Raw genomic sequence first — 1,153,433 nt, 5'->3', positions numbered from 1 at the left:
TGCCATATAATTCCAAATTTTGTGAGGGTTAGTGATCAGTAACATTCTTGGTAGTCTTCATAAAAATAATCAACATCTATCTACCCTTGCTTCCTCGACTGGCTTTTTAAAAATTGTATGAATTTAGATAACTGAAAGGAGGATTTTCAGCCTTTTCAACCTTATGTTCCCTAGGTCAAAGTGGCCTGTGATCCATTTATCTAAAAAATCATGCATTACAATATTATCCCTTTTTCAGTAATGAGCATGGTTTTGGTAGGGAAATAGTTTCCCCCAAAGGGAATAATTTCTCATTCTCATAGCTATGGAATCTCACTTATATTTTGTATAGATAAGGGGTGAGGCAACCAGAGGAAATTCATTCTGAGGTTTCAGACTCATAAAGGATTTTTATCTTTACCTAATGTGGATTTTTGCTGTGTTTCATCTCTCTAAAAGCCAGGGTGCCTTAAAATTTAATGAGATTTTATGATGTATTATCATCTTTTGTGAATATAATTATCAGCTGTGATTAATCCTGCTCATTCCAAGAAGCCGTATTAGGTGTTATTTTCCCCCTTAGAAGGTATTTATGTCACTATTAATTTATGAACTTTGACCAGAACTACTGCAGAAAGAAAGGGAGAGCAAATGGCGTGTTTGGAATAAGACTTTTTGACTGACTTTATGAGGGCCTTTATGAGTGCCGGGGAGGAACACCAGGAATTCATATCACTTGGAGAGAAACAACTTAAATTTTAATATACAAATATAGTGTAGATTACTAATTTATAGAAGAAAAATAATAGTGACTATTTCCTGCCAAATTAAAGCTTACATTCTACTAAATTAAAGCAGCATTGACTCCATGTATATGAATTTCTAAAGACATTGTAGACCTGAGATTTTAAGATACACATGGATGATTAGCCTTAAAGCTCTGAGATTCTCTACATGTTTTAGTGGTAAAATTTTAGAACCACAAGATTACAAACCAATTAGTCAGTTATTGAACAATTAAGCTCATCTGGGACCCTAGCAAACTGCTGTCTCCAATAATGAACCAAAATGGACACATTTTGAGATTGTGTTAGTATTGGGTGCCTATGTGTCATCTTACTACTACCGTTATCTTTACCATCACATAGGCCAGGATAGTTGAAATCTTTCTTGATTCCTTTCTCAGAGGAAGAGAGTAGATTTGTGAGGCTTGGAGTGAGAGGGTTTGACCAAGGACCAATTGTTAAATTTCAATCTACCAGTGCATCTAAAAGCCTTACCTGGTAAAACTCAAAAACAGTTATTGCAATTACAGCACCTACCCATGGGGAGTACAAAGATGACTGAAAGGGATACTGAAAAGGAAAGAAGTGAAGTGACTTGTCTTCAGTTGCAAAGATAATGACAGAAATTTCCCATTGATAGGTGCTCAGTTATTTGTTACATTAAACAGTTCTTCAGACTTTCGGGGAAAATAAAAAGAACAGCCCCTCATTAAGAACAGCTTCAGAATATTGATGTACAGTCTTAAAACCTCATGTTGCAGATGTAGAACGCATGGCCCAGATAGTTTGGTTTATCCAGAATTGACAAAACCTAGGTAATATGGCGCTGAGGCCAGTGTGATGTAATATTAATATTCCACAAGCCAACCATATTTGCCACTATTTGCCACAATATAGGACATCTTCTCTGTTTGTGCTTAGGAAGGAAAGAAACTATGTCCTAATTTGAATCTTAGTGACATAAAATAGAATTTGAGATTTAAACTGGGTGGCAGTATAGCCTGGCAATTTTTAAGATCTTTTCCAATTTTCAGATTCTAGATGCAAATCCTTCAGTTACAAAGGTAAAAATACTTTATGCTAAGCATAGCATCACAAACACTACAGCTCTGCTCTTCTTTTTTTAAAGAAGATGGAACATTCAATTACTAGATAACCATGTTTCCCTTCAAATGTACTTTTTACTAAGGGTAGTTATGTGAGAGTCATAGTGGAAATGTGGCCTGATAATATTGATATGTAACAGACATGAGAAATGGTCAGAAAATATATAGACACGAGGAACAAGTGAGAAGAAAGACCAGGAAGAGAAAAGTCCATGGAAAGAAACTACAAAGGCAAACTAGGAAAAGTCAGAAACTTCTTAATACCATAAACACTATATACCCTGTGCTGTAACTGGTAACTCACAAATGATAAGCCAATTAAGAAGGGCAATATTACTCTTTCAAAGTGACAAGTGCACTTTCTAATAAAAAGGAAAAACATCTTTCCTATTTCTACACATCAATTTTAGGCTATAATTTTTCAATGTCTACAAGATATATTACCCCTTATATATTGAACCATACCTTCTCAGATGGGTTTCTCCAGGTCTGGAGCTCATATGCACTGAGCTAGCCTTATTTTCTTCTTGCAACATATGGTGTACTTTCATAAAAAGGTTATGAATGGGGGTGGGGAGTCTGTGGTCATCAAATAAAGGAATAATAAATGGGCTAAATAGAGCTTGGAAGTTTGGCCTTGGCTTGGTGAACTCCATCCTCACCCAAGGATGAGGATTTTTATATATAGAAGTGTTATCCCCTATATGGTACAATTTCAGGCAACAGGATGGCTGGGGCACTTCCTCTCCCCCTCTCAACTCATACCTCTCTCAACTAGCACCTAATATATCACTCTCTGAATTTTATTCCATTAGTTTAAGGCCCTTAGTTTCTAGTACATCACTCATCCACCTCCAATCAATGAGTCCTTGGCAGCTTACTGGGAATGAAGTGTATGAGCACTATGGTATTTGTAAAGGAAAGATGAAGAGCAACAGGGAGGGTCCTGGGCCCCTAGTCCAGGTGAAGGGACCACAACATGCATGTTATCCAGTGTTAAAGGTAAATTGCCTTCTTCAAAATTTGCCTCAGGTGGGCCTGGACTAGAGGCAACTAACAATGTTTGTCAGGCAAATAAATGGATAATGCTGACCTGTTCATCCTGTTTAGAAAGTGAAGGCTGATTCCATGCTACTGCTGTATGGGATAGAGAAGTATAAGTCATTGCTTTAGGCTTTTTAAAGCTGGAAGGGTCTTCAGAAGATGAAACCACGACTGAAATAGGCAAAGAAACTTGTCCAATATTATAGAACAAAGTGGCACATCTCTGATTAAAGAAAAACGTTAAATATTGTTTGGCTTGAACAAAATTCAATTAGAGAAGTAAGTGATAGAAATAATGTTTGCATCTCTTTATAACACTGTTTTGCTATGTATAACTTTCCAAAATTGCGTTTTCAATGGAGTGTTTCCCCCTGAGTATGTCCTGCTCCTTACCACCCTCTTGTACATGCCTCTACCTGCTACCTAAAATAAGCTTAGCCTTGAGATCTATGTGCTCTTTGTAAATAATCTGCATGACAGTTTTTAATGAATTTCCTTTATTTTGGTTTTTAATACTGTGCATATTTTAAAAAATATTATTATTGACAAATATTCACACACCTACATTCCATACAGGGTATAGAATCGATGGCTCAGAATATCATCACATAATTGTATACTCATCACCATAATCATTTTTAGAACATTTGTATCACCCCAGAAAGAGAATTAAAATGAAAAAAGAAAAAAAATCATACATACCATAGCCCTTACCCTTCCCTCTCATCGACCACTAGTATTTGATCTACCCAATTTATTTTAACCTTTGTCCCCCCATTATTCATTTATTTTTTAGTCATATTTTTTACTCATCGGTCATACCTTAGATAAAAGGGGCATCAGACAAAAGGTTTTCACAATCACATGTCACATTGTAAAAGCTTTATCATTATACAATCACTTTCAAGAATCAAGGCTACTGGAACACAGCTCAAGAATTTCAGATAATTCCCTCCAGCCACCCCAATAAACCATAAAATAAAAGGTGATATCTATATAGTGCATAAGAATAATGTCCAGCATACCCTCTTAACTCTTTTTGAAATCTCTCAGCCACTGAAACTTTATTTTGTCTCATTTCTTTATTCCGTCTTTTGGTCAAGAAGGCTTTCTCAATCTCATGATGCCGGGTCCTGGCTGATATCGGGAGATCTGTCCCATGTTGCCAGGGAGACTTATACCCTGGAGTAATGTCCCATGTAGTGGGGAGGGCAGTGGGTTCACCTGCTAAGTTGTCTCAGAGAGAAAGCAAAAGAGGCTCTCTGGGGGTGAATCTCAGGCCTTATTTTGTGTGTGTGTGTATATTTAAACAATTTAAAAAACTTTATTTTGTAAGAATGCACTCCTAGTCCAAAGTAACTATGTTTTAAAAGTCTTTTGGCCAATAAAATTACAAAAACCCCTTTCAGTTCAATCTCATAAATGGGATATCTAGAAAATATTCCACATTATTAAGTCTGTCTTAAAAAAGTATAATGCAATGCTAGCAGAAGCACATTTGTCTTCTAGAACACTGTACCTTAGAAATGATTTAGAATCTAGTCCTAATTTTAAGTAGGCTTATCCTATCCTTTGCAGAAATAAGTTTCATAGGGGCAAACCCCAAGATCGAGGCCTTGGCCCACTGATTTGGTTGTCCCCACTACTTGTGATAATATCAGAAATTCTCCAATTGGAGAAGTTGAATATTTCCTCCTTTCTCCCCAGTATTATCTTACAAAATGACTTTTGTCATCTTTTCTGTAGGTTTTTTTTTTTTTAGTAAAACTGTTCTAAGAGCTAGTAGGTCTCAAAAGTAAATAATGAAAATGATACTGACTGATGAAAGGGGGAGGGGTAAGGAATATGGTATATATGAATTTTTTCCTGTTTTCTTTTTATTTCTTTTTCTGAATAGATGCAAATGTTCCAAGAAATGATCATGATGATGAATATGCAACTATGTGATGATGTAAATTACCGATTATATATGTAGAATGGAATGATCAAAAGTTAAGAATGTTTGCGTTTGGTGTTTTTTTTTTGGTATTTTAAAAAATTTAAAAAAATTTTTTAAGATAATGGATATGATTAGAGATGGGGGATTGTTGTTAATTATGAATGTAATAAAAATAATAATTCCTGAAAAAAAAAGTAAATAAAGAATCACGTATTTGAGTCCTCTCCCAAAAGTCAGAGTACATTCTATTCACCAAGAAATGCCAACCTGACAGTGCAATTATAATTTTTTCCCAAAGTAGTACTTGGCACCATGGCAGTGTTTGCATTTCAGCCTGTTTAACTGCTTACTGGGCACAAGGGTTTTACTCTCATTCTGGGATAGACTTTGAGTGTTTTCACTTGCATGCCTGTTATGGTGATAGAAGACTAGATAATTCTTTAAGATACAGTTTTGCTTTTTATCATCATTTGTTTCTCTTTTAAGTTTGCTGGTAAGACTCACAAGGGAGCTATCTGCTCATTCTTTAACGTTTTCATTAGAAGGTTTACTGTCAGAGAGAAAATGTCACTGGGCGAATTGGTCGCCTGCCTTAATAGCATTCCAGAGCAAAGTTTCTTCAGATTACAATGCTCTACAAAAGGCATTTTTTCCCTCTTCACCTTTGATTCATCCATCCTTATATCTTTGAATGTTTTGAGGGCCTTTGTCAACAGAGTTTACCAAAGAATCTAGGCCTACTCTTTGGCGTTTGTTGCATTGCATGGCCTGGGCCAAAAGAAGAGTGAGCTACAGAAAAAAGAACAAAAGCAATTAGAGAATTATGGAACATTGAAAATTCAGAATTAAAAAGTGTTTATGATTTTGGGTAAGTTCTAGCTCCAAAACAATTTTTGACTGTAGCACTTAAATATATATATATATATATATATATATATATATATATATATATATTTTTTTTTTTTTTTTTTTTTTTTTTTACCAAACCCAGGTCTCAGGCATGGCAGGCAAGAACCCTGCCATTGAGCCACCGTTTAAGTGCCATCAAGCCCACTTAAAATATCTTTAAAGCAATTTTATTGAGATATTTTCACATTCCATACAATCCACCCAAAGTGTACAATTAATGGCTCTCAGAATAGTCCAGAATTGTACATTCATCACCACAATCAATTTTAGTACATTTTCATTAATCCAAAAAAAAAGGCCCATACTCCGTATATCTCCCTATTGTTGACACTTAGCATTGGTGTGGTACCCTTGTTACAGTTTATGAAAGAATATTCAAATATTACTGACAACTACAGTCTGTAATTTGCAGTAGGTATATTTTTTTCATGTACTGACATTTTATTAACACCTTGTAATAGTGACATAACATTTTTTCTAGTTCACGTAAGAACATTCTTATATTTATATTATTATTCACAGTCGTTGTCCACAACAGGGTTCACTCTTTTATACAGTCCCCATGTTTTATCCTCTAGCTTAACTACTAGTGCCATACATGACCCTAAACTTGTTCTTTCAACCACATCCACACAAAATTCAGATCTGTTAATTATACTCACAATAATGGGCTATCATCACCTATATCCATTTCCAAACATTTACAATTAACATAATTAAAAATTTTGTACAAATTATGCATAAGCTCCCCATTCTCTGGCTTCATTCATATCCCGGCAACTGGTATTCTATATTCTAACACTATGAGCTTGATTATTATAATTAGATCATAATAGTGAGCTCAACTATGTTTGTCCTTTTGTATCTGGCTCATTTATTCACTGTAATGTCTTCAAGATTCATCTATGCTCTCACATGCATCAGCACTTCATTCCTTCTTACTACTGAATAATATTCCATAGTATCTGTAGGAGTTAGGTTCAGGTATCAATTTTTCCAGGTGATGTGTCCAGTTGTTATGTTGCTGGGGACTTAAGTCATCAGTATGTGGAATTCATCTACGGCTGATTACATCTGCAGTCAGCTAAAGGGAGTGCCTTCTGCAATGAGTGACATTTTAACTTCATCAGCTCGAGAATTAAAAGGAAGAGTCAGAAGAGAGAGAGGGAGCTCAGACCCAGATGTTTGGAGATGCAGAAGGGAAATGCCCCAGGGAAAGCCATTTGAACCCAGAAGCTGGGAGGGAAGGCCAAAACATATCGCTGTGTGCCTTCCATATGACAGAGAAACCCAGATGAAAGCTAGCTTCCTTTCCTCCAAGGAACTGAACATTTGTAACTAAATTATCTTTATAAAAGTCCGTCTGTCTCTGGTGTATTGCATTTTGGCAGCTTTAGCAAACTAAAAAGTATGTATATACCATATTTTGTCTATCTGTTCATCAGTTGATGAACACTTGGGTTGCTTCCATCTTTTGGCAATTGTGAATAATGTTGCCATGAACCTCGGTGTGAAAATGTCTGTTCATGCCCCTGCTTCCAGTTGTTTGGTTATATGCTTAGTAGTGGTATTTCTAGATTCTAGAGCAACTCTATACATAGCTTCCTGAAGAACCACCAAACTGTCTTCCAAGTGGCTGCACCATTTTACATTCCCACCAGCAGTGAATGAATGTTCCTATTTCTCCACATCCTCTCCAACACTTGTTGTATTATGTTTTTTTAGTAGGAGTGAAATGATATCTCATTTTGATTTTGATTTGCATTTCCCTAATAGCTAGTGATGCTGAGCATCTGTTCATGTGCTTTTATCATCACTTGTATTTCCTCTTTGAAAAAATGTCTATTTGAGAATTTTGCCCAGTATTTAATTGTGTTGTCTTTTTATTATTGAGTTGTAAGATTTCTTTATCTATTCTGGATATTATCAGATATGGAGTTTCCATATATTTCTGCTACTGAGTCAGCTATATTTACATTTTGTGTCAAAGTCCTTTGAAGCACAAAAGTTTTCAGATTTGAGAAGGTCCCATTTACCTATTTTTTTCTTTTGTTGCTTGTGCTTTGGGTGTAAAGTTTAAGAAATCATTGCATACCATAAGATCTTGAAGATGCTACCCTACATTTTCTTCTAGGAGTTTTATATTCTGGCTCTTATTTTTAGGTCTTTGATTTATTTTGAGTTAATTTTTTTTTGCTGTTTTCTTTTAACTTTTTTATCGTATAGTATAACATATATACAAAGCAAAGAAATGAAAAAGCAATAGTTTTCAAAGCACTCTTCAAAAAGTGGTTATAGGATAGATCCCAGAGTTTGTCATGGACTGCCATATGACCCTCTCATATTTTTCCTTCTAGCTACTCTAGAAAATAGGAGGCCAGCAGGCTTAAATACTTTTTCATCATCACAATCGACATTTTTTCCTTCTTTTTTTCTGAACAATAACATATATAGAAAAAAAATGATAAATTTCCAAGCACAGCACTACAATTATTTGTAGAACATATTTCAGACTTTGACATGGGTTACAGTTTCACAATTTTAGGTTTTTACTTCTAGACACTCTAAAATACTAGAGATTAAAAAGAGATATCAATTTAATGATTCAGTATTCATATTCATTTGTTAAATCCTATCTTCTATGTGTAATTCCACCATCACCTTTGATCTTTCCATACCTCTCATTGGGGTTGTTTGGGCTATGGCAATTCTAAATTTTGATATTGGAAGGGTCTGTCACTAATATGGGGTAGGGAGATGGAACTATCTGATATCGTGGAGAGGGTGGGCTAGGTTTCAGGACTTATCTGAAACAGGGACCCATCTGGAGATTGTAGGTTTCTGGCAAGTTACTCTTGTGCCTGGAACCCTTGTGGAATCTTATAAATTGCTCTAGGTGTTCTTTAGGATTGGCTGGAATGGTCCTGGTTGGAGATTGCCATGTTATGATAGGTAGCAAGGTCTACCTGAAGCTTGCATAAGAGCAACCTCCAGAGTAGCTCTTGATTCTATTTGAACTCTCTCTGCCACTGGTACTTTATTAATTACACTTCTTTTCCCTCATTTGGTCAGGATGGAATTTCTGTGAGTTAATTTTTTTAATATGGTGTGAGGGAAGGGTCCTATTTCATTTTTTTGGTTATGGATATCCCATTCTACCAACAGCATTTGTTGGAGAAACCACTCTGTCCCAGTTGAGTGGACTGGGAAGCCTTGTCAAAATCCAATTGACCATAGACGGGAGGATGTATTTCTGAACTCTCAATTTGACTTCATAGTTCAATATATCTACTTTTATGCCAGTACCATGCTGTTTTGACATCTGCAGATTTTTAATATACTTTGAAGTCAGGATTGTGAGTCCTTCAATTTCATTATTTTTCTATGTTTTTGGCTATTCAGGGCCTCTAAAGACTTAGAAATAAATTGGATAATTGGCTTTTCCATTTCTACAAATTAGGCTCTTGGAATTTTGATTGGGATTTCCCTGAATCTGTGCATCAATTTGGATAGAATTGACATGTTAATAATATTAAGTCTTCCAATCCATGCCGAGAATGCTCTTCCATTTTTTTAGGTCTTTTCATTTCTTGTAGCAATGTTTTATAGTTTTCTATGTACATGTCCTTTATATCCTTGGTTAAGTTTATTCCTAGATATTGCTATTGTGTAAATGGAATTTTTTCTTGATTTCCTCCTCAGATTGCTCAGTACTAGTGTGTAGAACACTACTGGTTTTTGAGTGTTGATTTTGTATCCCACTACTTTGCTGAACTCATTTATTACCTCTGGCAACTTTGTTGCAGATTTTCTTGAAATTTCTACATATAGGATCATGTCTTCCGCAAATAGTGAAAGTTTTACTTCTTTCTTTACAATTTGAATGACATTTTTTTTATATGGGCAGGCACTGGGAAACAAACACAGGTCTCCAGCATGGCAGGTAAGAACTCTGCCAGTGAGACATCATCACATCGCCCCCAATTTGAATGACTTTTGTTTCTCTTTCTTGCCTAACCAATCTAGCTAGAACTTCTAGCACAATGTAGAACAAGTGGTGACAGTGGGCATTCTTGTCTTGTTCCAGATCTTAAAGGAGAGCTTTCAGACTTTCACCATTAAGTAAAATGTTAGCTGTGGGTTTTTCGTATATGCCATTTATTATATTGGGGATGTTTCCTTCTATTCTTATCTTTTAAAGTGTTTTTATCAGGAAAGGATGCCGAATTTTATCAAATGCCATTTCTGCATCAGTCGAGATGATCATGTCGTTTTTCCCCTTTGATTTGCTAATGTGGTGAATTATATTAATTGGTTTTCTTGTGTTGAACCACCCTTGCATACCTGGGATAAGACCCACTTGATCATTGTGCATAATTCTTTAAATGTGCTCTTGGGTTCAATTTGCAAGTATTTTTGAGGTTTTTTGCATCTATGTTTATAAGAGGAATTGGTCTCTAATTTTCTTTTATTTAAGTATTTTTATCTGGCTTTGATATTAGAGTGATGTTCGCTTTATAGAATGTTAAATAGTGTCCCCTCCCCTTCAATTTTTTGGAAGATTTTGAGGAGAATTGGTATTAATTCTTCTTGAAATACTTGGTAGAATTTGCCTATCAAGCTATCTGGTCCTGGGTTTTTCTTTCTAGGAGGTTTTTAATGGTGGATTTGATCTCTTTACTTGTGATTTGGTCTGTTGAAGTCTTCTGTTTCTCTAGTCAGTGAAGGTTGTTCATGTTTTGCTGCAAATTTGTCAGTTTCAACTAAGTTGTCTAATTTGTCAGCATATGGTTGTTCATAGAGATTCATTTGGACTCCTTATATGATACTTTTTATTTCTGTAGGGTCAGTAGTAATGCCCCCTCACATTTCTGATGTTATTTATTTGCATTTTCTCTCTTTTTCTTCCTTGTGAATTTAGCTAAAGTTTTGCCAAATTTTATTGATCTTCTCAAAGAATCAACTTTTAGTGTTGTTAATTCTATTGGTTTTTTATTCTTCTCAATGTCATTTATTTCCTGCTCTCTTCTTTGTTATTTCTTTCCTTTTGCTTGCTTTGGAATTAGTTATTCTTTTACTACTTCTCCAGGTGTGCAATTTGTTCATTGATTTTAGCTTTTTCTTCTTTTTGAATATAGGCTCTTAGGGTTATAAATTTCCCACTCAGCACTGCCTTCACTGCATCCCATAAGTTTTGATATTATCTGATCTCATTTTTATTAGTCACAAAATATTTACTGATTTCTCTTGCAATTTCTTCTTTGACCATCTGATTTTTAAGCGTGTGTTAACTTCCATATATTTGTAGATTTTCCATTTCTCTGTCTGTTATTGATTTCTGTCTTCATCCATTATGGTCAAAGAAAGTGCTTTGTATAATTTCAATCATATTAAATTTAATGAGACTTGTTTTGTGACCCAAAATGTGGTTTATCTTGGAGAATGATCAACAAGCACTTGAGAAAAATGTATATTCTGCCGTTTTGAGGTGCAATGTTCTATATATGTCTGTTAGGTCTAGTTCACTTATCATATTATTCAAGTTCTCTGATTCCTTATTGTTCCTCTGTCTAGGTGTTCTGTCTATTGATGAAAGTGGTGTATTTAAGCCTTTACTTATTATTGTAGAGACGTCTTTTTCTTCCTTCAGGTTTGCCAGTGTTTGTACTGTCAATTTTGGGGCACCCTGGTTTGGTGCATAAATATTTACGATTGTTGTCACTTCCTGGTGGATTGTCTCTTTTATTAATATAGAGTGTCCTTTTTCTCTTATAACAGTTTTGTATTTAAAGTCTAGTTTGTCTGACATTAGTAGAGCTACCTCAGCTCTTTTTTTGGTTACTGTGTGCACAGAATGTTTTTCTACCTTGTGTCTAACGTGCGTATCTTGAAAACAGCATGTAGATGGATCATACTTTTTTAAATCCATTCTGTCAATCTGTGTCATTTAATTTGGGAGTTTAATCCACTAACATTCATTGTTATTACTGTAAAGGCAGTATTTACTTCAACCATTTTATCCTTTGGCTTTTATATGTCATATCTTGTTTGTCTCTTTTTTTAATCCTTTTTGTTTCCCTTATGATAATCCCATTTCTACACTCTTCTCCAAGCCACTCACTCATCTTTCAATTTCAGCCTCCAGAACTCCAGTTAACATTTCCTATAGGGCAGATCTCTTGTTACAAACTCTATCAATTTCTGTTTATCTAAGAATATTTTAGTCTCCCTCATTTTTTGAAGTTGTGACAATTTTAAGGGTAAAGAATTTTGAGTTGACAGTTTTTCTCTTTCAGTACCTTAAATATATCTTCCCACTGCCTTTTTGCTTTCATGGCTTCTGCTGAGGAATTGGTACTTTATCTTATTGCTATTCCCTTGTGTGTGATGAAATCACCTTTATCCTGCTGCTTGCAGGATTCTCTCTTTATGTTTGGAATCTGACATTCTGACTACTATGTGGCTGAGAGTAGGTCTATTAGGATTTATTTGCATTTCTTAGACATGTATATTTATGTCTTTCATTACAGTTGGGAAATTTTTGGCCATTATATCCTCAAATGTGCTTTCTGCCCCTTTCTCTTCTCTTCCTTTTCTGGGACTCCCATGATGTGTATGTTTGTGCACTTCATGCTGTTGTTCAATTCCCTGAAATCTTGCTCAGTATTTTCCATTCTTTTCTCTGTATGTTCTTCTGTGTTTAAGATTTTACAGGCTCTATCTTCCAGTTTTTATTATTTCTTCTGCCTGTTCAAATCTGTTGTTGTTTGCATCCGAGTATTTTAAATCTCTTCTATTGTGCCATCCTTTCCCATAAGTTTTTTTGTGCTTCTTTTCATATTTTCAAATTATTCTTTATGCTGACTCAGTGTGCTCTTAATATGCTTTATCTCTTTAGGCATATTTCCCTTCATCTTCTTTGGAGAGTTGATTTTGGAGATTCATTTGGAATCCTTTGACTAGTCATTCCAAATTCTGTATCTCCTCCAAATTTTAAATTTGGCCCTTTGACTGGACCATATCTTCCTGTTTCTTAGTATAGTTTGTAATTTTTTGCTGATATCTAGGCATCTGATTATCTTGATGAGTTTACTCTGAAGATGTTTCTCCTTCTTGTCTAGGGCTTTGTTGTTGATCGGCTTTCTATGAAGGCTCTTCTTTTATGCTGGGTTCATCAGTATTTCCCAGTCAAAATAAGGCTAGAGACACATGAAAGAGGTGCACGGCAGTTCCAAAAGACCCTGGAAGAAGTTCAGGAAAGATGCCAAAAACCTTTTTTGTTGGGTCTCCAAAGTTGCACTTTCCTGGCCTGCCCAGCAGATGGCACGCATTGGCATGCTAAGAAGGCAGTGTGTTTTTAATTGCCTACCAGCTCCACCCCTATCAGAGGCAGGATTAAAACAATGGTGCAATGTCCTCTTATCTTTGTGGGTTAAAACAGCATGACCTAGCAGTCTAAATTTGTGGCTCAAAAGCTGTGATATGTACTCAGCTTGTGATGCCCCCCTCCCCATTCTTAGGGAGGAGGGCTTCCATTCCCTTTTCTGTCCACAGCAGCCACCCACACAGGGATCAGACCCTGAGCTGATTGCCTTGCAATTGGATGTTGCGTGCTAGCAGCTGTGGTGGATCACGTTACTCACATTTTCCCCAGTTTCTGCATCTCTTTATCCCACTTTTCCAAAATGTTGCTCAGTGCTTCCCCAATCTCTAGAGCCCCAGAGCAGATGTTTCAGACACTTTCTGCCTGTCTGCTTGCTGTCTTTGGAGGAGGAGTGAGTCCTACAGCTTCCTACTCTGCCATGTTACTAAGAAGTTCTAAAAGTAGTTTTTAAAAAAAATTTATTTATTTATTAATTAAAAATTAAGAACAAACAAAAACATTAACATGTCACTCCGTTCTACATATATAATCAGTAATTCTCGATATCATCACATAGTTGCATATTCATCATTTCGTGGAACATTTGCATCAATTCAGAAAAAGAAAAAGACAACAGAAAAAGAAATAAAACAATAACAGAAAAAAAAAGATTATACATACCATACCCCTTACCCCTTTCTTTCATTTATCACTAGCATTTCAAACTAAATTTATTTTAACATTTGTTCCCCCTATTATTTATTTTTATTCCATATGTTCTACTTGTCTGTTGACATGGTAGATAAAAGGAGCATCAGACACAAGGTTTTCACAATCACACAGCCACATTGTGAAAGCTATATCATTATTCAATCATCCTCAAGAAACATGGCTACTGGAACACAGCTCTACATTTTCAGGCAGTTCCCTCCAGCCTCTCCATTACATCTTGAATAACAAGGTGATATCTACTTAATGTGTAAGAATAACCTCCAGAATAAGCTCTCAACTGTTTGGAATCTCTCAGCTATTGACATTTTGTCTCATTTTACTCTTCCCCTTTTTGGTCGAGAAGGTTTTCTCAATCCCTAGATGCTGACTCTCAGCTCATTCTAGGGTTTTTCTATATCCCTTGATGCTGAGTCTCAGCTCATTCTAGGATTTCTGTCCCACGTTGCCAGGAAGGTCCACGCCCCTGGGAGTCATGTCCCACATAGACAGGGAGAGGATAGTGAGTTTGTTTGTTGTGTTGGCTGGAGAGAGAGGCCACATCTGAGCAACAAAAAAGGCTCTCTTGGTGGTGACTCTTAGGCCTAAATTTTAAGTAGACTTGACCTATCCTTTGTGGGGTTAAGTTTCATATGAACAAACCCCAAGACTGGGGGCTCAGTCTATATCTTTGGTTGTCCACACTATTTTTGAAAATATCAAGAATTCAGCTTGGGCTAGTTGAATTTCTCCCTGTTCTCACCATTCCCTAAAGGGGACTTTACAAATACTTTTCCACTCACTGATCAAATCACTCTGGGATTCATCGGGACATCACTCTGGACAAACCAACAAAATCTCATGTCCTACCCAAGATTCCAAATAATTATGGTGTTCAACCAAGCTATCTACATAAGTTATATTAGGAGATGCACTACTCAAAATATAAATTTTGTACCAAATAAATATTTTTTGCTTTAGTCTCACACATAAGCTGAAATTTTAAAGTATTAATTACCATCTATTTTCAGCACCCTGCAGTAAAGACATTCCTTTGTTCTTCCTCATGCAAAAACATTTTTAAATTTGTACATTTAGTCACTATTATTATAAACTCTAGGCATTCCTAGATTATACCATCTCAATCTTTATCGTCTTTCTTTCTTTCTGATTTCATTTGTGCCCCCAGCCCTCCTCCCTCTATCATTCTCACATGTGGCTACATTCAGTGTTTTTTTTTTCTTTTTTACATTCAGTGTTTTAACATAATTGTATTACAGTTAGGTAGTATTGTGCTGTCCATTTCTTATTTTTTATATTTAGTCTTGTTGCATAATCTGTATCCCTTAAGCTCCAATTACCCAATATCTTACCCTATTTCTCTCTCCTGATGGTCTCTGTTACCAATGAATTATTCCAAGTTTATTCACAAATGTCAGTTCATATCAGAGAGACCATACAGTATTTGTATTTTTGTTTTTGGCTAATCTCACTCAGCATAATGTCCTCAAGGTCCATCCATGTTGTTACATGCTTTATAACTTTATTCTGTCTTAAAGCTACATAATATTCCATCGTATGTATATACCACAGTTTGTTTAGCCACTCATCTGTTGATGGACATTTTGGCTATTTCCTTCTCTTTGCAATTGTAAAATTTGTGTTTTTGCCCTTATGTCCTTTGAGTAGATACCTAGCAATGGTATTCCTGGGTCATATGGCAATTCTATATTCAACTTTTTGAGGAACCACCAAACTGCCTTCCACAGTAGTTCCACCATTTGACATTCCCACCAACAGTGAATAAGCATGCCTCTTTCTCCACATCCTCTCCAGCACTTGTCATTTTCTGCTTTATTGATAACGGCCATTCTGATGGGTGTGAGATGATATCTCCTTGTGGTTTTGATTTGCATTTCCCTAACGGCCAGGGAAGTTGAGCATTTCTTCATGTGCCTTTTGGCCATTTGTATTTCCTCTTCTGAGAAGTGTCTGTTCAAGACTTTTTCCCATTTTGTAGTTGGATTGACTGTTTTTTTTGTGTTGTTGTTGTTGAATTGAACAATCTCTTTATAAATTCTGGATACTAAACTTTTATCCGATATGTCGTTCCCAAATACTGTCTCCCATTGTTTAGGCTGTCTTTTTATTTTCTTGATGAAGTTCTTTGATGCACAATAGTGTTTAATTTTGAGGAGTTCCCATTTATTTATTTATTTCTTCAGTGCTCTTGCTTTGGGTGTAAGGTCTATAAAACCACCTCCAAGTATAAGATTTATAAGATATTTCCTTACATTTTCCTCTAACTGTTTTATGGTCTTACCTAATGTTTAGATCTTTGATCCATTTTGAGTTAACTTTTGCATAGGGAGTGAGATATGGGTCCTCTTTCATTCTTTTGCATATGGATATACAGTTCTTTAGGCACCATTTATTGAAGAGACTGTTTTGTCCCAGGTGAGTTGGCTTGACGGCCTTATCAAAGATCAATCATCCATAGATAAGAGGGTCTATATCTGAACACTCTATTCGATTCCATTGGTCAATATATCTATCTTTATGCCAGTAGCATGCTGTTTTGACCACTGTAGCATCATAATATGCCCTAAAATCGGGCAGCATGAGACCTCCAGCTTCATTTTTTTCTCCAGGATACTTTTAGCAATTCAGGGCACCCTGCCCTTCCAGAAAAATTTGCTTATTGGTTTTTCTATTTCTGAAAAGTAAGTTGTTGGGATTTTGATTGGTATTGCATTGAATCTGTAAATCAATTTAGGTAGAATTCACATCTTAACTATGTTTAGTCTTCCAATCCATGAACACAGTATGCCCGTCCATCTATTTAGGTCTTCTGTGATTCTTTTAACTATTTCTTGTAGTTTTCTTTGCATAGGTCTTTTGTCTCTTTCATTAAATTTATTCCTAAATATTTTATTCTTTTAGTTGCAATTGTAAATGGAATTTGTTCCTTGATTTCCCCCTCGGATTGTTCATTACTAGTGTACAGAAACACTACAGATTTTTGAGTGTTGATCATGTAATCTGTACTTTGCTGTACTCGTTCATTAGCTCTAGTAGTTTTGCTGTGGATTTTTCAGGGTTTTTGACATATAGTATCATATCATCTTCAAACAGTGAGAGTTTTACTTCTTCCTTTCCAATTTTGATGCCTTGTATTTCTTTTTCTTGTCTAATTGTTCTGGCTAGAACTTCCAACACAATGTTGAATAACAGTGGTGATATTGGACATCCTTGTTTGTTCTTGATCTTAGGGGGAAAGTTTTCAGTTTTTCCCCATCGAATATGATATTAGCTGTGGGTTATTCATATATTCCCTTTTTCATTTTAAGGAAGTTCCCTTGTATTCCTATCCTTTGAAGTGTTTTCAACAAGAAAGAATGTTGAATTTTGTCAAATGCCTTCTCTGCATCAATTGAGATGATCATGTGATTTTTCTGCTTTGATTTGTTGATATGGTGCATTACATTAAATGATTTTCTTATGTTAAACCATCCTTGCATACCTGGAATGAATCCTATTTGGTCATGGTGTATAATTCTTTTAATGTGCTGCTGGATTCAATTTGCTAGAACTTTGTTGAGGATTTTTGCATCTATATTCATTACATAGATTGGTCTGTAGTTTTCTTTTTTTGTAATATCTTTGCCTGGTTTTGGTGTGAGGGTGATGTTGGCTTCATAGAATGAATTAGGTAACTTTCCCTCCACTTCAATTTTTTTGAAGAATTGGTACTAATTCTTTCTTGAATGTTTGGTAGAATTCACATGTGAAACCATCTGGTCCTGAACTTTTCTTTTGGGGAAGCTTCTTAATGACTGATTCCATTTCTTTACTTGTGATTGGTTTCTTGAAGTTGTCTATTTCTTCTTGAGTCAAAGTTGTTTGTTCATGCCTTTCTTGGAAGTTGTCCATTTCATCTACATTGTTGTATTTATTAGCATAAAGTTACTCATAGTACCCTGTTATTACCTCCTTTATGTCTGTGGAGTCAGTGGTTATGTCTCCTCTTCCATTTCTGATCCTATTTTATTTGCATCTTCCCTCTTCTTCCTTTTGTCAGTCTTGCTAAGGGTCCATCAATCTTATTGATTTTCTCGTAGAACCAGCTTCTGGTTTTATTGATTTTCTCAATTGTTTTCATGTTCTCAATTTCATTTATTTCTGCTCTAATCTTTGTTATTTCTTTCCTTTTGCTTGCTTTGGGGTTAGTTTGCTGTTCTTTCTCTAGTTCTTCCAAGTGGACAGTTAATTCCTCCATTTTTGCCCTTTCTTCTTTTTTGATATAGGCATTTAGGGCAATAAATTTCTCTCTTAGCACTGCCTTTGCTGCATTCCATAAGTTTTGATATGTTGTGTTTTCATTTTCATTTGCTTGGAGATATTTACTGATTTCTCTTGTAATTTCTTCCTTGACCCACTGGTTTTTTAAGAGTGTGTTGTTGATCCTCCATATATTTGTGAACTTTCTGGCACTCTGCCTATTATTGATTTCCAACTTCATTCCTTTATGATCTGAGAAAGTGGTTTGTATGATTTCAGTCTTTTTAAATTTATTGAGACTTGCTTTGTGACCCAGCATATGGTCTATCTTTGAGAATGATCCATGAGCACTTGAGGAAAAGGTATATCCTACTGTTGTGGGGTGTAATGTTCTATAAATGTCTGTTAAGTCTAGCTCATTTATTGTATTATTCAAATTCTCTGTTTCTTTATTGATCCTCTGTCTAGATGTTCTGTCTGTTGATGAGAGTGGGGAATTGAAGTCTCCAACTATTATGGTAGATGTGTCTATTTCTCTTTTCAATTTTTTCAGTGTTTGGCACATGTATTTTGGAGCATTCTATTTTGGTGCATAAATATTTATGATTGTTATGTCTTTGTGCTGAATTTTTCCTTTTATTAGTACATAGTATCCTTCTTTGTCTCTTTTAACTATTTTACATTTGAAGTCTAATTTGTTGGATATTAGTATAGCTACTCCTGCTCTTTTCTCGTTGTTATTTGCATGAAATATCTTTTCCCAACCTTTCACTTTCAAACTATGCTTATCCTTGGGTCTAAGATGTGTTTCCTGTAGACAGCAGATAGATGGGTACTGTTTTTTAATCCATTTTGCCACTCTATGTCTTTTGATTGGGGAGTTCAATCCATTAACATTTAGTGTTATTACTGTATGGGTAGTACTTTCTTCTATCATTTTGCCTTTTGGATTTTATATGTCTTTTTCCTTCTTTTTACCTTTACTCTTAGTCTTCCCTTCTACACTTTTCTCCACACCTCTCTCTCCTGTCTTTTTGCATCTGTCTCTAGTGCTCCCTTTAGGATTTCTTGTAGAGCTGGTCTCTTGGTCACAAATTCGCTCAGTGATTTTTTGCCCGAAAATATTTTAATTTCTCCCTCAGTTTTGAAGGAGAATTTTGCTCAATATAGAATTTTTGTTGGCAGTTTTTCTCTTTTAGTAATTTAAATATATCATGCTACTGTCTTCTAGCTTCCATGGTTTCTGCTGAGAAATTTACACATAGTTTTATTGGGTTTCCCTTGTATGTGATGGATTGCTTTTCTCTTGCTGCTGTCAAGATCCTCTCTTTCTCTTTGACCTCTGACATTCTGATTAGTAAGTTTCTTGGACTACGTCTTTTTGGGGCTATTCTCTTTGGGGTACGCTGCTCTTCTTGGATCTGTAATTTTAAGTCTTTCATAAGAGTTGGGAAATTTTCAGTGATAATTTCCTCCATTATTTTTTCTCCTGGTTTCCCCTTCTCTTCTCCTTCTGGGACACCCACAACATGTATATTCATGCACTTCATATTTTCATTCAATTCCCTGAGTCCCTGCTCATATTTTTCCATTTTTTCCCCTATAGTTTCTGTTTCTTGTTAGAATTCAGATGTTCCATCCTCCATTCACTAATCCTATCCTTTGCTCTCGAAATATACCATTGTAGGTTTCTATTGCTTTTTTTTTTATCTCTTCTACTGTGCCTTTCATTCCCATAAGTTCTGTGATTTGTTTTTTCAGACTTTCCATTTCTTGTATTCGTTCATTCCTTTCCTTCTTCACGTCCTCCCTCAATTCATTGATTTGGCTTTTGATGAGGTTTTCCATGTCTGTTTGTATATTCTGAATTGTTTCAGCTCCTGTATCTCATTTGAATTGTTGATTTGTTCCTTTGACTGGGCCATATCTTCAATTTTCCTGGTGTGATGTGTTATTTTTTCCTGGCATCTAGACATTTAATTACTTTAATTAGTTAGTTCTGGAGATTGCTTTCACTTCTTTTACCTAGGGTTTTCTTGCTGGATGAATTTTTTGTCTATCTGTTCTTTGACATTCAGTTCAGCTTTTTCTGGACCTCTAGCTTAGGTTATATTTAAAAGAGGAGATTTTTTCGGTTCTTGTTTTCTTGTTTCTTGCCCTGCTTGTATGGTGCCTTTTTCCTTCCACCCATAGGAGGGTCTACATAGGTATTATAGACCCCAGCCGGGTTTTCCCAGACCAAACTGGCCTCCTATTGGGGGAAGGAGTTACCTGCATCGATTTTCCCTGAGGCTGAGACCCAGCAGGTTGAAAGACTTTCCTGTGAGGTCTATGGACTCTGTTTTTCTTATCCTGCCCAGTATGTGGCACTTGTCTGCCTGCAGGTTCCACCAGTATAAGATGATGTGGTACCTTTAACTTTGGCAGACTCTCCCTGCTGGGGGTGTGGTGAAGACAGAGGAGAGGTTGTAGGCTGGTTTTAACGGCTTCAAGTTACCAAGCCCTGGTGTCTGAATTCCTTGAGGGAGGGATTCCACCTGAGCTGGGTTTCACCCCTCCCCTGGAGAAGGCATAGGCTCGAGACAAGCCCTGAAACGAGCTTGTTTCTGCCTATCCCTGGGGCACTTGCAGCCTGAGAAGTCCTGCCACTGAATCCAGAGGCATTCAAGCCTTTGTAGAAACACAGCCACAAAAACCTCTGTTTCTTTTCTTTTTTTCTTTTTCCGTTAGCCCAATTAGCAACCTCCACTTTGACCAGGGTCACCTGAGCTGAGGGCCTATTTTTTGTAATCAGAATTTGTCAATTAGTGCCACAATTGGTGTTTGGTTGGGCTCAGCCCCTGCTGCTGTTAAAGTCTCTTTCCTTTCCCCTTTGGGAAGCAGCCTGTGGGGGAGGGGCACCGGCTGCCGTGCCTTGAGGAACTCATGGTTTTCGGGGGAGCTCACAGCCGGTCCAGCTGTTCCAGACTAGGGTACGCTGTGTGTCCAGTCACTGATGTGCCTCCATGAGCTGTTCCGTACTATTTCTGGTTATTTAGTAATTGTTCTGGAGGACGAACTAAAACACACACATTGCTAAGCCGCCATCTTGTAAAAGTAGTTTTAAAAAAATCTCTGAAAGTTTTCAAAACTCCATAGCAGAGAGTGCAGGCAGTAGGAAGACAAACAATAAGGCACTTTCTGGGTGGACTCGGACATGGGCAAGGGAATGGGCCTGTTTTCTCCTATGTGTAAGTAGTATAGTAATTCTACTTCATAATGTTTCTTTAAGGCCCAAAGGAGATGATATATAGAGAGCTGTTAATGAAATGCCTGGCATATAGTAAGTTCTCAATAAATGGCAGGTGGCATGAATAGTTTATTTTTAATTCTCAATTTTTATTATGGCTCCTCTAATTCTCTCTTTTTATTAAAGTTCCTCTGGAAAAAAAATGCCATTTCAGCCATTTCCTTTTCTTTTTACTGCTTTAAAAGCAAAAACAAAAACATTGTTGAGGTTTAACTAAACATGCCATAAAAATTACCCATATTAAGCATGCAAATAAATGATTTTTAGTAAATATACCAAGTTTTGCAACCATCACATAATCTCTTTTAGAACATTATCATCTCATCCAGCCCCAGGCAACCATTAACCTACTGCTGACTCTACAGATCTGCCTCTCCTGGTAATTTCATGTGAATGGTGTCATAAAGTATAGGGTCTTTTGTGACTGACTTCTTTCTCTTAGCATAATGTTTTCAAGGTTCGTTCTTGTTGTACCTTATGTCAGATCTTTGTTCCTTTTTATGACTGAATAGTATTCAGTCATAAACAAAATAACCATTAGATGATTATATTTCATTTTGTTCACCAATTTCATCAGTTGATGATCATTTGGGTTGTTTTGACTTTTTGACTATTGTGACTAGTGCTGCTATGAATATTTGTATGCAAGGCTGTGTGCACATATGTTTTCTTATTTCTTATCTTAGGAGTGGAATTGTGGTGGTGCTATTATTGATATTAGTAGTAGTAGTTATTACTCCCAATAATATATCATAATTTACCTCAAAGTCATGTACATTGATTTCTATGGTAAAACACACAAGCGAAGCAACTAACTAGCATGAGATGTTGTCAAGGTAGCATGTCTTAAATCAAACATAAAAAAGCATATACCCATTAATTAAATTAAAAAAATATAAAAGATTCCTGTAAGGAACCAAATTTAGTCACTGGAAGGATTCTTTGCAGACATTTTATTTACATTATCTTTGGGAGAATTCAAAAGATAATGTTTTGTTTTGTTTTTGTTTTTTAGCACCTCAAGTTTTGTCTTGTCTACACATCTGTAATATAACTCTTTGAATGTTAATAGGATACATGATGCCCAGGATGACAAAGATTTGCCAGTGATTACTACAAGGCATAAATAATAGTGTCTAAATCTGGACATCAAAGCAAGGAAGATATATATTGTGACATCCCTACCTTTTTTCCCTCAGAATGCACAAATCAGCCCCTAAAAGAAGGGGAAGAGAAGAGGAATGCTTTTACACCTGTCAATGAAATGAAATACAATTCTCTGGCAGAGGAGGACTATACAGTTGCTCGTCCACAGTACATGTGTCAGGAATTTCTAGGTTCCCAGCTAAGGGTCTATATTCAGCTGCCCCTCACTTGAATCAATAATCGATTTCCTGAAAAAGATAAATACACATATTTTGGGCTGACTGTTAGTATTTATTTTAGTACCAACTGTGCACCCAGCTTGTAGATCTCGTTCTCTAGAAGGCAGGAAAAAATAGCTTTTTTACATCCATCCTAACACATACACATACCAACAGAGAAAGATAAAATACTAAAGTATTATGTTCTAATTTATGTGCTACCATAGAATTTCAACCAAAATTAGGTAATGTGGAGTACTCAGTTTAAGCAATCAATGGAATCGGATTTTTACATTGTCTTTCATTATAGTTTCTCTGCTAACTAGTCCTTTCCCTATCTACATCTTTTTTAAGAAGGAAATTACTTTTCTGCTTTTAACTCTGGTAGTAAAACTCATGGAGCAATGTGTCAAGTCAAAAGGATTCAGTCAGGTTAGAAAACAGTATAGAACGTGTTTCTCAAGGTGTGGTCCAGGTTACTTCCTTCATCCAAATAATATAGGGTACATGCTAATAATGCATGGAAATGGAGACCAGAAATATTCATTTTTTAACAAGCACCCTGGGTAATTGTGATATACACTGGTTTGAGAACAATGGGGTAGCAGTTTTGATATTATCCTTGCTTTATTTGCATCTGCTTAACAAATGTAACTTGAAGGGATGACATTCAATGTTGTATATACATTAGGCTCTATTTGAACAAAGAAGAGGTAGTCTATTTGAGAGAGGTCCCATGGTTTTCATCAGAGTCTCAAACAACTTTATGACCCCAGAGAAGATTAAGAACCACTGTTATTGAAGACCAGAGAAGATGACCTTATTGCATCTGAATGAACTCTCTCACTTTTGTCCCATACCTTTTGTGCTCTTAGCTATGTCAGCAGAACAGCAGCACCAAAGAGTTGTATCCTCAGGGTTTATTGTAATGGTAAGAGGGGATAATATTCCTTAAACAGCTCCTCAAGTCCTAAGGAAGGCTGTAGAAGACCCACATTTTAAAAAGTCCTTTGAGAAGTAAGGAGAATCTCTTTCCACACTGATCTCTTTCTTCTATCAACTCTTAGCACAGTGTCTCAGTAGGTATTGTCTTATTCAGAAATTGTTCCATAGGTTGGAAGCTGCTGGTTGACAGGACAGAGCTGCTCAGACTCCTTTGGTATAATTCAATAAATTTACCAGAACATATGTCTTAAGCGTATAGTGGGGATTGAGTGACTTGAACTGAAAGGCCTGAAATATTGATTCCTTATAATTCTATTCTTTAAATATTGTATCTTCAAAGCTATGTCTGTGTCTGTGATGGAGAAAGGATGCCTGTGAAGAAATGGAAAACTCACACTGAGAAAATAACTTTAATTAGGTAAAAAAATAATTGCAATTTTAGTAAACTTAACTTAGAGCTACAAAATAATAACTTATACCAGCATGTCAGATTTTGTTTATGAAAGGAGGGCGAACCAAAGGAAGATAATTGACCATTTAAATCACAATTTTAAGTTTCTGAATTGTTCTTTGAGACAGAATAGTTGTTATAGACATCAAAGACTACTTAAGTGCCAAAGGTTTCAGCAGGTAGTTAAGTATTACTAAAAAATATAGAGAGAAGAAACCAAATAGTTGGCATAAGTAGCACAAAAGAAGGTGGAGAGGGGGTGAGAGTTGAGAGTTAGTGAAATAGAACTGTTGGGGGTCAGGCCATGAGGGAGAGACTAGAGGGGTGTCTAGCAATGCAAATAGGAAGAAAGACATAGATGAAATAGAAAATGGAGGTGGAAAGGAAACAGTTTATGATCAGAAGCTCAGAAGAAAGTGACTGAGAGTAAAAACATGGCTGAGACAAGGGCATTTTGTGTTTCAACAAATAATGGCTACTCATGACTGTAACTTAGAAAGCTTACCCTCACCTGCTTTTATGCTAAGCTATTGTAACACAAAGGGGCACTAAGAGAAGCCTCTTGACCAAAAGTAGTTCTCTCACCCACTATAATGTGTCTGAAATCATTTTTTGGATAAGGCCTTGAATTTCTATGAGTCATTCATTAAAGGCAACTTAAATTTACAGCAAGTGTAAAATACATACCACAGTGATATCATCCATGACCTCTTCATAGAAAATTAGTTTTTAAAGAGTACTTTTAAATGTGCTCAATACCCAAGAGGACAAGGCACTTCATGATCCTACCTGCCCAACCTCATCTCTTCATAATCTCCATCCCCTTGCTTGTTACACTCCAGCCATAGATGAGCAGATCATATTCTTTTGTGCTTGTGTCTCTAGTATGTGCAATTTGCTCTGCTGAGAATGTTCTTTTCCTCCCTTTCTACCACTCAACTCAAAAAGTACCTTCTCTGTGAAGTTTTCCTTGAATTGCCTTCTCTTGTACATATATTACAATTTGCAAATGTCTTGCTTTGAGCAATAATGTTGGTGTGTTGTAATTAATGGCTTCAGTATCTATTTTCCTCTCTAGACTACAGTTTCGTACAATGTGGACTCTTAGTAGGTATTTAGTAAGTGGTTGAATATGCAGAAGATGCAAAATCTTTTGGATGCATATAAAGAAACTATTAGATGTTAGAAATTGCCTCATATGGAGTACTTTAGTATTAAAATAACTAGAATCCTCTTAAATTGAGTCCAGAAATATTTAACTTCTCATCTATCTATAATAAATTAATGAACGATAAAATGAAATATTGCATGCTAAAATATAACTGGGGACATGACACATTCCTTTTCTCCTTACCTGACTTTAGTTTTCTTCATAGCACTTATCTGTTTATTATCTATCACTAACATGGTAAGCTTGACGAAAGCAGAGGCTCTACTATGTTCTTTACCATATCTCAGAAGAACAGTATGAGGCACATTTAAGCACTCAGTAAATGTTTGTTGAATTAATGACTGGGTTCTCCTGTAGTTCATACTGTACAAAGATATGGTATACTCTCCAATCTCATTCTTCCTCATGCCCTTCTGAGCTACTTTCAGTTCCCCAAACTTAAAATTGTTTTTATTTTATCAAATCTAGGATTAAACTCATTTATTCATTGAAATGTCATACCCTCTACCTCAGTCCCCATTACTGCTTAATATATAAGTTCAAGCATCTTTTCATTGGAGTGCCTTCCAATGACTCATTTCCTTCTTGATGTTCTTATAACAGCTTGTGCTTATTCCATAATCACATGTACCACATGGTAGAATCAGTACTGTGTTTAAAATTTAGGAACTGAAGTCACGGGAACTTGGGTTGGAATCCCTGTTCTGACATTTCCTAAGTGTGTGAGTTTGGATACTTACATAAACTGTCTGAGCCCCATTTTATCATGTAAAAACCAGAGATGATAATATTTATGGCTTATAGACTTGTTGAGAGATTTAGATTAAATAATGCATGTGAAAGTACAATGGAAAATTACAAAAGAAACATGACTAGTAGTCAAGAAAATTGAGTGCTATTTTGGGTTCCTGCACTGACTCACTTTTTAATTCTAACAACAACTTATTCAAGGCCCCCATTTCTCCTATTTCCAACAACCACCATGGAAATATTGGTCTCCTACGTTCCCTATGTGACTACTGAGTTTAAACAGAGGGAATAACCTAAAAAAAAGAGTGGAGCCTTTTAGATGAGACAGCTAAGAATGCCAGTTGTTGCTATGGCCATGTGTGAAATAGCCAATCATCTTAATCATGATGTTCTTCATTTATTGAGGATTTACTTATATCAGGCACTTGGCCAAGTATTTTATTTGTATTTCCTTATTTTTAGGTCATGTATAAGCAATAGATGGTGGGTCACTGGGCAGGCAAGCAAGGAATGTATTCGAGTATAGAACTGGTTAGCCTGGGAATATATGGCTTATTCTTCAGTAGTATGCTCTGCTTTCTTGTAGAATTAAGTTTCTTTTCTCTTCTCTTTTTTTTTCTTACTGTCCTTCTGAACATATTTGTTCAAAGCAGTGTGAAGAGAATTATGCCTTTAGCTATTGTGTGCTGTCATGTCTGGAAACTACTTCAGGGGGAAAGCTATGAAAGTTGAAACTAGATCTATAAAAAAGCCATAAGCTCCTTCTTACTGGAGTCAGGTTACTGCTAAAGTATAATTAGTAGTAACACATATATTAGCAATTAGAAAGTCAAGGGAATCGAGACATGAACAAAAGACCATCTGTTATGAGAGAAATAACCAAGCCTCAAAATCAGTAGGTAATAGATGCTCTCTTTTAAAACATAATAAATAGTTCAAGAATAACAAAGGAAGATCTTATTGCTTGCTAAAAATACTCCTGGGAATCCCCCCAAAAGAGCCACAAAATAATAGTAAAAGCTCTGTTCTTTTTTTAAATTGAGCTAGAAATAAGAACTAACACCAATTTTCCTCTAACCTTATCCACTTGTTCAGGGACTCCCTCAAAACTAATTGTGGACCTCACTGTTCGTTGTTAAGTAAAGTGATTTCTGGCTATGATAAAAAAGAATTAAAAAACCCTCTAACTCTTTTCTGAAATTCACATAAAAGATACTTAGATTACCTCCGGAATGTAGCAGACCTAGACAGGACCCCCTGAAGAGCAGGGAAAAGGGTCGAGGTTTTGGGACTAGAGATATCTGAGAGTTACTCCCCACCTAATGTGGGAACCTGGTGTCTTAATTTTTTTTTCCTTAATAAGCCTCTATTTCCTTCTCTATCAAATGGAAATAATAACAGTTCCTAGGTTATCGTATTATTGTGAAATTTAAAGGAAATACAGTAATCAAAGCATTTAGCACAAGGCTGCCAATTCTGCCAGTTGTTGTCTTAGTCTCTGTGATATACACAATTCTGGGCAGGATAGACCACGAGGCTACCTTGAGTGACAGTCTGATGTCTTTTTCTAATGGAGGCAGACTGGTCTAGAATCTATAAAATAAGATTTAATAGTAGTAGTACTTACCGCATAGGACTATGAGAATGTAAGAGATGATAAAGGTAAAATACTTGGCACAGTTCCTGTTATGTAGTAAGCACTCAATAAATGTTAGCTATTATCACTTTTAGCACAATACCTGGTAATTAGGCTCTCAATAGGTATTAGCTCTTATTATTACTCCTTAGAATCCATCTGTTTACTAAATAATTATCAAGGGGCAGAAATATCTCCAGCATTGGCTGGTGTTTGGGGAACCCCTGCTTTGTTGTTGCCTTGAGCAGTGACAGCAAAGCAGACAGACAAGAGAAAAGAAAGGATACGTCTTATATAGTATAGATTAGATATAGTGGAATGAGGAGTTTAAGCTAAATTAAGGTGACTAGGCATTTGTTGAAAGATGCTTCCTCGCTGCCTTAGCATATCCACTTATTTTCACATCATTTATCACGGTTATTGGAACAATGTCAGCAAGTTTCTAAGGCAAAGCTGCACTGCAAAATAAATTGATTTCCTGTTGCTCTTCAGTTCTAATCTGATTGCCAGATCTAACTTGAGGAGATAGACTTGAATTACTTCCAGATAACCTATGTGAACATTCCAGAAATCTCTTGAGATGTACTTAGGTCGAAGTGCTGATATTGCGTTCAATTGTAAAGCAAGGTCAGGGCCTTCAACCCAACTGTCCTTTCAATCCTTTAGTGCTTATTCCCTGAGCAGAACTGTGGATGTTAACTCAAGGGTGCTGTGGCTCCAGAGTCATCCAACAAACTATCTTTCACATTTTTATCCCCACAAAATCAGGTTAAATGAAAGATCGTGAGGAATCTTTGAAAAGGAAGGGAAAGGTCATTCCTGAGTATGATGCTAGGAGTTTGTGGGTGGTTGTGGGGCTTGAATACAAAAACTAGCTAGGAAGCCACTGATTTCCCTTCTGTCTACCTCACCGAGTCCTGCTCAATTCATCAACAGTATGAGGTTTCCCAAAACAACAGCCTGGTGCCAGGGGCATCTTTGTCTCTGATAATTATTTAGTGGATGGGGGATTCTTAGGAGATTGTTTCAAGAGGTTCAGCTGTTTTTTTGTTTTTTGTTTTTTTTTAATATTTCATTTCATTATTAGCATTCAATATTGTAACAAACATAATTAAGACAGTAACTCTTTGCTATATGTATATAGCACTCAAAATCAATTCTGATTACATAATATCTCTTCAGTGTACCTTTAGCTTTCCAACAGACTGCATAAGATCTTCGTTATTTTTTATAATAAATTTAAAAATCTGGTCTAGCTGTTTTTATGATAGTGTTTATTAATTCTTGTTTGCCATGAATGAACCACCGTGCTAAGTTTATTAGTGCTTTGGATCATTTTAGTCATGGCTAGGACCGCACTGCCCTAGTCAGTAAGTGGGCATTTGCCTGCGATGAACTAATCTGAGCCTCCATCTCCCCTCCTTCTTTCTTCCCTTCCTTCCCTTCATTTTTCCCTTCGTTCCCTACCATATATAATAGGTACTGTGTAGGGCTACATGTATGTAATAGCAATCAAAACATATGTGGACCCTGCTCTCGACATGTAGGTACGGTTAGGATGTGAATATTAATATCAGCTATATAATTGTAGAGAGTAATAACTGAATGGGGACCATTCCCTTAATGAATGTTTCTGAACCCTTTATGTTATTCTTCTCCTTCACATGATTTATGTCAGGTTTCTTTCCTCATTAGAAGCTTTTTAAAACTCTAAATAAAATATATAATTAGATATAGAATCCCATGCATTATATATGTATACATTTATTTATTTAGCCAAGACTTTTCATGGTTCAAGGCAAAATGATCTAAGGCCACTCTTATGAAATAATTTTGAAGCTTAGGTATTTGTCTGATTATACCCGCTAAAATATGGCATATTAAAATCAGTGAGGACACAGTCTACTTGTAGAAGTTTGGTACTTGATTTCACTTTCGTCTATATGGAAAGACTGAACCCTAAACACATGTTTAACTTTCCAAGAGTAACAGCTCCCTTAATTCAACTCCACACATGGCTTTCTTCTAAATGTGTGCCATCGCTAGTTGAATCAGTGTTCATAAAGGGAATGATAACTCTTCTTTCTCACCTTCATTTCTGCTTAGCATACTGTTGAAGCACGTCTCCACAATTAAGCATAAACAAAGAATAGCTTTAGTCTATGTATTTGTCTGAGATTATAGGCTCAAACTCACTGACCTCAAATAATAAATATCAAAAGCTCTGCTGAAAGAAGCATTTCTTATGAAGGGTTGACTGAAGTCTATAAGATCTATTCATTTCTTTAATATTCTAAAATACATCTATTGTTTCAAGTCAGACAATCAAAGAGCTACCCAAACAACAATCTTCTGTCCCTTTATAGAACTGTTTTCTATTAATAGTATGCTTGGTATTTTGTTATCAGCCTATGTTAGAAACGATTTTAAATAAATAGCATTATGCACGTTGTCATAATTAGTTTCAGAACATTATTGTGGTCATTGTTCAACATAGTAAAAAGTGGCTGTCTTTTTCTGAGTTTTTAAATTAGAGAAGTTGTGGGTTTATAAAAATTTATTTTTAATGTACAGTTTTGAAATACCTATAGGTCAAGGTTACTGAAATTCTTGTAAAGAAAGGGAGATCAGCACTTGGGAGGATGAGGCAATTGAAGGAATGTGACAGCTTTCAAAATGTTCACTTATACTTGTTGTGGTACAAAAGAAAAGCAAGTACCAGATTGCATTCTTTAATTTCTGAAGATTCTGCTATTTTACTTTTTAAGTACCTCTTTTCTAAAGAATTCACAGTGTCATGTGCTGAATAGCTTAAAGACACATCCTCCCCACCCTCCATCTCAACTTAATCAAGAAGTAGAGGAAATTTAAAACTCATCACTCCAGGTTACTGAGGAGATAAAAAGGGTCTTTTCCTGGTTACCCAAGGCTTCTTGGCTTTCTGCTCTGTGACCGTAGGTGCTGACCTCACAGTTAGGATGCATGAGAAACAGCACATCATAAAGAATGTGAGGGACACTGAAAATTCCCCCTACCAGTCTCCTCAAAGGCAGAATCCTCCTTCCCCATTTCAGTGACTCCTTTGGGGCTTCTGTAAATCTATATTTGAGTGTCAAACATCTGTTCTGAGAGGACAGTATCACAGTTCCATCCCATTGAGGGGACGGTTAGTGGACAAGTGAATTTTTCCCTGTGAAGTAGCACTCCAGGAAGGTCCAAAACCTGTGAAATGCCTTTGCACGAACAGTTACAGTTTCAGTGCAGTCAATGCTAAGGCCACTGTATCCTGGTACCATTTGACACCCGCTGCATGGTGAGGCACATAACCTATGTGAATGTTCCAGAAATCTCTTACGTCAAAGTGTTAGTTTGCATTCAGTTGGAACTTCAACACAACTGTCATTTCAATCCTTTAGTGTTTGTTCCCAGAGAAGAACTGTGGATGTGAACTTAATATGACATATACATGAAAGTGAAAAATATAAGAAAGTAAAAAAGACGGAGATGGGCATGGAAAGGAGATACAATGTGAGTGATCTAAAATGAACCATCTCTATTTTATAATTTTGTTATGCTGATGCTGCCATGCCGTGCTTCCTTTATAGAGTTAATCACAATATGAAGATTAGAATTCTTTATGTTCAGTGTAAGCTCTTTGAAGACAAGAACCTGAACTTTTATATGTTTCATATCACTTGTACCTAAGTCTACCTTAATACATAATAAATGTTCTATAAATACTGGGAAAAAAGAAAAAATGAATGTTGTTTCAGGTGGATGAAGCTTTGAATTTTCTCTCATATGTTTTATTCTGGTGAATTAAACCCTATCTAAAATTGCACCATCAAGCTCCTACCCCTTAACTTTTACCATAGCTTTTACCATTACCTGAAATTATATTATATAATTAATTTTTTGCCCATCTATTATCTATTTCTTATGCTAGAATCTAATCTTCATAATGGCAGGGACTTTTTCTACTTCCTATTGAATCGCCAGTACCCAGAATGGCAAAATCACATCTCAGTAAATATTTGTTGAAGAATGTACCAACAACTTGGGAATTTTCTTCTGGATAGTTTTACTCCATTATTTTTGTTAAATTTGGATCCCAAAAAGTATAAGATAATTTTAATTTAATATTTTATCTTCCATATTAAGCATAGATGATTAGGGAGAGAAAAATCTCTTCTAATTCTAGGTTTTATTGATCCAAATAGTCAGTAAAATGTTAAAAGCAAAAAGTCAAGTAGGCATTGAATAAGAAAGTCATTTGACAACATCAGTATATTATGTTTTCATATTTTCAGGGGCAGGTGGCTTTTTAAAGTACTTATTTATTTCAAAATGTTGGTATTTTTTGAAATAATTCACTAGTTACAGCCCTCAGTGTCTATACCAGTTTGAAACTGTTTTGCACCCCAGAAAAGCCATGCTCTTTAATCCTCATTCAATATTGCTGGAAGGGATCTTTTTTATTGTTTCCATGGAGATGTGACCCACCCAGTTGTAGGTGGTAACTTTTGATTAGGTGGTTTCCATGGAGATGTGTCTCCACCCATTCAAGGTGGGGTTGCTTACTGGAGCTCTTTAAGACAGAACAGTTTTGGAAAGACCTGACAGACCCACACAGTGAGAGACCTTTGGAGATACAGAAGGAAATGCCCCTGAGGAAGCTTTATGAAACTAGCAAATGTCACCACATGCCTTTCCAGCTGACAGAAGTGTTCTGGACCCATTGGCCTTTCCTGAACCAAGGTATCCTTCCATAGATGCCTTCATTTGGACATTTTCACTGCCTTAGAACTGTAAACTTGCAACTTAATAAATTCTCCTTTTAAAAGCCATTCTGTTTCTGGTATATTGCATACCAGCAGCTTTAACAAATTTTAAAACAGTGTCTAAAAGTGATTTTTTACATTTAAATTATCTTCAACTTCTGAAATATTTTCAAGGGCAATAACTTCATGCTGAAGATAGAGAACAGACTTGAAAAGCCATATGTAGCTCATGATTAACAGAAACTTTGTGAAATGACACTTTTTATGCATATGGCAATTAATATACTTCTTTAAAATAAGATTTGAAGAAGAAGAAGAATATTTTTTCTTATTTTAAAGTGTATCTTACAACCAAAAAGAGTGTTTGACTTTTTCATTGTATGTCTTGCATCTAAAAGATCACTTAGTACAATCACTTCTGTCAATTTCAAATTCTCATTTAGCACTTTTCCCATCATAACAGTGGCATCTTGGTAATAGGAAATACAGGGAGATTTGGAGTTAAATTCTGCTTTAAATCAGGTACTAAAAATGGTCCTTTTTACTTCCATGTGAATCTACAGATGATATGTATGTGACACTTCTTGTTCAAAAGTCTACCTTCTAGATTTAGCTATGATCACTATCAAGTATAGACAGATATGAACTTGGGTTCTTATAATGCTTAAAGTAGCATGGTCCTAATACTACTGTCTCCTTTTATCCATGATGGGAAAAGGAATCCCACCACAAAATTCTCTAAGTGGAATAGAAAATGTTCAAATAAAGAGAAAAAATGAAGTTGTGAGAATGAAATTATGGCTTAGAAGTTCTTAAGATTATAAGCAGCTGAGAAGTGGTGGTAATAACAAAGACTGAGTGTGAAAATTAGGTGTTGCTGGTTTTGATGTTGTTTGGGACAAGTGACAGTCTCTGAAAAATTCACTAGTTGAACAGAGGGGTATAATCCTAAGAACAAAAGAAAAAAGAGTAATCATCACCATTAACTGGCAAGTTTTTATAATTCTCTGTCCAGTTTCTGTATAACACAGCTTCTGGGCAGTGTGCTGGGCCGTGTTCTCTTAAAAATCAGCGTATTTATGTTGACAGAGATAGGGCAGTTATAAATTTCATAAGAGATTCTCATTTGTTTTTCTTTTAACTTCTTTCCAACTTATGCTTTGTGAATGGAGTTATGTTGTTTTTCACACATTTCCTTTGCTTTTCTTTACTAGCAGTGATGATAAAATTTTTTATGGAAATGCATTTTCTATGCCTGCTGATATCAAGTCAAGCTTTTACTTTCCTGATTATTTCTCTGTGGTGACATGTGAAAATCAACTTGCAACGTTTTCCACTGTAGGAAGATTATAGAAGAAAACTCTTGTAAGATATCTTTTTTTGTTCCTGCTTAGAAGTATTATTAATTTCACACACCCTTTAGTCTTCTTGTCTTGAGAAAGGATTGAGCAAGAAAAGAGAGGAGTTTTGAAATATGTATTTTTAATTCTCTGTGACTGTTTATTATTACAGGAAAAAGTCAAAGTTCCTTGCTTTAAAAAGTAAATCCTTTTAAATTTGATTTTATTTGAAAGCTTATAAGTATAATTATTTGGTAGCAATGTCAGGACCACTATTATTGTAAAACAGGATTTAAATTGAAACTATTTCTTTTACCCAGTATCTGGCTAGGCTGCTGTACTTTTCTCAAGCAGTAAACTGACCAGACTTTATCTTTGACTTCAGCATATTTCTGGCCTGCCCCTGAATGCCAAACTAATCTTAAAAGCCCATAGGACTAATGTTGAAAATTGTTTACTTTTTTTTATTTGTTCAGCAGTGCTGTTCAATACCCATCTTTTCCTCTCTCTGGGTATAGAGACTGTAAATCTGATTCAATTTCTTAAAGAACTAAGCCATCTTAATAACAACATGAAACTTACTAGATTATGTTACTTCAAAAGAAAATAATAAAACATTTAGGGAAGGCATTCATAAGTTATATGCAGGGTAAAGTCATTCATATGTGGTTCTTAGTGTTCAAAATTTTGTCCATCCCTTTTTGGGAATCCATTAAGAGCCACAATATTCTTTCACAGTCATATTTGGCAAAAAAAGTACTTTATAAAAGGAAGGAGTGTTTAAATAACTGCAGCTATTTCTGCAGGCAAGGTAGGAGGAAGAACAAAGACAACTGCTTGGTTTGGGGAGACACATAAATAAGTCTTTCAGTTATAAAGGAAAGGTCTTGGGCTTAGAGTAGAGTTTGAGACAAATAGAAGCTAAATTGATCTTCTAATAGGAAAACAGCATTTTAAATTTTCCAATATGTAGCCAAAGATATAAGCATAGAGGGTCAGGAATCTGTGGAAAGTAGCTGATAGGAGAATGTGCTCCAGAATCATGGCAGCTGGACATTAATGGAACAAGACCATGGCAGGAACACATATCTGATAGTCAATGTAACAAGTTGTTACCTGCTCTGTGCAGTAATTCCCTTCCACTAGCTTAACCTTTAGTAAAAGTCTATTACATACAAAAGCATTAGGTTAGTAGTACCTAAAGAATTATGAGGAGTAGAATAAGTCAATGTATAGAAAAAAAGAGTTGTCAATAATAACAATGTCAAATAGCCAAAACTGATCAAAATTTGAGTAGAAGCTGTAATACAGAACTAAAAGTAATAAAAACCAGGAAATACAAAGAAACAATAAGGAGAGTGTTGAACTGTCTGCAAATTACATGAGAATAGGGAATTGACTTTTTTTCTTTAGATATTAAAAGAAAGGTAAAGAAGAGATGTCCAAGATAGTGGTTTTGTGAGGAGTGGAATTTAGTTCTTCCTCCAAAACAGCTAGTAAGCATCCCGGAACAGTACAGTACAATTCCTGGGACCACATTAGTGACCAGACACACAGCATACACAAGTCTGGACAAGCTGGACTGGCTGAGATCCAACACAGAACTGTAAGTCCCCAAGCTGTGGAGGCTGGTGCCCCTCCCCCATAAGCACAGCAAACTGGTTCCCTGAGGGGTAAGAAAACAGACTTTACTAGCAGCAAGGGCTTAGCTCAACCAAGTTCCAATTGCAGAATTAATTAACAAATTCTCATGGCTGAAAGCAGGCCCCCAGCACAGATAAACCCGGAATAAAAACTAAAGGGACTAAGGGTTTTTGCCCTGGCAGAGAGGGGTCAGGGCTGATGGGGAAAAACAAACAAACAAACACAGGCTTTTTTAGTTGGACAGCACAAAATACTTGAAAAGGGCTGGACCCTGAAGGAAAGAAAGGGGCACATTCTACCTGGAGATACATAAAGCAATGCACCAACTTAAACTCTTGATTGGCAAATCCTAGGAATGGGGATCCTGCTCTGAAAGGGATTTTTTTTTCCTTTTCTTTTTTGTGGCTGTGTTTCTGTGGCTTAACAGCTTTTTGCATAAAACTGCAAAGCTTCTCAGGCTCCAAATGCCCCATGCAAGGGCAGAATTAAGCTTCTCTGAGAGGCAAAGAGGCTGATCAGATGAAACAAAGGAATTCCCTGGAGGCTGCACATTCCACAGGAAAGATGTAGGGCCAGCTTAGGTGGAATACCCCCCTCAAAGAATTCAGATCCCAGGGTCTGGAAAGCTGATGCCATTAAAGCCAGACTACAACCTCTTCTCTGTCTCAACCATGCCCCAGTAGGGAGAGTTTGCTGAAGTTAAAAATACCACATCACTTTATGCTGGGGAAAACTGCAGGCAGACAAGCACCACATATTGGGCAAGATAGAAAAACACAGAGGCTAGAGGCTCCATAGGGAAGTCTTTCAAACTCCTGGGTCTCATCCTCAAGAGAAACTGATGTAGATGGCACTTTTCTCCTGAGATGAGGCCACTCTAGTCTGGGAAAATCTGACTGGGGTCTATAATGCCTAAGTAGACCCTCCTAAGAAATAAAGGTGAGGGGGCACCAAGCAGGCAGGGCAAGAAACAAGAACTGAAAAATTCTGATCTGTTAAGCAAAACCTAAGCTAGAGGTCTAAAATAAGCCTAACTGAATGTCAAAGAACACAACAGAGGCATCCAGCAAGAAAATCCTAGGTAAAAAAAGTGAAAATAATTTCCAGAATAAATTAATTAAGGTAATTAAATGCCTAGACGCCAGCAACAAATAACAAATCATACTAGGAAAATTGAAGATATGGCCCAATCCCATATCTTCACAAAGGAACAAACCAACAATTCAAATGAAATACAGGAGTTGAAACAATTAATTTGGGATGCTTGAACAGACATGGAAAATCTCATCAACAATCAAAACAATGAATTGAGGGAGGATGTAAAGAAGGCAAGGAATGAACAGAAAGAAGAAATTGAAAGTCTGAAAAAACAAATCACAGAATTTATGGGAATAAAAGGCACAGTAGAAGAGATGATAAAACATGGGAAACCTACAATGTTAGATTTCAAGAGGCAGAAGATAGAATTAGTGAACTGCAGTAGAGGACATCTGAAATCTGACAAGCAAAAGGAAATATAGGGAAAAAATGGAAAAATATGAGCAGGGACTCAGGGAATTGAATGACAATATGAAGCACATGAATATATAGTGTTGTGGGTGTCGCAGAAGGAGAAGAGAAGGGAAAAGGAGGAGAAAAACTAATGGAAGAAATTATCACTGAAAATTTCCCAACTCTTATGAAAGACTTAAAATTACAGATCCAAGAAGTGCAGCATACCCCAAACAGAATGGATCTAAATAAACATACTCCAAGACACTTGCTAATCAGAATGTCAGATGTCAATGTGATAGAGAGAAGTTTGAAAGCAGCAAGAGAAAAACAATAGCTCACATATAAAGGAAACCCAATAAGACTATGTGTAGATTTCTCAGCAGAAACTATAGAGGTGAGAAGACAGTGGTATGATATACTTAAGATATTAAAAGAGAAAAACTGCCAACCAACAATTCTATATCCAGCCAACTTGTCCTTCAAAAATGATGGGGAATTTAAAACATTTTCAGACAAAAATCGCTGAGAAAATTTGTGACCAAGAGACCAGCTCTGCAAGAAATACTAAAGGGAGCACTAAACACAGATAGAAAAAGACAGTGGAGAGAGGTGTGGAGAAGAGTGTAGAAATGAAGACTATCAGTAAATGTAAAAACAACAAAAATTAGATGTGACATATACAATCCAAAAGGCAAAATGGCAGAAGAAAGTACTGCCTTTACAGTAATAACAGTAAATGTTAATGGATTAAACTCTCCAATCAAAAGACATAGACTGGCTGAATGGATTAAAAAATAAGACCCATCTACATGCTGTCTACAGGAGACACATTTTAGACCCAAGGATAAACATAGGTTGAAAGTACAAAGTTGGGAAAAGATATTTTATGCAAACAACAACCAGAAAAGATCAGGAATATCTATACTAATATCCAGCAAATTAGACTTTAAATTTAAAACAATTAAAAGAGACAAAGAAGGACACTATGTATTAATAAAAGGAGCAATTCAACAAGAAGACATAACAATCATAAATATTTATGCACCGAGCCAGAGTGCTCCAAAATACATGAAGCAAGCACTGAAAACACTGAAAAGAGAAATAGACACATCTACCTTAACAGTTGGAGACTTCAATTCCCTGCTCTCATCAATGAAGAGAACACTAGACAGAGGATCAATAAAGAAACAGAGAATTTGTATAATGCAATAAGTGAACTAGACTTAACAGACATTTATAGAACATTACACCCCATAACAGCAGGATACACTTTTTCTCAAGTGCTCATGGATCATTCTCAAGGATAGACCATATGCTGGGTCAAAAAGCAAGTCTCATTAAATTTAAAAAGATTGAAATAATACAAAACACTTTCTCATAACATGAAGGAATGAGGTTGGAAATCAGTAACAGGCAGGGGGCCAGAAAATTCACAAATATGGAGGCTCAACAACACACTCTATAAACAACCAGCAGGTCAAGGAAGAAATTACAAGAGAAATGAGGAAATATCTTGAGGCAAATGAAAATGAAAACACAACATATAAAAATTTATCGGATCAGCAAAGGCAGTGCTAAGAGTGAAATTTATTGCTCTAAATGCCTATTTCAAAAAAAGAAGAAAGAGCAAAAGTCAAGGAATTAACTGTTCACTTGGAAGATCTAGAGAAAGAACAGCAAACTAACCCCAAAGCAAGCAAAAGGACAGAAATAACAAAGATTGGATCAGAAATAAATGAAATTGAGAACATGAAAGCAATCGAGAAAACCAACAAAACCAGAAGTTGGTTTTATGAGAAAATCGATAAGATTGATGGAGTCTTAAGGTTGACAAAAAGAAGAAGAGAGAGGATGCAAATAAATAAAATAAAAAATGGAAGAGGAGACATAACCCCCGTTGCTGCAGAAATAAAGGAGGTAATGAGAGGACACTATGAACAGCTTTATGCTAATAAACTAGGCAACATAGATGAAATAGGCAACTTCCTAGAAAGGCATGAGCAACCAACATTGACTCAACAAGAAATAGACAACCTCAGCAAACCACACACAAATAAAGAAATAGAATTAGTCATTAAGAAGCTCCCCCCCCAAAAAAAATATGTCCAGGACCAGATGGCTTCACATGTGAATTCTACTAAACATTCAAAAAAAGAATTAGTACCAATCCTGCTCAAACTCTTCAAAAGATTTGAAGAGAAGGGAAGGCTGCCTAACTTATTCTATGAAGCCAACATCACCCTCATACCAAAGTCAGACAAGGATACTGCAAGAAAATAAAATTACAGACCAATCTCTCTAATGAATAGAGATGCAAAAATCCTCAACAAAATTCTTGCAAATCTAATCCAACAGCACATTAAAAGAATTATACACCATGACGAAGTAGGATTCATCCCGGGTATGCAAGGATGGTTCAATACAAGAAAATCAATTAATGTATACAGCATATCAATACATAGAAACAGAAAAACCACAAGATCATCTTGATTAATGCAAAAAAGGCATTTGACAAAATTCAACATCCTTTCTTTTGGGAAACACTTCAAAGGATAGGAATAGAAGGTAACTTCCTCGACATGATAAAGGGGGTACATGAAAAACCCACAGCTAACATCGTCCTCAAACGGAAAAACTGAAAACCTTCCCCCTAAGATCAGGAACAAGACAAGGATGTCCACTGTCACCATTGTTACTCAACATTGTGTTAGAAGTTCTAGCCAGAGCAATTTGTAGACAAGAAAAAGAAATACAAGGCATCAAAATTGGAAGGGAAGAAAGTTCTCATTATTTGCAGATGATATGATACTATATGTTGAAAAATCCACAGCAAAACTAATAGAGCTAATAAATGAGTACAGCAAAGTGGCAGTTTACAAAGTCAACACTCAAAAATCTGTTGTGTTTCTATACACTAATAATGAGCAATCTGAGTGGGAAATGAAGAAGAAAAATCCATATACAATTGCAACCAAAAGAAAAAAAAATAGGAATAAATTTAACTAAAGATACGAAAGTCCTATACAAAGAAAATTACAAGAAATTATTAAAAGAAATCACAGAAGACCTAAATAAATGGAAGGGCATATCATGTTCATGGATTGGAAGACTAAATATAGTTAAGATGTAAATTCTACCTAAATTGATTTATAATTCAATGCAATACAAATTAAAATCCCAAAAACTTAGTTTTCAGAAATGGAAAAACCAATAACCAAATTTATCTGGAAGGGCAGGGTGTCCCAAATAGCTAAAAATATCCTGAGAAAGAAAAATGAAGTCGGAGGTTTCATACTACCTGACTTTAAGATATATTATGATACTACTGTGATCAAACAGCATGGTACTGGCATAAAGATAGATATACTGACCAGTGGAATTGAATAGAGTGTTCAGACAGACCTTCTCATCTATGGACAATTGATTTTTGATAAGGCAGTCAAGTGAACTCAACTGGAACAGAACAAACTTCAATAAATGGTGCCTGCAGAACTGGATATCCACATGCGAAAGAATGAAAGAGGATCCATATCTCACACCCTATACAAAATTAACTCAAAATGGATCAAAGATCTAAACATTAGATCTAAGAAAGACAGTAAAACTTTTAGAAGAAAATGTAAGGAGATATCTTACAAATCTTTTACTAGGAGGCCATTTCCTATATTTTACACCTGAAGCATGAGCATTGAACAAAGAAATAGATAAATGGGGACTCCTCAAAATTAAACACTTTTGTGCATCAAAGAACTTTGCTAAAGAAGTGAAAAGATAGCCTATACAATGGGAGACAATATTTGGAAATGATGTATCAAATAAGAGTCTAGGATCCAGAATATATAAAGAGATTGTTCAACTCAACAATAAAAAGACAAACAGCCCAATTACAAAATGGGCAAAAGACATGAACAGACACTTCTCAGAAGAGGAAATACAAATGGCCAGAAGACACATGAAAAGATGCTCAACTTCCCTGGCTATTAAAGAAACGCAAATCAAAACCACAATGAAATATCATCTCACACCCACCAGAATGGCCATTAAACAGAAAACAATTAGTGCTGGAGAGGATGTGGAGAAAGAGGCACACTATCCACTGTTGGTGGGAATGTAAAATGCTACAGCCACTGTGGATGGCAGTTTGGCGGTCCCTCAGGAAGCTGAGTATACAATTGCCATGATCTGGCAATACCATTGCTAGGTATCTATTCAGAGTACATGAGGGCAAGAACACAAAAGGACATTTACACACCAATGTTTATAGCAGCATTATTTACAATTGCCAAGAGATGGAAACAGCCCAAATGTTCATCAACAGACAAGTGGTTAAACAAGCTGTTATATACATATGTTGGGATATTATGCAGCTTTAAGACAGAATAAAGTCATGAAACATGTAACAACATGGATGGACCTTGAGGACATTATGCTGAGTGAGATTAGCCAGAAGAAACAAAAGGACAAATACTGTATAGTCTTACTGATATGAGCTAACATTAATTAACGAACTTGGAGAATTTCAGTTAAGAACAGAGGCCAAGAGATTTCTATCAAGAGATAGAAATAAGGTAGATTTTGGGAAATTGGAGCTGAAGGGATACAGATTGTGCAACAGGATTGATTGTAAAAATACAGAAATGGATAGCACAATACTACCTAATTGTAGCACAATAATGTTTGTGTACTGAATGAAGCTGACTATGAGAATGATAGAGGAAAGAGGGCTGGGGGCAAATATGAAACAAAAAGGAAAGACAGACGATAAAGATTGAGATGATATAATCAAGGAATGCCTAGAGTATACAATAATAGTGAGTAAATGTACAACCTTAAAAATGTTTTCGCATGAGGAAGAACAAAGGAATGTCAATAATGCAGGGTGTTGAAAATAGATGGTAATTCATATTTTAAAACTTTAATTTATATATGGGACTAAAGCAAAAAAATGTTTAATTGGTACAAAATTTATATTTTCAGTAGTGCATTTCCTAATTTCACGTATATGGACAGTTTAATTGAACACCATAAGTACATGGAACCTTGAATAGGGCATTAGGTTTCGTTGGTTTTTCCAGGTTAGTTTTATGCCCTGATAAATCCCAGAGTGATTTGAACAGTGAATAAAGAGATATTTGCAGGGTCCCTTGCAGGAACGGGTAGAAAGGGGGGAAAATTCTGCTTCCCCAATTGGAGAATTCCTGATAGTCTCGCAAGCAGTGGGGACAACCAAGTTAATAGGCCAAGTCCTCAATCTTGGGGTTTGTCCCTATGAAACTTATCCCTGCAAAGGATAGGCTAAGCCTACTTAAAATTAGGCTCAAGAGTCACCCCCAGAGAACCTCTTTTGTTGCTCAGATGTGGACTATCTCTCTCTCACACAACACAGCAAGGAAACTCATTGCCCTCCCCCTCTCTAAGTGGGACATGACTCCCCGGGGTGTAAACCTCCTTGGCAATGTGGGACAGAAATCCTAGAATGAGCTGGGACTCATCATCAAGGGATTGAGAAAACCTTCTTAACTGTAAGGGGGAAGAGAGAAATGTGACAAAATAAAGTGTCAGTGGCTGAGAGATTTCAAACCGAGTCGAGAGGTTATCCTGGAGGTTATTCTTATGCATTATGGGATATCCCCTTTTTAGTTTAAGGTGCATTAGAGAGGCTAGAGGACGTGCCTGAAACTGTAGAGCTGTGTTCTAGTAGCCATGTTTCTTGAAGATAACTGTATAATGATATAGCTTTCACAATGTGACTGTGAGATTGTTAAAACCTTGTGTCTGATGCTCCTTTTATCTGATGCTCCTTTTATTGACAGATGAGTAAAAAATATGAATAAAAATAAATAAATAGTAGGGGGAACAAATGTTAAAAAATAAATTGAGTAGATTGAAATACTACTGAACAGTGAAAGGGAGTATTGAGTTTTATAGAAAAAAATAGGGGGAACAAAGGTTAAAATCTATTGAGTAGATGGAAAACTAGTGGTCAATGAGAGGGAGGGGTAAGGGATATGGTTTGTGTGAGTTTTTTCTTTTTTTTAATTTGTTTTTCTGGAGTGATGCAAATGCTCTAAAAACTGATCATGGTGATGAATATACTACTATGTGATGACACTGTGAACCGTTGATTGTACACCATGCACATAATGTTTGTATGTTAAGAATGTTCATGTTTGTATGTTGTTTTGGTTTGATAATGAAAAATAAATTAAAAGAAAAAGGAAAGGGTAAATCCAGAAGGCTGGAAAACTGAGGAAGTATTCCATTTATACATGTGTGAAGGCACATGTATAAACACATTCACTTGGGGCATGGTAAATTTATGAATACTTGGGTATTCATATTTTACATATTTGTCATTCTTATGCTTGGTCAGTTTTACTGTCTTTGAACAAAACTCTTCAAGTTCTATTTATGGTACCCATATGTTTTGCTGGTCCAGTTTATATTTTAGATTTATAAAGTAATTATCATTCTATATCTTTGCTCATGCCCCAGACATATTTTACTAGTTGTCCTCTTGCTTTAATTTTCAAGCTGATTATTAGAATACTATCATGATTTTATGTAAAGTGCCTTATTAAAAACTGCATTCAGAACTGCATGGATAGTTCAGTGGTAGAAATCTCACTTGCTATATGGGTTTGATTCCCAGCCTATGCACTACAAAAAAAAAATCAACAAATGGTGCTGTAATAACAGGATATTCACATGGGAAAGAATGAAATGTGACCTCCACTGCACAGCATACAAAAAAAGAAGAACTGCATTTGCAGGAACAAGAAATGAAGTGGAGAGACAGAAGCTATGTACAGACAAGAGCCAGAAAGGTAAAAATATCCCTTCAGGCATGTTCAGGCAAAAACATCCTCTGAAACATCTACTACCAATTCAAGAAAGTGTAAGACATCATTAAGGCTGACAATATCTTTCTGTTACCACCACCTGATAAAGAGAGTTAAACAAAATAAGAGACAGAAAGAGTTAGAGCAGGAACTAGGGACCCTCGAGAACTCTACCACTACCTAGTAATACCTGGTACATTGCAAAGGCCAGGGCCCTAAAACTACATCTGCTTTGTCTATGAATGAAAATGTGGAGGAATGGGTAAACCACATAAAGAACAAATCTTACTCCAACAAGGTACTTCGATGGTGATAATAAAAGAAAAAACAAGTTATGAAATGCCCCTCCTTTCAGGAAAAAAACTGCATATGCTAAAGTGTTCTGGAATACATTTAACCCTCTACAGAAAGAGAAGCATGTTCAAAATATTTGAGAAACACTGTCAGCTAGAATCTACCATGAATAGGTCCTCAATTCCCAAAAACAAAGTAATGGTTTTGAGAGTTTCCACAGGTAAAAAGAAAATACTATTTAATGTAGGTTAATCCAACTTTATTTGACCATTGAACTCACTTTTTTACGTAATACATTTAAAAAGAAAATACTATTTAACATAGGTTAATCCAGCTTTATTTGAGTATTGAACTCACTTTTTTACCTAATACCTTTTTATATCCCATGGAAATAATGTTAATTAAAATAAAATAATCCAAAGTGTTTTTATATTATCTCATTCATTCACACAAATATTATATAAAATGGATTTACTGGTCAAAAAAGAAAAAATTGTGTAACTCCATTTATGTTTAATGCGTCTTTATATATAAAGAAATTATATTAAAAACAATTTGTGTTTTTATTCTGTGAAAAAATTAAGTTCAATCTGACATCTTCCATCTCATGCTCTACTTTTGATTTATTGAGCACTCCATTCTTTTTCTTTATTCTCCTCAATACAATATTTATATATGCTGTGTTGCACTGAACAAATATTATGAAATTTTGATGTGATAATTTAATGTACTTTCCTTTTGGTATGAGTCCCTAATTCCTGACTCCGTCATCTGGTATAGTCTTTTAGCTATCCTCCATCAATCATGGCCTCCATAGATGATCATGAGGTGTCAATAACATTCTTTAGTAATGAAACAAAAGCAAAAGTAATTAGAAGAAATTTGAGCAAGTCTATGACAAATCCACTTTAACTGAACTTAGAAGTTCTTAATTCTAAATCTGTGGTCAACTCTATACCTGCACTCTCCACCCCAGTTCCCCCCAGACAGGCCCCTGAAACACCCCGGGGATAGACAACCATGGATCCAGACCAACATTCTTCCGTAAGATATTAAGAACTGAGAGCAGAGAAAGCCTGTTATTTAGCCAAGATTACACAGCTAGATAGTACTAAGGTAGAAACAATAAGTCATTCAATCTAGTCCTGGCTTCTCTTTCTTTTATAACAGTTTCAGGCATTTTGGAGTTTCAAACACTTACTACTTCCCACCACACACATACTTACACATAACACAAGCTAAATAGATATCCCATCTGGAAAAAGGCATCAATGAGATATCTTCTTGGGCTATTTATTACAATAAAATTAAAGTGGCAGAAACATTTTCCAGTGGAAAATTAAGTAAAAGTTTTTGCGTCCATGTGAGGTTTTCTGGGCAAATTTGCCTGTCTGTCCAACACCTGCCCTGACACCATAGCATAGCTGGAACACTCTGTCAGTATCAAGAACTCACATGCTCAAAGATTCCTGAAATGCTATTATCTTTATAAACAACAATGCTTTCATGGCATGAACTTAAACTCTCAACATAGTCACAAGAATTGGCCATGATAGTGCTTTTGGAGCTATTGCAGTTGAGCATGATAATAATATACAATATAAAGGGAGAAAATACAAAGCCCATGAATATCTATATGATGAACCTTTTTATTCAGGATTATTATAATTTATATTGACCATGAAGATCTGTCAGAGCTAGTGAAGAAACCTCCTCTTAACTCAAAAGCTGACTTTGCATAATATTCCAGGAAGCAAAGAAACCTAGAAGATGGGGCAACTATTTATATATATTAACATACACACTTTTGCTAATATATTGTGTTTGATTATCTTCTAGAAGACAAAAAAGAGTAAGAGGAATTAGCAAGAGGAACAGGAAACGCATGACTAGAGTGTTGCCTAAAAGGGCTGACTGGGAACTTTGTAGGGTGTTGCACCTGAACGTCAAAATTGATCAATGGACTGGAAGGGAAAAGAGAAAAGCGAAGGGGAATATGGTGACATTACTTGAGAGAGGCCTACAGGAAAATTGAGGAAGGAGAAAACTTGTTGAGGGGAACTGAGCAAGGTGTGGGGCTTACAGGGAAAAAATGAGCCTGAAAAGAGCAAAGGATTCTTGTCAGGGAAGAGAGAGGGAATACATTTGATAATTATAAGGGGCCAGCAATGCCAGACTGGGAACTGTGGAATAGATACAACAGAATCTGAGATAACAATGTGAGGAGCAGGGAAGGGAAGCAATATCAAGCACGTAAGTGCATTGAATACCTTTTTTATGCCAGTCTGTATTCCTGGAGCTCCATATTAACTCCCTGAAATCTTTATAGCAGTCCTATAGGAGATATTTATCACTGAATCCATGACCATGCTCTGCTTTTCCTTCTGTTACAAGAATTTCAGCCCATACAAAGTCCAGCCCTACCATTTGTGCTCTGAATCCCATCCCCTCAGTTGCTTTCCTTTTTACTGGACTATCCCCAATGGCAATAAAACATGCTAAACACTCTCTTGTGTTAAATAACAAGCAAACAAAACTCTGCACTGATCCTTTAGATAATGCCCTATTTGTCTACTCCCCTTCATGGTAAAATTCATTGAAAGAGTATTTCACACTCATTAACTCCATTTCCATACCTCTAATTGACTTTTGAACATAGTTAGGGATGGAAGCGGGGAAACTCTAAGCCCAATTTTCTGAAAGTATTATGTTGAAATGATGAGTGTTAAGAATGTATTAAAGATATTAAACTTTGTGACAGCATGATCACAAGACAGAGAAAGTAGTCAAATGTTTTCCATTTTTTAAAATATGCTTGATCCTCCACCAACCAATTGCACAGACCCTATATGTGGTGGTCTGGACCTGTATGTACCCCAAAAACACAGGTTCTTAAACTTAAATTGTTACAGTGGATGTGAACCCATTTTAAGTAGGACCTCTTGATGAGTCACTTCAGTTATAGTGTGACCCAACTCAGTCAAGATGGGTCTTAATCCTATTACTGGAATCCTTTATAAACAGAATGAAATTCAGAGAGAGAGAGAGAGAGAGATGGAGAGAGAGATATGGAGAGAAAGAGAGAGAGAGAGAAAGACAAAAAACCATGAAAGCAAGAAGCTGAAATTCAGCAGAACTCAGACGGGAAGAGAGAGGCCAGGAGAGGCCACCATGTGCATTGCCATGTGACAGAGAAGCCATGTATCAAGAATGACCATCAGCCAGCCCCAGAATATCAGCCTTCAGGAGGAAAGTATCCCCTTGATAACACTTTGATTTGGACTTTTGTTTTTAGCCTCAAAACCATGAGCAAATAAATTCCCATTTTTTAACCCAACTCATTTCAGAGTATTTGCTTGAGCAATCTAAGAAGCTAATAAAGTGCCTATGGTGAAACACGTACCTCACAAATACATGTTCTTAGTCTTGGTATGTGTCCCTGTGGTTGTGAATGAATTGTAAATTCTTTTGAAGATGTTATTTTTAGTTAAGATGTGAATAACTAAAGTAGGGTGAATCTTAATCTGGATTACTGTAGGTCACAGAAAGGAGCCAGAAGTCAGAAGTCAGGGGAAACAGGAAGAGCAGGTAGAAAAGAGAGGACATCACCATGTGATTGGAGGTAAAAATAAAAACCAAGGAACCCCAAGGATTGCAGTTAGCCAACACCACACTGTAGTCTTCAGGGAGAAAGCAAACCTTGTCAATATCTTGATTTTAGACTTTTAGTTTCAAAACTGCAAACCAATAAATTCCTGCTGTTTAAGCCAACTCAATGTGTGGAACTTGTGACAGCAGCTCAGGCAAAGTAAGGCACTGTCTCCTCAGGCCTGGACCTACCCAAAACCTCAAACCCAAATTCTCTTCAATCCACTCCAGTTTGGCCTCTGTCTACTCCAATACAGTGAAACATTTGTTAAAGTTACCAGAGAATGCAGTTTTGTAAAATCCAATGGTGATTTCTCTGTCCTTACTCAACCTCCCAGGAGCATCTGGTCCTGTTAATCATGTCCTCTTGAAACACAAAATCTCCTGGATTGCTTGACATTATACTCTCCTTGTTTCTCTCCTAGTTTATTTCTGTATCTTTCTCACTCTCCTTTATTTTTTCCTCTTTGTCTATCTGATTTTTAAATCTCAGAATGCATGACACTGGGGCAGAGGAAGCATGCACACTAGTGCATGAAATTTGTTATGATGAAATACCACATTAGTGGAAGAACACAGTGCCTATAAAAACTCTTTGTAGATGCACTGATAAGTGACTGGAGCCCCAGTGCCCTGTCTGCTGATGCTGGAGGATTAGTTATCTACATCTTGCCTTTACTTTTAGTTCCTTCATTGCCACTTTGCCTTCTCTCTGCATTTTCTGTCTTTACAGGAATAGGACCTTTGAAATTTATCCTTCTGAATCCTTGTTAGAGGGTCAGAAAGGAAATACAATGAAGGATCAATGCTATAAAGCTATGCTGTCATATCAAAAGAAAAATGGCAAGTTTCAAAAGTATAAGGAAATGGGTTTTCCTTTTTGAAGTGCTGAGACGGGGTAATTTATGAAGGAAAATTAAAAGACTAAAATTCATATAACTTGGCTTTTGTGGAGGTCTGAATACCTGTAAATAATTCAAACTGTGCAAAAATTAGAGAAAATATTTATTTAGCTTAGTACAAGGTACAAGGGCTCTAACCAAAAATAATGAAGTTAAACATAAAGAAACCAGAGAGGATGCAAAATAAATATTAGAATAAACATATGGTATAAACCATAGGCTGATTTTTAAAAGGAACCTTTTCTAATAAGTTAAAACCAATTCTGTGAGATGAAACAAATTACTTTGATGCAAAACCAGTGATATCCTCAAATCCAAATCTATGCAGCAACAAAGAGCAATAGTTCTCTGTCTTGTGTGGTCTTGATGGGATGGTAGTTTCTGTGTTTTTTAACATACCTATAATTAGGTTCAGGGTCATCTTCTGCCTGTAGACTTTCTTACATCCTTAAAAGACAATGATTCTCAACTTTTTCACATCAGAGCATGTATAGAAATGGAGAATATTTGTGATGCACACTAAGTATCAGAGGTGACTAGCCAGGGGCTCAGACTGCCTTAGGCCATGTTCAATCTCCCCAAGGGAGGAGGGAATCAATGTATTTCCTTGCTTGGAACCTATTCTTGGCAAACCAGTGTTCTTCAACACACTGGTTGACAAACACTGTTCTAAAACCTTTTGTTAAGGTAGAGAAGACAGCCAGTCTCCAACCCTATTGGGGATTGAATTATATCCCCCCAAAAAGGCATATCCAGGTCCTAACCCCTGGTCTTGGGAATGTGAACCCATTTCTAAATAGAAATTTTGGAGGAGTTATTAGTTAAAGTATTCCTAAACTGAATGAAGGTGGGCCTTAATCCGATATGTCTGAAGTCCTTATAAGCAAAGGGAATTGGACACACAAATGGGAGCCAAGGGGAACAGCCAGAACCTGAAAGTCAAAAAAACCTGGAGGAGAAAAAGAGAAGGCACCACCATTGCATTACCATGTGACCAAAAAAAGCCAAATACAAGGATCACCAACGTCTCACCCCCAAATGCCATTTTAATGAGAGCCAGCAGAACCATGAGAGCCCACACAGCTGGAGAGCTTTTGAGATGAAGAAGGAAAATGATCCTGGGGGGAGCTTCATGAAACAAGAAGCCTGGAGAGAAAGCTAGCAGCAATCACCATGTTTGCCATGTGCCTTTCCAGTTGAAACAGTAATCCTGAATGTCATCGGCCTTCTTGAACCAAGTTATCTTTCCCTGGATGCCTAAGATTGGACATTTCTATAGCCCTGCTTTAATCTGGACATTTTCACAGGCTTAGAACTGTAAACTTGTAACTTAATAAATTCCACTTTTTAAAAAGCTGTTCCATTTCTGGTATGTCGCATTCTGGCAGCTTGCAAGCTAGAACAGATGGCAACAAAAATCTGAAAAGTGGAAAGTAGATGAACAAGTCTTACACTGACTCAGCAGACCTTGAAAAACTGAAACCTAAGCCTCTAGAGGAAAGAGATGGGGAGGAAAGAAGCAAGCCAATTCCTACCATGTAATCCCAGAAATTTCAAGATTTTGAAATGTCAAGTACCTCCTAGTACAGGGTGGTAGGGTGATTCTGAAAGCAAGGGGACTGATGAAATATCTTTAAAGCAAAGAGTTTTGTTGCCAGGCCTAGTGAAAGGGTCAACACAAGCAATATGCCTTGGGCATTTTTTCATCTCCCATTCTCTGCTTCTGTTCTAGTTTGCAACCTGCTGGAATGCAATATACCAGAAACTGAACAGCTTTTCAAAAGGGGAATTTATTAAGTTATAAGTTTACAGTTCTAAGGTTGTGAAAATGTCCAAATTAAGGCAAGGCTTTGAAAACATCCAATCTAAGGCATCCAGGGAAAGATACCTTGGTTTAAGAAGGTCAATGACGTTCAGGTTTCTCTCTCAGCTGGAAAGGGGCATGGCGAGATCTGTTAGCATTTTCTTCAACAGCTTACCTGGGGCTCTGTCCATTCTGTTGGCTCTGTCACTTCTGGTGGCTTTTGCGGCTCTAAAGCTTTTTTCCAGAATGGTTCTGTCTTAAATTGCTCCAGTAAGCAAACCCACGATGAATGGGTAGAGACACATCTCTATGGAAACCGTCTAATCAAAAGTTACCACCCACAATTAGGTGGGTCACATCTCCACAGAAACAATAAAAAGGTCCCACCCAGCAATACTGAATGAAGATTAAAGGACATGATTTTTATGGGTACACAACAGATTCAAACCAGTACAGCTTCCTCCCTCCCATTTGGCAGACTGAATGATCATTAACCTTATACAACCTCTTCCTTCACTCCTGAATATCTGAAGATTCCTGTTATGGTTTTGTCCACAAGTGAGGAACCCCCATGTCCAGGCTTGTCTCACTCTACAAATACCAAAACAAAACAAAACAAACAAAAAAAACCCCACCAAAAACAATTTAGCTGTCCAGATTTCCATCCCGTTTGTGCCATGTTCTCTGCCAGGAGATTGGTACAAAAAACTTTACCTTACAAGTGGTAATGGTTGAGATGCTTTTAATATAATTCTCTTCCCTGGTAGTGGGTGTATCTTAACAGGCTCATTCAGGCTGCATTACCCTAAGAAGGTGCTGGTGTGTGAGTGGTGCAGGGGCTGGAGAATAATGGATGGCAAGGCAGGCAAGACAATCATGGGTAGGGGGAGTGCTTCTCGTTTCTTTCACTTTTCACTATATGCAGGGCTTTAATACTTTCCTTACTGAACAGTGAACTTAATATGAATACTTGAAATTTGGTTTGGAAGGTGATGCATATTTAACAGACATCATCCATTATTACTCAAAAAAAGTACCACAACTTTGATAACATATATTTCCTTTAGGCTTTATTTTTCTTCCAGATACATAAAAATTTTGAATCCTCTGTGTAAGTTTGGTAGGTTGCTTTGCTGTATGTAAGGTTGGTATGCTGTTTTAGCTGATGAAAACAGAAAATGTATTTTGTTCCATTTTAATTAATCTATTTAGTAATTCATTTATTTTGGAAAAAAAAAATGAAAGTTCACTTCCCTGAAAAATTCCCATCCCAGCTGCTATACTATAGAGAGAAGATTTTACAAGAAATTTAGTGAACATGTCTCCTCATCAGCTTGTCTTCTGTTCTAAAAAGAATTTTGCTTATTTAAATGAGCTCTATTCTCATTCTTCTCAGAATGAGCACTTTAAGATTATGTGAGCAGGCCATGTAGTCTGTGATTCAAATTTTGAAGAGAGATAATGTGATGGAAAATGGAGATACTAACTGAAAAGCAGTTGTCAATTACTAACACCATGAAATATTGGATGACATCAAAGGAAATCTATGGTATGAAACCGTGCCTAAAACATGGTTAATCTGGGGAAAAACCTTTCTCTTTCTGGGAATCGATAGATTGAGGAAAAAGGGAAGAGTGAAATAGATAGGATATGTATGCAACAAGTACAATAAAAGAAGGGTGACTTAGCCTATAGGATCTGTTTTAGAAATAATTTCACAGACTACCTCTGAGGCCAGTGCTAATGCAGAACTGAAGTAAGGAAACAAGTAGAGGGGAGAAGAAGGAATGGAGATAACACAACAGGAAAAGTGTCCATTGTAACAGTCTAAGGAAAGGAACCATAGCTGCGAGGGAAAAGTTAGTTCCCCATAATATATTAAGGAGGTTTTTATGACATGTGTCATGAAGCATATGGCAAAGAAAGAGTCTGTTTAACAATGGAGTGATCAAAGAACTGTAAAATTTTCCCGCATGTTTTCAATGCTTTTTCAGTGACATAATATATTTTCACACTTAATGAACTAAATCATTGGCCTGATTTATTTAAGGCAGTGCTGCCCAGTAGAAAAAAACATAATGCGAGTTAAATATGTAACTTTAGTAGACAAATGAATTGAATTGAATTTCTAGTAGCCAAGTTAAAATTGTAAAATGAAGCAAGTGAAATTAACTCCAATTATGTTTTATTTAAGTCAATATATGAAAAATTGTCATTTCAACAAATAATCAGTATAAAAAAGTATTAATGAGACATGGTGCATTCTTCTTTTTTTCATACAAATACTTTGAAACCCAGCGGACATTTTGCACTGCAGCATGTGTTAATTTGGACTAGCCACATTTCACGTGTTTGACACTAAATGTAGCCAGTGGTTGCCAAATTGGACAATGCAGATTTAAAGGTACCCATCTTTGCATCACACCTATGAAGTAATCTTGAAAACAAAGAAATGAGAATGGAATCTGATCAAGCCTCTAGATCTGCCCTATCAAACACAAAGCCACTAGCAATATGTGGGCAATTTAAATTTAAATTAATTAAAATGAAATAAAATTAAAAATCCAATTCCTTAGTTGCACTAGCCATATTTCAAATTCTCAGTAACATGTGGCTAGTAGCTACCCTATTAGACACTGCAGTATTAGAGGCCTAATGGCACTATCCTCTAAACTTAAAACTAGAAAGAATCATGTCTAAGTTATAGGAGATTTGCATTACCCTTAATGAAAAAAGAATTCTCCATTTTCATTTCACTCCAAATCTTCTTTCACCCTGAGAATCTGTCCCCTACTTCCCCAAAACCTTACCATAGTGTTGCCTACATGATGCAAAATTGTCCCAGAGAATCCTGAAAAATGCAGTCAATTATGTGGATAGCCCTTCTCTCTCAATAATTGCACCTTTTTCCCAGTTTCCTAGAGGTATTTGGTATTATGTGTTTTGGAATATGTGGCACACCTGGTAAAAAAAAGGCTGGTGAGTGGATATCTGAAAATGCTGACACACCATCCCAGGGGCTGGAGAATAATGGATGGCAAGACAGGCAGGACATTATCATCTTAGTTTGCAATTATAAAGTGAAATTTGGAAGTTTAAAAGAAAGAAAGAAAAATGTAAGCATACAGTAGCACTCTTCCCCGCTACCCCTCCACTTTTTTCCTACATTTTAGGCTTTTTTTTTTTTGTCAGTGCTCTGGGCAGGGTTCTTCTAACTTGGTATTTGCAAGTCAATGGCAAGACCTGCTCAGTGCTGAGGGAATTGCATAGTCACAGACAATTAGTCTTTTAAAAGGTCTGCTGCTTGGAAATTTGCCACTAAACTCTGTATAGCCTCAGCACATAATGTAAATTTTTAATGATAATAACTTTTCTAAATTCAGCCTTTAACAAATCTTATAGCAGTGTTTTGAAACTTTTAAATCAAACATAATCCCATTAGGTTGGTATTTGATTAAACTGAACTACCACTTCATTGAAGTGTTTAAATAAATCAACATTAATATGTTTTACTACAGTAAGTCAAGTTATGCTCATATAGTTCAAATGCCAATACTCACACATGACTTGAAAAGTGTTCCCTATACTCTGAATAATGAATCTAGTATTAATTTGGGGGAAATTATTGATTTCTTTTTTAAGCCTGTGGGAGCTTGTACCCCAAAATTCTACAAGTTCCTAATTAAGAAAAAATAATAGGGGGCGGGGCTTCCCTCCACCCTGTCCACTGGCCTCCGCTTTAGAAATGTTCCCCTCTCTTTCATGTAGTCAGGTGGAGGTCTGTTTCCTGCTTATTTTAAATTAATGTTTTGATCAGTTTCAGGCAAAAAATTAGAGTCCTACAACCGCTTTTGTTGGAAGCTGAGATGTTTTCCTCCTAACAAGTTCAGAAGGACTTAGGTGAAAAGCTCTTTTTGCGGAAGGGTCTTGAGATAGGCAGTGGCGCGCCTAAATTCCCTGCAAGGGGACCCAGATGGGAGGCTGCTGTGGGTTGGAGATTAAATCCAGGTATGTCTCCTGCAATTAGAATTAATTTAGGCCACTTAAAGTAAGCAAGGATAGGAGTCATCTGTGTAGGGCGTGGAAACTAGAATGTGAAATGCAAAACTCAGCGCGAGAATGTGTAATTTCACACGGACTCCCGTCATTTCCATCTCCCAGGACGCAGGACGACGTTCCTGGGCGCTCAGCTCCAGAGACTTTCCTAGGGTGCAGACCCTGCGTGTGGCTAAGAGTTGAACGTGATGCTCTGTTTCCTCCTATTACACACCCTTAGAGTGTGGATGATAGATTACATTGATTTGAGTACATGTGGATTATTGTGTGTGTCCAAAATGGGTGAGGAGAAAATTCCAAGGAAACTAAGCAAATGAAGAAACATCTGCTATGCTGGATCAGGGTCCTCTACTGGCACTTAGCTGAGCATGAATGTAGGAAAGAGGAAATGAAAGGCTTCTGAAGCCAGAGCTGCATCAACCCTGAGAAGAAACCAGGGTATCCACCAGAGTGTGCAAACTGGGTACAGCAAGCAGCCCTGATCCTCTCTAGAAGACCAATGGCTAACACTTCAGTAAAGCCTCAAAATTTATCTGTGATCCATGTTAGAGGCCATTTATAAGAGCATGGCCCAGTGAGGACAGTGCAGATATATCCTCCTTTGACCTGAATGCAGCATTCTGTGCTCGCCAGCTCTGCACACCTCTTATATCAAGGTCACTCAGGCAGCCTGGGTGTCATCCAGAAGGCTGGTTTATCCTCATCCTACTGCCTGTTCTCTAAGACCCAACACAGGACTGATGAGAGCTCAGGAGTCCACAACCTTTTTAGGGAGTGATTCATGCGTTTCCTTTTGGCCTCTCTGTCAGGGGCTATGTTTTCTCTCCTGCTAGTGGCCCTGGCTGCTGGTAGTCCTAGAAGTCCACCTTCCTGGCTTGATTTTCCCCCAGCCCTGGAGGTGGGACCAGCTTCCAGCTGGGGATAATCTCTGTGTTGCCTTAGTATTCCCTCTGAGGAAAAGACCTCACTGAACCTTGAATGACAGAAATGCACTTAAAATAATGTGTCTTATAAAGAATACTATCTTGAATTTAATATATAAAAATTCTGTTAAGAGGGGTCTATCTATTTTTACTGTATGAGTGTGGTTATGTGAAGCTGTATGTCTCCCAGGAAATATGTTCATAAATGTATTCCATTCCTACGGGTGTAAACCCATTATAAGTAGGACATTTTTGATGAGGGTACTTTAGTTAAGGTGTGACCCACCTCATTCAGGATGGTTATTAATACTATTACTGGAGTCGTTAAAATAATGAAATGCAGACAGAGAGAGAAAGGCACAGAAACAAGAAGCTGAAATGAAGAAAACCTGGAAGAGAAGGGAAAGGCCAGAAGACTCCACAGTGTGCCTTGCCATATGGCAGAGTAGCCAAGAATAAATGGCAACTGGTATTTGGGAAGAAAGCATTGCCTTGATGATGTCTTCATGTGGACAATTTCCCCATCTCAACCATATGGGACTAAGTTCCCATTGTTTAATCTAACCCATTTCATGTTGTTGCTTTGAGCAGCCTACGAAGCTAAAACATTGAGGGTGACTATTCCATATCTATATTTTTTATTCCATTGGATATTCTTATAATTACATAACATGTCTTATTTAAGTATGTTCTTCTTAGGTTTAACTTACCTAAAATAAAATTCACACTTTTTTAGGAGAAAACTTGTATGAGTTTGATAAGTGCAGAATCATGTAACTACCATCACAAAATTCTGGGCAAGCACTGACCTGATTTCCGTTCCTATCTTTCAGAATGTCATATAAATGGCATCACACAGTATATAACTTTTTGAAACTGATTTCAGCTTAATGTCTTTGATATTCAGAATAACAATAGTTTGTTCCTTTTTACTGCAGAGTGGTATTCCATTACATAGATGAATGGTAGTTTATTCATTCTAATTTGTGTAATTTTTTAAATTTGGAGATTTTGATATAATGACATAAACATTAAAACATGTAGTTTTTGGTTATGTAAAAGTTTTATTTTTAAGTGTAAATGTTTAAAATATAATGGAAATTGTATCATTAAAAATAATAATAAACCAAATATTTTTGAATTCTAAAACCATTTTGGTTATGATTAGTTGTCTTTTCTCTCTACAATGCCATACTGATTGATTCTTAAAAGAAGAGCTATATAAGGAATCTTTTGCATTTTAATAGGATAAAATTGTTAGCAGACCTTTGACTGCTTTGCTTCCCCAGTCTGTCATCAAGTACTTGAGTTGTTTGCCCAAGATAATTTTTCTATAGCAGATAGTCTTTATCAAAGGTTAATGAGAATAAGGTAGCAGGATCAAAAGACTAGACCACACTAGCCCTACAATGGACCTCTGCACTTGAGTGCATAAGAGAAATAACATATTTGTTTAAACCACTCTTCTTTAAGGTTTTCTGCCATTCATAGCCAATCCTAACTCGAACTAATCATTGCTGTCCTAGCTGAGACTGTGTAAATACCTTTTCATTGAGCAAGGCAGACTTGCTTTAGCCTTAACTTTTTAAAGTAAGAGATTCACTATCAGAAGGTTAACAAATAAGAATTTAGTGTAAGACTCATCATCTATCAGGCTTCAAGGGACCAGTGAAGAATCAAGTAGGCTGGTAAAGGATGCATAAACAAGGAATGTCGCTGAAAATATAGAACTATGTCACAAACAATGTAGCATCTTCTTACAGCACATACCTTTTGAACAGCAACATAAATGGAAAACTGAATCCAGAAACTTCCCCCAACCTCCAGCACAATATGTCCTGATTGCTTGATATTCTTCTCTCTTTTTTTTGGTGCATGGTGCAGGAATCAAAGCTGAATCTCCTGCATGGAAGGTGAGCATTCTGCCACTGAACCACCTCTGCAGGCCCATTATTCCTGATGGGAAAATCTAGATCTGTGCTGTCCAAAATAATAGCCTACAGCCATGTATGGCTATTTGTATTTACATTGTAATTAAATAATTAAAGCAAAATTTCAGTTCTTCAGTCATATTAACCACATGTCAGGGCCCAATAGACAGATGTGACCAGTGGCTACCATGTTGGACGGTGCAGATATAGAACATTTCCATCATCACATGAGTTCTAGTGGACATTGCTGATCCATATAACTCTGGTACTAACTTCGATTTCTTTTTAGCCTAAATTATCTGGCTGTCTGTTAGATGTGGCCAAAGAGAAATAGCTGCAAACTCTTAGAGAAGTTATTAGCTAAATTTATCATTTTGCCCCATAAATTCCACATTTGTGAATAAATATGAGTGAAAATGTGAATACTCCTTGAATATTGTCTCTGAAATCATCACCAACCCATTATCATGTCCTCATTTTAACCCTACTCATCGTTATATAAATTTGAATATTCCCAGTGGGCCATGGTGGCTCAGCAGGCAGAGTTCTCGCCTGCCATGCTGGAGACCTGGGTTCAATTCCGGGTGCCCACCCACGCAAATAGTAATAATAATATTGCACTGGTGAAATCATGTCAGAGAGATAACATTAATTCTATATAGTCAATATTTGATATAATGCTGCTGACCTCCATAGCATTCACAGCATCTGTTAGTTCTTTTAACATGATAATTTAATAACTTTTGTCTTATTTTTTCTCTTGTATTAAATGCATGCTTTGACAATGGTAAAAAAAATGAGAAATACAAAGATACATATCTGTGTGTGGGAACTAAATACAATCACTTCTAATCATATCCTATTTTCTATTTTATGATTTAATATTTAAGTTAAGGACAGAAAGATGGGTATTTAGAAAATAAACTGAGGTTATCTTTGGATTTTACGCACAGTCAAATGCAAAATCCTATTCTTTGGAATTGCCAGTAGTTATAACTTCAAAACCTTTGTGGGAAAAGTGCTTATGTCCCATTAAATCACTCCAGCTTTTACTGAAATAGCCCAATGGGTTTACTCATTTAAAAATATTATATTAAGAGAGTACTCTGGTAGCTGGCCAGGGAAAGAGCAACCAAAATGACTTATTACACTATTGCATTTAAGCCCACTTTTCTTTTTTATCTCAAGGTGAAAGGAAAGTTTTAACTTCATTTTCTTGTAATTTGAATATCTATTCTTTTTGTGCTTAATAAAACATATTCAGAAGATAAATTAGTAAATACATCCATTATTTTTATTTTGAAAGAAAAAAATGACGTTTCTTCTAGTGACCCACACAGTCAAATCAGTCATTTTCCTACCTGCATTCCTTCTGAATTAAAATAAGAGCGTCAACTGAAAATAATAAAATGTCATATTAAGGAAGCATATCTTCTCACCACTATATACTGGAATTCTTGTTAACATTAATCTGGAAAAAATATATATTTGAATTTCAATCAAAGAACGTCAGCCATGGGATGCAACAGATTGATGATTTTCCAAAGCTCCATTTTAAGGCACCTCTGAAGAGTGAGTCCATTTTAAATAACTAGAAAAGTCAACTATCTGGCAACTGAGGGTTCAAATGACACATGTATGGTCTTTACTTTGACATAAAATACAGCTTCTCTAATGAAGTTTGGTTAAAAATGGTGGTGGAAAAAAATATCTCCCGGGTAACTTGAGACTTATTCCCTTATAGTATAAATGCTCACATGATTATTTTTGTTAATATAATTCTCTTAGACTCGTATAAGTATCTCATCCTAAAAGGCACTAGCTTCTCACCTTGGTAGGCTACCAACCCCTGAAGACCAATATAAGAAGGGGACAAGTCCAGGGCTGAAAAATCTCTCTGGTGACGTGGGAAATGACTTCCAGGGATGAGCTTGGCCGTGACACCATGGGATCAATAATGCCATCCTGACCAAAAGGGGGAAAAGAAATATAACAAATACGGTATCAGTGGTTGACAGAATTCAAGTAGAGTTGAGAGTCTACTCTGGAGGTCACTCTTACACATGCTTCAGTTAGACATTGTTACCTACAATAACTTGCCAAATACCAACCCAAAACCATTCCTGCCAATTCTAAAGAACACCTAGGGCATTATATAAGATTCTACGTAGGGTCCATGCACGAGAATAATTTTCCAGAAACCTACAACCTCCAGATGGGTCCCTGGATCAGATAAGTACAGAAATGCAGAGGGACCAGCCTCTCCAGAACATCAACTGGTTCTGCCCCTATCCTATCCTATATTATGGACAGCCCCTTCCAACATGAAAAGTTAGAATGGGCATAGCCCTAAAGAGTGGGAGAAAGATCAAAGGTGATAGCGGAGTTATACAGAGTAGGTAGGGTTCAACAAATGAGTATGATTGCTGAATCATATTGATATTTCTTTTAGTCTCCAGTATCTTAGAGCAGCTAGAAGTAAAAGACTAAAATTGTGGAATTGTACCCCATAACAAACTCTGAAATCTGTTCTACACCTAATTGTTGAGATGTGCTTTGAAATTTATTGCTGTTTTGTATATATGTTATTTTTCACAAAAAAGAAAAAAATGTTGATTCTGATGATAAATGCACAGCTCTATGATGATATTGTGAACCATTGATTGTATGCTTTGGATAATTTCATAGTATGTGAATATATAAATATATCAATAAAATAAATGATTCAACAAATAAAATAAGGGAGCATGGAGTCAGGTCAAATACTATTTTGAAAATTCGAAAGACCAAGAAATTGGACTCCAACAGAATAATCTACTTGAAGTCTTGGAGAAGAAGGAAAAAGTATATACTCTCAGTGTTCAAATGAGTAAAATCTATCCCTTTATATTAAAATGCTGGCAGTGGAGTTATATTGCCATCACTGTTTAAAGAAATTGTTTTTTTTACTATACATTGTTTGAATGTTACCATTACTTGAAAAGTTGCAGTGATTAACACTGTATAAAAGGTATTACCATAGGCAAGAGTTGTATTAAATGTGATAAACCAAGATAGGATACCTGCTGTTGGGAGATGATTTTTTTTTTAGGTTTTTATCTCCCCGTTTCCCAAACCCTATTCCTTACTGTCCCTTCCCAATTTCAGAAGGGAAGCTCTCTGGAATGGGTTTCATATTAAGCTTCTTTTTTTTTTGTATGCTCTATGGCAGGGTGACACATTATTTTCCATGTCAGTATCCCATTATTGCTGTACCATTTGTTGAATTTTGTTTTGTTTTTTGTTTGCTTGGGTTTTATTTGGGAGGGGGGCTGGTGGGTAGAGAGTGCATGGACCAGTAATCAAACCTGGGTCTCCTGCATGGCAGATGAGAATTTTACCACAGAACTACTCTTGCACCCTGCCCCCATATTAGACTTGATTTTATGCAGGAAGTAAAGGGGAAGTTGGAACTAGCTGAACATTGCAAGTTATTGGTGGTAGGAGAGAACAGGAAATGAGGCTGATGAAATGTTCCAAAACTGAATGGAAGGCAGGCTGAAATACATTGGCACAGGAACCTGAAAGGCTTTCTATTGTTTTGAAACATTGATGTCAATATTTACCCTTGTTTCCCCACTCGAGGAATTAGCTCTCTTTTTCTTTGCTTTTCCCTAATACTTCAGTATAGTGATTACCTCTGTTCTGATCTCAGAATATGTCTTTATTAGTTTCCCTATCCATCCATCCTTCCTGCCTACCGTATTCAAACCTTGTTGCCTTCTAATTTTTACATCCAAAATTATCTTTGATTTCCTGAATAACAGGTCACTGAAGCAAAACCTTTTGGTATCAATTATAATACTGACTAAATTCAGATGTCTCCTAGGAGCTGCTGCTGTGTTTTGGCTGATAAATATGATAGGTTGTGAGGGACAGGACAGGTGGATTTTGTCATCAAATAAATGCCTGTCCATGCTTTTGCTCGACATGATTTTGAATAGACTAATCAGATTGGATTGTACTCCCAGCCCCATCCAAATTCATTTTTTTAATATTTTTATTTAAGAAAACAAACAATATGCATAGAACCACCAAAAATGGATATTTTAGTTGGCTTAACGATAGGCATATTTCAAAAAAGTATCTATATAATCATTGTAAAACCTGTGTGTACGAATATCTACTTGATATTTTGAGAACATTCACAGTTTTGACAGCTAATCAAATGGTATTTAATTTAGCGTTTAATATTTAGAATTTAAGAACTTTGCTATCAGAATTTATAGATTTTTTCCTTGTTGCCTTAATTTTAAATTGGTTTATGAAACTTACTTCCCAATTTTACTTTTTATTTGTGTCTTAAGGATGTGAAACTCAATAAGGACTAACATGAATTTAATACCAATATGACTTATTGGAAAAATATTTTGATGGTGGTAGATTTTTCTTGGCTTTCCTGGTCTCACTTTCTCCCTCAATACACATTTTAAAATTTATCTTTATTAAATATGCTTCAGTGCAAGGATGATGAATTAGGGAAGGGTGTGAAAAAATAGCACCGGGAATATTATAGGGAACTTTTTTAAAAAACTAAGGCAGTGTTGGAGGTCTCACACTACCTGACTTTAAGGCTTATTATGAAGCTACAGTGGTCAAAACAGCATGTTACAGGCGTAAAGATAGATATACTGACCAATGGAATTGAACAGACTTTTCAGATATAGAGCCTCTCATCTATGGTCAACTGATCTTTGATAAGGCAGTCAAGCCAAATCACCTGGGACAGAACAGTCTCTTCAATAAATGGTGCCTAGAGAACTGGATATCCACATGCAAAAGAATGAAAGAGGATCCGTATCTCACACCTTATATAAAAATTAACTCAAAATGGATCAAAGACTAAACATTAGAGTTAAGACCATAAAACTTTTAGAAGAAAATGTAGGGAAATATCTTATAAAACTTATAACAGGAGGCAGTTTCTTAAATCTTACCCCCAAAGCATAAGCATTTAAGAAAGAAATAGATAAATGGGACCTCCTCAAAATTAAACACTTTTGTGCATCAAAGAACTTTGTCAAGAAAGTAAAAAGACAGCCTACACAATGGGCGATAATATTTGGAAACGATATTTCAGATAAGAGTCTTGGATCCAGAGTATATAAAGAGATTGTTCAACTCAACAATAAAAAGACAAAGAGCCCAATTACAAAATGGGCAAAAGACATGAACAGACATTTCTCAGAAGAGGAAATTCAAATGGCCAGAAGGCACATGAAAAGATGCTCAGCTTCCCTGGCTATTAGGGAAATGCAAATCAAAACCACAATGAGACATCAACTTATACCCACCAGAATGACCATTATCAACAAAACAGAAAATGAAAAGTGCTGGAGAGGATGTGGAGAAAGAGGTACATTTATCCACTGTTGGTGGAAATGCAGCTTTATTTAACCAATGACATGAGCCAGACACAGTTCCAAGTGTTTTACAATATTTCTCATTTAATCCCCATATCAGTCTTTTGAGGTAGGTACTGTTATTACCACCCCATTTTGCCAATCGAGGCAAAGACAGGTAGGTAGATTATTTAAGATCACCCCCGTAATTTTCTATCATAAGGAGAAAGACATAGGTGATAAACCATAGTAGATATGAGCTATTAAGTTAATTTGCATCTCAAAGTACTACGAACTTTGTGAAATATCTATATTTGATGATAATTTGTGGCATTAATCAGAATGAGAGGATATAGCTTGGTCTGGTTTCTGAATACTAAGGAGTACGTGAATCAACTTTATTTTCTTAAACTAAAACATGTTGTAGACTCTCCAGGGAAAGTTTACCCTGAGGGAAGGGAACGGATCAAGACATGGGTCAAAAAAATTTAAGTATCTGAATGTTTACTACTATCACATTTTCACCATTAAAATTTATGATTGTGGTCTTCCCTTTTTGTCTTTGTATAAATCAAGAAGAAAAACCCTGGTCTTCTTGATAACCTCAAAATGAACTATAATATTGCTGATGGTATGATCATTACCATGAAATCCAGCAATCAGAACATCAAAATTTAATCCATAAATGCAGTCTTCTGTGTGTTTGTTAATTCATAGTGCTATGCTGACCCTTCAAAACAGTCTTTTATTAGTAAAGTTAGGTCAGAGAGTGATCCAGACACCAAGGGACCTGGATGCTAGCTTCAGTCCTGAGACTTATGGACTGTATATTCTCTACCCTCTTGGAGCCTCAGTTTCATCCATAAAGTGAATGTATTTAAGCTAGATGATTTCTGAAAGGCGTTTGCCAGAACTAACATTCTATAATTCCATCAAGAACTGTTATGTCAGGAACTTCACACAGATTCCATTTCTTTGAAATAATAATTTGTTTTTGACTAACTTCTGGAGTCTGTGAGTGAGCAACAATTAGAAAGAATGTAGTGCTTTTCAGTAGACAGATAACTCTTTTACCAGGCAAAAATGAATCTGTAAATTTTCATTAGGTATTGTCAGGTAACATCATACCTTGCACCTGAAATACTGTCAGGCTAACATTCAGTTATACCAGAGTTCTAAAGAGGCAATATATTCTACTTTGAATCCTGAGAATTTGTGACACTAAAAACTTATAAAATTCTTGAAGGTTGCAAGAAATTAATTGTTCCCATTGCATTTTAATGCTTTCATTTTGAGCATTGTTGATGCTGCCTCTGGTTTTACTGTAGAGAAAAGTGTCTTTTAAAATATGTCAAGGTCAGGCCGGCTATGGTGGCTCAGCAGGCAAATTTCTTGCCTGCTATGTCTCCGGGTTCCATTCCTGGTGCCTGCCCATGCAAAAAAAGAAAGAAAATATGTCAAGGTCAAAAGAAAAGATTTCTGAAAAACCTCACTGTGGCAATCACTCTGAGCCTTTGTGCCGTTAGCCAACTTGCTCCCTGACACAAAGTAAGAACTTCCTTCTAGGGAAAATTGTCCAAGGATGAGCAAGGTTTGGGAGAGGGGTTGTTCAGAATTGGGGGAGGTTTAAGAGCTTTGGGGTTATACTTTTTTCTTTCAATGGAAATTGAACTGACATAACTTTTTCATTATCCACTTTTTCCCTAATCTAACAGTTAAAAGCTATTATTCTCATTGAGATCAGTTGTCTGTTTCTTGCTTTACTTCGCCAACCTTTCTGTTGAGGAACCATTGAATAATTCAGGATTTTCTCCTTGAGATATAAAACAAGTAAATATGGCTATCCCGCTCCTTAGTCCCTTGCTTGAGTGAAGCAGGGCTCAGGCTAACTTAATTTGCTGGCAATAAAATGTTTTATGATTTTCTTAATGTGATAATTGTCTTATATTTCAAGAATTACTCTAATTTTAGCTAGGGTATTCTCAAGGTCTGGGCAAGGCCAGGCTAAAGAGACTGTTTTGGCCTTTGGAGAATAGTATCTCACTAAGGTACCTTATCATCCTGGCAAAAATTTAAAAATGTACTCCAATGCCTTTGGCCCCAGCAGAACCTTATTCTAATTAGTACTTTATTTGGCAGTAGACATTTTTTGTGGATCAGGCACTGCAGAAATAGCCAATATACTGTAACAGGTGAATATACTGTAACAGGAAGGGCACTAGCTCCTGCCCCTTCAGGCTTTTCTAGTTTGCTTAGAAAGGCCTTCTTTGTCCTAATATCTTAAATCAGCCTATGTTTGTGTAAAATTGCTCACTTTCTAAAAACATTATTGTATTTTCTTAAAATGCAAATGTAGTAAGGAATACATTCACCTTTAAAGATTCAAATTATATAAAAGCAACCAGAACAAGTCGTGGAAGTTCTCCTTTCCTCCCTGCCCCGTCTTCAGTGGGTTGACATGCATCCCTCCAGTTCCCTTTCTATGGATTTACATATATGTGTATATATAAAAATGTATAACTTTTCATTATTTGTATGTAACAGAACTTTCTGTGGTTGAAAATGTTCTAAAGCTGCACTATCTAATAGCACTGACTACCATGTGGCTGTTCAGTAAGTGCTGTTGAGTATTTGAAATGTGTCTAGTGTGACTGAGGAGCTAAAATTTAATTCTGTGTAATTTTAATTTAATTTAAATTTTAATAGCCATATGCGGCCATTGTCTAACGAATTGGGCATTGGAAATCCAAATAGTAGGAACCAGGAACTCAGACAAGATAAAAGCAACACTGCGAAGAATATTCCCATTGGGACTGGTGTCCCAATACATGCGTGATCTCCTTTGTTTTGGTTTGCTAAAGCTGCTGGAATGCAATATACCAGAAACAGTTTGACTTTTTCAATGGGGATTTCTTAGGTTAGAAATGTACAATTCTAAGGCCATGAAAATATCCAATTTAAGGCATCAAGAGGAAGATACTTTCTCTGAGGAAAGATTTCTGGCATTCATTATTCCTCTGTCACAGGGGAAGGCGCATGGTGACATCTACCGGTCATTCTCTCCTGGGCTCTGGTTTCAATGGTTCTGTCCCTCAGCAATGTGGGTCCTTGTTTATTTCTCCAAGGGAATTTCTCTATAAGCTCTCTGGGCTTTTACTGTCTTTTATCCTCTTCACAAAGGGCTGCTGTGATGAATAATTAGAAACACCTACTAAGTTTCTTGCAAACTTAGAATATGTAGATCCTTCCATTTGAAAGTGTTTCTTAAAAGTCAGTACCTGTAAGGGTAACAGCTTCATTGATGTACTGGAATTGTCCTGACTGTAGTTGGAATTTCATGAGACACCTAGTTTCTCCACTGGCTCTCTTTCCACCTTAATCTCACCGCCCATTACATGATGTCTTGTAACACTTGAGGAAAGATAACATTTAAAGCCTATTTCACTGAGATTCAGGATGGAGTTTGCTTTTGAGTCCTTGACTATCCCTTCATTTTTTTTTTTAGCTCAGAAAGAAGCATAGGCACTTCTGCTTATGTCATTTATGAACCTTGTCGTGGCCCAATTGAGGAATGTTTTTTGTAACACATTTGGAACAAACGGTTTTGACATGTTCCATTGCATATTCCTGAAATGTCAGAGTCTGCTGAAAGGCAGTTGCTAAACTGTTAACTTAAGAATGTTTATGGAAGTCTTCCAGTAAAGAATACTGTATAAATCATAATATTTTTTCAAATGGTCAGTCACCATTAATTCAAACTAATTGTGGGAGAGACTAGGCTGAACTCCTGGTGAATCTAAACAGTAGCAAAGGAGTGCTGGGTAGTTGATGATGAATAAGAATCACGCTGGATTTGCTTTAATGAAATATACGATTAATTTGTAATTGTAATCACTGCAATAATGGGATGGAATTAAAGTATTTGAAGTCACAGTTTGGTCTCCTACGTAGTTTGAATTTTCGTCCAGCATTTCTGTTTATGCCCCTAATTTGCTTAGCAAAGCCTTTTTTCATAGATAATGCAAGGTCAACTTAAACCCAGACTGTGTTCAAATGGTCACAAAACCTGAATTTATGAGGCCCGCATTAATGAGGATTTATTGTAATAATAAATCTAGAAAGATCAAAACGTAGAGCAGGCTATAGTTTTTGCTATCGTATATTTTATTTCATTTCTTTGTTTTTACTATTGTAAGTTTCACCTTTAGGGCCACTCTACATGTGATGTAGGGATTAACAGTTACCTGAAAACACCAAAACTAAATGTGTATTTTTAAATAGAGAGCCACTTGCTGGAGCCAGTTAATCTTCAAGGAATGTAACATTAGTAAAGTAAGTAGATAATACAAAAATGTTAAATTTTATTGCTAATCTTAAATCCTGCTTTAGGAAGAAGAAAAACCTTAATAGGTGGCTACAGAGTAAAGTCACACTAGATTAACATTGTTGTACATTAATAATGAAAATAGCTGAGCCCGATTAGTGTCACTTAAAGTTTTGTGAATCAGAGATATGGCCTTACAAATTAAACAGCTTGAATACCAGATAAAGAGTCTAGGAGAATAATTCTTATTAAAAAGTTAAAACCTTCATTTTCCTTCTAAAGGAAAATTTATCATTGGTATAGAATTACATACCATTCACTCTACAGCATGAAAAGGGTGGAACTTTGGAGACCATAAAAGATATAATAAAGAGCCACTAAAATTGATTTTCATTTAAGTACATTACCAGTGTTTTCCTCCTTAACTAGAAGATGTATTCTGTACTCCTCTAACCGATTTTCAGCCATTATACTCTTTCTACATGCACTGTAGATACTGCCCCGTTTGGAGATGGTTTTGTGTCCCTTGTTATCCCCATACTCAATTCCAAAATTCTTTACAGCCTTGTAAGAGAAAGGGAAACATACAGAAAAAGATGTGCGAACATTTCCAACAAGTGTCAGATAGACTAAATTGTGAGGAAAGAGAAATAGGTCCCTATTATTCTCCTTACTTTTTGCACCCTTTTCCCTCTCCAACCCTGCCTAACCCTAATATGCACTGCGGTCTCCTCTCTAGCCCAGGATCTTCTAGTACATGCCCCAAGCAACCCTGCCTTCCTCTTGCCCACTGGGCCAAAAAATTTACTCATTCTGTAATCCATTTTTTCCAACTTCTGCTGTCTGTCAAGAGTGCTAGCAATAATAGCAATGATAGCATAAGGAATCATAATATAATGATGAAAACAATAGCCAGTAAGTATAATGACTGTTTCATCATGCTCCAGGTATTCTGCAAAGTGTTTTATATCTAGTACCTTTACGAATGCTGATATTGAGGCTTAGAAATAGTAAGTGACTTGTCTAAGTCCCACATTGAGTAAGAGAATGAGCCAGGACTAACTTTTGCTTGTTTAATTCCAAAATCTCAAACTCTTAACCACTACAACTCTATACAGCCTTCTTAGTTTTAGGAACAGCAATAAGGGTTAACATAAAAAGCATTTTAAAAAAATGGCATTAATTGTTGTTATCTCCTAGTTACTTTAGTTCGTTATCAGACTTTGATGAATTCTGCCTTATTAAAATGGGAGGGAGAGAGAAAGGGAAATGAGGAAAGGGTAGTGTTCTAGTTTGCTAGCTGCTGGAATGCAATATACCAGAAATTGAATGGCTTTTAAAGGGGGGAATTTATTAAATTTTAAGTTTATAGTTCTAAAGCCATGAAAATATCCAAATTAAAGCAAAGGTATAGAGATGTTCAATCTAAGACAGCCAGGGAAAGATACTTTGGTTCAAGAAGGCCCATTACATTCAGGGTTTCTGTCTCAACTGGAAAGGCATATGGCAAACATAGTGATATCTGTTAGCTTTCTCTCCAGGGTTCTTGTTTCATGAAGCTCCCCCAGGGGCATATTCCTTCATCTTAAAAGATCTCTGGCTGCGTGGTCTCTCATGGTTCTGATGGCCCTCTAGCATTTTCCAAAGTGTTTCCACTTTTAAAGGATTCCAATAAACTAATCAAGACCCACCTTGAATGGAATAATCTAACCAAATTTCCAACCTAAGCACTGAATACTGATTAGAAGAAATGGCTTCCTACACAAAATAGATCAGGATGAAAACATGGCTTTTCTAGGGTACATAATCATTTCAAACCAGCACAGGTGGAAAGAGGAAGAACAATTGACTCAGATAGCCTGGGTGGAAAGTTTGCCTTCGATGAGTGCCCAAGTTGATAAACTCTAGTTTTCTTGTTCTCTTTGGTGAGGAGCAGGCCACTCAAAGCTGAGATGATGCAGTGAAATTGGCAAAAGTATTTCCCATGTTGCTTCTCCATCTATGCACAAGCTCCTAGTCTAATCATTTGTGGCCAGGGTTAGCAGGGTTGATTTCATTCAAAACAAGTTAAAGCAATTTACATGAGAAAGGACTCCTTCAGGACATTTTCCTTAAAAGGTCTATAGATTTTCATAATCATACCGTCACACTGTCAAAGCTATATAGTTACACAATTGTCTTCAATAATCAAGGCTACTAGACCACACTCCTTTTATCCTGTGTGTGGACAGATGAGTAAAGAAATAAGGACAAAAAGCAAATAAATAATGCGGGATATAAAGGGTATGGGATGTTTGGAGTGTTTATTTTTATTTTTATTATTATTTTTTGGAGTAATGAAAATGTTAAAAAATTGATTGTGGTGTTGAATGCACAACTACATGATGATACTCTGAATCATTGATTGGACACTTTGTTGATTATATGGTATGTGACTATATCTCAATAAAATTGCGCTAAATGAAAAAGGTCTATAGACACAGTTATGGCAGGCCCCTGAGAATACCTCAAATTTTCTTAGAGCCTATTAGGTATAAATGGTTTTCTTAGGATTCTATCACTGTGTGGACAATAGAAAATTGGAGACAGTCTCCATATGACTGGAAGAGTAGCCTTGTCTTAAGTGTGGAAGCTCTTCCAACCCCAAGACTATACTCTGCAACATTTGCTGCTATCCCTTTGCTTCCTCCCCACTTCCAAAATGAGATCTCTCTTACTGCATGATCTGGGATCTTACTGCTTTCAACTCCTACTTCTAATTAGCCACTTGAATGCAAAAATTATTTTGTTTTCTTTAATATGAACCGTGAGGGCTCAGGATCCAGCTGGCCCTAGATACTCAGGGGAACTGTTCAGCTCTATTTCGGTGGCAATTGCCTTTGCTGGGAGAAAGCTCTATTTTGCTCCCAAACTATGTGTGTGCATTTGTGTACAACTTATAAATTAACTGCTTTTGGAACCGTAGTTCATTTTAAGATAAAATATTTCACTCTTATAAATACAAAAATGAAGGCTATACCTTCTGAAAGTAACCTGAAGAAATACTCTTGCATCTGCTTCTTGACTAACGTTTTGGTCCAGCTGAAACATAAACTTTACCAGACATGGCCTGGAGCTCGTTGCAAAGACAGCCTGTTCTTAAAAGTGCACCTAACAGTGTTTTTTCCATAAATGGCCTCTGATGCTAACAATCTCGGGGTCATCTGCCTTCTAAATCTCTTATGTTACTAACTCACTAAACACGATCCGTGGCAAAGTCCACAACTGTAATAATTCACCTTAGAATAGGAAGAGCTAAGTCATCAGGTACTAGATATCTGGGCGACCAACCATCCTGGTTTGCCTGGCATTGTCCTGATAATAGCATTGAAAACCCTGTGTCCAGGCAAACTGGGATGTTTAGTCACTCTACTAGATGTATACTTATGTGATATATTTAAAAAGAACACTGGACTTCAAAAAACCTGAGCCGAAGAGCTAGCATTGTCACTTATCATTCTATTTAATCATGCCCTCTTCCATTTTTTTCATGGTATTTATCAAAAATTTTAATTTTGTATTCAGGCATGTATTTATTTAATGTTTGTCTCTCCCATTAAAGGAGCAAACCTCATGAATGTTAAGGTCATGTCTTCTATTGCTCCCCATTGCATGTCCAACGTTTAGCACAATGAAGTACATCAGGTACTCAATAATTATCTACTGAATTAATGAATTAATAAGTCACTTAGCTACTCTAGTCTTCTGTTTTCTCATTCATAGCGGAGATATTAATGACCTGTTTCCAAGAGCTGTGACGCATTAATGAGACAATGTATGTGTGATAGAATTTTGTAATCCATAAAAAGAAGAGTGTTGATTAATGTAACTATGATGTGTGCCAGATAATAACACCCATCTTTATTGAGGAACCTACTGGGTGCTAGGAACTTGAATATTTTATCTCATTTAATCCTTGTAACCTACCAAATAGTTTGGTAGGTAGTTAGGTGTTTTCCCCATTTTAGAAGGGACAAACTGAGGTACAGAGAGGTCAATCAACTTGCCAAAAGTTGCATAGCTAGTACATGTAAACCGTAGTCAGCTTTGCTCCAGAAAACCATGCTTTTATTTTCCATTTTGTGACCTTGTGCCTGACAAATGATGTTGTGAGATGTTATAAAATGATGTGTACTTTCATACATAGATCAAAGTAGGGCCCTAATGGAGGCAAAATAAATGGGCAGGATCCATACTCCTCCCCCACCTATTTCCCTTCCATAGCTCTCAGGCTTGAGCCCTTCTTTTATGCCTTGAACCCTAACCTAGACCTAGACTGGACAAATGCAAAGTGAATAAAATTGCATGGAAAGTTTGTATGGGCCATGCTCGTATTCCACCAACTTCCCCTCTTGTGGAATAGGACTTATAAACACACTCCCATGTGCACATATGCACGCACACACACACTTCTACTCACAAGGGGCTCTATTTTCCATAATCTGTTCAAGAAATTATCCCTTTTTTTTTTTTTTTTTACATGGGCAGGCTCTGGGAATTGAACCTGGGTCTCTGGCATGGCAAGCAAGAACTCTGCCTGCTGAATCATGGTGGCCCGTCCAAGAAATTATCTTTTAAATATTAAAATAAAAGTTAATAATTCTTCCTAGAGGCATTTGTTTTTGAATATGAGCCTTTTGAAGATGGAACAACCATGACCACTCAAATAAATTAATGTCATTTGGTGATATTTCAAACAGGGATATGGGGGATTAGCTAACCTTCCTGGGATCACCACAGGCCACAGTATAGCCAGACATCTTCTACATTTATGTGGTCCTAGGAGCTGGAACAGGGGGTGGAAAAATGACAAGCAATAAGTGGAAAGTGAAACAGAAAGAAAGGCAGGAGGGATTTTCTGACGCTCAGAAGTAATCTGTTTCTGTTCAGAAGTGGGAAAACAGAATTTGAAGAGTTGTATCATGCAGAATATCATCCAAAAATCTTTACTAAACTACAACAAGCTTAAGAAAGATGAAAAAAGAAAGCAAAGTCTTTGAATATAGCAAATTTTTGTTATCTTTCTAATGGAGAGGGAGAAAGAATGCAAAATTACAGCCAGTCTATTGCCAAACACACCTGTATTTAAATTCCAATTGCATTATTAACTATGAGAATATAGGGAAGCTACTTACCAACTCTGATCTTCAATTTCATCACTTATAGAAATGGTACTAACAATAGAACTTTCCTCTTAGGTCATTTACAGTGATTAAATAAGATGATGCATGTAAAGTGTTTAACACAGTGTCTGACACAAAGTAAACTTTCAATAAATGTCAGTCATGATGATGATGACAAAGATGATGATACATATTTTTCATCCATAAAATGGCTATAACTGTCCTGGTTATATCACAGGATTATGTGAGGGTCTTTTACTATATTGAATGTGAAAGTGCTTGCCAAAAAATGCATTACAAGACCTTTGAAATCCGTATTGCTTCTAACCATTATTTGACAGTAAGCAATGGTGCATGAAAGGCTGATGGCTGGAGTATATGTTGAGTCATCTCCACAGGTGTGGTAAAAATGTAGAGCTTTGTTACCTTGCTTGGTACTTGGAAATATCTTGCATTATGAAGTCACACTTCCATGTTTGAATTCATGTTATACCACTTACAAGTGGGGTGACCTGCAGGAAAATAATGAGCTTTTCTGAGACCTAGTTTCTTTACCTGTGAAACAAGGTAATAGCACATTCATTGCAAGTTATGTAAAGGATACGTCCTACAATGTCCAACTTATGATCAATCCTCAGTGAGTCTTTTTTTTTTTTTGCTCCCCAGTGTTTCCAGGGACTAGAGAGAATATTTTGCCAAGCAAATAGATTCAATAAAATATTTTTATAAAATCTACCTGTCACACACATGCACTCATAAACGTTATGTGTGCATAAAAATACAAACATGTATTCAGAAGATTTTTCTTTCCTCATGGAATGGTTTTGGTACCTTTGTTGAAAACAGTTTGCCAAAAATGTATGTTTTTTTCTAAAGTGTCTATTTTATGCCATTGATCTATGCGTCTACCTTATGCCAGTTACACATTGTTTTGATTACTGTAGCTTTGTAGTAAGTTTTGAAATAGGTAAGTGTGAACACTCCAACTTTGGTCTGCTTTTTCAAAACAGTTTTAGATATTTAGGGTCCTTTGCAATTTCATATAAATTTTAGGATATGCTTGTTCATTTCTGCAAAAATGGCAGTTGAAATTTTGGTAAGAATTTCATTAAATCTGTAGGTCACTGCCATCTTAACAATATTGCCAGCCTAACAATATTAAGTCTTTGAATCCATGAACATGGATGCCTTTCCATTTATTTAAGTCTTCTTTAATTTCTTTTGAATATGTTTTATAGTTTTCAGCATAGAAGCCTTGCACTTTTGTTAACTTCATTTCTAAATTTTTTATTCCTATTAATTACATTGATGTGATTGTTTTCTTATTTTAATTCTCAGATCGTTCATTGCTACTAAATAAAAAAACAATTGAAATTTGTATAATGATCCTGTATTCTGCAATTTTCTGGACTCATTAGCTAGCTTTAATAGTGTTCAAATGGATTCCTGAAGTTTTCTAAATACATGATCATATCATATGCAAACAGCAATAATTTTACTTTTTTGTCCTTTCCAATCTGGATGCCTTTCATTTCATTTTTTTTCTGAGTTGCCCTGCCTGTTAGCCTGTACCACCAGATAATGGTGGATAAAAGTGATAAGAATAGATATTCTTATCTTCTTCCTCATCTTTGAGGAAAGCCTTTCAGTCCTTTCACCATTAGGTATGATGTTAGCTGTGGGTTTCTCAAAGATTCCTTTTATCATGTTTAAGATGTTTCCTTCTAACCCTTGTTTATTTAGTGTTTTATCATGAAAGGGTACTGGGTTTTGCCGAATGATTTTTCGCATCTATTGAAATGATTGTGGCCCCACTTTATTGTATTAATATTACAAAAATACAGTAATCAAGACTGGACAGTACTAGAATAGACATATAGATATATAAATCAGTGAAATAAAATTGAGAACCCAGAAAAGAAAATGCACCGATAGTCAGTTGATTTTCAGCAGAGGTGCCAAGACCCTCAGTGGTGGAAAGAATAGTCTTTTCAACAAAAGGCTCTGAAACAACTGGATATCCACATGCATCCATGAGTTAATTCGGTCCCCTACTTCACGCCAAATGCAAAAATTAATTCAAAATGGATGAAAGACCTAAATATAAGAACTAAGATTGTAAAATTCTCATAAAGAAATATAGGCATAAATCCCTGTAACCTTTGATTAGACACTTGTTTCTTAGGTATAAAACCTAAAGCATAAGCCACAAAAGAAAAAAATTGGTCTTCATCCAAATTAACAACCTTTGTCCATCACAGGAAACCATCAAAGAAGCAAAAAGACAACCTACAGAATGGGAGAAGATATTTTCAAATCATATATCTGATCAGGGATTTATATCCTAAATATTTAAAGAATTCTTTCAACTCAACAATAAAAAGACAAACAACTCAATTAAAATCAGCCAAAGAATTTGAATACGTATTTCTTGGACGAACACATACAAATGGTAAACAAAGCCCATGAAACATTATTATCAGGGAACTTCAAATAAAAAACACAATGATATTAGGGTGGGTATGTTTTAAAAGAAAAGGAAAATAATTGTTGCTGAGGTTGTGGAGAAATTGGAACTCTCATTCATTGCTAGGGGGAAGTTAAAATGGTCCAGCCACTATGGAAAACAGTTTGACAGTTTTTCTAAAAACTATACATACAGTTACCATATGATTAAACAATTACACTCCTAGTTATATGTCCAACATAAATGAAAACATATAATCACACGAAAACTTGTTCATGCACGGTCATAGTAGCATTATACATACTATCCAAAAAGTGGAAACAACCTAAATGTCCATCAACTCTAGTATGGATAAACAAAATATGATATATCCACACAATGGAGTATTATTTAACCATGAAAAGAATGAGGGACTTATACATACTACAATATGAATGAACCTTGAAAACATTACACTAAGTTAAAGAAACAGACACAAAGGCCTCATATTCTGTGAGTCTATTAATATGAAATGTCCAGAATCCATAGAGACAGAAAGTAGGTTAATGTTTGCCGGGGGTTAGGGGGAGGGGGCAATGGGTAGTGACTGCTAAATGGGTAGAAAGTTTCTTTATAGGGTAATGAAAATGTTTTTGGAGTTAGATAGTGGTAACAGTTGCACAACCTTGTGATTATATTAAAAACCACTGAATGGTATGCTTTAAAATGGTGAATTTTGTGGTGTGTGAATTGTATATCGATTTTTAAAAGTACATTCTTAATCTTGAGAACTATTTGAGGGCAGGCCACAGTGGCTCAGCAGGCAAGAACGCTTGCCTGCCGTGCCCGAGGACCCGGGTTTGATCCCGGTACCTGCCCATGTAAAAGAAAAAAAAAAAAAAAAAGAACTATTTGAGGCAAAAATAAACCAAATTTACTCCAAATGAGTCCAGAAAAAAAAACACATAAAAACAATGTTTTATCATCTACCATAAGTTTTACCAAGTGTCTCTGTAATACATTAAGCTAGTCCTTTACAAGCAGCAGCAGCTGAACGGTGCCAGGGTCCCCTAAGGATATTGATTCAGGTTCAGGCTGATCCAGGACAGTGTGAATCCTGCCTTTCTTCCTTTATAATGGAAATGAGCAAGGATGTTTCATTTCTAGGCAAGGGAGTAAGGGGACGAGTACAATTGTCAGCTAAGGTCACTAAGTATCAGCGAAGATGAAACCTCAGCCTCAAAAACAAAAACAAACAAACAAACAAAAATTCCATATCAGTTGGAATTGCGTATCTGTTTATATCCACTTTATAAAATTCCCCACTTAAGATAACATGAAAGCATATTTATTCAGTTGCATACACCATTAAAGTCTGAAAGTTTGACATGCATATGCCGTTTGTTGGGTAGCAGTAATTAACTACAATTGGAATATATCCCATTTTATGGTTCTCTAAATACTCTGTGATCTTCTCCCCTTACACCTTCCTATCTCCTAAATGCGATTATTTTCCCACAGCTTATTCCAACCCCCAAATTGCATTGGTAGTTATAAAAGTGATTTAAGAGGAATCTCCAGCACAAGATTCTAAAATTGGTAAGTCTCTTACAGAGTCTTCTAGTCTGGCCTATCTTTTAGATGTGTGACGCCATGCCTGAAACTTTGGAGCACAGAGCTGAGAAATGTGCCTATCACATAGGGAAAAAGGATTCTAAGAATGAAATACAATGTTCACTTCATAAAAAAGATGTGAGTAGAACACTTCTGATGTGGTAGAGGAAGGGGTCCGTGTCTTTATCAGGGCCCATGAGAGGCCAGATGTCCTTTGTAAAGCTGGTCAATTCTGAACTTTAGCGTCATTTCCCTCTTCATTGTATGATGTTCCCATATATCTCTTTTAGGCTTTTTCTCCTTTATTGGCCCCATTCAATTTCCTCCTTCTGCCTCCTGCCCTCCATCTTATTCTTTGCTTCTCTGTTCTCTCTTTCATTGTTTTGATAGGCTCATGTTTCCTTGTAAAGCATAGCTTATAATTCTTCCATTGTTTATTTTTAGGCAGACTTTCCATAACTAGGCCTGCCTGCTTTTCTTGATCAATCCTCTGCTTTCTGGTGTATTACTCTCTTTTTTAAATTTTTTTATTTTATTTTTTTAAATTCCAAAAAAACCCCAAGCAAATGCAAACATTCCTATTTTGATCATTCTGTTCTACATATATAATCAGTAATTCACAATATCATCACATAGTTGCATATTCATCATCATGATCATTTCTTGGAACATTTGCATCTATTCAGAAAAAGAAATAAAATGAAAACAGAAAGAAAATTTATACATACCATACCCCTTACCCCTCCCTTTCATTGATCCCTAGCATTTCAACCTACTAAATTTATTTTAACATTTGTTTCCCCTATTTATTTTAATCCATATATTTTACTCATCTGTTGATAAGGTAGATAAAAAGAGCATCAGACACAAGGTTTTCACAATCACACAGTAACATTGTGAAAGCTATTATCATTATAATATCATCTTTAAGAAATGTGGCTACTGGAACACAGCTCTACATTTTCAGGCAGTTTCCTCCAGTTCTCCATTACATCTTGAATAACAGGGTGATATCTACTTAATGCGTAAGAATATCCTCCAGGATAACCTCTTGACTCTGGAATCTCTCAGCCATTGGCACTTTGTCTCATTTCACTCTTCCTCCTTTTGGTTGAGAAGGTTTTCTCAATTCCTTGATGCTGAGTCTCAGCTCATTCTAGCATTTTTCTCAATCCCTTGATGCTGAGTCTCAGCTTATTCTAGGATTTCTGTCCCACATTGCCAGGAAGGTCCACACCCCTGGGAGTCATGTCCCACGTAGACAGGGGGAGGGTGGTGAGTTTGCTTGTTGTGTTGGTTGGAGAGAGAGGCCATATCTGAGCAACAAAAAAGGTTCTCTTGGGGGTGACTCTTAGGTCTAATTTTAAGTAGGCTTGACCTATCCTTTGTGGGGTTAAGTCTCATATGAACAAACCCCAAACCTGGAGGCTCAGACTATAGCTTTGGTTGTCCACACTACTTTGGTGTATTATTCTTGACTGGATTCCCAATTGACCCTACAGTTGATAACCCATAAGCTACCAGGGAAAGTACCCATGGGACATCTTTCACTTTGAAATGCTTTCTGTCTTGCATCAGACTCTCCAAAAGTTAGTCACCTAAGCAAGGGAAATATGTTTTCAGATACGAATGGAGTGTTTACCTGGGCAAAACTGTGAAATGACTCCTAGGAAAATCTCTGATCTTACATTCCCAATATATAACTGTGGCTTGAACTGCATGTCTTCCCCATGCTATCCACAATTTGTATAAAAGGAGTGTGCTTCATAACGCATCAGAGTGAATACAAGAAATCAATAAACAATCTGTGTGATAATTAATTAAGGTGCCAGGATGAATTACTGTTTCTTCCTCTCCTGATTTGGGTCAGAGTTGTGTTTGATTTGGAAAGTTTTCCATTTTCAATTATGGTTTGCCTGTGTTCTTTTGATGTGACTGGAATGAATGGCAGGCAAAAAAATCACATTATGGAAGAAAACTATGTGGTATATTTAAACATGGTGAAAATGTGGTTTAGAAAACCAAACCAGATCTGCTATCAGGGTGAGATGGTACAACGGAAAGTTCTCTCTTCATGTCTGCAAGCAAAGACTATGAAGTAGCCCTGCACTGCCCTGCTGTGAGTTTTTGTATATTCATTCAACAAACATTTAATGAGCAAGTGTTCTGTGCCAGGCATTGTACAGTGCACTCAGGATACAGCCTAAACAAGAATGCCATGGTCCCTGCTGACAGAAAATTTATAGTCTAACAAGGAAGACAAACATTAAACAAAGAATTATATGCATAAATCATTAATTATAATTTTTAAGGTGCTGCAAATGAGAAATATACTTTGTTTGGCTGGATTCTCCCACATCTCTAAGATTACTATACAAACTAAAGCCGGGAAACATCCTGAAGGCTTTCTATAGTCTTCTGCACATCATAAAGTTTAAGGACACAAGTAAATAATGGGTAATACCATAGTGCAGCTCATTTCCTAGTTGCACTCAGCTTCCATTATGCTTCTTTTACTTGGATGAGTACTAGTCCTTACTTAACTTGACCTAAAGACAGTCTGATAATAGAAATCAAGCACAGGCTGTTTTAGGAATTTATGAATGCCAGAGGTGAAGAGATTCCCAATTCTCTGACAGAAGTATGTCCTTCACAAAAAGGACTTCTGGATTGCCTGGTGTTTAAAATGTCAAAATGATTGAATGACGGAGGTTGGAGTAGTTCAAAAGATAAGCAGGTTCTTGTTTGTTCTGGATAGTGTAGATATCAGCCTGAAGGCAGGGGACCTGAAACAAATTTCATCAGGTGCAGGATTCTGTGAAGTTTGACTTGCTGAGGCACTAGCTCTCCTATAAGAATGGCTGAATGCCAATGACAGCTTCCTTAAATGTATATTTAAAGAGCACTTGCTGGTGCCAATTTATTCTTAGCTCAGTGGGCTTTCCCATGTATATGTCACACAGACTGGGACATTACTTATATTTTGTACCAGTGTTCCAGACTAAATGTGCTCATAGTTTCCATAACTTGATTTAGTATAATTATAATCAATTTAGGGACTGAGTAAGTGCCCCTTTCTCTCTTCTATGAACACTTGATAGATTGGTTTAGTAGTAAAAATTACTTCAACACAGACCTAAGCTCCAGTGGGCTCCCACAAGGTTAGCTTTTAAATCTAGCTAGAGTTTACTTGGCCCTTCTTCATTAATCTTGAATACAGCCTTTCATATCAGCAGGAAAACTGAGGCCTTTCCATATTAGCAACGGCAGGAAAAACCTAAGGTTAGCACAGGAGCTTACTTAACATCCAGACAGATGTCAAATGCTAGTTGACTAGCAATCTTCATGCCAGAATATGCTGTTTTTTAATGATTTTGCTCCATTTAGAATAAGTGGCATCATAACTTATTCCGACTGTACTTGCCCATAAGCCCTCACCACTATCTGCTTGTCTGGAATGTAGTAAAAGTTAATGATTTTAGGCATATTCACATTTTTGTATTATGTGTATATAAATCAGTTGTAGCTCTCTGAGCATGAATGTATGTGTTTCTTTAAGTCCCTTTGTGAGGAATTTGGAGTTTGTAGGAATGGAGCAGCCCATTTGATAGATATATGTGGCCGACCCACCCACAGATTCTGAGAATTCCACAATCAAAGATTAAATATGTTATTTCTGTTTTTAAGAAACCCTCTAAATATGTTTTTCTTTAACTGGAAGTTACAACTTTGCAAAGATTTTATATTCTAGCAAATTTGGTTTTAAATTTAGTTCTTGTCACTCAGCCTGCAGTCATAAGCAACTTGAGGGCAGGAAACAGGCCTTTTTCATGTTTGACTCTCCCATGCCATTGTGACCCTGCACCTTGTAGTTGCTTAGGAAATAATTTTGAATGGAAAACTTAAATATGTTAAAGTGCATGTCAGGTGAAATGTGGGAAGAGGTACTATCTAAACAGCCTCTATGGGGAATTTTTAGTTCTATCTAGTTCCAAGAACTTGTCATGCAGAAAGTGGCAAATAATGCTTTTACTCTGGCCTTGGTCCATAAGAATTCAGGCGTTAAGTGCCCGTTTTCCATGTCAACCTAATTTAATTTAGCTGACCAGCCTAATCTCTCACCCACACAAATTGCATTTGCTGAAAGATTCCAGTTTAGCTTCGTGCAGATAGTTACTAGGCCTGGAGATAAAGAAAAGTAGCTAGAGCTATGGCACCCAGTTACTTCATCTCTGGACAAGACATGATTCTGACCCCACACACAAGTCTGCTAGAGCCTTTTCACTCATCTCTATCTTGTGCAAAGGTTCTGTTCCTGACAACCCCCATCTTCCCAATAGCTTTCTGGTTCTTCAGACACAGCTTTCCAGTTTGTCTATTTGGTTCACCTCACTTCCCTCCTTCCCAAACTCTCTGGATTCCCCCTCCTGAACTAAATTCCCCAGCATTTACTGAGCCCAATTGCAGTGATAATAGTTGTTTTTCTTTCCATGCCTGGCAGTGACTGTTCTATTTCAACTGCCTTAGTGATGGCGGCCTTTAATCTATCCTACCTGAAAATAATTATGTATTATTACTTAAATGATATGGCTAATGAAGGATAGGTAGATAATTCAAAGAACTTAATCATGCTCTTCTTTTGATATAGATCCTTTAGAATTAGACCCACCTATCATGCCTCATCTAGGACATATCTTTCATTTCTCTGTTGTTCTTACTTCCCATCTCTAGTTCATGTCTATTTAAGTAGTCCTTCCTGTTCTACCTTGTGAGGTAACACACGGTGGTGGTAATGAGCAGACCATATAGGGCATAAAAGGTGTTGATAAAGTCTGTGGATTTTCTTCTGAATTAGATGCAGTGTCAATGGTTGCTTTTGAAAAGAGTAATGATATGATTTGACTTATATGTTTTAGAGAAGTGGTTAGATTCTGCATATATTTTAAAACACAGCTGACAGTATTTTTGTATGAGGGGGTTGACAGTGAGAGAGCAAAGATGATAATGTGGATTTTTCGCCCTAAGCAAAGGAAAGGGTAATGTTTCTATTTACTATGACGAAGATGACTGCAAAAGGTGGGGGGGGGGGGGTGAAGGAATCATGAGCAAAGGCTTAAACATATTTAGTTTCATTCATTTTCAACATCATTTTGAGATACAAATTAGATGTCTTCCATGCCTAGAACAGTGCCTAGCATGACGATGACACTCAATAAACGTTTGTCTTTTCTTTCTTTCTTTTTTTTTCACATGGGCAGGCACCAGGAAGTGAACCCGGTTCTCTGACATGGCAGGAAAGAACCCTGCCTATTGAGCCACTGTGGCCCACCCTCAATAAACATTTTTAACTGAACAAATGCGTCATTTAAGTTCCCTCTACTTCATCTCAGTCATAACCATATAACCTTACCAAATCAGTCTGTTCCCTCCCCATGATTGGTTCTCATACTTGGTGTCAGGGAAACCTGAGAAACAATTAATAATTTCCTTTACTCCTTTTCTTAGGTATCTCTACATAGACTCACATATTTCCTGTTTTCTGGGAGTATTAAGAAGGTTTCCCATATGTGGAGAAGACAAACAACTAGGAAGCCTGCTATTAATCTTTTTGCACCAATACTTACATTGTCAACCTATGCTATCTTCTTTCATTAGTCACAGAGAAAGCTAACAACACTGACTAGACTAATGAGCTCAGTATGCAGGTATTTCATGTAATGAGATGATCTGCCCAACTTTCCCCTGAAGTTGTTTAAATACTTCCCCAAGTCAGATTTATAGCAAAACCAAAAATTTCTATAAAATCCCCACAATTCACTAATGTTAATGAATGTGTACTGTGTACATACGTGGGTATGGGGGCCTATGGATACATAAATATGTACAATTGGGCACACATTCTTATCTTTGCAACTGATGGTGAACAAAACAGAACTGGAACATTGGCACCAAGAAAGGTACCTAATGACAATGAGTATATCTTAAGTGAAGAACATAATATATGACAGAGATTTACAAACCAGTACCAACAAAATAAGCAATTATAACCTGAGGGAGGGCAGAGTAACCCACAAAGATTATTTCTGTCACCCTGAGGGTGAGCCAGATTAAGAGAGTTACTGATTCCTTAAGAACAGATAAATGATGAATTCATTTGTATAGGCAGTTTTCAAATCCCTGAGTAAAAGTCTTCTGCAGTGGTTTCTCTTCCTTAAGTGATGACCTTAATCACTAAAAATTACCCAGCCACTCTAGTAACTACAATGGCTATTGTGAAAAATCTGTGGACAATATTTCTGTCAGAGAAGAGTGTGAGCTTCAGGGTCTCTGCTTCATTGGTGGGTTCTAGTGCAGGAGACTGATGCATGCTAAGCATAACTGCAAGCTCATCATGGCCCTATTGACATCAGCTTAAGGCCCAGAAAAGAGTCTTGTGCCATTCAAGATGGGTCATTGACTATAACTATTTTATCTCCACAAACAAAGGAGATAACTAAGGATCGTCATCTCCCACTGAATATGGCATCCCGTTTTGGGGAAAAGTTTAGAAGAAGCCCTGGAGAAAGAGCTTTATATCAGATGTTGGAGGAGGAGAGTTATTTTATTCTTGGTGTGTGTGTGTGGGTGGGGGGGGGGGCAAGGATGATATAGAATCTAAAAATTAAATAAAAAGAAGATAAGAATGGCAACTAAGGGAAGGAAGGAGCAGTTTTTTTTTGAAATGTGGTAAATATTGCTGGATGTACAGTAGATGTAAATGTGAATAGCTTGTCATAACCAAACTAAGGCTATAACCTTTAGTTAGACTCTGGGACAGCCAGGTGACATAAAGAGCTCACTGGGCAGAGGCACAACTTTATAAATGTAATTAACACTACTGAACTGTATATTTGAAGTTGTGTATTTAAAAAAGAAAATTTTAGTCGTAAGTAAGTTACCACCAAAAATAAAACTTAGAGAGGTCAAAATGGCGGCTCAGTGAGGTGTGGAATTTGGTTCATCCTCCAGAGCAGCTAGTAAATAGCCAGCAACAGTACAGTACAACTTCTGGGACCACATCAGTGACCAAACACACAGCATACACCAGTGTGGATAAGCTGGACTTGCTGAGATTCAACACAGAACTGTAAGTTCCCCAAGCTGTGGAGATTGGCACCCCTACCCCATAGGTACAGCAGGCTGGTTCCCCAAGGGTAAGGAAGCAGACTTTACTAGAAGCAAGGGCTTAGCTCGAACAAGCTCCAATTGCAGAATTAACAAATTCTGGCTACTGAAAATAGGCCCCCAGCTGAATAAGCACTAAAGGTACTAGGAGCTTTTGCTCCAGCAGAGCAAACCCTGTGTCATATAATATTGTCCATTTGCAGGAAAGAGCAAACAATGACAATTTCTCTAGAAAAGTTAATTATCCTCCTTGAAGATTGCTTCAAGTTTCTCGATCTACTAATGATATTAGATAACATGAGCTGTTCTGAAGCATTTTAATGAGTACTCATGCAATGGCAGTCTTTAGGAAAATATTTCTGACTTCTAATTAACTTATAAAGTTTCTTGAGAATGTTTGGGGGGTTGTTGTTGTTTTGAAACTAGGAATAAAGGAAGGAAATTATATGGTCTCAATGCATTCTTTCTGAGTCTCTCTCTAGATGACATAAATTAGTGGCTGGTCTCATTTTTCATGCTCCCATGCATGAAAAGAAAGAAATTACAACAGTGATGCTATTTAAATATTACAGCAGGGATTTATATTTGATCAGACTTATCCAGAGCTTTCCAGCTCTGGCATCTATATACTTATTGAGCCACCACTTCAGCCAATGAACCAACTCAAGCTCTGCCAAAAGGGACTGTTTAAATTTTAGTGAGTCTGGCCCTAAACTTCACTGTCTGTATCTAGTGCATTGGGAGAACACCCTTTTCTGAAGCATTAAAGATTCTATTACCCAGAAAGCACCATAGGCCCTTGAAAAAACATACACACTGCAGTTGCCGGATGTGATGTTCTATAGATGCCAATTAAATCAAGGAGGTCAATGATGGTGTTCAGATCTTTTAGATCTTTACTGTTTATTTTTTATCTAACTCTATCAATTGTTAAGAGAGTGTGTTAAAAGTATATCCAACTATGTGGTGAGAAAGGGGAAAAATTCAACTTCTCCAAGTGGAGAATTCTTCATATTCTCACAAGCAGTGGAGACAACCAAAGCAATAGGCTGAGCCCCCAATCTTGGGGTTTATTCTTATGAAACCTAACCCAAAAAAGGATAGGCTAAAAGTACTTAAAATTAGGCCTAAGAGTCACCCTCAAGAGAACCTCTTTTGTTACTCAGATGTGGCCTCTCTCTCTCAGCCAACAAGACAAGCAAAGTCACTGCCCTCCCCCTCTCTGCATGGGACATGACTCCCAGGGGTGTGGACCTTCCTGGCAACGTGGGACAGAAATCCTAGAATGAGCTGGGACTCAGCATCAAGGGATTGAGAAAACCTTCTCAACAAAAGGGGGAAGAGCTAAATGTGACAAAATAAAGTGTCAATGGCTGAGAGATTCCAAACAGAGTCGAGAGGTTATCGTGGGGGTTATTTTACGCATTAAATAGACATCACCTTTTTAGTTAAGGTGTAATGGAGAGGTGGAGGGAACTGTTTGAAAATGTAGGGATGTGTTCCAGTAGCCATGTTTCTTGAAGATGATTTTATAATGATACAGCTTTTGCAAGGTGACTGTGTGATTGTGAAAACCTTGTGTCTGATGCTCCTTTTATCTACCTTATTGAAAGACAAGTAAAACATATGGATTAAAAATAAATAAATAATGGGGGAACAAATGTTAAAATAAATTTAGAAGATTGAAATGCTAGTGATTAATGAAAGGGAGGGGTAAGGGGTATGGTTATACATGCATTTTTCTCTGTTTTCTTTTTATTTCTTTTTCTGAATTGATGCAAATGTTCTAAGAAATGACGATGATGATGAATATACAACTATGTGATGATATTGTGAATTACTGATTGCATATCAAGAATGGAATGATCATATGGTCAGAATGTTTGTGTTCGTATGTGATGTTTAATAAATAAAATTTTTTAAAAATCTAAAAAAAAAAAAAGAATTTTATTACCCAGAAGCCTGAGACAAGTTAAATTAGCCTTTAGACAATTTAACTAAAAGAATACTTGTCTCTAGGAAAACCATTAATTTTGTTTAAAGTGATTCTACTGCAAATGTTGGAGACTTTCCAAATTTTTTTGGTGTCACAGAGACTTGTTTAAAGAGAAGAATGTTGATTGACTGCATGTTTTTCCTTGCTTGTTTACCCTCTAAAAAAACTCACCTGCACAAATTTGCATGTACAGATAGCTAACAAATTTTGATAGGATTTTACATGGATTTTCTGGACAGATAAAGTAGTGCTTTTATAAACTACAAAGAGAAACATGGCTCTGGAACTGGATTTACATTATGCTCTGCACTGATGAAAATGCCTTACATAAAGGTATTATATATAAAAATGAATGGAATAGTTATTTGAATAAGATATTTTTGGAAATGTGAGATGTAAGATGTACAGTTGCCAATGTTGCCTCAAATGAAACTGCTAAAATAGATTAATTATGCTTGCAGCTTTTTAGGTGTCCTTAAGGGCAGCAAATATTCCTGAAGGGAATTATTCATGTTCATTCTTCACTGTTTTCTTCTAAGGGGATCATGTTATTAGTCAAGGGACCTATTGATCCCAGGCCTACTTTAGAATTTGTTTTAAAAGGATTGCTGGGCATGCTTAATAGTTCAATAAAATAAAAAGGCAGCCCAAACATGTCATGCATCTGATAACCAAAGGAAAAGCATCTTTGCATTCATTTTGTGTTTTAGTTTCTGAGGCAGCTTAAAGCAGACACCATGAAATGGGTTGGCTTGAACAATGGGGATTAATAGCTTACAGTTTGAGGCTGAGGAGATGCCCAAGTGAAGGCATCATCAAGGCAATGCTTTCTGCATGAAGATGGGCTTCTGGTGATCCTTGGCTCTTTGCTGCATGGCAAGACACAGGATGATATCTGCTGTTGTCTCCCTTTTCTTCCAGGTTTTGCTGATTTCAGCTTCTTGCATCCATGGCTTTTTCTCTGTATTCATTCTGTTATAAAGGACTCCAGTAAAAAGATTAAGACCCATCCTGAATGAATTGGGTCAAACAGTAACTGAAGTTGCCTCTTCAAAAGGTCCTACTTTCAATGGATTTACACACACAGGAATGGGTTGGATTTAAGAATATGTTTCTCTGTGCTACATGCAGCTTCAAACCACCATATTGCACCCTCTGAACCCTTAAAAGATGTGTTGTTTCTGTATACAAAATAGATTCATTCCATCAGAATATCCTAAAAGCCTTGTTATTTCAGTAACAATGCAAAGTAAAAATTCTCATCAAAATTGATTATAGGTGCGGTCTGTCCTGGGGCACAATTCTCCTCCATCTGTGGACCTGTAAAACCAAGAAAACAAGTTATTTGCTTCCAATATACAAAGGAGGGACAGTCATTAGGATTTGCATTCCCATTCCCATAGGGAGAAATTAGAAGGAAAACAAGGACCACATGTCTCAAACCATTCTGAAACCCTTCAGGGAATGCTCCATTAAATTTCGAGGTCTAATAGTCACCTATGAAATGATGCTTTGTCCTCCAGACCTGATGAAATGGCAGCTCCACCTCTTTGCAGTGCTTGTACAGTGGCCATGCTCTCCCCAAACACTGTGGTGAAGGTTCTGCCATCTTCAAGCATCAGGGTGATATCCAGACTCTCTATAATCCCTAGGGCACAGAATCACCCCTCTCAGAACAGTGGGGTGGGGACCAGACTGTCAACAATCCCCAGGGAATGTGATCCACCCTCTCCACAAACTGGTGCATCAGCAGTCTTCCTGAAAAATGAGGCTGAAATTTCACCCTCTCCAAGCTTTAGGGCATTCTCACCCTTTCCGCACATATGCGTGGGTCCACTCTCTTGGCCTGAGAAAATACCCTCAGTCCAGAACTCAGCTTCCATGGTTCTACCTTTGAAATTATTTTTTCCATCAATCTTTACCTCTTCTGTCCCTTTTAGTCCAGGTTGGTAGTTGTTCCATTCATACAGATCTCACAAAAAGCTTGTTGGTTTTGCATGTAGTGCACAGAATCCAAACCTTCAGGCAGTTAGCCTTTCCACAGATACTTTCTGATATATGTATCTCCAATCCTGACTTGCACTGAAATGATTGATTGATTTCATGTTTAGTTAAACCCTCACATGGAGCACTATTCTCTTGGGACTTGCTTTCCAGAAGCTCTGAAGTTGCAAACCATCAATTTCTGTTTTTTTTAGTGCCCAGGAGTTCAGTTCTTGTCTTATACTTTTCCTGTCACATTTCACTATCAGCTGCAAGGAGAATCAGGCTGCCCTTTACAAATTTAGTTTGGAAATCTCCTCAGCTAAATGTCCAACTTTCAAATTCTGCCTTCCCTCTGACATCAGAACTCAATTTTGCCAAGTTTTCTGCCACTTTTAAACAAGGATCACTTTTCTTCCAGTTTACAATGACGTTCATCATTTCTGTCAAAGGCCTTAGTGGAAATACCTTTACCATCCATATTTCCATCAACAGGCTCTTCAAAGTAATAGAGCCCTTTTCAATCAAATGACTCACAATTCTTCCAGCCTCTCCCCATTAACCAATTCCAAAGCCATCTCCACATTTTTGGTATTTGCAGTACCCACACCTCACTCTCCAGCTACCAAAATCTATTTTAGTTTCCCAGGCTACTTAAAGCTTATATGATGAAATTGATTGGCTTAAGCAAAAAATTGGAACTTCTTAGCTTACCATTTGAGGCTGAGAAAATATCCAAATCAAGTCACTATCAAGGTGATGCTTTTTTCCAAAAGTCTGGCTGCTAGTGATCCTTGGCTTTTCTGCAACATAACAAAGCATGTGGCAGCATCTGCTGTTCTCTCATTCTCTTACAGGTTTCATTGCTTTCAGCCTCTTGCTTCCATGGCTTTCTCTCTCTCTCTCTCTCTCTCTCTCTCTCTTTAAAAGTCCTTCTTACAATGGGTCCAAACCCACAGGAATAGATTAGATTTAAAGAACATGTTTTTCTGGGGTACATACATTTCAAAGCACCACACCTTGCATCAGTTGCAATCGGTAATGCACAAATGTTATAATTATATGGGGAATGATATTGAATCTATGCTGAGAGGCCAAAACCCTATTAGTAGTGCATTCTCTAGAGTATGACTACTAGAAAACAGGAAATAAGCTTATCTAACTGGAGTGAACACAGCTACTCCCCTGGAGAGTTTCATTCAAGGTAGCAGGGATGCTGTTGTAAGCTGGTCTTGGGCACTGAGTCTGTGTAGCTCATGGTAAGTAGGAATAATCCCCCAGATTCTCTCCTCACTTCCTTTACTATGAAAAACAGCATTATGAGGCCTTGGTTGTCCTTCTACAGCTTGAAGACAAAGCACTGTTTTCTCTCTCTCTCTCTCTCTCTCTCTCTCTCTCTCTCTCTCTCTCTCTCTCTCGTTGTGTGTGTGTTTGCGTGTACATGCATGCATTGTATGAGGGAAGAGAGATTTGGAGGTTGGAGGGCTGGCCAAATAATATTAATCATTTTATTATTCATAAAGCTACATTAACCAAGGTCTTGTGTGCAGCAAAATGAGATTCTCTGTAGGAGCAGTTTTTCAAGATATATTCCTGTTTGCTCTGCCTTCGGGCAGCCCTTGTCAAAATGGAATATTGTGCCTCCACCGATGGCATCTTGCCTTGAATTCTGGTTATGATTATTCCTTCTACCTATTCTTCAACTTCCATATACCTTCCTTGAATGTGCTCTGACATTCAGCTTCTTGTGAATTATATATGAAAATTAAAACTTACTAGACTTTTTCTTTTGTTACTGTTGTTATCTTCCAGCTCCCTTTCCTTTCTCCATATCCTGACTTCAGATGTGAGGAATGGTAACAACTCTTGATTAGCCATGACAATTGTAGGGAGCTTGAATGTAGTTAATTCAAAGTACAGTGTACACTATCGGAAGAGTGAGGTCTTTAGAGTGGAACAGACCTAATTCAAGTCCTATCTGTATCACTTACTAGTTTCCTGATCTTTGGCAAATTACTTAACTTCTCCGAGCTTTCTTTACTTCCTCTGAAAAGTGGAGCTAGTGAGAGTATACACCATTGATGCTTAAAGATTGAAAATTTTTCACCTTTCCATATTCTGAGTTAGGAGCCACTCTTTGAGTCAGGCAAATGAATGTCAAAATGTCAATCTCATCATTAATAAAGTTTATTTAAGCCTGAGACTAATTACTGCTAATACTTTCCTATACCTACACCTCGAATTAAACATATCCAATCAGGTAGTTGCAGGCAGAATTGGACAATTGTAGTCCAACCTCTCAAGGGTGAACCCTTCCCAAAAAACTTTCTTAATGGCTGAGCTTGGAATTTATAGGTTCTCTGGAGGAATGTCTGAAAACTCAGAAGTGAATGAATCATACTTGTCTCCTCTCTTCTCTCAGTATTGCTAAGTACTTACACTCCTCCTCCTTTGGGTGGGAGTGATGAGGAATGGAGAAAAACTTGAATTATTCCTCTATTTCTTACCTTGTAGGATGGATGTATCCTTCTCTCTGGAAACTTGAGCTGTGAGACATTGGAGATCCCTTCTTCACAATTAGGATTTTATATGAATCAAAGAAGATATCGCACATCAAGAATTTTGTACAGTGACAGACATATAATAGAAATTAAACTAGATGAAACTGGGATCAAAATCCAGATCTACTTACTAGTAATGTGTCTTTGAGCAAATTATCAGATCTTTCTGAATTTTCAATGTGTAATCTCTAAAGTAAAGATAATAATAACTGTTTTGCACAGTTGTAGATATTAGAGAAAATGCATATGAGGAGCTGAGCACAGAGTAGGAACTTAGTAAATGTCAACTGTTATGGTTATTTTTACAGTTATATAAATTTGCTTGTAGAAAGTGTTACACAATTCTTTTCCAAAACAGATTGATGTTTCTGGTTATCGTTGAATTTGGCTTGTATGGCTTGACAGCCACAGTGCTCACACCATCGATGGAACTAGTCAAGGGGTGAATTGGTATGAAAGTATTTCAGAAGCAAGTCCAAGAACCAACAAATAAATGCTGGGAATGGAAAACTTGTTGTGGCTCATACACAGAGCAGCAAACATACATTATATTTAAGTGATGACTTAAGTCTGAAGTGCCCTTTTTTAAATGAACTTTTGAATATTAAAAAGTAGGGTTCATGGGCAGTTTCATGGTTAGAATGCCCACCTTCCATGTGGGCTACCTGGTATTTGATTCTTGGACCATGCACCCTCCAAAATTTATATATATATATATATATATATATATATATATATATATATATATATATATATAATTATTATTTTGCTAAGGATAGTTTTTCCAATTTCAAACTAATTCTTGCTAGGAAATCAGAGTTGAAAAGCAAAGGCTTTAACGTCTTTCACTCTTTCTCAGGCTCACAAAATATACCCTACCTGGAATACCAGTTCGTCTTGGCTGATTTATCATTGTCGACAAATGTACCTATAGGAAAATTTGTTTCACCTAGGTCTGGAGAATAATTGCTAAGATATTTCAAAAAGATTCCTTTAAAAAATTATGTTCATCTAGAGTGAGTGATCTGGTAGAATGGATCTTCTTGAAATATCATTTGCAACCATTTTAAGTCCTTCTAATTTGACAAACGTATTACTTTTATCCTTCATTACTGTGTGTCTCTGGTGTACATTTCATATGAAAACCACAATTCAACATATTTTGTGAACTGAAAGTCAGAGATTTTACTTTTTAAATGGCAATTTTTCTTTTCACAAATGTGAATACTCAGTATCTGGTAGTTGAGACTGCATAGTCACTTGTTTGGGGAAAGATGTGGATTTGATCATGAGTGAGTTTGGAAGATTGGTATAGAGAAAAGGTAAAATTTTGCTTTGGAGTTTTGGGGATTTTTTGTAGGGTTTCTGATAACATCATTTTAGTAACATTTTGAAATAAATGAAACAGCAGGAATGCTTTGGGATCACCCACAAAGATGACCAAACTTATTAAAATTAACATAGGTAGACAATCAATACATGACTGAATGGGTTTTGGCCTTGAAACTTTATCTTTCACCCCAACCAGTTCATACTGCTCATAAGAGGGAATAAGCCAGAGTATCCTGTCACACTACTGGATAAACAAGCCAAAGCTCAAGGCTTTTATAATTGAGATCAACATCATTTAAGTACATGAAGGACAGTGACTCACTTTCTACCTTGCAAAGCTTGCAGAAAAAATATAGAAATAAACTCCCCTTCAAGCTGCCTCTGTTAGTTGTTGCTTGACAACTTTATAGTCAATGTGGGATCCATAAACTTCTGTGAACATTCAAATGGGAATTCTGAAATAGTTGTTTAAAATAACTGAATTCTTAGCCCATTGTAGAGAAACAAGAGTCTATTTATATATACTGTAATTGATTCAAGTAAATATTTGAGGTGGGACATTTGGTGATTCAGAACCAATATCTTCCAGATGAGGAGTTAATCTGTGTTACAGCCAAAAGTCACGGACATCAAACCCTATATCTGAAAGAAGGTGATAGTGCTAAGAGTCCATGGTAAGACTACAGAGCGATTTTTGTGAGATGAGAGGAAACAATATCCTCAAGCAGCTATTTTCCTGTGTTCTTATCACAGAAGCAGCTGGTAACACAATTACTCCATTCACAAATGTGCAAGTAAATTGGGGTCAATTCGTTCCAGTATTAAATTCACTACAAAGATTTGACTCAAATGAATGGTGTGAGCAAATCATCGTTTTAGTTACCTCAGCTCTGTGGGTAAGTTTAGGCATACCAAGCTAACCAAATGAAGAAAAGAAAAAAAAATTATGTACATCTAAAATCTCCATGGGTTTATAAGCAGTTTCTATAGTTCTTCTGAAACATATTGCTCTTCCTTTATCCATATTTGGTGTTTAAATGATAGCTAACTATACCAGTTTAGGGAAGCTCACACAGCTATAAGCAGGGATGAGTGAGCAGATTATAAAATGTCCATCATGTGGAATAGTTCAAAAACATATGCTATGGTACAAAACTCTAATAGCAAGTGATGCAGGAAATGAAAATGTGTGAGTGCATCAGTTTTTTTTTTTCATTGTTATCTACAACTGTAAATTTAAACTTTCGCTTTTGCTGGCGAGTTTCTGATATATTGGTTAATCAAGCCAGTGTCTTGGGACAGACCCTATGGATGCCAGTCTTGCAGAGAAACCAGGTTCAGTGCAATTGTTACATTTCCTAGGACCCCTTTGATCTGTGATATAGCCAAGCTTTCAACTACAAGTTCTGTCAAAACAGGGTACTGCTATGTTTTATACAGTTCAATGAATCAACTTGAACAAATATGTCTCCTGTGAAAAGAAGTTTAAAATAAATGAGGAGATTCATTTCCCAGTGCCTGCCCATGCAAAATAAATAAATAAATAGATAAGGAAGCAAGCAAGAAAGATTTGAACATAAATTATGGAATATCACTACCTGGCCCAATTGTCAAAGAGGTCCTTCAATTGCAAGGAATATAAACCCTCACAAGCTCAGCATGAGTAAAGGAAAATGCATTTTAAGGGTAAAGGAAATCTGATTGAACCCCATCTTCATGGGCATTCTTCATGGAACTGGAACTTGTCAGGCAGCTCATCTCTCCATCCTTTGTTCTCTGTAGCCACACAATCTGTCATCTCTATCTCTCTCTGCACAGATGCTTAATACTGTATTCTGCAAAATGTCTTCCTATGCATGGTTTTAAATTTTTACTTCCCCATACCTCCAGCCTTCCAGGGTTTTGAGTTGTTGTCTTCCCTATTATGGCCCCAAATATGTTTGACCTTACAGTTATAGTACTCAATTACATTAGAACTATTTATTTTTTGTTTATTTTATGTTCAAATTGTCATGTGAGTTGGATTGGCTATTGTCAGTCAAGGGACTGAGTACAGTATGTGTTTCCACCACGCAGTGGGAAGTAACAAAGAATGTATAGCTGTGAGCAATGTAGGTTAAGCTAGAAGAGTTAGTTGCAAACTGCAAGCAAATTGACTAATTCATCTGATACAGCCATAATTATAATGATAATGATGATCATGATGACTATAGTAATTAAATTAGTATGGTAATTAAAACAGCTACATTTATGGAGCACTTGTCAAGCACATTACATACACTGCATACACTGTTATTTAATCTTCACAACAACCCTATGAAGTAGATATTATTATTGTCCCCAGTTTTTACTGACAGGAAAATTTAGGCACAAATAAGTTGTGAGTTGCCCAAGATCACATGGCTATTAAATGGTTGAACAAGACTCAAACCCAGACAGTCTGACACCAGAGCCTGTGCTCTTAACTACTGTGATCTATTGCTGATTCTGGCTCTGTTACGATGAATAAGTGACATGTGGGCTGCATCAGCAAAAGCCCTTATATTACATGTATTCAATCCTTGCGCAGGGAGAAAGGGATTAGGACCTCAAGAAGTATTTGCCTCTATGTAGTGGAAAGAAAAGAATTACTCTCTCATTTGAGTTATTCTAGTGCATTCAGATAAATGAAATAATTTTTACTTATCTATGGTGAGAGTATTACACATTTGTCTCTTTGCCTTAATATTTATTTGAATTCAAATTAAATCTGCCTTTTAGCAAAGATCAAGAGTAAGATCCAGCACTTTGGAATGGAAACGAAAGCTGGTGTATGTGATATTACTGCCCTCTTCCCGAGCTACCATTTTATTGCTCTTCTGGGAATCTAGTTAAATTACAGCTGCTGATATATTGTGTCCTGTGGATCTAAATTCTGGCTTTGACCAAGTCAAGGGCTGGTTTCTTTGGGCAGTATTTCCCTCCTGCTTTATCTGTGCTGTCACCTAAATTTAGCACTTAGACTATACTCCTTGATGTCTGCAGAAGTTTTAACTTATTTTCCACTGATACATACTGTGTCCATGCAGCGTTCTGTGTGACAGATTTGCAATAAAATACTGGAGTTCTCCAACTCTTTTTTAAATGAATTAGATTAGCTCCCACGGATTTGACTTTGAGGTGGGTTGTGAGGTGACATGTTTCCCACCAAACTGATTGAGTTCTCCTAGGGATTTCTTTTTTTGCCCTGTTGTGAGCATTTTACCATCTGGCAGACCAATCACCTTCTTTAAAGCAAACGTTGCTTCTTAAAAGCACTCTCTCTTGTACCTTACGAGGTTTCAAATGCCTGGTGCATAAAGACCCTTCCTCCTAATTGCAGTTATGCCTCAGCTGTGTGCAGAGCTTTAATAGTGTTTTAAATTGAGGATTCTTGACTAAGACATAAATCCACATTCCATACCTTCTTTTATAGGTCTTTCAACAAGCATCAGCTGTAATTGGTAGAACAGCCCGACCTATTAATTCATAGATAAAAATGATTCAATTAAAGTAAAATATAAATAGTGAGGGAACATAAAACCAAATGAAGCACATTACAGAATTTATGTACAAATAAATTCACTAAATAAAAATTCTCCAGTACATATTAAGTCCACTTGCTGTCTTGGTAATGCTATAATTAAGTCAGAGAGTCATGTCATACTGGCCTTTTCCATCTGCTATGTGATCTGTTAAGGGACTAATTCAAATAGAATGACAGCTGACCTCAAAATGATGCATTCTACTACTGCACATTTTAACCGAGCTGTTGGTTATTGCATATTTTGTCTTCATTTATACTGGGCTATGAGTGGTTTTGTGTTAAATCAAGTAAATCAGAGCATCTGGTTTTCTAGTAAATGGGTTTATTTAACACACTATTTTACTGTCTGAATAAACACTTTTTCAGTTTTCACAAGCAATAGATTTTGTTGGAGGTTTTTTGTTTTGGTTTGTTATATAAATTCGAGAAGTGTTAGAAAGAAGATAGTGATTTAGAATAGCAAAATAGAGGCACCTCTCTCTTTTCCTCTTTCTAATTTTTGACATCTGATCAAAGCTAGGAGGTTAATACCTGAAGCCTAAAAAATATTGGGTAATTAACTGACAGGAAAGATGTGTTGAAGAGAAACTAGCATTTATGATTCTAATTGATTTCATTAATTTTGTTTCCCTTGTGCACACCTCACTGTTATTTTTGCCATTATCTTTATGCTGTTGTTTCCAATAACACTCAGAAAAGTCAGTTTAAAGGCAGGGGATCTGGATCACAGATGTGTCAGGTACAAAGGCTCTCATCCTCAGAGACATTCAAATTGGCTAAAGGAAACTCCACCGAATGGTGCAGCTGAAGATCCAGCATTTGTCCATCTGTTTGTATCCAGATTACCTTGTGCGAGTCTGTCTAATTTCTCATCCCTAGAGTCTCTCATTTTCAACACTTCAGGTATAATTTTTATTAGAACTACACAAGGGGGAAAAGGTAACTGGAACCAGGGTGACCTTTAGAAGGTTGTGGTTTGGTTTTGTTTAAACAAACAATTCAAGTATTAATAAGAGGGTACGCTCTAGGCAAACTCCCATTTTCTGTAAGGGGATTTTTAAGTGTCTCATTTTTGGTTTTGGATGAAAAAGAAAGAAATTTAATCATGTGATATAACACAGAGTGCTTGGAAAACTGAGGTTTAAAATATGCAACTTTTTTTAAATTAATAAAATCTGAGCCAGAAAATGCACAGGCAGTGTACATGTAGTAAGTCAGACTAACTCACCACAAGACTGGAAAATTTTTAAAAGATGATAATCAGGAAAGTGTACATTTCTCTCTGGAGAGGTGAGGGGATGGCCTTGGCATAATGATCTCTGAATCAAATTAGAGAACTACCTTGACAATGTGAAAAATATCCTTTAATATGTGAGATTTATTTATAAATAATGATACAAATTGTATTTCCTAGCTAAATATATCTGGATTTGTCTCTAAGGGGTAAGAACATTTTCACTCACTTATGCAGCTTGGAAACATTTGCTATACATCTAATAGGTTCCAGGCATTGTTTTAGGTTCAGGGGTTTTGTCTGCAAACAAAATAAAGTTCATGCTCTCAGGAACCTAACATTTCAGTGGGGACATAGGGAAGATAGACAATAAACAAATAAACATATTTGCTATCTGTTTTGTAATGCCCAGGACCCATTAATTAGCCTTGCATTTGGATGTTGATTCAAAGATAAATATTTATGATGCTTTCTTGTAAGTTTTATACTTGAGAGCATCCTGATGACTCAAACTGAAATGGAGCATATATATTCATTTCAATGAAGTAATGTTCATACTAGCCATTTACTTTGAAAAATCTCCTTTGGTTGTGCTAAAGTCCAAATGATATTTGACTGCAGCCTGGTGGGAAAGATACAGGACTATGTGCTACCAAGACAACTTTACCTCAGATAGTTATATCCTGGTTGAGTGAAACAATGATTCCTAAAAAATGGTAAGGATGGAAATAAGAAACAGAGTCAGAGAAAGAAAGATGGTGGTGGGAGAGGCAATCAGGAAAACTTTACTCTTCTGATCATATTTAAGGATTTGCTTTATTTTCATATTGGAGCAATATTCAAGTAGCTTAACTTAGTTGGAGAGCCCCTATTAGGATGGCATCATAGTTAAAGATTCAGTCTTCATTTGAAATTTGATTCACTTAGTTCTTATCTGTCCCATATCCTTACCCCAACCAGCCAAAATATAAGTACAAGCAACAGATAACAGGCAAGTATATTTTTCATTATTAAAAAAAAAAAATCAAACTTTCTACACACCATTCCCACAGTAAGTAATAGTATCCTCTTTCTGTATGATCAGTGATGCAGGGGAATAATCAGTAGATTGATGATCTGAGATTTAGTTGGTGAATTAGAGGCACAAATTCTGAAAGACCTTTGAAACATAGAAAATATTGACTGGGATTTCTTTGTGGGTGGTGATAGGAATTGTAATGTGGAAGAGGAGTATTTAAATATTTGTTTAAATATTCAAAGATACTCATGCTGGTATGTAAAAGAACTATTTCATTTACCTGTGTGACCTTGAGATAGAGCTACATCTATCAACGTTTTCATTTTATTCTGTGCTAGTCTTCCTACCAACCCTACAGCATTTTAAACAAAGGCATTCTATGACTCTAATTAACAATCACATTCCTGGGACTCTCAGGCTCAGTTCAGTGCAATAATAATTTCTGGTTCTTTTGGAGGTAACAAATTCTCATCAACTCCACATTAATCATGTATCTAAATATAGCACCATCAGGAAATTTCAAGATTTTTTAAGGCACAATCTTGACTTCCCATCATTTGTAATTTGGTTCCTAACCACTCTGACACTCTGCTAATGTGCTTAACATGTCATTTTTCCACCTGTACTACAAAGCCTTTGAGCTGACAATAGCTTTTCTGGTGTCTCTCACCATGTTGCTTTTTTTTTTTTGTCAGGTTTGACTTTTTATTATTATTATTATTTTTAAACATAACACACAAACGTGAACATTCTTAATATGTGAACACTCCATTCTTGGTATATAATCAATGACTCACAATATGATCTCATAGTTGTATATTCATCACCATGATCATTTCAACCTTGTTAAGGGTCCACCAATTTCATGGATTTTCTCAAATAACCAATATCTGGTTTTGTTGATTTTCTTGATTGTTTTCATGTTCTCAGTTTCATTTATTTCTGCTCTAATCTTCGTTATTTCTTTCCTTTTACTTGCTTTGGGGTTAGTTTGCTGTTTTATCTCTAGTTCTCCCAAGTGAACAGTAAATTCCTCCACTTTTGCTCTTCCTTGTTTTTTGATATAGGCATTTAGGGCGATAAATTTCCCTCTTAGCACTGCCTTTGCCATAAATTTTGATTTGTTGTGTTTTCATCTTCATTTGCCTCAAGATATTTACTGACTGCTCTTGTAATTTCTTCCTTGACCCACTGGTGGTTTAAGAGTGTGTTGTTGAGCCTCCACATATTTGTGAATTTTCTGGCACTCTGCCTATTATTGATTTCCAACTTCATTCCTTTATGATCTAAGAAAGCAGTTTGTATGATTTCAATCTTTTTAAATTTATTGAGACTTGCTTTGTGACACCAACATATGGTCTATCTTTGAGAATGATCCATGAGGACTTGAGAAAAAGGTGTATCCTGCTGTTGTGGGGTGTAATGTTCTATAAATGTCTGTTAAGTCTAGCTCATTTATTGTATTATTCAAATTCTCTGTTTATTGATCCTCTCTCTAGATGTTCTGGCCATTGATAAAAGCAGGGAATTGAAGTCTCCAGCTATTATGGTAGATGTGTCTATTTTTCTTTTCAATGTTTTCAGTGTTTGCCTCATGTATTTTGGAGCACTCTGGCTTGGTGCATGTTCTAGCTTGTTAGCTGCTGGAATGCAATATACCAGAAACAGAATGACTTTTAAAAACGGGGATTTAATAAGTTGCTAGTTTGCAGTTCTAAGGCCAAGAAAATGTCCCAAATAAAACAAGTCTATAGAAATGTCCAATCAAAGACATCCAGGGAAAGATACCTTGGTTCAAGAAGGCTGATGAAGTTCAGGGTTTCTCTCTCAAGTAAGAAGGCACATAGCAAACACAGTCAGAGTTTCTCTCTCATCTGGAAAGGCACATGGTAAACATGGTCAGGGTTCCTCTCTCATCTGGAAGGGCACATGGCGAACATGGCATCATCTGCGAGCTTCTTCTCCTGGCTTCCTGTTTGATGAAGCTCCCCGGGAGGCATTTTCCTTCTTCATCTCCAAAGGTTGCTAGCTGGTGGACTCTGCTTCTCGTGGGTATCCTCATTCTGCTCTTCTCTCTCTGAATCACTCATTCTTCAAAATGTTTCTTCTTTTTATAGGACTCCATAAACTTATCAAGACCACCCAAATGGGTGGAGACATGTCGTCACCTAATCCAGCTTAACAACCGCTCTTGATTAAATTACATCTCCAGGGAGATGATCTGATTACAGTTTCAAACATACGGTATTGAATAGGGATTATTCTGTCTTTGTGAAATGGGATTTAGATTAAAATATGGCTTTTCTAGGGGACATACATCCTTTCAGACCAGCATAGTGCATAAGTATTTATGATTGTTATGTCTTCTTATGGAATTGTTCTTTTTATTAATATATAGTGTCCTTTTTGTCTCTTTTAATTGTTTTACATTTGAAGTCTAATTTGTTGTATATTAGTATAGCTACTCTTGCTCTTTTCTGATTGCTGTTTGCATGAAATATCTTTTCCCAACCTTTCACTTTCAACCTATGCTTATCCTTGGATCTAAGATGTGTTTCCTGTAGATAGCATATAGATGGGTCCTGTTTTTCAATTCATTCTGCCAGTCTATGTCTTTCAATTGGGGAGTTTAATCTATTAACATTTAGTTTTATTACTGTATGGGTAGTACTTCCTTCTACCATTTTGCCGTTTGGATTTTATATATCATATCTAATTTTTCTTCTTATAATCTTTACTCATAGTCTTCACTTCTACACTCTTCTCCACACCTCTCTCCCCTGTCTTTTTGTATCTGCCTCTAGTGCTCCCTTTAGTATTTCTTGCAGAGCCAGTCTCTTGGTCACAAATTCTGCCAGTGATTATCTTGTCTGAAAATGTTTTAATTTCCCCCTCATTTTTGAAGAACAATTTTGCTTGATATAGAATTCTTTGTTGGCAGTTTTCTCTTTTAGTAATTTAAATATATTATCCCGCTATCTTCTCACTTCCATGGTTTCTGCTGAGAAATCTACACATAGTCTTATTGGGCCTCCTTTGTATGTGATGGATTGCTTTTCTCTTGCTACTTTCAAGATTCTCTCTTTCTCTTTGATATCTGACATTTTGATTAGTAAGTGTCTTGGAGTACATCTATTTGGATCTATTCTCTTTGGGGTACGCTGTACTTCTTGGATCTGTAATTTTAAGTCTTTCATAAGAGTTGGGAAATTTTCCATGATAATTTCCTCCATTAGTTTTTCTCCTCCTTTTCCCTTCTCTTCTCCTTCTGGGACACCCACAACACATATATTCATATGCTTCATATTATCATTCAGCTCCTGAGTCCCTGCTCATATTTTTCCTTTTTTTTTCCTATATTATCTTTTGCTTGTCGGATTTCAGATGTTCCACCCTCCAGTTCACTAATCCTATCTTCTGCGTCTTGAAATCTAACATTGTAGGTTTCCATTTTTGTTTTTTTCATCTCTGCTACTGTAACTTTCATTCCCATAAGTTTTGTTATTGCATTTTTAAGACTTTCAATTTCTTCTTTTTGTTCATCCCTTGCCTTCTTTATATTCTCCCTCAACTCATTGATTTGACTTTTGATGAGATTTTCTATGCCTGAATTAATTGTTTCAACTCCTATATCTCATTTGAATTGTTGGTTTGTTCCTTTGATTGGGCCATATCTTCAATTTTCCTAGTATGATTTGTTATTTTTTCCAGTTGTCTAGGCATTAAATTTACTTAATTAGTTTATTCTGGAGATTGTTTTCACTTTTTTACCTAGACTTTTCTTGCTGGATGGATTTGTTCTCCATCTGTTCTTTAACTTTCAGTTCAGCTTATTCTACCCCTCTAGCATACATTTTGTTTAATGGATCAGGATTTTTCAGTTCTTGTTTTCTTGTTTCGTGCCCTGCCTTTATGGTGCCTTTTTTTTTTTTCCTTAGGAGGGTCTACTTAGGTATTATATATAACAGTCAGATTTTCTCAGACCACACTGGCCTCCTCTCAGGAGGAGATAGTCATGCATTAGTTTTCCCTGAGGGTGAGACACAGCAGGTTGACAGACTTTCCTATGAAGCCTCTATACCTTCTGTTTTTCACGTCCTGCTCAGTATGTGGTGTTTGTCTGCCTGTCCTTGTCTGCCAGTGGATTGCAGCAGCATGAATTGATGTGATGTCTTCAACTTCAGCAGACTCTCCCTGCTGGGGGTGTGGTTGAGACAGAGGAGAGGTTGTAGGCTGGCCTTAATGGTTTTGGTTTCCCAGTCCTGGTGGTCTGAATTTCTTGAGGGAGGAATGCCACCAGAGCTGGGCCCAACTGGTCTCCCAGGGAAGGCCCGGTCTCCAGGAATTACCTCCTTTCACCTAACTAGCCTCTTTGTCTCTCAGCCAAGCCTAATTCTGCCCTTGCCTGGGGCAGTTGGAACCTGAGAGCAGTTAAGCAGTAGAAACAAAGAAAAAATTCCTATTCAATGCAGTACTCTGGTTCCTCAGGTTTTTTAAAACAAGAGCTTAAGTTGGTACGTTGCTTTATGTATCTCCAGGTCCTTAATGTGCCCCCTCTTTTTTGTTTTTTTAGGGTCCAGACCTTTTCAAGTATTTTGTGCTGTCCAATCCAAAAAACCTCTTTTTTTTTCCCCCATCATTCCTGCCCCTCTGTGCTGGGGCCAAAACTAGCAACTTTAGCTTTTATCAGAGGTTCAGCTGAGCTGGGGGCCTATTTTTAGTAGTCAGAATTTGTTAATTACTTTCACAATTGGAACTTGGTTGAGCTCAGCCCCTTGCAGTTAGTAAAGCTTCTTTCCTTTCCCCTCTAGGAACTAGCCTGTGGGGGAGGGGCACCAGCCACTGTGGCTTGGGGGGCTTATGATTCTGGTTGGGCTCGCAGCTTGTCCAGCTTGTCCAGACTGGTGTACGCTGTGTGTCAAGTCATTGATGTGGCCCCAACAGTTGTTCTGTACTCTTCTTGACTGTTTACTAGCTGCTCTGGAGGACAAACTGAATTCCACACCTCACTGAGCTCCCATCTTGGGCCCTGAACCCACCATGTTACTTTAAAACAATGCTGTTTTTTTTTTTTTTTTAACTTTGTAGTCATGAAGGAGTGAGGGTGGAGGTGGGAGTTGAGTCATAGGCCATTTTTGAAAATCTGGAAGAAACTGTGAAATCTCTCTACAAGAAAAAAATACATATGTATACATGGTTTAGCATATATTTTCAGGGTACTATAGATTTGTGGAGCCCATCCATGTAGTTCAGATTATGAGGTCTCAGTGTCAAGATTAGCATTCACAAATATATTTAATTGAAGCAAAACATATCTGACTAATTATAAGCTAAGGCATATTATAATATTTAAAACTTATTTTATTGAAAATATGTGACTAATTTTGTTCGTTTGTCCTCTAAATTCTCTCTGATTTTTTTCACTTCATTCAAAGCACTTGGATGTTCATTAAGTTAGCCACAGTGATGAATGTATACAATTTGAATAAAATGTTCCTTGTATGCTTTTATGACTCCTGAATGTATTATCTTACTTTATGTGTGTATTTATTTATTTATTTTCTTCTTAAAGAAGAATTGTTTAAAGTACTCCACACCCTATATAACTAAAATATATATCCAAGGACAGTTTTAACTGTCTTTGTTTCAATGACAGAGTAAGCTTTCCCTGCCACCTGTTTCTTGTTGATCTCCAGACACTTAGAAGAGGGAGTATATGTTTGTTGTTAAGTTTAAATGCATTTCTTTACCAGAGTTACAATAGTTAATGTTGTAAATTCCATAAGAGAAGATGTTGTATCTATTTTCTTTACTACTTTATCTATTCCCAGAGCTTGGCACAGTGCCTGGCAGACAGAACGTAACCAATGGATGTTGAAAGAAGAATAAAACACTAAACTTGCACTTGGTTTTGTGTACTTGCATGTTGTTTTCACATCAAATGAAGATGAATATTAATAAAGGAGTGACAACACTTTCTGTACTTGAAAAAAAAAAACACTAAACTTGCTACTTTGGAAAAAGTTAAGTTTTAAAGCAGCAAACAGTTTTAAAAAGCCATCTAATCACCCTAATCCTGCAAGCTTATTAAATGCTCATCCATTTTTTTTAAGTTATGTGCTCTTTACTGGTTGGCTGACTGAATTGTGATTACAGTGACAGGTATCCCATAGAAAGAAGGCCAATTAAAAATAGAATATTTTTGAAAGAGTTCAACTTTATTTCATTTAAACACAGAAATTTCAACTAAACTAAAAACAAAACAGAAAAAAAGGCATATAAATAAAAAATAACTGTTTCTAAGTGGAACTTCTTTGATTATGTTTAAGAAATTGCTATTGAGCGGGCCACCGTGGTTCAGTGGCAGAGTTCTCGCCTGCCATGCCGAGATCTGATTTCGATTCCCAGTGCCCACCCATGCAAAAAAAAAATTGCTATTAATAATTTGTAATAATTTGAGGGAAAAGTAGTTCCCTCAAGTAGTTTAAACATGGCCCTAAAACATAGAATTTCAAAATCAGAAAAGACCTAAGAAATGAGGTAGTTTGAATTCCTTCCCAGAATAGGAAATCCTTTGACAATACTCCTTTGCAATGACAGAGAACCTACCATGTGTTTCTTTTTTTCTTGTGTGTGGGCAGCCTATTCCATTGCCGAAAGTTCTTCCCTAATATTGACTCAAATCCTGCTTCCCTTTAATTTCCCTATATTTGTCTGTAGTTCAGCCTCTGGAGCCAAACGGGATAAGTTTACTTTCCTTCCATCTAAAAGTGCTCTACATATTTACACATAAATAGATGGCATTCTATTTAAGGTTTCCTTTTCTAGACTATAGGTGTCCCATATCACTATCAAGTGGAGCTGATAGACCCATCTACTGACCTAGCACATAACTCTCTATCAGTCTTTTCTACCTAGTTATCAGAGAAATTTCAATCAAAGAATCAATTTGGAAGAAGCCATTTGGAGAATAGAGGTTTGTAGTAGTTAGGGTTCTCTAGAGAAACAGAATCAACAGGAAACACTTGCAAATATAAAATTTATAAAAGTGTCTCACATAACCGTGGGAACACAGAGTCCAAAATCCGCAGGGCAGGCTGTGAAGCTGATGATTCTGATGGAGGGTCTGGACGAACTCCACAGGAGAGGCTCGCAGGCCAAAGCAGGAAGAGAGCCTGTCTCTTCTGAATCCTCCTTAAAAGGCTTCCAATGATTTAATTAAGCATCACTCATTGCAGAGGACACTCCCCTTGGCTGATTACAAATGGAATCAGCTGTGGATGCAGCTGGTGTGACCATGATTTAATTGTATGACATGTTCTTATCGCAACGGACAGGCCAGCACTTGCCCAACCAGACAAACAGTTACCACCGCTTGGCCTAGTTGACACATGAACCTGACCATGACAAGGTTACTTCCCAGTTTTCTCCCTGATCTGCCTCTTCCCTAGGGAATTACCTCCCAAGACTCATTGATCATGAGTATGTGGATATGGAATCATGGAGGTAAACATTACTGTATAGGTGACACTGGACGTTCTCTATATAGACTTAGGATCACCATTTATTTGCTTACTATGCTTTTTTTTTTTTTACTATCCATATATATTGAAAAGCAAACTTAAGCAAGGCTTCTTTCTGAATCACTACAACTTACCATCTAATGTCATCTATGTAGTTTTATTGTAGCGTGACTTTTTTCCTATGGATTAAATAAGACCTCATTATAGCCATTTGCTGAAGAAGCAAAATGATGTGTATGTATGTTTGAGTATATCAAGTACATCAAAATGAATTAATATGCCATTGAAATAGGTCATAATTTTTAATTGTGGAAACCATTTTCTTCATCTTAATTCTCTATAAATAACCAAGAAGGCAAGATTTGTGTGGTGGTGTAAGTTTCATTTGTATTAGTTTTCTCAGAAGGCCAACAGAGCATTTCCTTGATGGTAAATACAACCAGGCAACATAGAATAAATTAGTGATTCTCCCCAAGTTTATCACACATTGCTTCAAGATTCTGCCAGAGGGGAATCACCACATACATAAGGAGTGTACCTCTCTTCTGTAACCTTTGTTATTTTTCATAGAAATGTTGAGAGTTGGAAATCAGTTACTGTATAGCAAAAGGCTTTGAGCATCAGCTAATATTTCATTTTTGCCCTGATTTTTCTTTCTGCAAAATTGAATCTGGTGATTTTCCTCCAGTTTTTACATATGTCCTGTAGAGACTCTCAAAAGAGCAAGCAGTGAAAATAATTAAATCAAACAGATGCATTTGAGTACATCTCAGATAAAGACAGGGTAATCAATAAAGTTATAAAGTGATTAGAAATGAATGACTTTTTTCCCCCAAATATACTGTCAATATCAGAAAGATTTGCTGCCATAGAGACAGACATTTTCATTCCAACGAAAGAAGAAATACATTGCTAACTATCTTGCCAATGCCTGTCAACCAAATGTTTGTTCAATGTATTTATCACATTTTATTTTTTTGCTTTGTATGTAAGCATTCACATTATATCTTGATTAAGTGATGGGATTGGGGAACTTCAGTGGCTAGTATGAACATAAGTATAAGTTATATGTGGTGATTTTGTAACATAATAAATTTTTAGGGTTGAATGAAACTGATCTTTTGTGCTTCCAGCCATAACAGGCTAGGAAAATGATGCAAATAAAAAAAAATTACTTGTCCAAATATACATAGATGATTCATGGAAGACATAATGGTAGAACTATTTCTGTGGTCCTATTTAGAAGTCCTTATCCAAAAAAAGCAAGAAAAGTCCACTAAAATAATTTCTCAGCTCTTTATATAAAATCTGAGACCTGCCAAATAAGTTTTAGTAAACTAAAGACTTTATATATATAAGCTATATTTTGGTGACTTTGATAACTCTATTAACTTTGTGGTCTTGAGGATACCACAGGGCAAGTTCAAACAAACTAAAATGTGTCACTCTGGAAGAGAGAAATTAAAATAAATTTTAATGAAAGTAAGGGCATTATAAAAGATTCTACAACAGTTCAGTGCACTAGGGTAACTTTCCAGAAACATACAACCTCCAGATATGTCCCCGGAGCAGTTAAGTCCTGAAATGCAGAGGAGCCAGCCTCTCCAGAAATTAGCTAGTTCCATCCCCCAACCCATATTATCAACAGTCCCTTCCAATATGAAAAAGTTAGAATGGCCATAGCCCAAATACCCCTAAAGAGTGGGAGAAAGATCAAAGGTGATGGTGGCGTTATACAGAGAAGGTCAGTTTTAACAAATGAGTATGAGTGCTGAATCTTTATACTTATATTTCTTTTAGCCTCTAAAGCAGCTAGAAATAAAAACCTAAGATTGTGGAATTGTAACCCATACCAAACTCTGAAATATGTTCTACAATTAATTGTTGTGATGTGCTTTGAAATTTGTTGTTTTTACTTATATATTTATTTAAAGAGAAGGAGTAGTATAACAGAGAAGATAGTATTTAACAAATGAGTATGACTGCTGAATCATTATACTGATATTTCAGTTGGTCTCCAGTGTCTTGGAGCAGCAACAAGAAAAGAAGAAAAATCATGGAATTGTAACCTAAACCAAACTTTAAAATCTATTTTAGTGGTGCAAAGGCAGTTCAGTGGTAGAATTCTTGCTTGCCATGCGCGAGACCTGAGTTTGATTCCCGGTCCATGCACTTCCACCAAAACAAAACAAACAAGCAGAACAAACAAACAAAAAACAAGCAAAAACAATTCAACAAATGGTGTTGCAATAATGGAATGCTCACACAGAAAAATAATGAAATGCGACCCCACCATACAGCATACCAAAGAAAAAAAAATCTGATTTGAAGGATGGTAAAATTTTTTACAATAGGGTTCACTGTGTTCTATAGTCCAATATTTTATCTTGTAGCTTTTATTCTAGTAACATATATACAGCCTAAAATTTCCCTTTAGCCACATTTGCATATATAATTCAATGCTGTTAAGCACACACACAATATTGTGTTACCATGCCACCATCCCTTTCCAAAACTTTACAATCAACCTAAATAGAAATTCTGTACAAAGTAAGCATTAACTCCCTATTCCCTACCTTTAATCCAGTCCCTGGTAACCTATATTATAGATTCTAACTCTGAGTTTGCTTATTCCAGTTATTTCATATCAGTGAAATCATACAATATTTTTTCTTTTGTGGCTGGTTTATTTAAATCAGTATAATATCTTTGAGGTTCATCCATATTCTCACATGAACCAGAACTTCATTCCTTTCTAATGCTGAATAGTGTTCCATTGTATGTATATGCCATATTTTGTTTATCCATTCACTGGTTGATGTACACTTGGGTTGCTTCAACCTTTTGGCAATTGTGAATAATGCAGTTATGAAAAGAGGTGTGCAATTATCTGTTCAAGTCCCTGATTTGAATTCTCAGGGCTATATACCTAGGAGAGGGAGTATCTGGCTTATATGGTAATTCTACACTTAGCTTTCTGAGGAAATGCCAAACTGCCTTCCACAGCAGCTGCCCCATTTTACATTCCCACCAGCAATTAATAAGCATTCCTATTTCTCTGCATTCTCTCAAACATGTGGTAATTTTCTGTTCTTTTAACAATATTATTCATTCTAGTAGGTGTGAAATGATATCTCATTTTGGTTTGATTTGCATTTCACTAATAGCTAGTGATGTGGAGCATCTTTTTTTTTATTAATTAAAAAAATTAACAAAACATTTAGAAATCATTCCATTCTACATGTACAATCAGTAATTCTTAATATCATCACATAGTTGCATATTCATCATTTCTTAGTACATTTGCATCGATTTAGAAAAAGAAATAAAAAGACAACAGAATAAGAATTAAAATGATAATAGAGAGAAAAAAAAACCTATACCTCACATGCAGCTTCATTCAATGTTTTAACATAATTGCATTACAATTGGGTAGTACTGTGCTGTCCATTTCTGAGTTTTTATATCCAGTCCTGTTGCACAGTCTGTATCCCTTCAGCTCCAATTACCCCTTCTCTTTTTTTCTTTTTTAATTAACGGAAAAAAAGAAATTAACCCAACATTTAGAAATCATACCATTCTACATATGCAATCAGTAATTCTTAACATCATCACATAGATGCATGATCATCGTTTCTTAATACCTTTGCATCGGTTAAGAAGAACTAGCAACGCAACCTAAAAAGATATAGAATGTTAATATAGAGAAAAAAATAAAAGTAATAATAGTAAAAATAAAACAAAACAAAACAAAAACCTATAGCTCAGATGCAGCTTCATTCAGTGTTTTAACATGATTACTTTACAATTAGGTATTATTGTGCTGTCCATTTTTGAGTTTTTGTATCTAGTCCTGTTGCACAGTCTGTATCCCTTCAGCTCCAATTGCCCATTATCTTACCCTGTTTCTACCTCCTGCTGGACTCTGTTACCAATGACATATTCCAAATTTATTCTCGAATGTCCGTTCACATCAGTGGGACCATACAGTATTTGTCCTTTAGTTTTTGGCTAGACTCACTCAGCATAATGTTCTCTAGGTCCATCCATGTTATTACATTCTTCATAAGTTTATCCTGTCTTAAAGCTGCATAATATTCCATCGTATGTATATACCACAGTTTGTTTAGCCACTCTTCTGTTGATGGAGATTTTGGCTGTTTCCATCTCTTTGCAATTGTAAATAATGCTGCTATAAACATTGGTGTGCAAATGTCCGTTTGAGTTTTTGCCCTTAATTCCTTTGAGTAGATTCCCAGCAATGGTATTGCTGGGTCGTATGGCAATTCTATATTCAGCTTTTTGAGGAACCGCCAAACTGCCTTCCACAGTGGTTGCATCATTTGACATTCCCACCAACAGTGGATAAGTGTGCCTCTTTCACCGCATCCTCTCCAGCACTTGTCATTTTCTGTTTTGTTGATCATGGCCATTCTGGTGGGTGTGAGATGATATTTCATTGTGGTTTTGATTTGCATTTCTCTAACGGCCAGGGACATTGAGCATCTCTTCATGTGCCTTTTGGCCATTTGTATTTCCTCTTCTGATAGGTGTCTGTTCAAGTCTTTTTCCCATTTTATAATTGGGTTGACTGTCTTTTTGTTGTTGAGTTGAACAATCTCTTTATAAATTCTGGATACTAGACCTTTATCTGATATGTCATTTCCAAATATTGTCTCCCATTGTGTAGGCTGTCTTTCTACTTTCTTGATGAAGTTCTTTGATGCACAAAAGTGTTTCATTTTGAGGCGCTCCCATTTATTTATTTCCTTCTTCAGTGTTCTTGCTTTAGGTTTAAGGTCCATAAAACCGCCTCCAATTGTAAGATTCATAAGATATCTCCCAACATTTTCCTCTAACTGTTTTATGGTCTTAGACCTAATGTTTAGATCTTTGATCCATTTTGAGTTAACTTTTGTATAGGGTGTGAGACAGGAGTCTTCTTTCATTCTTTTGCATATGGATATCCAGTTCTCTAGGCACCATTTATTGAAGAGACTGTTCTGTCCCAGGTGAGTTGGCTTGACTGCCTTATAAAAGATCAAATGTCCATAGATGAGAGGGTCTATATCTGAGCATTCTATTCGATTCCATTGGTCGATATATCTATCTTTATGCCAATACCATGCTGTTTTGACCACTGTGGCTTCATAATATGCCTTAAAGTCAGGCAGCGCGAGACCTCCAGCTTCGTTTTTTTTCCTCAAGATGTTTTTAGCAATTCGGGGCACCCTGCCCTTCCAGATAAATTTGCTTATTGGGTTTTCTATTTCTGAAAAATAAGTTGTTGGGATTTTGATTGGTATTGCATTGAATCTGTAAATCAATTTAGGTAGGATTGACATCTTAACTATATTTAGTCTTCCAATCCATGAACACGGTATGCCCTTCCATCTATTTAGGTCTTCTGTGATTTCTTTTAACAGTTTTTTGTAGTTTTCTTTATATAGGTTTTTTGTCTCTTTAGTTAAATTTATTCCTAGGTATTTTATTCTTTTAGTTGCAATTGTAAATGGGATTCGTTTCTTGATTTCCCCCTCAGCTTGTTCATTACTAGTGTATAGAAATGCTACAGATTTTTGAATGTTGATCTTGTAACCTGCTACTTTGCTGTACTCATTTATTAGCTCTAGTAGTTTTGTTGTGGAATTTTCCGGGTTTTTGACGTATAGTATCATATCGTCTGCAAACAGTGATAGTTTTACTTCTTCCTTTCCAATTTTGATGCCTTGTATTTCTTTTTCTTGTCTAATTGCTCTGGCTAGAACCTCCAACACAATGTTGAATAATAGTGGTGATAGTGGACATCCTTGTCTTGTTCCTGATCTTAGGGGGAAACTTTTCAGTTTTTCCCCATTGAGGATGATATTAGCTGTGGGTTTTTCATATATTCCCTCTATCATTTTAAGTAAGTTCCCTTGTATTCCTATCTTTTGAAGTGTTTTCAACAGGAAAGGATGTTGAATCTTGTCAAATGCCTTCTCTGCTTCAATTGAGATGATCATGTGATTTTTCTGCTTTGATTTGTTGATATGGTGTATTACATTAATTGATTTTCTTATGTTGAACCATCCTTGCATACCTGGGATGAATCCTACTTGGTCATGATGTATAATTCTTTTCCTGTGTTGTTGGGTATGATTTGCTAGAATTTTATTGAGGATTTTTGCATCTATATTCCTTAGAGAGATTGGTCTGTAGTTTTCTTTTTTTGTAATATCTTTGCCTGGTTTTGGTATGAGGGTGATGTTGGTTTCGTAGAATGAATTAGGTAGTTTTCCCTCCACTTCAATTTTTTTGAAGAGTTTGAGGAGAGTTGGTACTAATTCTTTCTGGAATGTTTGGTAGAATTCACATGTGAAGCCATCTGGTCCTGGACTTTTCTTTTTAGGAAGCTTTTGAATGACTAATTCAATTTCTTTACTTGTGATTGGTTTGTTGAGGTCATCTATTTCTTCTTGAGTCAAAGTTGGGTGTTCATGTCTTTCCAGGAACCCGTCCATTTCCTCTAAATTGTTGTATTTATTAGCGTAAAGTTGTTCACAGTATCCTGTTATTACCTTCTTTATTTCTGTGAGGTCAGTAGTTATGTCTCCTCTTCCATTTCTGATCCTATTTATTTGCATCCTCTCTCTTCTTCTTTTTGTCAATCTTGCTAAGGGCCCATCAATCTTATTGATTTTCTCATAGAACCAACTTCTGGTCTTATTGATTTTCTCTATTGTTTTCATGTTTTCAATTTCATTTATTTCTGCTCTAATCTTTGTTATTTCTTTCCTTTTGCTTGCGTTGGGATTAGTTTGCTGTTCTTTCTCCAGTTCTTCCAAGTGGACAATTAATTCCTGCATTTTTGCCTTTTCTTCTTTTCTGATATAGGCATTTAGGGCAATAAATTTCCCTCTTAGCACTGCCTTTGCTGCATCCCATGAGTTTTGATATGTTGTGTTTTTATTTTCATTCGCCTCGAGGTATTTACTAATTTCTCTTGCAATTTCTTCTTTGACAAACTCGTTATTTAAGAGTGTGTTGTTGAGCCTCCACGTATTTGTGAATTTTCTGGCACTCCGCCTATTGTTGGTTTTCAACTTCATTCCTTTATGATCCGAGAAAGTGTTGTGTATGATTTCAATCTTTTTAAATTTGTTAAGACTTGATTTGTGACCCAGCATATGGTCTATCTTTGAGAATGATCCATGAGCACTTGAGAAAAAGGTGTATCCTGCTGTTGTGGGATGTAATGTCCTATAAATGTCTGTTAAGTCTAGCTCATTTATAGTAATATTCAGGTTCTCTATTTCTTTATTGATCCTCTGTCTAGATGTTCTGTCCATTGATGAGAGTGGGGAATTGAAGTCTCCAACTATTATGGTATTTGTGTCTATTTCCCTTTTCAGTGTTTGCAGTGTATTCCTCACGTATTTTGGAGCATTCTGGTTCAGTGCGTAAATATTTATGATTGTTATGTCTTCTTGTTTAATTGTTCCTTTTATTAGTATATAGTGTCCTTCTTTGTCTCTTTTAACTGTTTTACATTTGAAGTCTAACTTGTTGGATATTAGTATAGCCACTCCTGCTCTTTTCTGGTTGTTATTTGCATGAAATATCTTTTCCCAACCTTTCACTTTCAACCTATGTTTATCTTTGGGTCTAAGATGTGTTTCCTGTAGACAGCATATAGAAGGATCCTGTTTTTTAATCCATTCTGCCAGTCTATGCCTTTTGATTGGGGAATTCAGTCCATTAACATTTAGTGTTATTATTGTTTGGATAATATTTTCCTCTACCATTTTGCCTTTTGTATTATATATATCATATCTGACTTTCCTTCTTTCTACACTCTTCTCCATACGTCTCTCTTCTGTCTTTTCATTTCTGACTCTAGTGCTCCCTTTAGTATTTCTTGCAGAGCTGGTCTGTTGGTCACAAATTCTCTCAGTGGCTTTTTGTCTGAGAATGTTTTAATTTCTCCCTCATTTTTGAAGGATAATTTTGCTGGATATAGGAGTCTTTGTTGGCAGTTTTTCTCTTTTAGTAATTTAAATATATCATCCCACTGTCTTCTAGCCTCCATGCTTTCTGCTGAGAAATCTACACATAGTCTTATTGGGTTTCCCTTGTATGTGATGGATTGTTTTTCTCTTGCTGCTTTCTAGATCCTCTCTTTCTCTTTGACCTCTGACATTCTAGCTAGTAAGTGTCTTGGAGAACGCCTATTTGGGTCTAATCTCTTTGGGGTGCGCTGCACTTCTTGGATCTGTAATTTTAGGTCTTTCATAAGAGTTGGGAAATTTTCAGTGATAATTTCTTCCAGTAGTTTTTCTCCTCCTTTTCCCTTCTCTTCTCCTTCTGGGACACCCACAACACGTATATTTGTGCGGTTCATATTGTCCTTGAGTTCCCTGATACCCTGTTCAAATTTTTCCATTCTTTTCCCGATAGTTTCTGTTTGTTTTTGGAATTCAGATGTTCCATCCTCCAAATCACTAATTCTATCTTCTGTCTCTTTAAATCTATCATTGTAGGTATCCATTGTTTTTTCCATCTTTTCTACTTTGTCCTTCACTTCCATAAGTTCTGTGATTTGTTTTTTCAGTTTTTCTATTTCTTCTTTATGTTCAGCCCATGTCTACTTCATGTCCTCCCTCAATTTATCGATTTCATTTTTGAAGAGTTTTTCCATTTCTGTTTGTATATTCATCATTAGTTTTCTCAGCTCCTGTATCTCATTTGAACTATTGGTTTGTTCCTTTGACTGGGCCATATTTTCAATTTTTTGAGCATGATCCGTTATCTTCTGCTGGCGCCTGCGCATTTAGACAGATTTCTCTGGGTGTTGGATCCAAAAGTTTGGAAAATTTTTCTGTGAAATCTCTGGGTTCTGTTTTTCTTATCCTGCCCAGTAGGTGGCGCTCCTGACACACATTTGTCTGCGGGTCCCACCAGTAAAAGGTGCTGTGGGTCCTTTGACTTTGGAAAACTCTCACCGTCCGGGAGGTTCGCTAGCCGAAGTGGCTTGAAAGTGTGCCAGCCGGCCCGGGGTCCGAACGCGGGGAGGTTCGCTGGCCACCGTAGCCCGGGAAAGTGCCCGTCCGAATTTCCTAGTTGACCCGGGGCGCCAAGTGTGGCGGGAGGGCGCCAGCCTCAGCGGCCCGCCCAGGAGAGTGCACCGTTCCCGGGGAGTCACGGGTTTGGAAGGGCCCCCCCCGTTACCGTTCTCCGCGGCCTGGGGATTTCCGTTCCAATTCTCTCAGTTGGTCCGGGGGGCCACGCATGGTGTGGGCGCCAGCCGCCACGGTTTGAGGGGACCACCTGTCCAATTCTCCCAGCCGGCCCGGGAAGGGGGAAGGGAGTGACTCCGGCTGCTTGCCGCCCCGCCCGGTGAAGCCCGCGCCCCTCGACGATCTCACCAGAGCGGGTTCTCTCAGCCAGCCAGCCGTTCCAGGATGGGGTACGCTGTCTTTTTTATCTCTGTCATGGCTTTGGGAGCTGTTCTGTATCGTTTCTACTCCCCTAGTAGCTGTTCTGGAGGAGAAACTAAAATCCGCGCGTCTTACTAAGCCGCCATCTTCTCCGGAAGTCCTGGAGCATCTTTTCTTGTGCTTTTTAGCCATTTTGTAACCTCCTTGGAGAAATGTTTATTCAAATATTTTGCCCATTTGTAATTGTGTCTTTTTATTGATGAGTAGTAGGATTTCTTTATATATTTCAGATATTAATCCTTATTGAATATGTAATTGTTTAGTTTGTTAGTGCTGGAGAAAAGCAACATAAAAGAAATGGGTTGGCTTTTATAATGGGAATTTATTAAGTTACAAGTTTACAATTCTAAAGTCATAAAAATGTCCAAATTACGGTATCCTGGGGGAGATACCTTGACTGAAGAAAAGCTGACCTGGGAAGGCACATGCCTGGTGTCTGATGGTCCTTTGGTTTCTGGTTTCAAACAGCTTTCCCAGGGCTGTTTCCTTTCTGCATCTCCAAAGATCTCTGTCTGTGTCAGCTCTGAAGCTTTTTCCAAAATGGTTACATCTTAAAAGGCTCCAGTAAGCAACCCACCTTGAATAGGTAGAGACACATCTCTATGGAAATCACCTAATGAAAAGATCCCACCCACAATTGAATGGATCACATCTCCAGGGAAACAACTTAATAAAAATATCCCACCTATCAGTATTGAATCAGGATTAAAGAATATGACTTTTCTTGGGTACACAGCAAATTCAAACTGGCAGGGTAGTTTCAAAATATTTTTGAATATTTTTACCGATTTTGTAGGTTGGTTGTATTTTCATTTTTGTGATAAAGTCTTTTAAAGAATAATAGTTTTTTTTTTTGAGGTTTCCCATTTATTTGTTTTTTCATTATTGCTTGTCCTTTGGGTGTAAAGTCTACGAAACCATTGCTTATCCAAAGATCTTGAAGATGCTTCACTACATTTTCTTCTAGGAGTTTGTTTTTTATGTCATATCGTATCATCTTTCTTTTCATTTGTTGCTACTTTCTTTTCTATATAGTTGATCTCTTGTGTTATTTTTGACTGATCTCTTTCTCATTTCTCTTCTTCTATATTTTTAAATACTTTCTTTGTGGTTACCCTGAGTCTTATATTAAATAACCTGCCAATTTATAAAGATACCAACTTAGCTTCAATAGCATATGCATTCTCTCCTCCCGTATCCCCTTATTTCCCCTTTTTATGTTGTTTTTGTTCCATTATACCTCTTTATATTTCATGTCCATTATCAGGAAATATGCCTTTTTTATTATCAATTGTATTCTGAATATTATAGAAATTAAAGAGTAGAGATATATTGAAGATACAGTTATATTGTGGTTTTGCATTTACCCTTTTAGTTACTGCATTAGGTTATTAAAGCACTGGAAAGCAATATACTAGAAATGGCTTTTAAAAAGGGAATTTAAACAAGTTTACAGTTCTAGTGTTGAGAAAATGCTCAAATTAAGGCACCAACACCTCCATCAGCTGGGAAGTCACATGGCTGGCATCGGCCGGTCCCTTGTTCCTGGGCTCCATAGCTTTCAGCCTCTATTTCCTGTGGGAGTTCCTCCTGTGGTGCCTGTAGGCCTTCACTTTCACTCCTCTGGCTTCTGGCTTGTTTAGAATCTCATGGCAAGGCACATGGTATGTATCTGCTCCAAGGTTTCTTCAAAATGTTTCCCCTTTTAAAGGACTTCAAGACCCATCTTGAATGGGTGGAGTCACATCTTCATCTAATCAAAAGGCCACACCCATGATTGGGTGCATCACATCTCAGAGTAGGTCTATTAGGATTTATTCTGTTTTGAGTATGTTGCACTTCTTTAGCATGTATATTTTTATTTTTTATGAGTTTGGAAATTTTCAGCCATTATTTCCTCAAATATTCTTTTTTTCCCCTTTTCCTTTCTCTTCACCTTCTGGTTTGTGTGTTTCATTCTATCACTCAGAACCCTGATACTTTACTCAAGATATTTGTATTCTTTTCTCTATCTGTTCTTCTGACTTTATGATTTCTATTGTCCTGCCTTCTAGGTCACTGATTATTTCTTCTGCTTATTCTGATCTGCTACTATATGCCTCTAGTGTATTTTTAATCTCAATTATTGTGTTTTTCATGTTATAATTTCTGCTATGTTTCTTTTTAAATTCTCAAATTCATCTTTATGCACACACATTGTCTCCTTAACATCCTTTTTATTATATATCCATATTTTCCTTCATCTCCTTGAATTGATGGGGGGAAATTTGTTTGAACTTCTTTGATTAGTTTTTCCAAATTCTGTGTCTCCTCTGAAGTTTTATTTTTTTCCCTTGACTGAGCCATATCTCCTTGTTTCTTAGTAAGGCCTGTAAAGTTTTTTCCTGGTATCTGAGCATCTTAATATTTTCAAGAGTTAACGCTGAAGGTCAGTTTCTCCCTCTTGTTTGGGTTTTATTGTTAACTGGCTTTGTGTTAAGGCTCTTCTTTGACTCGTAGTCCTACTTATCCTGGACTTTTAGAGGAGCCCATATTTAACTCTTCAGATTTTGTCAGCTGTTCTTCATCTGATTCTTGCCAGGATATGTGGGACAATTAAGATTGTACTTTGCATACAATTTTCACCTTCAAGATAAAGCTTCCTCCCTCTCTTCCTTCCCCTAGGATCTTGATCTGTTGTGTTTATTTTTGTACAGAATTTCCTCCTCAGCTACTATTATTTGTTTTAAATTTTCTCCCTCACTCAGTATGCTGTTTTTCTTACACTTTTCAGTTCTGGAATCCATCTGTCTTATAGCAGTTTAATCCCCACCTACGTTTGTTTTTAATGTGAAGCTTTTCTGCCTACAGTTTCTTCCCTATTAGTGTATCTGATCAATCCAGAAACATTGGTCAATTGAGAATGCTATGTTTTGCATTTTTGTGGTCCAAGCTACAGAGAATAGATGGGATGTGCACAGCTCTTGTAAACAGTTCTGCTACAATTTCTCTATCTATCTATTTATCTATCTATCTATCTATCTACCCATCTCTACACCCTAGCTCTAGCTCTAGTTCTATCTCATACTTTCTCCTCCCAGGAGCCCTTTTATCCCTTTCCTTTGCAGCACTCCTCAGCCGGTTGTATTCTGCCCTGGGTTGCTGTGGCCTTCGATACATGTGGAAATCTAACTGTGCCTAGATATGTGTGGAATGCTCACTCACTCCTGTGAGTGGCTCTATAATTTACATCTGCTGCAAAAGGAATCTAGGCTGAGATGACTCTCGGTAACACCCAAGCTTCAAGGTACCGAGTAAGGAGGGGTGCAGCCTAGACTGGTGTGTCAGGGAAGAATATCTACTACCTGATTTTAGAGATTACATTTATTTTTCTTTGATTCAGCATTTCTGAAATCTCTCTCAAGTCTGTCTCTAGAAATGTAATGGCTTTTAAAAAGGGAATTTATTAAGATACAAATTTACAGTTCTAAGGCCATAAACATATCTAAACTAAGGCATCCAGAGAAAGACACTTTGACTCAAGAAAGGCTCATGTCTGTCACATGGGAAAGTATGTATCTGGCATCTGCTCGTCCTTGTTCTTGGTTCCATAGTTTCCAGCTTCTGCTTCCAGCGTTTGCCTTCTAAGTATCTATGAGCCTTCACTTAGTTCCTCTGGGATGCAACTTTGGGCTCTGGCTTGCTTAGCATCTCATGCAAAGGCATATGGTGATGTGTGCTGGTATCTACCCATATCTAGGCACCTGCTCTCTCTGTTGGCACTCCAAGCAGACCTAAATGTTTGCACCTCTGTTGGCTCTGAATCAACTGTTCTCCAAGCATCTGAGCTTCCTAAAAATGACTCCCCTTTTAAAGGATTCTGCTAAACTAATCATGACCCATCTTGAATGGGTAGAGTCACATCTCCATCTAATCAAAAGGCTATACCCACAATTGGATGTCCCACATCTCTACAGAGTAATTTAATCAAAAGGCCATACACAGAGAAGAGCAAATATTGTATGGTCACATTTAGAAAATACTTATAAGAAAACGGAGGCGTGGATTGTAAACTCTTATAGCAGTCACGTTTAGTCTGGAATGGTAGTTGTTATTTCTGGATTTTGAGAGCATGTTTTATACATGTATAGCCTGGCATTTAGAGATAAGAATGAAGCCGATGACTTCAGGATTAAGGTAGTTCAGAATACAGGCATAAGGAAGACATCGTTTGTATTTTAGAGCTTCATCTACTCTTTAAGACAAAGGAAGAAAGGTTTATTTTGTCCAGAACCTAAATTTTCTGTAGCATATAATCTAACTCAACTTGGCTGGATAGATCATTTAAACAATCCAAACACAGGGAGCACAGAATAAGACTGAGGGCCTTTAATCCTGTATAGGTTAATGAATGTCTGGATGCATCCCAGAGTATATTAAGCAAATGATATGAAAAGTATTGGCAAAGTCCCTTGAAGGATGGGAGAAAAAAATATGAAGCTATTAAACTTTACCATGAAGGAAACCCTTGATACTGTGCCAAACATTAGGTACAGCTCAATCAATAGGCCAATCCCCTGATTTGGAGGCTTTCTCTTGTGAAGTTTATGTATATAGCAGAGAAGCTTAGCCTACCTATAGATATGCCTAAGAGTTACTTCTGGAGGACCTCTTCTGTTGCTCAGATGTGGTCTCTCTTTCTCCTCTCTCTAAGCCCAGCCCTGCAAGTGAAATCATTGCCCTTCCCCTTACATGGGACATGACATCCAGGGGGTGTAAGTCTCCCTACTGGCTTGGGAGATTAAAAAAAAAATATATATATATATATATATATATATATATATATATTTTAAAAAGAGTCTGCCATAATGGACTCAATAGTGCCATCCTGACCAAAAGGGGGAAAATAAATGTAACAGATAAGGTATCAGTGGCTGAGAGAGTTCAAATAGATTCAAGAGACTTCTCTGGAGGTTACTCGTATGCACGTGTGTCAGTTAGACATTGATACCTATCATAGCTTGCTAAACCCCAACCAAAACTATTCCTGCCAATCCTAAAGGGCACCTAGGGCATTATTTAAGATTATACAAAGGTTCCATGCCCTAGAGTAACCTTCCAGAAACCTACAACCTCCATATGGGTCCCTGGACCAGATAAGTTTTGAAATACAGAGGGGCCAGCCTCTTCAGAACAACAACTAGTTCCATCCCCCATCCCATATTATTGACAGCCCCCTTCAACATGAAAAAGTTAGAATGGGTACAGCCCAAATACCCCTAATGATTGGGAGAAAGATCAAAGGTGATGGTGGAGTTTAACACATTAGTATGGTTGCTGAATCATTATAATGATATTTTCCTTCATCTCCAGAATCTTAGAGCAGCTAGAAGTAAAAACCTAAAATAGTGGAATTGTAACCCCTAACAAACTCTGAAAATCTGTTCTATAACTAATTGTTTAATGTGCTTTGAAATTTATTGCTTTTTTGTATATGCTATTTTTCACAAAAAAGAAAAAAATGTTGATTGTGATGATAAATGCACAACTATATGATGATATTGTGAACCATTCATTGTACACTTTGGGTGATCGCATGGTTGGTGAATATATAATATATATATCAATAAAAAATATTTTTCTAAAAAAAGCCATACCCACAATTGAGTGGGTCAATCTCCACAGAAACAGTCAAATCAAAAGTTTCCTCCCTAAAATATCATATCAGGATTAAAGGACCTGGCATTTCTGTGGTACACAATACACTCCAACCAGCACCTTCCACTTTCTGGACCCTAAAAAGACATATTTTTTCCATATACAAAATATATTCACTCCATCACAAAATTACAAAAGCCTTAAACCATTTCAGTAACAATACAAATACAATACCAAGTAAAGAAAAAATACAAATTCTTTTCTGGCTGTGGACCTGTGAAACTCAAAATAAGTTATCTGCTGCCAATATATGAAAGAGAAACAGTTATAGGATACATGTTCCCATTTTCATAGGGAAAAATTGGAAAGAAAACAGGTGTCCCTGGACTGAAACAGTTCCAGAAACTAGCAGGGCAAATTCCATTAGATTTCAATACTGAGTGTCATTTACCTTGGGGCTTTAAAAAATAGTAGTCCCACTCTTTCTAAGGGCCTATGCAGTGGCCTTGCTCTCCCACACTGGGGTGTGTTTTATAACATTGGGGTACATTGGGGGGGGGACCACCAAGCACCTCCAAGCACCAGGGCAGCACATGGGCTCTCTGCCATCTCTGCAGCACATGCACAACCCTCATAAGTACAATGGGCATTGACCAGGCTCCCCTCAATCCCTGGTTTATGTGATCTACCCTCTCCAAGGCCTAGGGCCCTAAAAATCTTCCTGAACATTGAAGGAGAAGATTTGTCCTCTGCTTCTAGGGCAAACACACCCTCTCCATGTGTATGGGTAGGCCTGCTTTCCTGGCATGAGATTTTCTGCTCCAGATTTTAGCTTCTATGGTTCCACCTTTGAATTAACGTTTCCTTCAATCTGTCCCTTTTTGTCCAGATTGGCAGTGGTTCCTTTTATACAGATCTCACAAGAAACTTGTCAGTTTTCTATGCAGTATACAGGATTCACACCCATCAGTCAAAAGGATTTTCTACAAATCCTTCCTGGATAACTCTATCTCCAATCCTCATTTGTCCTTTAATGGCTGACTGCTTCCATTGTTGTTTAAATCTTCAAGTGTGGGACCTTATTATCTGGGGTCTCACTTTCTAGAAGCCAAGAATTTTTCAGACCATCAATTTCTGATTAGTTTGTACCAAGAATGTCTATTCTCAACTTATTGATTTCCTCTCACATTTTGCTATATGCTGCAAGGAGTAGTCAGGATGCATTTTCCACATTTAGTTTGGAAATTTCCTCAACTAAGTAAATTGAGTTATCACCTTTAAATTCTAACTTCCATCCAACAGCAGTACTCAATTTGGACAAATTTTCTATCATTTTAAAATAAGGATTGCCTTCCTTCTGGTTTGCAATAACACATGCATTATTTCTGTCTAAGGCTTTATCAGAAGTATCTCTAGAGTCCATTTGTATACCAATAGTCTCCTCAAAGCATTTTAGGCCTTCTCTATCAAACACTTCACAATTCTTCCAAAATCTTCCCCTTATCCATTTAAAAAGCTGTTCCAGCATGGTTGCTATTTGCAAACCACAGCACCCCACAGATTAAAGTGCATGTTGATTAGTATGGAATTCAGGATTTACATGAGCTCTTCTATTCCTATCTATGTATGCAGCTTCATCTTTCACCACTACTGCTGATGATATAATGATGATGAAGTCAAAGATAAACTAATACATCTAAACATTTTTATTAAAATTTGCATGGGCAACAAATCACTCACAAATCAGGCAGTGCCATACTGAGAGTGATAAGGAGTTCCAACAAGGGCATGGAAAGGCAACATTTGTGTAGGACAAATAGAGAAGCAAGCAAGGGAATGTTCTTATTGGATGACATAAAGTTTCCTTTTAACATGGGGGGGTCTTTCAAGGGAGGAAGCAGATATACATCGATCAGTGTGGTATGCTGGTCCATTCTGATAACTTATCTCTACTAGATTAAATCTGGTTTAGCTTATCTGCAATTCTATAGGGTGTGGCCCATTGTTCTAGCTTCTTGGGAAGCCTCTGAAGTTCACTTGTTTTATCTTCTGAAATTCCTATCAAAGAACAGAGTCTTTTCCAGGAAAACTCAATGAATGCAGGTGGCCATTAAATTTTCCTAAAAGTTCCCCCTTTTCCTAATTTTTCCAATGATCTCAGAATCTTGATGAAACTTGCTGGGCACCACAATTTCTTTTCTTGTGGGCAATCAAGTAGGCCCAGCTAATCAATTTGTTCCATTTTTCCCTTTCTTGATTGCAGCAAGGTTCTTGGTGGGGGGGGTATTCAATTACATTTAAGATGTTTGAGTTGGGTTACTTGCTGAGTTGAGTGGGTTATAGATGTAGCCCTCTTTCTGAGTTATGTCAGTTATTATTTATTTTTTTGGGGGGTACATGGCCTGGGAATTGAACCCAGGTCTCCCACATGGAAGGTAAGCATACTACCACTGAACCATCTGTGAACCTGTTATTTTTAGTTCTATTTTTAGTCTTGATACACTAGAGTCAGTTCCATATCTGTCTCCTTTTCCTTGTGATTAGGTATCTTAAGAGCAACCATCTGATTTGAGAGTGACAAGAAATTTGAACAGAATCTTGAAATGCAGTCTGTACAAGAAAACCATAGAGACTGATAAACACAATAAAAAACATAAATACGAAGTATACAAATTGTCCCCATATTCTATGAAACCAAGAACCTAAGTCAGAAAACAGATCCATTTATTTAAATGTTTCAGCCTGGTTGATATAATGAAACACCTTAACTTGATCTTTTGATATATTCAAACTCTCTATCACTGTACCAGACTGTGCCAGTTTGAATCTATTGTATATCCTGGAAAAGCTATGTCCTTTAATCCTGAATTCAATATTGCTGGGTGGGAGATATTTTTTTTCAGTGTTTAACTTTTTATTTTTTAAAATGAAGAAAAAACGTCCATTTTTTATTGGGAGAGGTATAATAATATTTTTGACCCACATCTTAAGGATAAGTCATTTCCTCCCCTTAAGCTTCCTCACCCCAAAATGCTTTTAAATACACATACCTGTCAAAAGTCTCAAGGAATTCATTAGATGAGGCATTTAAAAAAACTAAATAGCTTTTAATGCCTAATGTTGCTAAATACTGGTTTAACCTGAGAGGGAACTCTTGAATTCTGTTCTTTATATGTCACTAACTACAGCTTATTTTATTCAGAATGGGTGGGAGCTTTTTTTTGTTTCCATGGAGATGTGACCCAGCCAATTGTAGGTGGTAACTTTTGATTAGATGGCTTCCATGGAGATGAATCTCTACCTATTCAAGGTGGTGTTGCTTACTGGAGCCTTTTAAGAGGGAAACTTTTGGAAAAAGCTTTAGAGCCACAAGAGCCATCAGAACGCATAGAGCCAACAGAATGGACAGTGCCCCAGAGAAGCCTTTGAAGATTCCTGGAGATAAGCTAGCAGATATCACTATGTGCCTTTCTAGCTGAGAGAAAAAACCTGAACATCATTGGCCTTCTTGAACCAAGACATCTTTCTCTGGATGCCTTAATTTAAACATTTTCATAGCCCTGCCTTCATCTGGACATTTTCATAGCCTTAGAACTGTAGACTTGTAACTTAACAAATCCCCATCTTTAAAAACCATTCCATTTCAGGTATATTGCATTCTGACAGCTTGCAAAGTAAAACACAGACTTATTAACATAAGAGCAACTGGTTCTAGGCAGCCAGGATATCTAGAGCCTGTCTGTTCTACAAACCCACTTATGTTACACTGTCAACTTCAGCCTGAAGGTTGGTGTTTAAGCTTTGTTTTATAACCCTGGATATATTTATAGCTGCTCCCTTTAGGCTGTATGCTACTAGGGAAGGTATGATAGCATTCAGGAAAGAGTGGAAACCACTGTTATAATAAGTCAAGGGATTGGAGGTATTATCCCAGTACTTAGCATTGATAACTCAGAAGACATACCTGTTTTTATTTACCTAATAATATTAAACTAGTCCTGTTTACCAAAGTTTGCCTAAATTAAATGAGCTTGATATATTTTTTTAATATTTGGGTTCAGTTCTACAAATACTCTTTTTCACTGGAAATTAGAACTCCTGTTTCTTTAATTTCTGTGATTTTAGGTGTATCAATTTATATATAAGCACTTATTGATCTTTAAGTCAATTTTAATTGTGCTCTTTTAAGGACTTTTATAAGTTAATTTTGTAATTCCATCTGGAGGTACGAAAATATCTTACATCAAACATCCAGAAAGATAGAAATAGAGAGGTTATAGCTTCAACCCAAAAATTTTCAGCTACATGTCAGACACAGAAACACAGAAAATGTAGAAGTACAAAACTCACTAGTTTATACAAAAGAACTTGCTTTCTGTCCTTGACCCACTCTTATATTTTTATCAGAATTTTTTCTTGACAGATGGGACAATTTGAGGTTAAATGCTTAATATGAGTGCTACAATTTTCCCATCAATATTTGTGGAGGAGACTTTTAAGATTTTTTTTTTGCCCTGATGTGTAATCTTATAAAAGCTTTGCCCTGTTTCTTAGGCCTATTTGACACTCAGGTTTATTTATCGTGGAAAGAGGGATCCCTGTAGGTCCCTTTCTGGACCAGTTCATTCAGCTTTTGCCTTCCAGGATCTAGCATCTGATGATCAAACCAATATGTGTACAACTTGATATAGTCCAGGTAATCCTGGATCATATGATTCAAAACAATTCTGAGTTCTACCTTTGACCACTGGTTAAAGTGACAGTGTTCAGAAAGTGATGTTCTGTGGAGGGTCTAACCTTAAATGGCACCTGTCTACTTTCCTTTTCTTCCTCATCTTTCAAGTAAAAGGGTAAATGAGAAAGAAAGTTAGTAACTTCAGAGTAATTAGGCAAAGGAGGATAGCGAGAAGGGCTTCAAGCCACGTTCGGAGTGAAGTCAGTTTATCTATGGTCTACATGGGTTATCTGGCTTCTTATTTCTGAAGGTTTTTTTTTTTTTTTTACTGGTATTAGTAAGGAGTCTTTTAATAGGGCTATTTTGTGATCACTAATTCTTTTTGATATCTAAGTATACCAATTAAAAAGTCAATGCATTTCACTGCTTTGGAGATATTAAATATTCCCTCTTCCTCTAGGGTGCCTCTCAAATAAATAATGTTGTCTAAAGTAAACATTAGTAAATGTCCCCATTGTGACCACTGTACCTTTAAGCTATGAGTAGTATAGAACACCCATTTTCTATGTGCCCAGTGCTTGCTTGCTTTCCCTTCCAAAGGGTGGATGACTTACCAGAGGTCTCTTCTGGACCCAGTCCAGTTTTATTAAATATCCATTTTCCAACTGCCCAGCACTCACTTTCCCTTCCAAAGTGGCCCTTCCAAAGGGTGGGTATCTTATCTGATGGACCCAGCACAATTGAGATGTGCTCAAATAAACCTTGACAAGCTTGACATAAGGCCATGTCACTGGTATCCAAAAGAGATTTACCTGCAACCTCCACATGCAGTGAGAAAGCAGTGAGCCCAAAATGGCTCTGTGGGTACCTGCACCTGATTACTCACTTACTGCTCTCGGGGCTGCCAGGGGTCTCCTATGGATCCAACTCTGACACCATATTCTGTCAAAGATAAACTGAGGCATTTAAAAAATATCTTTAAAGTTTATTTGGACACAAGATTCTTGAACCAGGCAGCACCAAACCAAAAGTGATAAGGAGCTCTGCGAAGGAAGTGGAAAGGAGAAGCTATTATATAGGGCAAACATGGAAGCAAGCAAGGAAATGTTCTGATCAGCTGACCTCCATTTTACATAGGAGTCCTTACACAGTGAGGAGCAGATATAAATTGATTAGTATGGTATTCTTGTCCATCCTGATAAATTATCTGTACTGGACTGAATCTGGTTTATCAACAGGTGTTGCCTATTTGCAATTCTGTAGGGTATATTTCATTTTCTCAGAAATCCCCTGCAGATCAATTGTTTTTGTTTTCTGGAAAATCCTTTCTCAGAAAGGGGTCCCTCCCAGATACTTCCAATGTAGGTGGCCATTTTATTTTACTTGATGATGACGGTGGTAGCGGTGATAATGATGATAATTCTAACACTAATAACTAACATCTACTGAGTGCTTACCATATAAGCAAAACCCTATAAGGTAGGTGCTTTTGTTATTCCCATTTCAAGGATGACTAAATAGAAGCTTACACTGTTTCAGTAACATGCTATTGCAATACCATTAAATGAGAGAATTAGGAATATCTGACTAAAAAAAAAAGAAATCCATATTCTTAGCTTATACTACTCCAGTGCATCTCAGTTAATAATCACCAGCATGCTTAAAAAAACAACTAATTTTCAGACTTCATCCTCATAGATTCAGATTCATTATATCTAGAATTAGGGTCAAGGAACCTGCATATTTACTTTGTATTCCCAGGTGTTCTTGAAGAATCACAACCCAGGGTTTTGGAAGTGCCTTTCTATACTAGTACCCCTCAAATTTTAATGTGTAGATCAATCACCTGGGATTTTGTTAAAAAATGTAGATGCTGATTCAGTAGGCTTGGGTGAGGCCTGAGATTCTATATATCTAACTCCCAGAGATACAAGTGTTGATGGCCCACAGTCTATATTTGGAGTGAAGTCCAACACTACATTATCTTAATCAGGGAAGCAAGATAGAATGCAAATTAGCATAAACATGGGGTTAATTTCAGTTGAATAGTAGCTTTCACAATATATCCCAGAAAGCTCACATGGAAATCTAATTTCTGTTACTTGAATTCTATTTTACATTGACTTTCAGAGTCATTTCAGAGTTAATGCTGCCATTTATTTCTGATAGATTTAATAGTTTACCACTTCAACTGTATCAGTCAAGTACTTGGTAAGGAGTGACCTCTTGCACAAATACTCAAGTACCCTAAGGAAAATAGCTTACTAGATACAGTCCTTTAGCAAAGTGAATATTCTTTTTTCATGTAAATAAGGTACATTTAAAAAGGGAAGAAGTGAATCTAGGTCTGGAAAGAGCCAGATAAATCATTCTGTTCAAACCTTTAGTTTTACAGATAAAAAAAATAGAGGCAAGAAAGGGAAAGTAGTGTGACTAAATTCACCCAGAGAATTTGTTGGCAGATTTGGGACTCATTCCCTACTCTGGTTGGAGATTTTGTTTGTTTGTTCTTGGAGGTTGGTTATTTTCTTTTTCAAAGAGTTTCCTCATTTCTTTCTTGGGCTAGGTGTTTGAGAGCTGTATTTGTACTACTTTACATAAGGAGAGAAAGGCCCCAATATGTGTGGCAGTTGTGCTCTAATTTAATATGACTCTAGACTAAATTTTTTTTTTCTGCAAAGGGCCAGGTAGTAAGGATTTTAGGCTTTGTGGGTCATATGGTCTCTGTTCCAACTACTCAAATGCTGTTGCAGCACAAAAACAGCCATATATAATTATCATATATATATAATAATATATAAATGAATGAACATGGCTGTATTCCAATAAAATTTTAGTTACAGACACAGAATTTCAAATTTTATATAATTCTCACATGTTACAAAGTATTATTTTTATCTAGATTAAAAAAAATCATTTTAAACTGTAAAAACCATTATAGGCTCATGTTAAAAAAATAGGCAGTGACTGGATTTGGTTCCCAGGCCATAATTTGCCAACCCCTCCTACAAATTAGTTTAGTTTTCCAATCAAATACTAATCTGGTCTTTCTTCAAGTTGAACTGGAACTTCTTGAACATTTTGTTTGACATTAACTTGTAGAGTTTTGAACCAAAAGAATTTTCATGGACTTTTTTTAAACCAGGAAATAGTCAGAATGAGGCACACTCAAGTTTATGAGAGGAAGTTTCTGCTTTGTTAAATTCTTCTAATTTCTGGGAAAAAAGGAAAACCCAAGGAGGTAGGCATGCCAAAAAGTGATTTGCTTCATGACAGCTATACTAGTCATTTTGACTAAAATGGTGGTGTATTTCTTTTAAACTAATCTTTGAACCAGCTGCCATGGTTTGTTACTCTTGAGTGGGGGAATTTGGTGAGATATAAATGGCCCATTCCTTTAATTTATGGCAGGGAGACAGGAAAATGAAAATACTCTGAAGCAACTGACTTTTAGTGCGCATTTGGTCAAATTAGAAAGGTTTCAAAGAAACTCTTTTTGGTTCATTCATTGTTAGATCACACCAAAGTGCCAAGAAAGAAAAGAAAATGCCTCATTAGCATACTTGTTTGCAAATGTCAGCTTTAACAATGCTTAAGTGACAAATGTGGTGCCCCACCATTTATTTATTTATTTTAATCCAAGTGAAATCAAGCTTGGAAATGCAAACATAATATCAAATACAATTAGTCTTTTTAAGTTTTATTCAAAATGAAGAGTAGGTTACTTTTTCTCAAAAAGGTTCAATTAAGATAATTTTCAGCATTTAAATGTAGATAAGGGCCCTTGTAATGATGATAATTAACTTAGAATTCAGAGTTCCTTAAAAAGAAAGGTTTCCTGAGAGAAAAGACAAGCAAGACTTTAATCATTCCAGTATAATATTTTCATCAGACTGCTCAGCCTTCTGATAACCATTTATAATAGAAGATGGGCAAGAAAAGGGAATGATGTGCCTGGTTAGCTTTCCACCCTACTTCCTTTCCCAAATCAATGATTTCCCTTATCAAACATTATCCCATAAGAAAACTCAGGAAAGGGTTATATCTAGTGATGTAAATGAAAGGAAGAATTACAATCTCAAAATTTTTACTAGAAAGAGATAATGTTGTTTCCTGTATTCCCCATATAATGATTAAAGCAGAGAGAAAAGATCTGAGGCAAACTCACCAAGGGAAGAAGAACGCTGAAGTTCTTTTTGTTGTTGTCAGAAGTGGAACTTAATTGAAATCAATATGGGAAAAAGCATGGAGTAAAAAGTGCCATTCTGAAACACAGGAAACTTGAATCAGCTAAAAGTGAGAAATGTGTAGAGTTCCTTGTCGAGTTGAAGGTTATTCAATAAAAATGTTTCTATGAAATTACCTTGCACTCCCTATTTCCCTGGCAATATTGAGTATCAGAATCACTACTTTTCCTTGTTTCCTTTAATAACATCCATAGTTTTATAAATCTGGATTTCCATAATTACTAAAAAGTCTACCAAAAAATTGGAGTTGGACCTCACTTTGCCCAGTAAATACATTATTGGAAATATTGTGTGTCAATGGAAACTTTGTGAATCAGATTCTATTTCCTCCCTGATATTCATGATTTTGTCCTACAAAATCATGAAGTATTTTTATTGATCTTCAATAGACTCTGACTGCTAACACTTTAGCATTGTTTCTTTTCCTTACTATCCCTAATTTTAATCAAATAGCAAATTATTAAATAAAGATTAAATGTACGTGTAACTTGAAGCAATTCATCTTTAATACTTTTTGTATAACGAAATTAATATTTATATAGCCACCTCAACTTATCTTCTCTTAATTTTAAGATTTCAGGTTATGGATTCTACCCATGTGCATATGTGTGTACATGTATATATGTATAAACATACTGTATTAGTCAGGGTTCTCTAGAGAAACAGAATCAACAGGGAACACTTGCAAATATAAAATTTATAAAAGTGTCTCACGTGACCACAGGAACGCAGAGTCCAAAATCCACAGGGCAGGCTGCGAAGCCGATGACTCTGATGGATGGTCTGGATGAACTCCACAGGAGAGGCTCACCAGCCAAAGCAGGAATGCAACCTGTCTCCTCTGAGTCCTCCTTAAAAGGCTTCCCATGATTAGATTTAGCATCACTAATTGCAGAAGACACTCCCCTTTGGCTGATTACAAATGGAATCAGCTGTGGATGCAGCTGACGTGATCATGACCTAATCCTATGAAATGTCCTCATTGCAACAGACAGGCCAGCGCTTGCCCAATCAGATAAAGAGGTACCACAACTTGGCCAAGTTGACACGTGTCCTTAACCGTGACAGTCCACCCCTTGTCAACTTGGCACCTATATATATATATATATCACCTTAAACCATACTTAATTTCTAAATGAAAACAAATGAGCACACATTTTTTTTTCTTTTACCTGACAATACTCAACTGTCCTGCATATAACTGGAAACACATTAAATCTCTCCAGAATAAGGTGCACATCCTTGGGCAACATTCATTCTTAAACTTGATATCTTACAACTTACATAGTACAACATGAACAAAACAGCATTACAGTCCTCGTTTCTGTAACTGATCATGTGGTCGAAGTTCGTATTTATCACTACCTTCTTCCACTACCCATTCCATGTTCCCTTTACCCTCAGCAAGCACTTCATCTGGCCGTGGTTCTTTGCCTGGTGGGGTGACCCAAACCTTCATTCCTGAAGTTTCAGAGCCATTAGTAGTCCTGCCTGGATTGTGTTGTTGCAGTTTTCCATTGATTTTAAACACAGGGCATGGTAGTACTAATAGACGCCCCAGGGGATCTCCTATATTCCAAGAAAACTCTTCTTTACCTCCATTATGTAGTTGCAGTCCTACTTCCTTCTAATAGTCAGGGTCAATTACCCCAGACAATAATGTAATCCCCTTCTTGGCTTGTTGATCCAGAGGCATAAATAGCCCAAAGTGACCAGGTGGCAATCTTAACTTCCAGTTCAGTGGTATCAGTGTTGTTTCTCCTGGAGGAAGCACACCCCGTTTTGGAACTAAAACCTGTAGACCAGCAGAACTCAGGGTAGCAGGGACAGGAAGCAAAAATTTTCCTAGTGGATCACTAGGGGTAATAGTGAGTGGTACCACACCCATTTCCACCCCTTGGTTCTTGGACCCATGGATCCTGGCTATGGGAGAAACAGCACCATACAGCGGACGCTGATTCAGAGCATACACAGCTTCCTGGAGAGCATTACCCCAGCCTTTCAAGTTTTTGCCACCTAGTTGGCACCGTAATTGAGTTTTCAAAAGGCCATTCCATCGTTCTATCAATCCAGCTGCTTCTGGATGATGGGGAACATGGTAAGACCAGAGAATTCCATGAGCATGTGCCCATTCCCGCACTTCATTTGCTGTGAAGTGTGTTCCTTGATCCGAAGCAATGCTATGTGGAATACCATGACGATGGATAAGGCATTCTGTAAGCCCACGAATGGTAGTTTTGGCAGAAGCATTGTGTGCAGGGGAAGCAAACCCATATCCAGAGTATGTGTCTATTCCAGTTAGAACAAATCGCTGCCCCTTCCATGAAGGGAGTGGTCCGATGTAATCAACCTGCCACCATGTAGCTGGCTGGTCACCTCGGGGAATGGTGCCATATTGGGGGCTGAGTGTGGGTCTCTGCTGCTGGCAGATTGGGCACTCAGCAGTGGCTATAACCAGGTCAGCCTTGGTGAGTGGAAGTCCATGTTCCTGAGCCCATGTATCACCTCCATTCCTACCACCATGCCCACTTTGTTCATGAATTCATCAATTGATGGATATTTGTGTTGTCTACACCTCTAGGCTTTATGATTAAGGCTACTATAAAATTCTGGTACGAGTTTTTGCATGGACATATATTTTTAATTCATTTGGGGCATATACTTTTGAGGGGAATTTCTGGGTCATATGGTAGCTCTATACTTGATTATTGAATTACTACCAAACTTTTCCAAAGTGCCTTGATTATTTTACATTCCCACTTGCAGCATATGTGGTTTGTGAAATCTCCACATCCTTGTTGTCCTTCTGCTTATCTGACATCTGGATTCTCCCCATTGTAGTGGGTGTAAAGTTGTATCTCACTGTGATTTAATTTGCACTTCTCTGATGATTAATGATATCGAAAATCTTTGCATATGTTTATTGGTCATTTGTACATATCCTTGACCCATTTCTTAGTAGATTTACTTGTTTTTTTTTAATTGGGTAACATTTAACATAACATTTTCCATTTTAACCTTTTTTGCATGTACAATTTAGTGACTTTAGTTATGTTCAGAAGTAGTGACACCATCATCCATTCCAAAGGTTTTCAACACACCAAAGAGAAATTCTGTACCCATCAACCTCTAGTTTACATCTCTATGAATTTGATTATTCTAGACATTTTAGATAAGTGACATCATACAATATTTGTCCTTATGTGTCTTGCTTACTTCACTCAACTTAATGTTTTCAAGGTTCACCCATGTTGTAACCTTTATCGGAACTTCATTTCTTTTTATAGCTGAATACTATTCCATTGTGTGTGTTTGCTTATCTATTAATCTGTCGATGGATGCTTGGGTTGTTTCCACCTTTTGACTTCTGTGAATAATGCTGGTATGAGCATTAGTGTACAAATACCTGCTTGAGTCCCTATGTTTGATCCGTTTACTTGGATAAGTAGGGTGGAGTTTCTGGATCATATGATCCTTTATATATTTAACTTTTTTTTATTTTAATTTTTTATTAATTAAAAAATACTACAAGAAAGAAACACAAACATTGTTAACATATGCTAATTCCGTTCTACATATATAATCAGTAATTCACAATATCATCACATAGTTGCATAGTCATCCTCGTGATCATTTCTTAGATTATTTGCATCAATTCAGAAAAAAAATAAAGACAGCAGAAAAATAAAATGAAAACAGAAAAAAAAATTATACATACCATACCCCTTATGCATATACACACTTAGATTTACTTTCATATAAATTTGCTCTCAGGACAACAAATAGTTCTAAAATGTAATATTTTTATACTGTACTGCCACAGAAAGACCCATAGATGTTTTTCTTATCAGAAAATGAAACATTCTACCAATTTTCTATTTCTTTGGGATATAGTATAACTTAAAATTTATAAAATTGTCTTGCTAATATCAGACTGCATTTTATTTCCATTTTCTGATCAACTTCAGCTTGGGTGATTTCTGATGTTACCAGCTGTTTTATGAACTGTAAATATTTACTTGTAATCAATTCAGCAAGCAAATGTAATTCAAAGTCTTTTTTTTTTTTTAGATGGAATTGGCCAATAATTTCAATGAAATTTCTGGTCAATTAAATAAAAATTTCAGGACCAGTAGTTTCAAATAGAGACAGGCATACTATGGGCTTCGCCCACCCCACCTTATATCATTCAACTAGTATAATATGTAGCATGCTTATTCATCCATTCAACAAGTAATTATTGATTGCCTGTCAAATGTTGGACTCTGTTTCCATTTCCTAAAGCCGCCAAAATGCTATATACCAGAAATGGACTGGCTTTTAACAATGGGGACTTATTAGCTACAAGTCACAATTCTAAGGCCATGAAAATGCCCAAATTAAGGCATCGACAGGAGAATACCTTCTCTGAAGAGAGGATGCCACATCTGGAACACCTCTGTCATATGGGAAGGCACATGGCCTGCATCTGCTTGTCCTTTGCTCTGAGTTTCATTGCTCTCACCTTCTGGCTTCAGAGGTTTCCTCTGTCAGCTCCTCCAGGAGCTTTTTCTCTGTGGCCTGAAGGTCCTCTCTTAGCTTCTTTGTGTCCTGCAGGTCCTCTCTTACCTATATTTTAGCTCTCTGAGCCTTTTCTGTCTTTTATCCTTCCATAAAGTACTCTAGTAAAAAGACTAAGACTCACCTTGAATAGGCTGTGTCACATCTCAATTGAAATAAACTAACCAAAAGTTCTCACCAACAATAGGTCAGCACTCACATGAATGGATTAAAAAACAGCCTTAAGGTATGAGTGACAGAGAGTTCAAATAGAGTCAAGAGGCTACACTGGAGGTCACTTTTATGCAAGCTTCAGTTAGACCTTGCTACCTATCATAGCTTGCAAAACCCCGACCAAAACCACTCCTGCCAATCCTAAAGAATACGTAAGTTGTTATATAAGATTCTACAAAGGTTCTATGCACTAGGGTAACTTTCCAAAGCCTACAACCTGCAGATGGGTCCCTGGACCAGATAAGTCCTGAAATGCAGAGGGGCCAGCCCTTCCAGAACATCAACTAGTTCCATCTCCCTATCCCGCGTTATCGATAGCCCCTTCCAATACGAAAATTTTAGAATGGGAATAGTTCAAGTACTCCTAAACAGTGGGAGAAATATCAAAGGTGATAGTGGAATTATACAGAGAAGATCAGGTTTAACAAATGAGTATAAGTGCTGAATCATTATAATAATATTTCTTTTAGCCTTCAATACCTTAGAGCAGCTAGAAATAAAAACCTAAAATTGTGGAACTGCAAACTATTCCAAACTCTGAAATCTGTTCTACAACTAATTGTTGTGATGTACTTTGAAATTTATTGCTTTTACGTATATATATGTTATCTAAAGAGAAGGAGGAGTATAACAGAGAAGATAATATTTAACAAATGAGTATGATTGCTGAATCATTATATTGCTACTTCTCTTGCTCTCCAATGTCTTGGAGCAGCTAGAAGAAAAATGAAAATTGTGGGACAGTAACCTATACCAAACTTTAAAATCTGTTCTATAAATACTTGTTAAAATGTACATGGAAATTTCTTGTTGTATTGTGTATATGTTATATTTCAGAATAAAAAAGTTACAAAAAAACATGATGCAGGTTGCAGTAGAGAATAATGTACCACATAATCCAGAGTGCTTTCAAATACCAATGATTGATGATGCATTATCTCATTTGTATAGCATGAACGATTGTGTTCTAGTTCTCCAAAATGTGGGGCTCCTTCTCCCATCTCATCTCAAGGGCAATATCTCTTTGGGAAAAAAAAAAAGAATATGGCCTTTTCCTGGGTACATAATCACTCCAAACTACGACAGGCACTGAGCTAAGTTCTCAAGAAACAGTAAGGAATAAGACAGTGCCCTTTATTCGGTATGCTTACAGAGAAACTTATTCAAGGGCAGCTGCTTAGTTCTCTACTGGTATCAACATTATGATTTCAATAGCTCACCATGTTTCATCTTGGGACCCTTTCTGAAGGGTGGTGGTACTTTTTTTTCTTTATTAGAGAAGTTGTGGGTTCACAGAACAATTTCATACATAAATATAGGCTTCCCATTACCACCCTATTATTAACAACTTACATTGTTATAGAAATTTTGTCAAAATTGATGATAGCATATTTTTATAATTGTACTACTAAGTATATAGTCCATAGTTTAACTTAGGGTTTACAGTGTAGTGTAGTTCCATGAATTTTTGTAAAAATTTTTATTCTGTTACCATATATACAATCTAATATTACCAAATGGAACCAGGGAGAGGTTATGAAAATAAAAGAATGAGTTGATGATAATGGAGCCCACACTTTGTAATAAAGACTATATGCAGTGTAATAACTCTAAAGGCTATGCAATCAATTCTAATATCAGTTTCCATTCATTCTTCAGAAAGGAACTCCTGGCCAAGCATGGATCATCTTCTATGTGCCCTATATTTGTTCCTGTCTTGCCAAGTCTTGATCTTTCTTTTTTTTTTCCCTCTTTAAAACCCCTAATTCTAAAACTTAATCTTTGATTCAAAACTGTAGAAATTACTGAGACTTTGCTATATCCCTGCATCTCCAGTTAAGGTTTGCTATCTCTCCATTTACTCCACTTGGATCAGAATTGTTCTGCTGGTTAGGAACAAGATATGGCAAAAAAACTGAGTGGTGCTAACTTTGGAAAAGTTCTTTCCTACTTGGATTCAGAGTGAAAACATTGAAGCTCCACTTGTTATTCTTCTATTTTCCCATGACAGCTTCAGTGAAACAAACATTCTTAGGCAATGTAGTTGCTATTTAATATATTTAATAAGCATGTCTTGCTGTACCCTGTGGAATACATTCACATCAGGGATCTCCTTCTGGTCCTTTCATTTCAGTTATCCTCAGGTGTTTAATTGTTGTAGTTGTTAACTTAGTAGTTAGAGCAATCATCAAATGATTTGGTGTCTTTGTAGGATTCTCCTATAAACACACATTGCTGTTATTTAGTTTCCTTTTATGTAGATTAAAATAAAAGGATAATTTCAAAAGCAAATATTTATGCCATCCAAGCATTTTATTATCCATTTGCAGGCTGCATATAGGGAAAATCTCATTCTGCAATAGTACAAATAATTGCTAAATAAATATTTTGACATGACTAATACATTATAATAGAACTAGAATGAAGAATCAGACAATAAGGCTCTTGGGGATATCAGTTGTATCCTAATTTTTTTTTAACTTCTGGTGACAGCATAGTGATAGATGCAAATATGCTCAAAATTATTTAATATTTTTGGAAATATCAAAGTGATCAAGTTGATGATTTCTTCTTGCTCTAGCTTAAGGGTTTCACAGAAAGCTTGGGAAATATCCACCTTTCATTGTCTTACACAAGGATATATTTTATGCAGATGGCCAGACCCCAATCCCCCCCCCACCATAGACTACTGCTTTTGCACCTGTTTTCAGGAGGAGATTGGGGCGTTTAATTACTGGTTGTTGTTCTGCTCTACTGAAACCTTAAGCAGAGGTTCTAAAAACACAAGCTATGGATTTAGAATTAATTTTACACTTTAGCACTTTCATGGGGTTGCTGCCACAGTGAGACCTGGGAGAGAAAAAGAGCTCTACAGAGGGATAAGAAGTCAGAATCATTAGCTTTAATGGAATCTGCTTCATGTAGGTCAAATAAAGTGTAGATTTAAGGCTAACCAGAAGCATCAAGGAGAATAGTGTTTTGTGAGTTCAAGCATTAGCGAATGTATTCAGCCTTAAAAAGATAATATTCATTGCACCTGAATATGCATCTAGGTTAATGCTTTCTTATTGGAAGGAGATTTTATTAGGATAGTGTTTATGCACATTGAACCAGCTGACTTCAGAAGATGCTATATCTTCTTCTGCAGTAAACGATTGCTATATTAGATTTTCCCAAGTATTAATTTTGCTTACCTTGAGCTTTAGTGCTTGTTCCTCCTAAACCTTTTTTTGTGGACGTTTCAAATGGGTGCAGTAAATATCCTCCATATAGGCATGCACAAAAGTGATTTGTATTTTCTGTCATCCTCTGCTATGTGCAGTGCACAAATGCTGTAGCATAAATGATCACTTGAATGACTGATGAGCCACACTATTAAGTATGGTGTTTGTTTATATGCAGTAATTGACTCAGAAGAGTGTTCTGTTATCATAGTTGCTCGTGGTGTATGTATTCAGATTCTTTGGAAGAACTTAAGCCATCACCATAAAATTATAGTATTCTCTCAAAATCTCAACAACATGCTTTCCCCATTTTCTTCTAATCCTCCCCCCTTGCATCACTGACTTTGTGCATTGCATACTAAAATAGAGTAACAAGGGATTAGTTGAGCAGGAGTAGAAAATGAGCAGGAGTAGAAAATGGGCAGGACTAATGTGGGGAAATTTTCTGGAGAAGTCAACTTCAAAGTTAGCCTTTAAGATGAGAGGGATATGGGTGAGAGTCAAAATAGAGTGCACTGTTGGGTTCTGCTATGCCCTGGCTTAGAGAGATCTTGGGCAGAGGGGAAGCTGTGTAAATTTATATGGAAAAAACCATGAAAATTCACATGGATAGAGTTACCCCTTCACCCAACCCACTCCTCACTCTGCCAAATAAGTCAAATTAGGAATGTGGTCATCTGAATCATTCTGTGTTTTCTTGTGGGAGAGTGAAGACTTTAACAAAAAAACAAAAAGAACAAAATTTTTTTTGAAACTAATTTGTTAGTATACATCAATAACATCAGAATTATTCATATTCTTTCACCCAGCGATTAATTCTACTTCTAAGAATCTTCCTTAAGGACATAATAAAATCCAAACAAAGATTTCTAGACAGATAGGTTCAATGAAATGTTATTCACAGTAGGGAAAATAAAAACAATGTAAACATCTAATAATAAGGGATTAAATACATTTTGGTACATCCATAGAATGGAATATAATACAGCCATTAAAGTTATCTTTAACTTTTTACCCAGATGAATGCCCTTGATAAAATAAGAAGTGATAAAAAGTAAGAAACAAAATTGTGTTTTCAGTTATGTGTATATCCTATGAATAAAGAAAATATTTGAATGAAACATGCCAAAATGAGTCATAATTCCTGGTTATAGGATTTGGAGTGATTTTTTTTGTACTTTTCTATAGTCTCCAGGTTTCATACAATGAGTGTGAACCATATTATAGACAGGAAAAATGAATTATTAAACTAATTGTGGTAAATTCTGTACAGTGGACTACTACTCAGCAATAAAAAGAAATGATGAATAAATGGTAAATAAAAAGAAATCATCTTACCAAGCCAGGCATATGAATTATTAAACATACTAGATATGTTCAATACTCAGCTCTATGAACTTAAGACAATAACTTTCTAGAATTGTTTGATCATGCTCCAAAACTTACATATGCTCCAAATCATTCCTAAATCTTATCCATTAATATTTTGCCTGTTTTTACATCTAAGGCGTAATATACATAAAATAAAATACACTGTTTTTAAGTATACAGTTCAATGTGTTTTGACCGATATATAGTCATGAAACCATAGCTGCAATTAAGATATAGAACATTTCTCTCAAACCAAAAAGTTCCCTCATACCCCACTGAAGTCAATGCCTTCAGCTCCATTTCCTTTATAGTTTTGCCTTTTTCCAGAATGTCATATAAATAAAATCATATGTCACCTTTTGTGTTTAGCATGATACGTTTGGAGACTCATCTATGTTGATGCATGTATGTAGATTTATTTAACTTGCACAAAGTAAGTAGTGTATAGATTAAGAACAGTTAATAGTTCAGTCTAAGAAAAGGAAGGGCAAATGGAAAGGAGCAGTTGGGACATAAAACTTGAGAGGTTGTTAGGGACCGACTATACTGGGGAGGGTCTCAAATGGTAAGTAAGTGGTTGAAATTTATTCTGTAGAAAGCAAGGAGCCAAACTTTCTACCAGAATCCAAATTTAGTTGTTGAAGCAATCTGCCTTCTCATATTCCCTTGTACCCAAGGTGACTTTGTGTATACAATGATAAACAATGACAAAATATGCTGAGATTAGGAACAACATCTCCCTGTTTTCCTTCCCTTCTTAAGTAGACTGCATACATTAGTGGAAGGTGGGACAGCCATCCTGGAACCATGAAGTGACAAGGACAAGGATGATAATCCAATGCCAAGGATATGGGAATGTGATGATATAATGAACCTCGAATGTTGATGATGTTTGGAGCAGCTGCACCAGCCCTGGGCTTCTTACCTTTGGCCTTTTGTTTGGTCAGAGGGGGAAAAAAGGTGCAATTTGTCTTAGCAAAAATGTTGAATGCCTATAGAACTGTTGAATAGAGATGAAAACTAAGGAGAAACTCTGAATGTCATAATTCTGCAGCGTTCATTCAAACTCTTTGTATTAGTGGTGAGGTGGGGGACATCACGTATCCAAAATGATGAGCTCTGAGGCTTTTTTGTCTGGGACTTATCAGCATCATTTTGGATGCCATATTTCAGATTATTTTGTTTTAAATAGCGCTCCAAAATGACATTATAAACTGTCATGCAGCCTAAGACAAGCTTTCATAGACTAAGATTTTAGTACAGTTTCCTCCCAAAGTAGCTGACTGGAAGTATAATATTGGTACACTATTAGTTTCCTTGCATAAAATTAGCACATCACAACCTATGGTTATTTTCAATTATGTGGCATCAAACATCTTAAAAGAAATTAGTATAAAATTTGTGGTGGGGTCTGGAGAATTTCTGTAATTGACAGTTTGACACAGAATGGTTTCAGACTGTGTCAAATCTGACAAATGCATGTGTAGCCTGCTTGGGAGGAGGAATTCTTTTCAATCTTATCTTGTTGGAAATATTTGTCACGAAGTAATAATGTCTTTAATATGCAAATGATTATAATTACATTTATTATGCTGTTGAATGCAAGCACAATTACCAATTCTTCATTCTACAACCCGTACATCACCCAAAACAAGAGAAGTGACTGCTTTAATCATTGAGTTCATAAGAGGAAGAACAAGTTTTCTTTATCTAAAGTTGCTTTCATTTTCTCCAAGATATGTGCTGTGCCCTCACCTCACCCCCAAAACAAAAGTTTGACTGAATGCTGCAGAATTATGACACTCAGAATTTCTCCTTAGTTTTCATCTCTATCCAACAGTTCTATAGATGTACAAAATTTCTGCTAAGACAAATTGCATCTTGGAAGCATCTTTGCAGTATTGTACCCCTTATTCTTATCCACTATATGATCTTACTGTTTTTTTAAAACTTCTCTGGCATCTCATTTTTCCTTATCATTTAAACAGACATAATATTTTGACAAGTTCATTTTTCCAAAAACCTTCACTTCACTCTCTGGAACTCATTTCATAAGCCAACAGCTTCTGAAACATCTCTTTATTCCACTCCTTTCTGGAGAGGCCTGGCTGGATGCAGTGCATATGCCACCAATATGCACATGCCAGGGTGGAAACAGTCCTTCTGCAGCTTCAGTGAGGATTGTTAAATTCTTTGGTTTCAGAAGACATCTCTAGTATTTGGGACTTCTTTAAGCTCTCAAATTGAGATCCTTTAATTCAGAGCATTAAATACTTCATATTTTGGTGTACCTCCGGGGCTTAAAGATTACAATCAACTTCTCCTGTTGACAGATGGTCATATTTATGTATGGGTGAATCTATTGCCTTCCCCTTATGTCTTCGTCTCTCCCATTTGCCCCTGCCCACCTTTTCCTTAACCATGGCTTATTTTCCTACTCTCCTTGCTCAAAGCAGTCACTGCTGTCATTGATGTCAGCAGTGACATCAATGCCTCATCATTCCCAACATTTTATTCTTTTGGGTTATTTTCCAATTTACAATGTACTTTCTCCCTTCTACATATGATAGGTAAATGAGCAGACTCACTATCCCTCCTGGGAGATTCTAGGCTAAGACATGTTGCTCTTTCTTTTCACTCCTTTGAAGCAAAGATAGATCAAACTCTTGGTTAAGATGCAAATTTTAGGAGGGTTGAGCATTAAGCCTGTTCAGCTAATTAATTCCACCACACTAAGTATTCATCAGGCCTCAAAGAGGTGGGACCTAAAATAGATAAGTTTGGGTGCCAAGGGGGAAGGAAAGAACTAGTTCATGTTAACGACATATACCCCAAGAAGGATATAATCTGCTTCCTCATGCCACTGTCCTATGCAAGTTATTTTCTGTAGCCTCCAAACCCAGGCTCTACCTCTCAAATTCATCTACTCTGCATCCAGAGTGGTCTTTTCAAAATTTACACACAATGTCAGTGCTCATCATTGTGTACATGAAAAAATTTAGGCTCCTGATCATGCATGAAGACCCTTCAGGACTTGACCCTCGCATCTATTTTCTTTCTCTCATCTATCACTCACCATCTTCTCACTTCACATTCTCATCTCTCAGAATATTTCTATTTTTCCTATGCACCCCATGTGATTTGATGACAACATATCCTTGTTCACAGTGTTTCCAATACCTGGAACACACCTTTTCTCATTCTTTGACCAACTACCCATTTCCACATCTTAGCACAAAGCCTGATATATAGTAGCTTCTAAAATTGTGTTGGTTGGATGGCTTGAATGAATGAATGAATGATTTCTATACATTCCTCAAGACTTTGCTCATGGAATCCTTCACTGGCCATAACCACATCCTTTTTTCTGCAAGCCCAGCCTAGGAGGGCACCTCTCCTTTCTCCTAAATCATCCTATATTCCCCTCATCATAACAGTTACCATAGAGTAAGGCTATGAGTTTCTCGCAAGACAAGGCCATGTTTTATTCTCCTCTGTATCCCCAATACGTGACACAAAAGTTGTCTCAGAGGGGGTGTTCAGTAAATGTTTCTTCAACCTAATTCTTACTTTGGAGAATAAGGATTAACAAATCCTTGGTCAAGTGAAACTTAATTTCTGCTCTTCTAACAGTAAACCCAATTTAAATGGCAACATCACAAATAAAATTGCTTTATAAATCCTAAAATGTTACACAGTTCAGCTGCATTATTATCCATTGTGTACACATCAAATGAAAGACACTACTCAGACCACTACCAGTCAAGACTTGGTCCCTGCCCTTTCCTATTTTCACCTTTCCCTGTTCCCATTAGCCCCCAGAAAACTGCAGTGTTCTCCTGCAATAATCCACCACATAGGAAAAAGTTTGGTTGATAAGGAAATGTCAGAGTGGGGATAATTTCTAATGAAGAGTCAGTTTCTATCTTTTTTAGATTCAAAATTACCCAGCTACTGAGATGGTTTTACAGATTGGGATTTAAAGTAGGATTAAATAGATTTACCAGGTACTCCCTGCATGGTCACTTCTTTCTATTTGTTTCCCAGTCTTCTGGAGGGGAAGGAAGCTTCTTCTGTGGTTTCTGTGGGAGACTGGCCATTTATTTGGGGGGTTTCAGGCCTATCACAGTGATCCAGCCTGCATTGATGACAGAGCCATCTACTTTGCTATTAGATTATAGTATCCCTCACTCACATCTTAGAAAATCCAATCTGGGTTCTGTGTGATATTAACCCTTTTCTGCCCTGTGTTCGTTTGCGAGCTGATGGAATATGATATACCAGAACTGGAATGGCTTTTAAAAAGGGAATTTATTAAGTTGCAAGTTTATACTTCTAAGGCCTTGAAAATATCTAAATTAAGGCACCAACCAGAGGTCACCCTCACTCAAGAAAGGCTGATGCCATCTAGAACAGCTCTGTCAGCTGGGAAGGCATGTAGTTGGCATCTGCTGGTCTCTTGTGCCAGGGCTTCATTGTTTTCAGCCTATGTTCTTATAGTGGTTCCTCACTTCCTGGAAGCTCAAAATTTCCCAGAATATCAATTTCTGTTTTCTTTGTACCTAAGAGTTCAGTTCTCAACTTATCTCTATCCTCTTGCCTTTTACTATAAGCTTCAAGGAGCAGCCACACTGCATTTTCCACATTTAGTTTCAAAATTTCTTCTGCTAAATATCCAAGTTCATCACTCTCATATTCTCCTTCCGTCAACAAAGAATGCTTTCTTCCCAGTTTTGAATGACACCTTCATCACTTTTGTCTAAAGCACTATCAGCAGTATCCTTAGAGTCCATATTTCTACTAACAATCTCCTCAAAGCATTCTAGGACTTCTCTAACAAGTATATCACAATTCTTCTAGAATCTTCCCTTATCCTTTTAAAATGCCATTCCAACATGTTTGTTACTTGCAAACTGTAGCACCCCCAATCTGGTACTAAAATCTGTGTTATTCAGTAAGCTTCCAGAACATGATGTACCAAAACTGGAATGGCTTTTAAAAGGGGGAATTTAATAAGTTGCAAGTTTACAGTTCTAAGCTTATAAATATATCCAAACTAAGGCATCCAGGGCTAGATACTTTAGCTCAAGGAAGGTCAGTGGGTCAGGAACACCTCTGTCAGCTGTGTGGCCATGTGGCTGGCATCTGCTGGTGACTTGCTCCTGGACTCCATTGCTTTCAGTCTCTCTTTTTGTGGGGGATCCTCACTTTGCTTTGCTAGCGCTAGTGTTCATCTTTTGGCTTCCTTTGGTTCTCTGCAGGTTCTGGTTAGCTTAATAGCTCATGGTGATGTCTGCTGCAGTCCAAGCATCTCCAAATATCTGTGTCTCTGTTCTCCAAGTTTTGGCATCTGTGCCAGATCTGCTTTGAAGTTTCTGTTGGGTCTGCTGTTTCTGAGGCTTCTGTCACTTCTGGTTTTCTCAAAAATGTGTACCTGGAGTGGGTGGAGTCACATCTTCATCTAATCAAGGGTCACACCTCCAATTGTGTATGTCACATCTCTGTGGATATAATCTAATCAAAAGTTTCCAACCTACAGCCTAGGATTAAAGGAAACAACTGCCTCCACAAGATTGGATGAGTATTAAAACATTGCTTTTTTGGGGTACATAACATTTTCAAATTGGAATATGCCCTCTCCTGCAAACTAGATATATCCTGCTCTGCTTTTGTTCTGAACTGGTCCAAGGGGGTTCTGTTCCCTCTCCTATTTATCTTATTCCACATTTTTCTGCCTCTGAATGTGTGATCTAGGCTTTCCCAGGCATTTCCTTCCTGATGCTATCTCTTAACAAAGTAGAATCTTATATATCTTTTTTCTTTCTTTCTTCTTGAAGAAAGTAGAGTCTTAAAAACATCTTATAGTCCTGGACTGTATGGGGAAAGATTCTCAATCCCACCCCTACCTTCTGTCTGAGCAGTTTAGAGTTTTATTATCTGGCCAATGTGCTTTATTTTTGTTTCAGAAATACAAATATGGATCCAATTCACTAAATTTTTTAGTACAACAGCTTTATTGAGATATTTACTGATTGGAAGTTTGCAATTCAGTAGTCTTTAGTATATTTCTATATAGTTGTACACCTACCACCTCTATTTAGCTCTAAAGCATTTCATCATCCTAAAAGGAAACTTCATACTTATTAAGCAGCCATTACCCATTCCCGCTTTCCTCTGGGCCCTGCAAACACAAATCTTCTCTCTGTCTCTATGGATTTGCCTATTCTGAACATTTCATCTAAATGGAATCATACAATATGTGGCTTTTTGTATCTGGCTTTTTTTTCACTTAACATAATGTTTTTCACTTTCATCCCTGTTGTGGCATGGATCAGTATTAAATTCCATTTTATGGATGAATAATATTACATTGTATGGATGTCAAATTTTATTTATTCATTTATCAGTTGATGGACATTTGATTTGTTTCAACTTTTGATCTATTATGAATAATGCTGTTACAAACATTCATGTTCAAATTTTACATGGGTATTTGCTTTAATTCCTTTTGGGTATATACCTAGGAGTGGAATTGCTAGTTACTTATTAAATTAAGACTTTTTCTCTAGAGTTCTAGAGAAACATAGACACATTTATTAAGTTATAAGTTTATAGTTCTAAGGTCATAAAAATGTCCAGACTAAGGCCTCCAGAGAAAAACTCGACTCTAGAAAGGGCTGATAATGTTTGGGATTTCTCTATCAGTTGGGGAGGCACATGGTGACATCTGCTAGCTTTCTCTCCTGGCTTCTCCTTTCAAACAGTTTCCCTGGGGACATTTTCTTTTTGCATCTCCAAAGGTCTCTGTCTATATCAGCTCTGAAGCTTTTTCCAAAATGGTTCCATCTTAAAGGACTCCAGTAAGTGACCCACCTTGAGTGGGTGGAGACACATCTCCAAGGAAACCACTTAATAGAAGGTCCCACCCACAATGGGGTAGGTCACATCTCCATGGAAACAACTTAATCAAAAAGATCCTACACAACAATATTGAATCAGGATTAAAGAGCATGGCTTTCTGTGAGGCACGCAACTAGGTGAATGAACCTTAAGGACAGTATGTTGAATGAAATATCAGAAACAAGAAGACAAATATTATTCTTTACTCATATGAACTAACTACAATATGCAAAGTTGGAGAATTGAAGTCAAGAGCATGGATTATGAGGTTGGGGCAATTATAAAGGTTTCTAGATTGTAAGTTCTTATAGCAGACACATATATTTAGGAGTTGTATCTGTATTTTCTGAATTCTGAGATACTGAGCTACTTCTGTATAACCTGGTCATTTCCTGAAACTTTGGATATTTATGTGACACCCGAGACTCAGAGTTAGAGCAGTGAAGGTATGAAAGTTGGCATTACCCTGTACAACAACTGTTAAGAAAGGTGAAAAAGTGGTCCAACTTCAACTAGAGATATGAATGAAGCTAATCTGGATAGGACTAATTTAAAATACTGGGTAAAGGATGATAAGACCCATATTTTCAAACTTCAACTTCTGTGTAAGACCAAAAGGAGAAAGGCTTAGTTGGTGCAAAATTTATATTTTGGATAGCATGTTATCATATTAACTTTTGTGGTCAGTTTAGTTGAATACTATAATTACATGGAATCTTGAATAGGGCATGAAATCCTGTTAGTTTGTACTGGCTAGTGTGACGTCTGATATATTCCAGAGTAGCTTGGGCAGAGAATAAAAAAAAGTATTGGTAAAGTATTTGCAAAGTCTCCTTGGGGAGAAAGGAAGAAATATTAATCTTCACCATATGGTCTGATATTCTTAAAAACAGTGGAGACAACTAATTCGATAGGCTGAGCCCTCAATCTTGAGGCTCACCCCTGTGAAGCTTATTCTTGCAAAGGAGAAGCTATGCCTTCTTATAATTATGCCTGCGAGTCACCCCTAGAGAACCTGTTTTGTTGCTCAAATGTGGCCTATCTAAGCCAACTTGGTAGGTAAACTCACTGCCCCCCGCCCCACTATGTGGGTCATGACTCCCAACGGTGTAAATCTCACTGGCAACATTAGACCTGAATCCTGGGGACGAGCTGGGACCCAGCATTATGGGATTGAGAAAGCCCTCTTGACCAAATGGGGAAAGAGAGAAATGAGACAAAATAAAGTTTCAGTGGCTGAGAGATTTCAAACAGAGTCAGGAGGTTATCCTGGAGGTTATTCTAAGGCATAATATAGACATCCCTTTTTAGTTTTTGGTTTATTGGAGTGGCTAGAGGGAAGTACCTGAAACTGTTGAACTGTGTCAGAGTAGCCTTGATTCTTGAAGAAGACAGTTTAACTATGTAGCTTTTACAATGTGACCATATGATTGTGAAAGGCTTGTGTCTGATGCTCCTTTTATCCAGGGTATGGCAGATAACTAAAAAAATAAGGAGAAAAAATAATAGGGGGATAAAGGGTAAAAATTGGGCAGATTGAAATACTGGTGTTCAATGAGAGGGAGGGGCAAGGGGTATGAGATGTACGAGCCTCTTCTTTTTTCTTTTTATTTCTTTTCCTGGAGTGATGCAAATGTTCTAAAAATGATTTTGGTGATTAATACATAAATATGTGATGATATTGTGAGACACTGATTGTATAATGTGGTTGTACTGTATGTGTGTGATGAGTTCTCAATATATATATGGAGAACATGGCTTTTCTGGGGCACACAACACTTTCAAACCAGCACAGCTAAGATACTACTTTTTCTCCAAATGTGAGCAAAGCAAATGGGTCTATGGCCACCTACAAGCTGTAACACACATTCTGCATTCTGAGGAATCTGTACAAATTGAATTCCAATGGCAAATATAATGATGCTCTAACTTTCATTTTATACCTGAACAGCAGCAGTAGGTGGCCAATTTACAAAGGAATTTACTTGAAAATGTATTTTTCTATTTGGATGTTAAAATACCGTATTATATACCATTTGATAGATTTCATGAAACCACTCAATTTTTAAAAATTTTCATAATATTCAATTGTAATCTTGGTGACTTGTTTTGGTGGAAAAGAATTAGAGAACCAATCTTGAATGCAGGGGTGCACTTCCAGGTAATAGTGATTTATAATTTCCCCTCAAAAAGAGTTCTAAGTTGACATTTCATATCCATAATGAGTTCAAATTTCTTCCTGAATCTAAGGCTTTCTTAAAAGTTTCCTTGGTTAACAAAGACAGTCTCATAACTCACCAGACGAGTCTGCTCTTTGCCTCTCTATGGGAGGCAGAAACAATCACTATCAGGCAGACCATTCTTGCGGGATGATAAGATGAGAACAGGAGAAGCCAGTTTCTCAAAGACTGAGATGTAAAGGTAACAAATCACACTTTTCTTTTAGTCTTAAGCCTGTATTGACTTTTTTGTATGTGGAGCGAAGCTAAGGAAGCTTGCTTTTATGAGCTAAACATGCATTTCTAGTGTATCTACATGCATGGTCCCAATTCATTGAAATTTCACTTAAGTGACTTGGGGGTTTGGAAAGAGGAACATAATGAAAGACTTTAAGTAAAAGGCCTGCAAAATCGGTAAAAGGTAGCAGGAATTGGGGAGAAAGGACAATGGCTTAACATTTGGATCAGGTTCTAGCTTTCTCACTTAATAAGTATGTGATCATTGAGTACATTATTTAACTTTTCTGTGCCATCATTTCCTTATCTATAAAGTGCGGATAATAATAACATCTACCTTATAATTTGGGGGGACAAAATGAGAACATGTATGTGAAATCAAGGTGTAAATGGTAAATTACTATACAAATATATGTTTTTAGTAAATATTTCAGAACTAATTTTAGGTTATTATAGTGATCTTCATAGAAAGGATTTCCTTCTCTGGATAGGTGAAGGGGCAGTCTGTATTTACATGAATCTTGATCATTTAACGCATTTAATATTTCCTTTTAAAACCCAGGCTTTTGTGTATTACTCCCCTTGATTTCTTCACAGTAAACTATATGAAATGGACACACTCGGGTATCAGATTAGTTCAACATCAATATAGAATCACCAGCCAAGCAGAGAAGTCATGTCAAAACACAATTAAACCAAACATTAGTTAACTAACTGAGCACTAAAGCTTCCAAATAATCTTATCGAAAGATATAATGTGCCGTCAGGACTTTTTATTTTAATTGCTCTCTTTGGTAATTGTGTTAGATTTCAATCTTTAACTCTGGTTGTCCAGTCTGGTGTAACAGTATCAAGGTGGAGTAACCTCTACCTCCAGGTACAAGCCAGATCCCAGCTGGAGCTGTTTCCTCTAGACCCACTGAGTGTTAAAAATCCGTCTTTTCAGATATTTCACAGGAGGTAGAAACTGCTTGTTTAAAGAGCCCCCAGGTGCTTTTTTTTCTCACTTGGTGTTCAGTTCTTTTTGGCTTCCTGATCTTGTTAAACATCTTCATTCCCTTGAGTAAATAAAAGCTGCCTCAGTAGAGGGAAGATCTACTGTCTGTCTCAGACAGGGCTGGGCTGACATTTCTCCAGCTACCTCAGCCTTAAGGGAAATAATGAAGTGGTTTTCTTTCATGGAGGTTAATCAGTGCTTCTCTTGACGGTTGTTTTGTCTATAACCGTTCAGGCTTTGGCACTCAGTCTGTCATGGAACTTAACAAATTACCCTTCTGGTTATAGACATAAAACAACATTTGTATTACTATTATAGGAACCAAATGCTGAAGTAAATCACCAGAGGGGACAGAACTTATACCATTTTCCCTACTGTTCATTGACCTATCTTGGAAAGTGGGGAAACAGGGAAAAAATCAAGTGATAAGAATTCTTGGCACTTATGGAGAAACAGAATAATTTTATTAATAGGGAAAAACATATATGGTAAATATCATTCTAAAGATATTGTTTTTATTATGCATCACTCTGTTCTAAAATTTGCTTTATTTTCAAATTTTTAGGTCATCTTTCTAAAATGTGTCAATTTTCTTGTCTTGAGAAGTTGATCAAATTGAAGCATATTTTTCTTTAATGTTAGAACTCTTGCAGTGACATTGAGCAATTTTGTTTTGCAATTATTGTGCTCAGGGTCTCCAGACCACTGCTCTGACCATCAGTGAACAATGTCCAGAGTAGTAGCAGGAGATATAGAAGGTTTAGGAGATTGAGCTGAATTGCACTAAGCCTTTCATTGCTAGGAAATATTTTTAATGAAATTCCTGCTATGATTTTTGTCTCCCTGTGACTTGCCACTTCCTTTTATTTGCATGTGACTTGCCACTTCCTTTTCTAAGTGGAATATTCAAATCATGATTTGAGAGTTCTCATTAATTGTGATCTGGCTAACCACGATTTTACAATAATAGAATAGTTGAGAGATAGAAACAGAGATTGAGAAAGAGAGAGAGATCAAAATAAATAAACTGATGTCCAATCTATGGGCACATTGATAATGTAGAAGTTGTTTTTAAAAATCTGCAAATTTGTCACAATAGACAGGAGAGAATTTAACTTGAAAGAAAACTCCATTTCCTCTATTTTACTGACCCTTGGGAGTGGGGACAAGATGATAACCATAAATAATTAAATTGAGATATTTTCCAGAGCCTGTGCTATTTCACATATTGAAGAATGGGCTATATGATTACATGAAAAATTTCACCCCCTAGAAAAATTATTTTTCAGGTATACGCTGATGACCATGTGTGCAGTCAGTTCATCTTATAAAAGATAAAATTTTTAACTGGTTGATTTGCATCCTATTCACAGTTCACAGAATGTGCTCTACGGTGATAAATATATCAAGGGACATTTTTATTATTAAATGCAGCATTATTCCAAGGACCAACACATAGCAACACCTACTCCCTTTGTTGTTTATTAAAATCTCTAATCAAGTTATGTGAGGCATTTCATGTGCCCTGTGATTCATTTGAACCATGACATGTCACCGATTATATGCAAAATCCTGTCTATGTATAAGTAGCTTACATAGGCCTTATGCAAGAGCATTTGAAAATTTAGACAGATAATTTCTCAATCTCTGAACATCACAAATATAATTTAATTGTCTAATTGTTTTGTTTATTTGGCTCAGTAGAATTCTGAAGCAACTTGCCATTTGTATATTAATGTATTAATCCTGGGGTTGATTCTGAATAGTTCTTACTTGGAGCCCTTTGGGGCAAATAGACAGGTGTCTGTAAAGGACCATTTTGTACTGGGTAATGTGCTAATGATAAGCACTGTTATAACTCATATTTATGAAGCATGTTTTATATTTCAATCACATGACCTATATTAACTTATTTAGTTTTGACAAATCAATGAGGCATATATTAGTTTTATTTTCCCCAATATATAGATGAGAAAAATGAATCCCAGGAAAGTTAAGTAAATTGCCCAAGTTTGCACAGCTACAAAATGACAGATATGGGAAATGAACTGAGGCAGTCTGACACAGTATTTTCACTATGACTAAGTACTCCATACAACTCAGCGATGTCTCCATACGATAAGAGTAGAGCCCCCTTACATCAATTTCATTGGTTTGCCTCTCTGTTCTCTTTAGCTTCTATCCCATTACTATTTCTTTTTCTAAATCGATGCAAGTGTACTAAGAAATGATGATCATACATCTATGTGATGATATTAAGAATTACTGATTGCATATGTAGAATGGAATGATTTCTAAATGTTGTGTTAGTTAATTTTTTTTAATTAATAAAAAAATATATATACAGATTGCCTATTTGGAATGATGGTGGTGATCGTAACACAACATTGAGAATGTAACTAACAGAACTGAAATATATATCTGAACGTGGTTAAAAGGAGAAATGTTAGGTTGTATATATGGTAATCGAACACAATTTTTTAAAAAATCCATGGAACTTCACCACAAACAATGAATCTTAAGTTAATCCATGAACTGTAGTTAATAGAACAACTATAAAAATGTGCTTTCAGCATTTGTAACAAATGTACCACACCAATGGAAGGGGTTGCTAATAGGTGTATGGGAACCCTGTATTTTATATGTTTGTCTGTAAACCTTCTAATAAAAAAAAATGGTGTGACTCAGTCCCAAAATGTGGGACTCAACAGTTACTCATCTTTTTGGTCCTGTATCTCATGAATCATCAAATTCTGTCTAATCTCCTTTTGTAATGTATATATCTCACCCATTAATTCCTTTGTATTCCCAGGGCCTTAATATTTTCCAGCAATCATCTCTTGCTTATGCAGTACAATAATCTTCTATTTGGCCTCCAGACTTCCATGATGCTTACCACCAGGTGCATTTCCTGATTTTATACCCCCAGTCTATTTGTTAATGGTAGGAAGAAGTAATACACCCATGATAAATAAGAGTTTTAAAAAAAAGTGTTGAGAGAATAATTTGAAGTCAGAGGAGCAAGTTCTCATTGTTAGGATAATCATGTAAAATTTTATGCAGGAGATGGAATTTAGAATTTATAAAGAGGAATGAGGGAGGTATTTAAGACTTGGTAGTACTGTGTGACTAGAAGCTTGGGATGGAAAAGTAAAAATGTTTGGGGTTAGTTTGTAGTCCTTGCTGAACCAGGGCATTGCTGTAGGAAAAATGAGGTTGAAAATATAGACTGATATTGTAGGGAACCTTGAATACCAGGCAAAGGAATTTAAAATGTATCCTGTAGGAAATAGGAAAAAACATGATGACATGATGAAAGTAGAATTTCATGAAGATGAGTCTGGCAGCTGTGTACAGGGTAGATTAGTGGGAGGAGAGACTGGAGAGGAGCAGCCTGGTCAGGAGGTTGTAATAGAGTTCAGATGTGAGTTAATGAGGGCTTTGAATAAAATGGTAGTGGGAACAGAACTGATGAGATAGAGGCAGATGTGAGAAGCACTATGGAGGGGTATTTGATAAGGTTTGGTGAGAGGTTCAATTTGGGAGAGTGAGGAAATGGGAGGGCTGGAGTCCAGATGATAGGAGAATATCTATCAAAATCTATCCATCCTTCAAGCCGCAGTGCTTCCTCCTTTAAGAGGACACGTTCCAAAACAGCACTGGGAGCAAGGCACCTTGCCCAGAATAGATGCTCAAACATGATTAAGTGAAAACCCACTCCAGCTGGCAGTGATTTTGCATGCTCTGAATGCCTAGAAACCTATAGATTTTACCTTCAGTAAGCAGTTAGCATAAACAGCATTCCTTTTACTAAACTTTTTTTTATTATAGAAGTTGATGGTTTACATAAAAATTGTACATAATAAAAAGGTTTTCCAGATACCACCCTATGATTGACACCTTGCATTAGAGTGGTGCATTTGTTGCAATTGGTGGAAGCACAGTTTAATAATTGCACTATAAACTATAGACCATGGTTTACCTTAAGGTTCACTATTTGTGGTATACAGTCTCAAGGATTTTTTTTTAAGTGTTTTGTTCTGCTATCATATAAACAAAAATTTTCCCTCTTTAAACCACAAATTTATAGTTATGTGCTTATCATTCACAATGTTGTGCTACCAGCATACCAACTAATACTAAAACTTTTCAATCATCCCAAATAGAAACTCTGTACAATTTCAGCATTAACTCCCTTTTCTTTACCACCACGCCATTTCCTGAAAAATTATATCAAAGATTCTAACTCTATCAGTTTCTTATACTAAATATTTCATACTAGTGAGATCATATGATAATTGTCCTTTTGTGTCTGTCTTATTTCACTCAACATGATGTATCAAAGGTTCATTCATGTTGTCACATTTATCAGAACAACATTTATTCTTATGACCAAATAATATTCCATTGTGGGTATATATCACATTTAATTTATCTATCATCAGTTTATGAACACTTGGATTGCTTCCATCTTTTGGCAATTGTCAATGATGCTACTATGAACATCGGTGTGCAAATATCTGTTCAATCCCTACTTTCAGTTCTTTGGGGTATCCCTAGAAGTAGCATTGCTGGTTTATATGGTAATTCTATACTTAACTCGCTGAGGAAATGATAAATTGTTTTCCACAATGACTGCACCATTTTACATTCCTGTCAACAATGAATGAGTGTTCCTATTACTCCACATCCTCTCCAACACTGGTAATTTTCCATTTTTTAAATAGTAGCAATTCTAATGGGAGTGAAATGATAGCTCATTGTGGTTTTGATTTACATTTCTCTAATTGCTACTGATGTTGAGCACCAATGCATGTGCTTTTTGGCCAATTGTATATCTTCTTTGGAAGAATATCTATTCATGTCTTTTGCTGATTTTTAAATTGGGTTGTTTGACTTTTTGTTTAGTTGTTGTCATGATCAAGTTCATGTGTCAACTTGGCCAAGTGGTGGTACCTGCTTGTCTGGTTGGGCAAGTACTGGCCTGTCTGTTGCAATGAGGACATTTCATAGAATTAAATCATGATCATGTCAGCCACATCCACAGCTGATTTCATTTGTAGTCAGCCAAGGGAAGGGTCTTCTGCAATGAGTGATGCTCATTCTAATCACTGGAAGCATTTTAAGGAGGATTCAGAAGAGACAGGCTCTCTTCCTGCTTTGGCTGGCAAGCTTCTCCTGTAGAGTTTGTCCAGACCTTCCATTGGAATCATCGGTTTCACAGCCTGCCCTGCGGATTTTGGATTCTGCATTCCCATGGTCACATGAGACACTTATAAATTTTATATTAGTGAGTGTTCCCTGTTGATTCTGTTTCTCTAAAGAGACATAACTAATACATCTTGGAAACAGGAGTGGGGTGCTGCTTCAGTTTGCAAATACCAGGTATATTTGAATGGTTTTTTGGATGGTTAAGGGGAAGATTTTGGAGGAACTGTGAAGAGAATGATGGAGAAGTCCTGGAGTGCTTGCAGAGACTGTTGGTGCAAACTGAACCACTGCCAATCTGGACAAAGGGGAATACAAAAGGGACATATTGGAGTTTGCAGAGTGAGAACCATGGAAGCTCAGGTCTGAAGCCAAGAAACCTCATTCAGGAGAGTGGACCCACCCATATACATGGAGAGGATGAGTTTACCCTGAAGGGCGAGGATGAGTCTCCCACCTTGTTGCAGTGGAAGAGTCGTGTAGCTTCAGACCTTGGAGAAGGTACATCATTCTCCTTGGGGGACTGGGGAGAGCCTGGCTACCACCACATGGAGGGGCTCAGTGTGTGCCCCAGAAATGTCAGAGAACCCAGGGGTGGCCCCGATGCCTGAAGAGAGTGGAGTTGAGAAAAAGGTGGTCTCCTCAATGTTCCCCAAGCTTGATTCAGAAAGAGGCAGGCCTCTGCATAGGCCCTTGGAAAGGGTGGGACTGCCACTCTCTAAAGCCAAAGGATAAATGACTTTCAGGCTTTGAAATCCCATGGCATTTGCCCTGCAGATTTTATATCTGTGTTCCTTCCAATTTCTCCCTATGGAAATGAAAACCTGTATCCCGTGAATATACTCCTTTACATATTGGCACTAGTCAGCTAGGAGGCATGCCTGATGAAGTGAATGATGTTTGATTTAATTGCTGGTGCTTAAATGAGAGACTCAACATAGCACAGCCCAAGCAGCTCAGCATACCTCATCTCAGCACTCACAGTTCAGCCCAGGCCTTTGGAGATATAGAAAGAAATCACCCAGGGAAAAGTTGTTGGAACCCAGAGGCCTGGAGAGAAGGCCAGCAGAGATCACCCTGTGCCTTCCCACATAAGCAAGAACCTCAGTTGAAAGTTAGCTGCCTTTCCTCTGAAGAACTAATGAAATAAATCCCCTTTTATTAAAAGCCAATCCGTCTCTGGTGTGTTGCATTCTGGCAGCTAGTGAACTAGAATCATTGTTAAATTTTATTCATATATTCTGGTTATTAAACCATTTTCACATATGTGGTTTCCAAATATTTTTTCCCATTGTGTATGTTGTTTTAATTTCCTGGTAAAGGCACAACAAGCACAAAAGTTTTTAGTATTAATGAGGTCCCACTTATCTATTTTTTTATTGTTGTTGCTTGCGATTTCAGTATAAAGTTTAAGCAACTATTGCTTAATAAAAAGTCCTAAAGATATTTCCATACATTTTCTTTTAGAAGTTATATTTCTGGCTCTTGTATTAGACTTATAATCCATTTTGTGCTGATTTTTTATATGGTGTGAAGTAGGAGTTGATCTTCATTATTTTGCATCTGGGGGCCCTGTTTTCCCAGCACCATCTCTTGAACAGACTATTCTTATCCAATTAAGTGGTCTTTGCTCCCTCATCAAAAGTCAGTTGTCCATAATTGTGAGGGTTGATATATGAACTCTGAATTCAATTGCTTCAGTCTATATGTCTTCCTATAACATGCTGCTTTAAAATGTGGCTTAAAAATAAGTTTTAAGATTAGGAAATGTGAGTCCTTAAAATTAGTTTTTTTTTCAGGATTACTTTAGTTATTCAGAGATCCTTAACCTTCCATATAAATTTGATGATTGGCTTTTCCATTTTTGCAAAGAAGGCTGTGGGAATATTGATGGTGATTGTGCTGAATCTGTAAATACCTTTGGGTAAAATTCACATCCTAACAGCATTTGGTCTTGCACTCAATGAACACAGAATGTCTTTCCATTAATTTGGGTCTTCCTTGATTTCATTTAGCAATATTTTATAGTTTTCTGTATACAAGTCCTTTACATCACTGCTTAAATTTATTCCTAAACATTTGTTTCTTTTAGTTGCTACTTTTAATGGAATTTTTTCTTGATTATTCTTCTGATTGTTCATTGTTTGTGTATGGAAACTCTAGTGATTTTGAAAATTTTCAATCTTTTAAAATTTATAAAGACCTATTTTATATGGTCTATCCAGCATACTATCTATCCTGGAAAATGTTCCATGGGAATTAGAGAAGAATGCATATTCTGGTGTTTTGGTGTGTCATGTCCTATATATGTCTGTTAGGTCTAATTCATTTATCAAATTAGGTTCTCTATTTCCTTGTTGGTCCTCTGTCTGGTTGTTCTATCTATACAGGAGAGTGGTGTATTGAAGTCTCTGACTATTATTGTTGAAATGTCTATTACTCCTTTCCGTTTTGTTTTTGTTTTTTTGTTTTTTTTAACATGGGCAGGCACCGGGAATTGAACCCGGGTCCTCGGGCATGGCAGGCAAGCACTCTTACCTGCTGAGCCACCATGGCCTACCCCCTTCAGGTTGCTAATGTCTGTCTCATGTACTTTGGAGCCCCTTGGTTGGGAGCATAAACATTTAAGATTGTTGTTTCTTCTTGGTTAATTGTCCCTTTTACTTATATATGAAATGTACTTCTTTGTCTCTTATGATGTCTTTACATTTAAAGTCTATTTTTTCTGATATTAGTATAACTGCTCCTTTCTTTTGGTTGTAGCTTGTATGGAACATCTTTTTTCCATCCTTTCACTTTGCTTCTTTCTTTTCTTCTTTTTAATTTTTTTATTAATTTTTAATTTTTAAAAAAATATGACAGAAACACAAACATTCTTAACATATGATCCTTCCATTCTACATATATAATCAGTAATTCACAATATTATCAAATATTTGCATATTCATCAACATAATCATTTCTTAGAATATTTGCATCAGTTCAGAAAAAGACATAAAAAGACAACTGAAAAAAATTCACACATACCATACCCCTTACCCCTCCCTTTCTTTTTTTTAAATTTATTTATTTTTTATTTAGGATACCTAACCACATACAAGCACAAACATTCTTATCATATGATCATTCTATTCTTATTATATAACCAATAACTCACACTATCATCACAGTTGTATATTCATCATCATGATCATTTCTTAGAACATCTGCATAAATTCAGAAAAAGCAATAAAAAGAAAACAGAAAAAAAATCATACATACCATACCCCTTAACCCTCCCCTTCACCAATTACCAGCATTTCAATCTACTAAATTTATGTTAACATTCGTTCCCCCTATTATTTATTTATTTTTAAACCATGGGTTTACTTGTCCGTCAATAAGGTAGACAAAAGGAGCATCAAACACAAGGTTCTCACAACCACACAGTCACACTGCAACAGCTATATCATCACACGATTATCTCCAGGAAACATGGCCACCGGAGCAGAGCTCCACATTTTCAGGCACTTCCCTCCAGCCTCTCCATTACACCTTAACTAAAGAGGTGATATCTATTTAATGCATAAGAATAAACTCCAGTATAGCCTCTCTACTCTGTTTGGAAACTCTCAGCCATTGAAATTTTATCTTGTCTCATTTCGCTCTTCCCCCTTTTGGTCGAGAAGATTTTCTCAACCCCTTGATGCTGAGTTCCAGCTCATTTTAGGATTTCTGTCCTACGCTGCCAGAAAGGTCCACACCCCTGGTAGTCATGTCCCACGTAAACAGGGGGAGGGTGGTGAGTTTGCTTGCTGTGTCGGCTGAGAGAGAGAGGCCACATCTGAGCAACAGAAGAAGTTCTCTTGGGGGTGACTCTTAGGCCTAATTTTAAGTAGGCTTAGCCTGTCCTTTGTGGGATTAAGTTTCATATGAACAAACCCAAAGATTGGAGGCTTGGCCTATTGCTTTGGCTGTCCCCACTGCCTGTGAGAAAATCAAGAATTCTCCACTTGGAGAAGCTGAATTTTCCCCCTTTCTCACCATTCCCCCTAGGGGACTCTGCAAGTACCTCCTTATTCACTGTTCAAGTCGCTCTGAGATTTATCTGGGCATCACTCTGGACAAACCTACAATATCTCATGTCCTATCAAGGTTTCAAGTACTATGGTGTTCGATTAAGCTGTTCACATAAGTTATATTAGGAAATGCACTAGTCAAAATATAAATTTTGTGCCAAATAAACATTTTTTCTTGTCTCACACATACGTTAAAGTTTTAAAATATTAATTACCATCTATTTTCAACACACTGAATTATTGACATTCCTTTGTTCTTCCTCATGCAAAAACATTTTTAAATTTGCACATTTAGTCACTATCATTATACACTCTAGGCATTCCTAGATTATACTATCTCAGTCTTTATTGTCTATCTTTTCTTCTGATTTCATTTGTGCCCCCAGGCCTCCTCCCTCTATCATTCTCACATTCAGTTTCATTAACGTTCCAAAATTATTGTATTACAGTTAGATAGTATCATGTTATCCTTTTCTGAATTTTTACAATCAGTCCTGTTGTACAATCTGTATCCCTTCAGCTCCAATTACCCAATATCTACCCTGTTTCTATCTCCTCATGTTCTGTTACCAACTGAAATTCTCCAAGTTCATCCGCTAATGTCAGTTCATATCAGTGAGACCATACAGTATTTGTCCTTTTGTTTCTGGCTAATCTCACTCAGCATGATGTCCTTAAGGTCCATCCATGTTGTTACACACTTCATGACTTTATTCTGTCTAATGACTTATAGCTGCCTAATATTCCATCATATGTATATACCACAGCTTGCTTAGCCACTCATCTGTTGATGGACATTTTGGCTGTTTCCATCTCTTGGCATTTGTAAATAATGCTGCTATAAACATTGGTGTGCAAATGTCCATTTGTGTTCTTGCCCTCCTGTCCTCTGAGCAGATACCTAGCAATGGTATTGCTGGATCATGTGGCAATTCTATACTTAGCTTCCTGAGGAACTGCCACTCTGTCTTCCACAGAAGATGAACCATGTGACATTCCCACCAACAGTGGATAAGTGTGCCTGTTTCTCCACATCCTCTCCAGAACTTGTCATTTTCTGTTTTATTGATAATGGCCATTCTGGTAGGTGTGAGATGATATCTTATTGTGGTTTTGATTTGCATTTCCCTAATGGCCAGGGAAGTTGAGCATCTTTTCATGTGCTTTTTGGCCATTTGTATTTCCTCTTCTGAGAAGTGTCTGTTCATCTCTTTTGTCCATTTTGTAATTGTGTTGTCTGTATCTTTGTTGTTGAGTTGAACAATCTCGTCATATATTCTGGATACTAGACCCTTATTTGATACATTGTTTCCAAATATTGTCTCCCATTGTGTAAGCTATCTTTTTATTTCCTTGGCAAAGTTCTTTTGTTGAGGATTTTTGCATCTATATTTATTAAAGAGATTGGTCTGTAGTTTGCTTTTCTTGTAATATCTTTGACTGGCTTTGTATGAGAGTGAGGTTGGCTTTGTAGAATTAGTTAAGTAACTTTCCCTCCTCTTCAATTTTTTTGAAAAGTTTGAGCAGGATTGGTACTAATTCTTTCTTGAATGTTTGGTACAATTCACATTTGAAGCCATCTGGTCCTGGACTTTTCTTTTTGGGGAGCTTCTTATGACTGATTTGATTTCCTTACTGGTGATAGGTTTTTTGAGGTCATCTATTTCTTCAGTCAATGTTAGTTGTTCATGCCGTTCTAGAAATTTGTCCATTTCATCTTCATTGCCTAGTTTATTAGCATAAAATTGTTCGTAGCATTCTCTTATTACTTCCTTTATTTCTGTGGGGTCAGTGGTTATGTCTCCTCTTCCATTTCTGATTTTATTTTTTTCCATCCTCTCCTTTTTGTCAACCTTGCTAAGGGTCCATCAATCTTATTGATTTTCTCATAGAACCAACTTTTGGTTTTGTTGATTTTCTCGATTGTTTTCATGTTCTCAATTTCATCTATTTCTGCTCTAATCTTCATCATTTCTCTCCTTTTGATTGCTTTGGGATTAATTTGCTGTTCTTTCTCTAGTTCTTCCAAGTGGCAGTTAATTCCTCTATTTTTGCTCTTTCTTCTTTTTTGAAATAGGCATTTAGAGCAATAATTTTCCCTCTTAGCACTGCCTTTGCTGCCTCCCATAAATTTTGATATGCTGTGTTTTCATTTTCATTTCCCTCAAGATATTTACTGATTTCTCTTGTAATTTCTTACTTGACCCACTGGTTGTTTAAGAGTGCATTGTTTGAGCCTCCATATATTTGTGAATTTTCTGGCACTCTACCTATTATTGATTTCCAGCTTCATTCATTTATGAACTGAGAAAGTGTTTTGCATGATTTCAATCCTGTTAAATTTATTGAGACTTGCTTTGTGACCCAGCATATGGTCTATCCTTGAGAATGATTCATGAGCACTTGAGAAAAAGGTGTATCCTGCTGTTGTGGGGTGTAATGTTCTGTATGTGTCTGTTACGTCTAGCTCATTTATTGTATTGTTCAAATTCTTTGTTTCTTTATTGATCCTCCATCTAGATGTTCTGTCCATTAATGAGGGTGGGGAATTGAAGCCTCCAAATGTTATGGTAGATGTGTCTTTTCTTTTTTCAGTGTTTGCCTCAGGTATTTTGGAGCATTCTGGCTTGGTACATAAATATTTATGATTGTTATGTCTTCTTGTTGAATTATTCCTTTTATTAATAATAGTGTCCTTGTCTCTTTTAACTGTTTTACATTTGAGGTCTAATTTGTTGGATTAGTATAGCTACTCCTGTTCTTTTCTGATTGTTATTGTATGGACTATCTTTTCCAAACCTTTCACTTTCAACCTATGTTTTCCCGTGGGTCTAAGATGCATTTCCTATTGACAGCATGTAGATCGGTCCTGTTTTTTAATCCATTCTGCCAATCCATGTCTTTTGATTGGGAAGTTTAATCCATTAACATTTAGTGTTATTACTGTACAGGTAGTACTTTCTTCTACCATTTTGTCTTTTGGATTTTATATGTCATATCTAATTTTTCTTTTTACCTTTACTGATAGTCTTCATTTCTCTACTCTTCTCCACACCTCTGTTTTCTGTCTTCTTGTATCTGTCTCTAGTGCTCCCTTTAGTATTTCATGCAGAGCCTGTCTCTTGGTCACAAATTCTCTCAGTGAATTTTAGTCTGCAAATGTTTTAATTTCCCCATCATTTTTGAAGGATAGTTTTGCTGGATATAGAATTCTTGGTTGGCAGCTTTTCTTTTAGTAATTTAAATATATCATCCCACTGTCTTCTTGCCTCCATGGTTTCTGCTGAGAAATCTATGCATAGTCTTATCGGGCTTCCCTTGTATGTGATGTATTGTTTTTCTCTTGCTGCTTCCAATATTTTCTCTCTCTTTGAAATCTGACATTCTGAGTAGTAAGTATCTTGGAGTATGCCTATTTGGATCTATTCTGTTTAGTGTACTTTGTGCTTCTTGGATCTGTAATTTTAAGTCTTTCATAACAGTTGGGAAATTTTTTGTGCTAATTTCCTCCATTAGTTTTTCTCCTCCTTTTCCCTTCTCTTCTCCTTCTGGGAAACCCACAACACATATATTCATGTGCTTCATGTTCTCACTCAATTCCCTCAGTCCCTGCTCATATTTTTTCCATTACTTTTCCTTATATTTTCTTTTGTTTGTTAGATTTCAGATGTCCCGTCTTCCAGTTCACTAATCCTAGCTTCTGCCTCTTGAAATCTGACATTGTAGGTTTCCATTCTTTTTTTCATCTCTTCTGCTGTGCCTTTCATTCCCATGAGTTCTGTGATTTGTTTTTTCAGACTTTTGATTTCTTCTTTTTGTTCATACCTTGCCTTCTTTTTATCCTCCCTCAATTCATTGATATGATTTTTGATAAGGTTTTCCATGTCTGTTTGAATATTCTGAATTAATCATTTCAACTCCTCTATCTCATTTGAATTGCTGGTTTATTCCTTTGATTGGGCCATTTCTTCAATTTTCCTAGTATGATTCATTGTTTTTTGCTGGTGTCTAGGCATTTAATTACCTTAATTAGGCTATTCTGGGGACTGTTTTCACTTTTTTTTCCCTAGGATTTTCTTGCTGGATCACTTTGTTGTCTATTTTTTCTTTGACATTCAGTTCAGCTTATTCTAGTCCTCTAGCTTAGCTTTTGTTTAATAGATGAGAATTTTTCAGTTCTTGTGTTTTTGTTTCTTGCCCTGCCTGTATGGTGCCTTTCCCCCACCCCCTATGAGGGTCTACTTAGGTATTATTGACCCCAGCCTAATTTTCTCAGACCAAAATGTTATCCTTTCAGGAGGAAAGAGTCACCTGTGTCAGTTTTCTCTGAGGGTGAGACCCAGCAGATTAGAAGGCTTTCCTATGAAGCCTGTGGACTTTGCACTTTTTCTACCCTGCTCAGTATGTCGCACTTTTCTGCCTGCAGGTCTCACCAGCATAAGGTGATGTGGTACCTTTAACTTCAGCAGACTCTCCCTGCTGGGGGCATGGTGCAGACAGAGGAAAGGTTGTAGGCTGGCTTTAATCACTTCACTTTTCCAGACCCTGGAGTCTGAACTCCTTGAGGGAGGGATCCCATCTGGGGAAGGTACAGGCTCCAGACAAGCTCTCAAACAAGCTCAATTCTGCCTATGCCTGGGGAAGTGGAGCCCAAGAAACCTTGCAGCTGTATCCAAAGAATAATCAATCCATAAAAACACAGCACAAAAGAGAAAAAGAAAAATCCTTTTCAGAGCAGGACCCCTTTCCTTGGGTTTGCCAATCAAGAGCTTAAGCTGGCATGTTACTCTGTGTATCTCCATATCCTATGTGCTCACTCCTTTTCTGCAGTGCCCAGACCTTCTCAGCTCCAAAAAAACCTCAGTTATTTTTTTTTTCTTTTACTGTTAGCCCTGCCCTCTTTGTGCCAGAGCAAAAACCAGCGACCTCCACTTTTACTCGAGGTTCAGTTGAGCTGGGGGCCTATTTTTAGTAGTCAGAATTTGTTAATTAGTTCCACAATTGGTGTTTTGTTTCACTCAGCCCCTGCTGCTAGTAAAGTCCCTTTCCGTTCCCCTCTGGGAAGCACCCTGTGGGGGAGGGGCACTGGTCACCACAGCATGGGGAACTCATGGTTTTGGGGAGCTTGCAGCTGGTCCAGCTGGTCCAGACTGGGGCACACTCTGTGTCCGGTCACTGACGTGGCCCCAGCATTTGTTCTGTACTTTTCCTGGCTATTTATTAGCTGCTCTGGAAGATGAACTAAATCCCACACGTAACTAAGCCTCCACCTTGGTTCTGTCACTTTGCTTCTTTCTTGATAAGTTTAGCTAAAGGTTTGTCAATTTCATTGATATTTTCAGAGAACTTTTGTTTTTGTTGATTCTCTCTATTGTTTTGTTTAATTTCCTATTTTATTTATCTACAATCTAATCTTTATTTCCATCCTTCTGCTGTCTTTTGTTTAGTTTGCTCTTCTTTTTGCTCTTCTTCCAGTTTTAGAGTTAGGTCTCTGATTTTAAAAGTTTCTTCTTTTTAAATGTAAGCATTTAAAGCTCTAAATTTCCTTCTCAATACTGCCCTTTCTGCATCCTACAAGTTTTGGTGTTTTGTGCTTCCGTATTAATTTACCTGAAAATACTAATTTTCCTTGTGATTGCTTCTTTAACCCATAGCTTCATTAAGGTACATTATATAATTTCCACATATTTGTGAATATCCAATTCCTCCTCTGTTATTGATTTCTAGCTTCATTCCATTGTCGTCTGAGTGAATATCTTGCATAATTTCAATATTTTAAAACTTTTTTTGTGACTTAAGTTATGGTCTATCCTAGAGAATGCTTCATGTGGACTAGAGAAGAATAAGTATTCTGTTTCTGTGGGTAAAGTGCTCTATGTAGGGCTGTTAGGTCTAGTTGGTTTAGTGTATCATTCAAATCTTTTATTTCCTCATGGATCTTTTATTTAGATGCTCTCTGCATTATTGAAAGTGGTATATTAATGTACAACTGTCTATTTCTCCCTTCAGATATGTCAACATTTGCTTCATATACTTTGGGACTCTGCTGTTTCACACATATATTTATAATTGTTATGCCTCATTGTTCAATTGTCCCCATTATCAGTATATATAATAACCTTCTTTGGCACTCATAACAGCTTTTTATTATTATATTGCTATCCCAGCTCTCTTTTGATTCCTACTTGCATGGTATATTTTTCCCCATCTGATCACTTGCAACCTACTTATGTCTGAATTTGAAATCTGTCTCTTGCAAGGAGCATAGTTGGGTCATGCTTTTTAATTCATTCTGCCAATCTCTGCCTTTTGACTGGAGAGTTTACTCCATTTATAGTTACAATAACTACTGATAATGCAGTATTTTCTTGTGCCATTTTGCTAATTAGTAATTTTAAGTCTTTTACCTTTTTTTTTCCTGATTGCATTCTTAAATACTTACTTTCATATTTATTTGACTTTTTGTATTGTACCACATTAAGTCCTTACTCATTTGTTTCTGGATATATTTTTCATATATTTCCTTTGTGGTTACCATGGGGTTAAAATTTAACATCCTAAATATATAGCGATCATATTTCATTAGATACCAACTTGACTTCAATAGCATAGGCATGCAATTTTCCTGTAGTCCTCTGCCCCATTTTTTTTTGGACTTGTTACAAATGATATCGTTGTATGCTGTATGTCTGAAACCATTGATTCATCCTTACTTTTTATGCATTTTCATTTTAGCACCTGTAAAAAAATAAGAAGTGGAGTTCCATACCAAAAATACAATACAATAGTACTTGCATTTGTAATTACCCATATGACTAACTTTACTGGAGGCATTTATTTCTTTATGCCTTGTTGAATCTCTGTCTACTGTGCTTTCCTTACAGTTAAGAACTCCCTTTAGTATGCGTGTATATCAGGTCTAGTGGTGATGAACTTCCTCAGCTTTTGTTTATCCAGGAATGTATTAATCTTGCCTTCATTCTTGAAAGAAAATTTTGCCAGATGTAAAATTTTGGTTGGTGACTTTTGTCTCATCATTTTAAATATTTCAACCCACTGCCTTCTTGCTTCCATGGTTTGTGATGAGAAATTGGCACTCAGACTATTTTAAACTCCCTTGTACATAATATGTTGCTTTTTTCCTACAGTTTTCTTAATTCTTCCCTTGTATTTTCATCCAGCAATTTGACTAGTATGTGGTAGGGCATATTTTTCTTTAAATGTATCCTGTTTGTTCTTCTCTGGGCTTCTTGGATGTGCACATTCCCATCTTTTGCTAAGTATGGGAAGTTCTCTGTCATTATTTCTTTGGCTATTCCTTCTGCCTTTTTCTCTGTTTCTTCTCATTTTGGAGATATGGACTATCCTAGAGAATCACTCATGTGAACTAAGATAATGCATATATTGGTGTGCATGATGGTGTCCCATAGCTGTCTTAGGCTATTTTTGCTTTTAATGTTTCTTTTCTCTTCTCCCCATTCAGACTCATTTCAACTGTCTTCTCTTCAAGTTTACTGATTCTTCTTCTTTTGGGATTCTCAGAATGTGTATATTGGTATACTAGGTCGTGTCCCACAGGTCTCTTAAACTGTTTTCAATTCGATAATTCTTTCTTCTTCCTACTCCTCAGCCTGACTCTTTTCAGTTGCCTTGTCTGAGCTTGTTGAGTGTTTTTTTTCTGTCAGCCCCAATCTGCATTGAAATCCTCTTAGGAATTGTTAATTTCACTTATTATGGGGCCATAGTGGCTCAGCAGGCAGAGTCCTCACCTGCCACGCCAGACTGCCGATGAGAAAAAAAATCACCTATTACGATCTTCAACTGCAGTAATTTTATTTGTATCCATTTCTATCATGCTTTTATTATGTTTTCTGCAGATCTTAATTTACATTTTTTAAACGTTTTTTAAAAAGTATTTTAATTGATAAATCTTATCATACAAACATTCCATACATGGTGTACAATCAAGGGCTCACAATATCATCCTGTAATTATGTATTCCTCACCATGATAATTTTTTAAAACATTTGCATCACTTCAGAAAAATAAATAAAAAAGAAAAACAGTTACAAACCATACCCCTCAGCCCTCCCTCTCATTGACCACCAGTATTTCCAACTACCAAATTTATTTTAACCTTTGTCCACCTTATTATTTGCTTATTTTTATGAAATATTTTTTTATTCATCTGTTCATACCTTAAATAAGAGAAGCCTCAGACAAAAGGTTTTCACAGCACACAGTGTTCTAGTTTGCAAGATGCTAGAATGCAATATACCAGAAATGGAATGGCTTTTTAAAAAGGGGAATTTAATAAGTTGCTAGTTTATAGTTCCAAGGCTGTGACAATGTTCCAATTAAAGCAAGTCTATAAAAGTGTCCAAATTAAGGCACCAACAAGAGGTTACCTTCACTCAAGAAAGGTGATGAAGTTCAGGGTGTCTCCCTCAACTGGAAAGGCACATGATGAACATGGTGATGATTGCTAGCTTCTCTCCAGGCCTCTTGTTTCATGAAGCTCCCCCAGGGACATATTCTTCTTCATCTTCAAAGATCTCTGGCTTCATGGGCTCTGCACTTCTCATTGCTCTGCTGAGGCTCTAAAAGGAACTCTCCCTCCAAAGTGTTTCCTCTTTACTAGCAAACCAATCAAGACCCACCCAGAATGTGTGGAGTCAAATTTCCTCTTATCCAAGATTAATACCACAACATCTCCATGGAAATAACCTAATCAAAAGAGTGCAGCCTACATTGTTGAATGAGGATTAAAAGAAATGGTTGCTCCCCGCAAGGCTGGATCAGGATTAAAGCATGGCTTTTCTAGGGCATATAATCCTTTCAAACCAGCACACACATTCACACTGTAAAAGCTATATTGTTATACAATAATTTTCAAGAATCAAGGCTATGGAAAACAGCTCAACAGTTTCAAGTACTTCCCTCTAGGCACTGCAGTACACTGTAAATTAAAAGCGTTATCTATATAATGTGTAAGAATACCTACAGGATAAACTCTTGACTCTGTTTGAAAAGTCTCAGCCACTGAAACTTTATTTTGTTTCATTTTTCTCTTCCCACTTTTGTTCAAGCAGGCTTTCTCAATCCTTGATGCTGGATCCTAGCTCATCCTGGGATTTCTGTCCACATTGCCAGGGAGATGCATACCCCAGGGAGTCATGTCACACATGCGGGGTGGGGAGTCAGCTTAGAGAGAGAGAGACATCTCAGCACAAAGAAGGTTCTCTGGTAGTGACTCTTAGGCCTAGTTTTAAGTAGGCTTAGCCTATCCTTTGCAGGAATAAGTTTCATAGGGGCGAACCCCAAGACTGAGGGCTCAGCGTATTGATTTGGTTGTTCCCATTGCTTGTGAGAGTATCAGAAATTCTCCATATGGGGAAGTTGGATCATTCCCCCTTTCTCCCCATTCCCATAAGGGGACCCTGCAAATAATTTTTTTATTTACTGTCAAAATCACTTGGGGATTCATCAGGGAATCACACTAGCCTGGACAAATCAATGAAATCGCATGCCCTATTCAAGATTCCCTGTACTTATGGTGTTCAACTAAACTGATCATACAAGTTAAGTTAAGAAATGCACTACCCAAAATATAAATTTTGCACTAAATAAACATCTCTCTCTTTCGTCTCCCACAGAAGTTGAAGTTTTAAGATATGGATGATATCATCTTTTACCCAGTTTTCTGATATACCTTAGGCCTATCCAGATCAACTTCATTCATATCTCTACTTAATGTCTGATTATCTCTTTAACTTTTCAAACAGTTCCTGCGTGGGGTACTGCTGACTTTCATAGATTTAGAGCTCTAATTTTGAGTCTCAGGTGTTACATAAATACTGAAGTTTCTGGGGACAGCCAGGTTATACACAAACAGCTCAGTATCTCAGAATTTGTAATTAACAGTTACAACTCATGAACATATGTGACTGCTGTAAGAGCTTACAATCTAGGACCCTTTTCAGTAGGCCCCAACCTGATAACCCGTGCTGTTGACTTCACTTCACCAAGTTTTTATATTACAGTTAGTCCATATGAGTGATGCATGCAAATATTTGTCTTTTTTTTCTGACATTTCATTCAACATATAGTCCTTTAGTTTCATTCATCTAGTTGCATACCTCACAATGTCATTGCTTCTTGGAACCACTCAGTAGTCCATTGCATGTATGTACCATAGTTCCACTTTCCATTCCTCAGTCATTGTACCCTTAGGCTGCCTCCATCCATTGTGGATTGTGAACACTGATGCCATAGACCACGGTGTGCAAATGTTCCTTTGTGTCCCCACTCTGAGTTCCTTGAATTATATACTAGCAATGGGGTATTAGGATCATGTTGCAACCCCACCTTTAGCCTTCTGTGAAGCACCGCAGGGGCTGTATCTCTCAGTTTCTCACTGACAGTGAATAGGTGTATCTCTTTCTCCCCATTTTCTTTAGCACTTATTTCTCACTAATCATTTTTTGTATGCTGTATGGCGGGGGTCATATTTCATTCTTTTTCCATGTGAGTATCTCGGTATTGCAGCACCACTTGTTGAATTTTTGTTTGTTTGTTTTTCTTTCTATTTTTGCTTGTTTGTTTTTTGGGAATTGTATCAGCCGGGAATTGAATCTGGGTCTCCCACATGGCAGGTGAGAGAATTCTACCACTGAACTACCCTTGCACCCTGCTCACTGTTCATTTTTAAACAGTTTTATTCACATATCATGCAATCCAACCTATGTGTATAGAGATGCCTTCACCATCGTAATGCATCTGAAGACATTTCCTCTTCTTCCACAAAGAATCCATACCCCTTACCCATGTCCCCACCTGTTGACATTTAGTTTTGGCATAATACCTTTGTTACATTGTTACATTCAGTAGGAGCATATTAAAATTTTTATTATAGGCTATAGGCCCTTGCCTGTGTTGTTTGTACTTTTCCCCATATAACATCTATTTTCAACAGTCTGCAGTATTGACATTTATTTGTTCTCCCTCATGGAAAACGTTTTTTTATTTGTACATTTAATCACCACTATTGTCCAATCCAGGCATTACTGAATTATACCATCTCAGTCTTTATCATCTATCTTTCCTTCTAGTCTCAATGTGTCCCCAACCCTTCTCTCTCTATCATACTCACTTTCAGCTCAATTCAGCACTTATATTATTGTGTTACAATCAGTTAGTATTGTGCTTTCTACTTTTGAACTTATACACTCAGTCCTGTGGCATAATCTGTATTCCTTCAGCAGCAATGGTCCAATATCTACTCTATTTCTGTGTCTGGATAACCTGTGTTCTTATATTCAGGTCTCCAAGTTTGCTCATTAATGTTAGTTCATATAGTGAGACCATACAGTCCTTTTGTTCCTGGATAATTTCACTCAGCATAATATCCTCCAGGTTCATCCATGTTGCTACATGCTTCATGAATTTATTCTATCTTACAGCTGTGTAATATTCCATCATATGCACATACCATAACTTGTTTAGTCCATGATGGACATTTGGGCTGTTTGCACCTCTTGGCAATCATAAATAATGCTGCTATAAACATTGGTGTGCAAATGCCCATATGTGTCCTTGCCCTCATGTTCTCTGAATAGATACCTAGTAATGGGATTGTTGATCATTTGGCAATTCTGTACTTAGCTTCCTGAGGAACTGCCAAAATGCCTTCCAGAGCAGTTGTACCATTTCAAATTTCCACCAACTTCGGATAAATGTGCCTCTTTCTACATATCCTCTCCAGCACTTGTCATTTTTTTTGATATTGGCCATTCTAGTGGGTGTCAGATGATATCTCATTGTGGTTTGTATTTGCATTTCCCTAATAGCTAGTGAACTAGAGTATCTTTTTCCTGCCTTTTAGCCATTTGTATTTCCTCTTCTGAGAAGTGTCTGTTCATGCCTTTTGCCCATTTTTTAATTGGATAGTTTATCTTTTTGTTGCTGAGTTGAAGAAACTTTAAATATATTCCTGATACTGAACGCTTATCTGATATGTCATTTCCAAATATTGTTTACCATTGTGTTGTAGGCTGCGTTTTTACTTTCTTGACAAAGTTCTTTGATACACAAAAGTGTTTAATTTTCAGGAGTTCCCATTTATCTATTTCTTTCTTCAATGTTCATGCTTTGGGTGCAAGATCTAGGGAATCACCTCCTCTTACAAATTTTATAAGGTATTTCCCTACATTTTCTTCTGAAAGTTCTATGGACTTAATGTCTTTGATCCATTTTGAATTAATTTTTGTATAGGGTGTGAGATATGGATTCTCTTTCATTCTTTTGCATATGGAAATCCAGTTCTCCAAGCACCATTTATTGAAGAGACTGCTCTGCCCCAAGTGGGTTGACTTGACTGCCTTTTCAAAGATCAATTGTCCATAGATGAAAGTGTCTATATCTGAATACCCTATTCAATTCCATTGGTCAGTGTATTTATCTTTAGGCCACTACCATGCTGTTTTGACCAGTGTAGCTCCATAATATGCTTTAAAGTCAGGTAGAGTGAGACCTACCACTTTTTTCTCAAGATATTTTTAGCTATTCAGGGAACACTTTTCTTACAAATAAATTTGACTATTGTTTCTTCTATTTCTGAAAAATAATTTGTTGGGACTTTAATAGTTATTGCATTGTATGTATAAATCAATCTGGGTAGAACTGACATCTTAACTATATTTAGTCTTCCATTCCATGAACACAATATGCCCTTCCATTTATTTAGGTCTTCCATGATTTCCTTTAGCAATTTTCTTGTAGTTTTCTGTGCATAGATCTTTGTATCCTTAGTTAAATTTATTCCCAAAAATCTGATCCATTTGGTTGCTACTGTAAATGGAATTTTTTTTCTTGATTTTCTCATCAGATTGCTTAATACTAGTGTATAGAAACATTGCAGATTTATTGGTGTTAATGCTGTACCCTGCCAATTTGCTGTACTCCTTTATTAGTACTAGTAGCTTTGCTGTTGATTTTTCAGGATTTTCAAAATATAGCATCATATCATTTGCAAACAGTGAGAGTTTTACTTTTTCCTTTCCAATTTGGATATCTTTCATTTATTTTTCTTGTCTAACTGCTCTAGCTAGAATTTCCAGCACAGTGTTGAATAACAATGGTGACAGTGGGCATACTTGTTTTCTTCCTGATCTTAGAGGGAAAGTTTTCAATCTTTTCCCATTGAGGATGATGTTAGCTGTGGGTTTTTCATATATTCTCTTTATCATGTTGAGGAAATTCCCTTCTATTCTTATCCTCTGAAGAGTTTTCAATAACAAAGTATGTTGAATTTTGTCAAAAACCTTTCCTACACCAGTAGAGATGACCATGGGTTTTTTTTTTCTGCTTTGATTTGTTCCTATGATGTATTACATTAATTTATTTTCTCATTTTGTGGAAGGTACACACTTGGTCATAGTGTATAATTCTTTTAATGTGCTGCTGGATTCAATTTGCAAGTATTTTGTTGAGGACTTTTGCATCGGTATTCATTAGAGTGATTGATCTATCATTTTTTCTTGGAATATATTTGTCTGGCTTTGGTATTAGGGTGATGTTGTCTTCACAGAATGTGTTTAAATGTTTATTTATTATACCTAAATATAATATACATAAAAGGAATTAAAAAGTAATGATTTTCAACATACACTTCAATATGTAGCTACAGAACAGGTTTTAGAGTTTGTTATGGGTTACTATTCCCCTATTTCAAGTTTTACCTTCTAGCTGCCCCAAAACATTGGAGGCTAGCATAAATTTTTTTTTCTTTTTTTGTGTAAAATAACACATGCAAAAAAGCAATAAATTTTAAAGCATATCTCAACCATTATTTGTAGGACAAAATTTCAGAGTTTTGTGTGGGTTACAATTCCATAGTTTTAGGTTTTTACTTCTAGCTGCTCTAAGGTACTGGAGATTAAAGAAACATTAATATAATGATTCAGCAATCATACTCATTTGTTAAGCCTTACCTTCTCTGTACAACTCCACCATCAACTTTGATCTTTCTCCCAGTCCTTAGGGGTATTTGGACTATGCCCATTCTAACTTTTTCATGTTAGAAACTGTTGATAATATCGGATAGGGGGATGGAACTAGTTGATGTTCTGGAGAGGCTGGTCCCTCTGCATATCAGGACTTATCTGGTCCAGGGACACATCTGGAGGGTGTAGATTTGGAAAGTTACCCTAGTGCACGGAATTTTTGTAGAATCTTATATAATGCCAGAGGTGTTCTTTAGGATTGGCAGCAATGGTTTTGGTTGGGGTTTGGCAAGTCATCATAGATAGCAATTTCTAAGTGAAGCTTGTGCAGGAGTGACCTCAGAGTAGACTCTCAACTCTATTTGTACTCTCCCAGCCACTGATAACTGATTTGTTACACTTATTTTCTCCCTTTGGGTAAGGATGAACTTGTTGATCCCATGGTGCCAGGGACAGACTCTGGGGTTCATCTCCCCCACCATAGGGGAGAATTTCACCCCGGATGTCATGTCTCATATAGCGAGGAGGGCAATGATTTTCTTTCGAGTTGGGCTTAGAGAGAGGCCACATCTGAGCAACAAAAAAAGTCCTTGGAAGTAGCTCTTAAGCATACCAATAAATAGGCTAAGCTTCTCTGCTACATGCATAAGCTTCACATGAGCAAGCCTCAAGTTCAAGGGCTTGGCCTATTGATTTGAGAGTGTCCCTAATGTTTGACATAGTACCAGGAGTTTCCCTGGTGGTAAAGTTTAATAGTTCCATATTTTTTCTCCCATCCCTCAAGGGACTTTGCCAATACAGTCTTACTATCTACTTAATATACTTTCAGATGTATCTAGGCATTACCTTCAGCTATACAGGATTAAGGCCCCTCATTCTTATTCTCATCTCCCTATGTTTGGATTGTTTAAATGATCTATCTTGACAGCATGAGTTAGATTATGTGCTATTGGAAATTTAGGTTCTGGCCCAAATAAATATTTCTTCCTTTAGTCTCAAAGAGTAGATGAGGTTCTAAAATATAGACAATGTCTTCTTTACCCTGTATTCTGAATTACCTTAATCCTGAAGTCATCATCTTCATCTTCATTCTTATTTCTAAATGCAAGGTTATACACATATATAAAAAAGCCTCTCAAAGTCCAGAAATAACAATTACCACTCCAGACTAAATGTGACTGGTATAAGAGCTTACAATCTAGGCCCCTGTTTTCTTATAAGTATTTTGTAAATGAAACCATACGATAATTGCTCTTTCATTTCTGGCTGTTTTTTTTGCCTCACCAAATGTCCCACCAGTTCATTCACAATGTTGCTTAATGCACAGCTTCAATCCTTTTTGTTGCAGCACAATATTTGATCATATCATCACTTGCCAATCTACTTGTGAGTTCTCCATCAGTGCATCTTTCAGCCACCTCCACTCATTGGGCATCAAATATAATGTCCAAAGGCAACAGTCCATCAACACTCTCAATTTTGGATAATTTCATTGTTCCCAAGAGAAAGATAACCAATAAACACACCCTCACCAAAGAGAAAAACTAAACCTCCCCTTAACTCTTATCCCTCCTCCCATTATTTACACCTGGTACTGCTGTGGTACTGCTGATGTTTTCCTGTTAAACATACATCATAGCATGCAATAGCAGTTTCCCCCCGTAACCCAAGTGTATACCGTCTTTGTACAAGATTCATACCTTTGAAATAGTTCATGCAAGAACTTATTGATATTTGTGGTGTTAATCAGTGGGACACATGGTTCTACACAACCCCTTTCAATCATATTCACCTCCTGTTCTAGTTTGCTAGCTGCCAGAATGCAATATACCAGAAATGGAATGGTTTTTAAAAAGGGGAATTTATTAAGTTGCTAGTTTACAGTTCTAAGGCTGAGAAAATGTCCCAATTAAACAAGTCTATAGAAATGTCCAATCTAAGGCATCCATCCAGGGAAAGATACCTTGGTTCAAGAAGGCCCATGAAGTTCAGGGTTTCGCTCTCAAATGAGAAGGCACATGGCAGACACAGTCAGGGCTTCTCTCTCAGCTGGAAGGGCACATGGTGAGCACCGTGTCATCTGCTAGCTTTCTCTCCTGGCTTCCAGTTTCATGAAGTTCCCCGGGACACATTTTCCTTCTTCATCTCCAGAGGTTGCTGGCTGATGGACTCTCTGCTTCATGGTGCTGCAGCATTCTCGGCCCTCTGTGAATCTCCCATTCTCCAAAACATTTCCTCTTTTATAGGACTCCAATAAACCAATCAAGACCCACCCAAATGGGGGGAGACATGTTGTCACCTAATCCAGTTTAACAACCACTCTTGACTAAATCACATCCAGGGAGATGATCTGATTACAGTTTCAAACATACAATATATTCTTGAATAGGGATTATTCTACCTTTATGAAATGGGATTTTGATTAAAACATGGCTTTTCTAGAGGCATACATCCTTTTAAACCAGCACACCTTCAATATAGTAATATTACGTATAGACCCACTAGTGAACCACCTTCACTTCTACCTATTCCCTCATATTTGAGTTCAATCTCGTTAGTTAACTGCTCATCCATTTCTAGATTCCATGTGTCTCTAGGTCTCTTATTCTGTATTATAAGTCTCTAATTTTACTGTTAGCATGGTATATAAGTGGAGTCATACAGAATCTATCCATTTGTGTCTGGCTTATTATGTCCGCAAGGTTCATCTATCTTGTCATATGTTTCAGGACATCATTTTTTCTTACTAGTGCATAATATTCCATTGTGTGTATATATGTTTGGTTCCTCTTTAAAATTTATGTCTTTTTACTTAGATTCTTATATCTTTCATTCACTGTTTTCCAGATATCATTTACTTCTTTCTCTGCATTTTCTTCATTTTCTTGTGCATATGTCATCTTCTTCTATGATGTTTTCTAGATTTTTATTCTCTTCCTTTGGTTGGACAATTGTTCCATGTTTCTTTGTCATGCACTCTTTTCTTGCACTTTGTGCATTTTAATATTATAAAATATTACCTCTGTGTTTTTTGCCCAGTGTCATCCATTTCTCAAGTTTTGCATCCACCTAGTGATATGATAGAGTTTTTACTTGAGCCTCATGAGCTGACAAAATCAAGCAAGCCTGTGCAAAACCACCTTTCACAGTCTTACAAATTGGCTTTGTGTTGGTTTGTTTTATCTTTCCAAATTTCAGGCTTCCTGACAAGTTCAGCTGCTTCATGGTGCTGCAGCATTTTCTGCCCTCTGAATCTCCCATATTCAAAGGAAATGCAAATTACTGGGCCCTCCCTGTATTTCTTTGGTCTGTGTTTTCTCCTGGGCTTGTGCTTGATAGTGGCTTTAGAAATTCACCTTTTTATAGGAATTTGAATGTCCCCTCTACTCCTCAGGAAACAGATCTTCTCCCTTTCCTGGAAAGGACTTAATGCAGATAAAGCCTTGCTCCAGGCCATCTGACACAATTGTTTGTTACCTACTTTTGCTGACTCAAACTGCGAGTGAGATGGGGATAAACTGAAGAGGATTTTCCCTGAGTCAGTCTTTACCAGATGTTAACAAGTCCAGGTTCCCTCACATGGAACACTGACCAGTTCCAAATTGCCCTGGGGAGAGTATGAAGGAGGGGCCAGGAAGGGCACCAGAAGCTTTCTGCCATGGTTCCCCAGAGCTGGCTTTCTTGACGTCATACCTGCCCAGCAAAATCAGCCCTTCAACTTTCCTTCACAGCTCTGAGGAAGCATACTGTCCTTGTCTCTTCTGTTGCATTTTCAAGGCAGGTTAAAAATGTTCGCTCTCAAAGCTGTGGCCCCAGTGATATGAAGTAGGTAGTCAAAAGCAGTCATCAGTGCTTGGACCATATGCCCATAGATCTTGGGGAACAGGGTGTTTATGTCTTACTCTGGTTCTAGCAAGCTACCTGCCTATAAGTTGGGGAATGGGTGATAGTTGCTGCTGCTCAGAGTGCAAATCGCTGCTATTTACCAAAGTTTACCAGCCGCTTCCTCCCACTCTTCTCTGGATGCTGCACAGTGTTCTACTGGACTCTGAAGTTTTGCAATTATACCTCATCTTATTGCACTTTGCAAATATTGCATTTTTTAAAACAAATTGAAGGATTGTGGCAACCCTATGTCAAGAAAGTCTATTGGCAATATTTTTCCAGCAGCATGTGTCTTGTTCATGTCTCTGTGTCACATTTTGTTTGTTTTCATAATATTGCAAATTATGGTGATCTGTGATCAGTAATCTTTGATGTTACTATTGTAATTGTTTTGGGACACCACAGACTGCACCCATATAAGATGATGAACTTAATCAATAAATGTTGCATGTGTTCTGACTGCTCCATCGCTTATTGAAATTAGGCCAGTTTAATAACCTTGCAATGGAGTACAAGTGTTCAAGTGAAAGGAAGAGTCTCCATAAGGCTATAGCTGTCATATATAGTAATTCCTCTCATGGATCTGGACAATGTTCATTGAAAATCTTTGGGCAAGGATTCTCCATTCTAGATTTCATTAAGAACATTCATGATTCCTGGGAGGAGGTAAAAATGTCAACCTTAAAAGGAATTTGGAAGAAGTTGCTTCCAATCCTCATGAATGACTTCAGTGGAGGACGTTAACTCCAGATGTGGTAGAAATAGTAAGAGAACTAGAATTAGAAGTGGTGCCTGAAGATGTGACTGAACTGCAGTAATCTCATGATAAAATGTGAACAGATGAGGAGTTCTTCTTACGGATGAGAAAAGAAAATGATTTCTTGAGGTGAAATTCTATTCCTGGTGAAGATGCTACAAACATTGTTAAAATAATAGCAAAGGATTTAGAATATTAAGCAAACCTAGTTGATAAAGCAGTGGCAGGGTTTGAGAAGACTGACTCCAATCTTGAAAGAAGTTATACTGTGAGTACAGAGAAATCTTTCATGAAAGGAAGAGTCGATGTGGAAAACTTCATTGCTGCCTTATTTTAAGAAATTGGCACAACCACCCAACCTTCAGCAACCACCACCTTGATCAGTCCACAGCCATCAACACAGAGGCAAAATGATTACCACCAGCAAAAGGATTACCACCAAAAGATTACCAGTTGCTGACGGCTCAGATGATGGTTAGTGTTTCTAATGATAAAATATTTTTAAATCAAAGTATGCACATTGTTTTTTCAAACATAATGCTATTGCACAGCAATAGATTATGGTATAGTGTAAACATAATTTTTTTATGCCTCTGGAAACCAAAATTTTGCATGACTTGATTTATTATGGTATTTGCTTTATTGTCATGCTCTGGAACTGAACCCACAATATCTCTGAGATATGACAGTAGTTGATTAAGCAGTTCCTGATCCGCTTAATAATTGTGATGGAGGGACTGGTTCCTGGGTTTCCTACCCTGCCATCTTCCCATAATCTTCTCTAAACTCGCTTTTAATTTTTGATACTTTACATATACAGAAATATATCAGTAGCCTATTGAGCCAGGAACCATGTCTTATTCCTTAGATACCCATCCTATCTATGCCAGTTCCAGCTAATAGTAAATATTTTAAAATATATATTTTTATTGATAAATCTTCACACATATACAATCCATACATAGTATACAATCAGTGGCTCACAATATCATCACATAGTTGTGTATTCATCACCATGATCATTCTTAGAATATTTACATGAATCCAGAAAAAGAGATTAAAAAAAAAACATACATCCCATACCCCTCACCCCCCCATTGACCACTAGTATTTCAGTCTACCTAATTTTTTACCTTTTATCCCCCACTGTTATTTATCTATTTTTATACTTATTTTTTTACTCATCTGTCCAAACCCTGGATAAAATGAACACCAGACACAAGGTTTCACAATCATCTTTTTATAAAAGCATTGTAAAAGCCATATAGTTAAACAATTATCTTCAAGAAATAAGGCTACTGGAACACAGTTCAACAGTTCCAGGTACTTCCCTGTAGCCACTCCAATACACCGTAAACTACAAGTGATATCTATATAATGCATAAGAATAACCTCCAGGATAACTTCTTGACTCTGTGTGAAATCTCTCAGCCACTGAAACTTTATTTTTGACTCATTTCACTCTTCCCCTTTTTGGTCAAGAAGTCTTTTTCAATTCCATGATGCTGGGTCTTGGCTCATCCCCAGGAGTCATGTCCCACACTGCCAGGGAGATTTACACCCTTAGGAGTTATATCCCACATAGTGGGGCAGTGAGTTCACCTGTCAACTTGGCTTAGAGAGAGAGGCATGTCTGAGCAACAAAAGAAATTTTCTGGGGATGACTCTTAGGCATAATTATAAGTAGGCTTAGAATTCTCCTTTACAGCAATAAGCTTCACAGGGGTGAGCCTCAAGATTGAGGGCTCAGCTTATTAAATTGGTTGTCCCCGCTGCTTATGAAAATACTATGAGTTCCCCAGATGGGGAAGTTTAATATTTCCTTCTTTCTTCCCAGTCCCCCCAGGGGACTTTGCAAATACTTTTTTATTCTCTGCTGAAATTACTCTGGGATATGTTAGGGCATCACACTAACATGTACAAACCATCCAGATCTCATGCCCTATTCAAGATTCCAAAGCACATAGTTTTTATTGTTGTCTTTAATTCCCTCAGGGGTCTGGATCAATCATCCTACAGGCATGCCACCCTGATCATTATCATATTGTGGGAGTTTACAGTTTAACTCTATTACCACATTAGGGCCTCAGGTACTCAATGGACTTTTAAGGTTTCCTCTTCCATATTCTCTTCATTTATCCTAGTGGTGTTTATTTAAATAGATCACATATTTTATGTTCAGTAGGTGTTTGGTAAATATTCATTGACTTTATTCTAAGATTACTGGCTGTGGTCTGGGTTCCACGTGATAGCTACCACAACTTTAGTTCTACTTGCATACTTAAGCAGCACTCCAGAAAGTGATAGATTTTATTTATTTAATTTTGTAAAGTGTTTAAAATTTAGCTAATTTCATTTAATTCAAAAAATCATATAACTATTAATTCTGAAGAGATTTGCTGAAAAATGTTAGGCTTTAAATGGTAGCCGACTGAAAAATCAGAGAAACTGAGTCTGAGTTTAAAAAAGTTTATTGTCCCGGGGCGAGGTTCCCGGTCCGGGTGCTCAGGGTGAGGGCCGGGGAAGTCGTGCCCCCCTGGGGGCGGCGGAGTTAGATATAGGCTAGCTAGTGGGGGTGCTGACGATGCCTACAGGGCCTCCTGTGGTAGGTTAGGAGTTTCACGTGCTTTAGGGCCAGGGGTATAGCTACGGGCCTTGGTGGGGGGACATAACTATGGGCCGTGTGCAGTGGGCATAGCTACAGGCTGTGTGCAGTGGGCATAGCTACAGGCCGTGTGCAGTGGGGGTCCTTTGTTTGTCAAGGCAGGTCCTGATTGGCTGAGTTTGAACAGCTGTATGCCCGGATGTTCACGGCTTTAGTTCGGGTGGAGGCCTTCCAGCCAGAGGCCACCGGGCCAGGCCTTACAAAAAATAGTTTGCTTTATTATCTCAATATTATAAGGAAGCAAGTGAACAGAATATCTATAAACAAAATATTTATTGACCCTGAGAATCTTTCTAAATACCTTTTCCTCATATGCTGATCCCAATTTCTACAAACATACATTTAAATGCTACTTTAAATTGATAAAATTTTAGTATATTTTATAGTATTTCTCATTAAAGGAAATTATTACAGGAATTTCTCTGTTATGGCTAAAATTTAAAAGCCCTACATTCTTATGTTAGGTCTGTCCCTAAAGTGCTGTGGGCTCTTAGGCAAGGAGCTTCCTTGACTTTTGGGGTCTCATTTTCCCCTTCTGTAAAATGATAGATGATTTTCTATCATACCATTATTTTTGGTTTCAAGTTAGCTCAAGGAGAAAAATGTTCTTCTTTTTTACAGCATTCAGTATGGTAATTTCAGGGATTTGGAGTCCTCTAAGGATAGTCTCTCCTCCAGCATACCCAGATCTCATGGAAATTTGAATGAAAGACATGAAAACCATTAATATTGGAGGTTACTTTCTCTAAGGATCTATATAACTAAAAAGCAATTAATATCTCGCTCCCTCTTGCTCCCTCTCTACTTCCCTTCATATATCTACAGCATTTTCTTTCTACCACTGACTTCCTTGCAGCATCAAGTTATGAAGGTCTTAGTCCTAAGTCTAACCTTCTAACTCAGTTCCTACAATTATTAGGCTCACTATCTCAATTTCCAATTACAAAATTTGAGAAGGAAAATGATTGTCCTAGCTCATCTTTTCAGATTTAGGCCTCATAAGTCATAAGCTTCTGGCCAGCCTAGGGAATAAAGATATTTGTTTCAAGTGTCCACAGTGGTCCAATCAGTTTTGTCTAGTGCAGGCGGCAGAGAAGGATCAATTCATTTGTTACTGGTATGAAAGTTAAGGATGCAGAAGCTGTGTTTCAGAAGTGTTTGTGTTCAGGCAAACAGGTACCCTGAACTATGCTTAGTACATCTTCTATCTCTGCAGTTCTAGGAATCAAAAAGTAAATATCAATGTTCCTTATTTGTTTCATCTACTGTGTGAATGAAGACCATTCTCAGGAACCAGACTGTTCACATTCCAGAAAATGTTGACATCACGCTGAAGGGATGCACACTTTTTGTGAAGCACCCCCTGAGGAGCCCTTAAGAAGGACTTCAATGATATCAAAGTGGAACTCAGGCTACTTGGGAAAATAAGAAGAGGCTTCATGTTGACAAGTGACGGGGAAATAGAAAGAAGTTGGCTATTGCTTGCACTATTTGTAGTCATGTACACATGGTCAAGGGTGTTATACTGGGCTTCTATTACAAGGTAAGGTCGTAATTTGCTCAGTTCCCCATCAACAATGTTATTCAAGAGACCTCCTGAATTCAGGAGAGTATCTCCTGTTTCAAGCCCAGAAAGATGAGTTAATTCTTGAAGGAAGTGACATTGAACTTGTATCAAATTCAGCTACTTTGATTCAGCAAGCCACAACTGTTAAAAACAAGGATATAAGAAAAATTTTGGATCGTATCTATGTCTATGAAAAAGGAACAGTTTAGCAGGCTGATGAATAAGATCTAAGGAGTTGTGCAGCAATGGAAACAACAAGATATCAGACACATTTGATTTTAAAGCTGCAATAAAGTTTACCTGTTAAAAAAATAAATATTATTTCTTGTTGTGCAACAAAAGAGAAAGTGCTCTAATGGATAGTATTTCAGGAATTAGCCAGTGGGTGGGAGAGATTTTGGTGGTAGTTATTGTGAAAATACAAATTCCACTCTAAAAATAAGATAAACTTCAAGCTGTTATTATTTCTGTATCTTTAGGGTGGGTGAGTATTAGTTTCCTTCTTGAGAAACAGGCTTTGTTTAAGATCTGAGAATATGGACTTCTGGGTGCGAGAAGTAGTTTACAAAGGAAAGCCTCACCTACAGTTTAGCTCTTTTGGATATAATACCTTCAAAGTTGAGGCAACGCCCTCAATAATGCATCTCAGTCTTAAACATGTCCAATACTGAACTCTTGAATCTCACCTTTCACTTTTCTGCTCCTTGTCATTTCTTTTCTCTCTCTAAATTATAATACCATTTAGATACCTTTCTGCTTGGGCCCAAAACCTAAGATTTATTCCTGACTCTTCTATTTCTATCACACCCCACATCCAACTTATCATGCAGTTGTTCAAAATGTATTTCAAATTTCATCATCTCTTTCTTCGTTACCTTGCTTGTCAAAGCCGTCATCATCTCTTACTGGACTACTGCAAGACCTTCCTAACAAGTACAGTCTTGCCCCTTTTGACACTCATTACACCAGCCTGATTAGTATCTTTAAAGTGGTTCAGATTATGGCTCTCCCTTCCTTTCAGTCCTCTAATGTCTTCCTATCATATCTAGAAAGAAATCCAAGGTCCTTAGTATATTAATTATCTATTGATGCATAACAAATTACCCCAAAACATAGCAACTTAAAACAACAAACATTTATTTGTTCACAGTTTATATTGGTCAGGAATCTAGGTGAAGCATAGTTGGCTATCTTAAGATCTCTCATGAGGTTGCAGCCAAGTCATATTTGAAGGCTCATCTGGAGAAAGAGATACTTCCAAAGTCACTCAGATGACTGTGTTGCTGTCATAATAAAAACACAGACTTTGAAATGGAAGGGACTGTTCTAGTTTGCTAGCTGCCAGAATGCAGCATACCAGAAACAGAATGGCTTTTAAAAGGGGGAATTTATTAAGTTGCAAGTTTACATGTTCTAAGACTGTGAAAGTGTCCAAATTAAAGCAAGTCTATAGAAATGTCCAACACAAGGAATCCAGGGAAGGATACCTTGGTTCAAGAAAGCTGGTGATGTTTAGGATTTCTCTCTCAACTGGAAAGGGACATGGCCAACATGACCACTTCTGTCAGCTTTCTTTCCAGGCTTCTTGCTTCATGAAGCTCTGCCAGGGGCATTTTCCTTCTGTACCACCAAAGGTCTCTGGCTACACAGGCTGTGCAGCTCTCTGGACTCATGGATATTGTCATTCTGAAGCTTTCTCCAAATCCTTCCTCTTTTAAAGGATTCCAGTAAACTAATCAAGACCCACCTGAAATGGGTAGAGTCACAACTCCATGGAAGCCATCATATCACAAGTTACCACCCACCATTGGGTGGGCCCATCTCCATAGGAACAGCCAAAAAGCTCCCAGCCAGCCATATTGAATGAGGATTAAAGGACATGGCTCTTCTGGGGTCCACCACAGATTCAAACCAGCACAGGACTTTAAAGTTTTTATATCTCAGGTCCCTCATTTTTCATAAGGAAAGAGTCCACATGGATTAAATGACTTGCCTAAGATTCCTCAGTTAGTGATTACATGCAACTGGTTTAAGGATCAACATATTTTTGTTGTGTTTTTGTTTTTAATGAAAATGTTTTCTTTCTCAGAACATAATTTATTGAAGCCTGACCTAATGATTCAACTCAAGACCCTAACTGATTTGAGCATTTTCTGAAAAGCCTTTACCAACTTCTGTCACCTATGCTTCTTTCTCACAAAGTTGACATTGCAGATCCATAGAATTCTTAAACTTTCTTTGAAGGCCACTTACAAATGTGTGATTCAATCTCGGGTTTCTCATGGATGATTCTGAGCTTGTTGCATTAATGACTCATTGGTCCCTGCATTCATTCCACAGCTCAATACAACCAGGTATGGAAACTATTCTGGCATTGTGGGTGCATTTTCCCACATTATTTTTGTTACATCATATGATGACATTATATATATATATATATATATATATATATATATGTTTATACCACATCCAGAGATGCCTGCACACTTTAGAGACAGTGGTCACACAAGGGCAGAGTGTCAGAATGGATTTAGAACCATTTATAATGTATTTTAATTGTTGTGTATGCCTTTAAGGACTTTCCCTATTTCAATTGTGCAAGTGTTCTGAGAAATTTCTCTGAGGGGGAATATATATATATATATATATATAATATGTATAACTAGCTTATTCATCTGCCCTTTATTCATCTTTTCCCAAATTAGTCATATGAAATTTGGAATTTAAAATGGGTAAGAGTGAGAGAGGGGCAGGAGGGAGTGAAAGAGGAAGCGATAATAAGAATGGGGTTAATTGAGAGATTAATTTTGATTTATATGATTTCACAAAAAAGGGGTCTAGCTTTCCTTGTTTTTCTGCTTTCAAACTAGAGAAGTCTATTAACTTAATTATTCTAATTATAAGAAAGGAAACAACACAATATCTAACTGAAGTTTGGGCTTCTGGCCTAAGACACGAAAAATATTTGAAAGGATCCATCTGGATTGTAAACTGGATTGTGTACCTGGTAGTTAGACTCTGTGCATTTAATTTCATGTAGTTAAAATAACTTGCTACTTAAAGTCATTAGCCTTTTTAGAAAGTGCATAAAAATTGTTATAATTTTTCTCATTTATTTGAATTTAAAATTGGATTTTGGATAACAAATTAGACAAATGGGTATTATAATGTTACAGAATAAATTTCTCTGGGTGATGGTGCCATTGCAAAATTATTACAGGCAGGTTCAAGATGCACAAATTATTTATTTGACATGAAGAAGAAAGACAAATTACTCAGAGACTATGTACATGTGCTTCTATAATTGCTCATAAATTATTATGGTCCATGCTAAAATTCACTCAATTTACCTAGACCACATGGTTTATTTTATGTAAGAAAAATTGCAGGTTGTTAGAAATTGGAATATATAATTTGCATTAAAAATAATTACTAACATAAAAACATGGTAATTTGTGCGCAATTTTTTCATTTGTTATCAACTGTCTGTCAAAATCTTCATTTCACTACAGCTTTTAAGATCATATCACTTTTAAAACCATACCAGAAAAATCTGATACCAGAACCTCACTAAAATATTATTTACCATATATTAAAATTCATAAGGTGGGTATGTCTTGGATGCTCTCCAAGGATATTTAGTTACTGAATGACATAAAATATTTTTCCTTGTGATGTGGCTTTACTGGCTCCAAGCCTAAAAACCATGATAGTGGAGGCTTTGGTGGGCTTATCTTGGTATAGCAAATTGCACTGAGTTTTACGATTGTAATAAATTTCCTAAGCCCAGGAATAAATGCCTAGTTATTTAAGTCAGTCTGTGCCCACTCACCATCATTTCGTCACTGTAGTTCAAGAGTTATATAACAATACATTTAGTTGTCTTGTTTACATTATAGTGGCAAGAATACTGGCTGTTGACTCAAGAATGGAGGTCTAAGTTACTGTGTGACACAAGTAAATTGCACAGTTTCTCTAGGTCCATTTCCTAGGTAGCTTCAAATAATTACCATGTGCACTGTCTACAACGCATGACTTTTGTGGTGGTTTGGAATTCTGACCCTAGAAAAACATGTTTTTGATCTTAATCTATTACTGTGGATGTGAACCCATCATAAATAAGACCTTTTGATGAGGTTATTTTAGTTAAGGTGTGGTCCAATTGAGTCAGGATTGGTCTTAATCCTATTACTGGAAAACTTTAAGGCCACAAAAAGGAAACCAAGGGGAACATCCAGAAGGTGGAAGTCAATGGAAAGCAGAAAAGAAAAAAGATGCTGTCAGATTCATTGTTATGTGATGGAAAAGCCAGGGACCAAGGATCACCAGCAGCCAGCCTCAGAACACCAAAGTCTTCAGGAAGAAAGTATCACCTTGCCGACACTTCGATTTTGGACTTTTCCTAATATCAAAGCCATAGGCCAATAAATTCCCATTGTTTTTGACAACCCATTGCATGATATTTGCCTTAGCAATCAGACGAATAAAACAACTGTTTTGTGCAAGAAATGAAAATTCATATGAAAATGCTTTATAAGTAAGGCCCTGTAGAAAAGAAAAGTATTTCTTTTGCTGGTCAAACGAAGACCAATTACTTCACAATATTATTCAGAATGTGTGTGGTCAGGAACAACTTCGGAATTTAGGAAGTACTCAAATGAGACAAACAAGTATTCCAGGACATGATATATATATAGTGGCCATACTTTTGTGAAGAGAAAGCAAACACAGATCTCCTTAAGCAATTATTTTCATGTGTTTCCAATGATATTAGGACAAAATTGCTTTATCCATTATTTATTTCATGTAACTGCATCATGCTTTTAAAGATCCTTGATGAGAAAAACTTAAAGAGGGCTCTTTTAGAAACATCCATCTTACATTTGTAAAACACATACTTATGAAAATGTGGACGTCATGCCTAATGCTGTGTGTGGAGGAAGTTAGGCAAGTCTCTTGGGGTACATTTAAAATCTGCATTACGTGTTAGAAAACTGTGACCTAGGGACCAAATCTGGCCCACTGCCTACTTTTGTAAATAAGTTTTACTGGAATGCAAACATGCTTATTTGTTTATGTACTGTCTGTGGCTGCTTTCACATTACAACAGCAGTGTTGAGTAGTTATGTGAGACAGTATGGCTTGCAAGGCTGAATACTATGTGGCTCTTTACAGAAAATGTTTTCCAACTCCTCCCTACCTTGCAGAATAGGAGGCTCAACCCCCCCCCCCTTTTCCATTTCCCATTTCAAATGAAATACTTGATTTCCCCTGAAGTTCAGAAGTTTTTTGTGGACATATTTTTCCTGAAGATGAATAGAAAACAGTTAGCTGAGAAGGATCCTGCTTCTGCGTTTGGTTCCTTCCTTTCATCTCTCCAACTTCTCCTATATATTCATTAAGAATAGTAGCTAATCTTTAGTAAGTGAAGTTCTTTAGCAAGTTTGGAGGATTTTAGTTTTCATAAAAATATTGTAGGTAAGAAAACCATGTTTTCTAGAAATTTTGATATTTCTAAAAATATGCCATATATATTTCACATTGAATTAAAAGAACCTGGGTGGGCCATGGTGGCTCAGGGGTGGGCCACGGTAGCTCAGCAGGCAGAGTTCTCGCCTGCCATGCTGGAGACCCAGATTCGATTCCTGGTGTCCACACATGCAAAAAAAAAAAAAAAAAAAAAGACTTGTAAGTATGCTTTCTACCCTGGTATCTGGAAGCTCCCATCATTTCTGGATCCCCAGATCTTGTGGGTAGCCACCCAAAAACCACATCCCAATCCTAAGAAGAGGTCCATTTCAGGCTGTCTCAAAGGGAGTAAATGCTCAGAATCAGCCCTGCCCCAGGGTCCTTTCCCTCTTGTTGTCTGTCATGTCTCTGAGCTCTATTTTAGAGGCCTGCCAGTTGATTAGAACTCCTCCTCCTCACTTCCCACCCCCACCCCCGAGTTCTAAAGAGGAGAGTAAGGAGAAATCTTTCAAAGGTATCAAACTCTATACAAGGAGTCTGGGTAGCTGACTGAATTAGACATTTGTTGTGGTGAGTTGAGGACAGTCACATGTTCCTATCAACAGCTGAATAGGGGAAGAATAACCTAAGAGGATTTAAATTACTTTTGAAAAACTAAACAGAAATTTTGTGTTATCTTGGCATTCACTAATCATGAGCTGACAGAAGACTGCCCAGTAATCAAGATGTGGCCCAGAAGCAGTGACTGATCTATTTCTCATTCCTTTCTTTGAATGAGAGATGTTATTAAGAGTGCAATTGTTCTCAGCTGACCCTAAAGCTTATGATTGAATGTGTAAAGGGTGACAAATTTGTTCTGTTTTCCCAGGACCACCCTGTTTTTATTTTAAACATGGGCAGACACCGGGAATCAAACCTGGGTCTCCCGCATGGCAGGCAAAAACTCTGCCACTGAGCCACCATGGCTCCCCCAGATTTTTTTTTTGGCATGGACAGCTCCAGGAATCAAACCCGGATCTCCGGCATCACAGGCAAGAACTCCGCCGCTCAGCCACCATTGCCTTTATACCCTGTTTTAAGTCATGAAATCCAGCTTTCTGGGAAACCCTTCAGTTACCAGCAACCAAGGACAAATTTTTCATCCCATGTATGACTACTGAATAAAGTAATAGCTCAACCCTAGATACTGTGCAAAGGTATTTGGAAAAGATAAATGATCAAATGTCAGTTTGCAACAGAGTGAAATGTGGCAATAAGTAAAATGAACAGAGCAAGAACAAGAGCTCTGTAAGTTATTGTAACAGTTAACATACAACAGGGACACCCTGGCATAACTGCATCCTTCCTTAAGTACCTTCAATGCATGCTCTATTTCTGCTGTGGATTGGCACCATAACATGTGGTTAAAACCTCAGTCTTGGGAATTGGACAGCGTAGATTTGAATCCTGGCTCTACCATTTATAAGCTGTGTGATTTTGGGCAGGTTACTTAACCCCTATGTGCCTTATTCCTATCATCTCTAAAATCAGGATACTACCATGTAAGATTTAAGGAAAGATTAAATGAATTATTAAAAACAAGTGCCAAGTACATAAGTACTAATGTTAACTATTACTGTGATATCATCTATCTGCTGCTTTCTTCTTCTTTGCAAATAGCATCACCATGTGGATATATTATAGTCACTTCCAACGCAACATATCCAAACTTAAATTTCCTCATACTTGTTTCCAAACTGCTCTTCCTCCTGTGCTGCCTGTCTCAGTGAAGGAAGGAAGTTACCTGAGCCAGAAACCTGGGATGTTCCTGACTCCTTTCTTTTGTTCACTCTCTACATTAAGGCAATGATCTTTTATACTCCCTAAATATTCTACACTGACTCTTCCTTTACTTTTTGATTTATATATTCTTCATTTATTATAACCATTTACTGGGTGCCACCCACCATGCTGTGAACTTTGGTAGTTTGGTAATACTTTCACCTAAGTAGAAATCTGGGAGCTACTAAGTCTTACTTTGCCCTCATACTCCACGTGCAATCTCTTACAAGTCCAATCTTTCTACTTTCTTAGCATCACAAAAACCATCCACTTGTCTGCTCTATTTGCTCCTGCCTTGATTCGTCGTCACATTTTTTTTTTAACCTTAACTATGGCAATCATTTCAAAAATGATCTCTATCCTTCTGGTCTTGACCCCTTCCAGTCTTCATTCCAGAATACCAAAAAGCGATCTTGTAAAAAGCTCGTCAAAAGACCCCTAACAGCACCAAACAGCTTTCAGGATAATTTTCAAACGCCTTGGCATTGAAAACAAAGTCTTCTTATGATTTGCCTATTTACCTTCATGGTGTCTTCTCTTGAAGTTTACCCATATGTTTCAACTGTATTGCATTACTAGTAGTTTCCAGAATATGTCACATTATTTCAGGCCCCCATGACCTCACATACGTGGTTTCCACTACTTGGAATGTCTGTCCTTTGTATTCATCTAGCTACTGGCAACTCAGTTTGCAAAGTTTATTTCAAATGTGACTTCCTCTGTAAAACCCTTCTTGGCCTTCCAATCTGGCATAGTAGCTCCCATGATACCTCATGCTTTCCTCTGTAGTATCACATTGAGAGGCAGTTTAGCTCATGGCTAAGAGCACCGCCTCAGGGGGCAGCCTCCCTGAATTTGAACACTTACCAACAATGTACCTTTGGGCCTATTGTCCTAAAATCAGGGAATTATTAATAATAGGATCTACCTCAAAGGATTCTTTTGAGGATTAAATATGTTAATACATATAAAGTGCCTGGTTCACTGTAAGCACATTATGTTACCTATTGATATCATTATTACTGTAATTGATTTTAAAAATTCCACCATTGTTTAAACTTCCTGAAAGCAAGGACTGTGTATTATTTGACAGTATAGCTTCAGGGTCTGCTCTAGTGTCTGACACATAGGTGTTCAATAAATGGATGCTGAAAAATGAATGAGTCAATGAATGGATAAATGCAATAAAGAAATAGAGAATTGAAATGACTCCCCCTACCAAAAGCAATTAACACCACAACCCACCAATCCCCTTTAGTATCATGTACATAGAAACCTCAAACAAGCTAATGATTTCAGCTGGCCCTTTCATTTTTCATAAATCTTCTGTATCTACTGTGCTATTTGGGGGGAAAGTATTCAGTCCTCCAAGCTTGACTTCATTTTCAAAATGAAGTTTTTTCCTTCACTGTCATTTTAAGCACTGGAAAAATAATCAAAAAATGATATCATTCCCTATTCCAAAAGTGAAGTCCTAGCAATCACAAAGGAGAAAGGGTGGAAAGTATTCTTAATTATGGAGCTGTTCCCCATTCTATTCATTCCAAGAAACTTGGAAAGATGATTTTGAGAATTTGCCAGATTCCAGATTAGTCAGAAAGCACACGAACTGGTATGACTGACAGCACAGTAAGAAGAATATTTCTGCTTCACTTAAATGAAGATAGGCTGACCTAGATTTGAGATGGTACACAAGAGAAGCCTTCTTGACAATGGTTTTAATGGGGAGTGGGGAGGGATCTTCTATTTTGATTAGCAACTCTTCTATAATTAAGACTTAGTTCAAACTCACTGCAAGATCATTCTTAAAAATGCCATCAAATGTTATAAAAGCCTTATTATAAAATCTTATTTCTGTCCTTTTTTCTTTATCATCATTACTACTCTGAGATATTTGACTTTGCCTTTTTTCCTTTTCTTCCACCCCCGCCCCTCATGGGCAGTCACCAGGAATCGAACCCGGGTCTCCAGCATGGCAGGTGAGAACTCTACCTGCTGAAACACTGTGGCCTTCCCCCTGAGTTTGCCTTTTTTAGCCAGAAATCTAGGCAAGCTGGGCTTAGTGCTCCAGTTTCTCTCACTTCTTGTCTGAACCTACGAAGAGTCCCAAGATCCTTGACTAAAGCAGTAAGATAACAGTTTGACTCTGATACTCAAATATAACAGGGTGGGGAGAAGAGTTGGCCAAGTGCTTTGTGATTAAGAGATGGGAGTGTTTATTATTTTATGATCGATGATTTTGTTGGCCCTGTACAAGGGGCCTCTTCCTAAGCAATGATTCCCTAACTCTGTGAGCCTGCTATATGAGCTGAGGCTGAGATTTCCAGGAGATAAATATTTTTAACTTTATTCAGTAAGTTTTATTTTGTCTTCTTCAGACCTGTTTCTTGTGGGCTTGCTCCAATTACAACACCCATACTCTTGAACTGTTGCTAGTAATGGCAAAGCACTTGGTTGATTATGTGGATTCCATCAGCCGACTGGTCAGTCACTTTACCGGATGACAGAGAAAAATAATGCTCTGAAAACAGCTTTGGGAGGGCTGCAGAGTTGAGAGAGCATGCACCACCATCCATATACTCACATCAAAGTAGCATCTTCCAGAACAGCCTCTCCTGCAAGTAGAATTGGGGCAGCTTCAACAAAAAACCATAAAGCTGGGAAAGTATGCCTTCAGGGAAAAATAGACTTTGGAGTCGGACACACTGCTTTGTCACTTTATTATTATTGTTATTATTTAGAACCATTAATATTTATAGTGTTTACTAGGCACTCAGATCTATGTCAAGTGTTTTATAGAATTTACATATCATTTTCTAATGACCTTGAGAAAAGTACTACTATAATATTCATTTTATTGATGGTGAAACTAGGACAGAGAGGTTATTCCACATGCCCAAAGCCATACAGCCACAATCAGTTGCAGTTCCTGAATTCAAACATATGTATGTCTGATGCCAATTCCAAAATTATTAGCGGTTTCTTTTTTCTGCCATGCAATTTAATTCCAGACTTTCCTAATCAGTTTGCCACAGATAGGTTACAGGAATGCCATGGCATTGATCTGTGGCAATTTGCCACAGAAGGGTTACAAGAATGCCAGGCCTTGAAATGGCCAACGAGGCCCGGGACAGCTAGTCACTTCAGGCTGCTAGAAACCTTGTATTGTACCCCAATGTGCCCACATATTTTATTTATATAATGACGTGAAAAAGTTTAGAAAGCATAATGTAACTTCTGGCTCTTCAGTGTCCTCATCTAAAATGTGAGGCTAATTATATTTAATTACTAAGGTTTTGAGAAGATTAAATGAGATAATGTATATAATGCACAGTATCTTTTACATGTTAATAACTTAAACTTCTTCCATGTTCCGTTCCTCTACCTTTACAACAACTGTGTCCATTTCACAGATAAGGAAATTGGAGAAAACCCAGATATTCTAAAATCTTATGTTCTTTCAATTGTACCATATAACCTTCATGCCACTCTTTGGCAGATGACATGACTTACTAGAGACCATAGAGTACCTAAGCACCAGCTACCCCTTCCTTGTCCCTTTCTTTTGAATTGGATAATCATTACCCAATTAAAACTATCTATCAAGGCTCCCATTTCCTTAGCAGTTTTGTGCTGGTTGATGATAGAGCATAATGGGTTAATAACACAAAGGAATCCATACTAATATATAATAATAATGCCCCTACTAAGAGATTGGTCCCTCCTTCTAGGGAACAGTACATCTTAATTCAATAAAAATACGTGATTTCTGAATGCCCTGAAAAGTAACACTAAGGCGGTAAACCCACATAAAACTTCTTTGATCAGGAAGCCTTTCAGTATCTCTCAAACTGAACAAGTGGATGACAGGGTGGGGGTGAGGGTAGAGGTTCTGCTTGTTCCTTATAAATTGAGCTGGTCCATGGACACAAAATTCAGGAAGAGCAATAGGCTTTGTACTCTGCAGTTCTGAAGGCCCGCAGATACTGGTGTAGTGTCCACTTCAGGTTTCGCTCTTTTCTCCCCTTTCCCAACAACATAAGCTATTGGGATCAATATCATAAAAGACTAAAAGTATGTAATCGTAGATTCTGCTTTGTTACCAAAAGCGTCCACCCAGCTTGCTAATAATGACCCCATGAACAAAGATGTAAAACAAAGGGAGAGAATGTTTTAAATCACTAATATTTTTTATTTGGAAAGCAGTGTGCAAATATCATAATCAGAAAAAAAATTACTAAGAAGTATATTAAGTATTTTTGACATTTTAAAGAGAATTTATCAGGGTCATGCATTAACCATGTTTGCCAGTGTCAACTGAATTCTCACTACCAATATTACACATTATTTTTAATATAAAATTAATCATTCCTCATATTAAGTGCCAATACTAATATTACCAATAACTAATAATTATTGAGTTCTCACTATATTTTAGGTACTGTTTGTTCTAGGTACCTGACACATATTAACTCATTAAATCCTCACAGTGACTCTATGCAGTAGGCACAATTATCTGTTTTGCAGATACGGAAACTGAGGCACAGAGACATTAAAATGACTTCCCTAAAGCAACACAACTAGGTCAGAGTAGGGGTGGTGTTTGGACCCAGGACATCTAGTTCCAGGACCTAAATCCTTAACTTCTCACTATACTGCTTGCTTAAAAATCATCATCGTTTGTAATATTACCTGTTAAGTTATTTATGAGTTTCATATCTTTTGATCTGAAACATTTCCACAAAGTGTCCATACCTGGTAGTTAAGAAGAGCTATGAAGAGTCCAGAATTTTACTCAACATGACTACTTGTAAGTGAGCCTGGCATAATCTCATGGATGCTAGAAGAAAATATGTAACTACCAGGTCAGGGAAAAAGGACTTGATTACTCAAACAACAGCTTTATCCAGATTGTCAGCATTTGTGTTGGTTCTGCAAGCCATGTTACCCACAGAGCAACATGGAAAAAGCCAAATAATACATGCACACGTAATGGGATATGTTGCAGGAGAGGAAGCCTGAGCTTAGGGAACAAGAATATTTGATAATGGACAGTAAGCACATCTGACCTTTGTCCTAGAGGGTGGCAGTATTTATGACTTTCAGGACTAGACACAATGCAAATATATTTGAAGAGATACTCCTGAAGAAAAATAATCAGTGCCTCTGCTTGCAAGATGTGCAGAAATGCAAGGTAAGAGAACCATGGAGAACTATGTTCCAACAGTAACTCCTCTGTCCCTACCACGAGCTTCCTAAGGTTTCTGGGGTAATGTCCATTATTTTTTAGGAGAAAAATACTGAGGTCCAGATGAGGAAAGTGTTCTCTCCACTCAGGGAATTGAAACCGACACCCCACACTTCACACAGTTTAACCCTAACTTGCCACCCCAAGCTGTCAGAACAATATATATGGGAGGGAACAGTCAGAAAAACATCAACACAGCCAGAATGGCGGGGGAATAGGGAAAAACAGCTAAGCAACCAGTTAACTGCCAGAGGGAACAGGAAACAGCCACTGGGGTGTAAGATCATTCAGAGTGAAATAGTTATTGGGATTGAAAAATTGCTAGGAGGGCAAAGGAACAGTTAATGACTGTGGGGAAAGATCCTGAAAGCACCTAGAGATTTCAGCGAGATCTGGGACTTGGGAGAGGTACAAAATAGCCAGGATCCCATCATTTACCAAACAACTTCAGTCACTTCTGTAGATCCCCCAAAAAACTAGATTGCTGCATGCTGGTCAGTCACATCCAAGCATCTGATTGTGTACTTGGATGAGCACATTATGCCCGTGGAGGTGGGGGCCAGATGTTGCTTTTGATTGTTCAGCCAGCAGGCTCTGATCATCTCAGGACAGAGATGGGCTGTCCAAGGAGAAACTACTGGGGACACTGATGCTTCAGGGTGAAAACAACACAGGTTACATATGACCATTCTGGGGGCTGCAATATGTCCTAAAATACGAACAGCTCCATTGGTCTCTGAGAGCTGCGTTGGTGCTATGAGAAAACCACATTCCCAGAAGTATTTCTAGACTGAAAGCCCATCTCACACAGCCCCTGTGTGGGCAGGTAACTTGTGGTGGGTGAGGGCCCCAAAGTGGGTGGTGGAGGTTACTGCATACAAGTAGTTACTAGTGACAATGAGTTCAGGCATGGCATAGAGCCACAAGTAGTAACTGTCATAGAGTGACATATATGGGAGCTTATATACAGAGTTGAGTTTGGGGACTCTTTTGTGGTTTCTCATTCCATTTAAGAATCTGTCACAATTAGACAAGGAGTAGGATAAAGGATCGAAGAAGAGCCTAGGCTTCATGACTGTTTGGATGAAACCCTGCTCCTTTAGGAAAATTATTTGGACATGGGGTTCAGAGAGATTCAGACACTGGTCAGAAGTCACACAGCTTTAGGCAATCCACAGCCTAGGTCTGGAGACCCTGTTTAGAAATATGACAGGCATAGGGAGAGGGTGGTAAGTTCATATTTCTTTAGGGATCTGTTGATCCAGTAGGACTGAGACCAAAGTGACAGAAGGGTTTAAAGGAAAAAGCTGAGGTTTGGAAGAAGGTCTAACTTCTAGAGAAAACCCCACCACTTCTAGAAAAAAGGGCATCCAAGCCTCCTTAGAATTCACTCTTTTGACTGCAGAATTAAAACAAAATGTCCCCATTTGACCATGGGTAGCACGGTGTCTTACTGGGAAGACAAACACACAGCAGACATCCCCACATTGTCCCTACAGAGCCTGTCACGAGCCCTCTAGGGCTCACAGAGGAAAGAAGTTCCTGGGGGTGTCTGAAATCGCCTACATCTGCCATGCAATATGAGGTGTGCATATCGAATGCAGAATAGACACATATCATTTAAGATGGTCACATAGAGGGAACAGAACTGCAGAAATCAGGAAGATGGTGGGGTTTATAGTTCATGGTAGAAAAAATATGCTCCCCCCAGACCAACTTGGTTCCTGTCCTCCCTTTGTCCCCCCGCCCACTGCAGCAGAGAAGAAAGACTAGACTTATATTTTTTTTGGGGGGGGGTAGTCTTTTTTCACTGCCTTATATATTGGGAGTCCTGAGGGAAGGTGACCTAGCCTCCATCATATAGCAGGGGCATATCCTTAGACATTGGTCTTCATACGCCCATTTTTTCCAATGCAAGTGCTAACTAAAATAAGCAAAATAGTAAACAACTTTGTGTATATGACTGTGGCCTGGGGAGATTGTGTTAAGCACATTTCCTCTAATCTCTGCCCCTGCTCACCCGGCCTGCTTATGTGATTATGTCTACCTGGAACATATAGACCTAGAAGGGTGGAGGCTGATGCTGGGAGAAGAGAGAATTTCTCTCTCTGACCATTTCCACCCCCGGGTGATGAATGCCTCAGGATCTCTTTTTAGAGCATTCACAATGTGATAGAATAAAATTCCAGTTCTCTCTGAATCCAGCCTCTTCTCTGGCTTATAGTTCATGCTCTGAGTGGGGGGAGGATAAAGAGAACAGTTTGGAGTGAAAAGGAATAGCACAAAGAAGTGTGGGTAATGGAATAAAGGGAGAAGGAAGAAGTGAATGAGGGATTGAGAGGAAGAAGAGGTAAGATTTGTCAATGGTATATCGGGTTGTAAGCCAAGGTATTTTTTCTGGTAAATTTTACTGAAGTATAACTGTTGGGGAAAACACACCTCCCTTAGTCTCTCCTGCTTCCATACATTTTGCTGGGTATGACTAGAATGCAAGACCCTGACCTCTCTTCACCTGGGCCTTTTCTCAGGGTTGTCCTAATAGTGAGCAACCTTGAGAAATTAGACCATGTCTCCCTACAGGACAAAGAGCATGCTTGTTTACTTCTTGCTACAAAATGGCAGATTCCCCAAAATCAGTATTACTTGACTCTGATGTAAACTCATAATGTTCATAACGTCCACTTGGGCTGCTATGTGTTGTTCCCTGTGAGGCTTGGTGTGGGGGAAACTGGGCCAAATATGCTGATGCTTATGCCGCATGTCATGCCACGAGTAATAAATTCCTGTCTCTGATGCAGAAGTCTTGGGTCATGAAAGAGTAACAAGCCAATTCAAATTTCAGATCTGGCAATAATATTTACAGAAAAGTGTGTGTATTTTGAGTGTACAACTTGATACATTTTCTAAAGTGAACACACCTGTGATTAAGCAATTATGATCAGAATTAAACAGAATTGATCAGAAATCTGATTAGAATATGACCAGCACAGTGGAATTGCCTGAGTTGATGGTGTTGGGGATATTAGGGAAAATCATCACCTTAGGAAATGGAACAAGTTCTGGGGAGGCTGTAACCTAGTGTGAAACTGACAGCTGAGATCTATGAGGAATCTTGTCACATTTCCCATGGTGCCTCCTGAGTTGAAAGCTTAAGAACATAACATGGTCTAACTGCTGGAGTCATACGTGTGAGCAAACAACCACAGGCACTATGTTTCATTGGCTTTGGAGCAGGAGGTCAGGCAGGGGAGACAGGGTAGCACCTGTGGGTGGAGAGGGACATAGCACTGTCCAGCACCCTTCACTTCCTACCTCTTGTTCTTCTCCATCCAAAAAAGAGAAAAGCAACAGGGACCTGAGGAGAGGAAGAGGGGCCGGGGACAGCTGGGTCTTGGAGTGGCAGGGAGCAGTCCCTGAGGCAGTTGAAATACCTTAGAGGGGGGGCACAGTCAAAGAACAGTTATATCTTTTCCAGAAGATCCTGATTTTGCTGAGCTCAAATAGAAGTACACCACATTATATTGTGTGAATTGCTTATTTATGAACCTCAGAGACCCTGGAAGTGGGCAGAGGCCAAGCCCCAAGCGTTAACACAGTGTGGTTAAATTTCCCTGGACAAGGAAGACACTCCGGTTTTGCCGTGCCTGAGCACAGGAGGGTTAGGATGCCTGGGGATTGGGATAGAATCAGCTGTGGTTGGCAAGTCCTGGGGGAATAATTAGAGGGAATTCAGTGGGCAAAATACCCCTGAGACATGTGTAGTCGGCCTGAGAGCAAAGGGTTGAAACAGGGAAAAGGACCCAAGAGTGAGGGGTTGGAAATGGGGCGCCTGGTCTATAAGGAATCTTCTTTAGAAAACACCACCTTACAGAAAAACGAATCATCTTCCTTGATGGGCAAGGAGAGGAACTGGATGTGTGGGGCCTCCTTAGAGCACAGAAAGCCTGTGAGGGGAATAGGGGATTGAAAAGTTGTATTTATCTTCTATTACTGCCATAAAAAATTGCCACAAACATAATGATTTAAGACAGCACTCGTTAACTATCTCACAGTTCTGTAGGTCAGCTTGAGTGGGCTAACCTGAATTCTTTGCTTAGGGTCTCCCAAGACCAAAGCCAAGAGGTTAGCTGGAAATGTTCTAAAAATGATCATGGTGATGAATAAACAACTATGTGATGATATTTTGAGTCACTGATTATACTGTGGATGGACTGTATATGTATGAAGATTTCTCAATAAAAATATATTTAAAAAAAGAAAAAGATGTTAGCCAGGCTGGGCTCTTATCTGGAGGCACTGGGGAAGGATCCCGTTCCAAGTTCATTCAGGTTGTTGGCAGAATCCAGTTCCTGATGGCTTTAAGGCTGAGGTCCCCATTTCCTTACTGTACAACCAGGGCCTGCATTCCTTCTCGAGTGGCCCTCTCCACGTTCAAAGCCAGAAATGATGCATTCGGTCCTTTTTAAGCTTCAGATCTCTCTGACTTCCCTTTCTGGTGCAGCTGGAGAACACTCTCTGCTTTTAAGGGCTCATTTGATTAGGTTAGGTCCACCAGTATACAATAATCTCTCTCTATAACATAACATAATCACAGGAGTGATTATCTCATCATATCCATAGGTTCTGGGGATGAAAGCAGGACCTCTTTGGGGGAACATTTTAGAAATTCTGCCTATCTTAGGGGCATTTTTGGTTAGGAAGGACAGAGGCTCAGTATTTCACCAAGAGCTTTTGTTGTACTCCAAAGACTTGTTCCACAACTTTCAGCCAGAGCAGAAACTTGGATGTGGAGAGATGGTTGTGGGGAGGAGATGGTGGGAATTCCCTGATCTCATAACAATCTGTGGTCCAGGTGATGTTGATAGGCAATAGAAATTGAACTACAGTGATAGGAGAAGGGGTGTGGTAGGAGGAAGAAATGGGTCAGAAGGGCACTTAGGGTTCCAGGACTCAAGATTTCCCCATCCCCAGTCTCTTAAAAACAATGTATAGAAGCTCCACTCCCCATCCAGTCACATAAATGGGAGTATTACTTGCTCCTCACAGGTGAGATTTATATGGTAGGGACCTGTTTGGTTTCTCCCCAAACCCACTCATGTTTGAGTCAGAATAAATGACCTAGAGATATGACAGGTAACAGAGGCAGGTTTGCTCAGGAGTGGTCATGGACAGGGGTCAAAAGCAAAGCAGAGGCCAGTAAGAAAATAAGGTCCCTGGCATCTACCTCTTGCCTTACAGGGGTGTGGGAGGAAGGGAAGGGGGGTGGTCAGGCCTCCCTGGTCTGGTGGAGGAAATGGGCACTGAGTCTGAGGCTCCTTGTCTCAGTGGCCCCTACTCCTGGCTTTCTATGCAAGCTCACTGATAGATAAATAATCATAAACAGAGGGCTGTGGTCTGGCCTGGACAGGTATGCCCATATAAACCACACCCCCTTTGTCTTATCTTCTCTAGTGACACCCAGCTTTCTACTGGTGTGTGGAACTGATGTTGGGGGGTGTCTCTGGTGTTCTAGTTACTTCTGAAACTGACTTACAACCAATTCTTTTTCAAAGCCTCACTTTCATTCCCCCCTTGCTTCTAGAGGGAACTGCCATCTCCAATTCCTTCCTATGAGGTGCTGACAAACCTCGATCACATTAACAAATCTCCTCTGTTCCTTCTCTCAATTCCTCACTCACCCCGCCATCATCATCATACATCCATTCTTCCCTCCAGGAAATGGAGATTCACTTCATAACTTGGGCAGTCTTCCAAGCCATACTGATTGAGCTGGACTTTATCCAAATGTGAATAGACACATTCAGGCTGGAAGCCTTGCATCACTGCGTGATGTCAAATTCTTGATGCATAAAAAGCCATAAAGTACAAACTATTGATATGAAATGTCTTCCTTTGGGCAGGAAGGACAGGACCAGGCAGGCGGATAAAGGTGGAGAGAGTGGTATCATGGCTGGACAGAGACAAGAGCAACTGCCATTCACTTACTGAGCACAAGGAAGCAGTGTCTCTGTCTTTTCCCTTTAAAAATTTGCTTACCCTTTTTATCCAGCTACTAGGAAGTTAAGAGCCATATTAAAAAATTAACAAATATTTAAGAAGAGTTTATTACGCACCAACACTTTAACAGGTGCCTTTGACCCTTACTACTTTATCTGATCCATCCAACAACATCAGGACAAAGAGATTAATCCTTTCTTACTCTGCACAGTGGTCACCCCATGCCTGACTGGATCCCCAATATCAATACCTCCAACATCAGTGACTGCCCATGCCTGTAACCATTTTATAGATGACAAAGAGGGAGACTCTCATTCTTCAGTGATATATTATTGTAATAAGATTTTTATAAGTTGGATAAAAATATTGTTAATATGATAATTATCTTGTTAATAACCATATAAGGCAGTAGTGGTTAAGAGACTGGAACCTGAAGTCAAACTGCCCTAGCTGTGGGAACTTTGGCAAAACATTTAGCTTGTGTCTCAGTTTGCTCAAATGTAAAATGGGGATAACTCCAATACCCAACTCATAAAGTTATTGTAAAGATTAAATGAGTCAATAAATACACAGTGCTTAATGCAATGCTTGACAGGAGTCAATAATAGCTCTTATTATTTAATATCATCATTATTACTGTTATGTACTAGGTTCTAACTCATTTAAACCTGATAAAAACATCGTAAGATGTGAATTTCCTTCTAGTTTACAAGAAACCCTCATTCCTAATAGTAGCATTAATTGCAGTTATAGTGTTAACATAAATGCAAATAATAATATCATTTATGCCTGATAATTATGTACATTTTACAGACGCATGCCAAGTTTGTCAAGAGTGGTATTAATTATGATAATAATAATAACATAATGCAAATTAATGACATTCCAAAATCATCCTCATTTCACAGGCAGGAACAGGTAATACCATTATTCTTATATTGGTATTCATTATTAGGATAGTTGCTAAAATAACAGCAATAATAATAATAATATTAGCTATGTTATATAATTATGCCATTTCCCAGAGGGGAAAAACTATGCCAGCATTAACAGGAGTGGTAATTACTACAGTCTTTAAAAAATATATATTAGAATAATGCAAATAACTGCATTCACTTTACCTCAGTTATTCTGATGCTGAGGAGATGTAAAGGTAACACCAGGGTTTCTTAGCATTATAGAATTAATTTATTATTAATTGTATCTGTTAGTGAATTATTAAAACTATGTTACACTTAATTTAATACTTGTAATTAATAAGGATTATGATGTACATAATTGTTAATAATGCAATTAATTATAATAGTGACTAATTTTATAATCATTTAATTATGGCCTTACATATAATAATTAACAATGTAAGTACAAATAATAGTAATGGATATACAGTAACTAGCCCCATTTAACAAAAGGTAAAAGTATAACACAAGCCTTCCTTGTGGTGCTGTTAACTAACAATACAATAGTCATATAACTAAAAATCATAATATTAAATTTATACTATAATTATGACCCTGTCACTAAAGCAACAATCAGTACCTGAGCATAGTGACATATATTAATTCTATAACATTAACCTAAATGTACATCATAACATTATCGAATGTCCTCTCAGGAAACCCGTTTCCCAGAGGGGAAAAGTCAAGGGCAACATCCTGGGTAGTGACACTATTTATGATTAAGGCAGTAATACTATGCAGACATAAGTTATAGCCAGGAAGTGCTCTGAATGTGGTGTTCTCAGAGGCCCAGGCCGGTTCGGCGGTGGTTTGCATCCCCTTGAGCCCTGTCTGGACCACATCGATGCTACCAGTACTTACCCTCGCTGCACCACACCTCCTTGTCACCTCTGAGCCCCGGCACCCCAGGCTCCTGCCAGGCCAGCCGGTAGTGGCCCAGCAGGCATCTCAAGGGCCTCACTCCTCCCTCATCTCATGGCAGCACATAGTGTGTAAATGACTAACTTTGAGCAAAAACACCCTGTAGACTCTGTGGTTTGCCCACACTAGGGCTGTCTGTGCGTGAGGTGCAGGGAGCACGTGTATGAAGGCCTTCAGGTATACTCCCTTAGACCACAATTGACCAGAAACCACTTCACAAATGCCCTCAGTAACTGGCCTTTATTCTCACCAATTCCTGTTCCACTCTTATAGGACAAACTTTTAATCACTAAAAATCATATTTTAAGGTACCTATTACCTATATATGTAAAAGTCCAAAAGTTGTAAGGGATAGTATCACATATGAATAAGGATTTGAGGTGAGGATAGGACTGCAGCTGATGGTTAAAGGAGACATTAGCTATATCTGCAATGTTCTATTTCTTTAATAAAATAAAGCTACTGGCGGGCCGCGGTGGCTCAGCGGGCAAAGTGCTTGCCTGCTATGCCGGAGGACCTCGGTTCGATTCCCGGCCCCAGCCCATGTAACAAAAACGGAGAAACAGAATACAATAAAACAAGAAAATGTTTAAAGATGTTTCCCTTTCTTCCTTCCTTCCTTCCTTCTATCCTTCCTTCCTTCTCTCTGTCTTTCCTTTAAAAAAAAAAAAAAAAAAAAAAAAATAAAGCTACTGGAAGAAAATTGTGGAAAATTGTTAACATTTTTAAATCTGGATGGATGGTGAAATTATGGGAGTTTGTGATATTATTTTTAGTTCTCTTTTACTTTAAAATTAAGAAAAAGATTAAAAAAAAAAAAAAGAAGATTGCCACAGGGAGATTTTCCATTTGTGCACACGTGTAGCTCAGTCTTCTTGACTTGACTCTTCTTGACTTCAACAGCCTTTGGATAATTCATTCTAATGGTTCTGGGTTAGAGTTTGTCTAGTTTAACTCTTCTTTCCTTTCAGGAGTAGAAACTGATTTTGCCAAAGTCATGAATTTAGTTAATGACGCAGAGATGGAATGAGGACTCAGGTATTCTGATCCCAAACCAACCCTCTCTTGCCATGCCACATTTTTATATTGCCTTGACATTGGAGTCCAGAATGATGACCCCAGTGACCTGAGAAATCCTCAGTCAATCCAGAATGATTTCATTCTGGTCATGATTCTCTACTTTCATTTTAGAAAAGATTTTGAAAAATCCCAATTTTAACCTCCAGCTAATTAACCGAAGTAGTCCACTCCACTAGCACTTGGTTATTTGAGGTCTCAAGGGATAGATATATGTGTAATCTATATTCAGTAAGACCTACTAAGTGTCTGGTCAGAGAAAGGAGATGAAAAACAGAAAGAAAAAGAAAAACATGAATATCTGACTTTGATGAATGGGTAAATAGATTTGACAAGAAAACCAGGATTCCACTTCTAATTTAACATCTGGGTAAAGTGAACTCAAAGCATGACTACTATTTCATTGGAGAGGCATAAAGGTGGGAGAAATGGAGTGAGGGTGGATATAGGAAGGAACTGAATGAATATGGGCCAGCAGCATACCTACTTGCTGACAAGAAGGTTCTAAGGTAGAACAGGGAGCGATGAAGTGAACCTGTCAAGACCAGGGAGTTTCTCTTGGAGAATGGTAGGCAGCCACTTTGATAGAGTAGGGCCTGATGTGAAAGGGCTTGGCTTGCAGACTTTGCAATTTTTACTTAGCAGGGAATAGTGAGTTCTGGAACAGGGATTGGTTGAGAGTTTATTTTGTTATTCCTGTTTCCCATGTATCTAGGTAATGGAAAGGTGTTATTGCATTGTTTTGGTTTGCGAAAGCTGCTGGAAAACAATACACCAGAAATGAAATGTATTTTTCAAAGGGGATCTATTAAGTTACAGATTTATAGTCCTAAGGCCATGAAAATGTCCATATTAAAGCATCCTGAGAAAGATACCTTGACTCTGAAGAAATGCCGATGGCATCTGGGGTTTCTCTGTCAGCTGAGAAGGCACATGGCAACATCTGCTGTCCTCTCCTGACTTCTGGTTTCAAATGGCTCTTTCAGCTCCTGTTTCCAGTCGCTTTCTCTCTAAGCATGTGTGGCTCTTCACTTAACTTCTGGGTTTCATCTCTTTGCTTAGCATCTGTGCTGGTTTGAAAAGATACAGGTCTCCTAGAAAAGCCACGTTTTAATCTAAATCCCATTTCATAAAGGCAGGATAATCCCTAAATCATACTGAATGTTAGAATTTTTAATTAGATCATCTCATGGTAGATGTAACCTAATCAAGAGTGGTTGATAAACTGGGTTGGGGAAAATGTATCTCCACCCATTTGAGTGGGTCTTGATTAGTTTCTGAAGTTCTATAAAAGAGGAAACATTTTGGAGAAGGAAGGAGATTTGGAGAAAGCAAAGAATCCTGCAGAGTCCACAAGCCAGTGACCTTTGGAGATGAAGAAGGAAAATGCCTCTCGGGGAGCTTCATGAAACAGGAAGCCAGGAGAGAAAGCTAGTAGATGGCACCACGCTCGCCATGTGCCCTTCCAGCTGAGAGAGAAATCGTGACTGTGTTCATCATGTGCCTTCTCACTTGAGAGAGAAACCCTGAACTTCATCAGCCTTCTTGAACCAAGGTGTCTTTACCTGGATGCCTTAAATTGGACATTTCTATAGACTTGATTTAATCGGGATATTTTCTCAGCCTTAGAGCTGTAAACTAGCAACTTATTAAATTCCCCCTTTTAAAAGCCATTCTGTTTCTGGTATATTGCATTCCAGCAGTTAGCAAACTAGAACAGCATCTCCAAACGGCTAAGACTTAGTTACCTCTCTCTGCTGTGCTGGCTTTCCAAGCATCTATGTTTTCTCCAAAATGTCCCTCTCTCCAAAATGACTCATGTAAGTGGCTTAAGACCCACCTTGAATGGGTGCGGTCACATCTCCATGTAATCCAAAGGTCACACCCCACAATAGGCCTGCCCCACATGATTATATTAAAAGAACATGGCTTTTCTGGGGTACATAGCAGTTCCAACGCAGCACAGTTATCCCCTAACCTTCTTAACAGAGTTTACACACATCATGGAGGGTGGGGCTTAGGAAGTAGCAAGAAGTGTCTCCTTGTGTCTTTGACAAATGCAAACAATTTTGGATTCCCAGTGAATTTGTTTAAGAAACGATTACATGCACTATTTAATCCCACAAAGATTTAACAAGTGCCTACTATGTGCAATGCACTGGGGATTATCCTAGGGAAAAAAGTAATAAGATATCCCTCTAAACTAAGAAGGGCATGCACACACAAATATACAGATATTGAGCACACCACAGGGGAAGGAAGTTACATGGAGCAGTGAAGTATGATTTCATCAAAGTGGCATTTGAAGCTGAGTCTTGGAGGATGAGTAGGATTTCAATATATAGGCACAAAGGCAAAGAGTATTCTAGTGGAAAGATCCAGTAAAGTAAAGACATACAAGTACATGGAATGTTCAAGGAACAGTATTTGACTGAAGTGTATGATATGGGAGGAAGAGTAGCTGGAGGTGGGAAAAACAAGTAATTCAGGATGAGCCACAGGAGGTAAGCTCAGGGACTTGCATAAAGGGAGCCATGAAGGTTTTTACCAGTAAAGGGACATGTACATATACTTTAGAAAGATAATTTTGGTAGTGGTTTAAAGGACAGATTGGCATGGAAAAGTTGGAAGATCATTTAGAAAGAATATTGTAGTAGTCCAAGCAAAATATGGGCAAGGCTTATCTACGAAGATGGAGAGGAAAGGGAAGATTTGAGTAACTTTTGAGAAATGTGAAGACTTAATATCTTATAGTAGGTGTAGCAAAGAAGTCAGTGAAAAGGGAAGGTCAAGATTCAGGTCTGCCTCCCAAAGCTTTTGGCTTAGATGATTTTGAATATGGGAGGTGGAGCAGATTTGGCAGAAGAGAGATCAAAAGTTAACTGCCAAGCATCCTAGATTTGAGGGAACCACAAGAAGCCTATTAGTGGGGTTGGGGTTTGGCTGATATTGCTGATATCCCATTTCCTTCAGGCAACTGGCCACTGCTGCCTTCTTATTAACTTAGTGCATCAGAGAAGACCTCTTGGCTAGTGGCTAATTCCTAATGATTTTCAGACCTCAGAAAATCAGAAGTTGAGGAGTTGGTTGTAATACCAAAAATGGCTTCACCTGCAGAACGTAACTGAGGCTCATTCATAAAGATTGAAAGAATGATCTTGACAAAGTACAGCACAGATTCTGTAATGACAGGGAAATGGAGATGTGTGCCAGCTCATTATTAAATGTAATAACTAGGTTGAAATGAGATGAAGGAATTCATTTAGGCAGAACTTTCCCATTGAAGAATAGTAGGGGTAAAAGTGTGAATGGGAAGTGTATAATCCAATTTATAAAAAATGAAAAAATGCTTTTTAAAAAATCTGAAGAATCATTCATTGTGTTTATAGAACTGTAATGGTGAATTTTCTTTCTATTGATGTACACTGATACACAGATGAAATAAGTTAGGGGCCCCTCTAAATGAAAGGAAAATCATCTTTAGGTGTTTGTGTCTGGGGGGTTGTTGAGAGAGAAGTAAAGGGCATTAAATTATCACATTAAAAAATTAGGAACAGGGTTGGCCACGGTAGCTCAGCAGGCAGAGTTCTCCCTTGCTATGCTGGAGACCAGGGTTCATTTCCCGGTGCCCTGCACAAGCCAAAAAAAAAAAAAAAAAAAAAATTAAGAACAGGGAGCATAAAATTTTGTTGATTATATATCATACATAATAAGTACAACTTTTAAGATAAGCCACAACTGTATTATTTGATAATAATGTTAGGAATTGGGTGATCTTTGGATATTTAATTTTAAATAAATTAATATAGATCAGATAAAATTTATTTAATGTTTGCATCTGCTCTTCAGAGGTTAAAACAAATGTCTGAATTATTCAGAATTCATTATTGTGTAATTCATAGATAAATAATTGGCAGATATTTTTGGATGAGAATTACTACCACAAAGGTTATTATTTGGGGAAATAATATCACCCAGTAGTAAAAGTATATTCGACTGGACAGGCAAGAACTCTGTAGTACATATGTGAGTTTGGACAGCATCAAGCAAATTTTAATCTTTTAATGGCTCATGAGTTGGGACAAAGAGTATAAGAAGCAGTATGTAGAATACACAGCGATTATGTGCATAGATTCTGAAGGCCAACTCATTGGGGTAGGTGTCTGAACTCTGCCACTACAACAAGACTGACCTTGAGCAAGTCACTTAAATTCTTTGAGCTTTTATTTTCTTTTCAGCAAAATGGAAATAGGAAGAGTTCCTACTTCCCCGAGCATGAGAAAATGAAATGAGAAAATGCATGCACAGTGCTTAGCTGTTTTGCCAGTTGCTGCTGCTGTTGTGAATCTTGCCCAGATCCCCAGTTTGAGTAAGCTCTCAGCTGCATGCTCAGCTTTTGGCCTTGTCTATGACCTACAATTGGTGTGACTCTAGTTGGTGTACTGTGATACCTTCCCAGCAAACAGAAGTTGACAGTACGTTCTTAATTTTAGAGATTAGGCAGGGAAAACTTGAATGCTACACAAAAACTTGGACAGCCCACCCTCTCATAATGATCTGATGAATTGCCCCCAACAGTTGTTGTGTTGATTCACAAATAGGACAGTAGCTTATAAAAATGAATGTGATAGGGCAGGCCACGGTGCTCAGCAGGCAGCGTTCTCGCCCGCCATGCCAGGACCCAGGTTTGATTCCCAGTGCCTGCCCATGCCAAAAAAAAAAAGAATGTGATATAGTTGATATAGGTACAAAAACATTACCAAAAAAATTTGTCACAAACACATAGTACACAAGTATAGTGCACATCCCTGGCACAGGACGTAAGTGGCAATGAATAGTATCAAGATATCTGGAGCTTGTATATATTCTCACGTGCTATTTTGCTATTTTACCTAATAGGATTTCCAACTTGGGGCAAAAAAAAAACATAACTAGGAATTCTAGACACAGCCATAAATCCTATATGCTAATGAAAGTTGTAACATACATAGCCATCACAGTCTGTAAGTGTACTGCACTCAATAGTTTTTCCCTAAAATAATATAACCATTATTGTTAATAATAGCATCTTATTTTCTCATGCAGAAATATGAAATCATACAGAAATATGAAATCATAAATTTAACAGGGCACAGGGCTTTATGTTGCTTTATTTTCCCATCAGGTAGATGTGGCAGGATTTTCCCTCTTTTTTGTAGTGAGGAAGAAGTGGAGGCTTATTTATAGTCTAAATGGCTTGGCTTGGGTCTCCCAGGGAAATTTCTAGAGGTATGCACTATTTTTTTTTTAACCTCTGGGAATCTCCTCCTGGCAAAATAAATTGCATTGACACTGGAATGTCCCTTTATATACTTCTTTTTGCGTCTTCATATCAAACTCTGTATGTACACACTTGTTCTGCAGATTGGAATGAAAATGATTAAAATAGAGAACCAGGTTTTAAAAAGAGTGGCTTCCTTCTTTCCATTATAATTGTTTGGGATATTTCAGATATTATTAAAGCATTTCTGCCAAAAGACTAAACTAAGAGCAACAACATTTCCAGCCTTACAGAAATCTAAATCTAGATAATAGAGAAAAAACTCTAAAGAAACACAATTGTTCTGGTAAATATTTGAATTGCTATTCATAAAACTCAAGAGTGAACATAGAATGGATAACTTAGAAATAGGAGGTGTTTTCAAACGGAGTGACAGGAATACTTATAATCATATTGATTGGGAAGCAGAGGATAGACACCCACTCATTTCTAGTTTTGATCAGTTTATTCTGTAAAAGTTTCAATTCAACTGCAGAATTTCACCTTTTTGGAGGAAAATTTGTCTTCTTTCTTGGAGTGTCTCCATTTACATTTGTGGCTGGTCGGTAAAATCTGGTTGTCAGACTACCTGTGGGAAAAGACAATATGTCAAAAAAAACATTTTTCTCAGGAGCCCTCTGGGGTCTTGCTTAAACATGTGCCACTGGAAATGTGAAGAAAATAGGACTGCATTGCTTGTGGGTTTGAGATCTGTGCTAGAGGTGAAGCTTGCAGGTTGGTTCCTTCTGCTACGTTGATCTACTAAGGTCTCCAACCTGACCAGAGACTGCACCCTTATCAGCACCAATATATATTTGTATGTTCAGCCATTTGCCAAACATGTACAGTGTCAACAACATGCAAGGGTCTCTTTAATTATGGCATGTTATTGCAAACTCCTTCTTGTGATAGAAATGTGAGTCATGCTCATGACTTCTTATGGTAACCATGTTTGATTCTTGGAGTGACCCATGGCAAGTTGTATGTGACCTTTCACTTCATACTGCCTTTTCATGACCTCTCCCTCCTTTCAGCACTTTCTACTTAACCTCACGATGTTCAATTCCCTTAAACTTCATGCTGCCTTGTTACCTGATTTTCTAGGCCTCTTACCTCAGTCCTTCCTTCTTAGATGTTTCACTAGTCCCATATATAAAAATAAATTCACTATATACTATTTCATCCTCCCTTTCTCTACTTTGGTTTGTTTTTGCTAAGACCTAGCAATACAGTTAAAAAATTACCCAAATTTGTTGGAATCTAACAGTGTCTGAAGTTCTCTAGATGAAAGGCTACAATGCCTTAATTCATGGGAATGAATTTCTTCTGTAGAAAGTTTAATGTAGAAAAATATTTGGTGGCAGGTGGGCCTTCATGAATCCCTGATATCATACCCTTTGTCTATTTTGTGGGAAAATTCCCTGAGATCTCTTGAGATACTTATGCTGTAATCTTATCCTGTGAATTCTAAGGGAATAAACAAAGATGATAAGGTTTAGAAATCATTTTACTCATTACTGTATTTCTGTTCTCTTTCTATTGACTACAATATAAATAATTACTTTCCCTGTACTACCTAAAGCAAGAAAAAAGAAGGAAAGTGGCCATGAATCTGTTAAATCAAATAAGTATTGCTAAGTACTTAAAAGGAAACATATTCTCAGTGTACTCTCAAGGTCTCTATGATAAAGCTAATTGTAATGGCACTTAAATGTCTTAAACTGCCCTTGAATATGATTGTTGTGGCTCTGTAATGATATTTTGATTATCTTCAAAACCATCATTAATGGTTAATGGTTATCACAAATGGCCCAAACCAGCCTGCTAACATTGTAAAGGTGTAGATTATGCAACAGATGGTTAAACGAGGTAACTAAAGTGCTTTAGGAAGCAAATTGAAAAGAAAGTTTTTTCTATCAAGTAGGAAATTATTGTGATTGAGACTACTTTGCCAAGACTAATTTGTTAATTTGAAAACATTTGCTGTGCATCATATCATTAGGGTAATACAAAAAAAGGAATATTAAAGAGTTTTTTTTATTTATATGAACCTTAAACATGAAATTATGAAAAATATATATTTTGAATATTTATACTAATAAAATAACATAAGAAAAGCTTATATAAAATTAATTTAAAGGTGATAAAATGTAAAATATTAAAATTGCACTTAATCCAGAGATATGTCACTAGTAATTTCTAATAACTCAGAAAGTTCACATTCCCCCAACCCTATGTCCTTGACTGTTATGAGAGTGACAAATAACAGGTGAACAAGTTAATACTGATGAGTGAATAAAAAAAGACCCCGAAGAGGTAGACAGTGATCAGTCCATATTTAGTCCACTGTCTCTTCTTGGCTTTAACAGAAAAAATTGCAATAAAAATTCATAGTAATGAATCTGGTGCCATCTGAATCTTCAAAGAAAATTCAAATGTCAGTAGAAATTTAAAAGAAGTTTGTTTGTTTCTAATGAATACCTCACATAGTATAACGAGTACTTGAGACAGCTTATAATAAAATCTCATATCCAGCAGGGCAGCGAAAAATGAAGTCAGAAAGAAAGATCAGAGACCATGGAGTTCAGACACTTTCTTGGGTCATAGGTCCATTTGAAGATCTGAAAAACAGCTGTGGGAAAACGACCCCCCCTCCTTAAAAGTGTACCGATGCAAATAGGCACAACATTTTGCCAACAAGCATGAAGTCTATCCAGACACCCTCCCCTGGATATCTTTGAACCCCATGTCAATAACCCCTCAAATGGAAAAAGAAAATCTGTAGGTAAGATAGTTATTACACTTAAGCATTGCATTTAGCTCTTCCTGCCAACTGAAGTTAAAAGATAAACACACTGGGTTACAGGGTTCTCGAGGTCTAAAAAAAGGCAGATCAGTTCACAAAATTGTAAGAGAAAAATTAAAAATGACAGTCTTTATAAATATGATAAAAGGGTTATTTTATAAAGGGTAATCAAGTGACATAAAGGGATATAACATAATATGATGAAATTCTTTGAAAATCAGCAATTGGAGGTACAATGTCTGTGTTAATTGACTAGCATATTAAATTAGCCACAGGGCTTCATTTCCAAACCTTTGAAAAAGAGGGAGTTTATTATTTAGATCTTTTTAAATGGTTGATTTTCCCACCTAATATTATTTGTTTAAAGTTGAGAATATAATATATTCCCATGAGTGCACACCAGTTGAACAGTAAATCGGACCTAAGAGTACAAGGAAAACTTGACCTGTGCTTAATTATGTGCTATTAATAAGTCATTATATGGAAAACTGGCATGTAGATAATAATGAATGATCACTTTGGATGTCTGCTGCTTCCAACTCAGACATTTACTTTCTCAAAGGCAAATAAAAAACAGTTTTCAGTTACTATCACAGGCAGAGACAGTATAGGGTGGGAGTTATAGTCTCTAAAATCAGACTATAGAATTTTTCCACCACCGCTTATTAGCTGTGTGACCTTGTTTAAAGTCACTTAACCTCTCTGAGTCTTAGTTTCCTTGTTTATAAAATAGGAATTATAAAAGCGTCAATCTCAGAGCTCTCCTAGTCTATATGCAGCAGCCCCAGGCAAATATTTGTTTTGTGGTGTTCCTGTCTGTACAAACAATTTGAGTCACCTAAAATCAACACATTAGCATCATTCTGGCAGTACAATCTCAAATAATCCTGGGAAGTAAATACCACATAGCTAGTGGGATCCATTCTACAGACTACTCTCCTGGAAAAGGGACCCGACCATGGGGGCCCTAGAACAATCCCATAGGCATGAGTGCTGGAATTCCTTGGAGCAACTAGCCAGTTCTAACTAGGAGGGTAGTGCAGAGGATTGGTAAAGAAACCAAAAAACAAAAAAGGCATAGGACCAAGGCAGGGGTCCTGCTTGCCTAGGCCTAAGGAGGGTACGGGTCTATCTCATAGGATCACTGGAAAGACTGAACGAGGTAATCTATGTGCAGTGCTTATCAGGGCCTGGCTCATAACAAAAAGATCAATATCAGAACTATCCTAGTCTGCACAGGGTCAGTACACCTTGGCAGTAATTGCTGCTTTTACCATTATTATCCACAATATCCACTGCATCTCATGCCTTGTCTGGTTTTCTTTCAGTGGATGGCTGCATTGATTGGTCAGTGGATCTCAAGACATACATGGCTTTGGCAGGTGAACCAGTCCGAGTGAAATGTGCCCTTTTCTACAGTTATATTCGCACCAACTATAGCATGGCCCAGAGCACTGGGCTCAGGCTCATATGGTACAAAAACAAAGGTGATTTGGAAGAGCCCATCATCTTTTCAGAGGTCAGGATGAGCAAAGAGGAAGATTCGATATGGTTTCACTCAGCTGAGGCACAAGACAGTGGATTCTATACTTGTGTTTTAAGGTGAGTATTGTGGGGTTATAGTGTTAGAGGTGTGCTACCTGTTATAGCTGTGGATGTGTTCTTGAAAGGTTACAGTGCATGTGGATCTTCAGTAAATTCAACTCTGATTTTATTGAGATCAGATAGTGAATTTTTACCAGATTTCCTAAAGTGAGGCTCCTATTTATTGCCTGTGCACATTTGATTTAAAAAGTCTTATAATTCATTTCTCCTTCAACCCACCCATGTACCCAGGGTTTTATACTAACAATTGTTTTTCTTTTTCTTTTTTTTATTAATTAAAAAAAATTAACTAACACAACATTTAGAAATCATTCCATTCTACATATGCAATCAGTAATTCTTAATATCATCACATAGATGTATGCTCATCATTTCTTAGTACATATGCATCGATTTAGAAAAACAAATAGCAAGACAACAGAAAAAGAAATAAAATTAAAATATAGAGCAAAAATAAAAATAAAAATAAAAAATACAAAAATATATAAGAAAAAAAAAACTATAGCTCAGATGCAGCTTCATTCAGTGTTTTAACATAATTACATTGCAATTAGGTAGTATTGTGCTGTCCATTTTTTTTTTTTAGAAATCATACCATTCTACATATGCAATCAGTAATTCTTAACATCATCACATAGATGCATGATCATCATTTCTTAGTACATTTGCATCGGTTTAGAAGAACTAGCAATATAACCGAAAAATATATAGAATGTTAATATAGAGAAAAAAAATAAAAGTAATAATAGTAAGAACAAAACAAAACAAAACAAAACAAAACAAAAACCTATAGCTCGGATGCAGCTTCATTCAGTGTTTTAACATGATTACTTTACAATTAGGTATTATTGTGCTGTCCATTTTTGAGTTTTTGTATCTAGTCCTATTGCACAGTCTGTATCCCATCAGGTCCAATTACCCATTATCTTACCCTGTTTCTAACTCCTGCTGAACTCTGTTACCAATGACATATTCCAAGTTTATTCTCGAGTGTCGATTCACATCATTGGGACCATACAGTATTTGTCTTTTAGTTTTTGGCTAGACTCACTCAGCATAATGTTCTCTAGGTCCATCCATGTTTATACATGCTTCATAAGTTTATCCTGCCTTAAAGCTGCATAATATTCCATCGTATGTATATACCACAGTTTGTTTAGCCACTCGTCTGTTGATGGACATTTTGGCTGTTTCCATCTCTTTGCAATTGTAAATAATGCTGCTATAAACATTGGTGTGGAAATGTCCGTTTGAGTTTTTGCCCTTAATTCCTTTGAGTAGATTCCCAGCAATGGTATTGCTGGGTCGTATGGCAATTCTATATTCAGCTTTTTGAGGAACCGCCAAACTGCCTTCCACAGTGGTTGCACCATTTGACATTCCCACCAACAGTGGATAAGTGTGCCTCTTTCTCCGCATCCTCTCCAGCACTTGTCATTTTCTGTTTTGTTGATAATGGCCATTCTGGTGGGTGTGAGATGATATCTAATTGTGGTTTTGATTTGCATTTCTCTAATGGCCAGGGACATTGAGCATCTCTTCATGTGCCTTTTGGCCATTTGTATTTCCTCCTCTGAGAGGTGTCTATTCAAGTCTTTTTCCCATTTTGTAATTGGGTTGGCTGTCTTTTTGTTGTTGAGTTGAACAATCTCATTATAAATTCTGGATACTAGACCTTTATCTGATATGTCGTTTCCAAATATTGATTCCCATTGTGTAGGCTGTCTTTCTACTTTCTTGATGAAGTTCTTTGATGCACAAAAGTGTTTAATTTTGAGGAGTTCCCATTTATTTATTTCCTTCTTCAGTGCTCTTGCTTTAGGTTTAAGGTCCATAAAACTGCCTCCAGTTGTAAGATTCATAAGATATCTCCCTACATTTTCCTCTAACTGTTTTATGGTCTTAGACCTAATGTTTAGATCTTTGATCCATTTTGAGTTAACTTTTGTGTAGGGTGTGAGATATGGGTCTTCTTTCATTCTTTTGCATATGGATATCCAGTTCTCTAGGCACCATTTATTGAAGAGACTGTTCTGTCCCAGGTGAGTTGGCTTGACTGCCTTATCAAAGATCAAATGTCCATAGATGAGAGAGTCTATATCTGAGCACTCTATTCGATTCCATTGGTCGATATATCTATCTTTATGCCAATACCATGCTGTTTTGACCACTGTGGCTTCATAATATGCCTTAAAGTCAGGCAGTGCAAGACCTCCAGCTTCGTTTTTTTTCCTCAAGATGTTTTTAGCGATTCGGGGCACCCTGCCCTTCCAGATAAATTTGCTTATTGGGTTTTCTATTTCTGAAAAATAAGTTGTTGGGATTTTGATTGGTATTGCATTGAATCTGTAAATCAATTTAGGTAGGATTGACATCTTAACCATATTTAGTCTTCCAATCCATGAACACGGTATGCCCTTCCATCTATTTAGGTCTTCTGTGATTTCTTTTAGCAGTTTTTTGTAGTTTTCTTTATATAGGTTTTTTGTCTCTTTAGTTAAATTTATTCCTAGGTATTTTATTCTTTTAGTTGCAATTGTAAATGGGATTTGTTTCTTGATCTCCCCCTCCGCTTGTTCATTGCTAGTGTATAGAAATTCTACAGATTTTTGAATGTTGATCTTGTAACCTGCTACTTTGCTGTACTCATTTATTAGCTCTAGTAATTTTGTTGTGGATTTTTCCAGGTTTTCGACGTATAGTATCATATCGTCTGCAAACAGTGATAGTTTTACTTCTTCCTTTCCAGTTTTGATGCCTTGTATTTCTTTTTCTTGTCTAATTGCTCTGGCTAGAACCTCCAACACAATGTTGAATAATAGTGGTGATAGTGGACATCCTTGTCTTGTTCCTGATCTTAGGGGGAAAGTTTTCAATTTTTCCCCATTGAGGATGATATTAGCTGTGGGTTTTTCATATATTCCCTCTATCATTTTAAGGGAGTTCCCTTGTATTCCTATCCTTTGAAGTGTTTTCAACAGGAAAGGATGTTGAATCTTGTCAAATGCCTTCTCTGCATCAATTGAGATGATCATGTGATTTTTCTGCTTTGATTTGTTGATATGGTGTATTACATTAATTGATTTTCTTATGTTGAACCATCCTTGCATACCTGGGATGAATCCTACTTGGTCATGATGTATAATTCTTTTAATGTGTTGTTGGATACGATTTGCTAGAATTTTATTGAAGATTTTTGCATCTATATTCGTTAGAGAGATTGGCCTGTAGTTTTCTTTTTTTGTAATATCTTTGCCTGGTTTTGGTATGAGGGTGATGTTGGCTTCATAGAATGAATTAGGTAGTTTTCCCTCCACTTCGATTTTTTTGAAGAGTTTGAGGAGAGTTGGTACTAATTCTTTCTGGAATGTTTGATAGAATTCACATGTGAAGCCGTCTGGTCCTGGACTTTTCTTTTTAGGAAGCTTTTGAATGACTGATTCAATTTCTTTACTTGTGATTGGTTTGTTTGAGTCAAAGTTGGGTGTTCATGTCTTTCCAGGAACCCGTCCATTTCCTCTAAATTGTTGTATTTATTAGCGTAAAGTTGTTCATAGTATCCTGTTATTACCTCCTTTATTTCTGTGAGGTCAGTAGTTATGTCTCCTCTTCCATTTCTGATCTTATTTATTTGCATCCTCTCTCTTCTTCTTTTTGTCAATATTGCTAAGGGCCCATCAATCTTATTGATTTTCTCACAGAACCAACTTCTGGTCTTATTGATTTTCTCTATTGTTTTCATGTTTTCAATTTCATTTATTTCTGCTCTAATCTTTGTTATTTCTTTCCTTTTGCTTGCTTTGGGGTTAGCTTGCTGTTCTTTCTCTAGTTCTTCCAAATGGACAGTTACTTCCTGCATTTTTGCCTTTTCTTCTTTTCTGATATAGGCATTTAGGGCAATAAATTTCCCTCTTAGCACTGCCTTTGCTGCGTCCCATAGGTTTTGATATGTTGTGTTTTCCTTTTCATTCGCCTCGAGGTATTTGCTAATTTCTCTAGCCATTTCTTCTTTGACCCACTCGTTGTTTAGGAGTGTGTTGTTGAGCCTCCACATATTTGTGAATTTTCTGGCACTCTGCCTATTATTGATTTCCAACTTCATTCCTTTATGATCCGAGAAAGTGTTGTGTATGATTTCAATCTTTTTAAATTTGTTAAGACTTGCTTTGTGACCCAGCATATGGTCTATCTTTGAGAATGATCCATGAGCACTTGAGAAAAAGGTGGTATATATTGAAGGTTGAGCTGACAGGACATACCAATGCATTGGATGTGAGAAATGAGTAAAATAGTTGAATAATAGATAACTCCTATGATTTCAACTTAAGCAACTGAGATAGAGAGGACTTAGAAAGAAGCAATAATAATAATAATAATAATAATAATAGCACCTACCACAGAATATGTTGACAAGCAGTTGGCACCAATGCTGACGTACTGCAAACACTGAATATATTATGTCTTATCTCTACTTTTATTACCACCACCAGCATCACAAACTACTCCCTATGTTTTTCTAGCCGTTATCATGTGACAACACTGTGCTAATCCTCAGAATAACCCTGTGAAGAAGACAATATTATTGAAGATGATAAAACATATTCAGAGATCAAAGAACTTGCCTAATCACACATGGCTAGTAAGTGGTGGAGCTAAAACGTATATCCAAGTCTGACTCCAGAACACATGCATATAATCAGTTTACTATGTCTTCATATGTATTATTTATTTTACTGTCCCTTATAGATATCTGAATACCACAACAAATATCCTCAGTGCACAATATTGTCAGTGGTGAGGATGGAATTTTGTTGATTAAATAAAAATGGATAACAGAGGGCAGTGAAATGGAGACTCTAAGTTCATGAAAAGTGAGGCTCAACCGTGCTTGCCTGCCATGCCAGAGGACCCGGGTTCAATTCCCGGTGCCTGGCCATGTTAAAAAAATATATTTATTTATTATTTTACACTCCCAAGCTTTTTACCTTGAAATAAATTCAAACTTACATGACAGTTGCAAAAATAATACAAAACTCATACAGAGAACTCAAGCATACCCTACCATCCAGATACTCAGATCCACCAACTTTGAACATGTTGCCACATTGTCATATCCATCCATCGATCAATTGATCTAACTGATATCTATCAGAAATCTATCATTTTATAAACATTTGAGGGTAGATTGTATACATCGTCCTCCTTGAACACAATACTTTCATGTCCATTTTCTAAGAACAAGAGCATTCACTTATGCACCCACCACAAATACAGTTATCAAGTCCAAGACATTCAACATGTATTTAAGCTTGCAATCTATATTCCAATTTTTTCATATGTCCCAGTAATGTCCTCTTGGGCCTTTTCTCCTCCATTATGAGATACAGTCCAGGATTATGTATTGTATTTAATTGTCATTGTCTTTTATTCACTCTTTAAAAAAATTGTGGAAACATATACAATGTGTAGTTGCCAATCTTAATCACTCCTAAGCATATGATTCGGTGGGTTTCACCCCTTTCACAAAGTTGTGCTACCCTCACCAGCGTCCATTATGAGAATACAGTTTCGTTTTGTTTTTAATGAAAGATATATTTTTTAGACAAAGCCATTTTAGCTCTCAAGTATCTATTATTCATTAAACAAAAATTTATTAAGCACCTACTCTGTGATAGGCACGAAGAAAGGTAAAGGTGAATGACAAGATCCCATGGCCAGAACAGAATTTTATTCTAGGAAACATAACCCAGCAACCAAAAATAATTTCAAAAGTTTGAGTAATTAAATATTTATGGTAGCCCTTTGAAAAACATCAAGGGGGAGCCAGTTTGTGACTCCCAACACTTCTTAAAGTCATCTTTTCACATTACTTTCACTCGATAGCTCTTACATGCTGCAGCTGTCAGAAGCCTCTCTCATCACTCCTTGCTGTTATTGTCCCCTAAAAATCTATCCCTGGAATGCGAACTCAAGAAAGTTTTCCTGTTTTGGCCCCCTTCATCCTCTTTTTTTTTTCCTTCCTTGAAGATTTTGTTCCCCTTTCAATGTAATTTAATTAAATTAGCCTTTTTCCTTGCAATTCTTCAGCTCTTCCTGCACATTGCCCTTATTCTGTACAGTAAAAGCCCAAGAACTGATTTGGCATACCAAGAATCTCCCTAAAAGTTACTGGATTTGCAAAACCCCAGGCAGCTGAAGAGGGGATTATCTTTAGAGGGCAGGGAAAGGAGGAACGTTGTAAACACTAACTCGATGGCTTATTCCATCACACGTAAGAGGAAGTGAAATAAAGATACAGTAGCAGCAGAGTTGACAGTAGGGAAAACAGCCTTTGGCTTACAGAGTCAAGAAAGGCTTCCTAGAAAAAGTGCTGAGGATCTAAACAAATGGTGACAGTAGAGGCATTTCCAAGCAGATGAAACATTGCTGAGGAGCAAGAAGACAGTGAAATATGCACTATGAGCAGGGAAATCAGTTTGGTTGGAAACTGGGTTTATCAAGATAGGCCTTTTTTTTCTGAATGTGAATTTAATAATACCTAACTTTTTGGAAGTTTCATACGTATTTTTGGAGTATGGAATTTTGAGAAATTAGCCATATCTTAGAAAAGAAGCTAAAAGACACAGCTAATAAACACTTTGACTTGCAGTCAAATAATGATGCCCATTTTTATCAGATGATGTTTCCACAGAGAAAATATATATTTAAAGGGGGTAAAGGGCATTCCATAACCCTAAACTTATTAAAGAAAATAAGATACCGCTGATCACATTGCCATTCAGAGCAATTACTCCAAAACTTGTTTTCTCAGAGATGGGAATGAATTTACATTTATTATGATAAACAGTGGAGTTACATACTGAGCATGCCATACTGCTGGATTTTCACTTATCTATATAATTACCTTTACTTTTTTTTAACTTTTTAATTAGTGAAATATAACATATATACAAAGAAAAAACAATAATTTTCAAAGTACCTTTTAACAAATAGGTACAGGACAAATTTCAGAGTTTGGTTTGGATTACCAATCCACAATTTCAGGTTTTTCCTTCTAGCTGCTGTAAAACACTGGAAGCTAAAAGAAATATCAATATAATGATTCGGTAGTCATACTCGTCTGTTAAATCCTATCTTCTGTGTTATAACTCCTCCTTCTCCTTTGATCCTACTCCCAATCTATAGAGGTCTCTGGGCTATGCCAATTCTAACTTTTTCATGTTGAAAGGGAGTTTCAGCAATATAGAATATGGGGATGGAATTAGTTGGTATTCTTGGAGAGGCTGGTCCCTCTGGATTTAAGGATTTATCTGGCCTAGGAATCTTCAGTAGGTTTACCCTTACTTTTGCATATGCCTGTATAGTTACCACTCTCTTCATTTCTTCATATTGCTCCAAGCAATATCCTTTCCTTTCAACTTCAAGAACTACCTTTAGTATTTTTTATAGGACAGGAATCTTGGTGACAAACTCTCTCAGTTTTTGTTTATCTGTGACTTTCCCTTTGTTTTGAAAGGACTGGTTTTCTGGATATAGAATTCTTGGTGGGCACTTTTTCTATTTCAGTTCCTTAAATATGTCATACCATTGCCATCTCACCTTCATGGTTTCTGATGCAAAATTGAAACTTAAAGTTATTGAGGATCCCTTCTATGTGATGAATCACTTTTCTCTTGCTGCATTCAAATTTTTTTTTTATCTTTGGTATTCAGCATTTTGTTTAGCATTTGATCAGTATATGTCTTGGAGTAGGTTTATTAGGGTTTATCCTGTTTGGACTTCGTTCTGCTTTTGGATGTGCTATTCATATCATCAGATTTGGGAAATTTTTGGCCACTATTTCCTGAGCTATTTTTTATGCCTTTTTTCCCTCTCCTTTCCTTCTGGTACTCTAATACTGCATATGTTGTTACAATTTATTTTGCCCCACAGGTCCATTTGGTTTTCTTCATTTTGTTTTAATTCTTTTCTCTATCTGCTCTTCAGACTGTGTGATTTCAATTGTCCTACATACTACTAATCTGATTCTTTTTTGTGCCTGTTCAAATCTGCTTTTGAACACCTCTAGTGTTTTTTTAATCCCTATTATTATGTTTTTCATCCGCATATGTTCTATGGTTCCTTTTTTCAAAATTTTTTTGGCTTGATCAAAACCTTCAGTACTTTTATTTTATTTATTTGACCATAACATTATATTTTGAGAATTTATAATAATCTTATCTGTTTCTTTTTTTATTTTTTGACACATCTCTGCACATATATAGTACATACAGAGTGTACAATCCATGGTTCACAATATCATCACATAATTGTGCATTCTTTACTGTGATCATTTGTAGAACATTTGCGTCACCCCAGAAAAAGAAATAAAAAGGAAAAAAAAGAACTCGTACATCCCATACCACTTACCCCTTCTTCTCATTGAGCAAAATGTTTCAATCTACCCAGTTTTTACCCTTTATCTCCCCCATTATTTACTACCTTTATTTTTTTACTCATCTGTCCATACCCTGGATAAAAGCAGCATCAGGCACAAGGTTTTCACAATCACACAGTCACATTGTAAAAGTTATATCTTTATACAATTATGGTTCTTTTAAAACTTTCTAATTCTTCTTTTTGTTCATATGTTATCTTCTTGATACCTTTTAGTTATGCATCCATATTTTCCTTTAGCTGGGTGAACTGATTTAGGAGATTTGACTGTATGTCTTGGATTAGTTGTTCTGATGCCTGCACTTCCTCTGTTGTTTTAATTTGTTCCCATGAATGGGCCACTCTTCCTGTACTGTTGTATATCTTGTAATCCTTTCTTGATACCTGAGCGTTTGATTATTTTGAACATGCTAACTCTGGAAGTCTGTTTCTCCCTCTTACCAAAGATTTTACAGTAGATTGCCTTTGTATTAAGGCTTTTGAGAGCAGCCCATGTTGAACAGTTCAGTATTTCTCAGCTCTTTCTGTACCTCCTTCTTAACGTGAATACATTCAGTAACTTTTAAGATTACTTTAATATGTGCTGCTGTTTTCCCTTCGAGAAAGTGTTTCCTTTCCTCTGTTCCTCCTCTAGGATTTCTGTGCTGTTTTCTCTGTTTTTACATAAATTATCCTCTCCTGTGGCTATGATTTGCTCAAATTCTCTCCCGCATTCTGGGTCTCCATTTCACTATAGCTTGCAGCCCTGAGTCTACACTGCCTTATAGCATCTCAGTTTCCCCATTTCAGGTGGGTTTTCTGCCTCCAGCAACTTTGGTATTAGGGGATCTCAACCTGTGATGGTTAGGGTCAGGTGTCAACTTGGCTAAGTGATGGCAAGCACTTGTGAGGCAAGGACTGGCCTAATTGTTACTGCAAGGATATTTCATGGCTGGTTTAATAAATCAGAAGGCTGATTTATTTAATCATCAGTCAGTTGATTGCATCTGTGGCTGATTACACCTACAGTAAACTAAGGATATGTCTTCCAAGTTGGATTTGATGCTATCAGTTGAAGACTTTTAAAGGAGAAGAGAAAATTTTCTCTGCATCTTTAGCAGCCAGCCTGTCCTGTAGAGTTTGTTGAGGAACTTAATTGGAGTTGCCAGCATTATCGCCTGCCCTACAAATTTTTTACTGTTCATAGTTGTGTGAAACACTTTTATAAATCTCATCTTTACAGATATCTTCTGCTGGTTATAGAGAACACTGACTAACATAGCTTGGTACCAAGAGTGAGGTGCTGAAGATTGCAAATACCAAGCACATTGGAATGACTTTTTAAAAGAACAAAGGAAAGATTTTGGAAGAATTGTGATATATTTCATAGAAAGACCTGAATTGCTTTTAAGAGACTTTTAGTAGATATGTGGACTCTAAAGATACTTCTGATAAGAGCTTAGACAGAAACAATGCATGCATTATTGCAAACTGGAAGGCAACACTTTCAGTTTGGCAAAATTGACTACTGGATATTGGAATTTGGTAAAATTGACTACTTGTATTGGATGGAAGGCAGAACTTGGAAGTGGTGAGGTGGGGTACTTAGATGAAAAGATTTCCTAATTAATGTGGAAAATACAGTCTTGCTTCTTCTTTCAGCTTATAGTAAAATTTGACAGGAAAGAGATAAGTTGAGAACTGAACTTCAGGTACAATGAAACTAGAAATTAATAGTCTGGAAAATTCTGGGCTTCCAGAAAGTGAAACGCCAGAGATTAGGGTTCCAAGTGAGGATTTAACCAAACATGGAACCAGTCAGCCATTTCAGAAAAAAAGGCAGAATTGGAAATGGAGTTATCTAGAAAGGATTTGTGGAAGTCCTATTGTCTGATGACTTTGATCCCTGAGTGCCACATAGAAGATCAACACATTTTTTTGCATGACTTGTATGAACAGAAACTCTGTAAGTCTGAACTAAAAGGGACAGATTGAAGGAAAAGTGACATCAAATGGAGAATCATGGAAGCTAAGGTCTGAAGCTGAGAAATCTTGTACCAGGAGAGTAGAAAGGAGAGTAAAGCCACCTATCTACATGGAAAGGATGTTTGCCTGAAACACAGAGGACGGGCCTTCTGCTTTGTTGCTTAGGAAGAGTTTTGCCACCTCAGGTCTTGGAGAGGGTGGAGTAAATTCTCCAGGGACTAGGGGGAGCCGAGTATTTGCCCCATTGTTCTGAGGTGGTTGAGCATGTGCCCCAGAGATGGTAGAGAGCCTGGGTGCTACCCCATTGTTTGGAGAGGGTGGAGCCAAGAGAAAGTTGGTCCCCTCCAGGCACCCCAATGTTTCAACCCTCATCTCTGTGTTTGGAAAGAACAAGACCACTGCATAGTCCTTGAAAAGGGTTGGGCTGCCTCTTTATAAAGCTCTGATGATAAATGACACTCAGACTTTTAAATCTAATGGAGTATGCCCTGCAGGTTTTTGGAACTATTTTGACCTGATGACTCTTATTTTCATTTCAGTTTCTCCTATGGTAATGGGAACATGTATCCAATGACTGTTCCTTCTTTGTATATTGGAAGCATATAATTGGTTCTGAGTTTTACAGGTCCAGGGCCAGAAGAGAACCTGTTGCCTTAGGACAGACCATGTCTATAAATGACTTCGATGAGATTTTGTACTGTTTATTACTTTTTATTGTTACTGAAATGGTTAAAAGTTTTTGTGATATTGTAATGGAATGAATATATTTTGTAAATGGAAAGAGCATGTCTTTTGGGGGTCCAGAGAGTGAAATGTGTTGGTCTGAAACTCTTATGTACCCCAGAAAAGCCATGTTCTTTCTCCTAATCCAATCTTGTGAGGGGCAGACCTATTGTTTTGGTTGGAAACTTTGATTAGTTTGTTCCCATGGAGATGTGACACACCCAGTTGTGAACATGACCTTTTGACTGGATTGTTTCCATAGAGATGGAACACACTCATTTTTGTGTGAGATCTTTGATTAGATTGTTTCTGTGGAGACTGGCACACCCAATTGTTGGTCTAACTTTTGATTAGATTACTTCCATGGAGACGTGACACACCCAATTGTGGGTACAGCCTTTTGATTAGATGGAGATGTGACTTCACCCTTCAAGGTGGGTCTTGATTAGAGGAAACATTTTGGAGTTGCTTCAGAGCAAACAGAGATGCAGACATTTGGAGATACTTGGAATGCCAACAGAGAGAGTAGATGTCTAGACACAGATGTTTGGAGATGCAGAGCCCAGCAGACTCACTATGTGGCTTCCCATGAGATGCTAAGCAAGCCAGAATCCAGAGTTGGGTCCTGAAGGAGTTAAGTGAAGGGCCTCAAATGCTTAGAGAGGAAATCACCGGCATCAGAATCTGAAAGCAATGGAACCAGGAACAAGAATCATTATATGCCAGACGCATGCTTTCCCATGTGACAGACATTAGCTTTTGTTGAGTCAAGGTATCTTTCTCTGGATGCCTTAGTTTGAACATGTTTATGGCCTTAGAACTGTAAACTTGCAACTTGATAAATTCCCTATTTAAAAGCTTTTCCATTTCTGGTATATTGCATTCCAGAGCACTTAGCAAACTAAAACAAAACCCATAGAACCAGATGGGGTCAATGTTCAAAGACATTCAACTTCTTTCATTTAGGTGAATTAGCAATTAAGGCTTCAGCCAGGAGTATGCATAGTTTGTGAAAATTTCCACTGCAGGTTGCTCTGGTTTGGGTGGGGGGAGGGGCATTTTGAATGTGCATACTCATTAACTGTAGTGCCACATCATGGATCTATGCGGTCTTGGGTCCTCATACTTGAATATGCATGTGACTCTAAACCACTGCAATGGGTGGATCTGTCTTCTGTCTTCAGTGACCATAGCAGGAGTTGCTGGTGCTGGAAAGCTTCCTTTGTATCTTAAACCATGCAGATTCAAATGTCAGGTAGTGGTCCAAACTAGTAAGTCTGCCTTGCTGCTCTCCAAACATTTTATGTTTTCTTTTTATTTTTTTTAACTCAATTCAGGCCTATAGAGTCATTCTCCAGTCTCAGTGGACTTCATTTTTAAAGTTACTCAGCTGTGTTACTCTGGCTCCTTCCCAAAATCTCCCTCTGGCTCCCTATTTAGAGGTAATGAACAAGAAGGGTGATTTGGAGAGTTTCATATTTATATTCTTCTACTTTCTTCTCAGGCAAGTGATATCACTCTAACCCATTTTTTTTCCTAATCCATTTTTTTCAAAACTTTTTCAATTTTATTGAGATATATTTACCCAGCACACGAACCATGGGAAGTATACAATCACTGGCTCAAAGTACCATCACATAATTGTGCATACATCTCAATGATTGATTTTAGAACATTTTCATTACTCCAGAACAGAAATAAGAATAAAAAATAAAATCCAAATCCTCCCATACACATTATCCCACCCATTGTTGACTCATAATATTGGTGTAGTAAAATCGTTACTGCTGTTGAACGAATATTAAGAGAGTACTGTATAAATTTCCTGCTCAGTACCACCTTTGCTGCATCCAATATTTTTGATATGTAGGCATTTTTATTTGCCTTAAGATATTTATTGATTTCTCTTGTAATTTCTTCATTGACCCCACTGGTCATGTGTGTGGTTTAGCCTCCATATAGTTGTGTATTTTCTGGCCCTCTGCCTGTTATTGATTTCCAACCTCATTCCATTATGGTTCAAAAAAGTGTTTTGTATAATTTCAATCTCTTAAAATGTGGTGAGACTTGCTTTGTGACCCAGCCTGTGGGCTATCCTTGAGAACGATCCATAAGCACTTGAGAAAAATGTGTGTCCTGCTGTTGTGAGGTGTCATGTTCTGTAAATGTCTGTTGAGTCTAGTACATTTATCATATTATTCAAAATATGTTTCCTTATTGATCCTCTGTCTAAATGTTCTGTTCATTGCTGAGAGCAGGGAATTATGGTAGAAGTGTCAGTTTCTTCCTTCTGTGTTGTCAGTGTTTGCCTCATGTATTTCAGAGTATTCTGGCTCCATGCATAAATATTGATGATTGTTATGTCTTTTTGTTGAATCGTTCCTTTTATTAATACACAGTGTCATTCTTTTTCTCTTTTAATTGTTTTATATTTGAAGTCTAGTTTCTTGGATATTAGTATAGTTACCCCAATCTTTCCTGGTTGTTGTTTGCATGAAATATATTTCTCCAAACTTTCACTTTCAGTCTATTTTTGTCCCTGAGTCTAAAGTGAGTCTCCTGTAGACAGCATATAGATGGGTTCTGTTTTTAAATCTATTCTGCCAGTTTATTTCTTTTGATTGGAGGTTTAATCCATTAGCATTTAATGCTATTACTGTAAAGGCATTGCTTTCTTCTATTATTCTGTCATTTGGATTTTTTATGTCGTATCTACTTTTTTTTTCTTTTTACCTTTACTGATAGTCTTCATTTTACACTCTTCTCCAGACCTCTCTTTCCTATCTTTTCCTATCTGTTGTAATGCTCTGTTTAGTATAAAGCCAGTCTTTGAGTCACAAATTCTCTCAGTGTCTGTTTGTCTGAAAATATGTTGATTCCCTACTCATTTTTGAAGGAGAGTTTTGCTGGGTATAGAGTTCTTGGTTGGCAGTTTTTTTCTTTTAGAATCTTAAGTATATCATACCACTGCCTTCTTGCCTCCATGGTTTTTATTGAGAAATCCACATATAATCTTATGGAGCGTTCTTTGTATGTGATATATTGCTTTTCTCTTGCTGCTTTCAAAATTCTCTCTTTGTCTTTGACATTTGACAATCTGACTAGTAAGTGTCTTGGAGTAGGTCTATTTGGATCTATTCTGTTTGGAATATGCTGCACTTTTTGTATCTATAGTTTTATGTGTTCATAAGAAATTATATTTTTCAGTGATTGTCTCATTAGTATTTCTGCTTCTTTTCCATTTTCTTCTTCTTCTTTTGGGACAGCCATAACACATATATTCATGTGCTTCACGTTGTCATTCAATTCCCTGAGACCCTGCTCATCTTTTTCCATTCTTTTCCCTATATTTTCTTTTGTGTGTCGAATTTCAAATGTCCTGTCCTCTAGTTCACTAAACCTTTCTTCTACGCTTCAAATCTATTGTAAATCTCCATTGTTTTTCCATATCTTCTATTGTACCTTTCATTCCCATAAGTTCTGTGATTTGTTTTTTCAAACTTTTGAATTCTTCTTTATGTTTACCCATCTTCTTTATATCCTCCTTCAACTCATTGATTCAACTTTTGATGAGGTTTTTCATGTCTATTTGAACAAACTTTGTTAATTGTTTCAACTCCTGCATCTCATTTGAAATGTTGGTTTGTTCCTTTAACTGGGCCATATCATCAGTTTTTCTAGTATGACTTGTTATTTTTTTTTCTGATATTTAGGTATTGATCTCCTTAATTAATTTACTCTGGAGGTTGTGTTCTCTCTTTTACCTAGGACTTTGTTGTTGATTGGATTTGTTTTCTATTTATTCTTTGGTTTTCCATTCAACTTATTTTAGGCCTCTAGCATACGTTCTGTTTAATTGATCAGGATTTTTCAGTTCTTGTTTTTCTGTTTCTTACCCTGCTTATATAGAACCTTATTTTTGTGGGGTCTCCTCAGATGTTATCAACCTCAGTCAGATATTCTCAGACCAGACAGGTCCATGTCTCAGGAGGAGACAGTTGCTAGTATCAAGTTTCCTTGAGGGTGAGACCCAGCAGGTTGTCAGACTTTCTTATGAAGCCTCTAGATTCCATGCTTTTCCTGTACTGCTCAGATTGTGGTGCTTGTCTGTCTTTAGCTTCCCCCCTGCATAAAGTGATGAGGTGCCTTTAATTTCAGCAGCCTTTTCCTGTCAGGGGTGTCATTGATACCCACACTGTGGTAGTAGGTGGTCTTTGATTGCTTCTGCTTTTCAGCCCCTGGATCCTGAATTCCCTGAAGGAAGGCCTTCACTTGAACTGAGCCCCAAAACCTTTTTCTTGGGGGAAGATATGCCCTTTAGGGAATTTTCCCTTTTACCTATTTACTTTGTCTCTCAAACATTGCTTAATTCTGCCCTTGCCTGTGGCAGTGCTGGAGCCTGAGAGTGCTTGCAGTTTTACCTAAGGAATTGTTAAGAAGTTAAAAGGAAAAAAGTAGCCTTTTCAGAGCTGGATTCCTGCTCCCTGGGTTTGCTCATCAAGAGCTGCAGTTGATACATGAGTCTATGTGTCCTCAGGCTCTATGTGCCCCCTGTTCTTGTGGCTCAGCCCTTTTCCAATACTTTATGCTGTCCTACTAAAAAGCCCCTTGTTTTTTATTTTTCACTGTTTTTCCATCAGCCCCATTCCCTCTTTGCTGGAGTGAAAACTCCTGGTTTCTTTAGTGGTTACTCCAAGTCTATTTGTGGTCAAGGCCTGTTTTCAGTAGTCAGGATTTGTTAATTAATTCCACAATTGGAGCTTGGTTGAGATAACTTATTTATTACCAGTAAAGTCTATTTCCTTTACCCTCAGGTAACAAGCATGCCATGCCCATGGGGGTGGAGTGCCAGCCTCCACGGCTTGGGAACCTTACAGTTCTGTGTGATATCTTAGCCATTTCACCCATTCTAGACTGGTGTAGACTCATGTACGATGTGTGTCCAGTCATTAATGTCCCCCTGTAGTTGTTCTGGTCAGTCCCTGGCTATTTACTACTTGCTCTGGAGGATGAACTAAATTCCACACCTCACTATTCCATCATCTTGCCTCCCTTGAACTTTCTTACACTTACAACACTTAGATCAGGATTTCGATACATGTGAATTTTTTACTTACTGACTGTAGCCCTCATATCACTAGTGTCTGAAGGGTTTTAGTTTGATCACATGAACCTTTTCCTTTTCAATGTACTAAGTAGTGCCAATATAAACAGAAATAAATGTCAGGAAAACAATTGTTTTGAGGCAACAGAGCAAAGGATTCTGGAAATACCACTATTAAGGTATTCCTTAATAAAGCAAAGTCACAGAAAATCTTCATTTTAAGGCCTCTAGGAAGATTTCTTTTAGATAATGTCTCTGTACAAACATTCTGCTACACTTTTGACTTTGATCCCACATGACATGAAACAAAGATGAAAAAGCATTGTTGTTTCTCAATAAAACATGGTTTGAGTCACTTTTACTTTGTTATTTTAAGGACAGTTGTAGCCAAGTTTGACTTCCCTGCACATGTATGGGTCATCAGAGAGTGAGGAGGCAGGTCAACAGAAGAACTTTCCCTGGTTATTCCCTTTTTCCACTTTGCTTATTGTTATTCCAAATGGCAAGTCCAGAGAGGACCACTGCAACTTTTCTAGAGCTAAAACTTACTGATTTTGACCAATGCAATCGTCTTCTTCAAATTTCTATCACCTCCTCCCTCTCTCACCAGAACTGAGTCTTCCTCCCAGCATCACGGTATTAATAGCTGTCTTATTCTAGCTGTACACACACACATACACACACACACACACACACACACACACACACACATATGCTTGCGAAGGGCTCAAAATCAAGTAAGATTACCATGTTAGGTTTGTTGAGGATATTCAGGATGAAAGATGAATTAATGTTAGTTTATTAAATCCTTTCTTTGGGACTAATCGAGAGAAACCTTTAAAATGGGCATAACATGTGAAATCATGGAAATGTCAACGTCTTTTCTGAAGCCTACCAAACATAAAACCCAAATATGAACAAGTGGAGCCAATCTTTCACTGAATAAAGAAAAATAAGTCATGAAAACAAGTTGTAACACCATAGAGATTTGTATGTGGTACTCCTCCTGGAACTGACCCTTTTTACCCACCCTTCCAACTGTGACATTTTTAGTTGTCACAGTTGAGGAGAAGGTACTACTGATGTCTAGTGGGTAGAGGCTAGGGATGCTGCTAAACACTGTACAATATACTGGACTGACCCTGTAACAAAGACTTATGTAACCCCAATGTCAAGAGTGTAGAGGTTGAGAAGAGAAATTAACAATGCCAAAGACATTTCTGTCAACCAAAGGTCCTTTATTACCCAGCTAGGGATCTGACCTCTAATAGTGATTGTTCTCACCCACCCCATCAGGGGACAACCCAAAGTCACATCCAGCTGCTGTACAGATGTCTCAGGGCCATGATGACTTCTCAGTCTCTAGGTCCCCAGTCCCCAGGTGATGTCTAAGCCTCTTCCAGACATCCCAGTCTGGTCCAGTGTGACTCCTCACTATCCTTTCATCTGTAGGCTAAACCATACATTTATAGTCTTCAGAGGTGGAACCACAGTTTCATCCTCTCGCCTCACATTGTCCTCCCACCTCTCTCCCTCCTTCTGGATATTGATTTCGCATTAAGATATATTTTTGTTTTACTTCACATTTTTGAATTCACTGAGAGATTTATAGCCAGATTCCCTCACATCAATATCATGGTGGTGGTGAGGGGAGAGAATCCCTCAGGATGGCACCATAATTTGGTCAGTGGCCTAGACCAGCAAACCCTTGAGGCACCATTAGTTGCTGACTCACCTCCTTGGCAGTGGCATGAGGTCCCTGTTCAGATCTGACTCCTCCCGGTTCTGCCCACTGGGGACTAGGGGGGATTCTTCTGTCATAGGGCTGTATGGCCATAGCAGTCCTCACCTGCAGCTGATGCTGACATCCTGTGTATGCAGCCCTGAGGGATTCCCTTAGGAATGGCAAATCTCTGCCATGTTGATTTGAGTCTAAACAACGGTTATCCCCAGGCATATTATTATTTATTGTGATGTAACTCCCTCAGAACATGAATAAGTTTACTATCAAGTTCATTCCTGGGAACTCTTGGGATCCAGAAACCCCCACTACCTGACAATATTCTGATGAACCTCCCCAGCCAATTCTGGCATTTTCTTTGAGGGATGATCTGATGTTTGCAACTGCTCTCCAAGTACCAATTTCTAACTTGGAAACAATCTGGTTGCTTAGAACAGGAACTCTCTCAAACTAGCTTAAGGAAAAGGGCATTTATGTAAAGGGGACTTTCATGTAGCACAACTCTTACTATTATTGTTGAAACATCTATTGCTGCTTTTTGTTTTGCCAATGTCTGTCTCATGTACTTTGGAGCTCCTTGATTGGGGGCATAAAAATTTATGATTGTTATTTCTTCTTTGTGAATTGTTCCTTTTATTAATATGTAGTGTCCTTCTTTGTCTCTTATAACGTCTTTACATTTAAAGTCTATTTTGTCTAATATTAGTATAGCTACTCCGGTTTTCATTTGGTTACAACTTGTGTAGAACATCTTTTACCATCCTTTCACTTTCAATCTTCTTATATCTTTGTGTCTAAGATGAGTCTCTTGTAAGTAGCATATAGCTGGATTATATTTCTTAATCCATTCTGCCAATCTGTATTTTTTAATTTGTAAGTTTAGTCCATTAACATTCAAAGTTATTACTGAAAAGGTGTTTCTTGAATCCACCGTCTTATCTTTTTTATTTGTCAGATTTGTGTATTCTTTTCCCTCTTTCTCTTTTTACCCTTTAAGTTATCCTTACTGGTACTCTTCAGTTCTTTGCCTTCCTCTGGACCTCCCTCACCTGTGTTTTTTTTCAACTTGCAGAACTGCCTTTAATATTTCTTGTAGGGCCAGTTTCTTGTTGACAAATTCTTTCAGGATTTGTTTATCTGTGAAAATTTTAATCTCTCCCTCAGTTTCGAAGGACGATTTGACTGGGTACAGAATTCTTGGCTGGAAATCTTTCTCCTTCAGGATCTTAAATATATCATACCACTGCCTTCTCACCTCCGTAGTGCTACTTGAGTAGTCTGAACAAAGTCTTATGTGGTTCCCTTGTATGTAGTAGATTGTTTTTCTCTTGCCCCTTTCAGAATTTTCTGCTTCTCTTCAACATTTGGCAGACTCATTAATATGTGTCTTGGAGAAGGCCTATTTGGATTTATTCTATTTGAAGTTCATTGAGCTCCTTTGATTTGCATATTTATGTCCTTTATAAAGGTTGGAAAGTTTTCTCCATTATATACTCAACTAATCTTCCTAGCCCTTTTCTCTTCTCCTTCTGGGACATCAGTGATTCTTATATTTTTGTGCTTAGTTTTGACCACCATTTCCCCAAGATCCAACTCAAATTTTTCCATCTTTTTTGTCATTTGCTGTTTTGAGTGTTTGAAATCAGCTGTCCTGTCCTCTAGTTCACTTATTGTTTCTTCTGCCTCTTCAAATCTTCTGTTGTGTGTCTCTAGTATGTTTTTTATTTGGTCTACAGCATCTATAATCTCTGTGATATCTCCTATTTTTCTATTCTTTCAAATTCCTCTTAATGCTCTTCCAGTGTCTTCTTGATCTTCTCTATGTCATTAGACACCCCATTTATTTTATTTAGTAGAGTTATATGAACATTTTTGATTTGTCATTCCAATGTCTGTGTCTCCTGTGGTGTTTTAGTTTGGTCATTAGCCTGGGCTATATCTGTCCACATCATGATATACTTAGTGATCTTCTGCTGTCTTCATGGCATGTAAATATCTTGAATGGTTTACTTTGGAAGTTGATTTCTTTCAGTAGTCTAAAACCTTGTATTTGCAGGATGGATATGGAGCAGGATTCAGGGTGCAGAAAGGGGCAACACAATGCAGTGATGCATTGCAGCACAGTTACAGTCACAGTTTATGAATGCTACTCTGATGCCTGTGAATGTGGGTACCCAGTGGCAGGGAGAATGTGGCAGTGCAGGTGCATGGATCTGGGGGGCAGGGCTCTGGTGTGCCTTGGTCTCGGGTGCATGGCCCTTTGTGTGCATGCACAGAGCTCAGGACTGCAGGTCAACATTGTGTCTGCATGGACTGGGGTAGATGTGACCCAGCTATGCAGGTCAGCCCTTGCCCAGAGTTGGGGGCATGACTTGGGACCATGCCATACACAAACCTGGGAGGACTTTAATGAATGGGAAAATATTCCAAGTTCATGGATAGGAAGACTTAATATTATTAAGATTTCAGTACTATCCAAAGTGATTTACAGTTTCAGTACAATACCTATCAAAATCTCAGCAGCCATTTTGCCTAAAATGGAAAAGCCAATCCTCAAATATATATGGAATTGCAAGAGGCTCCAAATAGGCAAATCAGTATTGCGATGTTGGAGATCTCACATGTCTTGATTTTAAAACTTACTACAAAACTTCAGTTTTCAAAATAATGCGGTTCTCACATAAAAGCAGGCATATAGTCAAATGGAATATGGTTTAAAGTTGAGAAATAAAATCATACATCTATGGCCAGCTAATTTTTTTACAAAGGCGTCAAGTACATTAATTGGGGGAAGAAAAGTATCTTCAAGTAATAGTGCTAAGAATACTGGATATCCCCTTGCAAATGAATGAAACTGGGCCCCTTGTTCACAGCATATACAAACATTAATTTTAAATGGATCAAGCACCTTAACATTAGAGCTAAAACTATAAAACTCCTAGAATAAAACGTAGGATGAGCCTTCATAACTTTGGATTTGGTAAGGATCTCTTAGATATGACACCAAAAGCATGAGCCAGAAAAAATACACAAAATGGGCTTCATAAAAATTAAAAGCTTTTGAATATAAAGGGACACTATAATGGAAGTAAACAATCTACAGAAGGGGAGAATGTAATTGCTAAACTTATATCTGATAAAGGCTTAATGCCAGAATACGTAACCAACTATGACAACTCAGCAACAAAAGCATAAATAGGGTGGGCCACAGTGGCTCAACAGGCAGAGTTCTTGCCTGCTAGAGACCCAGGTTCATTCTCGGTGCCTGCCCATGCAAAAAAAAAGGACAAATAACCCAATTAAAAAGTGAGTAAAGGACTTAAATGAACATTTCTCCAAGGAAGATGTGCAAATAGCCAATAAGCACATGAAAAGATGCTCAAAAGTCATTTGCCTCCAGGAAAAAACGTAAATCAAAACCACAATAAGGTACATCAGTACCCAAAAGAATAGCTATTATTAAAAAGATAGAAAATAACAAGTGTTGGTGAGGATGTGGATAAACGTGAACCCTTCTATATTATTGGTGGCATTATAAAATGGTGTAGCCACAGTGGAAATCAGTTTGGTGGCTCCTCAGATACTTGAACATAGATTACCATATGACCCAGCAATCCCACTTCTTGCTATATACCCAAAGTACTGAAATCATAGACTTGAACAGAAATTTTACACCAATGTTTATAGCAGCATTATTTGCAATAGCTAAAATGTGGAAACAAACAAAATGCCCATCAACAGATTTATGGATAAATAAAATATGGTATACACAAACTATGGAATATTATTTAGCTATAAAAAAGAATGAAGTTCTGATATAATCTGAGTGAAACTTAAAGACATCATGTTGATTGATTTAAGCCAGACATCAAAAGACAGATACTGTATGATCTCACTTATATGAAATACCTGGAATAAGCAAATTTGATAGAGAGAGATTGTAGATTGCAGTTTCCCAGGGACCAGGCAGGGGGAGTGGAAGAGGGAGTTATTGCTTAATGGGTGTACAGTTTTTGTTTGATGTAATGAAAAAGTTGGGGTAATGGATGTTGGTAATGGTAGCACAATATTTCGAATGTAGTCAATATCACTGAATTGCACCTTTGAAAGTGGTTAAAATGGGAAATTTTGAGTTGTATATATGTTACTACAATAAAACATTTTTAAAAAATGATTTACAGTTGACCTTCTCCTTGGTCTTACCAGGCTTTCTGATATTTTCCTCACGCTTCCAATTATGTGTGTGTGTGTGATTGACATCTTCTGGAGCCCAGGTAGGATAGGGTATAATGGGGAAAAGACATGGGAGTATGTGGGAGATGAAGGCACAGTTTTATTCCAGAAATACCCCGCGTTAATGTGTTAGCCAATTAATGCCAATTTTCTGAAGTGACCTATGGGAAAATTCAATATCAAAATACATTTATAATGCAAGTATCGATGGATAAAATTAATCCAAACTGACTACACTCTACCAGAATTTGTTCTTTATAAAAGCCCAGAATTTTACCCCTGATCCATATCAGTAAGCATGTTAGAAATCTATGTAAGATAACAGGTATCTTCCGTTTATTGATTTGTTTTTTAGTGATTTATCCTATAAAAGGAAATGTTGGCTTATAAATCAATGACAAATTGAGTCAATCCCTGGAGTACTTGTCACAGGGGTAGAGAATACCTTGTTACAGAGACTTCCTCACATTTTCAAAGATGCAATATATACCACTGGGAAAGTAATCTGACTGTCTCAGAGTTCAGCGGGTTAGTATAACTGCTCTATGTGGCTACCTTACAGCCAAAAATGTACACATTAGCATTTTGCTTCATATCCTCCTGTCAGTTACAGCTCTGTCTTGTTTTGATGTGGTTTCTGATTTCTAGGCAAGGTCCTAAATGGAAAATTCAATACTCGAAATATGTAGTCTACAAACAATATTGTATATACCCAGTAAAGCCATTTTGCTGTTTCTCTGTTCCTACAGAAACTCGACATATTGCATGAAGGTGTCAATGTCTTTGACTGTGGCAGAGAATGAATCAGGCCTTTGCTACAACAGCAGGATCCGCTATTTAGAAAAATCTGAAGTCACTAAAAGAAAGGAGATCACCTGCCCAGACATGGATGACTTTAAGAAGTCTGATCAGGAGCCTGATGTTGTGTGGTACAAGGTAACTCAGCATACTGTCAAACGTGATTTTTTTTCCCTCAGTCAATAGCTGGCTTGGGGATAGGGAAAATGAAAAGTTTTATTTCTAGTTTTTGGTAACAGATATTTCATTCAGAAGAATCAACAGGTCCATAAGGAAATAATTCAGTTTTGACTCCTGTATTCCACTGGTTTGGTGCTTTTCCATCAGCGGGTGTCAGAAGCAATCCTGCCTTCTCCACCTGCTAAAAATAAATAAAATCTTCTTTCACATCAACTCATGATAATGAATGGTAAGAGGGGAGGAGATTTAAATAAGACATGAATGAAATGATTTGGGGACAAAGAAATATTACTTACTGTTAGAAGCAAAGGCCTAGCATTCCAAGTAGAAGTATTTGCAAAGTATAACAACTGTTAGCAATGTCTATACTGTGAGAATTACTGCAGTAAATGCGGAAGAGCAATATGGGCCCATTGCAAGACAAGTGAACACTGCTAAGGTTAAATTTAGTTGGAAATAAGCAAAATTCTAAGGATGAGCAGAAGAGACGAAGGGAATATTTGCAGGGTTCAGGAACCAAGAAGCGAGGAAGCTGTTAGTTACCACTCCTTGACCTACTGTGAACCCGGCAAGAGTGGAGAGGGACTGTCAGGAAAACTGTGGCTTTAAACTACCAAAACTGGTAGATAGGGAGAGAGTGGGTGAGACAAATACTCTAACCTTCTTAACTCCTGCTAATGCCCTCTCCACACTGATCAAACCCAAATGAAAGCCAGAGAAGAAAAGAGACCTGGTGATAGATACAATTTTGTCCAGCTTCTTGAGCATTAGAACAGAGCAGTAAAGGACGGGGAATGGATCTAGGGGAGGAAACAGAATAATCATACATCCTTCCAGCTATGATATTCTATCCACTTTTCTGGGGCCTCATGGTCCTATAGCAGGACTGAGCCTCCCCTGCCAGTTCTCAGCTACATCTGACATGCTATAGAGTTTTAATATGGAATGGCTGGAGGTGTCCAAGGAAGCTTTCTGCAAAGGTTCTGTGTGCATTGCTGGAACCAAACACTTGTTATAAGAGGTGGAGCAGATTGTTTTTATAGGATCTGACAGACCCTCAGCTCCTAGGGAAGCCTAAATTATAACTGCCACAGTTGTCATGTGCTTTGCCTTGCTTTCAATTTGGAAGCCTCTTCAACTTCATACTTGGAGAAATCACCAATAGATCACCCTATCTTTAATAGGACATCAACAATGAAAATACACATACACGTTTTTGGGTAAAACACTGATCTATATGATTAATTAGCTCAAATGTTAATAGTCTGGTGCTAATGAGGTCAATATACCAATGTGAAGCCTCCTTTTTCTTGCCACAACTATCTCAATTTCAGATATTTGCCATTGGTTATAAATAGGATAGGTTGGCTTCATTAATTTGTACATCTGTTCTTTCCTTCAACATATATTTATTGGGTACCTGTGATGCATTAGATATGATGCTTGGGATTGGGGATAGTGAGGTGACCAAAACAAGCACATTCACCTGTTCTGATGAAGGGAGACAAATAAGTAAACACTTCCTTCTCAGTGTTCTAGGGAAAAGTTACATAAAGCAAAATATCTAAAGAACAGGCTTTACTTATAATCACCATCATCTTTGTACAGAGTGAAGGGCAGCAGATATATCACTGTTTTTAACCAAAGACCTGAGTGTCTTTGCAAGGAAAATTTCAAACTAAGATCAGTTAAAATTTAATGGTACATAACATTCAGCAGCATTCTTTCCCAAATCTTTTCATATTATAGCAAACATAGAAAATAATATTGCACAGTGAGGTGAGTGGCTGACCTGCCTCAAGGGCTTTGGCTGTTCCAGGCCCCTACTGACTCATTTGGATTTGAGGAGAAGGGGATCAATGAGTGTATATGCCAGAAATCCTCCCAGAGCACCCCAGAAGGCTGTGGCCCACTGGTTTGGAAGCTCAGCCTATTTTTTCATAAAATGTGTCATGTAATTTTTACCCGAAGAGGGCTGAATAAGCCAATCCCAGTTGTCCTTGGAATGAAAGGAGTGTGTGGGAGGAGGCTGTTTTTCCTCCATCTAGAGTATATCAATTAGCAAAAGGAGGGGAGGTCCCTATTGATGGCCTTATTATCCTTTTACAGATAATGAAATTAAAATAACTTAGAGGATTGCTTAGCTAATACATGGCCAATTGGGGGCTCAAATCCTGAACATCTGATCTCTAGTGAATGTTCTTCTTATATCAACACATTGACTGCTCTGCTAACTGCATATCTTATGCTCTTGTAAAATACTCACATCACAGATGCAAATAGAATGCTCTCTTAAAATTCTTACTTTGGAAATAGTTCCTGCAATCCTCCCTAAGGATTCCTTAATGATTCTAAGTGTCCAAATGGACTCAAATGAACAAGAAAGATATTTTCTCAAGATCAAACTGGAGTAGATATCAGTGATAAAATATCAGTGATATTGGGACCCATTTAGCACAACTTGTTCCTCTTAACATGAAGTAAATTGAAGGCCAAAGTGTTTTTTTGACATTTGCTGAATTTTACAAAAGGCTCAAAACCAGGCAGAAATAAGGGAACATATGTAGCTATGCATATATATTTTAAAACGTGATAATTTAGATATATAAAACAATATAGAGTTGTATAAAGTTAGTTGTTTTATCTTCCATTCAATTTTCACCATCTCAGGTATCTAATGTTACCTATTGTTATATTCTTCACATTTACACTACACACACACACATACCACATAAATATATATGTATTTACACATGCACACACACATAATGCATGCATACATCTCCCCTTCTCCCATTTTTATAAAACTGGGAATGTACTATGCATATCACTTCAGCTCTTCCCATCACACACACAGTTAATGATGAACATCCTTCTTTGTCAATAATATAGAACTACATCCCTTTTAAAAATATCTGCGCAACAGTTCATAGGATGAAAATACTTAACCTTATCTAACCATTCTCCTACAGATAGACATTCATGCCTTTTTCTAGTATTTTATAAACACAGTGTTTCAGTAAACATCCTTGTAAATATATACGTATATCCTTACATCCATTATATACAAGATGGGAATGCTCTCTGTCACTACTATAGTCAACATTGTTTTGAAAGTTCTAGCATATGCAATAAGAAAATTAAGTGAAACATGCTGTATAAATATTGAAAAAGAAGAAACAATATAATCTTTAAAATAACAGATTTATTCATACACCATACAATCCATCCAAAGTGTTCAATCAGTGGCTCTCGGAATAGTCACAGAGTTGTGCTTTTCTTACCACAGTCAAGTTGAAAACATTTTCATTGCTCCAAAAAGAAAAATAGCATGTCTGTTATACACCCCTATTACTGACACTTAGCATTGGTATGGTACCTTTGTTACAGTTGATGAAAGAATTTTAGATCATTATCATTAACTATTGTCCATAGTGTGCATTAGTTGTATTTTCCAATATACCACCTTGTTATTAACACTTTGCAATAGTGATGTACATTTGTTCTAGTTCATGGAAGAACATTCTTATATTTGTGCTATTAACCAGTGATCATCCACAACAGGGTTTGTACAGTCCCATGTTTTATCCTCTAGCTTTCCTTCTAATGATATACACGATCCTAAACATCCCCTTTCAACCACAGTCACACCCATAAATCAGCACTGTTAATTACACTCACAATAATGCTCTACTATCACCTCTATCCAATGCCAACGTTTACAATTAACTGTATTAAAGAATTCTATGCAAATTAAGCATTAGATCTCCATTCTGTATACTCATTCTATTTCCTGGTAACCTATACTCTAGATTTTAACTCCATGAGTTTTCTCATTATAATTAGTTCATATTAGTGAGAGAATACAATAAATTGTACAAAACATTGTCCTTTTATGTCTGCTTTATTGCACTCAACATAATGTCCTCAAGGTTGGTTCATGTTATCACATGTATCAGGACTTTAGTCCTCCTTACAGCTGAATAATAATCTATCATATGTATATACCACATTTTGTTTATCCATCCATCAAATTGATGCACACTTGGGGTGCTTCCATCTCGTGGTTTTTGAGAATAATGCCACTATGAAAATCAGAGTGAAAATGTCTGTTTGCATCCCTGCTTTCAGTTTTTCTGGGGATATACCTAGTAGCAGGATTGCCAGATCATATGGCAGTTTTATACTTAGCTTCCTGAAGAACTGCCAATCTGTGTTTGACAGTGGCTGTGCCATTTTACATTCCCACTGGCAGTGAATGAATGTTCCTATTTCCACATCCTTTCCAACACTAGTAGTTTTCTATTTTATTAATAGTGGGCGTTCTAGTAGATATTAAAAGATACAACATTGTGGCTTTTATTTGCATTTCCCTAATAGCTAGTAATGTTGAATATTTTTTCATGTGCTTTTTAGCCATTTGTATTTCCTGTTTGGTAAAATGTTTATCCAAGTCTTTTGCCCATTTTTAAACTGGGCTGTTTGTCTTTTTATTGTCGAGTTGTAGGATTTGTTTATATATTCTGCATATTACATATTTGATATGTGGTTTCTAAATATTTTCTCCCATTGAGTAGGCTGCCTTTTCACTTTCTTGAAAAAGTCCTTGGAAACACAGAAATATTTAATTATGAGGCAGTCCCATTTACCTATTCTTTCTTTCATAGCTTTTGCTTTGGGTATAAAGCTGAAAGAAAGCATTGCCAACCACAAGATCTTGAAGATGCTTCCCTACATTATCTTCTAGGAGTTTTATGGTCCTGGTATTTATCAGGTTTCTGATACATTTTGAGTTGTTTTTTGTATATGGTGTGAGATAGGGGTCCTCTTTTATTCTTTTTATATGGATGTCTATTTCTCCCAGTACCATTTGTTGAAGAGACTGTTCTGTCCTGTGAGGATCTATTTCTGAACTCTTAATTAAATTACATTGGTCAGTATATCTATCTTTATGCTAGTACCATGCTGTTTTGATAGAATTGACATTTTAACAATATTTAGTTTTCTAATCCATGAACAAGGAATGTCCTTCCATTTATTTAGGTCTTCTTTGATCTCTTGGAGCAATGGTTTGATCCTTTTTTTTGTATATAGTTCCTTTACATCTTTGTTAAAATTTATTCTTAGATATTTGATTCTTTTAGTTGCAATTGTAAATGGAAGTTTTTCTTGATTTCCTACTCATGTTGTTCATTACTAGCATATAGAAACACTACTGATTTTTGCATGTTAACTTATATCCTGTCACTTGCTGAACTCATTCATTAGATCTAGTGGCTTTGTTGTAGATTTTTTGGCTCTTTGTAAATATAAAATTATGTCACCTGCAAATAGTGAAAGTTTTGCTTCTTCCTTTCTGTTGCTTCCTGTAGAAACGGAGCTTGAAGGATATTAAGGAATGATGAGAAAGAAAGAAAGAAAGGAAGAAGGAGAGAAAGAAAGACACAGATGGGCTCAGGGGGTCTGAAGCTTGAGTTTACTTCAGACAGACTTCAGACAATTTTATTCTTAACCATATCCTGGTTATATACCACAGGATGACAATAGGCATGCATGCATTTCCTGAGGGAATAAAGTTCTTATCTTTCAGTGTTCTTCCTTCGTACTTAAAATAACCATTTGGGGTAAACAAACATTCTCTTCCTCCTAAACTGTCTTACATAAATCAGATAACATAAAGCAGTTTACTGCCGCCACCACCCTAATGCCATCTACTCCCAAGTAGTTCCGCAGGTCTTATGTTAATCCTATCTCCTACACCTTTCTGATTTGGATGTCTTTTATTTCTTTTTCTTGCCTAATTGCTCTAGCTAAAACTTCAGGCAGAATGTTGAATAGCAGTGGTGATGGTGGGGATTCTTGTCTTGTTCCACATCTTAGAGAGAAAACTTCCAGTCTTTCACCATTGAGTATGATGTTGGCTGTGGGTATTCACATATGCCCTTTATAACGTTAAGAAAGTTTTCTTCTATTCCTATCTTTTGAAGTGTTTTATAAGGAAAGGATGCTGGAATTTGTCAAATGCCTTTTTGTCATCAATATAAATGATTATGTGTTTTTCTTATTATAATTTTTAATTTGGTGTATTATATTGATTGATTTTCTTGAGTTGAGCCTCCCTTGCATAACTAGGCTAAAACCTACTTGATATAATTCTTTCAATGTGCTTTTGGATTCAATTTGGTAGTATTTTGTTGAGGATTTTTGCTTGCATCTATATTCATTAGAGAAATTGTTTTATATAAAATCTTAATTTTAAGCTCATATGTTGCATACCTAAAAAACCCAAAAGTCTCAATGGCAACAGCAACAATATAACTAATGTTAATGTTTGGTAAGATACCTTAATAAAATATTCAGCAAATTTAATAGCTGCTGTGTTTGCTAGCAATAACCAGTTAGGCACACAAATGGGGAAAATGAAACCATCCCATTCACAACAGTGACAAACTATAAAACATTCTGTAGACTTCCGGAGAAGATGGCGGCTTAGTAAGACACGCGGGTCTTAGTTCCTCCTCCAGAAAAGCAACTAAAGAAACAGAAACAATACGAAACAGCTCCCGAAGCCACGACAGAGACCAAAAAGACAGCGTACCCATTCTGGAATGGCTGAACGGGCAGGGAGAATCCGCTGCGGTGAGATACCCAAGGGGCGTGCGTTTTCCCGGCCGGGGCAGCTGGCGACTGGGGTCCCCTCCACGCACGTGGCTCCCCGGTCTGACTGGGAACGTTGGATAGCGGGGCCCTCCTGCCACGCTTGGCGTCTCGGGCCAGCTGGGCAATTTGTACCGGCACTCCCCCAAGCCGCGGCGGCCGGCGAACTCCCCTCCACGCGCGGTTTCCAGGGCCGACTGCGAGATTCGGATTGGCAAGTTAAAGGAGCCACAGAATCTTTTACTGGTGGACCCCGCAGACAGACGAGCGCCACCTACTGGGCAGGAAAAGAAAAACAGAGCCCAGAGATTTCACAGAAAAACCTTTCAACCAGCCGGGTCCCACACCCAGGGAAATCTGATCAAATGCCCAGACACCAGCAGAAAATAATGGATGACGCTCGGAAAATTGAAGATATGGCCCAGTCAAAGGAACAAACCAATAGTTCAAATGAGATACAAGAGCTGAGACAACTAATGCTGAATATACGAACAGAAATGGAAAAACTCTTCAAAAACCAAATCAATAAATTGAGGGAGGACATGAAGAAGACATGGGCTGAACAAAAAGAAGAAATAGAAAATCTGAAAAAACAAATCACAGAACTTATGGGAGTGAAGGACAAAGAAGAAAAAATGGAAAAAACAATGGATAACTACAATGGTAGATCTAAAGAGACAGAAGCTACAATTAGTGAACTGGAGGATGGAACATCTGAATTCCAAAAAGAAACAGAAACTATAGGGAAAAGAATGGAAAAACTTGAGCAGGGAATCAGGGAACTGAATGACAATATGAAGCGCACAAATATACGTGTTGTGGGTGTCCCAGAAGGAGAAGAGAAGGGAAAAGGAGGAGAAAAACTAATGGAAGAAATTATCACTGAAAACTTCCCAACTCTTATGAAAGACCTAAAATTACAGATCTAAGAAGTGCAGCGCACCCCAAAGAGAATAGACCCAAATAGGCGTTCTCCAAGACACTTACTAGTTAGAATGTCAGAGGTCAAAGAGAAAGAGAGGATCTTGAAAGCAGCAAGAGAAAAACAATCCGTCACATACAAGGGAAACCCAATAAGACTATGTGTAGATTTCTCAGCAGAAACCATGGAAGCTAGAAGACAGTGGGATGATATATTTAAATTACTAAAAGAGAAAAACTGCCAACCAAGACTTCTATATCCAGCAAAATTGTCCTTCAAAAATGAAGGAGAAATTAAAACATTTATAGACAAAAAGTCACTGAGAGAATTTGTGACCAAAGAGACCAGCTCTGCAAGAAATACTAAAGGGAGCACTAGAGTCAGATACGAAAAGACAGAAGAGAGAGGTATGGAGTAAAGTGTAGAAAGAAGGAAAATCAGATATGATATATATAATACAAAAGCCAAAATGGTAGAGGAAAATATTATCCAAACAGTAATAACACTAAAAGTTAATGGACTGAATTTCCCAATCAAAAGACATAGAATGGCAGAATGGATTACGACCCAGCAAGGTATCTACTCAAAGGACTTAAGGGCAAAGACACAGACGGACATTTGCACACCAGTGTTTATAGCAGCATTATCTACAATTGCAAAGAGATGGAAACAGCCAAAATGTCCATCAACAGACGAGTGGCTAAACAAACTGTGGGGTATACCTATGATGGAATATTATGCAGCTTTAAGACAGACTAAACTTATGAAGCATGTAATAACATGGATGGACCTAGAGAACATTATGCTGAGTGAGTCTAGCCCAAAACTAAAGGACAAATACTGTATGGTCCCACTGATGTGAACCGACATTCGAGAATCAGCTTGGAATATATCATTGGTAACAGAGACCAGCAGGAGTTAGAAGCAGGGTAAGATAATGGGTTATTGGAGCTGAAGGGATACAGACTGTGCAACAGGACTAGATACAAAAACTCAAAAATGGACACCACAATAATACCTAAGTGTAATGTAACTATGTTGGAACACTGAATGAAGCTGCACCTGAAATATCGTTTTTTGTTTGTTTGTATCTTTTGTTTTTTTTCTTTTTTCTTTTTATATATATATATATATTTTTATTAGTATTATTATCTTAATTCTCTTCTCTATATTAACATTCTATATCTTTTTCTGCTGTTTTGCTAGTTCTTTTCCTAAATCGATGCAAATGTACTAAGAAATGATGATCATACATCTATGTGATGATACTAAGAATTACTGAGTGCATGTGTAGAATGGAATGATTTCTAAATGTTGTGTTAATTTCTTTTCTTTTTTTTGATTAATAAAAAAAATTAAAATAAAAAAAGCATTCTGTAATATATTTAGAAGGATGTGAAGGGATCTATAGAAAAGATAATTTTATTGAAGGACTTAAAGTACTATGTAAATGAGGCAGACATGTTTCCATGTAAGAAGACTTCTTATAAAAAGTCAGTTTTCCAAAACGCATCTAAATATTTAATGCAATTTGCTAGAACATCAATTTTTTAGAACTGGACAAAATGATTATAAATTTCTTATGGAGGGATGAATGTGCCAGGATTGCCACGAACATATTGGGAAAAGACAATCATGAGAAGGGACTTATTCTACAAGATACAAACAATTACTGCAAAATAACGACAATTAATATAGTAAGTTTAAGAAAAGATATTAGATCAGTTGAACAGAATAGAGAATCCTAGAAACATCTGGAAAAACACACAGGAAATTAGTTTGCAATACAGTTAACATTTCAATTTAATTATTGTTGACTTGGATGAAAGTTCGTTAAACAGTGGTGTGGATATAACCGACTACCCACTTGGAAAAAAATCATTATATCTCTGTCTCACATAACATTTAAGAAAAAATTCCGTATGGATTGTAAAGAGTTAATTTCATCCAGATATGCCATCATTCATTTTGATGAGTTAAGTTTACAAAGATAAGAGCTTTATATTGATTTAAATTACTCTATATTCTGACAATTTTCTTAAAGGGAAAAAAAAGTTCATCTGAGACTTCATAATACCAGAGGCCAAATGACCAACACTTTCTTGCTAAAAAAAAATGATTTGGGATTTTGAATTCCTCTTGGAATGTAGTCAAAATTAACCTGTGCCTTCTTTTGTAAGCATAAAATTACATTCCATCTTTGAATTTTTTGTCTTTTGATGGAACTTTTCAATGTTTTTTTTTCAGATTGGTGTGCCTTGAAACCACAGTGACACGGATTTAAGATCTATTTGTCATTGTTTTTATTCATAGATAAGGCATTAAAAAAGGGAAGGCAATTTTGCTACTTGTAAATTATAAGTAAGAGCGTTGAGGTGGGAGGAATGGGTATTTGATAAATGTAAGAAGCACTGGGCTTTGTGTCTGTACATCTGGATTCTGGTCATGATTCCACCATAAACATGGAGAAGTAATTGAACATCACTAGGCCTCGGTTTTTGCATATATAAAATTGATGTAATAAGATCTGCCATATCCCAGGCATGTTATAAAAATTTAATGACTAAAGCCCTTACTTGATATTAGGTGCTACTATAGAAAGGGAAAATGTACATGAAGGCTAGAATTACAGTGATCTAGGACATCTCAGATTCTAAATAGGAATTTAGGGTTGAGTTTTTTGTGAGATCTTGTTATTCAGTATATTTAAAACAGTAAAATGTACCCTTTTTACATGTACAATTTGATGTTTATAAGTCTATATACCACAATCAAGATATAGAATATATCACAATCAAGATATAGAATATTTCATCACTCCAAGTTCCTCTATTTCTTTTGTTAGTCAATCCCTTCCTCCCATCTCCAGGCCCTGGTAAAAACACCTCTGTTTTCTGTTCATATAGCTTCAAATTGTTCAGGATGTCATATAAATGGAATAATATATGTATCATTTTGTGTCTGACTTCTTTCACTCAGCAAAATGTATTTGCGATTCATCTATGTTGTGGCATGTATCAATAGTTTGTTGTTTTTATTGCTGGTTATTATTAAAGAATTCTACTATATAAATGTACCACTGTTCGTTCAACTATTTACAAGTTGATGAACATTTAGGTTGCTGTCAGTTTTTGGTGATTAGAAATAAAACTGTTATAAAGCTGAATTTTGATTCTACAATTTCTTGATTGTATTGCATTGAACTTTGATAAACTTCTTCCAACACATATGCCTTTTTCCAAATTTAATTGAAATTAACTGTTGATCTTTCCCAATAGCTATAAGATTCTGTACTTAGGACTTTAGTCTATCTTTAATGTCAAACATGGAATAAAAAGGGGTCAGTGCAAATTAAAGCACCTTATGCAATGCCTTTTTCTACAGTATGACTACCTTCTATATATCCAGTAGAATAATCTTTCAGAAATGCACATTTGATAATAGAATGCCTCTATGTAAGGGGCTCCAATGATTCTGTAAAATTCTTTGGATAATAACACCTTTTTATTGAGGGTTTACAGGGCTTTGCACTGTGTCAAGCATATTCATGCATTATCTAATTCAATCTTTATAACAGCCCTATGAGATTGGTTACACAGTGGCAGAACTGGGATTTGATACTTGGCCATGTTCAAATATCTTAAAATGGAATTTAAGGCTTTTCATGTCTGGTCCTAGCCTACTCAGTGCCACTCTAAACCAAGCAAAACTATTTGTAATCTTATGTCCACTCCATGCTGTTTTCATTTCTGATAGCTTGTTACCATGTTGTTTCCTTGGTCTGATATGTCCTACTTCTGATCTGTCTGTGTAACTTCTATATATTGTTCAAAACTCAACTCAGATGCTCATAGTAACCTATCTGCCTATCCAACCCTCTCTCCATGCCCAGCCTGTTATAATACTTGAATGATTCAGCATTAGAATTAAGACTTTGAACTAAGGCATTGCTTCCAGACTCCTCTTGAAATGTGAGTCACATTTAACCCCTGACAGTCATTAACATCATAATAGATGTACATGTCATCTGAAATCAAGTTAGTGATGTTAATAACAGTAATAGAATAATAGTTAATATTTATTGAGTAGTTTCAGCACTTGATGCCACATATCACAGGTCATTTACCTGTATATCCTCATTTATTCCTCATAATCACCCAGTTGTTAAATATTATTATCACTACCTGTTTTTTAACAAGTGAAGAAACTGAGGCACATATTGATTTAAATAGCATGCTCAAGAACATACAACTTGGAATTCCAACCCGCGTTTTAACTCTAGAACTTATGTTCTTAGCCATTATGCATAACCAATTTCAATACTAAGATTGTGGAAAGGGGAAGGACACCCTGGAGTGTGTTGTGCTAAGCGTTTGGAGTAGAGATAGGACTCGAAAGAGCCAGGCTGATACCTAATTCACAATTGTCCTCCTAATCATCTCTTCCATCTTTCAATTGCAAAGTGTTTGAGTTCTCTACAGATTATTAGGCAGATGCTCTATAAGACTGTCCAGTCTCCTGGGAAAAGAGAAGCAAGTTGGGTGTGAGGGGTGGTGGTGGAATGGAACAAAGTTGCTTTGAGGAACAGAGGTTCCAAGATTGGCTTATGGTTGCACAGCTGTTCACTGACTTAATCTCAGAATCAGAAGGAATATTTGAATCAATCGTCCTTGTGTTCTTGCCATGAGAAATGAGTCATGTATTCTGAATAGTACTAAAATAACAGCAGCCATCAAATTAAAATGATTAAAAAACACCTGTGGGTATGAAGATACTATCTCAGAAGTGGACTGTACATATAGAGGTGACTATTTCAGGGTGGGTACTTCCAGATCCAAATTTTGCTGGCAACGGGATCACTTCAGGGGTTTGGTTAACAGATGTCTGTGTTGTGCATTCTGGGCTCCTAACACAACAACTGCTGGCCAGTGACATATGCCACTTAGGAAGGTTGTGAGGGAAGAAAGGAAGCTGGGCTTTAAGAGTGGAAATTATGTTGACTGAGCATGGATGTCCTATGACAAACTGCTCATGAGGGGATAGCCCAGGACACAAAATGGAGCTGCTTGTTGAACTTAAGCACATCCACGAAGTTTATTTTAATCATCTCAGGGGAATTAAATAAAAAGGGAATTATACATTGAGATCAGTATTAAGGACCTACACACATTTAATGTGTTGGTAGTTTTTCCTTGCCTCAGATAAAGAACCAGCTTGAGACTTGATCTAAATGTTTCAAACCTCTTTGCCTAATAAGCTGTCAGAATTAAATGAAACAGGTCTGGGATAGTGAGGTCTGTCCACTAAGAATGAGGTGAAAAGAAGACAGTAGTGAAAAGGGAAGCAGTGATATCAGTAAGCCAGCAGTTTAGGGAAAAGATTGTAAGTAATGGAGTCAAAAGCCTGGAAGACTTCAGAGACTCCTTATAGGTACCCAGACTTGAGTAGATTAATTAATGAGTTAACCTTGTAAAGGGTGGGTTTACGGGCAAAGGATAGTCATCTATATGGAGAGATGGAAAGGGCACTTTTCAGGCTTTTCTGACAAAAATAGAGTTCCTTTACTCTCTGCTAAAATTAGTGTTGGGGTTGCCATTTAGGAGCCATACATTTTCAGTGAGTTAAGTATTATGTTGCTGAGGGTTGGCTAACCCTCAGGAAGTTTTGTCAAAAATTTGGATTGATTCATTAGCACTGATTTTCACTAATCAGAGCTAGAAGCACTGAGAGATGGAATCCAGGATTGGGAAAGTTTGAGGGATGTAAAACATTCTCTATCCTATATGGCCACTATATGTAATCCTGCATAACAAGTTCAGTCAATAAACCCTGAAAGCCTCTGTATTCTGTTTTCTCATGTGGTAGTTAATATTATCCCCATATTGTAGATTAGAAAACTGGGATCTATTGTTAAGCAAATGCCTAAGATCACAGAAGTTGACTGAACCCCAGAATTGAACCTGGAACTGTTTTGTTTTAAAGCCAATTTGCCCTCTCATCTACATTGCATTCTTTTTGAGGGCTAAAGGTGACCTGATGACATTCTAATTCCACAATTTTCCAAAAACACCTCTGTTGAGCACAAATAATTCTTTATAAGGCTAAATGGCAACCTGAAAAGCACACAGGGCTAACTATATCCATTCCAAAGGCCATATAAAGATAGCTGGCTGAACATCATTAGGAGTATTTTCTAATTCCTATGTATTGTTTAGTTTTCTTGCAGGGGTGGAAATAAAACATTGAGCAGGCTAAAGGAAAATGGTTGAAACCAAATGAATATGGACTTTCCCAAAAATTAAAATTGAAAACGTTGACATTTGTCTTTAAAGAAAATGAGTATGCTGCTTATTTGCCTGCTCTCATCACCAGTATTTAAAAGCGCAACAGCTCAGTTTCCAGTTTCCTCTCCCTTCAAAATGCCCAGAGGAACCATATTTTTGCTTAATGATATTCAGAATGATTCTTTAGAAATCTGAGGCTATCGGAGTTGGAAACAATGTGAAAATAATTGTAGATTATTGTTGTATGATGATAGTGGCAACTGGGCTGATTTTTACTCTATGTTCAGACTTTCTTCTTCATTTTCCCAGAAACCTTATATCCTAAGGTTTAACTCAGATGCAAATCATAAATATGTGATAAACTATGCCAGACATGGTACATAATATAATTTCGGAAAGACCCTTAAACTGTTCTCCAGAAAGACCCTAGGGGGTGAAGCAGCCACATCTTCCCTGCTGGGCACCTACGCATCTGTGCACCGACCCTTTTGACCCCTGCACCCCAACCCTCCTGCACAATACATTTATAAAACCTTGCCCTACCCCCCAGCACAAGTGCCCTGCTCCTACACCTGGCCGGTGCTTACATGCATGTCTGTGCTACATAGCCTCCACTCTGCACACGTGTGCATCCCAGCCCCAATTCCCCCGCATCTGTGCTCCGCTGCATCTGCACACCCACACCAAAGCCCCGCCCACCAGACATCACCTGCCCCCAACCCATATCCGCAACTCCCAAGACCTGAGCCCCACACCTACATACTCACGTATCTGCATCCTGGCTTCCCTGGATCCCACCCCTTGTGCAGACACATTATACATGATTCCCAATGAATGGAGGTGCACTGACTGAGAAGTAAACTAGCGAACAATGGTGTATACATATGGTTGAATATTGGGGTGTGTTCTAGTTGACTAGCTGCCAGAATGCAATATACCAGAGATACAATGGCTTTTAAAAGAGGGCATTTATTAAGTTGCAAGTTTACAGTTCTATGGCCATGAAAATGTCCCAATTAAAGCAAGTCTATTAAAAAGTCCAAATTAAGGCACCAACAAGATGTTACCTTCATTCAAGAAAGGCCAATGAATTTCAGGGTTTCTCTCTCAACTGGAAAGGCACATGGGGAACATGGTGACATCTGCTAGCTTTCTCTCCAGGCTTCTTGTTTCATGAAGCTCCCCTCAAGGCATGTTCTTTCTTCGTTTCCAAAAGTCTCTGGCTGCGTGGGCTCTCCTGGGTCTTGTGTCTTTCTCCAAAATGTTTCCTTTTTAAAAGGATTCCAGTAAAGTAATAAAGACCCACCTGGAATGGGTGGAGTCACATCTCCCTCTAATCAAAGGTTAATACCCACAATTGAGTGAGTCACATCTCTGTGGAGATAATCTAATCAAGTTTCCAATTTACAGTGCCGAATAGGGATTAAAAGAAACTGCTGGGGCCAGCCATGGTGGCTCAGTGGCAGAGTTCTCGCCTGCCATGACAGAGACCCGGGTTCATTTCCTGGTGCCTGCCCATGCAAAAACAAGCAAACAAACAAAAAATTGCTGCCTCCACCAGATGGATCGAATTTAAGCAGGGCTTTTCTAGGGTACATAATCCATTCAAACCAGCACAAGGTCCTACAAAATGGAACGAATCTGTGAGACATACAACATTGTAAATGAATTTGTGAGATACTTGGCAAGGCAAAATAATCGAGAACCAAAAGAGCAAATATTGTATGGTCTCATTTAGAAAATACTTATAAGAACACAGGGGCCTAAAGGCAAGCTCTTATAAGCAGTCACATTTAGTCAGGAGCTGTAATTGTCATTTCTGGAGTTTGAGAAGCGGTTTTATGTATATATAACCTGGTATCTAGTGATAAGACAGAATCGGACCAGGTTGGGATTAAGGTAATTCAGAATACAGGGGTAAGGAAGACATTGTCTGTATTTTACAACCTCATCCACTCTTTGAGACCAAAGGAAGAAAGATTTATTTTGTCCAGAACCTAAATTTTCTGTAGCACATAATCTAACTTAACCTGTCTGAATAGATTGTTTAAACAATCCAAATGCAGGTAGCTCAGACTACGAATGAGGGTCTTTAATCCTGTATAGATAATGTAATGCCTGGATGCATCCCAGAGTATATTAAGCAGATAATCAAAAAGTATTGGCAGTGGTTCAGTGGTAGAAAGCTTCCATGTGGGAGACCCGGGTAAGATTCCCAGAGCATGCACCCCCAAAAAAGTATTGGCAAAGTCCTTTGAGGGATGGGCAAAAAATATGAAACTATTAAACTTTACCACCGGGGAAACCCCTGATACTGTGTCAAACATCAGGTACACGCAAATCAATAGGCCAAACCCTTGATCTTGAGGCTTGCTCTTGTGAAGCTTATGTATGCAGCAGAGAAGCTTAGCCTACCTATAGGTATGCCTAAGATTTACTTCTAGGAGATCTCTTCTGTTGCTCAGTTGTGGCTTCTTTTTCTCTAAGCCCAACTCTTCAAGAGAAATTATTGCCCTCCACCCTATGTGGGACGTGACATCCAGGGGTGAAAATCTCCCTGCCAGCATGGGACATGTCTCCTAGAGATGAGCCTGGCCCTGAAACTGTGGGATCAACAATGTCTTCCTGAGCAAAAGGGGGAAAAGATGTATAACAAATAAGTTGCCAGTGGCAGAGAGATTTCAAATAGAATTGAGAGGCTACTCTAGAGGTCACTCTTATGTAAATTTCAGTTAGATATTGGTACCTATCATAGCTTGCCAAACCCCAACCAAAACCATTCCTGCCAATCTTAAGGACACCTAGGGTGTTATATAAGATTTTACAAAGGTTCCATGCACTAGGGTAACTTTCCAGAAACCAACAACCTCTAGATGTTTCCCTGGACTGGATAAGTCCTGAAATGCAGAGAGGCCAGCCTCTCCAGAACATCAACTAGTTCCATTCTCCTATCCCATATTATTGATACCCCCTTCCAACATTAAACAGTTAGAATGGGCATAGCCCAAATACCCCTAAAGAACGCAAGAAAGATCAAAGATGATGGTGGGGTTATACAGAGAATGTAGAGTTTAACAAGTGCATATGATTGCTGAATCATTATATTGATATTTCTTAAAGTATCCAGTATCTTAGAGCATTTGGAAGCGAAAACCTAAAATTGTGGAATTGCAACCCATACCAAACACTGAAATCTGTTCTACAACTAATTGTTGCGATGTGCTTTGAAATTTACTGCTTTTTTTTTACATGTATGCTATTTTCCCAAAAAAGAAAAGCAAGTTGATTTGATGATTAATGCACAACCATATGATGATATTGTGAACCATTGATTATACACTGGATGATTACATAGTATGTGAATATATAATTAATATCAATACAAAATAAAAATAATCTAAAAGCCTCTTATGAATGTTTAATATTGTGAATGTTTAATAATACCATGTGGTTGAATGACTATTGTCCTTTTAGTACTTATAGGAAACAACCCTGTCATATAGAAAGAACCAGGTGGCTTTTAAGGTTATTGAGCTTGGGGGTGGGGTGGTTGTATGATTTTCAGTTTTGTTTTTTGAATGCCTATAAATACTCTTGCTTTTGGGGTCAGGCCTTTAAAGTGGCTTCTAGGGTGATAATTTTGTTATGTGAATTGGATACTGTTCTGGTTACTAGCTGCCGGAATGCAACACACCAGAGACGGATTGGCTTTTAATAAAAGGGGATTTATTTTGTTGGTTCTTCAGAGGAAAGGCAGCTAACTTTCCACTGAGGCTCTTTTCTTATGTGGAAGGCACAGGATGGTCTCTGCTGGTCTTCTCTCCAGGCCCCTGGGTTCCAACAACTTTCCCCGGGGTGACTTCTTTCTGCATCTCCAAAGGCCTGGGCTGAGCTGCAAGTGCTGAGATGAGGAATGCCGAGCTGCTTAGCAGCGCTACGTTGCAATCTCTCATTTAAGCACCAGCCAATTAAGTCAAACGTCACTCATTACAGCAGACACGCCTCCTAGCTGACTGCAGATGTAATTGGCAACAGACGAGGTTCACGTACCAAGGTTCACGTACCATTGGTTTATGTCCGCAGCAACAGGACTAGGTATGCTCACCTGGCCAAGTTGACAACTGAATCTAACTAACACAGATACAATAATTGTGGTGTTGCCTGTTCATTGAATTAACTTACTAATTACATATTTTTAAAACTAAAAAGTAAAAGTAGAAAAAGGTCAATGTATTAACTTGCCATTTCTATGAGTTAATGATGAATTTTTATTTTTGCTTACGTAAACTATTTTCTCTGTAGGAATGTAAGCCAAAAATGTGGAGAAGCATAATAATACAGAAAGGAAATGCGCTTCTAATCCAGGAAGTTCAGGAAGAAGATGGAGGGAATTACACTTGTGAACTTAAATATGAAGGAAAACTTGTAAGACGAACAACTGAATTGAAAGTTACAGGTAGGAATCGGTTCTAACAAACTATGGCTAATTATATTTTAAGTATAATTTGATTTGGGAAGAAAGGGTTTCCTAAAAAGTGCCAAACTGCTGTGAATTTAGAATTGGCTTCAAATCAAACAGTTAGGAAACTCACTGTTAATACGTGGCCATGAGTAAAAGTAATATTTAGAATATGAGCAATTAATTTAGGGTAAAGGGGCCCAATTGTTATATATCTGTTCTCTGACTTTATATAACATTCTTAATTCTTCAAACTATCATTAATTGTTACTAAGCATCTCAGAAAAAATATACTGGAACTTTTCTAGAATGTTGACAATGCACTGTGTAATCTCTTTATAGATGAAAGTTGCTTTAGAATGAGGTTCTTTTGGGCTTTTGGAGTGAAATCCTCTTTGACTGCTTCTAAAATATCATTTGTACAAAATTCTCCATAAATGAGTGATGTTATTGTGAGCTTGTATTGAGAACAACCCCAAAATAATAGCATGCACTTGTGTGTTTTATATCTGAAGTACAAGCAAACTGTGAACTAGTAATCTCTGCTTATAAAAATGGAAGAGGTAAGCTCAGGATATTCTTACTTGTGGAGAATGCTAGGAATCCATTTTCAGAGACATAGGACAGAACCAAATTCCATAAAAGATATCCTTGAAAATAGGGGTGATAGACCCTAAAATTGATGGCAAAATTCTACTTGCTAGTGCTCCTGAGCATATTTGACTAAATTTTCTGTTATTATACATGTCTTAAATGTCTATGTATGAGTATGTGTGTGTATACATATACACACACATATGCACTCACATAACTCACACATTTGTACTACGTATAACATCTGAGCCATGGTAAAATTAGAAATTTTCCAGACAATTGCAATATTCATTGCATTAATTGACTTAACGAAAAAAGCACTTAGGCATTGCCCATTTAACCCTATCTAATGCAGCATCATCCCATTGGTTAATTATAACATACTCTCACCAATGCTAGGAATGTAGATTTATGTCTATATTATTTTTGTTTATGTTTGGCTGAACTTTTCAGGGTAGTGTTAAAATCTTCCAACTGAAATCGACACTTAATAAGTCAATTTCATTGCTACAGGCCATGTATTTACTTAAATTTTTTGATCCCTAAGATTCAATTGTTTATTTTTGTCTTTGCCATAATTCTGAATGTTAACCTGGGGAGTTAAGGTATATTTTAGTACAAATTAATATGCTTTAGTCTGCTCTCTATTCTGATACATGAGTTTTACTTAATCTGAATTTGAAGTGTCTTCTGTGAAGGATTAAATAATTCTTTTGATTAGAATTGACTGTTTTTTCCCTCATAAACTTTTAGAATAACTACCATATTGGGCCAACTCTAATGAAGATCTATTTTTGATTGTTGCTGATTTCTACAACATTAACCAGACTTCTCTGCCTCATTCATGGCAGAAGAGTCAATCATAAGCAGATAAACCTCATTAATAAGTAACCATGCAGAAATCCTTGCAGTAGCATCACTTTAACCCCAATCATTCACTTCTTATCAAATGCTTTCAGAGCACTTCCATTTGGGAATAATTTACCAAAATTTGTAATTTTGTGTTAAAGTGTTTGATTTGGATTTTAAATTGGATCAGATCTTTAAACTCCAAACCTTTTTTATGCTCTCATATAACTGGTTATGTGGACTACACATTTGTTTCTTTAGATTTTAGAGAAACAGAGCAAGAACTACTTTTCTGTATTTGATAAGATGTTAATTCACTGACTCTTATCTTTTAGGATAGTTGGATTTAAAATCTCATCTGTTGGCTGCCCTAGATTTTGGGGTAGGGCACAGAATGGGTGGTGGTACCTTCCACTGAGATGTGAAATCCAGGCCCATTGGGCTTGAAGTAGTAGATACTCAGCTCAGTTCCTTAGTGTTTGGTTGAGGTGCCTGTGGATATCCCCTGCAAAGGCGTACTTGGTAATATGTATTTGGAGCTCAGGAAAGAAGGCTAGGTTAGAGAGAGTGATATGGTACTGATCAGCTTTAGGTGAGAATGAAATCAGCTAGGCGGAGTGAAAAAAGAACCTCAGTATTTAAGGACCTGATGTAGGCAGTGACTAAGAAGTACTAACCTAGCAGGAATGGGAGTAAGACCAGGAGAGGGTGGCATTGTGGGAGCCAGAAAGGTGTTTTAAGAAGAGAGTAATCACATGTTGCATATGTACATTTATAGGAAGTGTCCCCACAATGCAAATTTATAGAGACAGAAAGTAGATTAGCAGAGTCTGGGAGTCGGCATGGGCATTAACTGTAAATGGCCATGAGGGATCTTATTGTGTGAATGAAAATGTTCTAAACCTGATTTATAGTGATGGTTGTACCACTCAGTAAAGTCGCTAAAACTCATAGAACACCTGAAATGGATGAATTGTATATATAAAATATACCTCAATAAAGCTGTTAAAATTTTCAATTGAACTCTACCCTGGCAGAGGTTCCAAAGTTCAATGGGAATCAGAATCTTGAGGAGGGATCCAGGTAGGGTGAAGATAGGACTATTTAAATACAGATTACCAAACCTCTTCCTCAGATTCTAATTCAGTACATTAGTAAGGCTGCGAAGTGGCCTTTTTGTCCAGGTGATTCTTTTGCATGGACCATGCCTTTGAGAAATAATAGATGAGAGTATGGTGCTAAAGAAGTCAAAGTCATTGGTTTAATTCTTTGTGAGCATGTTAGGTCATACATATAAAACAACAGCAACAACTAATTTTCATAGGCTCCAAATTATTTCCCCTAAACTCCTAAGAGCTGTCAGGAAAGTGCAGTTCATTGGTCTCAAAGAGAAACCTGTCAAAGGAGTGCATGGGTTAAAACTATCTCAACCACTGAAAATAGTCATTTATTCACTTATCATTTAAATAAAAATTTACTGAATACCTATTACATGCTAGACAATGAACTGAGAGCTGAGGAATTAATTAAAAAATGTATTGATGATGGACGGGCCATGGTGGCTCAGCAGGCAAGAATGCTCGCCTGCCATGCCAGAGGACCCGGGTTCGATTCCTGGTGTCTGCCCATATTAAAAAAAAGAAAATGTATTGATGATTGTCTGTGGGCCGTTTGTCATCATTCATATAAGAAGATAAGTTCTCGTGTACTTATTCACATAATCCAAACTTTATGTTTGATATAGAAAGCAATATGTCTTCTTGATTTGAAAGTTCAAGAATTTGCTTTGTGAAGGTTTATTCTTATTTGCGTTATTATATAAATTTCACTGTGATTTGTATGTTCAGTATGTAAAAGCAATTAATAAAAAGACTATCCTCTTATAATTCAAAATACAAGGCTGGGCTTATTTAAAAAGTAACCCAATCATACCTGTTTCACGTTTAGCAATATGCAGGCATGGGATAAAAATTTCAGCATGAAATTAATAGAGTTAGTTAATTCTAAAATTTACATAAACAGAAGTACTTTAGGATTATGTAATGCAAGTACGCAAGTTTTTAAAAATTTCACATTTTCAAAAAGTTATTTTCTGATTCTTATTTTTTGTGTGTGAATTTTGATTGAACTTTTTAAACTTTTTTTATTGTATAATATATATACTAAGCAAAGAAAGAAAAAACAATAGTTTTCAAAGCACTCTTCAACAAGTAGTTACAGGACAGATCCCAGAGTTTGTCATGGGCTACTATACCATCATCTCACATTTTTCTTTCCATCTGCATATTTTTTATGATCACATGCAACTTATTTCTTCTTTTTTGTGAAAAAAACATATATACCAAAAAGCAATAAATTTCAAATATTGTAGAAATTGTAGAACAGATTTCAGAGTTTGGTATGGGTTACGATCCCACAATTGCAGGTTTTTACTTCTGGCTTCTCTAAAATACTGGATACTAAAAGAAATATCAATTTAACGACTCAGCAATCATATTTGTTAAACCCTACCTGCTTTGTATAACTCCACTATCACTTTTGATCTTTCTATCCCACTCTTTAGGGACATTTGGGCTATGGCCATTCTAAGTTTTTCATGTTGAAAGGGGCTGTTAATAATATGGGGGAGGGAGATGGAACTAGCTGATGTTCTGGAGAGGCTGAGCCCTCTAGGTTTCAGGGCTTATCTGGTCCAGTGACCCATCTAGAGGTTGTAGGTTTCTGGAAAGTTACCCTAGTCCATGGAACCTTTGTAGAATCTTATATATTGCCCTAGGTGTTCTTTAGGATTGGCTGGAATAGTTTGGGTTGGGGTTTGACAGGTTATGATAGGTTGAAATGTCTAACTGAAGCTTGCATAAGAGTGACATGCAGAGTAGCCTCTTGACTCTATTTGAACTCTCTCAGCCACTGATTCTTTACTCGTTACACTTCTTTTCCCCCTTTTGGTCAGGATGGAATTGTTGATCACATGGTGCCATGGCTGGACTTATCCCTAGGAGGTATCTCCCATGCTGCCAAGGAGACTTTTACCCCTGGATGTCATGTCCTATGTAGAGGGAAGGGCAATGATTTCACTTACAGAGTTGGGCTTAGAAAGAGTGAGGCCGCATCTGAGCAACAAACAAGGTCCTCCAGAAGTAACTCTTAGGCATACCTATGGGTAGGCTAAGCTTCTCTGCTACAGACATAAGCTTCACAAGAGCAAGCCTCAAGATCAAGGGCTTGGCCTATTGATTTGAGTGTCCCTGATGTTTGATGCAGTATTAGGGGATTCCCTGGTGGTAAAACTTAATAATTCCATATTTTTTCTCCCATCCCTCAAAGGACTTTGCCAATACTTTTTGATTATCTGCTTAATATGTCCTAGGATGTATCCAGATTTACATTAAGCTATACAAAACTGAAGGCCCTCATTCTTATTCTGGGATCCCTGTGTTTTAATTGTTCAAATGAGCTATCCAGACAGGTTGAGTTAGATTATGTGCTACAGAAAATTTAGCTTCTGGACAAAATAAACCTTTCTTCCTTTGGTTCAAAGGGTTTGTGTGGTTCTAAATATAGACAATGTCTTCCTTAACTCAATATTCTGAATTTCCTTAATCCCAACCTGATTAGCTTTGTTCTTATCTCTAAAAGCCAGGTTATAGGTATATAAAAATCCTCTCAAAATACAGAAATAATTGCCACTCCGGACTAAATGTGTCTGCTGTAAGAGCTTACAATTTAGGCCCCTGTTTTCTTGTAAGCATTTTCCAAAGGAGAGCATACAATAATTTTTCTTTCATTTATGGCTTATTTTGCCTCACCAAATGTCCCACAGTTTCGTTCACATCATTGCATGCCTCACAACTTCGTTCCTTTTTGTAACAGCATGATATTTGATCATATGTATACACCATCATTTGCCAATCTACTTCAGCCATCTGCATTCATTAAGCATCAGGTAGAATGCCCAGAGTCCACACTCTATCAACACTCTCAATTTTAGGTAATTTCATTGCTCCTAAAAGTAAGATGACCAAGAAACACACCCTCACCGAATAGGAAATCTAAACTTCCCCTTAACTCTTGTCCCTTCCCCCATTATTTACCCCTGCTGTTGCTGTGGTACTGCTGATGTTTTCCTGTTAAACATAGTCTACAGCATGCAGTAGCAGTTTTCCCCCTGTACTCTGGACTTAAATACTCTTTGTATATGAATCATACCTTTATAGTAGATCTTGCAAGAATTTATTTATGTTTCTATTATTAATTAGTGGGACACATAGGTCTATACAACCTTTTCAATCTTGTTTATCTTCAATATGATAATATTACTTATAGACTCACTAGAGAACCACCTTCACTTCTATCTATTCCCTTCTATTTGAGTTCAACCTCATTAGCTAACCAGTACACCTATCTCTAGCTTCTATATATCTCTAAGTCCCTTATATTCTGTACTATAAGCCTCTGATTTTACTTTTATCATGGTCATAAAAGTAGAGTCATGCTCTGCTCAGCCCGTAGGGACAGGCCAATGCCACCAATTTTGGAGACATCCTGGAGGGGAAGACTCAAGGGCTTGTAGGTGAACAGGTAAGGTGGCAGTATGCAATGAAGAGCTTCAAGCAGCATGGTTCCCGTGGAATTGTGATCCTTCAGGTTGTTTTCCACTCCTGGAACTAAGGCATGTTAGTGTTTGGCTCCAGGATGTTGTCACCATTGCATCCAGGAATTGGCATGAATGCTATACTACATCAGGGTTGGAGCCAGTTTTCTTAATGTAGGTGCTGACTTCTGTAATGATTTTCTCATATCTCTTCTGACTGTAGGATAGCTTAGTGGAATCCATTTTGTTAACACCAATTATTTGTTTCATACCCGGTCTGTGGGCCAGAGGGGCATGCTATCGGGCCTGCCCATTCTTCTGTATACCAGCTTTAATTTCACCAATACTGTCAGCAACAATCAAGACAGCCTGAGATATGCCTGTAATCATGTTTTTAATCAAGTCTCTGTTCTGAGTTGCCAGTGATGGTCGCATAACAAATGCCAGTCTCAGATTTCCATAGGAAAATATCAGTGGTGATCCGGAATCATGCTCAACTTTCAGTTTATCCAGGACCAGGCATACTTGAAGAGGCCTCTTCCCATCTCAGCAGCCTCCTTCTCATTTTTTTTTGATGGTTCTTTTGTCAGTTTCACCACAGTTACAGATCAGGTAGCCAGTAGTGGTGGACTTGCCCAAATCTACATGTCCAATGATGACAATGTACTGTATCTATCCTTTTGTGTCTGCTTATTTCACTCAGCATTATGTCCTCAAGGCTCATACATCTAGTCCTATGCTTCAGGACGCCATTTAGTCTTATGTCTGCATAGTAGTTCATCGTTTGTATATACCACATTTTGTTAATCCACTTGTCTGTTGATGGGCATTTGGATTTTTTCCCATCTTTTGGCAATTGTGAATAATGCTGCTATGAACATCAGTGGGCAAACGTTTGTGTCACTGCCTTCAGCTCTTCTGGGTATATACCAAGTAGTGCTATTGCTGAATCATAGGGCAATTCAATATTTAGTGTCCTAAGGACCTGCCAAACTGTCTTCCATAGTGACTGCACCGTTATACATTCTCACCAGCAATGCATGTGTCCCAGTTTCTCCACATCCTCTCCAACATGTATTGTTCCCTGTTTATTTAATAACAGCCATTGTTATACGTGTGAGGTGGTATCTTATTGTAGTCTTGATCTGCATTTCCCATATAGTCAATGAAAATGAGCATCTCTTCATGTGCATTTGAGCCATCTGTGTGTGCTCTTCAGAAAAATGCCTATTCATATCTTTAGCCCATTCTATAACTAGGTTGTTGGTCCTTTGTAGTTGAGTTGTATGATTTCTTTGTATATATAGGAAATCAAACCTTTGTCCGATATGTGATTTCCAAATATCTTCTCCCATTGAATTGGCTGCCTCTTCATCTTTTGAACAAGGTCTTTTGAGGTGCAGAAGCATTTGATTTTGAGGAGTTTCCATTCATCTATTTTTTCCACTTTTGGCTTGAATTCCCATATCCTCTTTTGGATTGAAAATTATTGCTTTCTTCTTTAGTGGGTTATTTTAGCTTTCAGTCCCCTCAGATGTCCTGCCCAAAATGCTAGCATGCAAAAATGTGCCATGAATAAAAAGTGGTTGAGAGAATTTCCCCCTGCTCAAGCTATTTCCTGAACAGCCTTATATCTTTGCATCTTTGTATGTTGCTTGTGGTATTTCCTCTTAGTAGGCTGCCATTCTCTGCCTGGTGAACTGTTGCTCATCCTCCATTGCCCAGCTCAAATATCACTCTTGTCTCCTCTTAGCTGCTACTTGCTAAGTCCCAGTTCCTGCCAGTATAATCAGATTTACTCCTGTCTTTACACTGCTCACCTTGTATTTTAGTAAGATGATCCTGGCACAGTCTCCGGTCTTAGTCTATGCACTCTTATTTACTGGTCTTAGTCTATGCACTCTTATTTACTCTTGTTTTTGCTTTTTAAATGGAGAAATATTATATATTCACATACCATATGCGGAAGTTAGGTTCAGGTTTCAACTTGGCCAGGTGATGATGTCCCGTGGTTCTGTTGCTGTGGACTCGAATCATTAGCATGTGAAATTCATCTATGGCTGATTATATCTGCAGCGTGCTTTCCACAATGAATGATGTTTAATTTAATTAGCTTGAGGCTTAAAATAAAGAGCTCAACGCTTCCCAGCCCAAGCAGCTCAGCATACTTCATCTCAGCACTCACAGATCTGCCCAGACGTTTGGAGATGCAGAAAGGAATCACCCTGAGGAAAGCAGTTGGAACCCAGAAGCCAGGAGAGAAGGCCAACATATGTTGCCATGTGCCTTCCCACATAACAGAGAACCTCAGATGAAAGTTAGCTGCCTTTCCTCTGAAGAACTATACATTTTTAACCTAATAAATCTCCCTATTAAAAGCTGATCTATCTCTGGTATGTTGCATTCTGGCAGTTTGGGCAGAATAAAACACCATTTAATCAACCAAAGTGTACAGTCAGTGGTTCACAGTATCACCATATAGTTGTGCATTTATCATCACAACAGATTTTTGAACAATTTCATTACTCCAAAAAATAAAAATAAAAGAGAACACTGAAACCATCTCATTCCCCATTCCCCCTATTGTTTATTTATTTTCTGTCTTTTTTTTCTTACTCATCTGCCCATACACAGGATAGAGAGAGTGTTAGCCACAAGGTATTCACAATCACCAAACACACCTTAAAAGCTCTATAGTTATTCAATAATCTTCAAGAATCAAGGCTATTGGATTACAGTTCAACAGTTTTGGGTATTTCCATCTAGCTATGCCAATACACCAAAGACTGAAAAAAGATATCTATATCCTATATAAGAATAACCTCCAGAATGACTTCTTGATTATTTGAAATCGCTAGCTGCTGAAACTTTATTTTCTTCATTTTTCTACCCCCTTTTGGTCCAGAGGCTTTCTTACTCCCAGCTGCTAGGGCCAGGCTTATCCCCTGGAGTCCTGTCCTGTGTTGCAAGGGAGATGTACACCCCCTGGGAGTCATGTCCCATGTAGGGGGGAGGGCAGTGAGTTCAGTTGCAGAATTGATTTACAGAAAGAAGCCACATTTGAGCAACAAAAGAAATTCTCTGAGTATGACTTTTAAGCATCATCATAAGAAGGCTTGGCCTCTCCTTTGCAGGAATTAGTTTCATAAGGACAAACTCCAAGATTGAGGGCTTGGCCCACCAACATGGCAGACTGTAATGCTTGCAAGAATATCAGGTCTTCCTCAGGTAGAGAAGTTTAATATTTCCACCATTTCCCCCAGTCTCTCAAGGGGACTTTGGCAGTACTTTTTAATCTTTTGCCCAGATTGAAGTAATGAAAACTCTGTTTTCCCAAGAAAGCACCTGAGCCTCTGAGAAGTAAACACTGCCTGTTCCCATATTCCCATAGTGACTCCCGCCTTGCTTATTAGCCAAAATAATCTGGAAACCAAGAATATTCAGAGCTCAGACTTTGGATGGAAGTCCTCTGAGCCTGCCAGCAATAAAGTTTTGGCCACTTCTCAGAGGCAGAATTTGTTTTGTCTGAGATGGGACATGTGCAGATGACCGCTGTCCTGCAGATGTGACCCGATACACATGAATTTATAAAGTTATACAAAAATATTGAGGTTAAACTTATAAACTGCCTCATTTCCCCTTTCGATGATATTATTCATCACATTTTGTTTTATAAGCCAGCGCCATTTTCATTTGTAGAGACTAGCTCATATCCATGATAATTTGTGGGGCTCAGGTTCCTCAGATGAAGTAAGTGGGAGGCAGTTTTTCTGTCTATTATGGCCTCTATTGTTTGATTTACACTTCTTAATAAACAGGGGACTAGGCAAAGTAAAATAAGTATAGCACTTACAACTCTATTATCATTGTCGCAATCTTGGACCTTGGTCTGAAAAACAATGAGTCAGGTCATGAGATTCAAGAGTTGTCCACTCCCGAATTTCTAGCTAATTCTATAGAGAGGGCCATGAGTCCATTCAGGGTCCTCATGACTGACCCATCTGGGGCCGTATTGTTGGGGATGTAGGTAAAGCAACTTCCACCTAGCATTACATAGACCCCTCCTTTTTCTGTCAACATCGTGTCTAGTACCAGCCTGTTTTCCCAGGCTACCTTGCTGGTAGCAGCTAACTGCTGGGACAGGCCTCTGACGGCATCTTTAGTATAATTTATGAACCTTTGCTGATTGTAATAAATGTAATTCACCCAGTCTACATTTTAATTTACCGTTATCCACCAAAATAGGAAAGACTCAAATCCAGTGGCTATTTGGTTGCGAGCCTTATATTGGTCAGGAACGCCTCTCAGAATTCCAATTGCATCTGTATATATATTAGGGTCAAAGGAGCCCTCTGGGGCTTCCTGTTTTTCTCTAGACCCGGGTACCAGCCTGTGCTCTTGAGTTTGGTTTAGGTATATGACAGTAAATGGGATGGCAAACTGTACTAAGGCGCAGGTCCCCTCCCAGTCCAGCAGAGTTTGTGTTAGAATGTTTCCTCCACACAACCACCAAAGGTCTGCCCTGGGTACCATCAGGTTACAGTATTTCAGATCCTCAGTGACATTACAGGTCTGGGCACAAGTTACCTGAGGTCCCCTTTTGGTTTTGTTTACATGTCGCAAGGTACATGCCATGTGATTCAAGTAGCCTCCTTGGGCCAAGGGAATTCCTTTTCTTTTGTGCTTTTTGGCCGGAGGAAACAGTGTGGCCATGGCACTGCAGTTGTTCTTTCTTGTGGAATTTAGGAAGAGAGAAACCACACACTTAAATTCTGCCTCATGCTTATTAAGTCCTAAAGAAAAGGGTCTACCTGGGCACCAGGATGGCCAGTAGTACAGGCATAGCAATTGCTTTTTCCCAAACTCTGCACAGTGTACCTGACCCATTCCCACCAGGCATTGGTTTCACTATATCCTGTTATTGCTGCCAAACTTCCTTTTGCATCTTTGATTATCATGACTTTTACTGCTGGGAGATTTGAAACTAGGTGGGCTGGTGGGTTTGAGGCTTTTGCCTGTGACTCAGACTGAGTTGGCAGGCTTAGGGCATTTGCTGGTGATGTGGACTGGGTGGGTCTAGGAGGGGGATCAGGCAGGAGCACTAGTATCTGGAAACGGCCGGTTGGGTCTTTGCCAGTAACACTCTACCCAATTCCAAAAGTGCGGTTATACTTTATGTCTACTGGCCCTGGCAGGACAATAATGAAGGGATTACAGTTGTTTATGTGGCATTCACCCTTTACATGCCCCTCAGTGAATGTTAATGGCTGAAGTTATTTGCAGTTTTCAAGTGAGGTTTCACCTACAGATCTATAACCAAAATTCCAGGTGCCCTCAGGACACCACTGTGGTTGGAGTGAAGTCCAACCCCTAAACTTGTAGTCTACCAAACATCCTGCCATGACCAGCATGGGCTTCTCTCCCATCCCTCTTTCCTAGCTAGATGGCACAGATATTTTTCTGATGAGCTTAATGCTCACTGATTGCCCAGATTTCCACAGGAAATTCCCTCAGGTACACAGAAGTGCAGGTGAATGACCTGAGAGTTACTCCCTTCAGTGACAGTGATGGTAGTTACGGCAGCAGTTACTTGCCAGAGAATACCCAAGAGGCAAAGGAGGATTATCATCTTAGAGATATTTGTAGTTTGAGTTACCTGGATATGAAGGGTCCCACCAAACCAAGGTAAAATTAGTGGTTGGAAAGTATTGCAGGCGACCTACTTCTAGGAGAGCTAAGACTGCTAACTGACAAACAAACAAAGAGTAAGAGAAAGACAATTAATCCACAGACCCGGCAGGCCAGAATGTCCATGCGTTCATTCCTCAATCTTTGGCCGTGCATAGATCGGTCAGCTTCCGGGGTGACTGAAGCAGGGCTTGAAGATTTATTTCCTCAGGCTCTGGCCATGTGTAGACCAATCAGTTTCCAAAGTGGCAGGGGTAGGGCAGGTGGTTTTCTTATGCAAAGTCAGATGCAGTGGATTCTCTGGGTCAGTTAGGCACTTCCAATACGGTGTTAAGCCATTTCCAGGCTTCAGCCAGAAGTGGTGGATCCAGGGGGTGTTCTCAGCAACCTTAACAGCTGTAGAAGTAGAAAGAAGTACCATATAGGGCCCTAATCAAGTAGGTATTAATGCCTGATTTTTCCAATCTTTTACCCAGACTAGTGATCTTGGGGTAAAGGAGTGCACAAGGGCTGTTTATTGTGGTGGGAATCTTTCATTTACCCAGCTGTGCAACTGAAACACGTGGAGCTTAGGCCCTGGAGCTGCCTTTGTAAAGTTAATTCTTCGAATTGTGTAATATTTCCTTGGAGTTCTTTTATCAGTGGTGGAGGCTGTCTGAACAGAACTTCAAATGGGGAAAATCCAGTTTGATTTGTGGGACTGCATCTTATCCTTAACAAGGCTATGGGGTGTATATCAGTCCATTTTAGATTGGTTTTTTGACAGAGTTTTTTGAGATGTGACTTAAGGGTGCAGTTCATTCACTCCACTTTTCCTGAACTCTGCAGCCTATATGCTGTGTGGAGATTCCACTTTATGCGGAGGGCTTTGCTAAGATTTTGTATGATCTGGGCCACAAATGCTGGTCCATTTTCAGAGCCCAGGGAGCTTGGCAGGCCATACCTTGGAATGATTTCTTTACATAAGAAGCAGACCACTTTCTGGGATTTTTCTGAGTGATTGGGGATGACTTCCACCCTATCAGGAGAAGGTACAGACTCCTGCTAGCAAATAGTGATACTCCCTTGCCTGGGGGAGTTCTGTGAAGTCTATTTGGATGTCATCGAATGGAATCTGACCCAGGACTTGAATTCATGAGCAGGCAGGGGGTAGGGGCGGGGGTGGGGGTGGGGTTGGCCCTTGTCAGGGGTTTTGTTGAGCACAAGTTCTGCATTTAGCACAGACTGTTGGGGCAAGCTGGTGCAGTTGAGGAATATAAAAGTACTGTTGAAGAAACTGCTTCAGGGCTATTTTTCCATAGTGACTATTTTCATGAACTTGCAAAACCGGGGTTGGGCAGAGCGCTGCTGGAATTGCTAATCGACCATCCTTGAATTTCCACCATCCATTTGGTAGGAGGGCAGAGCCTTCTTGGTTTAGCCAGGAATGTTCAGTCTCAGAATATTTTGGCTGTATGCCACTTATAGGTTCAGATAGGAGTGTTGGCAACCTTCGCTGGGGCCCATACTGTTTCCAGGAAGGCGAGGATTTCTAGGTTGTGCTTTATTTCCATTCCCCCAGCATTGATCAGTCCTCTTTCTTTGTATAGGACCCCATGCACCTGAGAGGTATTGAAGGCATTCCTCAAGTCAGTGTAAATGTTGACAGTAGAATTCGCCCTTAACAGCAGGGCTCTGGTGACTGCAATGAGTTCAGCTTTTTGAGCTGAGGTACCTATGGAGAGGGGCCCAGATTCCACAAATGAGTCCAGGGTTACCACTGCATACCCTGTTTTTTGCATCTCATTGTGGAAAAAACTGCTGCCATCTGTATAGTATTCTACATCAGGGTGGGAGAAAGACTGGTCCTTTTAATCTGGTCTGCTGGAGAGCACTTCTAAGGTTTCTATACGTTTATGTTCAGGCAGACCTCTCCCATCAGCAAGAGAGTAGCTGGGTTTAGACTGCATATGGCTTCCACTTGAATATTTGGGTTGTCACATAGGGGGGCCTAATATTTTAGCAGCCAGGAGGTGGAAAGCCGATGATGTCCCTTTTGCTGGAGAACTTCCTTGATTTGGTGCAGGATGCAAGGTGTTAATTGCTGGGTGAAAGTCAACTTGTCAGCATTGTGGGTTAAAATGACAGCAGCCACTATAGTCCAAAGTCAGGGAGGCCATCCTTTGGCCTGCTTCGAAGTCTGTCTGCTGCGATAAGTAAGCTACCAGGTGGTCTCAGGAGCCTAATCTCTGAACGAGTACCACCGTGGCTGTTCCTTTCCCTCACGAACATACAGGGTAAAAGGTTTGTCAATGTCTGGGAGACCCAAGGCTGGGGCATGGGTGAGTTCGTTTTTTAAAGTTTCAAAGGCTTTTTGTTGTCCCCAAGGCAAGGGTGAATTTTCTGCTCCTAGTGTAGCCTCATACAGGGGCTTGACAACTGCAGCAAAGTTAGGGACCCAGATGCAGCAAAACCCTGCAGCCCCTGGAAACTCACAGACTTGTCGCCAAGATGTGGATGTGGGAATCTGATAGACGGCTTTCTTTCTTTCAACTCTCAGGTGCCGGATACCTTGAGCAATGTGAAATCCAAGGAATTTCACCTGTTTCTTGCAAATCTGGGCCTTTTTCTTAGAGAACTTGTAGCTTCTTTGATTTAAGTGGGTGAGAAATACCTTCTAGACAGTCTTGTGAGGTGGTGCTGGCTAAGAGCAGATCATCCACATATTGGAGTACCACGTTGTTATATTTTTTATAGTGGAATTCCTGCAAGTCCTTTCCTAGGATCTGGCAAAATATAGTGGTAGAATTCTTGAATCCTTGAGGCAGGCACATCCAGGTGAATTGTTGTTTTCTTCCAGTGCATGGATGTTCCCATTCAAAGGCAAAAATGGGTTGGCTGACCAGTGCCAGACGAACACAGAAGTAAGCATCTTTCAGGTCAAGGCAGGAGAAAAATGATGCTGTTGCATGACTTAGGCTCAGTAGTGTATACAAGTTTGGTACTATGGGATGTAGTTAGCAGTCACTTTGTTGATGGCCTGCACATCTTGAGCAGGATGGTAATCGTTGGTGCCAGGTGTTCGTACCGGTAGCAGAGGAGTGTTCCATGGGGACTGGCACTCCTATCATATACCATGAACAAGCACGCGGTTGATATGTGCCTGAATTCCCACCTGGGCTTCCCTGGGGACTGCATATTGTTTAAGACACACTGGGGCAACTCCCGGATGGAGTTCCTTGAGGACTGGAGGGGCATTTTTCGCTAGACTCTGTAGACTGTTTTCTACCCAAATGGAAGGATCAACTTCTGGCACTTGTGGAGGGTCAGGCTGCTTTCAATTTTCTTTGGTGAGAAAGAGGCACTACTCTTCCATCTGGGGGGCTGTCAGGGTCACCATAATTTTTCTCTCTGGGTTACTTAGCATCAGGAAACATTTCCCTTCTGCACTGAAACTTATCTGGGCCTGGTGCTTTGTCAGGAGGTGTGCTGGTTTGAAAGGAAGTATGCCCCCTAAGAAAAGCCATGTTTTAATATAAATCCCATTTCTTAAAGGTAGAATAATCCCTATTCAATACTGTATATTTGAAACTGTAATGAGATCATCTCCCTGGTTGATGTGATTTAGTTAAGAATGGTTGTTAAACTGGATTAGGGGATGACATGTCTCCACCCATTTGAGTGGGTCTTGATTAGTTTCTGAAGTCCTATAAAAGAGGAAACATTTTGGAGAATGGGAGATTCAGAGAGATTCAGAGAGAGCAACACTACAAAGCAGAGAGTCCACCAGCCAGTGACCTTTGGAGATGAAGAAGGAAGACACCTCCCGGGGAGCTTCATGAAATAGGAAGCCAGGAGAGAAAGCTAGCAGATGACACCGTGTTCGCCATGTGCCCTTCCAGCTGAGAGAGAAGCCCTGACTGTGTTCGCCATGTGCCTTCTCACTTGAGAGAGAAACCCTGAACTTCATCGGCCTTCTTGAACCAAGGTATCTTTCCCTGGATGCCTTTGATTGGACTTTTCTATAGACTTGTTTTAATTCTCGGCCTTAGAACTGTAAACTAGCAACTCATTAAATTCCCCTTGTTAAAAGCCATTCCATTTCTGGTATATTGCATTCCAGCAGCTAGCAAACTAGAACAGGAGGTCTCAGCCCAGCAGGTGTACTGGGCAGTCAGGAAGGTAAAGAAATTGGTGAGAAACTTCACAAGATCCCAGCAGACTCTTGCAGGCTGTTAAGAAGGAAGGTTGAGCCGAGACCCCAGTAGCCCCAGTCATGGTGGTTTGCCCTTTAGTTTTAGGCCCAATTTGCTGCATGACAACAGCACCGGTATCTACCATAGAGTCCATTTTTTGCCCCCCTACTGTCATCATCACCATGGGCTCCCTGGGGCTGAGTATGAAGGGACCCAGTCTGTCTCAGTGCAAATTGTCTTCAAGGCCTACTAGGCCTACAAAATTTGTAGCTATGGGCTCCTCATAGCTGGCAGTGTGGTTGCTTCCCCATTCCCATTTTTTGTTGAGGCATTCTGCTTTCCACTGTCCCTCCTCTTTATAGTAAGTACACTGGTTTCTTCCCAGTAGAGCTGCTCCCCTCCATTCTCTGGGTGGCCCCCAATAAATGGGCGTTTTATTTTCTGGCCTTGGATGCTTGAAAGCTCTGGGTTTTGAGAATGGGGGCTTTCTGGTGCCATGCATGAGTGCTGCAGCAAGCAGGTCTGCTTTTTCCTTTAGTCTGCGGTCTGCTTCTCTCTGTGCCTCTTGGTCTCGGTTCATGTAGACTTTTGTAAGCACTTCAAGGAGCTGGGATATATTCATTCCAGAAAAGTCTTCTAATTTCTGCAGCTTTCTCCAGAGATTGGGTTGGGCTTGCTGAACAAACATAGAGTGAGCAAGTTTCTAGTTTTCTGGCGCCTCAGGGTCAAAAGGAGGATACAGTCTAAAGGCTTCACCGAGGTGCTTGTGGAACTGGCTAGGGGCTTCATCTGGCTTTTGCAGGACTTCAGTGGTTTTTAACATATTTATTGTTTTTCTGGCCCCCTTTTTCATTCTTTGAATGAGCACATCTTGGTAGAGACTCAGACTGTTCCTGCCAGCTTCGGTGTTTGGGTCCCACCATGGGGCAGCATCTGGGAAGGAGATTTGAGCATATTGGGATGCATTCATCTCCCCTTCGGGAGCATTTTCTTCTAACCACTTCAGAGCCACTTGTGAAATCCATCCGCACTCTTCTGTGTTGAAGAGGGTGATGCAGAACTGACTTAGCAGGATTGCTGTCAGCTCTGCATTGCAAATCATGAACACTCCGCCATAAACACCAGTGTGCAAATATCTATTCTTGTCCCTGCTCTCAGTTCCTCCAAGTAGACACCTAACTATGAGGTTGCTAGATCATATGGCAACCACACACTTAGCCTCCTGTAGAGCCACCACATTGCCCTCCAGAGGGGCTGCACCACTCTACTTCCCTAACAAAAGAGAATAGGTACTTCTTCCTCTCTACATTTGCCCTAGCATTTGTATCTCTCTTTTCATTTTTTAAAACTTCTTAAATTGTATAATATAACATATATACAAAGCAAAGAAATAAAAAAGTAATTGTTTTCAAAGCACTCTTCAATGAGTAGTTACATGACAGATCCCAAGAGTTTGTCATGGGCTACCATATGATCCTCTCAGATTTTTCCTTCTAGCTGCTCCAGAACAAAAGAGGCTAGAAGGAATAAATATTTTTTTATCATCGCAATCGACTTTTTTTGTGAGATATAACATATACAAAAAAGTAATAAATTTCAAAACATGGCACTACAATTAATTGTAGAATATATTTCAGATTTTGACATGGGTTACAATTCCATAATTTTAGATTCTTCTAGCTGCTCTAAGATACTGGAAACTAAAAGAGATATCAATTTAGTGAATCAGCAATCATATTCATTTGTTAAATCCTGTCTTCTTTATATAACTTCACTATCACCTCTGATCTTTGATCCCACTTTTTAGGGGTGTTTGGGCTATGACCAGTCTAAATTTTTCATGTTCAATGGGTCTGTCCTAATTATGTGGTAGGGAGATGGAATTATCTGATGTTCTGGAGAGGCTGGGCCCTCTAGGTTTCAGGACTTATCTGGCCCAGGGACTCATCTGGAGGTTGTAGGTTTCTTCTCTGTTCATTTTTAAAGTTTTATTCACACATCATACTATATAACCTAAATAAAATATCAATGATTCCGGAAATCATCACATAGCCATGCCTTCACACCACAGTCTATGTGAAGACATTTCCATATCTCCTGAAAGGATCCCATACCCCTCCCCTGTATCCCTAACTTATGAACATTTAGTTTTGGCATATTGCCTTTGTTGAATTCAATGGAGGCATATTACATTGTTAGTGTTAATTATAGACCCTAGTTTGCATTGATTGTATTCCTCCCTTCCATACCATCCCATTTTCAACACCTTGCAATGCTGACATTCATTTGTTCTCCCTCATCCACAAACATTCTTATATTTGTACATTCACTCATCATCATTGTTCACTCTAAGGTATAGCTAAGCTATACTATCCAAATCTTTGTCCTCTATCTTTCCTTCTGTTGTCATGCATGCCCCCAGCCATCCTCTCTCAACCATGCACTCATTCAGTTTGCTTACAATAGGTACTACCATGAGATAATATTGTGCTATGCATTTCTGGATCTTTACAATCAATCTTTTGAGCATTCTGTACTTCTTCAGCATCAAATGTTCAGTCTCCACCCTCTTTCTATCTCTTGATAACCTGTGGTTCTCAACTTTAACTCTCAAAATTCACTCATTAATGTTAGTTCATATTAATGAGACCAGACAGTATTTGTCCTCTTGTTCCTGGCTAATTTCACTCAGCCTAATGTCTTCAGGTTTCATCCAGATTGTTATACGCTTCATTACTTTATTCTCACTTACAGCTGTATAATATTCCATCATATGTATATACCACAGTTTATTTAGCCACTTGTCCATGATGGACATTTGGCTGTTTCCATCTCTTGGCAATTGTGAATAACGCCACTATAAACATTGGTTTGCAAAGTCTATTTTTGCCTTTGCCTTCAGTTTCTCTGAACATATACCCAGTAATGGGATTGCTGGTTTATATGACAATTCTACACTTAACTTCTGAGGTACTGCCAAACTGCCTTCCAAAGTATTTACACCATTCTGCATTACCACCAGCAGTGAGAAAGTGTGCCTCTTTCTCCACATCTTCTCCAGCACTTGTAGTTTTCTGTTTTTTTTTTATTATAGCCATCCTATTAAATGTGAGATGATATCTCATTGTGGTTTTGACTTGCATTTCCCTAAAAGCCAGTAAGGTTGCATATCTTTTCATGTTTTTGAGCCATTTGTATTTCCTCTTCTGAAAAGTGTCTGTCTTTTGCCCATTTTTAATTGAGTTCTTTATATTTGTAGTTGAGTTGTAGCATCTCTTAATATATTCTGGATATTAAACCCTTATCTAATATATGGTTTCCAAATATTACCTGCCATTGCATTGGCTGCTCTTTTACATTCCTGACAAATTATTTAATTTTATGAAGATCCCATTTATCTATTTCATTTTTCATTGCTTCTGCATCAATTGTAAGGTCTAAGAAACCACCTGTCATCAGAAGATCTATAAGATATTTATGTACATTTTCTTCTAAAAGTTTGATGATCTTAGCTCTAACATTTAGTTCTTTGGTCTATTTTGAGTTAATTTTTGTATAAGATGTGAGATATGGGCTCTCTTGCATTCTTTTGGGTATGAATATTCAGCTCTCTAAATACAATTTATTGAAGAGACCATTCTACTCCAGTTGAGTTGTTTTGACCTCTTTATCAAAGATCAATTGTTTGCATGGTGAAACCACTCTGGAATACTGGTAGTTACTCAGGAATCTACGTATAGAATTGCCATATGATTTAACAATCCCATTGCTAGGTATGTATTCAGAGGAACTGAAGGCAAGGACAGAAATGGATATTTGCACACTGATGTGTATAGCAGCATTTTTCATGATTGAAAATAGATACCATCAATGGGCAAGTGGCTAAACAAGCTGTCGTATTGTATGTACAGTGAAATATTACACAGTTGTAATACAGACTAAATTCAAGAAGCATGTACAAATATGGATGAACCTTGAAGACATCATGCTGAGTGAAATCAGTCAGAAACAGAAGGACAAATGTTGTATGGTCTCATTAATATGAGCTAACATTAATAAGTGAACTTTGAGTATTAAGATTTAAAACACAGTTTATCAAGAGATAAAAAGAGGGTAGAGATTGGGCATTTGGTGCTGAAGAAATAGATTGTATGACAGCATTTATTGTGAAGATCCAGAAATGGTAGCACAGTAGTATCTCATGGTAGCAAAGTAATATGAATACACTGAATGAAGTCGAATGTGAATATGTTTGAGAGAGGACAACTGGGGGCATCTATGACACCAGAAGGAAAGATACAGGATAAAAACTGAGATGGTATAACTTAGCAATGCCTAGAGTGGACAATGAGGGTGATTAAATTTACAAATATAAGAATGATTTTGCATGAGGGAGAACAAATGAATGCTAATATTGCAAGGCATTGAAAATTAGATGGTATACAGGAAAATATAAAGCCAATGCAAACTAGTGTCTGTAGTTAACAGTAACATTGTAGTATGCATCCATTGAATGTGACAAAGGCAATATGCCAAAAAGTAAGTGTGGGATATGGGGGAGGGGTATAGGGTTCTTTGTGGAAGAAATCAAAATGTCCTCAAATAGAATTTGGTGGTCAAGACATGGCTATGTCATTATACATAGAACCATAGATATTTTACTAAGGTTGGATTTTATAATGTGCGAATAAAACTTTTTAAAAATGAACAGAGAGATATAAGTGCTGGAGAAAATGTGGAGAGAGAGGTATATCTATCCACTTTTGGTAAGGAAGTAGTTCCACAAGAGGCTAGGTGTAGGGTTGCCATATGATCCTGCAACCCCATTGCTAGTTTTATACTTGAAAGACCTAAGAGTGGGGACAAGGATGGACGTTTGCACACTGGTATTTATGGTGACAGTATTAAAGATTAACAATGGCTGGAGGTGGCCTAAGGGTATATTGTCTGAGGAACGGAAGAGGGAACTGTGGTTTATCCATTCAATGGACTACTGAGCAGCTACAAGAAGGAATGAAGTTGTAGGAAATGCAACTAGGTGAATGAACCATGAGGACAGAATGTTGAGTGAAATGTCAGAAACAAAAAGACAATATTATCATGCCTTACTATTATGGACTAACTATAATAAACACACTCAGAGAATTGAAGTTGGCAGCATATTTTATCAGGTTAAGGTCTATTGTAAAACTTCCTAGATTGTCAGTTCTTACAGTAATCACATCTATTCTAGAATTGTAACTGTTATTTCTAAATTCTGAGATGCTCAGCTATTTGTATATAACCTTGTCATTCTCTGGAGCTTCAGGTATTTGTGTGAAGCCTGAGACTGAAAGTTAGAGCTCTGAAGCTATGAAAGTCAGCATTACCCCATACAGCAACTATTAAGCACTTGAAAAAGAGATCAGTCTTCAACTAGAGATACGCATGAAGCTGATGTGGAGAGGACTAACGCAAATCAGAATACAGGGTAAAAGATGATATCATTCATATTTTAAAATGTCAACTTCTGCCTGAGACCAAAGGAAGAGATATTTAGTGCAAAATCTGTATTTTTAGAGGCACATTATCTAATTCAACTTGTATGTCAGTTTGTTCAACCACTATTATTACATGAAAACTTGAATAGGGCATGAGATTTTGTTGGTTTGTGCAGTTAGTTTGATGTCCCAATACATCCCAGAGAGTAATTTAGGCAGAGAATAAAATAAGTATTTCCAAAGTCCCTTTGAGGGACTTGGGAGGAAGGAGGAAACACTAAACTTCTCCACCTTAGGAATTCTTGATATTCTCACAAGCACCGGGAACAACCAATTTAACAGGCCAAGCCCTTAATCTTGGGGCTTATCTCTATGCAAGTATTCCTGTAAAGGAGAAGCTAAGCCTACTTATAATAATTCCTAAGCATCACCCTCAGAGAAACTTTTCTGTCACTCAGATGGAGCCTCTCTCTCTAAGCCAACTTGGCAGGTGAACTCATTTCCCTCCCTCTTACATGGGTTATGACTCCCAGGGGTATAAATCTCCCTGACAACATGGGACATGACTCCTGGGAACCCAGCAGCATGTGATTGAGAAAGCCTTGCTGACCAAAATGGTGAAGAAAAAAATGAGACAAAATAAAGTTTCAGTGGCTGAGAGATTTCAAATAGAGTTGAGAGATTATTCGGGAAGTTATTCTTATGCAGTATATAGATACCCTTTTTAGTTTTTAGTGTATTAGAATAGTTAGAAGGAAGTACCTGAAACTGTTGAACTCTATTCCAGTAATCTTGATTCTTGAAGATGATTGTGTAACTATATAGCTTTTATAGTGTGATCTTGTGATTGTGAAAACCTGTGGCTGATGCTCCCTTTATCCAGGGTATGAACAGATGAGTAAAACAATAAGGACAAAATAAATAATTATAGAATGAAGGTTAAAAAATTGAGTAGAGTGCAATACTAGTGGTCAATGAGAGGGGGGTAAGGGGCATAGAATGTATGCAGTTTTACTTTTTTCTTTTTATCTCTTTTTCTGGAGTGATGCAAATGTTCTAAAAATTATCATGATGATGAAAACACAACTATGCAATGATATCATGGGCCATTTGTTCTATACTTTGGATGAACTGTACAGTGTGTAACGGTATCTCAAAAATATTTTTAAAAGATCAATTTTCTTTAGATGAAAGGATCTATCTCTAAACACTCAATTCAATTCCATTGGTCAGTATATCTGTCTTTATGCTGGTACCATGCTCTTTTGACCACTGTAACTTTGTAATATGACATAAAATTAGAAAGTGTGAGAACTCCCACTTCATTTTTCTTTCTCAATATATTTTTTAGCTATTCAGGCACCATGTCCCTTCCAGATAAGTTTGTTTATTGGTTTTTCTATTTCTGTAAAGTAAGTTGTTGGCATTTTAATTAGTATTTCACTGAATCTATAAATCACCCTAAGCCTACTTATAATAACAATCCCTAAGCCTACTTGTAATAATTCCTAAAAATCGACATCTTTACTATATTTAGTCTTCCAGTCCATGAACATGGTATGTCCTTCCATTTCTTTAGATCTTTTTTGATTTCTTTTAATAATTTCTTATAGTTTTCTATGTATAGGTCTTTTGCGGCCTTGGTTAAATTTATTACTAAATATTTAATGCTATTGGTTGCTATCGTAAATGGAAGTTTTGTCTTGATTTCCTCCTCAGAATTCTCATTACTAGTGTATAGAAACACAACTGACTCTTGGATGCTGACATTGTACACTGCCACTTTTCTGTACTCATTTATTAGCTCTAATATCTTTGCTGTAGTTTTTTCAGGATTTTTGATGTGTAGTATCATCGAAGGCTGACATTTATTTATGTTTTTTATTTTTTATTTTTTTGCATGGGCAGGCACCAGAAATTGAACCAGGTTTCTGGCATGGCAGGCAAGATTTCTGCCTGCTGAGCCACCGTGGCCTGCCATGACATTTATTTTTACATTTATAAATCTGAGAAATTTCTCTACTTGTTTTAAGTAAATCAGTTATAAAAAGATCCAGATATTAAAAACTAATAAATTAGGAGGTAATCATTTGCTTTTGGAAATTTTTTTTCTGTATAAAATAATTTACCATCTGTTTTCTTTATATAGCCAGATTTCCTAGTGTATTAAAATTCTATTTGATTTAAATGAAGCTTTCCTGGAGGACTTTCATTAAATAAATCATAGAGGACCTGTGCAGTATATTTGTGGAAATTTATTTTCATCCCTCTGGAGGCTGGAGATGAGCAGGGAAGTGTTTAGCAACAAATAAGCATGTACATAGTATGTTTGGATCAATTGCAAAAGATGCCACCATCTAGCAGTCATATTTCCCACAGCATATGCTGTATGGTTACTTGCTTTTTTAAAGGTATTTTTTCTTTATTCTTACATTGAATTTTTGCAGAGGGCTAGTTGAAGTTATTAAGAGAGAAGGGATTTTGGTTATATGATGGTCACACATACAGCAGGTAACAGTGGAAGAAGAAGGAGGACAGGAGTGGGAGAGGGTGAGCAAAGTAATAGAATAGGGTCTCCTCGGATTAGAAGAGAAGGTTGTCTTGAGAAGGTCGAAAGTAGACATAAATTATAGGGGTTCCCCAGAATGAACGCAAGTAGGAAATCAACACTGATTAACTGCATTTGGAAAGCAATTCACCATAAACCTACAATCATTCACAGATGCATGATTCTGTGAAGCTTTTTAGGAATGTTCATTGTCTATTTAGAAAAAACACCACCTTCTTCTCTCATAAATAGCAAATAATTCCCCTCTTTCTGATTATTGTAGACAACTCCAGAGTTCTTGACTTGGGGGCTCTCTACACATTAGGGATAATCTTTGAATCTAGTGGTGCCTGAATGCTGCAGCTAGAAAGAGGATTCATTTCATGGATATGTTTCAAAATTTGCTGCTGTGTTATTATTCAGTAGTAGAAGCAAAGCAATCTGAAAATGCAAAGCTTGGTAAAATTTCAAGGCATGGTTTGGGCCCAGTCTTTGATGGAGGTGTTTGAGTGCATGGCTTTAGTAAGTACTTCTCATTTCACTTTGCAGAATTAAAACTAACTATAGTACATTGTTTCCAGTGTCATTTAGGTTGCATAGCTTGTCATTTTTCATTCATTTTCTCATTCAGTTCTCACAAAAACTGTATGAGTGTGGATACTATTTTTGTCCCCATTTTATGGAAGAAGAAATAGAAACTCAGATAGGTAAAGTAACTCGCCCAAGGTGACATACTCAGTAATTGACAAAGTAGGTATATGAACCTAGATCTTTCTGACTCTCAAATATAGCTTTATACCTATCACTAAGTACAAAGTATACAATTTCATCCACCAAATATATATCGCATCCCTTGAAAACAGATGTCAAACTATTAGTCATCAGGTCCGTCATTTGACTGCAATATCCTTGGACATTCACTTTTTGGTCTTCAATACTTACCTAATGGAATTTAGTTACCCCTAATAAGGATAGTTGTGACATTTTTGCATTTAGTCCTTAGCTCTCAAAGTGCACCTTGTCTTAATTAGATTAGTGGGAGTGGAGCACAGGATTGAATCTGAAGTTGGGGTGGTAATAAGAGAGAAGCAAGGAACAGTGACAGTTAAAGTGAGAGTGTATGAAAGATGGAATTTTCCAACTTTCAGGTGTTGGTGCCATCTGACCCTATTAATATTTTAATAATATTGAGAAAAATAGATCCCAATGAGGTGTATTGCAGCTATGATAATACTTTCAAGCCAGTGGTAGTGAAGGAAAAGAGAACAGTCTAGTTAAATTATGTTGGCTCGTAGATCAGTCAAGAAAACAACTTTGTGCAGAAAGAAGTTACAGATTCAAGGTTCTGATATTCCTCTGAAATCAGACAGGTAGAGACACAAAAATATTCCCTTTGGAACCTATGAAAATGTTAAATTTATGTGCTTCCCAAAGCATGTTTTGTGTAGTTCCAATTTCAAGAAATGTTAATCATTAATTCTGACGTGGGGATGTTGAGGGAGAAAGGGAGGAAGGGGGAGATGGTGGAGAGGTTTGATTTTGTGGTAATTTGTGTGCTAGATCAAAGTTAAACAGATTTATTTTTAATCAGAGCTTCTCAGGGCATTTCAATATCTACAATATTCTTTTTAAATATTTTTATTGACATATCTTTACACAGGTACAGTCTATCCAAATATACAATCTATGGCTCACAATTTCATCACTAGTTGTGTATTCATCAGCATGATCATTTTTAGAACCTTTGCATCACTCCAGAAAAAGAAATAAAAAGAAAAAAGGAAAACTCATTAATTCCATACATACCCCTTACCTTTCCTTCTCATTGATCACTAATATTTCAATCTAACCATTTTTTAACCCCTTATTTCCTCATTATTTACTTATTTATTGTCCTTATTTTTTCACTCATCTGTCTATATCCTGGATAAAAGGAGCATCAGGCACAAGGTTTTCACTATCACATGGTCACATTGTAAAATCAATATAGTTATACAAGTGTCTTCAAGAATCAAGTCTGCTTGAATACAGTTAAACAGTTTTAGATACTTCCCTCTAGCCACTCCAACACACCACAGACTAAAAAGGGCTATCTATATAATGCATAAGAATAACCTCCAGGATAACCTCTCAGCTCTATTTGAAATCTCTCAGCCACTAGAACCTTATTTTGTCTCATAGTTCTCTTCCTCCTTTTGGTCAAGCAGGTTTCCTCAATCCCATGATGCTGGGTCCTGGCTCATCCTGGAAGTCCTCTCCCATGTTGCCAGGGAGACTTACACCCCTGGGAGTCATGCTCCACGTAGAGGGGGATGACAATGAGTTCACCTGCCAAGTTAGCTTAGAGAGAGAGCACCTATAATATTCTAATACATATTGCAATTTTCTAAATAGAGGGTGAGATATAATTTGGGAAATTTCTTAAACATTTTTGACCATGTAACAGATTTTTCACCCTTAGACATCTGAGCATGCTTAGATTCCACAGAACAAATTTTAAGAAAGCTAAGTTATGGCATGCCAAGTGAGCACCCAGCTCTATTGACAACCTACTAATGCCCATATCTTCATGGTTTCAACAAAATATTTATTAAGTATTTATTTTATTTTAATATTACAGTCTTTAATTTTTCTATTGTTTATTTTCTTAACTATCTTGTAAGCTCCTTAATGGCAGGGATTTGTTTATTATTTCTTTTATTTCTCCTCAAGTGCTGAACATATAGTAGATACTAAAATAATTATGTGTGCCTTGGTTTGGTTGGGTGGTTAGTTGTTTGATGACTGCTTTTGCTGTATACTCATGAGACAGCTTTATATTAATAAAGCAATTTATAATTTCAAAGCACTTTCACTTCTGGGATCATATTCTGTTGCTCCCAAGAAATTTATAGAGTTGGTAACTAGTGTATTATTATTACTTTCATTTTCCAGAATAGTATAGTATGCAGGGTTCAAAGTCACATAATTCTGGGTGACATTGGAGAAGAAGAGGAGACACGACCTCAGGGGGATTCCAAAATTGATAACTTAGAGCTCAGGTCTAAGAATCCCTGAAATAACCTGCTAATTAAAATGTTCATATGTGCAGTGTGATGGTGGCTCAGCAGGCAGAATTCTCGTCTGCCATGCTGGAGACCTGGGTTCTATTCCTGGTACTTGTCCATGCAAAAAAAAATGTTTAAAAATGTTCATTTGCCTTGTCTTTATGAATTGTAACAAATAAACTGTACTAATGCAAGATATTAACAATAGGGAGGTATATACGAACTATACATTTTATGCATGATTTATTCTGTAAACCTACACATTTTCTAATAAAAGCAAATGTTCATTTGTCAATCTATTGCTTTGTCCTTAAGTAGCAACAGCTCTGATTCTAAAAAGAAAAAGCATTTGGTCTCAGTGGCTGAAATCTGAATCAGCAAAGGGGCATCCCTCTAATCAATGCTCACATACTTCTAGCAGCCAGGCAGGTAATGTATATGAGTGAAGTGGACTGGATACGTGAGCAAGAAAGAGGGACGAATTGGACAGTACCAGCCCTAGCTGATTGCTGCCACGTGAGACTGAAGATCCAGTATTACAAGGCTCTCTAAGTTTTCAAGGGATGTTGGAAGTTTGTATTTTTAGGTGGCGATCCCTGACTATTAAAGCACTATGTAGAACAAATAAAACATGTCGGTAGGTTAAATTCAGTGTGGGGCTACTTGCTTATGACCTTTGCCCTAAAGGATTTGGTTCAGGACTTTTAAAGGTGACTGTGTAGCTGGCACAGACTCAGCTCCACTATGCTCAATCTCATGTAGGAAATGGGGGGGGCAACCATTAAATGACCTGGGTGGGGGGGACAACCAGTAAGTGACCTGGAGAGCAGTTAATAGAGAAACTGAGAATAACACTCAGAATCACATCATCAAATAGACTTGTTGATCCAAGCAGAGAGTAAAGGGCACCATTTATGGATGTAACACCATAGGAGGGTGTGCTGTTCTGAATCTGTGGTGGACCCCAGAAAAGCCACACCCTTTGATCCTCATTCAATATTGCTGGGTGGGAGCATTTTGATTGTTTCCATGAAGATGTGACCCACCCAATTGTGGGTGGTAACTTTTGATTAGATGATTTCCATGGAGGTGTGTCTCCACCCACTGAAGGTGGAGTTGCTTGCTGGAATCCTTTAAAAGGGGAAACATTTTGGAGAGAGTCCCTTTTTTTGGTAGAGCCACATGAAAGCCAGCAGATGCTGCCATGTTCGCCATGTACCCTTCCAGCTGAGAGAGAAAAGGTTGAATGTCGTTGGCCTTCTTGAACCAAGGTATCGTTCCCCGAATGCCTTAAATTGGACATTTATATAGACTTGTTGTAATTGGGACATTTTCTCGGCCTTAGAACTGTAAACTAGCAACTCATTAAATTCCCCTTGTTGAAAGCCATTCTGTTTCTGGTATATTGCATTCCGGCAGCTAGCAAACTATAACAGAGAGGTATTAGCAACTTGATCACTTTACAAAGGAGAGCAATTTAGATGTTGGAGTTGGTCTTAAATTTACAGATAAATGAAGTTTCCTGGGGAGAAAGCACCAGCCTTGAAGTTGCTGTGAAGCAGTGTGATATGAAGCACAGAGGGGAACCAATCATTGGCACATATTTTCTCTCCTTTACATTCTCTCTGACAAGCCAGTTAACATGATCTGAATGCATGCATCCTGATTATCACATAAGAATGTATCTCATTTATACCTTTTGTGGACTTAATTAAGAAACGACCTCAGCAGTCAATAATTCTCAGCTGCAGTAAGGGAACTCTCACGACTGACTGTGCATTTCATAATTGACTATACTTTTGCATGGTCGCAGGTGTGGAAATCTTATGACCAAAACTGGCTTGCAGCAGTCTCTGTTTTTCCTCCCAAGCTTTTCCCCTCTAAGTGACCCTAGCCATTTCTAGCCTAGCCAACCAACCTGGGATGATTAATTTGCCCCTCTCTGCCTCTTTTAAAGGTTCTAATGTCCTGTCTTCTTTGTTGTGAATATCCTCAGATCCTTGCCTTCTACTGGGCCTAATCTAATATATTAATGAGCTAAATAATTCATGATGATAGCCAAAACTTTTTCCTTTCTCAGCTAACATATTCTCAATTTATTAGAAATTGTGATTCTGTAAGTCATAGGCATGTCTAATGGTAGGAATTTCTGGCGGCTTTGCAGGACTTGTGGGGGGCCTTTCTCAGAGTGTCACAATTCATAACTTGCAGGTGGCTGTGTTCTCCCTATGGACATAAGGTCAACCCTACTCATGACTTGGGGAAACTAGTAGGTAAAAAAAAAAATACTTCTAATAAATGGGATGGGAAGCCTTGTATGTCAGTCTAAACAGTAATTTTTTTCCAACAACTTATATTGTTCTTATTTTGGCTCTACCTTCTCTCTCTTATTTCCCTCCCCATCCCCCTTAACCTATGTCACAGGGCTATCTTTTAACCCTGCTCTTGACAGCCAGGGTCAAAGATCCTGCAAGTCTCTGTCCTGGGCAATTGTTTGTGTCATGTTTCTATGCCCTACAAGGAGATGAATGAACACTATTAAATGTCCTATCAGCAGAAAGACTTCCTTGTTTCTTTGCAAAGTCAGGGACTATGGAAACATTCATTCTGGTTGGCTTATTTTGTAACACTTGTGAAGGAGACCAGTTTAGAGGGATGGGGTTGAACAACTTAGAGCACATGGCAGAAAGCTATGGTGAACATGTCCAGACCAGGTTGGGTCCACTCCATTGGTTCTCTTCTAGCAACTGAGATGACCATTTACTCTTTGGCTAGCTGTTATGACTCTGAGTTAGACATGGGGGCAGGAGGTTCTTGGGGAGAGATTGTGATTCTTAGGTGGCCAAGCACCTGAGATCTATGAGCAGAGGTTTCCTTGGGTCATATTGCTCAATTTTGAGAATTTGAGCTACCTTTTTTCTCCCTCAATCTGAAAGCAGTGGTTTGAGCAAGCTGAGACAATTATATCGAGTCACTCATTCTTTTGTAGGAATCAAAATTAGAAGCTTGGTAGAGAAGGAGACCAGCTATGAACTAGATCTGCTAGGGTGGAGCAAATGCTCAGAGCTATCATTTATTTGTTCAGGCATTGTACTTTACTTTCAGTCAAAGCTCACAACAACATTGGAAAGTTGGTGATGAAGTTTTCCCTATTCGAAAAGGGAAGAAATTGAGACTCAGATAGAATAAGTTACTTGTCTGTAGTCACATAGCTAGTAAGTGATGTAGTTTGGACTTGAATCTATGTTTGTTTTAAACCTCACTTTTAAAGCAACCAGCTACAGCCACCTGCAGGCTCCTACACAAACTGCTCAAGAAATGCCATAAGTTCCTTTCTTGCTTGCTTGCCTACCTGCTTCATGCCTTTTACTCCTCTTTGACAATACACGTTTTGCATTTCTATGCTTATTTTGTGAAGGCTTCACAGACTAACCTTGTCTTACAATCACTGTTTTCTTTCTCCTGAATTCCCTTGGCACTTTTGAAAAAAGTATTCACCAAACTATCTGTCAGGAATTTATAACTATCCTAGAATTTTTCTTTGTGAAAATTTTGTCTCACCGATTAGATTAATGTCCTCCAAGATCTGATAGGTTTACCTTACATTTGGGTACAGCATACATTTATGGAGCTAAGAAGTGGGCTCTGTTTTTTCACATGTGATCTCATTTAATACTTTGAAATGCTTATAAACCTATCCTTTGTTCATAGTACAATGATCTGACCTGGCTAGAAAAATTTTCTTATATGTAGAAAGAAAGATAAGACATTTACTGAGCAAACTGTTTAGGGTAAGATGTTTCTAAAAATATAAAATAATTTTATCTGGAACAAAAAAATTTTATTTTCAGAGAAGGCCCATGGAAAACTCTGAGAACTGGGTTTGCCCCATTGGATCCCACTTCAGATCCAGAAAACCGTGATTCATTTCCTGGGTCTGACACTTAGTAGCTGTGTGACTTTGGGAAAATTAATTTACCACTGTGAACTTTGGTTTCTTCTCCATGTAAAATGGAGATGATGTTGCTGTGTTGAGAGAAAAAAATATATGTAAAACATTTGGAACAGTGTCTAGAAAAGAGCAGATACTAAATAAATGATATTAATTATTATAATTAGTATTATCATCATCCATTAATACTGGAGAGCTTATGAGGGTAACCTTGCAGCAATTTCACCACAAGAAAGCATTCTGACAAATGGTCTAAGACAAATTGTATTTGCTAACAAGGAGCTTTATTTACAGAGGATGAATTAAAAGAAAAAGTTAGAAAGTAAACCAGGGGTTATGAAGAATTCAAACAAAAAGCCACACAAATAGGTATTTTAGGCAGAATTGTTTTATTCAAGGAGATGTAATCATATGGAATAATTTGTCAATTAAGGTGGTCAAAGCAAATATTGCTGTCTGTGTAAATGAGCTTTTGTAGCCCACAAGACATTTTAACGACGTATGAGCCAAGAGCGCAGTCTGCTGAGACAAAGCTGAAGTGTAAATGAGTTCTGAGGACAAACATGTTGAAAGTAGCTTTTTCCTGTCCAGCAATTCCTTATGTTATTATGATTCATTGCTGATGGTTTATAAAGGCAGTTTAATGGCTTCCTTCAGTTGTCATATAGGAAAATAAATCATCAGTTTAAGTCCAAAAATAATTTCTTGATACTGAGAATACTTTGTTTTAGCTAGAAATTGCTCTCTGATATGTTACTATGCTTCCATGGGGATCCTGAGGAGAAACTGGGAATCACCAGGTATAGAAGCTAAAGTGACATGCTGTATAGGTACAGGTCTTCAGGAAAAGAAGGATGTACTAGTCTGAAAGGATTTATGTACCCTAGAAAAGTCATGTTTTAATCCTAATCCCATTTTGTAAAGGCAGCCATTTCTTCTAATCCCTATTCAGTACTGTATGTTGGAAACTTTAATTAGATTATCTCCATGGAGATGTGACTCAATCAAGTGTGGGTATTAAACTTGATTAGGTAGAGACGTGTCTCCACCCTTTCCATGTGGGTCTTCATTACTTTACCAGAATCTCTTAAAAGAAGAAGTATTTTTGGAAAAGGTTTGCAATTCTGAGAAAGCAGAGAATGATGACAGAACAACAAAAGATAAAGCCACGAGATTTCAAGAGAGACAGGGTCCACCAGCCAGTGGCCTTTGGAGATGAAGGAGAATGCCCCTGAAGAAGCTTCATGAATCAAGAAGCTAGAAGAGAAAGCTAGCAGACTTTGTCACATGCCCTTCCAGATGAGAGAAATGCTATAAGTTATTGGCCTTTTGGAACCAAGGTATCTTTCCCTGGATGCCTTAGCTTGGACATTTTATAGACTTGCTTTAATTGGGACATTTTCTTGGCCTTTGAGCTGTAAACTAGCCACTTATTAAATTCCCCTTTTTAAAAGCCATTCCATTTCTGATATATTGCATTCCAGCAGCTAGCAAACTGGAACAAATGTTGATTCTTTTCTGGGGCATATTGTCTTGATTCCCCTTGTGCCATTTTGAAAGGATATATGTACCCTAGAAAAGCCATGTTTTAATCCTAATCTCATTTTGTAAAGGTAGCCATTTCTTCTAATCCCTCTTCAGTATTGTATATTTAAAACTGTAATCAAATCATCTTCCTGGAGATGTGATTTAATCAAGAGTGGTTGTTAAACTGGATTAAGTGGAGGCATGTCTACACACATTTGGGTGGGTCTTGATTAGTTTACTGGAATCCTGTCATGGTCAGCTTCATGTGTCAATTTGACCCAGTGGTGGTCCCTGTTTGTCTGGTTGGTCAAGTGCTGGCCTATCTGTTGTGATTAGGACATTTCATAGAATTAAATCATGATCATATTGGCTACATCCACAGCTGATTACATTTGTAATTAGCCAAAGGGGAGTGTCTTCTCCAATGAGTAATGCTCAATCTAATCACTGGAAGCCTTTTAAGGAGGATTCAGAAGAGACAGGTTCTCTTCCTGCTTCAGCTGGTGAACCTCTCCTGTGGAGTTCATCCAGACCCTCCATTGGAATCGTCAGCTTCACAGCTTGCTCTGTGGATTTTGGACTCTGCATTGCTGCAATCATGTGAGACATTTTTATAAATTTTTTATTTGTGAGTGTTCCCTGTTGATTCTGTTTCTCTAGAGAATGCTAACTAATACATCTTGGTACCAGTAGTGGTTTTTAAGAAACAAAATTTTAAAAGTGGGTTTTTATGAATAGTTTCTACTCTGACTGGACTCAGAGGCACTAAGGACGCTGATTCCCATAATCAGAATGACACTCCCAATCCATGGAGTGAGTTGGCAAAAGAGACAGTCAAAATATCACCATTCAGTTCTCCTAATGCTTCGCTTGTATGAAGCCAGGCTCTGGGGGATAAGGTTTTTGACACCTTTACAGAGTTTTGTGGAAATAAGAGGTATAGAGATGTTGGCTGGTTGTTGTTAGATACACTGGCTACATTAAGGAGTGAAAGGGATGGGCTTAAGGCTTCAAACGAGAAGCTTAAGTGCTTTCTGACAGATGTAGATGTTTCTATGTGTATCCTGAAGGAAAATTTTTATTTCCTGTAGCCATAGACTTGAGATCTCTGAAAATCAGACTCAGAATTTTATTGTTAGAGTAGCAACTTTACAATGTAAACTGAAATCTCAATGTTGCATGGTATCTGCTGTTAAAGTGAGGGCATTGATTGGAAAGGAGCGGGACCCTGAAAAATGGGATGGTGACATATGGATTGATAATGATATCAGGGGTGAGGTTGAAACTCTAGGTAATGCTGAGTCTTCTCTAGATAACTTTGTAATAGTTTGCCCTGAAGACATAGCCATCCCACCTCCAGGTTGCCTTGAGGAGTTGGCCACCCAACCTCCTCCTGAAGGGATTAGCCCTAGAGTGATTAATCCTGTTTCACCAGGTGAAACTGCAAATGAAGACCCTGAAGCAAATGGCTCGGAAGATATTTCTAATTCTTTTCATGACCCATCCCCACCATCCCTTATTTCTTCCAGACCTATAACTAGACTAAAGTCCCAACAGGCCCCTAAAGGTGAGGTATAAAGTATCACACATGAGGAGGTACATTATACTCCAAAAGAACTGAGTTAGTTTTCCAATTTATATAGACAGAAATCAGGGGACGATGTGTGGCAATGGATTTTTAGCATGTGGGATAATGGTGGGAAGAATATAAGGCTGGATCATGTTGAATTTATTGATATGGGCCCACTAGGCAGAGATTCTGCATTCAATATTATAGCTTGAGGGGTTAGAAAAAGCATTAACACTTTGGATGGTTGGTTGAAACATGGATCAAAAGGTGGCTGACATTACCAGAGGTTGAAATGCCAGAATTGCCCTGGTATAATGTAGATGAGGGGATCCAGAGGCTTAGAGAGATTGGAATGTTAGAGTGGATTTATCATGCAAAGCCTGCTCTTACACCCCAGGAATGTCTGGAGGCTGCATCTTTTACCAGAACAGCAAGAAATAAATTTGTGAGACTAGCACCATCATCCCAGAAGAGCTCTGTAGCTGCACTTCTCTGTAGGTCAGATATACTGTAGGAACTGCTGTCACTGAGCTGGAATCCTTAAACACAAAGGGGATGATGGGATCATGAGTTGGCAGAAGCCAGGTGGCAGCACTTAATCACCAAAGACAGGGTAGATGTGGCTATTATAATAGACAGCAAACTCAAAGCAGGAGTCAAAATTATATGATTCACAGAGATTTATGGCAAGGCTAGTAAATTATGGGGTACCTGGAAATACAATAGAAGGGCAGTCTAACTAGATTCTTGTTCGAGCTGTATGAACAAAAGAGTTCTAGGTAAAGTGAACAGAAGTCTAACCTGAATTACAAAAACACAGAGTCACAGCCCCTTAATCAATTTCCTTAGTTAAGGTTCTCTAGAGAAACAGACTCAACAGGGAACACTTGCAAATACAAAATTTATAAAAGTGTCTCATGTAACCACAGGAATGCAGAGTGAAAAAATCTGCAGGGCAGGCTGTGAAGCTGACGATTCTGATGTAGGGTTTGGATGAACTCCACAGGAGAGGCTCACCAGCTGAAGCAGGAAGAGAGCCTGTCTCTAACTGAATCCTCCTTAAAAGGTTTCCAGTGATTAGACTGAGCATTACTCATTGTAGACAACACTCCCCTTGGCTGATTACAAATGGAACCAGCTGTGGGTGCAGCTGATGTGATCATGATCTAATTCTATGAAATGTCCTCATTGCAACAGACAGGCCAGCACTTGCCCAAACAGACAAACAGGTACCACCACTTGGTCAAGTTCATACATGAAGCTGACCATGACAAATCCTATAAGAGTAGAAACATTTTGGAAAAAGCGAGAGATTCAGAGAGAGCAGAGAAGAACGACATAGCCACGAAAAGCAGAGAGTCCATTAACCAGTGACGTTTGGAGATGAGGAAGGAAAACACCTCTTGGTGAGCTTCATGAAACAGGAAGCCAGGAGAGAAAACTAGAAGGTGATGCCATGTTCATCATGTGCCCTTCCAGCTAAGAGAGAGAGAAGCCCTGACTATGTTCGCTATGTGCCTTCTCACTTGAGAGAGAAACCTGAACTTCACTGACCTTTTTGAACCAAGGTGTCTTTCCATGGATGCCTTTGATTGGTCATTTCTGTAGACTTGTTTTAATTGGGACATCATCTTGGCTTTAGAACTGTAAACTAGCAACTTATTAAATTCCCTTTTATAAAAGCTGTTCTGTTGCTGGTATATTGCATTCCAGCAGCTAGCAAACTAGAATACCCCTCTAACTGTCCAGAAAAAACACTCACTCGTGTGTCTAGTATGCAGTAGTCACTTAAAGAATGTTTGTCAAATGAATGATTTCAACTCCTTTTTAAGTTTTGAATCCCTTGCATTGGACCCACCTATAGTGTCTGGTAGTTCTCTCCAGCTATATTCTGGGAAATTTTTGGAAAAGCAGTGATAATAATGCTCAAAAAATTATTGGTTTAAAACCCTCATTTCTTTGCTCAGTTCTCACTATCTAGGCATCAGAGCCTTACCATAAACTCTTACATAATAGTTGTATGAGAAATAGTTGTGCTTTTTAATAAAATGAAATTTTATCATCTAGTAAATAATATTTTGATCTAGTCCTTCTTGTTTCCTTTATCAAACCTTCCTTGATATCTTTGTCCCTACAGTTTGTGCCAATAAAATTATGTTCATGATGTTATTTAATTTACCTCCTTGAAAGCATAGGAGGTAAATGGTGAAAAGGAAATTTACACAGAATCATAAGGGGCCCCAAATAGCCAAAATAATCTTCAAATAGAAAAACACAGTTGGAGGGCTCACACTTTCTCTTATCAAAACTTATTAAAAATCTACCATAATCAAAATAGTGTATTACTGGCATAAGGATACAGATACAGACCAGTGGAAAAGAATTGAGAGTCCAGAAATAAACCCACAAAGTTATGGTGACCTGTTTTTCTACAAAGGTGCCAAGTATATTAAATAAATAATGAATATTGTCTTCAATAAATAGTCCTGGGAAAACTGGATGTATACATACATATACATGAGGATGAACCCCTAACTCACATCATATTCAAAAATTTATATAAAATTTAAATTTATATTTATATTAGCAGTCTCAATATAAAACCCAAGACCATGAATTTTTTAAAATAAAGCATTGGGGACATCCTCATTACCTTGGCCTTAGCAGTGGGTTCTTAAGAAAGCAAGAGCAATAAAAAATAGATAAACAGGGTTTCATCAAAATAAAAAAGTTGTGTGAATTAAAGGCGATTATCAAGAAAGTGAAAGACAGCTTACACAGTCAGAGAAAATAGTTTCAAACCATATATTTGATAATGGTTTAAAATCTAGAATATATTAAAAAAATTGTACAACTCCACAACTAAAAGACAAACAGCTTAAATTTTAAAATGAAAAAAGGAGAATCAGGAGTTATTGCTTAATGGTTAGTTCTTCAGAGCAAAGGCTGCTAACTTCTAACTGAGGGTCTTTCATATGCGGAAAGACACAGGGTGATCTCTGCTGGCCTTCTCTCCAGGCCTCTGACTTTCAACAACTTTCCCCGGTGATTTCTTTCTGCATCTCCAAAGGCCTGCGCTGAGCTGCAAGTGCTGAGATGTGGTATGCCAAGCTGCTTGGGCTGTGCTATGTTGAGCTCTCTCATTTAAGCACCAGCCAATTAAATAAAATATCATTCATTGCAGCAGGCACACCTCCTAGCCGACTGCAGATGTAATCAGCAACATATGAGGTTCACATGCCATTGGCTCATAACCACAGCAATAGAACTAGGTATCTTCACCTAGCCAAGTTGACCCCTGAATCTAACTACCACAATGGTATAAAATTTCTCTTTACGGTGATATGAAAGTTTGGGTAATGGATATTGGCAATGGTAGAACAATACTGAGAATGTAATCAATGCCACTAAATTGTACAGTTGATAGTAGCTAAAATGGAAAATGTTAAGTTTCACATATGCTACTAAAATAAAAAGTTTTTTTTAAAAAATGGGCAAAGGACTTGAATAGTAATTTCTCCAAAGAAGATATACAAATGGCCAATAATCCCTTGAAAAGAAATGCAAAGCAGTAGTTCCTATGGAAATATAAATCAAACCACTCTGAGATACCACTTCATGCCTACTAGCCTGCTTACTATTTTTTTAAGGTAAATAGCAAGTGTTGGAGAGGAAGCAAAGGAATTGGAACCCCTATGCATTGTTAGTGAGAGTGTCAAATGGTGTAGTCACTGTGAAAACGTTTTGGTGGTCCTCAAAAATTTAACACAGAATCATCATATGAAGAGGAAGCTATATTTCTACGTATATACCTAAACAATTTGAAAACAGAAACTTGAACATACTTGTATACCAATGTTCATAACAGCATTATTCACAATAGCCAAAAGTTGATGACAACCCAGGTATCCATCAACAAATGAATGGATAAACAAAATGTGGCGTATGCACACAATGGAAGATTTTTCAGTCATAAAAAGGAGTAACGTTCTGATACATGATACACATGGAAGAACGTTGAAAACAACATGTAGAGTGAAATAAGAGAGACACAAAAGGACATGTATTCCATGATTCTATTTAGAAAAATTATCTAGTATAAACATCTCATAGCAATAGAAGAGTGAAAGTTACTAAGGTCTTGAAATAGGGGGGAATTGGCATAGGGTGTTATTGCTTAATGGATACAGAAAGTTTGGGGAGTGATGAAAAACTTGTTTTTCTGGGGTGATGAAAATGTTTGGTAATGGATGATTATGATGGCAGCAGTATATTACTAATGTTATTAATACCACTGAAGTATACAGTTAAAAGTGTTTAATATAGGAAATTCTCTCATATGTATCTGATTCTGCTTGTGGATTAGTCCATTTCTGTGTTCTGTAATTTTTGTATATTTTGAAACTTTGTTCCTCCTGAAAAATTGATCCTTTATCACTATGAAATGCTCCTATTTATCTCTGGTAATACTCTTGGTTTTGTAGTCTATTGTGTTGATCTAGGCACTCCATCTTTCATAACTTTCTTAGCTATTTTGGTTTGCTAATGCTGCCATAATGCAATATATCAGAAATGGTTTGGCTTTTATAAAGGTCATTTATTAAGTTACATGTCTACAGTTTAAGGCCTTAAAAATGTCCAAACTAAGGCATCCAGGGAAAGATGCTGTGACTGCAAAGAAAGGCTGATGTCTGTCACATGGGAAGGCACGTGGTTGATGTCTCCTGGTCCTTGTTCCTGGTTCCATTGCTCCAACTTCTAATTCCAGTGGCTTTCTCTCCAGGCATCTGTGGGCCCTCACTTAGCTTCTCCAGGGAAAAACTCTGGGTTTCAGCTCTTAGTTTAGGAACTTCTGGGGCTAGAATTTTTTTCTATTCAAGTTCTTGCTATTTCTATGCGTTAGAATTCAATTTCTATGAGTTAGAACTCAATTTCTATGAGTTGCTGTTTCTTGCTTAGCAACCAGGCCATTTCTGTCTTGCTCTCCAAATGCCTGTGTCTGTGATGGTTCTGAACACTTTCTTTCTCCGTGAGCTCTCTTAAAGAGTCCAGTAAACTAATTAAGACCCACCTTGAATAGGCAGAGTCACATTTCCATCTAATGAAAAGATCGTGCCTTCAATTGGTTATGTCACGTCTCCGTGGAAACAACCTAATCAGGAGGCCCCACCTTACAATATTGGATCGGTATTAAAAGAACATGGCTACCCCACAAGATTTGAATAAGATTCAAAGAACATGTTTTTTTCTGAGGTACATAATAGTTTCACATGAATGCATTAGCTTTTTTTAATTCCTTTTATTTTCACCCTATCTGTGTCTTTATATTTTCAATGCATCTCTTCTAGCTCATACAGACAGCCCAAAGTTGGTTCTTTATTTTTTATCAAGTTTAACAATGTTAGCATGTTAATGAGTATTTAGTTCCTTTACACTTATTGTACCTACCAAAATGTTGAGGTTTATGCCCTTTCTTTGTTGTATGTTTTCTATTTATCTCATCTGTGTGTGTTTTTGTTGTTGTTGTTGTTCTGTTGCTTCTTTCTTGCCTTCCTTTGGGTTAATTGAATACTTTGTAGTATTCTAATTACTTTATGACCCTTTAACTATGCCTTTTTGCAACATTTTTAGTGTTTCTTTAGGGATTACAATAAACATTTTTTAATCCCAATCTAATTAGACTTAAGTTTCTACTTCTTGTAAAATATAGGAAATTTGTAACCATATTTGCATTTATTCATCCTCATCCTTTGTGGATGATTGTAGCTTATGTCGCATACACACATATATATGTAATAACAAGACAAGCTTATAATATTTAAATCTTAAGCAGTCAGGTGCATTTTAAGAAATTAAGAGAAAATAATTAAAATTATATACAATTTCTTATATCTATCCACAATACTGAACAATTTTGGTGTTATTTACTTCTTTCTGTGGATCTAAGTTTCCAATCGGTGCCATTTATAGTCTCACTTAGGAACTTTCTCTAGCATTTCTTTTATGGCAAGTGTTTGGCAATAAATATTTTCAGTTTTCATTCATCTGAAAGTCTATATTTTCCTTTGTTTTTGAAGTATATTTTTACTGAACACAGTATTATTGGTTGATAGGTAAGTTTTTCCCTTCAGCCCTTTTAAGATGTTCTACCGCCTTCTTGTCTTCACTCTTTCTGAGAAGTCATCTATCATTCCTAATCCTTCTCCTCTGAAAAAAATGTATTATTTTTTCTCTAGTTCCTTTCAAGATTTTCTATATTCTTGGGTTTCTGTAGTTTCACTATAATGTACAAGATGTAATCTTCTTTACATTTATTCTGCTTGGATTTTATTGGCCTTCTCTAATAAGAATCTATTTTCACAAAATTCCAAAACCTTTGACTAATATTTCTTTATATGTTTTTCTTTCTGCGTCATTAATTTTGTTTTCACACTCAGCATCACAAATTTCACAAATATTAGATTGCTTGATATTACCCCATTTGTTATGAGGCTTTAATATTTTTCATCACTCTTTTTCTCTCTGCTCTTCAAAATTGGGTAATTTATATGAATTTACCTTCACATTCACTGACTTTTTTTCCTACCATCCCTGATCTACTTTTTAAGCTCCTCCAGTATTCCTTTACTTTTAAGTTTTTGAAGTTTCAATGAAAGAATTTTCAGTTTTTATAGTTTCAATTTCTCCACTGAGATAACCTATCTGTTCATTCATTAGAATTATGTTTTCCTTTAGTTCCCTGAACATATTTATAATAGCTGATATAAATTCCTTGTCTGTTAATTCTAATATCTGGTTCATATCACTGCCAGATTCAGTAGACTGGTCTGCATCTTGGATATAGATCAAATTCTCTTCTTTCTTCTATTGTCTACTAATTTTTATGCTATTAGACATGGACAATATGAATGATATGTTTTAAAATCTCTTGATTCTGCTATGTTCCTCATAAGAACGTTGATTTTATTCTAGCTGGCAGCTAATTTGATTGAACACAAACTCTAAACTCTGTCCCCCTACAGGGACAGTGGCTGAAATCTTTCTTCAGTTCTTTCAGCTTCTAGCTCCTGCTTTTCCCTAGTACACCAGGAGTTTTTTATGTGCACGCATGTTTTGTGAGTCAGCTTTAGACATGAATGAAGATTATATTCATATTGGGGAACTACACTTCCTGCCACTCCCTCATTTTCCAGCTGCTCTTCTAGCTCTGAATTCTGCCTTCTTATAACTTAAGCCTGTAGAAGTTTAAATGTCTACACTATTGTAACATAGAGATTGGGAGTTCCCTAAAGTAAAAAGTTTCAAGCATGCAAATCTTACCTGGTACACTTCCCTTTTTTAAAAGAATTTTCTTCTCCTGACCCCAAGTTTCTGGCTGCTTTTGGATACTCTCCAGTGCTTTCCAATAGTTTTTTTTTTAATTATCCCATTTGTTATTATCTGTGGGAATATTAAAACCATCAAACTTCACTGCTGTTGGCAGAAGACATAAAGATGACCGTTTAAGATTCAAATATAAAATTTTGGTTATTGGCAGAATGTACTGAACTAGAATTTAAATAGAAAAGTTATTTATTTCATTGAATCAATAATTCTTAAAAGATGTCAGAAATAAAGTTTCACATTTCTCAAAATGGAAATCTGCTGATATATGTTACTTACATATATATATTATTTATATCAATGCATTTAACACCCTCATTTTATTTGATGGTCAGCTATTTGGTAACCTTATATGTACAAAATATACCTTAAAACAAAAGATTAGGCAAAACTGGCCTTTTGGAAAATAAAATTGTTGTCATAAGTCCATGTACTTTATTGATAGAACCCTCTAATCTTCAGAGCCTATATACTTTATTTTAGACTCAACTCTGGAGAGCTTAGTCATTTAGTGTCCCATACAGAATAGATAAAATATAGTCGATTTAAGTAAAGTAAGAGTTAGAAGGCAACTCCACATGAGTATACAGAGAGCATCAAGAAGTGATAGCTAATAAACTGACAGCTAGAAAGGAGATATATAAGCTGTGAAAAGAGCTAAAAATTCTTTGACTCCTGAGACCATGCCATGTGGAGTGAAATTCCAATATCATTACAATACAGCAATTTCTGTTCCTAATGACATTCCACATAAAATGTGTTAAATATTATCAGACAATATAGTTTCCAAAGGCAAACAAGTACACAATAATATTTTCTTCTTTTTTTCCTCTTTTAGTCACAAACTGATTGTTAAGAGGAAATCACATGAAACAGATGAATAATGTGGCTCAAATCTCCAGTCTACTCTTCCCAGCTTCCAATATGGGAATATAATAGTTCTTTTTATGTATTTCTGGTCAACAGGTTCTCTTCTTTCATTTTTGCCTTCAGAGTCCTTTCCAAAAGGAAACAGTGCTTGGCAGGTATTCTATGTTGTTCCTAATTTCCAGGTGAAAAAAATAAGATAGGTGAAGTGACATCTAAAAACATTGGAGATTATATTGTTTAAAATAAGACAATAATTTGAATCTTCTTGCTTGAATTCTTCTCTACATTACCACAATAAAATATTAATCAAAGTTCAAGTCTTTACTGATACACAGTAATGAACAATGAGCTTACTCTGATGAAGCTATCAATAATAAACTCTTCACTGATGTACTAGGAAAAAACGTTCAAACGTAAAAGGTGATTTATGCTATTCTGCTTATACGGTATTGAAACAACCATAATATCCAAATAGCCAGAAATTTTAAAATAACGTTAAATAATAATTGACAACTCAGAAATACTGAAACATCTCATAGTGACTTTTGAATGACCAAAAAACAGATGAAATTTATTTGGTAATATCTCTATATGAGTTTATTACACAGAACTATATTTTTTGAAATCAGTACTCCATGTAAGATGTACACAAAACCCTTCATTGATTAGACTAGTCAATAAAAAGAACTTCACATTGCTTGATTGTTGGATTGATGTGCTTATAATTCAGTGAACCCTGTTTAAGAAGTTCTAATCTATAGATAAAATATATCCAAATAGCTTGTTCTTATTGTTTTAGCAAAAACTTCTGCATATCATCTTAAAAGGGCCTGACTTTATTTTTGCCATATTAAATCATAAATAAGTATAACTTTCCATCTTTGTGGATTCTTCATGAGTTTCAGGTCAGTGTAATCTAGGACACTGACATTTCCAAGAATTTTCCATGTGATATTTCACAGTACCACCTTTAACACTTTCTGCAAAGTATCCTGCCCTTCTCTTGGTTTTAGGTAGAATGTGTAATTATTAATGGCATGTGTTGTTCCTTTAGTATAACTTACCAAAATAATTTCCTTGGAAGAAAAGCCATGGGTGGCAATCACATGTTTGAGCTGACAGACTTCCAAATGGATTCTATATAAAAAGATAAAGTTTGTGTCTTATGGAATATGAATGCCCACTTTTAATAAATTCGAGCAAATCTCATACACGTCTTCAAACTTGATGGGTTTTACATGACCCTCGTTACATAGATCCTTGGCACTAAATCTCTGGACCTTATGTTACCCAACCTGCTGCAGCAGGGAGGAAACACCTTGAAAGGATAGTCCTGGTATGAAATATGTTTTTTAAAAATAAAATCCTTTTATGAGTAATTATTGATTAGATGATAACCTCTGAAAAAAATTCTCTGAATGGTTTAAATTCAAAAGATACTTAACTAGAATGTCATTATTGATTAAAATATCAGCGTTTGTCTTCATATTATACTTGGCATTGGGGCAAAACACAGTTACCCACCTGAATGCTATAATTGTTTTCAAGGTCAGGCTGTTAGACATGTCGAAAAACTCTTGACGTATTATGTCGCCATAAAGGAGGTGTTCATTCTCTAAAGACAACACTAACATTTTGTCTTCCCTTTCAGCTTGCTGACTTAATTTAAAAAAAAGGAACAAACCTCATATCACCACCAAGACTTTTCTTCACCCCAAATAACTCTAATGGTTCAGCTGGCTGCTGGTCCCGGAGACCTGAGCCCAGGGCTCAGTGGAATAATATTTTAGGAAGCTTCCAATTCCAAAGGTCTTATTTCTTTATCTGGAAACTTTGCTTAGGTGAAAAATATATTCCTTGCTAATTCAAGATCATTCGTGAGTTGCTGTCATTGTGTGTATGTAGGAATGAATGTATATAGAAACAGTAAGTGTGGGCAAATTCATTTGTGTGGCATTGTTCATTGCTGGGCAAGAATGTTACCAATTCAACTACTCTTCAACTAATGGTGGTGGGGATAAGTAACATTTATTTCACACACTCATTTAAATGCTCTCTTTGCAAATAGTCATCTGAACTTTTTTTCTCCCTCATATCTAGGCAGGGTCTGAAACACAAGCATCATTTCAGGTTAGGACATGACAACTCGATGTTAGTTGGAAAGGATAGGCAAGAATATGACCCTCTTTATAAGAAAAAATAAAATGAAATCCACAATTTACATGATATAATGAGCTGCCACCCTTTCTCTCTTAATTGGAAGTATACATCATTTAAATCAGTATCTAGACACTTTAAAAGTCAATGAAAAATGACAGTGAATTATATGGTGTTACAGTAATACTAATGGCTCAAAATGATACCATTTTGGAAAAAAGCCTTTAATTTCCAACTCCAAGTAACACAATCATACAGGTTATGTCTTACTATTGGCCTTTGAGACAATTATTTGTTCTTTATTTGAAAATCCTGTTACAAAAATTGTTGGCATGATATTTCCTGAAGTATTGTGGCAGTACACATGAGCAAGACCCAGGGATAATGTGAAATCTTTACATTTTTAAAAGCATATTCAGGACTTAGGGGGTGTGTCATGGTCAGGTTCATGTGTCAACCTGGCCAAGTGGTGGTACCTATTTGTCTGGTTGGGCAAGTGCTGGCCTGTCTGTTGCTATGAGAGCATTTCAGTAATCAGCCAAGGGGAGTGTCTTCTGCAATGAGTGCTGCTTAATCTAATCACTGAAAGCCTTATAAGGAGGATTCAGAAGAGACAGGCTCTCTTCCTGATTTGGCCGGTGAGCCTCTCCTGTGGAGTTCATGCAGACCCTCCTTTGGAATTGTCAGCTTCACAGCCTGCCCTACAGATTTTGGACTCTGCATTCCCACGGTTACATTGAGACAGTTTTATAAAGTTTATATTTAGGAATATTTCCTGGAGATTCTGTTTCTCTCGAGAACCCTAACTAATACAGGGTGCAAGTGCAGTTCAATGGTAGAATTCTCACTGGTCATGTGGAAGACCCGGGTTCAATTCCTGGCCCATGCACTTCCCCCCGCAAAAAAGAATTCAACAAATGGTGCTGCTAAAGTGGGATAGTCACATGGAAAAAGAATGAAATGTGACCCGCACCATACAGCATACAAAAAAAAAGCATATTCAGGACTTTAAGAATTGTATACTCTAAGAATTTGTTTAAAAAATATTTTTATTGAGAAATATACACACACATAGAGTCCGACCATATTTTGCAAACAGTGACTCATAATATCATCACATAAAAAAATGATTAATGTGTATTCTTCACCATAATCATTTTTAGAAAATTTGCATCAACTCCAGAAAAAGAAATAAAAATTAAAAGAAGAGCTCCTATGTCCCATATTCCTTCTCCCCTCCCCCTCAATGATCCACAGTGTTTCAGTCTACCCAGTTTGTACCCTTTATCTACCCTTATTATTTATTTATTTATTTTTTATTCATCTGTCCATACACTGGATTAAAGGAGAATCAGACACAAGGTTTTCACATTTTCACAGTCACATTGTAAAAGCTATATAGTTATACAGTCTTCTTCAAGAATCAAGGCTACTGAAACACAGTTCAACAGTTTCAGGTACTTCCCCTTAGCCACTCCAATACACCATAAACTAAAAAGGTATATCTGTATGATGTGTAAGAATAACCTCCAGGATAACCTACCAACTCTGTTTGGAATCTCTCAGCCACCGAGGTTACTTGCTTCATTTGTCTATTTCCCCTTTTGGTCCAGAAGGCTTTCTCATTCAAATTATGCTGGGTCCTGCTCATCCTCAAGAGTCAGGTCCCGTCTTGCCAGGAAGATTTACACTTCTGGGAGTCATGTCCTATGTAGCGGGGGGGGCGGGGGGGGGGCAGTGAGTTCACCTGCCAAGTTGGCTTAGAGAGAGAGGCCACATCTGAGAAACAAAAGAGGTTCTCCAGAGGTGACTCTTAGGCATAATTCTTGGTAGGCTTACCCTCTCCTCTGCATGAATAAGCTTCCTAGGTGCAAGCCCCAAGTTTGAGGCCTCAGCCTATTGAATTGCTTGTCCCCGTTGCTTGTGAGAATATCAGGAATTCCCCAGATGGGGAAATTTACTATTTATTCCTTTCACTGCAGTCACCCAAAGAGACTTTGCAAATAGTTTTTATTCTCTGCCCAAATTACTCTTGGATATATTGAGGCATCACAGTGACCTGTATAAACCAACAAGTTCTCACAACTTATTCAATTGTCGTGTAATTATGGTGTTCAAGTAAATTGTCCATGCAAGTTAAACTAGATAATGTTCTACCCAAAACGTAAATTTTTCACCAAATATCTTTCCCTTTGATTTTGCACACAGGTTGAAGTTTGAAAATATGGGCCATATCATCCTTTTGGGCAGTATTGTGATTTACCTTAGTCCTATACAGATCGACTTCGTTCATATCTCCAGGCTAAGTCAGATCATTTTTTCAGCCTTGTTAACAGTTGCTGAATAGGGTAATGCTGACTTTCCCAGCCTCAGTGCTCTAGCTCTGAGTCTCAGGTGTCACATAAACACTCAAAGTTTCAGGGGACTACCAGGTTATATACAAAGAGCTCAATATCTCAGAATTTAGAAATAACAGTTACAACTCCTAAATATACATGACTGCTGTAAGAGCTTATAATCTAGGAACCCTTAAAATAGATCTTAACCTGAAAACCCATGCTTTTGACATCAATTCTCTGAGTCTGTATACTGTAGTTCATATGAGTGAGGCATGATATTTTTTCATTTTTGATATTTTATTCAGCATAACATCCTTGAGGTTCATTCAGCCTAGTTGCATGCCTCATAACTTCATTCCTTGTTTTCTAAGCTTTTACAGCATTCACATTTATTTTTTTATTTCCCTTTAAATTTTTTTTATTGAGAAAAATCTTCACACACATACTTTCTATATATGGTGCAGAATCCATGGCTCAATATCATCACATCATCATGATATTTTTTAGAACATTTGCATCACTCCATAAAAAGAAATAAAAAGGAAAAATAAAAAACTCATGCATACCATACGCCTTACCCATTCTCTCATTGACCACTAGTGTTTCCATCTACCAGTTTATTTTACCCTTTCCACCCTATTATTATTTATTTATTTATATCCATACTTTTTACTCATCTGTCCATACCCTGGATAAAAGGAACATCAGACACAAAGTAATCACAATCACACAGTCACATTGTAAACGTTATATCTTTAGACGATTGTCTTCAAGAATCTAGGCTACTGACTTCATTCTTTCTTGCACCTGCTCAATAGTCCAATGTAACACCACAATTCCCCTTGCATTCATCAATCATTGTACACTTGGGCCACCTTCCACTGTGAATCACAAACACTGCCACTGTAAACACCAGTGTGCAAATGTCCATTCGTGTCCCAACTTGCAGTTCCTCCAAGTATATACCTAGCAATTGGGTTGCAAGATCATGTGGTGTGCCAGTTTGAAATTATTATATATCCCAGAAAAGCCTTGTTTTAATCATGAATGAATCTTGTGGGAGCAGCTGTTTCTTTCGATCCTGATTCAATCTTGTTGGTTGCAAAATTTTGATTAGGTTATATCCATTGAGATGTGGCAAGCCCAATTGTGGGTGTGATCTTTTGATTAGATAGAGATGTGACTCCACCCATTCAACGTGGGGTCTTGATTAGTCTACTGGAATCCTTTAAAAGAGGAAACATTTTGGGGAGAGCCAGAAATGACAGAAACCTCAGAGCTGACAGAAACTTCACAGCAGAGCTGACACAGATGTGGACACCTGGAGAACAGAGACACAAATGTTTGGAGATGTTTGGAGCCCTGCAGCCATTACCATGAGATATAAAGCAAGCCAGAACCTGGAGAGAGCCAAGGGAAGCCAAGAGATGAAAGCCAGCCCTGGAGTTGTAAAGTGAGGGACCTGCATAAGAACAGAGGCTGAAAGCAATGGAGCCCAGGAACAAGGAACCAGCAGATGCTAACCACATCACTACCCAGCTGTCAGAGGTGTTCCTGACTCATCGGTCTTTCTTGAGTGAAAGTAATCTCTTGTTGGTGCCTTAATTTGGGCAGCGTCACTTCCTTAGAACTGTAAACTTGTAACTTATTAAATTCACCTTTATAAAAAGCTGTTCCATTTCTGGTATACTGCTTTCCAGCATCTCTCAAAGCAGAAGAGATTTGGTGCTAGATGTGGGGTGCTGCTGCAGTATGAAAATACCAAGCATGTTAGAATGGTTTTTAAAATGGATAGGGGGAAGATTCTGGAAGAGTTGTGAGGATTTTTTTGTCAAATGCCTTTTCTGCATCAATCGAGATGAAGGTAAATTTTTTTCTACTTTGACTAATTGACATGTTGTATTATATTAATTTATTTTCTTGTGTTGAACCAGCCTTGTATACCTGGAATAAATCCTACTTGGTCGTGGGGTATAATTCTTTTAATGTGTTGCTGGATTCAATTTGCAAGAATTTTATTGAGGCTTTTTGCAACTATATTCATTTAAGAGATTGGTCTGCAATATTCTTTTATTGTAGTATTTTTGTCTGGCTTTGGTATTATAGTGATGTTGACATCATAAATCTGTTTGGTAGCTTTTCCTCATCTTCAATTTTTAAAATAAGTTTGAGCAAGATTGGTATTAATTCTTTCTTACATGCTTGGTAGAATTCACATGTGATACCATCTGGGACTCAACTTTTTTTTGGGGGGGCGCTTTTTGATTGATTCAATCTCTTTACTTGTGATTGCTTTGTTGAGGTCATCTATGTTTCTTCTTAAGTCAATGCTGGCTGTTCATGACTTTCTAGAAAGTTGTCCAATTCATCTAGGTTATTTAGTTTATTAGTATATATTTGCTTACAGCATCCTCTAATTACTGCCTTTATTTCTGTTGGATCAGTAGTTACATCCCCTGTTCCATTTCTGATTTTATATTTGCACCCTCTCTTTTTTTCAGCATAACTAAGGATCCATCAATTTTATTGGTTTTCTCAAACAGCCAACTTCTAGTTTGCCAATTTTCTTGATTGTTTTCATATGCTCAATTTCCTTTATTTCTGCTCTCATCTTCGTAGTTTCTTTCCTTTTATGTGGTGCTAGTTTGCTGTTCTTCTCTAGTTCTTCCTGGCAAGCAGTTAATTCCTTGATGTTTGCTCTTTCTTATTTTTTAATATATACATTTTAAGACAATAATTTTCCCAGTCAGCAATGTCTTTGCTACATTTAATAAATTTTGATATGTTGTGTTTTCATTTCATTTTCCTCAAGATATTTTCTGATTTCTCTTGTAATTTCTTCCTTGATCCACAGGTTGTTAAAGATTGTGTGGTTTAGCCTCCATATATTTGCAAATATTCTGGACCTTTGTCTGTTAATGATTTCCAACTTCAGTTGAGAAAGTGTGTGGTACAATTTCTATCATTTAAATTTATTGAGGCTAGCTTTGTGACCCAGCATATTGTTTATCCTTGAAAATGATCCATGAGCACTTGAGAAAAATGTGTATCCTGTTGTTATGGGGTGTAATGTTCTCTAAATGTCTGTTAAGTCTAGGTCATTTATCATATTATTAAAAATCTGTTTCCTTATTGACTAGCTGTTCTATTTATTGATGAAAGCTAGGAATTGAAGTTTCCAACTTATATGGTAGAGGTATCTCCTTCTCTCTTCAATGTTGTCAGTGTTTGCCTCATGCGTTTTGGAGTACTCTGACTCAGTGCATAAATATTTATGATTGCTATGTCTTGTTGTTGAATTGTTCCTTTTATTAATAAACAGTGTCATTCTTTGTCTCTTTTAATTGTTTTACATTTGAAATATAATTTATTGGGTGTTAGTATACATACTCCTGCTCTTTTCTGATTGTTGTTTGAATGAAATATCTTTTCCAAAGATTTCACTTTCAACCTATTCTTGTAATTTGGTCTAAAGTGAATCTCCTGTAAACAGCATATGACTGTGTCCTGTTTTTTAATCCATTCTGCCCCTTTACATCTTTTGATTGGAGAATTTAATCCATTAACATTTAATGTTATTACTGTAAAGGCAGTACTTTCCTCTACCATTTTGTCTTTTAGATTTTACATGTCATATCTAATGTTTTTCTCTTTTTACCTTTCCTGATAAACTTCATTTCAACATTCTTCTCCAAAACACTCTCTCTTGCCTTTCCCTATCTGCCTGTAGTGCTCCCATTAGTATTTCTTGTAGAACTGGTCTATTATTCACAAATTTTCTGTGATTGTTTGTCTGAACATATCTCCCCCTCATTTTTGAATTTCGGTTTTTCTGCGTATAGAATTCTTGGTTGCAGTTATTCTCTTTCAGAATCTTAAATACATGATACCAGTACCTTCTTACCTCTATGATTTCTGCTGAGAAATCCACATCTAGTCTTATCAAACTTCCCTTGTATATGATGGATTATTTTCTCTTGCTGCTTTCAAAATTTTCTCTTTGTCTTTGACATTTGACAACCACATTAGTAAGTGTCTTGGAGTATGTCTATTTGGATCTATTCTGTTTGGGGTTTGCTGCCCTCCTTGAATCTGTAATTTTATGTTTTTCATAAGATTTGGGAAATTTTCAGTGATTGTTTCCTCCATTAGTTTTTCTGTTCCTTTCCCCTTCTCTTCTCCTTCTGGGACACCCAAGCATGTATGTTTATTCATTTCCTCTTGTCATTCAATTCTCTGAGACCCTGCTCATATTTTTTTATTCTTTTCCCTATATATTCTTCTGTATGTTGGATTTCATATGCCCAGTTCTCTACTTCAATAATCCTTTCTTCTGCCTCTTCAAATCTATTGTTGAAGATTTCCATTATTTTTTTCATCTCTTCCATTGTGCCTTTCATTCCAATAAATTTTGCCGTTTGTTTTTTCAAACTTTTGAGTTCTTTTTTTTTGTTTGCCCAATGTCTTCTTTATGTCCTCCCTCAACCTGTTAATTTGATTTTTGATGACATTTTGCATGCCTGTTCTAACATCCTGAATTAGTTTTTTCAACTCCTGTATCTTATTTGAAGTGTTGATTTGTTCCTTTTGCAGGACCATATCTTTGATTTTCCTACTACAACTCATTTTTTCCTGGTATAAAGGCATTTGATTTCTTTAATTAGTTCAACTCAGAAGTTGTTTTTACTTAGGATTTTTCTTGCAAGCAGCTTTGTTCTCTGTTATTTGATATTTAGTTCAACTTATTCTAGACATCTAGCATAGGTTCTGTTTAACTGATCAGAATTTTTCAGTTCATCTTTTCCTGTTCCTTGCCCTGCCTATATGGAGCATTTTTTTTTTTGAGGAGGGTCTCCTCAGATATTACAGACATAGACCCTAGTCAGATTTTCCTAGACCAGACAGGCCCACATCTCAGGAAGAAAGAGTAGTCAGTATCAAATTTCCTCTGAGCTTGAGACCCAATAGATTTTCATGCATTACTATGAAGCCTCTAGGCTCTGTGCTTTTCATATCCTGCCCAGCATGTGGTGCTTGTCTGCGCATGGCTTCCCACCAATTTAAAATGACATGGTGCCTTTAATTTCAGCAGACTGTCCCTGCTCTAATCCAGGCTCTGTCAATAATTAGCTTGGTGACTTTAGACTTGTAATTTACTCTCTCTAACAAGATTTTCTCATTTTACCCTGCCTATCTCAAGGTGATTTTTTAAAGATCAAATAGGCTTTATGTTGAAAAACACTTTGAAATAGAACTCAGCAATTTTTGACTGAATATTTACAAATGTATTTTTGCTTGTTCTGAGAATATAAGAAAAAAATATCCTTCTTGTGAGAATTAAATGTTTATTAAGTGTTTAATTGTTAGCCCTAAATTCCTGTGTAAAGTGCAGTCACCAGATGTTCAGATTGTTTTTTTCATGAAGTTTGCAAAAATGTAAAATGTGCTGTGTTCATCCATTTGCATAAGGTTGTCACCTTTCTGCTCTGAGCTTCTGACTTAGTTTTCCTCAAAGCCCTTGGCCGCCTCCTGTGTCCCTTCAACCAAATTCATAATATTTTCTCTGTATGTTGTATAATTTCAGAAAGACCAATGAATTTTTGAGAATTTTAAGTAGTTTTTTATTGTTGGAATCCACACTTAGGGGAAGGGTGCCATAAGCAGTATCCAGATCATGAAGGATATTTTATGATATGAGCCAAGTTGATAAGTTATTTTATCCTTGTCACTGGGGAACCACTTAAGGGCTTTTTTAAACAAGGTATGATAATATCTGATTTGCTATTTAAAAACAACCAACCAACAAACAGCCCATCTACCTGGTAACCAATCGGAAAATGTTATTTAGTAGGTTACTTTTCCTTTTATTTTCTCTCCTTTTTTCCTTCTCTTAAAATATTATTGGAAAGTCAGTGTAAAATAATGATTAAGATCACAAGTTTTGGAGTCAGATAGATCTGGCTTTGAACCCAGGAGCCGCTGCTTACTTACTGTGGGACTTTGAAAAGTTGCTTAACCTTTCTGTGACTCAGTTTTCTCATCTGTGAAATAGAAATAACCATTAAACCTATCTCACTGCATTGTGGGAAAGAACAAATTAGTTAATGTACACAGTATTTAGAACAGTACCTGGTACTTAATAAGTACTCAGGAAATGTTGTTGTGAGTAGTAGTAGTGGATTTAATTTACTTTCACAAATACTAAGGTTCCATTCTTATTTTCAGCTTCCCTCAAGAGCCCACTTTTAGAATATGAATGAACATCAATGATTCTTACATCCCCAAAGGCACCTTGAAGTTGAGATTTGGAAGAAAAGAAAGATAAAGATGAAAATTCTTCTATTTTCACTCCCCTATGTAAGGTCAAATATCATCATTGGTGGCCATTTGACCCAGTTGATTTGGGTCTGCTTCCACAGCCTTCTTTACATGAGAAAGTAGACTAAAGCCTTTCTGAAGCAGCATTTTCTTTTTTTCTCCCCTGAGAACCAAAAGCATTAATATGACCTAGAGGGTTGAAATGCTATGTATGTGAGAACAGGACAGAAATATTTCCGTGAGAAAGCTATTACTTCCATTTCACAAATGAAGAAATTGAGTCTTAGTAAAGTTGAGTAACTTGCCTGTAGTCACACAGATAGTTTTAGAGTTGGGATTTAAAAGTCATACATTTTACTACTAAATATTAAGTATTTTACAACTTACCTTTGCTGAGCACTCTTCGATACATTGGACAATATAAGTCTCTGACCTCCCGGAGTTTTATATTAGGTAACTATAGAAGATGGTTTAGAAGCAGGTGCCAGGTTATGTGGTATAGCTAGAAAGTACTATAGAAAAATAGATGGAATATTGAAGATGAACAATATCGAAAGGGGTTGTATAGACCTATGTGTCCCAGTGATTCAAAGGTATGATTTGTGTACAAACAGTGTTTAAGTCCAGGGTACAGGGGGAAAACTGCTATGGCATGCTATGGGCTATGTTTAACAGGAAAACATCAGCAGTATTACAGCAATAGCAGGGGTAAATAATGGGGGGAAGGTCAAGAGTTAAGGGGAGGCTAAGATTTCCTATTTGGTGATGTTATGTTTATTGATTTTCTCTTAGGAACAATGAAATTATCTAAACTTGAGAGTGTTGATGGACTGTGGACTTTGGGCATCATGCATGATGCTTAATTAATGCAGGTGGCTGAAGAATGCACTGATTGAGAATTAAATTGGCGAACATTGGTGTAGCTATATGATCAATTGTTGTGCTGCTACAGAAGGAAACGAAGTCATGAGGCATGCAATGATGTAGATGAAATTGTGGGACATTTGGTGAGGCAAAATAGGCCAGAAATGAAAGAGCAGTCATTGTATGGTCTCCTTTAGAAAATGCTTATAAGAGAACAGGGGCCTAGATTGTGAACTCTTTTAGTGGACACATTTAGTCCAGAGTGGTAATTGTTATTTCTGGATTTTGAGAGGCTGTTTTATTTATCTGTAATTTGGTATTTAGAGGTAAAAATTAAGCTGATCAGGTCAGATTAAGGTAATTCAGAACACAGGGGTAAGGAAGACATTGTCTATATTTTAGAACTGGACCTACTCTTTGAGACCAAAGGAAGAAAGATTTTTTCCAGAACCAAAATTTTCTGTAGCACATAATCTAACTCAACCCTGTTTGGATAGCTCATTTGAACAGTTGAAACACAGGGAGCCCAGAATAAAAATGAGGGCCTTTAATACTGTATAGCTTAATGTAATTCCTGAATACATCCTAGAATATATTAAGCAGATAATCAAAAAGTATTGGCAAAGTCCCTTGAGGATGGGAGAAAACATATGGAACTATTAAACTTTACCACCAGGGAATTCCCTGATACTGTGTCAAACATCAAGGACACCCAAATCAATAGGCCAAGTCCTTGATCTTGAGGCTTACTCTTGTGAAGTTTACGTAGGTAGTGGAGAAGCTTAGCCTACCTATAGGTATGCCTGAGGACCTCCTTTGTTGCTCAGATGTGGCTTCACTTTCTCTAAGCTCAACTCTGCAAGTTAAATTATTACCCTTATGTGTGACATGACATCCAAGGGTGAAAGTATCCCTGGAGACATGGGAGAGGACTCCCAGGGGTGAGTCTGACCCTTGCACCATGGGGTCAACAGTTCTATCCTGACCAAAATGGGGAAAAGAAGAGTAACTAATAAAGTGTCAGTGGCTGAGAAAGTTCAAATAGAGTCGAGAGGCTGCTCTGGAGGTCACTCTTATGCAAGTTTCATTTAGACATTGCTACTATCATAACTTGTCAAACCCCAACTCAAACCATTCCAGCCAATCCTAAAGAACACCTAGGACAATATATAAGATTCTACAAAAGTTCCATGAACTAAGGTAACTTTCCAGAAACCTACAACCTCCAGATGAGTCCCTGGACCAGAAAAGTCCTGAAACCTGGAGGGCCCAGCCTCTCCATAACATCAGCTAGTTCCATCTCCATACCCCATATTATCAACAGCCCCTTTCAACAAGAAAAATTTAGAATGGCCATAGCCCAAATGCCCCTAAAAATGGGATAGAAAGGTCAAAGATGATGGTGGAATTATACAGAGAAGGTAGAGTTTAACAAATGAATATGATTGCTGAATCATAAAATTGATACTTCTTTTAGCCTGCAGTATCTTAGAGCAGTCAGAAGTAAAAACCTAAAATTGTGGAATTGTAACCCATACCAAACTCTGAAATCTGTTCTATAACTAATTGTTGTGTTTGAAATGTATTGCTTTTTTTGCATATGTTATTTTTCACAAAAAGAAAAAAAAGTTAATTGTGATGATAAAAAATATTTATTCGTTTTACCTCGTATTCTGGAGCAGCTAGAAAGAAAAATCTGAGAGGATGTTATGATAGCCCATGACAAACTCGGGATCAGTCCTGTAACTACTTGTCGAAGAGTGCTTTGAAAACTATTGCTGTTTTTCTTTCTTTGCTTTGTATATATGCTATATTATACAATTAAAAAAGTTAAAAACAGATGGAAGACATTCCTAGAGTTTGTTCAGTCAGGGATGGCTTCTTGGAGGAGATAGGGCATGAAGTGGCTCTGAAATAAAAATTTAAGAAATAGATTGTTTGAATAGAAGTGGAGGCATGGGAAGGGTTAATTCCAGGAGAGCCAGTGATAGCCTGTAAGCACACAGAGAGAAATAAATATAGCATGTGCTAAAAGGATTCTGATCTGCTACAATACAAGAGTCGTGGTAGAGAGCAGTGGCGTGAGGTCTGGTGTGGTAGGGTAAGCTACTGCAGATAGAAGGCCTTGAGGGCCAGTCTCAGGGCTTTCTCTCTGCCTTAGAGCTGTTTATGGAATAAGAAAATTTCTGCTTGTAGTGGATACTCTTGCTATTGTTATCTATCAAGTGGAACGTGGGATGCATTTGCTTTCCAAACTGCTTTTACGTATTATGTTTGTAAGGTGGAAATCTGACTGGATGAGTCCCAGTCCCAGAGTCCAAAGGGAATAGATTATAGACTATGCTATAGAAGGGAATAGACTAAAGATTATATACTATGCTATAGACTTCAATGCAATACATAGCTCCTCTGAGACTGCTGGGATTCCATGCCCTCCAGCAGCCCAGCGATACATTGTATTATTTTTTCAAATTATACATTTTCCCCCATTTCTCTAACCCATGTTTCTTTCAATGCGCTGCCATTTTTAGGAGCTCCAGATGTTGCTGTCACACTTAATAAGGTCTTTGTGAAGCTTAGATACTGTGCACTGGACCAACTTTTTCACAGCTGAGAAAAGGAGCTTTGAGATGAGCTGTTCTTTCTGTGCTGGCTGCTGTTTAGGTTTCAACCTGACAAAGATCCAGATTGACCTACAACTTATTCTAACATCAGTGGGCGGGTAAGAATCAGTAAGTTTAGCTTCCTTTAATGTCATAGCAAGGTCACTCACAAAGCTGGTAGCTTGTTGAATTGCATGAAATGATCCTAGCTACTGCAAAACTCCCAATGTATTAAATATGAATGCCTGCCTTTGCAAAGACAGGCATCTGAATTGTGCCTGGTATGAAGCATTAGGCAGTATTCTAGGAAATTGAACTCAAGGGTGGGAATATCATAATTTTGGAATTATCGACATTGATATGTCTATTTTCACCCATTGTGATGGGAATGTGTTCATGAGACAAACAAGATGATTCTGAAAAGTGTCATGCAATTATGAAGTATTAGGGAGTTAAAAAAAAAGGTGTTCTCATACTTACTTTCATCTTACTGATTATTTATTCTCTATTTTACTTTATGATAGTCTATGTGTCAGTCAAATCAAATATAAATGGTATTGTCTACCATTTGGTGATTTTATCACTGTTTGTATATCATGTGCATATGTTCTAAAATGTGTCAATAATGATAGAATATCACAAATAAGATGTACATATAATGAAAATAATAGTGTAACACTTAGGAGCTCTGAGACTCAGAGGATCCTTAACTGGAAGTTTTAATAGGCTGTCAGAGAAAAGAATGCCAGCAAAAAAAGGCAGAGCTCACATTTCCATTCACAAAATACCAGAATGGCTTATACTTTCAAAACCAGAAGGGGTCAGAACCAAAATGCAGATTTTAGAGTATAAAATTATATAAGGCAAGTGGTAGATTGGAGAAAGTGTGAGTGAAATGATAATGTGTTTAGTAACATGGTCATGTTTTAACAAATAGGATCTTAAACTAGAAGGATGTAATGAAGCATTAGTATTTTTTTTACAAAAGATTAATTTATTATGTTTTAAATGTAAAAAATACTGACTTCTCAGTTTTGAATCAGACTTATGTTACAAAACACATAAAGTCAGTGACTTTGTTCTTGGCAAGAAAATACATAGTGTTTATTTAAGTGCGAATGTATTAGTCCTGGGGGGAAATTCCTCATACAAAGTTCTAATTATTATTTCCACCAGGCATTGCACCACCTCAACTCCTTCCCCCACCAACATCATCAGGACTTATATGGCACCTTAACATTCACAAACAACTTCACATATTATTTATTTTAATCTTTAAAATGATCTAGTCAGATAGAAAAAACAATCTTAGCCTTCCAATTTACAGATAAAAAACCTGAAGCTCAGAGCAGAGAAGTGATTGTCCCAAGATGATTTACCCGTAAGGGATGGAGCCTTCACTTCTTACCCAGGTATACTGTTATCTCCTCAGTATCTCTACTTTCATGTTGGATATGGGCTGGATTCACACGTAACTAAAGACTCAGCATCTGCATTTCAGAACCCCAAATGCAGCTGAGGTCATAGTATCCAGGCTAAGTCCATAATAGTCTCCCACAGACCTTTCAATGATTTTCTTTCTCAGTGAAAGGTGTTATTATTCTTTTAAGTTATTCGTGTCAAAAACGTAGGCATCATGCCTACCCCCTTCCCTTTCTCAATATGCATATCTACTTCATTATCACATCCTACAGATTTTGCCTCTTGAATATTTCTCAAATTGGCCTATTTCTCCTCATCTTCCCCATGAGCCTAAAATCATTTTGTGAATACACTCTGCCTTTCTCTCACCAACCCCCATTTCATCCATTCTCTGCATTATAGCCAGCCTGACCTTTGAAAAGCAAAAATGTGTCAGGTAATTCCTATGATTAAAATCATGTGTTACCTTCCCAGAGCTCTTTAGATAAAGATAAGAATCCTTAGCATGGCCTCTGAGGGTCAGTATTTCCTGACTCCTATGTGTATTTCTAGCCACATTCATGCCCTTGCACTTTTATTTAAGCCGCCCAGGCTTTTATTTTATCCAAGACACCCAGCTTCTTTCCTCCTTAGAGCCTTTGCAACTAGATATTCTTTATATCTGCTGTTACCTACTGAATTCTAACTCATTCTCAGCTCAAATGCCATTTGGGGAAACCTCTGACCACCAGATTGTATTAGGCTCCCTGTTGTGTGATCCCTTAGCACTTTTCCTTCAACATTTATAATTGTGTATTTGTTTGTTTGTTTCTGTCTGTTACCTACATAAACAATGGTATTTGATGAGGAAAACTGGGGACATGAGGGTGGGCAGCTGTGGTAGGGTTTAAAGAAATACTCTGAAATGGAACTGAGATTTGGGCCTTTGACTTTATGAATTTATGTTGAGGTTGCTTTAAGAGATGTAAGCTTTGGAAATCGAGGACAAGGTAAACAAATTTCTTATTTGTCAGAACCGAACAGTGAACTCTAACCACCTTATAAACATATTTAAAGTGGAAGATTGGAAGTTATTTCAGGAGGTGTGTCTGGGAGAATAAAGAGATGAAATGACTGCCCATGTGCAATGAGGTGAGGGGAGGGGACTATTGGTAATATCTATTCAAAGGCAGGTCTTGCCTGTCCAGAAACAGAAGAGAATGAGCATCTAAAGAACTGCAATTGAGACATGTCTGTCTGCCAGGCATTGAGTATATCTGTGTGTGTGTGTGTGTGTGTGTGTGTGTGAGAGAGAGAGAGAGAGAGAGAGAGAGAGAGAGAGAGAGAGACGTTCATATGGCCACAGAAGACAGCTGGGTGACACGGAGAGAGGCAGCCAGCCCCAGAGCTTGATATGAATCCCAGAACCCCTGACTTGTGAGCCCTTTATCTGCAAATCTGCAGCATCTCTGGCTTTGCACATAAATGTAGTCTCTTGCTAGGTGTTTTTTTTTTTCTCTCTAACTTGGCCTAGGATATCCTGCTGCATCCCTTAAGGCTCAGCTTAAATGTAGTCTACTCCATGAAGCCTCCCCTGATTTCATGTCCCTCATCCCTAACAGATGTGATCTTTCCTATTGATATGGGATGGGGGATGCAACATCAGTACTGGGAGTGCAGAAAGCTGGGATGGGAACAAGCTGGCAGGAAGGATCAGAGGTTGGCATTTAGAGTTTGCACTCTGCATTCCTAACAAGTGTGATTCAGGCAAGTTTGGGAAACATTGTGTCCCAGTCTTATCCCCTCAAATTATAAAGGAGACAACTAAGACAGAGAGGGTAATTGACGTACCCAAAATCACAAATCATTTTAGTGACAGAACAAGATTAGCATGTAGGTATTCTACTACCCTATTAGTTTAATTATATCTTTCTTTATGTTGTCTTCCTATAGCAGGACTAGCTAAACAATTTGCAGAGCTGATTGAAAATGTGGGGCCTTGTTAAAAAATTATTTAGAATTTCAAGACAGTGAGAAAAGAGCATAAAACCAAGGGCAGAGCCCCTCTAAGCACAGGGCCCCGTGCAACTGCAGAGATCAGACACCCATGAAATTGTCCTTGTCCTACGAAGTATTGACTACATCTTGCATATGCTAGATCATTCTGAGAATACTTGTTGGATGAATGAATGGATTGGATTAACACTTCTGATTTGCCAGGATTTTATGAGAGTAGGGCACTAGAAAAGTATGTTTTGATGGAAGCAAAGGAGAGAAGACAAGAAAACTAGTTCTGAAACAGATTTTGTACTTGAGTTTTTTTCACATAACTTGATTATTGCTATTACTATTATTAGTACAGAGGCTGACCAATAATAACAATAGCAAAGTAACCAAAACAGGGCCTCTGAACAATGAATTTCAAGCACTTAGCAACCATGACCGGGATAGAAGATTTCAAGTCATATGAGCCAGGGATCTGGGATGAAAAGGTGAAAATGGCTGCTGCTGGGCAGCTCTACATGTAAAATAAAGAAGGGCTTGGGTGCAAAAATAAATCTTTGTTAGATTATGTATGCCAGGAGAATTGGAGAGAAGTTAGATTCCTTTTCAAGGATGGACCTAGAAAGTAGTGAAAGATTTTGTGAGATATCTGGAACTAGTGTCTGGAAACCTTATACTGCCATCTCATACTGGGAAGCCACAATTGACATGGAATAAATCCTGGTTGGTCAATATTATCCCTTTAGGCCACAGATTCTGAATTTGTTTGTACTAGTTTTATATTACTGCAGAACAAGTTATAACAAATGTAATGGCTTTTTTCCCTTTTATTGGAGAAATCATGGATTTATAGACCAATCGTACATGAAATAGGTTTTCCATGTACCACCTTATTATTACCACCTTGCTTCTATATGGAATATTTGTTACAATTGATGATAGCACTTTTATATAATTGTGCTATTAACTATAGTCCATGGTTTAACTTAGGGTTCACAGTTTATGTAGTATTTCCATGGATGTTTTAAAAATTTTATTTTGTTAACATATATACAATCTAGCATTTCCCCTTTGAAACACATTCAGATATATATTTCAGTGCTGTTAGTTGTGTTCACAATGTTGTGCTACTATCACCGCATCCAATAAAAAAATATTTCTGTCATACTAAATAGAAATACTATACATTTAAAGCCTTAACTTCCCTCTCCTCACCCCCACTCTGTGCCCTGGTAACCTATATTCTAGATTTGGACTCTGAGTTTGCTTATTCTGATATTTCAGATCAGTGAGAGCATAGAATTTTTGTCCGTTTGTATCCAGCTTATTTCACTCAAGATAATGTCTTCAGGGTTCATCCATGTTGTCTCATATATAAGGATGAATAATATTCTATTGTATGTATATACCTCATTTTATTAATCCATTTATTGGTTGATGGACACTTGGGTTGCTTACTTGGGTAATTGTGAATAATGTTGCTATGAACATTGGTGTACAAATATTTGAGTTCCTGCTTTCAATTCTTTTGGATATATACTTGGTAGTGGGATTGCCAGGTCATATGGTAGTTCTGTACTTAGCTTTCTGAGGACTTGCCAAATTGTCTTCCACAGTAGCTGCACCATTTTACATTGTGATCAGCAATGAATAAGTGTTCCTTTTTCTCTGCAACCTCTCCAACACTTGTTATTTTCTGCTTTGTTTTTTAATGACACCCAATCTAATGGGTATGAAATGGTGTCTTATTGTGGCTTTGATTTGCATTTCCCTGATGGCTAATGATGTTGAGCATCTCTTCATGTGCTTTATGGCCATTTGTGTATCTTCTTTGGAGAGTTGTGTGTGAAAGTCTTTTGTCCGTTTTTAAATTGAGTTGTCTTTTTATTGTTAAGTTGAAGGGTTTCTTTATATTTTCTGGATATTTAACAACAACAGCAACCACAAAACTTGAAGAAAAAGTAAATAACTTTTTAAATATAGATTTTCCTAAAGTCAATTATTAGCATAATCCAGCAAGGTAACTGGACATGCCAGAGATAATCCTTGGAACAAAGGTATGATTGGGTGCATTTTGGTAGATTATAGCTTAAAGACGCATTCTTTTCAACTTGTGTATGCCCAGATTGCCCCTCTGCTCAGTCACTCAATTCCTCTGCCCCTATATTCCAGGGGTTTCTATGTTCCTGCCTTTAATCTGGTGACCTTACAATGGTTCCCATATTGTTATCTGCCAAGAATATGGCCCATGTCCTCAATCTTGACCTCTAACTTTTACCAGGTTGGCTGTACCAAGCTGTTCAGTAGGGAGTGCCAGATTGCTTCTTTCATTAATCTATGTATGATAGAAGAAGGTACATTTTTCCAACTGATTATCAAGCTGACATCCTCAGATTTAACTGATGCCACCATATGGCATACAGCTGTGTCACACAAAGAGCTTCGCTTGGTGTGTCTCTTTGAAATAAAGGAACAGGTGAGTGCTTACTCCTAATGCCTTCCTTCTAGAAGCCACAACATTGCTTTACCTCTTAAATCCTGGTATAATTATTCCAGACTTAAGAAAAAAACCTTGGTAAAGAACCAGGACATAGTTCAGATCCACAATGGCTAAGATTTTAAATGAATGTCTGAATTATCCAATAATGTGAAGGAACGAACAAATTCATATAAAACCCATTTGTACTGGAAAAAAATTAGATGAATATCTTTACAGTCTGCTACCCTGAATAGTTTAATCTATTTTTGATAACTGCTATGCTGTTTTGGAACAGCCACCTTTGAGTTGTAAACAGATGGGATATATCAATGATGTGAGAGGGCTGAAAACAAGATTCCCAATAAAGCACAAAATACTTTAATATTGCCTTGTTTTCCAAAACTTTTACATGGCTAATTCAGGTCTCAGCACACACCAGCAAAAAGCATGGGTTGGAGAAGTTAATGTCCTTCATTTTTCTCTGGAGACATCTTTTTGCTCTACCACAAAAGGATGTCTGTATTATTAAAAATGCAGATCAAAACGAATGAAGTTATTCATTGAGATGAAATATTTCTCATTTAGAGCTGCTGTGGATGCTCTAATGAAGACTTCAGCAGTCATTCACAAACCTTGAAACTGCCTGAAAGCAATTGAGTTATAGTATGAGTGAATAGCCTTACATTTTATACTTTGAAAATATAAGTGATCAGACAGCCATTCAGCTCAAAAGAAAGTGTTTGTCATTTAAGCAGTAAGTGTGTTGAACCTTGCAAAATAGACAAGACAAAGTTATAAAATAGTAGCATCATTCACTTACTGAAGGGTTAAAATTGAGAGGCCCAGTGGCTGGTGGTAGTTATGATGCTCTTGTCCTTTTGCGAAACGTTCTGCTGTGGCCTGATTTTCTTGCTTTCTATGCTATGGGTCCTTTCAGTGTATCACTCATTCACTCAGAAAATCTTTATTATATATCTACTATATGCCAAGCACTTTGATATTCTTTCAAGGCAATGCTATTCATTAAAACTTTCTCTTTCTTTGCGATCTGAGACACTATGTTTTCCTGGTTCTGCTCCTTAGTCAAGGATGCAAACTTCTCTTTTCCTATTTACTACTAAAATATAGGTGTTCCCCAGGGCTTTATCCCTGGCTCTTTACTCTTCTTACTGTACAGTCTCTCTGGGTGATATCCCATATTCATCATGACCTTTAGGTTTATGACTCCTAGCATCTATATCTCAACCTCTGGCTTCTCTCCTGAACTCCAGATACAAACAGCCAGCTGTTGTACTGGCAATATCATTATACCTACTCTATTGCTATCTTCCAAGCCACAGTTATTATATTCTGCCTAATTCCTGTTCTACATACAAACCTTTTCCTCCCTGCTTCTACAATTTATTGATAAATGGCAGCACTGTATTCCCTGCCTTCCAGGTGAGAAATCTAGGTATCTCTGATGCCATTTTTCCTTCCCATCACACATAAAATCAGTTTCCACACCATCTTAATTATACCTTTCCGGTTGATCTCTATTTTCCATCCCTAAATCCAACATCTGCGTTTAGATCAATTATTACAAACTGGCAACCTGCAGGCCAGATGTGTTTCCTTTAACAGCCCAATGTGTATTTGTTTTTAATGTGGCTCCATTTGAAATGTACATGTACTCTCTAGTCCAACATATTTCAGCTCTATACCATGTGCACAGCCAGTACCTTGCATCTAATAGATATTCAAGAAATATCTTGAATTGAGGGCCTACTCCTCAAGATGCTTATAACATGCTGGAAAACATGAAATATATGTATATGAAATGATTTAGTACAAACCAATGCTGAATAAAAGAAGAGTACCACAAAAAAAGTGAAAAGCACAATTCTGTTTGGTCAGAGGAAGGAGGGATCATTTTGTTTGGGAATTGTCAGATAAAGATTTACAGAAGAGAAGGGAATTGATCTGAGCCTTGAAGGATTGACAGAATATATAAAATATAAAGAAATTTGTTTTATTTTGACATTTGAATCCTAAATAAGGACAAAATTGCAAAAACTGGGTACAAAGGAGTTGAAGACAGAAAATGGGTATTTATTTTGCTCAAACTCTGAAGACTAGAACAAAGTAGGGAGGTCCCATCAGGATTGAAAGTAGTAAATATAAATGTGATAAATGGATTGTGCTAACTTAAGATGATGTATGTACCCTAGAATAGCCATGTTTAATCCTAATCCCATTTTGTAAAGGCAACCATTTCTTCTAATCCCTATTCAGTATTGTATGTTTGAGACTGTAATTAGATCATCTCCCTGGAGGTGTGATTTAGTCAAGAGTGGCTGTTAAACTGGATTAGGTAGAGGTGTATCTCCACCCATTTGGGTGGGTCTTGATTAGTTTCTGAAGTTCTATAAAAGAGGAAACATTTTGGAGAATGAGAGATTCAGAGAGAGCAGAGCAGAATGACATAGTCACGAGAAGTATAGTCCACCAGCCAGTGACCTTTGGAGATGAAGAAGGAAAATGACTCCCTGGGAGCTTCATGAAACAGGAAGCCAGGAGAAAAAGCTAGCAGATGACTCCGTGTTTGCCATGTGCCCTTCCAGATGAGAGAGGAACCCTGACTGTGTTCACCATATGCCTTTCCAGATGAGAGAGAAACTCTGACTGTGTTCACCAAGTGCCTTCTCACTTGAGAGAGAAACCCTGAACTTCATCGGCCTTCTTGAACCAAGGTATCTTTCCCTGGATTCCTTAGAGTGGACATTTCTATAGACTTGTTTTAATTGGGACATTTTCTTGGCCTTGGAACTATAAACTAGCAACTTATTAAATTCCCCTTGTTAAAAGCCATTCCGTTTCTGGTATATTGCATTCCGGCAGCTAGCAAACTAGAACATGGAAACATCACTCTAACAGGCAAGAAGTGCATTTTTGAAAGTTTCAAAAGCTTCAAATACATTTAGAACTTTCAATATACATATTAAATAAATTTGCGACTGACAAATCAACAATTTAAAGGAAACCAGAATGTTTTGAGAAAAGATTCTGGGAAAATTAGTCATGCATTCCCATCACATTCTTCTTGGCTCTCCTTTAAAAGACAAAATATTTTTGGAGCCAAGTGGTGAATGCTGCAGGAAGCCAAAATTTTATGTTTTTATTATCTCTACTTTCTACTAGAGGAGGGTAGGGTACAGTGTAGGACTTCGTCATAGCTCATAATAGTGGCAGAATTATACCAAGAGATGCCCAGCCACTCTTTGCTGATGAAGAGGCCACTTGTGAACAGCGTGTAGAGAAAGACTGTGCCTTAAGTCTCTAGAATCACTGCTACAAGCACAGAGGCTTTGCCTAAACTCTTTTTTTTTTTCCTTTTTTTTTTATTAATTAAAAAAAGAATTAACAAAACAATTAGAAATCATTCCAATCTACATGTACAATCAGTAATTCTTAATAACATCACATAGTTGCATATTCATCATTTCTTAGTACATTTGCATCGATTTAGAAAAAGAAATAAAAAGACAACAGAATAAGAATTAAAACAATAATAGAAAGAAAAAAAAACAAAAAAAACTAAAACAAAAAACCTATACCTCACATGCAGCTTCATTCAGTGTTTTAACATAATTGTATTACAATTGGGTAGTATTGTGCTGTCCATTTCTGAGTTTTTATATCCAGTCCCGTTGTACAGTCTGTATCCCTTCAGCTCCAATTATCCCTTCTCTTTTTTTTTTTTTTTAATTAACGGAAAAAAAGAAATTAACCCAACATTTAGAGATCATACCATTCTACATATGCAATCATTAATTCTTAACATCATCACATAGATGCATGAACATCATTTCTTAGTACATTTGCATTGGTTTAGAAGAACTAGCAACATAACCGAAAAAGATATAGAATGTTAATATAGAGAAAAAAATAAAAGTAATAATAGTAAAATCAAAACAAAACAAAACAAAACAAAACAAAAACCTATAGCTCAGATGCAGCTTCATTCAGTGTTTTAACATGATTACTTTACAATTAGGTATTATTGTGCTGTCCATTTTTGAGTTTTTGTATCTAGTCCTGTTGCACAGTCTGTATCCCTTCAGCTTCAATTACCCATTGTCTTACCCTGTTTCTAACTCCTGCTGAACTCTGTTACCAATGACATATTTCAAGTTTATTCTCGAATGTCCGTTCACATCAGTGGGACCATACAGTATTTGTCCTTTAGTTTTTGGCTGGATTCACTCAGCATAATATTCTCTAGGTCCATCCATGTTATTACATGCTTCATAAGTTTATCTTGTCTTAAAGCTGCATAATATTCCATCGTATGTATATACCACAGTTTGTTTAGCCACTCTTCTGTTGATGGAGATTTTGGCTGTTTCCATCTCTTTGCAATTGTAAATAATGCTGCTATAAACATTGGTGTGCAAATGTCCGTTTGTGTCTTTGCCCTTAAGTCCTTTGAGTATATTCCCAGCAATGGTATTGCTGGGTTGTATGGCAATTCTATATTCAGCTTTTTGAGGAACCGCCAAACTGCCTTCCACAGTGGTTGCACCCTTTGACATTCCCACCAACAGTGGATAAGTGTGCCTCTTTCTCCGCATCCTCTCCAGCACATGTCATTTTCTGTTTTGTTGATAATGGCCATTCTGGTGGGTGTGAGATGATATCTCATTGTGGTTTTGATTTGCATTTCTCTAATAGCCAGGGACATTGAGCATCTCTTCATGTGCCTCTTGGCCATCTGTATTTCCTCTTCTGAGAGGTGTCTGTTCAAGTCTTTTTCCCATTTTGTAATTGGGTTGGCTGTCTTTTTGTTGTTGAGATGAACAATCTCTTTATAAATTCTGGATACTAGACCTTTATCTGATATATCATTTCCAAATATTGTCTCCCATTGTGAAGGCTGTCTTTCTACTTTCTTGATGAAGTTCTTTGATGCACAAAAGTGTTTAATTTTGAGGAGTTCCCATTTATTTATTTCCTTCTTCAGTGCTCTTGCTTTAGGTTTAAGGTCCATAAAACCGCCTCCAGTTGTAAGATCCATAAGATATCTCCCAACATTTTCCTCTAACTGTTTTATGGTCTTAGACCTAATGTTTAGATCTTTGATCCATTTTGAGTTAACTTTTGTATAGGGTGTGAGAGATGGGTCTTCTTTCATTCTTTTGCATATGGATATCCAGTTCTCTAGGCACCATTTATTGAAGAGACTGCTCTGTCCCAGGTGAGTTGGCTTGACTGCCTTATCAAAGATCAAATGTCCATAGATGAGAGGGTCTATATCTGAGCACTCTATTCGATTCCATTGGTCGATATATCTATCTTTATGCCAATACCATGCTGTTTTGACCACTGTGGCTTCATAATATGCCTTAAAGTCAGGCAGCACGAGACCTCCAGCTTCGTTTTTTTTCCTCAAGATGTTTTTAGCAATTCGGGGCACCCTGCCCTTCCAGATAAATTTGCTTATTGGTTTTTCTATTTCTGAAAAATAAGTTGTTGGGATTTTGATTGGTATTGCATTGAATCTGTAAATCAATTTAGGTAGGATTGACATCTTAACTATATTTAGTCTTCCAATCCATGAACACGGTATGCCCTTCCATCTATTTAGGTCTTCTGTGATTTCTTTTAGCAGTTTTTTGTAGTTTTCTTTATATAGGTTTTTTGTCTCTTTAGTTAAATTTATTCCTAGGTATTTCATTCTTTTAGTTGCAATTGTAAATGGGATTCGTTTCTTGATTTCCCCCTCAGCTTGTTCATTACTAGTGTATAGAAATGCTACAGATTTTTGAATGTTGATCTTGTAACCTGCTACTTTGCTGTACTCATTTATTAGCTCTAGTAGTTTTGTTGTGGATTTTTCCGGGTTTTCGACGTATAGTATCATATCGTCTGCAAACAGTGATAGTTTTACTTCTTCCTTTCCTATTTTGATGCCTTGTATTTCTTTTTCTTGTCTAATTGCTCTGGCTAGATCCTCCAACACAATGTTGAATAATAGTGGTGATAGTGGACATCCTTGTCTTGTTCCTGATCTTAGGGGGAAAGTTTTCAATTTTTCCCCACTGAGGATGATATTAGCTGTGGGTTTTTCATATATTCCCTCTATCATTTTAAGGAAGTTCCCTTGTATTCCTATCTTTTGAAGTGTTTTCAACAGGAAAGGATGTTGAATCTTGTCGAATGCCTTCTCTGCATCAATTGAGATGATCATGTGATTTTTCTGCTTTGATTTGTTGATATGGTGTATTACATTAATTGATTTTCTTATGTTGAACCATCCTTGCATACCTGGGATGAATCCTACTTGGTCATGATGTATAATTCTTTTAATGTGTTGTTGGATACGATTTGCTAGAATTTTATTGAGGATTTTTGCATCTGTATTCATTAGAGAGATTGGTCTGTAGTTTTCTTTTTTTGTAATATCTTTGCCTGGTTTTGGTATGAGGGTGATGTTGGCTTCATAGAATGAATTAGGTAGTTTTCCCTCCACTTCGATTTTTTTGAAGAGTTTGAAGAGAATTGGTACTAATTCTTTCTGGAACGTTTGGTAGAATTCACATGTGAAGCCATCTGGTCCTGGACTTTTCTTTTTAGGAAGCTTTTGAATGACTAATTCAATTTCTTTACTTGTGATTGGTTTGTTGAGGTCATCTATGTCTTCTTGAGTCAAAGTTGGTTGTTCATGTCTTTCCAGGAACCCGTCCATTTCCTCTAAATTGTTGTATTTATTAGCGTAAAGTTGTTCATAGTATCCTGTTATTACCTCCTTTATTTCTGTGAGGTCAGTAGTTATGTCTCCTCTTCCATTTCTGATCTTATTTATTTGCATCCTCTCTCTTCTTCTTTTTGTCAATCTTGATAGGGGCCCATCAATCTTATTGATTTTCTCATAGAACCAACTTCTGGTCTTATTGATTTTCTCTATTCTTTTCAATTTCATTTATTTCTGCTCTAATCTTTGTTATTTCTTTCCTTTTGCTTGCTCTGTGATTAGTTTGCTGTTCTTTCTCCAGTTCTTCCAAGTGGACAGTTACTTCCTGCATTTTTGCCTTTTCTTCTTTTCTGATATAGGCATTTAGGGCAATAAATTTCCCTCTTAGCACTGCCTTTGCTGCATCTCATAAGTTTTGATATGTTGTGTTTTCATTTTCATTTGCCTCGAGGTATTTACTAATTTCTCTTGCAATTTCTTCTTTGACCCACTCGTTGTTTAAGAGTGTGTTGTTGAGCCTCCAGGTATTTGTGAATTTTCTGGCATTCTGCCTATTATTGATTTCCAACTTCATTCCTTTATGATCCGAGAAAGTGTTGTGTATGATTTCAATCTTTTTAAATTTGTTAAGACTTGCTTTGTGACCCAGCATCTGGTCTATCTTTGAGAATGATCCATGAGCACTTGAGAAAAAGGTGTATCCTGCTGTTGTGGGATGTAATGTCCTATAAATGTCTGTTAAGTCTAGCTCATTTATGGTAATATTCAGATTCTCTATTTCTTTATTGATCCTCTGTCTAGATGTTCTGTCCATTGATGAGAGTGGGGAATTGAAGTCTCCAACTATTATGGTATTTGTGTCTATTTCCCTTTTCAGTGTTTGCAGTGTATTCCTCACATATTTTGGGGCATTCTGGTTCGGTGCATAAATATTTATAATTGTTATGTCTTCTTGTTTAATTGTTCCTTTTATTAGTATATAGTGTCCTTCTTTGTCTCTTTTAACTGTTTTACATTTGAAGTCTAACTTGTTGGATATTAGTATAGCCACTCCTGCTATTTTCTGGTTGTTATTTGCATGAAATATCTTTTCCCAACCTTTCACTTTCAACCTATGTTTATCTTTGGGTCTAAGATGTGTTTCCTGTAGACAGCATATAGAAGGATCCTGTTTTTTAATCCATTCTGCCAATCTATGTCTTTTGATTGGGGAATTCAGTCCATTAACTTTTAGTGTTATTACTGTTTGGATAATATTTTCCTCTGCCATTTTGCCTTTTGTGTTATATATATATCATATCTGACTTTCCTTCTTTCTACACTCTTCTCCATACCTCTCTCTTCTGTCTTTTTGGTTCTGACTCTAGTGCTCCCTTTAGTATTTCTTGCAGAGCTGGTCTCTTGGTCACAAATTCTCTCAGTGACTTTTTGTCTGAGAATGTTTTAATTTCTCCCTCATTTTTGAAGGACAATTTTGCTGGATATAGGAGTCTTGGTTGGCAGTTTTTCTCTTTTAGTAATTTAAATATATCATCCCACTCTCTTCTAGCCTCCATGGTTTCTGCTGAGAAATCTACACATAGTCTTATTGGGTTTCCCTTGTATGTGATGGATTGTTTTTCTCTTGCTGCTTTCAAGATCCTCTCTTTCTCTTTGACCTCTGACATTCTAACTAGTAAGTGTCTTGGAGAACGCCTATTTGGGTCTAATCTCTTTGGGGTGCGCTGCACTTCTTGGATCTGTAATTTTAGGTCTTGCATAAGAGTTGGGAAATTTTCAGTGAAAATTTCTTCCATTAGTTTTTCTCCTCCTTTTCCCTTCTCTTCTCCTTCTGGGACACCCACAACACGTATATTTGTGCGGTTCATATTGTCCTTGAGTTCCCTGATACCCTGTTCAAATTTTTCCATTCTTTTCCCGATAGTTTCTGTTTCTTTTTGAAATTCAGATGTTCCATCCTCCAAATCACTAATTCTATCTTCTGTCTCTTTGAATCTATCATTGTAGGTATCCATTGTTTTTTCTATCTTTTCTACTTTGTCCTTCACTTCCATAAGTTCTGTGATTTGCTTTTTCAGTTTTTCTATTTCTTCTTTATGTTCAGCCCATGTCTTCTTCATGTCCTCCCTCAATTTATCGATTTCGTTTTTGAAGAGGTTTTCCATTTCTGTTCGTATATTTAGAATTAGTTGTCTCAGCTCCTGTATCTCATTTGAACTATTGGTTTGTTCCTTTGACTGGGCCATATTTTCAATTATTTGAGTGTGATCCGTTATCTTCTGTTGGCGTCTGCGCATTTAGACAGATATCCCTGGGTATTGGATCCAAAAGTTTGGAAGATTTTTCTGTGAAATCTCTGGGTTCTGTTTTTCTTATCCTGCCCAATAGGTGGCGCTCGTGGCACACGTTTGTCTGCGGGTCCCACCAGTAAAAGGTGCTGTGGGACCTTAAACTTTGGAAAACTCTCGCCGTCCTGGGGGTTCGCTAGCTGAAGCGGCTTGAGCCGGCCCGGGGTCCGAACGCAGGGAGGGTTGCTGGTCGCCGCAGCCAGGGAAAGAGCCCGTCCGAATTTCCTAGTCGGCCCTGGGCAACAAGCGTGGCGGGAGGGCGCCAGCGGCAGCGGCCCGCCCGAGAGAGTGCACGTTCCCTGGGAGTCACGGGTTTGGAAGGGGCCTCCCGCACCCGTCACCGTTCTCCACGGCCTGGGGGTTTCCGATCCAATTTTCTCAGTTGGTCCGGGGGATGCGCGTGGTGTGGGCGCCAGCCGCCTTGGTTTCAGGGGACCATCTCTCCAATTCTCCCAGCCGGCCCGGGAAGGGGGAAGGGAGTAACTCCGGCCGCTTGCCACCCCGCCCGGTAAGGCCCGCGTGCCTCGGCGATCTCACCCGAGCTGCTTCTCTCAGCCAGCCAGCCGTTCCTGGATGGGGTACGCTGTCTTTTTTATCTCTGTTGTGGCTTTGGGCGCTTTCTGTATTGTTTCTACTCCCCTAGTAGGTGTCCTGGAGAAGAAACTAAGATCCGCGCGTCTTACTAAGCCGCCATCTTCCAGGAAGTCCTCCTAAACTCTTTTTGACATATTTCTTTTGACCGAAAAGTGCAGTGTGCCTCAGAACTTTGTCTAGGTTCAATCACAGATTGTTACTGTTTTCTACTGGTCCCTCTTCCACATGCCCTGCTCCCCAAAGCCTAGGATGCCCTATGCATCATCATTTTTGAAGTTTCTAGCAATTGCATAATCAGAGCATTGCAGACAGGTTGGAGCTATGGTGAAGCCAAGGGGAGCCAAAATGCACCTGTCATACTCTAGCTAGGCCCAGCAATGCTGAGTTTGAAAAGTCTGGCTTCTGAGGGGCAATCATTTCCCTACCCTTCCCTTCCCTTCCCTTCCCTTCCCTTCCCTTCCCTTCCCTTCCCTTCCCTTCCCTTCCCTTCCCTTCCCTTCCCTTCCCTTCCCTTCCCTTCCCTTCCCTTCCCTTCTTCCCTCTCAACATTTTTTGCTGTCCCCACATTCCCCTATAGCTGATCATCTGAAGCAGTTCATATATAAACTATCTGTTCGTACAAAACAGCTGCACAGCCGCCTGTTTGACACATACTTCCTACTAGTGCAACAGTACTACTATCTACCTCATCACTGCAGGAAAGAACCCAGTTGTTTGACCCCAGAAGGCTAGCATTGTTCTTGGCAGTTTCTCATGGATATTCTACTCTGTTATCTATCTTGTAGGTTCCGTTTTGGAAATTTCAGGAGTTCCCTACAACATATAGAAAATCTTTTAAAAATAAAGCCTTCATATTAACAACTGACCTCAGATTTTAGCTATTGGAACTCTCCCACCAGAAATATTTTCAGGATATCAAAATCAATATTATGTGGAACATTTGGGAAGGAGTTAAGTTGAGGAAATGCTAGTGGATTTGGGGAGATATAGAAAATATGTTCATGGAGGTAAGAGAAGACACATTTTAAGGTAAAATTTTAGAGCAAAATGTCATTAAAAAATTGAAATTCCTGAATTTTAATGATAATCTAATGTGATCCTTAAGAGACCCTTATGCTTATACTAGGCTGGGCACAGGGCAGATAGAAATATCATCTCAGAAACCACTTGCTTGCTTGTTTTGGTTTCCTAGGATGCTCAAGCAAATATCATGAAATGGGTCAGGTTAACCAATGGGAATTTATTGACTCATGGTTTGAGGTTGAAAAAGTCCAAATCAAGGCATCATCACGGTAGTGCTTTCTTCCCAAAAATTGTGATTTTCTGATGCTGCCTGAGGGCAATCCTTTGTTTTACACATGGCAATGCACATAGAGACCTCTCCAGGCCTTTCCTTCCTCTTCCAGGTTCCATTAAGGTTCAGCTTCTGACTGTTCCCTGTGACTTTCTCTCTGCCTGCCTGAATGTCATTCCATTTATAAAGGACTCCATTAATAGGATTAAGACCCATCCTGACTGGATGAATCAGGATATAAACTCATCAAAAGGTCCTACTTGCAATAGTTCCACATCTACAGGAATGGATTAGATTTAAGAACATGTTTTTCTCAGGTACATGTAGCTTCAAACCACGACCCTACTCAGTAGCTTAAGGGAAACCTGATGAGGGAGGCTTCTAATTAGAATTAAGAGGAACAAAGGCAGGTAATAATCAGATGCATAACTGGTGGAGATTACGCATAGAACAAAAGCCAGTTTACTTAATTATTTCAGATTTTAAACTGAAGAGTGCAATATATACTCAGTGGCATACTAAGGGTAGGTTGATTGGAGCAGCAGAAAATAAAGGAGTACATTAACTGTAGAGATAATTAAAAAATGAAACAGGGTGTGCAAAGGTAGTTCAGTGGCAGAATTCTCTTCTGCCATGTGGGAGACCTGGGTTCGGTTCCCTGTCCATGCACTTCCCAAAAAACAAACAAACAAGCAAAACAAACCAACAAACAAAAATTCAACAAATGGTGCTGCAATAATGGAATATTCACATGGAAAAATAATGAAATGTGACCCCGCCATACAGCATACAAAAAAAAAAAAATGAAGCTGACAAAATCATTCTTCTTTTTATCATTGCCATGTGACTCCAACAATTCTAATTAATGTGTGTGATAAAAAAAAGTCCCCCTGCAGCCACGGAAGACTAAACCCCCACCCTTAATACTTCACCTTACTTAGTCTGCTGCTCTTTACGTAGTCTTCTTTGTTGGGTCCTCCTCTTCTCTATAGCCTTTAAATATCGGAGTGTCCCAGGCTTAATCATCAGATTGCCTTTCCTTTCTGTCTATATTCACTCCTCCAAGTACTTTAAATATGTTGATTACTCTCAATATCTCTGCACCTTTCCAACTGCTAACTTCACATCTGCATGTGGAAGTCTAATAAACATCTCAAATGTAATATTTCCAAAATTGAAATCCTGATATTTCTCCAAAATCTGCTTCACGTTCAGTCTTCTCCATCTCAGTTAATGGGACTTTCATCCTTCCAGTTGGTCAAACCAAAAATCTTTGAGTCACTTTTGACTTATTCTCCTTCTCTCACACATTACAACCAATCCATCAGGAAATCAGCTTATCTCTAACTTCAAAATACACCCAAATGTCCTCACCACTCCCACTGTTCTAACCGGCTCTGAGTCACTGTCGTTTCTTACCTGATTTACTACAAAAGCCTCCTGACTATCCCTGCTTTACTCAGAGTGGAAGATGGAATCCTTATAATGGCCTCTAAGACCACATATGTCTCACATCCCGATACCTTTGTAAACTCATCTCCTATTTCTCTTTCCTTCATTTCAGCCAGGTTGGCTTCCTTTCTGTTCTTTGAACACCTGGAGAACATTCCTGCCATAGACCTTTGCATGGGCTGTTTCCTCATCCTGGAAAGCTTTTCTGCTCTGATATCTGCATGCTTTACATGCTTCACTGTCTCATCTCCTTCAGGTCTGTGCTCCAATATCACCTTCTCAATGAGGCCTACCCTGACCTGTCTGGTTAATATGCAGTTTACTATCACCCTACTCATACCTCCCCACATTCTCAATCCACCTAATCTAGGGCTTTCTTTTTTCCATATAATTTATTAATTTTTGTAATCTATGAAATTTACTTCATTTTTCTTATTGTTTACTGTTTGTTTTCCTTCATTGGGGTATATGCCTCACAAAGGCAGGGATTTTGTCTCTTTTGTTCACACCCATGTTCTCAGTTCCTAGAATAATTCCTGACAAACAGTACGTATTCAATAAATTTTTGTAAATGGATAAATGACTCTTATTTAACTATATCTCACTACTTATGAAAATGGCTTAGCGAATGAACCAAAATTAGAGACAACCAGGCATATGGCAGGCCTATAAATCGTAAGTGCACACTTCAATACAGACTTCCTTGTGCTCTAAAGACTTTGTGGAGATTTGTGTGTTGCCTCATTTGGATTATAGCCTCATTATGACAGAAACTATAAATACTTGTTGATACATACTTGTAATCCCTTTCTTTCTGCAAACCTAGGTGGAAACCAAATTATAAGAATAATTACCCTGGTTTAAAACATGTAAGTAACTGTTTGGGGATTTGTGCTGTTCTTAACAAGGATTGTTGAGAAGGTACTCACATAAGACTTTTTCAAATCAGTAATGATTGTTTACCTATTCTCTTATTCATCTATCTCAAATGAGAACAAATGAAATCAAAAGAAAGAAGTCACTTAGAAAATTACCTGAATTCACTTTTTTAAAAAAAGTTTTTATGATGAAATAAAACATAAACAAAGCAATGAATTGCAAAATCCATTGTAACAACATTATAGAACATATTTCAGAGTTTGCTATGGGTTACTGTTCCACAATTTTAGGTTTTTCCTTCCAGCTGCTCAACAGTCATACTTATTTGTTAAATCCTGTCTTCTCTGTTATAACTCTTCCTTCTCCTTTGATCCTTCTCCCAATCTTTAGAGTATTTAGGCTCTGCCCTATATAACTTTTTCATGTTGGAAAAGGGTGTTGATAATATGGGATGGGGGATGGAACTAGTTGATGTTCTGGAGAAGCTGGCCCCTCTGCATTTCAGGATTTATCTGGTCCAGGGACACATCTGGAGGTTGTAGGTTTCTGGAAAGTAATCTGAGTACATGAAACTTCTGTAGAATCTCAGATAAAGCCCTACGCGTTTTTTAGAGATAACAAGAATGATTTTGGTTGGAGTTTGGCAAAACATTGTAATTAGCAATATCTCACTAAAGCTTGTGAAAGAGTAGTCTCCAGAATAGCCTCTCAAATCTATTTGAACTCTCTTAGCCATGATACCTTATTTTGTTATATTTCTTTTCCCCCATTTGGTCAGGAAGATATTGTTGATCCTATGATTCAGGGCGTAGGCTCATCCCTGGGAGTCATGTCCTGCATTGCTGGGGAATCTTTTATCCCTGAATGTCATGTCCCACTTAGAGGGCAGGGTAATGATTTTACTCGCAGAGTTGGGCTTAGAGAGAGAGAGGCCACATCTGAGCAACAAAAGAGATTTTTCTGGAAATAACTATTAGGTGTAACTATTGGTAAGCTTAGTTTCTGTGCTAAAGAAATTAGTTTCACTAAAGCAAGCCTCAATACCAAGGGCTTGACCTATTGACATGGGAGTCCCTAATATTTGAGACGGTATCAGGGATTTTCCCAGTGGTAAAGCTTAATAGTTCCATAAATTTTCTCCCATCCCTCAAGGGACTTTGCTGATACTTTTTAATTAACTGCCAACATACTCTGGGATGTTTATGGGTATTACCTTAAGCTATACAGAATTATAGCCTTCATTCCCATTCTGGATTCCATGTGTTTGCATTGTTTAAATGAGCCATCCAGTCAAGTTAAATGAGATTATGTGCTACAGAAAATTTAGGTTTGAGACAAAATAAACCCTCTTCCTTTGGTCTCATACAGTAGGTGAAGTTCTAAAATATATACAATGTTATCCTTACCCTTATATTCTTATTCACCTTAGTCCTGACCCAATTGGCTTCATTTTTATCTCTAATTGATGCTTGATCTTCCTTTTGGTTCCTTTAACAGTTGTACATAGCAATGTTGACTTTCAGAGCTGCAGAATTCCACCTCTGAGTCCTAGGTGTCATAGTGGTAGCCACAGTTTGAATTCACTCTTAATATACTAGCATTTTAAACTAACCTTTAGTCTCTAACTGACTTGTAAAAGATACATTACTTTACTGATTTGGTTTCAGTATAAACCCAACACCTTTATCATATAATGCTATGAAATCTCCCTGTAGCCACACAACTAATGTTAAGATTGTTTTCTTCATTTGGGGGGCAAAGAATGTAATTCAGGAATCTCTTAAGCCTGTATTGAAATAACTCATTACAATCTTATTTTTAACTATACAGCCATTTTCTTCTCCATCATTAGCCATGATATTTTCCCTCCAAATATTCTTCAGGAGTCTCAAGGAAATGCTGCTGTTCAACCAGATCAAGTACAGTTATCCCCAAATACTTTTGTTGAGGAGAGAGGAGATTCACTGGCTAGCTTTATAGGACAGAGTATAATGGGATGGTAAATATAACTTCAGAGAAGGCTCAGTCATATGTGTTTTCACAATTAATGAACCTGACAAACCAGTCATATTTGTGAACTGAGCCAGCAGTTGAGACAGATAGGATGTTACCTTCCAGGACAAAATGTTGAAAATAACCTTTCAGTTATAAGATTGAACCTGTTTCCTATTCTTTTAATATCAATTAAGGTATAGCAGACTATTTAGTGATTTACATAAAGAGAATCAAGAAGAATGTTGCAATTAAATTTAGCTTTTAAATCAGGAGACCCTGGCAATCGAATCTCACACTATATTATATTGGGGGATAAATTTTGAAAATATCTGCTGCACAAAAGGAAGACCTCATTTCTTTCTTTCCAAGGTCCCATACATCATATTGTATCTTAAATGAAAAACAGGAAAGTACAGCAATTGACTATGTTCTGAATCCTAGGCTATAGATCTGAGATAGCAACTCTCTTGAAAAAAATGAGGTATCCTCTAAAATAGAAAACATTCTAAACAAGGTTGATCAGGTGGTTAAGTTGAAGAGTCATTGTCTTTGGAAGGCCCATTTATACTCAGAAAGTCATTAGGTATAGCTAGTGAATTTCTGGATTTCCATCAAGCAAGGCAGGGCTACCCTTATATGTAGGTAATATGTTCTCTGTGGTATATTGTTTTCCTTTTATGACTTTAAAGTGGAAGATAATTAATTAGAAAACTGCATTGAAAATATTTGTAAAATATAGACTAGATTTAAAAAGATTTACCGAATGTCATCTTTCTTATAAAATTTCAATTGGCATTCTTGTGTATATCATTTCAATCTTGTTTTCTTATCCAGAAAGGTTACGTAGTTAGTAATTACAGTGTCCTTATGATTTTAATTGCTGCTTTTTAAAACTTAATATTATATGGTAAGCATTTTCCAAACTGTTGCAAAATTCACATAATCATGATTTTAATGGCTATATAATGGTCCATTGAATGAATATACCATGATGAATATTTGGATTCTTTCCAATATGAGCCATTGTAAATCACTACTTGATGGGCATATATCCTTATTTTTCCATAATTGGATATTTTTCTCTAGTGTAGACATCCAAAAATCAAATCATTGAGTCAAAGGGTGTAGCTATTTTATAAAATGATATTATAGGCTGGTTTTGCTTTTGCAAAAGATATGTATGTGCGTGTATCTGTGTCTGCGTCTGTGCCTGGAAAGATGCGTAAATTCTTAAAATTTAACAGTGATTATTTCTGTTAGTAAGTTTGCAAATAAATAATTTCTTTCTCTTAAAATTTTCAGTATTAAAATTTTCTACCGTTTATATATTTTACTTGTTTAATCAAAAATGATAATAAAACAGGAACAGCGTGACATGTAGTGGCTTAAAGTACAGGTTCTGGAGGCAAACTGCTTAGGTTTGAATTTTTGCTTAACCATTTATTAGCTCTATGATTTTAGGCAAATAGCTTCTCTCTCCCTCAGTTTTCTTATTTGTAAATTGGAAATAATAATGTTGCATACCTCATACAGATGTTGATCTCCCATCTCTATTGTGAGACTAATGAGTTTATCCATGTAAAGTTCTGAGATAAATGTTTGGCATATAATAAACACTCCACAAATGTCAGCAATCATTATTATTTGGTTCCAGAATAGCCGCTCAAATCTACCACCCATTACACTGATTGTACCCAGTGAAATCCTAATGTCGCAGTTCAATCCGGCTCAGTCTTTCATAAGATAAATATATTTGATTTTCTAAATTCAGTGAGAATCTTCATGTGCCTTGCAATTTTATCTATGATTGGGACTGAACTTAAATAAAATGCAGTTAAATTTAAGTCTTAAAATGTTCAGAAGTGGATCTGTCTCAATACAAATCTCTGAAATTCCCAACTTTGGCTTTTTTTGTAGAAGTAGAGTGGATTGTCTTGGTTCACCAAACATTGTAAAATAAAATGTTTAGTTTAAAGTACTATATACCAAAGATTTACAGATGTAACCTGTATCTTAATATAAAAATAAGATTTGAGTTTCATTTATTTTATAATTTTGGGATGAGTAATCTACCAAGAAATTAACAATTTTAGGGAATAATCTATATATTCTTGAACAGATATAAGAAGTCGATCCTTTCATCACAATCACTTCAATTTAAAAATCATTTGCTAGAAATCCACTCAATTATTTATTTCTAACCTTTCTATTTCCCTATAACAATCTGTAAGTGAATAGTATACTAGAGAAGGGTCACCAGGGAGAGTAGGTCATACAGTGAATAATCATTATTTTATCTATCTGTTAGTTAAGCTCAAAATTTTACTATAAACAACTGAAAATGTACTTCCACAATATGAAATGGATGAGTTCTTCTTAACACAAAGCCCTTCTGCCCTTCTGAGACCCATAGGAATATTTTTTAGTCTTCTGATACTTTAATACTTTGAAGAAAGAAAAGTAAATATCCATTTTGTTATCCTGGACTTTTTTTTCATTTCAAAGGCTTTATAACATGTGAAATGGACATCAAATCAATATTTTCTGATTAGAATATTCTTGCCTGAGTATGTGGATGGCATTTTAGGCCATTCACCAAACAAGGTGCAGTTCCTTATTTCCTAGAAGTTACCATCTTTTTTCACACCCAAGGATATGCCACAGAATGTATGCTGAGGAAGAGGTTAGGAATTTAATCAAAAGTCATCAACTAGTGTATATACTAGTCATGGCTTGTGCCATTTATCCACATTTCTATTTCAAGAAGTAATATGAAAATCATACTAAGTGTTATCAGAATGCATTTTACACTCAAGTCATATCTGCTGTCTCCTTTGTGCAAGTCTCTAGACATGAAATTATTATCTGGACCATCAAGACAGGTACGGTACCTAACAACTGTGATATCATTGAGGCTTCCTGTAAATTTTTCTTAAACTCTCCTTTACTTACTGTATGAAGTGCTGAAAAGTTAAAAGAAAAACAACAAAAACATAAGGCTTATCTTGAACAGAAAGCACTGAGTATAAAGCCAATGGGACTTTTGAATGAGTTTCCTTTCACTTAGGCCTAATAAACGCTGATTGTAGTGGGAAATACAGTTAAATAACTCTCATAAACCAGGGGTCAATGATTCTGTAGACCAGGAAAATAAAATCAAAAGAAAAAAGTTGGGTAATATTGAGAGCTTTGAACACAAAATGCAGTATATGAACTCCAGGCACTTTACTGTTGATTTCTATGTATAGTGATTTTTTTCTTGGGGGTGGGGGGAGTTATCAAAGTATGAAAAAAAGAAAACTGTTGGAATGCTCAGATAGTCACTTCTCTGCACTAGAATAACCCACAAGGTAACAAAAGCTTTGCCTATGAGTAAGCTCCGAAGTCTATAAGAAAAGAAAGTGACTTCATTTTCATTGTCACCAGAGAGCCTTCTGCCAAATGTGGAAGTAGATGTCTTCCTGACTAAGGCTTCATTGTGTGATGGCAGAAAAAATAAGATCTGTCTTGAAAGGCCCTGAAGAAGAATGTCAGACCTTCATAATGCTGGTTTTGGTGGACAGGACTAAAATCAGTGTAACAAGCTAGCTGGGCTAGCACTGTTTTTTAACTAAATGGGGTTTATATTTCCAATATGCAGCCTGGTTTCTAGAATATCATAAGCAGCTCAAGTGTAAGTGGGCCATATTCTAGTCTGAAAGCAGTTTTTTAAGAGAAATTCAATGTGTAATTTAGCGTTGAAAAGAATAGTAAATGTAGCTATTTTTCTACAGGTAGAATTATAGAAAGGGGCAGTTTTAAACAACCTTCTCCACTTTGGGCAGAGATAATACACAGGTTGTCCTTGGTGAGAAAGATGGCTGCCTGCCAAATCCAGAAGGAATGTGAATGTAGAATGGAGTTTGAAATAAACTAATTCCCAGTGGTTCCTTTCATTAAATTCCATATAGATTGTTAAGTGATGCAAAATCCTTTTGCTATAAATTCCTTAATTTATATCAGTGCTGCTTTTTTTTTTTAACTCAAACTCTCTCCAGTAGCACTCTTGAGTACCTGGAAAGTGTTTATCTTGTGTCCAATCCTTGCTCCCAATTCTTGTACGAAGAGTAAACTCTTAGCCAATTGTGTACATAGTGAAGAGTTTAGCGGTTCTGGCGTCAAACAGACTTAGTTTGACTGATTGAGTTACATACTATCTATGTGATCTTGAGTATGGTATTTAACTTCTTTGAGACTCATTTTCCACATGTGTAAAGTGGGACAATAATAGCACCTACCTTATAGGTTTGCATTGTGGATGAAGTGAGATGTATTTAAATACTTTGTAGGGTGTCTATGAAACGCTGAAAAATGCTCCTTTGATTTTTTTTTTTGTTTGGGTTTTGGCAATTCATTTCTTCTTCTTCTTCATCATCATCGTTGTCATCATCATCAACACCATCATCACCACCTTAGGCCAATGTCACTTATAAGGGTTGCCTGGTCAGGGTTGGTCATAGAATCAAGCAGAAGCCTCTAGATCGGAATTTCTTAACAGCTGCACTCTTCACATTTTGGGCCAGTTAATTCTTTGTCTTGTGCATTTATGTTTGCCAACATTCCTGGCCTCTACCCATTAGATATCATTAGCAACCCACCCCCACCCTCCACCCCCAACAGTTATAACAACAACAACATAAAAATGTATTTGGATATTGCCAATTGTCCTCTGGAGAACAGAATTGCCCCTAGTTGAGAACCACTGATCTAGAAATCCTTTGGTTAATGATTTCTATGAAAACTATCTGCCATCCTACCATTCAAAAATCTGTTGCTAGTCATTGGCTTATCAACTGTGTGATAGTCTTTTCTTAACCCAAATATGTTCTGGACTAATTGCTCTTCCATTCTTTGGACTCCCAACCCTTACTGGTTGTTCTAGTTTGCAAGCTGTTGGAATGTGATATATGAGAAACAGAACAGCTTCTAAAAGAGGAAATTTATTAAGTTACAACTTTACAGTTGTAAGGCCTTGAAAATGTCCAAATTAAGGCAGCAACAAGAGGTTACCTTCACTGAAGAAAGGCCTATGAAGTTCAGGGTTTTTCTCCCTCAACTGGAAGGGCACACAGTGACATCTGCTAGTTTTCTCTTCTCATTTCATAAGGTTTCCCTGGGGGTGTTCTCCCTCTGCTCCAAAGTTCTCTGGCTGCGTGGGCTCTTTTGGTTCTGGTGGCTCTAAAGCTTTTTCCAAAATGATTCCCTCTTAAAAGCCTCCAGTAAGCAAATCCACCATGAATGAGTGGACACACATCTTCATGGACACAATTTAATCAATACTTACCACCCACAATTGGGTGGGTCACATCTCCAAGGAAACAATAAAAAAGATTCCATCCAGCAATATTGAATGAGTATTAAAGGCCATGGCTTTTCTTGGGTACACAGCAGATTCAAACTGGCAGACTTATCAATCCCTAATGCTAGAACAGTGGTCTTTTATCACTGCTTTTCCTATAAACTTTTGTATAAAAGTCAGTTGAAATGTAGGCTCTGGAGCTAGACAACCTAGGTTAAAATTCCAGTTCTTCCAAGTATAGATTGACTGGCCTTAACTGTAACTTCTCTATTTTCTTACATAAATAAATAAGGATATTAGTAGTTACTACTTCATAGGGTTGTTGTGAGATTAGATGAGGTAAAATATGTAAATCCCTTAGAAAACTTTCTAGCTCATGGTAAACACCATGTTAGTGTAAACTATTATTATTATTGCTCTCGGGAAAACTGCTGTGTGGTAAGTAATAGCACCACACAAGAGCTTCCTAACCTCCAGACCCCATCTCAGTGCTTTAACAAGACTGCCAACCTTTTTCACTCATGCTGTATATTGAAAATGATAAATACTTTCCATCACACTGTAGTAAAGACAGGAGGCTCTAACTCCTAAAGGCTGAGAAAATCAGTATCCTAGCTATATGTCACCCACTTATGACATGCACTAGACCACAGCACTCTCTTTTGCACCAAATGATGACTGAGTTAGAAATACTGATTTCCGGGTTTTATACTTAAGATACCAGCACCTTCTAGAGATACCGAGGATGTGCAAACCTTATAGCTGTCCTGTGGTTTTCCTTCATGAACAAGCAAAAACAAAGCAAACAAACAAAAACCCAATTTTTGTTGAAAATCATAAGGTTTTATTCATGAATAATTTTTCCTCTAAAATGACAGAATCTAGCAGCTCCCACAAAAGCAGAGGTATGAGAATTTAACCTATTAATGGTATAGAAAAGCATTCTTCAATCAAATGTCACGTAATGACCTACACTTTCTATTTTTTAAATTTCTTTGGAAAGAATTGAAACAAAAATAGTTCAGGATATAAAAAGGTCCATTTTCTCTAATTTTATGTTTAAGTTCTGTGGCTTTAGTTTTATGGCAGAATAGGACTGGTTTTCATTTGTGACCTCTCCAGGCACTGATTTTAAGCAACTCATTAGTATACGCTTCCTTTTCATGATTCACCCCATTCAAGCAATTGATTCCATGGTCCTTTCAACACAATATGAATAATATGCTATGTTCCCCCCCCAGAGACATTCTAAATTGTGTTTTATATATGTTGAACTAGAACAAAAAGTGTTGTTGAGTCAAGTTCCTGAAACTTTTCCTAGACAAAAGAAAAATGATGCAAATGGATCTTCTGAAATAAAGCAGGGTTTTGTCTCGGAAAACAACAGAGCCTGCTTTCAGCATCAAATCTATGACATTAGACCTATTTATTCCAGTTTTACATCCCCATTGTCAATACCCTAATTTAGGCCTTTGTTATTTCATACTTTGATTATGACTATAGCCACACAAGGAGACTGTTGTATTTCCTCTTATATTAACTTCCTAAAACATAGCTTTGGTAGCCTTTCCCTACTCAAAAATCTTCAGTGGTTCCCTTCTATTTGATGAGTAAAGGATCACAGAAATCCTAGAATGTCAATGTTGAAAGAAATTCTCAAGTATAATTCAGTGTTTGCCACTCTGGTGTCTGGACCAGTGCCAGAAGTTCACATCAGTCCTCAACAGAATGAGAAAAATAAGAACAATGAAGTAAGTGTTTCATAAAGCTAAATTTATTCATTAAAAAGTCTTTGAGAGTATCTTGCATTTTGTGTTGAAATATCCTTTATTTTATAAAATTACGGTATGCTAATAGATGTAGTTTTTTGTTTTGTTTTATTTTTAATGTCCATATTTGGCAATATATTGGCAATACTTTGTTTGTACCCCAAGTTTTTAAATTTTGATAATCCATAAAATCCAAAAGTCTAGAGCCTACTCATTTCATAGATGAGAAAATTGAGGAAAGAGAGATTACATGATTTACTTAAAGCCATACTGATGGGTTGGTCCCAATGCTGGATTGAACACCTTCATGATAGCCTCAACTCTTTACCATGGTATTAAAAGCCCTTTGTAATTTAAACCTCAGTATCTTTGCATCCCTATCATCAGGATGCCCTAAAAAAAAATGTTTTAACCAGTCATGATTATTTGCCATTTCTTAATTGTGTCTTGTATTCTTTCACTACCCACTCTACTCTCCTAATATCAAACCCATTTCAAGTGCTACTGCCTTCATACTATCTCAGTAAGTGCCAGAAGAGAAACTTCTCTTTTCTGAGTTCTTATAAATGTAAAGTACTTCTCAGCATACCATGTCTTGTCCAGCCTGTCATCATCTATGGCCTATGTTCTCTATCTCAGTAAATGTCATCATCCAATTGCTCAAGGCAATACCTTGAAGTCATTTCTTGTTATCCCCTACTCCAATACATAATTAATCACAAAGTCCTGTCATCTATTTCAGAATTCATTCTGCATATATTCCCCTTTTATCCTTTAACTGGACTACTGAATAATTTTCCCTGGGTCTTCTTACTCCTCCATTCAATGTATACTCTACCCAGTGGCCACTTTTAAGTCTAGCCATAAAATCGTTCAATGGTTTTTCATTGCATTCTGGATAAAGTCAGAATCTTTAACATGTCATACAAGATATAAATTGCCCTTGCCTATTTTTCTAGACTAATTTTTTGTTAGTCATTTTTTTGCACTCTTTGCTTCAGCCTTCTTAAACTTTCAGTTTCTTGAAAACATATTAGAGGCAGCAAGTAAAATAATGCAATAGCAAGAGTGCAAAATATGGGCCTTCATACATACTGTTTACACTGACTGGAACACTCTTCATTTGGGAAGCCTTCTTGAGGACCTAAATTTTGGTTAGGTGCCCCATGACACGGTATCTTTCCCTCACTATAACACTCTAATCTCATCCTCTTTTTATGCACCACAATATCTGAATTGTTCAGTAAAATAACCCATAAGGCAGACAGCTTCTTTTCTGTTTTTTATTATTATTATTATTCAGAAAGTAGGTGTTATTAATCTATGGCCATAGGGCTCAGCCGAGTAGCCTCTGAAAGTCTGAACCCCGAACAGGGGCTGACACAAGATTTTTATAGACAAGATGACTCGTTAGAGATAGGGTGTTCCTAATATGGCAACTGGCAATGTCTGAAGGAGATGATTGGCTGTGTGCCAGTGATCAGGTATGGCAGCTGAGAACTTTGCCTGCTGAGCCACCATGGCCCACCCTTTTCTTGTCTTATTTTGTTTTGATTTGCACAGATTCAATCTAAACAGATACTGTTCTTTGTAAAAGGTGGGCAAAACATCAGTACTAAGGATATTTATTTAACAGGTTGTGCTGCAAGCTTGGCTCACTCCTCTTGATTACAAGGGTTTTTCCTGCTCAGACCACTTGAATTTATTAGAGCAATGCACACTGCAACAGGATGATGAGGAATACTGTTTCACTTTAAAATAACCTATTTGAATGAAAAACCATTGTGCATTTCAGAGGGCAGTGAAAAAGGACATTAGACTCAAAAGTAGGAATTGTGACAAGCTTCAGTGCCCATCTTCAAAGAAATCTTCTCTGACATACCACTGTAAAGTCAGTGCCTTCTCCCCCACTTATGATGCTATGTCAAACTCAACAGGCCTTGGCAATAGGTTGAGTTTTGTGGGTAAGGGAAAGGAAAGATTCTGGAAGAGTTGCAAGGAGTTTGCTAGAGAAGACCTAGAACGCTTTGAAGAGACTGTTGGTAGAAAAGTTAACTCTAAAGATACCTCTGACGAGGCTCTAGAGAGAAATGAGATATGTGCTATTGCAAACTGGAAGGAATAACAATATCATAAAGTCTTAAACCATTTCAGTTACAATACAAAGTCAGAAACAGTACAAAATCTCATCAGAGTCAGCTACAGGCATGGTCTGTCCATACAAAAGAACAATCTTAAGAAGCATATTTCCATTTCCCTTATCCATTAAAAACCATATTCTAAAATGCTTGGTATTTGCAAAGCTCAGCAGTACCCTACTTCTCCGGTACCGAAACTGTTCTAGTGTGCATATTTACAGTTCTAAGGCTGTGAAATGTCCAAATGAAAGGCATTCAGGGGAAGATACCTTAGTCCAAGAAGGCGGATGAAGTTCAGGGTTTCCCTCTCAGCTGGAAAGGGCAGATGGCGAAGTATGCTAGCTTTCTCTCCTGACTTCTTGTTTTATGAAGCTATCCCAGGAATGTTTTTCTTCTTCATCTCCAAAGGTCTGTGGCTGCATGGGCTCTAAGGCTTTCTCCAAAATGGCTTCCTCTTAAAGCGCTCCAGTAAGAAACACCACCTTGAATGGGTAGAGACACACCTCCATGGAAACCATCTTACCAAATGTTACTACCCACAATTACATGGGTCACATCTCCATGGGAAGAACAAAAAGATTCTACCCAGCAATATTGAGTGAGGATTAGGAGGCACAGCCTTTCTGGAGTACATAATAGTTTCAAACTGACACAAGGGGTAAGCAAATTTATGTTATTGAAACACTCAGTCTGATTTTCTTTTAAATCATGACAATATTTTTCTAATGTTATGGTAAGTGAACCAATAAAATATCCAGAATATCATTGAACACTTAGTTGTGTCCCATTTTATGGGAGTCAATGAAGAATGTATGATACTCTGTCTCTACCCTCAAGGAATCTGAAATCTAGCTGAGGAGATGTGATAAATAGTCCTGGAAATACAGCGCAACATAAAAGATCAAATACATTGCATTGAGAATGAGAATGGAATCTCAGAGGAACAAAAGCTCTTAGGAGTTCCCACTGTCAAAAAAGACTCTTGGCAACTCTTGTGCATTTTTGGTAAGAATGTAGAATGGTGCAGCCACTGTCGAAATCAGTTTAGTCGTTCCTCAAAACATTAAACATAGTATTAACATATGACTTGGCAACTCCAATTTTAGGTATATGCCCAAAGAATAGAAAGCAGAGACTCAAACAGATACTTGTATACCAATATTCCGAGCAGCATTTATTCACCACACTCAAAAGATGCAAACAATTCAAGTGTCTGTCAGCAGATGAATGGAAAAACAAAATGTAGTATATCCATAAGTTAGAATACTGAGACATAAAAAGAAATGAAGTTCTGATATACACTACAACATGGATGAATCTCAGAAACAGTATGCTAACTGAAATAAGCCATACACAAAAAGATAAATATTGTATAGTTCCACTGAAATGATTCAGCAGGAAGATAGAAGATTACAGGGGTTTGGGGTAGGGTAAGGAGTTATTGCTTGAAAGGTAAAAAGTTTCTGTTTTAGATGATGAAAAGGCTTTAGTAATGGAAGGTGGTTGTGCTGGTTTAAAGTATCACGTACCCCCAAAAAGCCATGTTTTAATCCTGATCCAATCTTTGTAGGAGCAGCCGTTTCTTTTAATCCTGATTCAATACGGCAGTTGGAATCTTTTTTGTTGTTTCGATGGAAATGTGACCCTTCCAACTGTGGGTAGTAACTTTTGATTTGATGGTTTCTATGGAGATGTGTCTCCATCCATTCAAGGTGTGGTTGCTTACTGGAGCCCTTTAAGAGGGAACCATTTTGGAAAAAGCATTAAAGCCAACAGAACTGACAGAGCCCACGCACTGGATAGAGCCCTGGGGAAGCCATTGAAGAAGCCTGAAAAGAAAGCTAGAAGATGCTTGTATGTGCCTTTCTAGCTAAGAAAGAAATCCCGAACATCATCAGCCTTCTTGAACCAAGGCATTTTTACCTGGATGCCTTAATTGGGACATTTTCACAGCCTTAAAACTGTAATTTTGCACCTTAATAAATCCCCCTTTTTAAAAGCCATTCTAGTTCAGGTATATTGAGTTCTGACAGCTTCCAAACTAACATAGATTTGGTACTGGAGAAGTGGGATGCTGCTGCAGTTTGCAAATACCAAGTTGGAATGGCTTTTTAAATAGATAAGGGAAAGACTCTAGAAAAATTGTGGGGAGTTTAATAGAAAAGGCTTGAATTGCTGCAATTAAGTGACTGTTGTTAGAAATGTGGACTCTAAAGATCCCTCTGATGAAGCTTTAGACAGAAATGATGAATGTTTCATTCCAAACTGGAAGGAATATTATGATTATGTTAATATTCCAGATATCGGCAACCATAAGAGAAAAAAAGTACAGTGTAGAAACCAAATCCTGTTTTAGTAAGGGTTTAGTTTCTTTAAGGTTACATTTGAACTAGTTTTTATTGCTCTTTTTGGAGCAGATTGTACTGAATCATACAAGCAACTGTATCAACTTTTCATTGCATTCTACCTGTTATAGACGCTATTGGTACACTATTTCCCTTTAAATCTTTTACAAAATTTAGGAATGTTATTAACTCAGAGTGAAATTTACGACTTTCTTCTTTTAAAATGAACTTCATCTACAGATGTGAGATTCCTAACAATTCCTCCTACTGTATCAGTCAGTATCAGAATATTTAGTGAGAGGAGATCTAGTGAATCATTCACGGCATACTGCCCAAAACCCTTCTGACCTGACAGGATCAGAGCTTTGAAAGGCAATCAGGATTGTCCCCCAAATGGCCAAAACACCCTCCTGCACTTGCTGTAGTTTTCAGAGTATTTGGGAGAGGCACAAAAATCATCATTCATTACTTGAAAGCACATTTGGCATTCTGAAAATTGGCCAAGCTATTTGAAAGATATATGTTAGCCATTTATGACCACATTGCTTGCTTTTGAGATAACTGACATTTGCCCTAACTTATGAGATTTTAAAAGCTGGCAGAATTTATTGAAACTCAGCACCAATTATGTAATCCTATAACATTCATAATCTGTTCCTCATAACCTAGCACTTGATTATATAATGATTTTATTTTTCTCTAGTTATTTCACATGCACAACTCCTGTCTGGCCAACTGTTGTAAGTTCTTTGAATGCAAAGCTCATGTTTTCTCCTTTGGTATCTTTCCCCTCATAATATCTAGTACAGTAATAAGTAATTAATAATTACTTCCTAACTAGGCGAGTTCTACAAGCTACAAGACCATGTAGCTTGGCTCTGTTTCAACATCCAAGTTTGCACCATTTGCTCCATCCAGCATTCTAGGAGGGCTTCAGTCACATGAGGATTAGGTGGGGGAGTTTAAATGACTTAATTAATCCAGGCTTCACTGCTGGAGAAAAAAAACTAAAGATGCCTATGTTATTGTACCAGGCACCCCACCTCTTACAGACAGTACACTTATGAGACTTGCTAGTCCTAGCAAATTTAAGGCTCTACACATAGCTATAATATACTTTATGTTGACCTGATAGAGTATTCACGAATTAGGCTAAGTGTTCCCCCAAGTCATAGCTTACATGTTTACTTTGAGTGCTTTACTCTTCCTCCTGGCAAGTATTCTTCCCACTCCCTCTCGTAAGAAATATAAAATTTGTCTGTGGTCATGAAGATTTTATATTAAGCTATTTTTTAATTCTTTACTGAAGAAAATCCTTTTTTCTGGTCCTCCTGCTTCAATCAGTTGGAAATGGCAACCACCTTGCTCTTGTGCTTCTAAGTCTACCACTCAGCATTTCTCAAATTACCTGAGATTTTGTTGTTCTTCATGGTATAAAATGAACCCTTAGATTCTTTTTTTTTTCCCAGAAATTATCACTACTCTAAAAGAGTCACTGAGATGTTCTTAGTCTGGGTATTAAAAAAATAAATCATCTATTTTTTTCCAAGTCATTTCAGTACAATAGAAGTATGTGTGAGAAGAGGAAACTAGTTGTTGTTTAGAGTTTTTGGAGTCTGAATGTCCTGTTAAAGGATATCAACCTGTAGGGATGCTTAAAGTGAAGTTTGCAGAAGTTTTGGTTTGTTGAACAATCTGTATTTTGATTGGCAAATAGTGGAAAAAATTGCCAAATCATCTATACCATTAGCCATTAAGCATTTGGTCCATTAATCTAACATAATTTTAAATTAATCAGTTATATTAATTGAAAAATGAATGCATGTGTACAGTGAATAAAATGTTTAAGCAACATAACTTTGTATGTAATGAAAGGAAATCTACCTTCCATCCCAAACTATCAATCCTGCATGAGAGGCAACCACATTTAACAGATTTATGTTTAAACGTTGTAAAAATTTTTTGTATGCATACAAGCTTATAGGGGTTTGTCTTTATTATCTCTTTGTACTTTGTTCTTTTACTGAAATGTAGGCAAACTTGATATAAAGCTCTATACCTTGTGATTTTTCTTACCCTTTCTTAGCAAAATGTGGTAGAGATCATTTCATTCCAACACATATTGTTCTACATCATTTTTTTCAACAGTTGCATAGAATTTCATTACATGGATATCCCATAATTTAACCTTCCCCCTCCCATCAGGAGACATTTATTTGTGTGTGCACACACATACATGTCTATGTGTGTGTATGGATGCGTGTGAATGCTGAGAGAATCTTAAATATTCAACTTGTTAGTGCATGGCTTTGCTAAAGAGATTAGATTGATTATTTGTTGATATAATTTTTTCTTGACATTTGATAGTCATACCAGGTAGGAAAAAATCAATCAGTTCAATTCAATAAGAATTTATGAAGGCTTACTCTATGCTCAGTACTAGGCTGAGCACTGCTGTCTGTGAATAAAGGTTATAACAAGGCTCCTGCTCATATATATTTTAATTTGTAGTTTAGAAGTCAGACTTTTACAAATGAAACAATTAAGGAATGTTATGCAATTGGTTATATTGGAAAAAGAACTCCAATTTTTACTCACATAGGTGCTCAATATAGAAGGTAGGCTCCCAGAATTCAGCAGGCTGAGTGTAAGACAACTGAAGTGACTGTGTCAGAAAAAGACCACACTGGGAATTGCCTTTCTGGGACATCTGAGGCATAATCTAAACCTAAATTTCAAGGCTGTGGACAGACCATGAGGCTGCTTTCCACACAGAGAAACAGTTACAGTTTTGTAAGCAAATCTTTTCTTTAAATTCAAATTGAAATAATATTTCTCTCTAATGAGGCTGTTTTGCCCTCAGAAAAGCTGAAAAATAGTCATTCCAATCTGCACAGATATAAGATTCTCTATAGTGTATAGATCCAGTGGCATAGCCATTGTAATTCATTTTCTAAAGGGCATTTGACTTGTTTCACTGTAAACTACTGTTCAGGAACAAAATAGTTCCCATTTCAGAGAAGGTAAATGAGAAGAAATAATAGTGAAGGAGGCTGATATTGGTTGACTGTTGAATCTTTACGTTTTAGATGGAGGGCAGATTCTTGAGATTTAGAAAACTGTGCATGGAAATTGAGAAGGCTAAAGATTTGAGATAGGACATAAATTACTATTTTCATTTTATGCAGATTCCTATGTTTTACTTATGTCCTTCAGCTTATATTTCCAAACTGGGAATTTGAGGATCTTTGAAAGATAGATGAGGTAGAAATTAGAATCCAATATTTTGTTGTATGATTCTCCCTGGTACTGACACACATTGGTTGGATCATAGGTTTGTATAATTCTCCATTGTGCTAGCACAATCATTTGGGCAAAATGATATGGTGGTAAAAGGTGATAAAATACATTTTGAGTAAAGCCCGCTATGCTGGATATTCAGAATTTTGGAAAATGTGTTGTAATAACAGAATGAATGAGCAGCTTTCACGAGTGCATTTAGTTAACATGAAAATAGGGAATGGAAAAAATGCCTTTCTTGTAAGAGATTTTGTATATGGACTGTAAAACATTGAGTGAAATATGTCTTTTCATCCAAATGAATATTTCAGTCAGCCACATACCTCCTATTCTCTGTAATATGTTCTCCAAATAAGAGCATATGCTCTAACATTTAATAAAGTACAAAATGCATAAACTTCTAAAAATGTTCTGTTTTGCCAAATTTTCTATACTATTCAAAAGATGTTTCTTGAATAGCTATAAAGTGCAAAGCATCATGGTAGGCATTGTGGGAATGCAAATGCAAGGGCAGTCCACTGGTCTCAGAGTCAGGATATTTGCCTTCTAAACTCAGGTCTTCCACTTACTAGTTTTATGACTTAAAGAAATTCAGTTCCTGATTCAGATCATCAAGTGATTTTTAAGGTCCCATTCATGAATAATACGATCCAATCTAATGAATAAAGCTTTTTGTCTCCCCAAGAAGTTTAAAGACTTTTATGGGAGTTGAAACTTTTACAGAAATAACCATGAGAGAAGGCAGAATGATATCGGAGATTTCATGAGACAGGTATAAACAAGTTTATGGAGGGTTTCAAAAGGAGACATCATATCAAAAGATGAGGTCAATAGCTTCATGGAGGGAATGCCTTTAAGGGATTAGGCTTTTGACTGGTAGAAATAGCGGTCATGGAAACTACTCTGCTCCTCTTCATCCTGAGGATTCATTTCTTGAAAAGCAAAGATGTCAGAAGGTCAGCTTTCGAAAGTTTGTCAGCGCACTTTTGAAGTAGCTAGCCAGTAAGTCTAGATTGGAGCTATAGATAAAGAAACTAAAAGGAAAATGTTAGTCTGGAAGAATAGGGAGGGGTCATAGGGATGGAATTCACCAAAAATGCCAGTAGAAATTTTCTTTTACATTTGTGTATTACTGAACAATCTGCAAAATTCTTTGAAATCTTTTATTTCTAGAGGATATGAGAGTCAATATAAGAGATCTAAAGAGTGTGGCTTTGTACTCAAACAGATCTGGTTTTATATTTCAGCTCTGCCAATTACCAGTGTTGTAACCTTAGGCAATCACTTGATCTCTTAAGTCTCAGTTTCCTCATTTGTAAAATGGATATAATAAATATCTCACAAGGTGGTTTAATTAAGAACATGCATATAAAGCATTTAGCAAAGGGACAGACACATAGGAAGTACTCAAAAATAGTATGAGATCGTATGTCAGATATTGTTCTCCCCTATTAATAGAAAGTGAAGACTGAGCCTCTGAGATTCTGTGTCATTTTTAAGAATTCAGTATTCTTTCTACTATGCCAGAAAGTCTTGGCCTGAGTTTTCTGCCCACACCCTCTCTCTGGGGGGATTCTGTGAACGTAGGTAATAATGGAGAATCTGTGAGTCATTTTCGAATAATTGAATTAGCCTACCAGATGGCATTCATTTACTTGTGATAAATTACACAACCTGACTAAAATGTCAAGTTTTTTTGCACTTGCCTGAAATTATATCAACTCAGTTTGGTAATACTGGCTTTCTCATGCTAATGGGAAACAAATTAGTTGCTATATATATGTCTTTGATGAACAGAAATGGGGAAAGTGAGTTTTATATCATAAATGGAGATGATCTGAAAGATAATTTTTCAAAGCTTGGGAGAACTTTGAGGGAATATAAAAGACTTGTGGCTAAAAAGATTGAGAACCACTGCATTGCACCATGCATCCTCCCTGGCTCAGGGAAAGTGGGGCATAAGATAGGAAGTTGTGGTTGTGGTCAGAGGGAATTTCAGAATTCAAGAGCTTAAAGGTAATTTTTTCATATAATAAGTGTGCCTCAAATGAGGGCATGGAATGTAATTCTTCCTGTGAGAAAAAGATAAGGAAACTGAGGCCCAAAGAAAGTTAAGGAATTGATTGGCTAAATTGCCAGAAGCAGCTTGTGGCAGAGCCAGTATTTCAACACAGTCTCATGACTTAATGTTACAAAACTCTTTTCACAACAAAGAAAGAAATGTAGGCACCCTGTCTTAAATTTGTCATAATATCCACAATGGAATGTTCTTAGGCCTGATTTTGATACTGACCTGCTTTAGTCAGAGATAAAATACTTGTTAGCGGATGAATAAAAATGCAATTAGGGACTTATAGATAGCTAACATAAAAAGTTCTCCTTTGCATTGATTGGTTTCTTTATTTACTTGATGGTCCAGATCACCATTTCCTGCTCTTAAGTTGTACTAAGAATTCTCTAATTTCATTTCACTCTGCAAAGTTGATACGGTTGCAAGAGGTAAAGAGGGAAGAGAAGTGATGAAGCGCCCACCATATATCAGGAACTTTATTCATAAGTCTATTAAATGTCTGCTGTGAACCATATACTAGTCTAGGAAAGGATATAGCAATGAACAAGATAGAAAAACATCCCTACCCTCACGGAACCAAGATTTGCCTGACTCCTGAATGCATATTTTTCTATATTCTATACTAACTTTATTCCCCACTATGATACCTCAACAGAGAACACCTTTCTCCCATTACTGTGAACTCTCTTCTACCCTTATAGCCATCATTCATTTATGACATGGTGTTGAAAATGTGCAGGCCATGAAACCAAACACAGAAATGCAAAATGAATTCAAATTGATGAATCAGGATGGACATGGCCTTGCCCACACACTAAAATAGAGAGTGGTATGCAAGAGTGTTTGATTTGGGGAGATTAGATAGGAAACTTTTTAGCATGTATTGACTACTTGTTATATGTCAGGCTCTACACTTTTATATTTCAAATGCATTTAATTCTTCTAGCAACCCCATAAAATAGGAAACATGTTATTATCATCCCATTATAATAGACAGGGTAGTGAGAGGTTAAATTACTTGCTAAAATCTCCCAAGTATTAAGTGGCAGAATTGAAATAGATACCCAAACAGTTTTCAAAGTCTATGTTCTTAATCACCAGGACAGTACTTACAACATTATACATTGTAACATAGTTAAAAAGATTTTTTACAATAATCTAAGTATAAGGAGATAAAGGAATAAACTAGGACAGTAACAATGAACAGAAAAGAAGTTGTGAAAGTAATAGACATTTTAGAGAAAGAAGTAACTGGTTTTGCCAAGTCTCAGATTTGAGTGACAAGGAGAGTGATTGTGCCTTGATAGAGTTATTTTTAATCCAAAGACTTGGGAGGAAAAATATGTAATTTGGTTTCTGACATTCTGAGATGGACTTGATAAGATTTCTAAGTCGAAGTATCTTTTAAGAAGATGAAATATGGGACTGAATCTCAAATGTAAAGACAGAACCTGACTCTGGAGACAGAAGAAAGGTGTGAGAAGTGATGATAGTGGAAGCCAAGAGAAATGATGAAAATGCAAAAGGAGCAAAGTCTTAGAAGATGTAGATTTTTCCTCCTTTCTCTTTCACCATGGTGTTAGTATTGAAATAAACCTCAGATTTAACTTGCTCACGGCTTGGACATTCCCTTGCTGCCTCAGATCTATCTCCACCAGTAAGAAACCACAATATGATGTAGTCACATTCAGAAAAGAAGTCATTACAAATTAGGGCACATGTTTAAAACTTGACTCACCCCTGAAAGGAAGAAAAGTTCCTGTGGATCTATCATGGCCTTAAACTATGGTTAATGTATTTTTTAAAAAATTCCAAACAAAATTTAAGCAGGTTTAAAATACTTAAAATGTAAAATTTCTGTACAGCTGTAAGGCAAAAGCAGACATACAAATGAAATATAAGTAAAACCACAAAACTGATAAATTTTAAATTAATTTAATTAATTAGGTTTTATTGAAATAAAATCACCTCTTAAAATATGAATATGTACTGACCTATAAGTGTAATTTCTTTTGTGTTGCATGGGGTTGAGTTACTCTGTACTGTAAGGTGCTTTAATTTCCCCAACACTTTTTGTGTGTTTTATTGTGCTTATTTGCTTTTTTTAAAATACTGAAGAATGTCTACATTTCTTGAAAACAGACAAAAGATAAATATTGGATTTTTCAAAGGGCAATGACTTAACTCCTAAAATCAGGAAATAGGAACACAACTGCTTTCATTATATTGGAGTGGCCCCAATACCTTTTTTTTTATTTACATACTTTTTTTAAATTTTTTAAATTAAATTTTAAATTAAAAAAATATGACAAGAAAGAAACACTAACATTCTTAAGACATGATCATTCTGTCCTACATATATAATCAGTAATTCACAATATCATCACATAGTTGCATATCCATCATCATGATCATTTCTTAGAACATTTGCATCAATTCAGAAAAAGAAATAAAAAGACAACAAAAAAGAAATAAAACGAAAACAGAAAAAAAATTATGCATACCATAGCCCTTACCCCTCCCTTTCATTGATCACTAGCATTTCAAGCTAAATTTATTTTAACATTTGTTACCCCTATTATTTATTTTTATTCCATATGTTCTACTCATTTGTTGACAAGGTAGATAAAAGGAGCATCAGACACAAGGTTTTCACAATCACACAGTCACATTGTGAAAGCTTTATCATTATATAATCATCGTCAAGAAACGTGGCTACTGGAACACAGCTCTACATTTTCAGGCAGTTGCCTCCAGCCTCTCCATTACATCTTTAATAACAAGGTGATATCTACTTAATGCGTAAGAATAACCTCCAGAATAACTTCTCGACTATGTTCGGAATCTCTCAGCCATTGACACTTTGTCTCATTTCACTCTTCCCCCTTTTGATCGAGAAGGTTTTCTCAATCCCTTGATGCTGGGTCTTAGCTCATTCTAGAGTTTTTCTCAATCCCTTGATACTGAGTCTCAGCTCCTTCTAGCATTTTTCTCAGTCCCTTGATGCTGAGTCTCAGCTCATTCTAGGATTTCTGTCCCACATTGCCAGGAAGGTCTACACCCCTAGGAGTCATGTCCCACATAGACAGGGGGAGGGTGGTGAGTTTGCTTGTTGTGTTGGCTGGAGAGAGAGGCCCCATCTGAGTAACAAAACAGGTTCTCTTGGGGGAGACTCTTAGGTCTAATTTTAAGTAGGCTTGATCTATCCCCTGTGGGGTTAAATTTCATATGAACAAACCCCAAGACTGGGGGCTCAGCCTATAGCTTTGGTTGTCCACACTGCTTGTGAGAATATCAAGAATACAACTTGGAGAGGTTGAATTTTCCCCCATTTTTACCATTCCCTGAAGGGGACTTTGCAAATACTTTTTTATTCACTAATCAAATCACACTGGGATTTATTGGGGCATCACTCTGGACAAACCAACAAAATCTCATGTCTTACCCAAGTTTCCATGTATTTATGGTGTTCAATTGAGCTATCTACATAAGTTATATTAGGAAATGCACTAGTCAACGTATAAGTTTTGTACCAAATAAACATTTTTTGCTTTAGTCTCACACATAAGTTGAAATTTTAAAATATTAATTACCATTCTTTTTCAGCACCCTGCAGTAATGAGATTCCTTTGTTCTTCCTCGTGCAAAAACATTTTTAAAATTTGTACATTTAGTCATTATCATTATACACTCTAGGCATTGCTAGATTATACCATCTCAATCTTTATCATCTATCTTTCTTTCTGATTTCATCTGTGCCCCCAGCCCTCCTCCCTCTATCATTCTCACATGCAGCTTCATTCAGTGTTTTAACATAATTGTATTACAGTTAGGTAATATTGTGCTCTCCATTTCTGAGTTTTTATATTCAGTCCTGTTGCACAATCTGTATCCTTTCAGCTCCACTTACCCAATATCTTACCCTATTTCTATCTCCTGATGGTCTCTGTTACCAATGAAATATTCCAAGTTTATTCACTAATGTTAGTTCATATCAGTGAGACCATACAGTATTTGTCCTTTTGTTTCTGGCTAATCACACTCAGCATAATGTCCTTAAGGTCCATTCATGTTGTTACATACTTCATAACTTTATTCTGTCTTACAGATGCATAATATTCCATTGTATGTATATACCACAGTTTATTAAACCACTCGTTTGTTGATGGACATTTTGGCTGTTTCCATCTCTTTGCAATTGTAAATAATGCTGCTATAAACATTGGGGTGCAAATGTTTGTTTGTGTCCTTGACCTCATGTCCGCTGAGTAGATACCTAGCAATGGTATTGTTGGATCATATGGCAATTTTATATTTAGCTTTTTGAGGAAACGCCAGACTGCCTTCCACAGTGGTTGTTCCATTTGACATTCCCACCAACAGTGGATAAGTGTGCCTCTTTTCTCCACATCCTCTCCAGCACTTGTCATTTTCTGTTTTGTTGATAATGGCCATTCTGGTAGGTGTGAGATGATATCTCATTGTGTTTTTTTTTTTTTTTTTTAACATGGGCAGGCACCGGGAATCGAACCCGGGTCCTCGGGCATGGCAGGCAAGCATTCTTACCTGCTGAGCCACCTTGGCCCGCCCTCTCATTGTGGTTTTGATTTGCGTTTCTCTAATGGCCAGGGAAGTTGAGCATCTCTTTATGTGCCTTTTGGCCATTTGTATTTCCTCTTCTGAGAAGTGTCTGTTCAAGTCTTTTGCCCATTTTGTAATTGGATTGGCTGTCTTTTTGTTGTTGAGTTGAACAATCTCTTTATAAATTCTGGATACTAGACCTTTATCTGATATGTCGTTTCCAAATATTGTGTCCCATTGTGTAGGCTGTCTTTTTACTTTCTTTTTTTTTTTTTTAATAATGAGAGAAAAAAGTATTTTTAAACACATTGTGTTAGACAATGATTAAGAAATTGATGGCACAGTCACTATTTCAGTATTTTCAGGTGACATTCAAAATTTCTCTTATCCATCTTGGAGGTGAATGGAATTATTTCAATGACATAATTAAATTGATAAATCTAAGAAACAACTTGAGAAAAAAATTCTAAGTTTGCAGGCGATGAAATAACGTTTCACCATGTTCCATCTTCTTATCACAGAAAGGATATTTCTGGGAAAGCCTTTTGCTAAAGGAATCCCGCCTAGTTTTTTTTTTTTTTTTTTTTTTCTGAAAACTGTTATTTATTATTTCATCTGAAGTTATATGACAAATAGAAACATATTGTTGAATCAGATTTTACCTGGTGGGAAGGAAAATCAGCTAATAATGGAGCTGTTTATAGCACAGTTCATTTACATTAAAGAGTTTGGCTCCTGTGTGAAGCTGATGAGGGATTTTGAGCGAATTCATTTCCCTCCTCGTGACTTCTTTTTTTTTTTTATTAATTAAAAAAAATTAACTAACACAACATTTAGAAATCATTCCATTCTACATATGCAATCAGTAATTCTTAATATCATCACATAGGTGTGTGGTCATCATTTCTCAGTACATATGCATCGATTTAGAGAAAGAAATAGCAAGACAACAGAAAAAGAAATAAAGTGATAACACAGAGAGAAAACAGAAATAAAAATAAAAACTACAAAAATATGTAAGAGGAAAAAAAAAACAAAAAACTATAGCTCAGGTGCAGCTTCATTCAGCGTTCCAACATAATTACATTACAATTAGGCAGTATTGTGCTGACCATTTTTTTTAGAAATCATACCATTCTACATATGCAATCAGTAATTCTTAACATCATCACATAGATGCATGATGATCGTTTCTTAGTACATTTGCATCAGTTTAGAAGAACTAGCAACACAACAGAAAAAGATATAGAACGTTAATATAGAGAAAAAAATAAAAGTAATAATAATAGTAAAAAAAAAAAAAACCTATAGCTCAGTTGCAGCTTCATTCAATGTTTTAACATGATTACTTTACAATTAGGTATTATTGTGCTGTCCATTTTTGAGTTTTTGTATCTAGTCCTATTGCACAGTCTGTATTCCATCAGCTCCAATTACCCATTATCTTACCCTGTTTCTAACTCCTGCTGAACTCTGTTACCAATGACATATTCCAAGTTTATTCTTGAGTGTCGATTCACATCATTGGGACCATACAGTATTTGTCTTTTAGTTTTTGGCTAGACTCACTCAGCATAATGTTCTCTAGGTCCATCCATGTTATTACATGCTTCATAAGTTTATCCTGCCTTAAAGCTGCATAATATTCCATCGTATGTATATACCACAGTTTGTTTAGCAATTCTTCTGTTGATGGACATTTTGGCTGTTTCCATCTCTTTGCAATTGTAAACAACGCTGCTATAAACATTGGTGTGCAAATGTCCGTTTGAGTTTTTGCCCTTAATTCCTTTGAGTATATTCCCAGCAATGGTATTGCTGGGTTGTATGGCAATTCTATATTCAGCTTTTTGAGGAACCGCCAAACTGCATTCCACAGTGATTGCACCATTTGACATTCCCACCAATGGTGGATAAGTGTGCCTCTTTCACCGCATCCTCTCCAGCACTTGTCATTTTCTGTTTTGTTGATAATGGCCATTCTGGTGGGTGTGAGATGATATCTCATTGTGGTTTTGATTTGCATTTCTATAATGGCCAGGGACATTGAGCATCTCTTCATGTGTCTTTTGGCCGTTTGTATTTCCTCCTCTGAGAGGTGTCTATTCAAGTACTTTTCCCATTTTGTAATTGGGTTGGCTGTCTTTTTGTTGTTGAGTTGAACAATCTCATTATAAATTCTGGATACTAGACCTTTATCTGATATGTCATTTCCAAATATTGATTCCCATTGTGTAGGCTGTCTTTCTACTTTCTTGATGAAGTTCTTTGATGCACAAAAGTGTTTAATTTTGAGGAGTTCCCATTTATTTATTTCCTTCTTCAGTGCTCTTGCTTTAGATGTAAGGTCCATAAAACCACCTCCAATTGTAAGATTCATAAGATATCTCCCTACATTTTCCTCTAACTGTTCTATGGTCTTAGACCTAATGTTTAGATCTTTGATCCATTTTGAGTTAACTTTTGTATAGGGTGTGAGATATGGGTCTTCTTTCATTCTTTTGCATATGGATATCCAGTTCTCTAGGCACCATTTATTGAAGAGACTGTTCTGTCCCAGGTGAGTTGGCTTGACTGCCTTATCAAAGATCAAATGTCCATAGATGAGAGGGTCTATATCTGAGCACTCTATTCGATTCCATTGGTCGATATATCTATCTTTATGCCAATACCATGTTGTTTTCACCACTGTGGCTTCATAATATGCCTTAAAGTCAGGCAGCGTGAGACCTCCAGCTTTGTTTTTTTTCCTCAAGATGTTTTTAGCAATTCGGGGCACCCTGCCCTTCCAGATAAATTTGCTTATTGGTTTTTCTATTTCTGAAAAATAAGTTGTTGGGATTTTGATTGGTATTGCATTGAATCTGTAAATCAATTTAGGTAGGATTGACATCTTAACTATATTTAGTCTTCCAATCCATGAACATGATATGCCCTTCCATCTGTTTAGGTCTTCTGTGATTTCTTTTAGCAGTTTTTTGTAGTTTTCTTTATATAGGTTTTTTGTCTCTTTAGTTAAATTTATTCCTAGGTATTTTATTCTTTTAGTTGCAATTGTAAATGGGATTCGTTTCTTGATTTCCCCCTCCGCTTGTTCATTGCTGGTGTATAGAAATGCTACAGATTTTTGAATGTTGATCTTGTAACCTGCTACTTTGCTGTACTCATTTATTAGCTCTAGTAGTTTTGTTGTGGATTTTTCCGGGTTTTCGACGTATAGTATCATATCGACTGCAAACAGTGATAGTTTTACTTCTTCCTTTCCAATTTTGATGCCTTGTATTTCTTTTTCTTGTCTAATTGCTCTGGCTAGAACCTCCAACACAATGTTGAGTAATAGTGGTGATAATGGACATCCTTGTCTTGTTCCTGATCTTAGGGGGAAAGTTTTCAATTTTTCCCCATTGAGGATGATATTAGCTGTGGGTTTTTCATATATTCCCTCTATCATTTTAAGGAAGTTCCCTTGTATTCCTATCCATTGAAGTGTTTTCAACAGGAAAGGATGTTGAATCTTGTCAAATGCCTTCTCTGCATCAATTGAGATGATCATGTGATTTTTCTGCTTTGATTTGTTGATATGGTGTATTACGTTAATTGATTTTCTTATGTTGAACCATCCTTGCATACCTGGGATGAATCCTACTTGGTCATGATGAATAATTCTTTTAATGTGTTGTTGGATACGATTTGCTAGAATTTTATTGAGGATTTTTGCATCTATATTCATTAGAGAGATCGGCCTGTAGTTTTCTTTTCTTGTAATATCTTTGCCTGGTTTTGGTATGAGGATAATGTTGGCTTCATAGAACGAATTAGGTAGTTTTCCCTCCGCTTCGATTTTTTTGAAGAGTTTGAGGAGAGTTGGTACTAATTCTTTCTGGAATGTTTGATAGAATTCACATGTGAAGCCGTCTGGTCCTGGACTTTTCTTTTTAGGAAGCTTTTGAATGACTGATTCAATTTCTTTACTTGTGATTGGTTTGTTGAGGTCATCTATGTCTTCTTGAGTCAAAGTTGGTTGTTCACGTCTTTCCAGGAACCCGTCCATTTCCTCTAAATTGTTGTATTTATTAGCGTAAAGTTGTTCATAGTATCCTGTTATTACCTCCTTTATTTCTGTGAGGTCAGTAGTTATGTCTCCTCTTCCATTTCTGATCTTATTTATTTGCATCCTCTTTTTGTCAATCTTGCTAAGGGCCCATCAATCTTCTTGATTTTCTCATAGAACCAACTTCTGGCCTTATTGATTTTCTCTATTGTTTTCATATTTTCAATTTCATTTATTTGTGCTCTAATCTTTGTTATTTCTCTCCTTTTGCTTGCTTTGGGGTTAGCTTGCTGTTCTTTCTCCAGTTCTTCCAAATAGATAGTTAATTCCTGAATTTTTGCCTTTTCTTCTTTTCTGATATAGGCATTTAGAGCAATAAATTTCCCTCTTAGCACTGCCTTTGCTGCGTCCCATAAGTTTTGATATGTTGTGTTTTCATTTTCATTTGCCTCGAGGTAATTACTAATTTCTCTTGCAATTTCTTCTTTGACCCACTCGTTGTTTAGGAGTGTGTTGTTGAGCCTCCATGTATTTGTGAATTTTCTGGCACTCTGCCTATTATTCATTTCCAACATCATTCCTTTATGGTCCGAGAAAGTGTTGTGTATGATTTCAATCTTTTTAAATTTGTTAAGACTTGCTTTGTGACCCAGCATATGGTCTATCTTTGAGAATGATCCATGAGCACTTGAGAAAAAGGTGTATCCTGCTGTTGTGGGATGTAATGTCCTATAAATGTCTATTAAGTCTAGTTCATTTATAGTAATATTCAGATTCTCTATTTCTTTGTTGATCCTCTGTCTAGATGTTCTGTCCATTGATGAGAGTGGTGAGTTGAAGTCTCCAACTATTATGGTATATGAGTCTATTTCCCTTTTCAGTGTTTGTAGTGTTTTCCTCACATATTTTGGGGCATTCTGGTTCGGTGCGTAAATATTTATGATTGTTATGTCTTCTTGTTTAATTGTTCCTTTTATTAGTATATAGTGTCCTTCTTTGTCTCTTTTAACTGTTTTACATTTGAAGTCTAATTTGTTGGATATTAGTATAGCCCCTCCTGCTCTTTTCTGGTTGTTATTTGCATGAAATATCTTTTCCCAACCTTTCACTTTCAACCTATGTTTATCTTTGGGTCTAAGGTGTGTTTCCTGTAGACAGCATATAGAAGGATCCTGTTTTTTAATCCATTCTGCCAATCTATGTCTTTTGATTGGGGAATTCAGTCCATTGACATTTAGTGTTATTACTGTTTGGATAATATTTTCCTCTAACATTTTGCCTTTTGTATTATATATATCATATCTGATTTTCCTTCTTTCTACACTCTTCTCCATACCTCTCTCTTCTGTCTTTTTGTATCTGACTCTAGTGCTCCCTTTAGTATTTCTTGCAGAGCTGGTCTCTTGGTCACAAATTCTCTCAGTGACTTTTTGTCTGAGAATGTTTTAATTTCTCCCTCATTTTTGAAGGATAATTTTGCTGGATATAGGAGTCTTGGTTGGCAGTTTTTCTCTTTTAGTATTTTAAATATATCATCCCACTGTCTTCTAGCTTCCATGGTTTCTGCTGAGAAATCTACAAGTAGTCTTATTGGGTTTCCCTTGTATGTGATGGATTGTTTTTCTCTTGCTGCTTTCAAGATCCTCTCTTTCTCTTTGACCTCTGACATTCTAACTAGTAAGTGTCTTGGAGAACGCCTATTTGGGTCTAATCTCTTTGGGGTGCACTGCACTTCTTGGATCTGTACTTTTAGGTCTTTCATAAGAGTTGAGAAATTTTCAGTGATAATTTCTTCCATTAGTTTTTCTCCTCCTTTTCCCTTCTCTTCTCCTTCTGGGACACCCACAACACGTATATTTGTGTGCTTCATATTGTCCTTGAGTTCCCTGATACCCTGTTCAAATTTTTCCATTCTTTTCCCAATAGTTTCTGTTTCTTTTTGGAATTCAGATGTTCCATCCTCCAAATCACTAATTCTATCTTCTGTCTCTTTAAATCTATCATTGTAGGTATCCATTATTTTTTCCATCTTTGCTACTTTATCCTTCACTTCCATAAGTTCTGCGATTTGTTTTTTCAGTTTTTCTATTTCTTCTTTATGTTCAGCCCATGTCCTCTTCATGTCCTCCCTCAATTTATCGATTTCATTTTTGAAGAGGTTTTCCATTTCTGTTCGTATATTCAGCATTAGTTGTCTCAGCTCTTGTATCTCATTTGAGCTATTGGTTTGTTCCTTTGACTGGGCCATATTCTCAATCTTTTGAGCGTGGACAGTTATCTTCTGCTGTTGGTGTCTGGGCATTTATTCAGATTTCTCTGGGTGTCGGACCCAGCAAGGTTGTAAGATTTTTCTGTGAAATCTCTGGGATCTGTTTTTCTTATCTTGCCCAGTAGGTGACGCACGTGGCACACGTTTGTCTCAAGTGTTTGGAATGGGTCTCCCCCAGTCACCGATCTCCGTGGCCTGGGGATTTCAGATCCACTTCTCTCCGTTGGTTCAGGGGCTGCGCATAGTGGGGGCGTCAGCTGCCGCGGCTTGAGGGGACCCTGTGGCTGGTCGCGGGCCACAGCGGGCCTGAGGGATTCCCCACCGAACCAGGAAGCCTCCCGCGGTGGGGGGGCACCACGACTTGGATAGCCCTCCGATCCGAGACTCGTATCCGCGGACTCGAAGCCGAGACTCGAAGCCGCCCGCAAAAGAGGGGCACCAGCCGCCTCGGCTTGGGAAACTTGCCTCTCCGAGACTCTCAGCTGGCCCGGGAAGGAGGGAGGGAGTAGCTCAGACCGCCACAGCTCCCGCTGATCGGGAAATCGCGCACCGCTCGGGGGTCTCACCGCAGCCAAGTCTCACAGTCAGACTAGCCAGCCCAGACTTTGGATAGCCCTCTGATTCGAGATTCGTAGCTGCGGACTCAAAGCTGAGACTCGAAGCCACCCACAAAAGAGGGGCGCCGCCTGCCTCAGCTTGGGAAACTTGCTTCTCCGATACTCTTAGCCGGCCTGGGAAGGAGGAAGCCTTTTTACTTTCTTGATGAAGTTCTTTGATGCACAAAAGTGTTTAATTTTGAGGAGTTCCCATTTCTTTCTTTCTTTCTTCAATGCTCTTGCTTTGGGTGTAAGGTCTATAAAACTGCCTCCCAGCCCAATAGTTTTAATAAGACATTTATCTCTAGAAATATTGAGGTTTTTTTTATGCGTCTTACACATTTTCCTACTGCCATTTAAGAGAAAAGAAATTTCATTTTCGATACAAAAAATGTTAAAAAGGATACTTTTTGCAAATCATCTGCACAAACAAAATAAGTCCCCAACAGGTTTCCTTATAATAGAATCACACAAATATACACATGCATGCATTTTCTACGATCAATATTCTTCAACAGTTACTATCAAAAAGAAAAAATCTGTTTTTTTTTACAGATAAGTGAAAGAAATAACATTAAATATTAAACTTTGCTAAGGGACCATCTAAAAAGAAACAAAATTTAGTGAGATTTCTGCCATGATCAGCTGATAGCCAGCCCAGAATTATTAAGCAATATAAACTGATACTTTGTATCCCCCTTTCCATTATTTCACCCAGTAGCTGGGAAATGATGAGACCCGTGAAGAAAAGTGATTGTGCCCTCATTTACATAGACAGTGGCAGAGGAAACCTTGGTGCCTATTAGAAAAACTGTGGGTTTACAGAACAAACATGCATAAAATAAAGGATTCCCAACCCCCGACCAATACCTTGCACTGGTATGGAATATTTCTTAGAGTTGATGACAGCACATTTTTATAATTGAACAATTAATTAAAGTCTTTGGTTTAACTTTGGGATCACTGTGTAGGGTAGTTCCATGGATTTTAAAAAATATTTATTCTGTTACTATATATACAAATTAACATCTCTCCTTTTAATAATATTTATATATATATTTCAATGTTGTTAATTAGGCTCACAGTGTTGTGCTACCACCCCCCTATCAATTACCAAATTATTTCTATCATTCTAATTAGGAACCCTGTACATTTTAAGCCATAACTTCCCATTCCCTACCCCCACCCTTTCCCCTAAGAGCCTATATTCTAGATGCTGACACTATGAGTTTGCTTATTCTAATTAATTCAGATCAATGAGATCATATAACAATTGTCCTTTTTTGCATGGCTTACTTCACTCAACATGATCTATTCAAGGTTCATCCATGTTGTCAGAACTTCATTCCTTTTTACAGCTGAATAATATGTCATTGTATGTACATACCAAATGCTATTTATCCATTTATCAGTTAATGGACACTTGGGTTGCTTCCATCTTTTGGTAATTGTGAATAATGCTGCTATGAACATCTGTATGCAAATGTCTGCTCAAGCCTCTGCTTTTAATTTTTTTGGATATATACTTGGTAGTGATATTTCTGGGTCATATAATACTCTATACTTAGCTTTCTGAGGAACCACTTAACTGTCTTTGACAGTGGCTGCACCGCTTTACCTTGTAACTTAGTAATGAACAAGTGCTCTAATTTCTCTGAATCCTCTCCAACACTTGTTATTTTTGTGTTTTTTTAAATAGTGATAATTCTAATGTGTGTGAAATGGTACTTAATCATGGTTTTGATTTGCATTTTCATGATGAATAATTATGTTGAACATCTTTTCATGTGTTCTCTCACAATTTTTATATCGTCTTTTGAGAGATGTCTGTTCAAGTCTTTGTGCATTTTTTAATGGTTTTTTGTTAATGTTGAAGGATTTCTTTATATTTTCTAGATAATAATCCTTTATTGAATATGTGGTTTCAAAATATTATCTCTCAAAGTGTAAGTTGTCATCTTATTTTCATGATAAAGCCATTGAGGCATAATTTCTTTCTGATGAGGCCCCATATATTTATTTTTTCTTCTGTTACTTATGCTTTGGGTGTAAAGTCTAAGACACCATTGCATAACATAAGGTCATTAAGATGCTTCCTTAAGTTTTTGTTCTAGGAGTTTTATAGTTCTGGTTCTCATAGTTAGGTCTTTGATCCATTTTTAGTTGATTTTTGTATACCATGTGAGGTTGAAGTCTTTCTCCTTTTAAATTTTGTAAATGGAGGTCTAGTTTTCACAGAACGATTTGTTTCACAATTGAGTGTTCTTAGCCGTCTTGTAAAAAATCAGTTGGCCATAAATGTGATGGGTGATTTCAGAGCTCTCAATTTGATTCCATTGGTCTATATGTCTGTCCTTGTGGCATTACCATGCTTTTCTTCATTACAGTGGCTTTATAATAAAAGATTGGGAAGTGCGAGACCTTCAACTTCATTCTTCTTTTTTAGAAGAATGGCTGTAGGTTTTTGGGGCCTCTTACCCTTCCATATTATTTGATGATTGACTTTTCCATGCCTGCAAAGAAAGTTGTTGACATTTTGATGGGGATTACATTGAATCTATAAGTTACTGTGGGTAATACTGACATCTTGATGATATTTAATATAATCCATGAATGTAGAATGTCTTTCCATTTATTTCAGTTTTATTTAATTTCTTTTAGCAAGGTTTTGTAGATTTCTGTGTACAAGTCCTTTACATCTATGGTTATATTTATTCCTAGATATTTGATTCTTTCAGTTTCTATTGTGAATATAATTTATTTCTTGATTCTACGTCCTATAGTTAATTGGTTGTGTATAGAAACCCTAGTGATTTGGGGGTTTTGATCTCATACCCTATCACTTTCCTGAATTCATTTATTAGCTCTAGGAATTTTGTTGTAGATTTTTTCAGGATTTTCTGTCTGTACGATCATATAATCTGCAAAGAATGAAAGTTTCTCTACTTCTTTTCCAATTTGAATGTCTTTTCTTTCTTTTTACTGCCTGACTTCACTGGCATGAACTTCCAGGACAAAGTGCAATAACAGTGGTGTCAGTGGATATCCTTGTCTTATTTCTGATTTTAGAGGGAAATATTTCAGTCTTCATTAAGCAGGACGTTAATTGTGGGCTTTTCATATATGCCATTTATCATGTTGAGGAACTTTCCTTCTGTCACTAGTGTTCTAAGTATTTTTATCAAGAAAGGGTGCTATATTTTGTCAAATTCCTCTTCAGCATTAATTTAGATGATCATATGATTTTCTTTGTCCTTCATTCTGTTAATGTGATGCATTACATTAATTGATTTTCTTATGTTGAACCAATCTTATGTACCGGGGATAAATTCCATTTATTCACAGTTTAAAATTATTTAAATATGTTGTTGGATTCAGTTTGCTGGTATTTTGCTGATGATATTTGCATTTATATTCATAAGAGATATTGGTCTATCATTTTCTTTTTTGTGGTATCTTTACCTGGTTTTGAGTTGAGAGTGATACTGACCACATAGAATGAGTTAGGGAGTGTTCTCTTCTCTTCAATTTTTTTGAAGAGTTTCGGAAGAATTAGAGTTGTCTTCTTGGAATGTTTGGTAGAATCCCCCTGTGAAGCCATCTCATCTGGGCTTTTCTTTGTTGGGAGGTTTTTGATGATTCAGTCTCTTTTCTAGTGATTAGTTTGTTGAGATCTGTTATTTCTTCTTGAATCAATGTAGGTAGTTTGTGTGTATCTAAGAATGTTTTCATTCCATGCTGAGGTTTTCTCATTTGTTGGCAAACATTTGTTCATAGTATACTCTTACAGTCCTTTATATTTCAGAGGGGATACAAGTAAAGTTATCTTTTTCCTTTCTGATTTTTATTATGTATTTCATCTCTTTTTTCTTTGTCAGTCTGGCTAAAGGTTTGTCAATTTAGTTGATCTTTTCAAGGAACTAACTTTTTATTTTGGGGATCCTCTCTATTCTGTTTTTAATTTTTTTTATTTTGTTTAACGCCACTCCAGTGTTTGTTATTTCTTTCCTTCTGCTTGCTCCCCGATTAGTTTGCTCTTTCTCTTCTAATTCTGGCAGTTTTGATGCTACATCTCTCACTTCAGGTATTTCTCCATTCTTTTCTTTTTAAAATACTTTTTATGGAGAAATTTTCACACACATACAGTCTATACATGGCATACAATAAGTGGCTCACAATATCATCGCCTGGTTGTATTTTCATCACCATGATCATATTTAGAACATTTACATCACTCTAGAAAAAAAGAAATAAAAAGAAAAATAATAAGCTCATACATTCCATACTCCTTACTCCTCCCTCTCGTTGATGACTAGTATCACAATCTACCCAATTTTTAATGTTTTATCCCCCCTATTATTTATTTTTCTCTTGCTCTCTTTTTTTTTTTTGCATTAGCAGGCACTGGGAAATGAACTCAGGTCTCCAGCATGGCAGGCGAGAGTTCTGCCACTGAGCCACCATCACACTGCTCTCTCCTTATTTTTTTTTACTCATCTGTCCATACCCTGGATAAAAGGAGCATCAGGCACATGATTTTCACAATAACATGGTCACATTGTAACAGCTAATTACTTGTAAAACATCTTCAAGAATCAAGTCTACTGAAACACAGGTCAACAGTTTCAGGTAATTCCCTCTAGTCACTTCAACACACCATAAACTAAAAAGGGATATCTATATAATGCATAAGAATAACCTCCAGGATACCCTCTCGAATCTGTTTGGAGTTTTTCAGCCACTGAAATTTTACTTTGTCTCGTTTCCCTCTTCCCGCTTTTGGTCAAGAAGGCTTTCTCAATCCCATTTGGACAGGTCCTAGCTCATCCCAGAAGTCCTTTCCCACATTGTTAGGGAGATTTACACCCCTGGGAGTCATGTCCCACATGGAGGGGAGGGCAGTGAGTTCACCCGCTGAGTTGCCTTAGAGAGAGAGACCGCATGTAAGCAGCGAAAGATGCTCTCTGTAGGTGACTCTTAGGGATAATTATAAGTAGGCTTAGCATCTCCTTTTCAGGAATAAGTTTCATAGGGGTGAACCCCAAGATCGAGGGCTCAGCCTATTGAATTGGTTGTCCCCACTGCTTGCAAGAACATCAGGAATTCCCCAGATCAGGAAATTGAATATTTCCTCCTTTCTACCTAATCCCACAAGGGGATTTTGCAAATTTTTTTTTATTCTTTGCCCAAATTACTCTTGGATATATTGGGGCATCGCAGTAACCTGTACAAACCAATAATATCTCACTCCCTACTCAAGATTCCATGTAATTATGGTGTTCAAATGAACTGATCATACAAGTTAAATTAGATAATGCACTACCAAAATATAAATTTTGCACCGAATCAACATCCCTTCCTTTGAACTCACTCAGAAGTTGAAGTTTTAAGATATGGATGATATCATCCTTTACCCTGTATTCTGATTTACTTTAGTCCTATCCAAATCAGCTTCATTCCTATCTCTAGTCAAAGTCTGATCACTTATTCAACGTTTTTTGTACACAATAACTTAGTATCTCAGAATTTAGAAATAACAGTTACAACTCCTGAATATATATGACTGCTCTAAGAGACTGCAATCTAGGACCCTTTGCAATAGGCCCCAATCTAATAACCTATGCTGTCAACTTCAAGTCTGGATGTTTTTATATTATAGATATACGAGGAAGGCATGATATTTGTCTTTCTGTTTCTGCCATTTCATTCAACACATTGTCCTTAAGTTTCATTCATCTGGTTGCATGCTTCACAACTTCCTTCTTTCAGCCACTCAATAGTCCACTGTATGTATATATCACAGCTCCCCCCTTCATTTCCTTAGCTGTTGTAACTTTAGATCACCACCTTCCGTTGTGAATCTGAAACACTGCCACCTTAGACACCAGTGTGCAAATGTCGATTCCTTCCCCATTCCTAGTTCCCCCAGGTATATACCTAGCAATGCGATTGCAGACTCATATGACAACCCCATCACTAGTCTCCTATGGAGCCACCACACTGTCCTCTGGAAGGACTGCACCTTTTAGCTACCCAACCAAAAGTGAATAGGTACATCTCTTTCTCCACATTTTCTCTAGCACTTCTTACTCTCTGTTAATTTTTAAACAGTTTTGTTCACTGTTTTAATATGTTAAGCTGCTGGAATGCAGTATACCAGAAATGGAATGGCTTTTAAAAAGGAAATTTATGAAATTTTACAGGTTTACAGTTCTAAGGTCATGAAAATGTCCAAATAATTCACTCAAAAAAGGCTAATGCTGTCTGGAATATATCTGCCAGCTGGGAAGAAGTGTGACTGGCATCTACTGGGGTCTGTACCTTCTGGTCACCTCTCTCTGCTGGGAAGGCACACAGCAACATCTGCTAGCTTTCTCTCCTCATTTCATAAGGCTTCCCCAGGACTGCCTTCCTTTTGAATCTCCAAAGGTCTTTGGCTATGTAAGCTTGCTGGTTCTGAGCTTTTTCCAAAATGGTTCCCTCTTAAAGGGCTCCAGTAAGCAACTCCACCTTGAAAGGATAGAGACATATCTCCATGGAAACCATCTAATCAAAAGTCACCACCCACAATTGGGTGGGTCATGTCTCCATGGGAACAAATGGAAAGCTCCCACCCAGCAATACTGAATGAGGATTAAAGGACGTGGCTTTTCTGGTGTACCTAATAGCTTCAAACCAGCATATTCATACATCAAGCAATCCAACCTAAGTAAATAGACATGCCTTCACAACTATAATCTATGTGAAGACATTTCCTTTTCCTCTGCAAAAAATCCATACTCTTCCCCCTTAGGACCTGCTTGTTGACATTTAGTTTTGGCATAATGCCTGTGCTACATTCAGTGGAAGCATATTTCAGTGTTACTCTTGACAATAGACCCTAGCTTGCCTTGCATTGATTGCATTTTTTCCTGTATGCACATCTCATTTTCAATGCCTTGCAATGTTGGCATTCATTTGTTCTCCCTTCTGCAAAAATGTTTTTGTATTTGTTCATTTAATCACAATCATTGTCTAGTTTAAGTATTACTAAATTATACAGTCTCAGCCTTTATCCTCTAACTTTCCTTCTGGTTTTATATGTGCCCTCAGCCCTTCTCCCTCAACCATACTCACATTCAGCTTCATTCAATGTACTTATATTATGTGTTACCATCAGATTGTATTGTGCTACCCATTTCTGAACTTTCACCATCAGTTTTGTTGCACATACTGTGTTTCTTTGGCACCAAATGCCCAATCTCTACACTCTTTCTATCTCCTGATAACCTGTGTTCTTAGCTTTAATTCTCGAAATTCACTCATTAATGTCAATTCATGTTAGTCAGGCCATACAGTATTTCTCCTTTTGTTTCTGGCTAATTTCACTCAGCATAAGGTCCTCAAGGTTCATTCATGTTGATACATACTCCATGACTTTATCTTGTCATACAGTTGTGTAGTGTTACATCGTATGTATATACCAAATCTTGTTTAACCTCTCACCCACTGATGGGCATTTAGGCTTTTCTATCTCTTGATATTCATAAATAATGCTACTGTAAACATTAGTGTGCAAGTGTCTTTGCCTTCTGTTCCTCTGAATATATACCTAGTAATGAGATTGCTGGATCATATGGCAATTTTATACTTAGCTTTCTGAGGAATTGGCAAACTGTTTTCCAGAGTGGTTGTACCATTTTACATTCCCATTAACAGTGGGTAAGTGAGCCTCTTTTTCCACATCTCCTCCAGCAGTTGTCATTTTTTCTTATAATGGCCATTCTAGTGGATATCACATGATATCTCATTGTGGTTTTGATTTGCATTTCCCTAATAGCCAGTGAAGTTGTGTATCTTTTCATATGCCTTGTAGCCATTTGTATTTCCTCTTCTGAAAAGTGTCTGTTCATGTCTTTTGCCCATTTTTTTAGATTGAGTTGTTTGTCTTTTTGTTGTTGAGCTGTAGAATCTCCTTATATATTCTGGATACTAAACCCTTATCTGACATGTGGTTTCCAAATATTGTCTTCCATTGTGTAGGCTGCATTTTAAGTCTCCTGACAAAGCTCTTTGATGCACAAAAGTGTTTAATTTTGAGGAGATACAATTTATATATTTATTTCTTTCATTGCTTGTGCTTTAGATGTAAGGTCTAGGAAGCCACCTTCTATTACAAGATTTGTAGGATATTTCTTTCTAAATGTTTTTAACTCTAATATTTAGATCTTTGATTCATTTTGAGTTAATTTTTATAGGGTGTGATATATGGATCCTCTTTCATTCTTTTGCATATGGATATCCAGTTCTCACAACACATTTTATTGAAGAGACTGCTCTGTCAGAGGTGATTTGGCTTGACTGCCTTATCAAAGATCAGTTGTCCATAGACAAGAGGGTCTATTTCTGAATGCTCAGTTGGATTTCATTGGCAGGTATATCTATCTTTATGCCAGTACCATGCTCTTTTGACCACTGTAGCTTCGTAGAATGCATTAAATTCAGGTACTGTGAGACCTTCCACTTCATTTTTCTTTCTCAAGATATTTTTTAACTATTCAGGAACCCTGTCCTTCCAAATAAATTTGGTTATTTGTTTTTCTATTTCTGAAGAGTAAGTTGTTGGGATTTTAATTGGTATTCTATCGAATATATAAATCAATTTGGGTAGAATTGACATCCTGAGTATATTTAGTCTTCCAATCTATGAGCACAGTATGCCCTTTCATTTATTTAGGTCTTCCATTATTTCTTTTAGCAATTTCTTGTAGTTTTCTGTGTATAGGTCTTTTGTATCCTTAGTTAAATTTGTTCCTAAACATTTTATTCTCTTGCCTGCTATTGTAAATAGAATTTTTTTCTTGATTTCCTCCTCAAATTGCTCATCATTAGTGTATAGAAACAGTACTGATTTTTTGGTGTTGATCTTGTACCTGTACACTTTCCTGTACTCATTTACCAGCACTAATATCTTTACTGTACATTTTTTCAACATTTTTTACATATAGGACCATGTCATCTGCAAACGGTGAAAGTTTATCTTCTTCCTTTCCCCATTGGATGCCTGTTAATGATTTTTCTTGTCTGATTTCTTTAGGTAGAACTTCCAGCAGAATGTTGAATAGCAATGGTGACACTAGTTATCCTTACCTTGTCTCTGATCTTAGATGGAAAGCTTTCAGTCTTTCCCACTTCAGGATGATGTTAGCTGTGAGTTTTTCATATATTCCCTTTGTCTTGTTGAAGAAATTCCATTTTATTCCTATGTTTTTAAATGTTTTTCATCAAGAAAGGTTGTTAAATTTTGTCAAATGCCTTTTCTGCATCAATCAAGATATCACGTAGTTTTTGTACTTTAATTTATTGATATGATGCATTACATTAATTGATTTCCTTGTGTTTAACCAGCCTTGCATAATCGGAATAAATCCCACTTGGTCATGGTGTATAATTCTTTTAATGTGCTGCTAAATTCTATTTGACAGGGTTTTGTTGAGGAATTTTGCACCTAAATGCATTAAAGAAATTGTTAAGTAATTTTCTTTTCTTGTAATATCTTTCTTTGACTTTTGGTAGAAGGGTGATATTGGCTTCATAGAATGAGTTAGGTAGCTTTCTTTCTTCTTCAATTGTTTTGAAGAGTTTGAGTATGATTGGTACTAATTCTTTCTTAAATGTTTGGTAGAATTCACATGTGAAGCCATCTGGTCCTGGACTTTTCTTATTTGGGAGCTTCTTGATGACTGATTCAATCTCTGCTTGTGGTAAGTTTGTTGTGGTTTTCTCTTTATTCTTGAGTAAATGTTGATTGTTCATGCATTTCAAGGAAGTTGTCCATTTCTTCTACATTATTTAGTTTATTAGCATATAGTTGCTCATAGTATCCTCTCAGTACTTCCCTTATTTCTGCAAGGGTCAATTGTTATATCCCCTCTCCATTTTGGATTTTATTTATTTGCATCCTCTCTCTTTTTTGGTCAGCCTAGCTTTTGTTCCATGGATTTTATAGATTTTCTCAATAAAACAACTTCTGTTTTTTCAATATTTTTATATTGCTTTCATAATCTCAATTTCATTTTTCTCTGCTCAAATCTTTGTTATTTCTTTATTTTTCTTTGCTTTGAGGTTAGTTTTTGTTCTTTCTCTAGTTCTTTCTTGTTAACATTTGAGTCTTCAACTCTTTATTTTTAGTATAGGCATTTAAGGCAATAAATTTCTCTCTCAGCACCACCATTACTGCATCCAACACATTTGATATGTTTTGTTTCCATTTTCATTTGCCTCGAGATATTTACTGATATCTCTTGTAATTTCTTCCTTGACCCACTGGTTGTTCAATAGTGTGTTGTTTAGCCTCCACATATTTGTGAATTTTACGGTCCTCTGCATGATTTTGATTTCCAAATTCATTCCATTATGATGCAAGAAAGTGTTTTTATAATTTAATCTTTTTATGTTTATGGAGACTTGTTTTATGACCCAGCATATGATCTACCTTGAAAATAATCCATGAACACTTGAGAAAAATGTGTATCTTGCTGTTGTGGGCTGTAACATTCTATAAATGTCTGTTAAGTCTAGTCCATTTATTAAATTATTCAAAATCTCTGTTTCCTTATTGATCCTCTGTCTAGATGTCCTATCTGTTGATGAGAGTGGGAAACTGAAGTCTCCAACTATTGTGGTAGAGGTGACTACTTCTCCCTTCAGTGTTGTCAGTGTTTGCATCATATATTTTGGAGAACTCTAGCTCAGAGCATGAATAGTTATGATTATTATGTCTTCTTGTTGAATTGTTCCTTTTATTAATATATACTGTCTTTCTTTGACTCTTTTAATTTTTTTACATTTGAAGTCCAATTTGTTGAATATTAGTATAGTTACCCCTGCTCTCTTATGATTGTTGTTTTAATAAAATATCTTTTCCCAACCTTTCACTTTCAACTTACTTTTGTCCTTGGTCTAAAGTGAGTCTCCTGTAGACAGCATATAGATGGGTCTTATTTTTAATCCATTCTGCCAGTGTATATCTTTTGATTGGTGAGTTCATTACATTAATATTTAATGTTATTAATCCAAAGGCATTACTTTCTTCTTCCATTTTGTCTTTTAGATTTTATATGTCATATCTAATGTTTTCTCTTTTTAGCTTTACTGACAGTCTTAATTTCTACACTCTTCCAGACATCTCTCTTCTGTCTTTTCCTGTCTACCTGTAGTGCACCCTTTAGTATCTCTTGTAGAACCAGTCTATTAGTCACAATCCCCTCTGTGACTGTTTGTCTGAAAATATTTTATTCTCCCCCTTATTTTTGAAAGACAATTTTGGTGGGTATAGAATTCTTGGTTGGCAGTTTTTCTCTTTCAGAATCTTAAATATATCATGCCACTATCTTCTTGTTTCCATGATTTCTGCTGTGAAATCCACACATAGCCTTTTCGAATGTTCCTAGCATGTGACAGATTGTTTTTCTCTTGCTGTTTTCAAAATTCTTTCTTGGTCTTTAACATTTGACAATCTGATTTGTAACTGTCTTGAGTTAGGTCTATTTGGATCTATTCTCTTTGGGGATTGCTATACTTCTTGGATCTACAATTTTATGTCTTTCATAAGTGATGGGGAAATTTCAGTGATTTACTTCATCCATTAGTCTTTCTGCTCCTTTTCCCTTCACATCTCCTCCTGATGCACCCATAGCATGTATAGTCATGTGCTTCATGTTGTCATTCAGTTCCCTGAAACCCTGATTACATTTGTCCATCCTCTTTCCGATATTTTCTTTTGTGTGTTGGATTTCACATGTCCAGTCCTCTAATTTACCATTTCTTTTTTCTGCCTCTTCCAATCTACTGTTGTAGGCTTCCATTGTTTTTTTTTCATTTCTTCTCTTGTGCCTGTCATTCCCATAAGTTGTGCTGTTTGTTTTTTCAAACTTTTGAGTTCTTCATGATGTTCACTCAATGTGTTCTTTATATCCTCCCTCAACTTGTTGATTTGATTTTTGCATGAGATATTTAATGTATGTTTGGGCATCTGGAACTGATTGTTCAAATTCCTGTATTTCATTTGAAATTTTTGTTTGTTCCTTTGACTGGACCATATTTTTGATTTTCCTACTATGGTTCATTTTTTTTTCTGGCTTCTAGCCATTTGATTTCTTTAATTAGTTTATTCTGTAGATTGTTTTCACTCTTTTGCATGCAGTTTTTTTGCTGGATTGTTTTGTTCTCTATCGGTTCTTTGACATTCAGGTCAACTTATCTTAATTCTTTAGCACAGGTTCTGTTTAACTGATCAGAATCTTTCAGTTCTTGTTTCTCTTTTTTTTCCCTGCCTATATGGAGCATTTTTTTAGGAGGTTCTCCTCAGATACTGTTGGCCCCAGTCAGATTTTCCCAGACCAGACTGGTCCAGGTCTCAGGAGGAAAGAATAGCCAGTACCAGTTTTCTCTGAGGGGAGACCCAGCAGTTTGTCATTCTTTCCTAGGAAGGCTCTAGAATCGGTGCTTCTCCTATCCTACTCAGCATGTGGTACTTATCAGCCTGCAACTCCCCACAGGTGTAAAGTGATGTCGCACCTTTAGTTTCAGCAGCTTCTCCCTGCCAGTGGTGTGTTTGAGACAGAGGCTGAGGTAGCAGGTAGGCTTTATTTCTCTTTTCCAGCCCCTACTGCCTGAATTTCCTTAAGGAGAGCCTCCACTTGAGCTGGGCCCTGTCCCCCTTTTCTTGGAGAATACACACCCTTTAGGGAATTGATCCCTTTCACCTGACTAGTTTGCTTTGTCTCTTAGAAATGCTTTAGTTCTGCCGTTGCCTGGGGGAGTGCTGGAGACTCAGAGTGCTTGCAGTTCTATCTAATGAGCTATTAAGAAGTAAGAAATAAAGCAAAAATCATTTTCAGAGCTGAATCTATGCTTCCTGTGTTTGCCAGTCCAGAGCTTGAGTATCTCCAGGCTCAATGTGCCACCTTTTCCTGGAGTCCAGCCCTTTTCCAGTACTTTGTGCTGGCCAACTCAAAAACCATATTGTTTTTAATATTTTTTCCCATTAACTCTGCACCCTCTGTGCTGGGGTGAAAATTCCTGGTTCCTTTAGTACTACTCTTGGTTTATCTGTTCTCTAGGTCTATTTTCAGTAGTCCAAATTTGTTAATTAATTCCACAATTGGTTTGGTTGAACTAATCCTTTGCTACTTGTAATGTCTGTTTCTTTCTTACCTTCCCAAAAGAGGGAACCTCACAAACACACCACTGAAAAAAAAAAGAGCAAGCTGCACTGACTTTGTAAGGTTTGTTGATGATTAAAAGCCACTCAGGGACAATGTACACGAAGCTGCTGCTGAAATGTATGTGCTTATGGATCTTGCTGCCATTCGCTGTGAGGAGCCTGTCCTCCAAAGCTGGCTGTTCAGCAGTTGACTGGTTGTCATGAGTCTGGTTTGGCAGGAGCTAAACCATGTTACCATGGCCTGGCCCTGACCACTGAAATGAGTAGCTCCTCTGTGGCCATGTACAGCTGATAAAAGCACAGCTAGCCAGAAGGACAAGTATATCTGGTAGATGCTCATCTCCCCCACAATCTGAAATGCCTCCTACTCCTACAGCGACTGACCAGGAAGCCACTGCCCTCACCACTCTGCTCAGAGCCCCACCCACTTTTTATTATTTGCATTACAGTGCACCATGATGTCTTTTGCATCTCATTTGACATGAGAAATAATATGCTGTCTTTCTGTGCTCTTGGGTAATAATGCTTGGTGCCAATATAATTATAAGCAAATATACCATAGCTGGCACTTAAATCATTCAGCAGAATTCAGTTATGAGGCAATCACCAAAAAATCTTACATATATTTCTTTAATTTCTTTTTGTTGAAACTCAAAAGTTGAAACAATAATATGAACAATATTTTCATAGAAAAGCCCTGGATTCCCAAAACTCAAGTGTATAATTTGAAGGTAGGAGGTACATATACATTCCTGCTGTGTCTTAGTAACTTAGGACATTTCTCCAGCACTACTAAATTTAATTTTATCTATATTTTCATATAATGAAAGTGTGATTTAGAAGACATGATTTCTCAAACTAGTTCTGCCATTATCCTATTATATGACATTAGGGAAAGTGCTTTACCACTCTGGACCTCAGTTTCCTCATCTTAAAATGAGGAAGAAGGGATAGGTTGAATTACACCATGTCTAAGATCCCTTCTATTTTTCAAGTCTACTATCCTTTTGAGATTCAGGATAGATGATATACTTGTAAATGCCTAATGGTGAATAACTCATATTACGTTTAACATCATGCAATTTGGTTCATTTGAAGAGAGAGTATGACTCCAAATTTATTATAAAGAATACTATTTTTACTGCTATTTTGGCTCTGTAATCAGAAATTGTGTACCTTTTGATAACAGTTTCACCTGTATATCTTTCTTAATAACATTCACTGTGCATTTCCTATAAAAATATTTCTAAATGATTATGAGTTGACATCTTTATTTCTTTTTATTTATGAAATCACAGTAATCAGGACCATTTCCTCACTATGAAACATAAAATTGCACTGTAAGTGAAATGTAGTTACAATGTGCAATCATTTCACCATAAGCTATAATTTAATAAATATCCCTTTTCAAATTAGGGAATAAAAGACTTGGCACTTGCAATATGTTTATAAAAAAATTAAAACCTCTTCAATGCCAAAAGATTTTAGATTATTACAAAATACAAAATGATTGGCTCATATAATGCTTCAAAACTCTAGAAAATGAGTAACTGAAGAAAACAAGATATTTTATAAAAGCATGAATTAGTAACTCTGACTATGTCAACTGCCACAATTTTACATGCCTAAACAAAATATTTAGAGTGTGCATGCTCATAGTGAAAAATACCACAAGAAGCTTTGGGTCAAAAAAATATTTTACCGAACACAATGTTTTTTTTTAATTAATAATGACTCAATGATAATACTATTAATACGATGCAAAAATGGCTGTGACCACAAATTTTCTATAAATATTGTTAAAAATGGCATCTTTATGTTTATTAGTTGGTAAGCCTTCACAATTTACAGCTTAACTTCCCCTCTAAAAACAAATCAGTTTGACTATTGAAAAAGAAAAAGAAGAAAGAGATAGCAATAACCACAGTCTTTGAGGGAACCAATTTAATAATGCTCTCAGTTACTGTTGAAAATAGTGGAAAGCTTGCATCCCTCAACTTCTCAGACAATGACTATTTTGCTCTTTGAAATCATCTTTTAAGTAGGACAAAGTCTGTATTTTCTTGTGTTTAAATTTATCATATCTTTTTGAATAAAGTATCTCTTACCCACAATTTTACTTTATTTAATACATCTTGATTTCATCTTATTATCATTTTATCTTGATACGCTTTGTATTTTATTACATAGAAGTGTACTGATCTTTGGAAATAAATTCCTTATTAGAGTCAATTGAGATTTGCAACTTGGGATGCAAGCTTATATACTTTTTATTAAAAATAATTGGCTTCAAATAATTTCTAGCATAATATGTTCTCAGAATAAATTATTATGTTTTAATTTTAATATGCTTTTTAAATATCTTAACAAGAATGGTTTTCCTCCTACTTAATTTTGGCAGAAAATGATTTTGTGCCTTTCACTTCCATTTCTGGTGTTGATTCCAAGATAGACCACTTCCTTGATAGTGCCATAATTTAATAAATTTGTTGCTATAGGCAGTTTATATAATATTCTATTGGTAATTAAAAATTTTTCTTTGACATAAAGTGTATCTCCACTTGACCTAGATTCTGTTTACCTTTGAAAACAAGCTACACCTTTAGTACCAACTACCAATTGGCACTTACAGGCCCAGTCTACAGATAACCCAAAAAATAATTTACCATTTCCTGTCCTCCTCAACTTTTTTCTCCAGCCAGGGACTAGGTATAGGCATTAAATTATCATTTTCCATAAATGATAGTTCATTTTAATCCCTTTGTTAATTACTGTATGCTACAGTTGTATAGCTTGAACTTGGCTGTGTACTGCTACTGGGCAGGCACTATTCAGGAGCTCTGACTGTCTTAGAAACACTTCCTTGAACTAATTTTGTTCAACATTTTAAGAATTAGAACTGACACCTAGTCAGTCATAGGTTTGCAAAACAACCAGTTATTCATCTCATGTTGTTCTTTGTTGGAAATGTCTGGCCTTTGGGGTGGAGCAAATGTAAAGAAGATCCAGTTTTCTCTATCTAGACTCTAGAAGCTGGGACACCAAGATTGTTCTTTTTAAAATGACTCCTGAGTTGAAGAATGCATATTTTATTAGTCGAGTATTCACTTTTATGTAGAATGACCATATAATTGATCAACCAAACCAGAGAATTTTTGAGAATGAAAAGGATTATTACTAGTAATTATACTGGGGCAACTCACATAAATTGGATCTGTCCCAGGGCAAATTGCATATATGTTCTCTTCACCACAGGACAACCAGGAGACAGCACCCCTCCCAATCCTCCTTATGGAAATGTTCTGTGAAACACACAAAGATCAAGTTGGTTGGTGTTCCTCTTTCAAAGATCACTTAAAAGTAAACATTGCACGCACACACACGCACACACACACACACACACACACAAACTCATTTGTCTTAAAATAAATTCAAATAAGGTTTTTCATCATATGATTCATGTTCTCCTCCTCTACTGGTATGCCTCTTTTAACAGTCAGACTTTCAGAAATAAAGGAAGTTGTCACCCTGCTCTTTCTAAAATGTGAATTTAATCATATCCCTCCACTAAGCAAAAATACTTTCAGTTTTCATCACCGAGGCCTTTGTAATATGGCCAGGTCCCCACCCTTCCCCATTTCCCCCCTTTCACTAATCATGGATGTCTTCCTATTCATAAATTGGTATTTCAATGATAAAGAAACAAGTGTCTTTCTTACATACTGTTTTAGTTTGCAAGCTGCCAGAATGTAATATACTAGTAACAAAATGGCTTTTAAAAAGGGGAATTTCTTAAGTTGCAAGTTTACAGTTCTAAGGTCACGAAAATGTCCAATTAAGGCACCAACAGGAGGTTACCTTCACTCAAGAAAGGCAGGGGAAGTTTGGGGTTTCTCTCTTAGCTGGGAGGGCACATGGTGATGTCTGCTAGCTTTCTCTCTGGCCTTCTTATTTTATGAAGTTCCTCTGGGGGCGTTTTGCTTCTTCACCTCCAAAGATCTCTGGCTGTATGGACTCTGTAGCTTTCTCCAAAATGGTTCCTTCGTAAAGGGCCCCAGTAAGCAACCCCACCTTGAATGGGTGGAGACACATCTCCATGGAAATCATCTAATCAAAAGTTGCCACCCACAATTGGGTGGGTCATATCTCCATGGAAACAATAAAAAAGATCCCACCCAGTGATATTGAATGAAAATTAAAGAACTTGGCTTTTCTGTGGAACCCAACAAATTCAAACTGACATATATATCATTCTGAATTACTTCTCTATGCTGTCAACTGTGTTTCCTCATCATACTTTCATAACCTAAAGAGTAAAGTGGGTGCTTACACATCAAAATTTCCCCATCATCTAGCATAGCCTGACCTATAATTGGTGTTTAATTTGTTGAATAAAGGAATGAATGAAATCTTAAGTGCCATAGAGAACTTTTATTTAAGCAATATAAATGTAATATGAATTAGTATTAGAGCAACCATTATCCTCTTGATCTGCTTGATTAAAAGTTCCCTATATATTTTTTCATAAAACAAAGCACAGAGGTATGTTTATAGCATTATATTCTACACCATCTTGTGGGTCTTTAACATGCATAAGGGAAGTTAATGTATTCCTAATAGGAAGCTGTGCCAGTTTGAATCTATTATGTGCCCCAGAAAAACCATGTTTTAATCCTGATCTAATCTTGCAGGGGCAGCCATTTCTTTTAATCCTGATTCAATACTCTAGGTCATAAACTTCTGATTAGATTATCTCTACAAAGATGTGACACACCTAATTGTGGGTGTGACATTTGATTAGATGGAGATGTGATTCCTCCCATTCTAAGTGGGTCTTGATTAGTTTACTGGAATCCTTTAAAAGATGAAACAGTTTGGTAAGAATCAGATATGACTGAAGTGACAGAGCCAACAGAGTGAGATGCTTGGAGAACAGTTGCTTCACAGAACAGAGGCACAGATGTTTGGAGATGCTTGGAGCTCAGCACATATTGCCATGAGATGTTAAGTAGCCAGAACCTGGAGAGAGCCAAGGGAAGCCAAGAGATGAAAGCCAACCCCAGAGAAACAAAGTGAGGAATACCCACAGGGTCCGAGGTTGAAAGCAGTGGAGCCCAGGAACAAGGGATCAGCAAGAGACCTGTGTGCCTTCCCAGCTGACGAGTTGTTTCAGCTTGTCAGCTTTCCTTGAATTAAGGTATCTTTCTGTGGATGCCTTAGTTTGGATATTTTTATAGCTTAGCCTTAATTTGACATTCTCATGGCCTTATAACTTTAAACATGTAACTTAATAAATTCCAATTTTTAAAAGCCTTTACAGTTCTGGTATATTAAGTGTATTGCAAATTAACACAGATTCTGATACTGGAGAAGTGGGGTACTGCTTCTGTTTGCAAATAACAAACATGTTGGAATAGTTTTTTTAAATGGATAAGGGGAAGATTTTGGAGGAGTGAGGATTTTGATAGAGAAGACATGAATTGCTTTGAAGGGACTGTTGATAGAAATGAGGACTCTAGGGATACTACTGATGGGCCTTTAGACAGAAATGATGAATGTGTTTCTGAGAACTGGAGGGAAGGAATTCTTTGTGGATAGAGGGAAAAATGTGACACTGGAGAACTTGGATATTTAGCAGAAGAAATTTCCAAATTAAATGTGGAAAATGCAGTCTGGCTACTCCTTGCAGCTTCTAGTAAAATGCAAGAGGAAAGAGGTAAGTTGAGAACTGAATTCCTGGGTACAAAGAAACCAGAAATCAAACTCTGGGCTTTCAGAAAAACTCTGGGCTTTCAGAAAGAGAGACCTCAGAGAATAGTACCCTGCCAAATATGGAAACAGTCAGCCCTACAGAAAAAGCCATGATTAGAGATGGAGTTATCCAGGAAGGACTTGTGGAAACTCCATTTGTCTGACAGGCATGATCCCAGCATACTGCATAGAAAACCAACAAGACTGTTGTGGGATCCGTATAAATGGAACCACTGCCAGTCTGAACTAAAAGGGAAAGAGAAGAGACAAATAGGATGGAAAATAACTTCAGAGTCAGAACCATGGAAACTAAGGTGTGAAGTCTAGAAACCTGTTCAGAAAAGTGGCTCACCTAAGTACTTGGAGAGGGTAAGTTGCCCTGAAGGCAGAAGATAAGCCTGCTACCTTGCTGTTCTGTTCAGCAGGAATTGTGCCCCAGGCCTTGAAGAGGGTGGATCACATTCCTTGGGGATTGGGGAGAGCCTGGCTGATGCCACATTGTTTTAGAGGAGTTGAGCATGTGCCCAGGAGATGGCAGAGATTCTGGGTGCTGCACTAAAGCTTGGAGAGGGCGGTGCCAAGAAAAAGTGGTGGTCTCCCCAATACCCCCCAATATTGCAACCACCCTTGTGTTTGGAGAGAGCAAAGCCACTGTATAGGCACTTGGAAAGGGTGGGACTGCCACTTTCTAAAGCCCCAAGGATAAACGACTCTCAGACTTTGAAATCTAATGGAGTTTGCCCTGCAGGTTTTCATAACTGTACTGGCCCAGTGACCCTTGTTTTCCTCCCAATTTCTCTCTATGAAAATGGAAGCATGTTTATTATGACTGTCCCTCCTTTGTATATTGGCAGCAGATAATTTGTTATGAGTTTCACAGGTCAACAGCCAAAGGAGAATTTTTGCCTTAGAACAGACCATGCCTTTAGCTGACTTTGATGAGATTTTGTGCTGGTTTTAGTTTTGTATTGTATTTGTATCGTTACTGAAATGTTTTAAGGCTTTGTGATATTGTGATGGAGTGAATATATTTTTTGTATACAGAAAAAACATGTCTTTTGGGGGTCTAGAGGGTAGAATGTGCAGTTTTGAATCTATTATGCTCCAGAAAAGCCATGTCTTAATCCTGATTCAATCTTGTGGGGGAAATCATTATTTTAATCTTGATTCAATACTCTAGGTTAGAAACCTTTTATTAGATTATCTCCACAGAGATGTTACACACCCAGTTGTGGGCTTGGCATTCGATTAGCTGGAGATGTAACTCCATTCATCCTAGATGGGTCTTGATTAGTTTACTGGAACCCTTTAAAATAGAAAACTGTTTGGCGAGCCAGAAATGACAAAGCCAACAGAGGGAGATGCTTAGAGAATAGTTGCTTCACAGATCAGAGACACAAATATTTAAAGGTGCTTGGAGCTCAGTAGTCATTGCCATGAAACATTAAGCAAGTCATAACCTGGAGAGAGCCAAAAGAAGCCAAGAGATGAAAGCCAGCCCCAGAGAAGCAAAGTGAGGAACCCCCACAAGATTAGAGGCTGAAAGCAACAGAGCCTGGGAGCAAGGGACCAGCAAGAGACCTGCATGCTTTCCCAGCTGTTGAGGTGTTCCAGATGCATTAACCTTTCTTGAATTAAGATATCTTTCCCTGGATATCTTAGTTTGGATTTTTTAAAATAGCTTTGCCTTAATTTTGACATTTTCATGGCCTTAGAAATGTAAACTTGCAACTTAATAAATTCCCCTTTTAAAAGCTATTCCATTTCTGGTATATTGCACTCTGGTAGTTTTTGCAAACTAACACAGGAGACAATTCCCCAAGCCTTAATTAATCAAATTCCATTCTTTGGAATTCTGTCTGAGGGAGACATTTTCACTGAGTTGAAGTTTCCATGGTATAAGTTTTTGCCTGTGCTATATCAAGGGTGAAAAGTTAACTTCATAAATATGCCCCTCAATAACGTTTTTAAGGGAAATGTGGTAAGAGGCTCACTGACAAAAACTGAATTTATAAAATCAGTAAGTAAAGAAAATAAAGACAAAATAAATTAAAGATCAAGAATCACTATCACCAACTTCACAATAATGCTTTTTCATTATAGTATACAAAGCAGTTTCACAGATTTTTTTTCTTAATTTAATCCTTGGATGTTGTGGGGAAGGACTCTGTGAGGTAGGCAAAGTAGTTATTATTATCCATATTTTACACATGAGGAAGCTAGCTTGTGATATTATTTCAGCCAGTGTTGTTAGGTTTCAATTATTTATGAGACTCCAGAGTGAATAATAATCATGTTGTAGGATGCTCTATGAAATTAATGGCCTCTAAGGAGTCTCAATCCTTAACATAATTTTGGCTATTTCAAATATGCTGATATGCAAAATGAAGCCACTAGGCTTGAAGAAGACTGATAGTATCTGAAAATTAGAAAGAAAAGGGTTAGCCAGGTCCTATTGGCTATGTACTCTGAACACTCAAGGAGAATCAGAAACCAGTGAAGTTTTATTGAAACAAACAAAACAAAAAAGGTAAAAATGTTGCCCTTTATCTTGACCTCAGTTGATGAAAAATAAGAACTTTAGGTATCAATCTAGCACTTTACCAATATTTGAGTTACTGAGTTGTCAACAAATTGTATATCAAATATTTTAAGACTGTGCAGCATGCCATAGATCTCAGGAGATGAAGAACTTTGTCAGTGACTTTTTTTTAATGATACAAATGGCATATTTGTGAGTTATGAGATTTATTCTGATTTATTCTCAGTAGTTCTATTAGTATAGTTACCCCTCTTAGTGAAAGGGTCTTATGAATTAGCCATGGCAATGTGCACTGTTCTCATATTCATGTATGAAGATATATGGATGGCTTCAGTATTCCCATCGGATGGTTGTGCTGAAAGATTGGTGAATGAGTGAGTGAGTGTGCAGGTATGTTTCCTTCAAACTTTGACTTTGATGAAACCATTCAGAATTTCTCTTAGAGCCCTTTTTCATGGTAACAAATCTTAGCATACACTTTCTGGCTATACTCTTGATTTAAGCCCCTGATTCTTTTAGGCATCTAGTTTTCATATTGGAAGACTGCTGCAAAATAATTAGGACTAATGAATTGATTAAGAGAAGTTTTCCAAGATTCTGGTAGTCTTGTGAGGACTTTCAATGTAATAAATACTTAGATGTAACTCATCTTATTTGTTTTTTAACAACTACCCTGTGAGGAAATTATTATTATTGCCATTTCCTAGATGAGGAAACTGAAGCCCAGTGACGTGAAATGAGCTGCCCCTGGTCATAAGGTTTCTACAATCATTAACATGTCTGTGCTTTTCTATAAAATGAATATAAACAACTCACAGTATTGTTTGATAAAATGAAATTATGCCTGTGAAATGGCTTTTCTACCCTTTGAACCAACAATAGATGTTTATTGTTGTCTGATGTTACAACCAGTTCTACATGTCAGTGTGTGGTCACATCTTTTGCAAAGCAGAGATATCAATAAATCTTTTTTTATATCTTTTTTTTTTTTCTTTTTTACATGGGCAGGCACCGTGAATCGAACCTGGGTCCTCTGGCATGGCAGGCAAGCATTCTTGCCTGCTGAGCCACCGTGAATGCCCAATAAATCTTGATAAATATTTTAAAGCATGGAAGTAACTATGAGAATAAGTACATCTTTTTGGATTTCTTAACACGTGTTTTATAGTTTAGAATTGTCTTTACTGAATTACATATATTTGGGAATATGATCTTTTCAAAACTGAAGGACTATAAATGTCTTAATCTAGCCCTGGTTGAACTCTAGGGATCTGGGCATTCATTCATTTGTTCTTCATTTCCACAAATCTAAAAAATGTCCTTCTTTTCTTTCCTCCTCAAATTCTCAAAAAATTACCCTTTGATGGTCCACTCCCATTACTTTAGTTCAGGCCCTCATTATGTCTGTCTTGGACCATTTAGTAGTCTCATAAACAGTTTCTTTCTTCTTCTAACCTGTTTCATTACTGTTACAATGTACAGACTTTCCTTTCCAAAACTGTTTCTTTCATTTATAAACATGTAAAGCATCCTTGTTTCTTAATCCCTATTAAGAATAACCCCTCTATTTTGTTTTCAAGACCTTTAAACACTGTCTCTTGCACACCTTTCTACTCTCTTTTCATTCTGCCCTTAACTTCTATTTTGGGCAACCTGACCTCCTCATTGTGTCTTCCATACAAACTACGCTAATTTCTGCCTGCACGATTTTGCTTTTGCTATTGCCCTGACGTGCAATGTTCTTTCTGCTTTCCAACTATCCAAATTCTTACTAACTGATAAGGTTCAGATAAAGTCTTGAATCTTCTATAAATTCTTCTCTATTACTTCAGGTGATGCTCAGCTCTCTTTCCTGTGATTACTCTATTATAATTATACCACACATTTTAGAATTTAGTTGCTCTCTAATTATTTAATATGTATTGGATTTGTGTCTGCAACCAGACTGTAACTCACAAGAGAGTCTAACAGAGTACTATGTAGTAAGTACACAATAATACAATAATTTTTTGTTGTTTGTTTATTAGCTAGGCAGTATAGAGGCTCTGTAAATTTAACGTGGTCTTACCTGAATAGATGGAATTAAGAATAGTGTGTAGGGTTATGTCTGACTTTCTTTCAATCACAAATGTTTAGGCTTTTGTCAAACATTGAAATCTTGGTACCAGGTAAAAATAGAAACCACTTCTTCAATCACGTTACCTCTTCATGAGCCTGAAAGTATACTCACTGACTTCCACATTTATACAACATAAAGAAAAAGAGATGGTCTTCTCAATTTAATTTTAGAGATGAGAAAATGGAGGCTGATAAGGAAGATTAAAATGAGTAAGAGACGCTTAAGTTGGGTCATGACAAGCAGTAAGATACTCACAAGGAAAGATGGGTAAAGGATAAAGGCATTTTAGATATATAGAGACCTGGAAGAGATATGACTTATCTTCAGTGCATTTAATGGCTTGTAAATAGTACAATATGTCTGGAACCTAGGGTTAGTTCAAGGTGAGAAAGAGCAGGGAGATAAAGGATAGAGTTTGAAACCACACATTAAATGTCTAAAATTGAGTTTACTACATTTACTGACCACTTCCCAACTAACTTCTCATCTTAATATACTCCTTCTCAGTTATTGCATCATTAACCACCCAGGTTTTTTAAATTTTATTCTTATTTTAAAACATTTTTACAAGCACTTCTCCTTCCCCTGTCCCTTCACCTCCACCTCTTCCCCACCCCCACAGTCTCTATTCTACTTTCTATCTCTGTGAGACTGCTATTCTAGTCATCTCTTATAGGTGATATCATGCAATTCCTGTCCCTGTGTGCCTTTCTTATGTAGTTGAGCATAGAGTTTTCACAGCTGTTCCATATTGCAGTATGTCTCATAACTTCATTATTTCTTATGACCAAATAATATTCCATCCTGTGTCTTTACCACATTTTGTTTATCCATTCACCTGTCGATAAGTATGGGCTGTTTCTACCTTTGCCTATTGTGAATAATGGTGCTATAATCATGGGTGTGCAAGTGTCTGTTTAAGGCCAAGTTTTCACTCTCTTTGGGTGCATACTTCGAATTCATCCAGTTTCTTAAGCCAGAAACTCAGCTGTCATCCTTTACTCCTTGTTTTTCTGTCCCCTCCTTGCACAGCCAATTGCCAAATTCTACTGAGTATACACCCAAATTAACATGGGAGTTTATAAGAAATGCAAATTCTGAGGCGGAACATCAAACCTGTTGAATCAGAAACTCTGCAGATAGGTCCCAACTCTCTGTGTTTTAACAAGTCCCCCAGAAGATTCTGATGCAAACTAAAGTTTGAGCACAAATGCTGCAGGCAATGAGAACTCATTGAGAAGCTTGAAGCAGGAAAATGACCTAGCAAGATTTGCATTTTAGAATTATCATTCTGGCATTTATGTGGAGGGTGGATTAGAAGGGGTTAAAACTCAGGGCAATAACACTAATGTGTAGGGATAAAAGTAGGGAAAAACGCGTGTGTGAGGGGTGTATATGGGAACTCTGTATTTTCTGCTTGATTCTTCTCTAAACCTATAACTACTCTAATAAAAAAAAAAAACTGAAGTTAGCAGGGCCAGTTAGTAGAAATAGAAACATATTCCAAAACAAAGATGATGAAGGAATGAGCTACAGTAGTAGCAGTGGATGTGAAAAGGAGAAAATAGATTTACAAGATATTGAAGAGTTAGAATTGATAGATTTATGTTATCATTTGGATGCATAGGTTAAAGTAGCAGGGTTTCAGGTCTTGCAGACTAGATAAATATGATGGTCAGAGTTTGAAGAAACATAACCAATGTTTTGTTTTCCTGATCCATTGAGATGACTTTTAGTCATCAGGTATAGATGTTTACTAAACAGCTGGATATTTGAGTTTGAATCTCAGTAGAGAGGTCAAGCCTACAGTTAAAGATTTTGGCATCACAAGTGTACAAGGTGGTAATAGAGTCTGAGCAAACAACCCAGGAAGAATATTCAGGGTGAAAAGAAGACTAAGGTTGATGTTCTGGAGAATAAACATATTTAAGGGAAGAATTCCAAGAATATTGAGGAATGACTAGAGAATTACGGAGAAAGTCAGGAAGTTGATGACATGGATATAGAGGGAGGATAGAATTTCAGTGAAGTCAACAGTATCAAATGCCATAGATAGGTCAAGTAAGATAAGAACTAAGTAATAGTGTTTGTTATTTAATGGGTCATTTATGTCTTTAGCAATAGCAGCTTCAGGGAAATTTTGAAAGAAGAAGACAGTAGTGAATTAAGGAATGAATTGGAAAAAGGAAACAGAAACTTTAAGTATACTTTATCTATGAAAGGAAAGCAAGTGAGTGACAGCGAGAATGAGACATAACTTCAATGGAATCTTCTTTTGTCAACTAAGAGAATTTTTTATTTTTGCAAATTGAAAGAAAAAGAGTGAACTCAGAAAGAAAGTTTGAAGGCACAAAAAAAGAGAGGGAGAACTTGAATGTCTTGGAATAAGGAGATGAGAACCAGGTTGTGAGTGGAGACAGAAGGTTTGACTATTGTACTATCATTATTTATTAATCTATCTGACTCCACAAAATAAATTGAGAACCCTTTAAATAAGTGGTCAGGGTCTTATTCCTTGGCTGGTATACAAGGCTCAAAACATGCTTGTTGAATGAAGGAAGACCATTTCACCTCAATTTCTTTTGATGCTTCCTCTCTGTTCCACTTACTCTTTGTTATTTTTTCCCAATTTTCTATCCTCAGCTCTCTTTTCTTCTTACTATATATACTCTTTCTAGGAGATCTTCTCTATGCTCACAAATTCTCTTTCTGAATCACAAGAGGCTGAGTTGTGATTATATCTATTATACTCAGGGTGAACTGAATAATTGCCCTTGGCTTCCTGCTTTTCTTCCTATTGAGCTATGATAGGTAGAATTTGATTTGCCTTAAGGATCAAGATCCAATATGCTAAGGACACCTGATGTATACCATTTCACTTATTAATCTTCCTTTTGGGCCCGTCCCCAAATGCTCCTACCACAGGAACTTTCCATTCTTATCCCTGTTCACTTTTGTCAGTAGAAAGTAACACTTGTGTGTACCTGTTTGGTCATGGAAGAACCTCAGAGAAGCTATTAATGGTGACTCGAAATGAATGTGTTGACTTTGTTGACCTGTCATTTGCTGAAAGAAATTATCAGCTTCACAGTAAAAGAGGACATATTATACATCAGTTCAAGCATGAGTATTTTTGTCCCAAGAGCAAAATCTGATCTAAAGTTATATTTGATTTTTTTCTGTGTATATAATTAGGAATGACCATTTGAAATAGAAACAGAGATACCCAAGAGCCCAATTTTCAAAGTAGTAATTTGCTATATTTATTTGAAAGTATGGTTCAATGGCTAATTTTAGGAAATGCCTTGGAACTGAACCAATATGCTTTAAGGAGATTCAAATGTTTTGCTTTTAACCCTTCCATCTGTTTTTTTTAGAATTCTATTTGCCTGTGAATGAAATACATTATACATATAAGAAAAGGAAATCTTTCTGTCAGTGTCTTTCTGTAGCCAATGTAAAGTTAATTAGCAATCCAGATCTTATTATTAAGAGTACATAAGTCTTCCTATAGGGTAAGACTGGTCTTCTTTCTCTCCATTGTGCCTAATGCAATCCAGGGGAAACAGTAGAAACTTGGCCCATACATGCTGGTTTGATTTTTTTTTTTGGGGGGGGGGGTAGTGCATGGTCCGAGAATTGAACCGGGTCTCCTGCATGGTAGTTTAGGTATTCTAACCACTGAACTACCCATGCACCCCATACATGTTGATTTGAAAATGTGCAGAATCAATATCTTGTCTTCCACCTCCTCTTTGAGAATATCCTTTGCAACTCTATAGTTAGAAAAAGGGTTCTTGTCTAAGTCTGGAGAAAAGTTTTTATCTGTAGGACAAATGTTCATTATAGTCACATGCATTGTGAACAAAATTTCAGATAAACGATGATGTAATTTGTATAATGCTCAGAAATCTCCCTGAAAGGATCACAAGAATTAGAAGTCAGTAAACTCATCTTCTTATCTCTTCTGTTCTCTTGTTAACACCACCAGTGCTCTGGGTTCCAATTCTTTGAATTATTTTTTACTCCTGTGCATTTTAAAATCTATAGATTTAAAAAAAAATCACTATACGATAATGCTGCTTGACTGGTATTTTTTAAATCTAATATTGAGATATATTATACATTCACATAACATATAATCATCCAAAGTGTGCAATCACTGGTTCACTGCATCATCATATAGCTGTGCATTCATCATCAAAATGGATTTTTGAACATTTTTATTACTCATAAAAAAAGTAAAATGAATAAAAATAAAAGTAAAAATGAACATCCCAATCATCCCGTAGCCCCATCTGCCCTATGGTTTATTTACTTTTTGTCTTTAATTTCTTACTCATCTGTCCATACACTGTATACAAAGAGTAACAGTCATAAGGATTTCACAATCGCACAGTCACACTTTGAAAGCTATATAGTAATACAATCATCTTCAAGGATCAAGGCTTACTGAATTGCTCTTCAGTATTTCCCTCTAGCTACTCCAATACACCAAAAACTGAATTGGGATATCTATATACTGTATAAGAATAACCTCCAGAATGACTTCTTAACTCAGCCATTGAAACTTTATTTTGTTTCATTTATCTTCCCCTTTTTAGTCAAGAAGTCTTTCACAATCCGATGATGCCAGGGGCAGTCTTATACCTGATAGTCATGCCCCACATTGCTAGGGACATTTACACACCTAGGAGTCGTGTCCCATGTATGGGGTAGGGCAGTGAGTTCAAGCATAGAGTTGGCTTAGAGAGAGAGGCCACATCTAAGCAACAAAAGAGGTTCTCTGGGGGTGACTCTTAGGCATAATCATAAATACGGTTAGCTTCAAATTACAAAAATAATTTTCATGAGGGGAAACCCCAAGATTGAGGGCCTGGCACATCAAATTGGCAGTCCCTAATGCTTATGAGAATATCAGGTCTTCCTCAGGTGGAAAAGTTTAATATTTCCACATTTTTCCCATGTCCCTCAAGGAAACCTTGCAAATACTTTTTAATCTCCTGCCCAGATTACTCTAGAATGTATAGGGGCATCACACCAATCTGTACAACCAAGATGTAACTCCCTATTCAAGGTTCCATGTAATTATGTTATTCAAATAAGCTGACCATCCAAGTTCAATTAGATAGTATGCTACCAAAAATAGAAATTTTGCTCCAAATGAACATCTCTTTCTTTGATCTCACACAGAAGTTGAAGTTTTAAAATATAGTCAATATCATCCTTTACCCTTTAGGCTGATTTACCTTAGTCCTAACTAGATCAGCTTTATTCATATCTCTAATTGAAGTCTGATCTCTGTTTTCAACTTTTTTTAACAGTTGCTGTATGGGGTAATACTGGCTTTAATAGCCGCACCGAACTCTAGGTCTGAGTCTCAGGTGTCACACAGAGACCTAAATTTCCAGTAACAAATATAAAGAGCTCAGCATCTCAGAATTTAGAAATAGCAGTTACAATTCAAGAATAGATGTGATGGTTGTAAGAGTTTATAATTCAGGAGCCTCTACAATAGGCCCTCCCCTGATAACCTGCGCTCTAGAATTCAATTCTCAGAGTTTGTATGTTATAATTAGCCCTTATTAGTGAGGCGCTATAGTATTTGTCTTTTCATTTCTGTCTTATTTCAGTCATCATACTGTTCTCAAGATTCATTCACGTAGTTGCACGCCTCACAACTTCATTACTTCTTGCAGCAGCTCAATATTCCATTGTATGTATACACTGTAGGTCACCCTTCCATTCATAAGTCAATGAACCCTTAAGTCACCTATATCCATTGCAAATGGCGAACACTACCACCATAAACATCAGTTTGCAAAACGTTCATTCATGTCCCCATTCTCAGTTCCTCCAAGTATACACCTACCAACAGGGTTGTAGGATCATACCTTAATCTTATACCTAGCTTCCTGTGGAGCCACCACACTGCCCTCCAGAAGTGCTGCACCACTCTGATTCCCTGACAACAGTGAATAGCTACATCTCTCTCACCCTCCACATTTTCTACAGCTTTTTGTTCCTCTATATAGTTTTATTCAATAGTTTTATTTTTAAATAGTTTTATTCACACACCTTACAATCCAGCCTATGTGAAAAATGATGGTTCCTGATATAGTCATGTAGCCGTGCATTCACCACCTAATCTATATTAGGATATTTCCATTTCTTCTGCAAAGTAAGAAGGGGAAAAAATGAAGAAGAAAAGCAAGAAAAATAAATAAATAAAATGAAAAGTACAAACAACAATAACAAGAATCCCTTTCCCCTTCCCTATATTCCCCTATTATTGACATGTAGCTTTGACATATTGGCTTTCTTACATTCAATGGAAGCAAATTACTAGGTTACTGTTAACTGATGACCCAAGTTTGCACTGATTGCATTTTCTCCATGTATACCATCCCATTTTCAACACCTTGCACTGTTGACATTCATTTGTTCTCCCTCACGCAAAAACATTCTTATATTTGTACACTTAATCCACTCTAGGCTTCACTAAGTTATATCATCCCAGTCTTTTGACATGACCACAGCCCTCCTCCCTCAATCATGCTAACAGTCAGCTTTGTTCAGCGTACTTACAATATTGTGCTACAGTCAGATAGTACTGGGCAATCCACTTCTGGATCTTCACAATCAATCTTGTTGAACACTTTGTCCTCCTTCAACATCAAATGCCTATTCTTTTACCCTCTTTCTATCTCCTGATAACCTGCGTTCTCAACTTTAACTCTTAAAGTTCACTCATTAATGCTAGTTTTTATCAGTGAGACTATAAGTATGCGTTGCTTTGTTGCTGACTGATTTCATTCAACGTAATATCCTCAAGGGTCAACCATTTTGTGGCATGTGGCATGACTTTATTCTCCTTACAGCTGCATAACATTCCATTGTATGTGTATATAACAGTTTGTTTGGCCACTTTTCCATTAATTGACATTTGAGCATTTTCCATCTTTTGGCAATTGTGAATGACACTTCTATAAACATCAGTATGCAAATGTCAGTTCGCATCTTTGCCTTCAGTTCCTGCAAATATACATAGTAATGGAATTTCTGGGATATATGGCAATTCTATACTTAGCTTCTGGAGGAATCACCAACCTGGCTTTCAGAGTGGTTGCAACATTTGTCATTCCCACCAAAAGTATATAAGTGTGGTTCTTTCTCCACATCTTCTTTAACACTTGTAGTTTTCTACTTTTTTGATAATGACCATTCTAGTAGGTGTGAGATGATATCACATTGTGGATTCTTTTATTGATATATATCATATATTCACATACCACATAATCATCCAAAGTGTTACCAATATCACCATATATCTGTGCATTTATCATCACATTCGACATTTGTTTTTTTGTGTGAAAAATAACATATACCAAAAAGCAGTAAATTTCAATGCACATGGCAACAATTAGTTGTACAACAGATTTCAAAGTTTGATCTGGGTTACAATTGCAATATTTTAGGTTTGTACTTCTAGCTGCTCCAAGATACTGGAGACTAAAAGAAATATCAATATAATCACTCAGCAATCATACTCATTTGTTAAACCTACCTTCTCTGTAGAACTCCACCATCAATTTTGAACTTTCTCCTACTCTTTAGGGGTATTTGGGCTATGCCCATTCTAACTTTTTCATGTTGGAAGGGGCTGTTGATAATATGGGATATAGGGATGTACTTAGTTGATGTTCTGGAGAGGCTGGCACCTCTGCATTTCAGGACTTATCTGGCCCAGCTACCCATCTGGAGGTTGTAGGTTTCTGGAATGTTAACTTAATGCATGGAACCTTTGTAGAATCTTACATAACACCATAGGAGTTCTTTAAGATTGGCAAGAATGGTTTTTGTTGGGGTTTGGCAAGCTGTGATAGGAAGCAATATTTAACTGATGCTTGCTTAAGAGTGACCTCCAGAGCAGCCTCTCAGTTCTATTTGAAATCTCTCAGCCACTGAAACCTTATTTGTTACAATTCTTTCAGCCTTTTTGGTCAGCATGACTTTGTTGATCCTGTAATGCCAGGGCCAGCTTCATTCCTGGAATTCCTCTCCCATGTCTTCAGGGAGACTTTCATCCTTGGATGTCATGTCCCATGTAAGGGGGAGAGCAATGGTTTCACTTGCAGAGTTGAGCTTAGTTAGAGAGAGGCCACAATTGAGCAACAAAAGAGGTCCTCCGGAAGTAACTCTCAGGCATAGCTATAGGTAGGTAAGCTTCTGCACTACATACATAAGTTTCACAAGACCAAGTCTCAAGATCAAGAGCTTGGCCTATTGATTTGTGTGTCCTTAATGTTTGACATAGTATCAGGGATTTCCTCATGCTAAAGTTTAACAGTTCCATATTTTTTCCCATCCCTCAAAGTCCCCTCAAGGGACTTTGCCAATACTTTTTGATTATCTGCTTAATATACTCTAGGATTTATCCAGATAGTATATTCAGCTATACAGGTTTAAAGGCCTTCATTTTTATTCTGGGCTAGCTGTGCTTGGATTGTTTAAATGATCTAGCCAGAAAGTTTGAATTAGATTATGTGCTACAGAAAAATTAGATTCTGGATGAAATAAAGCTTTCTTCTTTTTGTCTCAAAGAGTAGATGAGGTTCTAAAATAAGACATTGCCTTCCTTACCCCAGTATTCTGAATTACCTTAATCCCGACCTGATCAGCTTTGTTCCTATCTCTAAATACCAGGTTATATATATATATATATAACAGCTTCTCAAAATCCAGAAATAACAGTTACCAGTCTGGACTAAATGTGACTCCTATAAGAGGGTAGAATCTAGGCCCCTGTTTTTTTGTAAGTATTATCTGAATGAGACCATACAATATTTGCTCTTTTGTTTCTGGATTATTTTGCCTCGCCAAGTATCCTACAGGATCATTCACAATGTTGCATGCCTCAGAGTATCATTCCTTTGGGTAGCAGCACAACATTCGATCATATGTATACACCACCATTTGCCAATCTACTTCTCAGTCAGTGAATTCTTCAGCCACCTCCATTCATTGGGCATCATGCATAAAGTCCAAACTCAAAAGTCCATCAACACTCTCAATTTTATATGATTTCATTCGTCCCCAGAGAAAGATAACCGATAAACACACCCTCACCAAATAGAAGATTCAAAATCCCCTTAACTTTCATCCTTCTCCCCATTATTTAACCCTGGTGTTGCTGTGGTACTGCTGATGTTTTCCTGTTAAACCTAGTCCATAGCATGCAATAGCACTTTTTCCCTTATATCCCTTACTTATACACTCTTTGTACAAGATTCATACTTTTGCAATAGTTTATGCAAGAACTTATTTATATTTGTAGTGTTAATCAGTGGGACACATGGGTCTTTACAAGCACTTTCATTAATGTTCACCTTCAATATAGTAACATTACTTATAGACCCACTAGTGAACTGCCTTTGCCTCAATCTATTCCCTTACATTTAAATTCAAACTCATTAGCACATCTCTACCTTCCGTATATCTCTAGGCCCCCTATATTCTGCATTATAAGTCTCTGATTTTACCTTTACCATGGCCGTAAAAATGGAATCATGCAGTATCTATCCTTTTGTGTTCTGGCTTATTTCATTCAGCATTATGTCTTCAAGGCTCATCCATCTTGTTAGTGCTTCAGCGTGTCATCTTGTCTTGCTGCTGCCTAATATTACATCTTATGTATATAGCACATTTTTGAAATCCACTCATCCATTGATCGGCACTTGGATTGTTTCCATCTTTTAGTGATTGTAAATAATGCAGCTATGAACATCAGTGTGAAAATATCTGCTTCACTGCTTTCAGCTCTTCTTGGTATATACCAAGTAGTTGTATTGCCAGGTCATAGAGCAACTCGAGATTTAGTTTCCTAAGGAACAGCCAAGCTGTCTTCCATAGTGGCTTACCATTATACATTCCAACAAGCAGTGCATAAATATCCCAATTTCTCCACTTACTCCCTGGCATATGTAATTTCCTGTTTGTTTAATAACAGCTATTCTTATCCGTATGAGGTGGTATTTCATTGTAGTCTTGATCTGTTTTTTCCTTTATAGCTAATGAATATGAGCATCTCTTCATGTGCTTTAGAGCCATCTGTATTTGCACTTCAGAAAAAATGCCTATTCATATCTTTAGCCCATTTTATAATTGGGTTGTTCTTTTGTTGTTAAGTCGTATGATTTCTTTATGTATACAGGATATCAAAACTTTATCTGATGTGTGATTTTCAAATATTTTCTCCCATTGAATTGGCTACCTCTTCATCTTTTTGGCAAAGTCTTTTTTTTCCCATTTTAAATTTGTTTTTATTCTTAAAAACCATACAAGCAACATGTTTTATAAGAAAGTACAAAAAATTGTTTGATTAAAAATAAAACAGAAATCCTTTAATCATACTCCCAAAGATAATCATTGTTAACATTTTTCTACATGTCTTTCAATGTTGTATCTATTTAGATTTTACCCCTAAATTGTTTTTTTTATTAATTAACGGAAAAAAAGAAATTAACACAACATTTAGAAATCATACCATTCTACATATGCAATCAGTAATTCTTAACATCATCACATAGATGTATGATCATCGTTTCTTAGTACATTTGCATTGGTTTAGAAGAACTAGCAACACAACAGAAAAAGATATAGAATGTTAATATAGAGAAAAAAATAAAAGTAATAATAATAGTAAAAACAAACAAACAAACAAACAAACAACAACAAAAAAAAAACCTATAGCTCAGATGCAGCTTCATTCAGTGTTTTAACATGATTACTTTACAATTAGGTATTATTGTGCTGTCCATTTTTGAGTTTTTGTATCTAGTCGTGTTGCACAGTCTGTATCCCTTCAGCTCCAATTACCCATTATCTTACCCTGTTTCTAACTCTTGCTGGACTCTGTTACCAGTGACATATTCCGAGTTTATTCTCGAATGTCGGTTCACATCAGTGGGACCATACAGTATTTGTCTTTTAGTTTTTGGCTAGACTCACTCAGCATAATGTTCTCTAGGTCCATCCATGTTATTACATGCTTCATAAGTTTATCCTGTCTTAAAGCTGTATAATATTCCACCGTATGTATATACCACAGTTTGTTTAGCCACTCGTCTGTTGATGGACATTTTGGCTGTTTCCATCTCTTTGCAATTGTAAATAAAGCTGCTATAAACATTGGTGTGCAAATGTCCGTTTGTGTCTTTGCCCTTAACTCCTTTGAGTAGATTCCCAGCAATGGTTTGCTGGGTCGTATGGCAATTCTATATTCAGCTTTTTGAGGAACCGCCAAACTGCCTTCCACAGTGGTTGCACCATTTGACATTCCCACCAACAGTGGATAAGTGTGCCTCTTTCTCCGCATCCTCTCCAGCACTTGTCATTTTCTGTTTTGTTGATAATGGCCATTCTGGTGGGTGTGAGATGATATCTCATTGTGGTTTTGATTTGCATTTCTCTAATGGCCAGGGACATTGAGCATCTCTTCATGTGCCTTTTGGCCATTTGTATTTCCTCTTCTGATAGGTGTCTGTTCAAGTCTTTTTCCCATTTTGTAATTGGGTTGGCTGTCTTTTTGTTGTTGAGTTGAACAATCTCTTTATAAATTCTGGATACTAGACCTTTATCTGATATGTCATTTCCAAATATTGTCTCCCATCGTGTAGGCTGTCTTTCTACTTTCTTGATGAAGTTCTTTGATGCACAAAAGTGTTTAATTTTGAGGAGCTCCCATTTATTTATTTCCTTCTTCAGTGCTCTTGCTTTAGGTTTAAGGTCCATAAAACTGCCTGCAATTGTAAGTTTCATAAGATATCTCCCTACATTTTCCTCTAACTGTTTTATGGTCTTAGACCTAATGTTTAGATCTTTGATCCATTTTGAGTTAACTTTTGTATAGGGTGTGAGATATGGGTCTTCTTTCATTCTTTTGCATATGGATATCCAGTTCTCTAGGCACCATTTATTGAAGAGACTGTTCTGTCCCAGGTGAGTTGGCTTGACTGCCTTATCAAAGATCAAATGTCCATAGATGAGAGGGTCTATATCTGAGCACTCTATTCGATTCCATTGGTCGATATATCTATCTTTATGCCAATACCATGTTGTTTTGACCACTGTGGCTTCATAATATGCCTTAAAGTCAGGCAGCGCGAGACCTCCAGCTTTGTTTTTTTTCCTCAAGATGTTTTTAGCAATTCGGGGCACCCTGCCCTTCCAGATAAATTTGCTTATTGGTTTTTCTATTTCTGAAAAATAAGTTGTTGGGATTTTGATTGGTATTGCATTGAATCTGTAAATCAATTTAGGTAGGATTGACATCTGAACTATATTTAGTCTTCCAATCCATGAACACGGTATGCCCTTCCATCTATTTAGGTCTTCTATGATTTCTTTTAACAGCTTTTTGTAGTTTTCTTTATATATGTTTTTTGTCTCTTTAGTTAAATTTATTCCTAGGTAATTCATTCTTTTAGTTGCAATTGTGAATGGGATTAGTTTCTTGATTTCCCCCTCAGCTTGTTCATTACTAGTGTATAGAAATGCTACAGATTTTTGAATGTTGATCTTGTAACCTGCTACTTTGCTGTACTCATTTATTTGCTCTAGTAGTTTTGTTGTGGATTTTCCGGGTTTTCGACGTATGGTATCATATTGTCTGCAAACAGTGATAGTTTTACTTCTTCCTTTCCAATTTTGATGCCTTGTATTTCTTTTTCTTGTCTAATTGCTCTGGCTAGAACCTCCAACACAATGTTGAATAATAGTGGTGATAGTGGACATCCTTGTCTTGTTCCTGATCTTAGGGGGAAAGTTTTCAATTTTTCCCCATTGAGGATGATATTAGCTGTGGGTTTTTCATATATTCCCTCTATCATTTTAAGGAAGTTCCCTTGTATTCCTATCCTTTGAAGTGTTTTCAACAGGAAAGGATGTTGAATCTTGTCAAATGCCTTCTCTGCATCAATTGAGATGATCATGTGATTTTTCTGCTTTGATTTGTTGATATGGTGTATTACATTAATTGATTTTCTTATGTTGAACCATCCTTGCATACCTGGGATGAATCCTACTTGGTCATGATGTATAATTCTTTTAATGTGTTGTTGGATACGATTTGCTAGAATTTTATTGAGGATTTTTGCATCTATATTCATTAGAGAGATTGGTCTGTAGTTTTCTTTTTTTGTAATATCTTTGCCTGGTTTTGGCATGAGGGTGATGTTGGCTTCATAGAATGAATTAGGTAGTTTTCCCTCCACTTCAATTTTTTTGAAGAGTTTGAGGAGAGTTGGTACTAATTCTTTCTGGAATGTTTGATAGAATTCAGATGTGAAGCCGTCTCATCCTGGACTTTTCTTTTTAGGAAGCTTTTGAATGACTGATTCAATTTCTTTACTTGTGATTGGTTTATTGAGGTCATCTATGTCTTCTTGAGTCAAAGTTGGTTGTTCATGTCTTTCCAGGAACCCGTCCATTTCATCTAAATTGTTGTATTTATTAGCGTAAAGTTGTTCATAGTATCCTGTTATTACCTCCTTTATTTCTGTGAGGTCAGTAGTTATGTCTCCTCTTCCATTTCTGATCTTATTTATTTGCATCCTCTCTCTTCTTCTTTTTGTCAACCTTGCTAAGGGCCCATCAATCTTATTGATTTTCTCATAGAACCAACTTCTGGTCTTATTGATTTTCTCTATTCTTTTCAATTTCATTTATTTCTGCTCTAATCTTTGTTATTTCTTTCCTTTTGCTTGCTTTGTGATTAGTTTTCTGTTCTTTCTCCAGTTCTTCCAAGTGGACAGTTACTTCCTGAATTTTTACCTTTTCTTCTTTTCTGATATAGGCATTTAGGGCAATAAATTTCCCTCTTAGCACTGCCTTTGGTGCGTCCCATAAGTTTTGATATGTTGTGTTTTCATTTTCATTCGCCTCGAGGTATTTCCTAATTTCTCTTGCAATTTGGCAAAGTCTTTTAAGGCACAAAAAAGCATTTTATTTTGAGGAGTTCCTCTTTCTCTATTTTTTCTTTTGTTGCTTGCGCTTTGGGTGTAAAGTTTAGGAAGCTACCTCTTATTACTAGGTCTTAAAGATGTTTCCCTATATTTTCTTCTAGGAACTTTGTGGTACTGGTTCTTATATCTAGGTGTTTGATCCACTTTGTGTTAATTTTTGTATAGGGTGTAAGGTAAAGGTTCTCTTTATTTCTTTTGGCTATTGATATCCAGTTATCCTATGACCATTTATTGAAAAGACTATTTTGTCCCAGTTCAGTGGATTTGGGGGCCTTGTCAGACTTCAATTCACCATAGATTTGTTGGTCAATTTCTGCACTCTCAATTCAATTCCATTGCTCAATACTTCTATCTTTGTGCCAGTACAGTTTTGACCACTGTGGCTGTATGATACACTTCAAAATCAAGAAATGTTAATCCTCCCACTTCATTCTTCTTTTTTAGGATGCTTTTTGCTATTCGGGGTCTCTTTCCCTTTCAGATGAATTTGGTAATTAGTTTTTTCAAGTCTTCAAAGCAGATTGTTGGAATTTTAATTGGTACTGCATTGAATCTGTAGATCAATTTTGGTAGAATTTATATCTTAACTACATTTAACCTTCCTATTCATGAGCAGGGAATATCTTTCCACCTGGTTAGATCTTCTTTGATTTCTTTTGGCAATGTTATGTACTTTTCTGTGCACAAGTCCTTTACAGCCCTAGTTAAGTTCATTCCTAGAGACTTGATTCTTTTCTTTGCTATTTTGAACATATTTTTTCCTTAATTGACCTCTCAGCTAGGTCTTCTCTTGTGTATAGAATCATTACTGATTTTTGCACATTAATTTTATATTGCACCGCCTTGGTGAATTTGTTTATGAGTTCAAGTAACTTTGTTGTAGATTTCTCAGGATTTTCCAAGGATGATGTTATATCATCTGCAAATAATGAAAGGTTTACTTCTTCCTTTCCGATTCAGATGCATTTTATTACTGTTTCCTGCATGATTCTTCTAAATAGTACTTCTAGTATAATGTTGAATAATAGTGGTGACAGATGGCATCCTTGTCTCATTCCCGATCTTATGGGGAAAGCTTTCAGCCTCTCACCATTGAGCAGGATGGTGGCTATGGGTTTCTCATATATGGCCTTTATCATGTTGTGGGTAACTTTTTAGTCTTACCTTTTTGAAATGCTTTTATCAGAAAAGGTTGTTGCATTTTGTTGAATGCTTTTTTCAGCAACAATAGAGATGATCATGTGATTTTTCCCTTTCAATTTGTTAATTTGCTGTATTACATTAATTGAGTTTCTTGTTTTGAACCATCTTTGCATTCCTGGTATAAACACCACTTGGTCATGGTGTCTAATTCTTTTCATGTAGTTTTGGATTTGATTTGCTAGTATTTTGTTGAGAATTTTTGCATCTATGTTCATTATGGAGATTTGTCTATAGATTTCCTTTTTTTATACCATCTTTACCCAGTTTTGGTATTATGTTATGTTAGCTTCATTAGTTGGTCTTCTCTTTTCCTTAATTTTTTGGAAAAGCTTGAAGAGGACCAATGTTAATTCTTTTTGGAATGTTTGATAAAATTCCTCTGTGAAGCCATCTGGCCCTGGGTTTTTCTTTGTAGGAAGATTTTTGATGACTGATTGAATCTCTTTATTTGTCATTTATTTGTTGAGATCTTTTATTGCTTCTTGAATTAGTGTAGCTTGTTCCTGTGTTTCCAGGAATTTTCCATTTCATCTAAGTTTTCTGTTTTGTTGGCGTACAGTTGTTCATTCTATGCTCTTATGATTTTTTTTATTTCTTCCAGATCTGTAGTAATGACCTCTCTCATATATGATTTTATTTATTTGCATTCTCTCTCCTTTCTAGTGGCCCATCAATTTTATTGATTTTATCAAAGAACAAACTTTTGTTTTTATTGATTCTTTCTATTGTTTTTTTTGTTTCCTTATTCATTTAACTCTGCTTTAATCTTTGTTATTTCTCTTCTATTTTCCTTGGCATTAGTTTGCTGTTCTTTTTCAAGTTCCTTCAAGTGAGCAGTTAAGTCATGATTTTTGCTCTTTGTTCTTTTTTATTATAGGCATTGAGGGTAATAAATTTCCCACTCAGCACAGCTTTTGCCACATCCAATAAATTCTGATATGTTGTATTCTCATTTTGATTCACCTCCAGATATCTACCAATTTCTCTAGCAATTTCTTTTTTGACTCACTCTTTGTTTAAGAGTGTGTTGTTTAATTTCTATTTATCTCTGAAAGTTCTCATTCTTTGGTGGTTATTGATTTGTAGCTTCATTCCATTGTAATCAGATTAAGTGTATTGCATAATTGCAATGGTTTTAAATTTATAAAGACCTGTTTTGTGCTCCTAGATATGATCTATCCTAGAGAATGTTCTATGCACACTAGAGAAGAATGTATAACTTGGTGTTTTTGGGGTGTTACCACCTATATGTGTCTGTGAGGTCTAATTCATTTATCAAATTGTATACGTTCTCAATTTCCTTGTTGATCCTCTCTCTGGGTATTCTTTCTATAGAAAAGAGCGGTGTATTGAAGTCTTCTACTATTATTGTTGAAACATCTATCACTCAGTTTAGTTTTGCCAATGTCTATCTCATGTATTTTGGGAGCTCCTTGATTGGTAGCATAAACATTTATGATTATAAATTTTTCTTGGTGAGCTGTCCTTTTTATTAATATACAGTGTCCTTCTTTGTCTCTTATGATGTTTTTACATTTAAAGTCTATTTTCTTTGGTATTAGCATAGTTACTCCTGCTTTCTTTTGGTTACAGCTTGTGGGGAACATCTTTTTTGCATCTTTTCACTTTCAATCTATTTGTACCTTTGTCTCTAAGTTGAGTCTCTTGTAAGAAGCGTATAGCTGGGTTATATTTCTTAATCTATTCTGCTAATCTTTATCTTTCAATTGGTAAGTTTATTCCATTAACATTCAAAGTTATTACTGTAAATGCATTTCTGAATTCGCCATCTTAGGCTTTGAATTTTGTTTGTCAGATCTATATATTGTTTTTCCTCTTTCTCCTTTTATTCTTTGTTACTGTTACTGGTACTCTTCAATTCTGTGCCCTCCTCCAGACCTCCCTCTCCTGCCCTTTTTTTCTCAGTTGGCAGGCATACCTTTAGTATTTTTTGTGGGGACAGTCTCTTATTGACAGATTCGCTCAGCATTTTTTTGTCTGTGAAAATTTAAATCTCTTCCTTTGTTTTGAGAGTCACTTTGGCTAGGTATGAAATTCTTAGCTGGAACCTTTCTCTTTCAAGATATTAAATACATCATAACACTGCCTTCTCACTACTATAGTGCTAGTTAAGTAGTCTGAATTCAAGCTTCTGTGGTTTCTCTTGTATGTAGTAGATTGGTTTTCTCTTGCTGCCTTCAGGATTTTCTGCTTCTCTTCAACATTTGACAAACTGATTAGTATGTGTCTTGGGGTAGGTCTATTTGGATTTATTCTATTGGAGTTTGTTGGGCTTCTTTGATTTGCATATTTATGCCTTTTATCAGTGTTGGGAAGTTTGTCCCCATTATATCTTCAACTAATCTTCCTAGCCCTTTATTCTTCTCTTCTCTTTGTGGGACATGGATGATTCTTATATTGTGTGTTTTGTTTTGTCCATCATTTCTCTGATATCCAATTCAAAATTTTCCATCTTTTTTACCATTTGTTCTTTTGTGCATTTGAAATAATTTTTCATGTCCTCTGGTTCACTTATTATTCTTCTGCCTCTTCAAATCTGCTGGTGTGTGTCTCTAGTATTTTTTATTTGGTTTACAGCATATTTAATCTCTGACATCTGCTGTTTTTCTATTTATTCTTTCAAATTCCTCTTATGCTCTGCTAGTGTCTTCTTGATCTCCTTTATGTCATTAGCCATCCTACTGATTTTATTTAGTAGAGTTATATGAACATCTTTGATTAGTTATTCCAAAGTCTGTGTCTCCTCCAGTGTTTTAATTTGGTCATTAGGCTGGGCTATATCTGTCTGCATCTTGATATGCTTAATGATCTTCTGTTGCCTTCAAGACATGTATATATCTTGATAGGGTTACTTTGGAAGTTGATTTCCTTCAGAAGTCTAAAGCTTTATATTTGCAGAATAAATGCAGAGCATGATGTGGGGCATTGGGCTGAGCACACCAGTGCAGTGGTGAGTTGTGGTGCAGGTCTAGACATGTGCTGAGGACAATACCCTAGTGCCAGTGAGTGCAAGGCATGGGGTGCAGGATTGTAGAGGTGTGGTGTGGGTGCCATGGGGGCAGGGAGCAACTCAGGCAGGCCTTGGAGCACAGGAGCATGGTGAAGCATGGAAGACACAGAGGTAGTGTGTGGCAGGATGTGGATGGGTGGGGCTGTGCAGATGCATGTGGTTTGGTGTATAGGCAGGATGTGGGTGGGCATGTGGAATATGTGGGTTGTGGGTATCAGGGTGTGTGTACAGAACACAGATGTCGGGGCACAGGGAGAGCAGGGCATGTGTGTGTCCTTGTGTAGGGGGAGGGGTCCAGGGAGGTCAGGATACAGATGCATGAGTGTGTAGGTGTTGGTCACAGGCAATGGGGGTTATGGGACGTGGGTTAGGTGTAGGTGATGATGTTTAGGTGGGACCCTTGGGTGGTTGCACAGGTGCAGGGGTATTGGGGCAGGGATGCACATGTGTTCGACATGGAGGCTATGTAGCACAGATATGCACATGAATATCTGCCAGGTATGGGGTAGGGCACTTCTGCCAGGAGGGTTGGAAGAAGGGTGTGCACATGTGCTGGACCTGGTCAGGTGGGGACACTTGTAGTGCAGTAGGGGAGTGAGTGATGGGATTCAGGTGTCTGGGGTGTGGAGGGAGTTGTGGGTCATGGGGCAGATGCAGTGCATTTGAATGTAATATATTCAAGGACACCATCTCCCTGTCTGTGCACTCTTCTGGGCTCTTTGCCTCTGCTTAGAATGGGGCACATTAAGCTGCTTGCACTATCTGGACGATCTTCAGTTCTCTGTGTCTCAATTCTTCAGATTTTGCAACCAAGGCCTCCCTACGTGGTGTAGAAGATGCTCTTAGGTCACCTACACCCTGGAATCACCATCCCAGTAGGCTTCCTGTCACTTCTCTAGTTATTCCTGGGAGCAGGTGTGAACTCGACCTATCTTATTCTGCCATCTTCTCAGAACTCTCGCATTGTGGTTTTGATTTGCATTTCTCTAATAATCACTGAGGTTGAGCTCAGATTTATTTGAGCTTACTTTTCATTCCCTGGTTTGTTATACTAGGCAGAATTACCTGGTCATGTATAGTTAGAGAAATCTAAGCTCTTCAACTGGACTCTGAATTTCAAAGTACCTGTAAAAATGAATGAGGAGTGTGTGATCCTTTTTCACAATGGGGGGTAAAACATTTGGAGATTAATGTAACGTTTTTCTTTACAAACGCCTCCTAAGATCAATTATATATGCACAGTTTATTAAAGAGATTTAACAATGCCTTTTATTGACACTTCTCCAATAAGCAAATGACATTTTGAAACATTGTTTATTTCTAAAGTATAAAAGACACACTCAACCATTATATAAAATGAAGACACTCTTCTTGTGGTCTTAACATCTTGAATCTAGTCTCAGAGAAGCTCTTTTATGAGATTTACTGGTACAGTTTAGTTGCAGATGCTCATAGAAAAGTTCATGGAATAGAATTTATATAAAAAAAACAAAACACAAACGAAGGCATTCGGAAACTTACATGGAGTATGTGCTGTTTTAATGCGTGTTATGCACCCCCAGAAAAGCCAAGTTTTAATCCTGATTCAATCTTCTAGGGAGGAAACTTTTGATTAGATTACCTCCGTGGAGATGTGGTGTGCACAATTTTGGGTGTGGCCTTTTGATTAGATGGAGATGTGACTCCACCCATTCAAGTGGGTGTTGATTAGTTTACTAGAGCACTTTAAAAGGGGAAATATTTTGGAGAAACCTCAGAGTGAATGCCAGCACATGCTTTCCCAGCTAACAGAGGGTTTCCAGATGGCATCAGCTTTTCTTGAATGAAGGTAACCCCTTTTTGGTGCCTGAATTTGGTCATTTTCTTGGCACTAGAACTGTAAACTTGTAACTCATCAAGTGCTCTTTTTAAAAGCCATTCCATTTTTGGTATATTCCATTCTAGCAGCTTAACAAAGTAATACAAAGTACATGTCACATTCATCATACTTTTGTCATTTTGGTTTAATGTTAATCACTTGGAGAGTGTTTGAGACTCATGCTATGTAACTTCAGATATCTGGGGAGTGATGCAGGGTCAAGCTGATAATAGACTCTTATGGGTAAAGTTTGGGCTATGCCCCATCTCAGTTGGCATGATTTGAGGCTTCCCCCCAAACCCTAACCCTAACCAATTTCTACAACCTACAAACCTACAAAGAAAAAAAAAACATAATGTGTGGATCCCTAACCCTGTCAAGCTCTTTGTCTCTTCCTTTGTTAATGGAAATTTTTGCAAACTAATTTTTCTTTAAGAAACAAAAGAGTATTGCTTGCAATATTTTAGATAACAAACTTCTTATGGATAGGTCTTGTGTTTCTCTCTCCTGAAGTGTCTCACACAGTTTTAGTTAAGAAATTGATATTCATCAGATTTATTAATTGATTGATACCTGTGTTCTGTCACTCAGCAAGTATTAGATACTATTTTTTAGAAGATAAATAAAGAAGGGAAATTTTCATCTTGCCTTGTGGTTCCTCCAGCCACAAAAATATGAGCCACCTAATGACAAACACCAGAAAAAGGGCAGACTATCAGTTTCTTCCTTGTCTATTAGAGTGTAAAACTGGTTTAAATGACTTTGCCTAGTTCATATTAACCATGTTCTCATTTCCTTTGCCCTTACAGATCAGCAGCTAGGCTAGACATTTCCTCATCTCTTCCCAGTCTCTAGGTTATCTTATCTAAACACCATGGACTAGAATGTTAGTATTTGTTGCTTTTGCTGTGCATGATTTCTAAAATGTAATTCGTGAACACTGAAGGATAGGTAGAGCTTTCTTTTTTCCTGAAATTTTCTGCTCTCTTTTTTTTCTTTCCTTTTTTATTCAAAGACAAAATGACAGAAAATAATTAAAAGATAGTAATGAAAAGAGTCTTCGAAAATGAAGCATAGTTATATCACCAGATAAGATGGCATCAACACCTAAAGGGAAGTGCTGGAGAGTTTCAGAAGCAGCATTTTAACTCTCATTAGTAAAAATCCACAGCAATCTTGGGGACAGCACTCAGAGTCTCCTTAGTTAAGATCCATAGCAGAGCATAAGATTCTGATGAGGTGCTCTTCCTCTCTTATAAGCTACTTTTCTCTCTTCTTGTCCTAAGTTTCTCCTCTTTCTTTCTCTAACTGCTTGCATGCAGTTTTTTTTTTCTTACTTTTTTTATGATAGCATCACATAATAGTGGCCAAAGTCCAATTAGCTTATGTGACCAGGTCCAGTTTGGTCCTCTGGGAACTGGCTAGGGACCAAGAGGAGCTTCCTGGGACCTAGATATTTTTATTAAATTACACCTCCTTCTGGGAGGATAGCCAATCCTCCCAGCTAGAGTGCACATTTCAACTGTTTTACCAAGGTCATGTAATGGCAACATCAGTTGTACAGAACAGAGTCTTTTAATGAAATAAAATTTAAAACCCCTATACAGATGTTTTCCTCTTACTCTGAAGTATGAAAATTATAATTTATAAGACAGAGTAATGATAAGCTATAATATAAGAGATTTTCTTTTTGTCCTCCCAAAAAGTGGTCCATTTTAATTAACATACTTTCCTAAGTTGGACAGGGGTCAGCTTGACTCCCCAGTCATTAGTAAAAGCTTTCTTAAAGTTAGACATCATGCACTGCAATGGTGTCTTACTGACTTCCCCAATGATTAGGGAGAGGGCTTACAGACAAACATTAAAGGGTTCTGAACAAACTGTCACTTTGTTTGGTCTGGCCTGGCCCTTAGCAGGGCCACAGGAACTGCAGGGTCTGAACTCAGTTGCAGATTAGCACATGGCTCCTGTGGCCCAGGACTTCCTTTCACTCACAACAATCGCACACACACGGTGGTCCCAGGAGCCTGATTCCAGAAACTGCCCCGGATCCATCACCACTCCAGCGGTGACATGTGCCCCAGCTGGGGAGGTCAGGAATCCAAAAGACAGGGAAAAGCCCTGTTGTTGGCACTGGATTCTGTTGGATCTCCAGTGTGGGTGATGCCACCACCATGGGAGAGGAAGGTGAAAATATCACTGGCCTCTCGATCCCAAACAAGCCCCCAGAAATGTTGCCCAATACCAGGGACAAGGCTACAAGCCTCCAGGACTGTTACGCTGAAACTGAACAAACCAGGACTGAAGCTCTGAAGTTTCAGGAAGTAGATTTTTATTCATCTATGGCCATAGGGCTCAACCGAGTAGCCTTTGAAAGTCTGAGCCCCAAACAGGGATTGTTACAGAGTTTTAATGGAAGTGCTTGGCTATGTGCTGATGTAAAAGGGAAGGGGCCTCTACAGGAATTTTTCTTATCCTACCTGCATGTAGTTTTAAATGTTCCTGGGGGAGGGAGACTTCTCAAAGGGGAAATGGCCTGTGTAAACAGGGGCCTGTGTGCTGTGAGAGGAAATGGCTTGGGCAAACAGGGGCTGCCTGCTACTGAACAACATTGTGAACATCATTGACAGCACTGAATTACATATTTAAATATGGTTATAGTGGGAAATTTATATATAGGTTGTATATATGTTACTAGAATAAAAATTTAAAAACAAACAAACATGGCACTGCACAAACACAAACAATAAACCCGAAGTTAAAATGTGGACTATACTTAATAGTACAAATATAAAAATGTGCTTTTATCAGTTGTAACAAATGTACCACATCAATACATGGTGTTAATAACAGGGTTGGGTATGGGAACCCTGTATCTTATGCATGATTTTTCTGTAAACCCATAACTTCTCTAAAAAAAAAATATATAGGTTGGAAAGGAAAAAAATTGAAGAATGCTTTTGTTTCCTTGTTTGCTCTTTTTTTTTTTTTGGTTTACAACAAATAAAAGGAAAATTGAATCTGGAAGGATTTTTTTAGGTTGTTTGGTTCACTGATTCCCAAATTTGTCTTCATATTATAAAATACCTAAACCACATTTTGAAGATATGGTCTTGGGCTCCACTCTGAGATTCTGATTCAGGAGAGCTGAAATGGGGCCAGAGAAACTATATTATTAACAAGTGTACTGGGTACTTTCCATATATTGATCAATGCACTATTTTGGAACTGTTGGGCTAGTTTAACTTCTTAACTAATTTAGAACTCCCTACAGAAAACCCTTAACATTTGGTCTCTCAACAACTCAAAGCAATCCATTCCATTGTTGAATAACTAATTGAGAGAAAGTTTTTGTGTTAATTCAAAGTCCTAGCAACTTCTCCCCATGGTATGTGTCCAACAAATTCTGAATGAACACTCCACAGTCAGACATAGTTGGCACATTGGGGGACTCCTTGTTTTGCTTAGCTAATTCTGTCTTAGGGGCAAAGGAGTGTGCTTATTTAGAAACCAAATTATAACACAAGATACATTTTTGCTTTTTTTTGGGGGGGGGGGCAGGCACTAGGAATCAAACCCATGTCTCCGGCATGGAAGGTGAGAACTCTGCCTGCTGAGCCACCATGGCCTGCCCACAATTTATACTGTTGAAACCAAATATCCATAGATTTTTATACCCTTTCATAACAGCTGTGCTATATTGGAATGTTTCCTCAGCAATAGCTTCCAATGGCAACTTAAATCTTGACTGAGTGTTTAAGATTAAGATTTTCTGCTTTAATCATAGGCAACAACACCATCAGTATTGGGAATTTTTTAAAATTTGACTCCAAAAGCCCCACTAGCCTACTCACAGTTATAATGGTTACAACTGGATTTGACCTCAGCCTCAGGCTGCTCTTGGACAGAAAGAATTTCCTCAAGAAAGAAAGACAGGCCTAGGAAATCTGTGCCAAATAATCATGCCGTTGGGGATAAAAATACACAACTGGCGTAAAAAGAGGAATGATAAATGTTATCCCTTGCCAACTATGTCTTGTCTTTGTTGGTTTATGTTACAGGCCCATTATCTGGGGGAAGGTGAGTGGAGACAGCTTGTAGGCCCTGCTTCCTCCAAGCCCAATTATTCTTTGTACATGTAGAGTGAAGTTTTAATTTTATGTCTTAAGTCAGGTAACTAGAAAGCAAATGAGTGGATTTCTGCTTTCTCTGATGACACAAATAATTTTCAAGATTTAGTTTAGCTTATTTTGAAAAAAAATGCTAAAACCCCAATAGCAACGAAATCAACAGCAATAAAAAATCATTAACAACAGAGACTCATGCCAGGAGATGAAATTTATTAAAGGAGTCCCCTTTTCCTCTTATTCTCTGTTATTTCTTTATTATTCTTTATTGTTTATTTCTGCCATAGAATATATCAAAATCTTTAATTACTTTGTTTGCATTTCCTGTTTTCTTATTTATTGTCTCTCTCCCAGAAGAATGTCCGTCAGCTACACAAAAGCAGAGATTATAAACTGCTATTTTCCTCCTCTATGTATTCTCCCAGGGCCTAGAAAACGATGGAACATAGCAGCCACTAAATAAACATTTGTTGAATGATTCAATGAATGAATGAATGAATGAATAGCGAGGCTCACTCAACAAGCAGAAAAAATCCCTTAGGAAAGTATCAAACCACTAGCCTGTGATGCCTTGTGTTATCTGAACCTTGCCTACTTTCCCAACCTCATAGTCTACTCCCCCTCTGGCCTTTCAACAAATCTACATACCATGCTCTTCCTAATTAAAAGTGTCATACAAGCCATTCCAATTACCTGTGATGCGCTTTCCTGGCTTGACCACATCTCGTCCTACAGTTCTCATTCTAAAAAACACCTAAGTGAGACCTCCCTGACTATCCTTTCTAAGCAGCTCACTCCTCCTTATTCTTACTCACAGTACCATGTTCATTTCCTTCAAGGCAATTGTCACAATTTCTAATTATATGTTTATTTACATTAAAAAATTCTTTATCTTCATCCCCCCCACATTGTGATATCTATGAGGTCCATGACTGTTTCTCTTTTTGCTCACCACTTCTTGTGTCCCCAGGAGCTAATATTTTTAGTTCAGAGTTGATACTTAAATATTTGTTGACTGAATATGTAACTAAGTGAATGGAATGAATAGACCAATGACTAGTATTCCTTCCTCCAACCCTAAGTGTTCAGATGTGCTGTCCTGAGGCCTGGTATTTTTTACTGTGAAAAATAACATATATCAAAAAAAGTGATAAATTTCAAAGCACACTGCAACAATTAGTGGGAGAACAGCTTTCAGAATTTGATATGGGTTACAACTCCACAATTTAAGGCTTTTACTCCTAGCTGCTCCAAGACACTGGAGATTAAAAGAAATATCAATATAATGATTCAGCAATCACACTCAGTTTTCTATATAGTTCCACATTCTTTGATCTTTCTCCAAATCTTTAGGGTTATTTGGGCTATACCCATTCAAACTTTTTCTTGTTCAAAGGGGCTGTTGATAATATGGGATAAGGAGATGGATTTAGTTGATGTTCTGGAAAGGGTAGCCCCTCTGGGTTTCAGGGCTCATCTGGTCTAGGAACCCATCTGGAGGTTGTAGCTTTCTGGAAAGTAATCATAATGTATGGAAACTTTGTAGAATCTCAGAAAAAACCCTAGGTGTTCATTTTTTAAAAAATCATTACAATTGACTTTTTAAAAAAATTTGGGGGAAAAATAACATATATACCAAATCAATGACTTTCAAAGCATATCACAGTAATTAGTTGTAAAACAGATTTCAGAATTTGGTATGGGCTACAATTCCACAAATTTATGTTTTTACTTCTAGCTCCTCTAAGATACTCGAGACTAAAAGAAATATCACTGTATTGACTCAGTAGTTCCTACTCATTTGTTAAACCCTACCTTTCCTGTATAATGTCCCATCATCTTTGATCTTTCTCCCACTCTTTAGGGATATTGGGGTTATGCCTATTGTAACTTTTTCATGTTGGAAGGGGCTATCCATAATATGGGATAAGGGTAAGGGACTTGTTGATGTTCTGGCTGGCACTTTTGCATTTCAGGACTTATCTGGTCCAAGGACCCATCTGGAGGTTGTAGGTTTCTGGAAAGTTGCCCTAGTGCATAAACCCTTTGTAGAATCTTATATAATGCCCTAGATATTCTTTAGGATTGGCAGGAATGGTTTTGGTTGGAGTTTGACAAGCTATGATAGGTAGCAATTTCTAACTGAAGCTTGCATAAACATGACCTCCAGAGTAACCTCTCAACTCTATTTGAACTCCTTCGGCCACTGATACCTTATTTGTTACACTTTTTTTCCACCTTTTGATCAGAACAGGCCTGGTATTTTTATGATACACTAGGCATCACCATGTACTCTCAGTCCACAATGGAGGAAACCTTGGGTTAGGAAATCCTAAATAGTCCCAATTCCATTTGCATGATTTGAAGTGAAAATTATAAAAATTTTTTATCAAATAGTTATGCATTCACCACTGTAATCTATATGAAGACATTTTCATCAAAGAAAGAGGAAGAGAAAGAAAAAGAAGAATGAAGAGTAAAAAATAAATAAATAAAATAAAATAAAAATGAGAAACACCAACACCAAGAATCCCATACCTCTCCCTTATATCACCCTCTTATTGACATTTAGCTTTGGTATATTACCTCTGTTACATTTATTGGAAGCATGCTGCAATGTTACCATTACCTATAGACTCTATTTTGCATTGATTGCATTTTTCCATATACCATCATTTTCAGCACCTTGCAATGTTGACATTCATTTGTTCTCCCTCATGTAAAAGTATTCTAATATTTGTGCATTTAATCACCATCATTGACCACTCTAGGTTTTGTTAAGATATGCAGTCCCAGTCTTTATCTACTATCTTTCATTCTGGTGTCATACATGCCCTTTTTCCTATTTCAACCATACTCACACTCAGCTTTGTTCAGTATACTTATAATAATGTGCTACCATCAGATAGTAGTGTGCTATCCATTTCTGGATCTATAGAATCAGTCCTGTTGAACATTCTGTACTCCTTCAGCATGTTTTTTTTTTATTGATCATTTGTCTAGGTGTTCTATCTTTTGTTGGGTGTGGTGTGTTATATGATGTCTTTCTTTCTCTCAAATTTGCACTTAAAGACTGTTTGATCCTATTTTAGTATGGCTACCTCATCTTGTTTTTGGTTACTCTTGTGTGGAATACCTTTTGTCAAACTTTAACTTTCAACCTATTTGTATCTTTGGACATAAGGTGAGTCTCTTGTAGGTAACATATAAATGAATCATACTTTTTATCCATTCTTCCAATCTTTGTATTTTGATTGGGGAAATTCATCCATTAACATTCAGTGATATTACTATAAAGGTAGTACTTACTTCAATCATGTTATCCTTTGGTTTTTATATGGCATATATTTTAAAATGTCATTTCATTTTTGTTTCTTTTTTTTTTTTACCCTTTTAGTAACTTATACTGATAAGCTTCATTTCTACATTTCTCTCCAAGCCTCTCTGTCTCCTGTCTTTTCCTTTCAGCCCACAGAGCTCCCTTTAATATTTCTTGTAAAGCAGATCGCTTGTTGATAAACTCTCCCAGTTTGTATTTATCTGTGACTATTTTAAACTCCTCCTCATTTTTGGAGGGCAATTTTGCTGGATAAAGAATTCTTGACTAGCAAGAATTCTCTGGCTGTTTTTCTCTTTCAGTATTTTAAATATATCATACCACTGCCTTCTCACCTCTAACAGGAAATCAGCACTTACCCTTATTTTATTTTCCTTGCATGTAATGAATTACTTTTCTCTTTGTGCTTTCAGAATTCTCTCCTTATTTTGATTTTAAAATTCTGATTAGAATGTGTCTTACAGTATAGCTATTAGGATTTATTATGCTTGGAGTATACTGCACTTCTCAGACATGCACTTTTATGTCCTCCATAAAAGCTGGGAAATTTTTTGCCATTATTTCCTCAAATAATCTTTCTGCCTCTTTTCCCTTCTCTTATCCTTCTGGTACACCCATGATGAGTATGTTTGTGCACTTTTGCTGTCACTGAAATCCCTGAGACTCTGCTCAATTTTTCCCATTCTTTTCTTTATCTGTTCTTCTGTCTGTAAGATTTCAACTGTCCTTTCCTCAAGCTCACTATTTTTCTTCTACCTTTTTGAATATGCTGCTGTATGCCTCTAGTGTATTTTAATCTCATATTGTGTCTTTCATTACCATCATTTCTATTAAGTTTTTTTTTTATATATTTTCAGATTCTTCTTTGTGGACATACAGTGTGTTCTTAATATTCTTTATCTCTTTAACCATATTTTTCTTTTCATCTTCTTGAATTTATTTAGGAGATTTGTTTAAAAAACTTTGATTAGTTCCAAATTCTGTGTCTCCTCTGAAGTTTTAATTTATTTCTATGATTGGGCCATATGTTCCTGTTATTTATTATGGCTTGTAATATTTTTTCATGTCTAGACATCTGCTAAACTTGATGAGCTTACTCTGGAGGTCAGTCTCTCTTGTTTATGGTTTTCTTCTTGATTGGTTTTGTGCTAAGGCATGTTTTGACACTTCATTCAACTTATTATAGACCTTTATAATAGCTTGTGTTTGATCAGATTTTTTAAGCTCTTATCATTTATTTCTTGCCCTGGATATATGGTAAAATTTTTAAGATTGCACTATGTGTTATTGCTTCACCCCCAGGAGAAATCTTCCTTTGCCCTGTTGCTTCTCTGGGAATATTGAGCTGTTCTATTTTTTTTTATTATTTGCTTTTATATATTTTTAGCACTCCTTTCATTGTCCCTAGCTGCTTTTTCCTGGAGGGCAAATTCTAGGAGGAGGGTCACCCCCGAAAGGACTTCCCCAAGTCAGTATTTCCTAGCCAAAACAGGAGAAGAGAACCCCGGAGAGGGCATAGATTGGTTCCAACATGCCCGGGGGAGGAAACCTAGAAGGATGACAAACTTTTGTTTTACAGCTTCCTCAATATGTGCTTTCCTGGCCTGCTCAGCAAATGGTGTTCTTTAGCAAACTATTTTCTACTGTGCTAAAGAGGTACAGTGTCTTCAAGTCTCTACAAACTATGCCCCTGAGCATAGTTGAAACAGGGGCTGGTAGCTGCTTTGATCCAGGGTGGTTTGAAACCCTAGCACAGGGCTAGAATCCAGTGTTCTGAATTTCCTAATCATGAGCCTTGAACACTGTTGGATTGTGTCCCCACCATTGCCTTTTCTTGGGGAAGAGCTGCCCTTCAGCAAAGTGTGGCTTGCATCTCCAAGAAAGTACTCTGTCTCTAAATCACTCCCACTTCCACCACTGTCAGGGTTGGGGTCTAAACAGGCTGCTGACTGCTTTATGTCCTGGACTGGTTGAAACTGTAGCTGCCCTCAGAGCGAGACCTGAATTCACTAATCAGAAGCTGTGATTGGTGCTCAGGCTTGCCTCCCCCTCCCCCTCATTCTTAGGGAAGAGGACTTTTATTTATTTTATTTTATTTATCCTGGGGTGCACTGCCATGAAGATACAGGATGAGCCCGTCTCTGCAGCATGGAGAGTTTTACTCACAGATCTTCACTGCATGTTATCAGTCTCTTCCTTCTACTCTTCTGTGGATGGTGCACAATATTATTCTGGTCTCCAAAGACCCTGGACAATTCTTTCAAACAGTTCCTGGCTGTTTAATAGCTGCCCTGGAGGATGAACTGAATATTGAAGCTTCTTACTCTGTCATTTTACTGGAAACTCCTTCAATTTATCATTATTTATAGCTAAATTGGCACGTCAGTTTTCCTTAAAGTGAGGTACACCTGTGCAAGATTTGGGAGATTTTGAGAGCTGTGAAACGTATTACTTACTTCCTTTTCATTCTTGTTGATATGAAATGTGGGTAAACCCCTCTTTCCAAGGCATACTGCAAACAGTAGAGCAAATGTCTGTATACCCATCATATAAATCCATGTTTATTAGGTCTCAGTGAAAGAGATAAAGGTACTCAAAATAAATTGAACCTGTGGTTCTTTTCAAATTGAGCCTAATGATGTGTCTAAATTAAATTATTTTACTTATGTTGATTTTCATTTTCATCTAAGTTTGAAAAATATTTCAGGCTTACTTCATAGGTATATAAGGCAAATGTGTTATGTTCTTAATTGTACTTATTGTACTCCATGTCTTAGTTTGCAAAAGCTTCTGTAAACAAAGTACCATGGACTAGTTGGCTAAAAAACAGAAATTTATTGCCTCACATTTCTAGGAGTTAGAGTTCTGAAATTGAGGTATTGTCGGAAGCATGCTCTTGGAGGGAAAAACCCATTCCATGCTTCTCCCTGGTTTCTGGTTGTTGGCTGACAATCCATTATGTTCCTTGCCTTGTGGCATAGCTCAATTTATGCCTCCATCACTTGGCAATCTCTTTACATCTTTTCTGTCTTATTGTGGCCAGATTTCCTCTGCTTATAAGGACAACAGTCATGTTGGATTAATGTCCCACCCTAATCCAGTTTGGCTTCATCTTATCCAATAACATCTTCAAAGACTGTATTTACAAACATGTTCACATTCACAGGACTGGCTATTAAGACTTGAACATAATATTTTGGTAGATATAATTCAATCCATAATACTCCATGCCATATGCACTAGAAACAAGAATTTTTAAAACTATAGCAGGATGCTTACCTTACCTATTCCAAGAACACCCAACCTTGGGTTATATCCACCTAATCTCAACATACTGATTAATTTCACTTAAAACCATTTCAAATCAAAATTGTCCTTGAGGAAAACAATAGTAAACCAGAAAGTGTTACAATGGGCTAAAAATTATAGTTGAGTAGTTGAATATTTTTAGTTTTAGAAGTATGAGATAAGTAATACGGTATTTAAAAGGCCAGTAAGGCCATAAAAGAAATGGTGTCAACCTGAGAAAGAGAAGAACCTATCACATTTACCAACCAAGGCAAGTCTAAATATTTCTATTTCATCTAAGTAAAATGACTGTAAGTCACTGCTTAAATATCAATATTACAAGTTCCTTCTTCTACCAGATATTCTAGGTTCTACCCACCCCTACCCCCGACTTTAAGCAATTCTAACTTACCTCAACCTCTCTAACTAGAGAAAATGTATAAGAGTAAATAAAGACTTGAACAATGGCAGAGAGGTGCATGACTTGAGAAATACTGGCCAGGATAAGCAGCAGATATGGGGGTATAAGCCAAGGGCTAAGAAGTTTTAGGTTAGAAAAGGGAAAGATTGAACTGGCATAAGACACAAGATCCTCAAGCAACCAGCTTCTGATATGTGGGTCAGGGCCATCAAATCAGGAAACAACTAGGGGAAAGATGTAAAAGACCAAAGTTGATAATCCAAAGGAGTAACTATTTTGAAATACTTTGTTTGGGCATGAGTTAGGAAGAGAGTATCTGTGTGCATCAGAGTACTGGTGTTAGGAGAAAGGGATCATGGTGATATAGAATGCTTTTATGTGTCCATAATTTGGACTGAGCCAATATCATTGTGGTTTTTGCTTCTGCAGGTAGGCTGGTTGGTGTGAACTCCAACAAATTTGGCTTTACTTAAAACTGAGTCCCTCTGTACATTAGAGTGGCAAGGTTGCAGGGTATTCCTGTACTATTAGCCCTCAAGATTGAAAGAGAAGACAAATACCTGGACATAAGAAAGTTATTCAACCTTCAAATTTATGTAGAGGATGGGAAGCCCCACTATGCATTCTCTCCTCTCAGTTGGTGACCAGCCTTTCTGGCCATACCCTATTGCCATTTGTGTGATTGAACCCTGCCTCTCCTGATTGTGATCTTAGCTTGGTGATTGGCTCAGATTGGGTATTTGTGGCATCACTTTTTGCTGCAGCTGCTTTAACTCAGCTCCTGATTAGATCCCGTGTTTCTGATCTTAGCAGCCCAACCACAAGTCCTAATTGCCCCTTGCTCTAACATTTTGTTTTGGCAAGTTTTCCTTGGGCTGAAGTCTAATTCCTATTAATTCCACCACAGTGGCTGAGCCAAAAGAGCCCAAGAACCTTCCCCTGGCAATATAACTTCCGCTGAACAGGAAAATGTGGGCAAGGAGGAAAGAAGGGAAAATGATACTAAGAGGGCATTCAGGTAGCTCAAAGATCCTCCTTAGCATTTTGCTTTTTATTTCACAGGAAACAAGAATCATCTTATCCTGTAAAATATGTTTTCATGTGAGTCAGAAAAAAAATACCACCCAACATGGACAATTGCTGTGGCCTAGAGTGGTGTTATGTAGGTTTGGAAATGAGCCAGTTTCAACAAGGACAGAAAATATCAATGGAAACCGGATAGGAAGTTGAAATTTAAGATTATCCTGCCTAATGAAAAACATCTGGTGACCTTAGTGGAATATTAAATTAAACCTGACTTAAAAAATGGTTTGGGCCTTTAGAAACAAGAATCCTCTTGTTTCTAAACAAGGTATATTTCCCTGTTGACAACTATTTGTGACTGCAGACATAAAGTTGAGAACTGCCTGGGTGAATGCCTTTCATAGAGCTAAAGTGAAACAGACTCAGGTAGAAAAAGTCATGGATGTTTACCTTTCAAAATAAATTCATATACCAACTGAGCAAACATCCCTCCAAATGACAGCATATGAAGAGTTGTCCCCTTGAAAAGGAATTCAACTTTGAATTATCTCTACTATAGACCTTGAAATTTTTAGTTGCTTTGTCCATTGAAAAATGGAAAGGTTTGACTTAGTGACAGATGATCCGCTCAACAGATTTTCTTTCTTCTCTTTCTGCTTCAATTGTATATTTAGTGAATTAGTTATGATTGATGATACCATTTTAAGCACTTGCTAGTTTTTCTAGAGAAAAACTGTCATATTTTAACTATATTAATAGTCTTAGATTTAAGTGTAATACTATATACCTTTATTATCTTTCAATAACAAAGCCACAATTTATACAAATGGATTCATTGTGTTTAGCACAAGCAATTCTGATAAAAAGATGCCATTTAAAGTAATGTTGCCCATCATTCAAAGATGAAAAAAACTGAAGGCTACATTGCTTTGATGTGGAATAACTTTGGAGTTTTGAAAGCCTAGCAAAATTTGTATATACCATCAACAGTAAGTGGTTTGTATAGCTGGAACAAATGTGTTCTTAAGGAAAAAAAAATTACCTTGAGTTGTAACTTTAACTGAAATAATAAGACTAAAGAAATAATTTGCCTAGAAAGACCAACTTCCTTAAAAACTGGCTATGGAATGTTCAGTCAGGATAAAGGTTTATAAATAAAACTTTGCACAATGTAAACTGTTAGGAATTGCAGCCCGCTGCATGTAGGGCAGCTGTGTTTTATCTCAGCAGCATTATTTGGGTTCTTATCTACAGCACATTTAGGGTGAGTACTCTAAAGCTTTAGGAAAATTATATCAAATGAATGTTAATGTCTGCTTGTTATAAGCCTTACTGAAGGATTTTAGTTGTGCTTTTACTTAATAAATATCTCTGTGGAGAGAAAATACAAGGGTATCCCTATACTGTATCCTTCAGTGTAACTATAAAACCACAGTATTGTGTGGCTCTTCATGCTATGTGAATGTCAGTAGCTAAGTTTTGTAAATGGAGAAGAGCATTTGGGAAATTAATTGATAAGAAACAGCATTATCTATCTGTATGCTTATAGTACTAGATGAGCACTCACTTAAACCTCTAGGCCTTTTTACAGAACAGCCAATATTTCAAATATTAATTGAATTCAGGCCTCTCAAAAGCATGCCAATTCAGTAAACTCAAAAGATTCAGGACATTCTCTCATACTGACAGACAGCCTTGAATGGAGGTATACTTAGCTTATTAATATCAAACTAAGATATAGCAGGTTCCCAATGACATGTAAATATGACCTTAATCCCACTAATGAATGTGCTGCTGGAGTTGCATCTTATTTATAGGCAGCAATTTCCATTCTGTTCTAGATCTGATGTATGTGTGAATGTGCATGTGCATGTGCATGTGTGAAGTCAATTATATGAGTATGTGAGCTTATCCAAACCTTTGCTGTGTCTTTCTGTGGAGCATTTGAATGATACCTCATCAAGTACAGAGACAGAACAGGACACCCAAGAATGAGAGATGGGATTCCTTTGCAAGTGATTTCTTTAGAAAGGTATTTTCAATCTAGAGAAATCATTTATTTCTAATTCTTTTATTTATTCTCTGATAGGTTCAGTAGTAACTTGGTTGATTCACACTGATTTAGGTGTGAAAGTAACCTATTAATACTATAATTGTTTTCTAACTAGAGTGTTTGGTTTATAGCATTCATAAATAACAACTACAGAAAAGGCTCATCATTATGAATCAGGATCTTGTTTGCATGGGGTATAAGGATGTGCAGTCTTCTGATCCTGGTTGCAGGCAAACAAATTCATTAGGTACAAACTTTGTGTAATCCTTTAAGTACTACCCTCTATTACTACCCACAATTATTATCCGCTTATTATTCCCAATTTGGAAGCATATTTAAAAACTTTTCATGACCTTTATTGACCCCAGATGATACCAACCCTCTATCTACTGCAGGGTTATCATTTTCAGCTGTTACAGAAGAATACATAAAACTCTACATATATTTGTATTGTTAATACCCAGAGCTTTGAAATATTTTCCCACCCAAGCCCCCTTATATTGTGCAGCAGAAACTCTGTGCCCTGATTATTTTGGCACATGCCCATTCTCTGAGTCCCTTCTCCTCTGAGAGAGGATGAAAGGTCTTCAGTTCAAAGGGTAGATCATAATGTGTGAGCACTTCATTGGAAATGTCTTCAGTGGATTCACAATTTAAGCATATTTGACTGGTTTATACCTCTGTATAATAAGCGATCTCTAACCAGTTAAATACATTAAACCAGTAATACATTTACACTTCGTTTATCTAAAAGGTACCCTTATTCCCTCAGTCATCCCAATGGTACATTTTATTTCCGGTGAAGAACTCTCAGAGGAAGGAACAAAGCTATTTGTATTGACGGATTCAGTGTGTATTTCTGGGGATTTTCCAAGTGTGGGTTTTTTGTAAGGAAAATCAACTTTGCATAATATTTTATAATAATCTCTTCCATTTAAGTATAGCTTTATATTTGCAGAGCACATTCACACATATTGAAGGATTTGATTTCCACCACAATTTTGTGAGGAAAGTATGACAAGTGTTGTTATTCCTATTTTACAGATAAGAAAACTTACAATGAAAGTTTTCAGGAACACACAGGTATAAATGATGGCAGCCACAACTCACTCCTAGGTTCCTTTTTGTACTTCTGTTAGAATTATCACAGTCACTAATGATACCTGGTTTTTTGTTTTGTTTTGTTTTGTTTTGCATGGGCAGGCACCAGGAATCAAACTGAGGTCTCCAGCATGGCAGGTGAGATCTCTGCTTGCTGAGCCAACTGTGGCCTGCCCGATATCTGTTTTTTTTTAAATGAGATAGATTAATTAATGGTATTGCTCATTTGTATCTGTGTCTTTTTAGTGTTTTCTCTTGTGTAAAATGTCCTTCCCCCTTCCTCCTAGGTTTAGCTGAAAACCTACCTCTTCTAAGAAGACTTCTCTGATTATTCAAGTATTTCTCCATTCTTAGAACTGCTATAGATCTTCTAGTTCATACTGTAATGTCTGGCACTCAATTTTTACTCTTGTATTTTATCCAAAGTGAACCTTGGGAATGAAACAGAAACTGCTCTCTTTATAGTGGCCTTTAAAACCTCTATGTCTTTTGACATCTCCCCTTATCCCCATGGGCTTTTCTGATGGCCTATATCTGAAATTATCCCTCAATGAAGCAGGTGTCAGATTTATCTTTCTCTCAGTGTTCTTGCCTGCCTGATGTGGATAATCATTTTTTTTTTTTATGAGACTGTGAGGGTCGAATGAGAACAAATGCAAATGTTCCTCAATAAATCAATAAATGGTAGCTGTTAGTGTTTGGAGTAGATATTAAAATGTTAAACAATGTGAGTGAAAGGAAAGAGAGTGTTTTAAGTTTCTTTTAGCCTTTCATAGTGATCCCCTTTGACTTTAGGCATGCCTGCATTTCTGCTGTTCTCTCCATGAACATCTGTGCCTTGATTACATAAATATTCTTGTTTCCCAAATTCTATCCATAATAACATCTGTGAAAAAAAGAGGTGTGTGTAAGAATAATATTTATAAAAAGAAGTTAAAATCACTCTCCACATATATTGTCTACAGGTACCCATATCATCAAGTCCAACTTAATGCTGCCTTTGCATGTTTGCTAGATGTAAGATACAAAGATATTTGAATTACCTATTAACCACATTCAGTATAGATCCTGATAGTCATGAATTTGTAGACGTTATTTTCTGATTGTCCTGTGAAAAGACCTCCAGTATATAATTACTAATCCAAATATAGTCATGTGGCCTAAAAAAGAAACCTCTATAACAATTTTAGATGCTTCCTGAGGCTAAAATTTCAAGTGCACCTTTTGATTTAGGAGGTATTTAAATCATCCTTGGCAAAATTTCCAGTGTTGAATCTGTCCTGTTATGATAAAAAAACACCATTGAAATGGTTTGCGTCATTTGGCAATGATCTAAACTTGATGTATACATTAAAATAAAGGATGGAAAAACAAGTTCATATGCAAAAGGAGACGCTCCTGCAATTTTAGCCAATTTTAGAACCAAATTAAAACTTTCTTCTATTTTTGAGGCTAATCTTGTTGCTCTTTCTTAGGTTATTTTTTCTAATGATGAGTTAATAGAAGACAGTATCAGAAATCATAGATTTCAGATTCAGGTAAGATTCAGAAGTGTTCATATCCATTTTCTTGCCCAACCAGTTGTTCTGGTTTGCTAGCTGCTGGAATGTAAAATACCAGAAACAGAATGGCTTTTAGAAAGGAGAATTTAATAAGTTGCTAGTTTACAGTTCTAAGGTCAAGGTAATGTCCCAGTTAAAGCAAGTCTATAGAAGTGTCCAATCAAAGGCACCAGAGAAAGATACCTTGGTTCAAGAAGGCCGATGAAGGTTTCTCTCTCAAGTGAGAAGGCACATGGCGAACATAGTCGGGGCTTCTTTCTTGGCTGAACGGGCACATGGTGAACACAGCATCATCTGCTAGCTTTCTCTCCTGGCTTCCTGTTTCATGAAGCTCCCTGGGAGGTGTTCTCCTTTTTCATCTCCAAAGGTCACTGGCTGGTGGACTCTGCTTCTCGTGATTGTGTCATTCTGTGCTGCTCTCTCTGAATCTCTCATTTTCCAAAATGTTCCCTCTTTTATAGGACTTCAGAACGAATCAAGACCCACCCAAATGGGTGGAGACATGTTGTCACCTAATCCAGTTTAACAACCACTCTTGATTAAATCACAGCTCCAGGGAGATGATCTAATTACAGTTTTGAACATACGATGCTGAATAGGGATTAGAAGAAATGGCTGCCTTTACAAAATGGGATTAGGATTAAAACATAGCTTTTCTAGAGTACATACATCATTTCAAACCAGCACAGCAGTGAATAGAGTTGCACAACTAACTGATAATTTAGGAACACTGCTTAAGGAAGCCACAATAAAATTCCTATGCAGGGAACTTTCCAACAATTGAATTCCCGCATAACAAATGTTGTTTTGACCCTTTGTATCCGAGGGAAGTAGTAAAAAGATCCTTGTGAGGAAGACCTGGTTTTGTTAATATATCTGAAATATCTTTCCTACATTTATTGAATTCTATCGTTATTGCTCGTGGGAGAGCAAGAACTTTTTTTCATTTTGCTTTTACTTCCAACATAATTTAAATATGGTGTTGATAGTATTAAAGATGCTCAACATAATAAATGATAGTCTTAAACTCTCATAGCACTAAAATACTCAATTTAAGATTTTTCCAGACACTTCATGTCATTTATTTCCAGGATTTCCAATTGTCCATCCCACTAAAAAATGAAAAATGAGAATCCTGACAAATTTGGTGTTAAGTTTAGAGTTTAATACCCTCAGCTCTGTGATGGACATTGTTATTGGCATTTTGAAAATATTACTTAAAACCTGGAAAACAGAGATTTGAAATGACTTGACAAGGGTAGTGAGTTGATGCATGGTGCACACTTATTTCACAATACAAATTGAACATTATAAAGAATATTTAAATGGTTGATATCTGCTATCGAGATGGGACACTGGGATATTCAAGGTACCTTATTTCCACGGGGGAATAAAATTAGGAAACAGCCTAATTTTTTAGGATCCCTCCTCCTCACTCTCTATACCCTGCTTTTTGTGAACTCCCATAAATCAAGTGCCTTATGTCTTCAAACTGACCCAAGGGCTCATGCAAAATCTTCTCTATCTTAGATAGATGGTAATCACTTGGTAAATTTTGTGTAATAGTGAGAATGAAGGTCCCATTGGCCTAATTTTAGCCAGTTTTCCCCATGCAACAGGCTGCCTCAAAAGACGTTTTAGTTTCAGAGTTCCAAAATAATTTAAGCTGTTGTATACTTCATGTCAAACAAGTCATCCAAGGTCCATTCATTCTTTCTGACCATTGGCACTGAAATCTATCCAAGCCACTCGTTCAGTTTTATTTAATCATTAAGTCCAATCATAATACTACTAAAATCTGGAGCTTAGTGATTTGGGTGCCAGAATAATAAAATTAGATTGATGTTTTTTGCGGTCCATTCTGTTGTCTAAAGTTAACATGTGAACACATAGTCCAACCAAAAGTAAAGATGCAACCTTATGTAAATTCATAATACAGTCCCTTTTCCTCTTAGAGTCTGTCAACTGCCTTTTTCCAGGACAAAGCAAAAAGACTTATACATCCTGATTACTTTTTTTTCACACTACTGTTCACCTTATTGCCACTCCTCCAGTCGTTGGTCTGGAGTGAAATTATGGTAGTAGGTCAGTAGAGAAGAAACAAAGGGCAAAAAGTACAAGTTGATTAGGATACAATATCATAAGAATATTATGAAGCCTGTATATTCATCATATTTCTAATACGTGGAATGGGATGGGTCTAGAAGACTGTGGTCCCAATGTTTTTCCAGTTAGCTCACAACCATTCTATCCTTTTTCAGCAGCTTTTAAAAAGTTAAAAATTTTATTCTGACATAATAGTAAATTTTCATGCAGTTGTAAGAAATAATGCAGAGAAGTTCCACATACTCTTTACCCATTTTCCCCCAATGGTAACCTGTTAAAAAGCTGCAATACCATATCATAACCAGGATATTGACATTGATATAATCCACCAATTTTATATGGATTTCCCAATATTAGTATACTCTTTGTGTATGTATGTTTTTAATTCTATGCATTTTTAGAAGAACTAATACCATTCCCACTCAAACTCTTTAAAAAATTTGAAGAAAATGGATTACCTAACTCATCCTATTAAGCAAACATTACTTCTAATATCAAAGCCTGGTAAATATACTACAAGAAAAGAAAACTACAGACCAATCTCTCTAATGAATGTAGATGCAAAAATTCCTAACAAAATACTTGCAAAATTTATTCAATGGCACATTAAAGAAATTATACAGCACAACCAAGTTAGGCTTATTCTAGGCATGCAAGGGAAGTTCAACACAAGAAAATCAATCAATGCAATACAACACATTAACAAATTGAGAGGGAAAATTATATTATCTTGATTGATGTGGAAAAGGCATTTGACAAAATTAAGCATTCTTTCTTGATAAAAATACCTCAAAAGATAGGAATCAAAGGAAACTTCCTTAATATGATAAAGGGCATATATGAAAAACCGATAGACAGCATCCTACACAATGCTGAGAGACTTCCTCCTAAGATCAGGAATGAGACAAGGATGCCCACTGTTATCACTGTTATACAACATTGTACTGGAAATTCTGACTAGAACAATTAGGTACAAAAAGGAACTAAAAGGCATCCAAATTTGTAAGGAAGAAGCATAACTCTCATTTGCAGATGACATGATCTTATATTTGGAAAATTCCTAGAAATCTATGATTTATGCTTATGTCTCGTTTTCCATTTCTGATTTTATCTCTTTTCATCTTCATTCCTTTTTTTTAATCAACCTAGCTAAGGCTCCATCAATTAAATTGATTTTTTCAAAGAACAACTTCTGGTTTTGATGATTTTTTTCAATTGTTTTCATACTCTCAATTTCATTTATTTCTGCTCTATTCTTCATCATTTCTTTCCATTTAATTGCTTTGGATTAATTTGCTGTCCTTTCTCTAGTTCTTGAAAGTTAATAGTTAAGTCCTTGATTTTTGGTCCTTCTTATTTTTTAATATAGTCATTTAAGGCAATAAATTTCCCTATCAACACTGACTTTTCTGCATCCCATAAATTTGGATATATTGCATTTTCATTTTTCTCAAGATATTTCCTGGTTTCTCTTGCAATTTCTTCCTTGACCCACTGGTTGTTTAAGAGTGTGTTGTTTAGCCTCCATTTACTTGTGAATTTTCTGACTCTTTGCCTGTTATTGATTTTGCATAATTTCAATATTTTTTAACTTATTGAGACTTGCTCTGTGACCCAGCATATGGTCTATTCTTGAGAATGATTCATGAGCACTTGAGAAAGTGTGTATCCTGCTGCTGTGGGGTGTAATGTTCTCTAAATGTCTGTTATGTCTAGTTTTTTATCATATTATTCAATATTTTTGTTTCTTTATTTATCCTCTGTCTAGATATTCTATCCACTGATAAAATCAGGGAATTGAAGTCTCTAAGTATTGTGTTAGAGGTGCCTATTTCTCCCTTCAGTGTTGTCAGTGTTTGTGTCATGTATTTTGAAACATTCTGTCTTGGTGCATAAATAGTTATGATTGTTATGTCTTCTTGTTGAATTGTTTCTTTTATTAATATACAGTGTCATTTTTTGTCTCTTTCAATTGTTTTACATTTGAAGTCTAACTTGTTGGATATTAGTATACCTACCCCTGCTGTTTTCTTATTGTTGTTTGTGTGAAATATCTTTTTCCAGCCTTTCACTTTCATCCAATTTTGTCCTTAGGTATAAAGTGAGTCTCCTATAGACAGCATATAGATGGGTCCTGTTTTTTAATCCATTCTGCCAGTCTATGTCTTTTGATTGGGGAGTTTATTTCATTAACATTTAATGTTATTATTAAAAAGGCAGTAATTTCTTCTACCATTTTGTCTTTTGGGTTTTATATGTCATATCTAATATTTTTCTCTTTTTACCTTTACTGATAGTCTTCATTTCTACACTCTTCTCCAGATAATTTCTTCTGTCTTCTCCTATCTGCCTGTAGTACTCCCTTTAGTATTTCCTGTAGAGCCTGTCTCTTAGTCAGAATTTCTCTTGGTGACAGCTTGAAAATATTTTACCTCCCCCTCATTTGTTAGTACAGTTTTTTTGAGTATAGAATTCCTTGTTGGCAGTTTTTCTCCTTAAGAATCTTAGATATATAATACTACTGTGTGCTGGTTTGAAAGGATGTATGTCCCCTAGAAAAGCCATGTTTTAATCTAAATCCCATTTCATAAAGGCAGAATAATCCCTATTCAATAATGTGTGTTTGAAATTGTAATCAGATCATCTCCCTGGATATGTGATTAAATCAAGAGTGGTTGTTAAACTGGATTAGGTGATGACATGTCTCCACCGATTTGGGTGGGTCTTGATAAGTTTCTGGAGTCCTATAAAAGAGGAAACATTTTGGAGAATGGAGATTCGAAGAGAGCAGAGAATGCTGCAGCACCATGAAGCAGAGAGTCCATGAGCCAGCAACCTTTGGAGATGAAGAAGGAAAATGTCTCCCGGGGAGCTTCATGAAACAGGAAGCCAGGAGAGAAAGCTAGAAGATGATGCCATGTTCATCATGTGCCCTTCCAGCTGAGAGAGAAGCCCTGACTGTGTTTGCTATATGCCTTCTCACTTGAGAGAGAAACCCTGAACTTCATCAGCCTTCTTGAACCAAGGTATCTTTCCCTGGATGCCTTTGATTGGAATTTTTATAGACTTGCTTTAATTAGGACATTTTCTCAGCCTTAGAACTAGTAAACTAGGAACTTATTAAATTCCCCTTTTTAAAAGCCATTCAGTTTCTGGTATATTGTATTCCAGCAGCTAGCAAAGTAAAACACACCACCTTCTCATCTTCATGGTTTCTACAAGAAATCCACCCATGTTCTTATTGAACTTCCCTTGTATGTGATGGATTACTTTTCTCTTGCTGCTTTCAAAATTCTCTCTTTGTCTTTGACATTTGACAGTCTGGTTAGTAAATGTGTTGGAGTATGTTTATTTCTTTCTGTTCTCTTTGGGGTATGACATTCATCTTAAAACTATAAATTTATGTCTTTCATATAAGACGTGGGAAAATTTCAGTGATTATTTCCTCCTTTAGTCTTTCTGCTCTTTTTCCCTTTTCTTCTCCTTCTGGGATGCTCACAACACATATATTTGTGCACTTCATATTATCATTCAATTTCCTGGGAACCTGCTCATATTTTTCCATTCTTTTCCCTTTATTTTCTTTTGTGTGATAGATTTCATATTTCCAGTCCTCTGGTTCACTAATCCTTTCTTCTGTCTCTTCAACTCCATTTTTGTAGGTTTTTGTCATGTTTTCCATCTCTTCTATTGTGACTTTCATTCCCATAAGTTCTGCAATTTGTTTTCTCAAATTTTTGATTTTTTCTTTATGTTTGCCTAATGTCTTCTTTATATCCTCCCTCAACTCATTGATTTGATTTTTGATGAGATTTGCATGTCTGTTCAACTCATGTATCACATTTGAAGTGTTGATTTGTTCTTTTGACTGGCCATATCTTTGATTTTCCTTGCATGAGTCATTATTTTTCTCCTGGCATCCAGACATTTGATTTCCTTAAATTAATTTATTCTGTAGGTTGTTTTCACTCTTTTACCTAGGGTTTTCTTGCTGGATGACTTTGTTGTCTGCCCTTTGACATTCAATTCAACTTATTCTAGACCTCTAGAATAGGTTCATTTAAGTGATCAGAATTTTTCAGTTCTTGTTTCTCTGTTTCTTGCTCTGCTTATATAGAGTCTTTTTTAGGAGGGTTTCATCAGATATCATTGACCCCAGTCAGATTTTCTCAGACCAGATAGGCCTATGCCTCAGGAAGACAGAGTAGCCAGCATCAGTTTTCCCTGAGGATGAGACCCAGTAAGTTGTCATACTTTCCTATGAAGCCTCTAGACTCAGTGCTTTTTCTATCCTGTCCAACAAGTGGTGCTTGTCTGCCTGTGGCTTCACACCAGTGTAAAGTGATGCAATGCATTTAATTTCAACAGACTCTTCCTGCCAGGGAACATGGTTGACATGGACTCCGCAATAGTAGGTAGACTTTGATTGCTTCTCTTTTCCAGCCCCTGGTGCCTGAATTCCCTGAAGAAGGTCTCCATGCGAGCTGGGTCCTACCACTTTCTTTGGAAAAGATATGCCCTTTAAGGAATTAATCCCTTTCAACCGAGTAGTTACTTTGCCTCTGGAAATGCGTTATTTCTACTCTTCCCTGTGGGTAGTGTGGGAGCCTGAGAGTGTTTGCATACCTATTTAATGAGCTGTTAAGAGGTTTGAAAAAAAACAAAAAGCCTTTTCAGAGCTGGACCCCTGCCCCTGGGTCCACCAGTCAAGAGCTTGAGTTGGTAGGTTGTTCTACGTGTCCCCAGGCTCTATATGCCCCCTTTTCATGCATTCTGGCCCTTTTCCAGTATTTTGGGCTGTCCAACTCAGAAGGCCTCTAATTTTCTTTTTTCCCATCAGCCCCACCCCCTCTCTGCCAAGGCAAAAATACCTGGTTCTTTTAGTACTTTATCCAGGTTTGTCTTTACTTTAGGCCTGTTTTCAGTAATCAGAATTTGTTAATAAGATCCACAGTTGAAGCTTGGTTGAGCTAAGTCCGTGCTACTAGTAAAGTCTATTTCCTTTCCCCTTGGGGAACCAGCCTGCCATGATCCTAGGGGAGGGATGCTGGCTATTTACTAGCTGCTATGGAAGATGAACTGAATTCCACACCTCACTATGCTGCCATCTGGCCCCACCTCTCTTCAGATATTTACTTATTTATCTTGCAATTTCTTCTTTGACCCCCTGATTGTTTAGTAGTGTGTTGTTTAGCTTCTGTGTATTTGTGTAAATTCTGATTTTTCAGTGGTTATTGATTTTCAGTTTCATTCCATTAACTACAGAGAAACTGCTTTGAATACTTTCAACCTTTTTAAAATTATTAAGAACTGTTCTGTCCCCAAGCATGTGATCCATCCTTGAAAATGTTCCATGAACACTTGAGAAGAATGTATATCCTGGTGTTTGGTGTTGCAACAGTCTATATATGTCCATTTTTCATATTGTTTAGGTTCTGTACTTCCTTACTGATCCTCTCTCTGGTTGTTCTATCTGTAGAAGAGAGTGGTGAGTTGAAGTCTTCCATTATTATTGTAGAAATGACCATTGTCCCTTCAATTTTGCCATTGTTTGCCTCATGTACTTTGGGGTTCTTTAATTGGACCCATAAACACTTATGATTGTTATTTCTTCTTGGGCAGTTGCCCCTTTTATTAATATATAGTGTCCCTCCTTGTTTCCTATGACATCTTTACATTTAAAGTCTACTTTGCCCAATAAAGTATAGCTATCCTAGCTTTCTTTTGGTTGCTAGTTGCAAGGAATATCTTTTTCCATCCTTTAAATTTCATATAATTTTTATTATTCAGTTTTAGATGAGTTTCTTGTAAACAGCATATAGATGAATCATATTTTTTAAATCCATTCTGGCAATCTGTGTTTTTTTAATTGGGGAGTTTATTATGTTAATGTTAAAAGTCATTACTGTAAAGGCAGTTCTTGACTCAACCATCTTATCTTTAAACATCTTTGGATTTTTATTTTTATCTTATCTTAAAACATCTTTGGTTTATATTTTTCATATATATATTCTCTTTCTCTTCATCTTTAAGTTACCCTTACTAATGCTCTTCACTTCTGTGCCCTCCTCCAGACCTCCTTCTCCTGTCTTCTTTTTTTCAGCAGGCAGAACTCCCTTCAGTATTTCTTGTAGGGTGGGTCTCTTGTTTACAGATTCTCTCAGCATTATATAATTTGTGAAAATTTTAAACCCTCCCTCACTTTTGAAGGACAACTATGCTGCATAAAGTACTCTTGGCTCACAATTTTTCTTTCAGTAAATTAAATATATCATACCATAGGTTCTTGTCTCCATGGTGACCAATGAGTAGTCAGTGCTTTGTCTTATGTGACTTCCTTGTATGTGGTAATTTGTTTGTTCTCTTACTGCTTTCAGGACTCTCTCCTTCTCATCAGCATTTGATAGTCTGATTAATGTGTCTTGGAGTGGATTTATTCTATTTGATGCTTTAATTTGCATATCTATGTCCTTTTAATAGTGTTGAGTAGTTTCCCCCGAATATTTCATAATTAATGTGCCTAGACCTTTGCTCTTTTCTTCTCCTTTTTTGGACACTAATGACTCTTTCATTTGTGTGCTTCATGTTGTCCATCATTTCCCTGAAATCCAATTCAATTTTTCCATCATTTTTACCATTTGTTCTTCTGTGAATTCGAATTCAGTTGCTCTACCCTCTAGTTCATTTATTCTTTCATCTGTCTTTTCACATCTGTTCTTGTTTGTCTCTAGTTTATTTTTTATTTGATCTACAGTATCTTTCATTTCCATAATTTTAAATATTTTTTTCTATTTATTCTTTCACATTCTTTTAATGCTAATCTAATGTCTTCTTGATCACATTTATCTCTTTGGCCAACTCACTGAAATTATTTAGAAGATTTGTATGAATATCTTTGATTAGTTTTTCCAAATCCTGTGTCTCCTCTAACTTCTTAACTTGATTATTTGGCTTAGCCATATCTCCTTGCTTCTTCATGTCCTTTGTGAATTTTTGTTGGTTTCTTGGCATTTAATTATCTATATAAGGTTATTTCTGAAGTTGATTTCCCTTACTCATCTAAGATTTTGTAGTTGTTTTGGTTTGCATTGAATGTCTCCTTTGACACTTGGTTTGTCAGTCATTCCCATCCAAACCAAGGCCAGAGCCTCACACAGGAGGTGCAACCCTTTTTGGAAGTCTGTTAGGGGCTGGGTAGAAGAACGGTTTGCCAGACTGCACTTCTCCTGTCTTCCTAGCAGATGGCACTCTTAGGCTGCCTCTTCTCTACAACCCTGCCTCTCCCTGACTGTGGCAGCTCCCTGGGCTGGGACCCACCCAGGAAACAACCCAGGCAAAGCCAAGGTTCTCTGTGAAAACTGAAAGCCACTGACTCTAGGAGTGGGGTGTGGCCACTGAGCACCTTAGCTGAGACACCACCTGTGCTGGTTTGAATTTGTTATATGCCCCCCCAAAAGCCATGATATTTTAATCTACTATTGTGGAAGAAGACATTTTTGTTTGGTAGGACTCCACTCATTCAAGGTGTGTTTTAATCCACTTACTCGACTCTTATAAGAGGGAGAATTTTTAGAGAAAGCACAGATAGTTGGAGATAGAAAATGCCCCGGGAGGTACCAAGCTAAGAACTTTTCAGAGTTTGCCCTGGAGAAGGTAAGAGGGGACCTACAGATGTTTAGAGAGAGAAATACCCCAGATATGCTAAGAGAAAACCTGCAAGACACACAAAAACATGAGAATCAGAAGATGAAAGCAATCTACTGGGTGCAAGTAAGAGCAGATTCCAGCTATGTGCTTTCCCAGCTGACATAGGTGTTCCAGATGCTGGTGGCCTTTCATCAAAGTCTAAGTATCATTTTGTTGATGCCTTAATTCTGACATTTTCATGGCTTTAAAACTGTACATTTGTAACCTAATAAATCCCCTTTGCAAAAGTCACTCCATTTCTGGTGTATTGCATTTTGGCAGCTTTAGCAAATTGAAACACCACCTGTGGGCTCAGTGTGTCTGGTGATTTCCACTCTCCCAAATGGAAAAACATTGAGCTGGAGTACGTAGAGACTCAACTTCACCAGCCAGCAGCCTGCTCAGGAATGCTCTGCTTTTCACTGGCCAGAAAAACCTGGGTTTGCTTTAAGGCACTGCTTCGACAGTGGAGTTTTACATATTTCTCCACCAAATAGGGCTGTATTACCTTTCCGGGGGTGTAGACCAGCTCTAATGGACCTACGATAGGGTCTGGAGATGCTATGAAAAGCCCTACAATTCCCTTGCACTTTCTGGTCTGCTCAGCAGATGGCACAGTTCAGTGACTTAACTGTCCTCAGAAGGTGTTTACCTTAAGAAGCCTAGGCAACATCTGACTGGGTGTGGCTGAAACAGTGGGGTCCCTGTGCACTCAGCTTACCAGCCAAAATCTGGCTCTATGTTGAGCTGTGTCCCTCACTTTACTTGTGGCCAAGGACTCCCCCAGTGCCTCAGTTTACAACATCCCACAGCCAAGGATCTGACTGCCCACTGCTCTTTTCCTCAAGGGTGGGGAAGGGTTTTTTGATTGAGGGCTAGAAAATGTCTCTGTTCACATTTTCATGGGCTTGGTTCTTTGAGTTTGATATAGGTTATGATCAGTCTCATTGCTGCAAGAGATTTTATAGCTGTGTCCCCAGTGGGAGGTGGGAGGGACACCGGCTGCTTCTTCTCTGCACTTCCCACACTGTGTGGGACCAAGTGAGGGAGAGGGAGAGGGCTGGCCAGTCCAGGATGTCAGTTTCTTGCATATTTTTTCTCTTATGGGATCATTCTTTTTTCTATACCTTGCTCCAAAGATCTGAACAAATGAGAGTTGTCCTTTTTTTTTCACTGAATCTCTGGAAGAGGTTTTCGATAGCTATTTGCATTGCCAAATTGATGACTTCATCTCATGCAGTTTTTGGGGGAGGCATGGGCAGGCTCCAGGAATTGAACTGGGGTCTCTAACTTGGCAGGTGAGAATTCTGACACTGAGCAACCTTTGTACCACCCCATCTCCTGCATGTTTAGTATTATAAAAAACTACCTAGCTGTTTTCCAGAGTGGCTGTAAAATTTTACATTCCCAATGGCAAATGTATGAGTTTATGCATATTTTTGTCAGCATTTAGTGTTGACACTTTTTTTTTTATCTTAGGTGTGTGGTGATATCTCATTGTGGTTTTAATTAGCATTTTCCTGAGGGTTAAGGTTGTTGAACATCTTTTCTGGTGTTTAATTAACATCTGTATATCCTCTTTGCTGAAATGTCTCTTCATGTCTTTTGCCTATTTTCTAATTTTATGGTTCATTTTAACCATTGCATTTTGAGAGTTCTTTATATATTGTAGATATCAATTATTTGTTCGCCAAGTGGTTTGCAGATGTTTTCTCCCAGTATGTAACTTATCTTTTCACCCCTTTCAGAAGGTCTTTTGCAGACCATTTTTTAATTTGGTGAGGTTCAATCTTTTTTTTTCTTTTTAGTGATCATGATTTTTGTTTAAAGTCTAAGAACATTTTATCTAGTCCTAGACATTGAAGATTTTCTATATTTTTACTAAAAGTTTTATGCTTTTAAATTTTACTTTTAAGTCTCTGACTCAATTTGAGTAAATTTTTGTGTAAATTTGTGAGTTTTAGGTTGAGGTTCATTTTTTGCCCATGTTGTCCAGTTTCTTCAGCATCATATTTTGGAATGTTCATTATTCTTCTACTGAACTGCCTTTGTAAAAAATCATTTGGGGGCATAGAGAGGTGTGGAATTAATCAATACCTAGTAAATAGCAATAAAATATCTGGAAAAATTCTTTGGGAGATTTCCATGGGCAGGAACACATTGTACACCAGTCTGGGATGGGTGGAAGAGTCAAGATCACAGCACAGAACTGTAAGTAAAACCCCCAAAATGCAGATGCTGGTGACCCTCCCCCTTTGACATGGCAGGCTCTGATGGAGACATTTCACTGTGGGAATAATAAACAGTCTCTACTAGGAACAAGGGAAGGTAGCTTACTGACGCTCCAATAGTGGTTTTCATTAATAAATTTGGACTGCTGGATACAAACTCAACTGTAAATAAAGAAAGATCATGAAGGAAAGGATGCCTGAGGTTTCTGTCAGAAGAGAAGATGTGGGGCTGATGGGAAAAACTAACAAACAAAAAACCACAGAGGCTTTTGGAGTCAGCCAAGCTCAGAGTACTGGAAATGGGCTGTGACTCAAGAAAATGCGCCCATAGAGATGGACACTCAATTTGGATCTTGATTCATGAGGCTAGGGGACTGGGGACTGGCTCTGAAAAGGCATTTATTTTCTTTTCCATTTTATTCCTTTTTTTTTCTTTTTGGAATGGGCAAGTTCTGGGAATTGAACCTGGGTCTCTGACATGGCAGGTGAGAATTCTGCCACCAGGCCACCGTTTTACTGCCCCCTTTTGCTATTTTTTTCAAACCAAGTCAGTCATTAGAGAAAACCTCAGGCATTTTCAATTTTCAGCACTGACCTAACCAAGGGGGGCAGGGGAAGTCAAGAGAGCTCTGAGAGATGGAAAACAATTCAAGTGAAGAACATAATTCCCTGAAGGGCTTATCTTCGCCCAAGAAAATAGGGTTGGGGACAAGCTCAAGTGGTGGTCATGATTCAGAGAATTAAGCTCCAAGTACTGGAAAACAGGTACCACTTAATTCTGCATTCTACCTCAGCCTCTACCTCAGCCACACACTTGACAGGGCAGGGTCTGCTGAGAATTAAAAGCATTGCAGCACTTTACACCAGTGAGGAGCTTCTAGCTGACACCTACCACCTGCTGGGCAGGATAGTTAAAGCACAGAGTCTAGAGGCCTTACAGGAAAGTCTGACAACCTGCTGAATCACATCTTCATAGAAATTTGATAATGCTTATACCCTCCTGCTGACACCTCAGCCAGTCTGGTTTAGGAAACTCTGATTGGGGTTGATCACATCAGAGGAGATGCTTCTCAAAAAACAGGTTCCATGCAGGTAGGGCAAGAACCAGAGAAACAGCTGAAAATTTATAATCAGATAAAAAGAAGCTATGATAGAGGTCAAGAAAAAGTTGAATTTAATTCCAAAGAACAGATAGAGAACAAAGCCAATCAACAAGAAAATGCTAGGTAAAAGAGCAAAATGATCTCTAGAATAAACTAATCAAGGAAATCAGACACCTAAACACCAAAAAACAATTTAGGAGTCATACTAGGAAAAGCAAAGATATGGCCAAGTCAAAGGAAAAAACTAACACTTCAAAATAAACATAGGAATTCAAAGAACTAAATAAGAATGTTCAAATAGCCGTATTAGATCAAATAAAATATCAAAGCAACAAGTTGAGGGAAGATATGGCAAAAAAGATGAAAGATATAAAGAAGACATTGAGCAACCATAAAAAGAACTCAAAAGATTGAAAAAACAAATGGCAGAACTTAGGGGAATGAAAGCTGTAACAGAAGAGATGAAAAACAAAATGGAGACTTACAACAGCAGGTTTGAAGAGGCAGAAGAAAGCATTAGTGAACTAGAGGACAGGACACCTGAAATTCTACAGACCAATGAACAGATAGGGAAAAGGATGGAAATACATGAGTAGGGTCTCATGGAATTCAATGACAACATGAAACGCACAAATATACCTGTTAGATGAAGAGAATGGAAAACGGTAGAAAGAATAATATAGGAAATCATCACTGAAAATTTCCCATCTCTTATGAAAGACATAAAATTACAGATATAAAAAATGTAGCATACTCAAAACAGAATAGACATGAATAGACCTATTCCAAGATACTTATTAATAATCAAATAACAAAGACAAAGAGAGAATTCTGAAAGCAGAAAAATAAAAGTGATCCATCACATACAAGGAAGCTTGATAAAATTCTATATAGATTTCTCAGCAGAAACATGGGTTCAATAATGCAGTGATATGATACATTTAAGATATTGAAAGAGAAAAGCTGCCAACCAATAATTATTACTATTATTTTTGGCATGGGCAGGCACCATGACTCGAACCTGGGTCTCTGGCATGGCAGGTGAGAATTCTGCTGCTAAGCCACCATCGTACCACCCAACCAACCAAAAATTCTACACCCAGAAAATCAATCCTTCAAAAATGAGGGAGAGGGCCAAGATGGCAGCTTAGCAATGTGCGCGTTTTAGTTCGTCCTCCAGAACAACTACTAAATAACCAGAAACAGTACATAACAGCTCCTGGGACCGGACACACAGCATACCCCAGTCTGGACCAGCTGGACCAGCTGTGAGTTCCCCCAGAACCATGAGTTCCCAAAGCTGCGGCAGCTGGTGCCCCTCCCCCACAGGCTGCTTCCCAGAAGGGAAAGGAAAGAGACCTAACCAGCAGCAGGGGTTGAGCCCAACCAAACACCAATTGTGGAATTAATTAGCAAATTCTGACTACCAAAAATAGGCCCCCAGCTCAGGTGAACATGGTCAAAGCAGAGGTTGCTCATTTTCACCCCAGCACCAAGGGGGCAGGGCTGACAGAAAAAGAAAAAAAAAGGGAAACAGAGGTTTTTGTGGCTGTGTTTCTACAAAGGCTTGACTGTATTTGGATACAGCAGCAGGTCTTCTCAGGCTGCAACTGCCCCAGGCATAGGCAGAAAAAAGTTCATTTGAGGGCTTGCCTGGAGCCTGTGCCTTCCCCAGGGGAGGGGTGAAGCCCAACTCAGGTGGAATCCCTCCCTCAAGGAGTTCAGACACCAGGGCTTGGTAATTTGAAGCCATTAAAACCAGCCTACAACCTTTCCTCTGTCTCCACCACACCTCCAGCAGAGAGAGTCAGCCAAAGTTAAAGGTACCACATCATCTTATGCTGGTGAGACCTACAAGCAGACAAGACCCACATACTGGGCAGGATAAGAACAGAGCCCAGAGACTTCACAGGAAAGTCTTTCAACCTGCTGGGTCTCACCTTCAGGAAAAATGACACAGGTGACTCTTACCTCCTGATACGAGGCCAGTTTTGTCTGGGAAAATCCGGCTGGGGTCTATAATACCTAAGTAGACCCTCCTAAGGTGGGGGGGGGAAGGCACCATACAAGCAGGGCAGGAAACAAGAAAACAAGAACTGAAAAATTCTCCTCTGTTAAGTAAAAGCTAGGCTAGAGGTCCAGAAAAAGCTGAACTGAATGTCAAAGAACAGATAGACAACAGATTCATCCAGCAAGAAAATCCTAGGTAAAAGAAGTGAAAGCAATCTCCAGAACAAACTAATTAAGGTAATTAAATGCCTAAATGCCAGCAAAAATTAAAAAATCACACTAGGAAAATTGAAGATATGGCCCAGTCAAAGGAACAAACCAACAGTTCAAATGAGATACAGGGGCTGAAACAATTAATTCAGAATATACAAACAGACATGGAAAACCTCATCAAAAATCAAATCTTTGAATTGAGGGATGATATAAAGAAGGCAAGGAATGAACAAAAAGAAGAAATGGAAAGTCTGAAAAAACAAATCACAGAACTTATGGGAATGAAAGTCACGGTAGAAGAGATGAAAAAAACAATGGAAACCTACAATGGTAGATTTCCAGAGGCAAAACATAGGATTAGTGAACTGGAGGATGGACCATCTGAAATCTGACAAGAAAAAGAAAATACAGGGAAAAAATGGAAAAATATGAGCAGGGACTCAAGGAACTGAATGACAATATGAAGCGCATGGATATACATATTGTGGGTGTCTGAGAAGGAGAAGAGAAGGGAAAAGGAGGAGAAAACTAATGGAGGAAATTATCACTGAAAATTTCACAACTCTTATGAAAGACTTAAAACTACAGATCCAAGAAGTGCAGCATACCCCAAACAGAATAGATCCAAATATATGTACTCCAAGACACTTGCTAATCAGAATGTCAGAGGTCAAAGAGAAAGAGAGAATCTTGAAAGCAGCAATAGAAAAGCAATCCATCACATACAAGGGAATCCCAATAAGACTATGCGTAGATTTCTCAGCAAAAACCATGGAGGCAAGAAGACAGTGGGATGATATATTTCAATTACTAAAAGAGAAAAACTGCCAACCAAGAATTCTATATCCAGCAAAATTGTCCTTCAAAAATGAGGGAGAAATTAAAACATTTTCAGACAAAAAAATCACTGAGAAAATTTGTGACCAAGAGACCAGCTCTGCAAGAAATCCTAAAGGGAGCACTAGAGACAGATTCGAAAAGACAGAAGAAGGAGGTGTGGAGAAGAGTGTAGAAAGGAAGACTATGAGTAAAGGTAAAAAGAAGGAAAATTAGATATGACATATAAAATCCAAAAGGCAAAATGGTAGAAGAAAGTATTACCCGTGCAGTAATAACACTAAATGTAAATGGATTAAACTCCCCAATCAAAAGACATAGACTGGCAGAATGGATTAAAAAAACAGGACCCATCTATATGCTGTCTCTACTCAAAGGACATGAGGGCAAGGACAAAAATGGACATTTGGACACCAATGTTTATAGCAGCATTATTTACATGACTCCCAGGGGTGTGGACCTTCCTGGCAACCAAGAGATGGAAACAGCCAAAACGTCTATCAACAGATGGTTGGCTAATCAAACTGTGGCATATACATACGATCGAATATTATGCAGCTGTAAGACAGAATACAGTTATGAAGTATGTAACAACATGGATGGACCTTGAGAACATCATGCTGAGTGAGATTAGCAAAAAAAGAAGGGACAAATACTGTAAGGATTCACTGATATGAACTGACATTAGTGAATAAACTTGGAATATTTCGTTGGTAACAGAGACCATCAGGAGATAGAAAAGGGGTAAGATATTGGGTAATTGGAGCTGAAGAGATACACATTCTGCAACAGGACTGAATATAAAAACTCAGAAATGAACAGCACAATACTACTTAACTGTAAGACAATTATGTTAAAACACTGAATGAAGCTGAATGTGAGAATGATAGAGGGAGGAGGGCTGGGGGCATAAATGAAACCGCAAAGAAAGATAGACAATAAAGATTGAGATGGTATAACCTAGGAATGCCTAGAGTGTATTATGATATGACTAAATGTACAAATTTAAAAAATGTTCTTGCATGAGGAAGAACACAGGAATGTCATTACTGCAGGGTGCTGAAAATAGATGGTAATTAATATTTTAAAATTTCAACTTATGTATGAGACTAAGGCAAAAAAATGTTTATTTGGTACAACATTGACTCAGAAGAAATAGATGACCTCAACAAACCAATCATAAGTAAAGTTATTGAATCAGTAATCAAAATGCTCCCTGAAAAGGGAAAGCTCCAGGACCAGATGGCTTCAAATGTGAATTCTACCAGTCATTCAATAAAGAATTAGTAACGACACCATCATCATGACCACATAAATAGCTACTGAAACTCTTTCCTTGGAGTTTCAGCATGAAAAAATAATAATACTGAATTATTCAGAAATCTGCAGGAGAACATGAAGTGGAGAAGGACCCTGCAAATTCTGAATTGAAGAAGTAGAACATCAGGTAAGAAATGTCAATCTCAGACAGGCAGGTCCTTTCCCCTCGACTTCACTCATTCTCATAGCACAGAATGGGCAGGAAAACAGCAGTAGGGGCCATTTCCAATGGGGACACAGAATATATATTCTCTCATAGTAATGGGCCAAACCCACACCTTTTGGAGACCAGAGGGGACAGGGGTGAGCATTTCAAGGCCCAGGTCAGTGAGAGACAAAGAGTCTGAGAAAACATGGACAGAAGCTGTGTTTCCAGCCCAGGATTGTTAAGTCCTCCCCCAACCCCCATGAGAAATGGCAGTGAGAGACCTATTCCTGCCTGGGGGAAGCTAAAGACCATGAGAGCTGGGGTGTACTCCTCTACAAATAAAGTGGAGCACACAGACCTATATTGAGTCAGATTTTGTTCAGAAAAAGAGTGAAGAGGAAATGTACAGTTTCAGCCAGACCTGGAGAGATGGAAGCAGTGCTCTAAAGATGATCAGGTTATTGCACAGTGCTATCTGCTGGACAGAACAGAAAGCACAACAGAATTGAATGACTTTTTCCAAAACCACACGAAAAAATTTTGTGGCTGACTAGAGCAGCTCTAGACTACCTGAACAGGAACCCAACCCTGTTTTGGCTGAGAAAAAAGGACAACTGAACTATTAAGCCAGTGCCCTAAAATAAACCCAGTTCTTGAAGGATGCTGGAGAGCAGAGCACCACCAGAGGAGAGCAGATTTCTTTTACCCACAAACAGTGACATTCCTGTGGTGCCCAGTGCCTAATCCCATCCCTGAGGCAGACTGCTGTAGGTGCCTGGTTTGGGGGGTAGACTTGGGGAGGGGGCATAATAAATCTGACAACAGGTCAGTAAGAGAGACAAACAGATAGAGAACAAATCTAACCAACAGGAAAACCCTAGACAAAAGAGATAAATGACCTCTAGAGTAAACTAAACAGGAAAATCAGATGCCTTGACACCCACCAAAAATCATGAATAATATAAGGAAGAATGAAGATATGACCCAACCAACGGAATAAACTAACACCTCAACTGAGATATAGAAATTAAAACAACTAATTAATGATGTTAAAACTGATTTTCTAAATCAATTCAACATGTTGAAGGAAATAAGGAAAAATACATGAAGTAAAGAATACACAGGGTGCCTGTACAGAAGAACTTGAAAACTTGAAAAAATAAATTGCAGAACTTATGGGAATAAAAGTCACAATATAAGTGATGAAAAATAAAATGGAAATATACAACAGAAGATCTGAAGAGGCAGAAGAAAGGATCAATGAACTAGAATTGAACTAGAAGACAGAACATCTGAAATTCTACACACAAAAGAACAGATGGGGGGAAAATGTTAGCAAAGTCTCTGGGAACTGAATGACAACATGTAAAACATGAATATGTGTGTTATGGCTGTTCAAGAAGGAAAAGAGAATGGAAAAGGGGCAGAAAGAATAATGGGGGAAATAATCAATGAAAATTTTGCAACTCTTATGAAAGACGTAAAACTACAAGAGCAAGAAGCACACCATACCGTGAATAGAAAGATCCAAATAGACCTGTTGTAGCTTGCTAGCTGCCGGAATGCGATATACCAGAAACAGAATGGCTTTTTCAAAGGGGAATTTAATGAGTTGCTAGTTTACAGTTCTAAGGCCGAGAAAATGTCCCAATTAAAGCATGTCTATAGAAATGTCCAATCAAAGTTATCCATCCAGGGAAAGATACCTTGGTTCAAGAAGGCCGATAAAGGTCAAGGTTTCTCTCTCAAGAGAGAAGGCACAAGGTGAACACAGTTAGGACTTCTCTCTCAGCTGGAAAGGCACATGGTGAGCATGGTGTCATATTCTAGATTCTTCTCCTGGCTTCCTGTTTCATGAAACTCCCCAGGAAGCATTTTCCTTCTTCATCTCCAAAGGTCGCTGGCTGGTGGCCTCTGCTTCTCATGGTTATGTCATTCTGCTCTGCTCTCTCTGAATCTCCCATTTTCCAAAATGTTCCCTCTTTTATAGGACTTCAGAAACTAATCAAGACCCACTCAAATGGGTGGAGACACGTTGTCACCTAATCCAGTTTAACAACCACTCTTGATTAAATCACATCTCCAGGCAGATGATCTAATCACAGTTTCAAACATACAGTATTGAATAGGGATTATTCCACCTTTATGAAATGGAATTTAGATTAAGACATGGTTTTTCTAGGTGACATACATCCTTTCAAACCAGCACAATACCTAAGCCAAGACATTATGAATCATATTGTCAAATGGCAAAGACAAAGACCGAATTCTGAAAATAGCAAGAGAAAAGTTTCCATCACATGCAGTGGAAACTCAGTCAGACTAAGTGCAGATTTCTCAGCAGAAACCAAGGAGGCAAGAATTCATTGGTATGATATATTTGTGATACTGAAAGAGATAAGCTGCCAATAAAGAATTCTATATACAGCAAAACTGTCCTTCAAAAATGAGGGAGAGTTTAATATATTTACAACTGATAAGACACCAAGAAAGATTGTGAACAAGAGATCTGCTCTATGAGAAAAACTAAAGGGAGCACTACAGGCAGATAAGAAAAGACTGGTGAGAGAGTTTTGTAAAGAGTTTAGAAATGAACATTAGCAGGAAGGGTAACTAATAGGGTTAAAAGAGAGAAAAAACAATCTAAAAGGAAAAATAGTTGAAGAAAGTACAGCCATTACAATATACCATTAAATGTTAATGGATTAAACTCTTCAATCCAAACATGGAGCATGACTCTTGCAGATGAGCCTAGCCCTGGCATTATGGGAATGAGAATGCTTTCTTGCCCAAAATTTGGCATAAAAATGAAACAAAATTTCAGTGGCTGAGAGTTTTCAAATAGAATCAAGAGGTCATTTTGGAGGTTATTCTTATGTAGTATGTAGATATCACTTTTCAGTTGTAGGTGTATTGTAGTAGCTAGAGGGCACTACCCAAAACTGTTGAACTGTAATCCAATAGCCTTGATTCTTGAAGATGATTGAATGATTACAGAGCTTTTAACTTGTGAACACATGAGTGTGAAAACCTTGTGACTGACATGCCTTTTATCCAGTGTATTGACAGACAAGTAAGGAAAAAAAAGACAAAATAATAAATAAAAGGGGGAATGCGAGTATGGGATGTTTTGGGTTTCTTCTTTTTCTGGAGGGGAGGGTTCTTTTTTACTCATGTTTTTGTTCTTATTTTTATAGCTTTTTGGAATCATGAAAATGTTCAAAAATAATGTAATGATGGAAGCACATTTTTATGATGATACTGTGAATAATTGATTATATAATTTGGATGATTATATCTCAATAAATATCATGGAAAGAACAAAAAGAAGAGAATTAGTACCAATGCTCCTCAAATTCTTCAAAAAAGTTGAGGAGGAGGTAAAGCTACCGAACTCATTCTACATAACTACCCCCACCCTTAAACTTAAGCTAGAAAAAAATAATACAAGAAAAGAAAATTACAGACCAATCACTTTAATAAATATGCATGCAAAAATCCTCAACAAAATACTCCAAAATCAAATCGAGCAGCACATTAAAATAATTTTCCAGGTATGCAAGGCTAGTTCAACACAAGAAAGTCAACTAATATAATATAACACATCAATAAATCAAAGTGGAATAACCACATGATCATTTGAATTGATGCAGAAAAGTCATTTGACAAAATGCAGCATCCTTTCTTGATTAAAACACTTCAAAGGATAGTATAAGAAAGGAACTTCCTCAACATGATAAAGGGAATATATGAAAAAACCACAGCTAACATTATACTCAATGGGGAAAGACGGAAACTTTCCCTTTAAAAATCACAAACAATATAAAGATGCCCACTTTCACTATTGTTATTCAACATTGTGCTGGAAGTTGTAGCTAGAGTAATTAGATAAGAAAAAGCAATAAATGACATCCAAATTGGAAAAGAAGTAAAACTTTCACTGTTTTCAGATGCCATGCTACTATATGTAGAAAATCTCACCCCAAAAAATCTATAGCAAAGCTAGTAGAGCTAATAAATGAGTACTAAAAACTAAATTTATTTAGTCTACAGAAGACCAATATACACAAAGCTACAAGAAATTGCTAAAAGACATCAATAAGACCTTAATAAATGGAAATACAGGCCATGTTCATGAATTGGAAGACTAAATATAGTTAAGACATCAATTCTACCCAAACTGATATACAGATCCAATGCAATACCAATTAAAATCTCAACTAGTTTACATTGCAGGAATAGAAAAACTAAATTTATTTGGAAGGATAGGGTGCTCTGATTAGCTGAAGATAACTCAAGAAAGAGGAATGATGTGGGAATTCTCACACTACCTGACTTTAAAGCACATTACAAAACTACAGTGGTCAAAACAGCATGGGGGTGGCATAAAGATAGATGTACTGACCAATGGAATTGAATTTAGTGTTCAGAGATGGACATTTACATCTATAGCCAATTGATCTTTGAAAAGGTGGTCAGGCCAACTCAACTAGGACAGAGCAGTCACTTCAATGAATGGTGCTTGGATAATTAGATATCCATCTCCAAAAGAATGAAAAGGAACCACTATCTCACACTTGAAACAAAAATTATCTCAAAGACCTAAACAATAGAGCAAAAGAACATGAACTTTTAGAACAATATGTAGGGAAATATCTTAAAGATCTTGTAATGGGTGGTGGCTTGCTAGACCTAGTCTTCAACTATAATTGTTGATTTGTCTGTTTCTCCTTACATCTCTATCAGATTTTGCCTCACTTATTTTAAGGTTCTGTTGTTTGTTGCATACACATTGAGAATCACCGTGCCTGCATGTTCTATTGAGTTTTCTATCATTATGTAATATCTTTCTTTGTTTCTAGTAATTTGATTTGCTTCTATGTCTACTTTATGTGGTATTAATATGCCACTCCTCTCCTTCTTTTCGTTCCTTTTTTTTTTTTTTTTTTTTTTATATCATGTGCATGCTCTGGGAATTGAACCCAGGTCTCTGGCATGGCAAGTGAGAATTCTGCCACTGAGCCACTGTTGCACCGCCGCCTGCTCTTCTTTTGATTAATCATGACATGATACATATTTTTCCATTCTTTTACCTTAAGCATAGCTATGCTGCTTAATTTCAAGTGAGTGTCTTATAAACAGCATATAGTTGGCCTATAACTGGGTCATGATCTTTTATCCATTCTACCAATCTTTATATTTTGATTAGCCTATTTAGAACATTCATATTTAAGGTAACTTGATTTTCTTTTTCTGTTTGTTTCCTTTAGTTCTCATTCCTGTTTCTCTTTACTTGTCTTTCTGTGGCTTACTTAAAGAATTTTTGAGATTACTTTTTATTAATGGATAGTGTTTTTAAATATATCCATTTTATAATTTTCTTACTCATTGTTTTGCTTATTATAATGTACATATGTGATTTATAAGTCTACTGGTATCAACACTTTACCATTTCAAGTAGAGCATGAAGACTTCACTTCCATTTAGGTCTCTTTACCTTCCCCGCCTTTAAACATCATTGTCTTTAGTAACAGATGGTATTAATTTTTTTCATTCACCAAATATGATTTATAAAACTCATGAGGAAAAAAATGTAAAAAGATAAAATGAACTCATGAAGAAAAGGATAGTCTATTATATCTAGTTACATACTTCTCTTTCTGTTGTTCCTTCTAGATTCCTGATGCTTCAAAAAAACTTTATTTCATCATTCTCTTTCTATCTGAAAAATGTCCTTTAAGCCATCTTTAAGCATAGGTCTGCTAACAACCAATTATTTTAGCTTTTCTTCATCTGAGAGTATTTTATTTCTCCTTCACTCCTAAAGGATAGTTTCACCGGATATAGAATTGGAAAGTTTTCAAAGTTTGAGCACATTTCATCTATTATTTCTTTGAATGTCCTTTCATCCCCACTGTCTTTCTCCTCTCCTTTTGGGACTCTGATGATACATATGTCAGATCTTTTGTATTATTCCACAAATTCTTGCAGTTACATTCACTATTAGACAGTCTATTTTCTCTGTGTTGTTCAGATTGGGAGAAATGTAAATCTGTTCTCAAGTTCTCTGATTCTGATTATGCTAAAATCTCCACTCTATTATTGAGTCTATACTTTGAGTTATTTTAATTTTTATTATAGTTTTAAATTCTGTTACTCCATTTTTAATAGCTACTATTTCTTTGCTGAAATTTTCCATTTTTCCCATTTATTTCATTATAATTTATAATTAATTGTTGAAGTTTTTATATGATGCTTGCTTTAAAATCCTTGTCAGATAATTCCAACCTCCAATGTTGGCATGGATTGATTGTATTTTCTTATTCAGGCAGTGATTACCCTATTTCTTAACATGATTGGTGATTTTTCTGTTATTTTATTGACATTGTGTTTTCTATATTAGAAAACTTCAGGACCTATGTAAGTATTTTGTTTTAGCAGGCACTCACCTTGTTTAGATTTAGCACACAGGTCTGATTTTCTTTTATAGGCTGTAGTTCCAGTGACCATTCAATTTTTATAGGCTTTACAGTGCTGTTTTGGCCTGTTCTTTTTTTTTTTTTTGGTACTGCTAAAATGAAAACATATGTCTACACATAAACTTGCACATGAATGTTCAGAGCAACACTATTCATTAGAGCCAAAAGTTGGAAAAAAATACACTTCCATCAGTTCATGAATGGATAAATAAAATACGGTCTAAATATGCAGTGGAATATTATTTGGCAAAAAAAGAATGAAATACTGGTACATGTTACAACATGGATAAGTTTTGTAAACATTATCCTAATTTAGTATGTACACAGAGTTTTACAACCATTACCACAATCAATTTTAGGTCCCTTTCATCACCCCAAAAAGATATATACCCATTAGCAGGCCTTCTCAGATCTTTCCTGGGCATATGCATAGTCTTGCTCATACATACAATCTCCATATGTCCAGGACTTTTTCAGAATTTTTCAAAGCCCACTATAGACATGTCATTCCCTATTTTGTCTTTTTTACATTTTTTGTCAACCACTTGTTTTTCTAACTGGTAAGGACACTCTAAGCAGCTGGCATGTTCTTGCTTATTATTTTCAACAAATGCCCCACAATAAGGCTGTTCACAAAGAGAAAGCTCTACGTCAGGTTAAAAACAAGCCCTGAGTACGGAACTTTTCATTGCGCTATCAGAGAGGTTACATAGTGACATTTTTCTGGGGATGAGGCTTTGGCTTGCTCCAAATCTGTTCTGCCTCCTCCTCTAGTGGCTTCTAGGCTGCTTATTTTTAAGGCTACCATAGTTCTGAGGCTTTTGCTTTTCATGGCTTCCACAGACCTGGGGAGAGATTGATGGGAATAGGGCAAATAAGAATGTCACAAAATTCATTGTTCTTACTAAAATTTAGCCTTTCTTTAGTGCATAAACACTACTTGAATTGTTGAAGACTTTAATTAATTTCCATAGTTCTGTAAAGTTGATCTTGAAAACCTTTGCCTGTGTTTCCATTGCTTTTATGGAAGAGCAGATTTTTGGAGGTCTTTACTCTGCCATTTTGAAGTGCACCTCTCAAAATAACCGTTTTTAAGTATTTAGTTTTTAGTCTACTATAGAATGGATGAATTGATGAAGAACTATATATGTATGTACATGTATATGTTTTATTCTATTCATCTACTTTGTTTACTTTCTATCTCTATGTTGGTTCTCCTTTGGATTGTGAATATCTGTTTTAAAGATATGTTATTTATACAAAATGTTTCTGGTTCTTCTTTAAAGGTAAACCTCCTTTTCTCTTATACCATTATCTATATATCTGTGTTTGGCTTTTAGCAGCAGTCCTATATTCCTGTTACCATTATTTTGTCTTGGGCATGTGAGAGGAACACAAAGGATAATAATAACCTAATGTGATTTCAAGAAAGCAAGCAAGTTGCTGTAATAATAGAAAATCTATTTAAATATATTCAGCAGTTCTTTATGTGGAAACTAAGGAAAATCCAACATAAATATCATGCACACATGGTGCATGTATAAGTGAGTGTGTGTTTTCTGTTTATGAAATAAATAAAACTTTATTATTAAAGTCCTTTAAGTTCATTTTTTTCAGTTTGCTTTGTAACCTAGTCAGGACCATTATTCAAACCAAGCATCCAAATCCATAAATATGTGAAGAAAATAAATATATGCACATTCAATGCTCATGGAGAAAATTCAGTGGCAAAAAATAATATAATCTAAGTGTGAATATATTCTATTTACTAATATAATCCTGAACTTCAGTTAATTTACCCAAATAGAGTTGAAATGTCACTACACACCCTGGAATATTAAATTATATTTTGCTATTTGATTGTCCAATACTTAATCATATTTGTTCAAGACCCATTTTTGATAAAATGGTGCAGCAAGCTAAGTTCTGTTTTCAGTGCCCATCAATCCCCTGATCCAGTACCTTGTGTTTCTTCTGTCCATGGGCAAGCATGTATTCTCACCCTGTATAAGGCTTTCCAAGTGACCACAAAAATGTTTTAAGAACACACATTCTCATTTAATAAAGGAAGCAAAAGCTGCAGGTTAAGAGAGAAAACTTCCTAAAGAATTTTGCCCTGTATCTTTTAGTAAAGCAAAGACGGCTGATGCTCTGATTTCACATTTCTTTCCTTCCTTCCTTCCTTCTTCCCTCCCTCTCTTCTCTCCTTCTGGGCACCTATGAAACACTTCTTTTTATATTGAGCTTCTCAAATATGGCACATTAATCACACAGCGCAAAAATAATGACACACTTTTCATCTGGGTTTTTTCCAAGCAACAGAGGATAGCAAGCTGTATAATTAGCTTGCTATAACCCTATTTCTTCCTTCATGCTGAAATGAAATGGCAGGGATCTTTGACTAGAATGTTATAATATTAAACAGAACAAAAAATATGATACTTCTTAGTTACCTGGTCTTTTCTATCCTTTTTTTTTTTTTTATTCGCCTCTTGGGAAGCCATTTGTATTTAACGGATCAGGAACTTTACACCAACACATAGATAAGATTCAGTTACCTATCTGCCTAGACCAAACAATTAGTAACAATTCATTAATTTCCCTAGAATAAACCCCTGTATGTGCATGTACAAGGGTAGTGTAGTTAAAATGGGCCATTTCAGTTTGTTGCAGGAGAAATAAATGTTGAAGGAACACAGGCGCTTGGGCAATACAGATGTAGGCTTAAATATATAGTCTGTTATATATTCTTTAGATGTCATGTATAAAATTGGGAATTTCCTAACTTGTACTATTATTGAGAGGATTAAGTGAAATAGTATATGCAAAGTGCTTAGCACATAGAAAGCACTCAGTGCTTATTGTTGACTGCTGCTGACATGCAAGGAGAATTTCCAGGGTCTCTATTCCTGTAGATCCCCAAATGGAGCCAATTCTCACTTTACACGTTCTTTCTGCCTTGTTGGTTTTCTTTAGTGCCTACTAGCAAGAGTAGAATATAAATTCCCTCAGCTAAACTGTATTTTAGGGCAGTCATTTAGGGAATGGGGCAGGAAGAAGCCACTGGAAATGAATTTGTCCTTGTGGACACATTCCTTTAAATCTTTTTATCATCATCAAAAATCTATTTGTGTTAGAATTTGTATCTTGCTAAATTTCACCCTAGCTGCTTTAAAGGGTTAATGCCACTTCCAGAGTCTTTAGGCCTTAAAAAAATCTGAACACAAATACGTACACATTTGCATAAATTAATCACAGCCTGCTTTTCTTTCCTCTGAAGCTCTTGCTGCCTCAAGAGTAAGTTTCTAACTTCTGTTAAGTAATCTACATTTAAGCAAACCTTCAGAAGTACTTACTTTCATTGTAGAAAACAAACTTATCCTGCCATGCTTCTGCAATAGATCTGAGGTGAGTAATAAAAGCAGAGTATAGTTTAATAACAAGAAAGAAGCTGAGGTGAACTAGAGGAAAGAGGTACATGAATTATTAATCACAACATATAGAATAAAAAAGGCAATATATAGGTACATGCATGTTGTTTGTGTTTAAGAGTGTGTATGTGTGTGTGTGTGTGTGTGTGTTTGTCTTTGTAATTTATAAAGTGCAGTTCCTCAGGAAAGAAGCACTTGGTGTCTTGTTAGAGATATTGTTCTTTTGAACATATAGGACACTGGAAAACATCATCGGTTACCTATACTCTGAGTTTGCACACTCTTTCCTTCCACCACCTCCTCCCCCATGCAAATCTTTCATACGGTGTCAGTAATTCCTCCTGCCTGCTGATCTGTTCAAAATTAACTTATTACTAGGTTGCTTAAGGCTATCAAAATCTGGATTGTTAAGAAGCTGTGTGAGGCCTTGTTTACTAATAATGAAAGCCCAATGGCCATCCCAATGGAGATTAATATCTTACTTGGAGTTAGTTATGTAATATTTTCTTTATTCCATTCTAGTTGTAGTCCCCTTCCTAATTTTTCAAAATGCCACTGAAGCCCATTTCATGAAACTGCAAAGTAATCTGATGGTGATGAATAACACATTTAGAAGGAGAAAATTTGCTGAAGCTATGGATTTGTATGCCCCATGTCAGTTTAGTTAAAATGAGGAATGTTCGGAATGTATACATAAACAGCATTGTATTTTGGCCTTATTTATTATAGAAGACTCTTGAAATAGCTACTAGTTTTAATTACATTTTGCCATTGTGTGAAGAGAGAAAAAAATGTCCTCTTGCACTTAGCTATTTATCAGTTTAGGACTTTTAAGGAATAGTTTGTTAAAATAGCTATTGAAAAAATTAAGGTCAAAATGACTGTTCTCAGAAACAAATCTATGAATTCACTTTCTAAGCGGAAATACATCGAACCAGTTCCTCTGAAAGAGGCAGCCCAGTTTCTTTAACAGAGATGCTCTCCCTCACCTGATTTGCACTCTTCTTTTCCAACATAATTCTTCTGGTCAACATCAAAATAAAGAGGTTACATTTCCTTCCAACCCCAGCACATATGGCCTATTGTCCAACTCAGGTCAGTTCACACTACTCACTCTTGGCTTTAATCACTAAAATGCTTTTCTGACCTGACAACTGTGGCCCTGACCCCCATTTCCCCTTCCCTCTGAGAAGTAATAGAAAATCAGTTTCAGGTTTTTGTCTCATATCATTAAGCCCTTACTTTGAAATCATGAGGTAATTCACTTAACTAAATTGTTCATCCTATGAAGTGTAATGATTTGATAGAACAACAGATAAGAATTTTATTAATTTGATATACTTAGTATAAAAGAAAAGACCACTAGCGTTTTCTTTAGTAACAATGAATTTACTCTTTGTGGAATGGGTTAGTCAGTGGCTCTTTTTCACCAATGTTGAGTCAAGCCACAAGGTTTTCCTTTCATTAGACAACATTTATTGAGCAATCAGTGCGCCATCCACCCAAAGGGTGGGTGATTAGGTGGAAGCAAAGGATATTGAAGATGTGGAACCCACTCATAAAAGCATGAATAAGCTCTTGGTTTTCTTTGAAATGACCAAGTTATTGATTTGATAATCCATTTAGGGCCTAGAAAGATATTAAGTATTCAGAGCTCAGGTTTCTAATTTTGGTTTTGTTAGTAACCAGGTATTTGACCTAAGGCAAGGTCTTTTTACTTCTTTGGGTCACAGTTTATATAAAATCAGGGGACTGGGCTAAATGCTTAATGCCTTACTCCTTTCCCCATGAGCTAGCAAAAATGCACACACATGCACACGTATATACATACACATGCAAACGTTTAAACATGAGCATATGCACACACTGAAGACATGGAAAGTAAGCAGTAGTGAGAATAATGAGTCAAAGAAAGTGCCTTGTAAGAGATAAGTTTTCTTTTTTGCTTTTTGTTTTTTATTTGTTTGTTTTTTGCATGGGCAGGCACTGGGAATCAAACCTGGTTCTGCAGCATGGCAGGCGAGAAGTCTGCCTGCTAAGCCACCATGGTCCGACCAAGAAGTAAGTTTTGAATTTTATTTTGCATCTTAAGTGTACAGGGTAATGACTGTGCTAGGAAATGTATCTGTACCTAAATTGTCAGTTTTATCTATAATCTGTGAGTAAATCACTGTTTTAGTTTGCTAATGCTATAGGAATGCAAAATTCCTGAAATGGATTGGCTTTTATAAAGGGGATTTATTAAGCTACAAATTTAAAGTTCTAAGGCCTTAAAAATATCCAAAAAATAATATCCAAACTGAGGCATCCAGAGAAAGATACCTTGACTCTGAAGAAAGGCTGATGTCTGTCACATGAGAAGGCATGTGGCTGGCATCTGATGGTCATTGTTCCCTGTTCTATTGCTTCCGGCTTCTGATTCCAGTGGCTTTCTCTCCAAGCTTCTATGGGCCCTCACTTAGCTTCTCTGGAGCAAAACTCTGGATTTCATCCTCAGCTTAGCATCTCCTGGGATTGGAGATGTCTTCTCTTCAAGTATCTGTATCCTGGTTTCATATAGCTTCTCTAAGCATCTCTGTTGGCACAACAAACATCTCCAAATGTCTGCGTCTCTGTCAGCTCTGAACTCTTTCTCTCTCTGTGAGCTCTCTTAAAGACTCCAGTAATTAAAGACCCACCTTAAATGGGTAGAGCCACTTCTCTATCTAATCAAAAGGTCACATCCACAATTGATTGTGTCACTCTCCATGGGACCAACTTAATCAAGAGGCCTCATCCTACAATATTGGATCAGGATTAAAAGAATATGGCTTTTCTGGGGTACATAACAGTTTCAAACCAGCACAATCAACATCATTTTGTGTCTTTCCACCCCCTTAATTCTTCATGCAGAGAGGAATTTGGAGATAGTTTTACAGTCAAATCATGAAGTTACCTTACTCATTATAGATTAAGAACTTCTAACTTATGCCAGAGATAATTTATAGCATTTTGTCAAAACTAGATTACATACTCCAAATTTTATTGTACATTCTTTGAAGTCCAGTATTGTAAAATCTTCTTCTTATGATTGTTTCCAGTACCTAGCACAATGCCAGGCACGTGTCTTTGGGAAATTACCTTGAAATATGGGCACCAATATTTGGGCACACCTCTTTGAATTTTGGAAACGTTGTAAATTAGACCAATAGAATAGAACTGTGGTAATAATATTCCATCAGCTCCAATTTATCAAATGATTACTATGTACCAGGCATTTCATATATGTCAGCCAATTAACCCTCATAACAACACTGTAATGCTATTATTCCATTTATTGTTGGGTAAACTGAGGCATAGAGAGGTTAAATAATATTCATAAGGTCATATAGCTAATAAGTAGTGGAGCTAGGATTTGAACCCACATCTGACTAGAAAGTCTATGTCTTTAACCACTATAGTATTGACTACTTGGCATTACAGAAAAGCCCTTACCAGATACTGTGAACTGGCATTTATCTAATTCTTTTTGTAGTCTCTAATTCCCTTTCCATTCTAGATAGAAGACAACCTAACTTATGCTTCTTTTTCAAGCTTCAGTCCTGAAAGACATTCATATTTTTCCTCTTTGAAACTGACTCTTTAAAAGGCTTTTTTTTTTCTGAGCAAGCAAAGCGATCTTAGTATCAAGAATCTCTTTGAATGAAGAAAACATATTCTCATTTTGTGCTAATTATCAAGTCTTAGAAATGAATAAGTGTAGATCTTTGAATGAATTTTTATTTAAAAAATAGATTATTAGCTGTAAACTATTGTTAATTTATTTTCCTCTGTTATTACTTAAAGACAGACTTGCTTTTAATTTGAAGGCATTGAAATAAATGTAGAAGGATGTAAACAATCTTCTCAAAATTCAATTTTGAGTAGAGATGCACCATAGATTTGTAGGCAACTAATCAATCCATCCTCATAAGGATCACTTCATCTACCCCTAAATTTTAGCTTGAATCTCAGTAGCCAGAAGATACCTCCATAGAGGTACTTGCAAATTTGTAGAGTAAGAAAATCAACAGTTGTACCACCTGGTATATTATTTTCCCAGCAACAAAAATATTGGCAACATTTCAGGGTGGGAAAATTGACCAGCCTATTCTATATAAGGAAGTTATTTTTCTTTGTTCAAGGACAGCAGGCTTTTAAAAATATTATTCTCTATCTCACTCCAGTTTTAAAGGTATTGTGGCTGCTTATTAGCTTTCAATAAGCCTGTTGTCTTTGTTCTCTAGATTTTCTGTCTTTTAAGGACACAAGATCCCTTGAGCATGCTCAGTGGGCATTTTTATCCCTGACATTATCGATATTGCACGTATGTCTTCTTAGACCATCCAAATTGGCATATGCTAAAGATTTACAAGGGATAGAGGTGCCACCACTAAAAGAAGAAGTAATGGTCTAAGTCACCCAGCCAAGTGGCAATTTTTGTCTCCAGAATCAGAAATCAGAACTCTGCAAGTCCCCAGCCATGGCCACCTGACATTTGTGGAGCTGGTTCCTCAGTGACATTGATTTTTTGGAGTGACTATTCACAAATTATTTAGGCCTTTTATTCAGGTGCTTTTCACTGTTAACATATTCGGTCAAAATATTTTTGGAAAATACAGGATTTTAGCATAAATAAATAATACATTGACTCAAGTTGGTTGAAAATCACATGTTAAAACTGCTCTATTTTCTGTACCTATTAATTCTCAGCATGGGATTAAATTTCAGGATGGGAGAACAATTCTATGAGTGCTAATATTGGTTATGGAATATTAATTGGCTACTGGCATACTGTTTGGAGCTCCAACTTAAGGTTGGCAAGAATGATAGTTCTCAATTGCATGCACAAGCTCCAATTGTACCTTCAAGACACCTAATAGTATCCTGCTTCAACCATCAAACTTCCTTTACTTTTAATATATGAAAAAGAAAGGAGTATGAGAGAGAACCATTTCCAAACATGCTTTGAAAAATCTCCTTGAAGCAAACAAGGAAACTCCATCATCTTTTTGCATCTCAAGCACATGCATTTATTCTTCAAAAGGTTAAAAATTCCATGAACTTTTAAAAGGTGAAGACTTTATTCATTGAAAAAAATCAAATACAGTTATTTCTCTTGCCTCTTATGAGATATTTATTTATTTATTTATTTTTTTTTTTATTAACGGAAAGAAAAAAAAGAAATTAACACAACATTTAGAAATCATACCATTCTACATATGCACTCAGTAATTCTTAACATCATCACATAGATGCATGATCATTGTTTCTTAGTACATTTGCATCAGTTTAGAGGAACTAGCAACACAACAGAAAAAGATATAAAATGTTAATATAAAGAAAAGAAATAAAAGTAGTAGTAATAGTAAAAAACAACAACAACAAACAACCCAACAAGCAAACCAAAAACAAAAAAAAACCCTATAGCTCAGATGCAGCTTCATTCAGTATTTTAACATGATTACTTTACAATTAGGTATTATTGTGCTGTCCATTTTTGAGTTTTTGTATCTAGTCCTGTTGCACAATCTGTATCCCTTCAGCTTCAATTACCCATTGTCTTACCCTGTTTCTAACTCCTGCTGAACTCTGTTACCAATGACATATTTCAAGTTTATTCTCGAATGTCCGTTCACAACAGTGGGACCATACAGTATTTGTCCTTTAGTTTTTGGCTGGATTCACTCAGCATAAAATTCTCTAGGTCCATCCATGTTATTACATGGTTCACAAGTTTATCTTGTCTTAAAGCTGCATAATATTCCATCGTATGCATATACCACAGTTTGTTTAGCCACTCTTCTGTTGATGGAGATTTTGGCTGTTTCCATCTCTTTGCAATTGTAAATAACGCTGCTATAAACATTGGTGTGCAAATGTCCGTTTGTGTCTTTGCCCTTAAGTCCTTTGAGTAGATACCTAGCAATGGTATTGCTGGGTCGTATGGCAATTCTATATTTAGCTTTTTGAGGAACCGCCAAACTGCCTTCCACAGTGGTTGCACCCTTTGACATTCCCACCAACAGTGAATAAGTGTGCCTCTTTCTCCGCATCCTCTCCAGCACTTGTCATTTTCTGTTTTGTTGATAATGGCCATTCTGGTGGGTGTGAGATGATATCTCATTGTGGTTTTGATTTGCATTTCTCTAATGGCCAGGGACATTGAGCATCTCTTCATGTGCCTCTTGGCCATCCGTATTTCTTCTTCTGGTAGGTGTCTGTTTAAGTCTTTTTCCCATTTTGTAATTGGGTTGGCTGTCTTTTTGTTGTTGAGTTGAATAGTCTCTTTATAAATTCTGGATACTAGACCCTTATCTGATATGTCATTTCCAAATATTGTCTCCCATTGTGTAGGCTGTCTTTCTACTTTCTTGATGAAGTTCTCTGATGCACAAAAGTGTTTAATTTTGAGAAGCTCCCATTTATTTATTTCCTTCTTCAGTGTTCTTGCTTTAGGTTTAAGGTCCATAAAACCACCTCCAGTTGTAAGATCCATAAGATATCTCCCAACATTTTCCTCTAACTGTTTTATGGTCTTAGACCTAATGTTTAGATCTTTGATCCATTTTGAGTTAACTTTTGTATAGGGTGTGAGAGATGGGTCTTCTTTCATTCTTTTGCATATGGATATCCAGTTCTCTAGGCACCATTTATTGAAGAGACTGTTCTGTCCCAGGTGAGTTGGCTTGACTGCCTTATCAAAGATCAAATGTCCATAGATGAGAGGGTCTATATCTGAGCACTCTATTCGATTCCATTGGTCGATATATCTATCTTTATGCCAATACCATGCTGTTTTGACCACTGTGGCTTCATAATATGCCTTAAAGTCAGGCAGCGCGAGACCTCCAGCTTCGTTTTTTTTCCTCAAGATGTTTTTAGCAATTCGGGGTACCCTGCCCTTCCAGATAAATTTGCTTATTGGTTTTTCTATTTCTGAAAAATATGTTGTTGGGATTTTGATTGGTATTGCATTGAATCTGTAAATCAATTTAGGTAGGATTGACATCTTAACTATATTTAGTCTTCCAATCCATGAACACGGTACGCCCTTCCATCTATTTAGGTCTTCTGTGATTTCTTTTAACAGTTTTTTGTAGTTTTCTTTATATAGGTTTTTTGTCTCTTTGGTTAAATTTATTCCTAGGTATTTTATTCTTTTAGTTGCGATTGTAAATGGGATTCGTTTCTTGATTTCTACCTCAGCTTGTTCATTACTAGTGTATAGAAAAGCTACAGATTTTTGAATGTTGATCTTGTAGCCTGCTACTTTGCTGTACTCATTTATTAGCTCTAGTAATTTTGTTGTGGATTTTTCTGGGTTTTCTACATATAGTATCATATCGTCTGCAAACAGTGATAGTTTTACTTCTTCCTTTCCAATTTTGATGCCTTGTATTTCTTTTTCTTGCCTAATTGCTCTGGCTAGAACTTCCAACACAATGTTGAATAATAGTGGTGATAGTGGACATCCTTGTCTTGTTCCTGATCTTAGGGGGAAAGTTTTCAATTTTTCCCCATTGAGGATGATATTAGCTGTGGGTTTTTCATATATTCCCTCTATCATTTTAAGGAAGTTCCCTTGTATTCCTATCTTTTGAAGTGTTTTCAGCAGGAAAGGATGTTGAATCTTGTCAAATGCCTTCTCTGCATCAATTGAGATGATCATGTGATTTTTCTGCTTTGATTTGTTGATATGGTGTATTACATTAATTGATTTTCTTATGTTGAACCATCCTTGCATACCTGGGATGAATCCTACTTGGTCATGATGTATAATTCTTTTAATGTGTTGTTGGATACGATTTGCTAGAATTTTATTGAGGATTTTTGCATCTGTATTCATTAGAGAGATTGGTCTGTAGTTTTCTTTTTTTGTAATATCTTTGCCTGGTTTTGGTATGAGGGTGATGTTGGCTTCATAGAATGAATTAGGTAGTTTTCCCTCCACTTCGATTATGTTGAAGAGTTTGAGGAGAGTAGGTACTAATTCTTTCTGGAATGTTTGATAGAATTCACATGTGAAGCCGTCTGGTCCTGGACTTTTCTTTTTAGGGAGGTTTTGAATAACTAATTCAATCTCTTTACTTGTGATTGGTTTGTTGAGGTCGTCTATTTCTTCTTGAGTCAAAGTTGGTTGTTCCTGTCTTTCCAGGAACCTGTCCATTTCTTCTAAATTGTTGTATTTATTAGCGTAAAGTTGTTCATAGTATCCTGTTATTACCTCCTTTATTTCTGTGAGGTCAGTAGTTATGTCTCCTCTTTCATTTCTAATCTTATTTATTTGCATCCTCTCTCTTCTTCTTTTTGTCAATCTTGCTAAGGGCCCATCAATCTTGTTGATTTTCTCATAGAACCAACTTCTGGTCTTATTGATTTTCTCTATTGTTTTCATGTTTTCAATTTCATTTATTTCTGCTCTAATCTTTGTTATTTCTTTCCTTTTGCTTGCTTTGGGATTAGTTTGCTGTTCTTTCTCCAGTTCTTCCAAGTGGACAGTTAATTCCTGCATTTTTGCCTTTTCTTCTTTTCTGATAAAGGCATTTAGGGCAATAAATTTCCCTCTTAGCACTGCCTTTGCTGCGTCCCATAAGTTTTGATATGTTGTGTCTTCATTTTCATTTGCCTCTAGGTATTTACTAATTTCTCTTGCAATTTCTTCTTTGACCCACTTGTTGTTTAAGAGTGTGTTGTTGAGCCTCCATGTATTTATGAATTTTCTGGCACTCCGCCTATTATTGATTTCCAACTTCATTCCTTTATGATCCGAGAAAGTGTTGTGTATGATTTCAATCTTTTTAAATTTGTTAAGACTTGCTTTGTGACCCAGCATATGGTCTATCTTTGAGAATGATCCATGAGCACTGGAGAAAAAGGTGTATCCTGCTGTTGTGGGATGTAATGTCCTATAAATGTCTGTTAAGTCAAGTTCATTTATAGTAATATTCAGGTTCTCTATTTCTTTATTGATCCTCTGTGTAGATGTTCTGTCCATTGATGAGAGTGGTGAATTGAAGTCTCCAACTATTATGGTATATGTGTCTATTTCCCTTTTCAGTGTTTGCAGTGTATTCCTCACGTATTTTGGGGCATTCTGGTTCGGTGCGTAAATATTTATGATTGTTATGTCTTCTTGTTTAATTGTTCCTTTTATTAGTATATAGTGTCCTTCTTTGTCTCTTTTAACTGTTTTACATTTGAAGTCTAATTTGTTGGATATTAGTATAGCCACTCCTGCTCTTTTCTGGTTGTTGTTTGCATGAAATATCTTTTCCCAACCTTTCACTTTCAACCTATATTTATCTTTGGGTCTAAGATGTGTTTCCTGTAGACAGCATATAGAAGGATCCTGTTTTTTGATCCATTCTGCCAGTCTATGTCTTTTAATTGGGGAATTCAGTCCATTGACATTTAGAGTTATTACTGTTTGGATAATATTTTCCTCTACCATTTTGCCTTTTGTATTATATATATCATATCTGTCTTTCCTTCTTTCTACACTTTTCTCCATGTCTCTCTCTTCTGTCTTTTTGTATCTGACTCTAGTGCTTCCTTTAGTATTTCTTGCAAAGCTGGTCTCTTGGTCACAAATTCTCTTAGTGACTTTTTGTCTGAGAATGTTTTAAATTCTCCCTCATTTTTGAAGGACAATTTTGCTGGATATAGGAGTCTTGGCTGGCAGTTTTTCTCTTTTAGTAACTTAAATATATCATCCCACTGTCTTCTAGCTTCCATGGTTTCTGCTGAGAAATCTACACATAGTCTTATTGGGTTTCCCTTGTATGTGACAGATTGTTTTTCTCTCGCTGCCTTCAAGATCCTCTCTTTCTCTTTGACCTCTGACATTCTAACTAGTAAGTGTCTTGGGGAACACCTATTTGTGTCTAATCTCTTTGGGGTGCGCTGCACTTCTTGGATCTGTAATTTTAGGTCTTTCATAAGAGTTGGGAAATTTTCAGTGATAATTTCTTCCATTAGTTTTTCTCCTCCTTTTCCCTTCTCTTCTCCTTCTGGGATACCCACTACACGTATATTTGTACGGTTCACATTGTCCTTGAGTTCCCTGATACCTTGTTCAAATTTTTCCATTCTTTTCCGGATAGTTTCTGTTTCTTTTTGGAGTTCAGATGTTTCATCCTCCAAATCACTAATTCTATCTTCTGTTTCTTTAAATCTGTCATTGTAGGTATCCATTGTTTTTTCCATTTTTTCTACTTTATCTTTCACTTCCATAAGTTCTGTGATTTGTTTTTTCAGTTTTTCTATTTCTTCTTTATGTTCAGCCCATGTCTTCTTCATGTCCTCCCTCAATTTATCGATTTCGTTTTTGAAGAGGTTTTCCATTTCTGTTCGTATATTCAGCATTAGTTGTTTCAGCTCCTGTATCTCATTTGAACTATTGGTTTCTTCGTTTGACTGGGCCATATGTTCAATTTTCTGAGCGTGATCCGTTATCTTCTGCTGGCGTCTGGGCATTTAGTCAGATTTCCCCGGGTGTTCGACCCCACAGGTTGAAAGGTTTTTCTGCGCAGTCTCTGAGTTCTGTTCTTCCTATCCTGCCCAGTAGGTGGCGCACGTGGCACACGCCTGTCTGTGGGTTCCACCAGCGAAAGTTGCTGTGGGTCCCTCAACTCTGGAAAACTCTCGCCGTAGGGGAGGTTCGGCAACCGAAGCGTCTTGGAAGAATGCCAGCCGGCCCGGGGTTCCAAACGCGGGGAGGGTCGCCGGCTGTCCCAGCACAGGAGAGCGTCCGGCCAAATTAGCTAGTCGGCCCGGGGCACCAAGCGTGGCGGGAGAGCGCCAGCTGTCGCAGCCCGGGAGAGTGCACTGCTCCCAGCCGACGGGGGAGTCACGTGTTTGGAAGGGATCCCCCGGTCACTGTTCTCCGCAGTCTGGGGATTTCCGACCCAACTATCTCAGTTGTTCCGGGGGGCCTCGTGTGGTGGGGGCACCAGCCGCCGCGGCCTAAGGGGACCGCCTGTCCAATTCTACCAGCTGGCCTGGGAAGGTGGAAGGGAGGGACTCCGGTCGCTTGCTGTCCCTCCCAGGAAAGCCCGTGCCCCTTGGTGATCTCACCGGAGCTGGTTCTCCCAGATAGTCAGCCGTTCCAGGATGGGGTACGCTGTCCCTTTGATCTCCCTCGTGGCTCCGGGAGCTGCTCTGTATTATCTCCACTCCCCCAGTAGTTGTTCTGGAGGAGGAAAGGTGAGGGCGGCAAGGCTGTCGAGGCTGGTGGCGGAGGAGCACGGTGAAGGCGGGGGAAGAGGGCACCGTGTTGGTTGGAGAGCAGCCGGAGCAGGAGGGGGAGGAGGGGGGGGTAGGGAGGTCGGGCGGCTCGGCTGCTGCGGGGCGCGTGCGCCGCGCGGCGGTCCGGCGGAGAAAGAGAGGGGGTAGGGAGGTCGGGCGGCTCGGCTGCTGCGGGGCGCGTGCGCCGCGCGGCGGTCCGGCGGAGAAAGAGAGGGGGTAGGGAGGTCGGGCGGCTCGGCTGCTGCGGGGCGCGTGCGCCGCGCGGCGGTCCGGCGGAGAAAGAGAGGGGGTAGGGAGGTCGGGCGGCTCGGCTGCTGCGGGGCGCGTGCGCCGCGCGGCGGTCCGGCGGAGAAAGAGAGGGGGTAGGGAGGTCGGGCGGCTCGGCTGCTGCGGGGCGCGTGCGCCGCGCGGCGGTCCGGCGGAGAAAGAGAGGGGGTAGGGAGGTCGGGCGGCTCGGCTGCTGCGGGGCGCGTGCGCCGCGCGGCGGTCCGGCGGAGAAAGAGAGGGGGTAGGGAGGTCGGGCGGCTCGGCTGCTGCGGGGCGCGTGCGCCGCGCGGCGGTCCGGCGGAGAAAGAGAGGGGGTAGGGAGGTCGGGCGGCTCGGCTGCTGCGGGGCGCGTGCGCCGCGCGGCGGTCCGGCGGAGAAAGAGATGAGATATTTATTGTTGACAAAAAGTAATACAATCTGATTTAAAACCCTAGTGACATGACATATGGAGTTATCTGAGCTCCAACATACCCCTCAATTGCTTGGCCAAATTGTTCATGGTTTTATGTGAAGACAGAGAGCAACCATGAGCATAAAGACATATAAAAGAACACCACATTACAACCTAATTCCTTGGAAGTTTAGGTTTAAATTCTAGTACATATAACAGAGAAGCCTACTTAAACACATAAACATCTCTTCTTTCAAGTAAAAAATAAAGCAGGAGTTAGTCCAGGGTTGGTATGGCAGCTTGAAGAATTAATCAGGGATTTAGGCTTCTATTCTTTCTTCATCAGTTGCACATGACTTCTACCCCCAAATTTACAAGATGACTGCTGAAGCGCCAGCCATAAGTTCATATCCCATGGAGCAGATTGATTAAGGAAATGAAGTAATTGTGACCTTTGAACAAGAACCAAGAAGAAATGGAAAATGTACTGAGGCATTTGTTGAGGAAAAGGGAAAGGGAAAGCCTAGAGCAAAGGGTCTCCAAACTCTCATCATCAGAATCAACTGTGGGGGGGAGGGGGCTTGTTAAAAATACAGGTTCTGACTCTCCACCACAAATACATGGATTATAATCTATGGCAGAGGGAATTGAGAACTTGAATTTTAACCAGCCTTCCAGGTAATTTATACGATCAGGTAATGTATTATTAGAGATGACACTAGCTGCTGTAACAAACAAACCCAAAGTCATATAATGATTGGAGCATGATAAGAATTCAGTTTTTGCTCATGTGTGGTCCTGAACAAGTGTTTTTTGTTCGTTTGTTGTTGAGCACCTGTTCCTCATGGAGTGATTCAAGGGCCTGAGATCCTTCATTTTTCAGCATGTGGATTCCAGGGTCACATTATTATGTGTATCAACCTGATGGAAGAGCAAATGCCATGAAAAATATCTTGTGTGTGGTATTTTTATGGGTCAGGATTAGAAGTGGTCCATATCACTCTGCTCACATTGCATTGGCTAGAACTCAGACACATCGTCACATCTACTACAACAGAGGCTGGAAAATGTGCAAGTGTGTGGTGAGAAAATACAGGAAACAAAATCTGAAGAATAGTCAGCAGTCTGTGTTGTAGGAAAGTTTGGGAAAAGGCAGTAATACATGCTTAGAAGGGTCCAACAATTGGTTTATTGATCTGATGTCCCTACCTCTAAATTCTTAATAATTTTTCAACAAGGGACACCACATTTTAGCTTTGCACTGGACCCTAAAATTATTTAGCTGCTCCAGTTTGGGAAAGAAGGGCCCAGAGTTGGAGGCAGAGCCAGAGGAATATGGTGCAGTAAGGGGCTATCCTAGTTTGCTAGCTGCCAGAATGTAATATACCAGAAACAGAATGGCTTATAAAAAGGGGAATTTAATAAGTTGCTAGTTTACAGTTCTAAGGCTGAGAAAATGTCCCAATTAAAATAAGTCTGTAGAAATGTTAAATCTAAGGCATCCAGGGAAAGATACCTTGCTTCAAGAATGCTGATGAAGTTTAGGGTTTCTCTCTCAAGTGGAAGGGCACATGACAAGCATAGTCAGAGTTTTTCTCTCATCTGGAAGGACATATGGGGAACATGGCATCATCTGCTAGCTTCTTCTCCTGGCTTCCCGTTTCATGAAGCTCCCTGGGAGGCATTTTCTTTCTTCATCTCCAAAGGTCGCTGTTCTAGTTTGCTATCTGCCAGAATGCAATACACCAGAAACAGAATGGCTTCGAAAAGGGGGAATTTAATAAGTTGCTAGTTTACAATTCTAAGGTGGAGAAAATGTCCCAATTAAAGCAAGTCTATAGAAATGTCCCATCTAAGGCATCCAGGAAAAGATTCCTTGGTTCAAGAAGGCCGATGAACTTCAGGGTTTCTTTCTCAAATGGAAGGGAAATGGGAAACACAGTCAGAGTTTCTCTCTCATCTGGAAAGGCACGTGGTGAACATGGCCAAGTTTCCTCTCTCATCTGGAAGGGCACATGGCGAGCATGGCATCATCTGCTAGCTCCTTCTCTGGGCTTCCTGTTTCATGAAGCTCCCCGGGAGGCATTTTCTTTCTTCATCTCCAAAGGTCGCTGGCTGGTGGACTCTGCTTCTCATGGCTATGTTGTTCTGCTCTGCTCTTTCTGAATTCTTTCATTCTCCAAAATGTTTCCTCTTTTATAGGACTCCAGAAATTTCTCAAGACCCATCCAAATGGGTGGAGGCATGTCATTATCTGATTGGACTCTGTCATTTAAGCACCAGCCAACTAAGTCAAACATCATTCATTGCAGCAGACACGCCTCCTAGCCGACTGCAGATGTAATCAGCAACAGATGAGGTTCACATACCATTGTCTCATGAACACAGCAACGGAACTAGGTGCTTTCACCTGGCCAAGTTGACAACTAAATCTGACTACTGCATGTCCATCCCCATACCAAAATCTGTTCTGGAGATGAAGAAGGAAAATGCCTCCCAGGGAGCTTCATGAAAACGGAAGCCAGGAGAGAAAGCTAGCAGATGACACCATGTTCGCGATGTGCCCTTCCAGCTGAGAGACAAATTCTGACTGTGTTCATCATTTGCCTTCTCACTTGAGAGAGAAACCCTGAACTTCATTGGCCTTCTTGAACCAAGGTATCTTTTCCTGGATGGATACCTTTGACTGGACATTTCTATAGACTTGTTTTATTTGTGACATTTTCTCAGCCTTCAGACTATAAATAAGCAACTTATTAAATTCCCCTTTTTAAAAGCCATTCCTTTTCTGGTATATTACATTCTGGCAGCTAGCAAACCGGAACAGATTTGGTACTGGAGAGTGGGGTGCTGCTGCGGTTTGCAAATACCAAATCTGTTGGAATGTTTTTTTGGATGGCTAAGGGGAAGATTTTGGAGGAACTGTGAAGAGAATGATGGAGAAGTCCTGGAGTGCTTGGAGAGACTGTTGTGTAAACGGAACCACTGCCAACCTGGACAAAGGTGGACACAAAAGGGAGAGATTGGAGTTTGCAGAGTGAGAGCCATGGAAGCTCAGGTCTGAGGCCAAGAAACATCAGCCAGGAGAGTGGACCCACCCATATACATGGAGAGGGTGAGTTTACCCTGAAGGGCGAGGATGAGTTTCCCACCTCATTGCAGTGGAAGAGTCATGCAGCCTCAGGCCTTGGAGAAGGTACAGCATGCTCCTTGGGGGACTGGGGAGAGCCTGGCTGCCACCACGTGGAGGGGTTGAGCGTGTGCCCCGGAAATGACAGAGAGCCCAGGGGTGGCCCTGATGCCTGGAGAGAGTAGAGCCGAGAAGAAGAAGGTCTTCTCAGTGTTCCCTGAGGTTGACTTGGAAAGAGGCAGGCCACTGCATAGGCCCTTGGAAAGGGTGGAACTGCCACTTTCTAAAGCCGAATGATGAATGACTTTCAGACTTTGAAATCCAATGGTGTTTGCCCTGCAGGTTTTACATCTGTGTTCTTCCAATTTCTCCCTATGGAAATGAAAACCTGTATCCTGTGAATATTCTCCTTTGCATATTGGCACCAGACAATTTGTTTTGAGATTCACAGGTCCGCAGCCAGAAGAGAATTTTTTGCACCTTAATATTGTTTAAGGTGATGCGTGTAGTTGCCAAGTTGACAAGGGGTGGACATATGGTAGTTAGATTCAGTTGTCAACTTGGCCAGGTGAAAGCACCTAGTTCTGTTGCTGTGGACATGAGCCAATGGTACGTGAACCTCATCTGTTGCTGATTACATCTGCAGTCAGCTAGTAGGCGTACCTGTTACAATGAGTGATATTTGATTTAATTGGCTGGTGCTTAAATGAGAGAGCGCAACGTAGCACAGCCCAAGCAGCTCGGCAAACCTCATCTCAGCACTTGCAGCTCAGCCCTTTGGAGTTGCAGAAAGGAATCACCCTGGGGAAAGTTGTTGGAACCCAAAGGCCTGGAAGGAAGGCCAGCAGAGATTACCCCGAGCCTTCCTACATATGAAAGAACCTCAGATGAAAGTTAGCTGCCTTTCCTCTGAAGAACTAAAAAAATAAATCCCCTTTTATTAAAAGCCAATCTGTCTCTGGTTTGTTGCATTCCGGCAGCTGGCAAACTAGAACAGTTGCTAACTGGTAGACTCTCTTCTTGTGGCTATGTCATTGTTCTCTCTGAATCTCTCATTCTCCAAAATGTTTCCTCTTTTATAGGACTTCAGAAACTACTCTAGACCCACCCAAATGGGTGGAGACATGCCTCCAGCTAATCCAGTTTACAACCACTCTTCATTAAAACATCTCCAGGGAGATGAACTAATTACAGTTTCAAGCATTCATTACTGAATAGGGATTAGAAGAAACGGCTCCCTTTACAAAATGGGATTAGGATTAAAACATGGCTTTTCTAGGGGACATATATCCTTTCAAACCAGCACAGCGGCTCTGGGTAATTAGCAGGCACTGGATTTCAAAAGTGTTGATTAATGAACCAATGCAATTGACCACCAGCCAGCCCTCTCTCAAGGTGCTGTCCTGTTCTGTAGTTTTTGTCAGTGACTTAGATGACATACAAATTATGATTATCACATTAGCACATGAGAGGAACTTGAGGGGTACAGTTAGTTCCTTGGAAGACATAATTCTTAATAAAAATATTTCAGTAGTTTGGAATGATGGGTCGAAACTAAATACATGACACATAATAGGAAAAAAAATTGAGAGGTTTCCCTAAGGTTCAAAATCCAGTTACAAAACTACTGTCTCAGGGGCAGTGCAACAGTGACTCAGTGGCAGAATTCTCACCTGCCATGCCAGAGACCCGGGTTCTATTCCCCATGCCTGCCCATGCAAAAAAAAAAAAAAGAAAAAAGAAAAAAGAAAAACTACAGTCTCAGGATTTTATTTGGTTAAGAGCACAAGCAGAGTGACTAGATTGCCAAAAATGTTAATTCAGTCTCAGTCTTCACGTAGAGAGGAAGGGTCCAGAACAATAGAAGTATTAGTTCCACTGCACTTCAGGTGACATTTGAAGTCCTATGTCCAATTTATTGTACCATATTTAGGAGGCCTTTTTACAGACCAGATTGTGCCCAAAAAAGCATATATAGGATGGTTAAAGGTTTTGGAAACATGTTACTTAAAATCAATGGACATGTCTGGATTCGATTCCTGGTGCCTGCCCATGCAAAAAAATAAAAAGACAATGGACAATTAAATGAAGTGGCTGAATTAAACCTGGAAAGGGGAAGATCTGCAGAGGGGAAGGGCGTGAAACAAATAAAAAAATCTATTTGCAAATAGTTTAAGCATTAATACATGGAAAAAGTATATTGAATTTATTCTGTACTAATTAGAGAGCAGAAATTGAACCAACAGTTACAATGTACAAAGAGGCAAATTTTAACTGAATATAAAGAAGATAACCTTAATATAGTTATTTAAACATGGAAATGAGCAATCTTGTGAGATGGTGAGCTTTCCTGTTGCAAAAGACTTTTAAGGCAAAGATGGAATGCTGGGGACTGCATAAAAAGAATCACATATTAAGTACAAAACTAAAGTCTTTCTCTTTATAAGATTCTGTAAAACTAAATGTTTATTGAAATGTCACAAATTGGTCAGGACTCTATTAAATTTATATTTCACAAGAACTCTGGAGCTGGACTGCCTGAGTCCAACTTCAGTTTTGTCTCTTACTAGCTATGTGACCTTTGGAAGGTCACTTAAGTTCTTGGTGCTTCAGTTTTTTATCTCTGAAATGGGATTAATAATAGCATGCATCTCATATATACAGTTATTGTATGCATTAAATGAATTACTATATAAGTGCTTAGAATATAACCCTACTCATAGTAGCTGCTATATAAATGTTAAGATATTATTGTTTTGCAGAAATGTTGCTGGTGATGATTCTTTTCCCTTTTCTTCAGTGGACATAGCATTTCACTAAGGTTAGATAAATTTGCACTAGACATAAACTAGAATGTCACTGGTGGCCAAAATTTTAAAACTTTGTAAAAGCAACCTTTACAAAGCAAGGAGACATTCTTGGAAATTGTCAATTTAGGTAGTCATTTCCAGCTTTCCAGATTGTATTTCTAGAGAGTTTTTGTTTTTGTTTTTGTTTTTACCTCATATGAGCTTTCATATTGCGTTTGATCGTTCTTTTAGCTCTACAAACAATAAAGGACAACTATTACCTCCATTTTGCAGATGGGAAAGCAAAGCAACAGAAAAGTAGATGAATTGCCCAAGGTCACCTAACAAATTATTAGCCAAGCCAGGATTAGAATCTGGGTCTTTTGAATTCCAGCATAGGCCTCTGGCAATATGCCACATGGATAGTGAGTTGCTTTCAACCTATCCAGTCTGTGAAACCCATTTCATTAAACTATGAAGTATAGTTTATTCTATCAATAATTTACCTATTTTCTTTCAGCATTAGTGACATCAGCCTGACCCTCTAGCCTCCTAGCTTAATTTTCTTTTAATCTTACAGGAACTAGGGGAATCAATTAAATCATTGCCTTATTTTATCATCCACATATATACTATTGATACAATCTATTGACTCATTCATAGACTTTTTAAGCTTGTGAGAGAAAATGCAATCCCCATACCAAGGCAGAAGGTGGAGTATGTAAATTTGAGATCTGGATCTCTGTGTACAAGTACGATGATGGCTCAAGGAATTGGAAAATGGAATTTTTGATGTGGGTAAGACTTGCTTCACTGATCCTGGTGTTTTGCATCTGTATCTACCCTACTCCCACTTCCTCCCTTCAGTGTTCAGAGTCATGTCATTTCAACCTTCCTCTCCCTGCAATACCTATTTTCAGTCATTTATTTTCAGTGGGAAAATTCATTAGGTTCCCTCCTGAGGGGTACGTGCAACTCAATCTCTTTATTTGGAAAATTAATAAGGCCTACCATTTATTGAGAACTAACTCTGAGCTGGGTCTATACTTTGCACTTTTGGAGCATGACACATTTAATCCTCACAATAATCATAAAAAGTGGGTACTATTGTCATCTACAGTGTATTAAGGAAGTGGAATACCGAGAGTTTAAGAAATATATTCAAGTTCTAATAGTTAATAAGGGGAAGAACCTGAATTCAAACTTGGGTACTCAATCCAGAGTCTATGCTTTCAACTGTAACATTATATAAGGACAGATTTTATAACCTAGATAGTAGGTGACAGGCATTTTTTGGAAGTTGTGAGAGGCTTTATCTATAAAATCGTAACACATAAGCAGCCACTTGTTCTGAATTAGAACAAGACCAGCTCAATTCTGATGAATATCGCAAATATTTTCAATGTCTGTATACATATGTAACAGGTAAGATGAGGAGCTTTTGCTGTACCTGGAACTAAAATCCCCACCTCAGGAACTAGGCAGTCATTTTCTTTACTTCTGGCCTCTCTGAAAGTAAATATTACATGATAGTGAGCTCCAGATGTCAGGCTCATGCTAAAGCATAGATGGGGCATCAGCCCAGAAAGAAAGATCTTAAGGCCTGGGTTTTGGTTACATGTAACTAGTCTGTCAGGTCAAGAGTAGGACGGTAAAGTTCAGTTAAACAACCTAAATACATGGAGCCCAGAATTGGGAATGAGGTATTGAAATTCTTTAAAGCTTGATGTAATACTCTGATACATCCCAGAGTATGTTGGGCAAATAATTGAAAAGTATTGCCAATGTTCCTTGAGAACTTACCTACCTGGGAAATCCCTGATACTCTTTCAAACATTAGGGACACCTAAGTTAATATGCCAAGGCTTTGATATTGAGACTTGCTCTTATGAAAGTTATATCTTTCACGGAGAAGCTAAGCCTACCTATAATAATGCTTAAGAGTTACTTCCAGAGAACCCTTTTTGTTGCTCAGATGTGGCCTCTCTTTCTCTCTCTGTCCAACAGTACAAGCAAAGTCATAACCCTTTCCACTACATGGTCCATGATATCCAGGGATGAAAGTCTCGCTGGCAACGTGGGACATGACCCCCAGGGACCAGCCTGGCCCTGGCACTGTGGGATCAACAATGCCATCCTGACAGAAATGGGGAAAAGAAATGTAACAAGTTATCAGTGGCTGAGAGAGTCCATAATAGAGTTGAGAGGCTATTTTAGAGGTAACTCTTATGCAAGTTTCAGCTAGGTATTGCTAATTGCCATGATATGCCAAACCACAACCAACAGTATTCCTGTAAACCCTGAGGAACACCTGGGGCACTATATGAGACTCTAAAAGTTTCACTCACTGAGTTTGTTTTTCAGAAACCTATAACCTCCAGATTATTCCTAGGCCAGATAAGCCCTGAAACATAGTCTCTCCAAGAGCATCAACCAGTCACTCCTCCTACCCCATAATGGTGATACACTTTTTCAACATGAAGAAGTTAGGATGGTCATTGCCCAAATATCCCTAAAGATTGGCAAAAGGATCAAAGGAGAAGGAGAAGATAGCATTTAACAAACGAGTAGGACTACTGAATCATTATGTTGGTATTTCTTTTTAGTCTCCAGTGTCTTAGAGGAGCTAGAAGGAAATGGTGGAACTGTAAATCATATCATACTTTGAAATTTGTTCTGAAACTATTTGTTTAAATGTACTTAAATTTAAATTTAAATTTTTGTATATATGTTATATTTAATCATAACAACATTAAAAAAATAATCAGAGCATAAAAAAGGAGTAAGGCAGTAGAAACGGAGACACCTAATGCAATAAGATTGATGTGCAGTGTTTTCAATGGTCTGTAACCTTGGGAACCACCTGCACAAAAGAGTTTCCTGAAAATGCTTTTGTTCTCTCAAATGAGCTGACCACTTCTTGACTAAAGAAAGTCAGAGAAAATACATATTTGCTGCTGAGATATCCAATGGCATAACATCAATTTGGCATAAAGCCAGAGAAACCTTGAGCACCTGTGTTCCCATTTGTGCTGGATTGTTCTGCAGGGGAAGAATTAGTTCAGAATAGAGAGGGGGTGGCAACACGTACAGATATTCAACTAAATTGACCACACCTGGGGGTTGCTTCATGTCACCCGTAGAGACAAGGCTTTGTGACTTCTCTGTCAAAGCATTAGTTTGCCCTATGCTATTGCAAAAACTGCTATTTAGAAATTTAGACTCTTCTGATATAAAAATTTATAACAGGAATTGAATGCTAATGAAATCTGATGAAATGAATGATTATTCTATGAATAAATAAATGATCATTTTTAAGTTAGAAGGGATATTTTTGAGACTGACTGAAAAAGGCAAGGTACCCCATTTTAGAAGATTTACTCTGAAAAATTCCTGAATTTGCATATCTCAGTTTTTCGATGCAGCAATCTTTGCTGCACTGGTTTCCAAGTTGGACTAAATAAGATAATAATGAAAAGGAGAAATGCTTTATAAATCCAGTTGGTTTTTCTCTGCTTTTCTCTCTTTCTTCAATTTTTCTGCATCCAATAATGGCATCTTGAAATCACCTAGCTTATATTTTTCTCATTGGAACTGTGAGTAGTCATAATTGGCTTCATTTGAAAAATCAATTTCAACATCATAGTTCATCAATTTATATTTGATTAATTAACTTTGTGCTCATCAGTGTTACAAAGACAGGGGAAAAGTTTGGAAACCTCCCAGATGGCTGGAAAATTAATTAAGATTTCTAAGTGCCAGGTTCTGACTTCAGTGATGAAAATGGAAAGCAAAATGAATTATTTTCAGGTACTGTTCTATAATGATTGAGTTCACTTGAAATACTATTACATATTTATTCTAGAGAGACTCAGGGGAAAGATCTCAGCTTTAAAGCTAACAGACATTGGTTTGTATGACAGCTCTGCCACATACCATCTGGATGACCTTGGTCAAGTTACCTAACCTCTTTGAATCTTAGTTTCCTCAATGGTAAAATGGGGATAATAGCAGTATTTATAAAAATGTCATGAGGATTAAATGAGACTAAGAGATTATAGAACAAGAGTCAGGAAATTGGGGTCTAAATTCTTGTTCTGACCCTTTCTAGTTGTGTCCTTAGGGGATAACCTCTCTGAACCTATTTCCTCATATGTAAGGCAAAAATGATATGCTGTAACTTAAACTGTTTTTTTTTCTCACCATGTTTTTGCTTGCTCTTATGCAAGCAGATGAGTCACTCAAAACTATGAAAAGTTCTCTGAAAATGAAGAGCCAACATGGAAAGTGTGTGTGTGGTGGTGGGGGGAGATAAAGAAATAATGACTTGTCATTGACTTCAGTTCTAATTTCCATTTTAGAACCCAAAATAAGTAGGATTTATGTAAGAATGGGTCTCCACTTAGTAAGACAATTACTTCCTGAGCTTTTCAATATCCCATCATATTTAATATAGATCAAAAATAATTTTATGAATTAGAATGTTATCCTCGTTAGGAAGGATTCTGAAGATTCTAAAGAAATTGCTCATTTAATATCCACATTTGTTGGATATAATGGTTCCTCACTGAACCATTAGTTCATGCGAATCCTTTAATTTCCTCAAGGTGTATTTTGCTTTTCCTTACTCTTTTGCATTACATAACATTATGAGGATAGGCTATGCATGCCTAATGGGTTAAGCAGGCATAAATAAATAAACCTAATGGCTGAAAACACAAGTATCAATACCAGCCCAATCTACCCAAATAATTGCCTTGATGAATTTTGGTTTGAAATACAAAGATTATGTCCATATTCACAAACTGATTTGGCTGAAATGAAGCCACTAAAGTCCATTTCATAAAATTGCAGTCCACACAATGTACATTGTTGTTCCATATAATAATCAAGATGACACATTCCCCTTCTTTAAACTCTATTTGTATTATATTTGATTATCTCTTGTGGCATGGTGGTAGGCAGAGTAATGCCACCCCCCCATATGCCCATATCTTAATCTCTAGAATCTGTGAATGTGTTACATTATATGGAAAAGGTGAGTTAACATTGCAGATGGCATTAAGTTTCCTAATCAGTTGACCTTAAAATAGGGAGAGTATCTTGAATTATCCTGGTGGGTCCAATGTAATTACAATAGTTCTCAAGAATAGAATAGGGAGACTGAAGAGAAGATAGAGTGTTGCAATGTAAGAAGGACTCAGCCTGCCAGTGATGGTTTTGAAGATAGAAGAGGGCTATGGGCCAAGGAATGCAGGTGGTCTCTGAGCTGGAAAAGGCAAGGAAATGAATCTTCATAGAACTTCCAGATAAGGATGCAGCCCTGACAACACCCTGGTTTTAGTCCAGTGAGACCCATGTTAGGCTTCTGACCTACAGAACTTTAAGATAATGTACATCCATTGTATTAAACCACTAAGTTTGTGGTAATTTGTTATAACAATAATAGAAAATTAATATAGGCACTTACCACTTTTTAGGCATGTACAGCAACCATTTGCAGATGCCTCTCTCTTCTGCTAGAACAAAATCTTTTGATTTGATTCTGTGTATTCTTCAAATTTGTATACTTACATACCCATCTCTCTCAAGATACACATTAAATAGAATATTTTCTATAATAGAACACAAATATTTGATGACATGTAAAAAAATGAATGACGCCAAATAATTTAAGTTGAATTCTCCTCCCACTCTTAGTCCTATGGGATATTGCATACACAGCTTAAGATATTCAGCCAACTCATGCTCAAATTCCATAATTCAGTAAAAATTTATATTTTTTGGTGATGCTTTTAGGATATATAGGATACATTTTGAATAAGAAATAGAATCAAAGCGAAAGGCAGAGAGGTAGTAGTATAGAATACCAGGGATAAATTTGGACTCAAAAGTCAGTCAGACTTTGGTTGCATCCTGGCCCCATAATGTACTGATGAGTAATATGACTTTGGGCAAGTCACTTAATTTCACTGAGCCCTGGTGTTTTAGTTTGCTAAAGCTGCCAGAAAGCAACACACCAGAGACTAATTGGCTTTTTTTGATTGGCTTTTAATAAGGGGATTTATTTAGTTAAAAAACTTATAGTTCTTCAGAGGAAAGGCAGGTAACTTTCATGTGAGGTTCTCTGTTACATTGGACGACACACAGTGATGAGTGCTGGACTTCTCTCCTGACTTGAGTTCCAAGGGCTTTACCTGGGACAATTTCATTCTGCACGTCTGGGCTGAGATGCAAGTGCTAAGATGAAGTATGCTGAGCTGCTTGGGCTGTGCTGTGTTGAGCTCTCTTCTGACATCTCTCTTTTAAGCCCCCAGCTAATTAAATTAAATGTCACTTATTGCAGAAGGCATTCCCCTTAGCCGACTGCAGGTGTAATGAGCCACAGATGAATTTCACATGCTAATGATTCAAGTCCACAGCAACAGAACTCGGTATCATCACCTGGCCAAAATGACACCTGAACCTAACTACCACACTCACTTTCCTCATTTTTCAAATGTTGATATCAATAGGACTGTGGTAGTTATAGTCAATTGTCAACTTGGCCAGGTGAAGATGCCTAGTTATATTGCTGCAGACATGAGCCGATGGTATGTGAACCTCATCTGCTGTTCATTACATCTGCAGTTGGCTAAGAGGCATACCTGCTGTAATGAATGATGTTTGATTTAAGTGGCTGGTGCTTAAATGAGAGAGCTCAACATAGCACAGCCCAAGCAGCTCAGCCTACCTCATCTCAGCACTCGCAGCTCAGCCCAGGACTTTGGAGATGCAAAAGGAATCACTCCAGGGAAAGTTGTTGGAACCCAGAGGCCTGGTAGACAGCCAGCAGAGATTGCCCTGTGCCTTCCCACGTAAGAAAGAATCTCAGTTGAAAGGTAGCTGCCTTACCTCTGAAGAACTAATGAAATAAATCCCCTTTTATTGAAAGCCAATCCATCTCTGGTATGTTGCATTCCAGCAGCTAGCAAACTAGAACAAGGACCTATTTCATGTATTATTTTGAGGATAAAGTGAAAGAATTAACGTAAATGTACTTGGCATAGAATGCATGCTTAATCAATATTAGCCATGGTACAGTGATAAGAATATTGGACTCTAATTCAGGAAACTTGGGTCCTGGTCTTCTGCTTTGTCACTAATTTGCAATATGATATTGAGCAAATACCTTCCTTTCTTGGGTCTCAGTTTTTTCATCTGTCAAAATAGGCAGATGAAAAGATCACTAGGGAATCTTCCAGATCTAAAATTATTCATCCTTTAGTATCTTATTATATTCCTAGGCATTGCTACTTATACTAGTACCTGACAGATCAATAACAGCTGAGAAAATCAGCTGACGATCTTGATGCAAGGTGAAAAACTGATCCATTTTCTATGTTTAACTTTTCATATTTATTTTAATTCTGACTGCATCCTAAGTTCTTTGTGCAACCTTGAAGTTGTGTAATTTATCTTTTGTAATTTCACTGACAGTTATCCACATTTGGGATTTGTTTGACATCAATAATGTAAGGGTCCAGGGAGTACTATGTTAGAGAGAGAATGCAAAATCTTACTTGAGAGGGAAAAGGAAAGAGTGAAGATAAAGCATGTACTGTAAAGAAAAAGAGGAAAATCTACTAAGCCAACTTCAGTCAAGTTTCCCTTTCCCCAAAGATTGTTTTCTTTTCACGTTTGAGAAAGTTGCTTTATTTCTGAGAAGATTTGTGCTGAATCAACATTCTTCCCTTCAGAGATGGGCCTTGTGTCAAATGGTATAGAGAAGAAATTGCCCTGCCTTTGTGCTCAACCTTTCCCAAAGCTCAAGCCTTGCTCAAGACTCAAATAATAGTAGAAATCAATATGGGATCTAGAGGAAAGGGCTCTTCAGGGCAACTTCATAGCAGCCCTGACCATTCACGGACTTCAGGACACATCTGCTGAATCACAAGGCGAATCTGAGCCAGAAAGATGCCAGGAGCAATTGCTAGACACCCTTGAAATGTGCAAGGACAATGGCCAGGTGGTTTGCCGAGCAATTCCTTGCAATTTAGCATCTGTCTGTTAAATTATCACTTATATTCATTCAAAGAAAAGACCTGATTTTGAGTTCTGTCTTAAAATAAAGGCAAATACTTGCAATGGTTTTAAAATACAGAAATTTTTTAGTGTCCTTGGACTTTGTATGTTGATTTTCTAGTAGGTTTGGATTAGAGAGACTGGGTGCCTAAAAACTAGCAAAAGAATAACTTCTTAAAAGTAAGGAGGAAACATAGGGAGAAGGAGATGCATTGTATCCAAGACTGGTCCTGTTTGGGTTTATAAATTTGGAGGATTAAGGATGATATTAAACAATCAGGTTTATTGGGTTTTTCTTTTCCAGGATGGCCATCTAAATTAGGGACACTCAGCTGATAATCATAGAAATTAAATATTTGTATCATATGGGGCTTTAGATAGGTAGGCAATAAAATGTGGGAATCATAATTCTGAATTAGGACATCTACAGAGTTGTTCTAGTTTGCAAGCTGCTGGAATGTGATACACCAGTAATGTAACAGCTTCTAAAAAGGGGAATTTAATAAGTTTCAAGGTTATGGTTCTAAAACTGTGAAAATGTCAAAATTAAAGCAAGGCTATAGAAATGTTCAATCTAAGGCATCAGAGAAAGATACCTTCATTCAAGAAGGCCAATGACATTCAGGGTTTCTCTCTCAACTGGAAAGGCACATGGTGAAGATGGCAGTGTCTGGTAGCTTTCTATCCTGGCTCCTTGTTTCATGAAGCTCCCCTGGGGTCATATTCCTTCTTCATCTCCAAAGGTCTCTGGCTGTGTGGGCTCTCATGGTTCTCATAGCTATGAAGTTTTTTCCAAAATGTTTCCTCTTTTAAAGGATTCTAGTAAACTAATCAAGACCCACCTGGAATGGGTGGAGTCACATCTCCCTCTAATCAAAGTTAATACCCACAATTGGGTGTGTCACTTCTCCATGATGATAATCTAATCAAGTTTCCAACCTACACTGCTGAATAGGGATTGAAAGAAAAGGCTGCTTCCACAAGATGGATCGGGATTAAAACATGGCTTTTCTAGGGTAAATGCTTTGAACCAGCACATTCTACCCTCTGGACCATAAAAAAGACATGTTTTTCCTATATACAAAATACATTAATTCCATCACAATATTATAAAGTCTTAAACCATTTCAGTAACAATACAAATGCAATACAAAGTTAGAATCAGTACAAAATTTCATCAAAATCAGCTACAGGCATGGTCTGTCCTATGGCAAAGTTCTCCTCTGACTCTGGACCTGTAAAGCTCAGAACAAGTTATCTGCTGCCAACACACAGAGGAGGGACAATCATAGGATAAATACCCCCATTTCCATAGGGAGAAATTGAAAGGAGCACAGGGGTCACTGGACTCAAGCAGTTTCAAAAACCTGCAGGGCAAACTCCATTAGATTTTAATATCTGAGTTATTTATCTTCAGGGAGTTAGAAAGCACCATTCCCACCCTTTTCAAGGCCTAGGCAGTGGCCCGCCTCTCTCTGAATGTGAACTTGGGAGTTACTGGGGAGACCACCTTTATCTTGGCTCCACCCTCTCCAAGCATTGGGGCTGTACCTGGGCTCCCTGCCATCTTTGGGGCATAGGATCAACCGCTCCATGTGGTGCCAGCCAGGCTTTCCCCAATCCTCAAGGAATGTGCTCCACACTATCCAAGGCCTGAGGTGACAGGGCTCTTCCACTGCATTGAGGTGGAAGGCCCACCCTTTGCCTTCAGGGTAAACTAAACCTCTCCAAGTACTGGGGTGGGTACACTCTCCTGGCCCAAGGCTTCTTGACTTCAGACTCCAGCCTCCATGGTTCTGCCTCTGAAGACATTTTACCTCCACTTTGTCTGTTTTCTGAGCCCCTGATCGAGACTGGCAGAGGTTCCATTTATACAGGTCCCATGACACTCCTGTTGACTTTCTATATACTAAGCAAGGATCATGCCCATCAGACAGAAAGAGTTTCCACAAATCCTTCCTGGATAACTCCATCTCCAATCTTGATTTTCTCTGAAATGACTGACTGGTTTTGTATTTGGGTAAATCCTCATGTGGAGCACCATTTTCTGGGGTCTCCCTTCCTGGAAGCCCAGAATTTTTGAGAACATCGACTTCTGGTTTCTTTGTATCCAAAAGTTCAATTCTTAGCTTATCTCTTTCTTGTCACATTTCACTATAAACTGCAAGGAGAAACCAGACTGCACTGTCCTCATTTAATTTGGAAATCTCTTCTGCTAAATATCCATGTTCATGGCTTTAAATATCTGCCTTCCAGTCAAAGCCACTTGTCAATTTGGCAGTTTATCTGTAATGCCATTTTGAAACAAGGATCACCTTCCTTCCAGTTTGTAAAAACACACAACACATTTCCATCTAGAGCCTTGTCAGAGGTATATTTAAAGTCCACATTTCTACAACAGACTCTTCAATGCATAATAGGCCTTCTCTAAGTTCCTCACAACTCCTCCAAAATTTTCTCCTTATCCATTTAAAAAGCGATTCCAACAGGTTTGGTATTTGCAAACCACAGCAGCACCACATTTCTCCAGTACCAAAATCTGTTCTAGTTTGCAAGCTGCCAGAATGCAATACACCAGAAGTGGATCAGCTTTTAAAAAGGGGAATTAAATAAGTTGCAAGTTCACAGGTGTAAAGCTGTGAAAATACCCAGTTTAAGGCAAGGCTATACAAATGTCCTATCTAAGGCATCCAGGTAAAGACACCTTGGTTCAAGAAGGCCAGTGATGTTCAGGGTTTCTCTCTCAGCTGGAAAGGCACATGGTTAACATGGCAGCATCTGGTAGCTTTCTCTTCAGGCTTCTTGTTTCATGAAGCACCCCATGAAGGGGTGTTTTCCTTCTTCATCGCCAAAGGTCTCTGGCTGTGTGGGCTCTTGTGGCTGTGAAGTTTTTCCAAAATGTTTCCTGTGTTGAAGGATTCCAGTAAACTAATTAAGACCCACCTGGAGTTGGTGGAGTCACATCTCCCTCTAATCAAATGCTAATACCCACAATTGGGTGTGTCACATCTCTGTGGAGATATTTTAATCAGATCTCCAACCTACATTGCTGAATAGGGATTAAAAGAAAAGGCTGCCTCCAGAAGATGGGTCATGATTAAACATGGATTTTCTAGGGTACATAATCCTTTGAAACTAGCACTAGATAATTTAGAAAGAGTCATTCCTTGCCTAAGGAAGGATTCTTAACCAATCACATAAGAAGAAAATGGAAAGTTTTCTGAAGAATAATCGTACGTATGATCTTTCTAGAATAGTTATTTCTGGATTCACTCTGTGTCGAATTTATGAAATCTTACTAGTCAAACATTTGGCCTAGGCTTGGCCAATCTCCTTTCATGATTAAAGAGAACCATTAAGTTTTAATGGTTACAAGAACCATCACAGGATCCTTGGCTCTCCCTAGATACAATTTGCTTGGTAAGGACCTCTATTTTGTCTTCTCACACGCATGATGTCCCTAACTATTCCTTCCCAAGATCCTCAGTTCCTTCAGAACATAAGGCAGTTGATGGTATTTGTGCACTTAGGTAGTTTGAGGCAAAGGGCCATAGTGTTACCAGACAAAGGGGATAGATTCTTTTGCCTGATGCACTCAAATGATCAGTTCCTGAGATACCAGGGTTTCAAAGAGAGAAAAAGTTTATTGCTAGGTGTGAAGCAGGAGATCAGATGGCCTATTCACCCAAAATCTGTCTTCCCAAATTGCAGTAATTCTCAGCATTTTATAGTATTAATGGATGTGCATGTTTTAGGATAATGGCCACAATGGTTCCAGATGATGTAAGTAGAGGGATCTAATTATTGAGCATACACAAATTGATTACATGCTGAGTCACAGAACATATGTAAGAAAATGGCAGCCTTAATATGATGATGGGGCATTATTTTTAGTATTATGATGAAGTGTAGGTAACTTATAGGTTAAAGTCTATGTCAGGCAGACCCATTTTGGTTAGATCCAGTTTCAGTTATCAGGATAACTTTGCACTTAGGATGGGTTAGTTCTGGGCTGATCCAGACCCTTCATTAATAAATATTAGAAGCTGTCTTTAGTGATCACAAGACTTTAAAGTAAAAATCTGGATAAATGGGTACAAGTGAAGTTTAGTCAGAACGTTTTCACAATTACAAGGGCACTAGATAAAGGCTATACAGTCATTTTCAGAGATCAAGGCAGCTGGATTACAGTTCAAGAAGTAATTCTCTCTGCCTACTCCAATATGCCAGAAAGCCAAAATGAATACCTCTATAATGATTCAGCAACCATAACCATCCCCCTCAATCCTAATTTCTCAGTGACAACTCCTCCCTCTCATTTGATAATTTTCACTCAATTTTGATGGATATCTGGGCGATGTCTTCTAACTTCTTCATGGCTGAAAAAGAGGCATTGTCATTATGGGGCAGAGGGGTGAAACTGGTTGTTGTCTTGGTAGAGTCCAGTAATTCTGGGTTTCAGAGAGTATCTGGCATTAGAACAATCCAGAAGCTTTACATCTTTGAAAAACAAATTGTATAAGTGAAACTTTTATAGAGTCCAGGGTATCCAGGAACACTATTTGTTGGGGCTTCCCATACTGTGGTAGTTTGTAATATCTGACTGAAACTTGCATAAGAGTAACCTCCAGAATGACCTTTCAATTCAAATTGAAATCTCTTAGCCATTAAAACTCTATTTCTATTTCCCATTTTGGTCAACTCATTCCATAGTGCTAGGGCTAGCCTCATGCTTGGGAGTCTTAGTCCATGGTGTCAGGGCCAGGCTTATATCCCTTGAAGCTATGACCCATGTAGGGGAGGGGAGGTCAGCATTTGGCTGAAAGACTGTGGTAGTTATGTTCAGGTGGCAACTTGACCAGGTGATGATGCCCCATTCTCTTTCTGTGGTCTTAAATCATCAGTTTGTGAAATTCATCTATGGCTGATTACATTTGCAATTGGCTAAGGAGAGTGACTTCCACAATGAGTGAGGTTTAATTTAATTAGCTGGAGTCTTAAAAGAGAGATCAGAAGGGAGCTCAACACAGCACAGCCCAAGCAGCTCAGCACACCTCATCTCAGGACTTGCAGCTCAAACCAGACATTTGGAGAAGCAGGGGGAAGGCCACTGGAACCCAGAAGCCAGGAGAGAAGGCCAGCAGATGTCACTGTGTCCCTTTCCATATAACAAAGAACCTCAGATGAAAGCTAGCTGCCTTTCCTCTGAAGAACTGTAAATTTTCTAACTAAGTAAATCCCCTTATCAAAAGCTGATACATCTCTGGTGTGCTGCATTCTGGCAGCTTTAGCAAACTAAAATAGATTTTGGTGCTGGAGAAGTGGGATACTGCTGCAGTTTGCACATACCAAATATGCTGGAATGGTTTTTTAAATGGATGAAGGGGAAGGGTTTTGAAGAATTGTGAGAAGCTTGCTAGAGAAGGCCTAGAGTGCTTTGAAGAGACTGTTGGTATAAATGGAACTACTCCCAGTCTGGACAAAAAGGGACAGAAAAAGACAAATTGGGGAGTGAGTTTCCAGAGAGAGAACCATGGAAGCTAAGGTCTGAAGCCAGGAAACCTCAGGCCAAGAGAGGGGACCTACCCATATATGTGGGGAAGGTGAGTTTGCCCTAGAAGTGGGGGAGGGTGGCAGGGGGCTTCCACCTTGTTGCTCAGGAAGAGTTGTGCTGCCTCAGGCCTTGGAGAATGTGGAGCACATTCCTTAGGGATTGGGTACAGCCTGGCTGCCACTGCATTGTTCTGAGGGGGTTGAGCATGTGCCTTGTAAATAGCAGAGAGCCTGGATGCAGCCCCAATGTTTGGAGAGGTGGGACCAAGAAAAAGGTTGTCTCTTCAATGTCCCCAAGTTTGTGTTTGAAGAGATCAAAGCCACTGCATGGGCCCTTGGAAAGTAAGGGACTGCCACTTTCTAAAGTCCTTAGGTTAAATGACTCTCATGACTGAAATCCAATGGAGTTTGCCCTGCAGGTTTTCAGAATTGTTTTGGTTTGGTGACCTCTGTATTCCTTTCTATTTGTCCCTATGCTAATGATAACATGTATCCTATAACTGTCCCTCCTTTATATATTGAAAGTAGATAACTTGTACTGAGTTTCACAGATCCAGAACCAGAAGAGGATTTTTGCCTTAGAACAGACCATGCCTATAGCTGACTTTGTTGAGATTTTGTACTGGTTTTAACTTTTTATTGTATTTGTATTGTTACTGAAATGATTTAAGGCTTTTGTGATATTATGATGAAACAAATGTATTTTGTATATGGAAAGATTTACTGCATTGTATGCAAGACTGATGATAGTTACAATTTGATGAGGAAGTGGACATGTGGTAGTTTCAGGTGTCAACTTGGCCAGTTGATGATGCCCTGTTCTGTTTCTGTGAATTTAAATGATCAGTATGTGAAATTCATCTATTGATGATTACATTTGCGGTTGGCTAAGGAGAGTGACTTCCACAATGAGTGAGGTTTAATTTAATTAGCTGGAAGCTTAAAGAGAGATGTTAAAAGGGAGCTCAACACAGCATAGCCCAAGCAGCTCAGCATACCTCATATTAGCACTCTCAGCTCAGCCCAGATGTTTGGAGATGCAGGGGAAGGCCGTTGGGACCCAGAAGCCAGGTGAGAAGGCCAGTAGATGTTGCCTTTAATCTAAAGAACTATAAATTTTAACTAAATAAATCCCATTATTAAAAGCCCATCAATCTCTATGTTTTGCATTCTGTCAGCGTTGGCAAACTAAAAGAGAGAGAGGCCATATTTGAGTAATAAAAAAGTTTTTCTGGGGATGACCTTAGACATTAATTATAAGTAGGATCACCTTTGCCATTACAGAAATAAGTTTTATAATTTATTGACAAGAGAAGTTAAATTAGATAGCATGCACCAGAAAATTTGGGGCAAAATAAGCACCTTTTCTGTTGGTCTCACACAAAAGTTGAAGTTTTAAAATACAGACAATTTCATCTTTTATCTTGTATTTTGATTTTCCTTAGTTTTAACCAGATCCGTTTCAGTCACATCTTTAATCAGAGTCTAATCTTTTTTTTTTTTTTCAGTTTTCTTTAAAGAGTTTCTCTATGGAGTAATGCTGACTTTCAGAGCTAGAGAACTAACTCTAAATCTCAGGTGTCACTCAGATACTTAAATTATGAAGGAACTACCAGGTTTACCAAAAGTAAAGTATTTCAGAATTTATAAATAACAATTAAATCTTACAATCTAAGCCCTTATTTTCTCATAGGCATTTTAAAAATGAAGCTACTTTCAGAAATAAAAACATTTGACAGTTGTCTTATTTTGACAAACCTTAGCAGAAGTTTTATTCTATTTCACCTTTAAACATTTACCAGAGTTATGTTAATTGACAGATAAAATATAATTTATATATTTGCACTGTCTCTCTTTTAAAGTGTCTCATTGTTGCAGATGAAGCTCTCACCTATAGCTGACCACATATACTTTTAAATAAATATTAGAGCAAAGAAGTGTAACTGACAAATAAATTTGTCTGATTCTATGATCTGTAGCCTTCTTCTAAGAAAAGCTAAAACCATAACTAACAAAAACATAATATTGTTTAACAACATACAGATTAGAATTAGGATATAAAATGGACAGTGAGAACATTGTCATAGCTTTACGTATTTTTATATAATCTCTAAATATGTGAATAACATTTTATCCATACAAATTTAGCTAGAAAAAGGTGGAAAATACCTTTTAATTATTGTAATACTGTCCAAACACCTCCTGTATAATATGTTGTTCCAGTTTGAAAGGATTATGTGCCCTAGAAAAGCCATGTTTAATCTTGAGCCATCTTGTGGAGGCAGTTTCTTTTAATCCTTATTCGGTACTGTAGATTGGAAACTTGATTCGATTTTCTCCACAGAGATGTGACTCACCCAGCTGTGGGTATTAACCTTTGATTAAAGGGAGATGTGACTCCACCCATTCCAGTGGGTCTTGATTAGTTTACTGGAATCCTTTGAAAGAGGAAACATTTTGGAAAAAGCTTCATAGCCACAAGAACCAGGAGAGCCCACATAGCCAGAGACCTTTGGAGATGAAGAAGGAAAATGCCCGAGGGAGCTTCATGAAACAAGAAGCCTGGAGAGAAAGCTAGCAGATTTCACCATGTTTGCCATGTGCCTTTCCAGTTGAGAGAGAACCCTTGAACTTCATCGGCCTTCTTGAAACAAGAGATCTTTCCCTGGATGCTTTAGATTGAACATTTCTATAGCCTTGCTTTATTTTGGACATTATCATGGGTTTAGAACTGTAAACTTACAAAGTAATAAACCCCCCATTGTAAAGACCATTCTGTTTCTGGTATATCACATTCTGGCAGCTAGCAAACTAGAACATATGTTAAACTATTTTAGTACCTTACTTTTTTCACAAGGCAAAAAAAAATTCTTGGTAACAGTTTTTTTTTAAGAGTGAGAAGACTTGTCTACTGAAATAAAGGATGAGAAGGTTAACATAAACATTAACAAGGGGCAGGTAATGGTGGCTCAGTGGAGGAGTTCTTGCCTGCCAGAGACCCAGGCTTGCTTCCTGGTGCCTGCCCATGTTAAAAAAAAAAAAAAAAAAGGAAGAAAAAACATTAACAAGGATATATTCTGATGTAAAATATTTGCTTTCCAGATGGAATACTCAGGTGGTTAGGAAAAGCTTTGTATAATTTTTCTTTAACAATAGATTAAAAATCCACATTATTTTAACAGAAAGAAAATTAAACTTTAGTCTTGTATGACTACACAGTTTGACACAAAATCTTATTTTTAATATATGAGAAACCAGTTTATTAATTTTTTGTCAGTATTGACTATGGCAGGCAAAGTTTACTGTTCTAAACATTCACCAACACTCCATATTAATTCAGAGCTTGTACAAGGAAAATTCACTTTCTTAACCCTTCTACAACTTTATGTATTCATTCAGGGCTTGCACAAACAAAATTCACTTTTTCCAACCTTCTTTATATTTTCATATCCATTAATGCCTTGTAGTCAAATACAAACAAATTTCAATGTCACAAACTTTTTACAATAACAAACAAACTTTATTTTAATCAGAGAATATGAGCATCTTAGTATGTGCTTTAGTTTATTAAAGCTGCCAGAATGCAATATACCAGAAATGGAATGGCTTTTAGAGGGGGAATATATTAAATTGTAACTTTACAGTTCTACAGTATGAAAATGTCCAAATTAAGGCACCAACAAGCAGTTACATGCACTCAACAAAGGCTGATGCCATCTGAAACACCTCTGTCAGCTTGGAAGGCATGTGGCTGGTGGTTGGGGTCTTTGGCTTCTGGACGCCTTTTTAAGCTGGGAAGGCACATGGAAACATCTGCTAGCTTTCTCTCCCAGTTTCTTGTTTCATGAGGTACCCCTGGAAGCATTTTCCTTCTTCACCTCCAAAGGTGTCTGGATGTGTGGGCTCTACAGCTTTTTTAAAAAATGTTTCCCTCTTAAAAGATCCAGTAAACAACCCCACCTTGAATGAGTGGAGACACATCTCCATGGAAATCACTCGTCTAAAGGTCCTACCCACAATTGGATTGTCAAATCTCCATAGATACAATAAAAATGATACCACCCAACAATATTAAATGTACTGAGGTACACAAGAGCTTCAAACCAGCACAGTATGGAAAATAATAAAAATCCTATCCATCCCACATATAGTTTTTATTCATCCAGAATACATGCAATCAGAAATAAATTTGATAATTAATTCACAAAACTTTCTGAACATGCATACGTCTTTTTTTTTTATTCAAAGATGACTTCATTCAACTAACTTTTGTTGAGCATTTACAAACAGGCATTGACAATATGGTGACAAGTGCAATAGAGGGGCTGGGAAAATGGCAGAAGTTGGTTATTTTTGTAAAGAAGAGAAAGGAATCAAAGAGGGAGGGCAGGATAGAATGGTAATTGTGAAGTGGGTAAATGCTACACTGAGCACATGCACTTGCTGCGTGGAAGACAGGACTTAACAGGAATCAAGTCCCGCATCTTTCTGTCTCCCCATTCATTTGTAGAGGAGACGGAGTTTAGGGAAAGTTCTGGTTTGTGCGGCTAGCTAATTTGCATACCAGAATGCAATGCAGATATATGAGAATTATTACCAGTATTATCTATTTGAATAACTATTATTATCCATGTACTTTCTTGTCAGAAGATTTGTATCCAATGTGAACATGTTTGGGATAATTCTTTACAAGGTAGGTGCAAAGGCACCACAAACAACAAGTGATCTGCCAGTATCTGGGAAGATGAGCAAGGCCGTCGCGCTTATTCTTGTCTCTCTTCAAGTTGTGTAAATCTTTTGCTTTTCTCCGAAGATTTCCGTGGAAAGAAATAACAGTGAGTTGTGGAACGATTTTTTGAGATTTTCTTTGAGAAGACCGGGTTAAAGAGGTTTAAAAATGGAACTAACTTGTAAGTTAGCTAGTTTCTCATCATGCTGTAAATAAACAGTTGTCTTAAGTAGTTTCCTTTTATTGTAATTTTAGTCTTGGCTTGGTGATTACGAGAGCGAGTTGGAAAAGAATTTGGTTAATGGGGGCAAAATGACTTCCCCAAACAGGTTTCAGTTGGCTCATGATCTTAATAGAAATCCGACAAAGATTCAGTTTCCAAGCAGTTTGCTGCTGGGTCTGTAGCGCGTGGGGTTGTGACCTACGCCAAGAACGCGCGTAGGGCAAAAAGCGAAGGACCAGCACGCGCTTCTGAGCCTCAGGGAACTGGATAACATCTCAATAAATGTTTTGGGTTTTGCATCACCGCTGCTTCCAGCCGTGGCTCCATCCATGCAAGAACTACGGGCAGTTGCTGGCTCACAAAATGAGCGAAATGCTCATTTGCATACCCGTAGGGCTACCCGCTGTCAGTACTCTATTTTGGTTTAAAAGGTCAGGTTTCCTTGGGTTAATGTACATATCTTTTCTAAAAGTCTCTTTCACAGATTTACCTGAAGGAGTGGCTGTAGCCTAGGAACAAATAGAAGCCCTTACTCTTGGGAGAGTTGCAGTTAATTGAGGAAAGAGTGACAAGAACAGTTAACCATGGTCTGGTTTGCCTTCAAATAGTATAAATTTTCCCCTAAAGATTTTTGTGGATGAAAACCTTCGTTGAGTTACTTAGCAATTTTAAGTTTTTTGTTTGTTTGTTTTAATAAGGCTACTTTATATTGTTTCAAAGTAGAAAAAGGCATTTAAAAAAAATCTTCACTTATCTTTGCTGTCCTTTCTCTCACTCTCCACGCTTTACTCAAAACATCATGCACTTTCTACTTTTAAGGATCAAGAAGCAGGCGTGAGGCCTGGACTGCCTCAGTTTCTCTCCCTATCAGGACTTGCTGGCTCTGATCTCCTCCTCTACTACAGTCCCTTCTCCTCACTAATGTTTGTGGAACTTCCTTCTTACTGCTAAGCAGTGTACACATTTAAATTCACAAGACAAAGTTAGTGTCGGTAAGAATTGGTGTTAATGCTCTCGTCATTCCCTGAATGGGATTTTGCAAATACTTTTCCACTCATTGATCGAACAATCTGGAATTTATCGGGGCATCACTCTGGACAAACCAACAAAATCTCATGACCTACCCAAGGTTCCATGTACTTATGTTGTTCAACCAACTACCTACATAAGTTAAATCAGGACATGCACTAGTCAAAATATGAATTTTGTACCAAATAAACATTTTTTGATTTAGTCTCATACATAAGTGGAAATTTTAAAATATTAGTTACCATCTATTTTCAGCACACTGCAGTAATGACATTCCTTTGCTCTTCCTCATGCAAAAATATTTTAAAAATTTATACATTTAGTAACTATGATTATACACTCTAGGCATTCCTAGATTATACCATCTCAGTCTTTAGCATCTATCTTTCTTTGTGATTTCATTTATGCCCCCAGCCCTCCTCCCTCTATCATTCTCACATTCAGCTTCATTCAGTGTTTTAACATAATTGCATTACAGTTAGGTAGTATTGTGCTGTCCATTTCTGAGTTTTTATATTCAGTCCTGTTACACAAGCTGTATCCCTTCAGCTCTGATTACCCAATATCTTACCCTATTTCTATCTCCTGATGGTCTCTGTTACCAAGGAAATATTCCAAGTTTATTCACTAATGTCAGTTCATATCAGTGAGACCATACAGTATTTGTTCTTTTGTTTCTGGTTAATCACACTCAGCATAATGTCCTTAAGGTCCATTCATGTTGTTACGTACTTCATAATTTTATCCTGTCTTACAGCTGCATAATATTCCGTCTTATGTAAATGTCACAGTTTGTTTAGTCAACTGTCTGTTGATGGACATTTTTGCTGTTTCCATCTCTTGGTAATTGTTAATGATGTTGCTATAAACATTGGTGTGTAAATGTCCATTTGTGTCCTTGGCCTCGTGTCCTTTGAGTAGAGACAGCATACAGATGGGTCCTGTTTTTTAATCCATTCTGCCAGACTATGTCTTTTGATTGGAGAGTTTAATCCATTAACATTCAGTGTTATTACTGCATGGGTGGTACTTTCTTCTACTATTTTGCCTTCTGGATTTTATATGTCATATCTAATTTTCCTTCTTTTTACCCTTACTCATAGTCTTCCTTTCTACACTCTTCTCCACACCTCTCTCTTCTGTCTTTGTATCTGTCTCTAGTGCTCCCTTTAGTATTTCTTGTAGAGCTGGTCTCTTGGTCACAAATTCTCTCAGTGATTTTTTGTCTGAAAATGTTTTAATTTCCCCTCATTTTTGAAGGACAATTTTGCTGGATATAGAATTCTTGGTTGGCAGTTTTTCTCTTTTAATAATTTAAATATATTATCCCACTGTCTTCTCGCCTCCATGGTTTCTGCTGAGAGATCTGTGCATAGTCTTATTGGGCTTCCCTTGTATGTGATGGATTGCTTTCTCTTGCTGCTTTCAAGATCCTCTCTTTCTCTTTGACCTCTGACATTCTGATTATTAAATGTCTTGGAGTATGTCTATTTGGATCTGTTCTCTTTGGGGTACGCTGCACTTCTTAGATCTGTAATTTTAAGTCTTTCATAAGAGTTGGGAAATTTTCAGTGATAATTTCTTCCATTAGTTTTTCTCCTCCTTTTCCCTTCTCTGCTCTTTCTGGGACACCCACAACATGTATATTTATGCGCTTCATATTGTCTTTCAATTCCCTGAGTCCCTGCTCATATTCCATTTTTTTCCCTATAGTTACTGTTTCTTGTCGGATTTCAGATGTTCTGTCCTCCAGTTCAGAAATCCTATGGTCTGTCTCTCGAAATCTACCATTGTAGGTTTCCATTGTTTTTTTCATCTCTTCTACTGCATCTTTCATTCCCATAAGTTCTGTGATTTGTTTTTTCAGACTTTCAGTTTCTTCTTTTTGTTCTTTCCTTGCCTTCTTTATATCCTCCCTCAATTCATTGATTTGGTTTTTGATGAGGTTTTCCATGTCTGTTTATACATTCTGAATTAATTGTTTCAGCTCCTGTATGTCATTTGAATTGTTGGTTTGTTCCTTTGACTGGGCCATATCTTCAATTTTCCTAGTGTGATTTATTATTTTTTGCTGGCGTCTAGGCATTTAATTACTTTAATTAGTTTATTCTGGAGATTGCTTTCACTTCTTTTATCTAGGGTTTTCTTGCTGGATGAATTTGTTGTCTATCTGTTCTTTGACATTCCGTTCAGCTTTATCCAGACCTTTAGCTTAAGTTTTGTTTAACAGAGGAGAATTTTTCAGTTCTTGTTTTCTTGTTTCTTGCCCTGCTTGTGTGGTGCCTTTCCCCCCCCACACACACTTAGGAGGGTCTACTTAGATATTATAGACCCCAGCCAGATTTTCCCAGACCGAACTGGCCTCCTATCAGGAGGAAAGAGTCACCTGCGTTGGTTTTCCCTGAGGGTGAGACCCAGCCGGTTCAAAGACTTTCCTGTGAAGTCTCTGGGCTCTGTTTTTCTTATCCTGCCCAGTATGTGGTGCTTGTCTGACTGCAGGTCCCACCAGCATAAGATGATGCAGTACCTTTAACTTTGGCAGTCTCTCCCTGCTGGGGGCATGGTGGAGACAGAGCAGAGGTTGTAGGCTGGTTTTAATAGCTTCAAATTACCAAGCCCTGGGGTCTGAATTCCTTGAGAGAGGGATTCCACCTGAGTTGGGCTTCACCCCTCCCCTGGGGAAGGCACAGGCTCCAGACAAGCCCTCAAACGAGCTTGTTTCTGCCTATGCCTGGGGTAGTTGCAGCCTGAGAAGCCCTGATGCTGTATCCAAAGGCAGTTAAGCCTTTGTAGAAACACAGCCAGAAAAAACTCTGTTTTCTTTTCCTTTTTCTGTCAGCCCTGCCCCCTTGGAGCCTGGGCAAAAATGAGCAACCTCCGCTTTGACCAGGTTCACCTGAGTTGGGGGCCTATTTTTAGTAGTCAGAATTTGTTAATTCCACAATTGATGTTTGGTTGGGCTCAGCCCCTGCTGCTGATAAAGTCTCTTTTCTTTCACCTCTGGGAAGCAGTCTGTGGGGAACTCACGGTTCTGGGGGGGGCTCACAGCTGGTCCAGACTGGGGTACGCTGTGTGTCCGGTCACTGACGTGGCCCCAGGAGTTGTTCTGTACTGTTTCTGGTTATTTAGTAGTTGTTCTGGAGGACAAACTAAAACGTGCGCATTGCTAAGCCGCCATCTTGGCCCAGAACTGCATACGTCTTTTTAATAACAGTATTCATGAAGGAGAGAAAAGCCAAAGATATTACAATACAATGGATTTGGAAAACAGCCAGGCATTTATATACTTTACATTAGCAATACATAAATGATTACTTTTCAATATACTTAAATATTTTCAGTTTAATCCAGCAGTACCTTCAAAGGTCAGAAGAGTCTAAGTTTGAAATATAATCAACTTTTTTTTATGATTAAGGGACATATTTCTAAGAACAAAACTAAAATTTTTCTTAAAATTAAGCTTTAAAAAACTAGTTCAGAGCTCTGCTTATTCAAATACTACTTTCTTTTTTAAAGGTCTTACAAGTGTCATCTCTCCTATGAAGTTTTCTTAGGTTATTCTTTATCTATTGGCTTTTAAATTCTTTCATCATTTTTATTATTTTACTGTCCAGTTTATATTATTATTTATCACTGTCTTACATGATGTCCTGGTACACGTATGTTCTAACTAGAATATAAACACTTTAAAGCTAAGAATCAGGTCTTCCCAATTAATGACAGCATTTACTAACAAAAATATGCTGATTGACATTAACAAAGTCACTACAAATTCAAATTCTTCCACATACTGAGGTAAAAAATGGCAAATTAATTAAAAAGCCAGTTTCTTTAAAATCCAGGTAATCAAGTTTATAAAACATCTTATTTATACTCTTTACTAAACTAAACTGATTTCCTAAATATGATATGTGTGAAGTATCACCACATTTTTATTAACACATCGCTGTGTTTTATAATATCCTAAAATCATGAACAACCATAAAAATTCATTGACAATCAAGTTCTGGAAAATTTACTGCAATTGCTTAATTTGTCCCAAGACTAAATCCAGGAAAGCATTTCCATAGCTCTTCAGGACCTTTCATTTTACTTACTGAAATCTGATGATTAGATTTTATTCAGTCACTCCTATCCCAAGGCTATTCATATTTTTTAATGGTCTAATTACTACAGTTACCATTGCAAATGTATACTTGAAAAATAATTTTATCAAACATAATCTATTCCACAAAATTTTCTATGCCCACGATTTCTAATCTCCAGGCCCAATTAAAAAAGAATGTTAAACCACACCTTTTCCATCTTTATGCATCTAGCCCTTCCCCCATAACTGCTTTAGGTAGTTAGGTCTTGGAGCAGGCATAGATTAGACAAAGAATGAGGCCTGGCTTGTTGAACATGGATTTAAAAGTTTTAGGTGAAGGCATGATGAGATTTGAGAGGTCTTATCCTCTTCTTCTAATTATTTCAAATTATTAGATTTATTTCACTTAAGTCAGTGACCCAGACAATTGGAAAAGGTCTTTGTTTTGTCCAGCAGAAGCCTTCTGGTAGCCTTCTCCTACCTTTAGGAAATTCCAAAGGTGTTTTTTTCTAATGTACAGGTTTTTTTTATAGTAATGACAAAATTAAGGTTTTAGCAGTGCTGCTCAGAGGATTTTTCTCTTTTTTTTTTACTTCAGTACTAATTTATATGTTTGTATAAAGGCACGTATTTATTTTTAAGGAGTCTAAATAGAGCTCTTTAAGAATTATTTTGTTAATTTTGTTAATCTGGAGGTATGAGAATATACATTGAGGAAGCAGACCTACACAAAAAATAGTTACAAAGAAACACAGAAATGCTTTTGAGAGGGACAAATAAAGGATTGAATATATAGCATCTCATCCCCTTTCTGCCCTTTTGCAGAAAAACTTTACCTGTAATATTTTTAACTTGAATTGTAAAGACAAAATCTTTCCATAGACCCATTATCAGGCCATTTATCTACTGATTCTAAATCATATTGAGGCCAGATTGTGTTACAGCAGTAAACCTTTGTCATAGACTTATAACTAAAATATTTTCAATTTTCAATACAGCCCAAATTTTCCCTTTTTAAAAAATTCCCATAATCAGTAACCAATTAGAAACATTTAAACAATGCATATGCAGGAACATAGCAACTAACAAATTTAAACAGTCACTTAACTCTTACCATATTTACATAACTGTTTTAGTTTGTTAAATGATGCCAGAATGCAGTATAACAGAAATGGAATGGCTTTTAAAAAGGGAATTGATTAAGTTACAAGTTTGGAGTTCTAAGGCTGTAAAAATGTCCAATCTAAGGCATCCAGAAAAAGATACCTTGACTCAAGAAAGGCTGTCTGTCACATGGGAAGGCATATGTCTGGCATCTGATGGTTGTTCCTGGCTCCACTGAATCCAGCTTCTGATGCCTGTGGTTTCCTCTCTAAGTGTCTGTTGGCCTACATTAACTCCTGTAGAACACAACTCTGGATTCTGGCTTGCTTAGCATCTCATGGGAAGGTCCATGGTGATGTCTGCTGGGCTCTGTATTACCAAATGTCTGTGTCTAGGCCTCTGCTCTCTCTGTCAGCACTCCAAATGTCTGAATTTCTGTCAGCTCTGGGGTATCTCCAAAATGTTTCCCCTTCTAATGGACTCCAGTAAACTAATCAAGACACACCTTGAATGGGTGAAGTCATATCTCCATCTAATCAAATGGTCATACCCACAACTGGGTATGTCACATCTCTGTGGAAACAACCCAATCAAAGTTTCCACACTAAACAATAGGACTGCCTCCACAGTATTGGGTTAGTAAAAAAAAAAGCATGGCTTTTCTGAGGTAAATAACAATTTCAAACCACCAAAGTAACACACCAATTAATAACTAGACTGAATACGCCAATAGTTAAACTGCCATTCAATGCTTAATACACCAGTTAACAATTAAATAAGCATTAAACACTCACTATGTCTAGGTAACACACTGGCTAGTGTTTAAGCTGGCCTACTTAATTCCATTAAATACCACTTAATTGTTGCTATACTTATTTTCCAGGAGTATACTCAACAGACAAATTTAGGTCAGGGCTTCAAACCCTGTACAGCATGGTACCCAGAAAGGTGTAGAGGTCAGAGTAAAGAGGATCATTCTGGAAGCAGGATCTGGCCTTAAAGCCAGATCCAGGAAGACTTGGAACTACTATATTAGCTTCCTGATCCACTTGTACCCTGATGACTCACTCACCCTGTCAGATATCCAGACTTGGAATTGGAAATGGTTTCTCTCTTTGAAGCGTTTTAATGTGTCAAAGATTCTGGAGTGCCAGCATAACAGGGAAAATCCCATTTGCAGAGCCTCTAGTCTAAATACAGCTCATCACCACAAAAGGATTGGTGATCATGCTCACCTGTTCTGCTGGGGCTCCAGAGCCTCAGGCATCATCACATCTGGGTCACCAAATTGTTACTGGACAAAGGCAGTGGATTTTTTTGCCCAGTGTGCTCTAGTACTAATGACCAATTCCTGAAACACCAGGGTTTCAAAGATATAAAAAGTTTATTTCTAGGTGTGAAGCAGGAGATCAGGTGGCCTAGCAGCCTAAAATCTGTCTCCACAAACTTCAGTAATTCTGATACTTTCATAGTGTTAAAAGATCTGCAGCATTTAGGTTAATGAGCACAATGGTTCCAGATGACGTAATTATGTATCCAGATGATATGATTAACAAAATATAATTTTTAACAATCAGAACTGTTTGGAATGTATTCAACACAATTATGGGGTCCTGATGAAATAATTTTGTACCCACTTTTGCCTATACGTCTAGACCTGGTATGGTTTATTTCCTGTCTCTAAACTTAGTTCCCCAGACTTCTTGTCCATCCTGAGATATCCTTGTACTCAGTTCCTTTTTACTTTAAATTCAAAAGAGTTTATTTCTGTTCCTTATAACCTAAGAACCCAAAGGGATGCACCTGTTTTTAGGGAAAGAACACCATGGCAAATTTGATTTGGAGATTGTGAATATTAACTTATTCCACTGCATCAGACACTATCTTAATTGCTCAGGAGCTTAAAAATCTATCCGGGGAGACTAGATATATCCATATAAAGTGAAGTAGTTTGTATTCAATGCAGTGTTATGCTATGAACCAAATGAGTCACTTAAAGAAATAGTAAATGCTTCAGGATTTCAGAGAGGGTAGAGATTAATTTGAGATGTTATTAGGGAAGGCTTTCTGGTATATGTAGGATTTAATGTGACCTTTGGAGAATAGATAGGACTTGGAATATCAGAAAGAAAGGGAAACATCTTGTAGAGGGATTTTGTGCCTGGTGAAATCAGACAGAACTCAGTTTAGATCTCTGCTTTGCTATCAAAAATTGCTTGTCTTTGGGCATGATATTTATATAATATGATATAAAATGCCTTAAAATGGTGCCTGATACAAATTAGGTATTAAATAGATGGTAACTATGATAACTATTATTGTTTGTTTTCAGGCTTAGGGTAAGAGTTCAAACAAAGGTGTACAGTTGGAAATTAATGCGGGGGGGGCCAAATAATGAAAGTAACTTACCTATAGCATAAATAAAATATAAAAAGAGTGAGTAAAAAGGCAGGAAAAGTCTTTGAAATTGTACTATGTTTAGTTTTAGAATCCCAGCTGAAAAGTTCAAATTTGATACTCGCATAAATATAGGAGACATTGGTATGTTTCCAAGGTTACGTTTAATGTTAGATTAATGGCAGGTTAAATGCTGTGATAAAAATAGGGATTTTGGAATGCAATTGTAGTACTGGTGTGTTGCATGGTTTTGGCAGAATCCATGTCAGTGACCTTAAACATTCCAAAGAGGCTTCAATCATAGAAATTGAATTTATGATTGTAGTACTTTCACAAAATTAGTGTCCTTTGCATAAAACTGTGCTTCCATTCCCTCCTATTGTATTTCTCTGGCAAGTCAGATTACACAGAGGAGTCAACCACAAAAAAGGACAAAAACAATTGTAATAGTAATATATAACACTTTGGCAATGTACTCTAATAAACTGATTTATTCAATCAAATAATCAATTTCTTATTCTAAGTTCTAGGAAATTGACCAACAATTTCAGTCAAACCAATTGATCTGGTTGTACATGCAGGCACAGCTTTTGTGTATAATGGAAAAGAAAGATAATCTGGACATTCTTCCAGTGAAAGTTAGTATCAGATACATAAAACCTAGTTTTAAGAATTTATCAGGCAGTAACAGTAGTAGCTTTACTAACACATTAAGACTTGTGTCATGGTATATGCAGTAGAACAATTATATTTAAGGGTAGTTAAACATAAGCAGCTACACATGGAAATGCAGAGAAGAATTGTAGACTGAAACACCAGTATCAAACTGCATCCCTTGCCCCCATTATTTTAATCAAAACACAATCCTTAAGCAGCAAATTAAAAGACTAGCTCAAAATAACAAAAAAATAGAAAAAATAAAAAGATTAAAAAACAAAAAAAAAAGACTAGCTTAGACCCCAGTTAGTCCTTCTAGAGTGACAGAATACATTTTCTAATAAAAGTGTATATTTCCACTCTGTTGATCAGGGGGCTTGGTATTGACATTTCTCTTTCTTGCTCAAATAGTAAGTCAGAATTTCAGATCAGATTTTTAAAAATAAGAAAGAAATGAATTTGCTGGCCCATGGCATCATGCTCTTTAGCTAATTTGCAAATGCTGTAATTATATTAGGTGCTAATAGATTTGTCCCTGGAGTGTGGTCAGGGTCCAGATGAACTGCTGAAGTTGCTGCTGTATCATCACAAATGTACTGCACTTCTTAGAAATAGCCAGGCCTAGAAGTGATATTTGAATTTAAGGAGGCTTTATGCCCATACACTCCATGCGGTTGTGTTAGGGTAAGTGTAAAGTCCCCTTCACATTTATGGGTTTAAGGACCAAAAGGTGTATTGTGAAACATGGTATATGTTTCAGCTGGCTGTTTGTCACAAAGACAATCCCTTTGACCTAGGAACCTTAGCTTAATTAGTGTAGAAACAGAGCTAAAACTGTTTTTTTCAGTATTGAGCACTTTTACATGTCTCCTGCTTATAACTTGCTTTTACAACCTGTAAATGGTAGTTTTTGTCACAAGGAGGCACTGTATGAGGCAATGCGAAATTGATTAAGTTTCATCTGTAAATTGGCCATAATTGTAACTCACTTCCTTACCTTCCAAAGTCATTGCATAGATCACATAAGAAAATATATAGTGAAAGCCCTTTGAAAATTATGAATTACCTATAAATGTAAGGCACTTAAAATGTCATTAATATTAATAAATGTCACTTCAAAAATTAACATTTAACAATTATAAAATCAGAATAAATATATCCATAGTCCAATGTGGGAGATAAAGGAAGAAGAAAACAATGACCTCAAATTCATATCCTGCTGAAAGTAGGGCAAAATCATCATATTTGTCCATGAAATATTTTGCCAAATGTTGATTCTCACCCACACATCACATTCCAGTTAATTCATTTGGATGAAAGAAATATTCAAAAACAAAACTCTCTAAGAACAGTTTCAATAAGCTAAATGTCTATAGTCTGGCTGTATAAAGCAAACTGACAGTGATTCTACAAAAAAATCAAAATGACATTTTTATAAATACAATGTAGAATGATGAAATTTAATGTTACTATTATTCATGTCTTGAATATAAAGTATAGGCATGTCATACAAAGTTTGAAATGTACAAAAGGTATATAGTGAAAAATAAATTTTCTTTTTGCCTTTCTGTCCTACCGCCCACCATTCCTCTACCACCCACTTCCTCTACTCAGAGGAAACCGCTACTATGAATTTCACGTGTATCTTTGCAGAGATGTTCCTTACATGCACAAATGAATTTATTTGCATGTACACATTTATATATACACATACATGTATGAATATATATTTTTATATATTCACCTCAGTTTAAAAAAAAGAGTAACTGGAATGTTTAGGAAATGAAGTGTAGTTATTTGTAAGTCTGTCTACATGATGACAAAATCTGCATGGTTAAAAATATGTATGTATACATATATATACACACATATACACAAAATTATATATTTGATTCCATAAGGACAAGATGTCCTGTGGTTCATCAATAAAGATTTGTTGGAAAATGAGAACAATTAATTTGCTAACATTTTCCCATTTATGGCAGTCATTTGGATAGCAGGAATATGAAGCTAATGTTATGTAAAACTCTATCTTAAGTGGATTTAATAGTTACCAATAGCTATTTGGAGAGCCTCACCAAGTTCATGTATTTCCCTAACCTCACCTGTGCTTTGATCAATTCTTGGTTCTCTATCTTTGAAATTTCCTTGTAAGTATGAGATCAACCTTTCTCCTGCCTACAGGCAATTCCTAAACCAGTCCATTAACAGTGATTTAATGATTATCTCTTATGTGCCCAGCCCTATGCCATGGCCTACTGTGAATTCCAGAGAAGTATAATACATTTCCCCTAGGAGGTAAGAATCTAGTTTGGCAGATGAAGCAAGACATAAATAAATACAAGAATAATTAAAATGAATTCAGGGCATAAATACTAGCTCAGTATAAGGGCTATCATAAGGCATCATGTACCTGTGTGCCAATTCCTACCATTTCTTTTTTTCCTGTTGCCTCTCAGATTTCTCCCTTTTATCTTTATGTTCCCAGCCTCCATTCAATTATCTACAGTGATCCTCTAGTCTACTGTATCATGTCCAGTTTCCTCTGCATGTTTCTTAGGACCCTCCAGAATCGAGCCCCATCCTATCTATCCAGTTTCATTTCCAACTACTTGACATCATGAAGCAACTTGCCCTCCACACCACCCCATTCAACCCCACCTCACCAGAACATTTTCTTATAACCACAATATACTTGCTAAGTTCTACCCCTTTGCCATGGTTTATGCTGTCAAAATTTCCTGAAATTCTTCCTCCTTACTATTAGCCTTTGCAAATCATCTCTGTCGTTAAAGTTCATATGGAAACCAATTTCCTTTATTAAACTTTCCCCAATACTGAGCCAATATTGGCCTCTCCTCTCTCCATTTCTATAGCACATGTAGCTGTATAGCTCAAATGCTACATTTCTTCTTTAGATAGTATTCTAGTGAAGTACTGTATTCTCTGTATATTTTGGTGGGTTAGTCCTGTATTCAAACCTTGTATAAATTAATTGAGGGCAAGGCTAAAGATTTTTCTTTCCTTCTCTTTTAGCACCTAACATAAGAATTAGTACACAAAAATACTAAAATCAGTATTTTTTTTAATCAATTGCACTAATATTTATTATATTGTATTAGATATTGGGGTGGAAGATGTGGAATGATTCAGAGGCTTAGAAAGTTCATTCCTCCAGAAACGTCCATTAGGGTTATATTTCCTTGAGAATATTTAGAGCTACAAAGAAGTCAACATGGGAATTTAATGTTTCTCTAATTATACTTTTAAATCTATATTTCGGTACACTCACAAGCTTATAAAAAAACCACTTGAGGGCGGGCCGCGGTGGCTCAGCGGGCAAAGTGCTTGCCTGCTATGCCGGAGGACCTCGGTTCGATTCCCGGCCCCAGCCCATGTAACAAAAACGGAGAAACAGAATACAATAAAACAAGAAAAATGTTTAAAGATGTTTCCCTTTCTTCCTTCCTTCCTTCCTTCTATCCTTCCTTCCTTCTCTCTGTCTTTCCTTTAAAAAAAAAAAAAAAAAAAAAAAAAAAAAAAAAAAAAAAAAAACCACTTGAAAATAGTCCATTTGTTTGATCTTGTTGGGAAATGCAGCTGTCGAAATGGACTATTTTCAGTGAATCAATGGTGCTCTAAATATGCTGGAAAATGGATATTGTATGGATAGAGTAGCAAGCAAAGTAGGAACACTGCCTAATAAATGTTTACACACCACCAAGTCTACAAACATTAAATATCATACATGATTAAATCTTTCCTGTCCTATAATTTATCTCAATTTTTCTATTACCTTCTTTCATTTTCTCTTGTAGCTTTACTCACAGACAAGCCTCCCAAGCCATTGTTCCCCATGGAGAATCAGCCAAGTGTTATTGATGTCCAGCTGGGTAAGTCCCTTTCTCAGAATAGTAGATCCTAAATTTGCTCTCTGTTAACAGAAGGACAGATTTATTGCCACTCTTATTACATGCGAATCAATTTGTTTCTGCTCATTTATAACCCTGGAATTCAGTGCAATAGCAGTTTAAGGAAATGTACTTGTATTGCATCAAGGAATGGTAGTACTAATTGGTTACTCTGGGTTTTAAGTGTTCTGCACAACAGACCTTTTTAATTCTGTGATTGACAGATTCACAGGTATATTGCATCAGTCATTAGTACTGAAAACTTTTCATGCATGTCAGCCCCAATTTTTATTTGGGGAACATTAAGTCCTGGAAAACTACAACTTCTTAAAATAAAAGACAACCCTTCAGTATGGTCTATAAAATTATTTGATAATATTTTTCCAATGGTATAATCCAGGGCTGTTTAAATATTTTGTAGGTTGTGATCCTGAATATTTATAAATCTATGGTGTTGATAAAAGTAATAAGTTGATTCGTAGGTGCTATTGTCTTTTTACAGTCACAAATAATGACACAGACGTTGAATCTCTTTTTTGAGTTCCATACCACAAATCCTTGTATTTGTGAACTGTAAACTTGACTCTCAGAGGCCTACTCAGATCTCTTTTAAACTGTGTCCTTTATTCTTAACCATTTTCCTTTACCATCTGTGACCTTTTATATATATTGGGTTTCATCTTAGTAATCAGAATTTCTTCATTTCTAAAGAAGAGAATCACAAAAGAACTGAGTAAATAAGCTGGAAATATATGAGGCTTATTTTGGAAATATGATTAATTGAAATCTGTGACTGTAGTGGTACCCACCAATTATAAAGCCAGGAAAGATTAATTAGCCCAGATATTTCACTCACTTTACAAGGTTTTGATGCAATTTTTTATTTTAGCAATCCAATTTGGATTGTTATAGGCTTATTTCTATTTTGAAAATGGGAGAGAGAAAATTACATTCCTAAGAGCTTGTTCATTTAAAAAAAATGAAACATAGCACATTGTTGTTTTTAAATGCAACCTAGCAATATGAGTGCCAAAGTTAAGTATTAAAAAAAATAGTGGGAAGAGAAAACAATAAACCTCTTGTCAAGAATGGCCTATTGAAATAGTGCTTGAAGTCTTAGACTATGGTACTTCTGTCCTCTATTCCCCTAGTTTTATTTTGTAGAGTCATTACATTTTATTAAAGTGAAATCTGGATGTGCTGACCTCCTCTTCCCAATAATTTTTACTAACATCTCTCTGTCTCAAACTGCAATTAAAAAAAAAAACCCAAGAGTACTCTGTGGTTTGCCAGAGGTTATATGAAGCCATAATACGATCTTGTACCATTAATTTATGTGGGAATTTCAATGGAGAAATTGATTTTACATGAACACTGATATATTATAGACTTGAAAGAAATATTCACAAAAATAATTCAAATAAAGCATGAGTTAATTTTATGTTCATGGGCCCTGGAGTATACTCCTTGATTCTCCTTTGCCATTAGCCAAAATTCAGGAGAAAAGTTTGAGGAGTACCGCTCTAAAGCAAAGGGACGAAGCCTCATGAGAGGTACATTTAATTCAGGTTCACTAGGTGTAGCACCTGTATATGCTCTTCAGGACATTTTAAGATATGTGTTTTGTGTAAATATGAATTAAAACCGTAGGTATATTTGTCAAAATACTCCATACACAAGTCAAATCAGTAAAATAATTTACTTCTATTTTTCATGACATACAAGGCTAAGCTTTACAGTGTTCACTTTGTAACACAATTTGGAAGTAACTTTATTGACAGAGAGATGGAGACTTGCCCACTTTTTCATCCCAGAAAGGCTGTTTCTCTGAAATGATAATATAACCATATAATTCAGAGGAAAACAAAATCAGTCAAATCAGCTATTTGAGTTTTCAGAGCACATGACTGCTTAATTTAAAGTGATTTTAACTTTCTCATAGATCGATATAGCATAATTTATTCAAAACTTGAAATCATTGTATAACTTACTCTTTTACCTCAATAGTAAAGGGGCATTAGGAGCACTGAAAATGTCAGAGAGTTTCCTAGTGTCAGTGGGAATTCTGCATTCAGAATAATGATAGTTTTGAAAACACCATGTGTAAAAAAAGATATAAAGGTAACTGGCTATTAGACACCTCTGTCCATGTCTGGAAAACTTTCAGAATTCAATAAGCTGATGAAAATTTCTGGAAATGATTTTCTTTCTGTATCTAAATTTTATCAAGTACATTCAGAGCAGAGATCCTCAAACTATGATTAAAAAATGCAAAATTCCAATCCAAATGGATAAGCACTTTACCAAGTTTGTTTCCAAAATTCCAGCACCTAAAAATTGAGGCAATATTCTATCAGATCAAAGTTAGCTATAGATATATTTGTTACTCTTGCCATCTAAATGTAGTTTCTCATTCCCCTCTTCTTGAATCTGTGTTATACTTAGGGACAACCTTAACTAATGGGATGTGACAGAAATGATGCTCTTAGATTGTGGAGGCTGGTCCAAAAGAATCCTTGCAACTTCTGTGTGGGTCTTTTGGTCTGCTATGCTGGTAGAAGCAAGCTACTATGTAAAAAGGCCAATTTCTGAAGCCACCATGCTATGAGAACCTCAAGCAGCTGTATGGAGGGTTCCTGGAGGATGAGACAGCATGTGAAGAAAGAGAGGACAAAAAGCACTAAAGTCCTGGACATGTGAATGAAGAAGCCAACTTCGAAGTGGGTCTCCCACCCCAGTACCCTGACTTAATGCTGTGTAGGTCAGAGACAAACCATTAAGATGAACCTTACTCAAATTTTTGATGCAAAAAAATTATGAGCAAAAGAAAATGGATGAAAAAACAAAACCAAAACAAAATCAAAAATCAAAAAATAAGAAAATGGATGAGGAGGCAGGGCATGATGGTGGTATAGGAAGGTTTGGAATTCAGTTAGACCTCTAGAGCAGCTAGTAAATAGTCAGGAACTGTCTGGAGCAACTGTTTGGGGAATATCAATGACCAAACACACATTGTAACCAGTTTGGAATGACTGGAAAGGCCGAGATCACAACGCAGAGCTGTAAGTAAAGCACCAACATTTCAAAGGCTAGCACCCTCCCCCTATAACTGACAAAGCAGGATGTTGGAGACACTTCTCTGTGGGAAAGAAGAAGAACTCTTTACTAGGAGCAAGGGAAGGTAACTTAACCAAGCTCCAATTGTGGTTTTAATTGACAAATTTGGACTTCTGAATATAAGCTCTGAGCACAGATAAACACAGAGAAAACAGGAAAGGAACCCTGAGGTATCTTCCAGAAGAAAGGAGATGGAGTTGATGAAGAAAAACACAAAACAAAACAAAGAGGCTTTTGGAGTTGGCTGAGTTCAGAACACTGGAAAAGGGCTGTGCCCCAAGAAATGGGACACACAGGGCCATGTACTAACTGTGGCTCTTGACAGGCGAACACTGAAGGCTGGGGAGACTTGTTCTGAGAAGGGATTATATAGATATATATTTCTTTTTTTATCTTCTTTTTTCTTATTTTTGAAAGTATTATAAGTAGCTCATTAGAGAAAGCCTCAAGAATTTTCAATAGTCACTGCTGACCTAGCAAGGGTAGAGTTAAGACAGGTATTAGATACAAAGAAAAAAGTCAAGTGAAGAAGATAATTCCTTAAAGGGTATGTCTTCCCCAAGAAAAGGGGTGAGGTGGGGGCAGCCCTCCTTTAGAGAATTTAGAACCCAGGAACTGGAAAAAAGAAACATCTTAAGTTTGCCTTCCCCTCAGTCTCTACCTCAACCATACCCCTGGCAGGCTAGGAATTAATGGCTCTACACTACTTCACACCAGTGGGGAACTGTGGGCTGACAAGCGCCACCTGCTGGACAGGATAGGATAAGCACTGAGTCTAGAGGCTCTACAAGAGAGACAACCTGCTGGGTGTCAGGGAAGCTTGATACTATTTACACCCTCCTCCTGAGACATGGGCCTACCTTGTCTGGGAAAATCTGATTGGGTTTGATAATATCTGGGGAAACCCTCCTCAAAAAAGGTTCCATATAGGCAGGGCAAGAACCAGAAGAACAAAAGCTAAAAATGCCTGATTAGTTAAGCAAAAGCTATGCTAGAGATCTAGAATAAGTTGAACAGAGCATGAAAGAATAGACAACAAAGCCAATCAAGAAGAAAACCCTAAGTAAAAGAGTGAAAATGACTTCCAGAATGACCTAATCAAGGAAATCACATGCCCAGACAACTGCAAAAAATTTACAAGTCATACTAGGACAAGTGAAGATACGCAATAAACTAACAATTTGAAAAAGTTACAGGAGTTGAAACAACTAATTAAAGATGTTCAGGCAAGCATGCTGAATCAATCCAAAATCAAATCAATGAGTTGAAGGAAGATATGGCAAAAGTGATGAATGATATAAAGAAAACATTGGGCAACCATAAAGAAGAACTCAAAAATTTGAAAAAACAAATGTCAGAACTCTTGTGAAGGACATGCACAATAGAAGAGATGAAAAACACAATGGATACAACAGTGGATTTGAAGAGGCAGAAGAAAGGATTAGTGAACAAAAGGACAGGACATCTGAAATCTTAGCATAAAAGAACAGATAGGGAAAAGAATGGAAAAATTATGAACAGGGCTCAAGAAATTGAATGACAACATGAAGCACACAAATATATGTGTTATGGATGTCCTAGTAGGAGAGGAGAAATGAAAAGGGGCAAAAGGAACAATAGGGGAATAATCACTGAAAATTTCCCATCTCTTATGAAAGACATAAAATTACAGATCCAAGAGGCACTGAGTACTCCAAACAATATCAATCTGAATAGACCTACTCCAAGATACTTACTAATCTGATTCTCAAATGTTAAAGACAAAGAGGGAATTTGAAAGCAGCAAGAGAAAAGTGACTCATCACATACAAGGGAACCTTGATAAGACTATGTGCAGGTTCCTAGGCAGGAGCCATGGAGTCAAGAAGGCAGTGGTATAATATGCTTAAGATACTGAAAAAAGAAAAAACTGCCAACCAAGAATTCTATATCTGGCAAAACTGTCCTTCAAAAATGAGGAAAAGGGGTTCATCGGTAGTTCAGTGGTAGAAGGCTCATCTGTCATGCAAGAGACCCGGGTTCAATTCCTGGCCCGTTCACACCAAAAAATATATATATATATATATATATATATATAATATTTTCAGGCGAACAGATACTAAGAGTGTGTATGAATGAAAGACTTGCTCTAAAAGATATGCTTAAGGGAGCACAGCAGGCAGATAAGAAAAGACAGGAAAGAGGTCCGGAGAAGAATATAGAAATGAAGACTATCAATAAGGTTAAAAAGAGAAAAAATAAGATATGATCTATTGGAAGAAAATCATGACACATAATAAATGTGGATAAGCCTTGAGGACATTATGTTGAGTGAAGTTAGCCAGAAACGAAAGGACAAATATTACAGTGCCTTACAAATATGAAGTAACATTAATGTTCGAACTTTGAGAGTTAAAGATGAGAACCCAGGTTATCAGGAGATAGAAAGAGGGTAGAGATTGGGCATTTGATGCTGAAGGAGTACAGAATGTTCAATAGGATTGATTGTAAAGATCCAAAAATGGATAGCACAATACTATCTGATGGTAGCACAGTATTGTAAGTACACTGCACAAAGCTGAGTGTGAGTATGGTTGAAAGAGGAAGGCTAGGGGCATATGTGACACTGGAAGGAAAGATATAAGACAAAGCCTGGGACCGTGTAACTTAGCAAAACTTAAAAGGGACAATGATAGTGATTAAGTGTACAAATATGAGAATGTTTTTACATGAAGATAAGAGGAGCAAATGAGTGTCAACGGTGCAAGATGTTAAAAATGGAAAAGTGTATGGAAAAATACAATCAATGCAGACTAGGGTCTATAGTTAACAGTACCATTGTAATTTTATGCTTCCATTAAGTGTAACAACAGCAATATACCAAAGCTAAATGTAAATAAGAGGTGGAATTAAGGGAGGGGTATGATATTCTTAGTGGTGGTGGAGTTTCTCCATTTTATTCTCTTCATTTTTTCCCTCTTCTTTCTTTGCAGAAGAAATGGAAATGTCCTTATAAAGAATGTGGTGGTGAATGTATAACAATCCCATTATACTAGAAACTACTGATTGTTTTTCATAGGATGGATTGCATGGTGTGTGAATAAAACTTTTTAAAATTTAACCAAAAGATACAGGTGCTGGAGAAAATGAGGAGAGAGAGATGTACCTATTCACTGTTTGTAGATAGTAGAATGGTGCAGTCCCTCTGGAAGTCAGTGTGGTGGTTCCACAGGAGGCTAAGTATAGAGTTGCCATGTGATACAGCAGCCCCGTTATTATGTATATACTTGAAAGAGCTGAAAGCTGACATATGAGTGGATATTTGCACACTGGTATTTATGGTGGCAGTATATATAATTTGTAATGAATGGAGGTGGCCTAAGGATATATCAGCTGATGAACAGAAGAGTGAACTGTGGTGTATTAATCCACCACAGTTGGAATATTGAATGGTTGCAAGAAGGAATGAAATTGTGAGGCATGCAACTAGGTGAATAAAACTGGAGGACAGTATTTGAGTGAAATAAGCCAGGAACAAAAAGACAGATATCATAATGAGTTACTAATACAGTCTAATTACAATGTGCAAATTCTGAGAATTGAATTCAACAGCATCAGTTATCAGGGTAAGGCTTATTGTAAAAGTTCCTAGACTGCACGGTCTTAAAGCAGTCACATCTATTCTTGAGTTGTGACTATTATTTTTAAATTCTGAGAAGCTGAGCTCTCTGTGTATGACCTGGTTATTCCCTGGAACTTTGGGTATCTATGTGACACCTGAGATTCAGAGCTAGAGTTTGGCAGCTATCACCCCAATCAGCAACTGTTAAAAAAGCTGTAAAAGAGAACAGACTTCACATAAGAGATATGAATGAAGCTGATCTGGAAAAGCATTTGCAAAATCCCCTTGAGGGAGTGGGGAAAAATATAGAAAAATTAAAATTCCTGCCTGGGGAAACTTGATGTTCTCAAAAGCATTGAAGACTGCCAATTTAATATCCTAAATCCTTGATCTTGCAGCTTGTCCTTATGAAACTTCTTCCTGCAAAGTTTAAGACTTTTTATAATTATGCTTAAGAGTCACCCCAAGAGAACTTCTTTTGTTGCTCAGAAACAGCCTCTCTTTAAGCCAGGTAAACTCACTGCCCTTCCCCCATGTGGGAAATGACTCCCAGGGGTTATAAATCTCCCTGGCAACGTGGGACATGACTCCCAAGGATGAGCTCGGCCCTGGCATTGTGCGATTGAGAAAAACTTCTTGACCAAAACGGGGAAGAAAAATGAAGTTTCAGTGGCTGAGAAATTTCAAGTATGGTTGAAAGGTCATTCTAGAGGTTATTCTTATACTTATACAATATAGCATGCACAGTGTGACCACGTGGCTGTGAAAACCTTGTGACTGACACTCCCTGTATCCAATGTATGTACAGATGAGTAAAAAAATAGTCAATAAATAAATAAATGATAGGGGGTATGGAGTATGGAATATTTTCATTGTTCTTTTTTACTTTTATTTTTATTCATATTTTCATTGTTTATGGAGTATTAAAAATGTTCAAAACTGGATTTGATAGTGAATGCACATCTACATGATGATATTGTGAATCACTGATTGTAGACTTTTGATTATTATATGGTATGTGAATATATCTCAATAAAATTTTAATAAATAACTACACAAAAATAAAAGTAAATAGATGCCATCCGCCATATGTTAGGGGTAGTTGTTAGGAAAAGTAGATGACCAGAACAAATGATTAGTTTTCTCCAGAGCATTCTCAATTCATTTTTCCTATGGACAAAATCCCATGCAGCCATTTTACACAAAATGAGAAAGGTTATGGGAAATATCTGAGTACCAACCAGGTAATTTTAGACAACATGGTTTGGGGAAATTGTTTATGTAGTTTCTGGAGGGTTACACTCAGTTCTCAGTCCTGCATGTTTCTAAAGGCAATCCAATAAATGAAAATTTTCAGTAGAAATAAATAATTTGTAGTGCATGGAGTTGGCATCAGTACAGATTTTTTTTGCATCTCTAGAGGAAAATAAGCATCTTGACTTTTTCTCTCTTACAGTGTAATCCATTAGTCATCCACAAGGTTCTAGAAATTTACATACAGTTTTGCTGACATAGTGATGACAGTTTGGTTGTTGCTAAACTATGTTCATATTGTAATGCTGAAAGAAGATTAATCTTAACCAAATAACCATCTATTTTGTGATGATATACACATCCATACCAAAATAATCTGAAACTATTGCTCTCACAAGGCAAGCCTATGAAACTAAAGCTGCCTGTAGGAAATATAAAGACAAAAGTAGTGTAAAAACGCATTTAAAAATACAATTCAGTCTTGTCATCTTCAATTTATTTTCTCTCTCTGAAGGTAAATTTAGTTTTAAATTTGAGAAATAAGCCTTTACTCTCCTAAGGCTAATTGTTTTCTCAGCAGCTGAAAATGAATATATTTTCAACATTTTTTCTAAAAAAAAATTACATTATGAATATATTAATTTTATTGCACCTTTAATACCAAAGTACTAAAACACCATTGCAACATGTTCCCCTCTTGAAATCTTTTTATTTTATTTATTTATTTTTTGCGTGAGCAGGCACTGGGACTCAAACCCAGGTCTCCGGCATTGTAGGCGAGAGCTCTGCCTGCTGAGCCACTGTGCCCCACCCCATTCAATGATTTTTATAAGATACAGGAATCGAACCCAGGTCTCCGGCATGGCAGGGGAGAACTCTGCCTGCTGAGTCACGGTGCCCCTACCACAATGCTTTTTATAAGATAAAAATGAATGCTGTACAAACCATAATACACTCCTAGATGCTTTGGAAAAAAAAACCATGAACATATTTGAATGCAAAGATGTATGATCTGCCATCTAACTTTAATTGAGAGTGAATTTGAAAATATGTCCTATTCTAATTGAGGATCATAATTTTCTTCTTAGATGTTTCCTAACTTAAAATAACCCAGTCATTGTTATGCAGAGCATAAATATAGACATCATTTACTTTCTCTTTCTGTGTCAAAGCATTAAAATGAAGACAGTATAAGCGGGTGTAAGGTATAGCAGAAAAACTCGAACCAGTGAAAAATCCAAACTAATTGGATTACCTCAGATGTTTCAAAAAGTGAAATAGTTGATCTCTAGATGAGTCTGATTTGGTATGAATGATTCTTTCTATTCTCATTGAGAATTTATTTTTTATAGGCTATTTAAATTCATATTTCCTGACTGTTATGTGCTACTGGCTTAAACTTCTCTATGTGTATAAGAAATGTTAATCTTCATCAGAAATTGATTTCCCTAGCTTATCAGTTTCTACTAAAAATTATATTAGCTCCACTAAAAGACCACTTGAAAAGACTGTGCAAGAGAACAAAGCAAAATGAAATATTTAAGGCAATACTTGAGGCTATAAAGCAAAAAGAAAAACAAAACTACTAACTGGACCACAATTAGGAAATCAGCTGTTCAATGAAATCTTTTTTTAAAATTAACTATATTCCATGGTTTAACTTAAGGTTCACTGCTTGTGTAGTGTAGTTCTATGGTTTTTGAAAAAGTTTTATTCAGTTATCATATATAGTCTAATATTTACCCTGTATATTTCAGTGCTATTTATTACATTCACACTGTTGTGCTATTCTCACCATCATCCATTACCAAAATATTTCCATCATTTGAAATAGGAACCCTGTATATTTTAAGCTTTAACTTCCCATTGCCTGGTAATGTTCTCAAGAGTCAAATATGTTGTAGTATGTATCTGTATTTCATTCCTTTTTATTGCCAAAAATGCTCCATTAGGTGGATACATCACATTTTATTTATCCATTCATCAGTTAATGGGCACTTTTAGGTTGTTTCCATTATTTGAATATTATGAACAATGCTTCTATAATGTGAACATTAATATATACAAGATTTTGTGTGAAAATATGTTTTCAGTTCTCTTGGGAAGGTACGTAGGAAGAAAATTTCTGGGTCATATGGTAAACACTGTGTAATCATTTGAGGAATTGCCAGAATGTTTTCAAAAGCAACGAATCACTTAACATTCCCACCAGTAATGTATGTGGATTCCAGTTTCTCCAGTTCCTCTTTAACACTCGATAGCATCTGAATTTTTGTTTATAGCCATCCTAGTTGTTGTTAAGAGTTATCTTACTGTGGTTTTGATTTGTATTTCCCTAACAGCTAATAACGTTGCACATTTTTTCATGTGCTTATTAGCTATTTATATATCTTCTTTGAAGAAATGTCTATGCCCCATTTTAAATATAAAGATTAGGTACGGAGAAGTTATATAACTTTCCCATAATGGAACTTGTAAGTAGTGAGGCCAAAGTTGGCACCTTAACCCTTACCTAAAATGCTTTTGCTTAATGTTAGTATATTGTTTACTCAGTCCTTTTGCACAGAGGACTTACCATTCTTCTTTCCCTTTTAAAATGTATTTTTGGACAGGAGGTGAGTGATCATATATGAGGAAGTTAAAGGGGTATCCAGTGTGAATTGATTCAGTGGGGGAAAAGAAATAATGGAAACAGCATTATTTTAACTTTTTGCCCTTTATAGCTTAATCCCAATCTCCTATCCAAATGGCAAACTGATTTGGAAGCTGTAGACATACCAGAGAACCGATTGTGAAGCACAAGACAGTACAGAAAAGTTTTCTGGAGGGATGTGCACTTAAATAACCAGAAAGCTGCATGAACCTCAGCATGTGAGCAGAGAATTTGAGAAATTCATCTGTGCCATACAGTGATAGGAAAAAAAAATTAGAAACTAAAATTAAGAATTTCTCTGCTATTGGAACTTATTAGTAATATATGACAACTGAAGGAACTATTCCAGTGCAACATGTTCTGTCCATTTTGATATCAATTAAGTGAGGTCAGAGAGGCAGGGAGTGGTTATATAATGCAGGAAGCTTCTAAGAAGAGAAGTGTCATGATACAATTTACATATGTTTTTTGACTTTTTACTTGGAAATAATTTTAGACTTACAGAGACATTTTAAAATAAATACAGGGAGTTCCTATGTATCTTTCATGCAGCTTCTTCTAATGAGAAGCTTAATTAGAGTACTCTTGCAATGTTGTAGGCAAAAGAAGAAGATGACTCAGGTGAAGGTGGTGGCAGAGATAGGGATGAGTATTTGAGGTGAGGTAAAATCAATAGGGCTTATATTAAGCTAACCTACTATTTCCCAGACACTGTTAAGTGCAGGGGATGCACCAGTGTGCAAAGGAGACATGGTTCCTGTCTTCAAGAAGGTTTCAGTCTAGTGAACTTGGTAATGCATTACATATGGGGCAGTCAGAATGAGGACAGTGTAATAAAACTCGTCCAGGTTTTGACTTAAGCAACTGAACGAATACAGATGTCATTTATTAAAGCGGGTGACTCAATTACCCATTACTCTATAAAAACTACCCCAAAATTTAGTGACTTGAAGTAACAATAATTTAATATTTCTCATGATACAGTGATTGGCTAGGTGGTTCTTCTGCTGTACATGATTTCAACCACGGTTTCTCATGTGATTGCATTTAACTGAGAGCTTGGCTGGGCCTGGAACATCTATCGTGGTCTTACATTTCTGGGGCCCTAGTGTTAACTTTCATCAGGGACATCTCATTTCTTTTCCACGTGGCTTCTCTCTCACCAAATGGTATTTCATTATTCACTCTTTTAGCCTGGTCTTCTTTATGTAGCAGCTATCTTCTAAGACAGGAAGAAATGGTCAAGCTCCTTAATACTAGGCCTGGAATGGTCATTATCTTCAGCAAATTCTCTTGTTCAAAGTCACAAGATAAACCCAAATTCAAGGAGAAGGGAAAAATTCCATGTCTTGATAGGAGGAAGTGTTTGTGCATAATTGTTGGTGGCCATCTTTGGAAACAAACCACCACAGTAGGAAAGACTGGAAGGGGATTTGATTATAAATCAGCTCATCAAAGGAGAGTATAGAATATTAGAGCTATAAAGATCCTGAGAGCTTACCCACCTGTATCATTTTTCACATGAGAAAACTCAAGTCCGTAGAAGAAAAGTGGAGTATTTAAGGTTATACTAGTTAGTACAATGTATCTTATGTACAGTTATCCCATTTCTCCTGATTCCCAGGCCAGTACTTTTTACACTACATTCCTGCTACCCCTACATATGAGAAAATGCCATCTATTCTTAAATTTTCCTTCTGTGAACATTTCTCAAGCTAACATTTAAAGGAAATGTAACTTGTTTCCAAGGAACCTCGTAGGTTTCTTGTGCTTGTGGAAGATTAAGTAAACAGAACGCCATATTAGGAAACCAAGAAATAAATTGGGCCCTGGCTATTCTTCATTTCTAGTGCCTGTTTATGAAAATGGATTCACGTTGTGCCATTTTATGTTGTTCTTACTCTGTCAAGAGGATGAATTATTTGAATTTGAATGCCTCATATATTCTGTAAATTACAAATAGTAACATTCAGCTCTACAATTTTGACCTTTACAACAATATATAATTTTCAGGGTATGCCATTGCACATCTTCTCTTGTTTATAGCCTCAGTGAACTGAGGAAAAGAGTGTGATGGCCATCAAATCAAAATATACAATACATAGAAGGTCAAAATAATGTATCATGAGACTATTTTTCAAAGCAAGATTAAAATAAAGGTAAATCTGTCTTATTATTTCCTCCCTCTCCCAAGACTCGTACAATGAGAAAATCAGATTTAAAAACTATGTTCAAGATGATGATATAGACAGCAGAAATGAACAGTATAATGACTAAAAGTTGCTCTAATTTTTTTAACTTCATTTTGAAAAGGAATTTTACCATGTATAGGAAAACTATGGATGTATTTCACAAATGAGCCTTATGTTCCTGCATTTACCAGCGTTGTTCTTTGACGCTCTCTTAAGGATCTCTAATGGTCTCAAGTTTCTAAAATTTTAATTTCAAATTTAATTTTAATACAGAAAAAGCATCTAGCTTATACTTAGGAGAAGCACAGCATATATCTGGAAATCAAGATAATGTTGGAACTTTACAAAAGTTAAGAACCATTATTTTTCATGGTCCCAAGCTATTGCCGTAGATTCCCCAGGACTTTACTCTGAAGAATGGCTTGAGAAAATTTCTGAACTACTCCAATGTAGAGCATCCTGAAAGAGTCACTGCTCCTTTACAAAGTGATCTTTCATTATTTCCCCCCAAACAGGGATGAGATCCAGAAATTCCCTAAGAACAGGAAACAGCTATCATTTTAAAATTTCTTCTAGAACCCATATAGCAACCTTAACAGTGCTAAACCCAAGTTGGAGTCCATTTAATTCTTCGGATTACTTATAATCTTACCCTTCAACATCAAGGTTCCTTTTAGAGAAAATATTGCTAAGATTAGCATAAATAACTGATTCCTGAAACTGTAATCAAAGCTAATGAGAGCAATAAGCCATAGATGTTGGGCTGGTTATTCACATCACTTAGCTTTAATCATTATGCCTTTTGTCTTGTATTAAAATAAATACACAGTTGCGTTTGAATTTCACATTGCCTCCACACTGCTACTTACATATCATAAGGTTTACCTCAAGCGGCTAGTATTGCCAGCTCTGAAAAAAACTGATAACATGCTCTTAAGCTTCTGAAGTTGGAAAGCCTTTGTGTAGTCATAGAATTACTCACAGGAACTAGAAAAGAAAAAGGAGAAAGCATTTCTTTACTGCTGACTTTATAAAAAGAAAAACAAGAACTTTTCCATTTCTCTCTACCTATAATCAACACTTGGAGTTTTATTCATTGATCAAGTACCAGTGCTTACAGATTCATTCACATGGCAGTGGCAGAAAGTATTGACTATTAACTACCAACTAAATCACAGTAGATTCACAGACCAGGATTATCAAGGTATCTTCTATAGAGCACAGAACAGTACTCTGAGTCAGGAGACAAGGGATATGGTCACAGCTATGTCACAATGAGGTTTGATGATGCCAAATAATTTTACCACTGTAACTCAACTTTTCCTTCCTAATATACAAAATACTGATTTATTCATTGATTGAACAGGTATTTACTGACAGCTTGCTATGTGTCAGGCACAATTCTAGGTATTAGAAATGTAGTAATGAACAAGACCAACAAGTCCTCGCCCTTATGAAACTTTCATTTTAGTTGGAGAAAGATAATTATTATGCAAACGAATGCATAAGATACAGATTCTGATATGTTATATGAAAGAAAAGAACAAGATGATGTGATAGAAACTAATTGAGGGAGACCACTTTGTATAGGGAGATAAGAGATGGCCTCACTGAAGTGGTGATGTTTAAACTGAGAATTGAAGGATAAGAATCAGCCATTGATGGAAAAAGCTTGAGGAGCTTAGACAAAAAAACAAAACAAAAATAAAAAACTGCCTTTCATTGGCCAGCATAAGGGTTACAGACTGGGACAATGATAATAGGCATTGAATAGAAAGAAGCTAGTTTGATTGGCCTTTATAACAGTTGGACCCAAGAAGTTGTCCCTTTTAGTAGCCTCTGGCTAACAAAAAAAATATTTACAAATAAACACTTTTGAAAATCCACGAATCATATTTAATTTAATAAGGTAAAAGATATGAGTACATATATATGTGTGTGTGTGCTAAGTCCTTCCCACTGACAGTGAGCAATAAGCCAATAACTAATAAAAAACATTTCAAGGAGATAAAATTAGTGATTGTATATAGTCTGCAGCCACAGAATAAACTAATCTGCCTGTTGTCCAGTTGACTGCATTAGCTGTAGTCTGAAAAAACTTGAAAACTCGGTGGCAGAAACCTCATGCTAGTGTTTCCCTCTAGTATGGCAAGGTACATTTGCAAATAAATCTCTCACTTTTGAAGTTTTATAGTGAATATTAGTCAATCAAAATCTCTATCACATTATGTAGTAAAGAAACCCATTTAATTGTGTTTAATGCATCACTTCTTTAATATATTTGACCATGGAATATTTTGAATGGGTGTGTGTGTGTGTGAATACATGTGTGTGCATGAGTGTGTGTATGTAGATGTGTTATGCTCACCAACATCTCACTGAGCACACCTAGGAAATGATAGGTGTGAGTTTCAGTAACTTGAGTGAAAGCCAAATGGATTCTGTCTTTGAAAGCACTAAATTTTACCCTACATGTTATATAGAATAATGCCAACTCTTACAAAAAAAAAGACGTCCAGGTCCTACTCCCTGGAATCTGTGTATATATTACTTTGCAGGACAAAGGGGAATTAAAATTGCAGATGAACTATCCTATATTGTCCAGGTGAGCCCAATGTAATTACAAGTGGAAGGGGCACTGGGGTGGGGGGTGGGGTGGGTAAGTCAGTGATGTAATGTGAGCATTCAACCTGCCATTGATTGCTTTAAAATGGAGGAAAGAGGCCATTAGCCAAGGAATATGACAGCCTCTAGAAGTAGGAAAAGACAAGGAAATGGATTTTCCCCTAAAACATCAAAGAAGAAACATAGCTCTGCCAACACCCTGAATTTAGTTCAGTGAGACGCTTGTCAGACTTCTGGCCTACATAATTGTAAGATAAAATTGTGCATTTTAAATCACCAAGTTTGCAGTCATTTGTTATAGCAGCAATAGATAACTAATACAATTTATCTTGTGGTAGACTTTACTCCACTGGTAGAGACACTAGCACCATATTCAGAGCCCATTTAGTAGACTACTTTGTTGATAAGGCATAGATTATGCAGTTCCCTCAGTCACACTGACTGAGATACACTACAGAATCTTACCACTCACGATTGCATAGGGAGATCGATGCAAATCAAGATCTGACTAAATTGTATAAAGCATAAAAATTATAGAGATCATTTCACTCACCAGCATATTCATATTTGTCACCAATTCTGTTTAATCACTCTTGGTTATGATTTCAGAAAAGATCACTGGTCATGTTGAGATAATTATTTTCTACTGCATCAGCTTTGTAGCTCCACATCTACAAGGTCATCAGGAGTATGAATGATGTTTATTTTTACTCATTTCATTTTTGTAACAAGTATTCTTGGGTCCTGCTTCTTTAAACCAGAAGGAGTTTTATAGAAAAGCTCTTCCTAGTAAGTTATTATGTAATGTCCTATATATACAAAAAAAAAAGAGCTCAACTGACCTTGTCTCTGTATGCCATATGCTTTGAATGGTTTTTGTTGACACCAAGAATTATCCCTGAACCAGCCATCCACTCATGTATCTTTTGCATAACAAGTAGCCAACATTCAGCATCTAAGATCTAGAATATAGCGGGCCACGGTGGCTCAGCAAGCAGAGTTTTTGACTGCCATCCCAGAGACCCAGGTTCGATTTCTGATGCCTGCCCATGCAAAAAAATAAATAAAGAAATACTGAATAGGCTGGCAATGGTGGCTCCGTGGCAGAGTTCTCACCTGCTATGCCAGAGAACTGGGTTCGATTCCCGGTGCCTGCCTATGTTAAAAAAGAAAAAAAAAGATCTAGATTATAGATTGGTACAATGATTGTGTGCATGGACTAGAGACAAGCTATTTGGTCTTCACAGCAACTAGAGCCATGAAGTTGACTTCATTGGTAGTCAGGTGAGCTAAAAGAAGAAAAAAGTTGGTATTTCTAATTTAGCTTGAGAATGATTACCATAGCATCCTCTGGTCAGTATAGTATTGAGTGAAAGGCTCTCTCTCCTTTATATCAAATGTCTTGAAATAAGCATCCAAGTGAATGAGACTCTTAATATCTCATACTCAAATGAATATGTTACAAGGTAAATATTTTGTGTTTTTATTGAACTACTGTAAATGTATATAATATAAACTACACACATGCAAGTCCTTTTTTCAGGTGGATAGCTTCTTCAGTGACAGATAACAGAGGCACTAAAACGTTTTAGTGACATCAAGTATAAAATACATTAAATAATGCAAACACTTAAGGACTCTAATTCCAAATTTTTATCTTTTCTCCCTTATTCCAGTGCTACCATATGATGCTTCTGGGTGAAAAGGCAGCTTTTGTTTTCATTGATTTAATTAAATTTGTTCCAATTGAATAGCTCTCAAGATAGGTACTGTAATTGGACATAAGTCTTTCATATTTCTCTGTGGTTTGCTTATTGAGCCAGGTCAGTGTTAAGAACTAGCTCTAGAATCTTTTGATGCATTCCATTCCAATAGAGCTGTCGCTCTGAATCCACATGGTGACATTTTCCTGGTGTTTTCCTATAGGTAGGAAGCTGTTCTCTGTGTCTTTAGGAAACATAGAGGCCAAAGTGATGCTTCAACTTTCAAACCCTCATCAAATCCATTGATGGTATTAACAACTTTGTTTTCTAAACCAAACTTAGAATGCATTATCTAACATGGTTTTTCCTCTGATGTAGAGATTTATTTATGTGGAAAGTCATACAGAGATCAAAAAAGTAATCACATTTGGTTATATATTTAACATACCACATTTCCTGAAAAGAATAAAATTCATAAGATGCGGATAAATCCAGAAAATTCAGGTAATAGAGTCATCCTTCAAACTATGGTCAGCCAGTATCCACAAACAAAGCAGAAGAAAAAAAAATCCAGGAAAGGCAGAGTTTTTTTGTTTTTTTTTTTTTATTAACATATGCTCAAAGATTGAATGGTTGTATTTTTTTCTTTTTAACATTTTGGCCACCCATTTATTTGGTTATAGGGCTCTTCTCAAATATTGAGGGCATGAAGGAAACAAAATATCATTAGTATTCAACAATTTAGTGCTTATGTTATTTCAATTTTGAAAAATTGGATTTTCGTGGCAAATGTCCTCTGTGGGAGGCCTGTATTTCTTGGCTGGGAATTGCTTTACCCCAAAAAAGTGCAGCATCTCAGTTTCCTTAAATAGTTCTGAATAGTTTCTAAATCATTCAAACTGATTCATTCAGGACCTGAAAATTTCATTTACTTTCAGCGTTTGGAACAGCTGGCATCCAGAATGAGTTTATCACCGTCAAGCCTGCCCCATTCAGAAGCATCAATCTAGCACTTTTCTAGTGCTCTGCCCTGATTTAATTTCATTAAAATATCAGACTGTAACCATCCTTTGTCATTGTTTAGGGCATTTCTTGGGTATTCTTTTTAAAATTCATGAAAATTAAGAAAGGGAACAAAGATATCTGACATTTCTGTTGACAGTAAAAGATGATTGATTTTGGAATTAAGTAGGGGTCAACAGAACAGCTGCCAGGCATGTGTGTAAACTTTTAATTTTCTAGAAGAACCTTAGATTGCAATCAGTAATTTAAAAAAGTTTAAACTGGCTGCATCAAATTTAATTTAGATTCCCTATCAAATGAAATGAAATAGCAATAGAACAGAGAAAGCTGATGTTCAGAACTTCAAGTCTATGGATTGTCAGAAAAGTGATGAGTCAACAGAAGCAGCTGTTTTTAACATACACAAATCCATTATCAATAGGAATTTACCAAGAATGGTTGGGTATCTGGCTAATTTTCAACCTGAAGCCTTTGGTCAGGAAATCAGGACTCTCTCATAGATAACACTCTGAAATGCTGTCTATCCCATTTAGAGATTTATAGGTAATAATCATTGGAGAGACAGCATGGGAAGTATACAGAAACAGTGGCTGGGATTCCTCTCACCTTCCATCTGGGACAAAGACTATAAAATCTCTCACAGCAATGAGACAGATCCCCACTGTTTGGAGACCTGAGGGACAGAGGAGGACATTTCAAGGCTCAGGTCAATGAGGGACAAACAGTCTGAGAAAACATAGAGACTGTGTTTCCAGCCTGGGTCCAAAAGTTCTTCTTCCAACCTTGAGAGAAACAAAAGCAAGCAGTCTGATTCTTGCCTGGGGGGTGGTTGAAATCTTGGGTAGCTAGGGAGATTCCTTTGACGCAAGTAAAGTAGGGGACAGAGCCCCACATTGAGTCAGATTTGGGCTGTCCAAGTGAGGGTACAAGAACCACAAAGTTTCAGCTCTGTTTGGTCAGATGCAGCCTGCGCCCAAGAATGTGAACACTTTCTGAGCATGATCAAGTTACCTAAGAGCGCTATCTGCTGGGCAGACTGAAAAGTGCGTGGGAATATTACCGAGTTTTTCAGAGACCCTACAGACCCTATCCAGACCTCTAAGACTTGGTCTGTTTACCCTGCATGGGAACCTGGCACTGTTTTGAGTGAGAAATATGGACAACCCAATTTTTAAAGCAGTGCACTGAAACAAATCCAAGTCTTGCTGGCCAGCAAAAACAAACAAACAAAAATAAAACAAAACAAAAAAGAGTACCACTGGGAGCCGGCAAACTTGTTTCACCCACGTACAGAGACCTTGCTGTGGTTCCAAGTTCCTACTTGGAGGCAGGTTACTATGGGCACCTGATTTTGGTGGGAGAATGGGAGGCGGAACCAATCTGACAACTGGCCATTAAGAGAGAGACGCAGAAAAGATAGAGAGAAAAGCCAGCCAATAAGAAACCCATTGGCAAAAAGAGAAAATAACCTCCAGAATAAACAAATCAAGAAAAACAGATGCTTAGACACCAGCAAAAGATCACAGTCATACAAGGAAGCATAAAGATATGGCTCAATCGAAGGAACATCTAATACTTAAACTGAGATATAAGAGTGGAAACAATTAATTAAAGATGTTCAAACAAATATTCTAAATAAAATCAACAAGTTGAAGGAAAATGTGGCAAAAGAGATGAAGGATATAAAGAAGACACTGGGTGACCATACATAAAAATTCAAAAGCTTGAAACAACAAATGACAGAAATTATGGGAATGAAAGGAATGATGGAGGAGATGAAGAACACGATGGACATATTCAACAGTATATTTGAAGAAGCAGAAGAAAGAATTAGTGAACCTTAAGAGAGGAAATCCAAAGTCTTACACAGAAAAGAACAGATAAGGAAAACAATGAAAAAATATGAGCAGAATCTTGGGGAATTAACTGACATCTGGAAGCACATGAATGCATGTGTTATGGTGTCTCAGAAGAAGAAGAAAAGATGGGCAGAAAGAATAATGGAGGAAATTATCCCTGAAAATTTCAGAACTGTTATGAAAGACATGGAATTACAGATCCAAGAAGTATGCCGTACCCCAAACAGAATAGATCTGAATAGCCCTACTCCAAGACACTAAGGTGATTGTCAAATGTCAAAGACAAAGAGAATTCTGAAAGCAGCAAGTGAAATGCCATCTATCACATACAAGGGAAGCTTGATAAGACTAAGTACAGATCTCTCAGCAGAAACCATGGAGGCAAGAAGGTAGTGGTATAATAAATTTAAGATACTGAAAGAGAAAAATTGCCACCCAAGAAATCTTTATCTGGCAAAACTGTCCTTCAAAAATGAGGGAAAGTTTAAAATATTTACAGATAGACAGTGAGAGAGTCCATGAGCAAGAAAACTGCTCTATGAGAAATACTAAAAGGAGCACTACAGGTAGATAAAAGACAGGAGGGAGAGATTTGGAGAAGAGTGCAGAAATGAAGATTATCAGTAACTGTAATAGGGTAAAAAGAAAAAAATAGGATATGACGTAAAATCCCTAAGAAAATGAAATGATTTACGACTTCTATGATGTGATGAAGTTAATGTATTTTATTAAGTCTAGTTTAAGGTGATGTGTATAGTTGCCAAATTGACAAGGGGTTGACATGTAGTAGTTAGGTTCAGATGTCAATTTGCCCAGGTGATGGTGCCTAATTCTATTGTTGTAGACTTGAAGCATTAATATGTGAAACTCATCTGTGGCTGATTACATCTGCACAGGGCTAAAGGGAGTGCTTTCCACAATGAGTGATGAAAATTTAATTAGCTGGAGGCTTAAAAGAGAGCTCAACTGAGCACAGCCCAAACAGATCAGCATACCTCATCTTAGCACTTGAAGCTCAGACCAGATGTTTGGAGGTGCAGAAAGGAATTACCCTGGGAAAAGCCGTTGGAACCCAGAAGCCAGGAGAGAAGGCCAATAGAGGTCACCATGTGCCCTTCCATGTAACAAAGAACCTCAGATGAAAGTTAGCTGCCTTTCCTCTTAAGAACTATAAATTTTAATTTTTATTAAAAGCTGATTCATCTCCGATGTGTTGCATTCTGACAGCTTTTGCAAGCCTTATCTCATACCTTATACAAAAATTAACTCAAAATAGATCAATGACATTAGGACTAAGGCCATAAAACTTTTAGAAGAAAATGTAGGAAAATATCTTAAAGATCTTGTGGTAAGAGATAGTTTTAACGGACCTTACACCCAAAGCATGAGCAATGAAAGAAGAAATAGAAAAATGGAAACTCCTCAAACTTGAATATTTCTGTCCATCAAAGGACCCTGGCAGGAAAATAAAGAGGCAGCCTATGCAGTGTGAGACAATATTCAGGAACCACATATCAGATAAGGGTTAATATCCAGAATATATAAAGAGATCTACTACCCAGTATCAGGAAACAAATAATTCAATTAAAAATTGAATTGGATAGATACGTTTCCAAGGAGGAATTACAAATAGCTCAAAAGCGTATGAAAAGATACTCAATTTCACTAGCTATTTCAAAAATCCAAGTGAAAACCACAACGAGATATCATCTCACACCTATTAGAATTATCAGAATAACAGAAAACTACAAGTACTGGAGGGGATGTGGAGAAAGAGGCACACTTATTCACTGTTTGGGGGAATGTAAAATGCTGCAGCTGCTTTGGAAGGCAGTTCGGCAGTACGTTAGGTAACAAAGTATAGAATTGCCATATGATCCAGCAATCCCATTACTAAGTATATTCTCAGGAGAAAGGAAAGCATAAACATGAATGGATATTTGCACTCCAATGTTTATATTAGTATTCTTCATGATTGCCAAGAGATGGAAACAGCCCAAATGTCCATCAAAGGATGAATGGATAAACAAACTGTTATATACACATATGATGGTATATGTGTATATAATGGTATATGATGGAATATGATGCAGCTGTAAAATGAAATGAAGTCATGACACATGCAACAATGTAGATGAAACTTGAAGAAATTATGTGGAGCAAATAAGTCAGAAACAAAAAGACAAATAGCATATGGTCTCACTAATATGAACTAACTGTAACGAGCAACCTCTGAGAGTAAAAGTTGAGAACACATGTTATCAGGAGATAGAGGGTAGAGACTGGACATTTGATGCTGATGGAGTACAGAATGTTCAATAGAATTAGTTTTAAATTTCAGAAATGGATAACACACTACTGTGAGAGAGTGGCACAATATTGTGAGTATAATGAACAAAGTTGAGTGAGACTATGGTTGAAAGAGGAAGGCTAGGGGCTTGTACGTCACCAGAAGGAAAGATGGGATGAAAACTGGCACTGTATATGTGCTGGTTTGAAAGGATGTATGTCCCCTAGAAAAGCCATGTTTTAATCAAAATTCCCTTTCATAAAGGCAGAATAACCCCTATTCAATATTTTATGCTTTAAACTGTAATAAGATCATCTCCCTGGAGATGTTATTTAATCAAGAGTGGTTGTTAAGATGTATTAGAGGATGACATGTCTCCACCCATTTGGGTAGGTCTTGATAAGTTTCTGGAGTCCTAAAAAAAAGAGGAAACATTTTGGAGAATGAGCAATTCAGAGAGAGCAGAGCAGACTGACATAGCCACGAAAATCAGAGTCCACCAGCCAGGTGGACTTCATCTTTGGAGATGAAGAAGGAAAATGCCTCCCTGGGAGCTTCACAAAATAGGAAGCCAGGAGAAGAAGCTAGCAGATGGTGCTGTGTTCGCCATGTGCCCTTCCAGATGAGAGAGGAACCCTGACCATGTTCACCATGTGCCTTTCCAGATGAGAGAGAAACTCTGACTATGTTCACCATGTGCCTTCTCACTTGAGAAAGAAACCCTGAACTTCATGGGCCTTCTTGAATCAAGGTATCTTTCCCTGAATGCCTTAGATTGGACATTTCTATAGACTCGTTTTAAATGGGACATTTTCTCGGCCTTGGAATTGTAAACTAGCAACTTATTAAATTCCTCTTTTTAAAAAGCCATTCTGTTTCTGGTGTATTGCATTCTAGAACATTAACAAAATATTAATGGATTGTGGTGATGAAAGTACAACCTTGTGAATACAGTTAGCACTGAAATATATATCTGCTTATGATTATAAACAGAAATGTTAGATTGTATATATGATAATACAATAACAGTTTTTTAAATCCATGGAACTACATTACACAGAGAGTGAATCCCAAGTTAAACCATGGACTTTAATTAGTAGTACAATTATAAATAAAAAAGTTGCTGTAATCAATTGTAACAAATATTCCACATGAATGCAAGCTGTTATTAGTGGGGTGGTATAGGTCTTCTATTTTATGTATGATTTTTCTGTAAACCCACAACTTCTCTGACAAAGAAAAAGAAATAGAGATTGGATGCAGAGGATCTAGTTAGGACAGTATTTTTAGTAGAAAACATGAGATCAGGCTCCAGATTTTCAGATCATGGTTCTTTTCACTAGACACAAGAATATGCTGTGTAAGATCATAGAAATTAAAGGAACAGAGTATTTTGAAAGGTAACATTGCCAGTAATTGAGTAGATATCATGTGTTCTTTTGTAGTACTCAAGGCACTACAAAAAATGCTTAAGATGTTGTGAGTGATCAATATAAAATGGCCATGATCATCCTCTCAATGAAACAGTCTCAGGAGAAAAGACAAATATACAAGTAATTAAATAAGGTATTATGTTGTAAATACAGTGGTGAAATTTCTCCCTAATTCCAACCTGGTGATTTGACTAGTACCTCTAAATCAACTACAGTCAAAATTCCCATGGCTAGCACTCATGACTCCTGCAAATCTCAGCAAACATTAACTCTCACTAATCCCATTCTTTCATTCTATAATGCAAACTTAACTGCTTACTATTTCTCACATATGATCTGTTTCCTACCAATTTGTTTTGTTCATGCAGTTTCCTGTGTTAGAAGACTTTTCCCACCGAGTTTGCATATTCAGATTCTACCCCAGATTTTAAGGCCCTATTCAAAGTCACCCCCTTGAGCACATCTTTGATTTCCACTCTATCATCCCTTAAAAAATACTGCTACTTCAAGCCTTTATAACATTTTACCGATCCTCTCATTAGAAAGAGAGATTTGGGTGTCATATGGAGATAATAATTGAAGCTTTAAGGTAAAATGAAATTGCCAAAGAGCAAAGTACAGAGAGATATCAGAATGCCAAGGTCAGAGGTTAGTAAGTACACTTAGGGCATCTGAGGAGAAAAGCCAGAGAAACATACACAGGAGGAGTCAAATAAAGAGGATAAGACGAAAGAGAAATGGAGAAAGGGTGATTATCAACGTTGAATAGGTAGAGAGATCAAGAAAGAAGAATGAACAATAAATGTCTGCTAAATGAATGAATGTAAAAAGAATGAACAAATGAAAGAAGAAGGAAAAGAATAAAGAGGATTTTGGATTAGGCAAGTAAGAGTTATTTGGTGGGCAAGGAGTATTTGGGGAAATTTTGAGGGGAAGAGAAAAAAATAAAGGATTAGAATCAGAAAATCTGGGTTGGAATCCCAAGTCTGAGTAATTAAACTTAAGCAGATTGCTTAACCTTTCTGAAACTGTATCCCATATGTAAAATGAGGAAAGTAACTATCTGCTTCACCTAACTCCCAAAGTTATTGTAAGGATTTGCTAAGAATTTAAAGAGTTCAGCAAAATGCAGTTTTATACAAATGTAGTTGTTTTCAAATGTAAAATGGTATAATTAGTATCATTCCGTCATGTTTCTATGATGAGAAATTATTCAATCACCAGGCTAGATTGAAGAGCTCTAGGTAATAGTCATCATGACTTACTATGCATCTGCTGGAATTGATCTCAGTAAGAGCTATTGCATGCATCGAATTTTATTTTTAGCTAGGATCCCATTAGAGAGCAATGCAGTAGCTCTTGCTTTACAAAATCAATTATTGTATTTATTGAAAAAAGAAAAGAGATATATCTTTTAAGAGTTTCTCTTGGATTGGTGTAGCTCTTCCTGACACTTTTTGAACAAATTAGAGTCACAGAACTAAAATGTTTTAGACCATTAGTTTTCAGTCTCACCATTAGTTTTTGGCCTCCCAGTTATCATATTCTAGTAACATATTTCAAGTACTTGCTTATTAATAAAAATTATAAATATATTCAAGAATATGTGTATAATAGCATCAGTCACAGGTTTACAGTTTGATCTGAATTATTGAATGGGAGAGAAAGACTAGTATGTAGATTGTCTTTTTTATGCTACAACCCAGGCATCAGAACATTTTCCACCACAAGTGTCCTTACAGAAAAAAAGATCAAGAATCAAACATCGCTTCAAAGATCATCCAGTCCTATGTTTTCATTTTATGGGTGAAGCTAGTGAGGCTCAAATAAGGGGGGAGGGGCGGTTTTCCAAGAACCCCCAATTAGAAACAGAGTCAGGGTTGGAACACAGATACCCTGATGATAGTCCAAGGTCCTCTCCACTATATTAACATTTCTTAAAGTGTGTGGATGTGTGATGTGCTATACACATGCATAGGGACACATATTCAGTTGCAAGCACATAGATGTGCATACTGGGGGGAGTGGGCTAATAAATTTAAAAAGTGATGTGCCCCTTACCTCCATCTTAAAAGTAGAAAACCACTTCCGCCAAGGCTTTGGCAGTGTCTCAGATGTAGAGGAAGGTAAGGACAGAATTTATTAAGAATTGTACATTTTATTTAAGGTAAGTGTGGTGACTTGATTAGGATTGGGTAACAATCATGACAGAAAAGCAGTCCAGAATTGCTGGAAATAGCAAGGTGAGGATTTTGAGTGGAGCATTAACAAATCTGAGGGTTCAAACTGTATTAGATGCTTTCCATTGAAGAGTTGATGGGTCTTTGGGAGAAGTTCCTGTAATGAACAATTGAACCATTTGCTTATGCAGGACAGTCCTAGAAGAGCAAAGAAATGATAATGAAGACAGTGGAAAAGCAAAGGCAAGTGATATAGACGGTGAAGTATAGATTTAGTTCTCAGTATCCAGGCTAAGTGTGGGAGTTCACAGCTTTGGTTCTCAATTCATAATGCATATTAACAAATTAAAATCTCCCAGAAATTCTGCATTAATTAAATTTGTTTAATTTTGAATTTTCAACACTTATGGGCTGTTTCTCACTTTAAATACAATGGGAAACTGCATTCTATTTTGTTCTCTCTACAATGCACATTTCTTTGTAACCCATTCAGAAGCTGATCAGTTATAACTTGTATTAAAGGATTGAATGGATAGTTTATCTAACCTCTCTGCCTGACTAAACTCCTTTAGTTGCTTACCTCAATGAGAACTGCTCAAATTGTAAAGTTTTTAATTGAGGACCCATTAGTGCTGCAAGAATTAAATATCTGGAATGGATCATTCCATTTACTTTCTCATCATCTTGAACTAGAATAATCTTTCTTTGTAACCACATGACTTACATCTCATTTATCAATGAGTTGGTGTGATCATTTGCATTTTGAAACACACACACTAAGGTGATATTCAGATTTGCTTTTCAGCTGTATTTTTAATATACTTTTGGAAATTGTTTTTCAAGCCATTTTAATTACTATTTATTGTAGACTCATCACCTGTTAAATTTGATATACAAAAATGAGACCATTTTGAGTTGTCAGCTGCATAAGAAAACTCTCTCTAAAACCTTAAATTCTTCCTTGCCCAATTTTAAGTCACAATACTGTCAAGACTGGATTTGACCTCTTTTCAACTTAAAAAGGTGACATTCATTTCTTTTAGGTACAAGAGTTTATGACCAATGCTTTTCCAAAAATTACTCAGATCTATACAGAGAATGGATATATGGACTTTGGCTACACAAACATGCATAACTTTAACTGGGAAATAACTCAATGAGTCCCCAGGTAGCTGTGTGTGCACAAATGAATTGAGCAGAAACTTACATATCAGGGAAGTGATTATGATACTGCACTTGCTAAAACTGGAACTGCTTAGACTCCTCCATTAGTTTAAGTTTAGTTGATCTCATGATGTTAAAGAATACAGTGCTTCTATTATAGCCATTTCCAAAGAACAAGGGAATTCAAGTTTGGGGCATCTGGGTTTTGCCAACTGCATTACATCGGCCAGGTGCTCATATGGGGATTTGGAAGGCAACTACTACCAGAAAATGGGACCAGGGTATAGCAAATTATTGGTGACTTTTGTTAATGTTTGTTTCTCTAGAAGTCTGTAAATGAAGTTATATGACATCAAGACACTTAGATAGAAAGAAAAGTTAGTCATCTGGTGTTTAGATCCACATCATGAAGCTGTGCATGTCTTGATCATATAAATTATTACCAAGTATAAATTACCACCAAGTATAAATGACATAACAGGACATGCCTATACACCCAAATCCCATAGGCTTATAGGATGCATTCATGGTTTGCGGAAATTTCATTAAATTGATTTTAATTTTTAACGTTTACTATGGACCAGCACTTTCACATATATAATCTCAATTTATCTTCTCAATAACTCTGTGACTTGGCCAATATCATATAGCCTTAATTGCATACATCCCTAAAATATGAATATATGAAGCCAAGTATCAAGGATTCAGTTCTTGGTGGGCCATCAGTGAATTTTAATTGAATCCAAACCCTATACTCCAAACATTGGAGCATTATTCTACCTATGGCAAGCTTGTAGGTACTGTTAAGCTTATACTATGTTAATTTTTTAGTTTGAGAGCAGTGATTTGACAGAAAGTGTATCTGAGTCAATATAATGATAAATCTCATTGGCTATATTAGTATTTTTATGAATCAATACATTTAGGAAAATAGGTGAATTTTATTTAGTCAAGATGCATTTCCCCATGATGGCATGCATCTCCATATTCAGAACCGTACATAGATCAATCAAATTTGGAGCTATCTGGCCATTGTTTAAAGCAAACAAAATGACATTAAGGTCTTTATACAGTGCTCTAACTTTCAGAGTTGTGACTAGTAATTACATGCCTCTAAATTCAATCCCACCCCAGATTATGGAATACTTTCTGTATTTACATAAGGGAATGTAAGGAGCTCTAGTTGGTTCTATGACTTCGTACCTAGTTCAGTGGTATGAACATTAGCAGCACATTATAACCAATTGTGAGATTTAGAAGGTAATGCTTTGATCTCAAGTCTGTGATGTAATTTATCTTGGGTGTAGCCTATACATCAGGAGTTTTTTAAAGTTTGTTAGATATTTCTAATGTGAAAGCAATGATAAGAACCACACTGATCTGGCTGATTCATTTTCTGGTTCTGTTCTAACCTTGCTAACTCAGTACTTCCCCAGCAATCAGTTTCCTAATTAAAACATCAATTCTCCATAGATACTCAATAACTGGGCCCCTGAAAATTATTTCTCTCATATCAATCACTTTCCTGCATGAATATCTACCATTTCTTTCCACTTAAAAATCAGTCACTTGCTTCATCTGAGCCTTCTTGGCAGAAGTTGGAATCTGTGAGTGTTTTTTCTATTTTTGACCAGTCTCCTATTTTCCAGCATACTGAGCCTTTTGCCCGTGTTCTGACATTGGACATTTTACCAAATCTAAGGATCTGACTAGACTTTCAATCCTGACCTTGCTCAGTCTGCCCCATCATACCACTTATAATTTGACTTCTGACATTCACATATAGATGATTATGTTTTGTTTTTTCCTTTTCCCCCACATATTTTGGAATCATGCTGCCACAAATGGTATAACATGATAGTTAACATTGTGTGTTCAGAGTTGGGCTGCCTGAAGTAAAATCCTTGTTTCACCATTTATTAGCTGTGTGAACTTGGGTCACTTATGTAAGCTCTCAACCTCAGTTTCCACATCTATAAAATGGAGATAATGCTCATAATTTGTAGGGGTGTGAGCACTGAGTCAAATAATGCCTATAGGTTGTTTTGCATAGAGCCTGATACACAGTTAAGTGCTCAAATCCAAGTTAGCAACTATATTAAATTAAATAATAAAAATTTGGCAGGTAATAGTTGGAGTTTGTTTAAAATTGACAAAGACTAATTTGGCAATCAAAGCAATTTGTTTCGCCCATCATATTTGCCATTCATATGTTAAACCTCTCCATATTTAAGCATCCATTCAAACAGTGAATTTGCTCTGGTAATACCGAATTTCTCAGGACAAAGGATATAGGGATTGTGGTGGCTTGAAAGGATTATGTGCCCTAAAAAACCCATGTTTTAATCCTGATCCATCTTGTGGATGCAGCCATTTCTTTTAGTCCCTATTCAGTACTGTAGGTTGGAAACTTGATTAGATTGTCTCCATGGAGATGTGACACACACAACTGTGGTAATAACCTTTGATTAGAGGGAGATCTGACTCCACCCATTCCAGGTGGGTCTTGATTAGTTTACTGGAATCCTTTGAAAGAGGAAGCATTTTGAAGAGAGCTTCAGAGCCAGGAGAATCATGAGAGCCATGCAGCCAGAGACCTTTGGAGATGAAGAAGGAATATGTCCCCAGGGGAACTTCATGAAACAAGAAGCCTGGAGAGAAAGCTAGCAGATGTCTCCATGTTTGCCATGTGCCTTTCCAGTTGAGCGAGAACCCTTGAACTTCATCGGCCTTTCTTGAGTAAAGGCAACCTCTTGTTGGTGCCTTAATTTGGACATTTTTATAAACTTGCTTTAATTGGGACATTATATGGCCTTAGAACTGAAAACTTGCAACTTAATAAATTCCCCCTTTTAAATGCATTCTGTTTCTGTTATATCGCATTCTGGCAACCAGCAAACTAGGACTGGGGTCCACCTTATTTCTTTTTTTCAGTTTGCATTGACTTTCTTTTTTCATAGACCATCCCATTTTCAGCACCTCGCAATGTTGACATTCATTTGTTCTCCCTCATGTAAAAACATTATTATATTTGTACATTTAATCACCATTATTGTTCACTCTAGGTTTTGCTAAGTTATTCTTTACTTCTAACTCTCAAGAAGGCCATTACCTTTGATAACATAGATAAATTTGAAGATACTTACTTTATAAGTGCTTTATTGTCAGGAGTTTTCGACTAACTTTATAAGTGCATTATTGCCAGGAGTTTTTGATTAAGCCATAAAGGAAATAAAGTGGTCTGCCTAATTGCCTCAAGATGGATAAGCAAGTCATAAATCTCTTGTTTAATGGATGTAGTAATAGCCCACCTGTTTCACTTGCCACCTTCCCAGTTCAGTTTATGAATGACTAGTGGTTTCCTAAGTGAACAAACCCAGACGTTGACATGCAGTAATGCTTTAATTTAATGACAGCTCATCTCAATTTTGCATCTTATCTAATCATATAATTGTAGATTTTAAGAATGGATTTGTATCCTGCTTATCATTTTGAATGCACGGTCATTATTGAGGTATCCTCTAAGTAGAAGTTCTGGGCTTAAAGGCCCCCCTTAGAGGATGAATAAAAAGTAAGTAGAGGAGAGGAAACAGAGGTGAGCAGATGGTGGGGTACTTTGATTTGTTCAGAGCCAAATTCTCAGTATGCTAGCATAACTGGATTTAAAATTCAGTCAGACTACTCAGCATTCATATCTCACCATTTGACTTCATTATTTATCTATCTCAACCCTCTAAGTCTGCCACACATAATACCATACAGAATAAGTATAAGTTGTCTAAATTGGTCCTGGCACTTTTAGCATGTGAGAGATTTAGGTTCCAGTAATTCAGAATTTGTGATGAATCAAAGTTCTCTGTTAAAAAAAGGGATGTAATTATTCTTGGCAGATGAACAGTGTTAGCAGATGGAGGGACGGATGTTTAAGTTACTTAAAACACATTGTTTTCAAGCACATAAAAAGAACACATTTGCTACAAATAATGAATATGAAAATTATAAATAATCATGACTAGCCCTATGAAATCTATCATTGTATTTACAGTAAAGACTTTTTTGAAGATGCTATTCATTATTTATTCTACAAAAATCCATGGAATATGCATTTCTCTCTGGTCTCATTATTAGAAAAAGTTAAATTTACCAGGAAATGATACAGTATTATATAAGGATTCAAAATGTGGGATTTCTGGTCAGGACAACTTGAGGTTAAATACCAACTCTGTTGTGTTGGTTGGGTGACATTGCCAAGTCACTTAACCTCTCTGAGTCTCAGCTCCATCATCTTTAAAAAGAGGAGAAAATAACCATTGTGCCAAGGATTCAATGAATTTGCATATTAAATGTGCTTACAAATATACCTGCTAAGCACAGTAAATGCTTATTAACTTTTAGGTTTAATACTATTATCTTTTCTTAGTAGCTATTTTATTTTTGTCTAAATAAACATTGCATAAATGTTTCCCTCTTCATGTTGCTTCCAGACAACTTAAGGTTCTCTTTGTGGCTCACCACTCACAAGGGTCAAGAATTTATCACTTCCTTGTTGTGTTTTCTTCTTATATCCATACCATTTAAAAATTTTTTCCAGGTACATTTTAACAAGTAATTATAGAATAGATTCTAAAGTTTGGTATGGGTTACAGTTTCACATTTCATTTTTTCTCCTAGCTGCTCCAAGACACTGGAAACCAACAGAAATACCAATATACTGATTCAGCAGTCATATTCATTTGTTAAATCCTATCTTTTCTGTTATACTCCTCCTTCTCTTTAATAACATATATACATAAAAGCAATAAATTTCAAAGTGCATCACAACCATTAGTTGTAGAACGTATTTCAGAGTTTGGTATCAGTTTCAATTCTACAATTTTGGGTTTTTGCTTCTACCTTCTCTAAGATACTGGAGACTAAAATAAATATCAATATAATGATTCAGCAATCATACTGGTTTGTTAAACCGTACCTTCTCTGTATAACTCCACCATCACCTTTGATCTTTACCCCTGTCTTTAGAGGTATTCGGGCTATGCCCATTCTAGCTTTTTCATGTTGGAAGGGGCTGTAGACAATATGGGATAAGGGGATTGAACTACTTGATGTTCTGGAAGGGCTGGCCCCTCTGCATTTTAGGACCTATCTGGCCCAGGAACCCATCTGGAGGTTGTAGGTTTTGGAAAGTTACCCTAGTGCATGAAACCTTTGTAGACTCTTACATAATGCCATAGGTGTTCTTTAGGATTGAAGGAATGGTTTTGGTTGGGGGTTGGTAAGTTATGATAGGAAGCAATGACTAACTGAAGCATGCGACCACCTGTATAGCCTCTCAACTCTATTTGAACTCTCCCAGCCACTGATATCACACCATTTTTTTAAAATATATTTTGCTTTGCTAAATTGTAAATTCTTTTTAGAACAAAGCATTGAGCAATCAGCCAAACAACTGATAACATATAAAGCAAAACTAGTTTAGCTTTCACCACTATGAAGACTCATAAGTTCAAAAGTCCTTTTCAAAATTTTGTTGTAATTCAGACTTAAAAAATTTAGATTAGATTTTTCCCATTATCTGAATTGGTAAAAATATTCAACATTTGATTATACAAGTTTGAAAACATACAGAAAAAGAAAGAATAGTATAATGAATAGCCACTTACTTTGAACCTAGATTTTACAACGGGAAAATTTGTAACATTTGCTTCCCCTTTATTTTTCCAATTTTATTTAAATGTAAGTATATATAATGAAGTTTAGCCCCTAAATACCTTAGCATGCATGACTAATAAATAAGGATACTTTCACTTGTGTTTCCACATTATTATTGAAACATGTTACAAATGAACTATATGAATTAGTGAATTTTGAGAGACTATGTGTTCCTTGAAGGGAAGGAATGCTGGCTTCTATGACTCTTGTGTATCAAGACGGGCCTGGTTAGGAGTATATGTGCAAAGTGCATTCTTGTGAGTTGACTGGTCAATTAATTGTTCCATGCAATTTTATTATATTTGCTCAGCTTTTCCCTCTGGAGTATAAAAGGTATAAAACCCTTCTCTGTTGCTCTTGTTCCCTTTTTCTTATCCCAAAACAGCAAGAGAGAAAGGAATGGTGGGATATTAAATTCCTCTCCCCCTCGTAAACACATAATTTACAAGGGTTGTTCCTGCTCCTTGGCACCCTGAACCTTTAAGCAAGTTAATAACACTCTTTCCTTTCTGGGCAAAAATCATATACTTTTCTCTTCTCACAAACTGTGGTAATTAATATTTGCTAGATGCTTTGAGATTTATAGGTGAAAGCTGCAATATATACAGTGCTATCTTAATCCCACAATTGAGAAGGATTTTGTTAGTAATAATTAAAATAGTTATTATACCAACTTGAGCTTCAGCTATTGATCTAAGACCATCCACATTAACCACTGGCACTAATTTCTTCCCATGGTTTTTGCATTTTACCTAATTATATAATTCTAGACTTTAAGATTGGATCCGTGTCCTTATTATTTTGATAGCACAGTAATCATTGTGATATCCTTTAGGTAGAAGTTCTGGGCTCAAAGGGGCCACTTAGAGGATGAATAAGAAATGAGTAAAGGGAAGAAGACAAAAGTATGTTTCCCCACATTTTCCCATCTAGAATATCTTTATTTCCTTTGTAGCTCTTTTTATTCTTTCATCATTTTGAGAAATATTTAATAATTCTCTGCATGCTAGAGAGATGAAACTTCCTTGAATTTTTGTCAGATATGATCAGTGTGTTTCCCATTAGAGGCTTTGTCTATTATTTTTAAGAAATATAATTAATCACATCATTCTCAATCTATGGGAACTCAGTCCAAAACATTGCTATTGGAAAGATCAAACTCCTCAAAATGTTTCTCCATCTGGAAAAGTTACCTAATTATTTAATAACAGCTTTTTATCAGCATTTTGCCCAATTCATTCATCTTTGATTGTGTTCTCCCATTTATTGAAGATTAAATATTTGACTAAATATTTTATAAAATATCACATTTGGAAGTACCATAAGTTTCATAATACCTTTACAAGTACTGTACAGCTCTTGTTCCCATACTGGTGGTGACTGATGGGAGTGCTGTCATTCTTTGCTATTATGGCTCAATTAATAATGCCAGGAAAAAGCAACTCTGGCATTTTAACAGTAGCACTTTGCCAGGCTCTAAACTTTCTTCGAAGCTTTATCATTTGGCTACAGAAGGATTTTAGTAGTGCTATTTGACATCTCGGGTGTTGATTTAGTCATAATTGACAAACACATTGTTTACTTTGTGTCTGGCTCTTTTTATGCTTTAGTTCCTCATCTGTCAAATGCTTTCTGGGCAAGAGACATGTATTTTGCTTATGTTAAAGTTTTATGCAAACTAATGTAGATCGATTTTACTGAAAGAGGAAGCTAAGAACATATTAAAAAATAATTTCCTAAGATCTTAAAGGCCTGGAAGAGAACTATGCCTGTTTGAAACTGTTTTCTATGCCAGAAAAGCCACGTTCTTTAATCCTCATTTTATTTTGCTGGGTGGGTTTTTTTGTTTTTGTTTTTGTTTTTGATTAAGTTGTTTTCATGGAGATGTGACCTACCCAATTGTGTGTGGGACCTTTTGATTAGGTGGTTTCCAAAGAGATATGTCTCCACCTATTCAAGGTAGAGTTGCTTACTGGAGTCCTTTAAGAGGGAACCATTTTGGAATAAGCTTCATTGCTGACATAGAAAAGTGACATTTTGAGATGCAGAAGGAAAATACCCCCAGGGAAACCACTTGAAAAGAAAAGCCAGGAAAGAAAGGTAGCAGATGTCACCATATGCCTTCCCAGCTGATGGAGGTGTTCTGGACCCATCCATCTGCCTTTCTTGAGTCAAGTTATCTTTTTCTGGATGCCTTGGTTTGGACATTTTATAGCCTTAAAATTGTAAACTTGCAGCTTAATAAATTTCATTTTTAAAAACCATTCCATTATGGTATATTGCATTCTGGCAGCTTTAACAAACTGAAACAAGAACACAGCACTGTTGAATTGTGTCCAAGTGTAATATGCTGACATAACTATGTTATGCTAACATAAATGTTAAATTTGGCTAATCTATTAATGAGAATTAAACGAAGAGCACTTTCTGATAAGACAAGGGTCTAGGTCCTATAGTTAGTTGTAGGAATTAAATGAACATATGGCAGTAGACATGATTTAAGCTAAGATTGGTCAGTAGCCTTACTCATTAGAAGGTATGATTGAATGAACCTGTATTTCTAGGTCTCTATTATTTATGTTCCCATGTAGAGCTAACATCAAATAAAGAGTACTTACATTGATCCTTAAGTCAAAAATGTGTCTTCCTCCCGAAGGCCTATATGAGAAAGAGAGAATGCAGTGAATTTTGGGTTTATTTTTTTTTCCTTTCCAAAACAGTTTTGGGATCTTACTATTTTTTGGCCAATTGATACCCTCATATTAACTATGCTACCAAGGTTATAGACTCAACAATTAAGTGGAAAATGAGTCTTGCCCCCAAATATAATTTTTGAAACAAAGCTGACTTGGTTATTTCCAAATAATGTAAATGAGACATTGAATTTTAGACAGTTTTCTTGCCACTGACCATATAGCAAATGAGTGACCAATGTGCAATATGAATGGTTATTCTACTGGAAAGTCAGGATGTCCTGAGAAAGTAGATGCTTGTATGTGGCAGTGTCAGGACTTTCTGGCTCTTTAACTTGAAATGTCTCAAGTAGTCTCTTTATCTCCTGTTACCTTTTTTCTCCTATCCCTACCTAGATGTCCTTTCTGCCCACACTTTTCTCTGATTACACTTGATTTAACCAGACCTCTTACCAATGGCTCAAATGGAAAATACGCAGAACTGCTGCTAAGAATCCTTTTGGATGCCAGTGGCCTCATTCAGGCTGTCATTCATTTTAGGGAATACCCATGTCATAGGATACAGAGATTTCAGAAGCAAAAGGATAAATGCACACCATTCAAAGTGTGCAAACCATAGTTGTTAGTTTCCAGCAGTGGATTTGGTAGTGGCCAGTATAAAAGTATTCTGACTAAGAATTATGAATTTGAATGGCACTTTTCCTCTTGTCAGTATACTTTCCCATGTGTTATTTCATATTTAATCCTCCCACCAGTACTATATAGTAGGCCTGGCAAGGTGGCATTATCACCCTCTGTCTGACCCATAGAAAAATCCAATTGAAATGATGAATTAATGACAGAACCTGGACTAGAATTTAGGGGGATCTGACTCTGAGCTATTTATCAAAACATCCATCCATTCCATTCTTTCTTCAAATACATCAGCTTCAGCGCCAGCATATTAGATGACTTTCAAGAGAGATACTGAATATATATTTTAAAAGATTTCATTTTATTTTTCACATTGTTATTGGAAAAAAAATTCAAACTCACAGAATAATTGCAAAAAAATTACAATGAACACCGATATACCTTTCTCTTAGATTCACCAATTATTAACATTATGTCACATTTGTATTGTCTCTATCTAAATATTTTTGCCTAAGTATGACTGCTTCCTTTTTTTTCTTAATCATTTGAGTTAATTGCAGATACATTTCACTCCTAAGTAGTTTAGCATGTCTTATAAGAATAAGGACCTTATCCTATAAAACCAGAATATACTTAACATATTTAGAAAATTTAACATTGAGGCAATACTATATATAAAACATATTCTATATTCAAACCTCTCTAATTGTCCAGTACTGTCATTTATAGTTATTTTTTCTTTGATTCAGAGTCTAATCGAAGGACGTTCATTACATTTAGCTGTCATGTCTTTTTCCTTTAATCTATAATGACTCCCGAACCATTTTATTTGTCTTTCAAAATATTGACCCTTTTGAAATTGTATAGAATTACCTTCAGTTTGAATTTTTGTGATTGTTTTCTCATGGTTTGATTCAGGTTACACATTCTTTGGCAGGAATGCTACATGGTCAATTCTGGGTCCTTCTCAGTGCCTCACATCAAGAGGCACATGATATTTGTCCCATTATTGGTTATTCTCAGTTGATCATTTGATTAAGACAGTGTCTGCCACATTAATACACTATAACATCTAGTTTTACCCTTTATAATTAGCAAGTAATCAGTTGGGTGATACATCAAGACCATTTGAATATCCTGTTATCCAAAACCTTTCACTGATCATAGTTTCTGAATCAGTTATTACAATGGTAATTGCAAACAGGTGATTTCCTAACTCCTTCTATATGTATTAGTTGATATTCTTGTATAAAAACGAACCCCTCTCTTTTATTAGTATTACTATGGACATATGGACGCTTTTTCCTTTTTTATTCAATGTGTTATCCATTTTGCATAAATCCTAAATTCATATTTCAGTGAATTTTTACATATAAATGAAACTATGTAATCAATATATCAAGAAACAAAATATTTCCATTATCTCAGAAAATCTTTTCAGGCCCCTTTGTGGTCAATCCCCACTGCTCACCCCAAAACCACCATTGTGGAGTCTATTACCATAGATTAGATTGGCCTGTCTTGAACCTCATGTAATAGAATGAAGCAATATGCACCCTATGGCTCAACATGTTTTGAAATGCGTTCATAATATCTATATATCAGTAATTTATTCTTCTCATTTCTGAAGAGAGTCCATTGAATAAATACACCAAAATTTGTATATCCATTCTCCTGTTCATGGATATGAGGGTATATTCCAGGTTTTGGTTTCTATAAATAATGCTTCTATCAACATTCTTGTTCAGGTTTTTGATAAACATAGATTTATTTCTCTTGGATACCTTCCTAGGATTGTAATCAGTAGGTCATATGATAAGTGTGTTCAATTTTAAAAGGAAGTCAAACGTTTTTTCAAAGTGGTTGTACAATCTTGGTTTTATGATTTTTGTTATTTTGGCCTTTCTGTTGCGAGGTATCTTCTTTGGTAAAGTGCCTTTTCAGAATTTTTGACCATTTTTTTATTGTTTGTTTTCTTCATTGATTTTTAGTAGATCTTTATATATACCAAAATAGAGAGAGAAAGAGAGATTGAGATTGAGTATTTTCTCCAAGTCTGTGGGACTTTTCACTTTTTAACCTTTTCTTTATAAAGTGCAGACTTTTGGAATTTTATGAAAGTCCATATTATTCTCTTTGTTGATCAGTTTTTTTTTCCAAATGAGGCCAGCAGGAGCCTCTTCAAGCTTTCTCTTCTGTTCTTTTGAAATAGTCCCATAAGCTTTTGAATACTTCCTTATTTTCTGACACACAGTGTTACAGACTCACTTATATACTTTCCTTGCCCTATCCATGGAAGGAACCCTGGTTCACCAGTGGGACATGGCACTTAGAGGCTAAAATTTGGTTACCATTTTTGCTCATTGCTACTAAGTTGGACAAATATTGTATGATCTCACAGATATGAACTGATTATAATAAGCAAATTCATAGAGTTAGAATCTAGAGTATAGGTTAAAGTGGATATATTGGGATTAGAGAATGGGGAGTTGATTCTTAATTTGTACAGAATTTCTATTTATGCTAACAGTGAAGGTTGGAAAAGGGATGGGGGTGATGGCAGTACATTATCGTAAGTGTAATTAACAGCTGTGAATTATATAGGTCGATGTGGTTAAAGAGGGAAACTGTAGGTCTATATGTTGCTAGAATAAAAATGAAAAAAATCAAACATAGGAATGTATAACACAATGAACCCTATTGTAGACAATCTATTATAGTTAATAATAAAGGAATATGAATGTTCTTTCATGAATCACAACAAATATATAACACTAATACAGGCATTAATAATAGGATGGTATATGGAGAAAAATACACACCATGTAAACTATGTACCATAGTTAACAGTACTATTTTAATAATCTTTTGTCAATTGTAACACAAGTAACTTGCTAAAAGTGATAGTAAAATGACAAAAAACTTCTGCCATCAATTGTAACAATTGTTCCACACCAATGCAAAGTGTTGTTGGTGGAGTAATATATGTGAATCCTGAATTTTATGCACAATTGTTCTGTTATTCTAAAACTTCTCTAATAAATTTTAAAAAAAATATATGTCAGGGTGTTTTTTTATGCTTATCTTGTTTGGTGTTCTCTGAGATTTTTGGATGTGCATATTGTTGTCTTTTACTAAGTTTGAGAAGTTCTCTGACATTATTTATTTTAGTATTCCTTCTGCCCTCTTCTTTCTTTCTTCTTTTGGGACTCCCATAATGAAAATATTGTGCTCTTGATGGCATTTCAGAGGTATCTTAGGCTATTTGTACTTTTTTTTTTTTTGGCATGGGCAGGCTCCGAGAAACAAGCCTGGGTCTCCGGCACGGCAGGTGAGAAATCTGCCACTGAGCCACTATTGCACTACCCTAGGCTATTTTTGCTTTTGCTATTTATTTTCTTTTTCCGCTCATCAGCGTGACTCATGTCAAATCCTGTTTTTTAATTCACTGATTCTTTCTTCTGCCAGCTCCAAACTGCTCTGAAACCTTCCTGGGGATTTTTCATTTCAATTATTGTGGTCTTCAGCTCCAGCAGTTCTGTTTGGTTCCTTTTTATAATTTCTCTTTACTTAGACACTCATATTGCTCATTCATTGTTTTCCTGATATCCTTTAGTTCTTTCTCAGTATATTCTCTCTTCTTGAGCTTTTTAAGATCATCTTTTGAAGGCTTTGTTCAGTATGTCCACAGTCTTGTTGTTTTCATTGGTGTTTTCTGGATTTTTATCTTCTTCATTTGGATGGGCCATTATCTCTTGTTTCTCTGTTAGTTTGCCTTGTGATTTTTTGTTGCACACTGTACATTTTAATATTTTAAAGTGTTAACTCTTGTATTTATTCCCGGACATGTCTTTTGATTTTGTACCAGTGGGTGATAAGACAGAGTTTTTTGAGCTTCCACCCTCCTATTAGGAATGTCTGCAAAAGGTGAATGCAGTGTGCAATGTTTTCCCTTTCTGGGCCTGTGTCTTATCCTGGGTTTTTTTTTTTTTTTTTTTTTTTGCTTGCTTGTTAGTTTTTTTAGAGTTTCCGTGTTTACAAGAATTTATTTGCCCCCACTGTTTCCCAGGAGACAGGCCTCCCTTTCCCAGGTGTTTTAAGCTGGCAGTTCTTGGTCCCAGAGTATCCATCGCTATAGCTTCTTTTGCTTTTGTTGACTCAAACTGATGTTTCCTAGAGGGCAAATCTTAGGATGAAAGCACAGTGGGGATGGCTTTCTCAAGTCAATCTTTCCCAGCCAAAGCGTGATCAGGGACAAGAAGAGGGTATAGTACAACTGCAACATGCCCTGAGGAGGTAATCCCAAAAGACCTCCCATTAGCTTCTCCAGTTATTCACTATCATGGTCAGGTTCATGTGGCAACTTGGCCAGGTGGTGTACCTGTTTGTCTGATTGGGCAAGTGCTACCCTGTTTTCTGCTATAAGGACATTTCATAGAATTAAATCATGAGCACTTTGGCTACATCCACAGCTGATTCCATTTGTAATCAGCCAAGGGGAGTATCTTCTTTAATGACTGGTGCTTAATCTAATCACTGGAGCCTTTTAAGAAGGATTCAGAAGGGACAGGTTCTCTTGCTGCTTTGGCTGGTAAGCCTCTCCTGTGGAATTCATCCAGACCCTCCATCGGACTCATCTGCTTCACAGCCTGCTCTACACATATTGGACTCTATGTTCCTATGGTTACATGAGACACTTATAAATTTTATATTTACAACTATTTCCTGTTGATTATGTTTCTCTAGAGAACAGAATAGTACACTCTAAATAATACACTCCCCAAAGCTGAGCTTTCTTGGCCTTACCAAAAAATGCAACCTTCAGCTAACTGTCCCCTGCAGCCCTGTGTCTTTAAATCTCCACTGCCTTTGGCCCTGTCCAGGAAAGTTTGAAGCAATGGCTGCTGCCAACTCTCTCTGAGGCAGGCTGAAACAATAACTGCTTGTGCCTGTTTGACAGTATCATTGCGTACCCTAGAAAAGCCATGTTTTAATCCTGATCCAATCTTATGGGAACAGCCCTTTCTTTTAATCCTGATTCAATAATTTACATTGGAATATTTATATTAGATTATCTCCATGGCAATGTGACACACCCAATTGTGGGTATTAACTTTGATTAGATGGAGATGTGACTCCATCCATTCCAGGTATACCTTGATTAGTTTATTGGAATCCTTTAAAAAAGGAAGCATTTGGAGAGAAGATAGAAACAACAGAAATGCCAGAAAGGACAGAACCAAGAGAAATGACAGAAGCCTCAGAGCTGACAGAAACTTCACACCAGAGCTGACACAGGTGTGGACACAAGTATAACAGAGACAAGGATGTTTGGAGATGCTTGGAGCCAAGCCAATATTGCTGTGAGATGTTAAGCAAGACAGAACCTGGAGAGAGTAAAGGGAAGCCAAGAGATGAAAACCAACCCTGGAGAAGTAAAGTGAGGAACCCCCACACAAACAGAGGCTAAAAGCAATGGAACACAGGTGCAAGGGACAAGAGATGCAAGGGACAAGCAGATACCTGGGTTACAGTTCCATGATTTTTCATTTTTTCTTCTAGCTGCTATAAGACACTGGAGACCAACAGAAATATCAATATAATGATTCAGAAGTCATACTCATTTGCTAAATCCTATCTTCTATGTTATACTCCTCCATCTCTTTAAATAACATATATGCATAAAAGCAATAAATTTCAAAGCCCATCACAACAATTAGTTGTGCAACAGATTTCAGAGTTCGGTATCGGTTACAATTCCACAATTTTAGGTTTTTATTTCTAGCTGCTCTAAAGTACTGGAGACTAAAAAAAAAATCAGTATAGTGATTCAGCACTCATACTCATTTGTTAAACCAAACCTTCTATGCATAACTCGGACCATTACCTTTGATCTTTCTCTCACTCTTTAAGGGCATTTGGGCTATGCCCAGTCTACCTTTTTCATGTTGGAAGAGGTTAACAATCATATGGGATAAAGGGACGGAACTAGTTGGTGTTCTGGAAAGGCTGGCCCCTCTGCATTTCAGGACTTATCTGGTCCAGTGACCATCTGGAGGTTGTTGGTTTTGGAAAGTTACCTTAGTGCATGGAACCTTTGTAGAATGTTATATAATGCCATAGATATTCTTTAGCATTGGAAGGAATGGTTTTGGTTGGGCTTTGGTAAGTTATGATGGGTAGCAATGTCTAACTGAACCAATGTGTAAGAGTAACCTCCATTGTAGCTTTCCTACTCTATTTGAAATCTCTCAGCTGCCGACACCTTATTTATTAACTTCTTTTGCCCCTTTTGGTCAGGATGGCATTGTTGATCCCTCAGCAACAGGGCCAGGCTCATCCCTGGGGGTCATCTCCCATGCTGCCAGGGAGACTTTCATCCTTGGATATCATGTCCAATGTAGGGGGGAGGGCAGTGAATTTACTTGCAGTGTAGGGCTTAGAGAGAGAAAGGCAGCATCTGAGCAACAAAAGAGGTCCTCTAGAGATAACTCTTAGGCATACCTATATGTAAGCTAAGCTACTCTACTACATACATAAGCTTCATTAGAGCAAGCCTCAAAATCAAGGGCTTGGCCTTTTGATTTGGGTGTCCCTAATGTTTGACACAGTATCTGGGGTTTACCTGTTGGTAAAGTTTAACAGTTCATTATTCTTCTCCCATCCCTCAAGGGACTTTGCCAATACTTTTAAGTAATCTACTCAGTATACTCTGGGATGTATCCAGGCATTAAATTAAGCTATACAGGATTAAAGACTCTCATTCTTATTTTGGGCTTCCTGTGCTTGTATTGTTTAAATGATCTATCCAGATAGGTTGCTAAATTATGTGCTACAGAAAATTTGCACTATGGATATAGTAAAACTTTCTTGCTTTGGTCTCAAAGAGTAGGTGGACTTCTAAAATACAGGCAATTTCTTCCTTACCCCTGTGCTCTGAATTACCTTAATCCTGACCCAATTGGTTTCATTCTTATATCTAAATACCAGATTACATACATACATACATACATACATACATATATATATATGTATATAATCTGATATATATTTATTTATAAGCCCCTCAAAATCCAAAAATGACAATTACCACTCCAGACTAAATGTGACTGCTATAAGAGCTTAGAATTTAGGCCTAATTTTCTTATAAGTATCTTATAAATGAGATCATACAATATTTGCTCTTTTATTTCTGGCTATTTTTGCCTCCCCTAATGTCCCACAGGTTCATTCACATTGTTGGATGCCTCACAACTTTGTTCCTTTTTGTAGCATCACTGTGATAGATAATATGTTTACACCATTGTTCTCCAATCTACTTCTCAGTGAGTGCATCTTTCAACCACTTCTATCTACTGGGCCTCATATATAACGTCCAAAGTCAACAGTTCATCAGCACTCAATTTTAGATAATTCCATTGTTACTATAAGAAAGATAGCCAGTAGACACATACCTACCAAATGGAAAATCCAAATATCCCACTAACTCTTGTCCCTCCCACATTAGGTACCCCAGGTATTGCTGCAGTACTCTTGATGTTTTCCTGTTAAACATAACTCATAACATGCAATAACATTTTTCCCGCTATACCCTGAAATTATGCACTTTTTGCACAAGATTCATACCTTTGCAGTAGTTCATGCAATAAGCTATTTACATTGTAGGGTTAATTGGTTGGACACATGAGTCTATACAATCCTTTCAAACATGTTCACATTCAATGTGGTAATACTACTTTTGATCCACAAGTGAACTGCCTTCACTTCTATCTATTCCAGTACAATTAAGTTCAACCTTATTAGCAAACTGTTCACCAATCTCAAGCTTCTGTGTATCTCTAGGTCCCCTATATTATGTATTATAAGCCTCTGATTTTACCTTTACCATGGTCATAAAAGTGGAATCATACAGTATCTATCATTTTGTGTCTGGTTTATTTCACTCAGCATTATGTCCTCAATGATCGTCCATCTTGTCATGTGGTTGAGGACGTCATTTCTTCTTATCGTTGCATAATATTCTATTGTGTATATATATGCCACACTTTGTTAATCTACTTGCCTGTTGATAGACACTTGGGTTGTTTACAACTTTTGCCTATTGTGAATAATGCTGCTATTAACATCAAATCAGTGTGCAAATCTTTGTGTAACTACTTTCAGCTCTTCTGGGTATATATCAAGTGGTAGTATTGTTGGGTCATAGGGCAACTCAATATTTAATTTTCTGAGGAACCACCAGACTGTCTTCCGTGGTGGCTGTACCATTGTACATTCCCATCAGCAGTGTGTAAGTGCCCTAATTTCTCCACATCCTCTCCAATATTTGTAGTTTCCTCTTTATTCAATAGCAGCCATTCTTATAGGTGTGAGGTAGAATATCATTGGAGTCTTGATCTGCATTTCCCTTATAGCTAATGAGAATGAGCATCTCTTCATGTGCCTTTTAGCCATCTATATTTGCTCTTCAGAAAAAATGTTGATTCATATCTTTAGTCCACTTTATAATTTGGTTGCTTCTTATTTTGTTGTTGAGTTGTATGATTTCTTTATGTATACAGGATATCAAACCTTTATCCGATGTGTGATTTCAAAGTATTTTTTCCCATTGAGTTGGCAGTCTCTTCACCTTTTTGACAAAGGCTTTTGAGGTGCAGAAGCATTTGATTTTGAGGCATTCCCATTTATCTATTTTTTCTTTTGTTGCTTGTGCTTTGAGTGTAAAGTTTAGAAATCTACCTCCTATTGCTAGGTCTTGAAGATGTTTCCTTATATTTTCTTTTAGGAGGTTTATGATACTGGTTCTTATAATTAGGTGTTTGATCCAATTTGAATTAACTTTTGTACATTTTCATTCTTTTGGCTATTGATATCCAATTCTCCCATACCCATTTATTGACAAGATTATTTTGTCCCAGTTCAGTGGATTTGGGGGCCATGTCAATAAGCAATTTACCATAGATTTGGTGGTTTATTTCTGTGATCTCGATTTGATTCCATTGGTCAATACTTCTATCTTAGTGCCAATACTGTGCTATTTTGATCACTGTGGCTTTATAATAAGCTTAAAAATTGGGAAATGTTACTCCTCTGATGTCATCCTTCTTTTTAAAGATGCTTTTAGCTATCTGGTGTCTCTTCCCCTTTCAGATGGATTTGGTAACTAGCTTTTCCAAGTCTTCAAAGTAGGTTGGTGGAATTTTGATTGTTACCTCATTGAATCTGTAGGTCCACTTGGATAGAATTCACATCTTAATTATATTTAACTTTCCTATCCATGAGAATGGAATGTCTTTCCACTTATTTAGATCTTCTTTTATTTCTTTTAACAATGTTATGTAGTTCTCTGAGTACAAATCTTTTACATCCCTAGTTAAGGTCATTCCTAGGAGTTTGATTTTTAGCTGTTATTTCAAATGGAACTTTTTCCTTAATCGACTCCTGATTTAGATCATTGCTTGCATATAGAAACATTGCTCATTTTTGTGCATTAATTTTATAATCTGCAACGTTGTTGAGTTTGTTTATCACAGAAGTAAATTTGTTGTGGATTTCTCAGGATTTTCCAAGCATAGTATCATATCATCTGCAAATAATGAAAGTTTTACTTCTTCCTTTCCAATGTGGCTGCCTTTCATTTATTTTTCCTGCCTGATTGCTCTTGCTACAACTTCTAGTACACTGTTGAATGATAGTGGTGACAGAGTGCATCCTTCTCTCATACCTGGTTTTAGGGGGAAAGCTTTCAACTTCTCACCTTGGAGTATGATGCTGGCAATGGGTTTTTCATTTATGCTTTCTATCATTTCAAGGAAATTACCTTTGATTCCTAAATTTTGAGATATTTTTATCATAGAAGGATGTTGAATTTTGTCAAATGCTTTTTCAGCATCAATTGAGATGATCCATATAATCTTTCCTTTTTGATTTGTTAATGTGCTGTATTACAGTAACTGATTATCTTGTGTAGAACCATCCTTGAATTCGTGGTATAAACCCCACTTGGTCGTAGTGTATAATATTTTTAATATGATGTTGGATTCAATTTGCTAATATTTTGTTGAGAATTTAGGTGTGACTGAATTAAAAAATAAAAAAAGCAAAAATGAGAACTTAACAGCTCACCTGGAGTAACTTGAGAAAGAATAGCAAACTAACCCCAAAGTAAATAGAAGAAGAGAAATAACGAAGATTAAAGCAGAGATCAATGAATGGGAGAAGCAAAGAACAATAGAAAGAATCAATAAAACCAAAAGTTGATTCTTTGAGAAAATCAATAAAATTTATGGCCACTAGCAAGACTGACAAAGAAAAAAGAGAGAATGCAAATAAGCAAAATCATAAATGAGAAGTGGTGAATAACCACAGACCCTGAAGAAATAAAAGAAATCATAAGAGGATACTATGAACAACTATATTTCAACAAACTAGACAACTTAGACGAAATGGACAAATTCCTGAAAACACACAAACAAGCCACAATGACTCAAGAAGAAATAGAAGAGGGCGGGGCCACAGTGGCTCAGCAGGGAAGAATGCTTGCCTGCCATGCCCGAGGACCCAGATTCGATTCCTGGTGCCTGCCCATGTTAAAAAAAAAAAAAAAAAAAAACGAAGAAGAAATAGAAGATCTCAACAAACCATTCATAAATAGATTCAATCAGTCTTCGAAAATTTTCCTACAAAGAAAACCCCAGGACCTGATGGCTTCACAGGGGAATTTTGTCAAACATTCCAAAAACGACTAACACCAATCCTGCTCAAACTTTTCCAAAAAATGGAGGAAAAAGGAGCTCTATCTAACTCATTTTATGAAGCTAATATCATTTTAATACCAGAACTAAGTAAAGATGCTATAAGAAAAGAAAACTACAAGCCAATCTCCCTAATGGACATAGATGCAAAAATTTTCAACAAAATATTAGGAAATCGCATCCAATGACACATTAAAAGAATTATAAACCATGACCAAGTAAAGTTTATACCAAGAATGCAAGGCTGTTTCATTACAAGAAAATAAATTAATATAATGCAGCACATTAACAAATCGAAAGTGAAAAATCACATGATCATCTCAATTGATGCTGAAAAAACATTTGGCAAAATTCAACACCTTTTTCTCATAAAAGCACTCCAAATGATAAGAATCAAAGGTGACTATCTCGATATGATAAAGGGTATATATAGAAAACTGATAGCAAGCATTGTACTCAATGGAGAAAGACTGAAAACTTTCTCCCGAAGATCAGAAATGAAACAAGGATGCCCACTGTCACTATGATTATTCAACATTGTGCTAGAGGTTCTAGTTAGAGCAATCAGGTAGGATAAAGAAATAAAATCATACAAATTGGAAAGGAAGAATTAAAACTCTCATTATTTGCACATGACATAATGCTCTACTTGGAAGATCCTGAGAAATCTACAGCAAAGTTACTTGAGCTAATAAACAAATTCAGCAAAGTGGTAGGATATAAAATTAATGTGCAGTAACATCTCTATACACAAGCAATGACCTAGCTGAGGAGGAAGTTAAGGAAAAAATACTTTCAAAATAGCAACTAAAAGAATCAAGTACTTAGGAATGAGCTTAACTAGGGATGTAAAGGACTTATACCCACAAAACTACATAAGATTGCTAAAAAAAAAATCAAAGGATATCTAAGTAAGTGGAAAGACATTCCTTGCTCATGGATAGGAAGGCTAAATATAGTTAAGACGTCAATTCTCCCCAAATTGATCTACAAATTCAACACAGTACCAATCAAAATTCCAACAACCTACTTTGAGGACTTGGAAAAGCTAAGTACCAAATTAATCTGGAAGGGAAAGGGGCCCCAAATTGCTAAAAGCATCCTTAAAAAAGAAGAAGGAAGTTGGGGAATTAACACTCCCTGACTTTAAAACCTATTATAAAGCCACGGTGGTCAAAACAGCATGGTACTGGCACAAAGATAGAAGCATTGACCAATGGAATTGAATTGAGAGTGCAAAAATAGACCACCAAATCTATGGTTGACTGATTTTTGGCAAGGCCCCCAAATCCTCTGAACTGGGATAAAACAGTCTCTAGAATAATTGGGCATGGAAGAACTGGATATCAATAGCCAAAAGAATGAAAGAGGACCCTTATCTTAAACCCTACACAAAAATTAATACAAAGTGGATCAAATATGTAAATATAAGAACTAGCACCATAAAATTTCTAGAAGAAAATGTAAGGAAACATTTTCAAGATCTAGTAATAGGAGGTAGCATCCTAAACTTTACAACCAAAGCAGAAGCAACATAAGAAAAAGATAAATGGGAACTCCTCAAAATCAAATGCTTCTGCACCTCAAAAGCCTTTGTTAAAAAGGTGAAGAGGCAGGCAACTCAATGGGAGAAAATATTTGGAAATCACATATCAGACAAAGGTTTGATTTTCTGTATATACAAAGAAATCATAAAACTCAACAACAATTATAATATGGTCTAATGATATGAATAAGCATTTTTCTGAAAAGCAAATACAGATGACTCAAAACACATGAAGAGATGCTCATTCTCATTGGCTATAAGGGAAATGCAGATCAATACTACAATGACATATCACCTCACACCTATAAGAATGGCTGCTATTAAACAAACAGGAAACTGTAAATGTTAGAGAGGAAGTGGAGAAAACGAAACACTTATGCACTGCTGGTGGGAATATACAATGGTGCAGACACTATGGAAGAGTGTTTGGTGATTACTTAGGAAATTAAAGATCGAGTTGCCCTATGAACTAACAATAGCACTACTTCGTATATATATAGAAGAGCTGAAAGCAATGAAACAAACATTTGCACACCGATGTTCATAGCAGCATTATTCACAATTGCCAAAAGATTGTAACAAACCAAATGCCCATCAACAGACGAGTGGATCAACAAAATGTGGTATATACATATGAAGGAATATTACACAGCAGTGAAAGGAAATGACCTCCTGAAGCACATGAGAAGATGGATGAGCCTTGAGTACATAATGTTGAGTCAAAATTGGCCAGACACAAAAGGATAGATACCGTATAATTCCACCTTTATGACCAGCATAGAGGTATAATCAGAGGCTTATAATTCAGAATATAGGGGGCTTAAAAATACATAGAAGCTAAAGATGGGGGAATGGTTAGCCAATGCAGTTGAACTCCAATGTTAGGGAATAGACAGAAGTGAAGGTGGTTCTCTAGTGGGTCTATATGTATTATTACCATTGTAAAGATGTACAAGATTGAAAGGGGTTCTATAGACCTACGTGTCCCACTGATTAACACTAGAAATGTGAATTAGTTCTTGCAAGAATTACTCCAAAGATATGACTCATGTACAAATCAGGGTATGGGGGAGAACTGATATTGCATGCTATGGGTTATGTTCAATTGGAAAACATCAGTACTACCACAGCAACAGCAGAGGTAAATAATGGGGGAGGGACAACAGTTAAGATGAGGTTTAGATTTCCTATTTGGTGAGGGTGTGTTTTTTAGTTTTCTTTCTCTTGGGAACAATGAAATTATTTAAAATTGAGAATGCTGATGGACTGTGGACTTTTGGCACTATACATGTTGCCTGATGAAAACAGGTGGCCGAAGGATGCACTGACTGAGAAGTAGTTTGGAGAACAATGGTGTATACTTAAGAGTGAATTTTGTGCTATTGCAAAAAAGAACAAAGTCATGAGGCATGCAATGATGTGAATGAATATGTGGGACACTTGCTGAGGCAAAATAAGCTAGGAACAAAAGAACAACAATGGTATGGGTACCTTTAGGAAATGCTTATAAGAAATCACGTGCCTAGATTGTAAGCTTTTAGAGAAAACACATTAAGTCTGGAGTGAAGACGATTATTTCTGGATTTCAATGGGCTGTTATATATATACATATAACCTGATATTTAGAGATGAGAATGAAGCTGATCAGGTTGGGGTTAAAGTAATTCAGAACACAGGGGTAAGTAAGACGGTATCTATATTTTAAAACCACATATACTCTTTGAGACCAGAGGAAGAAAGTTTTGTTTGGTCTGGAACTGAAATTTTCTGTAGTGCATAATCTAACTTATCCATATACCTCATTTGAATAATTGAAACATAGGGAGCACAGAATAAGAAAAAGATCCTTTAATCCTGTATAGATTATTATAATGCCTGGATATATCCTAGAGTATAATAAGCAGGTAATCAAAAAGTATTGGCAAAGTCCTTTGAGGGATAGGAGAAAGAATATGGAAGTATTAAACCTCACCATCAGGGAATCCCCTGATACTGTCTCAAACTTTAGCGACACTGAAATTAATAGGCCATGCCCTCGATTCTGATGCTTACTCTTGTGAAGCTTATGTAGGTAGCAGAGAAACTTCGCCTACCTATAGGCATGCCTAGGAGTTACTTCTGGAGGCCCCATTTTGTTGCTGAGATGTGCTCTCACTCTCTACAAGCCCAACTCTACAAGTGAAATCATTGCCCTCCTCCCTACATGAGACATGACATCCAGGGGTGAAAGTCTCCCTGGCTACATGGGAGATAACTCCCAGGGATGAATCTGGCCCTGGCACCATGAGGTCAACAATTCCATCCTGACCAAATGTGGGAAAAGAAATATAACTAATAAAGTATCAGTGGCAGAGAGAGTTCAAATAGAGTTGAGAAGCTACTCTTGAGGTTGCTCTTATGCAAGCTTCAGTTAGACCTTGCTGCCTATCATAACCTGCAAACCCCCAACCAAGACCATTCCAGCCAATCCCAAAGAACATCTAGGGCAATGTATAAGATTCCACAAGGGTTCCATGCACTAGAGTAACTTTCTAGAAACTTACAACCTCCAGATGGGTCCCTGGTCCAGATAAGTCCTGAAATCTAGAGGGCCCAGCCTCTCCAGATATCAGATTGTTCCATCTCCCTACATGTTAGTGACAGACTCTTTCAATATAAAAAATTCAGAGTGATCATAGCCCAAACACCCCTAAAGAGGGGGGTGGACAGATTAAAGGTGATGGTGGAGTTATACAGTGAAGATAGGATTTAGCAAATGAATATGAATGCTGAATCATTAAACTGATATCTCTTTTAGCCTCCAGTATATTAGAATAGCTAGAAGTAAAAGGCTAAAATTGTGGAATTGTAACTTGTGTCAAAGTCTGAAATATGTTCTGCAACTAATTGTGGTGCTCTGATTTGAAATGTATTGCTTTTTTGTACAGATGTTATTTTTCACAAAAAAGGAAGGAAAAAAGGTCAATTGTGATGATAAAAAAAAATTTAAGCCTTCTAGCAGCTAGCAGGAAAAAAATCTGAGAGGATCATATGGTAGCCCATGACAGTTTGTGATCTGTCCTGTAACTACTTGTTGAAGAGTGCTTTGAAAACTATTGCTTTTTTCTTTTTCACTTTGTATATATGTTATACTATACAATAAAAAAGTTAAAAAAAATCATAGTCCTCCTAATGCATTTGAAGTGATATCTCGTTGTGGTTCTGATATGTATTTCCCTAATTGCTAATGTCATTGAACATCTTTTCATGTGCTTACAATCAATTTGCATATCTTCTTAGGAGAAATGTCTGTTAAAATCCTTGGCCAGTTTACCTAAATACAATGTTATTGATATATATATGTATATATATATATAATATATTCACATACCATATTGTCATCCAAAGTATACAATCAGTGGTGCACAGTATCATCTTATAGATGTGCAGTCATCATCTCAGTTGATTTTTGAACATTTTCATTACTCCAAAAAATAAAAATAAAAGTTAAAAGGAATACCCAAATCATTCCATACCCCTATACCCCCCTAATATTTATATATTTATTGTCTTTATTTTCTTAGTCATCTCTCCATACACTGGAAAAAAAAGGAGTGTCAGTTGCAAGGTTTCACAATCACACCAACACGCCTTAAAAGCTATAGAGTTATACAATCATCTTCAAGAATAAGGCTATTAGATTACATTTCAACAGTATCAAGTGTTTCCCTCTAGCCACTCCAATACACTAAAATTGAAAAGGGATATCTGTCTACTGCACAAGAATAACCTCCAGAATGGCCTCTTGTCTCTATTTGAAATTTCTCAGCTGCTAAAACTTTATGTTGCTTCATTTACCTTCCCCTTTTCAATCAAGAAGTCTTTTGCAAACCTGTGATGCCAGGGCCAGGCTCAACCATGGAAGTCATGTACCACATTGCCAGGGACATTTAAACCCCTGGGAGTCATGTCCCATGTAGGGTGGAGGTTAGCAAGTTCACCTGTGGAGTTGGCCTAGAGAGAAAGGCCACATCTGAGCAACAAAAGAGATTCTCTGGGCATGACTCTTAGGCATAATCATAAGTGGGCTTAGCTTCTCTTTTATAGGAATATGTTTAATAAGGGAAAGACCCAAGAGCAAGGGTCAGGCCTGTCAACTTGAGAATCCCCAATGTTTGTGAGAATATCAGGTCTTTCCCAGGAGGGGAAGTTAATAGTTACACATTTCTCCCCAGCTGCTCAAGGGGTATCTACCAATACTGTTTTTATCTTCTGCCCAGATTATTCTGGGATTTATTGGGGTATCACACTAACCTGTACAAACCAACAAGATCTTACTCCATATTCAAGGTTCCATGTAGTTATGGTGTTCAAAAAAGCTGACCATACAAGTTAGATTCGATACTGTGCTACTGAAAATGTAAATCGTGCACAAAATAAATTTGTTGACTTCACCACCACAATGTGTATGAGGACATTTCCTTTGGTCTTACACAGAAGTTGAAGTTTTAGTATATATTCCATATCATACTTGACCCTTTATTCTGATTTACTTTATTCCTAACCAGATCAGCTTCATTCATATCTCTAACTGAAGTCTGATCACATTTCCAGTGTTTTTAACAGCTGCAGTATGGGGTAATGCTGATTTTCATAGCTGCAGAACTGTAGGAGTCACATAGGTACCCAAAATTCCAGAAAATGAACAGGTTTTACATAAAGGATAAGGCATCTCAGAATTTAGAAATTACAGTTACCAATCTGGAATAGATGTGACTGCTGTAAGAGTTTGCAATCTAAAAACCTTCACAATAGGCCTTCCTCTGATAACCTGTGCTCTCAAATTCAATTCTCAGAGCTTGCATATTATAGCTATTCCATATTAGTGAGGCATTATGATATTTGTCTTTTTGTTTCTGGCTTATTTTGCTCAATATACTGTCCTCAAGGGTCATTCACCTAATTGCATGCCTAACAACTTCACCGCTTCTTGCACTCTATTCCAATATATATATATATATATATATATATCAATCACAATTCACCCTTTCATTGCTCAGTTGATATACCTTAAGCTACCTCTACCATTGCAAATTGTGGACACTGCTGCCATAAACACAGTGAGTAAATATCTATTCATGCTTTGGCTCTCAGTTCCTCCAAGTAGACACCTAACGATGAGGTTGCAGGATCACGCAGCAACCCCATCCTAACCTCCTGCAGAGCCACTACACTGCCCTCCAGAGGGGCTGCATCACTCTATTTCCCTACCAAGAGTGAATAGATACTTTCTCTCTCCACATTTTCTGTAGCACTTGTACCTTACTGTCATTTTTAAACAGTTTAAATCACACACCATACAATCCAGCCTAAATAAAAAAATAAAAAAGATCAAAGGTTCCTGGTATAATCCCATAACCATGCCTTCACTACCACAATCTATATGAGGAATTTTCCATTTCTTCTGCAAAGAATTCCATATCCCTCCCCAAATTCCTGACTTACTGACATTTAGCTTTGCTACATTCAGTGGAAGCATATTACAATATTATTGTCAACTATAGACCCTAGTTTGCATTGATTGTATTTTTTCCATATACCATCCCCTTTTCAACATCTTGCAATGTTGACATTCATTTATTCTCCCTCATGCAGAAACATTCTTTTGTGTTTGTACATTTAATCGCCATCATTGTGCACTCTAGGTTTCACTAAGTTACATCGTCCCAGTGTTTATCCTGTTTCTTTCCTTCTGGTATCATACAGGCCCCCAACCCTATCCCTCAACTATATTTACACTCAGCTTCATTCAGCTTATGTATAATATTGTGCTACCATTAGATAATGTTGTGTTATCCATTTCTGGATCTTTACAATCAATTTTGTTGAACATTTTGTACTCCTTCAGCACCAAAACCCCAATCTCTACCCTCTTTTTAACTTCTGATAGCCTGTGTTCTCAAAACTTTAACTATCCACGTTCATGCATTAATGTTAGCTCATATTAGTGAGACCATTCAGAATTTGTCCTTTTGTTCAGGCTAATTTCACTCAGCATAATGTCCTCAAGTTTCAACCACATTGGTACATGCATTATGACTTTATTCTGTCTTACAGCTGTGTAATATTCCATTGTATACATATACCAGTTTGTTTAGGAACTCATCTGTTGATGGTTATTTGGGCTGTTTCCATCTCTTAGCAATTGTGAATATGCTACTATAAACATTGATATGCAAATGTCTGTTCATGTCCTTGCCTTCAGTTCCTCTGAATATATAACTAGTAATAGAATTGTTGGATCATATGGCAATTCCATACTTAGTTTGCTGAGGAACCACCAAACTGCCTTTCAGAGCAGTTGCACCTTTCTGTGCTCCCATCAACAGTAAATAAGTGTGAATCTTTCTCCACATCCTTTCCAGCCCTTGTAATTTTTCATTTTTTGGATAATGGGCATTCTGGTAGGTGTGGGATGACATCTCATTATGATTTTGCTGTACATTTCCCTAATATCCGGTAAGGTTAGCTACTGTTTCATATGTTTTTGAGCCACTTTTATTTCCTCATTGGAAAAGTGTCTGTCCTTGTGTTTTGCCCATTTTTAAAATTGGATTGATATTCTTTTTGATGTTGAGTTGTAGAATCTCTTTATGTATTCTGGATATTAATCCCTTATCTGATATATGGTTTCCAAATATTGTCTCCCATTGCATAGACTAAATTTTACTTTGCTGACAAAATGCTTTGATGCACAAAAGTGTTTAATTTGGAGAGGTTTCCATTACCTATTCCTTTTTATATTGATTACACTTTGTGTGTAAGGTCTAGGAAACCACCCCCTATCACAAGTTCTATAAAATATCTCCTCATATATTCTTCTAAATGTTTCATAGTCTTAGCTCTAGTGTCTATTTCTTTAACCCATTTTGAGTTAATTTTGTATAAGCTGTGAGATATGGGTTGTGGTAGTTAGGTTCAGCTGTCAACTTGGCCAAATGATGGTACCCAGTTCTGTTACTGTGGATTTGAATCATTAGCTTGTGAAAATCATCTATAGCTGATTATATCCACAGTCTCTAATGGAAGTGCCTTCCTCAAAGAGTGATGTTTAATTTAATTCATGGGAGGCTTTAAAGAGAGGGCTCAATGCAGCACAGCCCAAGCAGTTCAGCATACCTCATCTCAGCACTTGCAGCACAGTCCATAACTTTGGAGATGCAGAAAGGAATCACCCCAGGGAAATCTGGTGGAACCCAAAAGCCTGGAGAGAAGGCCAGCAGAGTTTGTCCTGTGCCTTCCCCTGTAAGAGAGAAACTCAGATGAAAGTTAGTTGCCTTTCCTCTGAAGAACTATATGTTTTTAACTAAATAAATGCCCTTTTATTAAAAGCCAATCCATCTCTGGTGTGTTGCATTCTGGCAGCTTTGACAAACTAGAACATGGATCCTCTTTAATGCTTTTGGCTATGGATATTCAGTTTTCCAAACACCACTTTTTCAAGAGGCTGCTCTGTACCAGTTAAGTTGACTTGACTGATTATCAAAGATCAACTGTCTGTAGATAAGAGGGTCTATTTGTGAACACTCAATTTGATTCCATTGGTCAGAATGTCTATCTTTATGCCAATATAATGCTATTTTGACCACTGTAGTTTTGCAATATGTTTTAATGTCAGGTAGTGTGAGACATCACACTTCATTGCTCTGTCTCAATATGTTTTAAGCTATTCAGGCTACCCTGCCCTTCCAAATACATTTGGTTATTAGTTTTTCTGTTTCTGCAAAGTAAACTGTTATGATTCTGATTGGTATTTCATTGCATCTTGTATGAGTTTGCACATTTCCAGAACGTGATATACCAAAACTGGAATGAATTTTAAACAGGGGAATTTAATAAGTTGAAAGTTTGCAGTTCTAAGTCCATGAAAATGTCCAAATTAAGGCACTGAGAGAAAGATACCTTAACTCCAAAAAAGAGTTGATGAAGTTCAGGGTTTCTTTCTCAGCTATGATGAAACATGGTGAAATATGCTACCTTTCTCTCCTCATTTCATAAGGCTTCCCCGGGGCTGTTTTCCCTCTGCTCCAAAGGTCTCTGGCTGTGTGGGCTCTGTTGGTTCTGGTGGCTCTAAGGCTTTTTCCAAATTGGTTTCCTCTTAAAGGGCTCCAGTAAACAACCCCACCTTGAAAGGGTAGAGACATATCTCCATGGAAGCCATCTAATCAAAAGTTACCTCTCACGATTGGGTGGATCACATCTCCATGGGAACAATAAAAAATATCCCATCCAGCAATATTGAATGAAGACCAACAAACTTGGATTTTCTGGGGTAAATAACAGCATCAAACCAGCAAAGATCTATAAATCAATTTGGGTAGATTTGACAACTATATTTAGTTTTCAATCCATGAACATGATATGTCCTTCCATTTATTTAGGTCTTCCTTGCTTTCTTTAGTAACTTTTGTTTTTTTCTGTATATATGTCTTTTATGTCCTAGCTTAAATTTATTGCTATATTTTTATCCTTTTGGTTGCTATTGTAAATGGATATTTTCTGCATTTCCTTCTTCAGATTGCTCATTACTTGTGTATAGAAGCACTAATAATTTTTAGGTGTTGATCTTCTACCATACCACTTTGCTATACACATTTATTAGCTTTAGACCATTGTTGTAGATTTTTTTGATTTTTGACATATTATATCATGTCATCTGCAAACAGTGATTTTACTTCTTCCTTTCCAATCTGGATGCATTTTGTTTCTTCTTCTTGCCTAATTTCCCTAGCTAGAACTTTCAGCACACTGTTAAATAACCATGGTGACATTGGTCCTCCTTGTCTTGTTCCTAATTTTAGAGGGAAACCACTCAGTCTTTCCCCATTGAATATGATGTTAGCCATGGGTTTTTCATACACTCCCTTTATCATATTGAGGAATTCCCTTCTATTCCTATCCTTAGAAGTATTTTCATCAAGAAAGAATGCTGAATTTTATCAAATGCCTTTTCTGCAGGAATTGAGATGAACGTGTGGAATTTCTGCTTTGATTTATTGAGGTGGTATATTCCATTAATTGATTTTTCTGTGTTGAACCACACCTGCATACCTCGAATTAATCCCACTTCGACATTCTGTGTAATTCTTTTAATGTGCTGCTGAATTTAATTTGCGAGTGTTATGGTGAGGATTTTTGCATCTATATTTTTTAAAGAGATTGGTCTGTAATTTTCTTTTCTTGTAGTATCTTTGTCTGGCTTGGTATTAGGGTGATGTTGGCTTCATTGAATGAGTTAGATAGCATTACCTCCTATTCAAAATTTTCTAAGAGTTTGAACAGGATTGGTACTAATTTTTTTATTGAATGCTTGGTAGAATTCACATGTGAAACCATCTGATCCTGGACTTTTCTTTTTGCAGAGCTTCTTGATGATTGTCAATCTCTTTAATTGTGGTTGGTTTGGTGAGGTCATATATTTCTTCTTTAGTAATTGTCGTTTATTCGTGCTTTTCTTTGAAGTTGTCCATTTCATATATGTTCTGTAGTTTATTAGCATACAGTTCCTCATAGTATCCTCTCATGATCTCCTTTATTTCTGTGGGCCCAGTAGTTATGTATCCCCTTCCATTTCTGACTTTTTTTGCATCCTCTCTTTATCAACATAAATAGGGGTCCATCAATTTTATTGATTTTCTCAAAGAACCAGCTTCTGGCATTGATATTCTCTATTGTCTTAATGGTCTCAATTTCATTTATTGCTGCTTTAATTTTTGTTATTCCTTTCCTTGTGTTTGCTTTGGGGTTAGTTTGCTGTTCTTTCTCCAGTTCCTCCACATGATCAGTTAATTCTTTGATTTTTGCTATTTCCTCTTTTTTAATATTGGCCTTTATGACAATAACTTTCCATCTTGCTACTGCTTTTCTGCATCCCTTATGTTCTGATATGTTTTCATTTTAATTTGTCTCCAAATATTTACTGATTTCTCTTATAATTTCTTCTTTGACCCATTGGTTGTTTAAGAGTATGGTTGTTTAGACCCTATGCATTTGTGGGTTTTCCCACCTTCCACCTATTACTGTTTTCCATTATGATCTGAAAAAGTGTTTTGTATAATTTCAATTTTTAAAAATTTATTGAAAGTTTTATGACCCAACATGTGGTCTATCCTGGAGACTGATGCATTAGCTCTTGAGAAAAATGAGTATCCTGCTGTTGTGGTTATAATGTTATGTAAATGTCTGTTGAGCCTAGTTCCTTTATCATACTATTCAAAATCTGTTTCCTTATTGATCTTCTAGATGTTCTATCCATTCAGGAAAGCAGTGTATTGAAGCCTCCAACTATTACTGTAGAGGTTTCTACTTCTCCTTGCAGTGTTGTCAGTGGATATCTCATGAATTTGGCTGTAGTCTGGCTTGGTGCATAAATATTTTTTATTGTTATGTCTACTTGATGAATTGTTCATTTTATTAATACATAGTGTCCTACTTTGTCTCTTTTAATTGCTTTACATTTGAAGTCACATTTGTCTAATATTAGTATAGCTACCCCTGCTTTTTTCTATTTGTTGTTTGCATGAAATAACTTTTTCCAACATTTCATTTTCTACCTATTTTTGTCCTTGGCTTTAAAGTTAGTCTCTTGTAGACAGTATATAGATGGTTCTTGTTTTTTAATACATTCTGCCAGTCTGTGTCTTTTGATTGGGCAGTTTAGTCTATTAATATTTAATGTTACTGTAAAGGAAGTACTTTCTTCTATAATTTTCTCTTTTGGGTTTTATCTGTCATATCTTTTTTTTCTCTTTTTATTCTTACTGATAGTCTTCATTTTTGTACACTTTTCCAGACCTCTCTCTTCTGTCTTTTCCTATATGACTGTGGTGCTCCCTTTAGTATTTCTTGTAGAGCAGATCTCTTATTCACAAACTCTCTCAGTGACTGTTTGTCTGAAAATATTTCAAACTCCCCCTCATTTTTGAAGGACAGTTTTCCAGGTTTAGAATTCTTGGTTGGCAGTACTTCTCTTTCAGTATCTTAAATATATCATCCCACTGCCTTTAGCCTCCATGATTTTCCTGAGAAATCCACATACATACTCTTATCAAACTTCCCTTGTATGTGATGGATTTATTCCTGCTGCTTTCAAAATTTGTTCTTTGTCTTTGACATTTGGCAATCTGATTAGTAAATATAATGGGGTAGGTTTCTTTGGGTGGGTTCTGTTTGGGGTACACAGTATGTGGCAACAGATATCCTCAGTCTTTTGGTAAACTAGGAAGAGCTTTATTTTGCATTCATTTTTTTAAAGGAAAACATGAATGGATATAGAATTCTTGGTTGATAGTTTTTCTTTCTTTCAGCACTTTGACTAATTTATTTTTATCCTTCAGTATCAGTTGTGAAGTCAGCATTAATCATGTTGATGCTCCCCTATAATGATGGGATATTTTTTTCCTTGCTGCTTTCAGGATTTTCATTTTCACTGTCAACAGTTTGCTTATAGGGGTGGGGTGGGGGCACCAGAGGTGCCCACAGTTCTTACCCAAAGTTCATCAGTTTTCCCGGAATGAATGATTTCCATATTATTGTAGGCTTTTGGTTGATTTCCATACTACTTGCATGTTTATTTTTGTCAATTTTGTTGTCTTTGTAGTTGCTTTTTTGGAAAGAGGATTTGCTAATCACCTTACTCAGCCTTAGTCAGAGCTCCCATCTCCTATATTGCCATTCTACTTTTTTGATCATTGAATTTTTTTCAGTACATAAAATGTCAAAAATATGAAATAAATTAAAGAAATAAAGCACTCTATGAATCCTAATGAATAAGTGGATTTACAGTATATTGCTTTTCACAGGGTCTTTGTTAAATATGAATTGATACTCTAATTAAGCATAGTATTTCAAATTCATTCATGTATTCATACATCCAACAGGTAATTTCTTAAGCACTTAATTATATGCCACCTTTTCACCCAATAACACACATCCTCAAATACTTCAATATTTAGTTAGGGAGACAGACATGTAAATACAACAATAAAATGGGATAAGTGAAATGGAAGGACAGAGGAAGAAAAATAAAGGTGGAACCAGGGCTATCTGCTGCTTAAAAGTATCTTATGGTGAGTTTTATAAAGCTAATAGTATTCACTACTTACTAGTACAGAATTGATTAGGTGCAATGGGAAGGAGAAATTTGCATGTGTTTGGTGAATCTGGGAGGATGTCCTGAAAACTGTCAGCTGGGAACTTGACCTTTGAAGGTGGAAAGACATGAGTTATGGCAGAAGGAAGAAAAACATGCTGATGAGTAGTTGAATTCATCTTTATCAGAGGTCTGGTTAAATCTGATATAAACGACATTTTCTATAAATCCATACAATTTTCAAATGATTTGGAATCTTAAAACCAATTATAATGAGTGTAATTAAACCCTCCACTTCTATTTTCTGAAATATATTACAGTTGATTATTGTCAGTGAACTTGAGCATATGGTCCTAAAATGGCTCTAAATGATTTTGTATTTTCTGTTTTGTTATTATCCATCTGATACTCTGAATGAGGAAGCATATGGCAGTTCATCTCTTCTTCAGTCCCTTGTGCACAATATTAAAACAATTCAAAGCAGTGCATATTTCAGCTGTCTTTTATGGATGAATTATACCTCCTGCAGTCTGTTCATAGAGACATAGAACAGGCCATGAGACCGATTTCAACATAAATTGTTATTTTTCTCGCGAGGAAGGATTTGGAGAATGTATTTAAAATTATGTGAGCTTTAAGATAAAATGCTTCTTTAATTGTGTCATGTACAGTAAATCCAAACAAATTGATGATTAGCCTCTATGGTGAATTTCTAATAGAAAGTGATTTGTTAGTCATTTCAAGCAAGACATTTGAGTATGTAAAAAAGACATTCAGTATAATAATAGATTCATAAGATTGAAGGTACCATTTAAGGTTATCTAGTAAACTCTTCTACCCTTTTTGGACTACTTTCTACAGCAGCTAACTATCACCAAAAAGCAAATCTTCCCAAATCTTAGTGGTTTAAAACAACAAACATATTATTTGCTCATGATTATGTGGTTCACAAATTTGGACCAAACTTAGATAGACAATTCTTCTGCTGGTTTCATCTGGTTTCACTCATGTGAATGTAGTCATCTGGCAGCTCTACCATCTGGCAGTAAACTTTTTTTTAGCAAAAGATTTTATTTGCTAATACCAAAAAAGAAAATTCAGAAAATAGCCACCCACTCCAAGAGCAGTTCTATAATAAAACATTTAAGTAATTCTTTCCTTTCTTCCCAAGGTGTTCTCTTTTACATATATCACATTTTAGAGCAGACTTATGCACAGAAATACTGTGGGAAGAACACATGACACGTTATAGGAGCTTCCAATTTTGTAGTGCATCTTTTTTTTTCTGTAGCTCGCCCTTTTGATAGAAACTTATTGCAATTTTTTCCTTATAGCGAAATATTTAAAAATCCCTCCTCCCACTCTTCCCATTTGAGTTGGAAAAAATACAGAATTGGAAAGTATTTTCCCCCCAGCTGTGGTTAAAATGCGGGATGTGGAAGAATATCTGGATTACTGTATGTTCTTGGGTTATATACTTAGGCAATTTACAGAGAAAGTTGAATATCAAGTTCTGTTACGCTCCAAAATAATTAACAGAAGAGAGGATTTGATTAGAACAGATGAAAAGCTGAGCCATTCTATGATGGAGAAAAACACACTTTTTAAACCATCAATGACACTTAAACTTGTTGATCACAAATCTTAAAATAAGATTCCAGCTGCAAATAGAGAATTTATTTCAGAAAGAGCCAGCAAAGTGCTGAAATATAGAAACAGAACAGAATTCTGGTGAAGGCACAGAGTAAAGGGTCCCAAGAAATTTGGTCCCAAGAAAACCAGTGCTGTTTTCATTTAATAAGCCAGTAGCGTAGCAACCTAAAGACCTTGGCTATGATCACACTAGGATGTTTTTATGGGATTGCTGCAGGAAAACATGACTGGCAGGTGGTGAACTTTGGCTCACTGTAGCAGAAGAATTTCTTGACCTCTTTGGTTAAGACTCCTTCAGGGAAACATTTTTTGGCTTCTTCTTCAAGGATCATTGGAAGGACACTCACTGTCTCCATCCTTCCAATCAATTGGGGTAGCAACCCTCTTTTCTGCCATCAGCTGGAAAGAGGTAACTACTCTAAGAATCTCATCGAAGTTCCTTCTAATGGCAGCTGGGTAGAGGATAGCCAGCCTCATTTTTTTCTATCAGGACCAAAAATAAACACCACATGAGCTGTCACAGCTATGCCCTTCCTGTCCTTCTCTGCTGGGTTCAGCATTCCCAATAGGTTGGCAAGGTCCTGATTCCTATCAACCACGATGGTAAAAGGTAATATTTCTATGGGCTCATCACCATTGTATGCACTGGTATCTTTGCTCCAGGCAAGATGATCCTCAATGCTGTCTACCAAAAGGGCACCATCTTAACATTCCTCTTAGCAAATTCTGGTGCCAACTTTGCAGCTCTGCCAAGCTCTGTGGTGCACACTGGGGTAAAGTCCCAAGGGTGGGAGAAGGGAATGCCCCATGAATCTCCCAGACACTTGTGGAAACTGATGCAGCTGATGGTGGTATTGGCCTTGAAATTGGGAGCCTCATCCCAAAAAAGCAGACCTCTGGGCATGGCAGTGATGCAGGATGGCGAGGAGGATCAACTATGGGAACCACCAGCTGGTTGACCCTGGCAGAGAGGGCAACAGTCTCAATAAGACCTTGGTCACATGTCTGGTGGTTGCTACAGGCTTTTGGCTCCATCTCTCCTCATGTGGTCTCTCATTAGCAAGGATGCTAGCCTAAGCTCCATGTGGTGGGATCAGGTTTCAAGAGAGAACAAGTTTCAATGTGTATACAGTTTTCAAGCCTTTATTTATGTCATGTTTGCTGATGTCCCATTGCAGCTGGCACATAGCTAGCTTCGAAGAATGGAGAGACAAACTCTATCTCTTGATGGGAAGAATGGAAAAGTCACAATGCAAAAGGGCATGCACACATGGATGGGAAGAATTTGTGGCAATTAAATAATCTATCATGTTCTTTTATTGAAATTGCCCATCCTTTGTTTGAACATCAATGGAAAGAAGTTTAGAAGTTCAGCTTTGACTCCCTGTAGCTTCTGTTCATTGGTGATAGCAAGCAAGCAAGGATCTTATATGATAAGCACTAAATACAACAGCAAGCACAGTGAATAAAGTAGATCTCCTTGCTCTCATGAAATTCATACTTTACTGGAGGGAGACAGACAATGAACAAGAAAACAAGCGAGTATCTCTTGAAAAAATTATATGTGCCTTGAAGAAGTTAAGGGAGACATGAAAGCATGTAACAGGGACATCCAAACTAGTTGGGATATTGGGGATGTCTTATGAAGAAATGACATAAAAATCAAACAGGTGAAGAGCAAGGAAAAGAACAATCTGGGCATATAAATAGCATATGCAAAGGCCATGATGAAATGTACTTTTCTTGTTCCTTAACTTGTTTCTTGTTACTTAAGCAAAGTAGAGAGTGGAGAGCAGGTAGCAGAATTTTCAGGGCCTTGTGGAGTTCTGTCATTTTACTTTTTAGAGTCCATAGAGATGAATCTTTGATGTGATAGCAGTATAGGATGGTGGTTAATAGGAGTCAGACTTTCTGGATGAGATTACTATGTGATCTTGGACCTATTTCTTCCTGTGAAAAGTAGAGCTAATAATATCTACCGCATAGGTTGTTGTGAGTTTTTAAAAAATAATTTATGTAAACAATTTCACACAGTTCCTGACACACAGTAAATGGTAGCTATTATTTTATTATAATCAGTCTTCATTTTTTTTGTTTTTTTTTTATCATATTGGGTCATTCTCCAAATATGTCCCAAAGGTGGGTTTTAATTGGACTTTCTCTTTTGATTATGAATTAACTGTTAAGATTTTCCAAAAATTGAACCCAAGCTCTTCCTTCTGTGATATAAAATTAATCAGATGTCTTGAATTTGGTCCCTTCTGGGTATGGAGAACATACAGTTAGTTTTCTATTCTATGCAATCCTGTTATGAAATATCCCGACATCACATTGTGTGTGCATGTGTGTATGTATGTATGTATATGTTTCACACTAATTGAGTCATAATCCTCAAGTTAATAGTAATGACTGGAATCTCTTTCACTGTAATATGCCTTTTTTACTTCTCTCTTGACAAGTTACTGATTTTTAAAAATTATCCTAATCTGATATTATCATTATTACTATTAAAACAATTTGATTTTAGGACTAAGCAAAAACTTAACCTTTGTCTAATTTGACTCCCTCCCAAAATTCACTTCTCTTTTGGGGTGGACAGAGAGATGTGCTGCCCAGATCTCACTTAAGGGAAGGACTTGTTGGTCCAGCTATGGAAGTGCTGAAAGCAGACATGCTCCCACTGTCAGCTACTTCAGAGTTTGTCTTAGACACAGAGAACAACTTTGCACATCAGCATATCCTTTCCATATCATGACTGATTTTAGTAGGGGTATAAAGAACTAGCCATCTAGGCTTAGTATGATATATATTAGTGGGCTATATATATTTACTAGAGCTGCCTGAAGGGTTGGTTGATGAGAATTTATTGGGCCTACATGATAGATTTGCTCTCCCTCTCCAATCGTGCTTCTTTTCTCTCTCTTTCCCAGTTGTTAATCCCAAATAAATACCCAGAATGCCAAATTCCATCTCACTATCTACTCAGTACCCAACCTGTAACATCTCTTAACTCCCAAGGCCCACATTTCCTTGTGGACTTAGACATAGAATTTACTCTCTAAATTCCAAATCTTAGACTCTGCATACACTAGACACCTCCTTTATTAAATGCTTCTTTTTAGGTTCCATTTTCTATTTCATCAATTATTTTTTTTTGTTGCTTTTCGAGATAACCAGAAAAACATGAGTTCCTCATAGGTTCCAGATTTATGAGACTTGCCTGGCTCTATCCTCAGATATATTTCTATAACAGGAATTATTTCTGGTCTGAGAATGGCAGTTAGACAAACCAATGGCTTTTATATTGCACCTCGGTTCCATAAGATAGAACCTGAGAACTCTGAAATTGTCACTGATAAAAAGGGAGATGCTGGGGAAGAGGCAGAAGTCAGAAAGATGAGCAGATAATTCACTGTTGCCTGCCTCACTGAGTGTCCTCCACTGCAATTAGCTCAGCCATTATAAATCCCCTCATGTCTTATGTTCTATATTGTAATCTGGATCTCCCTCAGTGTAATATTTTTTCAGTGCCACTTATTAAAAATGTGACTTTCAAAGAGCTCTATAAATTTCTTTAAATATCTCCTGACTCAATAAAAAGGGGTGCAATTGAACACTAAGGCTCTATTCCATTGTCTTTCTCCCAAGAGTGTTCAGATAAACTAAGAAATGAATCTTTCTGCCCCCTTCGTATCATTTCACTAGCTTTAATATTATTTAAAGCCCTATCCATACAATCCTCGTTCTTTACCCTGAAATCATTAGCATGTTCCTTTTCTTTTCGTTACAAGCTACAGAATCTTTCTAACTGAAAATAGCCCATGCCTCTAATACACATAATGAAAAAAGTACTCCCCTGGTTACTTGTAGGCCATTTCTCAAAATGTGATGTACTTTAGATAACCAGAGAAAAAATTTTAAAAAGCCAGAATGTGGACCCAGGGCATGCTGAAACTTTCAAAGATTCTGAAAATAGTGCTTACCATTAGAGAAAAATTCTTGGAGAATATACCATGAAGAGTGGCCAACTCTCCATAGTGGGATTACAAATATTTTTTCTTTCACTTAGGTATATTCTATATTACAAACATACCACTTCGTAATAAGGTTATGTATTTAAGAAATAAATAATATTTATGTTCTGGACAGTCCTCAGTGCAATTTCATATCATATATATATGCACACACAAATATATGCAGACATACACATTACATATATATGTATTATGGCATTATTTGGTATACTTTGCACATAAAGAAAATAAGTAAAGCCAGGTGAAATTAAGTGATGTCCTGTTGAGGGTCTCACAGCATTTTGTGGTAGAACAGGTCTACAATTTTCTTATTCTGAAACTTGGCTTAATGTTCTTTCCACAACCCCATACTAGATTTAAAGAGCAGTAGAGGAAATGCCCTAAATAATATTTTACTAACAATTTCAAGATTGTATTCTGTCTTTGAATATGCTTATCATTAGGAGTAAAGACCTCATTTATGCTAAAGGAATGGAATAGAATCTGAAGAGTCAGAATCAATGCACTTTCCAAAAAAACTTCTGGTACCGATTCTTCACAGATACCTGCCTTTATTATGAAAGTAAAAGAGACCTTTGACTTTAAGGACCTGAGCTGTCCCATACTTGATAAGAGCACTTTTTATTTATTTATTTATTTTTTTTTTTTTTGCGTAGGTAGGCACTGGGAATCAAATCCGGGTCTCTAGCATGCAGGCGAAAATTCTGCCTGCTGGATAAGAGCAGTTCTATTAAATTCAGTAAGGTCTTTCTCTTTTACCTTTGCACATTTCTGTGGAAAAATTCCCTATACTCACCAGTCATCATGTCCCTCAAAACAGCCGACTTGCAAAAAGGGAAAAAGAAAGAAAGAAAAAAACTACTCAGTAACTAAGAAACATAATACTCCTTCCATTCACTTAAAAAATGTTGGCAAGACACACAAGCAGAATGTTTAGTGAATGTTGAATAAGCAAGCATTTAGTTCCATAAATGTATATGACTTATGTAGTGCAAATAAAAATGTCCAGTGCAGCAGGGAAATGATAAAACTTATGAATTCTCTTCTCCCTACTGACCTAGCTCATGCTTCCTTAATATACAGTGAAAAATGTCATCTCTCCTGAGCTAAGAATGGTGAAATGGTGAGTGAGAAGAATTCCTTTTGCAGACGAGATCTTTGATTCCCTACACTTAATGTCTACCATAATATTTATTATTCTGAAAGGAAAAAATCAGTTTACTTGTGTTTCTCCCTCACTGTATCATGAACAGATGAAGGGTAATGCTTAATACAGTGCCTGATTATAGTTGACATTCAATAAATATTTGTTAAGTGGCACTCTTAAACCTGTGGCATGCATTTCTTGGTAATTAACCCCACTCCCATTTCCCCCACCGATATTACGACTTATGGCTGAGACACCTAATTGTTCACCAAACTTGTTTCCATTTCTTTCTTGGCGCATAGCTAGAATACATTCCCTAGTCTCCCTTAAACATAGATATGGTCATGTTACTGAATTTCTGGCAAGTAGAATGCCATTTCCAGGACTGGCATATAAAACTTCCCATGCAATACTCTCCTTTCTATTTCCCCACATCTGCTAGCTAGACATGGAAACCCAAAGTCACCCTGTAAGTCATGTTTTTAAAGTGGCGATCCTGAGTCTCACAAAGTGAGAAATCAATTTCTATTGTCTTACACTACTGAGTTTTCTTGGTTAAATAGCACTGTAGCACCATTGCAGCTATTGTTACTTTAACTGACACATATTCATAACACTTAATGTTGATATGTTATAACAATTGTTCAACATCTGAAAAACTTTCAAGTAGGGTCCACACCATTTTAGGAATACTATTGAATTGAAAATCTATTCTAAATTTAAATTATATGCAGTCTGTTTTCTTGTGTTCTCTAATAGGTTTTGTTTTCCAATGTAATAGTATCAAAATGCTTTGATAATTGCCAAATTGTTTTTTGAATGTCACAGTTAGAAAAAATAGCCTTCACTCCTTAAGAAGCTGTTCTAGCCAGAATTTTCTGGTATGTCAGACTGTTTTGTGGCAGAGCTTAGTGAATAGGTTATCTTTAACTTGTGTATGGAAAATTTCTCTCACTGGTCCCAGCCTCCTTAGGAAGATATAAACCATAGTGGGGTGGTTGCAAAGATAGGGAAAAAAGATAATCAATCATAGAAAACCATGGCCCAGAAGATTATGAGTGACTGAATGTTTCAGGAGCTTCTTTGACTAATCAGGAGCTTCTTTGACTAATCGCAAAAGATTAGAAAAGTACAAATTAGGAAAATACTACAGGAACCTTGAATCGGAAAGCTATCCATATTAGGACACACAAACTATGTAAAGGAGGGCATGTTGGGATTCGCAGCAGGCAAATCAGGAAGAAACTCTCACTAGGACTACTAACATTGGCAAAAGGAGAAAATAGCTACAAGGAATTTAACTCCACAGGTACAATACCCAGCGAGCCAATGTCCAGGACTTTTAAAAAGTTACACTTTTCTCTAATGGTATGTAAGTGAAAACCCAAATTTAGCCAAGGTGATTACTTATCACTATGTGCTTAAATAATAAATCTAGGTAACATTTGTCTCTAGCTATTTATATTTCTTTTCAAATTACCCTATGTGATGTTTTTACTTAGTAAAGAGTTTAGTTAACCAACATTTATACCATTTTAATAACGTACTTTCAGTGTAACAAAAACAAATTCAAGTTTAGAAAAATTCACATTTTCATTTCTCTCTCAAGGTTCCACACGTGTAGTAACTGCGATCAATAGGATTGACTTTAGAAATCTAACTCTATAAGGTTACAGGTCCTTTCTCAAATTTAAAAAGCTTTTGTCTTAAACACTGAGCCCTCCATCCAGCGCCTTAGTCTGATGGTACCACAGTCATCCTGAGTCTAAATTTCAAAGTTGATAAACTTGTCTGCATTATCTTTTTACCTCCCTTCTTTTAACACATCACTTAAGTTTGCCCCACACTGTAGGGCTCATTCAAATTTATCTCATCTTTGCCCCATTCTCTCAGGGCTCGGCCCTATCTACATCACATGTTATATGGCAAAGTAATCCTGAAACTCCTCAACATGACTGTTTGAATTGTATAATGTGTTATCTTTCCAAGAGTATTTACTTTTTAACCAAGAATTCTAGGAAAGATAATGCCCCTTGAGGGCAAGGAACCTCCCATCTGGCTGCTTTAATTTTTTTTCTCTTTGTTGCTGTTTTTCAGCAAGTTGATATGATGTGTCTTGATGTAGTATTCTTTGTGTTTATTATACAGGGGATTCACTAACCTCAAATTTTTGATTGACATTTTTAGTCAAATTTGGAAAACTTTCAGACAATATTTCTTCACATAATTTTTCTACTCCCCTCTTTTCTGGAACACCAATAAACGTATATTAGTCTGCTTGATATTGTTCCAAAAGTCACTGAGGATCTGTTCAGTTATTCAGACTTTTCCCTCAATGTCCTTCAGTTCTGATAGCTTAATATTAAAGTCTACTCCTCTTTCTTTGTTATGTTTAATCTGCTATCAAAGACATTCAGTGAATTTTTCTTTTATTTCAGCTCTATCTCTAGCTCTTTTTGGATTTTTCATTTCTATCTTTATGTTCATGTTTTTCTTTTAAATGCTTTATCATATGTATAATAGCTCTTTTAAGTCCTTGTCTGCTAATTCTATCATTTCTATAATTTGAATCTTTTATTATTAAATTATTTTTTTCCTAGTTATTGGTGGAATTTAGTACTAAAGCTAGATACTTCTGCATTCTCTCTTGATTGCCCTAGGCATTCAATGGGGCCTCTTCACTCTCAATTATCAGATCTCCTAGTCCTGTGTGATCTGTAGGAATTGTTCAGCTTCCAGCTTCCTGGTAGTTGTTCGACATCCAACCTTCAAGAGTTTTACCCTATGCATGTGCAGCTTAATATTCAGTCAAAGATTCAAATGGACCTCATGCAGATTTTTGGAGCTATTTCTCTGTGTAGCTCCTTCTCCAGCATTCTGCCTAGTAAACCCCAGCCACCTCAGCCTCCAAAACCTCAAATCTCTGTCTCCTCAACTCAGCAAGACTACAAACCATGCTCTTCTTGGGCTCTTCTCCCCTACGCTGCAGTTAGGAAAATGTCCCAAGGCTGAAAGTTAGGGTAATTGTTGGGTCACCTTGCTAGTTTCTTTTTCTCAAGGATCAAAGTCCTGTATTGCCTATTGTCCAATATCTTAAAACAGTTATTTCACATATTTTATTCACTTTCCTAGGTGTTTGTGGTAAGAGAGTAAATCTAGTACCAGTTACTCCCTCATGGTCAAAAGCAGAAGTCTCAAGAAGCTTTTTGGAAATTTTCGATTACCTCAGAGACGGCTGTCTACTATGTCTTACCACAGAAGTTGGTCTCTTGAGAGACCCTGTATGATCAAAGGGCATTCCAGAAAATAATAGTTACTTATTAGTTGAACTATAGATAAACTCTAAGAGTCCTATAGTGTCTTATTTATTCACACCTTTTATGTCTCTCATTCCAGTCTGTACTACACTATGAAGTTACATTGAACCTCTAGCTTTGGGGAAAATCTTTTGATATTAAGTCTTCAAATGGGGGTATATTCAGTTTTCCTCACTGGCTAGCTAAACACGCGTGAGCTGTTCTTTTGTGTGAAAGATTACTGAGTTCCATCCAAAGAAAATAATGCTTCTCTATTAAAGAGCATGCTTCAGATTTTTGTGAACTTGAAATTCAGGTCTTATTGTTTTCATCTCTCATCTGCATGTACCTTTACTGATCAGCGATCAGTAAATGTGTTCAAATTTCAGAAGACTATGCCAGGAAGTGGTATTTCAGAGAACTTTACAAGGAAGTAATCAATAGGTCCAAATTATGTCAGTCATTCAGTTTTGCATTCTTCAAACTGCAGACATTATATACCATCCACACTCGCAATTTAGGGTTGTGTCTTACATGAAAGAGCAAGTGAAAGTCATAACTACCATGTTCATGTTATAAATTTTTGTTATGTCATATGCAGAAATCACCAGAAGATTTGTCCACCTGTTCCTCAGGCCATTCTGGCATTGTTTTGTTAGGGTTTTCCAAAAGAGAAGACGAGATCCACGGAGATGAGATATTTATTCAAGGTCATCCAGCACTCAAGAAATGGAATTAGAGCACAAAATTCCATCTCTTGAGCCTGTAAGTCAAGCTGATCTTTTTTCTGAGATTCTTTATGAAAATAATACAATCTGCCCCAAACACCATCATACCACTCATGTTGCATATGAATTACTATACTCCTTTATACCCCTAATTACATTGTTTGCGTAGTATTCTCTATGGTACGTGCTGTGGTAAAAACAAAGAATTTGAAGTAATATTAATCTCAAGTGTTCTTTAAAATTGAGGATATGTATTTGTCTGCCTTAGTAATGAGCGTTTCCAAAGAAAGGTTCAGTCTTTGCTTAAGTTTTTATTTTGCTCACTACATTTTATTAATTTTAATGAAAGGATAAACAACAATTTTATAGACCTCAAAATTATATCTGAAATGATTAATTTGCTAGCTAAATATTATAGAAACATACAGAAAATTAATTTGCAAATATAAGGAAACATAAGACAGCATAAATCCTTCTCTATTATTATAAATCGTTCCTTACTTTCGAGAATCAGGAAAACATATAAGATAGTAGTCTGCTTCACTTGGCTTTTCAGCCACATTGCTACAAAACATTTGGCTATAAAATTTCCTTTTGCTCTCTCACATGGAAATATGTTTTATTATCTGTTTTTTTAAAGTTTGAAAGACTTTTGTTGCATTTTTGAAAAGTGAATCCTATCATACCGTGTGCTTGTGGCTTAAAGAGGATTTAAATAACCATCTTGTACATATTCAAACTTTGGATTCATTTGTTCACAATCCTCCTTTTCATCAGCATTGCCATTAATGGTGAGCTGTCATATTTCCAAACAGATGAGAGATCATTTCACCAAAGCCTATTACATGGAATAAAGAGGGACACTGGAATAATACAATGTAATACCATGCAGCAACTCTGTTTTTGGGGATACTTAAAGAAGTAATATTTTCTGACACAAATATTACATATTGCCATATCATGAAAGAAAAATCAGGAATCTGCATATTTTCACATAAAAACAAATGTTTGCAAGCTACGAGAAAGAGAAGCAACTTCTTAATTCTTATTTCTCCATCAATCTAAAAATTATGCATTGTGAATACCACTTAATTTGGGCAACACATTATATTATTCCTTCTTAGTCCTTGTGTTGCTCCCTTTTCCTGAAATAGAAAGGAACAAGTACATTTCTCATTCCACTCTGAAGCACAACTCCAAATATTAGCATTAATGGCTCTTGTTTTTGCATCAGTGATGGTTTATATAAGGTGTATCTCAATACTAAATGAGGGTTAAAAAGAATACCAACCCTATTTGTGCAAGAAAAAGATTCTAGTTGGCAATTAATATAGCTTTGAATAGTTCATGACTCGGGAAAAATGTGTGTTATGCTTTCATACAAAATTCCAGTGCATTAGATCAAACCATTGACTTGTCAATAACCTGCATCACTTCATTTATTTATTTATTTATTTGTCTCAGGAATTAAGAAGGAGGCATATATAACAATATCTTTGTTATGTTTTATCTTTTATTTATTACATGCATTTATTAAAGGTATTTGCTCATTGTAACATGTAAACTTGTTCTGAATATTTAAGGACTCACAGCCAGACCTACAACCCAAATATATCCTTCAAGTGCACTTGGAGGCAGCATGGTGTAGTGGTTAGGAGTGTGGACTCTGGAATCTAACTTCCTGGATTCAAATCACAGTTCTACCACTTACTGCTTCTGTGAACTTGGGCAAGTCATGTTGTCTATTTGTGTCTCAGTTTCCTTTACTACAAAATGGGGATATTAGTAATATCTACCTCACAGGGTTGTTAGAAATAAATGTGTGCAAAGGACTTAGTATGCCTGGCCTATAATAGGCACTTCATGGGTGTTAATTGTAAATATAAATTATAAATAGAAAGTTCCCCCAGCAAAACAACTTTTATTTCAGAATATTGTCTGTTTGTGTGAAGCAACTTTCTGATTCGTCATAGGGAACCACTCCTTCCCCTTCACTCTCATTTTTATTCCTTTATTTTCTTTAGGGTAATGGACAACTTGGTAAATAATTGTTTTCCTTTACTGAATGCAGTGTGCATACTGATACTCAATAAATATAAATCTACCTGAATAAAAAGAAGAATCTAAATTTGGTTTCATAATTTCCCAGAAAGTGACTCAAGCTTTGACCAAAATTTATGTACTTTCTTAACTCTCAAGTAAAATTTTCCTTTTAAATCAAATAGGAAGTAGTTAGAAGTACCTTTGAAAAATGTTCTAAGCGTGGTCTTCTATGTACTGAACATATTTTACATGTGTAATGAGATTTGTGTATCAGTGACATCTGCTATTTCTTAATCAGCTTCTAAGAATAATAAATAATCACAGAAAATGGATTTTGAAGTCTGAGTTTTAATTAAATCTGTTTACTTCAATTTTGCTACATTTCTTTTCATTCCCTGGGCATAGTTTCCATTCTAACTCTTGGTAAAGTTTATAATCCATGCCCAGAGCAGGCATTTATATTTATTTTATACTGCTTCTTTTCAGCCTAGGGCCATTGATTTAGAGAGTCTTCTGGTTTCTACCCATAATCCCACTTTTCTTCATCATATAGACTGTTGGGCTTCTCATGTTCAGAAGGAAAATATTTCCCAGGATCATGGCCAGTTAACTTTGGTGGTTGGATCATACTACTAATGATTTGATTTTCATAAGGATCAGTTAATTTTCTCTTTTCTTCCAGGAAAACTTTGTAACAAATATGTACTCTTGACCAAAAAGGAGATATATTGAGAGGTAGTGGATTTTTAAGCGCATAGCTATCTCATAATTAAAAAAAAAGTTAGATGTGCTGTACACCTGATAAGTTCTGAATCAGTAGTGTCACCTTTGTTTATGCAACTTGAATACTCTAGACCTCACCAAGCTGTGGCTACAAATGAGATCACATTAATACTGTCTGTCTCACTGTCTTTTCATTTCCACTTGCATATTTCAGGATTTCTTGACTCTCTCCCAGAAAGTGACAGAGTTACATAGGAGAATTCCTGGATATGTCTCCCCTGTGCTCACAAACGGTATTCTCATATTCTCCTACTTCAGCCCCTTTGCTCCTACCAGTTCCCCAAGAAGCCCCGTAAAGTGGCATTTTGCTACTGTCACTGCGGTCATGCCCTCTTGTGGGACCATGATTTCTTGCTTAGGGTAATCTCTTCTTGTTCTCTTCAAAGTTGCAAACCTTGTGAGGAGCCAAAACAACACTTCTTGTATTTTCAGGGATCAATTTGCTGAGGCACTCTGGGTAGAATGTGGAGAATGTCACACTTTGCCCCATATTTTGTGCCACTTTCTCACTATCCACTGAAATTTTGGTTGTGTCTCTATCTTTCCCTATTGCTATTATAAAAATAGATCCTTTGGTTTCTGTCTTTAACTATGCTCTACATATGAGGATCAGATCCTATTTTAAAGATTGGGTGAGGCACAGACACCATGTTGGCCTCTCAATTTTCCTTTACTTTTCCAGACAAACATTCCCCTCTTCTTTCAGCCAAAAATAAGAGCCAGTGCATCATAGACATCCAAACTTGCCTAAACACTAGCAGTGGACATAACAGGCTCAAGCTGAGCTTCCTATTACATGTTTAAGAAAGGAAATCTCTTCAAGAATATGTGGTAGGATTTCAAGGGAGCAAGGAAGACACTGATGCTCACCTGTGGCACCAGACATGCATCCCAGTCTTCCCTCAACTGTTGGCTGGTTGCCTAGACTTCACTCCCAGAGACAGTTCCTTTCATTTAAGACTTATCTTTACACAGAAGACTCTCTGGAAGAGGGAACATGCCACACTGTTATCAGTCATCCACAGCTGATTAGAAATGAGGATCTGAGGGGATGTGAGGGTAGTTCAGTGGTAGAATTCTCGCCTGCCATGCAAGAGACTTGGGTTCAATTCTTGGCACATGCACTCCCCCCACAAGAAACAACAACAACAGAAACAAATAAGCAAAAAGTTCAACAAATGGTGCTTCAATAAAGGAGTACTCACATGAAAAAAGAATGAAATGTGACCCCCACCACATAGCATAAAAAAAAGAAGGAGTTGAGCAGGTTTTGATAGGAAAAGATCAGGGGAGCATTTGAGCTGGGCAGTCAGGGTGTGAGTGTGAAAGCAAATCTGAATGACTTCACAGTGCTTTCTGAGGATCAAACCTTTGCTGAAGTACACTGCCCATTAGTAAAATTTCTGGTTTTCAATTCTCCATCCTCCTCTACTGTGGGAAACAATTATTTTTTCTTTTCCAAAGGTTATTTTGATACCGTATAAAAAAGATGATACTGTGTCCCTCTTATTAATGGGATTTTGACCCGTTCTTTCTTCTCCCTCCATCTCTCCTCTCTTATCATCTACCACAACGAAAAACCAAAAACAATAAAAGGAAATAGAACAAAGATCCCACTGTACCACTAACCTCCATGACACCAAGCAAGAGAAGAATAGAAAGGAGAAAACCTGTGTTTTGGTTTGCTAATGCTGCTGGAATGCAATATAACATAAATGGATTGGCTTTTATCAAGGGAATTTATTAGGTTTCCAAATTTACATTTCTAAGGCCATTAAAATATCCAGTTTAAAGCGTCAGCAAGAGGATACCTTCACTCAAAAAAGACCAATTACATCCAGGGTTTCTCTGTCAACTGGCAAGGCACATGGTAATGTCTCCTGTCTTCTCTCCAGGCTTCTGGTTTCAAACAGCTTTCTCAACTTCTGGTATCTCCTGGGGCCTGCCCCCATGAGATTGGATTAGAAGAACATAGATTTTCTGGGTTACATAGCAGTTTCAAACCAGCACAACCTGACTAGTTTTTGTTGGTAGGTACTACTCAAAGTCCAACAGTTTAATTTCACTTTATGTCTGTTCTAGTTTACTAGCTGCTGAAATGCAACACACCAGAGATGGATTGGCCTTCAATAAAAGGGGACTTATTTAGTTGATGTATAGTTCTTCAGAGGAAAGGCAGCTAACATTCAAGTGGGGTTCTTTCTTACATGGGAAGGCACAGGGTGATCTCTGCTGTCCTCTCCAGGCCTCTGGGTTCCAACATCTTTCCTCGGGGTGATTCCTTTCTGCATCTCCAAAGGCCTGGGCTGAGTTGTGAGTTCTGAGATGAGGTATGCTGAGCTGCTTGGGCTGCGCTACATTAAGCTCTCTCATTTAAGCACCAGCCAATTAAATCAAACATCATTCATTGCAGCAGGCACGCCTCTTAGCCGGCTGCAGATGTAATCAGTGACAGATGAGGTTCACATGCCGTTGGATCATGTCCACAGTAATAGAACTAGGCACCCTCACCTGGCCAAGTTGACAACTGAATCTAACTACCACAATGTCTAACCCAAGTGGGCTGCCTTTCATTTTCATGACTGGTCTATAATATTATGAAAGTTCACTCATCACAACTCACTTTAGCCAGAAAATCTTTCATTACAAAACAATGTCAGTCTTAGACCCTAGAAAGAGTTTTCATTCTCCAGAAAAATGTCAGTAGTAGAATGGCTTACCTATAAAATGGCACACTGCATGGATACTTACAATAACTCTGGAGTGTTATAGTACTCAGAGGACGTGACACTCACATGCTATAAGCTCACTGAGATATGAATGCCTACCATTTTAAAAATATGTGGCCTAGTAAGTGCCCATACCAACAGCTCACCTTCAGAAGCCATTAAGATTCAGCTTCAACTTGGGAGCCATGTGAAAAATCACTGACAGAAATCTTCCTTGGTACATATTTGTTTTGAAATCCCTGGCCTAGACTTGGTAGATAGATAAGAACAGGAGTTACCCAAGCAGTCATGAATACTGAGGGGCATGTAGATTATTAATAAGTCACACCTGGTCGTTACCAAATCCAAATGGACTTGAGATTCCCACCAGCACAGAGGAATCAATATTTATTAACAAGAAAAATGATATTCATTACTACCATTTGAAGGTCATTTATAGAAAGCATACATGAATAATGCTAAGGCTCATAATTATTTCCTCTCACAATTAGGTAGATAGAGTGCCTCTGTTTCTTCTGCCACTGCACAATAGCTTGGCTTCTCCCTGAGGCTATGTCTCATTCCCTTTCTTCCATTGACCTTCACTACAGTATATTTTTAAATAAAAATAATGCTATGCAGAAATAAGCAGAAGGGAAACTTTGGGAAACATATACAGGGCTTATTATCAGAGCAGTCATATATCTTCACAAATACTCAATAGACAATAACTAGCAAGGTGAAAGATTACCAGAATAGTAACTCAAGTTTAATGTAGAAAATATGCTGACTGTAAGGAGTGGCACCTCAATGATCCCATGATTAACAAGTAGACATAGATCCTTTGGCTTAGACCCCTTTCCTTCCCTGCTCCCATTGTATATAGAGCTATCTTGACTCTCACTGAGCTGCTGTAACTGCTTTGGTGATCTCCTAATAAAAAGGAACAGACAATATTTGAGAGCTATAGTGACTCTAATAAGGTGATAAACCACTTGAAAAATCCATCTTAACTTGGTAAGAAAATTTTTAAAAAGATGAATTGCTTTTTTTTAAGGACACATAATATGGCAGGTCTAGGGAACTTAATTACAGGCCTTATAGCACCATTTAGGAGAAGAAATCAAGTATTCCAGTGACCCATGGGGGTTAGCTTAGCTTTCAGAATGCCTTTTCTAGGAAAAGGATCAACAGACAATGTGAACACTCTCACATTAAGTTTATGGCCTCCTTTATCCTAAAAAAGCTGTAAGTCCATTTTCATTTGAATGATTTAGCTAGAATTCATTTAACCAAACAATGACCATTTATGAGAGTTCCAGGAAGGTGGCAGAATAGGATAAATGGAGTTCAACCCTGCTCCAAGGAACAGCTAGTGAAGGGATGGGAGGGTGATTGAGATGGCAATTCCAGGGTGTAAGTGACCTGGGAGAGTCTTCTGCACCACAGAGGGAAGTCCTGGTTGCAAAAGCTGAGGAACTGAGACGCAGAAAACTGGAGACCATCTGGCTGGAGCAAACAGCCTAATGTGGAAGCCCAGAGCCCTTAGGAATGCATGGACTGGGAGACTGGGACTGGGAAGTAAGCCAAGCCACATTCCTTGAATGCGAAACCCTGAGACCTGCGACTCACCCCACACCTCATGTAACTGAACCCTGTCACCCACCCCTCCCCCCATGCTCCAAGCACCCCACCCCACCAACCCCTTGTGCATGTATAAGCCCCCCAACCCCAAGTGTGCACACACCTGCCCCAGCCCAACCCACCTCTACTGTAAACATGCAATCTGGCCCTGCCCCTCCAGAGCCCTACCTCCCAATCCCTGCCCCCTGCCGGCAGCTGCCAACACCTAAAGGCCATACCCACCCTACACCCGACCCCAGCCCATACATTCATACAACCCCACCATGTGCCCCCTGAACTCTGCCCAAGTGTACATCAGTTTATGGCCCTCCAAGATCTGTACATGTGTATAACCCCAAGTCACAACCCCAGCTCTGGGCAGGTGTTGACCTGTGCAGCTGAGTCACATCCACCCCTAGCCCATGTAGGCATAGCATCGACCTACTGTCCTGACTCTGTGTATACACACAAAGGGCCATGTGCCCTATGCCAGTGCACACCAGAGTCCTGTCCTCCAGACTCATGCACCTGCACAGCCACATCCTCCCCACAGCTGGACACCCACACTTACAGTCACTAGCATAGCATTCCCAACCTGTGCCTATTCCTGAACTGCAATGCATCACCACACTGTTGTTACCCACCCTGTGCCCTGAATCCTGCTCCACATCTATCCTGCAAATACAAGGCTTTAGACTACTGAAGGAAATCAATTTCCAAAGTAAACCAATCAAGATATTTACATGCCATGAAGACAGCAGAAGATCACTTAGCATATCATGATGCAGACAGATATAGCTCAGCCTAATTGCCAAATTAAAACACCAGAGAGACACAGACATTGGAACAACTAATCAAAGATGTTCATATAAGTATACTAAATTAAATAAATGGATGGCTAATGACAGAAAGGAGATCAAGAAGACACTAGAAGAGCATAAAGAGGAATTTGAAAGAATAATTAGAAAAATAGCCAATATCACAGAGATTAAAGATGATGTAGAACAAATAAGAAACATACTAGAGACACACAACAGTAGATTTGAAGAGGCAGAAGAAAGAATACGTGGACTAGAGGATAGAAAAACTGATTTTGAACACTCAAAACAGCAAATGGCAAATAGAAGGAAAAATTTGCATTGGATCTCAGGTAAATGATGGACAAATCAAAGCACTCAAATATAAGAATCATTGGTGCCCCAGAAGGAGAAAAGAAGAGTAAAGGGCTAGGAATATTAGTTGAGGATATGTGCCAGTTTGAAAGGAAAACCCTAGAAAAACAATGTTTTAATCTTATTCAGTCTTGTGAGAGCAATGTTTTCTTCTAATCCCTATTCAGTACTGTAGGTTGGAAACTTGAGTAGGTTATCTCCACAGAGATGTGACTCAATCAATTGTAGGCATTAGACTTGATTAGATGGAGACATGTCTCCACCCATTCCATGTGGGTCTTGATTAGTTTACTGAGATCCTATAAGAGAGGAGACAGTTTTTGGAGAGAATGCCTTTTGAGAATTATGAGAAAGCCACAGCAGAGCCAAGCAGAGCCACAAAGCTGAGAGAACGACAGAGTCCATCAGCCAGTGACCTTTGGAGATGAAGGAGAATGCCCATGGGGGAGCTACATGAAGCAAGATGTCTGGAGAGGAAACTAGAAGACAATGCCATGTTCACCACATGCCTTTCCAGGTGAGAGAGGAACCCTGACCATGTTCATCACGTGCCTTTCCACTTCAGGGAGATACCCTGAACTTCATTGGTCTTCTTGAATCAAGGTGTCTTTTCATGGATGGCTAAGATTGGACATTTCTATACACTTGCTTTTGGACATTTCCATGGCCTTAGAACTGTAAACTAGTGACTTATTAAATCCCCCTTTCTAAAAGCCATTCCATTTCTGGTATATTACATTCTGGCAGCTAGCAAACTAGAACAGGATGTAATGGGGGAAAACTTCCCAACCTTTATAAAGGACATAAATATGCAAGTCAAAGAAGTTCAAAACTCCAAATAGAATAAATACAAGTAGGCTTTCCCCAAGACACATACTAATCAGTCTGTCAAATATTGAAGAGAAGCAGAAAATACTGAAAGTGGCAAGAGAAAAACAATCTACTACATACAAAGGTAACCACATAAGACTGAGTTCAGACTATTCAACTGGCACTATGGAAGTGAGGAGGCAGTGGGATGATATATTTAAGAACCTGAAAGAGAAGGCCATCCAGCCAAGAATTCTGGACCCAGCCGAGCTGTCCTTCAAAAATGAGGAAGAGATTAAAATTTTCACAGACAAACAAATCCTGAAAGAATTTGTCAACAAAAGACTGGCCTTACAGGAAATGCTGAAGGGAGTTTGCCAGTTGAAAAAAAAAAAAAAGACAGCAGAGGGAGGTGTGGAGGAAGGCCCAGAATTGAACAGTACCAATAAGGGTAGTAAAGAATAAAAAGAGAAAGAGAAAAAGAATATATAGAGCTGACAAATTAAATCCAAAAGATAAGATGGTGGGTTCAATAAATGCTTTTTCAGTAATAACTTTGAAGATTCACAGACTAAACTTGCCAATTAAAAGATACAGATTGGAAGAATAGATTAAGAAATATAATCCAGCTATATACTGCTTACAAGTGACTCATCATAGACTGAAAGTGGAAGGATGGAAAAAGATGTTCCCTGTAAGTTGTAACCAAAAGAGAGCAGGAGTAGTTGTACTAATATCAGACAAAATTGACTTTAAATGTAAAGACATCATAAGAGAAAAAGAAGGACACTGTATATTAATGAAAGGGACAATTCACCAAGAAGATATGACAATCATAAATGTTTATGCTCCCAATCAAGGAGCTCCAAAGTACATGAGACAGACATTGGAAAAACTGAAGGGAGTGATAGATGTTTCAAAAATAATAGTAGGATACTTCAATACAACTCTCTCCTCTATAGATAGAACAACCAGACAGAAGATCAACAAAGAAATAAAAAAATTAAACGATTTGGTTAGTGAATTAGACCAAACAGACATATACAGGGCATTGCATCTCATAACACCAGGATATGCATTCTTCTCTAGTGCTCATGGAACATTCTCAAAGTTAGAATATATGCTGGGGCACAAAACAGGTCTTCGTAAATTTAAAAACATTGAGATTATTCAAAGCACTTTCTCTGATCACAATGGAATGAAGCTTGATATCAATAACTACCAAAGAATGAGAACATTCATAAATATATGGAGATTAAATAACCCACTCTTAAACAATAGTGGGTCAAAGAAAAAATTGATAGAGAAATCAGTACCTATATGGAGATGAATTAAAACGAGAATATAACATATCAGAATTTGTGGGATGCGGCAAAGGCTGTGCTGAGAGGGAGATTTATTGCCATAAATGCCTATATTAAAAAACAAGAAAGAGCAAAAATCAAGGACTTAACTTCCCACCTGGAGGAACTTGAGAAAGAACAGTAAAATATCCCCAAAGCAAATAGAGGAACAGAAATAACAAAGATTAAAGTGGAGTTAAATGAATGGGAGAACAATAACAAAATGAAACAATAGAAAGAATCAATAAAACCAAAAGTTGGTTCTTTGAGAAAATCAATAAGATTGATGGGCCACTAGCAAGACTGAAAAAGAAAAAAAGAGTATGGAAATAAACAAAATGAGAAATGAGAAGGGTTGGCGCATTACCACAGACCCTGAAGCAATAAAAGGAATCATGAGGATACTATGAACAACTAGATGCCAATAAACTAGACAACTTAGATGAAGTGGACAAATTCCTGGAAGCACACAAACAAGCTACACTGACTCAGGAAGAAATAGAAGATCTCAACAAATCAATCACAATAAAAAGATTCAATGAGTCATCAGAAATCTTCCTACAAAGAAAAGCCCAAGGCCAGGTGGCTTCACAGGAGAATTTTATCAAACATTCTAAAAAGAACTAACACCAATCTTGTTCAAACTTTTCCAAAAATTTGAGGAAAAAGGAATACTACCTAACTCATTTTATGAAGCTAATATCATTTTAATACCAAAACTGGGTAAAGATGCTGTAGGAAAGGAAAGCTAAAGGCCAATCTCCCTAATGAACATAGATGCAAAAATTCTCAATAAAATGCTAACAAATCGAATTCAGACAATTTCAAACCTACCATGTTCCAGGCACTATTTTAGGTACTGGAGATTGAAGACAATATAATACTTGCTTTCATGCAGATAATGGTCTAGTAGTAGAGGGATCAAGGCAAAAAAAAAAGTGTAAAGAAATAAATATATATTTTGTCTTATAATGATAATTGTCAAGATTTAAAATGAATCAAGGTAAGGTAATAAAGAGTGAGGGTGATGGTTACTATTTTAAGTAAAGTTGTCAGAGAAGCCCTCTGTAAGAGGGTAATATTTGATTTGTAACCATGCACTTGTTAAGCATCTGTCTCTTGTCAGTCACATGAAACAACTTATTCCATATCCAAAACCCTATGAGACAGGCACTATTTTATCCTCATTTTACAAATTGTGCCCCATAGAGGTTAGTATCTTGCCTGAGGAAACAAAGTTATAAGTGATAGAGCTGAGGTTTGAGCTCAAGCACTCTGGCCCTAAATCATATGCTTGGAATCACCGTGATGGTTGGCATTTTGGCTTCTGCCTAAAAGCAGAAAATTGTGCTTTAGTGCTTTTTAGTGCCCCATTGTCTCATAAGCTCTGCGAAGGGCCAAGAAGACTATGCAGGAGGAAGCAGTTATTCAGTCCAACCAAGGGAGGTCGCAGATATTGACACCTCTGAGATGGAAGGGGACGTGAGATGACTTATGATTATTTCTATATGTCAGATATTTTCTAAATATGGCATACTTTAATTCTCCCAAGAAAACTATAAGGTAGCCATAAACATACCTATTTTTAGATGAGAAAATTGCAGTATGACAGTCTAAGAAAATTGCCACAGGTCTCATGGCAACAAAAGACCAATTTTATGAATGTGGATCATTCTGTCACCATAGTCCACATTCTTTCTAATAAAGCATGTCATTTCCCGAGAGAAAAAAGGGAAAGTCAAGGAACCCCCAGAGGTAAATACATGGAGGCAAAATGAGAAAGAGTGAGAGACAGCAAAGAAAAATTAATACATCTGGAGGACCAGAGGACTCACAGTGGCTTCAGGGACATTTAATAGCACCTTATTCCTCAACACATTCCCCCACACCAAGTTAGGTGGATTGTTGAGGATTTCTATGATTTGGGTATTTCAAAGATTGACATATCTAGTTTCTCACTAAGACATCAGCTTACATGTGAATAGCCATTGAACAGTGCATCACCTTTTATAACTGCTGCTGTTATTGAACCAGGTGCTACAAGAAAAAGAGGCAGGTAAACTAAGTAAAGACGTGAAAGAAAAATTAAGAACCACTTGGCATTTAAAGGATTAACTTGCAATTATTTGATAACTCGTTGATATTTTCCCTCAGAAGTATATTTTAAAGCTGTCTCCCTTAGAGAAATAACTTTAGATATGCCTTGCCTGCCATCCTTCCTCTTTGTAATAGTACTGCAGAAACACTATGGAAATGTAAATATAATAAACTGAGGGGCAGTGTTTGCAAAGAAAGCTAAATGCTGCTGCTTGTCTTCTGCCATGGCCATGGTAGAGTGTGGAGAAGCCAGGATGTGGTCAGATCACCTGTGGGATGGGAACAATTTAGCTATTCATCATTCTGGATGAGCAGCAAGTCTGCCTTTCACACCATGATTGTTCTGCCTTGCCTCACCTGGCCTTTCCCATACCTCTTCTTCTTATTTCCTTCAAAAGCTTTGATTTTTGCTGAATAAGCAAACAAACAAATCAACATAGAACCTTGCCTATGCTACCTTTATCAGGGCCTTAGGGGGCTCTTAGCAAAGTGAAACTAAGAGAAGCCCAATGTGGGGGGCTACACAGTTCCATCATTTGTATTCTTCAGGTAACTCTCTTAAGCCACCATTTCTCAACAACAGAATGCTATGTCAGCAGCTATTACTTCATCAAAACGTTCAAGGTTTCATTACACATCCTTGAGAGCTAGGTATTCTAAATTCATTAGGTATGGGGAAAACTGGTGTTTTAAAAAAGAAAAATGTAGTCCTTTTCAAATGCTCTCAGGGGACCAGAAAAAAACATTGAAATTCTCCTTAGACTCTGTAGAGCAGTTTTTTCCCAGGCAATAGTCTTATAACCCAATGTTGATTGAAAACTGGATTAGAACTAGATATTGAATATAAGTAAAATATTATGAGTGAGGTTGATTTTTGCAGAGATTTTGGCAATTACATAGGCTTTGAGAACCTAGAAACCAAGTGCTATGTATTTTACAATTTAAAGAAACAAGGTAGATCATCTCTGTGACATCTTTCCACACCAGTGGCCCATCTGTAAGGCACTGTGCCACTTTAAGCATAAATATTTTGAGCAAATGTCATACAGGAGCTTTAATCTCAATTTATAATAAAATGCAGAAAAATTGTATTGACTGTTAATGGACCAATATTCTGTGGTTGCATACCTAGATGTTGTCACCATAACAATTTCCCATACTACCCTCTAGCCTTAGACCTACTAAGTAGGTAGTAAGTATGGTGTAGCTAGTCAAGTCAAGTATGGAAAAGCCTACTCTCCCTTCAAATTCCATCCTTGGAAAGTATAGTTAGTGGAATCACAATTTATGTTGCTATTGGTTGAATTGGTGTCAGGAACCTTTCCGAGATGCCTCTGACTATCTGCTGTCAGCAGAACAAAGAAAATAGGTCAAATAAATAAGGAAGAGGAAAGGTTGTAGTACAGTCAGGAGAGAAAACATGATTATGGAACATGTCTCACAGAGTAAACAATCTATGGAAAGAAATTTGGCTGGTGAAGATCTTCAGCATACCATGTCAGCCACAGAAACAGAGAGCTGCCACCCTAACTTTCCTTGTAGTGAATCACATGGGGGTGGAAGGCAAGGGGTGCCAGTGCAGATGGAGATTAGACAAGAGGAAAACAAAGTTCTTTGTTTACAAAAAATATCCTCAGGGAAATATTACCATTACCAACTCCACAACTGCAATATGTATATTATTAATGGCAGCAACATGGGAAAGGCTTAGTATATATGTCTAGCATGACACTTCTAAAGGTGGTCACATGAAAATAGTAAAGAAGGAAAAAGACTCCCAGGTATGGATACCTGCAGGTAGTCATCTCTCAACCTGCTCTCTGGCCACAGTCTCAAAGCAGTTTTCACTTTCTACATTTTAACTCTAGCTACACAGCCTGGGGACCCTGGATTCCATGTTCTGTTCTTTCCTTCTCAGTCAGAATTGGAATGGCAGATTAACTCCTCTATTTATCAATAAACTGGAATTGGTTCTATGACTTTTGACTCTGTTAAGAACTTTGAAAACTTAGACTCCTGTTGCCCAAGGTGACATAGACTAGTCTTTCAAATGAGGTAAATAGGTCAGCTTTGAAATGTACTCCGTCATTCACCCATTCTAAAAAGTTTTCAGCGCAACAATCCTATGGTAAGCACTGTATTAGGTATTGAAAATACAAGTGGGATAAGATGTAGTCTTTCTCAGTTTAGTAATAGAGATAGAAGTGTAAAGAAATTTTTGAATTATAATGAATTAAGAATTAAAAGAGTCATGTCAAAATCTATGCCTGGGAGACTGGAGAAAGCTCCACAGAGATGATAATGTTTAAACAGGTTAAGGAAGAAATAGGTGTTCATAAGGCAGATTCACAAAGGAAAAATAATCTAGGAAGAGGGGAACAAGTGAAAAGGTACAAAGGAATAAAAGGGTGTGGCCTGTTTAATGATTGTACAAGTAACACAGTACAATGGAAGAATATATGGTATGACTTGAGAAATGAAACTTATTGAAGCCAAAGCGATAAGCTACCTCAAAAAACAAAAAAAAGCATATACTTCATTCTGAAGTAATAGTGACCCACTGAGAATATGTAAGCAGATGAGGGAATACTCAAATTTTGATTTTAGGAATGTAGCTTTGTGATATTGTGTGGATGATGAATTTGAGGGATAACAATACAATAGCTAGGAAGACTAGTTAAGAATCTGTTACAGGACATGGGGAAAGATGGCAATATAGGATGGTGAGGAATTTAGTGTATCCTCTAAGGCAGCTAGTAAATAGTCAACTACTGTCTGGAACAACTGCTTGGGGGACGTCCATGACTGGACACACATTGTACACCAGTCTAGAATAGATGGAAGCACTGAGACCACAGCGAAGTACTGTAAGAAATCTCCCAAACTGTGAAGACTAGCATCCCCCCCTCACTATCACAGCAGGCTATTTTGGAGACACTTCCACATGGGAAAAAGAAGCAGTCTTTACTAGGAGCAAGGTAAGGATATCTTAAGCAAGCTGCAATTGTAGATTTAATTAACAAATTTGAACTACTGAATACAGCTCCAAGCACAGATAAACCCAGAGTAAGCACAAAAAGAAGCAGAGGTCTCTCCTCACAAAGAGGAGTCAGGGCTGATGGAAAAAAAAGCCTTTGGAGTCCACTAAGCTCAGAATACTGGAAAAAGACTGTGTCCAGAAAAAAGCACATAAAGCTGGGTATCAACTCAAATTTTTGATTGTTGAATTCTGGGTGCTGGGGACTGGCTCTGAAAAAGATATTAAAAAAAGTTTTTAGCAACCTATTGAAAAAAAGCATCAGGCATTTCAATAGTCAGCACTGACCCAGGTAAGGGTCAGATATAAAACAGAAAACCAACAGGAAAACTCTAGGTAAAGAGAGAAAATGACCTCCAGAATAAATGAATCACAGAAATCAGATGTCTAGACATCAGCTAAAAATCACAAGCCATACTAGGAAGAAGGAAGATATGGACCAGTCAAAGAAAAAAACTAACACTTCAAATGAGGTACAGGAGTGGGAACAACTAATTAAAGATGTTCAAACAAATCTTGTAGATTAAAAAAATTCAAAGCAATGACATAAAGGAAACTATGGCAAAAAAGATGAAGGATATAGAGAAGACACTAAATGACTGTACTGATGAACTCAAAAATGAAAAGAAAAACAAATAGCAGAACTTATGTGAATGAAAGGCACAATAGAATAAATGAAAATTGCAATGGAGACATACAACAGCAGATTTGAATAGGCAGAAGAAACGATTAGTGAACTAGAGGACAAGACATGAAATGCTACACATTAAAGAAGAGATAGGGAAACGAATGAAATAATATTAGCTGGATCTTAGGAAATTGAAGCACATGAATATGTATGTTATGGGTGTCCCATAAGGAGAAGAGTAAAAGGGCATAAAGAATAATTGAGGGAATTATCACTGAGAATGTCCCATCTCTTTTGAAATACATAAAATTACAGATCCAAGAAGTGCAGCATACCCCCAAAAGAATAGATCTGGATAAACCTACATCCAGACACTTACTAATCAGAATGCCGAATGTCAAAGACCAAGAGATTTCTGAAAGCAACAAGAAAATGTGATCCATCACATTGAGGGAAGCTCAAAAAGACAATGTGTGGATTTCATATTAGAAAGCTTGATAATACAACGAGTGGATTTCTCAGCAGAAATAACAGAGGCAAGAAGGCAGTGATATGATATATTTAAGCTATTAAAAGAGGAAAACTGCCATCCCAGAATTCTATATTTGGCAAAACTGTCCTACGAAAAACTGAGGGAGAGTTTAAAATATTTTCAAGCAAACAGACACTGAGAGAGTTTATGGACATGAGACTTGCTCTACAAGAAATACTAAAAGGAGCACTACAGGCAGATGGGAAAAGACAGGAGAGAGATGTTTGCAGAACAGTGTAGAAATGAAGACTATCAGTAAGGGAACAAAGAGAGAAAAAATAAAATATGACATATAAAATTCAAAAGACAAAATGATTGAAGTAAGTCGTGCATTTAAAGTAATAACAAAGTGTTAATGGATTAAACTTCCCAATCAAAAGATATAGACTTAGGGTGCACGGGTGATTCAATGATAGAATACATGCCTTCCATGCAGGAGACCTAGGTTTGATTCCCGAACCATGCACCCCCCTCCAAAAAAAAGATATAGACTTGCAGAATGAATTTAAAAACAGGATCTATGTATATGCTGTCTATAAGACACTTACTTTAGAGCCAAGGACAACATAGGTGGAAAGTGAAAGGTTGGAATCAGATATTTCATGCAAACAACAACCAGAAAAGAGTGGAGGCAGCTATACTAAATCACACAAATGAGACTTCAAATGTAAAACAATTCAAAGTGGTAAAGAAGGACACTATTAATAAAAAGGACAATTGATCAAGACATCACAATTATAAATATTTATGCACCAAGCCAGAGTGCCCTGAAATACTTGAGTCAAACAATGGAAACACTGAAGAGAGAAGTAGACATCTCTACAGTTGGAGAATTCAACACATCACGGTCATCAATTGATAGAACATCTAGACAGAGGATCAATAAAGAAACAGATTTTGAATAATGCGATCAATGAAATAAACTTAGCAGACATGTACAGAACATTAGCCCCCACTACACCAGGATACACATTTTTCTCAAAACTCAGGGATCATTGACTAGGTTAAACCACATGTTGGGTCACAAAGCAAGTTTCAGTAAAGTTAACGAGATTGAAATTATACAAAACTCTTTTATGGATAATAATGGAAAGAAGTTGGAAATCAATAACAAGCAGAAGATTGGAAAATTCATAAATATATGGAGGCTAAACAACACACTCTTAAATAACCAGTGGATCAAGAAAGAAATTACAAGAGGAAGGAGTAAATATCTCTAGACAAATGAAAATAATACAACATATCAAAACATGGGATGCAACAAACTAACCCCAAAGTAAACAGAAGGAAAGAAACAGCAAAGATTAGAGCAGAAGCAAATGAAATTGAGAACATTAAAGCAGTGGAATCCAAAACACCAGAAGTTGGTTCTTTGAGAAAATCAACAAAATCGATGGACCCACAGATACGCTGACAAAGAGAGAGTGAGGATGAAAATAAAATCAGAAATGGAAAGGGGGAATACTACTGACCCTGTAGAAAAAAAAAAGAGATAATGAGCGGATACTTTCAGCAACTATATACTAAGATATTGGAGAATTAGGTGAAATGGACAGCTTCCTAGAAAAGAATGAACAACCATCACTGACTTAAGAAGAAATAGAAGAACTCAACAAACCAATCACAAGTGAGGAGATTGAATCAATAATCAAAAACCTCCCAACTAAAAAGCCCAAGGCCAGATGCATCACAAGTGAATTCTAACAAGCATTCAAAGAAATAGTATTAATCCTACTTAAACTTTTCAAAAAAATTGAAGAGGAGGGATAGCTATCTAACTCATCCTATGAAGCCAGTATCACCCTAATACCAAGACAAGACAAAGATACTACAAGAAAAGAAAATTACAGACCGATACCTTTAATGAAAAAATCCTCAAAACATAGTTGCAAACTGAATCCAGTAGCACAGTAAAAGAATTATAGGCCATGGCCAATTGAATTTTATTCCCAGTATGCAAGGGTGGTTTAACACAAGAAAATCAATTAATGTAATGCACCACATCAATAAATCAAATGGGAAAACAATGTGAACATCTTGATTGATGCAGAAAAGGCATCTGACAACTTTCAACAACCTTTCTTGATTAAAAACACTCAAAGGATAAGAATAGAAGGAAACATCCTCAACATGATAAAGAGAATATATGAAAGACACACAGCTAACACCATACTCAATGGGGAAAGACTGAAATCTTTCCCTCTAAGATCAGAAACAATACAAGTATGCCCACTGTTAGCACTGTTATTCACCATTGTGCTGGATGTTGTAGCCAGAGCAATTAGACAAGAAAAAGAAATACAAGGCATCCGCATTTGTATGAAAAAATTAAAACTCTTAATGTTTGCAGATGACATGATCCTTTATATAGAAAACCCTGAAAAATCTATAGCAAAGATACTAGAGCTAATAAATGAGTACAGCAAAGTGACAGGATATAAGATCAAAATATAAAAATCAGTAGTGTTTCCATATGCTTGTAATGAACAATGTGAAGGAGGAAATCAAGAAAAAATTCCATTTACAATAGCAATCAAAATTATAAAATATTTAGGAGTAAATTTAACTAAAGACATAAAAGACCTATCCACAGAAAACTACAAAACATTGCTAAAAGAAGTCCAGGAAGACTTAAATAAATGGAAGGACATATTGTGTTCATGGATTGGAAGATTAAATATTTTTAAGATGTAAATTATACCCAAATTGATTTATAGCTTCAATGCAATAACAGCTAAAACTGCAACAACTTGCTGTGCATAAATAGAAAAACCAATAATTAAATATATTGAATACATTAAATGAATAGCTAAAAATATCTTGAGAAAGAAAAACGAAGTAGGAAGTCTCACATTACCTGACTTTAAAGAATATTACAAAGCTACAGTGGTCAAAATAGCATTGTGCTGGCCTAAGAATAGGTATATTGATGAATGAATTCAAACTGAGTGTTCAGAACTAGACTCTCTTTTACTGACAATTCATCTTTGATAAGGAATTAAAGTGGAGTCAACTGGGACAGAAGAGCCTCTTCAAAAAAAAATGGTGCTTGGAGAACTGGGTATACATATCCAAAAGAATTAAAGAGGACCCCTATCTCACATCTTATACAAAAGTTAGCTGAAAATGGATCAAAGACCTAAATAGCAGAGCTAAGTCCATAAAACTTTCAGAATATGTAGGAAAATATCTTAAAGATCATGTGAATAGGAGTTTGTTTCCTAGACCTTACACTCAATGCATGAGCAATGAGGAAGTAGATAAATAGGATCTCCTCCACATTGAAAAGTTTTGTGCATCAAAGGACTTTGCCAAGAAAGTAAAAGGCAGCCTGTGCAATGGGAGACAGTATTTGGAAAATACGTGCTAGTTAAAGGTTTAATATCCTGAATATATAAAGAAATCCTACAATTAAACAATAAAAAGACAACCCAATTTTTAAAATGGACAAAAGACTGGACAGACACTTTTCTAAAGAGAAACTATAAACGACTCAAAAACATATGAAAATATGCTCACCTTTGCTAGCTATTGGGATATGCAAATCAAAACCACAATATCATCTCACACTTATCAGAATGCTTATTATAAAAAAACCCTGAAAACTACAAGTGCTGGAGAGGATGTGGAGAAAGAGGCACACTTATTCACTCTTTATGGAAATGTAGAATAGTGCAACTGCACTGCAAGGCAGTTTAGCAGTTCCTCAGGATGCTAAGTATAGAATTGCCATAGGATCCAGCAATCCCATTACTAGGTATATATTCAAAGGACATGAAGGAAAGGACACGAATAGATATTTGTTCACCAATGTTTGTAGTGGCGTTATTCACAATTGCCAAGAGATGGAAACAGCCTAAATGTCCATCAACTGATGAGTGGATAAACCAACTGTGGTATATCCATTATCCATATAATAAACTATCACACAGTGGTAAGACCGAATAAAGTCATGATGCATGTAAAAATGTAGATGAACCTTGAGAACATTATGATGAGTGAAATTAGCCAGAACCAAATGGACAAATACCGTATGGCCTCACTAATATGAACTAACTGTAAGGAGCAAACTCTGAGAATTAAAGTTAAGAAAACAGAGTAGCTGAAGATAGAAAGAGGCTAGAGATTGGGAATTTGATGCTGACGGAGTACAGAATGTTCAACAGTATTGATTGTATAGATCAAGAAACGGATAGCACAATACTATCTGTGGTAGCACAATATTGTAAGTGTATTGAACAAAGCTAAGTGTCAACATGGTTGAAAGAGGAAGGTTAGGGCCATGTATGATACCAGAAGGAAGGATACAGGCTAAAAACTGGGACTGCGTAACATAGCAAAACCCAGGATGGACAATGATGGTGATTAAATGTACAAATACAATAAAGTTTTTACACGAGGTGAACAAATGAATGTCAAAATTGCAAGGTGTTGAAAGTGGGATGGTATATGGAAAAAATGCAATCAATCCAAATTAGGTCCGGTCATTAACAGTAGCATTGTAATAGTCTTCCAATAATTGAAACAAGATCAGTATTACAAAGTTAAATGTCAATAAGAGGGTCTATAAGAGAGGGGGATGGGATTCTTGTTGCTGCTGTTTCTCCTTTTCATTTTTTATTCTTTGTTTTTGCTGTTTCTAGTATTTCCTTTTAATTTAAATTTTGACCATTATTTTTCATTTTTCTTTGCAAATTAAATGGAAAATTCTCTTTGGTTGGTGAATGCATAACTATGTGATCATATGGGAGCCATTAATTATTCACTTAGGATGGAGCATATAATGTGTGAGCCCAAAAGAAGAGATGTTTATTTTGTAAGAAAATTTATATTTTCCCTTGCACACTATCTAATTTAACTTTTTTTTTTTTTTTTTTTTTAAAGAGGGAGGAAGGGAAGGAAAGACAGAGAGAAGGAAGGAAGGATGGAAGGAAGGAAGGGAGGAAGAAAGGGAAACATCTTTAAACATTTTCTTGTTTTATTGTATTTTGTTTGTTTGTTACATGGGCTGGGGCCGGGAATCGAACCGAGGTCCTCCGGCATAGCAGGCAAGCACTTTGCCCGCTGAGCCACCGCGGCCCGCCTCTAATTTAACTTTTATAGTCAGCTTATTTAAACAGCATTATTACATGGAAGCTAGAATAAGGAATGAGATCTTGTTATTCCATACAGGTTAATGTTAACCCTGATACATCCCAGTGTATCTTGGGCCAAAAATTAAAAATATATATATTTTCAAAGTCCCCTTGAGGCACCAGGGAAGAAAAATGTGGAAATATTTAGCTTCCACACCTTGGGAATTCCTGCTTTCTTGCAAGCACTAGGGAATTCCAATTTTATAATCAAGCCCTTGATCTTGGTGCCTGCCCTTATGAAACATTCCTGCAAAGGTGAAGCTTAGCCTACTTATAATTATGCCTAAGAGTGATCCCCAGAGAACTCTTTTGTTGTTCAGATGTGGCCTCTCTCAGTCAATTCTGCAAATAAATTCACTACCCTGTCCACTATGAGACATGAATTCCGGGGGCGTAATCTCCATGCAATGTGGGAGAAGATTCCCAGGGATGAGTCTGGCCCTGGCAGAATGGAATCGAAAATGTCTTCTTGACCAAAAGGGGAGAAAAAATGAAACAAATGAAAATTTCTGTGGCTGAGAGGTGTTAAATAGAGTCAAGAGATCATTCTAGAAGTTATTTTTATACATTATATAGATATTCCTCTTCAGTTTCTCATGTATTAGAGTAGCTAGAAGGAAATACCTGAATCAGTTGAACTGTATTCCAATAGGGTGGATTCTTGAAGAAGATTGTAGAACTATATAGCTTTTTAAAAAATATTTTTATTTAAGTAAACAAACAAGACACTTAGAACCACCAAATAAAATAAAAATATCTTAGTTAACTTAACCATAGGCTTATTCAAATAAATTATTCATATAATCATTTTAAAACCCGTGTTTGTGCAGTAAGTTTCATAAATCAATTTAACATTATGGCAACAAGGAAAAAATCTGAAAATTCAAGTAGCAAAATTCTTAAATCCTAAAATTAAGCACTAACTTAAATATGATCAACCGTCAAAACTGTGAATACACTCAAAATATCAAGTAGAAAGTTATTAAAAATATCTACATTGCTATAGTAATGACCTATGTTACTAAATATTTTCCTGATTTCAGGAAAATATAAAGGTAAAAATATTTTTACGATTACCATGAAAATTTTAACCACCTAAAATGAATATCTTGGATAGCTTATACAAAGGCATATTTAAATAAAATTTCATTATGAAGCCTGTTTGTATAATATGTTTCATAAGCCAATTTAAATTTATAATTAGATGCAGATATCAGAATTTTTTATATTCTAAATATTAAACACTATCTTAAATACCATTTGATTAACCATCAAAACTGCATGCATTCTTAAAATATCAAGTAAAAAGTTTTACAAATATCTACTTTGCTAGAGTAGTGACCTATGTTAGTAAACATTTTCAAATTGTTGATTTCAGGAATTTATTTTATCTAATATTACTGTAGTTGCCTGTATTTTTTGTTGTTGCAAAATATAGCTCTATTGTACAAAGAAAAGAAAGAAAAAAGCAAGTAATTTTCAAAGCACAGTTCAACAAGCAGCTATAAAACAGGTCCCAGAGTTTGTCATGGGATTCCATTCCCTCATGTCAGATTTTTCCTTCTAGCTGCTCCAAAACACTGGAGGCTTTACCATAGTCATAATAATGGAATCATACAGCATGTGTCCTTTTATGTCTGACTTATTTAACTCAAAAGTATGTCCTCAAGGTGCGTCCATGTTGCCATATGTTTTGGGATATCATTTTGTCTAAATGCTGCATAATATTCCATCAGATGTATGTACCACATTTTATTTATCCACTTGTTTGTTATTTTATGGACACTTTGTTTCAATCTATTGGCAATTGTGAATAGTACCACCATGAACATCAGTGTGCAAATGTCAGCTCGTGTCACTTTCCTCATGGTTCTGGGTATATACTGAGTTTTGGTGCTTCTAATCATAGGGTAACTCAATATTTAGTTTTCTGAGGAATCACCGAACTGACTTCCCCAGCAGCTGAATCATTATGTATTGCCACCAGCGGTGAATACGTGTTCCAGTTTCCCTACGTCCTTTCCAACATTTACAGTTTCCTGTTCATTTAATAGCAGTCATTCTTAAACATGTGATGTGATATCTCATTGTCATCTTAATTTGCATCTTCCTTATAGTCAATGAACATGAGCAGCTCTTTATGTGCTTTTAGCCATCTATATTTCCTCTTCAGTAAAGTGCTTATTCATTTCATCTGCCCATTTAATAATTGGGTTGTTTGTTCTTTTGTTGTTGAGCTGTATAATTTCTTTATGTACAAAGGATATCTAGCCTTTATCCAATATGTGGTTTCCAAATATTTTCTCACATTGAGTTGGCTACCTCTTCCCCTTTTTAACAAAGTCCTTTCAGGCACAGAAGCTCTTAATCTTAAGGAGCCCCATTTGTCTATTTTTTCTTTTACAGCTTGTGCTTTAGATCTTGAAGATATTTCCCTACATTTCCTTCTAGAAGTCTTATGGCACCGTTTCTTACATTTAGATCTTTAATCCATTTTGCATTAATTTCTGATAGGCTGTGAGGTAGGGGTCCTCTTTCATTCTAGCAAATCATATCCAATGCCACATTAAAAGAATTATACATCATGACCAAGTTGGATTCATACCAGGAATGCAAATCAATCAGTGTAATATAGCACATTAACAAATAGAAAGGGAAAAATCACATGGTCATATTGATTGATGCTGAAGAATCTATTCAACAAAATTCAGCATCCTTTCCTGATAAAAGCACTTCAAAACTTAGGCATTGAAGGAAATGTTCTCAGGATCACAATGGGCATATATGAAAAACCCATAGCCAGGGTACATGGGTGATTCAGTGGTAGAATGCCCGCCTTGCATGTGGGAGACCCAGTTTTGATTCCCGGACCATGCACCCCCCTCGCAAAAAAAAAGAAACAAAACAAAACCCATAGTCAGCATCATACTTAATGGTGAGGAATTAAAAGCGTTCCCCTTAAGATCGGGACAAGAAAAGGATGTCCATTGTTGCCACTATTAGTCAATATTATATTAGAAGTATGCACTGGAGTGATTAGACAGGAGAAGGAAATAAAAGGCATCCAAATAGAAAAGGAAAAAGCAAAACTTTTATTATTTGCAGATGACATGATCCTATACTTAGAAAACACTGAGAAATCTACAGCAAAAACTACTTGAGCTAATACAGAAATTCAGCAAAGTGGTGGGATACAGATTAATGTACAAAATTCAGTAATGTTTCTATACACAAGCAATGACCTATCTGAGGTGACAACTAAGGAATAAATTCCATTCAGAATAGTGACCGAGGGAATCAGGTATCTAGGAGAAAGCCTAACCAGGGATGTCAAGGACTTACATACAGAAATTTTTTTAAAAAATTGCAAAAAGGAAAAATGACTTAAATAGATGGAAAAATATTCCATGCTCATGGATAGGAAGGTTGAATATCATCAAGATGTCAGTTCTACCCAAACTGATCTACAGATTCAATGTCATATGAGTAAAAATCCCAGCAACCTACTTTGAATACTTGGAAAAGCTTATTACCAAATTTTTCTGGAAGGAAAGAGACCCTGAATAGCTAAAGATATCCTAAAAAAGAAGAGCAAAGTGAGAAGACTATCACTTTCTGACTTTAAAGCTAAATATAGCTTTTATTGTGTGACCACGTGATTGTGAAAATTTTGTGACTGACATTCCCTTTATCCAGTGTATGGGCAGAATAGTAATGAAACATAAACAAAGAATAAGTAAGCAAAAGGGGGCATAAGGGTATGGGATGTTTAAGGTGTTCTTTATTTTTATTTTTTATTGGAATTATGAAAATGTTCTAAAATTGACTATGGTGATGAATGCACAGTTATGTGATATAGTGTAAACCTTTGATCGCATACTTTGGATGGATTATTTGGTGTGTGAATATATCTCAATTAAATTCTATTAAAAAAAGACTCTGTTTCAGTAATCATCATACAAACTACTGAGAGATTCAACATCAATAGTGTGTAGGGTTTGTGTGTGTGCATGTGTATGTGTGAAAGAGGTGCCAGAGAAAGAAGAAAGGGATTGAGAGAAAGGAAAATGGATGAAGGCATTTGATTTTAGAGATATTTAGGAGTAGAAACGTCAGGGTTTGGTGCCTAATTACATGTCCAGTGGGGAGGAGAGTAAGGAGTTGAAGCTTATGTCTAGGTTTATGGTTTTGACTAGTGAGTAAATGGTAGTGCTGGAAATGAATAGCCCCTCTTCAAGCCATCTGCTCTCTGTTTTCACTTTCCTTTCTCAACTATTGACTGCCCCACTTCTCTTACTTCAGATAATGCCTTGTCCAGAAGCTTGCAAAGAATTTTGAGAAACCATGAACACTACATGTTAAGAGACATCTGAAAACCCACACAGACTGAGATATTGTGGCTTGAAAAGTGACCAAGTTTAGAGATGTAAGGAAGACATTTTGGGGAGACTTTTAAACCTTTGACTTCCATCCATGCAGAAAAGCTAATGAGGAAATTTGATAAAATTGGAGGAAAGACCATTTCAGTGGGCCATAATGAATGTGATTTTAGTTATTCTTGGGCAACAGACTAAAATGAAAACGCTGGAAATTGGAATTCTTCAAGGAGAGATATGATAACTCTGAGACCTAATAAATTACACATGTGCTGAATGTAGGAACCTTTATTAGTTGAAATCCCCAAGCAAAGATTTGGCAAATGTCCTTCAGTTCTGCCCCAGATATCTTCTGAGGACCTATCATCCCTTTGATCTGACTGAGTAGATTCAATGAAGGGAAGGGCGTAGGAGATAACTGAAATAATCTAACCCTGATGACTCAAAAAATGGAGAGAGAGATCAGAAAGAAAATTGCTTACTTCAACTTTGAAAGTATTTTTAGTGGTGTCTTTAAACTTAGCTCCTGTTAGGGGAAGAAGTACGGTCAAAAACCAGAACTTAAATGCTATTAACTATCCAAGATATTTTTCTTTATTAGAAAAGTTATGGGTTTACAGAACAATTATGCATAAAATGCATCTTTCCCATAACCACCCCTCCACCAATATCTTGCATTGGTGGGAATATCTGTTACAATTGATAATAGCACATTTTTATAATTGTACTATTAATTAAAGTATAACTTAGGGTTCATTATTTCTGTAGTGTAGTTTCATGGAATTTTTAAAGCAGTTTTATTAAGATATAGTCACATAATGTAAAATCCATACAAAGGCATGAGTAGCCCAATGTGCTCAGGTTGCAGTGTTAACTTCTACTTCAATAAAAACATTGTTGTGTCTCCTTGTAGGAGCATTCCTCCTTTTGGAGCTAAGATCTGTAGACCAGAAGATCTTAAGGTTTCAGGGAAAGGAAGCAGACATTTTTCTAGTGGTGCTATTCCCATTTCCACCCCTTGTTTCCTGGACCCATGAATCCTGGCTATGAGAGAAACAGCATCACGGAGTGGATGCTGATTCATAGCATAGCCTCCCATAGAACATTGACCCAGCCCTGCAAGTTATTGCCACCTAGTTGGCACCATAATTGGATTTTCAATAGGCCAGTCCATCGTGCTATCAACCTGGCTGCCTCTGGACCATGGGAAACATGGTAAGACCAGAGAAGTCCATGAGCATATGCCCATTCCCACACTTCATTTTCTGTTAAATGGGTTCCTTGATCATAAGCAATTCTGGGTAGAATACCATGATGGTGGATATGGCATCCCATAAGTTCATGGAGGGTAGTTTTGGCAGAAGCATTGTGTGCAGGGAAGGGAAACCCATATCCAGAGTATGTTTCTGTTCCAGTTAGATAAACTCACTGCCTCTTCCATGATGGAAATGATCCAGTGTAATTAACCTGCCCTCCTTGGGGAATGGTGCCATCTCAGAGACTGAGTGTGGGTCATTGCTGCTGGCAGGAGGGCACTCAGCCATGGCCATAAGCAGGTCAGCCTTGGGGAATAGAAGTCCATTTGCTGAGTCCATGCATAATTACCATCCCTACTGCAATGCCCACTCTGTTCATGAGTCCGTTGTGCAATGGTAGGAGTGGTTGGAGAAAGAGAATGACTTATATCCATAAAACTGTCCTCTGTGCAAGACACCTGCTGGTGAGCATTCACATGGGGCACACATATCTTCATGTTTTTTCCCCAATCAGAAAGGCCTATCCACATACCTCTTCCCCAGACTTCTTTATCACCAATTTTCTAATCATGCCCCTTCCAAGTCCCTGACCATCCAGCCAAACCACTAACAATACCCCAATAGTTATACACATCTACCTCTGGCCAGTTCTCCTTCCAAGCAAAATGACAACCAGGTGTACTGCTTGAAGTTCCTGCCACTGGGAGGATTTCTGCTCACCACAGTTCTTCAGGGACATCCCAGAAAGGGGTTGTGGTACTGCAGCTGTCCAGTTTCAGGTGGTCTCTGCATATTGTACAGAAACATCTGTAAGCCAGGCCAAGTTTTCTCTTCTTCAGTCAAAAGACTGTGAGTAACTCCCCAAGAAGTAATACCTCTTCTTTGAGAAAGAAAAGGTAATGTGGCAGGAGTAGGGGCCATGGGCATTTGGGCTAATTCCTCACATAACTTACTTTTGCCTTCAGGGCCTGCTCAAACCCTATATCTTATATACCATTTCTATTTTATGATGGAGTGTTGCTGTGCATGCCCAACTTTATGACTTGGTGGGTCAGACAACACCCATCTCATGATATGCAACTCAGGTCTCATGGTAACTTGGTGGCCCATGGTTAAGTGTTCATTTTCTACTAAGGCACAGTAGCAGGCCAAAAGCAATTACTCAAAAAGAGAGTAGTAATCTGCAATGGATGGTAAGTCTTTACTTCAAAATCCTAAGGGTCTGCATTTAAAAAATATTTTTATTGAGAAATCTTCACATGCATATATTCCGTACCTGGGGTACAATTGATGGCTCACAATATCATATTCTATATTTTTTCACCGTGATCATTTTTTTTGCATCATGTCAGAAAAAGAAATAAAAATGAAAAAAACTCATACATCCCATACACCTTTCTCCTCCCTCTCATTGACCACCAATATTTCAATCTAGCCAATCTTTTACCCTTTATCACTTCCTACTATTTATTTATTTTCTATCCTTATTTTTGTACTCATCTGTCCTTACCCTGGATAATAGGAGCATCAGACACAAGCTTTTCACAATTACATGGTCACATCACAAAAGCTATATCATTATACAATCATCTTGAAGAATCAAGGCTACTGGAAAACAGCTCAACATTTTCAGGTATTTCCTTCCAGGAAGTCCAATACACCATAAATGAAAAAGGGATATCTATGTAATGCATAAGATAACCTCCAGGATAACCTCTTGACTCTGAAATCTCTCAGCCACTGAAACATTACTTTGTCTCATTTCTCTCTTCCCCATTTTGGTCAAGAAGGCTTTCCCAATCCTTTGATGCCATGACCAGGCACCTCATTCTACACCTTTGCTATCTATTCCCACACATATTCCACTGATTTATGTCTATAGAAGTTGGAAAACTCATGCAGTTCTTTTGGATTATAGCATACCTCCTCATAGATCATTCTTTTACCTCACCTTTTTGGGCCTGTTGGGACTTAATCTATTTATAGGTTTTGAAGAAAAGAGTGGTGGTTGGGGTGGGTTATGAAGAGAATTAGAAGTCTTTCAAGCCAATTACCTCAGAGCATTCTGTTGCAGTTTCATCTGTTGATATAGGATTAATCATTCCTGATGGATGAATGAGGGTTGTGATTACAGATTTAGCAAGCACTGAAGGATCAATCTCCTTAGTTGGATCAGAGTAGACTGGAGGTCAGGAAGCTCTTTACTCGGGACAAGGTGGAGATTGAATGGCTATTTTCTCAGCACAGACCATTAAAGGTCTATCTTGCAAACACAAAACAGAATCTAGTTCTGCAACCCCACTGTGATTATTACCAACCCAAATCTCCCCAATTGAAATTTCAGAATCCCATTCTTTTCCAGTCAAGCTTTTACTTTAACAGCAGAACCTGCAAGATTGAGAATTTATTTTGCATTGTAAATCTGCTACTCACACAATAAGACTTTGAGTCTGGTTTTCAGATACCTAAAGTCTGCAACCAGAGGAAATAAGATTTTCTTTCAGAGCACACATAGAAACTTTTACATTTTTCATATGCCATTTAAGTTGCAAATCTGAGGCCTTCAGTTCATCCTTTTCCCTCACAACTGTATCCAGCATATCTAAGAAGAAACAGCCAACATCATTATACCTTATAATTCCACAAAACTCTGTTAAGGTGTCAAAAAACACCTTCAACCAGATCCTTGCCTCATATAAGCGTACAATCAAGAAAATCAAATGGTGATATTTTGGGTATCACTATTGCTAACTCTCACCATGGACTGTCAGTGACATATTGATTATTGGAAAAAGACATTAGTGCCTTTGAGTCTAATCAGAGAAGAAACTAATTGTAAAAGCTCATTTTTAAGGTTCAGTTTCTTAAGAACAGCATCTGGTACCTGTATTAGCCAGGGTTCTCTAGAGAAACAGGACCAACATGGGATATCTGCAAATATAAGATTAATAAAAATATGTCTCTTAAAACTGTGGGAATTCAACAGTCCTAAATCCATAGGGCAGGCTATGAGGCTGGCAGCTCCAATGAAGGGTCTTAATGAACTTCACAGGAGAGGCTCACTGGCTGAAGAAGCAATGAAAATTCTGTTCTACTTTAAGTCTTCAACTGATTGTCTCATATCCAATTGATTGGAATATCTCATTTGAAGGAGATGTGCCCTTAGTTAATTTGTAGATGTAATCAGCCATAGCTACAATCAACTGACTGTTGATTTAATAAACCAGTCCTCTGTTTTTTCAACCAGCTATGAAATATCCTTGCAGTAATAGTTAGGCCAGTGCTCATCTTAAAAGAAAACTTGGAACTGTCACCTGCCAGAACTTATCCAACACAATTTATTGAGACTTGTTTCAATAACATGAATACCATGTGGCCTATCCATGTGCACTTGAGAAGAATATATATCCTACTGTTTTGGGGTGCTGTGTTTTGTATATGTCTGTTAGGTTTACCTCATTTATTGTATTATTCAAGTTCTCTGTTTCCTTATTGACATTCTTTCTAAATATTCTATCTATGGATGAGAGTGGTGTATTGAATTCTCCAACTATTATTGTAGATATGTTCATTTCTTCTTTCTGTTTTGCTGGTGTTTATCTCATATATTTTGAGGCATCGTGCTTAGGTGCATAAATATTTATGATTGTTATTTCTTCTTGGTAAATTGCACCTTTTATTAATATATAGTTTTAGCCTTTTATGCCAGGCTGGGAGTTTCCTTCTTTGCCTCGTATATCAGTTTTGCATTCCTTGTCTGTATTGTCTGATATTAGTGTAGCTACCCCAGCTCTTGTTTCACTGCATTTCTTGTGAAAAATCTTTGTCCAACATTTCACTTTCAATCTGTTTGTGTCTTTGTGTGTAAGGTGAGTTTTTGTAGACAGCATATAGTTGGATCATACTTTTTTGTCCATTCTGCAAATCTGTTTGATTAGGAGAGATCAATCCATTTACTTTCAATATTATTACTGTAAAGGCAGTACTTATTTCAGACATTTTATTCTTTGCTTTTTATGTCATATTTTGGTCTCTCTTTGTGCCTTCTTATTTACCCTTACTGATCATCTTCATTTCTACCCTCAATTCCAGGCCTCTCTGTCTTGTCTTTATTTTCAGCCTGCAGAATTCTCTTTGGTATTTCTTGTAGGGCAGCTCTCTTGTTGACAAACTCTCAGCTTCTGTTCATCTGTTAATATTTTAAATCTCCGTCATTTTTGAAGCACAGTTTTGTTGGATAATAATTCTAGGCTGTCAGTTTTCTCTTTTAGTGCCTTAAATATATCATACCACTGCCTTCTCACCTAGAGGGTTTCTGATGAGAAATTGACACTTAGTCTTCTTGTTGTTACCTTGTATGAGACAAATCAATTTTCTCTTGCTGCTTTTGAGATGATCTGTTTATTTTTGGCATTTGACGTTCTGATTATTGAATGTCTCCAAGTTTGTCTATTAGCATTTATTCTGTTTGGAGTTCTTTGCACTTTTTGGACATGTGTATTTATGTCTTTCATAATAGTTGGAAAATTTTTGGCCATTATTTCTTCAAATATTCTTTCTGCCCCTTTTCCCTTCTCTTCTCCTTCTGGGACATACATGATGTGAATGTTTTTACTCTTTTTGCTGTCATTCAAATCCCTGGGACCCTGCACAATTTTGTTCCCATTCTTATCTCTTGTTCTGCCTGTAAGATTTCAATTATCCTGTCCTCTAATTCCCTGATTCTTTCTGCCAGTTCAAATCTGCTGTTTTATACCTTCTAGTGTATTTTTAGCTCTTTTATTGGTCCTTTAATTCCTATCATTTCTGTGTTTCTTTTTAAACTTTCAAATTCTTCTTTGCACTCTCACAGTGTCTTCTTAATATCCTTTATCTCTTTAGCTGTAGTTTCCTTCATATCCTTGAATGGATTTAGGAGATTTCTTTAAATGGCTTTGATGAACTTTTCCAAATTCTATGTCTCCTTTGGAGTTTTAATTTATTCCTTCAATTGGGCCATATTTTCCTGTTTATGATTATGGTTTGTAATATTTTCTGATGCTTATTCATCTGATTATCTTGATCAGTTTATTCTACAGTTCAGTTTCTGTCCCTTGGTTTTATTGTTGTTTGGCTTTGTGTTAAGACTTTTCTTTGATTCTTGTTCAACTTATTCTAGACATTTGGATAGCATGTTTAAGTGTTCAGAATTTTTCAACTCTTTTTCATTTTATTCTTCCCATGGATATGCAGTGCAACTTTCATGATTGCACTATTTGCACAATTGATTCACTCCTAGGAGAAAGCTTCCTTTCCTCTGTTCCCTTACCAGGAATCTTGATCTGCTTTGTGTTTTTTTAATTTTTCTCTTTTGCCTCAATAGCTTTTTATACTCCTTTTGTTGGTCCTAGCTGCTTTGGCTTTCAGGGAAAATTCGGGGTGAAGAGTGACCCTATAGTGAGCTTTCTTGTCACTATTTCCTAGCCAAAAAGGGCCAAGGATCCATAAAGGAGTCAGACTTGCTCCAGTGTGCCTTGGTGAAAGTGTCAGGAAAGTCCGCAAAACCCTTTTTGGCAGGTCCCTGAAGCTGTGCTTTCCTAACATACTTAGCCGAGGACATCTTTTAGCAAATAGTTCCTTGTAGCCTTAAAAAAGGCAGTGGGTCTTTAAACCTATGTAGACTTTGCTCCTTTGGGGGGCTGAGTTGAAACAGTGACTACTGCTGCTTTTGTCCTGGGTGGGTTGAAACAAAAGGTCAGACCTGAATTAACAATTCAAAAATCATCATCAGTGCTTGGCCATGACCTACATATTCTTGGGGAAGAGGTTTATTATGTCCCTTTCTGACAGAAGCACCTAGCTAGGTGCTGCATCCCAAGGCAGACCACATGAGAATTGCAGATGGGCTCTAGTAGCTGATGTATGATGAGAGATACTCACAGTTCTTTATTGCAGTTTATCCACCACTTCCTACCACTCATCTCTGGAGGCTAGACAGTGTAATTTCTGGCTTCTGGAGCACCAAAACAGTTGTTTCTGAGAGTTTCTGTTTATTAGCAGTTTGGGAGGAAAGAGTGAGCTTTGGAGCTCCCTTCTTTACCATCTTTCCCAGAAGTTCAAGCCCCATGGAATTTTAAAACAAGTTTATTCTGTTACTACATACACAATGTAACATTTCCTACCTTAATCATATTCAGATATATATGTCCACATTGTTGTGCTACCATCACCACCATTCATTACCAAAACATTTCCATCATTCCAAATATGAACCCTGTATATCTGTAGTCTTAAATTTCTATTCCCTATTCCCACACATCCTCTGGTACAGTTTATTCTAGATTCTGACTATATGAATTTGTTAATGCTAATTGTTTCAAATCAGTGAGATTGTACAATATTTTCTTTTTGCACTGGGCATATTTCACTCAACATGATGCTTCCAAGGTTCATCCATGTTGTTGCATGTATCAGGAATTAATTCCCTTTTATGGCTGAATGATATGCCATTGTATGTTTATAACACATTTTATTTATCCATTGATTGCTTGAGGGACATCTGGCTCTGTTGCTTCCATATTTTGAAATTGTGAAAAACACTGTCATGAACATTAGTGTGCAAATAGCTGTTCAATTCCATCCTTTCAAATATTTTGGGTATATACCTAGTAGTTGGATATTCAAGTCATATGGTATCTCTATACTTAGCTTTTTGACAAACAGCCAAACTGTCTTCCACAATCACTGCACTGTTTTATATTGCCACCAGCAGTGAATGAACAATCCCATTTCCCTGTATCATCTCAAACACCTATTATTTTCCTTTATTAAAATAGCCACCATTCGTAGATGTGAAATGGTGTCTCCTTTTGGTTTTGAGTTCTATTTCCCTGAATGGCTAATTATGTTGAGCATTTCTTCATGTGCTTTCTGGCCATTTGCAATGGAGATTTATTGGTTTACAAATTTACAGTTCTAAGGCCACAAAAATGTCCTAATTAAGGCATCAACAGGACTCTAACTTCTCTAAAGAAAGGCTGCTGGCATCCAGGTTTCTTTATCACAAGGCCAGCATCTACTGGTCCTTAACTCCTGTGTTTTGCTGCTTTCAGGCTCCAAACTTTTCAGTTTCTGTGGGTCCTTGCTTGCTTCTCCTCAGGCCTTTCTCTCCAAGCTCTCTGGGTGTTTCTATCTTTGTGAGCTCTCTCTATGGGTGTTTCTCTTTTTCAGCCTCATAAGGGACTGCAGTAAAGGATTAAGATCCACCTTGAATTGGGTGGGTAACATCTCAGTTGAAACAACTTAATCAAAAGATCTTATGCACAATAGGTCTGCACCCACAGGATAGAACATGGCCTTTTCTGGAGTGCAGACCAGATTCAAACCAAAATACTCCATCCTCTGGACCCCAAAAGACATGTTTCTCCAAATGCAAAGTTCATTCATTTCATCACAATATGACAAAAGCTTAAATAATTTCAGTAACAATGAATAGGTACAAAGTCTCATCAAAATCAATTACAGGTGTGGTCTTTCCCAAGGAAAAATTCTCTGTCTGTGAACCTGTAAAACTTAGAACAAGTTATCTGTTTCAAATATACAAAGGAATGGCAGTCATAGAGTGAATGTTCTGATTTCCATAGGGAAAATTTGTAGGTAAACAGGAGTTATGGGTCCCAATGAGTTCCAAAAACCTACAGGGCATACTTCATTAGATCTCCAGATCTGAAAGGCATCTATAGAATGAAGTTTTATCCTTGGGCTCAAGAGAGTTGCAGTCAGACCCTCTCCAATGGTTTAGACAATGGCTCTACTTTCTCCAAACAGTGGGATGAAAGGTCCAACATCTCCAAGTATTGGAGACACTGTCAAGTTCTTTGTCCCACCAGTCTCAAGCCTCTGGGTGGCAGACAGACTCTGCCATTTCCCTGGTGCAGGGTTACTCCTCTATGAACAATGTGGTGGAGGCCAAGCTCTCCTGAATCCTTGGGGAATGTGCTTTAATGTCTCTGAGACCTGTGGCAGCAGCACTCTTCCTGAACAATAAATAGGGCAGCCAAGCGCCCCTTGTTTCCCCTGGCATCTGAGATCCCCCAAATCGGGGCTTCCTGAACAATGGGGAGGAAAATTTACTCTCTGCAAACTCTTGGACAAATTCACCCTTTCCACATATATGTCTGTCCATTCTTTTGGCCCAAAGTTTCTTGGCTCTAGACCTCAGCTTCCATGGCTGTGCCTTTAAACTAATTTTTCCTTCAATCTGTCCTTTTTATTCCAGACTGAAAGTGGCTACTTTGATACAGATCCCCTAACAAACTCGTTGGTTTTGCATGCAGCACACAAGGGCCCCAACCATCAGACAGTAGGACCTTCCACAAATCCTTTTTTGATAACTCTGTCTCCAAGCCTGACTCACACTTAAACAGCTTACTGGTTCTTCCATGTTCACTTAAATCCTCTTATGGGGCACTAACATCTGGGGTGTTAATTTCTGGAAGACCAGAATATGCCAAGCCATCAATTTCTGGTTTCTTTGACCCAAGACTTCAGTTCTCAGCTTATCTCTTTCCTCTCACGTTTTATTGTAAGCTGCAGGCAAAAGCCAAGCCACAGATTCCACTTTTAATTTGGAAATCTCTTTGGTTAAATATTTCAGTTCTTCACTTTCAATTTCTATTTTCCATCTGACATCAGAAATCCATTTTGCCAAATTATCTGCCACTTTAAAACAGGGTTCATCTTCCTTCCAGTTTGAAATGACACATTCATGATTTCTGTCTAAGTCCTCATCTTAAGTACCTTTAGCAACCCTATTTCTACCAACAGTTCCTTCAAAGCAATCTAGGTCTTTCCTTTGAAACATCTTACAATTCTTGCAGAATCTTCCCCTTATCCATTTATAAAGTCATTCCAGCATTTCTGGTATTTGAAAATGGCAGTATCCTACTTGTATGGTGCCAAAATTGTTTTTCAGTTTGCTAAAGCTGCCAGAATGAAATATAACAGAAATGGGTGGGATTTTACAATGGGGATTTATTGGTTCACAAATTTATAGTTCTGAGGCCATGAAAATGTCCTAATTAAGGCATCAACAGGACTATACCTTCTTTGAAGAAAACCCACTGGAATCTGAGGTCTCTTTGTCACATGGGAAGACACATGACCAGCATCTACTCGTCTTTTGATTCCAGGTTTTGTTGTTTTAAGGTTCTGGCTCTTTCAGTTTCTGTAGGTCCTTGATTTCTTCTCCTTGGGCTTTTCTCTCCAATCTCTCTGGTTGTTTCTTACTCTGTGAGCACTCTCTCTGGGTGTTTCTTTTATCCTCATAAAGGACTCCAATAAAGGTTTAAGATCCACCCTGAATTGAGTGAGTCGCATCTCAATTAAAACAACCTAATCAATAGGTCCCACACACAATGGTTCTGCACCCATAAAAATGTATGAGAAGAATATGGCCTTCTCTGGGATGCATTGCAACGTCAAAACAAATCAGATGTTTGGTCAAGTCTTTGGCTCATTTTTCAATCATTCATTCTGACTTTTTGATATTAAGTTTAAGGATTTCTTTATATATTCTGAATATTAAAATTTTCTTTAATATGTGGTTTCCAAATATTTCTCCCATTGTGTAAGTCACCATTTTTATCTCATGATAAAGTGCTCTGCAGCACGAAAGCTTTTATTTTGATGAGAGTACTAGTCAGCGTTCTCTAGAGAAACAGAACCAACAGGAGGTATCTATAAATATGACATTTATAAAAGTGTCTCATGCAGCCATGAGAATGCAAGAGTTCAAAATCTGTAGGCCAGGCTGGAAAACTGACAGTTCCAATGAAGGTTCTCGACAAATTCCACAGGAGAGACTCAGTGGCTGAAGATAAAAGGAAAAATTCTCTCTTCTCCCTTAAAATTCTTCAACTGATCAGATCACACCTAATTGGTTGGATTATCTTGTTTGTGGAAGAATTTGCCTTAGTTCATTGAAAATGTAATCCGCCACAGCTGTAATCAACTGATTGATGATTTAATAAACTAGCCTTATCATTTATAGACCAGCCACAAAATATTTTTGGCTATAAATATATCATTTATAGACCAGCCACAAAATATCCTTGCAGCAATGGCTAGGCCAGTGCTTGCCTGACCAGACAAATGGGCCTCATCTTCTTGCCAAATTGAATTAGAAGTTAACCAACACAATGAGGTTCTATTCATCTATGTTTGTTGTTGTTGTTTTTACTTTTGGTGTAACGTCTAAGAAATCAATGCCTAACACAAAGTTCTGGAGATGCTTCCCTATCTTTTCTTCTAGTAATATAATTCTGGCTCTTATATTTAAGTCTTTGATCCACTTTGAATTGAGTCTTGTATATCAATATACAAGACTCAAAATAGCGTTGAGTCTTGTATATCAATATACAAGACTCAAAATATCAATTGAGTCTTGTATATTGAGTCTTATATATATATATTTAAGTCTTTGATCCACTTTGAATTGAGTCTGTGTGAAGTAAGGGTCTTCTTTCTTTTTTCTGCAAGTGAAGATCCAGTTTTCCCACCACTATGTGTGTTGAAGTTTTTTCTTTTCCAATTGTGTGGTTTTTGCTATCTTGTAAAAATAAGTTAAACCTAATTTTTATTTTAGCAATTCATTGAATTAACACTTTTGATTATACATTGCATGGAATTCTGGCTTCAAGATTGAAGTTAGCTGAATGTGAGAGTCATTGCCACTTTGGTAAATGCATAAAATAATTGGTATTTCTAGAATACCTGCAACACATACCCTGATCCCTGGATTATCACCATTCTCCTCAGGACTGCACTGGCACTATTTTTGTTTTTAACAAAGGGTCAACTATCACACCATCTCAAAGAAGTAATGATGTATATATGTTTTATCAATAATAATTTATTGCTTCATGTTTACTGATATATTGTTTCTATTTCAAATTCCCACAAACCAAATTTTACACTCTTTCGTAGATTAGAAGCATTCATGTTTATACTTTTAGATCAAAAATTCTTCATAAAATATGGGTTATTAAAGCATTTCCTTGCATTTAACTAATGCTTTATATTTTTCCTTTTGCATTTCTTCTTTGATCCTTAAAAAAACCAGTGTTGAAGATTATATGGTCTATTGAATTTAAATGCTCTGGGTTGCACATCTAAGGACAGAAATGAAACTGGTACCCTGGTGACATGACTTGCATTTTTATACTCTGTGGTAGTCAGCAAAGCTGTCACCAATATTTCAGTACTATTTGCAGCCACATTGTAGGATTACACTTTCCTATCTCCTTGGAGTTAGGGATGGTCATATGATTTGCTTTGGCCATTGAAATGTGAAGAGAGTGACATGTGCCATTTCTTGGTGGAAGCATTTAATTGACAGTGCTCTGCTCCAACCTGTCTTTTATCCTGCTATAATGTTTGTGAAGGAATGTTTCAAAATGGTTTCTCCTTCAGCCTGGAGCTTTGCTTGACCATGCACAGGGAACCCCCACACCACCAACATGCATTGTACATGAAATCTGAATCAGAAATAAACTTTTGTTGCTTTAAGCCAGTGGAATTGAGGGATCATTTGTTCTTATGGCATAATCTAACATATCCAGATTTATAGATTGGGAGTTACCGGTTTATTTTCCTCTAAGTACATCCTTCTCATTGCTTCCTATCTGTAAAACCTTGCTCTTCTGGGGTCATTACTATTTTTACCCAGCTACCTTAGCAACATTTTCTGGCTACATTCAGAATGAAGCATACTTGAATTGTTAGATGTGCTACACACAAAACGATTGCCCTCTCTCTTTAAGTGTAGTGATGATCACAGATTCGGAGCTTGAAGGAGTGTCATGAGTCCAGCAACCCTGGCTCCCAATTTTAAGCAGGTGAGCACTCTACTATAAATGCTTTGCACCCTAAAGGAAGATATTTGGCATGAAAGGAAAATACTGAATAGAAGTAGAAAAGACCATGGCAGTGATCACAATGCCATGCATTTGGAGACCACCACACCCCATTGAGTTTAAGTGCACTGAGAGAACATGTAGTAATTGTGGATAGAGGACAGTTATCGTCACTACCAGTTTAAAACCAAAAATTTTTTTCTGTCAAGATAGAAGCAAGTTTCTCTAAATAAAATGGATCTTTTTGTTTGTTTGCTTGTTTTCTTTACTGATTGTTTTATTGAGATATAATTACCCAAACTGTACAATCAGTGTTTCAAAGTATCATCATAAAGCTATGAATTCATCATTACAATTAATTTTTGAACATTTTCATTCCTCAAAAAACAATGTAAATAAAAATAAATATAAAAATAAAAGTAAAAAAGAACACCTAAAACATTCTGTAACCCCTATACCCCTATTCTTTATGTTTTTGTCTATTTTTCTTACTCATCTGACCATAGACTGGATAAGAGAAGTGTCGGTCACAAGGTTTTCACACTCATACATTCATATCTTGGAAGTTCTACAGTTATTCAATCATCTTCAAGAATCAAGGATATTGGGTTATAGTTTATTAGTTTCAGGTATTTTCATCTAGGTACTCTAATACAACACAAACTGAAAAGGTATATTTATATACCACATAAAAATAACCTCCAGAATGATCTCTCAACCTTATTTGAAATCTCTCAGCCACTGAAACTTTATTTTGTTAAATTTCTCTTCCCTCTTTTGGTTAAGAAGGCTTTCTTGCTCCCACAATGCCAGGGACAGGCTCATCCCCAGGAATCATGTGCCACATTGTTAGAGAGGTTTACACCTCTGGGAGTCATGTCCCATGTAGTGGGGAGAGCATTGAGCACACCTGCAACATTGGCTTTGAGAGAGACACTGCATCTGAGCAAAAAAGAGGTGCTCTTTGAGTGAATCTTAGGCATAATTATTAGTAGGCTTAGCTTCTCCCTTGCAGAAATAAATTTCATGAGGGCCAACCCCAGAATCAAGTGCCTGTCCCATCAAGTTGGCAGTTCCCAATGCTTATGGGAATATCAGGTCAGGTTTAGTATTTCCAACTTTTACCCCAGTCCCTCAACAGGATTGCAAAATACTTTTTAATCTTCTTTACAGCTTACTCTGGGATGAATCAGGGCATCACTCTAACCTGTAAATACCAATAAGATTTCATGCCCTATTCATGGATCTATGTAATTATGGTGTTTGAATAAGCTGATCATAAAAGTTAACTTATAGTGTGCTAAGTGCAAATACCATATGTTGCCATCATAGCATTAAAAACTTAATAGTCAATTTCTTTCAGCTGTAATTTTACCTTCAATATGGTTTTCCCTCACCATGTTCAGGCCACTCTTCTTTCCTTAACTGATCTTACCAAATCACACGCAAAGAAAAAATGTATAAGAGCCTGTAGAAGCTTAATACATAATTTCCACAGATGAAGGAACCTCAGAAATCATATGCTTCACTCCCTCTATTACAGAGGAGGAAGCTGAGACCCAGAAAGAAGTAGGGACTAGGCTCAGTTCATATACAACCATCTAAATTTCCTAGATATATACTTATTAAAATATTTAAAGTATCTCATAGCCGAATTCCTAACTATTCTATGAATCTTTTTTTGTGTGTGTCCTAAAGCAGAAACTTGATTCATGGAATGTTGATAAATGAGTATGTTGTTGTTTGGCTTCTCTAACAAATAAACCAAAAATACATAACGTCTTAAGATTGATATTTTTCCACATATTAAGTAGTCCAGGATTGTTACACTGGATCCACATTGTGAAGAGTCCAGGCTTCTTCTCTGTTTGGGCTCCATATTCCCCTCTTGCCCTCATCCAAAGATGAAAATCTCATATTATATTGTGTAGAATCATTAACACATTAAACTTAGCAGATTTGCTTTCTATTAAGAAGAAAGCTCAGGGTAAAAATGATAACATGTGACTACTAATGCTTGGAAATTAGATAATATGCTTAGGGAGGCCCACATGAACTAGCACAAAGATAACCACTCACTGCACTTATGTATAGGAGTAAACCATTACTTTGTCTCTAATTTTCCATCTTCCTACTAAGGAGGAAATTACCTAAACCATCCTTAGTAACCAGTTCCTAGGTCAGACTTTACCACAAGAAAGACATTTTTTTTTGTATTTTACCTGCATCCCTAGAAATGTAGATGTTCCAAATATTTCTACTTGTACTTTTCTTTAGAGTATGGGCACTCAGTCTCTATGCCTGATGATATATCAGGTCACAGGAGCATTTGGTGATAACAGTCTTCCCCTGACATGCACGATATTTATCAGATTCTGGATTTCTGCTTGCTCTGGAAGCACAAAAGTCCTAGAAAGGAAGATGAAATTATTTACAAGAAATTTTACATCAGAAAAAATAGAAAAGACAATGTTAGTGTAAATGAAAATGTCAAATCCAATAAAGCAAAGAATTCCTGAAAGGTTGTAATTTTCCAAGTGAAAGGACAAATTTATGGAATACTTAGGAAAACATAAATCTGTATTATGGCTAGGAAGAGAGGTCATGGGTGGAAATTTATCACTATTTGTCCCTAGATCAATCAGAGTTATAACTTTTAGTCTTGGCTAAAAATGTTCCTTGCTAAAAGTAAACCCAACATTTGCAAATCTTAATTGATGCAAAAATCAAGATTAGTTCTTAGCTTTTTAAGAAGATGCAAGACAGAATTTCTTTATATAATAGTTCCTCTACCTCAGAGGTCTGCAAATTGTGACCTGTAAGCCAAATCTGCCAGTCCCTATTTTTTAAGTAAAGTTTCATTAGTGCACAGTCATCCCTATTCATTTAACTTATGAGTGATTAATGCTATTCACACATTATAATGGCAGACATTGCAACAGGGACTGCATGACCCACAAAGCTTAAATTATTTGTTATCTGGCTCTTTGAAGAAAATGCTCGCTGACCCCTACTCTGGTCCATCAAAATGTTTTAAAATTTATATTAATTTTATTTATTTGGATGAATTAAACTTATCCTGATATGACTATAGAAAGATGCACATGATATGTGCAGAAGTGTTAAAGATGAAGATAGTGGCACCATGTCATGAGGTGCTTTGTACATGTACCTAAGTACTTTAAACTTTATCCAGAAAGTTGTAGGAAGTCAGTGGACTGACATAATCCCTCTGAGATAAATGTGGCATATGGATGGGTAGGAGATCAATTAGGACAGTATTGTAAGTCAGGTGAGGAATGGTGAATGTCTGAATTTAGGTGGTGTGATGCTTGTCCGGTTATCTGGTCAGGAAAGCACTGGCCTGATTGCTGTTGCAAGGATATTCTGTGGCTGCTTGATAAACCAGAAGGCTGGTATATTAATTCATCAGTCAGTTGATTGCATCTGTGGCTGATTACATCTGTGATCAACTAAGGCGTGTCTCCCACAATGAAATGAAAGCTTTTTAAGAAGAGAAACTCTTTCACTGCTTCTTCAGCTAGCAAGCCTCTCTTGTGAAGTTCATCCAGATCCTTCATTGAAACCCAGCTTCACAGGCTGCCATGTGGATTTTGGACTCTCCAATTCCCATGGTTGCATGAGACACCTTAATATATTTCATATTTTCAGATCTCTATTTTTGTTTCTGTTTATCTAAAGAATGCTGGCTAACACAGCTTGGTACCAGAAGTGGGGTGGTTCTTGAGAAATAGAATCTTAAAAATGGGTTTATACAATTGGTTTTCTTCTCTGAGTAGATGCAGAGCCACTAATGACTTTGTTTCCAATAATCAAGATGGAACTGACAGTCCATGGGGTGTGTTGGCAAAGGAGATACTCAAAATATCAACTTTAGAGTCTGCTAATTGTTGCTTATATGAGGCAGGACTCTAGGTGAGAATGTTTTGACACCTTTAAGGAGTTTTGTGTAATTAAGAGGTATAATTATGTTGGCTGGTTGTTGTTCAATACACCGGATACAGTGATGAGGGAAAGGCACAAGCTGAAGGCTTAAAATTTACAACTTAAGCACTGTATGAATGTGTAAAAGTTTCCATGTGTGTGCTGAGGGAAAATCTTATTTCTTAAGGTCACAGACTTGAGATCTCTGAAAACCAGAAACAAAGCCTCATTGTGTGAGTAGCACATTTACAATGTAAACTAAAATCTCAACCTAGCAGGGTGTCATTGTTAAAGTAAGGGCTTTGATTGGAAAGGAATGGGATCCTGTAATGTGGGATGGTGATATATGGCTTGATAATGATGGTTATGGGGAGACAGGATCCCTAGAATCTGCTGAGCCTTTGCTAGATAGATCTGCAATGGACTACCCTGAGGAAAGAGCTTCCAGACCTCCATCCTACCTTGAGGAAACAGCTTCCAAGACTCCAATCTCCCCAGAGGAGACTTCCATCCAACCTCACCTAAGGGCATTAGCCCTTCAGTGCCTGCTAACTCTGTAGCCATCTCTCCTGGGAAAACAGCCCTATTCTGCTGTCTGGAGTGACTAATCCTGTTTCACCAGATGAAGCTACAACAGAATGCCCTGAAGTAATTGGCTTGAAAGACCCTTCTATTTCTTTTCATGACCCACCACCACCACCCCTCTTTCCTTAAAGATCTATAACTAGACTAAAGTCCCAACAAGCCCTGAAATGTAAATAAAGTACATAAGGTTAACCATGAGGATGTGTGCTATAATCCTAAATAACTGCATGAGTTTTCCAATCTATTTAGACAAAAATCAGGGGACTATGTGTGGGAATGGATATTAAGAATATGGGACAATGGTGGAAAGAATATAAAGTTTGATCAAGCTGAATTTACTGATATGGGCTGAAAAAAGCAGACATTTTGCATTCAATGTTGTTGCTTGAGGGGTTAAAAATGGCATTAACAGTTTCTTTGGATGGTTGGCTAAACCATAGATCCAAAGGTGGTTGACATTATCCACAGTGGAAATGTCACTACTGCCCTGGAACAACATTATGAGGGGATCCAATAGCTTAGAGAGATTGTACTGTTAGACTGGATTTATCATGGAAGACATGCTCACACAACCCAGGAATGTCCAGAGGACATATCTCTCACCAGAACCTTGAGAAATAAATTTGTGAGACTATCTCCATCATCCTTGAAAAGCTCTGTATTTGCCCTTCTCTGTAGGTCAGATATTACTGTGGGAAATGCTGTCACTGATCTGGAATCCTTAAACACAATGGGGATGATCAGATCCTGAGATGGCAGAAGCCACGTGGCAACAGTTAATCACCATAGACAAGGTGAGCCTCATCACCAAAGCAGCAATTAAAATAATATGACTCACAGAGACTTATAGTGTTGTCCAATAAATCATGGGGTAACTACAAGTAAAATAGATGGGCAGTCTACAAATTCTTGTTTGAGCTATATAAGCAGAAGAACTCTAGGTCAAGTGAACAGAAGTATAACTTGAATTATAAAAACATAGAGTTATGTCCCTTTAATCAATTCCCAGACTTGAGATAGTTTACAAACCCAGAGCCCCTTGAATGAGGGGAGGGCCAGGTACCCTTAGGGAAGGATGCTTTAACACTGTCCAAAATTTATACTATTAACCTTCCCCCCAGCCTTACCCAAGGAGACATATGGCCTGTTACCAAGATGACTGTGCACCAGGGAAAAGGAAATGATCAAATATTTGGGGGATTATTAGACAGTGGCTCAGAAGTGTCACTAATTCCAGGAGACCCAAAATGTCTCTCTTGTCCACCATTCAAAGTAGAAGTTATGGAGGTCAAATGATTGCTGGAGTTTTAGCTCAAGTCCATCTCACAGTGGGTCCAGAGGGACCCTAGACCCATTCTTTGGTCATTTTCCCAGTTCCAGACTATATAATTGGAATTGGCATCCCCGGCAACTGGCAAAATCCCCATATTAGTTCTCTGACTTGTGGAATGAGGCCTATTATGGTAGGAAAGGCCAAGTGGAAGCCATTAGAACTGCCCCTACCTAGCAAATTAATTAAGCAGAAACAATACCGTATTCCTGAAGACATTAGGGCCATTCTTAAGGACTTGAAGGATGCAGAGGTGGTGATTCCCACTACCTCCCCATTCAATGCTCTTATTTGGTCTGTGCAGACAACAGATGGGTCTTGGAGGATGGCAGTGGATTATCATAAAATTAACCAGCTGGTGACTCCAATCGCAGCTGTTGTTCCAGATGTGATATCAATTCTTGAGCAATTCAACACATTGCCTGGTACTTGGTATGCAGCTATTGAGCTGGCATATGCTTTTTCTGAATAGCTGTCAGTAGGGACCACCAGTAAGTTTGCATTCATCTGGCAAGCACAGTAATATGCCTTCACTGTCCACCCTCAGGGGTATATCAGCTTTCCAGCCCTATGTCACAATCTTGTCCCCTAGGAACATGATTGTTTCTCCCTCCCACAAGACATTATGTTGATTATACCATGCTGATTGGACCTAGTGAGCAAAAAGTAGCAACTAATCTAGACTTTTTGATAAGTCACTTGTGTGTCAGGGGTGGAACATAAATCTAACATAAATGCAGGGGCCTTCCACCTCAGTGAAATTTCCAGATGTCCAGTAGTGTGGGGCATAACACAATATCCCTTCTAAGGTGAAAGATAAGCAATTGCATCTGGCCCCACATATGACCAAAACAGAGGCACAATACCTAGTTGGCCTCTTTGTATCTTGGAGACAACATATTCCTGATTTGGATGTGTTACTCTGGCGCATTTACTGTGTTACAAGTAAAAGCTGCTAGTTTTGAGTGGGAACCAGAACAAGAGGAAGCTCTGCAATATGTCCAAGCTGTGTGCAAACTGCTCTGCCACTTGGCCCATATGATCCAGCAGATCCAATGGTGTTGGAAGTAGCAGTAGCAAATAGGATGCTTTCTGGAGCACTTGGCAAACCCCTATAGGAGAATCACAATGCAGATCCTTAGGATTTTAGAGCAAATACTTACCACCCACTGCAAATAACTACCCTTCTTTTGAGAAACAGCTTTTAGTCTGCTAATGGGTTTGAGTAGAAACTAAATATTCAACCATGGGCCATCAAGTTACCACGAGACCTGAGTTGCCTATCACTAGCTGGGTATTGTCTGACCCACAAAGCCATAAATTTAGGTGTGCACAACAGCTCTCCATCATAAAATGGAAAGTGTATATTTGAGATAGGGCTTGAGCAGGTCCTGAAGGCACAAGAAATTTATATGACAAAGTGGCCCAAATGCCCATGGCCCCCACTCCTGCCACATTACCTTCTCTTTTCCATACCAGAGCAAACTATGGTCTCTTGGGAAGTTCCTTGCAGTCAGTTAACTGAGGAACAGGAAACTCGAGCCTGGTTTATTGGTGGTTCTGCAGGGGCCACCTGGAAGTAGACAGTTGCATCACTACAACCCCATTCTGGATCTTCTTAAAGGACAGTGGTGAAGGGAAATCTTTCCAGTGGCAGTGACTTCAAGCAGTGCAACTTTTGCGTAGAATGAGAACTGGCCAGAGGCACATTTGTATAGTGACTCATGGGCTGTTTCTAATAGTTTGGCTGGATGGTCAGGGACTTGCAAGAAGCATGATTGGAAAAATTGGTGAGAAGGAAGTCTGAGGAAGAGGTGTGTGGATAGATCTTTCTGAGTGGGCAAAGAACATGAAGATATTTGTGTCCCATGTGAATTCTAACCAGAAAGTGATTTCAGCAGAGGAAGGTTTAAATAATCAAATGGATAAGGTGACCTGTCCTGTGGATTTAAGTTATGCTCTTTCCTCAGCCACTCCAGCCAGTGCTCAATGTGCTCATGAACAAAGTGGGCATGATGGTAGTGATGGAGGTTATGCATGGTCTCAGCAACATGGACTTCAACTCACCATGACCAACCTGGCCATGGTCACTGCTGAGTTCCCAATCTGCCAGCAGTAGAGACACACTCAGTCCCCAATATGGCCACATTCCCCAAAGTGATCAGCCTATTACCTGGTGGCACATTGATCATATTGAACCACTTCCATCATGGAAAGGACAGCAATTTGTTCTAACTGGAATAAGCGCATATACTGGATATGGGTTCGTGATCTCTGCATACAATGCTTTCACAAAAACTACTATATGTGGACTTACAGAATGCCTTTTCCTCTACCATAGTATTCCACACAGCACTGCTTCTGATCAAGGAACCCACTTCTAAGCAAATGAACTGCAGTAATGGGCACATACTCATGGCATTATCTGGTCCTACCATGTTCCCCACCATGCAGAGGCTGCTGGGTTGATAGAATGGTGAAATGGCCTTTTGAAGACCCTATTATGGTGCCAACTAAGTGACAGCACCTTGCAGGACTGGGGTAGTGTTCTCCATGAGGCTGTATATGCTCTGAATCAGCATCCACTCTATGGTGCTGTTTCTCTCATAGCCAGGATTTACGGGTCCAGGAATCAAGGGGTGGAAATGGGAGTGGCACCACTAACTATCACCCCTAGTGATTCACAGGAAAATTATTGCTTCCTGTTCCTGAAACCTTAAGCTCTGCTGATCTTCAGCTCTTTGTTCCAAAGGGAAGAGTGCTCCCAATATGAGATACAACAATGATTCCATTGAACTGGAAGTTAAAACTGCCACCTGGCCCTTTGGGCTTCTCATGCAACTGAATTAACAGGCATGAAAAAAGTTTAGTGTTCTATCTGGGGTGATTGATCCTTACTATCAAGGGGAAATAGAACTGCAACTACACAATGGAGGTAAAGAAGAGTTTTCCTGGAATACTTGAGATCCCCTAGGGCATCTTTTAGTACTACCATGCCCTGTGATTACAGTTATTGGAAAACTGCAACAACCCAAACAGGCAGGACTACCAAAGGCCCCAAAACTTTAGGCATGAAGTTCTGGGTCACCACACAAGAAAAGAGTGATGGCCAGCTAAAGTGTTTGCTGAAGGTAAAGGGAACATGGAATGGGTAGTAGAATTAGGTAGCAATAAATATGAACTATAACCATGTGACCAGTTACAGAAATGAGGACTGTGATTAAATGAATATTTCCTCCCTGTTTTATGTGTATGTTTGCATTTGTACATAAGCAAATATCTTGTTTTCCTCTTATCGTATGACATAAATTGTCCTGTTCATGTTATAGCATTTAAGTCATGTGACATGAAGTTTCAGAGTGAATATTACCTAAGGACTTCCACCCTTTTCTGGAGTGATGTAGTATGTTTCCAGTTGTATGCTGGGCAGTTGAGTATTGTTATATGAAATATATGTCCATTATTGTGTTCTATTTGGAAATTAAGTGTGTTTCAAAACTTAAACATCACTTATACAAGGTGATGTGTATAGCTACCAAGTAGACAAGGGTGGACTGTAATGTTTAGGTTCAGGTGTCAACTTGGCCATATGATTATGCCCAGTTGTCTGGTCAAGCAAGCACTGGCCTGACCATTACTGCAAGGATATTCCATGGCTGGTTGACATACCAGAAGGCTGGTGTATTGACTCATCAGTCAGTTGGTTAGAAAACTGACCAACTTAGAAAACTACATGTATTATGGTACCATTTTCATAAATAAAGAACATAGAATAGAGGGGCCAATTTTAGGAAAATAAGATAGGTTCTTTTTTTACATGTTGAATATCATGATTGTGAGAAATTCTGTTGGAAAAAATCTTTAGGCAAGTTGAATATGTGAATTTGGAACAAAATAAAGAGTTCTGAGCTAGAGTCATAGACTTTCAAGCCCTCAGATATAACCAGCAATTCGAGACATGGTTTGGATTAAGTCACTCAGAAGAACTCATTAGAGTAAAGACAGCAGAAGGCCTAGAACAAGCACCAGGAGAAACAACAACAGTGTTTAAGCAATTGCATTGAAAGCCCATGAAGAGGAATGGAAAGACCAAAAAAGGACGCTAAAGTGTTGCTGCCAATTGGTAAGGAAAAAACAACAAGGGAGTATCATCAAAACCAAGAAAAAATAAATTTTAAAAAGGAATGTCAGTTGCCTAAGGGATATGAAGTAATAAAGTAATATCATAGCAGAAAATTATTATTTAATGGGATTATAAATATGAAGGTCACTGATGACCTTAAAGAAATCAGTGACTTGGAAGAAAGAAAAGAAAACAGTAAATATAAGGTAATCATCCAAGCAATTTTTCCATGAAGGACTAGAGAAAGCAATAGCTAGAGAGATATTTTAATCAACAACATCATTCTAAAGGATGGGAAAGACTTGAGCAACTTGATTGTGCTGAGGGTAAGGATCCTCAAGGAGAGAAAGAAAATTCAGAAGACCCACCAGAGCTTCAGGTACCAAATGAAGCAAGGTATGTGCCTGACAGTCCCATCTTCTAGCCTCTCCAGTCACCGATGGTCAGGCTAATCCAAAAGGAGGTAATGTTTAGACTTCATATGACAATTATATGTCTGAGAATATGATTCATAGCCGAATGGAATTGTTTTCCAGGGCTATCTTTCTTTAGTAGGGCCAGTAAGGAGGAATACGTTTTAATTTTCTTCCTTTCAGACACGAATCACTGTAAAGTCTAGAGGGAGGCTCAATAGCACATAGACACATGGAGTATTTAATGGTCCCTTTACTTTCTATGATGACACTTGAATGCACATTCATCTGTTAATGCCATGTTTAGAGAAGTAAAATAGTAGTGTCAAGTATACTTGGGGGCAGCCTTAGCTCTTTCTTCTCTGTGACAGATAGTACAATTTTATGAGATTGCAGCAATGCACATTGCTAGACATATTGTGGGAAAAAGAAGAATTCTATGACATGCTCATGGGTAGAATTTATTAAAGCATCCACTGACTATTATAGACATTAACCAAATCACCCATTAGTCAAAGTTAGAATTGAAGATACAGATTTAGGTGATTTCATATTTTGCTTCTGAGATCAAATACAACCTCTGAGGAATCAGTCTAACATTACTAAGCTTTCTGAATATACATGTCCAACCTCCAAAAGGTCAATAAGTCAGCATAATATAATGGGATCCTCCGCTGTACTCAGACCCAATTGTAGTCTTCTTGGGGATGTTCAGAAGGCTTAGTCCAGTCATATTCTTTGAGGAAATTGTATTATTAGGAGCTAAGACCTAGTTATGTGAAAAAAAAAAAAAAAACACTTTCATTCAACATTTACATGATTGGTGTCAGAAATGCCCTAGAAGTAGCTGGTGGCGTGAGCATATTGCGGAGAGTAAAGCAAAACTGCTATATAATTTCATCTTTTAGAGATGGCTATTGTAGAAATTCATTCACACAACAAACTTTTATCAAGCACCCACTTTTGGCAGACTGTTTCTTGGGTAACAGAGTTGAAGTCAGAAAATCTTACCATTTTTTTCAGGTTGGCTTGTGTGACATAACTACAAAGTTACTTCTAGAAACAATTGCAAAAACAAAATGCCTAATATTTACTTTGATATCCTCATTGACTATTGCTTGATGGAGCAGTTTGTAAAAGGTTGAACTAGAGAACCAGTAACACTCATGCTGTGCCAGAAACACTCATGCTGTGCCTTTGCCCTCGTGGTTAATCGCTGATAACCTTATCTCAGTGAAACATGTGATTCATCACTATTCATCAAATTACTTTTTCCTGAAGTAATGTAGTCTACCTCACCGAAATTGGATTATTTCCATTTTAGTTTTTACCTCTTGGAATTCCAGATGCCAAAGATAAAGAAGCAGAGAGGCAAAAAACAAAAACAAATAACTGATGCAAGTGTTATTGTTTTTCAGTATGGAGTGAGATACTTTCAAAACTGTTGACCCCTTGAAAGTATACCACTAATAGCTACAAAGGGAACAGAAACCAAACTCCATGCCTAATACTTATCACACAAATTCATATTGATCCTATCACTAGTGTTAATAGAAGATATTGAAAATCTATCAGTGACTTTCAAAATCTGTATACTGGACCCTTGCTTTAATGCCTTTCCAGAGAATTGTGATCAATAAATATTTGTTGAATAAATGAATAAATTAATTGGTCCATGTTGCCCTCTAGTCCCAGGCAGTGAGGCTACCTTACAATTGAAATCATTTTATATTGAGGGCTTTCTTCTTCAGGAATTAAATCCCATTGTATAGAAACTCCAGCTACTGAAATATCCATCCCTCTCCCCAGGGAATAATATTGGAGGTAGACTACTGATACTTGTCAGCTGCCTGACTTTTGTTTGGTTTGCATGTCTTGTGGATGAATTTTCCACTGGGGGAAAATTCTAATTTCACATTTCACTTGGCATTCGGGAATATCAGTCCCAAAATAGGCTAATATTTTTTTTTCTATCCAACTTTTCATTCTATCTTCTTGTGCTAATAAGTATAGTTGCACTCTAAAGGAAAAAATCAAGCATCACAGTGATTTTCTACCCCTAAAATAAATTCACATGAGAAAGACAAATGGTTAAATAGCAACCATGGTTGAAATGATAAAAACAACAGTAAACTTAAAAAAATGATAAAACACATTTTTTTTTTATTTTCCTAGAGAAACATTAGCAAACTGGCCTCCATCATGTCATACAGTAATCTGTATTTAGTAATCACTGAAATAGCAGGCTAAGAACAAATATTAACAACAGAGCAATAAGAACTCTACTACTACTACATCTATTTTTTTCTCCTGCTAGCATTAGTAATGACATTCAGATTTGAAAACTGCTTTCTATTCAATATAACACTTATTATATGCAATAAATCTGTGTAACAGGTATTATTACTCCACATAGAAGATAAAGAACTAATGCTTGAAGAGGAGCATTGACTTATTCAAGAGCACAGAAGTATGCACAGCTGAAGCCAATACTCTATTTTGTCTCTACCACCACAGTTTATGTTATGATCCATTCATCCATATTGCGTCAGAACATCAGCAGGGTGGAAAAAATATTGCAAAACAAAATATCAGACTAAATTCCTAAGCCCAAGATAAATGATTTTGGATGGTTGTGGTGTCCTGACAGACAACTACATTCATAGCTAAAATAGTACAAGGAGTCCTGGTCTTATTCTTTTGCCTTGCCAGACACAACAGTGAATAGGACCCATAGCGTGCCTACTCTGAAATATAGTAGCCCAAATTACTTTTATAGTTTATTTGCTACAAGTAAATTGCTCAGGTAAAACCTTGTTTCCACTCTGCACTTGATAAATATGACTTGGTAGATAAGTCTATGATATTGTTATGGCTATTCAGTACAGCATTGATCACAAATCGTCCTGTGTGCTTTTCTACACTAACCCCACAACCCCCATAATTGTAACAAGTGAAATCAGGCAAAGATGAACCAAAATTGAAAAAAGCTTTTTTCTTTTATTTCATATATTCAGAGAGAGGGACTTGGAGAAGGATATTCATAGGTAATGTTTGTAACCTTGGAGATTTCAAACCAAAGAGCTGTCAAACTAAGACCTTCAGGCTCCTCTAAGAAAGGCTGCACAGAAAATAAGAGAGAAGAAAGAATCTTTAGAATAACCTTTATAGGGAGAGGCTTTGGTAAAGTGTTTTAATTTTATTGTTTTAGGATGAATTCTGCTTGGCCTCGTTAGGGCAATTTTTGTACAATTTTAAGTATTTTATGAACATTAAAAAATAGATTTACAAAATATCTTTATTTTCCTTGCTGCTAAACAGGAGGGAGAAATGTAACATAATTTAAACGGGGTGTGGGGATAAATAATCCTAAATCATTTACATTTGGCTTTGAAATGCATTCTGGAATATTTTTATTTCTGTAGACTCACCTTAGATTTAGCCCAGCTTAATATTCAAAGTAGTTGGAAGCCCCGAGATATATACCAACTGGCATAGGGCAGGAAACCTAGAAGCAAGGGTTTAACCCAGAATCTGGGATGTACCATCTGCTGTAGATGACCTAGAATGGGATTAACTCCACACAGGTAATTTGCACTTGACGTGGTTGCGATTTCCCTTTCCACATCCAAAAAGGAACATTAAAAATCTGGTTCATTTCTGCACTTTAAAAATAATGCTTGCTCTTGTTTATTTGCCGATTACAAAAGTTGTAAGCATTCGTTATAAATAAGAGGATAGTGCATAAAATGATGAAGAAGAAAATTAAAATCACCTATCATGACACCATTTTGGCTGTTCATAATTCAGTATATATCTGGACAGTTTTCATGTATAATTATGAATATAATTTATGAGCTGAGATCTACTGTATATTTAAAATCTTTATCCCTTTTTAATTTACTATTTTATTAAGAACATTCCCCATGTAGTTAAATATCTTCACAAGCATATTGGCTGTATGTATGACTTCTGTTTACTATTTGGATACACCATAATTTATTTAATCATTCCACTTTTCTCACACTTTTAGGATGCATCTAATTTTTCAGTAAAATAACGAATGTTATTATAAATAAATGTTAAGATACATCTCTGCTTATTTCCTTGAAATAGGGTCCAAGATATGGAGATTATGGTATCAAAGAGTATATATATTTGTGAGGCTCTTAGTAGCAGTCAAACTGCTTTCCAGAAACATTGTATAAATTTACAATCATACTTCCAGTATATAAAAGCATTCATATGGTCAAACACTATAAGGTCTAGGACACACATCTAAGTACATAAATATGAATATTTTAGGTTAGAAAGCAATATTTCAAGTTATTAGCAATTTCATTTATTTAATTTGCTAGGTTTTAGGTCTATTGACAATTAGTATTTTTTTTTGACTTGTCTATTCAGGTAATTTGCCAAGTTTTAATTGGAATGTTAATCTTTTTTTCATTGATTTACACTGGTTCTACATGTATCAAAGATATAAACCTCCATCTGCCATATTTACTGCAAATATTACCCCACCTTTATTTTATTCTTTTTAAATTTTTTTGTATTTTTTACCCCATCTTTATTGAGGCATAATTTACATATAAAAATTCACCCACTTTAAGTTTGATGAGTTGAATAATTTCACCTTTGTTAAGACTTGTTTTGTGGCCCGGAATATGGTCTATTTTGCACTTGAAAAAACTCATGTATTCTGCTGCTTTTGTGCACGAATCACAATACCGATTGGGTCAAGTTAGTCAATAATGTTGTTCAAGTCTCCTATATATTTTATGACTTTCTGGCTAGTCGTTCTGTCACTTATTTGATTTGACAGAAGTGTATGAAAAGTACAACCATATTGGTGAATTTTCCTGTTTCTCTTTTCAGATCAGTCAGTTTTTGCTTTGTGTGTTCTTAACTCTATTATCTGGTGAATACAGGTTTAGTATTATTATGTTATCTTGATGAATTAATTATTTTGTCATCATGAAATGTCCTCTTTGAACCCTGATAATGTTTTTTACTCTTGAATATACCATGAGTAACATTAACACTAATATTAATTAATATCATTACAGTTTTCTTTTGATTAAGTTCTGTATAACATATTGTACCCATCCTTTTACTTTTAAGTTATTGATACCTTTACTTTTAAAGTGTGTTTCTTGAGGGTAGAACATAGTTTTGTCTTGCTTTTTATGCATTCTGACAATTTATGACTTTTAATCACATTCATTTGCATGATTTATTACTAAGGTAATACCCTTCTAGGGACCCAGTCTTATGACCTATATATGGAGAGAGGTTTTTCCACTCTGACTGGTGGTAATACAAACTATATCCACCCTAGTATGTGCTACAAGAATTATTCTGCATATTGCATTCTGATGGTTCTTTCCCTGACCTCAGATAGTTTCCTCCCATGTGTGCACAGTCCAGTACTCAGCCAAAGACTTTTGGGGTTTCCCCTCCATATCTTTAGGAATTTTCTGTGTGTGGTGTGTAGGTCCCCCATCACTAGTATTTTGAACTAGAAATTCTAAGTTCCTGGCCTTCTTAATCCCTGAATTCTGTCTGTTCAGTCAAAGAGATTGCTGGCATCTGTTGGTGTTCACTTTCCTTGTGCCAGAGCCTGGAAACTCTCCACAGGTCTCAATTGCCCCTTCTTTTAGGGATCATTGTTTTATTTGGCCTCTTATCTAATGTCTGAAATCTATCTCATATTTTATCCAATTACTTTCTTATTTAAGGTGAAGTTAATTTTGGCCCCTGTTGCTCCATCATGGACAAGAGTGGTAGTCCTCTATTTCTTCTTGAATCAATTTTATGAAGATATACTTTTCTATGAAACTTTCTGTTTTACAAAGATTTAAAGTTTAATGACATAAACTTGTTTAAAAATTTTTATCTTTTAGTATATGCTTTATCTGCAGCTGTCTCCTTTCTTATTTATAAAAATATGTTTGTTTGTGCTTTTCCTTTTTTCTTTATCAACTTTTCAAAAACTGTGTAAAATTTCTCAAGCTGTTCAGTCAACCAATTTTGCTTTCATTGATCCTCTTCATTATTTATCTTCTATTTAATTACTTTCCCTGTTATCTTCACTAGCATTTTACTATCATTATTACTTCCTTCTACTATTATTATTATCTTTCCATCAACTTTGAATGAGTTTATTCTATTGTTCATTTTTATCATCCTATTTAAACATGTGCTATATTAATTTTCTACCTTTATTCCTTTTTGTAATCTAAGCATTTAAGACTACTAATTTCCCTTGAATCATGGCTTTCACTGCATCCTTCAAATTTTGATGTCAGATATTGTCATTATCACTGAATTTTAAGTATTATTTTCATTTTGTTATTATTTATTCTTTGACCCTGTAAGTGTGTATTTTCAGTTTGCAGATTTATGCAGATTGTAATTGTTTATTTTATATTTTATTAAATTAATTTTGTTTTATTATTTATTATTTATTATTAACACCTACTTCATTGTACAATGCACAGAGAATATTATTGGATGATATAGATTCCTCAAAATTTGTTAAGACTTGCTTTATAACTTGGTGCACGAACAATATTTTTGTAAAATATGTACTTGAGAACAATACTGTTTAATATAAGAATGGGAATTTTTAATTGCATAGTTTAGATGGGACAGTAAAATATATTAAGCACTTCGTTTGTTGTTTTCCCAATGATTATTTGCTCAGAAAGTTATAACTTTTACCATAATTTAATAAATATCCTTCTATATATATTTTTTAATATATTCCCCCCTTCATTTAGCATTTCCAAACCATTTTTAATTTATTTCAATATGAATGTGATGGTAGAAATCTAACTGTTTGCTTTCTATATATTTGCATGCTGTGAACTTATAACCAATAAGAGAATAATTTTATGACCATTTCTTACTAATTTATTATGTCACTTTTGTCATAAATTAAATTCTTAAATATGCTTTGGAATATCTCTGGGTTATCTATGCCATTCCATTGATCCTTCTCATATTAATACCACACAGTTTTTTTTATTCTCTTATTATAATTCATTTTATCATCTGGTAGGGCAAGTCCTGCCTTACAGTTCTTCTTTTTAAAAGTGTTGTGAACTTTTCATTATATTTTATTCATATAGATGCAATGTACAATGATTGCTAAGTATAAAAAATCATTCAAAGAAAAAAATAATTAAATTCATTAAGCATAATTAGTTGAACAGCTCTTGATTGCATCAGGTTGCTTCTTTATCATTGTATCAGCACAGCAATAGCACCGATAATTTTATGATTGAATAAAAGGAAAGACTTCTTTTGATAACTGAAAACCACGAGTTATGTTTTAAATTTATTTCTTCCTCTCTATTTCCACTGCAACTAGCATAACTCCCGATTATCTATAATGTTTTCCAAACTGAGTTCATTTGGAATATTTGCATAGATAGAATTTTATTGTTAAAAGTATTTCTTCCACCACATACGTTTGTGAGAGTTGAGGAAAAACAACATTAAATATAAGTATTAAATTTGTTATGGAAGTTACATGAGATAATGGGTATATGAGTAATGTCTTTTGTACAATTCTTGCTTTGAATAGACTGTTATAGTCTTGATTAAATAAGTTCAGAACGAAAAATATACACATATACACCAATATTAGCCGTTTCCTACAGTTTATTTTTATGTTTAAATATATAAGTAGCACATGAGTATATTATAGGTGTGGTAGTTAGGTTCAGGTGTCAACTTGGACAGGTGAAGGTGCCTAGTTCTGTTGCTGTGGACATGAGCCAATGGTACATGAACCTCATCTGTTGCTCATTACATCTGCAGTTGGCTAGGAGGCGTGCCTGCTGCAATGAATGATGTTTGAGTTAATTGTCTGATGCTTAAATGGCAGAGCTCAACGTAGCACAGCCCAAGCAGCTCAGCATACCTCATCTCAGCACTCGCAGCTCAGCCCAGGCCTTTGGAGATGCAGAAAGGCATCATACCGGGGAAAGTTGTTGGAACCCAGAGGCCTGGAGAGAAGGCCAGCAGAGATCACCCTGTTCCTTCCCCCGTAAGAAAGAACCTTAGTTGAAAGTTAGTTGCCTTTCCTCTGAAATACTATACGTTAACTAAATAAATCCCCTTTTATTGAAAGCCAATCCATCTCTGGTATATTGCATTCTGGGAGCTAGCAAACTATAACAATAGGTAAGGTCAACATCCCTTTAAGCTACAACTTTTTCTTAGCATTTACATACATAGATACATCCCTGTAAAAAATACATAGTATTCTATTGGTTCCCTGCTTTTTGTTAAATTGGTATCCTCTTGTACAAAATATCTACAAGTTTGGGTTTTTTAATAAAACAATATGCCTTATCAGTACCTCATCCTTAATAAGTACTGCATAGTGTTCCATAGTATGGATATATCACAATTTATTCATTTACCCCCCATCCATTGATATTCATTTAAACTTTTTTTCCCATTTATCACAATTTTAAACTATACCACAGTTGACATTCTTACACATACACACACACACACACACACCTTTCTCTAGTTTAAATAATGGTAAGTAGAATTGCTAGTTCTGCAGCATAAATCTTTGTGGTCATTGGCTTCTGGTGTCAACTTAGCAAAATCATAATGCCCAGTTGTCTGGTCAGGCAAGCACTGGTCTGACCATTACTGCAAGGATGTTTCATGGCTGGTTGATAAATTGGAAGGCTGGTGTAATAAATCAACTGTCAGTTGATTGCATCTGTGGCTGATTACATCTGCAATCATCTAAGGTATTCCTCCTACAATAAGATAATCCAATAAATTGAAGGTTTTTAAGGAATAAGAGAGACTTTTTCACTGCTTCTTCAGCCAGCGAGCCTCTGCTGTGGAGTTTGTCCAGACCCTTAATCGGAGCCACCGGTTTCACAGCTGGCCCTTTAGATTTTGGATTCTTCTCTTCCCACACAGATGCATGAGACACCTTTATATATCTCATATTTACAGATCTCTACTGTTGGTTCTGTTTCTCTAGAGAATCCTAACACAACCTTGATTTCATTCTAATTGTTACTACCTAATTGTCTTCCAATGTGACTATACCAATTAACCCTTCACTAAAAGTGCATGGCATTACTTATTTCACCACATCCTCATTAACATATAGTATACCTCAAACTAATTATTTGCCATTATGATAGTGTAAAATGGTATCTCATGGCTCTTCTTTCTGCATTTCCATATTTACTTGTTGGGAATGAGCAGCTTTTCATGTATTTATTGAACATTTGTATTTCCTATTCTGTGAACTGCCTGTGCACAGCTTTTGTCCATGGTTCTATTGGAGAGTTTGTTGCTTTTTAATTGAATTTCAGGAGTTCTTTATATATTCTGGATAATAATACCTTATCTGATATACTGTGAATAATTCAAATAATTTTAACTAGTCTACTGCTTTACTTTTTCTTTTAGATAAGTTGTGGGTTTACAGAACAATCATGCATAAAATGCAGGATTCCCACGCTCCACCCCACCACCAGCACCTGCACTGGTGTGGGAAATTTGTTACTGTAGATGATAGCAATAGCAGTTTTTTTTGTAATTCTACTATTTTTAGTAGTAGTTACATTTTTTACAATTGATGAAAGATTATTAAAGTAGTACTATAACTATTGCCCATAGTTTACAAGGAGGTATTTTTCCCCATATTCCTGACGTATGACTATTTTTTCATTCATGTCTGTATTTTATTACTCATTTGCCCATACTGGATAATGGGCGTGTCCATCACAGGTTTTAAGAATCACATAATCACACGATAAAAGGTATAGAACTATACAATTATTATCAAAGATCGAGACTTCTGGGTTACAGTTCAACAACTTCAGGTATTTCCTTCTGGCTATTCCAATACGCTAGAAACCAAAAAGAAAGAGGTCTCACCCACAAAAGATCTTCCCCCACAAGAAAGGATTAAAAGAATATAGTCCTTTTGGGGACACATAATAGATTCATACCAGCACACTCCACCCTCTGGACCCCCCTAAACCATGTTCTTTCCATTTGCAAAATATATTCATTCCATCACATTGTCACAAAAGCTTAAATCATTTCACTAGCAATAAATAAGTACAAAGTCTTATTTAAATAAATTACAGGTATGGTTTGTCCTAAGGTAAAATTCCCCTCTGACTGTGGGCCTGTGAAACTTAGAACAAGTTATCTGCTTCCAATATACAAAGGAGGAAAAGTCATAGGATAAATGGTCCCATTGCCATAGGGAGAAATTGAAAGGAAAACAGGGATCATGGGTCTCAAACAGTTCCAAAAACCTGCAGAGAGAAGTCCATTAGATTTTATAGATAAACATTTTAACCTCAGGCCTTGAGATAGGGGCAGTTCTACCCTCTCTAAGGGTAGCAAGTGGTCCTGCTCTCTCCAAACAACGGGGGGACCACCTTGTTCTCTGTTCTACTCTCTTCAAGCATTTGCTGATGCCCAGATACTCTGCCATCTCTTGGGCACAGGCTGACTTCTTTTCAAATAGTGTGGTGGTGACCAAGTTATCCCCAATCCCCAACAAATGTGCTCCATCCTCTCTGATGCCTAGGGCAGCCACAGTTTTCCTAAACAGTTCTGCGGAGGCCCTACCCTCTGCAAACTCCAGGGCAATTTTACCCTTTCCATGTACATGGGTAGTTTGGTCTCCTGGCTTAAAGTGTCTTAGCTTCAAACCTTGGCTTCCATGGTTCTGCCTTTGAAGTAATTTTTCCTGAAATTTATCCCTTTTCTGTGCCTTTTAGTTCAGATGGGCAGTGGTTCCATTCACACAGATCTCACAAAAACACTTGCCAGTTTAACATGCAAGATACAGGAGTTCCAATTATCAGACAATAGGACTTACCACAAATCCTTTCTGGCTAACTCCATTTCCAATCCTGGCTTGTCCTGTAATTGCTGACTGATTAAATCCTCATATGGCACTGTTTTCTCTGAGGACTTGCTTTCCAGAGACTCAGAATTTTCCAAGCCATTAATTTCTGTTTTGGTTTTTTTTTTTTTTAATAGACAAGAGTTCAGTTCCCAGCTTATCTTTTTCCTCTTGCATTTTACTATAGTTTCAAGGAAAAGCTAGGCTGCATTTTCCACCTTTAGTTTGGAAGTTTCCTCAGCTACCTAGCGCAGTTCAGTGCTTTCAAATTTTCCCTTCCATCCAACATCAGTACTCAATTTTTCCAAATGCTCTGCCACTTTAAAACAAGGATCACCTTCCTTCCAGTTTGCAATAAACCATTCCTCATTTCTGTTTAAGCCCTCATCAGAAGTTTCTTGACAGTCCATATTTCTATCAACAATGTCTTCAAAGCAATCTAAGCCTTTCTTATGAAGTTTCTCACAATCCTTCCAGAATCTCCCCCTTATCCCTATAAAAAGTCATTACTCACATTTGTTATTTGCAAATCATAACACCCCACACTTCTGGTACCAAAACCTGTTTCCATTTGTTAAAGCTGCTGGAATGCAATATACCAGATATGGATTGGTTTTTACCAAGGGCATTTATTAGGTTAAAAAATTATAGTTCTAAGGCCATGAAAATATCCTAATGAAAACCGCAAGAGAGGACCTTTTCTGAGGAAAGACAGCTCATGTGTACGTTCCTCTGTCACATGAGAAGTCACATAATGATATCTGCCTATCCTTTTTTCCTGGATTCTAGTTTTAATGGTTATCTCCACAATGTTCCTGGGCATTTTTTTTCTCTCTTAGCTTCTACAAGAGCATTCCTTTCTAAATTCTCTTTCTCTGTGAGTGCTCTTAAAGGACTCCAGAAAAAGATTAAGACACAACTTGAACTGAGTGAGCCACATTGCCATGGAAATTTCCTAATCAAAATGTTCCTACCTACAAAAGGTCTACCCCTGCAAGACTGGATTAAAAGAATCATTTCTGGGGTACTTAAATTCAACCAGCACATGTACTTTGGGGCTCCTTGATTGGGTGCAGAAACATTTATGATTGTTATTTTTTCTTGATGAATTGCCCCATTTATTATTAAAAAATGTCCCTCCTTGTCCCCTGTGACATCTTTGCATTTAAAGTTTTTTTTTTCCTGATATTAGTAAGGCTATCCCTGTTTTCTTTTGGTTATTACTTGTGTGGCGTATCTTTTTCCGTACTTTCACTTTCAACCTATTTATATCCTTCAGTATAAAAATGAGTCTCTTGTAAACAACATATAGATGGATCATATTTTTAAATACATTTTGTCATTCTCTATCTTTTAATTGGAGAGTTTAATCCATTGACATTCAAAGTTATTACTGTAAAGGCAATTCTTGATTTAACCATCTTAACCTTTGATTTTATTTGTCATACCTAACTTTTTTCTCTTTTTGCCCTTTATGTTACTCAGACTAATACTCTTCAATTCTGTGCCTCCTTCCAGACTTCTCTCTCCTGTTTCTTTTTTTTTCTTCAGCTGACATAGCTCCTTTTAGTATTTCTTGCAGGACACATTTCTTCTTAACAAATTCATTCAGCATCCGTTTATCTGTGAAAATTTTTAATTCTTTCTCACTTTTGAAGGATAGCTTTGATAAATAATTCTTGGTTGGCAATTGTTCTCTTTCAAAATCTTAAATATATCATACTACCGACTTCTTGCCTTCATGGCATCTAATGTGTATTCAACATTTGGTCTTATTTGACTTCCTTTGCATGTGGTGAATCACTTCTCTCACTGCTTTCAGGACTCTCTCTTTCTCTTCATTATTTGACAATCTGGTTAATATGTATCTTGAAGAGGGTCTATTTGGATTTATTCTATTCAGAGTTTGTTGGGCATATTTCACTTGCATATTATGTCTTTTATAAGCATTGGGTAATTTTCCCAATTGTCTCCTCAAATAATCTTCCTAGCTATTTTCTCTTCTCTTTCTGGGATACCAATGATTCTTATATTTGTGTGCTTTGTGTTATCTATCAATTCCCTGAGATCCAATTAAAAATAGGGCCAGGTTCCCATGTAGCAGATGTAAACCAGCTTCATTGGGCGTGGGATGGGATCTGGAGAGGTTCTGAAAAGCCCTGTAATTCCCCTGTGCTTTCCAGTCTGCTCAGCAGATGGCATTGTTTGGTGACTTAATCGTCCTCAGAAGCTGTTACTTCCTGGAGAACAGTGTTCGATCAGGTAGGGCTGAAACAGCAGGGATCCTGTGCACTCACTTCACCCGCCAAAATCTGTCTCAATGTGGGGCTGTATCCTGTACTGTACTTGTGGCAGAGGACTCCCCTCTACCTGCCCCAGTCTGCAGCCATCCCCAAAGCAAGGATCAGGTCTCCTGCTGCTTATTCCCTCCAGAGTGGGGTAGGGACACCAGGACCAAGTTTGGAAATAGTCTCTGTCCATCTTTATCAGATTTTTTACCCCTCACTGACCTAGGCCTTGAAATGTCCTCCTCTGTCACCTGGGTTGCCAAACAATTGATTTGGGTGGCCTCTGACTGGCTGCTTTCTGCTTTTAGGGAAGATTTTGTGCTCCATCCCTAGTCCTCCATTTTGGAAAATCCTCCTTACTGCCGTTTTGTATTCTGCCCTCCTGAGCAGCTGGGTCCTGCTGTTGGTGTCTGTGGGCTTGGGTCTCTGTGTCTGTATATAATAGGGGATCAGCTCACTGCTGTGAGAGATTTATAGTCTGTGATGCTGGGGGGAGCTGGGAGGGGCCCTGTTGCTGCCTCTGAGACTGAGCTGCATGGGATTGAGTGAAGGGAAGGGGAGAAGACTGGCTGGTTTTGTATAGAAGTTTCTTACCTGACATTTTTATTTTCCTTTGATTCAGCATTTGTGGGGATCATCTTCAGTCTCGACCTTCCTCTAGAGTTCTGGATGAGTGGGAACTGTCCTCTTTTCCACTAACTTTCTGGGGAGAGATTTTCAGTAGCTGTTAATGCCACCATGTTGATGATGTCACCCCTCTCTGCTGCTTTTTGAATGTTGTTTAGGGTATCATGTTATAAAAAAGTTTTAAATTTTTATGAAGTGAATTTAGCAATTTTTTCATCAAAGCATTTCATTTATGCTGCCTTTTCTAAAACTGACTTCCACACTAAAAACCATACAAGTAATTGACTTCTATTTCTTATATAATTTTTGGCAATTCATTTAATCAATCTGGCTTTTTTTGGTGATATGAGGTATAGAGTTTGTAATGGTGTGAGGTTTGGCCACTTGTTCCAGCATTATTTATTTGAAATGCTCTTTTACCATAAACTAAATTCTTATATACATAAGGGCTTATTTTGGATATATATGTCTATTTCGATACCAGTATTATACTGTTTTAATTATCAAAAGTTCTAACATGTTAGTTTGAACTATGGATTTCAAAGAAGTTTTCATAAAGGAAGTGACTCTTAACCAGATGTTAAAAGATCCATAATCACTCACCAGGCAATAAAAAAGGAAAATGGTCATCCTATTTAGAAGAAATACCATAAGCCAATGCACAGAGTTATGAAGTCGTATTTGAGGACTATCAAGTTGTATGGTATCACTAAAGGAGAGTACTTGTATAGGTTGGGTTTTAAGGCCAGAAAGAAAGATGGGGGGGCAGATTATATGTGACTTTATTTGCTCTGTAAAATTTTTAAATTATCTTCAAGGAAAGGCATTTAGATACTTTTAAACAGAGAAATCGTATGATCAGTTGTCTTTGGCAGAACTGTGAGGATGGTTTAAAGTAAAAAGAGCCTGTATAACTGCTGTAGTAATCAGAAAAATAAGAGACCTTTACAAACTGAATTAATTAATAAAATATTTATGTTTTATAAGGGAACTATAAACATGCAAAGAATGGTAGGATGTGGTTAATTTAAGAACAATCTGGCCCATGGGCTCGAGAGAAGAAACCAGATGTGTGTTTATTTACTTTATACTTATTTATCATTGTCATCCTATATCCTTTTAGAGTAAGGTGAATTTAAAAATGATTATATTGAATAAATTGGATGTGAATCTCTTAATACGAAATTTAATTTCAGCCAAGGTTTTCTTTGTTACAAAATAGTACAGTATCACTCCTTTAAAAAATCATGTGTAAAATGTCAAGGTTTTCATTGATCAAAAGAAATCCACCCTCAGAGAAGTTTAGAAACAGCTAAAGACAAGACATGCCTCTAGTTTTAAAAGGAAACTAGAGGAGGATTGTGAGAAGACTGTGGAGTAGCAAGCCCTGGAATTCAGTTTTTCCACCAGAACAACTATTAAACAGGCAGGGCCCATCTGAAACAACTAGTGTGTTACTATAAGATATAGTAGAACACTGTATAGCCTCCAGGGAAGAGCAGGAGAAAGGTGCTGGGAAATTATGGTAAAGACCAGAAAAGGTTCTCTCATATGGTTGTTACTGGTACCCATCTTCCACTCTCATAGTAACCCCCCTAGCTAGATCATTTGTGACAGAAAGGGAAATAAAAATCCTCTCCCACAAGATCAGGGATGGGTATGGCCAACAGTTAATTATGGCTTTTGATTAGTGAGTTTGGATAGCTGTGAGCCCCTGAGGGTGGGCATTGTTCCAAACCTCCCCAAACAAAGAAAACAGTGGAAGAGAATTAAAAAATGCTATGTTTTCCCAGAGCTGCAAGGGACAGTAAGTTGAAGGGCTGCCTCTGAGCGCATGTCATAAAGCTCAGCTTTGAGGAGCTGTGGATGAAGCTTCTGGCACCCATCCTGATTCCTTCCCCAGGGAAATCTACGCCCCCTTTGTAGATCTCCTGACTAGTTTCAGCTTTAGAAATTCCTCTAGGGCTGCCACCCTCCCAGAACTTGCCCTCCAGATGAAAATAGAGACCACAAAAATGAGTGTAACAAACTATAGAAGTGAATAGTCTGGAGCAAGTTCTTGCCTGCTTAAAGAACCCCAGAAAAGGAGATCTGTCCCCTCGGAAATTGAGAAGGCATCCACACTCCTGTAAACAAAGGAACTCCAAAACAAATAGCAAGCACAAACCAGGACAAGACCCAAGAATGGAAAAGATACAGGATCATACACACTGAAATTGCCTTGGAAAGACCTTCCTGACTGGATGGCTGAAGCTCAGTAAAATCTATGTCTTATCACAAGCTGGTTACAAAATCAAGAAACAGATATCTCAGGCAATAAATCCCAGAGTTACCATTTGGAAATATTAAAATATTCAGTGTGCAACAGAAGAGTACAAAAAAGACAAAGATATAGAAAAAGACGGCCCATCGAAAGGGAGAGGATAAAAATCCAGAAAACACCAAGGAGGAAGTTGAAAATGTGGGCATACTGCAGAAAGCCTTTAAAAAATTATCTGAAAAATACTCAATGAGATGAAGGAAAATGCAGAGAAAGAACTAAAGGATATCAAGAAAATAATGAATGAGCAATATGAGAACCTTAGCAAAGAGGTAGAAATTGTTTAAAGGAACCAAAAAGAGCTACTGGAGTTGAGGACACAAAATCTGGAAGGAAATAAGCCCAGGAGGGAATCAACAGCAGTTTAGAATTGGCAGGTTCACTGATTCTTTCTACTAAGACAAGACAATTGAAATTAGTCAGGATGCAGAGCTGAAAGAAAAAACACTTATTAAAAAGTGAAAAGTGCTGGTGACACCTCTGGGGCAGCATCAAATGTACCAATATGCACATCATGGGAGTCACAGGAGGAGAAGAAAGAGAGGAAGGTACAGAAGTAATAGTCAAAGAAATAATGTCAGAGAACTTCACAAACCTAGTGTAAATTGTGAATATGCACATTTAAGAAGCTCAGAAAATACCAAACAGGATAAACATGAAGGAAAATACATCCTGTCATATATTGATCATACTATTGACTGCAAAGTACAAGGAGACAATTTTGAAAGCTGCAAAAGAAAAAAAAGTGCTTTAAGTATAAGGGGGTTCCAATTAGACTGAGTTTTGAGTTTTCTTCAGAAACCATGGGGGCAAGAAGGCAGTGTATTGAAATACTTAAATTTATGGAAACAACAACAACTGCAACCATGAATTTTATATCCGTGAGATGTCTGTCAGAAATGAGGGAGAGATTAAGACATTCCGAGATGAACAAAAGCTAAGGGAGTTCATCACCCCTAGGTCTTTCCTACAACAATGCTAAATTGAGTTTTTCACAGTAAAATGAAAAGATATGACAGTGGTTCAAAGTGGCATAAAGCAATAAAGATCTCCATTAAGGCTAACCATTTGGCTAATTGTAGATGCCAATATTATAGTGTATTGTTTAGTATGTAACACCACTTCTTACTTCCTACAGGTGATAAAAATAATGATAAATCAATGGTTTTAGACATACAATGTACAAAGATATAAGTTGTTACAAGTACAGAAAAGGCAGGGGTATGGGTTGGTATAGTTAAACTATATTGTGTGCTATTGAGTTCAAGTTGGTCTCAAACAAAATATGATTGTTATATATTTAGGATGTTCACCCAACAACAACAAAATGTACATTTTTTTTTAATGCACTTGGATCATTCTCCAGGATAACCCATATGTTAGAGCACAAGTCCCAGTTAATTAAAAAATATTGAAATCATACAATGTATCTTCTCCAACTACAAAAGAATGCAAGTAGAAATCAATAACAGAAGGAGAAATGAAAAATTCACAAATATGTGGAAACTAAACAGCATACTTTAAAACAACCAATGGGTTAAAAACAAAATCTCAAGGGAAATTAGGAAATGAACATGAAAATTCCATTTACCATAACTTGTGGGATGTGTGCAGTAAAGGCAATAATAAGAAACAAATTTATAGCTCTAAATGCCTATATTAAAAAAGAAGAAATACTTGAAATCACAGACCTAACTTAAAAACTAGAAGAACTAGAAAAAAAGAGCAAATTAAACCCAAATCATGCAGAAGGAAGAAAATAAAAAAACATATTAGAGTGGATATATATAAAATACATAGAGAGAATGAACAAAACCAAAAGGTAGTTCTTTGAAATGATCAATAAAATTGAGAAACATTTACCTGCACTGGCAAAGAACCAAGAGGGGATACAAGTGACAAAAGTCAGAAATGAAAAGGAGGACCTTATTACCAGCACTGATGAAATAGAAAGGACTATCACTGTGAACAACTGTACACAAATAAATTGGATAAGCTAACTGAAATGGACAATTTCTTAGAATCACAAAACTACCTATGCTGACTCAAGAAGAAAGAGAAGACCATAACAAACCAATTTATTAGTAATTTGTTTGAATCAGTTAATCAAAAACCTCCCCAAAATGTAGAGCCCAGGATCTGTTGGATTGAAAAGGAATTCTAACACAGATTTTGAGAAGACCTAATTCCAGCTATGCTCAAATTCTTCCAAAAAGTTGGAGAGAAGGGAACAATCTCTACTTCATTCTTTGAGAACAATATCACCCTCATACCAAAGCCTGATAAAGACACCACAAGAAAAGAAAACTACAGATCAATATCTCTTATGAATATAGATGCAAAAATTCAGAACAAAATACTAGCAAATTGAAACAAACAGCACATTGAAAGAATTAAACAGCATGATCATTTGGGATTTGTCTTTGTTATGTAAGGATGTTTCAATGTAAGAAAATAAATTAATGTAGCACATCACTTTAACAGAATGAAGGAAAACATGATCATTTCAACGATGCAGAAAAGGCATTTGACAAAATCCAGCACCCTTTCTTGATAAAAGCACTTAGAACACTAAGAATAGTAGGAAACTTTCTCAACATAATAAAGGATATTATGAAAAACCCACAACTAGCATCCTACTTAATGGTGAAAGACTGTTATTCAACATTGTGCTATAAATTCTTGCCAGAGAAATTTGACAAGAAAAATAAAAGTCATCTAAGTTGGAAAGGAAGAAGTACTTTCTCTATTTGCAAATGACATACACCTATATATAGAAATTTCCACAAAATTTTCTTGAAAATTCCACAAAGACTCCTAGAGCTAATAAGTGAATTCAGCAAAATGTTGGGGCACAAGATCAACACCCAAAAATCAGTAATGTTTTCATACACAAGCCATGAACAATTGGAAGAAATCAAGAAAAACTTCCATTTGCAGGGTGGGCCATGGTGGCTCAGCAGGCAGAGTTCTTGCCTGCCATGCCAGAGATCCAGGTTCAATTCCAAGTGCCTGCCCATTCCAAAAAAAAAATCCATTTACAATAGCAACAAAAAGAGTCAGCATCTAGGAATAAATAAAACAAGGTATGTAAAGGACATGTACCCAGAAAACTACAAAACTTTGGAAGGGCATTCTGCATTCATGGATTGGAAGGATACATGTTAAGATGTCAGTCCTACACAAAGCAATTTATAGATTCCATGCAATCCCAATCCAAATTCCAAAAATCATCTTTGAAGAAATGGGTAGGATAATCATCAAATTTATATGGAAGGATAATGGTCCTTGAATAGCCAAAGCTATCTTGAAAAAGAAGAAAGTTGGAGGACACATATTTCCCTATCTCAAGAAAGCCACTCTAATCAAAATTGCCTGGGCTGGCAGGAGGACAGATGTATTAACTAATGGAATAGAACTGAGAACTCATAAATCAACCATTATATTTATAAGCAACTAGTTTTTGACAAGGTGGTAAAGACCATATAATTGGGGAAGGATAGACTTTACAACAAATGTTGGGAAAACTGAATCTCAGTTTGCAAAAAAAGGAGGACCTGAGGACCTGTACCTCAGATATTATACAAAAATCCACTCAAAATGGATCAAAGACCTAAACACAAGAGCTGGAACTATCAAACTCCTAGGAAAAAAATAGGGAGGCATCTTCAGTACCTTCTTTTAGGCTATAGTCTCTTAGACTTCACACCAAAAGCACAAGCAACAACAAAGAAAATAAATACATGTGACCTCACCAATATTAAAAACTTTTGTACCTCAAAGGACTTTATCATGAAAGAAAAATTAGAACCTACTCAACGGGAGAAAATATTTGGAACTACATATCTGATAAAGGTTTATTATCCAAAATATATAAAGTAAACCTTCACCTTAACATCAAAAAGAGAAACAACCCAATTGAACAATGGATAAACAGACTTTAATTGACATTTCTCCAAAGAGGATATACAGATGATCAGGAAGCACATGAAAAGATTTTCCACATTATTAGCTATTAGGGAAATGCAAATAAAACCACAATGAGATGTCACTTCACACCCATTAGAATAGCTGCTATTACAACTCTTAAAATGACAAGTGCTGGAGAAGATGTGCAGAAATAGAGAAACTTATTCATTGCTGATTGCAATGTAAAAAATTTTAGCCACTGTTGAAGATAGTTTGGCAGCTCCTCAGAAAGGTAAATATAGAATAGCCATATGACCAACAAATCCCACTATGAGGTATATACCCCCAAAATTTGAAAGCAGGGACTCAAACAGTTATTTGCAATACAATGTTCACAGCAGCATTATTCTTAATTGCCAAAAGATGGAAGCAACCCGAGTGCACCATCCAATGAATGGATGAAAAATACATATTATTGTGTATTCATATAATGGAATATCATTAAACCATACCATAAAGGAATGAAGTTCTGATACATATGAGAACAGGGATGAACCTTGAAGATATCATGTTGAGTGAAATAAGCCAGACACAAAATGACAGATATTGTATGATCTCAGTGATCTGAAATAATTAGAGTGAGCAAACTCGTAGAGCTAGAATCTAGAATACAGCTTAACAGGGGATGGGGTGGGGATAGGAATGGGAAGTTAAGGCTTAAAATGTACAGGATTTCTATTTTGAAGGCTGGAAATGTTTGGGAAATAGATGGGGTGATGTTCGCACAACATTATGAATGTAATTAACAGCACTGAAATATATATCCAAATGTGGTTGAAAAGGGGAAATACTGGGTTTATATTTCATAACAAATAAATATTTTTTAAAAAGTCCATAGAATAGTAGTTCACAAACAGTGAACCATAAGTTAAACCATGGACTGTAGTAAATAGCATGATTATAAAAATGTGCTTTCATCAATTGTAAGAAATGTTCCACACCAATGCAGTGCATTAATAATAGAATGGTATATGGGAATCCTGTATTTTATGCATGGTTGTTCTGTAATAAGGAAAAAAAAGCAGCTGAAAACTCTGATGTGAAGGAAAGAGCAAGTGGGCAAAAAAAAGAACTACAAGTTGAAGGCTAGGAAACAATGAGATATTCCAGTAGGTAGAAAACAAAAAGACCAGCAAACTAATATTTCTGACTTAAGTGTTTCTGACGTCTAGTACAGGACAAGAAAGTGCAATTGGGATATACTTGAATGCAGATTTATTTAGATATACTCACAAACCATACAAACTTTTTGAGGTTTACAGTAACTGCATACTCACAATATCATCACATAGTTGTACATACATTCCCATGATAAATTTTAGAACATTTTCATTACTCCAGGAAATAAATCAAACTAAAAAAAAAAAAAAAACACACAAATCCTCTCATACCCCTTATCCCCCATATTATTGACCCATAGTATTGATGTGGTACATTTGTTACTGCTGATAAAAGAATATTAAAATATTACCGTTAACTATAGTCAATAGTTTGCAGTAGGTATATTTCACCCCATATACCCCTTCATTATTAACTCCTTGTAATAGTGCCATGCATTTGTTTTAGTTCATGGGAGAACTTTTTATATTTGTACACTTAAACATGGATATTGTCCAAAACAAGATTCACTGTATTATACATTCCCATGTTTTAACCTCCAACTTTCTTTCTGATGATATATATGATTCTAAACTACCCTGTTCCACCATATTCACATATACCATTCAACACAGTTTATTATTCTCACAATTACATACATCGTTAAGTTTATTCCTATATACTTGATTCTTTTAGTTACTATTGTAAATGGAGTAATTTTCTTGATTACCTTCTTGTATAGCTCATTACTAGTGTATAGAAATACTACTGATTTTTGCATGTTGAGTTTGTATCCCACCACTTCACTGAACACTATTAGCTCAAGTAGCTTTGTTGTCATTTTATCAGGATTTTCTAAATACAGGATCATGCCATCTGCAAATAGTGGCAGTTTTACTTCTTCCTGTCCAATTTGGATGCTGTTTTGTTTCTTTTTCTAGGCTAATTGCTCTAGCTATAACTTCTAGCACAATGTTGAATAGCAGTGATAGCAATGGGCATATTTTTAATGTTTTTAAATTGTAAAATAATAACATATATACAAAAAAGCAATAAATTTCCAAGTACATTTTAAAGTTTGGTGTGGGTTACAGTTCCATGATTTCTCATTTTTTCCTTCTAGCTGCTCCAAAACACTGGAGACCAAAAGAAATATAAATATATTGATTCAGCAGTCACATTCATTTGTTAAATCCTATATTCTGTCTATTATACTCTTCCTTCTCTCTTTCTTTTTTGTGAAGAATAACATGTATATGTATAAAAGTAATACATTTCAAAGTACATTGCAACAATTAATTTCAGAACAGATTTCAGTTTGGTATGGGCATACAAGGGTAGCTCAGGGTTAGAATTAAGAGTTTGGTATGGGTTACAATTCTGAAATTTTAGAATTTTATTTTTAGCTGCTCTAAGGTACTGGAGGTTGAAAGAAATATCAGTATACTGATTCAGCACTCATGCCTATTTATTAAACTCGGCCTTCTCTGTATAAGTCCATGATTACCTTTGATCTTTCTCTAACTCTTTGGGGTTATTTGGGCTATGGCCAGTCTAACTTTTAATGTTGGAAGTGACTGTCAATAATATGGGATAGAGGGATGGAGCTAGTTGATGTTTTGGAAGGTATGGCCCCTCTATATTTCAGGGCCAGTGGGCATTCTTATCTTGGTTCCTGATTTTAGAGGGAAAGCTTTCATTGTCTCACCATTGAGTATAACGCTAGCTATGGGTTTTTCATGTATGCCCTTTATCATGTTGAGGACGTTTCCTTTCATTCCCACTTTTTGAAGTGTTTTTATTATGAAAGGATGCTGAATTTTGTCAATTGCCTTTTCTGCATCAATGGAGATGATCATGTGACTTTTCCCTTTGATTTGTTAGTGTGGTGTATTACATTAATTGGTTTTCTTGTGTTGAACCATCCTTACATACTTGGAAAAAACCTCTTGTTCGTGGTGTATATCATTATTTTAATACGCTGTTGAATTCTATTTGAAGGTATATTTGTATCTATATTCATTATAGAGGTTAGTCTGAGGTTTACTTTTATTGTAGTATCTTTATCCAGCTTGATATTATGGCAATGTTGGCTTCATAGAATGATTTAAGTGGTGTTCTCCTTTCTTCAATTTTTTGGAAGAGTGTCAGGAGAAAAAGTATTAATTCTTCTTGGAATGCTTGGTAAACTTTTCCTATGAAGCAATCTGGTCCTGAGCTTTTCTTTGTTGGCAGTTTTTGATGACTGATTCAATCTCTTTCCTTGGTTTTGTTTTGTTGATGTCTTCTATTTCTTTTTGAGTCATTGTAGGTTTTTGCATGTCTTTAAGATGTTTTCCATTTCATCTAAGTTGTCTAGTCTGTTCACACACAGGTTTTCACCATAACCTCTTATAATCTTTTAGTTTCTTCAGCATCTGTGGTAATTCCCCACTCTCATGTCTAATTTTGTTTATTACCAGCTTCTTTCATTTTGTCTTTGTCAGTCTAGGTAGGGGTTGTCAACTTTACTGATCTCAAAGAACAAACTTCAGGCTGCATTGATTCTCTGTACATTTTTTTTTAACATGCGCAGGCCCCAGGAATCAGACCTGGGTCCTCTGGCATGACAGGCAAGCATTCTTGCCTGCTGAGACACCATAGCCTGCCCTGTACATTTTTTTAATTCTCCATTTCATCAATTCTGCTTTAATAATTGTTATTTCTTTCCTTCTGCTTGCTTTGGGATTAGCTTGCTGTTCTAGTTTGCAAGCTGCCAGAATGTAATATACCAGAAGAATTTATTAAGTTGCAAGTTTACAGTATTGAGGCTGTGAAAATGTCCAAATTAAGGCATCCAGGTAAAGATACCTTGGTTCAAGAAGGCAGATGTTTAACTGGCAACATGGGAGAGAAATCCTGGGATGAGCTGGGACCTGGAATCAAGAATTTTGATCAACTTCTTAACCTAAAGGGGAAAGATAGAAATAAGACAAAATAAACATTCAGTGGCTGAGAGATTTCAAACAGAGTTGAGAGGTTATCCTGGAGGCTATTCTTATGCATTATATAGACATTCCTTTTTAGTTTATGGTGTATTGGAGTGGCTGGATGGAAGTTCCTGAAACTGTTGAGCTGTGTTCCAGTAGCCTTGATTCTTGAAGATGATTGTAAGAAGATACAACTTTTACAATTGACTGTGTGATTGTGAAAAACTTGTGTCTGATGCTCCTTTTATCCAGGGTATGGACAGATGTGTAAAAAAAAATTGGGTAGATGGAAATTCTAGTGGTCAATGAGAGGGAGGGGTAAGTTGTATGGTATTTATGAATTTTTTTCTTTTTTGTTTTTATTTCTTTCTCTGAAGTGAAGCAAATGCTCTAAAAAATTATTATGGTGATGAATACACAACTATGGGTGATGATATTGTGACCCATTGTTTGTGCACTGTGTATGGAACATATGTATGTGAAGATTTCTCAATAAAATATATTTTTAAAAACTATGAACAAAACATTTTAAATGACAAAAAATGAGTGTATTACAGCAAAATGTAATGTGGCAAAATATTAAGATTGGTGGATCTTGGTATTTGGGAAGGGGCAATACATTCTCTATATAGGTTTTGCATTATTTTTGCAACTATCCTGCAAGTTTGAAATTATCTAAAAATAAAAAGTTTAAGAATTGAAAAAAAAAAGAAAGCCAATGATGTTCAGTGTTTCTCTCTCAGCTGGAAAGGCACATGGCAATGTCTGCTAGTCTTCTCTACAGGAATCTTCAATGGCTTCCCTGGGGTTCTGTCCATTCTGTTGGTTCTGGTGGTTCTCAAGCTTTTTCCAAAATGGTTGCTTCTTAAAAGACTCCAGTAAGTAACACCACCTTGAATGGATGGAGACACAGCTCCACGGAAACCATCTAATCAATAGTTAGCACCCACAACTGGGTGTGTCACATCTCCATTGAAACAATGCAAAAGATACCACCCAGCAATATTAAATGAAGGTTAAAGACATGGCTTTTCTGGGGTGCACACCAAATTCAAACCAACACACTTGCTGTTCTTTCTCCAGTTTATCCAATTATTCAGTTAAGTCTTTGGTTTTAACTCTTTCTTCCTTTTTAATGTAGGCTTTTAGGGCTATACATTTCCCTCTCAGCACTAATTCCACTGCAATCCATAAGTTTAGGTACTCTCTGTTCTCATTTTCCATCATCTCAACATATTTACTGATTTCTTTTGCAATTACTTCTTTGGCCTACTGATTGTTTAGGAGTGTGTTGCTTAACCTCCATTTATTTGTGTATTTTCTGGTTCTCCATTTGTTATTGATTTCCAGCTTCCTTCTGTTATGGTCAGAGAAAGTGATTTGTATAATTTCAATCTTTTTAGATTTATTGATACCTGTGTTATTTCCCTGCATATGGTTTGTCCTGGAGAATGTTCCATGTGCACTTGAGAAGTATGTATATCCCACTGTTTTTGAGTGCAGTGTTGTATATATATATATGTTAGATCTAGTTCATATCATATTTTTTTTTTTTTTTTTTTAAAGGAAAGACAGAGAGAAGGAAGGAAGGATAGAAGGAAGGAAGGAAGGAAGAAAGGGAAACATCTTTTTAAACATTTTCTTGTTTTTATTGTATTCTGTTTCTCCGTTTTTGTTACATGGGCTGGGGCCGGGAATCGAACCGAGGTCCTCCGGCATAGCAGGCAAGCACTTTGCCCGCTGAGCCACCGCGGCCCGCCCCATATCATATTATTTTGATGATCAGTTTCTTTATTGATCCTACATTTAGATGTTCAATCTATTGGAAAGAATGGTATGTTGAAGTCTCCCATATTATGATAGAGTTTTCTATTACTTCCTTTAGCTTTGCTAATGTTTGTCATATGTACTTTTGACTCATTGGATTGGAAACATAGATATTTATGATTATTATTTTCTTCTTAGAGAATTACCCCTTTTATTAATATATGGTGTCTTTTATCTCTTATAATATTTTTGTACTTAGTCTATTTTGTCTGATACTTGTAAACTACCCCAGCTTTTCTTTGGCTACTACTTGTATGTAATATCTTTCCCATCCTTTTATTGTCAACCTATTTGTATATTTGGGTCTAAAACGAGTCAGTTGTAAACAGCATATAGATTAATCATATTTTTAATCCATTCTGCCATTATGTGTTAAAGTAATTACTATAAAGACAGTTCTTAATTCAATGGTCTTATCCATTGGTTTTTATTTGTCCAACCTTTTTCTCTCTTTTTATCCTTTAGGTTGCCCTTACTAATACTCTTCAACTCCGTACCCTCCATACCTCTCTCTCTTGTCTTCTCTTTTCAGTTTGCAGCACTCCTTTAGTAGTTCTCATAAGGCCAGAATTCCCTCAGCTTTTGTTTATCTCTGAATATTTAAAACTCTTCCCCATTCTGAAGGACAGTTTTTTTCTAAATATAATATTCTTGGCTGATTTTTTTTCCCTTTCAATATCTTAAATACATCATACCACTGCCTTCTCACCTCCATGTTGTCTGATGAGAAAACAGTACTTAGTCTTATTTGGCTTCCCTGGTATGTGTTGAGTCACTTTTCTCTTGCTGATTTCAGAATTTTCTCCTTATCTTCAGCATTTGACAGTCTGATTACTATATGTCTTGGAGTGGATTTATTCAGTTCTATTCTCTTTGGAGTTTGTTGGGCTTCTTGGATTTGCATATTTATGTCACTTATAAAGGCTGGGAAATTTTCAACTATTATTTCTTTGAATATTATTCCTGTTTTTTTCCCCTTCTCTTCTCCTTCTGGACAGCCATGATGCATATGTTTGTGTGATTTGTGTTGTCTATCAATTCCCTGAGACCCTGCTCAAATTTTTCCATTCCTTTTCTCCACTTGTTCTCTTGCCTGTTCGAATTTGATTGATCTGTCTTCTAGCTTGCTGATCCTCCTCCCTCTTCAAATCTGCTGTTGTATGTCTCCAGTACATTTTTTTATCAAGTCTTTTTTTCTTTTTTTTACATGGGCAGGCACCAGAAATCGAACCCGGGTCCTCTGGCATGGCAGGCGAGCATTCTTCCCTGCTGAGCCACCGTAGCCCACCCTTCAGTACATTTTTAATTTTATCTGCAGTGTCTTTTATTTCTGTAGTGTCTCTTAGTATTTTTTTTTTTCTTTTTGTATGCTGTATGGCAGGGTCACATTTCATTATTTTTCCATGTGAGTATCCCGTTATTCTAGTACCATTTGTTGAATTTTTTGTTTGTTGTTGTATTTTGTTTGTTTGTTTTCTTGCTTATTTGTTTTGGGGCAAGTGCATGGACTGAGAATCGAACCTGGGTCTCCCATGTGGCAGGCAAGAATTCTACCACTGAATGACCCTTGCACCCCCCAAATGCCTCTTAGTTGTTTATGTGTTTTTTTCAAATTATTCTTTATACTTTTTTAGTGTTTTCTTAATATCCTTTATCTCATTATACACATTTTCCTTCATTTCTTTGAATTGATTCAAGAGATATGTTAGCGCATCTTTGATTAGTTTCAGATTCTGTGTCTCCTTCAACTTTTTTTATTTGGTCCTTTGACTGGATCATTTCTTCTTGAGTTTTAGTATGCCTTGTGATCTTTTATTGATCCCTGGTCATCTGATTATCTTGATTGGTCTATTCTAAAGCCAGTTTTTCTCTCTTGTATGGGATTTAGTTTTTGCCTGGGTTTGTATTAGGGCACTGCTTTGACAGTTGGGTCCTACATATTTCTCATACAATAAAAGGGTCAGGTACCCATGGAGGGGATATAGACTAGCTCAGAAGTTCCTGGGATAGGATCTGGAGAGGCTCTGAAAAATCCTGTAGTAATCCCCTTCACTTTCTGGCCTGCCCTGCAGATTTTGCTCTTTGATTACTTAATTGTCCTCAGAAGCCATTTACCTCCTGGGGCCTGACAGCACCTAACTGAGCATGGTTGAAACTGTGGGGTTCCTGTGCCCTCAATTTGCTGACAAAAATCTGGCTCAATGTGGGGCTGTATCATTGCATTAACTTGTAGTGGAGGACTCCCATAGTGGTCCTAGTCTGCACCCCACCCCAGGGCAAGGTTCAGGCCATACACTACTTTTTCCTTCGTAGGTGGGGCTTGGTCACCAGGACCCATGGCTGGAATTACAATCTCTACCCATGTTTTCTCAGCCTCTTCATCCATCACTGATCTGGACCTTGAAATGTCTTCCTTTGTCCCACAGATCCTGAAACGGTTGATTCATACAGCTTTTTCCTGGCTACTTGCTGCTTTTAGCAATGATTCTGCCATTCCATCCATAATCCTCCATTATGAAAACTCCTCTTAATGCCCTTTTATACTCTGCCTTCCCCCAATGCCTTAAATCCTTCTGTGGGTCCTGTTGGCTTGGGTCTTTGTGTCAGGATACACATGAGGATATGTATCACTTATTTGAGAAATATCATCTGTGTGCCTGGTGGGAGGTGGGAGAAATCTCAGCTGCTTTTTCTCAACACTTCCTGAGTTGTGTGGAATTGAGTGAGGGAGAGGAGAGAGGGCCAGAAGTTTCCTACCTGATATTTTTTCTTTCTTTGAGTCAGCATGTGTACTATTCAGTGTTCTCTAGAGAAACAGAACCAACAGGAGATATCTGTAAATATGAGATTTATAAAGTTGTCTCATACAACTGGGAATGGAAGAGTCCAAAATCCATAGAGCAGGCTGTGATGCTGGCAGCCAATGAGGAATTTGGACAAATTCCACAAGAGAGGCTTGCTGATTGAAGAAGTGAAAAGGTCTCTCTTCTCCCTTAATAAAGTTTTCAACTGATTGGATTATCTTAGCAGTGAGAGAAATGCTTTAATTGATTACAGATATAATCAGTCACTGATGCAATTAACTAACTGATGATTTAATATACCAGTCTTCTGGTTTATCAACCAGCCATAAAGTATCCTTATAGCAGCAGTGAGGCCAGTGTTTGCCTTGCCAGACATAGGGGCATCATCACTTGGCCAAGATGACACCAGAACCTAATCATCACAGTCCACCCTCTGTCAACTTGACATCTATACACATCACCTTGAAACACATTTAATTTCCAAACAGAATGCAATAACAGACAAGTTTCACTGAACAAAACTCAAGTGACCTGCATAAAACTGGAAATGCACTACATCTCTCCAGAGTAGGGTGCAAGTCCTTAGGTAAAAGTTACTCTTAAACTTCATATCCTATGACAAACACTATAACAGGAACAACACAACTTATGTCATATGATAAGAGGAAAGCAAGATATTTGCTTATGTACAAATGCAAAAATGCTCATAACAAAACAGGAAAAAAATATTCACATGACCATGACCTTCTTTACTGTAATTGGTCACACGGTTGCAGTTCATATTTATCACTACCTTCTACTACCCATTCCATGTTCCCTTGACCCCTAGCAAGAACTTCAGCTGGCTGTAGTTCTTTGCTATGTGGGGTGACCCAGAGCTTCATTCCTGAAGTTTCTGGGTCATTGACAGTATTTCCTGGATTGGGTTGTTGCAGTTTTCCATTGACTTTAATCACAGGGCATGGTAGGAGTAAGAGATGCCCTAGGGAATCTCATGTATCCCAGGAAAACTCTTCTTTACCTCCATTGTGTAGTTGCAGTCCTTTTTCCCCTTGACAGTCAGGATCAGTCACTACAGACAGTAGGGTGACTCACTTCCTTGCCTGTTGATACAGAGGCATGAGAAGCCCAAAGTGACCAAGTGGCAGTCTTAACTTCAAATTCAGTGGAATCATTGATGTGTCTCATGGTGGGCATATTCTTTCTTTTGAAACTAAAAACTGTAGAGCAGCGAAGATTAAGCTTTCAAGGACAAGAGGCAAAAATTTTCCTAGCGGATCAGTATGGGTGATAGTGAAAGGTGCCACTCCTACTTCCACCCCTTGATTCCTGAACCTGTGAATCCTGGCTATGGAAAAACAGCACCATACCATGAAGGCTGATTCAGAGCATACACAGCCTCCTGTAGAACACTGCACCAGCCCTGCAAGGTATTGTTACCTATTTGGCACCATAATTGGGTCTTCAAAAGGCAAGTCCATCGTTCTGTCAACAAAGCTGTATCTGGATGATGGGGAGCAGGTAAGACCAGAGAATTCCAGGAGCACATACCCATTCCCACACTTCATTTGCTTTGAAGTGGGTTGTGTGATCAAAAGTAATGCTATGTGGAATATCATGATAGTGGATAAGGCGTTCTGTAAGTCCGCAGATGGTAGTTTTGGCAGAAGCATTGCATGCAGGGAAGGCAAACCTATATCCAGAATATGTGTCTTTTACAGTTAGAAAAAAGTCAGTGCCCTTTCCATGATGGAAGTGGTCCAATGTAATCGACTGCCACCAGGTAGCAAGCTGATCACCTCAGGGAATCATGCCACATTGAAGATTGAGTGTGGGTCTCTGCTGCTGGAAGAATAGGCACCCAGCAGTGGCCACAGCTAAGTCAACCTTAGGGAGGATTTCCCCTCACCACTGTCCTTTAAGGGCATCCCAGAAAGGGGATGTAATTCTGTATCTGTACACTTCCAGTTGGTAACAGCATATTGTGCAGAGCCATATGTAAACCGGGCCTGAGTTTTCTCTTCCTCAGCAACTGACAGAAAGGAACTCTCCAAGAGGCCACATCTCTGGTCTGGGAAAGAGAAAGTAATGTGGCAGGACTGGGGGTTATGTTCATTTGGGCCACTTCTTCATGTAACTTACTTGTGCCTACAGGATGTGCTTGAACTCTATATCATATATACCATTTCCATTTTATGATGCAGTGCTGCTGTGAATGCCAAACTTTATGCCTTGGTAAGTGAGACAACTCCAAGCTCATGATAGGCAACTCAGGTTTCATGGTAAATTAGTTACCCATGGTTATGCATTCAGTCCACACTAGGGACAAGTAACAGGCCAAAAGCTGTTTCTCAAAAGGAGAATAGTTATCTGCAGGAGATGATAAAGATTTGACTCAAAAATCCTAAGGGTCTGCCTTGTGATTCTCCTATAGGAGCTTGCCTAAATATCTAGTCATCACCTCTATTTGCCACTGACACTTCCAACACCATTGGATCTGCTGGACCATATGGCCCAACTGGCAGAACACCTTGCACAGCAGTCTGGACCTGTCACAGAGCCTCCTTTTGTTCAGGTCCCCACTCAAAATTAGCAGCTTTTCTGGTCACTTGGTAAATAGGCCATAGTAGCACACCCAAATGGGGAATATGCTGTCTCCAAAATCCAAAGAGGCCAAGTAGGCATTGTATCTATTTTTTTTGGTCATAGGAGGGCCAGATGCAACAGCTTATCCTTCACCTTATAAGGGAAATCTTGACATGCCCCATATCACTAGACACCCAGAAATTTCACTGAAGTGGATGGACCCTGTATTTTGTTGGATTTATTTCCCATACCCTGCCACGCAAATGTCTTACCAATAACTCTAGGGTAGTTGTTACTTCCTTCTCACTAGGTCCTATCAACATGATATCATTGATATAATGGACCAGTGTAATGCCTTGTGGGAGAGAGAAACGATCAAGGTCCCTGCAAGCAAGGGTTATGCCATACCCCTGACATAGGACTGTAGAGGTATATTATTTCTCTTGCCACTGAATACAAACTGTTTATGGTAGTCCTTACTGACAGCTATTGAGAAGAAAGAATTTGCTATATTAATAGCTTATGCCAGACACCAGAGTATATGTTGATTTGCTCAAGCAAAGACATCACATCTGGAACTGCCACTGCAATTAGAGTCACTACCTGGTTAAGTTTATGATAATCCACTCTCATCCTCCAAGACCCATTTTCTTTCCAGGCCAAATAGTAAACTTGAATGGGGATGTGGTGGAAATCACCACCTCTGCATTCTTCAAGTCCTTGAGAGTGGTAATCATCTCTGGAATCCCTCCAAGAATCCAGTATTGCTTCTGTTTCACTGTTTTGTTAGTTAGGTGCAGTTCTAGTGGCTCCCACTTGACCTTTCCTACCATAATAGCCATCATTCCATGAGTCAGGAAACCAATGTGTGGATTCTGCCAGTTGTTGAGTATCTTAATTCTAATTGTGTGTTCTGAAACAGTGGTAATGACCACAGAGTTGCTAGAGAGATCCACTGGACCCACTCTGGGATGGAACTGAGTTAAAACTCCATAAATCCTCTGGGCTCCATAACCCCTACTCTGAGTGATGGACCAGAATGATATTTAGGATCTCTTGGAATTAGTGTCACTTCTGAGCCAGTGTCTAATAATCCCCCAAAATATCATTTCCTTTTCCTCAATGCACCATCACCCTGAAGAAAGGCTGTAGGTCTCCTTGAGGAATGCTGGGGGGAAGGTTAACAGTGTAAATTTGAGGCATTATAACAGGGTCCTTCCCCAATGGTACCCGGCCCTCCCCTCATTCAAGGGGTTCTGCATCTGGAAACTATTTCATGTCTGGGAATAAATTAAGGGGCCATGACTCTCTGTTTTTGTAATTCAAGTTAGACTTCTGTTCACATGTTCTAGAATTTTATGCTTATACAGCTCATATAAGAATTTAGTAGATTGCCCATCTATTTTATTTCTAGGTACCCCAAGATCTACTAGCCAGTACCACAAATTTCTGCAAGTCAGTTTATTTTGACTGCTGCTTTGAATCTGCTGCCCATTATGGTAGCCACTCCCACCTTGTTTATGGTGACTAACTCATGCAAATGGCTTCTGCCATCTTGGGATCTGATCATTCCCATTGTATTTAAGGATTCCAGCTAAGTGACAGCAGTTCTCACAGTAATATCTGACCTACAGAGAGGGGTGACTATAGAGATCTTCAGGGATGATGGAGCTAGTCTCAGAAATTTATTTATCAAAGTTCTAGTGAAACATATGTCCTATGGATATTCCTGAGGTGTGTGAACATGTCTTCCATGATCAATCCACTCTCACATTCCAATCCCTCTAAGCCTTTGAATCCCCTCATCTACATTACAACAGGGCTTTTCTGGCATTTTCACCACAGGTAATGTTAACCACCTTTTGATCCATGTTTTAACCAACAATCCAAACAAAATATTAATGCCCTTTCTAACCCCTCAAGCTACCACACTGAATGTGGAATCTTTGCTTAGTGGGCTCATATCAGTAAATTCAGGTTAATCCATGTTTATATTCTTTCCACCATTATCTCACACCCTTCATATCCAATCACATGCATTATCCTCTTAATTTCTCTCTTTATAGGTTGGAAAACTCATGCAGTTCTTTTGGAGTATAGCATACCTCCACATGGGTCACACTTTCTACTTCGCCTTTCAGGGTCAGTACAAATTAATCTAGTTATAGCTCTTGAAGAAATGAGATGTGGGGTATGGTGAGTCATGACAAGAATTAAAAGTGTCTTTCAAGCCAATCACCTCAAAGCATTCCACTGCTGTTTCATCTGGTGAAACAGGATTCATTGTTCCAGACAGATGAGTGAGGGCTGTTTTGCCAGGGGAAGTGGGTTTAGAAGGCATTGATTTTAACTCTTCAGGTGAAGATTGGATGGCACATTCCTCTAGGAAGCCTGGAGGCCAGGTAATTGTTTGTTCAAGGCAGGCTGAAGGTCAGGAAGCCCTCTCCTCAGGGAAGGCTGGAAATTGGGTGGTTATTGCCTCAGAGCAGGCTGGAGATAGGTAGCTGTTTCATCCAGACAAACCATTACAGGTCTATCTAGCAAAGGCCCAGCAGATTCCAGGGTTTCCGTGTCTCAATTCCATCATTATAAAGCCATATGTCCCCATCCAGTTTCAAGGATCCCATTTTTTTCCAATTAAAGCCCTTAATTTAACACCTGACACCTTGCAAGGTTGAGATTTTAGTATGCACTGTAAATCTGCCACTCACACAATGAGGCTCTGTGTCTGATATTTCTGGCCTGTGATAAAAGGAAATAAGATTTTATTTCTGAGCATGCAAGGGAAATTTCACAGCTTTTATGTGGTGCTTAAGTTGCAAATTTGAAACCTTCATCTCGTCTTTTCCCTCATAACTGTAACCAACATATCTAACAACAACAAGCCAGTATCATTACACCTCTTAATTTCACAAAACTCCATTAAGATGTCAAAAACACCCTCTCCAGAGCCTTACCTCATGTAAGTGTACAATTAGTCAAGTAATCAAATGGCGATATTTAGTGTGTCTTTATTGCCAACACATGCCATGAACTGTCAGTTCCATCTTGATATTTAGAGACAGAGTCATTAGTGCCTTCGAATCTAATCAGAGTAGAAATCCAATGTAAAATCCCATTTTTAGGATTCTGTTTCTCAAGAACCACTCCTGGTACCAAGGTGTATTAATCAGGGTTCTCAAAGGAAATGGAACCAATTGGAGATAACTAAACATGAGATTTATAATGGTGTCTCAAGCAACTGTGGACATGCAAGAGTCCAAAATCAGACTGTGAAGCTGGTAACTCTGATGAAGGGTCTCAATGAACTCCACAGGAGAGGCTTCCTGGCTGAAGAGGAAGCAGTGAAAATCCTCTCTTCTCCCTTAAATTTCTTCAACTGGTCAGATCAAATCCAACTGATTTGATTATCTCATTTGCGAGAGACATGCCCTTAGTCGATCAGCCACAGTTGCAATCAACTGACAGTTGATTTAATAAATCAGTGTTCTGGTTTATCAACCAGCCATGAAATATCCTTGCAACAATGGTTAGGCCAGTGCTTGCCTGACCAGACAACTGGGCATCATCAACTGTCCAAGTTGACGCCAGAACTTATCACAGAGACATTGATTTCTCTGGCTTTCAAAGGACATTTGAGTTCATCAAGAAATGAGTTAAACACTGGGTAAGGTATAGTGTATATTATAAGAACTGCCAACATGAGAAATTGCTTGTCTGCTTGCCTACCTGTAGCTCCCACTAATAAGAGCTCCCAGTGGGAAAAGCAAAGCCACCATCCATGGGAATAACAACTAAGAATAAGAGCTGTTGCAAATGCATCTTCATGTGCAAATAGTTCCCTAACTGTTGGGTTGCATATGGTTGTTAGAAGTTTGAATCTTGGATACCATTTTAATGAGAGACATATTTTATTGAGAGGATATATTATTGAATCAGATTTTCTTTCAATCAGTGTTATCGTCTAAGACATTTTTCCTTTATAATCATTTTCAAATTTTTCTTTATTAACATATAATTTATATATGATAAAATTCATATGTTTTTAATGTACAGAGAAGTCAGGTTTGACAAATGTGAACACCCATGTAACCATCATTCCAAGATATTCAACATTTTAATCGTCCCCAAATTCCTTGTGCCTTTTGGTAGGTAATCTCTAGCATCTTCTTCTTCCTTGCCACAGACAACCACTAGTCTTTTTATAAAATTTTAAATATAGGTTAGTTTTATCTATCTAGAACTTCAGGTAAATGTAATAATGTAGAATATACTCCTTGGTATCTGGCTTTTTTTCTAAACAGAAGGTCTATCAGCTTTAGCATTCTTAGGCTCTTAATGAAGCATTCAAGATGACTCTCCCCTGAAACCAAGGGGAACATAGGAATTAGTGAACAGGCCCCTGAATTGCTACTGAACACCACGAGTAGCAGCTATCCAATTCTGAGACCTTGCTTCTTTGAGCCCAAAGCCTCATGTAACTTATAGGAGGGCATCAAGCTCTATTTTCTTCAGACATCATATTACATATTTGATTTTGGGTTTTATTCTATTCTAAGACTTTTTTTTATTATTCTTAATGTCCTCTCAAATTTGGAAAGATATTAACTTTTTGACCTTGTCATAATTAATAATAGCTATTACTTGCTAATGAGCTATCACCTGCAACTCCATATTATTCTGCTGAGACTGACAGAATTAACTAATCAAAAAGGGTTGACCACCATCTCAAATCAGCTGGCACAGTTTTGGTGTTTGATGCTAAAAAAAATGTTCTTTAAGACTAACTTACTAATCTAACCTACTGTATGTGAATAATAAATACAAGATTGCTGAATAAAGGGCTTTGTCTTCAGCATGTACTCAGCCATCTTAAAGTGCCCTTTAATGGATTATCTCAACTATTTCCACCTGCTTAGAGCATAATCAATAAACAATTTTTCTTAAAAATGAAGGTTATGAAGATATCATTCAAAGATACTATTAACCAGTCCTGTCCCCTCTTCAAGAAGGCCATAACTTCATCAATTTTGAGATTGCTCTTTTTTTTAACTCATGTGTGAGTTCCACCCACACTTCCAGTAATGAAAATACACACATACTCACATGCACACACACACACACACACACACACAACACTTAGGCAGAAAGAACAAATACAGAGAGAAGAAAATAATATAAGAAGCTTGGGGGAGGAAATGAAATTTTCTGCTCAACTGAACTCTGGGTAGTAGAGTGAGACATGGTAGAAAGAATGCTGGAGTTTAGAGTCAAAGTAGAGCATTTAAGTCTCTTTGTTACCAGTTATTAACTTATGACTTGAATTATAGCCTCTCTGAACCACAATTTCCTTATGTGAAAAATTGGATAGAAATGCTTATGTTACAGAGCCATGGTGAAAATTGAAATAAAAGCATAAGATCTCTGTAAAAATCTAAATGTTCTACAACTGTAACGGAATATCAGAGACGTATCCATTTATATCCTGAGACCACCCAGATAAGGGCTTTCAATTAAAATATCCATTGTGATTAACATGAGGTTATGCTTCAAGATTCCCTTTCAATTAAGGACTCATAGCTCCAGCTACTAGAAGTGCTATCAGTAGAAAACCTTTGGCTTTGAACCCCCTCAGGGACTGCTTCACCAGCAGAAATCTGTCTCAAGTACTTCCCAAGAAGGCCCACATTCAATATCTTATTGAAACAAAGATATAAAGACACAAGTTAGAAGCAGATAGACCCATCTAGATGCTATTATAGGTTCCTAGGTTGGGTGACTATAGACATAGTCCATAGTAGTGGCAGTGGTGATACAAAGAAAATAGATATTTTGAGGTTAGTCTTTGGATGCAGACTCAACAAGACTTAAGGGTGAGAGGAAGGAAGGAATAAAGGGTAAGCCATAGATTTTGGTTAGGCATGAAGTTTTAATATCATATTATTTGAGATGCCTAGTAGACATCTAAGTGTGATGTAAAGAAGATAGGTGATTGGAGCTCAGAGAAGAAATACAGGGAATGGATTTAGGATTCATCTGCATAAAGGCATAGAAACAGTTGAGATCACCTCCCTAAGATATGAGATCCTGGGTCACTGTAACACTCACTCTCAGATAACTGTTTGTTGACCTCACAGGTGTACAATTTTAGAAGTACAGCACTTCATCAACTTTTGAGTTAAATCCAGTTAAGCAGAACATTTAGAAAGAGGGCTCATTAAAATGAAAGGACTTAAGGTTTTCTATTGCTTGCTGTACACTAAAAATTGCAGAGCTCCTATTATGTGCTAAATTATTTATGTGCATCTTATCCTTTAATCTTCACAACACATTTAGGTGGCTGCTACTATCATCTTTATGTTACAGATAAAGAAACTTAGGTTCAGAGAAGTGAAGAAATTTGATGACGATTATAGTTAGTAAGTAATGCAGGTGATCTCACCACCATTTAGTATGCACTGCATTATAATAATAACAATAAAATAATCCATTAATGGAGCAACTAATATGTCCAGGTCCAGTGCTAATGTGCTTTACATGACTTGTCCTCTCATTTTCACAGAAACCCTCCTTATTATCTCCATTTTAAAGATAAGGAAACTGAAGTTTAGATATGCTAGTAACTTAGCCAAAATCTCTTAGCTGGTTCATGTGAAAGTGGAATTTTCATATTTGTCTGACCCCATAGCTTGTACTCTTAACCACTATGTTATACTGCTTTCCATCTCCTAAAACCTTAGTGAAATAGAAGGAAAAACATTTCCCCTAGTAGAAAAATAAATCTTCGCAAATTCCAAGCATATTGAAAGCATAACATTAAACTGATGGTTTATTCCAAAAATAAATTTGATTAGAAATAAGAAGCTGAAGGTGATTACAACAAATCAACAAGCTATTCGGAAAACATCTGTTCAAATATTTTCTAAAGCTATCAGCTTTGAGGAAGCAATGGAAAAAAAATCTGAATTTGCCTCTGAATCTCAATTTTTTGGAACCAAGAAACAAAATGAACGTAGCCCAACAATATGGGATCAGACCACAGCCTTGGCTTATAAGGACAATGTGTTCTCAAACATTTTGTGTATTAAAGATTCTTCTATTAGCCATTTTTAAAAGATTAAGGAATAGCTCAAAGGGAAGGAGATTTGTTTTATTAGGTCCAGTAACCCTCAGAATAACATCAGCATAAAAGTATACCTACAGTTTTTCTTCTTTTGTCACTCAGTTTCTTGGCTTCCAAGGAAAAAGTCATAAATATATCTAATGTCAACAAGCATTTAATGAACACATGAAATACTCATAGCACATTGATAATTTCTCTGGAGACACTAAACTGTTGATGAGTGTTTTGAATGAGTCTTGTGTATAGACCTAAAGATAGACAAATTATTCTGAGGAGATCCATAAAAGCTTAATTGATCTATTTTATTTTCTCCAACACTTAGTACAGAGTCTAAAACTTATTAGACATTCAATAAATAAACATTTGTTGAATTAATAAATGATACTTCAAAACTTCAAGACAAAGTAATGTTAAGAAGTATGAATTTAAGGCATCGTGTCAAGCCCATTGGTTTACAATGCCAAACTTACAGGTATGTCTTCTATAAGTAGTGAATTCCTCTTCTGGAATAAGATAAGGAAAGTGAAGTTTAGATATGCTAGTAACTTAGCCAAAATCTCTTAGCTAGTACATGTGAGAATGGGATTTCGATACTTGTCTGGCCCCAGAGTTTGTACTCTTAACCACTATGTTATACTGCATGGACAATGTACAATGGCTGCCTCATTGTCCATGTTTCTTTCAAAACCAAATTCTGAAGGGATGATATATCCAGTCGCTGAATATTGAACGGATGAGAGTAAAGAATCAAGCCTTCCACAAGACAGATATGCCAGTCAACAATGAACACACATGTGCAGAATCTTTATCTTTTAGTTTTAGTTTTTTTGTTTGTTTGTTTGATTTGTTGCTAATATCTCATAGAAGTCACTCATTTTAGCTGTTTGGCTTAAAATAATGGTAAAAGGAGTATGAATACTGATGGGCAACAATGTCCCCAGCCAATAGAGTTTTTATTCTCTGATTCTCTTATGCTACTTTAACATGCATATGTCCTTAAACTGACCCTTCTGTGTAGATCACCACATTCAGTCAAGCCACTGCTTCAAAGAATCATCATTTCCTCTGTCCTAAATGTGTGTGGATGGGGAAAGGGTGGTGGCAGTAAGGAAAGTTCAATTCACTAGCCCTAACTCCTCTGCCATCACTATTATGCGAGTTTAAATGCACCTAGTAAGAATTCTTCAATCCTACTTGACTCAAGTCCCCTACATTTTTAATCTTAACACAATTATAACAAATGTTTTAAAATTTGACAATATAATGTTTAAACATATTCATTGAGGAGCTTATATACATTTTCAATGCACATTCAGTAGAATCACAGTAAATAATGTTCATTTTCTTGAGAGGAATTAAAAGGACTAATTATAATATCACCTTTTAAAACTTTTTTATTATATAGTATAACACATATACAAAGCAAAGAAATAAAAAAAAAATACTCTTCAACAAGTAGTTACAGGACAGATCCCAGAGTTTGTCATGGGCTACCATACAATCCTCTCAGATTTTTCCTTCAAGCTCCCCAGAATATAGGAAACTAGAAGGATTAAACATTTTTTTATCATCACAATTGACTTTTATTCTTTATTTTTAGTGAAAAATGATATAAATACAAAAAAGCTATAAATTTCAAAGTACAGCACGATAACTAGTTGTAGAACATATTTCAGAGTTTGACATGGGTTACAATTCCACAATTTTAGGTTTTTAGTTCTAGCTGCTCTAAAATACTGTAGCCTAAAAGAGATATCAATTTAATGTTTCAGCAGTCATATTTATTTCTTAAATCCTATTCTCTGTGTGTAACTCCACCATCAACTTTGATCTTTCCATAACTCTCTTTAGGGGCATTTGGGCTATGGCCATTCTAAATTTTTCATAATTCGAAGGATCTGTCACTAATATGGAGTAGGGAGATGGAACTGTCTGATGTTCTCGAGAATCTGAGTTAGGTTTCAGAACTTATGTGGACCAGGGATCCATCTGGGGGTTGTAGATTTCTGGAAAGTTACTCTAGTGCATGGAACCCTTGTGCAACCTTCTATATTGTCCTAGGTGTTCTTTAGGATTGGCGGGAATGGACCTGGTTGGGGGGTTGCAGGTTATGATAGGTAGCAAGGTCTAACTGAAGCTTGCATAAGAGCTACATACAGAGTAGCCTCTCAACTCTATTTGAACTGTCTCTGCCACTGATACTTTATTAGCTACACTTCTTTTCCTCCTTTTGGTCAGTATGGAATTGTTGATCCCATGGTGCCCAGTCTGGATTCATCTCTGGGAGTCATCTCCCATGTTGCCAGGGAGACTTTCACTGCTGGATGTTATGTCCCATGAAGGGGACAATGATTTCACTTGCAGAATTGGGCTTAGAGAGAATGAGGCTACATCTGAGCAACAAAAGAGGTCCTCCAGAAGTAACTCTTAGGCATGCCTATAGGTAGTCTAAGTTTCTCCATTACCAAGATAAGCTTCACAGGAGTAGGCCTCATGAGCAAGGGCATGGCCTGTTGGTGTAGGTGTCTGTAAAGTTTGACAGAATATCAGGGAATTCCCTGATGGCAAAGTTTAATAGTTCCATATTCTTTCTCCGTTCCCTCAGGGGACTTTGCCAATGCTTTTTGATTATCTGCTTAATATACTGTAGGATGTATCCAGACATTATATTAAGATACACAGGATTAAAGGACCTCTTTCTTATTCTGGGTCCCTATGTTTCAATTGTTCATATGAGCTATACAGATAGGTTGAGTTAGATTATGCCCTACAGAAAATTTCAGTTTCCAGACCAAGTAAACCTTTCTTCCATTGGTCTCAAAGAGTATGTGTGCTTCTAAAATATAGACATTGTGTTCCTTACCCCTATGTTCTGAATTACTTTAGCTGCAACCTGTTCAAATTTGTTCTTATCTCTAAATATCAGGTTATACATATAAAAGAGCCTCCTAAAATCCAGAAATAATAATCACCACTTCAGACTTAATGTGTCAAGGCTAAAAGCTTACAATCTAGGCCCCTGTTTTCTTGTAAGCATTTTCTAAAGGTGACCATACCATTCATGTTCTTTTGCTTATGGCTTATTTTGTCTCACCAAATGTCTCACATGCTCATTCACATCGTTGCATGTCTCATGACTTTGTTCCTTTTTGTAGCAGCACAACCTTCGTTCATAAGTATACACCAATATACTTCTCAGTCAGTGCATCCTTCAACCACCTGCATTCATCAGGCATCAGGTATAGAGCACAAGTGCACAGTCCATCAACATTCTCAATTTTAGATAATTTCATTGTTCCCAAAAGTAAGAAAACCAATAAACACACCCTCACCAAATAGGAAATCTAAACCTCCTCTTAACTCGTACCTCCTCCCATTATTCACCTCTGCTGGTGCTGTGATAGTGCTGACGGTTTCCTTTTGAATATAGCTCATAGCATTCAATAGCAGTTTTCCCCCTGTACCCTGACTTAAACATTCTTTGTACATGAATCATATCTTTGAAGTAATTCTTACAAGTACTGATTCATATTTCTAGTGTTAATCAGTGGGACACATAGGGTGCTACAACCCCTTTCAATCTTGTTCATCTTCAACATGGTAATATTACTTATATACCCACTAGAGAACCACCTTCACTCCTACCTATTCCCTTACGTTAGAGTTCAACCTCATTAGCTAACAGTCCACCCATCTCTAGTTCTATGTATCTCTAAGTCCCCTACATTCTGTATTATAAGTCTCTGATTATACCTTATGCTTGTCATAGAAGTGTAAACATACACTATCTATCCTTTTGTGTCTGGCTAACTTCACCCAGCATTATCTGAAAGGGTCATCCATCTTGTCATGTGCTTCAGGATGTCATTTTGCCTTACTGCTGCATAATATTCCATTGTATGTAGATAATATTCCATTGTATGTAGATACCACATTTTGTTGATACACTCATCTGTTGATGGGCATTTGGTTTGTTTCCATCTTTTGGTGGTTGTGAATAATGTTGCTATGAACATTGGTGTGCAAATGTCTGTTCGTGTCATTACTTTCAGCTATTCAAGTTATATACCAAGTAGTACTATTGCTGAGTCATAAGGCAACTCAATATTTAATTTCCAAAGGAACCACCATGCAGTCTTCCATAGTGGCTGCACCATTATACATTTGACAAGTCCTGTCTTGGTGCCCCAGTTTCTCCACATCCTCACCAACATTTATAGTTTCCTGTTTGTTTAATAGTAACCATTCTTATAGGTGTGAGGTGGTATCTCATTGTAGTCTTGATCTGCATTTCCCTTATAGCCAGTGAAAATGAACATCCCTTCATGTGCTTTTGAGCCGGCTGTATTTGTTCTTCAGAAAAATGCCTATTCATATCTTTAGCCCATTTTATAATTGGGCTGCTTGTTCTTTTGTTGTTGAGTTGTATGATGTTTTTGTGTATACAGGAAATCAAAACTTTGTCCAATATGTGATTTCCAAATATTTTCTGTCATTGAGTTGGCTGCCACTTCATGTTTTTTGACAAATTCTTTTGAGGTGCAGAAGCATTTGATTTTGAGGAATTCTCATTTATCTATTTTTTCTTTTGTGGCTTGTACTATGGTGAATGTTTAGGAAGCTACCTCCTATTACTAAGTCTTGAAAATGTTTCTCTATATTTTCTTCCTGAAGCTTTATGGCACTAACTCTTATATTTAGGTATTTGATCCACTTTGAGTTAATTTTTGTGTAGGGTGTATGATAGGGTCCTCTTTCATTCTTTTGGCTATTGATATCCAGTTCTTCCATGCCCAGTCATTGAAAAGACTATTTTGTCCAGTTCAGAGAATTTGGAGGCCTTGTCAAAAATCAGTTGACCATGCATTTGGTAGTCTATTTCTGTTCTCTCATTTCAATTCCATTTGTCAATGCTTCTGTCTTTGTGCCAGTAATATGCGGTTTTCACCACACTGGCCTTATAATAGGTTTTAAATTCAGGGAGATTTAATCCTCCCACTTCGTCCTTCTTTTTTAGGATGCTTTTAGCTATTTGGGGTCTCTTTCCTTTCCAGATGAGTTTGGTAGTTAGCTTTTTCAAATCTTCAAAGTAGGCTGTTGGAATTTTGATTGGTACTGTGTTGAATTTGTAGATCAATTTGGGGAAAGTTGACATCTTAAATATATTTAGCCTTCCTATAGATGAGCAGGAATGTCTTTCCACCTGTTTTAATCTCCTTTGATTTCTTTCAGCAATGTTATGTAGTGTTCTGTGTACAAGTCGTTTACACCCCTAGTTAAGTTCATTCCTAAGTACTTGATTCTTTTACTTGCTACTTTGAATGGAATTTTTCCCATAACTGATTCATTATCTAAGCCATTGCTTCTATATAGAAATGTTACTGAATTTTGCACATTTTTATACTGCCACCTTACTGAATTTGTTTGTTAGTTTAAGTAAATTTGCTGTAGATTTCTCAGGATCTTCCAAATATAGTATTGTATCATCTGCAAATAATAAGAGTTTTACTTCTTCCTTTCTAGTTTGGATGCCTTTTATTTCTTTGTCCTGCCTGATTGCTCTAGTTAGAACTTCTAGCACAATGTCGAATAATAGTGGTGACAGTGAGCATCCTTGTTGTCTTGTTCCTGATCTTAGGGAGAAAGCTTTCAGTCTCCCTCCATTGAGTACAATGCTGGCTATCTGTTTTTCATATATTCCCTTCATTATATTGGGGTAGTTACCTTTGATTCCTATCTTTTGGAGTGTTTTTACCAGAAAAAGATATTGAAGTTTTTTAAACGTTTTTTCAGCATCAATCGAGATGATCATGTCATTTTTCCCTTTTGATTTGTTAATGTGCTGTATTACATTATTTGATTTTCTTGCGTTGAAACATCCTTGTGTTCCTGGTATAAACCCCACTTGGTCATGGTGTATAATTCTTTTAATATGTAATTGGATTCTGTTTGCTAATATTTTATTCAGAATTTTTGCATCTGTATTCATTAGGGAGATTTGCCTATTGTTTTTCTTTCTTATTGCATCTTTAGCCATTGTGGTATTAAAATATTAGCTTCACAAAATGAGTTATGTAGAGCTCTTTTTTCCTTATTTTTTCTGAAAAGCTTGAGCAGGATTGGAGTCAGTTAATTTTGGAATGTTTGATAAAATACCCCTGCGAGGCCATCTGGCCCTCGGCTTTCTTTGTAGGAAGATTTTTTATAACTGATTGAATTTCTTTACTTGTGATTGGTTTGTTGAGATTGTCTATTTCTTTCTGAGTCACTGTGGCTTCTTTGTGTGTTTCCATGAATTTTTCCATTTCATCTAAGTTGTTTAGTTTGTTGGCATATAGTTGTTCATAGTATCCTCTTATGATTTTTTCTATTTCTTCAGGGTCTGTGGCAACACACCCCTTTTCATTTCTGGTTTTGTTTATTTGAATCTTTTCTCTTTTTTTCTTTTTCAGTCTTGCTAGTGGCCCATCAATTTTATTGATTTTCTCAAAGAACCAACTTTTGCTTTTATTGATTCTTTTTATTGTTCTTTTGTTCTCCCATTCCTCTCTGTTTTAATCTTTGTTATTTATTTTCTTCTATTTGCTGTGGGGTTAGTTGCTGTTTTTTCTCAAATTCCTCTAGGTGAGGTGTTAGGCCCTCAATTTTTGCCCTTTCTTGTTTTTTAATATAGGCATTTAGTGCAATAAATTTCCCTCTCAGCACAGTTTTGCCACATCCCATAAGTTCTGATATGTTGTATTCTCATTTTCATTCATTTCCAGATAGCTACTGAATTCTCTAGTAATTTCTGTTTTGACCCCCTGGTTGTTTAAGAATGTGTTATTTAATCTCCATATATTTGTAAATGTTCTCATTCTTTGGTGGTTATTGGAGTCCAGTTTCATCCCACTGCGCTCAGAGAAAGTGCTTTGGATAATTTCAATGTTTTTAAATTTTAAAGACCAGTTTTGTGCCCCAGCATATGATCTATTCTAGGGAATGTTCCATGAGCACTAGAGAAGAATGTATATCCTTGTGCTTTGGGGTGCAATGACCTATATATGTCTGTTATGTCTAATTCAGTTATCAAATTAGTTAATGTCCCTATTTTCTTGTTAGTCTTCTGTCTGTTGTTCTATCTATGGAGGAGAGTGGTGTATTGACATATCCTACTATTATTGTTGAAACATCTATCACTTCCTTCAGTTTTGCCAATGTCTACCTCATGTACTTCAGAGCTCCTTGGTTGGGAGCATAAACATTTGTGATTGTTATATCTTCTTGGTGAATTAACCTTTTAATTACTATATAATGTCCTTCTTTATCTATTATGATGTTTTTACATTAAAGTCTATTTTGTCTGATATTACTATAGCTACTCCTGCTGTCTTTTGGTTACAACTTGTATGGAAAATCTTTTTCCATTCCTTCACTTTCAATTTATTTGTATCCTTGTGTCCAAGATGTTTCTCTTGTAAGCAACATATAACTGGATTATGTTTCTTAATCCATTCTGCCAATCTGCATATTTTAATTGGTAAGCTTAGTCCATTAACATTCAAAGTTATTACTGAAAAGCATTTCTTGAATCCACCATCTTATACTTTTATTTTATTTGTAAGAACTATATATTCTATTCCATCTTTCTCTTTGAATTTTTTAAATTTCCCTTAGTGGTACACTTCAACCCTATTCCCTCCTCCAGACATCCCTCTCCTGTCTTTTTTTTTTTTTTCAGCCAGCAGAAATTCTTTTAGTGCTTCTTGTAGGGCTGGTTTCTTGTTGACAAATTCTTTCAGGACTTCTTTGTCTGTGAAAACTTTAATCTCACCCTCAGTTTTCTCTTTTTTAATTTTATTCTTATTTTTAATTTTTTCTTTTTTTAAACACGAAAAAAAAACAAATAAACACAAACATTCTTATTTTGATCATTCCATTCTACATATATAATCAGTAATTCACAATATCATCACATAGTTGCATACTCATCATCATGATCATTTCTTGGAACATTTGCATCTATTCAGAAAAAGAAATAAAATGAAAACAGAAAAAAAATTATACATACCATACCCCTTACCCCTCCCTTTCATTGATCAATAGCAGTTCAAACTAAATTTATTTTAACATTTGTTCCTCCTATTATTTATTTATTTATTTATTATTATTTTTTTACATGGGCAGGCACCGGGAATCAAACCCGGGTCCTCTGGCATGGCAGGCAAGCATTCTTATCTGCTGAGCCACTGTGCCTGCCCTATTATTTATTTTTATTCCATATGTTCTACTCATCTGTCGACAAGGTAGATTAAAGGAGCATCAGACACAAGGTTTTCACAATCACACAGTCACATTGTAAAAGCTGTATCATTATACAGTCATCATCAAAAAACAGGGCTACTGGAACACAGCTCTACAGTTTCAGGCAGTTCCCTCCAGTCTCTCCATTACATCTTGGATAACAAGGTGATATCTACTTAATGCGTAAGAATAACCTCCAAGATAACCTCTCGACTCTGTTTGGAATCTCTCAGCCACTGACACTTTGTCTCATTTCACTCTTCCCCCTTTTGGTCAAGAAGGTTTTCTCAATCCCTTGGTACTGAGTCTCAGCTCATTCTAGGGTTTTTCTCAATCCCTTGATGCTGATTCTCAGCTCATTCTAGGATTTCTGTCCCACATTGCCAGGAAGGTCCACACCCCTGGGAGTCATGTCCCACATAGACAGGAGGAGGGTGGTGAATTTGCTTGTTGTGTTGGCTGGAGACAGAGGTCACATCTGAGCAACAAAAGACGTTCTCTTGGTGGTGACTCTTAGGCCTAATTTTAAGTAGGTTTGACCTATTCTTTGTGGGGTTAAGTTTCATATGAACAAACCTCAAGACTGGGGGCTCAGGCTGTAGCTTTAGTCGTCCACACTGCTTGTGAGAATATCAAGAATTCAACTTGGGGAGGTTGAATTTTCTCCCATTCTCACTTTACCCCGAAGGGCACTTTGCAAACACTTTTTTATTCACTGATCAAATCACTCTGGGATTTATTGGGGCATCAATCTGGACAAGCCAACAAAATCTCATGTCATGTCCTACTCAAGGTTCCGTGTAATTATGGTGTTCAATTAAGCTGTCTACATAAGTTATATTAGGAAATGCGCTAGGTAAAATATAAATTTTATACTAAATAAACATTTTTTGCTTTAGTCTCACACATTAGTTGAAATTTAAAAATATTAATTACCATCTATTTCCGCACCCTGCAGTAATGACATTCCTTTGTTCTTCCTCATGCAAAAATATTTTTAAAATTTGTGCATTTAGTCACTATCATTATACATTCCAGGCATTCCTAGATTATACCATCTCAATCTTTAACATCTATCTTTCTTTCTGATTTCATTTATGTCCCCAGTCCTCCTCCCTCTATGATTCTCACATTCAGCTTCATTCAGTGTTTTAACATAATTGTATTACAGTTAGGTAGGACTGTGCTGTCCATTACTGAGTTTTTACATTCAGTCCTGTTGCACAATCTGTATCCCTTCAGCTCCAATTACCCAATATCTTACCCTATTGCTATCTCTTGATGGTCTCTGTTACCAACGAAATTCTCCAAGTTTATTCACTAATGTCAGTTCATATCAGTGAGATCATACAGTATTTGTCCTTTTGTTTCTGGCTAATCTCACTCAGCATAATGTCCTTAAGGTTCATCCATGTTGTTACATACTTCATAACTTTATTCTGTCTTACAGCTGCATAATATTCCATCATATGTATATACCACAGTTTGTTTAGCCACTCATCTGTTGATGGACATTTTGGCTGTTTCCATCGCTTTGCAATTGTAAATAATGCTGCTATAAACATTGGTGTGCAAATGTCCATTTGTGTCCTTGCCTTCATGTCCTCTGAGTAGATACCAAGCAATGGTATTGCCTGGTCATATGGCAATTCTATATTTAGCTTTTTGAGAAACCGCCAAATTGCCTTCCACAGTCATTGTAACATTTGATATTCCCACCAACAGTGAATATGTGTGCCTCTTTCTCCACATCCTCTCCAGCACTTGTCATTTTCTGTTTTATTGATAATGGCCATTCTGGTGGGTGTGAGATGATATCTCATTGTGGTTTTGATTTGCATTTCTCTAATAGCCAGGGAAGTTGAGCATCTCTTCATGTGCCTTTTGGCCATTTGCATTTCCTCTTCTGAGAAGTGTTTGTTCAAGTCTTTTGCCCATTTTGTAATTGGGTTGTCTGTCTTTTTGTTGTTGAGTTGAACAATCTCTTTATAAATTCTGGATACTAGAACTTTATCTGATATGTCTTTTCCAAATATTGTCTCCCATTGTGTAGGCTGTCTTTTTACTTTCTTGATGAAGTTCTTTGATTCATAAAAGTGTTTAATTTTGATGAGCTCTCATTTCTTTCTTTCTTTCTGCAATGCTCTTGCTTTGGATGTAAAGTCTATAAAACTCCCTCCAAGTATAAGATTTATAAGGTATTTCCTTACATTGTCTTCTAACAGTTTTATGGTTTTAGATCTAATGGTTAGGTTAACTTTTGTATAGGATGTGAGATATGGGTCCTCTTTCATTCTTTTGTGTATGATATCCAGTTCTCTAAGCACCATTTATTGAAGAGACTGTTCTGTCCCGGGTGAGTTGGCTTGACTGCCTTATCAAAGATCAATTGTCCATAGATGAGAAGGTCTATATCTGAATGCTCTATTCAATTCCATTGGGCAATATATCTATCTTTATCCCAGTACCATGCTGTTTTGATCACTGTCCCTTCATAATATGCCTTAAATTCAGGTAGCGTGAGACCTCAGACTTCGTTTTTTTTTAATCAGGATATTTTTAGCAGTTTGGGGCACCCTACCTTTCCAGATAAATTTGGTTATTGGTTTTTATATTTCTGAAAAGTAAGTTGTTGGGATTTTAATTGGTATTGCATTGAATCTGTAAATCAATTTAAGTGGAACTGACATCTTAACTACATTTAGTCTTCTAATCCATGAACACGGTTTACCCTTCCATCTATTTAGGTCTTCTGTGATTTCTTTTAACAATCTTGTAGTTTTCTTTGTATAGGTCTTTTGTCTCTTTAGTTAAATTTATTCCTAAATATTTAATTCTTTTGGTTGCAATTGTAAATGGAATTCTTTTCTTGATTTCCCACTCAGATTGTTCATTAATAGTGTATAGAAATACTACAGATCTTTGAGTGTTGATCTTGTAACCTGCCACTCTGCTGTACTTATTTATTATCTCTAGTAGTTTTTTGGTGGCTGTTTCTGGGTTTTCGACATATAGTACCATATCATCTGCAAACAGTGAGAGTTTTACTTCTTTCTTTCCAATTTTGATGACTTGTATTTCTTTTTCTTTTCTAATTGCTCTGGCTTGAACTTCCAACACAATGTTGAATAACAATTTTGATAAACAATTGTCCTGAACTAATGCTGTAATTGGGACAAAGTGGGACAAGGATGCAATTCTGTGGTCAGTTTTCCTGAAGAGGCAACATGAGAGGAGGCAGCTCAAAAAGATGCAGCAAGGAAATTCCACCAGTTGTTCTTGTATACAAACACGAGGCTTTATGTAAACATGTAATCAGACAATAAATATTTATAGATCCTTTTCATTACTGCCACTGCTATCTTATCTCCTTGTTCTGTATCTACAACTTCTATTTTAGGTTGCCCTTTCATACCTATGTTTTGTCATTTAGTCTTCCTCAGATATTCTTTCTAATGAGAGTTCAATTATATAAAAGTGTTGAGGAAAAGGCCATTAAATATGGTTTGCACAAACATCATTCACTTCTACACATGGGACTGGGATCTAAATATTGTGGGTAGGTTCCATATTCCAGCTTGTTCTGCTAATAGCAATAACATCAAACCCCGAAGTCAGGCTCTGGAGTCATACTGACATGATATGAATCCATGGATTAGCTCTACCACTAATTTTCTGTATAACCTGGAACAAATGAATCAACCTCCCTGAGCTTCAGTTTCCTTATCTGTATTTCATGCTACTAGGGAGACCTATCTAAGAGAGTTGTCAAGATAATTAAATTAAATTAAATGCTTAATGTGTGAAAATGCCATCACAATACATGACATGCAGCAGACTCTCAATAAATGAGAAATTTATTTATTTATGTTATGAAATAATGTGTTTCTCCTCTACGAAGTCAGCAGAGGGTGATCCTTCACATCCAAATCATAAAAACTTATTTTGATTCTATTATGTCTAGATAGAGATATTTTGTTTGGGTTTTAGTAACTTCAATTTCTGCAGTGTTTTTATAGAACCATATAATTAGTATCTACACGAGCCTTAGGGAATGATTTTCATACTTACCTTTTAGTGAAAATTGTGATGAGGAGTCCTAATCCTGAAACACACACAACACACATACATTTATGCATATATACATTCTTACACATAACAAAATATTGACTGTTTCATTTATACAAGGCTCTGTGCTCATTCTGTAGATAAGATATAACATAATCTATGCATTCAAGAATTTCATAGTCCAGCGGGTATGACAAAAATGTTTAGAGCTAACTATACCACCAGAAAAAATCAATGAAGTGTTAAATACATGTTGTACAAGCTCAGAAGAAGAAGCAGCAAATTCTGCCTGTTGATGTGACCACAATAGCTAGACTTCTTGTTCTGTGTCTCTGAATTCAATAGGCATGTGGATACCTCAAGACTCACTTGTTTCATAGCAATTTAATAAGGACATTTCATCTTGTAACTGATGAATCAGTTTCAATTTGGAGCGTATATTCCTCAGAGCAATCAATCAACAAGTCTTTCTTAACTGCCAACTCTGTGCCATGGACTGTGAGGGATAGAGAAGAAGCAGATTATTTTGTCTCTGCCCTCAAGGTGCCTGTAGCCCCTTGTACCTACAACCTCATGAGAACCTGAAGTCCCCCAAGTTGCCAATTAGTTTTGGGAACAATGAACCACTAGCCAATATGAAGCTACCTCTAAGTTCAGAGAAGAGAGAAATCAAGTTGGATTGGAGTAGCTAGATAAAAAGCAGAAATAATTGGTCTAACAGATTCAAAAGCCAGTTCAGACTTTTAGAAACTGTCTACAGATGTTTAGAAAACCATTCAAATATTCTCCACTTGTTAAAAACTCAAAAGAGAAAAATGAGCTCAGTGTATTAGAATCTCTCACAATTCTTGTAATCTGAATTTCTAGTACATTGCTTTAGGGGTGCCTTATTCAAATTCTGGTCCAAAGGACAGGTAGAGTAAGCATGTATTAATGAAAATAATAGAATTATAGGATCTCAGAGCTTCAGAATAGAAGCAATCTAACATAAGAAAGAAAGCAGGGATAAAATGAAATTCCTTAGAAATCTCACGAGAGTCTACGGAAATGCTGTGGGACCAAATCTCGCGAGTCTGCTAAACTGGAAGCCGTTCCCTGGGCGCGCTTCTCTCTCTTTCTCTCGGTCTCCAGTCTGTGCGGCGTGTAGCCTTTCTCTCCCAGCCTGCTGCACTGGAGAGGATCTTCCTCCTGACCATAAGCCCCTGATTAGACTCCTGGATAAGCTTCCATCTAGAATGTTCTGTGGCCTCGGGGCTGCGCTGGGCTGGAACGGATACTTCAGGGACTGCTCCTCAGCAAATGTTCCATCCATTGATGGGAGCAGGGAATTGAAGTCTCAAAGTATTATGGTAGGACTTCCGGAGAAGATGGCGGCTTAGTAAGACGCACGGGTCTTAGTTCCTCCTCCAGAAAAGCAACTAAAGAAACAGAAACAATACGAAACAGCTCCCGGAGTCATGACAGAGACCAAAAAGACAGCGTACCCCATTCTGGAACGGCTGAATGGGCAGGGAGAATCCGCTGCGGTGAGATACCCAAGGGGCGCGCGTTTTCCCGGCCAGGGCGGTTGGCGACTGGGGTCCCCTCCACGCACGTGGCTCCCCGGTCTGACTGGGAACGTTGGATAGCGGGGCCCTCCCGTCAGGCTTGGCGTCTTGGGCCAGCTGGGCAATTTGGACCAGCACTCTCCCAAGCCGTGGCATGGGAGAGTGCATGTGTAGAATGGAATGATTTCTAAATGTTGTGTTAATTTCTTTTCTTTTTTTGATTAATAAAAAAAAATTTAAAAAAAAATGAAATTCCTTAAAACCTTACTTTTTGTTAGGTGAGCCTCTGAAAGGGATTTTTGAATTTTTGATATGTGCACACATTCTTTGTCAGTAAAATGCAACAACAAGATGTGTTGGGAAAGAACTTGATGTGAAGTGAGAACATTTCTAGCTCATTAAATCTATTTTCTGAGTTTATAGTAGTACCTTGTGGAACTTCTGGTGACATACCCAGAATTCCCTTTCCAGCCCAGAAAAATGGAAAAAAGAGGAAGGTAAATCTGATGGTGGTTTTTAGGCTACCCCTTGCTCCTAAATATGATAAATAGAAAGTTTGGACTCCTCAGTTTGGGGGGTAGATTTTACATATAAATGTGGTAAAATGAAAGTGTACTGAAAAGGTGAGAAGTTTTATTAGGTTTGGGGAAAAAATAGGAATAATTTAAAAGACTTGTTTTTTATTGTTTTACCAGAAATAATTGAAGAACATGGTTGTCTCTAGTTTTAAAGGATTTATTTCTTTAGTAAGAGATGATGTGGCATTAAAACCTTAAAAAAAGTATGGTTTTATCAAGAATAAGAAGAGAATTCTGAAAGGTGCAAGAGAAAACAGTGAATTACATACAATACAATCCCAATTAGATTATGTGCCAATTTCTCAGCAAAATCTATGAAGGCACAAAAACAGGGGTAAACTATTTAAAGTGGTAGAAAAAAACAATTTTCACCAAGAATATTTAATAAGATTTTCTTTCAAAAATTAAGGAGAAATTAAAACATTACTAAAAACAAAGGATGAGGGAGTTCATTACCACTAAAAAACCCAACTTACAAACAATGCTGAAGGGAGATCTTCACTGAAAGGAAAGGACACTAAAGAGTGTATCAAAACAACAAATGCATAAAAATCAATAATAAATGAATAAAAGTAAAATAAATCTATGGATTTGGACAGTACAGCGATCAAAAATACTTTGTTAAAAGTACAAAGGAGGGGAAGAGGGATATAGGAGGAATGTATTTGTTCACTATTGAAGCTAAGTTGGTAACAAATAAAAATTATTGTTAGAGATTTATGTTGTTATTTTATGTTATTTATGTAGAATTTTATAGATTTGTCCAAAATTGCTCCCTTAACTATCATTAGTTTTCAGATACAAATATGTATTTCAATTATATAAGCAGGTTGAAAGTGAAAAGATAGAAAAATATATACTGTGCAAATAGGAACCAAAAGAAAGCTGATGTTGCTATATTAATAAAATAGAATTTGAATTTAAAAATTTACTAGAGACAAAGGAGGTCATTGTATAGTGATAAAGGGGTCAATTAAACAAAAAGATGTAACAATTATAAATATATATCCATCTAAGAAAAGAGCCTCAAAATATATGAAGCAAATATTGACAGATATTGAGAAATATAAATTTCATCATAAATAGTAGGAGATGTCATTGTACCACTCTGACCAACGTACAGAAAATCTAGACGGAAGGTCACTAAGGAAAAAGAACACATGAACAACGTTCCAAAACAGGTGGACCTAAGAGACAGTTATAGAAAATTTCACCGAACAGTAACAGCATACATATTTTTCTCAAGTGCACATGGATCATTCTCTAGAATAGTCTTGATAAATTAAAAATTATTGAAGTCATACAGCATACATTATCTGGTTACAATAGAATAAAGCTGGAAATAAGTAAGAGGGAGAAATGGAAAATACACAAGTAAGTGAAAATTAAAACGTGTTCTCTTAATCAATCAATGGTTCAAGGGATAAATTACAAGGTAAATTAAGAAATATCTTGAGGCAAATGCAAATGAAAACACAACATACCAAAACTCATGAGATGCAGTAAAGGCTCTAAATGACTACATTAAAAAAAAAAAAAAGAAATCTCTCAAAAAGAAACAAAGAAGAAAGCTCTCAAATCAGAGACATAACCTGAAGTCTACAAAAAGAAGGGCAAACTAAACCCAAAGTAAATGGAAGGAAGGAAATTACAAAGATTATACCAGAAATAAATGACAGAATTAAAAATAGACAGAATTAACAAAACTAAAAGATCGATAATATTGTCAAATGTTTAGCTAGACAAAGAAAAAAAAGAGGAAACTAATAACCAAAATCACAAATGAAAAGGAATACTTTACTACCAATGCCACAGAAATAAAAAGGACTCTAAGAGGATACTAGTAACAATTGTATACCAACAGATTAGTTAAGCTAGATAAGAGAAAAAATCCTTAAAAGCACACAAAATGCACACAGACTGAAGAAAAAATAGATTATCTCAGCAAATCAATTGCTAGTAAAAGAAAATTGAATCATTAATCAAAAACCTCCCAACAACAACATTAAAAAACTGAGGTTCACAGGGCTTCATTTTACCAAACATTCCTAAATTAATACCAATTTTGCTCAAATTCTTTTAAAAAATTGAAGAGAAGGGAAACTTCCTAACTCATTCTGTGAGGTCAACATCACCTTCATATCAAAGCTAGATAAAGGTACTGAAAGAAAAGAAAATTAAAGATGAATGCTTTATGAATATAGATTCAAAAATCCTTGAGAAAATACTAGCAAACCAAATCAAATAGCACATTAAAAGAATTATACACTGTGATAAAATGGGATTTACTCTTTGTGTGCAACAGTGGTTCAAGATAAGAAAAGCAATTCATGTAATACACCATATTAAGAACAAAGGGACACAAACCACATGATAATCTTAACTGAAGCAGAAAAGCATTTGACAAAATCGAGCACCTCTTCTTGATAAAAGCACTTAGAAAACTAGGAATGGAAGGAACTTTCTTCAACACAATAAAGGGCATATGTGAAAAACCCACAGCTAACATCATACTCAATGGTGAAAGACTGAAATCTTTCTCTCCAAGATCAGGAACAAGACAGGAATGCCCACTGTCACCACTGTTATTCCCCTTTGTACTGGAAGTTCTAGCCAGAGCAATTAGGCAAGAGAAAAAATAAAAGGTATCCAAATTGGAAACTTTCCCTATTTGCAGATGACATGATCCTATATGCAGTCAATTCTGAAAAAAATCCACCACAAAGCTACTAGAGCTAATAAACAATTCAGCAAAGTGATGTACTGTCTCTATACATTATTAATGAACAGTATGAAGAAGAAATCAAGAAAAAAATCAATTTACAACTATTTCATTTAAGAACTAAAAGTATCTAATAGCTAAGCAAGAGTAAAGGCCATGTACAAGAACCTGAAAAATGTTGCTAAAGACATCTAAAAACACCTAAATAAATGGAAAAAACTTTTTTTGTTTATGGATTGGAACACTAAATATTGTTAAGATGTCAATTCTATCCAAAATGATTTACAGAATCAATACAATCCCAATAAAAATTCCAAGAACCTTGTTTGCAGAAACAGAAAAGCCAATCATTAAAATTTTATGGAAGAATAAAGGGCCATGGCTAGCCAAAACCATCTTGAAAAAGAAGAAAGTTGGATGACTAACACTTCTTGATCTTAAATCCTATTAAAAAGTCACAGTAATCAAAACAGCATGGTACTGGCACAAGGGCAGACATATAGACCAATGGAGTCAAATAGAGAATTCAGAAATTAACCCTCATGTTTATGGCCAATTGACCATTGACAAGTGTGTCAAGTCTACAACTGGGAGATAACAGTCTCTTCAACAAAGAGTGCTGGTAAACATGGATGTACATACACAAAAGAATGACTGTCAATCCCTACCTCACACCATATACAAAACAACTCAAAATGGATCACAGACCTAAAGATAAGAGCCAAAACTCTAAGACTCTACGAAGAAAACTTAGGGAAGCATCTTCAGGACTTTGTGTTAGGCAGTGAATTCTTAGACTTACACTAAGAGCACAAACAAAAAAAGAATAAAATATAAATAAATGGAACCTCCTCAAAATAAAAAAAAAACTTTTGCATATCAAAGGACATTCCATGAAAGTAAAAAGATAACCTACACAATGGGAGAAAATATTTGGAAATCACATATCTGATAGTGTTTAATATCCATAATATATAAAGAAATCCTACACTCAACAACAAAATGACATGCAATCCAATAAAAAAAGGGCAAAAGACTTGAATAGGCATTTCTCCAAAGAAGAAATACAAATGGCCAGAAATCACATCAAAAGTTACTCAACATCATTTGCTATTAGGGAATTGAAAATCAAAACTACAGTAAGTTTGTGCCCACCCAGTGATGCCTAAATCAATAAACAAATTTTAAAAACCTACAATAAGAACTAGAATGGCTACTATTTAAACATTGGAAAATTACAATTCTTGGAGAGGATGTGGAGACATAGAAACATTCATTCATTTTTGATGGGAATATAAAATGATGTAGCTTGTATGGAAGACTGTTTGGTGGTTCTTCAAAAAGTGGGGCCTGGTAGTCCCACTTCTAAGTATGTACCCCAAAGAATTGAAAGCAAGGACTCAAAGATATATTTGTACACTGTTGTTCATTGCAGCATTATTCACAATTGCCAAATAATGGAAGCAACTTAAGTGTGCAACAACTGATGAATGAACAAATAAATCTTGGTATATATATACACTCAATGGAGTATTATTCAGTCATAAAAGATAATGAAGTTCTGATACATGTGACAGCATGGATGAACATTGAAGACATCATATTGCATAAGCCAGACACAAAAGGACAAATGCTGTATGATTTCACTGATATTGAAATAATTAGAATAGGCAAATTTATAGAGTTGGAAACTAGAATACTAGGGGCTGCGGTGGGGGATAAGAATAGGATGTTAAGGCTTAAATTGTACTGACTTTCTTTTTGGGGTAATGGAAAAGTTTTGGTAATGGAAAAGTTTTAGTAATGGATGGTGTTGATGGTAGCATAACACTGTGAATGTAATTAGCAGAACTGAAGTATATGTTCGAATGTGGTTAAAAGGGAAAAATCTTTTCCCTCGACGCCGGCGGCGGCTGCCCCGCCGAGACCCGGCGGCCACGAGCTCGCGTCCCTGCGTCCCCGGCCCGCGAGGCGCCAGGGCCGCACCGGGGGATGGAGGAGGCGAAGATGGACGAGAATGAATGGAGGTACCACGGCGAGGGCAACAAGAGCCTAGTGGTGGCCCACGCGCAGCGCTGTGTGGTCCTGCGCTTCCTGAAGTTCCCTCCGACTAGGAAGAAGGCCGCGGAGGAGGTGCTCCAGCACCTGCAGAACATAGTGGACTTCAGCAAAAACGTCATGAAGGAGCTTTTGGGGGAGAGCTCCGTCCATTGCGGGGAAGTTGTTCAGCTGCCTTTAGATTTTGTGAAACAACTTTGTTTAAAGATACAGACTGAAAGACCAGAATCTCGCTGCGACAAGGACCTGGACACGCTCAGTGGTTATGCCATGTGCCTTCCTAATTTAACCAGACTTGACACCTACCATTTTGCGGAGCATCGGCCAATTCTGTGCGTAGAGATTAAGCCAAAATGTGGGTTTATTCCTTTCTTGAGTGATGTCACCCACGAGCTGAAGCATAAGGTGTGCCGCTACTGCATGCACCAGCACCTCAAGGTGGCAACTGGGAAGTGGAAGCAGATAAGTAGATACTGCCCCCTTGACCTCTACTCCGGAAATAAACAGAGAATGCACTTTGCCTTGAAAAGTTTGTTACGGGAGGCCCAGAACAACTTAAAGATATTTAAGAATGGTGAGCTGATCTACGGCTGCCGAGACTCGCGGGACACCGCGGCGGACTGGGGCGAGCTAGCGCGCCACCTGAAGCCCTTCTTCTTCCCCGCCAACGGCCTGGCCGGGGGGCCGCGCTGCACGGGCGCCGTGGTGCGGGAGCTGGTGCGGGTGCTGGTGCGGGCGCTGCTCAGCCCCGACACCGCCCAGCCCAAAGCGCTGCGGGCCAGGCCGGGACCACGGGGGCTGCGCGTCTGCCGGGCCAGCCCGTTCAGCAGCCAGCTGCGGCGCCCAGGAAGACACACCCCGGAGCACTCGGGGTTACCGAAGGGCTGTCTCCTCTACAGAACCCTCCAGGTGCAGATGCTGGACATGCTGGACATCGAAGGCCTCTACCCTCTGTACGCCCGGGTCCAGCGGTACCTGGAGGAGTTCCCTGAGGCAAGGAAGTCACTGCGAATCGATGGGCCTCACGACGAAGCCTTTTATCAGAAGCTGCTTGACCCTCGCACGGAGGATGATGGCACGCTGGCCTACGCGCTGGCCAAGGTCCAGCAGGACCGAGTCGCCATGACCGCCAAGGACTGCTCCATCATGATCGCCCTCTCCCTCTGCCTGCAGGATGAAAGCTCTGATCAAAGGCCTGTCATCCCTTCGTCAAAATCCAGATTTGCTTTTTTGGTTTCTGTGCTGGACCTTGACCTCAAACCCTATGAGAACATTCCACATCAGTATAAACTGGATGGCAAGATAGTCAACTATTATTCAAAGGCTGTACATGCCAAAGATGACGCGGTGATGTCAGCTAGGTTCAAGGAAAAGGAAGACTGCACGTTAGTTCTCCATAAGGTCTGACTTACTGCCTGCGGCCACTCTGGACTGGAACACAGAATGTGAAGGCTTAATGCGAGAGCTGTTTTCTGGTGTGTTGGTGACTTCGGCTGTGAATGTTTTTGCTTTAACCTTTGTTGAAGTGTAACTGCCTCTCAGAAATGAGGCCCCGAGCAGCACTTCTTCCAGGAGAATTGGCGTATGGCTACAAACCCAGTGGTGGGGTGTCTCCCAGGAGGGCCTTCCACACCCTCAAACACGTTTCTGTAAACCCCTGGATTTACCCTTCCTTCTCGGCCAGGGCTCACGTCTCGTTCTCTAGTGTAAAAAGCCTTATTGTCAAAACCCGAGGTTGGGATCTCCTGCCCCTGCACTCCTAACATAGAAAACTTGAATTATCACACCCATCTTACAGTTTGGATTTTTAAGAAAACATCGCTACTGCTGGACCTTTTCCCCAGCTAGTTGCATGGTTACTTTTTAAATACAGGCCACACTTTGAAAACAGGTTTTTAGGTAGAGTGTAACCATTTTGGTCAGGACATGGTCGGTTTGAGCTGGGGCCAGGCCCTGTAGCGCCCAGAGGGTCAGCAGGCAGGTGAAGTGCAGGGCACTGAGGGACACCCCTTGTTCAGGCGTTCCGTCTTTTGTTTTTGATTCCCCTGAACGATTTTGTCTTTCCCTTTAAGGAGAGAAAGGGCGGTCTTTCCCACCTGAAGTTGCTGCTATAGGAGTGGAACCCAGAGCTCTGACTGGCCGTGTGGCCCCTGCAGCCACCCGACATCCTGGTGGCTGAGAGGCCCAGTGCCCTCCGCTGGGGCTGCCTGAGCTGGGCCACGTCTGCTCCCCCCGACCCCGTCCCCCCGCTGGGCTCCGCATGGAGGTGTGCTGGGTGCCACAGCCCTGCGTGGGGTGGCTGCAGGCGGTGCGGAGGCCCTGCTTCCTGAGGGGTGCCCCGCAGTTGGTGCCAGGAGGGTTCTTTTTGGAGTCACCAGAAGTGTGCCCGACTGCTACAGAAACTGTCTAGAATCTTGACTTCAGTTTTTTATTCTATGGTAGGTTATAAAAATTGACTATTTATATCACTATTTTGAGGGACTAATGAAGGCTTACTGTAACATAATATAATATTAGTGAAACCAAAAAAAGGGAAAAGTCTACTTTATATCTTAATATAGTAAAAATTTAAAAAAACAACACATGGTGCTATACAATGCAAATCGTGAGCCTCAATGTAAAGCATGGATGATACTTATCAGTACAATTCTAAAAATGTTTCATCAATTTTAACTAATGCACCACACTTATGCAAGTGTTAATAATAGGATGATATATGGAGACTGTATTTTGCACATGATTTTTCTGTAAACTTACAACTTCTCTAAAAACTTATGATTATAATTTGAGCTAGGGTAATATTTATTGCTTTACCAAAAGATAACCTGTCATAATGTCCACAAAGATTTATATTTAAAGATTGTCTTGTATTGAACATCCTCCTCTCATTAAGTATGGATTTTTTTCAGTTAAAAGGATCATGGCCAAGTATTTATGAATAAGGATTTTCCATTTTCCACTTATGACCCTATTTTACAAGTAAAATCAGGTTTGCAGAGAAGTTAAATGACTAGCCTAAAGTCACACTGTAACCACTGGCCAAGAACAGGCTAGAATCTCTATTTTCTGAATCCCAATCTAGTATTCTGTCAGGCAATGCTGCTATTAGAAAATATGCTCGGAAGCCTTTAGGTAATGACATTCAGTGGCATGAATACCAAAATATTTCCCTGCCATACCCTACAAACACTTACCCCTTACCCTCATGTCTCCTGATTTAGCTTAAGCCTGAAGCTCCCTTTTAATTACTCAAGGATTAATTTTGTTACTTAACACCTTTGAAAAACCAGAATTTGTTCTTAATGACAGGAAGTTAGGCTGATCACCACTTCAAGTCAGGTCTATCTTTGAACCTTGAAGAGAATAGGTTTATTACATCATTTTGTGGCTTGGGTGTGAATAGGAGCAAAGGTATGTGCTTGGAACACATTCCAGAATCCCATTCAATAATTAAGGTACTTAGTTGGCTTTACAAAGTAACGCTCTCATCAGCCATTCTACATATGGAAGATTTAGGAATGGCAACTTTGTTGCTGAAGTTATTGGAAAGCTTTGTGAAAATGCACTTTCTCTGTTCAGGCCAGACTGTGTCCAGAGAATTCCTTTGTTTTGCTGGGGTTTGTGTGCCGAAGGAGGAGAAAGTGGTTGTAGGTGGGAAGAGCATTTCCCAGGTAATGATTGTGCCTTTTGTTCCTTTTGCAAATAGCCTTACAGGGTGTCCTGGGGGCCATTCATTAAGATGATGCCAGGTGCATTCATCTTGCCACCCATTTCAAAGATGATGATACCCAGCTTGTTTATTCTAGCTCAAAAAAGAGATTAGTTCACCAACCATGGAGGAATCACAACTTGCCAATACATATATCTGAAAGAAGTCAATTATCATTTAAAGCCTTCTTAACTTTCAAAAATTAGATATCTAGATATCTTGATATTTAAGAGGCAGGAGTCATTTATATCCTTGTCATAGCTGTAGTTAAAAGATAATTTTTTAAAAAGTGTAATAACATGCCTATGATACAGATATGAAAATAAGAACATACTAAATTTTTTGTTTAACTTATTAAAGAGAAAAGTGGTGACTCGTTCCAACCAGTTTAAGAGAGAATCCAAAAATTAAGACACACTAGGAATATTGAAATAGATGTGCAAATGGAGGCAAACTGCTGTTTTCAAAATGTATATGTATAGGGGAAAGTCAACTGAACATCCATGCAGCATAATTTAAATGTCTATGGACATGAATTATTTCACATTGCTATCAGTTATTTAACAGAATTGTAAAGTTGTTCAAAGACTGTAAAAGACTAGAATCAGATAACCTGGAAGGGCGTGATCCACACAATGCATAGTTTTCCATTGAAAGGGGAAATGGGGAAATGGTGTAGACCATGACATGGCCAACCATTGGGATAGAAGCCATAGACTCCCAACTGCCAGGCCTCCTTGATCACTTTATGCCTGAACTGACCAACTTATAAAAATATTTCTTGAATCTTGTTTTAGGATACCTTTGACCTGTCACTGGACTCTTTTATTTTTCTCTGTTTCTTTGAAACAACACTATTTTGTCCATATGATCGTTATAATGTCATGGCAAGAAAATAACAGAAAAAGTCAAATGCTCTGAAATGTTGCATTTTCCCATTGGTTTCTACTGCACATTCCCTTTCCTCAAAGAAAGTGAATAATCCAAGGTACTACGCTCTCCAATGCCATAACACCCAGCTTGGCAAGTAGTTTGGCTTCGCATTCAGGAAATTACTGTCTCCTATTTGACATGGTCTCTATTTTTTCTTTTCTGAATGCTTTATTCACTGAGAGCTTATACAGGGAAACCCAGTAAATACACACACATACACATATATTATACATAAATATGGACAACCCTTAAGAATTAAGACTTGTCCCCAAGAAGAATCAATTTCATCCTCAATTGTGTTATCATCAATTCATTTATTCATAGGAAAGAAGAAAAGCAGAGGCATGGCTAATCAAAATTGCTAGGTAGTACCCAAATCATGAAGTGTGTCTTGGAGTAGGTTTTTGTGCTGATGTTTGAAATCAGATGAGCTTTGTGGAAGGAAGCATTGAGTTATAGTGAAAAGAATACTGGAAAAGAACCCTAGAGATTCAAAGTATGATCTTATCTCAACTAGGTTTGTAACCAAGAAAAATTCAGTTTAACCCTGAGCACTACATCCCAACTCTATAAAATGAGGGTTTCAAACAAAGTAATCTCTAAAAGTTTCTTCTGGATCCAACAATTTCAGGATATTCTAATAATTGGTTTAAGCCAACAGTGAAGCAAAAAACAACAACAACAAAAATAAATCAATCCAAAGTTTAACTCAAGGGGTTGCAAGAAAGCTATTTAATATCCCATCTTGACCCTCTGTTTAAATCTTCCCTGTGATCTTCCTATTGTGCTTAGAACTCTTGCTTTCAAGTATTCACTCATTCTCTCACTCACCTATCAATATGTATGTCTACCAGTTTTTTTTTTCGTTCTTACTAATATAGGCATTAGAATGCATGTCAGTTATCACCACAGCCCTAAAAGGTAATATACTACATTAAGGTCCATTTTATGGATGCAGAAATGAGGGTCCAATGTGGGAAGTAACATGCTCAAGGCCACATAACCAGTAAGAATCATTGCTGGGATGCAAACCAAGCCTGTCTGCCTTCAAATTCAGAGCTCTCCTCACCAAACTATGCTGCTTACCCATATATTTATCAAGCCAGTTATATGCAAGAACTGTGAAGGGCACTGTGGAGAACAGAAATTTGTATACAATTCAACCATTGCCCTTAAAGAGGTTTAGAGGTTTTAACCAAAGTGGAAAACTGATTATTCATTTGGGTTTCAAGAAAAAAAGCTGCCTGGAAGATTAAGTGCATGAAGTGTCAATAAATTGAAAGAAGAGGTATCATAAGAATAAATCACCCAAGAAATGAAGGAATATTGAATATAAAACGTCTTATGATATTATTTATTCACTGCTGTCCAAGTCAGATCTTCCAGTTCTGCCATAAATCACTGTGTGAATTTAGGCCAATCCTATTTCCTACCTGGATTTCAGTTGCTTAAATGATGAGGATGACTAAAGGTTTTCTAGTTCTCTCAGGGTGAGATTATGAGATTATATGATAACTTGGAGCTCTTTTGCCTACATGATTTGGAATTTAAGAATGAAGACTGAATAGGAAGATTTCATGCAGGACCTGATCCAATTATGGGTTAAGAATTCTTTAAAGAAAATATCTATCTCTAGAAAATCACCTGGAAAAGTACATAAACTTTTTTCCATACGAAAAACTTAATTATGATGGGGGAAAAGTAGTACATTCTACCATTATACTTTAAAATGTGTCTGCAGCATCTTGTTGAATAGAACACTTTTATGTCTGGAATAAAGTGTTCAGGCAAATAGGAGAGCCTGAGAAGTGAAGACAGACTCAGTGCATCTGGTGCATCTGGTGAAATGAATAGCCCAGTCAAAGGATTAAAGCTGAATAGCCTTAATTGTCAAGAATTCAGATTAGGCATATTGAACAGTCATGAATGCCCCAACCATCCATCATCCTGTCCAGTCCTACTTCACAGCAAATGGAGAAGTATGGTGAGGGCATGCTGCCCCTCCTTCCTTCAGCATCTGGAGTCCAACTGCAGGAAAGAATAAACGAACCCAGGCTTGCCTCTGTATGGGGTAATATAATATTGTAGCCCAGCCATGTATTGATTACAAATTTAGCCTCATTTTAAGAGGCAAGATGGCCCAACAATATTCAAGCCTCTATACCCTACTTAAGGAGAAGACAAGATTCACCCTCAGGGCAAGCTTAGGAACTTCAAAGGTCTTGACATAGTGATAGGCAGATGAAGGAATTCAAGTATGGCAAAGTCCTCTGTTGTTTTTCCTTCCTTCAGTTGCCTCTAATCTGAAACCACAATTAATCTTCTTGAGGATCCTGGTTTTTAATTTAAGGAAGCCAGCAGTTTTAAAGTTATGTGGTTATTAATTAAAGAGGGAAGGCACCCTAAAATTTAGGTGTATAAAGCAGTTTTCCCTCTTCCTAACCAATAATTCCCTCATCCCTACCATTTATATCTTCATTACTTAAATTTTCATGCACTCTTTCCTTTGTTCCTCCTGCTCTCCCAGGTCATCTTCCTTTAGTTTTCTTTTCTCCCTGGTGTTTTAAGTCTACCTCAGCTTACTATGGCTTAATTCTGCTGACAGCTGCACAAAACTATAGAAGGCACTGGCTCTGACCTTCATATATTTTGGTGTGGTCTTCATTAACTCCCTGAGATTAAGGGCCTGTCATATTTTGAATTCTCCACAGCATCTAGGACTGGATGCTGAGTCAAAGGTCAATAAATCATTTTTAGCCAAATGTAATAAGTGAATCATTCTTCTATGCTTCCATATATTTCTGAGAATAAGATATTTTGGCTTCCAACAGCTAACAGAGTTTAATATTTATATGAGGACTCAGAAATTGGCCCATTTGAGAGACCAATATTTTATTTTCAATTTTCTTGACATACAGTCACACACCATACCAACCATCCAATGTATGCAATCAATAGCTCACAGTATCAACACATAGTTGTGCATACATCTCCCTATTTAGAATGTTCCTGTTTTAATGATATTAGGTGAAGAAGTGTCAACAGCCACAAGAGGAAATCCAAAGTTGTCAATTTTATTGATGGTAGTAGAACCAGGAGCTCAAGGAACTTTTTATAACAATTCTTGGCAGCAATCACTCTTCTACTTTGCACCAAAAGCAGACATCCAATTGTTAGGAAATCATTCCAAATCTTAATCAAGATGTTAACTGGGTCTTAATTCTGCTGAATAGAATTGAAGTTTTGACACTTGAGTTCTCATAGGCTGTGGGCTCTTACACCATTCCATTATAATGTGTCTTCACTGAGGCCAAATAAACTAACTTGTACAAAACTTGTCATTATTGAGGAAATGACTATAAATATAATAAATGAAAATGGTTAACTTTCTCAACAGGGTAAGCCTTTCTCCCAGACATTTGATAATACCTGCCAGTACCCACTGATGGGAGTTTTAGCCACACTGTTTGCACAAGTTTTATGCAAAACCTAGTTTCTCTTACTTGCTGGTTTGAGGAAATCAGTTTGTCACCAAATATGTTTTTGGTGCTGAAGTGTGAAGGTGTACCATCCCCATATTCATTCATCTAATTCTCCTCCCAGTCAGGAAAACTCCTCTAACACTTCAGGGGGAAAGAGCAATATGTGCACAGGATAAGCCTGAAAATAGATCAAGTTGATCAAATCTTATGATGGTGCTTCTCAGATCCCCAACCCCACATTTTTACTATTTCATTCATTGCTAAATATTTCTTCACTGTCATGTAGGTATTCATAATAAAAAACCTTGCAGTTAAAGGAGGCAACAAAGAATGTCAGTTGAGTCTTTCTATAACATGTTGTGAAACTAATAGAGAATGAACTGATTCATATAGCCATAAGTCCTTACTTAGGATTTTTTTTAATAATTACTTTTTGCTTTGTATTTTCCCCAGGGAGATATGATAAACCCAAAGTGACCTCTAGTTAGCATCATAGTTAAACTTGTCTAATTTTGTACTAAGTGTCCCATGTAACCGTGGAAACGTAGAGTCCAAAATCTGTAAAGCAGGCTGTGAAGCTGACAATTCTGATGGAGCGTCTGGAGGAACTCCACAGGAGAAGCTCACCGGCTGAAAGAGGAAGAGAACTTGTTTCTTCTGAATCCTCCTTAAAAGGCTTCCAGTGATTAGATTAAGGATCACTCATTGCAGAAGACACACTCCTTGACTGATTAAAAATGGGAACAGCTGTGGATGCAGCAGACATGATCATGATTTAATTCTATGAAATGTCCTCATAGCAACAGACATACCAACACTTGCTCAACCAGACAACAGGTACCACCACTTGGCCAAGCTGACACATGAACCTGACCATGACAGTCCACCCATTCTCAACTTGGCAGCTATTCACATCACCTTAAACCATACCTACTTTATAAGTAAAAAACAATAAAACACACATTTTTTCTCTCACCTAACCACACTCAATGTCCTGCACATAACCAGAAATACATTAAAGCTCTCCAGAATAGGGTGCAAGTCCTTGGGTAATATTCATTCTTAAACTTGATGTCTTACAACTTAAATAGTATAACATGAACAAAACAACATTGCATTCCTTGTTTTTGTAACTGATCATGAGGTCATAGTTCATATTTATCACTACCTTCTTCCACTACCCATTCCATGTTTCCTTTACCCTCAGCAAGCACCTCAGCTGGCCATGGTTCTTTGCCTGGTGGGGTGACCCAAACCTTCATTCCTGAAGTTTCAGAGCCATTGGTAGTCCTGCCTGGATTGGATTGTGGCATTTTTCCACTTATTTTACTCACAGGGCATGGTAATACTAAAAAGATGCCCTAGGGGATCTCCTATATTCCAAGAAAACTATTTATCTCCATTGTGTAGTTTCAGTCCTATTTCCCCCTAATAGTCAGGGTTAATCACCCCAGCCAATAATGTAATCCCCTTCTTGGCTTGTTGATCCAGGGTCACAGTAGCCAAAGTGATCAGGTGGCAGTTTTAGATTCCAGATCAATGGAATTATTGTTGTTTCTCCTGGTGGAAGCACTCCCCCTTTTGGAATTAAAACCTGTAGACCAGCAGAGCTCAGGATTGCAGGGATAGTAAGCAAAACTTTTCCTAGTGGATCACTAGGAGCAATAGTGAGTGATGCCACTCCCATTTCCACCCCTTGATTCCTGAACCCATGGGTCCTGGCTATGGGAGAAATAGCACCATACAGCGGATGCTGATTCAGAGAATATACAGCTTCCTGGAGAACATTACCGCAGCCCTTCAAGGTATTGCCACCTAGTGGGCATCATAATTGAGTTTTCAAAAGGCCATTCTACCGTTCTATCAATCCAGCTGCTTCAGGATGATGGGGAACATGGTAAGATCAGAGAATCCCATGAACATCTGCCCATTCTTATTTCATTTGCTATGAAGTGTGTTCCTTGATCAGAAGCCTTACTGTGTGGAATACCATGATGATGGATAAGGCATTCTGTAAGCTTATGGATGGTAGTTTTGGCAGAAGCATTGCATGCAGGGAAAGGAAACCCATATCTAGAGTATGTGTCTATTCCAGTTAGAACAAATCACTGCCCCTTCCATGAAGGAAGTGGTCCAATGTAATCAACCTGCCACCATGAGGCCAGTTGATCACTTTGGGGAATGGTGCCATATTGGGAACTGAGTGTGGGTCTCTGCTGCTGGCAGATTGGGCACTCAGCAGTGGCTGTAGCCAGGTCAGCCTTGGTGAGTGGAAGTCCATGCTGCTGAGCCCATGCATAACCTCCATTCCTACCACCATGGCCACTTTTTTTCATGAGACCATTGAGCAATGACAGGAGTTTCTGGGGAAAGAGGCTGACTGGTATCCACAGAACAGGTCACCTTATCCACTTGATTATTAAAACCTTCCTCTGCTGAAGTCACCGTCTGGTATGCATTCACGTGGGACACAAATATATTCATGTTTTTAGCCCACTCAGAAAGGTCTATCCACATACCTCTTCCCCAGACCTCTTTGTCACCAATTTTCCAATTATGGACTTTCCAAGTGTCTGACCATCCAACCAAACCATTAGCAACAACTCATGAGTCAGTATACACATGCACCTCTGGCCAGTTCTTCTTCCAAGCAAAATGAACAACCAGATGCACTACTGGACATTCTGCCCACTGGGAGGATTTCTCCTTACCACTGTCCTTCAAGGACACTCCAGAAAGGGTTGTAGTGCTGCAGCTGTCCACTTTTGGGTAGACCTGCATATCTTGCTGAACCATCTATAAACCAGGCCAAGTAGACACATGAACCTGACCATGATTCCCCCTCTCCCCAAAGATTTTCTGAGGTATGTGGATAGACCTTTCTGAGTGGGCTAAAAACATGAACATATTTGTGTCCCACGTAATAGCACCACCTACTGGCTACTGTTTAAAATCCAATCGTCAAAGAGTCAGGTATGAGACTTAAAGTCTTAATCACTGTTAAAAATCTAAGAAATGCGTGTGCACACACACTGGAACTCCCTAACCCTATGGTGTTCTTAGTGTTTTATACCTAAGTGTGAATGAGAGATGGATAATTTATTTGGGATTTAGTTTAGGAAGAAAGCATTTAGTGCTCAGCACCAGAAATGGGCTATGGAAGGGGTCACATAGAGGGATGATTTTGCCTAGATTTGACACTCATAATGCCCCCAGTGGAGATACTTTTTAAGTCTTTGCTTGCCTTTCCTCTCTCTCTCCTTTTAGTTTACTGTCTTACAGCTCAGGAAAGAGAATATGGACATAAACAGCTCTTTTTAGGGCTAAGAGTGTATCTTCTATTTCTCGTGTATGGCTTTTCATGCCTAAGAGTCTGTACACAAAAATGAATTAATGAGGGAAGTGCAATGGTGGGTCAGTGGCAGAATTCTCGCCTGCCATGCCAGAGACCCGGGTTCAATTCCTACAGCCTGCCCATGCCAAAAAAAAAAACAAAAAACAAAAACAATGACTAATACTGACTGGCTTTCCCAGTCTAAAAAGAACAGCATAAATGAGAGTATATAAAAGAAGTAAAGAAAGGAAAGCTAAGATTTTACCCCTTATAATCAAGCCTAAAATTTCTCTCATTATCTCTAAGACTAGGTCCCCTTCCCACTTACTTCCAGTCAACACAGTCTCTAAGTAAACAACTTTCCATGAGAGACCAAGCAAGGGAAAGCCAGAATCTATTCACAAGAAGAATGTGAATATTACAATGAAGTATCTTACATTTTTAAATTAATCACAACTCCTTCCTTTGGAACTGAACAAAAGATGATGGAACAAAAAAAATGCCAAAAGGACCCAGCAGGAAATTTCACAAAAACATATTGAACCCTCGTGTAATAAGATGAGGAAGATATATTCCTTGTCCTCATATTCTAATAGATTGAGAGAAGGCTAGTGGCAGATGACAACCATATAGATAAGTAGTCCTAATAAAAGTTAAAATTATAAAATGTAAATTGATAAAGGCATAACCTTATTTCTCTGGAGTTCCAAATCAGGAAACTATGGTAGTATCAGTAGTAATAATAATTCTAACAACAATAAAAATAGCAATAATAATAACTCCTAGCTAGCATGTATTGAAATTTTCTTATATGTCAAATACTATGCAAAGCACTTTTATAAGACCTTTCTCATGCCAATTTGGTTGGGATCATGACTCTTCTCATGTTCTGAATGAGGAAACTCAGACTGAGGAACTGAGAGAAACTTTCCATGGTCACCCAGCTAGAAAGTTTTATAACTAAGATTATTATTTCAGAACCTATGTTGATAGGAAAGATTTCACAGAACAGAAGGCATTTAAGATGGGCTTTGAGGAATGGATTGGATTTCAGCAGTGAAGAATGACCAATACAAGCAAAATAATGGAGCTGTAGAGCATGTGTGGTATGCTTAGAGGGTTGCAAGTGGTACAGCGTATCTGGAGGAAAGCCTCATCTTTGATGCTAGTAACGGAAAGAGCAAAGTCAAGAGGGAAGCCAATTTGGAAAGGAAAGATGACAGGTGTGGCTGTGGACATGTGATAACGTCACTTATGTATTCCAGATTCATACTTCCATCTTCATTGATAGAGAGAATAGAGTGAAATAAGAATAGGCCAAAAACAGAATCTTAGAACATCATGATCACACTGATGGGGTTGGAAGAGGAAGAGCCGTCAGTAATGGGGATGCAAACAAAGCAGTTTGAATAGTAAGAGAAAAACCAGAGGTGGGCAGTATGATGGAGACCATGGAAGGTTGGGGTGGCCAGGAAAAGGTGTTTGGTCCTTAGTATCAAAGGGTATAAAAATTGAAAAGAATCAGGACTTATAGTAGGCTAAATTGCTGCCACTTATTGATCCCTTTTTATGTATTGGTACTGTTCTCAGCACTTTTATAGGAATTATCCCATTTAAATCATCAGAAACACTTATGATGTAGGAAGGGACAATTTCCAGATGAAGAAACAGAAGTTTAAAGAAGTTAAGACGTTTTCTCTAAGTCTCATAGCTTGTTAAGAAGCACAGCTTGGACTCAAACCCACATAGGTTTAACTCTATAGCTTTTGCTCTTAATTTCTGGATCTACTTCCATTGAATTTATTTAGCAGGAGGTCACATGTGAGAGAAAGGTTTCTGCAGAGTAATAAGGGTAAGAGTCAGCAAAAATTGACTGGAAAGGAGAGAGCAATTGTGAGAACGATTGTGGAATGAGTGGGTGGTAAGACAGTGGAGATTATAGGTATCAAATTATTCTGTCTGTGGTTTGGAAGGATTTACAAAGCAAGATAAACAGTGGGGGTGGGTGGTTTGAGGGGATAGAAGAGTCAAGTGAAGATTCTTTTAAGATGGAGAAAGATTGAGCCTATTGTTGGTCAAACAGGAGCCAGTGTGGAGGAAGACCGTGGGCATAATTTATGGTACAGGAATGAGCTGCAGAAAGGAAGGTTAAGATTGAAAGGATACGAGTAAAAGTTCAACTAGGCAAAGAAGAAAGGTATTTATTAGGTAACCAATTTTGTTAACTTTTTTTCCTCTGTCTGATTCCATCAAACTGTGAATTCCTTGTATTTGAGTCAGTTAGTTACTTGGCTAACTATAATTATTTATTAATTATCATTGGTTTATATTACATGAGCTGTTATTCATATAAATATAAAAAAGAAATGATTATGAAATACTAAATATGATTAATTAAGAAATATAATTAATGAATACATTAGAAGTACCAATGTACTTTCAAAGAAATATAAGAAACAGAATAAATATCCATGCACGCGCGTGTACACACACACACACACACACACAGTGGCACAGACATAAAAAATATTAATGTGAACCTGTTACTGATTCAGCAAACAGTTATTGAAAGTCTACAAAGTACCATATTCCCTATTAGGCATTGGAGACACAGAGATAAAATACAGGGTTCACACCCCCAAAGATTTCACAGCCTAGTAGAGGAAATGGAAAAATCAAAATGATACAGTGCAGCATCATGAACACTGTGACTGAGTTAAAAAAACATGAAATGCTGGAGCACTTGGGAGAGGGGGTTCAGGGAAGGCTTCGCAAAGAAGGTAATATTTGAGCTGAATTTTGACCTTGTACTGTTTCTTTTATAGGGACCTGCACAAGGGGCCAGGCATTCCCCTAAGGTGTTACATTACAGGCAACAGCTGCAACTCACCACCATAGCTCATTTTCAATGTCTGACATCAAGGTCACTGAGCTGAAATTCTAAGGAGAAAAACATATAAGGGCTCAAAATATAATCTCTTGGCTCCTGGGTATTAGGGGATGAGAATTATAGGTTCCAAATTATAATCTAAATGGGTAGCCTACCCTCCTCTAGGGTTGGGAAGGTGAAAAAGGAAAATGAAGAGGGGCTAGAGGAAGAAGGAAGGAAAAATCAGCTACTTCCCTATTAGATTTTTCTGCCTACTGAGCAGAAAGCCTTCTCTCTGCATACACACTGCTTGCTTGCCTTTTTTCTATCTTTATTCTTGCATACTTTTCCACATGTAAAGGGCAGTGAGTATATCGCACCTCAGTGCAGAAACATTTAATAATGAAATCTCTACCAAGTCTACTCCTTCCCTTGAAGCAGGAAGAGTGATTTTTGGTCAGTTTCTAATTTATCTGGAATAGCCACTCCAAGAAATTAAAAATTCAATTTAAATTTTTATACAGAGAAATTTTGAAATGATTCTCTAATCTGATCAGACACACTCTGTTGCTTCCCTCTTGACATGACGTGAGGCCAAGCCTCAGATGAAATTCTGAATGGCAGTTGTCTGTTCTTAGTATTAAATTATTTACATCCCTTCCCAGCTTCATTCATTTGCATACTCAGACATATGCTAGAAAAGACTCAGCTTGAACAATTTGCCTTTTAAATTCACATCTCATTTTCCTTTTCTTCACAAGAAGGACTAACCTTAAACAGAAACAGGAAAAATTATGGTTAGACGTAAGGAAGAGCAATCAGGTAGATAAAATACTGGATTTTGCAGTGCTGGAAAACATGGACTTCGTCGCCCAGGAGATTTTGAAAGGTTCTCGTTTTTCTTTTCTTTTCCTTCTCTCTCTCTCTCTCTCTCTTTCTCTTTTTTTGTGTGTGTATACAGCCAAAAAGTTTAATGCATACCAAAAGTTCATACTCAAAAGGGGTGAGTGTGGGCATTCTCCAAAGGAGGAGAAGCCCTATGAAGTTGGGATCCTTGCATTATAAGGACTTGGAGGGGCCCTTCCCCCTCTAGCTATGATAATACAGGAGTGATGAGCTGCACTTTTCATTGGTTCTTTTCAGGCACCAACCTAAGTGAGGGCTAGGAGTGCAAGAGCTAGGTGTGTGCACAAAAAAGGAACTGTATTTGATAATTTGTGTCTACACAAATGGTTAGAAATGGTTAGAAATGGTTTCTGCTATTAAAATCCAAATATTTTACTATTTGATGGGAGAAACTAGACTCAATCCCTCAAAACAAACACACAAAAGCAATCCAGTAATGAAAAAATTACAAAACTGTATTGTAAGAAGGAAATCAAATTGAGAATTCAAAAATTAACCATCATGTTTATGACCAAATGATTTTTGTTTGTTCGTTTTTTTTTGTAAGCTATATGGCAGGGTCACATTCATTATTTTTCCATGTGAGTATCCTGCCATTAGAGCACCATTTGTTGAATTTTTGTTTGTTTCTTTATTTGTTTTGCTTGCTTGTTTTTTTTTCTTCAGAAGTGCATGGACCGGGAATCAAACCCAGGTCTCCTGGATGGTGAGAATTCTACCACTACCCTTCAACTCCTTGCCAACTGATTTTTGACAAGTGTGCTAAGCCCACTCAATTGAGAGATAATACTCTCTTCAACAAAGAGTGCTGGGAAACATGGATGTGCATACACATTAGATTCCCTTTAATGCTGTGGAAGAAGCATAATTCTAATCAATACAAAAGTTCTTTTAAGCGAACCTTTGACTCAAATATAGATCTTAAGTGGAAAAGGGAAAATACACAATTCTAAATAATTGAAACTGTTGGAGGAAATTGAATTGCAATTGTGTTAAATCTTACTAAAACATGAAAGATTTTAGTTTTGGTATGAGAGACTCTGTACCACTGTACATATCGTGGAGTGTGTATCTTATTCTTAAAAGAACAGAACTTTTTTACTCAAATGCTGAAAGTGCTCTAATCCAACTCAGTCTTTCATTTTGACCTGGGTTATATTTTTCTCCTATTCTTTGTCTAGAACCAGCCAGGATTGATGTCTAGCGAAAAAAAGTACGTAGAATAAAATTACATTAATAGTTAATTCTAGTATTTCATTTCTAAATCTGAATAGCATATAAAATGGTTAATAGTTTCACCAAAGAGGGATTCTAAGTAGAAACATGTATTCTATTTGGGGAAGTTTATTTTTTATTTTCATGTAAGATTTTTCCCAGTTAGAATTAAATAGAATCCAGTGTACTGTTGCATACTGGTATCTAAGATGGATTTTGTTACATTTGTGTTTAGAATTACAGACTGTAAATATTTTAAACTTAAAACTCTGCATATCTTCATGGTATGTCAATTTACAATTTCACAAAATATTATTTCTTGCATAGACCTTATATCATGATTAATCAATTTTAATCCTCATCTAAGAGCCATCAAGAATTCACCACATTGCATGGGACGCAGTCTACCATAACTTGCCACTGGAAATTTTCCATACACAGCCAAACTAAATCCTTGCTCTTGGGAAATTGGGCACAAGCAAGATATGAATATTTGTGCAGTATTCAGAATGTCACCATTAAGAAGATACCAGAAATAGAAGTTCTAAAAGGGCAAATAACAGAGGACTTAGAACGCATCTGAAAGCAGAAGAGCTGTGTTCTTGGAATTAAAAATAATACCTTGTAGAAATAGAAAGCCTGGAGAAAAGGAGAATCCTTTTAAATTAATTAATTAATATTATTACTTAATTAGTTTTTCTTCCCACACAAGGTTTTTAATTTTACAATTATTTTTATCTTCACACAATTTTTCTCTCACTAAAATCACCTTATCAACTACCCCCTTGCTCCCAAGAAAAGCAAAAGTAAAGAAAAAGGAAAAAATATATGTGCATGCATAAGAAGCCATGAGTTCAAAATGCCCAAGACATGAAGCATATGGACAGAATGGCATATTATTTTATAAGATCCTCTGTGGGATCATTAGTTTCTCATTACAACCAGTCAACTCATATCATACTTGAAGTCTGCCCTTTACCATCATTTACATCTGCTAAAGCTCCAAAGAGATTCTGTGAAAAACCACCACCACAGCTATCTGTCACGTTTTATATTTGGCTGAAGACCATAGAATTACTTAAGTTTTGTGAAATTTATGGGAGGAGCTTTTAGTACTTGTAACAATCGATATAACTGATATCTAAAAATTACTCAGATATGTGTTAGGGATTTGATTTAGGGCCAAGAACTCGAAAAAGTTAAATTGCAAAAAAAACTTTTAGTGGCCTGTCTGCTCCCAACCATCTGCATGAAACAATCAGACTCACTACTTGGCATCTCCCCAATCTCCCCAGATCCTCCCTCCCAGCCTGATTCAGCCATCACAGGAGTCCTCTTACTATTTTAGTATATATATATATTTTGTATAGTGATTACAAATAATGCTGCAACAGGCTAAAAATACCCACATCCATTGAGGGCCAGTTACCAGAGGATTGTATAGGCCAGATTTTTGTGTTTGGAAATTAACCTCTAACAGTTTTTGCTTTCATTGTGCACAGATGTAACCAAATAGATTAGGTTGGACTAACAAGTTATTTGCCTAAAAGCCCAAATATATGTCAAAAGCTTTAAAAAATAGTGCAAGAATTGGTCATTAAGGTATGCAAAGCCTTTTCAAAAAAAAAAAATTAGAGTAGTAAAACCGGTTTGAGAATTTGTGGGTTTTCTTTCCTTCCATAATCCTGGGCTCTTGTGCTTCCCTACTAATCTGATAATGGCTGGCACTAACAGGTGCAACAATGCCAATGTAAGCACAGTAGGAACCCTAATTGGGCAGCTCTTTATAAAAATAATTGAGTGCTGAGTAAATATAATTTAGAAAATAGATGGCAAACCCATTATAATAAAGCACAAATTAGCTAGACTTAGGCTCTGAAAATTTAAGATTGGAGGAATCTAGACAAGAATCTCAGGTGCTGCAGTTTACTCAACTTATAGGGACATGAAGCCTTTGGGAAAATAGAATTTCTTGAGTTATGTCTACATGTAAAAATCCTTGATATGTATTTGATAATCTTATTTTGCTCGTTATAGAAGATGGGATCCAACAATTCACTTTAAAATAAAGTCCTTGTGTTCCTTTGTTCATTCATTCATTCAGCAAATATTTATTGAGCACCTACACTATGCCAGGCTAGATGAAGAGTATAGAGATCAACAAGATAAATCCCCTGTCTTTGTGGAGCTCACAGTGTAGTAAAGAGACTAGAAAAATAACTAGATAATTTTGATACAGTGGCTAGGTCTATAGCAGAGCTAAGTGTAAGATGCTATGAGAACATGGTGGACGCATACCTTACCTATTTAGGGAAAATACTGGAGGGGGTAGAAATGTAGGCTTTTATGAGGAGGTAATGCCTGAGCTGAGTCCCAGTGATGGGAAGTTAGCTAGCTCAAAGTGGGTGATGGATGAAGGAATTTTTATGTTCAAAGGCACATGGATGTGAACAGCATTGCAAGTTTGGGGGAAGACATGAAATTTGGTTTAGGCTAGAGTAAAAGAAGCATGTGGGAAAGTGACAGAAGACAAGAGCAGAGAGGTAGACAGATGCCAAATCTTGCCTTATAAGCATGTTATGGAGTTGTGGGTTACTCTACAGGCAGCTGGAAGCCAATGGTGTGACATGATTAGAATTACATCTTAGATCACTCTGACAACATTACATAGGATGATCTGATGAGGATTGGTGGATGGGGAGCTGGATATAGCCATATTGGTTAAGAAACTTTGGCAGTAGTCCAAACAGTGATAAAGATGGACTTAAACTAAAGCAATGACAGAGAGATTATGGAGGGGTGACAAGTAATGAATTGCTTTAAAATATCTATAATCTAAAGGCTTGGTGATGGTTCAATGGGGAGGTGGAGTGATGAGGATAAAGAAAGAATATAGAAGGACATCTGTTTTAGTAGTAGTTGCATGGCCATCCCATCATTCAGGATGGAGAATACAGGAAGATGGTTATAGATACTGGTGATACCTTCTTCTATTTTGGCCATATTTCATTTTTGAAGTGATAAGCACTTTATATGAGTTATCGAAAAAATTATTTTAATAACCCTGTGACTTTCATACTAATATATGAAATTTTCAAATGAACCAAAGCTATTTTTAAGGCTGTGTGCTGCTGTCTGAATCTGGGCTTTTGTGTGCACCCTTTGGCATGCTACAGAAATGAGCCAAATGCATTTAAAGGACCAGGGAGAGCGACAGAGACATAGAAAATGGCTCAAATGTATGTCCTCCCTGGGTCATACTTCTGGCCCTTTGCTTCTTTGCATGAAAATTGTAGTCAAATTGGTGGTCCTAGAAGTTTACCTATTCCGGTCTAGAAAGTTGAACAGCTGGATGAAGTTTTATACAGTGTCAGCAGCTGGGCAAGTTCCTGGTTGATGCTGTCCATCTGCCACCTTTCATGCCCAGTCAACCTGTGGCATCTTGACTGAAATTACTCAAGAGGGTGCCACTTGTGCTGATGATTTGATCCCACCAAGTGGTAACACTTTCTGATGATGACCTCTCTGGCTTACATTGGCAGTGTTGTCTTACGGTATAAATTCAACCAAGCTTTTCCATCATACCTCTTGTTCCAGAAATCAGTTCGAGGCATGATGTCTGAATTTTCTGCACTCCTTTTCCAGGAAGTCCTGCAAAATTATTGTATCATTTTGTTTTCCTCAAAAAAATGAGAAATTTCTGTCCTAAATATTCAATCATGCTATATTTTTCTTCCCTTTTTGATTTTGTATATCAAGGTTGCTACATACTCATGAAGATTTTCCTTTTAGATCCAACCCAGTCCTCAACCTTATGTAATGATTTCCTTCTTCCAATACACTTTTGCAATTTTTTCATTTCTGGATTGCTTTTGTGTGTTTGGGGGATTGAGTCTAGTTTCTCCCATCAAATGGTAAAATATTTGCTGTTTATTATAGCAGGAACCATGTCTAATCTTAGCTATAGACACAAGGTATCAAATACAGTGTTATCTGGCAATATAAGTAAAATAATATGGACTGTCTTGATTGGCTAGGAAGCAAAACAGTGTAGATGGTAGGTACATCTGAGCTCTTCCATTTGTTACCTGTGTTACCTACAGCAAGGAACTTACTATCTTTGAACCTTCAAAAATATTTTTGCTTCATCTGAAAATTTCTTGCATTAGTGTGAAATTGACAAGGTTATTAAAAATTTTTAGATAGCTTATGTAAAGTGCTCAGAACACTAACTGACACCTAGGGAGCAAAACAGTGTAGACAGTAAATACATCTGAGCTCTTCCATTTGTTACCTGAGTTACCTACAGCAAGGAACTTACTATCTTTGAGCCTTCAAAAGTATTTTTACTTCATCTGAAAATTTCTTGTATTAGTGTGAAATTGACAAGGTTATTAAAATAATTTTTAGGTGGCTCATGTAAAATGCTCAGCACAGTAACTGACACCTAGTGAGTATTCAATACATGGTTGTTATTACTAAGTTGCTGTTTAATCAGGGGAATTGCCCAAACCACTGAGCTCCAATGTCCACAGTCACTGGTATAAGCAGTTTGAGGCATTGGTCTGCCCTGGAACCCATGAGATCATTCCTGCAAGTTTGCTCCTATCTCCAGCATAGGTTTAGCTTTATTTTCTTTTCTCTCTCTTCTTTTGTTCTCTTCCTTATGCTTCTTTACCTCATTTTATCCTAACTTCTTTTTTTTTTTCAAACACAACTGTGAAAACTTTAAATAGCTCTGCTTAAGAAAGATCAGAAGAGAAGATTCAGTAAAAGATGTAGATGTAAAAACTAAAATTCTCAGACGGAGCTATTTATCCTAACTTCTTACTCCTCTGTCACTGCCTTTTTGTCTTCTAATTCTGTCCATGGCACAGACCTGATTCCACACTGGGTACCCTCTTGCTATTATGGTGGCCATGGGTGAAGGAATTTCTTTTGTCTGTCCAAATTTGCTTTGCACTCCAGAGTGAAGGCATGACTGCATTATTTTAAGTTCAAATTAAATGGCAGCAATCAGCAATGCATGGGATAATGAATGTGTGTGCTTATGTGTGTATGTGTCAGGGTGTGTGTGCATTTATTTATCAGTAGTTTTTGTGAGGCTTTGTCGAAAGATCAAATCTTGAGGTTTTTCATTCTGTGAAGACTGGCTGTATTAGCAAAGGCAAAGTATTATAATTACTGCTCTTACTCTTAAAGATTGTAATAGTAATTAACAGTGTTTGTCAGCTTTGTGTTTCTAAGGATAGTAATTTTAGAAGTCATTTAAGGAAATTATCATTCCCATTTACAGAGTGTCATCAGATCATTTTCATTACTGTGTGGCAGGGCAGGCTGCTCCAGGCCAAGTCATGCTGAGTCAATATCAATCATTGAGCACCTATTTTGTGCGTAATCAGTGGTGGGAAAGATTTAAAAAATGAGTAAGACATAACTCTTGCCTTCAAAAGACTTTATTTACTAAAAGATGGGTAAATATATATTCCTAACAAAGTCAAAGGCCTCAAGTCAACCCCTGAATCTAATCCTGTCTGTATCTGATGGCAGCAATGAAAATGTACCCATCACTACTACTATGGGAACTGTAATTAACATGCCTAGCTGCTATGCTCTGAATCTATCCCTATGTTAGGAGCTTTTAGTCCCAAAGGCTGCTCCCAGACAAAAAATTAACATGGCAAGAACATTATGACAAGCCCATTCCTGGGAGATGCAGGTCTCCTCTGATAGGTGACTTTAGCTTAAGGATTCCCCATTGGCTTTCCTGAAACTTTTTTAGAACTACCCTTCAGTTTGACCCTTCTTAACTACCCTTTCTAACTTCCTCTCTCCTCTACAGAGATCAGACCTGAGTTGCTGTTTATTGGGTTTCCAAGATCCCTTTGTCTTCCTCCCTATTTTCCCTCAAAGGTTTTTCCTTCCCCTGAATACCAAATAAATCTCTTGTAGTCTAATCCTATCATGTTGTCTGCTTCTTAGAGTACTTGAAATAACATCCCACAACTCTGTCAGTAGCTTGATGACAATATGGGTGGGTCGCAAGTTAGAACAGATAAGCAGTTCAATGATTCGGTAACCATAACACCATGTAAGAAAAAGTTCTCTAATCTTGTTTTTTTATCTATAAAATGGGGTTCATGATACTACCTTGCAGTGTTGTTGAGAAGAATCATGATAATGTATGTAAAATTCATTCCTATAATATGGTAAGCACTTGATATATTTATTCATATTAATGAGAAAGTAACTTCTACTATGGACAGATCTTATTCAGAGGTTTTGGAAATGAATGACAATACTTTCTCATGCAGAAAAAGCATATGTATATATATTCTTCAGAGAGGAATCAGGAATTTTTCTGGTCCTCAACATTCTACTTTTTGTTCCTTTCTGGTAAAAATAATAAGATGTAGAAGATGTTTAACACAGGGGTCTGGGCCCCTGGAAACTGCCTATGGTATAATGTGCTGGGAACTTGTTCAGCTTGCTTTATGCGGGTTGTCTTAGGCTGGTAGGGGATAAGACAATAAAGAAATGGAGAGAAGAAAGTGAATTAAAGTTCTAAGATGCAGATTAATAATCAAATTTGGAGCTATAACTATGTTTTTCTTTGCCTTGTTTTGCTTTATTTTTGAGACAGCTATATTTAACTATTCTAAACAATTTCACTGGGTCTGTGATATCACAGATACTGTGATACTTACATACTCTTTATGAGGTATTCTGCAAGAAGAAGAAAGAAAGGAAAATCATTTCTGATCCCCTCAGGGCTGCATCTCTATGGCATTGTATCATTTGCTGTGCAGAGGGAGAAGCTGTTATGTGTTTAACATACTTGGCATAGAATTATTGCAGTGTTTTCTGTTGTCCAGCGCAACAAGGCAAAATTGTGATGTGACTTCCTTGGCAAAAAACAGAAGCAAGCTGGTCATCAAGTTTATATGCTTGTCTAGGTGTGCATGTGAAACCACCAAAAGGGCTATGGAAAGAATAACAATGCAGCCAACTGCCAAGTGCAAGTATGGTCTCAGAGCCCGAGGCTGAAGGCAAAGCAAAATGCAACTTACCTTGTGGTAGTCGTGGTTGAAGAAAGGCAAAAGTTATTTAAAGCTAAGGTTAAAGACTTTTAGGTTGCAAAAGTACCGTTTCTGAGTTAATGGTAAATTACAGTAGGAAGTTACAGGTGAGAGTTACATGCATTTTTAGCTCTCTGCTTTACATATTTCTGATGAAAAATGTGTCAAGACTTAGGAAACAGATTTCCATAATGGGTTTCTATCCTCTTGCCTTAGTCAGCAAATAATATTCCCTAATAGCCCAATTCCCTAGATTCTTTAATTGAACCTATCCAGCATCCTCTATCCAGCATCAGACAAGCCTAAGGAGAGATAGAGAGTCTTCTAACAGTAACCCCAAGGCAAACAAAGTTGCTAATGAACCATTTAAATTGTTAACAAAAGATTAAATGATGTTTGCTATAGTGTTTTTTTTTGGGGGGGGGCAGGGGGGTACATATTGTAGGAATCGAACCTAGGTCTCCTGCATGGAAGCCAAGTATTATACCACTGAACCACCCAAGCACCCTGCTATGGTTTTAATGTTTAGCATTTTTATTGCTTTCCAATTGCTTGATAAATTTTTAATGATTCCAGCATTGTATGTCTAATGACTCTCAGTTAACTAAGTTTCTGATTAACCAGAGTTCTAGTTTGTTAGCTGCCAGAATGCAACACACCAGAGACGGATTGGCTTTTAATAAAAGGGGATTTATTTTGTTAGCTCTTGAGAGGAAAGGCAGCTAACTTGCAACTGAGGTTCTTTCTTACGTGGGAAGGCACAAGGTGATCTCTGCTGGCCTTCTCTCCAGGCCTCTGGGTTCCAATAACTTTCCCCGGGGTGATTTCCTTCTGCATCTCCAAAGGCCTGGGCTGAGCTGCGAGTGCTGAGATGAGGTATGCTGAGCTGCTTGGGCTGTGCTATGTTGAACTCTCTCATTTAAGCACCAGCCAATTAACTCAAACCTCATTCATTGCAGCAGGCACGCCTCCTAGCTGACTGTGGATGTAATCAGGAACAGATGAAGTTAGTGTGCCATCGGCTCATGTACACAGCAATATAACTAGGCACCTTCACCTGACCAAGTTGACAACTGATTCTAACTACCACAACCAGAATGTCTCATCTTGCCTCCAGTAATAAATTATAGTTATTACAAACTTGAAAACATTTTAGTGAGGCATAAATTGCCATGTAGGTAACTTCCCAACAAATACTTGAGTTGGGTGCATAAAATTGTAGCCAGAAGCTATAGAGAAGTAGGCACCAAACCTCTAGTGTAAGAGTGTAGGAAATCTGTCTGGGGGTAGAAATGGAAATTGCCAAGAGGGGTGCAGAGAAGTTTGGCCCACTCTGCACTGGAAAGAAGCACACCTGTCATCTTGTAAAGCAAAGGGTTCATGATCCCTCTGGAACTTCCCACATGGCTAGAGATTGAGGAAAATGTAGCAAGTATATAGCTTCAGAAGTGGGAGTTATTATCTTCCCAAAGAGGTGAGAAGTGGTATCTCAAGTCTTCTAAGGTATTTCAATCCTTCAAAAAGTAAAGAGACAGAGAGAGGTAGCAAAGCCAAGCATGCAGCACATTGGTGGAGAAGCAGCATTCCTAGTAAAGCAGACTTTGACATAGAGTCCAGACTATAAAAGAGCTGTACTTCATGGATAGTGCTGTCAGTCAGGGGGCAATTTTTAGGCTAGGCTAGGGTTTCTTAATTGCAGAACTGCTGACATTTTTCCCCAAAGCAGAGCAGAATGAGAAGCCATGAGAAGCAGAGTCCACCAGCCAGTGCTTTGGAGATGAAGAAGGAAAACACCTCCTAGGGAGCTTCATGAAACAGGAAGCCAGGAGAAGAAGCTTGTAGATGAAGCCATGTTTATCAGGTGCCCTTCCAGATGAGAGAGGAACCCTGACCGTGTTCACCATGTGCCTTTACAGATGAGAGAGTAACTCTGTGTTTGCCATGTGCCTTTCCACTTGAGAGAGAAACCCTGAGTTTCATTGGCCTTCTTGAACCAAGTTATCTTTCCCTGGATGCCTTTGATTGGACATTTCTATAGACTTATTTTAATTGGGACATTTTCTCAGCCTTAGAACTGTAAACTAGCAACTTATTAAATTCCCCTTTTTAAAAGCTGTTCCATTTCTGGTGTGTTGCATTCCAGCAGCTAGCAAACTAGAACAAGGTGTAAAGCCAAAGACCTCATAGTGGTTTTGTTTATTTGTTTATTTCTGAACAATGTTATTTCAACTCATATTCTTCACATTTTTACAAAATCAGTTTGGTGGGACTTGGGGAAAGCACTAGCTACTTATTGAACAATATGGCCTTTTCCCAAATTTTTTCTTTTTAGAAATAATAATACTTCATTGCATTTCTTAAAGAAAAGTGGCATTTTACTCTGAATTGTCCACACTTTCTTGCCAACTACTTTTGTAAATAACAGAAGTTTACAAACTGCCTGGTCTATATTAGGGATTCCCAAGTTTCCCAGTGCTCAAGTAACAGAATGAAGCTAAAAAATTCACATGAGAATCAAAACACATACTTGTTCCTCTTTAGTATAGGGCTTATGCCTACCTTGTAGTAGGGACTCAGGTTCCCAGGTTCCAAGTAAAGAGAAAAATCAAAATTTCATAAATGACATAATGTAAAATTAGGTTGATAACTGCATTGCCTTAGAAACAGTATGTAAAAAGCTTTCATCTGAATTGCAGGGATGAGGTCGTGGTTCACAATTGGCTTACTATATTTTATGGGTCAAAATTTTTCTGAAATTGGTTAAGACTTTCTCAACCCTCTGGCAGTCTTTGTCCCTTAGGCTTGAGGAAAGTGTTGCTTTATCACTTGAAGGACTAGGGTTTTTCCCTCTAGTGTTAGTTCTATTTAGGTTACAGAAGGGACTTACGAAAGGTGAGTCCAGAGTTCAGGAATATGAGCTTTTCCTGAGGCTATGTAAGCTGGCAAAAGCACTTTGAGTTACTTTTCCCTTTTGTAACTGCATGATTGACCAATGAAGAGAGAAAAAAAAGGTTAGTTTCTGTCCACAGAAGAAATAACTCTGCACAGCTCAACTCCTTAGAGAAATACTGTTTTTTTTAGGATAAGATTTTCCACTGGCATTTGTCATCTAGAAAAATGAAAGAGATTAGTTATATATATTCTTGGCCTTAGGAGCTTAAGCAGATATTTGTTACTTTTTTTAAGTTAGAGTTTTAATCGTATGACTATTTGACATGAAAGATAGTAAGACTGTTTTTTTATGAGGCTATTCCATAGCAGAGATGATAAAAAGCAGGATAAAATAAACTGAAGAAGAGAAAACCAAAGGGATTTGAGATTATTCAGCCAATAGAAGATCTAAGAGGTAACTTAATAATGGTCTTCTAGGACCTGAAGGGCAATCATTGGGACCGGATGCTCCCCATATGCAGTTAGGATGGAACAACAGGAAATAATATTATAGCATGAGAAGTCTAAGGAAGAATTTACTGTCAGTGAAGGTTGTCAAACATCAGAATAAATTACTATAGAGATTATAAAATTAACTCTGTACTGTTTTACGTTTTTATTTCAAATAGGATAGGTTGTCACTTATCTGAGATGGTTGAGGTGAGATTTTGGTTAAAGATCAGGGTAATGGACAAAATGATTTCTCAAGATTCTTCTTAGGCCTATGACTCTATGAAGTTACTACCTTTATTTATTATGTGTGCCATGTCCCCTACGGTGCTGGATTCAGAATGCACTTTTTGTATTATATATCCAGTTAATGAAGCTTCACTTTCTCAATCATTCCAGATTATAGAAATTTACCATGTAATTTATCTACCCTCTTGAATTATTGAAAACTGTGATGCCACCTCAGTGTTCTTCCTCTAATTTCCACTTCTTCTTTTTCCCTGTTTTGGAATTCACCCTTTTTTCAGTTATGTGGTTATTTTCTTACAAAGATCACCTGAGAGCATGTGCAAACTTTGCACAACATTTAACACATTGATATTTTAATCCAATTAAATAGCTAATTTTAGCTTTATAATTTCAGGATGTGATGCGATTTGAGAGAATGTGCACCCAAACAAGGAAACTTTCAGCATAATCTATAAACCCTTCACTTGTCTTTCAGTGAGTGTGGTAGTTAGGTTCAGATGTCAACTTGGCCAGGGGATGATGCCTAGTTCCTTGCTGTAGATTTGAATCATTAGCTTGTGAAACTCATCTATGGCTGATTACATCTGCAGTCTCTGATGGGAATGCCTTCCTCAATGAGTGATGTTTAATTTAATTCACCCGAAGCTTAAAAGAGAGTGCTCAATGCAGCACAGCCCAAGCAGCTCAGCATACATCATCTCGGCACTTGTAGCTCAGCCCAGACCTTTGGCAATGCAGAAAGGAATCACTCTGGGGAAAGCTGTTTGAACCTAGAAGCCTGGAGAGAAGACCAGCAGAGATCACCCTGTGCTTTCCCATGTAAGAGAGAACCTCAGATGAAAGTTAGCTGCCTTTCCTCTGAAGAACTATACATTTTTATCTAGATAAATCCCCTTTTTAAAAGCCAATCCATCTCTGATGTGTTGCATTCTGGTAGCTTTGGCAGAGTAGAACAATGAGTATGTGTCCTTAGAGCCCCATTTGCTGTTTCTACATCAAAATAACCAGGTATTTCAGATAGTCATTTTAAGCTAGGGGCTGTGGAGGTTGTGGTGAGACCTGTAACTGAGAAACTGTCCACCCACCTAATAGACATCTTTAGGTAAATTAATCATTTGATTATCTTCTCTGAAGAGATGTCTGTTCAAGTCTTTTGCTCATTTTTAATTGAGTTGCGACTATCTCAATCTTTCTTATCACTACCAGGTTGTGTTAGTTAAATGTCTATCTTACTGAAAGGACTTTTAATTTACCATAAAGATCCATTAGACTACAAGAAAAATCCATCAAATGCCAATTGGTCCTCACTGCCAACAGAAAAGTAGCTCTTAATTTTTCACCCTGACACTCAAGTCTCTCTTCAATCTTTTTTTTCCCCAGCACAGCTCATTTTTTATTATTAGAGAAGTCATGAGTTTACCAAATAGTCATGCATAAAATACAGTATTCCTGTACCACACTGTGCCACCAATACCTTGCCTTGGTGTGGAATATTTGTTACCAAGATGATAGTACTTTTTAAAATAGTCTGCTATTTTTGGATTATATTTTTGTATAAAAATATTTTATCTAAGAAAACAAACAAAGCACTTACAACCACCAACAATAGATATCTTAGTTAGCTTATCCATAGCCATATTGAAATAAAGTATCCAAATAATCATTATAAAGCCTGTGTTTGTACAAAATGTTTCATAAACCAATTTAAAATTAGAGCAAGGAAGGAAAAAATGTACAGGTACAGATATCAGAGTTTCTTAACTTCTAAATGTTGAACACTATCTTAAATACCATCTGATTAGCTATCAAAACTGTGTGCATTCTCAAAATATCAAATAGAAAGTTATTACAAATATCAACTTTGCTATAATAGTAATCTCTGTTACTAAACATTTTCAATTTTTTTATTTCAGGAGCCTATTTTATTTAATATTACTATGGCAGCCTACGGGTTTTATTTGTCAGATCTGTATATTCTTTTCCTTCTCTCACTTTTTATCCTTTAAATTACCCTTGCTAATATTCTTCAATTGTGTGCCGATCTCCAGACCTCCATCTCTGTATTTTTTTTCAGTTATCAGAGCTCCCTTTAATATATCTGGTAGGGCAGGTCTCTAGTTGGCAAATTCTCACAGCCATTTTTTATCTGTGAAGATCATAATCTACCTCAATTTTGCAGGAGAACTTGGCAGGATAAAGAAATCTTGGCTAGAAGCTTTCTCATTCAAAATCTTAAATATATCATACCACTGTCTTCTCACCTCCATGGTGCCTATTGAGTAGTCTGACCTCAGTCATATATATTTTTCATTGTACATAATAAATCTCTTTTCTCTTGCTGCTTTCATGACTTTTTTGTTTCTCTTCAAGTTTTGACATCCTGCTAAGTATATGCCTTGGACTAAGCCTGTTTGAATTTATTTTATTTGGGATTCACTTAACTTGGTTAGTTTAGATTTTATGCCTTTTGTAAGGGTTGAAATGTTTTCTCCCATTATTTCTTCAACTAACCTTCCTATCCTTTTACTGTTATCCTCTTCTTTTGGGACACCAATAACTCTTATATTTGTGTGTTTCATGCTGTCTGTCGTTTCCCTGAGGTCAAGTTGCATTTTTTTTCATTTTTCTTGGCATTTGTTCTTTTGAACATTCAAGTTCAATTGTCCCATCCTGTAAATTGCATATTCTTTCTTCTGCCTCTTGATGTCTACTAGTATGAGTCTCTAAAGTACTTTTAATTTGGTCTACAGTATCTTTCCTTTCTGCTATAAATTTTTTTCTTCCCCCTCCCCCTCCCCCTCACTGATCACCAGCATTTCAATGTACTATATTTATTTTAACATTTGTTCCCCCATTATTTATTTATTTTTAATCCATAGGTTTTACTCATCTATCGATAAGGCAGATAAAAGGAGCATCAGACACAAGGTTTTCACAATCACACAGTCATATTTGGAAAGCTATATCATTGTACAATCATCTTCAAGAAACATGGCTACTGGAACATAGCTCTACATTTTCAGGCAGTTCCCTCCAGCCTCTCCATTACACCTTAACTAAAAAGGTGGTATCTATATAATGTCTAAGAATAACCTCCAGGATAAACTTTCGATTCTGTTTGGAATCTGTCAACCATTGACACTTTAGTTTGTCTCATTTCACTCTTCCCTCTTTTGGTCGAGAAGTTTTTCTCAATCCCTTGATGCTAGGGATTTCTGTCCCATGCTGCCAGGAAGGTCTACACCCCTGGAAGTCATGTCCCATGTAGAGAGGGGAGGGCAGTGAGTTTGCTTGTCATGTTGGCTGAGAGAGAGAGGCCACATCTGAGCAACAAAAGAGGTTCTCTTGGGGGTGGCTCTTAGGCCTAATTTTAAGTAGGCTTACTCTCTGCTATATTTGATATTTTTGTATTTATCCTTCCAAATTCTTCTTTATACTTCTCCAGTGTCTTCTTGATATCCTTTGTTTTGTTATGAAAAACCTTAATTAGGGTTCCAAATTCTGTGTCCCTTTGGGTGATTTAATTTTGTCACTTGTTTGAGCCATATCTGCCTGGATCTTCACATGCTTTGTGATCTTCTGTTGTAGATGGGGCCGTTTAATGTCTTAAGGTCATTTTGAAGATTTATTTCCTCCCCTTGTGTAAGATTTTGAATCTACTTGCTTTGAAAATCCCTTTCCATTTGGTTTATCAGTCCTTCCCTTTGAAACCAAGTCCGTAATCTCAAGGGAGGATTGCAGTTCTACATAGGGCTTTATTTGAGAACTAGGCCTATAGGCAATTTGTTAGACTGCACTTTCCACTTCTCCCCAGCAAATAGTGCTCCTGAGTCTCCTTATTCTCCTAGGCTCACATGTCCCAGATTGCGAGTACAGTGTTTAGTGGACAGTCATGGTGCTCAGCTTAGCTGGCTTCCTCAGCCTTGCCTCTCTGTCTGCACACACCTGCAATTTCCAGGCTTTGTAGGAGAAGGGGAATTGTATCAGGACCCAAACAAGTCTCTTTCACAGGTTGGATGTTGGGTTAGCACCACTCTACATCTCCCCCTCCTCCCTGGAGAAGGGCCCCCAGTCTAGCCAAAATCAAACAGGCACCAACAGCAGCATGTCACGGGTGGGAGTAAACACTATACCTTGATTATGGACTCTATGCACAGGAAAAGATAAAATGCTTTTATCTTCCAAGTTTACCCTGAGAACTCACAGCTATAGAACTGAAGGAAAAATCTTCCCAATCCAGCTGTAGGGATAAGTGGAGTCATGACTGAGCACATTCACCTAGTTCTCTCCATACCAGTTTCTCCAGTTTTTCTCCAAAGGCCTCCTTATACAGGGTAGAAGACCCTCTATAATCACTCGCACTCTGGAACCACTGCCTCTGTCATTTTTCTATTCCATCTTTCATTGTTGTATGGAAGAAGGGTGAACTCAGCCTCTACTATTCTGCCACCTTGCTGCATATACATTTTTTAAAAATATTTTTATTTCAGAAAACAAACAGTATACTTACAACCACCCAAAATGGATATCTTAGTTAGCTTAACCATAGGCATATCTAAATAAAATATCCAAATAATCATTGTAAAACCTCTTCAATTTTTCATGGACTTTCCTATCTATTATTTTGATTCTTCATAATGAGCCACTTGTTTTAACTCAACTGTCCCCATTATATCATGCTTATCCTAAAACCAGCTGTTTTCTTAGATACTTTCTTCTACCTGGAAATAATAATCTGTCCAGTCCTCCTCATCATCTTCCTAAAATCATCATCATTGTCAAAATTGAAGAATTTTGGATTGATTACTATGTTTACGACACTGCGTTAAGCCTTAAAGTTCATTAACTAACTCAATATTTGCAAGATTAGTGAGGGAGACGCTATCATTCAGAGCTTATTTCTAATATCATCACTTCCAAGAGATCACCTTAAACTAACTGAATCCCAATAATGTCCCTTTCTCTTAATTCATAATACCTATTGCATTGACCATTTATTAAGGAACTGAGTCATGCACTGTCTTACTTAACATTTTCTCATGTGAATATCAATTCCCCAATTAATCTGTAAGCTTGTTGAAGGTAATAACCATGGTTTATATTAGTTTTTATACTAGCATAATGCAAAAGAAATAGCAGGCCCATGATTAATATGGTATTCTAATTAAAGAAAGAAAGAAAGAAGTGAGGGAGGAAAAGAGGGAGAAAAGATGGAAGGGGCAGTCAGGATCTAATGACATTCCTTTATGGCACATGGTGTATTATCACTTCATTAACAGATATTTATTGGGCACCTACAATTACCATGCTATTTTCTGTGAGGGATGAAGGGAGGGGGGAATATTGCCTTTGCCCACAACCTAGATGGGAATCCAAGAATAACTGCACACTTATAGATGATAATATAATAGATATCAGTAAACAAAAAAGAAAGAAAGAAACAACACCAACATGATGTTGAACTGTATAGCACTATGTAGAACAGGATGTGGAAAGAATATCTTTTGGGTTCTGAGAAAACATCCTCCTTTTGGATTTCAATTTTCTGCGGCACTTGGGTTTTCCCCATTTCTTTATGTATGGCATAAAAAATACATAGGAATGTGACATAACAAGAATAGTAAGAATGTGTGATGCTCAAAAGCTGAGCCTCTACTCACTGTTTGGTTAAGCAATGGTATATTACAGATGTAGCATAAAATGGAACACTTTTGAAATACAATGAGATTATGAATCCAAGCATAGGAATTCACACCATATCAGATATACCAATGATATTTTATGCACCATGGGCCATGTGATGTTTCTATTTATCATCTATGTATCTAAATTTATCTGTCTATATCATCTTTATTTCTGCTACAAATTTTTCTTTTAAGGGGTAGATCAATTAGTAGTAGAATGGAAGTAGAACCGTTTTTAAAATACAGGAAAAAGCGATAAAAATATTTTGTCTTCCTCACCTTCATAAAATTATCCATATGATGTTTTATCTTTAAGATGTGCATTCAGAATTGGTCAAGGTTAATATTGCTTCCTTTTTGATATAAAGTAACTTTATTTAAGAGAACCAGGACCATCCAGTACTTCCTGAGTAAATGTATGCTTGCTTGTGCATGTACTTGAGAGGATGGGTTGGAGGCTGAATATCAATCTCCTTTATGAATTTTGTTTGAAGCCTTATGTCTCCCAATATACACATATATACATTCTGCTAGAAAATAGAAGTGCTACAAGTAACATGCTTCAAATGTGCCCAACTTGATCAAGAATGAAAATGAAGCTACAGAAATAAACCCTGGAGATTCCAGTTGCTTGGCTGTGAGTTAGCCATCCTTTGACCTTTGAGGTGCCAACTGAAACTGAACAATCAAACCTTTGAGCTCCTCACTCCAGAAGACCTTCGTGAAGTATCATTAATAACTGTCAATATTTTCAGAGGCCAGTAGGAAGACACGAATTTTTGCTCCCTCTTCCCTACCCAAATGGGAAAGCAAGAGTTAAGGTTTTTATTTTAGGCCATTTATCTCCTTGCTAAGTCTGTAGCACTTCACAGACTCAAACTTCACTTCTGAGCCTTCACTTAAGTTGTGAAACATGAAGGTTTAAACCTGGAATGAATTTTTTTCCTTGATATTTTGGATAAAAATCATATTCAATATCCAATATCAGTATGGATTAGACCCATATTAATTCAAGGAGAAGTTGATAAGTGGCTTATCTCAGAAGTTACACCAAATATGATCCTTTTCAACTATTTTGAGCCAGACATTTCTTTATGAAATGAGTAAAATCCCCAGCCTTCTCTTCTCATCCTTCATCATTGCTTGAGTACACCTAATCCCAAACAGACTAAAGTCTTATTTTCTTTATTTTTCTGCAAGTAAGCAAATCCCACTTTAATACTAAGCCATTTTTTTCTGACATATATTGACTTCCTACTTTAGAAAAAATTCCCCTCTCTGCTTCTCAGAACACTCCACTGAGGCTTTCAGAAACACATCAACTTCTTTTCCTGTTATCAAAATTTTGGCTGAATGAAAATGAATTTGGACAGTCTGTGAAATCTAGATACAGTCCACTCGTCAGTTTAATTCTCCCTTCTTGGCTTCCACCTGTCCCAGTGACAGATAATTTCTGGAGCATGGGCTGGGAGGAAGCACTGGGGAAATGTGGAACCTTCAAATAACTTTAGAAATGATTTAAATCATAGAAAATCCTCAGATGCCTCAGATATGGAACTCCTTCAATAGGACCATGCAGACCAACTGCTTTCCATTTGGTGGAAATTTTATTTGCATGTTTCTTATTACTGCGAACTGAACATTAAAAAATAACATTAATTCACATCCTTGATCTGCTGAGACAATGATTTAATTTCTAACAAGTGCCTAAGCATCACTTTTCTGGACAGAAGACAATTATGTAACTTGGGCCCTAAGTCAGGGCCCAGGCACCAAACACCCGAATTCTATGTCAAAGTACGTATTTGCAGTGTACCTCATCTCTCCCACTAAGTTCCATCACATGTCATTTCAAGCCACTGTGTTCCATGTACATAGATAATTTCTTTAACCATAAAATAATGATTTCTCTTCTTTTTCTGAAATTATATTCTATGTTGCAAATTACTTTAAAATATTTGGCTTGTTAGTCTCTACACTATCATTGTATAAATACTATGTTATTTTTTATGTTCCAATGAACAGTTATGGCTGCATAATATTTTATTAATAGACCCAATATATTTTGCAACTATCTGTGTTACTTCAAAGTTAGGATGCCAAATAAAACAATTTTTTTTTTTTGATGAGGAGTACCTATTTAGCATTTCAGCTAATAACTTGGGTCTTTGAAAAGGCATGCCTCAGACAGCAGAAAGTGTACCAATGATATCACTGTTTTTCTGATTTTTACTCCTTCCAACAACATTTTATTGATTAAGAAATTACATCATTGGCATCAACATGCTACATCTGAAAGCAGCTTTTTTATTATTGTATGTTATCAGGTTTTTGTCTGAATTGAAATATTGTGAGATTGATCTTTTCATTTTTCAGTCTTCATTTTTTTATCTTCTTATTATGGAGGGAACAGTTGGAGGGAGAAGAAAGGAGCAAGTGAGCTGTAGGTATCCATGCCCTTATTATTTGTTTCTTTGCTTTGGACTGAAGGGTAGACAGATAGGAGCAAAAGATCATTGTATCTTAACAGCAAGTGATTATAGGGCAATCTGTTGCTTGTTTGTGTATTTGTTTACTGCTATTGAAGATAAGAGAAAATGTGGAGACCATTAGACTTAATCCATCAATCATTTGGGTCTCTGTTAAGATGTAATAACTTGGATTCTACTGGCCTTTCTGGCAATACTTTTTGCTCATGAGGTCTTTTTGAGTCTCCCTCTCTTTTCACAGGGTATGTGCTTGACAAAAGTTCTGCAAAGGATATTACAGATTATACTGTGTTTCAAACCAGCGGTCCTGAATTTAACTGCATAAGAAGCACACATTCTCTGTTCTAAAGAAAGCAACAACTCACTTTCATAATGTTGTTTGTTCTATTTCTGGCTTACCCCAGGCTCATGGATCACACATACGTTGCACATAATTTTCCATTAATATCTTTAACCGTTGCAAACAATTTTAGATTTTTATCTTTTTATTTTCACAAATAGAGTCAATTTCATTCTTGTCACATTTATAAAGCCCTACAAAATGTGCCATCCCTGCTACAGCTCCTAAAACACAAATATATACACACACATACACCACATGTTCATGCCATTTGTGACAAGAGCATTGAGATATTTGCTTGTGGCAGGATGATACTATCCATGATATCAACCTCAAAAAGTTAAGGACATTCCCATATATTCTTAGCTGTCCTTAAATTATTATAAGTCTGCCATCTAAGAATTTATTCTAAATCTTCAATGAGCCAAATTACATTTTAAGTCACTTCTACCTCTTGATATAACAAGCTCTAACCTTGTGGGAAGTGTAAATGTTCTGTTTAACTTTTTGAAATTTATTGATAAAGAAATTCCTCTCTTTTGAGTAGTCTCAAATAATTTTGTGACCAATTTTGCGTTTTATCATCCATCTCTGTCATGATATTGTAAACACCTACCTTAATATGGGTTATACTACTTTGGCTTTCTTCTAGCTGCCAGTAAGATTTCAGCATCTAGTGGTATATGAAAAGATTTAAATCATCATCATCATCATCATCATCATCACAATCATCATTCTAATGGATCTGTAAAGTAGGAATCTATTTTCTTTGGAGATATCAAGTAAGAAAATGTTCTTTCTAGAATGTATGTAAACAACCCTATTAATAATAACCATTAATAAGATTATTAATAAGAGTATTATAATGTGCTTGTCCAAGCAGAACTTACAGTATAATACTATTAGCCTATTTGAACTAGCAAAATGAATAATTAATTCATAATTAATTAGGCAGAACTCTCTGAAACTTCAATTTTAAAATCATCTTGTTTTCAATTCTTTCAGACACTGAGCTTTGTGTTCTATAGTTAGAGTTCTATGTGACTTCAATCTTATTTGATGTATGACTAATATTAGTTTTATCAACTGAGTGCAAGACATAATACCTTGAATAAATTGAAGTTAGCCAGTATGGTAGTTTTGAATTATGTCCACAAATTATTTGATACTCCTCCCTTCAAGAGGTGGAGCACAATTCCTCTCTTCTGGAGTATGAACAGAACTTTGTGACTCACTTTTTTTCAGGGTGGGGGGAAGGATGGGCATGGACAAGCTTCAGGAATCGAACCCGAGTCTCCAGCATGGCAGGCGAGAATTCTGTCACTGAGCCACCATTGCACCACCTGTGACTCACTTTTAACAGATAGAATATAGCAGAAGTAATGGTGGGTGGAAACTAAATCATAAAAGGCACTGTGGTTTCCTCCTCCTCACTCGCTTTCTCTTACGTTGTTCATTCTGGGAGAAGTTAGCTGCCATTGTCATGAGGCCAATCAAGAAGCCTATGGAGAGGCCCATAATGGTGAGGAACTGAGGCCACCTGCTAACAGCCATGCGAGTGAGCCATCTTGGAAGCAGATCCTTAAATCTCACTAACTGTTCCATATTACTGCATACTTGGCCAACATTTATTGAGTACAACTTTATTGGAGATGTTAATCTGGAACCACCCAGATAAGCCTTTCCTGAATTTCTGACTGTGAAATGATGGTTCGTTGTTTTAAGCCACTAAAGTTTTGGGGTAATTTGTTCCATAAGCAATATATAAGACAGACACTAATATGTTTAAACATTTAGTCTGTCACATCCCTCAACAATAGACAACTAAGGAGATTTCTCATAAGATACCTATAGCTGATACCTTCATTCAAGCCATCAAACAAAATGGATTGACATATTTTGACCCTTGTCCTTAATTGCTATATCCCAAGGCAGTAAGTCTTAGATAAAAGGGAATTTAATGATCCCTTTGTGCATGTGAAAATTTAACCACCCTTATCCAATTTAACACAGTGGCATGTTATACTGTTATTTTTTTCATATCATTTGGGAGAAAATCCAAACTCTAAGAGAAAACCTGTCACATTTTTATGGATGGGCTTCTAAAGTACTTGGCCTTTTCAAAAACTATATCTGCCATAATACTCTTTAACATTACTTGTTTTTATCAAAAAGACAAATAAGATATTTTCTTTCATTTTGACAGATTACAGGAGAGAAAATTTCACTGTAAATTGTTTACTGAGTGGCCAATAACATACTAATTCACTAACTGAGTATATATTTATGAAAATGAATTATCTCCTTTTTTGTAGTTTTCTCAAAATGGGTTTTTGCGATCTTGAGCAGACATGGAGAACAAAATATAAAATTATTATTTGGTTGCCCAAACTCAAAAGTTAAAAATAAAAACGATTTAGTTTTTGAGATCCATCAAAAGTATATAACATTATTTTAATAGCAAGCTATCACTCACAAACAGTTGATTTCTTGTGATTTTTCAAATGTTTTCAACATTAATATTTAACCAAAAAAATAATTATTTATTGTTGTGAATTGAATAGATTCTGAAATACCAACTATACCTTGTTCAAGCAAGCAACAAAAAAATATTTCCCATGTTTGCAATCTCTCATTCAATACTCTTTCTGGGTATTGTTGTTTCAAGTTTTCCCAGTCTTTTGAATATATACTCATTATTTCCTTAGGAAAAGAAAGAAACAAATATATTTTTTTCAATTATGGATAGAAAACCTAGCTTATTCCACTCAAAAACCTACACATTTTTAAAAATACCTTCACTCCAAACCGAATGTATATTTGTAAATATCATTTCCAAGTCCCTGAGAAGATTTCATTTCTTGAAAGATAAATTCAAACGCCACATTGTCATTTTCTTTCTGCTTTACCTTCTTTATTTTCTCTCTTGAAACAATTTTTGAATTAAGCTGTTGGTTTTGACATAATCATAGATTCACCTGAAGGAGTAAGAAATAGTACAGAAAAAAAAAAAAGAAATATTACAGAGAGTTCCCTTTACCTATATTCCCCCAATAGTAACATCTGACAAAACTGTAATGCAATTTCATAGCCAGGATATTGACACTGATACAGTCATAACACAGGATAATTCAATCACCACAAAGATCCTTCGTGTTGTTTTTTCATAGCCACACCTACTTCTGAGCTTCCCATTACCTCCTATTCAGCAATCACTAAAATGTTCTCAATTTCTGTAATTGTCATTTAAAGAATGTCATATAAATGGAATCGTATGCATAATTTTTTGGTATTGGCTTTTTTTTCAGTCATCATAATACCTTGAATATTCTTCCAGGTTGTTATGGGTATCAATAGTGTGATCTTTTTTATTGTTGAGTAGTAGTCCCTGGAATAGATATTCTGAAGTTTGCTTGTATATTCAACCCATTGAAGAATGCCTGGGTTGTTTCCAGTTTTGGCTATTATGAATAAAGCTGCCATAAATATTCATGTACAAGATTTTGAGTGAATGTGAAAGTAAGTTTTCATTTATCTGGAATAAATGCCTAGAAAAGCAAGTGTTAGGGCATATGGTAGTTATATGTTTATTTTTTTAAGAAACTGGCAAATGACATGATGCTATATATAGAAAATCCTAAAGAATCCACAAGCTACTAGAATTATAAATGAATTCAGCAAAGTTGCAGGGTACAATATCAACACATAAAATAAGTTGTGTTTCTATATGCCAGTAATCAAAAATCCAAAAAAAATTTTTAAAAATCAATTCACAATAGATCTAAAACATAAGATACCTGGGAGTAAATTTGACAAAGGAAATGAAAGATTTGTACATTAAAAACCACAAAACATTTCTGAAAAATATTAAAGAAGACCTAAAAAATGGAAAAACAACCTGAGTTCATGACTGGAAAACTTATCATTGTTAAGATGGTAATATTACCAAAAGTAATCTACAGATTCAGTGCAGTCTCTAGCAAAATTCCAATAGCCTCTTATGCAGAAATGGAGAAGCCAACCCTCAAATTCACATGGAATTGCAAGGGGTTCTGAATAGTTAGGAAAAAACAAAACTTGGAATATTTACACTTCCAGATTTCAAAAATTAGTAAAAACTACATTAAGTAAAACAGTGTGGTATTAGCATAAGGAAAGATATAGAGACCAATCTAATAGAATGAAGTCCAGAAACAGACCCAACTGATTTTCTACAAGGGGGTCAAGTCCGGTCTATGGGGAAAGAGTATTCTGTCCAACAAATGGTGCTGGGGAAACTGGTTTTCCGTGCACAAAAGAATGAAGTTGGACAACTACCTCACACGATTAAAAAAAAAAAACTAACTCAGAATGGATCAATGAATTAAATAAGAGCTAAAACCAGAAAGTTCTTGGAGGAAAACACAGAGGTAAATCTTTCTGTCCTTGAATTTAGCAATGGATTCTTAAAAATATGTAATTTGAACTTAATCAATATTATAAATTTCTGCATTAAATGAAATTATCAAGAAAGTGAAAAGCAAACTAGGGAATGAGAGAAAATATTTGCAAATCACTTATTGATAAGGTTTTACTATCCAAAATACATAAAGAAATCTTACAATTCAATAACAGTGACAATCAACCCAATTTAAAAATGGGCAAAGGATTTGAATAAACATTTCTCCAAAAAATATATACATGTGGCTAATAAGCACATGAAAAGATGCTCAACATCACTGGTCATCAGGAAAATGCAAATTGAAAGCATAATGAGATACCAATCCACATCTACTGTGATGGCTAATATTAGATTTTAAAAACGTACCGTAAGAAGTTTTGGCAGGTGGGCCACGGTGGCTCAGCAGGCAAGAATGTTTGCCTGCCATGCCAGAGGACCCGGATTTGATTCCCGGTGCCTGCATTGCTTTTGGGAATGTAACATGGTGAAGCCACTGTGAAAAACAGTTTGGTAGGTCCTCAAAAAGTTTTACATAGAATTATCATTTGACCCAGCAATTCCACTCCTAAGTATATACCCAAATAAGTGAAAACAGAGACTCAGATACTTTTTCATCAATATTCATAAAGCATTCATAATAGCCTAAAGATGGAAACAGCCCAAGTCCATCAACAGATGAATCGATAAACAATATATGGGACATACACTCTGTGTAATCTTATTCTGTTGTAAAAAGAAATGAAGTTCTGATATATACTAGAAAATGGAGGAACCTAGGCAATATTATGCTAAGTAAAATAAGCCACACACAAAGAAACAAATACTGTATGACTCTACTTACATGAAATATCCAGAATAGTCAAATTCATAGATGCAGAAAGAATAAAGGTTATCAGAGGCTGGGGGAAGGGACAATAAGGTGTTATCGCTTAATGGGTATAGAGTTTCTGTTCAGAGAAATAAAAAAGTTTTGGAAATATATAGTCATCAACATTGCACAACATTCTGAATGTAATTAACACCACCACATTGTAGACTTAAACATGGTTAAAATGGCAAATTTTATGTTATAAAATCAAGTAATAAAAAATGAAGTTCCAAGCTTTTTTACAGAGTGGGTGTATCAATTTAAATTCCCACCAGCAGTGTATGAATTATCCAGTTTCTCATTATCCTCATCAGCATTTGATGTTGTCAATGATTTTTATTTTAACCATTCTGATAGGTCTGTAGTGATATTTCATTTTGGTTTTAATTTGCATTTCTCTAATGTCTAATGATGTGGAACATTTTTAATTTGTTATTTTCCATCTCCATATCCCCTTCAGTGAAATTTCTGTTTATGTTTTTTGTACATTTCCTAATAAATTGTTTGATTTTTTTACTGTTGCATTTTAAGATTCTATTTAATTCCTAGATATTATTCTAGATGATATTAATTTTGCTTTTACACTATTCACTTGTCAGATATGTGGTTTGCAACTTTGAAAAAATTATTATAGAACTTGTATGTTTACAGAAAAATCATGCATAAAATACAGGGTTTCCATATACCACACTTTTATTACCCTTGCATTGGCATGGTAAATTTGTTACAATTGATGAAAGCACAATAGTATAACTATAACAGTAGTCCATTTTTTTACCTTAGGACTTAGGTTCTGTGTTATACAATTGCATGGATTTTTTAAAATTGCTATTCTAAAATCATATATATGGATTAAACATAGTCTTTTGATAAAAAACATTCTTATAATAGCACTATTGACTATAGTATATCATTTGCAATAGAGTTCACTGTGTTGTACAGTCTAATGTGTATCTCTTCATTGTTAGTATAGTAACAATGATAAGACCTATAATTTCCCCTTTTAACCACCTTCTCATAGATAATTCATTGCTATTAATTGCACAGAAAATATTTTTCTACCATCACCACCATCCATTTCCCAAAACTTTACAATCAACCTAAATAGAAATTGTGTACCAATTAAGCATTAACTCTCCATTCCCTAAGCCTCAACCCAGCCCCTGTTAACCTATATTCTAGATTCCAGCTCTGAGTTTGCTTGTTCAAATGATTTCATATCAGTGAGATCATACAATATGTGTCATTTTCTTGCTGGATTATTTCACTCAGCATACTGTCTTCAAGTTTCATCCATATTGTCCCATGAACCAGAACTTAATTTCATGTTAATGCTGAATAATATTTCGTTGTATATATATGCCACATTTTGTTCATCTATTCATCAGTTGATGGACACTTGGATTACTTCAATCTTTTGGCAGTTGTGAATAATGCTGCTATGAACATCCATATGCAAATATCTGTTTGAGTCCCTGCTTTCAATTCTATTGGGTATATACCTATTTAAAGAATTGCCAAGTCATGCAGTTAATTTTTCTCTGAGAAATTGCCAAAATGTCTTCCAGAGCGGCCACACCATTTTACATCCACACCAGCAATGAATGAGTGTTCCTAATTTCTCCAAATCCTCTCCAAAGCATGTAATTTTCTATTTTCTTTTTCATAGTAGTCATTTTATTAGATGTGAAATAGTATCTCATTGTGGTTTTGATTTTCATTTTCCTAATAAGTAATGATGTTAAGCATTTTTGGCCATTTGTATATCCTCTTTGGAAAAAAATGTCTATTGCCATTGTTAAATGTGTTGTTTGTCTTTGTATTGTTGAGTTGTAGGATTTTCCTTATATATTATTGATATTAAACCCTTATCAGATATGTGGTTTTCAAATATTTTCTCCCATTGAGTGATTATCTTTTCAATTTCTTGGCAAAGTCCTCTGCTCTACAAAAGTTTTTAATTTTGATGAGGTCACATTGATCAATTTTTTACTTTCATTGCTTGTGCTTTGAATATAAAGTCTAAGAAACCATTGCCTAACACAAGATCCTGAAGATCTTCCTCTATATTTTCTTTTATGGATTTTATAGTCCTGAGTCTTATAGTTATGGCTTTGATCCATTTTGAGTTAGTATTTGTGTATACTATGAGATAGAAGTCGTCCTTCATTCTTTTGCATATTGATATCCAATTCTCCCAGCACCAATTATCTAGAAATTATTCCTTCCCAACTGAGTGGACTTGGCAGTTTTGTCAAAAATCAATTTGCATGGATGTGAAATGGTTTATTTCTGAACTCACAATTAGATTCCATTGGTTTATATATCTATTGTTGTGCCAGAACTGTGCTGTTTTGACCATGGTAGCTTTGTAATAACATTTAAAATCAGGAAGCATGTGACCTCCAACTTCATTGTTCACTTTCAAGATGGTTTTGGCTATTTGGTGCCCCTTGTGCTTCCAAATAAATTTGATACTAAGCATTTCCATTTATGCAAAGTAGGCCATTAGAATTTTTATTGGGATTGCATTGACTCTGCAAATCATTTTGCATAGAATTGACATCTTAACAAAATTTAGTCTTCCAATACATGAGATGGAATGTCCTTCCATTTATTTGTATCTACTTTGATTTCTTTTTAGCAAAGTTTGTAGTTTTCTGCATGTAAGTCCTTTATATCATTGGTTAAATTTAATCCTAAATATTTAAATCTTTTTCTTTGTATGCAGTATGGTGGAGTCACATTTCATTCATTTTCCATGAGAGTATCCTATTATTGCAGCACCATTTGTTGAATATTTTGTTTGTTTTTGTTGGTTTCTTTGTTTCTTTGTTTTGGGAAGTGCATGGGCTGGGAATCAAACCCAGGTCTCCTGCATGGCAGGCGAGAATTTTACCACCGAACTACTCTCACACCCCCGATGTTTTTATTATTATTGTGGGTGGATTTTTTTTCTTGATTTCACACTTAGATTGTTCATTACTAATGTTCATTTTCAAATATTTTCTCCTACATTGTAGACTGCCTTTCATCTTAACAGGGCATTTCACAAAGCAAATATTTTTAATTTTGATAAATCCAATTCATCTTCTTTTGCATTTATGGATTGTGCTTTTGGAGTCAACTCTAAGAACTCAGCCTAGTCATAGATCCTGAGGATTTTCTCCGATTTTTTTCTAAACCCTTTATAGTTTACATTTTACATTTAAATCCTTGATCCACTTTGAATTAATTTTATTATAAGGTATGAGACTTAGGTCAAGGGTCATTATTTTTGCCTATGGATGCCAAATTGTACCAGCACCACATGTTGAAAACACAATCTTTCCTCCATTGAATATATTTTACACTTTTGAAAAATTAAGTCGGTCATATTTGTGTAGGTCTGTTTCTGAGTTTTCTGCTCTGCTCCATCGATACATGTATCTATCTAACAATTTCACAAACCCCAATATAGGTATGTAATAGATCTTGAAGTCAGGTAGATAGATACCTCCCACTTTAGTCTTCTTTTTAAGCATTGTTTTTACTAGGTCCTTTGCCTTTCCATCAATTTTAGAAAAAGTTTGTTGATATCTACAAGAAATCTTCCTGGAATGTTGATAGCAATATATTAATTATTTATTAATTTGGAAACACTTGGCATCTTTACTGTATTGACTCTTTCAATCCATGAAAAACAGTGCATTTCTTCATTTATTTAGATCTTTTTTGATTCTTTCTTCAGTATTATATAGTTTTCAGCATATAAGCCCTGTATGTGTTTTGTTAAATTTAAATAAAAGTATCTCTTTTTTTGAGTGACTGTAACTGATATTGTATTTTTAATTTTGGTGTCCATGTGTTTATTGCTAGTTATAGAAATTCAGTTGCTTCTTGTTCATTTATATTGTATCCTGTGAGCTTTCTGGGCTCACTTATAACGCTTAGGAGTTTTTGGTAGTTCATTTGAGGCTTTCTACATAGATATCATGCCATATGCAAATAGGTAGAGTTTTATTATTTTTTCTCTCTAATCTACATGTCTTTTCTTTCCTTTTCTTGTCTTATTTCCCTCACAAGAACTATATATAAGTACTATGTTGTCTATAAGTAGAATTTTTCACCTATATGTTAGATTTCATTTTTCTTTAGCTGCTTTCAAATTTAATCATTGTGTTCAGTTTACAGATGTTTAAATATGATGTATCTTGGTGTGGATATCTTTGTGTTTCTCCTATCTGGCATTCACCAGCTTCTTCAATTTGTAGTTTTATATCTAATTATTTCTTCAAGTACTTTTTGAGACCCACCTCCTTTTCCCTCTCCTTCCAAGACTCTGATCACATGAATGTTATATCTTTTATTATACTCCCACATGACTCTGAAACTCTTCGTTTTTTTTCCAGTCTATTTAGCTTTGTTGTTCAGACTGGGTAATTTATATTATCTAGCTCCAATTCACTGATTTCTTCCTCTATGCCTTCCATTCTGCTGTTGAGTTCATCCACTAAGCTTTTTATTTTGGCTATTGTATTTCTCAGTTCTGTGAACTCCATTTGTTTCTTCCTTAAATATTCTATTTTTTTATTGAGATTTTCCATTTCTTTGATGAGGTTTACTGCTAGAATTATTGGGAGATTTGTTTCACCATTAGGCTAAGCTTGGTACCACATTGGAGGGGCTGGCAACCAAGGCACTGGAAATGTTAGATGAATGGGCACTTCTGTAATTACATAGTAATAATTGAAAGTGTAACAACACAGAGCTTTGTCAAAACTGGAGAATAGTTACAGAATACTTTTTATTTCCCTCATCTAACTCTATTATATCCAAGGAATAGTAAGGTACTAAGTTGCAATGCTTTAATAATAGCTGCACATTTATTATCTAAGTACCCAATTAAGACATAAAATTGTTTTCTTCAGTAATATTTGAGGAGATACATAGTAATTTCATTGTTTTGTGCTATTTTCCATGTAAAATAAACCTTCCAATTTTTAAAGTTTCAAATATCTCACAGGGTTGCTATTGTTATTGTTGTTTTGTTACTATACATATTACTTTAAAGAGGTGCTTTATTTTGCAATTGAATAATGTACATAGTTTAGTATAGTTACAGTCTTCCAATTTCCAGCTATGTTGGTGATTTCAAAAATTGATAATCTAGATTACAAGGGAAAATTGGTCACCGAACACTGTCAGGCAGAAAATGTGTCACCAATTCTAACAGTTCCTGATGAATTGCCCCTATTTGCATGAAATGCAAACATTGGATTCCATGGAATAAGTAAAACGTGCTTCAATTTATAGAAATACTTCACTCGTTGAGCTATATGTACTGCATATTCCCAAACACACACTATTTCCCTCATTCTGTCATCTAAGCTTCTGTGATCCTCTGGCCCTGCTTATTGCCATGCTCCATAGAACAAGAAGAGTCTGAAATTTCATGTGTGAAATTGCAGACATCATTAATGGCCTGATTCTTAAAAAGTTTAAAAAGTGCTTTATCAAGGTAGACCTAATTTGAAATGCAGTTCGATATTAGGCAGATGATAATAGTGTTGGTTCACTAGGCCAGGGTTTCTCAATCTTGGCAATATTGACCTTTAGAGCCATATAATTATTCTTCTTTTTTCTTTGTGGGTGGGGTGGGGCTGCCTTTTGCTGTTTAGCAGCATCCCTGACCTCTATTGGCTAAATGCTACTAGTACTACTCTCTAGTTATGACAACCTAAAATGGTTCTAGACATTGCCAAATGCCCCTGGGGACCGAAATCATTCCAGTACTTAGTACATTAGTAAGCCCTGTGAGAAGTTTAAATGGAAATTTTAAAAAATGTTATGGAGAGTACAGTGACATCAAATCCTACAAAAACTCATAGCCTATTAGTGAGGCTCAGCTATTCCAGGAGTACAATATCCTGAGAGGAAAACTGCCCGATGCCTTTTTCTAGTGAAATGCGAATGGGTAGTGTCTGTCACCTTTCTAGTCTCTGATTCTTCACCTGCTATCAAAAATGTGAAACACTATCCTCTGTTTAGTGGCCTTATCAAGAGACATCACAACATATAAGGAAACACTTCCTTTCATGAATTATTTTTGTCAAATCATAAAGTACAAGGAACATAATATACTCTATCATGTAAACTCAAGTAACAAAAAAAAACCTAAATTATTAAAAAATGATTTTCAGAAAAAGGTAAAATCATGACTGTAATACTGATGCGAAAATTAATGCAGGTTAAATATATTATTTTATTCATATGATTTGAGGGAACCAGGCAGATATTGTGACTGGTTAGATCAAAAGTCAAAAGAGTAAAAATTTTCAGGAATAAAGGAAATGTTGAAATGAATTGCAAAGGGTGATACAACAGGTTTTTCCATGGTAAGGTGGGGGAGTCAATTAAATCTCTACCAGATGGAACAAAATTTATGCGTAAATTCTTAAAAATTTATAATTCTTAAGAAAGAATTATAAAATAAGTAAAAAACAATGAACAATACTAAAACCAGACAGCCCTTAAAGGTATAATATAGATGACTCATAGTTCCCCGCCTCTGATCAAAACCAATCTCGAAGAAAGATTACTGTTGATTACAAAATAATATAGTTCTCATTAGGTTTCACCTGATTATTGCTGTAGGTGCAGCAAGCACATTAATTTGCCATATGGGTCTTCTTGATTTTGCTTTGCTGGAAGTTTTCATAAGAAGTCTTAGATTGGGCTTTAAAAGTTGGGCTTTAAAATAGGTGCTGAAGATGATATCTAGCTTGCATCATAGCCTCAGGATTGCTATTAAGTCTGAGGCTATGACACAAGCTAGATATCATCTGTAGTACCTATAGAAGCTATAGTGTGAATTCCTTTTTAATTCAGGTCCTCAGAGTATGCTTTGGTTTCTGGGCCTGACAGAAAGTTCCCTTTCTTATCCACCAAGGAGTCCTGAAAAGTAGATACCCAGAAATTTTTACCAAAAAGACATTGCAAGAATTGGCTTTATAAAGTCAGCAATATTTCTTTAAATGTGTCCGGTTATATATGATTAAAAGAGCATCATCCTCAAACATGACATTCCAGACAAGACCTTGGTTGTATAAACAATGTTCTCAAGTATGTTCCAGTAAAAAGAGGGCAGATTCTTATTGAATTCATTAAAATAACTATATTGCTGTGAAAATAAGATTGTTCAATAAGAGTTCATAATTTCGAAGTGCTCAAAAACAGAGAATAAGATATGATTTATATTTGTTTCATTTCAGTTTAGATAAGCAGATTCAAATAATTTGTTTAAGTTATAGAGAGCTGAGCAGGAAAAGAAAAGGGCTTCCTTATTTATTAAAAATTAGAACACAAAATATCAAAATTATACTAAACAAAAGCCACATCAGTTCATTCAGTCTTAAGTAATTAATTAATGCCCCACTGGATTTTGTGTTAACAGAAGCCTGTACTCAAAAGTATCTGGCATAATCCTTTCCCACAGTGCTATGAAACAGGTTTTATTTGTTGAAAATGAAGAAATCAGGCTGGAGTCTGATTTCAAGTGCTTTTAAGGAAGCATCAGTGTAAAACAAACAAATATATCTATAGATGTCAAAAGACTTAAAATTGTTGTGGTTGATTCATTACTGATAGTTTTCAAAGGTGAGTGATGTGATAAGAGTTTATTATACAAATATTTCGACTGAAATGGACATTTGGTTGTTTCTGTGGCATTCAAAACAATGAAGTCAATAGGAAATAGTTTTAGATAGCATCATTATAAATATAGTGTTAACCCTCATTTGTGAAAAGACACTGACTCACCGATGTTCATAGCAGCATTATTTACAATCGCCAAAAGATGGAAGTAAATCAAATACCCATCAACAGATAAGTGGATCAACAAAATGTGGCATATACATATGACGGATTATTATACAGCAGTTAGATGAAATGACATCCTGAAGCACATAAGATGGGTGAGCCTTAAAGATATAATACTGAGTGAAATTAGCCAGGCACAAAAGGATAGATACTGTATGATTCCACTTTTATGACCATGGTAAAGGTAAACTCAGAGTCTTATAATACAGATTATAGGAGACCTGGGGATACAAAGAAGCTAGAGATGGGTGAACCGTTTGCTAATGAGGTTGAACTCCAATGTAAGGAAATAGATAAAAGTGACAGTGATTCTCTAGTGGGACTGTAAGTACTATTACCCTATTGAAGATGAACAAGATTGAAAGGGGTTGTATAGACCTATGTGTCCCACTGATTCACACTAGAAATATGAATTAGTTCTCGCAATACTTACTTCAAAGATATGATTCTTATACAAAGAGTGTTTAAGTCCAGGGTACAGGGGGATAACTGCTATCGCATACTATAAGCTATGTTCAAAAGGAAACCATCAGCACTACCACAGCAACAGCAGAGGTAAATAATGGGGGGAGGGACAGGAATTAAGAGGAGGTTTAGATTTCCTATTTGGCAAGGATGTATTTATTGGATGTCTTTCTCTTTGAACAATGAAATGATCTAAAATTGAAAATGTTGATGGGCAGTTGACTTTGGACATTATACATGATGCCCAATGGATGGAGATGGCTGAAGGATGCACTGACTGCGTAGATTGTCAAACGATGTTGTATACATATGAACGAATATGCCCTACTAAAATAGGAATGAAGTTGTGAGGCAAGCAACATTTGTGAATGAACCTGTGGGATATTTAGTGAGTCAAAATAAGCCAGAAACAAAAGAGCAAATATTGTATGGTCTCATTTAGAAAATATTTATAAGAAAACAGGGAGCTAAATTGTAAACTTTTATAGCAGACACATTTCATCCAGAGTGGTAATTATTATTTCTGGATTTCAGGTTGGGGTTAAAGTAATTCAGAACACAGAGGTAAGGAAGACAATGTCTATATCTTAGAACTGCACATACTCTTTAAGACCAAAGGAAGAAACGTTTGTTTGGTATGGAACAGAAATTTTCTGTAACACACAATCTAACTCAACCTATCTGTATATCTAATTTGAACAATTGAAAAACAAGGAGCCCAAAATAGAAAAAAGGTCTTTTAATTCTGTATAGCTTAATTTAATAACTGGATGCATCCTAAAGTATGTTAAGCAGATAATAAAAAAGTATTGGCAAAGTTCCTTGAGGGATGGGCAAAAAAATCTGGAACTATTAAACTTTACTATCAGGAAATCCCTTGATACTGTATCAAACTTTAGGGATACCCAGATCAATAGGCCATGCCCTCGAACTTGAGTCTTACTATTGTGAAGCATATGTAGGTTGCAGCGAAGCTTAGCCCACCTATAGGTCTGCCTAAGAGTTACTTCTGGAGGACCTCTTTTCTTGCTCGAATGTGGCCTCACTCTCTCTAAGCCCAACTCTGCAAGTGAAATCATTGTCCTCCTATCTATGTGGGACATGACATCCAGGGTTGAAAATATCCCTGGTGACATGGGAGATGCCTCCCAGGGATGAATCTGGCCCTGGCACTGTGGGATCAACAATTCTATCCTGACCAAAAGGGGGGAAAGAAGTGTAACTAATAAAGTATCAATGGCAGAGAGTTCAAATAGAGTCAAGAGGCTACTTTGGAGGTTGCTCTTACAAAAGCTTCATTTAGACATTGCTACCCATCATAACCTGCCAAACCCCAATGAAGACCATTCCAGCCAGTCCTAAAGAACACCTAGGGCAATATATAAGATTCCACAAGGGTTCCATGCACTAATGTAACTTTCCAGAAACCTACAACCTCCAAATGGGTCCCTGGATCAGTTAAGTCCTGAAACCTAGAGGCTCCAACCTCTCCAGAACATCAGATAGTTCCATCTCCCTACCCCATATTACTGACAGACCCTTCCAACATGTAAAAGTTGGAATGACCATAGCCCAAACACCACTAAAAAGAGGGATAGAAAGATCAAAGATGATGGTGGAGTTATACATAGAAGACAGGATTTAACAAATAAATATGATTGCTGAATCGTTAAATTGATATCTCTTTTAATCTCAAGTATTTTAGAGCAGCTAGAAGTAAAAATCTAAAATCCTTGAATTGCAACCCATATCAAACTCTAAAATATGTTCTACAACTAATTGTGGTGCTGTGCTTTGAAATTTATTGCTTTTCTTATATATATAATTTTTCACAAAAAAGGAAAGAAAAAAGTCAATTGTGGTGATAAAAAATAATTAAGCCTTCTAGCCTCCTATATTCTGGAGCAGTTAGAAGGAAAAATCTGAAAGGATCGAATGGTAGTCCATGAAACTCTGGGATCTGTCCTCTAACTACTTGGTGAAGAGTGCTTTGAAAGACATTGCTTTTTAATTTATTTGCTTTGTATATATGTTATGCTACACAATAAAAAAGTTTTAAAAAAAGCAGTGACTCTTAAATCCAATATCTAAAAATGGATGAACTTAATCTATACAGAGAAAAACCTCAAGATATATAATAATCCTGATATAATATACCATGAATATACCTAGCATATGGTAAGACTATAGCAAGAGTATATTAATACCAAGTAAAAAAAAATATTCAGTAAGTCTGGAGTAGGTCCTACACATATGTATATTAATAAAACCCCATAAATAAGTGATGTGAATTTCCGTTTGAAAACCACTGGTCTAGAAGATTCTAGATTCAGTTTAAAGAAACAAAATTGCAACCAAGTTAACATTTTTAAAATAACTGAAATTATGGCTGATAACATTATATCATTGTTGTCTAATATTAGTCAAAGCACTACCAGAACTCTGATTAATAGAACAATGGGAAAGGAGGATTTTGGCAAATCTCTTGAAACTTCCATAAAGCATACAATTTCTGAAATATTTAATGACTTTCATCCATACAAATTTGATCTACGAAAAGCTGAGCATCTCTTCTGATTAAAAAACTCTCCCCATGCAAGTTATGACTAGTAACATATCAAATAAGCCTAACACATCTCTTTTTACTAGATAAAAGAACAAATCTTTGCAAATTTCTAGGGGCCTCTGGGAAATTTTAAACAGTTTTAGGTGTAAAAGATTCCTGAATGTTTTGTTTTATTTTGTATTTAAGATTTGATTTCAGAAGTCAAAAATAAAAAGTTGTCAGGATATTTTCACAATTAAGATAGAAGTTGGATTACGGGTGTCTGAGAAACAATACTTGGCTACGTACTTGAAAGTGACCATAAACTTTTAAAAAATAGATGTAGAAGAAAACATGATTGTAAAGAACTATAGCTCTTTCCTAAATGAGAAATCTTTGTTTTCTTAAATAATCAAAAACATTATTAAGTTGATGTTATAAATTCAACATAAACCAGAGAACGTTATTCAGGTAAGATATAGAGTCATTGTATTTGAAGCAGATTAATAGAGGGAAAAACAACAAATAACCCTTCATGTTGAGGTGAAGGCAATGAACAGTAAACTGCCCATCAAAACTGAGAAAATTCTACTGAGATTTTAACACAGTTCATAACTCAGGTATTAGAAACTAAGGCAAATAAAATTATTTTCAAATTTTGTCTTTCATTATGCTCTTTCATATTCTAGAAGAATTTTTCTTTTGGACTGATCTAAGGAGGGCCATTATATCATATGTAATTTCATAATATTTCTAAGATGCTATTAACATGCAATGTATTCATCGTTATCTCCAAATGGATCAATAAGTAATCATTTTAAAAACTTGTCAGTAACAATTTCCAATACCATAAATATCGATAGTTATAAGCCACAAAAAAGTTCTTTGGATTTCTCAATAAACTGTAAAAGTAAAAAGGGATTTGGAGACAAAAACAAACAAGCAAAACTACCCTTCACCTTGAAAAGAAGTACACAATTGTTCTTCTCTGAACTATTGTTCCTAAGTAGAGTCTCATCGATATTATAACTTTTAACCAAAGTTAATTCTATTTCCCAGAGAAAACTGGGGAGTGGAACTATGAATTTTTACACACCAGGATTCTTGCAGTCCAACAGGGTTCATAAATACACATAATATAACTTTCTACAGCTGTACTTTATACAATTTTTCAAATCAACAAGTGAACATGGTCATTAACAGACTCAAAGATACAGTCTCTGTGGAGGACATAAGAAGTAAAAGCATATAAATTTAATATTATGCTTAGTAATCAATGTTTCAGGACTCTATTTTAGTTTGAAATGATCTAGATATACAACAAATATCCACTAAATCACATCAATAGAAGCCTAAAGTTTTAAGTAACCTAAAATCTTGTCTTCAAGATGCCATACTACAAAATATAATTACGGTTGAAATAGCTTGTCAAAATAATGATTCAATTTGGTTAAAAATAAATTTACATTTTTCATCATCTTAAACATTAAGTAGAAGTATTGCTGGTTGATTCAAGCAGTAAATCTGTATAAGTTTAGTAGGAATATACCCAAGTAGTATAAAAATCTACATAAATTACACTTAACACTAATAATCTGTAAAGATATAACTATTTTTAAAAACCAGAAATGTTAAACTAGTCTTGTTTGCCAAGGATTAACTTAAATCATGTGAAGTTGAATTCTTAAAATATTTCTAAATTGTTTTCCATTAGAACACTTTTAAATCTAGCATACTGGAAATGTTAGAAGTTCAATTTCCATAACTTCTGGGGATTTTAGGAATATTCTATTTTTATATGCACTTATCTTTATAAGCCAGAGAGAGTGAAGCTCCTTTAATAAAAGAGACTTTATAATCTAATTTATGATTACCACCCAGATGTAGGAAAATACTACACCCTCATGCAAAAAGAAGTAAATGTGCTCCTGAAGTATAGACACATAGACATGCAGCATAGATAGGAAAAGCTTATAGCTTCAATTTAAAAATTTCTGTCATGGGTCAAGAGTAAACACGCAAGCACATAACTTACTGGTTCATATCAAAGTGCTCTTTTCTTCCCAGTGAGTTCAAATTCTTAATTGATTTTAGTTCAAAAAAGACAAATAGGCCAAAAAAAAAAAACAAAACAGAAAAGATAACGAAAAATATTATGTCATCTCTCACCCAACAGAAACAATAACTATTTATCAGTTTATGGAGTTCATGAAATGATCAGACCATAAATCCATATTCCCAATAAAAAAGGCTAACAAAACATATTTTCTATTGTCTCTCACCAAACAAAGGATAGATTTCTATAAATCATGAATTCATTTACAGAGGTGACTAAACCAAATTTTCAATGGAGAATAATTTGATGTCTGTAAAAGAAAAATTAGTAGAGAACAAAGCTAACATAGTAAAACAAAGTCAGCCTAGTTCTATTGCTTCTGTGGAGTCACCTCTGTGACACAAGACAAGACAGTCTTTGGCTAAAGCATGAAAGATCATTTTCAGAAAAAGATAAAATCATAACTTTCATGCAGATGTAAAAATAAACTTGTGTTAAAGATTTTATTTTACTCATATGATATGAGGGAGTCAGTTAGAACTTGTAACCACTTTAAAGGAAGAGTCGAAAGAGCTCAAAAGTGTATGGAGAAAAGGAACATCAAGATTAATTGTAAATGGAGGAAAATTGCTTTTCCCACAGGTGGGGTGGTGTGTGAGTGTGTGTAGAAATCAATTAAATCTCTGTCAAATAGGTCAGAATTTCCATATCTGTCAGTTACTACAATTTACCAATAGTTGCAAAATAGTCCTAAGACAGTGAACAGATCTAAAATTGTGTTCCACTGAAACACAAAATTTTTTTTCAACAAATAGAAATAAATTAGTACAATTTGTTTTAGAATACATTCTGAAATTTGTTTTGTTGGGAATATTGCAGCTTATATTCCTAACATAGTTTTGTTCAAGCTAATCTTCCTATGAGTTCACATACCTGTATGGACGGAAGGAGTGACAACTGCCACCATCACTATCACCACCACTACCAAAATAATCATAATGATACTTAGTATTTGTGGCAAGCATGTGTCTAAGCACTTTACAAACCACAACTCTATGAGATAGGTACTACTATTATTCCTATTTTACAGATGAACACAAAAAATTGAAATAACCTGTCAAAAGTCACACTGATAACAAGAGGCAGAAGTTAGCCCACTGAGAAGTAAGCTAGTTATCTGGAAAATCCTCCCTGAATTTTGAAAAGTTGGTTTGTGTGATCTACAAAATGCAGAAAATTGAACATTCTTGAAAAAAAATGAGTGCTCCTTTATTCTTGCATTACTTTATTCAGTAATTATTGAGTCCTCCTATATCCCAGATACTGTGCTAAATGCTGCAAATACAGATATAAATGATGCAATATCCACGGCTTTTAAAGCTTCTAGGTTAGGGAGTTAGACAAATTCATACCCAGAGAATTATAAAGCAATAATAACTATTTGCTATAACATGAGCAAATAGTTCATTGATGCAGGAGCATATATTTCAAAGAAATTAATACTGAACAAAAGAAAAGGTTGGAGAGATGGGCAGGGCTGAGGTTGGGGAAGGCCTTGAATACCAGGCTAAGCAATTTTACTTTTCCTGAAAGTCAGAGTTTTAAGCAAGGGAGTGACATAATCAGAATTGCATTTTAGAATGATCACTCTAACAGCTGTGTGGAAAAGAGATTCATCAGACAATAGCCTGCATCCAGAGAAACTAGTGTATCAGTGATCTATTCCTGCATTTAAAAAACACAAAATTTTTTGATCTATTTATTTGCTCAATATTTTGTGGCTCAGCAATTTGTGCTGTACTCAATTAAACTGTTCTCCTGCAGGTTTCTCCAGTGGCCAAACATCTGGCAATTCAACCAAGGCTAGATGTAAAAAATGGCCTCATTAAGAGGTCTATTTGTTAGTGTTAGCTGTTTCCTGGGCCTTTCTATGGTCTTTCATCTTAAGAAGTCTAACCCATGCTTCCTTATTTGATATGGTATGCCGAATAATGGCTCCCCAAAGATGCCTATGTGCCAATCCTCAGAGCTTGTGAATATGTTAATATGGCAAAGGGGACTTTGTAGATGTAATTCCATTAAGGATCTTGAGAAGGAATGAGTATACCGAATTATCTGGGTTGGCCCAGTGTTATCACAGGGTTCTTAAAAGAGGAAGGCAGGAGGGTCAGAATCAGAGAAGAAGATGCAATGACTGAAGCAGATGTCAGAGAACTGGAGAGAGATTTGGAAATGCTTTGAAGATGAAAGAAGGGTCCATAAGTCAGGAACGTAGGCAGCCTTTAGAAGGTGGAAAAGATAAGGAAACAGATTGTCCCCTAGAGCCTCCAGAAAGAAGCAGCCCTGCCAATACCTTGACTTTAAAAGCCCAGTGAGGCCAATTTTGGAGTTCTGACCTCCAGTAAGATACATGTGCATTGTTTGAAGCCACTAAGTTTCTGATAATTTGTTATAGCAGCCACAGAAAATTGATACATATAGCAATTTCAGGGCAACAAGAGATAAATAAAGGCAGAACGTGCAAGACCTCCTGAAACCTTGCTCAGAAATTATGCAATGTTCGTTTTGCCCCATTCTATTAATCAAAGCAAGTCACAAGGCCAACCCAGATTCAGGGGTGGGGAAATACGCTCCATCTCTTGATGGAAAGAGCTGAAAAGAACTAGTCACCTTTTTAGATGCATAACAACTGGTTAAGAAGCAGTTAGAGCGATCCAGGTAAGAGGTGAAAAGGTTTTAAACTAAGTTGTTATGACAAGAATGGAAAAGAAGGGAGAGGTTAAAAATATTTAGGAGACAAAATCATCAAAGTTTGATGATTGAATGTAAGGGATGAGGGAAAGGAAAGAGTTAACCTATTCAAAAGCACACGTTTAATGTCCAAAGTTTCTATTTATTATCTTATTTGATAATCAAAACCTCATATCAAACTTGTGAAGTTCAGTAAACATCACCTACCTTTGGCAAATGAAGAAACTGAAGCCAAGAGAGATTAAATGATTTGTCTGATGTCCCATAACTTGAACTAGAGCACAAGACTTCTGAACCCCTCATTTTTTTCTCCTGACTGGACTATGTTGCTTACTTACATAATCCCATACTGCCTTATTTCCTACCTCTACTCCGACTCCACCTGAGATCCAAGATTGATGGAAATAAGACTCCATTTACTCATTCATCTGGAATGGGTACCTATGCTCACTTTCACCCTTTGGATATTATATAACTAGTATAGCAACATAAATACATTCCTAGACAGATAATGTGGAAAACTGAAGGAAAAGCTAATATTGTAAATGCAGAGCAAAAGAAAGCCGTCTTTTAGTAATTACACCAGTAGGACACTAGACATGAGATGTTGATTTTGAGGGCTGTGTTTTGTAAAGGAAGAAATGGTCTTTAAGCCTTCTTTCCCTGGAAATGGGAAATTTTTGCCTCTTTCACTCTTTCTTTAAGAATCCTTAGTGAGTCCAGGAAGTAACAAACACCGGAAGTTCTAGGAAGGGCAGCTTGGTTTCTTAAGAGCTATTTTATCATGTAGCTAGTTTCCTTAGCAACTATGTACACATCTCCCCACATAATATCTTGAAAATTGCAAAGACAAATATGGAAGTGGTGGTGTTCTGAAAGTTATCAAACAATTGCTTATAAATACTCTTTCTTTGAATTCTATGTAAAAAGTTATATTTAAGCTTTTGGTCTAAATCTTAATAGACATTTATTCTAAAATAATTTTGTGAATAAATAGATAAGTTAGGTAGTCAAGCAACAAAAAAATTATCATATTTTCAAGGAAATGAGTGTCAGATCCAAAGTGAATTTCACATTGAAAATGCTTATACCACCAAATACAGAATGTTATGCATTATAGAATATACATATTACTTCCATGAGGTTTACAGCTACATGGTATTACCCTAGGGATCTTTTCCTTTGGCAAGAAACATACAACCACCACACAATAAGTGTCCAATAAATGCTAGCTGGTATAATTTTTATTATTATTACTACCATTTTCATACTTAATTCTGTATTTGTAATTTTCTATTATTTTTCCTAAAAGACACCCCCTCTCAAATTGCATAAGATTTAAGTGTGCAAAACCTGATTGGTCCCTGTGCATGCTTTCAGCCACCTAGCCCTCACAATATACCTAGATATATTACATTTTACAGATTAAGAAGATTCACCTCCCTCATTCAGTCTGTCTGTAAGTACTTACTGAAGGCCCACAACGTGCCCAGCACTCTTCTAGGCTTCTGGAGATTCAGCAATGAACATCACAGACAAAAATACATACTCTCATAGATCATACAGTCTAGTGAAGTTGTCTCAGGTAGATAAGTTGATATTTTTATCCTGTGTCATATAATTAATAATAAATAATCTTCTACTAGAACCCAGATCATCTCCTTCAAGTTTATCTCATTTTCTTTGATTCGCTTAACTTGCCATGCCTCTTCCTTTATCTACCACATTCCCCTGTGGTTTAAAGTCTCTACTCTATCTTCTTCTAAGGTTGGATAAATCTTGGCTTTCCCTGTGACCTTCTTAAGGGTCCTAGTACTGAGCAGGATGCCTTTCTTAGAAGGACTTACATATTTTTAATATGGCCTTCTTTTATCTCTTGAATAAAACATACCCTGAACATAAACCTTTGTAGCCATTTTGTGATTTTCTCTAGGTCACCACTTAGTTTTTCTTTTTTCAAGTTTCCAAGTTGTGGTCAGCTCATGTTGCAGAGAGCAGACACTTAGGGATCAATTTTGACTTTCTAGTTAACAGGCAATAGGAGATTATCCCTGTTAAATAATTTTTTCCAGCAGCCTCTGAATTTCTGTCAGTAGCATCTGTTGTTTTATATATTGATTTTAGGTTTTGTTTTTGTTTTCTGTTTGTTGGTCCACCAACAGAGTTTTATTCTCTTACAATATCTCCCTTTTTCATATTAATTGTAGAAATGCTTAGTAATAATAAGAAAGGGTAAGTTCTCTGTGATTGTGGAGCACAGTCAAAACAGCAATATAAATTGGCGTGGGCTAAGTTGTTCAGTAAAAGTCTGTTTTATTGCCCCACACTTGATCCTATCAATGCATTCAGAGAAAAGTGAATGTCAAAGTCACTTTCTTGAACAGATTTGGCAGGGAGCTAAATCTGAAACTGAGGCAAGAGTGGGTTACTTTGAGCTTGAGTTATTTGAGATAATTGCATAGTGAAACCATCTCTCTTCTTCATTCTTGAAAATGGCTTAAATCTCAGTGGGACTGTATGATAACATTTTGCTAATGTGCTTTGGTAAACACAACTTTCTGGAGTTTGACATCAAAGCCCATTTCTGAGCTTTTGTTTTCATTTAAGCTAGAAAAATCAAACGTACTGCTTCAGGATCATTTGATTTATTACTGATCTAGAACTTCTTTATTAGAGTCTATGTAATAATATTATTCATTACTTTAACTCTTTTTTTTCATAGAGAGGAATTAAAATGTCCTCATTCTTGCAATTCACCTCACAAACTATTCAGTTGGTTTAAATGTGCATGTCATTCCAATCTACTTAGATCTATATTAAGCTGATCACTTCAGTCACTTCATTTTTATTCTATTTTGAGATGAAAGACAGGATTTACAAAATCCTGATAATACTAGCTTGACAAAATAGAATTCGCTTTTATCCCATTTCCTTTTTCAATGCTTTCTTTCCTCCTCATGTACTTCCCAGGGGTGCTCAATTTTGTCACACACACACCTCTCCTCATCGTCTCTGAACCTCTACATCAATATTTCCCCCTAACCCATGTGTCCTGTCCACTTTGAATTTTACCCCCTCATTGAGGATCTAGTTTAAAAATGAATTGAGGTTTAAATGATGAGAATGACTTTATCTGTTACCATTTTTCTTTTCCAAGGAATTTTAAATTTTAAGAGGGACAACTGAAAGTAAGATACATTAACCTGAGGACAGAATGATAGATAGAATTTCAAACAAAATAATAGTCAAATAGGTTTGCAGAAGGGCTGAAAGATATGTAGAAACAAGAGAAGAGGTTGAATATTTACGTCAAAAAATGCATAGATCATGGTCTATTATGTACAAATATGTTCCTAACCCTTGAGGCAAATCATCGAATGGTTATAAATCCACTCATTTGGACAGCTGACCTCTGTTTAAAAAATGATTTTAAAAAATGATTTTTTAAACTGCCAGGCACAGAGAATATCTATTCTAAACTATATTGCTGCACTGCATTGCATTCTTGCAATTCACCTCAGTTGGTCTAAATATGCATGCCATTCCATCCTATTTAGATCTATATCAAGCTGATCACTTTATGTCCCAAGTCAGGGAAAAATGAGAAATTTACCTATCTGCCTGCCTGCCAGGTATAGCAATTGTTATCTTTTAGTTCTCTTTTGCACTCAATAATGATTGTCCATCCCATTACCAATTCATTTGATTATTTTAATAGCATCCTCATAGATTTCAAATGAAAAACTATATGTTTTGCATTGATGTTATGAGCATGTTGTAGTAGTATTGGTGGTCATTTGCTTTTTGTTTCGTTTTGCTATGTTTTCTCATCTCTATAATTTTGTTTTTAGATTACAAGAGTGACCTTTAGTGTGAAACATCTATATAGTTGTAATCTCAAGCTCCATGGCCTTTTCTCCAGCCTTAACTTAAGCAGGTATTGGTTTTATTTTAAATATAACCAGCCAGACCTCCACAAATATGGAAATTATCATTCAAGAATAAAAACCCCAAGTCAGATTTCTTGTCATATAATGCTCATCTATTTATTCTCAAACTTTATCTACCAAAGAACAGGTGTATTCTGGGGACTGTGAAATGGCAAGGATACATTCCCAAAAATGACCTTGCAAGGAATTGCATTTTCTATTAGCTAAATGTATTTGACTGCAAAAAAAATTGTTTTTCACAACTCTTGCTGCCCCTGGACTTCCTGTGGCGAATAATTGGCTGGTGTACTTACCTGTTCTCTTTCTCCTCAGAGAAAGGAAAGTGTTTTCCTTACCACCACACTGAGTAGATGCAAAACCTAAAGAACACACCATATTCTTCAAAGGAAAAAATAAACTTGAGTATCATGCTCTGTATTCACCCAAAGTCAACCCGAAAATTTCCAGTATGGTCAATATCATTGCTTATTTCCCACAAGAGGAAAATGGAAGCTTTACCTGCCTTTCAAGGGCTATCTTCCTTTGCAGTAAAAATAGAATACTTCATATTTGTGTAATGCTTGAAAGCATACAAAGTGCTTTCACTCATATAATTTTAGTTCCTTTTCTCCCTTCTTTGGGAAGTAAACATTATTTGTCCCATTTCTCTAATGAGAAATATCAATGAGTTTAGGTGATGTGCCTAGGGTCAAACACACTTAAGAAATGTTGAAAGCTTAAGTTTTTAGACTCTGCACTTAATGTGATTTTATTTTTCTCAGAGCTGCAATTAGTCAGACTTTGCCAAAATAAAGCATATTTTTTTAAACAAACAGCCTATAGATACATTTCTATGAGATCTGAGGAGAGAAAAAAGATGATCTTGTGTGGTTCAGTGAATTTTTTTTTTATGGAGGAGGTCACATATAGTTCAATCTTTAAAAAAATAGTTCAATCTTTCCACTTTATGGAAAACCATTTCAAGTTAGTCAAAATCAGGGTAATGGGAATGTATGGAGTATATATAAGAAATAGCAAGTAGTCCCATTTTTCTAGGTATAGAGAGGTAGTGGAGAAATGAGGTTAGGAAAGAAAGTTGAGATCAAGACATGGGAGCCCTATAATTCCGGTTCAGGGTTTCTCAACCTTGGCACTTGTTTTAGCTTGTTAATGCTGCTGGAAATACGATATACCAGAAATGGGTTGGCTTTTATAAAGGAAATGTATTAAGTCACAAGTTTACAGTTCTAATGTCATAAAAATGTTCAAACTAAGGCACCCAGAAAAGGTTACCTTGGCTCAAGAAAGGGCTGATGATGTTCAGGGTTTCCCTGTCAGCTGGGAAGGCACAAGGTGACGTCTCCTAGCTTTCTTTCCTGGCTTTTTGTTTCAAATGTCTTCCCTGGGGGCTTTTTCTTTCTGCATCTCAAAACGTCTCTGTGTCAGCTCTGAAGGTTTTTACAAACTGGTTCCTACAATTAGGTGGGTCACATCTCCATGGGAGCAATTTAATCAAAAAATACCCAACCAACAATATTGAATTAGGATTAAGAACATGACTTTTCTGGGGTACACACAGTTTCAACCTGGCACAGCACTATTGGCATTTGGGGTCTGGTGTGAAAGTTCTTTTTTGTGAGGTCTGTACTGTGAGTATTTGGCAGCATCCTTGAGCTTTACCACTAGTTGCCAAGAACATGCCCTCCCCCAGATGTGTTAACCAAAAATGTCTCCAGATATTGCCAAACGTTCTGTCTGGGGTTAAATTGTCATTTAAATTGATAGATTATGGGAGCCATTTTAGACATTGAAGCAAAGAAGCGTCATGAAAACAAAATGGCAAAAACCTACAAGACAAATTAGAGAAGGAGAGAAATCAAAGGCAAAAGTAATATGAGGAGGATACAGATGTAATCTAAGTGTAGGGGCCAGAGGTAGTTGTTACACTGTAAAGAGCATTAAACTTAGAATGGGGGTTCTCAAACTGAATTGCAAGCTCTTCCTACAGTAGTTGTGTGTTATTGGACAAGTCATTTAAAACTTTATGCCCTTCATTTCTTATCTGCATAGTTAAAGGGTAGAACATGAGGATCTCAAAGATCCCTTCTAGGCCCAATATATTATAAGCCTGTTAGAGACATATGCAAATGTTAACACTAATTTTAACTCCATATGTCATTCAAAAGAATCTTGGTCGGTGTCAAATGTTGTCTGGATTTTCTGTGTCAGGATAAACAGCATGACCTCAATGTCTTAGATTAAGCTGGGTAAAAAGGCATGTCAAAAATAATGTAAAATCTAAATTATGCAAGGCGTTTTAAGGACCTGAAGTTATATTAATTTCAAGTACATGAATACTTCGAGCATGGATGCTGAAGTCTTGCCTAAGCTAAGTAATTTGGAAACTAGCTTTAATGAATTCACTTAGCATTTACTTAATGCGTACTAAATGCTAGACACTATGCTAGACTTTACACAGCTATAGGGTGAGCCAAGGAGCTTACACAATAACAAGGGAAGTCAGCTATATACACAACTAACTATAATATGCAACAGAATTCAAAGCAAAGTACAAAAACGCCCACGTAAGTCTTATATACATTAACAGACTGATTTTCAAATTTTTAATAGTGTATTATACAGCTTAATTTGTGATCTACATATAATCAAATGAAATTTTTTCTAAATGCACACTTTTTCATTGAGTTGTAAAACATGTTTGAGAAAAAACTAGGTCAACAATTCTCCTTCAAATTAATTAAGCTGAGTAATACATAATTTAATTGTAATTGTTATGCACATAGGTTGCCCTCATTTACCAGTGGAAACTGAACTAGTAGACAAGAATATTTGGCAACTAGCAAATTGCTTATATGTAAGCAGCTGTTTCTTAAAAACTTGAAATCATTTTCCTTTTTTGAGTATTTGGAACATTAATACCCTTCTTAAAATCTTATCTATACTATTTTTTTCTTGCTTTAACAATATATGTTCTAACTTTAGCAAGGTTTATAATGCTGAGGCTGTACTATATGTCACATAACAAAATGAAATTTTTGCAATAACACTTCTCCTGTTGAGTCATATTCTATTGTTCTCTTTCTTGTCCTCTCTTCATACTATTAGCAGATCTATGAACATAGCAGATGCATCTTTTCATTAATAAGTTAAACTCAAGATAATTTTTGAGGTACATATATACTTGTATACACATAATAAGTGTAAGGAGATATGACAGAGGCAGATACAATAAATTTAGGGGAAAATAATGTGTTATTTATAATTCACATGCATATATATATATATATATAGAGAGAGAGAGAGAGAGAGAGAGAGAGAGAGATTTATATAGTAAGTAAAAAATACCTGTACAGATGGATATATGTGTGTGAGTAGGTGTATATATGTTTGTATGTATATATCTAGGTCAAAGAGAAAAAAATACATACAACTAGTAGCTATTCAGGAATTAGTTATATAGTTTGGATGCTTTATTTTCCTTTCTTTTACTTACTAAATTACTGCACTGCTTTTCTTTATTTAGTGAACAGGTATTGAATGGAGTTAACAATCAAGTTTATTTGGCTCTTTTAGCTATCTTTGCAGAAAAACTACGAGGAAAAGTTAAACTAATACAGAAACTGTGGTTTCATATTATTTATGGGTTTCAATAAACTCTGTTTTCCCTGTCCCTTCTTTTCAGATATGTTCAGGCAATTTTGACAAAAGACAACATGTGCAATGATGCATGTATATCCCGTAATATGTGTAGAAAGGGTGTGGAGAAACAGAAAAAAATTTGAAATATAAAGTACAAAGAGAGGAAACCAGAGTGTTCCATAGAAAAAATATTCATGGAGTTAAAGAAATTATTAAGTACAAGAGTCTATTCTAGTAGGGACCTAGCTCCTGTCTATAAATACTTAAGGTAAAAATGTAAACACAGGAAAGAAATTATTCACAGATTTTTGGAGAGCTAAGACCAGCCATTTATAGATAAGAAATGAAAGGTTTAGGGCAAATATTAGAAATGAAGAATTAAAAGGAAGTTCATTGAGAATAGATTACTAAAGGAAGGACTAGACGTTGTGGTTGCTTCAGATTTTTTAAAAGGGGCAATAGTCAAAATGAAAAGATGGCCCAGTTTACCATCTCCTTAAGGAATAAAAACATAAATAAGACAGTGGACTTCATTAAAACAAGCATATTTTACTTTTTTAGATGCAATCCCATCTATCCCTAAGCTATAAGTATACTAATCTGTAACTCTATTAAAATTTTGTGTATAGCTAGCACTGTGCTAGCTACTAAAAGGCATAGGAGACCCAGTTCTTTATCCTCAGGGAGCTTAATAATTGGTTTTCTTGAAAAAATCATATGCAGGACAGCACAAAATTAAGGTCTTGGTTTTGTGGTTATGATAATAAATACTAGAAATGGAGATAAGAGTACTAGGTCTTTTGTATCACCAAAAATTGACTTTGGAATTTTTTCCAAGTAGGTCATGCTATCAGAAAAATGGAACAGTATAAGGCCCAGGAAACTTGTGAATAGTTTAAAAATCAGAATAAAAACAGGTTAAAAGAAAACTATCACTTTAAGAAGTGCCAGGTAACTATCTTTTTTTTTTTTTTGAATGAATGTTAAACTTGCTTTTATTTAAATAAAGAAAAAAGAATTCAGCATACAAAGTTCAGCAAATCCTCTAGCTTTCCTTCTAGTGACATACACAACCCTAGATTTCCCCTATCAACTATTTACACTGCTAATTACACTTACAGTATCACCTCTGTCCATTTCTGAACATTTACAATCTTATTAAAAATTCTGTACACCTTAAGCATCATCTACCCATTTTCTACTCTCCTTTTTAAAATTTTTTTTTATTTATGATACATAACCACATAGAAATACAAACATTCTGACTATATAATCATTCTGTTCTTGTTATATAGTCAATAACTCACAATATCACCACATAGGTATATATTCATCATCATGATCATTTCTTAGAACGTTTGCATCAATTCAGAAAAAGAAATAAAAAGAAAACAGAAAAAAATTCATACAAACCATACCCCTTAATCCCACCCTTTCATTGAACACTAGCATTTCAATCTACTAAATTTATTTTAACATTTACTCCCCCTATTATTTATTTGTTTTTAATCCATATGCTTTACTCATCTGTCAATAAAGTAGATAAAAGGAGCATCAGACATAGGGTTTTCATAATCACACAGTCACATTGTGAAAGCTATATCATTATGCAATCATCTTCAAGAAGCATGGCTACTGGAGCACAGCTCTACATTTTCAGGCAGTTCCTTTCAGCCTCTCCATTACACCTTAACTAAACAGGTAATACCTATTTAATGGGTAAGAATAACCTCCAGGATAACCTCTCGACTCTGTTTGGAATCTCTCAGACATTGACACTTTATTTTGTCTCATTTCGCTCTTCCCCCTTTTGGTTAAGAAGGTTTTCTCAATCTCTTGATGCTTAGTTCCAGCTCATTCTAGGATTTCTGTCCCACCTTGCCAGGAAGGTTCACACCCCTGTGAGTCATGTCCCATGTAGAGAGGAGGAGGGCAGTGAGTTTGCTTGTCATGTTGGCTGAGAGAGGCCAGATCTGAGCAACAAAAGAGGTTCTCTTGGGGGTGACTCTTAGGCCTAATTTTAAATAGGCTTAGCCTATTCTTTGTGGGGTTAAGTTTCATATGAACAAACCCCAAGATTGGGGGCTCAGCCTATTGCTTTGGTTGTCCCCACTACTTGTGAGAATATCAAAAATTCTCCACTTGGGGAAGTTGAATTTTCCCCCTTTCTCACAATTCCCCCAAGGGGACTTTGCAAATACCATTTTATTCACTGTTCAAATCACTCTGGAATTTATCCGGGCATCACTCTGGAGAAACCGATAAAATCTCATGCTGTACTCAAGGTTCCATGTGCTATGGTGTTCAATTAAGCTGTCCACATAAGTTATATTAAGAAATGCACTAGTCGAAATATAAGTTTTGTACCAAATAAACATTTTTTGCTTTAGTCCCACATATAAGTTAAAGTTTTAAGATATTAATTCTGGTAACTATCTTTGATAAAGAGTTCTTAGTGAAATCCTCAAAGATAGAAACAGACATGTATTATTTAAATTTATATCTTTTCAATACCTTGGAAAGACCTTGCTTATAGTAGGTGCTTGTTATATATTTCTTGGAATGCAGAATACGGCATACTTATAGAACAGACCATGACAGCTATGGAAATTCAAAATAGAAGGAGATCATTATTTCTAGACGCTTAGGAAAAAACTAACAATGGAAATTAGATAGGAAGAATGGAGACTTTGATTTATTATTATTATTTTATGCAATTTTATAGTTTGAATTTTATAAGCATTTCTTATTTTATATTAAAAATCATAGCTTTATAGAGCATATCTAAAGGCAAAGGCAGGGAACTGCTCATAGGAGAAAGAACTGGATCTAGAGGACAGGAAGATTGAAGATGATGGAGGAAACAAGAGTGTTTCCTGTGGATTGAGGAGAAAATTTTGGAGGAGAGTAAGATAAGATTTTGAGCTACTGTTTTGAGAACTTTGAATAGATCAGTAGGGAGAACTTTTTAAAAGCTCTCCTGTGTTAAACAATCGTTATATGTTCCTGCTATTTAAGAGACTCTCCTAAATATGCACACTATTTTTCAAAGAAAAAAGTGCACATTACATGGAAGAGCACAGAGAGCCCCCTTCTTTAGCTTTATCCCATATTAGCCAGTGGTTGGCTCAGCATTGCAGAAGACACAAATTGAAGACCCAGAACTGGAGATTATATAGCTCAAGGAATGGAGAGAAAAGGTTGAGGAATACCAAGAGGCCCCCAAAGCACACTTCACTAACTTTGGTCTCAGGCCATACACAGCATAAGACTCAGAACTTGGTTTCTGACTTCTTCTAGTGAGCAATGATGGGTCTTTGTTTTCATTAATCATTATGACTTTCAGCAGAGGCATAAAAAGGAGTTGACTACTTTGTGTATTATGAAACTAACTAATAATTAATTCAAATATTCTGTTTTCTATTGTTTGTGTATCCTGCTTTGCAGAACAGAAATTTTACCTCTGATCAGGTTACACAGGTGTATAACCATTTGAAGTTCGCTCCTCCCATTTTGTTTTTGACTCTGCCTTGACAGAACTTTTCAAAAGGCAACATGGATCATGACTGTTTTTCATTTCTCTTTCCCCCTACCGCCCTCTATTGGTAAGGGCTCTCCAGAGAAACAGAAACTACCATATATATATAATGTTTATTACAGGAATTACTTACCGTGAGCATGGGAATGGCAATTGTACAAGTCCACAGGGAAAACCTGAGTTGGGAATGCTAATGAAGGTTCAAAGAAATCCCCCAACAGAAAATGGCTGGCTGAAATAAGGATAAGATGTCTTTCTAACTGCTAAAATCATCAGTGTTCCCTTTAAGGCCTCTAACTGATTGGATTAGGCTGCCCTCATTGGTGATGGCCATCTCCTTTGTTCACTGCAGATGTAATCAGCCATGGATACAGTAAACTGCCTAACAATTTAAATCCAGAAAATACACTCACAATAACAATCAAACCAGAACTTGCTTGACCAAACAACTGGACACCATAACCTAGCCAAGTTGACACATGAACTTAAACATCACACTCCCTATCTAAGAGCATAAGGAGAAGAAAGGAAAAACTTGAGCTGCAGGGTTTTAATTTATGGTTTGTACCCTTCTTTCTTCCAAAATGGATTTGTGATGGCTGATAAAAATGCATTTAATACCACAAGAGAAAACCAATTTAAAAAGGAGAAAACTTGAGCTAAATCTTTGAGAATTGAACAAATATTATTGAGCACAACTATGTGCCTTGTACTATGCTAGTCACTATTAAGAAATATAGATGAACGTAAGATATGGTTTCCACTCCTAAAGATGATAACATATCAATAGGAAGATGAGGCAAACATCTGTAAAAATCAGTGAGAAGAGTAGTGAAAAACTCTGGAGTCAAACTCTCTGGCATTAAATCTCCGCCACTTACTATAATTGTTTAACCTCTCTATGCTTCTGTTTGCTCATTTGTAAAGTCAGAACAATCCTATGAGGTTTAACTTGGATAGAACATATTAAGAAATCACTCCTATGCCTAGCACATGATGAGTGTTTAACTTTAAGAGCAGTTGTTGTTGCAATAATTATATGAAGCAGATCATAATTAAATGTTTAACTCCCTATGACCATATGCAAACAGGTTTCTGAGAAAGAAGCGAAGTCACTGTGCACCTAATGTATTCAGGGCTGGTTTCATGGTATGGGGGAAACTTAAGCTAGATCTTGAAGCGTGAGACTTCAAATGGACAAAAGAGGAAGGTAAAGGCATGTAAATCAAGTAGGTAGAAAAATGGAGTATAATGAACGGCAAGAGCACGGAGATTTGTGGTCAAGGGAAATGAATAGTTCAAAAGAATGCTTTTAAGACTTTGGAAGATCAGTAGTGTGACATGAATATGATCAGTAATCTGAGGATAGCTTTCTTTCATTTTCTCACCTAGGCATTAAACTTTGATATTTCAATTTTCTGAAGGATTAAAGGATCCTTGTGAGATTATTTTAAACATCTGTTCCAGAGTTACTTTCTTCAAACTGTCAACAAGTCTTATCAAAGTGAATGGCACCTATGTTAAAATCACAACAAATTTTAAATCACACTATTAAAACCATAAAACACACCAATATTTTCTTCAATAATCATATAACATACCTGGATCAGTCTTCAGATACACAGTAAGAACTGGCAAGGTTATATTAATGCATTTCTTCTCCGAACTTGTACAGCATGATTTAACTAACAAGTCATTCTTAGTACCAGAAGTTGTGATCTTATCAGTAAAGGATTCACAAGTTCTTTTGATGATGCAGAAGGGGAGAAAGTGAAAAAGATTTCTGTTTTCAATAAGATGTTCTCAAATGACAAAGGCAACCTCATTTAAAGGACATAATGGTTACCCTGTGTTCTATTTTTACTACTCTTTTGCCTGGCTACTGGAATATACCTTAATTTGTATGTCATAACACTTAATTCCATATAGTTCAAGATCAAGCAATTAACTTTTAAAACAAACAAACAAAAATTAAAAATTAGATATAGATCTAATATGGATTTAAATGATTTTCCTATCGATATGATGACACAAATTAGCTACTCTGCAAGCCTAGATTTTTAAATCAATGAGTAGTCGTCTAATCTTACAGTATTTATAGAATTGGTCCAATTTTTCCTTCACCTAACAAAACATAGAGAATCATATGCATTTAATTTTGAACTATTAATTGAATCCAATGAATTATTTTACAACTATATGCACACTTGCAGGCACACACACAGAGTTGTTTGTCTCCTGACATCTCAATTTGCTGAGTATGAATTGGACTTCTTGGTGTATTTGTTTAGATCCAAGGACCTTGTCTTTTCCCATGGGAAGCTTTATAAAATCTCTTTGTCAAAATGAGATATGGAAAGCACTGGGTCAAGGAAAGCAGGGTCAGAAGCCAAGATCAACAGAACCAACATAAGCAATCAGGGGCCAGTGGGGCAGAGAGGAACTAAGGTTCATGGCAAGATAATGTTCATAGGCAGGAAACCCACTCTGCAGTGAGCAGTCAGAAGTTACAGATACATAGGAACTGGGACTTCAGACACAGCAGGCAGGCAGATTCAGGTACTAAACACCAGGGGCAAGGTACCTTGGAGCTTAAGTCAAAATCTACCTGAGGTATAGAGACTTATATCCTCTTTCTTTTGCAAAAAGAGCCAATATATGGTATGCTAGGACTAGGACTCTAAGTGAAGCAACTCATTCCACCAGGAAAATCCTACTATCCACTATGCCTGGACAGCTACATAAAATGCAAGAATTCCAGTTGAAAAGGTCTTTATAGAGTCTCTCAGCCTATTTTACCTTTTTTTTTCAGAAGGAAAAAATCACACTTTGAGTTAGTGGAAGAGCTGGGCCTTTAATTTAGGTGTCCTGACCCCAATCAGTAACTCTTTCCATGACATGTTGCTGCCTTGCCTACATCTGATGCCTTGAATGGAATGAGCTAACCAGTTTCTTTTCTAAGGAGATGAAAGAGGAGAAAGTAACTTCTACTGGCAATTGAGGCTACTTGGAGACTCAGCTAGGTTGATCCTGCAACTCTAAACATTCACCCTCTGGGAAACATTGCACCACTAATTCCTTTGAAGAAATTATAGATCAAAAGGAACTCCATCACTTCTACTGAATTTAAAAGTATGTTTGTTTTTTTTTTTTTACTGGTGAACTTGCAGATTTACAGAACAACCATGTTTAAAATTCAGGACCCTATTATTAAACCTATTATTAACACCTTGCATTGGTGTGACATATTTCTTATAACTAATGAAAGCACATTTTAATAATTGTACTCTTAATTAAAGTCCATGGTGAACTTTGGGTTCATCTGCAGTATAGTTCCAAGGATTTTTAAAAATATTTTTATTCAAAATACCATATATACAATCTAATATTTCCCTCTTTAATCATATTCAAATATATTTTTCAGTGCTCTTAATTGTATTGACAATGTTGTGCTACCATCACCAGAATCAATTACTAAAAATTTTCCATCATTCCAAATAGGAACTCTACGTTTTAAGCTTTAAATTCCCATTCCATTTCCTCACTGCACACCCTGGTAACTTATTTATCTAGATTCTTATTCCATGAATTTGCTGACTATAATTGTTTTGAAACAGGGAGGTAACAGAATTTGACCTTTTGTGTCTGGCTTATTTCACTCAGTATGATGTCTTCAAGGTTCAGCCACGTTATTGCATGCGTCAGGACTTCATTCTTTCTTATGGCGGAATACAGCACCATCATATGTATATGTATCATTCTGTTTATCCTTTCATCTATTGATGAACACATGAGTGACTTCCTTTTGGAACTTTTGTCAACTGAGAATAATGCCACAATGAACATTGGTGTGCAAAAATCTGTTCAATTTCCTGCAATCAATTCTTTTCGGTATATACCTAGTAGTGGAATTGCTGGGTCATATGGTAGTTATATAATTAGCCTTCTGAGGAACCACAAAACTGTCTTCCACAGCAGGTACACAATTTTACACTGCCACCTGCAGTGAATGAGTATTTCTATTTCTCCTCATTTTTCCAACAGTTACTATTGTCAATTTTTTTTTTATGTCAACCACTCTAACGGGTGTGGAATGATACCTCATTGTGATTTTGATTTCCATTTTCCTGATGGTTAATGATATTGACCATCTTTTCCCGGGCTTTTTGACCATTTGTATATCTTCTTTAGAGAAATGACTCTTCGAGTTTTGCCCCATTTTTAACTGGATTGTGTTTGTTGTTAAGTTGAAGGATATTTTTTATCATCTGGATATTAATCCTCTTTTGGATATGTAGTTTCCATGTATTTTCTCCCATTGTGTAGCTTATCATTTTGCTTTCTTCATAAAGGCCTTTGGGGTTCAAAAATTTCTAATTTTGGTATGATCCTATTTATCTATTTTATCTTTTGATGCTTGTGCCTTGGATATAAAATCTAAGAAACTGTTGGCTAACACAAGGTACTTAAAATGCTTCGCAGTTGTATTAGTTAGGGTTCTCTAGAGAAACAGAATCAACAGGAAACACTCAAAATTGTAAAATTTATGAAAGTATCTCATGGAACCATGGGAACACAGAGTCTAAAATCCACAGGGCAGGCTGTGAAGCCAACGATTCCGATGGAGGATCTGGACAAACTCCATAGGAGAGGCTCGCCGGCCGAAACAGGAAGAGAGCCTGTCTGTTTTGAATCCTCCTTGAAAAGTTTCCAGTGATTAGATTAAGCATCATTCATTGAGGAGACATTCCCCTTCCTGATTACAAATGGAATCAGCTGTGGAAGCTGCTAACATGATCATGATTTAATTCTATGAAATGTCCTCATCACAACAGACAGGCTAGCACTTGCCCAACTAGACAAACAGGTACCATCACTTGGCCAAGTTGACACATGAACCTGACCATGACAGTCCACCCCTTGTCAGCTTGGCAGGTATACATATCACCTTAAACCATACCTAATTTCTAAATAAAAAACAATAAAACACACATTTTTTCTTTCACCTAAGAATGCTCAACTGTCCTGAATATAACTGTAAACACATTAAATCTCTGCAGAATAGAGTGGAAGTCCTTGGGTAATATTCATTCTTAAACTTGATATTTTACTACTTAAATAGTATAACGTAAATAAAACAGCATCACAGTCCTCGTTTCTGTAACTGATCACTTGGTCGAAGTTCATATTTATCACTACCTTCTTCCACTACCCATTCCATGTTCCCTTTACCCTCAGCAAGCACTTCAGCTGGCCGTGGTTCTTTGCCTGGTGGGGTGACCCAAACCTTCATTCCTGAAGTTTCAGAGCCATTGGTAGTGCTTCCTGGATTGGGTTGTTGCAATTTTCCATTGATTTTAATGACAAGGCATGATAGTACTAAAAGATACCCCAGGGCATCTCCTATATTCCAAGAAAACTCTTCTTTACCTCCATTGTATAGTTCCAGTCCTATTTCCCCCTGATAGTCAGGGTCAATCACCCCAGCCAGTAATGTAATCCCTTTCTTGACTTGTTGATCCAGGGGCATGAGTAGCCCAAACTGAACAGGTGGCAGTCTTAGATTCCAGTTCAATGGAATCATTGTTGTTTCTCCTAGTGGAAGCACTCCCCATTTTGGAACTAAAACCTGTAGACCAGCAGAGCTCAGGGTCGCAGGGACAGGAGGCACAAAATTTCCTAGTGGATCACTAGAGGTAATAGTGAGTGGTACCACTCCCATTTCCATGCTTTGTTTCCTGGACACATGGATGCTGGCTACGGGAGACACAGCACCATATAGTGGATGCTGATTCAGAGCATATACAGCCTCCTGTAGAACATTATCCCAGTCCTTCAAGGTATTGCAACCTAGTTGGCACCATAATTGAGTTTTCAATAGGCCATTCCACCATTCTATCAATCCTACTGTTTCAGGATAATGGGGAACATGGTAAGACCAGAGAATTCCATGAACATCTGCCCATTCCTGCACTTCATTTGCTGTGAAGTGTGTTCCTTGATCAGAAGCAATGCTGTCTGGAATACCATGATGATGGATAAGGCATTCTGTAAGCCTGTAGATGGTAGTTTTGGCAGACACATTGCATGCAGGGAAAGCAAACCCATATTCACAGCATATGTCTATTCCAGTTAGAACAAATCGCTGCCCCTTCCATGAAGGGAGTGGTCCAATTTAATGAACGTGCCACCATGTCGCTGGCTGGTCACTTCGGGAAATGGTGCCATATAGGGGGCTGAGTGTGGGTCTCTACTGATGGCAGATTGGGCACTCAGCAGTGGTTGTAGCCAAGTCAGCCTTGGTGAGTGGAAGTCCATGTTGCTTAGCCCATGCATAACCTCCATCCCTACCACCATGACCACTTTGTTCATGAGCCAATTGGGCAATGACAGGACTTGCTGGGGAAAGAGGTATCCACATAATGGGTCATCTTATCCACTTGATTATTAAAACATTCCTCTATTAAAGTCAGCTTCTGGTGTGCATTCACATGGGACACAAATCTGTTCATGTTTTTAGCCCACTCAGAAAGGTCTGTCCACATACTTCTACCCCAGACCTCTTTGTCACCAATTTTCCAATTATGGCCTTTCCAAGCCCCTGACCATCCAGCCAAACCATTAGCAACAGCCCATGAGTCTATACAAATGCACCTCTGGCCAGTTCTCCCTCCAAGCAAAATGAACAACCAGGTGCACTGCTCGAAGTTCTGCCCACTGTGAGGATTTTTCCTCACCACCGTCCTTCAAGGACACCCCAGAAGGTGATTCTAGTGCTGCACCTGTCCAATTTTGGGTGGTACCTGCATATCGTGCTGAACCATCTGTAAACCAGGCCAGTGGTAAGGAACTCCCCAAGAGGCCATAGCTCTGGTCTGGGAAAGAGAAGGTAATGTGGCAGAAGTGGAGACCATGGGCATTTGGCCACTTCCTCATGTAACTTACTTGTACATTCAGGATCTTCTCTGGTCCTATCTCACATATACCATTTCCATTTTATAATAGAGTGCTGCTGCACGTGCCCAACTTTATGGTTTGGTGGGTCAAACAACACCCAGCTCATGATAGGCAGCTCAGGTCTCATGGTAAGTTGGTGACCCATGGTTAAGCATTCAGTCTCTACTAAGGCCCAGCAATAGGCCAAAAGCTGTTTCTCAGAAGGAGAGTAGTTATCTGCAGCAGATGGTTAAGCTTTGTTCCAAAATCCTGAAGGTCTGTGTTGTAATTCTCCTATAGGGGCCTGCCAAAGTCTCCAGACAGCATCTCTATTTACACTGACACTTCCAACACCACTGGGTCTGCTGGATCAGAGGCAGAGCAGCTGGTACAGCAACATGGACCTGTCACAGAGCCTCCTCTTGTTCAGGTCCCCACTCAAAATTAGCAGCTTTTCTGGTCACTTGATAAATGGTCCAGAGTAGCACACCCAAATGAGGAATATGTTGTTGCCAAAATCCAAAGAGACCAAGTAGGTGTTGTGCCTCTTCCTTGGTCATAGGAGGGGCCAGATGCAACAACTTATCCTTCACCTTAGAGGGGAATCTCAACATGCCCCACACCACTGGACACCTAGAAATTTCACTGAGGTGGAAGTACCCTGTGTTTTTCTTGGATTTATCTCCCATCTTCTGACACACAAATGCCTTACCAGTAAGTCTAGAGTAGTTGCTACTTCTTGCTCTCTAGGTCCAATCAACATGATATCATCAATATAATAGACCAGTGTTATGTCTTGTGTGAGGAGAAAAGATCAAAGTCCCAGCAGACAAGATGATGACATATGGATGGAAAGTTGTTATACCCCTTAGGTAGGACAGTGAAAGTATATTGCTGATCTTGCCAGCTGAAAGCAAACTGTTTCTGGTGGCCCTTACTAACAGCTATGTAGAAGAAAAAACATTTGCCATATCAATACGTGCATACCAGGTACCAGGGGATGTACTGAATTGCTCAAGCAATGATTCCACATCTGGAACAGCAGCTGCAATTGGAGTTACCACCTGGTTGAGCTTATGATAATCCCCGTCATCTTCCAAGACCCATATGTTTTCTGCATAGGCCAAATAGAAGAGTTGAATGGAGATGTGGGGGGAATCACCACCCCTGCATCCTTCAAGTACTTCAGAATGGCATTAATCCCTGAAATCCCTCCAGGAATCCAGTATTGCTTCTGATTAACTATTTTTCTAGGTAGGCGCAGTTCTAGTGGCTTCCACGTGGCCTTTCCCTCCATAATAGTCCTGACTGCATGAGTTAGAGAGCCAATGTGGGGATTCTGCCAGTTGCTCAGTATGTCTATTTCAATTACACATTCTGAAACTGAGGAAATGACTACAGAATGGGTCCAGGGGCCCACTGGACCCACTGTGAGATGGACCTGAGCTAAAACTCCATTGATCATTTGGCCTCCATAAGCCCCCACTCTGACTGGTGGATCAGAGTGATGTTTTGGGTCCTCTGGAATTAATGTCACTTCTGAACCAGTGTCTAATAATCCCCAAAATATCTGATCATTTCCTTTTTCCCAATGCACAGTTACTCTGGTAAAGGCCATTGATCTCCTTTGGGAAGGCTTGGAGGAAGATTAACAGTATAAATTTGTGGCAGTGTAATAGGTCCAAAGGGACCTGGCTTCCCCTTCATTCCAGGGGCTTTGGGTCTGTAAACTCAAGTCTGGAAATTGATTAAGGGGCCGTGACTCTGGTTTTTGTAATTCAGGTTATACTTCTGTTCACTTGACCTAGAACTCTTTTGTTTATACAGCTTGAACAAGAATTTAGTTGACTGCCCATCTATTGTATTTCTAGGTACTCCATGATTTACTAGCCAATGCCACAAATCTCTGTGAGTCATATAATTTTGACTCCTACTTTGAGTTTGCTGTCTTTTATAATAGCCATGTCTACCCTGTCTTTGGTGATTAAGTGCTGCCACCTGGCTTCTGCCAACTCAAGATCCAGTCATCCCCATTGTGTTTAATGATTCCAGCTCAGTGACAGCAGTTCCTACAGTAATATCTGACCTACAGAGAAGTGCAACTAACTATAGAGCTCTTCAGGGATGATGGTGCTAGTCTCACAAATTTATTTCTCACTGTACTGGTAAAAGATGCATCCTCTGGACATTACTGGGGTGTAAGAGTAGGCTTTGCATGATAAATCCACTCTAACATTCCAATCTCTCTAAGCCTCTGGATCCCCTCATCTACATTATACTAGGGCAGTTTTGGCATTTCAACCTCTGGTAATATCGGTTACCTTTTGAACCATGTTTCAACCAACCACCCAAACAAGCTGTTAACACCTTTTCTAACTGCTCGAGCTATCACATTGAATGCAGAATCTCTGCTTAGTGGGCCCATATCAATAAATTCAGCCTGATCCAGCCTTATATTCCTCCCACCATTATCCCACACTCTTAAAATCCATTGCCACACATATTCCCCTGATTTCTGTCTATATAAATTGGAAAACTCACACAGTTCTTTTGGAGTATAACGTACCTCCTCATGTGTGATACTGTGTACCTCACCTTTAGGGGCCTGTTGGGACTTTATTCTAGTTATAGGTCTGGAAGAAATGAGGGGTGGTGAGGGTGGGTAACAGAGAGAATTAGACATATCTTTCAAGCCATTTGCTTCAGGGCCTTCATTTGCATCTTCATCTGGTGAAACAGGATTAATCACTCTAGGGTTAATCCCTTCAGGAGGAGGTTGGGTGGCCAACACCTCAAGGCAGGCTGGAGGTGGGGTGGCTATGTCCTTAGGGCAGACTATTACAGGGTTATCTAGAGAAAACTCAGCATGACCTAGGGTTTCATCCTCACCCCCGACATCATTATCAATCCGTATGTCACCATCCCATTTTTCAGGGTCCCACTCCTTTCCAATCAATGTCCTCACTTTAACGGCAACACCATGCAACACTGAGATTTCAGTTTACGTTGTAAAGTTGCTACTCTAACAATAAGATTCCGAGTCTGATTTTCAGAGATCTCAAGTCTACAGACGCATGAAATCAGATTTTCCTTCAGGATACTCATAGAAACTTCTACATGTGTCAGACGGTTCTTAATCTTCCCATCCCTTTCACTCCTTAATGTATCCCGTGTATCTAAAAACAACCAGCCAACATCTCTATACCTCTTATTTCCACAAAACTCCGTAGAGCTGTCAAAAACATTATCCCTAGAGCCTGGCTTTGTACAAGCGAAGCATTAGGAGAACCGAATGGTGATATTTTGACTATTTCTTTTGCCATCTCACTCCATGGATTGGCAGTGTCATTGTGATTATGTGAATCGGAGTCCTTAGTGCCTTTGAGTCCAGTCAGTGTAGAAAACCATTCATAAAAACCCATTTTTAAGATTCTGTTTCTTAAGAACCACTCTTGGTAGCAAGTGGTATTAGTTAGGGTTCTCTAGAGAAACAGAATCAACAGGAAACACTCACAAATATAAAATTTATAAAAGTATCTCACATAGCCATGGGAACACAGAATCCAAAATCCGCAGGGCAGGCTGTGAGGCCGATGATTCTGATGGAGGGTCTGGATGAACTCCACGGGAGAGGCTTGCTGACCAAAGCAGAAAGAGAGCCTGTCTCTTCTGAATCCTCCTTAAGTGGCTTCCAGTGATTAGATTAAGCATCACTCATTGCAGAAGATACTCCACTTGGCTGATTACAAATAGAATCAACTGTGGATGCAGCTGATATGCTCATGATTTAATTCTATGAAATGTCCTCATTACAACAGACAGGCTAGCACTTGCCCAACCAGACAAACAGGTACCACCACTTGGCCATGTTGACACATGAACCTGATTATGACACCTATATTTTCTTCTAGGGTATAAAATTTAAGAAATTATTGCCCACACAAAGTCCGTAAAATACTTCCTTATGTTTTATTCTAGGATTTTGATGGTTCTTGATCTTATATTTAGGTATTAGATCCATTTTGAGTTGGTTTTTGTGTAAGGCATAAGGAAAGGGTTGTCTTTCTTTCTTGGCAAATGGAGATCTAGTTTTCCCAGCACCATTTGTTGAAGAGAATACTGTTTCCCAATTGAGTGGTCATTGTACCCTTGTCAAAACTCAGTTGGCTGTAAATGTGAAGGCTGATTTCTGCACTCTTAATTCAATTCCATTTGTCTTTATGTCAGTTGTTCTGCCAGGACCATGATGTTTTGATTATTGTGGCTTTGTAGTAAATTTTAAGATTGGAAAGTGCGTGTCCTCCAAATTAATTCTTTTTCTTCCAGATGGCTTTAGCTATTCAGAGCCACTTAACTGTTCAGATAAATTTGAAGATTGGTGCTTCCATTTCTGCAAAAAAGGTAGTTGGAATTTTGATTGGGGTTGCGTTGAATCTATGAATTGCTTTGGTTAGACTTGACATCTTAATAATATTTAGTCCTCCAATCCAAGAACACTGAATATTCTTCTATTTATTTAGCTCTTATTTAGTTTCTTTTAGCAAAATTCCAGTTTTCTGTGTAGAAATAATTTATATCCTTGGTTAGATTTATTTTTAGATATTTGTTTCTTTTAAGTGCTACAGTTTTTTTTTTCTTGATTTCTACTTCTAATTGTGCCTTGTTTATGTATAGAAACACTATTGACTTTTGGACGTTGATCCTGTTCCCTGCCACTTTGCTGAACTCATTTATTAGCTCTAGGAACTCGGTTGTGGATTTTTCAAGGTTTTCTGTAGACAGAATCATATCATATACAAATAAGAAAGATTTTCTTCTTCTCTTCCAATTTGGATGCCTTTTATTTCTTTTCCTGCCTAATTGCTCTGGCAATTCCAGGAAAATGCTGAATAACAGTAGTGATAGCATCTTTGTCTTATTCCTGGTCTCAGAGGGAAAACTTTCAGTCTTTCACCATGAAGTGGCATGTTAGCTGTGTGCTTTTCATATATGCTCTTTATCATATTGAAAAGTGTCCTTCCATTCCCAGTGTTTTACTTATTTTTACCAAGAAAGTGTGCTGTATTTTGTTGAAGGCCTTTTCTGCATTAATTGAGATGACCATGTTGTATTTTTCGTTCATTCTATTAATGTGGTACACTGTAATACTTGATTTTCTTATGTTGAACCACTCTTGAATAATTGGAATAAAACCCAGCTGATCATGGTGTATGATTCTTTTAATATGCTGTAGTACCTAATTTGCTAGTATCTTGTTATTTGTATATGTATTCATAAAATATATTGCTGTGTAGTTGTCTTTTCTTGTGGTATATTTATCTGGCTTTGTCATGAGGGTGATGTTGGCCTCATAGAATGAGTCAGGGAGTGTCCCTCCTCTTCAATTTTTTTGAGGAGCTTGAACAAAATTGAAGTTATGTCTTCTCAGAATGTTTTGTGGAATTCCTCTGTGAAACCATTTGGTCTTTGGCTTTTTTTGTTGCGATGTTTATGATTACTGAGTCAGTCTCTTTACTAGTACTTGTTTTGTTGAAATCTTTGTGGTATTTCCATTTCTCCTTGTTATTGATTTGTAACTTCATTATATTGCGGCCTGAGAAGATACACTGTATGATTTTAATATTTTTTAGATTACCGAAACTTATTTTCTGATACAACATACAGTATAACCTGGAGAATTATCCATGCGAACTTTTTATTGGATGTCTGTTAGACCCAGTTGGTTTAGTGCATCATTCAAGTCCTGTACTTCCTTATTGAGCTTCTGACTAGATGTTCCCTCCATTATTGAGAGTGCGAGAGTGCTGTGTTAGAGTTTCCTACTATGGATATAGAACTATAATTTTTTTCCTGTCAAATCTGTCAGTATTTGCTTTATATATTTTAGAAGTTCTACTGTTATGTGCATATATATATTTATAATTGTTATAACTTCCTGTTGAATTATCCCCATTATTAATATATAATGACAATCTTTGTCCCTCATAACTGTTATTGGCTTAAAGTCTATTTTATCAGATATTAATATAGCCATCCCAACTCTCTCTCTCTCTCTTTTTTTCGCATGGGCAAGCCCCAGGAATCGAACCCAGGTCTCCAGCAAGGCAGATGAGAACTCTGCCTGCTGAGCCACAGTTGCTCACCCTCCAACTCTCTTTTGGTTACTAATCATACAGTTTATATTTTCCCCACCCTTTCACCCTCAACATACTTGTATCTTTGACTTTAAGGTGAGTCTGTTGCAAATAACATATAATTGGGTCATATTTTTTTGTCCTTTCTTGCAATCTCTGCCTTTTGCTTGGGGAGTTTAATCCATTTAAATTTGTCATTACTGATATTGCAGGACTTTATTCTACCATATTGCTATTTAGCTCTTGTAAGTCTTATACCATGTTTGTCTTCACTTCTGTTATAGGCTACATTTATGTTTATTTCCTTTTTTGTGTGGCACAATATTAAGCACCTTCTCACTTCTATTGGGGTATATTTTAGTCTATTTTCCTTGTAATTATCATATGGTTAAAATTTTACATCCTTAATTTTTTTTTTTTTATTTGGCATGGGTAGGAACCAGGAATTGAACCCAGGTCTCTGGTATGGCAGGTGAGAATTCTGCCACTGTGCTACCATTGCACTGCCCACATCCTTAATATTTAACAGCCGTACTTGGTTTTATACCAACTTAATATAGCATGCATATATACTTTTCCTATACTCTTCTTTTCCCATACTTTTTTGTTCTTATTACCACATTTATCTTTGTACATTGTCTGTTGAAAAACCTAAATTTGTCATTACTTTTTATGCATTTGTATTTTAGCACCTGGATGAAGTAAGTAGAGTTACTTATCAAAAATAAAATATAGTAATAGTGGTATTTATAGTTTTCCAGATGTTTATGCTTACCACAGACCTTTCTGTATACTGTTTTGAACCACTGTCTTGTGTCTTTTTCTTTCAGTCTGAATAACTCCCTTTAACCTTTCTTGTAGGGCTTATCCCATGATGATGAACTGCTTTAACTTTTGTTTATTTGAGAATGTCTTAATCTCTCCTTCAATTCTGAAATAGAGTGTCACTGGTTATAAAATCGTGGCTGACAGTTGTTTACTTTCAACACTTAACCCATTGCCTTCTTGCCACCATGGTTTCTGATGAGAAATTGGCACTCAACCTAATTGAGACTCCTTTATATGTAAGATGTTGTTTTCCTCTTGTAGCTTTCAGATTGCTCTCCTGGTCCTTTGCATTTGATAGTGAAACCAATATATGATGGGGTATATTTTTATTCATGTTTATCCTGTTTAGTGTTCTCTAAGATATTGGTTGTGCATATTCACATCTTTTGTAAAGTTTGTGAAGTTCTCTGCCAATATTTCCTTGAGTAGTTATTCTTCCTCTTTCTCTCTTTCTTCTTCTGAGACTCAGATGATGCATTATTGGTGTGCTTTATGGTGCCCATAGCTGTCTTAGGTTATTTTCACTTTTGATATCTCTTTTTCTTTTTTCGGCTCCTCAGCCTGACTCATTTCATGTGTCTTGTCTTCAAGTTCACTGATTCTTTCTTCTGCTAGCTCCAATCTGCTCTTTGAAACCTTCCTGGACATTTTTCGTTTCAGTTATTGTGGTCTCCAACTCTAGTAGTTCTGTTTGGCTCCTTTTTAAAATTTCTGTCTCTTTATTTAGGCTCTCATACTGTTCATCCTTTGTCTTCTTGATGTCCTTTACTCTACTTTCCTTCATATACTTGAGTACTTTTAAGATAATTTTTTAAACAGTCTTTTTTGATATGTCCACATTCTTACTTCTTTGCTGGTGTTTTTAATATTTTTAATATATTCCTTTGGATGAGCCATCATTTCCCTTCCTTTTCTTTGTCTTGTACTCTTTTGTTGCACACTGTACTTTTTATTATTTTGGAGCATTTCCTCTGTGATTTACTCCCTGGGATGTCTGTTTTTTTATTTTGCAACCATCAGGTAATAGGACAAAGATTTTCTTGAGCTTCAGTCCTCCTATCAGGAAGGTCTGCCCATGGCAAGTGTGGTTGGCAGGGTTTCCCCTGTCTTTCTGGATCTCTATCTTGTCTGGGACTTTTATTGTTAGTGGTTTTCATGTTCCCTTGTTTATAGGAGTTTGGTTGTCCCCTCTGTTTCCCACCAGGTGGACTGCCATCTTGCAGGTATTTGATTTGGCATGCCTTTGTCCTAGTCTGTCTACCTCTACAGTTTTTACACTCCTTTCATTGTCTTATGCTGCTTTTGCCTTAAGGGCAAATTCAAGGACAGTAACTCCAGAGAGCAACTTCACAGGTCACTCTTTCCCAGCCAAATAGGAGCCAGGGACCCATGAAAGGGTGTGTGTGTGCAGTCTGGCTCCAAAATGGCCTGGGGAGGTGATCAGGAAGGGCTCAAAACTCTACTTTGATGGCTCTGGAAGCTGAGTTTTCCTGGGCTGCCCAGCTAATGCAGCTTTTCAGCTAACTGTCTCCTGCCACCCTGAAGATGTGCTACTCCTTTCAATCTCCACTGTCTTTGCTCTTGTCTGGGGGCAGGGTGTTGAAACAGTGTCTGCCACCATATTTGTCCGAGGTGGGTTGAAACAATAGCTGCCTTCAGAACCTGGAACCAGAGATCCAAATTCACTAATCAAAAGTCATGGGGAAAAAAAAGACATGGTCAGCAATCAGTTGTGCCCACCCTTAGTTGGAGAAGAGGAGTTTGAAGACTCTTTCTGTCACTTACACCTAGCCAGGGATTGTTCCTTGTGGTGACCTTTCATAAGGTTGGGGGGTGGGCACAGTAACTGCCACATAGAGAGAGCAAATTACAGTTCTTTAATGTAAATGCATCTGCTTCTTCCTTGCACTCTTCCCTGGATGCTGTACAGTGTTCTTCTGACCTGTGGAGTTTCAAAATAGTTGTTTCAGATGGTTCCTTCCTGTTTAATATTTGTTTTGGTGGAAGACTGAGTCATGCAGCTCTCTACTTTCCCATCTTCCCCAGAAGTCAGTTCCATAGAATTAAAAAAAAAAGCTATTCTATTAGCATATATACAGCCTAACATTCCTCCCTTTTAACCAAACACAGATTTATATTTCAGTGCTGTTGATTCTGTTCACAAATATTGTGCTACCATCACACCATCCATTACCAAAATATTTCCATGGCTTCCAATAGGAACTCAGTACATTTAAACCTTGACTTATCATTCTCTATCCCACCTTGTCCCTACTATCCTCCCAAAGAAATTTTCTAGGCTTCACATGCATTCTAATACAAAAATCAGTTGAAAGTTAAAGGAATAGTCCCTCTCTGTCTCTGTCTCCCTCTGTCTCTCTGTCTCCCTCTGTCTCTCTCTCTCTCTCTCTCTCTCTCTCTCTGTATCTCTCTCTCTCACACACAAACACATACACACATGCACAATACATTTTTAAACTATTTATAAATAATTGTTATAATCTAAATTTACTCAAGGATATTTTACTGGTCATTTTCCTTCCCACATTTTTCTTCCCAGATCAATTAGCATTGGTATGCACTTTCTTCTTTCATAAAGGTTTAATGTCTTCTTGAGAGAAAACTGTACTTTTCTGCACTCCCCACCATATGGGACAACTAACCCATTTCTCTACCTCATCAATTTTTCATCTCTCATTCAATCTTACTAGAAGAAATTCATTCTTTGTCCTTGCTCCTAGCTTCCCAATAGTCTGCACTCAACTATAATTTAGAATTTACCTCAGTGACTGTATTATTTAATTTGGAAAACAATGTGAATAGGGCTTTTCTTTAGAAAGAAGAAAGAAGAACTTCACAGAATCACTCTGTAATATCAGGGATGCTTTGATTTATGGATATATAGAAACAGAGAGGCAACATTATCTATAGTAGTTTGAACACTGGTGTAGATATTACAAAATAAATTCTTTTTTAAGCCTTGAAGCTGACACATTTTTTTAGCTTTTTCATTCATATATATTATATATTCACATACCATGTAATCATCCAAAGTGTACAATCACTAGTTTACAATATCATCATATACCTGTGCATTAATCATCACAATTGACTTTTTATTCTTTCTTTGTGAAAAACAACTGATATACAAAAAAAGCAATAAATTTCAAAACATATTTTAACAGTTAGTTGTAGAACAGATTTCAGAGTTTGGTATGGGTTACAATTCCACTATTTTAGGTTTTTACTTCTAGCTGCTCTAAAACACTGTGGAGTAAAATAAATATCAGTATAATGATTCAGCACTCATAGTCATTTGTTAAACCCTACCTTCTCTGTACAACTCCAACATCTCCTTTAATCTCTCTCCCACTCTTTAGGGGTACTTGGACTATGCCCATTCTAACTTTTTCATGTTGGAAGGGGCTGTCAATAATATGGGATGGGGGAGGGAACTAGCTGATGTTCTGGAGATGCTGGGCCCACTAGGCTTCAGGACTTATCTGGTCTGGGAACACATCTGGAGATTGCTGATTTCTGGAACGTAATCCTAGTGCATGAAACTTTTGTAGAATCTTATATAATGCCCTAGGTATTCTTTAGTATTGGCAGGAATGGTTTTGGTTGGGGTTTGGTAAGCTATGGTAGGGAGCAATGTTTAACTGAAGCTTGTGTAAGAGCAAACTCCGGATTAGCCTCTTGACTCTATTTGAACTCTCTCAGCCACTGATACTTTATTAGTTACACTTCTTTCCCCCCTTTTGGTCAGGATGGCATTGTTGATCCCATGGTACCAGGACCAGGCTCATTCCTAGGAGTCATCTTCCCTGCCAGGAGACTGGCTCATTTATAACCTCAGGAACATCAGCTGATTTTTGTCTGTGTCTCTTTCGAGAACTCAATGGCCAATTCAATTTATTTGAAAGTGTAATCTCAGAGAAGTCAAACATCCAGGTCTTTTCACCAGTGTAGACTTGGTTGCAAATGTATAGTTAACATATTTGATGAAACTGATAGAAAAAGCCAGTGTGAGGAAGAAGGAGCCGTTTTTTGATGAAATCACAGGGAAACCACATCCATGGATCAGTAGTCCTCAATTTTTTCCTTCTTAACACACTGGGCAGATGACATTTGCTACAAGGTACATTCTTTTGGGAATTCTCATATGCAAATTATCTCTCGACCCTTTTTCTCCCACTCAGGGAAAAGCATACTGGAAAGCATATGAGTAAGATTGACAATGATGACCTCAGCTCTGCTCTAATTTTTTGAGGAACTAATTCACAAACTTTGATATGTCATTAGCAATAAATTTCTTAAAATATTTCTCATAAGTGAATGTAACATGTCCCTGTGTCTTATTTGTTCTGACCAGATCTACTCAATGGTAGAATTCAGGGCACCCTTAGCACTTGTTATACAAATAAACAGAAGTTGCAAATCCTAATTGTGGATTCACATCTTAGGGAAGGAATAAAACTTTGAAAGTTGCAGTGAAAAGCTTTAAGTACAAAAAGTACAGCGGGATGGTGAATGGCTTTACATTGCCATTACACCATCCACAACACTCTTCATCTCATCTCCTAATGACCAAATCTAAGTGTGAGACCAGGCAAGAAAGGAAGAACCTCCAATTATTTTAGCAGCAGCAAGAGTAGAAAGTATACTTCTAACTCATTGGTGAGAATGGTGAAATTAAAGTTAAATTGTTCTTCTAAGCAGATGATATACAGTCATAGATTTCTGTGGTGGAACTTCAGACACCTAGTCAATAGAGTAGACTGAATTGATATGTTAATGACTCAACTCTTGTGCCAAACATAGAGAAATATTTGTCAAAATAAAACTAATAATATGTACTCTTAACCCAACTTGAAAGCAAATAATGGAAATTCCCAAGTTATCAGAATGAAAGTGGAACTCAAGGCCAGAATAGGGAGTATAAACTGATTGAATACTTCCTGATGAAACCAGAGCCAGGTATGGCCCTTATGAGTCTACGGGCTTGGACTTAGGGTCAGGTGAGAAAGATACAGACAGGTAAAATGTCAAGCTAGAACTGACATCCCAGCCAAAATCTAGGAGGTCTAAAAGGTGTTAAAATCTATAATAAGTAGTGGTGTGATGGTAGCTCAGTGGTAGAATTCTTGCCTGTCATGTGGGAGAACTAGATTCAATTCCCAGCCTGTCCACTACCCCCCCCCCAAAATATCTACAAATGATGCTTCAGTAACCAAACAGTCACATGGAAAATGAATGAAATGTGATCCCCACCATACAGCATACAAAAAAAAATCTATGACAAGCAAAATAGAAAACTCTGCTTATAAAATCACATTCTGTCTGAGGCCATGGCCATGAATTTTGAAAAGGTACCCTCAGAATAAATCAGAACTCTAAACCTCTACCAAGCATGTATGTGGGCCCTTAATTTACACAATCCACTTGGGGCACAAACCCACAAGCTAAGAAATTAAAACAGAAAAACTGTTTCCAAGCTAGTGAAATTTGTAGAACTTTGGAAGCTTAGAAGTTCTCTGAGAGAATGCCTCAACATACCTTGGCACCTAGGGCTCCTACAGAAAGCAATCCTTGCTAGAGATGAGAACACAATAATAAAATTACAAACCTCACAGGAAAATTAACCACCATGAGGTGCTTCTGCTGACACAAATGGAAAAAATGCATCCCAAGAAATAGAGACAATAGAGACATTTGAAAGAAATGTTAAAGGAAATTTGAAAAAAAAGGTTGGTTGAGATTGTATAGAGAAAAACATAATGAAGAACATATGCCAACAATAACACATTGATGACTATCTGTGACCTTTATAAAATTTCTAATCCATGCTGGGGTGGGGGCCAGAGCCAGTAGAGGAATTGAAAACCAAATTGTTGCAAAAGAGAATTTCTCAAAAAATCCTGGTAGAGGAGAAATTTTGTGTGGCTAAAATAAAATAGATTTTTGTCTTTCCACACCCACAATTCTCTCACATCAGAAAATTCAGTCTCTAGTCCTTTTAGAATTCATCTCAGAGCAGTTGTGTGTATTTCAAATGCAAAACAGAATCTCATTGGGCTAGCTGGAAGCTTATGTCTAGACCACAAAATGATTAGTGTGATGTATTCAACTCTGAAAACACAGGGTTGTGATCTCCTAGAAACTGGGTACAACATACGTTATATTTAACTTATTTTGCTTAAGCTTCCTGAGGACAGGGATTTTTTTCACAGCTTGATTGAGGAAAATTTACATATCATGCAATTCATCCATTGTATCTTTACCCTTTCATGGCTTTTAGTAGAATTTAGTCCACAATACAACTTTAAAACACTTGCATCATTTCCCAAGAGTTTCTTCTTATAGTTTTTCAATCCTTGTACCACACCAGCTCCAAGCAACTATTCATCTACTTTCTGTTTCTATAGTCATGCCTTCTCTAGAAATTTCATATAAATGGAATCTTTTCTATGTATCCTTCTCTGTCTGGCTTTTTTCACTCAATCTAATGATTTTGAGATTCACTCATATTATAGTGTATATAAGTAGTTCCTTCCTTGTTATTATGAGTAAAAATCTATTGTAGGGATATTCCACAGTTTATGGATTAACCTGTTAATGGAATTTGTTTTTTTTTCAGTTTGGGTCTATTACAAGTAAATCTGCAATGAATATTGTTGTAAAACCTTTGTATGCACATATGCTATCATATGGAATGGGTGGATCATATTGTATGTCTAGGTTTAACTTTTAGATTAAATTTGTAAATTAATTTTAACTTCCTAGAATTTTATATAAATGGACTCATAAAGCATGTGCTCTTTTTTGTCTGGCTTTTTTTCACTCTGTTGTAGCATGTGTCAGTACTTCGTTCCATTTTATGATTTAATAATCCATTGTATTAATATACCACAGTTTGTTTATTCATTTGCCTTTCAATGGATATTTGGACTCCACAGTTTGCAGCCATCACCATAAAGCTGTTGTGAACGTGCACATATAAGTCTTTACAAGGACATATGCTTTGTTGACTGTCTTGACTTAAGAAAGTGATTGAGAAAATATTAATAATGCTGATAAATCTAAAAACAAATCATGTCCATAGTCATTCCCTTGTGACTAGCACAAAAAAACTGACCAAAATATTGTTACAGTTTTCAAAAACCATATTATCCAATTCAGCAAAGATATTGCTCATGTAACTGAAGAACGAGTGAAGTTCTTATGTTTGTCTCTATTGTTTCACTTTCTTCTTCCTCGCCAATGTAAAATGAAAATGTCAACCAGTATTCATAATGGGACTACCTTCATTTGTCATTTGCAACCATAGGTGAGCTATAGATAAAATATTCCGCAAATATCAATGAAAGTGTTCTGTTAGAATCAATTGGCTATATTGAATTTACTATAAATAATATACATTTTATATATTTTTATTATTTGTAAATTGTGTGGTGTCATATATCTTTATATCAGTGAAATATATAGTAAATGTATGTATATATTTATATGCATAGATTTTCCCGAGAAGAAGTGGTTATATATTTACCAACACACCACTGATGTATATTTTCTTTATTTAGAAATGAAGGACATGACAATATGTGGATACTGTCCCTCCCCAACTCTCACTCCTTCCTAACCCCATCCTGACACACACATACACAGGCATACAAGCCCTACCATCACAACCTCCACTATACTATTTTTGTTATTTCATAAATTGGTCTCGAAACTTTTGGTCTCTGGCACCTGAGAAAACCTAATGAGATCTCTCCTCATAGACTCTCCTCTTGAATAAATTGATAATCTGAACTTATCCAGTCAGGACAAGAGTCCAACAATAAAGATTTGAGCCTGTGGAAATATCTAGATTTTTAATGTTCAAGTCACCTTCTCACAATGCAGATGACCACAGACCTTTCTGAGAAATATAACTGAGGAAATGCTAGGGCAATGGAGAGCCAATACACAATATGTATGCCGCTTTCCAGCAAAACTCATTTACCTCATTACCTAGCAATGGTTTACCAACTTAAAAAAGTTCTTTATTTTTATGGTCTTCAACCTTCCATACTAGCTCCTTTGGATGAACATGTGAATTGGCCATCCTTATAAATAGGGCGTACAGTAACATGAAAATTTCTAGATTCAAAGCAATACAAAAGCTTTATTATTTTTTTAAAATCAAATCAAGGATAAGAGTTTCCACATATACCAGTATTTAGAAATGCCTGGAGAGATTCTGTTTCTGGTTTTTTGCCCAATCTATTTAGGGATTCTCCCCATACGTTTTAAAAGAGGAAGGGCCCACTCCCTGGCACATATTCAGCCTTAATATACAGCAGAAGAGCTGGCCAATTTTGGGATTCTTCTCAGGGTATTGTGTATGATGTCTGGACAATTTTCTCATTTTGGCCATTGACAAAAGCCTTCAGGATATTTATTTAGCATTTGTAGAATCTAGATGGCTGAAATATTTTATCTGTGCCTCTTGCATTTGTTGAAAAAGAACCTGTCTGAAGGAAGAGTAAAAACATTTCCAGGAAAAATTGCTGCAATGGCCAGGTGGGGAGTGCCAAGTTGAATGCAGATGCTGTTATATTTGATAGACCATGTCAATGTAGGTTCCTTTTTTCACATTGCTATAATTGTCTTCTTCCATTAAAATAAAACTTGGCCTGAGAACCCAAATGCTAGAAATCACTAAAAGGTATTGTATTTTATATATTGCTTTAATATATCCCAAATGAATGAGAACAAGAATTTATATGTACAAATATATATTCTGGTAGTTTTAGCATAGAGAAGACCTTGTGTTCAGATTTAAAGGAACCAGGGCCTGCTCAGGTGAATCACACATATTATAGAATCCACAAAAAAATTAACAGAACATTGATAAGACAAGGATATTACTCCAAGGAGCTAATAAATAAGAGAAGGGCATGTGGTTGACAGGGTCAAAATAAACCCAAAGCTTAGTCTCCACATCAGATTATGACTTAAATTTGACTTCTACTTGAATGACCAAGCCTCCGAAGGAAAACAACACTATCCTACCTTTGGATGGGGTTCTTGAGTTGACCAAGCACTTTTAAGTAAATTATCTTTTCTGAACCTCCCAAGCACTATCATCCTCATTAGATAATGGGAAATTATTTTCCAAAAGGTTAGGTAGTCTCTCCAGGGCAATTCTTGTTCCTGATAGATCCAAAACTAGTATCCAAGTTTCCTGACTCATAGTCCAGTGTATTTTCCACTATACCAAGGCTGCCTTTCACTTTTCTAAAACCTTGTGATGGAACACATTTTCAAAGCAACATTGAACAACTTTGTTTCAGACTTTAATGAGACACATATGAAAGACTCTTAATATCAAGGTATTGACACTTACTGAGCAATCACAATGGTCCACAATGTGTCATTTTGGTGAAGTGTAAATTTGACTACAATGAGGTTGATATTTGGCAACAAGTCACTCATTAAGCTCATCGTATCACCCAACTCCACATTTCTACATTTGCTTGATCTTTATTTGCCATAGTGTAGACTCTAACTCACATTAAAATTGATTCTTTGTGAAAATGATCCTCAAATGACGCTATCTTCTAGTTCTTGTGATTAAAATGAAAGGGTGTTTGAAAGTAATGGTTCTTAGAATTTAGGATAGGAGCAAGTACATCATGTACTCTATATGGAAAAACATACTTTTGGAATTGATTTCTCTCGTGCTTCATTCAGTGCAAAAATTGTATGTTAGGAAGAAAATTACAATTCATGAATGGGGGATTACTGTAAGTATTATAAGTGTCAAGACTGGGCTCTTGCTACCATTCTTTCCTTACTTATCTTGTTTATAAGAAGAAAACAAAATCGATGCCAGCAAAACATTGCATATATCTTTGATGATAAATTAAGTTTTAGCTATAATCACAAAAATGCGTAATAAAATGTGCTGAAGTAGTGCCCAGAATTATTTAATCATTGTAGGTGACACGAAGATGGCAGAAAATGTGATAATATGAAGTTTTTACAACATGTGCTCTCTCTACATTTTGTATAAGGCAGAAAATGTGATAATATGAAGTTTTTACAACATGTGCTCTCTCTACATTTTGTATAACTGAAAACAAATTATCCTTTTCGTTTATATTATCTAACATTTAAGACTAGACATTAATCAGGGTAAACAAATTTTGCCTGTGCAATGTCTCCCCTTCCATACAATCTGTAAATAATATATTATGATGTCTTTTCACCAATCAAAAACTAAAATATTTTTAATTTTGGTAGATTCAAAAGCAAGTCTAGGGTGGGCCACGGTGGCTCAGCAGGCAAGAATGCTTGCCTGCCATGCCAGAGGACCGGGGCTCGTTTCCCGGTGCCTGCCCATGTGAAAAAAAAAAAAAGCAAGTCTAAGTGGAAAGTAGGTAAGAATTAATACTGTCAAAAAATAAAAAAAAATAACAGGGTAGTCTTTCCATTTGATTCTTTCATGTTAGTTCCTGGAAGGAAAGTAGTAAACATAGGAAGTTCTAAAAACCAAATAGCTTTACTTATATCTTCATTTTTTATTAAACCTTGAATTAAATTTCCTCCATCACTCTTTAAATTTTTTTCTCATGTACAGTGATAGGATGATTGGAAAAAAACTGAAGAAAGGCTCACCTCTGAGTTTTCCTTTGGATGTTAAGTGGGCCCTTCCTCTCCCACTGATAGCCAGGAGATATTTGTTCATTTATTTCTCTCTGTCATTCTCAGGTAAGCCCCTGAACATCCCTTGCAAAGCATTCTTCGGATTCAGTGGAGAGTCTGGACCAATGATCTACTGGATGAAAGGGGAGAAGTTTATTGAAGAACTGGCAGGTCATATTAGAGAAGGTGAAATAAGGTACAGGACTTGAACTGCTGATTTTTCTTTGCTGTACTTACAGTTTAGAAACGATTTATCCTAGAAGTGCTTCCACCTAGGATTTAAAAAAAAATTGGAGTGGGGGGGTTTCATGGTCTGGGAATTGAACCTGGGTCTCCTGCATGGAAGGTGAGCATTCTACCACTGAACCACCCATGCACCTCTGTCTAGGATTTTTTTTAAATGTAATTTTATTGAGACGTAGTCACACACTATATAATCCATCCAAAGTATACAATCAATGGTTCATAGTATCATCACGTAGTTGTACATTCATCACCAGAATCATTTTTAGATTTTAATTGTAACTTCAAAACATTCCATTCTCTCAAAGCTGATCTTGTGGAGTAAGTGAAGCTGACTATGTAAAGTACTATGATATTTCAGATGCAAATATAAGGAGGTTTTTCTTATGTTCTAAGAATATTTCATCAGGATGTAATGACCCCTGCAAAGCTGCCTAAGCAAACCCTGTTTAAGTTTCCAAAGTTCAGGCCACTGCTATTGTAACCAGTGACTGTAAAGTCCAAATTTTATAGGTGACTCCTTAGATCACTGGACTCATGTATTCACTGGCAATAGACAACCTTCATATGTCATATATGTAATAGTTTGACATATGTCATAGTGTCAATACTAGAGCTGGTACTCAGCCAAATAAATATTGACTCCTGTTGAAGTTGTTTTTTGTTTTGCTTTGTTTTGTTTTTTACCAGTACCCATTGCTCATCCTGAATGTGACTGATTCTTAAGTTGAACTCCCCTCCTTAGACCTCACTATTACAAAGATATCTCCCTGGTACATAGACGACAATTCTATTGGACTTCTAATTTTATTTAGTAACTACTCATTTATATAAAAGCCAAATAAATAATCTTTCCTTCCTCACTAATTCTACTGGATAGTGTTTGTATTTCAGAGACAATGATATATTGTATATATTTCTTAATCTGAATGGAATTGATACTCTCTCCCCTTCACCTATACTAAGAATCATAGTGAAAATCAATCCAATATTTCTGTGCACTAATGTTAAAATACTTTTTTTCACTTTTCTTATTGAATATACACCAGTGTAAAAAAATTGAACTATATACTATTCACTGTAATTGAATATAATTATAACTTCCAAAATTTCTCTGCATATGCTCACCTGATGACTCTAATTGAGAAATTTATAACTCTGAGGGTCCATGAACTCCCTGAAATCTATGCAGAATATTGACTATATGAGCATATTTCAAGGAAGAAGGTTCATAGCTTTTGTATTAATTTCTTATTGCTGCTATAACAAATTACCACAAATAACATGGCTTAAACTGAAAATTTATTATCACACAGTTCTGGAAGTAATAAGCCCAATATGGGCCTTACTGTACTAATATCAAGGTGTTAACAGGACTGTGTTTCTTTCTGAAAGCTCTGTGGGAGAATCAATTTGTTTGTATTTTCCATTTTCTTTTTAGAGGCTGCCCACGTTCCTCATCTTATGATACCTTTTCTCTTTGTCTTCAAACCAAGAAACAGTGGGTCAAGTCCTTCTCACACTGCCACCTCTCTGGTTCTCTCCTAACTCCTTCTTCCTCTTATAAGGACCCTTATGATTATAAAGGACCCACCCAGATAGTCCAGGATAAGCTCTCCATCTCAGTGTTAACTGATCAGAAATCTGAATTCCACCTGTAATCATAATTCTCCATTGCCATGTGACCCAACATTTTCACAGGTCGTCTGGATAGGATATAGAAATTTTGGGAGTCATTATACTGCCTAAAACAGATTTCATCAAGTTTAGAGAAGTCCACGATCCAAAATGGATTGAATCACTACTTTAGAACAAAAGTATCCTTCAGCAAGAATGTGCAAGTGTGTATGTAACTTCACAATGCTGCCATTCTTATTCTTCTTCATGTAGTTAATACTTAAACTGACACCTGGAGTGAAAACTGAGTTCAGGTTGCTTTTGCAACATTCATAGAAAAAAATAAGTGAGTGAATAACACAAACAAGGCAGTTGAGAAGCTATCTAAACAAAGTTGGAAAAGAAAATTTTCAAATGTATTAAGAATCTGTTTGCAACAGAGGAGGAGCCAAGATGGTGACTTAGCAAGGTGTGGGATTTAGTTCGTCCTCCAGAACAGCTACTAAATAACCAGAAACAGTACAGAACAGCTCCTGGGGCCACATCAGTGACCGGACACACAGATACCCCAATCTGGACTAGCTGGACCAGCTACGAGCACCTCCCCCTCCAGAACCATGAGTTCACCAAGCCGCGGTGGCCGGTGCTCCTCCCCCACAGGCTGCTTCCCAGAGGGGAAAGGAAAGAGACTTTATCAGCAGCAGGGGCTGAGCACAACTAAGCTTCAACTGTAGAATTAATTCACAAATTCTGGCTACTGAAAATAGGCCCCTAGCTCAGGTGAACCTGGTCAAAGCTGAGGTTGCTCATTTTTGCTCTGGCAGTAAAGGGGCAGGGCTGACAGAAAATGAAAAAAAACAAAAAGAAACAGAGGTTTTAGTGACTGTGTTTCTACGGAGGCTTGGCTGCCTTTGGATACAGCAGCAGAGCGTTTCAGGCTGCAACTGGTCCAGGCATAGGCACAAACAAGCTTCTTTGAGAGCTTGTCTGGAGCTGGTGCCTTCCCCAGGGGATGGGTGAGGCCAAACTCAGGTGGAATCCCTCCCTCAAGGAATTCACACCCCAGGGCTTGGTAATTTGAAGCCATTAAAACCAGCCTACAGCCTCTCCTCTGTCTCTACCACACCCCCAGGAAGGAGAGTCTGCCAAAGTTAAAGGTACCGTATCATCTTATGCTGGTGGGACCTGCAGGCAGACAAACACCACATACTGGGAAAGATAAGAAAAACCGAGTTCATAGAATTCACAGGAAAGTCTTTCAACCTGCTGTGTCTCACCCTCAGGAAAACTGATGCAGGTGACTCTTTTCTTCTGACAGGAGACCAGCTTGTTCTGGGAAAATCCGGCTAGGGTCTATAATACTTAAGTAGACACTCCTAAGGGTGGGGGTGGGAAGGCACCATACAGGCAATACAAGAAAGAAGAAAACAATAATTAAAAAATTCTCCTCTGTTAAACAAAACTTAAGCTAGTGGTTCAGAAAAAGCTGAACTGAATGTGAAGGAACAGATAGACAACAAATTCATCCAGCAAGAAAACCCTAGGTGAAAGAGAAAATCTATCAACCAAGAAGTCTATATCCAGCAAAATTGTCCTTCAAAAAATGAGGGAGAAATTAAAACATTTTCTGACAAAAAATCACTGAGAGAATTTGTGACCAAGAGGCCAGCTCTACAAGAAATACTAAAAGGAGCACTAGAGGCAAATACAAAAAGACAGAAGAGAGAGGTATGGAGAAGAGTGTAGAAAGGAAGACTATCAGTAAAGGTAAAAAGAAGAAAAATTAGATGCGACATATAAAATCCAAAAGGCAAAATGGTAGAAGAAAGTACTACCCATACAGTACAGTAATAACACAAAATGTTAATGGATTAAACTTCCCAATCAAAAGACATAGATGGCAGAATGGATTAAAAAACAGGACCCATCCATATGCTGTCTACAGGAAGTGCATCTTAGACCCCAGGATAAACATAGGTTGAGAGTAAAAAGTTGGGAAAAGATATTTCATGCAAATAACAATCAGAAAAAAGCAGGAGCAACTATACTAATAACCAACAAATTAGACTTCAAATGTAAAACAGTTAAAAGAGACAAAGAAGAACACTATGAACTAATAAAAGGAACACTTCAACAAGAACATAACAATGATAAATATTTATACACCTAGCCAAAATGCTCCAAAATGCATGAGGCAAACACTGAAAACACTGACAAGAGAAATAGACACATCTACCATAATAGTTGGAGATTTCAATTCCACACTCTCATCAATGGACAGATCATCTAGACAAAAGATCAATAAAGAAACAGATAATTTGAATAATACAATAAATGACCTAGACTTAACAGACATTTATAGAACATTACACCCCACAACAGCAGGGCACACCTTTTTTTCAAGTGCTCATGGATCATTCTCAAGGATAGACCACATGCTGGGTCACAAAGCAAGTCTGAATAAATTTGAAAAGACTGAAATCATACAAAACACTTTCACTGATCATAAAGGAATGAAGTTGGAAATCAATAATAGCCAGAAGATTCACAAATATATGGAGGCTCAACAACACACTCTTAAACAACCAGTGGGTCAAGGAAGAAATTGCAAGAGAAATCAGTAAATATCTCGAGGCAAATGAAAATGAAAACACAACATATCAAAACTTATGGGATGCAGCAAAGGCAGTGCTAAGAGGGAAATTCATTGCTCTAAATGCCTATATCAAAAAAGAAGAAAGGGCAAAAATCAAAGAATTGACTGTCCACTTGGAAGAAGTTGAGAAAGAACAGCAAACTAACCCCAAAGCAAGCACAAGGAAAGAAATAATGAAGATTAGAGCAGAAATAAATGAAATTGAGAACATGAAAACAATTGAGAAAATCACCAAAACCAGAAGCTGGTTGTATGAGAAAATCTATAAGATTGATGGACCCTTAGCAAGATTGACAAAAAGAAGAGAGAGGTTGCAAATAAACAATATCAGAAATGGAAGAAGAGACATAACCACTGACCCCACAGAAATAAAGGAAGTAATGACAGGATACTATGAACATCTTTATGCTAATAAGTACAACAATGTAGATGAAATGGACAACTTTCTAGAAAGGCATGAACAATCAACTTTGACTCGAGAAGAAATAGATGACCTCAACAAACCAATCACAAGTAAAGAAATTAAGTCAGTTATTAAGAAGCTCCCCAAAAACAAATGTCCAGGACCAGATGGCTTCACATGTGAATTCTACCAAACTTTCCAGAAAAAATTAGTAACAATCCTGTTCAAACTCCTCAAAATTTGAAGAGTAGAGAAAGCTACCTAACTCATTCTACAAAGCCAAAATCACCCTCATACAAAAGCCAGACGAAGATATTACAAAAAAAGAAAACCACAGAACAATCTCTCTAATGAATATAGATGCAAAAATCTTCAACAAAATTCTAGCAAATCGAATCCAGCAATACATTAAAAGAATTATACATCATGACCAAGTAGGATTCATCCCAGGTATGCAAGGATGGTTCAACATAAGAAAATCTAATAATGTAATACACCATATCAACAAATCAAAGCAGGGAAACCACATGATCATCTCAATTGATGCAGGAAGAACATTTGAAAAAATTCAACATCCTTTCCTGTTGAAAACACTTCAAGGGATATGAATAGAAGGGAACTTCCTCAAAATGATAAAGGGAATATATGAAAAACCCACAGCTAACATCATCCTCAAAGGGAAAAACTGAAGACTTTCCCCCTAAGATCAGGAACAAAGCAAGGATGTCCACTATCACCACTGTTATTCAACATTGTGTTGGAAGTTCTAGCCAGGACAATTAGACAAGAAAAAGAAATACAAGGCATCAAAATTGAAAAGGAAGAAGTAAAACTCTCACTGTTTGCAGATGATATGGTACTATATGTTGAAAACCCCGAAACATCCACAAAACTACTAGAGCTAATAAATGAGCACAGCAAAGTGGTCGGTTACAAGATCAACACTCAAAAATTTTGTAGTGTTTCTATACACTGGTAGTGAACAATCTGAGGGGAAAATCAAGAAAAGAATTACATTTACAATGACAACCAAAAGAATAAAATATTTATGAATAAATTTAACTAAAGAAACAAAAGGCCTATACAAAGAAAACTACAAGAAATTGTTAAAAGAAATCACAGAAGAACTAAATAGATTGAAGGTATACCATGTTCATGGATTGGAAGACTAAATATAGTTAAGATGTCAATTCTACCTAAATTGATTTACATATTCAATACAATAGCAATTAAAATCCCAACAACTTACTTTTCAGAAATACAAAAACCAATAACCAAATTTATCTGGAAGGGCAGAGTGTCCCAAATAACTAAAAGTATCCTGAGAAAAAAAAATGAAGTCAGAGGTCTCATGCTACTTGACTTTAAGGTGTATTATGAAGCTACAGTGGTCAAAACAGCATGGTATTGGCATAAAGAGAGATATACTAACCAATGGAATCGAATAGAGTATTCAGATATAGACCCTCTCATCTATAGACGATTGATATTTGATAAGGCAGTCAAGCCAACTCACCTGGGATAGAGCAGTCTATCCAATAAATGATGCTTAGAGCACTGGATATCCATATGCAAAAAAGTGAAAGAGGACCCATATCTCACACTTTATTAACTTAAAAAATTAATTTAAAATGTATCAAAGACCTAAACATCAGATCTAAGACCATAAAACTGTTAGAGAAAATGTAGGTAAATATCTTATAAATCTTATAATAAGAGGCAGTTTCCTATACCTTACACCCAAAGCAAGAGCACTGAATAAATAAATAAATAAATAAATAAATAATAGGAACTCCTCAAAATTAAACACTTTTGCACATCAAAGAACTTCATCAAGAAAGTAAAAAGACAGCTTACACAATGGGAGACAATATTTGGAAACGACATATCAGATAAAGGTCTAGTATCCAGAATTTATAAAGAGATTGTTCAACTCAACAACAAAAAGCAGCCAGTCCAATTACAAAATGGGGAAAAGACTTGAACAGACACTTCTCAGAAGAGGAAATACAAATGACCAAAAGGCACATGAAGAGATACACAATTTCCCTGGCTATTAGAGAAATGCAAATCAAAACCACAATGAGATATTATCTCACACCCACCAGAATAGCCATTATCAATAAAATAGAAAATGACAAGTGCTGGAGAGGATGTGGAGAAAGAAGCACACTTATTCACTGTTAATGGGAATGTTAAATGGCATAACCGCTGTGGAAAGCAGATTCACGGTTCCTCAAAAAGGTAAATATTGAATTGCCATATGACCCAGCAATATCATTGCTAGGTATCTACTCAGAGGACATGAGGGCAAGGACACAAACGGATATTTGCATGCCAATGTTTATAGCAGCATGATTTACAGTTGTGAAGTGATGGTAACAACCAAAATGTCCATCAACAGATGAGTGGCTAAACAAACTATGGTATATAATACAGTAGAATACTATGCAGCTGTGAGACAGAATAAAGTTATGAAGTATGTAACAACATGGATGGACCTTAAGGACATTATGCTGAATGAGATTAGCCAGAAACAAAAGGACAAATACTGTATGGTCTCACTGATATGAACTGACATTAGTGAATAAACTTGGAATATTTCGTTGGTAACAGAGACCATCAGGAGTTAGAAATAGGGTAAGATACTGGGTAATTGGAGCTGAAGGGATATACATTGTGCAACAGGACTGAATGTAAAAGTTCAGAAATGGATAGCACAATACTACCTAACTGTAATACACTTATGTTAAAACACTGACTGAAGCTGAATGTGAGAATGCTCGAGGGAGAAGGGCTGGGGGCACAAGTGAAATCAGAAAGAAAGATAGACAATAAAGACTGAGCTGGTATAATCTAAGAATGCCTAGAGTGTATTATGATAGTGACTAAATGCATAAATTTTAAAAATGTTTTTACATGAGGAAGAACAAAAGAATGTCATTAGTTCAGGGTGCTGAAAACAGATGGTAACTAATATTTTAAAATTTCAACTTATGTGTGAGACTAAAGCAAAAAATATTTATTTGGTACAAAATTTATATTTTGACTAGTGCATCTCCTAATGTAACTTATGTTGATAGCTTGATTGAACACCATAAGTACTTGGAATCTTGGGTAGGACATGAGATTTTGTTGGTTTGTCTAGAGTGACGCCCTGATGAATCCCAGAGTGATTTGATCAGTGAGTGGAAAAGTATTTGCAAAGTCCCCTTCAGGGAATGGTGAGAATGGGGAGAAATTCAACTTCCCCAAGTTGAATTCTTGATATTCTCACACGCAGTGTGGACAACCAAAGCTATAGGCTGAGCCCCCAGGCTTGGGGTTTTTTTCATATGAAACTTAACCCTGCAAAGGATAAGTCAAGTCTACTTAAAATTTAGGCCTAAGAGTCACCCCCAAGTGAGCCTCTTTTGTTGCTCAGATGTGGTCTCTCTCTCCAGTCAACACAACAAGCAAACTCACCACCCTCCCCCTGTCTACGTGGGACATGACTGCCAGGGGTGTGGACCTTCCTGGCAACATGGGACAAAAATCTTGGAATGAGCTGAGTCTCAGCATCAGGGGATTGAGGAAAACCCTAGAATGAGCTGAGACTCAACATCAAGGGATTGAGAAAACCTTCTTGACCAAAAGGGGGAAGAGTGAAATTAGACAAAGTGTCAATGGCTGAGAGATTCCAAACAGAGTCGAGAGGTTATCCTGGAGGTTACTCTTATGCATTAAGTAGATATCACTTTGTTATTCAGGATGTAGTGGGGAGGCTGGAGGGAACTACCTGAAAACATAGAGCTGTGTTCCAGAAGCCATGTTTCTTGAAGATGATTGTATCATGATATAGCTTTCGCAATGTGACTGTGTGATTGTGAAAACCTTGTGTCTGATGCTCCTTTCATCTACCTTATCAACAGATGAGTAAAACATATGGAATAAAAATAAACAATGGGGGAACCAATGTTAAAATAAATTTAGATTGAAATGCGGATGATCGATGAGGGGAAGGGGTGGGGGGTATGGTATGTATGAATTTTTTTCTGTTTTCTTTTTATTTCTTTTTCTGAATAGATGCAAATGTTCCAAGAAATGATCACGATGAGGAATATGCAACTGTGTGATGATATTGTGAATTACTGATTATATATGTACAACGGAATGATCAAAAGTTAGGAATGTTTACGTTTGTTTGATGTTTTTTGGTATTAAAATTTTTTTTTTTTAAATCACAACTGATGAAAGTAAGGTGAGTTTGCAGTTCCACTGCAGGTGCTTCTTCCCAGTTCTGTAGGGAGCAGAGTAATCCTTGTGCAGATGCTAGGGTGCATGTATGTCTGTGCCAATCTTTTTTATGTTGACCAAATGGACTGAACCAGGTCACTCATTACAGGCTTCCTATCCCAGAACTTGCTTTGCACATAGATGTGATTCATAGAGCTCTTTTGCAGAAAGTTGTAGGAGAGCAGTCAAATTGAAGCATCAAATGAAATTGTCATATATTTAGGATGTTAAATTTAAGGCAAAACAGCTCAGTGTATGTAGTGCCTAGGATGAAGAGGAAACACTATTTCCCAGAGCAAAGGGGCCATTCATATCTATGTAAATGGAGGAATTCCTAGGGCCATGCATGAACGTTTATGAAAATATGTATGCACAGAAAAGATGGAAAAGGACCCTAAGCTTTTGCCTCAAACTGTTCTATATACCCATTGTTAGAATTGCTCATCACTTTGAAAGTAATTGCACAGGACAATCCACAAGGATAGGGAAATTTTCATTTTCATTTTCTTGTTTTGTTACCTCCTAGCATTCAAGGAAACCCCTTTCATTACATAAGCTGGATACAATCCCAGAAAAGGGATGTTTTGGTATCTAAATTCTAGAGATAACATTTTAAAATTTCCAGGTTTTAATAAAATATCACAAAATATACAAGATATAGGAAAAGATAGATCATGCAAAAGAGCAAGATAAAGCATTACAAACCATCACAAGGAATACCAAATCACAAGGAATACCATGCCTCAGAAATACCAGACACTTTAGAAAAAATGTTACTGTATATGCTCAAAGAGCTAATGAAAAACAAAGAAAAAGAACTGAGGAAATTGTAAAAAGGTAGATGAACACAAAGAGAATATCAATAAAGAGATGGAAATTATTAAAAGAAACCAAACAGTGCTGAAGATCAAAGACACAAAAACTAAAAATTCATGAGCGTGGTTCAACAGCATATTCAAGCTTGTGGGAGAATCAGTGGACTGGAAGATATGACAATTGAAATTATTCAGTCTGTGAAGTGGAAAGAAGAAAACATGAAGAATTTGAGAGCTCTCTGGGACACCTTCAAGTGCTCCAATATATACACTGTGAGACTCCCAGGAGAAGAAAGAGAGAAAGGGATAGAAAGAGTGTCCAAAGAAAGAATGGCTAAAAATATCTCAAATTAAATGAAAAACATGAATACACACATCCAAGAAGCTCAAGAAACTCCAAACAGGATAAATCCTAATACGTTATATATCAAGATACATCATAATCAAAATGTCAAATATAAAAAAATAGAGAATTCTGAAAGCTGCAAGAAAGAAACAAAACTCCACAAACACGGAAGCCTCAATAAGATTAAGTCCCAAATTTTCATTGGCAACACAGGAGGAAATAAAAAAAAAAGAAACACCAACCAGAGATTCTGTATCTAATAGATATGAGTTTCAAAAATTAGGGAGGACTTAAAACATTCCAAGATAAACAAGAGCTAAGGGATTCATCAGCAATAGGCTAAAACTACAAAAAATGCTAAAGAGAGTCCTGCAGGTTGAAAGGAAAGGGCACGAGACAATTGACTGAAGCCACATGAAGAGATAAAGATTTCTAACATAGGTAATGGCATGCATAAATATAAATGCCAGTACTATTATGTTTTTGTTTATAGCTCTTTATTACTTCATACAGTATTTAAAATACAAAGCATAAAAGTAACGATAATCAATATTTATAGAATCACAATGCATGAATATGCAATTTATGACAAGAACTACATAATGGTGCAGGAACAGAGAGATATAAAAACTAGTTTGTGTATACTATTGAAATTAAGTCATCATTCCAAATGAAATTGTTATAGATTTAGGATGTTAAATTTAAGTTACATGGTAGCCACAAAGAAAATATCAGAAAAATATCCAAAGAAGGAAATGAGACGGCATTCTGAAGGGTTCACAGCAAAAGATCAGCTAAATAAAAAATAGGCAGTAACGGAAGAATAAAGGGACTGAGAATTTATTAGGTGTACAATTAACAAAGAGAAAAATGACAGAAGACAATCCTGCATTATCATTAGTAATTTGAATATAAATGAGTTAAATTCTCCAGTTAAAATTTTATCCTTTTGATAAATGGGTAAAAATCATGATCTAATTATGTAATGTTTGTAAGAGATTCACCTTAAATTCAACGTTGCAAGAAGGCTGAAAGTGAAAGGATGGAAAACATATTCCACTCATAATAGTAGTAGTCAAAGGAGAGGGTGTGGCTGTAATGTAACAATTGAAGAGCCAATGATTTATTAAACATACAAATAACAAAGAGCAAAATAGCAGAGGTAAGTTCGGCATTAGCAGTAGATTCTTTAAGCATAAATGAGTTAAATTCCCGAGTTAAATTCCCAAGTTAAAAGGTTTTAACTTAAATAGGCTAAAACTACAAAAAATGCTAAAGGGAGTTCTGCAGGTTGAAAGGAAAGGACATTTTATTAGATAAAAATCATGCCCTAACTATGTTATGTTTACTAGAGACTCAGCTTAATTACAAAGATAGAAGCGGGCTGAAAGTTCCACTTTGAATGGAAAAAATATTCCATTCAAATTGTTGTAAAAAGATTGGAGGTGGCTGTACAATATCATAAAAATAAATTTTATTTAAAAATCTGTTCAAAGGGATTAGAAGGGCACTGTATATTGGAAAAGAGTCAATTCATCAAGAAGATATTATTTATAAACATATATACACCTAAGCCCCAAAATATATGAAGCAAATATCAACAGATTTTAAAGGAGAAATAGATGGTTCTACATTAATAGTAGGACATTTCAATACAACACTTTCAATAATGGATATTATTTCAATAATGGATACATATTCAATAATGAATATCTAGACAGAAGATCAATAAGGAAATAGATAACATGAAAAATATTATAAATTACCTACACCTAGGACACATATATAGAACTATTCATCCAACAAGAGGAGAATACACATTCTTCTTAAGTGTATACAGATCATTCTCCAAGAGACACCAAAAGTTAGCACACAGAACAAATCCCAATAACTTTACAAATGATGGTATCATGCAATGATTCTCCTACAAACACGATGGATGAAGCTAGAAATCAATGTCAGAGGGAAAACTGAATAATCCACATATACATAGAAATTAAGCAATACATTCTTAAACAACTAATAAATCAAGAGAGAAATTACAAGGGAAATTAGGAAACACCTTGAAATGAATGTAACACAATCCCAATCAAAATTCCAACAACCTTCTTTTTTATAAATGGAAAAGCTAATTATCCAATTCATATGGAGTTCAAGTGACTTTGAACAGTCAAAACTATGTTGAAACAATTAGAAAAAAGTTGTAGGACTCACAGTTCTAATTTCAACCATTATTAAAAGCTACATTCATCAAAACAGTGTGATACTGCCTCAAGGATAAAGAGATGAACCAATTTAATAGAATTGAGAGAAAAGAAATAAACCCACATATATGGCCAGATGTTTTTATTTGTGATCAAGATTTTAATAACTGGAAAGGTATGTTATATATTCAATATTCATTAAATAAATTTAATATTGTATACTAGAGTGCAAAAAGAGTGAAATTAAGCACTACAGGAGTATAAATGTACCTTCTATATCAGTTTAACTTTCCATGAGTCCCGCCAGACAATTTTATTTTATTTTGCCACCCACCCCCTCCTACGCCATCCCACCTTGTCCCAAAAGCACTCTTCCCCAAGAGGGGCATTCATTGCTGAGCAATGATCATGGCTTTTGATTAGCAAATTCAGATCACTGAGAGAAGGTTCTAAGGGACACCATTGTTTCAACCCTCCTCAGATAGAGGTGATGGCAGTAGAGATGTAGAGATGCTGCACTTCCTGAAGCTGTAAGAAACAGTTCGTTGAAGGGCTGTATTTGCTGAGCATTTCAGGAAGGTTCAACTTAAGTTGATACAGACAATCTGGGTCAAAGGCTTGCCATCTTCAGACACTGGGAGACAGAGGTCTTTCCTCTACGTAACAGGGAGAACAATAAAAATCCTTTAAATAGCTGGACTCTGAAACAACTAGCAAGCAAATGCCTAGGGCATGACAGAGGCCCAGAAAGATGGAAAACCCTGCACACTGCATCTGCTTTGTACATACCTTCTTCATAGGAGGGAAGAAGCTCAACAAAATCTTTGTCTAATCACCAGCTGATTATAAAATCAAGAAACAGACATCCTAGGAAATAAATCCCAGGGTTAGCATTTTAAAATATCAAAATGTACAGTGTGGAACAAAAGAGTACAACAAAAATAAAGAAACGGGACATGAAGACCCATCTAAAGATAAAAGATAAAAATTCAGAGAACATCAATGAAGTAGATGAGAATGTGGAAAAAGGCCATTTTAAAATGGTCTTAAAAATGCTTAAGGAGATAAAGGTAAATGCAGAGAAAGAACTAAAGATATCAGGAAAACAAGGAATGAGCAACATGTGAGTTTTAGTAAAAAAAATAAAAATTAAAAAAATGAACCAAACAGAGCTATTGGAGTTGAAGACCACAAGAACTGAAAGGAAAAACCCAGGAGGGTTTCAAGAGCAGATTGGAGCTGGAAAAATAAAGAATCAGTGCACTCGAATATAAGACACTTGAAATGATTCAGGTTGAGGAGCAGAAAGATAAAAATAAAGATGTATTAAATGTTAAAATAGCCTAAGATGCCACCGTGGTACCATCAAGCACACCAATCTGTGCATTTTGGGAGTCCCAGAAGAAGAAGGAATACAGAAAGTGACAAAAGGAATATTGAAAGAAATAACGACAGTGAACTTCACAATCTTAACAAAAGACATGAATATGCACATCTAGGAAGCAGAGAGAACCTCAAACAAAATAAACATAAACAAAAATTCACTCCATGATATATTGATCACACTATTGAATGCAAAGTACAAGAATAGAGTTCTGAAAGCTGCAAGAGGAAGGCGATGTATAATGTACAAAGGAGTCCCAATTAGATTGTGTGCCAATTACTAATCAGAAACCATGGAGGCAAGAAAGTAGTAGGTTGAAATACTTAAAGCACTGAAACAAAACATCTGCCAGCAAATATTTTTCATCTGATGAGACATTCTATCAATAAAATGGGAGAGATTAAGACATTCACAAATGAATAAAAGCTGAGGGAGTTTATAACAACTAGAACTGCCCTATAAACAATGCTAAAGGAAGTTCTTCAAAATGAAAAGAAAGGATGCTAGACAAAGATTCAAAGTGGCATAAAGAAATAAAGACCTGTAATAAAGGTAACCATTTGGGAAATTATATATGCCAGAATTATTGTAGTGTATTGTTATGTAATGAGAGATAACACTAGCTGCATACAAGTTTAAGAACAGATGTCTTAAAGTGTAAATTCCAGCAATAACATATAAAATATCAAAATGTCCAGGCTTCACAAAAAAGTTACAAAACATGCAAAGAAGCAGGAAATGATGGCTCAGGCAAAGAAAAAGAATTAGAAACCATCGATGAAGAGAACAATACTTATATAAGAAAAAAGGATTTTTTAAAATGATCCTAAATATGTTCAAAGAGATAAAGGAAAATATGGACAAAGAACTAAAGGAAATCAGGAAAACAATAAATAAACACCAAGAGAATATCAAAAGAGAGGTGAAAATTATGAAAAGGAACCAAACAGAGCTGTAGATCGCAGTAATAGAAATTTTTAATTTCCTATAGGAGTTCAACAGCAGATTGGAACTGGCAAAAGAATCAGTGAACTTGATAAGATAATTGAAAACATTCAGTCTGAGTAACAGAAAGAAGAATGAGGAAAAGTGAACAGAGCCTGTGAAACCTGTAGGACACCATCAAGCATACCAGTATACAAACTGTAGTTGTCCTAAAAGAAGAGAGAAAGAGGAAGAGAGAATATTCAAAGAAATAATAGTTGAAAACTTCAAAAATTAAACTAAATCATGAAGTACACATCCAAAGTGCTCACTGAACTCCAAATCAGATAAACCCAAACAGACTCATGCTGTGGCATATTATAATCAAACTGTTGAGTATGAAAGGTAAAGGGAGAATCATGAAAGCCACAAGGGAGAAGCAATGTTGTCACAAGGGAGCCTCAATAAGAATAAGTGCTGATTTCTCATCAGAAGCCATGGCAACCAGAAGGCAGTGGGATGACATAAAGTCCAGAAAGCAAAATTTGCAAACCAAGAATTCTATATATGGCAAAACTGCCTTTCAAAAGTGAGGAAAAGATTTAGACATTCCCAGATAAACAAAAGTGAGGAAGTTCGTTACCATTAGACTGGCCCTACGAAAGACGCTAAACAGAGTTCTGCGGGTTGAAAGGAAAGGACAACAGACAATAGATTGAAGCTGCAAGAAGAAATAAAGATTTCCAGTGATGGCTATAACACAGGTAAATAGAAATGCTAGTACAATTATATATTTGTTTGGTAACTCCAGTTTTCAACTTCCTATAGTTTCTAAAAGTCAAATTTATAAAATGTAATGAGCAACAAAATAATAAATACAAAAATGTAATGAAAAATCAGTTATTTTGAACTAAAAAAAGCAATGACAAATAAATATTTTTGAACATTCAAGTGGGAGAAAGTACCAAAAAAATGTGGGGGGTGGAGGGAAAGAGAGGAATAGAAAAAGTATATTTTCATGCTGTGAAAGTTAAGTTGATAGAAAATCAAATATGCTGGTCATATATTTAGAATGTTAAATTTGATCCCATGGTAACAACAAGTAAAATAGATGAATAATATATCCAGATAGAAACAAGAAGACATTCAATGTGGTAGAACACAAAAATTCAATATAAAAGTAAGCATCAATGGAAGTGAGGGACAAAATAGGTATAAGCCATCCAAAGGCTAAATAGCAAAATGACTGAAGGAAGTCCAGTATTATCAGTAGGAGCTTTAAATGTAAGTGATTACACTCTCCAGTCAAAAGGCAGAAATTGGGAGAATGGATGAAAAAGTGTGACCCAATTATATGCTGTCTGCAAGAAACTCACCTGAAATTCAAAGATACAAGAAGGTTTAAAGTGAAAGATGGAAAAATAGACCTAGTTCAAATAAGATCCAAAAGAGTACTAGGGTAGCTATAGTAATATCAGAAAAAATAGATGTTAAGACAAAAAAATTTACTAGGGGCACTAATAGTCATTATGTACTGATGAAGAGAACAATTGAACATGAAGATTTAAAATATATATACATGCATCTAGCAGCAGAATCACAAAATATAGGAAGCAAATACTGACAGATTTGAAGGGAGAAATTGACGGTTCTACAAAAATAGTTAAAGACTTAACTATACCACTCTCAATAATGAAAGAACATCTAGTCAGAAGAAATATAAGGAAATAATTCAAGACTTGAATGATACCCTAAACCAACTACACTTAACAGACATATATAGAACACTTCACCCAACAAAAAGAGAATACACATCTTCTTGAGGGCACATGGATAGAACATACATTAAGTCACAAAACATGTTTAAATAAATTTTTAAAATATTGAAATCATACAATGTATATTCTCTTACCAAAAGGGAATGAAGATAGAAAACAATAACAGTGAGAGAAATGGAAAGTTCAAGAATATGTGGAAATTAAATAACATGCTCCTAAACAGTGGGATTGTGCATCATTTCAAGTGCTTATTTGTCATTTGTGTTTCTTCTTTTGATAAATATTTATTCAAGTTTTTAGCCTATTTTGATTGGATTATTTATATTTTTGGTATTGAGTTGTAGGAGTTCTTAGTATGTAATTGATACTAAATTTTCATTATACACATAGTTTCCAAACATTTTCTCTGATTTTTTAGTTAGTCTTTTTAGTTTCATGTGAAGTCCCTTGACATATAGGATTTTGATTTTGATGAAGACCCTTTTATCTCATTTCCTATCGTTGTGTCTGCTTTTGGTGTAAAGTTTTAGAAGCCATTTACTAGGACAAGATCTTGAAGTTACTTACCTACATTTTTGTGTAGGAGTTTTATGGTTATGGTTCTTAACTTAGTCTTTGGTCCATTTTGAGTTATATTTTTGTATGTGGTGTGAGGAAAGGGACCACCTCCATTCTTTTGCATATGGATGCCCAATTTTTGGAGAACCACTTGTTAAAGATACTACTTTTCCCCATTGATGATCTTGGCACCATCATCAAGAATTAACTGTCCATAGATGTGAAGATTTATTTATGCACTCGCAATATGATTCTATTGTTCTATATGTCTGTCCATGTGCAAGTACCACAAGGTTTTGGTTACTGTAGCTTTTTAATGTTTTTGTTTTAAGTTTTAAAATTGAAAAGTGGTAGCTTTAGTTTGACTAAAAAAATTGATCTGAAAATACAGAGTTCCCATGTGGCCCCCCTTCCATCACAAAGTTTCCAACATTATTAACATCTTGCATTTGTTAAGTATATTTGTTATAATTGATGAATCAATACTGATACATTAGCTGACATTAAGATTCGCTCCTCATATTGTACAGGTCTATGAGTTTTGATGAATGCATAACGCCATGTATTCAGCATTACAGTATCACATGCAATAGTTTCACTGCCGTAGGAATTCCCTGTGATCCACCAATTCATTCTTCCATCCTTCTGAACCACTGTCAGCATCTGATCTTTTTTCAATTTTTATTTTAGTAATGTATACACAACTTAAAAGTTCCCCCTTTAACTACATTAAGATATATAATTTAGTGGTGCCAATTACATTCACAATGTTGTACAGCTGATACAATCATGCATTTTTCAAAACTTTTCCAACAACCCCAACAAAAATTCTGTGACAATTAAGATTAAACCTTCCCTTCCCTAGACTTCTGCTGTCCTTGATAACATTTGTTCTGTCAGTTTGCTCATTCTAATTGTCTCATATCAATGAGATCATACAAATTGGTCCTTTGTTGCCAGCTTATTTTCCTCAAAGTGATGTTTTCAAGATTCAGCCATGCTGTTACATACATTATAACCTCATTCCTTTTCACAGCTTTATAATATTCCATTGTATGTATATACCACATTTTGCTTAGCCATTCATTCTTTGATGGACACTTGGGCTGCTTGCATTTTTTTGGCAATTGTAAATAATGGTGCTATGAACATCCATGTGCAGATATCTGTTCAATACCCTGCTTTCAATTCATTTGACTATATTTCTAGAAGTAGAATTGCTGGGTTCATAAGCTAATTCTACACTTAATTTTCTGAGGAACTGCCAAACTGTTTTCCACAGTTGCTGCATCGTTTTACATTCCCACCAATGTTGAATGAGTGTTCCTCTTTCTCTACATCATTTTCTACACTTATATTTTTTAATAGCAGCCATTCTAGTGAGTGTAAAGTGGCATCTCATTGTATTCTTAAGGCAATTTTATTGAGAAATATTCACACACCATACATTTCATCCAAAGTGTACAATCAATAGCTCAGTATACTCAGAGAATTGTGCATTCATAACTACAATAAATTTTAGAGTATTTTCATTATTCTGAAAAGAAAAACTCCATTTCACTTATACACCCTTATTATTAACAATTAGGATTCATATTGTATGTTTGTTACAATTGATGACAGAATATTAAAATATTACTTTTAACTATAGTCATAGTTTGCATTGGGTGTATTTCTCCCATATACCTCTCTATTATTAACATCTTGTAATAGTAATATGCATTCATTCTAGTTCATGAAATAACATTCTTATATTTGTACTATTAACTGCATTCATCATCTAAAACAGGGTACACTGTTACACAGTCCCACATTTTATCCTCTAACTTTCTTACTAGTGACATATATGACCCTAAACTTCGCCTTTCAACAACATTCATATGCATATTTCAGCTCTGTTAATTACACTCACAATAATATGCTACTAACATGTCTACCCATTTCCAAATGTTTACAATCAACCTAACTTAAAATGCTGCACAAATTAAGCATCAGCTCCCCTTTCTTTATCTTCATTCTATCTCCTGGTAACCTATATTTTAGATACTAACTCTGAATTTGCTTATTATAATTAATTCATATTAATGAGATCATAAAATATTTGTCCTTTTGGATCTAGCTTATTTCACTCAATATGATGTCTTCGAGATTTATGATTTATCCATGTTTTCACATGCATCAGAACTTCATTCCTTCTTGTAGCTGAATAATATTCCATCATAATTATATAACATATTTTGCTTATCTATTCTTTGGTTGATGGACACTTGGGCTGTTTCCATCTTTTGGCAATTGTGAATAGTACTGTGCTGGACATCAGTGTGCAAATGCCTGTTTGCATCCATTCTTCTGGGTATATGCCTAATCCATTCATATACCTAGGAATGAGGTTGCCAGATCATAGGGCAAGTCTATATGTAGGTTCCTGAGGAATTGGCAAACTGTCTGCTACAACAGCTGCACCATTTCACATTCCCACCAGCAGTGAATGAGGGTTCCCATTTCTCAAAATCTTTTCCAACCCTTGCAGTTTTCTGGTTTTTTAATAATGGCCATATTAGTAGGTGTGAAACAATACCTTATTGATGTTTGCATGTGCATAAAAGCTAGTGATATTGAGCAACTTTTCATATTCTTTTTAGCTACTTGTACCTTTTCTTTGGAAAATGTCTATTAAACTCTTTTGCCCACTTTTAAATTGGGTTGTTCATCTTTTTATCGTTGAGTTGTAAAGTTTCTTTATATATTCTGGATATTAGTCCATTATCAGATATGTGGTTGTTGAATATTTTTCCCATTGAGTAGACTGCCATTTCACTTTTGTAACAAAGTCATTTGAAGTCAAAATGCTTTTAGTTTTGAAGAGGTTCCATTTATCTTTTATTTATTTATTTATTTATTTATTTATTTATTTATTTATTTGCTTTCATTGCTTGTACTTTGGGTATAAAGTATAAGAAACCATTTTACCACAAGATCTGGAAGAAGCTATCCTATGATTTCTTGTAGGAGTTCTATGGTTCTAGCTCTTATATTTTGGTTTTTGTTCCCTTTTGAATTAATTTGTTTATAATGTGTGAGATAATGGTCCTCTTTCATCCTTTTGGATATCAACATCCAGTTCTCCCAGCACAATCTGTTGAGGAGAATGTTCAATCCCAGTTGAGTGGTGTTGGTAGATTTTCAAAAATCAATTAGACTTTTAGTCAGCTGGTTTCTCTCAGTTAGTTCAAGATCCAAAAGTCCACTCTGGCAGAAGAAATGAAGTGGGTGGCAGAATAGGATAGGCTGAGTTCACCCCTGCTCAAAGGAACAGTTAGAGAAATGACCAGGAGAGTAATTCCAGGGTGTAATTGACCTGGGAGGGTCTTCTATTGACATAGGGAGGCCCTGGTTGAAAAAGCAGAAGTATTGAGACAGTGTGAACTGGAGACTGTCCAGCTAGTGCAAACAGCCTAATGTGCTCCTTTCTAAATGGAGGCCAGGAGGTCTGAGTAATGCATGAACAGGGAGATGGCAACAAGGAAGTAAGCCAAGCAGCATTCTTTGAAACCACTAGCCCCCACACCCCATGCACCTGAGCCCCATCACCACCCCCACCCCGATCCTCCTACCCACACATTCGCACCCCACACCCCCACCCCACTTATGCGTGCAAGCCTGTCTACCCCTGACCCACCTCCCTTGCACAAGCATGGGTCTCACTCTACCCTTCTCAAGACCTACATAACCATATCACCCCACCCCCTCCCTAGCTCCTACAGGCAATAACCTGAGCATCCACATCTGAGCTGTAGGCACTCACCGTCATACCCAGGCCACATCTGCACCTAGTCCATACATTGCTCAACCCTGCTTGCCCGCCACCCCCAGCTCTGGGCATGCACAAATCAGCCTCTGAGCCTCCCAGATGCCTGCACGTGAACATGCCTAGGCACACCACACCCCCACAGCTCTGGGTTAGCATTGACCTGTGCATATGGACCACACCTGCCCCCAGCCCAAGCAGGCACAACTCAAAACCCCTCCCGCTGCTCCTGAGCTCAGTACATGCACACACCAAGTCCCTTCTCCCCAGACCCAAGCATGGCCACAGCCACATCCTCCCTACTGGTCACTCACATATTCATGCACTGATCTCTTAATGCTGGCACCCCACCCCCTGCCCCTTACACATCCAAAGCTTTGACACACACGGCATAAATGCCCTTCCCCCACAACTGGAAGGCGCTCTTGGTTGCATCTGTGCCACATAGCCCCCCACCCTGCACAAGTGGGCACTGCTGACTCACAGCCCCCTGCACCTGTTTACCCACACCATGGCCTCACTCACCCATCCCAGCCCACCTGTCATCGCACACCCTTGACACATGTCCACCAATCTCTGTAACCTGTGCCCCACCCCTACACATTCACACATCTACATCCTGGCCACCCTAGACACCTGCACAAGGACACACCCATGTCCTGCATTCCCTGTGTCCTTACTCTGTCCCTTGTACTCCATACACTGACACTCCAATGACACACACACTCCACATGCCCACCTGCATTCTGCCCACATGCCAGCCCCAGCTCATATGTTCAGCATCCCCATATACCTCCTTTTACACCCTAACTATGTATCCCAATTCTGCACCTTACTCCTGTGCTCCAAGACCAGCTGGAACTGCACCTCGACCCCCTGGCCCCTACACCACACTTTCACAACCCCATGATCCACATCCCACGCTCAGAGGTACCAGTGTAACATCCCCAACCTGTGCATACACCTGCACTGCAACCTGTTGCCATACTGTTGTGCCCCTTCCCATACCCTGCATACTGCTCCACACCCATCCCACAAATAGAAAGACTTAAACTACTGAAGGAAATCAACTTCCAAAGTAACCTTATTAAGATATTTATATGCCATGAAGACAGCCCAAGATCACTACTGATATGAAATGCAGATAGATATAGCTCAGTCTAATGACCCAATTAAACACCAAAGGAGACACAGACTTTAGAACAGCTAAATCAACGAAGTTCATAAAACTGCACTAAATAAAATCAGTGGGATGGCTAAAAACATAAAGGAAATCAAGAAGACACTGAAAGTGCATCAAGAGAAATGGGGGAATCAAAGGTAACTTCCTGAATATGATAAAAGACATGTATGAAAAACCCATAGGCAGCATTGCATTTAATGGTGAGAGGCTGAAAGCTTTCCCCCTAAGATAGGGAATGAGACAAGGATGTCCTCTATTCTACTTTGCTAGCTCCTGGAATACAGTATACCAGAAACAAAATGGCTTTTAAAAAGGGGGGATTTAGTAAGTTGCTAGTTTACAGTTCTAAAGCCAAGAAAATATCCCAATTAAAGCAAGTCTATAAAACTGTCCAAGCTAAGGCATCCAGGGAAAGGTACCTTGGTTCCAGAAGGTTGATGGCATTCAGTGTTTTTCTCTCAATTGGGAAGGCACATGGCGAACATGGTGACTGTCTGATAGCTTTCTCTCCCAAGTTCTGTTTTATGAAGCTCCATCAGGGGCTTTCTCCTTCATCTCCAAAGGTCGCTGGCTGGTGGACTCTCTGCTTCTCATGGCTATGTCGTTCTGAAGCTTTCTCCAAAACACCACTTCTTTTATAGGATTCCAGTAAACTAATCAAGACCAATGTAGAATGGGTAGAAACACATCTCCAGCTAATCAAGTTTAACATCCACACTTGACTGAGTCACATCTCTGATGAGATAACCTAATCAAGTTTCCAACCTATAGTACCGAATAGGGAATAGAAGAAACCATTGCTCCGACAAGATTGATTAGTACCAAAACATGGCTTTTCTAGGGTACATAAGTCCTTTCAAACCAGCGCACCCTCTGACATCACTATTATTTAAAATTGTACTAGATAGAAGTTGTAGCAAGAGCGGTCAGGCAGGAAAAAGAACTGAAAGGCATCCAAATTGGAAAGGAAGAAGTAAAACTTTCATTATTTGCAGGTGACACAATACTATACTTTGAAAATCCTGGGAAACTACAACAAAATTACTTGAGCTAATAAACAAATTCAGCAAGAAGGCAGGTTATAAAATTAATGAGCAAAAATCAGTAGTGTTTCTACACACAAGCAATGACCTAATAGAGGGGTCAATTAAGAAAAGAAAAAGATTCCATTCAAAATAGCAAGTAAAATAACCAAGTATCTAGGAATGAACTTAATAAGAATGTAAAGGACTTGTACACAGAGAACTATATAAAATTGCTGAAGGAAATTAAAAAAAAGATATAAGTAGGTGGAAAGACATTCCATGCTCATGGAAGGTTAAATGTAGTTAAGATGTCAATTCTATGAAAATTGATCTACAGATTCAATGCTGTATCGATCAAAATTCCAACAACCTTCTTTGAAGACTTGGAAAAGCTAATTACTAAATTAATCTGGAAAGGAAAGAGACCCAGAAAATCTAAAAGTATCCCAAAATGAATAATGAAATGGGAGGATTGACACTTCCTGATTTTAAAACATTATAAAGCCACAGTGGTAAAAACAGCATGATACTGACACAACGATAAGAGTATTGACCAATGGAATAGTATTGAGAGCACAGAAATAAACCACCAAATCTGTAGTCAACTGTTCTTTGAAAAGGCCTCCAAATCTGCTGAATTGGGACAAAATAGTCTTTTCAATAAATGGGCATGGGAGAACTGGATATCAATAGCCAAAAGAATGTAAGAGGACTCTTATCTCACACCCAACACAAGAATTAACTCAAATCGGTTCAAACTCATAAATATAAGAACCAGTATCATAAAGCTCCTAGAAGAAAATGTAGTGAAACATCTTCAAGATCTAGTAATAGGAGCTTCCTAAACTTTACACCCAAAGCACAAACAGCAAAAGAAAAAAAATAGATAAAAGGGAACTCCTCAAAATCAAATGCTTTTGGATCTTAAAAGACTTTGCCAAAAAAAGTGAAGAGGCAGCCAACTCAATGGGAAAAAGTATTTGAAAATCACACATTGGAGAAAAGTTTGATATTCTGTATACATAAAGAAATCATACAACTCAACAACAAACAAACAACCTAAATATAAAGCAAACTAAATATATCAATAGGCATTTTTTGAAGAGCAAATGCAGATGGCTAAAAATCAAATGAAGAGCTGCCCATTTTCATTAGCTATAAGGGAAATGCAGATCAAGAGTACAATGAGATACCACCTCACACCTAAAAGACTGGCTACTATTAAATAAATAGGAAACTACAAATATTGGAGAGGATGTAGAGAAATTGGGACACTTACGCACTGCTGTTGGGAATGTATAATCACACAATCACTATGGCAGAGAGTCTGGCTTTTACTCAGAAACTAAATATCAAGGTGCCCTATGAGCTGGCAATATCATTACTCATTATATACCCAGAACAGCTGAAAACAGTGACACAGTCATTAGGACACGAATGTCTATAGTAGCATTATTCACAATTGCTAATAGATGGAAACAATCCAACTGCTCATCAATAGATGAATGGATTAACAAGATATGATTTATACATATAATTGAATATTATGCATCAATAAGATAAAATGACATCCTGAACCACATGTCAAGATGGATGAGCCTTGAGGACATAATGCTGAGTGAAATAAGCTAGACACAAAGGGATAGAGACTGTATGATTCCACTTTTATGACGATGGTAAGGGTAAAATCAAAGACTTATAATACAGAATATATGGGACTAGAGATACACAGAAGCTTTATATGGGTGAACAGTTAGCTAATGAGGTTGAACTTAAATGTAAAGGAATAGATAGAAGTGAAAGTGGTTCAGTAATTAATATTATGATATTGAAAGTGATCATCCCTGAAAGGAGTTGATAGACTTATGTGTCCTACTGATTAATACTTCAAATATAAGGAAATTTTTGCATGAACTACTGCAGAAGTATGAATCTTGTACAAAGTATGTAGAATTTTGGGTTATGGGGGAAATGCTATTGCATGCTATGGGCTATGTTTAACAGGAAACCATCAGCAATACTGCAGCAATACTAGGGGTTCATAATGGGGGGAGGGACTAAAGTTAAGGGGAAGTTTGGACTTTATATTTGGTGAAGATGTGTTCATTGATTATCTTATGATTGGGGACAATGAAACTATCTAAAGTTGAGAGAGTTGATGGACTGATGACTTTGCACATTATACATGAGTCCTGGTATCTGGAGGTGGCTGAAAGATGCACCGACTGAGAAGTAGATTGGTGAAGAATGGTGTACACCTATGATCAAACATTGTGCTGCCATAAAAAGGAACAAAGTTGTGAGGCATGCAACAACGTTAATGAACCTGTGGAACAGTTGTTGAGCCAAAGTAATCCAGAAACCAAAGAGCCAATACTGTATTATCTTATTTAGAAAGTACTTATAAGAAAACTGGGGCCTAGACTGTAAGCTTCTATAGCAATCACATTTAGTCAAGAGTGGTAATTGTGATTGAAGGGGCTGTTTTATATTTGTATAATTTAGTATTTAGAGATAAGAATGAAACTGGCCATTACAGGATTACAGTAATTCAGAATATAGGGATATGGCAGGCAATGGTGGCTCAGTGGCAGAGTTCTTGCCTGCCATGCCAGTGACCCAGGTTCAATTCCCAGATTCTGCCCCTGCCAAAAACGAAAGAATACGGGGATAAGGAAGATATTGTCTGTATTTTAGAACTTCACCTACTCTTTGAGACCAAAAGAAGAAAGTTTTATTTTGTCCAGAACCTAAATTTTCTGTAGCACACCATCTAACTCAACCTCTCTGGATAGATCATGTAAACAATCCAAACACAGGGAACCCAGAATAAGAATGAAAGTCTTTACTCCTGTATAGCTTAATGTAATGCCTGGATAAATCCCTGAGTATATTAAGCAGATAATCTAAAAGTATTGGAAAAGTCCCTTGAGGTATAAGAGAAAAAGTATGGGACCATTAAACTTTACCACTGGGGAAATCCCAGATACTGTGTCAAATATAAGGGGCACCCAAATGAATAGGCCAAGCCCTTGGCCTTGAGGCATAGTCTTATGAAGCTTATGTATGTAGCAGAGAAGCTTGGCTTTCCTATAGGTATGCCTAAGTGTCACCTCTAGAGGACCTCTTTTGTTACTCAGATGTGGCCTCACTCTAAGCCCAATTCTGCAAGTGAAAGCATTTCCTTCGCCCCTAGGTGGCACATGACTTCCAGGTATGAATATCTTCCTGGCAGTGTGGGAGATGACTCCCATGGATGAACCTGGCCCTGGCACTATGGGGTCAACAATGACACCCTGACCAAAAGGGGGAAAAGAAGTGTAACAAATAAGGTATCAGTGGCTGAGCAATTCATATAGAGTCGAGAGTCTACCCTGGAGGTCACTCTTACACAAGCTTCAGTTAGACATTGCTACCTATCAAAACTTGCCAAACCAAAACCAAAACTATTCCTGCAAATTTTAAAGAATACCTAGGGCATTATATAAGATTCTACAAAGGTTCCATGAGCTAGGGTAACGTTCTAGAAACCTACAACCTCCAGATAGGTCTCTGGACCAGATAAATCCCGAAATGCAGAGGGGTCAGCCTTTCCAGAACATCAACTAGTTCTACCTCCCTATCCTATATTATCAACATCCCCTTCCAACATGAACTATTCACAATGGGCATAACCCAAATATCCCTGAAGAGTGGGAGAAAGATCAAAGGTGATGGTGGAGTTGTACAGAGAAGGTAGATTTTAACAAATGGTTATGAATGCTGAATGACTATATTGATATTTCTTTTAGTCTTCAGTACCTTAGAGCAGCTAGAAGTAAAAACCTAAAATTGTGGAAGTGTAGCCCATACCAATCTCTGAAATCTGTTCTACAACTAATTGTTATGAGGTACTTTGAAATTTATTGCTTTTTTTGTATATATGTTACTTTTCACCAAAAAAAAGAAAGAGAGAAGGTGTATAACTGAGCAGATAGGATTTAACAAATAAATATGAATGCTGAATCATTATATTGATATTTCTTTTGGTCTCCATTGTCTTGGAGCAACTAGAAGAAAAAATGAAAAATCATGTAACTGAAATCCATACCAAACTTTAAAATCTGTTCTGTAACTACTTGTTAAAATGTACTTGACATTTGTTACAATTTTGTATGTATATTATATTTCACAATTTAAAAAAAATTTTTTTAATCAATTGGCCACAGATAAAAAGGTCTGCAGGCATTGGATTAAAGAGCTCCAGGACTCATTCTTTCCTCCATAACAGCTAGTATATAGGCAGGAATTGTCTGAAACAACTGTTCTGGGGTTTTGGAGGCCAGAGGATCACTGTACAGCATACAAGGAAGACCAGGAGAAAGAGTGAGATAAACTGTGGTAAAGAACTATGCATAGGTTCTCCACATGGCAGGTGTTGGCACTCATTCCCCCACTCCCACAGCTGGCTGCCTTGGGATCCAGACCATGGCAAATTTTGTTGTCAGAAAGGGACATACAAATCCCCTTCCCCAAGAAGAAGGGGAGGGCATGGCTGAACACTGACCGCAGTTTTTGTTAGTGAATTCAGATGGCTGGGCCCAGGCTCTGAGCTAGTTTTCAGCCCACTCTGCACAAAGGTAGTGGCAGCCATTGTTTCAAACCCTCCTCCCAACAAGTACAGGGGCAGTAGTAGTTTAAACACACAGTATCTCCTTAAAGCTGAAGAGATCAATTTGCTGAAAGGTGCCATCTGCTGGGCAAGCCAGGAAAGTGGAGTTTTGGGAAGCAACAAAAAGGCTTTGGGTATCTTTCTTGACCATCTCCTCAGGACAGTTTGGAGCTGGTAGAGCCCGCCCCCCCTCCCCCGCCATTTGTGGTGCCTGGTCTTACCTTGGCTGGGAGATTCTGACTTGGTAATGTCCTCTCCGGGGTTACACTCCTGCTAGAATTTGCCCTCCAGGCAAAAGCAGCTAGACACAATGAAAGGAGTATAAAAAACAAGCAAACAAACAACAAAAAAAAAACTATAGAGGCAAAACAAACAGAACAGATCAAATTTCCCAGAGAAGAAATAGAGGAAAGGAAGCTTTCTCTCAGGAGTGAAACAATTACACAAAAAGGGCAATCTTAAAAATTGTACTGAATATCCATGGCAAGAATCAGATGAAAAATAGCTGAAGGTAGTTTGTGTGTTTCTAAGAATTTGTCCATTTCATCTTGGTTTCCCACACAGGTTACCCATTACTAGTGTAAAGAAACTACTGATTCTTGCATGTTGATTGTGTACTCTCCACTTTGCTGCATTTGTTGTTTTAGATGTAGCAGCTTTATTTTAGAATTTGGGACATTCTACGTGTGTGTGTGTATATATATATATATATATATATATATATATGATCCTGTCATCTGCAAAATAAGAGACAGTTTTCCATCTTTTATTCCAAAATAAATGATTTTGGTTCTTTTTCTTGTCTAACTTCTCTAGCTAGAGCTTCTAGCACAATGTTGAATAACAGTAGTGACGATGAAAATCCTTGTCTTGTACCAGAACATAGAAAAAAAGAGTTCAGCATTTCACCATTGAGTATAATGTTAACTAAGGGATTTTCATATTTGCCTGTATAATGTTGAGGAAGTTTCCTTCTATTTTTTTTTTTCTAAGTGTTTTTTTTTTTTTATCAAGAAAGGATTCTGGACTTTATTAAGTACCTTATCTATGTCAATTGAAATGATCATGTGGTTTTCCCTTTTGATTTATTAATGAAGTCTATTATTTTAACTGCTTTTCTTGTGTTGAACCACCCTTGCATACCTAGGATAAAACCCATTTGATCATGGTGCATGATTATTTTAAGATAGTGTTGGATTCAATTGGAAAATATTTTTTGAGGATTTCTGCATCTATACTCATTAGAGAATTTGGTCTGTAATTTTCTTTTCCTGTAGTATCTTTATTTGCTTTGCGGATTTGAAACAATTATGCACCCTGGAAAAGTTATGTTCTTTTAATCCAATCTTGTGGAAGCTACTGTTGGGTGACACCCTTTCATTAGCTTATTTCCATGGAGATGTGATCCTGCACATTCAAGGTGGGTCTTAATCTTCTTATTGGAGTCGTTTAAGAGGGAGACATTTTGGAGAAAGTATGGATGCTTGGAAACAGAAAACAGCCCTAGAGATGTTAAGCTGAAGACGAAATCCAGAGTTTGCCCCAGAGAAGATAAGAGAGGACCATAGATGCTTAGAGAAAGAAATGCTCCAGAGACACTAAAAGAAGACCCACAGGGCACAAAGAGAAAGCCACTGGAATCAGAAGCTGAAAGCAATGAATCAGGAGCAAGGACCAGCAGACACCAGCCATATGCCTTCCCAGATGAAAAAGATGTTCCAGATACTGACAGACTTTTCTAAGAGTCCAGGTATCATCTTACTGATACCTTAATTCAGACATTATCATGGCCTTAGAACTGTAAATTTGTAACCTAATAAAACCCCTTTGTAAAAGCCAATCCATTTCTGGTATATTGCAGTCCAGCAGCTTTAGCAAACTGAAACATCTGGCTTTGATAATACACTGGTTAGCCTCATAGAATGAGATAGGTAGTGTTCCCACCTCTTCAATATTTTAGAAGAGTTTGAGCAGCATTAGTATTAATTGCTCTCGGAATGATTAAGAATTCACCTATGAATCCATCTGGTGGTGAGCTTCTCTCTTGGGAGGTTTTTGATGATAAATCCAATGCCTTTATTTGTAATTGTTCTGTTGAAGTCTCTATTTCTCCCAAAGTCAGTATAGGTTGTTCATGGAATTTGACCATTTCATCTAAGCTGCCAAATTTGTTGCTATACAGTTGCTCATACTATCTGTCATGGTCAGGTTCATGTGTCTGCTTGGCCGGGTGGTGGTGCCTGGTTGTCTGGTAGGGTAAGCACTGGCCTGTCTGTTGCTATGAGGACATTTCATAGGCTTAAATCATGATTGTGTCAGCTGTATCCACAGCTGATTGCCTTTGTAATCAGCTAAGAGGAGTGTCTTCTGTGATGAGTGTTGCTTAATATAATCACCAGAAGGCTTTCAAGGAAGATTCAGAAGATACAGTCACTAGTCCTGCTTCAGCTGGTGAGCATCCCCTGTGGAGCTCATACAAACCCTTCACAGCCTACCGTACAGATTTTGGACTCTTCCATTCCCACAGTTGTCCAGCCAGTTCATTGAGTACTTTTATTGGAGTTCCCAGCTTGCAGCGTGCTGGACAGACCTTGTACTCTACATTCCCATGGTTATGTGAAACACTTTTATAAATTTTATATCTGTGGATCTCTCCTGCTGATTCAGTTTCTCTAGAGAATTCTAGCTAATGCAGCTTGGTAGCAGGAATGATTCTTAAGAAACAGAACCTTAAAAATGGGATTTTATGATTGGTTTTCTACTCTGACTGGACTTAAAGGCACTAAGGATTCTGTTTCCTGTAATCAGAATGACACTGCCAATCCATGGGGTGAGCTGGCAGAAGAGATAGGCAAAATATTACCATTGGATTCTTCTAAGGCTTCGCTTGTACGAAGCCAGGCACTGGGGGATAATGTTTTTGAGACCTTTATGAAGTTTTGTGGAAACAGGAGGTATGAAGATGTTGGCTGGTTGTTGTGAGATACTCTGTATACATTAATGAGGGAAAGGGATGAGCTGAAGGCTTCAAATGAGGTTATGTGCCATATGACAGATGTAAACGTTTCTATGAGTGCCCTAAAGGAAAATCTTATTTCCTGTAGCCACAAACTTGAGATCTCTGAAAATCAGACTCAGAATCTTATTATTAGAGTAGCAACTTTACAATGTAAACTGAAATCTCAATCTTGCATGGTGTCTGATTTAAAGTGAGGGCATTGATTGGAAAGGAGTAGGACCCTAAAAACTGGAATGGTGACATATAAATTGATAATGATGTTGGTAGAGAGGTTGAAACTCTAGGCTGTGCTGAGACTTTTCTAGGTAACCCCATGATAGTCTGCCACGAGGACATAACCACCCCACCTCCAGCCTGCCCTGAGGAGTTGGCCACCCAACCTCCACCTGAAGAGATTAACCCTAGAGTGATTAATCACGTTCACCGGATGAAACTGCGAATCAATACTCTGAAGCAATTTGCTTGAAAGATATTTCTATTCCTTTTCATGACCTACCCCCACCACCACTATTTCTTCCAGACCTATAATTAGACTAAAGTCCCACAGGCCCCAAGAGGTGAGGTACACAATGTCACCCATGAGGAGGTATGTTATACTACAAGAGAAATGCATGAGTTTTCTAATTTATAGAGACAGAAATCAGGGTCATATATGTGGCAATGGACGTTAAGGGTGTGGAATAATGGTGGGAGGAATATAATTCCTAGATCAGGCTGAATTTGTTGATATGGGCCCAATGAGCAGAGATTCTGCATTCAATATTAGATCTTGAGGGGTTAGAAAAGGCATTAACAGTTTGCTTGGATGGTTGACTCAAGCATGGATCAAAAGGTGACCGACATTACCTGAGGTTGAAATGACAGAACCGCCCTGGTATAATGTAGATGAGGGGATCCAATAGCTTGAAGAATTTGGAAGGTTAGGGTGGATTTATCATTGCAAATCTGCTCATGAACCCCAGGAATGTCCACAGGATGCTCCTTTTACCAGAACTGTGAGAAATAAATATGAGACTGCTTTATCATCCCTAAAGAGTTCTGTAGGTATCCTTCTCTGTAGATCAGATACTACTGTGGGAACTTCTGTTACTGAGCTGGAATCCTTAAACACAATGGGGATTATCGGATTCCAAGTTGGCAGAAGCCACGTGGCAGCGCTTAACTGCCAAAGACCAGGTGGAAGTGGCTATCATAATGGACAGGAGACTCAAAGCAAGAGTCAAAATAATCTGACTCACAGAGACTTGTGGTATTAGCTAGTAAATCATGGGGTACCTACAAATACAATAGAAGGACAGTTTACTAAATTCTCGTTGGAGCTGTATAAACGAAAGAGTTCTAGGTCAAGTGAACAGATGTCTAACCTGAATTATAAAAACACAGAGTCATGGCCCCTTAATCAATTTCCAGACTTGAGACAGTTTAGAGACCCAGGGCCCCTTGAATGAGGGGAAGCCATGTCCCTGTGGGGGAGAACCCTGTTACACTGCCACAAATTTACACTGTTACTCTTCCTCCAAGCCTTCCCCAAGGAGGCTTTTTACAAGGATAACTGTGCATTGGAGAAAAAGAAATGATCAGATATTTTGGGGATTATTAGACACTGTTCAGAAGTGACATTAATTCTAGGGGACACAAGACATCACTCTGGTCCACCAGTCAGAGTTGGGGCTTATGGAGACCAGGTGATCAATGGAGTTTTAGCTCAGATATGTTTCACAGTGGCTCCAATGGGCCCCCAGACCCATTATTTCCCCAGTTCCAGAATGCACATTGGAATAGACATACTGAAAAACTGGCTGAATCCCCACGTTGGGTCTCTAACTCATGGAGTGAGGGCTATTATGGTAGTAAAGGTCAAGTAGAGGCCATTAGAACTGACCCTACCTAGCAAAATACTAAATCAGAAGCAATACTCAATTCCTGGAGGGATTGCAGAGATTACTGCTACTCTTAAGGACTAGAAAGATGCAAGGGTGGTTATTCCTACCACATCCCCACTCAACAATCCTATTTGGCCTGTACAGAAAAACAGATGGGTCTTGGAGGATGACATTAGATTATTGTAAGCTCAACCAAGTGTTAACACCAATTGCAGTTGCTGTTCCAGGTGTGGTATCATTGCTTAAGCAAATCAATACATCACCTGGTACCTAGTATGTAGCTACTGATCTGGCAAATGCTTTTTTCTCAATAGCTATTAGTAAGTACCACCAGAAACAGTTTGCTTTCAGCTGGCGAGATCAGCAATATACTTTCACTGTCCTACCTCAGGGTTATATTAACTCTCCAGCTCTATGTCATAACCTTGTCTGCATGGACCTTGACCATTTCTCCCTCCCACAAGATATCACACTGATCCATTATATTGATGATATCACGTTTATTGGACCTAGTGAGCAATAAATAGCAACTACTCTAGACTTATTGGTAAGGCATTTGCATGTCAGAGGATGGGAGATAAATCCAACAAAAAATACATGGACCTTCCACCTCAGAAAATTTTCTAGGAGTCTTTGTTGTGGGGCATGTTGAGATATTCCTTCTAAGGTGAAAGATAAGTTGCTAAATCTGTCCCCTCTTATGACCAAAAAGAGGTACAATACCTAGTTGGTCTCTTTGGATTTGGGAAACAACATAGTCCTCATTTGGGTGTGCTACTCTGGCCCATTTATGGAGTGACCAGAAAATCAGCTAATTTTGAGAGGGGACCTGAACAAGAGGAGGCTCTGCGACAGGTTCAGGCTGCTGAACAAGTTGCTCTGCCACTTGGACCGTATTATGATATAGCAGATCAAATGGTGCTGGAAGTGTCAGTGGCAAATAGAGATGCTGTCTGGAACCTTTGACAGGCCCCTATAGGAGAATCACAATGCAGATCCTTAGGATTTTGGAGCAAAGCCTTACCATCTGCTGCAGGTAACTACTCTCCTGTTGAGAAACAGCTTTTGACCTGCTACTGGGACTTGGTAGAGAGTGAAAGCTTAACCATGGACCATCAAGTTAGAATGAGACCTGAGTTGCCTATCATGAGCTGGGTGTTGTTTGACCCATCAAGCCGTAAAGTTGGGCATGCACAGCAGCACTCTGTCATATACGAGATAAGGCCAGAGCATGTCCTGAAGACACAAATAAGTTACATGAGGAAGTGGCCCAAATGCCTATGGTCTGCACTCCTATCACATTACCTTTTCTTTCCCAGACCAGAGCTGTGGCCTCTTGGGTAGTTACTTATAGTGAATTGACTGAGGAAGAGAAAATTCGGGCCTGATTTAGTGATGGTTCTGGATGATATGCAGGAACTGCACAAAAGTGGACAGCTACAGCACCACAACCCTTTTCTGAGATGTCCCTGAAGGACAGTGGTGAGCGGAAATCCTCCCAGTGGGCAGAACTTTGAACAACACACCTGGTTATTCATTTTTCTTGGAGGGGGAACTTGCCAGAGTTGGGTTTGTATACTGACTCTGAGCTGTTGCTAATGATTTGGCTGAATAGTCAGGGACTTGAAAAGAGCATGATTGGAAAATTGGTGAAGACGACGTCTAGGAAAGAGGTGTGTGGATAGACCTATTTGAGTGGGCTAAAAACATGAACATCTTTGTGTCCCAAATGAATGTGCACCAGAAGGTGACTTCAGCAGAAGGTTTTAATAATCAAGTGGAGAAGATGACCTGTTCTCTGGATACCGGTTAGGTTCTTTCCCTAGCAACTCCTTTCATTGCCCAATGGACTCATGAACAAAGTGGTCATGGTGGTAGGGATGGAGGTTATGCATGGGCTCAGCAACATGGACTTCCACTCACCAAGGCTGACCTGGCTATAGCCACTGCTGAGTGCCCAATATGCCGGCAGCAGAGACCCACACTCAGCCCCCAATATGGCACCATTCCCAGAGGTGACCAGCTGGCTACATGGTGGCAGGTTGATTACATTGGACCGCTCCTATCATGGAAGGGGCAGCGATTTGTTCTAACTGGAGTAGACACGTACTCTGGATATGGGTTTGCTTTCCCTGCACACAATGCTTTTGCCAAAACTACCACCCATGGGCTTACAGAATGCCTTATTTATCATCACGGTACTCCACACAGCATTGCGTCTGGTCAAGGAACACACTTCACAGCAAATGAAGTGTGGGAATGGGCACATGCTCATAGAATTCTCTGGTTTTACCGTGCTCCCCATCGTTCAGAGGCAGCTGGATTGATAGAACAGTGGAATGGGCTTTTGAAAATTCAATTATGGTGCCAATTAGGGGGCGATACCTTTCAGGGCTGGGGCGATGTTCTCTAGGAGGCTGTATATGCTTTGAATCAGCATCCAATGTACAGTGCTGTTTCTCCCATAGCTGGGATCCATGGGTCCAGGAACCAAGGAGTGTAAATGGGAGTGGTCCCTCTCGCTATTACCCCTAGTGATACACTAAGAAAATAACTGCTTCTAGTCCCTGCAACCTTGAGCTCTGCTGGTCTATAGGTTTCAGTTCCTGAAGGGGGAGTACTTCCCACCAGGAGAAACAACAATGATTCCATTGAACAGGAATCTAAGACTGCCACCTGATCATTTGGGCTACTCATGCCCCTGGATCAACAAGCCAAGAAGGGGGTTACTTTACTGACTGGGGTGATTGACCCTGACTATAAGGGGGAAATACGACTGCAACTACACAATGGAGGTAAAGAAGAGTTTTCCTGGAATATAGGGGATCCCCTAGAGCATCTTTTAGTAACGCCATGTCCTGTGATTAAAATCAATGGAAAACTGCAACAATCTACCCAGGCAGGGCTACCAATGGCTCTCAAACTTCAGGAATGAAGATTTGGGTCACCCTACCAGACAAAGAACCATGGCCAGCTGAAGTGCTTGCTGAGGGTAAAGGGAACATGGAATAAGTAGAAGAAGAAGGTAGTGATAAATATGAACTACGACCACGTGATCAGTTACGGAAAGGAGGACTGTAATGCTGTTTTGTTCATGTTATAGTATTTACGTTGTAAGATATCAAGTTTAAGAATGAATATTACCCAAAGACTTGCGTCCTATTCTGGGGAGATTTAATGCACTTCCGGTTGTACACAGGACAGTTGAGTATTGTTAGGTAAGGAAAAAAATGCATCTGTTATTGTTTTCTATTTAGAGATTAAGTATGGTTTAAGGTGATGTGTATAGCTTCCAAGTTAACAAGGGGAGGGCTGTCATGGTCAGAGCCTAATGGCTGTAGCTAGAAGTTCTAGAACAATGTTGAATAACAGTAGTGACAAAGATTATCCCAGTCTCGTTCCTGATCTTAGAGGGAAAGCTTTCGATATTTCATCATTGAGTCTGATGTTAGAAGTGGTTTTATCATATATGAACTTTATCATGTTGAGGAAATTTCCTTCTATTTCTATTCATCTAATTTTTTTTCAAAAACAGTTCTAGATTTTGTCAAATTCCTTTTTTGCAAAAAGAATCGAAAGCAAGGACTTTAGCAGATATTTGTTTACCAATATTCACATGAGCCAAAAGGTGGAAGCAACCCAAATGTACATCAGTAGATGAATGGATAAACAAAATGTGGTAGTTACACACAATGGGATATTATTCAGGTCTAAAAAGTATTGAAGTTCTGATATATACAAATATATGCATGAACCTTGAAGACATCATGTTAACTGAAATAAATCAGACACAAAGGGAAAATAATGTACAAGTCTACTTATATGAAATAACTTTAATATGTTTAGAAAATAGATACATAAATAAATAGACGCATGGATGGATGGATGAGTGGGTGGGTGGGTGGATAAATAGAATGAGAGATATGTGGCAAAATGTTAAAAGTTGGTTGATTTGCATATTTGGGTGGGGAATATTTTGGGGTTTTCTTTATGAGTTGTATTAGTTTCACAACTATTCTGTAAATTTTAAATTATTTCAAAATATTTTTTAAAAGCTGAGAGCTCTGTTTTTGTGACAAGTCCAGTAATAATAAAAGCCTAAGATAACAAACTCACTTTTCCTGTATATGATCAACTGGGTCGTTTTTTATAAATAGCTTTATTATGTTATAATTGATATATAATACGCAAAAATATTGAAAATTTGCAATGTGTAAGTATTGACTTATATGTTTACACCTGTGAAATAGTCAACTCAATCAGATAATGAACATATCAATCATCCCTGTTTCCTGGTGCCCCTTTAACAACCCTCCCACTTGCTATCTTCCCAGAGCCACTAATTTTTCTGTTACTATAAGTTACTTAGCATTTTCTAGACTTTTATATAATTCAAATCATACAGTATGATTCTTTTTTGTCTGGATTATTTCAGTTAACCTAATTATTTTGAAATTCATACATGTTTATTCTGTTTTTTCTTCTTCCCAAGTAATATTCCATTGCTTGGATTTAGGGTAGTTTGATTTTCCAAACAGCCTGTTGATGGATTTTGGGTTATTTCCAGTTTGAGGATTATTACATATAAAGTAGTTTTGAACATTCATGTATATGTCTTTGCGTACACATATATTTCCTTTTTTAAATTTTTTTTTTTTGCACGGGCAGGCACCGGGAATCAAACCTGGGTCTCCACTATGGCAGGCGAGAACTCTGCCTTCTGAGCCACTATGGCCCACCCCACATGTATTACCTTTTTTCTTGAGTGAATATTTAGATGTGCAATGGCTGAATTACATGTTAGTGTACATTTAACTTTTTTGGCTTTTAGCCATCTTTTTGAGCAAAATTGTTTTTTAGAATAGTTTTAGATTCACAGAAAATTTAGATTGTGAATTGGTATAGGTCATTCCCATATACCTCACACCCAATTTTCATTGTTATTAGCAACTTATGTTGGTATGGTACACTTCTTACTGTTAGTGAACCAAATAAATGAACCAAAAATGATACATTTTTTTATTAAGTAAAGTTCTTACTTTATTCATATTTCCTTAGCTTTTACTTATTCTTCCTGTGACTTTTTTAAGAATCTGCCAAAATATTTTCCAAAGTGTTTTTGCCATTTTATGAAAAAAATTAGACACTGCTGCTGCTCTCTAGGAACAAATAGTAGAGTAGTAGGAGAAAAAAAAAACATACATACGTGAAGCAATTCAACCCAGTTCCAACTACTGCATGGTTAAGTGCCAAATGAGTGAACTATGTAGTAAATGAATGCTATAGAAAACCAGTCTTCAAGGATTTGCAAAGCATCACTGTTTATTTGATTTTGTTGCATCCTCTTTCCCCACCCTCTCTAATGCCCCTATAAAGGAGGGCGCATACTTTCATATGCAGTGGAAAAAGTAACGTGCAATTTGTGTTGAAAAATCACACTCTTTAGCTAACTAGAGCCACCTTCAGAGAAGTGCAAATATAGAGACAGAAATTCCTGGCCAAGATAAACACGCAGTTGGCCATTTCGTAATATTAATTGTGTGATCCGTGATCTATTTGGATGTTTGTGTGGGTGCGAGAATTCCTTCAGGCTATGGCTATTTATACTAAAACAGGAATTAGTATAGCCTGGCTTTTAGATTCCAAAGCCAATGTCCTTGGCAGAAAGCACACCAGATTTCTGCACAGTATGGCAGATTGAAACATATCCAGGAGTTTAATTGAAGAAAATCAGACCATTAGTTCAACCAAAAGAATACCTACATTCTATCAGATCACACATTTTCTCCAGAAAGGGCTGAATCTAACTACAGAATGCTGAGGATGTTAATTATGGGACTCCTCTCTAGGATATTTCTGGATACAAAATTCCTTTCTGGATATATGACTCTCCTTTAGCGTGTTATGTTAGCATATTTTAATTGAATCAACCTCCTGTGTTGTGCACGCATATCAGTAGTACATATCCTAGTAGACCTGAGAGGTAAAAATGTAAATAAACCACTCTGAGACTGTTGGCTTCTTGAGACACTGAACCCTAAGCACAGGATCTGGCATGAAGATTGGTAGCACTGCCTATGTTCTCAATTTCCTGTGCAGTAGTTTGTCCTAAAAGTATGTGCTGCAATTTTTTTTTATCTCTTACTACTACCCTGAGGAATAAAAAAAACTTTGACAAAAATCTACCTGAGGACAAAATTTGGATAGTTAACAGATGGCTTCATAAGACAATGTCCTTCAGACTTTAGTAAGTGCAACCGCTGTGTTCAGCAGTTTCCCTGTGGTTTGATTATTATAGTTGATAAAATCCTGGCAAAGATTTTGGAGTCCTCATTTGTTTGTTTTCTGAGTCCCATTGACTGCCGTGGTCCCTAGCATCTCTTGAATGCACAACTCATTGTCAAAACAATTATAGTTCACTGTGGGCACACATATTTCTCTGTCTCCCTTTAAGCAGAGATTGGCATAACCCTCTCATGTTTATGATGCTGCTAAGAGAGAAATGGTGATGGTTTAACTGAGCACCAAGGAAATCTGACAGAAATGTAGTATCCATTCACAGCTGCATCTTGCCTATCACAACCTTTCCACTGACTTTAGAACATGTAAGTTGTTGGTGTGTGTGGAAATATAAGCTGCAATTGTGTGAATTTGGTTATTTTTATCCACCGTTTTAAAGTCATTATAACAAGCTTCTCTCTGCAAGCTCTGCCATGTCTATTCAAAGTAGTCAAATAATTATTTTGAGGAGGTCCAATGGGAGCCATCATAAGGAGAGGACTTTCTAATTTTGGTTCCTCTGTTAAAGTTTAATGGGAACTGCTTAAAATAGTATGAGAAAGGTCATGGCAAGCAGTAGCCTTTAGGATGAGCAGTCTATGACAGTCATCCCAGTTCCACACCTTCTATGCAACTTCATTTTAATTAATATCACCAGAGGCTTGAGAATAAAAATTTTTAAAAAGCAAAAGAATTTTCTAGTGTGATATGTATTCCACACAATGCTAATAAAAAATGCCATAGATATTGTACCATTCCCATTAAACAAGAATTCAGTCTTTAAGCTTGCTTACAGGGTTGTGAATGCATGAAATTCAATACAATTTCTATGCCCCAACAGAGAGTAATTTTTATTATAAATATCACTTTAAAAATCACCCTATCAATACCTAATGTTTCCTTCCTCAGGCACTATCTTGAACAATTGACCATATCTTCAATAATTCTTGACCGGTAAAATATCTGAGTTTCCTAGGCTGCTTCAGTAAATGTTATGAAATAGGTTGTGGTAAACAACGGTGTGCCAGTATGAAATTGTTGTGTTCCCCAGAAAGGCCATGTTCTTTAGTCCTGATTCAGTATTGTTTATCATGAGACCTTGTGATTACGTTGTTTCCATGGAGATGTGACCCACCCAATTTAGGGTGGGAAATTTTGATTAGGTGGGTTCCATGGAGATGTGTCTCTATCCGTTCAAAGGGGGTCACTTACTAGAGACCTTTAAGAGGGAACCATTTCGGGAAAAAGCTTCAGAGCCAACAGGGAACCCAGATATTTGGAGATGCAGAAAGAAAATGCCCCCAGGGAAGCTTTTTGAAATGGCAAGCCAAAGGAAGTGCAGAAGCGAGGCAGATGCCTTCCCAAATCGGCCTCTCTTGAGTCAAGATATCTTTATCTGGATGCCTTAATTTAGACATTTTGATGGCCTTAGAACTGTAAACCTGTAACTTAGTAAATTCCATTTATAAAAACCAACTCATTTCTGGTATATTGCATTTCTGGCAGCATTAAATAAACTAATACAAATAGGGATTTATTCACTCACAGTTTTGAGGCTAGGGAAATCAAGGTATCATTAAGGCAATGATACTTCTTCCCCAAAGATTGTGGTACTCTGGGGCTGGCTGCTGGTTACCTTTGATTCCTCTGTCATAATGCAAGGCACATGGTGGCATCTACTGGTCTCTTCCTTCTCTTCTGGGTTCTGTTTCAGCTTCTTGTTTACTGTGGCTTTCTCTTCCTCTATCTGAATGGAGTTTTTCACTTATATAGGACTCCTGTAATAAGATTAAAATCCATTCTGATTTGAGGTGGTTCACACTTTAACTGAAGTAGCCTCATCATAACATCTTACTTATAATGGGTTCACACCCACATCAGTGGATTAAATTTAAGAATATATTTTTCTGGTGTACATAGAGCTTCGAACCATTATGACATATTCAATTTAAAGTTTTTCAGAGAAATTTCTGAAAATTCAAATCATTTCATGAAAGACTACAAGTTGAATATATTTTTTTTTGGTTTGCTTGTTTGTTTGTTTTCTTTGCTTCTTCCCTTATATTCGATTCCTTCTGTTTTATCCCTTTACCTTAACATCCTTTGCTTGAATGAGTTAAAAGTTTTAACAAAGGTGGAAGTATGACATGTATAAGAAAAGATTTTATTCTTGAAATAAGGCAAATTGATCTTAAAGGCCTGAAATAACCTATTAACCTGTGTGTTTTTTTTTTTTAATGAAGCTGTGATTATGTGGTTGGTCTCTAAAGTATAAAGGAAAATTTTGAAGTCCTGGAATGCCCTAGGCAAAACAATGGGCTCTGTTCTGACAAATTTCTGTGGCTCTTTTCAGTACCCTGAAACATCCCACCTGCCCTTGATTATACTAGCATTAAGTTGTCCCCCAACAAAAAAATTTCCATCTCTTCCTTGTCCTTAACTTCAGCCTTTCAAGTGGAAGAAAGAACACTTTGATCAATCATTTCACCTTTGATTTGAATAAATTTCAGAACTAATCATACCTATATGTGAATATACATTTTATAAGTCCTGAGGAGGCGTCAATGGAAAAAATAAACTTCATAAACAACATGGTTTTACCTAGGCCAAGCCTTGATAGCCAATTATCTGGAAGGTGTATTTTAGAGGGGGGAAGAGGGTTGATTCCACTATTTCTATTTTTGACTGTTCAATGGTGGGTCTTAGCTTTGACCTATACATAAAATATCACAGCATACCTAAGATATATCTGTTACTTCTCTTCATTTACTGGGCAGACTTTAGATGTGCAGTCTCACCATGTTAGATTGTAAGCTGCTTTAGACAAGAAACTATGATTTGTTAATAATAATAATAATACAACTTGATGTTTTTTACAATACACAGCAGATTACAAAACTGGTTTGGCATCCTAAATCACATTGATTCTCATCACAACCATTTAAGACAAATAGTGTTAGCCTTATTTTACAAAGAGCGAAACTGAAGTTTAGAAAGTGAGGAAGAATTGCCCTTGCACACTTCACAGTTCCGGTAGGGCTAGATCAAATTTATCACAATACAGCTAAGAAGAAGCCTCAGTGGTCCAGGATGTTTTATTTTACTCCATATTTAGGCTTTAAAGAATCAAAACCTATCTGAGACTGAAAGAGTGAAAATCAGCTTGGACTAAGTAAAAGCAGACCTGACATTAATCAGGCTGGGAGGACAGATGCAGATAAAGCCAGCTGTAAGATGAACAGAAAACACTGTTTCTCTCAAGGTCGTGTAGCAGTTGTAAAATGCAATAAGCCCACCCCTTCCCTTCTTTAAGTGACTACTGCTTTCTTACTAACGATGTCTCAGACATTCTTTACTTACTGGGGATATGCAATTGTTAAATTTCCATTCTCTCATGACCCAATCCCTAGTCAATTTCCCCTTCTCCTGATCCTGCTACAGAAACTGTAACCAGTCTAGAACTAATCCTGCTTCCATAGATCCTCCTCAGAATCCTTCAGTGAGAACCCAAACCTTACAAAAGATGCTTTCCTCCTCCTTCCAATCCAAGAAAAAGTCATGGTCTCTCTCAAGTGCCCTTCCTGCCTTTTTTTCTAGGCAGAGTACTCTGAAGATTTTTTTCCAGCTATTCCAATCTACAGTAGTCTGTCTGTTCTTTGAGATACCATTGAAATCTCTATCAAACTTCCTTTTTTCACCTTCTCTATAATTATTTTCCATGTGTGCAGACCCTGTTGCTCCCTTTAAATTTAAAGTGTAATGAGAGCAAAGACAAAGACTTTAAGATGTATATTTCTTTTACAGCAGATATCTAGCCCAGCGCTGGCATTTTTAGCAAATTCAGAAAGAATCACTGATAGACTATTATGTATCAATATTTGCCACAAAATTACCGGTGTCAATATTTGCCAGAGAGATTTATAGGCATAGACACCAACTTGTCCTATGATTCTCAAAAAGCAAGTCACCTCTAGATTTTCAAGAGCTGATAATTAGGACACCTGTTATATATTAATAGATGGAACAAGGATCATTTTTCAAATCCTTTCTCTAGATTCTTTCTTCAGCTTGTGATGAGCTGTTTTGGAAACTGCATTAGAAAAGAAGAGGGTAAGTCTTGGTTTGGAGGGACAGGATCAGATTTCTCTCCAGTGTCTGGTAAAGGTTGTGGCTGACCTACATGTAAAGTTTTAGATCTAATTAGATTTATGGTGCTTAAACAGCTTCTCAAAATAAAGGTTTTTTTTTTTCCATAGCAGGTTACCCAGAGCTAAAAGAGTTGAATGTGGTGGTAATTACAAATTGAAGGAAGAAAATGGAGAGAGCAAAACTCAAAGAAAAACAGTGAAGATAGTAAATTCTCAGATTTTTCATGGTTAGGTACAGTTTGGGAAAAGAGAAAAAAAAAGAAAACTACAACCTTAGGCAGCGTAAAAAAAATTAAGAGAAAGACTACTGGTAAAACATGGTCCCAAAAAATCTCAGAAAATTCTGAGACAGCTTATCATTTCATCCCTTTATAATTGTCTGGTTCAGTAATAGTACTAGGAGATCCATAAATATAAAGGGCAGAAGAGAGAAACTTAAGCTACAAGCACCAGGATTAAATATCAAGTATATCGAGACTCGTCTTTGGGTTTCGCAGACAGTGGCGGGCCTCTCTGGTTCACCTGCCGGGCAGAGAGTGTTTCCTGGAGGCCCCGTCAGGGGTGAGCAGCAGGAGATTCCTGATGGTGTCCAAGACGTTCAAATGAAGCTGCAGTGAGTGGTTCTACAGCATCCAGTGCTGCGGCTGCTGCCATGTCCGCACCGGGACCATCATTCTGGGGTCCTGGTATGTGGTGGTAAACCTATTGATGACAATTTTGCTGACCGTGGAGGTGACTCACCCAAACTCAATGCCTGCTGTCAACATTCAGTATGTAGTCATTGGAAATTACTATTCATCTGAGAGAATGGCTGATAATGCTTGTGTTCTTTTTGCTGTCTCTGTTCTTATGTTTATAATCAGTTTGATGCTGGTATTTGAAACAATTTCTTATCAAGTGGGTTGGCTGATTCGTTCCTCTGTTATCCACTTTTTGACTTTATTCTCAGTTGCCTGGTTGTTATCAGTTCTCTCACTTATTTGCTAAGAATCAAAGAATATCTAGATCAGTTACCTGATTTTCCCTACAAAGATGACCTCCTGGCATTGGACTCCAGCTACTTCTTCTTCATTATCTTATGTTCTTTGCTTATACATAGTGTTGAAGGCTTATCTCATAAACTGTGTTTGTAACTGCTATTAATATATTAACAACAGAAATGTACCAGAGATTGCTGTGTACCCTGCCTTCGAAGCACCTCCACAGTATCTTTTGTCAACCTTTGAAATGGCAGTGAAGATGCCTGAAAAAGAACCACTGCCTCCTTCTATACCTGCCTAAAGAAGTTCTGCCGTTGTCAATAAACCCTGTACCAGCTTTTGGTCTTGTTTATTTTGCAGCAATATAAGGCTCTTCAAACTTGTTTGACATAAAACACATTTTCATTTGTTTAAGCATTTATTTTCAAAACACTAAGGAGCTTTTTGGACATGTATTAAAAGTATTTTTTTTTTTGGTAAGTGCATTATATTTGAATAGTTTTTGAAGACAATTTAGGTTAACTGAGAGCAAAGTGCCATTTGCCTTTAATTGGGGGTGGGTGGGAAGGGGGTATTCTCCACGTATTTTCTTTTATAACTTTGTGCTTTCTTTATATAAATAGTTTGCATTTTGGTTATTAGTTACCCTGGATACTTTAAGGAAGAATGAATTAAATATTCAGAATAAGTGATTTGGGATTAAGATCTGAAGTTTTCAGCTATGCTAACAGGAATAATATATAACATTTTGACTTGTCTGTGGAAAATGATGGTGGTATGTTTCTAATTTGTATGTTTCCACCTTTGTAATAAGATGCTTTAATAAATCTCTTAAATATTAAAGTAAACACAAAAAACAAACCAAAAAAAATCAAGTTTATCTACTACTGGAGGGAACAGAACAGGGTTATTTTAAAAAGAAGTCTACTTGTAATAAATTTTAGGCCTCAGATTTCAGTATGGGAGATTCTCATATTCTAGGAACTGTCTTCCACCAACCCAATTTTAAGGCCTTCTGTCTTTTTAAACAGAGTCAGATGAGATTGTACCAAACCAATCTTAAAAGTCAATGAATATAAATACAAATTTGCTTGGAGGAGCCAAAATGTAAGCAACCCACCTTTGCATAATGAGGAGTTCATGTATAATTCTTGTGCATGTGCATAATGCTATTTATTTTTTAAAATATTTTAACCCATTTATCCTCAGAACAAAGTTAAGGTAAGTAAGACAGATATTTTTCCTAATATGTAGATGAGTTAAATTAAGGCACTATTGGGGCAATGGTTTCCAAAGGATCCAGCTTGAGCTTGTAAATGGGAGGCTTGCAAACAGAACCCAGTTTTATCTGAATACAGTATCCTTTTTCCAACTTCATGATAAATTCTAGTAAGTCAGAGGGGCCTTTTCTGCTTTCATAACCACATGTCCACAAAAGAAGTGATAATTACTTCTGGTGCCCCAATTTCTCTTTTAAAATATATCTCATTTAAAAGTATTTGTATTTAAGAACCTCAGAATTTAAGGGTAGGATTGATGCCATACAGAATCATGATTTGCTCCTTTTTTGACCAAAAGCAGGAAGATGAGATAGAGAAGCAGAAGTAAATAGTGTACTCACTTTCACCTCACCCAGGAAGGTATCTGACCATTTGTGAGAGTATAACTCTCCAAAGAAACAGGAGGCACACTCATCAGGAAAGTTTCCTGGCCACTCAGCTTCTCTGAGAAGAATGGACCCTAAAGGTAGTTTTGTACCTTCACTTGAGAAAGCAAAAAACAAGACTCAGAGAAAATGGCGAATGGTTTCTCATGTAAGCTGGGAAAGGAGAAAGACGAATTTGATGTAGTGTCTGGAGAAAAGCAAGGCCGGTGGAGGTGAGGGTGGTGGTGGTGGTTTATTCAAACATGTTGGGGGATCAGTGCTGCAGGACCCATAATGGCATTGGGCAAAAGACAGGCGAAAAGCATTCCCTACCTTCAGTTAACTTCTCATAGGACAGCCATTTTTAAGGCCCTCTTTCTTTACCCCTTTCCCCACACTATTAAAGCTCAAACTTCTAACACAAAATCTACTTTTCTACAAATTTGTCCCTTCATGCATGATACAAAGATCCATTAGATTTGATAAGTTCAGCTTAGAACTTGGAATCGAATGTTTCTTCCTTTGTCACACAAATATTGTTGGCTGTGTTTTGTTGTGTGAATTCCTCGTTTCTTTTCTTTCCAATCTGATCTTCAGGTTGAGAGCCACTTTTTGTGTTTTCTTGTTGAAGGCCCTATACATACATTTAACCAGGACTCTCAGCACACACCCAAAACCCATGTGAGCTGGATAACTATCTGCGGTCTTTGCAATGCTGTTCTCTCTCCAAATCAAGCCAATTCAGCAAGAATACTCTTTATTTCAGGCTCCTCAAAGAACATCTTGGAGAAAAAGAAGTTGAGTTGACACTCATCTTTGACTCAGTGGTGGAAGCTGACCTGGCGAATTATACCTGCCATGTAGAAAACCGAAATGGACGGAAACATGCCAGTGTCTTGCTGCGTAAAAAAGGTATTTATTGTTAGAACTATGTTTTGTGTAACTGCCAAACAACTGCAGAAGTGTAGTTCCTTGTGTTTCATGACTTTATTATTTAGTATAAACTTCTATTAATGATTTTTGTCTTTAAGGAAAAATATCTCTCTGTTGACATTAGTGTAAAATGCCAGTGACCTTCAATGCCATTAGGAAGTAGATGATTAAATGGAATATGGTTGTGTGTTAAATCTAGTGAGATAAGATTCACCTTGGCTATGAGTGCTACATAAAATATGATAGATATTGTCATCTAATTTTTTCTCCATATTTCACCTTCTTATATTTTATACTGTTTAAATGAAATACTAAGACTTTTATTATGGGATTAGGAGAAAGTAACTTCTTTATTTTGTGACTAAAAATGAACAAAGATAATGAATAATGTATATAATATTCTTATAAATGTCATCATAAAAATTGTAAATATAGTTTCATAATGTGGCCCAGTGTTAAAAGACCTTTAAACTGGTTCATATATTTTTAAATAATTTGACATTAATGGAGATCACTCACCAGAACCGGTTCTAGGTGTGGTGGGTATTGCACATAATGAAAAACAAAAGAAACTCTAAATTTACGATAAAGAAGATAAAAACAGATATAGTGACAGCTATCCCAATAGCTAGAGCAGCTTCTGAAATTGGCTCTCACCTTGCATTACTCTTTTTTTTAACTTTTTTTATTGTATAGTATAACATATAAACAGCAAAGAAATAAAAAAGCAATAGTTTTCAAAGCATTCCTCAAGTGGTTGCAGGACAGATCCCAGATTTGAAATGGGCTACCACACAAACCTCTCGTATTTTTCCTTCTAGCTGCTCCAGAATATAGGAGGCTAAAGGGCTTAAATATCTTTTTATCATCACAGGCAACTTATTTTGTGAAAAATAACATATGTACAAAAAAAGCTATAGGTTTCAAAGCACAGCACTACAATTAGTTGTAGAACATATTTCAGATTTTGACACAGGTTACAATTTCACAATTTTAGGTTTTTACTTCTAGCTGCTCTAAAATGCTGGAGACTAAAAGAGATAATAATTTAATGATTCAGTATTCATATTCATTTGTTAAATCCTATCTTCTCTGCATAACTCCACCATCAACTTTGATCTTTCCATACCTCTCTTTGGGGTTGTTTGGGCTATGGCAATTCTAAATTTTTGATATTGAAAGGTTCTGTCACTATTATGGGGTATGGAGATGGAACTATCTGAAGTTCTGGGGAGGTTGGGCTAGGTTTCAGGACTTATCTGGACCAGGGACCCATCTGGAGGTTGTAGGTTTCTGGAAAGTTACTCTAGTGCATGGAACCCTTGTGGAATCTTATACATTGCCCTAAGTGTTCTTTAGGATTGCCTGGAATGGTCCTGGTTGGGGGTTGGCAGGTTAAGATATATAGCAATGTCTAACTGAAGCTTGCATAAGAGAAACCCCCAGAGTTGCCTCTCAGCTCTATTTGAACTCTATCTGCCACTGATACTTAATTAATTACACTTCTTTTCCCTCTTTTGGTCAGGATGGAATTGTTCATCCCACAATGCCAGGTCTGGACTCATCCCTGGGAGTCATCTCCCACATTGCCAGGGAAACTTTTACCCCTGGAAGCTTTGTCTTATGTAAGGGGGAGGGCAATGATTTCACATGCAGAGTTGCACTTAGAGAGACTGAGGCCACATCAGAGCAAGAAAAGAGGTCCTCCAGAAGTAACTCTTAGGCATGCCTATAGGTAGGCTAAGCTTCTCTGCTGCCTACATAAGCTTCACAAGAGTAAGCCTCATAACTGAGGGCATTGCCTATTGATTTGGGTGTCCCTAAAGTTTGACACAGTATCAGGGGATTCCCTGATGGTAAGGTTTAATAGTTCCATATTCTTTCTTTCTCCCCTCCTTCAGGGGACCTTGCCAATTCTTTTTAATTATCTGTTTAATATACTCTAGGATATATCCAGGCATTACAATAATCTGTACAGGATTGAAGAACCTCTTTCTTATTCTGTGCTCCTTGTGTTTAAATTGTTTAAATGAGCCTTACAGATAGGTTGAATTAGATTATGCACTACAGAAAATTTCAGTTCCAGATCAAATAAACCTTTCTTCTATTGGTCTCAAAGAGTATATGTGGTTCTAAAATATAGACGCTGTCTTCCTTACCCCTGTGCTCTGAATTGCTTTAACCCCAACCTGTTCGGCTTCATTCTTATCTCTAAATATCAGGTTATAATTAAAAAACAACCTCTCAAAATCCAGAAATAATAATCACCTCTCCAGACTTAATGTGTCTGCTCTAAAAGCTAATAAGCATTTTCTAAAGGTGACCATACCATTGTTGTTCTTTTGTTTCTGGCTTATTCTATCTCACCAATTGTCTCATATGTTCATTCACATCATTGCATGCCTCACGACTTTATTTCCTTTTGTACAAAGCAGCACAACCTTCATTCATAGGTATACACCATCGTTTGCCAATCTACTTCTCCATCAGTGAATCTTTCAGCCACTTGCATTCATCAAGCATCATGTAGAGGGCCCAAAGTCCACAGCCCATCAACATTCTCAATTTTAGATAATTTCATTGTTCCTAAGAGAAAGAAAACCAATAAACTCACGCTTGCCAAATAAGAAATCTAAACCTCCTCTTAACTCTTGTCCCTCACCCCATTATTTACCTCTGCAGTTGCTGTGGTAGTGCTGATGGTTTCCTTTTGAACATAGCTCATAACATCCAATAGCACTTTCCCCCCTGTACCTTGCATTTAAACACTCTTTGTACATGAATCATATCTTTGAAGTAATTCTTGTAAGAACTAATTCATATTTCTAGTGTAAATCAGTGGAACACATAGGACTCTATAACCCCTTTCAATCTTGTTCATTTTCAATATGGTAATATTACTTATAGACCCACTAGAGAATCACCTTCGCTCTTATCTTTTCCCTTACATTGGAGTTCAACCTCATTAGCTAATGGTTTACCCATCTTTAGCTTCTATGTATCCCTAAGTCCCCTATATTCTGTACTATAAGCCTCTGATTATACCTTTATACTGGTCATTAAAGTGGAAACATACAGTGTCTATCCTTTTGTGGCTGGTTAGTTTTGCTCAGCATTATGTCCTCAAGGCTCATCCATCTTGTCATGTGCTTCAGGGCGTCATTTTGTCTTACTGCTGCATAATATTCCATCGTATGTATATACTACATTCTGTTGATCCACTCGTCTGTTGATGGGCATTTGGTTTGTTTCCATCTTTTGGTGATTATGAATGATGCTGCTATGAATGTCGTTGTGCAAATGTCTGTGTCATTGCTTTCAGCTTTTGTGGGTATATACCAAGTAGTGCTATGGCTGGGTCATAGGGAAGCTTGATATTTAGTTTCCTAAGGAACCGCCAAACAGTCTTCCACAGTGGCTGCACCATTATACATTCCCTCCAGCAGTGCATAAGTCCCAGGTTCTCCACATCCTCTCCAAATTTTATAGTTTCCTGTTTGTTTAATAGCAGCCATTCTTATAGATGTGAGGTGGTATCTCATTGTAGTCTTGATCTGCATTTCCCTTATAGCCAAAGAAAATGAGCATCTCTTCATGTGCTTTTGAGCCATCTGTATTTGCTCTTCAGAAAAATGCCTATTCATATCTTTAGCCCTTTGATGACTCTTGATCACTACAAAAGACTAAATACTTTCTGTATGTGTACTTCTGGCAAAGGTTTAGCAAATGTAGCAGAGAAAATGTTCTTGCTGCCTAGGCTATACAGCAGTGTAACAGATTCAGTCAGTAAGGTCACTAGCTGTACCTCCTGGCCAGGATGGTATATTTGTTTTCCAAATACTCTACCTTGACCAGCAGCTCAGCAAGAAGCAGAGAAATATCATTATTCTGAAAATAATGTTTTTATCTCTCTAGTGCATTTCTTATTCTTTTGGAAGTGATTCCATGTTAAAGTAATGCAGTACTAAATATCAAGGAGTTTAATATGGAAAGTAAATTCAGAATACCTAGGTCCAAATCCTCTTTTAGTGCTAGTTTAGCCAACTGGTTCAATAGTACTAAATTGTCTGATTAGAGTCTCTTGCTACAGTTTCCTTATCTACAAAATAGGGATAATAATATCTATGTTGTAGGGTTACTTTCAGGTTCAAATGATGTAATGGATGTGAACTGTAACCATGCTCCAAAAGTGTTTATTATTGTTATGAACATGAATGATTTCTTCTAGGCACTAGGCAAACACTTTGTCCGCCTACATGAAGAGCAGTCATTGATCATGTCCAGATACATTACTGCAAGGATCACTTTGTTCCTGTCCATCCAAGTCTTATTTTAGGTTCAGAGAGCCTCCAAAGCAGAGCCTCCTGCAGCTCTGAAATATCAGCACTTTAGGCAGTGTCTGGCAACAAATAGGTACTGAAAACACATTTTGGCTGAATTAATTAATGGAAGTTATTTTTTATTTTTGAGGACTAAACGTTTTAACTGGCACTGTGTGAAGTGCTGGGGAATAGAGTGCTGAATGAGAGATATCCCCGAGTCCTCATAGAGTTTATCATCTTCAGGGGCAGAAAGATACAAAGAGACACAACATTGAATAGTAAACCAAAAAAATCATACAAAATTGTAATGCATAGCATTACAATTAAAAACCTGCTACAAAGAAAGAGAATAAGTCAGCGAGTGGAGACAGAGATAGCTTTGTGATTTAAAGAACATACATCGCTCTCTACTATGTAAAGTAACCTCTAGCAGCCCTTAAATCTGCTAAAAATCTGACGCTAGGTAACAAGTCACACAATCAAACTTTCAACTCCCATGCTTCTTTAAAAACATATCTAAATCATGAATAACTGACAATATTAATTCTCATCTTTCTGACCTCTAAAATATTGTATTTCCATAGGATTTAGGTCTTAAATGTCCCCTCTTTTCACTCCGTAGGTAATTTCACATGGTCTCCATCTCATGGTTGCTTAATATTGAAATGCTAAGAATTCCCCAATTTATATATCTAGTTTAGACTTCTCACCTGAACTCCAGACTTATATATATCCAAGTGCCTACTCAACAACTACATTTAAAAATCTAATAGGCATATCAAATTTAGCTAAATTGTCCCAAACTGGATTCCTGAGAGAGCTGAATATTAGAAAAATCAAAACTCAGACTAGAAACATATGCCTTGTTTTAGAAAGGGCAACCATTACGCTGTTCTAGATTATTGCTGCCACACCAGAATATGGACCCAGGAATGCCGTAGCTTAAAAGTTTTCAAATGTAGCTCAGAGACTTAATATGAAATTTTATAATTTTAAATGTCTGCTTTCAATTTTTTTAACATTGTATAGGCCAAAATCTTGACCTATGACATAACAGTTTTCACTCTCTGTTCTGTGTAATGAACCCTTTCATAAAGTGAAAAGGCCTTTTGTATAATGAAAACTCACTTCTAATATAACATGTTAACAGGTTCATGTTTCTAAAGGCAAGACAGCTCTTACCTATGCACCTTCTTTCTACACCTACCCACTTCCTCACTCTCTAATGAACTATTTCAGAGTAAATACAAATAGCATTTTAGTAAGATGCTCATCTTAAATTTTTTCTTGAATGAAATAAGGATCTAAATTTATTCTAAAGCGATTCTGAAAATAATTTCTGCTTATATGCACATACTTCATTTTCCACCAAAAAAAAAAAAAAAAAAAAACACATATCGCTAAATCTCTTCATTTCCAGTGTTGCTGCCCCGTCCTGATCCCCAAACCTGTATAGGAAGCCCGCAGATGGGATTTCAAAACCTCTTTCCCAAATCACGAATCAGAGGAGCAAGGTCATTATCTTAAGACATTTCCAACCTTCCCAATCTTCGGTCCCTTAGCATCCCCTGCTATTTGTCCCAATCTATAATATCTGATATCTGTGCCCACAGTGAAGAAATATTTTGGTTCAGTCAAAGAGCATCAAAAAGAGCTATGCTTATACATTCCATGCCTAGAAAAAGTCACAACCCCATAAATATTTGCTGTTTTGGTTACAGCTGTCCTTGTGAGGTATATATAAGAAAAAGTTCAAATAAAATGACTTTCGTCTTCTCAGTCAGGAAATGCCTGCAGAAGTATAGATCCTCCTGAGATAGAAAATGGCAGTTAGAGACAGGAGAAAAGCCACATATCATTTGGGTGTTGGCAATCTTCTCTCTAATTATAGCATAGATGTTTCGCTTTTGATGCAACTGATTGGGCTAAATCAATTAATACTAGTTGAGTCTCTGGGTCTAGGTCTACAGTTTTCAACTTAAACAACCATCATTAAGAAATGTCTTTCAAACGCAGTTTAATGAAATGGACCCCAAAACCACAAACACACTTTTCTTTTTACCACAGTTTTCTTCCATAAATTTACTGCCAAAAAAGGTGTTTGCTATTTGGGAGCACAAATTACCTCCTGCTGAAGGTTTCCATAGATCTAATAGTAACTCTACTCTGTAAATAACATAGAAATTGCTGAGAAAATTTCCATTCGGTGACTTTGAAAACAGTTGAAAGCTGTCCTAATGAGAGAGATAGAGAGAGAGAGCACAAAATGTTCTCGGCATAAAATGAACATCTTAGAACTGGGTAACCATGTTGAATCAAGTCAAGTGGTACCACAAATATGAAAGGGAAGTCAGTTTTCAGAGAAACCAAAAAAAATTGTATTGCTTTTTCAATTTAAAACTGGCTGTTAAGAAAGAATAATTGATATAAGATGGAAAAAAAAAAACCAAAGCAAAGTGTGTGATATTGCAGCTCCACAGAAGTCTCATAAGCAAGTCTGCCTTACTACCCACATAGAAGTAGGCAGTGGTTCCTTGGCAGCCACTTTCTTTATCAAGGGCAAGAGGCAAAGCTAATGTGTGGTGGGAAATTTTTTAGCTGGTATCTTGTGGTTGAGTTTCAAAATGACCACCTCTTGCAGCAGACAGGACAGAGATAGATTCCAATTTCCTGTCCCTACTCATTATGTGTCTTTTTAATGTTTGGTCAGCACAGCACCCCCACTCTCATCTTTTTTGCATCCTTTCCCCTCTCTTCTTACTCAAAAACTGTGATATTTATTTGCATTTCTTATATTTCTTTTCCATTTACTCTTCTGATTAGCTGTGCTGTTTCTGGTCATGACTCTGACTCCACCTGCTTTCCAAGACTAAATTCCCTCTCTTCACACAAAACCTAGCACTCCTCTTACGCGAGACTCCAGAGAGCCCCTCTTTCTTTTCCTACTACAGCCACAGGATTCTCCAGTACCCTTCAATGGAGCGTCTGATATTTGCTTAGTTCTTTCATTGTGCCTGATGAATTGTAGTTTATCTTCTTCTCTGGGATCTGAAATGGCAAGAAGCAAAATTCATCATAGGTCACATGTTCTTAGGAAGCATTACCAAAGTTCTGATAATGAAAGAGGGAGAGAGTTTCTATTGTCACTTTCCAGGCTAGAGTTTATGTTTCATGTGGAGCTGTGTTGTAATGAAAAGTGTTTAAATTTAAAGTTAGGAAACCTGGGCTTAAGCCTCATTTTGCCCATTTCTTAGGTTTAGGACCTTGGATGAGTAACTTATGCTTACTTAATCTCAGCTTCATCATATATAAATTTAGACTCACAATTCTTGTCCTAAAGGATTATTAAAAGACAGATAATATACTGGTTGAAATTTTTGCTACATATATATACAAACACGTATATATTATTTGTTAGATATATTATACATGTTTATATTTATTATAAACTATAAAATGATGAATGGATCTTTATTATTTTGAGCCTGACTAATTTATCTTAAGGAATAACACAGCATAGAGTTGAGGGATATCTCCAAGAAAAGGTTGGGTATCTGACTGCCAAAAGACTTTCAAGAGTGGCAATCTGTCATAGTTACAGATTTTATTTTAGCAGTGTCCAAGAATTGATCCACCCAGGGAGACTGATGCCAACCAAACTCACAGGCAACTGATGTACAAACTAGACTGTCACTTCCTTTCTCAGGTTCTAGTTACATAGTAAATTGGATCATGATTAGGAATAAAAGGGTCTCTTTATAATTACAGAATTAGATTAAAAGGAAATTAGCTATCCTTGTGGACTATTTCTTCTATACTATGTTGAGACTAATGAAATATCCCTGTCTAACAGTGGAAAATACATCTCTGGTCTGGTGTTTCCCCTATTCAGCATTTTTCCCCTGGACATTGTTGAACTCACATTTTAAATTCTCCTCTGCCTTCCCATTTCTTTCAATTCCATGATATCACCCACTTTCTTTGGATGAAATACTCTTTAGCTTTGTTATTATCACTAATTAAGCTACAGGCAAGTCACTATTCCCTAAACCTGGGAAGCACTGTATCTCCTTCCGTTTTGTGTTGATTTAATTTTTCCAACTCTCAGAGTTCTAGAGGTGCCCCTCTGGAGCATCCTAAGGCTGCTATCAGATAACCCGGTGTTGATTGAATAGGCCGAGTGATTAGCCTCGATTTCTCATCCTCCTTAGCCCCATTGAGCTTATGATATCACAAATACTATAATGATTTATTCAAATAAGTAGGGGAAATAGATATGCTAATTTTACCTGCTTACCTTGTATTTTATCCTGTTCTACTGGGGTTAAATAACAGTTAAATTCTTAAAGCTCATTAAATTTTTATTCTGAGGGTAATTTATGATGCTGTTCTCCTGTAGAAAAACAGGACCCCTGGCCTGTGAAGTACTAGAGGTAAACTTGTTAAGCCAATAAGGTAATTTAACAGTAATAACAAAATATTGGCCTTGGAGCCAGAATAGAATAGAGTCTCTAAATAGTTATCTGAAATACACTAAAAGAGAAAGTACATATGTGAAAATCAAGACGTATGTGAAACAAATCGGTAATGACCTCTCCTTTTCACATGAATTTACTACTTTAAATCGTAAATTGCTAGAATGTTTAGTAAAGACTTTTACAAAATTCGAATTGGAAGGAGCTTATCAAGGAAAAAGCAAGTATCTTTTGGAAAGAAAAGCGTGATAGGCAGTACATCTAAGGGACTATAAATATTGGAAGATCACAAGTGTTCTTAGTTTAATTACCTTTTCCTGTTTATTTTGTTGGTTTCAGATTTAATCTACAAAATTGAGCTTGCAGGGGGCCTGGGAGCTATTTTCCTCCTCCTTATACTGCTTGTGTTCATCTACAAATGCTACAACATTGAATTGATGCTCTTCTACAGACAGCATTTTGGAGGTGATGAAACTACCAACGGTGAGCTTCTTTCTATAATTCAAATTCAATTAAAAGATGTGAGTCTATGATTATATAAGTGAATATCCCTATTCTTAGGAAATGTACACTGAAGTATTCAGGAATAAAGGGCTATGACCTATGCCAATTAATTTCAAATAGTTTGGAAAAATAATTTATCTATCTAGAAATATAACAAAGAGGATTATTAACAATAGGTAAGTCTGGGTAAAGATATGTCAGTGTACTTTGAAATAGTTTTAGTTTTTAAGTATTTCTAGCCATTTAAAGTTATTTCCAAATAAAAATTTTAATGAGGAAACATTATTTGGTAAAGAGATAATTTCTGTTAAAACCTTTTCCCATGTAGGAAACAAATTAAGAATCAATTCAATTTTTCCCTCCAGAAAATTTAAATATATGTACAGATAATTTTCACCCACTGAGAAAATACATAAATTGTGCAAGAAATAGGCTGAAAGCTATAGAGGTGTTCCTTTTGAAGCTCAAAGGACATTTAGAACCGTATCTATTCGATGATTGTAGTATTGTTCTCAAAGATAACCAAAAGGATAAAAATTCAGAGTGTGACTTCTAATTTTAATTATATTTGCCATTTATTACCTTTGGAAATCTTACAAACAAATTATCAGTGTAGCATTGTGCTGAGCCTTATTTCTTTGAACATTCAAGGACGATTTCATTTTTTTCAAGAAAAAAGTATCATAATTCTGATTACCAATAAGAAATCATGATATGCTGTTTTTTTATCCATAGTGTCCTCATCCACAAAATACTGTAAACATTGGAATTATGGAATAGAATACTTTAGGTAGCCCAAGATAAAAGTCCTGTTTTAAACCATTATTTCTAAAAAGCATATTTTAAAAATAGGGCTTTTTTAAAGTTTGAGTTTAGGCACATTTGAAAGACAAAAAGTCATCATTAGGACAAGCTAGAATCAAGAACTTATGGTCAGGTGGGTGAAGATGTCAGGTTTCTATTGCAGATGGCCAGCTCATAGACACTCAACAAATTATTTTTTAATAAATTAATGAGTTGTTGAATTTAGGGAGGTTTATGATATAGAGAATGTACCAAAGTCAGAGCAAACAAGTCTGACCAAATGGAGTTTGAGGTAACAATATTATCCACCAAGGACATGGAAATATAGTCTGCTCATAGGAAGAGAGCTATTTGTCTTTTGGCCTATTTTATTCTTCCAACTGTGTATCAGCAGCAGCTCTGGGTTCCAGGTGTGTAAGTATAACTGGAGAAAGTCAAGAGCCTGCAGGTGCATCCTACTCTTGATTGGAAGAGGGGCAAAGGTGCTAGGTTTTCCAGGAGATTGTTACATTAGCATTGCTTATGAACAGTCTCACTTCCAAGTGGAGTTTTATAACAGCCAAATGTGCCCAGCCAAAGATCACCTCAACTAACCAGTAAGGTCCTTCGTGTTTTCTAACCAATGAGGCAATCCAACCAAGGCTTATGGAAGCCTTTTCCAGCCAGGGAACACACTAAGGAGAATTAACCCTTATTCTTGGCTTCACATGCCATTTTAACATAAATAAATAGAGTCCCTTTCATGTTTGGGGGGAGGAGTGTGAAGGCTGGAATCTTATTAGAATTAGGACAATGCGATCCTACCTCAGATATCATTAGACAGTCAGGGAGTGCCTCCTTCTCCTACCATAGGATATTTCTATATCTCTATTTGTCTAACATTTGCTCCTTCTTCAGCAAATAGAAACAAATCACTAATTGTGTAGGCGAGTGTCTGCTTCACTGTAACAATTACCATTTGGTCAGGTTTTGACTATATTCTAATAAAGAATGTCTTAATGGAAAATATGAATGTCCTTTAAAAAGAAATCCCAAAGACAATATTTGGAAACCACATATCAGGTAAGGGTTTAGTATGCAGAATATATAAAGAGATTCTTCAATTCAAAAACAAAATGACAAACAACTTAATTTAAATAATCGCAAAAGACATGAACAGACACTTTTCAGAAGAAGAAATAAAAATGGCTAAAAGATGCATGAAAAGGTGCTCAATTTCACTGGCTATTAGGGAAATGCAAATCAAACCACAATAAGATACTATTTCACACCCACTAGAATGACCATTAGAAAAAAAAAAAAAAGGAAAACGACAAGTTCTGGAAAGGATCTGGAGAAAGAGGTAAAATGATACGACTGCTCCAGAAGGCGGTTTGGCAGTTCCTCAGGAAGCTAAGTATAGAATTGGCATATCATCCCCATTACTAGGTACATATTCAGAGGAACTGAAAGTAAGGACACAAACGAACATTTGCACATCAATGTTTATAGCAGCATTATTTTGTACGCCAAGAGATGAAGACAGCCCAAATGCCCATCAGCAGATGAGTGGCTAAACAAGCTGTGGTACATACATACAGTGAAATACTATGCAGCTGTAAGACAGAATAAAGTCATGAAGCATGTAACAACATGGATAAACCTTGAGGACATTATGCTGAGTGAAATTAGCCAGAAACAAAACGATAAATACTGTATGGTCTCACTGATATGAACTAACATTAATGAATGAAGTTTAAGAGTTAAAGTTAAGAACACAGATTAACAGGAGATAGAAAAAGGGGAAAGATTGGGCATTTGGTGCTGAAGAAATACAGATTGTGCAACAGCACTGATTGTAAAAATCAGAAATGGATCACACAGTACTAACTGATGGTAGCGCAGTATTATAAGTAGACTGAATGAAGTTGAGTGTGAGCATGGCTGAGGGAGAAGGGCTGGGGGCACGTATGAAACCAGAAGGAAAGATAGAGGAAAAAGACTGAGATGGTATAACTTAAGAGACCTAGAGTGGACAAGGATGGTGATTAAATGTACAAATATAAAAATGTTTTTGCCTGAGGGAGAACAAATGAATGTCAACATTGCAAGGAGTTGAAAATGGATGGTATTACAGGAAAAGTTACAGTAAATACAAGCTAGAGTCTATAATCAACAATAACATTGCAATATGCTTCCACTGAATGTAACAAAGGCATTATGCCAAAACTAAATTTCAACAAACAGGAACATGGGGGAGGATTATGAATTTTATGAGGAGGAAAACAAAGTGTCTATTTACTTAGACTTGATTGTATAATGTGTGAATAAAAGTGTTTAAAAATAAACAGAAAGAAACATGCTAGAGAAAATGTGTAGAAAGAGATGTACCTATACACTGTCGGTAGGGAAATGAGATGTGCAGCCCCTTGGAGGGCAATGTGATGGTTCCACAGAAGGCTAGGGGTGGGGTTGCCATATGGTCCTTGTTGCTCAGTGTATACCTGGAGGAACTGAGTGGGGACACGAATGGACATTGAACACCAGAACACTGGTGTTTCTAATGACAGTGTTCCTGATCCACAATGAATGGAGGTGTCCTAAGAGTACAAAGATTGATGGATGAAGGGAGAAACTATAATGTATACATACAATGGACTACTGATCAGTCACAAGAAGAAATGAAGTTGTGAAGCATGCAACTAGGTGAATAAAACTTGAGGACAGTACGCTGAATAAAATGTCAGAAAAAAATTACAAATATTATCGTGCCTCACTTAAATGGATTAACCATAATATACAAACTCCAGAGAATTGAAGTAGAGAACATGGGTTATCAGGTTGGGGCTTAATGTAAAGGTTCCCAGATTGTGAGCTTTTATAGAAGTCATGTATATTTAGGAATTGTAGCTTATATTTTTAAATTCTGAGATGCTGAGCTATTTGTATGTAACCTGGTCATTTATGTGATACCTGAGACCCAGAGTTAAAACACTGAAGCTATGAAAGTCAGGATTACCCCCATTCAGCAACTGTTAAAAGAGGTGAAAGAAGTTCTGGGAAGATAGCCTAATAGGGTAGATTCAGTTCAGCCCTGGTCCCAGGAAGTGAGAGAAGGGACAGGAGGGCAACTGAGATGGGAATTCAGGAGTGCAACTGACCTGGGATAGCCTTCTGCACTACATAGGGTGGCCCTTGTTGCAAAAGCTGAGGAACTGAGAAGCAGAAAACTAGAGCCTAATGCGAAAGCACAGAGCCCACAGGAGTGCATGGATGGGGAGCTGGGAACTAGGAAGTAAGCCAAGCCATGTTCCTTGAATGCACTACCCTCATCAGTGAGGCCCAAGGACCCATGACTCACCCCACAACCCACGTACCTGAGCCCCTTCACCCACCCGCACTCCCCGGGCTCTAAGCTCCCCTGCCCCGCCGACCCCCAGCTCGCGTAACCGCCCCACAACCCCACCCCAAATGCAGCCCAACCCACCTTTCTTGTACCCCTCCAGAATACTACTTCCCTCTTCCTTCTCCCTGCAAGCTGTCACCAGCACAAAAAAGCTGAGGGTAAAAACCATACCCAAGATACACCACCCCCTGCCCAAAGTGTTGCACAACCTCATCCTAGCCCCCGTGAGCTCTGCACATCAGTTTATGGCACTCTTAGTCACGCGCATGTGCACAGCCCTCAGTTATTCTTCCTAGCTCTTGGAACATCAGATTACTACACTCCTAGACCCACACATGTGCACAGGCCTCAGTTACGTCCTTCAGCTATGGAAACATCATTCTACAGCACTCATAGAACCACGAATAAACACAGCCTTAGACTACTGAAGGAAACCAACTCCAAAGTAAACCTGCCAAGATTTTTACATGCAAAGAAAACAAGATTACTAGGCATATCACAATGCAGACAGACATAGCCCAGCCTAACAGCTAAAGTAAAACACTAGAGGAGATACAGATGTTGCAACAACTAATCAAAGATGTTCGTATAACTCTACTTAATAAAATAAATAGAATGGATATATTGGGTAGATGGAAAAACTTGTGGTCAATGAGAGGGAGGGGTAATAGGTATCTTATGTGTGAGATTTTTTTTTCTTTTCATTTCTTCTTCTGGAGTGATGCAACTGTTCTAAAAAACTGATCATGGTGATGAATATAGAGCTATGTTATGAAATTGTGAGCCATTGATTGTACCCCATGTACAGAATGTTTGTATGTTATGAATGTGTGTGCTTGCACATTGTTTTATCAATAAAAATTTTTAAAAACGTAAGTGGAATGGCTAATGACATAAAGGAGAGCAATAAGACAGTAGAAGCGCATAGAGAGGAATTTGAAAGAATAAATAGAAAAATAGCAGATATCACAGAGATTAAAGTCTGTTGACCAAATAAAAAACATACTAGCATGCTCACTTTGGCAGCACATATACTAAAATTGGAACAATACAGAGAGATTAGCATGGCCCCTGTGCAAGGATGACACACAAATTCGTGAAGCATTCCATATTTTTCTAGTGCTCATGGAACCTTCTCCAGGATAGATCATGTGCTGAGGCACAAAACAGGTCTTTAAAAATTTTTAAATATTTAAATTATTCAAAACACTTTCTCTGATTACAATAGAATGAAACTGGATCTCAATAACCACCAAAGAATGAGAACATTCACAAATATATGGAGATTCAATAACACACTCTTAAAAAAATGGTGGGTCGAAGAAGAAATTGCCAGAGAAATCAGCAGCTATCTGGAAATGAATGAAAATGAGAATACAACTGATCAGAACTTATGGGATGCAACAAAGGCTGTGCTGAGAGGGAAATTCATTGCCCTAAATGTTTATATTAAAAAACATGAAAGACATGGAACCTTAAGTAGGACATGAGATTTTGTAGGTTTGTCCACAGTGATGCCCTGATAAATCCCAGAGTGATTTGAACAGTGAATAAAAAAGTATTTTCAAAGTCCCCTTGGGGTAATGGTCAGAAAGGGGGAAAATTCAACTTCCCCAAGTTGAATTCATGATATTCTCACAAGCAGTGGGGATAACCAAAGCAATAGGATGAACCCCCAATCTTGGGGTTTGTTCATATGAAACTTAACCCCACAAAGGATAGGCTAAGCCTACTTAAAATTAGGCCCAAGAGTCACCCCCAAGAGAGCCTCTTTTGTTGCTCAGATGTGGCCTCTCTCTCTCAGCCAACACGACAAGCAAACTCACTGTCCTCCCACTCTCTATGTGGAACATGACTTCCAGGGGTGTGGACCTTCTTTGCAACATAAGACAGAGATCCTAGAGTGAGCTGGGACTCAGCACCAGGGGATTGAGAAGGCCTTCTCAACCGAAGAGGGAAAGAGAGAAATGAGACAAAATAAAGTGTCAATGGCTGCAAGATTCCAAACAGAGTCGAGAGGTTATCCTGGAGGTTATTCTTCCACATTAAATAGATATCACCTTTTTAATTAAGGCATAACAGAGAGGCTGGAGGGAACTGCCTGAAAATGTAGAGCTGTGTTCCAGTAGCTATGTTTCTTGAAGATGATTGTATAATGATATATAGCTTTCACAGTGTGACTGTGTAATTGTGAAAACCTTATGTCTGATGCTTCTTTTATCTACCTTATGGACAGAGGAGTAAAACATATGGATTGAAAATAAATAAATAAGAGGGAGAACAAATGTTGAAATAAATTTAGTAGATTGAAATGCTGGGATCAGTGAGGGGGAGGGGTAAGAGGCATGGTGTGGATGAATTTTTTTCTGTTTTCTTTTTATTTATTTTTCTGAATTGATGCAAATGTTCTAAGAAATGATCATGATAATGAATATACAAGTATGTAATGAACAAATGTTCATATTGTGTGTTGATTGCTTTTATTTATAAAAATTAGAAAAAAAACAAGAAAGGGCAAAAATCGAGGACTTAACAGCAAACCTGGAGGAACTTGGAGAAAGAACAGCAAACTACCCCCAAAGCAAATAGTAGAAGAGAAATAACAAAGATTCAAGCAGAGATAAATGAATAGGAGAAAAAAAGAACAATAGAAAGAATCAATAAAGCCAAAAGTTAGTTCTTTGAGAAAATCAATAAAATCAATGGTCCACTAGCAAGACTGACAAGGAAAAAAAGAGTGAAGATTCAAATAAACAAAATCGGAAATGAGAAGGGGTGCATTAACACAGACCCTGAAGAAATAAAATAAATCATAAGGGAATATTATGAACAACTCTACCCCCCAAAATTAGACAATTTAGATAAAATGGACAAATTCCTGAAGACACACAAAAAAGCTACCCTGACTCAGGGGGAAATAGAAGATCTCAACAAACCAATCACAAGTAAAGAGATTCAATCAGTCATAAAAAATCTCCGACAAAGAAAAGCCCAGAATCAGATGGCTTCACAGGGGAATTTTATCAGACATTCCAGAAAAAAACAATGCCAATCCTGCTCAAACTTTTCCAAAAAATTGAGGAGAAAGGAACTCCACCTAATTCATTTTATGAAGCTAATATCATTTTAATACCAAAACCAGGTAAAGATGCTGTAAGAAAGGAAAACTACAGGCCGATCTCCCTAATGAACATAGATGCAAAAATTCTCAATAAAATATTAGCAAATCAAATCCAACAACCCATTAAAAGAATTATACACCATGACCAAGTGGGGTTTATACCAGGAATGCAAGGATGGTTCAACATGAAAAAATCAATTAATGTAATACAGCACATTAACAAATCAAAAGGGAAAAATGACATGATCATCTCGATTGATGCTGAAAAAGCATTAGACAAAATTAAGCATCCTTTTCTGATAAAAACACTCCAAAAGATAAGAATCAAAAGTAACTACCTCAATTTGATAAAGGGGATAGATGAAAAACCGATAGCCAGCATTGTACTCAATGAAGAGAGACTGAAAGCCTTCCCCCTAAGATCAGGCACAAGACAAGGATGCCCACTGTCACCACTATTATTCAACATTGTGTTAGAAGTTCTAGCTAGAGCAATTAGGCAGGACAAAGAAATAAAAGGCATCTGAATTGGAAAGGAAGAAGTAAAACAAACATCATTTGTAGCTGATATGATACTATACTTGGAAGATGCTGAGAAATCTATGGCGAAGTTACTTGAGCTAAAAACAAATTCAGCAAGGCGGCAGGATATAAAATTAATGTGCAAAAATCAGTAACATTTCCATATACCAGCAATGACCTAGCTGAGGAGTCAGTTAAGGAAAAAATCTCATTCAAAATAGCAACTAAAAGAATCAAATACTTAGGAATGAACTTAACTAGGGACATAAAGTACTTGTATATGGAAAACTACATAACATTGCTAAAAGAAATCAGAAGAGATCTAAATAAGTGGAAAGACATTCCCTGCTCATGGATAAGAAGGCTAAATATAGTTAAGATGTCAATTTTCCCCAAATTGATCTACAGATTCAACACAGTACCAATCAAAATTCTAACAACCTACTTTGAAGGTTTGGAAAAGCTAATTACCAAATTCATCTGGAAAGCAAAGAGACCCTGAATAGCTAAAAGCATTCTAAAAAAGAAGAATGAAGTTGGAGGATTAACAGTCCCTGACTTTAAAACCAATTATAAAGCCACAGTGGTCAAAACAGCATGGTACTGGCACAAAGACAGAAGCATTGACCAATGGAATTGAATTGAGAGTGCAGAAATGGGCCACCAAATCTGTGGTCAACTGATTTTTGACAAGGCCCCCAAGTCCTCTGAACTGGGACAAAACAGTTTTTTCAATAATTGGGCATGGAAGATCTGGATATCAATAGCCAAGAGAATGAAAGATGACCCCATCTTACATCCACACAAACAGTAACTCAAAGTAGGTCAAACATCTAAATACAAGAACCAGCACCATAAAGCTTCTAGAAGAAAATGTAGGGAAACATCTTCAAGACTTAGTAATAGGGAGTATTGTCCTAAACTTTATATCCAAAGTACGAGCAACAAAAGAAAAAATAGATAAATGGGAACTCCTCAAAATCAAATGCTTCTGCACCTCCTAAGACTTTCTCAAAAAGGTGAAGAGGCAACCAATTCAATGGAAGAAAATATTTGGAAATCACATATCATACAAACGTTTGCTATCTTGTATATACACAAATAAATCATACTACTCAACAGCAAAAGAACAAATAACTCAATTATAAAATGGGGTAAAGATATGAACAGGCAGTTTTCTGAAGAGCAAATACAGATGACTCAAAAGCACATGAAGAGATGCTCATTTTCACTGGCTATAAGGAAAATGCAGATCAAGATGACAATGAGATACCACCTCACACCTATAAGAATGGCTGCTATTAAATGATCAGGAATCTGTAAATGTTGGAGAGGATGTGAAGCAACTGGGACACTTATTCACTGCTGGTGGGAATGCACAATTGTTCAGCCACTATGGGAAGACTGTTTGGCGGTTCCTTAGGAAACTAAATATCAAGCTTCCCTATGACCCAACAATACTACTACTTGGTATATACCCAGAAGAACTGAAAGCAATGACACAAACAGGCATTTTCACAATGATGTTCATAGCAGCATTATTCACAATTGCCAAAAGATGGAAACAACAAATGCCCATCAAAAGACGAGTGGATCAACAAAACGTGGTATATACATATGACGGAATATTATGCAACAGTAAGACATAATGACATCCTGAAGCACATAGCAAGATGGATGAGCCTTGAGGACATAATGCTGAATGAAATTAGCCAAACACAGAAGGAAAGATATTGTATGATTCCACTTTTATGACTAGCATAAAGGTATAATCAGAGACTTATAGAATACAGGGGACTTAGAGATTCATAGAAGATAGAGATGGGGGAACTGTTAGCTAATGATGTTGAACTTCAATGTGAGGGAGTAGATAGGACCTAAGGTGATACTCTAGTGGGTCTAGAAGTAATATTACCATGCTGAAGATGAACAAGCTTGAAAGGGGTTGTATAGACCTACATGTCCCACTGACTCACATTAGAAATATGAATGAGTTCTTGTAAGAATTACTTTAAAGATATGATTCTTGTATAAAGAGTACTTAAGTCTTTAAACACTCTTTATACAAGATATAAAGGGGGATAGCTGTTATTGCATGCTCTGTGCTAAGTTCAAAAGGAAACCATAGCAACAGCAGAGGTAAATAATGGGATGAGGGACAAGAGTTAAGAGGAGGCTTAGATTTCCTATTTGGAAAGGGTGTGTTTATTGGTTTTCTGTCTCTTGGGAACAATGAACTTATCTAAAATTGAGAATGTTGATGGACTGTGGACTCTAGGCCCTCTACATGATGCCCAATGAATGTAGGTGGCTGAAGGATGCACTGATGGAGAAGTAGAATGGTGAACGATGGTGTACACTTATGAAAAAAGGCTGTGCTGCTGCAAAAAGGGACATTGGTGTGAGGCATGCAACGATGTGAATGAACATGTGGGATATTTGGTGAGACAAAAGAAGCCAGAAACAAAAAAACACAACAACAATGGTATGGTTACTTTTAGAAAATGCTTATAAGAAAAAGGAGGCCTAGATTTTAAGCTTTTAGAGCAGACACATTAAGTCCAGAGTGGTGATTATTACTTCTGGATTTTGGGAGGCTGTTTTAGATATATAGCCTGATATTTTAAGATAAGAATGAATCTGAATAGGTTGGGGTTGAAGTAATTCAGAACATAGGGGTAAGGAAGACAGTGTCTATATTTTAGAACCACACATACGCTTTGAGATCAATGGAAGATTTATGTGATTTGGAACTGAAATTTTCTGAAGTGCATAATCTAATTCAACCTATCTGTATAGCTCATTTGAACAACTGAAACAGAGAGAGCCCAGAATGAGAAAGAGTTCCTTTAATCCTGTATAGATCACCGTAATGCCTGAAAACATCCTAGCGTATATTAAGCACATAATCAAAAAGTATTGGCAAACTCCTCTGAGGGAGGGAAGAAAGAATATGGAACTATTAAACCTTACTGTAAGGGAATCCCCTGATACTGTGTCAAACTTAATGGACACTCAAATCAATAGACAATGCCCTCAGTTATGAGGCTTACTCTTGTGAAGCTTATGTAGGCAGCAGAGAAGCTTAGACTACCTACAGGCATGCCTAAGAGTCACTGCTGGTGGACCTCTGCTGTTGCTAAAATGTGGCCTCAGTCTCTCTTAGCCCAACTCTGCAAGTGAAATCATTGCCCTTCCCCTTATGTGGGACATGACATCCAGGGGTGAAAGTGGCATCCAGTGCCTCTCCCTGGCTATGTGGGAGATGAGTCCCAGGCATAAATCCAGACCTGGCACCATGGGATCAGCAATTACATCCTGACCAAAAGGGGGAAAGAAAATGTAATTAATAAAGAATCAGTGGCAGGGAGAGTTCAAATAGAGTTGAGAGGCTACTCTGGATGTTATTCTTACGCAAATTTCAGGTAGACCTTGCTACCTATCATAACCTGCCAACCCCCAACCAGGACCATTCCAGCCAATCCTAAAGAACACCTAGGGCAATTTATAAGATTCCAAAACAGTTCCAGGTACTAGAGTAACTTTCCAGAAATCTACAACCTCCAGATGAATCCCTGATCCAGATAAGTCCTGAAACCTAACCCAGCTTCTCCAGAACATCAGATAGTTCCATCTCCCTACCCCATATTACTGACAGACCCTTCCTATATCAAAAATTTAGAATTACCACAGGCCAAGCAACCCCAATGAGAGGTATGGAAAGATGAAAGGTAATGGTGGAATTATTCATAGAAGATATGACTTAACACATGAATATGAATGCTGAATCATTAGATTGTTATCTCTTTTAGTCTCTAGTATTTTAGAGCAGCTAGAAGTAAAAACCTAAAATTGTGAAATTGTAATCCATGTCACAGTCTGAAATATGCTCTATGACTAATTGTGGTGCTGTGCTTGGAAATTTGTAGCTTTTTTGTATATATGTTATTGTTCACAAAAAAGTAGGAAAAAAAGTCGATTGTGGTGATGAAAAAGTATTTAAACCCTCTAGCCTCCTATATTCTGAAGCAGCTAGAAGGAAAAATATGGGAGTATCATATGGTAACCCACAAAAAACTCTGGGATCTATCCTGTAATCACTTGTTGAAGAGTGCTTTGGAAACTATTGCTTTTTTATTTCTTTGCTTTGTACATATATTATACTGTACAATAAAGAAAGTTTAAAAAAAAACAGACCAGAGGGTGTGTGGTTGGTTCAATAGTAGAATGCTCACCTTTCATGCGGGAGACCCAGGTTTGATTCCCAAACCATGGACCAAACAGACAAACAAGCAAATAAAAAACATACTAGAGGCACACAACAGCAGATTTGAAGAGACAGAAAGAAAAATAAGCAATGTAGAGGACAGGATAACTGATTTCAAACACTCAAAACAGAAAATGGCAAAAAAGATGGAAAAATTTGAATTGGATCTCAAGGAAATGATAGACAAAACAGAGCACACAAATAAAAGAATCATTGGTGTCCCAGAAGGAGAAGAGAAGAGTAAAGGACTAGGAAGAGTAGTTGAGGATATAGTGGGGGAAAACATCCCAACCCTTATGTAGGACATAAATATACAAGACAAAGAAGTCCAACGAACTCCAAACAGAATAAATCCAAACAGGCCTTCCCCAAGACACATACTAATCAATCTGTCAAATGTTGAAGAGAAGCAGAAAATCCTGAAAGTAGCAAGAGAAAAACAATCTACTATATACAAGGGAAATCAAATAAGACTGAGTTCAGACTACTCAGCTAGCACCATGGAGGCAAGAAGGCAGTGGTATGATATATTCAAGATTCTGAAAGAGAAAGACTTCCAACCAAGAATTCTGTACCCCATTAAATTGTCCTTCAAAACTGAGGGGGAAATTAAAGTTTTCACAGACAAAGAAATCCTAAAAGAATTTGTCAAAAAGAGACTAGCTCTATAAGAAATACTAAAAGGAGTTCTGCTGGCTGAAAACAAAAGACAGGAGAGGGAGGTCTGGAGGAGGGCACAGAATCAAAGAGTACCACTAAGGGTAATTTAAAGAATACAAAGAGAAAGAAGGAAGTGAATAAATAGATCTTACAAATAAAATAAAAATACAAGACGGTGAATTCAAGAAACACTTTTCAGTAATAACTTTGAATGTTACTGGACTAAACTTACCAATTAAAATATACAGGTTGGCAGAATGAATTAAGAAATATAATCCAGCTATATGCTGCTTACAAGAGACTCATTTTAGACACAAGGATGCAAATAGATTGAAAGTGAAAGGATGGAAAAAGATTTTCCACACAAGTTGTAACCAAAAGAAAGCAATAGCAGCTATGTTAATATCGGACAAAATAGGCTTTAAATGTAAAGACATCATAAGAAACAAAGAAGGAGAGTATATATTAATTAAAGAAACAATTCACCAAGAATATATAACAGTCATAAATGTATAGGCTCCCAATCAAGGAACTCAAAAGTACATGAAACAGACATTGGCAAAACTGAAAGGAGTGACAGATGTTTCAACAGTAATGGTAGGAGACTTCAATACACCACTCTCCTCTACAGATAGAACAACCAGACAGAAGATCAACAACAAAACAGAGTTCAACAACTTGACAAGTGAATTAGACCTAACAGACTAATTTTGGGGGTCATTGCATCCCAAAACACAAGAATATAAATTCTTCTCTAGTGCTCATGGAACATTCTCCAGGATAACTGATATGCTGGGGCACAAGTTAGGTCTTTATAAATTTAAAAGCATTGAAATTATTCAAAGCACTTTCTCTGATCATGATGGAATGAAGGTGGATCTCAATACCCACCAAACAGTGAGAACCTTCACAAATATATGGAGATTAAATAACACAGTCTTAAATAACGAGCAGGTCAAAGAAGAAATTGTTAGAGAAATCAGTAGCTATCTGGAGATGAATGAAAATGAGCATACAACTTGCCAGAACTTATAGGATGAGCCAAAGGCTGTGCGGAGAGGGAAGTTTATTGCCCAAAATGCTTATATTAAAAAACAAGAATACATAGATGATAGGACTTAACAAATGAGTATGAATGCTGAATGATTAAATTGATATCTCTTTTAGCTTCCATTATTTTAGAGCAGCAAGAACTAAAAACCTAAAATTGTGAAATTGTAACCCATGTCAAAGTCTGAAATATGTTCTACAACTAATTGCAGTGCTGTGCTTTGAAATTTATAGCTTTTTCGCATATATGTTATTGTTCACCAAAAAAAGAAGGAAAAAAAAGTCGGCTGTAATGATAAAAAAAAGTATTTAAGCCCTCGAGCCTACTATATTCTGGAGCAGCTTGAAGGAAAACTATGAAAGTATCAGATGGTAGCCCATGACAAACTCTGGAATGTATCCTGTAACCACTTTTTGAAGAATGCTTTGAAAACTATTGGTTTTTTATTTCTTTGCTTTGTATATACGAGATACTAAAGAATAAAAAAATTTAAAAAAACAAAACAAAACAAAAAAGAGCAAAAATCGAGGACTTAACTACTCACCTGGAAGGACTTGAGAAAGAACCGCAAGCTAACCCCAATGCAAATAGAAGAAGAGAAATAACAAGGATTAAAGCAGAAATAAATTAATGGGAGAACAAAAGAACAATAGAAAGAATTAATAAAACCAAAAGTTGGTTCTTTGAGAAAATCAAGCTATAAATGTTGGACAGGATGTGGAGAAATTGGGACACTTATTCACTGCTGGTGGGAATCTATAATGGTGCAGCCACTATGGAAGAATGTCTGGCGGTTCTGTAGGAAACTAAATATCAAGTTGCCATATGGCCAAGCAATAGCACTGATTCCACAAGTCATGAGGCAAGCAATGATGTGAATGAACATGTGGGACATTTGGTGAGGCAAAATAAGCCAGACACAAAAGAACAACAATGGTATGGTCTCCTTTACAAAATGCTTACAAGAAAACAGGGGCCTAGATTGTAAACTTTTATAGCAGTGATAATTATTATGTCTGGGTTTCGAGATGCTGTTTATATAAATACTGATATTTAGAGATAAGAATGAAGTCAATCAAGTTGGGGTTAAATTAATCAGAACACAGGGGTAAGTAAGACAATGTCTGTATTTTAGAACCATGCATACTCTTTGAGACCAAATTTTCTGTAGCACATAATCTAACTCAACCTATCTGTATAGCTCATTTGAACAATTGAAACACAGGGAGCCCAGAACAAGAAAGAGGTCCTTTGATTCTGTGTAGCTTAATGTAATGCCTGGATACATCTTAGCCTATATTAAGCAGATAATCAAGAGTATTGGCAAAGTCTCTTGAGGGATGGGAGAAAAAACATGGAACTATTAAACTTTATCATGAGGAAATTCCCTGATACTGCGTCAAGCTATAGGGACACCCAAATCAACAGGCCATGTCCTTCATCTTGAGGCTTACTCTTGTGAAGCTTATGTAGGTAGTGGAGAAGCTTAGCCTACCTATAGGCATGCCTAAGAGTTGCTTCTGAAGGACCTGTTTTGTTGCTCAGATGTGGCCTCTATCTAAGCCTAATTCTGCAAGTGAAATCATTGCCTTCCCTCCTACATGGGACATGACATCCATGAAAGTCTTCCTGGCAGCTTGGGAGATATCTCCCAGGATGAGTCTGGTCCTGGCACCCTGAGATCAACAATTCCATCCTGACCAAAAGGGGGGAAAGTGTAACAAATAAGGTATCAGTGGCTGAGAGAGTTCAAATAGAGTGGAGAGCTACTCTGGAGGTTGCTCTTATGCAAGCTTCAGTTAGACATTGCTACCTATCATAACTTGCCAAACCCCAAGCAGGACCATTCCAGCCAATCCTAAAAAATACCTAGGGCAATATATAAGATTCCACAAGGGTTTCATGCGCTATTATAACTTTCCAGAAATATGTAAACTCCAAATGTGTTCCTGGACCAGGTAAGTCCTCAAACCTAGAGGGCCCAGCCTCTCAAGAATATCAGATAGTTCCATCACCCTACCCCATATTAGTGACAGACCCTTCCAACATGAAAACATTAGAATGGCCATGGCTCAAACATCCCTAAACAGAGGGGTAGAAAGATCAAAGGGGATGGTGGAATTATACAGAGAAGATAGGATTTAATGAATGAATATGATTGCTAAATTATTAAATTGGTATCTCTTTTAGTCTCCATATCTTAGAGCAGCTAGAACTAAAAACCTTAAATTGTGGAGTTGTACCCATGTCAAACTCTGAAATATGTTCTACAACTAATTGTGGTGCTATGCTTTGAAATTTATGGCTTTTTTTTGTATATATGTTATTTTTCACACAAAAAGAAAGAAAAACAGTCTATTGTAGTGATAAAAAATATTTAAACCTTCTAGCCTCCTGTATTCTGAAGCAGCTAGAAAGAAAAATTTGAGAGGATCATATGGTAGCCCATGACAACCCTGGGATCTGTCCTGTAACTTCTTGTTGAAGAGTTCTTTGAAAACTATTGCTTTTTTATTTCTTTGCTTTGTATATATGTTGTACTATGCAATAAAAAAGTGAAAAAAAAGAGAAACCGTTCACATAAAAGAAAAAAAAGCTGAAAGAGTGATCAGACTTTGTCTAGAGACAACCTCTGTGCAACATCAAAAGGAGAAATTATTATTTCATGCAAAATTTATGTTTTGAGGCACACACTATCTAATTTAATTGGTGTGTCAGTTTACTTGAACACTGTAGTTACATGGAATCCTGAATAGAGTGTGAGATCTTGTTGATTTGTTCAGGTTAGTGTGATGCTCCAATATATCCCAGAGTAATTTGGGTAGAGAATAGAAAAATATTTGCAAAGTCCCCTTAGGAGACTGCGGAAGAAGTAGAAAATGTTAATCTTCCCCGTCTATGGAATTTCTGATATTTTTGCAAGCAGTTGGGACAACAAATTCAATAGACTGAGCCCTCAATCTTGGGGCTTGCCCCATGAAGATTATTCCTGTAAAGGACAGACTAAGCCTACTGATAATTATGCCTGAGTAGCCGTGGGAGGGCCTTTCCAACTGGGAAGGTGAACTCACTGCTCCCCCCCCACATGGGACATGACTCCCAGAAGCGTAACTCTCCATGGTAGTGTGGGGCCTGACTTCTGGCATCATCGGAATGGAAGAGTGAAATGAGACAAAATAAACTTTCAGTGGCTGAGAGATTTCAAACAGATTCGAAAGGTTATTCTGGAAGTTATTGTTATGTATTATACATATATCCCTTTTTAGTTTATTGGAGTGGCTAGAGGGCAAGTAACTGAAACTGTAGAGCTGTGTTCCTGTAACCTTGATTCTTGAAGAAGACTGCATAACCATATAGCATTTACAAAGTGATTGTGTGATTATGAAAACTTTGTGTCTGATGCTCCTTTTATGCAGGGTATGGACAAATGAGAAAAAAAGTATGGATAAAATAAATAAATAATAGTGGGAGATAAAGGGTAAAAATTGGGTAAGTTGAATACTTGGGGTCAATGAGAGGGAGGTTTAATGTGTATGGGATATATATAAGTCCATTTTTTTTCTTTTTCTGGAGTGATGCAAATGTTCTAAAAATGGTCAGGGTGAAGAATACAGGACTATGTGATGATAGTGTGAGCCATTGATTATACAATATGATTGAACTTTCATGTATGTGCATTCTCAGTAAAAATATTAAAAAAAAAAAGACATCCCAGCATGTTTGCCAGTTTTTAAAGTTAATATTCATAGAAAACTGGGTTTAATAAGAACTAATAGTTCCATATAAAATTATGCTCATGGGATTAACTTTTTAAAATACATATATATATATATATATATATATATATATATATATATATATATATATTCTATAAATAATGGAAATTTTAGGTTACTTCAACAACTTTTCCAGTGCTGTCCTGCTAAAACCTGCTGTGTTCTTTAATATTCTTCAGGAAAAAAAAGTACATGTACTTATGCACATTTTCTCTTTGGAGAGGCTGGCTCTGAACCAGTAGAGCAAAGGACAAAGTACACTCGTAAAGCACAGTTAACTCCCTGACTAAATGTATGAAGGGAGAACCGAATTTGGCAATGCTGGAAGGATGTATATTTCGAAACAAAGGCTTCTTTTGGAAGGTTGTGTCAAATTAGTTGGCCATGGATTGAACACAAATAACAGGCAATGCACTTATATAAAACCCAGCAGCTGTCTCTCATATTTGGTAATGAACTGCTTTTTGTATATGACGATGACAATACTAACCAACTGGAAGTATGATTTGTGCTGTGAGTAGTGTCTCCAGGAGAAAGGCTGGATTATTTTGATCTTCCACACTATAGGGTTCAGCCCCTCTTGGATCTCTTGCACATATTTGTGCAAACAAGGTATAGTCTGTCAGCAAGTAACAGAGCTTAGCCAACTGGCACAGAAAGGTTTCAAATCCATTTAGTCCTGCATTCAAACACACTGAGCTAATCATTCACACATCACTGAAAATCGAAATATGTATAGTCACTGAAAGAGACACAAATAATGATTCTGTCTTTTATTCAGTTCTGGCTATAGGTGGCCTAATGCATAACAATTTCATTTCATGTAATGTGACTGGATCATTTTGAAATGGACCAGATTTCCTATATCTTGGCATTTGGCTCATTTTTTCCCATTATTGAAGCCACTCATTAAGTATAGTGCTTATTCCAGCCTGCTAGTGGGTGAGATTTTTAGTATTTAAAAAGAACCTGCTAATACTTACAATCCTTTTGTTGTTTTTTTACATTTAAGACAACAAAGAGTATGATGCCTATCTCTCTTACACAAAAGTGGACCAAGATACTTTAGACTGTGAAAATCCTGAAGAAGAGCAGTTTGCTCTTGAAATACTGCCAGATGTTCTGGAAAAGCACTATGGATATAAACTCTTCATCCCAGAAAGGGACCTGATTCCAAGTGGAAGTAAGTACTTTCACATTTCACATTTTAAAATGCTTGGTTTCTTTTAGGAAGTTATATTGAGAGTTCATATGTTAGAACCAAGTATTTATACAGCTGCTTCTCACAGAAGATTTTATTAAATTCAAATTTCTTCCCAATGCCTGTGCTCTGATTTTCTAGCGTGTGATTTTTTTTATAAGGCACTCTAACTTGTATTTTAGTTATAGCTTTAAAATTGCACTTGTGCCTTAATGGTACTTTTTATTATTTTGCCTTGTTCTTAGAAAAGAAAAATTATAACTTTCAAAAAATATTCTGTATAAGAAAGAGCTTTCTCAATGTGTTTCAGCTCCAAAAGATGGTATTCTATCATTGTGCATCTGCTTATACCTACAATAATTATCACTAATAACAATGAATTATGCCTTTCAACCTTGTTGCACATTATGCCTTGTTACTCATTCGCTCTCAGATTTATGGGGAAAATCTACTTTAAAAGTCATATGACGGGGTGCGAGGGTAGTTCAGTGGTAGAATTCTTGCTTTCCATGTGGGAGGCCTGGCCTCTTCTCCCCAAAAAACAAACAAAACAACCAACCAACCAACAAACAAAACAACAAGTGGTGCTGCAATAACGGGTTACTCACATGGAAAAAGAATGAAATGTGACCCTACCATACAGCATACAAAAAAAAATTATATGAGGCCATTGGGTACAGCACATTCACTGTGTATTAAAATTATTTTCCATAAGTGCTGGATACTGTGGGCTACTTTAAAATTATGCTACATGCTGGAAGCTACATTTTGGAATTAAGAAGAAATTCCATTTAAATCAAATATATATTTTGTTTCTATTAATGTTCAGAGCCCTGTACAGAGTAATGCAGCAGAATAAAGCATAAGGTTAGTAGAGAGCCTAGGATATTGTCTCTGTCTTCAGAGATCTCAAATGCCATTGAAGGAAAACAAATATGTTTTAATCAATTTTTATATGTGTCTGTTACTATCTTTGAGATGGGTAAATTGAGTTGATAACCACAAATCGGAACATAGTAACTTAGACCCAGATGATGATAACAGAATTACAAAGGCTTATCTTTTCTGTACTTAACAGTATACAAAATAATTTTACATTCATTATCTCATTTCATCTTTACAATAACCCTATGCTGGGAGAAGGCAGGTACTATTATCCTTATTTTACAAATGAGGAAATAAACCCTCAAAGAAGTAAAAAATCAGACAGCTGACAAATGGTAGAGCTGAGATTAGAACCTAGATCTTTTTGACTCTGGTTCTTCATTCTGCAAGATCAAGTTGATTTTCAGTAATATTTATTCAGATTATCAGGTGTCCACTGTGGTCACTAAATTGCCAAGAGATAAATTGAAGCTGAATTTGGTTGTTAATCTATTTTTTCAGGGTGCATGTGTTTCAATGCCTATTTGTATGCACATGTGAGTATGTGCACTTAACACATGCACTGAATGGAACAAAGAGCATATTTACTGGCCCATTATTTTCCTATCTCAAAAATGTAAAAACTTCCCATATTCTTATGGTTCTCTGCTCTTTCCTTTCTGTAATTCCCCCACTTTTCATTTCTTGATGTACCACTTCCATTTTGATTGATACCTGAGGAGCATCCTGATATTGCACTGTCATTTTTTTATTCTTCTGTATCTCTCTCCCAAATCCAATGCCCCTTGCATCTTTTCCATTCCCACTTTTACCATCCTAGTATAGGCCCTAATTCCCTCACTCCTGCAAGGCAGATTATCTTTCCATTTCCCGTGTCATTCTTTCCAGCCATCTAGCCCCACTGAATCATGTATCTCTTTGATTATGTCACTTCCTTCATCAACAACCTTTAATTGTTCACCATTTCCTATAGGATAAAATCCATAACCCATAGCTAAACACTTCTATAGTCTGGAACCACCCCGGATTTATCTCCCTAACCTTGTCTTCCTCTTACCTTTCTCCTACTGGTACCTCCATTCCAGCCAACCATTTTGACCTACTGTGCCTTTGATTGTGTATCCCTACTGTAATACTATTGATCACATTAGTCTTACTTGCCTTTACAAATCCCATGCTACTTCTTTATATCACTGCTTCTATGAAAAGTCCATAATAATTTCTCCAATCAGAGAGTTTATAGTACTTAGACTATTAATCTCTTGTTTAACTATAAATTTTATAGTCTTGTGATATTTCTGTATTCTTGTATAACTTTTGTAGCTTTCCATCTATTACATCTTGCTTATTCAGCAATATTATGAGCTCCATGAAGACAGGGACTGTATCACATTTATCTTCATATCCCAGTCATCATCTAGCAGATGTCGTGACTTCATGGAGTGTTCCATAGATGTGTGCTTATTTCTGTTAGCATTATTTTCAAAAAAAAATAATGAGAATGAAATAAATAAGTGTTTACATTTTTACATGGCAGTATCTGAAAGAAAATTTTCCTAAACAAGATAAATATGAAAACTAAGAAAGAGTTTTCTACTGAAAGAATAAAATGTGGTTAATTTATAGAAATGTTCTCAATATGTAAAACTAGCCAATAAGTATATTGCTTTTATTTGTTCACATATTAGAAAGAATACCTACAGAGGCTAAACGAAAGAACGAAGAATTTCCTTTACTTAATGTTTGGCCTAATACATTAGTTTGCTGTATAGTTTTTAATATTTTTTGTGTAAATCTTTAAGCATAGACTGTGTGGGGGATGGAGTAAGAACAAAATAACTAGAGAAATGCAAAGTTGTGTTCTTTTAGAGCTCCCGGAGAGTCTGTTTTGATAATGTCACAGGTCAATTGAGTAAATTCACCGTATCAATCTAACCCAATGGGTATTAAAATATTCTTAATCTCATTGAGTCAACTGGTTGTTTGGCTAAATTGATTGGTTGTTTGGACATATCATGGACAGTTTGAAAGTTCTCTTTGAACATAGAATATGAGGCCTATACAAGCTTCATTTCCTAGCTCAAAATTATAAGATTTTAGCATTGAGGACTGTCACACACTTCATAAGAGGGGATAGGAGAGTTTACCCTGGCATCTAAAAGAACTCAGCATAAAAACACCCATGATGCTGCCATCTCAATAGACAGAGGTGTTATAGTCCATGGAAGATCATTTTTACTTTTTTGAGATTGTACAACCGTAGGACTGAGGCAGGGACTTAGACCCTGGGTATTTAATGGTGCACAGGAAGATTCTTTTTACAAAATAAGCCATCTACCAACTATGCAGTTTTAAGATTCAACCACCAGAGGGTGTTTGATTTTAATCCTTCCTTCCTGAACGAGGAAATTCATGTCTCTGAATTCCGATTTGTGAGTGTAGACTTTAGGGGTTCTTAAAAGGCCTTTTGACAATTTCTCTTTTCCATCAACATTTCAGAGCTAGCTGAGCAGTTGCCATATCATGATTAACGAATATTTCCTTGGCATTTTTAGCATGCATTCAGGAAGTTGATGAAGTATATGAATAATATACTTGATTTACACATGAATGACAGAGTAGAAAATGTTGGACTTGGTGTTTGTGTGTTATTAAAGAAGCTTCTGTGGTCTGTATTCGAAGCCATTGGTACAGATTTAGCAGTTTATGCTATATAAATATAGACACATTCCTGTGGGAAAGAAATCCTAGTTACAATATTATAAGCTGTTTTTGTCCCTCACATATCATTTAAAACTTATTGACTGAAGATTATTTCTTCCTATAAAAAAACTAGCAAAGGCCTTAGAGGAGTATAAAAGCAGACCTCATAAGATCTTTATTAATCTGCAACAATAATTTTCTATGAATCAAATTAATGAAATCTATGACATAAACCCATTCATATTTACTGTCTTTGCTTTTGATATGTCTTCACTTTCTTTTAAGCCACTCTCATCATATTCCAATTTAACCCCATCAACATTGAAACCTTTCAAATGCATACAGTTTTCAAAAGTACATGAATCGGTCTCTCTCTCTCTCTCTCTCTCTCTCTCTCTGTCATAATCAAGAGTTCTCAGAAAGCTTGGATATGAAGATATCACTTTGCAAAGTGAGCTAGATGTAAGTATCTGTACCTTTCTCACATACCCTCCTAGGGAAGTATTGCCATTTGGCCATCATGAACAAGCAGAGATGGGGACATTTGATGCAGATATTTTTCCTAAATGCTGAAATTAAAAGTCTTCAGATCGGGACATTATTTTCCTGGCAATGACCTACCTTTCCATATTTGAGCCTGTGGTCAAGATATTCCTTGTATTTTCACAGGTTGGGTGCCTGAATGCAGCAAGAATTTATACTTTCCAGGAAGAGTTTTCTCTGTCTTTTCCCAGGCTAGAAACATCTGTCCCTGAGCAATACAAAAGCAACTTTCTTGCCAAAAGGCAACTGAATATCAGAAGTGACAGACAACCAAAAGAAAACCACATAGATAACTTCCTACTCAAACCGCTTAGAGACACAAGCTTGAGAAGTAGAGATTTCTTCACCACTGCAGCTGCTGGGTTTTGTTGTGTAAAGTACTCCACACAGAGCACATTGTGTGCATGGGGCCTAGTGGATCCTTGAGGAATGAACAGATGTGCTCAGAAGCAGACATGTGACCAATAGAACCCAGCTGTGAAATTGAGATCCTGAGATTGGGGACATTTTTGGATGAGTACCACCTATGCTTTTGGGTCATCTTATCTCAGTGTTTCCGCAGAGATTAAGAAACAAAAAAATGTATAAAAGATTATTGAATTGGGCTGAGGGCTACTAGTCAGATGGAGAAAATAGCATTCTAAGAATAAAAGTAGAAATAGCCCAACTCTGTATCCTTTGTTTGCTTATAAGAAAAATCAAGCAGGATGCTTAGGTACATATGCAATATTTATTAACAATTATGAATTGAGCCAGTTCTGACTGAAGTTTTAAATAAAACTATTGATGTCTAAGTGAAATTTAAAGACAAAAAAAAAAAACTTCTAAGGCGTTTACTCAATTTTCCCTTCTATTAGTAGGAAGAGTATTAGGTACTCTGTGTAAGTTCCACCACATGACTGCACCAGAGAAAGATACGAATGAACGAAGAATTTTGTCATGCAAGTGGTTGAGTAGCCATGTCTATTGAAATTGAATTTATGAGTTTGGCTTTTGGTATCAAATTGTCTTTCTTTGTTTTCATGTCCAATTTTCTGTGCATTTCTCTCACTCAATTATCCTAGCACTCCTTCAGTAATTTAATGGGAAAAATTATAATGCCTGATTACATTCTTGCATTTGCAAGTCATTCCTCAAAAAACTGGCTTTCGGTTATTAATGCTTAGCACTAGCCATGTGATTGTGCTGATAATGAAATAGCAAAAGACTGGAGAATACATCTGTTGTCAGATGGTCCCTAGTCACTTCTTAAGTGAGGCATGCAAAAAACATTTTTGTACATAGATGTGCAGGGTATGCAAGTATTCATTGCCAATAGTGCCTCTAATAGTCAGGCAGGTTGGACACCATTCAAGTAAGTTGTCCCTGGGGAGTAATAAAATCCCTTTCCAGGCAATCCGTTGTCAGTGACTGAAAAAGTGTGAGGCAAGGGTGACATGCATAACTGAAAATTTAACACATTGTGTGCAATTTACTTCTTATATGGTATAAAATTAGAAATGCCCATCATTATTTTCATGTTAGAGTCAAGAGAGAGGGAAGTAGACTTCAATATGCCCAGAAATGTCATTGAAGTCAATGAAATAAGGTTTCTTATGAAAATTTGAGGTAGAGTTAGAATCCATTCTTTAGAATTTCAGTCAGGTGATCTACTCTTTGGGTGACATAAAAAACAGAGCCTTTAAAAAAATACTGAAAGACCAGGATAAAATTAATTGTCGTAGGTGCTGAAGGCGCTAAAGAAAAAAACTATGTAACTAGGAATTAGTCTTGTCCCATATTCAGTGATGTTACACTGATTGGAATTAGTTATACTTTTAAGTTTTTAGGTCATGAGATAAAGGGAGAAAAGAGAAAGGATATTTTGCAGATTCTTTGATGGTTACTATATTTACTTTTAATATTCCACAAATGTGCCCCATTATCCACCTCTATTTTAGGTGAAGAGGTGAGGAAGAGAAGGAAGATGAGAGAGAACAAAAATATATGGGTAGGGTGAAAGCAACTGGGCTGGGAGCAACTAACAAATTATTTTTCCTGTTTTCTCTACACAAACCCATAGGAAGGGTTCCATTTCAATCACTGTCAGAAAGTTAAGGTTTGATTGTAAGTCTTGATATATTAATCCACAGCTTTATAAATATCGTTGCTGAAAGCTATCAACACCAAAAAAAAATCAATAGAGTATTATTTGTTTTAATGTATCCTGTCTAATCCTAATGATTTGCCTATTTAAGGAAAGGCTACTATACATAAGCATATCAAACTGCCATTTGAACACGGCAAAGTAATTAAGCCTTTGTCTACAGGTTAAGTACTTGGCTTTTAACTTTAAAAAAAAATATTCTAATTGCCCCCAATAGTGAACTTGACATAAGTGTAAGTGGCAACACAAAAATAATTTGTAAGTAACTAATTCATTAGTTTGAGAAATCAGATGGTTATTAGGCAGTAACAAGTCCACATGAAAATTCATGAATATAAAGTTTATTTTTTCTTTTCCTCCCTAGTCCTTCTGCCTACATCTACAGCAGATATAAAGCCTAATTCAGGGAACATATGAATTATGATAGTACTGAGTTCATTTGGGAAAGCATACACATCCTATTAGAAGTAATTTATTGGGACCACCATTTTTCTTGCTTTTATTTTATCTCTTCATTTCCTCCTTCAATTTGCTGTTTTTGCTTTGTTTATAAGTGTCAGAGACCTACTAATTTATTTTCAAGTCATTTCTTCTAGATTGAATCTTGCTTTTCCTCTAAATACACTAGAATTTTAGTTTGTAGAACTTCCCCAAAAAGAATTTTATTTTTTTTGGCTGCCAAATGGCGGGGTCACATTTCATTATTTTTCCATGTGAATATCCCATTATTGCAGCACCATTTGTTAAATTTCTTGTTTGTTTGTTTTTGTTTATTTGTTTTGCTTGTTCGTTTTATTTTTGGGGAAATGCATAGACCAGGAATCAAACCGCGATCTCCCATGAGAATTTTACCACTGAACTACCCTTGCATCCCCAAAGAGGAAGTTTGGTTTTTTGTTTTATTTTTAGTTTTTTTTTTGAGGAGTGCCGGGTTCGGGAATCGAACCTGCATCTCCCACATGGTGGGTGAGGATAGTACCAGTGAGCTACCCTTGCACTGCCCAAAAGAGACTGTAAAATGGAATTTACTTGCTTTCTAGTGAGGTTTAGGTAGTTGCTTTCTTTCTTTTTTTTGCAAATATTGATGCTACAAGCATGCTTTTTCTTCTTTTCTCTAATAGGTATATATCCTAAGGAGAGTCTACTGACAATGAAGTTTTTTCTAGAATATTTTCCTAACTTTCTGTCAACTTCCAGCATAGACAAAAGGTTCTTTGCAGTTGCACATATAATGTGGAAAATTAATTTGTACCAAATTAAGTAGCTCTTCCAAAACTACCTTCAAGGGGATTTTTCCGTATCTAATTGTGAAAATCACAAATAGGTTAAATGTAGCTGGCTTTGTTTCATGTCTAATAATTTCATGTGGTTTCTTGGCCTTGTCTAGAGGAACAGAAGAGTATCAAGACACACTCCCCTATGGTATTTTCTAAAAATATTATAAGTTACTTCAAATCACAATTTGTAAATATATGATCTAATCCGTTTTTACTTTATGAAATATTTTACATTTACGTGTGGAAAACATCTTTTGAAGTTATTCCTGCTACTAAATTGTTAGATTTTCCTGAATAAGTTAGAGCAAGATTTAGTGAGTATCCATATGTGCTGTGGATTTAGAGAATTTTTTGAAAAACATTTCCTCATTTTCTTTTCATGGTAACAAGCTTTTAAAATGGTTTCTAAAGGCTTCTAAAATGTCTCCCACAAAACCACAGCCCAACCAAGGGCTGGTATATGGGTTCGTATTGGCTTTAACTTGATACCTGTTTGTGCTTGGTTTATTTTGGAACTTTACCAAATCTAAATACTCTGATTGGTCTCTAATTCAGGGGCCAGGAAATCTTCTCTGTAGACATCCAGATGGTAAACATTTTATGCTTTGTGGAACACATACAGTCTTTCATGTTGCTATTGCATCTGCAGCTTCTTTTTTTTCTTCTTCTTCTTCAAACTTTTAAAACACATTGGTTTGTATGTGTATAGTTTATATACATGTAAAAATAGGACATGGCCCTAATGGCTCAGACTCCAATTCTCACTCATTGGATAGAGACCTGTAACCCTGGCATGAGGGGGAAATTATTTGGGGTACTTGTTTTCAAGCCGATAACTACCTGGCTAAAGATTAGAAAGCAAAAAGTATTACTTACGTCTGTTTGGCCTCTTCCTAATTTTATTGGGTTCCTATTTTTTTTCCCAAAGAAAAATAGAAAGAAAGAAAGGACTTAAGAAAGGAGGGAGGGAGCAGAAGGAGATTTAAAAAAATGGAAGGAGAGGAGGAGGAAAGGCAAAAAGAACAAATGAGAATGAAAGCAAAAAGAGAGATAAAAGAAAAAGATTAAGAAAAGAGAAAAAAGAAAGGGACATAAAAGACAGGCAGACAAGGGAAATGGGGGAAGAAAAAAAGAGAGAAAAAATATATATAGAGAGAAAAACAGATCAAGAGCCAGAGTATGGAAGCTAGGGCACAGTCTCTCTTTTTACTTAGAGCCAGAGTACTCTTAGAGGCACCTCCCCAACAGCTTTCAAACATTGAGGCTGCTGCCCAGCCACTGATCACCATCCCAAAATGTGAAATGTGGGCTTCACATCTGAAAACTTCCACTTGGTTTTTCACCAAATGAAATGGAACACAAGATTTGAGGCCCAAGCAAATGGTTCATGTTTTCTTTGGGACACATGGGCTGTATCTACCAAGGCAAAATTTTGGTGTACTGACTGTCTGACTCCAGTGCGTATGATTAATGTATATGTAGGGCAAACCAGGGTAATTCAGACCTTTTTTCTTCCACAGCAGATTTTTAGCTGGAATTATCTGGATGGCTGCCTCAACTCTCCACTAGCCTTTGCCAAGACAAGCACAGCCAGTGTTGTATGCAGGAGACAGGGACCACTCCCTCTCTCCAAGGTGTCCTTCAACACCCACACCATGTGTAGCTGAACTGAGTGGGATCTGTCCTGACAGGCATTCCTTTTGGGGGCGAATGTAAATTCTATCTAATGAGTCCCTAATAAGTCCCATTCTGCTTAACTGTGAAATGGCAAAATATAGTAGAAGGATGAAGGGGAAAGAACCATACTAATGGGGAAAAATTTGTTACCCTATTCCCTTCCCCATTCCAGAAAGAGGATTCCAAAACCAAAGCAGATAATCAAATTAGTGTGTATGTGTATAGTATCTTTGTTTTTGTTTTTGTTTTTTCGCGTGGACAGGCACTGGGAATTGAACTATAGTTTCTTTACAGACTGTGAACACTTGGGTTGTAATTTTTCCTCAAGTAGATAGAGATATATATAAATACAGTTTGGTTTTTAAAAGCATACTTAACAAAGTAAATGTAGATAATACCCCAACATGCAGAAATAGTGTTATATATTTAGGTATACTTCATATGACAAAAGTGCTCCTGACAAGGTTTGTACAGATCATTTTTTAATTAAATTAAGAAATGCAATTTTTACAAACACTATTCAAAGTAACAGCTTGGTAAACTATTTCATAAAGAATTTTCCTATGAAATTAGCAATTAACTCATAATTTACCTAGTTAAACTGTGTTTTCAGGGACCCACGATTCTGGGTTTGGGTTTTTTGGTTTGTTTTTAAAGAAAGGGTAAATAATAATGGGAAAGATGCATGATAGTTTATTTTACTGTATCTTACAGATCCAACTTCTAATGATGAAGCTTCCCACATAACTTCTTTCTTTTTGGGAGCAGAAAGAAAGGAAGAAAATGAAGAGTCAGAGCTGTTGATACATTGGGATAATATTTTTCCACCCTATTGAAACTTTCTATTCTTCCATTCTGTTTTACCAGTTTCTAAGTGAATAACTAAAGAGTGATAACTTCTCCCAATGCCACTAATGTAGTGCCCTCTCTTCCTCTCTCTCTCTTTCTCTTTCCCTCTCTCTCTCTTCCCACTTCTCTTTACAGATATCAATGCTGATTTTTTCCCCTGAGTACCTAATTTCTAAAGTAAAACACTTAAAATTTTTAAGAGGTTGCCTACCCACTTAGAAATTATCCCCTTCAGATACAATCATTGTAATTATTGTATGAGGAATGTATTAAGTAAAAATCAAAACAGCAGTAACAACAAATTGTTAAATAGCAATTCTATGTGTATTTCTTAAAAAGTTTTTTGCTTGTTTATCTGTAGGATGTGTAGAAAGTGTGCTCATTTTCACTTGTGAAGGTTTTCATGCTGCCAATTGGTGGAAATAAAACCCTGGAAAAGACAAAGCGTCTGTAAAATGAGTTTAAGCTCTTTTCAAATGGCTTGTATTGGGCTGTTCGGTGGTCCCTGTACTATGTACTGGATGTGATTCCTTAAAAGCAGTCTGTAACCTTGGCAGGTTTGCAATGAAAAATGTTACTATGCTTCTGTAAGCACCGCTTCTGCTAGAGGGCGCTGTACATTAGACAAGGCCTTGCGCTTTATTTAGTAAAGCTCTCTCTGTGTTGCAGCACCTGTATCCAACTCTCCATTTGTTAACATGTGTGTTTCTCTTTTTGGCCGATTAGAAGCATGACTGCGAAAGGATTATTCCATGGGATAAATAAATTTAGAGTCAGTCTGAGTGTTTTTCTATCACGAAAAGGCCATAATAAATTCAACTCACTTTCAGAATTGTTCCACCAGTGGGACAAAGTCTTATTTCCCAGTTAACAGGCTCCCCTCCTTCACTGTTCCTTCCACACCATCCTCCCACAACTCCAACTCCATCACCCTCAAACAAAAAACACCTTGTTTAATTTAAACTCGTGGGCACACACATCACTTCCCTAGCTCCAGGTTTGAAGGACATAATGGAGGGCCTAAGTTGCAAATACTCATAGGTTTTCTGAGAAACAAATTAAAATTCTACAAGACATTTTCCAGCATCTCTATATCACAATTATCTTTCAAGTACCTGGTGCATTCAGATCCTGTATTTGTTTAGTAGTTGAAAACTTGGAGCTGAGAGGGGCAAATTAACCTGTAAATATATTAACTTTGCATTGATTAAAATCCTCTATTTTTCTTTTCATCAATCCACTGATTGCTCATTCACTTAAAATAAGTCAAGGCATGGAAGCCTGCCTTGAATTAAAATATTAAACAAAAATCACTGAAATATACTTAAACTCTGAAAAAGTCAGAGTTTATGTTAGCCAATAGAATATTGTTAAGCAAGTCTGAAGGGAAATAAAGTAATTATAAGCAGATGTTTTTAAAGAATATATTTTTAAGGAAATGGGCTTTCTGAATGTGTAATACAAGGAAAGAAAATGTGATGTGCCTTAGTGAAACACTGAATATTTACTTATACTAGAGAGCAAACCTAATGCTTTAAAGGCTGGAAATGTCTTTGTTTTACTCTTTCTTTCTTTCTGTGATTTATAGCATACATTGAAGATCTCACAAGATGTGTTGAGCAAAGCAGAAGACTTATTATCGTGCTAACTCCAGACTATATTCTCAGACGGGGATGGAGTGTTTTCGAATTGCAAAGCAGACTCCATAACATGCTAGTCAGTGGAGAAATCAAAGTGATTTTGATTGAGTGTGCAGAATTAAAAGCGAAGGTGAATTGCCAGGAAGTGGAATCACTAAAGCGCAGCATCAAACTTCTGTCCCTGATCAAATGGAAGGGACCCAAAAGCAGCAAATTAAATTCTAAATTTTGGAAGCACTTAATATATGAAATGCCCATCAAGAAAAATGATATGCTATCTCGGTGCCATGTTCTGGATTCTGCAGAACAAGGACTCTTTGGAGAACTTCAGCCTATACCCTCAATTGCCATGACCAGTACCTCAGCAACTCTGGTGTCACCTCAAGCTGATCTGTCTGATTTCCACCATTCAGACTCAATGCAAATGAGACACTGTTGCAGAGGTTATAAACATGAGATGCCAACCACGACCTTGCCAGTACCTTCCTTAGGCAACCAGCACACTTATTGTAACTTGCCTCTAACACTACTCAGTGGACAGCTACCCCTTAATAACACACTGAAGGATACCCAAGAATTTCACAGGAACAGTTCCTTACTACCATTAGCATCCAAAGAGCTTAGCATCACCAGTGATATTTGGTAGTGAAAACTCTGAATTATTCTGCACAGCTATGTGAGCATGCAGAATTTCTGCTATACCAAGCATAAACTGCTTCTATGAGAGTCTGAAAAAGTGTTTGAAGAAAAAGGTGCAGAAGTTGCTTTTATACTTAAATATTTTTGTTTAAATTTCTAGAATAGTGGGGGCAGGGGACCAGCTTTTGTAGTAGGGTACCTTGTTCCAAAAGAGTTTTGATTTCTTCCTGAAAATGAAAAAAAATCTATTATTTTAGAATAGGTTTTAATGTACCACATGGACTGGAAAGCTTGATTAGGTGAGCTGTCTTTCATATTTATGAATATTTCAGTATTTACATAGTATTTAAAATAAGGAAAACTGAAAGAATATAATTGAATTTGAAAATTCTGAACTACGTTTAAGGGGAAAAGAGAACTTATTTAGAGTAACTGAAAAATTAGGAATTATCCAGAAAGCAATGTTGAGGTTCCCCAATTGGAAGACTGTAGAGGAAGATCAGGTGAGATAGTATGTGACCGAAATGTTTAGAACATCTTCAACATAATGGAAAACTTCTGTAAACAAAATAATCGTATCATAACAGGTTTTAGTTTAATTAAGGAAGCACATCTTCTGTAGGCAAACTGGTAGGCAGATAAACTGCATTTCTTAAGTAAATGAAGAGACAGACTAGTGACTCTTTTAAGATAATTTTAAACAACTCATATGGTGTTCTAGGTAATTTCAAAAGTTTTACAACTATGAAAACACCTTTTAAGGTTCACATTTCATTGTTTTGTAACAAATTCACATTTTGTGTTTTTTTCCCCAAATAATCTCTTAACCTGCTCTAAGCTCTGAATGGATATATGAGCATCTTCCTACTTTTGTTCAGCATTGTTGGAATTTGAATTTAAATACATAATGACTGCAAACATCAGCAATAGAAAATAATTAATAGAACAACATTCACCAATGAAGTGCTAAATGCTTCATGTTTACTAGTGGTAGAGTAGCAATTGCAGTGATTCTCATATGAAATGTAGTTGTGAACAGACTATTCTGTACATATACAGTATCTGCTTGGCTATGTGTGCAAGTCTCCTATAGAAGTACCTCTATTCCTGGTGCTCCTCACTCCCTCTAGTAAATGTGATTGTATCATATTAGTAAATCCCTGTAAATTATCTAACATATTGCATATTTGCTGTAAGGAATGTGCCCCTATTCTAATACACATTGTTCATTACTATTTTATGTTCTTTCTAGTGAATCAAATTTGGAGAGCAATTAATCTGCTCTTCACCTACATGCCTGTGGGGATCAGTAGTTAATCAAAATTACTTCTGGAATTTTGCAAGTGGTTCTTAAATAATATTTTGGGACAAATATAAATAAGGACACATGTACACAGTGTGTAAAAATTAAGATTTTGTCCTGCCCTTCTCATTGTGAAACTCAGATATTTAAGAGTACATTAGACAATGTGTTATTTCTTTCAACCACTTTTCATTATTGTTTCTCTGTGACCAACACTTTTGGTCAACATACTTGATTATCTGTTGCTTTTCTGTATCCAACCTTTCACAAAATGCATTTTATAACAACAACATGTAAAAACTAGTAGTAGTACATATTCTTTTCAGAGCAGGACAATTAGTTGCTCCTTTAAAAAGTCCTGTTCAGTATATGTAGGTGTTTCATAGATGTATTTTTCCCATGAGAAAGGTGATTTTGCTGCTGTAAAAGCTATAGGTATTTCAAAGTGGAAATTTATCAATTCTGAACTGTTTTCCTAGTGTTATAAAATTATATTTTCTCTGGTTGTTCTTTAATGCTATGTGTAATTACTAAGTTAATAACTTGCATGAAGTCAGTGGTAAATGTTTAAGTGACAATTGTGATTTTTACTATTTTGTTTCTCACAGAAATCTATATTAATTCAAATAGAATGTTTAGTGGTATTTTTAAACTAATAGTTCTGTATTCTGCATGCCAGCTCTGAAAATATAACATGGGTCTCTCTGCTTCCTTTATGATGATTAAACATGGGTAGCAATTTGAGTTGGCTGGCCACAGTGTGTCCTTTCACTACTAGTGGGTTCTCAGAAACAGAGCATTCGCACTTGTGCCAGGGAACTTGACAAGAAACCTTTTCCACCATTATCAGGAAACAACATGTACACTATCTATTACCAATGTATTTCTAGATGGCACATTAAAATTTGATTTTCATCTGATATTTTGAAAAGATATAGGCCATAAGGGCATAACATATATTTAATCTAAAACATGATATATTCTTCCACTTGATCACACTATGGGAAAAATTACTTATCTTTTATGGAAATGGATTTTGGAAATCTAGAAAAGTGCTAGTATAAATGTCTCCAAACATACATAGCAAATATATTTAGTTCATCCATCAAGACTATACATACTATATAAAGTTGAGGTCATTTTAAGGTGAAATATTCTGAAAATATCAGAAATGATGAGGCAAATGACAAAACAGTATTAGCAATAGATACACAGGAAATGAAAACTGCATTAAAAACAAACAATACCCAGGGAGATGTACAACGTGTACATAGGTTCAATTTAACAAAGTATGAAATCTGGTGGGTTTAGGCTCCAATATAAGGAAACTCTAGGAGGTGACTGGAAGTTCTTAAAAAGAAGTAAGACAATATCTCTTCTTGCACCCTCTAAGCCTTACTTGAATGAGAGCCAACTCTGTTCTGCTTTCAAGCACTCTCATACAAAAAAATGGGTACAGGGCGGTGCAACCGTAGCTCAGTGGCAAGAATTCTCGCCTGCCGAGCCGGAGACCCAGGTTCGATTTCCGGAGCCTGCCCATGAAAAACAAAACAAAAACAAATGGATACAAAGATACTTGGGGGCTTCTGTTAAGGTTTGAACCCAAGGTAGCATAATGTGAGAGGTTGATATTTTGTTTGAAGAATGATGATTAACATTGTGGGTCTTAAAAGTAGGAAGCAGAGTGCAATGGGGGGGGGGAAGAGTTCAGTTACTAAGGAGAAATTATAGAGGAACTCAAGAAGCCTTGGAAATGAGTAGTGCCGTAAGTATTACTTCTGTAGCAAGCAGGAAAATAGCAGGTATCAGAAGGAAGGAAATTCTGGTAAGAAAGGCAGAGACTGCTTGACACACTAGGTATTTGAAGGGTTTATAAGAGTATGGAACCAGTAGTTTAAAGCACTTACTGCTATGTGGCAGTATTTTTTGTTTAAATAAGTTTCTTGTTTTGCAAAATGTTTTTAGAAAATTAAGTAATTACCAAGGGAAATGTCTTGACAATTGCACATTTAAAACTTTAAACTCTTTGATTCATTTCCCAAGGTGAGGTATTAAATTGATAAAACTAGGGCCAAGTTAAGACAGAAAATATTTCCATAGTGACCAGTTAAGACTGAATACTCATTATCGTTGTTGCTTTTTTCTGGGAGAGAATTTAATGCTAAAAATGGTCTGGCTCCAGGTGGTGCAATGTTGGCTCAGTGGCAGAATTCTCACCTGCCATGCCAGAGACCTGCATTCAATTCCTGGAGCCCGCCCATGCCAAAGGAAAATAAAACAAAAGGTCTGGCTCCAATGTTTCTATTACTCATGCATTTTTGTTCTTAGATATTTCATAAGAGGGCACAGTTTTAGTATTAAAGTCTCTGATAAATGTATAAGTCTGTTTGATAAGCAATAAAAGTTTGCTTCAAACTCTGTCTATCAAACTTCTCTTTTTTTTAGAACTGAAGTCAATCGCAGGCAATTTGAGAAGGTTATTCAATACTCTGTTTAATTACTGTGACATCAGAACTTGTCAAATTACCTACACACATCTAAATTTATCTTTCCAAATGACCACTGCTGTTTGCTTAATCACATTTTATCTAGATAGTACCAAAGTCAATCATTAGTATTTATTTAGTGTCAACCATATACTAAACACTGCATAAAGTGTAATAAGATTTTGTTTTTAATTTAAAGCTTGTCCCCCAAAGTTTGCAAATTATATTCAAGGAAGAAAATTGTATTTATTAAGCACATCTCAGTTTATGAAAAGTAGCATAATCTATGCAGTGTAGATCAGTGAGGTGGGGCAATTTGGTGCCAACTGGGTTGAGAGATAAATTTGGAATAGAGGGGACAATGGTGAGAAAATGGAATTTGTCAAATTCAGAGAAGAGCACGTGAATTTTTAGGGAAGAACAGAGTTATATTTAGCAAATAGCAAGAACATTTGGCTGGCAAGAGCAGAAAACTGTGTGAGGGCATGATAAGGTATAAAGTTGGAAGAGGCGCTGGAGCATTCCTCTGATAGCAGCATGTGGGAAGAACTGGATAGGGAAAAAGACTGGAAGCAGGGAAACCAGCTAGGTGTAATGTGATGAGAAATGGTGCTAGAGAGTGACATGGATCTTTGCAGAAAAGGCAGATCTGAGTAGGAACTGGAATAGGAAAGAAGAAAAAAGAATTAACAAAGATTCCATGAATCATGAAAGTGAGTTGCATCAAAGAATTCTTTTCAAGTATTTAACTTACCTTCTTAACTGAACAGCTTGACACTGTAAAGACAAGAATAGAGCCAAAAGAATGACAGGTATATTTGCTAATGAAACAATCACTGAGTTGTTTGGAATAGAGTAATAGGGAAGGAAAAGTGCTTCTGCAGAATTTGTTTAGAAATAAAGAATTACACATATCCAATGGATATAATCTAGGTTATCAAAGAAGGAAATGACGGAATTTGAATCTTTAGGTCTCATCTTCCAAAACTCTTTAAATTCTTCACCTTACTTTAGAATAATGAATTCTAATTTGAAATGAAATAATTCAATCAAAGAGAAACAAACTCCAGGAGGCAGAGTTTGGGAGTATTTGGCACTACTTTTAAAATAATGTAGAGAAACTGAATAAAGCATTTGAATAGCAACAAAAGATATTTTTAAGTGTGTGATGGAGTGATGGAAGGAGGTGCAGAGTGTGATCCTGTGGAAACAATGAAATGGATTGGGTAGGCTTGAACTCAAACAATCCAATAACCAAAATTTAAGGCAAAGTAGTTTGATGATTGCCATCTTCAAGATTATGAAAAAATTTTTAAAAGGGAGATTGCATTATTCCAGGAAGATAACTTTTGTTAACCATAAACAAAATCTCTGCAGCTTAACATAATAAAAATTTACTGCTTGCTCAAATCAGTTTATTGAGGATTGGGCAGGGTTATAAGAAGTGGCTCTGTCCCCCATACAGTCATTTAGAATGAGCTTCTTTCCATTTTGTTGTTCGGCTCTCTTCTAGATCCAAGAAGTCCTCTCTATTCAGCAGATAGATTAGAAAAGAGAGAGCACGTGGAGGTTTGCCCAAGTTGACCCATAAAACCAGCTACATTCTACTCAGGGGAAAGGGAGGAAAGCTGGGAATTGCAGTCTAGCTTTATGCCCAGAAGGAAAAGGAAATAGGGTTTAATAAAATAGTTCATAAAACATAAAACATAGTTCTCCATTATTGAGATGTTGTGCAATTGTTTAGATTACACCAGAAGATGAAACAGAACATCATCAGGAAAGTTATAGGTAGTATAGCCTTCAACTTCTGAAGCAGAAACCACCAAAATTGATGATTATCTGAAGATCAGTGGCCATCTTATTCCATGCTATAGTTTAAGCACCCATAAAAGCTCTGGTCGTAGATTAGGTGCTTACATCTATTTGTTAATCAAATGAATAGACAGATTTGGGACCAATCTATAAAATTTCAATCCCTGGCGTCCTTTAAAAATATGAGGAAAATATCTTTCCTGCATGTTTTGCCTCTTTCAGAGCAATAAAAAAAGAAAGGAAAAAGAAGAATTTGGAATAGATTTTCTCTCTACATCCTGTCTAGGGTCAGGATTTTAGGATTCTAAGTCAATTAGTGGTTGGAGATCAAAGTTTCTTAAGCATTTTGTCAAACAAATCATTTTCCACAGACCCCATTCAGACAATTTAGTTCTATGAGGCCACCCAATGGAGTTCCTAGCTCTTAACCACACAATGCTTTTTACCTAAACATATACTTTATATGTTGATTTACAGCCAACTAAAACAGGGTCACACTTTGTTGCAAAGGGTACTTTTGTGCCTGTCATTACCATATTCAGTGGATGATGAATGCAATTAAACTGAGCATTGAGCATGCCACAGTAACAGTTCTAGCAATGAAATCACTGTGCAAAATAATTGAGATCCTGTCTCCTTTGCTGTATTTTGTAGACACCCAATACATTGAGTGTCCCAAATTTCTTGACGGAAGAGATGTGGGAAAATGCATAGAAAAAATAAGAGCTCTCTCATATTTGACCTTGGTATTTAACCATTCTCTGCCTCCATTTCCTTTTCTTAAAGTGGGAATATTGTTCCCATACACATAGGGTTGTTGTGAACATTATGAACTCTATGAGTTAATATATATAAAATGTTTAGAACAATGTTTGGCACACAGTAAGAGCTATATGTATATATTACTGTTATAATTATTGTTTTAGCAAAAATGTCACTACTGACTCACCATACATGGTAAATACAGTTTTTATTTTACTTTCCAAGTGATAAAATTGGCTATTCTGTTTCTTGCATGCCTGCTTGTAGGACAAAGGACACTCATTTCCATATAGCTGGCTGTGGAAAGAGGTGAATTCTGTGGTCATGAAACAGATCAGAACCAACTGGTTCATACAAGGAACAAACCTACAGTAACTTTGACGTCATTAGTAACATGTTCTGAGCTAGACAAAAAGCAGAACTGTCAAAACATGGGTTTTTCAGATTGTCTGCTCATGTTACTCAATGTCCCAAGATGATTCCTTGATTTTCTGCTTCACTTTAGCTACATTTACATAAGACCAAAACATCTGCATGAGAAGTGAAAAGATGCAGACATTTAAGCCTCATGATGGGAAACATCCGGATGTATCAAATTTGAATTTGTCATTTCTCCTTTCCTTTAAAAGAAGGACAAGCCAAAAGAAAAGAGTTTCACCATAATTTTCCTTTCCAATAATCTGGGCAAAATCAAGCTTTTTTAAAAAAAAATAGAAGTTTCAAATACCCAAAAGATAATGTTCTAGTTTGCTAGCTGCTGGAATGCAATATACCAGAAATAGAATGGCTTTTAAAAAGGGGAATTTAATAAATTGCTAGTTTACAATTCCAAGGCCGAGAAAATCCCAATTAAAACAAGTCTATAGGACTGTCCAATCTAAGGCATCCAGGGAAAGATACCTTGGTTCAAGAAGGCCGATGACATTCAGTATTTCTCTCTCAAGTGAGAAGGCACATGGCAAACACAGTCAGAATTTCTCTCTCATCTGGAAGGGCACATGGTGAACACGGCATCATCTGCTAGCTTCTTCTTCTTGTTTCCTGTTTCATGAAGCTCCCCAGAAGGCATTTTCCTTTGTCATCTCCAAAGGTTGCTGGCTAGTGGACTTTGCTTCTCGTGGCTTGTCATTCTGCTCTGCTCTCTCTGAATCTCTCTGAATCTCCCACATTCTCCAAAATGTTTCCTCTTTTAAAGGACTCCAGCAAACTATTCAAGACCCACCTAAATGGGTGGAGACATGCCTCCATCTAATCCAGTTTAACAACCACTCTTGATTAAATTACATCTCCAGTGAGATTATCTAATTACAGTTTTAGATATACAATACTGAATAGGGATTAGAAGAAATGGCTGCCTTTACAAAACAGATTAGGATAAAAACATGGTTTTTCTAGGGTACATACATCCTTTCAAACCAACACAGATGATTAGGAATTATTTTGGTTTGCTGCCAGAATGCAATGTACCAGAAATGGGTTAGCTTTTACAATGGAGTTTTATTATTTTACAAATTTACATTTCTAAATCCATAAAAATGTCCCAGTTAAGTGTCAATAGGACAATACCTTCTCTGAAGAAAAGCCACTAGCATCAAGGGTTTCTCTGTCACTTTGGAATACACATGGCCAGCATCTGCTGGTCCTTCACTTCCAAGGTTCATTGTTTTCAAGTTCGAGTTCTTTCAGCTTCTGTGGGTCCCTGCTTGCTTCTCCCTGGGGTTTTCTTTCCAAGCTCTTTGGATATTTCTCTTTCTGAGCTTCTATCTTTTATCTTCATAAAGGACTCCACCTTGAACTGGGTGGGTCACATCTCAATTGAAATAACCTAACCAAATGGTCACATCCATAACAGGTCCACACCTACAAAAGTGGATTAAAAGAACATGGCCTTCTCTGGGGTACATAACAGCATCAAAACAGCACAGGGGGTGGGCCACGGTGGCTCAGCAGGCAGGAATGCTTGCCTGCAATGCCAGAGGACCTGGGTTCGATTCCCGGTCCCTGCCCATGTTAAAAAACAAACAAACAAAAAAAAAACAGCACAGGAATCTTGTTGGCATTATCAGTAGATGAGCTATTTGAAGAGAAGATTTTTTTTTTGACTTAAAGAAAGGACTTGATCCATGAATCACATTTGTAAATTATGGGGGCTTTCAGAGTGAGGTGGTATCTTGGAAGAGTTGATCATAATGAACTATCTGGGAAAATGTAGCTGGGATGACACCAACAATAGAGGAAGTTTGCTAAATAAACCCTTCACAAATATTTGTTATTTCCCAAGAAGTCCTGGCCTCACCTAAATGTGTAAGGAGTTAAATCCAAAAGAAAACATATAATCTTTTCCTGCTGTTTGTGAAATGAATATGAATATGTGCTACCTGGAAACCAACAGAGAAAGTTGACTATAGGCATAGGTAGCATAGGCACTTATGGAGTTTGATTTGATGGAAATAAAAATTCATTAGTATGTCCCTGAAATGTCTATCAATAGTGTCCTAAAATAATTTTAAGTAGGTTAAATCATGATATTCCCAGGGAGTTGTCACAATCTGGACCTATGGTCACACCATGCTCTTTTATCAAGAAGGAAAGAATATTTGCTAAATAACACATCAATGCAGGTATTGATTTAAGCAATCTTAGAACTGGATGAGGCCTTTGAAGTCATCGATTACAATCTCTTAATTTTACTTATGGGAAAAACTGAAGCCTGGAAACTAACTGACTTACCCAAGTGACAAATATTGTGACCATGGAATACAGAAGTCTACAATTTTGAGACAACTGGCTGTAAGGTTTGATAAAGGTGGAAAGAGGGAGAGATAGTCAGTAGGAGTAGGGGAGATTCTGGAATTCATGAAATTACAGGGCACATTGGGAAGGCTGGGAATATGCTAAGGATAACAATAGGAGTTCAGTGGATACCAAGAAGAGAAGTCATTAAAAGCTCAAGATAAGTGAGCTTTGCTTATGATTAATTTTGCCAATATGAACATTACAACACAAATAGCATCATCTCATGATTGCCCCATCTTCCATAGTGGTTAAAAGTCAATGAGTATAATTTTCTTTGAGATCTGGATTGACTCACTTGACAGAAAAAGGAAAAAGGTTCTAAGATTTCCTGTAAAGACTTAAATAAGGCATCGAATGACTTAGCTCAGGCTTTGGGAGTTGGTTTTGATTATTAGACAGTAATAAATGTCACAAACACATGCAAAAACACTTTCAGGTCAGAGTAGGCAGTAAGTCTATGATAATGTGTATGGAGAAAATACAAACCATCTATTTTCAAATGCTTTTAAAGGCATGGATAAAAAGTAAATTAGGAAAATATTCAGCACACCTGGGTTCCCCCAAGTTAAAAAAAAAAAAGAGGATTTTTTTTCCCTCATAGTTCCTTCATTTTCTTGAAAGAATTCTCATATAATGAATAGAGGCCTAAATTAGGAGATATCTTTTCTCAGGCATTAGGACAAAAATCCATATGAGTGTTCATTGATCATAATGATCACGATACCCTTTTTGTCTAAGACAGCAGAAATATAGAACATCAGTATAGAATGAAAGCTCAACCATTGCCATTCCTGATCATTTATCATTTCAATTTAAAAACAAGAATACTGCCAGTGGAAACAGAAAACATTTTGTCAGCATTTTTCCTTGGGTGTGATGGAACCACAAAGCCATAGACCCAGCAGTAAAATTTGTTTAAAAAGTTCAAGATTTCAAGACAAGCCAGATTATTACAGGAGATATATTGCAAAATGCTCACCTAGTTTATTTTGCACTGATGCCACCTTACATGAAATTAGCTTTATTGGGTTGAAAGATTCCTTTTTTTCGTTTCCTTTCTTTGAACGTGAGCAAACCCAGTTCTGAGCCACATTTTGGATGATGGTCATCGATCTCCCTTCTTGCTTTCCAATTCCAGCCGCAACTGAAGGATGATTAAATACAGGAAAGCTAAAGCTTGACTATATTCCTTTGTTCATGGCAATTCTTTAAACTTTTTCTCTATACCCCTATCACTGGTTTCCTTTAATCTCTTCAGGCATGAATGTTAACAGTTGTAAGGATCCCAAGAGGTCATCTTATCTTATTATTTAAAGGACAGGAAAATAGACTCAGAAAGTTTGAGTGACTTATCCGAAGTCAGATAACTAATTGGTGCAGAGCTAAAATTAGAATCCAGGATTCCTAATTGGCCGTACTCCTACAGTTTCACTACTCTCGCAACAATTCATAAACCAGACTCTTAAGTATTCAATCCATTCGCCTACCTTTTTAGTTTTATAGCAACCAGTTCACAAGGCTTTAAATACTTTCAAACATCTTTATGTCCCACATTCTTCTGTGAGAACCTAAAACATTCAAACAAATATAATATATACACAAAGGGACTGGAATCAAATATGAAAATTCCTCCTCCACAGCCACTGCCACCACCACCACTACTAGGAAGGGAAATATATTCATCTAGGATATGAGAGCTTAACTCACCTTTAAATTTGGTCTTCTTAGACAAAGCACACTGACCTCATTTTCCAGACACTGTAAGATATTCTTTGGATTCTTTTATTCTGATTGGGATGAGTTTTTGGATATGAAAGGGACAATGGCGTTCAAAGCACCAACTATGTCATCAGTTCACCAGGATTCAAATTCCAGCTGTAAAGTACAGATGAGCAGAATGATAATAACAATAGTTCCCCATGCTGGTTGAATCTATGGTGGACCCCAGAAAAGCCATGTCCTTTAATCCTCATTCAATATTGCTGGGTGGGAGCATTTTGATTGTTCCCATGGAGATGCGCCCCACCGCATTATGGGTGGTAACTTTTGATTAGATGGTTTCCATGGAGATGTGTCTCCACCCATTGAAGGTGGAGTTGCTTACTGGAATCCTTTAAAAGAGGAAACATTTTGGAGAGAGTCCCTTTTTAGTAGAGCCATGAGAAAGCCAGCAGACGCTGCCATGTTCACCCTTCCACCTGAGAGAGAAACATTGAACTTCATTGGCCTTTTTGAACCAAGGTATCTTGGGAAAATTAAATGAGTATGTAAAGTGTTTAGAAGAAAGCTTAGCATAAGTACGTGCTGTAAAAGTTTTAACTGTTCAGAGTTTCATTTATCTCTCTGCTGTATAAAAGAAAACAAAGAGCTCAGTAAATTAAAGCCAACGTTGAGCTTTATAGTGACTGTTTTAAAAGATTTTAACCATAAGCTATAGGGAACAAAGGGAATTGCTAATTACTGTCATGTTTTTGATTAGAGCTTGTTGAGCAGGTCCTTTACTTGAAATCATCAACAAAGTCTTTATTCTAATTTACTATTTTGATTTCAAATAGCATTTTTTTCAAATTAATTTTTTCAAATTAAATGCAATTTCGATTTTTCACTAATTTCGTAAATAGATCCTCCAACTACTCTGAATTAGTAGTTGTGACTGTTTCCAATACTCCCCTCTCCCCACATACAATAGAAAGCCTGGATATTTTTTAGAGAAAAGTAGGTTTTCAACTTTCCAAATTCCCTGAATTTTCCCCTCACCAAGATCTCAACATATTTGAAAGATTAAAATATAAAGAGTTACACCAGGTCGATAAGTCATTGCATAGTTTTGAATTTTAGGCAATCACAAACTGAAATGGGTCAACAGTGTGATGTAGTTACTTAAAAAGAAAATGCAATATTAGAATACAAGTAGAGTGCCAAGTTCAAGGGGGGAACTGCATCTGGGAGGCTGTGTTCATTTCTGGGCACCCACATTCTAATAGGAATTTTGCCGACCTAGAGAGATTTCAGAAAAAGATGGCCCAAATGGTAAAGTTTCTGAAATCATGCCAAGGAAGGGATGATTGAAGGAACTCAGTGATTTTCCTGAATGAGAGAGGATTTAGCAATAATGTGACATAGAACCAAGTGAGAACCAAGATAATGAATAGAACTCATGAGAAGGAAAATTTAGGCTCGGGATCAGAATGCTCCTTCTAAGAATATAAATTATTTACAAAACAGTAAATTCTATCACTCAAATTATTGGAGGCTGGAAAAATGGAGATAGGATTTCTAGTTTTGGAGATTGAAATAGTCGATATCTAAGAATATTTCTATCTCTGATATGATTTTAGCCCCGTGACTATATGTGATTGCTTAATAAATAGCCATCTAAGTGGTTTACCTTTTAATCCACCTATACACTACTGTGAGACTAATCTTTCTCCCTGGCTTTTGTTTGCTCTCTCTCTCTCTCTCTCTCTCTCTCTCTCTGTCTCTCCTCTTTCTTACACATGAACGTATAAAACAGCCAAGGCTTATATGGAGTTGAAGTGTGCCATGCAGTATTGAGGATGTATATATATATATATATATATATATATATAGTCACACACACACACATGTTTAAAAAATGCAAAACAAGGGCAATGCAACGGTGGATCAGTGACAAGACTCCTCACCTGCCAAGCTGGAGACCCAGGTTAGATTCCTGGAGCCTGTCCATGCAAAGCAAAACAAAACACAAATCACATGTACTATATATGCATTACGTCCAAACTTCTGTCTCAATTTTTCTGCCTCCAACCACCTGAAATTTTCCCTCTTGACAACATCATTTCTCCCTCTTCTCCAAAGTGTATTCTTCACTATTTAAGCCACATAGTAATGGAAAGCTCATTACTCCATATCTTTGTATTACTGTACTTCTTAAAATTATCCCAAAATTTTCACCCACAATGCTAAATGGTGCTCATCCTTCCAGGACAAGCTCTGATCAATATTTTACCTGACACTTTAACAGTTATTGCAGCCCACTTTGTCTCTTGTTTATCTGCATATGTAAACATAGAACTATCATATTTTCAATCTCTAAATTTATCTAATCCACAATTTTCCAAACAAAGAAATAATATTGCCCCAAATAAAGTGACTTGTCCAGTCAACTCAGCCTGTTAGTAGCAGAACTAGACAGTGAACTCAAGGGCAGGCCATGGTGGCTCTGCTTGCCATGCTGGAGACCAAGGTTCATTTCTCAGTGCCTGCCCATGCAAAAAAAAAAAGTGAACTCAAGTCTTTCCAGTTTTGGTCTGGGTGTTTTAGCATATTCTTGTTTTATATCTTTTCATTTCATCTCCTCAGATGGATTCTGAGCTCATTGAGAATAAGTACTGATCCATTTTAACTTTTTTCTTTCTATCTTCAGAGAAGTTTCCACCTCGTTAAGTACATGGTGCCACTTAGCTAGATATCATTAATTGACTGACTCTACTTGGAAAATTTTACTGTGCACCCTTTCTGCCAGTCACTGCTCTAGTCACTGGGATATTGCAATGAGCAAAACTGACACAAATATACGCCCCCTTGGAGCATACATTCTAGTGGATGATGAATAAACTCTTTTAAGATAAAATAGAGAAATCTAGAAAGAAAGGGATAGTTTAAAGAACGGTTGATCTGCCTTGCCCTTCTGTAAAACTTCCTTGCACACCGCCAAACTGATGGACTAAACAACATTGACTTTGCCATATGGAAAAATTCTAAAAACTAGATTGTCTTCCATGTGTTTTAACATATCCATCATGTTTGTATGCACAGAAGTAACTCCTGGAAGCTTCCACTCCTGTCCAAACTAACTAGATCCAAACTGAGTTGACCACCACTAAGAACAGAATGATTGAGTTTGGCTGTCCAAAGCCACTCCTGTCCAATGAAACCTGCTCTTTGGTGTTATACCTTTAAATAAAAATCTAAGCATACCACATCTCTAAGAGTTAGAGATATTATTTTAAGGTATTAAAGTCCAGGAACAGCTAGTCAACACAAACACTGAAATTAATCTGTAGATATTTCATTATCTATTATATGTTGAGCATTATGCTAGATGTGCAGGGGAATCCAAAGTAGAAATCATGGCCCCTGCTTTCCATAATGCTAGATAAAGAATAAAATGTAAGAACTATGGTAGGGAAGCAGAAACACTGTCAAGCCTAGTTAAATAGTTCTAAATACAAGAGTAGTAAATATGATATATAAGCATGTCATATGCATCACCATTACTAAACCAATTAAAGTGCATGTGTAGGGAATAATGTTAAGGAAGGGGATGGCATAAAGGCAGAAATGAGAGCTCTAAGATGGCTAACCTGAAAACTCTGTTTCTGAGAGAGTAGCTTAAGAAGTTGAAGGGGCTCTGTTTCTTCTCACTCTGCACTTCCCCCACAGACCAAGGCAGACTATGGAATGTGAGTCCGCAAACCACCACATATCCACTCTTTACCTTGTGAGGAGGCCAAAAATGTTTAGCTATGTCAGTGGGCCCAATGGCCAAACCTCATATTTTTATGCATAAATAATTGAGAGTATGTGTAACACTCTGTCCTCAGGGTTTTCAGGACTAGGAGGGTGTAAATCATTTTAGAGTGCTGAATAAATGCAGATTGATAAAGAAATGTACACAGGTTTACATATATAAATTCACAGATATTAATATGCTGAAACATTTTCTCCAGCAACCTACGAATAACAACTGGACCTCAAATATTTGAAAAAGATTTAAAAGCCCGGTAACAGTTCCTTTGCTGTTTATCCATTAGGATTTACAACTGATGATTTTTGTGTGACTTCTAAAGGCTCAACCAGTAGTCTGTAAATTCCAGAAGCTCGAATGAGGAGACTCAATATTAAGGTGTGAAGGGTCTATCCTGAAACCAGTTTTTACAATCCTGAATGTTCTAGTCCCAGAGAACTCCCTAAAGAAAGAGAAAGATGCTCTTGGGAGGAAACTTCTTTTTGGTTCAGAGACCCTTATTTTATTTTATTCTCTGAAGAGTTCCCACAAACCAAATTTGTTCAAATCTCTATACAATGATGGTTCTGAACTTACTTCTGCCTCATGGACCACTTTGAAGATCTGGTGAATATTATGGGCCCTTTCTCTCATTAAAAAATGTACACATAAACATAAGTGCATAATTTTGTTCACAATTTGAAGGAGTCCATGTATCCCCAGAAACCCTTCTATTGGTACCATTAAGGACCAGTAGTCACTGAATTAAGAGTGCCTCCTCTAGAATTTGAAAGCTGAACATATGATCACCTAGGAAGAAGGAAGATAGGGGACTTAACAATGCTTTCAAGTGACACAAAAATGCAAAGAATGTGAGCAATCCAGAATTATAGCTGTGATAGTCCCATTCAGGGAACAAATCAAATAAAGATAATGTTAGTAATTCTCAGTAAACTGTGAGCCTTTTACTCTTCGAAAATTAAAGTAGAATATGCTTAAAGATATCCTTGCAGAATATAGAAACTGACCTTTGGCTGCTATCACTATTTCTCTATTTTTCCTTCCAAGCAAATGTTATGAAAGAATATCTCCAAGCATTCACTCTTTCCTGAGGGTTAAGAACACATACAGAATGAAAATTAGCAGAGTGGTGAGGTTGGCGGACTCATCCACTTGCTAAAGCTACTATAGACCTTCAAGGACTCTATGCATGAAGGAGTTGTCTTTTTTTTGTGAGAAAATCGGTCATAAAATGAGTGTCCAAGTCTTCATAACAACTGAACCATGGAAGCAGATACAAGTAGAAAAATTTCTTTGGTATAAATCTCATGATCTCAGAATGCTGTATTTTATATTAAGAGCATCTGCAGGAAATACTCTTGCCAGAACAAATGATCACACTTCCTCAAATGGAGAAGCTGGGAACAAAACAGCAGATATCATATCTTGTACAGAGATAAGAGAGTGAGGCTTTGAGACAGGATTCCTTGGGACTAAATTTCTCAAAAGAATTCTACAGTACCCAAAATCAGCCTCAGATATCACCAGACTTCCAGGGATCTTTTTCATCATTTTCCTGCCTCTTAGAAAACCAAAATCATTCTACTTATTTTTGTACAATTGTCTCAAAAAACTTTACTGGGTTTCTCTTATATAGTCTGCACTTTTCACAAGCACAAGAGAGCAAAATGGACATAACTACTATTCTTAAGGAGTTCATGATTTAGTGGGGAAAATAGACATCTAATTATAATTAAATGTTCTAAATGCATTAATAGAAGTATGAACGACACCAGATAGAAAAGAGAAAGGAGAAACTAAGTCTGCTTGAGGAGATGACACCTGTACTTGGTCTTGAAAGAGGAGTTGATGTTTGTTAGATGGCCAAGGGAAAGGATGACATTCTAAGTAAAAAGGGAAGAAAAGAAAAAGGGATCAAGAAATGAAATAACAAGAATGTCTGGAAACTGCAAATAGTATCTTGTTCTCAAGCATAAGAAATGACAAGCTAAATAGAAGAAACTTAGTGCTTCAGTTAGACACATTGATTTTCAATGGCCACATCTATGACATTCAAGAGAGTTATAATTAGGTATTAGATTTATCCAGATGAAGAGAAAACCCAAAGTAGGTGATCAGAGTAGTATTAAACATAATAATCTTAGGAATCCAGATACTTTTTAACTTGTTGTTCTATTTTGTGGGAATTTTATTCCCAAGATCGCCTCATGGTTCATGCTAACTGCTATATTTCTAGCCATTATACCCTTATTCCATCTAGTAAGAAGGGGCAGAGAAAAAGCACTTTCTTTAAGGAGACTTCATGTAACTCACAATTCCATTCCCACATTTTTACTTGTATTAATTGTCAGTTGTTGCATAACAAATTAATTCAAAATATAGCAGCTTACAAAAACTTGCAGCTTTGTGGATCAGGACTCTGAGAGCAGCTTAGCTGCATCCTCTGTCTCAGTCTCTTACAATACTGCAAAGAAGGGGTTGTCTGTGGTATCAACTGAAGGCTCAGCTGGGGATGAGATCTGCACCCAAGCTTTCTCTCATCGCAATTGTTACAATTCAGTACTTTATTGGCAGTTGGCTGGAATCTGTTCTCAGTTCCTTGCCAGTTCTTTACCTCTCCAACATGATCCCAATGGGCTGAAATTTGTTATATGGCCACATTCAGCTGCAAAAGAGCCTTGTAAATGAAGTCTCTACCCAAGTTTACCATGTGCAAAATTAATGATTCTATTACTGATGCAGGATAGTGCAGAATATTTGGAAGAACTTCATAGTTTCTGCCACAGGAATTTTATACATTTTATCATATATAGCCTCATAATCAATCCATAAGTTAAACAATATTATTCTCTCTATATTGATGAGGACTTTAAAGCTCAGACTCTGGTAAGTAACTTTTCCCAGAGTTACAAAACCAATTAGGTTTGGTGGAGAGAAGAAAGGCAATAATGGATGGAATAACCCAGTTGTCAATCACCCTAATCTTCAGATCTGTGTGAGGACAAGTACCTCCTGCTTTCCATTTTAAGAGGTAGCAAATTTTCCTACAGATGAATGTAGATTCTTGCTCAAATTTCAGCCATTATTAAATATTGTGATTTTAGTATATTATTATGGTGTAACCTAGCCAATAAGAACTGACATACTAAAGAGATTCTGTAAGCTACTAAACTACTGAGATAAAACCAGCTAGACTGTAAATTCCTTGAGGGTAGTGTCTATAACTCATTATTTAAAATTTTAAATATACAGTGATGGTAGCCATCATTATTTTTTTGGGATGTGATAGGTTTTATTATTTTTAAGCTTGTCAAGATGTGTTATATTAACACATTGATGATTTGTATAAATAAATGCAATATAGAAGGAAATAAATGCAGAAGAATCAAAAAACTATGACCTTGATTATCCAGTGGTTGCTTCAATAAACTCAGCTGAGTTGAAACCCTGGTATGAAAAAATGAAATGATATCAATTTGTGAGTCCTGTTCATTGGAGACAATTTCATAATTTGAAATCAGTTTGTATAAAATGTAGAGTCCTCCTTTTCTGGTGAGCTCAGATTCCCAGATCTCTACCTCAGCCAACTAAACCCTTACCATCTAGACCCTTAAGTCTGTGGATAAAGGCTCATACATGGTTATAGAAGTTGAGAAAAATGGAAAGAACTCACTTATGTTCCTTTTCCTCCCATATAAAGTCCAGTATCAACCAGAAATATGTCTATTTTTGACCCCACTGAGTATTGGCAGAGCCACAAATGATTTCTCAGGTCTGATTAAACTTGACAGGAATCATTTTAAGGAAAAAAGGTCTCTGTTAATTCCTTGGGATATATTAAAAGGGAACAATTCAGAAGCACCCATGATCAATTTATCTATATACTTTTGCAGGTTGAATTCATCACCTCCATTTAGTTGCTTTGCAGAAGGCCTCGAATTTATGATTAAAAGCTGGGTGGATCTGTAAATCACACATGTATATAAGTAACACAGAAATATGTTTATAACTGGGCCTGCAAAGTAGGAAGGCTCAGCTTCAGCTATAACTTTTGTGATATGTTCTTCACCATTTTCCCCACATCACAACCCCAACATCAGTAACAAAGCGATGTTTGTAATAGAATTTTGACAACCCTTTAATTCTGGCTGAGTTTCTGTGAGTGTCTTAAAAGACAAAATAAATCTTGAGTATATGGCGTACTCAGAAAATGATGCCTACTTAGAAGGGCAAGGATATCACTGAGACATGAACCCTCATTTGTGAAATATGACAGATGAGGCTATCTGTAAATGTTTGTGCCTGTAAACATTCTATAAAAAACCTTGGAAATCAATTCTTATATTAAGGCCCATACATGTAACCCACCTGGCCCTGTTGTAGCTAAGTCCTGCTTTGTTAGGAAAGTCCCTGCCTAATTTATTGAAATATCAAGGACTATTCAAAGCCAACACAAAAGTCAAAAAAAACGAGAGAAGATGATCAGAATTGTCAATGCACTTACTAGGGGTGGATCACTGTTTCCATTAACTATACACTGGGAAAAATACCTCTCCCAGTTAGCACTCTATGTTTCAACTTGCTTCTTCCTTTATCCTTTTTATCACTTGCTCTCACTTCTTAACCATCATTAAAATGCCACCCAAGAAGCTTGGGAAGGAACCATCTTGATCTTAAAGGTGAGAAATTAGAAACTAAAATGTAATCCTAATTATTTTAAATTCTATTGATTGGGGAAGAGAGGTTAACCTTTGAGCAGAGATGGTTAAATCTTCTGTAGCTTTTCACTTTAGTGAGTTGAAAGGATAGCAGTCAGAATTCCCAATGCTGAGAAGAAAAGAGAAAAATAATTAAATTCACCATTAGTCCTTAAATATTTTTAAAATTCACTTAAGGGTAGTTTGTTGTTTTTGTTTTAAGCAGAGTAAATAATTTTCTTCATTTTTATCTGAGGGTCTTAACCTATCAGCAAACAAGTTTCACCTTCAATGTTTTATATGAAGTTAGAAACCTTTTGAGGAGAAGAGGAATTTAACACAGCTTAAATGTCCTTCAAGAGAGAACAGAAATGGCTCTTACAAAAAAAGGAAAGGAAAAGAAAGAATTCAAACATAGTTTTCAAGGTGAGAAAAATGAGACAAAGCAAACCAATGTCAAATAAGAACAAAATACAATATGGAAACCATGAGATTAACCAATGTTTAATGCAATATGATGCAATGCAAGCAGGATTAGGCCACTTGGGTGTACTTTGAATTAGGGTCAATTGGCAAAATTATTGGTTTATACAACCTGGGTTCCTACTTTGCTCTCCAACTCCAAAAATATTCAGGATATTTCCTGTGGAGAGCCGCCTCCCGGGTCGGGCCTAGTGGACACGCCGCAGCCTGCCCTAGAGTTCCCCCCGCCCATCGAGTGAGCCAGGATGGCGCCCGCATCCTGTTTCCGCCTTATACTTATACCCGACGTTCGGGCCAAGATGGCACCCGATCGTCACTTCCGCCCATGATGTACACGCCCACCTCTCCTATCCACCTATCCCAGCCTTGTACGTGTAGCTCAGCCATTGGTAATCACCACACTATATCTAGGACCCCGGGCGGGAAGTCGGGGAGACAGCCCGCAGAGAGCCGTGCTTGACGGCCGCATAGAGGTTGTCCCCCGCAGGGAGTCTCCCCCCTGCGTGAGAAATGTAACAAGGTGTGTAAGCTTAGCTCCAGTAAAACTTGGCACTTACGACAAACCTGGAGGAGTGTGTCCGAGTCTTTTTCTTCAGCGTCTTCCCCCGCCGGCCGGGGACCAGAGACCAAGAGAAGAAGCTCCGGACAATTTCCCTCTCCATTTTTTCCTATTACAACTTTTCTATCCTGTATCCCATTCCTTTGGTAGTCTGTTTTCTACTACATATAATTGGTAAATTCATTTATGCTAAGAAATTAAAGGTTCAGGATAATTTATTACCCCTGCCATGTATACACACATTTCATCTGGGGACTACAACAAAGACTTAATCTAATGGATTAAAGGATTCTCTAAAAGGTGGGAATTTTGGACACTGGTGCAGTTTGACTAGAGAGAGCCATTGGGAGCAGGGAGTAATTTCAGCACCCTTCAGTTTACACCATGGAAGCCTACATATATTGGTATGTCTGCTGTAGACATGCAAATTGCTCAGAAACAGGGCTATTTTCAAAGTTGCTAAACTATATGATAAATCAAATACAATAATATAATGGGTTATAAAGGCTGAGTTTGACAAAACTTATTTCATTACTAATCAGAGCATAAGAGAAAAGAGGAGAGAGAGGAAGTATCTGACAGTAACACACATTTCCTACCTCCTGTCCCCAACACCCCAACCTAAGCCACAGAGTTGTTTTAATTAGCAGAATTCGCAGGTTTAAAGAACAACCATGTGTAAGATATGATTCCCATATACCACACTATTAATAACGATTTGCATTGGTGTGGAACGTTTGTTAAAATCAATGAAAGCATATTTTTATAATTGTACTATTAACTATAGACCATGGATTAATTTACAGTTCACTGTTTCATGCAATTCTATGGATTTTTTTTCTAAGCAAATGTGTTTTGGTACATGCAGAGAAAGGAGAGCAAAAGGAGCATCTGAGAAGGGGGAGCTATAAGCGGCCATCTTTGCAGTCAGAGACAAGATTTAATGCCACTAAACCCAAAATGGGAGCAGTGTTCTTACTGCTCTACTCCTTTCCCCCTACATGCATCCAAATCTTTTCAAGTACAAAATAACCAAATGAAAAATTGTATATGGCATGAGTTTCTTGTTTAAAAAGATGGGAACTATAATGATAATGTTTTTTCATAAGACAGCTAAGATACTGAATCAAAGATGATTCAATCAGTAAGCAGTAAGAATTAAAGGCAGCACCTTTCCTCAAGAAGTGCAGGGTGTTAATCAGAATTTACAAATACATAATATCTATTTACATAAAGCTATCTATCTCTAAAATGGGTGACCCCATGACAACTTATACAGAAATAAAACTCTAATTTTCACCTTCCAATGCCAACTACCTAAACTTGTGTAAATACTTAAGTATGATGAGGGTTCACAGGTTGCTTCAAATATTACACTGCAGCTAAGAACCAAGGGACCTAATAGGAAGTAACCATGGCAGCAACACAAAAGCCACATATAATTGGATAGAAATATTTTTAAAACTCTCAATTCAAATTGAAACTAAAAGAAGAATTGACTAACATTTATTACAGCAAAATTCTGGCAGAAAAATATTCAGAAACTGTATTAGTCAAGGTCCTCTAGAGAAACAGAACCAACGTGAGATATTTGTAAATATGAGAGTTATGAAGATGTTTCATGCAACTGTGGGAATGGAAGAGTCCAAATTCTGTAGGTCACTCTGTGAAGCTGCCAGCTCCAATGAATGGTCTGGACAAACTCCATAGGAGAGGCTTGTTGGCTGAAGGAGCAGTGAAAAATTCTCTCTCCACCCGTAAAAGTCATCAACTGATTAGATTATCTTGTTGGTGGAAGATAAGCTTTAGTTGATTGTAGATATAATCAGCCATAGATGCAATCAACTGACTGATGATTTAATACACCAGCCTTCCAGTTCATCAACCAGCCATGAAATATCTTTGCAGCATAGTCATGCCCATGCTTGCCTGATCAGATAACTGGGCATCTTCACTTGGCCAAGTTGACACCAGGACCTAACCATCCCAGACACCATGGTCACATATTCCAAATATATATTAGAGCACAAATAAAGAAGTATAAATAGGACACATTTTCCTTTCACTGCAACTTAGTTTATCCTGCTCTATAAGAATACATACATTACTTGATAACACATTTGGCCCTTCAATGACAGTGATGACATGAACACTAGAAAACAGTTATATATTAAAGTGAAGCTGCATTAAATGGACCTGAAAGTACTTTCTTTTGCTTTAGAAATCAACAAATACAGATTTTTTGTTGATGAATTTCAGAGTATCTTCCTATGGCAAAGTGCATTGATTTGAAAATGCATCTATATTAGCCTAAACCAAAAAAAAAAAAAAAACTTCTTCCGTTAGTTGTGATCCTTTGCATAGTTTAAATTGAATTCCAAATCACTGAAATATATGATTTGGCATAGACCAAAGGAAGTCAAATTCTATGCCACTAATCAAATAAAAAAGCAACTTAAATAAAAGAAGCCAGACACCAAAGAGTATATTCAGTATGATTCTTGTAGTAGTTAAGTTTAGGTGTCAATTTGGCCAGGAAATGCTGCCCAGTTCTGTTGCTGTGGGCTTAAATAATCAGCATGTGAAATTCATCTATGGCTGATTACATCTGTGGTTGGCTAAGAGGAGTGCCTTCCTCAATGAGTGATGTTTTAATTCGGTTAAGGGAGACTTAAAAGGAAGAGTTATAAGAGAGAGCAGTAGCACAGTGCAGATCAGCCACTCAGCACACCTCAGCTCAGCGCTCAGAGCAGCTCAGACCCAGATGTATGGAGATGCAGAAAGTAACCACCAGAGGAAAGTCATTTGAATCCAGAAGCCAGGAGGGAAGACCAGAAGACATCAATGTGTGCCTTCCCATGTGAGAGAAAAAGCCAGAGAAAGCAGCTGCCTTTCTTGCAAAGAACAGTAAATTTGTAACTAAATAAATCCCATTTATAAAAGCTAATTCATTTCTGAACATTTCAACAGCATTAGCAAACGAAAACAGTTCTGTTTGTTTGCAGTTCAAGAACAAGCAAAACTAATCTAACGTGATATAAATCATAACAGTGATCATCTATGGGTGTTGGAAATTGACTTGAATGAGCATGGGAATACTTTCTAAAGTGATGGAAATATTCTATATTTTTATTGGGGGTATTTGTTGCACTTTGTATTGGATGGTTCACTTACAGTTTCTGCGTTTTACTTTATATATATTTTGCTTCATTAAAAGGAATAAAGAAAAGCAATTGCATTTCTAGGAACTTATCCTTAGGAAATAATCAGAAAAGTGGGCAAGGATGTATGCTTATAAGACTATCGATTGTAATGTAGAAACAATGAAAATTTTGAACATTACAGAATTGGTTTAACAAATTACAATATAGTAGCACAATGAAGTACTATAGACCCAATAAAAATGATGTATAGATATATCATAACTACATGTTAAGCTGTTCACAATATATTATTGAATAAAAGAAATACATATAATAGATAGGGTATAGAAACAACCCAATGTCTACAGTTTCAGGGGAAGATGATGAAGTGGGGAGTTCTAGGACTCAGTCCTCCCATAAAAACAATCATCAAACAGTCAGGAATTGACTGAAACAAGTCTTTTGAAACTAAAGAAGCCAAAGGAATACCATGAAGCATACATGGGAGAGTGGGAGAAAGAGGGAAATAAATTATGATAATGAACATTTGCACACCAATGTTTATAGCAGCATTATTTACAATTGCAAAGAGAAGGAAACAGCCAAAATGTCCATCAACAGACGAGTGGCTAAACAAACTGTGGTATATACATACGATGGAATATTATGCAGCTTTAAGACAGGATAAACTTATGAAGCATGTAATAACATGGATGGACCTAGAGAACATTATGCTGAGTGAGACTAGCCAAAAACTAAAGGACAAATACTGTATGGTCCCACTGATGTGAACTAACATTCGAGAATAAACTTGGAATATGTCATTGGTAACAGAGACCATCAGGAGTTAGAAATAGGGTAAAATAATGGGTAATTGGAGCTGAAGGGATACAGACTGTACAACAGGACAAGATACAAAAACTCAAAAATGGACAGCACAATACACCTAATTGCAATGTAATTATGTTAAAACACTGAATGAAGCTGCATCTGAGCTATAGTTTTTTTTCTTTTGTTTGTTAGTTCTGTTTTTTTTTATTAATTAATGGAAAAAAAGAAATTAACCCAACATTTAGAAATCATACCATTCTACATATGCAATCAGTAATTCTTAACATCCTCACATAGATGCATGATCATCGTTTCTTAGTACATTTGCATCGGTTTAGAAGAACTAGCAACACAACAGAAAAAGATATAGAATGTTAATATAGAGAAAAGAAATAAAAATAATAATAATAGTAAAAAACAAACAAACAAACAAACAAAAAACCCTATAGCTCAGATGCAGCTTCATTCAGTGTTTTAACATGATTACTTTACAATTAGGTATTATTGTGCTGTCCATTTTTGAGTTTTTGTATCTAGTCCTGTTGCACAGTCTGTATCCCTTCAGCTCCAATTACCCATTATCTTACCCTGTTTCTAACTCCTGCTGGTCTCTGTTACCAATGACATATTCCAAGTTTATTCTCGAATGTCGGTTCACATCAGTGGGACCATACAGTATTTGTCCTTTAGTTTTTGGCTAGACTCACTCAGCATAATGTTCTCCAGGTCCATCCATGTTATTACATGCTTCATAAGTTTATTCTGTCTTAAAGCTGCATAATATTCCATTGTATGTATATACCACAGTTTGTTTAGCCACTCGTCTGTTGATGGACATTTTGGCTGTTTCCATCTCTTTGCAATTGTAAATAACGCTGCTATAAACATTGGTGTGCAAATGTCCGTTTGAGGTTTTGCCCTTAATTCCTTTGAGTAGATTCTCAGCAATGGTATTGCTGGGTCGTATGGCAATTCTATATTTAGCTTTTTGAGGAACCGCCAAACTGCCTTCCACAGTGGTTGCACCATTTGACATTCCCACCAACAGTGGATAAGTGTGCCTCTTTCTCCGCATCCTCTCTAGCACTTGTCATTTTCTGTTTTGTTGATGTTGGCCATTCTGGTGGGTGTGAGATGATATCTCATTGTGGTTTTGATTTGCATTTCTCTAATGGCCAGGGACATTGAGCATCTCTTCATGTGCCTTTTGGCCATTTGTATTTCCTCTTCTGGTAGGTGTCTGTTCAAGTCTTTTTCCCATTTTGTAATTGGGTTGGCTGTCTTTTTGTTGTTGAGTTGAACAATCTCTTTATAAATTTTGGATACTAGACCTTTATCTAATATGTCATTTCCAAATATTGTCTCCCATTGTGTAGGCTGTCTTTCTACTTTCTTGATGAAGTTCTTTGATGCACAAAAGTGTTTAATTTTGAGGAGCTCCCATTTGTTTATTTCCTTCTTCAGTGCTCTTGCTTTAGGTTTAAGGTCCATAAAACCGCCTCCAATTGTAAGTTTCATAAGATATCTCCCTACATTTTCCTCTATCTGTTTTATGGTCTTAGACCTAATGTTTAGATCTTTGATCCATTTTGAGTTAACTTTTGTATAGGGTGTGAGATATGGGTCTTCTTTCATTCTTTTGCATATGGATATCCAGTTCTCTAGGCACCATTTATTGAAGAGACTGTTCTGTCCCAGGTGAGTTGGCTTGACTGCCTTATCAAAGATCAAATGTCCATAGATGAGAGGGTCTATATCTGAGCACTCTATTCGATTCCATTGGTCGATATATCTATCTTTATGCCAATACCATGCTGTTTTGACCACTGTGGCTTCATAATATGCCTTAAAGTCAGGCAGCGCGAGACCTCCAGCTTCGTTTTTTTTCCTCAAGATGGTTTTAGCAATTCAGGGCACCCTGCCCTTCCAGATAAATTTGCTTATTGGTTTTTCTATTTCTGAAAAATAAGTTGTTGGGATTTTGATTGGTATTGCATTGAATCTGTAGATCAATTTAGGTAGGATTGACATCTTAACTATATTTATTCTTCCAATCCATGAACACGGTATGCCCTTCCATCTATTTAGGTCTTCTGTGATTTCTTTTAGCAGTTTTTTGTAGTTTTCTTTATATAGGTTTTTTGTCTCTTTAATTAAATTTATTCCTAGGTATTTTATTCTTTTAGTTGCAATTGTAAATGGGATTCGTTTCTTGATTTCCCCCTCAGCTTGTTCATTACTAGTGTATAGAAATGCTACAGATTTTTGAATGTTGATCTTGTAACCTGCTACTTTGCTGTATTCATTTATTAGCTCTAGTAGTCAAGAAAAAGAAATACAAGGCATCAAAATTGGAAAGGAAGAAGTAAAACTATCACTGTTTGCAGACGATATGTTCTGTTTTTTTATATATATTTTTTGTATTTTTTATTTTTATTTTTTCTCTATATTATCATTTTATTTCTTTTTCTGTTGTCTTGCTATTTCTTTTTCTAAATCGATGCAAATGTACTAAGAAATGATGATCATACATCTATGTGATGATATTAAGAATTACTGAGTGCATATGTAGAATGGAATGATTTCTAAATGCTGTGTTAGTTAATTTTAATTAATAAAAAAACTCATGAAAACAGGCTCATACTCATTAGCTGTTAGAAAATTTCAAATAAAACCATCAGATATCATTTCACTCACACTACAAGGTCTGCTATTAAACTGGAAACCAAAAGTGTTGGAGAGGATATTAAAAAAAAATTATGGTAATGAACTATAAATTATTCTCTCCCCATGGTGGCTAGCAGCATCCATGCCCAAATCTCATGGTAGCCACTGCAAAGTCCAATTCCTGACAAGCTGCTGTTGGCAAAAAGGGATGTAAAAATCCTCTTGTCTAAGAAGAGGGGTTTGCATAGCCTATCATTGATCATGACTTTTGATTAGTGAATTTAGATCACTGGTCTTGGCTCTGACCTTCTACTGTTTCAACCCACCCTGGAAAAAGTGAGAGGCAACCATTCTTTCAATGCTGCATAAACAGGGGCAGAGGTGGTGGAGGCTTAAAGACACAGCACTTCCTCAACAACACAGGTGGCAACTGAAGGGCTACATTACTGGCAGGCCAGCAAAGCTCAGCTTTGGAAAACCATCAGAACAGAGAAGTTGTGGAGCCCTTCCCGATCCTCTCCCAGAGCACTTTGGAACTGATGTGCACCACAGTCATGAATGCCAGGCCCTGTTGTGACTTAAAAGACTGACTTGGGAAAGTCCAAAATTTTCATCCAGGCAAAAGCAGCATGAGACAATAAAAAGAATGTAAAAAACTAGAGTGACTGACAGTCTTGGATAAAGGCCTGAAGCATCAAATATCCAGGAGGGGGAGGTGTGTCTACTAGGAAACAGAGAGATACCAAACTCCTGTAAATAGGGTAACTGTAGATCAACTAACAAGTGAAAGCCCAGGAGAAGGAAAAGGGCTGAAAAACGGAAAAATCTGCACACTGCATTTGCCTCGGGCAGACATTCCTGATAGGAAGACTGAGGCTCAAGACAATCTCTGTCTTATCACAAGCTGGTGACAAAAACAAGAAGCAGACATCCCAGGAGTTATATTCCCAGAGTTAACATTTTAAAATATTAATTCAAAACATATAAAGTAAAACAGAACAAGACAAACAAAGAAATAGGAAATGATGGCCCACCCAAAGGAAGAGGATTAAAATCCAGAAAATACCAATGAAAATAACAGAATGTGGACATAATGAACAAAGATTTCTTTAAAAATGATCTTAAAAATGCTCAAGGAGATAAAGAAAAATACAGTGAAATAAGTAAAGGCTATCTGGAAAACAATGAATGTGCAATGTGATAAGCTTAATAAAGAGAAGGAAATTAAAAAAAAAAAGCAGAACTACTGGATTTGAAGACCACAGCAGTCAAAATAAAAAAGCAGTTTGGAGCTGGCAGTAGAAAAAAATCAGTGAACCTGAAAACAAGACACTTGAAATGAGTCAGGATAAAGAGCATGAAGGAAAAAAGAATTATTAAAGTAACAAGCAATCTAAGAAAGCCCTGGGCCACCACCACGTGCACCAATATATGTATTACGGGAGTCCATAAAGGGGAGAAACAGAGAGAGGGACAGAGGGAATGGCTAAAGAAATAATGACAGAGAACTTCTCAAATGTAGCAAAAGATGTGAATATGCACATCCAAGAAACTCAGAGAACGCCAAATAGAATAAAAATATACCACATCATATACTGATTACATTCTCAAATGCAAAGGGCAATGAGAGAGTTCTAAAAGCTGCAAGAGAAAAGCATGTGTTATGTACAAAGGACTCCCAATTAGACTGAGTGCTCATTTGTCATCAGAAGCAATGGAGGCAAGAAGGAAGTGGATTGAAATTCTTAAAATACTGAAGAAGAACAAGTGCCAGCTAAGAATTTTATGATTAGTGAGACACTCTTTCACAAATGAGGGGGAGATTAAGACATTCTCAGATGAGCAAAACCTGAGAAAGTTTACCACTACTAGATCAGTCCTACCAGCAATGATAAAGAGAGTTCTTGAGACAGAAACTAAAGTATGCTAGAGAGTGGTTCAAAGCAGCATAAAGAAATATAGAGCTGCAGTAAGTTAATCATTTCATTAATTATAAATGCCAATATTATTTCAGAATATTGTTTGGTATATAACTCCACTTCTTACTTTCTACTAGGTGCTAAAATGCAAATGCATAAAAATAATAATAAATCTCAGTTTTGGGATGTAAAATGTACAAATATGTAAGTGGGAAAAGCACAAAAAATTGTAGTAGGACAGAGGAGTTTAGGAAAAGTATATGTAGATACTATTGGAGTCAAGTTGCTGTCAAACCAAATATGATTGCTATATATTTATTATGTTAAATTTTTACCCCAGTAACAAAAAGGAAAATAGATGGAAAATATATCTAGACAGAAATGGGAAGGCACTCAATATACTATAACACAAACACTGAATAAATATATAGTAGGCTTTAATGGAAATGAGGGGCAAAGAAAGTTATAAGACAATTGAGCAGCAAATTGGCAGAAGAAGATCCTGTATTATAAGTAGTGAATTTAAACATAAATGGATTAAGCCCTCCAATCAAAAATAGTGACCGACAGAATGGATGAAAAAGCATTATTCAATATATGCTGTCTGCAGGAGACTCACCTTAAAGTCAAAGATATAAGTATATTGAAGGTGAAAAGATGTAAAAATATATATATACCATATGTCATGGTCAGGTTCATGTGTCAACTTGGGTAGGTGGTAGAGTCTGTTTGTCTGCTTGGGCAAATGCTGGCCTGTCTCTTGCTATGAGGATATTTGATGGAATTAAATCATGATCAGACAGCCAGCCTCTCCTGAGAGTTCATTGAGGACCTTCATCAGAGTTGCCAGCTTGTGGCCTGCCTTACAGATCTTAGACACTTACATCCCCATGGTTGCCCAGCCAGCCTCTCCTGAGAGTTCATTGAGGACCTTCATTGGAGCTACCAGCTTGTAGTCTGCCCTACAGAACTTAGACTCTATATCCCCACAGTTACATGAGACACTTTTATAAATTTTATATTTATAGATATCTCTTGCTAATTCTGTTTCTCTAGAGAACTCTAGCTAATACATCTTGGTGCTGGAAGTAGTTCTTACGAAACAGAATTTTAAAAATAGGCTTTTGTGATTGGTTTTGTACTCTGACTGGATGCAAAAGTAATAAAGATTCTGTTTCCTGTAATCAGAATGACACTTTCAACACATGGGATGAGCTAGTAAAAGAGGTAGTCAAAATATCATCATTGGATTCTTCTAATGCTTTGCTCATATGAAGCCAGCCTCTGGGGGATAATGTTTTTGACAACTTTATGGAATTTTGTGTAATTAGGAAGTATAGAGATGCTGGCTGGTTGTTGTTAGGTAGGCTGTATACATTGATGAGGGAAAAGGAGGAGCTGAGGCTTCAAATGAGAAGTTTAGGCACTGAATGACAGATGTAAACGTTTTTATGAGTGCCCTGAAGGAAAATCATATTTCCTGTAGCCTTAGACTTGAGATCTCTGAAAATCAGACTGAGTTGCATTGTTAGAGAAGCAACTTTACTAAGTAACCTGAAATCTCAATCTTGCATGGTGTTTGCTGTTAAAGTGATGACTTTGACTGGAAAGGAGTGGGGCCCTTAAAAATGAGATGGTTACATATGGATTGATAATTATGGCTGTGGAGATGCCATCATTATCAGTCCATAATTGTGCTGAGTCTTTTCTAGATAACCCTGTAATAGTCTGCCCTGAAGACATAGCTGCCCCATCTCCAGCCTGCCTTGAGGAGTTGGCCACCTAACCTCCACCTGAGGAAATTAACCCTACAGTGATTAATCCTGTTTAACCAGATGAAACTGGAAATGAATGCCCTGAAGCAATAGGCTTGGAAGATACTTCTAATTCTTTTCATGACCCACCACCACCACCCTTCATTTCTTCCAGACCTGTAACTAGACTAATGTCCCAACAGGCCCCACAAGGTGAGGGACAAAATGTCACCAATGAGAAGGTTTGTTATATACTCCAAAAGAACTGCATGAGTTTTCAAATTTATATAGACAAAAATCATGGAAATATGTATGGAAATGGATTTTAAGGTGTGGGATAATGGTGGAAGGAACATAAAGCTGGGTCAGCCTGAATTTATGGAAATGGGCCCACTAAGCAGAGGTGCTGCATTCAATGTTAGAGCCTGAGGGATTAGAAAAGGCATTAACAGCTTGTTTGGATGCTTGGCTGAAAAAAGGATCAAAAGGTGGCCGACATTACCTGAGGTATAATGTAGATGAGGGTATCCAACAGCTTGGAAAGATTGGAATGTTAGAGTGAATTTATCACAGAAAGACTGCTCATACACCCCAGGAATGTCCACAGTATGCACCTTTTAACAGAATGGTGAGAAATAAATTTGTGAGACTAGCTTCATCATCCCCAAAGAGCTCCATGGTCACCCTTCTCTGTAGGTCATATATTATTGTGGGAACTGCTGTCACTTAGCTGGAATCTTTAAACACAGTGTTGATGGCCAGATCCCCAGTTGGCAGAAGCCAGGTGGCAGCATTTAATTGCCAAGGACAAGGTGGATGTGTCCATCATAATAGACAGCAGACTCAAAGCAGGAGTCAAAATAATCTGACTTGCAGAGATTTTTTGGTTAGTAGATCATGTAAAATAGATGATCAGTCTACTAAATTCTTTTTTGAGCTGTATAAGCAAAAGAGTTCTAACCTAATTGAATGGGAGTCTAACTTGAATTACAAAAACAGAAAGTCATGGTTCCTTAATCAATTTCCAGACTTGAGACAGTTTACAGACTCAGAGCCCCATGAATGAAGGAAAGGCCAGGTCCATTTGGGGAAGGACCCTGTTACATTGCCACAACTTTGTACTGTTAATCTTCCTCCAAGCCTTCTCCAAGGATACCAATGGCCTCTTACCAGGGTAACTATGCATTGGGGAAAAAGAAATGACTAAATATTTCTGGGATTATTAGACACTGGTTCAGAAGTGACATTAAATCCAGGGAACAAAAAACATCACTCTAGTCCACCAGTCAGAGTGGGGACTTATGGATATCAAGTGATTGATGGAGTTTTAGCTCAGGTCTGTCTCACAGTGGGTCCAGTGGATCACCTGACCAATTCTGCAGTTATTTCCCCAGTTCTAGAATGCATAATTGGAATAGACATATTGAGCAACCAGCTGAATCCCCACATTGGCTCTGTAACTCATGGAGTGAGGGCTGTTATGGTAGGAAAGATCAAGTGGAAGCCTCTAGAACTACTCCCATCTAGCAAAATAATAAATCAAAAACAATACTGGATTCCTGGAAGGATTGCAGAGATTATTGCCACTCTTAAGGGCTTCACGGATGCAAGGGTGATGATTCCTACCGCATCACCATTCAACTATCCTATTTGACCTGTTCAGGAAATGGATGGGTCTTGGTGGATGGCAGTGGATTATCATAAACTCAACCAAGTGGTGACTCCAATTGCAGCTGTTGTTCCTGATGTAATATCATTGCTTGAGCAAATCAATACATCCCCTGGTTTTGATATGCAGCTATTGGTCTGGCAAATGCTTTTTTCTCTATAGCTTAGTAAGGACCACCAGAAACAGTTTGCCTTCAGCTGGCAAGGTCAGCAGTATACTTTCACTGTCCTACCTCAGAGGTATATCAATTCTCCAGTCCTGTCATAACCTTGTCCTCATGGATCTTGATCATTTCTCCCTCCCATAAGATATCACACTGGTACATTATATTGATGATATCATGTTGATTGGACCTAGTGAACAAGAAGTGGCAACTACTCTAGACTTATTGGTAAGGCATTTGCATGTCAGTGGATGGGAGATGAATCCAACAAAACTCCAAGGGACTTCCACCTCAGTGAATTTTCTAGGTTTCCAGTGATGTGGGGCATGGTGAGTGTGGTGGTTTGAAAGGATGTATGTCCCCTAGAAAAGCCATGTTTTAATCTAAATCCCATTTTACAAAGGCAGAATAATCCCTATTCAATACTGTATGTTTGAAACTGTAATTGGATCATCTCCCTGGAGATGTGATTTAATCAAGAGGGGTTATTAAGATGGATTAGGTGATGACATGTCTCCACTCATTTGGGTGGTCTTGATAAGTTTCTGGAGTCCTATAAAAGAGGAAACATTTTGGAGAATGAGCGATTCAGAGAGAGCAGAGCAGAATGACATAGCCACGAAAAGCAGAGTCCACCAGCCAGGTGGACTTCATCTTTGGAGATGAAGAAGGAAAATGCCTCCTGGGGAGCTTCACAAAACAGGAAGCCAGGAGAAGAAGATAGCAGATGGTGCTGTGTTCACCATGTGCCCTTCCAGATGAGAGAGGAACCCTGACTGTGTTCACCATGTGCCTTTCCAGATGAGAGAGAAACTCTGACTGTGTTCACCATGTGCCTTCTCACTTGAGAGAGAAACCCTGAACTTCATCGACCTTCTTGAACCAAGGTATCTTTCCCTGGATGCCTTTGATTGGACATTTCTTTAAACTTGTTGTAGTTGGGACATTTTCTTGGCCTTAGAACTGTAAATTAGCAACTATTAAATTCCCTCCTTAAAAGCCATTCCTCTTCTGGTATACTGCATTCCAGCAGCTAGCAAACTGGAACAGCAAGATTATCCCTTCTAAGTTGAAGAATAAGTTGCTACACCTGGCCCCTCCTATCACCAAAAAAAATGCACAATACCTAGTTAGTCTCTTTGAATTTTGGCAACAACATACTCCTCATTTTCTTGTGCTACTCTGGCACATGTATCAAGTGACCAGAAAAGCAGGTAATTTTCAGTGGGGACCTGAACAAGAGGAGGCTCTGTGACAGGTCCAGATTACTGTAAAAGCTGCTCTGCCACTTGGACCATATGATCCAGCAGGTCCAATGGTGCTGGAAGTATCAGTGGCAAATAGAGACGTGGTCTGGAGCCTTTGGCATTCCTCTATGAGAGAATCACAACACAGACCCTTAGAATTTTGGAGCTAAGCCTTACATCTGCTGCAAATAACTACTGTTCTTTTGAGAAACAACTTTTGCACTGCTACTGGGCTTTAGTAGAGAATGAATGCTTAACTATGGGCCACTAAGTTACCATGAGACCTAAGTTGCCTATCAGATGCTGGGTGCTGTCAGACCCACTAAGCTATAAAGGTGGGCATGCACAGCAATACTCCATCATAAAATGGAAATGGTATATATGAGACAGGGCCAGAGCATGTCCTGCAGGCTCAAGTAAGTTACATGAGGAAGTGGCCCAAATGCCCATGTTCTGCACTCTTGCCTCATTACCTGTTCTTTCTCAGACCAGAGCTATGGCCTCTTGAGGAGTTTCTTAAAATGAATTGACTGAGGAATAGAAAATTTGGGTCCAGTTTACAGATAGTTCTGCAAGATATGCAGGCACCACTGGAAAGTGGACAGCTGCAGCAGTACAACCCCTTTCTGGGATGTCCCTGAAGGACAGTGGTGAATGGAAATCCTCCCAGTGGGCAGAACTTTGAGCAGTGCACCTGGTTATTCATTTTACTTGTAAGGATAATTTGCCAGAGGTACATTTGTATACTGACTCATGGGCTGTTGCTAGTGGTTTGGCTGGATGGTCATGGATTTGGAAAGAACATAATTGGAAAATTGGTGACAAAGAGGTCTGAGGAAGAGTTATGTGGATAGACCTTTCTGACTGGGCTAAAACCATGAAGATCTTTGTGTCCAATGTGAATGTGCACCAGAGGGTGACTTCAGCAAAGGAAGGTTTTAATAATCAAGTGGATAAGATGACCCGTTCTGTGGATACCAGTTAGGCTCTTTCTGTAGCAGCTCCTTTCATTGCCCAATGGGCTCATGAACAAAGTGGACATGGTGGTAGGGATGGAGCTTATGCATGGGCTCAGCAACATGGACTTCCACTCACCTGGTTGCAGTTACAGCTGAGTGCCCAATCTTCCAGTAGCAGAGACCCACACTCACTCTCCAGTATGGCACAATTCCCCAAGGTGATCATCCAGCTACATGGTGGCAGGTTGATTATATTGGACCATTCCCATCATGGGAGGGGCAGCAATTTGTTCGAACTGGAATAGACATGTACTCTGGATATGAGTTTGCTTTCCCTGCATTGCAATGCTTCTGCCAAAACTACCCTTTGTGGACTTTCAGAATGCCTTATACATCATCGTGATGTTCCACACAGCATTGCTTCTCATCAAGGAACCCACTTCACAGCAAATATAGTGCAAGAATGGGCACGTGCTCAAGTAATTCTCTGATCTTAACATGTTCCCCATCATCCAGAAGCAGCTGGATTGATAGAATGGTGGAATGGCCTTTTGAAAACTCAATTATGGTGCCAACTAGGCAGCAATACCTTGCAGGGCTCTGGTGATGTTCTCCAGGAGTCTGTGCATGCTCTGAATCAGCATCTACTGTATGGTTTTGTTTCTCCCACATCCAGGATCCATGGTCCAGAAATCAAGGGTGAAGTGGGCGTGGCACCACTCACTAAAGCCTGTAGTGATCCATTAGGCTTCCTGTCTCTGTGACCTTGAGCTCTGCTGGTCTACAGGTTTTAGTTCCAGAAGGGGGAGTGCTTCTACCAGGAGAAACAACAATAATTACATTGAACTGAAATCTAAGACTGCCACCTGGTCACTTTGGGCTACTCCTGCCCCTGCATCAACAAGCCAAGATGGGGATTATTTTACTGGCTGAGGCAATTGACCCTGACTATCAGGAGGAAATAGGACTGCAAGTACATAATGGAGGTAAAGAAGAGTTTTCCTGGAATTGAGGAGATCCCCTATGGCATCTCTTAGTACTACCATGTACTGTGATTAAAATTAATGGAAAACTGCAACAACCCAATCCATTGAGGACTACCAATGACTCTGAAACTTCAGGAACGAAGGTTTGGATCACCCCACCAGGCAAAGAGCCACAGTAAGCTGAAGTACTTGCTGTGGGTAAAGGGAACATGGAATGGGTAGTGGAAGAAGGTAGTGATAAATATGACCTACAACCAGTTACATAAATGAGGACTGTAATGCTGTTTTGTTTATGTTATAGTATTTAAGTTGCAAGATATGACATTTAAGACTGAATATTACCCAAGGACTTGCACCCTAGTCTGGAGATATTTAACACATCTCTGGTTGTATGTGGGACAGTTGAGTATTGTTAGGCAGAGAAAAATGGGTCTGTTATTGTTTTCTCTTTAGAGATTAAGTATGGTTTAAAATGACGTGTACAGCTGCCATGTTGACAAGAGGTGGATTGTCATGGTCTGGTTCATATGTCAACTTGGCCAGGTGATGGTGCCTGGTTGTCTGGTCAGGCAAGTGTTGGCCTGTCTGTTGCTATTAGGACATTTCATGGACTTAAATCATGATCATGTTGGCTGCATCCACTGCTCATTACATTTGTAATCAGCTAAGGGGAGTGACTTCTGCAGTGGGTAAAGATTAATTCAATCACTGGAAGGCTTTAAAGGAAGATTCAGAAGAGACTTCCTGCTTCAGCCATCCAGCCTCTCAAAAGTCCATTGAGGACCCTCATTAGAGTTGTCAACTTGCCACCTTCCCTATAGATCTTGAACCCTTACATCCCCACAGGTGCCCAACCAGCCTCTCCTGAGAGTTCAGTGGGGACTTTCATTGCAGCTGTCAACTTGCAGCCTGCCCTACAGACTTTGGAATCTCCATCCCCATGGTTATGTGAGACACTTTTATAAATTTTACATTTATGGATACCTCCTGCTGATTCTGTTTCCTTACTACTAGTAGTACATGGGACATGAGACCCAAGGGTGTAAATGTCCCTGACAATGAGGTACAGGACTCCTGGGATGAGCTGGGATCTGACATCATGGGATTGAGAATCCCTTCTTGACTAAAAGGGAAAGGAGAGAAATGAAACAAAATAAAATTTCAGTGTCTGAGATATTTCAAACAGAGGTGAGAAGTTATCCTGCCAGATATGGATAACTTTTTTTAGTTTATAGTGTATTAGAGTGGCTGGAGAGGTACCTGAAACTGTTGAGCTCTCTTCCAGTAGCCTTGATTATTGAATATGACTGTATAATGATATGTCTTTTACAATGTGTGCTGGTTTGAAAGGAAGTATGCCCCCTAAGAAAAGCCATGTTTTCATATAAATCCCATTTCATAAAGGTAGACTAATCTCTATTCAATGCTGTATATTTGAAACTGAAATGAGATCATCTCCCTGGATGATGTGATTTAGTCAAGAATGATTGTTAAACTGGATTAGGGGATGACATGTCTCCACCCATTTGAATGGGTCTTAACTAGTTTACTGGAGTCCTATAAAAGAGGAAATATTTTGGAGAATAGAGACTCAGAGAGAGCAGAATGACATAGTCACAAGAAGCAGAGTCCACCAGCCAGCAGCCTTTGGAGATGAACGAGGAAAATGCCTCCCAGGGAGCTTCATGAAACAGGAAGCCAGGAGAGAAAGTAGCAGATGATGCCTTGCTTGCCATATGCCCTACCAGTCGAGAGAGAAACTCTGACTGTGTTTGCCATGTGCCTTTCCAGATGAGACAGAAACCCTGAACATCATCGGCCTTCTTGAACCAAGGTATCTTTCCCCAGATGACTTTGATTGGACATTTCTATAGACTTGTTTTAATTGGGACATTTTCTCAGCCTTAGAACTATAAACTAGCAACTCATTAAATTCCCCTTGTTAAAGCCATTCCATTTCTGGTATATTGCATTCCAGCAGCTAGCAAACTAGAACACAATGTAACTGGGTGATTGTGAAAATTTTTTGGCTTATGGTCCTTTTATCCATGGTATGGTCAGCTGAGTAAAAAAAAAATATGGATAAAAACAAATAATAAGGGGATAGGTGGTAAAATGAATTGGGGAGAATGAAATACTAGTGGTCAATGAGAGGGAGGGGCAAGGGGTATTGGATGTATGAATTTATTCCTTTTTCTTTTTATTTCTTTTTCTGCAGTGATGCAAATATTGTAAAAATTATTATGGTTATGAATACACAAGTATATGATAATACTTTAAGCCACTGATTGTACACCATGTATGTACTGTATGTATGTGTGCTGGTTTGAAAATATTATGCACCCCAGACATGGCATGTTTTAATCCTGATACAATCTTGTGGAGGAAGCTGTTTCTCTTAATCCTAATTCAGTAGTGTAGGTTGGAAACCTTTGATTACATTATCTCCACAGAGATGTGACAAAATCAACTGTGGGTGTGACGTTTTGATTAGATGGAGATGTGTCTCCATGCATTCCAGGTGGGTTGTGATGAGTTTGCTTGGATCCTTTAGAAGAGGAAACATTTTGGAGAGATTTAGAAATGACAGAGCTGACATAAACTTCTGAGCAGAACTAACACAGATGCTGACACTTGGAAAAGAGAAACGTGGATTTTTGGAGATGCTTGGAGCCCAGCAGACATCACCATGAGATGTTAATTAAGACAAAACCTAGAGAGAGCAAAGGGCAGCCAAAAGATGAAAGCCAGCCCTGGAGAAGCAAAGTGAGGAATGTTTACAGGAACAGAGGCTGCAAGCATGGATTCCAGGAACAAGGAAGCAGCAGATGCCAGCTTGTGAATTCCTAACTGGCAGAGGTGTTTCTGACTCCCCTGTCTTCCATGAATTAAGGTAACTTTCCCTGGATGCCTTACTTTGGGCATTTTTATAGGTTTAGAACTGTTAACTTGTAACTTATTAAATTGTCTTTATAAAAGCTGTTCAAATTCTGGTATATAACATTCCAGCAGCTTGCAAGCTAACACAATGTGTAAAGACTTTTCAATAAAAGTATTTTTAAGAAAATTATATGGAAAGCTAAGGAAAGCTAAAACCATTTTGTTAAAGAAGTATGGAGTTGTAGGACTCACATTTCCCAATCTTAAAATGCATTACAAAGATACAGTAATTAAGTAATCAAAAGAGCATAGTAATGAAATCAACATGGTACTGGCACAAGGACCAACACAAAAATCAGTGGAATAGAAATTAGAGCCCAGAAATCAACCCTCACATTTATGGCCAACTGATTTTTGATGAGGTAGCAAAGGCACCTGAATTCAGAAAGAATAGATCATTCAACAAAAGGGGTCGAGAAAATTAGATTTCCACTTGCAAGAAGAAAGGGAGACCTGATCTCAGACAACATAGAAAAATCAACTCAAAGTGGGTCAAAGACCTTAATATAAGAACTAAAACTATGAAACTCTTGAAGAAAACATAGGGAAGCATCTTCAGGACCTTCTGTTAGGCAATAGTCTCTAAGACTTTACACCCAAAGTACCAGCATCAAAAGATAAAGCAGATAAGTGATACTTCATCAAACCTAACAACTCTTGTGTCTCCAAGGGCTTTATCATGAAACTAAAATGACAATATACCCAATGGGATAAAATATTTGACACCATATATCTGAAAGAGAAACAATATTCAGAATAAATAAAGAAATCATTCAACTTAACAACAAAAAGACAAAGAATCCAATTTTAAAATATGCAAAATACTGGAACAGACGTATCTCCAAACATGATACACAAATGGCTAGAAAGCACACGAAAAGATGCTCAACATCATCAGCTATCATAGAAATGCAAATCAAAACCACAATTGTATACCATTTCATACCCATTAGAATAGCTGGTATTATAAATAAAAACAGAAAATAACAAGTATTGGATAATCTTCAGAAGAGTAAAAACACTCATGTATTGCTAGGGGGAATATAAAATGGTGCAGACACTGTTGAAAACAGTGTGTGTTTCCTCAGAAAGCTAAGAATAGAACTATAAATGTTCACTGATGTTCACAACACACTATTCAGAATTTCCAGAAGATGAAAGCAACCTTAGTGTCCATCAACCTATGAATGGATGGAGTTTAGTAGGACAATTATAAAAAGTGCTACTATCCATTATAACAAATGTTCCACACCAATGCAAAGTATTGGTGGCATGGTGTCATATGGGAATCCTGTATTTTATGAATAATGGTACTGTAAACCCACAAATTCTCTAATAAAGAAAAAAAGCACAGAAGTTTAGAATATATACACATTTTCATTTCATGAAGCTCCCCCAAGGGTTTTTCCCTTCTTCATCTCCTAAGGTCTCTGGCTGCGTGGGTTCTAAAGCATTTTTCCAAAATGGTTCCCACTTAAAGGGTTCCAGTAAGCAAACCCCACCTTGGATGGGTAGAAACACATCTCCATGGAAGCCATCCAACCAAAAGTTATCACCCAAATTGGGTGGGTTGCATCTCCACAGGTAGTCAAAAACCTCCCACCCAACAATATTGAATGAGGATCAATGACATGGCTTTTCTGAGGTATACAACAGATTCAAGCTGGCACATTCCACCCTTTGGACCCCCAAAAGACATGTTCTTTCCAAATGCAAAATACATTTATTTCATCACAATATCAGAGAAGCTTAAGCCATTTCATTAACAATAAAAATGCAATACAAAGTCAGAAATAGTACAAAATCTCATCAAAGTCAGCTATAGGCATGGTCTATCCAAATGGCAAAATTCTTCTCTGGCTCTGGACCTCTAAAACCCTGAACAAGTTATTTGTTGCCAAAGGAGAGACGGTCATAGGATAAATATTTCCATTTCCATAGAGAGAAACTGGAATAAACACAGAGGTCACAGGACCCAAACAGTTCCGAAAACCTGCAGAACAAAGTTCATTAGATTTCAAAGTCTCAGAGTCATTTATCTTTGGGGCTTTAGAAGGAAGCAGTCCCACTCTTTCCAAGGGCCTATGCAACAGCCCACCTCTCTCAGAATGCAAACTTTGGGGACATTGGGGAGACCACCTTTTTCTCAGCTCCACCCTCTCCAAACATCGGGGCTGCGCCTGGGCTTTCTGCCATCTCTGGGGCACAGACTGAAACCCTCTCCAACAATTTGGTGGTAACCAGGCTCTCCCCAATCTCCAAGGAATGTACATAAACCTCTGAAAGGTCTGAAGCAGCACAACTCTTCCACGGCAGTGAGGTGGAAGACGTACCCTCTGCTTTTGGGGTAAATTCACTTTCCTCAAGTACTTTTGTGTCTGCTTTCCTGCTTCTGACCTTAGCCTCCATGATTCTGCCTCTGGAGATATTCTACCTTCACTTTGTCTATTTTTTGAGACTTGTGGTCAAGATTAGTGGCTGTTCCATTTATATAGACCCCACAACACTCCTGTTGGCTTTCCTTGCAATATGCTCAGAACGTGCCCATCAGACAAAAGGAGTTTCCATGAGTCTTTCCTGGATAATCCCATGTCCAATCATGGCTTTTTCTGAAATGGCTAACTGGTTCCACATTTGGTTAAATAGCCATGTGAGGCACTATTCTCTGGAGCCTCCTTTTCTGGACCTAGAATTTTCCAGACCACCAATTTCTGGTTTCTTAATACCCAAGAGTTCTGTTCTCAGCTTATCTCTTTCTTGTCACATTTCACTATAAACTGCAAGGAGAAACCAGGCTGCACTTCTGCATTAGATTTCAAAATCTCTTCTGTTAAATATCCAAGTTCATGGCTTTTAAAATATGCCTTCCAGCCAAAGCCACTAGTCAATTATGCCAGATTATCTGCCATTTTAGAACAAGAATTGCCTTCCTTCCAGTTTACAATAACATGCCTCAGTTGTGTCTAAATCTCCATCAGAGGTATCCTTAGAGTCCATATTTCTACCAACAGTCTCTTCAAAGCATTCTAGGCATTCTCTATCAAGCTCTTCACAATTCTTACAGAATCTTCCCCTTATCCACTTAAAAAGCTGTTCCAGTGTGTTTGGTATTTGCAAACCACAGAAGCACCCCATTTCTCCAGTACCAAAATCTGCTCTAGTTTTCAAGTTTCTGGAATGCAATATACCAGAAGCAGAACAGCTTTTAAAAAGAGGGAATTTACAAAGTTTACAGGTTGCAAGTTTGCAAGTTTATATAATTTGCATGTTTACAGGTCTATGACTGTGAAAATGTCCAAATTATAGAAAGGTTATGAAAATTTCCAAGTTAAGGCTCTGAAAAGATGCTACCTTCACTCAAAAAAGGCTGATGAATTTCTGGGTTTGTCTCTCAACTGGAAAGGCACATGGTGAACGTGGTAACATCTACTAGCATTCTCTCCAGGCTTCTTATTTCATGATGGTTCCCCAGGGACATTTCCTTTCTTCATCTCCAAAGGTCTCTGGCTGTGTGGATTATAAAGCTTTTTCCAAAATTGTTCCCACTTAAAGGGCTCCAATAAGCAAACCCTACCTTGAATTGTTGGAGACACATCTCCATGTAAACCATGTAATCAAAAGTTACCACCCACAGATCAGTGGGTCACATTTCCATGGATAATCAAAAAGCTCCCATCCAGCAATATATTTTTTTCATCCATCAATATTGAATGAGGTTTAAAAGACGTTGCTTTTCTGAGGTAAACCACAGATTCAAACCTGCACACATGGGGAAAGGGAGAAACAGAATTTGTGTTGTGAAATTTCTCTTTCAAGTAATCCATTGAAATATACTCAAGAATTTGTGAGGAATAAAAAAGTTGTTAAAATTACTGTCTTCTAAAGTAAGGATTTTAAATAGCACATACATTAGCCACATTTTTTTTATCAGTAGACCTATGGAGTAGAAAAAGGCAATGTTTCTTCTATTTACTGTCTTAAGACCAATATCATTTATAATCCCCAAATATGTGTCTGCCATGTACAATTCAGAAAATATTCTGTATATTGTCTGGGAAGTGGATGTATTTCATTAATCTCCAAAATGATAATGCTGCAATGGTCAAAGCAGGTAGAATTCAAAAATCAAGGAAAGAACACTTGGGTACACTTGCATTCTGTTGCACCACGGAAAAGTGTTTCTTCATTTTCAAAGGGTGCTAAAAATCAAAAGTTGTTATGTATCAAAGGGTATACACACTTAAAACTACCTGGAAAAAATAATACTTTTAAAAATTTTTCTATAGAAATGTATGGTTTAGCAATAGTTAAGATCATTGATGAATACAGCAAAAAAATGTCATGATATTTCTAGCCTGTCAGTGATAATATAAAGTTGGGGACATCGGACTTGGAAAAGCTGTTCTTCATCATAACAAATAGTGAATGAAATTAGCAGCCTAATTTATGGTGTGATTATGGGGATATCAGGTGAACAATCTCTAGCCTTTATTATTTCCCCATTCCCACTTAAATATCTTCTTAACCTGGCTTGCTAAAATGAAAATTTCACTGTTCTTTCTTTAGCCTTTTGGCTTAAAGCAGTGTTCTATCAATTATGAACACTGGCTTGAAGCAGTCAATGAATATGGAGTGAAAGGCACATCAAATATCCTTTCCCACACAGTATCTTTGAACAACTAGCAAAAACTGACAAAGCCATCTTCCTGAATACTCAAAACAAAACAAAACAAAACAGTTAAAGGTTGCAGTATCTGACTGAGTGTGAAAACAAGAAAACAAGAAAACACATCTTTGAGAATGGTAGGAAAAGCCCTGGGATCCCTTGTAAGCCCATCCTCCATCCCTGCCTGTGCTCTCACTTAGGGTCCCTGGGCGTCTTCCAGAGGGAGCAGATTAAACCCCTATGCTCATACTGGGGTGCCTCTATGCCAATGTCAATCTACCAGATGACAGCCTGAAAGGCTGAATGCATAAACTTGTCTGGGGCTAGCCTTGCCAGAACTTTCCTTGCATGAAAAAGCAGCTTACAGACAGCTAAAGCAATGTAAAAATAAGTTAAGAAAATGATCTGGGGCAAATAATTGCCTCCTATAGATCATGCAATTATGCAACCAGGAGGGGGAGAAAGTCTATTTTACCAAGAGGAGAAGAGACATTCAAATTCTGTAAATGGGGGACTTCATAACACCGTAGACAAGCACAAACCCAAGGAAGTACACAGGCTTAGAATAGTGGGTGAGGACACTGAACTTCATATTCACCAGGCTGAAAGAAAGGCTGAACTCTAAAAGAGAGAGCATTTGACAACAGCTAATTCAAAGCCAATTTGCAAAGATTGTCCAAGGTGTTTTCTGCTCTTTTTTTGTTTGTTTGTTTGTTTGTTGTTATATCTTGTCACACAAGGAAATCACTGACATATAGTGGCTGGATACTTATTTAAGAAAGAGACATCTTAGAGGCCAAATCCAAGAATTAACCTTTCAAAATATTAAAATGTACATTGTGCAACAGGTGATTACAAGACAAGCAAATAAACAGGAGATGATGGCTCAGCCAAAAGAATAGGATGAAAATCCAGAAAACTTCAGTGAAGAAGGCAAGACTTAGGGCATACTAGAAAAAGACTTTAAAAAATCGATCCCCATTATGACAAAGAAGATAAAGGAAAATTCAGAACAAGAACCAGAGGACATCAAGAAAACAATGAATGGAGGGTGGAGCAAGATGGTAATGTAGGGAGGTATAAAGTCTGGCTTATCCTCTAAAACCCCTCATAAATAGCCAGGAACTGTGTGGAACAACAGATTTGGAGAGTTCTCTGACCATATACACATTGTACCCCAGACAGTAACAGATGGAAGGGCTGAGATCACAGCACAGAATTGTAAGTAAAGTCTCCCAAACTGTGGAGGCTGGCACTCCTCCCCCACCTGCACAGCAGGCTGTTTTAGAGACACTACCCTGTTGGAAAAAGAAGAAGTCTCTACACGGATCAAGGAAGTGTAGCTCATTAAAATCCAATTGTGGATTCAATTAACAAATTCGGACTGCTGAATACAAGCTCCAAGTACAGATAAACCCAGAGCAAGCATGAAAGGAGCCCAGAGGTCTCTCCCAGGCAGAAAGGAGGTGAGACTGACAAAGATCAAAAAACTGAGGCTTTTGGAGTTGGCTGAACTCAGAGTAGAAGAAAAACACAGTGTGCCAGGAAAAGGGGCACACAGTGCCAGGTACAAACACTGGCTCTTGATTTGTTAACCCAGTAGTCTGGGGATCAGTTATGAAAAGGATTTTCTTCCTTTTCTTTCTCTCTTTTTCTTTTTCTTTTATTTTTTAGCAGCCAAATAAGAAAGCTTCAGACAATTTCATTAATCAGCACTGTCCCAGGCAAGGGTGGAGTTAAGGTATGTCTGAGAGATAAAGTAACTAGTCAGGTGACAAAGATAATTTTCCCTAAAGGGAATATCTTCTCTTAGAAAAGAGGGGGTAGGGTCCACAAAGAAGGTGGTTCTCACTCAGAGAATTCAGACCCAGGGACTGGAAAAGAGAAACAGTTTAAACTCAGCTTCTGTCTCAGCCTCTGTCACAACCACACTACTGGCATACAGAGTTTGCAGAAAATTAAAAGGCACGATATCACTATATGCTGATGGGGAGCTACAGAATGACAGCCAATTGCTGAGCATGATAGGAAAAGCACAGAATTGAAAGACTTCACAGGAATGACTGGCACCCTGCTGTGTCTCACTGCTAAGGAATCTTGATATTGATTACATCCTGTTCATGAATATTGGGCCTGTCTGTTTGGGATGAATTCTATCTGACAGGGCAAAAATCAGAAAAACAAGAACTGAAAAATTCTAAGTTAAACAGAAGTTTTGCTAGAGGTCAAAAATAAGCTGAAATGAATGTCAAAGAGCAGAAAGGGAACAAAATCAACCAACAAGAAAATCCTAGGTAAACTAATAAAGGAAATCAGATGCCTAGACATCAGCCCAAAATCATAAGTCATACTAGGAAGCATGAAGACATGGCCCACTTGGAGGAATAAACTAACATTTCAAATAAGATATAAGAGATGAAACAACTAATTAAAGATGTTCATACAAATCTTCTAAATCAAATCAATGAATTGAAGGAAAATGTGGCTAAAGAGCTGAAGGAACTGGAGGATATAAAGAAGACACTGGGAGACCATAGAGAAGAACTTGAAAGCTTGCAAAACCAAATGGAAGAACTTAAGGAAATGAAAGGCACAACAGGAGTGATGAAAGATGCAATGGAGGGATACAACAACAGATTTGAAGAGGTGGAAAAAAGGATTAGTGAACTAGAGGGCATGACATCTGAAATCATACACACAAAAGAACAGATAAGGAAAAGAATAAAAAATGTGAGCAAAGTCTCATGGAATTTAATGATAATATGAAGTATATAAATATATGGATTTTGGGTGCCCAGAAAGAAATGATAAGGGAGAATGGGCAGAAAGAATAATGAAGGAAATAATTGCTTAAAAATTTCCCAATTCTTATGAAAGACAAAAAATTACAGATCCAAGAAGCACAGCATGCCACAAACAAAATAGATACTAATAGACTTACTCCAAGACACTTACTAATCAGATTGTCAAATGTCACAGACAATGAGAGTTCTGAAACCAACAAGAGTGAAGCAATCTTTCACATACAAGCGATGCTTGATAAGTCTATGCTCAGATTTCTCAGCAGAAACCATAAAGGCAAGAAGGCAATGATATGATATATTTAAGATACTGAAAGAGAAAAATTGCCAACCAAGAATTTTTACCGCCCCCCCCCAAAAAAACTGTCCTTCAAAAGAAGGGAAAGTTTAAAATATGTTTAGACAAAATGACACTGAGAGAGTTTATGAACAAGAAACCTGCTCAACAAGAAATACTAAAGTGAGCACTACAGACAGATAGGGAAAGAGAGATAGGTTGAGACAATATTCTAGAAATGAAGATTAACAGTAAGGGTTAAAAAAGAAAAAAATAACATACAACATATAAAATCCAAACCACAAAAATTGTAGAAGGAAGTATGGCTTTTACAGTAATAGCATTAAATGATAATGGGTTAAACTCCTTTAAACTATGTAAAGACATAGACTGGGATAATGGATTAAAAAACAAGACCCAACTATATGCTGTCTTCAAGATAATCACTTTAGACCCAAGGACAAAAATAGGTTGAAAGTGAAAGGTTGCAAAAAGATAATTTCATGCAAACAACAACCAACAAAAAGCAGGGGTAGCAATACAGATTCAGACATTTTAGACTTCAAATGTAAAACAATTAAAAGAGACAAAGAAAAGCACTATGTATTAAGGAAAGGGAAAAACCTATCAAGAAGACATAATTATCAAAAAAATGTTTGCACCAAGCCAGAGTGCCCAAAATACATGAAGCAAACACTGACAACACCGAAGCAAGCAGTAGATACCTGTGTGATAATAGTTGGATATTTCAATGCACCACTGGTATCAATGGATAGAACATCTAGGCAGAGAATTGATAAGGAAACAGAGATTTTGACTGGTATGGTAAATGAACTAGACTTAACAGATATTTACAGAGCATTGCACCCCAGAACATCAGGAAACAAATTTTTCTCAAGTTCTCATGGATCATTCCCCATGATCCCCATGTTGGATCACAAAGTAAGCCTCAATAAATTTTGAAAGGTTGAAATTATACAAATCATTTTGTCAGATGATAATAGAATGAAGTAGGAAGTTAATAACAGGTGGAAGGTTGGTAAATTCACAAATCTTGGAGGGTAAACAACACATTCTTAGCCAACCAGTGGGTCAAGGAAGAAATTACAAAAGAAATCACTACATATCTCAAGGCAAATGAAAAAGAGAACACATCATATCAAAATTTATGAAATGCAGTAAAGGCAGTGCTGAGATGTAAATTTATCACCGTAAATTCCTGTATTGAAATAGAAGAAAGCAAAAACAAAAGAATTGGAGTTGATAGCAGAATTGGATAGGCTGAGTTCACCCCTGTCCCAAGGAACAACTAGAGAAGAGATGGGAAGGTGACTGGGACAGCAATTCCAGGGTGCAAGTGACTTGGTAGGGCTTTCTGTACCAGGTCCTGGTTGCAGAAGCTAAAGAATAGAGACACAGAGAAGTGGATACTGGCCAGCTAGTGCAAGTAGCCTAATGTCCCCTTTCCAAATGGAGGCCAGAGCCCTCAGGAGTGCACAGACAATATGGCGACAAGGAAGTAAGCATTATTTAAACATGCTACCTTCATGAACTCTGCCCTTGCCCTGCGACTCCCCCCAAACCCCACGCTACTAAACCGCATCACCTGCCTCCCTACCACACTCCAAGCTCTCAGGCCTCAAACACTCCCAGTGTGCCACCGCCACACACCCCCGCCACACGCTCGTGTGCTTGCCATCTCCAGCCAGACCCACCTCTCCCATGCAAGCGCAGTTTCATCCTGCCCCTTATGTGACCCATGCACTCGTGCCCAGCCCCTTAATCCCCAACTCCCCCTCCCTGCCCCCTACAGGGGGTCACCTGTGCATCTTGGCTGCAGATGCTCACCTTCCTGCCGGGGCCACACCCACTGCCAGCCCATACAGTTGCAAAACCCTGCGTCACCACCCCTGAGCTCTGCACACATGTACATCAGTGTCTGCGCCCCAAGATCCATGCATGCCTAGGTAAGCACCCCCGCCACACCCCCTAGATCTGGGCAAGTGCTGACCTGCACATCCAGGCCACACACACCCCCAACCCATGCAGTCACAGCTTTGGGCCTCTGCCTCTGAGCTCTGCATACACACATACACAAGGGCTCCACCTCTCAGACCCATGCACATGCATAGCTACATCTTCCCCACCAGGCACCCATGTATCTTTGCACCTACCTGTTGACCCCTGCATTCCAATCCACTGCCCTGTACATATACAAAACCTTGCACCACCCCCTGGTGCAAGTGCCCTGCTCCCAAATCTGGCAGGTGCTCACGTGCACATCTGTGCCATATAGCCCCACCCTGCACACACATGTACCCATACCACAAACCCCCTGCACCTGTGCATTTGTGCCAGGGCCCCGCCTACCCAACATCACCCACTGCTGACTCATGGCCTGCAATTCCCACAACCTGTGCATCACCCCTACACATTCATGCATTTGCATCTCAGTTCCCTCCACCTGCTCAAGAATACACCAGTACCCAGCCCTCCCTGTTCCCTGTTCTCTGTGCCCCATACTCCACCACTTGATACCCATGATCCACATGCTTCATGCACCCTCACATATCCTGCTTGTGCACAAGCTCCTGTGCATCCAAACAGCACCCCTATCCGCCTCCCACCATGCCTTACCTCTGTGTCCCCCACACTGATATCTGCTCTTGTGCTCCAAGGCTTGCCTGAGCTGCATCCTACCCTCAGGGCCCCCACACCCTACCTCCACAAGGCCACACCTTGCACCCCATACTCATAGGCCCCAGCATGTGTCCCTGAATCACGCATATACCCGCACTGCAACTTGTCACTGAACTGTCATGCCCCACCCCATGCCCTACATCCTGCTCCACATCCATCCTACAAAAATGAAACTTTAGACTAAGCAACATTAAAGTAACACTATCAAGGTATTTACATGCCTCAAAGGCAACAGATGATCACTAAGTATGTCAAGATGGAGACAGATATTGCTCAGCCTAATGACCAAATTAAAACATTAGAGGAGACATAGACTTTGGAACAACTAACCAAACATGTTCATATAACTCTCCTAAATAAAATCAATGGGATGTCATGACATAAAGGAGATCAAGAAGGCACTAGAAGAGCATAAAGAAGAATTTGAAAAAGTAAATAGAAAAGTAGCAGATATCACAGAGATTAAAGATGCTGTAGACCAAATAAAAATATACTATAGACACACAACAAACAGATTTGAAGAGGCAGAAGAAATAGTAAGTGAACTAGAGGACAGGACAACTGATTTCACACATACAAAGAGCAAGTGGCAAAAATGATGGAAAAATTAAAGTTGAATCTCAGTGAAATGATGGACAAAGCAAAGCACTCAGTTATAAGATTCATCAGTGTCACAGAGGTAGAAGAGAAGAGTAAAGGAATAAGAAGATTAGTTGAGAATATAATGGGGAAAACTTCCCAACTGCTATAAAGGATATAAATATGCAAATCAAAGAAACCCAATGAACTCTAAATAGAATCAGTATAAATAGACCTTCCTTAAGACAGATACTAATCAGTCTGTCAAATGTTGAAGAGAAGCAGAAAATCCTGAAAGTGGCAAGAGAAAAATAACACAATACATACAAAGGCAATTACATAAGACTGAGTTCTGATCATACAACTTGTACCATGGAGTCTAAAATGCAGTGGTATGATATATTTAAGATGATGAAAGTGAAAGGCTTCCAGCCAAAATGACATTCAAAACTGAGAGAGAGATTAAAATTTTCACAACAAACAAAGTATCGGCCCTACAAGAAACACTAAGGGAGTTCTCCTGAATGAAAAAAAAAAGACAGGAGAGGGAACTGCAGGAAGGCATAGAATTGAAGAGTACCTGTAAGGGTAACTTAAAGGATAAAAAGAGAAAAAGAATATATATAGACCTGAAAAACAAAATCAAAGGGTAAGATGATTGATTCAAGAAACACTCTTAAAGTAACAACTTTGAATGTTAACGGATTAAATGTACCAATTAAATGATACAGATTGGCAGAATGTATCAAGAAATATAGTTCAGCTGTATGCTTCTTTCAAGAGATTCATCTGAGACAAAAAGATGCAAATAGATTGAAAAGGAAAATATGGGGAAAGAGATTCCATGCAAGCTGTAACCAAAAGAAACCTAGATTAACTATATTAATATCAGAGAAAATAGACTTTGAATATAAATACATCATAAGAGAAAAAGAAGGATACTATATATTAATAAAAGGGACAATTCACCAAGAAGAAATAACAATCATAAATGTTTATGCTCCCAATCAAGGAGCTCCAAAGTACACGAGACAAGCATTAGCAAAACTGAAAGGAGTGATAAATGTTTCAAAAATAATAGGAGGAGACTTCAATACATAATTCTCCTCTATAGATAGAACAATCAGATGAAGGATTAACAAGGAAATGGAGAATTTAAATAATTTGATAAATGAATTAGTCCTAAAAGACACATATATAGGTTGTTAAACCCCAAAACACCAAGATATACCTTTGTCCATAGTGCTTATGGTACATTTTCCAGGATAGATCATATGATGGGGCACAAAACAGGTCTTTATAAATTTAAAAACATTGGAATTATTCAAAATACTTTGTCTGATCACAATGGACTGAAGGTGGAAATCAATAACCACCAAAGAATGAGAACTTTCTCAAATAAATGGAGATTAAAACTCACACTCCTAAATGACCAGTGAGACAAGGAAGAAATTGTTAGAGAAATTGGTAGCTATCTGGAGATTAATCAAAATGAGAAGACAACATATCAGAACTTATGGAATGCAGCAAAGGCTGTGCTGAGAAGGAAATTTATCGCACTAAATGCTTATATTAAAAACGAGAGAGCAAACATTGAGGACTTAACTGCTTATCTAGAGGACTTTGAGGAAAAAGAAGAAGCTAACCCCAAAGCAAATAAAAGAGAAATAACAAATATTAAATCAGAATTAAATGAATGGGAGAACAAAGAACAATAGAAAATCAACAAAGCCAAAAGTTGGTTCTTTGAGAAAATCAATAAAATTGATGGACTCTTAGCAAGGCTGACAAAGAAAAACAAAGAGAGGATGCAAATAAACAAAATTAGAAATGAGAAGGGGTTTGTTACCACAGACCATGAAGAAATTTTTTAAAAATCGTAAGAAGATACTATGAATAACTATACACCAACAAACTAGACAACTTAGACAAAATAAAGAAATTCCTGGAAACACATGAACAAGCTATGCTGGCTCAAGAAGAAATTGGAGATCTCAACAAATTGATCAAAAGTAAAGAGATGCAGTCAGTCATCAAAAATCTTCCTACAAGGAAAACCAGATGGCTTCACAGGGGAATTTTATCAAACATTCCAAAAAAGAACTAACACTAATCTTGCTCAAACTTTTCAAAAAATTGAGGAAAAAGGAGCACTACCTAACTCATTTTATGAAGCTAACATCACTTTAATACCAAAACTAGGTCAAGATGCTATAAGAAAAGAAAAACACAGGCCATTCCCCCTTATGAGCATACATGCAAAAATTCTCAACAAAATACTAGCAAATTGAATCCAACAACACATTGAAAGAAATATATATTATGACCAAGTGGGGTTTATACCAGGGATGCAAGGATGGTTCAACACAAGTAAATCAATTAATGTAATACACCACATTAACTATGCAAAAGTTAAAAATCACATGAACATCTCTATTGATGCTGAAAAAGCATTCAACAAAGTCCAACATCCTTTTTTGATTTAAAAAAACACTTCAAAAGTGAAAAATCAAAGGTAACTTCCTCAATATGATAAAGGGCATATATGATAAACCCTTACCCAGCATAGTACTCAATAGAGAGAGTGAAAGTTTTTCCCCTAAAATCAAGAATGAGGCAAGGATGCCCTTGGTCACCACGATTATTCAACATTGTACTAGAAGTTCTCGCTGAGCAATCAAGCTGGAACAAGATATAAAAAGCATCCAAATTGGAAAGGAAGAAATAAAACTTTCAGTATTTGTAAGTGACGTGATATTATACTTGGACAATACTGAAAAATCTACAACAAAGTTACTTGACCTAATAAATTCAGCAAGGTGGTGGGATATAAAATTAATATGCAAAAATCATTAATATTTCTATACACAAGAAATGGACTACTGAGGAGTCAATTAAGGAAAAAATTCCAATCAAATTAACAACTAAAAAAATCAAATATCTAGGACTAAAGTCAACTAGGGACATAAAGGACTTGTATACAGAAAACTATATAACATTGCTAGAAGAAATCAAAGAAGATCTAAATAGGTGGAAAAATATTCCCTGCTCATGGATAAGAATGTTAAATATAGTTAACATGTCAATCCTACCCAAATTGATCAGCAGATTCAATTCAGTACCAATAAAAATTTCAACAACCTAATTTAAAGTCTTGGGAAAGCTAATTATCAAATTCATGTGGAAGGGAAAGAGGCCCTGAATAGATGAAAGGGCCTAAAAAAGAAGAACAAAGTGGGAGGGTTAACACTTCATGATTTTGAAACTTATTATAAAGCCATGGTAGATAAAAAATAGCATGGTCTGGCACAAAGAAGTATTGACCAATGGAATCAAACTGAGAGCACAGAAATAGACCCCCCAAATCTATAGTCAACTGATCTTCAAGAAAGACCCCACATCCACTGAACTGAGACAAAATGGTCTTTTCATTAAGTAGTCATGGGAGAACTGGATATCAATAGCCAAAATAATGAAAGAGGACCCTTACCTTACATCTTATACAAAAATTAATTCAGATTGGATCAAACCTGTAAATATAAGAACCAGTACCATAAAGCTCCTAGAAGAAAATGACAGAAACATCTTCAAGATGTAGGAGATAGTTCTCTAAAGTTTACATCCAAAGCACAAGCAACAAAAAAAAAAACATTGACAAATGGGGACTCCTCACAATCAAAATGTTTTTGTGCCTCAAAACAGGCATCCAACTCAATGGGAGAAAATCTGGAAATGACACATTCGATAAAGGTTGGATATCTTGTATCCATGCACTAGGGTGACTTTCTATAAAGCTACGACCTCCAGATGCGTCCCTGGACCAGATATGTCATGGAATACAGATGGGATAGCCTCTCCAGAACACCAACTAGCTCCATCCCCCTATCCCATATTATTGACAGCCCCTCCCAACATGAAAAAGTTAGAGTGGGCATAGCCCAAATACTCCTAAAGAGTGGGAGAAAGATCAAAGGTGATGGGGGAATTATACAGAGAACATAGTGTTTAACAAATGAATATGATTGCTGAAACATTATATTGATATTTCTTCTAGTCTCCAGTATTTTTGCACAACTAGAAATAAAAGCTTAAAATACTGGAATTGTAATCCATATCAAATGCTGAAATCTGTTCTACAACTAATTATTGTGATCTGCTTTGAAATTTATTGCTTTATTGTACGTATGTTATTTTTCACAAAAAGGAAAATAAAGTCAATTATGATGATAAATGATGATAAATGCACAGCTATATGATGGTATTGTGAACCATTGATTGTACACCTTGAATGACTACATGGTGTGTGAATATATAATATGTCAATAAAATAATTTTAAAAAGATCAAAGAAGAACATGGAGTTAGAAAGGAGGAGATATGATTTAACAAAATGAGTATGACTCCTGAATCATTATATTGGTATTTCTTTTAGTCTCCATTGTCCTGGAGCAAGCAGAAAGAAAAACGAAAAATTGTGGAACTGTAACCCATATCAAACTCTGAAATATGTTCTATAACTAGTTGTTATGCTATGCTTTGAAATTTATTACTTTTTTGCATATATGTTAATATTCACAATAAAAAATACAATACAATACAATACAATAAAATAATTAATGGCACACCTGGAGGAACAAGAGAAACAACAGCAAACTCACCCCAAAGGAAACAGAAGGAAAGAAAAAAGCGAAGATTAGTGTAGGAAATGAAATTGAGAACATGAAAACAATAGAAAGCACCAACAAAGCAAATGTTGTTTCTTTGAGAAAATCAAAAAATTGGTGGACCCTTAGCTAAGATAACCAAAGAGAGAGAGAGAGAGTATGCAAATAATTAAAATCAGAAAGTGGGGGGGGGGCATAACTACTAGTCCCGCAGAAATAAAGAAAATAAGAGGATACTATGAGTAACTATATGTTAACAAACTAGACAACATAGAGGAAATGGACAACTTCCTGGAAAAGCAGGAACAACCAACATTGACTCAAGAAGAAATAGAAGACCACCAAAAAGTCAATCAGTCATAAAACCTCCCCCCCAAAATTTCCAGGACCAGATGTCTTCACGTGTGACTTCTACTAAGCAGTCAAGAAAGAATTAGTACCACTCCCCCTTGCTCAAAGTCTTCAAAGTTTGAATAGGAGTGAAAACTATCTAACTCATTAAATGAAGCCAGGATCACCTTCATACTAAAGCCAGAGAAGATACTACAAGAAAAAAAATTATAGACACATCTCTTTAATTAATATAGCTGTAAGCATCCTCAACAAAATATTTGCAAATAGAATCCAGCAACACATTAAAAGAATCATACACCATGACCAGGTGGATTTTGTTCCAGGTATGCAAGGTAGTTTCAACAAAGGAAAATCAATTAATGTAATAAACCACATAAATAAATCAGAGGTAAAATCACATGATCATCTCCATTGATGCAGATGAGGCATTTGAAAAATTCAGCATTCTTTCTTGATGAAAAGAGTTCAAAGGATAGGTTAGAAGGAAACTTTGTTAACATGATAAAAGGAATATGTGAAAACACATACCTAACATCATATTCAATGGAGAAAGACTGAAAGTTTTCCCTCAAAGATTAGGAAAAAAGACAAGAATGCCTACTGACACCACACTTTTATTCAAAATGGTGCTGGAAGTTCTAGTTAGAGAAACTACACAAGAAAAAGAAATAAAAGTTAGAAGATGTAAATTTTTCAATGTTTGCAATTGACATCATCTTATAAATAGAAATTCCTGAAAAATCTACTGCAAAGCTACTAAAGCTAACAAATGAGTACTGCAAAGCAGCAGGATACAAAATCAACTTATAAAAGTCAGTAATGTTTGTACGCACTAGTAAAGAACAAATTTATGTGGAAGTGTAGGGTGCCCCAACATATAAAAATATCTTGAGAAAATAAATGGAGAGGTCTCCCACTATCTGACTTTTTTTTTTATCATTGTAGAACCTGTTTGCACAATAGATTTCATTAAAGAATTTAAAATTAAAGCAATAAGGAAAAATATAAATTCAGATAACAAGGTTCTTAGATTCTAAATATTAATCACTAACTTAGATACCATTTGGTTAGCTGTCAAAACTGTGAATGTTCTCAAACTATTAAGTAGAAAGTTCTTACAAATAACTGCATTGCTATAGTAATGACCTGTATTGCCATGTAGTCTCCTGATACAATTAACATATGGAACTCTTAATCATCTAAAATGGATATCTTAGTTAGCTTATCTATATGTATATTTAAAAAAATATATCTAAGGGTAGGCCATGGTGGCTTAGCAAGCAGACTTTTTGCCTGCCATGCCAGAAACCGGGGTTCAATTCCCAGTACCTACCCATGAAAAAAAAATCTAAGCAATCATTGTAAATCTTTTTTATAATATGTTTCATAAACCAATTTAAAATTAAATTAAGGAAGGAAAAAACTTATAGATACAGATATCAGAGTTTCCTAAATTCTAAGTATTAAGCACTATTTTAGATAACATTTGATGAACTATCAAAACTGCATGTGTTCTCAAAATTTCAAGTACAAAGTTATTACAAATATCAACTTTGCTTAAGTAGTGAGCTATGTTACCAAATATTTTCAAATTTTTGATTTCAGGAATTTATTTTATCTAATATTACCATAGCAGTCTATAGTTTTTTTTTTTTTTTTTTTTTACCTTTTTGGTTGTAAAATATAACACACACACACATACACACAAAGAAAAGAGAGGGTAAAAAGCAATAATTTTCAAAGCACATTTCAACAAGCAGCTACAGAACAGGTCCCAGAGTTTGTCATGGCTGCCATGCCCTTATCTCAGATTTTTCCTTCTAGCTTCTTCAACACACTGGTCAGCTTTATCAGACTCATAATAGTAGAATCATACACTATCTGTCCTTTTGTGTCTGGCTTTCTCACTCACCATTATGTCCTCAAGGCTCATTCACATCATTGTATGTTTTGGGACATCATTTTGTCTTATTGTTGCATAATATTCCATCATATGTATATGCCACATTTTGTTCATCCACTTGTCTGTTGATGGGCACCTGGATTGTTTCCATCTCTTGCTAATTATGAATAGTGCTGCTATAAACATTAGTTTGCAAATGTTTATGTCACTTCCCTCAACTCTTCTTGGTATATACCAAGTATTGGTATTATTGGGTCATAGGGCAACTCAATATTTAGTTTTCTGTGGAATCACCAAACTGACTTCCAGAGTGGCTGAACTATTTTACATTCCCACAAACAGTGAATAAATGTTCCAAGTTCTCCACATTTTCTCCAGCATTTATAGTTTCCTGTTTAAAAGCAGCTATTATTATAGGTGTGAGGTGATATCTCATCATCATCTTAATTTACATTTTCCTTGTAGCCAGTAGAGATGATCAGCTCTTCATGTGTTTTTGAGCTATCTGTATCTGCTCATCAGAAAAGTGCTTATTCATTTCCTCTGCCCACTTTATAATTGGATTATTTGTTCTTTTGTTGTTAAGCTCCATAATTTCTTAATTTTGTGTGAAGAACAAGCAAGGACACACAGAAGTCTAGAGACATTTTGGGAAGAAGGACCAGTAGACATCATTGTGTGCTTTCCCATGTGACAGAAAATCTTCAGGTACCATCAGCCTTTCTTTAGAGTCAGGTTTCTTTCTCTGGATTCCTTAATGTGAACATTTTCATGGCCTTAGAACTGTAAATCTGTAGCCTAATAAATTCCCTTTGTAAAAGCCAATCCACTTCTGGCACATTGCATTCTGGCAGCTTTAGCAAACTTAAACATGATATATAGAAAAATACAATCAACACAAGCTAGGACTCACAGTTAACAGTACACTGTAGTATTCTTCCATTAATTGTAACAAAGGCAATATACCAACACTAAATATCAATAAAAAAGGGGATTTAAAGGAGGGGTAGGGATTCTTTTTGTTGCTATTGTTTCTACTTTCTATTTTTTATTCTTTATTTTTCTCTTATCATTTTCTCTTTCGTTTTGATTTTTTATTATTTTTAAATTTTTTCCTCTTCTTTTTTTGTGGAAGAAATGGAAATATTTTCTTATAGATTTTGATGATGAATGCATGGCTATATGATTACCCCAGAAGCCATTGAATGTTTACTTACGATCAGTTGTACAGTGTATGAATAAAACTGTTTAAAATAAACAGAGAGGCAAGTGCTCAAAATGACATGGAAAGAGTAGTCAGCACTACTTCATACAGCAATTGTTAAAGATGCTGAAAGAGATCAGATTTCAATTAGAGATATGAATGAAACAGAACTAGTTTCGATTAAGGTAAATCAGAATATAGGGTAAATAATGACATTGACTGTATTTTAAAATTTCAACATCTGTGTGAGACCAAAGGAAGAGAATTTTCTTTGGTATAAAATTCATATTTTATGTAGCACAATATCTAATTTAACTTATATGGGCAGTTGATTTAACCAACATAATTACATGGAAATTAGACTAGGGTATGAGATACCTTTCTTCTGTACAAGTTAATGTAATACCCTGATACATCTCAGAGTATCTTGGGCAGAAAATAAAAAAGTATTTCCAAAGTCCCCTTGATAGACTGGGGGAAATGTGCAAATATTTAGCTTACCCACTTTGGGAATTATTGAATATTCTCATGAGATTTAAGGACTCCAATTTAATAAGTCAAGCCTTTGATCTTGGGGTTGGCTCTCATGAAACTTATTCCTACAAGGAAGAAGTTAAGCCTACTTAAAGTTATGCCTAAGCATCACACCAAGGGGACCTGTTTCAGCTAAGCTCACTTTCCTCTCTGTTATGTGGGAAATGACCCCAAGAGGTGTAAGTCTCCCTGGCCAATGATACATGACTCCTAGGGATGAGTTGGGCCCTGGCATTTTGGATTCAGAATGCCTTCTTGACCAAAAGGGGGAAAAGAAATGGAACAAAATAAAGTTCCAGTGACTAAGAGATTTCAAATAAAGTTGAGAGGTCAAGCTTCAGCCAGATATTTCAAATTGACACAGTATGCAAAGTCCCAACCAATAATATTCCTCAAAACCCTAAAGAATACCTTGGGCTCTATCTAAGTATAAATGTTTTACTAAGGAAGTTTATTTTTTCAGAAACTTAAGGTCTACAGATTGTTCTTATGCCAGATAGGCCCTGAAACCCAGAGCCCAGTCTTCCCAAGAAGGTCAACAAGTTTAATTCCTCTGACACATAAGGTTGACCCCCTTTTCCAGCACAAAAAGCTAAAATGGTCATTGCTGAGATATTCCTGAAAATTGAGAGGATGATCAAATGATAGGGAGGAGAATTAACTGAGAAAATAGGATTTAACAAATGATTATAACTGCTAAATAATTATATAGGTATTTTTTTTAGTTTCTAGTGTACCAGAATAGCCATATGGAAAGATTTCAAATTGTTTGACAGAATCCAGTAGACTTAATCTTTGATAATGACTGTGTAATTACATAGCTTTTATCATGTGACCATGTTATTGTAAAAACTGTGTAACTGACACTCCCTTTATCTAGTGTATGGGTATATAAGTAATAAAATAATGACATGCATGAAAAAGTAGGCCAGGATTATGGGGGAAAATAAATCTATTTAAACTATGGGCAATATGTTATTGTACTATTTCAATAATTTTTCATCAATTGTACAAATGTTACTGTTAAAAAAGTAGATAAAGTTCTATCATCAATTTTAACAAATTTTCCACACCAATGCATGTGTTGGTGGTAAGGTGCTGTATGGGAATACTGTATTTCGTACATGATCATTTTGTCAAACTACTTCTCTAATAAAAAATTTAAAAAATATATTTCCTGCAAATAGTAACAAAAAGTGAGCTGAGGTAGCTATACGAACACTGGATAAAACAGGCATTAACTCACAAATGTTATGAGGGTAAAAGAGGTCATTAAATCCTGATAAAGATGTCAATTCAAGAAGAAGACATAACAGTTATACACACACACACACACACGCACACACACACCTTATGTAAGAGTCTCAAGGTATGCAAAGCTATGCTGGTTCTTGGTTTGAAAGTGTTTTGTACCCCAGAAATCCATGTCCTTTAATCCACATTCAATATTGTATGGTGGAAACTTTATCTGGACTGCTTCCATGGAGATGTGAACAGCCAATTGTGGGTATGACCTCCTGATTAGATTACTTCCATGGAATTTGACACACCCAATTGTGGATGTGGCCATCTGATTATATTGGAATGTGAACCTACCCATTCAAAGTGGGTCTTGAGTAATTTACTGGAGTACTTTAAAAGGGGAAACATTTTGGAGTTGCTTCCCAAATGAGACAGTCATAGGCGTTTGGAGTTGCAGAAAGAAAATAGCACAAGTAAAGCTGTTTTAAACCAGAAGACAAAGGACCAGCTGATGCTGGCCATGTGCCTTTCCAGCTGACAGAAGTGTTTGGAAGCTATTGGCCTTTCTTGAGTTGAGGTACCTTTCTCTGGATCCTTTAGTTCAGATATTTTTATGGCTTGATAACTATAAGCCTGTAACTTAACAAATTTCCTTTGTAAAATCCAACCTATTTATGACAGTATCAGTGAGAGAAAGTGCCAAGATGGCAGCTTAGTGAGGTGTGGGATTTAGTTAGTCCTCCAGAACAGCTACTAAATAGCCAGGCATAGTACAGAAGAACTCCTGGGGCCATGGCAGTGACTGGACACACAGTGTACTCCAGTCTGGAGCAGCTGCGAGCTCTCTCAGAACCATGAGTTCCCCAAGCCATAGTGGCTGGCACCCCTCCCGCATAGGCTTCTTCCCAGAGGGGAAAGAAAAGGGACTTTACCCGCAGCAGGGGCTGAGTGCAACTAAGCTTCAATTGTGGAATTAATTCATAAATTCTGACTACTAAAACTAGGCACCCAGCTCAGCTGAACCTAGTCAAAGCAGAGGTTGCTGATTTTTGCCCCAGCACTGAGGGGACAGGGCAGACAGAAAAAGAAAAAAGAAAAAAAGAAACAGAGTTTTTTTGGATCAGATAGCACATAATACTTCAAAGGGTCTGGGCTCTGAAGGAAAGGAGGGGGCACATAGGATCTGAAGGTACACAAAGCAACAAGCCAACTTATGCTCTTGATTGGCAAACCTGAGGAACAGGAATCCTTCTCTAAGAAGGATTTTTCTCTTTCTTTTTTTTTGTTTTGTGGTTGTGTTTCTACAAAGGCTGGACTGCCTTTGGATAGAGCTGCAAGGCTTATCAGGCTGAAGCTGCCCCAGGCATAGGCAGAAACAAGCTTGTCTGAGAGCTTGTCTGGAGCCTGTGTCCTCCCTAGGAGAGGGGTAGGGCCCAGCTCAGGTGGATTCCCTCCCTCAGGAAATTCAGACACCAGGGCTTGGAAATTTGAACCAATTGAAGCCAGTCTACAACCTCTCCTCTGACTACAGTACGCCCCCAGCAAGGGAGAGTCTGCTGAAGTTAAAGGTACCAAAACACCTTGTGCTGGTGGGACCCACAGGCAGACAAGCACCACATACTGGGCAGGATAAGGAAAAACACAGAGCCCAGAGACTTCACAGGAAAGTCTTTCAACCTGCTGGGTCTCACCCTCAGGGAAAACTATGCACGTGACTCTTTCCTCCTGACAGGAGGGCAATTTGGTCTGAGAAAACTTGACTGGGGTCATAATAGCTAAGGAGAGCCTCCTAAGGTTGTGTGTGGGTGGGGAAAGGCATCATACAGGCAGGGCAAGAAACAAGAAAACAAGAACTGAAAAGTTCTGCTCTGTTAAACAAAATTAAGCTAGTTGTCCATAATAAGCTGAACAGATTGCCAAAGAACTGATAGACAACAAAGTCATCCAGCAAGAAAATCCTAGGTAAAAGAAGTGAAAATAATCTCCAGAATAAACTCATTAAGGTAATTGAATGCCTAGATGCTAGCAAAAAATAACGAATCACGCTAGGAAAATTGAAGGTATGGCCCAGTCAAAGGAACAAAGCAACAGTTCAAATGAGATACAGGAGTTGAAACAATTAATCCAGAATGTTCAAACAGACATGGAAAACCTCATCAAAAATCAAATTAATGAATTGAGGGAGGATATAAAGAAGGCAGGGAATGAACGAAAAGAAGAAATCAAAACTCTAAAAAAACAAATCACAGAACTTATGGGAATGAAAGACACAGTGGAAGAGATGAAAAAAACAATGGAAACCTACAAGGTCAGATTTCAAGGGGCAGAAGACAAGATTAGTGAACTGGAGGATGGAACATCTGAAATCCGACAAACAAAAGAAAATATGGGGAAATGAATGGAAAAATATGACCAGCAATTCAGGGAACTGAATGACAACATGAAGCACATGAATACACGTGCTGTGTGTGTCCCAGAAGAAGAAGAAGACAAAGGAAAAGGAGGAGAAAAACGAATGGAGGAAATTATCACTGAAAATGTTCCAACTCTTATGAAAGATGTAAAATTACAGATGCAAGAAGTGCAGCTTACCCCAAATAGAATAGATCCAAATAGATGTACTCCAAGACACTCACTAATCAGAATGTCAGATGTCAAAGAAAGAGAGAATCTTGAAAGCAGCAAGAGAAAAGCAATCCATCACATACAAGGGAAGTTCAATAAGATTATGTGTAAATTTCTCAGCAGAAACCATGGAGGCAAGAAGACAGTGGGATGATATATTTAAATTACTAAAAAAGAAAGACTACCAATGAAGACTTTTATATCCAGCAAAATTGTCCTTCAAAAATGAGGGAGAAATTAAAACATTTTCAGGCAAAAAAAATCACTGAAACAATTTGTGACCAAGAGACCGGCTCTGCAAGAAATACTAAAGGGAGCCCTAGAGGCAGATTTGAAAGGACAGGAGAGAGAGGGGGGTGGAGAAGAGTGTAGAAATGAAGACTATCAGTAAAGGTAAAAAGAAGAAAAATTAGATGTGACATATAAAATCCAAACGGCAAAATGGTGGAAGAAAATACTGCCCATATAGTAATAACATTAAATGTTAATGGATTAAATTCCCCAATCAAAAGACATAGACTGGCAGAATGGATTAAAAAACAGGACCCACCTATATGTAGTCTACAGGAAACACTTCTTAGACACAAGGATAAACATAGGTTGAAAGTGAATGGATGGGGAAAAGATATTTCATACAAATAACAATCAGAAAAGAGCAGGAGTAGTTATACTAATATCCAATAAATAAGGATTCAAATGTCAAACAGCTAAAAGAGACAAAGAAGGACTCTATGTATTAATAAAAGGAACATTTCAACAAGAAGACATAAAAATCATAAATATTTTTTCTCTGAGCCAGAATGCTCCAAAATACATGAGACAAACACTGAAAACACTGAAAAGAGAAATAGACACATCTACCATAATAGTTGGAGATGTCAATTCCCCACTCTCATCAATGGACAGAGCACCAAGACAGAGGATCAATAAAGAAACGGAGAATTTGAATAATACAATAAATGAACTGGACTTAATAGACATTTATAGAACATTACACCCCGCAAGACCAGAATACACCTTTTTCACAAGTGCTCATGGATCATTCTCAAGGATGGACCATATGGTGGGTCACAAAGGAAGTCTCAATATATGTAAAAAGATTGAAAACATACAAAGCACTTTCTCAGATCATAAAGGAATGTAGCCGGAAATGACTAATGGACAGAAGACCAGAAAATTCACAAATATGTGGAGCATCAACAACACACCCTTAAACAACCAGTGGATCGAGGAGAAAATTCCTAGAGAAATCAGTAAACATTTCAAGGCAAAAGAAAATGAAAACATAACCTATCACAATTTATGGAATGCAGCAAAGGCAGTGCTAAGAAGGAAATTTATTGCACTAAATGCCTATATCAAAAAAGAAGAAAGGGCAAAAATCGAGGAATTAACTCTCCACTTGGAAGAAGAAGAGAAAGAACAGCAAACTAACCCCAAAGCAAGCAAAAGGAAAGAAATAATGAAGGTTAGAGCAGAAATAAATGAAAGTGAGAACATGAAAACAATTGAGAAAATCAACAAAACCAGAAGTTGATTCTATGAGAAAAGCAATAACATTGATGGACCTTTAGTGAGGTTGAAAAAAAGAAGAGGGAGGATGCAAACAAATAAAATCAGAAATTGAAGAGGAGACATAACCACTGACCCCACTGAAATAAAGGAAGTAATGAGAGGATACTATGAACAACTTTATGCTAATAAATTCGACAATGTAGATGAAATGGACAACTTTCTAGAAAGGGATGAACAACCAATTTTGACTCAAGAAGAAATAGACGACCTCAACAAACCAATCACAAGTAAAGAAATTGAATCGGTCATTAAGAAGGTCCTCAAAAACAAAAGTCCAGGACCAGATGGCTTCACATATGAATTCTACCAAACATTCCAGAAAGAATTAGTACCAGTCTTGCTCAGACTCTTCAAAAAAATTGAAGAGGAGGGAACGCTACCTAACTCATTCTTCAAAGCTAAATCACCCTCATGCCAAAGTCAGACAAAGATATTACAAAAAAAGAAAACCACAGACCAATTTCTCTAATGAATATAGATGCAAAAATCCTGAACAAAATTCTAGCAAATCGAATCCAGCAGCACATTAAAAGAATTATACACTGTGACCAAGTAGGATTCATCCCAAGTATGCAAGGATGGTTCAACATAAGAAAATCAGGTAATGTAATACACCATATCAACAAATCAAAGCAGAAAAACTACATGATCATCTTGAATGATGCAGAAAAGGCATTTGACAAAATTCAACATCCTTTCCTGTTGAAAACACTTCAAAGGATAGGAATAGAAGGGAAATTCCTCAAAATGATACAGGGAAAATATGAAAAACCCAGAGCTAGCATCATCTTCAATGGGGAAAAACTGAAAACTTTCCCCCTGAGATCACGAACAAGACAAGGATGACCACTATCACCATTGTTGTTCAACATTGTGTTGGAAGATCGAGCCAGAGCAATTAGGCAATCAAAGGAAATACAAGGAATCAAAATTGGAAAGGAAGAAGTAAAACTCTCACTGTTTGCAGATGATATGATTCTATATGTCAAAAATCCCAAAAAATCCACAACAAATCTACTAGTGCTAATACGTGAATACAGCAAAGTGGCAGTTACAAGATCAACATTCAAAAATCTGTAGTGTTTCTATACACTGGTAATGAACAATCTGAGGGGGAAATCAAGAAAAAAAATCCATTTACCATTGCAAGAAAAAGAATAAAATATTAGGAATAAATTCAACTGAAAGACAAAAGACTTATACAATAAAAAAAAACTACAAGAAATTGTTAAAAGAAATCACAGAAGACCTAAATAAATGGAAGGGCCTACCATGTTCATGGATTGGAAAACTGAATATAGTTAACATGTCAATTCTACTTAACCTGATTTACAGATTCAATGCAATACCAATTAAAATCCCAGAAACTTACTTTTCAGAAATAGAAAAACCAATTACCAAATTTATCTGGAACGACAGGGTGCCCCGAATTGCTAAAAGTATCCTGAAAAACAAAAATGAAGTTGGAGGTCTCATGCTACCAGGCTTTAAGGCATATTATGAAGCTACAGTGGTCAAACCAGCATGGTACTGGCATAAAGATAGATATGCTGACCAATGGAATAGAATAGAGTGTTCAGATATAGACCCTCTCCTCTATGGGCAATTGATCTTTAATAAGGCAGTCAAGCCAACTTACTTGGGACAGCACAGTCTCTTAATAAATGGCGCCTAGAGAACTGGATATCCACATGCAAAATAATGAAACAGGATCCATATCTCACACTTTATGCAAAAATTAATTCAAAATGGATCAAAGACCTAAACATTAGATCTAAGACCATAAAAGTATTAGAAGAAAATGAAGGGAGATGTCTTATAAATCTTATCCTAAGAGGCGGTTTCTTAGACCTTACACCCAAAGCATGAGCACTGAATAAAAAAAGAAAGAAAGAAAGAGAGAGAGAGAGAGAGAGAGAGAGAGAGAGAGAGAGAGAGAGAGAGAGAGAGAGAGAGAGAGAGAGAGAGAGAGAGAGAGAGAGAGAGAGAGAGAGAAAGAAAGAAAGAAGGAAAGAAAGAAAGAAAGAAAGAAAGAAAGAAAGAAAGAAAGAAAGAAAGAAAGAAAGAAAGAAAGAAAGAAGAAAGAAAAGAAAAGAAAGAAAGAAACTCCTCAAAATGAAAGTAAAAAGACAGCCTACACAATGGGAGACCATATTTGGAAATGATATATCAGAGAAAGATCTGGTATCCAGAATATATAAAGAGATTGTTAAACTCAACAACAAAAAGACAGACAACCCAATTACAAAATGGGCAAAAGACTTGAACAGACACTTCTCAAAAGAGGAAATACAAATGACCAAAAAGAACTTGAAAAGATGCTCAACTTTCCTGGCTTTAGGGAAATGCAAATCAAAACCACTATGAGATATCATCTCACACCCAAAAGAATGGCCATTATCAATAAAACAGAAAATGACAAGTGCTGGAGAGGATGTGGAGAAAGAGGCACACTTATCCACTGTTGATGGGAATGTTAAGTGGAACCACTGTGGAAGGCATTTTAGTGTTTCCTCAGTAATCTAAATACAGAATTGTTGTATGACCTGGCAATAGCATTGTTAGGTATCTACTCAGAGGACATGAGGGCAAGGTCACAAACAGACATTTGCACACCAATGTTTATAGCAGCATTATTTATAGTGGCAAAGAAATGGAAACAGCCAAAATGTCCATCAACAGATGAGTGGCTAAGCAAACTGTGGTATACACATACGATGAAGTATTATGCAGCTGTAAGACAGAATAAAGTTATGAAGTATGTAACAACACGGATGGACCTTAAGGACATTATGCTGAGTGAGATTAGCCAGAAACAAAAGGACAAATACTGTATGGTCTCACTGATATGAACTGACATTAGTGAATAAACTTGGAGAATTTCATTGGTAACAGAGACCATCAGGAGACAGAAATAGGGTAAGATATTGGGTAATTGGAGCTGAAGGGATACAGATTGTGCAACAGGACTGATTGTAAAAACTCAGGTATGGATAGCATAATACTACCTAACTGTAATACAATTATGTTAAAATACTGAATGAAGCTGAATGTGAAAATGATAGAGAGAGGAGGGCTGGGGACACTGATGAAATCAGAAAGAAAGAAGATAAAGACTGAGATGGTATAATCTAGGAATGCCTAGAGTGTATAATAATTGTGACTAAATGTACAAATTAAAAAAATGTTTTTGCATGAGGAAGAACAAAGGAATGTCATCACTGCAGGGTGTTGAAAATAGATGGTAATCAATATTTTAAAATTTTAACTTATGTGTGAGATTAAAGCAAAAAATGTTTTTCGGTACAAAACTTATATTTTGACTAGTGCATTTCCTAATATAGTTTATGTAGACAGCTAAATTGAACACCATAAGTACATGGAACCTTGAGTAAGGCATGAAATTTTATTGGTTTGTCCACAGTGATGCCCCAATAAATCCCAGAGTGATTTGAACAGTGAATCAAAAATTATTTGCAAAGTCCCCTTGGGAGTAATGGTGCAAAAGGGGAAAGTTCAATTTCCCCAAGTTGAATTCTTGATATTCTCACAAGAAGTGCAGACAGTCAAAGCAATAGGCTGAGCCCCCAATCTTGGGGTTTGTTCATATGAAAGTTAACCCTACAAAGGATAGGTCAAGCCTACTTAAAATTATTTCTAAGAGTTACCCCCAAGAGAACCTCTTTTATTGCTCAGATGTGGCATCTCTCTCCAGCCAACACAACAAGCAAACTCACTTCCCTCCTCCTGTCTACATGGGACATGACTCCCAGGGGTGTTGACCTTCCTGGTAATGTGGGACAGATATCCTAGAATGAGCTGAGACTCAGCATTAGAGGATTGAGGAAACCTTCTCAACCAAAATGGGGAAGAGTGAAATGAGACAAAGTGTCAATGGCTGAGAGATTCCAAACAGAGTCAAGAGGTTATCCTTGGGGTTATTCTTATGCATAATATAGATATCACCTTTTTAGTTAAGGTGTAATGGAGAGGCTGGAGGGAACTGCCTGAAAATGTAGAGCTATGTTCCAGTAGCCATGTTTCTTGAAGATGATTGTATAATATACAGCTTTCACAATGTGTCTGTGTGATTGTGAAAACCTTGTGTCTGATGCTCCTTTTATCTCCCTTATCAACAGATGAATAAAACATATGGAATAAAAATAGATAATAGGGGGAAAATGTTAAAATAAATTTAGATTGAAATGCTAGTGATCAATGAAAGGGAGGGTTAAGGGGTATGGTATGTATGATTTTTTTTTTTGTTTTCTTTTTATTTATTTTTCTGAATTAACGCAAACGTTCTAAGAAATGATCATGATGATGAAAATGCAACTATGTGATGATATTGTGAATTACTGATTATATATGTAGAAAGGAATTATCATAAGGTAAGAATGTTTGTGTTTGCTTGTTGTTATATTTTTTAAAAAAATTAAAAATTAATAAAACAAAGAAAAAAATGTACTGGTAGAAAAAAAATTAAAATAGCCCAAGGATTTGAATAGACTTTTCTACAAAGGAGATATTCAAATGGCCTACTGAGTATACAAAAATGTGCTGAATATTATTAGCTGTTAGAGAAATGCAAATTAAAACTACAACGAGATACAATTTCACACCCACTAGGATGGTTATTGTTTTAAAAACTGAAAATAGCAGTGGCAAGGATAGAAAAACAGGAGCCCTTGATCATTGCTGATGGAATGTCAAATAGAGGAGCCACTGTGGAAAACAGTTTGGCGACTTCTCAGAAAGTCAAATATGGAGCTACCATGTGACCCAATGATCCCACGCCTAGAGCTCTGCCCAAAAGAACTGAAAGCAGGACTTGGACCGCTATCTGCACACCCATGCTCATCACAGCATTAGTCACGATAACTGAAAGGGAGAAGCAACCCAAGGGTCCATCAACAGATGACGGAGAAACCAATGTGGTCCATCCACACAACGGCATATTACTCAGCAGTAAAAAGAAGTGCCGTGCTGCCCTCATCACAACACAGATGAACCTGGAAGATGTCACATGGAGTGGAAGAAGCCAGGCCCAAAAGACAAATGTTGCATGCTGTTTCTTTCCTGAAATCCTTAGAATAAGGAAATTCATAAAGACAGAAAGCAGAATAGCGGTTACTAGAGAAAGAGAGGAATGAAGAGTTATTGCTAAATGAAGAGGAGTTTTGATTTGGGATGATAAAATAGTCTGGAAATAGATAGTGATAGGGTTACACATTATTGTCAATGAACTTAAAGTAAAAGACTATTTACTTAAAATGGTCACAATAACTATGTTATGTATATTTCAACACAATTAAAACTACATCAAATTTTTGAGTAAAAAATTCAATTGTGAAAGTTCAAATGTGTAATAATCATTTCAGCAAGGCTATGTATTGTTGAAGGTTTAGCATAGCTTTCTTCAAAGGAGAACTATCATGCCTTTTTATTATTGTTTCTTTGCAATAAGTTTTAACACCAGAAAGTGTGAGTACTCCAGTTTCATTCTTCTTTTTCAATATGGTTTTAGGTGTTCAGTGCCATATAATCTTCCATATAAATTTGATTATTGGATTTTCAATTTCTGCAAAGATGGTTAATGGACTTTTGATTGTGATTGCAATGAATTTATAAATTTCTTTATGTGGAATTGACATCTTAATGATATTTCATCTTCTAATCCATGAACATGAAATGTTCTTTCAGTTCTGCAGGTCTTCTTTAGTTTCTTTTGGCAATGTCATTTTAGAAGTTTGTGTACGAGTAACTTACATCCTTGGTTAGATTTATTCCTAGATATTTGATTCTTTTAGTTGCTTTTGTGAATTGAAGTATTTTCTTGATTTCTACCTCAAATCATTTATTGCTTGGGTCTAGAAACCCTATGCATTTTTGGATGTTGATCCTGTACCTCATCATTTTACTGAATTCAGTTAGTAGCTCTAAGAGCTTTGTTGTGCATTTTTCAGGATATACTTCATATAGGATCATTTCATCTGCAAGTAGGGAAACTTCATTTGTCCTTTCCAACTTGATGCCTTTTATTTATAGCCTTTCTTGCCTAATTGCTCTGGCAAGAACTTCCAGATCAATGTTGAATAACAGTGGTGGCAGTGGGCATACTTGTCTTGTTTCTGATCTCAGAGGGAAAGCTTTGAGTCTTTCACAATTAATTGGGATGTTAGCAGTGGACTTTCCATATATGCCCTTTATTATGTCAAGGAAGTTTTCCTCTATTCCAAGTGTTCTAAGTGCTGTTATCATGAAGGGATGTTGGATTTTGTCAAATGCATTTTCTATATTAATTGAGATGATCATGTGTGTTTTTCCCTCTATATTCTGTTAGTGTGGTGTATTCCATTAATTGATTCTCTTATGTTGAAACAACCTTGCATTATAGGGACAAATGCCATTTGGTCCTGGTGTATAATTCTTTTAATATGTTGTTGGATATGTATTTCTAGCATTCTGTTAAGGATCTTTGCATCTATTTTCATAAGAAATATTGGTCTATACTTTTAGTATCATTTTGTGGATTTGGAATAAGGGTCATACTGCTCTCATAGAATGAGTTAGGGAGGATTCCCTCCTCTTCAATTGTTTTTAAGAGTTTATTGGAATTAAGTCTTTGTTGGAATGTTTGGAAGAATTCTCCCTGTGTAGCCATTTGCGTCCTGAGCTTTTTTTCGTTGAGATGTTTTTTATGACTGATTTAATCTCTTTTCTAGTACTTGGCTTGTTGAGATCTTCCATTTATTCTTGAGTCAGTGTAGGTAGTTTGTGTATTCCAAAGAATTTATCCATTTCATCTGGGCCTTCTAAGTTATTGATCTAGAGTTGTTAATAATATCCTTTAGTAGTCTTTTTTATTTCAGCAGTATTGTTATAAATATTACCCCTTTTCATTTGTGGTTTTTATTATCTGTATCCTCTCTCTTCTTTTCTTTGCCAGTATAAGTAAAGGTTTGTCCATTTTATTTATCTTTTCAAAGGAAAAACATTTAGTTTTGTTGATCCTATCTACTGTATTTTTTGCTCTTGATTTCATTTATCTCTGCTGTAATGGTTGATATTTCCTTTCTTCTCATAACTTTGGGATAGATTTTTGTTCTAGTTTGCTAGCTGCTGGAATATGATATACAAGAACTAGAATGGCTTTTTAAAAAGGGGAATTTAATAAGTTGCTAGTTTACAATTCTAAGGCTGAGGAAATGTCCCATTTACAGCAAGTCTATAAAAATGTCCAAATTAAGGCACCAACAAGAGGTTACCTTCACTCAAGAAAGGCTGATGAAGTTCAGGGTTTCTCTCTCAACCAGAAAGGCATGTAGCAAACATGGTGAAATCTTCTAGCTTCCTCTCCAGGCCTCTTGCTTCATGAAGCTCCCCCAAGAGCATTTTACTCAATCTCCAAAGGCTGCTGTCTCGTGGACATGTAGTCCTCCTGTCTCTGCTGCTCTCAGCATTCTCAAGCTTTCTCCAAATTTCTTCCTCTTTTAAAGAATCCCAGTAAAGTAATTCTTTTAAATTACTGGAATGGGTGGAGTCACAGCTTTCTCTATTCAAAAGTTAATATGCACAGTTGGATGAGTCATATCTCTGTGGAGATAACCTAATCAAGCTTCCAACCGATAGTACTCAATGGGGATTAGAAGAAATAGTTTCTCCCACAAGACTAAGATTAAAGCATCGCTTTTCTACGGTACATAAATCCTTTCAAATCAGCACAATTTTCTATTCCTTTTCTAGTTCCTCCTGTTTGGAGGTTAGGTTTCTGATTTGAAGCCTTTTTGTTTTTTAATGTAGGTATTTGGAGCTATAAATTTCCCTGTCAGTCCTGCCTTCCCTGTATGTTATAAATCTGGAAGAATTTACTTCATATATTTTGGGGGATCTACTGCTATGTGCATACATTTTTAGAATCATTATATCTTCCTATTGAATTGTCCCCTTTATCAGTATATATAACAATTTTAGTCCCTCATAATTGGATTTAATGAAAAGTCTATTTTACCTGATATTTTTACAGACCACTGTGCTGGTTTGAACCTGTGTCTCCAGCATGGGGCATGAAGCTGTTATTTACCCCAGAAAAGGCCATGTTATTTTAAGCCATTCCTGTTGCGGCAGACCAGTCATGGGTGGGGCCTTTTGATTAGGTTGTTTCAATTGAGATGTAACCCACCCAATTCAAAGTGGGCCCTAATTCTTTACTGAAGTCCTTTATGAGAGGATAAAGGACAGAAAAAATCTGAGAGAAACACCCAGAGAGCTTGGAGAGAAAAGCTCTGGGAGAAGAAAGCAAGGACACACAGAAACTGATAGTGTCAGAATCTGAAAGCAATGAAACTCAGGAGAAAAGGATCAGCAGACACCAGCTATGTGCCTTCCCATGTGCCAGAGGAAACCCAGATACCATTGACCTTTCTTCAGAGAAGATATCATCCTGTTGATGCCTTAATTAGGACATTTTCTAGGCATTAGAGCTGTAATTTTATAAACTAATAAATTTCCATTGTATAGCCAACCCATTTCTGATATGTTGCATTCTGGAAGCTTTAGCAATCTGAACCACACCCCACTCTCTTTATTTATTTATTTATATTTTGCATGGGCGAGCACTGGGAATCGAACCCCAGTCTCCAGCATGGGGCATGGCAGGCAAGAACTCTGCCTTGTAAGCCACTGTGGCCCACCCCTACCCCTCTTTTGATTACTACTTGACTGAATAATTTTTCCATCCTTGTACCCTCAATGTACTTGTATCTTTGACTTGAACATGAGTCTTTTGCAGACAGCCTACAGTTAAGTAGGGCTTTTTATCTAGTCTTCCAATCACTGAATTGATTGGAGAGTTAAATCTATTTACATTTAAAGTTACTACTGACAATAAAAGATTTTCTCTGCGATTTTGGTATTTAACCTTTATATGTCTTATATCTATTTGCCTGTCACTTCTGTTAACTCCTCCTTTTACATATATTTAATTGGGGGGGTTACCACATTAAGTGCCTTCTTATTTCTCTCTGGATATATTTAACCATGGGGTTAAATTTTGACATCCTAAATGAATAACAAAAATAATATTTATTTTGATACTAACTGTGGTGGTTAGATTCAATTGTCAACTTGGCCAAGTAAAGGCACCTAGTTCTGTTGCTGTGGATATGAGCCAATGGTATGTGAACCTCATCTGCTGCTGATTACATCTGCAGTTGGCTAGGAGGCATGCCTGCTGCAATGAATGATGTTTGACTTAATTGACTGGGGCTTAAATGAGAGAGCACATCACAGCCCAAGCAGCTCAGCATACCTCATTTCAGCACTCACAGCTCAGCCCAGGCCTTTGGAGATGCAAAGGAATCACCCCAGGGAAAGATGTTGGAACCCAGGGACCTGGAGAGAAGGCCAGCAGGGATTGCCTTGTGCCTTCCCACGTAAGAGAGAACTTCAGTAGAAAGTTAGCTGCCTTTCCTCTGAAGAGCTATACATTAACTAAATAAATTCCCTTTTATTGAAAGCCAATCCATCTCTGGTGTGTTGCATTCTGGCAGCTAGCAAACTAGAATACCAACTTAACTCCAATAGCATGCACATACACATTTCCTATACCCCTCTGTCTTCCCCACCATATTTTGTACATGTTACCACTTTTATTTCTCAACACTTTATGTCACAAAACATAAATTTATCATCATTTTTGTGCATTTGTATTTTAACACATGTAGGAAGTAAGAAGTGGAATGACATAAGGAAAAATATACTATAATAATACAGGCATTTTAATCACCCAAATTTTTATGTTTACCATGGATTTTTATTTCACTTTCAACCTTAGTCTATTGTCCTTCCTTTCAGTCTGAAGAACTCCCTTCAGCACTGCTGGTAGGGCAGGTTAAGTGGTGAAGAACTCCCTCAGCTTTTATTTATCTGAGAATGTCTTAATCTCTCCTTCATTTTTGAAAGGTCCCACTGGATATAAAATCCTTGGATGGCAGTTGTGTTATTTCAGTGCTTTAAGTATTTAAACTGACTTCCTTCTTGTTTCCATGATTTCTGATGCGAAATCAGTACTCAATCTAGTTGGGACTCCCTTGTACATGACATTGCTTTACTTTTCCAGCTTTTAAAATTTTCTCATTGTCATTTATATTCAATAGTGTGAGCAATATATGATGAAGTTGTATTTTTCTTCATGTTTATCATATTTAGTGTCCTCTGGGCTCCTTGGATGTGGATATTTATGTTTTTTTTCCTAAGTTTGGAAAGTCCTCTTATTATTTCTTTTAACATTCCTTCTGTTCCTTTCCCTATTTATTCTCTGTCTGAGACTCCCATAATGTATATATTGGTATACTCTATGTTGCTTTTAATATTTCTTTTTAATTTCTGCTCCTCAGCTTGACTCATTTCAAGTGTTTTGTCTTCAAGTTCACTGATTCTTTCTCCCACCAGCTTCAATCTGCTTTTAAAACACTCCTGGATATTTTTTTAATTTCAGTTATTATTGTCTTGAACTTCAGTAATTCTGTTTGGTTCCTTTTTAAAATTTCTATCTCTTGACTAAGAGTGTCATATTGCACATTCATTGCTTTCCAAACATCCTTTATTTCTTTCTCTATATTTTCCTTCATCTCCTTGAAAATTTTGATGATAATTTTTTCAAAGATATTGGTGTATCTGCATTCTCAACTTCTTCAATGATGCTTTCTAATTTTTATCTTCATCCATTGGTTGTGCCATCATTTTCTGTTGTGAACTCTTTTGTTGTGCACATTACATTTTAATGTTTTAAATTGTTAACCGTGGGATTTATTTCTTCAGTTGTCCATTGGTTTTATAACCACTGGTGATAATACAGAGGTTTTCTTGGGCTGAAGCCTTCTTATCAGGAAGGCTTGCCCAAGATGGATACAGTGTGCAAGATTTTTCATGCCTTTCTATGCCTCTGTCCTGTCCTGTGCTTTTGCTTGTTATTTGTTTTGAAGGTCCCCTGGGATCAGTGACATGATGGCCCACCCCTTGTCTTGGGAAGGAGGATTCTACGTCCCTTTCTGTCATCAGCAATTACCCGGGGACTGTGCCCCATAGTGACCTGCCATATCAGTGTGAGATGGGCACCAATAGCTGCTATATAGAGAGAGCAATTTACTATTTTCATTACCATATCAGCCTCTTCCTGCCACTCTTACCTTGATGCTCTACAGTGTGCTTCTGGCCTCTAGTGTTTCAAAATAGCAGTCTCAGACAGTTCCTGCCTGTTTTGTAGTTCTTTTAATAGATTGACTGAGTCCTGAATTTCCCCATGCTAACATCTTCCCACAACTGACTTGTGTACATTTCCCATTTTGGGGGGGAAAGGGGTTATTGACCCTTACCAAATATGTGATTTCCAAATATTTTCTCTTATTATATAAGTTAATCTACTTTCATGATGAAGACCTTTCATATGCAAATGTTATTAATTTTCAAAATGTCCCATTTATGAATTTCTCCTTTGCTGTTCTTGCTTTTGGAGTAAAGCCTAAGTAATTATCACCTAACAAAAGTTTTTGAAGATGTATTTGTGTGATTACTTTTTAGTGTTTTATACTCCCGATTCTTATATTTAGGTGTTTGATCCATTTAGAGCTCACTTTTTACATAGTGTGAGCTAAGAGTTCACCTTCTCTCTCTTGTATATGGACATCTAGTTTTTTCAGCACCATTTATGGAAGACAGTATTTTATTCTGTTGAGTGGGCTTAACACATTTGATGAAATTAAGTTGGCTATAAATATCTGCCCTTATTTCTGAACTAGCAATTCATTTCCTTTGGTCCATAAGTGTGTCCTTGTGAAAATATCATGAACTATTGATTATATAGCTTTGTAATAGGCCTTGGAATCATGTAGTTCAAGTCCTCCAACTTTATTATTCTTTTCCAAGACAGTTTTGGACATTTGGGGTCTCTTATCTTTCCATATATATTTGATGATTTCCTTTGCCATTTCAACAAAGAAGGCTGTTGGAATTTTGTTGAGATTATTTTTAATCTATAAATTGTTTTGGATAAAATTGTCATCTTAATATTTAGTCTTCCAATCCATGAACACAAAATATCTTTCTGTTTATGTGTGTCTTCTTTGATTTATTTTAGCAATATTTTATAATTTTCCTTGTATAAGTCATTTACATCTCTGGTTAAATTTATTCATAGGTATTTGCTTGCCTTCACTGCTGCTGTAAATGGAAATATTTTCTTAATTTCCCCTTCGAACTGTTCATTGTTAGTGTATAGAAACACTGACTTTTGCATGTTGATCTTATACTCTGCCACTTTGCCAAATTTGTTTATTATCTCTAATCTTTTTGTTTAAATTTTTCAGTTTTTTTATGTATGAGATCATCTCATCTTCAAATAGGGAAAGTTTAACTTTTTCCCCATTTTGATTTCTTTTATTTCTTTTTCATGTCAAATTATTCTGGGTTTAACTTCCAGTACATTGTTGAGGAAGAGCATCGGTATTGGGTCTCCATGTTTTGCTCCGATGTTAAAGGAAAGCTTTAAGTCTTTCAACATTGACTATGATGCTAACTGTGGGTTCTTCATGTATTCCCTTTATCATGTTGAGGAAGTTTAATTCTATTCTCATTTTATAGGTGCATTTATGAAGAAGAGATAGTAGATTTTGCAAATGTCTTTTTGGCCTCAATTGAGGTTATCATATTGCTTTTTTCCCCATCATTTTATCAATGTGGTGCTATCTGATTGATTTGCATTGACACACAGGCACCCTAGTATACACGTGGGGATTACTCTGATCTCACCAGAGCAGGGTCATGAATTCACCATGTGAACACAGATCAGTTTCACACCACATTGGGGAGGAGTTTGGGAAGGAACCAGCCAGGATGCCATGGGCTTCTCCTGCAGCTTTTATTTCCCCTCTCCTTTTTAATGTGGACCACTTCATGAATTTGCATGTCATCTTTGTGCAGGGGACATGTTAATCTATTCTGCATCATTCCAATTTTAGTATATGTGCTACCAAAGCAAGCACTCCTGCTGCTTTTAAAGCTGTGTTTTCTTGGTTCAGCACTTGCCCAGTTTCTTCACCTCCATGACTGTTGTTTAGAGTTTTGAGGAAAATACTTTTACCAACTTTTGCTAGTTGCTTAAATATCCTGTGGGGAAATGGAATCCTGGAATGTCTTACACTGCTGTCTTGGTCCAGCTGGTAAGTTTAAATCTGGATTTATCAGCTCTACATGGAGCTGGCTTCCCCTATTCCCACCTCTATAGCCTGTGTCTTTGAATTTACAGTGATTTTCTTGTCAACAGTGTGTATGTGGGTAATGCTACTTTTTATCCATTCTTCAAGTCTCTATCCTTTAACTGGAGACTTTAATTCATTTGAATTTAAAGTGACAACTGATAATGTCTTACTTCTTCAATTTTGCTATTTGATTTTTAATGCAATTTTATTACAATATATTCAGACATCATACAAACCATTTGAAGTGTACAAACCCTGGCTCACAGTATCATCACGCAGTTCTGCATACAACCTGTGCCAGTTTGAAAGGATGTATGTACCATAGAAAAGCCATGTTTTAATTCTAATCCCATCTTGTAAAGGCAGCCATTTCTTCTAGTCCCTGTTCAGTACTACATGTATGAAACTGTAATTAGATCATCTCCATGAAGACATGACTCAATCAAGAGTGGTTATTAAGCTGGATTAGGTGGAGATTGACACACAGGCACCCTAGTATACACACAAGCACCCATTCTCAGTGGGTCTTCTTTTAGTTTACTGTAATCCTACAAAAGAGAACAACAAGAGAGAAAGCTAGGAAATTCTGAGAGAGGAGAGAATGATGTAGCCCCAGGAAGCAGAGAGTCCACCAGCCATTGGACATGAAGAAGGAAAATGCCTCTCAGAGAGGTTCATGAAACAGGAAGCCAGGAGAGAATGTAGGCAGATGATGCCATGTTTGCCATGTGTCCTTCCAGCTGAGAGAGAAACCCTAATTGTGTTCACCATGTGCCTTTCCACTTGAGAGAGAAAACCTAAACTTCATCAGCTTCTTGAACCAAGGTACTCTTCCTGAATGCCTTAGATTGGACATTTCTACAGACTTGCTTTAAGTGGGACATTTTCTTGGCCTTAGAACTGTAAACTAGCAACTTATTAAATTCCCCCTTTTAAAAGTCATTCTATTTCTGGTATATTGCATTCTGGCAGCTAGCAAACTAGAACAGATTTTGGTCCTGGAGAGTGGGATGCTGCTGTGGTTTGCAAATATCAAACATGTTGGAAGGCTTTTTAAATGGATAAGGGGAAGATTTTGGAGGAGTTGTGAGGAACTTGATAGGGAAGACCAAGAATGCTTTGAAGAGACTGTTGGTAGAATCATGGGCTCTAAAGATACTATTGAGAAGGCCTTAGAAATGAGGCATGTGTTATTTCAAACTAGAAGGAAGGTGAATTTTGATTTAAAATAGCAGATAATTTGGCAAAATTGAGTAGTGGCTTTGGCTGGAAGGCAGATTTTAAAAGCCATGAAGCTGGATATTTAGCAGAAGAGATCTCCAAATTAAATGTGGAAAGTGCAGCTTAGTTTGTCCTCACAGCTTATAGTGAAATGTGACAGGAAAGAGAGAAACTAAGAACTGAACTCCTGGGTACAAAGAAGCTAGAAATTGATATTCCAGAAAATTCTGGGTTTCCAGGAACGGAGACCCCAGAGAATAGTGCCTCACATGATGACTTAGTCAAATGTGCAACCAGTCAGTCATTTCAGAGAAAGCCAGGATCAGACATGGAGTTATCCAGGAAGGATTTGTGGAAACTCCTTATGTCTGATGGGCATGATCCAAGGTTACAACATAGAAAGCCAACGAGAGTGTTGTGGGACTGGTACAAACACAGCTGCTGCCAGTCTGTACTGGGGGACACAGTCAAGGGACATATTGGAGGAAAAATAATTTCAGTGGCAATGCCATGGAGGCTGAGGTGAAGTCAGGAAGCCTCAGGTCAGGATAGCAGACTCACCCAAGCATGTGGAGAGGACGAGTTTGCCCCGAAGGCAGAGGATGGGTCTTCCACCTTGTTACAGTGGAAAAGTCATGCCGCATCAGGCCTTGGAAAGGGTGAAGCACATTCCTTGGGGTTTGGGGAGAGCCTGGCTGCCACCAAATGGAGGGGTTGAGCATGTGCCCCGGAGATGGGAGAGAGCCCGGGTGCGGCCCCTATGCTTGGAGAGGGTGGAGCTGAGAAAAAGGTGGTCTCCCCAAAGTCCCCCAAGGTTGCATTCTCAGAGAGGCAGGCCACTGGTTAGGCCTTGGAAGGGGTGGGACTGCCACTTTCTAAAGCCCAGAAGATAAATGGCTCTTAGACTTTAAAATCAAATGGGGATATCACCTCCAATGCACATTCACCTTTCCTCCACGCAACCCTCTGGCCTCACCAGATGCCAATAACGTGTGAGAACAAGAAATTGGTTTTCTATTGGCTGGGAGTCCTCTCCTAGCCTATGGCAGCAAAATACACCAAATGAGCAACAGCCCTAGGAGAGCCTGGTTACCTGGGCTCAAGGTCCCAACCTACACTTTGTCCCCATAGCAGGGCCATCCCCAGGAATTCTGTAATTATCCCTTGTTCCTGCATGGCCCTGGGCTTTCCTTTCCTCAACTTAATGAGGCCTGTATTTGCTCTTCAAAAATCCTTGCTAGTTTGTTCTTTGGACCCTGCTGTGAGGTGGGTCTAACACAGAAACCCAACCCTTCTTTCTCTCTCTATCCCCTTCACTCTATGTGTATATCTCTAGTGGATCTATAAGGTCAGCAACAAAAAGATTCTAACAATTCTAATGTGAAGCCAAATAAGTGATCTTTTAGTGGGCTGGTCTGGGCTTGGGTGGATGGATGGACAACAGTGGTTTTGATTATCCCTACTGCACTGCATTTGCTGGTTTATTCTTTGATTTCTTCTATTGATGTTTGACTCTGTCAAACAGGTGTCAAAGTTGTGTGTTTAAAAAGTGTTTAACAACAAAAACAAAAAGAACAAAAGAGATGTTGTAATGACACAAAGCCTTATGACAGTATTTATGGAGTTCAATAAAAGAAGTAAAAAGAAAAAAAAATCAAATGGGTTTTGCCCTTCAGGTTTTCAAAACTGTTTGGGTCCCATGATCCCTGTATTCCTTCTTCTGTATGGAAATATGTATATGTTTACTATGATTGTCCCTCTTTTATACATTGGCAACAAATAACTTGTTCTGAGTTTCATAAGTCTAGAGCCCAAGGATAACTTTGCTTTAGGACAGACCATGCCTGTAACAAACTTTGAGACCTTATACTGGTTTTAACCTTGCATTGTATTTGTATTGTTACTGAAGTGGTTTGAGGTTCTCTGATATTGTTATGGATGAATGCATTCTGTATATGGGAAAGCATGTCTTTTTAGGGTCCAGAGGGTGGAATGTGCCAGTTTGAAAGGATGTATGTACCCTAGAAAAGCCATGTTTTAATTCTAATCCTATTTTGTAAAGGCATCCATTTCTTTTAATCCCTGTTCAGTACTGTATGTTTGAAACTGTAATTAGATCATCTCCCTGGAGATGTGACTCAATCAAGAGTGGTTGTTAAGATGGATTAGGTGGAGATGCATCTCCACCCATTCTAGGTGGGTCTTCATTAGTTTACTGGAATCCTATAAAAGAGAACAACAAGAGAGAAAGTCAGGAGATTCTGAGAGAAGAGAGAATGACATAGCCACAAGAAGCAGAGAGTCCACCAGCCAGTGACCTTTGGAGATGAAGAAGAAAAATGCCTCTTGGGGATCTTCACGAAAAAGGAAGCCAGGACAGAATGCTAGCAGATGATGCCATGTTCACCATGTGTCCTTCAATCCAAGAGAGAAAACCCTAACCATGTTTGACATGTGCCTGTCCTCTTGACAGAAACCCTGAACTTCATCAGCCTTCTTGAACCAAGGTATCTCACCGTAGATGCCTTAGATTGGACATTTCTGTAGACTTGCATTAATTGGGACATTTTCTTGGCCTTAGAACTGTAAATTAGCAACTTATTAAATTTACCCTTTTAAAAGCCATTCTGTTTCTGGTATATTGCATTCTGGCAGCTAGTAAACTACAACACAATCCATAATCAATTTTAGAACATTCTCATTACTCTAGAAAAGAGAGAAAAGTTGAAAAGGAAACACAAATCCTCTCATACCCCTTATTGTCCACTATTATTGACCTGTAGTATTGGTGAAGTACATTTGTTACTGAAAAAGTATTAAAATGTTACTGTTAACTATAGTCCATAGTTTACAATAGGTACATTTTCCCCATATACTCATATAATTGATTCCTTGTGACAGTGTCATACATTTGTTCTAGTTGTTATTTGATTTTTTAATAAATCTTATATATTTTTGTCCCTCAATTCTTCCATTACTGTTCTCTTTCATATTTATTTGATTTTTTTTCAGTGAATTTTTGAGTCCCTTCTCATATCCTTCTGCATATTTTTTTCTGATATTTTCTTTGTGGTTACCATGGGGCTTAAACTTAGCAATCTAAACCTATAAGAACCACATTTTATTTGCTACTAACTTAAGTTAAATAGCATACATAGAGTACATTCTTATACCCTACATAGTAAACTTGCCTTACTGCCTAATTTTGGTTCCAGAGAAGTTAACATGGTGTGTAGACATGTGAGGACCCAATGAATGAATGACTAGTGTTTTCTATAGCTTTCTTCAGGGCAGAATAAATTTGGGACCATCAGACTGATCCAGTAATAAGTCCAAATCTTGAAAAGCAGGTCAACTCCTGGAAATTTTTATGTGGTAAATTTGGATATCCATAATTGACTAGACTTGTGACTGAACAAATTGCTTAAATTCCATAAGCCTTGATTTTTTCTCATATAGAATGGGTCAATAGTTCTTGTCTTAGGGAAGAACCATTGAGGATTAAATGAAATAATGCTCCCAAACCTGTTAGACAGTACGTTCACAGTAATGACAGCTATTTATATTCAAGGTGAATTAACATACACTGCTGGGTAGCTCTATGGTATAATGGCAAGAACATATATTTTAGAGGCAAAAGAAGCCTATTCATACACAAAATCTAAATAATAACACAGATCTCATGGGCCTTTTATGAGGATGAATTAAAATAAAATAATATATGTAAGGTGTTTAGTTCAAGGGCAAATTCTCAATAAATGTAACTTCCATTCTTTTCTGCAAAGAGCCTAACACACAGTTCTTTAATGTCAAGGAAAGTTAATCCTTTTACAGGAAAAAAAAATGTCATTTAGAAAAGCTAATTTCCACCTGTGTTAGTTAGATTCAGTTGTCAACTTGGCCAGGTGAGCATGCCTAGTTTTGTTGCTGCGGACATAAGCCAATGGTACCTGAACCTCATCTGTTGTTAATTACATCTGCAGTCGGCTAGGAGGCGTGTCTGCTGCAATGAGTGACGTTTGACTTAATTGGCTGGTGCTTAAATGAGAGAGCGCAAGGTAGCATAGCCAAGCAGCTCGGCATTCCTCATCTCAGCACTTGCAGCTTAGCCCAGGCCTTTGGAGATGCGGAAAGAAGTCACCTGGGGAAAGTTGTTGGAACCCAGGGGCCTGGAGAGAAGACCAGCAGAGACCATCCTGTGCCTTCCACATAAGAAAGAACCTCAGTGGAAAGTTAGCTGTCTTTCCTCTGAAGAACTAACAAAATAAATCCCCTTTTATAAAAAGCCAATCCGTCTCTGGTGTGTTGCATTCCGGCAGCTAGCAAACTAGAACACCACCCCAATAAAGCTTATGCAGATTAAAGTATGGTAAAGTGAAATAAAAAGAATGACAAGCAGGTAGCATCCTCAACTAAGTTTCACTTCCTCATTGGGACTTTATCTGACTACCCTAAAATTTCAGCCCCTTTTTTATTATTCTCTTTCTTGTATCCTGTTTATTTTCATATCACTTCTCAAAAGACACAATTGTATTGTTCAAGTGTCATTCCATGAACTTTTCTTACTTGCGTTTGGCTGTCATGCCTGGAGATATAATAGATAGCTTTCTTATTTTGCAAACTAAAACAATAACTTTACTTTTATTTTCCTCTGGAAATGTTTCTCAAGGTGACAGACACACTTCTAATCCACCACCAACAGTAAGTTTCAAACTTTTGCCAAGGTGATGGACAGATGTTTGTCTTGAACTATTCACATGCATTCTCTCTGTCCACCTTGTGATTAAATGCATATGTAAACCATAGAATTGACCATGGTTGGTGTTGGAGGCTGAAGTTCTGGTATACAGCAAAATATTTAAAAGGCCCACATTGAAACAACACCCACAAATTCAGTTGTATTTACCTTTGTCTCCCTACATTTATTCAGATAACAGATCATATAGGGCATAAAGTCAAGTCCACAGTAACTAAGAACATTGGTATTTTCCTTGCCAGAGGGTCTCTCTGATGCAACTCCTTATCATTCAATTATTGAATAACTTGGAGCAAACTAGAGAACCCCTGACAAAGAAAAACCTAGAATACAACTCTTACCGTTCTCTCTCCTCATATTTAAGAAAATCTCTGACCTTACCATTTGGGGAAATAGTAAATCCTTTCAAAGAGACTGATTACCTTATGCTGTAACTCAGTAAAACCTTCAGCATCTGTGATTTCTGTTGTGTGTGCATTTTCCAGCTTATCTGGGAAACTAAGTGATTCAGTCATTAAGTCACAAGTGAATTCCTACTATATGAAAGGCACTGTTTCAGGCACTGTTGAGAACTATTTTTTCTTTCATGGATCTCATTGTCTTCATACTGAGGGAAACAGTGCAAAGTGCAATGTCTAAAGGGATCAGGAAATTAAAAAAGAGGACATTTCTTGGATTGTACTGAAATGTTGAAGAACTTATTTGCAAGGCCATCCATTTTTAAATCGTTGACAATAGTATTATCCTTCAGTCACTCTTAATATTTAAAAAGGTACATATTTGCCATTTTATGAGTTATTAAATGTTTTATAGATGATTTCCCTAAGCCGTTGGAGGATAACTAATGCTGGCATGCTGAGCAAGCCTTTGGCATAGTATGTCAATTAAAAGAAAGCCAGGTTAAAAAACAACAACAAAAACAAAAAAAGAATGCAATAATTGCAAGCTTGTTCACCAAATTCTAGAATATTTGAATGGCTCTATAGAAAAGCATTAGTTTGGATCAGATAAAATCAGTAGATATATATATATATATAAAACACTGAATAACATGTAGCTAAAAAATTGGCTCAAAGATGTGCATACATAACTGACCCAAGCTGAGTTATTAAAGTGGTGTTTGATAAGGTTCTTCAATTGTTTGGTTGGTATGTTGTGAAACCTCTGAGAGGCCTTAGAGCATCATCCAGCAAACATGACTCAAAATGCCAAATCTGATTGGTTTTTTGTTTTAATATGGTTCATAAGCAAAGAATTATTTTTAAAATAAAAAGGAATAAGATTTCAAGATAATACGATGTTAAATTCAAATTTTATTAGAACACAGCCATGTTCATTTGATTGCATATTGAATTAGGTTCAATTCACCACTGTGCATTGATCAAATTATTTAACCTTTTGATTCTCAATTTTTCTTATCCAGATAGTGGGAATATTAATAGTATCTCATGGGATTTAAATGACATAATTCATATAAAACATTACCAGTGAGCATAATGTTTTCAGCACTTAATAAATAAAAGTTGTTACAAATAATCTCTGAGCTAGGGACATAATTCTGTGTTCTGTGGAATAATAAAGAGCCCTAGGTAGTAGTTCTGATATTTTCACTAAGGTATATCTGACGATGAATCTCTAAGCTGAAAATGGGAAAAATATTCCACAATGAAGATGATCTTCTAAATAGGTTACCAATCTCCACCATGATCTCTGTAAAAACATACTACTACAATAATAACTTAATTCCTTTGTGAAACAATGATTATCATATTATCTGCCTGGATGGTGGAGGAAAAGTGACTTTAAAGTTTAGTCACCACATTGAAGTGCTAGTTGAAATTCTTTTTATAAGTCTGCTAGAAAGCCTAAGGTCAAGAATCCTGCAAAGTTAAATAAAATAAAATGAGTGATGGATAGAAAAGTAAGAATAGAATAAAACTTCCACAACATGATAAAAGGCATATCTGAAAAACCCACAGCTAACATCACACTCAATGATGAAGGAATGAAAGCATTCCTTTAAAATGTAGAAAAAGACAAAGATGCCCACTGTCACCACTGTTATTCAACATTGTAATGGAAGTTCTATCCAGAGCAGATAAGCAAGAAAAATAAATAAAAGACATCAAAATTGGAAAGGAAAAAGTAAAACTTCATTTGCAGATGACATAATCCTAAATAGAGACAGTCCCTCCAAAACCTACAACAAACCTACTATAGCTAATAAATGAATTCAACAAAGTGGTGGGGTACAAAAACAACATGCAAATATCATTAGTGCTTCTACACAGTAGTAATAAGTAAATCAAGAAGTTAATTCCATTTACAATAGCAACTAAAAGAATAAAATATCTAGTAATATATTTAGCCAAGGATGTAAAGGACTTACACACAGAAAACTGCAAAACACTGCTAAAAACATCAAAGAACTCCTAAATAAATGGAAGGGCATTCTACGCTCATGGGTTGGAAGGCTAAACGTCATTGTGATGTTAATTCTACCCAAAATGATTTATAAATTCAATGCAATCCCAATGAAAATTCCAACAGCTTGAATTGGAAAAGTCAATTATCAAATTGATTTGGAAGGATAAAGGAGCCCAAATAACCAAAAATATATTGAGGAAAGAATGAAGTTGGAGGACTTATACTTCCTGATATTATAATACAAAACTACAGTGGTCGAAATAGCATGGTACTGGCACAAGGACAAGCATATAGACCAAAGGAACAGAATTGAGAGCTCAGAAAGCAACCCTCACATTTATAGCCAACTGATGTTTGACAAGGTAGCAAACACAACTCAATTGGGAAAGAATAATCTTTTTAAAAGTAGTCTTGGGAAGCTGGATCTCCATTTAAAAAAAAAAAAAAAAGGAAGACCCCTAACTCAAACCATATGCAAAAATCAACTCTAAAGGGATCAAATACCTTAATACAAAGGCTAGAAATAGCAAACTCAAAGAAGAAAATGTAGGGACACATCTATAGGACACTGTGCTAGGCAAAGTGTGCTTTCTTTGCTTTATGCTTGAAGCACAAGCAACAAAAGAAAAAGTAGATGAATGGGACCTCATAAAAATTAAAAACTTTTCTACATCAAAGGTCTTTGTCTCAGAAATGAAAAGACAACCTATTCAATGGGAGAAAATATTTGGAAACCACATCTCTGACAGGGATTTAAAATGAAAAAGCCCCCAAATGACCTGACAATCCCAATACTAAGTATATACCCTGAAGAACTGAAAGTAGGAACTCAAACAGATATTTGCACACTGATAATCATGGTGGCATTATTCACAATTGCCAAAAGGTGGAAGCAACTCAAGCGTCCATACACCAATGAATGGATAAACAAAATGTGATATATACACAAAATAAAATATTATTGAGACATTAAAAGAAATGAAGTACTAATGTATATGATAACATGGATGAACATTATACTAATGTCCTTGGTATAATTTAAGGACATTATACTAAGTGAAATAAGCCAGACACAAAAGGACAAATATTGTATGAATTTGCCAATATGGACTAATTATAATAAGGAAACTCATAGAGCCAGAATCCAGAATATAAATTAGCAGAAGATAAATTAGGGATAGACAATGGGGAACTGATGCTTAATAGGTTCAGAATTTGGATTTAATTTGATTGTGAAGATTTAGAAAAAAGGATGGTGGTGATGTTAGCACATTGTTTTCAGTCTCCCCATATCTCCATACCTTTGCTCCAACAGATGCTGCCAATCTTTTTTATTTTTTTATATGATGAAGGGATTTCTATGCTTCTGTAGCAGTGGAAAACTCCAAACAACACCTAAGAAAGCACCAGAGCCTTCTGAGAAGTGGACAAAACTTTCATTGGCGGCAGTCTCAGAGGACTCCCTTCCAAAGTCTGAGCCTTGAATGTTCTTTGTTTCCAGATTATATAGGCTAGTAAGCAAGGCAGGAGTTACTATGGGAACAGGCTGTAAATACTAGAGAGGTATGGAATTTCTTTTCTCTGAGATGGGACATGCGCAGAGGACCCCTGTTCCACAGATGTAACCAGGAGCAGGGTCTGCAGAAGTGACAAAGGTCAAGCAGATACCACAGACATTTTGTTTTACTTCTTGCTTTGTACATACTTTTGGAGTACATAATTTTCTACATAAATTCATAAGATGATATACACAAAGTAATACACATAAATGCATAGGATTATAAAGTAATAATACTGAGGTTAAACTTATGAACTACCTCATTCCTTCCTTTTGATGATGTTATTCATCATATTTTATTTTATAAGATAGCACCATTCTCATTTGAGGAAACTAGCTTATATCTATGATAAATTGTGGGGCTCAGGTTCCTGAGATGAAGTAGGTGAGAGGCAGTTTTTCTGTGTATTATGGCCTGTATAGTTTGATTTAGACTTCTTAATAAGCAGGGGATTAGGCAAGGTAAAATAAGTATAGCACTTACAACTCTTATTATCATAGTCACAATCTTGGACCATGGTCCAGAAAACAATGAATCAAGTCATGAGGTCCAAGAGTTATCCACTCCTGAATTCCTAGAGAGAGCTAGGAATTCTTCAGAGAGAGCTGTGAGTCCTTTCAAGGCCCTCATAACTGACCCATCTGGGGCCATATTATTGGGGATGTAGGTACAGCAACTTCCACCTAGCATTACACAGGCCCCTCCTTTTTCTGCCAGCATCATGTCTGTACCAGTCTGTTTTCCCAGGCTACCTTGCTTGTAGTGGTTAACTGCCCAGACAGGACTCTAACAGCAGCTTTAGTATAATTTATGAACCTTTGCTGGTTGTAACAAATGTAATTAATCCAGTCTACATTTTTATTTACCATTACTCACCAAAATAGGAAAGCCTCAAACTCAGCGGCTATTTGGTTGTGAGCTTTATATTGGCCAGGAATTCCTTTTGAGACTCTGATTGTATCTATCTATCTATCTATCTATATATATATATATTAGGGTCAAAGGAGTCCTCTGAGGCTTCTCATTTCTTCCTAGATATGAGTGTTGGCCCATGTTCTTGGGTTTGGTTTAGGTATGTGATGGTAAATGAGATGGCAAACTGCACTAAGGTGCAGGTCCCCTCCCAGTCCAACAGAGTTTGTTTTAGGATATTTCCTCCACACGACCACCAAAGGTCTGCCCTGGGCACTGTCAGGTTACAGTATTTCAGATCCCTAGTGACGTTCCAGGTCTGAGCACATTACCTGAGGTCCCTGCTTTGTTTTGTTGACATGTCATGAGATACATACCATGTGATTCCAGTGGCCTCCTTGGCCAAGGGAATTCCTTTTCTTTTGCCCTTTCTGGCTAGAGGAAACAGTGCAGTCATGGCATTGTACTTGTTCCCTGCCGAATTTAGGAAGAGAGAAACCACACATTTAAATTTTACCTCATGCTTATCAAGTCCTAAAGGAAAAGGGGCTACCTGGGAACCAGGACAGCCAGTAGTACAGGCATAGCAATCACTTTTTCCCAAACTGTGCACAGTGTATCTCACCCATTCCCACCAGACATTGGTTTCCTTATATCCTGTTATTATTGTCAAACTTTTGTTTGCATCTTTGATCATTATGACTTTTACTGCTGGAAGATTTGGAATTAGGTGAGGTGGTAGGCTTGCGGTATTTGCTCATGGCTCAGACTGGATTGGCAGGCTTAAGGCATTTGCTTGTGATTCAGATTGGGTGGGTCTAGGAGGGAGAATGGGTGGAGCTATTATGACTCTAAAGTGGCTAGTTGGGTCTCTGCCAGTAACATCTGCCCTGATTCCAAAAGTATAGTTATACTTTGTGTCTACTGGGCTCAGCAAGACAATAATGAGGGGATTACACTGGTTTTTGTGGCATTCACTATTTGCATGCCCTTTAGAGAATGTGAGAGGTCTTAGCAAGTAACAATTGTCCTTTGAATCCAGCTTTCCCCAGCCATCATAAAAGTCACACTGTCCCATTTCTCCATTTCTCCCCCAAGGGGCAGTCTATCCTCTAAACTGTGTGGTCCATCAGACCATGAACCAGGAGCCACAAGGGTAGGGTACACCCATTTCCACAACATGTCCGTGTGACTCAGGATGCAGTTATTTCTCAGATGAGCTCAATGCTTGCTGATTACCCAAATTTCCACAAGAAATTCCCTTAACTGTACAAATCTAGCTGAATGGCCGGAGAGTTGCTCCCATCAGTGACAGTGATGGTGGTGAGGGCAGCAGTTACTTGGCAGAGAGTTCCCAGAGACAGATGAAGAATATCATCTTGGAGATCCTTTAGTTTAAGCTACCTGGATATAGAGGGTCCCACCAAATTGAAGTGAATTTAGTATTTGGGAATAATTGCAGTGATTTATTTATAGGAGGGCTAATATAGCACCACGACATAAAAACACAATCAGTAAGAAAAAGACAATTAGTCCACAGACCCAGCAGGCCAGGACATCCATGCAGCAATTCCTCAATCTTTGGCCATGTATGGATCAGTCAGCTTCCAGGGTGACTGAAGCAGGGCTTGGAGATTTCCTCAGGCTTTGGCTGTGCACAGATCAGTCAGCTTCTGGAGTAGCAGGAACAGGGCAGGTGAGTAACTTATGCAGAGTCAGACACAGCGAGTTCTCTGGTTCAGTTTGGCACTTCCAAGATGGAGTTAAGCTTTTTCCAGGCTTCAACCGGAAGTAGTAGATCCAGGGAGTGATCTCGGCAACCTTGACAGCTGTAGAAGCAGTAAGAGGACTGTATAGGGCCCAAACCAAGTGGGTATTAATGCCTGATTTTTCCAATCTTTTACCCAGACTAGTGATCCTGGGGTAAAGGAGTGCACAAGGGGCTTAATTGTAGTGGGAATCTTTCATTTACTCTGCTGTGTAACTGAGGCAGAGTGGAGCTTAGGTCTTGTAGCTGCCTTTTTAAAGTTAATTCTCTGAATTGTGTTATATTTCCTTGGAGTTCTTTTATCAATGTTGGAGGCCATCTGAACAGAATTTCAAAAGGGGAAAACCTGGTTTGTTTTGTGAGACTGCATCTTATTCTTAACAAGGCTATAGGGAGAATATCAGTCCATTTTAGGTTGGTTTCCTAACAGAGTTTTTTCAGATGTGACTTCAGGGTGCAATTTATTCACTCCACTTTTCCTAAACTCTGTGGCCTATAGGCTGTGTGGAGATTCCACTTTATGCAGAGGGTTTTATTGAGATTTTGCATGATCTGGGCCACAGATGCAGGTCCATTTTCAGAGCCCAGAGAGCTCGGCAGGCCATACCTCAGAATGATCCCTTTGCACAAAAACTCGACCACTTCCTGGGCTTTTTCTGAGTGAGTGGGGATGGTTTCCACCCATCCTGAGAAGGTATGGACTCCTAATAACATGTAGTGATACCCCCTTGCCCGGGGGAGTTCTGTGAGGTCTATTTGAATGCATAAAATGGCATCTGTCCCATGACTTGAATTCCCAGGGGGTGGGGGTTTGGCCCTTGTCAGGGTTATTTTGAGCACAAGTCATGCATTTAGCACAGACTGCTTGGGCAAGCTGGTGCAGTCGAGGAATGTAAAAGTACTGTTGGAGAAACTGCTCCAGGGTTGTTTTTCCATAATGACTATTTTCTTGAACTTGTGAAACTACCATTGGGCTGAGTGCTTCTGGGATTGCTAATTAACCATCCTTGAATTTCCACCATCCATTTGGCAAGAGGGCACCACCCTCTTGGCTCAGCCCGGTGTATTCAGTCTCAGAATATTTGCTGCTGTTAAGGAGGAGTGGGCTCGCATTAAGACTACTGCATTGGCTACCTTATTGGTCACATGGTTCCCTTGTGCTACTGTTGTGTTCCCTGACTGATGCCCGGGGCAGTGGATGATGGCAAACTTCACTAAGGTCCATATGGCCTCCAGGAGGGCCAGGATCTCCAGGCCATGCTTTATTTCCTTTCCTCCAGCATTGATTAATCCTCTTTCTTTATATAGGGCCCTGTGCACCTGAGCAGTGTTGAAGGCATACCTTGAGTCAGTGTAGATGTTGATAATGGAATTTGCTCCTAACATCCTTGATTTGGTGTGGGATGTGAAGAGTTAGTTGCTGTCCAAAGGTTAACTTTTCAGCATCATAAATTAAAGTGACAGTGGCAGCTATAACCCACTGACAGGTGGCCATCCCTTGGCTACTAAATCCAACTGCTTTGACAAGTAAGCCACTGGGTGATCCCAAGAGCCTAACTTCTGAATGAGGACCCCTGCAGTCATTCCCTGTCATTCACGAACATACAGGGTAAAAGGTTTGTCAATGTCTAGGAGATCCAAGGCTGGGACTTGGGTGTGTTCTTTTTCAAGAGTTCCAAAGGCTTTTTGTTGCTCAGCTCCCAAGGGCAGAGATGAAAAATTCAGCTCCTCATTTAGCCTCATGCAGAGGCTTGGCAACTGCAGTAAAGCTAAGGATCTAGATGGAGCAAAATCCTGCAGCCTCTAAGAACTCACGGATTTGTCACCGAGATGTGGGTGTAGGAATCTGACAGAAGGCTTACTTTCCTTTCAACCCCAGGTGCCGTGTGCCTTGAGCAATGTGAAACCTGAGGAATGTCACTTGTTTCTTGCAAATCTGGGCCTTTTCTTTTTAGAGACCCTGTAGCCTCTTTGATTTAAGTGGGTCAGAAGTGCCTTAGTACCTTTTCAACAGTCTTGTGAGGTTGTGCTGGCTAAAAGTAGATCATCCACATATTGGAGAAAAACACTATTATACTTTTTATAATGGAATTCCTGCAAGTCCTTTTCTAGAGTCTGGCTAAATATAGGGGAAGAATTCTTGAACCCTTGAGGCAGTCCTGTCCAGGTGAATTGTTGTTTTCTTCCGATGTATGGATGCTCCCATTCAAAGGCAAAAATGGGTTGGCTGACCGGTGCTAGATGAACACAAAAGAAAGTGTCTCTCAGTTCAAGGCAGGAGAAAAATGATGCTGTTGTGGGAATTAGGCTCAATAGAGTATATGGGTTTGGCACTATTGGATGGAGGTTTACAGTCATTTTGTTGATGGCCTGCAAATCTTGAACAGGGCATAAGTCGCTGGTGCCAGGTTTTTGTACCAGTAGCAGAAGTGTGTTCCAGTGTCTTCCTGTAGTATACTGTGAACAAGTAGGCAGTTGATGTGTGCCTGAATTTCCACCTGGGCTTCCTGGGGGATTGGATATTAAGATGCACTGGGACAACTCCCAGATGGAATTCCATGAGGACAGGAGGGCCATTCATTGTTCACCCCAGTGGAGTGTTTTCTGCCTGTCCTAGTTTGCTAGCTGCTGGAATGCAACACACCAGAGATGGACTGGCTTTTAATAAAAGGAGATGTATTTAGTTAAAAATGTATAGTTCTTCAGAGTAAAGGCAGCTAACTTTCAACTGAGGTTCTTTCTTACACGGGAAAGCACAGGGCAATCTCTGCTGGCATTCTTTCCAGGCCTTTCGGTTCCAACAACTTTCCCTGGGGTGATTCCTTTCCACATCTCCAAAGGCCTGGGCTGAGCTGCAAGTGCTGAGATGAGGTACGCTGAGCTGCTTTGGCTGTGCTACTTTGAACTCTCTCATTTAAGCACCAGCCAATTAAAACAAACGTCATTCACTGCAGCAGGCACACCTCCTAGCTGACTGCAGATGTAATCAGCAACATATGAGGTTCATATGCCATTGGCTCAGGTCCACAGCAATAGAACTAGGCACCCTCATCTAGCCAAGTTGACACCTGAACCTAACTACCACATGTCCACCCCTTGTCAACTTGGCAACTGCACACATCACCTTAAACAATATTAAAGTGCAAAAAATTATCTTCTGGCTGTGGACCTACAAATCTCAAAACAAGTTATCTGGTGCCAATATGCAAAGGAGGGTGTTCTAGTTTGCTAGCTGCCAGAATGCAACATGTCAGACACAGAATGACTTTTTAAAAGGGGAATTTAATGAGTTGCTAGTTTACAGTTCTAAGGCTGAGAAAATGTCCCAATTAAAACAAGTCTATAGAAATGTCCAATCAAAGGCATCCAGGGAAAGATACCTTTGTTCAAGATGGCTGATAAAGTTCAGGGTTTCTCTTTCAAGTGGAAGGGCACATGGTGAACACAGTAGAGTTTCTCTCTCATCTGGAAAGGCACATGGTGAACATGGTCAGGGTTCCTCTCTCATCTGGAAGGGCACATGGCAAACACAGCATCATCTGCTAGCTTCTTCTCCTGGCTTCCGGTTTCATGAAGCTCCCCAAGAGGTGTTTTCCTTCTTGACTTCCAAAGGTCTCTGGCTGGTGGACTCTGGTTCTTGAGTGTATGTCTTTCTGCTCTCCTCTCTCTGAATCTCTTTCATTCTCCAAAATGTTTCCTCTTTTATAGGACTTCAGAAACCAATCAAGACCCACCCAATGGGTGGAGACACACCCCCAGCTAGTCCAGCTTAACAAGCACTTTTGATTATATCATATCTCCAGGGAGATGATCTAATTACAGTTTCAAACATACAATACAGAATAGGGATCAGAAGAAACAGCTGCCTTTACGAAATGGAATTAGGATTAAAACATGGTTTTTCTAGGGTACATACATCCTTTCAAACCAGCACAGAGGGCAAGTCAAAGGATCCACAGGGAAAAATTAGAAGGAAAACCTGCAGGGCAAACACCATTGGGTTTCAAAGTCTGAAAGTCATTTATCCTTCAGCTTTAGAAAGTGGTAGTTCCACCCTTTCCAAGGGCCTATGCAATGGCCTGCCTCTTTCTGAATCAACCTCAGGGGACATTGAGAAGACACCTTTTTCTCAGCTCCACCTCTCCAGGCATCAGGGCCACACCTGGGCTCTCTGACATTTCTATGGCACACGCTCAACCCCTCCATGTGGCAGCAGCCAGGCTATCCCCAGTCCCCAAGGAGCCATGCTGTACCTTTTCCAAGGCCTGAGGCAGCACAGTTCTTCCACTGCAATGAGGTGGGAGACTCATCCTCTGCCTTCAGGGCAAACTCACCCTCTCCATGTATATGGGTGGGTCCACTCTCCCAGCCTGAAGTTTCTTGGCTTCAGACCCAAACTTCCATGGTTCTCACTCCGCAAACTCCAATTTCTCCTTTTTGTGTTCCCCTTTGGTAGTGATTCCATTTACACCAACAGTCTCTTCAAGCATCCCAGGACTTCTCCATCATTCTCTTCACAGTTCCTCCAAAATCTTCCCCTTATCCATAAAAAAAAACTGGTCCAATACGTCTGGTATTTGCAAACTGCAGCAGCATCCCAGTTCTCTGGTATCAAATCTGTTCTAGTTCACTGGCTGCTGGAACGCAACACACAGAGATGGATTGACTTTTAGTAAAATGGGATTTATTTAGTTAAAAATGTATAATTGTCCAGAGGAAAGGCAGCTGACTTTCAACTGAGGTTCTTTTTTACACGGGAAAGGACAGGGTGATCTCTGCTGGCTTTATTTCCAGGCCTCTGAATTCTAACAACTTTCCCCAGAGTGATTCCTTTCTGTGTCTCCAAAGGCCTGAGCTAAGCTGTGAGAGCTGAGATGAGGTATGCTGACATGCTTGGGCTGTACTATGTTGAGTTCTCTCATTTAAGCAGTAGCCAATTAAATCAAACATCATTCATTGCAGCAGGCATACCTCCTAGCTGACTACAGATGTAATCAGCAACAGATGAGGTTCACATGCCATTGGCGCATGTCCGCGGCAATAGAATGAGGCACCTTCACCTGGTCAAATTGACACCTGAACCTAACTACAACACTGCGCCAACAGAAGAATTAAATTGTACCATCTGTGGGTGGTCAGCCTGGTTTCAGTTTTCTTGGTGAGAAAGGGGCACCACACTTCCATTTGGGGGGCTGTCAGGGTCACCATAATTTTTCTCTCTGGGTTTTTTTTAGCGTTGGGAAACATTCCCATTCTGCATTGAAACATGTCTGGGCTTGGAGCTTTGTCAGGAGGTCTCAGCCAAGTAGGGGTCCTGGGAAGTCAGGAAGGTAAAGAAATTGATGAGAAACATCATGAGACACCAGTATATACTTGCAGGCTCTTAAGAAGGGGTGTTGAGCAGAGACACCAGTGGCCCCAATGATGATGGTTTGCCTTTTAATTTTAGGCCCACTTTGGTGAATGACAACAGAATGTTCTGTGCCAGTGTCTACCATAAGGTCTATTTTTTGGCCCCCCTGAATTGTCCTCGAGGCCTGCTATGCCTACAAAATGAGTAGCTATGGGTTCTTCATAGCTAGCATGGTACTTGCTTCTCCATTCCCATTTTTTATTGGAGCATTCTGCTTCCCAGTGTCCCTCCTCTTTACAGGTAAGCACACTGGTTTCTTCCCAGTGGTGCTGCTCTGTTTCCCAGGGGGCCCCCAATAAGTGGGTGTTTCATTTTCTGACCCCAGACACTTGAGGGTTCTGGGTTTTGAGAATGAGGGCTTTCTGGTGCCCCAGGTGAGCACTACAGTAAAACAGGTCTGCTTTTTCCTTTTGTCAGTGGTCCGCTTCTCTTCATGCTTCCTGGTCCTGGTTCATGTAAATTTTTGTAGCTATCTCAAGGAGCTGGGATACATTCATTCCAGAAAACCCTTCTAATTTCTGCAGCTTTCTTTGGATGTCAGGTGGGGATTGACAAATGCCAAGTTAACAAGTTTCTGGTTTTCTAGTGCCACAGGGTCAAAAGGAGTATACAGTCTAAAAGCTTCACAGAGGCACTCATGGAACTGGCTAGGGGCTTCATCTGGCTTTTGTAGGACTTCAGTGTTTTTTGAAATATTTATTGCTTTTCTGGTCCTCTTTTTCAGGCCTTGAATGAGTGCATCTTGGTAGAGATTTAAACTGTTTCTTCCAGCCTCGGTGTTTGGGTCCCAGTTTTGAGCATATTGGGATGCATTCATTGCCTTGGAAGTATTTTCTTCCAACCACTTCAGGGCAGCTTGTGAAATCCAGCTGCACTTTTCTGTGTTGAAGAGGGTGATGCAGAGCTGATGGCAATTTGGCCATGTCAGTCAATGGGTGTGTATAATCTACTGGAGTAGGTTGATTGTAACCTGGGGTTTCTTGGTGTAGGAGAAAGTGGTTTTTCCAGTTGATGAGGTCCGAAGCTGAAAAAGGCTGATAGACAAACATGGGCTGACCGCCCTGCAACAGACTTTCTCAAACATAGTAAAATAGTGCTTGGTTTCTTGCAGGGGCAGTTGTAGAGCTCCTGGGACACCACAGGTTCTTCCAGCTTGGGAGCAAAGTTTCCAGGTTTGCAGGATCTCTGGAGAGAGTTCAGGCAGACTGGGAACTTGTGAGATGGGAAATGGCTGTAGAGAGCTGACTGGGGCCCTTGATGAGACTGAGTTCTCAGTAGAGGGCATGGGGGAACTGACAGTACCTTTGGAACCAAAGCTGGTGCTCAAAGCAGGGGTTGGGGGACTGGAGCTGAGTAAGGTGGGAGCAATGTATCTTCTGCAGCTGGGAGGACTGGAGATTTTTCTGGGGATGAAGACTTAAGAAGTCCAGGGTAAAGAGTCTCTGTCCGCAGTGGGGAAGGTGCTGAGACTCAGAATATTGCACCCTGACATGCACTGTCACTGGGAGCTGGGGCTGGGAGCAGAGACAGTGGCAGTGGTTCCTCTGTTCCCTCATCTAGGCAGCCAGGTTTCTCTGTCACTTTCTCTGTCAGCAGTGGAGAGCATTCTGGGGTCAGAAATTTCATGGCTGCATGAGCTAAATTCTTTGCAGCAACAGCTCTAGGGAGTGGAATGCTTAGGTTGGCATGGGCCACTAAGGTGGTTGCATGGCTCTCAATGCAAGCTTTTAGCCATGGTGGTGAATTTTGAACAATTTGGAGCCAGGAATCAATATATGGACATTGGTCAGGGTATCCAGGCTGTCCCGTCACAACTTGCCAGATGGCTCAGATCAGTTGGGGGTCAAACGACCCCTCAGATGGCCATCTGACTCCAAAATTGTCAAATGATACCTTGGACGGCCATCTGACTCCAAAAGTGGGCCAGTCTAATTGGCAAAATTTGCACAGCTCCTGGGGCTTGAGCTTCACTCCATACTTTCCAGGAAACCCTTTTCTAAAGTTCTTAATGAAACATGCTGAAGGGTTTTGCTTTCAGTACCACTCATAGTGATCCTCCCATGGCATCAGACAACAATTAAACAAAGAAAAAAGGTGACAATTTGTTTGTCCATCTCTGGCCATTTCCCACAATGGAGAATTTAGGGTTCTCTTGGCATAAGGTGGGTTGGTATAAATCCCCAAGACAGACTCTTATGAACTCTTTCGTTTGATCGAGAGCACCAACATGCAAGCCGAAAGACAATCCCATGGACCTGCATATTGGGACACACACACTTAACCACATTGGTGACACAGCACCGAAGCCTCTGGACAGAGCCATGGCTCATTCACGCACTTTCACACACGAGGCACTCAACAATATGACAAATTATGTATGGCTCCATCCCAAAACCAGAGTGTATCTACCAGGGGTTTCTCCTCCAGTTTCTCTGAAGGTTACTTGGCCCAGTTCAGGAGGGGATCATCCTCCTCTTCTGCCAGAAAGGCAGGACCTGACAGTTTCTATACATGAGCAGCGGGTGATTGGTGAAAGGCCATTCTTACCAGTCCAATGGGTGGAGCTCTGGTTCAGTTCTCAGGGCTGCTGAGGTCCCTCCTAAGTCTGGAGTCAGTCTCAGAGGATGTGCTGGTTTGAAAGGAAGTATGCCCCCTAGAAAAGCCATGTTTTAATCTAAATACCATTTCATAAAGGTAGGATAATCCGTATTCAATACTGTATGTTTGAAACTGTAATCAGATCATCTCCCTGGATGATGTGATTTAGTCAAGAGCGGTTGTTAAACTGGATTAGGTGACAACATGTCTCCACCCATTTGGGTGGGTCTTGATTGGTTTATTGGAGTCCTATGAAACAGGAAACATTTTGGAGAAGGAAATTCAGAGAGAGCAGAGAATGTTGCAGCACCACAAAGCAGAGAGTCCACCAGCCAGCGACCTTTGGAGATGAAGAAGGAAAACACCTCCTGGGGAGCCTCATGAAACTGGAAGCCAGGAGGAGAAGCTAGCAGATAATGCTGTGTTCACCGTGTGCCCTTCCAGATGAGAGAGGAACCCTGACCGTGTTCACCACGTGCCTTCTCACTTGAGAAAGGAACCCTGGACTTCACTGACCTTCTTGAACCAAGGTATCTTTCCCTGGATGGATACCTTAGATTGGACATTTCTATAGACTTGGTTTACTTGGGACATTTTCTCAGCCTTAGAACTGTAAACTAGCAACTTATTAAATTCCCCCTTTTAAAAGCCATTCTGTTTATGGTATATTGCATTCCAGCAGCTAGCAAACTAGAACAAAGGACCCCTGTTCAAAGTCTGAATCCCAAATATTCTTTGTTTCCAGATTATATAGGCTATTAAGCAAGGTGGGAGTTACTATAGGAGTGGGCAGTAAAGACTGGAAAGGTACAGAATTTCTTTTGTCTGAGATGGGACATGCACAGAGGACCTCTGTTCTGTGGATATGACCAGGATCAGGGTCTGTGGACATGACCAGGGGCAGGGTTTGCAGATGTGACCAGGGGCAGTGTCTGTGGATGTGACCAGGGGCAGGGTCTGCAGACATGACCAAAGGCAAGCAGACACCGCAGACATCTTGCTTTTCTTCCTGCTTTCTACATACTTTAGGAGTACCTAATTTTATACATAAATTCATAAGGTGATATGCACAAATGCACGAAGTAATACACATAAATTCATAGGGGTACACAGCAATAATACTGAGGTTAAACTTATGAACTGTCTCACTTACTAGTTCATGGAGAACTACAAGCTTACTGATATTCAGTCATATCAGTTTGACCAATTCTTATAATTTTAAAACAAAGCCAACAATAAGATGCATCTGTTACTCAGCTATATGCACATATATCTTTTTGTAGGATCTTTTTCTTTCAAGTGTGTTTGTAAGGATGGTGGGGATGGTGGAGAGAAGTGTTTAAATACAGTAATTCATTACTATTTTGAGGTAATATAGTAATGAATCAACAAATTTCATTATTTTAAAAAAATATATCCCTCCATTTATTTAGCAGTTGTGGTTTTTATATAAAGCTATAGGACATATTTTGTGAAATTTTTTACTATGTATTGGATAGCATTTTTTAAAAAAAAGGTTTAGTTAGAAAAGTGACCATGTTCTTACACTGGGATCATAAGCTGCAGTCTTCAATACTGCCACCAAAATTTGGAAAAATAAGGCAATGGCATGTAAAAATGCCACAAAATTTCCCACCCATTTTAAGTTGCTATTTTCTTGATTCAGCATTCACTGTAACCCTTTGAATATTTTTTAGAGTTTGGACAAAGTTTGTTCTGACAGTTTGTTGGTTTTTCAGCTATCTATGAAAGGTTGGATGTTTTCAGATATCACTACTCCAATGAAGGGAAAAAATACAATCGTTGTGCTTGCAGACATTATCCTTGGAGGAAAATGTGTATCATGTAGGCCAACACCATCCTTTCCCACATATTCCCCTAGGAACCACTCAAAGGAATAATTGATTGGATTTCTTCCATAGCTTATGGCAGGGTGAGTAGCAAGGTCACTCAGACACATTCCCAGTGGTGACAAAAACTGGCCTTGAAGATGCTTCTATTGTTCCAACACCACAGTAGACAATGATTGTGATTAAATTTACAGACATAAGATGTTTTTGCAGAGGGAGAACAAATTAATGTCAACATTGCAAGCTGTTGAAAACAGGATGTTATACAGGAAAAAGAACAGTCAATGCAAACTATGGTCTATACTTAACAGTAACATTGTAATAGGCTTCCATTGAGTGTAACAAAGGCAGTATGCCAAAACTAAATGTCCATAAGTGGAGGATATTGGGGAGGAGAATGGGATTCTTTGCAGAAGAAATCAATGTGTCCTCAAATAGTTTGTGGTGGTGAAGCATGGCTATGTGATTATAACAAGAACCATTGATTTCTTACTTAGTTTGGGTTGTACAATGTGTGAATAAAACTGTTTAAAAATGAACAAGGAGACACAAATGCTGGAGAAAATATGGAGAGAGATGTATCTATTGACTGTTGGTAGGAAAGCAGAATGGTGCAGTCCCTCTGGGAGGCAGTGTGGTGACTCCACAAGGGGCAGGGAGTGGAGATGTCATATGATTCTGCATTCCTGTTGCTAGGTGAATACTTAGAAGAACTGAGAGTGGGGTCATGAATGAATATTTGCATACTGGTGTTTATTGTGATAGTGTTCCTGATTCTTTCAATGGATGGAGGTGGCCTAAGGGTACATTGGCTAAGGAATGGGAGGGCAACCGTGGTGCGTAAATGCAATAGACTACCGAGTGGCTGCAAGAGGGAATGAGGTTTGAGGCACACAACTAGGTGACTGAAACTTGAGTACAGATGTTGAATGAAATAAGTCAGAAATGAAAAGAAAAATGGTATCATGGCACACTTATATGGACTAACTATAATATGCAGAAGTGGAGAATTTGAAAGCATAATTTATCAGGTGAAGGCCTACCATAAAGATTCTAAATTATAAGCTCTTACAGCAGTGACATCTATTCTGGAATTGTAACTTCTATTTCTAAATTCTGAGATGCAGAGTTTTTGGCATATAACATTCTCATTCCACGAAACTTTGGGTATTTGTCTGACACCTGAGACTCAGATTTAGAGTTCTGAAGCTATGAAAGTTGGCATTACTCCATACAGTTAACTGTTAAAAACGTTGACAAAGTGATAAGACTTTAATTGAAGATAAGAATGAAACTGATCTGGATAGGACTAAGTTACTATCAGAATGCAGTATAAAGAATGATATTGTCCATATTTTAAAACTCCAATGTCTAAGTGAGACCAAAGGAAGAGATATTTATTTGGTGTGAAATTCATATTTTTGGTAGCACACTATCTAATTTAACTTGTGTGATCAGATTATTTGGACACCATAATTACATACGATCTTGAATAGGGAGTGAGGTTTTATTGGATTGTACAGGGTAGTGTGAGGCCCCAGTGCAACCTGGAGTAATGTGAGCAGGGAATAAAAGAAGTATGCACAATGTCCCCTTGAGGGATTTGGGAGAACGGAGGAAATAATAAATTTCCCACCTGAGAATTTCCAAATATTCTTACAAGCACTGGGGACTATGATCATTGGGTTCTTGTCTCAACTTGGTCATGATGATGCCCAGTTGTCTGGTCAGGCAAGCATTGGCCTGACCATTGCTGCAAGGATATTTCATGGTTGGTTATAAGCTAGAAGGCTGGTGTAGTAAGTCATCAGTCAGTTGATTATATCTGTGGCTGATTACATCTGTGATCAACTAAGGCATCCCTCTAATAATAATAATCCAGTTAGTTGGAGGCTTTAAGGAAGAAGGGAGACTCTTTCACTCTTCTTCAGCCAGTGAGCCTCTCCTACAGTATTCATCCAGACCCTTCATCGGAGCCACCAGATTCACAGCCTGCCCTACAGATTTTAGATTTTTCCATTCCCACAGTTGTGTGAGACACCTTTATAAATCTCATATTTACTGATACCTCTTGTTGGTTCTGTTTCTCTAGAGAACCATGACTAATACAGTTTGGTACCAGGAGTGGTCATTGAGAAACAGAATCTTAAAAGATAGGTTTCTATAGTTAGTTTTCTACTCTGACTAGACTCAGAGTCACTAATGACTCTGTTTCAAATAATCAAGTTGGTATTGACAGTCAATGGGGTGGGTTGGCAAAAGAGATACTCAAAATATCATCATTAGATCCTGCTAATTGTATGCTTATATGAGGCAAGGCTCTGGGTGATAATTTTTTTGACACCTTTATGGGATTTTATGGAATTAGGAGCTATAATGATGTTGGCTGGTTGTTCTTAGATACACTGGTTACAGTAATGAGGGAAAGGAATGAGCTAAAGGATTCAAATTTGAAACTTCAGCACTGTATGAATGATGCAAAAGTTTCCATGTGTGCCCTGAAATAAAATCTTATTTCCTGTGGTTACAGATTTGAAATCTCTGAAAATCAGGCACAGAGCCTCATTGCGCAAGTAGCAGATTTACAACACAAACTAAAATCTCAAATTTACAGGGTGTCTACTGTTAATTTAAGGGCTTTAATTGGAAAAGAATCAGATCCTGAAATTTGGGATGATGATATATGACTTGATAATGATGCTGATAGGGAGAGAGGATCCCTGGAATCTGCTGAATCTTTGCTAGATAGATCTGTAATGGATTGCCCTGAGGAAATAGCTTACTGACTTCCAGCCTGCCTTTAGGAAACAGCTTCGTGGTCTCCAGTCCCCTTAGAGGAGTCTACCATTCAATGTGCACCTAAGGAGATTAACTCTTCACTGCCTGCTAACCCTGTAACCACCTCCCCTGGGGAAACAGCACTCACTCCTCTCTCTGAAGTGACTAATCCTGTTTCACCAGATGAAACTGCAATGGAATGCCCTGAGATAATTGGCTTGAAAGACACTTCTATTTCTTTTCACGACCAATCCCCACCACCCTTCTTTTCCTCAAGACCTGTAACTAGACTAAAGTCCAAACAGGCCCCCAAAGGTGTGACCCATGAGGAGGTATTCTATACTCCAAAAGAAATGCATGCATTTTCCAATCTATATAGACAGAAATCAGGAGAATATGTGAAGGAATGGATATTAAGGGTATGGGATAATGGTGGAAGGAATATGAAGTTGTATCAAGTAGAATTTATTGATATGGGCTCACTAAGCAGAGATTCTGCACTCAATGTCATAGTTCAAGTGGCTAGAAAGGGTATTAACAGTTCGTTTGGGTGGTTGGCTGAAACATGGTCCAAAGGTGGCTGAAATTGCCTGAGGCAGAAATGCGAACTGCCCAGGTATAATGTAGATGAGGGAACTAAGAGTTTAGAGAGATGGGAATGTTAGAGTGGATTTATCATGGAAGGGGCAGTGATTTGTTCTAACTAGAATAGACACATACTCTGGATATGGGTTTCTATTCCTTGCATGCAATGCTTCTGCAAAAACTACCATACATGGATTTACAAAATGCCTTATCCATCATTATGGTATTCCACAGAGTATTACTTCTGATCAAGAAGCCCACTTCCCATCAAATGAAGTGAAGGAATCGGCACACACTTATGAAACTCTCTGGTCTTACCATGTTCCCCATCATCTAGAGGCAGCTGGATTGACAGAAAGGTGGAATGGCCTTTTGAAGAACTGATTACAGTGCCAACTAGGTGGTAAGACCTTGCAGGGCTGGGGTGATGTTCTCCAGGATGCTGTGTATGCTCTGAATCAGCACTCACTATATGGTGCTGTTTCTCCCATAACCAGGATTCATGGATCCAGGAATCAAGGGATGGAAATGGAAGTGGCAGTTCTCACTATCACTCTTAGTGATCCACTAGGAAAATTTTTGCTTCCTATTCCTGAAACCTTAAGCTCTGCTGGTTTATAGGTCTTATTTCCAAAAGGAAGAGTGCACCTTCCAGGACGCACAACTATGATTCCATTGACTTAAATTAAGACTGCCACCTGGCCATTTTGGGCTTCTCATGCCACTGAATCAATAGGCACAAAAAGGGATTATTGTTCTGTCTTGGGTGATTGATGCTGACTTTCAAGGGGAAATAGGACTGCAACTACACAATGGAGGTAAAGAAATATTTTCCTCAGATACAGGAGATCCCCCTAGAGCATCTCTTAGTACTACCATGCCCTGTGATTAAAGTCAATGGAGGACTGCAACAACCCAATCCAGGCAACACTACTAATGACCCAGAAACTTCAGGAATGAAGGGCTCGGTCACCCAACCTGGCAAAGAACCACAGCCAGCTGAAGTGCTTGCTGAGGGTAAAGTGAACATAGAATGGGTAGTAGAAGAAAGTAGTAATAAATATGAACTATGACTACTGACCAGTTACAGAAATGAGGACTGTGATTGTATATTTACTCCGTTTTTACGAGAATGTCTACATTTGTACATAAGCAAATCTTTTGATTTCCTCTTATCATATGACCTAAGTTGCATTGTTTGTGTGATAATATTGAAGTCATAGGATATGAAGTTTAAGAGTGAATGTTACCTAAGGAATTGCATTTTATTCTGGAGAAATGCAGTGTATTTACAGCTGTATGCAGGACAGTTGAGTATTGTTAGATAAAATATATGTCTTTATTGTGTTCTATTTGGAAATTAAGCGTGTTTCAAGGTGATGTGTGTAGCTGTTAAGTTGACAAGGGATAGACTGTGATGGTTAGGTTCTGTTGTCAACTTGGTCAAATGATGATGCCCAGTTGTCTGGTCAGGCAAGCACTGGCCTGACATTGCTGCAAGGATATTTCATGGCTGATTATAAGCTAGAAGCCTGGTGTATTAAGTCATCAGTCAGTTGATTACATCTGCGGCTGATTACATTTATCATCAACTAAGGCCCACCTCTCACGGATAATCCAATCAGTTGAAAGATTTTAAGGAAGAAAGGAGACTCTTTCACTCTTCTTTAGCCAGTGAGCCTCTCCTGCAGTGTTCATCCAGACCCTTCATCAGATCTGCCAGATTCACAGCCTGCCTTACAGATTTTAGATTTTTCCATTCCCATGGTTGCTTGAGACACCTTTATAAATCTCATATTTACAGATATCTCCTGTTGGTTCTGTTCTCTAGAGAACCATGACTAACACAGGGCCAAACAACTTAAGAAGTGCAGCCCTTGATCTTGGGGCTTGCCCTTATGAAACTTATTCTTGCAAACAGGAAGCTAAGCCCATTTATATTTATGCCTCAGAATCACCTCCAGAGAACATCTTTGTTGTTTATATGTGGTCTCTCTCTCTCAACACAGCAAATGAACTCACTGCCCTCCCACCTACATGGGACATGGTTCCCAGGTGTGTAAATCTCCCTGGCAACATGGAACATGACTCCCAATGATGAGCTGGGACCCAGCATCATAGGATTGAGAAAGCGTTCTTGACCAAATTTAGGGGAAGAGAGGAATGAGACAAGATAAAATTTCAGTGGCTGAGAGATTTAAATGGATTTGAGAGGTTATTCTTGAGGTTATTCTTATGCATTATATAGATTTTTTTTTAGATTTTAGTGTATTAGAATACCTAAAAGGAAATATCTGAAACTGTTGAATGTATTCCAGTAGTCTTGATTCTTGAAGATGATTGTGTAACTATATAGCTTTTAGTGTGACAGTGTGGTTGTGAAAACCTTGTGACTGATGCTATCACCATCCAGAGTATAGGCAGATAAGTAAAAAAAATAAGGGCAAAAAATAGATAAATAATGCAAGATGGGGGATAAGGGGTAAAAAATTGGATAGATTGCAATACTAGTGGTCGATGAGAGGGAAGTGTAAAGGATATGGGATATATGGGGGGTTTCTTTTTTCTTTTTATTTCTTTTAGTGGTGTGATACAAAAGTTCTAAAAATGGCATTGAGTTCACAACTATGTGATGATATTGTAAGTCATTGATTGTATACTTTGGATGGACTGTATGGTGCATGAAAATATCAATAAAAATATTTAAAAGAAAATGAGTTGATAAACAGACACCGATAGAGAGATGGATAGATAGACAAATGGATTTGTAAGTTTATGGATAGATACTATGATTTAGAAATGTTGAAAAATATTAAAATTAATGGACACTGGTATCTGGTAGGACAGGTTATATTGGAGTTCCCTGTATGTGGATTGTATTATTTTTAACTGTCCTGCTAGTTTGAAAATAATTCAAAATAAGAAGCTTTAATTTAAAAAAAAGCACAAAGGTAGATTTCAGAAACTATAGACCAGTAAACTGGCTGTTGGTTTTAGGAGAAATTCTTGCAGAATATAATACTCCTAAGTGGTGGTTCCTAGGAGTAAGCAGGGGTTCACTAATACACTGAACCTTGATGTCACCCCCAGTGAACCAGTCACCATGTCATTCATGCCATATTTTGTGGTCTCCTCTCACACTGATTCAGGGTTGTCCTTGTGTAACCAAAAGAATATAGCAGAAGTGATCATGTATAACTTATTATACTAAGTAATAAAAGGCTCAGAAACTTCTAGCTAAGGGGTTGATCCAGAGTAAGTCATATACCAAGACTGGAGGTCACTGAAGTGATCCTGTGGAGATGCAAACAAGGAGAAAAACTGAGGACCTGTCAATAGCCAGGACCATGTGCCAGTTATGTGAGTAAGCCAGGTTGGAAGTGGATATTCCAGCCCCATTCAAGACTTAAGATGATAGCAATCTCAGTCAACATTTAATTGTAACCTCAGGAGAGATCCTGAACCAGAACAACCCAACTAAACCACTTTCAAATTCCTGATCTATGGAAAGCATGAGATAAGAAATGATTAGTATTATTTAAAGTCACTAAATTTTGGGATGATTTGATACAAAGCAATACATTTTTCATTCAATGATTGCTCACTGAGCAAAGTTACTATTGTAGTTATACATTTTTATTTTAGCAAAGAATTTTTTCTTTTTTTTTTTTTTGGCATGGGCAGGCACCAGGTATCAAACCTGGGTCTCTGGCATGGCAGGCAAGAATTCTGCCACTGAGCCATCTTTGCACTGCCTTATTTTAGCTAAGACATTTATGATATCTTTTTAGACAAGATAGAGAAATATAGGCTGGATGGTAGCATAAACAGGCAGATTCATGAATGGTTGGACAACATAGTTGTTCATCTGTGAAGGGAACTTGCAATATTGATATAGTTATGCTGGGCATAATCAAACATATACTTGATAACAATGTTGCCCAATAGCGTCTTCTGTGGTGGTGAAAATGTGCCATAACTTTACTATCCAATATGATGACCACTAGGCACATGTATCTGAGCCCTTGAAATGTGGTTAGTGCAAATTAAGGAATGAATTGTAAACTTTAATTAATTTCAGTTGAGTTAATCCTAATAAAGTTAAATTTAAATGTGCACATTGGCTAGTGACTACTTGTATTGGACAGTACAACCCTAGACATTTTAATAAATCAGATTTGTTAAAAAATTATAGAAAAATAAATAAGATCCTTTGGATAGAAACTCTTAAAAGGGGTGTGGTACAGATTTTCTCTCATTGTCTCAGTGTTCAATTTATTTATCAATTCTTTAGGTGATAACATAAAAGATATGCATATAATTTTTGCTGGTGAAACCAAATTGGGAATTGTAGTATATGGGTTGACAGTGTTTTTCTGGGTTTGGCACACCAAAGTTAGAGTAAGAAGAAAGTAGAGCCAGGGGAGTGGTCAGACTGAGACATAAGATAGCCTTTAGGGATAGTTTTTGAACTATCAAAACTCAGAATAATGTAGCAGAGACAACAATAAATAGGGCATGGGTTTGGGAGGCAGTGAAGTAAACTGAGAAGATAAAACTAGAAAGAAGACAGAAGCTGGCAGGAAGCTAGAATGATGAATGAGCAGGGTTTAGGAAAGGAAGGCAGGGGGCAAACTGAAATACAGAAAGGAATAGGCATAAATGAAAGCCAGTTTATGTTGGTGTTTGGTTGTTTTATATTTCCTGCTTCTTCTACTTATGGCTTTTTTGCATCTCCTCTGGGCATGGGCTGGTGCATTAAAGCATCAAGGCCTTTCTGGATCTTAGTAAACCAGAATTGTGGGCCTAAACCAGCCAGAAGACATTTCAAAGAGAAAAATGTTTAAGAAACAAACAAGCAACAATTCCATAAGGATGGAATGTGAGAAATCTGAATTTAAAATGTGATGCTAAACCCTGTATAGCTCATTTGAGCAACTGAAACACAGAGAGCACAAAATGAGAAAGAGGTCCTTTAATCCTGTATAGATTATTGTAATGCCTGGAAACATCCTAGAGTATATTAACCAGATAATTAAAAAGTATTGGCAAAGTCCTCTGAGGGAGGGGAGAAAGAATATGGAACTATTAAACCTTACCATCAGGGAATCCCCTGATACTGTGTCAAACTTTAAGGACACCCAAATCAAAGGCCATGCCCTCAATTATAAAGCTTACTCTTGTGAAGTTTATGTAGGTAGCATAGAAGCTTAGACTACCTTTAGGCTTGCCTAAGAGTTACTTCTGGAGGACCTCTGTGGTTGCTCAGATCTGGCCTCAGTCTCTCTGAGTCCAACTCTGCAAATGAAATCATTGCCCTCCCCATGTGGGCATGACATCCAGGGAAAAGTCTCCCTGGCAACTTGAGAGATGACGCCCAAGGATGAATCCAGACCTGGCACTGTGGGATCAACAATGATATGCTGATAAAATGGGGAAAAGAAGTGTAATTAATAAAGTATCAATGGCAGAGAGAGTTCAAATAGAGTTGAGAGGTTATTCTGAAGGTTGCTCTTACACAAGCTTCAGGTAGACCTTGCTACTTATCATAACCTGCCAACCTCCAACCTGCACCATTCCAGCCAATCCTAAAGAACACCTAGGGCAATTTATAAGATGCCACAACAGTTCTAGACACCAGAGTAACTTTACAGAAACCTAAAACCTCCAGATGGGTCCTTGGTCCAGATAAGTCCTGACACCTAGCCCAGCCTCTCCAGAACATCAGATAGTTCCATCTCCCTAGCCCATATTAGTGACAGACCCTTCCATTATCAAAAATTAAGAGTTGCCATAGCTGAAACAACCCTAATGAGAGGTATGGAAAGATCAAAGGTGATGGTGGAATTATACATAGACTATAGGACTTAAAAAATGAAAATGAATGCTGAATCATTAAAATATCTCTTTTAGTCTCCAGTATTTTAGAGGAGCTAGAGGTAAAAACCTAAAATTGTGAAATTGTCACCCATGTCAAAGTCTGAAATGTTCTACAACTAATTGTGGTGCTGTGCTTGGATATTTATAGCTTTTTTGTATATATGTTATTGTTCACAAAAAAGAAGGAAAAAAAGTCGATTGTGTTGATTAAAAAAGTATTTAAGCACTCTAGCCTCCTATATTCTAGAGCAGCTAGAAGGAAACATATGAGAGGATCGTATGGTAGCCCATGACAAACTCTGGGATCTATCCTGTAACCACTTTTTGAAGAGTGCTTTGAAAACTATTGCTCTTTTATTTCTTTGCTTTGCATATATGGTATACTATACAATAAAGAAGTTAAAAAGAAAAAATATTTTAAAAGATAAAAAAAAAGAAAAAAAAAGGTGATGCTAATCTAGGGCTGCAATGACACCACAGTGGCCAGTAAAATATCCCAATCAAAGACAATTGTCTCGAAATTACGTCTTCTGCCAGGTAAATTCATCTGAAGAAGTGTGACTGTTTCCAAGTACGATATATTTTTTAAAAATTCAATAGCCTCCATGGGACTTTAACACCCTAAATCTATAGCAGTCTTGTTTGCTTCTATACAGACTTAAATTTAATAGTGTACAGAAACTATATTCCTGCTTCCAACCATCACCCCACCTTTATGTACTTCTTGTCCCAAATTACATGTTTATATATAATGCAACTAGAATCACTGATTTTGTCATTATCTTTCATGCATTTGCCTTTTAGATCCTCTAGGAAATAAAAAGTAGAGTTACAAACAAAATATACAATAGTACTGGCATGTATATTTACACATGTCACTACCCTTACCAGATATCTTTATTTCCTCAGGCGGCTTCAATCTACTCTCTATGGTCCTGTCCTTTTCACCTGTAGAATTCTATTCATCACCTCTTGTAGGATGGGTCTAGTGGTGATGAACTCCCTCAGCTTTTGTTTATCTGGGAATGTCTTAATCTAGCCCTCATTTTTGAAAGACAATTTTGCCAGATATAGAATTTTTGGTTGGCAGTGTTTTGTTTTCAGCACTTTAAATATGTCCTCCTATTGCTTTCTTGCCTCCATGCTTTCTTATGAGAAATCAAAACTGTTATTGAGCTTCTCTTGTACATGACATGTTGCCTCTCTCTTGCAGCTTTCAAAAATGTCTCTTTATTTTTTGCATTTAGCACTTTAATTTTAATATGCTAAGGAGAGGATCTCTTTAAGTTTATCTTACTTGGAATTTGCTGAACATATTGAATGTGTATATTCATGCCTTTCATTAAATTTGAGAAGTTTTCAGCCATTAGTTCTTTGAATATTCTCTCTGCCCTTTTCTTCTCTTTCTGGGACTCCCTCAATGAGTATATTGGTACCCTTGATGGTATCCCACAGGTTCCTTGTGCTCTGTTCACTTTTCTTTATTCTTTCTTCCATCTTCCCCTCAGACTGAATTATATCAATTGTCTTGTCATCAATTACACTGATTCTTTCTTCTGTCGGCTCCAATCTGCTCTTCAACTCTTCTAGAGACTTTAATTTCTGTTGCTTTGGTCTTCAGCTCTCTTTCCTTTTAATAATTCTGTCTTTCTATTGATATTCACTTTGTGTTCATATACTGTTTTCCTGATTTCCTTTAGTTCTTTGTCCATGTTTCCCTTTAGATCTTTGAGTAGGTTTAAGATCATTATTTTTAAGTATTTTCTCATATGTTCTCCTCCTTGATGACTTCTGATGTTTTCATTTTATCCTTTCTCTTGGCCATCACTTCCCATCTCTTTATATGTTTTGTAATCTTTTGTTGAAAACTGTGCATTTTGATATTTTAGTGATGTGTTGCCACTGGAACTTAGACTCTGTGCCTTCTGTTCCTTAGACTTGTATCCAGCTAGTGAAATGACAGGAACTAACCAAAAACCCTTGATTGCCAGGAGCTGTTGAGAAGAAGATGATGAAGAAGATGAAGAAGAAGGAGAAGGAGGAGGAGGAGGAGGAGACAAAGAAGGCATCTTTCCCTGTCTTTGTAGATTGACCTATGCAAGTGCTCTTCTTCAGAACTAATCCACACAATGAGTTTAGATAATAGCTCACTGAGGCTTCCTTGATCCTTTCTGTACATTCATCTTACCTTGAGCATGCCCATGTGGCCTCAGGAATTCTCTCCTTTACACAGTTTTGAATGTCCCTTCTTCCCTGGGGTGCAGTTTTCTCATGGTTCAAGCACTGCACTCTATGCCCTTCAGCCAGCAATTTCTTTCCCCAGGCTACATGACTTAACTGCTCTCCCACAGTTTCTGTAAAGAGAGCTCAGTAAGCTGCCGTCTATGTGCAAGGCAAGTTCTCGAATGGCAAGTCCCTCAGGCCACCACCAGACAGATTGGGCCAGACATACAAGCTCCCAGTATATACATAAGAGTGACTCTGCTCTCTCCAATATGGGGACCAGGGATCTGTACCAAGAGCATGCTGGCTAGGGGAGGGGATCCTACTGCCTTAAGTAGCCTTAATTAGCCTTTTTCTTGATTCGGTGCTCACCCTATTATTGCAGTTTTCAAACTATTTTTCTGGAGCTCTGAGAATGATGTTTCTGCCACTTGTTGCTGGTTGTTCAAAACTTTTGTATGTAGATGGAACCCTGTAGCATCATAATCTACCATCTTAATTAGGGCGAGATTTGCTTCTGTCCTGTTTTGAAAATTAGAATCCTACCTGTTTCCAAACTTGCGGTCTTTCTACTATGCTCCAAAGATCGCCACAACCACATTTGCTGTGTTTTGATGTTGTTGTCTACTTTTTATAATTTTCAGTCTGTCAATTTTGGGGGCCTGGAGACTTACCCTTATGCACAATATCTTGGTACTCTACCCATTTTCTCCTTCCCCAAACTTGTTTAGTGCCTGACAATAATTTTTTGTTGAATGGATGTTGCCTCAGATCTTCAGCCTCAATTCCTCTCAGTGATGTTTGGTTAATCCCAAATAATTAGAATGTTTAAACTCGATGATGAAAAAGAGTAAAATAGGAAGTAAAAAGTCATTCTGCCTAAACTATTACCATGATATCATATATCTACCTCAAGGGCTGATTCTCGTTCATGGTTTTGTTTTGTACAGAGCATTCACATGCATATGTACACACATGCAAAAACACATACGGAATCTAAAAATTTTGTTTCAATTTCTAGCATTTTAACATATTTACAAAAATTCACATTCTTTTTGCCAGCCAAGGGAATGTTATTCTTATATGTTACTTACAAATATAAATATATAAATATGTTAATATTCTCCATATACACATATATTATCATACAGGAAGAATTTTTTTGATTTTTCCATCTCTCTTTTACCACATCACTTTAAAGAATATCTGCTGAAGATGGGATGGATGAAATGCTGCTGTGTGTATAAACATGCATGCTTGCACATATTCTGAATTTTTAAAAATCCCTCTTATTTCCCAAAGTCTGTTGTGCATGTTTGACTATGCCCAGCATTTATTTTTTCTGTATTATAACATCTAAAATTGTGTGGTTACTTTATCCCATATATCCTTCGATTTCTAGATCACTAACCACATTCTTCTGGTCAAAATGAAATCCTGATTAGCAGCTTTACTCATTGTCTTTTTTGTCTCCTAATACATGAAATTGTCAGCGTGGTAATTCAAGAACTTAGATTTTCTTTCTTTATTTAGAAAAAATCTTAATAAATAAATTAAGAATGAGCTCTATCTATATGTTTCACCTGTAAATACATAACTGATATACATTGTTAAGAAAAGAGACAAGTTGCAGGAAAACATATATAAGATGGCTCCATATTTTCTAAAAAATAAGAGAATGAAATAATAGGGAAAGAGACCCACGTGTGTGTGTGTGTGTATGTGTATTTACATAAAGCTTAGGTTCAAAGAGAATGGTGCAGAATGATGCACACCAAACTATTAACAGGTAGATTAATTGGATGAACAAGCATAGACTTTCACATTTTTCTGCATTCACCTCTGACTCATTTAACTTGTTATAATAAGCATCTTAATTTTGCAAATTTGCCTAGTTCAATAAAAGGAGATATGAAAAATAGGCTCTCTACTATTAATACTTCCTTCGCTGCGGCAGTCCTGTGATCTGGATTTAGGAAAGTATTGCCCATGTATCTCATAAGGTCAGTCTGTAACATACTTCCATAACTGTATCATTTCTATTTTCTCTTTCCTTTTTATCCACAATAAAAAGGATATCCATACTGCTTATATGATATATTCCTTTCTATGTGCTTCTATATAGGATACTTTCTTAATGTTCAGAGTTATTCCTCTCATTCTCTGGAGTTTCTCTCTTGTAATAATACACACTTTTTGTTGTCAATTGCTAATTGCAGCTCTTATTTTGTGAAACCTCAGTGGTATTATGTAGGTTATATGAATGTATATATATAGATATATTTAGATACATATACACAGATATATGGATATATTCAAGTTTAAATATAGGGTCTACATCCCAGTTTTGTTGGATCTAAAGGTTTTTTAATTTGGGACACTCACTGAAGAAAAGGAACATAAAATTATATATAATAGTACTGGGGCCACTTCCAGGGCCTTGGAAGCGCAATTGAGAGGCTTTGAAGAGGAAGTTTCTCTAAAATCACCGTAAATTTGCCCCGGTTTGCAATTGTGTCAGGTGAAGGGAAATGGGTAGTCTTATGAAGTTGTTGGGTTGGTAATTTCAGGACTAGAATGGCATGGCTTCCAACAAAGGCAAAGGCTGAAGCCCCAAGTCCGATTTCAAAAATCTATCTGACTTTGGTTTTAATTTTCTTAATTTAGTTATTTTTATAAACAGTTGTCTTTTTATAGAGTAGTATTTCAGTTTTCAATAGAAAGGAGACCTTTGTCCAACTATGATCGGGTTTCTGGGGCCCCGTTTTAGAAACTAGCATAACTGAAATCATACCGCGCTTCAGAGAGTTCCATGACAAGTGATAGAAGCTTTGCAAACTATGGTCAGAAGGCACGTATCATGACCTATAGCCTGAGGAACATCAGGTGTCTTCTTGTTTTGTCTCCAGAGGAGTGGCGCATAGGAAAAACTGAAAGGAGAGATGGCAAGAGAGTTGAGAACTGTACAGGAAATTTATAGTTGCACAAGGGTCTCCATAAAAAAGAAAGAAAATCTAAAAATCTAGTTCCCAGAGGAGTGTCCTCCCTCAACAAGACTTCCTGTGGCTCCCTCAGGCTCCCCAGATGTTCCCAGATTAATGGGGAGAGAGAGTGGACTTGAAACGTTTGGTATCACAAATATGGGACTATATCTGTTCAAGAAGATTGTTAAATAATCTTATTTCACCATTCCTAACCAGGACTCAGTAATATAGACAGAAACATAGTAACAAAAGTCTGCAAGATAATGACATATTTTCAAATGTGAGGTGTCAGAATAGAGGAAAACAGGAGTAGAGGAAAACTGGAAAATGATAGACCTAATAGAGCATTTTATGAGATCAAAATTTTAAATGTGTCTATTATGATATAGAAATATATTTATAACCTTAAATACCAAAATGAAAGAAATACAGAAGCCTAAAATCTTCTGAATCTATATTTTTCATAACACATATATGCTCTTGAAGTGTAATTTACCCAGATTACGGTGATTAGAAATTTAAATGAAAAAGTAAATATGTAATTCTTTATATTCAAAGATGAAAGCACTGACTCTGGAGTTATTTTTCCAGTAAAAGACATCACTGTCTGGCCAAATGGGAGGTGCTATCAAGTGTCAGAGTGTGGAGAGATGCACACTGGTCCATTGGGGAATCAAACCCATGTACTTGGCACCAGGTCTGCAGTGCTCCTAACTGAACTAACTGGCTGTAAACTTAGCACTTAACATCTCAGGTCTACTAAACAAAATTGCTCACGAGCAGAGTCTCTTTCCAGTCCTCACTGAATAAGATTTGTTCATGGCCAAAAAAACTGTTTCTGAAAGCATTTAAGAACGGAATTTAATTTATTTAAGAATCAAAAATTGTTTATTTTCTTGAAGATTCTTAAACTTGAAATCCATATTTTTCCCTGTGAAGTGATCCACTCCATGATCTCAGCTCATGCTGGTCACTGGCTACTCTTTGGCTCTGACTGGGTTCCATTTCTTTTTATAAAGTCCGTGTTATTTCTGTTAGGAGGGCTTGAGAGCTGACAGGGTGAAGGGGGAACTGGATAGCTCAGAGGCCTAGCTAATGTCACCCGATCTCTCTCATCCTGAGGCTGTTTTGAATTTGGCTCCTCTTCACACAGTCTACAAATATGCACTGGCCCTTCAACAGTTATTGACAAGTGGAATGTGGAGTCAGACTGCCAGAATTGGAAGCCAGGCTCTTCCAATTACTAGCTGTGAGGCTTTAAGTCAAGTTGCTCATCAATCTGTGCCTCAATTTCCTTGCCTATGAGGTGGAGATAATAAAAACAAGTGCATATCTGACAAGGTTTTTTTGTCAAAATGATTGAGGTAATGTATGCAAAGCACTTAATCTAGAGCACGAAGTATGCACTCAATTTTAGTGTTTAAAAAATAACAACAGGCAAAAAGTTGCAAAGGGATCAGGGCTTTAAGATAGAACAGATTGGAGAAGAAAAGGGTGGAATAAATATGGGACATGTAATGATGACAGAGAGAGCATTTCCAGGTAAAACACAATCTGACATGATCCTGGAACCCAGACTAACTAAGACAGAGATGATGGTTATCTTTACGTAGTTTAAAGTTAGGGAAGAAAGAAAAAATGAAGACTACTTAGGACGGGAGAATAAATGGGAAGGTGATGGGATGAGGGGAAAAGAAATCCTGAAGTTGGAAAACGAGTGTCCTATTTCAAGTTTGTGCCTAGAGCTTAATCCTATGCTTTGGGACCATTTATTTGCCTTCTGGTCTACTTGTCTGGGTGGCTTTCCCCAAGGCCCCTATAAAGATCCCCATAATGTCAGCCTCCATTTTCTTTGAAAATACTAACTTTAAAAATATATAAGTACTCTGTCAAGTTCTACTCAAACATCTAGCTTTTGCCCTCCTCCCACCCTCACCAGGGGTCTCACCAGGTGATATGGCTAATCCCCCTGGAATCAGGAAGCTGCTAGCCTCCCACAGTGCCTTAAAGAGCCCAGTGATCTAGCCTGGATTTTTTTTTTCCCAGTCTGGGCTTGTCCCTTTAGACAGGCTAAGACAGCCTTTGCAATTGGGGACCATGGGGCATTTCCCCACACCCAACTTTCAGCAAAGCACATTGTCAAAAAGAAAAGAAAAAGATTTTTGAAAAGAAAATATCTGAACACTTCTCTGTAGTGAAGACTTTCTTTGTAGTTCCTTTAAACATTGTATTTCTTGACTCCATGGCATGATGTCTAAAATTAGATAGTACATAAAAGTGTAGCTTTCTATTAACCAGTTCACCTGCCCTTCCTAGTTATGAAAAGTGATTTTCAGACTCAAGTTCTACAATATCCAGAGTTTTACGGATAATCCAGGAATTCTTAAATTGTGTTTTAAAGGGGCTAGATTTTGTGTGGTGGAGTTGTCAGATTTGTATTCCAGGAAAATGTAATTTTGATAATGGTGTGTATCACACCTGAATTAAAGGGAAAATTCCATCCAGAACACCCAGGTTTATTGGGGTGAGGGGAGTGGTTCTTTTTCTGCACACCTGTTAACAGAGAATTTTCTCTATTTAGCAAGATCTCATTTCTCAGACACTCTGTAGCCATTACAGAATTTATTGAAACTCAAGACTCAGAAATTAGGGAATGTAAGGAGGTCAAACCTGGGCATTGCGGTACCTGAGAAATAAGCAAAATTCACCAATATATAGAAAATAATTACAAAGGTTCAGAACGTATGTCAGAAATGGAGAGCTCAAAGTCAATGTTAAGAATTATTCGTATAAATCTTCTTAGAGGAGGTAGAAATTTCTTAATTATTAAATAAATAGAAACAGGAAACAACCCCCCTCAAAGCATTCTGACTCTGGACTGCCGATGTGCGGAACGCAATCTGTTAGCTCGAGGGAAAGTAAACAGCTACTGGACATTTTCTAAAGTGTTCTTTGCAGTTCAAGAGCTTAGATTATGATTAGTGTTACGCATTGACTCCCTTTCCCATAATTATTTCTAGGGACAGCTTACTTTTCAACGCTAAATCGCGCTTGTCAGATTCATTTAAACCGTGTCGCACCCCCTGCTCTTTAGGGAGAAACGAAGGTGAATGTCCTGGGTGCTAGAGAAATGTTTTACAGTGAATGAGAAAATGAGTGAAACCTGGCCGAGGTGTTGGAAGAGCTCAGGAATTTTGCACGCTCAGAACCAGGAGAACTGCAAACGTCGGACCTGGGGCAGCCGAATCTTCAGGTATTTAATGTTTCTCTTAACCTACCCCTAACACCTGTGAACCTGTGCGGTTCCGAGTGAGCGGCCCAGGCCTGTCATCCACTGGGCCAGGGTCAGAAGAGTTTCTGACCCCCCTGGAGGGGACTAGGCAGCGGCCCTGTCCACTCTGCGCTGTCCTCTGCTAGTGGCTTCGAAGACTGAGCTCTGGCAGCCCTGGGCCACTCGTGCCCTCTCCCCGCCCGCACGGGGGTTCGTCTAAGTCTAATCCATAACCCAGTGGCTAGTTAACTTCCTTCTCTAACTTGATGGGTCTTTGAAGTAAATGGAGCAATAAAATCAGAGGGGCAGAAAGTAAAAACTAGACAAGATTGTGAAAAGCCAGAAGTGTTTCTTGGGGAGACATGGGCGCGGGCTGTTTGGACTGTGGCAGAGCTGTGGGGCCCAAACTGGGAGCAGCGCAGAGCCGGACCGGTTTTCCGGGCTGGCAGCTGCCTCGAAAATGTTTCCTGTGGAATACTCGTCAGCAGAGGCGGGGGAAGCGGGCGCAGCAATGGACATGGGAGGGGGCGATGGGCGGGGGGAGGCCGCGAGGGGAGACTCGCAAACCGTTATAGTCCTTCAGCACCTCCCTCGGCTAGTGGCTCCCCTTGCCCGCCTCCCCGCCGCGCGGCTGCCCACCTGGCGACGTGACGCTACACCAATCCACTTCCAGCTGCTCCTGGGGCTCCCTCCTTGCACCGCCCCCTCCCCACCCTGAAAGAGGCGCACCCAGCCCGGGCAGACACTGCGCTCCCAGTAGCGGAGCACCGCTCTTGCTTATTTGTCTCCGGGACCGACACTCCTTCTCTTTTCTCTCCTTAGCCAAACTTGCTTTCCCGCCTCCCAAACTCCAGCTTTCCTCCACTCCTGGCTCTTTTCCCTCCACTTTCCCCTCCTCTGTCTCCTGTATTCAAAACCCGGACTTCAACTCCTTTCCCCCTCTCCCTTTCCTTTTTCCTTCCCCTCTCCGCACTTCAATTTCTCCCCGGATTCCACCTCAGATTTCCAGCACGCCCACTTCAATCGCTGGCTCAACTTCAGCTCAAAGCCATGGCGGGGCTTGGGGCCTGGAGGGACAAGGAGATCACTGATCTGGGACACTTGCCGGTGAGTAGAGAAACACCCTCGCCCCCGAAGTGCTCACTTCTGCGGATTCTGAGCACTGGGGGAGAGGGCGGACGCCCTCAAGCCAGTCTGGACTAGGACTTCGACAAGACAATGGGAACAGAGGGGGACCCTGGGAGTGGGTATGTGGAAAAGCCCCCTCGGAAATGGGGTCGGGGCCAAACTCCATGGAAAGTCAAAGGAACGCCAGGAGAGGGGTGGCAGTGGAGTGGGATGAGCTCTAAATTATGTGCCTTAGCTTGCTTCGTCTAGGGACGCTCAGGTAACTGTCTTAGCCTGGCTCCAGACGAGGCCAAAGAGCAAGACGACCTGTAAATTCCTTAGAGCACTTCGCATTGACAATGGACCGCTGATTTTTGTTTCTTTTGCCCGCAAAGGTACCCACGTGCGGGGTAACTTTTTACTTCGAGGTGACCTGGCAGACAAGTCAAGTGTTGGAGTCTCACATTTCTCACACTTTAGTAACACTTTCTAAAACTTTCTTATTCTTACCAGAGCAATGTCCCCCAAGTCAGTGTTGCCCGAGTTTAAGAATGCAAAGCTCCTTGGGGAAGAAGTGAATTCTACACACCTCCACCAAACAAATAAACAACAAAAATCGCATTGTGCTCCCTAGCTAGTCAGCTTTAACTTTTCCTCATAGGTTTTCCTTTTCGTAAGTGTTCAGCTTTCCAGCGAGGATGTAATTGATTGGTGAGCTATTATCGTGATGGTTATTAGTAGACTTATTGTTTTAGCAGTGTCGTTTATTTCATTGGCATCTGGTTTCTGGCTGATATTGGATCCCACTCAAATCCGTTTTCAAGTTCCCTTTTTAGACTGGCATTTCACTAGCACCCTCTCTTGAATGCAAAGGGCTCCTGGACTCTCTGAAAAGGAATAAGCAGGCACTATACAGGAATGATCTCCAGGCATTGTAGGGCAGGGCAGTGGTCTGCTTGCTTTGGGAAAAGCTAAATATTAATCTTGAGGTTATAGGACCATTCAAAGTCTCATTGCCTTACTTTTATACCTATTTGGCATTTAAAGATTGTGTTCTGCATGATGACAGAGGCCAGCCCCCTTCAAATAAAGGGGTATTCCCCAAACCTTGCCTATATAATTTTATACTACAATAGTATGGGGGGAGGTGGTGCATGTGGGTAACCTTTTAGCAAAATTTTCTTGACTGTTAAAAAAAAAACAACCCTAAAACCTCAATCCAAACACATTAAGTTAAATTACACTTGTTAGCATTGTGGTCATTGATGGAACTTCATAAAATTAAGTCAAGGAACTTTTTAAAGTTGGGTCATTTTCCTTCTCACAGACACCCAGAATTCCTTCCTTTCATTTTGCACCCATGAGATTTCTGGAATATAGAGGGCCAAATTGGTGGTTTCCTTTCTGAACAGGATTTTCATATTCAGATTAGATTTGCTTCCCAGTAGAAGTGTAAAAGCAGCCAATTAAATGTTACCCTCCTCTAACATGCTCTGTATTTGGTGAGAGAAAGAAGAAAGCAAAATAGGGCAAGTATTTGAAACCACACACAGGCAAATTGAAATAAACTCTTTTCTAAAAATGACTAAAGAGAGCAAGGGAAATACCTCAAACAAATAATAGGGCATGGACTTTCCAAGCCAAAGAGAAAAAGAAGAAAAGGTTTTATTGTCACACAAAAAAGAGTGGAAATAGACCAGACTAACTGACCCAGTCTTGGCCCTTGTACATAAGAACTTGGTGAGAGTGGAGGAGATAAGGGAAAGGCTGCAATCTTTATATTGTAGGCCAGTGGAGTATTAGTTTTCTGGGGGAGGGGAGAGAAGTGGGGAGGGAAGAAAGATGAGGGCATTTTTTTAATGTAAGAATGATAGGGGAAGAAGACATTGATTGTAATGTGCCGTTAACTGGCACAAAACTCAGGGTATCACTGTTTGGCCGCATTTTATAGACTTCAGTAAAGACTCATAAGGTCCTCAGTTTCTAACAATTTTTAAATTTCTGAACTTTATAGAAGCCATTCTGTCTCATTATAGAGGGTTTGATATTCTGTACAAATTATGCATACCTCCCCTAACACCCAGTTCAATTCCTAGAAATCTAGAGAACCAGCAACTCCTTTAAAATTTTCTTCACATCAAGTTTTCAGAGTACCATAAAAGTCCATTGTTGCTTTGGTCACGGGGATGTATTTCAGTGATTTGGAATTTCTTTGCATTTAACTTATTTACCAAGCCTCTGAAGAAGTAAAATGTAAATGAAGAGGTCAAGAAATATCTAGTCAGTTGTTTGGAAGTTTGCATCTTGATGGAAAGTGATGGTAAAGCAAGCAAAGAAACATGCATATGGTGGGTTAACTTGTAATAATTATCCTCAATAAGACGCTGTGTAAGTCAGAAATTTCGCATCTGTCAACACCAAATATAGCGAATTGGCAACATTCAATATAGGGAGATCCAAACTTGGAATTTAAAATTGAGCAAATTAGCGAATCTTGCAAAGAATAGAAGAATAATTAAAAATGGGTCTAGTTTGAAGATTAGCATATTATGGTCTTGGTAGGGCTGGCCAGCTAAATGGTCAAAAGAGACAAGCCAGGCTTGCGTTAATTTGGATTTAAAGAAAGAAGGGAAAAGTTATTTGGAACTTTTGTTATTTTAGTCATTAAACATTATTTTTAAACTTAAAATAGTAAGAGAGAGTGTAACTTGGGGGAATAGGGAAAGGCAGAGAAAATTGAATTTTTAATTTTTTTTGAAGAATGCCCTAAAGTTAGAAAAATAAAATGAGAGCCAATGTAATTACAAGAGAGGAAAAGTTCAACTACATTATATTTGTTAATTAAAGGGTGGCTGTAATTTTCCTGTTTTTTATTGAACAAATATTTCCTATTGGTGATCAAACAAAAAAGAAAGTACAGAGTTTTGTGGTTTCTTTTTGAAAAGAGAATTGCAAAGCCTTATGTCTTTATGTATATCTGTATATGCATGTATGTGTGTACATGTGTCTGCATACCTTGCCTTCTATCACTACCTGTGTGTGTGTGTGCATTTTTTTTTCTACCATGCCTGTGACCTTCAATCCTTGGAATTGGAAACTATTTCTTCATCTCCAAATCTGGCATGTCTTTCACTACGATAGTCCCTTTTTCCTTCTGTGCCCAGTATGGTAATGGCATTCCTCAAGGCTGTGGCCTTGGTATTTGACACTGCCATGTGTAGTCCTAATCTATATTGGGGTCAGGATTAGACAGGCCTGGAAGACAGTTAGTGGCAGAGGTGATCTGAAATAGCACATGATCCAAAAACTATATTTGAATTACATTAGGTTTATATTTAAATATAACTGCTTGTGCTCTCACACTTCCACCACCCAGACCAAGTCTGCTTTCCACAATTCAGTCATGAGAACCTTTCCACTTTACCAAGACACTTAACTCCTGTTTTGAAGTGGTTTTGCCTTTGAGTCTCCCCCAATTAACAAATTTGCAGCATATTCTCCATTAAGTATCCCAGAGAATCGATTCAGCATGTCATTGTATTTCAATCTGATGTTTCATTTTTCCAGTCGCTAGAGCATTGGATTTCACACAACAGTGCACAAGAATCATTTGGGGAACTTCGTAAATTGAGGATTAATTGGACCCACTTCTAGAGTTTCTGACTTCATAGTTCTATGGTAGGGTCAAGGAATCTCTATTTTGACAAGATTACACAGATGATTCTCACGTAGTGAGTCCACGCAGTCCACACACAGTTTGAGAAACAGTGATTTAGAGAAAGAGATGTTCCTTTCTAAACTCTCCATTTGAACTTTAAAGCTCATACCTCCAACTATGTCCTAAATTTTGGCATCTATCTTTTTCATATCCACCATCTTCTGGTTCTCTCTTCAGAAACTCTCTTCATCATATCACTGTTACTAGTTGTTTTTGTTTTAGTTTTGTTTCATTTTAAGCCTCTGCTCTCTCTCCTTCTAGGTAATTGTCTTCCTTTTGCTGCTCAGCTACTGGACAGTGTTCTCCTTCCTTACTATTCCAAATCTAAAATCACAACTCACATTTGACTCGCGACTTTCCTTCTAGTCATATTGACCATTTATATGTCCCATTTCTCCTTAACCTCTGTCATGTTGGATTCTGTCAAATAATCGTTGCTTTTGAACATCTCCCTTGACCACCGAATATTGCTTTCTAAAGACCATTTTTCTTCTTGTCACCTCCCCCCTTAATAAAATTACCCATCAAGGTACTTACTCTTTCCCCTTCCCTTGAATTCAAAAAACAAACACCTCTCAAAATTCTGAATTTCAGGGGGCAGCCAGACTAAGACTTTTAGATTGCATAGAAAGATATGACAAAAGTATAAAGTATTGGCCTAACTTTATAGTTCAAAAATGTTTTAAGACACAGATTTTAGTAATTTTTCATGAGAAAAGCATTCATAAATAAAGATTTATTGTTTATTAACCATTTTATTTATCCAAAAGTGACACCAAAGCATAACAAAGCCCCCAAAATCTTCAAATTGATATCACAGTCATAGATGTAAAGATCATACTCCTGATTTTTTTTCCCTTTGTCTTGGAGTTGTAGGGCAGAAAACTAAGTAATAATGTAGAGTCCTCTGATGGAGACCTTTTAATTTCTCAGTGGTCAAAAAGAGGGTCCTTTTCAATGCTTTCTTGTTTTGGAGCTCAGAAAAAACTTGTTCTGGTTATAATTCAATAGAAAATATAATATGAGAAATCGGGTCTTATAATCCTACTAATGAGCTTAGTCCTGTTAACTTCTTTTCCAAGTTTGACAATCATTCAGTCTTGAAAGAGATACTATTGTGGAGTTGTAGGAACAATAAATAATGCATAAAACTAATGGGAAAATACAGTCTTGAAATAGATTCTTTACTGAACTACCTTTAAAAAATTAAGAAGTAATAGTTCTTTAATTAAACATGAGCATAAAGAAAATTAAGATGTTTTGATCATTTGCAAACAGAAGAAAGATTCCTAATAACTTGAATATAGACAAAATAAGTTCTCCATGCATTTTCATAGATACTTTATTGCCCCGGTATATAATTGATGTCTTTTTTTGAGTAATTAGATACTTGAGTTCAAATCTGAGTGAAGGTACTTATGTTATTGAGGACTCGATGAATAGATTAGAAAAATTTAACAGTTTGTGAAATAAAGATGGTACAGACAATAAAGCGATTTGTTAATATATGGTGTCCTTTTCAGCTAAAATACAGCTTTGGCTATAAACTAAGAATGCTTTACCAGTAGGAATCATCTAATCTGTTTGATTCTTTTGACAGATTTTCAGAAGTTGTTTCTCCAGAATTAAGAATGTTTATTATAAAAAATGTGCCACCATGATAAAGTCTTCATCCTTAGCAACTCCTTTGTGGACTAATTTTTTCCCATTAAGCTTTCAAAGAATTATAACCAAAGTGATATGTTTACTATCAAGGGCACTATATATATTTACTTTACCTGAATCCTCAAAAATTTCAACTTTCATATTTTTATGGAAGTCTGTTCCCTGAACTATTTGCTTAACAGTGATATTGTGAGTATTGTGACATTAATATTAATGACAATTTTGAGAAAGTAAGCTGCTGCTTTCTCAAACAATGGTTGCACTCATCCCGAGGAAACATCTGGATTTTAGAATGATGGAATCTGATTTTTTCCTGTAGAATTGAAGAACCAGGAGGTCACTTGACACACTTTTCATTTTATATTTGAGAAAACTAAGTCCCAATGATAGTAAATAATCAGCCCAGAGTCACATAGTTAATTCATGGTAGAGCCTGGGCTAAAACTCATGTTGCCTGATTCTGTTCAGTTTAACACTTTTTGACCGAAGTAATCCCAGAGATGTGCTATTTTCCAATGACAGTTTTGTTAAATGACACAAATATCACATCAGTTTTGGTGGTCTATAATTTTAGTCATATGCTTTGCATACACTAAAAAGTTTTTTTTCTGTTTAGCGCACTTTTAAAGATGAATAAATGTTTTCAAAAGGCTTACACAAAGTTTGTGATTTATAAAGAGTACTTTCTATAAAGCATGTGAATTTCCAAGAATTTGCCAATGTTCCTACCATATTGTGTATAAATTGGCATCAATTCATATCATAGAAATTTTGCTAAAATTGCAAAAAGGACACTAGATTAAAAGTCTGAGCAGCAGTAAATTTTTTTTAAAAAATACTGTATTTTGTGTTGAATGAGAAAGAAATACCCATATTTTAAGGTAAGGAAACAATGTTTGAGGATAAATATGGAAGCCTTAAGAAGGTATCCCTCAGCATGTTACATTTTGTCTCCTATGATGCCATCTTTAGGCTTAAGATACAGAAAATCTATCATTAGTAAATTTATGGCATTGAAAAGTATTCAACTGATTAAAAGATTCATTTAAAGAACAGAAACAATATTGTCTAGCTTTTATAGAAACAATGCTCTTTTAATTGAGTTTTTTATTCATATTTAGAAAGACCATATTTCTTTCTTAAGAGTTGCTATTATGGCAATAAGTCATCAAGACAGTGTATCCAATATCTAGTCCTCATTGCTGTATGTCACTTTCTGCCTGTGAGGTTAGCACTCAAAAGATAAATATTCAATTGCAAGTAAATGAACTTACTTCTATTTTATTTATCTTTCTAATTATACATCATGAATATGCCTCCACTTTATATAATTGTGTACATTTTACAGCTTTATGATAATTCGTTAAACAGCCATTAAATGTCCATACCAGTGTTTCCTTTTTACAAATGACTATACTCGGTACAGGGAAATTGTGACATGTCTAGTTTTTGCTAAATTAAATTTAGGTTCTTCCGATGAAAATTCTAAGGGAAGAAGGTAGATTGGAAATACAATTCAAGATAATTGAATGGTTAGCTATTTTCCCAAGATGACTGATAGACTTTATTCTAAATTTTCAGGACCCAACTGGAATATTCTCACTGGATAAAACCATTGGTCTTGGTACTTATGGCAGAATCTACTTGGTAAGTAAAGTTAGCTTATCCATTCTTCATTTCATAATAAAAACAATGATTGAGTCATCCCAAACTGCAAAACAAATAATGTAAAATGAAACATTTAAAAAATGTTTCCCTTTGAGAGATGAATCAAATTAAAATAGCTCAATAACAATTGTAAGAATTACTATTTATTGCTACAAAAGGAATAGATTGTTGAATCTATAATGAACCAACCAACCAAACATAGGGCCTAAAAATCACTAGCACAAAAATAATAAAATGAAACCACACGTTGGAAAAGAGAAATGATTCAAATAGGACATACCCAGATCACTTATTTGTATATTATACATCCAAACCATTCTATGTACTCACATTCTACTTTTAAATTGAATGGTATAAAATGGAAAGTTTTACATCACATTCTATATTATATTGTGTATATGAGTGTCCACAAATGCATGATTAAGACTCTAACAAGAAAAAATCTGCATTTATTTAGTGATTATTAAGCACCAAGTATGTGCCAGGCACTGTGATAATTTCTAAAAAGACAGGATCCCTGATCTTTTGAACTTGTAATCTAGAAATGTGTGATTAAGTGTGTGTGTGTGTGGCACACATAGTACATACATAAGCACACAAATAGCTAAATAATTACAATTGTAATATATGTTCTTTAAGAAAACTCCCAGTGATATGAAGGAATAGAATAAGAGGATTTTATTTAGGTTGAAGTGTGAGTGTGGGCCTCCCTGTGGATGTGACAATTTTAGCTAATACGCGATAGATTAATATGAGTCAGCCAAGCAAAGGTGTGATTTTGGAAGATGATATTAATGCATTCTGGGTACAGGCAGTGGTGATGTTGTGGAGTAGTTGGAGGGGAGGGGCTTGAGTAGTTCCGTCACCTTGATTAAGTACCCTTCTGCCTCTCTAACATGTAGAGTTTCTTCAGTCTTGTATAAAGTTCTATACAAATGCAATGCTACCTTTTCCAAGACCTGTCCATCAAAAATGAGATCACTGTTTCTGGGACTATCTTTATTCTAGACTGACCACAGATCCTCTACACATGGGTTGGTAAAGGTGTTTTGATATCGGCCCAGAGGAAAGGACATCTCTCTAATTCAGACAAGAGCTCTGTCTGCTTATCAAGCCTTGTAACTTTAGGAGCTACATCTGCCTTTGAAAAAAAGTCTGTTTATTCAATTTCACTGTATAATGGGAGTATAGTGTAAAACTATACTTCCAATTCCTTCATCCTATTTTGTGTGCAATGGTTGTGGTTGTTATATATTTTATTTATGCATATGCTATAAACACACACGACTACTACTCTTTACGTTATGTTCACTATCATATTCCTGGGTCTCCTTTCCCAATTTATCTCCCCAGCAGGGGTGGGAAGGATTTTACAAATTTGCACAAAAATACAACCTTACTGCATAGAAGCTAAGTAGAAGAAAAAGTATGTGGAAAGGTCATAAAGGCAGAAAGACCTCTTAGTGAGTAAAAGGAGGAGAGAGAAAACCAGTATTCATGGCAAAAGTTTTATCAAACCATTTTTTAACTTTACCTGTTAATGGGACTAATAAGCTGTAGTGAGGTGCTACAGACCCAAATATATTATATATGCTATCTCAGTTGCAATTCCAGACTGAATGATTAGTTAGCATTTGTTTGATATGGGATCAGTTTCGCCACTTCATACATAAATACTTATACATGGACACCTTATACATAGAAACAATTGATCCTCTTTATGGCATATTTTCAGCTCTATGGCTCTATATCCGTCTTTTATTTTTCTGTATGTTGTATGGCGGGGGTCACATTCTTTTTCCGTGTGAGTATCCCATTGTTGCAGCAGCGTATGTTGAATTTTTGTTTGTCAACATTTCTTTCTTTCTTTGCTTGTTTCTTTGTTTTCCAGGAAGTGCATGGGTTAGGAATCAAACCCAGGTCTCCAGCCTGGCAGGCAAAAATTCTACCACTGAACTACCCTTGTACCCTTCTATATGCATCTTAATTCCAGAGAGACATGTGTGCGCTTGTATGTGTGTATATGTGTTCTCATTCAAAGATAAAAAATAATTTCCTCCACCAGATCTTAGAAATAAAAAGAATCAGATTCATATAAGGTAAAAAAAAAAAACAGAAAACAAAGACAGGGTAAGGTACTTGAGGAAGATTGTCTTCATTAGCTGTCAGAAGTGTGCTGCCATAAAAAGAAAAAAAGTTAAATGGGTAAAAAGATGAGTTCGCATGACAACTATCTTTTAAAAAACAAAACTCAACTTCATTGAGATATAATACCTATCTAGTAAAATTCACCCTGTTAAATGAACATTTGTGTGAGTTTGGATAAATACATAGAATTGCAATCTAGATTTTCAGTGTACATCTTAACATAATCAAGTCTGTTTTCAAGTCTGTCTATTCAATTTCACTGTATAATGGGAGTATAATGTAAAAGTATACTTCCAATTCTTTCATCCTATTTTGTGTGCAATGGTTGTGTTTGTTATATATTTTATTTATGCATATGCTATAAACACACACGACTACTACTCTTTACCTTATGTTCACTATAATATTCCTGTCTTAGATATTCAATTATCCTTTAGAACAATTAAAAATAAGAAAAATTTATTTTGTATTTAACGTCATTTTATCTATTTCTAGGATCCTTATTCCTGCCTGAAGAACTTCTTCTAAAATCTCTTATAGTGCAGATCTTCTGGTAAATGAATTCCCTGTAATTGTGTGTATGAAAAAGTCTATTTCTCCTTCATTTAAAAAATATATTTACACTAGGTATAGAATTCTGGGTTGACAGCTAATTTTTTTTCTTTCAGCACTTTAAAGATATTGCATCATTATGTCAATGTTTTCTGGCTCACATAGTTTCTAAAGTCTGCTCTATTTATCTTTCTTCCTTTGTTTTTTTACTAGGACTGTCATCAAGACTTTTATCTTTATATTTATGTTTCAACTATTTAAATATGATAAACATAAGGCTTTTTTTGCATGTATGTGTGTACAGTTCGTGCGTGCATGTGTGTATGTGTGTGAGTGGTTTGATGGGTTATTTATCATGCTTAGGGTTCTCTGAACTTCTTGGATATGTGATTCGACATATTTCATTATTTGGGGGAAATTCTTGGCTTTTATCTTGTCAAATATTTCTTCTGCCACATTCTCTTTCTTCTTCTGGAAGTCCAATATCATTTAGGTTAGACCATTTGATATAATTCCACTGCTGCTCTATTCTGGTTTTGTGTATGTTCGTTTGTTTTCATTCTCTTTTCTCTTTGTGTTTCATTTTGGATAATTATTTTTTTAACTATTTTGATTTCACTGATTCTTTTATCAACTGTTTCAAGTCTACAGAGGCATTCTTCATCTCTGTTAGTTTTTCATTTCTAGCATTTTCATACTTCCATTAAATCTTTCACATATTAAATTAATCACAGTTATGTTGAATACTGTCAGTCTCAACATCTAAGCCATCTTTGAGTGCAGTGATATTGTTTCATCTCTTGAGAATGGGTATTTTCAAAATTTCAAAATTCAAAATTCAAAACTTTGAATATCAGACATAGTATATAGAACAATAGGGGTTGAAATGAATATTATCTACACTTCAGAATGGGCACACTTTTTCTACAAGGTCGTTAGCATGGGAGATTGAATTGGTCTAATGAGGAGATGGGCTAGATTTGGCTTATGTTTTTGCTATGGTTACTCTCAGTTCCCCACCAACCTCAAATTCCTCTGTTACCTTGTGCTTAGAGTGGGATCGGCTTGAGGAGTGTGTTTCTCAATGTTCCTTCTCTATCCTCAACTTTAGGCTGTCTCTGTGCCCTGTGCACCTGTGCCTCAGTGAGGTTCTCTCTTCATGCTCTTGCCCCTCCCCTAGTGGTATATTACTGTTGCTTCTTACTCAGTTTTTTTTTCCAGAAATGTGTTGGCTTTTTTTTTTTTTTTTTTTTTTTTTTGTACATGGGCAGGCACCGGGAAACGAACCCAGGTCCTCTGGCATCGCAAGCAAGCATTCCTGCCTGCTGAGCCACCGTGGCCCACCCCTTACTCAGTTCTTGATAACCTGATGGTAATGAGTAAGGAGGGATTTTCTTTTTCCCAATTCAACCTCAGTATTAGGCAGACTGTACTGCTGGGTCTTGAGTGTGGGACTTAGCTATGTTCTCCTCCTCAAGTGAGAGAACACTGCTAATGATCTTGGGCCAGGACTAGTTTCAGCCCCTACTCCAGAAATAGAGGTTTTTATTCCTTTACCTTTCCCAAAGCTCCACCAGGTCTTCATCTGTACCATGGGGGCAAAATAGTTTGATGCCCTTACATAGGGCTTAGGACTTTTGTTCTTTGAGAGAAATGAACTGGGCTTGGCTCCATGACTTTCCCACAGTGGTTGATTCTCACCAGGCCTGTACCACAAATCTGTTGAGAAGAGCCTTTGTATGTGTATGAATTCCCCTCAGTCTGTGGATCTCAGGTATTCTGCACTCTCATACTAATACACCATTGGCCTTTAGCAACTCATTAAAAGATTAGTTGAATTCATTTTACCAGTTTCTTTGGTGAATGTGCCCTTACCCTGCTGCCCCAGGTGAGCCAGTGCTGATGTCCCATTTCTTCTACCTGGTGCTTCTCTTTTTTCAGACTTCAAGCTGGTTGGTTGTTCTGAGACTACATCTCTCTGTGGGTTCAAGAAATTTATGATTTTCTAAGTTATTCACGCTCTCTTTTTGCTAGGTTAAACTGGAACTCTTACCAGCTTTCCATGTCCTCATCAGAAGCCAGAAGTCCAAATCTTCATGAACATCTACTATAGTCTAGGTCTCGAATACATTTATAATCCCTAAGAATTTTATGCATACCTGTTCAGAGCCAGAGGTGGATGATACACTCTGCCATCAAATGTTCAAAGTATAAACCTCTGTGTTAGAAAAGGTAGAAGTTTACAGAAGCTTTATTTACATGAGATAGTTTTCCCTCTGTCCGTCTTTGAACTTACGTTATTTTTTTAACGTGAAATTAGTTTCCTTCTGAAAAAGGTTTGGGATAGTGGCACTGTTCGTTGATATAGCTCTCATGGGAAGCAATCTGGAGTACATAATAAATGCTTTAAAAATGTTCATAGTCTTTACAAAAATAAGGCCACTTTTGAAAATCAATAGTAAACATCCTTACTATGTCAAAAACATAAAGATATTCATTGAAGCAGAGAGGTTGTATACTGTGTTGAAAACAGCACCTGCTTTGGAACTGGCAGAACTGTTGCAATGCTTACTTGGCCATTAGCTGGCTATATGACCTTGAGCAAGTCACTTAACCTCTCTAAATACAAATTTCCTAATTTATAAACTGAAGCTAATAATGCCTATTTTGCAAAGTTTGGCTGCTTTGGAACTGGCAGACCTGTTGCGATGCTTACTTGGCTATTAGCTAGCTATATGACCTTAAGCAAGTCACTTAACCTCTCTAAATACAAGTTTGCTAATTTATAAAATGAAGCTAATAATACCTACTTTGCAAAGTTTGATAAAAGTTTGAGAGAACATATATAAAATACTTGGCATATGATAGATAACTGTCAAAAGGCAAAATTCACCAACACCCTAAATGGTAAATAAAATAGATGAAGTAAATTACATTATGCCTCATCAGTATATCATTGCTCTGAAAAGTAATCTTTGTGAAGTTATCTAGCTACATAGAACTGTGCTTAACATGTTTAAGTTGTATCCCTCTTATATATATATTCTGATCACTGCCATGTTAAAACATGCATAAGAAAAATGGTGAAGGAAATGGTTAGAACAGTGAGATACTTGGTATTTTTATATTCTGTATTTTTCTCTTCTGTATGTTCTAATGTCTATAATGTTATATTACTTAGCTAGATAAAAATATGTGCATACACACATATGTGTATGTTTCCTAAAATGCATACTTAAACATACACAAATCTTATATATGTGTGTGTATATATATGTGTATATACACACATATAGATCAGATAATACAAAATGTTGTGCAAATATCCTGTATAACAAAATTTAAGCACGATACCGTTCAAAATTAATGTTACAGTAACTCATAGAGTCCTTTTGCTTTTCAGGGCTGTCAACCACATCCCCTGCTAGTGTTTGTTTTGGTCTCTTCAATGTCTTCCAGCTTGTTTCTAAGACTTCATTCCCTGGCAGGTTTCCAGCTGTCTGCAGAAGTCTGTGCACATTGAAATGAAGGCTGGGTCTGCACACTCCTCTTTGTAACCCTTTTCCTTTCCTTCTTTTTCTTGTAATTATATGCCTTGCCTCCCACCCTCTCCCAATTCATGCTAGTACAAACCTCACTTACAATCATGAGTTTTATTTTTTCTTTCTCTTTTTAGGATAGAGAGCACTGTTCTTCCTTTATTTTTCCCTGGTAGAGTTGGAAAATACAGTTTCTGCTTCACCTTTAGCTGCTAGACATCATTAGAATTGAAGCAGTATCTAGAATTTGGCCATGTTGACAAAAAATAAGGCTGGAACTTGTTCCGTAAGGTATTATTGCAAATTAAAAAACATTTCCAAAGAACAATCTACACAGTGAGACCATGGTTGTTTAAGGAAATATTAAGAAAGAGAGCATGACCTTTTGGGTGGCACAGTGGGAGTGGGCAATGTGACTCTACCACTAACTGACACTGAACTTGTCACTGCACTTTTATGAGTCCATTTCTTCAATTATAATATAAATGTGTTAAACCAGATAATCTCGAGTGTTTCTTCTAGCTTTTAGATAATTCATTTAGCACAGTTCCTGGTGCTCAATAAAATATAAGCTATTCTTATTCTTACTGTCATCAGTATAATAATTTCCATATAGTCCCTTCATCAGCTTGCATAATTGAAGTTGTTTATTAACTATTCATTGGAATGCTTCTACATTTCACGAAATAAAATTATTTTTATGATTTTTTCTTTTATTCTTTCCTCTACCACCTGATAGTGAGACCTGAGATTTATTTTAGTAACTAGTTTGACATTCAATGTAAAGGCACAGTTGGGGAACAAGCATATTAGGAAGTCAGAGATGCTCATTACATATTATACTTAACTAAAATCATTTTGTTAAACATAGTAAGAGTAAAGTAAGGCAATGAAATGAATTTTCATAATGGACTTGCTTGCTTTGGCCTTCATGAGGTCTTCACTCCATCAAAGTCCTTAACAACTTATTCCCACTTTGCTATTTCTAGGTAGTGAGGACAAAAATGAGTAGAAAAGGTTCAAGGCAACCATTTCAAGCAAAGGAAAAATTCAGTTGAAATAAAATAAACTTTTATGCTTGGGTCAAGAGCCTAACTGTCATATGCACCTGGTGTATAGTTTGAGCTCAATTAATGCAGTGGGAGAAAGGGAGAGTCCCAATTTCTTATTGTTCTAAAGCATAAAACACATGTTGGGCTTACATAAACATCTGTCCTTAAGAGTTTAGGGCAGTCAACTCTCTCTTGGTAGTCAGCAGATTAAATCAGGTATATGAATGTGGGGTATTACAATCACGAGCAAATTCCTGAACAGCTTGCAGTCTGGAAGTGTACTGTTGAATATGGAAATTTTCTTTTCAAAACACTGTCCAATGCATTACTCTTAAATTTTATTTTTTAAAGCACTGCTTAACATTGTTTTTACTAGCAAACTTCACTAGACAAATGAGGTTTATGTTTACTCATTACATTTTCTGGATTGGAAGTAACAGCAGGGAATGAGAACAGAAAGGAAAGAAAGGAATGCTGTCTTCAAAGTTGATGACCTACAATTTATGATACTTTAAATTAAAGTTCAGAAACATGGTGCTGACATTTGGGTTGCTTAGCCACCAGGCCTTTTGGATAGGGCTTTGAGTATTTTTCCTTTTAGGTCTGAAATTATACTGTTTATTTACCTACCAAATGTCTAACACTGTGAATGCTTTCTTTTTAGGTAAGAAAGTTTCCTCACATCCATGCCATTTTGCAAATATAGTTCAATTTAGCCAGCCAACAAATATTGCTTGAGCGCTAATAAGGTGCATAACACTATGCATTTCATTATGCATTGCAAGTCTCAAAGGTTGAAGCTGAAGTTGATTAGAGACAAGAGGCATACTGGTCTGTTGTACCTTCCTAGTGCAGTACCACAAGTCCAGAGCCATCTCTTAGTCCTACCTTCATCCTGAGATATTACCTCCTTGTGATAATGTGCCTCAAAAGGAGAGACTTGTCTTTCCTATTCCTCAGGCCACTCTAGCATAAAAAATATTAAATCTATCCATTAAAAGAGCATTGCCTTAAACATTTAAAATTTTACATAATAAAATGCAAAAAAATATTATTGAATGTCCACTATGTCCCAAGTGATGTGCTAGGCACTAGGCCTGGTTAGAATTATCAGAAAATTATTATTGTGCAGGTCATTTTCATTGGTTTAATTTTAGTATGGACAAGGCAGTAGGTAGTTTCCCCATAATTCTGGTCCCAAATTTCAGGAGGAAGTGATAGGTAGCAGGAAGAAAACGGAGCGCTAGGGTGAGATTGGATAAAAAAGGGGAGAAAATAGATATGTAGTTTTTCATTCCGGATGAACAAATGTGTAATGCAGTTTCTGATACCGCAAGAGCAGGTTGTTCTTCAGTAAGAAAACAGTGGTAAAAAGAATAGCATAAGCTAGATCAGTTGATACTCAGGGGACCAAATTAGTGGGAAGTGCTGAGGCTTATAAAAGCCTTGAATAAAATGGAATATTTCCATCTTGACCATGACATTTTTCCAACTGTGGAATATAACTCAAGCTTCTGAGTTTTAGGCTTGTCTTTTTCTTTCTGTGCTTAGAATTTACTTCTGGCTCTGAATAAATCGGAGAGAGGAAAAAGCAGTTAGTAACATGATAGCAATGAAAAGGGAAAATTAAAGTCATGTGTGGGATTTAAGTTCCCAAGAGGCCGCAATTAAATTTTTGCACAGCTTTAAGTGCACAGATATATTTGAGGAGCAATTTAAATTCTGTATTTTCTGTGTATGGTTATGCAGAAATAATTTTTCATATCCGCAAATATTAACATAGTTGTTTGTTATAAAGTTGTTCCAGAAGCAGAAAAAGAATCTAAATGTTTGGAGACCAACATGCATTTCTACACAAAAGCCAAGACATCCTCTTTACCGTATGGTAAATCAAATGAATCTCAAATATTATTAAAATCTTTATAAAATGTAGGTATAAATCTCCGTAGGGGGAGATAATATAATCACTTAAAAATGGTCATACAAAGTTGTCTAATTGATGCTTAATTTTTACAGTTTAAGCTATTTTTCATAAATCAATCTTGAGAACATGTATAAACCATTTTAAAGAGTGGTAGGCATGGGTGGGAGCAGTGCTAGAAACACTAATGTCATCTTGCCTAATAAACTGTAAAGCAAGTTTTGCTTTATTTAGTTATATATACTTATATACAGTTTTTTGGATTGTGGTCAGAATGTCAGAGTAAACTCAGAGAAGGTGTTTGATATATCAGAAATTATTAGTTTCTTTGATTCTCTAGGAGTTGGCCACTAAAATCTAGTTAGCTTATCCTTACCACATTTCATGAAACAAGCACTTCAGAAAATAGCTTTTAGATAGTTTTTACTCTTGAAGTTAGAACAAGTCCTAAGTTGGCTTTAGGACTATGCTTTCCAACATTCTATCATGTCTGTGTATCTGCATCTAAGGTACTTTTGTGGTGATACCAAAATTGCATTTAGAAATTAATGTGCCACTGTAGTTCTCCAGGGTTGTCAAAGGAAATGTGGAAAAATCTTATAATTTTATGTTGCTAGGGCTACCTTGAAGGTGTCTTTTGCAAAGAAACCTGTCAGTAAAACCATGCTAAAATATCAAAGAATGTGAAAATATATAAGCAGTCCTTTAACCTGCTGTCTTATTTATCCCTGCACATCTACACTCAGGTTATAATAAATTCTCCCTCTATCTCAGCATGGAGAAAGGGAAATGAAGTAGGGTGAGTTGTGTGTCATTTCAATTGGAAAAAAATGATAAGGAATTGGCTTATGTGTAATTTATGTGGCAAAAATAAGAAAGCTCCTTTTAGGTATTTCCCTTTTTAGGTGGAGTCCCTTTATGGATAGGAAAAGGAGGTTGGATTATTGACGGTTCCCTGAGGGAAAAGATTGATTATATTCTAAACACTACCAGTAATATTTGGAATAAATCATTAACTCTAAAGAGGAAAAAAACAACCAACCAAAAAAAAAAAAAAAAACCCACCACCATGGTCAAATTGGACAAGTCTAAGAGTTGTCAGAGAAAGAAAACTTTTTCTTGACTGAGAAAAAAAAGTTAAAGTATTTGATATACAGATTGGGTGAGGAAAAAGCAAGCTAAGACTGAAATGTCAATCACTTAGAGACAGTGCCCTCATAATCCTAAAAGTGGGTAACATTTATTGAGTACTTACATTGTGCTTAGTGCTTTATTTGCATTTTATCATTTACAGATCATAATAGCTTTATGAGGTGGGTACCGTTGTTAACATCCTTCTTTCATCTCAAAATGAAGAAATTGAGGATCCACGATCTTGAGTAACTGCCAAAGTTTACAAGCTAATAAGTAGCAAAGTCAGGAGTCAAACCAAGATGCCTGGCCCCTAGGTCTATTTTCCTCCCAACTACTATTCAGGTCAACATGTACAAGCCAGAGTAAAAACAATATTCAGCTAGATAAGCCAGTTGAAAAAAAATATCTTAGCAAATACAGAAGTTTACAGGAAACTGGTGAGCTGAGGTCATTAATGATGATCATTAGTGATGTGACCCTCCGTGTGTATGCTTCATTTGTGATGGGCACTAATGCACACTCTTGTCTGAAATGTTTTGTGATGACTTTTTCTGGTGGGGTCTTGAAGAACTGGGGAGTATCTCTCCGATGGGACTTAACAGAATTGTAAAAGTGGATGAGAACAAGCAGATAGGCTTTATATAACACTTGAAGTTCATGACTAAATTCTTACTTGGACTCCAGGAAGTCCTAGGAAAGCAAAGAAATGCTTTCTGTCATTTTACTCTCTTACTAAAAAGGTCTTATCTTCTAGTGGCAGTTCTAGGAACAAGGGCATTTTTTTCTCAGTTATAACTCCCAGTGGAGTACTGGGGAAGAAGGAGACACCAAAGGATCATTGAAAATTAGCTCCTCTCAAAGATGAAACATCTTCCCTTTGTAGATGATTGGTTTCTAATTGGTGGGGATTTTAAAACTTAAATTTTGTGTTCTGTCATTGATACATTCCTGGGAGCATGTGTGAAAATTTAAAAAATTAAGAATAAAATATTACTCAGGGATCCCTTATTTGTCCTCTGCTTAAAAAGAGAACTGAAACAACAGAATCCATAGTCTGGGCTGGAATCAATTACATGTAAGGGTTAAGTGTACACAGCTTGGAAGATTAGAGGGTGATAGGGGCAGAGAGTTGAGGTAGACGGAAACAGTAAGTGTTTGGCTTTGAGATAAGGAGATGAATACCAGGTGTGTTGTACAAGTAAAATTTTCCTTATATTTTCCCATCAGATAGCACTGCAGGTTTCAACAGCATTTACAGCTCAAGGCATTCCTGGTGGCTAACTTTGACAAGAGTCTTGAAAGCAACTGAGTTCCTTCTACCTTGTCGCAAAATAAAGTGTTGCAATGATAGTAGAAAATCAGCAACAAGACTCGGGCTTCATACCTAAGGATTCATTATTCTTTAAAATTTTTCAAATTTCTCCAGGGGCAGGGACTGAGCCTTGTTTATTCTGGCTATGCTCCATAGCACCCAGTAAAATACCTTGCACACAGTAGGCACAAGAGCACCAGGCTTATGATAAACAAAATTTTCAATATTAATATGTTTTCTGTTGCTCACACATTTTTTCTTTTATTATTTGTGTTTTAATTCTTCTAGTAGTTATTATGGGAAAAGTTGGGTATGTCCAGAAAATCTGTCTTAATCATCATTGGAAACTCTTTGGGATTATTACAAGACCTTATATATATGGGTGCTTGGCACCATTTCTTGTGGGAATAAAAAGATATGTGGAAAAGTGACCCCTTCCTAAATGGCATATTGTAACAAGTGCTCGTTGCAGATGTATCTTGATGGAAAAGATTGACTGATGATGTCTTGTTAAACCAATGTTGGAGACAGGTTTGTTTTTTAAAGTTATACCACTTAAGTAACTTTCTACTCTGACTATAAAAAAAAGGTGACACTGTGTAAAGATAAATATTTTCAAAAGATGGCAATATCAGCCTTACTTTTTACTGCTTTCTGCTGAATTAATCATTTAGGAAACTTGAAAGAGTATGTTTTTTCTCTGGGTACTGTAGTTTGCTGTAGTGTTGTTGGCATAGCCAAGTATAAGAATGGTTTCAAGAGCGCCTCATACCTTCTTGAAGATGTCTAGAACATGTGCAAATATTTCCTGACTTAAAATATTGGCAGCCATTAGAAAGAAAAACACATATAAATATGAACCTACAAATTTCCTCGCTTCTCCTAGTCTTCTAACCATGCTAGCTAGTCTCTGCAATAATTTTCTTAATTACCTCAAATTTTAGTGAGTTTCAAAAGATTAAATGGTCAAAAAATATAAACTAACAGTTCAGTAATGTGGATTGCATGTCCTACCCTGTCACATAGATGTACAGTGACCAATTTTTCTTGGTTCGTGGATGCTTTCCCTGTTTTAAAACTGAAAGTCCCATGTCACAGGAACTCCTTCCGTCTAGAACAGTTGGTCCCCCGACATATATATGCTTAGATTTTCATACTTGAACTACAAGCTGTACTCAGTAAGAGATAGTGGTATCTTCCCCTCAGCTGCACTCAGGACAGAAGTAGCAGACATGAATAGAAAGGTGTAAGCTAGTTTGAAAGAACTGTGAAACAGAGAGGTGACATTTGTAGTGAGCAAAGTTTGTTTTTCCTCCTGCCATTGCAATATAAAAATTGCTTTCATTGATTTCTTCACCACCAGAACTACCCCCAAAAAATACAAACAGAATTAACTGACTGGTTATTTGATGGAAATTACCAAAAAGTGTGTTGGCATCTGGTATACACAACCTTAACAAAATGGAAAATGGATGTTTTACATTGCATCAAAAATATTGTCTCTACTCTTTTGGATCTGACAGTAGCATGGGCTTTGAAGAGTAGATGAGCTCGGTGAGGGAGAAGCTTTACAGAAATTGATTAGAGTATGGCCAGATAGTTTATACAAGGTAATTCATTTAATGAAATATAATAGCAAAGTAGTTATTTCCATGATTCCATTGAGACTGAGTCTTACAGTCTTTTTTGCTCTCTATGAAACAGGAGAATCTGTATTTTTTTTTCACAGGCAAATAATCTGCTTCTCTACAGCACCTGGTAGTTTTATAGTATTGTGCTCTCATCTTTGTAAGTACTCATTTCTTTAGAGTTCTGTTAGCATTGAGTTATCCTGCCATTTATTTATAATTGTAAATTTGGTAGAGAATTACAACTCAGTCACAAAGAATTACAGTAGCAGAGATTGCCTGAGGATGTCTCTCCAGGTTTATGGAAGCAAATTTCATTTGAGTGTTTAGAGATGAAACTTGCTCTCTATTTGTATTAAAACATGAAGAATGAGATGTGAACCAAGCAACTTCACTTGGCCACAATCAAATTTTCATTTTAATAAAGCCATGAGGGCCAGGCCTAGGTAATATGAATTACTTCTTTAATATACCCTGCACTCGCACTGTGCTGAACCAAATTTTGTTGGTTGATTCTATATTTTGCAATTTCCCTTTTTCAGAACCTATATTCCAGGGCACTGGTGATCAGGTAATGGGTGAGATTGGACAGAGGAAAAGGGGAGAAACAGAGGGTAAGAGAGACCCTAGAATTGAAGTTGTCAGATTTAGCAAATTAAAATGCAGGGTGTCCAGTTAAATTTGAATTTTTGGTATACAATGACTAATTTTAGTATAAGTATTTCCCAATGGTTCCTGCTTATACTAAAAATGATTCATTTATCTGAAATTCAAATTTAACAGGGAATGCTCTTGTATTTTATTAGCAACACCATCCAGAACCAACTTTATCTAAGTCACAGATTTGCCACCAACCAAACTTTTTAAGAAATAAGAGGGAAATGGTCTGTCCCACCTACTGCTGCATGGCAGAGAGTATCAGCCTACCTAAGAAGCTACCAAAGGGTAGGGAGCAGGTGGTTTTTTGGTCCCAGAACAGTTACCACTCTGGGTCTTGGTGAGTAACTGAGGGGTTGGGTAGAGGAAGGAAGGAGAGTTTTCTCCTTAACATGCCTAGAGCATTTTGCGTGCTCAGTCCCCTAGACTGGAAGAGAGAATCAAGGTCACTCTGTTCTATTTTGTTGTTTTCTTTTTTTCCCAAAAGCAGAAGTGCTCTGAGCTGGTGGCTTGTTGGCACTTCCTCCAGTCCAAGCCCTTAGTAGGAACACAGTCAATATGAATCAATAATGTTGATTTTTTCCTTGTGAAAAGCCAAGCTATGACTGGCTTCAATATACAGATTGCTCACAGAAAGACCACTTGTGTCAAGAGCTGCATCATATGTGGTCCATTTCCTTTGGGAGTTAAATCAATCATTTGCGTGCATTAGACTTGGAGTTTTGCCTGAAGGCAGGATATTTAGGGCATGACAGTGTCTGTAGTAGGGAACCGAGGCCAACTGCCAGCAAAACTGTTTAAATTCAATCTTCAAACATCACCCTGCTTCTAATTCTCTCAACATGACTCAAATGTACAATAGTACATTTGTCTCCATTTTGTAAAAAATGTTTTCTCATGGGCAAATGATTGTAAGCAAAAGAAAAATGCTTTTATAGTTTCTTTTTAAGAAGATCCTAAAAGGGGAAGTACTTAACTGAATTAGATACAAGAGAGCTCTCCAATTAATGTGGTAAGCTGGTTAAGTCTTCTCTAGACTTTCCAAGAGTCCTTGTGGATAAGTAATGCCAACAATACCACCACTCTATCCCAGCGCTCTCATGGACTGCAATTGCTAACCCTTCTCTTTCTGTTGCTTCATGAAAAAGTAGTTCTTAGTTAAAAAGTTGAGGCAGCCCTGCACTGTGATGTATAGATACAAAATAAATCAGTCTTGAATTCTAGCTAGTAACAGAGTTACTATTAATTAAGTGCTCACCATATACTAGGTACTGTTATATAAACTTTATAGGTATTAATTCATTTGGTCTTCATTAAAATTGCATGAGGGCGGGCAACGGTGGCTCAGCAGGCAGAGTTCTCGCCTGTCATGCCAGAGACCCCAGTTCGATTCCCGGCGCCCACCCATGCAAAAAATAAAAAAATAAAAAATTCCATGAAGTATATTTTATCAATGTTATTCACATTTTGTATATGAAATCATAGTAGAGAGAGATTAAATAACTTGTCCAAAGTCGTGCGGTAAGTGGTTGAACCAGGTTTTGAAAAACCATGTTTTTTCTGACCTGTAACACCCCACTTGACTTTGCTATCTGAAACTGCAAGGGGATTTTTGAGTATAAAAAAAGAATGCCTTTTTATGTGGTTTAGTCTTACCACCAATGACTTGGAAGGTGATTCCACCAATCCCCTAATCAGAGTTTATAATGTGGCTCCAGTATGTAGAACTCCCCCAGTTCTAGTAGCATTACTGTTTACTTCAGTCAATTTCAAAGAGTCTTTCTGATGAACACAGAGAGAATTTGCAAATTATTTTTTCAGTGAATTGACAAAGGCAAATTACATGGTACATCTTATGGAGAACATTTGAAGGAACAGGAGAAATTAATTAGCCATTCAAAAATTACCTCTTCTTATAGTAAATATTTAGGAGGGATTCAATTAAATTTTTCACTGAGAACTAGCTTTGTTACAGTACAAATTTTGTGTAAAATGTTTCAGGAACAAATTGGCCAGTGCATAATTTAGGTTTTGGGAACAGAAATAAATTAGCTATACTATTGAAATTGTACTAAACAATTTCAAGAGGGAAAGCCTTTCTCTTATAAAACTAGACAATAGACACATACTCATTAAGAAAAGTACTGATCTTTTTGATGAGTGCCCTGGCCAGGAAGGTGTCAATTTAGATTCATGGAATACATTTTAAGTAGTCAATTAAAAATTGATTGGTAACTTATCTTAACACAAGTTTGGAGTATGCAGCTTCCATCCTTTAATAAAGTCATCCTAATCCCCTGCCACAGTGGGAGCATGTGCTTTGGTGTTGCACAGCTCTGAGTTTAATTTCTGGCTCCAAGAGATGAGTGACTGATGTATGTGACCACGGAGATGCGTTCACTCACTTTTCTAAGTCTCAGTTTTCCACATAAAAATAATGGTTATAATAAAGCCCATTATTCAGTGTACCTGTTATTATCCCCATGAGAACACACGCAAAAAGTCCTTCAAAACACTGAAAACATGTTTAAAATGTTATTTCCATTGAGAGTTGCATAGTTGGTGGTGAAATGCCTTCCTTTAACACAAAGTTCATTTTTTCTTTATTAGAGAATTTGTGGGTTTTCAGAACAATCATGTTTAAAATACAGGACTCCCATGTAATACCCTAATGCTAACACCTTGCACTGATGTGGAACATTTGTTACAATTGGTGATAGCACATTTTTATGATTGTGTAGACATGGCTTAACTTGGGGTTCACTGTTTGTGTAATGTAGTTTCATGGATTTTTTACAAACTTCTATTCTGTTACCATATATACAACCAAATATTTCCCCTTTTAATCATGTTCAGATATATATATTTCAGTGCTGTTAATTACACTCACAGTGTTGGGCTACCATCACCACCATCTATTACCAAAACATTTCCATCATTCTAAATAGGAGCCCTGAACATTTTGAGCCTTAACTTCCCATTTCCTATCTCTGCCCTGTCCTCTGGTAACATATTCTAGATTCTAACTCTGTGAGTTTACTTATTCTAATTAATTCATATCAGTGAGATCATACAATATTTGTCCTTTTGTGTCTGGCATAATTTACTCAACATTGTGTTTTCAAGGTTCATCCATGTTTTTTTCATGAATCAGGGTATCATTCCTTCTTACATATGAATAATATTACATTGTATGTATATGCCACATTGTTTATTCACTCATTGTTTGATGGACATTTGGTTTGCTTCCATCTTTTGACAGTTGTGAATAATGCTGCTATGAACATTGGGGTGCAGATATCTGTTTGAGTCCCTGCTTTCCATTCTTTAGGACATATGTTTAGTAGTGGGATTGCTGGGTCATATGGTAATTCTATACTTAACTTATTGAGGAACTACCAAACTCTTCCATAGTGGCTGCAACAGTTTATATTCCTACCAAAATTATTAGTAGAAGAATTTAATATGCCACTTTCAATAATGTGTTGAATATCTAATCAAAACGAAGTTTATTTTAATATTTACTACACAGAAAGCTAAAGAATATGAGGAAGGATCGAACACTATTGCGGGACAAAGCTGAAAGAACTAAAAGGAGATCTTAGGTTAGCTCTTTATTTACAGATAGAAAAGCTCAAACTCTGAGGGAAAGTAATTTGCTTAAGGTCAAATAATTAATTATGTAAATCCTCACTGTGCTATAGACATACATTTTTCCTATCCCTTGTTAACTTACTATCACTTAATCAAGGCTTTCCAGATATTAAGTAATACTCAATTTCCAAGTAGTTAACACTTAAGTATCCTACTTCTTCCTAGGGAGCTGAAGAAGACATATGTCACTATTTTTCCTCTCATACCATATTATGAGTAATTACAATAGTGATAACCCAAGTTTATAGTAATACCTATTGCTTTATTAAACCAGCAGAACTATGTTTTTGAAATTTAAAATGACAATTCAACTGTACCTCCGGAAACTTATGAGAGATGGCTATGTGAAAAGGATATTATTTGGTTTACTTTAGGGGAATTTATTGGTGTCAATTAAAATGTAAGGAGGGAAATATTTCATAAATGAGGCTTAAGTTACTGCAGTCTCTGAGAAATGAGTCCTCCACCTTCAGTTCCCATCAGCCCCACTTCATATCTCTTTCCTTTGACATGTTGTTTTATTTTTGTTTTACATAACCTCTCCTTTTAAATTTTTCTTGTTAGAGAAATTGTGGTTTACAGAACAATCATGCATAAAATACAAGATTCTCATATACCACCTTATTATTACCACCTTGCATTATATGGTACATTTGTTACAATAGATGAAAGCACATTTTTATAATAATACTATTAATTATAGCCCATGGTTTAACTTCGAGTTCACAATTTGGGTAGTGCAGTTCCATGTATTTTATAAAAAAATATTTTTTTTCTAGAACCATAATCACCACTTTCAATTACCCAAACTTTTCCATTGTTCCAAATAAGAATTCTGCATATTGAACCTTAACTTCTTATTCCTTATTCCCACCCTGTCTCCTGGTACCCTTAATCTGGAATCTGACTACGTGAGTTTGTTTATTCTAATTATTTCTTATCACTGAGATCATACAATACTTGTCCTTTTGTATGTGGCTTATTTCACTCAATATGATGTCTTCGAGGTTCATCCATATTATTGCATATATTATAACTTCATTGCCTTTTAAAAAAAAGTTTTTATTGTATAGTATGACATATATACAAAGCAAAGAAATAAAAAACAATAGTTTTCAAAGCACTCTTCAGCAGGTAGTTACAGGACAGTTCCCAGAGTTTGTCATGGGCTACCATACGATCCTTTCAGATTTTTTTATTCTAGCTGTTCCAGAGTATAGAAAGCTAGAAGACATAAATATTTTTTTATCACCACAAATGATTTGTTTCTTTCATTTTCTCGTGCAAAATAGCATATATACAAAAAAGCAATAAATTTCAAAGCACAGCACCACATATTTCAGAGTTTGATATGAATTACAATTCCACAATTTTAGGTTTTTACTTATAGCTGCTCTAAGACACTGGAGACTAAAAGAGATATCAATTTAATGATTTAGCATTCATATTCATTTGTTAAATCCAATCTTCTCTGTATAACTCCACATCATTTTGATCTTTCTATCCCTCTTTAGGGGTGTTTGGGCTATGGCCATTCTAACTTCTTCATATTGGAAGGGTCTGTCACCAATATAGGGTAGAGAGATGGAACAATCTGATTTCTGGAGAGTCTGGGCCCTCTGGGTTTCAGAACTTATCTGGTCGAGGGACCCATCTGGAGGTTGTAGGTTTCTGGAAAGTTACCCTAGTCCATGGAACCCTTGTGGAATCTTATATATTGCCAAAGGTGTTCTTTAGGATTGGCTGGAACGGTCCTGGTTGGGGTATGGCAGGTTATGATAGGTAGCAAGGTCTAACAGAAGCTTGCGTAAGAGCAACCTCCAGAATAGCCTCTCGCCTCTATTTGAACTCTCTCTGTCACTCATATTTTATTAGTGACACTTCTTTTCCCCTTTTTGGTCAGGATGGAATTGGTGATCCCATGGTGCCAGGGCCAGATTCATGCCTGAAAGTCATCTCCCACATTGCCCACAAAAAGGGAGACTTTTACCCTTGGATGTCATGTCTCACGTAGTGGGGGAGGGCAACGATTTCCCTTGTAGAGTTGGGCTGAGAGAGAGTGAGGCCACATCTGACCAACAAAAGAGGTCCTTCAGAAGTAACTCTTAGGCAAACATATAGGTAGGCTAAACTTCTCTGTTACCTACATAAGCTTCAAAATAGTAAGCCGCAAGATTAAGGGTATGGTCTATTGATTTAGGTGTCCCTAAAGTTTGACACAGAATCAAGAATTTCCTGATGGGAAAAGTTTAACAGTTCCATATTTTTTCTCCCATCCCTCAAGGGACTTTGCCAATACTTTTTTTGATGATCTGCTTAATATACTCTAGGATGTATCCAGGCATTACATTAAGCTATACAGGGTTAAAGGACCTCTTTCCTATTTTGGGCTCCCTGTGTTTCAATTATTAAAATGAGCTATACAGATAGGTTGAGTTAGAGTGTGTGCTACAGAAAATTTCAGCTCCAGACCAAATAAACTATTCTCCCTTTCGTCTCAAAGAGTGTGTGTGGCTATAATATAGACATTTTCGTCCTTATCCCTGTGTTCTGAATTACTATAACCCTATCCTGATGGGCTTCATTCTTGTCTCTAAATATCAGGTTATATATATATATATATATATATATATATATATATATATATATATATTTCTTGAAGCTCAGAAATAATAATTACCACTCCAGACTAAATGTGTCTGCTATAAAAGCTTACGATCTAGGCCCCTGTTTTCTTGTATGCATTTTCTCAAAGATATCATACTATTGTTCTTTTGTTTCTGGCTTATTTTACCTCACCAAATGTTCCGCACATTCATTCACATCATTGCTTGCCTCACAACTTCGTTCCTTTTATGTAGCAGCACAACATTCATTCATAAATGTACATCATTGTTCGCCAATCTACTTCTCAGTCAGTACATCCTTAAGCCACGTTCTCCATGGTCATAAAAGTGAAATCATACATTATTTATCCTTTTGTGTCTGGCTTATTTCACTCAACATTATGTCCTCAAGCCTCATCCATCTTGTCATGTGCTTCAGGATGTCATTTTGTCTTACTACTGCATAATATTCCATCACATGTATATACCACATTTTGTTAATCCACTAGTCTGTTGATGGGCATTTGGTTTGTTTCCATCTTTTGGCAATTGTGAACAATGCTGCTATGAAGATCGGTGTGAAAATGTTTGTTTGTGTCATTGTTTTCAGCTCTTCTGGGTATTTACCAAGTAGTGCTATTGCTGGGTCATACGGAAACTCGATATTTAGATTCCTAAGGAACTGCCAGACACTCTTTCTTCCATAGTGGTTGCATCATTATACATTCCTACCAACAGTGCATAAATGTCCCAATTTTTCCAACATTTAGTTTCCTGTTTGTTTATTAGCAGCCAGAACTTCATTGTTTTTTACAGGTGAATATTTCATTGTATCATATATCATATTTTGTTTATCCATTCATCAGTTCATGGACACTTGGGTTACATCCATCATTTAGTAATTGTGAATAGTGCCACCATGAATAGATATATATCTGTTTGAATCCCCACTTTAAATTCTTTTGGGCATATACATAGTGGTGGAATTGACAGGTCATATGTAATTCCATACTTAACTTTCTGACAAATCCATCAAATTCTCTTACACAGTGTTGGCACCATTTACATTGCCCCCAGCAATGAATGAGGGCTCCTATATCTCTACATCCTCTCCAACACTTATAGTTAAGTTTTTAAATTGTAGCCATTATAATGCACGTAAACTGATATCTCATTGTGATTTTCATTTTCATTTCCATGACAGCTAATGATGTTGAACATATTTTCATGTGCTTTTTGGCCATTTGTATGTCTTCTTTGGTGAAATTGGTTCTTCAAATCTTTTGCTCATTTTTAAATTGAATTTTTTGGTATTAAATTGAAGAATTTCTTTATATATTCTGGATATTAAACCTTTATCAGGCTAGTATTCTCCAAATATTTTCTCCCGTTGTTTAGGTTGTCCTTTCAGTTTCATGCTAAAAGTCCTTTAAGGAGCAAAAGTTTTTAGTTTTGATGATGACCTGTTTATCTATTTTTCATTTTGTTGCTTGTATTTGGGTGTAAATTCTAAGAAACCATTGCCTAACCCAAGGACCTGAAGAGCTCTCCTACATTTTCTTCCAGGAATTTGACAGTTCTGTCTCTTTAATTTAGGTCTTTGATCCATTTTGAGTTGAATTTTTTCTAGGATGTGAGGTGGGGTCCTCCTTTCTTTTGCAAAGAAATTTTTCCCAGAACTCTTTATGGAACAGACTATTCTGTCCCAATTGAATAATCTTTGCCCTCTTGACAAAAATCAGTTGATCATAAATGTGAGCGTTAATTTCTATGCTCTCAATTCCATTGCTCTATATATATGCCCTTGCGCCTGTAATATGCTGTTTTCATCACTTTGGTTTTATAATATAGCTTAAAATCAGCAAGTATTAGTCCTTCAACTTCATTCTTGGTTTTCAAGATGACACTGGCTATTTTGGACCCATACCCTTCATATAAATTTGATGATTATCTTTTCCATTCTTCCAAAAAATGTTCAAAATTTGTTTTGGATTGTGTTGAATCTGTAAATCACTTTGGGTAAAATTGACATCTTAACATTTAGTCTTTCAATCCATGAACATGGAATATCCTTCCATTTATTTGTCTTCTTTGATTTCTGTTAATACTATTTTGTAGTTTTCAGTGTACAAATCCTTTACATTCTTGTTTAGATTTGTTCCAAGATATTTGAGTCTTTAGTTGTTATTGTAAATGAATTTTTTTTATTTCTTCTTCTGATTGTTCATTGCATATTTATAGAAATGCTACTAATTTGGGAAGTTGATCTTGTACCTTGTTAATTTGCTGAATTCATTTATTACTCAGAGAGGTTTGTTGTGGATTTTTCAGGATTATCTGTATATAAGATCATGTCATCAGCAAATAAGGAAGCTTTTACTTCTTTCTTCTCAATATTGCTTACTTTAATTTCTTTTTCTTGCCTAATTGCTCCTGCAAGAATTTCCAGTACACTGTTGGATAATAGTAGTGACAGTGGACATCCATCTCTTGTTACTAATCTCAGAGGGAAATCTTCGAGTCTTTTACCATTAAGAAGGATGTTAACTGAGGATTTTCATATGTGCCCTTTATCATCTTGAAGAAGTTCCCTTCTTTAAACAAGAAGTAGTACTTGATTTTGTCAAATATGGTTTCTGCATCAATTGAGATGACTCATGATTTTTATTTCTTTCATTGTGTTAATGTGCTATATTACATTAACTGATTTTCTTATGTTGAATTGCCTTTGCATACCTGGGTTAAATCCCATTTGATCATGGTGTATACTTCTTTTAATGTGTTATTGTATTCTGTTTCCCCTTATTTTGTTGAGAATTCTTGTATCTACATTCATGAGAGATATTGCTGTTTAGTTATCTTTACTTGTGGTATCTTTATCCGAATTTGGTGTGAGGGTAAGGTTGGCTTTGTAGAATGAATTAGGAAACATTCCCTCTGCTTTAATTTTTAGAAAGAGTTTGAGAAGATTTGGTGTTGTCTTCTTGGAATGTTTGATAAAATTCCCTTGTGAAGTCATCTGGTCCTAGGCTATTCTTTCTTGGAAAGTTTATGATTACTGATTCAATAATTTTTCTAATAATTGGCTTGTTGAGATCTTCTATTTCTTTCTAAGTCAATATATGTAGTTTGTGTGATTCTAAGAATTTGTCAATTTCATCGAGGTTGTCTAATTTATTGACATACAGGTGTTCATAGTATCCTCTTACAGTCCTTTTTATTTCAGCAGGGTCAGTGTTAATGTCTCCCCTTTCATTTGTGATTTTCATGATTTGTGTCCTTTCTTCTTTTCTTTGCCAATATAGGTAAGGATTTATCAATCATAGTGATCTTTTCAAAGAACCAACAGTTTTAGTTTGCTAGCTGCCAGGATGAAATATACCAGAAACCAGATGGCTTTTAAAAAGGGGAATTTAATAAGTTGCTACTTTATAGTTCTAAGGCCAAGAAAATGCCCCAATTAAAACAAATCTATAGAAATGTCCAGTCTAAGGCATCCAGGAAAATATACCTTGGTTCCTGAAGGCCGATGAAGTTCAGGGTTTCTCTCTCATCTGGAAAGGCACATGGCAAACACAGTCAAAGTTTCTCTCTCAGCTGGAAGGGCATATGGCGAACACGGTGTCATCTGCTAGCTTCCTCTCCAGCTCCCCGGGAGGCATTTTCCTTCTTCATCTCCAAAAGTCACTGGCTTGTGGACTCTCTGTTTTGTGGTGTTGTGGCCTTCTCTGCTCTCTTTGATTCTCCTGCATTCTCCAAACTTTCTTCTTTCATAGGATTTCATTAAAGTAATCAAGACCCACCTAGAATGGTTGGAGACACATCTCCACCTAATCCAGTTTAACAACAACTCTTGATCGAGTCACATCTCCAGGGAGATGATCCGATTAAAGTTTCAGGCATACAGTACTGAATAGGGATTAGAAAAAAAAAATGGCTAGCTTTACAAAATGGAATTAGGATTAAAACATGGCTTTTCTAGGGTACATACATCCTTTCAAACCAGCACACCAACTTTTGGTTTTGTTAATTATCTCTATTTTTTTTTTCTTTTTCATTTATCTCCACTCTAATCTCATTATGTCCTTCCTTTGATTGCTTTAGCTTTAGTTTGCATTTTTTTTCTACTTCTTCCATTCATTTTTGAGGTTAGATCATTGATTTGAAATCTTTCTTAATTCTTAATATTAACATTTGGAGCTATAAATTTCTCTCTCAGGGCTACCTTCACTGCATCACGTAAGTTTTGGTATGTTGTATTTTCATTTTCATTCACATCAAGATGTTTCCTATTATCACTTCTGATTTCCTCTTTAACTAATAAATTGTTTAACATTATGCTGCTTATTTCCTTGTATTTGTGAATTTTCTCTTTCCCCTTTTATTATTGTTTTCTAGCTTCATTCCATTGTCTTGGGAGAATATACATTGTCTGATTTCAATATTTTGAATTTTTTGAGACTTGTTTTGTGACCCAACATATGGTCTAACTTGGAGAATGATCCATGAGCATAAGAGAAAAATGTGTTTACTAGTGCTCTTGGGTGAAGTCTTCTATATATGTCTGTTAGGTCTAGCTGGTTTAGAGTTTTTCTAAAATCTTCTATTTCCTTATTGATCATCTATCCAGATGTGGTGTAACATTCCAATATTAATGTAGAACTGTCTATTTCTCCCTTCAAATCTTTCAATATTTGCTTCATATATTTTGGGGCTTGACTGTTAACTAACAGTCAAGCACCAAAATATAGACTGTTAACTAACAGTTACATATATATCTATAATTGTTTTGTCTTTTTGTTGATTTATCCCTTTTATCAATATATGGTAACTTTCTTTATTCCTTTTAACAGTTTTGTCTTAATATTTTATCTGTTATTATAACTACCCCATCTCTCTTTTGCTAATTACTTGTATAAAATATTTTTTCCATAATTTCACTTTCAACCGGCTCGTGTCTGAACTTAAAGTGAGATACCTGCAGAAAGCATACTTGTAGATCATTCTTTTCGATCCATTATGCCCAGTCTGCCTATTGACTGGATTTCTTAATCCGTTTACATTTAAAAAGCACTACTGATAATGCAGGAGTTTCTTCTGCCATTTTGTTATTTAGTCTGTTTAATTCTTGCATCTATTTTAACCCTCAAGTCTTCTGCCAAAGCTTCTTTTTATATTTATTTGATATTTTGTGTTACACCATATTGAGCACCTTCTCTTTTTATCTTGGTATATTTTTCATATATTTGCCTTGTAGTTTCCCTAGGGTTGAAACATCCTAAATATAAAACAATTGTATTTGTATTGGAACCAACCTGACTTCAAAAGCATACACACAGACTTTCCCTATACCCCTCCAACACCTTATTTTTTTGGTACATCCTAAATATACAACAATGGTATTTGGTTTGATACCAGCTCACCTTGAATAGCATCCATATGTACTTTTTTCTATACTGCTCTGTACCCACATCATTTTTTTTACTTATTATCACTTATACCTTTTTACATCATATTTTCAAAACCATAGATGTTTCATTACTTTTTATGCATTTGCCTTTTAGCACCTGTAGCAAAGAAGAAGTGGTGTTACATACAAAAATACCGTAAAATGGTACTGGTATTCTTAGTTACCCGAATGGTTACTTTTACTGCAGATCTTTATTTCTTTATGTCATTTTGAACTTCAGTTTACTGTTCTTTCCTTTCAGTCCGAAGAACTCCCTTTAACACATTCATTGGGTAGGTCTAGTGGTGAGGAACTCCCTTGGCTTTGATTTATCTGAGAATATCTTAATTTCTTCATCATTTTTGAAAGAAAGCCTTGCTGTATATAAAATTCTTGGCTGGCAGTTGTTTTCTTCCAGCACATTAAGTATTTTAACCCACTCCCTTCTTGCCTGTATGGTTTGCTAATGCTGCTGGAATGTAATATACCAGAAATTGATTGTTATTTATAAAAGGGATTTATTAAGTTACAGTTCTAAGGCCATGAACATGTCCAAATTAAGTCATCAATAAGAAAATACCTTCACTCAAGAAAGGCTGATCATGTCCGGGGTTTTCCTGTCACATGGGAAGTCACATGGTGATGTCTGTTGGCCCTTTGCTACTGAGTTTCAATGCTTTCAGCCCCTGGTTCCAGTGGCCTCTTATCTGAGCCACTGTCCATCTCCAAGCACCTCAAAATTTCTGCGTCTGCTCACTGGGTCGGCTCTTTTAGGGACTCCAGTAAACTAATTAAGATCCACCTTAAATAGGTAAAGCCACATTCCATGGAGATAACCTAATCAAAGGTCTCACCCAAGCAATATGTCTGCCCACACAAGATTGAATCAGGATTAAAAGAACATGTTTTTTTCTGTGGTATATAACAGTTTCAAAGCAGGCACAGTTTCTGATGAGAAATCAGCTTTCAATCTAATTGGGACTCCCTTGTACTTAACATGTTGCTTTTCTCTTGCAGCTTTCAGAACTCTCTCCATGTCCTTTGCATGTGACAGTGTGATCAGTAAATGCTGAGGTGTATTTTTATTCATGTTTACATTTTTGGATGTGTATAATCACATCTTTTGCAAAGTTGGGATAGTTCTCTGTCATTATTCTTTGAATATTCCTTCTGCTCCTTTCTCTCTTACTTCACCTTCTGGGACTCCCATAGTGCATGATATGGCACACTTGATGGTATCCCAGAGACTACTTTCACTTTTTATAATTCTTTTGTCTCTCTGCACTTCAGCCTGACTCGTTTCAATTGTCTTGTGTTCGAATTTGCTGATTCTTTCTTTTGCCAACCTCAATTTTCAATTTAAGCATTCCTGAGAATTTTTCATTTCAGTTTTTGTTGTTCTCAACTCCAGTAGTTCAGTTTGTTTCCTTTTTATGATTTCTACATCTTTACAAAGATTTTCATATTGCTGATTCACTGTTTTCTTGATATCCTTTAGTTGTTCTGTGTATTTGCCTTTATCTGTTTGAACATTTTTAAGATCTTTTTTTTGTCTTTATTTGGTATGTCCACATTCTGGCCTTTCTCATTTATGTCTTCTGAATTTTTATTCCTCTCTTTAGCTTTTTAAGGGCCATAATTCACTGTTTCTCATTGTCTTTTGCTTTTTTGTTGCACACTGCACATTTTGATATTTTAAAATGTTGCTTCTAGGATTTTTTTCCGAATATACCTATTTCTGTATTTTGTAACCAGCAGGTGATAGCACAGATATTCTTTTGAATGTCCATCTTACAATCAGGATGGTCTGCCCAAGTCAAATGCAGAATGCAGGGTCCTCCCTATCTTTTCTGGTCTTGTGTTTTATCCTGAGCTTTTGCCTGGTACTTGTTTTGTAGTTTTCCTGTGTACATGTGTTTGGATGTCCCCTATGTTTTCCCGGAGACAGACCTCTATCTCCTGGGATGTTTAAATCAGTGTAACTTTTCCTTTGTCCACCTCTATGGTTTCTTATATTCCTTTGGCTATCCCAAGCTGCTTTTGACCAGAGGGAAAATTCTGGGATGGAGTGCATACCAGAGAGGAATTTCCCAAGTCAGTATTTCCCAGCCAGAATGCCAAGGACATAAATGGACACAACCAGGCTCCAAACTGCACTGGAGAGGGGATCAGGAAGGATGTCAGGGGCTTCTTCTTTGGCTTCCTTAAGCAGAGCTTTCTTAGCCTGCTCAGCAAAAGCAGCCCTTAATTAACTGCCCCCCTGAGGGAGGTTAGTGTCTTTAGGTTTTCTCAGTAGCCTTTTTCCAGGGTAGATTGGAAGGACAGCCACCCTCAGACCCATGCCCTCGGTAATCCAAAATTGCTAATCAAGGGGCATGATCATGGATTGGCCATGCCCACCCCTGGTCTTGAGGAACATAATTTTTATGTCCTCTTTTGTCACCTGCAAGCTAGCCAGGGGCTGGACTCCATGGTGGTGTGCAGTAAGAGTGTGGTATGGACACCAGTAATAATGGCTAAGAGAGGGAGCAATTAATTGGTCTTACTGTAATTTATCAGGCTCTTCTTCCTACTCTTCCTTAGATGATGTAATATTCTTCTGCCCTCTAGAGTTTCAACATAGTTGTTTAAGACAGTTCCTTTGTGTTTAATAGTCATTCTGGTGGAAGTACTAAATATTGAAGCTTCCTATACTGTCATCTTCCCACCCTTCTACCCTCTACCTTATCTTTTTCTTTAGACAACAACTCTGATTATTAACTTTGGTGACATCTGTATGTGATCTGAAGATATGGAAAAGAAATGTATTCATTGTTTTCTTAGATTCACATCCCTCCAAGTTAATTTCTACATGCTTTTTTATTGTTATGTAAAGTTTTGAATAATTTGTCTCAGGTGTATTAGATGTTGATGATCATCTGAAAGCACTGACTCAAGTGGGAAATTTGGCCCGCCTTGACTTTTAAAATGCCTCTCATCTTTATATGGCCCTGTAGCATGCCAAATAACTTCTAACAGCAGATATGTAGGGAGAGGGGATGGCAGGAGGGAGTGAGGGAAGAGAGTGAATGAGGCAATATATAATATATTGTGGCTCTAATGTTGAGTCTTTCCTGGGTGTGCTGGTTTGAAAGGATGTATGGATCCTAGAAAAGCCATGCTTTAATGAAAATCCAATTTTGTAAAATGGCAGAATAATCCCTATTCAATACTGCATGTTTGGATCTGTAATTAGATAATCTCCCTGGAGATGTAATCCAATCAACAGTGGTTGGTAAGCTGGATTAGGTGACAACATGTCATTTGGGTGGGTCTTGATAAGTTTTTCTAGTCCTATAAAAGAGGAAACATTTTGGAGAATGAACAAGATTCAGAGAGAGCAGAGCAGAACGACATAGCCATGAGAAGCAGAAGTCCAATAGCCAGTGACCTTTGGAAATGAAGAAGGAAAATGCCTCCTGGGGAGCTTCATGAAACAGGAAGCCAGGAGAAGAAGCTAGCAGATGACACCGTGTTTGCCACGTGCCCTTCCAGATGAGAGAGGAACCCTGAACATGTTCACCATATGCTTTTCCAGATAAGAGAAAAACCCTGACTGTGCTTGCCATGTGCCTTCTCACTTGAGAGAGAAACCCTGAACTCCATCAGCCTTCTTGAACCAAGGTATCTTTTCCTGGGTGCCTTTGATTGGACATTTCTATAAATGTGTTTTAATTGGGACATTTTCTCAGCCTTAGAATTGTAAACTAGCAACTTATTAAATTCACCTTTTTAAAAGCCATTCTGTTTCTGGTATATTGCATTCTGGAAGCTAGCAAACTAGAACAGATTTTGGTACCGGAGGGTGGGGTGCTGCTTCAGTTTGCAAATAGCAAACATGTTGGAACGGCTTTTTAAATGGATAAGGAGAAGATATTGGAAGAGTTGTGAGAAGCTTTATAGAGAAGGCCTAGAATTCTTTGAAGAGACTGTTGGTAGAAATGTGGACTCTAAAGACACTTCTGATAAAGCCTTAGACAGAAATGAGGCACGTGTTATTATAGATTCAAAGGAAGATGAGCCCTGTTTTAAAATGGCAGATAATCTGGCAAAATTGACTAGTGGCTTTGGCTGGAAGGCAGATTTTAAAAGCCATGAAGTTGGATATTTAGCAGAAGAGATCTCCAAATTAAATGTCAAAAGTGCAGCCTGGTTTCTCCTCACCGCTTATAGTGAAATGTGACAGGAGAGAGATAAGCTGAAAACTGAACTTTTGAGTACAAAGAACCCAGAAATTAATGTTCTGGAAAATTCTGGGCTTCCAGGAGGGGAGACCCCAGAGAATAGTGCCCCACATGAAGATTTGGCCAAATATGGAACCAATCAGTCATTTCAGAGAAAGCCAGGCTTGGACATGGAGTTATCCAGGAAGGATCTGTGGAAACTCCTTATGTTTGATGGGCACAATCCAAGGCTACTGCATAGAAAGCCAATGAGAGTGCTGTGGGACCTGTATAAACAGAGCCGCTGCCAGTCTGGACTGGGGGGTTCAGAGAAGGGACACATTGGAGGAAAAATAAGTTCAGAGTAAAAACCATGGAGGCTGAGGTCTGAAGCCAAGAAAACTTGGGCCAGGAGAGCAGACCCACCCATGCCCGTGAAGAGGGTGAGTTTTCCCTGGAGGCAAAGAATGGGCCTTCCACCTCATTGCAGTGGAAGAATCATGCTGCCTCAGGCTTTGGAGAGGGTGCAGCACATTTCTTGGGGTTTGGAGAGAGCCTGGATGCCACCACATGGAGGGGTTTAGCGTGTGTCCTGGAGATGGCAGAGAGCCCAGGTGCAGCCCCAATGCCTGGAGAGGGTGGAGCTGAGAAAAAGGTGGTCTCCCCAATGTCCCCCAGGGTTGAGTTTGGAGAGAGGCAGGCCTCTGCTGAGGCCCTTGGAAAGGGTGGGACTGCCGCTTTCAGAAGTCCTGAAGATAGATGATTCTCAGACTTTGAAATCTAATGGAATTGCCCTGCGGGTTTTTGAAACTGTATGGGTCTGATGACCCCTGTGTTCTTTCCTCCCTATGGAAATGAGTATATGTATCCGGTGAATGTTCCTCCTTTGTATGTTGGCAGCAAATAATTTGTTTTGAGTTTTTATAGGTTCAGAGCCAGAGGAGAACCTTCCCTTAGAACAGACTATGCCTGTAACTAACTTTGATAGGAGTTGTATGTTCCTAACTTTGTTTTTCATGTATATTGCTACTGAAATGGTTAAGGGGTTTCTGATATTGTTATGAAATTAATGTATTTTGTATAAGGGAAAAACACGTTGTTTTTTAGGGTCCAGATGGTAGAATGTACTGGTTTGAAAGGATGTATGGACCCTAGAAAAGCCATGTTTTAATCAAAATCCCATTTCATAAAATGGCAGAATAATCCCTATTCAATACTGTATGTTTACAACTGTAATCAAATCATCTCCCTGGATGATGTAAGTTTTTGACATTTTAAGTGTGAAATGTCTTGGATATACAAATTGAGATATTCAATAGACAGCTGGGTGTATGTATTTGTTTTTAGGGTCTGAACTAGAAGTAAAATTATGTAAGTAATTGGCATATGAATGGCATTTAAAGTCATGGACTGATTGAGATCTCTGCAAAAGAGAAAGTATAGATAGAGAAGAAAAGAAGGACTGGGGCCCGGGGCCGTTCAACAGTAAGAACTCAGGCAGAACAGGAATATCCAAGAAAGGAGACAGAGAAAGAGCCAACATAGAGGTAAGAAAAAAGCAGAGTGAGATTTCTTTTTTATTTTATATTCTATTTGAAGCAACATTAATCCCAACCCTCATTATTATCACCCGGTGAGGAAATCAGACGGCGCGACTAAATGCAGGCATTTACTTCCTATTTTACCCACTCCTAGGCTCACTACCCCTTCTAGTAGTACTAATTTATACCGAAAATAATACAGGCTCACTAAACTTCCTAATAATAAAATATTTGGCCCAACTACTACCAGCCCACTGAGCCTCAAATTTCTCATGACTGGCATGTATCATAGCATTTATAGTTAAAATACCACTTTATGGTCTCCACCTGTGACTTCCAAAAGCCCACGTCGAAGCACCAATTGCAGGTTCCATGCAGGTGAGGAAAAATTCATCAATGAGGAAAGAGTAATCATCTTTGTGAAGTGCTGCCGGGATTTCAATTAAGATGAAGGCTGAAAATTGATTATTGGATTTAGCAATAAAAATTTGTTGGTGACGGTACAGGAGCAGTTTCAGTGTAGTGGAGGACAAAACCTTGATTGGAATGGGTTTAAAAAAAGAATGGAAAGAAAGCAATTTGGAAGAGGGAGAACATAGCCCTCTTGAAAAGCTTTGCTGAACAGGGGATTAGTAAATAGAGCAATAGGTGGTAATGAAAGCACGTCAAGTGGAGATATATTTAAATTGGTAGAACTTTATATGTTTACAGGAATGGAATAGATGGGGGGAAAATGATCATAAAGAGAGAACAATGAGAAAAGCTGGAGAAATGTACTTGACTAGACAGTTGCTGCAGATATCAACACAGATATAACAGTTTTCTTTGTCTAAAATTTATTTTTGAATTTTTAAGAAGTCTCATGCTCTGTCTAATAAGCTCTTTCATGCTCTTGGACACATGGGCAGATTTGTCAATTTATGTAATGTTGATACTCTTCTATACTGAAATCCATGAAATCAGGCAGTTTATACTCTTTCTTCACCCATACTTGACTTTTGTTTAATAGAGAAATTGTGTGTTTACAAAACAATCATGCATAATGTACAGTATCCCTATATATTTTTTAATCTTTTTACACTTATTATACTATCTATCTCAGTTCATCTTGATCATGAGTTATATGAGATTGAGCCTGTAATCCTTGGACTACAAGCCTCACAGAGTTGTTTCAGGTATCAAATGACACCACACCAAAAGCACTTTTGGAAACCTGTAAAGGGCTTTATACCAGTTATTTATCTTGTTCTTGTTGCCTTGAAGCCCTTTTCTTTTAATTTTTTTATTATAGAAATTGTGAGCTTCCAGAATATTCATGTATGAAATACAGGATTCCCATATACCAACCCAGCACCAACATCTTGCATTGGTGTGGAACAGTTGTTCCTGTTGATGACAGCATTTTTTCTTTATAATTGTTCAACTTCCTTAACATTAGTTACCTTTGTTACTATTGATGAACAATTATTGAAATAGTACTATTAAGTATCGTCCATAATTAACACTATATGTATTTTCCCATATTCCACCCTATTATTAACACCTTGCATTAGTGTTATATATCTGTTGTAATTTATGAAATAATATTCTTAGACTTGTGCTATTAACAATTTGTCCATTGTCTACAACAGGATTCACTGTGTTATATAGTCCTGTTTTATCTTTTAATTTTTGTTTGTGTAACTTAAGTGGCTTCAAGTTTCCCATTTTAACCATATTCACCTATGTAACTCAGTGCTGTTATTATATTCAGGATAATGTGCTACCATCACTACCATCCAGTTTCAAACTTTTGCAATCAAGCCAAATAGAAATTCTGTACAAATTAAGCATCAACTCCCCATTCTCCAATACCAATTTGTACCCTGGAAACCTACATTCTAGATTCTAATTCTATGTTTGCTTATTTTAATTAGGTCATATCAATAAGATCAAACAATATTTTTCCTTTCATGCTTGGCTTCTTTAACTCTGCATAATGTCCTCAAGGTTCATGTATGTTGTCGCATGCATCAGGACTTCATTCCTTTTTTATGGCTGAATAATATTCTATTGCAGGTATATACCACATTTTGCTTAACCATTCATCAGCTAACAGATAATTAGGTTCCCTTAATCTTTTGGCTATTGTGAATAACACTGCTATGCACACTGTGTGCAAATACATGTTCAAGTCCCTACTTTCAATTCTTCTGGATACATACCTAGTAGTAGGATTCCAGGTCATTTGTTAATTCTATACTTAGCTTCCTGAGGAACTGCCAAACTGTCTTCCATAGCAGCTGCACCATTTTACATTCCCACCAGCAATGAATGAATGTTCCTATTTCTCCACATCCTCCCCAACACTTGTAGTTTGATCTTTTCCAGTCAACTTGGTCAACCAATCAAGTAATTAATTAATAAAAACCTTGTCAAACCAGTATTTGACTAAATTAACTCTTTATTTAACTACTCTTGCTTGTATCAAGCCACATAGCCTCAAGACACAGCCTGTTTGAATATATTCCTAGTAAGAAACTGAGAGAATACTAACATCTGGAAGCCGCATAAAAATAATTTTCTATTTCGTTAATAGGCTTCAAAGAAAACCTAGTCATTTGAGTCACAAGGAGGTACTCAACCTTTTACAGTCCATTGCACTTCATCTACATTTAACCAGCACCAAAGTTGACTGAACCCAGAATCACTGTGTTCTGGTACATAATTTTTTAAGTGGACAAGTGAGGTGATAAATATTCTGCTCTCCCTGAGCTTTCAGTATTTACAAGGGACTCCTCAGTTGTATTTTATCTTTTTATTCTTATTTTCAATAAATAAAACCTGGAGTGCCTTGGGGAACTGCATGGTGTATTGCATAAGTGTGAGCTTTGGAGTCACTCAGACCTAGGTTTTAACCCTAACTCTTCCAAATTCTGTGTGACTTGAGGCAAATAACTTATATGATCCTCAGGTTTTCTCATTTGTGAAATTAAAGATAATACTCACAGGATATAGTGTCTTATACTTAAGAAATGGTTAGTAAATATTAGCCCCCTTCAAGAAAAAGAATTGAATTTGCACTTAAATCTAATATTATTTAGATGAGTAGACAATGAATTGTCCCAGTGACTTGGAGGGAGTATAGTGTTTGGCTTCCTCCCATTGTCAGTCATGAGCTGTGGTTGATCAGAGGTGAAGATAAGGCATAGGTTGAAGTTAGCCTCTCTGTTGGATTTAATAACAAGGATTAAAATATTTTTCATCCAATGGAGAAAACAATACCTAAAGGTAAAATTCTTAGGGAAGAAGTAAAAATTCGAGTTGGGAGAACAGAAGAGAGAGGAGGAGGAGAAACTATCTTCCTAATTGCACTAGAGAAGCAGGCAGAAAAAATTGTAATACAATGCACACTGAAATAAACATTACAAAGTGCTACAAAAGACAGTTGGTAAAAGAGTGTTGAGATGAGGTATGCTGAGCTGCATTGAGCCCTCTCATTTAAGCACCAGCCAATTAAATCAAACATCATTCATTGCAGCAGGCACGCCTTCTAGCCGACTGCAGATGTAATCAGCAGCAGATGAGGTTCACATGCCATTGGCTCATGTCCACAGCAGTAGAACTAGGCACCTTCACCTGGCCAAGTTGACACCTGAACCTAACTACCACACTACTATTTTATGTTCTGTGATATTTCCTTCTTTAATTAAAAAAAAAACATTTTGGATAGTTTTGCTAAAGCTTTGAGTTAATAACTTATGAAAATATATGTCAGTAATGGTTTCTCTTGCTTAGACACATTATTAGTTGCTTACAACACATCTGAAAACTAAGAAATATATGAGAAGCCCTGCTGAGTAAGTGCCTAGGTACCTAATTAAGAACTCTCACTACTGTCCTTGTCCTTAAAGGAATTTCAAATTCTGGGACTGTGTTCATTCTTCACTTTTTGCCATTTGATCTTCATTCACTGTATGTTAACAGTCTGTAATATAGTAACACTAATGTCTCTGGAATGCCATGAATATCTTATCTTAGACCATTATGCCATAGGATTAGTGCTCATGTGCATAAGATGCTAAACATCTGGGTATTTGACAAATTTGAATGTTATGGCATCATGTGCATGCTGGTTATTTATGACTCTTCATGGAGTGCTATAGCAGAAAGCTATATCACTATTTATTATGTGTGTAGGTCATCCCAGCTTTGGTAAAAAAGACATGGGACTAAGAATCAGATTTTTCTGGATTTATATCCTCGCTCTACCACTTAAATAGCTGTTTGACCTTGGACATTTGACCTGTGTCTTAATTTTCTCCTCTGTAATGTGGGTATAACACTACTACTCACCTCAGAGAGTAGTTGTGAGGATTATCTGAGTTAATATGTACTACAGTTCTGAGAAGAGTATCTGATACATAGTAAATCATTTTAAATTATATGTTATTGTTAATAGTAATTTGAGTCTAATGGCTCTTTGTCATAGAGTAATTATAAGACAGTAACCAGCATATTGAAGGAATAGTGACTGATTCCATTTATTTTGAAAGCAATCACTGTTACTAATATTTTGTGGCTCTATTCTGGTTCTAGGAAAATTTTGTATTGCAATCCAACCTTTGATTAGAATCACACACCTCTTAAGATGCAGACTAGTCTGTTACAGAAGTCACATATATTCAGCAGTTGTAATTTTTATTTCTAAATTCTGAGATACTGAGCTGTTTGTGTATAACCTAGCAGTTCCCTGAAACTTTAGGTATTTATGTGACACCTGAGATTCAGAGGTAGAGCACTGAAGCTATGAAAGTCAGCATTATCCCATACAAGAACTGTTCAAAAAGTTGAAAAAGTGAACAGACTTCGACTAGAGATATGAGTGAAGCTGATCTGGATAGGACTAAGATAAATCAGAATACAGGATAAAGGATGATATGGTACATATATTAAAACTTCAGCTTCTGTTGAAGGGAGAGATTTTTATTTGCTAAAAAATTTATATTTTGGGTAGCATATTATGTAATTTAACTTGTATGGTCAGTTTATCTGAACACCATAATTACATGAAATCTTGAATAGGGCTTGAGATCTTGTTGGTTTGGACAGGTTAGTGTGATGTCCTGATATACATCCCAGGGTAATTTGGGTAGAAAATTTAAAAAGAAGTTGCAAATTTCCCTTGGGGAGTGGAGAAAAAAGAGGAAATATTAAACTTCCCCATTTTGGGATTTCCTGATTTTCTCGCAGGCAGTAGGGACAACCCATTTAGTAGACTGAGCCCTCAATCTGGAGATTCACCCCTGTGAAATTCATTCCTACAAAGGCGAAACTAAACCTACTTATAATTATGCCTGAGAGTCACCCCCAGAGAACCTCTTTTGTTGCTTAGAGGTGGCGTCTCTCTAAGCCAACTTGGCAGGTGGAGTCACTGCCCACCCCCAACATGTGGGACATGACTCCCTGGGGTGTAAATCTGTCTGGCAACATGGGAAGAACTCCTGGGACGAGCTGGAACCTGGTATCGTGGGATTGTGAAAGTCTTCTCAACCAAAAAGTGGAAGAGAGAAATAAGACAAAATAAAGTTTCAGTGGCTGAGAGATTTCAGAGTCCACAGGTTATCCTGGAGGTTATTCGTACGCATTTTATAGATAACCCTTTATAGTTTATGGTATATTGGAGTGGCTGGAGGGAAGTACCTGAAACTGTTGAGCTGTGTTCCAGTAGCCTTGATTCTTGAAGAGACTGCATAACTCTATAGCTTTTACAGTGTGATTGTTAGATTGTGAAAATCTTGTGTCCAATGCTCCTTTTATCCAGGATTATGGACAGATGAGTTAAAAAAAAATAAGGACAATAAACAAATAATAGGGAGATAAGGGGTAAAAAAAATGAGTAAATTGAAATACTAGTGGACAATGGGAGCAAGGAGTAAGTGGTATGGAATGTATGAGTTTTTCCTTTTGCCTTTTCATTTATTTTCTGGAGTGATGTAAATGTTTCAAAAATGATAATGGTGATGAATATACAACTATGTGATGACATTGTGAGCTACTGATTATGTCCCATGGATGGACTGTATGTGTGTGAAGATTTCTCAATAAAAATGGTTAAAAAAGAAAATCAGACAAGAAATTTAAGTTGATTCACACTTTTACATAAACTGTCTTGATCAGATAACCTGAATAAAACAAACGTGCGTTAGTATTTCAGAAGCAAAATGTTGGTACGATCCATGTTCCACATCACTCTGTTTACTAGGAAAGCAGATGTAAACAATTCATAAAATAAACACTGCATTTTGTCTGCATTTCAAGGTGGGAGATCAGAAACCAATTAGGGGAAGAATAAAGATAATTATTCCAAGAATTTAAGGTAAGATAATGATTTAGGAGAGTAGTACAAATCTGGATTTCCTGGCATCCTAGAAAAAAAAAACACTCAGAACACCCTGAAAACTATGATGACATTTATATCAATTTATAGAGAACCCATATTCCCTAAAGAAAAAAAGAAACAAAATTTTTTTGTGGTTGTTGTTGTCAAATCTTAATTTGTTAACCCCAGTTGAAAGGAACCCTTAATTTACTGGGAGATTTGTATACAAATAACTTGTAGAACAATAAGAAAAATAAAACAAGCTTTAAAAACTATTTCCAGACATTTGGGAAGGGTGGAGGAAGGTGGGCACACTTTCTGCAGATTTTTCTAAACCTTCAGTGTCTGTCTACATTAATAGTCAAGATTGACTCTCTATGAAAATATAAATAAGCAAAATTTCCTTTGCCATTCCTGTTTTTCTTTTTTTGCTTCTATTTTTTTTTGTTTACTAAAATCTCACCCTCAGTTGCCCAGATCTGCCACCTGAGGGACCCTGCTTGACTAGACAAGTTGCCCCATAACTGCTATCTTTCTTACTTCTTACAAAGACAGTGAATAGATTCTGACATTTTAGACAACCTTTCAGTGAAAGTGGGGCAAAAAAGGCTTTTTTGATACCTCTCAGTAAAGCTAAAAATTTAGTCAAACATTACATTAACTGCTACGTACAGTCAACAGTATAAGGATAACATACTACCTGAAGGTACCTTCTGGGGGCAATGAGATTATTCTATATCTTGATTGTGCTGCTGGTTACATGACTGCATGTGCTTATAATAACTCAAAGAACTGCATATTAAAATGGGTGAATTTTACTGATGTAAATTGTACCTCAAAATCTGACCACCAAAATGTCACTTCCCTTCTTATTTTTTTCATTTTAGTATTTAAAAGGGAAGTATTTGAAAGACATCGTATAGGTGAATGGATAGATATTTAAAATGCTATGTAGATAACTTTATATGTCTTTAGGAAGAAAACTTCTAAGCTAGTATTTAAAGATTGAGACTGTGACTCTAGAGGCATAATTTCAGGCTCAAACACACCATTGATTTCTCCGACGTTTCCAAGTGACACCAGGGAATTTATTTTCCCTATCTGGAGTTTGTTTCTGCCCCTATAAACTTGGGGAGTGGACTAGATTTCTCATTAAGCTTAAGTAATTCTGTTGAGGTGGTCTGATTGGGGAAAGGGTGGGGGAGATGAGTAGGGAGATTTGTTTAAGTGTCAGAAAGTAAATCATCTGTCACAAAAACAGGTGTAATGGATAATACCATGTGAAATTTGAGAAACATCTGTTCGCCTATAGCAGAGTATGGGTCATTGTGGAGCCACCTGGGTTGAAGTAGTGTCTCAGGTTGCTGAAATCAGAATCTAGTTGACCCAGGACAATTTGGCCAGTGTGCATATTAAAAAGATTATTATCAATTGTACAGTTTTTAATGATTGTTTTCACTAATTTTAGTTTCTTAGTTTCTGAAGAATTGGGTTTTTTTTGCTTTTGTTTTTGTTTGTGTTTGGAGCTAAAGGGGTAGAGAGCAAGTAAATTTATGAAAAGTTAGTCTCAGCATAAGAGAATGAGAAAAGGTATAGAATAAAAATTACTGCTTCTTTAAAGAGTAAAGATTGCTTCCATGATGAGTAGGTTTCTTTTTCTGAGTATTTTACTGCTTTACTTTTCTGTAATTGCTTGCTTAAATATGTCTCTTTGAATCAGAAACAGGAGAAAAATCTGTATTATTGATTGCATCATTATAGAATGTGAAATAGTAATTCAGTTACTATTAAGTGAACAGTAAATTCATAATAAATTGTAAATTCATAATCAGTTAAAATATAACTGACTGTGTTTGGTACAGGTGGATTTCCATTTCCAAACACAAATAGACTTAGATGAAATAGTAAACTTGATAAGATGATGATTTGAAAAAAGCAATAAAAATAGGAGCCAAGACAAACCACATTCTCTGATTGAACTTGGCTATCTTCAACTTCTATGGAGCATCTGTAAGTGAAACCTGACAGATAATGTTATCCCATAACAAATTAGGGTAATTTTCACATCAAAGACTTGTCAAATTACTGTATATAGCCAGTTTCAGCATGAATTTAGAGACTCATAAAGCAACAAGTATACAGTTATAATACATGGCTGAACCTAGAGAAAAGCAACAGCTGAGGAGTTTGCATATCTTGCAAACACACTGGAATGTTCTGCAGCTGAGTACGTGGAAGCCAGACTTCTTTTGCAAAATACTACCAGAAAATATATCAAACTATCCAGTAAGAGAGAACTGCTTTATAGTGTTCACTTCAATTACAATAACTTGCTTTAGTACAGTGACGTGCATACATTTGCTTTTTTATACTACTCTATGTGATGTTCTCCTGACTGTAATATGTAAGGATGAGTGTGTGTGTCAAAACTTTCTGAGGGGGCCAGTGGTCAGTTTAGGAACATCTGCCATTAAGGAAGTTTGAAAAGAATAATATAACTGGTTGATGGTAATTTTGTAATAGCTTAGCTGACCCTGAACCTCTCAAAGGTGGAGTCTATGACAATTTGTTTTTAAAATTCATGCCTAGCACCTTGCATTAAATGAATAAGTCCTGTTTGGATTTGTATTGTTTAATGCATGTTATATGTCAGGCATTGTGCTAGTCTTTTTCTTGTACATTGTCTCTTTTAATTTCTCAAAGAGTTCAGTGAGGAAGGTATGATCATTCCCATTTTACAGATAAGGAAACTGAGATTTAGAGTGATTGAATAATTTGCCTGTCACATAGTTAAGGACAGATAAACAGCTAGGATTCAAAAGTCAAAGTGCTCTTTATACTATACCAGAGTTTGCATCATTGTCTTAAATAATTGATCATATATGAATATGTTCCTTTAATATATTAGGATTTTTGTTTTTTTGACATGGGCAGGTGCCAGGAATCGAACCCGGGTCTCTGACACGGCAGGTGAGAATTCTGTCACTGAGCCACCGTCGCACAGCCGAATATATTAGGTTTCACTATTAAAATATTTATTTTGTTAAATTGTTCTTCTGTTACCACTGAAAGAAATCCATATTTAAAATGCTCACAGTCGTCATTTAACTTATCTTTATAATGACAGCCTTACTGAGATATGTCATATAACTTTACTTTTGAAAGTGTACAATTCAATGTTTTTTTGTATATTCACAAAGCTATGCAGCCATCACAATTACATAATTCCAGAATATTTTCATCACTCCCAAAACAAACCCTGTGCCCATCAGGAGTCATTCCCCATTATCCCTTTACCATTGACCCTGGGAACCACCTAGATACTATCTGACTCTATAGACTGGCATATTCAGGACAATGCATATAAATTGATTCATACAAAATGTAGCCTTTTGTATCTGGCTACATCCATGTAGTGTGATGCTTTTTAAGGATTATCAGGCATATATCGGTACTTCTTTAATTTGTATGCTGAATAATATTCCATCATATGAATATACCACATTTTTGTTTATCTATTGATGGATATTTGGGTTGTTTCCACCTTTTGGCTTTATGAATAATTCTGCTAAGATCATTCATGTGCAAGTTTTTGGTGTCATATGGTAACTCTGCATTAAATTTTTTGAGTATCTGCCAGATTGTTTTCTACAGTGGACATACTATTGTTTACATTCCCACCAGTAATGTATGAGAGTTCAATTTCTCCATATCCTTGACAACATTCTTTCCTGTTTTTTAATTTTTTTAATTATTTTTATAAACCTCTCAGTGGACGTGAAGTGGTATCTCATTGTGATTTTGATTCGCATTCCCTTAATAACTTTATTTAAATCTTTTTCTAACATTTTAATTGGATTATTTGTCTTACTGCTGTTAGATTGTAAGAGTTCTTTGCATATTCTACATACAATTCCCTTATCAGTTTTTTTGAAAGGCAAATGTTTTCTCCAGTTCTGTGGGTTGTTTTTTCACCTTCTTGATTGTGTCCTTTTAAGCACAAAAGTTTTTAGTTTTGATGAAGTAAAATTCTTTGGATGTGTACTTCTGTCATATCTGGGAAATCTAAGATCATGATTAGTTACTCACATGTTTTTTTCTAAGAGTTTTATAGTTTTGGTTCTTGCACTTAGGTTTTTTTAATCCATTTTGAAATGATTTTGAATATGCTATGAGGGAGGAATTCTACTTTGTCATTTTGCATGTCACCCCAGCAAAATTTGTTGAAGACTATTCCTTCCCCATTGAGTTGCCTTTGCATCTTTGTCAAAAATCAATTGACCATGCTCCCGGGCGATGTGAGAGATGACTCCCAGGGATGAAATCCAGACCTGGCACTGTGGGATCAACAATTCCATCCTGACTAAAAGGGGGGAAAGAAGTGTAATTAATAAAGTTTGAGTGGCAGAGAGAGTTCAAATAGAGTCGAGAGGCTACTCTGGAGGTTGGTCTTACGCAAGCTTCAGGTAGATTTTGCTACTTATCATAACCTGCCAACCCCCAACCAGGACCATTCCAGCCAATCCTCAAGAACACCTAGGGCAATATATAAGATTCCACAAGTGTTCCAGGCACTAGAGTAACTTTCCAGAAACCTACCACCTCCAGATGGGTCCCTGCTCCAGATAAGTCCTGAAACCTAGCCCAGCTTCTCCAGAACATCAGATAGTTCCATCTCCCTACCCCATATTAGTGACACACCCTTCCAATATCAAATATTTAGAATTGCCATAGCCCAAACAACTCTAAAGAGAGGTATGGAAAGATCAAAGGTGATGGAATTATACATAGAAGATAGGACTTAACCAATGAATATGAATGCTGAATCATTAAATTAATATCTTGTTTAGTCTCCAGTATTTTAGAGCAGCTAGAAGGAAAAACCTAAAATTGTGAAATTGTAACCCATGTCAAAGTCTGAAATAAGTTGTACAACTAATTGTGGTGCTGTGCTTTGAAATTTATGGCGTTTTTGCATATATGTTATTGTTTATAAAAAAAAAGGAAAAAAAAATCAATTGACCATAAATGTAAGAGTTTATTTAATTTATTTTCATTTAATTTTCCAAGCTTTTTAAATGATGATTGCCTTGAATTTTATTGGGATATTTGAACGTCATGCAAAATGAGACAGTGAGGTAATGCAAATTGTGCTTACTTGCTGTAAAATGGTTATTGGAAATTTTTGTCACCAAAAAAAGCAAAAGTGAGTTGTTTCCAACATTGTAAATAAATATATTGGAGGCTTAGTTGTAATAAATTATTGTTATTTTCTATAGTTAAACTTCATAATGAAATCGATTATTAAAGAGGTAATTTTGAATAAGGTTACATATAAATGTGATCATTGGCTGCCTTCTGTTAAATCCAAGAAGAATTTTTAACTGGTTAGCCTCTAAAATATCAAAGAGGGAAATCCAGGTAATTATCATGGACAAATTAATCTATTCATGAAAAAATTTTAAAAGACAAACAGAGGTAACAGAAAATTCATTACCCAACTCCAAATGAAGAATAAATAAATTTTCAAATCTCTGAGGTATTGTTTTCTTCATGATTTTACTTTGGCTGAGAATATCCAGATATTTGTTTAAACAAATAACAATGGGTTTTAAGATGTTTTTGTACTAGGATATGGATCACTTGATGTACAAACACACAGTAGGGAGGCAAATTTGGTTTTTAAATGCATAAGTTTGGGGCTTTAATTTTCCTAAGTCAACATTTACAATGGATATAATTAGTGACAGATGTTAAAACCAAGGTGGTGGGGTATGTGCTTATTTTGTCCTTAATGCTTCTCAGCAAGTGCATTAAGTTTGTTTCCGGTGGGTAACATACTCGTGATAGAGAGGCCCTGCATAGTATGTAGAAAAATAGTACTTAGACTGCTCTTAGATCTACTTTATAATGTGTAATTGGTTTGAGAATTAAAAGTTTAATATTTTAGTCACTAAAATCTAAGAAAATAGCCAAAGAAGTTATATTCTGTCTATCCTCCAGGGCATGGCTGGGAAAAACAAAACCACAATTGCATAAATGGTGCACAAGAATTAATGGTTAAGTTATGGGATAATATGATGTATGATTTTTATGAAATCTCAGCCCAGGCTTTTACACCAGAAACAGTCATTGCATTTTCTGAAAGGCAAAAAGGACACTGGAGACACTAGGGATGATTCTAAGGATGTGAAGTTGCAGAAGGTAAGAAGGCAGTTGTATTACTCAATACAATAACTATTGGCAATTAGGGAGTTTTGTTCCAACACCTTCTATTTAGACTAACAAAATTTTAAACTTTCAGTTTAGATAGTTACACATATACCCGTGTTCCCCCACACCCATGCACATTTTTAAGTCTTTGTGAAAATGCAGTTGCTCATTTCCATGTGTTATCCTAATTGCTGAGGAATTCTTGCTAAATCTTGCAAAATTTTGAAAAATCTTTCCTGATTTAAGTAAAGTCCTTCTCCTATTTATTTATTTATTCCTTTCCTTTTTCCTTTTTCCTCTAGTCTCAGTAGTATGCATGACTTCTATGTGTTTGAAAACAATCTTCCAAGTCACCATTGAACCTTCTCTAATTTTAGCAGCCTTAATGCCTCCAATCTTTCCTAGAAAGATCTGTTTTCCATCCCTCTCTCATTTCTTTAATTATCTAAAAGATAATAATGCCATAAATTGTTTTAAGAATAGTCTTTTTGGGACAGTCTGCACTTTTTACACATTTTCAGAAAAAGAAAGCTGAACGCTCTTGTAATTCTATGACACTTCCATTTCTCAGCCTGACATTTCTCAGACTGCCATTTCTCATCATATTATGTGACATCTCATGACTATATAAGCTAGAATTATACCAAAAGGATTTCTCAAAGACTTTTGCCATCAGAATTAATTTGGCTATTAACCCATAACAACAACTTGTTTAACTAAATGGAGTCACTTTGTACAACAGGACAATCTCCCAATCTTTCCCTTATCCAAAGTTATTTTGTCATGCATAATAATATTAAGTTGTGATTTGGACGGAGAACTAAAATTTGGATTAGAAAAGTGTTTTTCTCTATTGCTATGACTTTATTTAAAATGTATACTGCGAGATATGCTAGGTCTAACATATATCTGAAGGGCAAAGTGTAGAATTATGAGTCCTTATAGAAAGGATCCCACAGTTTTCCATGCTGCTGAATATGGAAACTCTAAATGGAAAATAGACAGATCATAAATATTTAAGCTTGCGATGCTGGGTGGCACATCTTGTTTCATTGTAAACAAAGGGGAGAACTTGATACATCTATGGGTTAGTGCCCAGTCATAACTGTCCAGTTCTGCTACTCTGCTCATTCTAATTATTAGTAAAAACTCTCCCTGTTGTTTGGTATGGGAATTTATAAATCCTTTAAAAATAAAAGGAATAAAATAAGCATCAGTGGAAAAACTCTGAACCATCAAATATTGCACACACACACACAAGCACGCATATACATGGCTCTTAATATCTTAATAATATTCAGATATCTTAATATCTGAATAATCTTATTGATTTAAATTTGTCAGGGTAGACAAGCTAGTTTCCTTTTGGTTTTCTGTAAGCAAGACTTGATCAGGCCAGAACTAATTTGGGAGAATAAAACTAGGTCATTTATGGTGTCTGGATTTTGCTGAGAGGCTAGTGAACTTCACAGATTTGAGGCAGAAAGTTCTAGTCAAATGAATTACTCTTTCTACACTTTGCACAACTCTCCTGATTTCTAAAACCCACATCTCTACCTTATTCCCTTACCTATATTTTTTCTCTCCTCTCTTTGCCTCTCTTCATGTAGTCTCTGTCTTTTAACAGTGCAGGCTGGAAGAAAAGATAGTTACAACTAAATCAGCCCATCAGCACTCCCTCCAACAGCCGGACAAATTAGATGGGTCTATTATTCCTATGCATACAGCTCTCTACGCTCCCCTATAGGCTCCTTTTGGGATATTATTTTCCCCTTCCAGATTGCTTTTGATGTTTATTTTTAAATGTGCAACTTCTTTGAATTTAAATGTTTATTGTGTTCCTAAACAGCTGCTGAAAACTATTGCAAGGGTTTCACTACGAGACAATTGTAAAATAATCTCACTGACTTTCTAAGCCCAAACCTAGGGTGACGAGTTGGGGATAGTGGGAGGGAAGGTAGTAGAGTGTAGCAGTGCATACTTTGGGAGGGCAGGTTTAATTTTCACAGGAACATTATTCTCCCTAAGGAGGCCTCTGAGCTCACACTCTTTTAAGTACTGTTCCATAAAGAGTATAGCCATTTCTGAGTCTTCATAGCTCATAATGAAGTAAAGATATAGTATAACATAAATAAGAACAATCTCTAAATTACCTTACTGAAAATGACTTAAGACCATATGGCAGTGAAAACACTTGGAACCAGAGTACTATGGTTTTGTGAAATCCCAGGTGTGGGCTTAGAGAGATGAATCTTTTTGTATAATTGTCTTGCTGAAGTGGAAAACCCACAATATGTTTCATCAGTTGTTATGAAGTGTAACAAGCATTTAAATACGCTTCATAAAACTTCACAAAAGTAGCAAAGGTTTCTGAGTTTCTATTTATGTAAATACTGTAATTTGGGCCTTAAAGAAATTAGATTTGTATATTAATATATTAAATTGGAAAAAGGAAAGAAAATAAGCCATCTGCCTTGACCACCTTTCTTTTCAGGTGTCTAGCTCTATCTATATCTGTTGAAACCTTAGTTAATAAAAAGATATTTGGCCTTACAACCTTGTACGCATTACTGTAGCAAAACAATCGTTTCCTCATTTAGATTTTGCCAATAAAAAGGTACTAGTTAGTCAATTCAGTAGAAAAGTAGTTCAATATTTGAAAACATTTTTTTCAAAGTTTGGTCCAAGGAATACTGCTTAACCTGAGAAACACGCTAGGTGGCATAGCTCTCAAACATTGCAAGTCAGGCAGATAAAACCAAAAAAAGCAAAAAAGTAAACAATAAAAGTTAGTGGCCCTCCGCCGGCCCGCCCCGTGGCGCCCACGCCCCGCAGCAGCCGAGCCGCCCGCCCTCCTCCTCCCCTCTCTTTCTCCGCCGGCCCGCCGCGCGGTGCCCACGCCCCGCAGCAGCCGAGCCGCCCGCCCTCCTCCTCCCCTCTCTTTCTCCGCCGGCCCGCCGCGCGGCGCCCACGCCCCGCAGCAGCCGAGCCGCCCGCCCTCCTCCTCCCCTCTCCTCCCCCTCCTGCTCCGGCTGCTCTCCAACCACCACGGTGCCCTCTTCCCCCGCCTTCACCGTGCTCCTCCGCCACCAGCCTCGACAGCCTTGCCGCCCTCACCTTTCCTCCTCCAGAACAGCTACTGGGGGAGTGGAGATAATACAGAGCAGCTCCTGGAACCACGAGGGAGATCAAAGGGACAGCGTACCCCATCCTGGAACGGCTGACTATCTGGGAGAACCAGCTCCGGTGAGATCACCAAGGGGCACGGGCTTTCCTGGGTGGGACGGCAAGCGACCGGAGTCCCTCCCTTCCACCTTCCTGGGCCAGCTGGTAGAATTGGACAGGCGGTCCCCTTAGGCCGCGGCGGCTGGTGCCCCCACCACACGAGGCCCCCCGGAACAACTGAGATAGTTGGGTCGGAAATCCCTAGACTGCGGAGAACAGTGACCGGGGGATCCCTTCCAAACACGTGACTCCCCCGTCGGCTGGGAACAGTGTACTCTCCCGGGCTGCGACAGCTGGCGCCCTCCCGCCACGCTTGGTGCCCCAGGCCGACTGGCTAATTTGGCCGGACGCTCTCCTGTGCTGCGACGGCCGGCGACCCTCCCCGCGTTTGGATCCCCGGGCCGGCTGGCATTCTTCCAAGAGGCTTCGGTTGCCGAACCTGCCCTACGGCGAGAGTTTTCCAGAGTTGAGGGACCCACAGCAACTTTCGCTGGTGGAACCCACAGACAGGCGTGTGCCACGAGCGCCACCTACTGGGCAGTATAGGAAGAACAGAACCCAGAGATTGCGCAGAAAAATCTTTCAACCTGTGGGGTCGAACACCCGGGGAAATCTGACTAAATGCCCAGACGCCAGCAGAAGATAACGGATCACGCTCAGAAAATTGAACATATGGCCCAGTCAAACGAAGAAACCAATAGTTCAAATGAGATACAGGAGCTGAAACAACTAATGCTGAATATACGAACAGAAATGGAAAACCTCTTCAAAAACAAAATCGATAAATTGAGGGAGGATATGAAGAAGACATGGGCTGAACATAAAGAAGAAATAGAAAAACTGAAACAAATCACAGAACTTATGGAAGTGAAAGATAAAGTAGAAAAGATGGAAAAAACAATGGATACCTACAATGACAGATTTAAAGAAACAGAAGATAGAATTAGTGATTTGGAGGATGAAACATCTGAATTCCAAAAAGAAACAGAAACTATCCGGAAAAGAATGGAAAAATTTGAACAAGGTATCAGGGAACTCAAGGACAATGTGAACCGTACAAATATACGTGTAGTGGGTATCCCAGAAGGAGAAGAGAAGGGAAAAGGAGGAGAAAAACTAATGGAAGAAATTATCACTGAAAATTTCCCAACTCTTATGAAAGACCTAAAATTACAGATCCAAGAAGTGCAGCGCACCCCAAAGAGATTAGACACAAATAGGCGTTCCCCAAGACACTTACTAGTTAGAATGTCAGAGGTCAAAGAGAAAGAGAGGATCTTGAAGGCAGCGAGAGAAAAACAATCCGTCACATACAAGGGAAACCCAATAAGACTATGTGTAGATTTCTCAGCAGAAACCATGGAAGCTAGAAGACAGTGGGATGATATATTTAAGTTACTAAAAGAGAAAAACTGCCAGCCAAGACTCCTATATCCAGCAAAATTGTCCTTCAAAAATGAGGGAGAAATTAAAACATTCTCAGACAAAAAGTCACTAAGAGAATTTGTGACCAAGAGACCAGCTCTGCAAGAAATACTAAAGGAAGCACTAGAGTCAGATACAAAAAGACAGAAGAGAGAGACATGGAGAAAAGTGTAGAAAGAAGGAAAGTCAGATATGATATATATATTACAAAAGGCAAAATGGTAGAGGAAAATATTATCCAAACAGTAATAACTCTAAATGTCAATGGACTGAATTCCCCAATTAAAAGACATAGACTGGCAGAATGGATTAAAAAACAGGATCCTTCTATATGCTGTCTACAGGAAACACATCTTAGACCCAAAGATAAATATAGGTTGAAAGTGAAAGGTTGGGAAAAGATATTTCATGCAAACAACAACCAGAAAAGAGCAGGAGTGGCTATACTAATATCCAACAAATTAGACTTCAAATGTAAAACAGTTAAAAGAGACAAAGAAGGACACTATATACTATTAAAAGGAACAATTAAGCAAGAAGACATAACAATCATAAATATTTATGCACCGAACCAGAATGCCCCAAAATACGTGAGGAATACACTGCAAACACTGAAGAGGGAAATAGACACATATACCATAATAGTTGGAGACTTCAATTCACCACTCTCATCAATGGACAGAACATCTACACAGAGGATCAATAAAGAAATAGAGAACCTGAATATTACTATAAATGAACTTGACTTAACAGACATTTATAGGACATTACATCCCACAACAGCAGGATACACCTTTTTTTCAAGTGCTCATGGATCATTCTCAAAGATAGACCATATGCTGGGTCACAAAGCAATTCTTACCAAATTAAAAAATATTGAAATCATACACAACACTTTCTCGGATCATAAAGGAATGAAGTTGGAAATCAATAATAGGCGGAGTGCCAGAAAATTCATAAAGACATGGAGGCTCAACAACACACTCTTAAACAACAAGTGGGTCAAAGAAGAAATTGCAAGAGAAATTAGTAAATACCTCGAGGCAAATGAAAATGAAGACACAACATATCAAAACTTATGGGACGCAGCAAAGGCAGTGCTAAGAGGGAAATTTATTGCCCTAAATGCCTTTATCAGAAAAGAAGAAAAGGCAAAAATGCAGGAATTAACTGTCCACTTGGAAGAACTGGAGAAAGAACAGCAAACTAATCCCAAAGCAAGCAAAAGGAAAGAAATAACAAAGATTAGAGCAGAAATAAATGAAATTGAAAACATGAAAACAATAGAGAAAATCAATAAGACCAGAAGTTGGTTCTATGAGAAAATCAACAAGATTGATGGGCCCTTAGCAAGATTGACAAAAAGAAGAAGAGAGAGGATGCAAATAAATAAGATTAGAAATGAAAGAGGAGACATAACTACTGACCTCACAGAAATAAAGGAGGTAATAACAGGATACTATGAACAACTTTACGCTAATAAATACAACAATTTAGAAGAAATGGACAGGTTCCTGGAAAGACATGAACAACCAACTTTGACTCAAGAAGAAATAGACGACCTCAACAAACCAATCACAAGTAAAGAGATTGAATTAATTATTCAAAAGCTCCCTAAAAAGAAAAGTCCAGGACCAGACGGCTTCACATGTGAATTCTATCAAACATTCCAGAAAGAATTAGTACCTACTCTCCTCAAACTCTTCAACATAATCGAAGTGGAGGGAAAACTACCTAATTCATTCTATGAAGCCAACATCACCCTCATACCAAAACCAGGCAAAGATATTACAAAAAAAGAAAACTACAGACCAATCTCTCTAATGAATACAGATGCAAAAATCCTCAATAAAATTCTAGCAAATCGTATCCAACAACATATTAAAAGAATTATACATCATGACCAAGTAGGATTCATCCCAGGTATGCAAGGATGGTTCAACATAAGAAAATCAATTAATGTAATACACCATATCAACAAATCAAAGCAGAAAAATCACATGATCATCTCAATTGATGCAGAGAAGGCATTTGACAAGATTCAACATCCTTTCCTGCTGAAAACACTTCAAAAGATAGGAATACAAGGGAACTTCCTTAAAATGATAGAGGGAATATATGAAAAACCCACAGCTAATATCATCCTCAATGGGGAAAAATTGAAAACTTTCCCCCTAAGATCAGGAACAAGACAAGGATGTCCACTATCACCACTATTTTTCAACATTGTGTTATAAGTTCTAGCCAGAGCAATTAGGCAAGAAAAAGAAATACAAGGCATCAAAATTGGAAAGGAAGAAGTAAAACTATCACTGTTTGCAGACGATATGATACTATATGTAGAAAACCCAGAAAAATCCACAACAAAATTACTAGAGCTAATAAATGAGTACAGCAAAGTAGCAGGCTACAAGATCAACATTCAAAAATCTGTAGCTTTTCTATACACTAGTAATGAACAAGCTGAGGCGGAAATCAAGAAACGAATCCCATTTACAATCGCAACTAAAAGAATAAAATACCTAGGAATAAATTTAACCAAAGAGACAAAAAACCTATATAAAGAAAACTACAAAAAACTGCTAAAAGAAATCACAGAAGACCTAAATAGATGGAAGGGCATACCGTGTTCATGGATTGGAAGACTAAATATAGTTAAGATGTCAATCCTACCTAAATTGATTTACAGATTCAATGCAATACCAATCAAAATCCCAACAACTTATTTTTCAGAAATAGAAAAACCAATAAGCAAATTTATCTGGAAGGGCAGGGTGCCCCGAATTGCTAAAAACATCTTGAGGAAAAAAAACGAAGCTGGAGGTCTCGCGCTGCCTGACTTTAAGGCATATTATGAAGCCACAGTGGTCAAAACAGCATGGTATTGGCATAAAGATAGATATATCGACCAATGGAATCGAATAGAGTGCTCAGATATAGACCCTCTCATCTATGGACATTTGATCTTTGATAAGGCAGTCAAGCCAACTCACCTGGGACAGAGCAGTCTCTTCAATAAATGGTGCCTAGAGAACTGGATATCCATATGCAAAAGAATGAAAAAAGACCCATCTCTCACACCCTATACAAAAGTTAACTCAAAATGGATCAAAGATCTAAACATTAGGTCTAAGACCATAAAACAGATAGAGGAAAATGTTGGGAGATATCTTATGGATCTTACAACTGGAGGTGGTTTTATGGACCTTAAACCTAAAGCAAGAACACTGAAGAAGGAAATAAATAAATGGGAGCTCCTCAAAATTAAACACTTTTGTGCATCAGAGAACTTCATCAAGAAAGTAGAAAGAAAGCCTACACAATGGGAGACAATATTTGGAAACGACATATCAGATAAAGGTCTAGTATCCAGAATTTATAAAGAGATTATTCAACTCAACAACAAAAAGACAGCCAACCCAATTACAAAATGGGAAAAAGACTTAAACAGACACCTACCAGAAGAAGAAATACGGATGGCCAAGAGGCACATGAAGAGATGCTCAATGTCCCTGGCCATTAGAGAAATGCAAATCAAAACCACAATGAGATATCATCTCACACCCACCAGAATGGCCATTATCAACAAAACAGAAAATGACAAGTGCTGGAGAGGATGCGGAGAAAGAGGCACACTTATCCACTGTTGGTGGGAATGTCAAAGGGTGCAACCACTGTGGAAGGCAGTTTGGCGGTTCCTCAAAAAGCTGAATATAGAATTGCCATACGACCCAGCAATACCATTGCTAGGTATCTACTCAAAGGACTTAAGGGCAAAGACACAAATGGACATTTGCACACCAATGTTTATAGCAGCATTATTTACAATTGCAAAGAGATGGAAACAGCCAAAATCTCCATCAACAGAAGAGTGGCTAAACAAACTGTGGTATATACATACGATGGAATATTATGCAGCTTTAAGACAAGATAAACTTATGAACCATGTAATAACATGGATGGACCTAGAGAATATTATGCTGAGTGAATCCAGCCAAAAACTAAAGGACAAATACTGTATGGTCCCACTGATGTGAACGGACATTCGAGAATAAACTTGAAATATGTCATTGGTAACAGAGTTCAGCAGGAGTTAGAAACAGGGTAAGACAATGGGTAATTGAAGCTGAAGGGATACAGACTGTGCAACAGGACTGGATACAAAAACTCAAAAATGGACAGCACAATAATACCTAATTGTAAAGTAATCATGTTAAAATACTGAATGAAGCTGCATCTGAGCTATAGGGTTTTTTTTTGTTTTTGTTTGCTTGTTGGTTTGTTTGTTGTTGTTGTTTTTTACTATTACTACTACTTTTATTTCTTTTCTTTATATTAACATTTTATATCTTTTTCTGTTGTGTTGCTAGTTCCTCTAAACCGATGCAAATGTACTAAGAAACAATGATCATGCATCTATGTGATGATGTTAAGAATTACTGAGTGCATATGTAGAATGGTATGATTTCTAAATGTTGTGTTAATTTCTTTTTTTTTTCTTTCCGTTAATAAAAAAAAAAAAAAAAGTTAGTGGCTATCTTAATGGTCAGTTTTAATCTGTATTATGAAGTCCCCACATGAATTTTTTTCTTGGCTTAAATTTATTTTTATTAGTGATAAAGATATTGATTGCATAGTGAGAAAATTAAAAGTCTATAGGTTGCATGGGTGGTTCAGCGGTAGAATGCTCACTTTCTATGAGGGAGACCCAGGTTCATTTCCCAGACCATGCATCATCACCCCCTAAAAAAAGTCTATAGGTAAAATATTTTTAAAAATCAGAACATCTATGCTTATGCACCTAAAGATACATTCTAAATAAGTGAGATAAAATGGCTAGAATTAAAAGGAGATATTGATCCATCCTCATTCTCAGTGGAAATTTTGACATGCCTTCATCAGAATTTTATTAATAATATAGAAAATTTGCATCATACAATTAGCTAAGATTGATCTAGAAATATGTAGAATCCCACACTTAATAATTAGATAATACACAATTCTTTCCGACACAGATGGGACATCTGTGAAAAATTGATTACATGCTTGGCTATAAAGAAAGCCTCAAAATCACCAAGAATCAGTATCCAAAAGAACATATTCTCTGACCAAAATTCAATGAAATTTAGAAAGCAACAACAAAATGACAACCATAACTCTTGATGTATTTAGAAATTGAACACACCCATATCTAAATAACTACTATGCAAAAATAGTTTCATGTATACTCAAAGATTATCCAATCAGAAGCATAACACTTTCAATAAAATAGGAAAAGAGAATTTACACCTCCTAAGCATATAAAATAATAATAATAATAATAAATCCATAGCATAATGATTCATGATTGCTTGTTGATTGCTTAGAGAAAAAGTGTTTCTAAGCAAATTAACAGACCACACAATATTGTAAGAAGAATATTTAGTCTATTTAGGAAAACAGTTTTTTCAAGCCATTTCCCAACAGCATATTTTCTACCATACAATTTCAATGATGGTGCTTTAGAAATAGGCATTTAATTATTATTTTGTTGTATTGGATTCAGTAAAGAACAGTGAAAAGAATAAGCCCAGTTATGATCTTGGTGAGATAATGGAAAATAATTTTTACTCAATCATTAAAGGCTTTTTATTAGGCAAATTTAATCAATATATATTGATTTACCTCTATTTAGACTTTGAGGTAATTCAAATTGGCCATCCTGAAAATTCTGCTAAATTAATGAAGCATAATTTGTTTGTTTATCTTTTCAAAAGCAAAGTTAGTCTCAAAACTACATATAATAAAGACTCCCTTGCCCAGGTCAGAGTGTGGGTGAAGTGTCTTCTCTGGACACCATACTCTGTTCCCTGAAACAGGTGTGGACAGAAGGTTGTCAAAAAGTATACTGATTAGCCAGGTTGAGCTTGTTAAGGTTATGGAAAAGCCTCACAGATTTAAAAAAAATTGAGGTAAAACTGAACTACTATAAAATAGTTCGAATAGGACCCAGAAGTTAAAAATGTAAGGAAATTGATGAACTGAGTGAGGAAGAGAATTTAAACAAATCATATGAGATTGGGAGAAAATTCTGCACAAAAACAAACAGAAAAATCATAACTCTTGGAGAAGGAACAGAGGAAAATAAACTCTCTCTGGAGGTGAAACAATTGCACAAAATGTGCAATGATAAAAATTGCCATATATCAAGGGCAAGAATAAGATGATGAAGAGTTGAGAAAACCTAAACACATGCTATTCAAAAAGTATGGAATAAGTTGGACCAAGTATCAAAGAAAAGCCTTAACACAAAGCCAGCCAACAGGAAAATCCTAGACAAAAGGGAGAAACAGACCTGCAGAGTTAGTTCATCAATATAATCAAATATCTACATATCAGCAAAAAATTACAAGCCATACTAAGAAACAAGAATATATGGCTCAATCATGGGGACAAATTAAACCTTCAGATGAGACTTAGAAGTTGGAACAACTAATCAAAGATATTCAAACAAATATCCTAAATCAATTCAAGTAGATGAATTTATCAAGATTAGAAAAGTATAAAAAGAAACATAGCAGAAATTGTGGGGTGAAAGGACCAATAATAGAGATTAAAAATATTTGTACTATAATAGTAGAAGAGAATTAAGATATGGTAATTAAAAATGTATCAGGATTATGAATCTAGCATTTAACTGAGCACTTTCTAAGCGTGAGATTTCTCAAAAAAAATACACAAGAGGCATACAACAGTTGATTTAAGCAGGTAGAAGAAAGAATCAACAAACTAGGAGAGAGGACATTCAAAATCATACAGTCAGAAGAACAAATAAAGAAAAGAATAGGAAAAAAATGAGTAATGTCTTTGGAGTTTGAGTGACAGCATAAAATGCAAGAACATATGCATCATGGATATTCCAAAAGGAGAAGACAAGGGGAAAGGGGAAGAAAGAATACTTAAGGAAATAATGGCTGAAAATCTCCCAGCTCTTATGAATGACATAAATATACATGTCCAAGAAGCATAATGTACTACAAACAGAATAAATTTTAAAGCACCTACTCTGAAACCCATACTAATTAGAATTAGTATCAAACACCAAAGATAAAGTGAGAATTCTGAAAGCAGTGAGAGAAAAGTGATATGTCATGCAAAAGGGATCCTCAACAAGATGAAACGCTGATTTTTCATCAGAAACCATGGAGATGAGAAGGTAGTGTTGTAATATATTAGAGGATTGAAGAGGAAAAACTGCAAGCCAAAAATCATTTTTCTGGCAAAAGTTTCTGTCAAAAATGAGGGAGAATTTCAAATATTCACAGATAAATGGAAAATGAAACACTTCTTCAGCAAGAGGCCTGCCTTACATGAATCACTAAGGGAGTACTGCAGATTGAAAGGAAAAGACAGGAGAGTTGTTTGGAATAGTGTGAAGAAATGAAGATAACAGATGGGTAACTAAAGGGATAATTACAAAACTCAATAGTAAATGCAAATGGAATCCAACAGCACATCCAAAGAATTATACACAGTGATCAAGTCTGTTTTATCCCAGGTATGCAATTGTGGTTCAACATAAGAAAATCAATTAATATAATACCCCCACATTAACAAAATGAAGGGGAAAAAACACATGATCATGTTAATTGATGCAGAAAAGGTATTTGATGAAATTCAGCATCCTTTCTTGAAAAAATACTTAGAAAAAGAGAAATAGAAAGAAACTTCCTCAATATGATAAAGAGCATTTTTGAAAAACCCACAGTTAATGTTATATTCAATGGTGAAAAACTGAAAGCTTTCCCTCCCTTTAAAATCTGGAACAAGAAAAGGATGCCACCGTTGTCATTCAACATTGTGCTGGAAGTTCTACCCGGAGCAGTTATGCTAGAAAAAGAAATAAAAGGCATCCAATTTGGAAAGGAAGAAGTAATTAACTTTCAATATTTGCTGATGAGATGATTCTATATATAGAAAGTCCTGAAAAACCAACAGCAAAGCTCCTAGAGCTAATAGACGAATTCAGCAAAGTGGTGGGATACGACATTAATAGGCAAAAATGAGTAGTGTTTCTATACACTATTAATGAACAAGCTGAGGAGGAGATTAAGAAAAAATCTTATTACAATATCTAGGAATAAATTTAACCAAGGATGTAAAGGACTTGTATCAGAAAACTACAAAACTTTCCTTAAAGAAATCAAAGCAGACCTAAATAAATGGAAGGACAGTTCATTTTCATGGATTGGAAGGCTAAATATAGTTTAGTTGTCTATTCTAATCAAAACAGCTTAAAGATTCAACACTATCCCAAATAAAATTCCAACAGCCTTCTCTGCAAAAAATGGAAAACCAATTATCAAATTTATTTGGAAGGGTAAGGGGACCTGAATAGCCAAAAACATCTTGAAAAAGAAGAATGATATTGGAGAACTCACACTGCATGAATTTAAAGCATGTTACAAAGCTACAGAAGTTAAAGCAGCAAGATCCTGGCACAAAGATAGATATATTGAAGAATGGAATTGAATTGGAGTTCAGAAATAGAACTTGTATAGATGATCAATTGACTTTTGACAAGGCTACTAGACGTCCAATTAATTGGGAAAGTACAGTTTCTTCAACAATGGTGCTGGAAGAACTGGATATCCATATGCAAAAGAGTGAAAGAGGATCCCTATTTCACATCATATTCAAAAATTAATTCAAAATGGATCAAAGACCTAAATGTAAGAACTCAAACTATAAAACTCCTAGAAGAAAATGTAGGGAAGCATCTTCAGGCCCTTATATTAGGCAATGGTTACTTAGATTTTACAGTCAAAGCACAAGCAACAAAAGAAAAGCATAGATAAATGGGACCTCCTCAAAATTAAAAATTATTTTGCACTACAGGACCTTGTCATGAAAGTGAAAAAACAACTTACTCAATGGGTGAAAATATTTGGAAGCCACACATCCTATAAATGTTTAATATCAAGAATACATAAGGAAATCCTACAACTCCACAACAAGAAAGACAGCTCAATTAAAAAGTGGCTATGCGATTTGAATAGACATTTCTCCAAAGAGGATATACAAATGGTTAAAAAGCACATGAAATTCTCACCTGCCACGCTGGAGACCCAGGTTCGAGTCAAAAAACGCATGAAAAGATGTTCAATATCACTACCTATTAGGGAAATTCAAATCAAACCCATAATGAGATACTATTTCATATACACTAGAGTGGCTACTAAAAAAAAAAAAAAAGCTAAGAGCAAGTGTTGGAAAGGATGTGGAGAAATAAAAACCCTGTTCACTGGTGGGAATGTAAAGTGGTGCAGCTGCTATGGAAGACAGTTTGGCAACTGTCTTTTGGCAACTTCAGGAAGCTGAGGATGGAATTGCTATATAACTCGGAAATCCTGCTACTAGGTATATACCCAGAATAATTGAAAGCAAGGACTTGAACATATATATTTGCACACTGGTGTCCATAGCAGCGTTATTCACAATCACCAAAAGACAAAATCAATTCAATTATCCACTAGCTGATGAATGGATAAATAAATGTGGTATAAACCTGCAATGGAATATTATTCAGGCATAAAAAGAAATGAAGTCCTGATGTATGTGACATGGATGAATCTTGGGAACATCATGTTGAGTGAAATAAGCTAGACCCAAAAGACAAATATTGTATGATCTCACTGATATAAACTAATTATAATAAGCAAACTCATAGTGTTACAATCTAGACTTTACTGTGGGTTAGCTCATGCGTGGAGAATCTGGAGCTGATGCTTAATTTGTATAGAATTTCTTTTTATATTGATTGTAAAGATTTGGAAATGGATGGTGGTGATGGTAGCACATTATTTTGAATGTATTTAATAGTGCTGAATTATGCATGTGAATGTGGTTGAAAGGGGAATTTTGGATCTCATATGTTACTAGAATTAAAGTTAGAAGATAAAAACATGGGACTGTATAATACAGTGAATCCTTTTGTGAACAATGGACTGGGGTTAATAGTGCAAGTATAAGAATGTTCTTTCACAAAATATTAGATACATATGACACTAATACAAAGTGTTAACAATAGAGTGGCGTATGGGGAAAATTCATCCAATGTAAACTGTGGATTATATTTAATAGTACTATTTTAATATTCCTTCATCAATTGTAAAATGGTTCCACACTAATGCAAAGTATCAACAATAGGGGAGTATATGGAAACACTGTTTTTTTTACATGGCTTCCGTAAAACTACAATTTCTCTCATTAAAAAAACATTATTCTAAGTAAAAGAAACCAGACACAAAATAATACATAGTGCTGCATACTCTCATACATATTTTATTATTCCATTTATATAAAATATAAATATTAATAAATCTATAGAGACAGAAATAGATTAGTGGTTAGGTAGGGCTAGGGTAGGATAGAGGGATTGTGAAATGTTGCTAAAGGGTATGAGGTTTTTCTTTTTGGAGTGATGAAAATGTCTTAAAATTGATTGTGGTGATGAGTGCATTGATTGTACACTTTGGATGTATTGTATGGTATGTGTATATATAAATCAATAAAATTGCTTTTAAAACATATGATTATTCTCATAGCAAAAAAAATCCTATAACTAGAAGGGAAAAATAAAAAGTAAAATTACCCATAATTACCCTCTCCCAGCTATAACTGCAGCTAACATTTTATTATAGATCTTTCCAGACTTTTTCTACCCAAGCACATATACATTCATACATACACACACACACACGTACTATAAAACAAAAAATATATATGATGCATACTATTTTGTGGCCTGCTTTTTCAATTAATATCTTTTTTTAAATATTTTTATTATAAACAAAGAACAAACATATAAACATTCTTGACATGGTTAGAATCAATGGCTCACAGACTTGTGTATTCATCACCAAGCTCATTATTTTGAACATTTGCAAAAATAAAAATGTTCTTTCCAGCAAAAGAAAGAAAAAAGAAAAAAACTCATACATGCTGTACCCCTTACCACTCCTTTTCACTGACCACTAGTATTTCAAGCTACTCATTTTGTTTTAACCTTTGTTCCATTCTTTATTTCTTATCCATATTTTTTATTCATCTGTCCATACCGTAGATAAAAGGAGCATCAGACACAAGGTTTTCACAATCACACAGTCACATTGTGAAAGCTATATCAGTATACAATCATCTTCAAGAAACATGGCTACTGGAACACAGCTTTATGGTTGCAGGCACTTCCCTCCACCACTCTATTCAAATAAAATCTTGTAGACAGCTTTGCATGTCAAAAGCTTGCATTATATGTTCCCTTTTAGTAAATACAAGAAATGTTTACAATACTTTATTCAATCAACCTCCTATAGATGGACACTAAGTGTTTTATGTAAATTCTTATGGTTGCACAAAACAGAGAAACCACCCTCATCAAGATACTTTTAAAAAGTTAAGACCTATTCGTATTGTCTCAAGGAAAATTTGGGTGTTATTATAAGGATGTACGTAGATTGGAAGTACAACCAAAAGCCCATCCATCAAGAAACAAGCTCTAGAAAGCAGTTACTTTTTCTGGACTTCTTTCTCTCATTTCCTTGTCTTCAGAGTTTTTGCTTCTGCTTAACTTCCAATTACCCATAGCTTTAGCTTGGCCTGCTTCAAGCACTTAGGTATAAAATTCTTTCCATTTCTGTCTTTGTTTCTATCTACCTCCGTCAGTAGAAGTTCAAATATTTTCATCCCACACCCAGTGGGCGATCTTCTACAAAAAAGTAGATTTAACAAAACATATTTTTATGTAATAATTACAAGCTTTATGAGAGAAACACTTCATTGGTTAAGGTAATATTTAGACAGTACACTTCTACTGATATTTGAGTTCACAGAGATCTTTATAGTTGAAGCTCTTTCTTCCATTGTGAATAGAAATTGAAAGATAAAAATTATCAATAAGCCTGTTATACCAGTTGTTTACCTTATATGCCCTGAATATTGGCTCTTTAGGATTTATTCATGGTTCCATCCTGGAGTTTGTGATTAGAACATACGGCACTGGAATCAATGAGACTATATAGACTTCATGACCTAATAAAATATAGCTATTGTGTTTTTAGAACTTCCATGTTGTCTGTGTCTTATATTAGGTGCTTGAATTCAAGAACATACAGGGAATTTGAAAAAAGTCAAATATACTAGAATCTCACTGATTTCTGGAAATGCCAGTCGGGATTTGTGAAATATTTGCAATAGGAAAATCTTAAATGTAAATTCAATACTTTCAAGACTCTTCTATCTTTTCATTTCTACATTTTTAATGAAAATTGCCCAATTGACCTTTAAATTATGTGGTTTATGTTTCTTCATTACTATATTAAGAGTTCCTTAAAAATAGGAACTAATTTTTATAATATCTTGAACACTGCTTCTTAAAAACAAAAGTAGTGTGAAAGAATAAAAGAACACAGAGTGGGAATCAAGAGTCTTGGGCTAAGTCTTGAATCTATTACTAACTCTGGGCATTGAACAATGGGAATCAAAAAATTTGGAGAGTTAGTGTTGGAAAATACAGCAGGAAAATGGAAAAGTTATTTGAAGGAGGAATGCAAAAAGCCAAATTTGTGAACAAGGCGAAGTTGGTTTTTAATGTTCCCATAATCCTTTAGATCTCTTCCCTTCTTTTCCTCTAAATTTAGGAATTCTAATGTCTATACACACACACTGCTCAACACTGTACCCTTCTCCTATATGTGTGTACATATACACAGTACAGGTCAGCTTGAAATAAGTAAATATTTTATATAAATGTGTGTTTTCATTTACATTATTGCCATATTCTTATGTATTGCCTTGCTGGATTTAACTTGGACTCAATGGCTTTCCTGTTTTGGGTAGCTTTAACTAAAATCTTTCTGTATTTGGATTTTATTTTTCACACACTAGCACTATTCTTCTTTTATCATGTTACAGTTTTAGCTCAGCATTCTCTGATTAGCTAGACCCCACTATCCTTACCCAGCTCCCCTCTGGCACATAACTGTGGGGTTTAATTTGGGCTTTTTAACTGATTTCACATTCTTTAAATTTCATTTCTGTAGGCTTGAGATAAACATCTAGTCATGGGCAAATCCAGCAGTATATTAGCTAAAATGTGCTGACATTCTCAACATCTAGGAAATTCCTTTTAGTTACAAAGACTCTGTTTCGATGAACAAGGAAAAAAAGAAAGAAGACACAAATAAACAAAATCAGAAATGAGAAGAGAGTCATTACCAAAGATCATGAAGAAACTTAAAGAATCATAAGAGAATATTATGTATATGCCAACAAACTAGACAACTTAGAAGAAACGGACAAATTCCTAGAAAGATGCAAAGTACCAACGCTAACTTGAGAAGAAATAGAAGATCTCAACAAACCAATTATAAGTAAAGAGATCCAATCAATCATCAAAATTTTCCCACAAAAAAAATGCCCAGGACCAGACGGCTTAACAGGAGAATTTTTTCAAACTTTTCAAAAAGAATAAATGCCAATCCTGCTCAAACTCTTGCAAAAATAAAAAAAAAACTGAAGAAAAAGGAACACTACTTAACTCATTTTAAGAAGCTAACAACACTCTAATACCAAAATCAGATAAAGACGATACAAGGAAAGAAACTGCAGACCAATCTCTCTGATGAACATAGATGTGAAAATTCATAACAAAATACTAGCAAATCATATCCAATGCCACATTAAAAGAATTATACACCATGATCAAGTGGGACTCATACCAGGAACACAAGGGTGGTTCAACATAAGAAAATCAATAAATGTAATACAGCACATTAACAAATCAAAAGGGAAAAATCACATGATCATACCGATTGATGCTGAAAAAGCATTCAATGAAATCCAGCATCCTTTCCTTATAAAAACACTTCAAAAGTTCGGTATCAAAGGAAACTTTCTCAGTTTCATAAAGGGCATATTTGAAAAGCCCATAGCTAGCATCATATTTAATGGTGAGAAATTGAAAGCATTCCTCTTAAAAAGGGTGACATCACCACTATTATTCAGCATTGTATTAGAAGTACTAGCCAGAGCAATTAGACAGGAGAAAGAAATAAGAAGCATCCAAATAGGAAAGGAAGAAGTAAAACTTTCATTATTTGCAGATGACATGATCCTATACTTAGAAAACCCTGAGAAATCTACAGCAAAACTACTTGAGCTAATAAACAAATTCAGCAAAGTGGCAGGATACAAGATTAATGTACAAAAATCAGTAATGTTTCTATACACAAGCAATGACCTATCTGAGGTGACAGCTAACAAAAAAATTCCATTCAGAATAGTGACCAGAAGAATTAGGTATCTAGGAATAAGCATAACCAGGGATGTCAAGGACTTATACACAGAAAATTACCAAAAAAAATGCTAAAAGAAATTAAAAATGACCTAAATAGATGGAAAGATATTCCATGCTCATGGATAGGGAGGTTGAATAACATCAAGATGTCAATTCTACCCAAACTGATCTACAGATTCAATGCAATACCAATAAAAATCCCAATAACCTACATTGAAGACTTGGAAAAGCTGGTTATCAAATTTATATGGAAGGGAAAAATGCTCTGAATAGCTAGTCTAAAAAAGAAGAGCGAACTGGGAAATCTATCACTACCTGATTTTAGAGCTTACTATAGAGCCACAGTGGTCAAAATAGCATGGAGCTGGCACAAAGATAGAAGGACTGACCAGTGGAATAGAATCAAGAGTGCAAAGATTGACCATCAAATTTATGGGCATTTAATCTTCAAAAAGGCCCCCAAATCCACTGAATTGAGACAGAATAGTCCTTTCAATAAATGGGCATGGGATAACCGGATTTCAATAGCCAAAAGAATAAAAGAAGACTCCTACCTTACACCTTATAGAAAAATTAATTCAAAATGGATCAAATACCAAAATGAAAGAGCCAGTACCATGACATTTGTAGAAAAAAATGTAGGGAAATATCTTCAAGATCTAATAATAGGAGGTAGTTTCTTAAACTTTACACCTAAAGCACAAGCTGTGAAAGAAAAAATAGACAAATGGGAACTCCTTAAGATCAAGAGCTTCTGTGCTTCAAAGGACTTTGTTTAAATGGTTAAGAGGGATGGTGTGATGGTGGTTCAGTGGCAGAATTTTTGCCTGCCATACTGGAGACCTGGGTTCAATTCTCAGTGCCTGCCCAAACAAACAAACAAACAAAAGATGAAGAGTAGCCAACTCAATGGGAGAAAATATTTGTAAACCACATAGTGGATAAAGGCCTGATACCCTGCATATATAAAGAAATTACACAGCTCAACAATAAAAGAACAAACAACCCAATTATAAAATGGGCAGAGAAAATGTATAGGAACTTCTCTGAAGAGCAAATGCAGATGGCTAAAAAGTACATGAAGAACTGCTCATCTTCATTGGCTACAAAGGAAATGCAAATTAAGATGACAATGAGATATCACCTCACACCTATAAGAATGACTGCTATTAAACAAACAGGATACTATAAATGTTGGAGAGGATGCAGAGGAATTGGAACACTTATTCACTGTTGGCGGGAATGTAAAATGGTTTAGCTGCTATGGAAGTCAGTTTGGCAACCCCTCATAAAACAAAATATTGAGGTGCCGTATAACCCGGCAATACCAATACTTGGTATATACCCAGAAGAGCTGAGGGCAATGACACAAACAGACGTTTGCACATCAACGTTCAAGGAAGCACTATTCACAATTACGAGAGATGGAAACAATCCCAGGTGCCCATCAACAGATGAGTGGTTAAACAAAATGTGATATATACATATGATGGGATATTATACAGCATTTAGACAAAATGATGTTTCAAAACATATGACAATGTGGAGGAACCTTGAGGACATAACACTGCGTGAAATAAGTCAGACACAAAAGGACAGATACTGGGCAAGCCACAGTGGCTCAGCAGGCCAAGTTCTCATCTGCCATGCATGAGACCTAGGTTCGATTCCCAGTGCCTGACCATGTCAAAAAAAAAGAGGGACTGCTCATTAAAAAGGACAGATACTATATGATTCCTTTATTATGACTCTGATAAAGCCAACAGAGTGTTGGAGCAGCTAGAAGGAAAAATCTGATGTGAGGGTTTGATAGCCCATGACAAACTCTGGGACCTGTAAAGTAGCTGCTTGTTGAAGTATACTTTGAAAATTATTGCTTTTTTATTTCTTTTCTTTGTATAAATGTTATATTTTACAGCAAAAAAATGGTTTAAAAAGACTATAGGCAACTATAGTAATATTAGATAAAATAAATTCCTAAAATCAAAAATATTTAGTAACATAGTACACCACTATGTCAAAGTTGATATTTGTAATAACTTTTTACTTGATATTTTGAGAACACACACAGTTTTAATAGGTAATCAAATGGTATTTAAGATAGTGTTTAATATTTAGAATTTAAGAGACTCTGATATCTGTCTCTATAGAATTTTTCCCTCTTGCTTTAATTTTAAATTGGTTTATGAAATATATTGTACAAAAAGACTTTATGATGATTACTTAGATTTGTTTTTTAACATGCCTATGGTTAAACTAAGATAACCATTTTAGGTGGTTAAGATTTTCATGTCCTAATTGTAAAAATATTTGTATCTCATATTTTTCTGAAATCAGAAAAATATTTAGTAACATAGGTCATGGCTATAGCATCTAAGATAGTGTTTAATATTTAGAATTTAAGAACTTTGCTATCTGAATTTGTATATTTTTTCCTAGCTGCCTTATTTTTAAATTGGTTTATGATACTTGCTGGGCAAGCACAGGTTTTACAATGATTATACGGATACTTTATTTAAAGATGCCTATGGCTAAGCTATCCATTTTTGGTGGTTCTAAGTGTATTGTTTGTTTTCTTAAATACAAAAAAAATTTTGAAAAATAAAAAAACACCCTGAGAGAAAGCAAACAATTCTAGTTAAAATACACATGTAGTACCTTGGTGAGAAGGGAGGTCACTAGTTAAGACCTTCTCAATACATCTGTAAGAAAATGTTAATTTCTTAACTAGTTCCTTGACTTTGAAAAGACCAATAACAGGATCCTGAAGGAATAAGATGCAAAGTGGAGTGTTAAGTGGGGCAAGGAACATTACCCACAAAGGTAACTTGAAGTTGATGCCTTCATGGAGAGGCAATCCTAAATTAACTCAGGGGTTAGAATGTGAACTCCTGAACTTTTATTTCTGGCAGGGTCTGAGATTTGGTGGTAAACTACCAAATTGATATCAATGAATATGCCCCTTATCTTCTTTACATCAGTGCTTTAGAGCATTGACTAGACCCTAAGACCATTTCTCCTCTTTATTTCCTTCTTAATCTTTTATTATATTCCCTGCCTCTTCTGTCACTGGCCTCACTACTCCTTTCTTTTCCACTTTCCCCACCTCTTCGGCATTTGCCTTAGTCTTAATTTCCATCCCAGTTAAATTTAGGCACTTCTAAAGCATTTGATTACTGCTAATAACTGCTGTAGATTGTAGAGACTATTCAGTTTGTGAGGACTCTTTTTTCTTTAAGGCATCAATGTTTGCCACCTTAGATTCATACACATTTAGGGCTGTTGTGTGTTTATCCCTGTGGACAGGCTTGAGAGAGTTAAGAATCACATTTTGATTGGATAGAATTTGAGGAAAATTCACTTCTTTCAGTTGAGCCACTCTCCACACTCATTATCCATCTGTGTCTGTGCTTTTATTTCAACTATTTGTGTTGTTTGATAGAATTATAAACACTGCAGCCTACATCTGTCTGATCAGATGAAAGGCATTTTGCATGAGTGTTAGGGGAGTGTTAGGGGGTTCATGCATTGCATAAAGAAAGCAATCTGTGTTAAAACAATGAGACATTGAACTGAAGCATTGTCTGTGGTGTGCTTACGTGTTTGCTTATGGTGGGCTTGATTCTTTTCCCTTGTCCGTACCTTCACCCACTGCCCATTGGTTAAGCCCAGATATTTGTTTAAAAATGTATAGAGCCTGGCATGGAACAGTTTAGAAAGCAAGGATTTGTAATTCACCTTTAGGGAGAAGAAAGTTAGACCTTTCATTTGCCCGAAGGCTTAAGGACTTTTCAAGGCAGCAACCATAGCTATCTGAAAGGCAGCTGGATGGATATTCTGCATGTAAGACTTAAAACATCTAAATAAATTTCTGTAACCCCCCCAAAAATGTATACAGTCTGTAATAATGGGAGAAAATAAGAACTGAGAAGAAAAAATATGAAGACAAAAGTGGATTCTGGTAGCTGAGTTCCTTTATATTTTTGAACTTTATGATTCTTCAGAGAAGAAAAAGAGATATGTTTTTGGGGAAGCTGCACATATAGGGCACTAAATAGTTATCTCTCTCAATTGATAATGACTTCACTAGATAGAGCAGTTTAGAAGTGTTTTCAGAGGATGTGGCATAGTGTGGACCCTAATCTCACAGTGTTCCTATATTGTTTACTCAGCATGTGCAAAGTTACAGCCTGTGACTTTAAATTTGAATTTGTGACTAGCATTGAAGGTTTCAGGGTATCACCCATTTTTAATACTAAACCTCAATGACTTTGCACTTTTGCCCCATGTAAACCTGACTGTACCACATAGTGGTATGTTGAGATCTTTCCTTAGTTGCCTACTTGAAGCTACTCATTTATTTCCAGCAAATGTTGTGTGTATCCTACAGGCAAGAACACTGAAATTTATTGTCCATTTTGTGCGATCCGCTATTTGAAAGGAGCACCATTTGCAAATTATGTTACTATATGTTTTGTTCTACTTTTCCCTGCAGGAGTAATATCAAAGGTATTAGAACTCAGTTGAAGCTGCCGTACAAGCACACATAACTGCCACAAATTTCAGGGCAGTTTCTAAGCTGCAAAGCTACTTAAACTACAAAGACCCTCTTCCAACTCCTTTCGCATCTATAATAAGCATGACCATGTCTGTCCTAGATTTCTGGAAGAAGAAAAACATTATCCTGTTGGATTATGCTAGTAGTTCAGTAGCTTTACAGCTACAAAATTTATGTTTCAGTATAAATTCTTTCAGTCTGTCCAGCCAAGGTTTGGGCAATTGCTCTGTTAAAATAAAGAAAAGGTGAGGAATTTGGAATGCTCACTATCTCACCTCTGTAGTTGATATAAACACAGGGATATAAGCAGCAACTATTTGGTGAAGAAAGGGTTAGGGAATTCTAACCAAGAATTAGGGAAAGCATGGATGAGAATTAGGTAATGTCACCTGATATACCAAACTTGTGCCACTTTGTAAGAGGCTTGGCACGTCTATATTTCCGTGAGCTAATGCCCTCTGACTTGAACTAGTTCATGTATTCTCCCTTGAGGTTAACTGAAGAAAATTGTGAGGAACTTTGTGTGGCTTTTTAATAGAGCCACAAAGCTGACTATAGATTTGAAAAATATTCCCCTATAGACAAATAATGGCCTTTGAGTTCTTGGAGCACTCTGCTCTGGCGCAACATTTCACAATTTTTTCAGGAAACTCCAGTGTATCATGGCAGCACACTGTGCTTTGGTTCCCCTCTCTACCTCTTCTCCCACATATCTTGACATTAAAGTTATTCTTGTGCTCCCACCAACACATACATAACTTGAGTGCAAATTTATCCTTGCAGTGTGGCCATATGACAATTTAACAGTGATCTAAAAGTAAAGACTATGTCATAACAATACTTATCAAGTTCAACAAAAATCTCTTTGTTACTCTTCTTGAAGGAAGAGTATCTGTTGTTCCTCACCCCTGTAACAGCTTGATTATAGAAGGCCTCAATAGTAAGGTATCGAGTTTAAAATAGTATTTATTTAACTCCAGGTTCGACCTGCTCGAAGCCAGAAATATCTGTTCCTGCTTATTCTGCATTCTCTCCCAAAGGAGAAAATCATACCCAAGAAGAAATTTCCAACTTTGATACACTTGGAAATATCAAACCTTCCTTGTGTTGGAGTGCTCATACAAGTACTGAATTAGAGACCCTCTTTTGTATTCTTAGGCAGTTAAGTGACTATTACTTCTCAATAAAATGATGGAATACATTCTTCGTTATAGTAGGCTTTGTAGGAATTATGAAAAGTGTGTCTTGGGGTGCAAGGGTAGTTCAGTGGTAGAATTCTCGCCTACCATGTGGGAGACCCTGGTTCAATTCCCAGTCCCTGCAAATCCCCAAAAACAAACAAACAAGCAAAACAAACAAACAAACAACAGCAAACAAAAATTCAACTAATGTTGCTGTAATAATGGGATATGCACATGGAAAAGTAATGAAGTGTGACCCCGCCACACAGCATATAAAAAAAGAAGTGTGTCTTAATATCCTTGTTAGTTATAAACTAGCACTTATCAAACAAATAGAGTCTGGCATGGAACAGTTTAGAAAGCAAGGATTTGTAATTCACCTTTAGGGAGAAGAAAGTTAGACCTTTCATTTGCCCGAAGGCCTAAGGACTTTTCAAGGCAGCAACCATAGCTATCTGAAAGGCAGCTGGATGGATAGACTTAAAACATCTAAATAAATTTCTGTAACCCCCCCAAAAATGTGAGTTCCTTAAAGCTTCTTAAAACAAATCTAAATTTGAAGTCTGTAGAATTTCTTTGAGGAGCTCCCTAAACAGATTACATCTCCTCCTTTGACAATCTTTAGAAATGAATAAACTTTCCTGATGGGCAATGTGTGAATTAGGGGTTGACTGGTGTACTCCTCTATACATCCTCAGCTCAATTCTCCCACCGCTACAATCAATCTGCACTAAATCCTCTCCAATCTTAGCCACCTCTCAAACCCTGAATGTTCCGAACCCATCCGTCCCTTGGGCTTCAGGTTGTAGTTGGTGATGAAGACTACGAAGTGAGAAATAAAAATAAAAGAAGAATTCTAAGTAAAAACCAAACCATCATCACTTGCAGGCGGTGATACGGACTTCCTAACACTTGTAAGTCCTCTCTAACCCTATGTGTTTATTTTCCTGAATGGAAATGGTGCTGACAAAAACTACCCTGTTAGCCATGTGTTCTCATCCTGCTAAGCACAGCACTAATTACCCCTGGGTGCGGTTTAAGGCTCCATTCTTGGTGGCCTTGAAGGATCACGTGGTTTGTTTGTTAGGAGAAAGCTGGCCCCAAACAAATGTCTAGGATGACAAAACTGTGTGGATGAAAAGCAAGGTTACAGAATGGATATACATGTTGTGAATACTTCGCGGACTTCTTCCACCACACAAACCAATTTAAAAGGAAAAAAAGTGCCCTAGGGATTAGGTGGTTTAGATTTGCCAAGAGAAGGCAAAACAAATAACTGAAAGGACTATGTAGGAACTGCTAGAGAATCATCAATCTTTCCACACAGTTTCTTTAACTGCATGATTAAAGGGAGTTTTTAGCTAATCAAATAACAAGCCCATCAAGGACTGCCCTGTATTTCTTCTGAGAAAAAACTTGGTAATTAACTGTTTTAGAGTGATGGATTTTTTTTCCAATGCAGCTGCCACAATTGCTATTTCAAATCATTTGTTATGATTTAAAATGTGTAATCCCCAAGAAATTCATCATAACAGAAATTCAGTGTGAGTTTTTCAGTCCCTCAACAACTCTGAGCTTTGAGTCATACCATTAGCTAACAAGCCTAGTAATAAGGTGCTAAGCTACTAGTGGCTTATTTCTCAATTATTTCAGTTTTCTTTTAAATAATATTTGATTTCTAAGAATTTTACATTGAAATTTCTGCGATGACACAGACAGGTATACTTTTTTGTTCTCTCCTTTTCAACTCTTCAATCCATGGCCAATCCCCCCTTCTTCCTTTTCTTTTCTTCTTCAGTTGTGGTACCTTCATAGTACTATCTCAGAGCCTTTGCTCATGATGCCATACACTAGGCACCCCCTGCCCTTATGAATCTGTTCAAATAACAATGCCATCTTCACGGTCCAATTGACATTCTACGTCTTCCAAGCAGCCTTTCCAGTACTCCATTCATCGTTCACTCAATCAATATTCATTAAAAAAAAGTTTATGTACCAACCACTAAGATGAAATAAATATATTCCTAGACCTCAGGAATTTTTATGGTTTGCCTGATTTACATCTTAAATGGCCATAGTATAGTGGATGGAGTGACTAAATCCTGATGTAATGATATGTTTGATAACTAGGCTTTGTTGCCTTAATGTATTTTCCATTATCACTTTCTGTATTTAATTAATCTTACCATGTACCTTGTTCAGCAATATCGCTGTGTTTCTGTACTTAGAAAGGTTGTAGAAGATGAGCTCCAACTAGGACCTATTCCCTGCTCTACCACTAGGCAACTCTCTCACCAAACAAATACTTGGGCCTCGTCTCCTAGATTTACCAACAGAAAGTATAGTGAGTAATGAAGTTAGCAAGGCTAAATGTCAGGTAACCAAGACACAGACAATTCATAATTTTCCTTCACAGTTATTGAATAGCCTATAGCTTCATTCTGGATGCCTTGCTTTATTAGTTTTGAGATATTCCTCCAAACTGGAAGAAACCTCAATGTAATTTGACTTTCTAAAAAATAAACTTGGGAAGTTTGGTGTTGAAATTTATCATTTGTAAACTAGAAAATTCTTTATTAAACTTTTATTATCCCCTGGTAAGATAAAATGAGAAGAGCATTTCACCTCTGTTATTCTTCTCCCAAATCCGTAACCTCAGTCAATCATGGAAAAACATCAGATAAACCCAAGTTGAGAAACATTTTAAAAAATATTTTATCAGTATTGTTTAAAAATGTCAGGATCAAAAAAAAAAAGTCAGGATCATGAAAAAGAGGAAAAACTGAGGAATTGTCACAAATTAAAGGAACCTAAGGAGACATGACAGATAAATGGAATGTGGGATCCTGGTTTGGATTTGGGAAAAGGACAGGAGTGGAAAAACTTGGGAAATCCAAATAAAGTCTATATTTTATTTAATACTATTATGTCATTGTTAATTTCTCAGCTTTGACCACTATACTATGGCCATTTAAGATGTAAATATAAGAGGAAGCTGGATGAAGGATATAGAAGTACTCTCTGTACTATCGTTGAAACTATTCTCTAAGTCTAAAATCATTTCAAAATAAAAATTTAAAAAGTCAAGATAGAAGGAGAATTGTCTGAATGCTAGCTAACAGGCAGCAATATTCCATTTATCTATTATCTGAATATACCAGCTTTCCATGAAAGCTTGTATAATTGTTTGACATATTAACTTATTAGATGGTTCTAAACCCAGGAGTTATATTCCTCTATAGATGGAGTGGGCATATTTTCCAAATACGATATTAGGATACATGGTCTAGCAAAGTAATTTTATGCCATTTTCAAATGAAAGAATCCCTAAAATAAGGATAGAACCCAGTTGATTTTCTCTCTTCTATGGCCATGGGTATCACCTTTTGACAACATTTAGTTACCTCATTAATGTGTCATAAGTATGATGGCTGTGCATTCCAGACTTTAAAACATTGTAGCTTACTGATCTTTGGTCAGATCAGACATCGTATAACTAGTATCTTTGCTAACATGCTAACTATTTTTGTGTGCACAGAATAGTAGAAGTGTAGTTTGTCCCATAAATACCTGTTAGAATCAAGCAAGGAAACTTTTGAACTCCTTTAACTAAGAGCTATTTGAGAATCAGTTTCCAATATACTTGTTAAAATATCTGTGGAAAAATTTTGACTATGAGAATTTTTATGAATAATTAGTAAAACAATACTTTCTTAGTCATGATAAGGACTAAATAAATTAAAATATTAATATGTAATTTCTCCAAGAGACATAAATAAACTTGGGGAGTCTCCAACATATTAAAAGTGTTTTATACACTCATATAGACTTCAGGTGTTGTCGTAATCCTACAAAAAGAACATCCTAATCCCTTTCTTGAGCTGTTTGATAAAAATAACCTCACCACATCCAAACAGGGTGCCCAAATTCAGATAAATGACAGGAGACAACACAAGTTCATGCTCTTTTGAAAACTTTAAACACCAAACTCAGGTTAAAGAGGTTGCAAAAGAGTTAAATGTTCTCTGAGAAAAGAGCAGATTATTTCTAGAACCTGATTCTTTGCTTCATGGATACATTCCTACAAAATCGGCATCATTACCATCTCTCATTTAGTATTGAATTTTCTTCGATCTTTTTCCAAGATTTTAGATTATGCAACAGTTCTTGGCCTTAGATTTCTACTTTATCCCAGTCAATCAATATGTTTTCAATATGTTTATCCTTTCCTTTAAAATTTCTACTCTTTGGTAGCTGGCATGTAACACCCTAAGTTGCTGGCCTAGTCCTGATCTTTTCCTCATACTTCCATCATTATTTCTGAATCTTGTCCTAAATCTGGCCCATTTACTTGCTTAGTTTTCTTCTTTCTCTTTTAGTCTTGAAGTGGTTCTCCCAGGCCTAACTCCTTGGACTGAAACCAACATTTCACTGCCACATCTCATCAGTGCACAAGCATTTAGCCAGTGTAGATGTTTAATGCTTAATTCTTTGGCATGAACTGGGGTTAAGTCAAGGTGGCAGTGTGTCTAGGGTTACTGTATTTCCTGGAACGTCTTAGGACCCATTTCTGATACATGGCCTCACATATAACCAGTGACCTCTGGTGAAGAAAAGGCATTGCTAGAGCAGTGCTTCCTCACTCAGACTGAAATCACATGAAATCAGTGAGATCAAATCAAATCAATCTTATTTAATGAGAAAAGTAGAGAAGTGTTGACACATTGCAAGTAGAGTGAGGTTATTTTCTTCTTGAGAATACTTTGGTCAACTGGCTTTATTTTGATGAGAAAATAAGTAGAAATTATCTAAAAACTGCATTCATATGCCTCAAAGTATATGCTTTATAAAAGGAGTTTTATAAGAAACTGATGATTTTATAAAGGTAATATTTCTGAAATCGAGGAATTAATGTTTTTGCATATTTATTCACTTTACGGGTTACCCAAATACTATCTTGATACTCAACCCCTAAGTGAAAGTGTTGCTGTCTTTCATATAAGAAATGTGATTAGGTGACAGTCCTTTAGTTTGAGCGCACCAAATACAAGCTGCCTGTTAGAGAACTATTACAAAAGGCATTCCCTTCTGCGATGTGCATTGAAATTTATTGTTTCTTTGTATATATGTTATTTTTCACAAAAAAATAAAAAAAGTCAATTGTGATGGCATACGCACAGCTGTATGATGATATTGAGAACCAGTGATTGTACACTTTGGATGATCGCATGGTATTTGACTGTATAACATATATCAATAAAAAATAAAATCGAATAGTAACAAAAAATGAAATACTTAATATAAACATTATAAAGCAAAATTACTCCATAAGTTTGCTTGTGTATTTGAATGAAATTGTTGAGGTATCTTTAAAAAGTTGAAAATTTAATATATTTTTTCTCTATTTGATACCTTATACTTACTATACAAAACCTTATATGCTATAGTGTTCAACCTTGTTTATTTAAAAAATTTTTAATTTTGTTTGCTTCTTGAATGTTGAATTTTCTGTCCAGCATTTGAGATTTATTACTGTTTTGTGTTTCAGGGTCTCCATGAAAAGACTGGTGCATTTACAGCTGTTAAAGTGATGAATGCTCGTAAGGTAATTTTATTTCCCTGAATGGACTGTGTTCTTGGGATAAACAATTCAGGAAATATTGTATTAGTTTTTAAGTCATTACTGTATGTAATTATAATTACATTAATCTAGATTTATTATATTATATTCACTATTCAATATTATTTATATTCATTAGTATATCTATTATTCATTTATCATATTTCCACACCAAAGACCTCACTCAGGATAGATGTTCAGATATTTTGGTATATATTTTAAGATGAGGAAAATATCTGTATTTCTATTTCTATTTGGTTATCTGTTTCCAAGGATAGCAAACAGGAAATTTCCTCTAATATTGTGTTAATCCCGCTGTGTTCCATTATTTCCTCTTCCCTCACCAGTACTTTTTTTGAGAATTGAAACCATTAGAGTCTCAATGACAGATAGAAGGGAAGAACTTGTCAGAGACACATACTTCATGTATTTTCTGATAGATGAGCAAAAGAGTTTAATTGACAATGTTCCTGATAACATTCACAAAACTGTGTTATGGTTCGAGGCATATTGTCACAGAATTTGCTAAGCACTCTTTTCTGTTCTCTTTCTTTAGAACAATTTTCTCTATTTCTCAAGATAGTATTAGCAAGAACACAGCAAAGGTCGAAAAATTTTCACATCACTATACCCTAAAGGAATGTTCTCAAATATTATGTTGAAAAACTAAACAGATTTACTGAGCTGTTAATTATGAAATAAATTGTTCTTTTCTAAATTCTGCAGGGAATCGCTTAACTTATTCAATGTATTACATGTTTTTTTATTTTGCCAGTAAAGTCAAATGCTACAAACCAATGTGCATTTCAAGGGATTATGGGGTTTTGTGGATTCATTTTTCCCTAAAAACCATGGCTCCCAAATAATCAATCTCATACTTCTTGAGCAAAAGTACTCTTTGAAATAGTTATACTTATTTCCTTGTTTAAGTGAAAGAACTTAATCCATATTTAATCAACATTTCAGACCTTTAGACCTTTCAAATATTTAAAAAATTATGTTCAGCCCATAGGTTGTTAATTTCAATTATCTGGTATTGTGAGAGAAAATAGCACTTTACTAACATCAAATTGTAATTTTTCCATTAATAAAGCCGCTAAATATCTTACTATGGATTTGGTGCCGAGTTTCTGTATATAATAATGAATCTGATTATTTTTACTAAAATTATTAGTGAAAATTGAGAGAGGAATAATAATATTATGCTACTCTTCCACTGAGTGCTAAAGGAGCACCAAGTATTTAAGTATAAATATTTTTCAGACAGTATCAGTGAGTCTAATAACAGGTTGCTGTTGTGTTTTACAGACCCCTTTACCTGAAATAGGAAGACGAGTGAGAGTGAATAAATATCAAAAGTCTGTTGGGTGGAGATACAGTGTGAGTACTTAAAGTCCTCATTAGCTCTGAAATATTCTTTCCTTTAATTTCAGATTTAAACTCACCCCTTGTGTTGTGTCATTATCACAAGGACATCACTAAAATTTCTTGATTTGAAGTGATAGTATTGTTATATATTTTAACATATTCACAGAGATGCATTCATTATATTTGAACATTTGCATCTGGCAGAGATCATGGTCTAGAAAAGAATGAGCCCCTGAACAGGTAAAAACTGACTGTAGAAGAGGAATTGAGTAAATCTACAGAGAATAGAACCCTCTGGCTAGATAGCCATAAATGAGGAGGTAATGGGTCCAAGACCAAATCTTGCCTAAATTTGGCCTTTTCAAGGTCGTTTTCAAACCTCTTGTATTATTTTCTGGACCGAACAGTTTTTTACCATTATGATTTTAAGAAATATTGCCATTGTATATGAGACATATGAGGACTGTTTTTTTAAAGAACTTAATATGCATTTCTTTTTGATAGACTTTATTTTGTAGAGTAGTTTTAGGTTTACAGAAAAATTAAACAGAAAGTCCAGAGTTCCCTTATCCCCTTTCTCCCTGCCCCTCCCCCCAACAATTTTCCCTATCAAGGACTGCCCTTTTTAATTGTAAGAACAATAACAGAGGGAAAATCAGCAAGTTACCCAGTTAAAACTCAGCAGACATCTGGCACTGTATTTGAACACACGAAGGACTGTGAAGATACAGCTGTTCGACTGCTTTATAAAGCTGTCTCTATGGCCCCAATAATTTGTTGGCTATAGAATAAGATCAGACAAAGAGAATTCCACCTTTTCAGTAGACGCTGGTGATCTTTCAAAGTATTCTGTGGTGCTGAAAGCAGGATTCTTACTGTCATCAGTACTGAATTCATTGATATATTTTTCCTGTTTTTCCCTCCTACAGTCAGTTACTTGGGATTAAAATATTTTTAACTTTTTGTGCTTTAATAAACATGCTCTCTCAGGCATATTAAAAATTATCTTACTTAATCACAGGAATGCACTCAGAGAAATTTTCTACTGGTATTAAAAAGATATTGTTAACTAACTTCATGATTCATCTATTAAGTACTAGGCTCCTGTTTGGTTTATAATAAATCTTCAGAGATGACACATACCCAAAGGAAATGGCTAGAACTGATCAATAACATGCTTCGGTGGTTCAAGAAGCTGAAAGAAAGAATGTAATTATTTGAGTCATTCTGGCCTCATCAAACATTTGTGGTAATGAAACTCTTTTAAAGATCTTCCGTAAACCCTCTCTGGTAGTTCTTTCTAAAGTGCAAAAGATTTTGATTCTACAATTGGATAGAATTTCGAAAGAAGTTCTGACATCCTTGAATTGCCTCTTCTTGAAAAAGGAAGGATATTGGGCCACTCAGATTAATTGGCCTTGATCCAAGAAATGCTGCACTATCATATTACTCTGAGATGTGTGAGAGTTTAAATTACCCACTTAATCTGATGGATATACTGTACTAAGGTGCTTCTCACAATTTCAGCTTCCTGTTAATTGAGAATGGAAAACACACAAATACTTTCCAAACATATCTGATCTTGATTTATTTGTTTTGGGGGAGTTTGCATTTTTTTTATGGGAAACCCACTCTTAGAAGACTTTCCAGCTGGGTACTTTCACTTCTCTCAACATATATTTTGGTAAGAAAAAATAACTATTTACCAATCAATCAGTTAGCATCTCTAAATAATCTTGACTCCTTTGGGACAAGTATATAACTTGGGCACATATCTCTTTGATACCAAGAAATAGTAATAATGTGGAAGTCCAGAAAATATTGACCAATAAAAAGCCATGGAAATACTTGGGAAATAATCTTTTTAACTCTCTAGGCCTCAAGTTTCTCACAGGTAAAATGACATCAGAATATTTGGGTTAGATGTATAGCAAATACAACTACATAGATTTCTAGAGCCCAGACTAAGGGGTACAGATCTTCTTTTCATTCTTGGGACATGACATTTCTAATTGAGGGAGAGAAAGAACCTCCCTGAAACCAACAAACCCGGAAATGTAAAGGAATCAGCTTTACTACCGTTTTTCTTTAACCTGTTCTCTTGTTTTATTAACCTCACAACATCATCTCATTCCTGTTTATTGCACTATTTATGAGTTCATAATCCTCTTTGCAGGACCTTGGTATCTTACTAAAAGTGAAGAATGTCCATGTGCATGTAGAATTGTGAGTTCCAGTGGTTTGTTTCTATATAATTGCAGATATTGTTACAATTTCAAGGCAATCCATATCATAAAGGAAACAGATGAGTTTAAAGGCCCTACTTCACAAGAATGAAAGTCATATCATTCAAATTTTAGCTTTATATAGTACTACTTGGGGAAATTTGAAGGGAACTTATTTATTGAGCTTCCATGGAAGGTTGGGACAAGACTGGAACCTTAACTTCTATATAATTCTCATGCAAATTGATTGTTTTATTTTTTTATGTCATTTTATTTTATTTGTTCAAGCTTTTATAAAGCAATAAATTGGCATTATTAACTGGACAAATCAGGCCCCATCACCCTCTCTGAAAAGACAAATAGTTTTCTGTGTTTATTTTCTAGTAATTGAATGTTTATGGGGAGATCCTCTGGAAAAGCTAGAGAAATGAAAAAGAATATTCTCCAGCTGCCAGCCATTTTTCTGAGATTTCAAACTTCTTTTACAAGCTATGTTATGAATACTGGGCATTTGGAATGTGTAATTTACAGACAAATACAAATCAACTTTGAGACATTACAGAACCTAATGGATTGCCTTATATGCATTTCATAACGATTTGTGTAGTCTAGCCACAATATAGGTGTAAATAAAAAGTAATTGCCCACCTTTCCTACTGGGTTTTAGAGATTGAGCTAAAGAAGGAAGGTGATAAATGAATAGATGTTCCTATTCATTTCAGGTAAAAGACTGATTCTCCCCTCTCCTACCAGGTCATTAAATCAGGGTATTGGAGGAAAATGCTGGGTGAAATGAAGGAAGTTGGAGGTAAACCCCATTATTACATTTCATGTCAATTGGCCTTTTTCTAATTCATTGCCCAAAGAAAGACAGTTATCTTTTACTATTGTATATCAGAACAGGAGCTTAACTGTTTCTTTAATTAACAAGTCTTATTTCCTTTGTATATTATAAATATATTTCACATTATTAAAAAAACATTTCAGAAAAGATTATATAAATTAAATCTCTATAAATTTAGCAGGAGAACTTTCTATTTAAATAAATTTTTAAAAAATTAAAATTTTAAATCTATTTAAAAGTTTAATGTTAGAAGGAATTCCAAGTCAGATGGTGACTCTATGTGTCAAGTATAGAATTACTTCCCGAGTCATCTCACATCACCCTCAACTTCATTATATACTATGTTGTATTCATCCCTGGTTATGTCATTCATGTATGGCGATCTTGTTTCCCTGGATTATGAGTTCCTTTAAATTAGGTCTATAACACCTAAAGGCATAAAGCAATGATATGTTCATGGAAATTTCCCAACAATTTGCCTTTTTCAGATTAATTTTTTGAAAGATTTTTCTCCAGAGGATTGCATCTCTATTCACAAAAGTATCTGATAATTTTTAAATACTAAGAAGCAAAGGGCATTTTTTGAGATTGGCTGAAATATAAGTTACAGAAGGATTACGTAAACCACTTTGTTGTTATGGTTTGAGTAGACATAGTTGAAAGTTAAGGTGAGAGAATTGTTTCCCATTTCACTCCCTTGTAATAGGTTTGCTAGGAATGAAGGGTGATGACATTTGTAGATTAGGATAAAAACTGGAGAGAGAAGGTCCATAATTTTGATAGCACTAACTAATTCACAAGAGAAAGTCAAGTAAGGAAGTGATAATATCTTTCATTTATAGCATTTTCCCCAAGAATTTCAAATAACTTTATGCATATTATCCTATTTAGTTCCACTAATGTTCATGGAGATAAGTCATGCTACCATTTTCCATCAGTTGTTTGATAGTAAGTTGAACCATGGGAAAATTAAATGAATTTCCCACTCCTGGCTATCAGCACTAAAATTCAAACCCTAATGCCCAGTGTAAATGCTCTTTCTGACTGCCATTTCACTATCTTCACCTAGAACTATCTCTTGAATCAGTGTATTCTCCCTCAGTGATATCATCCACTCATATGGTTTCAAGTATCATTATATAGATGATTTTCAAAGCAGTAGTTCTGGCCCTGATCTGTCTCCTGAGCTCAAGACACATATCTCCACTCTATGCAATACTATGTAGCCATAAAAAGGATGCACATTTATGTTCATTGATATAGACAAGTGTTTTCTATATATTGATCAATACATCCAGCAGAGAATAACATTAGCTTATTTGGATTAAAAATGGTTAATATATTCATTTAAGTCTATAGATCGTATCTCTGTCTATCTGTATTAGTCATCTCTCTAGCTACAGACCTAGCATTAAAATTTCAAGAAGGATGTTACCATTGGTTGGAGGAGTGAGGACAGACAACTTACATATTTTATTTCATATACTTATGCTTTTTCTCACATGCATGTACTGCTATTATGATTAAGAAAATAAATTATTTTAAACATATCTTTTTAAAAAGACCCACACAGCTCAAGCCAACTATTTGTGATGACTCACAAATACTAATAAAAACAGTGTGGCACTGGCATAGGGATAGGTGTACAGTTTGATGGAATAAAGTTGGTAGTTCATAAATAAACCCATATATGGTCACTTGATTTTCAATTCAACAAGGATGCCAAGACTATTCAATAGGGAAAGTATAGTCTTTTCAAAAATGGTGCTTGGACAACTGGATTTTCCCATGCAAAATAATGAAGTTGGGTCCCTACCTCATATGAAAATGAACTCAAAATGTACCAAACACCTAAACGTAAGATCTAAAACTATAAAACTCATAAAAGAAAACATAGGGGTAAATCTTTATACCTTTGGATTTGGCAGTGGATTTCTTTGAAATGACAACAAAAGCATAAACGATATAACAACAAAATAGATAAATTAGAACATTAAAATTAAAAACCTTTGTGCCTGAAAGGACACTATCAAGAAAGTGAAGCAAGACCACAGAATGGGAGAAAATATTTGCAAAACAAATATCTCATAAGGCACTTGCATCTATAATATATAAATAACACTTACAACTCAATAATATAAAAACAACCCAATTTAAAACTGGACAAAAAATTGAAAAGACATTTTTCTAAAGAATTTATATAAGCAGCCAATAAGCACATGAAAAGATGTTCAACAACATTAATCTTCTGGAAAATGTAAATCATAACCATGATGATATATGAATTCACATTCACTAGCATGACTACAATTTAAAAACAAAACAATAACGGAAAATAGCAAGTGTCGCTGAATATTTAGAGAAGTTGAAACCCTCATACATTACTGTTGGGAATGTAAAATGGTGCACCCATTGTGGAAAACAGTGTGAGTTCATCAAATGTTAGACATAAAATTACGATTTGACCTAGAAATTCTACAAATTAAAATGCATGTCCACAGAAAATCTTGTATACAAATGTTCATAGCAGCATAATTCATAATGGCCAAAAGGCAGAAACAACTTAAAGGCCCATCCATTGATGAATGGTAAACCAAGGAGAATGAAGTACTGACACATGTTAAAACATGGATAGATCTTGAAAAGAGTTCATCATAAAAGACCACATATTACTGAATTTATATGAAATATCCAGATTGGGTAAATCTATAGAGACAGAATGAAGATTAATGATTGCCTAGAACTGGGAGGGATGGCAGAATTAAATGGTGATAGCAAAAGGGTACAGAGTTTCATTTTAAGGTGACAGAAATGTTCTAAAACTGATTTTGGTGATGGTTGAACAACCTCTGTAAATGAACTATAACCATTGAATTGCACAGTTTAAATGGGAAAATTGTATGGTAAGTGAAGTATATCTCAATAACACTGTTAAAAACAAAATATCATAATGACTCCATAGTGAAAGCTTTGTACAGTGGTTAGTACTGCTGGTCCAGTGACTAAACTTTGAGAACAGCAAATTAAAAGATCTCCATTTTATCCTTTTTTATTTCCAAATTCCCAACTAGCCAGAACCCTCCATTCATTCACAATTCCAGTTAATATTTTATTATAAATTTCTGTAGGATATAATGGGTCATCATGGAATTCTCTTTCTTTGATACTTTAGCTTTAATGTTTATTCTTATTCCATAGGATGAGGAAGAGGATCTCAGAACCGAACTCAACCTTTTGAAGAAGTATTCTTTTCACAGAAATATTGTGTCCTTCTATGGTGCATTTTTCAAGCTGAGTCCCCCTGGTCAGAGGCACCAACTTTGGGTATGTTTTTAATTGCTCTGCTCTTATTCAATAAGAGTAATTCATACCCAAGGATATAAGCTTTTGTGAGCCAAGATGTTACTTTTTCGTACTTACAGGAAAATTTAAAGCACTCAACTACTTAAGATAGTATGACAAAATGTGCTCTGAGTCCTGGGGTAGGGGGAGGGGGTTATAAAATATGGAAAAATAAGTTAAATGCCTGACAATGGGATTAAGGGTGAGTTGGAGGAGGACATTAAAGAATACTGAAAATATCTAACATACAGAAATGTAACATACCAGAAGTGGGTTGACTTTTATCAGTGGGGATCTATTAGTTTACAAGCTTACAGTTCTGAGGTTGTGAAAATGTCCAAATCAAGGTGTCAATAGGCAATCCAGTGATCCTGGATTCCTATGTCACATGGTGTATTAGTTAGGGGTCTCTAGAGAAACAGAATCAGCAGGGAACACTCACAAATATAAAATGTATCAAAGTGTCTCACCTGACCGCGGGAATGCAGAGTCCAAAATTGGCAGGGCAGGCTGTGAAGCTGATGATTCCAATGGACAGTCTGGAAGAAGTCCACAGGAGAGCCAAAGCAGGAAGAGAGCCTGTCTCTTCTGAATCCTCCTTAAAAGGCTTCCAGTCATTAGACTGAGCATCACTCATTGCAGAGGACACTCCCCTTGGCTGATTACAAATAGAATCAGCTGTGGATGCAGCTGACGTGATCATGATTTAATTCTATGAAATGTCCTCATTGCAACAGACAGGCCAGTACTTGCCCAACCAAACAAACAGGTACCACCACTTGGCCAAGTTGACACATGAACCTGACCATGACACATGGTAAGGGACAAGGTGGTGTCTGCTTATCCTTCTCTCCCTGGTTTCATTGATTTCAGCTTCTAGCTGCTCCATCTGTGACTTTCTACCTGAGCTTTCATGTCTTTCTCTCTTAGCTTCTGTGATTTTTCTCTAATTCATGCTCTTATAAATGGCTCCAGTAAAAAGATTAAGACTCACCTGGGACATGCCTCAACTGAAGTAACCTAGTCAAAAGGTCCCACCCACATTAGGTCTACAATGACAGGAATGGATTAGCTTTAAGAACATGATTCTCTGGGATACTTAGCAGCTTCAAACCATCACAGTGAAGAATATCTTTATTTAAAAAAAAGAATATTTAGAAGATTAACTGGGATCACTGTACACTGAATCTCTACATTTTTAACATTTCTATTTCTAGCTCAAGCCAATAATATTTCTTTTTATCCCCAAAATAATGACTGAGACTTTTCAGGATCTTCAAGTGTCAATGAAAGATATGTTTGCATTCTATATGCTGACCTTTAGGAAGCAGGACAGTGAGCATTATGGAAAAGTTTTAAATAGGGATTGAATTAAGACTGTGGTTCTCAAGCCTTAGCATGCATCAGAATCTCCTGGAAAGTCAATAAATTATAGGTTTCTTGGCCTGTTGCCCAGTTTTTGATTTGGTTGGTTTAGGATTGGTGTCCAAGAATTTTCTCTTCCTACCAAGTTCACAGATCACACTGATTGTGCTTGTCCAGGGCATACTTTGAGAACCACCAAATTCAAAGCTCTTAAATTTAACCCTATTTTCTTCCAAATAACCACCTAACTAAAATCTTCTATTTCCTGACAATTCCAACTAAGATTTTATTAAATGCTGCTGCAAAGAGTAAATGGCTAATGTTTTGTTTTTGGTATATACCATTTGTCTTTTCATGTATTTTTAACTTATAAGATTTTCCTCTTGACAATATGGCAAACTATGAGAAATGTTTAAGTTCCCCTATTGACTATATATTATTAGTACTCAACACATTCAGTCATTCAACATTATATTCATTGGGCATCATCTATATGCAAGGCACTCTGCTAGATGCTGGGAATACAAAGGTAAGCTAAATAGACATGTCCTGGGCCAATTGAAACTCACACTCTGGTTGTGAAGACCAATATTAATCAAATAATCATACTAACGAATGTACAATTGGTCAGAAAGCAAATAACATGGTTCTATGTGGGCAAATCACAAAAGAACTTTAATCTTGAACTAAGCTCTGAAGGATAAAAAGGCATTTAATGCATAAATTATTTGTGGAAGTAAGTATTTTCATGGAACCATTCACACTTCCTTGCCCGCATAAATTAAAACAACAATTGGGAAGTAAATAGCTAATTACTATTCATAAATAGCATTTGTCAGAAACTGTCCTTAAAAACTAGGAAAATGATTGAGAATTCCTTACTTTCACAGTAGAGATTTTCTGACTCAAGAAATATTGGCAAGGTTTTTCAGTATGCATCATAGTGAATGTTTTTAAAAATGTCTTTTATTAAGAAGTTGTCAGTCTACAGAAAAAACATATAAAATAAAGCATTCCCATATATCCCCCTATTATTAACAGTTTATATTAGTGTTCTACCTTTGATGAAAGAATATTATATTTGCACTATTAACTATAGTTCATCATTTATAATAGGGCTTACTGTGTTATACACTCCTACAATTTTTCTTTTAATTTTTATTCCAGTAACATATATATGTCTGAAAATTTCCCCCTTTAATCACATTCACATATATAATATATTGCTGTTAATTATATTCACAATATTATGCTACCATCACCACCATCCATTTCGAAAACATTACAATCAACCCAAACAGAAATTCTGTACAATTTAGGCATTAACTCCCCATTCTCTACCAACAAGCCAGTTCCTGGTTACCTATATTATAGATTCTGTGAATGATTTTTTTTTAAATGGGCAGGCACTGGGAAACGAACCCGGGTCTCTGGCATGGCAGGCGAGAACTCTGCCACTGAGCCACAGTTGCCCACCCTCTGAGAATGGTTTTAATTCAACTTTTTCATGGTTCAAAATGTCCCTTCTTTCCACAACAGCTATATGTTGTACTCATTCTCTATATTCAACACTTAATTCTCCATATGAAAATTACCCTTTTGTAGTTTATCTGTATTTGTTGGTTTTGCTTGACCACCTCTTCTCTTCTTTTTGGTAAGCATAAGCTCAGGTTAAAGAAATGCAATATCAGTTTTGAAAAAAATTGAAATTGGGCGATAGTTTCTTAAAATGAAACTCTTAGTATTCCAAAAGGAAGTCAGGTAAGCTTTTTAAATATTCATAACTTGAATTTATCCTTTTGCTTCCCTTCCTCTACAATGATCATGAAATTGTTATACAGTGTATTAGTCAGGGCAGGCTGCCATTTGGGAACTTTGATGAAGGTTTCAACGAATTCCCCAAGAGAAGTTGGCTGGCTGAAGAAGAGATAGACTCTCCTTTCTAGATAGATATTCTGCTTTCTGACGGATGAAATCATCAGTTCTCCCACTAAGGGCTTTGGCGAATTGTATAAGACTTCTCTCATTGCTGAAAGCAATCTCTTTTGTTGATTGTAGATGTAATCAGCCGTAGATACAATCATTTGACTGTTGATTAAAATACACAAAATACCCTCACAGTAACAGTCGGTCCAGAGCTTGCTTGACCAAACAACTGGATACCCTATCCAGGTTGGTATGTGAACTTGACCATAGCACACAGTTTTTAAAAAAAAAGACATGTGTTGTCCTATTAAGAAAGCAGTTTTGACATGATAGTGCATAAAAGTGTGTAAAGAAAAATTTCCTATTAAAAGCTAGGCTGACTATCTTAGCTATGTTCTCTTTTGTATCGGTCAGTCCTCTAATTAGCTAATATTGTATGGAAGTAAATTCAGTGCCTGAAGATTTAAAAATTATTTGAACAGCCAAGTCACTGGAAAAATAGATTTTATAAGTAATTGAGTGTAGTAGTTAGATGTAGTTGTCAACTTGGCCAGGTGAACGTGCCTAGTTCTATTGCTGTGGACATGAGCTGATGGCATGTGAACCTCATCTGTTACTGATTACATCTGCAGTTGGCTAGGAGGCGTACCTGCTGCAATGAATGATGTTTGAATGAATTGGCTGGTGCTTAAATGAGAGAGCTCAAAGTAGCACAGCCAAAGCAGCTCAGCATAACTCATCTCAGCACTCGCAGCTCAGCCCAGGCCTTTGGAGATACAGAAAGGAATCATCCCAGGGCAAGCTGTTGGAACCCAAAGGCCTGGAGAGAAGGCCAGCAGAGATTGCCTTGTGCCTTCCCACATAAGAAAGAACCTCAGTCGAAAGTTAGCTGCCTTTCCTCTGAAGAACTATACATGAACTAAATAAATCCCCTTTTATTGAAATCCAATCCATCTCTGGTGTGTTGCATTCCTGCAGCTAGCAAACTACAACAGATTTTGTACCGGAGAGTGGGGTGCTGCTGCAGTTTGCAAATACCAGATATGTTGGAACTGTTTTTTGGACGGCTAAGGGGAAGATTTTGGAAGTACTGTGAAGAGAATGATGGAAAAGTCCTGGAGTGCTTGAAGAGATTGTTGGTATAAATGGAACCACTGCCAATCTGGACAAAGGGGGACACAAAAGGGACAAACTGGAGTTTGCAGAGTGAGAACCATGGAAGCTTGGGTCTGAAGCCAAGGAACTTTGGCCAGGAGAGTGGACCAACCCATATGAATGGAGAGGGTAAGTTTGCCCTGACAGCAGAGGATGAGTCTCCCATCTCATTGCAGTGGAAGAGTTGTGCCACCTCAGGCATTTGAGAAGGTATAGCATGCTCCTTGGGGGACTGGGAGACCCTGGCTGCCACCACATGGAGGGGTTGAGCATGTGCCCTGGAAATGGCAGAGAGCCCTGGTGTGGCCCTGATGCCTGGAGAGAGTGTGGAGCCGAGAAAAAGGTGGTCTCCTCAATGTTCCCTGAGGTTGATTTGGAAAGAGGCAGGCCACTGCATAGGCCCTTGGAAAGGGTGGGACTGTCACTTTCTAAAGTGAAGGATGAATCACTTTCAGACTTTGAAATCCAATGGTGTTTGCCCAGCAGGTTTTACATCTGTGTTCCTTCCAATTTCTCCCTATGGAAATGAAAACCTGTACTCTGTGAATATTCTCCTTTGTATGTTGGCACCAGATAATTTGTTTTGAGATTCATAGTTTCACAACTAGAAGATAATTTTTTGTACTGTAATATAGTTTAAGGTGATGCATGTAGTTGCCAAGTTGACAGGGGGTGGACATGTGGTAGTTAGATTCAGTTGGCAACTTGGGCAGGTGAAGGTGCTTAGTTATATTGCTCTGGACATGAACCGATGGCATGCGAACCTCATCTGTTGCTGATTACATCTGCAGTCGGCTAGGAGGCGTACCTGCTGCAATGAATGATGTTTGAATGAATTGGCTGGTGCTTAAATGAGAGAGCTCAAAGTAGTACAGCCAAAGCAGCTCAGCATAATTCATCTCAGCACTCGCAGCTCAGCCCAGGCCTTTGGAGATGCAGAAAGGAATCACCCCAGGGAAAGTTGTTGGAACCCAAAGGCCTGGAGAAAAAGCCAGCAGAGATCGCCTTGTGCCTTCCCATGTAAGAAAGAACCTCAGTCGAAAGTTAGCTGCCTTTCCTCTGAAGAACTATACATGAACTAAATAAATCCCCTTTTATTGAAAGCCAATCCATCTCTGGTGTGTTGCATTCTGGCAGCTATCAAACTACAACACTGAGTTTATTAATGAACAAAATAAAATATGAGAGAGTTATTGTCAAGGATATTAACTAGCCTTAAAATAGGCTTGCCTTAGCAGTAATCCCATTTGGAAAAAATTACCCACAGGAAAGTAATTGACAATTTCTTCCTTGGTGTTGTAGTTTACCAGTCCTTGGTGAAAAGCAATCTGGCACTTGAGACAAAAACACCCTAATCTAAATGTCAAAGAATAGACTCTTTTGAGGTGTTCCACACCATGTCTCTCCACCTCCCGATAAAACTGTTTCCTCAACTGTTCCATTCTATTCATCACTCAGACTTGTTCTCTGCACAGATTTCTTTCTAAGGGCATGTTCTTATTTTGTTTTCCATAACATGGATGTACTTCCTTCTCTGCATATCCAAATACTATCTATTCATCAAGACTTAATTCAAATCCAACCTCTTGATTAAATATCTCTGGTGTGGAACCTCACTTCCATTCTTCCATAAATCTTTGGGTTTTCTCTCATTCTTTCTGATTCTAGTAGCCTTTGGAAATTTCCACCAGACAATTAAGTCAGTCTGGTAATGTCTTAATCTCTAAATACAAGTCATATGGACAAAAAACTCTCCATATATTTTCAGAAAATTACTTTCTAATTTTTGATACTTTGCTGGCTTCTCTGCAGATGGTAATGGAGTTATGTGCAGCAGGCTCAGTCACTGATATAGTAAGAATGACCAGAAATCAGAGTTTAAAAGAAGATTGGATTGCTTATATCTGCAGAGAAATTCTTCAGGTAAGTCTTCCCTGACTTTTATTTCTATTATCAGAAAGAATCTGATAATAACATAAAAATGTATTTTATACCTGTTCATGTCTGATATCTATGGATAAAAAATTATAAACATAAACTCTGGAGCAGGATCTTAAAATGACCAGAAAGCTTTGGAGAAAGTAGATTTTCCAGTAGACTCTCAGATGGTGTTTCATTTTTCCAGCTGCTAAAAAATACCATATAATGGGTTTGCTTAAACAACAGGAATTTATTGGCTCACAGTTTTGAGGCTAAGAGAAATTAAAATAAAGGCATCAGAAAGTGAGGTTTTCTCCCAGGAGGCTATGGTGTTCTGGGGCTGGCTGCCTGTAATCCTTGGTCCTTAGCTTTTCCATCACATCACTATGCACATGGTGGCATCTTCTCCTTTCTCTTCTGGGTTCCATTGACTTCAAGCTTTTGGCTTCCCATAGCTTTCTCTCTCGGTTTCACTTTCAGTCTGCTTATAAAAGACTCCAGTAATCTGGATTAAAACTTAACTTGATTCAGTTGGTTCACATCTTAACTGAAGTAACATAGTAAAGAAATCTTATTTACATGGATGTCATCCACCAGAATGTGAATGAAGACCAAGAACATGTCCAAACTTGGGTACACATTTCAATCCACCACAGATGAATAACCTAGCCCTTTCAAATCATAACTTTGAATAACTCTGCCTAACTCAGACTACTGTTTTCAACAGATGGTAGAAATAAGCATTTGGGAGTGACTATTTATTTCCTTATGATTTTTAAAATTCTATTTTTTCATTGTACCACTAAGATTAGGAAGCAGGGTGAGACAGGGGAAGTAATTGGTCTATAAAATGGGCAAAAAGTATCTGCAACTTTTTTGTAGATGGACAACTTCCTATGAATTCTGCCCCACTTTTAAATTTCTTTACTCTAATACCAAGTTGTCTGAAAGTAAAAATCTACCTGATCAACTAAACAAATTTTTTTTTGTGACTGAAGTGCTGAGGGACACCCAAGAAGAATATTAACAAGACTCAATAGCCCCACTCATAAAATATTACAATACCCTTCTCCCACTTTGTCTGGGTTCATTTGTGATAATCATTTAGTGGTTAATAGCGCAAACTCTGAATTGAGTTTGAATTCTGATTTCACTGTGTATTAACTTTGTGGCTTTGAATCAGCTATTTAATTTCTTCAACCTTTTCCTCCCCCATCTCAAATATGGGTTATATTAGCAAAGGATTTCTGTGAGGATTTAATAATTTACTGCATGTAAAGTACTTAGCACAGTGCCTGGCAAAGGGAAAAGGGTCAATAAATGGTAGCTGCCTTTATTGTGACTACAATTATTAATCACCATTTAGTGTCTGGAGAGCTCTCATTGTAGCCTAGTATTGCATACCATGTCACAGGTTAGTTTTAGTGCTGAATAGGTGGGAGCCATTGTGGTAATACAATACATTACAAATGCTTTAAAATGAATTTCTCTATTTCCCCATTCCTTTAAGGCTGTGGGGAAATATTTGGGGTATTACTAAACAATTGGTTGGATGAGGAATAGAGCAAAACTATGGCTGAGCTAGGATATTTAAGATACTCAGGCCTTTACTTTTATGTTTAGTTGGAAATATGGAGGCTAAGGAGGAAGGGAAAGTGGCCCAATGTATACAAACATTACTTTTGGTGTTCCTTTTCTTTCATGGTTGACCTGAATTTCTTTTCTTTTCTATATTGCCAAAAATGGTATTCTGGGAACTGGTTATAGGAATTCCAGTCTAAAGAAGAGTTGTCATCTTAAAACTCAAATCTGGGCCACTTTTCTTACCAAAAGTTTCTCTAAAAGTACTAAGAACAGTGCCAGAAAAGAAGGATAAAATATACTAATGTGGCTTTTTTTCCTTTATCTATCTATCTATATATATATATACAGGGTTTAGTTCACCTTCATGCACACCGAGTAATTCACCGGGACATAAAAGGTCAGAATGTACTATTGACTCATAATGCTGAAGTAAAACTGGGTAAGTTTACTTTTACAATAATTTAGATGAGGCCCAAAATTTCTCAGTTGAGAAAACTCCTTTGAGATAGCTGTGTTTTCTTTCATGTCATGGCCAGTATCCTCTACTTATTGTCTAGGTCTTCCTCCCCTGCAAAGCCAGCCAAGGATGAAAATGTGTTTGGGAGAGGAGATGGTGCAAGAGAAAGGAGATGTACCTGTTTATTTGAAACCATGTAGCTAAAACAACTTTTAAATTATAATTAATTTATGATTTGATTATATTATTATATATTATTTCATATAAAACCCAACACTTTTTAGTCATTGCTTTTCTCTCTATTAGATATCACTATTAAATTTTTTCAACAATTGGACTAAGTACTTACCACATGCAAGTTTCTGTGTAGTGGCCAAGGATGCAGTAAAAAACAACAACAAGAAAAACAATTTTTCTACATCAATCACAGAGCCATATTTTCCGAAGAATATCAGGGAGCCTTTAAATTACTAAAGGATGAATTGCTCCTTTGGGATTTTCCCTCAAATATTTAAAGAAATTATATCAATCAGAAATGATGCTCCATTAAAATCTAAATCAAATTCAGAATTTGAAATCCAAAGACTGGAAAGTCCTAGTCTTTCTATTCTAGGGTTTGAGTGGCTGTTCTAGTTTGCTAGCTGCTGGAATGCAATATACCAGAAATAGAATGGCTTTTAAAAAGGAGAATTTAATCAGATGCTGGTTTATAGTTCCAAGGCCCATAAAATGTCCCAATTAAAACAAGTCTATAGAAATGTCCAATCTAAGGCATCCAGGAAAAGATACCTTGGTTCAAGAAGGCTGATGAGGTTCAGGGTTTCTCTCTCAAGTGAGAAGGCACATGGTGAACACAGTCAGAGTTTCTCTCTCATCTGGAAAGGCACATGGTGTGCACGGTTAGAGTCCCTCTCTCATCTAGAAGGGCATAAAGTGAACACAGTATAATTTGCTAGCTTCTTCTCCTGGCTTCCTGTTTCACGATGCTCCCCAGAAGATATTTTCCTTCTTTATCTCCAAAGGTCGCTGGCTGATGGACTCTGCTTTTCATGGCTATGTTGTTCTGCTCTGTTCTCTGAAGCTCTTTCATTCTCCAAAATGTTTCCTCTTTCATAGGGCTCCAGAAACTTATCAAGATCCACCCAAATGGGTGGAGACATGTCATCACCTAATCCAGTTTAACAACCACTCTTGATTAAATCACATCTCCAGGGAGATTATCTAATTACAGTTTCAAACATACAGTATTGAATAGGGATTATTCTACCTTTATGAAATGGGATTTTGACTAAAACATGGCTTTTCTAGGGTACATACATCCTTTCAAAGCAGCACAGTGGCACAATGTATTTGAAAATGACTAACTACATATTGTGTCACAGACATATGGGAACAATAAATTGCATCTTTTAACGTTTAAAATAAATATTTTTGTTGATTCTTAAATAATACCATATGAATAATGGCATTACGATGCAATGGCAAGTAATCTCATTGATAATATAAATCACAGGTATCATACCCTGCCTTTATTATTTTTAAATTATAATAACTCTTGGCTAACATGCCTCAAATATGACCTTAAGATATTTTCCAATTGTCCTGCTAAACAACTAGAACCAGAGTAGAGTAATTGTTCTTGAAATAAGTGAAAACTAATTTCAAGAAAGTAAACTATTTCTTTTGTGTCTGGAAAGCTACAAAGATAGGCAGTTTTATGAACAATTTCTTAATAGTTTTTTAAAACTTTAAAGAAACTGTGTTAGAATACATGAGGGGCATAGATTTAAAGATTTCATACTCAAATGTCTACCACAAAGCCAAGCACTAAATTATAATATAGAGCAACATTCCATAATATTGTACTAAGTTGTACAACCCAATCACTTGCAACATAGTAGAGAAATTTAAAGTAAGTGAAAAGCCACTGAAATCATCTGTTGTTTGTTAGTAGCTTCAGACCTCCTGTGCTCCTCTACCTTACTCTGTAGGAGAGACCTTTTAGCAATTTATATGAATTTAATCAAGCTTATTTTACATACAATCCGTATCCATTTAGTTTTAGTTTTCTCAGATCACAAAATATTTTTAAACAACACATTATAAGGAGAAGGCTACAGAAGGCAGCCTCAGTGACAGCTGAAGGAATTGACAAAAAGGAAAGAGATAAGAAAATGCTCATATTGCAATTGCATTTCATCAATAATTTTCATATTCCAGTTCCTAAATCATTAAAAGAAATGTAAGATTACACCACTGTTGAAGTCTTTTATCAATTTCCCCTGTTCTTTTTCTTTCTTATTTCCTTCTCTTCCATTTTCACTTGACTTCTATTATTTTTTCTTTTCATTTATTATCTTCATAGGTATTTCTTGGCCTTTAAAGTAGTCCATTAAGAATAGTGGAAATGCTGAGCTCTGATTTAACCTATTCCCAAAATAAGATTGGGCTGTAATCAATGGAGATCTTCTCAATATTATGTATATTTTCATCTTGTTATAGTTTTCCTTAAATAATGTCTTAAATTACTAGGTTTTTTCCTTTCTTCTCCTAAAATCTTCAAGCTGCTTTTTAGGTATTTTTTTCCATTCTCCAGATTCCTGGAAACCATTCTAAATTAGAAAAATCTACTCCATTTTCATCCCCATCTTATTTTTTATGTTCTGAAACTATACTCTAGCCATTTTTACATTTTTTCTGAAGATACCATGCTAAATATTTTCTGATAGTGTATCCCACAGATTAATAGAAGACAACTTTTATAGTCAACATTAAGATATAGACACTACAATAAATATTTGCATCTGATTCAGAGGTTCTGTAGAAGAATTTAAACTAAATTCTAGCAGAATGCTCAGTTTGCTTCATCAACATGATAGGACTTTTATGTTGTAAGTGAAGCTTCCTAGTCAACTACTAGGAATCTAGTCAAATGATTTTGTATTTCTTAGATGTTACTTAAAGTGCTTTTCTTCCTCCAGCTTTGTAGCAGGACTGAACAATACATATGTTATTACTTCAGAAGTTCAGGGTATACTGAAGGATATAATATTTTAATATTAATGGTAAACATCCAGCAAAACCCACCATAGATTTTTAATAGCACTGTTGAGTCTCTTTCCAATATAAATAGAAGCATAAACCTATTTCCCAGTATTCCTGGAGCAGGCTTCATGATAAAGGCTTGTTGGGTTAGAATGAAAATCTGTGACCCATTATGGCTTTTGTGTTGACTTTCCAAACTAAAGCAATAACTTATTGAGCTTTTGTTACTGATTAATTCTTTTGACATATGCTGAATTTGCAGTGGATTTTGGAGTAAGTGCCCAAGTGAGCAGAACAAATGGGAGAAGAAATAGCTTCACTGGGACACCATACTGGATGGCACCTGAAGTGATTAACTGTGACGAGGACCCAAGACGCTCCTATGATTACAGAGTGAGTATGAAGATACAGATTGTGAGAATCAATGTTTGGAGAGGATTTTTTCTAAGATTTATTTTTAATGATAAAATAAAAAAATAAATAGCATTACATCATAGAAGGACATACTAACCTCTATTCCTATATATGGTTTGATTGCATGCATAAAATTAGTATCTTCTAAGAACATTGACAAAGCACAACAGAAGAAGTTATACAGGTTTGAGGAAGAATATTTCATATTGCTTGCAATGTCTTGGTAAAAATTGTTACATGACTTTATATGGAAATTTAACTTCCAGGGCAGAGGGCTCTGCTGTATACTTAAAAATGAATAAATGTAAAGTGACTATTAATACCCACAGTAATTTAGGTTCAAAGAGAAAAAATAGTTTAACTACTCAGGGTAATGGAAAGAATACTTGGCCTGGTTCACTTCCAAACCACAGAGAAAATCAATGGAATAGACAAATTAAGTTAACAATTCACATTATTTATTAACAATTCACATTATTAAAATTCAAAATTTTAAATTATTAAATTAAAGATTATTATTTTAAATTATTAAAATTAACAATTCACATTATTTATTAAAACTTCTACTGAAGCTGCAATTTGAACAATATACATATATGTACACATTTTATAAAGCTCATGTGGAAAGAAAACTCTCGATTTATTATGGACTAGAAAACTTCATTCATTTCCACATAATAATTCATCAAAAAAATTCATTGTAGACTCTCTGTGTGGAATCTAGGATTCTATACTTGGTTGATTTATTTGGTTAATCTCTTTTCCCTTATCCTGAAATAACCTCTTTTTAATTGGCAAAATAATTATTTACTGAAGGACTATTATATGTACAGGGTTATCCTAGGAGCTATGGAGAATAATAAAGCATAATGTTCTCCAAGTGGCTTGTTTTAAAATTAGTGCTTTATAGCTATACAATTCTTTTGCAGTTTTTGACATTCTTTCACCCATACTACTTATTTATTTTTACTTTTTAGCCCCATGCAGCTGAAAGAAAGCTTACACTTAGATCTTTACAACAACCCTTTGAAGCTATCGGATCAATAAACTGGGGTTCTAAGAATTCAGTTAAATTGCTTGGGTCATTGCTACATCTAGTGTACCTCTAGCCCTGTGTTCTTCCCACATTCTAGAAAATAAAGTACAGTTAATTGTACTGAAGATGATGTTCTAGAAATCTTTACTCAATTTACTCTATGCCAGAGACTGCTTAAAGTGATTTACATATATTATTTAAATCCTCATTGAAGCCCTATGAGATACTACTATAATTATCCCATTTTACATAAGATGAAATTGAATTATATAGAGAGTTAAATCATTTACCCAAGATCACACCACTAGTAGATATTTGTGATCAGACTGTTTTATGCTACGTTCAATTTGGTACTTCAATTAAGACAATAATAATGATATATTCAAGATGAACTTTCCTTACACTAAATCCCATTCCACATTACCTAGCTCTGTAGTGAGGTATTGGTTTGTCTCAAGCTCAGAAAATATCTTCCTTGAGTATCAATTTGTAATGAAGCTTTGTTACAGAAAACCCATAAAATGGCTCTGGCCTTGACACCTCACTGCACAAAAAACATTTTGAGATTCTGAATAATACCAGGTTCCCAGTTCTTAGTGACATTGTTTGTCATCTTTTCCTTTGCAGAGTGATGTATGGTCTGTGGGAATCACTGCTATTGAAATGGCTGAAGGTGCTCCTCGTGAGTAAAAATATTTGATAGTTGTTAAAGATTAGGGAAGCATACTATATGAATCTGTCTCTGTGGGAAAAGATGAAATTTCTACTTGTACTATCCGGCCTTTATTGACCACACAGATGCCACACAAATGGCAGCTCTAAGCTTGGACTCTATTAGCACTGTTTGTCAAGGCCAGTGAAAACAATTTCAGTGAACAGAAATTTTAACTACTAAGGATTCCTTGTGTCCCTTGGAATATCTAAAAGGGGCTAGGATAAAGGTGAGGGAGATGTGGAGACCAGGCTGCTGCTAATTCTATTTTACTGCCCAGAAAACTGGAAAGCCCTAAAATTGAGCGAGCATTTTTGTAATGATAGACAATTTTACATCGTGTAAAAAAGTTACATATGAAGCATATGAAAAATCGAATTGAAATTGAAGAGATTCCTATTTTTCCTCATCCTTTCCCAATTATTTCTCTTTTAGAGGCATGCTTAGATTATGTTAGATAAGCTCTCCTCACTCACTCTTTCTTTCTTATTAAACACACAATATAGTATTTCATAATTTTATTGATGCATGGACTTGGTTATGATGGGTGCCTGCATCAAGTTTAATATATTTTTCCATTGTTTTTGAGTGTTTCTTGCCATATCTCTTGAAATAATAAGCTTAATACATTTTAAATGTTGCACTTAATTTTTTAAAATATTGAAATCTTGTAATATATCTTATCCAAGCACAACAAATGAAGCTAAAAATCAGGAAAAGAGAAATAACTGGAAATTCACAAATATTTGAAAATTGAATAATGTTATCTTTATTTATCATCTTTATTTATCACTTTATTTATAATCTCTGGCTTTCTTCGTTTATTCCTGTGTATTTGAGTTATCATCTGGAGTAATTTCCTTAGCTCAAAATAGCTTTACTGCCACCTACTTCCTTTGTACCATCAGTGACAAATATATTACATTTCTGTATGTTATAGGTTCAACAATGCATGTTATACATGTTGTTTTATATGATTGCATTTTAAGCATTATTTATTGTGAAATATAACATATATACCAAAACAAACAGAAAAGCTATACTTTTCAAAGTATATTTTAACAGGTACTTACAGAACAGATTTCAAAGTTTGGTATGAGTTACCATTCCACATTTTTAGTTTTTTCCTTCTAGCTGCTCCCAAACACTAGACGCTAAAAGCAATATCGTTATAGTGAAATAGCCGTCATACTCATTTGTGAAATCCTATCTTCTTTGTAATAACTCCTCCTTCTCCTTTGATCCTACTCCCAATCTATAAGGGTCTTTGTGCTATGTCCATTCTAACTTTTTCATGTTGAAAAGGGTTATCAACAATATAGGATAGGAGGATGGAGCTAGTTGCTGTTGTTGGAGAGACTGGCCCCTCTGGGTTTCAGGACTTATACAGCCTAGGAACCCTCTGAAGGTTATAGGTTTCAGGAAAGTAAACTGAGTATGTGAAACTTTTGTAGAATCTCAGTTAAAGCCCTAGGTGTTCTTCAGAGTTAACAGGAATGATGTTAGTTGGAGTATGGCAAAGCATGGCAATTTAGCAATATCTTGCTGAAGCTTTTATTAGAGTAGCCTCCAGAATAGTCTCTCTACACCATTTGAACTCTCTTAGTCACTGATATCTTATTTTGTTACATGTCTTCTCCCCCTTTCAATATAGAAGGCATTGTCAACCCCATGGTGCCCCAGGAGTCATGTCGTTATCAGCGAGACTTCACCCCTGAATGCCATGTCCCATGGGGGGGTGGTGGTGTAATAGTTTTCCTTTCAGAATTGGTATTAGAAAGAGATAGGCCACATCTGAGCAACAGAAGAGATTTTCTGGAAGCAACTCCTAAACTTATTTATAGGTGGTCTTAGCTTCCTTGCTATAGAAATAAATTTTGAAAGGGCAAGCGTCAAAATCAAGGGCTTGGTCTATTTTTGTTGTGAGTCCTTAAAGTTAGAGAGAGCACTGGGGAATTCCCAGATGGGAAAATTTAATATTTCCACATTTTTTGTCCAGTCCCTCAAGGGACTCTACCAAAACTTTTTAATTATCAGCTCACCATAGTCTGGGATATCTCTGAATATTACATTAAGCTATACAGAATTACGAGGCCTCATTCCTGTTCTAGGTTCCATGAGTTTGGGTTGTTTAAATGAGCTATCTAGACAAGTTGATTTAGATTGTGTGTTACAGAAAATTTAGGATCTAGACACAATAAACATCTCTGCCTTTGGTCTCATACCTAGAGTATGTACACTACCATCTTTTGCCATGTTTTTCAATTTACCCTAGTCCCAACTAAATCAGGTTCATTTTTATTTCTAATTGAAGCCTAATCTCTTTTTCAGTTACTTAAATTGTCATTATATAATTGTTACTGGTAATGCTGACTAGAGCTGCAGAACTCCAACTCAGAAACCTAGGTATCACAGAGGTATCAAATTTCCATGGAAATACCAACTTTAACGCATATAGATCAGTGTCTCAGAATCTAGAAATAAACTTACAACTTCAGACTAAGCATGGCTGCTATAAAAGCTTACAATCTAGTCTCAATTTTCTTTTAAGTATTTTCTGGAAAACACCATATCATATTTATTCTTTTGTTTCTGAATTATTTTGCACAATTCATTGTCCCCAAGTTTCATTCAATTCATTGTGTGCCTAATGATGTCATTTCTTTTTGTAGTCCCACAGTATTCCATTATATATATATATACACATACACACACACACACACACACACACACACACACACACACACACACACGCACACACATATATATCATAGTTCACTTTTTGGCTTCTCCATCATTGTATCCTTTGGTCCTATGCTTCCATTGTGCATAATGGATAATGTCCAAAATAAACAAGTCATATCTTACAATGTCCTCACTTGGTTGTACATTCAGCTGCACTCTCAATTTTAGGCAATTTTATGGAACCAAAGAGAAAAAGGACTGATAACATAGCCTCACAAATACCAAATCAAAATCTCCCATAAAGAGGTGGGGCAAAATGGTGGCACAGTAAGGGTGTGGAATTTAGTTCATCTTCCAGAGCAGCTAGTAAATCACCAGGAACTGTATGAGACAAATTCTGGGGAGACACCAGTGGCCACACACATAGTGTATACCTGGAATTGGTGGTATGGCTGAGCTTCCACACAGAACTGTAAGCTTCCCAAGCTGCTGAGGCTGATGCCCCTCCCACACGTGTGTGGCATGCTGGTTCCCCAAGGGGAGAGGAAAAACACTTTACTAGTAGCAAGGTCTTAACTCAACTAAGATCCAATTGTGGAATTAACAAATTCTGACTACTGAAAACAGGTGCTAAGCACAGGTAAACCTGGAATAAGCACTGATGGAACTAGGAGTTTTTGCCCCAGCTGAGAGAGGACAGAGCAGACAGAAGAAAAAAACAGAGGATTTTTGAGTTGGACAGCACAAAGTAGTGGAAAAAAGCTGAACCCCAAGAAAGGGAGGCACATAGGGCCTTGGGATACATAGAGCCCCATACGTTCTTAAGCTCTTGATTGGCAAACCCAGGAGCAGGTGTCCAGCTCTGATAATGCTTTTTGCTTTTTTTTTTTTTTTTTTACTGCTTAATAGCTCATTAGATAGAACTGTAAGCACTCTCAGGCTATAGCACTGCCCCAGGTAAAAGCAGGGCTAAGGCATGTCTGAAAGACAAAGTAACTAGTCAGATGAAAGGATTTAATTCCTTGAAGGGTATATTTTCCCCAAGAAGAGTGGGATGGGGCCCAGCTCAAGTGGGGGACTTCCTTTATGGAATTCAGGCCTCAAGGGCTGGCAAACAAAAGCAATCAAATCCCACCTACTACCTTGAGCCTCTGTTCAACCACGTGCCTGGTAGGGAGTATCTGCTGATATTAAAGCTACCACCTCACTTTATGCTTTGGGAAATCACAGACAGAGAATCACCACATGCTAAGCAGGATAGGAAAAACACAGAGTCTAGAGGCTTTATAGGAAAGTCTGATAACTTACTGGGTCTCACCTTCAGGGAAAACTGATGCTGGCTACTTTCTCCTTCTGAGAAGTGGGCATGTCTGATCTGGGAAAATCTAACTGGGGTTGATAATATCTGAGTATACCCTCCTCATAAAAAGACTTCATATAGGAAGGGTCAAAAACAGAAAACAGAACTGAAAAATTCTGATTAGTTAAACAGAACCTATGCTAGAGGTCTAGAAGAAGTTGAACTGAATGTCAAAAAATAGATAGAGAAGAAAGCCATCTAGCAAGAAAACTCTAGGAAAAAGAGTGAAAACAAGTCCCAGACTATACGAATTAAGGAAATCAAATGCCTATACACCAGCAAAAAATAACAAGCCGTACTAGGAAAATCAAAGATATGGCCCAGTTAAAGGAACAAACCAACATTTCAAATGAGATGCAGGAGTTGAAATAACTAGTTCAGGATGTTTGAACAGACATGCAAAATCCCATAAAAAATCAAATCAGTGAGTTGAGGGAGCATATAAAGAAGATATTGGGTGAACAGGACCCATCTATATGCTGTCTACAGGAGACTCACTTTAGAACCAAAGACAAAAATAGGTTGAAAGTGAAAGATTTGGAAAATATATTTCATGCAAACAACAACCAGAAAAGATCAGCGATTATACTAATATCTGACAAATTAGACTTCAAATGTAAAATATTAAAAGAAATAAAGAAGGACACTATGTATTAATAAAAGGAACAATTCAACAGGAAGAAATAATCCTAAATATTTATGCACCATACCAGAGTACTCCAAAATACATGAGGCAAACACTGACAACACTGCAATGAGGTGTATGCACCTTTACCATAATAGCTGGAGATTTCAATTCTCCACTCTTATCAATGGATAGAACATCTAGACAGAGGATGAATAAGGAAATAGTTTTGAATAATGTGATAAATGAGCTAGACTTGACAGCATTTATGGAACATTACACCCAACAACAGCAAGATACACATTTTTCACAAGTGCTCATGGATCATTCTCAAGGATAGACCATATACCAGGTCACTAAGCAAGATCATAGTGGAATTGAGTTAGAAATCAATAACAGGCAGAGGGCTAGAAAATTCCAAATATACAGAGACTAAACAATCCACTCTTAAATGTGGGTCAAGGAAGAAATTACAAAAGAAATCAGTAAATATCTCAAGGCAAATGAAAATGAAAATGTGATGTGAAAATTTAAGGGATGCAGCAAAGGCAGTGCTGAGAGGGAAATTTATCTCCTTAAATGCCTTTAATAAAAAATAAGAAAGAGAAAATATCAAGGAATTAACTGTTCACTTGGAAGAACTAGAGAAAGAACAGGAAATTAGCTCTGAAGCAAAGAAAATACAAGGAACAAAGTGACCAGAGGAGAAATAAATGAAATTGAGAATATGAAACAATATAGAAAAACAACAAAACCAGAGGTTGGTTCTTTGAGAAAATGAATAAAATCCATGAACCCTTAACTAGGCTAACAAAATAAAATAGAAGATGCAAATAAGAAAATCAGATATGGAAGAGGGGACATAACCACTGACACCACAGACATAAAGGAGGTAATGAGGGGACACTATGAGCAACTATATGCTAAAAACCTAGACAACATAGATGAAATGGACAACTTCCTAGAAAGGCATGAACAACTAACATTGACACGAGAAGAAATACACAGCCTCAACAAACCAATCACCAGTAAAGAGATTGAATCAGTCATCAAGATACCCCCGAGAAAGAAAAGTCCAGGACCAGATGCCTTCACATGTGAATTCTGCCAAACATTCAAGAAAGAATTAGTACCAATCCTGCTGAAAATCTTCAAGAAAATTGAAGAGGAAGGAAAGCTACCTAACTCATTCTATGAAACCAACATTACCCTAATACCAAAGCCAGACTAAGATACTATAAGAAAAGGAAATTACAGACCAATCTCTTAAATGAAAATAGATACAAAAATCCTCAACAGCATACATGCAAATTGAATCCTTTATACACCGTGACCAAGTGGGATTTATTCCCGGTATGCAAGCCTGATTCAACAAAAGAAAAATCAACTAATGTATACAACATATCAATAAGTCAAAGTGGAAAAAACACATGGTCATCTTGATTGATGCAGAAAAGACATTTGACAAAATTCAACACTTTCTTGATGAAAACACTTCAAAGATAGGAATAGAAGGGAACTTCCTCAGAATTTTGATAAAGGGAATATATGAAAAAGCCACAGATAACATCATCCTCAATGGGGAAAGACTAAAAGCTATTCCTCTAAATCAGGAAGAAGACAAGCATGCCCAGCTGACACCATTATTATTTAACATTGTACTGGAAATTCTAGCCAGAGCAATTAAACAAGAAAAGAAATAAAATGAATCCAAATTGAAGAGGAAGAAGTAAAACTCTTACTATTTGCAGATGACATGATACTATATGTCAAAAGTCCAGAAAATCCTACAGCAGAGCTAGTAGAGCTAATAAATGAGTACAGCAAAGTGGCAGAGAACAAGATCAACATCCAAAAATCAGTAGTGTTTCTATACAGTAGTGATGAACAATCTGAGGAAGAAATGAAGAAAAATATTCCATGTACAATAGCAACCAAAAGAATGAAATATTTAGGAATAAATTTAAGGAGACGAAAGACCTATGCACAGAAAACTATAGGAACTTGACAAAAGAAATCATAGAAGACCTAAATAAATGGAGGGGCATACTGTGTTCATGAACTGGAAGACTAAATATAGTAAAGATGTCAATTTTACCCAGATTGATTTATAGATTCAATGCAGTACCAATTAAAATCCCAATAACTTACTCTGCAGAAATAGAAAAAACAGTAACAAATTTTATTTGGAAGGGCAGGGTGCCCTGAATAGCTAAAAATATTTTGATAAAGAAAAATGAAGTGGGAGGTCTCATACTATCTAGCTTTAAAGCATATTATAAAGCTACAGTGGTCGAAACATCATGGTACAGCATAAAGACAGATACACTGACCAATGGAATCGAATTGAGTATTGAGAAATAGATCCTCTTATGTATGGATGATTGATCTTTGATAAGGCAGTCAAACGAATGCACCTGGGACAGAGCAGCCTCTTCAATAAATTGTGTTTGGAGAACTTGATCTCCATATGCAAAAGAATGAAAGAGGATACATATCTCACACCCTATATGAAAATTAACTAAAAATGGCTCAAACACCTAAACATTAGAACTGAGAGCAAACTTTTAAATGAAAGGTAAGGAAATATTTTATATATCTTTTAATAGGAGGTGGTTTCTTAGACCTTACACCCAAAGCATGAACAATGAAAAAAAGAAATAGATAAATGGGTTCTCCTCAAAATTAAACACTTTTGTGCATCAAAGAACTTTGTTAGAAAAGTGAAAAGGCAGCTCACACAATGGGAGACAATATTTGGAAACCACATATCAGATAAGGGTTTAGGATCTAGAATATATGTAGACATATTTCACAACAAAAAGACAGACAACCCAATTTAAAAATCAGCAAAATACATAAACAGACATTTTTCAGGATAGGAAATGAAAATGACTAAAAAGCACATGAAAAGATACTCAACTTCACTGGATATTAGGGAAATGCAAATCAAAATGACAATGAGATATCATCTCCCACCCACTGGATGGCCATTATAAAAAAAAAGAGAAAACAAGTGCTGGAGAAGATGTGGAGAAAGAGGAGGTACTCTTATTCATTGTTGGTAGTAATGTAAAATGGTAAAACTGTTCTGTAAGGCAGTTTGGTGGTTCCTCAGGAGCTAAGTATAGAATTGCCATATGATCCAGCAATCCCATTACTAGATATATAGTCAGAGAAACTGAAGGCAAAGACACAAACAGACATTTTCACACTGCTGCTTATAGCAGCATTATTTACGATTGCCAAGAGATAGAAACTTCCCAAATGTATATCAATGGACAAGCACCTAAATAAGTTCATGGTATATATATACGATGGAATGTTATGCAACTGTAAGACAGAATAAAGTCATGAAGCATGTAGCGGTGTGGATTACCCTTGCAGACATTATGCTGAGTGAAATTATCCAGAAACAAAAGGACAAATACTGCATGGTCTCACTAATATGAACTAACATTAATGAGTGAACTTTGAGAATTGAAGTTAAGAACACAGGTTATCAGGAGATAAAAAGAGGGTAGGGATGGGCATTTGATACTGAAGTAAAACAGATTGTGCTACAGGATTGATTGCAAAAATTCAGAAATAGATAGCACAATACTATCTGATGGTAGTACAATAATATAAGTGCACTGAATGAAGCTGAATGTGAGCATGCCTGAGGGAGAAGGGCTGCGGGCACATCTGAAACCAGAAGGAAATTAAGAGGATAAAGTTTGAGGCAGTATAACTTAGGAATGCTTAGAGAGGACAATGATTGTGATTAAATGTATGAATATAAAAATGCTTTTGCATGAGGGAGAATAAATGAATGTCAACATTGCAAAATGTTGAAAATGGGATGGTATACAGGAAAAAGAACAATTAATGCAAGCTAGGGTCTATAGTCAACAGTAACATTGCAATATGCTTCTACTGAATGTAACAAAGGCATTATGCTGGAACTAAATGTCAACAAAATGGGAGTATATGAGGAAAGGGTATGGATTCTTTGTGGAAGAAAAGGAAATGTCTTCAGATAGATTATGGTGGCAAAGGCATGTCTATTTACTTAGGTTGGATTGTATCATGTGTGAATAAAACTGGTTAAAAATGAATAGAGAGAATCAAGTTTTAGAGAAAATGTAGAGAAAGAGATGCATCTGTTAACTTTTGGGAGAGAAACTCAGAGGTGCAGCCCCATGGAGTTTAGGGCATCAGTTTCATGATTAGCAATGGATAGAGGTGGCCTAAGGGTACAATGACAGAGGAATGGAAGGGGAACTGTGGTATATACATACAAGCGACTCCTGAGCAGCTGCAAGAATGAATGCTGCTGTGAGGTATACAACTAGGTGAAAGAACATAAAGGACAGTGTGTTGAATGAAATGGCAGAAACAAAAACAATTATTATCATGACTCACTCATATAGACTAACAATAATATACAAACCCAGAAAACTGAAGTCGACAGCATGGGTTATCAGGTTGGGGCCTATTGTAAAGGGATCCTAGATTTTAATCTCTTACAGTAGTCACATCTGTTCTGGAGTTGTAACTGCGATTTCTAAATTCTGAGCTACTGAGATGTTTGTATATAACCTGGTCATTGCCAGAAATTTCAGGTATTTACGTGACACCTGAGACTCAGAGTTAGAGGACTGAAGCTAGCAAAGTCTGTATTAACTCATAAGCAACTGTTTAAAAAGTTGAAAAAGTGATCAGATTTTGACTAGATGTATGAATCAAGCTGACCCAGGTAGGATACATTATCTAATTTAACTTGTATGATCAGTTTATTAGAACACCATAACTACAGGGAATCTTGAATAGGACATGACATCCTGTTGGTTTCTACAGTTTAGCGTGATGCCATGATATATCCCAGAGTAATTTGGGCAGAGAATAAAAAAACTTAGTAAAGTCCCCTTTGGGAAAGGGAATAAAGGAGGAAATATTAAGTTTCCCTATCTGGGGAATTCTTGACATTCTCGCAATCAGTAGAGACAACAAATTCAATACTCTGAGCCCTCAGTCTTGGGGTCCACCCCTATGAAACTTATTCCTGCAAAGGAGAAGTTAAACTTACTGATAATTATGCTAAAGAATCATCCCTAGAGAACCTCTTTTGTTTCTCAGATGTGGCCTCTCTCTCTAAGCCAACTCTGCAGGTGAACTCACTGCCCTCCCCCTTATATCGGACATGACACCCAGGGGTGTAAATCTCCCTGGAAAAGTGGGACACGACTCACAGGATGAACTGGGACACAGCATCACGGGATTAAGAAAGCCTTCTTGCCCAAAAGGAGTAAGAGGTGATTGAGACAAAACAAAGTTTCAGTGGCTGAGAGATTTCAAACAAAGTTGGGAAGTTATATTATAGATTATATAAACTTTTATATAGATGGATATTGATTTGATATAGATATAAATATAGATGTCCCTTTTTAGTTTATAGTGCATTGCAGTGGCTAGAGGGAAGCACCTGAAACTGTTGAACTGTGTTCCAGTAACCTTGATTCTTGTAGAAGATTATAACTCTATAGCTTTTACAATGTGACCGTGTGATTGTGAAAACCTTCTGTCTTATGTGCCTTTTATCCAGGGTTTGAACAGATGAGTAAAAAAAATAGGATAAAAAAAATAAATAATAAGGGAGATAAGAGGTAAAAAAAAAATTGGGTAGATTGAAATACTAGTGGTCAATGAGACAGACGGGTAAGTGCTATGTATGTATGAATTTTTTCCTTTTCTCTTTTTATTCATTTTTCTCTAGTGATTCATATGTTCTAAAACTGATTATAGTGATCACTACACTAACTATGTGATGATATTGTGAGCCACTGATTGTCTGCCAATTATGAAATGTATGTGTGTGAAGATTTTTAATAAAAATATTTAAAAACAAAACCTCCCCTAATCTCTTGTCCCTCCCCCCCACCAATTACTTACCCATGGAATTGCTGTAGTATTGTTGCTATCTTCCTATTAGCTACAGGTCAGAGCACGCAATATTAGTTTTCCCCTATATCCCTCTATTACTGACTCTTTGTACAATATCAAACCTTTGAAGTAGTTCATGCAAGAACTTTATTATGATTATAGAGTTAATCTATGGGATACATGGCAGTATACATTCCTTTTCAATCATATTCACTTTCAATATGGCGATGTTACTTATTAACCTCACTAATTAGCTATCACCATTTTTATCTGTTCCCTTGCATTTAAGTTTAACCACATTGGGTAACTTTTCCTCTGTCTCTAGCTTCTGTGTCCCTCTAGGTCCTCTATATTTTGCAATGCAAATATTTTAGGTTACCTTTTCCAGTCATTGTAGCAAAATCATACAGTATATACCCTTTTGTGTCTGACTTATTTCAATTAAGGTTCCTACACATTGTCAAATGCTTTGGGACCTCATTTCATCTTACTGCTGCATAATATTCCATCGTGTATATATATATTCCATATTTTGTTAATCTACTCATCTGTTGATGGGCACTTTGACTGTTTCCATCATTTGGCAATTGTGAATAGTGCCACTATGACCATCAGTATGCAAATGTCTGTGTCACTGCTTTTCCCTCTTCTGGGTATATACTAAGTATTTATATTGCTGGGTCATAAGGCAACTTGATATTTAGTTTTCTGAGGAACCATCAAACTGTCTTCCATAGCAGCTGTACCATTATACATTCCTACCAGAAATGAATATGTGCTCCAATTTCTCCACATTCTCTCCAACATTTGCAGCTTTCTATTTGTTTAATAGCAGCCATTCTTATAGGTGTGAGGTGATATCTCATTGTAGTCTTGATTTGCATTTCCCTTATAGTTAATGAAGATGAGCACCTCTTCATGTGCTTTTTAGCTATTCGTATTTGCTCTTCAGGAAAATGTCTATTTGAGGGACTTATTGAAGATCAATTGACCATGTATTTGATGGCCTATCTCTGGACTCTCAAATTATTTCTGTTGGTCAATATGCCTATCTTTGTGCCAGTACCATGCTGTTTTGATCACTGTGGCTTTATAGTAAGCTTTAAAGTTACTAAAATGTTAGTCCTCCCACTTTTCTCCCATTTTTAATGATATCTTTAATTAAACAAGGTCTCTTTCCCTTCCATATAAATTTGGTAACTAGCTTTTCCTGATTTTCAAAGTAGGTTGGTGGAATTTTGATTGATACTACATTGAATCTGTGGATCAATTTGGGTAGAATTGACATCTTAACTACATTTAACCTTCCTATCCATGAGCACAGAATCTATTTCTATTTAGGTCTTCTTTGATTTCTTTCAGCAAGGTTTTGTAGTTTTCTGTATGCAAGTCCCTGACATCCCTAGTTAAGCTCTTTCCTAGATACTTGATTATTTTCATTGTTATTTTGAATAGATTTTTTCATAAATTGTCCCCTCAATTAGGTCATTACCTGTTTATAGAAATATTACTGATTTTTGTACATTGATATTGTTTCCCTATACTTTGCTGAATTCATTTATTAGCTTAAGTAACTTTGTCATAGATTTCTCAGGGTTTTCCAAGTATAAGATCATGTTATCTGCAAATAATGGAAATTTTACTTCTTCCTTTCCTATTTGGGTGCCTTTTATCTCTTTTTCCTGCCTGATGGGCTCGGACTTCTAGTACAATGTTGAACCATAGTGGTAACAATGGGTATTCTAATCTCATTCCTGATTTTAGGAGAAATGCTTTCAATCTCTATCCATTAAGTATGATGCTGGCTACAGATTATTTTTTAATACATATGTCCTTTATGATATTGAGGAAGTATCCTTCAATTCCTAACTTTTGAAATACTTTTTCTCAGAAAAGGATAGTGAATTATGTTGAGTGCTTTTTCAGCATCAATTGATATGATCATGTGATTTTCCCCTTTCAATTAGTTAATGTGCTGTTTTAAGATGATCGATTTTCTTATGTTGAACCATCTTTGCATTCCTAGTATAAACCCCACTTGGTTGTGAGGTATAATTCTTTTAATGTGTCATTGGATTCGATTTGCTAGTGTTTTGTTGAAAATTTTTGCATCTTTGTTCATTAGGGAAATTCGTCTGTAGGTTGTCTTTCCTGTACTGTCTTTATCCGGTTTTAGAGTGATTTTAGCTAAATAAAATTAGTTAGGTAGGGTTCCTTTCTCCTCAAATTTTTGGAAATGTTTGAGCAGAATTGATGTTAGTTCTTTTTGGAATATTAGATAAAATTCCCCTATGAAGCCATCTGGTCCTGGGCTTTTGTTTGTGGGAAGTTTTTTGATGACTGATTGAATTCATTACTTGTAATTGATTTGTTGAAATCTATTTCTTCTCAAGACAGTATAGGTAGTTCATATACTTCTAGGAATTTGTCTGTTTCATCTAAATAGTCTAATTTGTTGACATATAGTTGTTCATAATATCCTCTTATGATTTTTACAATTTCTTCCCGATCCATGGTAACAACCCCCCTCTTGTTTCTGATTTTGTTTAACTGTGTCCTCTCTCTCTTTCTCTCTCTCTCTCTCTGTTAGACTAGCTAGGAATCCATCAGTTTTATTGATTTTCTCAAGGGACTAACTTTTGGTTTATTGATTCTATTGTTTTGTTGTTGTTGTTTCTCCAGTCCATTTATTTCTGTCTTAATCTTTGTTATTTGCTTTGGGCTTAGTTTGCTGTTCTTTCTCTAATTTCTCTAGATGAGTAGGTAAGTCCTCAATTTTTACTTGTTCTTGTTTTCTAATATAGGCAGTTAGACAAAAAATTTCCCTCTCTGCACTGACTTTGCTGCATCTTATATGTTCTGATGTTTTATTATCATTTTCATTCATCTCCAGATATTTACCAATTTCTCTAGAAATTTCTTTAACCCACATATTTTTGTTGTTGTTTATCTATTTTTAACTTTTTTATTGTATAATATAACATATATAAAAAGCAAAGAAAGAGAAAAGTAATAATTTTCAGAGCACTCTTCAACAAGTAGTTACAGGACAGAGTCTGTCATGGGCTACCATACCATCATCTCAGATTTTTCCTTCTAGCTGCTCCAGAATATAGGAGGCTAGAAGGAATAAATATTTTTTTATCATCACAATCGACTTTTTATGAAAAATAACATATATACAGAAATGCAATAGATTTCAAAACACAATACCACAATTACTTGTAAAACAGATTTCAGAGTTTGGTATGGGTTGCAATTCCACAATTTTAGGTTTTTATTCTAGCTGTTCTAAGATACTGGAGACTAAAAGAAGCATCAATTTAATGATTCTCTATATAACTCCACCATCACCTTTGATCTTTCTATCTCACTCTTTAGGGGTATTGGGGCTGTGGCCATTCTAACTTTTTCATGTTGGAAGGGGGTGTAAATAATATGGGGTAGAGAGATGGAACAAGCAGATGTGCTGGAGAGGCTGGTCTCTCTAGGTTTCAGGACCTATCTTGCTTCATGTACTTTGGAGCTCCCTGATTGGGAGTATAAACATTTATTGTTATTAATTTTTCTTCTTTGTACTGCTTGATTTATCTTTTTTTGTTTTCACTTTTTCATTCTAAAACATTATGATATTGGAGTATAGAAGGGGAGACGTGCATACTCAGAGAAGTAATGCAGAGAAGGAGTTTTTTACAGAATATGGAGCTGGTAAACTTCTTACCAAAGATAGATGAAGGCTAGGAGATTCTGAATTTACAAGGAGAGAAAATAGGGCCAGCTGCCTGGATAAGCAATTGGAATGGTATATTTTTGGCCATAAGCAGCTCAAACTAACCTCTCTATTAAAGTAACATCCTTTACTCTCTTTCTCTTTTACTCATTCTCTTTCATTAAGCTTCTTTTTGCCTGGAGTGCTAAATTTAGATGGAGATTATTGTTCATCTGCAGTTTTGATAATTATCTCCAAGGAGAAGGTCTCCCGAAGTAAAAGTTATCTGGTAATTACCTCTGAGTTCCAGTTAACAAAATTCCCTTCCTTTTGTCCTTTTTTGGTTAGTCTTTCCTGGAGTGGTAAAAAGAGAGTGAATTGCAAGGGTGCTATAGATACTCTAGAGGAGAGAAGATCTGAGTGTATACCAGGACCTTTCAAGCCCCATTCAGTTCTTGCGTTCTGCATAGGAATTCAAACTTAATATGGAAAGCTTTGAGCCAAGCACATAACATCAGAATCTCACAGACTGAATAATATTAAGTAGATGAGGTTCTTAGCCCTTCTACTCTTTATAGAAAAATGAATTGTTGCTTGGTGGAGAAACAGGTAAGGTCAACAGTTTACTTTGGCAAGGATCTGCACTAGTTAGTTAGTTTACCTTAATCTGGAACATGTCTTTCCCTATTTTGACTTTCTCTTTGATATTGTAGATATTAATTCCAAAGTTTTCAGCTCAGCCACTCTTGTTTGTAGGCCTTGCATTTTCCCACCCTCACTCTCCAGGTCAATCTTTACCAGATTGGCTCATGATTCAAATTTACTCCTGTCTCATCAAAAGACCTGTTCCTTCAATATTCAGAATATTACTTCAGATCTGAACATATATAAGAAGTGAGCCACATTATTTAATTTAATTCAAACTAAGCCCAGTTTAATATGGTTCTATCCTCTCAAGAGATGTATTTCTTTCTTTTGTCTTCTAATTTTAACATTTTTTCTCTTCAAATAGCAGACACTTTAGAAACTCTTCTCAAAGAATGCCAGGGTTTCCCCATCAACTCCTTATTCTATTACTTAATCACTTCTCACCCAAGGAGATACATATTTTTTAAAGGAAGTTTTCTATCTCAAAGGAATGAAACTCTAATGGTGAAAACTTGAGTTTTAGGAGATGTAGGGGTGGGGTAGTATTATCAGCACTACTAGAATTAGTCCATATAAGAAACCATGCAAAGCTGGCTGATAGTTATTATACCCACCTTATGTTCCATTCCTATGTGGGCTTCATCCCTTCCCTTAACAACAATTTACCTAGTCTATGTCGTAACTCTTAACACTTTAAGAAGCTGCTAGTTGCCTGAATAGCGTTCAGATGATGATAGATGACAACTGTCCTATCTCTTGACATCTCAAAAAGCTGCTGGTTGGCTGAATGATGTTCAGATGATGATAGATGACATCTGTTTAATATAGTATAACCCCCTTACAATATGTTTAAAAGAAAAACCTTGGTGATTGATTGCACACAGTAAATGAATGAAAAGCATCTAATATAATCCCGATCTTTTGAGCTTGGAACAAATTCTATCCTCAATTATAAACTTGTAGCATATATTATTTATACCTATGTAATAGAGAAGAAAGTTTAACCTTTGAAAATTGCCTTTATATCACTCTTAAAAAATCACCTTGGTGTGTTCTTTCTACTACTATGAAAGGCCATTTTTTGCATTGTAGTTTTACCAGAGATGTGTTTTGGAGAGGAAGGATGTCTCTGAAGGATCATTAATATCAAACTGCCCTTACATGAATGACATACTTGAAGTGTGAAGAAATTTACACCATGACTCTCTTTTGGGGAGTTTTTGCACTGCTCATTTTATTTAATCAAAACCCCAGAGGAAATAAGTGTGACAGAATTTCCAAACAAATGGGATAATTAATTTATCCAACACATATTTGTAATAAGATTTTCTTTGCATGGCTGTATGTATGAAAAAGAGAATGAAAGTCCAGTATTTTAACACAGACATGAAGTGCCACATAGTTGAAATACTTATCATAATAAAAGCTAGTATTAATTAAGTACCTACTAGGCCCAAGATACTTTTCAGGTAGGTTATCATTTAATCCTCATAGCAACTTTGTGAAGGAGTTCCTGATATACTCTTTGTGTTTTAGATGAAGTTACTGAAGCACAGATAGTTCAAGTAATTTGCCATAAAAAGGGAATCTAGAATTTGAATCTAGGTGTTCTTATCCTAGGCAATATGTTCTTAACAGTTGGATTATGCCTGTCTCAGTACATAGGATTCTAAGCTTCCAAAACAGATTGCTCTAAGATTTCTGATTAATACATCATCCTCCTTTCTATGTTATCATATATAACTACCAACCTGGTTGGATTTTTAAGCCTATAATTACATATTTCAATTGTACAACTATAGAAACCTGAAATACAAAAACACAGGCAAGTCTGCTTGTCTCCACTTTTGTTTTGATTTTCTAGATAAAATCGCCAATCACATATTACAAATGTTTTATCTAGTTTATTATTGATTTGTCAATTGCATTTACATATCCAGTAATTGAACCTTTAGAATCTTGTATAAGGTGCTGTTTTGTTAAAATATTTTACTTTAATTACGTTTTTGTGTGTCTATTGATTCCTTAGTGTTATTCAACATGATTTGTAAAAGAGCACTGAGAATCCTCTCTGGAATGAAGAGTATACTCTGTAATTACCCTTCTCATTCTTTCTAAACTTCTCTATTTCCCGTTGCAGCCCTGTGTAACCTTCAACCCTTGGAAGCCCTCTTCGTTATATTGCGAGAATCTGCTCCAACAGTCAAATCCAGTGGATGGTAAAGATGAATATCTTAATCTCGTAACACATTGACTTGACACTGTTATGTAACAAAGGTGTTTTAATGTATTTTATCAGTCCTGCTTCACCAACATTGTTGAACAGTATTTCCTGAAATCCAGTACTTTACAAAGAATATGTAATGACCAGATTTTCATTAAGAACTAATTAGACAACTAAAAATGATTAGTATCCTCTATAATATACTATGATGACATTTCTATCCTGCTGTTAATGGATGTATTCAGTTGTTTTCTCAGTAATGTGATGGACCAAGTGCAGCCATTTGTGAATTTGTTCATTGTGCTTAGATAGATTGTCAATGATCCTGTTATACACCACTATTGTTTGGCCCATTAAATTAAACATTCAGAGACCTAGAGCAAAGGACTTTGTTTGTCAAGGTACTATAGGCCAGTTAAAGTTGGGAACGCTTCTCTCTGAAGCTTGTAGATCTTGTACCTGCAACTCTTGCTATTATTAGTATTTATTGCTTATCCTGGTCAAATAGTGACTATGATTTGATATTCTTCCTTGCCATCCAGTTTAGTCCTTTACACAGATTCATGCTTTCTGGCCACATCTGTTCTCATGGGCCATTTTGTAGGATTAATCAGCCTGGTATTATTAACTTCTTTTTTGAATCATTATATCTATGCCTCTTCAGGTCAAAGTGCATGTAGTCAAGTGAAATATTTAGGATTCAAGTATGATTTTGTGGGCTGACCAAGCTAGTATCATGGTCTGCATATTTTGCATTAACCATTTAATTGCCACATCCCCAGTTCTCATTTTACCTTAACTATACAGCTGAACCCATTGAAATTTCAACAATTACTTGGATAGAAAATGCCATTGACTCTTGCCTCTTTTTTTGAGATTTTCCTGGCCTTGATGTATAATGTGTATTATAAAACAGTAAAATATTTGGCAGTTTAAAATACAATTATTGCTAGAGGCAAACAATCTCCAAAAAAGTGACCTGCAAAATGGTATGTGGGTAGGGAGGGAGTGGAAGGAGGTGTAGGCCTGAGAATTTTCTTTTATCACTTTCATTCATTTCTTTTAGGTCTCACAATTTCCACAATTTCATGGAAAAATGCATGGTAAAAAATTTCCTGTTTCGTCCCACTTCTTCAAACATGCTTCATCACCCATTTGTTCAAAATATAAAACATGAAGGACACATTGTTGAGTCATTAAAGAAGCATCTCACTGGGATCATTAAAACAAGACAGAAGAAAGGTAGAATCTGCAAAGTTTCATTTTACTAGAATAAATATTGAGACGCAAGGCAAGGAGAATTCATTGAATATTGAGATGCAAGCAGAATTCATTCATTTATTTTCTTAAGGAGAAATGAATATTTGTTTATGAATTAGTTTGAAAGCAATAATTCTGAGACCTTTGATATTAGCTTTTCCATCAGTGAGCTATGCGCTCTTACTCATTTCGTTCCCTCTCTATATGTGTGTGTGTGTATAATCATTATTTGCCAGTTATATCTTGCAAGTATTCATATTTATAAAGACCTTGAATGTCTCAAATAGAATTTTTTGATGTGCCAATTTTATTTTAAGTAAACTCCTAACCAAGAAACAAAATAATAAAAAGTTAATGAAATCTACATCTTATTTTTCTTTTTTGGCCGATATTTTAATGGAATCTACTGGATAAATGGGGTCTGTAATTAACCATTTATTGACTGGTATTTCTAAATTAATGTCTGTATACCATATAAAGCAAGCTTTATGGCACTATCTCTAAGTACAAGATGTAATTAAAGTAAAGGAACTAATTTATACAAATAAAAAGAAGTGTCTCTCTATTAATGCCCAAAATGGCAAGATGGATTTTTACGAAGTCCAGAGGAAACTAGTTGGGATATTCTAACTTAAAATATAGATTACATGGCATATTCCACATTAACTTTGATGGTTTTTAGGCAGGGTTGATAGTGTTAATGGAGTGGATGAGGAGAGATCTGAAAAAGATAGCAGGCATCCTCAGATCAGCTGTAGGATCAACTGTAGTGGAGCTTTTTCCCATCCACATAACTATATGTATCCTGTTTTAGAATGGGGAGTAGCAGGAATTTATTAATTTAACCATGGCATATAATTCATTGGAACAACATCACAGAGGCATGCTGATCTCAAATGGGTGCAAGAAGAAGACTTGTATACTTGAGAATCAGCTAATTTCCAGAGTTGCAATGTTTCTATCATGTTAGCTGCATAAGTCTGATTTATTTGGGAGTTACATAGAAGATACAAATATAGTTGCTTTAAACACTTTAATATAGGAAATTCAAAGGAAACATCTTCTGTTTATGAACTTCTATATTTCAGAAACAACAGCACAGCTGATGAGAAAGAAACAGAACATTTTAAATGTGTTAAGTATAAACATTTTAAATGTGTTATATAAAATTAAGATTTTACCTTTTTGTTGAAAAGAACAAAAATCAGTCTCAAGCCAGGAAGTCCTTATATCTAGGGCCATAGCTACAAACCGTGCTTATCTATGTCTTAGTTTCTTTTGTCACTTTCTTCCTTTGTCCCTATGTTCTTCTTCAGAATTGCAGGAATTATATTGCTAAATTCTCTTTCCTATGCCCAGAGAAATTCATCTATATGGAATATCTGCACTGTGCTGTGAAAGTAGGCCTAGAGACTAGGATATTGCCTATAACACCAACCAAGTATATTTGGAGGGCTACTTTCTTCTTAACCCTGTGAATTCAGTGGACATTCTGAGGTTTAAAGCATGCAAAGTGACTAAGGCAGATTACATGCATCTCTGCTGACTGTTTATGCATTTTTTTCTCTTTCATAAAAAGGGATACCTCTGATCTTTGAAAGAGAAGAAGCTATTAAAGAACAGTACAACATGAGAAGATTCAGGTGTGTTAGAACAATTACATATATAATTTGATAATAGTAGTTCATATAAGGCAGTTGATAGCATACTGTTGCATTTCACTTAAGACAGTCCTTTCTGATGCAACAAATACTAGGTCTCTATTTTCAGGAAATATTGAAGGAAATATTGAGGAGAAGTTTGACTCCATTCAGAATTGTATATATTAATAATACACAGGATATTTCAGGTATTACAGGAATTATTCAGGAAAGATTTCATAAGAATATCTTCATTGTACAAAATGTCCATCTTTTAAAATAAAAGCAATTCACCTGAATGGCTTAATTACACTAAAAATTCTAATTGTGTGGCAATCATTTTTGTTTATTTCTAGAGGACACTCTTGTACTCATGAGCTTCTGAGGTTGCCAACCAGCAGCAGATGTAGACCACTTAGAGTCCTGCATGGAGAACCCTCTCAGCCACGTTGGTTACCTGATCAAGTAGAGTCACAGGTCCAGGCGCTTCATCAACTACAGGGAGCAGCCCGGGTATTCATGCCAGTACAGCCTCAAGACAAAGCACCTAGGCTTCTACAGGGACAGATCCAGGCACCTCATCGACCACAAGTGGCAGCTCAGGTGTTCATGCCACTACAAGCTCAGGTTAAGGCTAAGGCATCTAGGCCTCTACAGATGCAGGTCGAGGCACCCCCACAACTTCGAAGGGCAGCCAAAATGCTCATCCCACTACAGGCTCACCTTAAGGCATCAAGACTTGTACAGTTACAGGCCCAGGTTACCATAGAGGAGCAAACTCAGGCTCAGTCCCAGGTATCAGAACAGCCCCAGGATCTGGACCAAGTGCCAGAGGAATTTCAGGGGCAGGGTCACATAACTGAGCAACAACAAAGGCAAAACCAGGTCCCTGAACAGCAACAGGAGCAGAACCAGGACCCAGAACAGCAGTTGGAGCAGAACCAAGTGCCTGAACAGCCAGAGGTACAGGAACAGGCTGCTGAGCCTATACAGGCAGAGACTGAGGCAGAGGAGCCTGAGGTATTGCGAGTACATGCCCAAGTGTTCCTGCCGCTGCTGTCACAAAATCACCACGTGCTGTTGCCACTACATTTAGATACTCAGGTGCTCATTCCAGTAGAGAGGCAAACTGAAGGGACACCTCAGGCCCAGGCCTGGACATTAGATCCCCTGCCTGCAGTTGATTCAGTTCAAGGACTGATAGAAGGTCTATCAAGAAATTTACTTCGAGCACCAAACTCACATAACTCAAAGCCACTTGGTCCACTACAAACTCTGATGGAAAACCTCTCCTCAAATATGTTTTACTCTCAACCAGAACAAGCACATAAGAAAAAATCAAAGGTTTCTAGTCTAAGGCAGGCACTGGCAAAAAGACTATCATTGAAAAAGCTTCAGACAAAGTCATCACAGAGACCTGAAGAGTTTGAACTCTCAGATTTAGAAGCTTGCAGGAGAAGGCGCCAACGCAGATGGGAGGATATCTTTAATCAACATGAAGAAGAATTGAGGCAGGTCACAAAAGTAAGAGTCTCTGATGTTTATACTTTGAGTCAAATGTGCAGTCCAAATGTGTTCATACTTATGGTTTCCTCTGCAAAACCAAATGAAATAAATATTCCTGTGTTCCAGAGATGATCATCTAAATGATTCATGCTTCAAATACACTGACTTTAAACTTCCAGATAATTGTGACTAAACTGAGAAGAAATTTTGCTTCAATGACCCAGTGTATTAAAGTTAACCACTCTGTAGAGATACAGCTTTAATTATTAGTTTCCTACCTATTATTCCCATATGAATAAAGGGACACTATATGCACATTTAAAATTACTATTTTGAATCTTTAAAACTTACTTTCATAATTTACAACTTCAAAGATAACTCATTAAAAGTAAACACAAAAACAAATTTGGTTTCATTCCTCAAATCTCCTGTAGATAGCTAAACTGTACTATTCTTCCTTTAGATAATTAAACTGTACTATTTAAGTGAATTTTATTCATTTTTATATTGCAGAGTATTTGGTTCAAGTTTTATTTTTTTTCTTTTTTCTTTTTTTTTTTCCATGGGCAGGCACTGAAAATCGAACCCAGCTCTCCAGCGTGGCAGGCGAGTACTCAGCCTGCTGAGCCATCATGGCTCGCCCTGGATCAAGTTTTTTTAAAACAAGAATGAAAAGCAATTTCCAAAACATTTTGTGTGTGATTATGATGTTTATGGCTTGTCTCACTAGTTTGCCTCCCAATGTACTGTGTAATCAGTGATGTGCTACTCAGAATATGACCAATTACAAATTGGCTCCTGCAACCTTTTGAAATGTGGGGTGCAATATAGTATGCTCTTTGTCTTTTTTAGGTACAGTCAGTAAAAGTTCATTTTTTCAAAACCCTTTAGTCTAAGTGGATATAATCTGACTGGAATTGTTGAATTTAATCTGACAAAATCTAATCTGATGATAAAGGGTATGGGGGCTTGAGAAACAAATTAAGGAGGGAGACAAGATTAGGAGAGCAGCTGTTTTCTAATACTTTCCACATCCATTTACTTAAGAAGAATCATTGTAAGGATCGTAACTTAAACTTGATATCCACACCCATTTACTTAAATAATAATCAATGTGGTAATTACAAATGAGCCTCTCTCAAATATCTGGTAAATGGCAGAATTTTCTTTGTGGCCGTAGAGTGAACTGAACAACTGCTATTTCTCTGATATGTTTAACATGAGGAAAGGTAAAAGCAACAAGAGAGGAAAGGCCCAAAAGGAAAAATCGATGGTCAATTCTCAGAAAAAGAAGATACAAGGAGAAAGAAACCAGATAGAGAACACGTAGTATAAGTGTAGAATGATGACATTTTGACTGATAGTAGGACATCTAAAATAATAATGACTATTCTCAAACGAGCTCTAATGACCAAATAGATCTAATGAGTTATTTGAAAAGCCTTTATTCACTTTGATTAGGGAAAGGACAATTTCACTGTTAGCTTATCACATAATCATAAATTTGAATTTACAGGTTTGACTACCCTAAAGACTACACCTACTGACTTTGACAACACAACTTAAAATGAAATGATCTCCCTTCAGTTCCCTAAGGTTGCTTGCTTAAAGAACAGAGTATTCCTTTCAGTGACCCACCTTAGCACTTGGCCTAGGTGTTAGGTCAAATAGTCATAAAGGAACAAACAAGGCTAAGAGCATTTTAACTTAATAGCCCTGCAAATACAAACATCATAGGAAAAAGAAACGTTATGGACACCAAATTTTTTAACAGCAGGTTCAACAACATGGAAAAAATGTTTTCTTCTTTGCGAACTCTACTGGTTTGCTGTGTGCCTCTGAGTCAGCCAAGTATTCTTCATAATGATCCCAGCAATCTAATGTTCTAATAGGTTCTTGCATTTATGTGGTAAAAGAAGGTGAAAACTATGCAGTACTGATAACATGGCTGTGGAGTATATCAAGAAGCAATTGGTTATAAGAGATTTAGCTACTTAGTAAGAAGAATGGATCTCTGGCTAAATGTCTTTTGAGAAGTCTTTATATTTTTAGTTTGTAGCTTTGAATTTATAGAGTCATTTAAAATACTTCCCCACCTACTTGGGGAAGTTACTTAAATTGTATACATTTATTGAATTTGCAACCCCCTAAATGGAAATATTCACCACTGCAATCCATTAAAATATTCATATAAAGAAAAATTTTAAGCCTCTCTAAGAGACTCAACATTACCAGCATGGTACATACTTATTATCATTCTATGTTTTAAATATATATGTGGGCAACCATTCTAAAATGGTTGGAAAAAGCCAATAAATAATAGTTACCAATCTCATGACCCTAGGACGTTGTATAAGCATTTATAGCTTTTGTGTTGTTCTTAAAGTAAACATAAAGGAAAAGAAAAGGATCGATAATGCAGTCAAAATCATATGTCTTTTGAAATATCTGAAATTCTTCTTGAAGACAAATATAGGTAATTCAACTCACCAGCAAAAGAGAAAATGCGTTCTCATTGCTCTGAGTTGGAGACTTACTGGTACAAATGAGAAAACAGAATCTTTTCTAAACTCTTAGGGTTCAATTGCAGAAAATATATTTTCACCAAAAATGTTACAGATATCCCATTGCAGCAGGAGGACCCAATTCTGGAGTTATAATAGCTATCTAAATGCAATGGCTAGTTTGGGGTTATGAGTTAATGAAACTATAGACCAGGAATTCTTAACCTGGGTCCCATAAATGAGTTTCAAGAGATCAGTGATCTCCCTGAAAATCTATGCAAAAATCTATGTCTATATGAAGTTTTGTATGGAGAATCTGTAGCATCCCTTAGATACAAAAAGTAATCCAAACTGATTATTTTTGGAAACTGCCAGCTTAAATCAATTTCTAATATCTGGATATTACTCTTTTAAATTGTATATTAGGATGCAGCTGTTGCTCCTATCATTTACATCTTAACAGCAATTAAATTATTTATTTTCCTTTTTGCTTTCAAGGAAAAAGAAGAGGGGTCATCAGACAATGATGAAGTTTTTCATTCGATTCAGGCTGAAGTTCAAATAGAACCATTGCAGCCATATGTCCCAAATCATAAAGGAAATGAGGTAAATTTCTCAATACAAGATGCTGTGATATTAATAAATTCTTACAAAAGTGGTTCTCAAACTTTTGGGTCTCTTGATATTATATTTGATGACATTAAAAACTTTTTTTAAACATGGGTTGTGTTAATCAATATTTACTATATTGGAAATTAAACTGAAACAAATTTAAAAACTGTTTATCATCATTAAAATTTAATAAAACCATTACATATTAACATAAATATATTTTTCAATGAAAATTAATATATTTTTAAAAATGAAAAATTTAGAGAGAAGAATGGTGCTGTTTTACATTTTTGCAGATCTCTTTAATCTATCCAGCTTAATGGAAGACAGCTGTATTCTCATATCTGCTTCTGCATTCTGTCTGTTGCCATATGTTGTTTTGGTTCAAGTTTATGGAGAAAGTTGGCTTCTTATAAATAGATAGTTGGAAAAGGGGGGATTTTCATAGCCTTTACAAAAAATTGTGACTATTCTGTGATAATATACCAAAGCTAGAGAAATGAAATCGAAAACCATATCAATGATTTTTTTAAAATTAGGTCTCTCTTATGTTATGAATAGATTTTTTTTTTGCTCCTGCATAATTTTGTAGCATCATGCATTGGTTAGTTGGAAAATATTGGTTCACTGCATATTCAGATCTTCCAAATATTTGTGTTTCATTATGCAATATAAAAAATAACATTTGTTAATATCATCATCAATTTCACCATGAAAATTATTGAGTATTGGAAATTTTCAAGAGCACAGTGGCATACAAGTTTTCAAAAATTCTAATTTTTTCCTGAAAACTCAAATTTTATCATTGCTAACAAATAACATCAGTTGATTTTTCCTTGCATTGACAATCATACTCCATTCATTTTTTAAAAATGCCTTCTGAGTAGCCAAATTTGAATAATCATAGTTTATCCATCATTCTTTTAAGTAAAATTATTGTCCATGAAACCAGCAGGTAATTCTCCTCAATTGTTTCTGCCCTGGGATGCAGTTTGTGACATGGTTTGGATCATTTAATCTGTGATTTATTTTTCTTATGCTTATGGGAGTAATCCAGTCAGTGTTAATATCTGGGTTCATTTCTGTTTTCACTACCTCATTAATAATGTTTTAAAAGTTAGCTAACACATGGTATTGGTGAGGCCAGAGCTATAGGTTCAATTCCCATGTAGACAGGATGGTGACATTAACCAGTTATCTAAAAAATGCCTGCTCATTAAGAGCAACCAGGTGAGTGGGTAGAGAACTCAAATTCCTGCTCTGTCAAAGGGCACAAGGAGCTTGAGCATTGTTCCTAATTGACACAAAGGCCCTGGATTGTCTCAGACCACTATAATTCTTCAGGAGTCTATTATGAAGTCTTTCTTGGCCACTTCTTTTTAAGTATGTTCTCTTGATACTAATAGTCATTTGAAAGGGAATAACAAAGAGTATTGTATTATGTATACTAACCACTGGCAGAGGGAATATAAACTGGGTTTCATTATCTAATTAGCAGAGGCAATGTATCTTTCTCTCTGCCTTATTAAATTAGGACATTAACTCTCCAGTAGTAACTATTAATTTTAAGCATGGTATCTTTAGTAGGAAACGTAATTAGGTGTATCTGATTGATTTGGAATGCATCATTTACCTTGCTAGTCCTACTAATCATTTTTTTTTCCAATTTGTCAGGCCATATACTGTTCGTGATAGGTATTGTTTTACTCATTTTGGACCTGAGTAATTTTAACCTTAGGTTAACTTTCTGAAATCAGCTTCATGAACCAAGAGGCCTAGATTGTATCAACGTGATGCTAGCTATCTGTGGAAAAATTAATGAGGCAGATGCTTGTCTTGCATACTGCAAGAATTTGTTTATACTTGGAAACTGATTAGCAAATCATGTTAAGGTTTGACAACATTTTAAATTTCTCACCAAACTGTCTGCTGGAGTGTAAAGACAGACTTGATAGTCATTCTTTAAAGAAAAAAAAATAGTACACCAAGGCTAGCATAGTTTCTAGAAATTATCATGTGATTTTATCATCATGAGAGTGATAGCTTTTTACAAAAATGTAACAGGTTGAAATATTTCTAAGGAATCTAATATGACTGCCTCATTGCTTGGCAGAATGACCTATTTATTGAACATATAAAAATTATTGTGAGTAGAAACCTAATGGTATTAAACTAAATTAAGCAAGGTAACATCTTGTAGTACTGACTACTAACGTGGACAGTAAATTACGTCACTGATAGACGCTAGTTCATCATATATACTCTTTCTTGAGGTTTTTGTTATATTAGATGAATGTATAATTAATGAAACCCTAATTAATTCATTTAGAAGTAAAAGTTTTTGGAACATTGATTATGACAGAATAGTTAAATTATAAAGCAAAGAAAAATATTTTCTTAAAAATGGGATAGTTTTGACTCTAGAGATTTTAATGATGGATGTGTGTGTATTAGAACTTTTGAAGATTTAGGGTTAGCTTAAAAGGGTGAAGGAATGAGAGGTTGCAACTTAAATTCTTAAACTTTGAGTGTAAAGTTTGGACTTGATATAAAAAGCAATGTGATAAAAAGGAATGAACATTAAATTAGGAGTCAGGAGATCTGCGTATTGGTTCTAGATCTTTCACTGACTTGTAAAATCCTTAGAAAAGACATTTTCTCCACTCTATGCCTCAAATTCCTCAACAATAAAATGGGGATGTTTGATTATATGACCTCCAGAATTTTTTCTTATAGTAAAATTCTGTTATTTTATAGAATGAGTTGATGAGATTAGAGGCAAAGATTCCATCACAAATTATGGTTAAGCAGATCTAATGTTACACCATAATAATTGTGAAGATAAGAAATATTTATGAAAATTGTACTTTATAAATTAGAATTTTAGAAAACATCTATATGTGAAGAAAAGTATTTTCCCATAAATTAATAACTCAAAAATATTAATGATTGAATAGCCTTGTGAAATATTGGGTTGTGTCTTTAAGGTTCAAGAAATATCTAACTCTATGCCTTACAGCCAGAACTGTGTACACCATGTCAACTTCTCTTTAAGGTATGGATTTGTGATTTCCATATTCAAATTAATTACTAATAATTTAGTAACACATGAAAAACTAAACATTGTTACTTTTATACCAAGTGTCCATGTTTAAAACCTCAACTGCAAAGATCCATTATGTAGGTCTATCACATTTGTATGTAGTGCAATCTCAGTGTCATTTCGTTGCATAATAACTGTCAAGATCCACAATTTAATGAAAGAAAATAATGAATTCTGTGATAGCTTTAAATTAATAATGAGGATAATAGGATGTGAAATTTTGCATTATAAGGCATGCCCAGGTGATCCCTATAGCCTCCAAAGCTAAGGTCTCAGAAGGGGCAAGACTGAAAATAACCTACAACCAAAATATAATCTAAAACTCATATTAGCATATCAATAAAATATCATACATAATATTTGCACCAGTCACTGGATTTTTAATTGCTATAATAATGGTGATTTCAGTAATTTTCAAAGATCCTGTTCCATATTTTAGATGTTGTATGATATGTAATCCAAATTTTAAAGTACATTTTCCTTGAAAATCATAGCCCCTCCAACCCCAATTCACAATGGACAGAACTTAGCCTACAGTTCTTCAGTCAGTGATTCAGTAAATATTTATTGAGCACTTATTATATTCAAGATACTTGACAGTATGGTCAGATGGCAGAGAATTGATAGAATGCAGTAGGTATATTACTACCTCATTATTTTTAACCCTATATATTTATATCTCAGATTTAATGGTGTTAAGAAATCTTGGAAAATCTTGAAAGCAAGACTGGGAACTTTCTCTTTTTCTGCACTCAGTGAATGGGTTGGCATGGCCATTCTGTTCACAAAGAAAGAAAAGAAAAGTTTAGTTTTCAGTAGCTGTTTTGAATAAAATGGTGCATGGCTACCTAATAAAATTCAATATGTCAAAATCAAACTTACTTTTAAGCAAAAGTGATTGTTAATTTTAACCAAATATTTTTAAATTTATTAATAGCAAATATATTGCCTTTAAATATGGTTAAATTCATAAAATTTATTTAAATGAAACAGACGATTTTCCTGAAATTTGAGGTCATAGAAAATATGTCTGTTGTTTCCAGGCTAAAGTCAACAAGCAGTCATTCCGATATAGCAATTCCAAAGCAACTATAAAATTTAACAGCACTGGTCCAAAGCAACATTCAAAATATTCACTGGATTTAAATAATAAGAACTAAAGTGTAAAGAAAAGTTTATTTAAAAAATTTTATCTATCTAATCGATCCATCCATCCATCTCTCTTAATCAGTAAGAGGACATAAAAGACATGAACCCAAAACATTTAAAATTAGGATGATAATAGTGGAATAATCAATATGTCAATAACCTGTTTTATCATGTTAAAATCTGCATATACAATATATGTCTTAGTTGTTACTTGGAAAATAATATTGATTAAATATTAGTTTAAGGAAAAATTATAAGATATTAGAGACTCCCAAGTCAATAGGCCAAACCTTTGATCTTGAGGCTTGCTCTTGTGAAGCTTATTTATGTAGTGGAGAAGATTAGCTTACCTATAGTTATGCCTAAGAGTTACTTCCAGAGGACCTCTTTTGTTGCTCAGTTGTGGCTTCTCTAAGCCCAACTCTGCAAGTGAAATCACTGCCCTCCCCACTACGTGGGACATGACATCCGGGGTGAAAGTCTCCCTGGCAACATGAGATTGACAATGCTATCCTGACCAAAAGGGGGGAAGAGATTGCAACAAATAAGGCATCAGTGGCTGAGGGAGTTCAAAGAGTTGAGCGGCTACCTGGAGGCTACTTTTAGGCAAAGTTCAGCTAGATATTGCTACCTATCATGATTTGCCACACACAGACCAAAACCATTCCTGCCAACCCTAAAGAACACCTACGGCTTTGTCTGAGATTCTACAAAGGTTCCATGCACTATGATTACTTTTCAGAAACCTACAACCTCCAGATGGGTTACTAGGCCAGTTAAGTCCTAAACTCCAGAGGGTCCAGCCTCTACAGAACATCAACTATTTCTATTCCCCTATTCCATATTATTGACATCTCCTTCCAACATTAAAAAGTTAGAATGGGCATAGCCCAAATACCCCTGAAGATTGGGAGAAAGAGCAAAGTAATAAATAGAATTATAATAGAGATGATAAGATTTAACAAATGAGTATGATTGCTGAATCATTATATTGATATTTCTTTTAGTCTCCAGTGTCCTGAAGCAGCTAGAAGTAAAAACCTAAAATTGTGGAATGGTAACCCATACCAAACTCTGAAATCTGTTCTATAACTAATTGTTATGGTGTGCTTTGAAATGTATTGCTTTTTTGTTTATATGTTATTTTTCACAATAAAAAGAAAGTTCATAGGAATTTTTAGTAATATTACATGTGAAGGATGCATATACTCTATGGAAATAGTTTTTTATTTCTATATTTTGGAAATTATTTCTCAGTTCTGAACAAAATAGCAGGTTTGGAGGAAAATAGAAATTGAAAAATATTACTTGAGTTCTACTTCTTTTCAGTTTGAAATACACCCATACAGTTAAGCAAAACTTTCTGTTGGTCTTTATGTTGAGTTGTATATTAGCTTTATTAATTTTAGCACATGGCATGTGATTTTCTGTCTTTTCATTAGTTTTCCTCAGCAGTCACCTTTGGAACAAGCTCAGATGCCTACTGACATCAGACAAAGGAGTTCACAAACTCCTCAAAGTTGCCCAGCAGCATCAGGTGATTCAAATCATAAAATTTCAACAATCAAAATACAGAGCTAAGGTTTAGCAGTTATATTGCAGAGTTCAAGAAAGAATGGATAAAAAACGTTAGGGGGACCAAGTAGAATTAGGCAGGAAGCCGTTGGTTTTGACAATTGGGTAGTCAGCAGTGGCTTTTTAGAAATGCAAGTTAATTTTTCTGAACTTTCATCTTTTGGTTTGTTAGTAGTTAGGAAAGCTTTTAATAAAAGGGGATTTATTTCATTATTTCTTCAGAGGAAAGGCAGCTACCTTTCATGTGAGGTTTTTTCTTACTTGGGAAGGCCCAGGGTAAGCTCTGCTGGCCTTCTCTCCAGGCCTCTGCGTTCCAACAACTTTTCCCGGGGTGATTCCTTTCTGCATTTCCAAAGGCCTGGGCTGAGCTGCTTGGGCTCTGCTATCTTGGGCTCTCTCATTTAAGCACCAGCCAATTAAGTCAAACATCATTCTTTGCATCAGGCACGCCTCCTAGCCGACTGCAGATGTAATCAGCAGCTGATGAGGTTCACATGCTATTGGCTCATGCCCACAGCAACAGAACTAGGTGCCTTCACCTGGTCAAGTTGACAACTGAATCTAACTACCACACTATTTCACCTCACAAAGATAAGATATATACAGAGTTTCATAAACATCTCTAATTGTTTAAGTTGAAGATTTTACTTAGAATATATGATAAATCAATCAACAGAAAATAACTTCACAAATTGTAATACGAATTTCAAACAAGTATTTTCTTTTAAGATGTGTTTTTGAGAGAGTTTAAATCAGTTAGAGATTTGTGAAATATTATGATAAGCAAAGCAAAAACATGTGCCTTGGATCATAAAATCTGGCATTATCTACTTAAGCAATTCAGGCAAGTTAGATAAACGCAAAATGCTTTATTGAATCCCCAGGTCACAGTAAAAATACAGCATACAGATTTTTAACAAAAGCTAATATTAAAAAGTATATATAGGTATAAGTCACTTTATGAAAATCATATATTCTAGGATCTGAACTTTAAAACTTCTTATCTCTTTTACTTAAGACGCACATATTGGCAGAAACCATATAAATAGTGTGCCCTAGTGTAGAAAAACTTGGTTGTGAAAATTAAGATAAGCCTGAGTGTAGTTACTTTAGGATTATTTTTTCCCCAGAATATTTTATTTTTTATTTGACTAGGGTTCATTTTACTGATACTCATTAAACAATTAAAATTTCAAAGTTAATTTATATGTCAGGATTTGCCTTTCTGAAATAATGAAATTCTGTATTAGGCCCCAAAGTAGTCATAAAAAGTAGTGAGAATTGAAAAGGGGATAGCATCTATGCAGGTAATAGATAATACTCTTTCCAATTCTAAAATTCTGTTATTTTATTATGTGTGCTACATAGACCACTAAAAGTTCCCATGAGATTGCGACTTCATCGTGTTTCATTTACTCTTTATTAAAGAATACTTTACTAAAAATGTGCCTAATGATCTCAAATACCCGAACTTCTTATTTGGTCTAATGCCACATCAAGACATTTGAGAGAAAATGGTGTCCTGCAGAAAAATGATAACAGCAAAAGTGTAAATATGCCAGAGTATGGGGACACAAAAAGTAAGAAGTGTTCAGTATAGTGTCACAAAAATATAACAGTATATGCAAATAGATGATTTTTGTAGTTGTAATATTTATACCGTGGCTATATATACCAAGGTTGCAAATAAAAACTGGTAGTAGTATTTCTTTTCAAAATCCAAGCACATAAAAAAATAAACAGGGACATGATTTGTTCTTACCCAGACTTACTGGTTTTTTAGCCTTTTTAATATACTCAGTGGATTTTAACCACAGGTATTTACATACCACAACTCTTAATTTGAAAAGCCAAACTTCCAAGTGGATAAATTTGCTTTATAAATGCAACTGTACACACTATGCTATTAAGCTGTCTGATGTGGTAGCAACTAGTCACGTGGCTATTAAAATTAAAAAAATAAAAATTCATTTCCTTAGTCACACTGGTCACCATTCAACTTCTCAGTAGCCACGTATGGCTAGTGGCTACCAAATTGGTCAGTGCAGATACAGAATATTTCCATCACCACAGAAATTTAAATTGCACTTCTATAAAACATTCTATAGCATACTCATAGAAAGTTCTACAGCACTACTATAGTAAGATTCCAAGATAATTTTAGTCTCTCTTCAGTAGTACACTCAGCAAATGTATTGAAATACTTGAAGATAAATCAAGTGGAAATTTAGGGACTAAGAATGCAGAGTCAACACTCCTCTTAAGATATTTGTCTATTCCATCATCTTAAAACACACTGTTGGGATCTTTTATTCTGGTTAATATGTGAGGTCAATGGTAGCACCTAGCCCTTCCTATTCTTGATACATTTTCTAATGGAACTATTAAACAGAACTATCTGGCAACTTCTATTCTTACATAGAAACATTTAGCAAGTATGTACTTAATATCGAAACAGACTAGTCGTGTAGTTCTACAGATGGAACAAAACTGGAGCCTGCTGATAATCCTGAAAATAGAACTTGAGATCCTGGCCTCATGAGAATTTATCAGATAATGTTTCTTGAATTGAATTATAAGAAGATATTAGAAAAAATACTAGGCAATTGAACTGGCATACTATACAATAAAGGCAATGGCTGTGGTCACCACTATTACTAATACCTTTTGGAATTCCACAGAATCATCTTCTGAGGAGGAGAGTCCTGTGACTGGGAGGAGGTCCCAGTCATCACCACCTTATTCTACTATTGATCAGAAGTTGCTGGTTGACGTCCATGTAGGTTTCCATCTTGGCTAAAAGAGGAAAGGTTAAAGAATTTAATGGTTTTTCTTAATCCTTTTATGATATATATTTCAATTGCTATGTTAGCATGCAGAAAATGAAACATATAAATTAAATTTGAAATGAGAAAATGCTTCAGAAAATACTTTATTTTCACATTTTTGAGTCAGACTGAACATGTTTTAGAAGCGTGATAAATAGCTATTTGTAGAAACTAACCTCAAATAAGAGGTAGAGATTAGATGCTCAATTTCTGTCTAACACTTATTTGGTGATGAAACAATGTGTAAAAATAAAATGTCTTCTGATTGCATACATTTATAAAGTGTACTAACTCCTTTTGCAGTTGTAGCTTCAGATCATTCTATTTTACTTATGTAACTATACCACCTTGACATACACAGACATACATTCTTTCCAGGCTCACCAAAGCTGTTATATGATACATATAATCATTAGAAAATGAATTTATATTCATTTAGATTTAGAGATGTTTGAAATTATTTAAGGCAACCTATGGCATGTAGAACCAGAGCTGGGAAATTAACATACCACCTTTAAGAGCTATGTGTTATTCCTACTTTATCAGGGGATAAAACAAAAGAGTGCACTATATAACATCAGATCACTTGCTCTACTGGAAACCTTGTGCCTGATGCCCCTTTAGTCCATGGTGGGGACAGATGAGTAGAATGATATGGATGAAAGATGGATAAATGATAATGGGGATAAGGGGTAAAATAAATAGGGTAGATGGAAATGTCGGTGGTTGGTGGAAGGAAGTGGCAAGAGGTGTGGGATGTGTGAGTTTTTTCTTTTTTCTTTCTGTTTCTTTTTCTGGAGTGATGCAAATATTCTAGAAAGTGATCGTGGTGATGAATACACAACTATGTGATGATGTAGTGGGCCATTGATTGTGCACCACGTAAGGACTGCCTGTATGTGAAGATCTGTTAATGAAAATATTTTAAAAAAGTAAATATCTAGGATTCAGCAGATTAGTAGGGTAATAAAAAACAACGTGAGTAAATTTTGCCCTGTGTGATCATGAAAGGCCATTAACAACAAAGCCTGAGATTTGGATTTTGCCATTTCATCCTTACTAAAATATCAGCTCTAGCCAGTGACTGAATATCTTCATTTCAATTGAAAATATTTGTTTAAAATGTTTTAGTTTGGAAATTTTCTAATCTAGAAGCAAACGAAAGGCTACTAGTGACTGTATTAACCTTTCTTGTGCACACAGGTTCCAGATGGATTTAAAGTAGGAAAGATATCACCCCCAGTATATTTGACAAATGAATGGGTAGGCTATAATGCACTCTCTGAAATCTTCCGGAATGATTGGCTAACTCCTGCACCTGTCATTCACCCACCTGAAGAAGATGGTGATTATGTTGAACTCTATGATGGCAGTGCTGTTGCTGATGGCAATTATGATGATGATTCTAATGATGTTTCTGAAGATACCTACGACCAAGACAATGACAATGATGGCTTCAATAACCAGGTTGATCTAGTTAATGATATTTGCAATGACCATGATGATAATGACATTGATGAAGACAATATTCGTGATGATGATTCTAGTTGGTTAAGGTTGGTTTCACTGGGTTACTTATACTATCCATGTTTTACAATTTCAGAACTATTTGCATCTTTTGCTTATTTTCAAAATTCATTACCAAGAGGGTGAATGAATTGCACTTGCATATGGGTTACTAGTTTGATTTTCAATGAGATTTTGAGGGTTTGTTTAATGCAGAGCACTTAATGTTGCTTTGTTTGTGGACTATATTTTGTTAGTTTTCAAGTATTTATTCATACTTTATGACTGGAATGGTCTGGATGGTTCTCATAAAATTAATGCTGGTGAATCATCCTACCTTGTAAAGATGCAGTCAGTGTAAGAAGTTGAGAAACAAATTGAATGAAATGAAATGTGCTACCTAATATCTAGTATTTGCTAACAAAACATCTAAATTTGCTGAGAGAAATAACTTGCAAAATTGACTCTCACTGCTTGATATGTTCAGGCTGCAGCTTACCATCATGGCATTATTCTTGTAATTCTGAAAACTAATGTGACTTAATTCAGTACCATTCCATTTTATTTTTTAATAGTGTAGTTTTCCAATGTGATATTTGGTAAAGTAGTGCTTTTGGGTTGTCACCAGTTGTTTCCTATGTAAGCTTCATCACTCATTCTCTAAACAGCCAGAGTTTTCTTTAAGTACATATGTACATGATTTCTATTTAAACTGCTTTCAAAGTTTAGTTAATATTGTATATTTTTATATTTTTTAGAAAAATCATTAACAGTAGGAAAGTTGTTTGCTTTATAACAGTACAATGCATGCATGTTCTATAACATATATGTAAAGCATAAATCTTAATAAAAGCATTGAACAATTACAGTTGTGTGAACATCAAAACTTAGAGATATAGATTTATAGTGCAGAATAGTGTATAGATAAATCATAGTTTTCCTCATTTATTTTATCATTGCACAATAGGCTTGCTCTTTTATAGAGGAGCTGCGGTCTAAAATCGCCCTACATTAGAATCTGTAGGGAGCCTATTTAAAGAATGTTAGCCCCACAACAAATCTGCTAGTTAGGTTCGTTAAAATATGTTAGCCCGCTACAAATATCTTATATCAGAGTATCTCTTATAAACTAAAGTTTCAGAATCTCTGGTCTAGAGAATCACATCATTGTCATATAAATATTTCTATTGTTTTGTAAAGCCTATTCTTCATGTGTAAACAAAACTTCATTCTCTAAAAAAGAAATTAAAAGCTTATTTCCTGAACATGAAACTGGGCTTGCAATTAAGATCTCATTATGACCCATAAATGTCTCCATCTTTCCTTGACAGGTTTAATAAAGGGATTTGTTGCAGTTAGTGCATTGCTTGATAACAATGATTCTCAATTTGGGCTGCATATTTTAATCACCTGGAGACTTTAAAAAATTACTGGTACTAGAACAATTAAATCAGAATGCTAATTGGTCAAATACAATTTAGTTTTAGAGCTGAAATATTTTATAGCTGAAATTCTGAGAAAATTAACAGTACCATATGTAGTATTGTTGTTCTAGACTTCAACAAAGTCTCTCTAAAGATCTGGGGAAATCTGGTATTTAAGCAAATAATTTTTATCCCCAGGAAAATCTCAAGAACATCTTTTTTTTTCACTTTTTAAATTAATTTAAAATTTTTTTAAAAAAAAATATAACAACAAGCAAACTCAAACATTCTTAACATATGATCATTCCATTCTACATATATAGTCAGTAATTCACAATTATCATCGCATGGTTGCATACTCATCATTATGATCATTTCTTAGAACATTTGCATCAATACAGAAAAAGAAATACAAAGACAACAGCAAAAAATTCATACATACCATACTCCTTACCCCTCCCTTTCATTGATCACTAGCATTTCAATCTACTAAATTTATTTTAACATTTGTTCCCCCTATTATTTGTTTTTATGCTGTATGTTTTACTCGTCTGTTGGTAAGGTAGATAAAAGGAGCATCAGACACAAGGTTTTCACAATGTGGAAGCTATATCGTTATGCAATCATCTTCAGGAAATGTGGCTAATGGAACATAGCTCTACATTTTCAGGCAGTTCCCTCTAGCCTCTTCATTACACCTTTACTAAACAGGTGATACCTATTTAATGTGTAAGAATAACCTCCAGGATAACCTCTCGACTCTGGAATCTCTCAGCCATTGACACTTTATTTTGTCTCATTTCTCTCTTCCCCCTTTTGGTCCAGAAGGTTTTCTCAATCCCTGAATTGAGTCCCAGCTTATTCTAGGATTTCTGTTCCATGTTGCCAGGAAGGTCCACACCCCTGGGAGTCATGTTCCATGTAGACAGGGGGAGGGCGGTGAGTTTGCTTGTTGTGTTGGCTGAAGAGAGAGGCCACATCTGAGCAACAAAAGAGGTTCTCTTGAGGGTGACTCTTAGGCCTAATTTTAAGTGGGCTTGACCTATCTCTTGTGGGGTCAAGTTTCACATGAACAAACCCCAAGATTGGGGTCTCAGCCTGCTGCTTTGGTTGTCCCCACTGCTTGTAAGAATATCAAGAATTCTCCACTTGGGGAAGTTGAATTTTCCCCCTTTCTCACTATTCCCCCAAGGGGAATTTGCAAATACTTTTTTACTCCCTGTTCAAATCACTATGGGATTTATCAAGGCATCACTCTGGACAAACCTACAAAATCTTATGCCCTACTCAAGTTTCCATGTACTTATGGTGCTCAATTAAGCTGTCCACATAAGTTATATTAGGAAGTGCACTAGTCAAAATATTAATTTTGTACCAAATAAACATTTTTTGCTTTAGTCTCACACATAAGTTAAAATTTTAAAATATTACCATCTATTTTCAATGCCCTGCAGTAATGACATTCCTTTACTCTTCCTCATGCAAAAATATTTTTAAATTTGTACATTTAGTCACTATCATTATACATTCTAGACATTCCTAGATTATACCATTTCAGTCTTTACCGTTTTTTGAAGAATATTTTAAAAACTATTCTCAGTTGATCGACTTGGATATAATCTAAACCCTGCTTGAATGAATGATGTTTTAATTTCTTTGATTTTTGGCTTCCTGCCCAGCCTCATAACTGTTTTCTCTTTTGGATTAAATCTTTTAGAAGTCAGTCAGGTACTTCAGATCCCATTTCCCTTGTTGCCATACTCTCTGTATCTCCAGAATCTAAGCCACTTTTTAAAATGAAATATATACATATATATAATAATAATAATATATATATTATTTTTATATATAAATAAATATATATATATTATTTATTATTCATACAAACATTGCCAACACATCAACAGAATACCTAGAGACATTAACAAGTATGAATAAATCAGGGCTTTGATATTTTGCTGTTTTTCAGGGATGTAAAAACCATAGCTTTGGGTAGGCAATGGTGGCTCAGTGGCAGAGTTCTCACCTGCCATGCTTGAGAACTGGGTTTGATTCCCGGTGTCTGCCCATGCAAATAACAAAGCAAAGAACCATAGCTTCATACATATTCTTAATTTTTTCATCAAGTTGCATTTACAAATGTAGGAGACTAAAACACTTTTTTTAAAGAGTTTGCCAGCTTGATTTATAACTTTTAAATACATAGACATATGATATGTGGGCCTCCAATTATACTCTTTCCCTAGACCCTGAAAATGTTAGGTGCAGGCCTGGCTTGGGACCCTTTCCCACAAATATTAGCCTGACATTCACCCTCACCCCCTTAGGACATTTGCTGAAATTTCCCTTTCTCAGAGAAATGAAACTTCTACACCTACAAAGCTTATAGCGTGTATATTTTTAAAAAATATTTTTATTGAGAATTATCTACAGACATACAATCCAAACATAGTATACCATCAGTGGCTTACAATGCATCACACAGTTTTTTATTCTTCATGATGGTCATTTTTAGAACATTTGCATCACTCCAGAAAAATAAATAAAACGGAAAATAAAACCTCATACATACCATACCCCTTACCCCTCCCTCTCATTGACCCACAGTATTTCAATCTACCCAGTATCTCCTCCTATTATTTATTTATTATCCTTCTTTTTTGACTCTTCTGTCCATACCCTGGATAAAAGGAGCATCAAACACAAGGTTTTCACAATCACACAGTCACATTGTAAAGGCTGTATAGTTATACAGTCTTCTCCAAGAATCAAGGCTGATGGAACACTTCAACAGATGCAAGTACTTCCCTCCAGCCACTCCAATAAACCATAAACCATAAACTAAAAAGGGAATCTATATAATGTGTAAGAATAACCTCTAGTATAACCTCTCGACTCTGTTTGAAATCTCTCAGCCACTGAGACTTTGTCTCATTTCTTTCTTCCCCATTTTGGTCAAGAAGGCTTTCTCATTCCCATGATGCTGGGTCCTGGCTCATCTCTGAGAGTCAGGTCCCACTTTGCCAGGGAGATTTACCCCCCAGGAGTCATGTCCCATGTAGGGGGACGTAAGCCACTTTTATTAAAGCCAAACAGGGGGATTCAAATGTTCAAATGGAAAGTGAACAGAAGTCTCTATAAGACTAATCTTTCCAATGCCTCCCTCTTCCGTTGTTGCCTCATGTTGTTGAGGGTAAGTTATAGAAATGGTTAAGCAGAAAATATAAGCAAAGGTTTACTGTAGATTACTTTATCAGTATAAGAAAATTTGCTTATAAATAGATAAACCCATATGGATATCTTTTAGTTGTTAGATGATTTCCACACAGCAAGTTTAATTTCTGTAGTTGTATACTTCTCAGACAATTGAGTTATTTTCATGTATATAATAAATTTAAATTAGGGATAGAATGATCTTTAACTGGTTAAATTGTGGAGAAATTGCCAAGAGTTCTAACGACTTTTTCCCAACTAAAAATCTACCAGAAATTTTTTGTCCCCAATTTTTTGTTTTAAAATCGCCACAGGCTCTTTTTTAATGTTGTTTCTTTTGCAAAAAGAAAGCACTCCCCACACAAGCCATCACAACCAGAGTAAGGACAAACAGTTTCTTCCCACGGGACCCACAGAGACGGTACCGATAGCTCTGGGGTACTTGAGCCATGTCCGCAGGGACTTCCAGGAAGATGGCCAACTAGAGTGGCTGGAGATTAGCCCTGCTTCATGGAAAGGTTGGAGAGAGGACAAGAGGATGACTGAGGCAGCGATTCGGGAGTGAGGCTTACCTGGGAGAGCCTTCTACACCACATGCGGCAGCCCTGGTTGCCAAGGCCGAGGAACTGAGAGGCAGAAGGCTGGAGCCTGGTACAGAGGTGTGGAGCCACAGAGCACAAGGGAGTGCACAGATGGGAGCCCAGGACTAGGAAGTAAGCCAGGCCATGTTCCTTGGGCACGCTACCCTCACCAGTGCAGCCCCGTGGCTGGCAAATCACGGCACACCCCACACACCTGAACCCCACCACATCTCCCGAGCACTACCTCCCCCTCAATGCTCCCTGCAGGCTGTTGTGACAGCATAAAGGTTGTGGGCACTAACCTCCATACCTAGGCTACCTGCCCCCTGCCCACCCATCCCTTTGCAGCATTCCCAGGCCCACATATATGCATGGGCCCCCAATCACGTCATTCAGCTCTGAGAACCACACTTTACAGTAGTCCTAGAACGCACATCAGCACAGCCCTCAGCCTCACTTCCCAGCTCTGAGAAAGTGCCAACCTGTGCAGCCGGGTCACATCTGCCCCCAATCCACGAAGGCGTAATGCCAACCTGCTGCCACAGCTCTACACATGCACACAAAGGGGCCCATGCCTTAGACCAGTGCACATAAGGGTTATACCCCCCAGACCAGTGCACCTGCACAGCTACATCCTCCCTGGCCACTGGGCACCCACGTTCACAAGCATCAGTGTAACATCCCAAACCTGCGCATATACCTGCCTTGAAACAAATCCCCATACTGAGTGCCCACCCTGTGTCCTGCTCCCCACTGTACACCATCCCACAAACACAAGGCCTTAGACTACTGAAAGAAATCAACTCCCAGAGTAAATCAATCAAGATATTTACATGTCATGAACACAGCAGAAGATCACTAAGCATATCACAATGCAGACAGATATAACCCTGCTTAATGACCAAATTAAAACACCAGAGGAGATGCAGATATTGAAACAACTAATCAAAGATGTTCATACAACTCTACTTAATAAAATAAGTGGGGATAAAAGAGATCAAGAAGACAGCAGAAGAGCACAGAAAGGAATTTGAAAGAATAAATAGAAAAATAGCAGAAATCATGGAGATTAAAGGCTCTGCTGACCAAACAAAAAACATACTAGAAGCACACAACACCAGATTTGAAGAGACAGAAGAAAGAATCAGTGATATAGAGGAGAGGATAACTGACTTTGAAGACTCAAAACAGTGAATGGCAAAAGGATGGAAAAAATTGAGCAGAAACTCAGGGAAATGATAGACAAAGCAAAGCACGCAAATAGAATCATTGGTGTCCCAGAAGGAGAAGAGAGGAGTAAAGGGCTAGGAAGAGTAGTTGAGGATATAATGGGGGAAAACTTCCCACTCCTCATAACGTACATAAATATAAAACTCAAACAAGCCCAAAGAACTTCAAACAGAATAACTCCAAATAGGCCTTTCCAAGGTACATTCTAATCAGTCTGTCAAATGTTGAAGAGAAGCAGAAAATCCTGAAAAGCAGTAAGAGAAAAACAATCTACTACATACAAAGAGAATCAAATAAGACTGAGTTCAGCTTACTCAACTAGCACCCTAGAGGGGAGAAGACTGTGGTGTGATATATTTAAGATACTGAAAGAGAAAGACTGCCAGCCAAGAATTCTGTACGCAGCCAAATTGTCCTTCAAAATTGAGGGAGAGATTAAAGCTTTCACAGACAGAGAAGTCCTGAAAGAATTTGTCAACAAGAGACTGGCCCTACAAGAAATACTAAAAGGAGTTTTGCTGGCTGAAAAAAAAACAAGAGAGGGAGGTCTGCAGGAGGGCACAGAATTGAAGAGCACTATTAATGGTAATTTAAAGACTACAAAGAGAAAGAGGGAAAAGAATATATAGATCTGACAAATAAAATTAAAAAGATAAGATGATGGAATCAAGAAATTCCTTTTCAGTAATAACTTTGAATGTTAATGGACTAAATTTACCAATTAAAAGATGCAGGTTGGCAGAATGGATTAAGAAACATGATCCAGCTATATGCTGCTTACAAGAGACTTATCTTAGACACAAGGATACAAATAGATTGAAAGTGAAAGGATGGGAAAAGATTTTCCACCCAAGTTGTAACCAAAAGAAAGCAGGAGTAGCTATACTAATATCGGACAAAATAGACTTTAAATGTAAAGATATAATAAGAGACAAAGAAGGACACTATATACTAATTAAAGAGTCAATTCACCAAGAAGATATGACAATCATAAATGTTTATGCTCCCAATCAAGGAGCTCCCAAGTACATGAGACAGACATTGGCAAAACTGAAGGGAACGATAGATGTTTCAACAATAATAGTAGGAGACTTCAATACACCACTCTCCTCTATAGATAGGACAACCAGACAGAAGATCAGCAAGGAAATAGAGAAGTTAAATAACTTGATAAATGAATTACACCTAACAGACATATATAGGTCATTGCACCCCAAAGCACAAGCTTATATATTCTTCTCTAGTGCCCATGAAACATTTTCCAGGATAAATCATATACTGGGGCACAAAACAGGTCTTTATAAATTTAAAAATATTAAAATTATTCCAAGCACTTTCACTGATCACAATGGGATGAAGCTGGATCTCAATAACCACCAAAGAACGAGAACATTCACAAATATATGGAGAGTAATAAACAACCAGTGGGTTAAAAAAGAAATTGCTGGAGAAATCAGTAGCTATCTGGAGATGAATGAAAATGAAAATGCAACTTATCAGAACTTATGGAATGCAGCAAAGCCTGTGCTGAGAGGGAAATTTATTGCCTTATATGCCTATATTAAAAAACAGGAAAGAGCAAAAATTGAGGACTTAATAGCAAACCTAGAGGAACTTGAGAAAGAACAGCAAACTAACCCAAAAGCAAATAGGAGAAGAGAAAAACAAAGATTAAAGCAGAGAGGTAAATGAATGGGAGAACAAAAGAACAATAGAAAGAATCAATAAAACCAAAACTTAGTTCTTTGAGAAAATCAATAAAATTGATGGGCCATTAGTAAGACTGACAAAGAAAAAAAGAGAGAGGATGCAAATAAACAAAATCAGAAATGAGAAGGGGTGTGTTACCGCAGACCCTGAAGAAATAAAAGAAACCATAAGAGGATACTATGAACAACTATACACCAACAAATCAGATGACTTAGATGAAATGGACAAATTCCTGGAGACACACAAAAAAGCTACATTGACTCAGGAATATGAATGCTGAGTCATTACATTTATATCTCTTTTAGTATCCAGTCTTTTAGAGCGGCTAGAAGTAAAAACTTAAGATTGTGAAATTGTAACCCATGTCAAAGTCTGAAATATGTTCTAAAACTAATTGTGGTGCTGTGCCTTAAAATTTGTAGCTTTTATGTATATATGTTATTGTTCACAAAAAAAAAAAAAGAAAGAAAGAGAAGTCGATTGTGATGATAAAAAAGTATATAAGCCCTCTAGCCTCCTATATTTTGGAGCAGCTAGAAGGAAAAATATGAGAGGATCGTATGGTAGCCCACGACAAACGCTGGGATCTATCCTGTAACCGCTTGTTGAAGAGTTATTTGAAAACTATTGCTTTTTTATTTATTTGCTTTGTATATATGTTATACTATACAATTAAAAAAATATTATGAATCAAAGTAATTAAAAGTTCTAAAAAAAAGAAAGCACTAAGACACTTTGTTAAACTTGTTCTTAGGGAAGAATTGAATGACTACCTTACCTCAAAGCATATGAGTTGTTACTGAACTTCCTTATGGTAGTAATAGACCAATTAGACTCTGTAGCAAAGCAGTCAATACACAAGTTAGAGAATTGAGGCACATGTTTAAATTCATATACCATAAATTACATATACTACAAGAAAAATTGTTCAAGCATGTTTTTGATTGAGTGAAAAATATGTCCTTGATCTTTCAAATGGTTGTGAAGTTGTTAATGCATGAAGTAGTCCATTATTTAAGTGGGGGCATGTCCTTGCCAATAATCTAACAAATATTCCTAACAAAGAATGAACATCCTTTTGCCTCCATCATTCAGGTGCTTCCAGGGAATTGATGGTGGCTTTTATATTATTTGTTTTCAAGATTGAGAAGACAGAAGCATTTGCGTTGTCTATACCACCCCCAGTAGTGTTCAAATCCATCAATAAAACCTTGGATGTAATAGAAATGTATAAGATGCTTCCTAATTCTGTTTCATTTGCTGACTTTCAAATGCATTTTTTGTTGGGTTGCTTTCTTTCATTAATTGGAGCTTGTTATCAGGCCAAGCTATATCAGAGGTGGAAGAGGTAGAAGCTGCAAACAAGATGATAAAGATGGAAGTGATGGAAGCAAAAGAACCTACAGAGGCTATGGAAACCAAAGAACCACTAGAAATCATGGAGGAAGTGCAGCCAATGTGATCAGTGCAGCCTTTGGCAACCATGAAGGACATGGAGCCAATATAAGTGGTGGAAGAAGAGGCAGGAGTAGTAGAGGTAAGGGAATCAGTGGACTCAGTGAAGACAGTGGAACCCATGGACTCAGTGGAGGAGAAAATTGCTCAGAGGCATATGTTCCAGGATTGGAAAGACCAGCATCCCATTACCTTAAACATCAACAGGAGGTAATGCACCATTCAAAAAAGAAATTGAATTCCTCTCATTGTGAATGTGGTCCTGCCCGTGATACTTAATATTTCCCGCTATTCCAGATAGATTTTAACCTACCTGAAGCTTTAAACATTTTTAATTGTAGCTTTGGTTGTAAATCTTTATTTCTTCTAATGCTGATGGTTCATATTTACTTCCAGTGACAAAAATATCCTCTTATCGTTTGTCTTCATAACTCAGATCATGTGTATGTGGTAGTGTCTCAACACAATTTTTAAAAATTTTATTGTGATAACATGCATACAACATAACATTTCCAATTTTAACCATGTTCAAGTATACAATATGTGACATTAATTACATTCACAATGTTGTCTCAACACAGTTGTAAGTGAAGTTATGTACTATTTTAGAAAATGATTTTCTTGCTCATAAATGTTTATTGACTTTATAAATATGTTTAAAATACTTAAATAGCTTCACATATGCTAGATCAATAAAAATTGTCAGAGGAGTTTTCCTGGAGCACAAGGAATTTAAACTAGTACATGAAAAATGGGGAGTATTTAGAAATATGGAAACATAAGAGCAATTCCAGACAGAGAGACAGTCATACCACACTACTTTCCCAGCCTATTGTTTATCACTCAAACTGGCTTTGAAGATGGCATACATTTTCATAAGTTAGTGCCATTGTGCAAGCTGTTCCTTATGTTTGAAAAGCTGTCACCTCAACTCCTTCTCTGCTTGTTGAACTAGTCATCCTTCAAGATCCAACTCAAATGTTGTCTTTGAATTTCCAAGCTGCAGAATTTTATATCACTTCCCCTGTGCTTGCAAACATTTTGCCTGTAGTTCTGTTATAGTATGCATCACATTATATTTTAATTATTTGTTACTTGACTTTCATCACACTAGATTATGAATTCTTAAAAGACAGGAACTATGTCTAATCCATTCTTGATTATTTTCCTCTATGCTGTTTTATTTTCCTGGGCTGCTGAAAGCAGATATCATGAAATTTATTGGCTTTAACAGTGGAAATTTATTAAATTATAACCTTACAGATTTGAGGCTGATAAAATTGTACAAATCAAGGCACCATTAAAGCAATGTTTCTTCCTGAAGAACAGCTGCTAATGATCCTTAGATTGCCTCATGGCAAGGCACTTCTTAGAAGCATCTGCTGGTCTCTCTCTTCTGAGCAGTTTTGTTGCTTTCAGCTTCTTGCTTAGGTGGCTTCTCTCAGTCTTTGTTTGAATATCATTCTCTCATAAAGGATTCCAGTAAAAGGATTAAGGCCTCAACTGAAGCAATCTCATCAAGAGGTCCCACTTACAATGGGTCAAATTTCCTTAAGAACATGATTTTCTGGGGTCCATACAGTTTCATAGTACCACAATCCACTCACCCAACCCAAGAGTCCAACCTTGGGCCTAGCCTATGATAGACACACACTAACTACAGAAGAAATCAATGAAAAAAAGAAAGAAAATAAAAACAAGAGGAAGGAAACTCCCCAGGTGGTTTCCAATGGGAAAGCAGTATCAGTGGAAAAGTTTTCTTTCTGTCTATCTAACTAACCATATCTATCTATCTAATATGCCTTAATTCAAACATTAAAACAGGATGTCCCAACATAGGTTTCATAGCACCACAATTTGTCTCCAATTATTTTAAGGAGTGTTTTTGATATTTCCAGAGTGAATGGATCTAACTTTCATTTTAGTTTTTTAAAAAGTACATCCTGCATATTTTTAGGGTTGGGAAGGTCACAAAAGTCAGACTATGACAAGGCAGCACAGTTCTCTTAATGTCAAGAATGATTGTTCAGACACAAGAAAGAGAGTATCAGCAGACAGGTCCTTAGCTGGTGTGTTTTCCATAGGATATGGCATCCTACATAATTTCTGTCACATTTTCTTGCTGCTTTCCTGGAGTTTCTTCTCTTTCAGTTAACTTAAGTAGGCTAGTTCAGTGAAGCATGTTCACACTCTAGAATTTATGTTGGTGGATTTCCCATCATTAGCTTTATTATATGACAATTCTCAGAACAGGCATTTCATGCCTCCCAGTTTTATGACCATACCTTCAAGCAGTGGATCTGATACCCCAATACTGATGCTTTTAATTTTTTCACTTAGCTATTTGGCATAGAATTGTTGAATGTAAGCTTTTGAATCAAACAGACTTTGGTTTCAACTGATCCCCCTAATTATTAGCCCTATGACCTTGAATATATTAATTTTGCGCTTTAATTTTCTGAAAAGTAAAATGGAAGTAATTATATTTAGTTTTTGGGTATTTGTAAGGATTCATAAAAATATGTAAATAAGATGCTGAGGCACATTACTTGGCACATGGTAAAAAATCCACAAATGTTAAGTCCCCATGTTGTATTGTTGCAGACTTAAGGCTTGTGTTTCTCCTCTGATATCATTCATCTCAAAAGAGATTAGTTCTCTCTGTCTTGAAAATATTGCTGCGCTCTATAAGTAAATGTGGATTTTATAAGAATATAGAATAATAGATGTTGCAAATGTTGCATTCTCTTTTACAAATCACCTCTAAGCATGTTTTTTTCCCTATTAAGTTCCTAACAAAATGGATTTTGATTCTATTTTTAGGTGCCAAATGGTGGCAATGAGGCCTTAAATGCCAGTACATCCAGCACTGTACCCCCAGCACCTGATGATGAGAATGACAATAAGGATGTATCAGAATCATCAGCAAACTCAGAGTTTTCTGCCAGTCACTCATTTCTTTCCAAAGGTTCTGGGAGGGCTGCTAATGTTGACTTTGCCAGTGCCATCTGTAAGTATGTTTAATATAATCTCCAAATGCCATTATCTGTTCACATATTAAATACAGTGTTTGACCACTGGTTCATTATTTGCAAAGAATCAAATCATTCTAATATTCAATTGACATAAACTCAGATTTATATGTGCTTTTAAAAAAAGTCTACCCTTTACTGAGTCTTTATGGCACTTAAATTTGAACTACAGTTGAGAAATTGAGTCCCTCATCTAACTTGTTCGTTAGTTTACATTCTAGTCACAGTAACTTAAAATCTATTCATATTCGGCAATATGTTTTAACCATCATGATTTGTGTTATCTGATGGTTAGGGGTTATTGAAATGATACCTCCAATTAAAAATAAAATACGGTAAAGTAAAAGGAAATTTTCTAGGCTGTCTCATTTGTGGCAACATCCGAACATATATGGTATATAGTTTAGTAATTAACCTCAGTATCTTCCACTTACTTCTTTGCAGCATATGCTGGATTAGTGGAAGTACCTGAGAAACCACCTAAGAGACCCTCTGATGTCAATGTTAACCCCCTCTATGTCTCACCTGCATGTAAAAAACCACTAATCCATATGTATGAGAAGGAATTCACTTCTGAGATCTGCTGTGGATGTTTATGGGGTAAGTTTTTTTCAAAGAACACATTTTTAATCTATGTAGCAAATCTGTGAAAATCATAAAGTTGTCTTTTTTTCTGCTATTAGCAAACCATTTCCAGTCAAATAAAAATAACACTATATTTTTAGTAGTTAATTTGTTCAGAATTGGTTTAGCTAATTTTTTTCACTCAATGAAGTTTGATATTTGAATCAATACCCCAACTTTTTATGCTGTTTTTTTTTTAACCTGAAGTAACTTGGCTAAAATATAATATTTAACTAGGTTATCATGACTTAAAAATTTGAGGTTAGTATTTCTAATTCAGGTTACTGTGCACCATATGATATATAATAAATAAAGTATTGCAAGAAAGAATGCTGCACAATCTTCTTTTTAAATAGTCTAGGATTTGTAGAGAAAGTTCCTTCTATAATTTCTTAACTTTGATAACCGTTTTCAATATTTTTGTTTCCGAAGGGTTATAACCACATCGGTAGTGTTGACACAGTATTTTACCTCAAGCCAGTCTGAATCATAAATGAAAAGAGAGGAGAAATCCAAAATAAATGCCATCCTCTGACTTGCAATTTCGCAGATTTTCTTTAATGTATTATTGAATGGGGGACAGGGTTTTAAATAAAAAATAGAGTACATCATAGTTATTTGGATTAAACAACTTAGAGAAAAAGCACATCATCCTCACAATTTTGCTAATATAATATGTCAAATAACAAAGAGCAAAGCTTACTTTATTAACATTTCAGTCAGGCAATTACCCAGATATAGTTAATGTGTAGTCACTCATTTTTATAACATACAATTTCATATTTTGAAAAATAAAAGATTATAGCCAAAGTTAGCTGTACTTTACCAACCTTCCTTGATTTCTCTGTGGAAGGAAGATGCATTTCTTAAATCTGCCATTGGTCTTGACTTTGAGAACTGGTGAAGAATGGAGAAGGAAAATGAAGGCAAAGACACTTGTGTTTTCTCTGTATAATAAACCCATGGAGCACGAATATTATTAAAGAGGAAAACACTTTTATTTTACTTTGGCTGATTGTGTCCTGTATCTCAATTTATGTGGGAAAACACCAACAGTGGTTTGAAGTGTATTATTACTTTAATTCTAGATTATATTTCAGTCCTTTCAGTTGAATTTTAAATAGTGGTTATATTCGAACCAAAAGAGCCAACCAACAAATAGAACAGAGTGTAGAAAATTAGATACCTGCAAGTTAGAACTAATTTCACAAGAATTTTGCATGTAACAATTTTTTAATGTATGGATAAGCATAACAAACATTCAATTAAAAATAATTTTAGAAATAATTATTTTCATATAATTATTTTAAAACATTAAAACCCTAGATATAGTTAAGAATGAGAAATCAACAGAAATGAAGTACCTGTATTTACTAGATATCCTTACTGTTTAGTGGTAACTTTCAAAAGGGTTGATTGTTTTGATATGGTTTGGGACACTATCAAAGAGTACTGAGATCTACATAAAGTTCTATTTGTAAGACAGTGCACCAGATTTCTGCCACTGGAATAATACCAGAATCTTGTCTTCATTAATATATTTCTGTGAAATTTGTTTAGTTGGCATGAATTCACAGTCACATAGACTGAGATTAATATTAGCCTAAAATGGTAAAATTCACTGGAATAGCAAAAATACCAATATAAATGCAATTCTAAAAAATAATCTGGGCAGGCCACGGTGGCTCAGCAGGCAGAGTTCTCGCATGCCATGCAGGAGACCCGGGTTCTATTCCCGGTGCCTGCCCATGCAAAAAAAAAAAATATATATATATATATATATATATATATATGAGCTGGGCGGGCCACGGTGGCTCAGCAGGTAAGAATGCTTGCCTGCCAAGCCCAAGGACCCGGGTTCGATTCCTGGTGCCTGCCCATGTAAAAAAAAAAAAAGATATATATGAGCTAAGCTAATATAGCACTTTCTTTTAAAATCTGAACAGGAGTGAATTTGCTATTGGGAACCCGATCTAATCTGTATCTGATGGACAGAAGTGGAAAAGCAGACATTACTAAACTTATAAAGCGAAGACCATTCCGTCAGATTCAAGTTGTAGAGCCACTCAATTTGCTGATTACCATCTCCGGTTTGTTTAAGAACTAAAATTAACTGAGTAATTATGCAGAGTAATTTGATTGCAAACTGGGTTAAAGACTTTCTCAGGTGAAAATATTCATATGAGAACACTTTAAATATAACCTTTAATTGAGACTCCAAACTTTGCTATTTATATTCTTATCTATTTACAAAGTGAACTAATTTCTGAGGTATGTTAATATTGGTGTCTGGATATTTGATTGTAATGCACCTAGGATAAGGGTATCAAAAATAAGAAAAGCCATTCCATTTGCAATCTCTTGGATTCTTTTCTGAGTAGCCATCTACATCACAGCTGGAATTCTCACGCACGCATGCATATAGGACCACCAGTCAAACATACACCTTTCTTGATATGTGTTAGAAGCAACAAAGAAAAAAATGGGCAATAAATAGATAAGAGGCTTTCTTGATTAACACAAGAGCCTATAGAAAAAGAAGCCCCTAAGACCTCTGTAGTTTTCTCACACAGTAGTAAAAGATCTTGTTTTGGGAAGTCAGTACCTAAATCTTCCAATATATGAGTGTAAGTATATGGATGTTAAGAATGATAGTGATTACTAAGTACTTTGTAGTATTAGGGAAACACTAGCATTAAAGCTGATTGTAGGTATAGGTGACTGACAAAAGGAGAGGAAAATTTAGAAAATAGTTTAGCTGTTGAATAACATTATGCTAATCAGTCATTTATATGAGTTTATGTACCGTCTGTCTGAAACAAATAGCCGTGTTGCACAGTATTTGATGAATATGATTAACTGTGCTTAAAGTTTTGATTAGAGCAGAAAACCCTCTATAGATATCCTCAGAATTCATGATTTTGTTGATCATGTTCATGGTCACTTGCTTATAATTGTGTGAGGTGCACAGAGCAACATTTAGTTTTTCAAAGCATCTGGGTGGCTTAGAGAAAATGGATTTCTTCACTTTTTATCCAGCTTTCTCTAATCAAATTTTACCCTTTGTCGTGCTTTCATTTCTATTAAATGTTTTTTTTTTTGTTTTTTTTTTTGTCATGGGCAGACTCCGGGAATCAAACTTGGGTCTCTGGCATGGCAAGCAAGATTTCTGCCATTGAGCCACCATTGCACCACCCTCAAATGTGGATTTTTTGCATCAAATAGTGCTGAGAACATCAGCATTCAAAGATATCTAAGAGTTTAAAATGCAGGTTTATTTTACTATTATAGAAAAGAATGATAATAGACATAGATATCTGAACCTTAACACTGTTTCAAAAATGTTACATAAAAATATATACATCACATAAGAATCTTTATTGTTGGGCCTAGAAGTCTTGTTCTAATGAACTCTAAAAGTGACTAAGAAAAATGTTTATAGAGTCACTGTATATGAATAGAAATGTGTAATTTCAGTGTTTTAAGAAAAATTATTATAAAGTCACTGTATATGAAAAGAAATGTGTAATTTCAATAATTTGTTTTTGCTAAATGAATTGCAAGACTTTGGTGTGATTTACAATTAAAAAATTAAAATTAAAGGTAAATTGGATTAAGAAAAAATAAAACTTTTCAATTGTTTTGTAAATATGCTAGAAAGAGCACAAAGAGGCCCACTCTACTGATCCTGAATGTCCAGTCAATATATCACACGCACCTCTCTCGTACATATACAAGTATTGACACTACCATGGACTGCTTCCAGTTCTCTGAACCCCAGGAGGTGGAGTCATGACTTAGGGAAAAGCCAAGGTACAATGAATGGATGGTGATTCTGTTGTCTGCACAGTGCAAGTATTAACATGCATCAAAACAGACTGTTAAATCCACTTCAGAGACGTACATAGACAGACAGTAGATAAGAAAGTGATTATCTCTTGGGACCAAGAGACTAAGAAAGACTTCACTATCACATTTCCAAATTCTGAAGGGGAGATTCTGATGCAAAGCATTTTTTTTTAAAAAGTAAATATTTGCTTAAATAGGCAAAATTCCTTTTACTCTTTTGTTCTTCAAAAAATACAAAAATAGAAAGGCTAACTTGAAATACTGTATCTTTTCTTACTAACAGGTCATAAGAACAGACTTCGGGTGTATCACTTGGCCTGGCTGAGGAACAAAATTTTGAATAGTGATCCTGAAAGTAAAAGAGGGCAAGAGGAAATGCTGAAGACTGAGGAAGCTTGCAAAGCTATTGACAAGTTGACAGCTTGTGAACATTTCAGTGTCTGTAAGTCCCTTTTGTGTTTATTATATCTATATGAATTTTGCTTCCTTTCATTCAGTGAAGTAAATTGTTATGAAAGCAAAAGTAGAGAAAGAAAAGAATTTACAATTTCAAATACAAAGATGAGTGAATTTCATTGAGACATTTTCCAGGTATTTTATGCTACAGTCATAGTTGTTATAAAAAAAATATTTTAACTGATTGAAGTAACTATTGAAGTTAAGATTGGTTTTCTTTCTGAATTTCTCTCTTTTTTCTGTCACCCTAGATATTCCAGATAAACTGATTTTTTATTACCCCTAGTAGCTTCAAATATATAAATATTTGAGATGTATGTTTAGAAAGCTGGAAGGAAGTTCATTTGATAGTGTCTTTTTTTGAACAGCATCAAAATAGAATCAAATAACTATTTTTAGTTGGAAAATCTCTCTTCATAATGACCAGGAAACTTTTCCAGTCAAAAAGAGAATTCTTCTATGATCTACTGACTCCTGCTTGCACTGTCAATATACATGTATACATTTGCCAAATATTTCCTGCCTGATTAGTGTTTTCATAGCCCCTGTCTCTTCATAACTTATTTCCACTGTGACATGGAGTAACAACTCCAGTGTATCAGAATCCTACTTTCAGCCATTGGCAACTGGGAACTAATGTCATCTCATTCTGTTCTATTTCTGAAGAAAATCCTTTCTTTTTCTTCTTTCCCTCTTCACTAATTACCCACTGAGGCAGAACTAGTGACATAGGTGGGAAACATTAGAATCCCATTATACGAATTGCAACAAGATATTTCTATCCCAACTGACCATTTCTGTTCTACATATTAAGTGATTTTCTCAAGATATGTTTTTATATGTGTGTACATATGCATGCATGCACCATTAAATGGAGAACCAAGCACTCAGATAACAAAGACATTAAATAAATATACATTTTCTTCTAACTTTGTGTCACTATTTTTCTCCAAATCCAATTCCGTAAATTTGGAAGTCCCAGAAGTGAAAGATATCCCCAGGCTTTAACCAAGAGTTTCTATAGCAGAATTGCTTGTATTTGCAAATTTTAATTCAGTAAGAGATAGTTACAAATGTAGTCATCATGTAAGTCTGTGCCATTGTTAAGAAGATTGATTCAGTAAGTCCTGTTTTCCTGTGCAGCTCTCAGAGCAACCAAAAGTGTTTATCTTACTGACAGGTGGAACAGTAGTATCTTCACACAGGAGGACAGCAAAGTACCCATACTTGCATGGGATTTTCATAACCTTCCATGATCCACAAGATAATAGATCAACATCAATTACTGCCCTACACTAAATTTCTAGAAAATGTTTGATGGAGGTTGTTTCAGTTTGCTAAAGCTGTTAAAATGCGATATACCAGATGCTGGGCCATGGTGGCTCAGCAGGCAGAGTACTGACCTGCCATGCTGGGGACCTGGGTTCGATTCCTGGTGCCTGTCCATGCAAAAAACAGAAACAAACAAACAAAAAAACACACAATATACCAGAAATGGGTTGGCTTTTACAATGAGGATTGACTTAAAATTTACAGTTCTTAGGCCATGAAAATGTCCTGTTAAAGCATCAACAGGAGTATACCTTCTCTGAGGAAAGTTTGCTGGTATCTGGGGCACCTCTGTCACATGGGAAAGCACATGGCGATGTCTGCTGGTCCTTCACTCCCAGGTTTCATTGCTCCTGGTTGCAGTGGCCTCCTCTATGAGCTTCTGTGGGTCCTCTCTCAGCAACTCCGGGAGCTTTCTCTCTAAGCTCTCACTGGGCAGTTCCTGTCTTTTATCCTCTCATAAAGGACTCCAGTAAAAGGATTAAGACCCACATTGAATGGGGTGGGTCACATCTCAATTGAAATAACCTAACCAAAAGGTCCCATCCACAGTAGATCTGTACTCACAGGAATGGATTAATAGAATATGGCCTTTTCTGGGGTATATTACAGCTCCAAACTAGCACAGGGGTTAATCAGTCATGCTCCTTTGACCTACTTGGGAAGAGTACAAAAGACAATGAAAACACAAGCTAGATTCTCCTATTAAGTCTGCCTAGAGAGGCCAGAAGCAATTTCCTAGTCACAAGATTTAGGTCTAACAGGAAAGATAACAAATTCTACTGGAGCCAGAAGGATTAGTTGAGACCATACAGATACCATTGGTGAAGGTGTCAAGAAGCCTTTGAAGAGCAAACTCAAGGGACAATGTCAAAAATCAAGAGAAAAAGTAGCATTATCTGTGTTTCAATGTCTCTTTTGGAGAAAGTGGTAGAAGGGCATAATGGTCAAGGGCACAGATAGAGGTGGACAATCTTTATTGTGATAAGATATTTATTAGCTTGTGACTTGGCACATTGTCATTTAAGGTCATTTTTTTCTTTTGTGAAGAAAAAATGCTTCTATGTAGATGTACTTACATATTATAATATATACCCATTTGAAGTGTACAAGTCAATGGTTTTTGTATATTCAAAGTTGTTTAACGATCATCAAGATCTAATTTTTATTGCCCCAAAAAGAAACCTCAACTATATTAGCAGTTACTCCCAATTTCACCCTTCCTCCAATTTCCATCCTCACCTCCAGTTGTAGATAACCACTAACATAATTTCTTTCTCTATAATTTTCCTATTCTAAACATTTTATATAAATGGGATCCTACAATTACAATATGTGGTATTCTGTTACAGACTTCTTTCATTTAGCATAACTTTTAAGAGTCATCCATTTTGTATTATGTGCAACATGCATGAGTACTTCCTTTTTTATTGCTGAATAGTATTCCATTGCATGGATATGCCACTTTTTGTTTTCCATTCACCTGTTGATTAACATTTGCAGTCTTCCACTTTTTGGTTATTATGAACAATCTTCCTACATGTTGCTATGTTATGAACATTTTCCTACCTATCTTTGTGGCTATGTATGCTGCCTTTCCTCTTGGGTAGTACTGCCAGACTGTACCACTTTACATTTCTACCAACAATGAACAAGACTTCCAATTTTTCCACATCCTCCCCAATACTTGTAATTGTTTGTCTTGTGATTATAGCCACCCTAGTAGGTATAAAATATGTATCTCACTGTGGTTTTGAAGATCATTTCCCAAATAACTAATAATGGACATCTTTCCATGTGCTCATTGGCCATTAAATGGTTTAATGGCATATCTTCTTTGAGGAAATATCTATTCAAGTTGTTTGCTCATTTTTACATTGGGTTGTTCATCTTTTTGTTGTTAATTTGTAACAGTTCTTTATATATTCTTGATACTAGACCATTATCAGATATATAATTTGCAGATATTTTCTCCCATTTTGTAGAATGTCTTTTTACTTTTTGATGGTGTCCTATGATGCATGTTTTAAAGTTTGATGAAGATGAATTAATCTATTTTTTTATTTTGTTGCTTGTGCTTTTTTTTTTTTGCTATTTCTAGGAATATACGGGCAAATCTAATGTCATGAAGATTCAGCCTTATGCTTTCTTCTAAGAGTTTATTGGTTGTTGCTCTTATATTTAGGTATTTGATACATTTTTAGTTAATTTTGCATATAGTATGATGCAGGGCTCTTTAACATGTGGATATCCAGTTTCCCAGTGCCATTTATAAAAGAGACTGTTCTTTCCCTTTGAAGGGTCTTGGCATTCCTGTCAAAACTCAGTTGACCATTTATATATGGGCTTATTTCTGGTCTCCCAATTCTATTTTTTTAAATCTCTATGTCTATCCTTATGGCAGTGCCACACTATTTTGATTACTGTAGCTTTATGGTAAATTTTGAAATCAGGAAGTATGAGTTCTCCAACTTTGGTTTTCTTTTTAATGTTTGTTTTTAATATTTTGTGTCCCTTGCAATTCCTCATGAATTTTAGGGTCAGCTTTTCCATTTCTGCATAAGAGACCAATGATATTTTGACAGGGATTACCTTGAATCTGTAGATCGCTTTTGCTAATACCATCATCTTAACAATATTCACACTTCTAATTAATGAACACAAATGTCTTGTTATTTATTTTGGCCTTCTTTAATTTCCTTTATTTGCTCTGATGTTTTCAGTGACTGATTTAGAGTGCTCTTGAAAGTTAAGACATATACTCCATAAAACTAGGTAGTAATTTTGTCACATTTTGGGGGACATCAAATTGTAATCAAGTAATGTCCCAATCCATATCACTATCCTGTCCCCTGGTAAACAAATTCTACGCTCCGAAGATTTAGGGTTCCTATTTGGAATGATGGATGTCTTTTACTAATGGATGGTGCTTGTATTAGTTAAGGTTCTCTAGAGAAACACCATCAACAGAGAACACTCGCTAATATAAAATTTATAAAAGTGTCTCATGTGACCACGGGAATGCAGAGTCCAAAATCCACACAGCAGGCTGTGAAGCCGATGATTCCGATGGAGGGTCTGAATGAACTCCACAGGAGAGACACACCAGCTGAAGCAGGAAGAGAACCGGACTCTTCTGAATCCTCCTTAAAAGACTTGCAGTGATTGAATTGAGCATCACTCATTGCATAAGACACTCCTCTTGGCTGATTACAAATGGAATCAGCTGTGGGTGCAGCTGACGTGGTCATGATTTAATTTTATGAAATATCCTCATCACAACAGACAGGCCAGTACTTGCCCAACCAGACAAACAGGTACCACCACTTGGCCAAGTTGACACATGAACCTGACCATGACAGTCCAACCCTTGTCAACTTGGCAGCTATATATATCATCTTAAACTATACCTAATTTCTAAATAAAAAAAAACATTAAACCACATTTTTTTTTCTTTCATCTAACAATACTCAACTATCCTGCATATAACTGGAAACACATTAACTCTCTCCAGAATAGGGTGCAAGTCCTTGGGTAAGATTCATTCTTAAACTTGATATCTTACAACTTAAATAGTATAACAGGAACAAAACAGCATCACAGTCCTCATTTCTGTAACTGATCACATGATCGTAGTTCATATTTATCACTGCCTTCTTCCACTACCCATTCCATGTTCCCTTTACCCTCAGCAAGCACTTCAACTGGCTATGGTTCTTTGCCAGGTGGAGTGACCCAAACCTTCATTCCTGAATAGTCAGAGCCATTGGTAGTCCTGCATTCACAAATGCGTTTCTGGCCAGTTTTCCTTCCAATCAAAATGAACAACCAGGTGCAGTGCTCCAAGTTCTGCCCACTGGGAGGATTTTCCCTCACTACTGTCCTGCAAGGACACCCCAGAAAGGGGTTGTAGTGCTGCAGCTGTCCACTTTTGGGTGATACTTACATATCATGCTGAACCATCTGTAAATCAGGCCCGAGTTTTCTCTTCCTCAGTCAATTCACTGTAAGTGCCTCCCCAAGAGGCCATAGCTCTGGTCTGGGAAAGAGAAGGTAATGTGGCAGGAGTGAAGACCATGGGCATTTGGGCCACTTCCTCGTGTAATTTGCTTATGCCTTCAGGACCTGCTCTGGCCCTATCTTGTATATACCATTTCCATTTTACAATAGAGTGCTGCTATACACGTACAACTTTATGGTCTGGTGGGTGAGACAACACCCAGCTCACGATAAGCAACACAAGTCTCATGGTAACTTGGTGGCCCATGGTTAAGCGTTCAATCTCTACTAAGGCCCAGTAGCAGGCCAAAAGCTGTTTCTCAAAAGGATAGTAGTTATCTGCAGCAGATGGTAAGGCTGTGCTCCAAAATCCTAAGGGTCTGCATTGTTATTCCCCTATAGGGGTCTGCCAAAGGCTCCAGATAGCATCTGTATTTCCACTGACACTTTTAGCACCATTGGATCTGGTGGATCATACGGCCCAAGTGGCAGAGCAGCTTGTACAGCAGCCTGGACCTGTCATAGATCCGCCTCTTATTCAAGTCCCCACTCAAAATTAGCAGCTTTTCTGGTCACACGATAAATGGGCTGGAGTAGCACACCCAAGTGAAGAATATGTTGTCACCAAGATCCAACGAGACCAACTAGGCATTGTGCCTCTTTTTTGGTCATAATAGGGGCCAGATGCAGCAACTTATCCTTCACCTTAAAAGGGATATCTTGACATGCCCCACGCCACTGGACACCTAGAAATTTCACTGAGGTGGAAGGCCCCTGTATTTTTCTTGGATTTATCTCCTATCCTCTGGCACACAAATGCCTTACAAGTAAGTCTAGAGTAGTTGCTACTTCTTGCTCACTAGGTCCAATCAACGTGATATCATCAATATAATGAACCAGTGTGATGGCTTGTGGGAGGGAGAATGATCAAGTTCCCTCTGGACAAGATTATGACATAAGCTGGAGAGTTAATATACCCCTGAGGAAGGACAGTGAAAGTGTATTGCTGGCCTTGCCAGCTGAAAGCAAACTCTTTCTGGTGACCTTACTAATAGCTTGAAAAAAGCATTTGCCAGATCAATAGCTGCATACCACATACCAGGCGATGTATTGATTTGCTCAAGCAATGATGCCATATCTGGAACAGCAGCTGCAATTGGAGTTACCACCAGGTTGAGCTTATGATAATCCACTGTCAGCCTCCAAGACCCATCTGTTTTCCACACAGGCCAAATAAGGAGAGTTGAATGGGGATGTGGTGGGAATCACCACCCCTGCATCCTTCAAGTCCTTAAGAGTGGCAGTAATCTCTGCAATCCCTGCAGGAATCCATTATTGCTTCTGATTTACTATTTTGCTAGGTAGTGGCAGTTCTAGTGGCTTCTACTTGGCCTTTCCCACCATAATATCCCTCACTGCATGAGGTAAAGAACCAATGGGGATTCTGCCAGTTGCTCAGTATGTCTATACCAATTATACATTCTGGAACTGGGGAGATAACTACACAGTGGGTTCAGGGGCCCACTGGACCCACTGTGAGATGGACCTGAGTTAAAACTCCATTGATCACCTGGCCTCCATAAGCCCCAACTCTGACTGGTGGACGAGAGTGACGTTTTGGGTCCCCTGGAATTAATGTCACTCCTGAACCAGTGTCTAATAATCCCCCAAATATCTGATCATTTCCTTTTCCCCAATGCACAGTTACCCTGGTGAAAGGCCATCAGTCTCCTTGGAGAAGGCTTGGAGGAAGATTATTGGTACAGATTTTTGGCAGTGTAGCAGGGTTCTCCCCCAAAGGGACCTGGCATCCTCTTCATTCAAGGGACTCTGGGTCTGTAAACTGTCTCAAGTCCGGAAATTGATTAAGGGGCTGTTACTCTGGGTTTTGGTAATTTAGGTTAGACTTCTTTTCACTTGATCTAGAACTCTTTTGTTTACACAGCTCGACAAGAATTTAGTAGACTGCCCTTCTGTTGTATTTCTAGGTACTCCATGATTTACTAGCCAATGCCACAAATCTCTGTGAGTCTTATAATTTTGACTCCTGCTTTGAGTTTGCTGTCTATTACAATAGCCACGTCTACCCTGTCTTTGGCAATTAAATTCTGCCACCTGGCTTCTGCCAACTTGGGATCCCATCATCCCCATTGTGTTTAAGGATTCCAGCTCAGTGACAGCAGTTCCCTCAGTAATATCTGACCTACAGAGAAGGGCAACTACAGAGCTTTCAGGGATGATGGTGCTAGTCTCACAAATTTATTTCTCACTGTTCTGGTAAAAGGTGCATCCTCTGAACATTCCTGGGGTGTAAGAGCAGGCTTTGCATGATAAATCCACTCTAACGTTCCAATCTCTCTAAGCCTCTGGATCCCCTCATCTACATTATACCAGGGAAGTTCTGGCACTTTAACCTCAGGTAATGTCAGCCACCTTTTGATCCATGTTTCAATGAACCACCCAAACTGTTAACACCTTTTCTGACCACTCGAGCTATAACATTGAATGCAGAATCTCTGCTTAGTGTGCCCATATCAATAAATTCAGCCTAATCTAGCCTTATATTTCTCCCACCATTATCTCACACCCTCAAAATCATTGCCACACATACTCCCCTGATTTCTGTCTACATAAATTGGAAAACTCACACAGTTCTTTTGTAGTATAATGTACCTCCTCATGTGTGATACATTTTACCTCACTTTTAGGGGCCTGTTGGAACCTTTGTCTAGTTATAGGTCTGGAAGAAATGAGGGGTGGCAGGGGTGGGTCATGAAAAGAATTAGAAATATCTTCCAAGCCATTTGCTTCCAGGCCTTCATTTACAGCTTCATCTGGTGAAAAAGGATTAATCACTCTAAGGCTAATTTCTTCAGGAGGAGGTTGGGTGGCCAACTCCTCAAGGCAGGCTGGAGGTAGGGCAGTTATGTCCTCAGGGCAAAGTATTACAGGGTTGTCAAGAGAAGACTCAGCATGAGTCTTTCAACATCACCTCCGACATCATTATCAATCCATATGTCACCATCCCATTTTTCAGGGTCCCACTCCTTTCCAATCAATGCCCTCACTTTAACGGCAGACACCATGAGACATTGAGATTTCAGTTTACATTGTTAAGTTGCTACTCTAACGATAAGATTCTGAGTCTGATTTTCAGAGATCTTAAGTCTACGTCTACAAGAAATAAGATTTTCCTTCAGGATATTCATAAAAACGTCTACATCTATCAGATGGCACTTAAGCTTCTCGTTTGAAGCCTTAAGCCCATCCCTTTCACTCCTTAATGTAGCCAGTGTATCTAATAACAACCAGCCAACATCTCTATACCTCTTATTTCCACAAAACTTTGTAAATACCAGAGCCTGGCTTCATACAAGTGAAGCATTAGGAGAATCGAATGGTGGTATTTTGATTTTCTCTTTTGTCAACTCACTCCATGGATTGGGAGTGTCATTCTTATTATGGGAATCAGAGTCCTTAGTGCCTTTGAGTCCAGTCAGTGTAGAAAACCATTCATAAAAACCCATTTTTTAAGATTCTGTTTCTTAAGAACCACTCCTGGTGCCAAGATGTATTAGTTAGGGTTCTCTAGAGAAACAGAATCAGCAAGGAACACTTGCAAATATAAAATTTACAAAAGTGCCTCATGTGACCACAATAACACAGAGTCCAAAATCCGCAGGGCAGGCTGTGAAGCTGACAATTCCAATAGAGGGTCTGGACGAACTCCACAGGAGAGGCTTGCCAACCAAAACAGGGAGTGAACCTATCTCTTCTGAATCCTCCTTAAAAGGCTCCCAGTAATTAGATTGAGGATCACTCATTGCAGAAGACACTCCCCTTGGCTGATTACAAATGGAATCAGCTGTGGATGCAGCTGATGTGATCATGATTTAATTCTATGGAAATGTCCTCATTGCAACAGACAGGCCAGCACTTTGCTGATAGTAGCACAATATTGTAAATGCAGTGAATATCTGAACATTATTAAAAGGGAATATTTTAGATGTTGTGCTGGTTTGAAAGGATTTATGTACCCTAGAAAAGCCATGCTTTAATCCTAATCTCATTTTGTAAAGTCACCCATTTCTTCTAATCTCTTTTCAGTACTGTATGTTGGAACCTTTAAATAGATTATCGCCATGGAGATGTGACTTAATCAACTGTGGGTATTAAGCTTGATTAGATGGAGACATGTCTCCACTCATTCTAAGTGGGCCTTGATTAGTTTACTGGAATCCTGTAAAAGTAGATGTATTTTGGAGAAAGCTGCAGAATACCACAGAACCACAAAGCAGAGAGTCCACCACCTAGTGACCCTTGGAGATGAAGAACAGAAATGCCTCCTCGGGAACTTCATGAAATCAGAAGCCAGAAGAGAAAGCTAGCAGACTTCGCTATGTGCCCTTCCAGCCAAGAGAGGAACCCTGAACATTATTAACCTTCTTGAATCTAGGTATCTTTCCCTGGATGCCTTAGATTGGACATTTCTATAGACTTGTTTTAATTGGGACATTTTCTCAGCCTTAGATCTGTAAGCTAACAATTTATTAAATTCCCTTTTTTAAAAGCCATTCTGTTTCTGGTATATCACATTCCAGGAGTTACCAAATAAGAACAGATGGTATATATGGTGTATTAGTTTGTAAGCTGCCGGAATGTAATATATCAGAAATGGAACAGCTTTTAAAAATGGAATTTTACAAGTTTACAGTTCTAAGCATATAAAAATGTCCAAACTAAAGCATTCAGGGAAGATACTTTAATTCAAGGAAGGCTGATGGGTCAGGAACACTTCTGTCAGCTGGGTAGTTATGTGGCTGGCATCTGCTGGTCCCTTGCTCTTGGGTTCTGTTGCTTTCAGCCTCTGTTCCTGTGGGAGTTTCTCACTTTGCTTCTCCGGGGCTGGATTTGATCTCTTGTCTTCCCTTGGCTCTCTGCAGGTTCTGACTGGCTTAACATTTCATAGCAACATCTACTGCACCCCAAGCATCTCCAAATAACCGTGTCTCTGTTCTCCAAATAGCAGTATCTGTCAGCTTTACTGGTTCTAAGATTTTTCCAAAATGTTTCCCTAGTAAAAGCCTCCAGTAAGCAACCCTATGGAAACCATTTAAACAGAATTACCACCCACAATTGGGTGGGTCACATCTCCATGGAAACAGTAGAAAAGTTCCCACCCAGCAATACTGAATGAGGGTTAAAGAACTTGGCTTTTCTGGGATACACAATAGGTTCAAACCAGCACATATAGTAACAGAATAACATTAAAAAAAAATCCATGGAACCACTCAACTCAAACTGAGAGCCCTAAGTTAAACCATGGATTTTAATTAATAGTATGATTATAAAATGTGCTATCATCAATTGTAACAAATGTTAAATGCCAATGCGAGATGTTGGTGGTAGGGTGATTTTGGAAATCCTGTATTTTATGGATAATTGTTCTGTATACCTACAATTTTTCTAACCAAAAAAAAATGTAACCAAGTAGCTTTTCTAAAAAAGTATAGTTTGTGTTCTTATACTATGGTGATAAAATTTTCAATGACAAATGCACATACATGGGTGTTCTTGTTAACTCTGTAAAATTGTTTCTTTTTTGTATTTTATCGTTATAGTCCAATATGAAGAAACAACATATATTGCAATTGCTTTGAAATCCTCAGTTCATCTTTATGTGTGGGCACCAAGGTCCTTTGACAAAAACACTGCCATTAAAGTGAGTGATCTCCTTTTTCTTTGTATCATATGCTTTTTCTTTTCTGAAGAAATTGTAAACTGAACAGTTCCTTGGAATATAAATGTTGAAAAACAGACCATTTTTCCAGAATTAATTTTATTTGAAAATACATGTCAAAATTATCATTTAATTTTTAGATAATTCAGAGGCACCACCGCAAGGGAGAATGTGAGTGAGATCCCGGTCCCCTCCCCTTATAGCATGTTCCTACTAGCTCCTCACTCCCAATTCCTGATGTCAACATGAAGACCTACTCTTCTATAGTCCCAAACACAGGTTTTGGGTGCCACCCCAGTGGCCTGAAGCTGATAAGGTCCTTGTTCTTTTTAGGTGGGAGGTAGAAAGCAAAAGAATGGTAAGGAAAGGTGAGACAATAGTAAAGGTCAGAACCCAATTGAAGGAGGAATGAGGGAAGAACCAGCCAGTGATATAATTAACAGGGCTATAATAGATGGGAGTGGAGAAGAAAAGGGTGGGTCTATATTCCTTCCTAATTGGAATTCTAGACACATTTCTCTCTAGAAATATTATGAGGCTTATTTGGATTACTATTATTGTTTTCACCTTGATTATAGTTTGACTGAACTTCTATGAATCAACCTTGGACATTAACCATTAGGAGTCCTTAACAATTAAGTTATGCATGAACTTTTATTTTTTATCACATCCCATAAATTGGGGACAGTTTTAATCTAGAATAACCCACATATTATGCTCCAGAGTTAAAGTCATTCCACTTAAATATGGTTATTTCAAATTGATTGCATAGGACTGATTAATGGATTGGCAGTATTATATAGATTCCAGTAACTCTTAACCTGGCTATACATCAGAATCTCCTGGAACATTTGTAAAAATTCAGACCTCAGACCCAAACCCAGGCTGTGTTAGTGGGTCTGGAGTGCAGTTTGGTAATCTATGTATTTTTCAAATATCCCAGTAGGTTTTGAACTAATTGGTCCATGGACAAGTTTCTGCAAAGTACTGATAGAAATATATATTGATGGGCCCTAGCAAAGCATTTATGAAATATATCTGTACCTTAGGTCAGGATCTGTTACATATATAATTTGTAGGCCAAAAAAACACTTGTATAAAACAGAGATTGTTTAATTCGTATGGATGCCCCTCAGTGTCTGTTTGCACACACAAAAAAATGTGTTATTTTATGAATAGCACAGACTAACATATAGACAGTCTGAGTTTGCCCTTACAGATCACATCCCATATATGATCTCCTTAAATTGGGCCTTGGGTCAACTGTCAGTATTGAGATAAGGGTTGTTTTTGGTGTCTGCTGATGTTTCAGAGCTGCTTGGTATGGAGCTGTCTCGTCTGATATACAGCTCCTGGTCCAAGTCCTCATTCCAGTTCTTGAATCTGACTTCATGACTGACTACAGTAAGGTGAATTCTGTGATTCTCAGTCTTCTACTGTGACCTGATCTTGGCAATGAATCCAGTTTGGGTCTCTGATTTCCTTGGACAAGGACCTCTTGGAGCCTAGAGGTCTGACAGTATATGGCCTTTTTCACTCCCTGTCAAGTATACATCGATCAATCAGCAGACTTCAAAGAAGACTACATGTCCTATAAAACCTACATACAGATAGGGGCAAAAATACAGGCAGCTGATCCAGCAAACCAGTTTAAGAGACCAGATGACCTCCTTAATTTGCTGAAGCTTAACACAAGGAATTTAAATATAGCAAACAAAGTGCAAGGCTCTTATTTTCCTTGTCAATTTGACCATTGAAGAAAAATTCAACATTTATAATCTGAATATATATATGCCCTTGATGCAGTAACAGACTTAAAGAAAGTTATTATATATAGGATCCTAAATATATTATAACACTTCTAAAATTAGTCTGGGTTTAAAAAATCTGTTAAGCAAAAAAAGTAGAGAAATTCTTGCCTTAAGGTGTCATTTTTTGGCCTTTTGGCCATATTTGGCTTTATATTTGCAGGTATTTCCAACACTTGGTCATAAGCCAGTGACAGTTGACCTCGCCATTGGTCCTGACAAAAGACTAAAGATATTCTTCAGCTCAGCAGATGGATATCACATCATTGATGCAGAATCTGAGGTTATGTCTGATGTGACCTTGCCAAATAATGTAAGATAATAACTACAGATATCAGAAAGTATTATTTATTGCTATTTGAATTTTTCTAGTTGTCAAAATCCCTTAAAGATTTAAAAATACTAGTGATATCTATACTGGAACCAAGATGTAAAAAGTAAGTATAGAGAACCATAAAGTGATCATGGATAAGCAAAAGTTGTTGATGGTTTCTTAGCCCAGGCAGGTGAGTCTGTCATGCAGATAGAATTTGTTGTCTGGCAGAGTGTTTTTTGTCTGTTTTTAGTGAATGAAATTTGCACTGACAAATTTGAACTCCTATTTAAAAGCCAGATCTAATCATCTCCAGCTCGTATTTCTTTCTGGTCATTACCAACTAGAACTGATTCATGTTTGCCCCCTTTTAAATGGAATATATGCTCTACATTCCCTATCTAGCCACCATTTCCATGTATAACAACTGGCTCTAGTAATAGATAAATTTGCAATCCTTGATCTTTAGTCATTCTATACTCCTATAATGCCTCAACAGTTTCTTTAAAATACAATACAAACATTAAAATATGCAGCATTATTATGCAGAGCCCACTCCTTTTTTCAGTTTCTATTGATATGACACTTGCTCTAATTTTTCAGAGATGTATGAAATTTTCTGAAAACTATTAGAAAATATCACATACAACCAGTGATTTAAAAGGACATAAGTTTGCTCCTATACTTTTTTTTTTTACTCCTAACAGTAAAATGTTAGGCTGTATAACAAATTATCATGGTGTTCTTTATAGTATTAATTATAGTTGGAATATCTGTTCATAGAATTCAGTGTTTTAAAAGAAAATGCGTCAACTCATTCTCTGAAATATTTATAGTGAAAATATAACGTCTTCAAAAATTGATAGTTATTAAAATACTATATACATCATTTATATAAAGCATTATAACATAGCATAATATGCACACATACACCATTCCACAGTATCTCAGATTTGATTATGCTAATTACATTTGTCCTGGTAAGAATTACTTGCAATACGAAGGGCTAAGCCTAACATTTTACTACTTCACCTTTCCTTAATTCCGCAGCCTATAGGCAACTAAAATTTTAGTGGTTTAGTATTATACAAAAAGTATAGGAGCAAACTTATGTCCTTTTAAATCACTGGTTGTATGTGATATTTTCTAATAGTTTTCAGAAAATTTCATACATCTCTGAAAAATTATACAGAGCAAGTGTCATATCATTAGTGAATATTTTTTGTAATTGTTTTCCGAGTTGTCATCTAGGAGTGTTTAAAAATCACCCTGTTGATAATATAGAAAATATTGAACAAAGCCAGGCAAAGCCACTTATATATGAAGTCAGGTTATTTTTATATAAGTTTTATAGTATTCATCAGATTGTTGTATCTTCTGTAACTTCCTGCATTTTTAATGTCTTGTCAGGTAGCCTGACCTTAAAAGCTAATGCAGTACTGAACATTTCTGCATTTGTCAAAGTTTACACTTATTTGAAAAGCCATTCATGAAGATTGAACCTTGTGTACCACTTGAATGATAAGCAAGGAGAATTATTTCCTTCTTAAACAATCATTAGTTAGTTATTGCGGAAGCTAGAATGAGATAATATGAGTTACTTTAAAATCATTTTCTGACCTAATTAGGATACTTTATATAGTACATTCAAAAGTATATTTTTAGTTAAATGCCTTAGTGGCTTGACCCACCAAAAGAGAAAGGATTCTAATCTAAGGGAAGGGAGGATACCTTCTGAAACAGAACATATTAAAACAATTTTCCAAGAGTGCTAGATCCAAAAGCTGCAATGCTACAAGGGAGCCATGTATTTAAAAAAATATTTGATAACTTCAGGAATCATCTGAAGAGTTAGAGGCTTAGGCTTTCTGGATGTGCAGCAGTCGATTTTTATTTAAACAGATTTTTTTTGAGGCAACCTTCTTCTTGTACCTTCTTTTTCTCTCTTCCTACATCTCTTTTCTGATTCAAATGCTCATGAGAGTGCCCAGGCAACGCATTAAAATTGCTTTTCGCCTCTGGATCCCCATTTTAGTTTTAAGGATAGTAGTTGCTGAGACATGGCCTCAAGCAATTGTCCCAAATACACCAGGCTTGGCAAGTATAGTTTCTGACTTTTATATGTTTCCTGTGATTTGCTAATTTGGAGAAATGATGAAAGTAGCATAATCGTTCATTTTATCCAGGAAATGCTGTTAATGTTACAATATTTATAATTTAAGCAAAGGGATTAGAAATACTTAGGTATTTCTTAGCATTTCGTATTATGTTATCTAATAAGTCTCTGAATTTGATAAATTATTTTGTTTGTGTGAGTCATACTTTTGTATATATTGAATGTAATATATATATATATATAATGTATTTTAGAACTCTATGAATAAGAAAAGAAACCCTACATTTTTTGGAGGAAGGGGCGACATGCACTAAGTAGTGAAAAATATATAACGTTGTCCCTTTGTAAACATTTCAAACAATTGTTAAATCAATGTTTTATTTCTGATTTGAATGAATTGGCTGATAATCACTGGTTGTGTATATGTTATTTGGTTCACACATTCATTACTAAAACATTCATTATCATGCTGAAATGAATCTGAAATTTAACTTTTTACGAGTAACATTTCTTCTATCACTATACATAAAATTGTGAAATTTCAGCAAATTCTTCCTGAAATATATCTCAGCTTCTTGAAAACAAAAGTTTCATAGAAATATAAAGGGAGAATATTAAACAGTGACTATTTCATGCCGTAAAGAAGGCTCATCTTAGGTTTTGGATGACATGCAGTTTAATTTTTCAACAGAGGTTTATTTTTCCTTCCCTGCAGTTTGAACCCCTTTTTGCTCTTTATTTCTAAGCCAAACTGCTTCAATTAAAGTAGTAGTGATAAAATGTTAGACATATAAAACTTTATGAAACATAATTCCAGCCCCTGGAAATCATTATACCACAGAATATCATCATTCTGCCTGATTACTTGGGAATTGGCATGATGCTCACCTTCAATTCTGAAGTCCTTTCTATGGAAGCAAATGAGCAACTCTTCAAGAAGATCCTTCAAGTGTGGAAAGACATACCATCTTCTGTAGGTATGTGTAAAATTTCTTACTCTTTCAAATAATCTCAAAGAAACTTCTTAAGAGTAAAAACATTTTCTTAAGAGTAAAAACATTTCCTGAATTGTCACATTTCTCAAGGCACATAGGGTTCATTTGGAATCCTGCATACTAGTTCCCTTTGTAAATCAATCTGTATTTGTCTTATGCCTAATGCACTTATGAGAATACAATGAACAACCTGATTTGGTTTTCATTAATTTGCAACAGTTGTATAATTGAAACATGGATTAACTCTATTTCATTATAATCGATAATTCTTTTTAACTCTCTTCGCTTGCAGACTTTACATAGATGTTCAAAATGTTTCTTTCCATCACATTGATTTTGGGAATTTTCACTTATCTTTGGAGACTGACAAATAGTAACAAAAAAGAGCAAAATATTTCTATTTCTTTCAGTCAGTAATGTTATATTTAGTGACAAATATTCTTGTGAAGAAAATCAATTACAAACTGAGTATGTGACAGACTGTTTGTCACTAAAATTTCATCATTTCTCATTTAGAAAAGAGATAAATTGGCTTAATTGTAATATCTATTAGAGATTACATATTATCTAATATCCCAACCAGAGATTAGATATTATCTATTAGAGATTAGATATTATCTAATATCCCAACCAGATGGCAACATAAAGACAATTGCCTGTTCATCTTCATCAGACCAGTATATTTTTTCTCTTTATAATTAATGCAGGGCTGTTGTGCTGGGAAATCAGAATCATCATCTTCATCATAGTAATAATGTAATACTAACAATAATCAGAGACTTGTGGTGTATAATTCTGACACTGGTGACTACGGACTGATTCTAGATTGGAAACAGGATGCGTATGAGAAACAGAAATTTTAAGCAGAGTAGAAAAAACAGATAGAGGATAAATGTTCCTGAAAGGAGGAAAAAATTAATGGAGCAAACATCAGAGATAAAGTGTGAGTAAGAAGGGGGGTGAGAGAGAGGGAAAATAGAGAAACCAGAGGCTTCTGAAATCTCTATAAAATTGCTAAATGTGGTCTTCTTATGCTAAATTGGCCTTCTAATGGACATGTTTCTCATTATGGGATGATGGCATTTTTGCATTGCATCTGCAAAATCATTCTTTTCACTTGCATATTCAGTGTAAAAGGATTGTCCTGAAAACCTGTTCCATATTCTTCAAGCAGGTTAGAACTCAGCAGAGGGTTTAAACCATTTTAGGTGACAGAACATAAATACTTACAACATAATTGACAGAACTGGGACAAAAGAAACTAAAAATAATGACTCTTGTTCTAACTTTAACAGTGATACTTTTGTGATCAATGTGTTAATCAGAAATGGAAATAATTGATTCAAATGGGAAACTGAACAAACTTTATATTTGTGCCATCTGGTACAGTTCTTGCCCTTAGGCAGGACAACTTCTGGCTTAAAAGAAAAGGCTATTTTAAGCTGCCAGATTTTGAAAGACGTCTCCCTCACTATATATATATATATATAAAATAATTTATAGCACTATAAGAAAGTGGTATTTTGGTGTGAGAGTATTCCAAAAGCTACAGTATAACACTGATAGTTAGCAAATCACTCTTTTTCTGTCTTAAAAAATGTTTGGTTATTTAAAACTAACCCAGATTCCAATGCCCCCAATCTGAATTTTATACTTTTTATAAATAAAATAAATAATCTGAGTTATAATTATTTTTTCAATAATTGGGTCATTGCTGTGGATTTCCAAACAAATACACAGAGACTTAACAATCACAGCAAGTATTACTTCCAAATTATTGTGCCCCATCTCAGAAAGGGAAGCTGGCCCTTATAGCTACTTACTAACTAGGTTAAGCGGTAGATTTACATGTCAAATTTTCCAGTAAGCTTTCATTTCAGTATTAAAGAAGAAATAATGTGAAGTTATATTGTGTACTTGGATACAGCAAGTAGTCTGTGCATCAAAAAACCTGTGTTCTGTGTTGTTTTTGACAAAAATACCAGTTTAATGGCATATCACATAAATGAAAATGTTCAAATCCAGACAGACTAAATCCATTCTTTCTCCCATCACTCAGGACAAAATGGTTTCCCTTACTTCCCTTATATCTTGGGTGAATTTAGGTCTAGTCTGAAATTAGACATACAAATCTTCTTCCCAGTAAAGCCATTTTTCTGAATCACAATATGATTGTAATTTAATTACATACACATAAATACTTTGAATTATAAAAGGAATCAGGAGATAGTAAATGTTTGATAAATTATAGTTGAAGGATTAAAAATGGCTCATATTATGCTTAATAACATTCATTTTTATGAAAGTTTAATAATTCCTTCCTGAGTCCCTTTATGCATAATTAATACATACAAATATAGGCCAGATATACTTTGGTTTTAAAAAGGCATCATAGAAACCTTGAGAAAGACAAGAAATTAAAAAAAAATCTATATTGTAATTATACCAATGTGAACTTTATTGCCTTTAAAATAAAAGAAAATGGACAGTCAAATTAATTCACTGTATTGAGATTTTAATAAAATTGCTATGGGAATTGTAATGTTTGCTAGATTATTTTAACTTGAGTCAAAGTCTTGATATTATTGATATCTTTAGTATTAAATGGAAATTTGCTTCCCCATAAAGAACATAAAGAATATCTACTTGACATTTACACATTTAACAGTAATACTGTTTCCTGTACCAGAAAATCCCTCTTAGCAGCAGCCGGCTATATCGCTATTTACATAATTAAGTTTTCTGCATAAAAGCAATTATTGTCATAATCTTTGTTGTTTCAAAGAAATATATAACAGGGCCAAAAAGTTAAAATCTTATAAGCATTTCCTGAGCAGGAGAAAGCCTTAATGGTATCAAATTAGCTTAGTTTTGCTTGTAGCATGGTAATTTATTGAATTACATTAGAATTGCTAAAGTCATTTTTTGAACAAGATATTCTTAACACTTTACATTTTTATGAGTTAAGTTTCCATATATGTCACATGAGCACAAATACAAACCCTTATGGAATGCTGTAATTCACCTAGACTGTAAAATAAAGGATGGTTAGGTTTATATTTGTATTTCTACAAACAGGGTAGAATTAACCCTTGGCCTTTTCTTTGGTATTAGAGAATATGAAACCAAGAAACAAATTAAATTTAGAAATTCAGTGTTGATCACAATGGTGCTGATTTGAACATCACTCCTGAGCAGTAAAATGCCAAGTGATTGATTATATAACAAGGAGAAAAAAAAGATTGTTTATCTGAACTTTAATAATGAGCCCCTTAATAATAAAAATTGATTTTGGTTATAATTTTATAGCACTATCACTATTTTGCACTTTTCTGATTTAAAATTTTTATTATAGCTTATGAGTGTACACAGCGAACCACAGGATGGGGTCAAAAGGCCATCGAAGTGCGCTCTTTGCAATCAAGGATTCTGGAAAGCGAGCTGAAGCGCAGGTCAATTAAGAAGCTGAGATTCCTGTGTACTCGAGGTGACAAGGTATAACTTACATCCTCCAGTTGTAACAAAAATAAAGCAAGCACTAAAAATTAACTAAAGAAAGTTACATCCTTTTCCTTCTGGCCATAAATGTATTTTGTTACATTTTTCAAACTGGCATATGTTGATAAAAACAATTTTACATTTTCTATCAGAAATAATGATTTGGTTAATAATGAAATTTGGTTTCAAAAGAAAACCATTTTCAGAAAAGTAAACATTCTTGTCACCCCTAAGTAAAAAAGCTTAGCTATATTTATTTAATGTATAAAATCCATTATTGTCTTTATTCTATAGTCATTTTCATTTTCATATTAAAATAATATTGTTCAACAGAATTTTAAAACAAATCTGCCTTTTATAGTTTTCAGAATTATCCAATAACAGAAGATGGAAAAATACTTACCTTGCTGAGTACGTAATTATGTGGTAGGTCTTGTGTTAGGTACTTTAAAACTATTTCATTTAATCTTTATTATATCCACTTTACAGGAAACAAAAATGAAATAAACATTTGACAATTATTTGTGCAATTTGATCCATTTTGATAATTTAGATTTAAAAGTCACTATATAATCATTATAGTCCTTACATGAGAAATAATAGCATGAAGCTAGGATTCATAAACATTCATGTTTACAGCAGATTGGAGAAGATTTGAGTTAATAGAACACCAGGATAAAGCCTCTATATTAGGAAGGATGATTTGTTTATTGGTAATGCAAAGGAATGTAATGGAAAGAGAACCAGTGTTCGAAGTGAGATAGACTCAACATGCAGTTCCAGGCTCTGCCACCAAACTAGGAGTGAGAACCTGGGAAATGTGATTATCTTTCAGAGCTTTTGGTTTCTTCATCTCCAAAATGGAGACATTAGTAAATACTTTGGAAGTTATTGTGAATACTGTCATTAATGTGTCGACAAGGCTCTCAGAAAGTACCTTGCACATGAAAGGCATTAAGTCAAGGGTAGCTAGTGTATTTTATCATTATTAGTTTATTTCACAACCTCCTCCTGAATATCACCATTGTGGATGAACCCTCATACTAAAAATGAAACTTCTGCTATTTAGGTCCATACTCTTTTCTAAGTTTATTTTTTTTATGGCACAGACTATATTTACACAATATGTCCCACTCTAAGCTATTGTGGTTAACTCATCATATCAACCTATTGACCTTGGTCCATTAAACTGAAATAGCAAATAACAAAGTAGAAAAGTTCAGCAACCACTCAACATCAGAAGCAATGGTAAGCAACATCTAAATAATTTAATTATTTCCTCATATTAGTAAAAGAAAAGCAAAATTGAGTAAAAACTAATGGATTATTTTTTGAAAAACAGGAAAAAGAAATTTTTCACCAAAATTAATCAAGAACTTCAGTAGATGAATGCTTCTTGCAAGAAACTAATTTTATTTATACCATACAAACTATAATTACATAGAATGTGGTAAAAGGTTACTTTAAAATATACAAATTGAATGCCATACTAATCTAAATTCTTATTCTTTAATTTGGAGAAAACCAGTTCAGAAAATAGTATGGCTTTATATTTTATTTGGCAGATGCAGATAAATTGAGGTTATAGTGGTTTCTTAGTACTTCAAACTCTTGCCTATCAAATATCAGGTTAAAATGTATGAAATATCTACTTATGGTGTCTTTTTCTCTTTTTAAAGCTGTTCTTTACCTCTACTCTGCGCAATCGCCACAGTCGTGTTTACTTCATGACCCTCGGAAAACTTGAAGAGTTCCAAAGCAATTATGGTGTTTAAAAGATTCCAGTGATTTATTGCAACACAGTATAAAACTTGAATCTTCAAATTTCTGTGATAAAATGAGCATTCAGCTTTATGGGTAATGAAAAATTAAATCAGATAATTAACTTTTAATGTAATACAGAATAGTTTTAACAAAAACGCAGCTTTATAAAAAATTAATTATAGCAAGCTCTATGTACTCCAGGGGTATACAATATCTTTTGTACAAGCTTTGTAAATGCCGTTACCGTGAATTCAATCATTATTCTTTGGGCAGTTTGAACAATATCAATATTGAAATTTTACAACATGGGGTAAAGAAACCAGTTATGAGTTAAATTCAAGAAGTTTTTTAAAAAAGTGACTCTGACTGAAATTTTTCAAAAAAAGTAAAACATCAACAATTCATATATGATTTTTTCAAATTCAGATGAAGAACCAAAGGTTAAATTGTAAAATAAAAATAATACAGTCTACCCTGTAAACCAGACTGAGGCAGAGCAGCCTACATTTCTGGAGAAAACTACACTGATAAAGGGCCACTCATTTCCTAGTGGATTGCTTTAAGAACCTCCATCACATTTAAGCTTAGAGACCAGTTGTGCTATTTTCACCCAATGCTAAGCTGGTTTTCTGCTGAGTAGAAGAAAACCTTGCATCCCCAAAGTTGTGCAAAAGCTGTTTTTATAAACCACAAAATAATACACTTGCAAGCTTGAATACAAGACTGAACTCCTATACACATGTACTGTACAAAGACTTTTTTTGCGTGCATGCAATGCATGTGTGTGTTTTAATATTTTACCATAGGCGTCAAATTCTTCTCGAAGAACTGATAGGTTGATTTATCAAAATTCTTAAATGGCCAGCAATGTGATCATATGACAGCACCAATTATTTTACCAATCCCAGATTAAGCTACATCAAACTTGTCTTCCAGTTATTAGACACACACACACACACAACAAAATTTGGGGCTGCTAATATTTGTCTTTCCAAGTTTTTATTACTGTAAAATCAGCAATTAATCCCATATGTAGGGACTTAATATGATAAATAAAAAAATATTTTGAAGAAATACAGCTTTCATCACATATCTAAATTCACAAAATTAGATTGAATAGTGAAAGTCATACTAGTACATTAACTAAATATCTTATAGACGCCATAAATAGGTGATTTTTCATCACCTATTATACTTGCAACCTTGTGAAAAGCATAATGTCTGCATATTCCTCCTCAATATCATGGTTAGTTCTGGGGCAAGAGAGAAGCAACAGAACTATCACAAAGTGTATACCTCAGTATAGTTCCTCTAAGTTCTGCTTCTAAAATCTGAAGGCAGTGCTAGTGGGGTAATAAACAAACTACCTGGTTACAAAATACAAGCAATTGAATGATTTCATGATAGCACATCTTCTCTGGCACTTGTGGCAAAAAATGACTTCCCATCAGATTAATCTAGTATAGGAACTCAATCATTGAGAATCTAGGAAAACCCGGATCCATGAATTAAGAAATAAATGTGATTCACATTTCTGTGTACAATAATGTGATCTTACAAGTGACTTACCCTTGAGTGTTTACAACTCAAAGGACATTTCAAATGCAATAATTTAAAAAGAAAATTAACTTTTATGTCAAATTATTTCTTTAGAAGTAGTCATTATTATAAATTTGTACACCAAAAAGGTCACGGGGAACTTTGTGCAAGTACCTCATCACTGAGCAAATGGAGCTTGCTATATGTGAATTTCAGAAAAATTTCGTTTCAGTAGAGCATAGAATCAAATCTTTTAAGAGTTATGTTTTCCTTCATAATAGTTACTCAAAGTTGAGGTTCAAGAATAAATGTTATATTAAGACCTTATGTTTAAGGCAATAAGACAATTAACTATTTTAGGTAGTCAACTCCCATTGTGCTCTGTGGCTGTTATTCAAAAAACATTGAAAATTAACTAAATCTACAAAGACGTCCCAAAGTAACCAAGCGACAAAGACTGTAGAAGTGCAACTGAGCTTTAAAGCAGGAGTTGTTAATGAAGAAAGGAACCTGGGCACATATCAAGAAGAGAGATTGTGATGTTAGGTGATTAAACAGAAAGGATTGAAAGTATTTTAAAAAGTGATTCACAAGTAATGAATATTTACAACTTAGATGTAAATCCATCTGGAATCTTTGTATCTTTTGACAGCTGAAACAAGAAAGTGAAGTAACAATAATATTCAATCAGAGCACTTTTTATTAGAAAAAAAATTTTTTATACCCCACCTTGTAACAGCAGCCTCTTGAAGCCTTATCCATCATGGAAGTGTGGAGGGCTACTTCTGATGAGTCCATTTCTCTAGCCCTGGTACTTGAAGCATGAAAGGTC

The 1,153,433-nt window shown here is 36.9% G+C and overlaps 2 protein-coding genes, 1 long non-coding RNA gene, 3 other non-coding genes and 3 pseudogenes across 6 annotated transcripts; 6 read left to right on the top strand and 3 right to left on the bottom strand.

Moving 5' to 3' along the window:
* The first annotated feature begins 210,569 nt into the window (after positions 1-210,569).
* Positions 210,570-855,938, top strand: IL1RAPL2 (interleukin 1 receptor accessory protein like 2). Its single transcript, XM_077146975.1, has 10 exons — positions 210,570-210,591; positions 211,510-211,783; positions 234,738-234,924; positions 253,132-253,285; positions 497,201-497,275; positions 768,774-768,903; positions 815,298-815,443; positions 824,601-824,744; positions 843,364-843,534; positions 855,221-855,938. The coding sequence occupies exons 1-10, from the start codon at positions 210,570-210,572 to the stop codon at positions 855,916-855,918; spliced, it is 2,001 nt and encodes a 666-aa protein (XP_077003090.1). The 3' UTR covers positions 855,919-855,938.
* LOC143672414 (U5 spliceosomal RNA) lies at positions 483,920-484,033 on the top strand. Its single transcript, XR_013169862.1, has one exon. It is a non-coding gene; the product is annotated as a U5 spliceosomal RNA (small nuclear RNA).
* LOC143670936 (peroxiredoxin-6 pseudogene) lies at positions 559,706-560,409 on the bottom strand (annotated as a pseudogene).
* LOC143670401 (inositol-pentakisphosphate 2-kinase pseudogene) lies at positions 676,210-677,738 on the top strand (annotated as a pseudogene).
* On the top strand, positions 812,486-813,187 carry LOC143671302 (lysosomal-associated transmembrane protein 4A pseudogene; annotated as a pseudogene).
* Positions 829,965-830,070, top strand: LOC143672241 (U6 spliceosomal RNA). Its single transcript, XR_013169710.1, has one exon. It is a non-coding gene; the product is annotated as a U6 spliceosomal RNA (small nuclear RNA).
* Positions 855,939-932,655: 76,717 nt separating the features above from the next.
* On the bottom strand, positions 932,656-932,762 carry LOC143672300 (U6 spliceosomal RNA). The gene has a single exon (XR_013169767.1). It is a non-coding gene; the product is annotated as a U6 spliceosomal RNA (small nuclear RNA).
* Positions 932,763-974,253: 41,491 nt separating this feature from the next.
* NRK (Nik related kinase) lies at positions 974,254-1,151,073 on the top strand. Its single transcript, XM_077145558.1, has 29 exons — positions 974,254-974,310; positions 981,275-981,340; positions 1,055,603-1,055,659; positions 1,056,983-1,057,054; positions 1,063,310-1,063,435; positions 1,069,712-1,069,822; positions 1,071,752-1,071,842; positions 1,075,168-1,075,298; positions 1,076,983-1,077,037; positions 1,094,160-1,094,238; positions 1,095,310-1,095,485; positions 1,097,083-1,097,146; positions 1,097,500-1,098,667; positions 1,101,652-1,101,759; positions 1,104,753-1,104,820; positions 1,107,460-1,107,554; positions 1,110,274-1,110,371; positions 1,111,624-1,111,976; positions 1,121,407-1,121,749; positions 1,124,363-1,124,549; positions 1,125,016-1,125,171; positions 1,127,142-1,127,285; positions 1,129,328-1,129,486; positions 1,140,450-1,140,554; positions 1,142,117-1,142,286; positions 1,142,540-1,142,689; positions 1,145,623-1,145,782; positions 1,149,156-1,149,295; positions 1,150,978-1,151,073. The coding sequence occupies exons 1-29, from the start codon at positions 974,254-974,256 to the stop codon at positions 1,151,071-1,151,073; spliced, it is 4,785 nt and encodes a 1,594-aa protein (XP_077001673.1).
* Positions 1,105,446-1,117,378, bottom strand: LOC143670650 (uncharacterized). Its single transcript, XR_013169420.1, has 4 exons — positions 1,117,136-1,117,378; positions 1,111,754-1,111,847; positions 1,110,257-1,110,388; positions 1,105,446-1,105,646 (listed from the first exon to the last, which is right to left on the bottom strand). It is a non-coding gene; the product is annotated as an uncharacterized LOC143670650 (long non-coding RNA).
* Positions 1,151,074-1,153,433: the final 2,360 nt, after the last annotated feature.

This window comes from Tamandua tetradactyla, chromosome X (assembly GCF_023851605.1).
Source record: "Tamandua tetradactyla isolate mTamTet1 chromosome X, mTamTet1.pri, whole genome shotgun sequence".
Lineage (NCBI taxonomy): Eukaryota > Metazoa > Chordata > Mammalia > Pilosa > Myrmecophagidae > Tamandua > Tamandua tetradactyla.
This window is presented reverse-complemented; position numbering and strand designations above follow the sequence as displayed.

Excerpts from the sequence above, each read along its gene's own strand:
- IL1RAPL2 (XM_077146975.1), top strand. The coding sequence starts at position 210,570 with ATGAGTGCACACCAGTTGAACA. Across the intron at positions 211,784-234,737 it reads TTCTATACTTGTGTTTTAAG|AAACTCGACATATTGCATGA; the intron begins GTGAGTATTGTG and ends CTGTTCCTACAG. Across the intron at positions 497,276-768,773 it reads TGTTATTGATGTCCAGCTGG|GTAAGCCCCTGAACATCCCT; the intron begins GTAAGTCCCTTT and ends TGTCATTCTCAG.
- NRK (XM_077145558.1), top strand. The coding sequence starts at position 974,254 with ATGGCGGGGCTTGGGGCCTGGAGGGACAAGGAGATCACTGATCTGGGA. Across the intron at positions 981,341-1,055,602 it reads CTTATGGCAGAATCTACTTG|GGTCTCCATGAAAAGACTGG; the intron begins GTAAGTAAAGTT and ends TTTGTGTTTCAG. Across the intron at positions 1,098,668-1,101,651 it reads AATTGAGGCAGGTCACAAAA|GAAAAAGAAGAGGGGTCATC; the intron begins GTAAGAGTCTCT and ends TTTGCTTTCAAG.